Source organism: Ranitomeya imitator, chromosome 1 (assembly GCF_032444005.1).
Source record: "Ranitomeya imitator isolate aRanImi1 chromosome 1, aRanImi1.pri, whole genome shotgun sequence".
NCBI lineage: Eukaryota > Metazoa > Chordata > Amphibia > Anura > Dendrobatidae > Ranitomeya > Ranitomeya imitator.
In genome coordinates this window covers 566,077,291-567,230,723 of record NC_091282.1, presented here as the reverse complement: position 1 = coordinate 567,230,723, position 1,153,433 = coordinate 566,077,291, and the positions used below count along the sequence as shown (strand labels likewise).

At 44.0% G+C, this 1,153,433-nt stretch overlaps 3 protein-coding genes across 11 annotated transcripts; 1 reads left to right on the top strand and 2 right to left on the bottom strand.

Moving 5' to 3' along the window:
- Window positions 1-99,744: 99,744 nt before the first annotated feature.
- On the bottom strand, window positions 99,745-104,928 carry LOC138657934 (potassium voltage-gated channel subfamily V member 2-like). Its single transcript, XM_069745531.1, has 2 exons — window positions 103,601-104,928; window positions 99,745-100,734 (listed from the first exon to the last, which is right to left on the bottom strand). Exons 1-2 carry the CDS (start codon window positions 104,828-104,830, stop codon window positions 100,474-100,476), a joined length of 1,491 nt encoding a protein of 496 aa, XP_069601632.1. The 5' UTR covers window positions 104,831-104,928; the 3' UTR covers window positions 99,745-100,473.
- Window positions 104,929-205,151: 100,223 nt separating this feature from the next.
- LOC138679314 (TIR domain-containing adapter molecule 1-like) lies at window positions 205,152-227,780 on the top strand. 3 transcript variants are annotated; one of them, XM_069767791.1, is made up of 3 exons: window positions 205,152-205,240; window positions 208,091-208,174; window positions 225,437-227,780. In XM_069767791.1, the coding sequence occupies exon 3, from the start codon at window positions 225,521-225,523 to the stop codon at window positions 226,799-226,801; it is 1,281 nt and encodes a 426-aa protein (XP_069623892.1). In that variant the 5' UTR covers window positions 205,152-205,240; window positions 208,091-208,174; window positions 225,437-225,520; the 3' UTR covers window positions 226,802-227,780. The 3 variants fall into 3 exon arrangements, with proteins under 3 accessions (XP_069623892.1, XP_069623891.1, XP_069623890.1); XM_069767790.1 differs by having other exon boundaries at window positions 208,091-209,349; XM_069767789.1 differs by lacking the exon at window positions 208,091-208,174 and having other exon boundaries at window positions 205,155-205,240.
- A 73,697-nt stretch (window positions 227,781-301,477) lies between these two features.
- PTPRS (protein tyrosine phosphatase receptor type S) lies at window positions 301,478-1,016,684 on the bottom strand. Of its 7 annotated transcripts, none has more exons than XM_069767783.1 (34): window positions 1,016,463-1,016,684; window positions 825,665-825,804; window positions 743,378-743,523; window positions 713,919-714,060; window positions 698,643-698,831; window positions 654,990-655,100; window positions 628,426-628,695; window positions 623,637-624,218; window positions 619,538-619,671; window positions 617,881-618,025; window positions 590,373-590,678; window positions 590,027-590,220; window positions 556,854-556,880; window positions 550,634-550,751; window positions 513,039-513,626; window positions 512,386-512,483; window positions 497,852-498,105; window positions 449,142-449,232; window positions 437,472-437,687; window positions 419,544-419,704; window positions 414,145-414,257; window positions 400,103-400,144; window positions 385,948-386,045; window positions 369,031-369,154; window positions 365,713-365,888; window positions 348,278-348,397; window positions 347,878-348,032; window positions 339,645-339,930; window positions 334,619-334,797; window positions 334,416-334,542; window positions 332,121-332,246; window positions 306,589-306,743; window positions 304,406-304,541; window positions 301,478-303,423 (listed from the first exon to the last, which is right to left on the bottom strand). In XM_069767783.1, exons 2-34 carry the CDS (start codon window positions 825,738-825,740, stop codon window positions 303,355-303,357), a joined length of 5,754 nt encoding a protein of 1,917 aa, XP_069623884.1. In that variant the 5' UTR covers window positions 825,741-825,804; window positions 1,016,463-1,016,684; the 3' UTR covers window positions 301,478-303,354. The 7 variants fall into 7 exon arrangements, with proteins under 7 accessions (XP_069623884.1, XP_069623883.1, XP_069623888.1 ...); XM_069767782.1 differs by having other exon boundaries at window positions 1,016,438-1,016,665; XM_069767787.1 differs by having other exon boundaries at window positions 513,555-513,626; window positions 1,016,438-1,016,665.
- Window positions 1,016,685-1,153,433: the final 136,749 nt, after the last annotated feature.

Genomic DNA, 1,153,433 nt, shown 5'->3' with positions numbered 1-1,153,433 from the left:
GTCACATTTAAGAGGTTAGTCTTTACAAAACACAATAAAGCACTCTGCCACTCCTTTGGTGAACTATAACTCCCAGCATGTCATAGGATCTGCAGGACATGCTGGGAGTTATAGTTCTCCCATGGGATTTTAAAGCAGCACTCCAGTGTTATTTTTCAGTGCTGGAGTGGTGCTTTAAATATAAGCCCTGTACTCCCATTCTTATACTCACCCTCCAGCATCTTCATACAATACTTTACAGACACCACACTGGTCCCGCAGCTTCCAACATAATAACATACTATTATATATAATAACACCACATATAATAGTATGTCATTTATGTTATTAAATATTTTACCACATTTTTTAGCTTCAAATATTTTTTTTTCCTATTTTCCACCTCTAAAACCTGGGTGCGCCTTATAGTCCGGTGCGTCTTATAGTCCGAAAAATACGGCACACTGCATTCCCCATTTCCCTCCATAGATTATAATGCATTCCTCATTTCCCTCCATAGATTACACTGCATTACCCATTTCCCGCCATAGATTATACTGCATTCCCCATTTCCCTCCATAGATTGCACTGCATTCCCCATTTCCCTCCATAGATTACACTGCATTCCACATTTCCCTCCATAGATTTTAATGCATTCCCCATTTCCCTCCATAGATTATAATGCATTCCCCATTTCCCTCCATAGATTATATTGCATTCCCCATTTCCCTCCATAGTTTATAATGCGTTCCCCATTTCCCTCCATAGATAATAATGCATTCCCCATTTCCCTCCATAGATTATAATGCATTCCCCATTTCCCTCCATAGATTACACTGCATTCCCCATTTCCCTCCTTAGATTATAATGCATTCCCGATTTCCCTCCATAGATTATACTGCATTCCCCATTTCCCTCCATAGATTATACTGCATTCCCCATTTCCCTCCATAGATTATAATGCATTCCCCATTTCTCTCCATAGATTATAATGCATTCCCCATTTCCCTCCATAGATTATACTGCATTCCACATTTTCCTCCATAGATTATACTGCATTCCCCATTTCCCTCCATAGATTATAATGCATTCCCCATTTCCCTCCATAGATTATAATGCATTCCCCTTTTCCCTCCATAGATTATAATACATTCCCCATTTCCCTCCATAGATTATACTGCATTCCCCATTTCCCTCCATAGATTATACTGCATTCCCCATTTCTCTACATAGATTATAATGCATTTCCCGCCATAGATTATAATGCATTCCCCATTTCCCTCCATAGATTATATTGCATTCCCCATTTCCTCCATAGATTACACTGCATGCCCCATTTCCCTCCATAGATTATACTGCATTCCCCATTTCCCTCCATAGATTATACTGCATTCCCCATTTCCCTCCATAGATAATCATGCATTCCCCATTTCCTCCATAGATTACACTGCATTCCCCATTTCCCTCCATAGATAATAACACATTCCCATTTCCCTCCATAGATTATAATGCATTCCCCATTTCCCTCCATAGATTATACTGCATTCCCTCTTTCCCTCCATAGATTATACTGCATTTCCCATTTCCCTCCATAGATTATAATGCATTCCCCATTTCCCTCCAAAGTTTATAATGCATTCTCCATTTCCCTCCATAGATTACACTGCATTCCCCATTTCCCTCCATAGATTATAATGCATTCCCCATTTCCCTCCATAGATTACACTGCATTCCCCATTTTCCTCCATAGATTATAATGCATTCCCCATTTCCCTCCATAGATTACACTGCATTACCCATTTCCCTCCATAGATTATACTGTATTTCCCTCCATAGATTACACTGCATTCCCCATTTCCCTCCATAGATTACACTGCATTCCCCATTTCCCTCCATAGATTACACTGCATTCCACATTTCCCTCCATAGATTATAATGCATTCCCCATTTCCCTCCATTGATTATAATGCATTTCCCTCCATAGATTATATTGCATTCCCCATTTCCCTCCATAGATTACACTGCATTCCCCATTTCCCTCCATAGATTATAATGCATTCCCGATTTCCCTCCATAGATTATTCTGCATTCCCCATTTCCCTCCATAGATTATACTGCATTCCCCATTTCCCTCCATAGATTATAATGCATTCCCCATTTCTCTCCATAGATTATAATGCATTCCCCATTTCCCTCCATAGAGTGTACTGCATTCCACATTTTCCTCCATAGATTATACTGCATTCCCCATTTCCCTCCATAGATTATAATGCATTCCCCATTTCCCTCCATAGATTATACTGCATTCCCCATTTCCTCCATAGATTACACTGCATGCCCCATTTCCCTCCATAGATTATACTGCATTCCCCATTTCCCTCCATAGATTATAATGCATTCCCCATTTCCCTCCATAGATTATACTGCATTCCCCCTTTCCCTCCATAGATTATACTGCATTTCCCATTTCCCTCCATAGATTACACTGCATTACCCATTTCCCTCCATAGATTATACTGCATTCCCCATTTCCCTCCATAGATTACACTGCATTCCCCATTTCCCTCCATAGATTACACTGCATTCCACATTTCCCTCCATAGATTATAATGCATTCCCCATTTCCCTCCATAGATTATAATGCATTCCCCATTTCCCTCCATAGATTATATTGCATTCCCCATTTCCCTCCATAAGATTACACTGCATTCCCCATTTCCCTCCATAGATTATAATGCATTCCCGATTTCACTCCATAGATTATTCTGCATTCCCCATTTCCCTCCATAGATTATACTGCATTCCCCATTTCCCTCCATAGATTATAATGCATTCCCCATTTCTCTCCATAGATTATAATGCATTCCCCATTTCCCTCCATAGATTGTACTGCATTCCACATTTTCCTCCATAGATTATACTGCATTCCCCATTTCCCTCCATAGATTATAATGCATTCCCCATTTCCCTCCATAGATTATAATGCATTCCCCATTTCCCTCCATAGATTATAATGCATTACCCGTTTCCCTCCATAGATTATACTGCATTCCCCATTTCCCTCCATAGATTATACTGCATTCCCCATTTCTCTACATAGATTATACTGAATTCCCCATTTCCCTCCATAGATTATACTGCATTCCCCATTTCCCTCCATAGATAATAATGCATTCCCCATTTCCCTCCATAGATTACACTGCATTCCCCATTTCCTTCCATAGATAATAACACATTCCCATTTCCCTCCATAGATTATAATGCATTCCCCATTTCCCTCCATAGATTACACTGCATTCCCCATTTCCTTCCATAGATAATAACACATTCCAATTTCCCTCCATAGATTATAATGCATTCCCCATTTCCCTCCATAGATTATAATGCATTCCCCACTTCCCTCCATAGATTACACTGCACTGCCCTTGGTCCTCCATAGATTATAATGCATTCCCCATTTCCCTCCATAGATTATAATGCATTCCCCATTTCCCTCCATAGATTATAATGCATTCCCCATTTCCCTCCATAGATTATAATGCATTCTCTATTTCCCTCCATAGATTGCACTGCATTCCCCATTTTCCTCCATAGATTACACTGCAATGCCCATTTCCCTCCATAGATTATACTGCATTCCCCATTTCCCTCCATTGATTATAATGCATTCCCCATTTCCCTCCATAGAGTATACTGCATTCCCCATTTCCCTCCATAGATTACACTGCATTCCCCATTTCCCTCCATAGATTATACTGCATTCCCCATTTCCCTCCATAGATTATAATGCATTCCCCATTTCCCTCCATAGATTACACTGCACTGTCCATGGTCCTCCATAGATTATACTGCATTCCCCATTTCCCTCCATAGATTATACTGCATTCCCCATTTCCCTCCATAGATTATAATGCATTCCCTATTTCCCTCCATAGATTTTAATGCATTCCCTATTTCCCTCCATAGATTTTAATGCATTCCCTATTTCCCTCCATAGATTACACTGCATTCCCCATTTCCCTCCATAGATTGCACTGCACTGCCCATGGTCCTCCATAGATTACACTGCATTCCCCATTTCCCTCCATAGATTATAATGCATTCCCCACTTCCCTCCATAGATTACACTGCACTGCCCTTGGTCCTCCATAGATTATACTGCATTCCCCATTTTCCTCCATAGATTATACTGCATTCCCTATTTCCCTCCATAGATTATAATGCATTCCCCGTTTTCCTCCATAGATTACACTGCACTGCCCATGGTCCTCCATAGATTATACTGCATTCCCCATTTCCCTCCATAGATTATACTGCATTCCCCATTTCCCTCCATAGATTATACTGCATTCCCCATTTCCCTCCATAGATTACACTGCACTGTCCATGGTCCTCCATAGATTATACTGCATTCCCCATTTCCCTCCATAGATTACACTGCATTCCCCATTTTCCTCCATAGATTGTAATGCACTGCCCATTTATACTGCATTCCCCATTTCCCTCCTTAGATTATACTGCATTCCCCATTTCCCTCCATAGATTACACTGCATTCCCCATTTTCCTCCATAGATTATAATGCACTGCCCATTTATACTGCATTCCCCATTTCCCTCCTTAGATTATAATGCATTCCCCATTTCCCTCCATATATTACACTGCATTCCCCATTTCCATCCATAGATTATAATGCATTCCCCATTTCCCTCCATAGATTATAATGCATTCCCCATTTCCCTCCATAGATTACACTGCAATGCCCATTTCCCTCCATAGATTATAATGCATTCCCCATTTCCCTCCATAGATTATAATGCATTCCCCATTTCCCTCCATAGATTATAATGCATTCTCTATTTCCCCCCATAGATTGCACTGCATTCCCCATTTTCCTCCATAGATTACACTGCAATGCCCATTTCCCTCCATAGATTATACTGCATTCCCCATTCCCCTCCATAGATTATAATGCATTCCCCATTTCCCTCCATAGAGCATACTGCATTCCCCATTTCCCTCCATAGATTACACTGCATTCCTCATTTCCCTCCATAGATTATAATGCATTCCCCATTTCCCTCCATAGATTATAATGCATTCCCCATTTCCCTCCATAGATTATACTGCATTCCCCATTTCCCTCCATAGATTATAATGCATTCCCCATTTCCCTCCATAGATTACACTGCACTGTCCATGGTCCTCCATAGATTATACTGCATTCCCCATTTCCCTCCATAGATTATAATGCATTCCCTATTTCCCTCCATAGATTTTAATGCATTCCCTATTTCCCTCCATAGATTACACTGCATTCCCCATTTTCCTCCATAGATTATAATGCATTCCCCATTTCCCTCCATAGATTACACTGCATTCCCCATTTCCCTCCATAGATTATAATGCATTCCTCATTTCCCTCCATAAATTACACCGCACTGCCCATGGTCCTCCATAGATTATAATGCATTCCACATTTCCCTCCATAGATTTTAATGCATTCCCCATTTCCCTCCATAGATGGTAATGCATTCCCCATTTCCCTCCATAGATTATAATGCATTCCCCATTTCCCTCCATAGATTATAATGCATTCCCCATTTCCCTCCATAGATTATACTGCATTCCCCATTTCCCTCCATAGATTATAATGCATTCCCCATTTCCCTCCATAGATTACACTGCACTGTCCATGGTCCTCCATAGATTATACTGCATTCCCCATTTCCCTCCATAGATTATACTCCATTCCCCATTTCCTTCCATAGATTATAATGCATTCCCCATTTCCCTCCATAGAGTATACTGCATTCCCCATTTCCCTCCATAGATTATAATGCATTCCCCATTTCCCTCCATAGATTATAATGCACTGCCCATTTCCCTCCATAGATTATAATGCATTCCCCATTTCCCTCCATAGATTATAATGCATTCCCCATTTCCCTCCATAGATTATAATGCATTCTCTATTTCCCTCCATAGATTGCACTGCATTCCCCATTTTCCTACATAGATTACACTGCAATGCCCATTTCCCTCCATAGATTATACTGCATTCCCCATTTACCTCCATAGATTATAATGCATTCCCCATTTCCCTCCATAGATTATATTGCATTCCCCATTTCCCTCCATAGATTACACTGCATTCCCCATTTCCCTCCATAGATTATAATGCATTCCCGATTTCCCTCCATAGATTATTCTGCATTCCCCATTTCCCTCCATAGATTATACTGCATTCCCCATTTCCCTCCATAGATTATAATGCATTCCCCATTTCTCCCCATAGATTACACTGCATTCCCCATTTCCCTCCATAGATTACACTGCATTCCACATTTCCCTCCATAGATTTTAATGCATTCCCCATTTCCCTCCATAGATTATAATGCATTCCCCATTTCCCTCCATAGATTATATTGCATTCCCCATTTCCCTCCATAGTTTATAATGCGTTCCCCATTTCCCTCCATAGATTATAATGCATTCCCCATTTCCCTCCATAGATTATAATGCATTCCCCATTTCTCTCCATAGATTATAGTGCATTCCCCATTTCCCTCCATAGATTACACTGCATTCCCCATTTCCCTCCATAGATTCTAATGCATTCCCAGTTTCCCTCCATAGATTATAATGCATTCCCCATTTTCCTCCATAGATTACACTACATTCCCCATTTCCCTCCATAGATTACACTGCATTCCCCATTTCCCTCCATAGATTACAATGCATTCCCAATTTCCCTCCATAGATTATAATGCTTTCCCATTTCCCTCCATAGATTACAATGCATTCCCCATTCCCCTCCATAGATTATAATGCATTCCCCATTTCCCTAAATAGATTATAATGCATTCCCCATTTTCCTTTATAGATTATAATGCATTCCCCATTTCCCTCTCTAGATTACACTGCACTGCACATGGCCCTCCATAGATTACAATGCATTCCCCATTTCCCTCCATAGATTATACTGCATTCCCCATTTTCCTACATAGATTACACTGCATACCCCATTTCCCTCCATAGATTATAATGCATTCCCCATTTCCCTCCATAGATTATAATGCATTCCCCATTTCCCTCCATAGATTATAATGCATTCCCCATTTCCCTCCATAGCTTATAATGCATTCCCCATTTCCCTCCATAGATTATAATGCATTCCTCATTTCCCTCCATAGATTACACTGCATTACCCATTTCCCTCCATAGATTATACTGCATTCCCCATTTCCCTCCATAGATTACACTGCATTCCCCATTTCCCTCCATAGATTACACTGCATTCCACATTTCCCTCCATAGATTTTAATGCATTCCCCATTTCCCTCCATAGATTATAATGCATTCCCCATTTCCCTCCATAGATTATATTGCATTCCCCATTTCCCTCCATAGTTTATAATGCGTTCCCCATTTCCCTCCATAGATTATAATGCATTCCCCATTTCCCTCCATAGATTATACTGCATTCCCCATTTCCCTCCATAGATTACACTGCATTCCCCATTTCCCTCCATAGATTATACTGCATTTCCCATTTCTCTACATAGATTATAATGCATTTCCCTCCATAGATTATAATGCATTCCCCATTTCCCTCCATAGATTATACTGCATTCCCCATTTTCCTCCATAGATTACACTGCATGCCCCATTTCCCTCCATAGATTATACTGCGTTCCCCATTTCCCTCCATAGATTATACTGCATTCCCCATTTCCCTCCATAGATAATCATGCATTCCCCATTTCCCTCCATAGATTACACTGCATTCCCCATTTCCCTCCATAGATAATAACACATTCCCATTTCCCTCCATAGATTATAATGCATTCCCCATTTCCCTCCATAGATTATACTGCATTCCCCATTTCCCTCCATAGATTATAATGCATTCCCCATTTCTCTCCATAGATTATAATGCATTCCCCATTTCCCTCCATAGATTACACTGCATTCCCCATTTCCCTCCATAGATTACACTGCATTCCACATTTCCCTCCATAGATTATAATGCATTCCCCATTTCCCTCCATAGATTATAATGCATTCCCTATTTCCCTCCATAGATTATATTGCATTCCCCATTTCCCTCCATAAGATTACACTGCATTCCCCATTTCCCTCCATAGATTATAATGCATTCCCGATTTCACTCCATAGATTATTCTGCATTCCCCATTTCCCTCCATAGATTATACTGCATTCCCCATTTCCCTCCATAGATTATAATGCATTCCCCATTTCTCTCCATAGATTATAATGCATTCCCCATTTCCCTCCATAGATTGTACTGCATTCCACATTTTCCTCCATAGATTATACTGCATTCCCCATTTCCCTCCATAGATTATAATGCATTCCCCATTTCCCTCCATAGATTATAATGCATTCCCCATTTCCCTCCATAGATTATAATGCATTACCCGTTTCCCTCCATAGATTATACTGCATTCCCCATTTCCCTCCATAGATTATACTGCATTCCCCATTTCTCTACCTAGATTATACTGAATTCCCTATTTCCCTCCATAGATTATACTGCATTTCCCTCCATAGATAATAATGCATTCCCCATTTCCCTCCATAGATTACACTGCATTCCCCATTTCCTTCCATAGATAATAACACATTCCCATTTCCCTCCATAGATTATAATGCATTCCCCATTTCCCTCCATAGATTATACTGCATTCCCCATTTCTCTACATAGATTATACTGAATTCCCCATTTCCCTCCATAGATTATACTGCATTCCCCATTTCCCTCCATAGATAATAATGCATTCCCCATTTCCCTCCATAGATTACACTGCATTCCCCATTTCCTTCCATAGATAATAACACATTCCCATTTCCCTCCATAGATTATAATGCATTCCCCATTTCCCTCCATAGATTACACTGCATTCCCCATTTCCTTCCATAGATAATAACACATTCCCATTTCCCTCCATAGATTATAATGCATTCCCCATTTCCCTCCATAGATTATAATGCATTCCCCACTTCCCTCCATAGATTACACTGCACTGCCCTTGGTCCTCCATAGATTATAATGCATTCCCCATTTCCCTCCATAGATTATAATGCATTCCCCATTTCCCTCCATAGATTATAATGCATTCCCCATTTCCCTCCATAGATTATAATGCATTCTCTATTTCCCTCCATAGATTGCACTGCATTCCCCATTTTCCTCCATAGATTACACTGCAATGCCCATTTCCCTCCATAGATTATACTGCATTCCCCATTTCCCTCCATTGATTATAATGCATTCCCCATTTCCCTCCATAGAGTATACTGCATTCCCCATTTCCCTCCATAGATTACACTGCATTCCCCATTTCCCTCCATAGATTATACTGCATTCCCCATTTCCCTCCATAGATTATAATGCATTCCCCATTTCCCTCCATAGATTACACTGCACTGTCCATGGTCCTCCATAGATTATACTGCATTCCCCATTTCCCTCCATAGATTATACTGCATTCCCCATTTCCCTCCATAGATTATAATGCATTCCCTATTTCCCTCCATAGATTTTAATGCATTCCCTATTTCCCTCCATAGATTTTAATGCATTCCCTATTTCCCTCCATAGATTACACTGCATTCCCCATTTCCCTCCATAGATTGCACTACACTGCCCATGGTCCTCCATAGATTACACTGCATTCCCCATTTTCCTCCATAGATTACACTGCATTCCCCATTTCCCTCCATAGATTATAATGCATTCCCCACTTCCCTCCATAGATTACACTGCACTGCCCTTGGTCCTCCATAGATTATACTGCATTCCCCATTTTCCTCCATAGATTATACTGCATTCCCTATTTCCCTCCATAGATTATAATGCATTCCCCGTTTTCCTCCATAGATTACACTGCACTGCCCATGGTCCTCCATAGATTATACTGCATTCCCCATTTCCCTCCATAGATTATACTGCATTCCCCATTTCCCTCCATAGATTATACTGCATTCCCCATTTCCCTCCATAGATTACACTGCACTGTCCATGGTCCTCCATAGATTATACTGCATTCCCCATTTCCCTCCATAGATTACACTGCATTCCCCATTTTCCTCCATAGATTATAATGCACTGCCCATTTATACTACATTCCCCATTTCTCTCCTTAGATTATACTGCATTCCCCATTTCCCTCCATAGATTACACTGCATTACCCATTTTCCTCCATAGATTATAATGCACTGCCCATTTATACTGCATTCCCCATTTCCCTCCTTAGATTATAATGCATTCCCCATTTCCCTCCATATATTACACTGCATTCCCCATTTCCATCCATAGATTATAATGCATTCCCCATTTCCCTCCATAGATTATAATGCATTCCCCATTTCCCTCCATAGATTACACTGCAATGCCCATTTCCCTCCATAGATTATAATGCATTCCCCATTTCCCTCCATAGATTATAATGCATTCCCCATTTCCCTCCATAGATTATAATGCATTCTCTATTTCCCCCCATAGATTGCACTGCATTCCCCATTTTCCTCCATAGATTACACTGCAATGCCCATTTCCCTCCATAGATTATACTGCATTCCCCATTCCCCTCCATAGATTATAATGCATTCCCCATTTACCTCCATAGAGCATACTGCATTCCCCATTTCCCTCCATAGATTACACTGCATTCCTCATTTCCCTCCATAGATTATAATGCATTCCCCATTTCCCTCCATAGATTATAATGCATTCCCCATTTCCCTCCATAGATTATACTGCATTCCCCATTTCCCTCCATAGATTATAATGCATTCCCCATTTCCCTCCATAGATTACACTGCACTGTCCATGGTCCTCCATAGATTATACTGCATTCCCCATTTCCCTCCATAGATTATAATGCATTCCCTATTTCCCTCCATAGATTTTAATGCATTCCCTATTTCCCTCCATAGATTACACTGCATTCCCCATTTTCCTCCATAGATTATAATGCATTCCCCATTTCCCTCCATAGATTACACTGCATTCCCCATTTTCCTCCATAGATTATAATGCATTCCTCATTTCCCTCCATAAATTACACCGCACTGCCCATGGTCCTCCATAGATTATAATGCATTCCACATTTCCCTCCATAGATTTTAATGCATTCCCCATTTCCCTCCATAGATGGTAATGCATTCCCCATTTCCCTCCATAGATTATAATGCATTCCCCATTTCCCTCCATAGATTATAATGCATTCCCCATTTCCCTCCATAGATTATACTGCATTCCCCATTTCCCTCCATAGATTATAATGCATTCCCCATTTCCCTCCATAGATTACACTGCACTGTCCATGGTCCTCCATAGATTATACTGCATTCCCCATTTCCCTCCATAGATTATACTCCATTCCCCATTTCCTTCCATAGATTATAATGCATTCCCCATTTCCCTCCATAGAGTATACTGCATTCCCCATTTCCCTCCATAGATTATAATGCATTCCCCATTTCCCTCCATAGATTACAATGCACTGCCCATTTCCCTCCATAGATTATAATGCATTCCCCATTTCCCTCCATAGATTATAATGCATTCCCCATTTCCCTCCATAGATTATAATGCATTCTCTATTTCCCTCCATAGATTGCACTGCATTCCCCATTTTCCTACATAGATTACACTGCAATGCCCATTTCCCTCCATAGATTATACTGCATTCCCCATTTACCTCCATAGATTATAATGCATTCCCCATTTCCCTCCATAGATTATATTGCATTCCCCATTTCCCTCCATAGATTACACTGCATTCCCCATTTCCCTCCATAGATTATAATGCATACCCGATTTCCCTCCATAGATTATTCTGCATTCCCCATTTCCCTCCATAGATTATACTGCATTCCCCATTTCCCTCCATAGATTATAATGCATTCCCCATTTCTCTCCATAGATTACACTGCATTCCCCATTTCCCTCCATAGATTACACTGCATTCCACATTTCCCTCCATAGATTTTAATGCATTCCCCATTTCCCTCCATAGATTATAATGCATTCCCCATTTCCCTCCATAGATTATATTGCATTCCCCATTTCCCTCCATAGTTTATAATGCGTTCCCCATTTCCCTCCATAGATTATAATGCATTCCCCATTTCCCTCCATAGATTATAATGCATTCCCCATTTCTCTCCATAGATTATAGTGCATTCCCCATTTCCCTCCATAGATTACACTGCATTCCCCATTTCCCTCCATAGATTCTAATGCATTCCCAGTTTCCCTCCATAGATTATAATGCATTCCCCATTTTCCTCCATAGATTACACTACATTCCCCATTTCCCTCCATAGATTACACTGCATTCCCCATTTCCCTCCATAGATTACAATGCATTCCCAATTTCCCTCCATAGATTATAATGCTTTCCCATTTCCCTCCATAGATTACAATGCATTCCCCATTCCCCTCCATAGATTATAATGCATTCCCCATTTCCCTAAATAGATTATAATGCATTCCCCATTTTCCTTTATAGATTATAATGCATTCCCCATTTCCCTCCCTAGATTACACTGCACTGCACATGGCCCTCCATAGATTACAATGCATTCCCCATTTCCCTCCATAGATTATACTGCATTCCCCATTTTCCTACATAGATTACACTGCATACCCCATTTCCCTCCATAGATTATAATGCATTCCCCATTTCCCTCCATAGATTATAATGCATTCCCCATTTCCCTCCATAGATTATAATGCATTCCCCATTTCCCTCCATAGCTTATAATGCATTCCCCATTTCCCTCCATAGATTATAATGCATTCCTCATTTCCCTCCATAGATTACACTGCATTACCCATTTCCCTCCATAGATTATACTGCATTCCCCATTTCCCTCCATAGATTACACTGCATTCCCCATTTCCCTCCATAGATTACACTGCATTCCACATTTCCCTCCATAGATTTTAATGCATTCCCCATTTCCCTCCATAGATTATAATGCATTCCCCATTTCCCTCCATAGATTATATTGCATTCCCCATTTCCCTCCATAGTTTATAATGCGTTCCCCATTTCCCTCCATAGATTATAATGCATTCCCCATTTCCCTCCATAGATTATACTGCATTCCCCATTTCCCTCCATAGATTACACTGCATTCCCCATTTCCCTCCATAGATTATACTGCATTTCCCATTTCTCTACATAGATTATAATGCATTTCCCTCCATAGATTATTATGCATTCCCCATTTCCCTCCATAGATTATACTGCATTCCCCATTTTCCTCCATAGATTACACTGCATGCCCCATTTCCCTCCATAGATTATACTGCGTTCCCCATTTCCCTCCATAGATTATACTGCATTCCCCATTTCCCTCCATAGATAATCATGCATTCCCCATTTCCCTCCATAGATTACACTGCATTCCCCATTTCCCTCCATAGATAACAACACATTCCCATTTCCCTCCATAGATTATAATGCATTCCCCATTTCCCTCCATAGATTATACTGCATTCCCCATTTCCCTCCATAGATTATAATGCATTCCCCATTTCTCTCCATAGATTATAATGCATTCCCCATTTCCCTCCATAGATTATACTGCATTCCACATTTTCCTCCATAGATTATACTGCATTCCCCATTTCCCTCCATAGATTATACTGCATTCCCCATTTCTCTACATAGATTATACTGCATTCCCCATTTCCCTCCATAGATTATACTGCATTCCCCATTTCTCTACATAGATTATACTGCATTCCCCATTTCCCTCCATAGATTATACTGCATTCCCCATTTCTCTACATAGTTCATAATGCATTTCCCTCCATAGATTATAATGCATTCCCCATTTCCCTCCATAGATTATACTGCATTCCCCATTTTCCTCCATAGATTACACTGCATGCCCCATTTCCCTCCATAGATTATACTGCGTTCCCCATTTCCCTCCATAGATTATACTGCATTCCCCATTTCTCTACATAGATTATACTGCATTCCCCATTTCCCTCCATAGATTATACTGCATTTCCCATTTCTCTACATAGATTATAATGCATTTCCCTCCATAGATTATAATGCATTCCCCATTTCCCTCCATAGATTATACTGCATTCCCCATTTTCCTCCATAGATTACACTGCATGCCCCATTTCCCTCCATAGATTATACTGCGTTCCCCATTTCCCTCCATAGATTATACTGCATTCCCCATTTCCCTCCAAAGATAATCATGCATTCCCCATTTCCCTCCATAGATTACACTGCATTCCCCATTTCCCTCCATAGATAATAACACATTCCCATTTCCCTCCATAGATTATAATGCATTCCCCATTTCCCTCCATAGATTATACTGCATTCCCCATTTCCCTCCATAGATAATCATGCATTCCCCATTTCCCTCCATAGATTACACTGCATTCCCCATTTCCCTCCATAGATAATAACACATTCCCATTTCCCTCCATAGATTATAATGCATTCCCCATTTCCCTCCATAGATTATACTGCATTCCCCCTTTCCCTCCATAGATTATACTGCATTCCCCATTTCCCTCCATAGATTATAATGCATTCCCCATTTCCATCCATAGATTATAGTGCATTCCCCATTTCCCTCCATAGATTATAATGCATTCCCCATTTCCCTCCCTAGATTACACTGCACTGCCCATGGCCCTCCATAGATTACAATGCATTCCCTATTTCCCTCCATAGATTATACTGCATTCCCCATTTTCCTACATAGATTACACTGCATACCCCATTTCCCTCCATAGATTATAATGCATTCCCCATTTCCCTCCATAGATTATAATGCATTCCCCATTTCCCTCCATAGATTATAATGCATTCCCCATTTCCCTCCATAGATTATAATGCATTCCCCATTTCCCTCCATAGATTATAATGCATTCCTCATTTCCCTCCATAGATTACACTGCATTACCCATTTCCCTCCATAGATTATACTGCATTCCCCATTTCCCTCCATAGATTACACTGCATTCCCCATTTCCCTCCATAGATTACACTGCATTCCACATTTCCCTCCATAGATTTTAATGCATTCCCCATTTCCCTCCATAGATTATAATGCATTCCCCATTTCCCTCCATAGATTATATTGCATTCCCCATTTCCCTCCATAGTTTATAATGCGTTCCCCATTTCCCTCCATAGATTATAATGCATTCCCCATTTCCCTCCATAGATTATAATTCATTCCCCATTTCCCTCCATAGATTACACTGCATTCCCCATTTCCCTCCATAGATTATACTGCATTCCCCATTTCCCTCCAAAGATAATCATGCATTCCCCATTTCCCTCCATAGATTACACTGCATTCCCCATTTCCCTCCATAGATAATAACACATTCCCATTTCCCTCCATAGATTATAATGCATTCCCCATTTCCCTCCATAGATTATACTGCATTCCCCATTTCCCTCCATAGATAATCATGCATTCCCCATTTCCCTCCATAGATTACACTGCATTCCCCATTTCCCTCCATAGATAATAACACATTCCCATTTCCCTCCATAGATTATACTGCATTCCCCATTTTCCTCCATAGATTACACTGCATGCCCCATTTCCCTCCATAGATTATACTGCGTTCCCCATTTCCCTCCATAGATTATACTGCATTCCCCATTTCCCTCCATAGATAATCATGCATTCCCCATTTCCCTCCATAGATTACACTGCATTCCCCATTTCCCTCCATAGATAATAACACATTCCCATTTCCCTCCATAGATTATAATGCATTCCCCATTTCCCTCCATAGATTATACTGCATTCCCCATTTCCCTCCATAGATAATCATGCATTCCCCATTTCCCTCCATAGATTACACTGCATTCCCCATTTCCCTCCATAGATAATAACACATTCCCATTTCCCTCCATAGATTATAATGCATTCCCCATTTCCCTCCATAGATTATACTGCATTCCCCCTTTCCCTCCATAGATTATACTGCATTCCCCATTTCCCTCCATAGATTATAATGCATTCCCCATTTCCCTCCATAGATTATAATGCATTCCCCATTTCCCTCCATAGATTATAGTGCATTCCCCATTTCCCTCCATAGATTATAATGCATTCCCCATTTCCCTCCATAGATTACACTGCATTCCCCATTTCCCTCCATAGATTCTAATGCATTCCCAGTTTCCCTCCATAGATTATAATGCATTCCCCATTTTCCTCCATAGATTACACTGCATTCCCCATTTTCCTCCATAGATTATAATGGATTCCCCATTTCCCTCCCTAGATTACACTGCACTGCCCATGGTCCTCCATAGATTACAATGCATTCCCCATTTCCCTCCATAGATTATACTGCATTCCCCATTTTCCTACATAGATTACACTGCATACCCCATTTCCCTCCATAGATTTTAATGCATTCCCCATTTCCCTCCATAGATTATAATGCATTCCCCATTTCCCTCCATAGATTATAATGCATTCCCCATTTCTCTCCATAGATTATAATGCATTCCCCATTTCCCTCCATAGATTATACTGCATTCCACATTTTCCTCCATAGATTATACTGCATTCCCCATTTCCCTCCATAGATTATACTGCATTCCCCATTTCTCTACATAGATTATACTGCATTCCCCATTTCCCTCCATAGATTATACTGCATTCCCCATTTCTCTACATAGATTATACTGCATTCCCCATTTCCCTCCATAGATTATACTGCATTCCCCATTTCTCTACATAGTTCATAATGCATTTCCCTCCATAGATTATAATGCATTCCCCATTTCCCTCCATAGATTATACTGCATTCCCTATTTTCCTCCATAGATTACACTGCATGCCCCATTTCCCTCCATAGATTATACTGCGTTCCCCATTTCCCTCCATAGATTATACTGCATTCCCCATTTCTCTACATAGATTATACTGCATTCCCCATTTCCCTCCATAGATTATACTGCATTTCCCATTTCTCTACATAGATTATAATGCATTTCCCTCCATAGATTATAATGCATTCCCCATTTCCCTCCATAGATTATACTGCATTCCCCATTTTCCTCCATAGATTACACTGCATGCCCCATTTCCCTCCATAGATTATACTGCGTTCCCCATTTTCCTCCATAGATTATACTGCATTCCCCATTTCCCTCCATAGATAATCATGCATTCCCCATTTCCCTCCATAGATTACACTGCATTCCCCATTTCCCTCCATAGATAATAACACATTCCCATTTCCCTCCATAGATTATAATGCATTCCCCATTTCCCTCCATAGATTATACTGCATTCCCCCTTTCCCTCCATAGATTATACTGCATTTCCCATTTCCCTCCATAGATTATAATGCATTCCCCATTTCCCTCCAAAGTTTATAATGCATTCTCTATTTTCCTCCATAGATTACACTGCATTCCCCATTTCCCTCCATAGATTATAATGCATTCCCCATTTCCCTCCATAGATTACACTGCATTCCCCATTTCCCTCCATAGATTATACTGCATTCCCCATTTCCCTCCATAGATTACACTGCATTCCCCATTTCCCTCCATAGATTACACTGCATTCCCCCTTTCCCTCCATAGATTATGCTGCATTTCCCATTTCCCTCCATAGATTATAATGCATTCCCCATTTCCCTCCAAAGTTTATAATGCATTCTCCATTTCCCTCCATAGATCACACTGCATTCCCCATTTCCCTCCATAGATTATAATGCATTCCCCATTTCCCTCCATAGATTATAATGCATTCCCCATTTCCCTCCATAGATTATATTGCATTCCCCATTTCCCTCCATAGATTACACTGCATTCCCCATTTCCCTCCATAGATTATAATGCATTCCCGATTTCCCTCCATAGATTATTCTGCATTCCCCATTTCCCTCCATAGATTATACTGCATTCCCCATTTCCCTCCATAGATTATAATGCATTCCCCATTTCTCTCCATAGATTACACTGCATTCCCCATTTCCCTCCATAGATTACACTGCATTCCACATTTCCCTCCATAGATTTTAATGCATTCCCCATTTCCCTCCATAGATTATAATGCATTCCCCATTTCCCTCCATAGATTATATTGCATTCCCCATTTCCCTCCATAGTTTATAATGCGTTCCCCATTTCCCTCCATAGATTATAATGCATTCCCCATTTCCCTCCATAGATTATAATGCATTCCCCATTTCTCTCCATAGATTATAGTGCATTCCCCATTTCCCTCCATAGATTACACTGCATTCCCCATTTCCCTCCATAGATTATACTGCATTCCCCATTTCCCTCCATAGATTATACTGCATTCCCCATTTCTCTACATAGATTATACTGCATTCCCCATTTCCCTCCATAGATTATACTGCATTCCCCATTTCTCTACATAGATTATACTGCATTCCCCATTTCCCTCCATAGATTATACTGCATTCCCCATTTCTCTACATAGATTATACTGCATTCCCCATTTCCCTCCATAGATAATCATGCATTCCCCATTTCCCTCCATAGATTACACTGCATTCCCCATTTCCCTCCATAGATAATAACACATTCCCATTTCCCTCCATAGATTATAATGCATTCCCCATTTCCCTCCATAGATTATACTGCATTCCCCCTTTCCCTCCATAGATTATACTGCATTTCCCATTTCCCTCCATAGATTATAATGCATTCCCCATTTCCCTCCAAAGTTTATAATGCATTCTCTATTTCCCTCCATAGATTACACTGCATTCCCCATTTCCCTCCATAGATTATAATGCATTCCCCATTTCCCTCCATAGATTACACTGCATTCCCCATTTCCCTCCATAGATTATACTGCATTCCCCATTTCCCTCCATAGATTACACTGCATTCCCCATTTCCCTCCATAGATTACACTGCATTCCCCCTTTCCCTCCATAGATTATGCTGCATTTCCCATTTCCCTCCATAGATTATAATGCATTCCCCATTTCCCTCCAAAGTTTATAATGCATTCTCCATTTCCCTCCATAGATTACACTGCATTCCCCATTTCCCTCCATAGATTATAATGCATTCCCCATTTCCCTCCATAGATTATAATGCATTCCCCATTTCCCTCCATAGATTATATTGCATTCCCCATTTCCCTCCATAGATTACACTGCATTCCCCATTTCCCTCCATAGATTATAATGCATTCCCGATTTCCCTCCATAGATTATTCTGCATTCCCCATTTCCCTCCATAGATTATACTGCATTCCCCATTTCCCTCCATAGATTATAATGCATTCCCCATTTCTCTCCATAGATTACACTGCATTCCCCATTTCCCTCCATAGATTACACTGCATTCCACATTTCCCTCCATAGATTTTAATGCATTCCCCATTTCCCTCCATAGATTATAATGCATTCCCCATTTCCCTCCATAGATTATATTGCATTCCCCATTTCCCTCCATAGTTTATAATGCGTTCCCCATTTCCCTCCATAGATTATAATGCATTCCCCATTTCCCTCCATAGATTATAATGCATTCCCCATTTCCCTCCATAGATTACACTGCATTCCCCATTTCCCTCTTTAGATTATAATGCATTCCCCATTTCCCTCCATAGATTATACTGCATTCCACATTTTCCTCCATAGATTATACTGCATTCCCCATTTCCCTCCATAGATTATACTGCATTCCACATTTCTCTACATAGATTATACTGCATTCCCCATTTCCCTCCATAGATTATACTGCATTCCCCATTTCTCTACATAGTTCATAATGCATTTCCCTCCATAGATTATAATGCATTCCCCATTTCCCTCCATAGATTATACTGCATTCCCCATTTTCCTCCATAGATTACACTGCATGCCCCATTTCCCTCCATAGATTATACTGCGTTCCCCATTTCCCTCCATAGATTATACTGCATTCCCCATTTCTCTACATAGATTATACTGCATTCCCCATTTCCCTCCATAGATTATACTGCATTTCCCATTTCTCTACATAGATTATAATGCATTTCCCTCCATAGATTATAATGCATTCCCCATTTCCCTCCATAGATTATACTGCATTCCCCATTTCCCTCCATAGATTATACTGCGTTCCCCATTTCCCTCCATAGATTATACTGCATTCCCCATTTCCCTCCATAGATAATCATGCATTCCCCATTTCCCTCCATAGATTACACTGCATTCCCCATTTCCCTCCATAGATAATAACACATTCCCATTTCCCTCCATAGATTATAATGCATTCCCCATTTCCCTCCATAGATTATACTGCATTCCCCCTTTCCCTCCATAGATTATACTGCATTTCCCATTTCCCTCCATAGATTATAATGCATTCCCCATTTCCCTCCAAAGTTTATAATGCATTCTCTATTTCCCTCCATAGATTACACTGCATTCCCCATTTCCCTCCATAGATTATAATGCATTCCCCATTTCCCTCCATAGATTACACTGCATTCCCCATTTCCCTCCATAGATTACACTGCATTCCCCATTTCCCTCCATAGATTACACTGCATTCCCCCTTTCCCTCCATAGATTATGCTGCATTTCCCATTTCCCTCCATAGATTATAATGCATTCCCCATTTCCCTCCAAAGTTTATAATGCATTCTCCATTTCCCTCCATAGATTACATTGCATTCCCCATTTCCCTCCATAGATTATAATGCATTCCCCATTTCCCTCCATAGATTACACTGCATTCCCCATTTTCCTCCATTGATTATAATGCATTCCCCATTTCCCTCCATAGATTACACTGCATTACCCATTTCCCTCCATAGATTATACTGCATTCCCCATTTCCCTCCATAGATTACACTGCATTCCCCATTTCCCTCCATAGATTACACTGCATTCCACATTTCCCTCCATAGATTATAATGCATTCCCCATTTCCCTCCATAGATTATAATGCATTCCCCATTTCCCTCCATAGATTATATTGCATTCCCCATTTCCGTCCATATATTACACTGCATTCCCCATTTTCCTCCATAGATTATAATGCATTCCCGATTTCCCTCCATAGATTATTCTGCATTCCCCATTTCCCTCCATAGATTACACTGCATTCCCCATTTCCCTCCATAGATTACACTGCATTCCACATTTCCCTCCATAGATTGTAATGGATTCCCCATTTCCCTCCATAGATTATATTGCATTCCCCATTTCCCTCCATAGATTATATTGCATTCCCCATTTCCCTCCATAGTTTATAATGCGTTCCCCATTTCCCTCCATAGATTATAATGCGTTCCCCATTTCCCTCCATAGATTACACTGTATTCCCCATTTCCCTCCATAGATTATAATGCATTCCCGATTTCCCTCCATAGATTATACTGCATTCCCCATTTCCCTCCATAGATTATACTGCATTCCCCATTTCCCTCCATAGATTATAATGCATTCCCCATTTGTCTCCGTAGATTATAATGCATTCCCCATTTCCCTCCATAGATTATAATGCATTCCCCATTTCCCTCCATAGATTATACTGCATTCCCCATTTCTCTACATAGATTATAATGCATTTTTATAATGCATTTCCCACCATAGATTATTATGCATTCCCCATTTCCTTCCATAGATTATACTGCATTCCCCATTTTCCCCCATAGATTACACTGCATGCCCCATTTCCCTCCATAGATTATACTGCATTCCCCATTTCCCTCCATAGATTATACTGCATTCCCCATTTCCCTCCATAGATAATCATGCATTCCCATTTCCCTCCATAGATTATAATGCATTCCCATTTCCCTCCATAGATTATACTGCATTCCCCCTTTCCCTCCATAGATTATACTGCATTTCCCATTTCCCTCCATAGATTATAATGCATTCCCCATTTCCATCCATTGATTATAATGCATTCCCCATTTCCCTCCATAGATTATACTGCATTCCCCATTTCCCTCCATAGATTGTAATGCATTCACCATTTCCCTCCATAGATTACCGTATTTTTCCGACCATAAGACGCACTTTTTTTCCTCCAAATTTGGGAGGAAAGTGTGGGTGCGTCTTATGGTACGGATGTAGCATGTGGGGAGGGGGGCAGCAGTGAGTGGGATCGCACTGCTATCCCACTTCAGGATGTCCCAGCTGCCCAGAATCAGCACTGGAGAAACCATGTGCTCCCGATGATTAAGTGCAGTGAATATTCATTAGCGGCTCCCCGCCCACCTATCAGCTGAGAGGTGAGCCGGGAGCAGCAAATGCTTAAGCAGGGACACACATGGCTTCTCCAGCGCTGATTCCTGCAGCAGCTGGGCAGGTCTGTGTGTCTGGGGGAGAGGAGGCAGCAGCAGGGGCCAAGGGAGAGAGGAGATGGCTGCATACTTGCCTGCCATGCCTGGGCTGGACGCTGAGTTCTGTGCAGGAGGACCTGTGATGATGTCAGGAGTGGGCGGGCTGGAGCATCACATGGCAGCTCAGAGCGCTCCCTCTTCTTGACATCATCACAGGTCCTTCAGGCTCTCCAGTCTCCACTAGAATCTGCAGCTTCCTCATAACCTGTGCTGTGGAAAGGAAACGAGGGACTGCTCTGTGTACAGTAATGGGATGCTCCAGCTTTAACCTCACCATAGTGTGGCTGGCTGTCACATTTAAGAGGTTAGTCTTTACAAAACACAATAAAGCACTCTGCCACTCCTTTGGTGAACTATAACTCCCAGCATGTCATAGGATCTGCAGGACATGCTGGGAGTTATAGTTCTCCCATGGGATTTTAAAGCAGCACTCCAGTGTTATTTTTCAGTGCTGGAGTGGTGCTTTAAATATAAGCCCTGTACTCCCATTCTTATACTCACCCTCCAGCATCTTCATACAATACTTTACAGACACCACACTGGTCCCGCAGCTTCCAACATAATAACATACTATTATATATAATAACACCACATATAATAGTATGTCATTTATGTTATTAATTATTTTACCACATTTTTTAGCTTCAAATATTTTTTTTCCCTATTTTCCACCTCTAAAACCTGGGTGCGCCTTATAGTCCGGTGCGTCTTATAGTCCGAAAAATACGGCACACTGCATTCCCCATTTCCCTCCATAGATTATAATGCATTCCTCATTTCCCTCCATAGATTACACTGCATTACCCATTTCCCGCCATAGATTATACTGCATTCCCCATTTCCCTCCATAGATTGCACTGCATTCCCCATTTCCCTCCATAGATTACACTGCATTCCACATTTCCCTCCATAGATTTTAATGCATTCCCCATTTCCCTCCATAGATTATAATGCATTCCCCATTTCCCTCCATAGATTATATTGCATTCCCCATTTCCCTCCATAGTTTATAATGCGTTCCCCATTTCCCTCCATAGATAATAATGCATTCCCCATTTCCCTCCATAGATTATAATGCATTCCCCATTTCCCTCCATAGATTACACTGCATTCCCCATTTCCCTCCATAGATTATACTGCATTCCCCATTTCCCTCCATAGATTATAATGCATTCCCCATTTCTCTCCATAGATTATAATGCATTCCCCATTTCCCTCCATAGATTATACTGCATTCCACATTTTCCTCCATAGATTATACTGCATTCCCCATTTCCCTCCATAGATTATAATGCATTCCCCATTTCCCTCCATAGATTATAATGCATTCCCCTTTTCCCTCCATAGATTATAATACATTCCCCATTTCCCTCCATAGATTATACTGCATTCCCCATTTCCCTCCATAGATTACACTGCATTCCCCATTTCCCTCCATAGATTACACTGCATTCCACATTTCCCTCCATAGATTTTAATGCATTCCCCATTTCCCTCCATAGATTATAATGCATTCCCCATTTCCCTCCATAGATTATATTGCATTCCCCATTTCCCTCCATAGTTTATAATGCGTTCCCCATTTCCCTCCATAGATTATAATGCGTTCCCCATTTCCCTCCATAGATTACACTGCATTCCCCCTTTCCCTCCATAGATTATACTGCATTTCCCATTTCCCTCCATAGATTATAATGCATTCCCCATTTCCCTCCAAAGTTTATAATGCATTCTCTATTTCCCTCCATAGATTACACTGCATTCCCCATTTCCCTCCATAGATTATAATGCATTCCCCATTTCCCTCCATAGATTACACTGCATTCCCCATTTCCCTCCATAGATTACACTGCATTCCCCATTTCCCTCCATAGATTACACTGCATTCCCCCTTTCCCTCCATAGATTATGCTGCATTTCCCATTTCCCTCCATAGATTATAATGCATTCCCCATTTCCCTCCAAAGTTTATAATGCATTCTCCATTTCCCTCCATAGATTACATTGCATTCCCCATTTCCCTCCATAGATTATAATGCATTCCCCATTTCCCTCCATAGATTACACTGCATTCCCCATTTTCCTCCATTGATTATAATGCATTCCCCATTTCCCTCCATAGATTACACTGCATTACCCATTTCCCTCCATAGATTATACTGCATTCCCCATTTCCCTCCATAGATTACACTGCATTCCCCATTTCCCTCCATAGATTACACTGCATTCCACATTTCCCTCCATAGATTATAATGCATTCCCCATTTCCCTCCATAGATTATAATGCATTCCCCATTTCCCTCCATAGATTATATTGCATTCCCCATTTCCGTCCATATATTACACTGCATTCCCCATTTTCCTCCATAGATTATAATGCATTCCCGATTTCCCTCCATAGATTATTCTGCATTCCCCATTTCCCTCCATAGATTACACTGCATTCCCCATTTCCCTCCATAGATTACACTGCATTCCACATTTCCCTCCATAGATTGTAATGGATTCCCCATTTCCCTCCATAGATTATATTGCATTCCCCATTTCCCTCCATAGATTATATTGCATTCCCCATTTCCCTCCATAGTTTATAATGCGTTCCCCATTTCCCTCCATAGATTATAATGCGTTCCCCATTTCCCTCCATAGATTACACTGTATTCCCCATTTCCCTCCATAGATTATAATGCATTCCCGATTTCCCTCCATAGATTATACTGCATTCCCCATTTCCCTCCATAGATTATACTGCATTCCCCATTTCCCTCCATAGATTATAATGCATTCCCCATTTGTCTCCGTAGATTATAATGCATTCCCCATTTCCCTCCATAGATTATAATGCATTCCCCATTTCCCTCCATAGATTATACTGCATTCCCCATTTCTCTACATAGATTATAATGCATTTTTATAATGCATTTCCCACCATAGATTATTATGCATTCCCCATTTCCCTCCATAGATTATACTGCATTCCCCATTTTCCCCCATAGATTACACTGCATGCCCCATTTCCCTCCATAGATTATACTGCATTCCCCATTTCCCTCCATAGATTATACTGCATTCCCCATTTCCCTCCATAGATAATCATGCATTCCCATTTCCCTCCATAGATTATAATGCATTCCCATTTCCCTCCATAGATTATACTGCATTCCCCCTTTCCCTCCATAGATTATACTGCATTTCCCATTTCCCTCCATAGATTATAATGCATTCCCCATTTCCATCCATTGATTATAATGCATTCCCCATTTCCCTCCATAGATTATACTGCATTCCCCATTTCCCTCCATAGATTGTAATGCATTCACCATTTCCCTCCATAGATTACCGTATTTTTCCGACCATAAGACGCACTTTTTTTCCTCCAAATTTGGGAGGAAAGTGTGGGTGCGTCTTATGGTACGGATGTAGCATGTGGGGAGGGGGGCAGCAGTGAGTGGGATCGCACTGCTATCCCACTTCAGGATGTCCCAGCTGCCCAGAATCAGCACTGGAGAAACCATGTGCTCCCGATGATTAAGTGCAGTGAATATTCATTAGCGGCTCCCCGCCCACCTATCAGCTGAGAGGTGAGCCGGGAGCAGCAAATGCTTAAGCAGGGACACACATGGCTTCTCCAGCGCTGATTCCTGCAGCAGCTGGGCAGGTCTGTGTGTCTGGGGGAGAGGAGGCAGCAGCAGGGGCCAAGGGAGAGAGGAGATGGCTGCATACTTGCCTGCCATGCCTGGGCTGGACGCTGAGTTCTGTGCAGGAGGACCTGTGATGATGTCAGGAGTGGGCGGGCTGGAGCATCACATGGCAGCTCAGAGCGCTCCCTCTTCTTGACATCATCACAGGTCCTTCAGGCTCTCCAGTCTCCACTAGAATCTGCAGCTTCCTCATAACCTGTGCTGTGGAAAGGAAACGAGGGACTGCTCTGTGTACAGTAATGGGATGCTCCAGCTTTAACCTCAACATAGTGTGGCTGGCTGTCACATTTAAGAGGTTAGTCTTTACAAAACACAATAAAGCACTCTGCCACTCCTTTGGTGAACTATAACTCCCAGCATGTCATAGGATCTGCAGGACATGCTGGGAGTTATAGTTCTCCCATGGGATTTTAAAGCAGCACTCCAGTGTTATTTTTCAGTGCTGGAGTGGTGCTTTAAATATAAGCCCTGTACTCCCATTCTTATACTCACCCTCCAGCATCTTCATACAATACTTTACAGACACCACACTGGTCCCGCAGCTTCCAACATAATAACATACTATTATATATAATAACACCACATATAATAGTATGTCATTTATGTTATTAAATATTTTACCACATTTTTTAGCTTCAAATATTTTTTTTCCCTATTTTCCACCTCTAAAACCTGGGTGCGCCTTATAGTCCGGTGCGTCTTATAGTCCGAAAAATACGGCACACTGCATTCCCCATTTCCCTCCATAGATTATAATGCATTCCTCATTTCCCTCCATAGATTACACTGCATTACCCATTTCCCGCCATAGATTATACTGCATTCCCCATTTCCCTCCATAGATTGCACTGCATTCCCCATTTCCCTCCATAGATTACACTGCATTCCACATTTCCCTCCATAGATTTTAATGCATTCCCCATTTCCCTCCATAGATTATAATGCATTCCCCATTTCCCTCCATAGATTATATTGCATTCCCCATTTCCCTCCATAGTTTATAATGCGTTCCCCATTTCCCTCCATAGATAATAATGCATTCCCCATTTCCCTCCATAGATTATAATGCATTCCCCATTTCCCTCCATAGATTACACTGCATTCCCCATTTCCCTCCATAGATTATACTGCATTCCCCATTTCCCTCCATAGATTATAATGCATTCCCCATTTCTCTCCATAGATTATAATGCATTCCCCATTTCCCTCCATAGATTATACTGCATTCCACATTTTCCTCCATAGATTATACTGCATTCCCCATTTCCCTCCATAGATTATAATGCATTCCCCATTTCCCTCCATAGATTATAATGCATTCCCCTTTTCCCTCCATAGATTATAATACATTCCCCATTTCCCTCCATAGATTATACTGCATTCCCCATTTCCCTCCATAGATTACACTGCATTCCCCATTTCCCTCCATAGATTACACTGCATTCCACATTTCCCTCCATAGATTTTAATGCATTCCCCATTTCCCTCCATAGATTATAATGCATTCCCCATTTCCCTCCATAGATTATATTGCATTCCCCATTTCCCTCCATAGTTTATAATGCGTTCCCCATTTCCCTCCATAGATTATAATGCATTCCCCATTTCCCTCCATAGATTATACTGCATTCCCCATTTCCCTCCATAGATTACACTGCATTCCCCATTTCCCTCCATAGATTATACTGCATTTCCCATTTCTCTACATAGATTATAATGCATTTCCCTCCATAGATTATAATGCATTCCCCATTTCCCTCCATAGATTATACTGCATTCCCCATTTTCCTCCATAGATTACACTGCATGCCCCATTTCCCTCCATAGATTATACTGCGTTCCCCATTTCCCTCCATAGATTATACTGCATTCCCCATTTCCCTCCATAGATAATCATGCATTCCCCATTTCCCTCCATAGATTACACTGCATTCCCCATTTCCCTCCATAGATAATAACACATTCCCATTTCCCTCCATAGATTATAATGCATTCCCCATTTCCCTCCATAGATTATACTGCATTCCCCATTTCCCTCCATAGATTATAATGCATTCCCCATTTCTCTCCATAGATTATAATGCATTCCCCATTTCCCTCCATAGATTATACTGCATTCCACATTTTCCTCCATAGATTATACTGCATTCCCCATTTCCCTCCATAGATTATACTGCATTCCCCATTTCTCTACATAGATTATACTGCATTCCCCATTTCCCTCCATAGATTATACTGCATTCCCCATTTCTCTACATAGATTATACTGCATTCCCCATTTCCCTCCATAGATTATACTGCATTCCCCATTTCTCTACATAGTTCATAATGCATTTCCCTCCATAGATTATAATGCATTCCCCATTTCCCTCCATAGATTATACTGCATTCCCCATTTCTCTACATAGATTATACTGCATTCCCCATTTCCCTCCATAGATTATACTGCATTTCCCATTTCTCTACATAGATTATAATGCATTTCCCTCCATAGATTATAATGCATTCCCCATTTCCCTCCATAGATTATACTGCATTCCCCATTTTCCTCCATAGATTACACTGCATGCCCCATTTCCCTCCATAGATTATACTGCGTTCCCCATTTCCCTCCATAGATTATACTGCATTCCCCATTTCCCTCCATAGATAATCATGCATTCCCCATTTCCCTCCATAGATTACACTGCATTCCCCATTTCCCTCCATAGATAATAACACATTCCCATTTCCCTCCATAGATTATAATGCATTCCCCATTTCCCTCCATAGATTATACTGCATTCCCCATTTCCCTCCATAGATAATCATGCATTCCCCATTTCCCTCCATAGATTACACTGCATTCCCCATTTCCCTCCATAGATAATAACACATTCCCATTTCCCTCCATAGATTATAATGCATTCCCCATTTCCCTCCATAGATTATACTGCATTCCCCCTTTCCCTCCATAGATTATACTGCATTCCCCATTTCCCTCCATAGATTATAATGCATTCCCCATTTCCCTCCATAGATTATAGTGCATTCCCCATTTCCCTCCATAGATTATAATGCATTCCCCATTTCCCTCCCTAGATTACACTGCACTGCCCATGGCCCTCCAAAGATTACAATGCATTCCCTATTTCCCTCCATAGATTATACTGCATTCCCCATTTTCCTACATAGATTACACTGCATACCCCATTTCCCTCCATAGATTATAATGCATTCCCCATTTCCCTCCATAGATTATAATGCATTCCCCATTTCCCTCCATAGATTATAATGCATTCCCCATTTCCCTCCATAGATTATAATGCATTCCCCATTTCCCTCCATAGATTATAATGCATTCCTCATTTCCCTCCATAGATTACACTGCATTACCCATTTCCCTCCATAGATTATACTGCATTCCCCATTTCCCTCCATAGATTACACTGCATTCCCCATTTCCCTCCATAGATTACACTGCATTCCACATTTCCCTCCATAGATTTTAATGCATTCCCCATTTCCCTCCATAGATTATAATGCATTCCCCATTTCCCTCCATAGATTATATTGCATTCCCCATTTCCCTCCATAGTTTATAATGCGTTCCCCATTTCCCTCCATAGATTATAATGCATTCCCCATTTCCCTCCATAGATTATAATTCATTCCCCATTTCCCTCCATAGATTACACTGCATTCCCCATTTCCCTCCATAGATTATACTGCATTTCCCATTTCTCTACATAGATTATAATGCATTTCCCTCCATAGATTATAATGCATTCCCCATTTCCCTCCATAGATTATACTGCATTCCCCATTTTCCTCCATAGATTACACTGCATGCCCCATTTCCCTCCATAGATTATACTGCGTTCCCCATTTCCCTCCATAGATTATACTGCATTCCCCATTTCCCTCCATAGATAATCATGCATTCCCCATTTCCCTCCATAGATTACACTGCATTCCCCATTTCCTTCCATAGATAATAACACATTCCCATTTCCCTCCATAGATTATAATGCATTCCCCATTTCCCTCCATAGATTATACTGCATTCCCCATTTCCCTCCATAGATTATAATGCATTCCCCATTTCTCTCCATAGATTATAAGGCATTCCCCATTTCCCTCCATAGATTATACTGCATTCCACATTTTCCTCCATAGATTATACTGCATTCCCCATTTCCCTCCATAGATTATACTGCATTCCCCATTTCTCTACATAGATTATACTGCATTCCCCATTTCCCTCCATAGATTATACTGCATTCCCCATTTCTCTACATAGATTATACTGCATTCCCCATTTCCCTCCATAGATTATACTGCATTCCCCATTTCTCTACATAGTTCATAATGCATTTCCCTCCATAGATTATAATGCATTCCCCATTTCCCTCCATAGATTATACTGCATTCCCCATTTTCCTCCATAGATTACACTGCATGCCCCATTTCCCTCCATAGATTATACTGCGTTCCCAATTTCCCTCCATAGATTATACTGCATTCCCCATTTCTCTACATAGATTATACTGCATTCCCCATTTCCCTCCATAGATTACACTGCATTCCCCATTTCCCTCCATAGATTACACTGCATTCCACATTTCCCTCCATAGATTGTAATGGATTCCCCATTTCCCTCCATAGATTATATTGCATTCCCCATTTCCCTCCATAGATTATATTGCATTCCCCATTTCCCTCCATAGTTTATAATGCGTTCCCCATTTCCCTCCATAGATTATAATGCGTTCCCCATTTCCCTCCATAGATTACACTGTATTCCCCATTTCCCTCCATAGATTATAATGCATTCCCGATTTCCCTCCATAGATTATACTGCATTCCCCATTTCCCTCCATAGATTATACTGCATTCCCCATTTCCCTCCATAGATTATAATGCATTCCCCATTTGTCTCCGTAGATTATAATGCATTCCCCATTTCCCTCCATAGATTATAATGCATTCCCCATTTCCCTCCATAGATTATACTGCATTCCCCATTTCTCTACATAGATTATAATGCATTTTTATAATGCATTTCCCACCATAGATTATTATGCATTCCCCATTTCCCTCCATAGATTATACTGCATTCCCCATTTTCCCCCATAGATTACACTGCATGCCCCATTTCCCTCCATAGATTATACTGCATTCCCCATTTCCCTCCATAGATTATACTGCATTCCCCATTTCCCTCCATAGATAATCATGCATTCCCATTTCCCTCCATAGATTATAATGCATTCCCATTTCCCTCCATAGATTATACTGCATTCCCCCTTTCCCTCCATAGATTATACTGCATTTCCCATTTCCCTCCATAGATTATAATGCATTCCCCATTTCCATCCATTGATTATAATGCATTCCCCATTTCCCTCCATAGATTATACTGCATTCCCCATTTCCCTCCATAGATTGTAATGCATTCACCATTTCCCTCCATAGATTACCGTATTTTTCCGACCATAAGACGCACTTTTTTTCCTCCAAATTTGGGAGGAAAGTGTGGGTGCGTCTTATGGTACGGATGTAGCATGTGGGGAGGGGGGCAGCAGTGAGTGGGATCGCACTGCTATCCCACTTCAGGATGTCCCAGCTGCCCAGAATCAGCACTGGAGAAACCATGTGCTCCCGATGATTAAGTGCAGTGAATATTCATTAGCGGCTCCCCGCCCACCTATCAGCTGAGAGGTGAGCCGGGAGCAGCAAATGCTTAAGCAGGGACACACATGGCTTCTCCAGCGCTGATTCCTGCAGCAGCTGGGCAGGTCTGTGTGTCTGGGGGAGAGGAGGCAGCAGCAGGGGCCAAGGGAGAGAGGAGATGGCTGCATACTTGCCTGCCATGCCTGGGCTGGACGCTGAGTTCTGTGCAGGAGGACCTGTGATGATGTCAGGAGTGGGCGGGCTGGAGCATCACATGGCAGCTCAGAGCGCTCCCTCTTCTTGACATCATCACAGGTCCTTCAGGCTCTCCAGTCTCCACTAGAATCTGCAGCTTCCTCATAACCTGTGCTGTGGAAAGGAAACGAGGGACTGCTCTGTGTACAGTAATGGGATGCTCCAGCTTTAACCTCACCATAGTGTGGCTGGCTGTCACATTTAAGAGGTTAGTCTTTACAAAACACAATAAAGCACTCTGCCACTCCTTTGGTGAACTATAACTCCCAGCATGTCATAGGATCTGCAGGACATGCTGGGAGTTATAGTTCTCCCATGGGATTTTAAAGCAGCACTCCAGTGTTATTTTTCAGTGCTGGAGTGGTGCTTTAAATATAAGCCCTGTACTCCCATTCTTATACTCACCCTCCAGCATCTTCATACAATACTTTACAGACACCACACTGGTCCCGCAGCTTCCAACATAATAACATACTATTATATATAATAACACCACATATAATAGTATGTCATTTATGTTATTAAATATTTTACCACATTTTTTAGCTTCAAATATTTTTTTTCCCTATTTTCCACCTCTAAAACCTGGGTGCGCCTTATAGTCCGGTGCGTCTTATAGTCCGAAAAATACGGCACACTGCATTCCCCATTTCCCTCCATAGATTATAATGCATTCCTCATTTCCCTCCATAGATTACACTGCATTACCCATTTCCCGCCATAGATTATACTGCATTCCCCATTTCCCTCCATAGATTGCACTGCATTCCCCATTTCCCTCCATAGATTACACTGCATTCCACATTTCCCTCCATAGATTTTAATGCATTCCCCATTTCCCTCCATAGATTATAATGCATTCCCCATTTCCCTCCATAGATTATATTGCATTCCCCATTTCCCTCCATAGTTTATAATGCGTTCCCCATTTCCCTCCATAGATAATAATGCATTCCCCATTTCCCTCCATAGATTATAATGCATTCCCCATTTCCCTCCATAGATTACACTGCATTCCCCATTTCCCTCCATAGATTATACTGCATTCCCCATTTCCCTCCATAGATTATAATGCATTCCCCATTTCTCTCCATAGATTATAATGCATTCCCCATTTCCCTCCATAGATTATACTGCATTCCACATTTTCCTCCATAGATTATACTGCATTCCCCATTTCCCTCCATAGATTATAATGCATTCCCCATTTCCCTCCATAGATTATAATGCATTCCCCTTTTCCCTCCATAGATTATAATACATTCCCCATTTCCCTCCATAGATTATACTGCATTCCCCATTTCCCTCCATAGATTACACTGCATTCCCCATTTCCCTCCATAGATTACACTGCATTCCACATTTCCCTCCATAGATTTTAATGCATTCCCCATTTCCCTCCATAGATTATAATGCATTCCCCATTTCCCTCCATAGATTATATTGCATTCCCCATTTCCCTCCATAGTTTATAATGCGTTCCCCATTTCCCTCCATAGATTATAATGCATTCCCCATTTCCCTCCATAGATTATACTGCATTCCCCATTTCCCTCCATAGATTACACTGCATTCCCCATTTCCCTCCATAGATTATACTGCATTTCCCATTTCTCTACATAGATTATAATGCATTTCCCTCCATAGATTATAATGCATTCCCCATTTCCCTCCATAGATTATACTGCATTCCCCATTTTCCTCCATAGATTACACTGCATGCCCCATTTCCCTCCATAGATTATACTGCGTTCCCCATTTCCCTCCATAGATTATACTGCATTCCCCATTTCCCTCCATAGATAATCATGCATTCCCCATTTCCCTCCATAGATTACACTGCATTCCCCATTTCCCTCCATAGATAATAACACATTCCCATTTCCCTCCATAGATTATAATGCATTCCCCATTTCCCTCCATAGATTATACTGCATTCCCCATTTCCCTCCATAGATTATAATGCATTCCCCATTTCTCTCCATAGATTATAATGCATTCCCCATTTCCCTCCATAGATTATACTGCATTCCACATTTTCCTCCATAGATTATACTGCATTCCCCATTTCCCTCCATAGATTATACTGCATTCCCCATTTCTCTACATAGATTATACTGCATTCCCCATTTCCCTCCATAGATTATACTGCATTCCCCATTTCTCTACATAGATTATACTGCATTCCCCATTTCCCTCCATAGATTATACTGCATTCCCCATTTCTCTACATAGTTCATAATGCATTTCCCTCCATAGATTATAATGCATTCCCCATTTCCCTCCATAGATTATACTGCATTCCCCATTTCTCTACATAGATTATACTGCATTCCCCATTTCCCTCCATAGATTATACTGCATTTCCCATTTCTCTACATAGATTATAATGCATTTCCCTCCATAGATTATAATGCATTCCCCATTTCCCTCCATAGATTATACTGCATTCCCCATTTTCCTCCATAGATTACACTGCATGCCCCATTTCCCTCCATAGATTATACTGCGTTCCCCATTTCCCTCCATAGATTATACTGCATTCCCCATTTCCCTCCATAGATAATCATGCATTCCCCATTTCCCTCCATAGATTACACTGCATTCCCCATTTCCCTCCATAGATAATAACACATTCCCATTTCCCTCCATAGATTATAATGCATTCCCCATTTCCCTCCATAGATTATACTGCATTCCCCATTTCCCTCCATAGATAATCATGCATTCCCCATTTCCCTCCATAGATTACACTGCATTCCCCATTTCCCTCCATAGATAATAACACATTCCCATTTCCCTCCATAGATTATAATGCATTCCCCATTTCCCTCCATAGATTATACTGCATTCCCCCTTTCCCTCCATAGATTATACTGCATTCCCCATTTCCCTCCATAGATTATAATGCATTCCCCATTTCCCTCCATAGATTATAGTGCATTCCCCATTTCCCTCCATAGATTATAATGCATTCCCCATTTCCCTCCCTAGATTACACTGCACTGCCCATGGCCCTCCAAAGATTACAATGCATTCCCTATTTCCCTCCATAGATTATACTGCATTCCCCATTTTCCTACATAGATTACACTGCATACCCCATTTCCCTCCATAGATTATAATGCATTCCCCATTTCCCTCCATAGATTATAATGCATTCCCCATTTCCCTCCATAGATTATAATGCATTCCCCATTTCCCTCCATAGATTATAATGCATTCCCCATTTCCCTCCATAGATTATAATGCATTCCTCATTTCCCTCCATAGATTACACTGCATTACCCATTTCCCTCCATAGATTATACTGCATTCCCCATTTCCCTCCATAGATTACACTGCATTCCCCATTTCCCTCCATAGATTACACTGCATTCCACATTTCCCTCCATAGATTTTAATGCATTCCCCATTTCCCTCCATAGATTATAATGCATTCCCTATTTCCCTCCATAGATTATATTGCATTCCCCATTTCCCTCCATAGTTTATAATGCGTTCCCCATTTCCCTCCATAGATTATAATGCATTCCCCATTTCCCTCCATAGATTATAATTCATTCCCCATTTCCCTCCATAGATTACACTGCATTCCCCATTTCCCTCCATAGATTATACTGCATTTCCCATTTCTCTACATAGATTATAATGCATTTCCCATTTCTCTCCATAGATTATAATGCATTCCCCATTTCCCTCCATAGATTATACTGCATTCCACATTTTCCTCCATAGATTATACTGCATTCCCCATTTCCCTCCATAGATTATAATGCATTCCCCATTTCCCTCCATAGATTATAATGCATTCCCCTTTTCCCTCCATAGATTATAATACATTCCCCATTTCCCTCCATAGATTATACTGCATTCCCCATTTCCCTCCATAGATTACACTGCATTCCCCATTTCCCTCCATAGATTACACTGCATTCCACATTTCCCTCCATAGATTTTAATGCATTCCCCATTTCCCTCCATAGATTATAATGCATTCCCCATTTCCCTCCATAGATTATATTGCATTCCCCATTTCCCTCCATAGTTTATAATGCGTTCCCCATTTCCCTCCATAGATTATAATGCATTCCCCATTTCCCTCCATAGATTATACTGCATTCCCCATTTCCCTCCATAGATTACACTGCATTCCCCATTTCCCTCCATAGATTATACTGCATTTCCCATTTCTCTACATAGATTATAATGCATTTCCCTCCATAGATTATAATGCATTCCCCATTTCCCTCCATAGATTATACTGCATTCCCCATTTTCCTCCATAGATTACACTGCATGCCCCATTTCCCTCCATAGATTATACTGCGTTCCCCATTTCCCTCCATAGATTATACTGCATTCCCCATTTCCCTCCATAGATAATCATGCATTCCCCATTTCCCTCCATAGATTACACTGCATTCCCCATTTCCCTCCATAGATAATAACACATTCCCATTTCCCTCCATAGATTATAATGCATTCCCCATTTCCCTCCATAGATTATACTGCATTCCCCATTTCCCTCCATAGATTATAATGCATTCCCCATTTCTCTCCATAGATTATAATGCATTCCCCATTTCCCTCCATAGATTATACTGCATTCCACATTTTCCTCCATAGATTATACTGCATTCCCCATTTCCCTCCATAGATTATACTGCATTCCCCATTTCTCTACATAGATTATACTGCATTCCCCATTTCCCTCCATAGATTATACTGCATTCCCCATTTCTCTACATAGATTATACTGCATTCCCCATTTCCCTCCATAGATTATACTGCATTCCCCATTTCTCTACATAGTTCATAATGCATTTCCCTCCATAGATTATAATGCATTCCCCATTTCCCTCCATAGATTATACTGCATTCCCCATTTCTCTACATAGATTATACTGCATTCCCCATTTCCCTCCATAGATTATACTGCATTTCCCATTTCTCTACATAGATTATAATGCATTTCCCTCCATAGATTATAATGCATTCCCCATTTCCCTCCATAGATTATACTGCATTCCCCATTTTCCTCCATAGATTACACTGCATGCCCCATTTCCCTCCATAGATTATACTGCGTTCCCCATTTCCCTCCATAGATTATACTGCATTCCCCATTTCCCTCCATAGATAATCATGCATTCCCCATTTCCCTCCATAGATTACACTGCATTCCCCATTTCCCTCCATAGATAATAACACATTCCCATTTCCCTCCATAGATTATAATGCATTCCCCATTTCCCTCCATAGATTATACTGCATTCCCCATTTCCCTCCATAGATAATCATGCATTCCCCATTTCCCTCCATAGATTACACTGCATTCCCCATTTCCCTCCATAGATAATAACACATTCCCATTTCCCTCCATAGATTATAATGCATTCCCCATTTCCCTCCATAGATTATACTGCATTCCCCCTTTCCCTCCATAGATTATACTGCATTCCCCATTTCCCTCCATAGATTATAATGCATTCCCCATTTCCCTCCATAGATTATAGTGCATTCCCCATTTCCCTCCATAGATTATAATGCATTCCCCATTTCCCTCCCTAGATTACACTGCACTGCCCATGGCCCTCCAAAGATTACAATGCATTCCCTATTTCCCTCCATAGATTATACTGCATTCCCCATTTTCCTACATAGATTACACTGCATACCCCATTTCCCTCCATAGATTATAATGCATTCCCCATTTCCCTCCATAGATTATAATGCATTCCCCATTTCCCTCCATAGATTATAATGCATTCCCCATTTCCCTCCATAGATTATAATGCATTCCCCATTTCCCTCCATAGATTATAATGCATTCCTCATTTCCCTCCATAGATTACACTGCATTACCCATTTCCCTCCATAGATTATACTGCATTCCCCATTTCCCTCCATAGATTACACTGCATTCCCCATTTCCCTCCATAGATTACACTGCATTCCACATTTCCCTCCATAGATTTTAATGCATTCCCCATTTCCCTCCATAGATTATAATGCATTCCCCATTTCCCTCCATAGATTATATTGCATTCCCCATTTCCCTCCATAGTTTATAATGCGTTCCCCATTTCCCTCCATAGATTATAATGCATTCCCCATTTCCCTCCATAGATTATAATTCATTCCCCATTTCCCTCCATAGATTACACTGCATTCCCCATTTCCCTCCATAGATTATACTGCATTTCCCATTTCTCTACATAGATTATAATGCATTTCCCTCCATAGATTATAATGCATTCCCCATTTCCCTCCATAGATTATACTGCATTCCCCATTTTCCTCCATAGATTACACTGCATGCCCCATTTCCCTCCATAGATTATACTGCGTTCCCCATTTCCCTCCATAGATTATACTGCATTCCCCATTTCCCTCCATAGATAATCATGCATTCCCCATTTCCCTCCATAGATTACACTGCATTCCCCATTTCCTTCCATAGATAATAACACATTCCCATTTCCCTCCATAGATTATAATGCATTCCCCATTTCCCTCCATAGATTATACTGCATTCCCCATTTCCCTCCATAGATTATAATGCATTCCCCATTTCTCTCCATAGATTATAAGGCATTCCCCATTTCCCTCCATAGATTATACTGCATTCCACATTTTCCTCCATAGATTATACTGCATTCCCCATTTCCCTCCATAGATTATACTGCATTCCCCATTTCTCTACATAGATTATACTGCATTCCCCATTTCCCTCCATAGATTATACTGCATTCCCCATTTCTCTACATAGATTATACTGCATTCCCCATTTCCCTCCATAGATTATACTGCATTCCCCATTTCTCTACATAGTTCATAATGCATTTCCCTCCATAGATTATAATGCATTCCCCATTTCCCTCCATAGATTATACTGCATTCCCCATTTTCCTCCATAGATTACACTGCATGCCCCATTTCCCTCCATAGATTATACTGCGTTCCCAATTTCCCTCCATAGATTATACTGCATTCCCCATTTCTCTACATAGATTATACTGCATTCCCCATTTCCCTCCATAGATTATACTGCATTTCCCATTTCTCTACATAGATTATAATGCATTTCCCTCCATAGATTATAATGCATTCCCCATTTCCCTCCATAGATTATACTGCATTCCCCATTTTCCTCCATAGATTACACTGCATGCCCCATTTCCCTCCATAGATTATACTGCGTTCCCCATTTCCCTCCATAGATTATACTGCATTCCCCATTTCCCTCCATAGATAATCATGCATTCCCCATTTCCCTCCATAGATTACACTGCATTCCCCATTTCCCTCCATAGATAATAACACATTCCCATTTCCCTCCATAGATTATAATGCATTCCCCATTTCCCTCCATAGATTATACTGCATTCCCCATTTCCCTCCATAGATAATCATGCATTCCCCATTTCCCTCCATAGATTACACTGCATTCCCCATTTCCCTCCATAGATAATAACACATTCCCATTTCCCTCCATAGATTATAATGCATTCCCCATTTCCCTCCATAGATTATACTGCATTCCCCCTTTCCCTCCATAGATTATACTGCATTCCCCATTTCCCTCCATAGATTATAATGCATTCCCCATTTCCCTCCATAGATTATAATGCATTCCCCATTTCCCTCCATAGATTATAGTGCATTCCCCATTTCCCTCCATAGATTATAATGCATTCCCCATTTCCCTCCATAGATTACACTGCATTCCCCATTTCCCTCCATAGATTCTAATGCATTCCCAGTTTCCCTCCATAGATTATAATGCATTCCCCATTTTCCTCCATAGATTACACTGCATTCCCCATTTTCCTCCATAGATTATAATGCATTCCCCATTTCCCTCCCTAGATTACACTGCACTGCCCATGGTCCTCCATAGATTACAATGCATTCCCCATTTCCCTCCATAGATTATACTGCATTCCCCATTTTCCTACATAGATTACACTGCATACCCCATTTCCCTCCATAGATTTTAATGCATTCCCCATTTCCCTCCATAGATTATAATGCATTCCCCATTTCCCTCCATAGATTATAATGCATTCCCCATTTCACTCCATAGATTATACTGCATTCCCCATTTCCCTCCATAGATTATAATGCATTCCCCATTTCACTCCATAGATTATACTGCATTCCCCATTTCCCTCCATAGATTATAATGCATTCCCTATTTCCCTCCATAGATTTTAATGTATTCTCTATTTCCCTCCATAGATTACACTGCATTCCCCATTTTCCTCCAGAGATTATAATGCACTGCCCATGGTCCTCCATAGATTATACTGCATTCCCCATTTCCCTCCTTGGATTATAATGCATTCCCCATTTCCCTCCATATATTACACTGCATTCCCCATTTCCATCCATAGATTATAATGCATTCCCCATTTCCCTCCATAGATTGCACTGCACTGCCCATGGTCCTCCATAGATTACACTGCATTCCCCATTTTCCTCCATAGATTACACTGCATTACGCATTTCCCTCCATAGATTATAATGCATTCCCCACTTCCCTCCATAGATTACACTGCACTGCCCTTGGTCCTCCATAGATTATACTGCATTCCCCATTTTCCTCCTTAGATTATACTGCATTCCACATTTCCCTCCATAGATTATACTGCATTCCCCATTTCCCTCCATAGATTACACTGCATTCCCCATTTCCCTCCATAGATTATAATGCATTCCCCATTTCCCTCCATAAATTACACCGCACTGCCCATGGTCCTCCATAGATTATAATGCATTCCCCATTTCCCTCCATAGATTTTAATGCATTCCCCATTTCCCTCCATAGATTGTAATGCATTCCCCATTTCCCTCCATAGATTATAATGCATTCCCCATTTCCCTCCATAGATTATAATGCATTCCCCATTTCCCTCCATAGATTACACTGCATTCCCCATTTCCCTCCATATATTATAATGCATTACCCATTTCCCTCCATAGATTACACTGCATTCCCCATTTCCCTCCATAGATTATAATGCATTCCCCATTTCCCTCCATAGATTACACTGCAATGCCCATTTCCCTCCATAGAATATAATGCATTCCCCATTTCCCTCCATAGATTATAATGCATTCCCCATTTCCCTCCATAGATTATAATGCATTCTCTATTTCCCTCCATAGATTACACTGCATTCCCCATTTCCCTCCATAGATTACACTGCATTCCCCATTTCCCTCCATAGATTATAATGCATTCCCCATTTCCCTCCATAGTTTATAATGCATTCCTTATTTCCCTCCATAGATTACACTGCAATGCCCATTTCCCTCCATAGATTATAATGCATTCCCCATTTCCCTCCATAGATTATAATGCATTCCCCATTTCCCTCCATAGATTATAATGCATTCTCTATTTCCCTCCATAGATTGCACTACATTCCCCATTTTCCTCCATGGATTACACTGCACTGCCCCTGGTCCTCCATAGATTATACTGCATTCCCCATTTCCCTCCATAGATTATACTGCATTCCCCATTTCCCTCCATAGATTATACTGCATTCCCCATTTCCCTCCATAGATTATAATGCATTCCCTATTTCCCTCCATAGAGTATACTGCATTCCCCATTTCCCTCCATAGATTACACTGCATTCCTCATTTCCCTCCATAAATTATAATGCATTCCCCATTTCCCTCCATAGATTATAATGCATTCCCCATTTCACTCCATAGATTATACTGCATTCCCCATTTCCCTCCATAGATTATAATGCATTCCCCATTTCCCTCCATAGATTACACTGCACTGTCCATGGTCCTCCATAGATTATACTGCATTCCCCATTTCCCTCCATAGATTATACTGCATTCCCCATTTCCCTCCATAGATTATACTGCATTCCTCATTTCCCTCCATAGATTATACTACATTCCCCATTTCCCTCCATAGATTACACTGCATTCCTCATTTGCCTCCATAGATTATAATGCATTCCCCATTTCCCTCCATAGATTATAATGCATTCCCCATTTCCCTCCATAGATTATACTGCATTCCCCATTTCCCTCCATAGATTATAATGCATTCCCCATTTCCCTCCATAGATTAAACTGCACTGTCCATGGTCCTCCATAGATTATACTACATCCCCCATTTCCCTCCATAGATTATACTGCATTCCCCATTTCCCTCCATAGATTATAATGCATTCCCTATTTCCCTCCATAGATTATAATGCATTCCCTATTTCTCTCCATAGATTACACTGCATTCCCCATTTTCCTCCATAGATTATAATGCACTGCCCATTTATACTGCATTCCCCATTTCCCTCCTTAGATTATAATGCATTCCCCATTTCCCTCCATATATTACACTGCATTCCCCACTTCCATCCATAGATTATAATGCATTCCCCATTTCCCTCCATAGATTATAATGCATTCCCCATTTCCCTCCATAGATTACACTGCAATGCCCATTTCCCTCCATAGATTATAATGCATTCCCCATTTCCCTCCATAGATTATAATGCATTCCCCATTTCCCTCCATAGATTATAATGCATTCTCTATTTCCCTCCATAGATTGCACTGCATTCCCCATTTTCCTCCATAGATTACACTGCAATGCCCATTTCCCTCCATAGATTATACTGCATTCCCCATTTCCCTCCATAGATTATAATGCATTCCCCATTTCCCTCCATAGAGTATACTGCATTCCCCATTTCCCTCCATAGATTACACTGCATTCTTCATTTCCCTCCATAGATTATAATGCATTCCACATTTCCCTCCATAGATTATAATGCATTCCCCATTTCCCTCCATAGATTATACTGCATTCCCCATTTCCCTCCATAGATTATAATGCATTCCCCATTTTCCTCCATAGATTACACTGCACTGCCCATGGTCCTCCATAGATTATACTGCATTCCCCATTTCCCTCCTTAGATTATAATGCATTCCCCTTTTCCCTCCATATATTACACTGCATTCCCCATTTCCATCCATAGATTATAATGCATTCCCCATTTCCCTCCATAGATTGCACTGCACTGCCCATGGTCCTCCATAGATTACACTGCATTCCCCATTTTGCTCCATAGATTACTCTGCATTCCCCATTTCCCTCCATAGATTATAATGCATTCCCCACTTCCCTCCATAGATTACACTGCACTGCCCTTGGTCCTCCATAGATTATACTGCATTCCCCATTTTCCTCCATAGTTTATACTGCATTCCACATTTCCCTCCATAGATTTTAATGTATTCTCTATTTCCCTCCATAGATTACACTGCATTCCCCATTTTCCTCCAGAGATTATAATGCACTGCCCATGGTCCTCCATAGATTATACTGCATTCCCCATTTCCCTCCTTGGATTATAATGCATTCCCCATTTCCCTCCATATATTACACTGCATTCCCCATTTCCATCCATAGATTATAATGCATTCCCCATTTCCCTCCATAGATTGCACTGCACTGCCCATGGTCCTCCATAGATTACACTGCATTCCCCATTTTCCTCCATAGATTACACTGCATTACGCATTTCCCTCCATAGATTATAATGCATTCCCCACTTCCCTCCATAGATTACACTGCACTGCCCTTGGTCCTCCATAGATTATACTGCATTCCCCATTTTCCTCCTTAGATTATACTGCATTCCACATTTCCCTCCATAGATTATACTGCATTCCCCATTTCCCTCCATAGATTACACTGCATTCCCCATTTCCCTCCATAGATTATAATGCATTCCCCATTTCCCTCCATAAATTACACCGCACTGCCCATGGTCCTCCATAGATTATAATGCATTCCCCATTTCCCTCCATAGATTTTAATGCATTCCCCATTTCCCTCCATAGATTGTAATGCATTCCCCATTTCCCTCCATAGATTATAATGCATTCCCCATTTCCCTCCATAGATTATAATGCATTCCCCATTTCCCTCCATAGATTACACTGCATTCCCCATTTCCCTCCATATATTATAATGCATTACCCATTTCCCTCCATAGATTACACTGCATTCCCCATTTCCCTCCATAGATTATAATGCATTCCCCATTTCCCTCCATAGATTACACTGCAATGCCCATTTCCCTCCATAGAATATAATGCATTCCCCATTTCCCTCCATAGATTATAATGCATTCCCCATTTCCCTCCATAGATTATAATGCATTCTCTATTTCCCTCCATAGATTACACTGCATTCCCCATTTCCCTCCATAGATTACACTGCATTCCCCATTTCCCTCCATAGATTATAATGCATTCCCCATTTCCCTCCATAGTTTATAATGCATTCCTTATTTCCCTCCATAGATTACACTGCAATGCCCATTTCCCTCCATAGATTATAATGCATTCCCCATTTCCCTCCATAGATTATAATGCATTCCCCATTTCCCTCCATAGATTATAATGCATTCTCTATTTCCCTCCATAGATTGCACTACATTCCCCATTTTCCTCCATGGATTACACTGCACTGCCCCTGGTCCTCCATAGATTATACTGCATTCCCCATTTCCCTCCATAGATTATACTGCATTCCCCATTTCCCTCCATAGATTATACTGCATTCCCCATTTCCCTCCATAGATTATAATGCATTCCCTATTTCCCTCCATAGAGTATACTGCATTCCCCATTTCCCTCCATAGATTACACTGCATTCCTCATTTCCCTCCATAAATTATAATGCATTCCCCATTTCCCTCCATAGATTATAATGCATTCCCCATTTCACTCCATAGATTATACTGCATTCCCCATTTCCCTCCATAGATTATAATGCATTCCCCATTTCCCTCCATAGATTACACTGCACTGTCCATGGTCCTCCATAGATTATACTGCATTCCCCATTTCCCTCCATAGATTATACTGCATTCCCCATTTCCCTCCATAGATTATACTGCATTCCTCATTTCCCTCCATAGATTATACTACATTCCCCATTTCCCTCCATAGATTACACTGCATTCCTCATTTGCCTCCATAGATTATAATGCATTCCCCATTTCCCTCCATAGATTATAATGCATTCCCCATTTCCCTCCATAGATTATACTGCATTCCCCATTTCCCTCCATAGATTATAATGCATTCCCCATTTCCCTCCATAGATTAAACTGCACTGTCCATGGTCCTCCATAGATTATACTACATCCCCCATTTCCCTCCATAGATTATACTGCATTCCCCATTTCCCTCCATAGATTATAATGCATTCCCTATTTCCCTCCATAGATTATAATGCATTCCCTATTTCTCTCCATAGATTACACTGCATTCCCCATTTTCCTCCATAGATTATAATGCACTGCCCATTTATACTGCATTCCCCATTTCCCTCCTTAGATTATAATGCATTCCCCATTTCCCTCCATATATTACACTGCATTCCCCACTTCCATCCATAGATTATAATGCATTCCCCATTTCCCTCCATAGATTATAATGCATTCCCCATTTCCCTCCATAGATTACACTGCAATGCCCATTTCCCTCCATAGATTATAATGCATTCCCCATTTCCCTCCATAGATTATAATGCATTCCCCATTTCCCTCCATAGATTATAATGCATTCTCTATTTCCCTCCATAGATTGCACTGCATTCCCCATTTTCCTCCATAGATTACACTGCAATGCCCATTTCCCTCCATAGATTATACTGCATTCCCCATTTCCCTCCATAGATTATAATGCATTCCCCATTTCCCTCCATAGAGTATACTGCATTCCCCATTTCCCTCCATAGATTACACTGCATTCTTCATTTCCCTCCATAGATTATAATGCATTCCACATTTCCCTCCATAGATTATAATGCATTCCCCATTTCCCTCCATAGATTATACTGCATTCCCCATTTCCCTCCATAGATTATAATGCATTCCCCATTTTCCTCCATAGATTACACTGCACTGCCCATGGTCCTCCATAGATTATACTGCATTCCCCATTTCCCTCCTTAGATTATAATGCATTCCCCTTTTCCCTCCATATATTACACTGCATTCCCCATTTCCATCCATAGATTATAATGCATTCCCCATTTCCCTCCATAGATTGCACTGCACTGCCCATGGTCCTCCATAGATTACACTGCATTCCCCATTTTGCTCCATAGATTACTCTGCATTCCCCATTTCCCTCCATAGATTATAATGCATTCCCCACTTCCCTCCATAGATTACACTGCACTGCCCTTGGTCCTCCATAGATTATACTGCATTCCCCATTTTCCTCCATAGTTTATACTGCATTCCACATTTCCCTCCATAGATTATACTGCATTCCCCATTTCCCTCCATAGATTACACTGCATTCCCCATTTCCCTCCATAGATTATAATGCATTCCCCATTTTCCTCCATAAATTACACCGCACTGCCCATGGTCCTCCATAGATTATAATGCATTCCCCATTTCCCTCCGTAGATTTTAATGCATTCCCCATTTCCCTCCATAGATTGTAATGCATTCCCCATTTCCCTCCATAGATTATAATGCATTCCCCATTTCCCTCCATACATTATAATGCATTCCCCATTTCCCTCCATAGGTTATAATGCATTCCCCATTTCCCTCCATAGATTACACTGCATTCCCCATTTCCCTCCATATATTATAATGCATTACCCATTTCCCTCCATAGATTACACTGCATTCCCCATTTCCCTCCATAGATTATAATGCATTCCCCATTTCCCTCCATAGATTACACTGCAATGCCCATTTCCCTCCATAGATTATAATGCATTCCCCATTTCCCTCCATAGATTATAATGCATTCCCCATTTCCCTCCATAGATTATAATGCATTCTCTATTTCCCTCCATAGATTACACTGCATTCCCCATTTCCCTCCATAGATTACACTGCATTCCCCATTTCCCTCCATAGATTACACTGCACTGCCCTTGGTCCTCCATAGATTATACTGCATTCCCCATTTTCCTCCATAGATTATACTGCATTCCACATTTTCCACCATAGATTATACTGCATTCCCCATTTCCCTCCATAGATTACACTGCATTCCCCATTTCCCTCCATAGATTATAATGCATTCCCCGTTTCCCTCCATAAATTACACCGCGCTGCCCATGGTCCTCCATAGATTATAATGCATTCCCCATTTCCCTCCATAGATTTTAATGCATTCCCCATTTCCCTCCATAGATTGTAATGCATTCCCCATTTCCCTCCATAGATTATAATGCATTCCCCATTTCCCTCCATAGATTATAATGCATTCCCCATTTCCCTCCATAGATTACACTGCATTCCCCATTTCCCTCCATATATTATAATGCATTACCCATTTCCCTCCATAGATTACACTGCATTCCCCATTTCCCTCCATAGATTATAATGCATTCCCCATTTCCCTCCATAGATTACACTGCAATGCCCATTTCCCTCCATAGATTATAATGCATTCCCCATTTCCCTCCATAGATTACACTGCATTCCCCATTTCCCTCCATAGATTATAATGCATTCCCCATTTCCCTCCATAAATTACACCGCACTGCCCATGGTCCTCCATAGATTATAATGCATTCCCCATTTCCCTCCATAGATTTTAATGCATTCCCCATTTCCCTCCATAGATTGTAATGCATTCCCCATTTCCCTCCATAGATTACACTGCATTCCCCATTTCCCTCCATATATTATAATGCATTACCCATTTCCCTCCATAGATTACACTGCATTCCCCATTTCCCTCCATAGATTATAATGCATTACCCATTTCCCTCCAAAGATTACACTGCAATGCCCATTTCCCTCCATAGATTATAATGCATTCCCCATTTCCCTCCATAGATTATAATGCATTCCCCATTTCCCTCCATAGATTATAATGCATTCTCTATTTCCCTCCGTAGATTACACTGCATTCCCCATTTACCTCCATAGATTACACTGCATTCCCCATTTCCCTCCATATATTATAATGCATTCCCCATTTCCCTCCATAGATTATAATGCATTCCCCATTTCCCTCCATAGATTACACTGCAATGCCCATTTCCCTCCATAGATTATAATGCATTCCCCATTTCCCTCCATAGATTATAATGCATTCCCCATTTCCCTCCATAGATTATAATGCATTCCCCATTTCCCTCCATAGATTATAATGCATTCTCTATTTCCCTCCATAGATTACACTGCACTGCCCATGGTCCTCCATAGATTATACTGCATTCCCCATTTTCCTCCATAGATTATACTGCATTCCCCATTTCCCTCCATAGATTATACTGCATTCCCCATTTCCCTCCATAGATTATAATGCATTCCCTATTTCCCTCCATAGAGTATACTGCATTCCCCATTTCCCTCCATAGATTACACTGCATTCCTCATTTCCCTCCATAAATTATAATGCATTCCCCATTTCCCTCCATAGATTATAATGCATTCCCCATTTCACTCCATAGATTATACTGCATTCCCCATTTCCCTCCATAGATTATAATGCATTCCCCATTTCCCTCCATAGATTACACTGCACTGTCCATGGTCCTCCATAGATTATACTGCATTCCCCATTTCCCTCCATAGATTATACTGCATTCCCCATTTCCCTCCATAGATTATACTGCATTCCTCATTTCCCTCCATAGATTATACTGCATTCCCCATTTCCCTCCATAGATTACACTGCATTCCTCATTTGCCTCCATAGATTATAATGCATTCCCCATTTCCCTCCATAGATTATACTGCATTCCCCATTTCCCTCCATAGATTATAATGCATTCCCCATTTCCCTCCATAGATTAAACTGCACTGTCCATGGTACTCCATAGTTTATACTACATTCCCCATTTCCCTCCATAGATTATACTGCATTCCCCTATTTCCCTCCATAGATTATAATGCATTCCCTATTTCTCTCCATAGATTACACTGCATTCCCCATTTTCCTCCCTAGATTATAATGCACTGCCCATGGTCCTCCATAGATTATACTGCATTCGCCTTTTCCCTCCATAGATTATACTGCATTCCCCATTTCCCTCCATAGATTATAATGCATTCCCTATTTCCCTCCATAGATTATAATGCATACCCCATTTCCCTCCATAGATTATAATGCATTCCCCACTTCCCTCCATAGATTATAATGCATTCCCCATTTCCCTCCATAGATTACACTGCATTCCCCATTTCCCTCCATATATTATAATGCATTCCCCATTTCCCTCCATAGATTATAATGCATTCCCCATTTCCCTCCATAGATTATAATGCATTCCCCATTCCCCTCCATAGATTATAATGCATTCTCTATTTCCCTCCATAGATTACACTGCACTGCCCATGGTCCTCCATAGATTATACTGCATTCCCCATTTCCCTCCATAGATTATACTGCATTCCCCATTTCCCTCCATAGATTATACTGCATTCCCCATTTCCCTCCATAGATTATAATGCATTCCCTATTTCCCTCCATAGAGTATACTGCATTCCCCATTTCCCTCCATAGATTACACTGCATTCCTCATTTCCCTCCATAAATTATAATGCATTCCCCATTTCCCTCCATAGATTATAATGCATTCCCCATTTCACTCCATAGATTATACTGCATTCCCCATTTCCCTCCATAGATTATAATGCATTCCCCATTTCCCTCCATAGATTACACTGCACTGTCCATGGTCCTCCATAGATTATACTGCATTCCCCATTTCCCTCCATAGATTATACTGCATTCCCCATTTCCCTCCATAGATTATACTGCATTCCTCATTTCCCTCCATAGATTATACTGCATTCCCCATTTCCCTCCATAGATTACACTGCATTCCTCATTTGCCTCCATAGATTATAATGCATTCCCCATTTCCCTCCATAGATTATACTGCATTCCCCATTTCCCTCCATAGATTATAATGCATTCCCCATTTCCCTCCATAGATTAAACTGCACTGTCCATGGTACTCCATAGATTATACTACATTCCCCATTTCCCTCCATAGATTATACTGCATTCCCCTATTTCCCTCCATAGATTATAATGCATTCCCTATTTCTCTCCATAGATTACACTGCATTCCCCATTTTCCTCCCTAGATTATAATGCACTGCCCATGGTCCTCCATAGATTATACTGCATTCGCCTTTTCCCTCCATAGATTATACTGCATTCCCCATTTCCCTCCATAGATTATAATGCATTCCCTATTTCCCTCCATAGATTATAATGCATACCCCATTTCCCTCCATAGATTATAATGCATTCCCCACTTCCCTCCATAGATTATAATGCATTCCCCATTTCCCTCCATAGATTACACTCCACTGTCCATGGTCCTCCATAGATTATACTGCATTCCCCATTTCCCTCCATAGATTATAATGCATTCCCTATTTCCCTCCATAGATTTTAATGCATTCCCTATTTCCCTCCATAGATTACACTGCATTCCCCATTTTCCTCCATAGATTATAATGCACTGCCCATGGTCCTCCATAGATTATACTGCATTCCCCATTTCCCTCCTTGGATTATAATGCATTCCCCATTTCCCTCCATATATTACACTGCATTCCCCATTTCCATCCATAGATTATAATGCATTCCCCATTTCCCTCCATAGATTGCACTGCACTGCCCATGGTCCTCCATAGATTACACTGCAGTCCCCATTTTCCTCCATAGATTACACTGCATTCCCCATTTCCCTCCATAGATTATAATGCATTCCCCACTTCCCTCCATAGATTACACTGCACTGCCCTTGGTCCTCCATAGATTATACTGCATTCCCCATTTTCCTCCATAGATTATACTGCATTCCACATTTCCCTCCATAGATTATACTGCATTCCCCATTTCCCTCCATAGATTACACTGCATTCCCCATTTCCCTCCATAGATTATAATGCATTCCCCATTTCCCTCCATAAATTACACCGCACTGCCCATGGTCCTCCATAGATTATAATGCATTCCCCATTTCCCTCCATAGATTTTAATGCATTCCCCATTTCCCTCCATAGATTGTAATGCATTTCCCTCCATAGATTATAATGCATTCCCCATTTCCCTCCATAGATTATAATGCATTCCCCATTTCCCTCCATAGATTACACTGCATTCCCCATTTCCCTCCATAGATTATAATGCATTCCCCATTTCCCTCCATAGATTACACTGCATTCCCCATTTCCCTCCATAGATTATAATGCATTCCCCATTTCCCTCCATAAATTACACCGCACTGCCCATGGTCCTCCATAGATTATAATGCATTCCCCATTTCCCTCCATAGATTTTAATGCATTCCCCATTTCCCTCCATAGATTGTAATGCATTCCCCATTTCCCTCCATAGATTATACTGCATTCCCCATTTCCCTCCATAGATTATACTGCATTCCCCATTTCCCTCCATAGATTATACTGCATTCCTCATTTCCCTCCATAGATTATACTACATTCCCCATTTCCCTCCATAGATTACACTGCATTCCTCATTTGCCTCCATAGATTATAATGCATTCCCCATTTCCCTCCATAGATTATAATGCATTCCCCATTTCCCTCCATAGATTATACTGCATTCCCCATTTCCCTCCATAGATTATAATGCATTCCCCATTTCCCTCCATAGATTAAACTGCACTGTCCATGGTCCTCCATAGATTATACTACATCCCCCATTTCCCTCCATAGATTATACTGCATTCCCCATTTCCCTCCATAGATTATAATGCATTCCCTATTTCCCTCCATAGATTATAATGCATTCCCTATTTCTCTCCATAGATTACACTGCATTCCCCATTTTCCTCCATAGATTATAATGCACTGCCCATTTATACTGCATTCCCCATTTCCCTCCTTAGATTATAATGCATTCCCCATTTCCCTCCATATATTACACTGCATTCCCCACTTCCATCCATAGATTATAATGCATTCCCCATTTCCCTCCATAGATTATAATGCATTCCCCATTTCCCTCCATAGATTACACTGCAATGCCCATTTCCCTCCATAGATTATAATGCATTCCCCATTTCCCTCCATAGATTATAATGCATTCCCCATTTCCCTCCATAGATTATAATGCATTCTCTATTTCCCTCCATAGATTGCACTGCATTCCCCATTTTCCTCCATAGATTACACTGCAATGCCCATTTCCCTCCATAGATTATACTGCATTCCCCATTTCCCTCCATAGATTATAATGCATTCCCCATTTCCCTCCATAGAGTATACTGCATTCCCCATTTCCCTCCATAGATTACACTGCATTCTTCATTTCCCTCCATAGATTATAATGCATTCCACATTTCCCTCCATAGATTATAATGCATTCCCCATTTCCCTCCATAGATTATACTGCATTCCCCATTTCCCTCCATAGATTATAATGCATTCCCCATTTTCCTCCATAGATTACACTGCACTGCCCATGGTCCTCCATAGATTATACTGCATTCCCCATTTCCCTCCTTAGATTATAATGCATTCCCCTTTTCCCTCCATATATTACACTGCATTCCCCATTTCCATCCATAGATTATAATGCATTCCCCATTTCCCTCCATAGATTGCACTGCACTGCCCATGGTCCTCCATAGATTACACTGCATTCCCCATTTTGCTCCATAGATTACTCTGCATTCCCCATTTCCCTCCATAGATTATAATGCATTCCCCACTTCCCTCCATAGATTACACTGCACTGCCCTTGGTCCTCCATAGATCATACTGCATTCCCCATTTTCCTCCATAGTTTATACTGCATTCCACATTTCCCTCCATAGATTATACTGCATTCCCCATTTCCCTCCATAGATTACACTGCATTCCCCATTTCCCTCCATAGATTATAATGCATTCCCCATTTTCCTCCATAAATTACACCGCACTGCCCATGGTCCTCCATAGATTATAATGCATTCCCCATTTCCCTCCGTAGATTTTAATGCATTCCCCATTTCCCTCCATAGATTGTAATGCATTCCCCATTTCCCTCCATAGATTATAATGCATTCCCCATTTCCCTCCATACATTATAATGCATTCCCCATTTCCCTCCATAGGTTATAATGCATTCCCCATTTCCCTCCATAGATTACACTGCATTCCCCATTTCCCTCCATATATTATAATGCATTACCCATTTCCCTCCATAGATTACACTGCATTCCCCATTTCCCTCCATAGATTATAATGCATTCCCCATTTCCCTCCATAGATTACACTGCAATGCCCATTTCCCTCCATAGATTATAATGCATTCCCCATTTCCCTCCATAGATTATAATGCATTCCCCATTTCCCTCCATAGATTATAATGCATTCTCTATTTCCCTCCATAGATTACACTGCATTCCCCATTTCCCTCCATAGATTACACTGCATTCCCCATTTCCCTCCATAGATTACACTGCACTGCCCTTGGTCCTCCATAGATTATACTGCATTCCCCATTTTCCTCCATAGATTATACTGCATTCCACATTTTCCACCATAGATTATACTGCATTCCCCATTTCCCTCCATAGATTACACTGCATTCCCCATTTCCCTCCATAGATTATAATGCATTCCCCGTTTCCCTCCATAAATTACACCGCGCTGCCCATGGTCCTCCATAGATTATAATGCATTCCCCATTTCCCTCCATAGATTTTAATGCATTCCCCATTTCCCTCCATAGATTGTAATGCATTCCCCATTTCCCTCCATAGATTATAATGCATTCCCCATTTCCCTCCATAGATTATAATGCATTCCCCATTTCCCTCCATAGATTACACTGCATTCCCCATTTCCCTCCATATATTATAATGCATTACCCATTTCCCTCCATAGATTACACTGCATTCCCCATTTCCCTCCATAGATTATAATGCATTCCCCATTTCCCTCCATAGATTACACTGCAATGCCCATTTCCCTCCATAGATTATAATGCATTCCCCATTTCCCTCCATAGATTGCACTGCATTCCCCATTTCCCTCCATAGATTATAATGCATTCCCCATTTCCCTCCATAAATTACACCGCACTGCCCATGGTCCTCCATAGATTATAATGCATTCCCCATTTCCCTCCATAGATTTTAATGCATTCCCCATTTCCCTCCATAGATTGTAATGCATTCCCCATTTCCCTCCATAGATTACACTGCATTCCCCATTTCCCTCCATATATTATAATGCATTACCCATTTCCCTCCATAGATTACACTGCATTCCCCATTTCCCTCCATAGATTATAATGCATTACCCATTTCCCTCCAAAGATTACACTGCAATGCCCATTTCCCTCCATAGATTATAATGCATTCCCCATTTCCCTCCATAGATTATAATGCATTCCCCATTTCCCTCCATAGATTATAATGCATTCTCTATTTCCCTCCGTAGATTACACTGCATTCCCCATTTACCTCCATAGATTACACTGCATTCCCCATTTCCCTCCATATATTATAATGCATTCCCCATTTCCCTCCATAGATTATAATGCATTCCCCATTTCCCTCCATAGATTACACTGCAATGCCCATTTCCCTCCATAGATTATAATGCATTCCCCATTTCCCTCCATAGATTATAATGCATTCCCCATTTCCCTCCATAGATTATAATGCATTCCCCATTTCCCTCCATAGATTATAATGCATTCTCTATTTCCCTCCATAGATTACACTGCACTGCCCATGGTCCTCCATAGATTATACTGCATTCCCCATTTTCCTCCATAGATTATACTGCATTCCCCATTTCCCTCCATAGATTATACTGCATTCCCCATTTCCCTCCATAGATTATAATGCATTCCCTATTTCCCTCCATAGAGTATACTGCATTCCCCATTTCCCTCCATAGATTACACTGCATTCCTCATTTCCCTCCATAAATTATAATGCATTCCCCATTTCCCTCCATAGATTATAATGCATTCCCCATTTCACTCCATAGATTATACTGCATTCCCCATTTCCCTCCATAGATTATAATGCATTCCCCATTTCCCTCCATAGATTACACTGCACTGTCCATGGTCCTCCATAGATTATACTGCATTCCCCATTTCCCTCCATAGATTATACTGCATTCCCCATTTCCCTCCATAGATTATACTGCATTCCTCATTTCCCTCCATAGATTATACTGCATTCCCCATTTCCCTCCATAGATTACACTGCATTCCTCATTTGCCTCCATAGATTATAATGCATTCCCCATTTCCCTCCATAGATTATACTGCATTCCCCATTTCCCTCCATAGATTATAATGCATTCCCCATTTCCCTCCATAGATTAAACTGCACTGTCCATGGTACTCCATAGTTTATACTACATTCCCCATTTCCCTCCATAGATTATACTGCATTCCCCTATTTCCCTCCATAGATTATAATGCATTCCCTATTTCTCTCCATAGATTACACTGCATTCCCCATTTTCCTCCCTAGATTATAATGCACTGCCCATGGTCCTCCATAGATTATACTGCATTCGCCTTTTCCCTCCATAGATTATACTGCATTCCCCATTTCCCTCCATAGATTATAATGCATTCCCTATTTCCCTCCATAGATTATAATGCATACCCCATTTCCCTCCATAGATTATAATGCATTCCCCACTTCCCTCCATAGATTATAATGCATTCCCCATTTCCCTCCATAGATTACACTGCATTCCCCATTTCCCTCCATATATTATAATGCATTCCCCATTTCCCTCCATAGATTATAATGCATTCCCCATTTCCCTCCATAGATTATAATGCATTCCCCATTCCCCTCCATAGATTATAATGCATTCTCTATTTCCCTCCATAGATTACACTGCACTGCCCATGGTCCTCCATAGATTATACTGCATTCCCCATTTCCCTCCATAGATTATACTGCATTCCCCATTTCCCTCCATAGATTATACTGCATTCCCCATTTCCCTCCATAGATTATAATGCATTCCCTATTTCCCTCCATAGAGTATACTGCATTCCCCATTTCCCTCCATAGATTACACTGCATTCCTCATTTCCCTCCATAAATTATAATGCATTCCCCATTTCCCTCCATAGATTATAATGCATTCCCCATTTCACTCCATAGATTATACTGCATTCCCCATTTCCCTCCATAGATTATAATGCATTCCCCATTTCCCTCCATAGATTACACTGCACTGTCCATGGTCCTCCATAGATTATACTGCATTCCCCATTTCCCTCCATAGATTATACTGCATTCCCCATTTCCCTCCATAGATTATACTGCATTCCTCATTTCCCTCCATAGATTATACTGCATTCCCCATTTCCCTCCATAGATTACACTGCATTCCTCATTTGCCTCCATAGATTATAATGCATTCCCCATTTCCCTCCATAGATTATACTGCATTCCCCATTTCCCTCCATAGATTATAATGCATTCCCCATTTCCCTCCATAGATTAAACTGCACTGTCCATGGTACTCCATAGATTATACTACATTCCCCATTTCCCTCCATAGATTATACTGCATTCCCCTATTTCCCTCCATAGATTATAATGCATTCCCTATTTCTCTCCATAGATTACACTGCATTCCCCATTTTCCTCCCTAGATTATAATGCACTGCCCATGGTCCTCCATAGATTATACTGCATTCGCCTTTTCCCTCCATAGATTATACTGCATTCCCCATTTCCCTCCATAGATTATAATGCATTCCCTATTTCCCTCCATAGATTATAATGCATACCCCATTTCCCTCCATAGATTATAATGCATTCCCCACTTCCCTCCATAGATTATAATGCATTCCCCATTTCCCTCCATAGATTACACTCCACTGTCCATGGTCCTCCATAGATTATACTGCATTCCCCATTTCCCTCCATAGATTATAATGCATTCCCTATTTCCCTCCATAGATTTTAATGCATTCCCTATTTCCCTCCATAGATTACACTGCATTCCCCATTTTCCTCCATAGATTATAATGCACTGCCCATGGTCCTCCATAGATTATACTGCATTCCCCATTTCCCTCCTTGGATTATAATGCATTCCCCATTTCCCTCCATATATTACACTGCATTCCCCATTTCCATCCATAGATTATAATGCATTCCCCATTTCCCTCCATAGATTGCACTGCACTGCCCATGGTCCTCCATAGATTACACTGCATTCCCCATTTTCCTCCATAGATTACACTGCATTCCCCATTTCCCTCCATAGATTATAATGCATTCCCCACTTCCCTCCATAGATTACACTGCACTGCCCTTGGTCCTCCATAGATTATACTGCATTCCCCATTTTCCTCCATAGATTATACTGCATTCCACATTTCCCTCCATAGATTATACTGCATTCCCCATTTCCCTCCATAGATTACACTGCATTCCCCATTTCCCTCCATAGATTATAATGCATTCCCCATTTCCCTCCATAAATTACACCGCACTGCCCATGGTCCTCCATAGATTATAATGTATTCCCCATTTCCCTCCATAGATTTTAATGCATTCCCCATTTCCCTCCATAGATTGTAATGCATTCCCCATTTCCCTCCATAGATTATAATGCATTCCCCATTTCCCTCCATAGATTATAATGCATTCCCCATTTCCCTCCATAGATTACACTGCATTCCCCATTTCCCTCCATAGATTATAATGCATTCCCCATTTCCCTCCAAAGATTACACTGCAATGCCCATTTCCCTCCATAGATTATAATGCATTCCCCATTTCCCTCCATAGATTATAATGCATTCCCCATTTCCCTCCATAGATTATAATGCATTCTCTATTTCCCTCCGTAGATTACACTGCATTCCCCATTTACCTCCATAGATTACACTGCATTCCCCATTTCCCTCCATATATTATAATGCATTCCCCATTTCCCTCCATAGATTATAATGCATTCCCCATTTCCCTCCATAGATTACACTGCAATGCCCATTTCCCTCCATAGATTAAAATGCATTCCCCATTTCCCTCCATAGATTATAATGCATTCCCCATTTCCCTCCATAGATTATAATGCATTCTCTATTTCCCTCCATAGATTACACTGCACTGCCCATGGTCCTCCATAGATTATACTGCATTCCCCATTTCCCTCCATAGATTATACTGCATTCCCCATTTCCCTCCATAGATTATACTGCATTCCCCATTTCCCTCCATAGATTATAATGCATTCCCTATTTCCCTCCATAGAGTATACTGCATTCCCCATTTCCCTCCATAGATTACACTGCATTCCTCATTTCCCTCCATAAATTATAATGCATTCCCCATTTCCCTCCATAGATTATAATGCATTCCCCATTTCACTCCATAGATTATACTGCATTCCCCATTTCCCTCCATTGATTATAATGCATTCCCCATTTCCCTCCATAGATTACACTGCACTGTCCATGGTCCTCCATAGATTATACTGCATTCCCCATTTCCCTCCATAGATTATACTGCATTCCCCATTTCCCTCCATAGATTATACTGCATTCCTCATTTCCCTCCATAGATTATACTGCATTCCCCATTTCCCTCCATAGATTACACTGCATTCCTCATTTGCCTCCATAGATTATAATGCATTCCCCATTTCCCTCCATAGATTATACTGCATTCCCCATTTCCCTCCATAGATTATAATGCATTCCCCATTTCCCTCCATAGATTAAACTGCACTGTCCATGGTACTCCATAGATTATACTACATTCCCCATTTCCCTCCATAGATTATACTGCATTCCCCTATTTCCCTCCATAGATTATAATGCATTCCCTATTTCTCTCCATAGATTACACTGCATTCCCCATTTTCCTCCCTAGATTATAATGCACTGCCCATGGTCCTCCATAGATTATACTGCATTCGCCTTTTCCCTCCATAGATTATACTGCATTCCCCATTTCCCTCCATAGATTATAATACATTCCCTATTTCCCTCCATAGATTATAATGCATACCCCATTTCCCTCCATAGATTATAATGCATTCCCCACTTCCCTCCATAGATTATAATGCATTCCCCATTTCCCTCCATAGATTACACTGCATTCCCCATTTCCCTCCATATATTATAATGCATTCCCCATTTCCCTCCATAGATTATAATGCATTCCCCATTTCCCTCCATAGATTACACTGCAATGCCCATTTCCCTCCATAGATTATAATGCATTCCCCATTTCCCTCCATAGATTATAATGCATTCCCCATTTCCCTCCATAGATTATAATGCATTCTCTATTTCCCTCCATAGATTGCACTGCATTCCCCATTTTCCTCCATAGATTACACTGCAATGCCCATTTCCCTCCATAGATTACACTGCATTCCTCATTTCCCTCCATAGATTATAATGCATTCCCCATTTCCCTCCATAGATTATAATGCATTCCCCATTTCCCTCCATAGATTATACTGCATTCCCCATTTCCCTCCATAGATTATAATGCATTCCCCATTTCCCTCCATAGATTACACTGCACTGTCCATGGTCCTCCATAGATTATACTGCATTCCCCATTTCCCTCCATAGATTATACTGCATTCCCCATTTCCATCCATAGATTATAATGCATTCCCCATTTCCCTCCATAGATTGCACTGCACTGCCTATGGTCCTCCACAGATTGCACTGCATTCCCCATTTTCCTCCATAGATTACACTGCATTCCCCATTTCCCTCCATAGATTATAATGCATTCCCCATTTCCCTCCATAGATTATACTGCATTCCACATTTCCCTCCATAGATTATCCTGCATTCCCCATTTCCCTCCATAGATTACACTGCATTCCCCATTTCCCTCCATAGATTATAATGCATTCCCCATTTCCCTCCATAAATTACACCGCACTGCCCATGGTCCTCCATAGATTATAATGCATCCCCCGTTTACCTCCATAAATTTTAATGCATTCCCCATTTCCCTCCATAGATTGTAATGCATTCCCCATTTCCCTCCATAGATTATAATGCATTCCCCATTTCCCTCCACAGATTATAATGCATTCCCCATTTCCCTCCATAGATTATAATGCATTCCCCATTTCCCTCCATAGATTACACTGCATTCCCCATTTCCCTCCATATATTATAATGCATTCCCCATTTCCCTCCATAGATTACACTGCATTCCCCATTTCCCTCCATAGATTATAATGCATTCCCCATTTCCCTCCCTAAATTACACTGCAATGCCCATTTCCCTCCATAGATTATAATGCATTCCCCATTTCCCTCCATAGATTATAATGCATTCCCCATTTCCCTCCATAGATTATAATGCATTCTCTATTTCCCTCCATAGATTACACTGCATTCCCCATTTCCCTCCATAGATTACACTGCATTCCCCATTTCCCTCCATATATTATAATGCATTCCCCATTTCCCTCCATAGATTATAATGCATTCCCCATTTTCCTCCATAGATTACACTGCACTGCCCATGGTCCTCCATAGATTATACTGCATTCCCCATTTCCCTCCATAGATTATACTGCATTCCCCATTTCCCTCCATAGATTATACTGCATTCCCCATTTCCCTCCATAGATTATAATGCATTCCCTAGTTCCCTCCATAGAGTATACTGCATTCCCCATTTCCCTCCATAGATTACACTGCATTCCCCATTTCCCTCCATATATTATAATGCATTCCCCATTTCCCTCCATAGATTATAATGCATTCCCCATTTCCCTCCATAGATTATAATGCATTCCCCATTTCCCTCCATAGATTATAATGCACTGCCCATGGTCCTCCATAGATTATACTGCATTCCCCATTTCCCTCCATAGATCACACTGCACTGACCATGGTCCTCCAGAGATTATACTGCATTCCCCATTTCCCTCCATAGATTATACTGCATTCCCCTTTTCCCTCCATAGATTATAATGCATTCCCTATTTCCCTCCATAGATTATAATGCATTCCCCATTTCCCTCAATAGATTACACTGCATTCCCCATTTTCCTCCATAGATTATAATGCACTGCCCATGGTCCTCTATAGATTATACTGCATTCCCCATTTCCCTCCTTAGATTATAATGCATTCCCCATTTCCCTCCATAGATTACACTGCACTGCTCTTGGTCCTCCATAGATTACACTGCATTCCCCATTTCCCTCCATAGATTATACTGCATTCCCCATTTCTCTCCATAGATTATACTGCATTCCCCATTTCCATCCATAGATTATAATGCATTCCCCATTTCCCTCCATAGATTGCACTGCACTGCCCATGGTCCTCCATAGATTACACTGCATTCCCCATTTTCCTCCATAAATTACACTGCATTTCCCATTTCCCTCCATAGATTATAATGCATTCCCCATTTCCCTCCATAGATTATAATGCATACCCCATTTCCCTCCATAGATTACACTGCATTCCCCATTTCCCTCCATAGATTATAATGCATTCCCCATTTCCCTCCATAGATTACACTGCAATGCCCATTTCCCTCCATAGATTAGAATGCATTCCCCATTTCCCTCCATAGATTATAATGCATTCCCCATTTCCCTCCATAGATTATACTGCATTCCCCATTTCCCTCCATAAATTATACTGCATTCCCCATTTCCCTTTATAGATTATAATGCATTCCCCATTTCCCTCCATAGATTGCACTGCACTGCCCATGGTCCTCCATAGATTACACTGCATTCCCCATTTTCCTCCATAAATTACACTGCATTCCCCATTTCCCTCCATAGATTATAATGCATTCCCCATTTCCCTCCATAAATTACACCGCACTGCCCATGGTCCTCCATAGATTATAATGCATTCCCCATTTCCCTCCATAGATTTTAATCCATTCCCCATTTCCCTCCATAGATTGTAATGCATTCCCCATTTCCCTCCATAGATTATAATGCATTCCCCATTTCCCTCCATAGATTATAATGCATTCCCCATTTCCCCCCATAGATTATAATGCATTCCCCATTTCCCTCCATAGATTACACTGCATTCCCCATTTCCCTCCATAGATTATAATGCATTCCCCATTTCCCTCCATAGATTACACTGCATTCCCCATTTCCCTCCATAGATTATAATGCATTCCCCATTTCCCTCCATAGATTACACTGCAATGCCCATTTCCCTCCATAGATTATAATGCATTCCCCATTTCCCTCCATAGATTATACTGCATTCCCCATTTCCCTCCATAGATTATAATGCATTCTCTATTTCCCTCCATAGATTACACTGCATTCCCCATTTTCCTCCATAGATTACAATGCTCTGCCCATGGTCCTCCATAGATTATACTGCATTCCCCATTTCCCTCCATAGATTATACTGCATTCCCCATTTCCCTCCATAGATTATACTGCATTCCCCATTTCCCTCCATAGATTATAATGCATTCCCCATTTCCCTCCATAGATTATACTGCATTCCCCATTTCCCTCCATAGATTACACTGCATTCCCCATTTCCCTCCATATATTACAATGCATTCCCCATTTCCCTCCATAGATTATAATGCATTCCCCATTTCCCTCCATAGATTATAATGCATTCCCCATTTCCCTCCATAGATTATAATGCACTGCCCATGGTCCTCCATAGATTATACTGCATTCCCCATTTCCCTCCATAGATCACACTGCACTGACCATGGTCCTCCAGAGATTATACTGCATTCCCCATTTCCCTCCATAGATTATACTGCATTCCCCTTTTCCCTCCATAGATTATAATGCATTCCCTATTTCCCTCCATAGATTATAATGCATTCCCCATTTCCCTCAATAGATTACACTGCATTCCCCATTTTCCTCCATAGATTATAATGCACTGCCCATGGTCCTCCATAGATTATACTGCATTCCCCATTTCCCTCCTTAGATTATAATGCATTCCCCATTTCCCTCCATAAATTACACTGCACTGCTCTTGGTCCTCCATAGATTATACTGCATTCCCCATTTCCCTCCATAGATTATACTGCATTCCCCATTTCTCTCCATAGATTATACTGCATTCCCCATTTCCATCCATAGATTATAATGCATTCCCCATTTCCCTCCATAGATTGCACTGCACTGCCCATGGTCCTCCATAGATTACACTGCATTCCCCATTTTCCTCCATAAATTACACTGCATTTCCCATTTCCCTCCATAGATTATAATGCATTCCCCATTTCCCTCCATAGATTATAATGCATTCCCCATTTCCCTCCATAGATTACACTGCATTCCCCATTTCCCTCCATAGATTATAATGCATTCCCCATTTCCCTCCATAGATTACACTGCAATGCCCATTTCCCTCCATAGATTAGAATGCATTCCCCATTTCCCTCCATAGATTATAATGCATTCCCCATTTCCCTCCATAGATTATACTGCATTCCCCATTTCCCTCCATAAATTATACTGCATTCCCCATTTCCCTCCATAGATTATAATGCATTCCCCATTTCCCTCCATAGATTATACTGCATTCCCCATTTCCCTCCATAGATTACACTGCATTCCCCATTTCCCTCCATAGATTACACTGCACTGTCCAAGGTCCTCCATAGATTATACTGCATTCCCCATTTCCCTCCATTAATTACACTGCACTGCCCATGGTCCTCCATAGATTATACTGCATTCCCCATTTCCCTCCATAGATTATACTGCATTCCCCATTTCCCTCCATAGATTACACTGCATTCCCCATTTTCCTCCATAGATTATAATGCACTGCCCATGGTCCTCCATAGATTATACTGCATTCCCCATTTCCCTCCTTAGATTATAATGCATTCCCCATTTCCCTCCATATATTACACTGCATTCCCCATTTCCATCCATAGATTAAAATGCATTCCCCATTTCCCTCCATAGATTGCACTGCACTGCCCATGGTCCTCCATAGATTACACTGCATTCCCGATTTTCCTCCATAGATTACACTGCATTCCCCATTTCCCTCCATAGATTATAATGCATTCCCCATTTCCCTCCATAGATTACACTGCACTGCTCTTGGTCCTCCATAGATTATACTGCATTCCCCATTTCCCTCCATAGATTATACTGCATTCCCCATTTCCCTCCATAGATTATACTGCATTCCCCATTTCCCTCCATAGATTATACTGCATTCCCCATTTCCCTCCATAGATTATACTGCATTCCCCATTTCCCTCCATAGATTATACTGCATTCCCCATTTCCCTCCATAGATTATAATGCATTCCCTATTTCCCTCCATAGAGTATACTGCATTCCCCATTTCCCTCCATAGATTACACTGCATTCCTCATTTCCCTCCATAAATTATAATGCATTCCCCATTTCCCTCCATAGATTATAATGCATTCCCCATTTCACTCCATAGATTATACTGCATTCCCCATTTCCCTCCATAGATTATAATGCATTCCCCATTTCCCTCCATAGATTACACTGCACTGTCCATGGTCCTCCATAGATTATACTGCATTCCCCATTTCCCTCCATAGATTATACTGCATTCCCCATTTCCCTCCATAGATTATACTGCATTCCTCATTTCCCTCCATAGATTATACTGCATTCCCCATTTCCCTCCATAGATTACACTGCATTCCTCATTTGCCTCCATAGATTATAATGCATTCCCCATTTCCCTCCATAGATTATACTGCATTCCCCATTTCCCTCCATAGATTATAATGCATTCCCCATTTCCCTCCATAGATTAAACTGCACTGTCCATGGTACTCCATAGTTTATACTACATTCCCCATTTCCCTCCATAGATTATACTGCATTCCCCTATTTCCCTCCATAGATTATAATGCATTCCCTATTTCTCTCCATAGATTACACTGCATTCCCCATTTTCCTCCCTAGATTATAATGCACTGCCCATGGTCCTCCATAGATTATACTGCATTCGCCTTTTCCCTCCATAGATTATACTGCATTCCCCATTTCCCTCCATAGATTATAATGCATTCCCTATTTCCCTCCATAGATTATAATGCATACCCCATTTCCCTCCATAGATTATAATGCATTCCCCACTTCCCTCCATAGATTATAATGCATTCCCCATTTCCCTCCATAGATTACACTGCATTCCCCATTTCCCTCCATATATTATAATGCATTCCCCATTTCCCTCCATAGATTATAATGCATTCCCCATTTCCCTCCATAGATTATAATGCATTCCCCATTCCCCTCCATAGATTATAATGCATTCTCTATTTCCCTCCATAGATTACACTGCACTGCCCATGGTCCTCCATAGATTATACTGCATTCCCCATTTCCCTCCATAGATTATACTGCATTCCCCATTTCCCTCCATAGATTATACTGCATTCCCCATTTCCCTCCATAGATTATAATGCATTCCCTATTTCCCTCCATAGAGTATACTGCATTCCCCATTTCCCTCCATAGATTACACTGCATTCCTCATTTCCCTCCATAAATTATAATGCATTCCCCATTTCCCTCCATAGATTATAATGCATTCCCCATTTCACTCCATAGATTATACTGCATTCCCCATTTCCCTCCATAGATTATAATGCATTCCCCATTTCCCTCCATAGATTACACTGCACTGTCCATGGTCCTCCATAGATTATACTGCATTCCCCATTTCCCTCCATAGATTATACTGCATTCCCCATTTCCCTCCATAGATTATACTGCATTCCTCATTTCCCTCCATAGATTATACTGCATTCCCCATTTCCCTCCATAGATTACACTGCATTCCTCATTTGCCTCCATAGATTATAATGCATTCCCCATTTCCCTCCATAGATTATACTGCATTCCCCATTTCCCTCCATAGATTATAATGCATTCCCCATTTCCCTCCATAGATTAAACTGCACTGTCCATGGTACTCCATAGATTATACTACATTCCCCATTTCCCTCCATAGATTATACTGCATTCCCCTATTTCCCTCCATAGATTATAATGCATTCCCTATTTCTCTCCATAGATTACACTGCATTCCCCATTTTCCTCCCTAGATTATAATGCACTGCCCATGGTCCTCCATAGATTATACTGCATTCGCCTTTTCCCTCCATAGATTATACTGCATTCCCCATTTCCCTCCATAGATTATAATGCATTCCCTATTTCCCTCCATAGATTATAATGCATACCCCATTTCCCTCCATAGATTATAATGCATTCCCCACTTCCCTCCATAGATTATAATGCATTCCCCATTTCCCTCCATAGATTACACTCCACTGTCCATGGTCCTCCATAGATTATACTGCATTCCCCATTTCCCTCCATAGATTATAATGCATTCCCTATTTCCCTCCATAGATTTTAATGCATTCCCTATTTCCCTCCATAGATTACACTGCATTCCCCATTTTCCTCCATAGATTATAATGCACTGCCCATGGTCCTCCATAGATTATACTGCATTCCCCATTTCCCTCCTTGGATTATAATGCATTCCCCATTTCCCTCCATATATTACACTGCATTCCCCATTTCCATCCATAGATTATAATGCATTCCCCATTTCCCTCCATAGATTGCACTGCACTGCCCATGGTCCTCCATAGATTACACTGCATTCCCCATTTTCCTCCATAGATTACACTGCATTCCCCATTTCCCTCCATAGATTATAATGCATTCCCCACTTCCCTCCATAGATTACACTGCACTGCCCTTGGTCCTCCATAGATTATACTGCATTCCCCATTTTCCTCCATAGATTATACTGCATTCCACATTTCCCTCCATAGATTATACTGCATTCCCCATTTCCCTCCATAGATTACACTGCATTCCCCATTTCCCTCCATAGATTATAATGCATTCCCCATTTCCCTCCATAAATTACACCGCACTGCCCATGGTCCTCCATAGATTATAATGCATTCCCCATTTCCCTCCATAGATTTTAATGCATTCCCCATTTCCCTCCATAGATTGTAATGCATTCCCCATTTCCCTCCATAGATTATAATGCATTCCCCATTTCCCTCCATAGATTATAATGCATTCCCCATTTCCCTCCATAGATTACACTGCATTCCCCATTTCCCTCCATAGATTATAATGCATTCCCCATTTCCCTCCAAAGATTACACTGCAATGCCCATTTCCCTCCATAGATTATAATGCATTCCCCATTTCCCTCCATAGATTATAATGCATTCCCCATTTCCCTCCATAGATTATAATGCATTCTCTATTTCCCTCCGTAGATTACACTGCATTCCCCATTTACCTCCATAGATTACACTGCATTCCCCATTTCCCTCCATATATTATAATGCATTCCCCATTTCCCTCCATAGATTATAATGCATTCCCCATTTCCCTCCATAGATTACACTGCAATGCCCATTTCCCTCCATAGATTAAAATGCATTCCCCATTTCCCTCCATAGATTATAATGCATTCCCCATTTCCCTCCATAGATTATAATGCATTCTCTATTTCCCTCCATAGATTACACTGCACTGCCCATGGTCCTCCATAGATTATACTGCATTCCCCATTTCCCTCCATAGATTATACTGCATTCCCCATTTCCCTCCATAGATTATACTGCATTCCCCATTTCCCTCCATAGATTATAATGCATTCCCTATTTCCCTCCATAGAGTATACTGCATTCCCCATTTCCCTCCATAGATTACACTGCATTCCTCATTTCCCTCCATAAATTATAATGCATTCCCCATTTCCCTCCATAGATTATAATGCATTCCCCATTTCACTCCATAGATTATACTGCATTCCCCATTTCCCTCCATTGATTATAATGCATTCCCCATTTCCCTCCATAGATTACACTGCACTGTCCATGGTCCTCCATAGATTATACTGCATTCCCCATTTCCCTCCATAGATTATACTGCATTCCCCATTTCCCTCCATAGATTATACTGCATTCCTCATTTCCCTCCATAGATTATACTGCATTCCCCATTTCCCTCCATAGATTACACTGCATTCCTCATTTGCCTCCATAGATTATAATGCATTCCCCATTTCCCTCCATAGATTATACTGCATTCCCCATTTCCCTCCATAGATTATAATGCATTCCCCATTTCCCTCCATAGATTAAACTGCACTGTCCATGGTACTCCATAGATTATACTACATTCCCCATTTCCCTCCATAGATTATACTGCATTCCCCTATTTCCCTCCATAGATTATAATGCATTCCCTATTTCTCTCCATAGATTACACTGCATTCCCCATTTTCCTCCCTAGATTATAATGCACTGCCCATGGTCCTCCATAGATTATACTGCATTCGCCTTTTCCCTCCATAGATTATACTGCATTCCCCATTTCCCTCCATAGATTATAATACATTCCCTATTTCCCTCCATAGATTATAATGCATACCCCATTTCCCTCCATAGATTATAATGCATTCCCCACTTCCCTCCATAGATTATAATGCATTCCCCATTTCCCTCCATAGATTACACTGCATTCCCCATTTCCCTCCATATATTATAATGCATTCCCCATTTCCCTCCATAGATTATAATGCATTCCCCATTTCCCTCCATAGATTACACTGCAATGCCCATTTCCCTCCATAGATTATAATGCATTCCCCATTTCCCTCCATAGATTATAATGCATTCCCCATTTCCCTCCATAGATTATAATGCATTCTCTATTTCCCTCCATAGATTGCACTGCATTCCCCATTTTCCTCCATATATTACACTGCAATGCCCATTTCCCTCCATAGATTACACTGCATTCCTCATTTCCCTCCATAGATTATAATGCATTCCCCATTTCCCTCCATAGATTATAATGCATTCCCCATTTCCCTCCATAGATTATACTGCATTCCCCATTTCCCTCCATAGATTATAATGCATTCCCCATTTCCCTCCATAGATTACACTGCACTGTCCATGGTCCTCCATAGATTATACTGCATTCCCCATTTCCCTCCATAGATTATACTGCATTCCCCATTTCCATCCATAGATTATAATGCATTCCCCATTTCCCTCCATAGATTGCACTGCACTGCCTATGGTCCTCCACAGATTGCACTGCATTCCCCATTTTCCTCCATAGATTACACTGCATTCCCCATTTCCCTCCATAGATTATAATGCATTCCCCATTTCCCTCCATAGATTATACTGCATTCCACATTTCCCTCCATAGATTATCCTGCATTCCCCATTTCCCTCCATAGATTACACTGCATTCCCCATTTCCCTCCATAGATTATAATGCATTCCCCATTTCCCTCCATAAATTACACCGCACTGCCCATGGTCCTCCATAGATTATAATGCATCCCCCGTTTACCTCCATAAATTTTAATGCATTCCCCATTTCCCTCCATAGATTGTAATGCATTCCCCATTTCCCTCCATAGATTATAATGCATTCCCCATTTCCCTCCACAGATTATAATGCATTCCCCATTTCCCTCCATAGATTATAATGCATTCCCCATTTCCCTCCATAGATTACACTGCATTCCCCATTTCCCTCCATATATTATAATGCATTCCCCATTTCCCTCCATAGATTACACTGCATTCCCCATTTCCCTCCATAGATTATAATGCATTCCCCATTTCCCTCCCTAAATTACACTGCAATGCCCATTTCCCTCCATAGATTATAATGCATTCCCCATTTCCCTCCATAGATTATAATGCATTCCCCATTTCCCTCCATAGATTATAATGCATTCTCTATTTCCCTCCATAGATTACACTGCATTCCCCATTTCCCTCCATAGATTACACTGCATTCCCCATTTCCCTCCATATATTATAATGCATTCCCCATTTCCCTCCATAGATTATAATGCATTCCCCATTTTCCTCCATAGATTACACTGCACTGCCCATGGTCCTCCATAGATTATACTGCATTCCCCATTTCCCTCCATAGATTATACTGCATTCCCCATTTCCCTCCATAGATTATACTGCATTCCCCATTTCCCTCCATAGATTATAATGCATTCCCTATTTCCCTCCATAGAGTATACTGCATTCCCCATTTCCCTCCATAGATTACACTGCATTCCTTATTTCCCTCCATAAATTATAATGCATTCCCCATTTCACTCCATAGATTATACTGCATTCCCCATTTCCCTCCATAGATTATAATGCATTACCCATTTCCCTCCATAGATTACACTGCACTGTCCATGGTCCTCCATAGATTATACTGCATTCCCCATTTCCCTCCATAAATTATACTGCATTCCCCATTTCCCTCCATGGATTATAATGCATTCCCTATTTCCCTCCATAGCTTACACTGCATTCCCCATTTTCCTCCATAGATTACACTGCACTGCCCATGGTCCTCCATAGATTATACTGCATTCCCCATTTCCCTCCATAGATTACACTGCATTCCCCATTTTCCTCCATAGATTATAATGCACTACCCATTTATACTGCATTCCCCATTTCCCTCCTTAGATTATACTGCATTCCCCATTTCCCTCCATAGATTACACTGCATTCCCCATTTTCCTCCGTAGATTATAATGCACTGCCCATTTATGCTGCATTCCCCATTTCCCTCCTTAGATTATAATGCATTCCCCATTTCCCTCCATATATTACACTGCATTCCCCATTTTCCTCCATAGATTATAATGCACTGCCCATTTATGCTGCATTCCCCATTTCCCTCCTTAGATTATAATGCATTCCCCATTTCCCTCCATAGATTACACTGCATTGCCCATTTCCCTCCATAGATTATAATGCATTCCCCACTTCCCTCCATAGATTATACTGCATTCCCCATTTCCCTCCATAGATTATACTGCATTCCCTGTTATGAAAGGTAATTCAGTACCACAATGGACATAGAGGTCAGCGCACATACAGTGACCTGGCAATAACCCAGAAAACAAGAACGAGCTCTGAGACGTGGGAACTCTGTTGACCGCAATCCCTAATCCTCCGTACCGAACTAACGGCACAGAGGTACACCCTCTGCGTCCCAGAGCTTCCAGCAAGCAGTAAAAAACAAATTGACAATCTGGACAGAAAAAAACAGCAAACAAATAGCAAAGAGGAACTGAGCTATGCAGAGCAGCAGGCCACAGGAACGATCCAGGAGGAAACAGGTCCAATACTAGAACATTGACTGGAAGCCAGGATCAAAGCACTAGGTGGAGTTAAATAGAGCAGCACCTAACGACTTCACCACATCACCTGAGGAAGGAAACTCAGAAGCCGCAGTACCACTTTCCTCCACCAACGGAAGCTCACAGAGAGAACCAGCCGAAGTACCACTTGTGACCACAGGAGGGAGCTCTGCCACAGAATTCACAACAGTACTCCCCCTTGAGGAGGGGTCACCGAACCCTCACCAGAGCTCCCAGGACGACCAGGATGAGCCATATGAAAGGCACGAACAAGATCGGGAGCATGGACATCAGAGGCAAAGACCCAGGAATTATCTTCCTGAGCATAACCCTTCCACTTAACCAGATACTGGAGTTTCCGCCTTGAAACACGAGAATCCAAAATCTTCTCCACAATATACTCCAACTCCCCCTCCACCAAAACCGGGGCAGGAGGATCAACAGATGGAACCATAGGTGCCACGTATCTCCGCAACAATGACCTATGGAATACGTTATGTATGAAAAAGAATCTGGAAGGGTCAGACGAAAAGACACAGGATTAAGAACCTCAGAAATCCTATACGGACCAATAAAACGAGGTTTAAACTTAGGAGAGGAAACCTTCATAGGAATATGACGAGAAGATAACCAAACCAAGTCCCCAACCTGAAGTCGGGGACCCACACAGCGTCTGCGATTAGCGAAACGTTGAGCCTTCTCTTGGGACAAAGTCAAATTGTCCACTACATGAGTCCAAATCTGCTGCAACCTGTCCACCACAGTATCCACACCAGGACATGCCGAAGACTCAACCTGCCCTGAAGAGAAACGAGGATGGAACCCAGAGTTGCAGAAAAACGGAGAAACCAAGGTAGCCGAGCTGGCCCGATTATTAAGGGCGAACTCAGGCAAAGGCAAAAAGGACACCCAGTCATCCTGATCAGCAGAAACAAAGCATCTCAGATATGTTTCCAAGGTCTGATTGGTTCGTTCGGTCTGGCCATTAGTCTGAGGATGGAAAGCCGAGGAAAAAGACAAGTCAATGCCCATTCTACCACAAAAGGCTCGCCAAAACCTCGAAACAAACTGGGAACCTCTGTCAGAAACGATATTCTCTGGAATGCCATGTAAACGAACCACATGCTGGAAAAACAATGGCACCAAATCAGAGGAGGAAGGCAATTTAGACAAGGGTACCAAATGGACCATCTTAGAGAAGCGATCACAGACCACCCAAATGACTGACATCTTTTGAGAGACGGGAAGATCTGAAATAAAATCCATAGAGATATGTGTCCAAGGCCTCTTCAGGACCGGCAAGGGCAAAAGCAACCCACTGGCACGAGAACAGCAGGGCTTAGCCCGAGCACAAATCCCACAGGACTGCACAAAAGTACGCACATCCCGCGACAGAGATGGCCACCAAAAGGATCTAGCCACTAACTCTCTGGTACCAAAGATTCCAGGATGACCAGCGAACAATGAACCTCAGAGATAACTTTATTCGTCCACCTATCAGGGACAAACAGTTTCTCCGCTGGGCAACGATCAGGATTATTAGCCTGAAATTTTTGCAGCACCCGCCGCAAATCAGGGGAGATGGCAGACACAATTACTCCCTCTTTGAGGATACCCGCCGGCTCAGATACACCCGGAGAGTCGGGCACAAAACTCCTAGACAGAGCATCCGCCTTCACATTTTTAGAGACCGGAAGGTATGAAATCACAAAGTCAAAACGGGCAAAAAACAACGACCAACGAGCTTGTCTAGGATTCAACCGCTTGGCGGACTCGAGATAAGTCAAGTTCTTATGATCAGTCAAGACCACCACGCGATGCTTAGCTCCTTCAAGCCAATGACGCCACTCCTCGAATGCCCACTTCATGGCCAGCAACTCTCGATTGCCCACATCATAATTTCGCTCAGCAGGCGAAAACTTCCTGGAAAAGAAGGCGCATGGTTTCATCACCGAGCAAGCAAAACTTCTCTGCGACAAAACAGCCCCTGCTCCAATCTCAGAAGCATCAACCTTGACCTGGAACGGAAGCGAAACATCTGGTTGACACAACACAGGGGCAGAAGAAAAACGACGCCTCAACTCTTGAAAAGCTTCCACCGCAGCAGAAGACCAATTGACCAAATCAGCACCTTTCTTGGTCAAATCGGTCAATGGTTTAGCAATACTAGAAAAATTGCAGATGAAGCGACGATAAAAATTAGCAAAGCCCAGGAACTTTTGCAGACTTTTCAGAGATGTGGGCTGAGTCCAATTATGGATGGCTTGGACCTTAACAGGGTCCATCTCGATAGTAGAAGGGGAAAAGATGAACCCCAAAAATGAAACCTTCTGAACACCAAAGAGACACTTTGATCCCTTCACAAACAAAGAATTAGCACGCAGGACCTGAAACACCGTTCTGACCTGCTTCACATGAGACTCCCAATCATCCGAGAAGATCAAAATGTCATCTAAGTACACAACCAGGAATTTATCCAGGTACTCTCGGAAGATGTCATGCATAAAGGACTGAAACACTGATGGAGCATTGGCAAGTCCGAATGGCATTACTAGATACTCAAAATGGCCCTCGGGCGTATTAAATGCAGTTTTCCACTCATCGCCTCGCTTAATACGCACAAGATTATACGCACCAGGAAGATCTATCTTGGTGAACCAACTAGCCCCCTTAATCCGAGCAAACAAATCAGATAACAATGGCAAGGGGTACTGAAATTTAACCGTGATCTTATTTAGAAGGCGGTAATCTTTACAAGGTCTCAGTGAACCATCCTTCTTGGCTACAAAAAAGAACCCTGCTCCTAATGGCGACGATGACGGGCGAATATGCCCCTTCTCCAAAGACTCCTTCACATAACTCCGCATAGCGGCGTGCTCAGGCACAGATAAATTAAACAGTCGACCTTTTGGGAATTTACTACCAGGAATAAAATCGATAGCACAATCACAATCCCTATGCGGAGGTAGGGTATCGGACTTGGGCTCATCAAATAAATCCCGGTAATCAGACAGGAACCTCAGAAGGGGTGGATGACGAAATAGTCAGAAATGGGACATCACCATGTACCCCCTGACAACCCCAGCTGGACACAGACATGGATTTCCAATCTAATACTGGATTATGGACTTGTAGCCATGGCAACCCCAACACGACCACATGATGCAGATTATGCAACACCAGAAAGCGAATAACCTCCTGATGTGCAGGAGCCATGCACATGGTCAGCTGGGTCCAGTACTGAGGCTTATTCTTGGCCAAAGGCGTAGCATCAATTCCTCTCAATGGAATAGGACACTGCAAGGGCTCCAAGAAAAACCCACAACGCCTAGCATACTCCAAGTCCATCAAATTCAGAGCAGCGCCTGAGTCCACAAATGCCATGACAGAATACGATGACAAAGAGCAGATCAAGGTAACAGACAGAAGAAATTTTGACTGTACCGTACCAATGGTGGCAGACCTAGCGAACCGCTTAGTGCGCTTAGGACAATCAGAGATAGCATGAGTGGAATCACCACAGTAGAAACACAGCCCATTCAGACGTCTGTGTTCTTGCCGTTCAACTCTTGTCAAAGTCCTATCGCACTGCATAGGCTCAGGTTTAAGCTCAGGTAATACCGCCAAATGGTGCACAGATTTACGCTCGCGCAAGCGTCGACCGATCTGAATGGCCAAAGACATAGACTCATTCAGACCAGCAGGCATAGGAAATCCCACCATGACATCCTTAAGGGCTTCAGAGAGACCTTTTCTGAAAATAGCTGCGAGCGCACCTTCATTCCACTGAGTGAGTACGGACCACTTTCTAAATTTCTGACAATATACCTCTATTTCATCCTGACCCTGACACAGAGCCAGCAAATTCTTCTCTGCCTGATCCACAGAATTAGGCTCATCGTACAGCAATCCGAGCGCCAGGAAAAATGCATCGATATTACTTAATGCAGGATCTCCTGACGCAAGAGAAAATGCCCAGTCCTGAGGGTCGCCATGCAAAAAAGTAATAACGATCCTAACTTGTTGAACTGGGTCACCAGAGGAGCGAGGTTTCAAAGCCAGAAATAGTTTACAATTATTTTTGAAACTCAGAAATTTAGTTCTATCTCCAAAAAACAAATCAGGAATAGGAATTCTCGGTTCTGACATAGAATTCTGAACCACAAAGTCTTGAATACTTTGTACTCTTGCCGTGAGCTGATCCACACATGAAGACAGACCTTTAATGTCCATTGCTACACCTGTGTCCTGAACCTCCCAAATGTCTAGGGGAAAAAAAGGCAAAACACAGTGCAAAGAAAAAAAAATGGTCTCAGAACTTCTTTTTTCCCTATATTGGGAATCATTAGTACTTTGGGCTTCCAGTACTGTTATGAAAGGTAATTCAGTACCACAATGGACATAGAGGTCAGCGCACATACAGTGACCTGGCAACAACCCAAAAAACAAGAACGAGCTCTGAGACGTGGGAACTCTGTTGACCGCAATCCCTAATCCTCCGTACCGAACTAACGGCACAGAGGTACACCCTCTGCGTCCCAGAGCTTCCAGCAAGCTGTAAAAAACAAATTGACAAGCTGGACAGAAAAAAACAGCAAACAAATAGCAAAGAGGAACTTAGCTATGCAGAGCAGCAGGCCACAGGAACGATCCAGGAGGAAACAGGTCCAATACTAGAACATTGACTGGAAGCCAGGATCAAAGCACTAGGTGGAGTTAAATAGAGCAGCACCTAACGACTTCACCACATCACCTGAGGAAGGAAACTCAGAAGCCGCAGTACCACTTTCCTCCACCAACGGAAACTCACAGAGAGAACCAGCCGAAGTACCACTTGTGACCACAGGAGGGAGCTCTGCCACAGAATTCACAACAATTCCCCATTTCCCTCCATAGATTACACTGCATTCCCCATTTCCCTCCATAGATTATAATGCATTCCCCATTTCCCTCCATAGATTACACTGCACTGCCCATGGTCCTCCATAGATTATAATGCATTCCCCATTTCCCTCCATAGATTATACTGCATTCCCCATTTCCCTCCATAGATTATACTGCATTCCCCATTTCCCTCCATAGATTACACTGCATTCCCCATTTCCCTCCATAGATTATAATGCATTCCCCATTTCCCTCCATAAATTACACCGCACTGCCCATGGTCCTCCATAGATTATAATGCATTCCCCATTTCCCTCCATAGATTATAATGCATTCCCCATTTCCCCCCATAGATTATAATGCATTCCCCATTTCCCTCCATAGATTGCACTGCATTCCCCATTTCCCTCCATATATTATAATGCATTCCCCATTTCCCTCCATAGATTACACTGCATTCCCCATTTCCCTCCATAGATTATAATGCATTCCCCATTTCCCTCCATAGATTACACTGCAATGCCCATTTCCCTCCATAGATTATAATGCATTCCCCATTTCCCTCCATAGATTATAATGCATTCCCCATTTCCCTCCATAGATTATAATGCATTCTCTATTTCCCTCCATAGATTACACTGCATTCCCCATTTTCCTCCATAGATTACACTGCTCTGCCCATGGTCCTCCATAGATTATACTGCATTCCCCATTTCCCTCCATAGATTATACTGCATTTCCCTCCATAGATTATACTGCATTCCCCATTTCCCTCCATAGATTATAATGCATTCCCCATTTCCCTCCATAGATTATACTGCATTCCCCATTTCCCTCCATAGATTACACTGCATTCCCCATTTCCCTCCATATATTATAATGCATTCCCCATTTCCCTCCATAGATTATAATGCATTCCCCATTTCCCTCCATAGATTATAATGCATTCCCCATTTCCCTCCATAGATTATAATGCACTGCCCATGGTCCTCCATAGATTATACTGCATTCCCCATTTCCCTCCATAGATCACACTGCACTGACCATGGTCCTCCAGAGATTATACTGCATTCCCCATTTCCCTCCATAGATTATACTGCATTCCCCTTTTCCCTCCATAGATTATAATGCATTCCCTATTTCCCTCCATAGATTATAATGCATTCCCCATTTCCCTCAATAGATTACACTGCATTCCCCATTTTCCTCCATAGATTATAATGCACTGCCCATGGTCCTCTATAGATTATACTGCATTCCCCATTTCCCTCCTTAGATTATAATGCATTCCCCATTTCCCTCCATAGATTACACTGCACTGCTCTTGGTCCTCCATAGATTACACTGCATTCCCCATTTCCCTCCATAGATTATACTGCATTCCCCATTTCTCTCCATAGATTATACTGCATTCCCCATTTCCATCCATAGATTATAATGCATTCCCCATTTCCCTCCATAGATTGCACTGCACTGCCCATGGTCCTCCATAGATTACACTGCATTCCCCATTTTCCTCCATAAATTACACTGCATTTCCCATTTCCCTCCATAGATTATAATGCATTCCCCATTTCCCTCCATAGATTATAATGCATACCCCATTTCCCTCCATAGATTACACTGCATTCCCCATTTCCCTCCATAGATTATAATGCATTCCCCATTTCCCTCCATAGATTACACTGCAATGCCCATTTCCCTCCATAGATTAGAATGCATTCCCCATTTCCCTCCATAGATTATAATGCATTCCCCATTTCCCTCCATAGATTATACTGCATTCCCCATTTCCCTCCATAAATTATACTGCATTCCCCATTTCCCTTTATAGATTATAATGCATTCCCCATTTCCCTCCATAGATTGCACTGCACTGCCCATGGTCCTCCATAGATTACACTGCATTCCCCATTTTCCTCCATAAATTACACTGCATTCCCCATTTCCCTCCATAGATTATAATGCATTCCCCATTTCCCTCCATAAATTACACCGCACTGCCCATGGTCCTCCATAGATTATAATGCATTCCCCATTTCCCTCCATAGATTTTAATCCATTCCCCATTTCCCTCCATAGATTGTAATGCATTCCCCATTTCCCTCCATAGATTATAATGCATTCCCCATTTCCCTCCATAGATTATAATGCATTCCCCATTTCCCCCCATAGATTATAATGCATTCCCCATTTCCCTCCATAGATTACACTGCATTCCCCATTTCCCTCCATAGATTATAATGCATTCCCCATTTCCCTCCATAGATTACACTGCATTCCCCATTTCCCTCCATAGATTATAATGCATTCCCCATTTCCCTCCATAGATTACACTGCAATGCCCATTTCCCTCCATAGATTATAATGCATTCCCCATTTCCCTCCATAGATTATACTGCATTCCCCATTTCCCTCCATAGATTATAATGCATTCTCTATTTCCCTCCATAGATTACACTGCATTCCCCATTTTCCTCCATAGATTACAATGCTCTGCCCATGGTCCTCCATAGATTATACTGCATTCCCCATTTCCCTCCATAGATTATACTGCATTCCCCATTTCCCTCCATAGATTATACTGCATTCCCCATTTCCCTCCATAGATTATAATGCATTCCCCATTTCCCTCCATAGATTATACTGCATTCCCCATTTCCCTCCATAGATTACACTGCATTCCCCATTTCCCTCCATATATTACAATGCATTCCCCATTTCCCTCCATAGATTATAATGCATTCCCCATTTCCCTCCATAGATTATAATGCATTCCCCATTTCCCTCCATAGATTATAATGCACTGCCCATGGTCCTCCATAGATTATACTGCATTCCCCATTTCCCTCCATAGATCACACTGCACTGACCATGGTCCTCCAGAGATTATACTGCATTCCCCATTTCCCTCCATAGATTATACTGCATTCCCCTTTTCCCTCCATAGATTATAATGCATTCCCTATTTCCCTCCATAGATTATAATGCATTCCCCATTTCCCTCAATAGATTACACTGCATTCCCCATTTTCCTCCATAGATTATAATGCACTGCCCATGGTCCTCCATAGATTATACTGCATTCCCCATTTCCCTCCTTAGATTATAATGCATTCCCCATTTCCCTCCATAAATTACACTGCACTGCTCTTGGTCCTCCATAGATTATACTGCATTCCCCATTTCCCTCCATAGATTATACTGCATTCCCCATTTCTCTCCATAGATTATACTGCATTCCCCATTTCCATCCATAGATTATAATGCATTCCCCATTTCCCTCCATAGATTGCACTGCACTGCCCATGGTCCTCCATAGATTACACTGCATTCCCCATTTTCCTCCATAAATTACACTGCATTTCCCATTTCCCTCCATAGATTATAATGCATTCCCCATTTCCCTCCATAGATTATAATGCATTCCCCATTTCCCTCCATAGATTACACTGCATTCCCCATTTCCCTCCATAGATTACACTGCAATGCCCATTTCCCTCCATAGATTAGAATGCATTCCCCATTTCCCTCCATAGATTATAATGCATTCCCCATTTCCCTCCATAGATTATACTGCATTCCCCATTTCCCTCCATAAATTATACTGCATTCCCCATTTCCCTCCATAGATTATAATGCATTCCCCATTTCCCTCCATAGATTATACTGCATTCCCCATTTCCCTCCATAGATTACACTGCATTCCCCATTTCCCTCCATAGATTACACTGCACTGTCCAAGGTCCTCCATAGATTATACTGCATTCCCCATTTCCCTCCATTAATTACACTGCACTGCCCATGGTCCTCCATAGATTATACTGCATTCCCCATTTCCCTCCATAGATTATACTGCATTCCCCATTTCCCTCCATAGATTACACTGCATTCCCCATTTTCCTCCATAGATTATAATGCACTGCCCATGGTCCTCCATAGATTATACTGCATTCCCCATTTCCCTCCTTAGATTATAATGCATTCCCCATTTCCCTCCATATATTACACTGCATTCCCCATTTCCATCCATAGATTAAAATGCATTCCCCATTTCCCTCCATAGATTGCACTGCACTGCCCATGGTCCTCCATAGATTACACTGCATTCCCGATTTTCCTCCATAGATTACACTGCATTCCCCATTTCCCTCCATAGATTATAATGCATTCCCCATTTCCCTCCATAGATTACACTGCACTGCTCTTGGTCCTCCATAGATTATACTGCATTCCCCATTTCCCTCCATAGATTATACTGCATTCCCCATTTCCCTCCATAGATTATACTGCATTCCCCATTTCCCTCCATAGATTACACTGCATTCCCCATTTTCCTCCATAGATTACAATGCTCTGCCCATGGTCCTCCATAGATTATACTGCATTCCCCATTTCCCTCCATAAATAATAATGCATTCCCCATTTCCCTCCAGAAATAATAATGCATTCCCCATTTCCCTCCATAGATTATAATGCATTCCCCATTTCCTTCCATATATTATAATGCATTCCCCATTTCCCTCCATAGATTACACTGCATTTCCCTCTATAGATTATAATGCATTCCCCATTTCCCTCCATAGATTACACTGCAATGCCCATTTCCCTCCATAGATTATAATGCATTCCCCATTTTCCTCCATAGATTATAATGCATTGCCCATTTCCCTCCATAGATTATAATGCATTCTCTATTTCCCTCCATAGATTACAATGCATTCCCCATTTTCCTCCATAGATTACACTGCACTGCCCATGGTCTTCCATAGATTATACTGCATTCCCCATTTCCCGCCATAGATTATACTGCATTCCCCATTTCCCTCCATAGATCATACTGCACTGACCATGGTCCTCCAGAGATTATACTGCATTCCCCATTTCCCTCCATAGATTATACTACATTCCCCTTTTCCCTCCATAGATTATAATGCATTTCAATTTCCCTCCATAGATTATAATGCATTCCCCATTTCCCTCAATAGATTACACTGCATTCCCCATTTTCCTCCATAGATTATAATGCACTGCCCATGATCCTCCATAGATTATACTGCATTCCCCATTTCCCTCCTTAGATTATAATACATTCCCCATTTCTCTCCATAGATTACACTGCATTCCCCATTTCCATCCATAGATTATAATGCATTCCCCATTTCCCTCCATAGATTGCACTGCACTTCCCATGGTCCTTCATAGATTACACTGCATTCCCCATTTTCCTCCATAAATTACACTGCATTTCCCATTTCCCTCCATAGATTATAATGCATTCCCCATTTCCCTCCATAGATAATAATGCATTCCCCATTTCCCTCCATAGATTATAATGCATTCCCCATTTCCCTCCATATATTATAATGCATTCCCCATTTCCCTCCATAGATTACACTGCATTCCCCATTTCCCTCCATAGATTATAATGCATTCCCCATTTCCCTCCATAGATTACACTGCAATGCCCATTTCCCTCCATAGATCATAATGCATTCCCCATTTCCCTCCATAGACTATAATGCATTCTCTATTTCCCTCCATAGATTACACTGCATTCCCCATTTCCCTCCATAGATGTTAGGAGTCGAGTTTCCTCTGCTGCACAGGAGGAATCTCGATTCGTGTCTGCTGCGGTCTCCCATTCTGCATCGGCCGCAGTGGGGTCTGCTCAGCGGAGGCGTCGCTCCCAGCGTCTTGCTGGGACTGATTTTGTGCAGAGGGTTACTACTGCCTTTTCTGGCTCTCCTGTTGTACCCTGCACTGATCTGCGGCGAGCAGGCTTCTCTGGGACTAAGTCCTTATTTTCACACACTGAGCATGCCCAGGGCAAGATCTCCCGTTGGAGATCAAGGGTCACATGCTCAGGTACTGCAGCACATTCCATTGGTCCTCCAGGAAGGTCCTGAAAGGGCAAAACTTCGGTAGCAGCTTCCTGTGCTGCAACTATATAAACTGCACATGACCGCACGGCCATGCTCTAGTATTGTCTTGATAATATGTGTGTGTGTTGTGAATGAAAGTCGCTCTTTAAAATACCCTCCCTATTGGATGACTGTTCACGGAAGGTGTATGTTTGCTATCTAGCGCCCGACTTATCCAACAGCACATTACACACATAACAGCGTCTAGTTGCTGTGACCTCCTGTACGGCGCCGTGCGCTTCCTCTGCGCTTTCCTTACCCAAGCCTGGGTGGTTAGTGGCGTCCGTCAGTGTGGCACTGCATGCACTCTCGTGCCTTTATATACTATTTTAATAGTTTCCTTATTCACCCAGTTGCGGTGTTGTGCCAGCAAGTGGTCTAATCGGACTTCAATCCTGTGTTGGGGTTGTGTTCGCTGACTTCTTGCTCGCGCTCTATGTGCGGTACCGCGGTCCTGTGACTCAACAGGATCGCTTCCTTTACGCAGGGTGAAGTTAACCCGTGCGTGTATACTTAAAGTACCGCCATATAGTCCGTCTTACTAGCAGCAGGGTTTTTACCTGCACGGTGGACCTCGGACTGCGAACGCACCTAGTTTCATATCATCTATACTTGGTGCGTTCCGCCAGTCCTTAACATAATACTAGCGCCAAGGTCTGGCTAGTAAATTGCGGACATTCAGCAATCTTTGCAGTATATCCAGCAGCTGGAGGGTAGGTTGACGGCTCTCGAAAGCTCAACCTCAGCTGTGGATGTTACCGCAGTTGCTGTACAGGCTGCTAGCGTGGCTGCAGCAACCTTGTCCACTGCCACCCCAGTTCCGACATTATCCTGCCTCCCGTTGCCAGAAAAATTTTCTGGAGATTGCAAAACTTGTAGGGGATTCGTGAGTCAGTGCTCTATCCATCTCGAGCTCCTGGCTGCACGTTTTCCTACAGAGCGGGCTAAGGTGGGATTTATTGTCTCTCTCTTGTCGGACAGGGCGTTGGAGTGGGCTACGCCACTGTGGGAGCGTGGTGATCATGTGGTGCAGAGTGCTCCGTTGTTCCTGAGCACTCTGAAAAAGGTCTTTTTAGGACCTCAAGTCACCCATGACACAGCGCTCCAACTACTGGCTTTAACTCAGGGTGAGTCCTTGGTCAGCCATTTTTCCGTCCGCTTCCGTACTTTAGCTTCCGAGCTGCAGTGGTCGGATAAGGCCCTTATCCCCATATTTTGGAGGGGCCTGGCTGATCACGTTAAGGACGCTCTGGCCACTAGGGAGATTCCTGCCACACTGGAGGAATTAATAACTGTCTCTACTCGTATTGACCTCCGTTTTAAGGAGCGGAGGTTAGAGCGAGCCCAGTGTAGGCAGAGGTTTCGGCTGGCTCCCACCTTCACCAAACCTTTGGAATCTCCAATCCAGGCATCCAAATCACATGAGGCCTTAGAGGTGACACGAGCGGGATCCAAATCTCTGTCCGCCCGTGCACATAAGGTCCGTCATGTTTGCCAGCAGTCAGGACATCTTGCCTCCAAGGGTCCTCAGCGGTCGGGGAAACGTCAGCGTCTAGTGGCAGTTGGAGGAGGTACACTAGACACGGTGACGTTTGCCTCAAAGTTGTCCTTCAAGGGGACAATTACCATAGGCCCATCCACTCTTATGGTCGAGCTATGCATGGATTCTGGGGCAGAGGGTAACTTTATGTCTTCCGCTTTTGCCCAGCGTCACGCAATACCCTTGGTGATGCTCACCAAGCCAGTAACCGTTCGAGTGGTAAATGGGTCAACACTACCCTCACAGATTACCCACCAAACCATTCCTTTCACGCTTTCTGTGTCTCCATCACATCAGGAGATAATCTCCCTATTAGTCATTCCTGAGGGAATTGATGAGGTCTTGTTGGGGATACCATGGCTTCGCTACCATTCTCCTCATATTGAGTGGTCCTCTGGGAGAATTTTGGGATGGAGTAAATCCTGCGAGGGTAGATGTCAGAGGGAGTGCGTTCAGGTTGCTACTACACAGGTACCCGCAGATCTTTCCTCTCTCCCCAAGCACTATTGGCCCTATGCAGACGTGTTCTCCAAAAGAGCTGCGGAGACCCTTCCGCCTCACCGCCCCTATGACTGTCCTATTGACCTCTTGCCTGGTCGAGTCTATCCGTTATCTCTCCCGGAGACGGAGGCAATGTCTCAGTATATCCAAGGGAATCTGGCAAGAGGATTCATTAGGAAGTCAGTGTCACCGGCAGGGGCTGGGTTCTTCTTCGTACAGAAGAAGACTGGAGACTTACGTCCATGCATAGACTACAGGGGTCTTAACGCCATCACCGTTAAGAACAAATACCCATTACCCCTGATATCTGAGCTGTTTGATAGGCTACGGGGAGCGAGGGTATTTACAAAGTTAGATCTGCGGGGTGCTTACAACCTGATTCGCATCCGTGAGGGGGATGAATGAAAGACGGCTTTTAACACCAGGGATGGGCACTATGAATATCTGGTGATGCCCTTCGGGCTCTGTAATGCCCCAGCCGTTTTCCAAGACTTTGTGAACGACATCTTCCGAGATATGCTCACCACCTCGGTCGTAGCCTATCTGGATGATATTCTCATCTTCTCTCCAGATATTGACTCCCATCGGAGAGATGTTCGCAAAGTCTTCGACCTCTTACGGGCAAACTCCCTCTACGCCAAGTTGGAGAAGTGTGTGTTTGAGCAGGAGTCCTTGCCATTCCTTGGTTATATCATCTCTGCCCAGGGTTTGGCTATGGATCCTGCCAAGCTACAGGCTGTAATGGACTGGCAGGAACCCCATTCTCTTAAAGCGGTGCAGCGCTTTATGGGGTTCATTAATTACTATCGCCAGTTCATTCCACACTTCTCAACTTTGGTAGCTCCCTTGGTTGCCCTCACCAAAAAGGGAGCAAATCCCAAGTTGTGGTCAGAGGAGGTCTCCAAAGCCTTTCTCTCTATCAAGTCTCATTTCGCTAGCGCTCCCATCCTACATCGCCCCGATGTTGATAAACCATTTATCTTGGAGGTGGATGCCTCATCTGTTGGTGCTGAAGCAGTCCTTTTCCAAAAGGATGCTCAAGGTCGGAAGCATCCTTGCTTTTTCTTCTCCAAGACCTTCACACCAGCGGAGATGAATTATTCCATCGGGGACAGGGAGTTGCTAGCCATGAAGTTGGCTTTTTTAGAGTGGAGACATCTCTTGGAGGGAGCTCTCTTTCCCTTCCAAGTCTTCACTGACCACAAGAACTTGGTATATCTACAAACGGCCCAGCGGCTGAATTCTCGCCAGGCTAGATGGTCCCTGTTCCTCTCCCGGTTCCATTTTACTCTCCATTTTCTCTCCATGGAGAAGAACGTTCGTGCCGACGCTCTCTCCCGCTCCGTAGTGTCATCTGAGGAGGAGGAGGAGGAGCCTCGGCTTATTGTCCCTTCTGAGAGCCTGAGAACTGTAGCTCCGGTTTCGCTAGAGTCTGTGCCCCCGGGCAAGACTTTCGTGCCAGCTAACTTGCGACCAGAGGTTCTCTCTTGGGCTCACTCCTCCAGAGTGGGTGGGCATTTTGGGACCAAGAGGACATCTGAGCTTTTGGCGAGAACATACTGGTGGCCGCATATGGCCCGAGATGTCAGGGACTATATTCAGGCGTGTGTTTCCTGCGCCCAGAATCGGTCTCCTCGGCAACGGCCTGCTGGGTTGCTTTACCCTCTATCGGTGGCAGACAGGCCCTGGGAGATGGTCGGGATGGACTTTGTGGTGGGCTTACCCAAGTCGCGTGGCTGCTCCATTATTTGGGTTGTCACCGACCATTTCTCCAAGATGGTGCATTTGGTGCCGCTTCCTCGGTTACCTTCAGCACGGGCCTTGGCGGTGTTGTTCATTAAGCACGTTTTCCGATTGCATGGTATGCCTGATAAGATTGTCAGCAATCGGGGTCCCCAGTTCGCGTCTCGGTTTTGGAGAGAGCTCTGCCGTTTACTCAGCATAGAGTTAAACCTCTCCTCTGCATACCATCCCGAGACGAATGGGTTGGTGGAGAGAACCAACCAGACTCTGGTGACATATTTGCGTCATTTCGTCTCTGCTAGGCAGGACGACTGGGCATCTTTGCTACCTTGGGCGGAATTTGCCTTGAACAACGCCGTAGCCGATTCCACTGGTCAGACTCCTTTTCTCCTTAATTATGGCCAGCATCCGCGTGTCCCTGTGCCCATGCCCGTGTCATCCACCGATTCTAGGGTGGCAGACTGGGCGGTGGAGGCACGTGACATCTGGGACCGCACACAGGATGCCATCCGGGCCTCCAAGGAGAGAATTAGGGTTTCGGCTGATACACACCGGCGCCCAGCTCCGGTCTTTACTCCTGGCGACTTAGTGTGGCTCTCCGCCCGTAACATCAGGCTGCGAGTTGAGTCCACTAAGTTTGCTCCTCGCTACATTGGCCCGTTTAAGGTTCTGGAACAGGTCAACCCTGTGGTCTACCGTTTGGCTATTCCTCCACGCCTTGGTATCACCGATACTTTTCACGTTTCCCTCTTAAAGCCCGTTCATTTGTCCCGGTTTTCTGAGTCATCTGCTGGGACATCGGGTTCATCCACGGATGAGTTTGAGGTGAATGCTATTGTGGGGTGCAAGGTGGTACGTGGCAAGAAATTTTATCTGGTGGACTGGAAGGGTCACGGCCCAGAGGATAGAACCTGGGAGCCTGTAGAGCACATTCGGGCTCTGCTGCTTATTGCAGCTTTTGAGCGTAGTGAGGCTCAAGGAGGAGGGGGCCCTAGGAGGGGGGGTAATGTTAGGAGTCGAGTTTCCTCTGCTGCACAGGAGGAATCTCGATCCGTGTCTGCAGCGGTCTCCCATTCTGCATCGGCAGCAGTGGGGTCTGCTCAGCGGAGGCGTCGCTCCCAGCGTCTTGCTGGGACTGATTCTGTGCAGAGGGTTACTACTTCCTTTTCTGGCTCTCCTGTTGTACCCTGCACTGATCTGCGGCGAGCAGGCTTCTCTGGGACTAAGTCCTTATTTTCACACACTGAGCATGCCCAGGGCAAGATCTCCCATTGGAGATCAAGGGTCACATGCTCAGGTACTGCAGCACATTCCATTGGTCCTCCAGGAACGTCCTGAAAAGGCAAAACTTCGGTAGCAGCTTCCTGTGCTGCAACTATATAAACTGCGCATGACCGCACGGCCATGCGCTAGTATTGTCTTGATAATATGTGTGTATTGTGAGTGAAAGTCGCTCTTTAAAATACCCTCCCTATTGGATGACTGTTCACGGAAGGTGTATGTTTGCTATCTAGCGCCCGACTTATCCAACAGCACATTACACACATAACACATCTAGTTGCTGTGACCGCCTGTACGGCGCCGTGCGCTTCCTCTGCGCTTTCCTTACCCAAGCCTGGGTGGTTAGTGGCGTCCGTCAGTGCGGCACTGCATGCACTCTCGTGCCTTTATATACTATTTTAATTGTTTCCTTACACACCCAGTTGCGGTGTTGTGCCAGCAAGTGGTCTAATCGGACTTCAATCCTGTGTTGGGGTTGTGTTCGATGACTTCTTGCTCGCGCTCTATGTGCGGTACCGCGGTCCTGTAACTCAACAGGATCGCTTCCTTCACGCAGGGTGAAGTTAACCCGTGCGTGTATACTTATAGTACCGCCATATAGTCCGTCTTACTAGCAGCAGGGTTTTTACCTGCACGGTGGACCTCGGACTGCGAACGCACCTAGTTTCATATCATCTATACTTGGTGCGTTCCGCCAGTCCTTAACAATAGATTATACTGCATTCCCCATTTTCCTTCATAGATTATAATGCACTGCCCATGGTCCTCCATAGATTATACTGCATTCCCCATTTCCCTCCTTAGATTATAATGCATTCCCCATTTCCCTCCATAGATTACACTGCATTCCCCATTTCCATCCATAGATTATAATGCATTCCCCATTTTCCTCCATAGATTGCACTGCACTGCCCATGGTCCTCCATAGATTACACTGCATTCCCCATTTTCCTCCATAGATTACACTGCATTTCCCATTTCCCTCCATAGATTATAATGCATTCCCCATTTCCCTCCATAGATTACACTGCACTGCCCTTGGTCCTCCATAGATTATACTGCATTCCCCATTTCCCTCCATAGATTATACTGCATTCCCCATTTCCCTCCATAGATTATACTGCATTCCCCATTTCCCTCCATAGATTATAATGCATTCCCTATTTCCCTCCATAGATTATAATGCATTCCCCATTTCCCTCCATAGATTACACTGCATTCCCCATTCTCCTCCATAGATTATAATGCACTGCCCATGGTCCTCCATAGATTATACTGCATTCCCCATTTCCCTCCTTAGATTATAATGCATTCCCCATTTCCCTCCATAGATTACACTGCATTCCCCATTTCCATCCATAGATTATAATGCATTCCCCATTTTGCTCCATAGATTGCACTGCACTGCCCATGGTCCTCCATAGATTACACTGCATTCCCCATTTTCCTCCATAGATTACACTGCATTTCCCATTTCCCTCCATAGATTATAATGCATTCCCCATTTCCCTCCATAGATTACACTGCACTGCCCTTGGTCCTCCATAGATTATACTGCATTCCCCATTTCCCTCCATAGATTATACTGCATTCCCCATTTCCCTCCATAGATTATACTGCATTCCCCATTTCCCTCCATAGATTACACTGCATTCCCCATTTCCCTCCATAGATTATAAGGCACTGCCCATGGTCCTCCATAGATTATACTGCATTCCCCATTTTCCTCCATAGATTATAATGCACTGCCCATGGTCCTCCATAGATTATACTGCATTCCCCATTTTCCTCCATAGATTATAATGCACTGCCCATGGTCCTCCATAGATTATACTTCATTCCCCATTTTCCTCCATAGATTATAATGCACTGCCCATGGTTCCCCATAGATTATACTGCATGCCCCATTTTCCACCATAGATTATAATGCACTGCCCATGGTCCTCCATAGATTATACTGCATTCCCCATTTTCCTCCATAGATTATTATGCACTGCCCATGGTCCTCCATAGATTATACTGCATTCCCCATTTTCCTCCATAGATTATAATGCATTGCCCATGGTTCCCCATAGATTATACTGCATGCCCCATTTTCCACCATAGATTATAATGCACTGCCCATGGTCCTCCATAGATTATAATGCATTCCCCATTTCCCTCCATATATTATAATGCACTGCCCATGGTCCTCCATAGATTATACTGCATTCCTCATTTCCCTCCATAGATTATAATGCATTCCCCATTTCCCTCCATAGATTATAATGCACTGCCCATGGTCCTCCATAGATGATACTGCATTCCTCATTTTCCTCCATAGATTATACTGCACTGCCCATGGTCCTCCATAGATGATACTGCACTCCCCATTTCCCTCCATAGATTATACTGCATTTCTCATTTCCCTCCACAGGTTTTAATGCACTGCCCATGGTCCTCCATAGATTATACTGCATTCCCCATTTTCCTCCATAGATTATAATGCACTGCCCATGATCCTCCATAGATTGTACTGCATTCCCCATTTTCCTCCATAGATTATAATGCACTGCCCATGGTCCTCCATAGATTATAATGCATTCTCCATTTCCCTCCATAGATTATACTGCACTGCCCATGGTCCTCCATAGATTATACTGCATTCCTCATTTCCCTCCATAGGTTATAATGCACTGCCCATGGTCCTCCATAGATGATACTGCATTCCCCATTTCCCTCCTTAGATTATAATGCATTCCCCATTTCCCTCCATAGATTACACTGCATTCCCCATTTCCATCCATAGATTATAATGCATTCCCCATTTTGCTCCATAGATTGCACTGCACTGCCCATGGTCCTCCATAGATTACACTGCATTCCCCATTTTCCTCCATAGATTACATTGCATTTCCCATTTCCCTCCATAGATTATAATGCATTCCCCATTTCCCTCCATAGATTACACTGCACTGCCCTTGGTCCTCCATAGATTATACTGCATTCCCCATTTCCCTCCATAGATTATACTGCATTCCCCATTTCCCTCCATAGATTATACTGCATTCCCCATTTCCCTCCATAGATTACACTGCATTCCCCATTTCCCTCCATAGATTATAAGGCACTGCCCATGGTCCTCCATAGATTATACTGCATTCCCCATTTTCCTCCATAGATTATAATGCACTGCCCATGGTCCTCCATAGATTATACTGCATTCCCCATTTTCCTCCATAGATTATAATGCACTGCCCATGGTCCTCCATAGATTATACTTCATTCCCCATTTTCCTCCATAGATTATAATGCACTGCCCATGGTTCCCCATAGATTATACTGCATGCCCCATTTTCCACCATAGATTATAATGCACTGCCCATGGTCCTCCATAGATTATACTGCATTCCCCATTTTCCTCCATAGATTATTATGCACTGCCCATGGTCCTCCATAGATTATACTGCATTCCCCATTTTCCTCCATAGATTATAATGCATTGCCCATGGTTCCCCATAGATTATACTGCATGCCCCATTTTCCACCATAGATTATAATGCACTGCCCATGGTCCTCCATAGATTATAATGCATTCCCCATTTCCCTCCATATATTATAATGCACTGCCCATGGTCCTCCATAGATTATACTGCATTCCTCATTTCCCTCCATAGATTATAATGCACTGCCCATGGTCCTCCATAGATGATACTGCATTCCCCATTTTCCTCCATAGATTATACTGCACTGCCCATGGTCCTCCATAGATGATACTGCACTCCCCATTTCCCTCCATAGATTATACTGCATTTCTCATTTCCCTCCACAGGTTTTAATGCACTGCCCATGGTCCTCCATAGATTATACTGCATTCCCCATTTTCCTCCATAGATTATAATGCACTGCCCATGATCCTCCATAGATTGTACTGCATTCCCCATTTTCCTCCATAGATTATAATGCACTGCCCATGGTCCTCCATAGATTATAATGCATTCTCCATTTCCCTCCATAGATTATACTGCACTGCCCATGGTCCTCCATAGATTATACTGCATTCCTCATTTCCCTCCATAGGTTATAATGCACTGCCCATGGTCCTCCATAGATGATACTGCATTCCCCATTTTCCTCCATAGATTATACTGCACTGCCCATGGTCCTCCATAGATGATACTGCATTCCCCATTTCCCTCCATAGATTATACTGCATTCCTCATTTCCCTCCACATGTTTTAATGCACTGCCCATGGTCCTCCATAGATTATACTGCATTCCCCATTTTCCTCCAAAGATTATAATGCACTGCCCACGATCCTCCATAGATTGTACTGCATTCCTCATTTCCCTCCATAGATTATAATGCACTGCCCATGGTCCTCCATAGATGATACTGCATTCCCCATTTTCCTCCATAGATTATACTGCACTGCCCATGGTCCTCCATAGATGATACTGCATTCCCCATTTCCCTCCATAGATTATACTGCATTCCTCATTTCCCTCCACAGGTTTTAATGCACTGCCCATGGTCCTCCATAGATTATACTGCATTCCCCATTTTCCTCCATAGATTATAATGCACTGCCCACGATCCTCCATAGATTGTACTGCATTCCCCATTTTCCTCCATAGATTATAATGCACTGCCCATGGTCCTCCATAGATTATAATGCATTCTCCATTTCCCTCCATAGATTATACTGCACTGCCCATGGTCCTCCATAGATTATACTGCATTCCTCATTTCCCTCCATAGGTTATAATGCACTGCCCATGGTCCTCCATAGATTATACTGCATTCCTCATTTCCATGTGCTTTTTTTTTCCCGGAAGTTTTCTTCTGCTGAGAGGAACTATGATGTTGGGAACCGAGAGTTATTGGCTATAAAATTGGCTTTTGAATAATGGAGGCATTTTTTGGAGGGGGCGGTTCATCGGATCACGGTGATTACTGATCACAAGAACTTGTCTTATATTGAAACTGCCAAATCGATTAACTCCTAGACAGGCTAGGTGGTCGCTTTTTTTCTCTCATTTTCATTTTTCAATCACTTTTTGGCCTGGTTCCAAGAATGTCAAGGCTGATGCCTTATCTCGCAGTTTTGATCCAATATCACCCCCGAACCTCCTTCCTCTATTCTTCAGCACGGGGTGGTTGTTGCAGGGGTATCCTCTGAATTGGAGCAGGAGATTCGAGAGGCTCAGTCTCTTACTCCTCCCTCTTTGCCTGGCAATAAGCTTTTTGTCCCAGTTCAGTTCAGATTGAGGATTCTCCGTGAGTTCCATGATTCTGCTCTCAGTGGTCACCCGGGGATCTCTGCCACCCGGAAAGTTATTGCTAGGCTGTTTTGGTGGCCCTCCATTAACTCTGATATCATTGTTTTTGTGTCTGCTTGTGATACCTGTGCCCGTGCTAAGAGCTCCCATAACCGGCCGGCCGGGGAATTGGTGCCATTGCCAATTCCGGATAGACCTTGGACTCATTTGTCCATGGATTTTATCACGGATCTTCCTCCATCCAATGGCAAAACTGTAATCTGGGTAGTGGTTGACAGATTCAGTAAGCAAGCGCATTTTGTACCTTTGGCAGGATTGCCTAATGCTGAGTCACTATCTAGATTGTTTGTTGAGCACGTTGTACGGCTGCATGGCGTGCCTCTGAGTGTGGTTTCTGATAGAGGGGTACAATTTGTGTCCAAATTTTGGAGGGCATTTTGTAAAAAATTGGGTATTTCTTTGACCTTTTCCTCTGCTTACCATTCTGAGACCAATGGGCAGACGGAGAGGACCAATCAGTCACTTGAACAGATTTTGAGGTGTCTTGCTACATCTTAGCAGGATGATTGGTGTTCTTCATTACCCGTGGCTGAATTTGCATTTAATAATCGGATTAACCAGTCCACGGGCACCTCTCCATTCTTCTGTAACTACGGTTTTCACCCCCATTTTGGTGAATTTTCTAGACTGGATTCAGGATGTCCAGGGGCTTATACGACAGTGCAATGGTTGGGGGAGGTGTGGAGGGAGGTCCAGAAGAACATTGGGAAGGCTCAGGGCAAACATAAACTTTTTGCTGATAAGCGACGGTCTATAGGACCTATATTTCTGGTAGGAGATAAAGTGTGGTTGTCTACCAAGAACATTCGTCTTAAGATTCCTTCTGCTAATCTTGGTCCTAGGTTTATCGGTCCTTACGAGATCACTGAGGTGGTAAATCCAGTTGCCTTTCATTTACGCCTTCCTCAGTCACTTCGGATCCCCAATGTGTTCCATAAATCCCTTCTTAAGTCCTTTGTACCATCTTCCGCTGGACCTCCATCCCCTCCGCCTCCTGTCTCTGTGGATGGTCAGACTATGTTTGAAGTAGAACGGATCGTGGATTCTTGTATGGTTCGTAGTTCACTTCAGTATTTGGTCCATTGGAGGGGTTATGGTCCTGAGGATCGATCTTGGGTTCCGGCGCGATCTGTCTATGCTGATCGATTGATCCGGGCATTTCATGCACGTTATCCTGGGAAACCTGGGGGTCCGGTGCCCCCCCACTTGAGAGGAGGGTACTGTCATGATCCATTCCAGAGTTTATTAGTGTATGCCCTTTTTTGGACGGATCATATCAAGGGTTAACTTTGCTCTGCCTCATTCTGGGTTCGGGTTTGCTATTTAGCATGAATCTTGCTGGCAGTGTCAGTTATAGTTCTGTCTTCGGCCTGTGAACCTGACTGTGTGTGTAATCCCCCTCTGTCTGCCCTTTCCCTGCGTTTCTCTGTTCTGATTGATTCTCTGATGTTGATCTCCTGGCTTGGTTATTGACTCTGTCTTGATTTGTCCCTATTGTACCGTATTTTGCTGGTTTACTGATCTCCTGCTATGTCCTGACTATCCTTTCTGTTTAATCCTTTTTGTACTGATGTGTTATCTTGTGTCCTGACTTGGCTTTTTCTGACTACTCTCTTGCCACTAGGTGGCATCTGTTCAGCTGCTCAGTGTGTGCAGTCTCGCATCCCTATTAAACTCCCCCTGGTGTTAGTTGCACTGTATTGCACTGCAGCTGCATGACAATATCATAGCGATCAGACGATTGTAGCTTCAAGTTCCCTAAAGAGACTATTAAATACAATAAGAAGTGAAAATGTTTTTAAAAATAAAAAGATACAAAGTTCAAATCACCACCATTTTTGGCACCATTAAAAATAAAAAAAATGAAAAATATGCATATTTATAATATAATGCAATATTTAACCCCTTCATGACCTTGGGATTTTCAGTTTTTCCGTGTCCGTTTTCCGCTCCCCTCCTTCCCAGAGCCATAACTTTTTTATTTTTCCATCAATATGGCCATGTGAGAGCTTATTTTTTGTGAAACGAGTTGTACTTTTGAACAACATCATTGGTTTTACCATGTCGTGTACTAGAAAATGGGAAAAAAATTCCAAGTGCGGTGAAATTGCAAAAAAAGTGCAATCCCACACTTGTTTTTTGTTTGGCTTTTTTACTAGGTTCACTAAATGCTAAAACTGACTTGCCATTTTGATTATCCAGGTCATTATGAGTTCATAGACACCAAACATGTCTAGGTTCTCTTTTATCTAAGTGGTGGAAAAAAATTCCAAACTTTGCTTAAACAAAAAAAAAATTGCGCTATTTTATGATACCCGTAGCGTCTCCATTTTTCATGATCTGGGTCGGTTGAGGGCTTATTTTTTGCGTTCCAAGCTGACGTTTTTATTGATACCACTTTTGTGCAGATATGTTCTTTTGATCGCCTGTTATTGCATTTTAATGCAATGTCGCGTCGTCCGAAAAAAACTAATTCTGGCGTTTCAATTTTTTTTTTTCGCTACGCAATTCAGCGATCAGGTTCATCTTTTTTTTATTGCTATATCAGGCGATTCTGAACGTGGCGATACTAAATATGTATAGGTTTGATTTTTTTATTGTTTTATTTTGAATGGGGCGAAAGGGGGGTGATTTAAACTTTTATATTTTTTTATTTTTTTCACATTTTTTTTTTACTTTTACCATGCTTCAATAGCCTCCATGGGAGGCTGGAAGCTGGCACAACTCGATCGGCTCAACTACATGGGTGCAATCACCAGATCTCTCCTATGTAGCTGAATTCCTGCATTGCTATGAGCGCTGGCCACAGGGTGGGGCTCATACCAATCCAGCATCAGCAACCATAGAGATCTCAAGGACCTCTATGGTTACTATGCAGACGCATCGCTGACCCCCGATCATGTAACGGGGGTTGGCGATGCGCTCATTTCTGGCCCGACGGCCGAAAGCGGACAGGTAAATGCCCCTGTCAGCGTTTGACAGCGGCATTTAACTAGTTAATAGCGGCGGGTCGATCGCTATTGCGGACACATGTCAGCTGACATTTCTCGGCTTTGATGCGGGCTCACCGCCGGAGCCCGCATCAAAGCAGGGGTTCTGACCTCGGACGCACTATCCCGTCCGAGGTCAGAAAGGGGTTAATATAATGCAATATTACCCCCATAGTTATGTTTCTTTTTGCTTCTGCAATATTTTAATAAAGTGCAAAAAGGCGATAAAAACATTGTATCTAACCCCTAATGACGTAATTAACCCCTTCGCGCCACGCGCCGTATTAGTACTGCGCTGCCGCCACTGCATTTGTGCCAGCAGCAGTACTAGTACGACGCACCGATCACCGCGGTCTCGCGCTGAGCGCCGCGGTGATCGGGTGCGGGTGTCAGCTGTATATGACAGCTGACACAACGCAGCAATGCCCACGATCGGCGCTATCGCCGATCGCGGGCATTTAACCCCTCTGATGCCGCTGTCAGTAGTGACAGCGGCATACAGGGGGATCGCGCAGGGATGGGGGCTCCCTGCGCTCTCCCACCGGAGCAACGCAATGAGATCGCCGGAAGGAGTCCCCGGATCCAAGATGGCTGCCGGACTCCTTCCGGGTCATGAAATGACCTGGTTAGCCGGCGCCTGCTGAGAGCAGGCGCTGGAAAGCCAGCTAAACTGCCTGTCAGATCGTTGATCTGACAGTGTGCTATGCACAGTGTCAGATCAACGATCTGATCTAATACAGAGATGTCCCACCCTGGGACAATGGTAGAAAGTAAAAAAAAAAGGAAAAATAGAATGTGTAAAAAAAAAAAAAAAAAAATACCCAAATAAAAAAAAAAAACATTTCCCAATAAATCCATTTATTTATGTAAATTAAAAAAAAGAACAATAAATGTACACATATTTGGTATCGCCGCGTCCGTAACGACCCGCTCTATAAAACTATGCCACTAGTTAACCCCTTCAGTGAACACCGCAAAAAAAAAAAAAAAAAAACAAGGCAAAAAACATTTCTTTATTATCATACAGGCGAACAAAAAGTGGAATAACACGCGAGCAAAACGACAGATATAAATAACCATGGTACCGCTGAAAACGTCATCTTGTCCCGCAAAAAAAAAGCCGCCATACAGTGTCATCAGCAGAAAAATAAAAAAGTTATAGCTCTCAGAATAATGCGATGCAAAAACAATAATTTTTTTATATAAAATAGTTTTTATTGTGTAAAAGTGCCAAAACATAAAAAAAATTACATAAATGAGGTATCGCTGTAATCGTACTGACCTGAAGAATAAAGCTGCTTTATCAATTTTACCACACGTGGAACGGTATAAACGTCCCCCTAAAAGAAATTCAGGAATTGCTGGTTTTTGTTCATTCCGCCTCCCAAAAATCGGAATAAAAAGCGATAAAAAAAGTCATCTGCCCGAAAATGTTACCAATAAAAACGTCAACTCGTCTCGCAAAAAACAAGATCTCACATGACTCTGTGGGCCAAAATATGGATAAATTATAGCTCTCAAAATGTGGTGATGCAAAAACTATTTTTTGCAATAAAAAGCGTCTTTTAGTGTGTGACGGCTGCCAACCCTAAAAATCTGCCAAAAAAAGCTATAAAAGTAAATCAAATCCCCCTTCATCACCCCCTTAGTTAGGGAAAAATAATAAAATGTAAAAAAATGTATTTATTTCCATTTTCCCATTAGGGCTAGGGCTTATGGTTAGGGCTAGGGTTAGGGCTAGGGTTAGGGTTGGGGTTAGGGTTTCAGTTATAATTGGGGGTTTCCACTGTTTAGGCACATCAGGGGCTCTCCAAACGCGACATGGCGTCCGATCTCAATTCCAGCCAATTCTGCTTTGAAAAAGTAAAACAGTGCTACTTCCCTTCCGAGTTCTCCTGTGTGCCCAAACAGTGGTTCCCCCCAACATATGGGGTATCAGCGTTCTCAGGACAAGTTGGACAACAACTTTTGGGGTCTAATTTGTCCTGTTACCCTTGGGAAAATAAAAACGTGGGGGCTAAAATAACATTTTCGTGGAAAAAAAATATTTTTTATTTTCACGGCTCTGCGTTATAAATTGTAGTGAAACACTTGTTGGTTCAAAGCTCTCACAACACATCTAGATAAGTTCCTTGGGGGGTCTAGTTTCCAATATGGGGTCACTTGTGGTGGGTTTCTACTGTTTAGGTACATCAGGGGCTCTGCAAATGCAACATGACACCTGCAGTCCATTCCATCTAAGTCTGCATTTCAAACGGTGCTCCTTCCCTTCCGAGCTCTGCCATGCACTCAAACGGTGGTTCCCCCCCACATGTGGGGTATCAGCGTACTCAGGACAAATTGGACAATAACATTTGTGGTCCAATTTCTCCTGTTACCCTTGGGAAAAAAAAATTGCGGGCTAAAACATCATTTTGTGGAAAGAAAAAATGATTTTTTAATTTTCACAATGCTACATTCTAAACTTTAGTGAAACAATTGGGGGTTAAAAGTGCTCACCACACATCTAGATAAGTTCCTTAGGGGGTCTTCTTTCCAAAATGGGGTCACTTGTGGGGGGTTTCCACTGTTAAGGCACGTCAGGGGCTCTCCAAATGCGACATGGCGTCCGATCTCAATTCCAGCCAATTTTGCATTGAAAAGTCAAATGGCACTCCTTCCCTTCTGAGCTCTGCCATGCGCTCAAACAGTGGTTTATCCCCATATATGAAGTATCGGCGTACTCAGGACAAATTGCACAACAACTTTTGGGGTCCAATTTATCCTGTTACCCTTGGGAAAATAAAAAATTTGGGGCAAAAACATCATTTTTTGTGAAAATTAATATAAATTATTTTTTACGGCTCTACATTATAAACTTATGTGAAGCACTTGGAGGTTCAAAGTGCTCACCACACATCTAGATTAGTTCCTTAGGGGGTCTACTTTCCAAAATGGTGTCACTTGTGGGGTTTTCCACTGTTTAGGCACATCAGGGGCTCTCCAATCGTGACATGGGCTCCGATCTCAATTCCAGCAAATCTTGTATTGAAAAGTCAAATGGCGCTCCTTCCCTTTCCGAGCTCTGCCGTGTGCCTAAACAGTGGTTTACCCCCACATATGGGGTATCGGCGTACTCAGGACAAATTGTACAACGACTTTTGTGGTCCAATTTCTCCTGTTACCCTTGGTAAAATGAAACAAATTGGACCTGAAGTAAACATTTTGTGAAAAAAAAGTTAAATGTTCAACTTTTTTAAACATTCAAAAAATTCCTGTGAAGCACCTGAAGGGTTAATAAACTTTTTGAATGTGGTTGTGAGTACCTTGAGGGGTGCAGTTTTTAGAATGGTGTCACTTTTGGGCATTTTCTGTCATATAGACCCCTCAAAGTCACTTCAAGTGTGAGGTGGTCCGTAAAAAAATGGTTTTGCAAATTTTGTTGCAAAAATGAGAAATCGCTGGTCAACTTTAAACCCTTATAACGTCCTAACAAAAAAAATTATGTTTCCAAAATTGTGCTGATGTAAAGCAGACATGTGGGAAATGTTGTTTATTAACTATATTATGTGATATAACTCTCTAATTTAAGGGCATAAAAACTAAGAGTTTTTGAAAATTGCTAAATTTTCATAATTTCCGACAAATTTTTGTTTTTTTCACAAATAAATGCAAGTCATATCGAAGAAGTTTTACCACTATCATGAAGTACAATATGTCACGAGAAAACAGTGTCAGAATCACCAGGATCCGTTGAAGCGTTTCAGAGTTATGAACTCATAACTTGACAGTGGTCAGAATTGTAAAAATTGGCCCTGTCACTTAGGTGAAAACAGGCTTTGGGGTGAAGGGGTTAAAAAAGTCAGCTCAGGGTGCAAAAATAAGCAATCACCCAGCCCCAGATCTCGAAAAATGAAAATGTTACAGGTCACAGAAATTGACGACAAAAGAAAAAAAGCTTTCTTACAAATTTCCCAAAATTTTTTGTATCTGCCTACTCGCAGGGACCTTGAGAATCATATTCCCATGTCAGTTCTACCATATAGTGATCATGGCAAATGAACTAAAAGAAAAAACAATTGTGAAATTGCAGTTTTTTTGCAATTTTAATGCATTTAGAATTTTTTTCCATTTTCCAGCAGACTATGTGGCAGAATGAAGGGTGTCATTCAAAAGTACCACTTGTCCAGCAAACAAACAAGCCCTTATATGACTATGTGGATGGAGAAAGATAAAAGTTATGGCTCTTCGAAGAAGGTGAGGAAAAAATGAAAATGATAAAACAAAAAATGAACATGGAGTGAAGGGATTAAAGTGGAAAAGATGTGCCATTAATTTAAACCATTCAAATGCTGTGAGTTTTTTTTATTTGAAATTTATATTTAAATACAATTTTCAATTTTTACAGGAAAAGAAAAAAAATTAGTAATTTTAAATGTTCACTATCATTTATAGGTTTTCAACCAATATTATTCTATTATAATACTTTATATACTTGAAAATGTTTAACTTAAAGTTCAAGTGTAAAAGCTCACCATCGAACAAATACATAGACTCAGGCAAAAGGAAAAAGGGGGAAATATGATAGAGAATGTTGTGACCTATTAATAACCCTCTCATAGAGGTCATATATTTAACATATTCCAAAATAAATCCCAAGGAGACTAAATAATGTTAAATCTCTCTGCAGTATTCTCTCATTAAGGGCTGCCCAGTACTCAAAATTCCCCATATCCTTGATCTGAGAATATAGATCTAGTTGGGAAGGTGGAGAGGTTTGCTTCCAATGGTAAGCAATCAAATTCTTCTGTCAGCATATGTCAAGGCAATCTAACGGATCTCTAGGTATGGGACTCAGGGAAAGTATTTAATAGAGCTGAGGAGGGACATTTAATCCGAAACTTTGCTTAGTGAGCAGTTGGACTTTCACCCATAACGGTTAAATCAAAGGGCAATCCCCAAAAATATGAAAAATGGAACCTCTGGATAGGGTCATATACAGTGAGTTTTAAGTAACATCTGCTTCTAATTTTGTGTGAAACTTCTGGTCATAGTCTGCTGCTTAATGTCCGTGGTCCATTTGGCATTTTCATATCTCCTTTAATTGGTATTTTGTCCCGTGACACAACAGGTTTTTATCTTCTCCATTATCCTTTCCTTAAATCTGATTTCTGTAGTTTTTATAACACTGGTACTTTCATGTGCTTTTAGTTTTGCATAAAAGTCTGAAAACCTGTTGTAAAGTATAGATATGGGCATGCCATTCAGAATAATACCAAAAGATATACACAGAAATGCTACAATCCGCCCCAAAATTGTATCAGGAATTGTATCACCATATCCAACAGTGGAAATGCTGACCTAAAAAAAAGGGAAAAACAAAATCAAGCACACAAAATAAAAAACAGGTATATATTTTCATAGAACAGTTGAATTAATTGCACAGTAAATAAATGTTATCCGCTTTTTTTTTACAAAGGTGGGTGCAAACTAGACTGGATGTATTTATGTTTTATCTCATTCAGTAAAGAGTATTAGGCTATGTGCACACGTTGCAGATTATTTGCAGTTTTTCAGCATTTTTGCGCTATAAAACCGCTATAAAACCGCAAATAATCTGCATACATTAAGCATCCTATCATTTTTAATGAAATCCGCAATTTCTGTGCACATGATGTGCATTTTCCGCATGAAAAACGCATTGCGGAAAAATAATGAACCTGCTCATTAATTTTGCGTTTTTTTCGAGGTTTTTCCACTGTCTAATGCATTGGGAAATGTCCGGAAAAAAAACGCGCATGCGGTTTTCTTGCGGAAATCTGGCAGAAATGTCCAGATTTTCACAGGAATTTTCTGCATGAATTCCTGAACGTGTGCACATAGCCTTACAGGATTTCAAAGGTAAGCAGACAGCTGATATATGCTGCCAGATCCTTGGGCAGGATGTATCACACACTGGCTGCATGATTTCAGCCAGGTATGTTTTTCCCTGCCAGTTTGTCCCTGTTGCTCACCAGTTTATTAACTGGTCTCTCTCTATGTACATACAGGTCCTTCTCAAAAAATTAGCATATAGTGTTAAATTTCATTATTTACCATAATGTAATGATTACAATTAAACTTTCATATATTATAGATTCATTATCCACCAACTGAAATTTGTCACGTCTTTTATTGTTTTAATACTGATGATTTTGGCATACAACTCCTGATAACCCAAAAAACCTGTCTCAATAAATTAGCATATCAAGAAAAGGTTCTCTAAACGACCTATTACCCTAATCTTCTGAATCAACTAATTAACTCTAAACACATGCAAAAGATACCTGAGGCTTTTATAAACTCCCTGCCTGGTTCATTACTCAAAACCTCCATCATGGGTAAGACTAGCGACCTGACAGATGTCAAGAAGGCCATCATTGACACCCTCAAGCAAGAGGGTAAGACCCAGAAAGAAATTTCTCAACAAATAGGCTGTTCCCAGAGTGCTGTATCAAGGCACCTCAATGGTAAGTCTGTTGGAAGGAAACAATGTGGCAGAAAACGCTGTACAATGAGAAGAGGAGACCGGACCCTGAGGAAGATTGTGGAGAAGGACCGATTCCAGACCTTGGGGAACCTGAGGAAGCAGTGGACTGAGTCTGGTGTGGAAACATCCAGAGCCACCGTGCACAGGCGTGTGCAGGAAATGGGCTACAGGTGCCGAAATGGGCTACAGAGAAGCAGCACTGGACTGTTGCTAAGTGGTCCCAAGTACTTTTTTCTGATGAAAGCAAATTTTGCATGTCATTCGGAAATCAAGGTGCCAGAGTCTGGAGGAAGACTGGGGAGAAGGAAATGCCAAAATGCCTGAAGTCCAGTGTCAAGTACCCACAGTCAGTGATGGTGTGGGGTGCCATGTCAGCTGCTGGTGTTGGTCCACTGTGTTTCATCAAGGGCAGGGTCAATGCAGCTAGCTATCAGGAGATTTTGGAGCACTTCATGCTTCCATCGGCTGAAATGCTTTATGGAGATGAAGATTTCATTTTTCAGCACGACCTGGCACCTGCTCACAGTGCCAAAACCACTGGTAAATGGTTTACTGACCATGGTATTACTGTGCTCAATTGGCCTGCCAACTCTCCTGACCTGAACCCCATAGAGAATCTGTGGGATATTGTGAAGAGAAAGTTGAGAGACGCAAGACCCAACACTCTGGATGAGCTTAAGGCCGCTATTGAAGCATCCTGGGCCTCCATAACATCTCAGCAGTGTCACAGGCTGATTGCCTCCATGCCACGCCGCATTGAAGCAGTCATTTCTGCCAAAGGATTCCCGACCAAGTATTGAGTGCATAACTGAACATTATTATTTGATGGTTTTTTGTTTGTTATTAAAAAACACTTTTATTTGATTGGATGGGTGAAATATGCTAATTTATTGAGACAGGTTTTTTGGGTTATCAGGAGTTGTATGCCAAAATCATCAGTATTAAAACAATAAAAGACGTGACAAATTTCAGTTGGTGGATAATGAATCTATAATATATGAAAGTTTAATTGTAATCATTACATTATGGTAAATAATGAAATTTAACACTATATGCTAATTTTTGGAGAAGGACCTGTACATGGTAGAGACCTGTGAAACTGCTAGAGCAGCGATGCTGGGAAAAGCTCTCCATGCATTTCAGAAAAAAACATACCTAATTTCAGGTGTGTATCCAGACTTTAATGATTTGGTCAGCATTAATGAACTGGCAGGTTACCTTTAATTACTTTTAGTTTAGCAATAAATATTTCATTAAAATAATAATAATGACATTAATAAATATTAATGATAAACTAATTTAAGAAAATTTATCAAACTTAATGAGACAGTATTCCGGCACAATTTGTACGAAAAAAGTGTACTTTCATGACTTAGACCTTATGTATGTGTTTTTGAAACATTCTGTGCCTTGCCCAACAAGTTGAATAAACCACATTTCAGTACGTGAATATTTCTGGACTTTCTGTTATTTGGCTGTACAATTTTGGTGCAGATATTTGTCACTAAGGTAACTAGTAAATTATGTAGACTTAAATATAGAGCATTTTTAGACTGTCAAGCCTATCAAACAGGGCAATCACTCTGATAAATCTGCCACATTTTTTAAGACTGTATACATATACATTACATTTTGCACTGTCTAAGACTAAAGGGTCTTGAGAAACATGCCCCACTGACTGGAAATAAAAAAACTTACCGCTGCCCACCACCAGGCATCTGGAATGCTGGTGAAATTGGTACCAGGGATGTCATGTTCGACAGAATGCATTAATGCAGAGAATGTAAACACACCCATAGCAATGAACAGGAACAAACAGCAAACTTGTTGGTAGCACTGACGGATGGTGAAACCAAAAGCTCTTAGTCCAATAGAATGACGGGCCAGTTTTAAAATACGAAATATCCTCATAAGTCGAATTATTTTTAGCACTTTTCCAAGTTGTCCCACTCTTTCCATTTTCTCCATATCATCGGGGTGCAGATGGACATATGCGTCTTCTGAGAACCTCTCAAATATAATTTGAATATAAAATGGTAAAATAGCAATAAGGTCCACAATGTTTAACACTGTTTTTAGAAATCTTCTAATATCTGAGGTTGATAATAGTCTCATGATATACTCAGTGGTGAAGAATATAACACAGGTAATTTCCACATGTTCCATATAAGATACACCATAGAGGTTCAGATGTTTAAGTTCATCTACAGTACTGAGACACATGGTTACAATAGAAATCAAGACAAAAATACTGGATAAAATTGCTAACATTTTAGCTGGAATAGAAGAGTATGGATTTTCCACTAAATTCCATACCCTTTTCCTCACATTTCCAAGCCACTTGCCTTCAAAGTGCTTTTCATGATCATGACGTTCAAGCTCAGCTTGGAGTTCTTTCTGTATCTTAATATTCTCTTTCAGTTCATCTTGATGTTCTAGGAACAGAGTACGACAACAGTTATGTGTATAATTTATATGAATGCCCCAGTACTCAATTTCCTCAACATAGTTAAGAGGGCAAAGCTCATCCATTATCCATAAAATTCCACTACGATAGAAATGGGATATGTAGCAGAAAACTGTGGGATCCCGGTCAAAGAAATATTCATTCCTCTGCACAGAATATTCATCACAAAGATCTAATCTTTTTATGGGATCAGAACAAGTAGCAATTCTTCCAATTCTAGTCACTGGGTATTTTGCTGCTGCTAAACAATCAATCTGAAATTTCTTTCCTCCGACATTGAGGTTGAGGATAAAAGGATTTCTTAGTGACGACTGGATAGAGTTTCGGCCTCCTTGTTTAGAACTCTGCTCAGTAAAACTAGCATATATATTTCCTTTGTAAAGATCCGCCAGACTGTGAGAGTGTTCTACAAACCTGACTCTGGCAGAAAAAGGTTTTCCTCTAGCACATATGTCTTTCATAATTTAAATTGCCAAGTCTCAAATTGGTGATTAATCTGATTTTAGGTATTGCTTGAAGACAGGACAGCATTGCAATGGCTGTAGAAACATCCTTTTCTTGGGTGCTCTTTAGTTCTCAACAATGTTTTATTTTTAAATAATGTAATCCGTTCCTAGGATAAAGGAGGATGAAAGGGATGAATTAGTAAAGGCTATTGCTGTGGCTAAAAACAGATTTTCTTTAACCACTGTAATAGGATTGTCTAGTGCCAAATGAGTACATCATGAGCAGGACTGTAGGAGTGTCTTATGTAAAACCACTATCCTAGAGGACTGTATCCAACTCAATTTTTTTATTGCCATATTTTTAAAATATGTATTTGGTAACTCTTTGGTTTGTTCTTATTTTATTTATACACTGTGGACATCACATGATTTTGTGCTTATACCGTGGGTCTTGGGCATACATGAATTGGCCAATTTATGTGCTAAGTATCTTTGTTTTTTTCCTATTTTTTAGAACAGTAATACAATTCCAATTTAATATATTTCATGTTTACATGCTATAGTGTTACAGAGTTCAACTTTATTTATTAGTTATACTACAGTACCAATCAAAAGTTTGGACACACCTGTTCATGCAATGATTTTCCTTCCTCTTACTGGAATGTGCACATTATAAATTTAGACTGAAAGCAGGAATAATATGAAGGAACACAAATAAAAACAAGCTGTTAACCCTCCGTCACATACAATATTCGGACTAACGAGTTCACATACAATGTACCTGTCGGGCGCCTGCTAGAAAAATACCTATAATATCTAATGTTTGTAATTTCAGTGCTCTAAAAGTGATCAGTGACCTTCATAGGGATGTAATAAAAGAGACTACACATAATCAGTTGCAAAAAAAAACATTTACTTAACATAAAACTAATAACTATGAAATACAAACTTTTCAAAACTCCCGCCAAATAGTCCCCAGTTCGACTCTCTCAAAAAAATGTACAAAGAAAATTTTTGAACACAAACTTAATTTTAAGGTACCTTAAGTACTATTAAAAACATATTCAATCAGAATTAGATGCTGAGGTTTCCCCAGAAAAGTCACACTTGCAGAGCAAATAGCAAGAATTACACACCATTTTTGAATGTGTCAGGCAAATTGCTTTATGACATTTGAGACATTCATAATTTGAAAGCCTTCTGGTTCCGCTTTCCGTTTGGCAGGTGGTGCATCTCCTTCTTTTGTGAGGTGGTGCAGATGGTGACTTTTCACCATCATCTTCTGGGCGGAACCTTTTGAGCTGAACTTAAAGGCGAGAGGGGATACCGATTGTTTTCACGCTTCTCCTGCGTAGCTCTCCAAGTACTAGTTCATGGGCCAATTTTTTCAGATACAATAGTCTACGGAGTGGTTCAAGCTTGTTTTCAAGATAAATTACTTGTGAATTTATTCCACCCAAATTCAACATAGCAAAAAATATGACCATTGGCCAGCGTTTGATGTTTCTGCTGACGTTGAAAGTGGAGCACATCTGATCTGCTGTATCCACACCCCCTTTGGTGGCATTGTAAAATGTAATTATCTCCGTTTTTTTTTCTGCCCCAGTCCCAGGATCGATGGCAGCATCATCATGAAGTGTTGATAGAAGAAGTACGATTTTTTTGGCATGTGGTACATAGGAAACTAAAGCCTTTCCATTATGGAATGCAAACATACTGCTGTACTGTTGTCTCTCTTTTACACTTACAAACTGTGGCGGCAATTCCCTTTTGTTTTTTCTTACAGTTCCCACGTATGACAGCTTCTGAATTTTCAGATAATCAATCAGATCACAACTTGTAAACCAATTGTCAGCTGTAATATTGCGACCCGATCCAAATAAGGGTTCAGCCAGTCTTTTTACAACATCAATGGGTTTGTTGCTCACACAGTAAGGACCTTCTGGTTGTTTTCCTGCATAAACTTCCAGGTTGTAAGTGTAGGTCTTACTGGCATCAACAAGGGCATACATTTTTATTCCATATTTGTTTGGCTTTGATGGAATATATTGACGAAAGGCACATCTACCACGAAAACCAGGGAGCATTTCGTCAATAGTGAGATTCTCTCCAGGGTAATAACTTTGTTTACAGTTTACAACAAATCTTTGAAATATATCACGAATTGGAGCAAGTCGTTCATGTGTTTTGCGTTCGGTTCGGGTAGTTCTGTCGTCAAACCGAAGGCAACAAATTAGAATCTTGAAAAATCTAGCCTTGTTATGTCCATAAACAGATTCAACTCCATCCCCATCTTTACCCCAAAGTTCCTCCAAACTTTGTCTATTTGCCCTATAAGCTCCTGCAAGGTACAGTAATCCAAAAAAGGCACGCAGTTCTATTTCATCTGTGGGCTTGATGGTTCTGTTGCAGATGTACTTGTCCTTTATAATGTCTATATATTGGTTGGTATATGTGACAATAGAGTCCAGAATGTCATCTGTAAATATACTGTTCCAGCATTCAACTGCAGTTTTTGCATTACGTGCAGTTCCTATTACTGCAGGAAGGTGAGTAATAATGTTTAAAGGTTCCCTACGTTTTTTCTGGAATGGCTTCTTGTTCCATTTAGTATTTTTATCTTTTCCAATATAATATGATCCAACTTCTTCATCCTCACCACTGTCACCATCTTGCTCTGTTTCAGAATCCAGGACACATTCTTCCACCTCATCATGAGAATCAATCTCACTTTCCTCTCCTAAATCCTCATTCAGTGTGAGGTCTCTATCATCTAACAGCATGTTTGTTACTTCCTCAACATCAAGTTGTTTGGATAAATTGTACATTTTCCTCTCCATTTCAGCAGATAATCTGAAGCAAGAGAAGGAATATGTTAGGGAACTACTGTATATGCCTGAGCAGCACACTTTCTTTTATAAAACCTCCCTTATTTCTATGAAATATCCTCACATTGTGTGCTATACATTCATAAAACAAGCTAAATAAACTATTGTGATGAATAAAAACATAAAATACCAACCTTACTGAATGTGACGTATTCACATACAATGAGCCTGAGAGATCTGTGCAGCTATATCCTCTCCCCTGAAGCTCTGAAATCCAACTGTGATATCAGGTTTCACAGACCTTCAAGAGACAGGAGACTACCTGGAGGGAGGGGGTTTCCTCACAATCTGGTGAGGAAGGAGAAATGAAAGTAAAAGAGAAGCGCCTGTCAGATCAGTTGTATGTGACGGAGGGTTAAGAAATGTGGGAAAGATGAAAACTTTAGATTCCAAACTACCCCTGAATTACTCTGACACTAGCTTTAGGCTATGTGCACACACTCCAGAATAGTGTGTGGATTTTTCCGCACTCTGTTTGGTAAATCCGCAGGTAAACTGCACTGCGGATTTATCACGGAATTACCACAGATTTACCGCGGTTTTTCTGCGGTTTTTGTGCGGATTCCACCTGCGGTTTTACACCTGCGGATTCCTATTGAGGAGCAGGTGCAAACCGCTGTGGAATCAGCACAAAGAATTGACATGCTGCAGAAAATAAACTGCTGCGTTGCCACTCATTTTTTTCTGCAGCATGTGCATTGCAGATTTTGTTTTCTATAGGTTTACATAGTACTGTACACCTCATGGAAAACTGCTGCAGATTCGCCGCATCAAATCAGCTGCGGATCCGCAGCAAAATCCTCAGCGTGTGAACATAGCCTTACACAACTTTGGCTTTCTCTCAAGCAGCTTCATCAAGAAGTCATCTGGAATGGCTTCCAATGAACAGGTATGTCTCATCAAGAGTTCTTCCATGGTACTTGCCTTCACAAAGTGTTTGCGGCCATCAGGTGTGTTTGGCAGAGACAGTGTTTGTACACAGTCCCATACAATGCTGAGCTGTATTAAACATTTGCTGCAAGCCAGAATATGGTAAGAACCATTTAACTAAATAACGAGAAACATTAGTCCATCATTACTTTAAGATATAAAAGTTAATCATTTTGAAAATTGAATGAACCCTGAAGAGTATACAATTAATTGCTGTGATAAAACTGGCTCCTGGAAAGAAAAACCAATAACTACTTATGCTGCAGAGGATAAATACATAAGAGTTACCTACCTCAGAATCCCTCAATTGGAATCTCAGATAACAACTTTCATAAATGTTAGAAGAAACATTTCAACATCAACTGTCCAAAGGAGATTGCGAGAAGCAGGCCTTTATGGTTGAATTGCTCCAAAGAAGCCACTACTGAGAACTGAAAACAAGAAAATTAAACTTATTTTCGCCATGCAATATACGGACTGGATATCAGATCTATGGAAATCTGCACTGTAGTCTGATGAGTCAAAATTTGAGAATTATGGTACCAACCATCATCTCTTTCTGAAACTTTGAAAAGGTGAGCGTATGGTATTTACATTGTGGTGCGCATGGGCGAGGCGTGGTGTGTGGGGGTGGTTTGCTGCTGACACTATTATTTATTCCAAATTCACGTTTCACTTACTCAGCATGTCTAACACAGCATTCTGCAATGACATGCAATCTGGTTTACAGTCAGTGGGACCATCATTTATATTGCAACAGGACAATAATCCAAGATATAGGTGACCAAGACGGGGGAAATGATATGGTCACCACGATCACCTACCCTAAATCCAATTTGAGATTAGTTTGGGATGAGATAGACCAGAGAGTGAAGGCAAAGCACAAAACATTCTCAGCAACTCTGGAAACTTCTTCAAGACTTTTGGTAAGCCATTTCAAATGACTACTCGATGATGTTGCTTGAGAGAATGCCATCAGTATGTATAGCTATCACCAGAATGAAAGGGGGTTACTTTGAGAAATCTAATTTTTAACACATATTCTGGTTTGTTTGTTTCAAAAATTTCTTTACTCCTTGCTTCCATATGTGTTCCTTTGTGGCTTTGCTTCTTTCAATCTGAATCTGTAATGTGCACATTCCATTAACAAGGAAAATCATTGAATGACTAGGTGTGTCCAAACTTTTGACTGCTTTAGTATATTAGCAGACTTGGAAGGGTTAAGTGAGTGCCATATATCAGGACAATATTGGACAAATCAGTTGCCATCTTTTATTAAATATTTGTATAAATTATTTGAAAAGTTGCCCATTACAGCTCTCCACTGCAGAAACTGTTTTCTCTGGACTCTTAAGAGTACTAAATCTCTGAACAGTCAGAAGCTAGGATAAAAATAGAATGAGCAAATACCCTGTAGTAAGTAAATAGTAATAGTACAGTGATTTGGTTTTCTTACCTTACGAAAGGCATAAAAACGCACTGGTATTAATAAAAAAGTTTTGGAATCCCACGGCTCTTCATTCCCGCAGCGCAACCCACTTAAGTGTGCCAGCTTCCATTTTTGCCATACTGACACACATGGGCTTCGTTTGATACAAGCTCTAGGAAAGGACTAAGAAATGTTTGCTACATAAGCATGTGGTCAAATTTGAAATGGATAATGAAAATTAGAGGCTTTTACTCACATTCAGAACATTCCTCTTCCTCAATGCCAGGTGTGCTAAAGTCAGCTGGTCTGTTCTGTTGTGTTTAGTTAATGGTTAATAAAGTATTTCATGACTGTTATGGTAATTTGCATACCTCCAGATGTGACAATGCTTGTGGTAAAGCAGCCACTTTCTTAGAGAACATAACCTTTTGGAGTTTGATGATCAATTGGCGTTACTTCATTCTCATATTACTGTAAATGCGATAATAGAGGCTATTAAGTCCGTTCAAGTAGGACCCCTGAGCTGGATGGCCACCTAAGGATCTGTATAATTGTATAAAAGTTATTGCCACTACTTTGGGGCATTATAAAAAATGACCTGTACAAATATAGTGGGGAAAATAAGTATTTAATACACTGCTGATTTTGCAAGTTTCCCCACCTACAGGTAGTGCATTCCAAAGAATCGGCGCAGCACGTGTAAAGTCTTGGAGACGGGAATGGGAGGTTCTGATTATTGAGGATGCTAACCTGAGGTCATGAGCGGAGGGCACGGGTAGGGTGGTAGACTGAGACCAGAGAGGAGATGTAGGGTGGTGCTGAGCCATGGAATGCTTTGTGGATGAGGGTGGTAGTTTTGTACTGGATTCTGGAGTGGATGGGTAGCCAGTGTAATGACTGGCACAAGGTAGAGGCATCGGTGTAACGGTTGGTGAGGAATATGATCCTGGCTGCAGCATTCAGGACAGATTGGAGCGGATTGGAGCGGGGAGAGTTTGGAAAGAGGGAGGCCGATTAGTAGAGAGTTACAATAGTCCAGACGAGAATGAATGAGTGAAACAGTAAGAGTTTTTGCAGAGTCAAAAGTAAGAAAAGGGCGAATTCTAGAAATGTTTTTGAGGTGCAGATAAGAAGAGCGAGCCAGTGATCGGATGTGGGGGGTGAATGAAAGCTCGGAATCAAGGATGACCCCAAGGCAGTGGGCATGTTGCTTTGGAGTAATGGTGGAACCGCACACGGAGATGGCAATGTCAGGCAAAGGTAGGTTAGTACAGGGAGAAAACACGAGTTCAGTTTTTGACAGGTTCAGTTTCAGATAGAGGGAGAACATGATGTTAGAGACAGCGGTAAGACAATCACTGGTGTTTTCTAAAAAGGTCGGCGTGATAACAGGAGAAGAGGTGTATAATTGGGTGTCGTCAGCATAGAGATGGTATTGGAAACCAAATCTACTGATTGTTTGTCCAATAGGGGCAGTATACAAAGAGAAGAGGAGGGGGCCTAGGACTGATCCTTGAGGAACCCCAACAGTAAGGGGAAGGTGAGAGGAGGAGGAACCAGCAAAACATACAGTGAAGGATCGGTCAGAGAGATAGGAGGAGAACCAGGAGAGAATGGTGTCCTTGAGGCCGATGGAGCGGAGCATATTGAGGAGGAGCTGATGATCCACAGTATCGAATGCTGCGGAGAGATCCAAGAGAATTAGCATGGAGTAGTGACCATTAGATTTAGCTGTTAGTAGGTCATTACAGACTTTAGTGAGGGCAGTTTCAGTAGAGTGTAAAGAGCGGAAACCAGATTGAAGAGGGTCTAGAAGAGAGTTATCTGAGAGATAGCAGGTAAGATGGGAGTGGACCAGGCGTTCGAGGAGTTTAGAGATGAAGGGAAGATTAGAGACAGGTCTATAGTTAGCGGCACAGTTTTGGTCCAGGGATGGTTTTTTAAGTAATGGATGTATGATGGCATGCTTAAATGAGGAGGGAAAAATACTGAAAATTAGAGAAAGGTTAAATATTTTTGTTAGGTGAGAGGTGACAGCCGGGGAAAGGGACTAGAGGAGATGTGACGGAATGGGGTCACTGGTGCAAGTGGTTGGGCGAGAAGTTGCAAGGAGCCTGATTACTTCTTCTGTAACTGATTCAAAGTCAGAGAGTGAACTAGATGCAGTGGGGGAGGGAGGACAGTGCATGGTATGAAGAGATTGGGAGATGATTTCCTGTCGAATGTGGTCAATTTTTTCTTTGAAGTAATTGGCCAGATTGTCAGCGCGGAGATCCATGGTTGGGGCCTGCACTCTTGGGTTGAGTAAGGACTGGAAAGTGTCAAAGAGATGTTTAGGTTTATTTGACAGTGAGGTGATGAGGGTGTTGAAATAGGTTTGTTTGGAGAGGTGAAGGGCAGAGTTGTATGTTTTTAGCATGAATTTATAATGGATGAAATCTTCGGATAGATTAGATTTTCTCCACAGACGTTCGGCGCACCTGGAGCACCGCTGCAGGAAACGTGTTTGCAGCGTGTGCCACGGTTGTCGCCATCTGTGCTGAGTTCTATGTATAGGAGGTGCAGCTTCATCCAGGGCACTTTGCAGGGTTTCATTGTAATGCTTCAGAGCAGAATCAGGACATGAGATGGAGGAGATTGGGGCCAATGATGACTGCAAGTTCTTCATAAATTTCTGGATGTTAATGGCCTGTATGTTTCTATAAGTGTGGAAAGTGGGGGTGACCTGAGCGGGATGGCAGTTCTTGATAGAGAATGAAAGAAGGTTGTGGTCAGAGAGCGGGAGAGGGGAGTTTGTGAAATCATCCACTGAGCAAAGCTGTGAGAAGACCAAGTCGAGGGAGTTTCCATCTTCATGTGTTGAAGGGTTAGTATGCTGCGAGAGGCCGAAAGAGGAGGTTAGAGATAAAAGATGAGAAGCAGATGGGGAGAGGGGAGAAGCAATGGGGATGTTGAAATCACCCATGATAAGGGTGGGGGTGTCACAGGAGAGAAAGTGTGGAAGCCAGGTGGCAAAGTGATCCAGCAAAATCCCTGCTGTAGTAAGTGTTCTTGGTCAAGAACTACAGGAAACGTCTGACCTCTGTAGTTGCACACAAAGGTTTCTGTACCAAATATTAAATGGATCGACCACTACTTGAACAACCCTTATTAAGCCCCAATAAAATAAACAAACATATACTCACCTTCTGTGCCGGCGACGTTCCAGCGGTGTTGGCACTTGAGGTCCTGGGGCTGTGATGCGGCGGAATGACACATGATGCCCGACCCTCCATCAGCACTGGCATCACTGTCTCAGCCTTTGGACAAACTGAACATGAAGAGGAAGTCTGGGCTGCAAGCCTAAAGTGTTGGCACCCTTAAAACTGTTCCTGAAAAGGAATTATTTGTTAACACCATCATAGCACCCTGTGTTACAGAACCCCCAGCACCAAGAATATGTTATGCAGTATATATTATGTATAATAGGTTCCATGTGAAATGCATCAGTCCACAGGCTGCATCCCTGGGCAGAGGGGACAAGATATTCTCCTTCTGACCTCCCCCCACCTTTGTAATTCCCACAGTAAATACCAGCAGGCTCCGGCCCCCCTGCGGCTATTGTAATGCATGTCTGGCCTGTTTTTTCCATTGGCCGGCCCTGTGTATCTGTGTTATATATTCTGTGTGCTGTGAATAAAGTGGGTTCTTTTAGACTGGAAATACCTGGAGTAGCAGTCAGCTTTTATATGCTCTCACGTAATCAAGGAATTCCAGCCAGCGTCCTTCATTCAGAATCCATCAAAAGCAGAGTGGACCTCCTGAAACACGGGGGGTGCTGAAAGAGGTACTACAGCACAGTAGACCCCGTTAGACCCTGTATCTCTCGCATCGCCATTACCCACCAGGCCTCCTGATGAACCATGTGGTGTGCATTCAACATCTATGATAAGTCCCTTATCTTATTCTATGAGCTTTCATCATGATGTATCTGTTAAAAATACAGCTTCTATGTTATTCTAAATGGTGGGTTCACATTTCACCCTTGCCCTTACCGCGTATATCATTAAGCTGGAAGGAAATTATTAGTAGAGTTTTTCTCACAAAAAGAGACTCTGCTCCATAGGCTATTCTGCCTTTGGGAGTTGTCATAGGGACGGTTCATTTATTGAAATTTTATTGCTATCTGTCATATTTTGTGTATCACCTACAAAGTACCCACAGGAGATTTATCATCCACTCCTAAAGGAAGGTTGACCCTTAATTTGGGAGTAATTATATGTACCTATATTTTTATTTCTTACCTTCAGTCTATATGTTTTCCTACCGGCTTAGGATAAGGAATATCTAAGGAAGACAGGGTAGTTCTTCGCTGAGTGGGGGCGACAAAAAATCGTACTCTTTAGGGTGCCAACCTCCACAGACAGGCAGGAGACAGCTAGGAGTATTGTAGGCATCTTATAGGTATTTTGTAGCTGACTTAGGTCTATGCTATCAGGTTTGCTATTAAGCTATATTGATAGCTATGGTTATTGCAAATTGATTTTCAATATTTTGTCACACTGGGTAAATATTTTTTAATGCTAAGTATTAAAAACGGTTTTAAGGGATTACATGTTCACATATATTCTATTATTCCCTAGTTTTTTTATTAATTTTTCATATACCATATTTACTCATGTATAAGCCGAGATTTTCAGCACATGTTTTTTGTGCTGAAAACGCCCCCCTCGGCTTATACATGAGTCATGGTCCAGAAAGCCCGGCGGGGGAGCAGCATCAGGAGCTGGCGGCTGTTACATCATACTCACCCTCCTCACGCCGTCACTGAACGTCCCTGCATCTCGGTTGTCCTGGTGTGGCAGCGATTTTTGTGCTGAGCGATCACGTGGCACCACTCATTAAAGTAATGAATATGCACACGTCTCTTCTCGCATAGGCGTGGAGCGCATATTAGCTTAATGAGCGGTACCACGTGACCGCTCAGCACAGGAAGAGCTGCCTTCGGGACAACGGAGATGGAGGGACGTGCAGCAACAGCACGAGGAGGGGTGAGTATAATGGGGAGGACGGGGGGGCGCCGAGCTGAGCCATGCATGCAAGGATGGGATGGGTGAGCCCAGCCATGCATACAAGATGGGACGGGGAGCTGAGCCATGCATGCAAGATGGGACGGGGGAGCCATGCATATAAGATGGGACGGGGAGCCGCACATACCATGAGGGGACCGGGGGAGCCATGCATACAACAGGGGTGGCCACACAGAGCAGCACAGGAAAGGGGGGAGCCAGACATAGCAGGACAGGGATGAGGGGACAATACATACCCGGCTTATACCCGAGTCAATAAACTTACCCAGTTTTCCGTGGCAAAATTAGGTGCCTCGGCTTATTTTTGGGTCAGCTTATACTCGAGTATATATGGTAGTATTAAACCTATACTCCCCTTCCTTGCTGGTTGACGTTCCAGCGGTGTCGACACTCGCGGTCCTGGGGCTGTGATGCGATCGAATGACACGTGATGCCCGGCACCCAATCATCGCTCGCGTCACAGTATCCGTCTTCGGACAAACTGAATATGAAGAGCAAGTCTGGGCTGCAGCAGAAAGTGTTGACACCCTTAAAATTGTTCCTGAAAAGGAAGTATTTCTCAGAAAATTACTGCAATTCCACATGTTTTGGTTTACACATGTCTGTTTCCTTTGTGTGTATTGGAACAATACAAAAAAAGAAGAAAAAAATAAAATTGTACATCATTTCACAGAAAACCCCAAAAATGGTACGGACAAATTTGTTGGCACTCTCAACTTAATATTTGGTTGCACACTCTTTTGAATAAATAACTGTAATTAGTCGCTTCCTTTAACCATCAATAAGCTTCTTACACCTTTTAACTGACATTTTTGACCACTCTTCATTTGCAAACTTCTCCAGGTCTTTCATATTTGATGGGTGCCTTCTCCCAACAGCAATTTTAAGATCTCTCCACAAGTAATTGGGATTTAGATCTGGAGTCATTGCTGGCCACTTCAGAACTCTCCAGCGCTTTGTTGCCAAACATTTGTAGGTGCTTCTTATAGTTTTTTTGGATCATTGTTCTGCTGGAAGACCAATGACCTAGGATGCAAACCCAGCTTTCTGACACTGGGTATTACATTGCAACCCGAAATCCTATGGAAATCATTAGGGATGAGCAAGCCTTTCAAGATTGGGTTCTGTTCGATTCGCCAAATGTTTAGACATTCACCAAACATGTTTGAACAGAACAGTTCGACGAATGTATCCAAACCCCGTTAAATTCAATGACAGGCCAAACGAAACGTATACCCAACACCTTAAGGGGTGACAAAAAGCTTCCGAAACAGCTAAAATTAGAGGTAGACACCAAGAAAAGTGGCCTCAGTTGAACCACAGTGGAAATTTGAAAATGGCACCGCAGCAGTCAGCAATGGATCACGCATGAGGTTTCAGGGTTTGGGCCAGCATTTACAGCTTTGAATTGAAGTTTCAATGAGGAATTGGTGTTTAAGGGAGCAGTGTAAGCCTTTTTAGCTGGCAACCCTGATACCTCATGCAACACCTCCATTTTTGTTTTCCAGCCACACACAGATGGCACAAACATCAGTTTCATACAGTACTATTGGTAGAAAAATGTACTGAAAGTAACACAGGTAGTTGACTGATCAATTGACCCACAGTAGAACCTATTTAATGGCACAGAAGCAGTCAGCCATGGACTGTGCATGAGGTATCAGGGTTTGGGTCAGCATTTACTGCTTTGGATTGAAGTTTCAAAGAGGAACTGTGGTTAAGGCAGCAGTGTATCCCTTCTTAGCTGGGAGTCTTGATACATCATGCTTAAGCTGAGGCCTGAAAATGATCCAGGAACAATGGTCAAGGCTAATGAGATGAATGAGTATTTCAATAGATTTAACAGTACATGTGTAATGCCAACTGATAGTGGATGGGAACTGGGTGCAAATTCTGCAACATCGATATTGGAGGATGAGCAGACCTATTTTAGAGTATCCGAAAATGATGTGAGGAGGCAGTTTAAGTCACTTAACATTGGTAAAGCTGCAGGACCTGATGGACTCAGCTCACGTGTCCTTAAAGTTTGTGCAGACCAGCTGTGTACTGTCTTTACGCGCCTATTTAATGGAAGTCTACAAACACAGAGGGTACCAGTGTTATGGAAAACTTCCTGTCTGGTGCCGGTACCCAAGACGACTTCTCCTGCAACCCTAAATGACTATCGTCCTGTAGCCTTAACATCTCACGCTATGAAGGCCTTGGAAAGATTAGTGCTTGCTCACTTAAGACCGAGGGTCAATGCTTTTATTGATCCCCTTCAGTTTGCTTACTGACATAGATTGGGGGTGGATGATGCTATCCTTTCTCTGTTACATAGGGTACATTCATTTCTGGAGACTGACGGTACCACGGTGCGAGCGATGTTCTTCGATTTCTCGAGTGCATTTAACTCCCTGCAGCCACTTTTACTACACAAAAAGATGACTGATATGAAGGTTGAGGAGGGGATGAGAAATTGGATAACTGACTACCTATCAGATCGGCCACAGTTTGTGCAGATGGGAGCAGTGGTGTCAAGCAGATTATTGAGCAGTGTAGGTGCCCCCCAGGGAACGGTGCTTGCGCCCTTTCTATTCACACTGTATACTTCAGACTTTCAGTATAAATCTGAACTTTGCCACCTTCAAAAATTTTCGGATGACTCTGTGGTTGTGGGATGCATTAGGGGAGATCAGGGGGATGAGGAATATAGAAGGGTGGTGTCGAATTTCGTGGATTGGTGCAATGGTAACTATCTGCAACTAAATGTTAAGAAAACTAAGGAGTTGGTGGCCAACTATAGCAGGATAAAGTTGGAATGCTTACCGATCACTATTGCTGGTCAGGAGGTAGAGCAGGTGGAGAGTTACAAATATTTGGGGGTCCATTTGGATAGCAAACTGGACTGGAGATGCCACTCAGAGTTTGTCTACAAGAAGGGGATGAGCAGACTGTATTTCCTAAGGAAACTGAGGTCTTTTAATGTGTGTAGCAAAATGTTAGAAATGTTCTACCAATCTGTGGTGGCAAGTGCCATCTTTTTTGCAATCACGTGCTGGGGTAGTAGTGTGCGGGCCTCTGATGCTAATAAGCTGAATAAGATTATTAAGAAGGCAAGTTCTGCTGTGGGCTGCAATCTGGACTCTTTTGGGGAGGTAGTGGAGAAAAGAACTCTGAAAAAGTGTATGACAATTATGAACAATAATGCACATCCACTATATGAGCTATTCATGAGACAGAAGAGCACCTTCAGTAACCGGCTTATACTCCTGAGGTGTAAGAAGGAAAAATATAGGAAATCGTTTGTGCCAACTGCCATGGGAATGTACAACAATAACAGGGTTAAACCACCAAGGTGAATGTCTACTTATTTCTCTACATTTCAGTTCACTCGTTGTGTATGTCCTATTCTAATGTATAATGTTCTTCTGTCAACAAACTGTCATGTCAACTATGTAATTCCTTTATGATTTTTATGTTTTAAGTCGTGCTGCTGTGATACCATAATTTCCCATGGGATCAATAAAGTGTATCGTATCGTACCTCCTCCTATGCTCGTAACACAATGGACGTCCTTGCAAGGATAGATGGAATGACCCTGGACAGGGATATGCTATTGGCAGCTGCCGACATAGAGTTCCTGTATTCGTCATGAGGATGAACTGGAGGCATGCAGATTCTTTTTTGCAGGCAGGAACTGGGATGGCCCTACTTGTGATTTGATTTTGGAACTGTTGGATTATATTTTGACACTATTTTTTTCTTTTTCATGAGGTTTATTATTTACAGCAATGCGGCACTGTTATGGGCGCGGTCTGTGCCCCATCTTTCACTGGCCTTTTTCTTGGCCTTTGGGAGAGGGAGGTGTTCAGCAGGGAGGGGATGCAAGCCTCCGACCATGTGCAGTGCTGGTTACGTTACATTGATGATGTTTTTATTATTTGGCTGGGGTCTCAGCATCAATTTTTCAGCTTTATGGAGGATGTAAATACTAATAAATTTAGCATCAAATTGACTTATACATCTAGCAGCACCGAGGTGGACTTTTTGGACCTCGGTGAATTCCCTCCTACATGCTGATTCCTGCCATCCTTAACCCCTCTGTGACCTTAGACGTACTATCCCGTCGAGGTGCCCTGGGCTTATCTGACCCTGGACGGGATAGTACGTCATAGCCGATCGGCCGCGCTCACGGGGGGAGCGCGGCCGATCGCGGCCGGGTGTCAGCTGCTTATCGCAGCTGACATCCGGCACTATGTGCCAGGAGCGGTCACGGACCGCCCCCGGCACATTAACCCCTGGCACACCGCGATCAAAGATGATCGCGATGTGCCGGCGGTGCAGGGAAGCACCGCGCAGGGAGGGGGCTCCCTGCGGGCTTCCCTGAGCCCCCCGCAGCAACGCGATGTGATCGCGTTGCTGCAAGGGTCTCCTCACCTCCCTCCCTGCTCGAGCCCCGGATCCAAGATGGCCGCGGATCCGGGTCCTGCAGGGAGGGAGGTGGCTTCACAGAGCCTGCTCAGAGCAGGCACTGTGAAGCAGCCTGCACTCCTATCAGATCAGTGATCTGACAGAGTGCTGTGCAAACTGTCAGATCACTGATCTGTGATGTCCCCCCCCTGGGACAAAGTAAAAAAGTTAAAAAAAATTTTTCCAAATGTGTAAAAAAAATAAAAAAAAATATTCCAAAATAATGAAAAAAAAAAAAAATATTATTCCCATAAATACATTTCTTCATCTAAATAAAAAAAAAAAACCAATAAAAGTACACATATTTAGTATCGCCGCGTCCGTAACGACCCGACCTATAAAACTGTCCCACTAGTTAACCCCTTCAGTAAACACCGTAAGAAAAAAAAAAAAAAAACGAGGCAAAAAACAACGCTTTATTATCATACCGCCGAACAAAAAGTGGAATAACATGCGATCAAAAGGACAGATATAAATAACCATGGTACCGCTGAAAGCGTCATATTGTCCCGCAAAAAAAGAGCCGCCATACAGCATCATCAGCAAAAAAATAAAAAAGTTATAGTCCTGAGAATAAAGCGATGCAAAAATAATTATTTTTTCTGTAAAATAGTTTTTATCGTATAAAAGCACCAAACCATAAAAAAATGATATAAATGAGGTATCGCTGTAATCGTACTGACCCGAAGAATAAAACTGATTTATCAATTTTACCAAACGCGGAACGGTATAAACGCCTCCCCCAATAGAAATTCATGAATAGCTGGCTTTTGGTCATTCTTCCTCACAAAAATCGGAATAAAAAGCGATAAAAAAATGTCACGTGCCCAAAAATGTTTTCAATAAAAACGTCAACTCGTCCCGCAAAAAACAAGACCTCACATGACTCTGTGGACCAAAATATGGAAAAATTATAGCTCTCAAAATGTGGTATTGCAAAAAATATTCTTTGCAATAAAAAGGGTCTTTCAGTGTGTGACGGCTGCCAATCATAAAAATCCGCTAAAAAACTCGCTATAAAAGTAAATCAAACCCCCCTTCATCACCCCCTTAGTTAGGGAAAAATAAAAAAAAATGTATTTATTTCCATTTTCCCATTAGGGCTAGGGTTAGGGCTAGGATTAGGGTTAGGGCTAGGGTTAGGGTTAGGGCTAGGGTTAGGGCTAGGGCTAGGGTTAGGGCTAGGGTTAGGGTTAGGGCTAGGGTTAGGGCTAGGGTTAGGGCTAGGGTTAGGGCTAGGGTTAGGGCTAGGGTTAGGGCTAGGGTTAGGGTTAGGGTTGGGGCTACAGTTAGGGTTGGGGCTAAAGTTAGGGTTAGGGTTTAGATTACATTTACAGTTGGGAATAGGGTTGGGATTAGGGTTAGGGGTGTGTCAGGGTTAGAGGTGTGGTTAGGGTTACCGTTGGAATTAGGGTTAGGGGTGTGTTTAGATTAGGGTTTCAGTTATAATTGGGGGGTTTCCACTGTTTCGGCACATCAGGGGCTCTCCAAACACGACATGGCGTCCGATCTCAATTCCAGCCAATTCTGCGTTGAAAAAGTAAAACAGTGCTCCTTCCCTTCCGAGCTCTCCTGTGTGCCCAAACAGGGGTTTACCCCAACATATGGGGTATCAGCGTACTCAGGACAAATTGGACAACAACTTTTGTGGACCAATTTCTCCTGTTACCCTTGGGAAAATACAAAACTGGGGGCTAAAAAATAATTTTTGTGGGAAAACAAAAAGATATTTTATTTTCACGGCTCTGCGTTATAAACTGTAGTGAAACACTTGGGGGTTCAAAGTTCTCACAACACATCTAGATAAGTTCATTGAGGGGTCTAGTTTCCAATATGGGGTCACTTGTGGGGGGTTTCTACTGTTTAGGTACATTAGGGGCTCTGCAAACGCAATGTGACGCCTGCAGACCATTCCATCTAAGTCTGCATTCCAAATGGCGCTCCTTCCCTTCCGAACCCTCCCATGCGCCCAAACGGTGGTTCCCCCCCACATATCGGGTATCAGCGTACTCAGGACAAATTGGACAACAACATTTAGGGTCCAATTTCTCCTGCTAACCTTGGAAAAATACAAAACTGGGGGCTAAAATATAATCTTTGTGGAAAAAAAAATATTTTTTATTTGCATGGCTCTGCGTTATAAACTGTAGTGAAATACTTGGGGGTTCAAAGCTCTCACAACACATCAAGATGAGTTCCTTAGGGGGTCTACTTTCCAAAATGGTGTCACTTGTGGGGGGTTTCTACTGTTTAGGTACATTAGGGGCTCTGCAAACGCAATGTGACGCCTGCAGACCATTCCATCTAAGTCTGCATTCCAAATGGCGCTCCTTCCCTTCCGAACCCTCCCATGCGCCCAAACGGTGGTTCCCCCCCCACATATGGGGTATCAGCGTACTCAGGACAAATTGGACAACAACTTTTGGGGTCCAATTTCTCCTGTTACCCTAGGGAAAATACAAAACTGGGGGCTAAAAAATAATTTTTGTGGGAAAAAAATTTTGTTTTATTTTTATGGCTCTGCATTATAAACTTCTGTGAAGCCCTTGGTGGGTCAAAGTGCTCACCACACATCCAGATAAGTTCCTTAGGGGGTCTACTTTCCAAAATGGTGTCACTTGTGGGGGGTTTCAATGTTTAGGCACATCAGTGGCTCTCCAAACGCAACATGGCGTCCCATCTCAATTCCTGTCAATTTTGCATTGAAAAGTCAAACGGCGCTCCTTCCCTTCCGAGCTCTCCCATGCGCCCAAACAGTGGTTTACTGCCACATATGGGGTATCGGCGTACTCGGGACAAATTGGACAACAACTTTTGAGGTCCAATTTCTTCTCTTACCCTTGGAAAAATAAAAAATTGGGGGCAAAAATATAATTTTTGTGAAAAAATATGATTTTTTATTTTTACGGTTCTGCATTATAAACTTCTGTGAAGCACTTGGTGGGTCAAAGTGCTCACCACACCTCTAGATAAGTTCCTTAGGGGGTCTACTTTCCAAAATGGTGTCACTTGTGGGGGGTTTCAATGTTTAGGCACATCAGTGGCTCTCCAAACGCAACATGGCGTCCCATCTCAATTTCTGTCAATTTTGCATTGAAAAGTCAAACTGCGCTCCTTCCCTTCCGAGCTCTCCCATGCGCCCAAACAGTGGTTTACTGCCACAGATGGGGTATCAGCGTACTCAGGACAAATTGGACAACAACTTTTGAGGTCCAATTTCTTCTCTTACCCTTGGAAAAATAAAAAATTGGGGGCAAAAATATAATTTTTGTGAAAAAATATGATTTTTTATTTTTACGGTTCTGCATTATAAACTTCTGTGAAGCACTTGGTGGGTCAAAGTGCTCACCACACATCCAGATAAGTTCCTTAGGGGGTCTACTTTCCAAAATGGTGTCACTTGTGGGGGGTTTCAATGTTTAGGCACATCAGTGGCTCTTCAAACGCAACATGGCGTCCCATCTCAATTTCTGTCAATTTTGCATTGAAAAGTCAAACTGCGCTCCTTCCCTTCCGAGCTCTCCCATGCGCCCAAACAGTGGTTTACTGCCACATATGGGGTATCAGCGTACTCAGGACAAATTGGACAACAACTTTTTGGGTCCAATTTCTCCTGTTACCCTTGGTAAAATAAAACAAATTGGAGCTGAAGTAAATTTTTTGTGTAAAAAAGTTAAATGTTCATTTTTATTTAAACATTCCAAAAATTCCTATTAAACACCTGAAGGGTTAATAAACTTCTTGAATGTGGTTTTGAGCACCTTGAGGGGTGCAGTTTTTAGAATGGTGTCACACTTGGGCATTTTCTATCATATAGACCCCTCAAAATGACTTCAAATGAGACGTGGTCCCTAAAAAAAAATGGTGTTGTAAAAATGAGAAATTGCTGGTCAACTTTTAACCCTTATAACTCCCTAACAAAAAAAAAATTGGTTCCAAAATTATGCTGATGTAAAGGAGACATGTGGGAAATGTTACTTATTAAGTATTTTGTGTGACATATCTCTGTGATTTAATTGCATAAAAATTCAAAGTTTGAAAATTGCGAAATTTCGCAAATTTCGCCAAATTTCCGTTTTTTTCACAAATAAACGCAGGTACTATCAAAGAAATTTTACCACTATCATGAAGTACAATATGTCACGAGAAAACAATGTCAGAATCACCAGGATCCGTTGAAGCGTTTCGGAGTTATAACCTCATAAAGGGACAGTGGTCAGAATTGTAAAAATTGGCCTGGTCATTAACGTGCAAACCACCCTTGGGGGTAAAGGGGTTAAGCAACGATTAGGGCCATCAAAGTTGGGCAATTTTTACGCATCAGACGCATCTGTTCCTCTGAATTTCCTCGAACAAGCCAAAGATCTTAGGGAAAGATTCAGCATGAGAGGCTATAGCAACAGAAGCATTAAAAGAGGGTTTGAAAGAGCCAGAAGAAGCAATCGGGGGGCGCTACTACATCTCCCCAAAAAAACAAAAGTCCACAGGACAAAATAAGATTTACAGTGCCTTGAGAAAGTATTCGGCTCCCTGAAACTTTTCAACCTTTTCCCACATATCATGCTTCAAACATAAAGATACCAAATGTAAATTTTGGGTGAAGAATCAACAACAAGTGGAACACAATTGTGAAGTTGAATGAAATTTATTGGTTATTTTAAATTTTTGTGGAAATTTAAAAACTGAAAAGTGGCGCAGCAAACTCTCTCCAGAAGTTCATTGTGGATCTCTGAATGATCCAATGTTGTACTAAATGCCGAATGATGATAAATATAATCCACCTGTGTGTAATCAAGTCTCCGTATAAATGCACCTGCTCTGTGATTGTCGAATACTTTTGCAAGGCACTGTATTTCGACTTTTAATAGTGAATGGACAACAATGAGATATTTCCTTCAGAGGCATTGGGATGTTTTAAAGACTAATCCCTGTTTGTCCAAATATGTGTCGCATTACCTTTGAAGACATATCCCAGGAGTCCTAATCTAGGCGATAGGCTTGTACATAGCCACTACATCCCTAAAAAGAAGAACCCCTTCAACTCCCGAGGCCCCCCCGGCGGGCTGTTTTCCATGCAGGAATTGCGTGCTGTGTAAAAATATTTTGTGATCTTCCTTGTTTATATCAGTTGACGGTACCCAAACTTTTTCTATTAAACAGCATATCACCTCCAACACAATGAAGGTGATATATTACGCTTCCTGTAGCTGTCTGAAAATATATATCGGTCTTACGTCCCGCCAACTAAAAACACGCACGAGGGAGCATGTCCGAGACATTATAGCTGCAGGTACTGTTACGGATTTATCACAATTAAAGACTATTCCACAACTGTTCATCTATGTAATCCTAAATCTTTCATGGTCAGAGGAATCCAACATATCCAAAGCGGCATTAGAGGGGGGACATTAAATGGTTATTTGCACAGAGTGAATGCAAGTGGATTACAATTTTGGGAACAATAATTCCTCATGGCCTAAACGCGTCCTTGGGATTCGCTTCCTTTCTCTAGAAAGATATCTGGAATCTTTTCATACTCTGCTGCCTCCTTTAAATTTGTACTGTTTTTAACTTCCTTGTTTTTATTTTGTGTATTTATTTGTCTTTTTCTTTGCCTTTAGTGTATAGCCCAGCAGCATCTATATTGCCAATTTCCCTGGAATGTCCGCTGTATTATTGCATATTATGACATGTGTAGATCACATCCCGTGACAATTTGCCAGTTTGGACTTCATATGGACTATCCCTTTAATGATGTTTTTGATGTATACTTTTTGCGAATTTGCCGGGATACATCATTCTTTGACAACTAACTGTGTCACTTACCATTCTTATGGACTATTGGTATTTTTGATGCTGCGTATGATGCACAATGCACTTTTGTTTATTTTTTAATGACACATGATTATGTCCATACGCTTTTTCCCATTTGATAAGACTTTAATTTGTAAATCTAATATGTGCAGTTAGATTAGGTTCATGGCCATGTCTTTACACTAGTACCGATTTGTACTTTGATTCATATTTTATGCTCTGTTGTGCAGATGTGCGCGTGTGCACCTTCCCCCTTGTTTCTTCATCCCTTGTTTCTTCATCCCTTTTCCCTCCCCCTTTCTCGCCCCATGAACCCACTACTCCACTCGTTTTCACTGGTGTGGGTGCGTTTCCTTGGTGACAGCTAAGCGCTGGCCATCCCATGTGATCGCGTCATGCTGGTTGGCAGTTGGTGGAAGTAGTCGGCTTGAAGTGCACAAGCGAGATTATGCCATTTGCGATTGGCTCCAACTGATCATGTGATCGGAGGAGTCTTATATATATAGAGGCACCTTTGATACCTTTACCCCGCCTTCTGAGGAAGCAACCTGCTTGTGAAACGTACAGTACAGACCAAAAGTTTGGACACACCTTATTTAAAGATTTTTCTGTATCTTCATGACTATGAAAATTGTACATTCACACTGAAAGCATCAAAACTATGAATTAACACATGTGGAATTATATACTTAACAAAAAAGTGTGAAACAACTGAAATTATCTCTTATATTCTAGGTCCTTCAAAGTAGCCACCTTTTGCTTTGATGACTGCTTTGCACACTCTTGGCATTCTCTTGATGAGCTTCAAGAGGTAGTCACCGGGAATGGTTTTCACTTCACAGGTGTGCCCTGTCAGGTTTAATAAGTGGGATTTCTTGCCTTATCAATGGTGTTGGGGCCATCAGTTGTGTTGTGCAGAAGTCTGGTGGATACACAGCTGATAGTCCTACTGAATAGACTGTTAGAATTTGTATTATGGCAAGAAAAATGCAGCTAAGTAAAGAAAAACGAGTGGCCATCATTACTTTAAGAAATTAAGGTCAGTCAGTCTGAAAAATTGGGGAAACTTTGAAAGTGTCCCCAAGTGCACTGGCAAAAACCATCAAGCGCTACAAAGAAACTAGCTCACATGAGGACCGCTCCAGGACAGGAAGACCAAGAGTCACCTCTTCTTCTAAGGATAAATTTACCCGAGTCACCAGCCTCAGAAATCGCAGGTTAACAGCAGCTCTGATTAGAAACCCGGTCAATGCCACACAGAGTTCTAGCAGCAGACACATCTCTACAACAACTGTTAAGAGGAGACTTTGTGCAGCACGCCTTCATGGTATAATAGCTGCTAGGAAACCACTGCTAAGGACAGGCAACAAGCAGAAGAGACTTGTTTGGGCTAAAGAACACAAGGAATGGACATTAGACCAGTGGAAATCTGTGCTTTTGTCTGATAAGTTCAAATTTGAGATCTTTGGTTCCAAACACCGTGTCTTTGTGCGACGCAGAAAAGGTGAACGGATGGACTCTGAGTCTGCTAGCTGGCGCACCATTACATCAACGACCTTGGGTATTTAATTTCTAATTTTTATTATCCTTTAACCATTTGGGCTTTGTCTGGTTATTGCAACGACCTCTCTCTCATCCACTTAGTGCATTTACATACTTTCTCATGTTTTACCTATATTTTGGGGCTAATTTCTGATTGAGAGAGGCAAGGTCTTTCTAGCAGCTGTATAATCCACACTAGTGGTCAGCTGATACTAATCATTTTTTTCTGCACGATCATTGTTGCAAGGCAAACTGACCCTCATATCTGACCTCAATAATAATTATATTTGGTACACGTTTTTTGACTGAAACAAATTACTTCTCAATATAGAGGCAGTTTTTTGGTTGGATCTCTTTATATTCATTATTCCCATTGATATCCGTTTTTCTGTCTGCCAGTCAACATTTTTTTTTTGGGAAACTGTGTCACTGTATCACCTCCTCTATCAATTAATTTCATCTTACCCTTTTATGATGTTTCCTGTTCCATATTGTGTCTTTTTGTATTTAAATAAAATTAAGATTTTTTTTGTAGCTCTGACACTTTTTCTCCTGTATTTCATACATAGCTTCTTGAGTCTATTCTACTTTTTGGGGGGAACCCACTTGCATACAAATGCATTACGTTGAGCCACGTATAGTTGGAGGTTTTTTTTACATTTAAAAAAATGATTGTCACACACCACTAAAGTGGCCTCAATTTCCATAGAGTAGAAACAGTACTACACGCAACCACCAGATGGAGACCCAACTTTGAATCTCCACATTTAGAAAAAATTGTTTGCAGCAGCAGTAGCCACAACAGACAAAGATGGCAAAATAAAGGCGTCACAGACTGCAAGAAGGTGAGATTAATGAATGACACTAACAACAACACCATCGCTTAGACTGTCCAATCTGCGACTGGGGTGCAAAAGTCATTGGAGATCTGTGACTTGTTCATTTTGATGAAAGTTAGGTGGTCTAGAGTTTCAAGGAACAGCCGGATGCGCTTATCCATCAGGATACACCACCAGCGCTGAACACATGTTCTGAGAGAATGCTGGCTGCCAGGCATGACAAAACCTCCCAGGTGTGACAGGTGAGCTCAGGCCACTTATCCATTTTTGAAGACCAAAATGCAAAAGGGTCCAACCCCCCCACTAAAGACATTAATATTGTGCACCAGATACTCCTACACAATCGTCGTTATGTCACTTACACTGCTGCTGCTGTTTTTGCGATGACGCATTGACGTTCCCGGGGTTAGACCTCTATAACTTCAATGAACACTGTGTGTTTTACTGCTGTCTTGCAGAAAACCACTCTTAAGATTGTCTACAAGCATTTTTCGGTACTCCAGCATGAGCACGTCCCTTTCCTTGGGGGGGTGGAGCATCTGACTAAATTTACTCTTGCATCATGGATCTAACAGAGTGGCAACCCAGTATTCAACAGTAGAGATGGGCGGACCCCTAGATATTCGGGTCTGTTGGGTTTGGCCGAACAGTTAAAAAACTTTGGGTTTGGGTATCAGAACAGTACCTTGACCCTAACCCAAACTACAGTTAGGGCCAGAAATATTTGGACAGTGACACAAGTTTTGTTATTTTAGCTGTTTACAAAAACATGTTCAGAAATACAATTATATATATAATATGGGCTGAAAGTGCACACTCCCAGCTGCAATATCATAGTTTCCACATCCAAATCGGAGAAAGGGTTTAGGAATCATAGCTCTGTAATGCATAGCGTCCTCTTTTTCAAGGGACCAAAAGTAATTGGACAATGGACTCTAAGGGCTGCAATTAACTCTGAAGGCATCTCCCTCGTTAACCTGTAATCAATGAAGTAGTTAAAAGGTCAGGGGTGGATTCCAGGTGTGTGGTTTTGCATTTGGAAGCTGTTGCTGTGAGCAGACAACATGCGGTCAAAGGAGCTCTCAATTGAGGTGAAGCAGAACATCCTGAGGCTGAAAAAAAAGAAAAAATCCATCAGAGAGATAGCAGACATGCTTGGAGTAGCAAAATCAACAGTTGGGTACATTCTGAGAAAAAAGGAATTGACTGGTGAGCTTGGGAACTCAAAAAGGCCTGGGCGTCCACGGATGACAACAGTGGTGGATGATCGCCGCATACTTAATTTGGTGAAGAAGAACCCGTTCACAACATCAACTGAAGTCCAGAACACTCTCAGTGAAGTAGGTGTATCTGTCTCTAAGTCAACAGTAAAGAGAAGACTCCATGACAGTAAATACAAAGGGTTCACATCTAGATGCAAACCATTCATCAATACCAAAAATAGACAGGCCAGAGTTAAATTTGCAGAAAAACACCTCAAGAAGCCAGCTCAGTTCTGGAAAAGTATTCTATGGACAGATGAGACAAAGATCAACCTGTACCAGAATGATGGGAAGAAAAAAGTTTGAAGAAAGGGAACGGCACATGATCCAAGGCACACCACATCCTCTGTAAAACATGGTGGAGGCAACGTGATGGCATGGGCATGCATGGCTTTCAATGGCACTGGGTCACTTGTGTTTATTGATGACATAAGAGCAGACAAGAGTAGCCGGATGAATTCTGAAGTGTACCGGGATATACTTTCAGCCAAGATTCAGCCAAATGCTGCAAAGTTGATTGGACGGCGCTTCATAGTACAGATGGACAATGACCCCAAGCATACAGCCAAAGCTACCCAGGAGTTCATGAGTGCCAAAAAGTGGAACATTCTGCAATGGCCAAGTCAATCTCCAGATCTAAACCCAATTGAGCATGCATTTCACTTGCTCAAATCCAGACTTAAGACGGAAAGACCCACAAACAAGCAAGACCTGAAGGCTGCGGCTGTAAAGGCCTGGCAAAGCATTAAGAAGGAGGAAACCCAGCGTTTGGTGATGTCCATGGGTTCCAGACTTAAGGCAGTGATTGCCTCCAAAGGATTTGCAACAAAATATTGAAAATAAAAATATTTTGTTTGGGTTATGTTTATTTGTCCAATTACTTTTGACCTCCTAAAATGTGGAGTGTTTGTAAAGAAATGTGTACAATTCCTACATTTTCTATCAGATATTTTTGTTCAACCCTTCAAATTAAACATTACAATCTGCACTTGAATTCTGTTGTAGAGGTTTCATTTCAAATCCAATGTGGTGGCATGCAGAGCCCAACTCGCGAAAATTGTGTCACTGTCCAAATATTTCTGGCCCTAACTGTATATTCACTTGATTGAGGGGTCCAAACCTCCAGTGTTTGCCACCCTGTCTAATATAGAGAAACACCCGAACTAAATGGTCAAATGAATAATAGTAAAGACCAATAATTGTCGGTAATAAAGACACAACTTTATTGAGGCAAAAAGAGGGTAGGCAATGAGAAAAATACGATACTAACAAAAAAAGTGTGCACCTTCCCAGTACACGGGTAACCAGTAATGGCTGACAAAGATCAAAGGATATACAAAAAGTAGAATTAAAGTGCAGAGACTGTAAAATACACCATATGTAGAAAGTATCCAAGTGGGATCATGACAAAAAATATACAAAAATGATCAAACTACAATACATGCATGTTGCTTTAACAATAAAAACAGACATAAAATGTCAAACATGGCAAGTGCCTTAGATAGACTGCAATTAAGAGGTGTAATACATAATAAATAAATCTGTGAATAAAAAAGGACAGAAATGGAGTATCAAAATGAAATGTCAGTATAGCAATTGTCCTATAAAAATGCTGTACAATGATATAATGCACTCATATACAGAATAGGGAAATTACAAATAGTTACATGATGTGTAATCAATGCAAAACCCTAATGGATAGTCTATTTGCGATAAAATACCAAGTGGTACAAGGAAAAGCGTAAAATGGCAAATGTGACCATGAATGCAAATCTGAATATTGGTGATTCAAGTGGGTAAATTCCTATGTGGTATGCCGGTACGGGCAAAAACGCGCACTGATGCAGTAGTCCCATCAGCCGACTCTAGTGACCGGAGGTAAACTTTTTACCTCCGATCACAGCTGCAGGCTCACAGTGTCATTTGCAACAGTGGCTGTTTGACCGGCGATAATGATTTTACTGATTCTGATGATATCCCCTAGGGATCTATTCACTACAATAAGGCAGCAAAGTTACTTTAACTCTGGCTAGCCTTTGTTCAGCGGAGTCTTTTTTTCAGAGGTGCACAAAACTGTGGCAGACAGCACTTTTATGCAATCCTAATTAAAAGACTGCCACCGCTGTATCACAGGTCAGACAGGGTCCACAGTGTCTCCATCTGCTTCAATATAGGAAATCTTCCACTGAGGGTTTCATCTGAATCGCGTATTTCATAGATTTATATGGAAACCCCGATGTAAACGCTCTGTGTAGAGCACAGGATAAATGTGAACCGAGCCCTACTGCAATCTTTGGGAGGCAGAATGAACAAATCAATAACAGTTGAATAATCTGTTTTATTTATTTGTTTTAAGCCATTCCTTGTGTAGTATAAAGGTGACTTTATTCTTTGGGTTCGTGCAATTACAGCGATAGCAGATTTATATAGTTTTCGAAGCTTTGCTGCTATCACACACTAAAATCACACACGCTATATTTTGAGTGCTATAATTTTGTCCATATTTTGGCTGACAGAGTAACATGAGGGCTTATTTTTGGCGGACGAGTTTGTGTTTTTACTGGTACCATTTCCGAGCTCATGACATTTTTTGATCGCTTTTTGGGAGGCAGAATAAACAAAAACCAATAATTCAGGAATTGTTTTTGAGGTTTCTTAATGCCGTTTCGCATGTGGTAAAATTGATATGGCAGCTTTATTCTTCAGGTCAGTACAATTACAATAATACTCCATTTATATTTTTTTTATGTTTTGGCGCATTTACACAATAAAAACTATTTTATAGAAAAAATATTTAATTTAACATCACTTTGTTCGGAGAGCTATAACTTTTATTTTTTTGCTGATGGAGCTGTATGGTGGTTTGTTTTTTGCAGGTCAAGATTACATTTTCAGCTATACCATTTTTATATACATTTGTCTTTTTTATTGCATTTTATTTCACTTTTTGTTCAGCAATATGATGATAAAGTATTCGTTTTTTTGCCTTTTTTATGGTGTACACTAAAGGGGTTAACTAAGATGAACAGTTTTATTGTTTGGGTTGTTTTCAACATGACAATACCAAATATGTGTACTATCATTGGTGTTTTTTTTCATAATGATATTTATTTATGGGTACATACAAAATAATTTAAAAATATGATTTTTTTAAAATACCTTATAGCCTGTCAGCCCTGCAGACATAAGTTAGTTAGATCACGCACTTTAGTGCCTAGTGACATCGCGCCACCATGGCAACAATCGGAACCCCACGATGACGTCGCAGAGTCTGCGATCCAAGGACAGAGGGGTTTTCCTTCCTCTGCCTGCTCGCTAAATGCTGCAATTTCAGTGATTGCAGCATTTATTGGGTTGAACTACCGGGAGCAGTGCGGGCATCGCTTCTTGCACTGAGAGTCAGGTGTCAGCCATCAGAATCAGCTGACACCGGTCGGCGATCGTGCGTGCACATCCACCTAGACGGATCAATATGTCAGAGGTCGGCAAGTACCAGGTGACCTGGACACATGGATATGTCTAAGGTCGTGAAGGAGTTAAAGAAGTCATGAAGAAATTTCTAGGTAACAACAAAGATCCAAAACGTAAGTTTAAAACGGAGAAAATTATGAAAATCTCCGAAGCCTTGGGTTGTCTGATGAATTTCAAGTTACATTTTTTACATTTCCATTAGAACTACTTTGTTGAAACCTTGCTGCGGTTAGCGTAGAGCAAAGAGAGAAGATATCAAGGAGACAGAACGATACCAAGGTAGATTGAATGAGATCATGACAAGGACTACTGCTGGATGCTTCACAGAAGATATATGGGCCTTTTACAAGAGAAAAGGTATTGAGAGACATTGAAGAGGAAAGGAAAAGGCACAAGATTTCATTTCCAAAATAGTACATTTTTTCTACAATAAAGATTTTTCTTATAAACCTACATAGAATATGGAGCTCCATACTCAGACAGTAAATATGGTGAGACAGCGTTTTATGAATAATCAAACAGTAATTTTATTGACTCACACGTATAAAATAATTGGGTTACACAAACTCTAAATACAATATCAAAGATGAGTATAAATGGGGGAAGGAAACAAACAAGGGTGTGCACAGTAGAGTAAATACGTCACTCAGAAAAGCGCACCAAAAATCTGGCATAAATTATAAACTTGATCAAGCCCAAAGAGACCACTGGTTGTCTATGTGACCAAAAAATGTATAAGTATCCTAAATAACTGGTATCCTGACTGCACCATCTATGTAAAAGTGCTAAAGTGCCGATAATAGTGCAGATCAATGATGGTGAACTTTTTAATTCCTTACCCATGTGGGAGAGTGGCATGTCCAGCCAGGTGCAACCGATTGCCCTGACGCGCATTTCACGTTGCGGGCTTCTTCGGGGGCAGTGTGGGCTACCAAGACATGCCAAGCATTATATATACCAGATCGCTAATGCACCTGTGAGCGCATGTGGAGCGGGACCAGGGCTGCCGTGCGTCACGTCCGGCCATCCAGCTTCCAGTGCGGGTCAAGGAAAAACTTCCTATGACGTCACTGACATGCACCGAAGCCGACAGGATGCCTTCTGAGACGCACGCTGGCCCAGGAAGCACGGCAGATGCGCGCCTGGCGGCGTACATCTCAAGTCAGAACTCAATTCTGGGTAGGAAAAAACCTTACCCCATAATAGGATAGAAGAATTGAAGCGGGCATGTCTAGTATTAAATAAGAATACAGTATGCAGCAATACAAAAAACATTTAAAATATGCCAATTATCAGATGGGTAACAGAAGGGAGAAATAAATAGATACTATCGATCACAGAGATGGACAGCAAAAGGACCTATGAAGGCAAAAAATACTCTACATAGAGATGATGGGAACCAATGTCATAGAGGGAAAATCTAAAGATATTTCATAATTTCAGTTCCTCTTTGCACGGTTCTGAATCCAATACATGGTCTCCTTCCCAACAGTTTATTCCTCCTGGATAGTAAAATACTTCCAACTATCAGTGTGAAGAGGACACAGAGAGGGTACCCACCATGATTGGACACTATATATAAGAACAAACAGAAGATAATCAAAAACATACAGTATTAAAAACAAGGAACAGGACTGAGCAAATTCAACCAACTGATATCATTATAGGAAAGGCACAAAGGAAAGCTTTTCATTTAAACCATGAGGAGACATCATGACCAAAGAGACGGTCCACCTCTAATGCCACGGTGTACTCTGTCAATGACAAGTGTTATGATACGGTGGTCTAGGAGCAACATGGAACGAGCTCTGAAGGAAGTGGTAACTGTACTGACCGAAGTCCCTAAGCTAAAGACAACACTAGAAGTAACCGTGGAATGCTCCTAACTCTCCCTAGGCATCTCGTCATAGCCTAAGAGAAACTACCCCTAAAGATAGAAGCAGGAAAGCTACCTTGCCTCAGAGAAAATCCCCAAAGGATAGATTAGCCCCCCACAAATAATGACTGAGTGAAGAGGGAAAAGACATACACAGAATGAAACCAGGATGAGAACAGGAGGCCAGTCTAACTAAATAGATAGGACAGGATGGAATACTGTGCGGTCAGTATAAAACACTACAAAAATCCACGCAGAGTTTACAAAAAATCTCCACACCTGACTAAAGGTGTGGAGGGCAATTCTGCCTCCCAGAGCTTCCAGCAAGACAGAATAATTCACACTGATAAGCTGGACAAACATAGAAAGCACAGAATGGATAAGTCCACAATCTATGGACAGAAAAGGGCAAGCAAAAACTTAGCTTAGCTGAACTGGTCAGGATAACAGGGAACTCCAAAGAGATGTGAATCCAACCAGGAACCATTTACAAGTGGCACTGGCTGAAGATAGAGCCAGACTTAAATAGCCGAGCAGAAGAGACGATAAGTGGAGGCAGCTGATGACAGCTAACTCCAAGGAGCAGCCATACCACTAGAAACCACAAGAGGGAGCCCAAGAGCAGAACTCACAAAAGTGCCACTTACAACCACCGGAGGGAGCCCAAGAGCGGAATTCACAACAGACAAGTACACATAATCAAGTGGGGTCGCAGTCATGGCCCAGCCTGAAGTGTCTAGGGATCATCTTCAAATCGGAGGGATTCTCACAGTTTTTCGCGGACACGATGTCCCTCACGTGTTCCCTCATCCGTACTCTTAGCTCACGCGACGTAAGCTCCATGTAGAGTAAATTACAGGGGCAGACGGCATAAGAAACCACATGGGTGGTACTGCAAGTAATATAATTTGTAATACGGTACTCCTTACCTCCATCCGCTTTTGTAAAAGATGTGGCAGGGTCGATATTAAAACATGCCACACAAGATCCACAAGGAAAGCACCCCCACTTTTGTTTTGTTCACTAACAGATCCTTAAGGTTCCTCCCTCTTCTAGCTGTTAGTGACGGGCGATTGGGAATAATATATTTCAAAGTAGGCTCTGTCTTAAGCACCGCACAATTTTATTGTAATATTTGGTGCATCAGATCCCATTGATTGTTGTATGTTATTATTATTATTATACATTTTTATAGCGCCATTTATTCCATGGCGCTTTACATGTGAATGTTGAGATAAATCTCAAAGGTGGATCTTTCCTAACCTTGGGCGGTACTCTGCAGAGCAGCTTATCCCGTGGTTCTCTCTTAGCAGTTAAGTACCCATTATTTACACTTCTGTTACCATATCGCTGATCCAGGAATATCCTGGATAGGTCCCGAGCCTGGTCCTCGAACACCCCATCCGAAGAGCAAATTCTCTTCATTCTCAGAAATTGTCTAATTGGCACTGCTTTTATTGTTGAAGACACATGTGCTGAGGTTGCATGTAGGAGTGAGTTCACTGAGGTTTCCTTACGGAAAACATCGGTTTGAATGTTACCTACAGTGTCTGCCCATCTACTATATAATTGTCTAAGGGTCACTTCCGTCTTTCTCTCTGTCCTTCTGTCTGTCACGGATATTCATTGGTCGCAGCCTCTGTCATGGAATCCAAGTCGCTGATTGGTTGTGGCAAAATGCCCACGACCAATCAGCGACGGGCGCAGTCTAGCGGCAACATGGCAGCTCCTTCCTCCCGGCAGTCAGTGCCCGCTCCGTACTCCCCTCCAGTCAGCGCTCACACAGTGTTAATGGCAGCGCTAATGGACCGCGTTATGCCGCAGTGTAACGCACTCCATTAACGCTGCTATTAACCCTCTGTGACCAACTTTTTTACTATTGATGCTGCCTATGCAGTAAAAAGATCTAATGTTAAAAATAATAAAAAAAATAAAAAATCATCATATACTCACATTCCGGCACCTTTCCTGCTCCTCGCGACGCTTCGGTGACCAGTCCATGCAAGCGGCAGGTTCCGGTGGCAAAGATGTTATGCGACAAGGACCTGCCATGACGTCATGGTCATGTGACCGCGACGTCATCACAGGTCCTGCGCCCATACCAACCCTGGGACCGGAAGCTGCCGGGTGCACCGCACATAGGGCCAGGACTTCAACGGAGGGTGAGTATATGTTTATTTTTTATTTTAAGTATACTACATGGCTCTGTGCTGTATACTCCGTCGCTGTGCAATATGCTACGTAACTGGGCAATAAACTACGTGACTGGGCAATATACTACGTGGCTGGGCAATATACTACGTGGCTGGGCAATATACTACGTGACTGGGCAATATACTACGTGGCTGGGCAATATACTACGTGGCTGGGCAATATACTACGTGACTGGGCAATATACTACGCGGGCTGTGCAATATACTACGTGGCTGGGCAATATACTACATGGCTGAGCAATATACTACATGGCTGGGCAATATACTACGTGGCTGGGCAATATACTACGTGGACATGCATATTCTAGAATACCTGATGTGTTAGAATCAGGCCACCATCTAGTATCCTAATATCCAGGAAATCAATCTCTTTTGGCACAATTTTATGTCAATTTAATATTATAAAGATTTGAATTTAGCTCACGGATGAGGTCACAAAAACCAGGCTCGGTACCCTGCCATATGATGAAAATATAATCTATATAGTGATACCAGCACTGCACCTGGGAAGCGGCATGCGCGCCCTCCCCGAAAATCTCCCTCTCAAAAAAACCGAGAAAGAGATTTGCGTACAAGGGCGCACAAGCCGCACCCATCGCAGTGCCACGCTGTTGAAGAAATAATCTATCTTCAAAGGTGAAATAATTGTGTGTGAGTATAATTTCCAGTAGCTCCAGGATCAGGGAACACAGATAAGTGTCCAAACTACTAGTCTGAAGGTAGAAAGCTGTAGCCCTCAGCCCATCGATGTGTGCTATACTAATGTCGGTGCTAAGAACATATCTGGTTCAAGAGAGAGACCACCGATCTTCCCCACGACGTCCGTAGTTTCCCTAACTAAGGAGGGCATTGTTTCCACAAGTGGATGAAGATAATATTCAATAAATTTGCAAACTGAATCACACAGCCCTCCAATGCCAGTGACAATAGGATGCTCCAAGGGGACCTCGTGGATCTTGGGCAGGAGATAGAAGGTAGGGACCACCGGATTTTTTGCTCTGAGGCCATCATAAATCTTCTTGGGGATGATGCCTTGTGTAAAGGCTCTATCCAAAATTTCATCAAGAATTCCTGAGAACTTATTAGTGGGATTATGGGATAACATAGTAAATGCTTCTCTATCCCTCAATTGCCGAAAGGATGCCCTCTCATACAGGACATCTCCCTTGGCCACAGGACAACATTCCCCCCCTTATCCACTGGTTTAATGGACTTTTATTCCTTTAGTGCTTTGCGCTGTGCCCATGTGAGATTATCACCCCTTTTATTTTCCGAGATAGTCCTGAAATTTTCCAGGACAAAATTATTAAAAATCTCAATCTGTGGGCACAGCGTCAAGGGAGGGAAAATGGTGGACCTGGGTACGACGGAGGTGGGAAAGCTACCTGGGATAGTGGAGACATTTTCTTTTTCCAATTCCTCCAAGACAAATAAGGCATCATTCATTGTAGAATTAAGGCCGTCTGCCCCCACAGGTCTAGCGTGGAGCTTACGTAGAACCACTTTACGCAGAAATAACTACATCCTTCATAGCTGTAAAAAAGTTGAAACTATTAGTTGGTGCAAAAGTCATGCCCAAACTGAGATCTTTTCTTTGGGAACTTGATAAGACATGTCTTGAAAGGTTGATTACCTCCCAATAAAGATTTTTCTTGTTCATCTTGCTTGCATGTAATTTTACAAGAATTTTATACAAAATTCATATATAATGGTGAAAAATAGAAATGTATTTTTAAATCATAGTATAAGAAAAAATAAGAATCAGTCATTGGATTTGACAGTTTTCGTAAACCGAAATTTTGCATACCTGTGTAATTGGTTTTCTAAAAGAGTAAAACTGTGCTTCTTCCCTTCACAAGCCCTGCCGTGCAGGCAAACAGTAGTTTATCACCACGTATGGGATATCGATGTACTCATAAGAAATGGCACAATAAATTTTTGATCCATTTTCTCCTGTTACCCCTATGGAAAGGAAAACTTTGGGACAAAGACAAAATTTTTGTGGGAAAAAGTAAAATTTTCATTTTTCATTTTTTCCTTTCACATTGTTTTAATTCCTGTGAAGCACCTAAAGGGTTAATAAACATCTTGATTGTGTTTTTGTGCACTTTTAATTCAGTTTTTAAAATAGTGTTTTTTGGTATTTTCTGTCACATAGGCTCCACAAAGTCATTTCAAATGTGATGCGGTTTAGTTTTGTACATTTTGTTGAAAAAAATAGCTGATTAACTTATAACCCTTCTAATTTCCTAACCAAAAATATTATGTATCAAAAACGATGCTGATGTAAAGTAGACATGTGGCAAATGTTATTTACTATGTATTTTGTGTGGTATAATTATTTGGTTTAAGGGCATAAAAATTCAAGGCATGAAAATTGCAAAACTTTCACAATGTAAAATGTTTGATATTTTCATAAATAAAAACGCAAATCATATAGACAAGAATTTACCGCTAACATGAAGTACAATGTGTCACGAAAAAACATTCTCAAGATCACTGAGATATGTGGCGTTCCAGAGTTATTACCACATAAATTGACACTGGTCAGAATTGTAAAATTTGGCCTGGTTAGGAAGGTAATAACAGGTTTGGGGCTGAAGGGGTTAAGGGAGTAAGCCACCTCTTTTCAGTGCTTCTCTGAGTAAGGTACCTGCTTTTCTATCTAGAGGTTCTTTTAATGACCACAAATCATCAAATGGAAGAGCAGCATTTTTAGATAGCTTAACTACTGCTACATCAATTCTAGGGGATTTCTCCCACACCTCACATTATTCTTCCTTTCATGACCCCAACTTTTTTCAGTTTTGCATTTTCGTTTTTCGCTCCCCTCCTTCCCAGAGCCATAACTTTTTTTATTTTTCCATCAATATGGCCAGGTAAGGGCTTATTTAGTTTTTATTGTATAAAAGCGCCAAAACATAAAAAAAGATATAAATGAGGTATTGCTGTAATCATACTGACCCGAAGAATAAAACTGCTTAATCAATTTTACCAAACGCGGAATGGTATAAATATTCATAAATTGATGGTTTTTGTTCATTCTTCCTAACAAAAATCGGAATAAAAAGCGATCCAAAAATGTCATGTGCCCGAAAATGGTACCAATAAAAATGTCAACTCGTCCCGCAAAAAACAAGACTTGACATGTTTCTGTGGACCAAAATATGGAAAAATTATAGCTCTCAAAATATGGTGACGCAAAAACTATTATTTGCAATAAAAAGATTCTTTTAGTGTGTGACAGCTGCCAAACATAAAAACCCGCTATAAATAGTAAATCAAACCCCCTTTATCACCGCCTTAGTTAGGGAAAAATAATAAAATTAAAAAAATGTATTTATTTCCATTTTCCCATTAGGGTTAGGAATAGGGCTAAAGTTAGGGTTAGGGTTAAACTTAGGATTGGGGCTAAAGTTAGGGTTGTGTTGTGAATTCTGCTCTTGGGCTCCCTCCGGTGGTTGTTGATGGTAATGCAGTTATTCCTGAGCAGCAGTCTTGGACAGGTGTTTCTGCTAATTGCAATTCTGACTGGGGTATTTAGCTGTGCAGGACTCATTAGTCCTTGCCAGTAGTCAATGTTCCTTTGGAAGTGTTGGTCCTCTGCCTGGCCTCTCCTGCTTGCTGCCAATTCAGCTAAGATAAGTGTTTGTTTGTTTTTTAGACACACTGCTGTGTGTTTATTTTCTGTGCTTATCTTGTTTCTATTTTGTTCCTGCTAGACTGTGCCTGATGTTTTTCTCAGTCTAGTTGGACTCGCTGGAGTCGCAGATATACTCTCCACATCTATAGTTAGGTGGCGGAGTTTTTGTACTTTTCTGCTGTGGATATTTTGTAGTGTTTTATGCTGACCGCATTGTATTCTGTACTATCCTTTCCTATCTAGGTAGAAGTGGCCTCCTTTGCTTATCCCTGTTTTCTGTCTGCATTTGTCTTTTCCTCTCCTACTCACAGTCATTATTTGTGGGGGCTACCTATCCTTTGGGGATCTACTCTGAGGCAAGAGAGTTTTCCTATTTCCATCTTTAGGGATATTTACTCCTTAGGCTGTGTCGAGGTGTCTAGGTCTGGTTAGGCACACCCCACGGCTACTTCTAGTTGCGGTGATAGGATCAGGGTTTGCGGTCAGTAAAGTTACCACTGCTCCAGTGAAGGTCATTTCATGCTGCTCCAAGGCCACCTGATCATAACAGTACTACTGGCCAACAATGAGTTAATTGCATCTCAGAAGAAGGGAGGAAAGATCTTGAGCCATTTTTTTTTCTCCAGTCTGTTTTGTCTTCTCCTCCCTATTTATCTCTGGGTGGCTGAAGAGCCTTGTGCTAGCATGAATGTTCAGGGTATTTCTGATTACATTGTTCAGACTCCTGCTTTAGAACCGAAGATACCTACTCCTGATTTGTTTTTTGGTGACAGGTCCAAATTTTTGAGTTTTAAAAACAACTGTAAACTGTTTTTTGCATTGAAACCTCGATCCTCCAAAGATTCCATTCAACAAGTTAAAATCATCATTTCCCTGCTGCGTGGTGATCCACAGGATTGGGCATTTTCCCTGGAATCTGGGGATCCTGCTTTGCTTAATGTAGACTCCTTCTTTCAGATGTTAGGATTTCTGTATGATGAACCTAATTCGGTGGATCAAGCTGAGAAGACCTTGTTGGCCCTGTCTCAGGGTCAAGAGGCGGCAGAATTGTATTGTCAGAAATTCAGAAAATGGTCTGTATTGACTAAATGGAGTAATGATGCTTTGGTGGCAATTTTCAGAAAGGGTCTTTCTGAATCCGTTAAAGATGTTATGGTGGGGTTTCCCACACCCTCCAATCTGAGTGATTCTATGTCTCTGGCCATTCAGATTGATCGGCGCTTGCGGGAGCGCAGAACTGTGCGCGCTATGGCGTTGTCCTCAGAGCAAATTCCTGAGCCAATGCAATGTGATAGGATTCTGTGTAGAATGGAACAACAAGGTTTCAGACGTCAGAATAGGTTGTGTTATTATTGTGGCGACGCTTCCCATGTCATTTCTGTCTGCCCTAAGCGGACCAAGAGGAACGCCAGTTCATTTACCATCAGTACTGTACAACCTAAATTTCTGTTATCTGTGTCCTTGATCTGTTCATTGTCATCGTTTTCTGTCATGGCGTTTGTGGATTCAGGCGCCGCCTTGAACTTAATGGACTTTGAGTTTGCCAGGCGTTGTGGTTTTCCCTTGCAGCCTTTGCAGAACCCTATTCCTTTAAGGGGCATTGATGCTACACCCTTGGTTAAAAATAAGCCCCAGTTTTGGACACAGGTGACCATGCGTATGGCGCCAGCCCATCAGGAAGATTGTCGATTTCTGGTGTTCCATAATTTGCATGATGCTATCGTGCTGGGTTTTCCATGGTTGCAAGTACATAATCCTGTTTTGGATTGGAAGTCCATGTCTGTGACTAGTTGGAGTTGTCAGGGGGTTCATAATGATGTTCCTCTGATGTCTATCGCCCCTTCTCCCTCTTCTGAAATTCCGGAGTTTTTGTCTGATTTTTAGGATGTATTCGATGAGCCCAAGTCCAGTTTCCTTCCACGACACAGGGACTGCGATTGTGCTATTGACTTGATTCCAGGCTGTAAGTTTCCCTTATATACCTCCGCATGGCGGTATGTTCAGGAACAGACAGGTTGAAAAGTCGGCCCTTAGGCCGACTTTTCAACCTGTCTGTTCCTGAACATACCGCCATGCGGAGGTATATAAAGGAGTCTTTGGAGAAAGGGCATATTCGGCCATCCTCTTCACCGTTGGGAGCGGGGTTCTTTTTTGTTGCTAAAAAAGATGGTTCCTTAAGACCCTGTATTGATTATCGTCTCTTGAATAAGATCACGGTCAAGTTTCAATATCCTTTACCTTTGCTTTCCGATTTGTTTGCTAGGATTAAGGGAGCTAGTTGGTTTACTAAGATTGACCTTCGGGGGGCTTATAATCTTGTTCGTATTAAGCAGGGTGATGAATGGAAAACTGCGTTTAACACGCTTGAGGGCTATTTTGAATACCTTGTGATGCCATTCGGACTCTCTAATGCTCCATCTGTTTTTCAGTCCTTCATGCATGATATCTTCCGGGATTATCTTGATAAATTCCTGATTGTATATTTCGACGATATTTAGATTTTTTCCGATGATTGGGAGTCTCATGTGCAGCAGGTCAGGATGGTATTTCAGATCCTTCGTGACAATGCCTTGTTTGTGAAAGGGTCTAAGTGTCTTTTTGGGGTGCAGAAGGTTTCCTTTTTGGGCTTTATTTTTTCTCCCTCGTCTATAGAGATGGATCCGGTTAAGGTTCAGGCCATTCATGATTGGATTCAGCCCACATCCATGAAGAGCCTTCAGAAATTTTTGGGTTTTGCTAATTTTTATCGCCGTTTCATTGCTAATTTTTCCAGCGTGGTTAAACCCTTGACTGATTTGACGAAGAAGGGCGCTGATGTGGCGAATTGGTCCCCTGCGGCTGTCTCTGCTTTTCAGGAACTTAAGCATCGTTTTACTTCTGCTCCTGTGTTGCGTCAACCGGATATTTCTCTTCCGTTTCAGGTTGAGGTTGACGCTTCTGAGATTGGGGCAGGGGCGTTTTGTCTCAGAGGGATCCTGTTGGTTCCTTAATTAAACCGTCTGCCTTCTTTTCCCGTAAGTTTTCGCCTGCTGAACGCAATTATGATGTCGGCAATCGGGAGTTGTTGGCTATGAAGTGGGCGTTTGAGGAGTGGCGACATTGGCTTGAGGGAGCTAAGCACCGTATTGTGGTCTTGACCGATCATAAGAATCTGATTTACCTCGAGTCTGCCAATCGGTTGAATCCTAGACAGGCTCGATGGTCCTTGTTTTTTTCTCATTTTGATTTCGTACCTTCCGGGTTCTAAGAATATTAAGGCTGATGCCCTCTCTAGGAGTTTTTTGCCTGATTCTCCTGAGGTCTTGGAACCAGTCGGTATTTTGAAGGAAGGGGTGGTCCTTTCTGTCGTTTCTCCTGATTTACAACGGGTTCTTTAGAAATTTCAGGCTGACAAACCTGATCGTTGTCCTGTGGGGAAGCTGTTTGTTCCTGACAGATGGACTAGTAGAGTGATTTCTGAGGTTCACTGTTCTGTGTTGGCTGGTCATCCTGGGATTTTTGGTACCAGAGACTTGGTTGGTAGGTCATTTTGGTGGCCTTCTTTATCGCATGATGTGCGGTCTTTTGTGCAGTCCTGTGGGACTTGTGCGTGGGCCAAGCCTTGTTTCTCCCGTGCTAGTGGGTTGCTTTTGCCATTGCCGGTCCCTGAGAGGCCCTGGACGCATATTTCTATGGATTTTATTTCCGATCTTCCTGTTTCCCAGAGGATGTCTGTTATCTGGGTTGTTTGCGACCGATTCTCTAAGATGGTTCATTTGGTGCCTTTGCCTAAATTGCCTTCTTCTGATTTGGTTCCGTTGTTTTTTCAGCATGTGGTCCGTTTGCATGGTATTCCTGAGAATATTGTGTCCGACAGAGGTTCCCAGTCTGTTTCTAGGTTTTGGCGGGCCTTTTGTGCTAGGCTGGGCATTGATTTGTCTTTTTCTTCTGCATTTCATCCTCAGACAAATGGCCAGACCGAGCGTACTAATCAGACTTTGGAGACTTATTTGAGATGCTTTGTGTCTGCTGATCAGGATGATTGGGTGGCTTTTTTGCCATTGGCCGAGTTTGCCCTTAATAATCGGGGTAGTTCGGCTACTTTGGTTTCGCCTTTTTTTGTAATTTTGGTTTTCATCCTCGTTTTTCTTCTGGGCAAGTTGAGTCTTCTGACTTTCCTGGTGTGGATTCTGTGGTTGACAGGTTGCAGCAGATTTGGGCTCAGGTGGTGGACAATTTGGTGTTGTCTCAGGAGGAGGCTCAACGTTTTGCTAACCGTCGTCGTGTGTTGGTTCCCGGCTTCGGGTTGGGGATCTGGTTTGGTTATCTTCCCATCATGTTCCTATGAAGGTTTCTTCTCCTAAGTTTAAGCCTCGGTTTATTGGTCCTTATAGGATTTCTGAGATTATTAATCCGGTGTCTTTTCGTCTGGCGCTTCCGGCCTCTTTTGCTATCCATAATGTCTTCCATAGATCTTTGTTGCGGAAATATGTGAAGCCCGTTGTTCCCTCTGTTGATCCTCCGGCCCCTGTGTTGGTCGATGGGGAGTTGGAATATGTGGTTGAGAAGATTTTGGATTCTCGTTTTTCAAGGCGGAAGCTTCAGTACCTTGTCAAATGGAAGGGTTATGGCCAGGAGGATAATTCTTGGGTTTCGGCCTCTGATGTCCATGCCGCTGATTTGGTTCGTGCCTTTCATCTTGCTCGTCCTGACCGGCCTGGGGGCTCTGGTGAGGGTTCGTTGACCCCTCAAGGGGGGGTACTGTTGTGAATTCTGCTCTTGGGCTCCCTCCGGAGGTTGTTGATGGTAATGCAGTTATTCCTGAGCAGCAGTCTTGGACAGGTGTTTCTGCTAATTGCAATTCTGACTGGGGTATTTAGCTGTGCAGGACTCATTAGTCCTTGCCAGTAGTCAATGTTCCTTTGGAAGTGTTGGTCCTCTGCCTGGCCTCTCCTGCTGGCTGCCAATTCAGCTAAGATAAGTGTTTGTTTGTTTTTTTTGACACACTGCTGTGTGTTTATTTTCTGTGCTTATCTTGTTTCTATTTTGTTCCTGCTAGACTGTGCCTGATGTTTTTCTCAGTCTAGTTGGACTCGCTGGAGTCGCAGATATACTCTCCACATCTATAGTTAGGTGGCGGAGTTTTTGTATTTTTCTGCTGTGGATATTTTGTAGTGTTTTATGCTGACCGCATAGTATCCTGTACTATCCTTTCCTATCTAGAACCAAAAACACATGTAGCCCATGTGTTTTTGGTTTTATAATTGTTCTCTTGTTTCTACAAGACTAGGGAGTCCACCACTCCTCTGTGGGTCATTTGCATTGTAGCTGTTCCATCTTGTAAGTTCTGCATGGATATTTTCTCTCTGAACCCTGTTCACACAGGTACTATACCGATGATCAGGTTTTTTAAATACATCAGATAGGGACTATGTACATTAGACAGGACTGCTCTATTAAGGGTATACCTTGGCGATTGGTGGAGCAGCTTAACATACTTTTTTTTGCAAAAAAACGTATTAACTAAATACCCTGTATTTTTTCATTTTTTGCCTAGCACTTGCTTATTTACTGTGACTTTTTTACAACAGAGTATTTTTTGACCTCTCTGCGCTTTTGTGTCTCCTTTCCTATCTAGGTAGAAGTGGCCTCCTTTGCTTATCCCTGTTTTCTGTCTGCGTGTGTCTTTTCCTCTCCTACTCACAGTCATTATTTGTGGGGGGCTACCTATCCTTTGGGGATCTACTCTGAGGCAAGAGAGTTTTCCTATTTCCATCTTTAGGGATATTTAGTCCTTAGGCTGTGTCGCGGTGTCCAGGTCTGGTTAGGCACACCCCACGGCTACTTCTAGTTGCGGTGATAGGATCAGGGTTTGCGGTCAGTAAAGTTACAATTGCTCCAGCGAAGGTCATTTCATGCTGCTCCAAGGCCACCTGATCATAACAGTGTTGGGGCTAATGTTAGAGTTGGGGTCTGGATTATGTTTATGGTTGGGTTAGGAGTATGTCAGGGTTAGGGCTGTGGTTAAGGTTATGGTTAGGGTTGGGATATGGGTTAGGGGTGTGCTGGGGTTAGGGGTGTGTTGGGGTTGGGATTAGAGTTGTTGTTATGATCCGGTGACCTAGGAGCTGCATGAGAACTTTCACTGGAGAAAGTGGCCACTATACTGACCGCAAACCTGAACTTAACACCGCAACTAGAGTAGCCGTGGAGTGTACCTAACACACCTAGACACCTCGTCACAGCCGGAGGACTAAATACTCCTAAAGATGGAAATCGGAATACTGTCTTGCCTCAGAGAAAATCCCCAAAGGATAGACAGCCTCCCACAAATATTGGCGGTGAGTCGGAGAGGAAAAAACATACACAGGCAGAAAAAACAGGATTTAGCACAGGACGCCACTCTAGCTAGATAGGACAGGATAGGACAGAGTTCTGTGCGGTCACTATTAAAACCCTTCAAAAAATCCACAGCAGAATATACAAAAAACTTCCTACATCTACTAAAAGATGTAGGAGCGTAAATCTGCAACTCCAGTGAAACCAACCAGACTGAGAAAACACAGACACAGTCTAATCAGGACAAAAGAAAAACAAACGAACAGTACTGAAAATAAGCACACTGCATGTGTGCCACAGGAAAAGAAACAGACACTTATCTTTGATGAACTGGCAGATAAGCAGGAGAGGCCAGGCAGAGATCCAACACTTCCAGAGAAACATTGACAACTGGCAGGGGCTAAAGGATCCTGCACACCTAAATATCCCAGTCAGAATTGTAATTATCCGATACACCTGGCCAGGACTGCGAGTCAGAGACAACTGCATTCCCACCAACAGCCACTGGAGGGAACCCAAGAGCAGAATTCACAACAGGTTGTGTTTGGGTTAGGGGTGTGGTTAGGGTTATGGTTGGGATTAGGGTTAGGGGTGTGTTGGGGTTAGGGGTATGGTTAGGGTTGGGATTAGGATTAGGGGTGTGTTGGGGTTAGGTTTGGAGGTAGAATTGGGGGGTTTCCACTCTTTAGTAATTGTAAAAATTGGCCTGTCATTAATGTGCAAACCACCCTTGGGAGTAAGGGGGTTAAAACTTTTTTTTTTTACTTTTGACATGCTTTAATAGCCTCCATGGGAGGCTAGAAGCTGGCATAGCCTGATCGGCTTTGCTAGATAGGAGCGATGCTCAGATTGCTCCTATGTAGTAGATTTACTGCATATCTATGAGTGCCGACCACAGGGTGGCACTCAAAGCAATCCAGCATCAACAACCATAAAGGTCTTCAATAGCCCTCTGGTTGTTATGCTGATGCATTGTTGACCCCCGATCACGTGACGGGGTCAGCGATGCGCCCATTTCCGGCCCGATGGCTGAAAGCGCTAGTTAAATGGAATTTAACTAGTTAATAGCAGCAGGTGGATCGCAATTCCACCTGCTGCTATTGCGGGCACGTGTCAGCTGTACAAAACAGTTGACATGTCCCAGCTTTCATGCGGGCTCACCGCCAGAGCCCGCATCAAAGCGGGGGTGTAACTGATCCCAGGAAAGGTACCTTAATCATCCCACTGCTGCCACCAAAATGTCACGGATCCCAGGGAGAATACCTTTATCATCCCCACCACTCACTAATATGCCATGAACTGGGGTTGTTTGGTTGCCCCTGGTTCCTTTCTGAAGGGGATTTATCTATATCCCACTACCCAGTTCCTGTTTGGAACTTGCAGCTCTCTGGCACCCCTCTTACCCTCAGGTCAGACAGGGTACTGCACCTAGGATAATTAGTCGCCAGAAAGGCTGCCTTACTTTGTACTGGCTAATGGGCACGCTGCAGCGAGGGCGATATAACTACTCCCACTCAGCCGGGAACAATAATTATTAACACCGTTGCTACAAAGTCTCCCAAACGCACAGGATAAATCCGCTGCCACCAGCTCCAATTCCTTAATAACGGGTCCGGAGCCAACACAAATTAGTAGAGTATTCACTTCAGAGGTCGTGACAGTACGTTATACAGCAAGGAGAAACAAAGCTAGTAATTTTATATACTTTACTCCAAAAAGGTATGCGGTGTTTACAGAAGTCTAAAAAGATATTATACAAGTAGACAAGTATCGTATGTAAAGTACAATCACAAATAAAATGGGATTAAAGTAGAAAAACACAGTTCGTCATGTAATTTCATCTCATGGCAGACCATGTGCTGTGGGAGATGGGCATACATCCAGATGCATTACGGATCTGTCTCACTCACTTATCTCTGTGCCCAAAACCAAGGCACTCCCCCTGTGGTGACCTCACTCACTGCAACTTTTTATATGTTGCCGAAGATCCATAAGGATGAAAGGAGACCACCTGGCAGACCAATTGTCTCCAGTATAGGCAGCATCTGCGAGAAAGCAAGTGACTATCTAGATTTTTTCTTTCAACCATTAGTCACTGCTTTGCCCTCCTTTGTAAGGGATTCTGCCCACCTTATCGAGATTTGTGGGCAGATAGCATTACCAGCTAAGCATTACCTGGTGACTTGCGATGTGGAGTCCTTGTACTCCAACATCGGCCACAGGGATGGCATTGATGCTGTTGCCTCCTTTTTGGATAAAAATACACATACAGATCGGGGACATGATTCCTTTCTTTTGGACCCATTGGGGTTTGTACTCCACCACAATTTCTTTCTGTTCGATAGGACTTTTACTTACAAACGGCAGGAGTAGCGATGGGGGCGAAATGTGCACCCACCTATGCAAATATCTTTTTAGGTTGGTGAGAGAAGTTTGTGTACCCATCCTTGGCCTTTAAAAACCAGGTCCGGAATTGGTATCGATATATCGATGACATATTCTTTGTATGGTTGGGAACACAAGAAGATTGCATCAGATTTATTGATGGACTTAATTCTAACCCCCATAACATTTTTCTTACCCACTCCATTTCCAACAGTTCTATCACCTTTCTGGACTTGAGGATCTTCAGGAGGGGGAATCGATTGGCCACTGACCTTTTTCAGAAACCCACTGCTACAAATGCACTCTTGGAGTTCAACAGTTTCCATCCTTGGCATACCAAGGTGGGTGTCCCCACGGGGCAATTTTTGCGCATCAGACCCAACTGTACCCTTGATCAGGACTTCCTATTAAAAGCTCGTGACTTAACAGATCGCTTCAGACAAACTATGTTCGGCCTCAATAACTATGTTATCAATTATATCAATTATTAGGTTCTGTAGAACTGGATGGACAAATGTCTTTTTTCGGCCTCACTAACTATGTTAATTGTTATGTTTGCTAATGACAGGTGTTATGAAGGCAATCCACCGAACCCTCACCAGAGCCCCCATGCCGACCAGGATGAGCCGCATGAAAGGCACGAACAAGATCGGAAGCATGAACATCAGAGGCAAAAACCCAGGAATTATCTTCCTGAGCATAACCCTTCCATTTAACCAGATACTGGAGTTTCCGTCTAGAAACACGAGAATCCAAAATCTTCTCCACAATATACTCCAATTCCCCCTCCACCAAAACCGGGGCAGGAGGCTCAACAGATGGAACCATAGGTGCCACGTATCTCCGCAACAACGACCTATGGAATACATTATGTATGGAAAAGGAGTCTGGGAGGGTCAAACGAAAAGACACAGGATTGAGAACCTCAGAAATCCTATACGGACCAATAAAACGAGGTTTAAATTTAGAAGAGGAAACCTTCATAGGAATATGACGAGAAGATAACCAAACCAGATCCCCAACACGAAGTCGGGGACCCACACGGCGTCTGCGATTAGCGAAAAGTTGAGCTTTCTCCTGGGACAAGATCAAATTGTCCACTACCTGAGTCCAGATCTGCTGCAACCTATCCACCACAGAATCCACACCAGGACAGTCCGAAGACTCAACCTGTCCTGAAGAGAAACGAGGATGGAACCCAGAATTGTAAAAAAATGGAGAAACCAAGGTAGCCGAGCTGGCCCGATTATTAAGGGCGAACTCAGCCAACGGCAAAAAGGACACCCAATCATCCTGGTCTGCAGAAACAAAACATCTCAGATATGTTTCCAAGGTCTGATTGGTTCGTTCGGTCTGGCCATTAGTCTGAGGATGGAAAGCCGAGGAAAAGGATAGGTCAATGCCCATCCTACCACAAAAGGCTCGCCAAAACCTTGAAACAAACTGGGAACCTCTGTCAGAAACAATATTCTCAGGAATGCCATGTAACCGAACCACATGCTGAAAGAACAAAGGTACCAAATCAGAGGAGGAAGGCAATTTAGCCAAGGGCACCAGATGGACCATTTTAGAAAAGCGATCACAGACCACCCAAATGACTGACATCTTTTGAGAAACGGGAAGGTCAGAAATGAAATCCATCGAAATATGTGTCCAAGGCCTCTTTGGGACTGGCAAGGGCAAAAGCAACCCACTGGCACGAGAACAGCAGGGCTTAGCCCTAGCACAAATCCCACAGGACTGCACAAAAGTACGTACATCCCGTGACAGAGATGGCCACCAGAAGGATCTAGCCACTAACTCTCTGGTACCAAAGATTCCAGGATGACCAGCCAACACCGAACAATGAAGTTCCGAGATAAGTTTATTAGTCCACCTATCAGGGACGAACAGTTTCTCTGCTGGACAACGATCAGGTTTATTCGCCTGAAATTTTTGCAGCACCCGCCACAAATCAGGGGAGATGGCAGACACAATGACTCCTTCCTTGAGGATACCCGCTGGCTCAGATAAACCCGGAGAGTCGGGCACAAAACTCCTAGACAGAGCATCCGCCTTCACATTTTTAGAGCCCGGAAGGTACGAAATCACAAAGTCGAAGCGGGCAAAAAATAACGACCAACGGGCCTGTCTAGGATTCAAGCGCTTGGCAGACTCGAGTCTGTTCTTATGATCAGTCAATACCACCACGCGATGCTTAGCTCCTTCAAGCCAATGACGCCACTCCTCGAATGCCCACTTCATGGCCAGCAACTCTCGATTGCCCACATCATAATTACGCTCAGCGGGCGAAAACTTCCTGGAAAAGAAAGCACATGGTTTCATCACTGAGCAATCAGAACCTCTCTGTGACAAAACCGCCCCTGCTCCAATCTCAGAAGCATCAACCTCGACCTGGAACGGAAGAGAAACATCTGGCTGACACAACACAGGGGCAGAACAAAAACGACGCTTCAACTCCTGAAAAGCTTCCACAGCAGCAGAAGACCAATTAACCAAATCAGCACCCTTCTTGGTCAAATCGGTCAATGGTTTGGCAATGCTAGAAAAATTACAGATGAAGCGACGATAAAAATTAGCAAAGCCCAGGAACTTTTGCAGACTTTTCAGAGATGTCGGCTGAATCCAATCCTGGATGGCTTGGACCTTAACTGGATCCATCTCGATAGTAGAAGGGGTAAAGATGAACCCCAAAAATGAAACTTTCTGCACACCGAAGAGACACTTTGATCCCTTCACAAACAAAGAGTTAGCACGCAGGACCTGAAAAACCATTCTGACCTGCTTCACATGAGACTCCCAATCATCTGAGAAGATCAAAATGTCATCCAAGTAAACAATCAGGAATTTATCCAGATACTCACGGAAGATGTCATGCATAAAAGACTGAAACACAGATGGAGCATTGGCAAGTCCGAACGGCATCACTAGATACTCAAAATGACCCTCGGGCGTATTGAATGCAGTTTTCCATTCATCTCCTTGCCTGATTCTCACCAGATTATACGCACCACGAAGATCTATCTTAGTGAACCAACTAGCCCCCTTAATCCGAGCAAACAAGTCAGATAACAATGGCAAGGGATACTGAAATTTAACAGTGATCTTATTAAGAAGGCGGTAATCAATACACGGTCTCAGCGAACCATCCTTCTTGGCTACAAAGAAGAACCCTGCTCCCAGTGGTGATGACGATGGGCGAATATGTCCCTTCTCCAGGGATTCCTTCACATAACTGCGCATAGCGGCGTGTTCGGGCACGGATAAATTAAATAATCGACCTTTAGGGAATTTACTACCAGGAATCAAATTGATAGCACAATCACAATCCCTATGCGGAGGTAGAGCATCGGACTTGGGCTCTTCAAATACATCCTGATAATCAGACAAGAACTCTGGGACCTCAGAAGGGGTGGATGACGAAATCGACAAAAATGGAACATCACCATGTACCCCCTGACAACCCCAGCTGGATACCGACATGGAATTCCAATCCAATACCGGATTATGGGTTTGTAGCCATGGCAACCCCAACACGACCACATCATGCAGATTATGCAACACCAGAAAGCGAATAACTTCCTGATGTGCAGGAGCCATGCATATGGTCAGCTGGGCCCAGTATTGAGGTTTATTCTTGGCCAAAGGTGTAGCATCAATTCCTCTCAATGGAATAGGACACCGCAAAGGCTCCAAGAAAAACCCACAACGTTTAGCATAATCCAAATCCATCAGATTCAGGGCAGCGCCCGAATCCACAAACGCCATGACAGAAAACGACGACAAAGAGCATATCAAGGTAATGGACAGAAGGAATTTGGACTGTACAGTACCAATGACGGCAGACCTAGCGGACCGCTTAGTGCGCTTAGGACAATCAGAAATAGCATGAGTGGAATCACCACAGTAGAAACACAGACCATTCAGACGTCTGTATTCCGGCCGTTCAACTCTAGTCATAGTCCTATCGCACTGAATAGGCTCAGGTTTAACCTCAGGCAGTACCGCCAAATGGTGCACAGATTTACGCTCGCGCAAGCGTCGACCGATCTGAATGGCCAAAGACAAAGACTCATTCAAACCAGCAGGCATAGGAAATCCCACCATGACATCCTTGAGAGCCTCAGAGAGACCCTTTCTGAACAAAGCTGCCAGCGCAGATTCATTCCACTGAGTGAGTACTGACCATTTCCTAAATTTCTGACAATATACTTCTATATCATCCTGACCCTGGCACAAAGCCAGCAAATTTTTCTCAGCCTGATCCACTGAATTAGGCTCATCGTACAGCAATCCGAGCGCCAGGAAAAACGCATCGACACTACTCAATGCAGGGTCTCCTGGCGCAAGAGAAAATGCCCAGTCTCGAGGGTCGCCGTTCAAAAAAGAAATAATAATCAAAACCTGTTGAATAGGATTACCAGAAGAATGAGGTTTCAAGGCCAGAAATAGCTTACAATTATTTTTGAAACTTAGAAACTTAGTTCTATCTCCAAAAAACAAATCAGGAATAGGAATTGTACATTTATAACGAGATTATCCATTGAAGAGCACGGACCCTGAATATCCATGTCCACACCTGTGTCCAGAATCACCCAAATGTCTAGGGGAAAAAAAAAAAAAGTGAACACAGAGCAGAAAAAAAAAAAAATGATGTCAGAACTTTTTCTTTCCCTCTATTGAGAATCATTAGGGGGCTCCTTGTACTGTTATGTTTGCTAATGACAGGTGTTATGAAGGCAATCCAGAAACACAGTGTGCTTAGCGATCAGAGCGCACACAGTGATCTGACAAATACCCAAAAATACAAGAACGAGCTCTGAGACGTGGAAACTCTGTAGACTGCACACCTGATCCTATCCTAAACACAACTAAAAGCGGCTGTGGATTGCGCCTAACAACTACCTAGGCAACTCGGCACAGCCTAAGAAACTAGCTAGCCTGAAGATAGAAAAATAGGCCTGACTTGCCCCAGAGAAATTCCCCAAAGGAAAAGGCAGCCCCCCACATATAATGACTGTGAGTAAGATGAAAAGACAAAACGTAGGGATGAAATAGATTCAGCAAAGTGGGGCCCGATATTCTAGGACAGAGCGAGGACAGTAAAGCGAACTTTGCAGTCTACAAAAAACCCTAAAGCAAAACCACGCAAAGGGGGCAAAAAAAACCCACCGTGCCGAACTAACGGCACGGCGGTACACCCTTTGCATCTCAGAGCTTCCAGCAAAACAAAAGACAAGCTGGACAGAAAAAAAGCAACAAAAAAGCAAAAAGCACTTAGCTATACAGAGCAGCAGGTCACAGGAACAATCAGGAGAAGCTCAGATCCAACACTGAAACATTGACAAGGAGCAAGGATAGCAGCATCAGGCGGAGTTAAGTAATGAAGCAGCTAACGAGCTCACCAGAACACCTGAGGGAGAAAGCTCAGAAGCTGCAGTACCACTTGTGACCACAGGAGTGAATTCAGCCACAGAATTCACAACAGTTACTATGTTAAAGGAGCTATCCGAAACGTATGATTTCTACAGCATTCCAGCGAGCAAGATAACAGGATCAGGCTTCACTTCTGGTCTCTACAGGACGTTCCCGAGAACTACAAATTAGATTTGTCACAGATTATAACAGCAACTGGGGACAGGTAAGAGAAATTCTCTCCAGACATTGGCCGATACTCCATACAGATACACAAACAACGGAATTTGTTGGTAGTGGGCCCCGGCTCGCAGCGAGAAGAGCTCCAAATCTGAGGCAACTATTGACCAAGAGCCATTTCACCAGGCCCAGAGCTAGGTTGGATAGGGGTATTGTTCTTAAAGGGTCATTCCCTTGTTGGGATTGTAATGTCTGCCCCTTTATTGTTCCCACTCAGAACACATTTATTCACCCCATCAATTCAAGTAGGCACACTCTGAAGGCCTACATAAACTGTAAATCTAGAAATGTGATTTACGTCCTGATATGCCCTTGCAACATGATTTATGTAGGGCAAACTTCTCAGGAGTTAAGGAAAAGAGCGCAAAAACACATATCCACCATACATTTGGCAGCCACAGATAAGAAAAAAGGGCAAGACACTTACTCCTGTGGCTTCTTACTTTCTGACGGCACATAGAGGCTCTTCTACCAACCTTAAGATTGTGGGGCTACAGAAGGTAACCTGTGGCGAGAGGGGTGGTAACATAAGGAGCCATCTCTTGCGGATGGAGTCCAGATGGATTTTCGAACTCCAGGCGGTTACACCAACGGGACTTAAAGGGGTTGTCCACTACTTTCAATTAACCCCCAATGTACCCCCCGGGGCCCCTAATGAATTGTGCCATTACCTTCTGTTGATGTTTTTGCCTGTGAGCGGCGCTATTCCGGCTGCTGAGTCCGGGTCACGTGACCCCCAGACTGCAGCCGCCGCTCATTTCCGCCGACGTCACATCAATTTCCAGACTCTAGAAATTGACGTGACGTCAGCTGCAGGCGTGACCATCCCCCACAGTAGGCAGTCACTCATCAAGAGTGACTGGGCTGTGGGCGGTGCTGGGGGCTGCCTGCAGGGCTGTGCTGGGGGCGGGCGGGGCTGTGTGTGCTCACTGCTGCTGGGATCATGATGTGCGGGCGGGGCTGTGTTTCGGTCGCCGGGGGTCTGCCCGGCGCCGGTGTTTTTGTGGACCGGCGCCGGTGTCTGCCCGCCGGTGTCTACCCGCCGGCGCCGGTGTCTGCCCGCCTGCCGGCATGTGTGTGTGTGTGCCGGCGCTGTGCGTGTGTGTGTGTGCCGGCGCTGTGTGTGTGTGTAGGCATCGTCCGATGGGACTACAAGTCCCATCGGGCTCTGCCTGCTACACTGACAGTGAGTGACACATTAGCCAATGATGGGACAGTAGTAGTCCCATCATCCGGCTAATGTGTTGAATGTAAAAAACAAAAAAAAAACATACACAGTACATACATACATACATACATACAACACACACCATGCGACGACATGCACCATGCGACGACATGCACCATGCGACATGCTGCATGCACCATGCGACGACATACACCATGCGACAACATGCGACATGCACCATGCGGCGACATGCTACATGCACCATGCGACGACATGCACCATGCGACATGCTGCATGCACCATCCGGCGACATGCGACATGCACCATGCTGCATGCACCATGCGACAACATGCAAAATGCACCATGCTACATGCACCATGCAACGACATGCACCATGCTACATGCACCATGCAACGACATGCACCATGCAACGATATGCACCATGCGACATGCACCTTGTGACGACATGCACCATGCGACATGCACCATGTGACTACATGCACCATGCGACGACATGCACCATGCGACGACATGCACCATGCGACGACATGCACCATGCGGCAACATGCTACATGCACCATGCGATGACATGCGACATGCATCATGCACCATGCGACGACATGCACCATGCTACATGCACCATGCAACGACATGCACCATGCACCGACATGCGACATGAACCATGCGACAACATGCACCATGCGACGACATGCGACATGCACCATGCTACATGCACCATGCAACGACATGCACCATGCACCGACATGCGACATGAACCATGCGACAACATGCACCATGCGACGACATGCACCATGCGACATGCTGCATGCACCATGCGATGACACACCATGCGACAACATGCGACATGCACCATGCGGCGACATGCTACATGCACCATGCGACGACATGCACCATGCGACATGCTGCATGCACCATCCGACGACATGCGACATGCACCATGCTGCATGCACCATGCGACAACATGCAAAATGCACCATGCTACATGCACCATGCAACGACATGCACCATGCTACATGCACCATGCAACGACATGCACCATGCAACGATATGCACCATGCGACATGCACCTTGTGACGACATGCACCATGCGCCGACATGCACCATGCGACATGCATCATGCACCATGCGACGACATGCACCATGCTGCATGCACCATGCGACGACATGCGACATGCACCATGCGACGACATGCACCATGCTACATGCACCATGCGATGATATGCGACAGGCACCAAGCGACGACATGCACCATGCGACATGCTGCATGCACGACGCGACGACATGCACCATGCGACGACATGCACCATGCGGCATGCACCATGCGATGACATGCTACATGCACCATGCGACGACATGCACCATGCGACGACATGCGACATGCACCATGCGACGACATGCTACATGCACCATGCGACAACATGTGACATGCACCATGCGACATGTTGCATGCACCATGCAACAACATGCACCATGCTACATGCACAATGCAACGACATGCACCATGCGCCGACATGCGACATGCACCATGCACCATGCGACGACATGCTACATGCACCATGCGACGACATGCGACATGCACCATGTGACGACATGCTACATGCACCATGCGACGACATGCACCATGCGACGACATGCACCATGCGACATGCACCATGCGGCAACATGCTACATGCACCATGCGATGACATGCGACATGCATCATGCACCATGCGACGACATGCACCATGCTACATGCACCATGCAACGACATGCACCATGCACCGACATGCGACATGAACCATGCGACAACATGCACCATGCGACGACATGCACCATGCGACATGCACCATGCAACGACATGCACCATGCACCGACATGCGACATGAACCATGCGACAACATGCACCATGCGACGACATGCGACATGAACCATGCTACGTGCACCATGCAACGACATGCGACATTCACCATGCGACAAGCACCATGTGACGACATGCGACATGCACCATGCTACATGCACCATGCGGCGACATGCACCATGCGACGACATGCACCATGCGACATGCACCATGTGGCGACATGCACCATGCGATGGCATGCACCATGCGACGACATGCACCATGCGACATGCACCATGTGACATGCTACATGCACCATGCGACGACATGCACCATGCGACGACATGCACCATGCGACGACATGCAACATGCACCATGCGACGACATGCACCATGCAACGACATGCACCATGCAACGACATGTGACATACAGTACATACATACATACTACATACATACAGTACATATAACATAGAGTACATACTCACCATCACTTGTCACTTTGTTCCCCAAAGCCAGTGTCACCTGTAAAAAATATTAAAATAATAAACAAACAATATACTCCCTGTCCGCAGAAATCCAATTAAAACGAGTGTCCCACGACGATCTCCCGTGGAGAGCAGAAGCATCAGCTGATGCGACCACTCTCCAGGGGCTCCAGGAACACAATGATGGAAGGTATCCTTCCATCATGTATTCCTCACAAGGTATTCCTACGCCCCTGTGAGAAAATAGTCCCTAGTCTCACTATTGGCATTGCTGGGTGAGACATTTTCCCACGCAGCAATTGCCATAAAGTGAGACTTTGGCTCCTGCAGTGCATCACTGAGGTTACTCTAGTTCATTGTCTCCTGTCAGTGTGTCACTGAGGGTCCTATAGAGCAGTGACATCACCCGATGTCACTGTTCTATACGGGAGATCATCGTGGGACACTCGTTATTAATTGGACTACGGCGGACAGGTAGTATACGGTTTATTATTTTACTTTTTTTTGCAGGCGTTGAAGTATGGTAAGTATGGTTAAATGAAGAATATTAAAATACTTTTTTCCAAATGTGCGTGTGTTTTATTAACCCTTTCTTACTATTGGATTAATAATGGATAGGCGTCTTATTGACGCCTCTCCGTTATTAACCCGGCTTAATGTCACCTTACAATAGCAAGGTGACATTAACCCCTTATTACCCCATATCCCACCGCTACTCGGGAGTGGGAAGAGAGGGGCTAAGTGCCGGAATTGGCGCATCTTACAGATGCGCCATTTCTGGGGCGGCTGCGGACAGGTATTTGTAGCCGGGGGGGGGGGGCAATATCCATGGCCCTTCTCTAGGCTATGAATATCAGCCTGCAGCTGTCTGCGTAGCCTATCTGGCTATAAAATATAGGGGGACCCCACGTCATTTTTTTTGGGGGGGTCCCCCTATTTTAATAGCCAGTAAAGGCTAAGCAGACAGCTGGGGGCTAGTATTCATAGCAGGCTACAGATATTGGCCCCGGCCGTCGGCTTTCCCCCTCTGGCGCAAAAAATTGCACGTGAGCCCACGCTGTTTTTTTCCGCTTTTTTTTCTTTTTAAATTCAACGCTCATTAAGGCCTCTTTCACTCTTGCGTCGGTACGGGTCCATCGCTATGAGTCGGGCCGACGTACCGACGCACGTTGTGAAATTTGTGCACGACGTGGGCAGCGGATGCAGTTTTTCAACGCATCCGCTGCCCATTCTGAAGTGCGGGGAGGAGGGGGCGGAGTTTCTGCCGCGCATGCGCGGTAGAAAATGGCGGGCGAGACGGCCAACATTTTTTTCAATTGAACGTTTTTTCGTGCCGACGGATCCGTAGCACGACGGAGGCGATGTCTGGCCATCCATCACGATCCGTCGCTAATACAAGTCTATGGGTAAAACGCATCCTGCGAGCACATTTGCAGGATCCGTTTATTTGCACCGGATCGTTGTTTTTCCACCAGATCCGTTTTTTTCAACCGGATCCGTTTTTTTCCGCCGGATCCATTTTTTTCCACCGGATGTTTTTTTTTCCGCCAGATCTGTTTTTTCTCATAGAGTTGTATTAGCGCCGGATTGCGCCTGATGGCCACACGTTTAATCCGTTTTTGTAGGATCCGTCAAAAAACACATACAGAGGAACGGTTTTTCGGTACGTCGAAAAAATGCACAGCGACTGATCTAGCAAAAAATGGATGAAACGTGTGGCCATTAGACGCACTCCGGCGCTAATACAACTCTATGAGATAAAAACGGATCTGGCGAAAAAAAACGATCAGGTGGAAAAAAACGGATACGGCGGAAAAAAAAAGATCCGGCAGAAAAAAAAAGATCCGACGAAAAAAACCGGATGCTGCAAATGTGCTCGCAGGATGTGTTTTGTACCCGTATTAGCAACGGATCCATCGTGTTTTGGCGGACGCGACGCACAAAAAAAGTTCAATGTAACTTTTTTTGTGCGACGTGTGCCATTTCCGACCGCGCATGCGTGGCTGGAACTCCGCCCCCTCCTCCTCGCTCATCACAATGGGCAGCGGATGCGTTGTATATCTGCATTCGCTGCCCACGTTGTGCTAAATTTAGCATAACATCCGTCGTTACGTCTGGCCGAAGGTTTGCGACGGCCCCGTACCGACGCAAGTGTGAAAGTAGCCTTACATCTGAATTTGCTGAGTATAATGCAGCCACCCCAGAGTATAATGTAACCCCCAAATAATATAATGCAGCCCCCCATAGAGTATGATGCAATCACCCCTCATAGAATATAAATATAATACAGCCCCCCATAGAATTTAATGTAGCCCCGAATAGAATAGAATGCAGCCCACCTCCCCATAGAATATAATGCAGCTCCATCAAAGAGTATGATGCAATCATCCCTCATAAAATCTAATACAGCCCCCCATAGAATATAATGCAGCCCACCTCCCCATAATATATAATGTAGCCCCCATTGAATATAATGTAGCCCCAATAGAATATAATGCAGCCCCCCATAGTATATAAGACAGCCTCCCCCATAGAATAGAATATATCCCCACAATAGTATATAACACAGCCACATAGTATATAACACGGCCTCCCCCATAGAATATAATATACCTCCCATAGTATATATCAAAGCCCGCATATAATATAGCACAACTTGTATAGTATATAGCACAGCCTGCATAATATAGCACAGCCCGCGTAGTAGTATACAGCACAGCCCGTGTAGTAGTATACAGCACAGCCCGGGTCGTAGTATATACAGCACAGCCCGCGTAGTAGTACATACAGCACAGCCCGCGTAGTAGTTTATACAGCACAGCCCGCGTAGTAGTATACACAGCACAGCCCGCGTAGTAATATACACAGCACAGCCCACATAGTGTATATACACAGCACAGCCCACACAGTGGTATATACAGCACAACCCACATCTCATCCCCCCGATAATGGCTCCACAGTCCAGTAAAAAAAAAAACACTCTCCTCACCTTTCCTCTTGCCCGCACTGCTCCTGTCTCGGCGGCTGCAGTCTGCCCGGGACACAGCAGGTGTGCGATGATATGACGTCATCGCGCACCCGCAGTGTCAGAGGCAGAGCGGGGAATGATGGGAGAGGGAGCATCAGCGGACGCTCTCTCCTCCATCATTGCATTGAACTATTGAATGCGGCGGCAGCACTGGTGGGAGTAGGGGGGAAAGAGTGCAGCGGCCCACTACTGGCACCGGCCCTTCTTGCATTTGCCAGAAGTGCCCGATGGCCAGTCTGGCCCTGGTCACCGCCCACACACTTCCCTCCTCCTGGACTGCAGCGTTTCTTGGACCCACATCCGCAGCAAAACTGCAGATATTTGTTACATCTCAATGAAAGTCTAAGGCCGGAGTCACACTACAGTCTCGCAGGTTAAATACAAGCTCTGGCACCGGCACTCCGGAGCGGAGCGTGCCGCTCCATGTATTGCTGTGCGGCTGCACGCTCAGCTCTGGAGTGCCGGTGCCAGAGCTTGGTTTTAACCTGCGAGACTCGGCCGTATCTCGCTGTGTGTGATCCCGGCCTAAGCGTGCAGAAACGCTGCAGTTCGGCACAAAAGAAGTGACATGCTGCGGAGAAAAAAAAAAAAGCTGCGTTTCGGTGCGGCCTTTTCCGCAGCATGTGCACAACAAGTCTGCGGCTCCCATAGACTTACATTGGTTGTGCACTACACTGTGGATTTAATGCAATTCCGTACAGCAAAAAACGCTGCAGATCTGCAATCAAATCCGCAACGTATGCACACAGCCTTAGCATTTAGTGAACCTAGCAAAAAGGCAAGCAAAAAACAAGTGTGGGATTGCACTTTTTTTGCAATTTCATCATACTTTGAATTTTTTTCACATTTTCTGTTACACGACATGGTAAAACCAATGGTGTCGTTCAAAAGTAGAACTTGTCCCGCAAAAGATAAGCCCTCACATGGCCATATTGACGGAAACATTATGGCTCTGGAAAGAAGGGGAGCGATAAATGAAAAAAGCTCCAGGGGTGAAGGGGTTTAGAAACATGGATATGGACATATCTATGGAAATAGATATATAGATATATCTGTATGTATCTATCCCATATCTATCTAATTCTATCTATCTGTCTGTGTCTATCTATCTATCTATCTAATATCTATCTATCCCATATTTATCTATCTATCTATCCCATATCTATCTATCTATCTATCTATCTAATATCTATCTATCTAATATCTATCTATCTAATATCTATCTATCTATCTGTAATGGAGTGTGGGTTGGACAAATGTAAAAGAGGAGTTGGACAGAAATGACACCACAAATCTTTTTGAAGAGAGAGGAGGGAGGGGTTTGGGTGTGTTTTTGGAGTGGGTGTGCTAGGTTCGGGCTTAGTGGCAGTGCAAAGCATCATGGAACTGGTAGTATTAGAGCACAATGACTCAGGAGAAAGGAAGTTGTCGATTAACCCCATGAGAGCTGAATCCAGCACTGAAGATGTGCTGCTACAGCATGATAACAGGTAATATTGCTAAAATAAACACAGTAGATGTTTTCAGTGGCACATAATAGCAAGATTTATGAAAAAAAAAACAAAAAAAACTTTATAGTAGTGGACAACTTCTTTAATGAGGAACTGCTTTTTACGGGGTTTCTGGGATAGCTCTGGATTGGCTACCCCATGGGGTCCCATCTTGAAGTATTTACTAACTACCTGTACCTTATACTTGTTTTCACTAGGAAGGCGAGGGGGACATGTGCCTACGATATGTGGACACATAACGAGTCCGAAGTATGGGAAATTTCCTCTTTATCCCTTGAGGTTGATACTATCGACACACAACTCCTTTGGAGGCATGTATGTAACATCCATGGAATGGAGATGCCTATAGAAGATCAGATTGAGGGCGGATGTGAGTAGCTACTGAAGAAATATGGGGACCCTAACAGTCCTGGTATCCTCCCTTATCGAACTATAATGGACATTCCACAGAGCTGGATGGAAGCAATTTCCAAAAGATTTATACCTACATTTTCTATCAACTGAGGATGACAACACATCTGGATTGACCACATTTGCTGTGCCTGGAGGGATATTGGAGGAATGAGTGAAGTTGAAGCGGCGGACCTATGACATTTGAGGACTCTTGAATTATGTGTCCTATACTTATGCCGGGACATTCTGCAACTCATCTTTTGTACCTATGGGGTATGGCCGTATGTGCTATGCTCAGAACAGATATTTAATAAACGCATATATACTAACCATTTGGATACTGATCTATGATGAGTGATGTACGTGTATGTGTGTATATACTTATGTGTGCACGTATGTATATATATATGGGTATATGTGTATGTACATATGGGTGCGCTTATGGTCCTTTGGTTGATTTATTATTATGTGTTAACATGTTATTATATATATTTTTTATTAATGATTCTTTGCCTCCTCTAGGCTGGGAAACTTATTTCCCCATATGGTGCCACTATGTATGGTCCCACTCCTCATCCATCTGTGGAAGCAATATATTTTGATCCTCCATATACTTTCACCGCATCTCATTCTCATTCCTCCAACTTTTCCTCCTCCCTCTCTCTGACTGGTACCGGCGCTCGCTATTCTGTCCTCTTTCTCCGCCCCCGCACTCCTCTATTTCCCTGTTTACTTGATGTCCATATCTGTGCATGCGCAACGCGGTCCTATTCGGAATTGCGATGTGCGCACGCGCAGTGTAGTCTATGGACGCCAGGCTTACTTCTGCCTTCATCGTGGTGCGGTGCGTCTCCCCTCTCTCGGGAATCCCATTTCTGACACAGCGGTATGTAATCTTTTGATTAATCCCAATATTTAGCCTGGTCATGATCACCTCCAGGCTACTTCCCCTGACGAAGCTGCTGCAGCAGCGATACGCGTGGGGCCTGCTTTCCTCACACTCCCTTTTCATCTTGTGGTTACTATACCCGGCTTTTTCCCTTTCATGGGAAATTAACAGTTTGGAGCCCTGTTCTTTATATACCTCCGGTGCACTTTTACAATCCAGCCTACTTACCTAATGACCTCAGGATCAGTGGATCTTGGATTTTGACTCTACTATCACTGACGGATCAGGTTGTATCCAGTTGGATCACATATATTGTCCTCTTTTGGGTCCTCTGCATTTACTCCGAGATACAAGGGACATTGATTTTAGGTCTTAATAACTGAGGGTATTGCAATTTGTGAGATATGGACCGTAGGTTTGGACCACGTACAGATTATGTACAGTAGTGGTATCCTTGTGCACATGGAGTTTGGTATATATACATAATTATTTGTTATGCTTATTCTATCTGACAGGTGGCTCGTGTTTTGGAGTGTGATTTTTGTACTGATTGTTTTGTACTTGTTTAATATGTTTTTATGTACATTGTGAGGTGTCAATAAAGGTGTTCTTGATATTTTATACATATGAAGTGTGGTTGTGCATACCGTTATTAGTCTATTCTTTCTTCTTTTTCACTCAGAGGTTGAATACTCCACTTTCTAGGATAGGATGCTCATGTAGATAAGGAATATTCAATGTTTGCGTTCCTCCAATCCACTAAACAAAGTTCTGGATGGACCTTGGTTTTCCCATGGTAGATCTACCAGCCTCCAGTAACTTTGAGATCAACCCTCAACCAGAAAAGATGGACACCCATAACCCTCTTCAGAGGAATAAGACACAGTAGTGATCACAAAATAACTCTCTGCTGTCTTTCAGCTCTTCAACTCTTCCACATAACTAGAGTCAGAAGAGATATTATGTCGGTAAGGGCTGCCTGCAGAAATTTCAGGGCCCTATACTGGCAAGATTTTCGGACCCTCTTGAGACTCCGCCCAGGCTCCATACCAGCTTCGCCTCCAACCCACAAACCTTCCACAGTCCCACCATCCACTCATGGAAAACTCCACTACTACACCACGTTCTCACCAATCACACATTAAGAGTTCCCATTGAGTAATATATCACATGCATAGCCAAAAGATTTTTAAGCCACCACCACAAAAAGGTAGACTCGCCGGATCCTACTCTACTCAAACCTATTAACCCTCCTGTTCTGTTCGGTCAAAATGACCGAAATTTAAATTTGATATCCTGCAGATATTTTATCATGCAAATCTGAAACTTATGATTTCTTCTATTTTCCTCATTTGAGGAGTTCTTACTAGGAGTGTTTTTTTTTTGCTGTTTAAGTTTTGCTACACGGTGACTATTACACTTGTACTGTTCGGTAAAAAATGACCAATAGCCTTTTATACTTATCTTTATTTTCCTGAAAATATGGAAAGAGGAGTTATGATTACTTTTGGGACTATTTATTGCATCTTCTATTGTTTATCATGTTATCCAGTTGCTGTAGGTGCGTGTGCAGATTCCGAGGTAGGTGTCTTTTCCGATAATATATACCCAGTAAGCCAGCAAAGTACGGCATCGAAATATGGACACTTTGTGAAAGCAAAAGTTCATACGCTGTAAACGCTCAGGTATATACAGGAAAAATCCCTGGAGAAAGATCTAACTAAAATCAGGGTAAGCGAGTTATTGTAGACTTGACACAAGGACTAAAAGGGCAAAATGTGACATGTAATAATAATAATAATAATAATTTTATTTATATAGCGCCAACATATTCCGCAGCGCTTTACAAATTATAGAGGGGACTTGTACAGACAATAGACATTACAGCATAACAGAAATACAGTTCAAAACAGATACCAGGAGGAGTGAGGGCCCTGCTCGCAAGCTTACAAACTATGGGGAAAAGGGGAGACACGAGAGGTGGATGGTAACAATTGCTTTAGTTATTCGGACCAGCTATAGTGTAAGGCTCAGGTGTTCATGTAAAGCTGCATGAACCAGTTACCTGCCTAAGTATGTAGCAGTACAGACACAGAGGGCTAATACTGCATAAAGTGTATGAGAACATGCGAGGAACCTTTTTTTTTTTTTTTTATTATAAATAGGCCACACAGGGATCGTTAGGTTAATGCATTGAGGCGGTAGGCCAGTCTGAACAAATGAGTTTTTAGGGCACGCTTAAAACTGTGGGGATTGGGGATTAATCGTATTAACCTAGGTAGTGCATTCCAAAGAATCGGCGCAGCACGTGTAAAGTCTTGGAGACGGGAGTGGGAGGTTCTGATTATTGAGGATGCTAACCTGAGGTCATTAGCGGAGCGGAGGGCACGGGTAGGGTGGTAGACTGATACCAGGGAGGAGATGTAGGGTGGTGCTGAGCCATGGAGTGCTTTGTGGATGAGGGTAGTAGTTTTGTACTGGATTCTGGAGTGGATGGGTAGCCAGTGTAATGACTGGCACAGGGTAGAGGCATCGGTGTAACGGTTGGTGAGGAATATGATCCTGGCTGCAGCATTCAGGACAGATTGGAGCGGGGAGAGTTTTGCAAGAGGGAGACCGATTAGTAGAGAGTTACAATAGTCCAGACGAGAATGAATAAGTGAAACAGTCAGAGTTTTTGCAGAGTCGAAATTAAGAAAAGGGCGAATTCTAGAAATGTTTTTGAGATGCAGGTAAGAAGAGCGAGCCAGTGATCGGATGTAGGGGGTGAATGAAAGGTCAGAATCAAGGATGACCCCAAGGCAGCGGGCATGTTGCTTTGGAGTAATGGTGGAACCGCACACGGAGATGGCAATGTCAGGCAAAGGTAGGTTAGTAGAGGGAGAGAACACGAGGAGTTCAGTTTTTGACAGGTTTAGTTTCAGATAGAGGGAGGACATGATGTTAGAGACAGCGGTAAGACAATCACTGGTGTTTTCTAAAAAGGTCGGTGTGATATCGGGAGCAGAAGTGTATAATTGGGTGTCGTCAGCATAGAGATGGTACTGGAAACCAAATCTACTGATTGTTTGTCCAATAGGGGCAGTATACAACGAGAAGAGTAGGGGGCCTAGGACTGATCCTTGAGGAACCCCAACAGTAAGGGGAAGGTGAGAGGAGGAGGAACCAGCAAAACATACAGTGAAGGATCGGTCAGAGAGATAGGAGGAGAACCAGGAGAGAACGGTGTCCTTGAGGCCGATGGAGCGGAGCATAGTGAGGAGGAGCTGATGATCCACAGTGTCGAATGCTGCAGAGAGATCCAAGAGAATTAGCATGGAGTAGTGACCATTAGATTTAGCTGTTAGTAGGTCATTAGAGACTTTAATGAGGGCAGTTTCAGTAGAGTGTAAAGAGCGGAAGCCAGATTGAAGAGGGTCGAGAAGAGAGTTATCTGAGAGATAGCGGGTAAGACGGGAGTGGACCAGGCGTTCGAGGAGTTTAGAGATGAAGGGAAGATTAGAGACAGGTCTATAATTAGCGGCACAGTTTTGATCGAGGGATGGTTTTTTAAGTAATGGATGTATGATGGCATGCTTAAACATGTGAGAACCTTTTCACATCCTACCAACTAGGGCAGATATTGTTTAAAAAAAAAAATAACCATGTTGATTACTGGAAAAAAACAAGCCAGAACTGGCACAAGGTATCCTAAGTAAAAGAGGTGTGCATAGTTCTATGTTTTATTTTACTGGAGCTACAACAGTGGTTTCTTACATTCCCCCCAAAAATAAACAGGTCATTCTGAGGAGCACGATGCACCATGACAATGCAATTAATAATTAAGAAGACCGAAAGCCAGACATATTAGATTATAATGCCACAAAAGGGGCCAATGATTGTTTTTTATAACATTCTTGGTGTGTCCGCATACAACACATTTGTCTTATGGTGTGAAATAGACCCAAAATGGAACAGAAATAAACTACATAAAAGAAGACTGTTTCTTGAAGAATTAGGAAAATCCCTTATTAGGCCATATATTGAAGGGCGAAAATTGAATCCCAGAAGTGAAAGAGCAGCCTTCACCAGCACTGCTACCAGCCAAAAAAGGAAAAGATGCTGCTTTTGTCCTCCATCAAGTGACCATAAATCAAATATGACTTGTTTTGGTTGTGCAAAATATGTATGTAAATGACATTTCTGAAGCGATGAGAGCCCACCTAACTTACAGTTAATGCCTCCAGAAGCACAGGCTGGGCATAACGAACGGGTCACTATAAGGTACTGGAAAGATATATATATCTTGGTACCGTGTTAGGCAGTGGATAGAAAAATATTTAGAATTGAGAGGCCTCAGTAGTTGATACCTTTTAATGGCTAACTGAAAAGATGGTAACAAATTGCAAGCTTTCGAAACTTTCTTTATTCTATGTCAGATGAAGAGACCTGAGTAGTCTCGAAAGCTTGCAATTTGTTACCATCTTTTCAGTTAGACATTAAAAGGTATCAACTACTGAGGACTCTCAATTCTAAATATTTTTCTATAAGGTACTGGTCACTTCAACGGCAGTTTGCAATTTTCACTTGGCAATATTCATTGTACTTGTTCCTGGAAAACACCCATGGAGTCAAAGTCATCACTACACCTGTAGATAAATTCCCCAAGGGGTATAATTTCCAAAATGAGGTAACTTTAGGTAGGATTATGCCCTTCTAGCAATTAGGGGCTCTGTATATTGAGTTTGTAAACTATTCTGGGAAAATCTGCGCTCCAGGACGCAAATAGCGCAATGTCCTTCCTGAGTCTCTACATTTGGCTAAGAAGTACTGTACAGCCACATATGGGGTATTGCCACGTTCAGTAAAAATTGTGGGACAAATTATAGTGCCAGTTTTACCCATTTCCCAGTGTGAAAATGTAAAATTTGGGTCTAAAACAAGATTTTGGTGGTAAAATTGTAGTTATTTTTTCTTCACTGCCCAATGGTATAAAATTCTGTGACACACCTGTGCTGTCACTATGATCACTGCACCCCTATATGATTTCGTTGAGAGGTGTAGTTTGTAAAATTGGGTCACTTATGGGGGTTTCTGCTGTTCTGGCAACTCAGGAGCTCTCTCAGTGGGTCATGACACTCGCAAACCATAACAGTAAAATCTGGTGCTCCTTGCCTTCTGAGCTTTGCTCTGTGCCTGAAAAATATTTCCATCCCGATTACATGCAGGGTATTGGCTCACTGAGGAAAAAATGGACCACTGTTTGTTGTAAAAAAAAATTCCTATTAGCCCTTAGGAAAATTAAAAACTTCGGGCTACAACAACATTTTAGTGGTAAAAATTATTTTTTCACTGCTCAATTGTATAAAATTCTGTGAGGCACAATTGGTGTCAATATGAAAACTGTACCCCTAGATCGGAACTGGGCAAAGTGCGGCCCGCGGGCCACATCCGGCCCTCTGGCTCAACCCGGCCCACGGACCGAGACAGCCGTGGGGATGGAAACCAGAGGCCCACGGTGCCCACCAGCTCGCTGTCTCTCCATAGGCGTTAACTGCATTGGTGGAGAAGGGGCCTCAGGCCACTTCCTCCACCAATCAGAGTGTGAAACAGCTGATGCGATGACGTCATTTCATCATGTCAGGGGGAGGCTGTGTACTGTGGAGACTCAGCTCAGCGCACCGGAAGCAGGGAGAAAAGCACAGCGCCGGGGAACGGGACCGAGGTATGTTTTTTTTTTCAATTGCATGGGATGTTTGGGTGGGCATGGGGATATAATGCTGCATATGGGGTGAAATGTGTTATGATCTGGTGGCCTTGGAGCAGCATGAGACGTACTCTGGAGAAGGTGGCACCTGTACTGACCGCAAATCCTGAACCTAGCAGCGCAACTAGAAGTAGCCGTGGGGGGTACCTAACACTCCCTAGACCCCTCGACACAGCCTAAGAAACTAACTACCCCTAAAGACAGAAACAGGAAACTATCTTGCCTCAGAGAAAATCCCCAAAGGACAGACAGCCCCCACAAATATTGACTGTGAGAGGAGAGGGAAAAAACACACGCAGACATGAAATCAGGATTTAGCATAGGAGGCCATTCTAGCTAAATAGAAAGAATAGAACAGAGTACTATGCGGTCAGTGTTAAAACACTAGAAAATATCCACCACAGAAAATACAAAACACCACATCTGACTAAAGACATGGAAGGTATATCTGCATCTCCAGAGACACAGCAAGGCTGCAAAAAATACTTCACAGACAAAGCTGGACAAGACAAAACATGGAAATGCACAGAACTATAAGGTCCACAGCAGGTGGACAGCAAAAACAAAGCCAGGACTTATCTTTGAAGAAAAGCACAGCGAACAGGAGAGACCAGAAGGGATGTGAATCCTCCAAAAACAATGGACAACTGGCAGGGACTAAAGAGTCCTGCAAAGCTATATACCCCAGTCAGTTTTGCAATTAGTAGATACACCTGTCCAATCCTGCAGTCCAGGCACAACTGCATTACCCTCTACAACCACCGGAGGGAGCCCAAAAGCTGAATTCACAACAGAAATGCTGCAAATGGTGAGGCATATGGGGGTGACATGCTGCACATGGGGAGGCTATAGGAGTGTCATGCTGTACTTGGGGAGGTTATGGGGCCTTATGAAGTGTATATAGGGAGGCTGTGTGGGGTTCATGCAGTGTATATAGGGAGGCTGTGTGGGGCTCATGCAGTGTATATAGGGAGGCTGTGTGGGGCTCATGCAGTGTATATAGGGAGGCTGTGTGGGGTTCATGCAGTGTATATAGGGAGGCTGTGTGGGGCTCATGCAGTGCATACAGGGAGGCTGTGTGGGGCTCATGCTGCATATGGGGGACGCTGGTGTGGGGCTCATGCCGCATATGGGGGAGGCTGATGTGGGGATCACGCTGCATATGGGGGAGGAAGGTGTGGAGCTCTCTAAAAGGGCTGAAATTTCCTGGTTCTATCTTCAGGGAACCCCATCTTTTTATCCAAGGCCTTCTCTAAGATCTCGTCTAAAGCTGGCCCGAATACTCTCAACCTGTAAAAAGGAATGAGCAAAGTTATTTTTGGATGAATTGTCTCCTGACCATGCCTTTATCCAAATGGATTGGCGGACTGCGTTGGATAAAGAACCATTTTGAGCTGAAAATCTGACCAATTTAGGGGCGTGGCTTGGGCATGGAGCTGTGAGCACACATCTCTCCTGAGCTCCAGCGTGCCTGAGACCTCTGCAGCAATTATATAGCCACCATCAGCTCCACTCACCCACCCATGTTGAAGAGCAAGGTCGGGCTCTGCTCCCAGGCACCCAGGGAGCTCACAGCGGGTCCCGTAGGCTCCAGTATCACCAGGTACATGTCGGTGTCTGGAAAGGCGGGAAAGAGAGCAGCTCCTTCAGCCATGGTGGAGGGGGGAGGTGCATCCTCCTCCATGCAGCAGCACCCGCACAGGAGCTCTCCACCTGGAAATGCAGGCACTCAGAAGAATGGGGCCACAGCAGAGAAGGCACAGGAGAGAGGACGAGTGATTGCTGCACCAGGGACCAGCCGCTCACCACAGAAGCTGACAGGAGGGAGCCAAGCACAGAGCAAGGGAGAAGTGAGAGCTGTGACCTGCCCCTCCCCCCTGAACAGACCGTGTCACAGGCTGAGGACCTGTCTCCCCCTATACTGCACCCTTATCAGGCTCAGGAAACTGAAATGGGCCCCCCACTACTACCACCAGGGAGACATCAGAGAGGGGCCTCTCCCAGCCTGGTGCCCCAGGACATTGTGCCCACCATCACTGCATCTCATGGCCTCCCCACACAGGCTCCTGTTAGGTCCCTGGGCTCTGATGACTATATAACTGCCTCTGAGCTGAGAGCGCAGCTGAGTGCCTTCCCTACAAAGGCTGACATGGAGGGCTATATACAGCGTCTGGAGGCAGTGTGCAGGAGTGAAGTGGGGTCCCTTAAGGAAGACGTGGCCCACCTTACCACCACTGTCTCTGCATTAGAAGCTAAAGTGGAGTCGCTTTCCTCACTATTGCAGAGTCAGCAGCAGCTTCTGGACCTACACTCAGAGACTTTTAATGTGGTCCTGTCAAGGTGAAAATATATATCTTTATACTGTTTTGTACTTTTATATATATTCTTATGCTGTGAAACAATAAGTTTTTCTTTTTCATGCTTGCTAATGCAAATTTAACTATTTAAGATGGCTCCCAGTATTCACCTTTGCTCCAGATTCACTCTGCTGAAGAAGCAAGCTACACATTCCAGAAGGACAAGTATCATTTCTCTGGAAATGATACTTAAAGCGATGTGGACAAGATGTGGACAAAGGAAGATTCATCAGATGATGTCAGAGCCAATCAGAAGGACTGAATACTAGATACATTGCTTAACCCCCGCCTAACCCCGCCCTCTGCACACCTTCCCCCAATAGATCATGTAATGTTGTGTATCAGGAAATAAAGTTCAGTTGTTGCTGAGACGTTACTACACTTTGTAGACAAACGGGCAGGCACTGAGTTTGAACCAGATTTTGTCTGACTCATTCTTCAATTTGGTACCACTGCTCTTATCTTGATTTGGAATGACTGGTGGATGAAGGGTATTGTCGTGACGACCCCGACAATTTGGCGCAATCAACGTGGGGCGTGGCCCGCGATCCGAGACCCCCTGGACGTCCGTGGACGACACCCATAGTGGCTGACCTCGAGGACTGATCACCCTCTAAACACGGTAAGTGGAGAACACATACTATGTATGTGTCACACTTGCTAGTGTTTCAGCCGTTATTGGTTAGTCTGTGGTATCCTTGGGTCTGGGGAGTGACCGGTCGAGTGGTGAGACCGAGCGCGATCCCGTGCCACGCTTCGAACCAGCAACTGAGAGACGTCGCACTCTGCGCGTCCTCGTGTACACCACACCTCCTCCACCGGTCATTGTACTTCATTCAACCACCCTACCCGTGACTGTTGCCTAGTAGTGATAGAGTGAAAGATTGAGAAGTTTGTGGATTGGGATAGGAGACGTAGCCTCTGTGATATTGCACGCACATACATTGGTAATTAAGACGTCCCAAGAGGGGGACCACCAGAAACACTTGCACACACTTGCACATATCGGTAATTAAGACGTCCCAAGAGGGGGACCACCAGAAACACTTGCACACACTTGCACATATCGGTAATTAAGACGTCCCAAGAGGGGGACCACCAGAAACACAGTGGAGGGGTCTCACTAGGAGACAGCCTCCCAACGTTTAGAATATCGTGACAGGACAGACTGTAATCACTGGTGTTCAGGTTAGGGAAAAATATTGAGCACGAGGCTCTTTATTCATAGCACGTCGAGCGCGAGGCTCCGTGTTAGGACACAAGTGTTGCTGTCGCTGTCAGTGGCCTACTGCAGAAGGGCGTAGTATTCTGTGAGTCATGTTGCGTCTCTTATGGCAGAAGAATTTCGTGCCCCACGAGTTAAGTGAGGATGCTGTGGAAGTCAAGACAATAGTAGAGTCACGGGAGGGCAAGAAGGCAGTCAAGAATGTTGAAAGAGAAAGGATTGTTAGAACAAGTGCAAGCTCATCTGCGAGTTGCGCGAGGTTTAAAGAACGAGGAATGGAAAGAGGTTGATGGAGAGGAAAGATGAAAGGATGCAGAGCCCGTGTTTGGTTATAAAATATCTCAATCATTAGTTTTTCTAGGGTGTTCTGGCATATGAATTGTGTGAAGGTTTTGTAGAAATTAATTGAGTCTGAGAATTGCTGTATTCCGTTACTGTGGTTTTCCAAAACACCCCATGGGAGGGGGGAGTCAAATAGCTACGTTATTGATTTCTTTTGTGTTGAGGAATGCTGTAAATTCTTATTTCTGTGTTCGTAGCCGATGGGAGGGGTGAACCCCTGCGCAAATTGTTTTTTTGATTTTTCCTCCTTGTGCTGCGGGCCAGAGAAAGGGGGGCCAAAGTTTTCAGAAGAACTTAACACATTCTGTATCAGCAGCTGCAGCGATCTTTACTCGCTCTCTAGTCCACCTCCCCCACTGCAGCCTCAAGGACGCAGCTCAGTTCCTTATCAGTGGCCAAGGAAACAGGCTCCAACTCCAGGCCCCCTCCCTTACACGAATCCAGTGTCATATTCCAATATCCATTTTAACCCTGTGTCTGGAAATCTCTCTCGCCATGTTAATTCTCAGACCAAGACAAGACAGATGGATTTGTAAATATTGCGGTCAGACAAACCCAGACTGGAGAAATACTTGTTTAATCTGTGTTGCAACCCAACCTAAGTGAATTACACTGATTCCTGTCCAGATAAGATCACATGTAGTGATATAAGAAGCTGACACAGGATAGTGGGTAGTGGGGACATTAACTTTGGGAGTAAGCTGACAGTAATCCTTTTGGGAAGGAGCTGTAGACCAGCATGTTATGTCACCCCCAACCGGTCATCTAGTCACCCCCACCACCAGAGAACCAACCACATCAGGTAGTGTAAGACAGATACAGGAGTATTATCCCTGGAAGCCCTCTGACTAGCTAGCTGCGCTAAAACAATTGGCGGACCCTGAGAACAAACCTTTCCCATTTTACAGACAAAGACAATATGATGGATGTATAAGTGCACCTGAGCAGACCTAGAGAGTTGGTGAGCCAAGATAATGGTCAGATGGTTCTTACGTTATATAACTCCTATGTAGATGAGTATAATGAGATGTATATCTTACATGCCCTTTCCACGGTTATGCTGGCCCTGATAGGCCCAGATCCACCCCCAATAATGCCTGTGGAAAAAAGAAAAAAAAAATAGGGGGGATAGTGTCTCTAACCCTGTCAGTTAGAATATCCCTATGTTATGTTGCTTCAGTATGTGGGTAATTTTTTTTGTTTTTTGTTGTGTGCACAGACAGAGCAGGAAGCCATTGTTGCCACTGTTAGTTTTCGCAAGTATCTGGCAGATCTGAACTGTCGAGTTTCGGCCTCGGAACTTCGGTTCTGCCTTGGTCAAGTGATATTTTTGGGTCACTGTCTCCTTCAGGGTGCCAGACACCTCACAGAAGAAAGAAAAATAGCCGTCAGCTACAAAGGATGAGACTGAGCTTCAGCGTTTTCTTGGACTATGTACTTATTGTTGTCAGTGGATACCGGACACATCCCGCATGATGCTACCTCTCTACAAAGCCCTGAAAGACTGTTCAAGATATGCTGATGATTTTGGCAGATTTCACACCGGATACGCTGTTACTACGGAAGACACTGTAGTGCACGGAGCTGCACTCCCTCCCTCCCTGTCAGCACAAGAAGCAGAACGTCAGGCTCTGTCTACTGCATGTACTTTGGCCAAAGACAGGCGGGCTAATATATACACGGACTCACAGTATGCATTTGGTATTGCTTATGATTTCGGAGCCCTATGGGCCAATCGAGGGTTTGTTACTACCGCCGGGACTCAGTGAAGAATGCTGAAGCTGTTAAAACCCTTATGGACTCAATCGAATTACCTACTCAGGTGGCCATTATCAAAGTTAAGGAGCACGGTCCTAGGAACAGACCACAGACTGTTGGTAACGCCTTTGCGGATATGCAAGCAAAAGCCGCTGCTCTCCTACCCGTTGAACTGACCATACCAGCTATGGTGACCACACTCTCAGCGTAAACAGTTACAAGAAACACTGACTCTACAGGAACCTGATGATCTACGACAGACTGAGGTTTTCTGCCGGACCCCGCAAGACCGCTTAATGACGATGCAGAGAATGTCTCCAAAGGAAGAAGTAAAGCAGTGGAAAGCTGATGGAGCACGTATGGACAATGGTCGCTGGAAAAAGGACCAACTTGTGTCTCCCTAAGCGGATGTACCCTGCTATTGCCACGGGGGCGCATGGGCCCACACATCGAGGTATCTGTCAGACCTGCAATCCCGGTCAACTTCAACGTGTACCCCCGAAGTATCTTGCTAAGCCCGACTATCCTTTCCAAAGGCTCCAGGTGGATGACAGGACCTCATCACGTTGCCGAAGTCTGGAAGGTATGAATATTGTCTGGTGGTTGTCGACATGTTCTCCAGTTGGCCAGAAGCATTCCCCGTTACCAACGTGACTACAAAGACCACAGCAAAGAAACTGGTGATGGAAGTTATATGCAGATATGGTGTTCCAGAAGTTGCTGAAAGTGACCAAGGCCCGGCCTTTCCTTCTCGTGTATCAGGAGGTTCTGACAATGCTTGGATCCACTGTAGCCCTCCATACTCCGTACCATCCACAATCTAGTGGGAAAGTTAAGAGGCTGAACGGCACACTGAAGGGACAATTGACCAAATTGATGCAGGAGACTACGGCTCCATGGCCAGGGCTCTTATATATTCGTACTACCCCTATTGCAAAATATGGCCTGTCCCCATATGAGAGATTGTTTGGTGCTAGGTTCTCAGTTGCAAATTTTCAGTCTCAGTAGTTGTCAGAAGAAACTGACTGTGCTGTTCAATATGTTATTCAGTTTAGTAAAAAAAATGTTGCTAACACCCATGTTTTAGTTTCTTTTTCCCTTCCAGATTCAGCAGAAACCGATATTGGTCACAATTTGAAGCCTGGTAGTTTTATGGTCGTGAAAAGCTATGTCAGTAAAACTTGAAGGAAAGAGCACCTGGATCTACGCTTCACACTGCAAAAGAGACCGAACCAGCGCTTAGTCACAGTGGTGATCGAAGGAAAATGTTGTTGTTTTTGGTCCTAGGGCTAGGGGTCATCCTCATCCCTACCTCCTCGGCCCCTATTGTAAATAAGAATTCCGGTGCCACTATTCTCTGGGTAAATCTAACGGCCCCGGTAAATATCTGGTGATTTGATTTCTGCGATGTAGTCAAGTGCCCCGAGACCCAGCGGGTGGTAGAGGGAATTATCCAGTATTATATATGTGTTACCAGAGATAACAATTGTGCTGGGAAGATATTTTCATAATGTGTTTAATAGTGGATACTATGGGAATTTAGGCCATATACAGCTCCAGGATATTAGCTTCAGACCAACCAAGGCCCCCGTTACCAGTACACCTAAAACAGGCCTAGGTGAACGTTTGCAAAATGTAGTTAACGAAGTAATCCCCATTCCAGGTCTTAGTTGGCAAGAAGTTTTCTCTATAGAAACACAAACAGCCCCAAGGACAAATTTATGGTTAGAATGGGTAAGATACAATGTAAGAGTCCAGAGTATCTCTGTAGGATGTATTGCTTGTGCTGCAGCAAATACATATGCATTGTTTTTTTTTTGTTTTTCCTGATGACAATACCACTGCTTGTGTTATGAAACTGTTGAAGGGTCTAAAGCCCACTGATTGCTCAGATTATGTCCCACTAATTCATGAAGCACCTAAACTAAAGGTCCCAGGAGGGATAACTGTGTTAGCTGATAATTATACCTGCTATAATTCCCACGACACTACAGGTACACCAGTAGGGGTCTTCGAGACAGGTTTCTGTAAAGAGAACAGTTCCCTGGATACTGACTTGCTAGCTAATCATACACAGTATATGTACGACATTTATTGGTTATGTGGAGATGGTAAGCTCCGTCCTAGGTTGCCTAATACCTGGATAGGTCAATGCACCCTTGTTAAACTAGCTATGCAGTTCAAGATTTTACCTTGGGATCCAGAGATACCTGATGAACATACCAGAAAGAAGAGAAGTCTCGATCAGCTCCACATGAGTTATGAAGAAGATCCATTAGTATATGTCGATGGCATTGGAGTGCCAAGGGGGGTGCCTGACCAATTTAAAGCCCAGAACTAGATCTATGCTGGCTTTGTTTCCATAATCCCGCAGGTGCAGATTAATAAAAATGTTGATTGGATCAATTACATATATTACAGTGAACAAAGGTTTGTCAATTTTACCTGTGATGCTTTCCAGGGTATAGTAGAGGAATTGGGCCCTAACACTAGAATGACCCTCCAAAACCGACTAGCCCTTGATATGATCTTAGCTGAGAAAGGAGGAGTCTGTGAGATGGTGGGAGAGGAGTGTTGTACCTATATCCCTCAGAACTCTAGGGTAAATGGAAAGACCATGATAGCTCTCAAAAAGATAAATGGGTTAGCAGCAGAATTAAAAACTAATGCTGGAGTAGACACATCTTTCTTTTCCGGCTGGTTGGGTGGGCTCAAAGGATTCTTTCAACAAGCTTGTCTAGTACTGATTGCCCTTCTTGTAGTTGGATCGATAATCCTCTGTTGTGTTATTCCCCTGTATAAAAAGGTTATCACTAAGGCAACTCCGACTGGCACCTTCCTCAACCAAGAAGTAGACTCACCAGAGTACGATGGTACTGATCCAGGGGAGATCCCTAAGTACGTCCCCCTCAAGAAGTTAGACAATACCCTTTATTCTCAGATGATGCTAAGAGATTTAGTTTAGGGACAGCGGGAGAACTCCATGTGAAGCTAGTGAAGGGCTCAGCTGCCTGGAGGCCTCTCACAAGGGGAGAGCTTCTGAGGTGTCTGGATGAAGAAATCCACCTCCCCTTTCCCCATCACATGGACAGTCTCGGAGGATCTTTCTTTTTAGGGAAAAACTTAGTGTTTAGGGGGGATTGTCAAGGTGAAAATATATATCTTTATACTGTTTTGTACTTTTATATATATTCTTATGCTGTGAAACAATAAGTTTTTCTTTTTCATGCTTGCTAATGCAAATTTAACTGTATTTAAGATGGCTGCCAGTATTCACCTTTGCTCCAGATTCACTCTGCTGAAGAAGCCAGCTACACATTCCAGAAGGACAAGTATCATTTATCTGGAAATGATACTTAAAGCGATGTGGACAAGATGTGGACAAAGGAAGATTCATCAGATGATGTCAGAGCCAATCAGAAGGACTGAATACTAGATACATTGCTTAACCCCCGCCTAACCCCGCCCTCTGCACACCTTCCCCCAATAGATCATGTAATGTTGTGTATCAGGAAATAAAGTTCAGTTGTTGCTGAGACGTTACTACACTTTGTAGACAAACGGGCAGGCACTGAGTTTGAACCAGATTTTGTCTGACTCATTCTTCAATTTGGTACCACTGCTCTTATCTTGATTTGGAATGACTGGTGGATGAAGGGTATTGTCGTGACGACCCCGACAGTCCTAGATATGCTGGAGGACTCTGAGAACAGGAACCGGAGGAATAATATCAGGCTCCGTGGGATCCCTGAGTCCGTAGCCCCACGTGACCTCTCCTCGGCCCTCCATGGCATTTTCAATTCTCTCTTAGGGAGGTCACCCACTGAGCACATTGAAATTGACAGAGCCCACCGCTCGCTAGGCCCAAAGGACCCCGATCCATCTAAGCCGAGGGATGTCATCTGCAGGATTCACTACTTCCAAACTAAGGATGACATCATGCGTAAGGCGAGGGACCACGATGCTATTGACTTTAATGGGTCTGATGTCCTTCTCTTGTCTGACCTCTCACGCTTCACCCTTGCTAAATGGAGGGCTCTGCGCCCCCTCCTGGAGATGCTGCGGGAAAATAAGATCCCCTACAGTTGGGGTTACCCATTTCAATTACAAGTACGCAGTGATAAAGGATTGATAATTTTGAGATCCCTGTCAGATCTGCAGAACTTCACCGCTGCACTGGGCTTACCCATGGTCACACTGGGAGACTGGCCTCGCCTTACTGCGTCTAACCTATGGGGCCCACTCCGTGCTGGAGGCTCCCCCGCCAGGTCACTGGGAAAGAGGAAACGGGGCTCCCGCTGTAGACATGCCTCCGTAACTCATGCTGATGACACCTGATCACCTAATCCAGACCTTATGATCACTACTGCCCCTTTTCTCTTTTTGCTTTCTTGCCGCCTACATTGTCCCTCCATGTTGCTGGGCTCACATGGGGGGCTTGGTTATAACTTTGCTTTAGCCTGTTAATTGTGGATGGATTGGATCCACATGTTTTGTAGCGGTGACATTCCTATTTGATTCTACCTGGGACTCCTGAGTGGGGTTCCTAGCATGGTTCATTTTGCACTATTTATGAATGTCCACCTACTTCAATTGACTCCTCATGTACTGTGCTCAACTGTTGCACTACCGCATTACTGTGCTAATGTTACTTTATGTTGTCTAACGCTGCTCTTTCTCCTGAAATGTGACTTTTGATGATACCCCTTCGGGGGCTTGTTATGACTCTGCTCATTTCGACAAATGTACTTGGCCCACGATCCGCTGTTATGTTCGTTAACAATGTTTATGTTACCAGGGTCATGGGCCTACTGGGTAGAGTTGTTTTTTTTTTTTTTTGCTGCAGGGGCTCGGCTGGTTGCTCTCTGCTCAATCACCTCCCCACTAGGGTGTGTCTCTGACACTACTTCTCAGAGTTTTCTCTGATATTGTCCTGTACCCTTGAGGCCTAGTGGCTTCTTGGTTTTTCTCTTTCTTTTTGGTCGGAACCCTGTCTTCCGGCTGAACTACTCTCTTTCCTTGGTGCTTTACTTTCTGTTTCTATTTTTCCCCACTTTCCACCCCTCCTACTCCTTTCCGACCTGATTGTACCACCCGCAGGCCCAATAGTTCCTATGGCATCCCTACAACTCTGCTCACTTAATGTCAGGGGGTTTAATGTCCCTGAAAAGCGATCAAAGGTTTTATACGGTATGCATAAGAAACGGGTTGACATACTTCTGCTGCAGGAGAAACATTTCCGATCAGACAGAATCCCTCAGCTTAACCATAAATACTACACACAGTGGTTCCATGGCAGTAACTCTGACTCCAAGTCTAAAGGAGTCAGCATTGCATTGCATAAGTCTTTACAGGCTCAGGTAGTTGCCTCTAAAGCGGATTCTGATGGTCGATATGTGTTTTTGAAGCTCAAAATTGCCCATGATTTGTTCACCATAGCTAACATTTATCTTCCCAATCAAGACCAGGTCCGAGCGTGCAGAAAGTACCTACGGGACCTCTCGGCCTTTGCGGAAGGCTATGTGATTATGGGAGGGGACTTCAATATGGTGTTGGACTGCGCTGTGGATTCCACTTTGGGCAGGTCGGCGGTGTCCCTCTCACAGCTAGAGAGACTGCGGCGGGCCTTGACGGACTCAAGGTTGTTGGATGTATGGAGGTTACTTCACCCCACTACCCGAGATTATACCTACTTCTCCACAGTACATAATTCCTATAGTAGATTGGATTATTTTTTGATCAGCCACGGGCTCCTGTCTCTTGACCCAGAGTCTGACATTGACACAATGTTGTGGTCAAACCATGCTCCAGTTTTGCTCTCCCTTTGGCTGCCAAGCCTTTCTCCGAGAGAATGGACCTGGTCCTTAAACCCTGGTCTCCTTGGAGATCTAACGTGTCAGGCAGCCGTGCGAACAGCAATCTCAGACTTTCTAGATTTTCACAAGCATGACCCCACGGCCATCCCATACCAATGGGAGGCTTTGAAAGCAGTTATACGGGGAGTATTTATACAACAGGGGGCCCGACTGAAGAGAGAGAGGGAGACTAACATTGTGGGTTTGTTGACTCGTATCCAAACTCTGGAGTTGTATCATAAACGGACTAGAGATGCTGGGGTGCTGGCTGATCTCCTCCGGGCACGCTGTGAGTTGAGTGCCTTGTTGGACACGACGTTAACACGACAGAGGGACCGCTTTCATAAATTTCTGTATAAGTACTCTGAAAAACCCGGGAGAGCTCTAGCGAGGATTTTGCACCCCCGTGCCCCCACCACTTATATTCCTACCATGAGGTCTGCTACGGTGAACTGGTCCATTTTCCTGAGGAGATTGTGGACTCACTCAGAGCATATTACGACTCTCTCTACAATTTAAGCGGCCCGTTGTCTGCTATGTCCCCTTCCGAGTTTCAAGCATGGGTGGACGACTACATCCGGGACACTGAGCTCCCGCCTATGTCGGTGGAGGAGTCTGAGGCCCTGGAGAGTCCTCTCTCGGAACAGGAGGTTTTAGACACGATAAAATCTTTGGCTAATGGTAAAAGCCCTGGTCCTGACGAATTTTCCGCCGCCTTCTATAAGTTATATGCGAATTCCCTGGTCCCCTTCATGACCAAACTGTTTAACTCCATCTCGGCCAGCTGCCCCTTTGCCCCCCAAACGCTGATGGCCACAATCACCGTAATTCCTAAACCGGGAAAAGATTGTGTGCAAGCTATAGGCTCATATCCCTCATTAATGTGGATGTGAAGGTGTTCGCGAAAGTGTTAGCTGGCAGACTGAACCCTATTCTCCCTGGGTCCATCCATAGTGATCAGGTGGGCTTTGTGCTGCACAGGGAGGCCAAGGATAACACGGTGAAGACGTTGCTTCTGACCTCGTACATGCGCACAGGAAAGGTACCAGCATGTTTATTATCTATTGACGCTGAGAAGGCGTTTGATCGCCTAGGCTAGACCTTTCTACGTGCCTCCCTGAAGCAACTGGGAGTGGGACCTAACATGTTGGAGAGGATTTTTGCTCTGTATCATAGGCCTACGGCCCGTCTTAGAGTGAACGGTTCCCTTTCCCTGCCCATTGACATAAGAAACGGAACCCGTCAGGGTTGCCCCCTTTCCCCCATACTTTATATCCTTGCGATGGAGCATCTGGCAGTGGCATTACAGAAGACTCCTGATATTGAGGGTCTGAGGATTGGCCAACATGAGTTTAAGATATCCCTGTATGCGGATGATTTATTGCTGTACATTACCAACCCGACCGTGGCTTTTCCAGTACTCCTCCGAGAGTTCCGTAGGTTCGGGGAGGTTTCAAACTTTAAAGTCACCTACTCCAAGACGGAGGCGCTCAATATCTCCCTGCCTGATGATCTAGTCTCTCAGCTCCAGGCGTCCTTCTCTTTTAAGCGGAAGACCGATGCCTTAAAATATTTAGGAGTCTTAATACCTGCTGACATTAGCACAACATATGCTCTGAACTACGTCCCGCTCCTGCAGAAAACTATCTCGGACCCTAAACGGTATGGCAGACCTCAGCTATCTTCGTTTGGACGGGTGGGAGTGGTCAAAATGGATATCTAACCCCGATTTCTCTATCTTTTTCAGACTGCTCCAGTGCAAGTTCCAGATTGCTTTTTCAGGCGCTTGCAGTCGGCCATCAATAGCTTTATTTGGGGAGCTAAGAAGCCGCGGACTCGATTCTCAGTGTTAGTGAGACCCAAGACTAAAGGGGGGTTGGCCTTCCTGATTTTAAACGTTATTATCAGGCAGTCTTGCTCTCTAGGATTGTCGACTGGAGGTTCAGTGATGTTCATAAACAGTGGGTGCTCCTGGACAAATTTTTATCGCCCTCTTCTTTGTACTGGCTGCCTTGACTGGGGGGGACCGGACGCCCACCTGTGTCAAGTTTTGCTCCACTCACACAGATTGTTTTGAGGTTCTGGGATAGATCCTATGTGAAATTACGCCTGACCTCCCGATTGAGCAGACTGAGTCCCCTTTTTGACAATCCGGCCTTTCCCCCAGCAATGAATAGATCTACGTATCTGTGTTGGTCACGACTTGATGGGGTGGGACTGGGTCAGGTGAAGGATAAGCTTGCGGGGCTCTCCGGCGTGCGGGGGTTACGAGGTTCTGGTCTTACGACACCGCTGTCCTGGCTAGAGTTTCTGCAATTGCGGAGCTTTCTTTCCAGAGTGCCGATGGGGGCGCTGATGCCATTTGAGTCCCTGATGCTCGCTACCGAGGGTCCCTCCCACGTGGTTTCGGTGCTCTATGGCCTGGTCTTGAATTCACTTCCCCTTACTACACTTGGATTTATGGAGGCTTGGGAGAGGGACCTGGGGATCACCTTTTCTGAGGCGGATAGTCTAAAAATCTTCACTCTTGCACATAAGATGATGATGTCCAGTCAGGCGCAGGAGAGGAATTATAAATTACTGACAAGCTGGTATAGGTGTCCCACCCTTCTCCACAGGATTAACCCGGAGATCTCGGACGCCTGCTGGAGATGTGGCTCCGCCACGGGCTCTGTGCTTCAAGTTTGGTGGTCCTGTGGTCCCCTGCAACCCTTCTGGAACTCAGTTTTTGATGCCTTTCATTTGATGACTGGGGTCCGCTACGAGCCCTCCCCCCAAATGGCCCTACTGTCCCTGATACCCAGTTCGATAGCTTCCATTAAAAAGGGGATCCTGAGATTTTGCCTCATAGCTGCCAGGGCAGTTATTCCCCGACATTAGAGGTCCACTGAGGTCCCCTCCACGGAGGAATGGATAGCTGAAATGGACAGATTACATCATCTGGAGTCGCTGGTGGCGGGTGATGGTGATGCTGCATATGACCAGGGACGCACCTGGTTCCTCTGGCAATCCTTCAAGGAGAGCACAGGGTTCCTGACTTGGCTGCGCACATACTCATAATTCTCAATACGTGGGCGTGTACATTGCTGGGTCTCCCTTAACCCCCCCTCCCCTCCCCCTCCTTACTCCCCTTCTCCCCCCCCTTTTTTTCCCCTCTTCTTCTCTTTCCTTCCTTTTCTCCTATCTCTACAATTGCTTTTCTTACAGGTTCTGTATTCTGTATATAAGGTCCATGTCCCGAGGTGATTCTCAAGATGAGAAGCATGTACCCTTTATGTGCCAGAGTCCTTGTTCAACTACACTTGTGCTGTGTTCTCAGAGGCATAATGTATAGCTCTGGACATTGTAATGATTTATTGTTTTTCCGGTTTAAAATTTCATTAAAATTTCAATAAATATATTTACTGAAAAAAGAAAATCTGACCAATTCTGTGGATGCATCTGCCATAAACCCTGTGGTTGGTTTCATTAATGGAAAGGAAGCTAAGATGTCCTGATGTGTGTTCCTCCAGTTGCCCGATCCACAAGAACATGGATCTGGCTACTGAGGTGGAGGCTATGTTAGTTTTCATTATCGCCGCTGATGTCTCCCATGCGCTTTTCAGAGGATTGTCCACCTTCCTATCCATCGGCTCCCTAAGACTTGTTGAAGGGTCTTCAAACGGAAATGAGCCACTTAGCAACCAATACATCAATCTTGGGGATTTCTTCCCAATTTTTAATATCCTCAGGCTCGGGGTATGACCAGCAGCTTTTTATTGTCTTATTATTTTTCGAGGATCATTGCATTGCATTGCTAATTACTGGGAACATCCTATGCTTTTGGGATCTCAGACCCCCAAACATTTCATCCTGGATTGACTGTGGCTTCTAACTTTCCTCCACCTGCATAGTATTCCTGCCTGCACAAAGGAGCTCATCAGTATCATCATAGGAAAAGAGATATAATTTAACCACATTCGGGGGTTCTGAGATTATCTCACTCTCTTCCTCCTGCTCCAATCCTAGGGATTGTAGCTTTTCCTTTGAGTTTAACTCCATCTCCCAACTTGTTCTTTAAGCCTGTGAATGTCAGGATTCAAACCCAGCAGCTCATGTGCACCAGACAGCAGCTTTTCCCTCTGAGCTATTCAGCTTGCTGAACAATTCCGTGCTAATCCAAATACTTTTACCTATGTGGATGCTGATGGTCTCCACCCTGAGTTCCTGTTGATCACCACCCGGAGTTCCTGACTGGCTCATCCTGATTGCATACCATATTTAAACCTGGCCTTGCTCTCCTTCCTTGTGTGATTATTGAGCTCCCAGCCTCTAGTTAAGCTTCCATCCACCTGCTGCTTCTTCATACGACATTGATGCTCCTGATATCGACCTCTGGCTTCCCTGACTACGTTTCCTGCTTATTCCTTCAAACAACATTGCTGCTCCTGATAATGACCTCAGGCTATCCCTGACTACGGTACCTGCCAATACTGCCCCTAGTGGTTGCAATATCACTACTCCAAACCAGGTCAGTCCATTACAGTGGAACTGGTTGGGGAGTATGTGGAGGATCGAGGCTAGAGATAGAGGCCTGAACTTCTTCTCGAATCATGGACCTCATTTCTGATATGTTGGCTGTTCATCCCTAAGGATCTTGGTGGTGCAGCCTCCACATAATTGTTTCCCATAAGCCTCAGGTAATTTTATGCTGCAAATGGGGCATATTTTGTTTTTCCCTGAGGTCTTTCCAGTCCTTTAGGGAAGCAGGGACTGATGTAGCCGGGGTTCCTCTGTCCTACAATTTGTAAAAATAAAAAAGGACACCCTTAAAATCCTGCACAGATAGTGAGCCTGTATATTTCCTACTCACCATTACCATGCAGGCAGTCCTAGATATCTGCTCTGCCTGCTTCTTCCATCATGCTATGGATATGTCTGCAGTGTGGTCCCCTTAGGCAAAGCCAACAGGCTCTCCATGCATGTGTTGTGACTGTCACACAGCCACAACGCATGCAGCTGCGTTGCCGAACAGCTGATTATCGGGAGCGCTCCAGGTATCCGGGATCCCAATGCAGCTTCTTCGGTAAGCTCTATAGCTTAAGGATGGAGCAGACGATGTTCACCATTGCAACAATCGGGACCCGCATCATGCCGCAGGGTCACCAATCCAAGGGCAGAGGGGCTGTCATCACGTTCAATCGCATCATTTAAGGGGTTAAAGTTCCAGAAGCGGTGCAGGACTGCTCCTGGCACATAGTGTCGGGTGTCAGCTGTCAGAATCAGCTGACACCCAGTGGCGATCGCCGTGCACAGCCTGTGTGAGATCGTGATGACATAATAATCCATCACCGATCAAATAGGCCCTGGGCAAAGGAACGGATTATTACGTCAGATATCAAAAAGGTGTTAACATGTATTTTGATTAAAAATGCACACTAATTTATATTCCAGTTCATATCTTTGGGGTTTTTTTCTGTCTGTTTGCATCATGTGAGGGTGTGACCTGCCTTTCTCTTGAACTGGGCATTATTTATGTGGAATCCCTGTATTTCCACTACTTGGTTTTAGTCTGTCTCAGCCCTTATCTACATGCATGTCACTTGACCAACGGTAAGGTTTTTAATATTAGGGTATGTACAGATGTTCAGTATTTGGGAGCGCTTCGGACACAGCACATGTCCGCCACGTCCAAAGCGCTGGCATGAAAAATGTCGGAGCCAAAAACGTATGCGCCCGTGCATCTCCCTGCTGTACAACCACAAGACCAGAGGTGTGATGATCACACATGTGCACAGCGGATGATAAAGCCTCATTCAGGATTAACCAGAGGTGAATCTAGGTTTTCTGGACCCCCGGAGCAAGAATTCAGTTTGGCGCCCCCAAGCGCATATGCAATTTGCACATTTAGTCACATACTGACGATTTGTAAGCCCTAATTCAATGTTCAGTGAAATATTGAGAGAAGCAGGTAGAGAAGCTCGTTGTCACCTAACAGCGTCAGTATGAAAATCGCATATGAGTGAAGCAGTCATGTGATGACTGCTGGAACCAGCAAGCAGAGCTGAATCCTGACAGTGAGGACATTACACACTGTTAGGATTGGTTGTAGGGCTTCATTTTCTAATTAAAGGTTGATTCCACATTTGAGATGAAAATCTGCAGTTACTATAGGTGGCTGCAGGCTTCTGAATTCTCACAGCGCATGCACTGATCACTTTAAAGGTACCGTCACACTAGACGATATCGCTAGCGATCCGTGACGTTGCAGCGTCCTCGCTAGCGATATCGTCCAGTGTGACAGGCAGCAGCGATCAGGCCCCTGCTGTGATGTCGCTGGTCGGGGAAGAAAGTCCAGAACTTTATTTGGTCGCTGGACTCCCCGCAGACATCGCTGAATCGGCGTGTGTGACACCGATTCAGCGATGTCTTCACTGGTAACCAGGGTAAACATCGGGTAACTAAGCGCAGGACCGCGCTTAGTAACCCGATGTTTACCCTGGTTACCATCCTAAAAGTAAAAAAAACAAACAGTACATACTTACCTACAGCCGTCTGTCCTCCAGCGCTGTGCTCTGCACTCCTCCTGTACTGGCTGTGAGCGTCGGTCAGCCGGAAAGCAGAGCGGTGACGTCATCGCTCTGCTTTCCGGCCGCTGTGCTCACACAGACAGTACAGGAGGAGTGCAGAGCACAGCGCTGGAGGACAGACAGCTGTAGGTAAGTATGTAGCGTTTGTTTTTTTACTTTTAGGATGGTAACCAGGGTAAACATCGGGTTACTAAGCGCGGCCCTGCGCTTAGTTACCCGATGTTTACCCTGGTTACCGGCATCGTTGTTCGCTGGAGAGCGGTCTGTGTGACAGCTCTCCAGCGACCAAACAGCGACGCTGCAGCGATCCGGATCGTTGTCGGTATCGCTGCAGTGTCGCTAAGTGTGACGGTACCTTTAGGATTCTCCCTTGCACAAATATGTGATTTGCATACTTCTGGCCACTAGGTGTGCCCGGCCACGCTCAATTCATTTTCATTGAGTGAGGCCACGCATATCTAGTCAGCACATGACCACATGTATGCAAATCGCCGGCAGGAGAGAATAGAATGACTGCAAACTCATTTCAAACCTGGACATCGCCTTTAATGCTTCTAACATAAATAAAAATATGAGAATTATCCAGTATCACAAAAATACATTTACATCCAGCTACCTGATACATGAGGTCATCTCTGGAGTCATTCTCTTTCTTTTCTTCTTCATCTTGTCCAGACTCTATGAGTTGTCTCATCCACAGCAGTCTCTGCAGACTTCCATCTTGGCTGGTCTTCTGCAGCACATCCCAACACCACGCCCTTAAAGATAGCAGTGTCATTATAATGCTCCCAAATAAAAATATCTGCCCTACACTGAGCCCCTTAATACATAATTGCCCCTCACTATATTCCCTGCACAAAATATGACCCCATGCTGTCCCTCTTATGGTCCATGCTCTCCACACTGTCCTTTCCATACTGTGCCCACCTCTTCACACTGTTCTCTCACGCTGAGTCCCCCCTATAGGGCCCAGTCTCTGAACTGTGCCCCCTCATCACACCCCCCCCCCCCCTTGGTATACAATTGCCTCCTGGCTGTGCCCTTACACTGTTGCCTCATGCTACACCCCACACACTACTCAGTCTCTATTTTGTGCCCATTCACACTTTTTCCGTTCATACTGTCTTCTCTCATGTTTCCCCCTCCCTCCTCATACATTTACCCTCTCACTTTCCATACTGCCTCCTCACACATCCCTCTGACTCCCCATACTGTGCCACACCCATCCAATCACCCTCACTCCCCATATATTTTCCCCTGGCTCCTAATACTATGTCTGCACACATACCAGGACTCACCATACTGTGTTTGAACCCTTCCCCCATACATGCCCCCATCCCATACCTTCCTCCTCATATTGTCTTCAAATTTCTCCCGCTCCTCATATTGACTGCATCTGTCACTTCCTTTCTAACCATATTTGTGTCCTCGAATCTTACTCTGTTACACAATATCTCACCCAGTCCCATTAAACTAAAAAGTCCCATCACAGTAAATCTCCCCAACCAGTAAATACCCGCCCACACAGTGAATACCCCTCTCACACAGTAAATACCCCCCCCACACACACACACACACACAGTAAATACTAGTGATGGGTCATTTGTGAACGAATGGAGACAAAGAGTTGGCTCCCTGCTGTGAACGATTGGAGCTGGCACCCCAGTGAGAGCCACTGAATTCTCTCAATGTCTTTCACTGTGCGTAAAATTCTGGTCTTCCACTGGTGTTCAAACTCCGCCCATTCATCAACTGAATTGGCAGACAGCAAGTACACGGTGTTTTGGCCATGAATGGGTGGAGTTTTGGTCATATTTACATCATTTTAAATATGTGTTCACACATTTGATAGGGATCCATTTAGGATCCAAAAGAGCCGGCTCTTCATAGTGAGCGGAGCCAAATCATCAAAATGAGTCGAACTGTCATCACTAGTAAATACCCCACACACACACACAGTGAATAGCCCCCCCATCTTCTGTGTCTTCAGCTCTTGCCACCTGTCATGAATATACACTGAGCTGGTGCATCTCTATGCTAGTGTGACATACGCAGCTGCTATGGTTTTCCCCCACAGACCCCCCCCCCTTCTTCACACTGCCTAGAAAGCTCTCCTCACTTGCCTGCATGTAATTCTAAACCCCTCATCCCCCCTCCCATCCGCTACCAGCTATAACTGGTACAGCAACTTTCAAACTGCATGGGACTACTTTGTTCTTGAAAAGTTATGTATAATGGCATCAATCAGAGATAGAGATATAAAAGTTACATATTCTGAATGTCCAGAGAAATCTGTAACTCACTGAAATCGCTAGGATCTAAACCCAACGAAATGAAAGGAAGGGATTTCTCTGTAAGCGGGTCATACCGTACAGACCAAATGTTTGGACACACCTTCTCATTTAAAGATTTTCGGTATTTTCATGACTATGAAAGTTGTACATTCACACTGAAGGCATCAAAACTATGAATTAACACATGTGGAATTATATACTTAACAAAAAAAGTGTGAAACAACTGAAATTATGTCTTATATTCTAGGTTCTTCAAAGTAGCCACCATTTGATTTGATGACTGCTTTACACATTCTTGGTATTCTCTTGATGAGTTTCAAGAGGTAGTCACCGGGAATGATATTAAACCTGACAGGGCACACCTGTGAAGTGAAAAAGTGGGATTTCTTGCCTTATAAATGGGATTGGGACCATCAGTTGTGTTGTGCAGAAGTCTGGTGAATACACAGCTTATAATCCTACTGAATAGACTGTTAGAATTTGTATTATGGCAAGAAAAAAAGCAGCTACGTAAAGAAAAACGAGTGGCCATCATTACTTTAAGAAATTAAGGTCAGTCAGTCTGAAAAATTGGGGAAACTTTGAAAGTGTCCCCAAGTACAGTGGCAAAAACCATCAAGCGCTACAAAGAAACTGGCTCATATGAGGACCGCCCCAGGAAAGGAAGACCAAGAGCCACCTCTGCTTCTGAGGATAAGTTTATCCGAGTCACCAGCCTCAGAAATCGCAGGTTAACAGAAGCTCAGATTAGAGACCAGGTCAATACTACACAGAGTTCTAGCAGCAGACACATCTCTACAACAACTATTACGAGGAGACTTTGTGTAGCAGGCCTTCATGGTAAAACAGCTGCTAGGAAACCACTGCTAAGGACAGGCAACAAGCAGAAGAGACTTGTTTGGGCTAAAGAACACAAGGAATGGACATTAGACCAGTGGAAATCTGTGCTTTGGTTTGATGAGTCCAAATTTGATATCTTTGGTTCCAACCACCGTGTCTTTGTGCGATGTAGAAAAGGTGAACGGATGGACTCTACATGCCTGGTTCCCACCGTGAAGCATGGAGGAGGAGGTGTCATAGTGTGAGGGTGCTTTGCTGGTGATACTGTTGGGGATTTATTCAAAATTGAAGGCATACTGAACCAGCATGGCTACCACAGCATCTTGCAGCGGCATGCTATTCCATCCGGTTTGCGTTTAGTTGGACCATCATTTATTTTTCAACAGGACAATGACCCCAAACACACCTCCAGGCTGTGCAAGGGCTATTTGACCAAGAAGGACAGTGATGGGGTGCTACGCCAGATGACCTGGCCTCCACAGTCACCAGACCTGAACCCAATCAAGATGGTTTGGGGTGAGCTGGACAGCAGAGTGAAGGCAAATGGGTTAACAAGTGCTAAGTATCTCTGGGAACTCCTTCAAGATTGTTGGAAGACCATTCCCAGTGACTACCTCTTGAAGCTCATCAAGAGAATGCCAAGGGTGTGCAAAGCAGTCATCAAAGCAAAAGGTGGCTACTTTGAAGAACCTAGAATATAAGACATAATTTCAGTTGTTTCACACTTTTTTGTTAAGTATATAATTCCACATGTGTTAATTCATAGTTTTGATGCCTTCAGTGTGAATGTACAATTTTCATAGTCATGAAAATATAGAAAAATCTTTAAATGAGAAGGTGTGTCCAAGCTTTTGGTCTGTACTCTATATCTACTCAGTGTTTATACTTAAAGGAACTCCCATGATGTGGTGAGCATGATCATTGTGTCGTTCTTCTATGAGGTTCATACAATGAGTTATGGATAGAAATGGCTTGTCATAACTCTAAGAAAGGGGAGTATTCAGCCTCTGAGTGAGGTCATCATAGGGGGAGTGCCTTGGTTTTCGGCACGTAGATAAGTGAGACATCAGTCTTCACTAGTCTTTTGTCTAGAGTCTAGCTCGGAGACCCATCTGTAATGCATTTTGTTGTGTCGCCCTTCCCCCGAGCCACATGGTCTGCCATGAGACGAAATGACATAAGGAACTGTGTTTTTTCAACGTTAATCCCATTTTATTTGTAATTGTACTGTACATATGATACTTGTCTTTGTTTATAATATCCTTTTACCCTTCTGTAAACACTGCCTACCCTTTTTGGAGTAAAATATATAAAATTACTAGCTTTGTTTCTCCTTCCTCTATAATGTACTGCCACGTCCTCTGAAGTGAATTACGCTACTAATTTGGGTTGGCTCCGTACCCGTTATTAATTAAGGAATCGGAGCTGGTGGCAGCGGATTTGTCCTGTGCGTTTGAAAAACTGGGTAGCGATGGACAGCATTGATAATTATTGTTCCCACCTGAGTGCCCATGCAGCGTGCCCATTAGCCAGTACAAAGTAAGGCAGCCTTTCTAGCGACTAATTATCCTGGTTGCAGTACCCTGTCTGACCTGGGGGTAAGGGGATGCCAGAGAGCTGCAAGCTCCAAACCGGAACTGGTAAGTGGGATATAGATAAATCCCCTTCAGAAATGAACTAGGCAACTAAACAACCCTGGTTCATGACATATTAGTGTGTGCGGCGGGGATAAAAAGATATCCTCCTTGGGATCCGTGACATATTGGTGGCAACGCGGTGGGATTATAGAGCATTAGTGATCTGGTTTGAGCAATCATTACTCTCACTAAAAACTTGCACAGTTCTTGAGAGGACTCTGCGCAAAAAAGTTTTGGAGAACGAGCTCAGTATTTACTAGTCCTGAGACGATACGGTGTGTACTTGCGATTACCACCTCCCTTTTTCTTCGTTTTTCTGTCCTTTTATTTGGCAACCTTGGGTATGCTGGGAGAGACCTTTTATAAGAAGCAGACCAAGGACACTCTTGCTGTCTTGTGCGTGTCGAAGCAGATTGACTCTGCGGGCAAAAACAAAAGCTAACTGTTCGCGGATCTGGTGCAATGGGAAGCCGCTCAAGACCGCTCTCAGAGCCCAGTGGATGCAGAAGCTGGCACAAGCTGCAGCAGAGGTCCAACCACTGAATGCTGGCCCTACTTTCAACAGGGGCGGATTGGACCCCCACCTGCAGGCGGCCTTGGAACCTCCAGCTGACGACCACGATGGACGTCTGCAGCTGATCCAGCAATACCACGAGAAAGTGGAAAAGTGGACCGAGCGGGAGGCCCAAACTCAGTGGGACCATGAACTGCAGATGGCCCAACTCAAAGCCGTACCATCTACCATGCGGAGCAGTGAGTCCAGCAACGCTCAGTTCCCAAAACCCCAGCCAGAGCACTTTCCTGTGATGGAAAAGGACAGGGACTTGGACACTTTTTTGACGGTCTTTGAAAAGGCCTGCAGACAGTATCAGTTGCCGGATGACGAATTGGCCCGATACCTGACCCCCGGGCTAAAGGTACCTTCACACATAACGATATCGTTAACGATATCATTGCAACATCACGCTTTTCGTGACGTAGCAACGATCCCGCTAACGATCTCGTTATGTGTGACAGCGACCAACGATCAGGCCCCTGCTGGGAGATCGTTGGGGAATGATCAGGACCTTTTTTTGGTCGCTGATCACCCGCTGTCATCGCTGGATCGGCGTGTGTGACGCCGATCCAGCGATGTGTTCACTTGTAACCAGGGTAAATATCGGGTTACTAAGCGCAGGGCCGCGCTTAATAACCCGATATTTACCCTGGTTACCATTGTAAAAGTTAAAAAAACAGTACATACTCACATTCCGATGTCTGTCACGTCCCCTGCCGTCAGCTTCCCTGCACTGACTGTCAGCGCCGGCCGTAAAGCAGAGCACAGCGGTGACATCACCGCTGTGCTCTGGCTCTGCTTTACGGCCGCCATTGACAGACACAGTCAGTGCGGGAAGCTGACGGCGGGGGACGTGACAGACATGGGAATGTGAGTATGTACTTTTTTTTTTTTTAACTTTTACAATGGTAACCAGGGTAAATATCGGGTTACTAAGCGCGGCCCTGCACTTAGTAACCCGATGTTTACCCTGGTTACCCGGGTGCTGCAGGGGGAATTCGGAATCGTTGAAGACAGTTTCAACGATGCCGAAGTCGTTCCCCTGATCATTGGTCGCTGGAGAGAGCTGTCTGTGTGACAGCTCCCCAGCGACCACACAACGACTTACCAACGATCACGGCCAGGTCGTATCGCTGGTCGTGATCGTTGGTAAGTCGTTTAGTGTAATGGTACCTTTAGAGGCAAAGCTCTGGAGGTGTTTGCTGCACTCCCTCAAGACCAAGATGGTGACTATGAGCCCATCAAGCAGGCCCTGATAAAGAATTACCAACTGACTCCTGAAGTTTACCGTAGAAAGTTCCAGAACCTCCAACGTGGCCCACACGACAGCTACAGCGATGTGGTGAATGGACTCGGGACCCACTTTGACCAGTGGATCCAAGGACTGTCAGTGACCACCTTTGCACAGCTGCGGGCCCTGATGATCAAAGACCAGTTCTTACATCTTTGCCCAGCTGAGGTGCGACAGTTCGTGATGGACCGAGAGCGCAAAGACGTGGCTAAAACAGCGCAGATTGCCGACACCTATGAGGCCAACCGTAAATCGGAAGTGCGGAAGCCAGTCACTGCCAGCTGGAGAGGGGGTAAGCCATCAACCAACCCCAGTACCTCTGCCAGCCAACACACCGGAGGCCCTGTCCCCATTGCCAACAGCACCAGACCTACCACCGACCTTCGCCAATGTTTTTCCTGCAAGCTGACTGGTCATATCAGCGTCCACTGTCCCGAGAAGCAGAATAACCCCCCAGCCAAGGCCCCAGGGCCTAATGCAGCAATTCTTTTGGTGGGTGGGGTGGTTGGGAGGGTCTATGACAATGTGCAGCATGTCACCGTGGGGGGCCATGTCGCTAAAGGCCTCAAGGACACTGGGGCTGAATGAACCCTCATCTGACCCGAACTGGTGGGCCCTGAAAAGATTATTCCGGGGACAACCCTGATCTGAGTCGGGGATACTGGCAGATTCCCCTGAGCCTTCCCTATAAGGCAAGGGAAATTACTGGGTCTATAGGTTAATACATACAGTTAGGGCCAGAAATATTTGGACAGTGACACAAGTTTTGTTATTTTAGCTGTTTACAAAAACATGTTCAGAAATACAATTATATATATAATATGGGCTGAAAGTGCACACTCCCAGCTGCAATATGATAGTTTCCACATCCAAATCGGAGAAAGGGTTTAGGAATCATAGCTCTGTAATGCATAGCGTCCTCTTTTTCAAGGGACCAAAAGCAATTGGACAATGGACTCTAAGGGCTGCAATTAACTCTGAAGGCGTCTCCCTCGTTAACCTGTAATCAATGAAGTAGTTAAAAGGTCAGGGGTGGATTCCAGGTGTGTGGTTTTGCATTTGGAAGCTGTTGCTGTGAGCAGACAACATGCGGTCAAAGGAGCTCTCAATTGAGTTGAAGCAGAACATCCTGAGGCTGAAAAAAAAGAAAAAATCCATCAGAGAGATAGCAGACATGCTTGGAGTAGCAAAATCAACAGTTGGGTACATTCTGAGAAAAAAGGAATTGACTGGTGAGCTTGGGAACTCAAAAAGGCCTGGGCGTCCACGGATGACAACAGTGGTGGATGATCGCCGCATACTTAATTTGGTGAAGAAGAACCCGTTCACAACATCAACTGAAGTCCAGAACACTCTCAGTGAAGTAGGTGTATCTGTCTCTAAGTCAACAGTAAAGAGAAGACTCCATGACAGTAAATACAAAGGGTTCACATCTAGATGCAAACCATTCATCAATACCAAAAATAGACAGGCCAGAGTTAAATTTGCAGAAAAACACCTCAAGAAGCCAGCTCAGTTCTGGAAAAGTATTCTATGGACAGATGAGACAAAGATCAACCTGTACCAGAATGATGGGAAGAAAAAAGTTTGGAGAAGAAAGGGAACGGCACATGATCCAAGGCACACCACATCCTCTGTAAAACATGGTGGAGGCAATGTGATGGCATGGGCATGCATGGCTTTCAATGGCACTGGGTCACTTGTGTTTATTGATGACATAAGAGCAGACAAGAGTAGCCGGATGAATTCTGAAGTGTACCGGGATATACTTTCAGCCCAGATTCAGCCAAATGCTGCAAAGTTGATTGGACGGCGCTTCATAGTACAGATGGACAATGACCCCAAGCATACAGCCAAAGCTACCCAGGAGTTCATGAGTGCCAAAAAGTGGAACATTCTGCAATGGCCAAGTCAATCTCCAGATCTAAACCCAATTGAGCATGCATTTCACTTGCTCAAATCCAGACTTAAGACGGAAAGACCCACAAACAAGCAAGACCTGAAGGCTGCGGCTGTAAAGGCCTGGCAAAGCATTAAGAAGGAGGAAACCCAGCGTTTGGTGATGTCCACGGGTTCCAGACTTAAGGCAGTGATTGCCTCCAAAGGATTTGCAACAAAATATTGAAAATAAAAATATTTTGTTTGGGTTATGTTTATTTGTCCAATTACTTTTGACCTCCTAAAATGTGGAGTGTTTGTAAAGAAATGTGTACAATTCCTACATTTTCTATCAGATATTTTTGTTCAACCCTTCAAATTAAACATTACAATCTGCACTTGAATTCTGTTGTAGAGGTTTCATTTCAAATCCAATGTGGTGGCATGCAGAGCCCAACTCGCGAAAATTGTGTCACTGTCCAAATATTTCTGGCCCTAACTGTATAATATTGGTACTTTCACTAATACTAGTAGTGAGGAGACCTCAGGAAAACGGACTATATTGAGTGAGGGAGACAGTTGGTGCACAACATGAAGAGGGAGGGGAGAAGAAAAAACGGACCAAAATAGTCTCCAAACACAAAGTAATGGTAACAAAAAAATATTTTATTAGGAACAAGTAGTAACATGGGTTACAAAAACAATGTTGGGAGTTATTTGCTAAAATCACACATACAAAAAGGATTAAAAAACATGGACGCTACACCTGGTACAATTACCCTTATAGAAGGAGGACCATTGTAAATAGTTACCAATGGTAAATATAATCATAGACATATAGGAGAAGTGCATGGATATTTAGAAAAATATATTATACTAGATGGTGGCCCGATTCTAACGCATCGGGTATTCTAGAATATGTAAGTATATAGCAGCCACATACTATATAGCACAGGCCACGTAGTATATAGGAGCCATGTAGTATATAGCATACAAATAGTACGTGGCCTGTGCTATATAGTATGTGGCTGCTATATACATACATCCATATTGTAGAATACCCGATGCGTTGTATATAACGCAGCCCACGCAGTATCTAACACAGGCCACGTAGTATACAGCAGCCATGTAGTATATAGTACTGTCCACGTAGTATATAGTACTGCCCACATAGTATATAGCAGCCATGTAGTATATAGTACTGTCCACGTAGTATATAGCAGCCATGTAGTATATAGTACTGTCCACGTAGTATATAGCAGCCATGTAGTATATAGTACTGTCCACGTAGTATATAGCAGCCATGTAGTATATAGTACTGTCCACGTAGTATATAGCAGCCATGTAGTATATAGTACTGTCCACGTAGTATATAGCAGCCATGTAATATATAGTACTGTCCACCTAGTATATAGCAGCCATGTAGTATATAGTACTGTCCACCTAGTATATAGCAGCCATGTAGTATTTAGTACTGTCCACCTAGTATATAGCAGCCATGTAGTATATAGTACTGTCCATGTAGTATATAGCAGCCATGTAGTATATAGTACTGTCCATGTAGTATATAGCAGCCATATAGTATATAGTACTGCCCACGTAGTATATAGCAGCCATGTAGTATATAGCAGCCATGTAGTATATAGCAGCCATGTAGTATATAGTACTGCCCACGTAGTATATAGCAGCCATGTAGTATATAGTACTGCCCATGTAGTATATAGCAGCCATGTAGTATATAGTACTGTCCAAGTAGTATATAGCAGCCATGTAGTATATAGTACTGCCCACGTAGTATATAGCAGCCATGTAGTATATAGTACTGTCCACGTAGTATATAGCAGCCATGTAGCCCACGCAGTATTTAGCAGTGTGGGCACATATCCCTGTTAAAAAAAAAGAATTAAAATAAAAAATAGTTACATACTCACCCCCTGGGATCCAACGGTGCTGTGGCGATGGGCGCGCGGCTGCCACCATCTTCCGTTCCCAGGATGCATTGCGAAATTACACAGAAGACTCAACGGTCTCGTGAGACCGCTAAGTCTTCTGGGTAATTTCGCAATGCATCTCTGGGAACGGAAGCTGGCGGAAGGTGCGAGAGCATCGTCGGACTACAGAGGGTGAGTATAGCAGGTTTTTTTTTTAATTATTTTTCACATTAGATTTTTTTACTATTGACGCTGCATAGGCAGCATCAATAGCAAAACGTTGGGGACACACAGGGTTAATAGCAGGGGTAACGGAGTGCGTAACCCGTGGCAAAATGCGGTCCGTCACCGCTGGCATTAACCCTGTGTGAGCGGTGACCGGAGGAGAGTATGGAGCGAGCCGGCGCCGGGCACTAACTGCATGGGAGTAGGGAGGGACTAATCGGACTGTGCCCGTCGCTGATTGGTCGCGGCAGCCATGACAGGCAGCTGGCGAGACCAATCAGCGACTTGGATTCCATGACAGACAGAGGCCGCGACCAATGAATATCCGTGACAGACAGAAGGACAGACAGACAGAAAGACGGAAGTGACCCTTAGACAATTATATAGTAGATTATCTATGAAAACAAGTAAAGTGCAAGTGCCATAAGTCTATACCTTATTTTGGTAAAGAGAAAAGTGATATATCACAGCATCAGTGTGCAGAGTCTTTTAGGGTAATGCTCAGTATCTAGCATGTACATATCTGTAAGGTCACCTACGGGTGACAACTATTGTAACAACCAATAAAAGGAAGAAGTTGCAAACTTACTAACTATAGTGAGTGCTCCTTCATCTGAGCAGCATCCACCCCGATGCGCATTTCGGCTTCCGCCTTCGTCAGAGGGTGAAGTCAGCAAGGACACGAGTATTTTTTATAGTGCAATGAACCAATCCACTGTGAAGGGGTGTGTAAAGTACCAACGAATCACAGGGAGGAGGCGTGGACTGACGCGCGTCACACGCCGATGCGAGTGTGTACTTTACACATCACATTTTTTTTTTTATTAAATAATAGATCTTTAGCTTACAAAAACGCATACAAATCTGCAGGAATATCTGCATAAAAATGCATCAAATCCATGTGGATTTTTACCTGCGTTTTGACATTGCTATCTTCAGTTCCTCCTGGGATGAACACCTGCAGCATCTACAGGAGGTGCTCAGGCGAATTCACCAAGCACGTCTGACCATCAAGCGGGGAAAGTGCCAGATGGGCATGAGAGGTCCACTACCTGTGGCACAGGGTTGGCGGGAACTTCATGAGGCCAGAGCCTGGGAAAGTGGCCCACACCCAGGACCAAGAAGCAGGTGATGTCCTTCCTGGGCACTGCAAGGTACTATAGTCGCTTTGTACAGAACTGTAGTAGCCTGGCAAAACCCTTGACGGACCTCACCAGGAAGAGGCTACCCCAATCAGTCGACTGTACAGACGGCTGTGAGGTGGTCTTCCAGGCTTTAAAAATAGCCCTGTGCAACTCTCCTGTGTTAAAAGCAGTAGACAGCAGTCAACCGTTCCTGGTGCAGAATGACGCCAGCGAGTTTGGCCTCGGTGTTGTGCTCAGCCAGGTCAACTCGGGGAACCAAGAGCTCCCCATGTTGTACCTGAGCCGGAAGCTTCTGCTGAGGGAAGTGGCCTATTCCACCATCGAGAAGGAGTGCCTTGCCATGGTCTGGGCCTGTACGGTCACACCTTCACTGTGGTGACCGACCACATCCCTCTGCGCAGGCTACAAGCCATGAGGGGAACCAACAGAAGGTTGTAATGCTGGAGCCTTGCCGTCCAACAGTATGACTTTACCGTGAAGCACAAAAAGGGCAGTGAGCATGGCAATGCAGATGGGTTGACCCATCGGTATGGATGAGTACCGAGAGGTCCTGTCTCCATAGCGCAATCTAAAAGGGAGAGGTGTCATGAATATACACTGAACCGATGCATCTCTCTGGTAGTGTGACACATGCAGCAGATGTGGTTTTCCCCCACAGACCTTTACACTGCCTAGAAAACTCTCCTCACTTGCCTGCATGAAAATCTAAACCCCTCATCCCCCCTTCCGCCTGATACCAGCTATAACTGGCACAGCAACTTTCAAACCGCATGGGTCTCCTCTGTTCTTGAAAAGTTATGCATAATGGCAGAGATCAGGGATAGATACAAAATGTACATATTCCAAATGTCCACCGAGAAATCTATAGCTCACTGAAACCGCTAGGATCTAAACCCAACAAAATGCAAGGAACAGATTTCCCTGTAAACGGGTCATATATCTACTCCTTCTTTATACTTAAAGGAACTCTCATGACGTGGTGAGCATCATGATGATTGTGTCGTTCTTCTACAAGGTTCATACAGCGAGTTATGTATAGAAATGGCTTGTCATAACTCTAAGAAAGGGGAGTATTGAGCCTCTGAGTGAGGTCATCATAGGGGGAGAGCCTTGGTTTTCGGCACGGAGATAAGTGAGACATGTCTTCACTAGTCTTTTGTCTAGGGTCTAGCTGCGAGACCCATCTGTAATGCAGATTGATGTTTCGCCCTTCCCCCGAGCCACATGGTCTGCCATAAGATGAAATGACATAAGGAACTGTGTTTTTTCAATGTTAATCCCATTTTATTTGTAATTGTACTGTACATACGATCAGGGCTGCCACTAGAAATTTTGGGGCCTCATACTGGCAAAATTTTCGGGGGCCCCTTGAGACTCCGCCCAGGCTCCACCCCAGCCCCGCCTCCACGCTCCACCCCTCGAACTGTCCACAGTCCCACCGCTCTCTCTTGGAAAAACTCCACTTCTTACCTATCACACATTAACAGTTCCCATCACCAGATCACATACATAGCCAGCAGCTTTTGTTTTGGCCAAAAGATTTTTTAAGCCACCATAACACGGTAGACACTTTTGGCCGGGCCCTACTCTACTGTAACCTATTAAATATTTGTTAAAATATGCAATACAATTTACGGTAGGTATATTTTTATTTATTTTTCAATTTTTAAAATGACCAATAATATCACATACAAAGAACAAATACCGCTACACCATTACCAGATGACATATTACCACCACAGTGATCGAATAATATCACATACAAAGAACAAATACCGCTACACCATGACCAGACCGCATATTACCACCACAGTGATCGAATAATATCACATACAAGGAACAAATACCGTAACACCATGTCCAGACCACATATTACCACCACATAGTGACTTAATACTACAATTCTGATCAGTAATTTAAAAAAAAAAGCACCATGCTATCACCATAAATGCCATTATACACAGGAGATCTGTACTTAGTATGCAGTGTCTGTGTACAGATAATACAGTGATCACTAGTGAAATTATACACAGGAGCTCTGTATACAGTACACAGTGTATAGTGTCAGTGTATAGGTAACACACTGACTCACCAGTGACGTCTCTAGGTGAAGTCCTTCATCTTTCATTCAGCACAGACCGCCATCATTTCATCCAGCCAGGACTTCTCTCTGCAGGAAATAACACAGTTATCTCGAGCTCCGCTTGTAGAATACATTACTTAATTTTTCCCAACTTCTACATTACACCACATGGAGAAAAAGAGGCGGCATAGTGTCACTCTACACAGTAACAGGACCGCCCCCCCATTTAAAACCGTGTCCTCAAAAAATAAAATAAATACATCACTGCAGTAATAATATCCCTAAATTAGCCCCTATGGTAATAATATTCCCCATCCTGGCCACCGTGTGTCTCATTCCTGGCGTCAGCCATATGTTCTCCCATCCTGCCCTCATGAGTATCCATTCTGCCCGACATGATCTCCCCATCCTGCCCCATGTGATCTCTCCATCCTGCCCCATCTGTCTCCATCATATCCATCCTGCCCCATGATCCTGCACGATCTGTCTCCAATTCTGCCCCCAGTGTCTCCAATCATGCCCCATGTCTCCATTCTGCCCCCTATGTCTCCAACCATGCCCCCATGTCTGCAATCCTGCCTCTTGTCTCCAATCATGCCCCGTGTCTCCATCTGTCTCCAATCCTCCCCCATCTGTCTCCAGTCATGCCCCCATGTCTTTCATCCTGCCCCGTGTCTCCAATCATGCCCTGTATCTCCATTCTGCCCCAACGTCCAGCATTCTGCCCGTGTCCAGCATTCTGCCCCCGGTGTTGTGGACCTGGTGGTTAGGAGCACCCGGCACGACCTGATAGTTAAACTCACACAGGACAAGCTCTGGGATGCGGGAGCTCTGCTGACCGCAAGCCCTAATCCTATCACAACAACTAGAAATAGCCATGGAGCGTTCCTGACACTCCCTAGACGCCTCTTCACAGCCTAAGAGCTAGCTAGCCCTAGAGATAGAAAATATAGCCTACCTTGCCTCAGAGAAATTCCCCAAAGGAAAAGGCAGCCCCCCACATATATTGACTGTGAGTAAAGATGAAAGTCACAAACACAGAAATGAAACAGGTTTCAGCAAAGGGAGGCCAGACTTACTAAACAGACAGAGGATAGGAAAGGTATCTTTGCGGTCAGCACAAAAACTACAAAAGACCACGCAGAGTGTGCAAAAAGACCTCCGCACCGACTCACGGTGCGGAGGTGCCACTCTGCATCCCAGAGCTTTCAGCTAGCAAGACAAAATCATGATAACCAGCTGGACAAGGAAACAATGAACAAATAATAACTATCAGGAACTTAGCTCCTGCTGGAGAAGACAGGTCACCAGAAAGATCCATGAGCGAACTGAACCAATGCAGGAACATTGACAGCTGGCATGGAGTAACGATCTGAGTGGAGTTAAATAGAGCAGCCAACCAAAGGATAAACCACGTCACCTGTGTAAGGAACCTCAGAAGCAGCAGCTTCACTCACAGCCACCGGAGGGAGTCCATGGACAGAACTCGCCGAAGTACCATTCACGGCCACAGGAGGGAGTTCGACAACAGAATTCACAACACCCCGGTTCTCACAGTCCGCCACTGTGTCCAGCATTCTGCCCCTGTCACTGTGTCCAGCATTCTGCCCCTGTCACTGTGTCCAGCATTCTGCCCCTGTCACTGTGTCCAGCATTCTGCCCCTGTCACTGTGTCCAGCATTCTGCCCCTGTCACTGTGTCCAGCATTGTGCCCCTGTCACTGTGTCCAGCATTGTGCCCCTGTCACTGTGTCCAGCATTGTGCCCCATTGTGTACAGCAATGTGCCCCAGTGTGTCCAGCATTCTGCCCCAGTGGGTCCAGCATTGTGCCCCCAGTGGGTCCAGCATTGTGCCCCCAGTGGGTCCAGCATTGTGCCCCCAGTGTCCAGCATTCTGCCCCAGTGTGTCCAGCATTGTGCCCCAGTGTGTCCAGCATTCTGCCCCTGTGTGTCCAGCATTCTGCCCGTGTGCACGTCAATAGCGTGCCGCAGCGCCTCCAGGGGGGGCCCGGTGAGCAGATGAGACGGGGCCCCTCTGCTCACTGGGCCCCATACGCCAGTCACGGCTGTAATGCCCTGATGGCGGCCCTGCATACGATACTTGTCTTCGTTTATAATATCGTTTTACCCTTCTGTAAACACTGCCTACCTTTTTGGAGTAAAATATATAAAATTACTAGCTTTGTTTCTCCTTGTTCTATAACGTACTGTCACGTCCTCTGAAGTGAATTACGCTAATTTGGGTTGGCTCCGGACCCGTTATTAATTAAGGAATCTGATCTAGTGGCAGCGGATTTCTCCTGTGCGTTTGGGAATCTGGGTAGCAACGGATGGTGCTGATTTTGTTCCCGCCTGAGTGGGAGTAGTTATGTTGCCCTTGCTGCAGCGTGCCCATTAGCCAGTACAAAGTAAGGCAGCCTTTCTGGCGACTAATTATCCTAGGTGCAGTACCCTGTTTGACCTGATGGTAAGCGGGCACCAGAAAGCTGCAAGTTCCAAACCGGAACTGGGATATAGATAAATCCCCTTCAGAAAAGAACTGGGCAACCAAGCAACCCCAATTCATGACATATTAGTGTGAGCGTCGGGGATGATAAAGTGATCCTCCCCGGGATCTGTGACACCACCCATCTGCGCCTCTGCAGCAATGGTGAATTACATCAAAAGGCGATTACACTGCTGGCGTCGCTCTGACCTGTCGTCTAAGGCTACGTTCACATTTGCATTGTGCGATGTTGCGTCGGCGACGCAACGCACAACGCAAACAAAAACGCACGCTAAAATGCAGTTTTGCGACGCATGCGTCCTTTTTTGCCGAATTTTGGACGCAAAAAAATGCATCTTGCTGCGTCCTTTACACCCTAACGCTTGCGGCAAAAAAAAAACGCATGCATCGCAAAATGCATGTCCATGCGCCCCCATGTTAAATATAGGGGTGCATGCGTCGCCGCGGCTGTGCCCGACGCAGCCCGGCAGAACGCAAATGTGAACGTAGCCTTACAGACGCGAGTACTATTGCACACTGGGAGCTGGCGCGCTGCAGCTTTTCTGTGCTGGTTGACAGCTGGCTCAGAGAATGGCCGGCAGAATGCAGCCATTGGGGGCAACACTTCGGGCCCCCCCCCCACTCTGGGATTAACAGCACATAATAATGAAGGCATTCTAACATGCATAGCCGTCCATATGAGAATCTATAAGCCGCTGCCAGGCTCCAGGGCCTGGGCGCTATCCCTGCACAGCTTACCACACATTAGCCAGTATTTCACTACATGACTCTATGGAATAGTGCTATGGAATGGAGGGAAAAGGCCACGTTCTGTCTAATGTACTGGGACTTCCAGAGTCAGAGGCACATGATGGACACTGCAGCGACCGCACTAGTGTGTATGAGGAAATGCCTGCCTCCCTAAGAACTGTACTACGCTAACACAGGCTGTCTGTCAGGAGGGAAACTCGCGCCCTGCTCACGTGACGCTACCAGAGCTCTGCACTGTCACGTGACTGGACTCGGCGCGTGCCCGCCCGGTCATGTGACCGCAGTCACATCCAGCGCGCTCGCCTCTTCCGTGCACTCTGGGCCCCCGTCCCATTGGAAGTAAGGATTTGTCCGTTTGTATATCAGCGATGTAAGGAGGGGGATTGGGGAGACATGCGCAAACTGCGCATGCTCGTAGCGTCCTGGCTGCTGGGGTCAGTCCGGTCCTGGGGCGTACTGCTGCTCCACTTCCGCCTCGGACGCCATGTAATTGTGTATCCACCACAGAGAGCACTGGGAAGGAAGCAGCTACCCTCTGTAGGGCGGGAGCTGCGCGGGGCCGACTGTCAGGCTTCTGGAGTGCGGGGATGATGGTGGCTTTCTTACGCCCCACAGGTGGGCACGCAGGTCGCTGAGGACTACTCCCGCCACAGCGTTCTATAGGCTGGAGCTTCTAGCATATGCAAATGAGGCGATCAGTGCGCACTTCTCCAGCCGCCGCCTCCTGAGGTTGTTTCCCACCCAGCACCACGAGGCTGACGTTGGTTTCTTATTCGGCAATTTTTTTCTTTTCTGTTTTTTATAGGTTTAATAACAAAAAATAAGCATCACAATAATAAAAGACAATGCAGTGAGGTGCCCTGATGTGACTACACTTAAAAACGGCTACAAAAACAATAAAACTGGGCATCAAAGAGCGCTGAAGAAAGGGTTAAATGCCTTTAGGCCACTGATCTCAAACTACAGACATAGAACAGGGAGCCCCACATCAAAACCAGTTATCTCCAGCCCGGCCCAAATGGGTTCTGGGCACCAGAACTGGCTTCAAAGTGGGCAAACAGCCCATTTTCACAGATTTGTATAAGTAACTGGTGTTTTTAAGGTGTTAAATGCCTTTGGGCCTCTGACACCACAGTGCATACATATAGAGCAAGGAGCCTCACATCAAAAGCAGGTCCATCCAGCCTGGCCCAAATGGGTTCTGGTTATCAGAACTGGCAACAAAGTGGGCAAACAACCCATTTTCACACATTTGAATAAGTAACTGATGTTTATAAGGGGTTAAATGCCTTTGGGCCACTGATCTGACACTTAAAATACACAGAAAGTGATGCCCTGCATCAATCCCAGGTCCCTCTAGTCAGGCCCAAATAGGTTCTGGGCATCAGAACTGGCACCAAAGTGGGCAAACAGCCCATTTCCACTGATTTGAATAAGTGATGTTTTTAAGGGGTTGAATGCCTTTGGGCCACTGATCTGACACTTAAAGTACACAGATAGTGATGCCCTGCAAGCAACCCCAGGTCCCTCCAGCCCGGCCCAAATGGGTTCTGGGTACCAGAACTGGCATCAAAATGGGCAAACAGCCCATTTTCACAGATTTGAATAAGTAACTTTTTAAGGGGTGAATGCCTTTGGGCCTCTTATCTGACACTTAAAATACACAGATAGTGATGCCCTGCATCAAACCCAGGTCCCTCCAGCCTGGCCCAAATGGGTTCTGGGCACCAGAGCTGGCATTAAAGTGGGCAAACAGCCCATTTTCACACATTTGAATAAGTAACTGATGTTTTTAAGGGGTTAAATGCCTTTGGGCCACTGATCTGACACTTAAAATACACAGATATTGATGCCCTGCATCAAACCCAGGTCCCTCCAGCCTGGCTCAAATGGGTTCTGGGCACCAAGAACCTTAAAAACATCAGTTATTGAAATGGCCAAAATTGACTGCCCACTTTGATGCCAGTTCTGATGCCCAGAACCCATTTGGGCCAGGCTGGAGAAAACTGTTTTTGATGTGGGGCGCTCTGTTCTATTTGTCTGCAGTGAGATCAGTGGCCCAAAGGCATTTAACCCTTTCTTCAGCGCTCTTTGGTGCCCACTTTGATGTCCATATTTGTGCCAGTTTTATTGTTTTTGTAGCTGTTTTTAAGTGTATTCACATCAGGGTACCTCACTGCATTGTCTTTTATTATTGTGATGCCTATTTTTTGTTGTTAAACCTATAAAAAACAGAAAAGAAAAAATTGCCGAATAAGAAACCAACTTCAGCCTCGTCCCAGCACCTACCTCTTTCACCTGATTGCCAGCCCACTGTCTCATTTCCTTGCCTGGTGGCACAGACTATCAGTCAAGCTAAAGAGGCTGGTGCTAGGTAGGGAGATGCCTGGGATGTGCTCTGTTACACCCACTGCACTTAACCCCCAAGGGTGGTTTGCACGTTAATTGCATAACACATTTTGTGGTGCATTTTCTCCTGATACTCTTTTGAAAATAAAAATTTGGTTCCAAAGTAATTTTTTTGTGAAAAAAGTAAAATGTTTAATTTTTTCCTTCCACGTTGCTTTAGTACTCGTGAAGCACCTGAAGGGTAATAAACTTCTTGTGTTGTTTTGTGCAGTTTTTAGAATGTTGTCACTTTTGGGTATTTTCTGTCATATTGACCCCCCAAACTCATTTCAAATGTGAGTAGGTCCTAAAAAAAATGGTTTTCTAAATTTTGTTGTAAAAACTAGAAATCACTGGGCAACTTTTAACCCTTATAATGTCCTAACAAAAAAAATGATGTTTCCAATTGTGCTGATGTAAAGTTGACATGTGGGAAATGTTATTTATTAACTATTGTGTGTGACACGACTTTCTGATTTAAGGGCACAGAAATTAAAAGTTTGAAAATTCATTAATAAACGCAAGTCATAGCGAAGAAATTTTACAACGAACATGAAGTACAATATGTCACGAAAAAACATCTGAGAATCAGTGGGATATGTTGAAGCGTACCAGAGCTATAACCTCATAAATTGACAGTGATCAGAATGGGCTTGGTCACGTAAGGGGTTAAAGCAGTGCGTTTTGTCACACAAAATAAATAACATTTCTCACATGTCTACTTTACATCAGCACAATTTTTGAAAAATAATGTTTTTTGTTACGAGGTTAGAAAATTTACAAAACCTTTTTTTTTTTCAGGACATCCCATTTGAAGTGATTTGGGGGCCTATATGACAGAAAATACCCAAAAGTGACACCATTCTAAGAACTGCACTGATCAAGGTTCTCAAAACCATATTCAAGAAGTTTATTAAGCCATTAGGTGCTTCACAGGAATTAATGGAATGTGGAAGGAAAAAATGAACATTTAACTTTTTCCCACAAAAATGTTACTTTAGCCCCAAATTTTTCATTTTCACAAGGGTAACAGGAGAAAATGCACCATAAAATTTGTTGTGTGATTTCTCCTGAGTACAATGATATCCCATACAGTATGTGGTGGAAAATTACTGTTTGGGTGCACGGCAGGCTCAGAAGTGGGCAGCAAAGTGGTTAGCACTGCAGCTTTTCAGCGCTCGGGTCCTGAGTTCATATCCAGCCAAGGACAACATCTGAAAGGAGTTTGTATGTTCTCCCTGTGTTTGCGTGGGTTTCCTTCAGGTTCTATTTTTTTTCCCAGACTCCAAAAACTTACTGATAGGGAAATTAGATTCTGAGCCCTAATGGGGACAGTGCTTATAATGTCTGTAGCGCTGTGGAATTAATGGCGCTATATAACTGAGCAAAATAAATAGAATTATAAAAAACTAGAGAAGGAGCACCATTTGACTTAAAAGACCTAAAAGTTGTTGCACAATTTCTCCTGAGTACGCCGATACATCTGTGGAGGAAAACTACTGTTTGGGCGCACAGCAGGGCTCAGAAGGGAAGAAGCGCCATTTGACTTTTGGAATATAAAATTGGCCAGAATCGATAGCGGACCCCATGTCGTGTTTGGAGAGCCCCTGAGGTGCCTAAACAGCGAAAAAAAAACACAAATGACCAAATTTTGGAAACTATACCCATCAAGGAATTTAGATGTGTGGTGAGCACCTTGAACTTCCAGGGGCTTCACAGAATTTTATAATGTTGAGCCGTGAAAATGAAAAAACAAACACTTTTTTCCCACAAAAATTTTGTTTTAGCCTTATTTTTCTGTTCACAAGGATAACAGGAGAAAATGGATGCCACAGTTTGTTGTGCAATTTTTCCTGAATACTCCAATACCCCATATTTCTTGTCAGGGCTGGAAAGGAAATGAGCGCTATTTTGGCTGGAATAGGTTGCGGATACCATGTCACATTTGAAGAGCCCCTGACATGCCAAAATAGCAGAAACCCCCATAAGTGATCCCATTTTGTACACTACACCTCTCAACGAATTCATCTAGGGGAGTAGTGAGTATTTTTAACCCTCAGGTGATTCACAAACTTGTATAACATTGGACTGAGTAAATGAAATATTACTATTTTCTCCATTAAATGTTGCTTTGACCCCAAGTTTGCAATTTTCAAAAGGGGCAATAGGCGAAAACGAACAGTATAATTTGTTACGCAATTTTTCCTGAGTACATCAATACCCTGTAAGTGGTCAAAAACTACTTTTGAGGCACCATGCAAAGGTTTAAGGGTGCCATGTCACATTGGCAGAGCCCCTGGGGTTCCAGAACAGCAGAAACTGCCATAGCTGACCTCATTTTACAAACTGCACCTCTCAATTAATTCATCTACGGGTGCAGTGATCATATTGACACCACAGTTGTGTCACAGAATTTTATTCCATTGGGCAGTAAAGAAAAAATGGGATTTCCACAAAAAAATTGTTTTATCAGCAGATTTTAAATTTTCTTACAGGGAAATGGGTAGAAATGGCACCAAAATGTGTCACACAATTTCTGCTGAATGTAGCAATTCCCCATATGTGGCTGTACAGTACTGCTTAGCCACATAGCGAGACTCGGGAGGGAAGGAGCGCTGTTTTACTCTTGGAGAACAAATTATTGTAGAATAGGTTGCGGACACTATACACAGACACTCTAAGTGCCAGGAGAGCAGAATCCCCCCTCAAGTGACCACATTTTTGAAATTACACCACTCTGGGAATTTAACTGCAGGAGTAGTGATGATAAAATATACATCTTTATTGATACTTCGATAAAATGACTGAATATAAAAACAGAGTATTCCTAAAAAAGACGGACCAGTACATACACAGTATGCAAAGGAAATACATGGCAGTTAGTAAATAGACTAGGGGATTTGGGCACTTATTTATATCTACTAACTGCCATTTGTTTCCTTTGCATATTATGTTTTTACCGGTCCTTTTTAGGAATACTCTGTTTTTGTATTTAGTCATTTTAGGTTTTCAAGGTGTGGTGACAATTTTCCAGAAACAAGCAGTGGTTTTTGCTGAGAGAAAAATGCAAACTGCATTTGTAGTGCCCAGTACATTGTAGTGATCAGTACATTATGCCCTCCTCATTCTTCTGGGGACATGCACCCATATATTAGGGGGGCCAAATGAGGGTTAGGTACACATTGGGGTTCAGAAGGGAGGAGGGCATTTGGATTTGGGAGCACAGAAGTCAGTGGATTTCTTTTGGGGGGATGGTGAGCTATAGCACTTTTACAGAACCTTTATGCTACCAGTGACGTGGTTACCATATTTATATTTTTTTAATGTTTTGCCGCTTTTACCTTTAACACAATATAAACTATTTTATAGAAAAAATAATTGTTTTTGCATTGCCTTATTCTGAGAGCTATAACCTTTTTATTTTTTCACCGACGGAGCTGTATGGCACATGATAAACGTTTTCATTGGTACCATTTTTATTTTCATTTGACTTTTTGATCGCGTTTTATTCCACTTTTTGTTCGGCAGTATCATTTAAAAGCAACCAAATATGTGTACTTGTTTCCTTTTACTTAAATATATGTATTTATTGATTTAATATTTTTTTTATTTATTTTGTGATTTATTTATTTATTTATTTTATAGTTTTACAACATTTTTTTAACGTTTTTTATTTTACTCTTTTACTTAGTCCCTGTATGGGTCTTCAACTTTTATTTTTCTGATCACTGGTCGTAGCTTGTGGCTGAATCTAACGGGCCACCGTAGCTGGCAGATCCAGAGGTCATCATGTGACCTCCGGATGCCATAACAACACTCGAGTCCCCCGTAATGTGATCACATCTCATCTCGAGGGACGTCGGAGTGGTGAGTAAAACAGCGCTCTTCCTCTATCTTCCAAATGCTGTGACCGCGGCATCTAGAAGATAGCAAAGGGTTAACATCATTGGGACCTGATCCAATCAGGTCCCGGTGATGTCACCTGTCTGAACTACTGCTCTGCACTGGAATCGCAGCGTTTGCAGGCCCGAGTGCTGCAAGACCGTCGTATGTAGAGAAGCGGTGCTGCACTAAGCCTAGTAAGTGCTGACATTTATCTATAATGGGCCGTTGGGAAACGGGTAAAGAAAAATCCAGAAAATCACATTGTGTGATTTTTACATAATAAATTAGCATTTAATTGCATGAAATAAATATTTGACACAAAAGAATAACAGAACTTAATATTTGGTACAGTAACCTTTGTTTGCAATTACAGAGGTCAGACGTTTCCTGTAGTTCTTGACCAAGTTTGCACACACTGCAGCAGGTATTTTGGCCCACTCCTCCATACAGATCTTCTCCACATCTTTCAGATTTCAGGGCTGTCGCTGCCCAACATTGAGTTTCAGCTCCATCCAAAGATTTTCTATTGGGTTCAGGTCTGGAGATTGGCTAAGCCACTCCACGACCTTGAAATTCTTGCAGAGCCACTCTTTAGTTGCCCTGGATGTGTGTTTCTGGTCATTGTCATGCTGGAAAACCCAACCACGACCCATCTTCGATGCTCTTACTGAGGGAAGGAGGTTGTTGGCCAAAATCTCATGATATATGACCCCATCTATCTTACGTTTAATATGGTGCAGTTGTCCTGTCTCCTTTGCAGAAAAGCACCCCCAAGGTATGATGTTTCCCTCACCATGTTTGATGATTGGGACAGTGTTCTTGAGGTTGTAATCATCCTTCTAGATCATCCCGATGGTCATTGGTCATCTGGAGGTTTTAAATCCATGACGGCATAGTGTGTTACTAACGGTACTGATTGACACTGTTGCCAGCTCTCTTCAGTTTATTAACCAGGTCCTCCTGTGTAGTTCTATGCTGATTCCTGACCTTTCTCAGAATTAACCTTACCCCAGGAGTCGAGAACTTGCATGGAGCCCCAGACCAAGGACGATTGACAGTCATCTTGTGTTTCTTCCATTGTCTAACAATTGCTCCAACAGTTGTTAACCTTCTTACCAAGCTGCTTGAGTATTGTCCTATAGACCATCCTAGCCTTGTGCAGGTCTATAATTTTGTCCATGGTATTCTTAGGTAGCGCTTTTTTCTTATCCATGGTGGAGAGGTTGGCGTGTGATTGATTGAGTGTGTGAATAGGTGTCTTTTATACAGTTAACAAGTTTAAACAGGTGCAGTTAATACAGGTAATGAGTGCAGAGTAGGAGGGCTTCTTAAAGAAAAACGAACAGTTCTGTGAGAGACAAAATTCTTGCTAGTTGGTAGGTGATCAAATGCTTCATGCAAATAACATGCTATTTAATTATTTAAAAATCATACAATGTGATTTTCTGTTTTTTATTTTTAGATTCTCTCACAGTTGAAGTGTACCTACAATAATAATTACAAACCTCTCCATTCTTTGTAGTTGGGAAAACGTGCAAAATCATCAGTGTATCAAACACTTATTTCCCTGTTATGAAAGGCAATTCAGTACTACAATGGACATAGCGGTCAGAGCACATACAGTGATCTGACAATAACCCAAAATCATAGAACGAGCTCTGAGACGTGGGAACTCTGCAGACCGCAATCCCTAATCCTCTCCAAACAACACTAGAGGCAGCCGTGGATTGCGCCTAACTCTGCCTATGCAACTCGGCACAGCCTGAGAAACTAACTAGCCTGAAGATAGAAAATAAGCCTACCTTGCCTCAGAGAAATACCCCAAAGAAAAAGGCAGCCCCCCACATATAATGACTGTGAGTTAAGATGAAAAGACAAACGTAGAGATGAAATAGATTCAGCAAAGTGAGGCCCGACTTTCTTAACAGATCGAGGATAGAAAAGGTAACTTTGCGGTCTACACAAAACCCTAAAGAAAACCACGCAAAGGGGGCAAAAAGACCCTCCGTACCGAACTAACGGCACGGAGGTACACCCTTTGCGTCCCAGAGCTTCCAGCAACAAATTAGACAAGCTGGACAGAAAAAATAGCAAACAAAAAGCAAAGAAGAACTTAGTTATGCAGAGCAGCAGGCCACAGGAATGATCCAGGGAAAAGCAAGTTCAAAACTGGAACATTGACAGGAAGCCAGGATCAAAGCATTAGGTGGAGTTAAGTAGAGAAGCACCTAACGACCTTACCAGATCACCTGAGGGAGGAAACTCAGAAGCCGCAGTACCACTTCCCTCCACCAACAGAAGCTCACAGAGAGAATCAGCCGAAGTACCACTTGTGACCACAGGAGGGAGCTCTGCCACAGAATTCACAACAGTACCCACCCCCTTGAGGAGGGGTCACCGAACCCTCACCAGAGCCCCCAGGCCGACCAGGATGAGCCACATGAAAGGCACGAACAAGATCGGGAGCATGGACATCAGAGGCAAAGACCCAGGAATTATCTTCCTGAGCATAACCCTTCCATTTAACCAGATACTGGAGTTACCGTCTAGAAACACGAGAATCCAAAATCTTCTCCACAATATACTCCAATTCCCCCTCCACCAAAACCGGGGCAGGAGGATCAACAGATGGAACCATAGGTGCCACGTATCTCCGCAACAATGACCTATGGAATACGTTATGTATGGAAAAAGAATCTGGAAGGGTCAGACGAAAAGACACAGGATTAAGAACCTCAGAAATCCTATACGGACCAATGAAACGAGGTTTAAACTTAGGAGAGGAAACCGTCATAGGAATATGACGAGAAGATAACCAAACCAGATCCCCAACACGAAGTCGGGGACCCACACGGCGTCTGCGATTAGCGAAACGTTGAGCCTTCTCCTGGGACAAGGTCAAATTGTCCACTACATGAGTCCAAATCTGCTGCAACCTGTCCACCACAGTATCCACACCAGGACAGTCCGAAGACTCAACCTGTCCTGAAGAGAAACGAGGATGGAACCCAGAATTGCAGAAAAATGGCGAAACCAAGGTAGCCGAGCTGGCCCGATTATTAAGGGCGAACTCAGCCAAAGGCAAAAAGGACACCCAGTCATCCTGATCGGCAGAAACAAAGCATCTCAGATATGTTTCCAAGGTCTGATTGGTTCGTTCCGTCTGGCCATTAGTCTGAGGATGGAAAGCCGAGGAAAAAGACAAGTCAATGCCCATCCTACCACAAAAGGCTCGCCAAAACCTTGAAACAAACTGGGAACGTCTGTCAGAAACGATATTCTCTGGAATGCCATGTAAACGAACCACATGCTGGAAGAACAATGGCACCAAATCAGAGGAGGAAGGCAATTTAGACAAAGGTACCAGATGGACCATCTTAGAAAAGCGATCACAGACCACCCAAATGACTGACATCTTTTGAGAAACGGGAAGATCAGAAATAAAATCCATAGAGATATGTGTCCAAGGCCTCTTCGGGACCGGCAAGGGCAAAAGCAACCCACTGGCACGAGAACAGCAGGGCTTAGCCCGAGCACAAATCCCACAGGACTGCACAAAAACACGCACATCCCGCGACAGAGACGGCCACCAAAAGGATCTAGCCACCAACTCTCTGGTACCAAAGATTCCAGGATGACCAGCCAACACCGAACAATGAACCTCAGAGATAACTTTATTGGTCCACCTATCAGGGACAAACAGTCTCTCCGCTGGACAACGATCAGGTTTATTAGCCTGAAATTTTTGCAGCACCCGCCGCAAATCAGGGGAGATGGCAGACACAATTACTCCTTCCTTGAGGATACCCGCCGGCTCAGACAAACCCGGAGAGTCGGGCACAAAACTCCTAGACAGAGCATCCGCCTTCACATTTTTAGAGCCCAGAAGGTACGAAATCACAAAGTCAAAACGGGCAAAAAACAGCGACCAACGAGCCTGTCTAGGATTCAACCGCTTAGCAGACTCAAGATAAGTCAAGTTCTTATGATCAGTCAATACCACCACGCGATGCTTAGCTCATTCAAGCCAATGACGCCACTCCTCGAATGCCCACTTCATGGCCAGCAACTCTCGGTTGCCCACATCATAATTTCGCTCAGCAGGCGAAAACTTCCTGGAAAAAAAAGCGCATGGTTTCATCACTGAGCAATCAGAACCTCTCTGCCACAAAACAGTCCCTGCTCCAATCTCAGAAGCATCAACCTCGACCTGGAACGGAAGAGAAACATCTGGTTGACACAACACAGGGGCAGAAAAAAACGACGCTTCAAGTCTTGAAAAGCGTCCACAGCAGCAGAAGACCAATTGACCAAATCAGCACCCTTCTTGGTCAAATCGGTCAATGGTTTGGCAATACTAGAAAAATTGCAGATGAAGCGACGATAAAAATTAGCAAAGCCCAGGAACTTTTGCAGACTTTTCAGAGATATCGGCTGAGTCCAATCATGGATGGCTTGGACCTTAACAGGATCCATCTCGATAGTAGAAGGGGAAAAGATGAACCCCAAAAATGAAACCTTCTGCACACCAAAGAGACACTTTGATCCCTTCACAAACAAAGAATTAGCACGCAGGACCTGAAAAACTGTTCTGACCTGCTTCACATGAGACTCCCAATCATCCGAGAAGATCAAAATGTCATCCAAGTACACAATCAGGAATTTGTCCAGGTACTCTCTGAAGATGTCATGCATAAAGGACTGAAACACTGATGGAGCATTGGCAAGTCCGAATGGCATCACTAGATACTCAAAATGACCCTCGGGCGTATTAAATGCAGTTTTCCATTCATCTCCTCGCCTGATTCGCACCAGATTATACGCACCACGAAGATCTATCTTGGTGAACCAACTAGCCCCCTTAATCCAAGCAAACAAATCAGATAACAATGGCAAGGGGTACTGAAATTTAACCGTGATCTTATTTAGAAGGCGGTAATCTATACAAGGTCTCAGCGAACCATCCTTCTTGGCTACAAAAATGAACCCTGCTCCTAATCGTGACGATGACGGGCGAATATGCCCCTTCTCCAGGGATTCCTTCACATAACTGCGCATAGCGGCGTGCTCAGGCACGGATAAATTAAACAGTCGACCTTTTGGGAATTTACTACCAGGAATCAAATTGATAGCACAATCACAATCCCTATGCGGAGGTAGGGCATCGGACTTGGGCTCATCAAATACATCCCGGTAATCAGACAAGAACTCTGGAACCTCAGAAGGAGTGGATGACGAAATTGACAGAAATGGAACATCACCATGTACCCCCTGACAACCCCAGCTGGACACCGACATGGATTTCCAATCTAATACTGGATTATGGGCTTGTAGCCATGGCAACCCCAACACGACCACATCATGCAGATTATGCAACACCAGAAAGCGAATAACCTCCTGATGTGCAGGAGCCATGCACATGGTCAGCTGGGTCCAGTATTGAGGCTTATTCTTGGCCAAAGGCGTGGCATCAATTCCTCTCAATGGAATCGGACACTGCAAGGGCTCTAAGAGAAACCCACAACGCTTAGCATACTCCAAGTCCATCAAATTCAGGGCAGCGCCTGAATCCACAAATGCCATGACAGAATACGATGACAAAGAGCAGATCAAGGTAACGGACAGAAGAAATTTTGACTGTACCGTACCAATGGTGGCAGACCTAGCGAACCGCTTAGTGCGCTTAGGACAATCAGAGATAGCATGAGTGGAATCACCACAGTAGAAACACAGCCCATTCAGACTTCTGTGTTCTTGCCGTTTAACTCTGGTCAAAGTCCTATCGCACTGCATCGGCTCAGGTTTAAGCTCAGGTAATACCGCCAAATGGTGCACAGATTTACGCTCACGCAAGCGTCGACCGATCTGAATGGCCAAAGACATAGACTCATTCAAACCAGCAGGCATAGGAAATCCCACCATGACATCCTTAAGGGCTTCAGAGAGACCCTTTCTAAACATAGCTGCCAGCGCAGATTCATTCCATTGAGTGAGCACGGACCACTTTCTAAATTTCTGACAATATACCTCTATCCCATCCTGACCCTGACAAAGAGCCAGCAAATTTTTCTCTGCCTGATCCACTGAATTAGGTTCATCCTACAGCAATCTGAGCGCCAGGAAAAACGCATCGATATTACTCAATGCAGGATCTCCTGGCGCAAGAGAAAATGCCCAGTCCTGAGGGTCGCCGCGCAAAAAAGAAATAACAATCAAAACCTGTTGAACTGGATCACCAGAGGAGCGAGGTTTCAAGGCCAGAAATAATTTACAATTATTTTTGAAACTCAGAAACTTAGTTCTATCTCCAAAAAACAAATCAGGAATAGGAATTCTTGGTTCCAACATAGCTTTCTGATCAATAGTGTCTTGAATCTTTTGTACTCTTGCCGAGAGCTGATCCACAAATGAAGACAGACTTCTAATGTCCATCGCTACACCTGTGTACTGAACCACCCAAATGTCTAGGGGAAAAAAAAGGCAAAACACAGTGCAAAGAAAAAAAAATGGTCTCAGAACTTCTTTTTTCCCTCTATTCAGAATCATTAGTACTTTTGGCTTCCTGTACTGTTATGAAAGGCAATTCAGTACTACAATGGACATAGCGGTCAGAACACATACAGTGATCTGACAATAACCCAAAATCATAGAACGAGCTCTGAGACGTGGGAACTCTGCAGACCGCAATCCCTAATCCTCTCCAAACAACACTAGAGGCAGCCGTGGATTGCACCTAACTCTGCCTATGCAACTCGGCACAGCCTGAGAAACTAACTAGCCTGAAGATAGAAAATAAGCCTACCTTGCCTCAGAGAAATACCCCAAAGGAAAAGGCAGCCCCCCACATATAATGACTGTGAGTTAAGATGAAAAGACAAACGTAGAGATGAAATAGATTCAGCAAAGTGAGGCCCGACTTTCTTAACAGATCGAGGATAGAAAAGGTAACTTTGCGGTCTACACAAAACCCTAAAGAAAACCACGCAAAGGGGGCAAAATGACCCTCCGTACCGAACTAACGGCACGGAGGTACACCTGTTGTGAATTCTGTGGCAGAGTTCACTCCTGTGGTCACAAGTGGTACTTCGGCTGATTCTCTCTGGGAGCTTCCGTTTGTGGAGGAAAGTGGTACTGCAGCTTCTGAGTTTCCTCCCTCAGGTGATCTGGTGAGGTCGTTAGCTGCTTCTCTACTTGACTCCACCTGATGCTTTGATCCATGCTTCCTGTCAATGTTCCAGTGTTGGACTTGTGTTTCTCTGGATCATTCCTGTGGCCTGCTGCTCTGCATAGCTAAGTGCTTCTTTGCTATTTGTTGCTATTTTTTCTGTCCAGCTTGTCTATTTGTTTTGCTGGAAGCTCTGGGACGCAAAGGGTGTACCTCCGTGCCGTTAGTTCGGTACGGTGGGTCTTTTTGCCCCCTTTGCGTGGTTTTCTTTAGGGTTTTGTGTAGACCGCAAAGTTATCTTTCCTATCCTCGTTCTGTCTAGAATATCGGGCCTCACTTTGCTGAATCTATTTCATCCCTACGTTTGTCTTTTCATCTTACTCACAGTCATTTTATGTGGGGGGCTGCCTTTTCCTTTGGGGTATTTCTCTGAGGCAAGGTAGGCTTATTTTTCTATCTTCAGGCTTGTTAGTTTCTCAGGCTGTGCCGAGTTGCATAGGGAGCGTTAGGCGCAATCCACAGCTGCCTCTAGTTGTGTTTGGAGAGGATCAGGAATTGCGGTCTACAGAGTTTCCACGTCTCAGAGCTCGTTCTATTATTTTGGGTTATTGTCAGATCACTGTATGTGCTCTGATCGCTATGTAAATTGTGTTTCTGAATTGCCTATCATAACAGTACAGGAAGCCAAAAGTACTAATGATTCTCAATAGAGGGAAAAAAGAAGTTCTGAGACCATTTTTTTTCCTTTGCACTGTGATTTGTCTTTTTTTTCCCCTAGACATTTGGGTGGTTCAGGACACAGGTGTTACAATGGACATTAAAGGTCTGTCTTCATGTGTAGATCAGCTCACGGCAAGAGTTCAAGATATTCAAAATTTTGTGGTTCAGAATTCTTTGTTAGAACCGAGAATTCCTATTCCAGATTTGTTTTTTGGAGATAGAACTAAATTTCTGAGTTTCAAGAAAAATTGTAAACTGTTTCTGGCTTTGAAACCTCGCTCCTCTGGTGACCCAGCGCAACAGGTTAGGATCGTCATTTCTTTTTTGCGTGGCGACCCTCAGGACTGGGCATTTTCTCTTGCGTCAGGGGATCCTGCATTGAGTTATATCGATGCGTTTTTCCTGGCGCTTGGATTGCTGTACGATGAGCCTAATTCAGTAGATCAGGCTGAAAAAAATTTGCTGGCTCTTTGTCAGGCTCAGGATGAGATATAGCTATATTGCCAGAAATTTAGAAAATGGTCCGTGCTCACTCAATGGAATGAATCTGCGCTTGCAGCCATTTTCAGAAAGGGTCTCTCTGAAGCCATTAAGGATGTCATGGTGGGATTTCCTATGCCCGCTGGTTTGAATGAGTCTATGTCTTTGGCCATTCAGATCGGTCGACGCTTGCGTGAGCGTAAATCTGTGTACCATTTGGCGGTATTACCTGAGATTAAACCTGAGCCTATGCAGTGCGATAGGACTATGACCAGAGTTGAACGGCAAGAACACAGACGTCTGAATGGGCTGTGTTTCTACTGTGGTGATTCCACTCATGCTATCTCTGATTGTCCTAAGCGCACTAAGCGGTTCGCTAGGTCTGCCGCCATTGGTACTGTACAGTCAAAATTTCTTCTGTCCGTTACCTTGATATGCTCCTTGTCGTCGTATTCTGTCATGGCGTTTGTGGATTCAGTCGCTGCCCTGAATTTGATGGACTTGGATTATGCTAAACGTTGTGGGTTTTTATTGGAGCCCTTGCAGTGTCCTATTCCATTGAGAGGAATTGATGATACACCTTTGGCAAAGAATAAGCCTCAATACTGGACCCAGCTGACCATGTGCATGGCTCCTGCACATCAGGAGGTTATTCGCTTTCTGGTGTTGCATACATGCATGATGTGGTCGTGTTGGGGTTGCCATGGCTACAAGCCCATAATCCAGTATTGGATTGGAATTCCATGTTGGTGTCTAGCTGGGGTTGTCAGGGGGTACATGGTGATGTTCCATTTCTGTCAATTTCGTCATCCACCCCTTCTGAGGTTCCAAAGTTCTTGTCTGATTACCGGGATGTATTTGATGAGCCCAAGTCCGATGCCCTGCCTCCGCATAGGGATTGTGATTGTGCTATCAATTTGATTCCTGGTAGTAAATTCCCAAAAGGTCGACTGTTTAATTTATCCGTGCCTGAGCACACCGCTGTGCGCAGTTATGTGAAGGAATCCCTGGAGAAGGGGCATATTCGCCCGTCATCGTCGCCATTAGGAGCAGGGTTCTTTTTTGTAGCCAAGAAGGATAGTTAGCTGAGACCGTGTATAGATTACCGCCTTCTTAATAAGATCACTGTTAAATTTCAGTACCCCTTGCCATTGTTATCTGATTTGTTTGCTCGGATTAAGGGGGCTAGTTGGTTCACTAAGATAGATCTTCGTGGTGCGTATAATCTGGTGAGAATCAGGCAAGGCGATGAATGGAAAACTGCATTTAATACGCCCGAGGGTCATTTTGAGTATCTAGTGATGCCGTTCGGACTTGCCAATGCTCCATCAGTGTTTCAATCCTTTATGCATGACATCTTCCGTGAGTACCTGGATAAATTCCTGATTGTGTACTTGGATGACATTTTGATCTTCTCGGATGATTGGGAGTCTCATGTGAAGCAGGTCAGAACGGTTTTTCAGGTCCTGCGTGCTAATTCTTTGTGAAGGGATCAAAGTGTCTCTTTGGTGTGCAGAAGGTTTCATTTTTGGGGTTCATCTTTTCCCCTTCTACTATCGAGATGGATCCGGTTAAGGTCCAAGCCATCCATGATTGGACTCAGCCGACATCTCTGAAAAGTCTGCAAAAGTTCCTGGGCTTTGCTAATTTTTATCGTCGCTTCATCTGCAATTTTTCTAGTGTTGCCAAACCATTGACCGATTTGACCAAGAAGGGTGCTGATTTGGTCAATTGGTCTTCTGCTGCTGTGGAAGCTTTTCAAGAGTTGAAGCGTCGTTTTTCTTCTGCCCCTGTGTTGTGTCAACCAGATGTTTCTCTTCCGTTCCAGGTTGAGGTTGATGCTTCTGAGATTGGAGCAGGGGCTGTTTTGTCGCAGAGAGGTTCTGGTTGCTCAGTGATGAAACCATGCGCTTTCTTTTCCAGGAAGTTTTCGCCTGCTGAGCGAAATTATGATGTGGACAACTGAGAGTTGCTGGCCATGAAGTGGGCATTCGAGGAGTGGCGTCATTGGCTTGAATGAGCTAAGCATCGCGTGGTGGTATTGACTGATCATAAGAACTTGACTTATCTCGAGTCTGCTAAGCGTTTGAATCCTAGACAGGCTCGTTGGTCGCTGTTTTTCGCCCGTGTTGACTTTGTGATTTCGTACCTTCCGGGCTCTAAAAATGTGAAGGCGAATGCTCTGTCTAGGAGTTTTGTGCCCGACTCTCCGGGTTTATCTGAGCCGGCGGGTATCCTCAAGGAAGGAGTAGTTGTGTCTGCCATCTCCCCTGATTTGCGGCGGGTGCTGCAAAAATTTCAGGCTAATAAACCTGATCGTTGCCCAGCGGAGAAACTGTTTGTCCCTGATTGGTGGACGAATAGAGTTATCTCTGAACTTCATTGTTCGGTGTTGGCTGGTCATCCTGGAATCTTTGGTACCAGAGAGTTGGTGGCTAGATCCTTTTGGTGGCCCTCTCTGTCGCGGGATGTGCGTACTTTTGTGCTGTCCTATGGGATTTGTGCTCGGGCTAAGCCCTGCTGTTCTCGTGCCAGTGGGTTGCTTTTGCCCTTGCCGGTCCCGAAGAGGCCTTGGACACATATCTCTATGGATTTTATTTCTGACCTTCCCGTTTCTCAAAAGATGTCAGTCATTTGGGTGGTCTGTGATCGCTTTTCTAAGATGGTCCATCTGGTACCCTTGTCTAAATTGCCTTCCTCCTCTGATTTGGTGCCTTTGTTCTTCCAGCATGTGGTTCGTTTACATGGCATTCCAGAGAATATCGTTTCTGACAGAGGTTCCCAGTTTGTTTCGAGGTTTTGGCGAGCCTTTTGTGGTAGGATGGGCATTGACTTGTCTTTTTCCTCGGCTTTCCATCCTCAGACTAATGGCCAGACCGAACGAACCAATCAGACCTTGGAAACATATCTGAGATGCTTTGTTTCTGCTGATCAGGATGACTGGGTGTCCGTTTTGCCTTTGGCTGAGTTCGCCCTTAATAATCGGGCCAGCTCGGCTACCTTGGTTTCGCCGTTTTTCTGCAATTCTGGGTTCCATCCTTGTTTCTCTTCAGGACAGGTTGAGTCTTCGGACTGTCCTGGTGTGGATACTGTGGTGGACAGGTTGCAGCAGATTTGGACTCAGGTAGTGGACAATTTGACCTTGTCCCAGGAGAAGGCTCAACTTTTCGCTAATCGCAGACGCCGTGTGGGTCCCGGACTTCGTGTTGGGGATCTGGTTTGGTTATCTTCTCGTCATATTCCTATGAAGGTTTCCTCTCCTAAGTTTAAACCTCGTTTTATTGGTCCGTATAGGATTTCTGAGGTTCTTAATCCTGTGTCTTTTCATCTGACCCTTCCAGATTCTTTTTCCATACATAACGTATTCCATAGGTCATTGTTGCGGAGATACGTGGCACCTATGGTCCCATCTGTTGAGCCTCCTGCCCCGGTTTTGGTGGAGGGGGAATTGGAGTATATTGTGGAGAAGATTTTGGATTCTCGTGTTTCAAGACGGAAACTCCAGTATCTGGTTAAATGGAAGGGTTATGCTCAGGAAGATAATTCCTGGGTTTTTGCCTCTGATGTCCATGCTCCCGATCTTGTTCGTGCCTTTCATGTGGCTCGTCCTGGTCGGCCTGGGGGCTCTGGTGAGGGTTCGGTGACCCCTCCTCAAGGGGGGGGTACTGTTGTGAATTCTGTGGCAGAGTTCACTCCTGTGGTCACAAGTGGTACTTCGGCTGATTCTCTCTGGGAGCTTCCGTTTGTGGAGGAAAGTGGTACTGCAGCTTCTGAGTTTCCTCCCTCAGGTGATCTGGTGAGGTCGTTAGCTGCTTCTCTACTTAACTCCACCTGATGCTTTGATCCATGCTTCCTGTCAATGTTCCAGTGTTGGACTTGTGTTTCTCTGGATCATTCCTGTGGCCTGCTGCTCTGCATAGCTAAGTGCTTCTTTGCTATTTGTTGCTATTTTTTCTGTCCAGCTTGTCTATTTGTTTTGCTGGAAGCTCTGGGACGCAAAGGGTGTACCTCCGTGCCGTTAGTTCGGTACGGAGGGTCTTTTTGCCCACTTTGCGTGGTTTTCTTTAGGGTTTTGTGTAGACCGCAAAGTTATCTTTCCTATCCTCGTTCTGTCTAGAATATCGGGCCTCACTTTGCTGAATCTATTTCATCCCTACGTTTGTCTTTTCATCTTACTCACAGTCATTATATGTGGGGGGCTGCCTTTTCCTTTGGGGTATTTCTCTGAGGCAAGGTAGGCTTATTTTTCTATCTTCAGGCTAGTTAGTTTCTCAGGCTGTGCCGAGTTGCATAGGGAGCGTTAGGCGCAATCCACAGCTGCCTCTAGTTGTATTTGGAGAGGATCAGGAATTGCGGTCTACAGAGTTTCCACGTCTCAGAGCTCGTTCTATTATTTTGGGTTATTGTCAGATCACTGTATGTGCTCTGATCGCTATGTACATTGTGTTACTGAATTGCCTATCATAACATACATCCTTTGCGTCCCAGAGCTTCCAGCAACAAATTAGACAAGCTGGACAGAAAAAATAGCAAACAAAAAGCAAAGAAGAACTTAGCTATGCAGAGCAGCAGGCCACAGGAATGATCCAGGGAAAAGCAAGTCCAAAACTGGAACATTGACAGGAAGCCAGGATCAAAGCATTAGGTGGAGTTAAGTAGAGAAGCACCTAACGACCTTACCAGATCACCTGAGGGAGGAAACTCAGAAGCCGCAGTACCACTTCCCTCCACCAACAGAAGCTCACAGAGAGAATCAGCCGAAGTACCACTTGTGACCACAGGAGGGAGCTCTGCCACAGAATTCACAACATTTCCCCCACTGTATACACACAAATACTGTATATGCATATCTAGTAAAGATAGATTTAATGTTTGAAGCAGTCACATTGGGCAGCTAACAAAGTGTAAGTTTATAAACTCAAAAATAATAGCACATCTGAGGATTTTCAGGGAAAACTACAGAGGAATAGCTTCAAAGTTGTAGCCAGAATGGAGGGTATATCTTCTATTAACAATCTATTTTATTATGTTTGTGCCTTTATTGTAATTGTTTAACATAATAAAACATTGTATGTTTATCTATTGTGAATACAGTACTCCAATTTGTGCAGTTCTTTGTAGGTAATAAGAGCTGTGTCACGGGATTACCGCAACAGAGAGGAGCCAGAATAAATGGTGTTTATTTCTTTTGGCAGAACAGGGATTAATTGGCCATGTTGGAAACTCTGGGAGTATAAACTCTCAGCTGAGCTCGGTTAGCCACTTTCATACCCCCTTTATAATCTGGGTCCTGATTCAATCCCATGTCAAAGCTAGCATTTGCAGCATGGCTTGGTGGAGAGGTGTTTGTATGAGAAGGAGTTTTGGAGGAGTTGTCTGTGTCTGTTGCGTGGTTTGTAAGTCTGATGATTCCCTTCTCTCCTCTTTTTTTCCCGTCTTCCACACCGTGGTGCATTCCTCTGATATATGTGAGTGAATATTTGTATGCTTGGTATTTTCATTTTACCCTTGTTTGTGTTGCCTTGTTCGTTGGTTTGATGTACTGCGGTGCACAGTAGCGCCCCTCTTAACTGAGTGGAGGAAGAGAACAGAAGGGCATTGCTGATTCAGGAGATAAGGCAAGAGTGGCGGCCCCGGCATCTTCAACAGTATCCCAGGGCATAGGGTGAGCTAGGGCGCCCCCTAGTGATAGAGACAGGGAATGAGACCCTAGTTCCGTTCACCCAAAAGCTGGGTTGTGACAACCAGTATGTGCAAAAAAAAAATTACTATTTTAGCGCAGGAAGGTTCCGGTGGGAAAGGTTTTTTTTTTTTTTTTCAGTTTGACCTTATTTTGAAAATGTATTACAGAACATCAGCTCATAAACCTTTTCTGTTTTTCTCTTTTGCTTACTTAGGTTGTATTGTAAGGCATTCCTGTGATGTAGCATTTTGGGGAAGCACCGGAAAACAAACAACGTTTAATTAAGTTAATTACCAAAATGTCGAACATGTTGAAGAACAATCCAAATGTAGACTTTCATGATGAGCCCCACACTTTATGTTCTGACCTATCTAATAATGGGATTCCAATTGTCAAATCATCAGACATGACTTCTCTTTCTCTTCAATCCAATCCGTTGCAAATTAGTCAATCCCCCACTAGAGATTTTATAACAGAGGAACAGCACAAGAGTCAGTGCAGCGTGCCAGCCATGCAGGCTTTCAGAATGAATTCAAACCTTCAAAATGAAGAATCAAATTGCAGTTCAGTTCTTTTGAATGCATCTGACTTTACACATACCTCAAGTCACACTGGATCAGCATCAAATTCTTTTGCTGAAATAATGAGCATGGGGAATGAGATGCATGCTTCCGAGAACAAAGGTGATGCGCGAGTTAAGGAGCAAGAACATGAAAAGTCACCACCTCTAGAAGACCCTAATATTTATTCCAGTTCGCCTAGAAATTCATTCACTGATCCCCTTTGTAGAACATCATCCCATAATGAGAACAATCCTTCATGTTCTTTTTTAAACATAGATTTCAAGCCTCCAGAATTTGTAGCAACATCTCCAACCGCCTTCTCAAATACCAAGTTTTTCAGCTTTGTCATACTGCATGTCCCAGAAGATCAAGATGAAGCTGGGAGGGTGTGCGACATTTTAAACAACCTTGAAATTGGAGAAGGCACAACATTTTGTGAAGGATTTGAGACTGCAGGAGTAAGTCCGCTCAAATGTCTAGAAGATTCAGTGGAAAATTCTGCCTACATTGTTCTTCTGCTCACTACTAGCTTTCTGTCCAAGTGGGGCGAGTTTCAAACCAATGCAGTTCTTATGAACTCAATTGAAGATGCAAATAAATCGGGAACTATCATTCCTTTTATTCCAAAGTTTAAAACACTGATAGGTAAGATACCTTTGACTCTTAAGTCAATAATTCCACTGAATGAGAAATCCCATCTCTTTGAGAAACTAGTGAAGAACACATTCAAACGGGATATAATCAGAAGACAGCAAGGTCGCTGGCAACGAGAACAGCATTTAAGAGCATTGAAAAGGAATGTAGAAGATGCTAAAGAAATGCAACAGCATTTTACTGAGGATATATCAAAATTGCTGTCCAACATGCTACAGCAACTAATCCCGGCACAAGTTATTCAAATAAACAATGCAAGTAATATTCAGATAGGCAACCAAAATAGCATGAATATTCAACAAACTACAAGTGTGCCACAGACTGAATATGATCAGGAATTCCACAGGGATTTTCAAAACTAACTTTAGGTATTAAAAAATTAAAATTACCTATAAACTGATTTTTTTTTGTTTAAATTGTGTTTTACCTTTAGCAATCCTGACTAGCCTGAAAACCACTCAGAATTTTACATCAGTTAAATAAGAGCTACACAGGGTAGCATCCTGTATTTCCTGGTGCCACAAACAGACTCTGGAAAATATTTTTCATTGTAAAGGGTTTATCTAGTCATTTAAATATGATGGCTTATATTTGTAAATATTTGTATGTCCAAACAGACAAAAGTATTATATGAGTGATACTTTTATTGGCTTATCAGAAAAATAATATTTGCAAGCTTTAAATAGCACAGAGGCTCCTTTACCAGTCAAATTTGCAAATGAATTACTGAAACAATCGCACATTTTGGCTCTGTTTACATGTCCAATAAATCCTCCATTTAAAACGGATCTGTTAAAAATGGACTGCAAATTAACAGCATTTTAACTGATCTGCCTAATGCCTTGTTGAACGGATTCCCTTTTGCTGTCCATTTCAATCTGTTTTTAAGGAATCCTTTATTTAACCAAAGCATATAAATATATCAGAAAGTAGCAACAGGACACACTTGCATGTGTGAGCAATATTTTTGTATCCAGCAATTGAAAAGTATAATGCCATTTTGTACAGCTTGTAAAATGCTACCAGCATCTTTAGCTAAAACTTGATATTACTGAAGAAGAATGGAGATGAGAGAGCATTGTAGACAAAGAAGAACATGGATTCACTGAATTGCTGCTGCCAGGATGCCCCTTGGCCATGTACACCACCCTGAAGCATGAACTTAATCTTCACCCAGCAAAGTTTAGTGATTGCATGATGTCTTTTGCCAACTTTGATGACCTGCTGCATCATATGTCACCGATTGATTCAATGTCAGGCCACTGTACGATGTGTCACACTAGAAGAGCGTTTAATCCTGATCTTAAAGTAATGTTTCTAAATTAAAATGTTATGTCCCTCTATTGTCTTCTTTGTTTATGTGTTAGAAAACCAAAGAAAATGGACACCTGAGCTATGTAAAAATCTCAATTTTTATTACAGAATCATTAAACAAATATAAAAAAGATGAAATATAGATGAAGACAAATTTAAAAACGGGAGACAACACCAAAGTGCCACGTCCAAGCAGGAAGAAAATAAAAGCCTATCTGGAAAACTGAGCAATATCAGTTAGGGTCAATGTATATAATGATGGTTTAAATACTGAAGATGTGATCAAAAAGTTGGAGATAAATACTACCTGTAATTTAACCCCTTAGTGACAGAGCCAATTTGGTACTTAATGACCGAGCCAATTTTTACAATTCTGACCACTGTCACTTTATGAGGTTATAACTCTGGAACGCTTCAATGGATCCCGCTGATTCTGAGCTTGTTTTTTCGTGACATATTGTACTTCATGTTAGTGGTAACATTTCTTCGATATTACTTGCGATTATTTATGAAAAAACGGAAATATGGCGAAAATTTTTAACATTTTGCAAATTTCAAACTTTGTATTTTTATGCCCTTAAATCAAAGAGATATGTCACGAAAAATAGTTAATAAATAACATTTAATATAAAAGATGCCAGTAGCGCTAACACCGCTCTGAATCCTGCAGCAGAAAATCTTACAGTACCACCCGTCCGTAACAAAGTTAATTAATATAGTAAAAAAGAAGAGCTATCTGCGCTGGAGTCCAGATTTAACCCCTTGTGAGGACCAAAACTAATGGCTGCTCAAAAATAAAAAATAAAAAATTGTAAAAGTTCAAATAACAAATGGGAGTTGCAGTTAACTGGAGATAGTACAACCACCGTGAGAAATTTTAAAATTATATATTAAAAAGGCGTTAGTGAATGAAATATACCTGGTGAAATATACGCTGTGAAGTGCAAACTTCCGTAGTTAAGTCCACTTGCGTTGCCAAAGAGAGGTAAAATCCAGTGAATGCGTGTTGCCTTCAGGATTGCGGGCTGCAGGCACTGCCCCGGCCGGCGGCAGAAGATCCTGCGCTCGTTTCTTCTGTGGAGTGTGTCAGCGCTGCTGAGCTGAGCCGCTAGGTACTCTGCTGTTGCAGGACCTTACGTGACGTCACGGTCATGTGATCGCTCACATGACAGGCTAAGGAAAGTGTAATGGACCAAATCCTACGCGTTTCGGAGACAAACGTGTTCCTTCATCAGGGATGGTCCTCTCTAGGTAATGTATACCTATATAGCCCGCAGCGGTCACATGACCATATTAAGTATTGAAGGCAAATAATTCAATTTCACTGTTTAGACCTCTCGGAATTAAAGTATCAAATTCAAAAATCATTTTGGTCTCTTCCCTGGACATTTGTTGGATAAAATCACCTCCTCTCCAACATTTCTGTACCACTTTAAGGCCGTGAATTAACCCCTCATGATGGGTCAGGAAATGTTTAGAAAGTGGGTGGCCTTCAAATTTTTTATTGATATTCCTAATATGTTCATTAATCCTAATTTGAATGCCTCTCTTAGTTCTTCCTATATAAATTTTGTCACAGGGGCATCTGATTGAATAGATGACCCCTTTAGTGTCACAGGATATAAAGTCCTCAATTCTCCAGCCAGTAGTCCCCTTTAGAAGCGAAAGTTGTTTTTTAGTTTTTAATAATTTGCATGGTTTGCATTTTAGACAAGGATAAAAGCCTGAATGTTTATGCAAAAACGAATGTTTTGTTGAAAACAAACAGCGTGGAACTGTAGGGGCTATTTTGTTTCCCAAATTACGAGCCTTTTTCTAGATGAATAGTGGACGTTCGGGAAGTTTTTCGCCAATGACTTTATCTTCTCTTAAAATATCCCAATGTCTGTTCACAATCTTTCTAAAAAGGTGGGTGTTGGCGTTATATCTGGTAATAATGGGGACTATTTCCAACGATAACTGTTTGTTGATTCTTTAGTTTGGAGAAGACATGATCTGGGTAGCTCTTCAACTTGATTTTTGGCCAAGGACAGAGCACTATATGAGTAACCCTTATGGACAAATTTATTTGTAAGAATTTCCGCTTCCCGGGTAAAGTCCTGTGCTCGGGAGCAGTTTCTGTGTGCCCGAATCAGCTGGCTTTTGGGAACGTTAAGTAGCCAGTTGGGGAGATGGCAACTATCTAGAGCAATATAATTGTTCCCGTCCGTAGGTTTGTGTAAAGAATCAACAAACAGTTATCGTTGGAAATAGTCCCCATTATTACCAGATATAACGCCAACACCCACCTTTTTAGAAAGATTGTGAACAGACATTGGGATATTTTAAGAGAAAATAAAGTAATTGGCGAAAAACTTCCCGAACGTCCACTATTCATCTAGAAAAAGGCTCGTAATTTGGGAAACAAAATAGCCCCTACAGTTGCACGCTGTTTGTTTTCAACAAAACGTTCGTTTTTGCATAAACATTCAGGCTTTTATCCTTGTCTAAAATGCAAACCATGCAAATTATTAAAAACTAAAAAACAACTTTCGCTTCTAAAGGGGACTACTGGCTGGAGAATTGAGGACTTTATATCCTGTGACACTAAAGGGGTCATCTATTCAATCAGATGCCCCTGTGACAAAATTTATATAGGAAGAACTAAGCGGGCCCTTCAAATTAGGATTAATGAACATATTAGGAATATCAATAAAAAATTTGAAGGCCACGCGCTTTCTAAACATTTCCTGACCCATCATGAGGGGTTAATTCATGGCACCATTATTACTGGCCTTAAAGTGGTACAGAAATGTTGGAGAGGAGGTGATTTTATCCAACAAATGTCCAGGGAAGAGGCCAAAATGATCTTTGAATTTGATACTTTAATTCCGAGAGGTCTAAATAGTGAAATTGAATTATTTGCCTTCAATACTTAATATGGTCATGTAACCGCTGCGGGCTATATAGGTATACGTTACCTAGAGAGGACCATCCCTGATGAAGGAACACGTTTGTCTCCGAAATGCGTAGGATTTGGTCCATTACGCTTTCCTTAGCCTGTCATGTGAGCAATCACATGACCGTGACGTCACGTAAGGTCCTGCAACAGCAGAGTACCTAGCGGCTCAGCTCAGCAGCGCTGACACACTCCACAGAAGAAACGAGTGCAGGATCTTCTGCCGCCGGCCGGGGCAGTGCCTGCAGCCCGCAATCCTGAAGGCAACACGCGGCATTCACTGGATTTTACCTCTCTTTGGCAATGCAAGTGGACTTAACTACGGAAGTTTGCACTTCACAGCGGTACCCTCACCAGGTATATTTCATTCACTAACGCCTTTTTAATATATAATTTTAAAATTTCTCACGGTGGTTGTACTATCTCCAGTTAACTGCAACTCCCATTTGTTATTTGAACTTTTTATTTTTTTTTTTTATTTTTGAGCAGCCATTAGTTTTGGTCCTCACAAGGGGTTAAATCTGGACTCCAGCGCAGATAATAAATAACATTTCCCACATGTCTACTTTACATCAGCACAATTTTGGAAACATTTTTTTTTGTTAGGGAGTTAAAAGGGTTAAAAGTTGACCAGCGATTTCTCATTTTTACAACACCATTTTTTTTAGGGACCACATCACATTTGAAGTCATTTTGAAGGGTCTATATGATAGAAAATAACAAAGTGTGACACCATTCTAAAAACTACACCCCTCAAGGTTCTCAAAACCACATTCAAGAAGTTTATTAACCCTTTACGTGCTTCACAGGAACTGAAACAACGTGGAAGGAAAAAATGAACATTAACTTTTTTTTGCAAACATTTTAATTCAGAACCATTTTTTTTTATTTTCACATGTGTAAAAATAGAAATGTAACCATAAATTTTGTTATGCAATTTCTCCTGAATACGCCAATACCCCATATGTGGGGGTAAACCACTTTTTGGGCGCACCGCAGAACTTGGAAGTGAAGGAGCGCCATTTGACTTTTTCAATGCAGAATTGGCTGGAATTGAGATCGGACGCCATGTCACGTTTAGAGAGCCCCTGATGTGCCTAAACAGTGGAAACTCCCCACAAGTGACACCATTTTGGAAACTAGACCCCTTAAGGAACTTATCTAGATGTGTGGTGAGCACTTTGAACCCCCAAGTGCTTCACAGAAGTTTATAACGTAGAGCCATGAAAATAAAAATCGCATTTGTTTATACAAAAATGATCTTTTCGCCCACAAATTCTTATTTTCACAAGGGTAACAGGAGAAATTAGACCACAAAAGTTGTGCGATTTCACCTGAATACGTCAATACCCCATATGTAAGGGTAAACCACTGTTTGGGCGCACAGCAGAGCTTGGAAGGGAAGGAGTGCCGTTTTACTTCAATGTAGAATTGTCTGGAATTGAGATCGGACGCCATGTCGCGTTTGGAGAGCCCCTGATGTGCCTAAACAGTGGAAACCCCCACAAGTGACCCCATTTTGGAAACTAGACCCCTTAAGGAACTTATTTAGATGTGTGGTGAGCACTTTTTAGCCCCCAGGTGCTTCACAGAAGTTTATAACTTAGAGCCGTGAAAATAAAAAATCGCATTTTTTCTACAACAATGATCTTTTTGTCCCCAAATTTTTATTTTCACAATGGTAACAGGAGAAATTAGACCACAAAAGTTGTACGATTTCTCCTGAATACGTCAATACCCCATATGTGAGGGTAAACCACTGTTTGGGCGCACAGCAGCGCTTGGAAGGGAAGGAGTGCCGTTTTACTTCAATGTAGAATTGTCTGGAATTGAGATCGGACGCCATGTCGCGTTTGGAGAGCCCCTGATGTGCCTAAACAGTAGAAACCCCCCACAAGTGACCCTGTTTTGGAAACTAGACCCCCATGGAACTTATCTAGATGTGTGGTGAGAACTTTGAATGCCCAAGTGCTTCACAGAAGTTTATAATGCAGTCGTGAAAATAAAAAATAATTTTTTTTTCCACAAAAAAGATTTTTTAGCCCCCAAGTTTTTATTTTCACAAGGGTAACAAGAGAAATTGGACCCCAAAAGTTGTCCAATTTATCCTGAGTATGCTGGTACCCCATATGTGGGGGTAAACCACTGTTTGGGCGCACGGCAGAGCTCAGAAGGAAGGAGCGCCGTTTTGGAATGCAGACTTTGATAGAATGGTCTGCGGGCATTATGTTGCGTTTGCAGAGCCCCTGATGTACTTAAACAGTAGAAACCCTCCACAAGTGACCCCATTTTGGAAACTAGACCCCCCAAGGAACTTATCTAGATGTGTGGTGAGAACTTTGAATGCCCAAGTGCTTCACATAAGAAGTTTAGAATGCAGAGTCGTAAAAATAAAAAAATTTCCACAAAAAAGATTTTTTAGCCCCCAAGTTTTAATTTTCACAAGGGTAACAAGAGAAATTGGACCCCAAAAGTTGTCCAATTTGTCCTGAGTATGCTGGTACCACATATGTGGGGGTAAATCACTGTTTGGGTGCACGGCAGAGCTCGGAAGGAAGGAACGCCGTTTTGGAATACAGACCTTGATAGAATGGTCTGCGGGTGTTATGTCGCGTTTGCAGAGCCCCTGATGTACCTAAACAGTAGAAACCCTCCACAAGTGACCCTATTTTGGAAACTAGACCCCCCAAGGAACTTATCTAGATGTGTGGTGAGAACTTTGAATGCCCAAGTGCTTCACAGAAGTTTAGAATACAGTCGTGAAAATAAAAAATATTTTTTTTCCACAAAAAAGATTTTGTAGCCCCCAAGTTTTTATTTTCACAAGGGTAACAGGAGAAATTGGACCACTAAAGTTGTTGTCCAATTTATCCCGAGTACGCTGATGCCCCATATGTGGGGGTAAACCACTGTTTGGGCGCATGGCAGAGCTCGGAAGGGAAGGAGCGCTGTTTTGGAATGCAGACTTAGATAGAATGGTCTGTGGGCGTTATGTTGCGTTTGCAGAGCCCCTGATGTACCTAAACAGTAGTAACCCCCCACAAGTGATCCCGTTTTGGAAACTAGACCCCCCAAGGAACTTATATAGATGTGTGGTGAGAACTTTGAATGCCCAAGTGCTTCACAGAAGTTTAGAATACAGTCGTGAAAATAAAAAAAAAAATTTTTTCCACAAAAAAGATTTTGTAGCCCCCAAGTTTATATTTTCACAAGGGTAACAGGAGAAATTGGACCCCAAAAGTTGTTGTCCAATTTATCCCGAGTACGCTGATGCCCCATATGTGGGGGTAACCCACTGTTTGGGCGCACGGCAGAGCTCAGAAGGGAGGGAGCACCATTTGACTTTTTGAGCGCAAAATTGGCTGTCGTGTTTAGAGACCCCCTGGTGTACCTAAACAGTGGAAACCCCCCAATTCTAGCTCAAACCCTAACCCCAATACACCCCTAATTCCAACCCAATCCATAATCCTAATCACTAACCCTAACGATAATCACAACCCTTACCCCAAAACAACCCTAATGTCAACCATAACCCTTATCAAAACCCTAAATCCAACACACTCCTAATCCTAACCTCAAACCTAACCCTAATCCCAATACACCCCTAATCACAACCCTAACCTTAACCCTAATCCCAAACCTAACCCTAATCCCAAGCGTAACCTTAATGCCAACCCTAACCATAATACCAACCCTAATCCAAACCCTAATCCCAACTCTAACCCTAACTTTAGCCGCAACCCTAGCCCTAACTTTAGCCCCAACCCTAACCCTAGCCCTAACTTTAGCTATAACCCTAGCCTTACTTTAGCCCCAACCCTAACCCTAGCCCTAAGGCTACTTTCACACTTGCGTCGTTTGGCATCCGTCGCAATCCGTCGTTTTGGACAAAAAACAGATCCTGCAAATGTGCCCGCAGGATGCGTTTTTTGCCCATAGACTTGTATTGCTGACGGGATCGCGACGGATGGCCACATGTCGCGTCCGTCGTGCACGTTGTGTTTTGGCGGACTGTCGGCACAAAAAATTGTTCAATGTAACGTTTTTTTGTACGTCGCGTCCGCCATTTCTGACCGCGCATGCGTGGCCGTAACTTCGCCCCCTCCTCCCCAGGACATAGATTGGGCAGCGGATGCGTTGAAAAACTACATCCGCTGCCCTCGTTGTGCACAATTTTCACAACGTGCGTCGGTATGTCGGGCCGACGCATTGCAACGGCCCCGTACCGACGTAAGTGTGAAAGAACCCTAACCCTAAATTTAGCCCCAACCCTAACTCTAATTTTAGCCCCAACTGCTCTTCTCCTGCCGGCCGGCAGATGGCGACAGATGGCGGGTGCACTGCGCATGCGCCCGCCATTTTCTTTCCCCATGAAGATGCCAGCGGGCAGGAGAGGATGCAGGAGGACCCAGGGACACCGGTACGTATGATGGGGTCCCCGAATCCCCCTATTTCTCTGTCCTCTGATGTGCGATCACATCAGAGGACAGAGAATTACACATTGCTTTTTTTTTTTTTGCGGTCGCCGGTAAACAATTACCAGCGATCGCAAAACAGGTCCCCCGGCAGCCGAGACCCCAAAGATCCTCCCGCGGTGCCGGAAAAAGATGGCGGTGCCCATCGGGAGCCATGAGGAGCACCGGGGGAGACAGGTGAGTATCGGGGGGGATATCTGGGACCCCTTTTCTCTGTCCTCTGATGTGCGATCACATCGGAGAACAGAGAAATTAACCGCTTTCTGACCTCGGACGGGACAGTACGTCCAAGGTCAGAAGCCCCGCTTTGATGCGGGTTCCGGCGGTGAGCCCGCACCAAAGCCGGGACATGTCAGCTGTTTTGAACAGCTGACATGTGCCCGTAATAGGCGCGAGCAGAATCACGATCTGCCCGCGCCTATTAACTAGTTAAATGCTGCTGTCAAACGCAGACAGCGGCATTTAACTACCGCATCCGGGCGGCCGGAAATGACGTCATCGCCGACCCCCGTCACATGATCGGGGGTCGGCGATGCTTCTCCATTGTAACCATAGAGGTCCTTGAGACCTCTATGGTTACTGATCGCCGGTAGCTGTGAGCGCCACCCTGTGGTCGGCGCTCACAGCACACCTGCAATTCTGCTACATAGCAGCGAACAGCAGATCGCTGCTATGTAGCAGAGGCGATCATGCTGTGCCTGCTTCTAGCCTCCCATAGAGGCCATTGAAGCATGGCAAAAGTAAAAAAAAAATGTGAAAAAATAAAAAAAATATAAAAGTTTAAATCACCCCCCTTTCGCCCCAATCAAAATAAATCAATTAAAAAAAATCAAATCTACACATATTTGGTATCGCCGCGCTCAGAATCGCCCGATCTATCAATTAAAAAAAAGCATTAACCTGATCGCTAAACAGCGTAGCGAGAAAAAAATTCTAAACGCCAGAATTAGGTTTTTTTGGTCGCCACGACATTGCATTAAAATGCAATAACGGGCGATCAAAGGAACGTATCTGCACCAAAATGCTATCATTAAAAACGTCATCTCGACACGCAAAGAATAAGCCGTAAACCGATCCCAGATCATGAAAAATGGAGACGCTACGTGTATCGGAAAATGGCGCAATTTTTTTTTTTTTTTTTAGCAAAGTTTGGAATTTTTTTTCACCACTTAGGTAAAAAATAACCTAGTCATGTTAGGTGTCTATGAACTCGTACTGACCTGGAGAATCATAATGTCAGGTCAGTTTTAGCATTTAGTGAACCTAGCAAAAAAGCCAAACAAAAAACAAGTGTGGGATTGCACTTTTTTTGCAATTTCACCGCAATTGGAATTTTTTTCCCGTTTTCTAGTACATGACATGCTAAAACCAATGATGTCGTTCAAAAGTACAACTCGTCCCTCCCGCAAAAAATAAGCCCTCACATGGCCAAATTGACGGAAAAATATTATTATAGTAAGTTATGGCTCTGGGAAGGAGGGGAGTGAAAAACGAACACGGAAAAACGAAAAATCCCAGGGTCATGAAGGGGTTAAAAGGGAAATCGCGGGGTTTTTTTTTCGATCGCCGGTAAACCGTTAATTACCGGCGATCGCAAAAGCGGGGTCGGTAAAAAAAACCACGAATCATGTTCTCTGGGGTCTCGGCTACCCTCGGCCGAGACCCCGGAGAAAATCGGACTCTGGGGGGCGCTATTTACTTTTTCCACAGCAACAACGCTGTGGTTTAAGTACCCTTAACGGCCGCCATTAAAAGGCGTATCGGCGGTCGTTAAGGGGTTAAGTTATGTATAAAGAATTATTATAGAAAAATATATAGTCCCAATGACATAATTGTAAATGCTATATATAACTGCACCCCTGTAATTTTAATATGCATATATAAAGAAATCATTGTAAAAGCTCATAACACAATCAAATTTCAATATGAGTCAATGTAGATAGATTCAATAAAGTGACAAAGAACAAGAAGCCGCACCAACAGCGGGTTTTTATCACCTGCACACACTCTTTCTATGTCCTCATAATGCGTAAATGCCCATGCAGATATTGGGTGCTCACAATGAAAAAAATCAAAACATGAAGTGCAACAGTCTTATAGAAAATGCGAGCACTCACCATCCGCTAAAATACACTTCTTAATTGTGACATGTAGTCAAAAGGCTACATGTCACATGTAGATTCATGTAAATTCAATAAAGTGCATAGTGCCATACAGAGGAAGGAATGATATAACCACAATCGGCTAAAAGGATAAACACATTTTTTATATATGGGTGTCAAGGAGTAAAGGAAGGACAAGAGGGCCTAGTCATATAAGAGACACTGCAACCATATAAGATACACCGTGATGAAATCAAATGCAAATGACAAAATATTGCACTGACCTGCAGAGGACGTGGAAGAAGGGAGACCCCAAGGCGCGTTTCACACAATGCTTCTTCCACAATGTTTATGTCTTTACCTAATTATTTATTTTCATACAATACACAGATTTTTTCCCAATGGGAGAAAGTTATTCCTCACTGCATTACCAGTATTGGCTTGCAAAATCTACACTTTCACACTTAGTGCAGGACCCCTGCAAGACTGTGTGGGGTGTTCTTGGTGATGACTATATTCCACATCCCTGCAGGCAGCAATGGAAAGAAATTGCAGACAAGTTTTGTGAAATAACCCAATTTCCGAACTGTGTTGGTGCTGTAGATGGAAAGCATGTTTGCATTCAGTGCCTCCACTTACCCGATCGCAGTTTTACAACTACAAGAAATATTTTCCAGTTCTTTTGGTGGCCATCCAGTTTTAAGCGTGGCCTAAAAACACATTTGTTCAGACTGGCCTACCGTCTCAATGCTTTAACCTAACTATCCCTGTGTTGCCCATTCAACATTTTTTACCATAACCAGGTTCCTAAAGAAAGTGATCGGGGTTACCCATCCAGTAACAGAAGTTGTGAAAATTCTGTGCAATTGCTCACTGCAGCAAAACAAAACAAATCCTCATCCCTCATATCATATCTGTCTCAAAACCCTAAACATCTATTCAGTACTTTCAATTCTTTTCTGCATCCACAGCTCGCCCTCATCTCAGCTGAATACTTTGCCTCTACCCCTGTGAACTTGACACAATACCATCCCACCTCATTCCAAACTTTACCGGTCTTCATCACAAGCCTAACCCAATTCTTCAACCTGTCACTAATAACTGGTGTCATCCCTTCCTGATTTAAACATGTCTCAATCACACACATCCTCAAAAAGCCCACCCTTGACCCATCCTCTGTGTCTACCTATTGCCCCATATCATTTTTCCCCTATGCCTCCAAACTATTGGAACAACACATGCATTTTGAATTGTCCTCCCACCTTTCCTGTTGCTCCCTCTTTGACCGCTTGCAATCTAGCTTCGGGTCACACCATTCCACTGAAACTGCCCTGCCTAATATCACTAACGACCTAGTAACCACCAACTGAAAGTGACGTAAGTTTGTCCTCCTGGACCTGGCATCTGTCTTTGACACAGTGGACCATTCCCACTTACTACAGACTTTCTAATCTGTTGACATTACAGACTAGGCCCTTTGTTGTATCTCCCTGTACCTAACAAACTGGACATTCACTCACACACCACCTCCTCATCTCCTTCCCTATGTATCGGAGTCCACCAAGGTTCAGTTGAAGGACTGGGAACTGTTCTTAGAGGCCGCACGCGCTTGCTCCTTCCCTCTTAAAGGGACCACCCAGTGGCGCACCTATAATGAGGCAAGTTGAGTACTTCGCCTCAGGTGGCACTTAGTTCCTGAAGATGGGATGGCAGAGCCATGCCGCCCCCTGCAGTCAGATAATGTGCTGACGCTTCTCACATCACATAGAAGCTGGCGGGGAAAGTGCATGTCCTGTGTGCTGCAGACATGCGCAGTGCTGCCTCCTCGTCCCTTTCTCCTCCGAACCTCTACAAAAAGTGGAGGACCGAGCTTCCTCTGTGACATCCAACACTTCTCTACTGCTGGATGCTGGAGCCTAGTTGGCCAAAGGACCTTTGATGATGTAAGGATCATGTGATTCTATGGGAGGAGCGTCAGGCTGTGGGCTGTGCTTGGTGATGTGTAGTGACAGCACATGAATAGAAAGGCAAGCTACAGTACATACAAAGCCTGCGTGGTGCCTGGGAAGAACATGCCCGGCTGTGTGCAGAGCCCATAAGCAGAGCGCTGTGTGCAGAGCCCGTCAGCAAAGCGCTTTGTGTAGAGCCCATCAGCAGAGCGCTTTGTGCAGAGTACATCAGTAGAGTGCTGTATGCAGAGCCCGTCATGTGTCAGCAGGCTGCAGCAGACCTGTGTGCAGAGCCCGGCGTGTGTCAGCTGGCTGCAGCAGAGCGCTGTGTGCAGAGCCTGGCATGTGTCAGCTGGCTACAGCAGAGCCCTGTGTGCAGATCCGGGCGAGTGTCAGCAGACTGCAGCAGAGCGCTGTGTGCAGAGCCCGGTGTGTGTCAGCAGACTGCTGCAGAGCGCTGTGCGCAGAGTCAGGCGTGTGTGAGCAGACTGCAGCAGAGTGCTGTGTGCAGAGCCTGGAGTGCATCAGCTGGCTTCAGCAGAGTGCTGTGTGCAGAGCCCAGTGAGTGTCAGCAGACTGCAGCAGAGCGCTGTGTGTAGAGCCCGGCATGTGTCAACAGAGCGCTGTGTGCAGAGCCTGGCATGTGTCAGCAGTCTGCAGCAGAGTGCTGTGTGCAGAGCCCGGCGTGTCACCATGCTGCAGCAGAGCACTGTGTGCAGAGCCCGGCTTGTGTCAGCAGACTGCAGCAGAGCACTGTGTGCAGAGCCCAGCATGTGTCAGCAGGCTGCAGCAGAGCTGTGTGCAGAGCCCGGCGTGTCAGCAGGCTGCAGCAGAGCTGTGTGCAGAGCCCGGCGTGTGTCAGCAGGCTGCAGCAGAGCGCTGTGTGCAGAGCCCGGCGTGTGTCAGCAGGCTGCAGCAGAGCGCTGTGTGCAGAGCCCGGCTTGTGTCAGCAGACTGCAGCAGAGCACTGTGTGCAGAGCCCAGCATGTGTGAGCGGGCGGCAGCAGAGCTGTGTGCAGAGCCCAGCGTGTGTCAGCAGGCTGCAGCAGAGCAGTGTGCAGAGCTCGGCGTCTGTCAGCAGGCTGCAGCAGAGCTGTGTGTGTCTCTGTGTGTATATTTATTGCTAATGCATGTAGAAAAGCCGCGGAGACACCATCACGTGTTTCTCAACGCAAGCAATAAATAACCAGGTCTTTCACTGCGAAGGAACAACCACGGGAAGGGCAGCATCCCAAAAGGGAAAACCACCTATGCCAAAACATGGTATCCATCCACAGACAGCTGTTTCGGGGTACTTGCCCCTCATTGTGGAGTAGGAAACTGGCTATTAAGAGCAGTGCCTAGTAAAAGGACTATAAACATAAGGATGAATAACCTCGGGGAGATCAAAACATCCAACACCGCGGAGACACCATCACGTGTTTCTCAACGCAGTGATCCAGAACACTGCCCCATCCCTTATGGGAAATATGCACGTGATGGTGTCTCCGTGGCTTTTCTACATGCATTTGCATATTTCCCATAAGGGATGGGGGCAGTGTTCTGGATCACTGTGTTGAGAAACATGTGATGGTGTATCCGTGGTGTTGGATGTTTTGATCTCCGTGAGGTCATTCATCCTTATGTTTATATATTTATTGCTATGCAGCCGAGTTCTAGATATACAGTATAACATGTATGCAGCCAATCACACACACCACTCTGCAGTAGAGCTTTCCTGTACAGTATAACATGTAGCTGATCTATTCACACATATACACTGTGTGCAGAATTATTAGGCAAGTTGTATTTTGATCACATGATACTTTCTATACATGTCCTTGAGAGCCAACTACCAATTAAGTAAATCAGATGATGTGCATCTCTGTAATGAGGAGGGGTGTTGTCTAATGGCATTGAAACCCTATATAAGGTGTGCTTAATTATTAGGCAACTTCCTTTCCTTTGGCAAAATGGGTCAGAAGAGAAATTTGACGGGCTCTGAAAAGTCCAAAATTGTGAGATGTCTTGTAGAGGGATGCAACAGTCTTGAAATTGCCAAACTTTTAATGCGTGATCACCGAACAGTCAAGCGTTTCATGGCAAATAGCCAACAGGCTCGCAAGAAGCGTGTTGGGCAAAAAGGCGCAAAATAACTGCCCATGAATTGAGGAAAATCAAGCGTAAAGCTGCCAAGATGCCATTTGCCACCAGTTTTGCCATATTTCAGAGCTGCAACGATACTGTAGTAACTGTCGGGATCACACTCAGTCGGAGCAGCCTTTGGAAGTGTGGAATCACCAGAAATAATACACAAGACACGTCTTGTATAGTGTATCACTGGGAAGTCTCTGATGCACGCCTGCCTTCAGAGTGCTATCCCTTCTTTATATAGCTGTTTCAGCAGGCTTAGTGGTTATACAAGTTTTGCATGTTTAAACAAAGAGACAAAACAGGAAAGAAAGAAAAGAAAAGAAAACAGTTTCGTGGGCGGCAGTTTCACAACAAACAGTACAAAGGCAAATTCCGCAGACAAGAAAAACAGGATTTCATACTATAGCTAAAATGTCCTTGAATGGACAGGTCAATATTTATCACAAAGTGAGGTAATAATTTTGGTTCTGCTCTTCACAATCCCCCCTTTGACATATTCCATTCAAAACCTTGTCGATCATTTTAGTCATTCTTTTTGTGATATTACAAAAAAAACTTTATATTCTCGCATCCATTACACAAAATTTATTTGTGCATACCGAGATACCCTTGAGTACAACCTTGAATAATACATATATAATTACAATAACCATAACTGTATATATTAGGCTTTGCATAATCCCGGTAACCCACCCACCGATCCCTCTGAACCAATTGGCCGGGTTAAGAAAAGAAAAGGTATCTGACCACCAGCTATCCTTATTTTGGTCATTGTCTTTGTCATACTGATCCCTGAGTCGTTGTACGTCTTTTAATTTAAATCTCATACTCATAGTACTATTCGGGTCTATATAATGACAGCAGGTGGGTCCGATGATTTGACACATACCCCCTTGTGAGGCAGTTAGGTAATCCAATACCAGGGTATGTTGGTTAGTGACTATTATAAGCTGATTCTGTACAGCTATACTAGTATTTAATATGTCCAATATATCCCAAATCTGATCATCTAGATAATCCGTGGCTCTAACTAATTTATCCCACATTTGTGTTAACATAGGATAAATAAAAATGGTACTAGCAATTTTGTTGGGAATTCCCATTTGTACTATATGCGGCCTCCCCGAGGGACGTGGTGAGTTATCTGCAGCTCTTTTATACAGTGTGTGCTTGGGCACGGCTTGCATATTCACTTGTTTATTTGAAATTATGAACGTAGCCGGGGTTAGGCGTCCTAATGTACAAGTACCCTTTATACCTACGGGAAGCCATTTATATGCTCCTTCTCCGCATATCCAAAATGTACCCTCAGGCAGATCCCACAAAGCTGAGTGCTGCAATACCAATCTGTGAGCCAAATCCACAAAACTAGATACATTCTGAAGCATACACCAAGAGGGTTTTTGTCCCAAGGGGCTACAGTACCCGGCTGCGGGATTCCCACATACATGCATTCCGTTGACATACTCATTGGATTCATTACAAACCAGGTTCCCCGGCTTACTTGTACAACTGTTTGCATCACCTTGGGGGAACAACTCAGAATGTTCCCATTTTCTATTATGCATTTATCTTTCCAATACTGTAGGTTTGAAAGCATCAGAGGAAGGGGTGGTTGTACTGAAACTGAGCTGTAGATTTTCAGTGGGGACCTGTCCTAAATCAGTTAATCCAGTCTTATTCCTAGGTACCCATTTTCCTCCCTTGAATGCTAAATATTGTAAGTTGTCTATTTTTCCTGTAAGATTGCCCTGCCACCAAGGAAATTCTACCCATCCCACAATTGGTATGGCGATTGTAGTATTCCATAGTCTAGTATTGCCAGGTTGGTTGTTGGCCAGGTTGTCTGAACAATTAGGCCAAGCGAATATTTCTTCAGCTGACACGGGAACTGCTAGAAAAGGTATACTTGTGGCTGATACTGGTGAATGGGTACAGATCCAACAATCTGCCAGGGGTTGCGTATTATTTAACAAGTCATGCACTAATTTTCTATGATGTTGTACGAATCTATTGTTCAAAGGGGCTAGAGAATTCAGTCTTTCCCATGCCTCCGTTGAGGTTAACATTATTAACATCAATATCATGAGTCTTATACTGCTTTTTTGCAATGGCTTGCATGTATCCATGATGCCTTTCCTTCAAGCTTGACTGCTGTTGGAGTTGTTAACAGGACTTGGAAAGGTCCGTCAAATCTCGGTTCCAGAGTCTTTCTGGTGTGTCTTTTCACGTAGACTTGATCACCAGGTTCCAACTTGTGGCCTCCTTCGAGATTTTCTGGATCTGGAAGGGAAGCAAAAACTTGCGAATGCACTTTAGTTAAACGTTTTTGTAATTCTTGTACATAAGCAGTTAAAGTCTCAGTATTCAACATCAGTTGTTGTGGAAAATAACAACCCAAATTTGCTGCTCTACCAAAAAGAATCTCATGTGGTGACAGCTTAGCCTTCCCCCTTGGGGTGTTTCGGATGGAATACAGGGCAAGTGGTAGACACTCGGTCCAAGGCTTTCCTGTTTCTGCCATGGCCTTCTGGATTTTTAATTTTATTGTCCCATTTAATCTTTCCACTTTACCTGAACTCTGTGGATGATATGGAGTGTGAAACCGGTTTTCTACTCCCAACATTTTCATAACATTCTGGAATATTTCCCCAGTAAAATGGGTACCCCTATCTGACTCGATCACCTCAGGCATGCCGTAACGGGGTATCAGTTCATGTGCTATTTTAATGGCAGTAGTTTTTGCTGAGGCTTTACGAACTGGATAAGCCTCTGGCCACCCTGAGAACATGTCCACACACACAAGCACATATTCGTATCCATTGTACCTAGGAAGTTGGATGTAGTCGATCTGGAGTCTTTGAAAGGGATACAGTGGTCTTACATGATGCTTGGTTGGGGTTTTAATGGCCTGACCTGGATTGTGTGCCAGGCATATAGCGCATGCAGCACACATGTTCCGAGCAAAATTACCAAAGCCTGGAGCCAACCACCTTTCTTTTACCTTGAGCGTCATACCATTTGCCGACACATGCGTGGGTAGGTGGAGGTCACTTGCCACTGCGGGGTACCAGGCTCTGGGTAAACACAACAAAGTTCCTTTTTTCCATAATCCTTGCTGATCTTCTGCCCCTTTTTTCTGCCACTGCCCTCGTTCTTCGTCGTCTACCTGTTTCTGAGCTTCCTTCAATCTTTCCTCATCATTTTCAGAGCTATCTAGTGTGTGGGCATGATGTAAGGGTTTACGTGCTGCCTGTTTTGCTGCCTTATCGGCTTTATCGTTACCCCTGGCTTCCTCGGTGTCGAGTCTCACATGTGCAGCTACCTTTATCACCGCTATTTCTTTAGTTTCTTGTGCTGCCTCCAGAATCTGTCTAATGAGGGAGGCATGTTTAACAGGTTGGCCTGAAGCAGTCATATAACCTCTGGCTCTCCATATTACGCCAAAATCGAAAATAATGCCATGTGCATATCTAGAATCAGTGTATATGTTTGCTGTCTGATCTTTGGCTATTTTTAGAGCTTCAACTAATGCCGTAAGTTCTGCTTCTTGTGCAGACTGATTAGCAGGGAGAGGTTCTGCTTTCAGCACTTCATGCTGAGTTACTACCGCATAACCTGTATGAAATTGTCCATTCATATCTGCATATCTACTGCCATCTATGAAAAGTTCAAATGCAGCATTACAGAGTGGCTTGTCACATACATTACATAAGCCCTGAGTCTCTTGTTCCATTAATTGTACACAATCATGCATTGACTTTGATGGGTCAAAGGAGTTGGAGAGTGCAGTTTCAAAGGAGTTGGAGAGTGCAGTTTCCTCAGGTATGGTACCCCCCTCAGACTCTAAAGGGAGCAAAGACGCGAGATTAAGAGTCTGAATCCTGGCAAAGGAAATGTTGGGCGGCAGTAGTAGGGAACATTGGAGACGGAGGTGTCTGGCCATTGAAATATGTTTAGGTTGGACCTGGTTAAGAATGCCATGTACATCATGAGTGGTCTGAACTAGAAGTGGGTGATCAAGAACAATCTCAGAAGCTTTATCTAATAACAGTGAAATTGCGGCTACTACTCTTACACAAGAAGGTGCTGCTCTAGCTACAGGGTCCAGATGAGCTGATATGTATGCCACAGGTCTCTGTTTGTTTCCATGTTTTTGTGTGAGCACCCCTGTAGCATGTGAGGATATCTCAGCTGCCATCAATTGAAAAGGTTTAGTGTAGTCTGGGAGTCCCAAAGCCGGAGCTGATACCAGTGCTGTTTTCAAAGAGGAAAATGACTGTTTAGCCTCTTCACTGAGTGAATATGGTGTGTTGGCAATACAGTCATATAAAGGCTGCATGAGTTGACTTGCATGTATGATCCACTGTCTACAGTGTGAAACAATACCTAGGAAAGCACGCAGCTGTTTGTGATTCCTGGGTTCAAGCATGTTACGTATGGCTTCCGTACGTTGAGGTGTGAGGTGTCTGATGCCCTGTGATATGCAGTGACCTAAAAACACGACTGTTTGTTGACAAGCCTGGAGTTTCTGTCTATTTACTTTACAGCCTTCTTGCGCTAGGAAAATTAAGAAATTAACAGTTGAGGTAACTGCCGTCTGCTCATCAGGGCAACAAATAAGTAAGTCATCTACATACTGTAGAATGACTACTCCTGGTTCTGGGATGAAATTTTTTAGCACGGTCTGCATTGCTTCAGAGTACAAAGTTGGTGAGTGTACCATACCTTGTGGCAATCTTGTCCATGCTAATTGTTTACCCTTGAATGTAAAGGCAAACAAATGCCAACAGTTCTTATGTAGTGGCACAGAAAAAAATGCGTTTGATAAGTCAATTACCGTAAAATTTGCAGCAGTGCCGGGAATTTGAGACAGTAAGGTATGAGGATTCGGTACCACAGGGGTAACCGGTGCCAAAACCTTATTGATTTCCCGTAAGTCGTGCACCATGCGATATTTCACCATAGTTTCTTTGGAGGACACTTTCTTTTTAACAGGATATAAGGGTGTATTGGCGGGTGACCTGATTTCTACCAAAACACCTTGTAACACATAATCCTGAATTTGTTGAGAAATCGCCTGTTCTTGCTGGGCGCTGATGGGGTATTGCCTAAGCTGAGGTAATATGGTTCCCGGGGCAGTTTCTAACAGTATAGGAGCTACTGATAAAAATCCTACATCAGTGTCTCCTTTTGCCCATAGGCTGTCAGGAACCCGAGACAAGTCAATTTTTGCTTGTTGAGTGTAAATTTCGGGAAAATCCTCCATTGCCTGTATTCTAACATATGGTTCCAGAGTTTCTGCATCTTCAGGGATGGTCAGCATAACTGTGCCATCTTCTCTAAAATGGATGTTTGCATGCATTTTACTTAAGACATCAGTACCCAACAAGCAGGTAGGTGCACCTTTAGCAAATAAAAATTTGGATACAAAAGTTTTAGGGCCAAAGCTCACATTTAAAGGTTTTGTAAAGGGCAACGCCTGAATTTTACCATCATACCCTTCTGCATATGTAACCTTTGAGGATATATTGTCAGGATATGGTAAAAAGTCCTGATTTAAAATGGAGGATGTTGCTCCCGTATCTATCAGAAAAGGTACATTTTTACCCTCAACTTCAACTTGTATTATTGGTCTTCTAGAAGGAAGAGAGACCTGCATAACTTTCAGTCATTCTGAGCTGTCTGTTTGATCAGGCACTGGGTTATTTATCCTATTTTTGGGTACAAAGGTTCCTGAATCTATATCTGCTTTTCTCTTCCTACATTCCCTTTGGAAATGTCCTGGCTTCTTACAGTAATGACAAGTAAACTTTTGATTAGCAGAGCCAGTATTAGCCTGTGCAATTCTTACTGGCTTAGAATTTTCTCTTAAGTCCATTTCTATCCCTACAGCTTTCTGTCTAGCCAGGTGTGGGTCTTCCAAGGTTCTCCAATCAGGGGTTGCGGCCTTAAGCTTTTCCTTCACTTTTGGAGACAATCCATCTATAAAGGTTTTTGTAACTAACCTCATCATTCCTGGAGCGGTTAGATCCATGCCTTCATCTCTGAAATTATTTTCTACACTTAGATAATATTCGTCTACTGATTGTCCAGATTTCTGAGCCACCACTCCCGTTGTTCCTCTCTGCCTCTGTCTCTCCCTCATGAAAACCATTAAGTGATCTACAAATTGTGTACCTGATTCTATCGTTTGTAAGGCACCATCTCCTGCTTGGGGCCTATGTACCTGTAGATTCGCTAATAGCTCCTGGAAGAGTCCAGGAGTCATTTTCATTCTACATAATTCTTCTCCATCTGCCCAAACTCCAGCGTGAGTCTGCATAATTTGCTGTATATATTGTGCAAATCTAACTGGACACTGGGTGGGATCTGGTGCGTTATGCAAGAGAGACATGCCTTCAGCGGGGGACCAAGGGAAATATTGTCGAGTTTGGTGATATCTAGTTCCCATTACTCCGTCAGCACCAGGTTCCCTAAAGGGTCTTGGTACTACCCTAACAGGGGCAAGTACAGCGCCATGTCTAGGTGTACCACAGGCTAGGCAATCATTTCTCCAGTCTGGATTTTGTTGTCCACAGTGCGGACATACCCATCCTCCTGGTCCGGCTAAACTTTGAGGTGGTGTTTGGAGAAAAGATGGGGCATGTGGGTTAAGGTATGGGGGTGGGGTATTTTTAGATTACACATTTTGTTTTTCTCCACAGCCTGTGGGTCTAATACACCACTTTTTACTCTGTTGATTATATGTCCATCCCTCATTTTCTGCTACCCTAGAGACATCAATCAATGCTTGGATCTGATCTATCCATTTCTTGTCTCTGATTATGCCTTTTTTCCTTTCCTGAATTCCTTCCCATAGTTTTCTACTAAAAGCTTCTGCCCTAGTAACTCCAAACTTACTAAAAATCTTTTTCAGCCCCTTAGTGGCATCTTCACCACTTCTCTCCTTTATGATAGTATAGATATCTAATTCTTCTGGTTCCGACTTTGTTTGCTTATTCCCCATTTTCTTATCCTGAGCTTTCTTGCCCTAGGTGGCGTTTGGGTATGAGAATACCTCGTTACCTTCTTCCTAAGGAGCTAGGATGTCTTTTTCTTGCCCTAGGTGGCGTTTGGGTATGAGAATACCTCGTTACCTTCTTCCTAAGGAGCTAGGATGTTTAAACTGTGTTGATGTAAGAAAATCCTGATTCCTACACCTATAGCAAACAACACAAATGCAACCAGACAGAAAAAGAACATACAACGTATCTTGTCCCAGGCTAATTTATCTGTCCTGGGCTTATACTATCATACACAACGTATTCTTGTCCCAGGCTAATTTATCTGTCCTGGGCTCATACTATCATACACTTATCCGTCACCAGGTTTTTGTCAAAGACAGGATCAGAGATTGAACATAGGCGCGGAGGTCTCCCCGAAAGGACGCAACCACGTTGCCCAGTGGGACAGTCACTTCTTCTGTTTCAACCCCCTGGGCGGCTTATAGGGCTATTCCCAACCTCCACACACCTTCTATTCACATTCACTCTCATTCAATGCCGTACTCCGTGAGGTGATCATTTCCTAAATAGTTCAAGAACCCGAGCTATAGGTATCCTCCTCTACTAGAACTACCCGCTAAAGAACACGACACAGAAAATCTTACGGACAGTGCAGGGCAGATATAAGAGATCTAACAGTGTCTCTTACCTGGCCAGGTTTTTGTTCATCTGCCGTCCATTATCCCAGATTCTCTTTTCGTTCGTATTCTGCCGGTGTTCTTGAAGGAATACACAGACCTCGGGTCCCTGTTCAGGCGCCAGGAAATGTCGGGATCACACTCAGTCGGAGCAGCCTTTGGAAGTGTGGAATCACCAGAAATAATACACAAGACACGTCTTGTATAGTGTATCACTGGGAAGTCTCTGATGCACGCCTGCCTTCAGAGTGCTATCCCTTCTTTATATAGCTGTTTCAGCAGGCTTAGTGGTTATACAAGTTTTGCATGTTTAAACAAAGAGACAAAACAGGAAAGAAAGAAAAGAAAAGAAAACAGTTTCGTGGGCGGCAGTTTCACAACAAACAGTACAAAGGCAAATTCCACAGACAAGAAAAACAGGATTTCATACTATAGCTAAAATGTCCTTGAATGGACAGGTCAATATTTATCACAAAGTGAGGTAATCATTTTTGTTCTGCTCTTCACATAACAAAAAGCACAAGGTGTGCGATACTCAGGGACATGGCCAAGGTAAGGAAGGCTGAAAAACGACCACCTTTGAACAAGAAACATAAGATAAAATGTCAAGACTGGGCCAAGAAATATCTTAAGACTGACTTTTCAAAGGTTTTATGGACTGATGAAATGAGAGTGACTCTTGATGGACCAGATGGATGGGCCAGAGGCTGGATCAGTAAAGGGCAGAGAGCTCCACTCCGACTCAGACGCCAGCAAGGTGGAGGTGGGGTACTTGTATGGCCTGGTATCTTCAAAGATGAACTTGTTGGACCTTTTCGGGTTGAGGATGGAGTGAAGCTCAACTCCCAGACCTACTGCCAGTTTTTGGAAGACAACTTCTTCAAGCAGTGGTACAGGAAGAAGTCGGTATCGTTCTGGAAAAACATGATTTTCATGCAGGACAATGCTCCATCACATGCCTCCAACTACACAGCGTGGCTGGCCAGTAAAGGTCTCAAAGAAGAAAAATAATGACATGGCCCCCTTGTTCACCTGATCGGAACCCCATAGCGAACCTGTGGTCCCTGATAAAATGTGAGATCTATAGGGCGGGAAAATAGTACACCTCTCGGAACAATGTCTGGGAGGCTGTGGTGGCTGCTGCATGCAATGTTGGTCGTAACCAGATCAAGCAACTGACAGAATCTATGGATGGAAGGCTGTTAGTGTCATCATAAAGAAAGGTGGCTATATTAGTCACTAATTTTGGGGGGGTTTGTTTTTGCATGTCAGAAATGTTTATTTCTAAATTTTATGCAGTTACAATTGTGGCCAAAAGTATTGACACCCCTGCAATTCTGTCAGATAATACTCAGTTTCTTCCTGAAAATGATTGCAAATCACAAATTCTTTGGTATTATTATCTTCATTTAATTTGTCTTCAATGAAAAAACACAAAAGAGAATGAAGCAAAAAGCAAAACATTGATTATTTCACACAAAACTCCAAAAATGGGCCAGACAAAAGTATTGGCACCCTCAGCCTAATACTTGGTTGCACAGCCTTTAGCCAAAATAACTGCGACCAACTGCTTCCGGTAACCATCAATGAGTTTCTTGCAATGCTTTGCTGGAATTTTAGACCATTCTTCTTTGGCAAACTGCTCCAGGTCCCTGATATTTGAAGGGTGCCTTCTCCAAACTGCCAAATTTAGATATCTCCACAGGTGTTCTATGGGATTCAGGTCTGGACTCATTGCTGGCCACCTTAGAAGTCTCCAGTGCTTTCTCTCAAACCATTTTCTAGTGCTTTTTGAAGTGTGTTTTGGGTCATTGTCCTGCTGGAAGACACATGACCTCTGAGGGAGACCCAGCTTTCTCACACTGGGCCCTACATTATGCTGCAAAATTTGTTGGTAGTCTTCAGACTTCATAATTCCATGCACACGGTCAAGCAGTGCAGTGCCAGAGGCACCAAAGCAACCCCAAAGCATCAGGGAACCTCCGCAATGTTTGACTGTAGGGACCGTGTTCTTTTCTTTGAATGCCTCTTTTTTCTCCTGTAAACTATGTTGATGCCTTTGCCCAAAAAGATCTACTTTTGTCTCATCTGACCAGAGAACATTCCTCCAAAACGTTTTAGTTTTCTTCATGTAAGTTTTGGCGAACTCCAGCCTGGCTTTTTTATGTCTCGGGGTAAGAAGTGGGGTCTTCCTGGGTCTCCTACCAATACAGTCCCTTTTCATTCAGACGCCGACAGATAGTACAGGTTGGCACTGTTGTACCCTCGGACTGCAGGGCAGCTTGAACTTGTTTGGATGTTAGTCGAGGTTCTTTATCCAACATCCGCACAGTCTTGTGTTGAAATCTCTTGTCAATTTTTCTTTTCCGTCCACATCTAGGGAGGTTAGCCACAGTGCTATGGGCTTTAAACTTCTTGATGACACTGCGCATGGTAGACACAGGAGCATTCAGGTCTTTGGAGATGGACTTGTAGCCTTGAGATTGCTCATGCTTCCTCACAATTTGGTTTCTCAAGTCCTCAGACAGTTCTTTGGTCTTCTTTCTTTTCTCAATGCGCAATGTGGTACACACAAGGACACAGGACAGAGGTTGAGTCAACTTTAATCCATGTCAACTGGCTGCAAGTGTGATTTAGTTATTGCCAACACCTGTTAGGTGCCACAGGTAAGTTACAGGTGCTGTTAATTACACAAATTAGAGAAGCATCACACGATTTTTCGAACAGTGCAAACACTTTTGTCAACCCCCTTTTTATGTTTGGTGTGGAATTATATCCAATTTGGCTTTAGGACAATTCTTTTTGTGTTTTTCATTTAACCCCTTCCCGACCTGTGACACAGCGTATGCGTCATGAAAGTCGGTGCCAATCCGACCTGTGACGCATATGCTGTGTCACAGAAAGATCGCGTCCCTGCAGGCCGGGTGAAAGGGTTAACTCCCATTTCACCCGATCTGCAGGGACAGGGGGAGTGGTAGTTTAGCCCAGGGGGGGTGGCTTCACCCCCCCCCCCCCCCGTGGCTACGATCGCTCTGATTGGCTGTTGAAAGTGAAACTGCCAATCAGAGCGATTTGTAATATTTCACCTAAAAAACTGGTGAAATATTACAATCCAGCCATGGCCGATGCTGCAATATCATCGGCCATGGCTGGAAACACTGATGTGCCCCCACCCCACCTCACCGATCGCCACCCCCGCCCCCCGATCTGTGGTCCGCTCCCCTCCGTCCTGTGCTCCGCTCCCCCGTCCTCCTGTCCGCTCCCCCCGTACTCCAATCACACCCCCCGTGCTCCAATCAAACCCCCCGCACTCCGATCACCCCCCCCGCACAGCGATCCCCCCCGTGCTCCGATTCCCCCCCCGTGCTCCGATCCACCCCCCTGCACAGCGATCCCCCACCCCGTGCTCCAATCCACCCCCCCATGCTCCGATCCACCCCCCCGTGCTCCGACGCTCCCCCCGTGCCCTGATCTCCCCCCCCTTATACTTACCTCCCGGGGTCCATCCGTCTTCTTTCCTGGGCGCCGCCAGCTTCCAAAATGGCGGGCGCATGTGCAGTGCGCCCGCCGAATCTGCCGGCGGGCAGATTCGTTCCAAAGTGAGTTTTGATCACTGAGATATAACCTATCTCAGTGATCAAAATAAAAAAAAATAGTAAATGACCCCCCCTTTGTCACCCCCATAGGTAGGGACAATAAAAAAATAAAGAATTTTTTTTTTTTTTTTACACTAAGGTTAGAATAGGGTTAGGGGTAGGGTTAGGGGTAGGGGTAGGGTTAGGGGTAGGGTTAGGGGTAGGGTTAGGGTTAGGGGTAGGGCTAGGGTTAGGGGTAGGGTTTCGGTATGTGCACACGTATTCTGGTCCTCTGCGGATTTTTCCGCTGCGGATTTGATAAATCCGCAGTGCTAAACCGCTGTGGATTTATCGCGGATTTACCGCGGTTTTTCTGCGCATTTCACTGCGGTTTTACAACTGCGATTTTCTATTGGAGCAGTTGTAAAACCGCTGCGGAATCCGCAGAAAGAAGTAACATGCTGTGGAATGTAAACCGCTGCGTTTCCGTGCAGTTTTTCCGCAGCATGTGTACAGCGATTTTTGTTTCCCATAGGTTTACATTGAACTGTAAACTCATGGGAAACTGCTGCGTTTTCCGCAGCGTGTGCACATACCTTTAGAATTAGGCTATGTGCACACGGTGCGGATTTTGCTGCGGATCCGCAGCAGTGTTCCATCAGGTTTACAGTTCCATGTAAACATATGGAAAACCAAATCCGCTGTGCCCATGGTGCGGAAAATACCACGTGGAAATGCTGCGTTGTATTTTCCGCAGCATGTCAATTCTTTGTGCGGATTCCGCAGCGTTTTACACCTGTTCCTCAATAGGAATCCACAGGTGAAATCCGCACAAAAAACACTGGAAATCCACGGTAAATCCGCAGGTAAAATGCAGTGCCCTTTACCCGCGGATTTTTCAAAAATGATGCTGAAAAATCTCACACGAATCCGCAACGTGGGCACATAGCCTTAGGGTTAGGGTTGGAATTAGGGTTGTGGTTAGGGGTGTGATTAGGGTTATGGCTACAGTTGGGATTAGGGTTAGGGGTGTGTTGGGGTTAGTGTTGGAGTTAGAATTGAGGGGTTTCCACTGTTTAGGCACATCAGGGGTCTCCAAACGCAACATGGCGCCACCATTGATTCCAGCCAATCTTGTATTCATAAAGTCAAATGGTGCTCCCTCAATTCCGAGCCCCGACGTGCGCCCAAACAGTGGTTTACCCCCACATATGGGGTACCAGCATACTCAGGACAAACTGCACAACAATTACTGGGGACCAATTTCTCCTGTTACCCTTGTGAAAATAAAAAAATGCTTGCTAAAACATAATTTTTGAGGAAAGAAAAATTATTTTTTATTTTCACGGCTCTGCGTTGTAAACGTCTGTGAAACACTTGGGAGTTCAAAGTGCTCACCACATATCTAGATAAGTTCCTTGCGGGGTCTAGTTTCTAAAATGGGGTCACTTGTGGGGGGTTTCTAATGTTTAGGCACACCAGGGGCTCTGCAAACGCAACGTGACGTCCGTAGACCATTCCATCAAAGTCTGCATTTCAAGTCACTACTTCCCTTCGGAGCCCCGACGCGTGCCCAAACAGTGGTTTACCCCCACACATGGGGTATCAGCGTACTCAGGACAAACTGGACAACAACTTTTGTGGTCCAATTTCTCCTGTAACCCTTGGGAAAATAAAAAATTCTGGGCTAAAAAATTATTTTTGAGGAAAGAAAACGTATTTATTATTTTCACGGCTCTGTGTTATAAACTTCTGTAAAGCACTTGGGGGTTGAAAGTGCTCACCACATATCTAGATAAGTTCCTTTGGGGGTCTAGTTTCCAAAATGGGGTCATTTGTGGGGGGTTTCTACTGTTTAGGCACACCACGGGCTCTGCAAACGCAACGTGACGCCCGCAGACCATTCCATCAAAGTCTGCATTTCAAAAGTCACTACTTCCCTTCTGAGCCCCGACGTGTGCCCGAACAGTGGTTTACCCCCACACATGGGGTATCAGCGTACTCAGGACAAACTGGACAACAAATTTTGTGGTCCAATTTCTCCTGTAACCCTTGGGAAAATAAAAAATTCTGGGCTATATAATTATTTTTGAGGAAAGAAAACGTATTTATTATTTTCACTGCTCTGTGTTATGAACTTCTGTGAAGCACTTGGGGGTTCAAAGTGCTCACCTCACATCTAGATAAGTTCCTTTCGGGGTCTAGTTTCCAAAATGGGGTCACTTGTGGGGGGTTTCTACTGTTTAGCCACATCAGGGGCTCTGCAAACGCAACGTGACGCCCGCAGAGCATTCCATCAAAGTATGCATTTCAAAACGTCACTACTTCACTTCTGAGCCCCAGCATGTGCCTAAACAGTGGTTTACCCCCACATATGGGGTATCAGCGTACTCAGGAGAAACTGGACAACAACTTTTGGGGTCAAATTTCTCCTGTTACCCTTGGCAAAATAAAAAATAGCGGGCTAAAAAATCATTTTTGAGAAAAGAATTTTTTTTTTTAATTTTCATGGCTCTGCGTTATAAACTTCTGTGAAGCACTTGAGGGTTCAAAGTGCTCACCACACATCTGCATTAGTTCCTTTGGGGGTCTAGTTTCCAAAATGGGGTCATTTGTGGGGGATCTCCAATGTTTAGGCACACAGGGGCTCTCCAAACGCAACATGGTGTCCGCTAATGATTGGAGCTAATTTTCCATTTAAAAAACCAAATGGCGTGCCTTCCCTTCTGAGCCCTGCCGTGCGCCCAAACAGTGGTTTACCCCCACATATGGGGTATCTGCGTACTCAGGACAAACTGGACAACAACATTTGTGGTCCAATTTCTCCTATTACCTTTGGCAAAATAGGAAATTCCAGGCTAAAAAATCATTTTTGAGAAAAGAAAAATTATTTTTTATTTTCATGGCTCTGCATTATAAACTTCTGTGAACCACCTGGGGGTTTAAAGTGCTCAGTATGCATCTAGATAAGTTCCTTGGGGGGTCTAGTTTCCAAAATGGGGTCACTTGTGGGGGAGCTCCAATGCATAGGCACACAGGGGCTCTCCAAACGCGACATGGTGTCCGCTAACAATTGGAGCTAATTTTCCATTCAAAAAGTCAAAAGGCGCGCCTTCCCTTCCGAGCCCTGCCGTGTGCCCAAACAGTGGTTTACCCCCACATATGAGGTATCGGCGTACTCGGGAGAAATTGCTCAACAAATTTTAGGATCCATTTTATCCTATTGCCCATGTGAAAATGAAAAAATTGAGGCGAAAATACATTTTTTGTGAAAAAAAAGTACTTTTTCATTTTTACGGATCAATTTGTGAAGCACCTGAGGGTTTAAAGTGCTCACTAGGCATCTAGATAAGTTCCTTGGGGGGTCCAGTTTCCAAAATGGGGTCACTTGTGGGGGAGCTCCAATGTTTAGGCACACAGGGTCTCTCCAAATGCGACATGGTGTCCGCTAACGATGGAGATAATTTTTCATTCAAAAAGTCAAATGGCGCTCCTTCCCTTCCGAGCCTTACCATGTGCCCAAACCGTGGTTTACCTCCACATGTGAGGTATCAATGTACTCAGGAGAAATTGCCCAACAAATTTTAGGATCCATTTTATCCTGTTGTCCATGTGAAAATGAAAAAATTGAGGGTAAAAGATTTTTTTTGTGAAAAAAAAATACTTTTTCATTTTTACGGATCAATTTGTGAAGCACCTGGGGGTTTAAAGGGCTCACTATGCATGTAGATAAGTTCCTTGGGGCGTCTAGTTTCCAAAATGGGGTCACTTGTGGGGGAGCTCCAATTTTTAGGCACACGGGGGCTCTCCAAACGTGACATGGTGTCCGCTAAAGAGTGCAGCCAATTTTTCATTCAAAAAGTCAAATGGCGCTCCTTCCCTTCCAAGCCCTGCCGTGCGCCCAAACAGTGGTTTACCCCCACATATAAGGTATCAGCGTACTCAGGACAAATTGGACAACAGCTTTCGTGGTTCAGTTTCTCCTTTTACCATTGGGAAAATAAAAAAATTGTTGCTGAAAAATCATTTTTGTGACTAAAAAGTTAAATGTTCATTTTTTCCTTCCATTTTGCTTCTGCTGCTGTGAAGCACCTGAAGGGTTAATAAACTTCTTGAATGTGGTTTTGAGCACCTTGAGGGGTGCAGTTTTTAGAATGGTGTCACTTTTGGGTATTTTCAGCCATATAGACCCCTCAAACTGACTTCAAATGTGAGGTGGTCCCTAAAAAAAATGGTTTTGTAAATTTCGTTGTAAAAATGAGAAATCGCTGGTCAAATTTTAACCCTTATAACTTCCTAGCAAAAAAAAATTTTGTTTCCAAAATTGTGCTGATGTAAAGTAGACATGTGGGAAATGTTATTTATTAACTATTTTGTGTCACATAACTCTCTGGTTTAACAGAATAAAAATTCAAAATGTGAAAATTGCGAAATTTTCAAAATTTTCGCCAAATTTCCGTTTTTATCACAAATAAACACAGAATTTATTGACCTAAATTTACCACTAACATGAAGCCCAATATGTCACGAAAAAACAATCTCAGAACCGCTAGGATCCATTGAAGCGTTCCTGAGTTATTACCTCATAAAGGGACACTGGTCAGAATTGCAAAAAACGGCAAGGTCTTTAAGGTCAAAATAGGCTGGGTCATGAAGGGGTTAAGACAAATTAAATGAAGATAATAATAACAACTAGAGTTGAGCGACCTTGACCTTTTTAGAGTCGAGCCGGGTTTTGCGAAACCCGACTATGTCCAAAGTCGGGTCGAGTGAAATCGGCCGATTATGACGTAAAGTCGGGATCGACCGAAACACGAAACCCAATGCAAGTCAATGGGGCAGCATAGTCGGCAGTGAGTGGGGGCCAGGAAAACACCTAGAGTGGCCATTTTAATGTCAAAACCATCCATTCTTCTTAATGAAGCTTGTCAAGCGTAATTTACCTTATAATAATTGGAAGGCATTTGAAATTGGGGGTCATTTGGCTAAAGTTGTGGGGGGTAGGGCTGGTTCAAGTAATTAGTGGGCCCAGGAAATCTGGACCACGTCACGGCAGTGGAGCAGGGAGAGGTAAGTATTTCAACTTTGCAAGTGCTGTGAACCTGAGCAAGCAGGGGGGGCCCACTCGTTGGCATTGGCACTGGCACAGGGCCCCTCAAAGTACAGCGGTGTGTTTGCACGGCGGGGGCGCCTCCCACCGGCAGCAACACTTTTGCGTACTATGAGAGGCCCTGTGCCAGTGACGTCGCCAACTAGTATTCCTCCCCCCACCTGATGAAGGAACCTGCACTTTCATCTGCACCTTCCTCTTTGTCCCCGTGTAAGGTGGTATGGTATGCGGGAAGAGCAACCTGACTTTCAGCAGGGTCACAATGTTGTTGTGTAGCGTGCACGGGGAATGTTGCGTTATGGGTCAATGTACCAGCAGACTCATCTATCACTGGCTGGGCAATGGGCACGATGAAGTGGAAACACAGATATAGGCCCAAAGAAGAAAGTGGGCTAAATGCAGTTCAAAATTGGTAACACAGGAATAACCAGGGGGCATTGCAGTGGAGGACAACTGGAATGAGAGGCTGACACAGAGAGTAGGGCCAAATCAGTAAGTAGTCGAAATGCAGTTCAAAATTGGCAACCGTAGTAAACAGGCGGCACAGCTTTGTTCAGTGGAGGAGAACAGCAAGGAGTGGCAGACACCGATAGTAGGCCCCAAACCAACTAGTACGCCAAATGCAGTTGTTCCATTTAACCACAATTTAATGAGAGCCTGAAGATAGAAGCTCAGGAAAGGCAACCTGGGGAACACCTTGGAGTGTAACACACCATCTCTCTCCACCCCATACCCATTTTGTATGGCCTAATGCAGTGTACTTTTCTACAACTACTAAACGAGAGTCGGAAGACCGAAGCAATGGCAAGGAAACCTGGGGAACACCTTAGAGTGTAACACACCCTCTCTCTACACCCCATACCCAATTTGAAGGCCTAATGCAGTGTAGTTTCCAAGAACTACTAAACGAGAGCCGGAAGATCGAAGCTCAGGAAAGGCAACCTGGGGAACACCTTGGAGTGTAACACACCCTCTCGCTACACCCCATACCCAATTTGAAGGCCTAATGCAGCGTAGTTTCCAACAACTACTAAACGAGAGCCGGAAGATCGAAGCTCAGGAAAGGCAACCTGGGGAACACCTTGGAGTGTAACAAACCCTCTCTCTACACCCCATACCCAATTTGTAGGCCTAATGCAGCGTAGTTTCCGACAACTACTAAACGAGAGCATGAAGATCGAAGCTCAGGAAAGGCAACCTGGGGAACACCTTGGAGTGTAACACACCCTCTCTCTACACCCCATACCCAATTTGTAGGCCTAATGCAGCGTAGTTTCCGACAACTACTAAACGAGAGCCGGAATATCGAAGCTCAGGAAAGGCAACCTGGGGAACACCTTGGAGTGTAACACACCCTCTCTCTACGCCCCATACCCAATTTGTAGGCCTAATGCAGCGTAGTTTCCGACAACTACTAAACGAGAGCCGGAATATCGAAGCTCAGGAAAGGCAACCTGGGGAACACCTTGGAGTGTAACACACCCTCTCTCTACACCCCATACCCAATTTGAAGGCCTAATGCAGTGTAGTTTCCAAGAACTACTAAACGAGAGCCGGAAGATCGAAGCTCAGGAAAGGCAACCTGGGGAACACCTTGGAGTGTAACACACCCTCTCGCTACACCCCATACCCAATTTGAAGGCCTAATGCAGCGTAGTTTCCAACAACTACTAAACGAGAGCCGGAAGATCGAAGCTCAGGAAAGGCAACCTGGGGAACACCTTGGAGTGGAACACACCATCTCTCTACACCCCATACCCAATTTGAAGGCCTAATGCAGAGTAGTTTCCAAGAACTACTAAACGAGAGCCGGAAGATCGAAGCTCAGGAAAGGCAACCTGGGGAACACCTTGGAGTGTAACACAACGTCTCTCTACACGACGGAAGGGCTGATTCTTAGGAAGGAAGGCTGTTGGAAATAAGCATTGCGCGTCCGAGGGTGATTATATTCTTATTAGGTATATACTCACCCTCGGACGCGCCCTGCTTCTTTATTTGGAATGAATGTTTATTTGCAATGTGGTGTTGACTTTCTCTATTATTTTGGTAATTAATGATTTTATTATTTTCATTATTTTGCATCTTCTCGGCAATAATATAAAGAAGACGCGACAGGACAACACTCGGTGGATGCCATATGTGTGTTTTCAATTTAAAAAAACTTTCAGTTAACTACTTGCAGGAGAAAGTAATTGTAGCTGGTGGCCATTTTTAGTACTGTACCAGATTAGAGTTGTGTGTTTGTTTTTAATGTTAAAATGTCTGCATTTGATATCTCACCAGTATTTTCTTTTTTATAAGCAAAATACTTATTTTTATATTTTCTGATGTTGATTCCAGGGGTACACGGCCAGCAGTGCCCTGGTCAGTGTAGTAGTAGTTGAAAGAATGGACCGCAGACAGGCATCGAAGGCCTAAAATAATAACACATGGCTGTAGGCAATTTTAAATTGGTTCCAGGGGTACACGGACAGCAGTGGTGTGGTCAGTGGAGGCCTAGTGGAAGGAGTGACCGCAGACAGGCATCGAAGGCCTAAAATAATAACACATGGCTGTAGGCAATTTTAAATTGGTTCCAGGGGTACACGGGCAGCAGTGACCTGGTCAGTGTAGTAGTAGTTGAAAGAATGGACCGCAGACAGGCATCGAAGGCCTAAAATAAAAAAATTGGGCTGGCTGTAGGCAATTTTAAATTGGTTCCAGGGGTACACGGGCAGCAGTGGTGTGGTCAGTGGAGGCCTAGTGGAAGGAGTGACCGCAGACAGGCATCGAAGGCCTAAAATAATAACACATGGCTGTAGGCAATTTTAAATTGGTTCCAGTGGTACACGGGCAGCAGTGACCTGGTCAGTGTAGTAGTAGTTGAAAAAATGGACCGCAGACAGGCATCGAATGCCTAAAATAATAACACATGGCTGTAGGCAATTTTAAATTGGTTACAGGGGTACACGGACAGCAGTGACCTGGTCAGTGTAGTAGTAGTTGAAAGAATGGACCGCAGACAGGCATCGAAGGCCTAAAATAAAAAAATTGGGCTGGCTGTAGGCAATTTTAAATTGGTTCCAGGGGTACACGGACAGCAGTGGTGTGGTCAGTGGAGGCCTAGTGGAAGGAGTGACCGCAGACAGGCATCGAAGGCCTAAAATAATAACACATGGCTGTAGGCAATTTTAAATTGGTTCCAGGGGTACACGGACAGCAGTGGTGTGGTCAGTGGAGGCCTAGTGGAAGGAGTGACCGCAGACAGGCATCGAAGGCCTAAAATAATAACACATGGCTGTAGGCAATTTTAAATTGGTTCCAGGGGTACACGGACAGCAGTGACCTGGTCAGTGTAGTAGTAGTTGAAAGAATGGACCGCAGACAGGCATCGAAGGCCTAAAATAAAAAAATTGGGCTGGCTGTAGGCAATTTTAAATTGGTTCCAGGGGTACACGGACAGCAGTGGTGTGGTCAGTGGAGGCCTAGTGGAAGGAGTGACCGCAGACAGGCATCGAAGGCCTAAAATAATAACACATGGCTGTAGGCAATTTTAAATTGGTTCCAGGGGTACACGGACAGCAGTGGTGTGGTCAGTGGAGGCCTAGTGGAAGGAGTGACCGCAGACAGGCATCGAAGGCCTAAAATAATAACACATGGCTGTAGGCAATTTTAAATTGGTTCCAGGGGTACACGGACAGCAGTGACCTGGTCAGTGTAGTAGTAGTTGAAAGAATGGACCGCAGACAGGCATCGAAGGCCTAAAATAAAAAAATTGGGCTGGCTGTAGGCAATTTTAAATTGGTTCCAGGGGTACACGGGCAGCAGTGGTCTGGTCAGTGGAAGTCTAGTGGAAGGAGTGACCGCAGACAGGCTTCCAAGGCCTAACATAACAAACTTGGGCTGGCTGTAGGCACTTTTAAATTGGTTCCAGGGGTACACGGGCAGCAGTGGTCTGGTCAGTGGAAGTCTAGTGGAAGGAGTGACCGCAGACAGGCTTCCAAGGCCTAACATAACAAACTTGGGCTGGCTGTAGGCACTTTTAAATTGGTTCCAGGGGTACACGGGCAGCAGTGGTCTGGTCAGTGGAAGTCTAGTGGAAGGAGTGACCGCAGACAGGCTTCCAAGGCCTAACATAACAAACTTGGGCTGGCTGTAGGCACTTTTAAATTGGTTCCAGGGGTACACGGGCAGCAGTGGTCTGGTCAGTGGAAGTCTAGTGGAAGGAGTGACCGCAGACAGGCTTCCAAGGCCTAACATAACAAACTTGGGCTGGCTGTAGGCACTTTTAAATTGGTTCCAGGGGTACACGGGCAGCAGTGGTCTGGTCAGTGGAAGTCTAGTGGAAGGAGTGACCGCAGACAGGCTTCCAAGGCCTAACATAACAAACTTGGGCTGGCTGTAGGCACTTTTAAATTGGTTCCAGGGGTACACGGGCAGCAGTGGTCTGGTCAGTGGAAGTCTAGTGGAAGGAGTGACCGCAGACAGGCTTCGAAGGCCTAACATAACAAAATTGGGCTGGCTGTAGGCACTTTAAATTGGTTCCAGGGGTACATGGGCAGCAGTGTATGGTCAGTGGAAGTCTAGTGGAAGGAGTGACGGCAGACAGTCTTCGAAGGCCTAACATAACAAAATTGGGCTGACTGTAGGCACTTTTAAATTGGTTCCAGGGTAACACGGCCAGCAGTGGCCTGGTCAGTGTAGTAGTTGTAGAAAGAAGGGACCGCAGACAGGCTTCGAAGGCCTAACATAACAAAAATGTCAAAACAATGGTATTGTCAGTGCCAGGCATTGAAGGATGTCAGCGGCTAGACTACACATTGGTGAAGCTGTGAGAGATAATTTTGCTAGTGGTAGAGCACTGTTTGAGCTGGGGGGGGAACTGTCTTGTGGCCGGCGGTACAGGCACAGGGCCCCTCATATTACAACGGTGTGTCTGACGTTGGGTGCGCACCACCACCGCCAGAGACACTTTATTGTACTATGAGGGACCCAGTGGCAGTGCCGTCGACCAAAAGCGGCCACACCCACCTCTTCAGACAAACAGCACTCTCAAGGGTCCAAGCGCAAAGTGGCGATAGCACGGCCCCGTGTGGGGAGTTTGGCCATTTCGTGAGGTGGAAACATGTCGTATGCTGGACAATCAGGTGAAGAAAATTACGAGATTGGAAAAGTCATTCAGAATAGTCCACAGGCAAGACCTTTTCATAGGAAAGCTAGGTGTCAGCCGGGCAGGGTGGGGCAAAAGATTTTGAAATCCAGTTGTGGTTCATTTTAATGAAGGTTAGATCATCTACATTTTGGGTAGCCAGACGAGTCCTTTTTTCTGTTAGTATTGAACCTGCAGCACTGAATACTCTTTCTGATAGGACACTAGCTGCCGGGCAAGCAAGCTCCTGCAATGCATATTCTGCCAATTCTGGCCAGGTGTCTAATTTGGATGCCCAGTAATCAAATGGGAATGACGGTTGAGGGAGAACGTCGATAAGGGATGAAAAATAGTTTGTAACCATACTGGACAAATGTTGTCTCCTGTCACTTTGAATTGATGCTGCAGTACCTGTCCTGTCTGCGGTCATAGAAAAATCACTCCACAACCTGGTCAGAAAACCCCTCTGTCCAACGCCACTTCTGATTTCTGCCCCTCTAACACCTCTGGTCTGCTGGCCCCTGGAGCTCGTGTGAGAACGATCACGGGCGCTGTGTGCAGGGAATGCCAGAAGCAAACGGTCAACAAGAGTTGATTGTTTTGTTGCTAATATTAGTTCCAAGTTCTCATGTGGCATAATATTTTGCAATTTGCCTTTATAGCGAGGATCAAGGAGGCAGGCCAACCAGTAATCGTCATCGTTCATCATTTTTGTAATGCGTGTGTCCCTTTTGAGGATACGCAAGGCATAATCCGCCATGTGGGCCAAAGTTCCCGTTGTCAAATCTGCGGTTGTGCTTGGTTGAGGGGCAGTTGCAGGCAAATCTACGTCACTTGTGTCCCTCAAAAAACCAGAACCCGGCCTTGCCACGCCACCAATTTCCCGTGCCCCCGGGAAAGCTTCCTCATTAAAAATATACTCATCCCCATCATCCTCCTCATCCTCCACCTCCTCTTCGCCCGGTACCTCGTCATGTACACTGCCCTGACCAGACAATCGCTGACTGTCATCAAGGCTTTCCTCTTCCTCTGGTGCAGACGCCTGATCCTTTATGTGCGTCAAACTTTGCATCAGCAGACGCATTAGGGGGATGCTCATGCTTATTATGGCGTTGTCTGCACTAACCAGCCGTGTGCATTCCTCAAAACACTGAAGGACTTGACACATGTCTTGAATCTTCGACCACTGCACACCTGACAACTCCATGTCTGCCATCCTACTGCCTGCCCGTGTATGTGTATCCTCCCACAAAAACATAACAGCCCGCCTCTGTTCGCACAGTCTCTGAAGCATGTGCAGTGTTGAGTTCCACCTTGTTGCAACGTCTATGATTAGGCGATGCTGGGGAAGGTTCAAAGAACGCTGATAGGTCTGCATACGGCTGGAGTGTACAGGCGAACGGCGGATATGTGCGCAAAGTCCACGCACTTTGAGGAGCAGGTCGGATAACCCCGGATAACTTTTCAGGAAGCACTGCACCACCAGGTTTAAGGTGTGAGCCAGGCAAGGAATGTGTTTCAGTTGGGAAAGGGAGATGGCAGCCATGAAATTCCTTCCGTTATCACTCACTACCTTGCCTGCCTCAAGATCTACAGTGCCCAGCCACGACTGCGTTTCTTGCTGCAAGAACTCGGACAGAACTTCCGCGGTGTGTCTATTGTCGCCCAAACACTTCATAGCCAATACAGCCTGCTGACGTATGCCAGTAGCTGCCCCATAATGGGAGACCTGGTGTGCAACAGTGGCAGGTGCGGATGGAGTGTTTGTGCGACTGCGGTCTGTGGACGAGCTCTTGCTTCTGCAGGAGGACGAGGAGGAGGAGGAGGAGGGGGTGCGAACGGCTACAGACAACTGTTTACTAGACCGTGGGCTAGGCAGAACTGTCCCAAACTTGCTGTCCCCTGTGGACCCTGAATCCACCACATTTACCCAGTGTGCCGTGATGGACACGTAACGTCCCTGGCCATGCCTACTGGTCCATGCATCTGTTGTCAGGTGCACCTTTGTGCTCACAGATTGCCTGAGTGCATGGACGATGCGCTCTTTAACATGCTGGTGGAGGGCTGGGATGGCTTTTCTGGAAAAAAAGTGTCGACTGGGTAGCTCGTAGCGTGGTACAGCGTAGTCCATCAGGTCTTTGAAAGCTTCGCTTTCAACTAACCGGTAGGGCATCATCTCTAACGAGATTAGTCTAGCTATGTGGGCGTTCAAACCCTGTGTACGCGGATGCGAGGCTAAGTATTTCCTTTTTCTAACCATAGTCTCATGTAGGGTGAGCTGGACTGGAGAGCTGGAGATCGTGGAACTAGCGGGGGTGCCGGTGGACATGGCAGACTGAGAGACGGTGGGAGATGGTATTGTTGCCGCCGGTGCCCTAGATGCAGTGTTTCCTACTACGAAACTGGTGATTCCCTGACCCTGACTGCTTTGGCCTGGCAAAGATACCTGCACAGATACAGCAGGTGGTGCGCTAAATGGTGGTCCTACACTGCCGGAAGGGATGTTGCGTTGATGACTAGCTTCATTGGCCGAGGGTGCAACAACCTTAAGGGACGTTTGGTAGTTAGTCCAAGCTTTCAAATGCATGGTGGTTAAATGTCTATGCATGCAACTAGTATTGAGACTTTTCAGATTCTGACCTCTGCTTAAGGAAGTAGAACATTTTTGACAGATGACTTTGCGCTGATCAATTGGATGTTGTTTAAAAAAATGCCAGACTGCACTCTTTCTAGCATCGGATACCTTTTCAGGCATTGCAGACTGAGCTTTAACCGGATGGCCACGCTGTCCTCCACCAGGTTTTGGCTTTGCCACGCGTTTTGGGCAAGATACGGGCCCGGCAGATGGAACCTGTGGCGATGTTGATGCCTGCTGCGGCCCCTCCTCCTCCTCTGCTTCAGAACTGCTGCCGCCTGCACCCTGTTCCCCCAATGGCTGCCAATCGGGGTCAAGAACTGGGTCATCTAATAACTCTTCTTGTACCTCCTGCGCAACTTCGTCTGTGTCACCGTGTCGTTCGGTGGTATAGCGTTCGTGATGGGGCAACATAGTCTCATCAGGGTCTGATTCTTGATCAGCACCCTGCGAGGGCAATGTTGTGGTCTGAGTCAAAGGACCAGCATAGTAGTCTGGCTGTGGCTGTGCGTCAGTGCACTCCATGTCAGATTCAATTTGTAATGGGCATGGACTGTTAACTGCTTCACTTTCTAAGCCAGGGACGGTATGTGTAAAGAGCTCCATGGAGTAACCCGTTGTGTCGCCTGCTGCATTCTTCTCTGTTGTTGTTTTTGCTGAAGAGGACAAGGAAGTGACTTGTCCCTGACCGTGAACATCCACTAACGACGCGCTGCTTTTACTTTTACCAGTTTCACGAGATGAGGCAAAAGAGCTAGAGGCTGAGTCAGCAAGATAAGCCAAAACTTGCTCTTGCTGCTCCGGCTTTAAAAGCGGTTTTCCTAATCCCAGAAAAGGGAGCGTTCGAGGCCTTGTGTAGCCGGACGACGAACCTGGCTCCACAGCTCCAGACTTAGGTGCAATATTTTTTCCCCCACGACCACCTGATGCTCCACCACTACCACTACCCTCATTACCAGCTGACAATGAACGCCCCCGGCCACGACCTCTTCCACTAGACTTCCTCATTGTTTTAAAAACGTAACCAAACTAACGTTATTTGTTGCAGTCACACAACTTACACGGTGAGCTATAACTTCAGTATGATTTAGCTACCCCTTTACAGGTTGGTGAGACCACAGCGAAAATCAGGCCCAATGTTACACACTCTTTTTTTGGTGGCTGCAAATTAGAGAGATGCCCCACACGCAGGACTGTCACTGAAGCACAAATGTTAATATTAATGTCACACTATTATTTTTTTTTTATTTTTATTTTTTTCAGGAACACTTTAGAAACCCCCCAAAAAAAAATAAATAGATTTTTGCAGGGAGAATTTAGAAAACAAATGTAACAAACTATATGCTTTCTATGGGCCACTGAGTGAGAGATGACGCACACAGGAATCAGGAGTGGCACACAAGCCCAGAGGCCAATATTTTTCTACCAATGATTGATGGAGTTATTTTCTCTGGTAGATTTTGGAACCCAAATCAAGGAAAAAAAATGTAGGCTTTCTATGGACCACAATTGGAGAGAGAGAGAGAGAGAGATGGCACACCCAGGAGTCAAGACTGGCACACAAGCAGAAAGGCCAATATTAATCTCCCACTGTTTTTTTTTTTTTTTTTTTTTCAGGGAGACTTTAGAAAAAAAAATAATAAAAAAAATATGATTTTATCAGGAAGAATTTAGAAACCAAATAAAATAAAATGATTTTTTCAGGGAGAATTTATAAAACAAATAAAAACAAAAATAGGCGTTCTATGGCCCACTGACTGAGAGATGACGCACACAGGAGTCAGGAGTGGCACACAAACCCAGAGGCCAATATTTTTCTACCAATGATTGATGTAGTTATTTTCTCTGGTAGATTTTAGAACCCAAATCAAGGAAAAAAAATATAGGCTTTCTATGGACCACAATTGGAGAGAGAGAGAGAGAGAGAGAGAGAGAGAGAGAGAGAGAGATGGCACACCCAGGAGTCAAGACTGGCACACAAGCAGAAAGGCCAATATTAATCTCCCACTGTTTTTTTTGGTTGTTTTTTTTTTTTTTTTTTTCAGGGAGACTTTAGAAAAAAAAATAATAAAAAAAATATGATTTTATCAGGAAGAATTTAGAAACCAAATAAAATAAAATGATTTTTTCAGGGAGAATTTATAAAACAAATAAAACCAAAAATAGGCGTTCTATGGCCCACTGACTGAGAGATGACGCACCCAGGAGTCAAGACTGGCACACAAGCAGAAAGGCCAATATTAATCTCCCACTGTTTTTTTTGGTTGTTTTTTTTTTTTTTTTTTCAGGGAGACTTTAGAAAAAAAAATAATAAAAAAAATATGATTTTATCAGGAAGAATTTAGAAACCAAATAAAATAAAATGATTTTTTCAGGGAGAATTTATAAAACAAATAAAACCAAAAATAGGCGTTCTATGGCCCACTGACTGAGAGATGACGCACCCAGGAGTCAAGACTGGCACACAAGCAGAAAGGCCAATATTAATCTCCCACTGTTTTTTTTTTTTTTTTTCAGGGAGACTTTAGAAAAAAAAATAATAAAAAAAATATGATTTTATCAGGAAGAATTTAGAAACCAAATAAAATAAAATGATTTTTTCAGGGAGAATTTAGAAAACAAATAAAACCAAAAATAGGCGTTCTATGGCCCACTGACTGAGAGATGACGCACACAGGAGTCAGGAGTGGCACACAAACCCAGAGGCCAATATTTTTCTACCAATGATTGATGTAGTTATTTTCTCTGGTAGATTTTAGAACCCAAATCAAGGAAAAAAAATATAGGCTTTCTATGGACCACAATTGGAGAGAGAGAGAGAGAGAGAGAGAGAGAGAGAGAGAGATGGCACACCCAGGAGTCAAGACTGGCACACAAGCAGAAAGGCCAATATTAATCTCCCACTGTTTTTTTGGTTGTTTTTTTTTTTTTTTTTTCAGGGAGACTTTAGAAATAAAAATAATAAAAAAAATATGATTTTATCAGGAAGAATTTAGAAACCAAATAAAATAAAATGATTTTTTCAGGGAGAATTTAGAAAACAAATAAAACCAAAAATATGCGTTCTATGGCCCACTGACTGAGAGAGAGAGAGAGATGGAACGCTTAGTACTGGCACACAAGCCCAAAGGGCAATATTAATCTCCCTTTTTTTTTCCAGGGAGAATTTCTGAAACCCAAAAAAAAAATAAAATAGGCTTTCTATGGCCCACTATTTGTGAGAGAGATGGGACGCTCAGGACTGGCACAGATGGCACGCTCAGGACTGGCACAGAAGCCCAGAGGCCAATATTAATCTCCCTTTTTTTCTGGGAGAATTTATAAAACCAAAAAAATATTTAAATAGGCTTTCTATGGCCCACTATTTGTGAGAGAGATGGCACGCTCAGGACTGGCACAGATGGCACGCTCACAACTGGCACACAAGCCCAGAGGCCAATATTAATCTCCCTTTTTTCAGGGAGAATTTCTAAAACCCAAAAAAAAAATAAAATAGGCTTTCTATGGCCCACTATTTGTGAGAGAGATGGGACGCTCAGGACTGGCACAGATGGCACGCTCAGGACTGGCACAGAAGCCCAGAGGCCAATATTAATCTCCCTTTTTTTCTGGGAGAATTTATAAAACCAAAAAAATATTTAAATAGGCTTTCTATGGCCCACTATTTGTGAGAGAGATGGCACGCTCAGGACTGGCACAGATGGCACGCTCACAACTGGCACACAAGCCCAGAGGCCAATATTAATCTCCCTTTTTTCAGGGAAAATTGATAAAACAAAAAAAAAAATTAAATAGGCTTTCTATGGCCCACTATTTGTGAGAGAGATGGCACGCTCAGGGCTGGCTGGCACAGATGGCACGCTCAGGACTGGCACACAAGCCCAGAGGCCAATATTAATCTCCCTTTTTTTCTGGGAGAATTTATAAAACCAAAAAAATATTTAAATAGGCTTTCTATGGCCCACTATTTGTGAGAGAGATGGCACGCTCAGGACTGGCACAGATGGCACGCTCACAACTGGCACACAAGCCCAGAGGCCAATATTAATCTCCCTTTTTTCAGGGAAAATTTATAAAACAAAAAAAAAAATTAAATAGGCTTTCTATGGCCCACTATTTGTGAGAGAGATGGCACGCTCAGGGCTGGCACAGATGGCACGCTCAGGACTGGCACACAAGCCCAGAGGCCAATATTAATCTCCCTTTTTTTCAGGGAGAATTTATAAAACCAAAAAAAAAAATAAATAGGCTTTCTATGGCCCACTATTTGTGAGAGAGATGGCACACTCAGGACTGGCACACAAGCCCAAAGGCCAATATTAATCTCCCACTGTATTTTTATCAGGGAGAATTTATACACCCCACAAAAAAAAATACAGAAAAATGAAAAGGCTTTCTATGGCCCACTATGTGAGAGAGATGGCACACACAGGGATGGCACTCTAGCAGAAATGCCAAATTGCCAATCTTAATCTCCCACCAAAAAAAAAAAAAAAAAAAAAACAGGGAATGTCCTACAATTACTATCTCCCTGCCTGCAGTAATCTCAGCCAGGTATGGCAGGCAGCTACTATCTCCCTGCCTGCAGTAATCTCAGCCAGGTATGGCAGGCAGCAATAAGGAGTGGACTGATGCACAAATGAAATAAAAAGTGTGGACAAACAAAAAAGATAGCTGTGCAGAAAGGAAGGAACAAGAGGATTTGTGCTTTGAAAAAAGCAGTTGGTTTGCACAGCGGCGTACACACAGCAATGCAGCTATCAGGGAGCCTTCTAGGGCAGCCCAATGAGCTACAGCGCTGAGGGGAAAAAAAAAAAAAAAAAAACTTCCACTGTCCCTGCACACCGAGGGTGGTGTTGGACAGTGCAAATCGCTGCAGCACAAGCGGTTTTGTGGTTAATGGACCCTGCCTAACGCTATCCCTGCTTCTGACAAAGCGGCAGCAACCTCTCCCTAAGCTCAGATCAGCAGCAGTAAGATGGCGGTCGGCGGGAACGCCTCTTTATAGCCCCTGTGACGTCGCAGACAGCAAGCCAATCACTGCAATGCCGTTCTCTAAGATGGTGGGGACCAGGACCTATGTCATCACGCTGCCCACACTCTGCGTTTACCTTCATTGGCTGAGAAATGGCGCTTTTCGCGTCATTGAAACGCGACTTTGGCGCGAAAGTCGCGTACCGCATGGCCGACCCCGCACAGGGGTCGGATCGGGTTTCATGAAACCCCGACTTAGCCAAAAGTCGGCGACTTTTGAAAATGTTCGACCCGTTTCGCTCATCCCTAATAACAACAAAGAATTTGTGTTTGCAATCATTTTCAGGAAGAAACTGGGTATTATCTGACATAATTGCAGGGGTGTCAATACTTTTGGCCACAACTGTATATTGGTTTACCTGGTGAAAATAAACAAGTGAGATGGGAATATATTTTGTTTTTATTACGTTGCCTAATAATTCTGCACAGTAATAGTTACCTGCACACACAGATATCCTCCTAAGATAGCCAGATCTAAAAAAAAACCTCCAACTTCCAAAAATATTAAGCTTTGATGTTTATGAGTCTTTTGGGTTGATTGAGAACATAGTTGTTGATCAATAATAAAAATAATCCTCTAAAATACAACAATTCTGCACACAGTGTATATGTGCATCATTTATATATCCAGCTTTGCAGTCGCTATTTTATATGCAGCTATACACGAGGCTGAAGTTGGTTTCTTATTCATTCAGTTTCTTATTCGGAGCTGAAGTTGGTTTCTTATTTGTCAGCTTCTTATTTGGTAATTTTTTCTTTTCTGTTTTTTTTTATAGATTTAACAACAAATAATAAGCATCACAATAATAAAAGACAATGCAGCAGGTACCCTGATGGGAATACACTTAGACTATTTTCACATTTGGTAAAACAGTACTTGTTACGCAGTGGAATACTCTGAAGTTATAAATGGCTCATGGATATATATATATATATATATATATATATATATATATATATATATATATATATATATATATATAAATGTATAAAAAGTGCATAGACAAAAATGTGTAACATGCTGATAAATATTATTCAAACACAAAATTCATTATGAACCTTATAAAGTGCATGTAAAAAAGATATCAAACAAATCCATGTGAAAAATTATAAATATATATAATAATTCACTTTAAAGTGCAATAGTGCAAATAACCAGATAGCCAGTAGAGGTCAGTGTTTCCACATACATATATGTAAGACCAGGACCATGATGTAACTGTGAGCTGCACTGTTTACAATCAAACCTCAAGTTGTTAAGAATAATGAAGTAAGGTAAAGTACTTACAGAGCAGTGTTTATACGTGCCTGGTCTCCTGGAATGGCGTCCAACGCCCCAATGGATTATATGTTAATCTCTTATAACACTGTTTGTTGCCAAGTTGCTTAAATGACTCTTGTTCGCATAATTCTACTGGCCAGATGACAATATTCCCCCCTCTGAAGGTTTGATTACCACATCATCCCAATCATCTGCATTTTTTTAAGAGAACCTCCGTTCTTCACTAGATAAATTATCATACTCCATCCTCCTGGGGATGGATTCCATGTCCTTAGAAACCATCTTAACAAAGAGATCTACATTAGAGCATGTGGAGATAGATGGAATTCTTTTTGATCTAGGATGTATTGATGTTGGAATCTTACCACTGCTAGGGGTGTTATGTTCCTCTGCCAGTTCCTCTAAGCATCTTAGGGCCTCTTGTTCCGTTTCTGTTGGGAACATTTGATGTAAGTTTTGATCAAGAAAGTGCTTTTTTGAATATTGGAGACCGTGCAAAAATATGTAAATCTTTAATTACCATGAACAAATGAAAATTTGACTGTGGTGAAAAGGAAAGCCCTTTTGACAAAACATCCACATCATTGTCCGAGAGGACATGTGTGCTGAAGTTAATTACCTTTAAATCTCGTTTTTTCCTCTCTGGGGACTCATCCGTATGCCGTCTTTTCTTTGATCCCGATTACGCTTAGGTCTAGCCCCCAAATGTGTATTAGCTGAGAATGTAGAACTGATGGAAACATCACTTGCGGAAGTAGCAGAAGAAGATACTGATGCAGAACGTACCAGGTTCAGCTCGGTTCTTGTTCTCCTCCGATATACGTTGTTGGTTTGAATATCCCGATTGTATTTATTCTTATACATAACAAAAATCCAAAAGAAAAGTGGACTCACCACCTCCAATTATACAATATCATACCAAAAAGACACCCTAACCATACTGGGTGAAAAAGAGGCATAGGCAAATGTAATATATTTAAAACATAATATTTTATTATTAGACAAAAAACATTAAAAATACAAGACAAGGAATTTCAAAGAAATTACTAATGGAATAAACACAAGGAAAAAAGGAAATGGACAAAGCTGCATGACACTAAGGCACCTTTCAAAAAATTTATAAATATTTATTGGAACCAGCCCTATAAAAATAAAAAATAAATAAATAAAGTGGCATGTGCATACAACATCTATTGCTAGAAAACCGCATTCCTGTTTTAGCAGCAATATATAATGGACATTTTGTAAACAGGCTTACGCAATAATATACAAATATTTTTCTTGCTTCTATACTTAAATGCACAAATCACCTCGTATTAAACTGTTGCGGTTTATAAAAAAAAACAACAAAGTGTCAGCGTGTTTGCACCGCCTAAAAACAGGTGGATGAAAGTGCTTAGTGCAGAAAATCACAGAGATGTACTAAATGAGCAGTAGCAGCAGAAAACCTGTTTGCAAGAGTTTCAATACTCATAAGTCAAAATATCTAATATATCCGCACCGCTTAAGATAAGCTAAAGGTGCCTAGTGCAAACATCACAAAAATATAATGGTACGCAGTAGCAGCAAAGAAACAAATCATAAGAGTTTCAATACTCATAAAGCAAAGTGTCCATGTGCCTGCACCGCTTAAAATAAGCTGAAAGTGCCTAGTAAAAAAATTTAACACGCAGATGTAATAACATAGTTAGTAACATAGTAAGGCCGAAAAAAGACATTTGTCCATCCAGTTCAGCCTATATTCCATCATAATAAATCCCCAGATCTACGTCCTTCTACAGAACCTAATTGTATGATACAATATTGTTCTGCTCCAGGAAGACATCCAGGCCTCTCTTGAACCCCTCGACTGAGTTCGCCATCACCACCTCCTCAGGCAAGCAATTCCAGATTCTCACTGCCCTAACAGTAAAGAATCCTCTTCTATGTTGGTGGAAAAACCTTCTCTCCTCCAGACGCAAAGAATGCCCCCTTGTGCCCGTCACCTTCCTTGGTATAAACAGATCTTCAGCGAGATATTTGTATTGTCCCCTTATATACTTATACATGGTTATTAGATCGCCCCTCAGTCGTCTTTTTTCTAGACTAAATAATCCTAATTTCGCTAATCTATCTGGGTATTGTAGTTCTCCCATCCCCTTTATTAATTTTGTTGCCCTCCTTTGTACTCTCTCTAGTTCCATTATATCCTTCCTGAGCACCGGTGCCCAAAACTGGACACAGTACTCCATGTGCGGTCTAACTAGGGATTTGTACAGAGGCAGTATAATGCTCCCATCATGTGTATCCAGACCTCTTTTAATGCACCCCATGATCCTGTTTGCCTTGGCAGCTGCTGCCTGGCACTGGCTGCTCCAGGTAAGTTTATCATTAACTAGGATCCCCAAGTCCTTCTCCCTGTCAGATTTACCCAGTGGTTTCCCATTCAGTGTGTAATGGTGATATTGATTCCTTCTTCCCATGTGTATAACCTTACATTTATCATTGTTAAACCTCATCTGCCACCTTTCAGCCCAAGTTTCCAACTTATCCAGATCCATCTGTAGCAGAATACTATCTTCTCTTGTATTAACTGCTTTACATAGTTTTGTATCATCTGCAAATATCGATATTTTACTATGTAAACCTTCTACCAGATCATTAATGAATATGTTGAAGAGAACAGGTCCCAATACTGAACCCTGCGGTACCCCACTGGTCACAGCGACCCAGTTAGAGACTATACCATTTATAACCACCCTCTGCTTTCTATCACTAAGCCAGTTACTAACCCATTTACACACATTTTCCCCCAGACCAAGCATTCTCATTTTGTGTACCAACCTCTTGTGAGGCACGGTATCAAACGCTTTGGAAAAATCGAGATATACCACGTCCAATGACTCACCGTGGTCCAGCCTATAGCTTACCTCTTCATAAAAACTGATTAGATTGGTTTGACAGGAGCGATTTCTCATAAACCCATGCTGATATGGAGTTAAACAGATATTCTCATTGAGATAATCCAGAATAACATCCCTCAGAAACCCTTCAAATATTTTACCAACAATAGAGGTTAGACTTACTGGCCTATAATTTCCAGGTTCACTTTTAGAGCCCTTTTTGAATATTGGCACCACATTTGCTATGCGCCAATCCTGCGGAACAGACCCTGTCGCTATAGAGTCCCTAAAAATAAGAAATAATGGTTTATCTATTACATTACTTAGTTCTCTTAGTACTCGTGGGTGTATGCCATCCGGACCCGGAGATTTATCTATTTTAATCTTATTTAGCCGGTTTCGCACCTCTTCTTGGGTTAGATTGGTGACCCTTAATATAGGGTTTTCATTGTTTCTTGGGATAATGATAAGCAGTAGCAGCCGAAATCCTATTCTACTCACATCTATGTGTGTCCTTCCTTGTGTGCCCATCAGTGACCCCGACAGCGCCGTTTCGCCTGGTGGCTTCTTCAAATAGGGGCATGTATGTGCGCTGCATCGCCCCGTATATTTATACCCAAACTCACAGCTGCATCCAATGTCGGCATACCCAGCTTTCTTCTGCGCATGCGCCGACACACGAAGCTCCCTGATAGAAAATAGAGTCTTCCTAAACTCCGCACTTGGGATGCAAGCGAAGACCGCTCTACATCACCAATTGTGGGCGGAGTAGGAAGGCATAGGGAAGCTCTTATCAGCGCATGCGCCTTCCAGGTGCCGAGAAGGAATAGCGGTTTTACAATACTAAAAGGTCAGCATTCTAGCTTTAAGAACAATACCGCATTCACTATATATTAGTGGGAAAAAGTGAACTAACCCTGTGTAAACAGGTGACACCGCACCTATATAGTGATATATATAATAGAACTAGCTGAAGAGCCCGGCATTGCCTGGGCATAGTAAATATCTGTGGTTAGTTATAGCACGTCACTTCTCTTATTTTCCCATCACGCCTCTCATTTTCCCAATCACATCTTTAATTTTCCCCCTCACATCTCTCATTTTCTCCCTCACACCTCTCATTTTCTCCCTCACTCCTCTCATTCCCGCCTAACACTTGTCATTTCGACCTCACATCTGTCATTTTCCAATCACTACACTATTTTCCCTCACTCCTCTCATTTTGCACTCACACCTTTTCATTTTCACCTCACACCTCTCATTTTCACCTCAGTATATACATGTTTGTCATCTCCCTTATATATAGTATACACCTGTATGTCATCTCCTGTATATAGTATATACCTGTATGTCATCTCCCCTGTATATAGTATATACCTGCTGTGTGTCATCTCCCCTGTATATAGTATATACCTGTATGTCATCTCCTCCTACATATAGTATATACCTGTATGTCATCTCCTCCTATATATAGTATATACCTGTATGTCATCTCCTCCTATATATAGTATATACCTGTATGTCATCTCCTTCTATATATAGTATATACCTGTATGTCATCTCCTCCTGTATATAGTATATACCTGTGTGTCATCTCCCCTGTATATAGTATATATCTGTGTGTCATCTCCTTCTGTATATAGTATATACCTGTATGTCATCTTCTATATATAGCATATACCTGTATGTCATCTCCTCCTGTATATAGTATATACCTGTAGGTAATCTGCTCCTGTATATAGTATATACCTGTGTGTCATCTCCTCCTGTATATAGTATATACCTGTATGTCATCTCCTCCTGTATATAGTATGTACCTGTATGTCATCTCCTCCTTTATATAGTATATACCTGTGTGTCATCTCCCCTGTATATAGTATATACCTGTGTGATCTCCTGTATTAGACCTCGTTAACACGTTATTTGCTCAGTATTTTTACCTCAGTATTTGTAAGATAAATTGGCAGCCTGATAAATCCCCAGCCAACAGGAAGCCCTCCCCCTGGCAGTATATATTAGCTCACACATACACATAATAGACAGGTTATGTGACTGACAGCTGCCGTATTTCCTATATGGTACATTTGTTGCTCTTGTAGTTTGTCTGCTTATTAATCAGAATTTTATTTTTGAAGGCTAATACCAGACTTGTGTGTGTTTTAGGGCGAGTTTCGTTTGTCAAGTTGTGTGTGTTGAGTTGTGTGTGGCGACATGCATGTAGCGACTTTTGTGAGATGAGTTTTGTGTGGCAACATGCGTGTAGCAACTTTTTGTGTGTCGAGTTGCACATGTGACAGGTTAGTGTAGCAAGTTGTGTGCAGCAAGTTTTGCGCATGGCGAGTTTTGCACGTGGTGAGTTTTATGTCTGGTGCCTTTTGAGTATGTGCAAGTTTTGTGTGAGGCAACTTTTGCATGTGTTGCAACTTTTGTGCATGTGGCAATTTTTCCGCATGTGCAAGTTTTGCGTGTGGCGAGTTTTCCATGAGGTGAGTTTTGCACTTGTGGCGAGTTTTGCGTGAGCCTATTTTTTGCATGTGGCGAGTTTTGCGCGTGGTGAGTTTTGAGCGGCGACTTTTGTGTTTCGACTTTTATGTGGCGAGGTTGGTGTATGTGTGGTGAAATGTGTGCTGAGGGTGGTATATGTGTTCAAGCTCGTGGTAGTGTGTGGCGCATTTTGTGTTTGTGTTCATATCCCCGTGTGTGGTGAGTATCCCATGTCGGGGTCCCACCTTAGCAACTGTACGGTATATACTCTTTGGCGCCATCGCTCTCATTCTTTAAGTCCCCCTTGTTCACATCTGGCAGCTGTCAATTTGCCTCCAACACTTTTCCTTTCACTTTTCCTCATTATGTAGATAGGGGAAAAATAGTTTGGTGAATTGGAAAGCGCGGAGCTATAATTTCACCTCACAACATAGCCTATGACGCTCTCAGGGTCCAGACGTGTGACTGTGCAAAATTTTGTTTCTGTACCTGCGACGCCTCCAACACTTTTCCTTTCACTTTTTTCCCCATTATGTAGATAGGGGCAAAATTGTTTGGTGAATTGGAAAGCGCGGGGTTAAAATTTCACCTCACAACGTAGCCTATGACGCTCTCAGGGTCCAGACGTGTGACTGTGCAAAATTTTGTTGCTGTAGCTGCGACGCTTCCAACACTTTTCCTTTCACTTTTTTCCCCATTATGTAGATAGGGGCAAAATTGTTTGGTGAATTGGAACGCGCGGGGTTAAAATTTCGCCTCACAATATAGCCTATGACGCTCTCGGGGTCCAGACGTGTGACTGTGCAAAATTTTGTGGCTGTAGCTGCGACGGTGCAGATGCCAATCCCGAACATACACACATACACACACACACACACACACATTCAGCTTTATATAGTAGATATAGACATTACACCAGAATATATTCAGAATGATATTCATGTGAATGGTCAAATTAATATACCGAACAGTAGTCTGTTATAAGAATGATAAGTGAATAAAATACAAGAAGATACAAAAAAATATATAAAGTGACAGTAGTATGTGAATATGAATCTACATAACACCTACACAGATTATGTTTAATAGCCAGACATTAAATATAAAAAAAAGAAAAATAAGATTAATTGCAATAAGGAAAAACATCAAAACTGCAATTATATATACATACTGCAATATCCCATACATTAATAATAGTAACAGTGTATTTATTATGGACAATAGCCCAGAACGCTTAAAACCCAAAAGAATTCTTTTGCTATACCACCAACGCTTGAATATGAAAATAAATGAAAATTAAAAAATAAAAAATTTAAAAATATGGACAAGGGAGAAGAAGAACACACAGAACGAAGAAAATTTTAAAAAAAGAGAGAATGGTCCAATACTTAATATAATGCTAATGACGGAAGGTTCCAGTCCCCAAAAAAAGGTGCGGTGTCACCTGTTTACAGTGCGGTATTGTTCTTAAAGCCAGAATGCTGACCTTTTAGTATTGTAAAACCGCTATTCCTTCTCGGCACCTGGAAGGCGCATGCGCTGATAAGAGCTTCCCTATGCCTTCCTACTCCGCCCACAATTGGTGATGTAGAGCGGTCTTCGCTTGCATCCCAAGTGCGGAGTTTAGGAAGACTCTATTTTCTATCAGGGAGCTTCGTGTGTCAGCGCATGCGCAGAAGAAAGCTGTAAGTGGGGGTATAAAAATACGGGGCGATGCAGCGCACATACATGCCCCTATTTGAAGAAGCCACCGGGCGAAACGGCGCTGTCGGGGTCACTGATGGGAACACAAGGAAGGACACACATAGATGTGAGTAGAATAGGATTTCGGCTGCTACTGCTTATCATTACATCTGCGTGTTAAATTTTTTTACTAAGCACTTTCAGCTTATTTTAAGCGGTGCAGGCACATGGACACTTTGCTTTATGAGTATTGAAACTCTTATGATTTGTTTCTTTGCTGCTACTGCGTACCCTTATATTTTTGTGATGTTTGCACTGGGCACCTTTTGCTTATCTTAAGCGGTGCGGATATATTGATATTTTGACTTATGAGTATTGAAACTCTTGCAAACAGGTTTTCTGCTGCTACTGCTCATTTAGTACATCTCTGTGATTTTCTGCACTAAGCACTTTCATCCACCTGTTTTTAGGCGGTGCAAACACGCTGACACTTTGTTGTTTTTTTGTTAAACCGCAACAGTTTAATACGAGGTGATTTGTGCATTTAAGTATATAAGCAAGAAAAATATTTGTATATTATTGCGTAAGCCTGTTTACAAAATGTCCATTATATATTGCTGCTAAAACAGGAATGCGGTTTATCTAGCAATAGATGTTGTGTGCACATGCCACTTTATTTATTTATTTTTTATTTTTATAGGGCTGGTTCCCATAAATATTTATAAATTTTTTGAAAGGTGCCTTAGTGTCATGCAGCTTTGTCCATTTCCTTTTTTCCTTGTGTTTATTCGATTAGTAATTTCTTTGAAATTCCTTGTCTTGTTTTTTTTAATGTTTTTTTGTCTAATAAAAAAATATTATGTTTTAAATATATTACATTTGCCTATGCCTCTTTTTCACCCAGTATGGTTAGGGTGTCTTTTTGGTATGATATTGTATTTATTCTTGTATACTTTTTACAATTGTTTCCATTTGCTTCTCCATTTGAATATTCATATTCTGGTGACTTTCTGCCGATAGATCGGTCTTAATAATTCATCTAGTCGTTTATCTAGTTCCACAAGAGTATTCCACTGCGTAACAAGTACTGTTTTACCTGATTTGCTTGTGTCCTTACAGTAAGATACAATAAATTAAGTATTTGTAATTTTATTTATTGCATGTACAGATCTTGTGATCTCATTGTTTAAAAAAAACCTGGTATTTAATAAAAAATATATATTTTATTTTTACAATATATTTCTGGTCGGTCTTTTTTTCATTTTCGTAAGGTTATTGCTTGCATAACCGGGTGTCCTCTAAGGCATTTTTTTTACCTCCTAGCACCCTATATGAGTGATACATATATACTGTATATAATATGCATAATTAAGAGTGTAAATAATAACCAGTATAGTTTTATTAGGAGGTATCCCTGATTCGTGTTAATTATTAGTTTCAGAATTGCGGTAGAATCCGCAGCGTTTAATCTGCAAGCTGAAACGCACGATAAACCGCATGCAAACGCACCGTTTTTTAGACGCATAAGGTAACGCATGTGGTTAAAAAAACACTGCGTTTCCACGCCTTTTCATACGTTTTGCATGCGTTTGCGTTTTCTGTGCACATGGTGGAAAATTTAACAGGAGAAAAATCTAGATAAACAGACACCGCCAATGGGACTACAGTGGGCGTGTATTATGGGATATTTTTGTATAGACCCTTGGACTGCTGAAATCTACAGATTTTGCTACTGTATCCTGTGTCATGATAAATCTTCGCCTGAAGAGCTTTTATTTCAACCTGGATTTAAGTATCAAGCTGTTTCTTGCCTGTGAGTTTGCTTGAGAGCAACAAAGAAATAGAGAAGGACACGGCATAGGCATTTTTGGAGACACCCCATTATTGAACTCCGGGAGAGCCGTGGAGCCTACCACACGCTTTATGGCGAGCTTAATGCCAACCCGGACAAATTCCCGGAATATACCAGGATGTCTCAAGAGTCTTTTCTGGATTTGCTTGGTCGTGTAGAAGGAGCCATCCGGAGACAGAACACCCAGCTCCGTAGAGCGATTCTTGCAGAGGAATGTCTCCTATTTACATTAAGGTAAACAAATGCGAGTCATAATTATTGTTGGTCTGCCATGTATTATTTGTATTTTCCTTTATGTCTTTAGCTAAACATCAGCATAAATAGAATTGATTGTAATTTTATTTTTTTATTTTATTTCAGATTTCTGGCTACTGGAGAGAGCTTATCATCGCTCCACTTTCAGTACCGGCTTGGAATTTCCACCTTGTCTGGAATAGTTGCGGACACCTGCCGGGCTTTGAGGAAGATCTCTGGGATGAATTTATCCCCCTACCAACCACGAACATGTGGATGGAAATTGCAGAAAAATTCTGGAGTGTGGGTGATTTCCCCAACTGCTTGGGAGCGGTGAATGGAAAGCACATACGCATTATCAAACCCGCCAGAACTGGATCGGAGTACTTCAACGACAAAAAATATTTTTCTGTAGTGCTCATGGCAATAGCAAATGCGAACTGTCGCTTCATCGCCGTGGACATTGGAGATTTTGGCCGTGGCAATGACTCACAGACTTTCAAGAACTCGGATATGGGCCGACGTGTGTATGGCAAAAATTTTAATTTTCCCCTGCCACGACTTCTCCCCAACACTGAAGGCCCACCGATGACATTTGCTATGGTTGGGAATGAGGCCTTTCAGATGTGTGAAAACCTACTGAAGCCATATTCCAGTCGGGACTTGAACCACACTAAAAGGATTTATAACTACAGACTGTCCAGAGCCCGAAGAACAGTAGAGTGTACCTTTGGGATTCTTGTCTCAAAATGGCGCATTCTTGGGACAGAAATTAATCTAAAAATGGAGACAGTCGATGAGGTGGTCAAAGTCTGTTTGGTTCCCCACAATTAAATAATGGCTAAGGGGCGATCCAACATTGAACTGGATGAAACAGTTTCAAACCCATTGCCAGATTACCTGAATCACCCGCTGCATTCAACTGCTGAAGTTGGCCTCATGCGGGACCAATTTACTGCCTATTTTGATTCTGATATTCGACGTGTGGCATGGTAAGATAATATTGTGTAAAATGTGCTGTTGGGTTTGGGTCTGTACCAGTTATGTTTTAAATGTTACTAATATTTTTGCTTAATAAATAACGTGTTTTAACCTCTTTACCGAGTCTCCTATATCTTTCCTCTAAAAACCACTTATGTTGCTAGTGGTAAGGTAGTTGACGTCATTGCATCCTGATTCTGCTCTTCAGTATCTATTGGATGCAGACTGAAGAGACGATGGAGGTATAATACAAAGCAGATCTATACGCACCAGGTCAGGTGTCAGAAATAATGAATTCACGATGAGCAAAACCCAGCCTCATGAATTCTCTATTTCTGACACCTGTCCAGGTGAGTATAGATATGCCTTGTATGACCTCCATCGTCTCTTTAGTTTGTGTGAAATAGATTACGTAGACTGAAGAGAAAATGGAGGTTATACAAGGCAGTTCTCTACTCACCAGGTCAGGTGTCATAAATAATTAGTTTTTTGACACATCACCTGTTGAGTATAGTTCTGCCTTGTATTACCACCATTGTCTCTTCAGTCTGCGACACAGATTAAGCAGACTGTAAAGATTATGGAGAAAATACAAGTAATATTTTTGCAACCTCACAGCTCTATACAAACACACAAAGCTGCAGTGTTGTACTTACTAACTACTGGAGCTATGAGGTGGCAAAAAAATAAAGTGTACGGCGCAGTGTGTTTATTTGGCGCACGGTGTTTGTTGCCGGCTGCAAAATACACAAATCACCAAACAGTATTGGAGGCAAAAAACATTAACATTTATTTTTAACCCCCCAAAAAATTAACTGCACCTGCTTGCGGTAGAGTGACGGAACTGGGGGTGTGTAGCTGTGAGGCATGGCTAACTGTGGACGACGCAGGGGTTGCAGGAGAAGGGGCAATTAAAATTGTGGGGTCTGGGAGTTTAAGGATGGTGCTTGGTGCATGAGAAGGCATGAGAAGGCATGAGAAGGCAGACACACTGGAAGGGTGAGACAAACTTAACATTACAGACACATTGGGAGGTGAGAGAGGAGGAATTGAGATAGTCCTTTGCTTTTTATTTTTTTCCCTTTTTGGGATCATCAAAAAGAGAAACAAGTATGCAAAAAAATGGGATCACCAGTACACTATTAATGAGCAAAATATACAATTTTTATTTATTGAGAACAACACACAAAGCAACATTAAAAACACTTAAAAAGCCTCCACCACATAAGTAGAGGTGGCGGGTCCACAATACAGCTCTATACAAACATTTATATTACACAAATGGCAGGCTAATGTTAAGCTACTGCCCCAATAGCGCAGGTGTAGTACCGCTCTAGCACCAAAGCTGCCCCCACCTGTAACATCAGACTAGATATCAACAGAGCCCCTGCTGCAAATAAAGCAGGGCGTATCAGAATAGTGCCACCATTCTTACCCAGCCTCCAACAAACGCGGCCCCCAGCGTCCTATAGCCCTAGTCTGCTGGCCATAATGTGTAATATTGGTCCTGTCAGAGTCCTGGACCGACGCGTATAGACGCACTAAGCGTCTTCCTCAGGGTCAGGGTTGATCCCGTAATAATACATTTGATGGTGCCCACTCTAACATATAATTGTTTCCCTTTTTGGGATCGACGCAAAAGTCTGGGGAGCCTCGGTGGGCTCATTTCTTGCTGCCTGGTCATGGTAGCTGATCCTTCAGAGTCCGTGTGCCGCTGCTGCATGGTTGTAGTGGTGGGGAAGGCCATGCCAGGGTCCTGCTGCTGCATGGTTGTGGTGAAGGCAATGCCAGGGTCCAGCTGCTGCATGGTTGTGGGGAAGGCCATGCCAGGGTCCAGCTGCTGCTGCATGGTTGTGGTGGGGAAGGCCATGCCAGGGTCCAGCTGCTGCTGCTGCATGATTGTGGTGGGGAAGGCCATGCCAGGATGCTGCTGCATGGTTGTGGTGGGGAAGGCCATGCCAGGGTCCTGCTGCTGCTGCATGGTTGTGGTGCGGAAGGCCATTCCAGGGTCCGGGTGCTGCTGTTGCTGCATGGTGGTGGCAGTGAAGGAGGTCCAAGCAGGAGCAGCAGTTGTCATGGTGGTGGCGGTAGGCTGTCCAGCAGCACTCGGTTGTTATGGTGGTGCTGTAGTAGTATCCAGCAGTGCTTGGAATGGTGGTAGCCGTGCAGTGGTATGCAGCAGAGCTCAGCATTGAGGTCAAGCATGACAGTGTTGGCACAGGTGGAAATGCCACCACTGGCTGCTGAAAATACCGACTCTGCTGCATAGCCTGCACGTAAGCAGCATTGCAGGCCTGCATGACACTAAGCTGGAGATCAGGAGTAAGGTGTTCTGACATGCCCTTCTCTATTTGATTGAAAAATTGGTGTGCTGGCCTCTGGAGGTCGGCTTTCACTTGCTCAAGGCTTCTGATGACATCCTGGATAAGTGTATTCATATGGTTTATGGCACTATCCAGTCGGTCACCCATCGCCTTGAGTCTATCATAAAAGACCGAGCTCAAGTGCAAAAACTCTGGCATGAATGACCTGTCCGAGGCCCTCTGACGCTTCTGGGAAGAGACCAAAAAAAGAGGCAGAGAACTGGGACAGGGGAACACCTGATGACTAGCTTCTTCCTGGTCTCCAGTCTGTATTGCAGGGCCACTTGCTGCAGTGCTGCTGGATAGCTGGGACGGGTCCGTGGCTGTTTGATGAAGGACCGCTCCAGAACCAGGGTCAAGAGTGCTGCTCCATGCTCTGTGAAAAAAAACAACACATTACTACCAAACATTTACAATAGTAACGCGCAAACTCCTGTGGAATAGAACAATACAGATTAGGCAACACAATACACAATTACAATTACACCACAAAAAATACTTACGTTCTCTGGGCAAGGACCGGTCTCAAAAATGCAAGGATGCGGTGATATTTATATTTGCGGATACTTGCTCCAGAACCACTAGGAACCCGGCTCTGTTGACGAATTCCTTGTTGAAGCGATCCTTCATCGAACGCCAACGTGTTTTGACTTTGAGCACTGTTGAAAAATATATATAAATAATGATTAGACAATGCACTTTTGACCGTGATCACACAACTGTGTGTGATCAGAGAAACTCTCAGGCTGCCGTCACACTAGCAGTATTTGGTCAGTATTTTACATCAGTATTTGTAAGCCAAAACCAGGAGTGGGTGATAAACGCAGAAGTGGTGCATATGTTTCTATTATACGGCAATCTTGCACAGCGCAGGTGTGTACTATGGAGGACAGAGAATGAACTTCAATCCAATATTGCAGCCAGCATGCAGCCAGCGGGTAAGGAAAGGGTGAATCAAAAACCCCGCCTCTATGGCTGAAGATTTTTCCCTCCAAATCCAGGTGACAGTGTCCCTTTAACTGAAAACAAAACAAAGTGCAAGAGTCCTTTCTCGGCAGGTTTCACCTGCAGACGCCACACAATGTCCTCAGCTCCATCTGGAGCCACGCGGGAATTCTTCCTCTCCCAAGTCACAACAACAACGGACTCTCCAGACAGGCGATTTAACCCAGACCATGTGATGATCACCTGACCGTGACATCACCTCAGGCCCTGTTAGTACACGTCGGTGTCGGCTCCGTAGGTGGATATATGGTGAGTACCTTCCCTCCCACTCTATGGGTGGCCACATATAACCAGCCGAGGTATACAACTTTAAATCAACCCTCTCAGCACGTAGCATGATGGAGGAAAAATATATTGGTTTTGCATTACTGATGCCAATATGCCAGTGACACATATCTCCCTTCATACACTGTGCCAGTGATCCTGTCACATATTCCCCCCCTTCCCCCCTGCCCAAAGCCGGAGGTTTTGGCACCTTCAGACACTAAACAGGGAATTCGGGAGAGAGCATCCGCGTTGCCGTGTAACTTCCCTGGCCTATGCTCTACTTGGAAAGTGAAGTCTTGAAGGGGCTAAAAACCACCTAGTCACCCTGGTGTTCTTACCCTTCTCTCTCAACCATCTCAGAGAGGCCTGGACGGACACTAGCTTAAACCTACCGCCTAGAATTGTGTCCACGGGCCACTTTATTGCTAAACACTCTTCTCAACAATTATGTAGTTCTTCTCTCAAGAACACAGTTTCCGGTTCAGGTATAGGATGGGATGCTCTTCTCCATTCATTTCCTGAAACAGCACGGCTCCTAACCCGACTTCTGAAGCATAGGTCTAGACCACAAATTCTTTGCTAAAGTCTGGTGCGACTAGAACCGGATGCTTGCCCGCTTAAGTTCTTGAAATGCCATCTCTGTGTCAGGAGTCCATTTCATCATCGTCGACTTGGTGCCACAAGAAGATCCAATTACGGGGTGGCAATTATGGCGAAGTTTGGGATAAATGGCTGGTAATACCCCAAAATCCCAAGAAACGCCCTCACTTGTTTCTTGGACAGTGGTTCTGGCCACTTCTGAATCGCCTCTATTTTATTTAACTGAGGCTTAATTTGACCTCTACCGATGATGTAGCCTAAGTACCTGGCATCTTCCTTCCCTATGGCACACTTCTTTGGATTTATGGTGAATCCAGCTTTCCTCAATGCATTGAGGATTGCCTGTACCTTTGGCAGATGAGAACTCAAGTCGGGGCTAAAGATGACAATGTCATCCAAGTAGACTGGGGCAAATTTCTTATGTGGAGCCAAGATTCGATCCATCGCCCTCTGGAAGGTAGCTGGGGCCCCCTGCAGACCGATGGGCATTCTGGTTTACTGGAAACACCCATCCAGAGTCGAGAAGGCCACCTTCTCCTTGGTGCTCTGGGACATTGGGATTTACCAGTACCCCTTAGTCAGGTCGACTGTGATGTACCTAGCGGACCCCAGTTGCTCAATGAGTTCAACCACATGGGGCATCGGATATGCATCAAAACTAGACACCTAATTGAGCCTGTGGTAGTCATTACAAAACCGCCACTCGCCATTGGGCTTCAGCACAAGGACGATGGGACTCGACCATCCACTTCTTGACTTTTCTATCACTCTGAGATCCAGCATTCTCTTCACCTCATGTGAGATTATCTCCCGGTGTGTTTTGGGGATTCCATAGGGCTTGAAGTTCACCCTTACATGTGGCTCTGTTAGCACGTCGTGTTTAATGACTTATTTGCACCCTGGCAACATCGAGAACAGGTCGCAGTTCTGCTGTAGCAGTTCCCGACATTGTTGCTTCTGGGCTGGCGTTAGTGTCTCAGCAATCACAACGTCCTCCACCTTAAATTCGGGATGGATGCCAGGCAAGGAGCTTCCAGTGGTTCTCGGTTCTGCCATGGTTTGAGCTAGTTCACATGATATACATGGTCCGCAACTGGGCAATCTGGAGGACTCCTGCGTCACTTTGCTCATAAAAGGAGTACCCTGATCCATCAAAATCTCCTTAGGCAAACCAGTCCTGGCAAAGATATGGACAAGCTCTTGGGTGATACTCTTAACTGAAGAGTTCCTCAGTGGCACTGCTTCTGGGTACTGGATCGCATAGTCCATGACCACTAGGATGTAGTGATGGCCGCATGCAGATGTAACTAGCGACCTACCAGGTCCATGGCAATCCTCTCAAAGGGGATCTCTATTACAGGCAACGGGACTTCGGAAGTGAGAAGTAGGAGCAGTTAACTGACAGGTGGGGCAGGATCTACAATAATTTAGGATCTCTCGGTAACACCCTGGCCAATAGAATCTCTGTAACACTCTCGCGAGTTTTCTCTACCCCTAGATATCCAACCAAAACATGCAAATGGGCCAAGTCTAAAACCTTCTGCTGGTAGGGTCCTGAAACTAACAGCTGCTCTACTATCTCGCCCCTCTCAGTTTGGTCACCCGATATAATAACTTTCCATGGACTGCAAAATGAGGGAACCTGGTGTCAGCCCCCGGCTCTTGAGCAATCCCATTACGTACAGCAACATTATCAAATGTTCCCTGTTGTGAATTCTGTGGTCAAGCTCCCTCCTGTGGTCATGAGTGGTACTGTCTATGAGCTTCCGCTGGTGGATGTGAGTGGGGCTGCGGCTTCTGAGTTTCCTTCCTCAGGTGATGAGGTTAAGTCGTTAGGTGCTGCTCTATTTAACTCCACCTAGTTCTTTGTTCCTGGCCTCCAGTCAATGTTCCAGTATTGGTCTGGCTCTCTCCTGGATCGATATATAGAGGATCAGATTACAAAATCCATTTCAGCTGAGAGAGACCCAGCTCTCAGCAATAAGGTTAACTCCTGCACTGCTGGCACAAGGCAGCCAGGTCAGAATACATGTGAAGAGCTTCTGTTCACTGTGTGTGAATGAGGCCCAGAGCGCTGCGGTTCTCTGGAACCTCTCTGTCGCGGTAGCCCCGTGACAATTACATTTTTCGGATTATAAGACACACCGGACCATAAGACGCTAAGACGCACCTAGGTTTTAGAGAAGGAAGTTAGAAAAAAAATTATGCTAAAAATGCCATCTTGGTATATATGGCCTCCTCATCTCTATCTTGGTATGCATGGCCAGCCCATATCTACCCTCATATGCATGGCCTCCTCATCTCTAACCTGTTATGCATGACCTCCTCATCCCTATCCTGGTATGCATGGCCCCCTCAACCCTACACTGGTATACATAGCCCCCATCCCCATCCTGGAATGCATGGCCCCTCATCCCTATCCTGGTATGCTTGGCCCCTCATCCCTATCTGGGTATACATGGTCTCCTCATCCCTGTCTTTCTATGCATGGCCTCCTCATCCCTACCCTCGTATGCATGGTCCCCTCATCCCTATCCTGTTATGCATGCCCTCCTCATGCCTATCCTAGTATGTTTGGCCCCCTCAACCCTACCCTGGTATGCATAGCCCCCATCCCCATCCTGGAATGCATGGCCTCCTCAACCCTATCCTGGTATGCATGGCCTCCCCATCCCTATCCTGGTGTGCATTGCCTCCTCATCCCTATCCTGGTGTGCATGGCCTCCTCATCCCTATCCTGGTATGCATTGCCCCCTCATCTCTAGCCTGGTAGGCATGGCCCCCTCATCCCTATCCTGGTAGGCATGGTCCCCCTAATCCCCATCCTGGTATGCATGGCCCTCTCATCCCTATCCTGGTATGCAGGGCACCATCTCTGTCCTGGTAAGCATGGCCCCATCCTTAACCTTGAATAATCGCTCCCGCACCCATCCTGGTATGCATGGTCCCCATCAGAAAAACATTAAAAAAAACAAAACAATCATGCTCACCTTCCTGCGCTCCCACGTAGCATCCTGTCCTGATGCCAGCAGCTGATTTATGCTTGTAAGCAGCGCATGGCATTGACGTCATGCGCTGCTTACAAGCCAAGGACAGCTGCCAGAATACTTACTGCTCCCCACGCTGGGACTACGTGCATGGAGAGCAGTGAATATTCCTGGTGTGCATGGCTCCTTATCCCTATCCTGTTCTCCATGGCTCCTTGTATGCATGGCTCCTTATGCCTATCCTTGTACACAAGGCTCTTCATCCCCATCCTGGTCTGCATGGCTCTTCATCCCTATCCTGGTATGCATGGCTCTTCATCCCTATCATTGTATGCATGGCTCCTAATCCCTGTCCTTGTATGCATGGCACCTATCAAGAAACATAAAAAAAAGAATAAACCATGCTACTTACCTTCCTGTGCTCCCTCACAGTGTATTGTTCCAGTGCAAGCAACTGATTTATTTACTCATATAGCACAAATATATTCCGCAGAGCTGTACAAGTCAGCAGTTAAGTTATAAGTTAAAAAGTCATAAGTTAAAAAGTTAAAAATAATACAATCATTAAAGCAAAAATAATGACGACCCTGCTCGTAAACACTTACAATCTACGATGAGGTGGGGTTGACACAAAGTACAGGTGCTTTTTTACAGTGATAGTCCAGTAATCTTGAGGAAATAGGGTATTCACCAGCCAATAGTTGTAATGCTTTTGAGTGCGGTTGAGTTTGATGGTGAATTATGTTCAGAGAAGTAGAGAATGTACTGTATATAAAAGGGACTTTGATTAGGGAACATGATAGGCTGCCCTAAACAGATGTATTTTTAGGGAGCGCTTAAAACTGTGTAAGTTGTGGTTAGTCCTAATTTCTTGGGGTAGAAAGGAGAAGAGGGGAGTTAATGTCATGCTGGGTGAGAGAGAAGCAAGGTGAACAACAACGGGGAAAGGAAAAGGGAAGCCCAAACACTAGGGAAGGGGGGACTGGAGACCCCTAGGCAGATCTAACAATACCCTGTCTGCCCTAAACCTCCCTTAATAGGTTCTGCACCTATCGCCGAGCAGTAACCCAATCCCTGCCTTACCCTAGTGTTAGGCCCTGGCTAGGGAAGGGACAGGGTGAGCGCTAGTCGGTTCCAGCATCAACTAAAGACAGAGAGGGTAGACAAAAGACAGGATACACTTAGCTTCAGAAGAACACCAAGATATCACGCCAGTAATCCCCCAAGTGTACTCCAAGGAGACGTTAGCCGACTGCTAGTTCTTCCAACCAGACAGAGGGAAATTGTGCTAATACCAGCACCCTGCTGAAGAGACTGAATGTATTTAAACCTTCATCAAGGGTGTGTTAATTAGCAGCAGGAGGTGGAAGTAAATGTTGGGTCCTAGATGGAGAAGAATATTACTCCATAACAGAGATACAAAAATCAAGAAGGTGCTTTTAGAGCTAATTGCAATGACCTTCTACAGCTGGATCGAGGATGACTGTCTATCACACCTGACATACCTGGCACAGTTATCTAGGTAGGAGATTGAACAGAGCTGGACAAAGACCATATCAGGTGTGTTATCATCTTTGTATGTCCCAGAGGGTTGAAAGTTGTGAGAGGCCAAGATAAGTGGGTAGAGTTAGAAGATGGGATGTGTTGTGAATTCTGTGGTCAAGCTCCCTCCTGTGGTCATGAGTGGTACTTCGGCTGGTTCTGTCTATGAGCTTCCGCTGGTGGATGTGAGTGGGGCTGCGGCTTCTGAGTTTCCTTCCTCAGGTGACGAGGTTAAGTCGTTAGGTGCTGCTCTATTTAACTCCACCTAGTTCTTTGTTCCTGGCCTCCAGTCAATGTTCCAGTATTGGTCTGGCTCTCTCCTGGATCGTTCTTGTGGCCTGTCTGCCCTGCATAAGCTAAGTTCTGCTTGTGTTACTTTTGTTTGCTATATTTTCTGTCCAGCTTGCTATATTGGTTTTTCTTGCTTGCTGGAAGCTCTGAGACGCAGAGGGAGCACCTCCGTACCGTTAGTCGGTGCGGAGGGTCTTTTTGCCCCCTCTGCGTGGTTGTTTGTAGGTTTTTGTGCTGACCGCAAAGCTATCTTTCCTATCCTCGGTCTATTCAGTAAGTCGGGCCTCACTTTGCTAAAATCTATTTCATCTCTGTGTTTGTATTTTCATCTTAACTCAGAGTCATTATATGTGGGGGGCTGCCTTTTCCTTTGGGGAATTACTCTGAGGCAAGGTAGGCTTATTTTTCTATCTTCAGGGCTAGTTAGTTTCTCAGGCTGTGCCGAGTTGCATAGGGAGCGTTAGGCGCAATCCACGGCTACCTCTAGTATGGTATGATAGGATTAGGGATTGCGGTCAGCAGAGTTCCCACGTCTCAGAGCTCGTCCTATGTTAGTAACTATCAGGTCACTTTGTGTGCTCTTAACCACTAGGTCCATTGTGGTTCTGAATCACCTGTTCAGAACAGTACTGGAGGCCCAAAGTACTAATGCTTCTCAATAGAGGGAAAAGAGAAGTTCTGAGACCATTTTTTTTTCTTTGCACTGTGTTTTGTCTTTCTTTTCCCCTTTACATCAGGGTGGTTCAGAACACAGGTGTAGACATGGACATTCAAGGTCTGTCCTCTTTGATGGATAATCTCGCTATAAGTGTTCAGAACATTCAAGATTTAGTGGCTCAGAATCCTATGTTAGAACCTAAAATTCCTATTCCTGAGTTATTTTCTGGATATAGAGCTAAGTTTCTGAATTTCAAAAATAGTTGTAAACTATTTCTGGCTTTGAAACCCCGCTCCTCTGGTGACCCAGTTCAACAAGTAAAGATCATTATTTCTTTATTACGTGGCGACCCTCAAGACTGGGCATTTTCCCTTGCGCCAGGAGATCCTGCATTATGTGATATTGATGCGTTTTTTCTGGCGCTCGGGTTGCTTTATGATGAACCTAATTCAGTGGATCAGGCAGAGAAAATCTTGCTGGCTCTGTGTCAGGGTCAGGATGAAGCGGAGGTGTACTGTCAGAAGTTTAGAAAGTGGTCTGTGCTCACTCAATGGAATGAATGTGCTCTGGCAGCAATTTTCAGAAAGGGTCTCTCTGAAGCCCTTAAGGATGTCATGGTGGGATTTCCTATGCCTGCTGGTCTGAATGAGTCTATGTCTTTGGCCATTCAGATCGATCGACGCTTACGTGAGCGTAAAACTGTGCACCATTTGGCGGTATTATCTGAGCATAAACCTGAGCCTATGCAATGCAATAGGACTTTGACCAGAGCTGAACGGCAAGAACACAGACGACGGAATGGGCTGTGTTTTTACTGTGGTGATTCCACTCATGCTATCTCCGATTGTCCTAAGCGCACTGGGCGGTTCACTAGGTCTGCCACCATTGGTACGGTACAGTCGAAATTTCTTTTGTCCGTTACTTTGATCTGCTCTTTGTCATCCTATTCTGTCATGGCATTTGTGGATTCAGGCGCTGCCCTGAATTTGATGGACTTGGAGTATGCTAGGCGCTGTGGGTTTTTCTTGGAGCCCTTGCAGTATCCTATTCCATTGAGAGGAATTGATGCTACGCCTTTGGCCAAGAATAAGCCTCAGTACTGGACCCAGCTGACCATGTGCATGGCTCCTGCGCATCAGGAGGATATTCGCTTTTTGGTGTTGCATAATCTGCATGATTTGGTCGTGTTGGGGTTGCCATGGCTACAAGTCCATAACCCAGTATTGGATTGGAAATCAATGTCTGTGTCCAGCTGGGGTTGTCAGGGGGTACATGGTGATGTTCCATTTCTGTCTATTTCATCATCCACCCCTTCTGAGGTCCCAGAGTTCTTGTTGGATTACCGGGATGTATTTGATGAGCCCAAGTCCAGTGCCCTACCTCCGCATAGGTATTGTGATTGTGCTATCGATTTGATTCCTGGTAGTAAGTTTCCTAAAGGTCGACTGTTTAATTTGTCTGTGCCTGAGCACGCCACTATGCGGAGTTACGTAAAGGAATCCTTGGAGAAGGGTCATATTCGCCCATCGTCGTCGCCATTGGGAGCAGGGTTCTTTTTTGTGGCCAAGAAGGATGGTTCTCTGAGACCTTGTATTGATTACCGCCTTCTAAATAAAATCACGGTCAAATTTCAGTACCCCTTGCCGCTGCTGTCTGATTTGTTTGCTCGGATTAAGGGGGCTAGTTGGTTCACCAAGATAGATCTTCGTGGTGCGTATAATCTTGTGCGCATTAAACAGGTCGATGAATGGAAAACAGCATTTAATACGCCCGAGGGCCATTTTGAGTACCTGGTTATGCCATTCGGGCTTTCTAATGCTCCATCAGTGTTTCAGTCCTTTATGCATGACATCTTCCGAGAGTACCTGGATAAATTCCTGATTGTATACTTGGATGATATTTTGGTCTTCTCGGATGATTGGGAGTCTCACATGAAGCAGGTCAGAATGGTGTTCCAGGTCCTGCGTGCGAATTCTTTGTTTGTGAAGGGGTCAAAGTGTCTCTTTGGTGTTCAGAAGGTTTCATTTTTGGGTTTCATTTTTTCCCCATCTACTATCGAGATGGACCCTGTTAAAGTTCAGGCCATTTATGATTGGACTCAGCCGACATCTCTGAAGAGTCTGCAAAAGTTCCTGGGCTTTGCTAATTTTTATCGTCGCTTCATCAATAATTTTTCTAGTATTGTTAAACCGTTGACTGATTTAACCAAGAAGGGTGCTGATGTGGTCAATTGGTCTTCTGCTGCTGTGGAAGCTTTTCAAGAGTTGAAGCGTCGTTTTTCTTCTGCCCCTGTGTTGTGTCAACCAGATGTTTCGCTCCCGTTCCAGGTCGAGGTTGATGCTTCTGAGATTGGAGCAGGGGCTGTTTTGTCGCAAAGAAGTTCTGATGGCTCGGTGATGAAACCATGCGCCTTCTTTTCCAGGAAGTTTTCGCCTGCTGAGCGTAATTATGATGTTGGCAATCGAGAGTTGCTGGCCATGAAGTGGGCATTCGAGGAGTGGCGTCATTGGCTTGAAGGAGCTAAGCATAGCGTGGTGGTCTTGACTGATCACAAGAACTTGACTTATCTCGAGTCTGCCAAACGGTTGAATCCTAGACAGGCTCGTTGGTCGCTGTTTTTCTCCCGTTTTGACTTTGTGGTCTCGTACCTTCCGGGCTCTAAAAATGTGAAGGCGGATGCCCTGTCTAGGAGTTTTGTGCCCGACTCTCCGGGTTTGTCTGAGCCGGCGGGTATTCTCAAAGAGGGGGTAATTTTGTCTGCCATCTCCCCTGATTTGCGGCGGGTGCTGCAAAAATTTCAGGCTAATAGACCTGACCGTTGCCCAGCGGAGAAACTGTTTGTCCCTGATAAATGGACGAGTAGAGTTATCTCTGAGGTTCATTGTTCGGTGTTGGCTGGTCATCCTGGAATCTTTGGTACCAGAGATTTGGTGGCTAGATCTTTTTGGTGGCCGTCTCTGTCGCGGGATGTGCGTTCGTTTGTGCAGTCCTGTGGGATTTGTGCTCGGGCTAAGCCCTGCTGTTCTCGTGCCAGTGGGTTGCTTTTGCCCTTGCCAGTCCCGAAGAGGCCCTGGACACATATCTCTATGGATTTTATTTCGGATCTCCCCGTCTCTCAAAAAATGTTGGTCATTTGGGTTGTTTGTGATCGCTTCTCGAAGATGGTCCATTTGGTACCCTTGTCTAAATTGCCTTCCTCCTCTGATTTGGTACCATTGTTCTTCCAGCATGTGGTTCGTTTACATGGCATTCCAGAGAACATCGTTTCTGACAGAGGTTCCCAGTTTGTTTCGAGGTTTTGGTGAGCCTTTTGTGCTAGGATGGGCATTGATTTGTCTTTTTCCTCGGCTTTCCATCCTCAGACAAATGGCCAGACTGAACGAACCAATCAGACCTTGGAAACATATCTGAGATGTTTTGTTTCTGCCGATCAGGATGATTGGGTGTCTTTTTTGCCTTTGGCTGAGTTCGCCCTTAATAATCGGGCCAGCTCGGCTACTTTGGTTTCGCCGTTTTTCTGCAATTCTGGTTTCCATCCTCGTTTCTCTTCAGGGCAGGTTGAGTCTTCTGACTGTCCTGGTGTGGATACTGTGGTGGATAGGTTGCAGCAGACTTGGACTCATGTGGTGGACAATTTGACATTGTCTCAGGAGAAGGCTCAACGTTTCGCTAACCGCAGGCGCTGTGTGGGTCCCCGACTTCGTGTTGGGGATTTGGTTTGGTTGTCATCTCGTTATATTCCTATAAAAGTTTCCTCTCCTAAGTTTAAGCCTCGTTTCATTGGTCCGTATAGGATTTCTGAGGCTCTTAATCCTGTGTCTTTTCGTTTGACCCTTCCAGCTTCTTTTTCCATCCATAACGTATTCCATAGGTCATTGTTGCAGAGATACGTGGCACCTGTGGTTCCATCCGTTGATCCTCCTGCCCCGGTTTTGGTTGAGGGGGAGTTGGAGTATATAGTGGAGAAGATTTTGGATTCTTGTATTTCGAGACGGAAACTTCAGTACCTGGTTAAGTGGAAGGGTTATGGTCAGGAAGATAATTCCTGGGTCTTTGCCTCTGATGTTCATGCTGCCGATCTGGTTCGTGCCTTTCATTTGGCTCATCCTGGTCAGCCTGGGGGCTCTGGTGAGGGTTCGGTGACCCCTCCTCAAGGGGGGGGTACTGTTGTGAATTCTGTGGTCAAGCTCCCTCCTGTAGTCATGAGTGGTACTTCGGCTGGTTCTGTCTATGAGCTTCCGCTGGTGGCTGTGAGTGGGGCTGCGGCTTCTGAGTTTCCTTCCTCAGGTGACGAGGTTAAGTCGTTAGGTGCTGCTCTATTTAACTCCACCTAGTTCTTTGTTCTTGGCCTCCAGTCAATGTTCCAGTATTGGTCTGGCTCTCTCCTGGATCGTTCTTGTGGCCTGTCTGCCCTGCATAAGCTAAGTTCTGCTTGTGTTACTTTTGTTTGCTATATTTTCTGTCCAGCTTGCTATATTGGTTTTTCTTGCTTGCTGGAAGCTCTGAGACGCAGAGGGAGCACCTCCGTACCGTTAGTCGGTGCGGAGGGTCTTTTTGCCCCCTCTGCGTGGTTGTTTGTAGGTTTTTGTGCTGACCGCAAAGCTATCTTTCCTATCCTCGGTCTATTCAGTAAGTCGGGCCTCACTTTGCTAAAATCTATTTCATCTCTGTGTTTGTATTTTCATCTTAACTCACAGTCATTATATGTGGGGGGCTGCCTTTTCCTTTGGGGAATTTCTCTGAGGCAAGGTAGGCTTATTTTTCTATCTTCAGGGCTAGTTAGTTTCTCAGGCTGTGCCGAGTTGCATAGGGAGCGTTAGGCGCAATCCACGGCTACCTCTAGTGTGGTATGATAGGATTAGGGATTGCGGTCAGCAGAGTTCCCACGTCTCAGAGCTCGTCCTATGTTAGTAACTATCAGGTCACTTTGTGTGCTCTTAACCACTAGGTCCATTGTGGTTCTGAATCACCTGTTCAGAACAGGGATGCAGTTGGGAAGGCGTGGCTGTTGAAGTCTTCTAGAATAATGGTTGGTAATTCTAAGGACATAAAGTGTGGCAGCAAAGCAGAAAAGTGGTCAAGGAGGAAACTGGGGGAAGGTATTGGACCACTACTCTGAGGTAGAGGGGATGGAAAACCTTGATGGTGTGGACCTCAAAATTAAAATGGCATCCAATCGGGCTGTATTTATTTATTTAAAAAAAAAAAGATTGGCTGTGGCAGCGAGTAGTGTGGGGTTATCGTAGAGTTAGCAGTGATTGTATGGCCTTGTATACACATATTCCTTGCAATGTAACCCAGATGTGTATATGCCATACGCTCACTGTAAGTTTTCCAATAACTATTGGAAAAAGCCTGCCACCTCCTCAGTTGAGCTGAGAGCTCTTTGCTCCAAAGATCACGGCAGGTGGTTTTGTGTTAATTCCAGCCTGTGGTCTCTGTGATAATTGGATGAAATACTTGACAAATTGGTTGGCCAATGCAATCTGTTGGCCATGGAAATGCAGCCTTTCCGCCTTGTGGATTCTGAAATCTGATGGCTGTCGCAGTCCCCTAGTACCAGTTGTCCAGTCACAATTACTTCTCTAAGAAAGATGTGCCTGTGCTACACCAGCATGTCGCAGACAATATCGCCCATTCCTTGAAAAAATGTATGTCTGACAGGGTGCATTTCAACACTGACACCTGGAGGAGCAAGCATGGACAGGAGTGTTACATCTAACTGACTGAGCACTGGGTGACTCTAAAGGCTGTAGGGGCAGGGGCTGCTCCACAAGTCTTGGACTTGCCAAGGCTTGCAGAGCGCTTGGGAATGGGGAACTAAACCACTACACATCATAAGAAGGAGAACTAAACTAATAGACAACAGGGGTTGGAGAACTAAGCTACTAAACACCTAGGGTTGATAACTAAACTAATATACATCAGAAGACGAAGAACTAAAGTACTAGGCAACAGGGCTTGGAGAAATAAACTACTAAACACTTACTTGCTTAATTGTAAAGTGCTGCGGAATTTGTTGGCGCTATATAAATAAAAATTATTATTATTATTATTATTATTAAACACCCAGGGTTGGAAAACTAAACCACTACACACCAGAAGATGGAGAACTAAACTACTAAACAACAGGGCTTGGAGAAATAATCTACTAAACACCTAGTTTTGGAGAACTAAATCACTACACACCAAAGGATGGTGAACTCAAACTCTCGCTTAATGAGACACGCTTTCCAACAGTGCAGAGACAATCCCCCACCTCCGTACTGCGCAGCCAGGGAAAACCGCAATCAGGCAGTGTTTTAATTAATATGCCTTGGAGAACGCAGTCACACAGCTCAAGCATTGAGGACAGCTATCCAAACTGATAGCATGGCTCACATCCTCAACTTAGTGGTATAGCAATTTCTATGCCACTATCCCAGCCTGGAAGCGCTGCTGCAGAAAGCACAGCCACTGTGTGCTGATTTCTGGCATCTAGACCAATCGTATCATCAACTTACATCGCTACAGAGGTCTTTCGTGATATTGATTACCTGGTTGATATGTCTGATGCCAGAATTCCACTGTGCACATGTAGCAGCGACTCTGTCAGCAGCGATGACCCTTTGTAAAGTATAACATTTTGCATAGTCTGGCCCAAGGCAGTACGAACGTGTAACAAATCACGTTTGCGGAGTGGACACAGATGAAGGACCTCTGTACCCTTTTGCAGAGTTTCATAATGGCTACTAAGATGGTTAGCACTGACATTGCCATCATCAGCATCACTATTCATGTAATCTACATGCTGGAGCATACTGTGAATAGTCTGCGGTGGTCACGGAGGAAGAGGAGGAAGCAGAGGAGGATGCGGAAGTGATAACAATATCTTTAACTTTCGGACTGTCATCACACAGGTGGGAGCCATGGGAAGGTGGATTATTGCGATCGAGGGGGGCTCAAGGTACCAGACAAACTGTTAGTAAAGGTGCAGAAGCTGAGGAACAAATGAAGGAGGACAAGGAGGAAGAGGTGATGGGGCAAAACAGTCAGAAGATGGAGGATAATAATCCCCTCTCTGTTGTCTTTGGTTGGTGGGAGACAACAGAGGAAGCAAGATTAAGTCTTTCACCACCACCAACACACCATGTACTTGGACCTCATGAAAGCGCCTAACACTTGAGCGCCTTCTTGCTGATAGGAAATTTAGATTGTGAGCTCCAATGGGGACAGTGCCAAAAAGGTCTGTGAAGCAATGTGTAAGTAATGGCGCTACATAAGTGAGAAAAACAACTAAAAAGTAAAATAAGCAATTTCTGTGAGTCATTTCACACATTTTTTAGACCAGCCCATGCATCAGCAGAAAAGAGTACAAGCCAGGTAATCAACAACTGGAGAAGATGATGCAGGAGTATCTCGAGCTCAATATCAATGCCATCAGGGGTTTTTGCACCATTTGCATTTTGGTCTTCAAAAATGGAATAGTGGCCCGAGCTTGCCTGTCACGCCTTGGAGGTTTGGTCATGCCCAGCAGCCAGTGTTCTCTCAGAACGTGTCTTCAGCGTTGCTGGTGTTGTCCTGTCGGATAAGCACAATCGCCTGTCCCCTGAAAGTGTAGAGTGCTTAGCTTTCTTCAAGATGAACAAGTCATGGATCTCCAATGACTTTTGCACCCCAGTCGCAGACTGGACAGGTTAGGCGATGGTGTAGTTTTTAGTGTGCTGCATTGATCTCACATTATTGCAGTCTGTGACACCTTTGTCATGGCAAAAGGCAGAAACTGACAGCACTTCAGATGATCGGGATGCACGCTCCAAAGTCCATAGATCTAATTGGACAAATAATCACAACTGAAAAAAAGCTAGCAGCATCCAATCCAGGTGAAAGAGTAAAAGTTCTTTATTCTGCCATCAATTCAAACAACGTTTCAACCAAGCATGGTCTTTGTCAAGTATATGACCATGCTTGGTTGAAACGTTGTATGAATTGATGGCAGAATGGCAGATGGCAGAACTTTTACTCTTTCACCTGGATTGGATGCTGCTCGCTTTTCTTCAGTTGTTACCTTTGTCATGGCTTCTGTGCCTACTGTTGCTACTGCTGCTGATATTACAAACAATTTTATGAAATGTGGAGACTCCAAGTTGGGTCTACATCTGGTGGGCTGTCTGTAGTGGAAGGGGTGTCAGAAATTGATAATGTCTGTAAAGTGCTGTGGAATTAATGGTGCTATATACAGTAAGAGAACAACATAAATAAATAAAATAAATTGATGCCACTTTAGTGGTGTCTGCCCCTAATTTTTGAAAATGTTTGGACTCCATGTTGTTTTTTTTTATGTATCTTGCCTCAATTTGGCTCTCAGACCACCAGGCCTACACCTGTCATTCATCTACCTGTTACTTATCAATGTTTAAGCTAGAAATGCTGCTTGTCCAGGCCCTGTCCCATGCTGAAATGTGGCCTGATGGCTGGACCACACAAATAGCACAAAGGATTTATATATTGAAAAGTAGCCTGTTTTCTGGAGCACGCTATTAGTCCAAACAATTTAGATTCAGAAATGTGGACTCCTGGCTGGAAAAAACTAGTAGCACTAAATATTTATGTACTTAGATATGGCCTTGTTTCATTACTACAGAATTAGCATAAAAAATTTAGATTTTGAAATGTGGACTCCTACCTTGGCCAAAATATTACCAGCACAAAATATCTTTCTCCAGAAATGTGGCCTTGTTTCAGGAACATTAGCAAAAACAATTTGTATTTTCAAATGTAGACTCATGCATGGCCAAAAATATTACCACACAAGAGTTATATGCTGAATTGTGCCCTGGTGTCACACACATTGAGCATAAATGATTGATCTGCTGAAAGGTCAGTTTCATAGCTACACAGGATCCTATGTATCTGAACTAGCTGACTGACTATCAACTGCTTAGATAACTTTCTGACTATCCAGTAGCAGCACCAGGAGCGGCCTCTCTGTGCTGCTACACTGACAAAATGTTGCTAAAACAACATGTCTGCTCTGGAGAGACATGTGACTTTAGCAGCCAATGACACAAGCCCTTGTGTCTGGGCATTGTGGATGGTTTATGCACCCTGATTGGCTGCCGGAATCAACACACATGTGAAGGGAGGAAAAAAAAAGAGTGTGCCGCTCCTGAAACCTTTCCACACGCTCTCTAACCTCTCCACACCCCCTCCCCTCATCAAACATGTCACCCCCGCTCATCATACAACATCACTATCCTAGCCAAAGTAATAACAAAAGCATTAGTGGAAACGCGATGATTTACCAAACTGTGACTGAATATTGCGGACTGAGTAAAAACGCTCGTGAAAGTGAACCTGAATGTGCTACGTTCATGCCGAATTTGAGATTGGCGAACATTTTCTGAACAAGTTCGCTCATCTTTAGTCATGACCACGTGACCTACTGACGTAGCCTTGTGTTATCACATGACTGAAGTCACATGGTATCATGACACACCTCCCTCTTTCCTCATATATGATGGCTTTCTGACATAGCCCCATACCACCAAATGACTATAGTCAGGAGGTACGGTGACGTGCTGTGTCCTGTTCCCTTAACAGTCATTGATGAATGTGTTGGCACCCTTGATATTGTTCCAGAAATTGAAGTATTTCTCCCAGAAAATTGGCCACTAACATGAAATACATTTTGTTGAGAAAAAAACATCTCAGAATTGGTGGGATCCGGGATCCATTGAAGCATTCCAGAGAAATTACGTCATACAGTGACACTTTTCAGAATTGTAAAATTTGGCCTGGTCAGGAAGGTGAAAACAGGCTGGAGTGAAGGGGTTAAACTACATTTGTCAGACAATAATATAGTCAGTAGTCATTTTGACTTCTTTAATACAAAGCTGATATTTCTACATACATTATGGTGAATAAATCACATTTCATTGCTGTTTCAATTACAGTTATAAAGAGTTGACAGTTGCACTTTACAAGTAAGATGAATAGAAGGTTGAAATTTATTTTTTAAAATAGTTTGTGTTACTGAATGCAGTGACCACTGCCTTGTGACTACAGTACACGTTTCCTCCACAATAATTCTTCTCTAAATGTCAGCACATAGTACCATCGTTTGTATATTCGAAGCATTCTTTCTTAAGGTGTAGTGGCTCCATAGAATTATAGGATTTTATTATTGTATGGGGCAGGCAGATTATTCCACAAAATATGCACATTTCTGCATTACACATTCCTTTGTAATATGTTATTATTTTACACGTTGGGTAATTGTTGATATTTAATGGAGTTGCTGCAAATAAACAGGTTTTAGTACATTACCTATTAAAAACTTTATTTTAACCCCTGCAACTCTTCTCTCCTAAAAGAAAGACATTTCAGCACACAGATGTAGTCTGAGGTCCATTTAAAAGGAAGGGCACAGACAATAGTGTGAAGGGTCTTGTGAAAAGAGTTATATTCTATTTACATGGGTTTGCTCTGGTTTTGAGGTTTTTTTTTGTTTTCTTTTTATGTAAATAAATATTTTTGGTACATTTAATATAAGCCCGAGTTCCATGGTTAGGTGGAGTGATGTGCTATATTCTCTCTAATCACTAGGAACAATCCTACAGAATTTATACTCCGTCAGTAGTAGAAAAAGTAGACTAAAGACGATCACTGGGTTGTTTGGTAGCCATTGCCTATAACATCTCTACAGTGAAAAAATAGACAGTCTTTTAACAGAATATGAACTGTAGAATGTCTTTTCATTACATATTTTTCTGTTTACAAAAAGGCAATACAATATAAAAAGGGGTCTAATTTTAATGTCACTTGAATGGATACAGATACAATACTTAAAGCAAGCTACCGATGTACACTTTGAAATATACAAGCTGCACTTTGGATTTTGGACTCACGGCATTGTGGACATTTAAAAAAAAAAACAATAAAAAAACAAGTATAAATGCATTATTGGCCACAGTCTCTTCACTGCTGGACATCAGTGTACAGTAATCTCCTGCCCTATCGCCTCTCTCATTTACAATCAACAATGGAACTTTAAGAAAATGAAACATTTCTTTATGTCAAGTCTTCTAGGAGAGATAAAATAGGCTACTTTCTGTAGGGAATAAATCAAGATATGTGCAAATTGTTCGTAATAAGTCCAACATAACCGTAATGTATAGGAATGATGCAAGGCAGAGGCAGGTACTGGTGGCTCATTGGGCAAGACAGACCTTATCCAGCCATGGATTTCACCAGCAGCCTGCTTCATCTCACTTTTGCCCGGCTTACTTTTTTCTTAATGGGCTCTTGGTAAAGTTACAACACACGTATAAATAACTAAATTTACCAGTTCACAAACATGGCAGATATTCTGTCTGAACAGTTCTACTTTAAAAGTGTGAAAATAAAATGAGCCTCAAGGATGCAACATCCGTTCCTCTTATCTTCTGATGAAAGAACATACATTGTTACACAATCTGGGATTACCACTGTTGGTACAAGATTCATGTACAGTATATTCAAGAACAGTGATTGAAGTATCACATTAAAAGCATTTTAAAATATAAGTCACCTAATTCTCAGAAAGTCTCCTTACACCACAGAACTCTGAAGGTGACATCTGTAAAAATGCGTTTAATCTCCCACCCCTGGTGTCAGTCTTTCAATTTATGAGTTCAGGCCTTTTAAGAGGGTCAGCAGAAACTGTGATGATGTCTGTGATTGACCATGTTCAATTAAGATGGCTTCTTATGTTGCATAGTGATCAAAGCTGCCCAGATACTCCAAACTAGCCTGGTAGCAAAACTGGTATTCATCCTAAGAAGGAGAGAGAAGAAGAAAATATTTAGTATATGGTTTACCTTGCACTATTTAAACCCATTGAAACATCTTTCAGCACTTTTTTAAGTTATGTAAGCTTCCACAGACAACATTCTGATGAATGCTTGGCGCTGTGCATAGGCTATTGTGCACTAACATAGGGGCTGTCAACTGAAGCACGCGTCAGGAAAGATAGTATCAGTTACTAATATGGAGCTGTAAGGGATTTCATGTTCCACGATAGGGCATCCAAGCCTCACATTCAATTCACTTTTCACAAACCAATGCAAAGTTAAAATGCCAAAAAGAGTATTAACATTTTTAAAGGGAATTTAGGTTTTTGCTATTGCTACCCCATCTGAAAGCAGCATAAGGTAGGGGCAGAGCCACTGATTCCAGTGATGTGTCACTTATCGGGCTGCTTGCTGTCATTTTTATAAAAATCACTGCTTTGTCTGCTGCATATCTAGCAGTTCTCTGAAAGCTGGAGTCTGTATAACCTCACCCACACCACTGATTGGCAGCTTTCTGCCCAATGTACAGTTTAGACATCGCTGGAATCTGGGTCTCTGTCTGTACATAAGACTGCTCTCAGATTAGGTGGCAAAAACCTGGTGACAGATTCCCTGCAAGCCATCATTATTGTCCAATTTAATTGCAGTAAGGCATAAAAGAGAATTACACTACCATATTTCACAGTTATGCATATTTACAACTATATAAACTTAAAGAGAAACTGTCAACATTAGAGGGATGGCTGTATAGCAAGACAATTAATGACAGTGCCGAAAAATCAAGTTTTGAAGTCACATGACCCTAATGCACTTTTTTCTATTTTCAGGAATGTAGTGGCATTTAATGTAAAAATGTAGTAATGCACTAATAGTCATAAATCAATATATGCTGGAATGTTATAACAGTAAGAACACAAGCACAGAGAGGAAACATGCATAGCATTGTGTGATTTTGTAAAACATACCTCTGTCTGCACCATTGCAGGTCTTTGAGTTCGCAGCATCTTTACAGTTTGAAAAACGTCTACCACACCTTCATAACGCATTCTCTCTAGGACTATACTGAGGGTGATAAATACCCCTGTTCTGCCGACTCCAGCACTACAAAACCATTACATCAAAATGTCATTTCAAATGAAAAGTTGGGAACAAAATCCAAAGAGTAAAAGAAAAGTTACCGTATTTTTCGGACTATAAGACGCACCGGACTATAAGGCGCACCCAGGTTTTAGAGGTGGAAAATAGGGAAAAAAAATATTTGAAGCTAAAAAATGTGATAAAATATTTAATAACATAAATGACATACTATTATATGTGGTGTTATTATATATAATAGTATGTTATTATGTTGGAAGCTGTGGGACCAGTGTGGTGTCTGTACAGTACTATATGAAGATGCTGGAGGGTGAGTATAAGAATGGGGGCACAGGGCTTATATTTAAAGCACCACTCCAGCACTGCAAAATAACACTGGAGTGCTGCTTTAAAATCCCATGGGAGAACTATAACTCCCAGCATGTCCTGCAGATCCTATGACATGCTGGGAGTTATAGTTCACCAAAGGAGTGGCAGAGTGCTTTAGTGTGTTTTGTAAAGACTAACCTCTTAAATGTGGCAGCCAGCCACACTGTGGTGAGGTTAAAGCTGGAGCCTCCCATGACTGCTTTCCTTTCCACAGTCATGGGAGGCTCCAGCTTTAACCTCACCACAATGAGGAAGCTGCAGATTCTAGTGGAGACTGGAGAGCCTGAAGGACCTGTGATGATGTCAGGAAGAGGGAGGGCTCTGAGCTGCCATGTGATGCTTCAGCCCGCCCACTCCTGACATCATCACAGGTCCTCCTGCACAGAACTCAGCGTCCAGCCCAGGCATGGCAGGCAGGTATGCAGCCATCTCCTCTCTCCCTTGGCCCCTGCTGCTGCCTCCTCTCCCCCAGACACACAGACCTCCCCAGCTGCTGCAGGAATCAGCGCTGGAGAAGCCATGTGTGTCCCTGCTTAAGTATTTGCTGCTCCAGGCTCACCGCTCAGCTGATAGGTGGGCGGGAGCCGCTAATGAATATTCACTGCACTTAATCATCGGGAGCACATGGTTTCTCCAGCGCTGATTCTGGGCAGCAGGGACATCCTGAAGTGGGATAACAGTGCGATCCCACTCACTGCTGCCCCCCTCCCCACATGCTACATCCGTACCATAAGACGCACCCACACTTTCCTCCCAAATTTGGAGGAAAAAAAGTACGTCTTATGGTCGGAAAAATACGTACGTACAAGTAAATTGCACTACTTGCATGTCCTTTACTCTCACTTGCTTACTACTGGTAATTTACCATCTGTCAGAGCTAGAATCAGTTGTGTATAGTTTGCCAACAGTCTGAAGTGCACCAGGCAGCCAAGACACAGTCATGATGGGGTAGAAAATTGCACTATTGTTAGAACTGTTCTGAGAAAAAGAGAGGCTATTTCTCATATATCATACAGCCCCATGGCTGATCAATGAGCAAATATGGATTCAGTTTAGGAGGCTCATTCATTAAGGTGTTTACATCAGAATTCTGCGGTAAAACGCCTTAAGTCACAATATTTGTGCATAACTTGGAAGCTGCGCAAAAATATTGGGACATTTTCACGCCTGTCTCGGCCAGCTACACCAATGTGGATGGAGCATGGGTGGAATGGCGTGTGGCTACTCTCATGGAAAGTTACCACACCTCAGTCTGACTGGAGTACACTTCTGGAAGCACACTAGTTAATGAGATAAGCACTTTATACTCAAGCGAGAAGACATGATGTTGGGTGTTTAAATGTCTGTTTACACAGACAGACCAAAGCAAACGATGAGTGCAGAGTAATCTACAACAGATCCCTCAGTGCACATAGGCTGCATTGGTTCTCCGCAGTGAGTCCTGTTTACACAGGATGAAATAATGCCAATGATGCCAAGAACACGGTTTTTTTTTGTGCTGCACAAAAGATCATTTCACCCTAGTTTTGCTCGTTCATTGGGTGATTATCAGCCTGTTTAGATGGCAAAGTAATCATGAACTAATTTACATTTACTGCATGCACTGTGCTTAAACTACAGACAATTTACATAATGGTGCGAAATATATTGGACCAATCTTTATAAAAGTCATATGTATTCCTACCTGCAGTGAACTGATATAGGACCATCTTGGCCAAACTGCTCCTTTGTTTTGTGCACTTGGCCTATGAAATCGATGAAACCTTCGCCTGATTTTGGCACGCCTTGTTCTGGCCAATCAGTGAACTGAAACTGTCGTACCGTGCGAGACTGGCCATCCTATAATAGGAAAGATAATGAAATACAACAATCCGTTGAACAACTTCATTTATTTGGATATTTCATTTTGCTGAATATGAAAAGAGCTGTTTATTTTCTATAGAAAAAACACACATGTCCGCTCACCTGTATTCCGATTTCTCCTCATTCCTTCCCGCAAGGAAAAAAAGGTCCAAGCAGTCAGTTGAAAATGCAGAAAAATGAAGATATTCCAGCAGAGAAAATAGGGATCTTGATTAAAATTCCAACATTTATTTGTACGATTAAAATATTATCCCATATGGTATACCACTTGCCATAAGACCTATGTTGAAACGCGTAGGCTAACGATGTGCCTAACGCCGCTATGTACATGATGTTGTAATAGCTAGTTTTGTTTCTATGTGGTACACCATATGGGATGATATTTTAATCATGTACAAATAAAGGTTGGAATTTTAATCAAGATCCCTATTTTCTCTGCTGGAATAGCTTCATTTTTCTGTGGTTATTTACTATAAACCAAATAAAATTTGGCAACTAAAATCTGAATTTGAATCATTACACTAAGGTAATGCCGACACATACAGTCATGGCCAAAAGTGTTGGCACCCTTGAAATTGTTCCAGAAAATTAGGTATTTCTCTCAGAATATTATTGCAATTACACATGTTTCGTTATACACGTTTATTTCCTTTGTGTGTATTCGAACAACACAAAAAAAAGAGCAAAAAGGCAAATTGGACATAATTTCACCCAAGACCTCAAAAATGGGCCAGACAAAATGGTCGGTATCCTCAACTTAATATTTGGCTGCAAACTCTTTGGACTAAACAACGGCAATCAATCACTTCCTATAACTATCAACAAGCTTCATTTTCTGGAACAATTTTAAGGGTGCCAGCATTCTCAGACAAGACTGTATACCTAAAACTGATTCATTCCATTATCGTAATTGCAATGTGTCCGTTAGAATTGGAAGCCATACTATCTCTCCGTATGGCATCTGATTTTTATTTTGCATCAATAGACTTGAATGGGTTAGTCATATCCAATTTATGGGTGAAAGTAGAGCATGCTGCAATTTTTTTCACACGCAGATTCGGTCAGAGAAAACGTTCATCTGCAATGTCCCATTGAATAATACGTGTCCGAGCACAGTCAGTTTTTTCTCTGCCAGCACCCAGACCGAAGACATGGTTGTGTGAACTAGGACTAATATACAGATATTACACCGTTACTTACGAATGTTAGGTTCTATCCAGCCATTTATTATATTGATACTATGATAGTGCTTACGCATATGGCGGCTTTTATGTGTAATTGTTCATGACCAGACACTACACTCTAGTATACGATTGCATTCTATGCTGTAACATCCATTGTCCGCACCCCTGCATGGTTCCCCTGCTCTCTCCATGGGGGGGACACCAACAGTCACCACTGCGGCAGCGTCCTCACGCTCCTCTCCCTCCTTGACCTGTGCATGCCGCAGAGGCTTCCAGCGTCATGCCTAGTGCGCACTTCCCTGCTCTTAAAGGGGCAGTGTGCCCATGCAAAGATGCCCCCAGCCAATCCGTGCTGCCCCCGCATTTATCATGAGGGCTTGCTGCATCCAGCTAATGCATTTGTAATCTGACTTGGTGTGGGTAAAACTGTATCTATTTTTACGCTATGTTAGACATTTTAATTTTAGTGCTGGGACTCGCAAGTGTGAGGACTAGGGTTGAGCGAAACGGATCGGATAAATTCAAAAATCGCCGACTTTCGGCAAAGTCGGGTTTCATGAAACCCGACCCGATCCTAGTGTGGGATCGGACACGAGGTCGGCGATCTTCGCGCCAAAGTCGCGTTTCGTATGACGCTTTCAGCACCATTTTTCAGCCAATGAAGGAGGACGCAGAGTGTGGGCAGCGTGATGACATAGGTCTCGGTCCCCAACATCTTGGAGAAGGGCATGGCAGTGATTGGCTTGCTTTCTGCGGCATCACAGAGGCTATAAAGGGGCGTGCACGCCGACCGCCATCTTACTTCTGCCGATCTTAGCATAGGGAGAAGTTGCTGCAGCTTCATCAGAAGAAGAGATATAGTTAGGGAGGGAAGATTAACCCCCAAACTGCTTGTGCTGTAGCGATTTCCACTGTCCAACACCACCTTTTCTTTGCAGAGACAGTGGAGTTTATATTTTTGTGCATCAGCTCTGTAGCTTATTAGGCTGCCTTATAAGGCTCCCTGATAGCTGCATTGCTGTTTGTACGCCGCTGTGCAAACCAACTGCTTTTTTAAAAGCAATAATCCTGTTGCTCCTTTCTGCACAGTTATCTAGTTTATTTGTCCACACTTTTGTGTGCAGCAGTCCTTTTTATTGCTGCCATACTTGTCCTGAGATCATTGTAGGGAGATTGAAATTGTACTACAGTCCTTGTATTTTTTCATATATCTTCCAGCCACTTTCTGCCACTTAGATTGCGTTGTTTTATACACAGGGCCTGAGTTTTGGTGCAGTCTCCCCCCCCCAAAAAAAGGGAGATTTAAATTAGCACTAAGTGGATCTACGTCAGTTCTGTTAGTTTGTCGTATATCTTCAAGCCACGTTCTGCCACTTACATTGTGTAGTGTTATACACTGGGCCTGAGTTTTGGTGCAGTTTCCCCTTAAAAAAAGGGAGATTTAAATTGCCACTATGTGGATCTACGTCAGTTCTGTTTGTCGTACATCTTCCAGCCACGTTCTGCCACTTACAATGTGTAGTGTTATACACTGGGCCTGATTTTTGTTGCAGTCTCCCCCCCCCCAAAAAAAAAGGGAGATTTAAATTGTCACTAAAGTGGATCTACGTCAGTTCTGTTAGTTTGTCATATATCAGCCAGCCACGTTCTGCCACTTACATTGTGTAGTGTAATACACTGGGCCTGAGTTTTGGTGCAGTCTCCCCCCCAAAAAAGGGAGATTTAAATTGTCACAAAGTGGATCATTACAATTGTCCTCCAAAGGTCGCTGTAAATGAACAAAAAACTAAGAAAAACATACCGTACATAAAATAAAATTAATGAAATTAATTGGGGTTTATACATTTTAGATAAAGCAAAGCATAATCACAGATGTACTTCCAAATAGCAATAAAATAGAATAGCAAGACAAATTAATTAAATAATACAGCATGTGGCACATTAACATATTAACTTAAGAAGCATACCCATTTCCCCCATACATTTTGGGAAAAAAGTGTGTGTTATAATCCCAAAACTATTCTATGTGGTATCACCTATTTCAGAAAAGTCCAATCTATCAAAATACAAAAACATTTAACCTCATCAGTAAACACCGAAAACTGAAAAAATTCAAGAATGCCAAAGTTCAGTTTTTCTGGTTGCCACATTTCCACAAAAAAAGGCTGAAACAAGAAATCAAAAAGTCACATCTATCCCTATATGTTACTAATAAAAACATCGCCTCAACCCACAAAAAATAAGCCATCCCACAGCTCCACTGGCCAAAAAATACAAAATGTTACAGAATTGTTTTTTACAAACTTCTCATTTTTGCACCACTAAAATAATAATAATAATAATGGACATTTTATATTTTCGGTATCATCGCTGTAATCGCATTAATGAGGAGAATTTTATTGCAAGGTCATTGTTACCACAAAATATACACCGTAAAAACAATGTCACAATTGCTTTTTTTTCACAATTTCACTGTACTAGGAATTTTACTTTCCAGCACACTGTTGGAAAATAAGTTATATAATTCAAAAGTACAACTTTTCTCACATAAAACAAGCCCACATATGTCAATGTGGTCAGAAAATAAAGAGTTATGGCTCTGGGAAGAAGGGGAGAAAAAGAGACGCAAAAATGGAAATTGGCAGCAGCATGAAGTGGTTAAAGAGGGCTATGGCTCTATTCACACGCTGAAAATTGGGCACATGCTAGTACAGCCGTGGTTACACTATACTGCACTGGTCTTGAGGAGTGCGAGGTGATAAATATCCTGCCATCTCAAATGTTTCCAGGTCATACCAGGCAGTAGTCAATACCTTCCTTGTAATGAATAGGAATTTGTAGAAAAGAAAAAGGACAAAGCCAACTCACCGACAATTGCGGCAGGTGCACAAAACAAATTAACTCTACGTAACTAGAAAAAATAAATGTTTAGTGAGCTCGCCGTCCTCGACTCACTCCAGGGATCCGTTGGTCAGCCAGGGTTGCGGCTTGGCAGCCGCAGCAACGAAGTCCGAGAAGAATACAGTCATCATGACTAAGGCCTTGTTATAGGCCAAAACATGTTGCTCTAGATGTCCATTGGTTTGATCTGACTGCATGTAACTGTGCTTGTTTACATTTTTTACCTGCGGATTTGCTGGGGATTTTGTGCGGATTTCACCTGCATTTTTAAACCTGCGGATTCCAATTATGGAACAGGTGTAAAACGCTGCAGAATCCGCACAAAGAATTAACGTGCTGCGGAGAATAAACCACAGCATTTCAGCGCGGAATTTTCTGCAGCATGTGCACTGCAATTGGTTTTCCATAGGTTTACATGGTACAGTACAACGCATGGAAAACTGCTGCAGATCTGCAGGGCCAAATCAGCTGTGGATCCGCAGCCAAATCCGCAACGTGCACACATACCCTAAGACCTCTAAAGGTGCAGCTGATTCTTCATTGCCAGGTCATATATTTTTTGCCACTTTACCTAACTGACATCAGTGCAACATTCTATGGTGCTCGTGCTGACGTCAGTTAGGTGAAGTGATTTCATTGGCTCTGAACTCCCAGGGCCTATCTGACAGCACCACGAGCATGAGAACTTTCTCAGACGCTGCTCATTGTCTCTGCTGGATGACAGGCTGTATAGTTGAATCATGCAACCATGCAGCCTGCCACCTATATGTAGCAGAGCTAGACCCGTCGTGGGAAAAATGGATTATTATCTTCTTCTTCTGGGGTTAATATTATTGACGTCTCTCCATTACTAACCTCTGGCCTTGATGTCACCTGACAAGATAAAAGTGACATCAACCCACCCATCTATTATTCTCCTTGCCACAGCATCAGGGCAAGTGGGAAGAACGAGGATAAGTGCCAGAATTGGCACATCATATAGATGCACCTTTTCTAGATGCACCTTTTCTGGGGTGGCTGAGAGCTGAGGTTTTTAGCCTGTGGGTAGTGCAATTTCCATGGCCCCTTCCTAGGCTAATAATATCAGCCCGCAGCTGTCTGATTTTTTGGGGTCCTCATTTTAATAGTAAACGCTAGGCATACAGCTGTGAGCTGATATTAATAGCCTGAGAAGTTCCATGGTTATCACCCCCCTCTCAGGCTATAAACATCTGCCCCCAGCCGTTGGCTTCCCCTCTGCTGGTTAAGAAAATGATGCGGGAGCCTATGCCATTTTTTTTTCAGAAAAATAATATTTTAACAATTAAATACATGTACAGTAAGCTGCACACACACTGTACTAATTGTATATGTCACTGACATCTGTATAGCTATTCTATTTGTATTTACTGTAAGTAATCTATCTATTCTTTCCTGTCGGGTCCTGCTGTGATTTTACTGTACGTGGCTGCTGAATTGCATCGGTTTGTATAAATCAGACAGCACACGCTTGGTCTGAGTGCTGTACATTTTTTTTGGCACTCATTGACTTCTGTTGCTGAATGCGATCCGATTTCCGATTACAATCGCAACATGCAGAAATTTTTTTCCAGTCCCATTGTGATCCGATCCGAGCTGGAAAAAAGATGAGCACACAGTGATATAATAACATTTGTCCGAATGCAGTCCGAATTTAATCGGGTCATCATAGAGGGGTGTGTGGGTGGGACTCAGGGTCTGATAAAATATCAATCCCAATTATCAGCATTCGTGGAGAAAGCTGCGTGTATGTATAAAGAGGCCCTGTTTATTGACAGCCAAATCAAAGGGCTCTCCTTCGGCTAAATTGAATCATCTCTGCGATTGGTGTAATTAGTTCTCCTGTTAATCCCTTTTAGTTTATGTAACTGTTTATGCTGTATTGTTTTGTCTCCCTTGTAAAATCTTTTGTATATTTTTCACAAACACTGCTTCTGTTTGGATTAAATATAAAATGTAATAGTTCTGTTCCTTCTGTTCTGTAAACTGTGCCTTGAAGTGATAGCTATCGTTAATAGTGATGAGCGAGTGTACTCGTTGTTCGGGTTTTCCCAAGCAGGCTCGGGTGACCTCCGAGTATTTATGACTGCCCGGAGATTTAGTTTTCATCGTGGCAGCTGAATGATTTACAGCTAGTAGCCAGCCTAGGTACATGTGCCTGGTTGCTAGGGAATCCCCACATGTAATCAAGCAGGCTAGTAGCTGTAAATCATTCAGCTGCCGGGATGAAAACTAAATCTCCGAGCTGTCAGAAATACTCGGAGGTCACCCGAGCAGCGAGTACACTTGCTCATCACTAATCGTTAACAGTGTCTAATCGACCGAAACAGATTAGTGGTGGCGGCGAGTAGTCTGGGGCTATTGGAGAGTTGGCTGTGACTGTACCGGGGTGTGTACATATTTCATGTGTTGGAATCCGGAGGTGTATATGCCGCACGCTCACCGTTAATTTTCCGATAGCTGGCCTAGTGGTGCGAACAGGCTGTGCCCTTCTCCGTTGATCGTCGGCCAATCATGTAATTGTAAGAACGATAGGGGGCAGCAGAGAGCTGTTTGCTCCAAAGATCACAGCGGGTGGTACTCGTGACCTTCCCAGCCTGTGATATCAGGGATTTCTGGGATTAAGAAAGTCCTAATTAATTTTGTGTCCCTGACAAATTGGCGGCAAGCGGTGGGATTTTACAGAACATTGGTGATCTGGTTTGAGAAATCATTCTTGCCACTGAAAACTTGCCCAGTTCTTGCGAGAATCCTATGCAAGGTTTTAAGGAATCAAACTCAGTGTTTTGATATTTTTTATCTGGGACATTACTGTGCAGCTGTTACACCCTCCCCTTCTCTTGTTTTTCCTGTACTATCTTTAATTTGGCAATTATGGCTATGATGAGAGATCCCTGGTATAACCAGCAGATCAAGGATGCTCTTATTGTCCTCTGTATGATGAGACAGATTGACTCCACGGGCAAAACCAGGCACCAAATGATTACAGAACTGTTGCAAGGTGCCGCAGAGTCAATTTGTCACCAGAACCCTGATGAAGGAGAAGCCAGCCCAAGTGCAGGTGGCGCTGCTGCAGAGGTCCAACCGGTGAACGCCAGCCATATTCACAATCAGAGTAGTGTGGACCCCTTCCTGCAGATGGCCTTGGAGTAACCCCACGCAGATGATCGTGAGGGACGACTTCAGCTGATTCAGCAACAGAAAGAGACTACCATCTGCTGGCTAGCCGAGATCAAGCGGAACCAAAGTGTGCTAGAAGATTTGCAGGGGATGGACCTTGTGTGCTGGACTGGATCAGTTGACCCTTAGACTTCCCTGATATAAAAGCCCTGCACGCCCAACCACGAGAAGATTTGGTGCCAGGGAAGAAAGCGGGGCAGACGTGCTCCAGAAACACCGCTGAGATCAACGTGTCAGGCCTCAGCGGGGAGACTGTGCTACTCAGGTGTCGGTCACCACCAGGTAAGGTCCAGATCTCCCAGAAGATACCCCAGAGTATGGCTTACGCTGGTCAGAGCAAGAATCTACGCTGGTCAACCTTCCAAAGTCCAAATACACCTGTCAAGAGCTGAGGTCAGGTCCTCTCTGCCCCGAGCCTGAGAAACTTCTGCCAGCAGTCAAGCTGAAAAGAGCTGTGCAGCAACTGCGACAGAAGAGATACGCCTGTGAAAAAGGAGGAACAGTGCAAGTGAGCACAGCCGACACTTCCAGCTATCACCTACAGTACCGGGGTCAGCTGGGACTAGGATTACAGGTTGGGAGAGGGCCAGTTGGTGCGTGGGAGGCTCAACGGGCTTTAACCCCTTCCCGACATCGGGCCTGCACCTTTCCGGGCACATGTCAGCTGATATATACAGCTGACATGTGCCCACAACAGACGCTAGTGGAATCACGATCCACCTACACCTGTTAACTAGTTAAATGTCGCTGTCAATCTCTGACAGAAGCATTTAACTCGCAATTCCGGGAAGCGCACTGGAAATACCACCCATCAGTAACCCCGTCACGTGATCGTGGGTTACCGATTGATAAAAGCTTCAACTCAATCCACAAAAATGAGCAAATCTACACTCAGATCTGACATCTGTTAATGGAAATATAGGTGGCTTCTTCGTTACTGGTAGCACAAAGGTTCTGGAAAAGCTAAATGGTTCCTCGCTCCCCCCAAAAATTCAGCAAATTCTCTGCTTCCAAATCCAAATGCCCCCCTCCCTTCTGAGCCCCAGTGTGCCTAAACAACATTTAGCGCCTACATATTTGGCATTTCTGTAGTGATGAGAGCCCGCCTAATTTACAGGTGCGTATCTCCAGAAGCATGAGCTGGGCATAATGTACTGGTGACTGCAACGTACTTGTCACTGCAGTGCACTGGTCACTACAATGGCAGTTTGCAATTTTCACTCAGCAACATCCACTGCTACTTGTTTCTGGAAAACACCCATGGAGTCAAAATCATCACTAAATCTGTATATAAATTAAAAAAAGGGTTATAATTTCCAAAATGTGGTCACTAGAGGGGGAATTCTGCTTTTCTAGCACTTAGGGGCTCTTTATATGGAGTCCGTAAACTAGTCTAGGAAAATCTGCACTCAAGGAGGCAAATAGCGATCCGTCCCTCCCGAGTCACTCCGTATGGCAAAGTAACATAGTAACATAGTAACATAGTTAGTGAGGCCGAAAAAAGACATTTGTCCATCCAGTTCAGCCTATATTCCATCATAATAAATCCCCAGATCTACGTCCTTCTACATAACCTAATAATTGTATGATACAATATTGTTCTGCTCCAGGAAGACATCCAGGCCTCTCTTGAACCCCTCGACTGAGTTCGCCATCACCACCTCCTCAGGCAAGCAATTCCAGATTCTCACTACCCTAACAGTAAAGAATCCTCTTCTATGTTGGTGGAAAACCTTCTCTCCTCCAGACGCAAAGAAGGCCCCCTTGTGCCCGTCACCTTCCTTGGTATAAACAGATCCTCAGCGAGATATTTGTATTGTCCCCTTATATATTTATACATGGTTATTAGATCGCCCCTCAGTCGTCTTTTTTCCAGACTAAATAATCCTAATTTCGCTAATCTATCTGGGTATTGTAGTTCTCCCATCCCCTTTATTAATTTTGTTGCCCTCCTTTGTACTCTCTCTAGTTCCATTATATCCTTCCTGAGCACCGGTGCCCAAAGCTGGACACCGTACTCCATGTGCGGTCTAACTAGGGATTTGTACAGAGGCAGTATAATGCTCTCATCATGTGTATCCAGACCTCTTTTAATGCACCCCATGATCCTGTTTGCCTTGGCAGCTGCTGCCTGGCACTGGCTGCTCCAGGTAAGTTTATCATTAACTAGGATCCCCAAGTCCTTCTCCCTGTCAGATTTACCCAGTGGTTTCCCGTTCAGTGTGTAATGGTGATATTGATTCCTTCTTCCCATGTGTATAATCTTACATTTATCATTGTTAAACCTCATCTGCCACCTTTCAGCCCAAGTTTCCAACTTATCCAGATCCATCTGTTGCAGAATACTATCTTCTCTTGTATTAACTGCTTTACATAGTTTTGTATGCAAATATTGATATTTTACTGTGTAAGGGTGGTTTCACACTTGCGTTTTTGTCTGCAGCGTTTTTTGCACAAAAAAAGCATGCATTTTTTCCCTATACTTAACATTGAAAACGCATGCGTTTTTTTGTGTACGCGTTTTTTTACTGCATGCGTTGATTTTCAAAAATGCAACTTGTAGTATTTTTGAGAGGCGTTTTTTGGACACAAAAAAACGCATGCGTTTTCATGCGTTTTCTTGGGTCAAAAAACACATTGGAGTCAATGGGAACGCATGCGTTTTTTGTGCATGTGTTTGCATGCGTTAAAAACGCATGCGTTTTTAAAAAAAAAAAACATAAAAACACACTGATAAACCACCCCACACCATAAAATTGATAAAGGGATCCTACCCCTAACCCTAACCCTACCCCTAATCCCTTTAAGGGTAGGGTTAGGGGTAGGGGTAGGGTTAGGATCCCTTTAGGGTTAGGGTTAGGATCCATAACCCTAACCCTAACCCTAGCTCTTTCTGTTTATAGTGGGTTTTTAACTTTATTTTGATGATTGGCAGCTGTCACACATTTATCTGCATGCGTTTAAAAAACGCAAACGCATGAAAAAACGCATGTAAACGTGTCAAAACGCTGCGTTTTTTTCACCACATGCAAAAACGCATGCGTAAAAAAAAAGCAGGGATTGCACGCGTTTACATTCGTTTTTTCACCATGCGTTTTTTTTTAAAAACGCATGCGTTTTGAAACGCAAGTGTGAAACCAGCCTTAACCTTCTACCAGATCATTAATGAATATGTTGAAGTGAGCAGGTCCCAATACCGACCCCTGCGGTACCCCACTGGTCACAGTGACCCAGTTAGAGACTATACCATTTATAACCACCCTCTGCTTTCTATCACTAAACCAGTTACAAACCCATTTACACACATTTTCCCCCAGACCAAGCATTCTCATTTTGTGTACCAACCTCTTGTGCGGCACGGTATCAAACGCTTTGGAAAAATCGAGATATACCACGTCCAATGACTCACCATGGTCCAGCCTATAGCTTACCTCTTCATAAAAACTGATTAGATTGGTTTGACAGGAGCGATTTCTCATAAACCCATGCTGATATGGAGCTAAACAGTTATTCTCATTGAGATAATCCAGAATAACATCCCTCAGAAACCCTTCAAATATTTTACCAACAATAGAGGTTAGACTTACTGTAGTAGTAGTACTGTACAGCCACATATATGGTATTTCTACATTCAGCAGAAATTGTGGGACAAATTCTTGTGCCATTTTTACCCATTTCCCTTTGTGAAAATGTAAAATTTGGGGCTAACATACAATCTTGGTGGTAAAAATGTAAATTATTTTTTCTTCACTGCCCAATGGTATAAAAGTCTGTGACACACTGCACCCCTAGATGAATTCATTGAGAGGTTTTGTTCTGGCACCTCAGAACTCACAAACAATGATGCTACTTCCCTTTTGAGCTTTGCACTGTGCCTCAAAAGTAGTTTTTGACCACATATGGGGTATCGGTGAACTCAGGATAAATTGCACAACGAACTTTGGGGTCCATTTCCTCCTTTTGCACTTGTGAAAATACAAAATTTGCAGCCAAAATAGATTTTTGTAAGAAAAATTTGATTTTTCTCATTTTCACGGCTTAACATTATATATTTCTGTGAATCACCTGGGGGTGCAAGGTGCTCAATTCACATCTAGATAAGGTCCCAAAGGGGTCTGGTTTCTAAAATGTTGTCAGTTGTGGGGGGATTTCCACTGCTTAGACACATCAGGGGCTCTTCAAATGTGACATGGCATCCGCTAATTATTCCATCAAATTTTGCATTCAAAAAGTCAAATGGCACTCCTTCCCTTCTAAGACCTGCCGTGTGCCCAAACAGTAGTATCCCCCCACAAATAGGGTATTGGCATGCTCAGAAGAAGTTGCACAACAAATTGTATGGAGCAATTTCTCCTGTTACACTTTTGAAAATGCAAAATATGGAGCTAAAAAAAAGATTTATTTGGGAAAAATTGTATTTTTTTTTATTTCCACGGCTCTACATTATAAACTTTTGTAAAGCACCAGTGGGTTCAAGATGCTCAATACACATCTAGATAAGTTCTCTAAGGGGTCTAGTTTCCAAAATAGTGTTACTTATTGGGTGTTTCCACTATTTAGGCACATCAGGGGCTCTTCAAACGTGACATGGCGTCAGCTAATTATGTCATCAAATTTTGCATTCCAAAAGTCAAATGGCGCTCTTTTCCTTCCAAGCCATGCCATGCATTCAAACAGTTGTTTTCCTCCACATATTGGGAATCTGCGCACTCCGGAGAAATTGCACAATAAATGTTATGGAGCAATCTGGGAAAAATCTGATTTTTTTTATTTTCACGGCTTAACGTTATAAACTTCTGTGAAGAATCTATGGGTACCTTACTCAATACACAACTAGATAAGTTTACTAAGGGTTCTAGTTTCAAAAATGGTGTCACTTGTTGGGGGTTTCCACTGTTTGGGCACATCAGGGGCTTTCCAAACATGACATGGCATCCGCTAATTATGCCAGCAAATATTACATTCAGAAAGTGAAATGATGCTCCCTCCCTACCGAGCTCTGCTGTGGGCCAAAACAGTAGATTTCCCTGACATATGGGGTGTCGAAATGCTCAGGAGAAATTGAACAACAAAATAGTCCATTTTCCCATTACCCTTGCAAAAGTAAAAAAAAATTAGGACTAAAGAAAACTTTTTGTGAAAGAAAAGTTAGGCTATGTTCACACTTTGCGGATTTTGCTGCGGATCCGCAGCAGATTTGACCGCTGCGGATCTGCAGCAGTTTCCCATGAGTTTACAGTACAATGTAAACCTATGGGAAACAAAAAAACGTTGTGCACATGCTGCGGAAAAAAACGCGCGGAAACGCAGCGGATTACATTCCGCAGCATGTCACTTCTTTTCTGCGGATTTTCACCTGCTCCAATAGGAAACTGCAAATAAAAATCCACAGAAGAAACCGCAGTAAAAACCGCGATAAATCCGCAGTAAAAACCGCAACGGGTTTTCACTGCGGATTTAGGAATTCTGCTGCGGAAAAATCCGCAGTGGAATCCGCAAAGTGTGAACTTAGCCTAAATGTTTTTTTTTTCCTTCCTCATTCCAAAAATTCCTGTGAAGCACCTGAAGGGTTAATAAACTTCTTGAATATGGTTTTGAGTACCTCGAGGGGTGCAGTTTTTAGAATAGTGTCATTTTTGGGTATTTTCTATCATATAGGTCCCTCAAAGTCACTTCAAATGTGAGGTGGTCCCTAAAAAAATGATTTTGCAAATTTTGTTGTAAAAATGAGAAATCGCTGGTCAACTTTTAACCTTTATAACCTCCTAACAAAAAAATTATTTTTCCAAAATTGTGCTGATGTAAAATAGGCTTGTGGGAAATGTAATTTATTATCTATTTTGTTTGATATAACTCTCTGATTTAAGGGCATAAAAACTAAAAGTTTTAAAATTGAGAGATTTTCAAAATTTTCACCAAATTTCCATTTTTTCCAGAAATAAACGTAAGTCGTATTAAAGAAATTTTACCACTATCATAAAGTACAATATGTCATGATAAAACAGTCTCATAATCACCGGGATCTGTTAAAGCATTCCAGAGTGATGACCCCAAAGTGACAGTGGTCAGAATTGTAAAAATTGAACTGGTCAGGAAGGTGAAAACAGGCTTTGGAGTGAAGGGGTTAATGGCCAGAGTAATTTAATAAAATATAATAATTGAATGCATTGTGATAAAGTCACTGGCAAAGTGCTGGAGGGGAGATGCATTTCACTGAGGCTATTGGCTTTGGTGAATTCAAAACTCAGATGTTTGCTCCAGAACGCTATGTGCTGAGAGTGGTTAATGGGTCATTTTAAGGGCTTAGTTTTTATGGACAACCATAAAGTGGGTGGAAGGTTGTTTACCTTATCTCCATCCCAGGGTGTGATCTGGGGTTTAAATAGTTGTCCTTCTGAGGCATTCAGTGTTCGGTAGGCCTAGAGAGTGGAACTCCAGTGCTATGTGTCATGACAAGGAATCAGAACCAGTATATGTGAATTTTCCTGAACGGGAGGATCAACACTGACTGTGCTGTATGTTATGTATTGTTTTTCCTTAGGCCAGAAAGGACTTCATTTTTGCTAACTCTGCACTGGCTTATGCAGCACCCTTAATAAGCCAATGAGAGTGTTAAAGAAACAGTGTACCTGTGTTTACCTCCATATACAGCCCAGTAAGATGAACTACCATCTCACGGGACTGCATTATACTCTATAGGGAAAGATCCCCAGGGGCTGCATTATACTATATGGGGCTGCATTATACTCTACAGGACAAGATCCCCAGGAAGCAAGTGTGACTACTGTGGAAAAACTGCATGTCCTGAGTGAAGGTGGCTATAGGGATGGAACAGCGGTCAGAAAATATGGAGGAGCTGATCAAGCACCTGATACAAAGCCAGCAGAAGCAGCACCAGCAGCCCCAAGAGAAGCAGCCACCACAAGAGCAGCAGCACCGGGAACACCGCAAGTACTGCAGGAGACAAATAAGCTCCTGATGCAGCAGATCCAACAGTAGCATCGGCAGATGTACCTCCTGGCAGGGGATGTTCACCACAGAGAAACTGCCCATCCCACAAGTCAAGGTGATGACACAAATACCGGAAGGCAGTAAGATAAGCAATGCAAAAGATGACCCTGGGGGATGATGTGGAAACATTTTTTACTGTTTTTGAATGGGTAGCAGAGTGGGAGAAACTACTGCCAGAGCAGTGAGCAGAGGTACTGGCCCCATATCTAACTGGCGAGCACCAGAAGGCTTATAAGATGCCTGGGAATATGTTAAACTGAAAACTGAGATACTGGCTCACTAAGGGGTGACTACATCTGTCCGAGCTCAAAGGGTCCACAACTGGGCGAATTACGGTGACCCCTCGCTCCCAAATGTTCGATTTGCTGCATCTGGTATAGAAGTAGTTGCAGCCAGAAACATCCCCCCAGCCCAGATGGTAGAGCTGGTTGTGATGGACCAGGTACCAGGTGGTCGAGAGGTTCCTAAGGAAGCTGGGTGGTGTTACATCCCCATACTAGGATACCGAGAGGGAGTCAGAATCCCAAGAGAGGGGTAGTAGAGCTAACACTTGCTGGAAAAAGACTTTCTCTGCTGAAGATGTCACAGTCCAGGACAAATAACCGCCCGATGTCCTACGAACAGATTGACTGTGGCATGGGAAGGCACTGTTTGTATTATGCCTACCCCACCCGCAGTGTAGACTATCAGCTATAACTGTAATAAATGAGGTACTGGTGCCAACACTCTTGTTCTCGGGGAGTTGACTCTGGTAATGGCCACACTGCCCCACCAGTTGATCTGCTGTATACACGGGGATGCCAAGGACTTTCCCAAGGAGTGTCTATAAAAATGAACTTTGGGGATGAGATCCATGAGGTCGGGGTGGTTAAGGACCACTAGACCCGATAATAATAGGATGGGACTTTAGTTTGTTTTGGGACTTATAGCAAAAAGTGGAAAGACCAGGTGAATCAGACTGGAGCCAGTTCTACCATGATGAATCCCCATCGCAGTCGGAAGCAGATGAGTTCCCCCTGTGTGTCCTTGCTGGTGCCGAGGACGAGACGGCTACCAATGAGGCTGAGGTTCCTGAGCTTGAGGTTTCTAGGGAAACTTTTGGGATTGCTCCAAAGCGGGATTTTGCTCTAAAAGGGCATTTGACAATGTAACTGCGATAAATGGGATCTCTCAAGAGCCGGGGGTGACACCAGGCTTCCAAATTTCACTTTAAATGAGGAGCTGCTATATAGGGTCACAATACTAAGAGAGGAAGTGGTAGAGCAGTTGTTAGTACCAGGTCCCTAAAGGTGTAGGATACTAGAATTGGCGCATTCTCATGTCTTCGGTGGGCATCTGGGAATAGACAAAACTCAAGAAAGGGTCTTTCAGAAGTTCTACTGGGCTGGATATCACAGAGAGATTGTTAACTACTGCCGGTCCTGTCCTACCTGTCTGCTAACTGCTCTCGTATTGCACTTCTGGAGTCCTCTAGTGCAGTTGGCCATTATAGAGGTATCATTTGACCGGATTGCAATGGACCTTGTAGGGCCCCTACTTAAGTATGCCAGGGGGCACCAATACATCCTAGTGGAGATGGACTATGCAAAACTGTACACAGAGGTAGTACCACTGAGAAATTCCTCCGCCAGGAGTGTATCCTAAGGACTAGTCCATATTTTTCCCAGGCAGGCTTGCTAAAGGGGATTTTGACAGACTAAACAACTTCTTTGATGTCCAAAGTGATGAGGGAGTTGTATCAGGCTCTCCAGATGTTATGGACTGATCTGGGTTGGAGTAGTGGTATTGCAACCACTATGGACAGCACCAGCAGGTAGCGTAGTCAGGAACAGTCAAGGGGTCAGTACACAGGAGCACCAATGTAGTTAAAAAATCAGCAGGTAGTATAGTCAGAAATAGCCATAAGGTCGGTGCATAGAAGTAGCAATGTACTTAAAGGATCAGCAGGTAGTGTAGTCAGTAATAGCCACGAGGTCAGTAAAAGGAAGCAGCAGTATAATCTTGGAACGAAGGAGCAGGTGAAAGGAAGCTTGACTAAAGGCTGGTATCTAAGTAGGGTGTTCAATAAGGGTGAAGCCAATCAGGAACTCAGGGTGGAAACAATCAGAAACAACACAGGTACTAGTATCTGGGTTAGCAAGGAACTGTCCAGGAAGAAAAATAGCACTATCTTGCTGCACTATCTTCATTATGATGCCCATGGGTTGCCACTCTGTTAGATCCAATGTACAAGAGTAAATTTTGACAGATGCTTCCCCTACTGGAAAGATGTCCACATGCTGGAGTATCAAAAAACACACTTGTAGACAATCTTAAGAATGTTTTTTCCCAAGCCAGCAGTAAGGCACACAGTCTGCATCACAGTTCTAGACTTCCAACCTCGGGAACGTAAAGGTGTCACCGCAAAAACATTAGCAATAGTGTAAGTGGCATAACCAATTTCTGTGAGTCATTTCACACATTTTTTAGACCAGCCCATGCACCAGCAGAAAATAGTACAAGTCTAACACGTTGTGATCGACTTGAGAGGATGGTGCAGGAATATCTCAAGCTTAATATAAATGCCATCAGGGAGAATTTGGACTCTTTTGCATTTTAGTCTTCAAAAATGGAAGAGTGCCCTGAGCTCGCCTGCCACGCCTTGGAGCTTTTGTCTTGCCCGACAGCCAGCATACTTTCAGAACATGTGTTCAACGCTGCTGGTAGCGTCCTGATGGATAAGCGCAACCGACTGTCCCCTGAAAGTGTAGACCGCTAGTCTAGGCACTAGGCGATGGTGTTGTTTTTAGTGTCATGCATTGATCTCGCGTTAGCACAGTCTGTGACACCTGGCTTCTGTGTCTGCTGTTGCTACTGCTAGTGATTTTACTAGCAATATTTTCAAATGTGAAAACTCCAAGTTAGGTCACCTTCTGGTGGGTTGCCTGTAGTGGAATATGTGTCAGAGACCTATTATACTTTTTCTAGTCTGTGGAAATTGATGCCCCTTCAGTGGTGTGAGACAATAATTTTTTGAAATGTGGAGAATCCAAGTTGGGTCTCCTTCATGTGTGTTGTCTGTAGCAGTAGGGTTTCCAGACAGGCAGGCCTGCGCTTACTTTCACTCAACTACTTGTGTTACTATCCTTACATTTTCTACCAATAGGTGTCATAAATATCAGTTTCATACAGTACTGTGTGTGGCTGGGATAAAAAAATTCAGCTGTTTCTTGAGGTATCAGGCTCCACGCAAAGAAGGCTTACACTGCTCCCTTAACTACCAGGTCTAAATTTAAACTTCAATTCAAAGATCTAAATTCTGGCCCAGGCACTGATACCTCATGCATGGCCCATGGGTGACTGCTGCTGTGCCATTAGTAAATTTATACTCTGGGTCAATTGATGCCACTTTCATGGGGTCTGTCCCTAATTTTAGCTGTTCGGGAAGCTTTTTTCACCCCTTATAGTGTTGTGTATATGTTTGTTTTTGCCTCCCATTCAATTTAATGGGGTTCGGGTACGTTCGTCAAACTGTTCAGCGAGCATGTTAGGCGAACATCAGGACGTTTGGCGAACCGAACCGAACCTTGGAAGGTTCACTCATCTCTAATCAAGAGGTTCACTAAAGGGATCGGCCCTTCTGGCATTTGCCAGAAGTGCCAGATAGCCACTCCGACTTGGTTATCATCTTACGGCAGTTCCATTCCCCTATTCCATATTCTCTCCACTAACATTCTCTTACTCTTATTATGGTAATCCTATTTTTTATGTGATATGCACCGCCTTTTAGTTTTGTTGCAAACTCACTGGAGAAATTTTGATTATTTCTGTAATAAAAATTCATGGGGTTTTTTTGTACCTATTGACTGTAATCTGTTTATTTTTTCTCTGGTTTACATTGCTTTTCACTGAGGGTCATTTTATGCTATAGTCCAATGCCTATATGCACACTTATTCAAGATAGAGTTATTGATTTATCAGATAACATTAGTCTTGTATATCATTTTATTGTGCGTACATACAGTATATGTGTATGTTCTCTGTATGTCTTGGACCTTCTCTTATGTTTATCAGTAAGTTGCAGATAATCGTTTTTCCAACACATTCATTTCTCATGATGACAGGCAGTGCAACACAAGTTCAAGGGTTGAGATAAAAAACTGCATGTTTGAATATTAAGGCTTCTTTCACACTTCCGTTTTTACAATCTGCACAGGATCCGTCAAAATGTTGAAATGACGGATCCTGTGCAGATTGTAAAAAACGGGTGCACTGGGCCCGTTTTTCTGACGGAGCCATCGAGGCTATGTGCACCTGTTGTGTATGCGTCTTCGCAGCGGTTTTCCGCTGCAAAAACGCATACACAACACAACCCAGGTTAAAAATAATTTTAAAAAAATCGCAATAATCTTACCTTCCGGCGTCCCGCGCAGTGTTACCGATGCTCTCGATGCTCCCGGCAGCTAGCGTTCCTTGCGGGCAATGACCTCTGATGACGTCGCGGTCTCACGAGACCATGACGTCATCGGGTCATTTTGCAATGCATTACTAGGATCGCTAGCTGCCGGGAGCATCAGTAACGCTGCGTGGGACGCCGGAAGGTAAGAATATTGTGATTTTTTATTTTTTTTATTTTTAAAATTATATCTTGTTACTATTGATTCTGCGTAGGCAGCATCAATAGTAAAAAGAGAGAGATAGCGAGAGAATTTCCCTGACGGGAAATTCTTCCACGCATGCTCAGTTTCAAAAGATGGAACCCGTCGCTGGATTCCTGCTTTTGACAGTCAGCGACGGATCCTGCGTCCATAGGCTTCCATTATAGCCAACGACGGGCAGCGCAAGATCCGTCACTAAGCGATTTTCCGACGTGCAGAAAAAAAGTTCCTCTGAACGTTTTCTCCGCCCGACGGGCAGCAATTTTCCGACAGATCCAGTGCACGATGGATGAAACGGATGGCCATCCGTCACAATCCGTCGCTAATACAAGTCTATGGGAAAAAACAGGATCCAGCAGAAAAATTAGCTGGATCCTGTTTTTTCAAAAATCAACGGATTTCGACGGGAGCTAAAAGACGAAAGTGTGAAAGAGGCCTAAGCATACAAGAAAAGGAAGCTGAGGCCACTTCAAATTGAACAAATCTTTATCAATATATGTCCGAACAAATCACAACAAATTCAATGGGAATCAATATTAAGAATGCTACACTCACATGGTGTAAAAGGTGACCCTTCCCAAAGCAGTTGCTCTAATGAAAAATTGTTAACATTTTACAACATAATGAAAAGGATAAGGTCCTAGAAATACAATTTCCTGCAAGTTATTTCCAAAAATCAGATGATTCTGAGAAATGTCAATAATGAGTCCAGCACAAAAGGTGAGAACCTGGTTAATGACCTGAAGCGAGCTGAGACCACAGTCTCAAACAATACTATTAGTAACACACTACGATCCTTCACGGATTAAAATCCTGCAGGACACACAAGGTCCCCGTGCTCACGCTAGCACATGTCCAGGCCTATTTGAAGTTCACCAATGACCATTTGTTTGACCCAGAGGAGGCATGGGAGAAGGTCATGTGGTCAGATGAGACCCAAAAATAATTTTTGGGTATCAACCCCATTTGCCTTGTTTGAAGGAAGAAGCAGGATGACTACAACCCCAAGAGCATCTATATATATATAATTGTCCAAGGGGTACTTCCGTCTTTCTGTCCTCAACTTCCGTAATGGAAATCCCGTGTCGCTGATTGGTCTCGGGAGCTGCCTGTCATGGCTGCCGCGACCAGTCAGCGATGGGAACAGTCCGATTAGTCCCTCCCCTACAGTCACAGTGCCCGCCGCCAGCTCCATACTCCCCGCAGTCAGTGTCTCCGGCACTCCGCTCCATACTCCCCGCAGTCAGTGTCCCCGGCGCTCCACTCCATACTCCCCGCTCCCTGCAGTCAGTGTCCCCGGCGCTCTGCTCCATACTCCTCGCAGTCAGTGCCCGCTCCATAATCCCCTCCAGTAACCGCTCACACAGGGTTAATGCCAGCGGTAACAGACCGCGCTATGCCGCGGGTAACGCACTCCGTATCCGCTGCTATTAACCCTGTGTGACCAAGTTTTTACTATTGATGCTGCCTAGGCAGCATCAATAGTAAAAAGATGTAATGTTAAAAATAATAAAAAAACAAAAAAACCTCCATATTCCGCTGAGCCGCTCGCGCCGGCCGCCATCTTCCGTTCCCAGAGATGCATTGGGAACTTACCCAGAAGACTTAGTGGTCTCGCGAGACCGCTAAGTCATCTGTGTAATTTCGCAATGCATCTTGGGAACGGAAGATGGCGGCCGCATCACACAGCTTCGCTGGATCCCAGGGGTGAGTATATAACCATTTTTTATTTTAATTACTTTTTTTTTTAACAGGGATATGGTGCACACACTGCTAAATACTGCGTGGGCAGTGTTATATACCTACGTGACTGGGCAATATACTACGTGGCTGGGCAATATACAACGTATACAACGTAGCTCTGCTGAATACTACGTTGCTGGGCAATATACTACATCACTGGGCAATATACTACGTGACTGGGCAATATACTACGGGACTGGGCAATATACTACGTCGTTGGGCAATATACTATGTCGCTGGGCAATATACTATGTGACTGGGCAATATACTACGGGACTGGGCAATATACTACGTCGTTGGGCAATATACTATGTTGCTGGGCAATATACTATGTGACTGGGCAATATACTACGTGACTGGGCAATATACTACATGGCTCTGTGCTGTATACTACGTGGCTGGGCAATATACAGTGGGGCAAAAAAGTATTTAGTCAGTCAGCAATAGTGCAAGTTCCACCACTTAAAAAGATGAGAGGCGTCTGTAATTTACATCATAGGTAGACCTCAACTATGGGAGACACACTGAGAAAAAAAAATCCAGAAAATCACATTGTCTGTTTTTTTATCATTTTATTTGCATATTATGGTGGAAAATAAGTATTTGGTCAGAAACAAACAATCAAGATTTCTGGCTCTCACAGACCTGTAACTTCTTTTTTAAGAGTCTCCTCTTTCCTCCACTCATTACCTGTAGTAATGGCACCTGTTTAAACTTGTTATCAGTATAAAAAGACACCTGTGCACACCCTCAAACAGTCTGACTCCAAACTCCACTATGGTGAAGACCAAAGAGCTGTCAAAGGACACCAGAAACAAAATTGTAGCCCTGCACCAGGCTGGGAAGACTGAATCTGCAATAGCCAACCAGCTTGGAGTGAAGAAATCATCAGTGGAAGCAATAATTAGAAAATGGAAGACATACAAGACCACTGATAATCTCCCTCGATCTGGGGCTCCACGCAAAATCCCACCCCGTGGGGTCAGAATGATCACAAGAACGGTGAGCAAAAATCCCAGAACCACGCGGGGGGACCTAGTGAATGAACTGCAGAGAGCTGGGACCAATGTAACAAGGCCTACCATAAGTAACACACTACGCCACCATGGACTCAGATCCTGCAGTGCCAGACGTGTCCCACTGCTTAAGCCAGTACATGTCCGGGCCCGTCTGAAGTTTGCTAGAGAGCATTTGGATGATCCAGAGGAGTTTTGGGAGAATGTCCTATGGTCTGATGAAACCAAACTGGAACTGTTTGGTAGAAACACAACTTGTCGTGTTTGGAGGAAAAAGAATACTGAGTTGCATCCATCAAACACCATACCTACTGTAAAGCATGGTGGTGGAAACATCATGCTTTGGGGCTGTTTCTCTGCAAAGGGGCCAGGACGACTGATCCGGGTACATGAAAGAATGAATGGGGCCATATATCGTGAGATTTTGAGTGCAAACCTCCTTCCATCAGCAAGGGCATTGAAGATGAAACGTGGCTGGGTCTTTCAACATGACAATGATCCAAAGCACACCGCCAGGGCAACGAAGGAGTGGCTTCATAAGAAGCATTTCAAGGTCCTGGAGTGGCCTAGCCAGTCTCCAGATCTCAACCCTATAGAAAACCTTTGGAGGGAGTTGAAAGTCCGTGTTGCCAAGCGAAAAGCCAAAAACATCACTGCTCTAGAGAAGATCTGCATGGAGGAGTGGGCCAACATACCCACAACAGTGTGTGTCAACCTTGTGAAGACTTACAGAAAACGTTTGACCTCTGTCATTGCCAACAAAGGATATATTACAAAGTATTGAGATGAAATTTTGTTTCTGACCAAATACTTATTTTCCACCATAATATGCAAATAAAATGTTAAAAAAACAGACAATGTGATTTTCTGGATTTTTTTTTCTCAGTTTGTCTCCCATAGTTGAGGTCTACCTATGATGTAAATTACAGACGCCTCTCATCTTTTTAAGTGGTGGAACTTGCACTATTGCTGACTGACTAAATACTTTTTTGCCCCACTGTACTACGTAACTGGGCAATATACTACATCACTGGGCAATATACTACGTCACTGGGCAATATACTACGTCGCTGGGCAATATAATACGTGACTGGGCAATATACTACGTGACTGGGCAATATACTACGTGGCTGGGCAATATACTTCGTGACTAGGCAATATACTACGTGACTGGGCAATATACTACGTGACTGGGCAATATACTACGTTGCTGGGCAATATACTATGTCGCTGGGCAATATACTATGTGACTGGGCAATATACTACGTGACTGGGCAATATACTACATGACTGGGCAACATACTACGTGGCTGGGCAATATACTACAGGACTGGGCAATAAAACTACAGGACTGGGCAATATACTACGAGACGGGGCAATATACTACGTGGCTGGGCAATATACTACGTGGCTGGGCAATATACTACGTGACTGGGCAATATACTACGTGGCTGGGCAATATACTACGTGGCTGGGCAATATACTACGTGGCTGGGCAATATACTACGTGACTGGGCAATATACTACATCACTGGGCAATATACTACGTCACTGGGCAATATACTACGTCGCTGGGCAATATACTACGTCGCTGGGCAATATACTACGTCGCTGGGCAATATACTACGTCGCTGGGCAATATACTACGTGACTCGGCAATATACTACGTGACTCGGCAATATACTACGTGACTCGGCAATATACTACGTCGCTGGGCAATATACTATGTGACTGGGCAATATACTACGTGACTGGGCAATATATTATGTGACTGGGCAACATACTACGTGGCTGGGCAATATACTACGTGACTGGGCAATATACTACGGGACTGGGCAATATACTACGGGACTGGGCAATATACTACGTGACTCAGCAATACACTACGTGACTGGGCAATATACTACGTGACTGGGCAATATACTACGTGACTGGGCAATATACTACGTTGCTGGGCAATATACTATGTCGCTGGGCAATATACTATGTGACTGGGCAATATACTACGTGACTGGGCAATATACTACGTGACTGGGCAACATACTACGTGGCTGGGCAATATACTACGTGACTGGGCAACATACTACGTGGCTGGGCAATATACTACGTGACTGGGCAATATACTACAGGACTGGGCAATATACTACGAGACGGGGCAATATACTACGTGGCTGGGCAATATACTACGTGACTGGGCAATATACTACATGGCTGGGCAATATACTACGTGACTGGGCAATATACTACGTCACTGGGCAATATACTACGTCGCTGGGCAATATACTACGTGACTGGGCAATATACTACGTGACTGGGCAATATACTACGTGGCTGGGCAATATACTACGTGGCTGGGCAATATACTACGTGGCTGGGCAATATACTACGTGACTGGGCAATATACTACGTGGCTGGGCAATATACTACGTGGCTGGCCAAAACACTACGTGGGCATGCATATTCTAGAATACCCGATGCGTTCGAATCGGGCCACCATCTATTCATACATAATACTTTAGGGGTGCTTTTATGCCAAGGGGACAGGATGACTGCACCTTATTGATGGGAGGATGGATGTCATGTATTGCACGATTTTTGCCAACAACCTCCTTCCCTCAGTAAGAGCATTGAAGAGGAAGGGTCATGGCTGGGTCTTCCAGCATGACAATGACCCAAAACTCACATCTAGGGCAATAAGAAGTGACTCTGCAAGAAGCATTTCAAGGTACTGGAGTGGCCTAGCCAGTTTCCAGGTATAAACCCAAAAGAAAATCTTTAGAGGGAGTGGAAACTCAATGTTGCCAGCGACAGACCTGAAAGATCTGGAGAAGATCTGTATGGAGGAGTGGGCTAAAATCCCTGCTGCAGTGTGTGCAAACTTGGACAAGAACTACAAGAAACGTCTGACCTCTGTAATTGCAAGCAAAGGTTTCTGTACCAAATATTAAGTTCTGTTTTTCTATTGTATCAAATACTTATTTCATGCAATAAAATGCAAATTATGTAAAATTCATAAAATGTGTTTTTCTGTTTTTTTATTTTTAGATTCTGTCTCTCACAGGTGAAGTGTACCTACAATAAAAATTACAGAACTCTCCGTTCTTTGTAGGTGGGAAAACATACAAAATTGGCAGTGGATCAAGTACTTATTTTCCCCATTGTATATATCACCTTTTTGGTGGTTATACTATTTTGAACTTATTGTGATCTTATACTAATGCTGTCTCCTCCCCTTTTGAACTTGTGATAGCCAATCAGGTTCTTTAGAAAAAAAAACCTGCCACAATGTATTGAATAATACCTTCTATATATAGATTTTTCTAGGACTTTATCCTTTTTATTATGTTGTAAAATCTTAACAATTTTTTATTAGGGCAATTGTTTTGGGAAGGGTCACATTGTACACCCTGTGAGTGTAACATTCGTATATATCTTAATAAAGATTTGTTCAATTTGAAGTGGCATCAGCTTACTTTTCTTGTAGGTTTACTTTAATTTTTGGAAGAGCCAATATTATGTAGTTGCTGTAGTTTTCAACCAAACAGCTTGTACAGGTGAAATACAGTAAGGCAATGTGTTTAAACTATGGAAATTGTGCCCCCAAAAACCATATATGAAAAACAAAATAATTGCACTTAAATGTGACACCTATCGTAAACTTACCCTCGCATCTGTGACTTTAAATTCTCTCAAGATATATTGAGGCATGTTATATTCTGCCATTGGATCAACTACAAAATATTGATACCGAGCAGAACGCTCAGCAGGCCAATACTGATGACATTTTTCCTGTAAAGTAACAAAAATCATTCATTTGGGGAATAAACAAGGCCGTTATAAAAACAAAGCAAATAAAAAAAAACAAGATTGTTTAATATTACAGTCCAATTCTACTTATAATTTATCATATACCTTGTATGTGTGGTTTCTGCTACACTTAAACAACAAATGAGCATAATCTGCAGCTATTTTATTCAGTACAAAAATGTCAGAAATAGATAAATGTATAAACTGAGTGGCATCTGTGATATATCCTGTAAAAATGGAACGAATGGGGCCATTGTGAACAAAGTCTAATAAATAATGTGTGAGAAATACAAGTACCGTATATTAAATTGAGAAAGGGGACACTGAGTACATATTATGTTTTAAACTTAACTGGATATAACCCTTGAAGTACAGGATAATGCAACTGTAACATCGGCGTCCCAGCATGACTCGCTCCTCTCTCCCAGCAGTGACGTTGACTTACTCACCAACCTGGCCGCCCTGTCTAGTCTTCTGCTACTGCTACCATGTCTCAGCTCATGCATGCACCCTAAGGCTATATTCACACTTAGCGGTTTTTACCGCGGAACCACCGCGATTTTGATGCTGCGGGTCCGCAGCAGTTTCCATAGCGTTTACAGTAACATGTAAACCCTATGGAAACCGCAAACCGCTGTGCACATGCTGCGGGAAAAACCGCGCGGGAACGCAGCGGTTTACAACCCGCAGCATGTCACTTCTTTGTGCAGAATCGCAGCGATTCTGCACCCATAGGAATACATTGAACCGCTTACTTCCCGCATGGGGCTGTGCCCACGTTGCGGGAAGTAAGCGGATAATGTGCGGGTGGTACCCGGGGTGGAGGAGAGGAGACTCTCCTCCAGGCCCTGGGAACCATATTTGGGGTTAAAAACTAAAAAATCTGGTTATACTCACCCTCTGATGTCCGGAGCTCCTGGGCGCTGCACGCGGCTGTCCGGTCAGAGTTGCTGTGCGACCAGGACCTGCGGTGACGTCGCGGTCACATGACCGTGACGTCACGAAGGGTCCTTCTCGCACAGCATCTCTGGAACCGGACCGCCGGGTGCAGCGCCGAGGGATCGGGACGTCAGAGGGTGAGTATAACCAATTTTTATTATTTTTAACATTACTATTGATGCTGCATATTGCTGCATATGCAGCATCAATAGTATAGGCGGAAACCCGCAGCGGAAAACGCGGAACAAACCGCGATAAATCTGCAGGGAGAACCGCAGTTGTTTTGCCCTGCAGATTTATCAAATCCGCTGCGGGAAAACCCGCAGAGGGACGCCGCAAGGTGTGAACATAGCCTAAGCGCGCCGCCAGAGAAGCAACGCGGCGTGCTTAGGGTGCATTAAAAAGGCAGCATGCTTAATCCAATTTATTTCCAGCCAATAGCTGGGAAACACTTAGTATTTAAGGCATCTGTCACAGGTTTACCGTGACAAAGAGGAGCCAGAAGACTGCAGCGACTGATTTCTCCTACTCCTGCACTGATTAGATACACTTCACCTTCATATTAAACAGTGTAAATTTCTTTTAGCAGTGCAGGGGTTAATCTGTTAAGTTGAAAGCTGCTAGCACTCATTGTCAGAGTTAGCTTTTGCTGCATGGCTGGAGGTTGTTGGTGGCTATTGGAGTAGGCGTTTGGTGGATTTTTTCTGTGACTGTTGCTAGGTTTTGAGTGTGTGATAATTCACTTTCTTCTACTTTGGTTTAACCCCAAGACCTATAATTTCCAAAATAAACATCTATTCAACAAAATTTTAATTTTTAAATGATAGTGTGCACCAGTTAAAAATATCCTGTCAAGATGGTCAAGTGACATTTTCATGTCATGTCATTGCTATGGTCAATCACTGGCTGATGACCTGCAGCCTTCACATTTCCTTCAGAAGCAATTGTTCCATCAAGGCAACAGTAAAGTCTGCAGTCAATCTGCAGCCACTAATAGTCTACATAATGTCATATGACCACAGGTGGGCACAGCCCTGACATCGCTGGAATGGTACCAGTCCAGAAGTGACTATGTTTTTTTAATTTTATCTGGGGATCTCTAGCATTTACAAAATAGTTGTCACATAGTGAAAGTTTCAGAACCAACCTAGTGACTGTTTTAATAATACTCATATAAATGTCTATATATTCTATAACTGAAAAGTCACTTACTCTGCCCATTTCTCGAAGTTTTGTTAACATTACGACAATGGTGGAATTATTTTCCCATAGCATTCGCCAGAAGTCTTCAGTGGTTTCTGCAAGTGGTCCTTGCGTTGCAATGTAAGCTTTTTGTTGCCTAAAAATGAGGACAATATATTAACATTTCTACAGATGAAAACATCATGATTAAAGACATATAGACTCTAGCATACCTGTATCCATCTATGAAACTGGCATTTATGTAATCTGACCCCTCTACTCCCCTGATTGGTTGTAGGCAAACCCTTGTGGTTTCATATGGCATGATGTTCACAAGGCGATTCTTAAATTTGTTGCATGGAAGATTGGCACTGATGAATCTGGAAGTGTGAGCTTTCGAATTGGCAAGGCGCTGAGCATAAACAAGAGAAAAATTACTTAACAGGTTTTGTTAATAACATTTTTTCATATAATTTAACACATATGCTCATATAAATCTATACATATATTAGTATCGTCTGACTTTGTTCAAAGTAGTCACCAATCAGCACCACAAAGGGAAAAATTTAAGAGTAACATTTTCATATTTCTCATGTTAAATTTTAAATATTAATGCTATAAAAAGGTAAATATTAGAAAATACAAGAAAAATGAAATTTAAAGGGGTTATTCACCTTTGGGGACAATTTTATTTTTTACGTAAATACATGTATTTAGAAGCTAAAAAACATTTTTGCAATTACATTTAATTAAACAAAATTCAAGGCTCTTTGTTTTTCTGCATTTTCAACTTTGATGTGAGCTGTGGACATAAATCAGCTAAGAGGAGTTTAGAAAAGAAAAAAATAGATAAAAGTTACAAACTTCCCGTTAGACCGTCAAGTGATGAAAGATGGATTCTCAGTAAGCGTATTCTGCAGCCTGGAATCAGGGCTGGCATTAGGGGCAAGTAAACTAGGTATTTGCCTAGGCTCCCCACTCCTCCAGGGGCCCCCAGCAAGTGGGCACTATGGGGCCCGTGAGTCAAGAGGGCAGGGTGCCAGCGCTGGTTCTGGCCTCCTTCTTCATCAAGCATTCAACTGTATCAGCATCATAGATGCCGATATAGTTGAAATTAATGATGGAGGAGAGAGCATCAGGTGATGCTCTCTCTCCTATCATTCCCCATCTACTTCTGCTTCTGACATAGCGGGCGTGATTACGTCACTTCATCACGTGCCACGCTGCGACAAGCTATAAAGCTGCTGAGAAGATGCGCTGCAGAGACCGGAGCAGAGGGGGAACGGGGAGAGGTGAGTATGAGTACGTGGTGGCTATAATACTGGAGGAATATGGGGTTGCATTATACTATATGAGGCTGCATTATAGTATATGGGGATGCATTATAGTATATGGCTGCTGCATTATATGCTATGGGGCTGCATTATACTCTATGGGAATTGTGCTAAGTGCTATAGGGCTGCTTTATACTGTTATGGGGCTGCATTATACTCTATGGGAATTGTGCTATATGCTATAGGGCTGCTTTATACTGAATGGAGGAGTATCGGGAATGCATTATACTGTATGGAGGACTATGTGAAATGCATTACACTATTTTGTAATGTGCTGTGTAGGGAATGCATTATACTACATGAAAGACTATATCGTATATTATACTATGGAGAATGCATTGTACTATATGGAGGAATATGGGGTGGATTATACTATATAGGGTTGCATTATTCTCTATGGGGCTGCATTATACTATATGAAGCTGCATTATACTCTATGGGGCTGCATTATTCTGTATGAGACTGTATTATACTTTATGGGGCTGCATTATACTCTATGGGGCTGCAATATACTCTATGAGGCTGCAATATACGCCATAGGGCTGCTTTATACTATGTGGGCTGCATTATACTGTATGGATGACTATGGGGAATACATTATAGTGTATAGAGGTCACCAAAAAAGAAAGAATATGCGGCACTCACCCTAGATTGGCAGTGTGAATCGTGATTTATTGAAGAAACTTTAACAGGAAAAATCCATTAGAGAGTGCGGTACAACAGAGGGTGCGGCATTGGAGTCAGGACGACGGCCGTTTCGCACTCGCAGGTGCTTCGACGGGTCCGCACCCTCTGTTGTACCGCACTCTCTAATGGATTTTTCCTGTTAAAGTTTCTTCAATAAATCACGATTCACACTGCCAATCTAGGGTGAGTGCCGCATATTCTTTCTTTTTTGGTGACTTTGGACTGCTTGTTATCTCTTATTATGCTGAGCACCCGAATCTAGAGGCAATCGTGAGTACCTGGTCTCAGTTAGCCCGCTAATAGTTCCGTCTGGTGGAATCAGTATTCACTCTAGTGCCGTCCATTCTGCTTCTGTGGTTTACGATAGTGTATAGAGGACTATGGGGAATGAATTATACTATATGGAGGACTACGGGGAATGCATTATACTACATGGAAGACTACGGGGTGCATTATACTATGCAGAGTGCATTGTACTATAAGGAGGACTATGGGGGTGGATTATACTCTATGGGGCTGCATTGTACTCTATGAGGCTGCATTACATAGGGCTGCATTATACTCTGTGGCTACAATACACCATGTGGGGCTGTGTTATAATCTATGGGACTGCATTATAGTGAAGCTGCATTATACTATGTGGGGCTACATTATACTCTATGGGGCTGCACTATACTGAGGCTGCATTATATTGTATGGGGCTGCAATATATTCTGTGGGAGCTGTATTATAATCTAGGTGGCTGTATTATACGCTATGGGGCAGTATTATACACTATGAGGCTGCATTATATGAAATGGTACTGCAATATATGCTATGGGGCTGCATTATTCTCTATGGGGCAGCATTATACTATTTGAGGCTGTCTTATTCTCTATGGAGTTGCCTTATACTATATGGGTGATGCACTATACTCTATGGGGGCTGCGTCATACTCTATGGGGCTGCATTATACTATATGAGGCTGCAATATATTCTACGGTGAGGCATTATACTCTTTGGTGTGGCATTATACTCTATGAGGCCGCACTATACTGTATTGGGTGGCAATATATAGGGGATGTGTTACACTCTATGGGTGCTGCGTTACACTGTACAGGGTTGCGTTATACTATCTGATGCTGCATTATACTCTATGGAGGCTTATTATACTGTATTGGGCTGCATTACATTGTATAAGGCTTCATTACACAGTGTGGAGCTGCATTTACTCTATGGGACGCTATGAGGTAGTATTATACTCTATGGGGGCAACATTATACTCTTTAGGGCTGCATTTTACTTTTTGGGGTGGCATTATACTAACTGATGCTGCAGTATACTCCATGGGGGCTGCTTTATACTTTATGGGGCTGCAATATTCTCTATGGGAAAGCATTATACTATATGGGGCAACATTATTCTGTATGGGCCTGAATCATATGCTATGGGGCTGCAATATACTCTACGTTGAGGCATTATACTCTTTGGTGTGGCATTATACTCTATGAGGCAGCACTATACTGTATTGGGTGGCAATATATAGGGGATGTCTTATACTCTATGGGTGCTGTGTTATACTGTATGGGGTTGCATTATACTATCTGATGCTGCATTATACTTTATGGAGGCTTATTATACTGTATTAGGCTGCATTACATTGTATTGGGGCTGCATTACACACTGTGGAGCTGCATTTACTCTATGGGACGCTATGAGGCAGCATTATACGCTATGAGGCAGCATTATATGCTATGGGGGCAACATACTCTTTAGGGCTGCATTATACTCTTTGGGGTGGCATTATACTATCTGATGCTGCATTATACTCCATGTGGGCTGCTTTATACTTTATGGGGCTGCATTATTCTCTATGGGACTGCATTATACTATATGAGGCAACACCATTATGTATGGGGCTGAATCATATGATATGGGGCTGCATTATATACAATGGCGCTGCATTATATGCTATGGGGCTGCATTATAAACTATTGGGCTGCATTATCCTATATGGGACAAAATTATTCTGTATGAGGCTGCATTATACTCTATGGGGCTGCATTATATGCTATGTAGCTGCATTATACATTTTGGGGGCATGGTTATACTCTATGGGGGTTGCGTTACGCTCTATGAGGCTGCATTATACTGTGTGGGGCTGCATTATATGCTATGGGACTGAATTATACTATATGGGGGCTGAGTTTTACTCTATGGGGCTGCATTATACTGTATGGGGCTGCAATATATGCTATGATGTTGCATTATACGCTATGGGGCTGCAATATACAGTATAGGACTGCATTATACTATATGTGGCAACATTATACTGTATGGTGCTGCATTATACACTATTGGGTTGCATTATACTATATAGGGCTGCATTATACTCTATGGGACTGCATTATACTCTATGGGACTGCATTATGTGGGGTGGATTATACTATATTGCCGACTATGGGATGCATTGTATTATATTGAGGACTATGAGAAGTTTATTATACTATATGGAGAACTATGGGGAGTGCATTATACTATATGGAGTTCAATGAGGAGCATATGATACTATATGGAGGAATAGGGGAACATTATACTATGTGGAGGACTATGGGGCACATTATACTATATGTAAGACTTAGGGGTGTGGATTATACTATAGGGAGTACTATGGGGTGCATTATACTAAAGGAGCAAAATGCTGCCTATTCATCCAGTGATTGGATTGTTTATTCTGAAACAGAAATCATTGTTTTCAGCAGCACTTCGCCCAGTGTTCACTCAAGATGTGCTGCTAATAACATGATACTGTATAGGGACATATTGATCTACTAGTGATCATTCTGGGCCCATCAGTCTTCCTTCGCTGGTGTAAAGAGACCGGGAAACAAGCATTGAACAACTAAAATATTGTCGATCACGCTTGTCTGAAAAAAGTCAAATAATGTGATTACCGTAATTATAATCTTACAAATATAGTTAATAGTACAGCCACAGAAAATGCAAAGACATTTGTACTAATAGTGATAACATACTAAGAATTTATTTTATAGAGCTTAACCAAAATACACTTTTTTATCACTGGACCAATCATATTAAAACTTCAAGATTGGTATGTTAAAAAACATTTGTATGTTGGCATTCTCTGTTCTATGATGGCAATATCTGAAGGGCAGATAACAGCTCTAGCACTGTGGTCAGTCTTATGTTAGAGCATATTTTCACAATATTGTCCCTACAGTTTCTCTGAGGTCCTTACCTTAAACTCTAACTCCATGCCGGTTACATGTTCTCCTGTTTCAATCTGGGCTAGCTTCTGAATATACGTATAGAGATTTCTAGCTGGAACTTCTGTGTTTCCACATGCCACGGCTTCAAACAAGGCATCATGAATAAAGCTGTACTGGTCCTCTGTCTGGACCATGTAGTTCCTCTGTGAGCGCATTAACGTCACGTGACCATATATGTCGACGGTTTTCTCATGCTTTATTCTCTCGAGCATTGCATCAATAACAATAAAACAGCCAGTTCGCCCAACTCCAGCACTAGAAGAAAGATTTGCATAAATGCACATACTAAAAGTGGCCATAAATAGCTCTTTACAGTGGATACGGAAAGTATTCAGACCCCTTTACATTTTTGGGGGTAAATTTGGTAAATTTTAAAAAGTTCATTTTTTCACATTAATGTACACTCTGCACTCTTGACTGAAAAAAAAACAGAAATGTAGAAAATTTTGCAAATTTAATAAAAAAGAAAAACTGAAATATCACACGGTCATAAATATTCAGACCCTTTGTTCAGACACTCATATTTAAGTCACATGCTGTCCTTTTCCTTGTGATCTTCCTTTAGATGGTCCTACTCCTTCATTGGAGTCCAGCTGTGTTTAAACTGATAGGACTTGATTTGGAAAGGCACACACCTGTCTATATAAGACCTCACGGTGCATGAAAGACCAAATGAAAATCATGAGGTGAAAGAAACTGACCAAGGAGCTCAGAGACAGAATCTGGCACATATCTGGCCAAGGTTACAAGAGAATTTCTCCAGTACTCAAGGTTCCTAAGAGCACAGTAGCCTCCATAATCCTTAAATGGAAGAAGTTTGGGACCACCACAATTCTTCCTAGACCTGGCCATCCAGCCAAACTGAGCAATTGTGAAAGAAGAGCATTGGTGAGAGAGGTAAAGGAAAACTCCAAGATCACTGTGACTGAGCTCCAGAGATGCAGTAGGGATATGGGAGAAAGTTCCACAAAGTCAACTATCACTGCAGCCCTCCACCAGTTGGGCCTTTATGGCAGAGTGACTTGACGGAAGCCACTCATCAGTGCAAGACATATGAAAGCCCGCATTGAGTTTTCTAAAAAACACATGAAGGACTCCCAGACTATGAGAAATAAGATTCTCTGGTCTGATGAGACAAATATAGACCTTTTTGGTGATAATTCTAAGCGGTATGTGTGGAGAAAACCAGGCACTGCTCAACATCTGCCCAATACAATCCCAACAGTGAAACATGATGGTGGCAGCATCATGCTATGGGGGTGGTTTTCAGCTGCAGGGACATAATGACTGGTTGTCATTGAAGGAAACATGAATGCAGCCAAGTACAGAGATATCCTGGATGAAAACTTCTTCCAGAGTGCTCTGGACCTCAGACTTGACCGAAGGTTCACCTTCCAACAAGACAATTACCTTAAACACACAGCTAAAATAACAAAGGAGTGGCTTCAGAACAACTCTGTGACCATTCTTGACTGGCCCAGAGCCCTGACCTAAACCCAATTCAGCATCTCTGTAGAGACCTGAAAATGACTGTCCACCAACATTCACCATCCAACCTGACGAAACTGGAGAGGATCTGCCAGGAAGAATGGCAGAGGATCCCCAAATCCAGGTGTGAAAAACTTGTATCATTCCCAAGAAGACTCATGGCTGTACTAGCTCAAAAGCGTACTTCTACGCAATGCTGAGCAAAGGGTCTGAATACTTATGACCATGTGATATTTCAGTTTTTTTTTTAATAAATTTGTAAAAATTACTACATTTCTGGGTTTTTTTCAGTCAAGATGGGGTGCAGAGTGTACATTAATGAGAAAAAAATCAACTTATTTGAATTAACCAAATGGCTGCAATGAAACAAAGAGTGAAAAATTTAAAGGGGTAAGAATACTTTTTGTACCCACTGTATAATAAACCATATAACTTGCAATAGTCTAAAATGGGTTAGGGTTAAAGAGGGATTTTGACTGGCTACTGGACACAATACAAGTGCTCAGGATTTGCATATTAGTTTTCTTAAAAATATGAATACCAATATTCTATGTATGAGAATTGCATTTTATCAATTCTTTCATCAATTCTGCAATCTACACAGCTCAGCAGAATGTATCTGTGCTATATACAAGGCGTATGTTTATTAGAAATAATTGGGAGGGTATTTGTATCAAAAGCCATATGTGCGATTATTTCTATATATTATTGGTCAAGCAAGCTTTATACCGAAGGAATGATGCCTTCAACTGGCAAACAAGCATTTGATTATTTGGCCGCTGTTCCACTTCACACTGATTATTACGCCTTTTTACACTGGACAGACTTTTTGCTTATAATATATATATATATATATATATATATATATATATATATATATATATATATATCACATAGAGAAAAAAGAGAGTTTGTGATCCAAACCAAAAGTATATAATTCCAAGTCAAGGTTGCTCAAAAAATCCACACCTTGCAGCTTTGTAAAGTTACAAACTGATTTTTATTAAACACAATATTTTACAACCATGAACATTTATCAATATACAAATATAGTCACATCAAAAAATGTGGCCAGCGCTGGCAGTCTGCAGCATGGGTAAGTGGGTCTGGAGATACTCTTTATGTAAATGATGCCTGTAATACATTACACCTTACCGGTGTTCGGGTGGATACTATCTGACTACTGCTGGTTATAATCTATTCTCCTCTCCTTCATGCCCATGTTTTTTGTGGCGTATTTTGGCATTCAGGTGGCTTAAATTGCTGCTTACTATGCACTATGCACTTTTTTAGATAATTGAAGATATTCTTTCTTTATCTTATCTGGATGTTTACATGCGCTTCTTGGACTGCCCATCGCTTTCCATGGTTCGATATTGTTGCCCGCTTGCTCCCCTTTTTTACATTTTTTGATGTGACTATATTTGTATATTGATAAATGTTCATGGTTGTAAAATATTGTGTTTAATAAAAATCAGTTTGTAACTTTACAAAGCTGCAAGGTGTGGATTTTTTGAGCAACCTTGGCTTGGAATTATATACTTTTGGTTTGGATCACAAACTCTCTTTTTTCTCTATGTGATAAAGATTATATTCTGGAGAGGATCCCTGGTCCCCCGTGTTAGGGGTTTTTGGGACTATGTTTTGTATGTCTTATTGGTTCCGATATGTATATATATATATATATATATATATATATATATATATATATATACGGTATATATATATATATATATATATATAGACCAAATAGTTAATTAATAACATTTCCCATATGTCTACTGTACATCAGCTTAATTTTTGACACACCATTCTATTCCATTGGGATGTTAGAAGGGTTAAAAGTTTGTATGCATTTTTTTTTTATTTTGACAAATTTATTAAATTTATTTTTCTACAGAGCTATTCAGTTTTAAAGTGATTTTGAGTTTATGGGTTTGTGAAATCCCCGACAGCACATGAAGGCTCTGTGTGCTGTCCATTTCTTTTTTACATTGCAATGCTAAGCTTACACAAGCAAATGAGAAACTGTCCATTTTTCATTCAGAATATGATCTGAATGTTCCTTTTATTTTCTGTGCACCCATTCAAATGAATAGATAGATAAGTGTCACTAAGAAAAAGAATGAGACTATAGAATGCTGCGATTTTTTTTCAAGAGAAACATGACTGTTGTGACAGGGTCACTGGCACAGTGTATGAAGGGAGATACGTTTCACTGCGTATACTACAGTCAGTGATGTAGAACCAGATTATTTTTGCCTCCAGCACGCTAAGTGCTGAGAGGGTCAATCTTAAAGTTACAATGGGCTGGTTTTATGTGAGCACCCATAGAGTGGCTGGGAGGGTGCTCACCACATCCCCTCTTGCAGAGCCGACACCAGCATGTGTACTAGCAGGACCTGCGGTGATGTCATGATCACGTGATCATCACATGGTCCTGGTTAAATACCTGGATATGAGAGACAGTCTGTGTGTGTGTTGGGAGAGGGAACGCTCCCACGTGGCTCCAGGAGAAGTGGAGGACATTGCTATGTGTCTGCAGGTGGAACCTGCAGAGCAAGGACTCTGTTGCACTTTGTTTTGTTTTTCCGTTAACCCAGGAATGCTCTGCTTTTGTTTTCATGGTCCCTGCTGACTTTAATAAACCAGCATGTGTTTCACTATCCAAGTGATCCTGTGTCTACCTGAAGAAGCAGTTAAGCATGTGAATCCCTCACACTGTATACAACTAATGTCCCAAGGTGGGGTTTCAGTCATGTTACCAATGTCTCACTAGATAAACCAGACCATGAGCTCTTTGTGGATGGATCACGGTACGGCGTGAATGGACAGTTTTACACTGGATATGCTGTTGTTTCCCTCCATGAAACCATAAAATCAGAACCACTGCCCCCACGCATGTTTGCCCATGAAGCTGAACTCTATACCCTAGAAGAAGCCTGCAGAAATGCTAAAGACCGAACTACCACCATTTTTACAGACAGCAGCTATTCTTTCAAGACTATGGATCTATATGGAGAGGTCGATCTTTTCTCACAGCGGCAAATAAGCCCATCAAGAATGATAAATCTGTCCAACGCCTGATGGATGACCTATTTTTATTTGAGAAAGTTACCATAGTGAAAATCTAAGCCCATGCAAAGGACAACTCAACTACAGCTAAGGGCAACCACCTGGCTAATCAGACAGCAAAATCTGCATGTTCACGACCAAGACACAACCCTGCTGGGGTGGCAGCTGCACAAGTGACCTTCACCACGGACCCATATGTGAGCTATGACCGTCTCTGGAAGCTAGAACAACAGGCTGGTGTTGAAGAATTGCAAGAGAAGGAAGCTGTGCAGTCAGTAGAACTGTGGCATGTGGGGGCCAAACTTTGCCCTCCCCAAGTTCTGTATCCCATGATGGCTCAAGCTAACCATTGCAATACCCACCAATCAAAGATTGCCATGACAGACCATATCCACCACCATTGGTATGCTCCTGGGTTCAGTGTCACTGCAACCAAGTGCGTTGTTCAAGCCTGTCTGACCTGTGTGCTCAATGACTTGGGATGCACCACCAAGACGTCTATGAGGCACACACCAAGGGCTCTGTACCTGTTCCAGCGTCTTCAGAAAGACTACATTCAAGTTCCCGAGGATGTACTTGTGTGTTGACCTCTTTTTAGGATGGACAGAAGTGTACCCCGTGTGTAAAGCCATCACAAAGGGTACAGTGAAGGTACTAATCTCAGAAGTTGTCTGCAGATACATGGTGTCTGAGACCATAGAGAATGACAGAGGCACCCACTTTACCTGAGAAGTGATGCAGGAAATAATGTCCACCCTGGGAGTGGAACAGGCCTTTCATGTTGGGTACCAACACAAAGTAGCGGTAGAATAGTGAGATTGAATGAGACCCTGAAACTAAAGATGCAGAAAGCCATGGCTGAGAAGGGCACTTACACCAGTTTTATTAGGAGGAACGGGCCCAAATTCTGTCCAACAGTATGTAAACCTTTGACTTTGCAGTAAGTAATAAAAATGCCTTAAAACATTCTCTCTCTCATTATTCTGGCATTTGACAATTAACCTCTTCATGACAGAGCCCTTTTTCATTTTTTGCGTTTCTGTTTTTCTCTCCCCTTCTTTCCAGAGCCATAACACTTTTTTATTTTTCTGTCAATATGGCCATGTGAGGGCTTGTTTTTTGCGGGATGGGTTGTACTTTTGAACGACACCCTTGGCTTTACTATTTTGTGTACTCAAAAACGGGAAAAAAATTCCAAGTGCGGTGAAATTGCAAAAAAAGTGCAATTCCACAACTGTTTTTCTGTTTTGGGATTTGTTTGTACCATGTTAACCAAATGCTAAAACTAAATGCCATTATGATTCTCCAGGTCATTATGAGTTCATAGACATCAAACATGTCTACATTCTTTTTTATTTAAGTGGTGAAAAAAATCTGGGGCCGGGTGAGGGCATTTTAGTGTGTATATGATCTTTTGATCACCCATTATTGCATTTTAATGGCCGATTCTAAACGTGGCCATACCAAAAATGCGAATGTTTGAATTTTTTTATTATTTTATTTTGAATGGGGTTTTTTATTAGAACTTTTTTTTTTTTTTTTTTACTTTTGGCATGCTTTAATAGTCTCCATGGGAGACTAGAAGCTGCCATAACCCGATTGCCTCTGCCACATAGGAGTGATGCTCAGATCGCCTGTAGGTAGCAGAATTGCTGACTTGCTATGAGCACAGACCACTGGGCGGCATTAATGGCAATCCAGCAGTGACAACCATAGATGTCTGCAGGAGACCTCTGGTTGTCATGCCAACCCATCGGTGACGTGTGATCATGTGACGGGGTCACCGATAGGTGGGATTTCCAGCATGCTTGCTGGAAGCGTGCGTTAAATGCCGCTGTCAGAGTTTGACAGCAACATTTAAGTAGTTAACAGCCTCAGGTGGATCACGATTCCACTCGCGGCTGTTAGAGGCACATGTCAGCTGTTCAAAACAGCTGACATGTGCTGGGAAAAATGTGGGCTCAGCACCCACATCAAAGGGGGAGGCACGACATGCGCATTACATGTACGGTGCATGTCATGAGTGGGTTAATATTATGAAAAACATGAATATGTGTCTTTTTATATATAGTGTATGTAAACTTCTGGTTTCAACAGTAAGAGGCAAGACAAGGACAGAAAAACTAAGTAACATCATCTCATAAAAAATCCAAGAAAATATGAATGGGTAGAAAAGAGGCACATCCACATGTTTCTTCTACCATAATTAAGGTCTATAGGCCACGTGAAATTGCTAGTAAGTGCACACTGATAAGAAGATGCCTCTTACTCAAAAGATGAAGAAATACCCAGGCTGGACCAATGCTGAGAGAATACCCCCACTTTCTCTATTCCAGTGTAGAGAGTAGAGAGTGCTAGTTCTTTTATGATAGTGGCATCCCTGGGAATCATCTGGGGAACAATATTACTGTAATAAAGGCTTTCAGCAGTGGATTAATCAACTAAAAATCAACACTCTTTTTACTGTGTGAACTGCATTTATAATAGAAGTAAAAAAGTGTGGGATGATTGCATGGAGCGGGTGTGACAATGGGGATCTATAGACACACACACATTTACAGAAATGGCTGCATTTAATACTTCATTACCACTAGATTTTCTCTGACAAAATCAGCCGTTTGTTGGGGGTTTTAGAAACCCACTATAATCATTCCATCACCATAGTAGTCTCAACGTGAAAAGGGGTCTATATTAAATTGATGAGGGCCAGACTCTCAACATTCCAGCATCTTAAGAGCCAGGTTGGTCTTGCGAGTGCCATGTCACCGTCACTACTTATTACACATACCTTTGTACTTTTAGGTTTATGTGTAGCAAAGTTTTTAGTCCTTCTGCTATCTCTTGCATTACCTATCATGTTATGGGGATAGCGACTAACGGGGCATGTACACTACAAGATAATTATGAACAAGCATTTGTTGTCAATACTTATTTCATGATTATCTTGCCCCATAAACCGTCTGCTGATCACATGATGAACGAACGTTTTGCTCGTTCATGGGGTGAAGTGATCTTTTATACAGCATAAAGGATCATCTTTCTCGCATCGTTCTGTGTAATCAGGACTCACATTGTCGAGAAGTATGGCAGCCTGTGTGCACTGAACGACATACTATAGATCAGGGGTCCCCAACTCCAGTCCTCAAGGCCCACCAACAGGTCATGTTTTCAGGATTTCCTTTGCATTGCACAGGTGATGCAATTATTACCTGGGCAAGACTAAGGAAATCCTGAAAACATGACATGTTGGTGGGCCTTGAGGACTGGAGTTGGGGACCCCTGCTATAGATCACTCAGTGCACATCGTTTGCTTTGGTCTGTCTGTGTAAACAGGCTAGTAAATGACAGCCGATCAGTGAAAGTTTAGCAATAAGCAGTTGTGTTGTGTCGGCAGTCGGTAAATGTAAGCAGACCCCAAAAAGAAATCTCATTTGTGTACGGAGGATGGAGAAGGATGAAAATGGGGAAATAACTGGTTTAATGCTATTTAATAATCTATATTGCTTGAGGTCTCTGACTTTATAGTGATTTTAAAGTACTGACTGGAGTTTAACTAAAAGTGATCATCATACTTGCCATGAGTATTTGTGGATATTAGAATCACAGTTGCCATAGATTCTTGTAAAACATTGCCTATACCTGCAGTGTACAACAATAGGTCCGGCATCAGGAGGGTTACAAGTCTTTACTCTTCTGAGGAATGCCAGGAATGGAGTTGGGTACTCAGGGACTCCATGATCTGGCCAGGCAGTAAACTGGAATTGCCGTACTTCTCTCTTCTCACTGGAACCATTCTGTAACCAGAGACTAGACAATGAGACTGAAGGAAAGTCAGAGAAATATGACAGGACAACTGGACATCCTGACCTGAAACATGTCACACAAGGCAATGAGGGAACATGCTAACGGCTGAGACGCATTCATCCTTATAGTTTAAACTGACAGAAAAAGCCAGTCTGACTAATATATGCTCAAAGTCTTGTGAAGCAAATTCTGTGGATTTCTCTTTATTTTCTCTACAGTCCGTTGTGTAACTTACCTTATGTAGAGAAAATGTCCGCACACAGAAAGTCGCTAGTTCAATTGTATCTAGGAGTGTCACTTGTATCATTCCATATGTATCTGCACCTCTACTAGGCCAATACTGGTCACATTTCACCTGTCAGCAAAAAATACATTTATGACATTCAATATTCAGAGAAATGGTGTTCCAATTTACTGAAATAAAAATAAAGCGGCAGTTTTCTAATGCAATACCTTCTTTGACTTTATTCCTGGACATTACCATTAGATGTGTTGTAGTATTATTATTATTATTTATTATAGCGCCATTTATTCCATGGCGCTTTACATGTGAGGAGGGGTATGCATAACATAAACAAGTAAACAATCTTAAATAATACAAGTCACAATGGTACAGTAGGAGAGAGGACCCTGCCCACGAGGGCTCACAATCTACAAATTGTATCATACAATATACCAGTCTAACCTACAATCTGGCTTCCGTCCCCACCATTCCACTGAGACTGCCCTGACCAAAATTACTAATGACTTACTTACAGCCAAAGCTAACAGACAATTCTCTATACTCCTCCTAGACCTGTACTCTGCCTTCGACACAGTTGACCACTGCCTCCTACTACAGATCCCCTCTTCCTTTGGGGTCAAAGACGTTGCCCTATCTTGGATCTCCTTATACCTTGCCAACCGCATATTTAGCGTTTCCTACTCCCATACTACCTCCTCATCTCGCCCCCTCTCTGTTGGAGTCCCCCAAGGCTCTGTCCTAGGACCCTTACTCTTCTCAATCTATACACTCGGCCTGGGACAACTCATAAGGTCCTATGGCTTCCAGTACCATCTATATGCTGATGACACTCAGATCTACCTCTCTGGCTCAGATGTCACCTCTCTGCTCTCCAGAATCCCAGAGTGTCTATCGGCCATATCCTCCTTCTTCTCCTCTCGCTTCCTCAAGCTCAATGTGGACAAATATGAACTCATTATCTTTCCTCCATCATGCATATCTTCCCTACCTGATCTATCTATCAAAATAAATGAAATCACACTTTCCCCTGTCCCCAAAATCCGCTGCCTCAGAGTAACCCTTGACTCTGCCCTGTCCTTCAAACCACACATCCAAGCTCTCGCCACCTCCTGTTGCCTCCAGCTCAAAAATATTTCCAGAATCCGTCCTTTCCTCAACCCACACTTTACCAAAATGCTCATGCATGCCCTAATCATCTCCCGCCTCGACTACTGCAACGTACTCCTCTGTGGCCTAACTTCTAACACTCTTGCACCCCTCCAGTCCATCCTTAACTCTGCTGCCCGACTAATTAATCTCTCTCCTCACTACACTTCTGCTTCACCTCTTTGCAAATCCCTTCACTGGCTTCCAATTTCCCAGCGTATCCAGTTTAAATTACTAACACTGACCTACAAAGCCATCCATAACCTTTCTCCTCCGTACATTTCCACACTAATCTCTCAATATCTTCCCTCACGTAATCTCCGGTCATCCCAAGACCTCCTCCTTTCCTCCACGCTTATTCGCTCCTCACTCAATCGCCTCCAAGACTTCTCCCGAATATCACCCATCCTCTGGAATTCAGTGCCCCAACACATCCGGTTATCCACTACTTTTGGATCCTTGAAAAGAAACCTGAAAACCCACCTCTTCAAGGAAGCTTACAGCCTGTAAAGACCACACGGCCACCTCAACACCATTGGAGCTACTGCAACCCTCGACCTACTGTCTCCTTCCCCATAATCCTGTAGAATGAAAGCCCGCAAGGGCAGGGTCCTCTTCCCTCTGTACCAGCCTGTCATTGTTAGTTTTGTTTAATGTAAGTGATATTTGTATTTTGATGTAACCCCTTCTCATGTACAGCACCATGGAATTAATGGTGCTATATAAATAAATAAATAATAATAATAATAATAACCATAATTGTTTTCCTGTCATGTTTATATGTACTTCTTACAAAATAAAAAAATGGTTTGAAAAAAAAAAGCAGACAGATACAGGGTTTTATTCACACAGGTATTGTGTTCAGGTTTGCTTATGACCGTGGAAATCTTAAATAAAAAGCATCTCTAATAGGGCTAAGTGCACCCTATACAGCATTTGCAGACATTTTTAGCTACACATCTGCCGACAGTGGCTACTGTCAGAATGGAGGCATCTGTCCACCATTGAGAGCCATTATATATAAGTTTATACCACATGATATAAGATTCTTTGCACTGGCCCTCTGTTTAAGGGCTCATTCTCACTTGCAATGAAATCGGAAGAAAGCAATCCAATTAAAAACCAGATTGGACTCGGATCAATGTTATTCTATCATTGTGTGTTCATCTGCAATTTTTTTCCAGCTCAGACTAGATCACGAGAAGACTGCAAAAAATTTGCAGCATGCTGCGATTGTAATCGGAAATCGGATCGCTTTCAGCAATAGAAGTCAATGGGTGTGAGAAAAAGAAAAATCACACAGCACTCGCACCATGCAAGTGCTGTCCAATTTTTACACACTAATGTCCTTTGAAAAGCCGGCAATTCATTACCTGCGTACAGTAAAATCACAGCCGGAGCCAAAAGCATAGAATAGATGGATTACACACAGTGTACAGTGGGTACGGAAAGTACTCAGACCCCTTTATATTTTACACTTTGTTTCATTGCAGCCATTTGGTTAATTCAAAAAAGTTAATTTTTTTTTCTCATTAATTTACACTCTGCACCCCATCTTGACTGAAAAAAACACAGACATGTAGAAATGTTTGCAAATTTATTAAAAAAGAAAAATTGAAATATCACATGGTCATAAGTATTGAGACCTTTTGCTCAGTATTGAGTAGAAGCATCCTTTTGAGCTAGTACAGCCATAAGTCTTCTTGGGAATGATGCAACAAGTTTCTCACACCTGGATTTGGGGATCCAGACCGTCTCCCGTTCCATCAGGTTGGATGATCAATGTTGGTGGACAGCCATTTTCAGGTCTCCCTAGAGATGCTCAATTGGGTTTAGGTCAGGGCTCTGGCTGGGCCAGTCAAGAATGGTCACAGAGTTTTTCTGAAGCCACTTCTTTGTTATTTTAGCTGTGTGCTTAGGGTCAATGTCTTGTTGGAAGGTGAACCTTCAGCCAAGTTTGAGGTCCAGAGCACTCTGGAAGAGATTTTCATCCAGGATATCTCTGAACTTGGCCGCATTCATATTTCTTTCAATGGCAACCAGTCGTCCTGTCCCTGCACCTGAAAAACACCCCCATAGCATGATGCTGCCACCACCATGCTTCACTGTTGGGATTGTATTGGGCAGGTGCTGAGCAGTGCCTGGTTTTCTCCACACATACTGCTTTTAATTTTCCCCCAAAAAGGTCTATCAGTGTCTATAGCTTCCTATAGACATTCAGCTTCCTATAGTCGTTGCAAAACCGCTATTCTCCATCTGGTTTCGGCACTAATACTATGGGACTTGGACTCTTGGACTCTTCAATGACTCCAAGGCTCAGCATCCACTTCAGATCTTTCAAGATAATAATAATAATAATTTTTATTTATATAGCGCCAACATATTCCGCAGCACTTTACAATTAAGCGGGGACATGTACAGACAATAAATTCAATACAAGTTAAGACAATTTAAACAGTGACATTAGGGGTGAGGTCCCTGCTCGCAAGCTTACAATCTACAAGGCAATGGGGGGACACAACAGGTGAAAAGTGCTTGTTATTTCAGGTCTGGCAATAATGATAAATAGGGATTTTCATATAAAGCTGCAGGATCGGGTCATCTAATAAAAGCCAGTGGTTTAATACAAAAAATATAGGGTATGTAGCGTATAGGATAAAATGTAACCTTTAATTATATATACTAAAAACTCACTCAGAGCACCACTATGACAGCATGATGTTGCAGTTATATTGCTTTGATATTATTAAGATTTAGGTAATGGGTGTTTTGACAATTTGAGGATGCATTGACTGTACATGATTAATATTTTGGGACTGCTGAAACATTTTTCTGTGATTGGCAGCTAACCGCTATACATGTTCTATGCCATTTTAATAGAGGGCAGTTACGTAGTATGGCATATGATTTAATAGCGGTCCCATTTTCAGGGTAATCCTAGATCAGGATACTCTTTGTAGTCAGGTGCACCTATATGTATATAGTGTTGTATGTCCTTTGCACTTTGCACTTTGTTCAATTTTGAGTTGTGGTACTCGTTTTTAGTATATTTAATTAAAGGTTATATTTTATCCAATACGCTACATGATCCGGTAATCAGCCCGTGTGTTTAAGTGCAATAGTCAAGTATCAAGTGCAGTTATCATGTGCATGGAGGGTGTGGAGACAAATGAATAGTAGGGTGCAGATTCAGAATAATATTTGGAAGGAGGGAACAGGACAAAGTTAGTTTACCGAGTAGTTGATGTGGTAGGCTTGTTTGAAGAGATGGGTTTTTAAAGCGTGCTTGAATAGGTCCGGGCTAGGTATCAGTCTGATCGTCTGGGGAAGTGCATTCCAGAGAGCTGCCCCAGCACGAGAGAAGTCTTGGAGACGGAGGTTAGAGGTTCAGATTATGGGGGATGTTAGTCTTAGGTCATTTGTAGAACGGAGGGCACGCGTAGGGCGATAGACAGAGATGAGAGAGGAGATATAAGGCGGTGCAGAACTGTAGAGAGCTTTGTGGGTGAGAGAGATGAGTTTATACTGGACCCTGTAGCGAATGGGTAGCCAGTGTAATGACTGGCACAAGATGGAGGCATCGGTGAAGCGGCTGGACAGAAATATGACCCTGGCTTCCACATTCAAGATGGATTGGAGAGGAGAAAGTTTGGTAAGAGGGAGACCGATCAGAAGAGAGTTGCAGTAGTCCAGATGAGAATGAATAAGAGCAACAGTAAGAGTCTTAGCAGCTTCAAAGGTGAGAAAAGGTCGGATTCTGGAGATGTTTTTAAGATGCAGGTGACAGGAGCGAGTGAGTGATCAGATATATGGAGTAAAGGAAAGTTCGGTGTTGAATATGATCCCAAGACAGCGGGCATGCTGCTTGGGAGTTATGGTTGAACCCTCCAGGGTAATTTCGATGTTGGGTAGAGTGGGGTTAATAGAAGGGAGAAACACAAGTAGTTCCGTTATAGAGAGATTTAGTTTCAGATAGAGGGAGGAAATGATGTTAGAGACAGCAGACAATCCTTGGTATTTTGAATTCGGGTAGGGGTGATGTCAGGGGAAGAAGTGTATAATTCGATGTTGTCAGCATAGAGATGGTACTGGAACCCCAGTCTGCTGATTGTTTGTCCAATAGGGGTAGTGTATAGAGAGAAGAGGAGGGGGCCTAAGACTGAGCCCTGCGGAACCCCGATAGTAAGGGGACGAGGAGAGAAAGAGGAGCCGGCAAAAGCTACAGTGACGGAGCGGTCAGAGAGGTAGGAGGAGAACCAGAAGAGGGCTGTGTCCTTGAGGCCTATAGAGAGGAGCATAGTGAGGAGGAGCTAGTGATCCACAGTGTCGAATGCTGCGGAGAGATCCAGGAGAATCAGCAGGGATCAATGACCTTTGGATTTAGCTGTTATTAGATCATTAGAGACTTTATTGAGGGCAGTTTCAGTGGAGTGTAAAAAGCGGAAACCAGTTTGTAAGGGGTTGAGAAGAGAGTTATCCGAGATATAGCGGATTAGATGGGAGTGGACCAGGCGTTCCAGGAGTTTAGAGATGAAGGAAAGGTTAGATACAGGTCTGTAGTTAGCAGTGCAGTTCTGGTCCAGGGATGGCTTTTTAAGTAAAGGGGTTATGATTGCAAGTTTAAATTAGGAGGGAAAGATACCTGAAGAAAGAGAGAGGTTAAATATTTTAGTCAGGTGAGTAGTGACCACTGGTGAGAGAGACTGCAGGAGATGTGAAGGAATGGGGTCACTGTTGCAGGTTGTAGACCGAGCAGAAGCAAGGAGCTTGGAAACTTCTTCTGAATCAGGCTCAAAGATGTCTAGTGAGCTTGAGGTGCGGCAGGGAAGGGGATCAAAGCACTGAGGAGATTGGTCTGAGATATCCTGATGGAATGTGGTTACTTTTTTCTAGGAAATAAGTGGCCAGATCCTCACCACTGAGATTGGTGATGGGGGCCTGTACTTTAGGTTTCAGGAGGGAGTTTAAGGTTTCGAAAAGTCGTTTTGGGTTGTTGGATAGTGAGGTGATGAGTGTGGTGAAGTAGGATCGTTTGGCCAGATGAAGGGCAGAGTTATAGGTTTTGAGCATGAACTTATAGTGGATGAAGTCTTCTGCTAAGAGAGATTTTCTCTACTGCCTCTCTGCACACCTTGAGCGACACTGAAGAAGGCGTGTTTGCATAGTGTGCCAGGGCTGCCATTGTCTGTGTCAGGTCTTTCTGCGTGTAGAAGGTGCTGCTTCATCTAGGGCATTCTTCAGTGTATTATTGAAGTGTGACAATGCTAAGTCTGGACAGAAGAGGGAGGAGATGGGGGCTAAAGACGTGTGGAGATTGTCCATAAGCTGCTGGGTATTAATGGTATGTGTATTCTGATAAGTGTGGTAAGTGGGGATGTCCCGGGTGGGGAGACAATTCTTGACAGAAAAGGAAAGAAGGTTGTGATCCGAGAGTGGGAGAGGGGAGTTAGTAAAGTCATGCAGAGAGCCGGGACGGGAGAAAACCAGGTCCAGAGTATTCCCATCCTCATGCGTAGGAGAATTAGTAAACTGTGAGAGGCCGAATGAAGAAGTTAGAGAAAGAAGATGAGAGGCAGATTGGGAGAGGGGATCATTGATGGGGATGTTAATGCCTCCTATGATGATGGCGGGGATGTCACAGGATAGAAAGTGAGTAAGCCAGGTGGCAAAGTGGTCTACAAACTGGCAGGAGGAGCCTGGATGGCGATAAACAACAGACACTCACAAGAAGAAGGGCTTAAAGAGTGTGACGGCGTGGACTTCGAAGGAAGGAAATGTAAGTGAGGTAACCGGGGGGATGACCTGGAAAGCACATTGTGATGAAAGGAGCAAACCAACACCTCCACAATGTCTGATCACCTCTTGGAAGGGTTTGGGAATCCAATATGGTGTCAAGTTTATTCATACATGAGATTCCGTCAGAACCTCATGCTCAATGATCTTTGTACAACCTGGTAGTTCTGAGAACAGGCCTCTGTTCTGATGTAGCAACTCTCAGCGCTGTTGCTTTTGGGCACGTGACATCGTTTCTGCCACCTTAACCTCTTCCACGTCAGCTTCAGGCTTAGCCACTAAACACAGGGTTTCCACAGTTTCCCTATCTCGCCAAGGCTTAATCAGGTTGACGTGGTACACCTGATAAGGCTTCCTTCTCCCAGGTTGGTGGACTTTATAGTTGACATCTCCAACCTTTCAACTATTTCATAGGGGCCATGCTACTTGGCCAGGAATTTCCTCTCCACCATAGGTACCAGACTGACCCGTAGAAGCGCCAGGAGGGCGTGAAACGGCCGTCGTCAGGCTTGCCGCACTGTTTGTTCAGTACCCCCGGCTGTGATGGCTTTTCAAGCAATAAAGTTACCGCTCGGAATGGATCTGTGAGTGCCGCCTTTCCTTTCTTCTTCGTTGCTTGATATTGGACTTGTTCAGTGGCTGGAGCACCTCAGATCTGGCGGTCAGGACTCCCATCACAGGTGAGCAGGCACAAGTTATTTCCCTAGTATGGTGGTGCTGTCAGCTGAGTTTCTTTTCGATTGAATCCAATATGGTGTCAAGTTTATTCATACATGAGATTCCGTCAGAACCTCATGATCAATGATCTTTGTACAACCTGGTAGTTCTGAGAACAGGCCTCTGTTCTGATGTAGCAACTCTCAGCGCTGTTGCTTTTGGGCACGTGACATCGTTTCTGCCACCTTAACCTCTTCCACGTCAGTCTCAGGCTTAGCCACTAAACACAGGGTTTCCACAGTTTCCCTATCTCGCCAAGGCTTAATCAGGTTGACGTGGTACACCTGATAAGGCTTCCTTCTCCCAGGTTGGTGGACTTTATAGTTGACATCTCCAACCTTTCAACTATTTCATAGGGGCCATGCTACTTGGCCAGGAATTTCCTCTCCACCATAGGTACCAGCACCAGTACTCGATCCCCAGGGTTGAAGTGTCCCACCCTTGCTGATCTATTGTACATCCTCGACTGTGCCTCTTGTGCTTTGAGGTGTTCTCACAATGGGCATCACCTTGGCAATCCTCTCTTGCATCTGGGCCACATGCTTGGTTACACTCCGATATGGTGTAGACTCCGCCTCCCTTGTCTGCTTTGCTACGTCCAGGAGCCCACGGGGGTGTTGGCAATTCAGTATTTTAAAAGGTAAGAATCTAGTAGAGGCATGGGAGACATCTCTGATAGAGAATAGAAGGTACGACAGTAGACAGTCTCGGCTGTCCTTTTCTACGACTTTCTTCAACGTGGCCTTCAAACTTTCATTAAACCTTTCCACCAAGCCATCGGCCTGTAGATGGTAGACTGAGGTCTAGAACTGGGTGATTTGCAGGGTTCTGCACAACTCCCTCATCACCTTTGATATAAACGGGGTTCCTTGGTCCTTTAGGATGTCCGTAGACAACCCGGTTCTTGAAAAGATGTGGACCAACTCCTGGGCACAGAATTTTCATAGTGGTATGACCACCAGGATATGCCTTTTGGTGGACTTGACAAGGTGTCCCACTAGATACATGACTATGCGATCAAATGGCACTTCAATAATAGGCAACAGCACTAAGGGGCTATGGAAGGAAGCCACTGGGGAGGTCAGTGGGACATGACCTACAATAATTTAACATTTCTCAGATGACCACCTAACATATGTGTATGGGCCATGTCTAACAATTTGTGTCTGTATGGCCCTGGCACCAGTAACTGCTCAATTACCTCCCTTCTCACCTTGTTGACCCAGTATATTAACTCCCCATTTACAGCAAAGTATGGGTATCGGGTGTCAGCCCCCAGCTCTTGAGAAACACCATTAACCCCTTCACCCCAAAGCCTGTTTTCACCTAAGTGACAGGGCCAATTTTTACAATTCTGACCACTGTCACTTTATGAGGTCATAACTCTGAAACGCTTCAACGGATCCTGGTGATTCTGACACTGTTTTCTCGTGACATATTGTACTTCATGATAGTGGTAAAACTTCTTCGATATGACTTGCATTTATTTGTGAAAAAAAACAAAAATTTGTCAGAAATTATGAAAATTTAGCAATTTTCAAACTCTTAGTTTTTATGCCCTTAAATTAGAGAGTTATATCACATAATATAGTTAATAAACAACATTTCCCACATGTCTGCTTTACATCAGCACAATTTTGGAAACATAATTTTTTTTTGTTAGGACGTTATAAGGGTTAAAAGTTGACCAGCGATTTCTCATTTTTGCAACAAAATTTGCAAAACCATTTTTTTACGGACCACCTCACACTTGAAGTGACTTTGAGGGGTCTATATGACAGAAAATGCCCAAAAGTGACACCATTCTAAAAACTGCACCCCTCAAGGTACTCAAAACCACATTCAAAAAGTTTATTAACCCTTCAGGTGCTTCACAGGAATTTTTTGAATGTTTAAAAAGATTGAACATTTAACTTTTTTTTCACAAAATTTTTACTTCAGGTCCAATTTGTTTCATTTTACCAAGGGTAACAGGAGAAATTGGACCACAAAAGTCGTTGTACAATTTGTCCTGAGTACGCCGATACCCCATATGTGGGGGTAAACCACTGTTTGGGCACATGGCAGAGCTCGGAAGGGAAGGAGCGCCATTTGACTTTTCAATGCAAGATTTGCTGGAATTGAGATCGGAGCCCATGTCACGACTGGAGAGCCCCTGATGTCCTAAACAGTGGAAACCCCCACAAGTGACACCATTTTGGAAAGTAGACCCCCTAAGGAACTAATCTAGATGTGTGGTGAGCACTTTGAACCTCCAAGTGCTTCACAGAAGTTTATAATGTAGAGCCGTAAAAAAAAATTTATATTAATTTTCACAAAAAATGATCTTTTTGCCCCAAATTTTTTATTTTCCCAAGGGTAAAAGGATAAATTGGACCCCAAAAGTTGTTGTGCAATTTGTCCTGAGTACGTTGATACTTCATATATGGGGATAAACCACTGTTTGAGCGCATGGCAGAGCTCGGAAGGGAAGGAGTGCCATTTGACTTTTCAATGCAAAATTGGCTGGAATTGAGATCGGACGCCATGTCGCATTTGGAGAGCCCCTGACGTGCCTTAACAGTGGAAACCCCCCACAAGTGACCCCATTTTGGAAAGAAGACCCCCTAAGGAACTTATCTAGATGTGTGGTGAGCACTTTTAACCCCCAATTGTTTCACTAAAGTTTAGAATGTATCATTGTGAAAATTAAAAAATCATTTTTTCTTTCCACAAAATGATGTTTTAGAGCGCAATTTTTTTTTCCCAAGGGTAACAGGAGAAATTGGACCACAAATTTTATTGTCCAATTTGTCCGGAGTACGCTGATACCCCACATGTGGGGGGGAACCACCGTTTGAGTGCATGGCAGAGCTCGGAAGGGAAGGAGCACCGTTTGAAATGCAGACTTAGATGGAAAGGACTGCAGGTGTCATGTTGCATTTGCAGAGCCCCTGATGTACCTAAACAGTAGAAACCCACCACAAGTGACCCATATTGGAAACTAGACCCCCCAAGGAACTTATCTAGATGTGTTGTGAGAGCTTTGAACCAACAAGTGTTTCACTACAGTTTATAACGCAGAGCCGTGAAAATAAAAAAATATTTTTTTTTCCACGAAAATGATATTTTATCCCCTATGTTTTTATTTTCCCAAGGGTAACAGGACAAATTGGACCCCAAAAGTTGTTGTCCAACTTGTCCTGAGAACGCTGATACCCCATATGTTGGGGGGAACCACTGTTTGGGTGCACGGCAGAGCTCGAAAGGGAAGGAGCGCCATTTGAAATGCAGACTTAGATGGATTGGTCTGCAGGCGTCATGTTGAATTTGCAGAGCCCCTGATGTACCTAAACAGTAGAAACCCCCCACAAGTGACCCCATATTGGAAACTAGACCCCCAAAGGAACTTATCTAGATGCGTTGTGAGAGCTTTGAACCAACAAGTGTTTCACTACAGTTTATAACGCCGAGCCGTGAAAATAAAAAATATTTTTTTTTCCACGAAAATGATATTTTATCCCCTATGTTTTTATTTTCCCAAGGGTAACAGGACAAATTGGACCCCAAAAGTTGTTGTCCAACTTGTCCTGAGAACGCTGATACCCCATATGTTGGGGGGAACCACTGTTTGGGCACACAGGAGAACTCGGAAGGGAAGGAGCCCTGTTTTACTTTTTCAAAGCAGAATTGACTGGAATTGAGATCGGACGCCATGTCGCGTTTGGAGAGCCCCTGATGTGCCTAAACAGTGGAAACCCCCAATTATAACTGAAACCCTAACCCCAACCCTAACCCTAGCCCTAACCCTAACCCTAGCCCTAGCCCTAACCCTAGCCCTAACCCTAGCCCTAGCTCTAATCCTAGCCCTAACCCTAGCACTAATGGGAAAATGGAAATAAATACATTTTTTTACATTTTATTATTTTTCCCTAACTAAGGGGGTGATGAAGGGGGGTTTGATTTACTTTTATAGCGTTTTTTTGGCGGATTTTTATGATTGGCAGCTGTCACACACTAAAAGACGCTTTTTATTGCAAAAAATAGTTTTTGCATCACCACATTTTGAGAGCTATAATTTATCCATATTTTGGCCTACAGAGTCATATGAGGTCTTGTTTTTTGCGGGACGAGTTGACGTTTTTATTGGTAACATTTTCGGGCAGATGACATTTTTTGATCGCTTTTTATTCCGATTTTTGGGAGGCGGAATGAACAAAAACCAGCTATTCCTGAATTTCTTTTAGGGGGGGCGTTTATACCGTTCCACGTGTGGTAAAAAGGATGAAGCAGTTTTATTCTTCGGGTCAGTACGATTACAGCGATACCTCATTTATGTAATTTTTTTTATGTTTTGGCGCTTTTACACAATAAAAACTATTTTATATTAAAAAATAATTGTTTTTCCATCGCATTATTCTGAGAGCTATAACTTTTTTATTTTTCTGCTGATGATGCTGTATGGCGGCTTTTTTTTTGCGGGACAAGATGACGCTTTCAGCGGTACCATGGTTATTTATATCCGTCGTTTTGATCGCGTGTTATTTCACTTTTTGTTCGCCTGTATGATAATAAAGCGTTGTTTTTTGCCTTTTTTTTTTTTTTTTTTTTGCGGTGTTCACTGAAGGGGTTAACTAGTGGGATAGTTTTATAGAGCGGGTCGTTACGGACGCGGCGATACCAAATATGTGTACATTTATTGTTTTTTTTTTTTTTTTACATAAATAAATGGATTTACTGGGAAATGTTTTTTTTTTTTTATTTGGGGATTTTTTTTTATTTTTTTTTTACACATTCTATTTTTTTTTTTTTTTACTTTCTAACATTGTCCCAGGGTGGGACATCTCTGTATTAGATCAGATCGTTGATCTGACACTGTGCATAGCACACTGTCAGATCAACGATCTTACAGGCAGCTTAGCTGGCTTTCCAGCGCCTGCTCTCAGCAGGCGCCGGGTAGCCAGGTCACTTCATGACCCGGAAGGAGTCCGGCGGCCATCTTGGATCCGGGGACTCCTTCCGGGTCACCGGAGCAACGCGATCTCATTGCGTTGCTCCGGTGGGAGAGTGCAGGGAGCCCCCGTCCCTGCGCGATCCCCCTCTATGCCGCTGTCACTACTGACAGCGGCATGAGAGGGGTTAAATGCCCGCGATCGGCGATAGCGCCGATCGTGGGCATTGCTGCGGGGTGTCAGCTGTCATATACAGCTGACACCCGCACCCGATCACCGCGGCGCTCAGCGCGAGACCGCGGTGATCGGTGCGCCGTACTAGTACTGCTGCTGGCACGAATGCAGTGCCGGCAGCGCAGTACTAGTACGGCGCATGTCACGAAGGGGTTAAGGACCGTAACATTTTCAAATGCTCCCTTTAGACTTAAATCCCTGAGTTGGGCGATTCCAAAGTTTCCCCTGGACACCTCCAGCTCAGGGATGTCGGCCTCCAGGGATACTACCTCATCTTCATCGCCGACAAGCACAAGTTTTCTTTGGGAGAGACCTGGCGTTCATCTGGGCAACCAGGCATACTCCCTTTTCCCACAAGTCCCAAAATAAAGCAAAGTCCTGCCCTATTATAATAGGATGCAATAGGTCCTTGACTGCACCCCCCTCATGGGACTCGTTGCCACAGTTTGTGCTTATGACCACTCAGGTCACAGGGCAGTCTTTAGCATCGCCATGGATACAGCGGACGCCCACCATCTTCCCAGGAATCAGCCGATGAGGAATTGTGTCCCTCACTAGGGTTACCAAACTCCCTGAGTCCAACAGGCCAGTCATTTCCTCTCTGTTCACTGTTACAGGACATGTCCCTTGCCTGTTTAGGGGACAGCACTGTATACCAGATATGCAAAATATCGACCGGCGCTGTCCTGTGCTGCAGTTCATTGGCTCTGTGGTCATGGGGCAATAGGTGGCTATGTGGCCTGGGGTATGACACCTCCAGAAAATTACAATATTGGATGGGGCCTTTGATAATAACTCAGATGCCTCCAGGGCTCTTGGATGCCCCTTAGATGTGGCTCTAGCTCCCCTCTTTTGGGTGTCAGCCCCCTTTGGGTATCCCAGTATGGAGATGCTAAGACCCCTTGATTCCCCAAGGAACTCTCGACCGCCTGGTACCACTTCACCAGGCTTCACCAGGTCATCCACATTACGGTGATCTTCCTGGGGAACCCAGGATTGCACCAGCCTTGGTAGGGAGTGTATTAACCTGTGCATGATGACCCTCTCCACCATCTGTAAGTAGGTAGGAAGATTCAGGTTGAAACCACTTTTGGACCAAGTGTAGGCGTTCGAACATTTGGGACAGGGGAGGTTTGTCACTGCAATAGGCCCAATGGTGCACCCGTTGAGCTCTGATAGTCAAGGTCACTCCGAAGCGCACCGAGATTTCAGTTTTTAACTTGGCATACTCTTTTTTTATCCTGCAAGGCCAGGTCATAATAGGTGTTCTGCAGTTTCCCTGATAAATATGGCACCAGAACCTCGGCCCACTGCTCTGGAGGCAATTTCTCCCATTCCGTCACCCTTTCAAAAACAGTCAGGAATGCCTCAACATCGTCACTCAGAGTCATCTTTTGCAACACTCTTCTTATCGTCTTCCTCACGTGCAAGTCATCACCTTGACTTGGGGTTGGGGTGTTTGCCCTGCTACGGATCGCCTCAGCTAGGAGTTCCATCTGCTGCCTGTGCTGCTGCTGTTGCCACTGTTGCTGCTACTGTTGATGCTGCTGCTCCCATATCTGTTGCTGCTGGAGATTAGCCTGCATCAGTTACTTTATCAAGTCCTCAATGTTGTCGGCTTTCGCTCCTGCAGTTGCTTTCACCCAAAACAAGAGGTTTCTCTGCAGCAGTCTCACTGCCCCTCCGGATTCGTGCCCGTGCTTCTAGCACCAATTGTAGAGGTTTGTACTCACTGAGCTGCGGTTGAGGTAGGCACAGGAAGCGGTTTCTTTAAAATGTTCAGTCAGGTTTATTAGAACTGCATAAACCACTCAGGAATCCAAACAAAAGAAAAGCCTTTTCTGGCACAAAGGGAACACAAAAAGTAAAAAGTCCATACAATATTGCGGGTCCGCCAGTTCAGGATAGTGTCCGTTTTTTTAGGCCTTTGCAGAGATCAAGACACAGGAGATTCACACATCTCCAGACCCAGACACTGAATGAGAGACTTGGTCTCCATTTATCTGCCAAACTGCGCCCCTGGGGTGGGGAAATGTGAGCAGTCACTCCCACCTATCTCTTTTGACTGCTCATAAAACCAGGCACTGGAATGACCTACTAACTTTCTCAGCATTATATGTGTTGAAGCATGCTTTCCGAGCTCACATCACCGAAGCTACCAAACGCAATGATACATATCTCCCCTTAAGGACCTGTCCGGCAGCCATCTTACAATGTACTTAATTATTAAACGATTATTTTTCTCCCACATAGTTTCCTTAACCAGCAGTTGGAAAGGCAGATGTTTATAGCCTGGGAAAGGGGTAATACCCACGGAGCTTCCCAAGCTATTAATATCAGCTCACAGCTGTATACATAGCCTTTAATAGCTATTAAAATGGGGACCCCCCAAAAAAATTACATGGGGTCCCTCTATAATTAATAACCAGCAAAGGCTAGGCAGACAGCTTCAGGCTGATATTAATAGCCTAGGAAGGGGCCATGGATATTGACCCCCAGGCTAAAAACATAAGCTCTCAGCCAACCCAGAAAAAGCACATCTATAAGATGCACCAATTCTGGCATTTAGCCTCACTCTTCCCACTTACCCTGATGTGGTGGCAAGTGGGATAATAGGTGGGGGTTGATGTCACATTTATATTGTCAGGTGACATCAAGCCCAGAAGTTAGTAATGGAGAGGCATTACTAACCCCATAGTCATATTGTATAAAAACACACACAAACAGAATAAAGTCCTTTAATTAACTATTGCTTTATAACAATAGTTAATATGTGCAGTGAATTACAAAATCATGTCTGCTTAATCCTGTGAGCTCTGTTATAGTTACTTAGAGATATTGTCAGGAGCTTTTGTACCTTGCTTTCTACCTGACCACCCTGATAGTGTATTTACATTGGTAAAATTTCCACGCATAGTCCAGAGGGTTCCCACCCTCTGAATTTCCCTATTTTTTATATATTTGTCATTCATGGAATTCTTTTACAGTTGTAGGAGTCTCACATTTTAATACAGTATCTCTCATTGTGGCAATATTATATTACACTTTTCAACATTGAAATTTCAACACCAAAAAGGAAAAGTCATGGAACTATGGAAATTAGTAGACATGCTAATGATATGCAACTGATTTAAAAAAGGAAACATTCCGAAAACTTCTCAATTTATCCACTATGGAGTATGAGCAACATGCGCAGAAATCCCCGCACTTACACAGCTTGGCAGCGGTCAATTAAGTTAATTGTTGTCTGAGGAACGTTCTGCCATGCTGAATGCTCTTAAGCAAGTAAATCATAAAGATTCACTGCTGGCAACTCCCTTTGCAATTGCTGAAAAATGATTACCCAGATGTGCTTGATGGGATACAAGTCTGGAAACGCTGCAAGCTATAGTAGCATGTTTAAGCCATGCTGTTTATTCATAGTAGCACAAGCAATATGTAGCCTAATGTTGTCTAGAAAAATGTATCACTCATGTATCACTCGTGAAGGCCTTTTTATAGTGTTTTATGGTGTTGCCCACGTGGTCTACAAACCAATCTCCGGCTATCATTGTGTCCAAAACAAAAGCGGGATTCATCTCTGAAAAGGATACACCACCATTCCAGCCTTAATTTGCACTGATAAATTATGAAAGGGTTGGTGTAATGTCAAAGGAACACCTATAGCTGGACTTCTGGCTCGTAACCCAATGTCATGCAAATGCCTTTTGATGATTTGTGTAGACAATGTATGATGCGTTAGGTTTAGTATGAGACATCTTATTTCACCAGCAGTACAGAATGGATCACTATATACCATTCTTTGAATCTGACGAGACCACATTGGAAACAACATAAAGAGGCCTTCAAGGGAAGTGTCACACCACTCATATTCCCAGGATTATGGTGTGGAGTGGCACAACTTACGGTAGCCAGACCACTCTAGTCTTCATTACAGGTACACTAATAGCATGTAGTTACATTTCTTTAAAATGTCCCAATAGTTGTTTTTCAACACGACTTTTCCAGGCCGCATGCTGTTCGTGCTATTGCGAGAAGCCTGTATGGCCTAAATGTGCTACCATGACCTGCAGTGTCTCTGGATTTGTCATATCAAGCAGCAGGTTTTGATTATTTATGTGGCCAAGTGCATTCGCTGTGGCAAAACATTCCACAGACAACCATTAACAACCTAACTGATAGCAGCCAAGTTGTGTACATGCATGCACTTTGCGCCTGCTGCTCATACTTCATATTGAACAAATCGAAATGTTTTAAAAATGTAGTGTCCATCTTTTAATTTGCATTAATGTCTATCCATCCAGTGATTTTCATAATCCTACAACTATTCATTTCTTCTGAGGCCCTCCTTTATTTATAAAGGTTTATTTTGTACCAATGGATTTGGAGAGATGTGTTTAACGAGAATTGTGCCTAATTCGTAAAACCTCTTAATCAAACTGATGTATTGAGTAGTGTGTTTGTCTAAATTTTTCTATACTTATCATGAGCATTCAATAAATTTGTCTAAAAATACAGTTTGACCATATATGTGTTTCTGTTCTGTTTTCATTCCCAAACTGAAAATGATGATTTACGGCTTTAAAATGTTATTTAGAGACTCACTCGAGACTTCTCCTCTAGTCTTGTCATCATAACAATGGTAGCAGAGCGCTGTTCCCAAACCATGCGCCAAAAGTCTCCAAAAGAGTCAGGCAAGGGCCCCTGTGTTGCTATATATGCATTTTGTTTCCGGTAACCATCAATATAGTTGGCATTTATGTAGTCACTGCCAAGAATTCCTGCAATAAATGGAAATTATAATTACATAATCACAAAAAATATATAAAAGATATTAGAAATATAAAGAATACATATGATGCCTATCTGTAACACTTTTACAAACTTTTGAGAAATGAACAGTTGCAAATTAGTGAATACTTTTCTGGTAGTAATGTGATTAAAATAAGAGAGATAAGATGATACGATAAGGTGATATCCGAGTGAAGTGCAATGTTTCACATGCACCCACAGACTTATATGAATACGTGCGATCCAATTCATGGATGCAATCACAGCATGCTGATTATTTTCACATGCCGATTCAGCATGAAAAAAGAATAACAGATGTGAGCTGCCCCATAAGTTAACAATCGGCAGAGTGCAATCCCATTTTTTTATGGATTGCATTAGTCCGATTTCAACGCAAGTGGGAGTGAGCCCTAATGCTGAGTGGGATCCTCTTGCGTGCATTCAGGGCCTTAAATGGCTTGTCTCAGATTTGTTCTTCATGAGCACACCGTTAGACAGTAGCATAAATGTAGAATAAAGCTTCCTCAAGAACATCATATGCATTACTACATATCTAATGTACATACAGTACATATGGGTATAATTTGTCCTTTGGCCCTCAAAGAACATTTCCCATTGAAATTTGTATTTTATAAAGCATCCTAATCACCTATACCATGATGCGTAATTGCATTAAAATACTTATCGGTCATCATCTTTTCTGGTTACCAGTGCCAGTCTCGACCCCTCTGGCTCATGTGACCTGCAAGAAAACTAATCGGCTCACAAAGGGGGTGAACCGGAGGTCGCTTTCTCAGTGTAAGTCTATGGGGCTTCCTTGTGAGGCTCCATAGACTTACACTAAAGGAAGTAGCTCCACACCACATAATGATCCCAGTGTGAGCTGGGATCAATAAGGAGCGGTCAAGTGGAACTGGAAGAGTGATGGAAAACGGGGAAGACAGTGAGTATTTCTATGCACAAGACATCATTACATAAGTGATTAGGATGTTTTATGAAATACAAATTTTGAAGGGACATTTCTTCAGGTTTTTTTCTACTTTTTGCTAAAACATAAAACGTTAAAAAGTTGTTAACTTCAAGCAATTATATGCTGCCAAACCATTGAGTGGTCAAAATGACCCCCCAAAATTGACCTCTGTATCAAGAGCATGATGATACCAAATATTAGGCCTGCGCTGTGCACTGCGGGGATTAGCCGGTTTCTTAGCCGGGACCAGTGGATACTTATGCATTATACATACTACCAGCCAGAGCCTGTCTAGTGGGCGCTTTGTCGCTCCATACACTTGTCTTGAGAGTGACTACAGACTTATTAATTTAGACTGGACAACTCCTTTAAATAAAAATACAGCAAATTAATATCTTGTGTAGAGGGCACTGTTTGGCGCTTTATGTATCAGAAATTATGACCTAGAGAAGGAGTGGGAATTAATTTTCCCGAGGGGCCACTTGAGAGACTGTGGCTGAAATTAATTCTGTTCAATATTAATATAAATATATTAATTATAATTAATATATTATTGATAATTATACTAATATTAATTGTATCACTTAATATTGAGCAGAATTAAGTATGCTGATAACCCTCTATTTATCATTTGAACCCCAATACAACCCCTTCTATATATCATATAAGCCCCCCACAAATCCTTATATACTGTAAGAGCCTCAACATAGCCTCCCCATAAACTGCATGAGCCCCACACAGCCTCCTCATATACAGCAGGAGCCCCACAAAGCCTCCCCACATACTGCATGAGCCCCAAACAGCCTCCCCAGATACAGCATGAGCCCCACACAGCCTCCTTATATACACTGCATGAGCCCCACACAGCCTCCCCATATACTGCATGAACCCCACACAGCTTCCCTATATACAGCATGAGCCCCATACAACCTCCCCATATACAGCATGAACTCCACAGAGCCTACCTATATACAGCATGAGCGCCACACAGGCTCCCTATATACTGCATGAGCACGACACAGCCTCCCCATATACAGCATGAGCCCCACACAGCCTCCCCATATACAGCATGAGCCCTACACAGCCTCCCCATGTATTGCATGAGCCCCACATAGCCTCCCCATATACTGCATGAGCCCCACACAGCTTCCGTTTTTCTACAGCATGAGCTCCATACAACCTCCCCATATACAGCATGAACTCCACAGAGCCTCCCTATATACAGCATGAGCAACACACAGGCTCCCCATATACTGCATGAGCACCACACAAGCTCCCTATGTACAGCATGAGCCCCACACAGCCTCCCTATATACAGCATGAGCACCAGTCTCCCTATATTTGCTGAATCAGCCCCATACAACCTCCCCATATACAGCATGAACTCCACAGAGCCTTCCTATATACAGCTTGAGCCCCACACAGCCTCCCTTTATACAGCATGAGCCCCACACAGCCTCCCTATATACTGAATGAGCCCCACACATCCTCCCTATATACTGCATAAGCCCCACACAGACTCCTCATGTACAGCATGAGAGCCTCACAGCCACCATATGTCCAGGAAGAGACCCTCATAGCCTGCCCATGTCCAGCATGAGGCCCCTACAGCCCTCCATGACCAGGATGAGGCCCCCATAGCCTCTCATGTCCAGCATGAGACCCCCATAGCCTCCCCATGTCCAGCCAAACATCCCATACACATGAAAAAAAATAACACCACATACTCACCTCAGTCCCGTTACCCGTTGCTCTACTTCTGTTCCTGTCTCAGGTGCGCTGACACTTCGCAGTATACAGCTGACGCGATGAAATAACGTAATCGCGTCAGTTGTTTCACACGCTGATTGGTGGAAGAAGTGGCCGAAGGCCGCTCTTCCACCAATGAAGTCAGCGCAGAGGGTGACAGTGGAGACAGTGAGCAGGCGGTTGTGGGAGGGCACAATGCGGCCTGTGGGTCACTGTTTTCCAGCCCTTCGGCTTTCTCGGTTCGCACTTTGCCCAGGTCTAACCTAGAGCATTAATGTACCTGAGAACCAAGAAGACTACATTTTCCATTTAATGACAAAGACGTTAGAAAAACCAGACAAAAGAATATACTTTGTGGTATGTTAATAATTTCATACAGCTAATTATTTAAGTGGGTTTATGCAGTTTTGTACCTTCAACGGGCATGAGAATGACACGAGAATGATCATAGGCAATCACATTAGCATAGCGGTTTTTGGGTTTGTTGACTTCAAGATTTGAGTGCTCCCAAGTAAACTGCTGGCCAGGGTCAATTGACTGAAAAAAAAAATCAAATGGTAGACTTTATGAATTTGCAACCATTTCTACAATGAAATATCTTTCATATTGTCTAATTACTTGATGGCAGTATGTAGTAGATACATGGGTTGGATACAATTCAGTAAGTCAGTAAAATTAAATACTGTATGTTTATTCTCAGGCAATACACAGATCATGGGAGTTCAATAGGTTCAAAATTTCACACAGGGTTAGGACTGTCTTGTAAAAAAATGGGTCTGTTGCTCATAGCAGCCAATCATAGCACACATTTCAAATTCCAAGACCAGAATATTAAACGAAAGCAGCATTGCTATTAGGTGCTTTGGGCAACTAAAATTTGAGGCTTTTTTTAGACAGTTTCATAACTCTCCCATATAATCTTCACATATCTTGCGTAAAGTTATCTTGAAGTGGAAATGGATTCCTGTGAAACATTAGACAGGATACTGAGACAAACACGCTATCTGCATATTCGGTGTTTGATTTAACTTCCACTTAAAGCCCTCAATCACATTAGACAACTTTCGGAAGACAGTTATATTCACTGACTCCCCCATACACAAAGCGTTCCTGTGCTTTCTAGGAGAGAGCCGCCTGCCAGACTCGTCTGGAAGCAGCTTTTCTTACAAGAACAAAAGGATTGGCTGTTAGAAATCCAATAGGTTGATCTTTCTCTCCATCATGTAGGGGAAGAGTCAGGAGGCACCCATACACATTTGACTGTCAGGTGAATGTTGAGTTCGACTGACTTTAGTTTAATGCAGTAGCATAGCTACTGGGGAAGCAGTGAGGATGGTAGCCCAGGGCCCTAACTCTGAGGGGCCCACACAAAGAAGCTGTCAATATAGTAAATCTATGGGTAAGAACAGTGAGACATTGTTTTCTTGCACTACCAGTCCCCATTCTATAGTAACCTATGCCCAGTAGAACGACAGGGTGATGCACTGGACAAGTCATAGGAGGAGTGATGTAATGATGTCGTCATGCCAAGACTTTGAAGCCTTGGGTGTGCCCTGGCACGATGGTCCACCTGTAGACTCGCTAAGATACAGAGTTAGGTGAATAGGTGATGTTTTTAATTTAATAGTACTTGTGATGGGACTGTGGAGGTATTATATAATGTGGGGCTAATATGGGAGACCATTACATAACGTGGTGACTTCTGTAGGGGCCATCATACATTGTGGGGGCTACTGTGGAGACCATCAAAAAGTGTGGATGCTGCTATTGGGACCATCATACAGTGTGGTAGTATCATACAGCATTAGGACTACTGTGGGGACATCATACAATGTGAGGGCTACTAAACAGCCATCATACAGTGTGAGGAGTACTGTGGGGTCCATCATACAGTGTGAGGAGTACTGTGGGGTCCATCATACAGTTTGTAGGCTAATGTGGGGCATCATACAGTGTGTAGACTATTGTGGGGACACCATAATGTGTTAGGGCATTGTACAATGTGAGAGCTACTATGGGGGCAATGATACAGCCCAACATACATTTTTGGGACTAATATGGGGGCATCATACAGTGTAGGAACCATCATACAGTGTGAGACCTACTGTGGGGGCCATCATACAGTGTGGAAACTATTGTGGGGGGCATCATACAGTGTGGGGGCATAATACAGTGTGGCAGCCAAAACAGTGTTGGGGCCATCATACAGTGTGAGGACTACTGTGTTTCCATCATACAGTGTGGGCATCCTGCTGTGTATAGGCAACTCAGATGTTTCGCCCCCTGAGCTGAACAACTAGCTACGTAGGCCTTTGGTCTTATATCTATGGGTGCCTTTATAAACATCACCCATTCTAAGTGACACCAATTTTAACTTTAAAGATTCTAAGATAAGGATTAGTGGAGGTCTTAGCAGTTGAACAATCACAGATTAAGACACCTCTCATATTATTTATACTGCTCCCTCATTACAAATATCCATGTTTTAGTCTGAAAAGCTGCAGAATTTCAGAGAAAATATAGTCATAGAGACAGGTCTCCTCCAGCTTTCCTTTTCCTTGCTTTGTTTGACAGGTCCCACTCCCTAACCATTTGTTAGGGTAGCTGAGCTGAGCAGGGTAGGAACTCCTTTTCTGTGACAGGTTTTCCTAATCACCTCGTCCCAACCCAAGTTTTCTCCAAATCAATGAAGTGTTTAACATAGATGTTTATAAATGAGGGAGTCTGTTTTGGGCAGCATGAATATTTTTCAGATTCTCTTTAAAAGGGGGCTGTCTGGGCTTGGTACAAAAGTTAGTAGTCACTATATGACTGTCATGATTTTCTGTAATTACCAGTATGAATTAACGGTCATGTGACTACATGTATGTGATTTGCATACTTGTGATCACATTACGACTTTACTCATTCGTCATCTCTCATTGCGATTCCTTTCAAATAATTTTTATTAAGCATTTTGAAATTTAATATTGTGTTTTGTAGATAATCATATATTCAACTTTCAAGGAAATAAGGGTGGGGAGAGGGCGGGAGGTGAGGGAAGTGGGAATGGGAAAAGGGTAAGAGAAAAATTGTGGACATGCTGTCCAGTCATAACAGAATTTGATTAATTATTAACAATTATTAACAGGTTAACATATATTACCTTCACAGGTATACATTAATTGTCACCTTTCCTTTTAATGTGGTAAGTTGGGATATACCTCAACCCATTTCTTCCATTTCCTATCATATTTCTTATAATAGTTGTTTGCTATTGCAAAGTTTTCTTCATATGCTTTATGTAGGTTAATTTGGTCTATGATTTCAGTAAAGGCTGGTAAAATTAGATTTTTCCAATGGAATGCTATAATTTGTTTAACCACTAAACAAATGTGGATTATAATAGGTCTCGCATTTGTGTCAATGCTTTCCCATTGTAAAGACAACAAGGCCATTGCTGGGGTAACTATGATGTTATATTTTAATATTTTGTTGATTAGTTTTGTGGCCTGTCTCCATAAGGGTTTCACCTTTGGACACTTCCAAAACATATGTAGCAAACTTCTGTATTCTCCACATTCTCTCCAGCACAGGGGAGACCCTCCCGATGGTAGGTGGGAGAAGCGAGCCGGAGTGAAGTACCACCTTGTGATGATTTTAAAATATGCTTCTTGTAGTGTCATGCAAATATTTGATGCATAGGTGAAATGGATCGCGTTTTCCCACTGTTCTGGAGTAAATGTCGTGTTCAAATCATTTTCCCATTTATTCATGTAAGATAACTTGTCAAATTTTGTGTCGTTGTTGAACCACCGATAAATTTGCTTATTACTCCAAAATAAGTAATGTTTGGTTTTTTTTTAATAAATTAGTAGTAGCTTCGGAGATTTTTGTTTTTTTAATGATAAAATTTTGGGCTTGTTCTTTCAGTGTCATATAAGGAAAAAAGGCTGAGGAGGGAATGTTAAATTTTTCTTTCAAGGAGCTGAAACTGATAAATTTAACCCCATCATGAATATCGCTTAATTTTAGGATCCCTTTTTCTTGCCACATGGGAGAGGGGTCAGCGTTTTGGGTAAGCGTAATAATATCTATAGGGGTATTGTAGAGAAGAATTTTCCTGTTGGATCCTCTTTTCCTTTTAGAAAGTTTGTCCCATGCATATATAATGGAAGAGAAAATAGGGTGTTTAACGTGAATATTGTTGGTTCTGTTTAGAATATGGTTGAAGACTAACTCTTTGGGAGGTTTATTATGATTGTGGGTAATTTCTAGATCAAGCCAATTTGGATAGTCCTCTTGCATGAACCAATATTGGCTTTGTTTGATAAGGTTCGATAAGTATAAGGCGGTTATATTGGGTAGGCCTATACCCCCAAATTCTTTGCACTTATATAATATGTTTGTGGGTATTCGGGCCCTTTTTTTATTCCAGATGAACAAATTAATTGTGGATTGTATACTGGTTAGATAAGATGTGTTGACTTTTAGGGGGAGTGTTCTTAGTATATAAGAGATTTTTGGGATGATAAAAATTTTGATAACCAATATTCTACCCCACCATGATAGGTCTTTTGTACCAAAGAAATTAAGGTCATTGTTAATTGTCTCTAAGAGTTTGTCCAGATTTTTCTTCATTATTGCCTCAAGGTTTTTTGAGATGATCGTGCCTAGATATTCTAAGTCCCCCTCTGACCAGCTTAGTGAAGATATATTCTCAATTTTCTTTGTTTCTAAGTCGCTCAAATAAAATGGCAAGATTTTTTATTTATTTTCGTTAATCTTAAAAAAGGAAATATTTGAGAACGTTTTAAGGGTTTTTTGCAGTTCTGTGATTGATTTGTAAGGATCAGTCAGGGTAAATATCAGGTCGTCGGCAAAAAGGCCAATCTTATACTGACGTGTTTGTGTTTATAAACCTTTTATGTTATTGTTTTGTCTGATCGATTGCGCCAATGGTTCCATTGACAGTATAAAAAGAAGTGGAGAAAGGGGGTAACCTTGTCTAGTACCATTTGATATGTCAAATAGTGCAGAAGAATAATTGTTAGTATATTGTTGTGAATTCTGTGGCTGAGTTCACTTCTGTGGTCACAAGTGGTATTGCAGTCTCTGGGCTTCCTCCCTCAGGTGTTTTGGTGAGCTCGTTGGCTGCCTTGCTATTTAGCTCCACCTGAGTCTGTCTTCCTTGCTCCTTGTCAATGTTCCAGTGTTGGATCTGAGCTACTGCATCTTTCCTTGGGCCTGCTGCTCTGTTAGATAAGTGCTTCTAGTTTGTTTTCTGTTTTTTCTGTCCAGCTTGCTATTAACTTTTGCTGGAAGCTCTGAGAAGCAAAGGGGTGCACCGCCGTGCTGTTAGTTCGGCACGGTGGGTCTTTTTGCCCCTTTGCGTGGTTTTCGTTTTAGGGTTTTTTGTAGACTGCATAGTTCTCTTTGCTATCCTCGCTCTGTCTAGAATATCGGGCCTCACTTTGCTGAATCTATTTCATTCCTACGTTTGTCTTTTCATCTTGCTAACAGTCATTATATGTGGGGGGCTGCCTATTCCTTTGGGGTATTTCTCTGAGGTAAGTCAGGCTTGTATTTCTATCTTCAGGCTAGTCAGCTCCTCAGGCAGTGCCGAGTTGCATAGGTAGTGATAGGCGCAATCCACTGCTGCTTATAGTTGTGTGAGGATAGATCAGGTACTGCAGTCTACAGAGATTCCACGTCTCAGAGCTCGTCCTATTGTTTTTGGTTATTGCCAGATCTCTGTATGTGCGCTGATTACTGCACGCTGTGTTGCCTGATTGCCAGCCATAACAGTACAAGGAGCCCCACCAATGATTCCCAATAGAGGGAAAAAAGAAATCCTGACATCATTTTTTTTTCTTAGCTCTGTCTTCAGTCTTTTTTTTCCCCTAGACATTAGAGTGCTTCAGGACACAGCTGTGGACATGGATATTCAGGCTCTGTGCTCCTCAATGGATAATCTCGTTGTAAATGTACAAAAGATTCAAGATACTATTGATCAGAAATCGATGCTAGAACCAAGAATTCCGATTCCTGATTTGTTTTTTGGTGACAGAACTAAGTTCCTGAGCTTCAGAAATAATTGTAAGCTATTTTTGGCCTTGAAACCTCATTCTTCTGGTAATCCTATTCAACAGGTTTTGATTATTATTTCTTTTTTGCGCGGCGACCCACAGGACTGGGCGTTTTCTCTTGCACCAGGAGATTCTGCATTGAGTAATGTGGATGCATTTTTCCAGGCGCTGGGATTGCTTTACGATGAGCCTAATTCAGTGGATCAGGCTGAGAAAAATCTGCTGGCTTTATGCCAGGGTCAGGATGATGTAGAAGTATATTGTCAGAAATTTAGGAAGTGGTCAGTACTCACTCTGTGGAATGAATCTGCACTAGCGGCTTTGTTCAGAAAGGGTCTCTCTGAAGCTCTTAAGGATGTAATGGTGGGATTTCCTATGCCTGCTGGTTTGAATGAGTCTATGTCCTTGGCCATTCAGATCGGTCGTCGCTTGCGCGAGCGTAAATCTGTGCACCATCTGGCGGTATTGTCTGAGAGTAAACCTGAGCCTATGCAGTGCGACAGGACTATGACTAAAGTAGAACGGCAAGAACACAGACGTCTGAACAGACTGTGTTTCTATTGTGGTGATTCTACTCATGCTATTTCTAATTGTCCTAAACGCACTAGGCGGTTCGATAGCTCTGCCGTTATTGGTACTGTACAGTCCAAATTCCTTTTGTCCATTACCTTAATGTGCTCTTTGTCATCGTATTCTGTCATGGCGTTTGTCGATTCAGGCGCTGCCCTGAATCTGATGGATTTGGATTATGCTAAACGTTGTGGATTTTTCTTGGAGCCTTTGCGGTGTCCTATTCCGTTGAGAGGAATTGATGCTACACCTTTGGCCAAGAATAAGCCTCAGTACTGGGCCCAGCTGACCATGTGCATGGCTCCTGCACATCAGGAAGTTATTCGCTTTCTGGTACTGCATAATTTGCATGATGTGGTCGTGTTGGGGTTGCCATGGCTACAAACCCATAATCCAGTATTGGATTGGAACTCTATGTCGGTAACCAGCTGGGGTTGTCAGGGAGTACATGGTGATGTTCCATTTTTGTCTATTTCGTCATCCATTCCTTCTGACATCCCAGAGTTCTTGTCGGACTTTCAGGATGTATTTGAAGAGTCCAAGTCTGATGCCCTACCTCCGCATAGGAATTGTGATTGTGCTATCGATTTGATTCCTGGTAGTAAATTCCCTAAGGGTCGTTTATTTAATTTGTCCGTACCTGAACACACCGCTATGCGCAGTTATGTGAAGGAGTCCCTGGAGAAGGGACATATTCGCCCATCGTCGTCACCATTGGGAGCAGGGTTCTTTTTTGTAGCCAAGAAGGATGGTTCGCTAAGACCGCGTATTGATTACCGCCTTCTTAATAAGATCACTGTTAAGTTTCAGTATCCCTTGCCATTGATTTCTGACTTGTTTGCTCGGATTAAGGGGGCTAGTTGGTTTACTAAGATTGATCTTCGTGGTGCGTATAATCTGGTGAGAATCAGGCAGGGAGATGAATGGAAAACGGCATTTAATACGCCCGAGGGTCATTTTGAGTATCTGGTGATGCCGTTCGGACTTGCCAATGCTCCATCTGTTTTTCAGTCTTTTATGCATGACATTTTCCGTGAGTATCTGGATAAATTCTTGATTGTTTACTTGGATGACATTTTGATCTTCTCAGATGATTGGGAGTCTCATGTGAAGCAAGTCAGAATGGTTTTCCAGGTACTGCGTGCTAATTCCTTGTTCGTGAAGGGATCAAAGTGTCTCTTCGGTGTGCAGAAAGTTTCATTTTTGGGGTTCATCTTTTCCCCTTCTACTATCGAGATGGATCCGGTTAAGGTTCAGGCCATCCAGGATTGGACTCAGCCGACATCTCTAAAAAGTCTGCAGAAATTCCTGGGCTTTGCTAATTTTTATCGTCGCTTCATCTGTAATTTTTCTAGCATTGCCAGACCATTGACCGATTTGACCAAGAAGGGTGCTGATTTGGTTAATTGGTCTTCTGCTGCCGTGGAAGCTTTTCAGGAGTTGAAGCGTCGTTTTTGCTGTGCCCCTGTGTTGTGTCAACCTGATGTTTCTCTTCCGTTCCAGGTCGAGGTTGATGCTTCTGAGATTGGTGCAGGGGCGGTTTTGTCACAGAGAGGTTCTGGTTGCTCAGTGTTCAAACCATGTGCTTTCTTTTCCAGGAAATTTTCTGCTGCTGAGCGTAATTATGATGTGGGCAACCGAGAGTTGCTGGCCATGAAGTGGGCATTCGAGGAGTGGCGTCATTGGCTTGAGGGTGCTAAGCATCGCGTGGTGGTTTTGACTGATCATAAGAACCTTACTTATCTTGAGTCTGCCAAGCGCTTGAATCCTAGACAGGCCCGTTGGTCGTTATTTTTTGCTCGTTTTGATTTTGTGATTTCATACCTTCCGGGCTCTAGAAATGTGAAGGCGGATGCTCTGTCTAGGAGTTTTGTGCCCCACTCTCCGGGGTTATCTGAGCCGGCGAGTATCCTCAAGGAAGGAGTCATTGTGTCTGCCATCTCCCCTGATTTGCGGAGAGTGTTGCAGAAATTTCAGGCTAATAAACCTGATCGTTGTCCGGCCGAGAAACTGTTCGTCCCTGATAGGTGGACTAGTAAAGTTATCTCTGAACTTCATTGTTCGGTGCTGGCCGGTCATCCAGGAATCTTTGGTACCAGGGAGTTGGTTGCTAGATCCTTCTGGTGGCCATCTCTGTCACGGGATGTGCGTGCTTTTGTGCAGTCCTGTGGAATTTGTGCTAGGGCTAAGCCCTGCTGTTCACGTGCCAGTGGGTTGCTTTTGCCCTTGCCGGTCCCGAAGAGGCCTTGGACACATATTTCGATGGATTTCATTTCTGACCTTCCCGTTTCTCAAAAAATGTCGGTCATTTGGGTGGTCTGTGATCGCTTTTCTAAAATGGTCCATCTGGTGCCCTTGGTTAAATTGCCTTCCTCCTCTGATTTGGTGCCTTTGTTCTTTCAGCATGTGGTTCGTTTACATGGCATTCCTGAGAATATTGTTTCTGACAGAGGTTCCCAGTTTGTCTCGAGGTTCTGGCGAGCCTTTTGTGGTAGGATGGGCATTGACCTATCTTTCTCCTCGGCCTTCCATCCTCAGACTAATGGCCAGACCGAACGAACCAATCAGACCTTGGAAACATATCTGAGATGTTTTGTTTCCGCTGACCAGGATGATTGGGTGTCATTTTTGCCGTTGGCTGAGTTCGCCCTTAATAATCGGGCCAGCTCGGCTACCTTGGTCTCTCCATTTTTCTGCAATTCTGGGTTCCATCCTCGTTTCTCTTCAGGACAGGTTGAGTCTTCGGACTGTCCTGGTGTGGATTCTGTGGTGGACAGGTTGCAGCAGATCTGGACTCAGGTAGTGGACAATTTGACCTTGTCCCAGGAGAAGGCTCAGCTTTTCGCTAATCGCAGACGCCGTGTGGGACCCCGACTTCGTGTTGGGGATCTGGTTTGGTTATCTTCTCGTCATATTCCTATGAAGGTTTCCTCTCCTAAATTTAAACCTCGTTTTATTGGTCCGTATAGGATTTCTGAGATTCTCAATCCGGTGTCTTTTCGTCTGACCCTCCCAGACTCCTTTTCCATACATAATGTATTCCATAGGTCGTTGTTGAGGATATACGTGGCACCTATGGTTCCATCTGTGGAGCCTCCTGCCCCTGTTTTGGTGGAGGGGGAATTGGAGTATATTGTGGAGAAGATTTTGGATTCTCGTGTCTCTAGACGGAAACTCCAGTATCTGGTCAAATGGAAGGGTTATGCTCAGGAAGATAATTCCTGGGTTTTTGCCTCTGATGTCCATGCCCCAGATCTTGTTCGTGCCTTTCATGTGGCTCATCCTGGTCGGCCTGGGGGTTCTGGTGAGGGTTCGGTGACCCCTCCTCAAGGGGGGGGTACTGTTGTGAATTCTGTGGCTGAGTTCACTTCTGTGGTCACAAGTGGTATTGCAGTCTCTGGGCTTCCTCCCTCAGGTGTTTTGGTGAGCTCGTTGGCTGCCTTGCTATTTAGCTCCACCTGAGTCTGTCTTCCTTGCTCCTTGTCAATGTTCCAGTGTTGGATCTGAGCTACTGCATCTTTCCTTGGGCCTGCTGCTCTGTTAGATAACTGCTTCTAGTTTGTTTTCTGTTTTTTCTGTCCAGCTTGCTATTAACTTTTGCTGGAAGCTCTGAGAAGCAAAGGGGTGCACCGCCGTGCTGTTAGTTCGGCACGGTGGGTCTTTTTGCCCCTTTGCGTGGTTTTCGTTTTAGGGTTTTTTGTAGACTGCATAGTTCTCTTTGCTATCCTCGCTCTGTCTAGAATATCGGGCCTCACTTTGCTGAATCTATTTCATTCCTACGTTTGTCTTTTCATCTTGCTAACAGTCATTATATGTGGGGGGCTGCCTATTCCTTTGGGGTATTTCTCTGAGGTAAGTCAGGCTTGTATTTCTATCTTCAGGCTAGTCAGCTCCTCAGGCAGTGCCGAGTTGCATAGGTAGTGATAGGAGCAAACCACTGCTGCTTATAGTTGTGTGAGGATAGATCAGGTACTGCAGTCTACAGAGATTCCACGTCTCAGAGCTCGTCCTATTGTTTTTGGTTATTGCCAGATCTCTGTATGTGCGCTGATTACTGCACGCTGTGTTGCCTGATTGCCAGCCATAACAGTATATATTCTGGCTTTTGGCCTACAGTAAAGTGCCATGATGCTGTTAATATATTTTTCATTAAAACCAAATTTACTTAGAACTGATGTTAGATAGAGCCAATTTAGGCGGTCAAAAGCCTTTTTGGCATCTAAAGTTATAATTACCGTTGGCAATTTAGAGTAGTGTAACAGTTTGATTGAATTAATCAGTCTTCTAGTGCCATCTGTCGCTTGACGACCTTTGATAAAACCGATCTGATCCCCATTTATCAATGATGGTAGGTAGGATTTGAGCCTATTCGCTATTAATTTGGAGTATATCTTCAAATCTGCATTTATGAGGGAAATTGGTCTGTAATTATTTACAAGAGTCAGGTTGGAATTGTGTTTGGGGATCAATATTATTGTGGATTCTAACATTTCTTCTGGGAAATTTCCTGAGGAACTAGCTATATTAAAGATTTTTTGTAAGTGTGGGGAAAGTATTTTGGTGAAGGATTTGTAGTATTCATTCCCGAAACCGTCCGGGCCAGGTGATTTAAAATCTTTGAGTTGAAGAATGGTCTTTTCAATTTCTTCTTGGGAGAATGGGGAAGTTAGGTTTTCTAAATCGTCATGGGTCAGTTTGGGGAGTTCAATTGTGGACAAGAATTTTTCAATGTCAGAGGTATTGGGTTTTGGGGTAGAAGTTTGTGACTGTAAATTGTATAATTTATTATAAAAATCAGCGAAGGAATTAGCTATGTCTTGAGGATGAGATACCGTTATTCCATTTTGGTTCTTTATTTTGTTGATCCTATTTGATTGTCTAGTCTTTTTCAATCTATTAACCATGTATCGTGTTGGCTTATTTATTGAAGAGTATTGCTTCATTTTGGAGTTTTTGACCATGGTATGGTATGATGAAAATATGATTCTTTTGAGATCCTGCCTGAGTTTTAGTAAATCAATTTTGATTTGTGTAGAGGGGGAATTTAAATTTATTTGCTCGTTTTCCTTGTCTTTTATCTTATTTTGAAGGTCCTCAATCTGAGTCCTAAATTTTCTTTTCCTTTTGGCAGAGATCTGTATCATGGTACCTCTTATAACCGCCTTATGGGCACACCAATTTATGAATGGGGTTGTATCTGTAGGGGAGTTTTCTGTAAAATAATTTATTAATGATTTTTCTATTGGTAATCTATATTCAGGGTGGTGTAACAGATTAGAGTCGCATTTCCATAATGAATTTTTGTTAATTGTGTGGCCTATTTGTACTTCAGCTGATACTGGAGAGTGGTCCGAGAAGGTTTTCCTTTCTATATTAAAGGGAACCTGTCACCTGAATTTGGCGGGACCAGTTTTGGGTCATATGGGCGGAGTTTTCGGGTGTTTGATTCACCCTTTCCTTACCCGCTGGCTGCATGCTGGCCGAAATATTGGATTGAAGTTCTTTTTCTGTCCTCCGTAGTACACGCTTGCACAAGACAATCTTGCCTTGCGCAGGCATGTACTATGGAGGACAGAGAATGAACTTCAATCCAATATTGCGGCCAGCATGCAGCCAGCGGGTAAGGAAAGGGTGAATCAAACACCCGAAAACTCCGCCCATATGACCCAAAACTGGTCCCGCCAAATTCAGGTGACAGGTGCCCTTTAATTCTATGGAACTTGGGAAGTGTAAAAATGTCTGATAAAATTAAGTCAATACGTGACGCTGATTGGTGAGGGTCAGAAAAATGGGAGAATTCGATTGATGTGGTGTTAAGACACCTAAAGATGTCAAATAATTCATTATGATGGATCCAGTTGTCTAAATTGTTTGGTCTGTATCTATTTGGGGTGGAGGAGTCATTATTTGCGTTTGGGACCAGATTGAAATCTCCCAGCCAAATCATGGCACCTCTCTTAACTGACATGACTTTTTTATTTATTTTGTTCAGGAAATTTATTTGACCCGTATTGGGGGCGTAGATATTGATAATTGTGCATACCTGGTTGTTTAATGAGAATGTGGAATCTACCTTTAACATCTTTGACCTCCTCTATGAATTCAAATGAAATTGTGCCTTTGATGATTGTGATTACACCGGCTTTCTTTTTCACATTGTCAGACTTGTAAATATATGGGAAATTTTTATGTGAGAATTTTGGGTTGGCCTTGTCTTTGAATTTGGATTCCTGTATACAAATTATTTCAGCTTGACTTTTACTTATTTCTTTCCAAAGTGTATGTCTTTTGTGTGGACTATTAAGACCTCTTATTGTAGGATAGTAGTTTTAAACTCATTATGATCTAAATTATATGGAAGTCTATTTTGCAAACCTGTGAAGAAAATCTTAACAAACCTATAAGTGTTTAATACAAGTGGTAACAATAAATAATAAACTGGAATGTCCACTTGATGGGGTTCACTTCAGTGAACCTGACTTCACCTGTTGGGGGAAAAAGTCTGTGTTACTCGCTCCCGAGCAACATCCTCTTTGTTGATGAACATAAACTCAATATATTAAATACATAAACTCGTTACTAACAATAACAGATTAATAGAATAGTTAAACATCCTAGGGCAAGGTATAGCATTGTACCCAGGTGTTTTCCCATTTAGATCACTCAATATAAATATATCAAAACCCTTTCATGTCTTGCTGTCAGAATCAGGGTGAACTTTGTGTTGTGAATATAATGGGATATTGATGGAGTTTAAGAAGTCCCTGCCTTCCTCTGGGGAGTTTAGGGCGATAACAGTGCCTCTGTAATTTACTAATAATTTTAGTGGGAATCCCCACTTATAAGAGATCTCATTGTCTCTGAGAGGTATGGTGATATTCTGGAAAGCTTTCCTCCCTTCGATCGTATCTCTGGAGAGATCGGCATATAATTTGAGTTTTTCAAATGGCTCAGGGAAGTTTTTATATTCTTTAAAGTAATTTTGAATTTTTTCTTTTGTTTTGAAAAAGTGGATTCTCATTAACGTGTCTATAGGTAGATCTTTAGGAATAGTGGGCGGTTTTCGCAACCTGTGGATTCTGTCTATTTCTAGTTCTTGATCAGTCAGGGTAGGGATTATTTTTCTGAATAACTTCTTGGTGTACTCTTCCAATTTATTTGGGCCTATATTCTCAGGAATCCCCCTAATTTTGATGTTATTTCTCCGATTCCGGTCTTCCAGATCTGCTACCTTAAGGTACCGTCACACTAGACGATATCGCTAGCGATCCGTGACGTTGCAGCGTCCTCGCTAGCGATATCATTCAGTGTGACACGCAGCAGTGATCAGGCCCCTGCTGTGATGTCGCTGGTCGGGGAAGAAAGTCTAGAACTTTATTTCGTCGCTGGCTCTCCCGCTGACATCGCTGAATCGGTATGTGTGACACCGATTCAGCGATGTCTTCGCTGGTAACCAGGGTAAACATCGGGTTACTAAGCGCAGGGCCGCGCTTAGTAACCCGATGTTTACCCTGGTTACCATCGTTAAAGTAAAAAAACAACCACTACATACTTACCTACCGCTGTCTGTCCTCGACGCTCTGCTTCTCTGGTCTGGCTGTGAGCGCCGGGCAGCCGGAAAGCAGAGCGGTGACGTCACCGCTCTGCTTTCCGGCCGCTGTGCTCACAGCCAGACCAGAGAAGCAGAGCGCCGAGGACAGACAGCGGTAGGTAAGTATGTAGTGGTTGTTTTTTTACTTTAACGATGGTAACCAGGGTAAACATCGGGTTACTAAGCGCGGCCCTGCGCTTAGTAACCCGATGTTTACCCTGGTTACCGGCATCGTTGGTCGCTGGAGAGCTGTCTGTGTGACAGCTCTCCAGCGACCAAACAGCGACGCTGCAGCGATCCGGATCGTTGTCGGTATCGCTGCAGCGTCGCTTAGTGTGACGGTACCTTTAAGCTTTAGCTTATGCATCTCTCTGATGATATCGTTATTTACTTTGGATATATTATCTGGCCTCTCCTCTATCTTTTTAATTCTATCTTCAAATTTGTCCATCCTATTGCTGAGGAGGGATAATGATTCTTTGAACATTTTATTTTGCTTATCAAACCTTTCGTTCATGCTGTTTTCAAACTTATCCATTTTTTCTGTCAAATTAGACAGAAGTTTCCCAACAGAATTCATATCAAATCCTTGAGTATTGTCAGGGTTTGGATTATTTTTTTTTGGTTTTGGCTTGGAGGGGCTTGTATTAGGAGAGAATTTCTCTGAGACCTCGTCAGATGAATCATTAGGAGTGGTGTATTTCTCTCCTATAGCCCCTGGAGTTTTCCTCTTTAAAGATGTAGATGAGTCCATCTCTACAAAAGTGTTTGGGAGGTTCTTTTTTACTCTGTTTGAATTGGGGAGTTTATCATAGTCTAATTCCTCATCGTCTTTTAATGGAGACCTGGATCTATTGGGACTTATTGTGGTTATTAAGTCCTTTGATGGATTGCGCCCAGAACCTTTGTACCTTTGGGGTTTTTGAGGTATAGATGAGGCCATATTTAAGAATTGGGGTTTAGACGAGTTCTTGCTCATTGTTATCCCCAAGCAATAGCCTGATTTGCAGAGAGTGTCTACTTAGGACGGTCTCAGAATAAAGATTAAAGATTTTCCACAAATAGTAGCCCCAAGCAAAGCTGGAATTGTAGACAATCTCCTCTATGTTGATCTCAGGTTAATCCTGGTGTGGCTGGCCCTGGTGTATAAAAAATCCCCACAAAGTGGTCTCAAATAGCAAAAGTGGAGCAACTATAGAAATACCCCTTTGAGTGTGGTAATAGAAATCATACGAATATAAACAAGTAATTAGCTGTGTCAACAGGTGGCATATATAGTTTCACAGTAATTACAGAAGAATATGCGTAGATAATACCTAGCACCTGAGAATTAAAAAGTGCAGATTAAATCACTGGGGCATACAAATAGATTTTTCCTAACAGAGCATGCTTATATAACACTTTGTGTTTGTTAGTTAAAGGGTGCAGGTTAATTCCCCAAAACAAACAAATATCTTTCAAGAACTGATTGTTCTCCTAGAGACATGTGCTAATAAGGAAGGAATCAGGGTAGAAATAAAACTCTCCAAATAATATGACTGGATTTAGGACTTCCCAGTCAGCTTCACTAAAATAGCCAGTTACCTGGATTAGATCCTGCCAGAGACTGATATAGTAGGCTATAGCTCTTTTGGTTTGTGAGCCCTGCAGGGCTCCTAGCTGTTTCAACAACAGTTTATGCTGCACTGGAGTCTTCCTGTCGCTCCTGCAGAGATGGCTGTCTGTGTGGTTCCACCGTTGTCCTGCACAGGAGTCGTCGGTCGTCGCTGTCTTCCCCGCTGGACCGCCGGTGTATTTTCGTTCCCAGCAGGGGGCCGGAACTTACCGCTGTTTGAGTCCGGTGGTGCTTGGATCCGGAGCCTGCGATGTGTTGACCAGCGCAGATCTTCTTCTTTGCTGTCGCTGGTGTACTCTGGCCTTCTGATCTGTCGCCGTCCACCAATAAAATGGCAGCCGTCTTTTCCCGCCTTTTGTTCCAAGGTCTGGGGGAGTGTCAGCGTCGGCTTCTGTGTGGAGCTGATATCACGTCACTGCTCCGGGTCTTCCCCGATGCTTCTGGATCGCTTTCTTCTGCCTCCGTCTTTCATCCGGGGAGGCTTAGCACTTTATGCTAATGAGCACAGGGCGGTATATCCCCAGGCAATAGGGGAGGGAGCAGCAGCTGTGCAGAGATGGCTCCATAGTGTGTGCCTGTAGCTGTCACTTTCCTCCTCCTCACTACCAAAGCCAAAGAGGGAGTTTATAATAAAATCTGATGTTTTTTACCTCAGGTCCTTTGGCTTATTAGCTGAGCCGCTTGTTAGAAGGTATTAGCTTCCTGAGGCTGGATTACCTCAACCCTGTAGTTTGAAGGCCCAAACTTTTCTAGGGCTGATTTCTAAAATTTGTGGTAAAATTAAAATAATTTTCGGATCATAGTGACCCAGATGAGGCACTTGTTAAGATCCAACCAAGGATTTGACAATAAAAACGTTTTTTAGGCGATTTTGGTTGATTATAGAGGATTTTCCTCAGGAGCTCCAGCACCGCACAACCTACACCATAGCAGTCCAGGCCACGCCCCCCCTCTCATTGCGATTCCACTGAAAGAAGCCAAACACATCTAATTAGCAAATCCCATCGGCATTACTGGGGATTCAGCAGTCTGCAGTCACAGACTGACTGATGACTTTTCTTCTAAATCTGTATTTTAACTTGAAAACTTAAATGTAAGTAACAGAATTAATAGATCTGGTACAGAATTAAATAAGTTAACAAACCTGGCATGGTAAATAACAGATTGAGGTCAATTGCTACTTATTACTATGAATATTTGTATGGATTTTACATTTAAAGGGCTTTTAAGAAGTATTTGTATTGCCTTTTGGACCTATCAATTAGAAAGGTAAGAAAAGTGAGAATCTGACCTTTGAAACTACCAAGAAGTACTAAGAATGGGGAAACTGAGGTACCCATTTTTGGTTGGAAGCCAGGACAATAATGGGACTGTCAGAACCAGCATTAGGGAAAGTTAAAAGGATCTGTCAGTACTGAGAATAGGTGATAGTAGATAAAAGATCCACCATATGAACCACATAAAGATCCACAAACCTAACTCTTACCTCATACTCCTGAGATAGTTTTAAATTATCATTGGCCTTAAGGTGTTCTGTATGTTCGGAAAGATCTGCAATAGGTATTGGGGGATGATTAAGCATACCTAAAAAGAGAAAAAAAGACCAATATGAACATTTTATTAATGTAAACATTGAATAATATAAAAATAAGACACCTCATTAAATGTGAGATCTGAAATGAAAGGACACATGTTAGATCAGATCAGAAGGCAGGGCTCGAAATTTTACCTAGAAAGAAAATAGAGATCTAAATTTTCATTTCATAAGCGATATGCAGCAAACACTGTGATTGAAGGTTATAGGCCAAAGAATGAGGGAACTTCAAAAACACAGAAATAATATTACATATTTAATAAAGCAGCAAAGAAAGAGGAAAAGCATGATCTCCAGATTTATTTAATTAAAGAGCATAAAATTAAAATGAAATTTAAAATTAGCAAAAAACAAAACTGAGAATATTTGAAGACATACTGATGGGGAATTTAGAGTGTGAGCCCAGTGGGGACAGTGATGATGATGTCTGTAAAGCGCTGAGGAATATGATGGCGCTATATAAATGCAGAAATAAATAATAAATAAATGCTTTCTTATCCATGTGATGAATATTTAAGATTGGTTTCATTTGAATCAGATCCAATCTACAGAAACTAGTTGTGAAGATGGTGCAGTTTCTAAAGTAAACTTTTCCTCTTCTATATCTCAGATAATAAAAATTTCCAACCACCGACATATTTTAGTACAACTAGTAGCAAAAAGAGTTTTAAAATAGAAGTCCACAATCTAACATGAATATAGAAACAATAAGCAGTTAAATCTGCCAACTAGTCCAAAGTCAGAAACCCAACACAAAACCTACAACTCAATCAACTTCCACTACCTCCTACTCATGGTGACCAAGGAAGCTCAAATACTTCATGTTACCAGAGTTCTCGTACTTTAAGAGTTGGTTTACACCCCTTAGACCACCACAAGCTTTAGCAACATCCTTTTACAAAAATAAACCAATCAGCAGAATATTGAATAAAATAACATAAACCACATTACTCACAAGTTAAAGGGGTTGCCCAGGACTTTTATATTAATGGCCTGTGCATAGGACAGAGGGATTCTTGCTCTGCAACCCTTTTTTTTAGCACACAGGGACAAGCTGCAGCAGCAAGGAGGAGATTATACAACAGTACTGTGCTGTCTTGATCTGAATTAAACTTTGCATGATAATGATAATTAATACTAAAATTGTCTAGTTATGTAAATTTTACAGCCAAATTACATATAATTTGGCAGAACTTACATTATATTCACAATTATCTTCACCACATATTTCATTTGGTGTCTGATAAGTGGAATAGGAGGCTGATTTCTCTAATAAAATGTAATACAAAGTTTCTTTTTATCACCTGTACTATTAATTTATGCAAAGTTTATTGAAATGTTAAGCTTTTCCAGTGATTGCTTGACCAACTATTGACAGTTTGCAAGCAGTTAATATAAGTCCACTCTGCCAGACCAGGCACTACCTAGGTAAAACTGATTAATTCTTTATTAAGACGCCTTGCCAGGGCAATATTTAGAGGTAGACATTTTAAAGAAAAGATAATTTGGGAGGATCCGAATATCAGATATCTAAATAAAATAATCCTTAACCACTCATAGGGAACCTGTCACCCCCTTCCCCCCCCCCCAGGCATTTTTAACTAAAAGAGCCACCTTGTGCAGCAGTAATGCTGCATTCTGACTGGGTGGCTCTTTTAGTTCTGGGTGCTGTAATGCCACAATAATCCTTTTTGTAATTTGTCCTATCTTTTCTTCAGTCAAGGAGGCAGGCCTTCCCCCCCCGCTGCAGACGCCACACAGCCGTCACTCAAATCTTCTTGGCGCCGCCTCCTCACTGTTGTTTTGAAATGAGCCGGCACCTGCACTCTTTTCTCCTGCCTTGGGCAGGCGCAATGGGCGCTGCCCGTCTGTCCTCATATGCAGTCTCGCTGACTGCGCCTGTGCGGACGCCCTGCCTGTGAATCCCAGCCCCGCAGTGTCTTCTTATTTATTCATACTATGGGGCTGGGATTCACAGGCAGGGCGTCCGCACAGGCGCAGTCAGCTGGACTGCATAAGAGGACAGACGGGCAGCGCTCACTGCGCCTGCCCAAGGCAGGAGAAAAGAGCGCAGGCGCCGGCTCATTTCAAAACAGCGGTGAGGAGGCAGCGCCAAGAAGATTTGAGTGATGGCTGTGAGGCGTCTACAGCAGGGGGGAAAGGCCTGCCTCCAGGACTGAAGAAAAGGTATTTAGGACAAATTACAAAACTGATTATTTCGGCAGTTACAGCACCCAGAACTAAAAGAGCCACCTTGTCAGAATGCAGCATTACTGCTGCACAAGGTGGCTCTTTTAGTTAAAAACGCCTGGGGGGTGACAGGTTCCCTTTAATGCAATATTACGTGCATGTATGTGACTGTGGGGGCATTCATATGCGTGTGGTGGGGCTCAGCAGCTAAGCTCTTTCCACACATGGCAGATACCAGCTATGTTTAATAGCTTACATTTGTCTTTAACCATTTAAACGCAGCTGTCAGTCCCTGACTGACAGCTGTATTCAAATAGAATGTGTGCCACTGCTCATGCTCACTGGCCCCATCGGCAACCCATTATGCACTCACGGGGTTACTTTAGCAGCTGAAGACCCCAGTTGCTGCCATCTTGGTACTTCTCAAGCTCAGGGTGCTGAGTTTCAATGGAGACCAAGAGTTATACAATATACTGCAATACCATGATAGTATAAGTAGATAGTATTGGAGGGTTGTAGATTCTACTTCCCTAAGGAGATTAAAAAAAGATATAAAGAAGAAAAATACAAAAAACTTTTCAACAACATAAATTTTTTTTAAAATATAAAAGTTCAAATTATCACTTTTCCTCCATTGAAAATAAAAAAACCATTACAAAATAAACATACTTTGCATCACCATGTTCATAAAACTTCAATCAAAACACAAAATTAAAGGGGTATTGCCATCTCCAATATCCTATCCTAGTATGTAGTAGGTGTACTAATAATAACAATATTAGTACATACCTCCAATTAGAAGTGTAGTATTGTTTTTCTGATTACGGTAACTAAGTTTCTTTCCTCATATGCAGGCATTGCTGGACCTTACATAGTGGATGCTTTCCTGAAACGGAAAGTACTTGCTGCTTGCAAGTACTTTCCGTTTCAGGAAAGCATCCACTATGTATTTCCTTTAAGTAGAGGGCTTTTCGGTCTCTTTCATCCCGCTACATTTAGCCCAACTTGGGTCTCTCCCTAAGGTGGCTAGCATGTATGTATCGCTTGCTGGACCTTAGGAATCAATGGTTATTACAACTGATAAATTGTCAGTTAGCAAGTGGTCATAACCATGGATACCTAAGGTCCTGCAATGCCTGCATATGAGGAAAGAGGCATAGCAAATCAGAAGGACTATACATTTCTAATTGTAAATAAGCACCTGTACTTTGTGTCTCCCCCCACCTCCGTGTAGAGTGTAAAGCTCTCATGAGCATTGTCATCTTATTTTGCTGTAAATATTGTATTACGGTATTTTAAACATTGATACTTTTGACTTGTGTATGAACTGTTGAACTGAAAAGTGCTGCGGAATATCTTGGCGCTATATACATGAAGATTATTATTATTGTAATTGGAGATATTTGCTAATATTATTACTACACCTACTACACATTTTGTCATAGGATCTTGGAGATTGGAATACCCCTTTAATTAACCTAATTTACCTAATCAGTAAATGCCGTAATGGGAAAAATAATCAGAACACCAGAAATGTGGGTTTTTTGTCGCTATTAATTTAAAAAAAAAAATGCAATAAAAACAGATCGAAATGTAGTATATAGTGTGACGGGTCACTTGGCACTATATGTGAGGGGAAATATGTGTCACAAAGATTGCTTTCTTCCGTGATCTAAAAACCCATAAGTTTCTTTCCAGCATGCTATGTGCTGAAGGGGTTAACCAGCCATTGTTTTTTTTCCCTCTGTGTTGTATTTTTGGAGAGGAAAGTGTGACACCCTGTGTCTGTGTCACCACAAAATGGTCAAATATGTACTATTTTATTATATGTGTATTGTAAATGATGGGAGTTATGCTTTCTCTGCTGGGGACAACTGCACACACAATTTACCACGCTCCCGTAGGCCGGCCTCACACTAGCCTTTTTTATAGACGTAAGAGAGGTGCTGAAAATACGGATTGCATATGGTACAATGCTTCTCTATGCCCCTGCTCCTATCAGCCGTATTTTACTGATCCGTATTATATGGTGTTACATAGTTACATAGTTATTAAGGTTGAAGGAAGACTAAGTCCATCTAGTTCAACCCATAGCCTAACCTAACATGCCCTAACATGTTGATCCAGAGGAAGGCAAAAAAAACCCATGTGGCAAAGAGTAAGCTCCACATTGGGGAAAAAAAATCCTTCCCGACTCCACATACGGCAATCAGACTAGTTCCCTGGATCAACACCCTATCAAGGAATCTAGTGTATATACCCTGTAACATTATACTTTTCCAGAAAGGTATCCAGTCCCCTCTTAAATTTAAGTAATGAATCACTCATTACAACATCATACGGCAGAGAGTTCCATAGTCTCACTGCTCTTACAGTAAAGAATCCGCGTCTGTTATTATGCTTAAACCTTTTTTCCTCCAAACGTAGAGGATGCCCCCTTGTCCCTGTTTCAGGTCTATGATTAAAAAGATAATCAGAAAGGTCTTTGTACTGTCCCCTCATATATTTATACATTAACATAAGATCACCCCTTAGTCTTCGTTTTTCCAAACTAAATAGCCCCAAGTGTAATAACCTATCTTGGTATTGCAGACCCCCCAGTCCTCTAATAACCTTGGTCGCTCTTCTCTGCACCCGCTCTAGTTCAGCTATGTCTTTCTTATACACCGGAGACCAGAACTGTGCACAGTATTCTAAGTGTGGTCGAACTAGTGACTTGTATAGAGGTAAAATTATGTTCTCCTCATGAGCATCTATGCCTCTTTTAATGCATCCCATTATTTTATTTGCCTTTGTAGCAGCTGCCTGACACTGGCCACTGAATATGAGTTTGTCATCCACCCATACACCCAGGTTTTTTTCTACGGCCGTAGAAAAACGCAGCATGCTGCGTTTGTCACCGTTTTGCGCAAAAAATACGCCAATGAAAGTCTATGGGGGCCAGAAAAATACGGATTACACACGGACCAACAGTGTGACTTGCGAGAAATATGCAGCGGTGTTCTGTAGAAAAGCCGGCAATTCAGTGCGGTGTACAGTAAAATCACACTGACAGGTTAGAATAGAATAGCTAAAATAAATGTCATATGAACTCGAGCCTGGGAACTTTTCAGAATATTTTCCCACGCTCGAGTTCATATGAGGACATCCAGCAGAGGGTGCATCACCGCGACTGAAGGTAACTACAGGTCATTCACCTACATTCCATTAATTCCCCAGGGTTTTACAGGTAGGGGCGGCTGCATTAGCAGATCTTCTGCTTGTAAAATTAGTTAACCCCTTCAGATGGATTTACATCGTGGGACGTGACAGAACGATGGAAGGTAAGGGATATTGTTGTTTTTTTATTTTACCTTTTTTACAGAACAAGGGTCTTCAGGTGGATTACCAGTATAATAAAATATTACAAAAACCTGTGTATTTATTTCATTAAAATACTTTGTAATAATGTCTCTGTGTTTTTTAACCATTTCATACTATTGGATTAATAATGGATACGTGTCATAATTGACGCCTCTCCATTATTAATCTAGCTTAATGTCACCTTTCAATAGCAAGGTGACTTTAACCCTTCATTACCCCATATCCCACCGCTACACGGGAATGGGAAGATAGTGGCCAAGTGCCAGAATAGGCGCATCTTCAAGTTGTTTTTTGGGGGTGGCTGGGGGCAGATGTTTTTAGCCAGGGGGGCCAATAACCATTGTGGGACATGACAGATCATCGGAAGGTATGAGATATTGTTGCTTTTTTATTTTTCCTTTGTTACAGAGCGAGGGTCTTCAGGTGGATTAAGAGTCTAATAAAATATTATAACAACCTGTGTCTTAATTTCATTAAAAGACTTTGTAATAATGTGTGTGTTTTTTAACCATTTCATACAATTGGATTAATAATGGATAGGTGTCATAATTGTCGCCTCTCCATTATTAATCTGGCTTAATGTCACCTTACAATAGCAAGGTGACATTAACCCTTCATTACCCCATATCCCACTGCTACACGGGAATGGGACGAGAGTGGCCAAGTGCCAGAATAGGCGCATCTTCCAGATGTGCCTTTTCTGGGGTGGCTGGGGGCAGATGTTTTTAGCCGGGGGGGGGGGCAATAACCATGGACCCTCTCCAGGCTATTAATATCTGCCCTCTGTCACTGGCTTTACTACTCTGGCGGTGAAAATTGTGCGGGAGCCCACGCCAATTTTTTCCACCATTTAACCCTTTAATTTAATAGCTAGAGCGCCCAAATTTTGCACATACACACTACTAACAATAGTAGTGTGGAATATGCAAAAAAAATGGGGATATGAAATGGTTTACTGTATGTAAACCATGTCTCATATCATGTCGGGTTTAGGAAGGAGATAGCAAAAGCCGGCAAATGAATTACCGGCTTTAAAGCTATCTAGCGTTGTATGAAATATTAATATATATATATATATATAAACATATATGTGTCTCAATGATAGGTATATATATATACCTATTCTACGTGTACACATTTATTCTACCTATTCTATTGTAAGCTGTCAGTGTGATTTTACTGTATACCGCACAGAATTGCCGGCTTTTCTCTCTAACACCGCTGCGTATTTCTCGCAAGTCACACTGCTGATCTGTGTGTAATCCATATTTTTCTCGCCCCCATAGACTTTCATTGGTGTATTTTTTGCGCAATACGGTGACAAACGCAGCATGCTGCGATTTTCTACGGCCGTAGAAAGCCGTATAATACGGATGCGTAATATACGGCTGATAGGACATGACCCATTGAAAATCATTGGGCCGTGTGTAATGCGTGTTTTACGGACGTATTTTATGCGCTCATACGTCCGTAAAACTCGCTAGTGTAACGCTGGCCTGAAGCTTAGAGGTTTGCAGAGATACCCTAACTGGGAGGGGAGAGGCATAGTTAGTCTGTGAGGAGACTGTGTGAAAAGAAAATGGAGAATGTTCATGGAGGATAGGCATGTGCTCTCTCCAGGGACAGTGCTGAGAAGGATCAGGGCATCAGCCCCTTGACCATGCAGGCTTCCAGAGTCGGGGTAAGCTGAGATGCTGTGTGGTTTTCATAACCAGCAGTGAAGTGTTTTTCCCAGGAGCTCCATAGCTCAGTGAGGGATTGTGCAAGAACAAACACGTGCTTCACATAGGATTCACGCTGCGGGCTGCCGGGGGAGAAAACACAGTGAGTACGTGGCTGTACTGGAAGTTTCAGACTCCAGGAAACCTTAGCCCCAGAAGTGATTAGAGCTGAATCACAGCAGAGATAAATAATTCCCATTGTGCAGATCAAACTGTATACCTGGTGAGAGTTGTATTTCATCCTCTGAAACTGCATCTGGACTTCAGTAAATGGTAAAGTGACTTTCCCTGTCTCCTGCCTTATTACTCTGCACCATCTACTTCCATCACTATCCCTGGGGGCCAGCCCTAGTTGGAGGGGGTTAAACACCTGCACTGCCATCATCACTTACCCCCCAGGGATCATCTTCAGTGCCGGCCATCTTACAGCCGAACACTCCAACTGGCATCATGAACTCTTCTTTTTAATTTTTGTTTTCCTTTTTATCTTTAATCCCTATTTCACTGTTCCCAGAGCACAGGCTGCCATCCCTGTGACCCCTTGAATCCAACGCTGCCAGGCGACCTGAGTACACCACAAAGGTCTCCAGACAGTGGCTCCAGGTGGAGCTGAAGGCTTGTGTGTCCTCTGCGGGGGAGTCCCGCCAACACAAGGACTTTGCTATAGTTTATCTTTTGTTTTGCCAGAAGGCCATATTTATTTTGTTAAACTCTGCCATGGTTTATGCTGTGTTATAATAAGCAAACAGGTGACTTACACAAGAAGCGTTCCTGTGTCTACCTTTGCAAGCAGCCGAGTGAGTCAACCCCTCACAGTAGCCAAAAACCAGAATCAATAAAACCGTTAGCTTGCAATGCAAAAAAATAAGCCATCAACCAGCTCAATTTACAGATGAAAAAGATTACAGATTTACAAAAAAAAAGTTACAGGTCTTTGAGTATGGCGACACAAACTGGCAAAACTCATTTCTACAAATTTCTGAATTCTTTTTCTCCTCTTAATTAAAAATATCTATACAAGTTTGGTGTCACCATAATTGTACTGACCTAAAGAATCACGATTAAGAGTGAATTTTACCCCAAAATGTATGCCATAAAAACAAAACAAAAAAAATCATGGCAGAATTGCATTTTTTTTTCAAGTTCACCTTACTTAGAATTTTTTTCCTGTTTTCCAGTAGACTAAATAGTAAAATTCAAAACTACTCATCCCAAAAAAAAACCAAGCTGTTATACAGCTATGTGGACACAAAACTAAAAAAAAGTTAAAGCTCTTAGAAGGGACGGAAAAAATGACAGGGCAAAATGAAAATTAATTGCGGAGGGAAGGGGTTAAGCATATTATTATATATTTATTACCGTATATATTTGAGTATAAGCTGATCTGAGTATAAGTCGAGGCACCTAATTTTACCACAAAAAAATTGGAAAAACTTATTGACTCGAGTATAAGCTGGACATGCATTATCCCCCAATTCCTATCCTGGTATGCATAGCTCCTAATCCCTATCCCGGTGTGCATGGCTTCTCATCCCTATCCTGGCATGCATGGCCTCCTCATCCCTAGACTGGTATGCATGGCCTCCTTATCCCCAACCTGGTCTGCATTGCTCCTTATCCCTATCCTGGTATGTATGGCTCCTCATCCCCATCCTGATATGCATGGCTCCTCATCCCCATCCTGATATGCATGGCTCCTCATCCCTATCCTGGTATGTATGGCTCCTCATCCCGATCCTGATATGCATGGCTCCACATCCCTATCCTGGTATGCATGGCTCCTCATCCCTATCCTGGTATGCATGGCTCCTCATCCCTAGACTGGTATGCATGGCCTCCTTATCCCCAACCTGGTCTGCATTGCTCCTCATCCCTATCCTTGTATGCCTGGCTCCTCATCCCCATCCTGGTATGTATGGCTCCTCATCCCTATACTGGTATGCATGGCTCCTCATACCTACCCTGGTATGCATGGCTCCTCATCCCTATACTGGTATGCACGGCTCCTCATCCCTATCCCAGTGTGCATGGCTCCTCATCCCTATACTGGTCTGCATGGCTCCTCATCCCTATACTGGTCTGCATGGCTCCTCATCCCCATCCAGGTATGCGTGGCTCCTCATTCCCATCCTGGTGTGCATGGCTCCTCATCCCTAGCCTTGTATGCATGGCTCTTCATCCCTATCCTTGTATGCATGGCCCCATCAAAAAACATAATAAAAAATAAACCATGCTACTCCCCCTCCTGCGCTCCTCATCCCTATCCTGGTATGCATGGCTCCTCATCCCTACCCTGGTATGCATGACCCCCTCATCCCTGTCCTGGTATGCATTGCCTCATCATCCCTATCCTGGTATGCACGGCTCCTCATCCCTATCCCAGTGTGCATGGCTCCTCATCCTTATACTGGTCTGCATGGCTCCTCATCCCTATCCTTGTATGCCTGGCTCCTCATCCCCATCCTGGTATGCATGGCTCCTCATCCCCATCCTGGTATGCATGGCTCATAATCCCTGTCCAATGTGCATGACTCCTCATCCCTATCCTTGTATGCATGGCTCTTCATCCCTATCTTTGTATGCATGGCCCCCATCAAAAAACATAATAAAAAATAAACCATGCTACTTCCCTTCCTGCTCTTCTTCGCAGCGTCTTGTTCCGATGCCAGCAGCTGATTTATGCTTGTAAGCAGGGCATGGCAGGGACATCATGTGCTGCTTACAAGCAGAGCACAGCTGTTAGAATACTCACTGCTCTCCACGCCGGAACTGTGTGTGTGGAGGGCAGTCAGTATTCATTGCAATTAAACAGCGCACACAGTGTCAGCCACAGTCGCCGTAAAGTGAATATAATCACTTCTCTTAAGTAGCGGGCACATGTGACCACCCGGCTGCTGCAGGAGGCCGACGGCTGTGACTACTGTGCCCACTATTACAGAGAAATGAATATTCACAGCCAGCCCAGTGAATATTCTTTTCTCTTTAGCAGCGGGCACAGGCTTTAGCCGAAGCAGCCAGCTCCTGCGTCCTGTGATCCGCTGCTCCACCGCTGCCGCTCCCCTTCCACCTTCTGGGATCCTCACTCGAGTATAAGTCAAGTGAGGCATTTTCAGCACAAAAAAATGTGCTGAAAATCTTTGCTTATATTCGAGTATATTCAGTATATAATTTTAAAATTACAGGAACAATGTCATGTTATGTATAGATGATATTTATGTATTTGCACTGAACTCTTGATTTCCAGGTTCTAGAAGGAGATCAGATTTGACATGGAAGGTTCATTACTACTATGATTCTGTTAGGGCACATTAACACTATCAGGATTTTGTGATTTTTTTTTTACCCCAGTATTTGTAAGCCAAAACCAGGACTAGAACAATCAGAGGAAAAGTACGATAGAAACATATCACCACTTCTGTATTTATCACCCACTCCTGGTTTGGGCTTACAAATACAGAGGGTAAAGAAACCCTCACCAAATACTCAACACGTGCACGTGGTAAACCTTACTTGTATTAAAGGCGTTGTCCGGTCTTAAGCTACATGTCTGCAGTCTCTATATATGACTGGAGATTTGTGAATCCTCACATAGCAAGCACTGCATGCTGTAAGAATTCTCTGGTGATCATGGGATCACAAGTATGAGATATGCTTACTGTTGGCAACATTCTAACTAGACTGTGTCATGCCTCGATCAATACACTTGTATTGAACAAGGCCGCACCCATCTAGTCATCACGTGGCCGGGATTATGCATATCACATTCTTGTAGTCACATGACTGCCACTCCCAGCCCCGGCAATGGAGAATCCTAACAGTGTGTAGTGTGTGTGATGTGAGGATTCACAAGCCTGCAGTCACATAGAAAGACTGCAAACTTGTAATTTAAACCCGAACAATTCCTTTAAGAACAGAAAACTACAGGACAGAACCATTTAACTTCTAACAGCTTTGTGCTTTTTAGTCTGGGCGCTTTGCTGTTACCCTTACTGCAATCTAGAGCATGCAGTGTATTTAATTAAAAAGTTAGAGGCACTTTTGTGACTGTACCACAGACAAATTATATCACTTAAAGATGTTGGGGATTGGCAGAAGTGGTTTATCAGTGACTGGGGAAAAGAAGATGTAACATATTTATTGCTGGGTAGACTACAGATTCTACAGGTCAGTACCTTGAATTCAGTGAAGAGTAACATGTAAAATCCCTCCACAACTCTTTACTGACCCTGAGGGACCAATTGCCAAGTTCTTCAGAAGACTTCTCATTTTCAACACAGCAAGGTTAATTAGTAATCGCATTATTTCGACACTTAACCCATGCTTACCCAAATAGGGATATTTTGAAAATCCAAGAAACACTCTCTAAGGATTACAACAGAAACAGTATTCAACCATTTTGATTCTTTTACCCTACTACTAGACCTGCTATTGATTACTGGAATTTCTTATAACTGGCCTTGAACGTGAAACATTCTGCATGTCAAAAATAAAAGTAAAATGTTTGACATTGAAAATTTCGAGCCCCGTCCATCTTTGGTGACAAATCAGAACTAATAAAATCAAGCAACACCTGCCTTCACTTTAATGTTTGGATTTAATACATTCCAGAAAAAAAGTAAAAAAATTAAATGTAACAATAAATAGAGAGTTCCAGTGTCTAATTAGGTAACATTTAACACCATACAGCATATCAATCAGAAATACCTATAACATTACAACAAAGGTCATCTTAGCGTCCAAGCCCCTTTTTGTAACAAAAGCAATCAGTAGCCTTATGACTCCCTAACAAAATTAGAAAAGTTGTCCCTTATCTTTAGTTTTTCTTAGCGATTCTTAGAATGTTACATTAAAAGTTACAATATTTAGGTCACTTCAAATAGTCCACTTTAAATTTCCAGCAATTACAAATGATACATGCAAATGGCACAGCTGAATGATTACCAAATACTGCACATTGTAATCAGTATGGTGAACTATAAAATAAAGACACAATATTCTGGCCACTGCCTCACAAGAGTGTGAAAAAACATACATTTTACAAACATATACATACATATCTGCCAGTGATCTGGATACAAACACAGAAAAGTGGACATGTGAATGGTAATAAAATAAAATACTACAAGAAAATAAAAACAAATAAAGAAACAAAAAACACCCACTTAAATGAGCTTATGCTAAATTAGACTTAATACATGTTCACATGTGTGGAGCTTGTTCATCGGAGCCAAAAGTTCTAAGCTACCCCGTACTTTAGCAGTGACAGGTACTTTGAAAAATACGGCTATCCCAGTGCATCACTTTCAAAAGACGATTATGAAGCTCTCAACCATGGCACTGATTCAGGTATGAATTAAGCCAATCACTTTTTCAGGAGCACAATGTAAGAAAAGAAAAATGTGATATAATGGAACTAAATGAGAAATATCACACAGAAACGGGAAAATTTGATCTGTTAAAGTTGCTGTCCACTTTTGGGGCAATTTTTGGGGGGTTGTCCTCTACTTCACAACCCCAGCTTAATCAATGCAGGACCCAAATTAAAATCAAAACAATCTGTACTCACCTCTTTCAGCGGCATTGTTCCAGCGATGTCAGCACTATTGTTTGGCTGCAGACAATGAGCGGCTACTAGTGATGAACGAATATACTCGTTACTCGAGATTTGTCGAGCACGCTCGGGGGTCCTCCGAGTATTTTTTAGTGCTCGGAGATTTAGTTTTTCTTGCTGCAGCTGAATGATTTACATCTGTTAGCCAGCTTGATTACATGTGGGGATTCCCTAGCAACCAGGCAACCCCCACATGTACTTATGCTGGCTAACAGATGTAAATCATTCAGCTGCAGCAATAAAATCTAAATCTCAGAGCACTAAAAAATACTCAGAGGACCCCCAAGCATGCTCCAGAAATCTCGAGTAACGAGTATATTCGCTCATCACTAGTGGCTACTCATCAACTGCAGCTCATTGACATTCCGTCAAGGTGGATGTCCTTCTGACCGTAAAGGCTGCAGCTGATGAGCGCCCACCCATTGGCTGCAGCTGCCACTTGACACAACAATGTCATGTCTCTGCCTAGAATAGTGCTGTTGTAAGAGGGACACTGTTTTTATTTTCATTTAGGTCCTGAATTGATTAAGCAGAAGTTATCCGGCAGTGTACAACCTCTACATATGCATATGCTAATCAATATGTCGTTTCATTACATATTTTGCACCATTTTGCTTTTCCTTGCTCTTTGCTTCCTTCTACATTCAACTTTAATGTGGCTTGTGGTCATAAATCAGCTGAGGAGCTCAGAAAAAGACAGATAAGTGTTATAAATTCCCCGTCAGACTGTCATAGCACTGCTATAACAGTGCTGACTGACGCATTCTCAGTTAACTCATTCTGCACAGAGGCAATAGAAGGCAAATGGTGGAAAAATTTTAATGAAATCCAATTACAAAAAAGAAAAAAAGATTTTTATCTTTTATTACTTGCATTTAAGAAAATAAAATGTCCCCAAAGGTACACAACCCTTTTAACTGTCAGATATTAAACTCAATTACATAAATAGCATCAATCTGCACAATAGACAGTCTTTATCCAAAACGGCAGAGACAGTCACAGAAATGCTGAGGCACTAAGATGTTATGTGAAAAGAAACAAAAAATGTAATAAACATTAAGAAAATGAGGAAAAAAGAAAAGAAAATGAAAAGAAGGAAACTGAAAGCTAAAAAGCGATTGAAGCACAAAAAAAAGCAGGAACAAAACAGACAGGAACTAACTTTCAAATTCATGGTCACTGAGGGGACTGCTGAGACCAGAATCTGCAAAGAACAGTAAATAAAGAAATAAAAACAACTTGCCTTTTAATGTCTTTTTTCACATTCACAAGAACACATAGTGGGCTACATTAACAACAAAGACATTCACTTTGGGTCTGTCTATTGTGAGATGCGAGAGCTTGTGACATACCAGCACATTGGCATGAATGAAATCGGCAAAAACTGTAAATAAGATTATAGTGCACATCATAATCTACTGTAATTGCAAAAATATAAGTAATGTGGCAAATCCATCTCAAACACTGCCTTGTCTTTATCTGAGTAGTCACAAGCCAGAGTGATTAGTCAGGGTGCTATCGTTCTAGTTCTGTTGTTACTCAGCCATTTTATCCATAGCGGGAACCATCCAGTACTGTATGTTATATAAAATACGGTACTATACTTGTATGTATAATAGAATAAATACAACCATAATTACAAATTATAAAACATGAAAAGTCTGCAACTGTTGATTAAAGCTGTTCATGTTCAATTCATTACCTCTTTTTGCTCAATTAAGAGGCATAAAATGAAAGATATTACCAATGATTGCATTATTTTTTATTTGAAAAATGATTCTAAATATTGTTTATGTTTAATGCCACATGTATTTTCACAAATAAGTAAATGCAAACAGTGTAAATGTAATGGTAGTCCTTTAAGAGGACTTTTCACCAGTTTGAGCTTGTTAAACTGGCCACATCACGGAATAGTGCCTGCAGAGCTAAGTAAAATGTTTCTCTTTTTAAATTTCTCCTCTCTGTGGCAGAGATATTAGCTTGTAAATTTTAGATTATAGCTCAACTGAGCATTACCAGGGATTTGTCTCTGTGGGCGTGTACTTTTACCCCTGAATGAGGTTGACCAATCATAAGCAGGCACATAAGGGAAAAAACACCCTCCTCTACTCATTGATGTCTGCGTTATGTTGAAACGCAGACATAAGTTACAAACACTTCCAGATCTCATCTCAAGACAGTCAGTGTAAGGAGGGAAGGGTCAGAGCTGACAACATTCATGTGGAGCAATAGTTTGAACACACCTAGTTGTTTTACAACATGTTGAAATGGATTGAAAAATTCCATTAAATAATGTCATGGTCTTATACGCCACTTGGCGTCATTTGAGCTAACTGTAGTTGGCAAAATGTCTTATGCATTTGATATTAAGGCTCCGACATCAATTTCATAGAAAATGTAAGAGCAGAATAGAAAAAGTACAATATGGGCAAAGACATCTACACAGCTGACTCAGTTACACAAGTGCTCTCAGGAAAAATGGGTCAAAATGCCAGCAAGTTATTGAGAGTAACTTATGAAAGTCTATCAGTATCTCTGGTGCACCAGGGCAGTGAAGGGGTTAATGTAAGAATTCTTAATTATGAACAGCATTGGAGGTGTTAATATCTGTATATGTGGTAATCTGGGTTAGTGAGAGCGTTCATTTCAGTATACTTGGTGGCCTACGGTAGCAAAATTTTTAATATAAGTTTAATGTAAGGAACTTTGTTGGTCTCCCCTTGGCATTTCTCGTGTTTAGCTACCTCACAACCTGGAATTTCACGTTTTTTTGCGGGTTTGCATCAGTTCATGAAAAGAACATGTCTACAACTGTAAACATTTGGATTTCTTTTATTGTGAAGCAAACAATAAATAGGACAAAAAAAACTGAAAACTTCAGGGTACATAAAGTCAGTACTTTGTAGATTCTCCTTTTGCAGCAATTACAGCTGCAACTCGCCTTGGATAAGGCTCTATGAGCATTCCACATCTTGCCATTGGGAGTTTTTTCCCATTCCTCATGGCAAAACTGCTCCAGCTCTTTCAAGTTAGATTGTTTCTGCTTCCCCCATCATATCCCTTCCCCTTTCCCACCTCCCTTTGCCTCCCTCCCCTACCCACCCCTCTTAACTACCCTGTTCTAGTTGAAAAATCCAATAAATCTTTTGAAAAAGATTGTTTCCGCTAGTGAACAGCAATCTTCAAGTCTGACCACAGTTTTTCAATTGGATTAAGGTCTGGGCTTTGACTAGGCCACTCCAAAACATTTACATGTTTCCCATTAAACCACTTGAGTGTTGCTTTAGCAGTTTACTTTGGGTCATTGTCTTGTTGGAAGATGAACCTCCATACCAGTCTCAAGTCACTGACAGACTGAATCAGCTTTTGCTCAAGAATATCCCTGTATTTCGCACCATCTATCTTCCTCTCGACTCGGACTATTTTCCCTGTCCCTGCTGCTGAAAAAGATCCCTAGAGCATGGAGGTGCCACCACCATGTTTGACTGTGGGGATGGTGTTCTCAGGGTGATGAGCTGTGATAATTTTGCGCCAGACATAGCATTTACCTTGGTGGCCAAAATGTTCAAGTTTTGTTTCATCTGACCACAACATATTCCTCCATTTGAAGAGTCTCCTACATGTCTTTTGAGAATCTGAAAACAAGCCTTACAATGTTTGTGCGTGAGCAAAGGGTTTTTTTCTGTTCACTCTTCCATAAATGCCACCTCTATGGTGGACAGATACTCCAGTCTCTGCTTGGGAACTCTGCAGCTCCTTCAAGGATTACCTTTGGTCTCTGTGCTGCCTCTCTGAGTAATGCAATAAAGAAAAGTGATCAGCTCACCTATCATCGAGTGCACAGGATCTTACAACCCAGGTTGAAGCACTCCATGTAGAAAAACAAAAAAATGGATCCAGCACCTCTGTTAAAATCCCAGAGTTTATTTTATGCTTTAAAACATAGTATCAGGGTAAAGTTCACACTTGACATAGATTGTATATCATATCCGGGAGATAGTCCCACGAGAAAATCAATAACAGGGTAGATGTGTTTGAAGCGATTCTTCTTAATCATAACCTGATTTCTAAAGTGCAATTCAAACAAAATATAGAAAACTATCTCCAGGTAACCACACCTATATATACATGTTTCATTAATCTAATTATAGGTAGTGTTGAGCCACGCCCCTACTGTTCGGTTCATCGAATTGGGGCGTGTTCGACGAATGTTCGTCGAACCCCATTGAAACCAATGGCAGGCAAACACAAACACATACAAACACATAGAAAGACATAGAAAACACCCTAAAAGGTGTCCAAAAGCTGGCAAACTGCTCAGAAGACACAACAAACACATGGAAAAGTCACAAGTACATATAGTCATGCTAAAAGAAAAGAGGTAGAGGAGTAAAAGGAGGAGATACACATATAGGCATGTCATGCCCTTCTAAAATCAAGAAAGGCTGGAGTAGAAATCTAAAATCAGCCTACCAACACCCAGACGTCGTGACAAAAAATAAAAAAAAAGAAATATCTTTAGGTAGAATGGCGTGTCCATTCAGAACACTTTCCTTAGAAGACGTAGTGGTACCCCCGTTCGGAGTCGTGCCAAAAAAGGAACCCAATACATTCAGACTAATTCACCATTTGTCCTATCCAAGGGGCAGGTCTGTAAACGACAACATCGACGCGGAACCAAGTACAGTACTATATACTGTACCTCCTTTGACGAGGCAATCAGGCGGGTCAAGAAGTTGGGAAGGGGCGTTCTGGTTACTATCTATGCCTCCGAATAGTGTGCGCCTATTGGGCTGCTTCTGTGAAGGAGCATACTACATAGATCACTGTTTGCCCATCGGGTGCTCCGTATCCTGCTCACTATTAGAGGCGTTTAGTTGCGTCCTCGAATGGGTCGTCATGGACGTTTCTAAGGGGACACATATTATCCATTAACTCGACGACTTCTTATGCCTGGGCCCAAAAGATTTGCCACAGTGTGAATACACGCGGTAGTCCACCTGTGAGAAGGAGAGAGCTGGAGGGAGAGCGGACACCCAGAGCCAAAAGGTTAGAATGAAAAAGGAAGAAGGCGGTGTAGCTTGCTTCATGGGTGGGGTACTCTGCTGAGTAGTAGAAATTGCTACTAGGCCCAAAGTATTGCCTGGGCTAGATGCCGTTAAAATTAGTAATTAGATAAATAGGCGGTGCAGCTTGCTTCATGGGTGGGGTACTCTGCTGAGTAGCACAAAATGCTACTAGGCCCAAAAGGATTTCCTGGGCTAGATGCAGTTAAAAAATTATTAATTAGGTAAACAGGCGGTGTAGCTTGCTTCATGGGCGGGCTACTCTGCTGACTAGCAGACACTGAAGCTTTGGAGCAGACCTCTGCATCCCAGGCCATAGTATGAGTAAACAGCTCTGCAGACTCAACCATCTGTGTTACCCCAAGCCATAGTGTATGCAGTTTTTAAAGGTTAAAAGGGAGTGGGAGCGACCGCACCCACCTGGAATTGACTATGCCAACGTCATGTAAAACACAGCAAGGAGACTCCAAAAAAAGTCTCCATTTTTTTCCAAAAAATTGGGCCACAGACACCACTTAAGTAGCATCAATTTCGCCAGAGTTTCTTAAAATGGTTGGTGAGGTGATTTTCAAAAATCATCAAGCGTTTAGTCTCTCCAGGATGACACAGGGGTAGAAGTCCTTGCAGATCCAGGATTTGTTCATCTTGATGAACGTTAGTCTGTCTACATTGTCACTGGACAGCCGCGTGCGCATATCTGTCAGCACACCACCAGCAGCGCTGAACACACGTGCAGAGAGAACGCTGGCTGCGGGGCATGACAAGATCTCCAAGGTCTGAGTGGCGAGCTCAGGCCATTTTTCCAGATTGGAATCCCAAAATGAGCAAGGGTCCAGTTCCACAGTCATGCCATCGATGTTAACATAGAGATACTCCTGTACCATCCTCTCTAAGCGTTGGCTATTCGTCAGACTTCTTGTCTCCTGTGGCCTTGCAAAGGATGGTCTAAAAAATTCTTGAAACGATTGGAAAAAATTGCTGTTACCACCAAATATGATGTTACTGTTACGGTTTGAGTGATGACTCCACAGTCCCATGGTTGGCTAGTTAGAACTCAGAGATTCACTACGTGCACCACTGGTGTTTTGTGGAAAAGCAGATGTAAGATTCTGTAACAGTCTCTGCTGATACTCCTGCATGCGTGAATCCCTTTCTATGGCAGGAATTATTTCACCAAATTTACTTTTGTACCCGGGATGTAAGAGTGTGGCAACCCAGTAGTCGGCATTACTTCGGATTCTGACAATCCGAGGATCATGTTGCAGGTAGTGCAGCAAGAAGGCACTCATGTGTCTTGCACATCCAGGAGGACCAAGTCCTTGTTGTCTTGGTGGTCGGCGAGGTGAGAATCATGCTTCCTTCCTCTGCCCTCTTCCCCCAACCTCGCACAACAGAAATTTGAACAAGGTCTCCCTCATCTGATGAGTCTTCCATGCCCAGCGCCAGTTCTTCCTCCACTTCTTCCTCGGCTCCTGCACCTTTCTCAACAGTTTGGCTGCTACCATGCGCCCTCGCTAATCCCTCTCCCCAACCCTCCAATGCCAGCCACCTTGGTGCTGCCGACCATCTGGACCTTGGAGATATTATCCCTTCCGCATATGACTTCTGTTCCTCCTCCTCTTGTCCCACCACCTGACTCCGAATACTGTGTAAGGTGTGCTCCAGCATGTAAATGACCGGAATAGTCATGCTGATAATGGCATCGTCAGCTCTAAACATCTTCGTCGCTAATTCAAAACTGTGCAGAAGGGTGCATAGGTCCCTGATCTGAGACCACTCCTGCAGCGTGTTTTGCCCCACCTCTGGATATCTTTGGCCCAGGCTATATGTCATAACGTATTGCACCAAGGCTTGTCGGTGCTGCCACAGTCGCTGCAACATGTGCAGAGTTGAATTCCACTGTGTGGGCACATCGCATTTCAGCCGGTTCAACTTGCAGGCCCAACGACTTCTGTAGAGATGTAAGTCATTGAACTGCAGGATGCGAACGGCAGAAGTAAGCTCACAGCGACCGTGCCCTCTGCAGAAGCCTATCTAGTCCGGGATAGTGGGATAAAAATTGTTTTTTTATCCCACTGGTTCAAAACGTGAGCCATACAAGGCACGTGTGTGACATAGCCCCAGAGAGAAGGGCTGCACCCAGGTTTGCAGCATTGTCGCACACGGCATTTCCTGGCTGCAGGTTCAGTGGAGACAACCATTGATGGAACTCGGTCTCCAGAGCTGACCACAACTCCCCAGCTGTGTGACTCACATTTCCCAGACATTTCAATGTAAACACTGCCTGATGCCGTTGAGCCCTGGTGACAGCATAGTAAGGAGGTGTGCAGGATTCCTTCTGCGCAGTTAGAACACGGGTGGCATTACCAGACAGGCTTTGGGTGCAGATGAAGGACCGAGAGGAGTTTGAGGAGGCAGAAGCAGTGGAGGAACTTAGAGATACAGAGGATCGACGAGCACCTCATAGGGACGGCAAGACTTGGACAGCAGCCCCTTCTCCTGATGTCACCATAGTTACCCATTGCCCAGTCACTGACATGTAACGCCCCGTCTATGTCTACTCGTCCAAGTGTCTGTGGTGAAATGCACCCTGTCACACACAGAGTTTCTCAAGGAAGCAGTGATGTTGTGGGTGAAATGCTGGTGTAGCGCAGGCACACCTTTCTTTGAGAAGTAGTGGCGACTGGGCATCTGGTACTGGGGCACTGCGACGGACATAAGGTCTCGAAAATCCTCTGTGTCCACCAGGCGGAAAGGCAGCATTTCTGTAGGCAACAGCTTGCAGATGGTGAAATTCAACCTCTTAGCTTTGTAATGGCTAGGAGGAAATGGTCTTTTACTTGTCCACATCAGAGGGACTGAGGGCTGGCTGCTGTGCTTAGACAGGGTTGAGTAGGGTGTCCACGGCAAACTGCTGGTCTGTGAGGAAGGTGCAGGCAGAGAAATTATGTTTCCTTGATCAAAATGTGGTGGTCTCGATGTCGGAGAGCGCTCAACACCAGCAGGTGTTTCCACTTGCAAATCTACTGATGACCTACCAATCACACTGGCTGTTGTGGATAAAGAGGTGGAAGGTCTGCGTTCAAAACCATGTGCGACTGCTGTCCCCACAGTCACAGAGGATGAAGAGGCCGCGGATGCACTTGATGGGGCAGACAGTGGTTGGCCGGCCCACTAGGCCGCATTGTAGCACAGTGAGCTTCCTACTGCAACTTATGCCTCATATCCATGTGACGGTTCATGCATGAAGTATTCAAACTATTCATTTTTTGGCCTCTACAGAGATTTTGGTGACAAATCTTACAGACAACATGAGTTGGGTCATAATTTGCGATCTCAAAAAAAGGCTTAGAGCCCATGTGACCTGAAGAGCCACCACAACTTGTGCTCAGAGGCACAGTTGTGGTTGAGGATGCAGTTTGTGATGTGCTTCCAGTACTCAGTCTCTGTCCAGGAAGGCACAACCTAACCTCGTCGTCAGACTCGTCACTAGCATCCTCCTCCACCTCCTCTGCTGACCTCATGGACTGGCGGACTGTGAGTTGTCAGTAAGTGGGGTCTCCAACCTCGTCATCTTCACACCCGTCGTCCTCAGAGCCAACCTCTTCCTGCGCTGACCAAAAAGTCAAGTTTTCGTTCCAATCAGGTATCTCAGTCTCATCATCATCTTCCTCATTGTCTCCACCAACAGGAGTTACAGTTTGCGAACAAGGGTCTACATTATGCTCAGAACCTTTTTCATCTGGGCCTGGATCCGACTCACAAAGATTCTGGGCATCAGTGCAGATCATTTCCTCATCTGGATTCACAGAAGCTCTGAAGCAGACCTCTGATTTCCAGGCTATAGTATGAGTAAACAGCTCTGCAGACTCAACCATCTGTGTTACCCCATACTCAGATGGGCGGCTGGAGACTTGGGAGCTCTGAGGAAGCAAGTGCGATTGGGGTGACTGGAGTAATTGTGATGTTGAAGTTGAGGTGGAGGAGAGCCCACTTGAACGAGCACTTGATATCCGTTCAAGCATCTGCTGTTTTTGTGCCTCATCTGGAATTTGTAGCGATGCTCGTAGCGATGGCCGTAAGAAAGGGATCATATCAGATTATCCACGAAAAGAAGTAGACATCTTACTTTGGCTGCAAGATGGTCTTTCCTCTGCAGATGTTACTGTTGCTTTACCACCTACCCCACTGACACAACCTTTTGTCCCTTTCCAACATGCCTATTCCCCTTTCTACCAGCAGCAGTCCTTTTGCCACTCATTTTAGTGCTTAACTAATTGGCAACTCTGTATCTGTAGTTGTTGGCACAACAACCGATGGATGAAAACCGAGCAGAACTGAGTGTCCAAACTGTGGTACTAGGCCCAAAACTAATAACTGAATTAGATGCAGTGAAAATTGAGATACACAGACGGTGTAGCTTCAAAGGCAGGCTACTCCGCTGATGTGCAGACACTGCTCCTAGGCCCAAAACGTTTTACTGGGTTAGATGCAGTAAAAATTTAGATACACAGGCGGTGTAGCTCCACAGGAGGGCTACTCCGTTGATGTGCAGACACTGCTACTAAGCCCAAAACTATTTACTGGGTTAGATGCAGTAAAAATTTAGATATACAGGCGGTGTAGCTAGCTTCACAGGCGGGCTACTCCCCTGACGTGCAGACATTGCTCCTAGGCCCAAAACGATTTACTGGGTGAGATGCAGTAAAAATTTAGATACACAGGCAGTGTAGCTTCACAGGCGGGCTACTCCGCTGACATGCAGACACTGCTACTAAGCCCAAAACGATTAACAGGGTTAGATGCAGTAAAAATTTAGATACACAGGCGGTGTAGCTAGCTTCACAGGCGGGCTACTCCGCTGACGTGCAGACACTGCTCCTAGGCCCAAAACGATTTACTGGGTTAGATGCAGTAAAAATTTAGATACACAGGCAGCGTAGCTTTACAGGCGGGCTACTCTGCTGACGTGCAGACACTGCTACTAAGCGCAAAACGATTTACTGGGTTGGATGCAGTAAAAATTTAGATACACAGGCGGTGTAGCTGGCTTCACAGGTGGGCTACTCCGCTGACGTGCAGACACTGCTACTAGGCCAAAAACGATTTACTGGGTTAGATGCAGTAAAAATTTAGATACAAAGGCCGTCTAGCTTCACAGGCGGGCTACTCCGCTGACGTGCAGACACTGCTACTAAGCCCAAAACGATTTACTGGGTTAGATGCAGTAAAAATTTAGATACACAGGCGGTCTAGCTTCACAGGCGGGCTACTCCGCTGACGTGCAGACACTGCTACTAAGCCCAAAACGATTTACTGAGTTAGATGCAGTAAGAATTTAGATACACAGGCAGTGTAGCTAGCTTCACATGCGGGCTACTCCGCTGACGTGCAGACACTGCTACTAAGCCCAAAACGATTTACTGGGTTAAATGCAGTAAAAATTTAGATACACAGGCAGTGTAGCTTCACAGGCGGGCTACTCCGCTGATGTGCAGACACAGCTACTAAGCCCAAAACTATTTACTGGGTTAGATGCAGTAAAAATTTAGATACACAGGAGGTGCAGCTTCACAGGTGGGCTACTCCGCTGACGTGCAGACACTGCTCCTAGGCCCAAAACGATTTACTAGGTTAGATGCAGTAAAAATGTAGATACACAGGCAGTGTAGCTTCACAGGCGGGCTACTCCGCTGATGTGCAGACACTGCTACTAAGCCCAAAACGATTTACTGGGTTAGATGCAGTAAAAATTTAGATACACAGGCGGTGTAGCTTCACAGGCGGGCTACACTGCTGACGTGCAGACACTGCTACTAAGCCCAAAACAATTTACTGGGTTAGATGCAGTAAAAATTTAGATACACAGGCGGTGCAGCTTCACAGGTGGGCTACTCCGCTGACGTGCAGACACTGCTCCTAGGCCCAAAACGATTTACTGGGTTAGATGCAGTAAAAATGTAGATACACAGGCAGTGTAGCTTCACAGGCGGGCTACTCCGCTGACATGCAGACACTGCTACTAAGCCCAAAACGATTTACTGGGTTAGATGCAGTACAAATTTATATACACAGGCAGTGTAGCTAGCTTCACAGGCAGGCTACTCAGATGACTACCAGACAATGCTACTAGCCCAAAAGGATTGGCTGAGCTAGATTACACCAAATGCAGTGACAGTGGCACAGACCTGCCTGGCAAAAAGTGCTATGAACTGCTGTAACCTACCCTGAAAAGGGCTGATATTACAACTAGTCCTGACTCCTCCCTAAACCTATCTCTCTGACAATTTGCTCCAAAAAAACACTCTTAAGGTACCGTCACACTTGGCAACTTTGCAACGAGAACGACAACAATCCGTGACGTTGCAGCGTCCTGGATAGCGATCTCGTTGTGTTTGACACGCAGCAGCGATCTGGATCCCGCTGTGCCATCGCTGGTCGGAGCTAGAAGTCCAGAACTTTATTTCGTTGCCAGGTCGGCGTGTATCGTCATGTTTGACATCAAAAGCAACGACGCCAGCAACGTTTTACATGGAGCTAACAACTAGCGAGAACGATAAGTGAGTCGCCGTTACGTCACTGGATCGCTCCGGCATCGTTCTGGAGTTGCTGTGTTTGACGTCTCTACAGCGACCTAAACAGCGACGCTCCAGCAATCTAGTTTAGGTCGGCTCTTTGTCTATATCGCTGCAGCGTCGCTGAGTGTGACGGTACCTTTAGTCTGTATAGCACCCACAGCAGCAGCGGTGCCGTCTAACACTAAGCTGCAACAGTGAGGAAATGGTGGCGACGGGGCAAATGGCTGGTTCTTATAGGGCAAGGACATGTGACATACACAGCCAATGACACATGCCCTTGCTTGTGTGCATCACATGCACATTGCTGTGTGTGTGTGCACTGCTGATAGGCTGAGAGACTGCACCGCCCCTCTGTAAATGCGTGAAAAAAAAAATGGAGATCGGCGTTATTTCAGCACAGATCTATCCCCCGCCCCCCTCCCACTATACACTGGAACAGTCTATTAACAATGATAAACAGTTTTAATGTGAAAATCAAGCGAGGCTTTTGCTGAACGAACAGTTATCGAACAGAAACTCGAACAGCCGAATTTTAAGCAAATTGTTCGAGTTCGTCGAACGACTCGAACACCGCCCAAAACAGCTCGAATTTGAAATTGGCGAACAGTTCGACTAGAACACCGCTCATCTCTAATTATAAGGTGCAGCACCTGTGATGTGGATAGAGAAAAACACAGAAATCATGATAAAATCATACATCTGATTAAAAAAAAACCATAGAGAGAAATGTTGCTGATGATTATATTATATAGGATCAGTCCTAGGCCCCCTACTCTTCTCGTTGTATACTGCCCCTATTGGACAAACAATCAGTAGATTTGGTTTCCAGTACCATCTCTATGCTGACGACACCCAATTATACACTTCTGCTCCTGATATCACACCAACCTTTTTAGAAAACACCAGTGATTGTCTTACCGCTGTCTCTAACATCATGTCCTCCCTCTATCTGAAACTAAACCTGTCAAAAACTGAGCTCCTCGTGTTCTCTCCCTCTACTAACCTACCTTTGCCTGACATTGCCATCTCCGTGTGCGGTTCCACCATTACTCCAAAGCAACATGCCCGCTGCCTTGGGGTCATCCTTGATTCTGACCTTTCATTCACCCCCTACATCCGATCACTGGCTCGCTCTTCTTACCTGCATCTCAAAAACATTTCTAGAATTCGCCCTTTTCTTACTTTCGACTCTGCAAAAACTCTAACTGTTTCACTTATTCATTCTCGTCTGGACTATTGTAACTCTCTACTAATCGGCCTCCCTCTTGCAAAACTCTCCCCGCTCCAATCTGTCCTGAATGCTGCAGCCAGGATCATATTCCTCACCAACCGTTACACCGATGCCTCTACCCTGTGCCAGTCATTACACTGGCTACCCATCCACTCCAGAATCCAGTACAAAACTACTACCCTCATCCACAAAGCACTCCATGGCTCAACACCACCCTACATCTCCTCCCTGGTATCAGTCTACCACCCTACCCGTGCCCTCCGCTCCGCTAATGACCTCAGGTTAGCATCCTCAATAATCAGAACCTCCCACTCCCGTCTCCAAGACTTTACACGTGCTGCGCCGATTCTTTGGAATGCACTACCTAGGTTAATACGATTAATCCCCAATCCCCACAGTTTTAAGCGTGCCCTAAAAACTCATTTGTTCAGACTGGCCTACCGCCTCAATGCATTAACCTAACGATCCCTGTGTGGCCTATTTATAATTAAAAAAAAAAAGGTTCCTCGCATCATGTTCTCATACACTTTATGCAGTATTAGCCCTCTGTGTCTGTACTGCTACATACTTAGGCAGTTAACTGGTTCATGCAGCTTTACGTGAACACCTGAGCCTTACACTATAGCTGGTCCGAATAACTAAAGCAATTGTTACCATCCACCTCTCGTGTCTCCCCTTTTCCCCATAGTTTGTAAGCTTGCGAGCAGGGCCCTCACTCCTCCTGGTATCTGTTTTGAACTGTATTTCTGTTATGCTGTAATGTCTATTGTCTGTACAAGTCCCCTCTATAATTTGTAAAGCGCTGCGGAATATGTTGGCGCTATATAAATAAAAATTATTATTATTATTATTATACCCATATTAATAGTGTAGGATCAAATCTGATCTTTTTGCTGGCTCCATTTCTTCTTTTTTCTATTTGGACTGCTCACTGATTAGTGCCCTCCTTCCCTGGTCTGAGAGTTTTGGAGGGCAGCCCTCTCTTGGCATGTTTGTTGTGGTACCATGTTATTTACATGTGATAATGGATTTTATGGGGCTCAGGGGGATAATCAGATTGGGATTTTTTTTATATATATAAACCAACCTTGACTTGTACTTGTCAACAATTTTGTCCCTGACTTGTTTGAAGATCTCCTTGGTCTTCATGGTGGTGTTTCCTTAGTGGTTCCTCTTGCTTAATGGTGTTGCAGCCTATGTGGCCTTTCAGAGAAGGTATGTATATACGGACAGACCATGTGACACTTAGATTGCACACGGTTAGACTTCCTATCACTAAGCATGTGACTTATGAAGTTAATTGCTTGCACCAGAAATTTTTAGGGGGTTTCATAGCAAATTGCCACTATATATGCATATGCCAAGTTTTAGTAATTTTATCCCATAAATTTAATTTATGTCTATATTTTTCTCACTACACCAACTTAGACTATTTAGTGCTGATACATCACACACAAATCAGATTACAAAAATATTTAAACATAGGTTGTAATGTAACAAAATAGGTTAAAAGCCAAGGGGGAGTGGATACTTTCGTAAGCCACTGTAAATATGTAGTAGATGCAGGACCCACCATTGAGACACACAACTCTCAAGAACCAGGGGGTGTTCCAATCACCTCTCAATGACAATGCACGGGCCCAAATATGGAAATATGCAGGTTCTATTGGTAGGATGCACATCTACTACACATGTATGAATTTCCAGTGGTATATGCCTTAATGCACAAGAAGGGAATACACCTTGTGGTTTGGAGCTGGGAGGTGGTTATTCCAGTGTCCCTATAGTATCCCAGCAAAGCCAAGGTGTGTTGCTGTCCTAAATCACTAACAGGAAATTGTTCTTAATATTTGGCTGCCATATTACAGATACATGAAGCGCTCCAGTCACTGTACACTTACCCAACCTAACCTAGGGGCAATGATGCTGTGAATCCAAGAGGTTTTTTTAAGAAAATCACTGCAGAAATTCTTTAACCTTCATTTAATTTATAATGTTTGTATGCAAAAAGGAATATGGCAGAGCAAGCTGTCCGCATGGGTCTACATTATGGACCCAGATTCATCATGCTGTGTTGCTTTTATAAGGCCAAAGAATTCCCCACTTTCATCCTGTACATGTACATCCTATGTTGGAATATGCCATAGTTTCTCTAAAAATAGGAGGAAAAAAACTTTGTGCCTTCATGTAAAAGTGAAGCTAATTGAGGAACATTATAGGCCGTCAGCAGGCTATGGACACCAAGGTCAGCACAGACCTCAATATGGCCGTGTGTGATGTGATTGTATTTCATTTCACAATTAATAAAAATGACAATTTTCGCCATTACCTGGAGTTTGAAAGTTTATCCGTCTCATTTCTACTGGGTCAGTAGGGTGGTGGGGAGGAATCTCTGCATTGTTCAACAGACATTTAGTCCTGGGTTCGGAGTTTTTCCTTTTACTTTAAAAAAGCAAAAAATAAGCAATTATTTTTTCCTTTCAAAAGAAATAAAACCCCACCACACTAAGCATTAATAAGGTGCAAGATGAAATATGCAAAATAACAAGACTGAGTTCTTACCTGTCTGGTTTGCTGTTGATGGGGGCAAATAAGAATAACACATTAAATGGCAATATTACATCAGAAACTAATATGAAAGACAACAAATAAAAAACAAGATGACAAGTATATAATTCATATGCAGAGAATATGCATATACATATAGGCTGCATACACTGTAGGACAAGGCTAAATGGGGAGTCTATGAAATGACAGAAACAGGCATGCACACTTGTTTTCTCACCCATCCTGACCTCACCTAGGTTCCATTAACTGGACGGTTGACGATCAGGGATTCCTTACCTATTACACTCTGATGGTGTAGCCTCTGAAAGAGGGGTGCAGTGTACGTTTTACATTATGGGGGCAGAATTCAGCTGTCCATTTAGTGGACAGGGCAGACACTAATTCTGGATTAGGCTTTTCCTTAATTTTACAAGAAGCTATTTGTAACAATTATCAAGCGATGGCACTGTGCAGATAATACATAGGCCCAATAATTAGCACTCTTGTAACTCATTATTGGCAATATTTGTAAACTATTTTTATTTCACTAATGCGTCCTTTTAAAAGATCCTTCACAATATTACTTGTCTTCTGTCATTTCTATGCCACATGGCTCTGCTACCTAACAAGGCGCTTCCTGGCCTCAACTGCCTGTCAATCAGAATAGTGAGCATCTGGGCAGTTAATGGAGGCCTCTTTCTTTAACCCTCTCAGTTCCGATAATTGTAATGACATCCCGAGGCCAGGTAATGGAGTATGGTGGCCCATTAGGTCCTGCCATAAGCAAGGTCTAACAGGCTGTGTCATTGCAAAATTGACAAATCACATGCACTCCAGTAAAAAAATTGTGAAAATGAAAAAATTGGGTTAAATCAATATTTTAGTGGAACAAAAAATATATGCATATTTTTTTCATTCCACTTTGCATTAATTCCTGTTTTGAATAATTTGAGAATCTATGGGGTATTGTCAAGAGGAAGATGAGAGACACCAGACCCAACAATGCAGGCAAGCTGAATGCTGCTATCAGAACAACCTGGGTTTCCATAACAGCTCAGCAGTGCCACAGACTGATCACCTCCATGACACACTGTATTGATGCAGTAATTGATGCAAAAGGAGCCCCGACCAAGTACTAAGTGCATTTACTGAACATACATTTCAGTAGGCCAACATTTCAGATTTTAAAATCATTTTTCAGGTTGGTGTTATAAAGTATTCTAATTTACTGAGATAATGGCTTTTGAGTTTTCATTGGCTGTAAGCCATAATCATCAACATTAAATGACTGGGAAAGCGTGGATTTGATCTGCGCTGCCAAATAAATGAAGACCCAGAATTGTTCACGCACTAAAGTGTGGTTTATTCAACGCGTTTCAAGGTACAATGGCCTCTTCATCAGGATGCGTATCTTTCCTGGGATACATAGAAACATTCAGGAGTTATTACCTCATAAATGACACTGGTCAGATTAATGGTCATTAAGATAACGATTGTCTCTGTCACTAAGGGGTTAAAGTGATTATGTGCTATCTGTCAGCTTAGCTTTATTTAGACTGCAGAGACCTGTGTGTCCTAAACAGTGCCTTCCCCCCTCCCCCCAATCCCGTAATAAAAAATACCAACAGGCCTGGATGGGTTGAACAGGCCGGTCACAGTTTATTAATTGAAAAGTAAAGAAGGGCAATTACAATTCGCAACGGACTCATCGCTGAAGGCCCCGTCGATGACTGCTGGGCAAGCAAGCCGATGAGCGGTTACGAACCTTTGCCCCCCTCTACCTACCCTTGTGACATAATAAAAATCATCATAATTTTTTTTTTAAATAATTAAAACATTTAACAATCATAGGACAGCACGTTCACAAGTTTAAAAGGGAGGGAGGGTGGGACAACAGCTTCCAAGGGTCAGCCGGGGAGAAAGAGGGAGGCACTGGTCCCGGGCACCTGAATTTAACCCCTGAGGGTGTGGCCGGACTTCCCTTCCTCTTTCTTCCAAGTGGTCCCTTGGGTATCCCAATTATGGCATCACCTGGGGAGTAGTGGGAGGAGGGAATTAGGCACTGCACAATTTCCTTCTAGCTATCCCATAGGGGCTCTGCAGTCAGAGGCACGCACCTTATACAGTACTGTGCCTGCCATTCTGCAGAAACCTAAGGCAGTACATCCATTGCATTTGTCTCAAGTGAAGCGTCAACTTCCTTTTTATCTGAAACTATTCCATCACACAAGGAGTTAAGGAAAAACTAGTGGTGGCAATATTTTCTTTTCTAGGTCAGAACACATCTTGCAGTTAGTGTGTGCAATTACATTATGGGGGATGCATATGGCCTACATTCATGTCCATGTGCACATGGTTTTCAAAAACTATGGTCACACAATTTTGTGGGCAATACATATGTTTTTGATCATGGTCAGAATTTGGTCGGTATTTTCTATCAGTATTTATAAGCCAAAACCAGGAGTGGCTGATAAATACAGAAGTGGTGACGTGTTTCTATTATACTTTTCCTCTGTCCTGATTTTGGCTTACATCAGGAGCCGCATCAAACTGACATGCACTTTAATTTTTTTCAACCAGGTGTTTTTTTTAAAAGATGAAGCAATAAAAATACTGACTATATGAACAGCAAGATGGTTTCCCAATAGAAATAAGTAAGAAGAGTCTTTCAAGCATTCAAGTTATTTTTTAAAGCAGACTTGACTTGACTAAAAAACTCCTCAAAAAACTCTGTTTTTTGTCAAGTCAATACTACCAAATTGCCATTACTTTACTTTTCCTTATAATTAAAGACAGTACAATTACTCTTCCATTATTTTACACATAGTAGAAGTTGGATAAAGAAATGGTCATAAATCATCTGAAAGCAGCTCAGAAAAAGACAGATAAAGGAGTTAAAAACTCTCAAATTGACTGTTAGAGTGGCCTCGGCAGTCTGGCCACTGATGGTCATGAGATGATCACTTCTGTTTCGGTGGAGGGCGGATTTCTAGGTTCACGGTATGTTCCAACAACATCTTTAAGGCACATGTGGACTCAAAGTATTTTCCAAAGTGAAAATAGTTCAGAAATATATCTGTCCTGGAGTCCTTGCTTTAAGTTTTAAAGTATAAAGAGAAAGCTGCTTCCAAATGAAGCTGCCCGAACAATGAACATGTCACTTCTTTTACTAACTTTAACCCCTTACCGGCATCGGACGTACTATACCGTCCGATGCCGGCTCCCCTGCTTTGATGCAGCGGTGAGCCCGCACCAAAGCCGGGACATGTCAGCTGTTTTGAACAGCTGACATGTGCCCGTAATAGGCGCGGGCAGAATTGCGATCTGCCCGCACCTATTAACTAGTTAAATGCCGCTGTCAAACGCAGACAGCGGCATTTAACTACCGCTTCCGGCCGGGCGGCCGGAAATGACGTCATCGCCGACCCCCGTCACATGATCGGGGGTCGGCGATGCTTGTATATTGTAACCATAGAGGTCCTTGAGACCTCTATGGTTACTGATTGCCCGTCGCTGTGAGCGCCACCCTGTGGTCGGCGCTCACAGCACACGTGCAATTCTGCTACATAGCAGCGATCAGCAGATCGCTGCTATGTAGCAGAGCCGATCGGGTTGTGCCTGCTTCTAGCCTCTCATGGAGGCTATTGAAGCATGGCAAAAGTTAAAAAAAAAAAGTTTAAAAAAATGTGAAAAAAATAAAAAAAACATAAAAGTTTAAAGGGAACCTGTCACCTGAATTTGGCGGGACCAGTTTTGGGTCATATGGGCGGGGTTTTCGGGTGTTTGATTCACCCTTTCCTTACCCGCTGGCTGCATGCTGGCTGCAATATTGGATTGAAGTTCATTCTCTGTCCTCCATAGTACACGCCTGCACAAGGCAAGATTGCTTTGTGCAGGCGTGTACTATGGAGGACAGAGAATGAGCTTCAATCCAATATTGCAGCCAGCATGCAGCCAGCGGGTAAGGAAAGGGTGAATCAAACACCCGAAAACTCCGCCCATATGACCCAAAACTGGTCCCGCCAAATTCAGGTGACAGAGTCCCTTTAAATCACCCCCCTTTCGCCCCAATCAAAATAAATCAATAAAAAAAATATCAAATCTACGCATATTTGGTATCGCCGCGCTCAGAATCACCCGATCTATCAAATAAAAAAAAAGTATTAACCTGATCGCTAAACAGCGTAGCGGGAAAAAAACTCGAAACGCCAGAATTACGTTTTTTTGGTCGCCGCGACATTGCATTAAAATGCAATAACGGGCGATCAAAAGAACGTATCTGCACCGAAATGCTATCATTAAAAACGTCATCTCAGCACGCAAAAAATAAGCCCTCAACCGACCCCAGAGCACGAAAAATGGAGACGCTACGAGTATCGGAAAATGGCGCAATTTTTTTTTTTTTTTTTTTTAGCAAAGTTTGGAATTTTTTTTCACCACTTAGATAAAAAATAACCTAGTCATATTTGGTGTCTATAAACTCGTACTGACCTGGAGAATCATAATGGCAGGTCAGTTTTAGCATTTAGTGAACCTAGCAAAAAAGCCAAACAAAAAACCAATGTGGGATTGCACTTTTTTTGCAATTTCACCGCACTTGGAATTTTTTTCCCGTTTTCTAGTACACGACATGCTAAAACCAATGATGTCGTTCAAAAGTACAACTCGTCCCGCAAAAAAATAAGCCCTCACATGGCCAAATTGACGGAAAAATAAAAAAGTTATGGCTCTGGGAAGGAGGGGAGTGAAAAACAAACACGGAAAAATGAAAAATCCCCCGGTCATGAAGGGGTTAAGGTTTCCCAGCCCTGAAGCAGTTAGAAATCACAAAAAATGAACATTTGCACAGCAATGTTACTTTAACATTGAAGTACATTATATTCATTTTTTGCTGAGGTTTTTGGGCACTTTGGAATGTACCTGAAAAGACATCATGTGCACATACCCCAAGAAAGGCTTTTATCTGGATGGCTTCCTATTAGTGAATATAAACAAAACTCCTTGCATGTTCTGCCTGATTGCCTAATCGTTAATAGGGAGCAGCTAGGACTATCCATTACTAGATGCAAGAAAATAACATTTCAAGTAGGAAAAAAAGTAATTATTTGAAATTGTATTGTAATGCACAATTATTAATATTGGTAATATTACTGTTAATATTTAAACATTTATGAAACTTACTTTTTATAGAGAAGAATAGCGATGACAATACAGATTATAAAAACAACAGCTAAGACTGGTCCAATAACCCATATCAGACCTTCTTCACCATCAATAATTGGCTGGGGATCTGGATCCTCTATATAGACTGGTTCAGAATATGGGCTTGCAGCAAACATTTTCTGTCGGGAAGAAAAAAAAATCTATTTTCAAAAAGGTGAATTTTTCTAATTCCTTTACATAATGAGGCAAATTTAATATTTTTTTAACCAAATACACTACCTTCAGACTCAGACTATCTTTTTAAGAGGTAATGTGCTAAATAAGCCATTGCAATCCTTTAAAAAATATGTTATTTTACTTCAGAAAAAATCTATTTATACTGACTAGAAGTCTTTATTTTGTTTAACCCCTTCATGACCCAGCCTATTTTGACCTTAAAGATCTTGCCGTTTTTTGTAATTCTGACCAGTGTCCCTTTATGAGGTAATAACTCAGGAACGCTTCAACGAATCCTAGCGGTTCTGATTTTGTTTTTTTGTGACATATTGGGCTTCATGCTAGTGGTAAATTTAGGTCGATAATTTTTGCGTTTATTTGTGAAAAAAATGGAAATTTGGCTAAAATTTAGAAAATTTTGCAATTTTCAAATTTTTAATTTTTATTCTGTTAAACGAGAGAGTTATGTGACACAAAATAGTTAATAAATAACATTTCCCACATGTCTACTTTACATCAGCACAATTTTGGAACCAAAATTCTTTTTTGCTAGGAAGTTATAAGGGTTAAAATTTGACCAGCGATTTCTCATTTTTACAGCAAAATTTACAAAACCATTTTTTTTAGGGACCACCTCACATTTGAAGTCAGTTTGAGGGGTCTATATGGCTGAAAATACCCAAAAGTGACACCATTCTAAAAAATGCACCCCTCAAGGTGAACAAAACCACTTTCAAGAAGTTTATTAACCCTTCAGGTGCTTCACAGCAGCAGAAGCAACATGGAAGGAAAAAATGAACATTTAACTTTTTAGTCACAAAAATGATGTTTTAGCAACAATTTATTTATTTTACTGGACACCAAAAGTTATTGTAAAATTTGTCCTGAGTACACCGATACCTCATATGTGGGGGGGAACCACTGTTTGGGCGCACGACAGGGCTCGGAAGGGAAGGAGCGCCATTTGACTTTTTCAATAAAAAATTGGCTCTAATCTTTAGCGGACACCATGTCGCGTTTGGAGAGCCCCTGTGTGCCTAAACATTGGAGCTCCCCCACAAGTGACCCCATTTTGGAAACTAGACCCCCCAATGAACTTATCTAGATGCATAGTGAGCAAGTTGAACCCCCAGGTTCTTCACAAATTGATCCATAAAATGAAAAAGTACTTTTTTTTTCACAAAAAATTTCTTTTAGCCTCAATTTTTTCATTTTCACATGGGTAACAGGATAAAATGGATCCTAAAATGTGTCGGGCAATTTCTCCTGAGTACACTGATACCTCACATGTGGGGGTAAACCACTGTTTGGGCACACGGTAGGGCTCAGAAGGGAAGGAGCGCCATTTGACTTTTTGAATGAAAAATTAGCTCCAATCATTTGCTGACGCCATGTCGCATTTGGAGAGCCCCTGCGTGCCTAAACATTAGAGCTTCCCCACATGTGACCCCATTTTGAAAACTAGACCCCCCAAGGAACTTATCTAGATTTATAGTGAGCACTTTGAACCCCCAGGTGCTTCACAAATTGATCCGTAAAAATGAAAAAGTACTTTTTTTTCACAAAAAATTTCTTTTAGCCTCAATTTGTTCATTTCCACAATCGTTTGCTGACACCATGTCGCATTTGGAGAGCCCCTGTGTGCCTAAACATTGAAGCTTCCCCACATATGACCCCAATTTGGAAACTAGACCTCCCAAGGAACTAATCTAGATGTGTGGTGACCACTTTAAAACCTCAAGTGTTTCACAGAAGTTTATAACACAGAGCCATGAAAATAAAAAATCATTTTTCTTTCCTCAAAAATTATTTTTTAGCCCACAATTTTTTATGTTCATAAGAGTAACAGGAGAAATTGGACCCGAAAAGTTGTTGTCCAGTTTGTCCTGAGTACGCTGATACCCAATATGTGGGGGGGGGGGGGGGGGGGAACCACTGTTTGGGCACACGTCAGGGCTTGGAAGGGAAGTAGTGACTTTTGAAATGCAGACTTGATGTAATGGTCTGCGGGCGTCATGTTGCATTTGCAGAGCCCCTGATGTGCCTAAACAGTAGAAACCCCCCACAAGTGACCACATTTTGGAAACTAGACCCCCCAGGGAACTTATCTAGTTATGTGGCGAGCACTTTGAACCCCCAAGTGCTTCACAGAAGTTTACAACGCAGAGCCGTGAAAATAAAAAATCATTTTTCTTTCCTCAAAAATTATGTTTTAGCAAGCAATTTTTTATTTTCACAAGGGTAACAGGAGAAATTGGACCCCAGAAAATTGTTTCCCAGTTTGTCCTTAGTGTGCTGGTACCCCTTATGTGGGGGTAAACCACTGTTTGGGTGCACGTCGGGGCTCCGAAGGTAGGGAGCACCATTTGACTTTTTGAATGCAAGATTGACTGGAATCAATGGTGGCGCCATGTTGCGTTTGGAGACCCCTGATGTGCCTAAACAGTAGAAACCCCTCAATTCTAACTCCAACCCTAACCTCAACACACTCCTAACCCTAATCCCAACTCTAGCCATAACCCTAATCACAACCCTAACCCCAACACACCCCTAACCACAACCCTAACCCCAACACACCCCTAAACCTAATCCCAACCCTAACCCCAAAACACCCCTAACCCTAACCCTAACCACAGCCTAATCTTAACCCTATTTCCAACCCTAGCCCTAATTCCAACCCTAACCCTCCACGTTGCGGATTCGTGTGAGATTTTTCCGCACCATTTTTGAAAAATCCGCAGGTAAAAGGCACTGCATTTTACCTGCGGATTTACTGGGGATTTCTAGTGTTTTTTGTGCGGATTTCACCTGTTGAGGAACAGGTGTAAAACGCTGCGGAATCCACACAAAGAATTGACATGCTGCGGAAAATACAACATAGCGTTTCCGCGCGGTATTTTCCGCACCATGGGCACAGCGGATTTGGTTTTCCATAGGTTTACATGGTACTGTAAACCTGATGGAAAACTGCTACAGATCCGCAGCCAAATCCGCACCGTGTGCACAAAGCCTAATTCTAACCCTAACCCTAGTTCTAACCCTAATTCTAGCCGTAACCCAAACCCTAACCCTAAGACCAGGTTCACACTGCGCTAGCAGCAGCCCGTTCAGCACATACGCTAATGGGCTGTTGCTAGCGCAAGTGCCGACGTTTGCATCGCGCTAGCGCAGATAGAGCATCTTCTAGCTCTATCTGCGCTAGCAGTGACGGACCCGGAAACGCTGCAGCCCACGTCTCCGGGTCCGTCACTCAATGACGGCACATCCCTAGTGTACACCCATTGTGGGTGTGCGCTAGTGATGCATCCGACATTGCTGTCAATGGCGGCCATAACGGTGATAAAGGGGGGGGGTATTTATTATTTTTTTATTTTGATCGCTGTGATAGAACCTATTACAGCGATCAAAATGTACTTGTAACGAATCTGCTGGCCGGCAGATTCCTCGGGCGCATTTTCCATGATGGCGGCGCCCATGCAGCAGCCGGATGGACACCGGGAGGCACACGGGAGGTCGGTAAGTATGATGGGGGGGAATCGGACAGCGGGGGGGGGACCGGACAGCGGGTGGAGTGGACAGGAGGATGGAGGGGAGCGGAGGACAGGAAATGACAGGACAGAGGACAGAGGGGAGGTGATCGGTGGCGGTGGGGGGGTCAGATCACGATCTCTAGCCATGGCTGATGCTATTGCAGCATCGGCCATGGCTGGATTGTAATATTTCACCAATTTTCATTGGTGAAATATTACTATCGCTCTGATTGAAAGTGAAAGTGAAACATCACTTTCAACAGCCAATCAGAGCGATCGTAGCCACGGGGGGGTGAAGCCACCCCCCCTGGGCTAAAGTACAACTCCTCCTGTCCCTGCAGGCCAGGTGAAATTACAGTTAACCCTTTCACCCGGCCTGCAGGAGCCCAATCCGGCCATGACGCATATGCTGCGTCAAAGGTCGGAATGGCACAGGTTTTCATGACGCATACGGTGCGTCAAAGGTCGGGAAGGGGTTAACCTGCTGTCTGATGCCTGTTGTCAAGTGTAATCCATCTGTAACAGAAGCCACTGAGACGGATTTCAGCAAATGGAGGTTTTTGTCTGTAAGATGCTTAACATAACAAACTTGCTGTCAGCTGCCTGTTAAGTGTAATCCATCTATAACCGATGTGAATATTTTTCTGCCCAATGATGACAGAAGTATTCTAGGAGTGATACCTTTATTGGGTAACGAGAAAATAATATGTTTGCAAGCTTTCAGAGCACAGTGGCTCCTTCTTCAGGCAAGATTACAAATAGATTAATAAGAAACAAGCACAATATTTAAAAAAATACTACAGTAGGACATTTGTTAGGGGATGGGAAGTGTGATGAGTCCATAGATAAGCCAAGATAATCAAATTAGGCATTTTCTTACAAATGGAGAGGCAGTAGGAAGAATGTTCTTAGTTATCTGGAGTCTGTCTGGTGGAGGTGTGAATTATATCCATGTAGTGACTCATAAATCCAGGTGTTAAATTGAGTCCTAGTGTCAACAAATTAAACATATTCATTATCTATTTGTAATCTAGCCTGAAGAAGGAGCCACTGTGCTCTGAAAGCTTGCAAATATATTATTTTCTGGTTAGCCAATAAAGGTATCACTCCTAGAATACTTCTGTCATCATTGGGCAGACAAATATTCACATTGATTTTTCTGGCTAAAACGCTACCACAATACAATTTGTTATTGTACATCATCATCCATCTATCCATCTATAACAGAAGGCTCAGAAAAGGATTACAATAAGTGGAGCTTCATGCTCTCCTGTCTGTAATACTGCCTACATAACAAATTTGAAGTCAGCCTACCTGTTCTTAGGTGTAATCCTTCTGTAACAGAAGTCACTGAAATGGATCACAGCAAGTGCAGGTTCCTGCTCCCCTGTCTGTAACACTGCCTACATAACAAATTTGATGTCAGATGCCTGTTGTCAAGTGTAATCCCTAAACAGAAGGCACTGAGACTGATTACAGCATGTGGAGGTTTGTGCTCTGCTGTCTGTGACACTGCCTACATAAGAAACTTGTACTCTGCTATCAAGTGTAAGATATCTTTAACAGAAGGCACTGAGATAGATTGCTGCCAAGTGCAATGCACCTGTAACAGAAGACACTGTGGCGAATTACAGCAATTGGAGGTTCCTGCTCTCCTGTCTGTGACACTGCCTACATAACAAAGAGGCAGGCTTTCAGTGTATGGCAGGCATATCACTGGACACTGGTATCAGCCATGCATGCCAGAAAGAAAGTGCCTGCAACTACAGGTTTGTGAGCGTGCTGTTTAATGACATTTTCGGGAATATGCACCCAAGGCAGTTTTAACTTGTGGAGGATGGTACACTTTTCTACAGGTATTATAATAAACAATAGGTATGCTTTAAGACTCTGTAAAAACTTATTATAAGATCTTCATTTTGCATGAAAAGATCCAGATTGAGAAAAGGAATTGATGCAAAAGATTACTATGGAGGAATGCTCTAAAAACCATTAGAGATCATCTGCTTTACAGTATATTTCCTTCTTGTAAGTGACAAGAAAAGAGTTAGCTAGATGCTATAGGACACCGTACTAGCATCACATATTATTTCCCACAGTTTTTAATCTTTGCAGGAGAAAAAATTCTGCCATAGGAAATATGACTTATACTTGGTGGCGATAATAATTTTAGAACTTCTTTCTTTTTTCTTTATTCAACTTAATTCACTTGCTAATGATTATGCCTCTCAGATTATTGTTTTCATTAATATTTATTGGGTCATATTAAGAAATGTGTTATATTCCATTTTTTCTAGTGGTTGTCGCATAAGTAATCCCAAAAATCTGGAAATCGCATATATCCTCAAATTAAAGGGACACTGTCACCTGAATTTGGAGGGAACAATCTTTAGCCATGGAGGCGGGGTTTTTAGTTCACCCTTTCCTTACCCACTGGCTGCATGCTGGCTGCAATATTGGATTGAAGTTCATTCTCTGTCCTTCATAGTACACACCTGGGCAAGGCAAGATTGCCTTGTGCAGGCATGTACTACGGAGGACAGAGAATGAACTTCAATCCAATATTGCAGCCAGCATGCAGCCAGTGGGTAAGGAAAGGGTGAATCAAAAACCCCAAAACCCCGCCTCCATGGCTAACGATTGTTCCCTCCAAATTCAGGTGACAGTGTCCCTTTAAATAGATTTACTTGTTTTCAGTGCTGAAAGGGTTAAGGACTCTTTCCATACTGACTGAGGCCATACAGAGTGGTAGCTGCAACTGATTTATAATTTTCTTGCCCTGTATACAGTGCCTTGCAAAAGTATTTTCCCCCTGGAACTTTTCAACCTTTTCCCACATATCATGCTTCAAACAAAGATACCAAATGTAAATTTTTGGTGAAGAATCAACAACAAGTGGAACACAATTGTGAAGTGGAATGAAATTTATTGGTTATTTTAAATTTTTGTGGAAATTCAAATACTGAAAAGTGGGGCGTGCAATATTATTCGGCCCCTTTAACTTAATACTTTGTTGCGCCACCTTTTGCTGCGATTACAGCTGCAAGTCGCTTGTATGTCTCTATCAGTTTTGTACATCGAGAGACTGAAATTCTTGCCCATTCTTCCTTGGCAAACAGCTCGAGCTCAGTGAGGTTTGATGGAGATCGTTTGTGAACAGCAGTTTTCAGCTCTTTCTGATTTAGTGCAACTCTGACTGAATGTTCAAAAATTGAGTTTGCATGTTATAAATGGCTGCAAATACTGAGCAATGTTAATTTAAGAATTATAAGGGATATCATTGCCAATTTACCTTGATAATTTGCTGCAAAAAAGGTTTTTTCCTCAAGAGATACATGGCTAGAAAGTGCCAAGATTCTCATTTATGAGTACACTGTGGTGGTCTTTTTGAAAAGGAGAGTGTGAGGTATAGAGGTTTGCTCCCATGATGTCTTAGTTTGAAGTGATTGTGCAATGATAACAATAGGCAATAACTGTGGATATATTAGGTCAGTGTTCTACCAACTCCAGTCAAGAGCCACCAACAGGTCATGTTTTCAGGATTTCCTTAATATTTCACAGGTGATGGAATTATTGCCTGTGAAGGTGATGCAATTATCACCTGGGCAATACTAAGGAAATCCTGAAAACATGACCTGTTGGTGGCTTTTGAGGACAAGAGTTGGGGAACACTGCATTAAGTTATGATTAAGATATAAGACCTACAGCTGTCTAAATGGTGTGCTATATGTTTTTTTCCCTTATGGGAATAGGTATCTGGGATTGTATGATAACAAATTTGCACACTAAAGTTTGCTTTCATTACTTTTTTCATTTTATCTTTTTTTTCTGCTTTATTGTCATTTTTTTAAGAGCACATTAGCACCTTGTTTTACAGGAGGTTGATTGCTGAGCCTCTTTTTAATCTTTATTGATTAAAAGTTAAATTTTAGCTTTCATACTATTTAAGTTAACTATTGGAGGTACAAGTCCTAGCTGGATTAAGGGTTTACTAACTATTTTTGGAGTATGTTAGCAAAAATATTTAGAACTGAGAGTCCTCAGTGGTTGATACCTTTTAATGGCTAACTGAAAAGATGGTAACAAATTGCAAGCTTTCGAGACTACTCAGGTCTCTTCATCAGGCATAGACTAATAGCAATTCTGAAGAATCACATATTTGTGCATAACACAGCACAGAAATATGAATTTCTAAATATTTTTCTATCCACTGGCTAACATGGTACTAAGATATATATCTTTCCTGGAAGTTTGTTAAAAATTCCTTGTTTATTGTCAAACCCCTCACTGACATGACAAAGAAAGGTATGGACTTCTCAAGGTGGTACAACAGTGCCCGTCAGGCATTCTCTACTTTGAAGAAATGCTTTTCCACTGCGCCTGTACTCAGTCAACCCGATGTTTCCCAACTATTTATTGTTGAGGTTGATGCATCTGAGGTAGGGGTCAGGGCTGTGTTGTCTCAAGGGTCGTCTTCTGTTAAGCGTCATCCATGTTCCTTTTTCTCTAAAAAATTGTCGTCGGCAGAAAGGAAATATGACATGGGTAATTAAGAACTTTAGGCCATCAAGTTTGCTTTTGACGAGTGGTGTCACTTTTTGGAGGCGGTGGTGTGCCCTGTCATTACTGATCATAAAAATCCGTTGTGCCTCGAATCTGCTAAACATCTTAATCCTAGACAGGCTAGACGGTCTTTGTTTTTACCAGGTTTAATTTTACTGTCACTTATAGTTCTTGGATTAAGAACATCAAAGCTGATGCTTTATCTCAGAGTTTCCCTAGGGGTAGTAATTCAGATGACCTTGTCCCTATTTTACAAGTAGTAGTCTGCGTCGTGTGTTCTGACGTGGAGGGAGAGGTATTGAAGGCTCAGGGGGATGCCCATACTTGTCCTTCAAGGAAATTATTTTTACCATTGCATCTTCATCTCTAAGTTCTTTGTGTCTTCCTGCAATGTATGTGCGTGTTCAAAAATGCTGCATACTCATCTGTTTGTGGCTCTTCTACCATTAACATATCTGACTGGCCATGGACACATTTATCCATGGATTTTATTACAGATATTCCCTCCTCCTCTGGTAAGACTTATCTTATTTGTTGTGGATAGATTCAGCAAAATGGTGCACTTTGTTGCTTTACCTGCTCTCTCTAATAACGTGTGGTCCCGCCATTTTTGACAACCATGGATATTGTCTCCCCAGCCTAAAATAGCAGCCCACAGCCGCCCAGATGCACCAATTCTGGCGCATTGCCCGACTCTTCCCACTTGCCCTGTAGCGGTGGCAAGTGGGGTTCATATTTGTGGTGTTGATGTCACCTTTGTATTGTCAGGTGACATCAAGCCCACAGATTAGTAATCGAGAGGCGTCTATAAAACACCTATCAATTACTAATCCTATAGCTGTATTTAAATAAACACACAGCCAGAATAGAGTCTTTTATTTGAAATAAAACAAAACACAGTTTTACTTTTTTATTTAAAAATAACAAATATGGGGGCGTGGCCTGGACAGCACCTGAAGAAGTGTTTTACACAGCTCCTGCTTCCATCCTGAAAGTTCCTTGGTTACCCGGCTTTAGACAGCAGCCCATAACTAACCGGTGTGTCTCCCCTAACTGTGGCCTGTGCTCTAGGGACATTGCTGAGGAGATAAATCAAGACACGCAGCAGGAAAGTGGGAGAGAAGGAGACCTGGCTGAGGGAAGATGAATCCTCCAACATGGTTCAAACACAAGGTACTCCAGCCAGAGACATAGAAGCAGCAGATGCTGCTGCAAGCAGTGGCAGATTATAATGAGGTCAAGTTGGGTGGTAGCCCAGGGCCCAGTGGTGTGGGGGGTGTGTTATTAATGTTTTATATGTAGTTGGGTTAGGCTACTTTCACACAACCGTTCCCCGCCGTCACGCATAATCCGGCGGCGGGACGGATTGCTGGATCCGCCGCAATTAGTGCAGAAACTGATTGCGCCAGTTCAGCTTTTCTTCCGGAACCGGGATAAAGATATAATGTAAAAAATAATAAACAAAAATAAAAAATTGTGCCATTCATACCTTCCAGCGGCCCCAGCAGCCTTCCCACTCCTCGCGATGGTCACGATGATCCTGGTCCCAGTAATGCATCGCGGCAATGACCTGTGATGACATAGCAGTCTCGCGAGACCGCACGTCATCTGGGGTCATTGCCGCTATGCTTTACTGGGACCGGGAGCATCGCGAAAAGCGGGAAGGCTGTGGGGGACGCCGGAAGGTGAGAATATCACAATTTTTTATTTTTATTTATTATTTTTTACATTATATCTTTTTACTATTGATGCTGCATAGGCAGCATCATTAGTAAAAAGAGAGAGAGAGAGAGAGCAGGGCATGCGCAGTTTGGAAGCCAGACTCCGGCGCCGGATATCGTCATCTGGCGCATCCGGCTCCCATAGGCGTCCATTGTCAGAAAAGCCAGATGGCGCAATCAAGTTTTTCGCCACAACAAAAAACGTTCCTCTGGACATTTTCTCTGGCCGGATGAAACGGATGAAACGTTGGGACATCAGGCACATTCCGGTGCTAATACAACTCTATGAGAAAAAAATGGATATGGCAGAAAAAAAACGGATCCGCCAAAGTCATGGTAGACTAAGAGGATCGCTTTGTCTCTATATTTTGCACTATACATAACACCCAAATCCTTATAGTAGCCATTTATATCCCTCCACCTTACTCCGGTGAGGTGCTGAAAAAAATACTCTCTCCTCCACACTTCCACAAGTGCCTTTGCTCATGATGGGGGATTTCAATATGTATTTACACCTGTAGTGGGATAAATTTCATACAGGAACCATATCTGAATCAGCCTCACAGACCTCTCTATCCAGAGTTCTATCGGAGCTGGAGTTGATAGAAATTTGGCGCACTAAGCATCTCAATATCAAACAATACTTTTGCTATTCAACATCTTACCATTCGTTATCCAGAATTGACTTGGGGGTTGGAAATGCGAATATGATGTCTCTGGTAAAGGAGGTTGAATATTTACCTAGAACTGTGTCGGATCACTCCCCCATAAGGGTACAAATGAGGTTGGGCATGAAGGGCTTGGTCACCAAGAACATATGGCGGTTAAACCCATTTTGGATTCAGACTATTGGGGGTTCTCCACACGACACATTACAGGAATACTTTAACATTAATATGGACTCCACTTCGTGGTTAATAGTATGGGATGCTATGAAAGCATTTGTTAGAGGGCTCTATATTGGTGAAATTAGTAAACGGAAAACTAAAACAAGAGAATACACCCAAAAGTTACACGCGCAGGTCAGCTTAGCAGAATCAGAATTTATATGAAACCCCTAAGTTAGCACTGCGGGAAATATGAAAGAATCTCAAAAACTAATGAAAAATCACCTATTGGGACTAGCTGCACAAAAACTTTTTTTAGAAAAACAAACATTTTTCGGAGGGTAAAAGTGCGACCCACTTGCTAGCAACTATTGCTAAAGCTCAAAATGTGTTCTCGTACATTTCTAGACTAGTCTCTGACACTAGGGTTGTGGTTACGGAGGATGGAGATATTCTCCACACTCTGCATAATTACTTTTCTAGTATTTACTCTTCTAGAACCATCACCAATTCAGAAGAAATAGAGAACTTTTTAGCAACCATTTCATTACCACAATTATCAAATCTAGAGAGTGATATACTAGAGAAACCAATTTAACTTGAGGAATTAGAGGAGGCCATTTAAGGGTCCCAGAATGAGAAGACCCCAGGCTCAGATGCGCTACCAAGGGAATTCTTCAAAAACATATAAAGAAATATTGCTTCCAAATTTACTGGCAGTTTTTCAAGAAAGTATTAGAATTGGTAACCTCCCAGAATCTATTAAAGAGGTGGTGGTTTTGATATTGAAACCTGGAAAGGATCGATCCCTGCCTGATTCTTGTAGACCCATCTCCCTCCTCCAAACCGACGTCAAACTGCTAGCTAAGATTCTTGCAAATAGATTATCCAAGTTGATTACAAGGAAAATACACAATGATCAAACTGGATTTATACCAAACAAGTCCACCTCAAATAATATAAGGCATATATAATAATATAAGGGGATGCAGCTTAGTTCAAAATCCAAGGGAACAAGGTTGATCCTTTCCTTAGACAGTGCCAAGGTATCAGACAGCATTGAAAGGAACTTTTTGAGGGCTGTGTTAAAGGGCATGAGATTCGGCTACATTTTTTTCAGTGATCCAGTTATTGTATAGTTCTCCTAGGGCAAAACTCTGGGTTAACAGTCATATATCGGGATTGTTTGATCTGGGAAAGGGAATATGGCAGGGTTGTCCCCTGTCACCCGTTCTTTTTGCAATAGCCATAGAGCCATTTGCCTGTTTGATACAAAATAATCCTGCAATCTCTGGCTTTCGGTGTGGGTGAATATAGATGAAAATACGTGGATGAAATGCCTAGGCACTTCTATAGGACCAGTAATGAACAATTAAAAGATATGGGAAATGGTCGGGCCTTCTAATTAACTGGAGTAAATCGGTACTTATGCCTGTTGATCCTCTGCCAGAGGAATACTCATTAGAGCATAGTAAACTCTTTTACATATTTGGGGGTAATAGTCTCTGATAACCCTCAGGACTTTCTTTCACATAAGGCTGGTTTCACACTAGCATATGGGAGTGCTGCGGATGGCAGCGTACTTCCTCCCTGAAACCACGCCTATGCTCCGCCTATGCCTCTTTGCATCCTGTGGTGCCCTATCTTTATCATTTGGTACGCAGGGACGTATGCTGTTTGCGGATTCCTCCACATGCGCCATTTGGACGCTGCGCCAACTGCAACAAAATGCAACAAGCTTGCAAGGAGGCATAGGCGGAGCGTAGGTGTGGTTTCATGGAGGAAGTACGCTGCCATTCGCAGCACTCTCGTACGCTAGTGTGAAACCAGCCCCCCTGCTGTTAAAATTTAGGTTTAAGGTGAATACATGGTGACGCCACCCGATGTCTCCAGTGGGAAGAAGTAATCTTTTGAAAATGATCCTAACGCAACAACTCCTTTATTTTCTTCATAATACTCCGATTTAGATTCCTATGTCTTTCTTTCATAAAATACATGGGCTGTTTCGGGAACTCATCTGCATAAAACAGCAACCCAGAATTAAACTTGAAACCCTGCAAAGGGGAAAGGATAATGGGGGCCTAGCAGTTCCAAATGCTTGGTTATACTTCATAGCCTTGCAGCTACAGCAGTTTCAGGGCTGGGGTAAAACTGATCACTGTGGAGCTTCATGTCAGCTAATGAAGGAGGGCACTAAATGGGAGATACCACTATTAGCTATTGAGGCTGGTTTTTTGGTTGGTCTAAATTCTGAGATAGGGGCAAAGACATTCTGCTATCAAAGGATTCACAAACTAGTCCCCCTCTGTGGCACAATTCTAAACTAGGGGAAGTGGCTAAATTAGAGGGCTTCGGTGAATAGCAACACAGATGGATTTTACTATTGACCCAAATAATACGTGACGGATCAATCCAAAGTTTTGATCGGATTCACTGTGGGTTTGGAATTCCACACAGAGCGTTCTATCAGTATTTACAGCTTCATCATGATTCCAGACACAAATTAAGACTACTAAGGAAGATATCACTAATCACTATATCTTAGATTTAATTGCTACAGCATCTAATTTCCTCCATTTACAGGATATTATTACCCTTATATCTAGATAAGCATCCCATGTTGGTCAGAACAAAGTAGGATGGGGATGTTGGCCCCATATCTGAAGAACAATGGAATGAAATACTAGAAACGACACCTATACTATCTTTATCTAAGTCCCAAAGAATGTCCTTAACCACAGGGTATATAAGACACCTATTATATTGTGTAAAATTGGGGCTCGGACTGAAGACTTATGTGCAAGATGGGGTATGAATCGGGCCCATCTGATGCATATGCTATGGGAATGAGTTGATATAGGCCACTACTGGTTGGGGTGACCTCCCTGATTAAAAGAGTATTTTGTACACACATACAACTTGATCCTAGGGTGTGCATACTGGGCCTTCTGGGGGTGGGAGTAGATTTAAGATCCCCTGTGACTACTGCCATTTTGAGAATACTCTTTATGGCCAGGAAATTGTTAACATTGCACTGGTTAGACCATAATCCCCCAATATTGGCGGAATTTAAAGCTAAAATTAATAATAACATATGCTTGGAGAGATGTACTTACAATAAAAGGAACTCAATAAAACAGTTTATAAATATATGGGAACGTGGTTTGTCATCCCTGATGTGGCATCTGTGGACTTACTCAAAACTGTACTAGACCGTTTGGCTATTTCGGCTTTTTAAATGCTGTATGTTTTTTTTTTTTTCTTATCAATTAGTGTTTATTGAAGATTTCCAAAACAATACAGTGCAGTCAAACAATAATAACAGTAACAGAGGTCAACTAAAAATGACCAGAAATAAGTAAAGGTACCTTCACACTGAGCGACGCTGCAGCGATACCGACAACGATGTCGATCGCTGCAGCGTCGCTGTTTGGTCGCTGGAGAGCTGTCACACAGACAGCTCTCCAGCGACCAACGATGCCGGTAACCAGGGTAAATATCGGGTTACTAAGCGCAGGGCCGCGCTTAGTAACCCGATGTTTACCCTGGTTACCAGCGTAAAAGTTAAAAAAACAAACAATACATACTTACCTTCCGCTGTCTGTCCCCCGGCGTCCTGCTTCTCTGTGCTGTGTAAGCACAGCGGCCGGAAAGCACAGCGGTGACAGCCGGCGCTCACAGCCAGTGCAGGAAAGCACAGCGCCGGGGACAGACAGCGAAGGTAAGTATGTAGTGTTTGTTTTTTTAACTTTTACGCTGGTAACCAGGGTAAACATCGGGTTACTAAGCGCGGCCCTGCAATAAAAGTACACATATTTGGTATCGCCGCATCCGTAACGACCCGCTCTATAAAACTATCCTATTAGTTAACCCTTCAGTGAACACCGCAAAAAAAAAAAAAACAATGCAAAAAACAATGCTTTATCATCATACTGCAGAACAAAAAGTGCAATAAAATGTGATCAAAAAGACGGATATAAATAACTATGGTACCGCTGAAAACGTCATCTTGTCCAGCAAAAAAAAAGCCGCCATACAGCATCAGCAGAAAAATAAAAAAGTTATAGCTCTCAGAATAAAGTGATGCAAAAACAATTATTTTTTATATAAAATAGTTTTTATTGTGTAAAAGCGCCAAAACATAAAAAATGATATAAATGAGGTATCGCTGTAATCATACTAACCCGAAGAACAAAACTGCTTTATCAATTTTACCATACACGGAATGGTATAAGGGGTTCTGCAAACGCAACGTGACGCCCGCAGACCATTCCATCAAAGTCTGCATTTCAAAACAGCGCTCCTTCCCTTCCGAGCTCTGCCATGCGCCCAAACGGTGGTTCCCCCACATATGGGGTATCAGCATACTCAGGACAAATTGGACAATGACTTTTGGGGTCCAATTTCTCCTGTTACCCTTGGGAAAATAAAAAATTGCAGGCAAAAAAGATCATTTTGTGGAAAAAAAATGATTTTTTAATTTTCACGGCTCTACATTCTAAACTTTAGTGAAACAATTGGAGGTTCAAAGTGCTCACCACACATCTAGATAAGTTCCTTAGGGGGTCTTCCATATATGGGGTATCAGTGTACTGAGGATAAATTGCACAACAACTTTTGGGGTCCAATTTGTCTTGTTACCCTTGGGTAAATAAAAAATTTGGGGCAAAAAGATAATTTTTGTGAAAAAAATGTGATTTTTTTTTTACGGCTCTACATTATAAACTTCTATGAAGCATTTGTGGGTTCAAAGTGCTCACCACACATCTAGATTAGTTCCTTAGGGGGTCTACTTTCCAAAATGCTATCACTTGTGGGGGATTTCCACTAATTAGGCACATCAGAGGCTCTCCAAACGCGACATGGTGTCCGATCTCAATTCCAGCAAATTTTGCATTGAAAAGTCAAATGGCGCTGCTTCACTTCCGAGCTCTGCCATGTGCCCAAACAGTAGTTTACCCCCACATATGGGGTATCGGCGTACTTGGGACAAATTGTACAACGACTTTTGTGGTCCAATTTCTCCTGTTACCCTTGGTAAAATAAAACAAATTGGATCTGAAGTAAAAACTTTGTGAAAAAATGTTAAATGTCCAATTTATTTTAAACATTCCAAAAATTCCTGTGAAGCATCTGAAGGGTTAGTAAACTTTTTGAATGTGGTTTTGAGTACCTTCAGGGGTGCAATTTTTAAAATGGTGTAACTTTTGGGCATTTTCTGTCATATTGACCCCTCAAAGTGACTTCAAGCCTGAGGTGGTCCCTAAAAAAATGGTTTTGCACATTTTGTTGTAAAAATGAGAAATCGCTGGTCAACTTTTAACTTCCTGACAAAAAAATAATGTTTCTAAAATTGTGCTAATGTAAAGCAGACATGTGGGTAATGTTATTTATTAACTATTTTGTATGATGTGACTCTCTAATTTAAGGGCATAAAAACTAAAAGTTTAAAAATTGTAAAATTTTCGCCAAATTTCCATTTTTTTCACAAATAAACACAAGTCAAATCGAAGAAATTTTACCACTATCATATAGTACAATATGTCATGAGAAAACAATCTCAGGATTCCCAGGATCCGTTGAAGCGTTTCAGAGTTATGACCTCATAAAATGACAGTGGTCAGAATTGAAAAAAATGGTCTGGTCAGGAAGTTGAAAACAGGCTTCGGGGTGAAGGGGTTAAGGGAACGAAGACGTCGATGGCCAAATGGTCCTCTGAAGCGGAGATGGTATTCCAGGAGTTGAAGCTTACCCTATGCAAATAGCTTGTCTTGGTGGTATCTAACTATACTAAGGAGATTGTGGTCCAGAAGGACATATCCGAGGTCGTGTTGGGAGCTGTGTTATCCCAGGAAATAGATAGGGACAAACATGCAGTCCTATACCTGAGTAGGAAACTCCCCTCCTGTGAAAAGAACTATGCATGCCATCGTAGAGAAAGCATGCTTGGCCATCAAATGGGCAATTGACTACCTGATAGGCAGGAAGTTCAGGCTAGTATCAGATCTGGTACCACTGAGATGGATTAGGGAAAGGAAGGGGAAGAATGCCCAGGTGACTAGGTGGTTTCTAGAATTTTAGATTTCATGTGGAGAACAGGGCCGGGAAACTGCATGCTAACGTAGATGCCCTGTCCAGACTGCTTAGTGAGTACAGGTGCCAAAACTTCTGGCACTGGGCAGGGTGGGGGGTATATCCTGAGTGGGTGGATCCCCGCAGTTGCAGAGACTATATACCATATTGTCTTGTTTTCCTGTTTTGCCTGAAAGGCGGCGTTTATTTTCACTTTGCACTGGGTTATGTCCCAGATATAATAAACCAGTGGAAGATTTAAAGAGACAGTGTACCTGTGTCTACCTCCGTGTGCAGCCGAGAGAGCCAATCTACCACAATATATACATAAACACACATATTTATGTTTTTCTCCAATTGAATATCCACCTCTATTAGTATTGGCCAAGGTAACTCATCCTAAAGTTAAATTGTGTAACTCAAAAGCTTCCATTTTTCACACCTCAAAGGCTCTGGTGGCCAATCTCACTGGCAGCAAACTATACATTGTGTACAATAAAAACTCTCTTAACAGGAGAATGACAGAAGATAGAAAAAGCAAGCCAACTGCAATCTTGCAGTCTAACTAACTGTACCAATTTTACAACATTAGAATATCCCTTCAAGGATCAACTTTCTGTTCAAATATGAGGATTTTTTGCATTTACATGATCAAACTACTTTTATTTGCTAAATATATACCGTACTTCACACTCTAAGCATCTTATCCTACAGCTAGTGACCAGCTAAGCACCAATATTCCCACTGCTAAAAGTCCTGGTGATCTGTTACATATGGACATCGGTTCTTTGGGTGGCAAGCTCAAAAATATTGCAATTGCACAGGTTATCTGTTACATAAACTACAAATTCAATTTTAATTTGTTAAAAAAAATAAAACAGAAAAAAGTTCCTTTATAAACTCACAATACCAAAAGGGTTTGTATCTAAACATGGTAAGGTATGATATAGGAAAATATATATGTTTCGTGCATCTATGCCTTTTTAAAAGGTAAAAAACAACAAAAATACTACTTACCGCTTCTGCACCTTCCAACATGGCCAAGATAAAGAAAACATATCTTTGCCCAAACTCAAGAGCTTTGTTTTCAAATCCATCATGAATTTTCTGGTCACCAAGTGTAAACTCATGAGGCAGTGACGGGAAATGTGCAGCAATGTATGGCTTGAGGACCTCCACATGCCTTAGATGACGCAAACTTCGACGATGCAACTTCGTAATACTGTGAACTAACTGTAACACAAATGAACAGTTACAGAGATAGCATAATCTTATTATGAGAATAAGGCAAGTCATCTTAAAGGGAACCTGTCAGCAGTCTTCATTATGAATATATAAACAGAGCACCACATGAAGACCCAACAAACAGGTCGACCAGGAGCAAGAGCAGATCATTAACTGAAAACTGAAAATAAAGATTAAACAACCACAAGATGGATTTCATCACCCAGGTACCATTGTAATCAGTATAAGGCCGGCGTCACACTCAGCGTATAAAAATACGGTCCGTAATTTACGGCCGTAATACGCAGAAAAGTCCTCAAAATAGTGGTCCGTATCTCATCCGTAGGCAGGGTGTGTCAGCGTATTTTGCGCATGGCATCCTCCGTATGTAATTCGTATGGCATCCGTACTGCGAGATTTTCTTGCAGGCTTGCAAAACTGACATACGGACATACAATGGATCCATGTTCTCCAAAAAACATAAAAACATATGTACTGTCTATATATATACAGTGGGGCAAAAAAGTATTTAGTCAGTCAGCAATAGTGCAAGTTCCACCACTTAAAAAGATGAGAGGCATCTGTAATTTACATCATAGGTAGACCTCAACTATGGGAGACAAACTGAGAAAAAAAAATCCAGAAAATCACATTGTCTGTTTTTTTAACATTTTATTTGCATATTATGGTGGAAAATAAGTATTTGGTCAGAAACAAAATTTCATCTCAATACTTTGTAATATATCCTTTGTTGGCAATGACAGAGGTCAAACGTTTTCTGTAAGTCTTCACAAGGTTGCCACACACTGTTGTTGGTATGTTGGCCCATTCCTCCATGCAGATCTCCTCTAGAGCAGTGATGTTTTTGGCTTTTCGCTTGACAACACGGACTTTCAACTGCCTCCAAAGGTTTTCTATAGGGTTGAGATCTGGAGACTGGCTAGGCCACTCCAGGACCTTGAAATGCTTCTTACGAAGCCACTCCTTCGTTGCCCTGGCGGTGTGCTTTGGATCATTGTCATGTTGAAAGACCCAGCCACGTTTCATCTTCAATGCCCTTGCTGATGGAAGGAGGTTTGCACTCAAAATCTCACGATACATGGCCCCATTCATTCTTTCATGTACCCGGATCAGTCGTCCTGGCCCCTTTGCAGAGAAACAGCCCCAAAGCATGATGTTTCCACCACCATGCTTTACAGTAGGTATGGTGTTTGATGGATGCAACTCAGTATTCTTTTTCCTCCAAACACGACAAGTTGTGTTTCTACCAAACAGTTCCAGTTTGGTTTCATCAGACCATAGGACATTCTCCCAAAACTCCTCTGGATCATCCAAATGCTCTCTAGCAAACTTCAGACGGGCCCGGACATGTACTGGCTTAAGTAGTGGGACACGTCTGGCACTGCAGGATCTGAGTCCATGGTGGCGTAGTGTGTTACTTATGGTAGGCCTTGTTACATTGGTCCCAGCTCTCTGCAGTTCATTCACTAGGTCCTCCCGCGTGGTTCTGGGATTTTTGCTCACCGTTCTTGTGATCATTCTGACCCCACGGGGTGGGATTTTGCGTGGAGCCCCAGATCGAGGGAGATTATCAGTGGTCTTGTATGTCTTCCATTTTCTAATTATTGCTCCCACTGTTGATTTCTTCACTCCAAGCTGGTTGGCTATTGCAGATTCAGTCTTCCCAGCCTGGTGCAGGGCTACAATTTTGTTTCTGGTGTCCTTTGACAGCTCTTTGGTCTTCACCATAGTGGAGTTTGGAGTCAGACTGTTTGAGGGTGTGCACAGGTGTCTTTTTATACTGATAACAAGTTTAAACAGGTGCCATTACTACAGGTAATGAGTGGAGGAAAGAGGAGACTCTTAAAGAAGAAGTTACAGGTCTGTGAGAGCCAGAAATCTTGATTGTTTGTTTCTGACCAAATACTTATTTTCCACCATAATATGCAAAAAAAATGATAAAAAAACAGGCAATGTGATTTTCTGGATTTTTTTTTCTCAGTTTGTCTCCCGTAGTTGAGGTCTACCTATGCTGTAAATTACAGACGCCTCTCATCTTTTTAAGTGGTGGAACTTGCACTAATGCTGAATGACTAAATACTTTTTTGCCCCACTGTATATATATATATATATATATATATGTCAGTGAGGCACATATATATCTATATATTAATATTTCATCCAGCGCGAGATAGCTTAAAAGTCGGTAATTCAATTGCCGGCTTTTGCTATCTCCTTCCTAAACCCGACATGATATGAGACATGGTTTACATACAGTAAACCATGTCATATCCCCATTTTTTTTGCATAATCCACACTACTAATGTTAGTAGTGTGCATGTGCAAAATTTGGGCTGTCTAGCTATTAAATTATGTTAGTAGTGTGTATGTGCAAAATTTGGGCTGTCTAGCTATTAAATCAAAGGGTTAAATGGCGGAAAAAATTGGCGTGGGCTCCCGCGCAATTTTCTCCGCCAGAGTAGTAAAGCCAGTGACTGAGGGCAGATATTAATAGCCTGGAGAGGGTCCATGGTTATTGCCCCCCCCCCCCCCCCCCCGGCTAAAAACATCTGCCCCCAGCCACCCCAGAAAAGGCACATCTGGAAGATGCGCCTATTCTGGCACTTGACCACTCTCTTCCCACTCCAGTGTAGCGGTGGGATATGGGGTAATGAAGGGTTAATGTCACCTTACTATTGTAAGGTGACATTAAGCCAGATTAATAATGGAGAGTCACCTATCCATTATTAATCCAATAGCATGAAATGGTTAAAAAACACACACACAATATTGCAAAGTATTTTAATGAAATAAACACACAGGTTGTTGTAATATTTTATTCCACTCTCAATCCACCTGAAGACCCTCGACCTGTAACAAAGTTAAAAAAATAAACCAACAATATCTCATACCTTCCGTCGATATGTCCCACGATGTAAATCCATCTGAAGGGGTTAAATTATTTTACAGGCAGGAGCTCTGCTATAATGCAGCTGTGCTCGTGCCTGTAAAACCCCGGGGAATTAATGGAATGTAGGTTAATGACCTGTAGTTACCTTCAGTTGCGGTGATGCGCCCTCTGCTGGATGTCTGTTATGACCTGGTGGTTAGGAGCACCCGGAATGACCTGATAGTTAAACCTCATACAGGACGAGCTCTGGGATGTGGGAGCTCTGCTGACCGCAAGCCCTAATCCTATCGCACACACTAGAAATAGCCGTGGAGCGCTCCTGACGCTCCCTAGGCGCCTCGTCACAGCCTAAGGACTAGCTAGCCCTAGAGATAGAAAATAAAGCCTACCTTGCCTCAGAGAAATTCCCCAAAGGAAAAGGAAGCCCCCCACATATATTGACTGTGAGTAAAGATGAAAGTCACAAACGCAGAAATGAAACAGGTTTCAGCAAAGGGAGGCCAGACTTACTAAATAGACAGAGGATAGGAAAGGTAACTTTGCGATCAGCACAAAAACCTACAAAAGACCACGCAGAGCTCTGGGATGCAGAGTGGCCCCTCCGCCACACACGATGTAAATCCATCTGAAAAGGTTAAATTATGTTACAGGCAGGAGCTCTGCTATAATGCAGCTGTGCTCGTGCCTGTAAAACCCCGGGGAATGAATGGAATGTAGGTCAATGACCTGTAGTTACCTTCAGTTGCGGTGATGCACCCTCTGCTGGATGTCCTCATATAAACTCGAGCCTGGGAAAATATTCAGAAAAGTTCCCACACTCGAGGTCATATGAGGACATCTGTTGTGAATTCTCTTGTCGAACTCCCTCCTGTGGTCGTGAATGGGACTTCGGCGACTTCTGTCTATGGGCTCCCTCTGGTGGCTATGAGTGAAGCTGCTGCTTCTGAGGTTCCTTACACATGTGACATGGTTTATCCTTTGGTTGGCTGCTCTATTTAACTCCTCTCAGATCGTTACTCCATGCCAGCTGTCAATGTTTTTGCATTGGTTCAGTTCGCTCCTGGATCTCTCTGGTGACCTGCCTTCTCCTGCAGAAGCTAAGTTCCTGATAGTCATTATTTGTTCACTGTTTTCTTGTCCAGCTGGTTATCATGATTTTGTCCTGCTAGCTGGAAGCTCTGGGATGCAGAGTGGCCCCTCCGCACCGTGAGTCGGTGCGGAGGTCTTTTTTGGACACTCTGCGTGGTCTTTTGTAGGTTTTTGTGCTGATCGCAAAGTTACCTTTCCTATCCTCTGTCTATTTAGTAAGTCTGGCCTCCCTTTGCTGAAACCGGTTTCATTTCTGCGTTTGTGACTTTCATCTTTATTCACAGTCAATATATGTGGGGGGCTTCCTTTACCTTTGGGGAATTTCTCTGAGCAAGTCACTTGCTATTCAGCGGTGGATGCCGCGATGACAGCACCCATATAGGCTGTAACTTTTCTCTCTGGATATCCAATACTATATTGGTAGCAACCTCCGGGCAGGCCATATAGCCACTTGAATCTATACATTGTCCCAGTAAACGTTACTGATGAAGGTCCAGTTGTGGGACCGAAACGTTTTCTGATTTGAGATAATAAATCTTTCGTTTCTTCACACCACAAAGTTGAGTGCCGGGTTTTGTATTATATGCAGTGTGATAGGACTTTGACCAGAGCTGAATGGCAAGAACACAGACGTCGGAATGGGCTGTGTTTTTACTGTGGTGAATCCACTCATGCTATCTCCGATTGTCCTAAGCGCACTAAGCGGTTCGCTAGGTCTGCCACCATTGGTACGGTACAGTCTAAATTTCTTTTGTCCGTTACTCTGATTTGATCTCTGTCGTCCTATTCTGTAATGGCATTTGTGGATTCAGGCGCTGCCCTGAATTTGATGGACTTGGAGTTTGCCAGGCGCTGTGGTTTTTTCTTGGAGCCCTTGCAGTATCCTATTCCATTGAGAGGAATTGATGCTACGCCTTTGGCCAACAATAAGCCTCAGTACTGGACTCAATTGACCATGTGCATGGCTCCTGCACATCAGGAGGATATTCGCTTTTTGGTGTTGCATAATCTGCATGATGTGGTCAATTGGTCCTCTGCGGCTGTAGAGGCTTTTCAGGAGTTGAAGCGTCGTTTTGCTTCTGCTCCTGTGTTGTGCCAGCCAGATGTTTCGCTCCCATTCAGGTTGAGGTTGATGCTTCTGAAATTGGAGCAGGGGCGGTTTTGTCGCAAAGAAGTTCTGATGGCTCGGTGATGAAACCCTGTGCCTTCTTTTCTAGAAAATTCTCGCCTGCTGAGCGCAATTATGATGTGGGCAATCGGGAGTTGTTGGCCATGAAGTGGGCATTCGAGGAGTGGCGATATTGGCTTGAAGGAGCTAAACATCGCGTGGTGGTCTTGATGGATCACAAGAATTTGACTTATCTCGAGTCTGCCAAACGGTTGAATCCTAGACAGGCTCGATGGTCGCTCTTTTTCTCCCGTTTTGATTTTGTGGTTTCATACCTTCCGAGATCTAAGAATGTGAAGGCTGACGCCCTGTCAAGGAGTTTTGTGCCTGACTCTCCGGGTGTTCCGGAGCCGGCGGGTATTCTTAAAGAAGGGGTAATTTTGTCTGCCATTTCCCCTGATTTGTGGCGTGTGCTGCAAAGTTTCAGGCTGATAGACCTGACCGTTGTCCTACGGAGAAACTGTTTGTCCCTGATAGATGGACTAGTAGAGTTATCTCTGAGATTCATTGTTCAGTGTTGGCTGGTCATCCTGGAATCTTTGGTACCAGAGATTTGGTGGCTAGATCCTTTTGGTGGCCTTCTTTGTCACGGGATGTGCGTTCTTTTGTGCAGTCCTGTGGGACTTGTGCTCGGGCTAAGCCCTGCTGTTCTCGTGCCAGTGGGTTGCTTTTGCCCTTGCCGATCCCGAAGAGGCCCTGGACGCATATTTCCATGGATTTTATTTCTGATCTCCCTGTTTCTCAAAAGATGTCGGTCATTTGGGTGGTTTGTGATCGCTTCTCTAAGATGGTCCATTTGGTACCCTTATCTAAACTGCCTTCCTCCTCTGATTTGGTGCCATTGTTTTTCCAGCATGTGGTTCGTTTGCATGGCATTCCAGAGAACATCGTCTCGGACAGAGGTTCCCAGTTTGTTTCGAGGTCTTGGCGGTCCTTTTGCGCTAAGATGGGCATTGATTTGTCTTTTTCTTCGGCTTTCCATCCTCAGACTAATGGCCAAACCGAGCGAACTAATCAGACTTTGGAGACATATCTGAGATGCTTTGTTTCTGCTGATCAGGATGATTGGGTGTCCTTCTTGCCTTTGGCTGAGTTCGCCCTTAATAATCTGGCCAGCTCGGCTACTTTAGTTTCTCCTTTTTTCTGTAATTCTGGTTTCCATCCTCGTTTCTCTTCAGGGCAGGTTGAGCCTTCGGACTGTCCTGGTGTGGATGCGGTGGTGGACAGGTTGCAGCAGATTTGGACTCATGTGGTGGACAATTTGACATTGTCCCAGGAGAAGGCTCAACGTTTCGCTAACCGCCGGCGTTGTGTTGGTCCCCGACTTCGTGTTGGGGATTTGGTTTAGTTGTCATCTCGTCACGTTCCTATGAAGGTTTCCTCTCCTAAGTTTAAGCCTCGTTTCATTGGGCCATATAAGATTTCTGAAGTTCTTAATCCTGTGTCATTTCGTTTGGAACTTCCAGCTTCTTTTGCCATCCATAATGTGTTCCATAGGTCGTTGTTGCAGAGACACGTGGCGCCTATGGTTCCCTCCGTTGATCCTCCTACCCCGGTGTTGGTCGAGGGGGAGTTGGAGTATGTGGTGGAGAAGATTTTGGATTCTCGTGTTTCGAGACGGAAACTCCAGTACCTGGTCAAGTGGAAGGGTTATGGTCAGGAAGATAATTCCTGGGTTTTTGCCTCTGATGTTCATGCTGCCGATCTTGTTCGTGCCTTTCATTTGGCTCATCCTGATCGGCCTGGGGGCTCTGGTGAGGGTTCGGTGACCCCTCCTCAAGGGGGGGGGGTACTGTTGTGAATTCTGTTGTCGAACCCCCTCCTGTGGTCGTGAATGGTACTTCGGCGAGTTCTGTCTATGGGCTCCCTCTGGTGGCTATGAGTGAAGCTGCTGCTTCTGAGGTTCCTTACACAGGTGACGTGGTTTATCCTTTGGTTGGCTGCTCTATTTAACTCCTCTCAGATCGTTACTCCATGCCAGCTGTCAATGTTTTTGCATTGGTTCAGTTCGCTCCTGGATCTCTCTGGTGACCTGCCTTCTCCTGCAGAAGCTAAGTTCCTGATAGTCATTATTTGTTCACTGTTTTCTTGTCCAGCTGGTTATCATGATTTTGTCCTGCTAGCTGGAAGCTCTGGGATGCAGAGTGGCCCCTCCGCACCGACTCACGGTGCGGAGGGGCCACTCTGCATCCCAGAGCTCTGCGTGGTCTTTTGTAGGTTTTTGTGCTGATCGCAAAGTTACCTTTCCTATCCTCTGTCTATTTAGTAAGTCTGGCCTCCCTTTGCTGAAACCTGTTTCATTTCTGCGTTTGTGACTTTCATCTTTACTCACAGTCAATATATGTGGGGGGCTTCCTTTACCTTTGGGGAATTTCTCTGAGGCAAGGTAGGCTTTATTTTCTATCTCTAGGGCTAGCTAGTCCTTAGGCTGTGACGAGGCGCCTAGGGAGCGTCAGGAGCGCTCCACGGCTATTTCTAGTGTGTGCGATAGGATTAGGGCTTGCGGTCAGCAGAGCTCCCACATCCCAGAGCTCGTCCTGTATGAGGTTTAACTATCAGGTCATTCCGGGTGCTCCTAACCACCAGGTCATAACAGACATCCAGCAGAGGGCGCATCACCGCAACTGAAGGTAACTACAGGTCATTGACCTACATTCCATTAATTCCCCGGGGTTTTACAGGCACGAGCACAGCTGCATTATAGCAGAGCTCCTGCCTGTAAAATAATTTAAATCAGATGGATTTACATCGTGGGACATATCGACGGAAGGTATGAGATATTGTTGGTTTATTTTTTTTAACTTTGTTACAGGTCGAGGGTCTTCAGGTGGATTGAGAGTCTAGTAAAATATTACAACAACCTGTGTGTTTATTTCATTAAAATACTTTGCAAATATTGTGTGTGTGTTTTTTTAACCATCTCATGCTATTGGATTAATAATGGATAGGTGTCATAATTGACGCCTCTCCATTATTAATCTGGCTTAATGTCACCTTACAATAGTAAGGTGACATTAACCCTTCATTACCGCATATCCCACCGCTACACGAGAGTGGAAAGAGAGTGGCCAAGTGCCAGAATAGGCGCATCTTCCAGATGTGCCTTTTCTGGGGTGGCTGGGGGCAGATGTTTTTAGCCAGGGGGGGCCAATAACCATGGACCCTCTCCAGGCTATTAATATCTGCCCTCAGTCACTGGCTTTACTACTCTGGCAGAGAAAATTGAGTGGGAGCCCACGCCAATTTTTTCCGCCATTTAACCCTTTAATTTAATAGCTAGACAGCCCAAATTTTGCACATACACACTACTAACATTAGTAGTGTGGATTATGCAAAAAAAATGTGGATATGACATGGTTTACTGTATGTAAACCATGTCTCATATTATGTCGGGTTTAGGAAGGAGATAGCAAAAGCCGGCAATTGAATTACCGGCTTTTAAGCTATCTCGTGCTGGATGAAATATTAATATATGTGTCTCAATGACATATATCTATAATATAACGCTGGGAGCGTCACTCTGTCCGAAGCCTTTATAGACTGCGCAGGCGCAAGCGTCGGGGCAGTCTGGGCCTCACAGAGTGACGCTCCAGGGAGATCGCGGTATGCGTTCACACTGAACGCACACCGCGATCTCCAACAGAGAAGCAGGGACCGCCAGGAGGGTGAGTATCGGCCACATTCACCTGTCCTGCGTTCCACCGCTGAGCGCCGCCATCTTCCCGGTCTTCTGCCTGTGACCTTCAGTTCAGAGGGCGCGATGACGCGCTTAATGCGCGCCGGCGCCGCCCTCTGACTGACCAGTCACAGCCAGAGGACCGGGAAGATGGCGGCGCGCAGCGGTGGAACGGGACAGACAGGTGACAGACAGGTGAGTATAGTAAGTGCTGGGGGGCCTGAGCTGGCGGCGATACCGGCACCTGACCCCCACAGCGCGCCGGTGTCCCCGCCTGCTCAGGCCCCCGGATGGGTGCAGCACATGACAGGATGGGGACGCAGGATGGGTGCAGCACATACCAGGATGGGGACGCAGGATGGGGACGCAGGATGGTTGCAGCACATACCAGGATGGGGACGCAGGATGGGGACGCAGGATGGTTGCAGCACATACCAGGATGGGGACGCAGGATGGGGACGCAGGATGGGTGCAGCACATGACAGGATGGGGATGCAGGATGGGTGCAGCACATGACAGGATGGGGATGCAGGATGGGTGCAGTACATACCAGGATGGGGACGCAGGATGGTTGCAGCACATACCAGGATGGGGACGCAGGATGGGGACGCAGGATGGGTGCAGCACATACCAGGATGGGGATGCAGGATGGGTGCAGCACATGACAGGATGGGGACGCAGGATGGGTGCAGCACATACCAGGATGGGGACGCAGGATGGGGACGCAGGATGGGTGCAGCACATACCAGGATGGGGACGCAGGATGGGTGCAGCACATGACAGGATGGGGACGCAGGATGGGTGCAGCACATGACAGGATGGGGACGCAGGATGGGTGCAGCACATACCAGGATGGGGACGCAGGATGAGTGCAGCACATGACAGGATGGGGACGCAGGATGGGTGCAGCACATACCAGGATGGGGACGCAGGATGGGTGCAGCACATGACAGGATGGGGACGCAGGATGGGTGCAGCACATGACAGGATGGGGACGCAGGATGGGTGCAGCACATGACAGGATGGGGGCGCAGGATGGGTGCAGCACATGACAAGATGGGGACGCAGGATGGGTGCAGCACATGACAGGATGGGGACGCAGGATGGGTGCAGCACATACCAGGATGGGGACGCAGGATGGGTGCAGCACATGACAGGATGGGGGCGCAGGATGGGTGCAGCACATGACAGGATGGGGACGCAGGATGGGTGCAGCACATGACAGGATGGGGATGCAGGATGGGGACGCAGGATGGGTGCAGCACATACCAGGATGGGGACGCAGGATGGGTGCAGCACATGACAGGATGGGGACGCAGGATGGGTGCAGCACATGACAGGATGGGGATGCAGGATGGGGACGCAGGATGGGTGCAGCACATACCAGGATGGGGACGCAGGATGGGTGCAGCACATGACAGGATGGGGACGCAGGATGGGTGCAGCACGTGACAGGATGGGGGCGCAGGATGGGTGCAGCACATGACAGGATGGGGACGCAGGATGGGTGCCGCACATGACAGGATGGGGACGCAGGATGGGTGCAGCATATGACAGGATGGGGACGCAGGATGGGTGCAGCACATGACAGGATGGGGACGCAGGATGGGTGCAGCACATGACAGGATGGGGACGCAGGATGGGGACGCAGGATGGAGCCGCACATACCAGGATGGAGACCCTATAACAATATAAATGCTTGCCACCCGGGCGTAGAACGGGTTAAATAGCTAGTATATATATATATATATATATATATATATATATACATACCTATTCTATGAGTACACATTTATTCTACCTATTCTATTGTAAGCTGTCCGTGTGATTTTACTGTACACCACACTGAGTTGCTGGCTTTTCTCTCTAACACCGCTGCGTATTTCTCACAAGTAACACGCATGGTCCGTGTGTAATCCGTATTTTTCTGGCCCCCAGACTTTCATTGGCGTATTTTTTGCGCAATACGGTGGCAAACGCAGCATGCTGCGATTTTCTATGGCCGTAGAAGACCGTATAATACGGATCAGTAAAATACGGCTGATAGGAGCTGGGGCATAGAGAAGCATTGTACCGTATGCAATCCGTATTTTCAGCACCTCTCTTACGTCCGTAAAACACGGTAGTGTGACGCCGGCCTAAGGGTGCTGACCTGACAGTGTCTGTAGGTTACTGTGCAGAACCCTGCTGACAGGTTCCCTTTAACAGTGGCAGATTTCTATTGATCTGACTCTTACTTAGCGAGGGATGTGCGCCTCTTGCCACCCATAATAATTTGAATTTATATAAAACTAAATCCTAATATGCTAATTTTCATATATGAGGATTGGCATTAGGACATGTCACTGCATAATTGCAACAGTCCACTGTATACCAGAAGTATCCAGATTTATTGGATAAGCTGAGTGCATCTGAAAATGTTTCACTAGGTACCCACATTCATCAAAAAACATGTGGATTTCTCTTCTGTGATTAACCTAATATTTAATTTGCTCATAGAGATGTTTCACCTTTCTTACTCCATAGATGACAGCAACCTCATACTTTGCAACCTCTACATAAGCCACATACAAAACAGAACAAGAGCTGGCTGTTGTGCATCTGGTAGAAATAACTCACCTCTTCTAAATCCATTTCTTCTGGACTTCCCCATGGATTAAGAAACTGCCCACGTGATTTCTTCAGAGGCACTACCACAATATAGTAACTCCTACAAAATGAAAAAGACTATATTATATCACTGGAAGCTAAAACACCTTCAAATAACAGTTTTTGAAAATATAAAAACACATGTATTTTGCAGTTGAGATAACTTCTAATATTTGTATGCATTATTTCCAAGCACACAAAAATCGAGTGGTGTGAAAAAGTGATTGTCCCCTTCCTGGTTTCCTATTCTTTTGCATGTTCGTTGCGCCTAAATGTTTCAGATAACAACACAAATTCAAATATTAGATAAAGATAACACAAGTAAACACAAAATTCAGTTTTTAAATGAAGATCTTTATTATTTAGAGAATAAAAAATCCAAACCTACAGGGTCCTGTGTGAAAAAGTGATTGCTCCCCCCTGTAAACCATAAAGTAACTGTGGTTTATCACATCAAGAAATCATTTGAATAGGACTTGCTTGCCTGACAAAGTGAAGTATACCAGGAGTTGCCAACCGACCAAAATTACCCCAAGAGCACATCAATGACTCATCCAAGAGTTCACAAATGACCCCACAACATTCAAAGAACTGCAGGCTATACTTGCCTCAGTTAAGGTCAGTGTTCATGACTAGAGATTAGCGAATTTCATCGGGTCAGGGCTTATTCAGCAAGCTATAGCACTTATCAAATAAGCTGCAGAGGGAATCCGGCTTCCTGATCAGCTGTTCGGCTCGGCAGCTGCATGTGTTGCGGCTGTGTGTCAGTCAGGACACATGCATGGAGAGTCCAACAAACAGGTTCCCTCTGCAGCTTATTCGGTAAGTGCTATAGCTTGCCAAATAAGCCCTGACCCGATCAAATTAGCTCAAATCTATTCATGACTGGGCAAGAGACTGAGGAAAAAATGGCATGCATGGCAGAGATCCATGATAAAAACCTCTGCTGATCAAAAAGAACATAAAGCCTCGTCTTTGCCAGAAAACATCTTGATGATCGCTAAGACTTTGCCGAGAATACTCTATGGACTGATGAGACAAAGTTGAATTTTTTAGAAGTTGTATGTTTCACTAAATCTGGTGTAGAAGAAACACAGCATTTTAGAAAAGGAACATCATACCATCAGTAAAAAATGGTAGTGGTAGTGTGATAGCCTGGGGCTGTTTTACTGCTTCAGGACCTGGAAGACTTGTTGTGGGAAATGGAAATATGAACTCTCCTATCTTTCAAAAAATCCTGATGGAGAATGTCCAGTTCCTTCATTTAAAAACTGCATTTTGTGTTTAATTGTGTTATCTTTGTCTAAAATTTAAATTTATTTTGTGATCTGAAACATGTGTGACAAACATGCAAAAGAATAAGGGTATATTTTCACGGTCAGGAAACGCTGCAGGTTTGACGCTGCATATGCAGCGCCCCAGAGTCCTGGTCATTGCAGTAATGTTGCTCTGCCGCTAAGGGGAGTGATGTTATGTCTGATTGCACTAAAGGAGTTCACCTGACCAGGTATCACAAGCACACATTACACTTCACACTCTGGCCACTAGGGGGAGCAAAAGGCACTATGTATTAGGCCACTCCTCACACTGGTAAAACTAGGGGACAGATAGGAAGTTAGAACAGAACGCAGCCTGGGAGAGTCCAGGGAGGACCTGTCAGGGGTGGGTTCCTGACAGGGGCCTAGCAGAACGAATAGAAAGCAATGGAACCGCGCCTGCACTGCCTTGCGGCGGTATCCTAAGAAAGGACACGAAGAGAAGGATATTGTGGAAAGTGAGAAACGAGATCAAAGCACAAAGGAGAGCCAGTAGGAGTCGTGTTATGATCTGGTGGCCTTGGAGCAGCATGAGACGTATTCTGGAGAATGTGGCACCTGTACTGACGGCAAACCCTGAACTTAACAGCGCAACTAGAAGTAGCCGTGGGGGGTACCTAACACTCCCTAGACCCCTCGACACAGCCTAAGAACTAACTACCCCTAAAGACAGAAACAGGAAACCTATCTTGCCTCAGAGAAAATCCCCAAAGGATAGACAGCCCCCCACAAATATTGACTGTGAGAGGAGAGGGAGATAACATACGCAGAAATGAAATCAGGATTTAGCATAGGAGTCCATACTAGATAAAAAGAAAGAATAGAACAGAGTACTATGCGGTCAGTATTAAAACACTAGTTGCGCTGCTAGGTTCAGGGTTTGCGGTCAGTACAGGGACCACCTTCTCCAGAGTCCGTCTCATGCTGCTCCTAGGCCACCAGATCATAACACTAGCCCGATTATTAAGGGCAAACTAGGCCAATTGCAAGAAAGCCACCCAAACATCCTGATCAGCAGACACAAAGCATCTCAAATAGGTTTCCAAAGTCTGATTAGTTCGCTCGGTCTGGTCATTTGTCTGAAGATGAAATGCGGAAGAAAAAGACAAATCAATGCCCAGCCTAGCACAAAAGGCCCGCCAAAACCTAGACACAAACTGGGAACCTCTATCGGACACAATATTCTCCGGAATGCCATGCAAACGAACCACATGCTGAAAAAACAACGGAACCAAATCAGAAGAGGAAGGGAATTTAGGCAAAGGTACCAAATGAACCATCTTAGAAAACCGGTCACAAACCACCCAGATAACCGACATCCTCTGGGAAACCGGAAGATCTGAAATAAAATCCATAGAAATATGTGTCCAAGGTCTCTCGGGGACCGGCAAAGGCAAAAGCAAACCACTAGCGCGGAAACAACGAGGCTTAGCCCGCGCACAAATCCCACAGGACTGCACAAAAGAACACACATCCCACGACAAAGGCGGCCACCAAAAGGACCTACCAACCAAATCTCTGGTACCAGAAATCCCAGGATGGCCAGCCAGCACAGAACAATGAACCTCAGAAATCACTTTACTAGTCCATCTATCAGGAACAAACAGTTTCCCCACTGGACAGCGGTCAGGTTTATCAGCCTGAAACTCCTGAAGAACCCGTCGTAAATCAGGGGAGATGGCAGAAAGAATCACCCCTTCCTTCAGAATGCCGACCGGCTCAGGAACCCCAGGGGAATCAGGAAAAATCTTCTAGAGAGGGCATCCGCCTTAACATTCTTAGTACCAGGAATGTACGAGACCACAAAATCAAAACGGGAGAAAAACAGGGACCATCGAGCCTGTCTAGGATTCAGCCGTTTGGCAGACTCGAGGTAAATCAGATTCTTATGATCGGTCAGGACCACAATACGGTGCTTGGCCCCCTCAAGCCAATGTCGCCACTCCTCAAATGCCCACTTCATAGCCAACAACTTCCGATTGCCGACATCATAATTGCGTTCCGCAGGCGAAAACTTCCGAGAAAAGAAGGCACACGGTTTCATCAAGGAACCATCAGAATTCCTCTGAGACAAAACGGCCCCTGCCCCAATCTCAGGCGCGTCAACCTCAACCTGAAATGGAAGAGAAACATCCGGCTGACGCAACACAGGTTCAGAAGTAAATCGGCATTTAAGCTCCTGAAAGGCAGAAACAGCCGCAGAGGACCAATTCGTCACATCAGCGCCTTTCTTCGTCAAATCGGTCAGAGGTTTAACCACACTGGAGAAGTTAGCAATGAAACGACGATAAAAATTAGCAAACCCCAAGAATTTCTGAAGGCTCTTCACAGATGTGGGCTGAATCCAATCATGAATGGCCTGAACCTTAACCGGATCCATTTCTACAGATGTGGGAGAAAAAATGAAGCCCAAAAAAGAAACCTTCTGCACTCCAAAGAGGCACTTTGACCCCTTCACAAATAAAGCATTATTACAGAGAATCTGAAATACCATCCTAACGTGTTTCACATGAGACTCCCAATCATCGGAAAAAATCAAAATATCATCCAAATATACAACCATGAATTTATCAAGATAACTCCGAAAGATATCATGCATGAAGTATTGGAACACAGATGGAGCATTAGAGAGTCCGAATGGCATCACAAGGTATTCAAAATGGCCTTCGGGCGTATTAAATGCAGTTTTCCATTCATCACCCGGCTTAATACGAATAAGATTATATGCCCCTCGAAGGTCAATCTTAGTAAACCACAAGCCCCCTTAATCATAGCAAACAAATCAGTAAGCAAAAGCAACGGGTATTGAAATTTGACCGTGATCTCATTCAAGAGGCGATAATCAATACAGGGTCTCAAGGAGCCATCCTTCTTGGCAACAAAAAAAAAACCTGCTCCCAATGGTGAAGAAGATGGCCGAATATGCCCCTTCTCCAAGGACTCCTTAATATAGCTCCGCATGGCGGCATGTTCTGGCACAGACAGGTTGAAAAGTCGGCCCTTAGGGAACTTACAACCTGGAATCAAGTCAATAGCACAATCACAGTCCCTATGTGGTGGAAGGGAACTGGATTTGGGCTCATCAAATACATCCTGGAAATCTGACAAAAACTCAGGAATTTCAGAAGAGGGGGAAGAGGAAATTGACATCAAATGAAAGTGACCATGAACCCCCTGACAACCCCAACTAGTCACAGACATATATTTCCAATCTAACACCGGATTATGTAGCTGTAACCATGGAAAACCCATCACAATATCATCATCCAAATTATGCAACACCAGAAAACGACAATCTTCCTGATGGGCTGGCGCCATGCGCATGGTCAGCTGTGTCCAAAACTGAGGTTTATTTTTAGCCAATGGTGTAGCATCAATGCCCCTTAAAGGAATAGGGTTCTGCAAAGGCTGCAAGGGGAAACCACAACGTCTGGCAAATTCTAAGTCCATTAAGTTCAGAGCGGCGCCTGAATCCACAAATGCCATAACAGAAAATGATGATAATGAGCAGGTCAAGGTCACAGATAACAGAAATTTAGGTTGTACAATACTGATGGTAACAGAACTAGCGATTCTCTTTGTACGCTTAGGGCAATCAGAAATAATATGAGCAGAATCGCCGCAGTAAAAACACAACCTATTCTGACGCCTGAATCTTTGACGTTCAGCTTTAGACAAAATCCTATCACACTGCATAGGCTCAGGGCTCCGCTCAGAGGACAACGCCACAGTGTGCACAACTCTGCGCTCACGCAAGCGCCGATCAATCTGAATGGCCAGAGACATAGAATCCCTCAGACCAGCAGGCGTGGGGAACCCCACCATAACATCTTTAACGGATTCAGAAAGACCCTTTCTGAAAACTGCCGCCAAGGCACCCTCATTCCATTTAGTCAGTACAGACCATTTTCTAAATATCTGGCAATACGATTCTGCCACTTCTTGACCTTGACACAGGTCCAGCAAGATTTTCTCAGCTTGATCCACAGAATTAGGCTCATCATACAATAACCCCAATGTTTGAAAGAAAGAATCAACATTAAGCAAAGCAGAATTGCCAGTTTCCAGGGAAAATGCCCAATCCTGTGGGTCACCACGCAGCAGTGATATGATGATTTTAACCTGCTGAATGGGATCACCAGAAGACCAGGGTCTCAATGCAAAAAACAGTTTACAGTTATTTTTGAAACTCAAAAATTTGGATCTGTCACCAAAGAATAAATCAGGAGTGGGAATCCTAGGTTCTAAGGCAGGAATCTGAACAATATAATCTGAAATACCCTGTACCCTAGCAGCAAGCTGATCCACACGAGAAACTAACTCCTGAACACTCATGTTATTACTAGGTTCCGCAGCCACCCAGAGATTAAGAGGGAGGAACAGACCAAACAGGCTAATGAAAAAAAATGGCTCAAAATCTCTCCTCCCTTCTTCTGAGATGCAATTAACTCATTGTTGGCCAGTTGTACTGTTATGATCTGGTGGCCTTGGAGCAGCATGAGATGTACTCTGGAGAAGGTGGCACCTGTACTGACCGCAAACCCGGAACTTAACAGCGCAACTAGAAGTAGCCGTGGGGGGTACCTAACACTCCCTAGACCCCTCGACACAGCCTAATAACTAACTACCCCTAAAGACAGAAACAGGAAACCTATCTTGCCTCAGAGAAAATCCCCAAAGGATAGACAGCCCCCCACAAATATTGACTGTGAGAGGAGAGGGAGATAACATACGCAGAAATGAAATCAGGATTTAGCATAGGAGTCCATACTAGCTCAAAAGAAAGAATAGAACAGAGTACTATGCGGTCAGTATTAAAACACTAGAAAATATCCACCACAGAAAATACAAAACACCACATCTGACTAAAGACATGGAGGGTATATCTGCATCTCCAGAGAAATAGCTAGGCTGCAAAAAATCCTTCACAGACTAAGCTGGACAAGACAAAAACATGAAAATGCACAGAACTATAAGGTCCACAGCAGGTGGACAGCAAAAACAAAGCCAGGACTTATCTTTGAAGAAAAGCACAGCAAACAGGAGAGACCAGAAGGGATGTGAATCCTCCAAAAACAATGGACAACTGGCACTGACTAAAGGATCAAGCAAGGCTATATAGCCCAGCCCAAATTGCAAAAAGTATATACACCTGATAAATGCTGCGATCCAACTACCGCAGCACTACCACTCATAACCACCGGAGGGAGCCCAAGAGCAGAATTCACAACAGAGTCATGCCCCGAGAACGGCAACATCCTACTGAGGCGCGTAGCCGGTGACCGGAACACCGAGGAAGTAACTGACTCTATGCCTTACTTCAAATACCACAGGACAGTTAATTATAGGTTGGCTGTCTACCATACATCACTGTTGTGAATTCCGCTCTTGGGCTCCCTCCGGTGGTTGTAAGTGGCACTTTTGTGAGTTCTGCTCTTGGGCTCCTTCTTGTGGTTTCTAGTGGTATGGCTGCTCCTTGGAGTTAGCTGTCATCAGCTGCCTCCACTAATCGTCTCTTCTGCTCGGCTATTTAGGCCTGGCTCTTTCTTCAGCCAGTGCCACTTGTAAATGGTTCCTGGTTGGATTCACATCTCTTTGGAGTTCCCTGTTATCCTGACCAGTTCAGCTAAGTTAAGTTTTTGCTTGCTCTTTTCTGTCCATAGATTGTGGACTTATCCATTCTGTGCTTTCTATGTTTGTCCAGCTTATCAGTGTGAATTAATTCTGTCTTGCTGGAAGCTCTGGGAGGCAGATTTGCCCTCCACACCTTTAGTCAGGTGTGGAGATTTTTTGTAAACTCTGTGTGGATTTTTGTAGTGTTTTATACTGACGGCACAGTATTCCATCCTGTCCTATCTATTTAGCTAGACTGGCCTCCTGTGCTCATCCTGGTTTCATTCTGTGTATGTCTTTTCCCTCTCCACTCACAGTCATTATTTGTGGGGGGCTAATCTATCCTTTGGGGATTTTCTCTGAGGCAAGATAGCTTTCCTGCTTCTTTCTTTAGGGGTAGTTAGCTCTTAGGCTGTGACGAGATGCCTAGGGAGAGTTAGGAGCATTCCACGGCTACTTCTAGTGTTGTGTTGAGCTTAGGGACTGCGGTCAGTACAGTTACCACTTCCTTCAGATCTCGTTCCATGTTGCTCCTAGACCACCGTATCATAACACATCACCTAAGCAGACATAGGGGGCAAGCGTGGAGAGGGGCGTCTCTAGGGTCCCAGAATAGCTCCGAGCCTTCCCGTCAAACGGGTGCGTCCTATCCAGATAAACTTGGGGGACGGAGACAGAGAAAGAGAAAGAACGAGAACAGAAGTTGTGAGGACTATCCCGAATGCTCAGCAGGGAAGAACTACAACACAGAGGCGCTAGTGGTAGGCACTGATTTCCACCTGCAAAGGGAACTCTGGATGTGCCTTCGGACCGGCCGGTCTCAGATAGCCCTGTTGACAGTGCTCTGGATTGCAGATCCCGAAGTCTTCAGTAAAAGGTAAAGAGACTGCAACCCTGTGTCCTCATTATTGACTGCACCTCACACCATCGCCACCTACATTACTGGGAAGCCCTGGGGATATACTTCACCTGTGGGAAGGAGTACCATCCAGCTGCCATTCCATCACCCCAGTGGACCCCAAGCAGCGTCGGTCGACCTGACCGAATACCACAGGTGGCGACACGAAACTTTAGCCGACTTTCATCACCCCTTTTATTGGACGCCCCTTAGCAGGGTCACGGACCGGGTCCAGCCACCGTGACAACCCTAGAACTGAGACAGAGAGGACCGGTACCGAGTAACCCACGGCCCTGCGTCTGGGGGCGCTCCAACTTGGCATCACGAACAGGATCGTACTTAAGCCTGAAGAATTGGGTCATGTGTGCCTTGGAATTGTGTTGGAATTGTGCTTGAACTGTGATTTATTGCAAAGACTGTGCATTGCTGATTGCCGCAAAGATTCCCACCAAAATCGCCGCCATTACCGCGCCACGAGGAGCGCAGGAGAAGAAGAAGGGCGTGGAGTTGTGGGTGTGAAAGAACTGAGAAGCGCGAAAAGTAATGGCCGCCCAGTCCAAGTATTTTTGTGTCTTGAGGACGTGTCCGTCAGCAGCCGAGGTCCGCCTCCTAATTCTGTATGGCGGGCGGAGACCGAAGAAACGAAACTATGACTCAGATGGAGTGGAACTGGAGAGCAGGGAAGGCCTACGGAAAAAGATGGCCCGGTCTAGATCCTCATCACCGGTGGATTATACTGACATGCCGCCATTGGAGCAGGTCGAGCCCTGGGAGCTGTCCGCGGAGCCTCCGCTGCCTGCACCAGATCTGGTGGCAGCCCCCGAGGAGTGGCGTGACGCCGACAGGGCCCCCACCTGTGAGAGAGCTCGGTGTCCCGACTGACCGGGGGTCGGTGTTCCGTCGACCTTGGACCCGACCTTCAACGCGGCTGGCAGAGCTCTGGAGTCCGCGTCATTCGACCCGAGATCGCGTGAGTGGGATCTGGGTCCCTTCCCCTGGGGGGATTATCGGAAGCATCTGATAGCCGAATATGCCAGAGACGTAGAGCGGGAGGCCCGCGGTGAGCTGCTGGATGGGTCCCTACCGAAATGGGGAGTGGTAATTGATTACCAGCCCCAGGGAGGAAAAGGTTTCGTCCAAGAAATCGGATCAACGATAAGGGTCCACATCACCCGGGAGGTGGTGGAGTCTGGCCTGCGTGGCAACAGCAAGGGTCCCGTCCTGATGCCGGGGGTGGCGGTAAGCTACTGCTGATACGAGAAGGGCCACAGCTGGTGGGCTCGGGACATCCAGCGTTGTACCTCCGTCCTGGTCGCTGCCAAGTCCTTGGAGGAGGAACTTGCTGAAGCAGCGGCAGCTGCTGCTGCCGTCCCTCGGATCGTCCACTGGACTCCCATGATGCCGGATATATACTTTGATTTTAGCCTTCCCAGACCCCCTAAGCCTGCCTACCCGGGCAGGCCCTGGCAGAGAACACCGGAGCAGAAATAAACCTCGAAAACCTGACAAATGTATATAGTTGACTATCCCCTGCTCCTTTTGCTGCTTAAACCCATCTAGGGTTAATCCTTAAAGGGGTCCCTTCGTTTACCCGGGATCCCTATTGTTTTATATTTTTTCTCTTTTGCACAAGTTCGTCACTGTTTAAAAGACTGTCGAATCATGGACGGTGAATGATTCACAAACTGTGTTGTATATAGTTCGCACCCTCTTAAGGGTGCTCTCTACTGGTTTTACAAGGAAAGAAGACTTTGCGAAGAGACGATTCCAGATGACGACGTGGAAGTTTCTCGAGTCTTGCAGTTCCTTAGTGACTTGATTATTGTTTGCACTACCTCAGAGAAGACTGATTTCCCCTCTTAAAGGGAATGTTATTTGTTGCCTTTTGATAATGATGCCTTAAGTAGTAAGATAGTGATAATGTTCGCATAGTAGATGCCATGTAGCTAGAAGAGCTAGAAAGTGAACCCGTAGGGGTTAGTGAGTCTGAGAACCATAGAGAGATGGTTGCTGTGTACCAAGAAGAAGAGAGGCAGTAGGCCCGGACGAATAGCCAGGCGGTCCTGCATCTGTGTGAAATTAGAAGAAACAAAGAAAACGTTAGATTTGTACTGTAATGTTTTATAGTAAGCCTTTAGTGAGTTCAGCTTATACGCCCTTAAAGGAGAAGTTAAATTATTGTTCAAAGATTTGCACTTAGTAGAATACCCGGCTGGGTGATAGGAATTATTTATAGTCAGTAGAATAGAATGTTCTTTAAAATATTTAAACCTGTTTCTGTTTGTAACGTTCAAGTGACCTCACCTCCCATAAAGGGAAGTATTGTAATGTTTACATTGTTTAAAGCATTCCAAAAAATTTGTATGTCCTTTTCTCATAACTATTGTTGTTCTTCTTTTCCCAGTCCGGGAGTACTGGATTTAACCGGGGGGGAGTGCAGCACCCCCAGAGTCCTGGTCGCTGCAGTAATGTCGCTCTGCCGCTAAGGGGAGTGATGTTATGTCTGACTGCACTAAAGGAGTTCACCTGACCAGGTATCACAAGCACACATTACACTTCACACTCTGGCCACTAGGGGGGGCAAAAGGCACTATGTAATAGGCCACTCCTCACACTGGTAAAACTAGGGGTCGGATAGGAAGTTAGAACAGAACGCAGCCTGGGAGAGTCCAGGGAGGACCTGTCAGGGGTGGGTTCCTGACAGGGGCCTAGCAGAAGGAATAGAAAGCAACGGAACCGCGCCTGCACTACCTTGCGGCAGTATCCTAAGAAAGGACACGAAGAGAGGGATATTGTGGAAAGTGAGAAATGAGATCAAAGCACAAAGGAGAGCCAGTAGGAGCCGTGCCCCGAGAACGGCAACATCCTACTGAGGCGCGTAGCCGGTGACCGGAACACCGAGGAAGTAACTGCCTCTATGCCTTACTTCAAATACCGCAGGACAGTTAATTATAGGTTGGCTGTCTACCATACATCACCTAAGCAGACATAGGGGGCAAGCATGGAGAGGGGCGTCTCTAGGGTCCCAGAATAGCTCCGAGCCTTCCCGTCAAACGGGTGCGTCCTAACCAGATAAACTTGGGGGACGGAGAGAGAGAAAGAGAAGGAACGAGAACAGAAGTTGTGAGGACTATCCCGAATGCTCAGCAGGGAAAAACTACAACACACAGGCGCTAGTGGTAGGCACTGATTTCCACCTGCAAAGGGAACTCTGGATGTGCCTTCGGACCGGCCGGTCTCAGACAGCCCTGTTGACAGTGCTCTGGATTGCAGATCCCGAAGTCTTCAGTAAAAGTTAAAGAGACTGCAACCCTGTGTCCTCATTATTGACTGCACCTCACACCATCGCCACCTACATTACTGGGAACCCCTGGGGATATACTTCACCTGTGGGAAGGTATACCATCTAGCTGCCATCACATCACCCCAGTGGACCCCAAGCAGTGTCGGTCGACCTGACCGAATACCACAGGTGGCGTCACGAAACTTTAGCCGACTTTCATCACTGTTATGATCTGGTGGCCTAGGAGCAGCATGAGACGGACTCTGGAGAAGGTGGTCCCTGTACTGACCGCAAACCCTGAACCTAGCAGCGCAACTAGAAGTAGCCATGGGGGGTACCTAACACTCCCTAGACCCCTCGGCACAGCCTAAGATCTAACTACCCCTAAAGACAGAAACAGGAAACCTATCTGGCCCTTCACAGACTAAGCTGGACAAGACAAAAACATGAAAAAGCACAGAACTATAAGGTCCACTGCAGGTGGACAGCAAAAACAAAGCCAGAACTTATCTTTGTAGAAAAGCACAGCAAACCGGAGAGACCAGCAGGGAAGTGAATCCTTCCAGAACAATGGACAACTGGCACTGACTAAAGGATCCTGCAAAGCTATATACCCCAGTCAGTTTTGCAATTAGTAGATACACCTGTCCACTCCTGCAGTCGAGGCACAACTGCATTACCCTCTACAACCACCGGAGGGAGCCAAAAAGCTGAATTCACAACACATCACCCCTTTTATTGGACGCCCCTTAGCAGGGTCACGGACCGGGTCCAGCCACCGTGACAACCCTAGAACTAAGACAGAGAGGACCGGTACCGAGTAACCCGCGGCCCTGCGTCTGGGGGCGCTCCACATACATCCGCAGCATCAAACCAGCAGCACCCAGATGTTACAGAAATCCCATCTCCACTATGCATTCAGAGACGCAGGCGGCACACCTGCATATCCGGACATGCGGCACATCTTTATAGACAGCAGCATGTCTATTTACGATGCAGAGACGCTCCGTCCCCGCAGTGTAAATTTCCCATTGACTATCATTAGATGCAGTAAAACTGCATCTAATTATTAGGCACATGCGTAATAACTGCGGAAACGCAGCTTACTACACATGCGAACTAATTTAAATAATCTCTTATCTTGTGACCACCGGAAGTCCGCATCCACTGCAGTTCTCGTCATGACAGAGCTCACCACGAGAACTACCATACATGTGACCGCCAGGGTTACCTCTGGTCGCTAGGCTGGTTCTCATGGTCAGTTGATCAGCTGATTGTGAGAACTGCAGTGCAGATGACCACCGGAGATAATCATCTACAAGCTCTGCTATGTCTGGATGTCAGGCTTCCCGATGTAGCAGACCTGGACTCGTTGTTAGACACTCGTTATTACAAGGAGTATTTGTGTTGGTTTATTTTTACTTTTTTTACATGAGATCGAGGGATGCGGGGATTTAGCGCAACAATAAAGATGGGAAAACTGTTTTATTACATATAAATGACTTTATTCTGGCTGTGTCTTTATTTAACACTTTACCAACTATAGGATTAGTAATGGATAAGTATCTTATTGACACCTCTCCATTATTAAGCGGGGCTTGATGACACCTTACAATACAAAGGTGACATTAACCCCTTTACCCCCAAGGGTGGTTTGCACGTCAATGACCAGGCCAATTTTTACAATTCTGACCACTGTCCCTTTATGAGGTTATAACTCCGAAACGCTTCAACGGATCCTGGTGATTCTGACACTGTTTTCTCGTGACATATTGTACTTCATGATAGTGGTAAAATTTCTTTGATAGTACCTGCGTTTATTTGTGAAAAAAACGGAAATTTGGCGAAAATTTTGAAAATTTCGCAATTTTCAAACTTTGAATTTTTATGCAATTAAATCACAGAGATATGTCACACAAAATACTTAATAAGTAACATTTCCCACATGTCTCCTTTACATCAGCATAATTTTGGAACCAATTTTTTTTTTCGTTAGGGAGTTATAAGGGTTAAAAGTTGACCAGCAATTTCTCATTTTTACAACACCATTTTTTTTTAGGGACCACGTCTCATTTGAAGTCATTTTGAGGGGTCTATATGATAGAAAATGCCCAAGTGTGACACCAATCTAAAAACTGCACCCCTCAAGGTGCTCAAAACCACATTCAAGAAGTTTATTAACCCTTCAGGTGTTTAATAGGAATTTTTGGAATGTTTAAATAAAAATGAACATTTAACTTTTTTACACAAAAAATTTACTTCAGCTCCAATTTGTTTTATTTTACCAAGGGTAACAGGAGAAATTGGACCCAAAAAGTTGTTGTCCAATTTGTCCTGAGTACGCTGATACCCCATATGTGGCAGTAAACCACTGTTTGGGCGCATGGGAGAGCTCGGAAGGGAAGGAGCGCTATTTGACTTTTCAATGCAAAATTGACAGGAATTGAGATGGGACGCCATGTTGCGTTTGGAGAGCCACTGATGTGCCTAAACATTGAAACCCCCCACAAGTGACACCATTTTGGAAAGTAGACCCCCTAAGGAACTTATCTGGATGTGTGGTGAGCACTTTGACCCACCAAGTGCTTCACAGAAGTTTATAATGCAGAACCGTAAAAATAAAAAATCATATTTTTTCACAAAAATTATATTTTTGCCCCCAATTTTTTATTTTTCCAAGGGTAAGAGAAGAAATTGGACCTCAAAAGTTGTTGTCCAATTTGTCCTGAGTACGCTGATACCCCATATGTGGCGGTAAACCACTGTTTGGGCGCATGGGAGAGCTCGGAAGGGAAGGAGCGCCGTTTGACTTTTCAATGCAAAATTGACAGGAATTGAGATGGGACGCCATGTTGCGTTTGGAGAGCCACTGATGTGCCTAAACATTGAAACCCCCCACAAGTGACACCATTTTGGAAAGTAGACCCCTAAGGAACTTATCTGGATGTGTGGTGAGCACTTTGACCCAACAAGGGCTTCACAGAAGTTTATAATGCAGAGCCATAAAAATAAAACAAAATTTTTTTCCCACAAAAATTATTTTTTAGCCCCCAGTTTTGTATTTTCCCGAGGGTAACAGGAGAAATTGGACCCCAAAAGTTGTTGTCCAATTTGTCCTGAGTACGCTGATACCCCATATGTGGGGGGGAACCACCGTTTGGGCGCATGGGAGGGCTCGGAAGGGAAGGAGCGCCATTTGGAATGCAGACTTAGATGGAATGGTCTGCAGGCGTCACATTGCGTTTGCAGAGCCCCTAATGTACCTAAACAGTAGAAACCCCCCACAAGTGACACCATTTTGGAAAGTAGACCCCCTAAGGAACTCATCTTGATGTGTTGAGAGCTTTGAACCCCCAAGTATTTCACTACAGTTCATAACGCAGAGCCATGCAAATAAAAAATATTTTTTTTTCCACAAAAATTATATTTTAGCCCCCAGTTTTGTATTTTCCCAAGGGTAACAGGAGAAATTGGTCCACAAAAGTTGTTGTCCAATTTGTCCTGAGTACGCTGATACCCCATATGTTGGGGCAAACCCCTGTTTGGGCACACAGGAGAGCTCGGACGGGAAGGAGCACTGTTTTACTTTTTCAACGCAGAATTGGCTGGAATTGAGATCGGACGCCATGTCGTGTTTGGAGAGCCCCTGATGTGCCGAAACAGTGGAAACCCCCCAATTATAACTGAAACCCTCTTTTTGGCGCGGAAGGTGTTGGCGTTACGATGGATGGGTGGCTCTTGCCCGACTCTTAGAGCCTGGGTGGATTTGGTAAATTCAATTATCCCATATGAACGAACGTTATATCAGAATAGAGGATGTCCAAATAAATTTGAGAAAATATGGGGTAGATGGAATTCCTCCCATCACACTTTATAGTCTACACTAACTTAATATCTATGTAAAAAGTAGGGTTCTTGGTTTTGGGGGCATCATTTACAGAGTAAAATTTATGCGGAATTCTTTTTTAAGGCGGCGTACTGTTAGTAGTTAATGTAGTTAAGGTTATATAATAGGAGACTTATAAGATGTTAATGATTGACATACACCATTTGTTATTTCTTTGTAATACTCCTGAAGTGACGATGCATTGTGATTATTTGTAAATGATGGACATGAATGCAAATGTGTGTATTATTTGATTTATTCTGCAATTAATAAACGAATTTAAAAAAAAATTATAACTGAAACCCTAATCTAAACACACCCCTAACCCTAATTCCAACGGTAACCCTAACCACACCTCTAACCCTGACACACCCCTAACCCTAATCCCAACCCTATTCCCAACTGTAAATGTAATCTAAACCCTAACCCTAACTTTAGCCCCAACCCTAACTGTAGCCCCAACCCTAACCCTAGCCCTAACCCTAGCCCTAACCCTAACCCTAGCCCTAACCCTAGCCCTAACCCTAACCCTAGCCCTAGCCCTAACCCTAGCCCTAACCCTAGCCCTAGCCCTAACCCTAGACCTAACCCTAGCCCTAATGGGAAAATGGAAATAAATACATTTTTTTTTATTTTTCCCTAACTAAGGGGGTGATGAAGGGGGGTTTGATTTACTTTTATAGCGAGTTTTTTAGCGGATTTTTATGATTGGCAGCCGTCACACACTGAAAGACCCTTTTTATTGCAAAAAATATTTTTTGCAATACCACATTTTGAGAGCTATAATTTTTCCATATTTTGGTCCACAGAGTCATGTGAGGTCTTGTTTTTTGCGGGACGAGTTGACGTTTTTATTGAAAACATTTTTGGGCACGTGACATTTTTTGATCGCTTTTTATTCCGATTTTTGTGAGGAAGAATGACCAAAAGCCAGCTATTCATGAATTTCTATTGGGGGAGGCGTTTATACCGTTCCGCGTTTGGTAAAATTGATAAATCAGTTTTATTCTTCGGGTCAGTACGATTACAGCGATACCTCATTTATATCATTTTTTTATGGTTTGGCGCTTTTATACGATAAAAACTATTTTACAGAAAAAATAATTATTTTTGCATCGCTTTATTCTCAGGACTATAACTTTTTTATTTTTTTGCTGATGATGCTGTATGGCGGCTCTTTTTTTGCGGGACAATATGACGCTTTCAGCGGTACCATGGTTATTTATATCTGTCCTTTTGATCGCGTGTTATTCCACTTTTTGTTCGGCGGTATGATAATAAAGCGTTGTTTTTTGCCTTGTTTTTTTTTTTTTTTTCTTACGGTGTTTACTGAAGGGGTTAACTAGTGGGACAGTTTTATAGGTCGGGTCGTTACGGACGCGGCGATACTAAATATGTGCACTTTTATTGGGTTTTTTTTTTATTTAGATGAAGAAATGCATTAATGGGAATAATATTTTTTTTTTTTTTCATTATTTTGGAATATTTTTTTTTATTTTTTTTACACATTTGGAAAATTTCTTTTTTACTTTTTTACTTTGTCCCAGGGGGGGGACATCACAGATCAGTGATCTGACAGTTTGCACAGCACTCTGTCAGATCACTGATCTGACTAGCAGCGCTGCAGCCTTCACAGTGCCTGCTCTAAGCAGGCTCTGTGAAGCCACCTCCCTCCCTGCAGGACCCGGATCCGTGGCCATCTTGGATCCGGGGCTGGAGGGAGCAGGGAGGGAGGTGAGACCCTCGCAGCAACGCGATCACATCGCGTTGCTCCGGGGGTCTCAGGGAAGCCCGCAGGGAGCCCCCTCCCTGCGCGGTGCTTCCCTGCACCGCCGGCACATCGCGATCATCTTTGATCGCGGTGTGCCAGGGGTTAATGTGCCGGGGGCGGTCCGTGACCGCTCCTGGCACATAGTGCCGGATGTCAGCTGCGATAAGCAGCTGACACCCGGCCGCGATCGGCCGCGCTCCCCCCGTGAGCGCGGCCGATCGGCTATGACGTACTATCCCGTCCAGGGTCAGATAAGCCCAGGGCACCTCGACGGGATAGTACGTCTAAGGTCACAGAGGGGTTAATCCCCAAACTATTACCCCACTTGCCACCACTACAGGGCAAGTGGGAAGAGTGATGCTAAGTGCTGGAATTGGCGCACCTTAGAGATGTGCCATTTCGGGGGTGGCTGTGAGCTGATGTTTGTAGCCGGGGGGGGACAATATCCATGGTCCCTTCCTAGCACTAGAAGTCCCAGAGAGGGGTCATTTAACATTTCTACCTTTGGAACCTTTGGAGCTCGACATTTCTGGGACTTCTAGTGCTAGGTTATTAATATCAGCTTGCAGCTGTTTGCCTAGCCTTTGCTGGTTATTAATTATAGGGGGACTTCATGTCATTTTTTGGGGGGTCCCCTATTTTAATAGACAGTAAAGGCTAAATATAAAGCTGGGATCTGATATTAATAGCCTGGGAAGCTCCATGGGTATTACCCCCTTCCCAGGCTATAAACATCGGCCCCCAGTAGCTGGCTTTCCCTCTGCTGGTTTGGAAAATTGCATGGGAGCCCATGCCATTTAAAAAAAAAAAAATATTTAGTGAAAAAAAAAGGAAAGGACATTACATATTCCTGTGTGGCCGGTGCCACACTTACTAGTGTGATGTGAGAAATTTGCGCAAGTCTCTCAAATCAACACCCTGCACTCGGGACCAAAGTGTGTGGCTGCATGTATTTCTATGCAGCTGCACACGCCGGTCCGAGTGCCAGCGGCAGCGCCAGGTGTTGATGTGAGTTTCTCGCATCACACTCGCAAGTGTGACACCGGCCTGTCACGTACTTCCAGATGTGACACAAGATTCAACATATGTAAATTAGTACACATGCAAAGTAAACTGCGTTCCCGCAGTTATTACGCATGTGACTAATAATTAAATGCGGTTTTACTGCATGTAATGATAGTCTATGGGAAATTTACGCTGCGGTGACTGAGCGTCTCCGTATCGTAAATAGACATGATGCGGTCTGGAAAGACGCACCGCATGTATGTTTATGCAGTTCTACCGCCTGCATCTTCGAATATATAGTGGAGATGGGATTTCTTGAAATCCCATCCATTATGCTGTAACATATGGCCGCTGCGGGTTGGACGCTGCAGATGTACGCAGCGTCCAACCTGCAGCGTTTACTGTGTGCACGTACCATATCTGCAAACAGGAAATCACTTTTTTTTTACTTCCCAGAAGCCAACTTTCAATAAGCTTTATTTCAAGTGAGAAAAAAAAGCATGTAATGAAAAAACGCATCAAAAAATCATGCGGAAAAACGCATAAAAAATGCATGTATAAAACGCATAAAAAACGCAGGTGACCTGCCAGTGACATCAGATGCAGATTTCACCTGCATCAAATCCTGAGCAAATACTGAGCCAATCCTGACCGTGGAAACATACCCTAAGAAATCAGGAAGGGGGCACACACTTTTTCACACCACTGTATTTATTCATTCATTGTCATTTAGAAATTCAGAAACAAGGAAACCATGTAGAAAAACGTAAGCGTACCTTTATGTCATAGAGAAAAAATTAAATCCATAAGGCATCTCTGCGGTGGGGACATATCACACTCACACTGAAATATGGGATTAACCCCTTCACTCCCCAAGGCTGTTTTCAGCTTCATGACCAGGCCAAATGTTACAATTCTAACTAGGGTCACTTTATGTGGTAATAACTCTGGAACACTTCAACAGATTCCACTGATTGTGGTAATGTTTTTTCGTGACATATTGTACTTCATGTTAGTGGTAAAATTTAATCGATATGAGTTGCGTTTATTTACGAAAAAAGCGGAAATTTTGAGAAAACTTTTAAAATTTTGGAATTTTCAAACGTTTAATTTTTATGCCTTTAAGTCAGAGAGTTATGTCATACAACATAGTTAATAAATAAAATTTCTACATGTCTACTTTACATCAACAAAATTTTTGAAACAGTTTTTTTTTCTTAGGAAGTTATAATGGTTAAAATTTGACCATCGATTTCTAATTTTTCAACAATATTTACCAAATAATTTTTTTAGGGACCACATTACATTTGAAGTGAGTTTGAGGGGCCTATATGACAGAAAATACTCATAAATGACACCATTTTAAAAATTGCACCTCTCAAGGTGCTCAAAACCATATTCAAGAAGTTTATTAACCCTTCAGGTGCCTCACATGAATTTTTGGAATGTGAAAGAAAAAAAACAAATTAAGCTTTTTTTCACAACATTCTTTATTTAGACTCAATTTTTTTATTTTCACAAGGGTAACAGGAAAAAATGGATCCAAAATTCTGTTGTGCAATTTCTCCTGATCACATACACAATATGTGGGGCAAACCCATTGTTTGGGTACATGGCAGGGCTACGAAGGGAACCAGCACCATTTGAATTTTACAAATTTTGCTGGAATAATTTTGGATGCCATGTTGCGTTTGGAGAGACCTTGATGTGCCTAAACACTGGAACCCCCCACAAGTGATACTATTTTGGAAATTAGACCCCTCATGGAACTTATCTATATGTGTGCCGAGAACCCCCAGGTGCTTTACAGAAGTTTATAACATTGATACTTGAAGATAAAATCAAATTTTTCCCTCAAAAATGTATTTTAGACCCAAATTTAGCATTTTCACAAGGGTAACAGGAGAAACTGCACAGTACAATTTGTTGCGCAATTTATCCTGGGTACGCCGATACACCATAAGGCTGGAGTCACACTAGCGAGTTTTACGGCTGTAAGAGCGCAGAAAATACGTCCGTAAAACTCGCCAAGCAAACTGCACAATTATTCTCTATGCCCCTGCTCCTATCTGCCGTATTTTACTGATCAGTATTCTACGGCTTTCTACGGCCGTAGAAAATCGCAGCATGCTGCGTTTGTCACCGTATTGCGCAAAAAAAAACGCCAATGAAAGTCTATGGAAGCCCCAAAAATACGGATTACACACTGACCAGCAGTGTGACTTGCGAGAAATACGCAGCGGTGTTAGAGAGAAAAGCCGGCAATTCATTGCGGTGTACAGTAAAATCACACTGACAGGTTAGAATAGAATAGGTGGAATAAATGTGTACACATAGAATAGGTATATATATATATATATATATATATATGTCAGTGAGACACATATATGTATATATATTATTACTTCATACAGCGCTAGATAGCTTTAAAGCCGGTAATTCAATTACCGGCTTTTGCTATCTCCTTCCTAAACCCGACATGATATGAGACATGGTTTACATACAGTAAACCATCTCATATACCCATTGGATTGAGCGTAGAATAAAATATTACAACAACCTTTGTGATTTTTTCAATAAAATACTTTTTAATAATGTGTTTGTGTATTTTTTTATCCCTTTACTACTATTGGATTAATAATGGATAGGTGTCATAATTGACGCCTCTCCATTATTAATTTGGCTTAATGTCACCTTACAATAGCAAGGTGACATTAACCCTTCATTACCCCATATCCCACCGCTACACCGGAATGGGAAGAGAGTGGCCAAGTGCCAGAATAGGCGAATCTTCCAGATGTGCCTTTTCTGGGGTGGCTGGGGGCAGATGTTTTTAGCCAGGGGGGGCCCAACAACCATGGACCCTCTCCAGGCTATTAATATCTGCCCTCAGTTACTGGCTTTACTACTCTGGCGGAGAAAATTGCGCGGGAGCCCACGCCAATTTTTTTCCACCATTTAATCCTTTAATAGCTAGAACGGCCAAATTTTGCATATACACACTACTAACATTAGTAGTGTGGAATATGCAAAAAAAAAGGTGATATGAGATGGTTTACTGTATGTAAACCAGGTCTCATACCATGTCGGGTTTTAGGAAGGAGATAGCAAAAGCCGGCAGTTGAATTACCGGCTTTAAAGCTATCTAGCGCTGTATGAAGTAATAATATACAGTGGGGCAAAAAAGTATTTAGTCAGTCAGCAATAGTGCAAGTTCCACCACTTAAAAAGATGAGAGGCGTCTGTAATTTACATCATAGGTAGACCTCAACTATGGGAGACAAACTGAGAAAAAAAAATCCAGAAAATCACATTGTCTGTTTTTTTAACATTTTATTTGCATATTATGGTGGAAAATAAGTATTTGGTCAGAAACAAAATTTCATCTCAATACTTTGTAATATATCCTTTGTTGGCAATGACAGAGGTCAAACGTTTTCTGTAAGTCTTCACAAGGTTGACACACACTGTTGTGGGTATGTTGGCCCACTCCTCCATGCAGATCTCCTCTAGAGCAGTGATGTTTTTGGCTTTTCGCTTGGCAACACGGACTTTCAACTCCCTCCAAAGGTTTTCTATAGGGTTGAGATCTGGAGACTGGCTAGGCCACTCCAGGACCTTGAAATGCTTCTTATGAAGCCACTCCTTCGTTGCCCTGGCGGTGTGCTTTGGATCATTGTCATGTTGAAAGACCCAGCCACGTTTCATCTTCAATGCCCTTGCTGATGGAAGGAGGTTTGCACTCAAAATCTCACGATATATGGCCCCATTCATTCTTTCATGTACCCGGATCAGTCGTCCTGGCCCCTTTGCAGAGAAACAGCCCCAAAGCATGATGTTTCCACCACCATGCTTTACAGTAGGTATGGTGTTTGATGGATGCAACTCAGTATTCTTTTTCCTCCAAACACGACAAGTTGTGTTTCTACCAAACAGTTCCAGTTTGGTTTCATCAGACCATAGGACATTCTCCCAAAACTCCTCTGGATCATCCAAATGCTCTCTAGCAAACTTCAGACGGGCCCGGACATGTACTGGCTTAAGCAGTGGGACACGTCTGGCACTGCAGGATCTGAGTCCATGGTGGCGTAGTGTGTTACTTATGGTAGGCCTTGTTACATTGGTCCCAGCTCTCTGCAGTTCATTCACTAGGTCCCCCCGCGTGGTTCTGGGATTTTTGCTCACCGTTCTTGTGATCATTCTGACCCCACGGGGTGGGATTTTGCGTGGAGCCCCAGATCGAGGGAGATTATCAGTGGTCTTGTATGTCTTCCATTTTCTAATTATTGCTTCCACTGATGATTTCTTCACTCCAAGCTGGTTGGCTATTGCAGATTCAGTCTTCCCAGCCTGGTGCAGGGCTACAATTTTGTTTCTGGTGTCCTTTGACAGCTCTTTGGTCTTCACCATAGTGGAGTTTGGAGTCAGACTGTTTGAGGGTGTGCACAGGTGTCTTTTTATACTGATAACAAGTTTAAACAGGTGCCATTACTACAGGTAATGAGTGGAGGAAAGAGGAGACTCTTAAAAAAGAAGTTACAGGTCTGTGAGAGCCAGAAATCTTGATTGTTTGTTTCTGACCAAATACTTATTTTCCACCATAATATGCAAATAAAATGATAAAAAAACAGACAATGTGATTTTCTGGATTTTTTTTTCTCAGTGTGTCTCCCATAGTTGAGGTCTACCTATGATGTAAATTACAGACGCCTCTCATCTTTTTAAGTGGTGGAACTTGCACTATTGCTGACTGACTAAATACTTTTTTGCCCCACTGTATATACATATATGTGTCTACTGACATTATATATATATATATATATATAGACAGTATATATGTTTTTTTTTTTTTACACATGGATCGCTTGTATAGCCGTATGTTGGTTTTGCAAGCCTGCGAGAAAAACACGCAGTACGGATGCCATACGGATTACATACGGAGGATGCCATGCACAAAAAACGCTGAAACACCCTGCCTACGGAGGAGCTACGGACCACTATTTTGGGGACATTTCAGCGTATTACAGCCGTAATATACGGACCGTATTGTCTTACGCTGAGTGTGACTCCAGCCTAAGTGGGAGAAAACTACTATTTAGGAGCATGGCAGGGCTTGGAATGGAAGGAGCGCCACTGGACTATTTGAATTCAAAACTTGCTGGAAAAATTAGTAAATGCCATGTCACATTTGGAAAGTCCTTGGTGTGCCTAAACAGTGGAAATCCCCCACAATTAACACCATATTGGAAACTAGACCCCTCAAGGAACTTATCTGTGGAGGAAAACTACTACTTAGGTGCACAGAAGGACTTGAAAAGGAAGGAGCACCATTGGACTTTTTGAACGCAAAATTTGCTGTAATAAGTAGCATGCTCAATGTCACATTTGGAGTGCCCCTGATGTGCTTAAACAGTGGAAACACCCCTCAAGCGACACCATTTTGGAATCTAGACTGTTATGAACTGGTGGTTTAGGACCAACATGGGATGAGCTCTGAAGGAGGTGGTACCTGTACTGACTGCAGTCCCTAAGCTCAACACAACACTAGAAGCAGCCGTGGGATGCTTCTGTCACTCCCTAGGCACCTCATCACAGCCTAAAAACTAACTACCCCTAAAGATAGAAACAGGAAAACTATCTTGCCTCAGAAAAAATCCCCAAAGGATAGATAGCCCCCCACAAGTAATGACTGTGAGTGGAGAGGGAAAAGACATACACAGAAGGAAACCAGGATGTAGCACAGGAGGCCAGTCTAGCTAGATAGATAGGACAGGATAGAATACTGTGCGGTCAGTATTAAAAACTACAAAAATCCACACAGAGTTTACAAAAATCTCCACACCTGACTAAAGGTGTGGAGGGTAAATCTGCTTCCCAGAGCTTCCAGCTTAACTGAATTAATCCATAGTGACAAGCTGGACAAAACATAGAAAGCACAGAACGAATAAGTCCACAATCTGTAGACAGAAAAGAGCAAGCAAGGACTTAACTTTGCTGAACTGGTCAGAATATCCGGGAAATCAAAGAGAGATGTGAATCCAACCAGGAACCATTGACAAGTGTCACAAGCTGAAGGGAAGAGCCAGGCATAAATAGCCGAGCAGAAAGACAATCAGTGGAAGCAGCTGCAGACTGCTAAATCCAAGGAGCAGCCATACCACTTAAAACCACCGGAGGGAGCCCAAGAGCAGAACTCACAAAAGTGCCACTTACAACCACCGGAGGGAGCCCAAGAGTGGAATTCACAACAGTACCCCCCTTCCCCCTTGAGGAGGGGTCACCGAACCCTCACCAGAGCCCCCAGGTCGATCAGGATGAGCCAAGTGAAAAGCACGAACCAAATCGGCGGCATGGACATCGGAGGCAACAACCCAAGAATTTTCCTCCTGGCCATAACCCTTCCACTTGACAAGATACTGAAGCCTCCGCCTCGAAAAACGAGAATCCAAAATTTTCTCAACCTCATATTCCAACTCTCCCTCAACCAACACCGGGGCAGGAGGATCAACCGAGGGAACAACGGGCACCACATATCTCCGCAACAAAGATAATAATAATAATGTTTTTTCTATGGAAAACATTATGAATGGCAAAAGAGGCTGGAAGAGCCAAACGTAAAGACACCGGATTGATAATTTCAGAAATCTTATAAGGACCAATAAACCGAGGCTTAAACTTAGGGGAAGAAACCTTCATAGGAACATGACGAGAAGACAACCAAACCAAATCCCCCACACGAAGCCGGGGACCAACCCACCGACGGTGGTTAGCAAAACGTTGAGCCTTTTCCTGAGACAACGAAACCAAAAAAGGTACATCCTGTACAAAAATAACTAAAGTATATACAACAAGATACAAATAAACAGACATGGTTTACATGAAGTTCGGTCAAAATAAGAGGAAACATCATGCCGGATTCACCATGAGATCGAGACTCTATTAAATAAATACACTAACCTAGGGGTTCTAGATCGTAAAACATGCGAATTTTTAACTAATCCCAATCCAATTATACCAGTTTTCTACACATTACCCAAAGTCCACAAAAATCTGGAGAACCCTCCTGGTAAGCCCATTGTGGCCTCCACTGATTCCCTTCTGTCTCCTATAGCTATATACCTTGAAAAAATTCTAACACCCCCCATAAAGAGATCTAGGTCTTTCCTCCTGGATACGGGCTCCTTCCTCCACCTCATTCGTGAGATACACCAGATACCCCCAGACGCCCTCCTAGTGACCCTCGACGTTAGGGATCTATATACTTCTATCCCACACACAGAAGGTATTGACTCCGCACGCCGTCTGTTAGAGAGTGCGGAGATGGATCCTGATCAAGTATTACTCTGTACCGATTTATTGAGACTAATTCTAACCTCTAATTTCTTCCTGTTTCAAGAAACATTTACAGGTAAGGGGGACTGCTATGGGATCTCACGCAGCACCTCCGTATGCTAACGCATATATGATAGACTTTGAAGAAAGCACTATCTATAAGAACTCTCTCTTCCAAGATCATGTCATCCTATGGAAGAGATATATCGATGATGTTTTTTGCATATGGCGGGGCTCCACTGAAACTCTGGGTACTTTCTTCGAAATGCTTAATGTCTCTTGGCCAGGTATTGAATTCACCATCAGTACTAGCCCTGACAAGATCAATTTTCTAGACACATTAGTCATCAAGGATACGGATGGCCTCTTGAGTACGGATCTATACTTCAAAAGTACTGACCGTAACAGTTTGTAACACTTTGATAGTCTCCATCCCCCCTCAACCAAGAGATCCATTCCACGAGCACAGTACCAAAGGGTACAACGGATCGTATCTAACACTGAGACTAGAGAGTTACGTATTGAGGGCATGTCAAAGAAGTTTCAGGCAAGGGGCTATCCTCTTCCGCTGCTAGAGAGATCTCAGACTACACCTAATACACCTAAGAAAGACAACACCAGACAGATCCCATTTGTTCATGGGTTCCACCCGTCCGTATATATATTACACAAAGCCATACGGAAACACTGGTCCCTACTTTCAACGGCCTATCCCGACGTCTCGGAATTTAGACAACCATTCCTACCCTGTTTCAAACGGGCCCCCAACCTGAGAGATACCCTTGTCAAGGCTGACATAGGCCCCAGCATTGCCACACGACAACTCTTTCTCAACGCTCCAAGAAGAGGTACCTTCCCGTGCTTGCACTGTGCACAGTGCAACAATGTTCTTAGAGGTGATACCATTACACATCCACGCTAGGGTAAGGAATTTAAAATCCATGGTTATTTCACATGTAACTCGTCATACGTAGTCTATGTTTTAAAGTGCCCATGCGGTTTGCTTTACGTAGGAGAAACATCCCAATCCATCCGCGATAGGGTGTCGAAGCATAAGTCCACTATTCGCTGTAATAACCTCCTTCTACCAATACCCCACCACTTCGCCACCGTGGGACACAATATCTCTCAGTTAAAATTCCTTGTTTTAGAACAAGTACCACTTCCGCGTCGGGGTGGCAACAGGATCCTCACCCTCAAAAAACGAGAAGCATTTTGGATCCACACACTAGATACGTTGGCACCCAAGGGTCTCAACAGAGAGTATGAGTTGTCGGCTTTCACTTAGTGTGTTTACTGTATTTACTTTATTAACTTTCGGCATGTTTTGTATTCATTGGATTATGTACCATGTGTTTAATACCATTTTCTGATCTCTCTAGAATCGTCTCTATTAAAATGGGCACACCGCACCTTTCACCGGATATCGTGATAAGTCTCTGCCAACCGATATCCACCGGAGGACTCCTCGTCACGTCTCTCTCTAGGCACCACTAGTTCACCTACTGGCAGCTGCCACTTTACATAACCACTGCTGCTGTGTATATCGTTGTACTCTCTCTCTTTGTTTTCCAGGGACTCCTCCTTCTATTTACGCTAATATACATATTGTCCTCCCCACTACATTTGCATCCTCGTTTATCTCCGTGCCCCCCCCCCTTGCTTATTCAGATTGTTCTACACGTTCCGCCTTTTTTTTCCCCTCCCTCTTTAGGCTATCCCTCCTTTGTTACACATCGTATTCTTCCTTTTTTTTCCCCCTTTTTCCGGTACCGGTTCTATCCCATTTAGCTCCTGTTACACTCCGGGCATATCATCACTTCCGGTTGTTTAGCTGCGCTCGTCACCAATGTGGAACGCACACTCTGGGTGAACCGCATCACCATCTTCTTCCGTTCCACATCGGCCGGCGCTTCGTCACTTCCGGTCACAGGTTCCCGCCCCCCTATTCTCGGCGCCTATCCTTGGCGCTATTTATTTCGTTCCTTCCTCTTCCCCCGCAGACTTGCGGTGGACGCCGTGTCTAGAGGCGGTTTCTTCTTCCCCTCCCCATCCAGCTATTACAGGTAACCTCCTTTTTTTCGCCGTGGGAACACCTCACTCACTGGTCCATTCTCACACTTTCTCCCCTTGTGTTCTCCCATAGTTGCGGGTATCCTACCCTGCTGGTGGTCTTATTCCACCATATCGCCCTTGTTCTACAGGTACTGGTTTTTTGGTCTTGTCTCTCTCTACCTACATTTTTCTCACGGGACACGTATGTTATAATGGCCACCATGTCTCTTCTACAGCTCATTCTATATACCCCATCTACGCAAATAGGGGCGCTCTATTTATGTAAGTACTTTTAGGGTATTCCCTTTCACACTTACCTGTGTGTTTTTCTCTTACATGCGTTTTCTGCTCCCTCTTCTTTTTAGGCGCTATATGCAGCCACATTTCGTTGTGCTCTTTCTCCCTGGCCATATTGGCCTTCATAGGCACGGTACGTGTATACGTTTTCCTAATCTACTTTCTTTGTCCCTTCCACTGGCATAGTCACGTTCACGTAATTTACTGACACCTAGCCTGGATATTTGCTACCGTTTCCTCTTTTCGGATCCATAAGTAAAGCATATGTTTCCTCTTATTTTGACCGAACTTCATGTAAACCATGTCTGTTTATTTGTATCTTGTTGTATATACTTTAGTTATTTTTGTACAGGATGTACCTTTTTTGGTTTCATTTTTTATTTTTTGTTATTGTAGTGACTGATGAAAGTCCCAAGGGACTGAAACGTTTCTTGTGCTACCAATAAATCGTTTTTACGGTTACTGAAGTTGAGTGCTTGACTTTTTTGCTCTATATATATTGACGGTTTGGGAACCTAAGTCTTAGCACCTATTTGTAGCTGTGCACACGGTGTTTTTCTTCACGTATTTTCCTGAGACAACGTCAAATTGTCCACCACATGAGTCCAAATCCGCTGCAGCCTGTCCACCACAGAATCCACACCAGGACAATCAGAAGGCTCAACCTGCCCCGAAGCAAAACGAGGATAAAAACCAAAATTACAAAAGAAAGGTGAAACCAAAGTAGCCGAACTAGCCCGATTATTAAGGGCAAGCTCGGCCAACGGCAAGAAAGCCACCCAATCATCCTGATCAGCAGACACAAAGCATCTCAAATAGGTTTCCAAGGTCTGATTAGTTCGCTCAGTTTGGCCATTAGTCTGAGGATGAAACGCAGAAGAAAAAGACAAATCAATGCCCATCCTAGCACAAAAGGCCCGCCAAAACCTAGAGACAAACTGAGAACCTCTGTCAGACACAATATTCTCCGGAATGCCATGCAAACGAACCACATGCTGGGAGCCCAAGAGCAGAACTCACAAAAGTGCCACAACCACCGGAGGGAGCCCAAGAGCGGAATTCACAACACTAGACCCCTCATTGAACTTATCTAGATGTGTGGTGAGCACCTCTAAACCCCAGGTGTTTCTCAGAAGTTGACATCATTGAGCCGTGAAAATAAAAAAATCTCTTTTTCCCCAAAACATTGTCCTTATAGTCCCAATTTTTTTTATTTTCACAAGGTAATAGGAGAAAGAGGACCCCAAATTTTGTTGTGCAGTTTCTCCTGAGTATGCAGATACCCCATATGTGGTGAAAAAGTACTGTTTGGGTGCACGGCATGACTCAAAGGAAGGAGTGATGTTTTGGAAAGCAGATTTTGTGTCATGTCCCATTGGGAAAGCCCCTGATGTGCCTAAGCAGTGAAACCCCCCACAAGTGACATCAATTTGGAAAATAGACCCCTCAAGTAATGTTATGTAAAGTAATGTTTAGAATTTAAAGCTGTGAAAATTAAAAAAAAAATAACAACATTTTTCCCACAAAAATGTTATTTTAGCCACAAACTTATTTTCACAAAATAACAGGAGAAAATGTGCAATTTCTCCTGAGTATGCATATATCCCATATGTGGGGGTAAACTACTGTTTAAGCACACAACAGGGCTCAGAATAGAAGGAGTGATGTTTTGGAATGCAAACTCTGATGGAATGGTCTGCTTGTGTCATGTTGCGTTTGGAGAGCCCCTGATATGTCTAAATAGTGGAAACCCCCCACAAGTGATGCCGTTTTGAAAACTAGACCCCTCAAGAAATCTATCTACATGTGTCGTGAGCACCTTGAGCCCTCACATCGTTGTCAGAATTTTACAACGTTGATCTGTGGAATTGAAGAAAAAATATTTTTCACCCAAAAATGATGTTTTAGCCCCATTTGTTTTTATTTTCACAAGGTAACAGGAGAAAATGGACCCGAAAATGTAATGTGCAATTTCTCTTGAGTACACTGATACCCCATATGCGATCGGAGACTACTTTTGAGGCACAGTGCAAAGTGCAAAGCTCAGAAAAGAAAAAGCTCCGATTTTGGAGTTCAGATTTTGCTGGACTGGTTTGAGGGTGCCATGTCCCCGAACAGCAGAACCCCCCTTAAGAGACCCCATTTTACAAAATACACCTCTCAATGAATTTATCTAGGAGTGCAGTGATCAAATTGACACCATAGGTTGGTCACAGAATTTTATACCATTGGGTAACGAAGAAAAAAATAAATACATTTTTACCAACAAAATTCAGCTTTAGCTCCAGATTTCATACTGGGAAACAGGTAAAAATTGCACCAAAATTTGACCCACAATTTCTGCTGAATGTGAAAATACCCCATATGTGGCTGTGTAGTACTGCCAGACAGCAAGACTCTGGAGGGACAGAGCGCTATTTGCCTCCTGGAGTGCAGATTTTCCATGGATAGTTTGCAGAATCCATATAAAGACACCCACTTCAAGTGGGCCACATTTTCATAATTATACTCCTTTGTGGATTTATCTACAGGTGTAGTGATGATTTTGACTGCATGGATGTTTTCCAGAAACAACAGCGGTGGATATTGCTGAGGGAAAATTTCAAACTGCCATTGTAGTGATCAATACTTTGTAGTGACCACTACATTGTGCCTAGCTCATGCTTCTGGAGACACGTCACCCATAAATTAGTCGGGCTCTCATCACTACAGAAATGCCAAATGTTCATGCTAAATGTGATTTAGATACACTGTGGGGCTTTAAAGGGAGAGGGATTTTTAAATTTGGAAAGGCAGAATTCGATGGAGCGATTTTACTTTTCCAGAGCCTTTGTCCAACTAGTGACATGGAAGCCTCCTATATTTCCATTGACAGATGACGGACCTTAGTGGGGGATTACGGAACATTTTCCATAACATTTGGGATCGCATTTGTCAGGCGCTTTACACCAAGCAATTACTTTGGTGCTACCATCTAAACCTCCGAATGAGGTGATTCAGGTTAAACCCTGAGAGACCCATTCACTATAATGAGGCAGCAGAGTCACTCTGAACTGTGTCTGGCTTCAGTTCATTTATTCTTCTTTTCAGAAATGCACAAACCTATGGCCGATGGCACTTTTATGTACGCCTAAAAAGACGGACAACGCCGGATCATGGGCCAGACACCGTACACAATGCCTCCATCTACCTCATTATAGGGAATCTTCCACCTGGGGTTTCGTTTGAATCATGTATTTCAGAGATTTAAATGGAAACTCCGGTGTAAGCACTCAATGTCACACACTAAGGCTGTGTGCACACATTTCGTTTTTTTAGCTATAAAACGCATAAAAAACGCATACATATGCATCCCATCAATTAAAATGCATTCCGTAATTTTTGTGCACATGATGCGTTTTGTTCCGTGAAAAAAACGCATTATGGTAAAAAACGCAGCATGTTCATTAATTTTGAGGATTTTCGCGTTTTTCCCGTTATTTAATGCATTGGAAAAAAAACACGAAAAAAAGCACAAAAAAGTGTAAAAAACACGTAACAACGCAGGAAAAATGCGAAAAAAAACGCATGCGGATTCCTTGCAGAAAATGTCCGGTTTTCTTCAGGAATTTTCTGCAACAAATCCTGACGTGACGTGTGCACATACCCTAAAAGACACTTTTTTTTGCAAAAACAAGTTTTTGCATTAACCCCTTCATGACCTTGGGATTTTCCATTTTTCCGTGTTCGTTTTTCGCTCCCTTCTTTCCCAGAGCCATGACTTTTTTATTTTTCCGTCAATATGGCCATGTCAGGGCTTGTTTTTTGCGAAACAAGTTGTACTTTTGAATGACATCATTGGTTTTAGCATGTCGTGTACTAGAAAACAGGAAAAAAATTCCAAGTGCGGTGAAATTGCAAAACAAAGTGCAATCCCACACTTGTTTTGTGATGGCTTTTTTGCTAAGTTCACTAAATGCTAAAAATGACAGGCCATTATGATTCTCCCGGTCATTACGAGTCCATAGACACCTAACATGACTAGGTTATTTTTTATCTAAGTGGTGAAAAAAAAATTCCAAACTTTGCTTAAAAAAAAAAAAAAAGGCGCCATTTTCCGATACCCGTAGCGTCTCCATTTTTCATGATCTGGGGTCGGTTCAGGGCTTATTTTTTGCGTGCCGAGCTGGCGTTTTTAATGATACCATTTCGGTGCAGATACGTTCTTTTGATCGCCCGTTATTGCATTTTAATGCAATATCGCGGCGACCAAAAAAACGTAATTCTGGCCTTTCAAATTTTTTTCTCGCTACGCTGTTTAGCGATCAGGTTAATGCTTTTTTTATTGATAGAGCGGGCGATTCTGAACGCAGCGACAGCAAATATGTGTAGGTTTGATTTTTTTTTATTGATTTATTTTGAATGGGGGTGATTTAAACTTTTATATATATTTTTTTTTTTTCACATTTTTTTTTTTTTTTACTTTTGCCATGCTTCAATAGCCTCCATAGGAGGCTAGAAGCTGGCAGAACTCGATCGCCTCTGCTACATAGCAGCGATCATCAGATCGCTGCTATGCAGCAGAAATGCAGGTGTGCTATGAGCGCCGACCACAGGGTGGCGCTCACAGCTACTGGGGATCAATAACCATAGAGGTCTCAAGGACCTCTATGGTTACTATATAGAAGCATCGCTGACCGCCGATCATGTGACGGGGTCAGCGATGCGCTCATTTCCAGCCGCCTGGCCGGAAGCGCCGGCTAAATGTTGCTGTCAGCGTTTGACAGCGGCATTTAACTAGTTAATAGCGGTGGGTGAATCGCGATTTCACCCGCTCTTGCGGGCACATGTCAGCTGTTCAAAACAGCTGACATGTCCCGCCTTTGATACGGGCTCACCGCAGGAGCTCAAAGGTTCTGACCTCGGACGTACTATCCCTTCCGAGGTCAGAAAGGGGTTAATAATAATAATTTTATTTATATAGCGCCAACATATTCCGCAGCTCTTTACATTATAGACGGGATTTCTACAGACAATACACATTACAGCATAACAAACACAGGTCAAAACAGATACCAAGAGGAATGAGGGCCCTGGTCGCAAGCTTATAAACTATTAGGAAAAAAGGGAGACACGAGAGGTGGATGGTAACAATTGCTTTCGTTGCTCGGACCAAAAGGGTGTTCATATAAGGCCGGCCTCACACTCACTTGGCACTTGGCCACTCTCTTCCCATTCCCGTGTAGCGGTGGGATATGGGGTAATGAAGGGTTAATGCCACCTTGCTATTGTAAGGTGACATTAAGCCAAATTAATAATGGAGAGGCGTCAATTATGACACCTATCCATTATTAATCCAATAGTAGTAAAGGGTTAAAAAATACACAAACACATTATTAAAAAGTATTTTAATGAAAAAATCACAAAGGTTGTTGTAATATTTTATTCTACACTATTCTACGCTATTAATATCTGCCCTCAGTCACTGGCTTTACTACTCTGGCGGAGAAAATTGCGCGGAAGCCCACGCCAATTTTTTCCGCCATTTAACCCTTTAATTTAATAGCTAGAACGGCCAAATTTTGCATATACACACTACTAACATTAGTAGTGTGGAATATGCAAAAAAAAAAAAAGGTGATATGAGATGGTTTACTGTATGTAAACCATGTCTCATATCATGTCGGGTTTAGGAAGGAGAAAGCAAAAGCCGGCAATTGAATTACCGGCTTTAAAGCTATCTAGCGCTGTATGAAGTAATAATATATATACATATATGTGTCTCACTGACATATATATATATATATATATATATATATATACCTATTCTATGTGTACACATTTATTCTACCTATTCTACTGTAAGCTGTCAGTGTGATTTTACTGTACACCGCACTGAATTACCGGCTTTTCTCTCTAACACCGCTGCGTATTTCTCACAAGTCACACTGCTGGTCCGTGTGTAATCCGTATTTTTCTGGCTTCCATAGACTTTCATTGGCGTTTTTTTTGCACAATACGGTGACAAACGCAGCATGCTGCGATTTTCTACGGCCGTAGAAAGCCGTATAATACTGATCAGTAAAATACGGCAGATAGGAGCAGGGGCATAGAGAATAATTGGGACGTTTGTTAGGCGTGTTTTACGGACGTATTTTCTGCACTCATACGTCCGTAAAACTCGATAGTGTGACTCCAGCCTAAAGCTCCATGAAAAAGTTAACAGCCTAAATATGTAACAGTACAGACACAGAGGGTTATTAACCTCTTAATCCCATATGACGTACTATCCCGTCGAGGTGCCAGGGACTTAATTCCCAGTGACGGGATAGTACGTCATATGCAATCGGCCGCACTCACGGGGGAAGTGCGGCCGATCGCGGCCGGGTGTCAGCTGACTATCGCAGCTGACATCCGGCACTATGTGCCAGGAGCGGTCACGGACCGCTCCTCGCCCACTAACCCTGGAACACTGCGATCAAACATGATCGCAGCGTTCCGGGGCATAGGGAAGCATCGCGCAGGGAGGGGGCTCCCTGCGGGCTTCCCCGAGACCCTCGGTACAAGGCGATGTGCTCACCTTATACCGAGCGTCTCCTCCCTGCAGGCCTCGGATCCAAAATGGCCGCAGGGTTACTTCCGGGTCCTGCAGGGAGGTGGCTTACAAGCGCCTGCTCAGAGCAGGCGCTGGTAAGCCAGGAGCAGTGCATGTCAGATCGCTGATCTGACACATTGCTCTGCAAAGTGTCAGATCGCTGATCTGACAATAAAATGTGATGTCCCCCCTAGGGCAATGTGCTAATGTAAAAAAAAAATATTTAGATGTGTAAAAAAAAAATTAAAATAATAATAATTCCTAAATAAAAAAAAATATATTGTTCCCATAAATACATTTCTTTATCTAAATAAAAAAGTACACTTATTTAGTATTGCTGCGTCTGTAATGACCCAACCTATAAAACTGTCCCACTAGTTAACACCTTCAGTGAACACCGTAAAAAAAAAAAAAAAACAGAGGCAAAAAACAACGCTTTATTATCATACCACCAAACAAAAAAATAAAAAGTTAAATAACACGCAATCAAAAAGACAGATATAAATAACCATGGTACTGCTGAAAACGTCATCTTGTCTTGCAAAAAAAGATCCGCCATACAGCATCATCAGTGAAAAATAAAAAAGTTATAGTCCTCAGAATAAAGCGATGCAAAAATAATTATTTTGTCTCTAAAATAGTTTTTATTGTATAAAAGCGCCAAAACATAAAAAAAAAGATTTACATGAGGTATCGCTGTAATCGTACTGACCCGAATAATAAAACTGCTTTATCAATTTTACCAATCATGGAACTGTACAAACACCCCCCTCACCCCCCCAAAGAAATTCATGAATAGCTGGTTTTTGGTCATTCTGCCTCACAAAAATCGGAATAAAAAGCGATCAAAAAACGTCACGTGCCTGAAAATGTTAACAATAAAAACGTCAACTCGTCCCACAAAAAAACAAGACCTCACATGACTCTGTGGACCAAAATATGGAAAAATTATAGGTCTCTAAATGTGGAGACGCAAAAACTATTTGTTTGCAATAAAAAGCGTCTTTTAGTGTGCGACAGCTGCCAATCATAAAAATCCGCTAAAAACCCGCTATAAAAGTAAATCAAACCCCCCTTCATGACCCCCTTAGTTAGGGAAAAATAGTAAAATAAAAAAATGTGTTTATTTCCATTTTCCCATTGGGGTTAGGGCTAGGGTAAGGGTTAGGGTTGGGGCTTGGGTTAGGGCTAGGGTTAGGGCTACAGTTAGGGTCAGGGCTAAAGTTAAGGTTAGGGTTGGGGCTAAGTTAGGGTTAGGGCTAAAGTTAGGGTTAGGGCTAAAGTTAGGGTTTGGGCTAAAGTTAGGGTTGGTGCTAAAGTTAGGGTTGGGGTTAAAGTTAGGGTTAGGGCTACAGTTAGGGTTGGGGCTAAAGTTAGGTTTAGGGTTTGGATTACATTTACGGTTGGGATTAGGGTTAGGGATGTGGTTAGGGTTATGGTTGGGATTAGGGTTAGGGGTGTGTTGGAGTTAGGGGTGTGGTTAGGGTTGGGATTAGGGTTAGGGGTGTGTTGGGTTAGGGGTGTGGTTGGGGTTAGGGTTAGGGGTGTGTTTGGGTTAGGGTTTCAGTTATAATTGGGGGTTTCCACTGTTTAGGCACATCAGGGCTCTCCAAACGCGACATGGCGTCCGATTTCAATTCCAGCCAATTCTGCGTTGAAAAAGTAAAACAGTGCTCCTGCCCTTCCAAGCTCTCCTGTTCACCCAAACAAGGGTTCACCCCAACATATGGGGCATCAGCGTACTCAGGACAAATTGGACAACAACTTTTGGGGTCCAATTTCTCCTGTTACCCTTGGGAAAAAAGATTGGGGGGGCTAAAAAAAACATTTTTGTGGGAAAAAAAATGATTTTTTATTTTCACAGCTCTGCGTTATAAACTGTAGTGAAACACTTGGGGGTTCAAAGCTCTCACAACACATCTAGATAAGCTCCTTGAGGGGTCTAGGTTCCAATATGGGGTCACTTGTGGGGGGTTTCTACTGTTTAGGTACATCAGGGGCTCTGCAAATGCAACGTGATGCCTGCAGACCAATCCATCTAAGTCTGCATTCCAAATGGCGCTCTTTCCCTTCCGAGCTCTGCCATGCATCCAAATGGTGGTTCCCCCCACACATATAGGGTATCAGCATACTCAGGACAAATTGGACAACAACTTTTACCCTTGAGAAAATACAAAACTGGGGGCTCAAAAAATGATTTTTGTGGGAAAAATGATTATTTTCACGGCTCTGCGTTATAAACTGCAGTGAAACACTTGGGGGTTCAAAGCTCTCACATCACATCTAAATAAGTTCCTTTGGGGGGTCTACTTTCAAAAATGGTGTCACTTGTGGGGGGTTTCAATGTTTAGGCACATCAGGGACTTTCCAAACGCAACTTGGTGTCCCATCTCAATTCCAGTCAATTTTGCATTGAAAAGTCAAACGGCGCTCCTACCCTTCCAAGCTCTACCATGCGCCCAAACAGTTGTTTTACCCCTACATATGGGGTATCGGAGTACTCGGGACAAATTGTACAACAACCTTTGGGGTCCATTTTCTCCTGTTATCCTTGGTAAAATAAAACAAATTGGAGCTGAATTAATTTTTTTGTGAAAAAAAGTTAAATGCTCATTTTTTTTAAAACATTCCAAAAATTCCTGTGAGACAGCTGAAGGGTTAATAAACTTCTTGAATGTGGTTTTGAGCACTTTGAAGGGTGCAGTTTTTAGAATGGTGTCACACTTTGGTATTTTCTATCATATAGACCCCTCAAAATTACTTCAAATATGATGTAGTCCCTAAAAAAAATGGTGTTGTAAAAATGAGAAATTGCTGGTCAACTTTTAAACCTTATAACTCCTTAACAAAAAAAAATTTTGGTTCCGAAGTTGTGCTGATGTAAAGTAGACATGTGGGAAATGTTACTTATTAACTATTTTGTGTGACATATCTCTGTAGGGCATAAAAATGCAAAGTTGGAAAATTGCAAAATTTTCAATTTTTTTGGCAAATTTCTGTGTTTTTCACAAATAAATGCAGGTAATATCAAATAAATTTTACCACTAACATGAAGTACAATATGTCACGAGAAAACATCGTCAGAATCACCGGGAACTGTTGAAGCATTCCAGAGTTATAACCTCATAAAGGGACAGTGGTCAGAATTGTAAAAATTGACCCAGTCATTAATGTGGGGGTAAAGGGGTTAAAAAAAAAGAACCTATACTCACGCCCCATGCCTCTGCTGTTTCAGCAGTGTCATCATGCATTCTCGGGACTCACATGCGGTTGTTATGACTCGTGCACCCAATCAGTGTCGGCTTTGCTGTCCCCTCCTTCAGACAAACCGAACATCAAGAGGAAGTCAGAGAGAAGCCTCAGCCCTGACTTCCTGTTGATGTTTAACATGTCAGCGGTGACAGAGACCACAGCACTGACTGGGCCAGGACTCTTGTGATGCAAGAACCTAACGTGAGCCCTGACAAAGGGCTGTCCAAGTAGTAGACAAACCTTTAAGAGTTTTGGAAAAGTTTTTTTCCAGTCTTTTGATTGGACAGTGGCTAGTTTGGAGCTAAATCTTCAGAACCCACTTCAAAGAACAGAAGTGCACTTTCAACAAGCCTTTTTACTACCACTTCAGGAAAAAATGCTGATATAAACAACAAAGTAGTTTTACGACAGAAATGAATTAAAATAAGTTGGTTTGGAGTGGACCCGTTTAAAAAAAATGGTTCTGTGTAAATATTGCGTTAGGCTGCCAGAAAATCAAATCAACACCTACTTCAGCTACTTTTTCATGCAAGAAAACTGGTTTAAGTCTGTTAATAAATTCAACCCTTAAAATCACATTATTGAAGCAGATAAATGTCTACAAAGTTTTTGTACAAAATTATCTATGCAGATAATAACAATAAGCACACATCTATTGTAAGTTTTCGGTGTGCACCGAATCTCAATTGGTAAGACTTTACCATATAGTCTAAGCATATACATATGCAGATATTACATGTCACAGTTCCACCCCTCAGGGTGTATGGGATGCAGTTACTGACAGCTCAGCTGTCCAATCCGGGACAGGGGCGTGCTGAAACTGTCAGTACTTGGATGAACAGCATGGCCATCCAAACTGGTACAGGGGTGTATTGAGCTGTCAGTGTGTTGATTGGCAGCTTGACTATCCATTCTGTGACTGGGAGGGGTTGGCTGTATCCAGGTGTTCACTATCCTGAGTGATTGCCATGCCTACGTACCTGAGCAGCTTCTCCCAAACCACTGCCAGATGTACATTCAGCCAGTGAGGTTTGTTCTCCTGTGCCTTGAGTTCTCTATGCTTGATCTGTTGCCTGACCTTGGACTTCGTTCTGTCCATCCGCCTGTTTAATCCCTTCAGCTCTGATCCATTATCCTCCTGGTACTCTGACCTTGGAACGCTACCAGACTGCGTTTTTGTCTCTTCCTTCTGTTTATGATGTACCCTCCTGGCTTCTGACCTTGGACTTCTTGACCCCTCTGACTCACGGCTTGGCCGTGAGAAATGACTAGCATCACATTACATCTGGCCCATACGTTTTTCTTTTGTGTCAGTATGGATCTTGTTCATGCACTTTGTGACTAGGTGGCCAATTTGACGCAGATGACTCAGGATTTGGTGAAGGATTGCCAAAATCTGCAATCATTGCAATATCAGTTGCAGAGTCAGATAAACAACTTGATGAAGACCCCCCACAACCCCCCACTGCCGGCAGTGGCTGTGACGTAAGTACCCTCTGATGTACAGTTTGTCTCTCCCGAAACTGTGCTATCCCTCCCTGATAAATTTTCGGGAGAGAAAGACCAGTTTAGGGTATTCAGGGAGAGATGCAAGTTATTTTTACCCTGCATCCACAGTTGTCAGGGGAGGAGTTCAAGTGGGTGGGAATAATCATGTCCCTACTGCGAGGGGGTCCTCAGATCTGGGCATTTTCTTTATCCCCACAAGTCCAAGAACTGTTTTCTGTTGATGCCTTTTTTGACAGTTTAGGTCTGATATATGACGAACGCAACAGAATCCAGGTCACTGAGGCTAAGATCATGAACCTGGCACAGGGGGGGTCGCACAGCTGAGGACTACTGTACTGAGTTCTGGCAGTGGTCCACTGAATATCTATGGAACAATGCTGCTCTCAGGTGCCAGTTCCAAAGAGGCCTTTTCGAGACACTCAAGGATGCTCTGGTCCTCCATGATGCCTTGTTCTCTGATGGAAGCCATGACTTAGGCCATACAAATGGACCACAGAATCCGTGAGAGACATGGTGAACAGCAGAGCAGGCCGCATGTTATACTTCCCCAGAGCAGGTCCATTTACCAGAGGTTAAAGTTACCAGTGTTCGTGTTGCGGAGAGAAGACAGAGACAGGATCTTATACTCTGTCTATACTGTGGTCTCTCTGGACCTTTTCTTAAGAATTGCACAACTCGTCCTCAAGCTATCAAACCATCGAGAAAACATCTGAGTCTGGGTGACAGCGGAGGAGGTACCTTTTTCTTCCTTTGATAAAGTACTGTTAAATACAATGATTTCCTTCAAGAACCAGGTGTTATCAACATTGGCATTCATTGACTATGGGTCTGCTGCTAACTTTATTGATTCGAGACTGGTTCTGAAGTTAAGGTTAGGGACAGTTAGTTTGGAAAGACCCATTCAAGTCATCATCCTTGACAAGACACCGTTAGCTCACAATTTGGTCAAGAGAGCAACGGTGGATTTTACTCTCCAAGTGAGAGCACTCCACTCTGACTCCATCTCCTAATTTGTGTTGGATAATTTTTTGGATTTTGGAGGGGGCAGTTCATCCAGTTATGGTGATCACAGATCACAAGAATTCAGCTTACATTGAATCGGCTAAAAGGTTAACTCCTAGACAGGCCAGATGGTCCTTGTTTTTCTCTCTGTTTAATTTTTTCTATTACATTCAGGCCAGAATGTGAAAGCTGATGCTTTATCTTGTAGTCTAGATTCCATTTCTCCTCCAGAACCTCCATCCTCCATTATTCCTCAGGGTATTGTGGTGTCTATGGTAACCTAGGAACTGAAAGAGGAGATTCGTGAAACCCAGTTGTTGGCTCCTTCCACTTCCCCGGGCTCTAAATTATTTGTGCCTGTGTACCTAAGATTGAGGGTGTTAAGGAATTTCATGATTCTGTGTTAAGTGGTCATCCTGGGGATACTGCTACAAGGAAAGCCGTTGCTAGACTTTTTTGCTGGCCGTCCATGCATAATGATATTAAACATTTTGTATCTGCTTGTGATGTCTGCGCACGTGCCAAAGTCATTCATAGCCGACCGATTGGGGAATTGGCTCCACTGCCTATTCCAGAAAGACAACGGACACATTTGTCCATGGATTTCATTACAGATTTGCCTCTGCCTGATGGAAAAACTGCTATCTGGGTGGTAGTTGATTGACTCAGCAAGCAAGCTCATTTTGTTCCTTTGTCAGGATTACCTAATGCAGAGACACTCTCCAGGTTGTTTATTTCTCATATTATAAGGTTACATGGGCTCCCTCTGAACATTGTGTCGATAGTGGAGTACAATTTGACTCTAAATTTTGGAGAGCTTTTTGAAGTAAACTAGGGATTGACTTGTCATTTTCATCTGCTTATCATCCTGAAACCAATGGTCAGACTGAGAAGACAAATCAGTTTTTGGAACAAATTTTAACGTGCTTTGTGGCAGCTCAACAGGAGGAATTGTCTTCATTTTTACCTATAGCTGAGTTTGCTTTTAACCCCTTTCTGACATTAGACGTACTATCCCGTCGAGTTGGGGTGGGCCCATATGCCCACTGATGGGATAGTACATCATAACGGCCGCGCTCCCCCCCCCCGTGATCGCGGCCAGGTGTCAACTGAGTCTGTGTATTGCAGCTGACATCCGGCACTATGTGCCAGGAGCGGTCACGGACCACCCTGGGCATATTAACCCCCAGCACACTGCGATCAAACATGATCGCAGTGTTCTGGCGGTATAGGGAAGCATCGCGCAGGGAGAGGGCTCCCTGCGTGCTTCCCTGAGACCCTCAGAGCAATGCGATGTGATCACGTTGCTCCGAGGGTCTCCTACCTTCTTCTCCTGCAGGCCCCGGATCCAAAATGGCCGCAGGGCTGCATCCGGGTCCTGAAGGGAGGTGGCTTCACAGCGCCTGCTCAGGGCAGGCGCCGGGAAGCCTCCCTGTTGTGCACGTCAGATCGCTGATCTGACACAGTGCACAGCAAAGTGTCAGATCGGCGATCTGTCACATTACTGTGATGTCCCCCCCTGGGGCAAAGTAAAAAAGGAAGAAAAAAAAATCCTAAATAAATAAAAAAAAATATTGTTCCAATAAATACATTCCTTTATCTAAAAAATAAAAAATAATAAAAGTACACATATTTAGTATGGCCCCTTCGTAACGACCCCACCTATAAAACTGTCTCACTAGTTAACCCCTTCAGTGAACACCGTAAAAAAAAAAATTAAAAAAACTAGGCAAAAAACGCTTTATTATCATACCGTCGAACAAAAAGTGGAATAGCACGTGATCAAAAAGGCAGATATAAATAACCATGGTACCGCTGAAAACGTCATCTTGTCCCGCAAAAAACAAGCTGCCACACAGCATCATCAGTGAAAATATAAAAAAGTTATAGTCCTCGGAATAAAGCGATGCGAAAATAATTAATTTTTCTATAAAATAGATTTTATCGTATAAAAGCGCCAAAACATTAAAAAAAAGATATAAATGAGGCATCGCTGTAATCGTACTGACCCGAAGAATAAAACTGCTTTATCCATTTTACCAAACACAAAATGGTATAAACGCCCCACCTCCCTCCCCCCCCCCCCCAAAAAAAAAAAAAGAAGAAATTCATGAATGGCTGGTTTTTGGTCATACTGCCTCACAAAAATCGGAATAAAAAGCGATCAAAAAATGTCACGTGCCTGAAAATGTTACCAATAAAAATGTCAACTCGTCCCGGAAAAGACAAGACCTCACATGACTCTGTGGACACAAATATGGAAAAATTATAGCTCTCCAAATGTGGTAATGCAAAAAAATATTTTTTGCAATAAAAAGCGTCTTTTAGTCTGTGACAGCTGCCAATCATAAAAATCTGCTAAAAAAAACGCTATAAAAGTAAATCAAATTAATCACTCCCTTAGTTAGGGAAAAATAATAAAATTAAAAAAATGTATTTATTTCCATTTTCCAGTTAGGGTTAGAGCTAGGGTTAGGGTTGGGGCTAGGGTTAGGGTTGGGGTTAGGGTTAGGATTACATTTACGGTTGGGATTAGGGTTAGGGGTGTGTCAGGGTTAGGGGTGTGGTTAGGGTTATGGCTGGGATTAGGGTTAGGGGTGTGGTTAGGGTTGGGGTTAGGGATGTGGTTGGGATTAGGGTGTGTTTGGGTTTCAGTTAGAGTTTGGGGTTTCCACTGTTTAGGCACATCAGAGCTCTCCAAACGCGACATGGCGTCCGATCTCAATTTCAGCCAATTCTGCATTGAAAAAGCAAAACAGTGCTCCTTCCCTTCTGAGCTCTCCCGCGTGCCCAAACAGTGGTTCCCCCCCACATATGGGGTATCAGCGTACTCAGGAAAAATTGGACAACAACTTCTGAGGTCCAATTTCTCTTGTTACCCTTGGGAAAATAAAAAATTGGGGACTAAAAATACATTTTTGTGGGACAAAAATAATTTTTTTTATTTTCACGGCTCTGCGTTATAAACTGTAGTGAAATATTTGAAGGTTCAAAGTTCTCACAACACATCTAGATAAGTTCCTTGGGGGATCAAGGTTCCAATATGGGGTCACTTATGGGGGGTTTCTACTGTTTAGGTACATCAGGGGTTCTGCAAATGCAATGTGATGCCTGCAGACCAATCCATCTAAGCCTGCATTCCAAATGGCGCTCCTTCCCTTCCGAGCTCTGCCATGAGCCCAAACGGTGGTTTTCCCCACATATGGGGTATCAGGGTACTCAGAACAAATTGGACAACAACTTTTGGGGTCCAATTTCTCCTGTTACCCTTGGCAAAATAAAAAATTGGGGGCAAAAATTTCATTTTTGTGAAAAATAATTTTTTATTTTTTCGGCTCTACATTATAAACTTCTGTGAAGCACTTGGTGGGTCAAAGTGCTCCTGACACATCTAGATAAGTTCCTTTGGGGGCCTACTTTCTAAAATGGTGTCACTTGTGGGGGGGTTTCAATGTTTAGGCACATTAGTGGCTCTCTAAACGCAACATGGCGTCCCATCTCAATTTCATCCAATTTTGCATTGAAAGGTCAAATGGTGCTCCTTCCCTTCTGAGCTCTGCCATGCGCCCAAACAGTGGTTTACTCCCACATATGGGGCATACGGGTACTCAGGACAAATTGGACAACAACTTCTGGGGTCCAATTTCTCCTGTTACCCTTGGGAAAATAAAAATTTGGCGGGCTAAAAGAACATTTTTGTGGGACAAAAATGATTTTTTTGTTTTCACGGCTCTGCGTTATAAACTGTAGTGAAATACTTGGGGGGTTTAAAGTTCTCACAACACATCTAGATAAGTTCCTTGGGGGGTCTACTTTTGAAAATGGTGTCACTTGTGGGAGGTTTCTACTGTTTAGGTACATCAGGGCCTCTGCAAATGCAACATGATGCCTGCAGACCAACCATCTAAGTCTGCATTCCAAATGGTGCTCCTTCCCTTCCGAGCTCTGCCATGCGCCCAAACGGTGGTTCCCCCCACATATGGGGTATCAGCGTACTGAGGACAAATTGGACAACAACTTTTGGGGTCCAATTTCTCCTGTTACACTTGGGAAAATACAAAACTGAGGGCTAAAAATTAATTTTGTGGAAAAAAAAAAAGAATTTTTATTTTCACGGCTCTGCGTTATAAACTGTAGTGAAACACTTGGGGGTTCAAAGCTCTCACAACACATCTAGATAAGATCCTTAAGGGGGTCTACTTTCGAAAATGGTGTCACTTGTGGGGGGTTTCAATGTTTAGGCACATCAGGGGCTCCCCAACGCAACATGGCGCCCCATCTCCATTCCAGCCAATTTTGCATTGAAAAGCGATGCACCCAAACAGTGGTTTACCCCCACATTTGGGGTATTAGCATACTCAGGACAAATTGCTCAACAACGTTTGGGGTACAATTTCTTCTGCTAATGTTGGGAAAATAGAAAATTGGGGGCGAAAATTTCATTTTTGTGAAAAAAATATTTTTTATTTTTACGGCTCTACATTATAAACTTCTGTGAAGCAATTGGTGGGTCAAAGTGCTCACCACACATCTCGATAAGTTCCTTCGGGAGTCTACTTTCCAAAATGGTGTCACTTGTGGGAGGTTTCAATGTTTAGGCACATTAGTGGCTCTCCAAACGCAACATGACGTCCCATCTCAATTCCAGCCAATTTTGCATTGAAAAGTCAATTGGCGCTCCTTCCCTTCCGAGCTCTGCCATGCGCCCAAACAGTAGTTTACCCCCACATATGGGGTATCCGGGTACTCAGGACAAATTGTACAACTTTTGGGGTCCATTTTCTCCTGTTACCCTTGGTAAAATAAAACAAATTGGAGCTGAAGTAAATTTTTTGTGAAAAAAAATTAAATGTTCATTTTTTTTAAATATTCCAAAAATTCCTGTGAAACACCTGAAGGGTTAATAAACTTCTTGAATGTGGTTTTGAGCACGTTGAGGGATGCAGTTTTTAAAATGGTGTCACACTTGGGTATTTTCTATAATATAGACCCCTCAAAATGACTTCAAATGTGACGTGGTCTTTAAAAAAAAGACGGTGTTGTAAAAATGAGAAATTGCTGGTCAACTTTAACCCTCAACTCCCTAACAAAAAAAAAATTTTGCTTCCAAAATTGTGCTGCTGTAAAGTCGGCATGTGGGAAATGTTACTTATTAAGTATTTTGTGTGACATACCTCTGTGATTTAAGGGCATAAAAATTCAAAGTTGGAAAATTGCAAAATTTTTCGCCAAATTTCCATTTTTTTCACAAATAAATGCAGGTACTATCAAAGAAATTTTATCACTATCATAAAGTATAATATGTCACGAGAAAACAATGTCAGAATCACTAGGATCCGTTGAAGCGTTCCAGAGTTATAACCTCATAAAAGGACAGTGGTCAGAAATGTAAAAATTGGCTCGGTTATTAATGTGCAAACCACCCTTGGGGATAAAGGGGTTAACAGTCGAGTACATCAATCTACTATAAGCATCTGTGGGAGAGAGGGGGGAGAGGGAAAAGTTGGAGCTTGACACACTAAGACATATATAATTAGCCATTGCAATTGAATATAGCTGGTTGGTGCCGTACCTGCTGGTGATTTCAGCCGAAGTGAGGAAGAAGGAAGGGAGTCACGTTTCTGGCGCATCACGGCACCCTAAGTCATAGGATCCTATGACTAAGGGCGCCGTGGTACGCCAGAAACGTGTCAGGCAGAGAGTCTCTCTCTTTTTTAAAATTGTTTTTTAAAATGTTCAAATAAAATTGAAATTTTACTCAAACTGGATGGACGTGCTTGAAACTCCCTTCCTTCTTCCCTACATCAATCTACTGTAACCTCATCATTATTATGTAATTATAGTTTTCACCTCCATTTTGGTGAATTTTGTAGGATTAATTCTGAATGCCCTGGGGTAGAGGTCACATACAGAGACATGGCGATGTCGGGAGGGAGGTGTCAGAAGAATATTGGGACTGCTCAGATTCGTCAAAAACGAAAGGCAGATGAAAGACATTCGATGGATCCTGTTTTTAAGATTAGGGATAAGGTTTGGTTGTCGTCAAGAACATTAAACTTGAAGTGCCATCAGAGAAGTTGGGTCCAAAGTTTATTGCTCCATATGAGATCCTAGAGGTGGCAAATCCTGTTGCATTTAGATTAAAGCTTCCTCCATCCCTAACGTATTCCATAAATCCCTATTAAAGCTGTATGACCCTTCTGCATTGTCTTCCTCATCCCTGCCTCCTCCGCTTTCAGTAGACAGTGGCCTGGAGTATGAGGTTCAGAGGGTTGTGGATTCTCGGAGGGTCCATCATTTCCTCCAGCACCTCATCCACAGAAGGGGATACGGACCAGAGAAGAGATTCTGGGTCCCTGCTCGAGTTGTGAACACCGATCAGTTGAGGTCAGTGTTCATGACTCCAACATAAGAAAGAAACTGGGCAAAAATGGCCTGCATGGCGGAGTTCCAAAATGAAAATCATTGCTAAGCAATAAGAAAATAAAGTCTCGTCTCAGTTTTGCCAGAAAACATCTTGATGATCCCTAAGACTTTTGAGAGAATACTTTGCAGACTGACAAGACAAAAGTTGAACTGTTTGGAAGGTGTATGTCCCATTACATCTGACGTAGAAGTAATACAGCATTTCAGAAAAGGAACATCATACCAACAGTAAAATATGGTGGTAGTAGTGTGATGATCTGGGGCTGTTTTGCTGCTTCAGGACCTGGAAGACTTGCTGTGGTAAATAGAACCATGAATTCTGCTGTCTACTAAAAAATCCAGAAGGAGAATGTCCGGACATCTGTTAGTGACCTCAAGCTGAAGCGCACTTGGGTTATGCAGCAGGACAATGATCCAAAACACACCAGCAAGACCACCTCTGAATGGCTTGAGGAAAACAAAATTAAGACTTTGAAGTGGCCTAGTCAAAGTCCTGACCTAAATCCGATTGAGATGTTGTAGCATTACCTTAAATTACAACAATTTTTCAAAGATGAGTGGGCCAAAATTCCTTCAGAGCACTGTGAAAGACTCATTGCCAGTTATGAAAAATGCTTGATTTTAGTTGTTGCTGCTGAGGTTGGCCCAACCAGTTACTAGCTTTAGGGGGCAATAACTTTTTCACACAAGGCCCTGTAGGTTATAATTTCTTTTTTTCCTGAATAATAAGGACCTTCATTTAAAAACTGCATTTTGTGTTTACCTGTGTTATCTTTGTCTAATATTTAAAATTGTTTGGTTATCTCAAACATTTAAGTGTGAAAAACATGCAAACAATAGGAAATCAGGAAGGGGGGAAATACTTTTTCACACAACTGTACATGTATATGTGCTGCTCAAAAAAATAAAGGGAACACTAAAATACCACATCATAAATATAACTGAATGAAATATTCCAGTTGCAAACCTTTATTCATTACATAGTGGTATGTATTGAGAACAATAAAACATAAAAATGATCAATATAAATTAAAATTAATATCCTATGAAGATCTTGATTTGGAATCATACTCAAAATCAAAGTGGAAAATCAAATTACAGGCTGAAGTAACTTCAGCGGAAATGCGTCAAGACAAGAAAATGATGCTCAGTATTGTGTGCGGCCTCCATGTGCCTGAATGATCTCCCTACAAAGCCTGGGCATGCTCCTGATGAGGCATGGGATAATCTCCTGAGGGATCTTCTCCTAGACCTGGATTAAAGCATTAGTCAACTAACGGACAGTCTGTGGTGCAATGTGGCATTGGTGGATGAAACGAGAAGATGTCCCAGATGTGATCAATAGGACACAGATCTGGGGAATGGGCAGGTCAGCTCATAGTATCAATGATTTCATCATGCAGGAGATGCTGACACTTCAGCCACATGAGGCCTATCATTGTCATGCATAAGAAGGAACTCAGGGCCCAGTGCACCTGCATATGGTCTCACAATTGGTCTGGGTCCACTGGCTAGCACATGGAGGGCTGTACGGCTACTGGATTATGTTGCAGGCAGCAGAACATTCTCATGTGTGATCCTGCTCTCATCTGTGAAGAGCACAGGGTGCCAATGTCAAATCTGCCAATCTTGTTGCTCTCTGGCAAATGCCAATCGCCCTGCATGGTGTTGGGCTGTAAGCACAATACCTATTTGTGGATGTCGGGCCCTAATACCACCCTTATCGAGTCTGTTTCTAACAGATTGAGCAGACACATGGATGTTAGTGGCCTGCTGGAGGTCACTTTGAAGAGGTCTGGCACTGCTCCTCTTTGCACAAAGAAGGAGGTAGCGGTCCTGCTGCTGCGTGGTTGCACTCATACAGTCCCCTTCACGTCTACTGCTGTACTGGCTTGTCTCCTAGTATTTGCTCCATGCTCTGGCCACTGTGCTAACACAGAGCTACATTTCTAGCTACAGCTTACATTGATGTGCCATCCTGGAGGAGCTGCACTACCTGAGCAACTTCTGTGTGTTGTATACACCACCTCATGCTACTGTACAGTACCTCTGGAGGAGAGCAATGACAAAATGCAAAAGTGACCAAAACTGGCAAAAAGTAGAAAAACAGAGAAATGGTCTGTGGTCACCCACTGCAGAACCACTCATTTATAGTGATTGTCTTGCTAATTGCTTACAATTTCTACCTGTTGTCAGTTCCATTTGAACAACAGCAGGAGAAATAGTTTCAGAATCAGTGTTGATTTACAATTGGATAGGTTTATTTCACAGAAGTGTGATTGACTTGGAGTTACATTGTTTAGCTGTTCCCTTTATTTTATTGAGCAGTGTATATAAAACTCAAAAAGGTATGTACTTCTATTCAGTATTGTTAACTAGGTTTTTTAATTTATCAAATCAATTATACTATAACAAAGGTTTCAATTCTGTCAAATGCCAAAATAATTATCAAATCGTTTACCTGACTGACTCTGCAGTCCCGGCATTTGGCAGAGTTATTGTTATGCGACCATCTGAATCTGTCTTCCAATTTATTAAAGGTTTCATACCCAACATGTTAGGGGCAGTGTAAACAGCAACATTTTGCTGAAGGCCACTCATAGTGTACCCACGACTTGTAAGGATAAAATTATAATAGGTCTTCGGTTTGAGGTTGGTGATTAATTTCTTTGTTGTCCTTCCATCAACTTCCACTGTCTGCATGTTATATTGGATCTTAGGGTAAGAAACACATAGCAATAATTAGAAAGAGTAATAAAAACAAATACTTTTGTGGTTAATATGAGCAATTATGAAATTAATCTGTGCACAACGGCCTGAATTCTATCAATTATATCTGAGAATGTAAGAGATGAGCTTAAAGGAGTTGACCACTTAAAGGGACACTGTCACCTGAATTTGGAGGGAACAATCTTCAGCCATGGAGGCGGGGTTTTTGGGTTTTTGATTCACCCTTTCCTTACCCGCTGGCTGCATGCTGGCTGCAATATTGGATTGAAGTTCATTCTCTGTCCTCCATAGTACACGCCTGCACTGTGCAATCTTGCCTTGTGCAGGCATGTACTACGGAGGACAGAGAATGAACTTCAATCCAATATTGCAGCCAGCATGCAGCCAGCGGGTAAGGAAAGGGTGAATCAAAAACCCAAAAACCCCGCCTCCATGGCTGAAGATTGTTCCCTCCAAATCCAGGTGACAGTGTCCCTTTAAATAACTTGTTAGATGTGAAATAAAAACACATACTCCACAGAATACTATTATCTTACTGATAGAAGTTGTTAACTGATGAAACATTTCTTATTATGTCCTTCGAAGATATCATTATATGCTAATCCTCTTGTGATCTTTTTTTTGCTCCTCCCCATACCACCCATTTTCATTTTACTATTTTTGCCCCAAATTCCTAACACTTTGTTCCCTCTTATGTATTTTTTCTCTATTGTTATAATACCTTTTCAGGATTTAGGTAGTTATATTGACAAGCAAAATTATTATCTAAGGATATACATTGTCCTTTACGTAACTCAAAATTCTATGGCTTACATTGCTGATAGTTTTTTGCTGTTGTTCGTACCAAGAGCCTAAGATTTAGCTAATTTTATTCCATTGGGCTGTTTTAATACATGTTAATGCTTCTTTGTTCTAAACAAAAATTTCATAATAATTTGGTGCAAAAAAAAATACTGTAATAGTAAGCCTAAACTTTTTTTTATATTTTAAAGTGGCATGTTTGAGCACCCCTTGTTGAAATTACTATTATTGTGTACAGTTAAGTAAGCTAAAGATGAAATGATCTCTAAAAGACTGAAAGTCACAGATGACATATTTCCTTTGTATTTTAGGTATATACAGTACAGAGCAAAAGTTTGGACACACCTTCTCATTTAAAGATTGTTCTGTATTTTCATGACTATGAAAATTGTACATTCACACTGAAGGCATAATAAGGAAGGAGAGTGATGGGATGATACGCCAGATGACCTGGCCTCCACAGTCACCAGACCTGAACCCAATCGAGATGTTTGGGGTGAGCAGGACCGCAGAGTGAAGACAAAAGGGACAACAAGTGCTAAGCATCTCTGGGAACTCCTTCAAGATTGTTAGAAGACCATTTCCGATGACTACCTCTTGAAGCTCATCAAGAGAATGACAAAAGTGTGCAAAGCAGTCATCAAAGCAAAAGGTGGCTACTTTGAAGAACCTAGAATATAAGACATATTTTCAGTTGTTTCACACTTTTTTGTTAATTCCATATGTGTTAATTCATAGTCTTGATGACTTCAGTGTGAATTTACAATTTTCATAGTCATGAAAATACAGAAAGATCTTTAAATGAGATGGTGTGTCCAAACTTTTGGACAGTGCCTGCTCCATACTCCCCTCCAGTCAGCGCTCACACAGGGTTAATGGCAGCATTAACAGACCGCGTTATGCCGCGGTGTAACACACTCCTTTAACGCTGCTATTAACCCTGTGTGACCAACTTTTTACTATTGATGCTGCCTATGCAGCATCAATAGTAAAAAGATCTAATGTTAAAAATAATAAAAAAAAATAAAAAATAGTTATATACTCACCGTCGGCCGGCCCCTTGGATCCAGAACAGGCCTTTCCTGCTCCTTGCGATGCTCCGGTGACTGTTCCATGCATTCCGATCTCGCAAGATGATGACATAGCGGTCTTGCGATACCGCTACGTCATCATCTTACGAGACCGCAATGCACTCTTGACACCGGAGCGCGCAAGGAGCATCGGTAAGCTCTTCACCTGGATCCGGGGGCCAACGGAAGGTGAGTATATAACTATTTTTTATTTTAATTATTTTTTTTTTTTTAACAGGGATATGATGCCCACATTGCTATATACTACATGGGCTGTGCAATATACTGCGTGGGCTGTGCAATATGCTGTGTGGGCTGTGCAATATACTGCTTGGCCTGTGCAATATACTGCGTGGGCTGTGCAATGTACTACGTGGGCTGTGCAATGTACTACGTGGGCTGTGCAATGTACTACGTGGGCTGTGCAATATGCTGCGTGGGCTGTGCTATATACTACGTGGGCTATGCAATGTACTACATGGGCAGTGCAATATACTGCGTGGGCTGTGCTACATACTACGTGGGCTGTACAATATACTACGTGGGCTGTACAATGTACTACGTGGGCTGTGCAATGTACTACGTGGGCTGTGCAATGTACTACGTGGGCTGTGCAATGTACTACGTGGGCTGTGCAATATACTATGTGGGCTGTGCAATATACCATGTGGCTGTGCAATATACTACATGGGCTGTGCAATATACTACGTGAGCTGTGCAATATACCATGTGGCTGTGCAATATACTACATGGGCTGTGCAATATACTACGTGGGGCTGTGCAATATACTACGTGGGCTGTGCAATGTACTATGTTGCTGTGCAATACACTACTGTTGTGAATTCTGTGGCCAAGCTCCCTCCTGTGGTCGTGAGTGGTACTTCGGCTGGTTCTGTCTATGAGCTTCCTTTGGTGGATGAGAGTGGTACTGCGGCTTCTGAGTTTCCTTCCTCAGGCGATGAGGTTAAGTCGTTAAGTGCTGCTCTATTTAACTCCACCTAGTGCTTTGATCCTGGCCTCCAGTCAATGTTCTAGTATTGGTCTTGCTTCCTCCTGGATCGTTCCTGTGGCCTGTCTATCCTGCATAAGCTAAGTTTTGCTTGTGTTATTTTTGTTTGCTATTTTTTCTGTCCAGCTTGCTATATTGCTTTTTCTTGCTTGCTGGAAGCTCTGGGACGCAGAGAGAGCACCTCCGTACCGTTAGTCGGTGCGGAGGGTCTTTTTGCCCCCTCTGCATGGTTGTTTGTAGGGTTTTGTGTTGACCGCAAAGCAATCTTTCCTATCCTCGGTCTATTCAGTAAGTTGGGCCTCACTTTGCTAAATCTATTTCATCTCTGCGTTTGTATTTTCATCTCAACTCACAGTCATTATATGTGGGGGGCTGCCTTTTCCTTTGGGGTATTTCTCTGAGGCAAGGTAGGCTTATTTTTCTTTCTTAGGGCTAGCTAGTTACTCAGGCTGTGCTCGAGGCGCATAGGACTGGTCAGGAGCGCTCCACGGCTACCTTTAGTGTGGTTGGATAGGATTAGGGATTGCGGTCAGCAGAGTTCCCACGTCTCAGAGCTCGTCCTATGTTTTTGGTAATTGTCAGGTCACTTTGTGTGCTCTGAACTTCAAGGTCCATTGTGGTTCTGAATTACCTGTTCATAACACACTACGTGGCTGTGCAATATACTTTGTGGGCTGTGCTATATAATATGTGGCCTGTATTATATGCTATGTGGCCTGTGTTATACACTACGTGGCCTGTGTTATACACTATGTGGCATGTGTTATACACTACGTGGACTGTGCTATATACTGCGTGCGTGGGCTGCTATATACTACGTGAGCTGTGTTATATGCTACGTGGGCTGTTATACACTCCATGGGCTGTGCTATATACTATGTGGCTGTGCTATATACTCCGTGGGCTGTGTTATATACTCTGTGGGCTGTGCTATATACTCCGTGGGCTGTGCTATATACTATGTGGCTGTGCAATATACTACGTGGCTGTGCAATGTGGCTGTGCTATTTACTACGTGGGCTGTTATATACTATGTGGCTGTGGGACATACTACGTGACCGGCCGCGAACAATCAGCGACAGATGCAATCCTGTGTATTCAATGTATTATTCTAAAATCTTCATAAATAAACTACATACATATTCTAGAATACCCGATGCGTTAGAATCGGGCCACCATCTAGTATATATATATATATATATATATATATATATATATATATATATATATATATATATATATATATACTAGATGGTGGCCCGATTCTAACGCATCGGCATGTCCACGTAGTATATTGCCCAGCGATGTAGTATATTGCCCAGCGACGTAGTATACAGCACAGAGTTACGTAGTAAATTGCCCAGTCACAAAGTATATTGCCCAGTTAAGTAGTACATTGCCCAGTGACGTAGTATACAGCACAGAGCCATGTAGTATATTGCACAGCCCACGTAGTATATTGCCCAGTCACGTAGTATATTGCCCAGTCACGTAGTATATTGCCCAGCCATGTAGTATATTGCCCAGTCACGTAGTATACAGCACAGAGCATATTGCCCAGCCACATAGTATTTTGCCCAGCCCACGTAGTATATTGCCCAGTCACGTAGTATATTGCCCCGTTACGTAGTATATTGCCCAGTGACGTAGTATACAGCACAGAGCCACATAGTATATTGCACAGTCCACATAGTATATTGCCCAGTCACGTAGTATATTGCACAGCCCACGTAGTATATTGCCCAGCCACGTAGTATGTAGCCCAGCCACATAGTATATTGCACAGCCCACATAGTATATTGCCCACTCACGTAGTATATTGCCCAGCCACGTAGTATATTGCCCAGCCATGTAGTATATATAGCTCAGTCACCTAGTATATAGCCCAGCCACATAGTATATTGCACAGCCCACGTAGTATATTGCCCAACCACTTAGTATATTGCCCAGCGACGTAGTATACAGCACAGAGCATATTGCCCAGCCACGTAGTATATTGCCCAGTTACGTAGTATATTACCCAGTGACGTAGTATACAGCAGAGCCACGTAGTATATTGCACAGCAACGTAGTATACAGCACAGAGCCACGTAGTATATTTCCCAGCTACGTAGTATATTGCCCAGCCACGTATATCACAGGTTAAAAAATAAAAAATAAACAAACTGAACTTCCGATCCGAGGGCCCCTTGTAGTTCTGTCGGCAGCTTCCGTTCCCAGGGTGTGATGACTTCGCGGTCACAGGAACGTGACGTCATGGCAGGTACTTCTCGCGCAGGGGCACAGGACCTGTGATGACGTCGCGGTCACATGACCGTGACATCATGGCAGGTACTTCTCATGCAGGACCTGTGATGACGTCGACGTCACATGACCGTGGCGTCATGGCAGGTCCTTCTCGCGCAGGGTCTGTGATGAGGTCGTGGTCACATGACCGTGACGTCATGGCAGGTCCGTCTCCCATACCATCGTTGGCACCGGAACTTGCCGCTTGCATGGAGCGGTTACCGGAGCGTGGCGAGGAGCGGTAAAGGCGGCGGAAGGTGAGTATATAATGATTATTTTTTTTATTATTTTTAACATTAGATCCTTTTACTATTGACGCTGCATAGGCAGTATCAATAGTAAAAACTTGGTCACACAGGGTTAATAGCGGCGGTAACGGAGTGAGTTACCCACGGCATAATGCGGTCCGTTACGCCGGCATTAACCCTGTGTGAGCGGTGACCGGAGGGGAGTATGTGGGCGCCGACTGCGGGGAGTAGGGAGCGGCCATTTTCTTCCGGACTGTGCCCGTCGCTGATTGGTCGTGGCTGTTTTGCCGCAACCAATCAGCAATTTGGATTTCCTTGACAGAGGCCGCGACCAATGAATATCCGTGACAGACAGAAGGGCAGACAGACAGATGGAAGTGACCCTTAGACAATTATATAGAAGATATATATATATATATATATATATATATATATAGTGGTGCGGTGACCCATGTTACAGCCAGGGGGCGCTGTGTGTGCACTTCAAGACTAAATGTTTGGTGACACAGACAGACTGTGACGTAAGGGCCAAAGCTCAAGGCCTACGTGGTGACCGCTGGGGGCGGGGTAAACTGTTATGATCTGGTGGCCTAGGAGCAGCATGAGACGTACTCTGGAGAAGGTGGTACCTTTACTGACCGCAAGCCCTGAACCTAGCAGCGCAACTAGAAGTAGCCGTGGGGGGTACCTAACACTCCCTAGACCCTTCGGCACAGCCTAAGATCTAACTTCCCCTAAAGACAGAAACAGGAAACCTATCTTGCCTCAGAGAAAATCCCCAAAGGATAGATAGCCCCCCACAAATATTGACTGTGAGAGGAGGGAAATAACATACGCAGATATGAAATCAGATTTTAGCATAGGAGGCCATACTAGCTAAAAAGAAAGAATAGAACAGAGTACTATGCGGTCAGTATAAAAACACTAAAAAATATCCACCACAGAAAATACGAATCACCACATCTAACTAAAGACATGGGGGGTATATCTGCATCTCCAGAGACACAGCTTGGCTGCAAAAAATCCTTCACAGACAAAGCTGGACAAGACAAAAACATGAATATGCACAGAACTATAAGGTCCACAGCAGGTGGACAGCAAAAACAAAGCCAGGACTCATCTTTGAAGAAAAGCACAGCAAACTGGAGAGACCAGCAGGGAATTGAATCCTCCAAAAACAATGAACAACTGGCAGGGACTAAAGAGTCCTGCAAGGCTATATACCCCAGTCAGTTTTGCAATTAGTAGATACACCTGTCCAATCCTGCAGTCCAGGCACAACTGCATTACCCTCTACAACCACCGGAGGGAGCCCAAAAGCTGAATTCACAACAGTAAACCAAACAAGGAGATGTTGATGTGTGATGCTCAAAACCAACTGAGACGGTCCTCTCGACTGGTAGGGCAAGGTGACTTGCGTACCCGGTGTCGGAACCCTGGGTTTATGTCATGTGTCCACCCCAATAGGGTTGAACAAAGGGGGGAGGTATGTAGTGCGGTGACCCACTTTACAGCCAGGGGGCGCTGTGTGTGCACTTCAAGATGCGCTTGGAAGCATAAATGTGATGAGACAAAGTCCGGCAGGAGTGTAAATGGCTGGTGTGTGTGTTGCAGAGGAAGACACTCTGCGCTGTCAGTCTGAAATTTGGTTGGTGTTCTGGGACCTGTAGTCCCACAAGTAATTGTGTAGTTCTAATGGGAGATTGGCAGGGCTAGTTATAAGAGATGGGAGGGTCAGACTAGCCACACACACCCACACTCCCACCCAGGGGAGTGGTTACAAGTATGTAATGTGACCAGGGTGTGGGTCACATGTTGCTGTGTGGTTCCTGTGTATGGATCAGTTTGGTCCATATGCAAGGTCCTGGAAGGTCGGTGTTGGAGTCTCCTGGTATTGGAGAAGTACTGCAAGCACCTGAGACCGTGGACATGATGAACGGTCAGTGTTGGATTGTCCTGGTATGGCCTGGAGTCCTGGAAGCACTGAGATCCTTGAGTCCTGCAATAGCCTGGGTGTTGGATTGTCCTGAAGTGGGCTGGAGTCCTGGAAGCACTGCTGAGGCTATGGGCTGAATGCTCGAGGGTGTTGGATTGTCCTGGGATGGGCTGGAGTCCTGCAAGCACATGGTAAGAGTGTGAGTCCTGGAATGGTCAGAGTGTTGGATTGTCCACCGATGGACTGGAGTCCTGTAAGCACTTGGTAAGAACATGGACTGATGACCTGTGAGTTGGAAGTGCCTGTGACTGGTCTTCCTGGAAGCGCATGGAAAGGCTGCATCTACAGAGCCTGGGACGGTTTCTGTGTTGGGGAAGCTACAGTTCCTACTGTGGGTCTGGACTATCCGAGGTGCCCTGGTCACAAGGACGGTGATCCCAGTGAGGCAGTTTCCCTGTAAATCAGCACTGACAGGAGTCAGTGTGTGGAGTCGGAGCTCCTGTAAGGTAACTCCAGGTAACAAGGGGTTACGGGCAGACACGGATCTGCCATTGGAACAGACTATCGGTGGTTAATGTGTTCCGTGGATATAAATGATGAACTGTTTGTGTTATGGTTTATGACGCTTAATAAACCAGAATAGACTGTTTTTGTGGAAAAATTGTGCCTGTATACGTTATTCCCTTGCAAAGCGAGTGTCCCCCAAGACCCAAAGTAAGGGAAACGCTACAATATATATATATATATATATATATATATATATATATATATATATATATATATAATAATTATATATATAATTGTCTAAGGGTCACTTCCGTCTGTCTGTCTGTCACAGATATTCATTGGTCGCGGCCGGCCTCTGTCATGGAATCCAAGTCGCTGAATGGTCTCGCCAGCTGCCTGTTATGGCTGCCGCGACCAATCAGCAACGGCCACAGTCCCTCCCTACTCCCCTGCAGTCAGTGCCCAGTGCCCACTCCATACTCCCGCAGTCACCGCTCACACAGGGTTAATGTCAGCGGTAACGGACCGCGTTATGCCACAGGTAACGAACTCCATTACAGCCGCTATTAACCCTGTGTGACCAAGTTATTACTATTGATGCTGCCTATGCAGCGTCAATAGTAAAAGGATCTAATGTTAAAAATAATAAAAAAAATAAAAAATCATTATATACTCACCGTCCGCCGCCTTTCCCGCTCCACGCGACACTCCGGTAACCGCTCCATGAAAGCGGCAGTTTCCGGTGTCAAGGATGGGATGCGACAAGGACCTTCCATGACGTCACGGTCATGTGACCGCGACCTCATTGCAGGTCCTGCGCGCCTGCCCGAGAAGGACCCGCCATGATGTCATGGTCATGTGACTGTGACGTCATCACGGGTCCTGCACTACTAACCCTGGGACCAGAAGCTGCCGAGTGCACCGCACACAGGCGACATGACTACAAGGGCTCCCTCGGTAGGTGAGTATATGTTTACTTTTTATTTTTTAACCTGTGACATACGTGGCTGGGCAATATACTACATGATTGGCCAATATACTACGTGGCTCTATGCTGTATACTACGTCACTGTGCAATATACTGCATGGCTCTGTGCTGTATACGTGACTGGGCAATATACTACGTGGCTCTGTGCTGTATACTACGTTACTGGGCAATATACTACGTAACTGGGCAATATACTACGTGGTTCTGTGCTGTATACTACGTCACTGGGCAATATACTACGTGACTGGCCAATATACTATGTGGCTGGGCAATATACTACGTCGCTGGGCAATATACTACGTTGCTCTGTGCTGTATACTATGTCGCTGTGCAATGTACTACGTGGCTCTGTGCTGTAAACTACGTCACTGGGCAATATACAACGTGGCTCTGTGCTGTATACTACGTCACTGGGCAATATACTACATAACTGGGCAATATACTACGTGGCTCTGAGCTGTATACTACGTCGCTGGGCCATAAACTTCGTGACTGGCCAATATACTACGTGGCTGGGCAATATACTACATCGCTGGGCAATATACTACGTGACTGGTCAATATACTACGTGGCTGTGCAAAATACTACGTGGCTCTGTGCTGTATACTATGTCGCTGTGTAATATACTATGTGGCTCTGTGCTGTATACTACGTCACTGGGCAATATACTACGTAACTGGGCAATATACTATGTGGCTGGGCAATATACTATGTGACTGGGCAATATACTACGTGGCTGGGCAATATACTACATCACTGAGCAATATACTACGTGGCTGGGCAATATACTACGTGACTGGGCAATATACTACGTGACTGGGCAATATACTACGTCACTGGGCAATATATTACGTCGCTGGGCAATATACTATGTGACTGGGCAATAGACTACGTGGCTGGGCAATATACTACGTGGTTGGGCAATATACTACGCGGGCTGTGCAATATACTACGTGGACATGCATATTCTAGAATACCCGATGCGTTAGAATCGGGCCACTATCTATATATATATATAAATATATACAGCTCTGGCAAAAATTAAGAGTCACTGAAAAATTTTCAGTTTGTCTGATTTATCTCTTTGAGAATATTTTTGAGTAAACTGTAAATTATTCTTTTATTCTATAAACTATTGACAACATGTCTCCGAAGTTCCAAGCATTACATTTTGTATTTATTTTCTGAAACTGAGAAATGGTCAAAATATTTAAAAAAAAATGCATTGCTCGCAGACCTCAGAAAATGCAAAAGAAAACAAGTTCATAATCATTTAGAAACAACAATACTAATACTGCTGTGGTGTTCACAATCCTCTTGTAATAGGACAAGCTGAATGGCAAAATAAATGCTAGTAATATCTAAAAATTAATAGGAATAAAAACATAACTTTTAACCATGCCAAAGGAATTGAAAAGAAAAGTCTTGAGAGAGGAAAAGAAGGGCTCAATTCTGGTTTCACTAGCAGTGTCATGTTGCTTCCATCTTTAAAATTTCTAAGACGGCAGTCCATTACAACAAAGTCAAGCAGCAGACATTGGGGACAACGAAGCTTAAAGACCGGCAGAGGGCGAAAACGACTCTCCACTGACCGGGATGACCATCATCTTATTCGAATGTCACTCAGCAGTGGCAGGATGACATCAAGTGACCTACAGAAGGAATGGAAAATGGCAGCTAGGGTGCAGTGCACACCAAAAACAATTCATAACAGGGTCCTAGAGGCAGGACTCAAGTCATGGAAAGATAGAAAAAAGCCTTTCATCAATAAGAAGCAAAGGAAAGCCAGGCTGAAGTTGCCAAAGACCATAAGGATTGGACCATAAAGGACTGGAGTAAGGTAGTCTTCTCTAATGAGTCTAATTTTCACCTTTGCCCAGTACCTGGTTGTCTAATGGTTAGACGGAGACCTGGAGAGATGTACAAGCCACAATGTCTTGCACCCACTGTGAAATTTGGTGGAGGATCGGTCATGATTTAGGGATGATTCAGCAAGGCTGGAATTGGGCAGGTTAATCTTTACGAAGGACGTATGAACCAAGCCGCATACAAGGTTATCCTGGAAAAACAGTTGATTCCTTCTGCTCAGGCAATGTTCCCCAACTCTGAGGACTGGTTTTTCCAGCAGGACAAAGCGCCATGCCACACAGCTAGGTCAATCAAGTTGTATATGAAGGACCACCACATCAAATCCCTGTCATGGCCAGCCCAATCTCCAGACCTGAACCCCACTGAAAACCTCTGGAATGTAATCAAGAGGAAGATGGATGGTCACAAGCCATAAAACAAAGAAGAACTGCTTAAATTTTTGTACCAGGAGTGGCATAAAGTCACTCAAAAGCAGTGTGAAAGACTGGTGGAAAGCTTGGCAAGACGCATAAAAGCTGTGATTAAAAATTATGGATATTCCACAAAATATTGATTTCTGAACTCTTCTTGAATTAAAACATTAGTATTGTTGTTTCTAAATGATTATGAACTTGTTTTCTTTTTGCATTATTTGAGGTCTACAAGCAATGCATTTTTTCGTTATTTTGACCATTTCTCACCATCAGAAAATAAATACAAAATACAAAATTTATTGCTTGGAACTTCGGAGACATGTTATCAGTAGTTTATAGAATAAAAGAACAATTTACATTTTACTCAAAAATATACCTATAAATTGAAAAATCAGACAAACTGAAAATTTTGCCAGAGCTGAGTATATATATCTCTTAATATATACTTACCTTGTAATGTATTCACATCCTGTTCCGTCTAGATGTGTCCGAATCCCAGAATTCCAAGCGGCGCACACACTGTATACGCCGTACGCACCACACGCACACATAAATACACACTGTATATGCCATATGCACAACACACACACACACACAGTATTTGCCGTATTCACCCCACACACACACACACCTTATACGCTGTACTCACCTTACACACACGCATACTGTATATGACGTACCCAGCCTCTTGCACGTTACCACCAGCGGAACACCATCGCGAACATGCCACCGCCGGGATCAGCCGAATGATTCACTGACCGATGCCATCTTTGTACAGGAAGAGAGCATGCACAGTTTTAATGTGACCGCCTCTATCTGTCTGCACAAAGATGGCAGCGGTCTGATTTACTGCTCCTGCGCAGAAAGAGAGACAGAACACAGGGGGGGAGACAGATCAAACAGGACAGCACATGAGGGGAGAACACAGCACAGGAAGGAGAGAAACAGCACAGGAAGGGGATAGCATATGGGGTAGACAGGTCAAAGAAGAGAGCACAGACAGGAGAAGTCAGAACATGGGGAAAGACAGAGTGGATAGGTGGATGGGCACATGGGGGGAGAGATTCTCAACGCTGCAAAGCCTGCCCCCATCGTGACATTACCGCCCTCCCGAACGAAAGCATCAGGCCTCCATCTAGTATGTAAGAATGTAAGCCCGCAAGGGCAGGGTCCTTGCCCTCTGTATCAGTCTGTCATTGTTAGTTTGTTTACTGTATGTGATATCTGTAACTTGTATGTAACCCCTTCTCATGTACAGCACCATGGAATCAATGGTGTTATATAAATAAATAAATAATAATAATAATATATATATATTTTTATTACAAAAAGGAAAATGCAAAAGGTTGGCACACTGAATGGTTAGTATCTAGCAGCCCTCCCTTTTGAAAGTATCACAGCTTGTATATGCTTTTTGTAGCCAGTCAAGAGTCTTTCACTTCTTGTTTGAGGGATTTTCATTCAATCTTCCTTTCAAAAATTCTTGCAGTTCAGTGAGATTCCAGGGTCGTCTTGCAAGCTCTTTTTAGGTTTGGCCACAGAGTTTCAATGTTGTTCAGATCAGGGGACTGTGGGGTCATTTTAAAACCTTCAGTTGCACCTTTTGAAGTAGTCTTTTGTGGATTTTGACATGTGTTTAGGATAATTAACCACCTGTAGAAGCCAGCCAGTCCCATACTTAATGGTTGGCATTATGTTGTTTTTCTGTGCCCTTTTTTGCTCCACACATAGCTGTGATCATTATGGTCAAAGACTTCTATTTTAACCTCATTGGTCCACAGGACTTATATCCAAAATGCTTCATGCTTGTTTAGATGTTCTTTTGCATATTTTTGTTGCTGAATTTTTTGGTGAGGATGCAGGAAAGGTTTTCTTTTGATGTGTCTTCCCTGAAGTTCATATTTGGGCAAGTGTCTCTGCACAACTGCAGAGTCTGCTAAATCTTTCCGAAGGTCTTTTGCAGTCAAGCGAGGGTTCTGATTTGTCTCTCTACAATCTTACGAGCAGCTCTCATTGAAATTTTGCTTGGTCTTCCAGACCTTATCTTGACCTCCACTGTTCCTGTTAATTGCCATTTCTCAATTACATTTTAAACTAAGGAGAGAGTAGCTTGAAAACGCTTTGCTATGTTCTTATAACCTTCTTCTGCTTTGTGTGCCTCCACCAATTTCATGTTCAGAGTTCTAGTCAGCCGTTTAGAAGAACCCATGACTGTTGGCTGTTTTTAGCACAAGATTATATTAGGCTGAATTTTTTAATAGCTGGGAAATTTGTATCACCTGGCCTTTCTTTTTCCTAATGATAATAGTGAACAAGCCATAACCTTAATAGGCTAATTAAGGACTGAAACCAAAGTCAAAGTTATCTGTGCACACAAATCCCCCAAACTTTTGCATTGGCCTATTTGTCGTTTTGTAATTTTTTAAATGTAAAAGATGAAAATATATAGATTATTTTTGTTGCCTAAAATACGAAGGAAATGTGTAATTTTTTAATTTTAGACCTTTTAGAGATCATTTAATCTTCAACTTGCTTAACTGTTTACAATAACAGTAATTTTGACCAGGGGTGCTCAAACTTTTACATGCCCACTGTATACATATCTAAAGATATATTTTTTGCAACCCTTTTAAAGTGAAACTGTCCCTAGGTTTTTGAGGTCTACAGAAAGCGGTGACAGACATCCTGATATCAGTAGTGTGTCAATTACAATATTTATATGTCATAGTTCTCATGAATCACAGTAAAACAGGTGATGAGTGAGCATTACACAGTATTCATGTTGAGCATTGGGAAAAACTGCTCAATCAGCAATGAATGGATGTTGGCAGGTCACAAATTGCACACTTACAGACTGGTAAGCTCACACACATCCTTGAGAAGACACCTGAGCTCACAGCACTTGGCTTGCGCTGCACCTGATTTTATGAAAACTACTCCATAATGAAAAGTAAGTGATACAGAGTCTATGTCACTTACACCATAAACCTGGTGACTGATTTGCTTTGAAAATATTAAAAAAAAAACTAGCATACAGACTAAAATGAAAGAATCAAAATTAAATAAGGCCTTATAAACTATATATACATATCAACTGACAAAATATTGCAATATAAAACAATTTATTTTGACTTTTACCTTGTAAGGCGTCACAGAGTTGTAATTTTCAGGGAATTCCCAGCTCAAGAGGACTGAAGTCTTCGTGACCATTTTGACCTTAAAATTTTTGGGTAGTACTGAAAAATAGCGAAGAGAGAAAAGGAGAGGGCCGGGACTCTAAGTTACTGAAGTAACATGCTTTTTAGGAACCATTTTCAAGAGGATAGAGAACTTTTTAATAAAGAAAATAAACTGAGTGTTTTAAATACCAAAATTACTTAAAATTAAAATATTACAAGAGCCCACACTTTGCTTCATGACTCCAGAACCAGAAATGACATTGTAAGACAGATAACCACAAAAGGGGTAAGACTGAATATCCAAGCATGAGAGATGGCAACAGGTATATTACAATACACACACTGAAAGGAAGGGGATGCAGAGGAGTTTCCCACCTGTGAAGTCATTCGTGAACCCAGAAACTCATGAGAAGTGTCTTAACTAAACTTGAATAAGGGGAAACACTTACCTGAAAATACTTTCAGAATCACCCATATTAAGAAAAAAAATAAGGAAGAAAGAGCACCATGCCACTTATCAAGACTGCACTTGTTCTGAAGGATGTTGTAGTTTACCTGCTTGCTTTCAAGAACCAAAATTAAAGCCAAGAAATTAAGACTGATAAGGCCTACCTTGATTTAGAAGAAAAGTGCGGTATTGGACACTTGGACTGTAAGGCCCAGGACCTTTACTGGTGTGTGCACGCATTTTGACTTCATAAACAGTGTTAGGCTTCAGGTTGCTCAGCAAGCAAGAGCTGTCAGAAGATTGTAGGTCCATTTCCAGCATTTTGTCAGGAGAGTTGGCAACCCAATAGGATAATGTATACTTGGTGATAACACCATTCTGTTCAGCGAGAACAGGAGGCAACCAGTTTAGCTGGATAGACATAGAAGTAATATTGCTAGCATCAGTTAATTGAGGGTAGCCTTTTGGCGCTTCCTCCGGTATCATGTACTCTTGTAACGCTTCCTCACTAAAGCCCGCCCGGCTTTTGACCGCCATTCTAAAGATGTACTTTTCACCCTTATGGATGTTGTTAGCTGTATATTTCTTTTCTTGAGCTCCAAACTCTAGCACTGACAGAACTTTAGCATCAATACACCCAAATTGTAGGCGGTAACCTAAGACTTGTCCAACTGACTCACTTGCTGGTTCCCATTGTATTAGCAGGCTGCTCTCCGATATTTGATTGACAGAAAGATCAGGTTTTCCTGAAACTATAAGAGAAAGAACATTTTTGATAGGATACACAACATATTTGTAAACAATGATTACCAATGAGAATGCATGTTCCAAAATCAACACACACGCTTTGCTGTTTGTTAGTCTGCATCAACAAGTGGTAACTCTGATGGCAAATAAATGAGTGTGCTGTGGTGGGCTTGTAACCTAATGACCTATTTGACACTGGTTTGTGAATTATAGATATAACAACCAAAAGAGCAATGTCCATATAGTTTTTAGCCTTTAATGCAATGATTGTCTAGATCAGGTCCTTAAATAGCATTAAATTAGTACAAGGACATTGGAGAAGGCTTAAAGTGGATCCACATGATCTTATGTGTACTAGGGCATATGTGTAAAAGTATTGGATTTTGGCACTAGCAACAATAAAAAGCATATAAGTTAAAAACAGGTACTGTGGTGCAGAAATAAACTGTTATAATTTTTATAATTCAATACATGTCAATCTGCTCTAAAATGGCTTTGATATTCATATTTTGTGCCTTATAATATTAAAATACATCTTAGAGTTCTGAAATAGGCTCTGCTTTTTAATTATGGACCCTAGTGCATATATCAACAGATGGCAGAAAAGTAAAGTGCAAAATAGTTACAGCATTAAACACAAAAAACAAAATAGACCATGACAAATGTATCAAAAAATATACAATTATTATTGGAAAAATAAAATTGGGACTTATTGTTTATTAGGAAATGTTAACTGTAATGATGTTGACTCGCTACTGTCAACATGATACAGTAAAAATAAATATTAGAAATGTATACTCATGTCCACAGACTCGCAGTACAATCAAAGTATACTTATGGTGGATACAGTGCTCCCTTTCATGCACACCTTTTCCTAACAATTATTGATTTTATTAATCCACTGCTTAGCTCGGTACTGTTGATGCAAATTTTCCCTTTAATCAGCTGAGTGTGTACCCCAGACCTTCTCTGTGGGCACAGACATGTCTTGATTTGCCAGCGTCAGAGGCTGAAAAGCAAATACAGTGAAGTTCTGTGGTATACGTCCAGTTGGTTGATGGACAGTGTGATTCTTTTTTTACTAGAGGGCATAATAATAATAATAATAATAATAATAATATACTTTGAAACTAAGGAGCACAGAAGAAAAACGGTTCCCGAATCAGTAGAGAAGAAACAAAGGGAGGAGATATTAAGTTTGAAGTTTAAAAAAATGTCCAGTGAAAGATCCTCTGTTAAAGTAAAACATGCCTTAACCCCTTTACCCCCAAGGGTGGTTTGCACGTCAATGACCATGCCAATTTTTACAATTCTGACCACTGTCCCTTTATGAGGTTATAACTCTGGAACGCTTCAACGGATCCCAGTGATTCTGACATTGTTTTCTCGTGACATATTGTACTTCATGATAGTGGTAAAATTTCTTTGATAGTACCTGCGTTTATTTGTGAAAAAAACGAAAATTTGGCGAAAATTTTGAAAATTTTGCAATTTTAAAACTTTGAATTTTTATGCAATTAAATCACAGAGATATGTCACACAAAATACTTAATAAGTAACATTTCCCACATGTCTACTTTACATCAGCACAATTTTGGAACCAAAATTTTTTTTTGTTAGGGAGTTATAAGGGTTAAAAGTTGACCAGCAATTTCTCATTTTTACAACACCATTTTTTTTTTAGGGACCACATCTCATTTGAAGTCATTTTGAGGGGTCTATATGATAGAAAATAACCAAGTGTGACACCATTCTAAAAACTGCACCCCTCAAGGTGCTCAAAACCACATTCAAGAAGTTTATTAACCCTTCAGGTGTTTCATAGGAATTTTTGGAATTTTTAAATAAAAATGAACATTTAACTTTTTTTCACAAAAAATTTACTTCAGCTCCAATTTGTTTTATTTTACCAAGGGTAACAGGAGAAAATGGACCCAAAAAGTTGTTGTACAATTTGTCCTAAGTACGCCGATACCCCATATGTGGGGGTAAACCACTGTTTGGGTGCATGACAGAGCTTGGAAGCGAAGGAGGGCAATTTGTCTTTTCAATGCAAAATTGACAGGAATTGAGATGGGACACCATGTTGCGTTTGGAGAGCCACTGATGTGCCTAAACATTGAAACCCCCCACAAGTGACACCATTTTGGAAAGTAGACCCCCTAAGGAACTTATCTAGAGGTGTGGTGAGCACTTTGACCCACCAAGTGCTTCACAGAAGTTTATAATGCAGAACCGTAAAAATAAAAAATCATATTTTTTCACAAAAATTATCTTTTCACCCCCAATTTTTTATTTTCCGAAGGGTAAGAGAAGAAATTGGACCCCTAAAGTTGTTGAACAATTTGTCCTGAGTACGCTGATACCCCATATGTTGCGGTAAACCACTGGGAGCATGGGAGAGCTCGGAAGGGAAGGAGCGCCGTTTGACTTTTCAATGCAAAATTGACAGGAATTGAGATGGGACTCCATGTTGCGTTTGGAGAGCCACTGATGTGCCTAAACATTGAAACCCCCCACAAGTGACACCATTTTGGAAAGTAGACCCCCTAAGGAACTTATCTAGAGGTGTGGTGAGCACTTTGACCCACCAAGTGCTTCACAGAAGTTTATAATGCAGAACCGTAAAAATAAAAAATCATATTTTTTCACAAAAATTATATTTTTGCCCCCAATTTTTTATTTTTCCAAGGGTAAGAGAAGAAATTGGACCTCAAAAGTTGTTGGACAATTTGTCCTGAGTATGCTGATACCCCATATGTGGGGGTAAACCACTGTTTGGGCACATGGTAGAGCTCAGAAGGGAAGGAGCACCGTTTGACTTTTCATGCCAAAATTGACAGGAATTGAGATGAGACGCCATGTTGCATTTGGAGAGCCACTGATGTGCCTAAACATTGAAACTCCCCACAAGTGACAACATTTTGGAAAGTAGACCCCCTAAGGAACTTATCTGGATGTGTGGTGAGCACTTTGACCCACCAAGGGCTTCACAGAAGTTTATAATGCAGAGCCATAAAAATAAAACAATTTTTTTCCCACAAAAATTATTTTTTAGCCCCCAGTTTTGTATTTTCCCTAGGGTAGCAGGAGAAATTGGACCCCAAAATTTGTTGTCCAATTTGTCCTGAGTACGCTGATACCCCATATGTGGGGGGGAACCACCGTTTGGGCGCATGGGAGGGCTCGGAAGGGAAGGAGCGCCATTTGGAATGCAGACTTAGATGGAATGGTCTGCAGGCGTCACATTGCGTTTGCAGAGCCCCTAATGTACCTAAACAGTAGAAACCCCCCACAAGTGACACCATTTTGGAAAGTAGACCCCCTAAGGAACTCATCTAGATGTGTTGTGACAGCTTTGAACCCCCAAGTATTTCACTACAGTTTATAACGCAGAGCCGTGCAAATAAAAAATATTTTTTTCCACAAAAATTATATTTTAGCCCCCAATTTGTATTTTTCCAAGGGTAGCAGGAGAAATTGGACCCTAAATGTTGTTGTCCAATTTGTCCTGAGTACGCTGATACCCGATATGTGGGGGGAACCACCGTTTGGGCGCATGGGAGGGCTCGGAAGGGAAGGAGCATCATTTGGAATGCAGACTTAGATGGATTGGTCTGCAGGCGTCACATTGCGTTTGCAGAGCCCCTAATGTACCTAAACAGTAGAAACCCCCCACAAGTGACCCCATATTGGAAACTAGACCCCTCCACAAACTTATCTAGATGTGTTGTGAGAACTTTGAACCCCCAAGTGTTTCACTACAGTTTATAACGCAGAGCCGTGAAAATAAAAAATCTTTTTGTTTTCCCACAAAAATTATTTTTTAGCCCCCAGTTTTGTATTTTCCCAAGGGTAACAGGAGAAATTGGACCCCAAAAGTTGTTGTCCTATTTGTCCTGAGTACGCTGATACGCCATATGTTGGGGTAAACCCCTGTTTTCGCACACGGGAGAGCTCGAAAGGGAAGGAGCACTGTTTTACTTTTTCAACGCAGAATTGGCTGGAATTGAGATCGGACGCCATGTCGTGTTTGGAGAGCCCCTGATGTGCCTAAACAGTGGAAACCCCCCAATTATAACTGAAACCCTAATCCAAACACACCCCTAACCCTAATTCCAACGGTAACCCTAACCACACCTCTAACCCTGACACACCCCTAACCCTAATCCCAACCCTATTCCCAACTGTAAATGCAATCTAAACCCTAACCCTAACTTTAGCCCCAACCCTAACTGTAGCCCCAACCCTAGCCCTAACCCTAGCCCTAGCCCTATCCCTAGCCTTAATCCTAGCCCTAACCCTAGCCCTAGCCCTAACCCTAATGGGAAAATGGAAATAAATACATTTTTTTTTATTTTTCCCTAACTAAGGGGGTGATGAAGGGGGGTTTGATTTACTTTTATAGCGAGTTTTTTAGCGGATTTTTATGATTGGCAGCCGTCACACACTGAAAGACGCTTTTTATTGCAAAAAATATTTTTTGCGTTACCACATTTTGAGAGCTATAATTTTTCCATATTTTGGTCCACAGAGTCATGTGAGGTATTGTTTTTTGCGAGACGAGTTGACGTTTTTATTGGTAACATTTTCGGGCACGTGACATTTTTTGATCGCTTTTTATTCCGATTTTTGTGAGGAAGAATGACCAAAAAGCAGCTATTCATGAATTTCTTTTGGGGGAGGCGTTTATACCGTTCCGCGTTTGGTAAAATTGATAAAGCAGTTATATTCTTCGGGTCAGTACGATTACATCGACACCTCATTTATATCATTTTTTTATGTTTTGGCGCTTTTATACGATAAAAACTATTTTACAGAAAAAATAATTATTTTTGCATCGCTTTATTCTCAGGACTATAACTTTTTTATTTTTTTGCTGATGATGCTGTATGGCGGTTCATTTTTTGCGGGACAAGATGACGTTTTCAGCGGTACCATGGTTATTTATATCTGTCATTTTGATCGCGTTTTATTCCACTTTTTGTTCGGCGGTATGATAATAAAGCGTTGTTTTTTGCCTCTTTTTTTTTTTTTCTTACGGTGTTTACTGAAGGGGTTAACTAGTGGGCCAGTTTTATAGGTCGGGTCGTTACGGACGCGGCGATACTAAATATGTGCACTTTTATTGTTTTTTTTTTTTATTTAGATGAAGAAATGTATTTATGGGAATAATATTTTTTTTTTTCTTCATTATTTAGGAATATTTTTTTAATTTTTTTTTACACATTTGGAAATTTTTTTTTTAACTTTTTTACTTTGTCCCAGGGGGGGGGACATCACAGATCAGTGATCTGACAGTTTGCACAGCACTCTGTCAGATCTGACTTACAGTGCTGCAGCCTTCACAGTGCCTGCTCTGAGCAGGCTCTGTGAAGCCACCTCCCTCCCTGCAGGACCCGGATCCGCGGCCATCTTGGATCCGGGCCTGGAGCAGGGAGGGAGGTAGGAAGACCCTCGCAGCAACGCGATCACATCGCGTTGCTGCGGGGGGCTCAGGGAAGCCCGCAGGGAGCCCCCTCCCTGCGCGGTGCTTCCCTGCACCGCCAGCACATCGCGATCATCTTTGATCGCAGTGTGCCGGGGGTTAATGTGCCGGGGGCGGTCCGTGACCGCTCCTGGCACATAGTGCCGGATATCAGCTGCGATAAGCAGCTGACACCCGGCCGCGATCAGCGGCGCTCCCCCCGTGAGCGCTGCCGATCGCTATGACGTACTATCCCGTCCAGGGTCAGATAGGCCCAGGGCACCTCGACGGGATAGTACGTCTAAGGTCACAGAGGGGTTAATTGACTCCATCCTGGATGAAATTAAGTTAAATTTTTTATAGCTCCTTAAAATGTTCGACCTAAGGGGGACTGTTTCGCCTTGAGGAGAGTGCAAAGCCAGCGTAAGGAGACTTATAGGCCTTGAAATGCTCCTCTAGGAATTTAAATATAGAAATATCCTTTTCAGATAGGAAGATGCATGAAATTTTAGTGTAACCTATTGGGGGTAGCAATCTTAAAAGTCAATATCGCTCTTTAATGAGTTTTGCCACATGACTTAGAATAAAAAGCCAGACCTGATGCTCCAGCAGTGTCCTTTCCTTTGGTACAGGCTCTGATGTTGAGCCAGCATCTTTCCCTGCACTTAATGGCTCATTTAAAACAGCCATCAAGGGTCTCTTAATCTGATATCCAGCAGTGGCTGTTAACCAGTTAAATGCCCCTCTCAGTCACTGATAGCATCATTTAACACACATCACAATTCCCACCCATCAGTGCCAATGTCACATGATCGTGAGAAGCACATGTGTGGTCATGAAACCAGGTGCCTGTCTTTGTGAATCTCCTGTGAATGCAGGCTCGTGGCCGGTGGTCAGGGGAGATCATCATCTTTGCTATACATACAGTAGCAGTACTGAAGCACTGCTAGGTTTAACACAGGTTATCGGAGGATAGGAGATTTTCTTAAGGGGACTACTGAACACAGTAAAAGGGGAAAAAAAAGGTTTGGAAAAGTATAAAATATTTGCAAAAAATACAAAGCGTTCAAATCACTCCACTAAAAATAAAATTTAAAATACACACAAATATGGCTGCGTTCAGAAATATCCCATCTATCAAAATATAACGGAAATGTATCTGAACAGGGTAAAGAAAAAAAAGAATCAAAACGCCCAAATTACTTTTTTTGGTTGCCGCAAGATTGAAATAAAACACAATAAGAGGTGCTCAATACCCCAAAATGGTATGGATAAAAATGTCAGATTGAGGCGTATAAACTAAGCCATCACCCAGCCACAGATCCTGAAAAATGGAAACGCTACAGATCTCTGAAAATGGCGACAAACGCACAAACTTTTTTTCATCTAAAGTTCAGAAATTTTTTTCACCACTTAGATAAAAAGAACCTATAAATATTTGGTATCTGTGTAATTGTACTGACCTGGAGAATCCTATAACCAGGTCAGTTTTACCATGTAATGAACATAGTAAATAAAATCACAAAAAAGAATAGTAGATTTGCAAATTTTTTTTTACAATTTCACCGAACTTGAATTTTTTCCCTCATTTTCCAGTACACTATGTGGTAAAATAAATGGTTTCATTGAAGCGTAAAACTCATTCCACAAAAAAACAAGCCCTAATATGGCCATATTGACAGAAAAATAAAAAAGTTATGGCTCTAGAAGAAGAAGGGGAGGAAAAAACGGAAAATGAAAAATGGAAAATTACCCAGGGTGGATAAAAATCAATGTTTTTTTTTAAAAAAAAAATAAAAAAAAAATCGGATTTTTTTAATTTAAATCGGATTTTTTTAATTTAAATCAGATTTTTTTTATTTAAATCGGATTTTTTTCAATAAACTGCTTTTTGAGGAAAATATTTTACCATCCAAAGGTTCTTCCATCATGAGATAAAGCTGAGTTGTTTAACTCAGTAGAATAAAGGCTGTATATGTGTAACATTCACAATGCCATGCTCTTCCAGAGGTTTCTGTAGGATTAGTGGGCAGTTTCTCTCCTATATTATCACAGACGCTCGCTTTACTTACGCAGTTCTCAAAACTGAATTTGACTCCGCAGAGGTCCCAGCCTCTTCTTCACGGCAAAAATGTTACAACATGAACAGAGTGGAGAAAAAGACCTTAATCCTATTGTTCTACAAACCTATGAATACAGAATCAACCCCTTCAGTGCCAAGTCCAAGAAGTTAGACAATATGTTTCTGATTGTTTGGAGTGGAATAGATCTGCACAACACAAGAAGAATGTGAATCTAAGTGTGAGGAGGAGGAAGGGCAAGCAGACAAGAAAATGAAAGTGAAACTTTGAGCACAATACTGCAGCATAGCCACAGACAGACAAGTCTGGATCTGTTTGTGTGTACGATCTGAGGTTTATTACATTCTTTCCATATAATGGCAGCAGGCCGTAAAAGAGACCCAGTTTGGGAATATTTTAATGAAGCTCCTTCGCCTATCGGTAAGTCAGGCATGCGTGCAAAATGCAAACGATGCAACAAAGAGATGCAAGGCCTGGTGGCGCGAATGAGGCAACATCATGAGAAGTGCGGTGATGAAGATGAGCTTCATTAAAATATTCCCAAACTGGGTCACTTTTACGGCCTGCTGCCATTATAAGGAAAGAATGTAATAAACCTCAGATCGTACACACAGACAATTATATAGTAGATACTTCCAATTAATTGTTTTTCATTTATATTTTTCAATATCTTCTTGGTATTTTAACAAGTAAGTTTCTGTTACTTGTACCTATTATTATTATTTTTGTGGTTATCTGTGTTTTGAAGAATTTACTAACGGACAGTTTATATTATTAAAGTGGCTGGGCCTCTTGATGTTTTAACACCTCACTATAGTCTAACATTTCATATAGATACTGAACTCTTCCAAGAATAAATTATTTATGTGTATTTATTATACGAAATTAGCATATAAGTGAGCAGGTGCTCTGGAGAGGAAGAAGGAAAGTAGATGCATAAGAAATCCTATAAAGAGATGTGATATTGAAATAAATAATTCAGAGCCTTCACCTCTGTCTCTACGTGAGGTCAGTCTGCAATCCCACACGTCATAACTAACAGATTGCAGGGAAGACAGTGCTCTATGTAACAACTGCATTTGTTTTGAAACTGGTGAACTAAATATATATATTTTTTCATGGTTACATTTTAACCTTTTCAATTCTCTGTTGCCATAGCTGTATAACAGCTTGTAGTTTGCAGAACTGGTATTCTCGATAGTACCACTTTGGAGCACATATAATGTACTGTTTAACATCTTTTAAAGTGATTATTTGGTACTATTCTATTTTTCTCTTATGTGCTTAAGGACTAAGAGGCACATATTTGCTAACTACCTGCTGCCGACACAGACAGCTCCTGCTGGCGATTCTGGGGCTTCTGCTGACTTCACGTCGACAGTAAAGCAACTTCTCTTCCTCTCTGCTCAGTTGACAGAGCCTGCCTGCCAATACCATGCAGATTGACAGCCAGCTCCCCGCTGCATAACTACAGGGAGCCGGCTGTCAATCAGCATGACATCGACATCTACGTCCCGTCGATAGAGCAGAGCGGAAGAGGTACAACTGCTCTACTGAAGTGAGTATAAAGAGAGGGACACAAGTGCAATAGGGTCTTATCTGGTGGAGAAATTGGTGGAGGTGAGTGGTATAAGAATTGCTCACCTTTTGGGGTTGTTTAACCCACAACTGAGAAATCAAGATGTGACAGCTTGATCCAATTTCTTCATCAGGAGACCAGAATGTTCTTGTGAAGCAGTAGACTTGCCAGCAGGAATGGTTTGTGATCGGACCGCTCTGAGCAGACGCCGGACAGAACAGGCAGGTAGTTAGCAACTATCTGCCTCTCAGTGCCGCAAAGTTTTCTCTTCCTTGAGCCGTGGTTACCATTCTTGTGGTATTTGTGCCTTTTCTTTGGGCAATCCGTGTCACTGATAAAGGTCTATTGTTTGGACCAAAGCATTTGATGGTTTTGGATTGCAATTAGAAATAAATATATTATCAGTTACTCTTTTCAGTGCCAAGTTCTACGTTCATTTATACGATTTTGGATCCTATTTGGGCTCCCATACGACTGAAGTGCTGCAATTTATCCTACTAAGGGCTTAGTCCTTTGAGAAAATATGAAATGTCCCAGAAAACCCCTTTAAAGCTTCAATAACAGAGTAAAGAAAAACAACAATTTTACCTTTTAATCACTGTTTACCATTATAACAAACAATAAGTAAATGTCTTCTTTTATTCAACCGGTTGGTAACAGTCAATTTTGGATTTGAACAGCTGCATCCTGACAACTTTCTTACCTTTTAATCAATGTTGCAAGTATTATGTCTTATTTTTTTGAGGAACAGGAGAAAGGTATCATTTAAACTACCGTATTTAAGGGGACATGTAATTTAAGTTCTGCTTGCAAAATGTTTTCCATTCTAAAAAGAAAAAACACCAAACAGAAAACAAATAGAGCCTATAATAAACAATGTGGCCCCTTTGCTTCAATTTGCATAACAAATGCAACACATAACGTGTGCAGATACATGAAATGAATAGGACTGTTTCTAGAATGGAACAGAAAAACAGAATACGTAAGTGGGCATATGAACGGATCCTTATAGTTAACGTCGCATCTTGCTACAGTCAAAGTAATGGCATTGCATACAATAAGTTGCACTATAGGTATAGAAGGTAAAAACAGAGAAAGCTAATGTAAAGGCACAGTAATCTGGAACAGCTTTTTGTGATTTTGCAGAATAGTTTTTTATTGCATCAAGGAGACAAGTAATCTATAGACCCCACTAAACTCCACAACCTTGTATTGAACTTTTGCTTTGTTTGGCGTAAAGTTGTTATTGTAGAAATTCCTTTCTTCACAATCCCCCCACCCCAAAACAAAAGAAAACTGAAAAAAACAACATGTAAACAAAAATAAGATAAGCAGTAATCGCCACACAAATCCCATACAGATGCATGAGTGGTCCCTGGCCAAGGGTAGTGACGACACAGCGCACTGGCATGTGAGCCAATGTTCATGTGCTGTAGTTCCTGGCACATCATAAATAAATATAGAAAAACTGACCGAACAGCAATCTAATCTGAACTGGTGCATAACCAAAAGTTCCTGGCACATCGGCATGCAAGCAGTGATGACAGTAAGTACACTATGGGACCACAGAAGCTAATGATTGGCCACAGCAGTGACATTATGGCATAGCATTGTTTAGCATTTGTAAACCAAGACGAATGTGGCCACCAGAGTTTAGTGCTAAATCAGCAAGGAATTGAAGAGGTACTGTACTTTCATACACGGTCTATGGAATTGTTCACGCTCTTCTTGCATTTCTCTTTCAAACTATCTCTCATTTAGTCCAGCTATTTCATTAGAAAGACTTCTAGAGACTCATGTTTGCTTATTTTTATTAAGATTTATATAAATAAATGCAATACAACTACTAATTATAAGGTTTGTTTTGCATTGAAATGAAATGATTAAAGTTAAATGCAAATGCCACCTTTAAAAGGAGCTACTTTTACTTCAGGACCTTGGAAAGTTTACTAGAAGAAATCCCACCCTGAATAAATAGATAACACATATTGTCAAAACTCGACTGCAAACAAGACCTCCACCATACATGTATCACCACACACAGCGCCTCTTTTCTAAGGTAGCAATTAAGCACCTTCTGCTTTTTATCTCCTAAAAAACCCTGTTTCACATTGGGGGAAAAATATTGAGCGAATAACCGGGAACATATTCACATACTACATAAGTTGTCATGCCCCTTGTGTGACAATCTAATCCTTGCATTTTTTATCTTTATTGCGAATATCTATGCTTATAAATTAGGATCCGTGAGGTATCTAGTAAGGACCAGATTTGAGTAATCATGTATATATATATATATATATATATATATATATATATATATATACACACACACACAGTACAGACCAAAAGTTTGAACACCTTCTCATTTAAAGATTTTTCTGTATTTTCATGACTATGAAAATTGTACATTCACACTGAAGACATCAAAACTATGAATTAACACATGGAATTATATACTTAACAAAAAAGTGTGAAACAACTGAAATTATGTCTTATATTCTAGGTTCTTCAAAGTAGCCACCTTTTTCTTTGATGATTGCGTTGCATACTCTTGGCATTCTCTTGATGAGCTTCAAGAGGTAGTCACCGGGAATTGTCTTCCAAAAATCTTGAAGGAGTTCCCAGAGATGCTTAGGACTTATTGGCCCTTTTGCCTTCACTCTGCTGTCCAGCTCACCCCAAACCACCTCGATTGGGTTCAGGTCTGGTTCTGTGGAGGCCAGGTCATCTGGCGTAGCACTCCATCACTCTCCTTCTTGGTCAAATAGCACTTACACAGCCTGGAGGTGTGTTTGGGGTCATTGTCCTGTTGAAAAATAAATGATGGTCCAACTAAACGCAAACTGGATGGAATAGCATGCCGCTGCATGATGCTGTGGTAGTCATGCTGGTTCAATATGCCTTCAATTTTGAATTAATCCCCAACAGTGTCACCAGCAAAGCACCCCCACACCATCACACCTCCTCCTCCATGCTTCATGGTGGGAACCAGGCATGTAGAGTCCATCCGTTCACCTTTTCTGCATCGCACAAAGACACGGTGGTTGGAACCAAAGATCTCAAATTTGGACTCATCAGACCAAAGCACAGATTTCCACTGGTCTAATGTCCATTCCTTCTCTTCTTTAGCCCAAACAAGTCTCTTCTGCTTGTTGCCTGTCCTTAGCAGTGGTTTCCTAGCAGCTATTTTACCATGAAGGCCTGCTGCACAAAGTCTCCTCTTAACAGTTGTTGTAGAGATATGTCTGCTGCTAGAACTCTGTGTGGCATTGACCTGGTCTCTAATCTGAGCTGCTGTTAACCTGCGATTTCTGAGGCTGGTGACTCGGATAAACTTATCCTGAAAAGCAGAGGTGCATCTTGGTCTTCCTTTCCTGGGGCGGTCCTCATGTGAGCCAGTTTCTTTGTAGCGCTTGATGGTTTTTGCCACTGCACTTGGGGACACTTTTAAAGTTTTCCAATTTTCCAGACTGACTGACCTTCATTTCTTAAAGTAATGATGGCCACTCATTTTTCTTTACTTAGCTGCTTTTTTCTTGCCATAATACAAATTCTAACAGTCTATTCAGTAGGACTATCAGCTGTGTATCCACCAGACTTCTGCACAACACAACTGATGGTCCCAACCCCATTTATAAGGCAAGAAATCCCACTTATTAAACCTGACAGGGCACACCTGTGAAGTGACAACCATTCCCGGTGACTACCTCTTGAAGCTCATCAAGAGAATGCCAAGAGTGTGCAAAGCAGTCATCAAAGCAAAAGGTGGCTACTTTGAAGAACCTAGAATATAAGACATAATCTCAGTTGTTTCACACTTTATTGTTAAGTATATAATTCCACATGTGCTAATTCATAGTTTTGATGCTTTCAGAGTGAATGTAGAATTTTCATAGTCATGAAAATACAGAAAAATCTTTAAATGAAAAGGTGTGTCCAAGCTTTTGATCTGTACTGTATAGATATATATATAAAACCATTGATTTGCCCCGAAGAATATATTTATACTTTTCATCTACTGCTTTTGGTTTATTCACAACTTCCATTGAGGAACCCTTCCTTGTGTCCACATAATTTCCATATGAATTATATAGGTGCCATATGTATTTGTTGGCCAATTTTAATATTACTATATGCAAATCATCTCGTCAGAGAGCACTAGAACTGTAGTGCCAACTATAGGAAGTATACAGTTACTGCAATGAGAAAACATGACATGGTTTGATACCAGTACCTGTGCTCTCAAAGAAAGAACTATACAAATTAACATAGTCATTGTGATATTGTTGTATACATTTGATATAAATATAAAACACTCATTATCCTTAAATAAAAATCAAATTACACTCAATCACTGTAGTTGTATCTCCTTCATTAGGACCTTTTGCCAGTTTGAGCATGTTAAACTGGCCACATCATGGAATACTGAATGCAGAGTGGAATAAAATGTAGATTTTAGTTTTCAATTTCTCCTCTCTGTTAGGCCGGTTTCACACGTCAGTGGCTCCGGTACGTGAGGTGAGGTTTCCTCACGTACCGGAGATACTGACTCACGTAGACACATTAAAATCAATGTGTCTCTGCACATGTCAGCGTGTTTTCACGGACCATGTGTCCGTTTGAAAAACATGGAGACATGTCAGTGTTTGTGGGAGCGCACGTATCACACAGACCCATTAAAGTCAATGGATCCGTGTAAACACGTACCGCACACAGATGCTGTCCGTGTGCCGTCCGTGTGCCGACTGGGTACCACACGCACCGTGCAGCTTGTCCTGTATGAGCGGTCACGTGGTGCCGTACATTACAGTGATGAATATGCGGCTCCACCTCCCACAGGGGTGGAGCTGCATATTCATCACTGCAATGTGCGGCACCACGTGACCGCTCATACAGGACAAGCAGCGACGCTGAGAGAAAGCATTGAGGGAGCTGGGTAAGTATTTTAATGCCAGCGGGCGGGCGCACAGGGGGAGGGAGGCGGGAGCTGACCGGGAACTTTATTTTAAACACACACAAAAAAAACCCTGATTTTTAATTCCTTCTCTCCAGCGAACGCTGCTGGGAAGAAGGAATGAATTCTGGATTCAGCACCCAAAGCAGGGGACAACGCTTAACTCTAGCGCTGTCTCCTGCACGATGCGTGTGGTACCCAGTCGGCACATGGACGGCACACGGCTGCCGCACGTGTGCCACATTGATGTGCCACGTGAGCACACGGACACGGATAACTCCGGTACCGATTTTTCCGGTACCGAAATTATCTGGACGTGTGGGACAGGCCTTAAACAGATGTTAACTTGTAAGGTTATGTGGAACTACTTTGACACGTAACCAGCGTTCCACGCCTCGCTCTACACCAGATGTGACGCGGTTTTAAAATATTGGCAGCGATGATTCCACTTAGCTATATCTATAGCAAGTCATATAATCCCCTGATGAATCTGTCTGTGGGGGGGAATTGCATCAGGACTTGACTATACAGATTTGATTACAGCTATGGGATTGGTTGATTATCAAAAAAAAGAACATCTTATTTATTTATTTATATGTTTACCCTGGGTGCTGATGTGTCTGTTTAGAGACTATAATTGGTGTCTCTGCATACATATATATTTCTGTGTGTTATCTATATTGAAGTCTGGCAGATTTTGCATCATTTTTATAGACTGGGACATATATCTGTATAGGTTTACATGAATTAGACTATTTTGAAAAATACAATGACTGTGATATTACACCACATGTACCTTATTAACTTGGCGGTCCGACGATTCTAAAATCTAACATATCTGACACCCCCTTTCATTGGCTCTATCTGTGTCTATAGACAGAAGTTATTTGTCTGTATAGGGTCTTTGAAAATGAGGTTTATTTTGTGAGATCACATTATTTACACTAAACTTTATCAATTAAGGAGGTTATCATTCATAATATATTGACTATTTTTTTTACATTTTACAGTGCAATCATTTTTTGATCATTATATGCAACTTGGATTATTATGTATGCATCTTACACACGACCAGGGTTGTACATTTGACATTACCTGTGCTACACTTTATGTTAGGGGTGTATTAGGGTCCCAAGGGAAAGCCATGAAGGAGAAGGGACGCCAAATCGCATAATTTAGGGTGTCAATCTCTACTGGGAGGCAGGGAATCCATTATATACACACAGTATATTGCGGTTAGTTATTAGTGAATTGCGTGTAAACCTACTAACATGGACTTACAACGTCTTTTGCTTTAACTTTCTTAATAAAAGTTACGATACATTTTAGGGGTTCATTTTGTGTAGTTTTTTTAACTTGAAAAGTTTAGATTCTATTTTATGCTAAGCCCAACTAGGAATTACCAGAGATTCTTCTTGGGGAACATGTAATCTTTCCGTTACATGACCTCGGCATATAAATAAGAAACAAATAGGGAAAAAAAAAACACATCCCATGTACAGCAATATACCATTTACAGCAATGTAACTCATGGTCCCCCTCCTGTTTCCTTGTTATCCAGGTGATGGTGATTTTTTTTTTTAACATGTACCCATAACATGATGTTTTTGCTTAATCTTAAATACATTGCATATGAGATAAGTTTAGAATGCTTGACTATTAGCGCATAAGGCTGGGTAATATAAAAAAACAAATCTAGAACAGGAATAACGTTAACCCTTCTATATCAATTTCCCTAATTTTGTAAATGGTGCAATCTTTTGCCACATGGCTAGTTGGTGTCCAAAAAGGAGTTACTGTCTCATGGGTCTAGTACCTATAGGGGGGCTTCCTACCTGCTTTGCCCATCCACCCACAGTGTTGACCCCCCACTTCCCCTGTCAGCAGTGGTTTTCTGGGGTCTACGAGACATGACGGAAAGTTCAGCATTAGATTCTTTTTTTATATAAATTATTCAATAGCTTAGACAAAAATATATAAGGGCCACAATGTTTTTTTTTATGTGCCATCTGTTGAAAACAAATACATCTCTTAAACTTGAGGTGGTATACATACTTTTAAAATCCATATGAGAATGGCTAAATCATTCTAAATTTAAAACGAGCATTTTATAAATCCAGCTATATTGTATGAGAGCTCCAAATGTGAAGTGTATTGAGTCTCAACCCAGCTAGCTTGACAAATGCAGTTTGTACTGAGCAGTGTGAGATCTCAGCAGCAGAAGGGACACTGAGGCCCTGTCAATCAGGCAGCTGGACAGGGATTGAATCTAATCTGTCAAAAATGTTTTGCAGTTTTGTCTACAATCTATTTTCTATTGTGTGCAGTTTGTTTTGTGAAATGTTGCGACAGACTATAAAAGAGTATTCCCATCCTAGAGATTATTGCAACACTTGCACAGGCCTCAGGCCTCTCCATCAAAGGTTATAGAAGGTGTGGAAAGAGTTGTGTGCTGCTTTCTCGGTTCTTTTCAATAACTCCCAAACACTAAAATTGAGAAATACATGCAGTTGGCTGAAGTATATAAAGAATGCAATGGCTATAATTTGGCAGGAGTGACCAAACTCATGTTCTTCCAATAGCAGAAGGAATGCCTATGATTAGAATACCCCACTTATACCTCAATAATGTAATTTTTTTTAATATATATTTTTTTAAATAAAAAGATAAACCTGATTTGTGTAACTTCTATCAGACCTTACCTCAACTGACTAATACTCATTTGCCTGCAGTTCATCCAGCTTCGGTAGGAATCATGGGGTGTGCAAGTGTTGTTTGGGGAGGCAAAGAACTTTGCTGGTTACAGCACTTTAGAAAGGAGATTTTGGTTGCCAGTATTAAAGAAGAAATCTTACATCATAGAACCTAGGGAGAAGAAGCATTCATCATAAGAAGTAAATGGCCTTTGACATTCGAACATGAAAGCTGGAAGAAAGTGACTTCCAGATTTGCCAGTGAGGTGTAAATGCAATAAACATGCTGCATCTTTTTTTTTTTTTTTTTACATAAAATTAAACCCCAACCACACTCAAAAACAAACGCTAGTTAACTATTGGTCTGCCACTGGCAGCCTACACCTATGGGTCTGGAGCCTCATATCATGAGGTACTTTAACTGGTCATGCCTACAAGAGCTAGCATGGAAGGTATAAGGTACTGGCTTTATCAGCTTCAAATAAATGTTTAATCATTGAGGTCTCAGGCAAACCATAGAGCACTGTACAGATACTTGCTACAAAACAGTAAATGATTTGTTTGATGACATATAATATCCTCTAAAAGCACTTTACATGGGATCTGATGGAATGCACCACATTTTATTCTCACTGGACTGGTATAACAACTCAAAGAGAAAAAACTCTTACTGAAATCTAACATGTACATTAATGTGCAAATGTTTTACGGTAGGTAAGTGTGAAAAAACTGCTGCAAAAATATGCTTTCAAAAAGATATGTTAGTAGCTTTTTTGATGAATTACCACAATTTAAAGTGTATGAACAAAAGAGAAATCTAAATCAAGTCAATAATTGGTGTGGCCTTCTTTTATCTGCAGAACAGCATCAAAGTATAATTTCTTCTAGGTACACTAGTACACAGTTCTTGAAGGAACTCAGCAAGGAGGTTGTTCCAAACATTTCGGAGAAGTAACTTCATATCTTCTGTGGATGTAGGCTTGTGCAAATCCTTCTGTGTCTTCATGTAATCCTATACAGACTCTATGATGTTGGGATCAGGGCTCTTTGGGGTCATGTCATCACTTCCAGGACTCCTTGTTCTTCTCACACTGAAGATAGTTCTTAATGACTATGGCTGAAGAACATGATATTACATTATGGATAAGTATCTGCCTTTAATTCTCAGCATTGAGGACATCATTAATCCAGACCAAATCTCCAACTCCATTTGCTGAAATGCAGTCCCAAACTTACGAGGAATCTCCACCATGCTTCATTGTGATGGCTCACTCCCACTTGCGATTAGATTGGACGAATGCAATTCTATTAAAAATTGGAATGCATTTGTAAAAATTTAATCATATGCTTGTGTTCTCAATGTAGTTTTTTTCCTGCTCCGATTGGATCACGATGGGACAGAAAAAAAACGCCAGATGCTGCGATTGCATGAGAAATTTGGATTGCATGCACCCATATGGCTGCATGTGAAAATCACGCTTCACTCGGATATCACCCGAGTGCAGGGTCAAACCTGTGGATGCTGGCAATGAAGGTTATGGAGAAATGAATTTCTCAGTCTCTTGGGCAGCTGTGCTGGAGGATCGGAGCATGGAGACACTCGGCTCACACTGGCAGCAGAGCAGGAGCGGAGAGGGTCATTAGCATATCGCATTGGATGTGCCTTACCTGCAGACACTCATCCCAGTACTGCTCTCCAGACCTTCTAAGAACAAACTTCCCTCTGCTACAGCAAAATATTTCACATTTTCACCCATCAATCCACATCACCTACTGTGATTAATCTACTATGCTTTATTTCCAGGACCAAAGTATAGGTTTTGGTCGCAATTCTTCCATGAAGATCACTTCTGGACAGACTTCTCTGAACATCAGATGAGTATAATTGGATCCCACTGGTTGCTGCCAGTTCTGAGCTGAAGACACTGTTGAACATCTTCTCAATTCGAAGAGAAGCATGACATGACTTTCATCTGGTGCAATAAGTTTCCATGGCCAACCATTGCGTCGATGGTCCTGAACATTGCCCATTTCTTGCTGTCCTCAAATGCAGATTATCCTTATCCATCACACAGAAACATCATGGAGGCATCTAATTGGCTTCAAACTTATTCTGCAGCAAAACCATGACCAAAAACATAATAGCCAATGTCATTAATGGGGGGCTCTGGGAATATAAAATAATAAATAACTAATGGAAAAATCATTATAAATAAATTCCTAAATACATTATATTTAGCAAATAATATTTTTTCTATGGCGGAAATCACTATAAAATTAAAATGGCCGTCCATTTACACTGACAGAGACCTGTCCTAGAACATTAGAACACTTACCTGTAAGCATGTGCAGTGGAGGCTCCTTTCCTCTATCTTCATATGTAGATGCGCTTCCGCGCTTCCACAATACCACTAGAAATTCCAGGGATGTTGAAGTGAGAGGTTGCTAAACATTGTATAGCTTATCTCAAAGTCACAGCAGAGGAGCATCATACTGCACATGCTGACAGGTACCTATGCTAACATTCTAGGACAGATTTATCTCAGTGTAACAGGACAGCGGCCATTTTAATTCTGTAGTGATTATCTATTTGGACAAAAGTATTGTTATTTGCTAATTAAATGTATTTAAAAATATATTTATAATGACATTCATGTTGTCTTTTTCCTTTTTTTCCTTTTCCTGGATCACATCTTAAGGAACTTTGTTCAGTTTAAAGTAGAACAAGGAGTCCTGGAAGTGAATATATGACCCCAGAAAGCCCTGATTGAATCATCATCAAGTGTGTCTGAAATTACACAAAGAGATGGAAACAATAGCACAAGTCTACATCCACAGATGTGTGGTTAGTTCTCCAAGATGTTTGGAACAATCTCACTCTCCCTGCAGAGTCGTTTCGAAAGCTTCATATCTGTGTACATTGCGCTGATTTGATGGCAAAAGGTGGTCACTAGAGATGGGCGAACCTACTGTTCGTGCACGCACACCGAACATTGTCTTCACCAGAAAGTTTGTGCTACTGTTCGGGTTCTGCAAACATTGCTTCTGATTGGCGGTATAATCATTAACGCTGGTCAGACAGCTGCTGGGATGGCGATGGGGTGCATTATACTACTTTGTATGTCTATGGGGTGCATTATAGTGCTCCTGTGAGATTCTGGAACTTGTGATACCTTCTGGCCAGGAGCTTGCGGGTTAATGTTTGATATTGCGGGTTGATATTTGCTGCTAACCCTGGGCAGTCCTGCTGCCCATTTAAGGCCAGTTTCAAACGTCTGTTTTTTTCCTGTACCGGAATAAAACGGTACCATAGATGTCAGTGTTTGTGTGTACCACGCGCACCAGTGCCTGAGAAGCAGCGGTACAGTAAGCGCTGTTTCCCGCTGCCGGGTGCTGAAGACCATTCTCATCATTCTCCCCTGCTCTGCCGGGGAACAGCGCAAGCAGGGGAGAATAATTAGAGTTATATTCAACTGATAACAGCGACAGAAGGCGGTGGCTGAAGGGATTATTAGTCCCATCAGCCTACACCTGCTGCTGCTAATAACAGTGAGTGCAGGTGGCAGTTGACGGAAGTATTCATCACACATTGCCTGCGCTATAAATAAATAATAAATCCGGGGTGTATTCCTCCGTATTTTTTATAACCAGCCAGGCAAAATTGACAGCTGGGAGCTGTAACCCTCAGCTGTCAGCGTTAGCAACACTGTTTATCAAGAATAGGGGGGCCCTGAGCTGTTTTTTTTTTAACCCCTTCATGACCCAGCCTAGTTTGACCTTAAAGACCTTGCCGTTTTTTGCAATTCTGACCAGTGTCCCTTTATGAGGTAATAACTCAGGAACGCTTCAACGGATCCTAGCGGTTCTGAGAATGTTTTTTCGTGACATATTGGGCTTCATGTTAGTGGTAAATTTAGGTCAATAAATTCTGCGTTTATTTGTGATAAAAACGGAAATTTGGCGAAAATTTTGAAAATTTCGCAATTTTCACATTTTGAATTTTTATTCTGTTAAACCAGAGAGTTATGTGACACAAAATAGTTAATAAATAACATTTCCCACATGTTTACTTTACATCAGCACAATTTTGGAAACAAAATTTTTTTTTGCTAGGAACTTATAAGGGTTAAAATTTGACCAGCGATTTCTCATTTTTTTTAGGGACCACCTTACATTTGAAGTCAGTTTGAGGGGTCTATATGGCTGAAAATACCCAAAAGTGACACCATTCTAAAAACTGCACCCCTCAAGGTACTCAAAACCACATTCAAGAAGTTTATTAACCCTTCAGGTGCTTCACAGCAGCAGAAGCAACATGGAAGGAAAAAATGAACATTTAACTTTTTAGTCACAAAAATTATCTTTTAGCAACAATTTTTTTATTTTCCCAATGGTAAAAGGAGAAACTGAACCACGAAAGTTGTTGTCCAATTTGTGCTGAGTACGCTGATACCTCATACGTGGGGATAAACCACTGTTTGGGCGCACGGCAGGGTTTGGAAGGGAAGGAGCGCCATTTGACTTTTTGAATGAAAAATTGGCTCCACTCTTTAGCGGACACCATGTCACGTTTGGAGAGCCCCCGTGTGCCTAAAAATTGGAGCTCCCCCACAAGTGACCCCATTTTGGAAACTAGACGCCCCAAGGAACTTATCTAGATGCATAGTGAGCACTTTGAACCCCCAGGTGCTTCACAAATTGATCCGTAAAAATGAAAAAGTACTTTTTTTTCACAAAAAAATTATTTTAGCCTCAATTTTTTCATTTTAACATGGACAACAGGATAAAATGGATCCTAAAATTTGTTTGGCAATTTCTCCTGAGTACACTGATACCTCATATGTGGGGGTAAACCACTGTTTGGGCACATGGTAAGGCTCGGAAGGGAAGGAGCGCCATTTGACTTTTTGAATGAAAAATTATCTCCATCGTTAGCGGACACCATGTCGCGTTTGGAGAGCTCCTGTGTGCCTAAACATTGGCGCTCCCCCACAAGTGACCCCATTTTGGAAACTAGACCCCCCAAGGAACTTATCTAGATGTGTGGTGAGGACTTTGAACCCCCAAGTGCTTCACAGAAGTTTATAACGCAGAGCCATGAAAATAAAAAAAAAAATATTTTCTCAAAAATGATATTTTAGCCTGCAATTTTTTATTTTCCCAAGGGTAACAGGAGAAATTTGACCCCAAAAGTTGTTGTCCAGTTTCTCCTGAGTACGCTGATACCCCATATGTGGTGGTAAACCACTGTTTGGGCACACGGCAGGGCTCGGAAGGGAAGGCACGCCATTTGGCTTTTTAAATGGAAAATTAGCTCCAATCATTAGCGGACACCATGTCACGTTTGGAGAGCCCCTGTGTGCCTAAACATTAGAGATCCCCCAGAAATGACCCCATTTTGGAAACTAGTCCACCAAAGGAACTAATCTAGATGTGTGGTGAGGACTTTGAACCCCCAAGTGCTTCACAGAAGCTTATAACGCAGAGCCATGAAAATAAAAAAAAACAATTATTTTCTCAAAAATGATCTTTTAGCCTGCAATTTTTTATTTTCCCAAGGGTAACAGGAGAAATTTGACCCCAAAAGTTGTTGACCAGTTTCTCCTGAGTACGCTGATACCCCATATGTGGGGGTAAACCACTGTTTGGGCGCACGGCAGGGCTCGGAAGGGAAGGCACGCCATTTGGCTTTTTAAATGGAAATTTAGCTCCAATCATTAGCGGACACCATGTCACGTTTGGAGAGCCCCTGTGTGCCTAAACATTGGAGATCCCCCAGAAATGACCCCATTTTGGAAACTAGTCCACCAAAGGAACTAATCTAGATGTGTGGTGAGGACTTTGAACCCCCAAGTGCTTCACAGAAGTTTATAACGCAGAGCCATGAAAATAAAAATAAAAAATTATTTTCTCAAAAATGATCTTTTAGCCTGCAATTTTTTATTTTCCCAAGAGTAACAGGAGAAATTTGACCCCAAAAGTTGTTGTCCAGTTTCTCCTGAGTACGCTGATACCCCATATGTGGGGATAAACCACTGTTTGGGCACATGCCGGGGCCCGGAAGTGAAGTAGTGACGTTTTGAAATGCAGACTTTGATGGAATGCTCTGCGGGCGTCACGTTGCGTTTGCAGAGCCCCTGATGTGGCTAAACAGTAGAAACCCCCCACAAGTGACCCCATTTTGGAAACTAGACCCCGAAAGGAACTTATCTAGATGTGTGGTGAGCACTTTGAACCCCCAAGTGCTTCACAGAAGTTTATAATGCAGAGCCGTCAAAATAATAAATACGTTTTCTTTCCTCAAAAATAATTATTTAGCCCAGAATTTTTTAATTTTCCCAAGGGTAACAGGAGAAATTTGACCCCAATATTTGTTGTCCAGTTTCTCCTGAGTACGGTGATACCACATATGTGGGGGTAAACTACTGTTTGGGCACATGCCGGGGCTCGGAATTGAAGTAGTGACGTTTTGAAATGCAGACTTTGATGGAATGCTCTGCGGGCGTCACGTTGCGTTTGCAGAGCCCCTGATGTGGCTAAACAGTAGTAACCCCCCACAAGTGACCCCATTTTGGAAACTAGACCCCGAAAGGAACTTATCTAGATGTGTGGTGAGCACTTTGAACCCCCAAGTGCTTCATAGAAGTTTATAATGCAGAGCCGTGAAAATAATAAATACGTTTTCTTTCCTCAAAAATGATGTTTTAGCAAGCATTTTTTTATTTTTACAAGGGTAACAGGAGAAATTGGACCCCAGTAATTGTTGCGCAGTTTATCCTGAGTATGCTGGTACCCCATATGTGGCGGTAAACCACTGTTTGGGCACACGTCGGGGCTCGGAAGTGAGGGAGCACCATTTGACTTTTTGAATACGAGATTGGCTGGAATCAATGGTGGCGCCATGTTGCGTTTGGAGACCCCTGATGTGCCTAAACAGTGGAAACCCCTCAATTCTACCTCCAACACTAACCCCAACACACCCCTAACTCTAATCCCAACTGTAGCCATAACCCTAATCACAACCCTAACCACAACCCTAATTCCAACCCTGACCCTAAGGCTATGTGCCCACGTTGCGGATTCGTGTGAGATTTTTCATCATCATTTTTGAAAAATCCGAGGGTAAAAGGCACTGCGTTTTACCTGCGGATTTTCCCCGGATTTCCAGTGGTTTTTGTGCGGATTTCACCTGCGGATTCCTATTGAGGAACAGGTGTAAAACGCTGCGGAATCCGCACAAAAAATTGACATGCTGCGGAAAATACAACGCAGCGTTTCCACGCGGTATTTTCCGCACCATGGGCACAGCGGATTTGGTTTCCATATGTTTACATGGTACTGTAAACCTGATGGAACACTGCTGCGAATCCGCAGCCAAATCCACACCGTGTGCACATAGCCTAATTCTAAAGGTATGTGCACACGCTGCGGAAAACGCTGCGGATCCGCAGCAGTTTCCCATGAGTTTACAGTTCAATGTAAACCTATGGGAAACAAAAATCGCTGTACACATGCTGCGGAAAAACTGCACGGAAACGCAGCGGTTTACATTCCGCAGCATGTCACTTCTTTGTGCGGATTCCGCAGCGGTTTTACAACTGCTCAAATAGAAAATCGCAGTTGTAAAACCGCAGTGAAATGCGCAGAAAAAACGCGGTAAATCCGCCATAAATCCGCAGCGGTTTAGCACTGCGGATTTATCAAATCTGCAGCGGAAAAATCCGCAGAGGACCAGAATACGTGTGCACATACCGAAACCCTAACCCTAGCCCTAACCCTAGCCCTAACCCTACCCCTAAACCTACCCCTAGCCCTAACCCTACCCCTAACCCTATTCTAACATTAGTGGAAAAAAAAAATTCTTTATTTTTTTTATTGTCCCTACCTATGGGGGTGACAAAGGGGGGGGGGGGGTCATTTATTATTTTTTTTTATTTTGATCACTGAGATATAATTTATCTCAGTGATCAAAATGCACTTTGGAACGAATCTGTCGGCCGGCAGATTCGGCGGGCGCACTGCGTATGCGCCCACCATTTTGGAAGATGGCGGTGCCCGGGGAGAAGACGGACGGACCCCGGCAGGATCGGTAAGTATGATGGGGTAGGGGGGAGCACGAGGGGGATCAGAGCATGGGGGGGTGGATCGGAGCGCGGGAGGGGTGGAACGGAGCACGGGGGGTGGAACGGAGCATGGGGGGGTGGAACGGAGCACGGGGGGGTGGATCGGAGTGCATTTATTGACAACCAGACTAGCTAAAGCAGACAGCTGGGGCCTGGCATTCTCAGGCTGGTAAGGGGCCATGGATATTGCCTCCCCCCCCCCCCGCCTAAAACTAGTATCGCACAGCCACCCAGAAAAGGCACATCTATTAAATGCAACAATTCTGGCGCTTTGCCCGTTTCTTTCCACTTGTCCTCTAGCGGTGGCAAGTGAAGTAATATTTGTGAGGTTAATGTCACCTTTGTATTGTCAGGTGACATCAAGCTCACAGATTAGTAATGGAGAGGCGTCTAGACATGTATCCATTAGTAATCCTATAGTTACATCGTAATCAAAGAGGAGTAATTACTCAAAGAGAGTAATGGAGAGGCGTCTAGACATGTATCCATTAGTAATCCTATAGTTACATGTTAAATAAAGACAACAAGTATAAAGTCCTGTATTTGGAATAAAACAAAACACTTTTCCATTTTTATTTTAAAATAACAAACAGTTATATTCACCTAACACCCATTCCATTGAATCCCAGGTCTCCAAATAAACAACAGAAAAAACAACCATATCCCTCACCTATCCGTTGTTCTGTCTCAATCTGCGATCCATGTCTGGGGGATAAATAGCTTTCAACCTGGACGAAACCAAGATGCGAACAACCAAGCTGAGAACCACCGGTGAATGAGCTGCTGCAAGCGGCGCACCATCATTGACATCATGAAGGTTACCACTGGTCATTGAGGCTACGCACCCATCTGGGCTGAAGTGCGGTGACCACAGCACAGTGGGAAAAATTCACTGATGATGTCACCAGAGTTCAGTTCAGTGAGTTCACAGATCACCGTGAGCTTTTGCCCATAGACACATGGTCTTTGTAAACACCCTGATGTGCACAGACCCACATGTGTTAGATTTAAGTTCCCACAATGAGTTTTGTGTATTTTATCTGTGAAAAAAATGCAGCGTCTAAGGTTATGTGCACATGTTAAGTATTTGCAGCAGACAGTTCTGCACCAGAAATGTGTTTGTTGGCAGAGAAAACGCTGATTTTTGCCATGTCTTTGATGCGCTTTATTACTCATTCATTTAACTATATGAAAAACTGCTTCAAATCTACAAGGATGTGTGCATGAGATTTCAGAAATCTGATACACTGTGCTGGCGCGCGTGCAGCCCCGGACATCTAAGGGCATCACAGACCTGTTATTGCTGAGCGCCACTTGTCCCTCTAAGAAGCTGGACGCGGACCGCGGGGGGTCGCGTAGCTAGTTAGCATGCCGGAGTCTCGTTCGTTATTGGAATTAACCAGACAAATCGCTCCACCAACTAAAAACAGCCATGCACCATAAATAGCAATAAAGTTTTGCTAAGCCAAATACCAGGAAATATAAAAAACAAAGCAGCTTTATGTAAAATGTCATGTCATATATTATGTCATATACCAAGAGACAAAATACTGCATTAAAAATATGATAAAAACACAGATAAATGCAAGTAACTTACGGTAATAGGTGAAGAAATGCTACAGGAATTCTGCAACATCAAACAATAACCAAAAGCTCATGGAGAGTAGCCTGAGTGTACATTTGCTCTGCTAGTGTTTCCTATTGTTCTGACCTTGGCCCATAGTTGATAAATATGGAGAGGCATAAGTTGAAGCGAGTATACAGAAGATTTGGCACAAATTATGCCACTCTTGAATAATGTGAGCCCATATCTAGATATGCAGAAACATGTTACAGTGGATGAGATGTGTTTAAAGTGGACAGCACAATATCAACTGCTCACATTGTTAAATTGATTTGTTTGACCTAATGAGACTGCTGTATATACTTTGAAAATCTATGCAAGAATCTCTGGACAATCATGATAAATTAAGATGGGCATTTTTGAGTCCAGCTCTAGTATGAAATAACACAAGAGTGCAAGTCTATACAGTCTGCACCCATTCAGCCTGACAGCTGCAGCTTTTACTGAGCTGTGAGAGATCTTAGCAGCAGGAGGGTTCTCGAGGAGCAGTCCATTAAGCTAGGAGAGTGATGGTTGATTTAAACTTTCATAAATCATTATGCAGCTATTCTAACATGGATTTTCAAACTAAGTACATCAGTTGCAGCAGACCGAAGAGATGTGTTTCGCAGTGTATGCAGTTTGAATTATGAAATCTGATCAAAAAATCTATTGTAAATACAAAAATATATAACGCACAATGATATGCAGAATAAAATAAAGACAAAAGTATAACACTGTATGTGTTGTTAAAGATAGCTAAGCTTGAATTACATTAATTTAAATAGTTTTTAATACTCGAAGTCTTAAATAAACATAGTTGAAGATAACTTGCCAATACTTGTCAATACTTGCTTTTGTGCTGCTCACTCCAAAAATTGTAAAATCATGCCTAGGGATCTTTTCTTAATCAACCATTAACAAACAAATCATCTGTAGTTATATTTATGATGCTGGGTTACCTAGCATATTCTTAGTGTAACTTTTAAAATATATATCACACACTTAGGCTACGTTCACATTTGCGTTGTGCGGCGCTGCGTCGGCGACGCAACGCACAACGCAAATGTGAACACATGCACAAACGCTGTGTTTTGCGACGCATGCGTCGCTTATTGCATGGTTTTGGGCGCAGGAAAAACTGCATCATGCAGCGTTCCCTGCACCCTGACGCATGCACTGCAGCGACGCATGCATCGCAAAATGCAAATGCAATGCATGTCCATGCTCTCCATGTTAAATATAGGGGCGCATGGCGCGTGCGTAGCCGCGGCTGCGCCCGACGCAGCCAGGAACGGCGCAAATGTGAACGTAGCCTTAGGTCTCTCATTTAGATGTCCGATTTTCACATTATGTGTTCTTTTCCACAAATAGAACATGTCAAGATTTGAACCCAACAGTTCTTGTGCGCCAGGTGGCAGCTCTACCATAATCTATTCAGCTCACTGGACAGTTCCTTGCTAAACCTGATAATAGTATCTGTGTTGTTCCTGATGTCTCCAACCTGAGTTCCTGATGTCTCTACCCCAAGTTCCTGATTGTCTCACCTTGTGATCTCCTTACTGAACACCCTACTTGAACCTGGCAATGCACTTCCTTCATTACGAGACTATTGAGCGCCCAGCCTTTAGTCTAGGTTCTTCTCACCAGCTGCTTATCCGCAAGATCCTACTGCTGCTCTGTGTACCAACCTCTGGCTATATTCTGACATTACCTGCTTATTCTCCCAACTATACTGCTGCTCCGTGTATCCATGAACTGACCTCTGGCTATATCCTGACTGCGATTACTGCTTATCCTCAAGATCCTACTGCTGCTCCATGTACCGACCTGTGGCTATATTCTGATGACACTACCTGCCGTGTACCGACCTCTGGCTATATCCTGACTACGATAACTGCTTATCCTCAAGATCCTACTGCTGCTCCATGTACCGACCTCTGGCTATATCCTGACGATACTACCTGCCATGTACCGACCTCTGGCTATATCCTGACTACGATTACTGCTTATCCTCAAGATGCTACTGCTTCTCCATGTACCGACCTCTGGCTATATCCTGACGACACTACCTGCCGTGTACCGACCTCTGGCTATATCCTGACTGCGATTACTGTTATGACCTGGTCGTCAGGACAATAATGGACCTGGTGGTTAAGAGCACACGGAATGACCTGATAGTTACTGATAATAAGGACGAGCTCTGGGACGTGGGAACCCTGCTGACCGCAATCCCTAAACCTATCAAACACACTAAAAATAGCCGTGGATTGCGCCTAACGCTCCCTATGCAACTCGGCACAGCCTAAGAAACTAGCTAGCCCTGAAGATAGAAAAATAAAGCCTACCTTGCCTCAGAGAAATTCCCCAAAGGAAAAGGCAGCCCCACACATATAATGACTGTGAGTAAAGATGAAAATACAAACACAGAGATGAAATAGATTTAGCAAAGTGAGGCCCGACTTACTGAACAGACCGAGGATAGGAAAGGTTACTTTGCGGTCAGCACAAAAACCTACAAAAAGACCACGCAGAGGGCGCAAAAAGACCCTCCGCACCGACTCACGGTGCGGAGGCGCCCCCTCTGCGTCCCAGAGCTTCCAGCAAGCAAGACAACAAATTAAATAGCAAGCTGGACAGAAAAATAGCAAACCAAAGAGATACAAGCTGGAACTTAGCTTCTGATGGGAAGACAGGTCACAAGAACGATCCAGGAGTGAATAGACCAATACTGGAACATAGACAGGTGGCATGGAGCAAAGATCTAAGTGGAGTTAAATAGAGCAGCAGCTAACGAATTAACCTAGTCACCTGTGAAACTCAGAAACACCCACCAGAGGAAGTCCATGGACAGAACCAGCCGAAGTACCATTCATGACCACAGGAGGGAGCCCGACAACAGAATTCACAACAGTACCCCCCCCCCCTTGAGGAGGGGTCACCGAACCCTCACCAGAGCCCCCAGGCCGACCAGGATGAGCCAAATGAAAGGCACGAACCAGATCGGCAGCATGAACATCAGAGGCAAAAACCCAGGAATTATCTTCCTGACCATAACCCTTCCACTTGACCAGGTACTGGAGTTTCCATCTAGAAACACGAGAATCCAAAATCTTCTCCACCACATACTCCAACTCCCCCTCAACTAACACCGGGGCAGGAGGATCAACGGATGGAACCACAGGCGCCACGTATCTCCGCAATAACGACCTATGGAACACATTATGGATGGCAAAAGAAGCAGGAAGGGCCAAACGAAATGACACAGGATTGATAACCTCAGAAATCTTATACGGACCAATGAAACGAGGCTTAAACTTAGGAGAGGAAACCTTCATAGGAACATAACGAGACGACAACCAAACCAAATCCCCAACACGAAGTCGGGGACCCACACAGCGCCGGCGGTTAGCGAAACGTTGAGCCTTCTCCTGGGACAATGTCAAATTGTCCACCACATGAGTCCAAATCTGCTGCAACCTGTCCACCACAGTATCTACACCAGGACAGTCTGAAGACTCAACCTGCCCTGAAGAGAAACGAGGATGGAAACCAGAATTGCAGAAAAACGGCGAAACCAAAGTAGCCGAGCTGGCCCGATTATTAAGGGCGAACTCAGCCAACGGCAAAAAGGACACCCAATCATCCTGATCAGCAGAAACAAAGCATCTCAGATATGTTTCCAAAGTTTGATTAGTTCGTTCGGTTTGGCCATTTGTCTGAGGATGGAAAGCCGAGGAAAAAGACAAATCAATGCCCATCCTAGCACAAAAGGATCGCCAAAACCTTGAAACAAACTGGGAACCTCTGTCAGAAACGATGTTCTCCGGGATACCATGTAAACGAACCACATGCTGGAAAAATAATGGCACCAAATCAGAGGAGGAAGGCAATTTAGACAAAGGTACCAAATGGACCATCTTAGAAAAGCGATCACAAACCACCCAAATGACCGACATCTTTTGAGAGACGGAGAGATCCGAAATAAAATCCATAGAAATATGCGTCCAGGGCCTCTTCGGGACCGGCAAGGGCAAAAGCAACCCACTGGCACGAGAACAGCAGGGCTTAGCCCGAGCACAAGTCCCACAGGACTGCACAAAAGAACGCACATCCCGCGACAAAGACGGCCACCAGAAGGATCTAGCCACCAAATCTCTGGTACCAAAGATTCCAGGATGCCCAGCCAACACTGAACAATGAATCTCAGAGATAACTCTACTAGTCCATCTATCAGGGACAAACAGATTCTCCGCTGGGCAACGGTCAGGTCTATCAGCGTGAAATTTTTGCAGCACCCGCCGCAAATCAGGGGAGATGGCAGACAAAATTACCCCCTCTTTGAGAATACCCGCCGGCTCAGGAACACCCGGAGAGTCAGGCACAAAACTCCTTGACAGGGCATCAGCCTTCACATTCTTAGAGCCCGGAAGGTACGAAACCACAAAATCAAAACGGGAGAAAAATAATGACCATCGAGCCTGTCTCGGATTCAACCGTTTGGCAGACTCAAGATAAGTCAAATTCTTGTGATCTGTCAAGACCACCACGCGATGCTTGGCTCCTTCCAGCCAATGACGCAACTCCTCGAATGCCCACTTCATGGCCAACAATTCACGATTACCAACATCATAGTTACGCTCAGCAGGCGAAAACTTTCTAGAAAAGAAAGCACATGGCTTCATCACCGAGCCCTCAGAACTTCTTTGCGACAAAACAGCCCCTGCTCCAATCTCAGAAGCATCAACCTCAACCTGAAACGGAAGCGAAACATCTGGCTGGCACAACACAGGGGCAGAAGAAAAACAACGCTTCAACTCCTGAAAAACCTCTACAGCCGCAGAAGACCAATTGACCACATCAGCACCCTTCTTGGTCAAATCAGTCAACGGTTTAGCAACAGTAGAAAAATTAGCGATGAAGCGCCGATAAAAATTAGCAAAGCCCAGGAACTTTTGCAGGCTCTTCACAGATGTCGGCTGAGTCCAATCGTAAATGGCCTGGACTTTAGCAGGGTCCATCTCGATAGTAGAAGGGGAAAAAATGAACCCCTAAAATGAAACCTTCTGAACTCCAAAGAGACACTTTGACCCCTTCACAAACAAGGAATTCGCACGAAGGACCTGGAACACCATTCTGACCTGCTTCACATGAGACTCCCAATCATCCGAAAAGACCAAAATATCATCCAAATACACAATCAGGAATCTATCCAGGGACTCTCGGAAGATGTCATGCATAAAGGACTGAAACACTGATGGAGCATTGGAAAGCCCAAATGGCATAACCAGGTACTCAAAATGGCCCTCGGGCGTATTAAATGCTGTTTTCCATTCATCGCCTTGTTTAATACGCACAAGATTATACGCCCCTCGAAGATCTATCTTGGTGAACCAACTAGCCCCTTTAATACGAGCAAACAAATCAGACAGCAACGGCAAAGGATACTGAAATTTGACTGTAATTTTATTAAGAAGGCGGTAATCAATACAAGGTCTCAAAGAACCATCCTTCTTGGCCACAAAAAAGAACCCTGCTCCTAACGGTGATGACGACGGGCGAATATGGCCTTTCTCCAAGGATTCCTTTATATAACTCCGCATAGCGGCGTGTTCTGGCACAGATAAATTGAACAATCGGCCCTTAGGAAACTTACTACCAGGAATCAAATCAATTGCACAATCGCAATCCCTATGAGGAGGTAGGGCACTGGCTTTGGGCTCATCAAATACATCCCGATAATAGGACAAAAACTCTGGAACTTCAGAAGGAGTGGAAGACGAAATAGACAAAAATGGAACATCACCATGTACCCCCTGGCAACACCAGCTGGACACAGACATAGATTTCCAGTCCAATACTGGATTATGAACCTGTAGCCATGGCAACCCCAAAACGACCACATCATGCAGATTATGCAACACCAGAAAGTGGATATCCTCCTGATGTGCAGGAGCCATGCACATGGTCAATTGGGTCCAATACTGAGGCTTATTCTTGGCCAAAGGCGTAGCATCAATTCCTCTCAATGGAATAGGATACTGCAAGGGCTCCAAGAAAAAACCACAGCGCCTAGCATACTCCAAGTCCATCAAATTCAGGGCAGCGCCGGAATCCACAAATGCCATAACAGAATAGGATGACAAAGAGCAAATCAGAGTAACAGACAATAGAAATTTAGACTGTACCGTACCAATGGTGTCAGACCTAGCGAACCGCTTAGTGCGCTTAGAACAATCGGAGATAGCATGAGTGGAATCACCACAGTAAAAACATAGCCCATTCCGACGTCTGTGTTCTTGCCGTTCAGCTCTGGTCAAAGTCCTATCACATTGCATAGGCTCAGGCCCATGCTCAGATAGTACCGCCAAATGGTGCACAGCTTTACGCTCACGCAAGCGTCGATCGATCTGAATGGCCAAGGACATAGACTCATTCAGACCAGCAGGCATGGGAAACCCCACCATGACATCCTTAAGGGCTTCAGAGAGACCCTTTCTGAAGATTGCTGCCAGGGAACATTCATTCCACTGAGTGAGCACAGACCACGTTCTAAACTTCTGACAATATATCTCCGCTTCATCCTGACCCTGACACAGAGTCAGCAAGATTTTCTCTGCCTGATCCACTGAATTAGGTTCGTCATAAAGCAATCCAAGCGCCAGGAAAAACGCATCAACATCACGCAATGCCGGATCTCCTGGCGCAAGGGAAAATGCCCAGTCTTGAGGGTCACCACGTAACAAAGAAATAATGATCTTTACTTGTTGAACAGGGTCACCTGAGGAGCGAGGTTTCAAGGCAAGAAACAATTTACAATTATTTTTGAAATTCAAGAACTTAGATCTATCACCAAAAAACACATCAGGAATTGGAATCCTAGGCTCTGACATCGGATTCTGAACCACAAAATCTTGAATGTTTTGTATCCTTGTAGTGAGATTATCCATCCAAGAGGACCGACCTTGAATGTCCATGTTTGCACCAGTGTCCTGAACCACCCAGAGGTAAAGGGGAAAATAGAGACAAAACACACTGCAAAGAAAAAAAAAATGGTCTCAGAACTTCTCTTATCCCTCTATTGAGATGCATTAGTACTTTTGGCCACCTGTACTGTTATGACCTGGTGGTCAGGACAATAATGGACCTGGTGGTTAAGAGCACACGGAATGACCTGATAGTTACTGATAATAAGTACGAGCTCTGGGACGTGGGAACTCTGCTGACCGCAATCCCTAAACTTATCAAACACACTAGAAATAGCCGTGGATTGCGCCTAACGCTCCCTATGCAACTCGGCACAGCCTAAGAAACTAGCTAGCCCTGAAGATAGAAAAATAAAGCCTACCTTGCCTCAGAGAAATTCCCCAAAGGAAAAGGCAGCCCCACACATATAATGACTGTGAGTAAAGATGAAAATACAAACACAGAGATTAAATAGATTTAGCAAAGTGAGGCCCGACTTACTGAACAGACCGAGGATAGGAAAGGTTACTTTGCGGTCAGCACAAAAACCTACAAAAAGACCACGCAGAGGGCGCAAAAAGACCCTCCGCACCGACTCACGGTGCGGAGGCGCTCCCTCTGCGTCCCAGAGCTTCCAGCAAGCAAGACAACAAATTAAATAGCAAGCTGGACAGAAAAATAGCAAACCAAAGAGATACAAGCTGGAACTTAGCTTCTGATGGGAAGACAGGTCACAAGAACGATCCAGGAGTGAACAGACCAATACTGGAACATAGACAGGTGGCATGGAGCAAAGATCTAAGTGGAGTTAAATAGAGCAGCAGCTAACGAATTAACCTAGTCACCTGTGAAACTCAGAAACACCCACCAGAGGAAGTCCATGGACAGAACCAGCCGAAGTACCATTCATGACCACAGGAGGGAGCCCGACAACAGAATTCACAACAGATTACTGCTTATCCTCAAGATCCTTCTGCTGCTCCATGTACCGACCTCTGGCTATATCCTGACGACACTACCTGCTCTTTACCGACCTCTGGCTATATCCTGACTACGATTACTGCTTATCCTCAAGATGCTACTGCTGCTCCATGTACCGACCTCTGGCTATATCCTGACGATACTACCTGCCATGTCAAAATAGAAAAAGTAGGCGCGCGGGGACCCGTTGAAGTGCCGTAGAGCACGAAACGATTGTTGTCCGTGGCTGACTCTATCCCTCCCTGCTATCCGTTTGTTTATATGTCCTAATAAAGTGATATTCACCGCAACAGGGTAAGTGCGCGCCTACTTTTTCTATTTTGCCATTGGATTCTGTATACATTTTTTCTGGCAGCAGCACCCCGTTGATTCAGGTGTAAAGGATTCATACAGCCAGTATCACTTTCTGTGGTGCTAGACCGATAATATAATACGGTCATTGAGTTTGACCTTTGAGCAGTGCGGATGTGTGTTTTTTCTACTATTAGACTACCTGCCATGTACCGACCTCTGGCTATATCCTGACTACAATTACTGCTTATCCTCAAGATGCTACTGCTTCTCCATGTACCGACCTCTGGCTATATCCTGACGACACTACCTGCCGTGCACCGACCTCTGGCTGTATCCTGACTGCGATTACTGCTTATCCTCAAGATCCTTCTGCTGCTCCATGTACCGACCTCTGGCTATATCCTGACGACACTACCTGCTGTGTACCGACCTCTGGCTATATCCTGACTATGATTACTGCTTATCCTCAAGATCCTACAGCTGCTTCATGTACCGACTTCTGGCTATATCATGACTACGATTACTGCTTATCCTCAAGATCCTATTGCTGCTCTGTGTATCCATGTACCAACCTCTGGCTATATTCTGACTAATATTAGGGCTTATCCTCAAGATCCTACTGCTGCTCCATGTACCGACCTCTGGCTATATCCTGACGACACTACCTGCCGTTGCTGCTCCTAGTGGTTGCAATATCACTACTGAAAATCACAGAATTACACTGATAACACCCATGTGCTGTCCGTGATTAACATTGCAGTGGGTAGGGTAAGCTTTGCAAGTTATTTATTTTTCGAATTTATGAAAATCTTTCATGAAGTAGTGATGGTAAAACACTGTACTTATTCTTATCAGTATTGCAGCACTCGCTGCACCTGTCTGACACCTTCAATATTTTGCTCTTTATCCCATTGCTGGGCCTCCTGCACATTCCTCTGATGAGTCTTCTCTGACTAAATGCGTCAATCGGGACACGGACGGAATGTTGCACTTATTATACGGACTACAGAAATGGACCTTTTAATTACCTGTCCTCTGCTGAGACGATCATGTAATGATGAGTTGGGGGAGATCTATCTCATTCTTGTTTCTACTGTATTAGCCATATGAAGTCTTCTATTAATACTGGTGCTAAACCACAGTGTTTGTGATCTGACAATTATTTTCTATCACATTTTGAGGTTCTCTTTGTACTTATGGTCCCTGTTACACCTGATATTGCACTGGGGATGTATACACCATATAGCTCTATATGTCTATGGTCCCTATTACATCCTAATAGTGCATTGGGGCTGTATGCAATATATGGATGTATACCAAGAAATTTGCTCTACTTTGGACTCTATTATTGTGTGATTGTTGAATACCATATGGCCATTACCCACTTTGGGAATTTTACTACTGCTGTTCACTCCCCATTTTGTAGATAACAGTACATAAATAGTATCTAATCAATTCTAAGGTTCAAGTTCAGGTTCAGGTGTGTGGATATTATGGAGGTGTGCCTGTACTCTTTATCTTTTTATTAAAAGCTATGTATTAACTCTCTTACATTGTTGTTCTGTATATTCATACTGAGAGATTAGTTTGTCTATCCCAAACTATTGGAGCATTGATCATTATTGCTAACAACTGACACACTGACCGAATACTGATGAAATTCGGACTGTTTTTGGAGTAGCAGAAAACTCATGGACATGATAGTGGCCTTTCTCATTACAGAGTTCCATATTGCCTTTGGAAGGGATACTAGCAGAAGTAAAGAGGTTGATCATGACAAGGTTTCATGAATTTGGTGCTGAGGAACCTGAGTGGCCTATATAGAGGCCTAATATCAAACCTCTGTGAACAACACTGGGATGAATTAGAACACCATTTGAAAGACAGATCTTTGCATTCTCCATTAGTGCCTGACCTCACAAATGCTGTTTTGCCTGAATGAGCTTAAATATCGTAACCATAGACACACCAAAAATCTTACAGAGGACATTATAGCCACAAAAGGAGACCTAGTCCCATGTATTTGGAATGATAAAAATAAGTTTCTAAATGTGTGCTTGTCAGGTGTCCACATGATTTAGCCATGTAGGGTAACTTTAATCTATGTACATGAAAAATGCCTTTAATATAGCTCTGCATAGCGCTCAACAGTTGCTGTAAAATTGCACCTTTCACATGCAACTTTACAATATAATACCAATATCTGGTGTCTTGGTAATTACCAGGTAGCCTTTTCCTGACATTGTTGAATAACGAATAATGGCTCACCAGCAGTCTGTGTTGTTATAACCTTTGGTTTACAACGTGCTCCATCCCCTTTCATTGTGTATGCAGCAACAGTGATAGAATAAGTCGTTTCAGGGTGAAGTCCATCAATTATCATTTCCTGTAAATCCAAAAGAAAGGAAACTTCTATCTGAATATAGGTGCATTTATATTGATACACACTAGAAATTACCTATCTGAACCCCACATGCATAAGATTAGAATAACAGAATGTTAAACATAAGAGCCAAACCTGGTTATATACAGTAAATATTTATTATATTATGATTTCTTTTTCTGATATAGCTCTAGCATATCCCACAGCGCTTTACAAACATTGTCATTACTCACTGTACCTAGTGGGATTCACAATCTAGCCTATATCCTATGGGAGGATACCAATGAACTAACCACTGAGCCGCCATTCCAACCTCAAAATTATCATTATTATCATAGACCATTATTGTCGGTTACAAAACAGACAATGCTTTATGGCCTATCATGCTCAGCACAAATGAGCAGACAAAAACAGGGTCATAACTGGTAATGAAGGCTTTTTTACCACATGAAGCAATAAGGGACTTTGGGAGGGGGAAAGTTAACTCTTTCAGCAGTTTCATTCATATGGTTGTATGGGTTAAAGTTGGTGGTCCAATCTAATGGCAGAAGACAAGCTTCACAATATTCAATTGAGTAAAAAATATTGCAACGTTTTCCTATGTTTGCCTGTTTATAGCAGCGCGATGTATTTGATACAAGGACATGAAAGATGTGATAGAGCAGACTTTCTGCTGTAACTAAAGGTGTTATACAAAATATTGCTTTAACCATGTAACAATTACAGTTATTTATTGCATAGTCCCTCACTTTAACTGACTGAGATCATTATTTATTATACACTTTATTTCATGACCAATTAAAGAGATAATATAGGTCTGAAATTCATCTCAATAGAAGAATTAGAAGTTGGTGGTTGTACATGGGAACTCATAAGTATGCATTCAAATTATGTGAACGTGCAAAGAGGCCATAATTGCATAAAGGGGTTATCCAGTCTAAGAAGAAAAGTCTGCTGCACTCTATGTGACTGCTGACTGCCGAATCTTAAGGCCTGTTTCAGACGTCCTGGTATTTCCGGTACCAGAAAAAACAGTACTGAAGATGTGTAATTCTTATGACATGTGGTAACCATGTGATGCCCATGTGCTGCATCAGTACCACATGTACCGGCACCTGGGAAGCTGCTGTACTGTTCGTGCTGTTCTCCGGCTGAAGACCGTTCTCATCACCTGTTCACCTGGCAATCAGTGGGAGCAAGGGAGAATGTTGAAAGTTATATTGAACTGATAACAGCGATAGCAGGTGAGTTCCCCTGTATTTTTGATAACCAGCCAGACAAAACTGAACCCTAAGGCTGGGTTCACATAGCGTTGCAGGCGTCCGTTAGACAGACTACGTTACACCGCGGCATAACGCGGTGTAACGCAGCCGATGTAACGCAGTGCTTTAACGCCGCCATTAATTCCTATGTCGGACGCATCGCTAGCACACGCCCACAATGGGCGTGCGCTAGCGATGTGCAGTCATTGAGTGATGGACCCTGGGACGCGGCTTGCAGCTCTATCTGCGCTAGCGCGATGGAATGTCGGCACTTGCGTTAACAGCAGCCCGTTAACGCATGTGTTGAACGGGCTGCTGTTAATGCAATGTGAACCCGGCCAAAGCTGCCGGCTTCAGCAAGGCTGGTTATCAAAAATAGAGGGGTCCCCATGCGTTTGTTAATTTATTTAAATAAATTTAAAAAATGGCTTGCGGTTACCCCCCCATTTTTGACAACGAGCCAAGCTAAAGCTGACAACTGGGGGCTGGTATTCTCAGGCTGGTAAGGGGCCATGGATATTGACCCCCACAGCCTAAAAATAGCAGCCCACTGCTTCCCATCTATTAATGCTCCAATTATGGTGCTGTTCCATGCTCTTCCCACTCGCCCTGTCGTGGTGCCAACTAGGGTTCATATTTGTAGGGTTGATGTCACCTTTGTATTGTCTGGTGGCATCAAGCCCGCGGCTTAGTAATGTAGAGGCGTATCCATTTACTAATCCTATAGTTGTATAGTAAATAAACACACAGCAAGTATAAAATCTTTTATTTGAAATAAAACAAAACACAGTTTTCCACTTTTATTTAAAAATAACAAACACAGTTATCCTCACCTAATGCCCATCCCATTGAAGCCCTCGTCTCCTGTAATAAAACAAAAATAACAATATCCCTCACCTTTTTGAAGTTCTGTCCCACACCGTAATCCATGTCTGATAAACAGTTTTCAACCTGGACGGTGCCAAGATGCGACCGTCCAGGCTAAGAACCATTGGTAGAATTAGCTGCTGTGAGCACAGCATCAGTGACTAGCGGAGACATCATCAAGGTTATCGCGGATCACTAAGGCTGTGTTCCCTGCTGGGCCCCTGAACTGTGATGACTCAGCACTGTGAGAAAGTCAGCAAGTTCACCACAGATCACCGTGGTAAATTCTCAGTGATCTGTGGTGAACTCACTGAGCTGAACTAAATTGAACTCAGTGACTTTTTCTCACGGTGCTGAGGTCACCGCAGTTCAGCCCAGCTGGGAATGCAGCCTCAGTGACCTACGGTGACTTTAATGATGTCACTGATGCTATGCTCACAGCAGTTCATTCATCAATGGTTCTCAGCCTGAACGGTCGCATTTTGGCACCATCCAGGTTGAAAACTATTAATCTCCAGACATGAATTACAGCATGGGACAGAACAAAGGACAGGTGAGGGATATAGTTGTTTTTATTTTATTTTTATTACAGGATGCGAGGGCTTCAATGGAATGGGTGTTAGGTGATTATAAATGTGTTTGTTATTTTGAAATAAAAATGGAAAAGTGTTTTGTTTTTAATGCAAATAAAAAACTTTACACTTGTAGTGTGTTTATTTACAATATAACTATAGGATTAGTAATGGATAGGCGTCATATAGATCAAAAATACAGGGGATCCCATGTCACTTTTTTATTTATTTATAGCGCAAACTGCAGCTGCCATCAGCCGCCGCCTGCTCTCACTGTCATTAGCGGCAGCAAATGTAGGCTGATGGGAGTAGTAGTCCCATCAGCTGCCGCCTGCTCTCACTGTTATCAGTTGAATATAACGCTCAACTTTCTCCCCTGCTCGCTCTGATCGAAGTTGGGATGAGAGCAGACTTCAGCACCCGGCGCCGGGAAACAGCGCTAACTGTACCACTGCTTCCCAGGTCCTGGTACATGTCACACTAATGTCATCTGTGTGTCATCGGTGTGCACGTGTGTGTGGGAGGTTTTTGGCCCGTGCTGCTGTTAAAAAATGGACATGTCAGTGTGCTTCCACATACCACGTGTCCATGGGAAAAATATGTGTGCACAGGCAAAAAGTCACAACACGTACTGGACACACTGACATCTGAAAGAGGCCTAACAGTGTTCAATTTGCAGACTGTCAAGATTACCTGGCATTCCATGTGGCATACTGATGACTTGATCACATGTATGCGATTCACAGACTTGTGGCCACATGCCACAACATTTTCTCTCCAGAAAAACTGAATGACACTAATCAGCACATGATTGTGAGTAACACATCTAATGTGTATGGTTAGCTTAAGAATCCTGACTACCCGACACTCACAGGCTGAATCTAAACCTTCTCTGTACATACACTGATGCAGAGAAAGATGCCTGACGCCTCCTTTAGAAGATGAGAAAGTGGTGGCATTATTAGATCAAAAGTCTAAGTTTCAGGTTACGAATATCTACAACTCATTACCAACAATTCCTGACATCAGTTGGTTAATCAAATGTATGAGCAAAGTAATTGGCCAACAAGCTCTATGTCAAGCTTTATATGAACAGTATTTTATTGGGAGGACCAAACTTTTTAACTAATCTCTAGTTCACAATGTGTTCCTGTGTACATAATGAGCAACAAGGGAAAAATGCAGAGAAAAGTAAACAATCCAAAGTGGCCAGAATTCTAAGTGCCATAACATGGGCACTTTGGTAAGCTCCAGCTTACCATACTGTGGTAAGCAACACCTCAGGCAAAACGGAACAGAGTAACTAAGTCTGCCTTGTAGTTGTATAAGACTAATGGGAGTATAATGTTAACATATTTGCAAAGCGTTGTGTTTTACAGGATCTTGTTGGACCCTGAAGACAATACCGCAATAAGCAGTTGAGAACAGTCAACCGGACTGATCAAAGGGGAGTCACACCTAAGCAACAGTTACACTCCAAAAGAGCTGCATCATCATGATACGTCTGAAGGACTTGTCTGGATGAATAGTCCTAGATTGATGGTTACAGAGAATTTTAAAAGGAATTATGCATATAAGGGAGCTTTATCTACACCTTCTATTAGGGTACCGTCACACAGTGGCATTTTGATCGCTACGACGGCACGATTCGTGACGTTCCAGCGATATACTTACGATCTTGCTGTGTCTGACACGCTACTGCGATCAGGGACCCCGCTGAGAATCGTACGTCGTAGCAGATCGTTTGAAACTTTCTTTCGTCGTCAAGTGTCCCGCTGTGGCGGCATGATCGCATTGTGTAACAAAGGTGTGCACGATATTGTATACGATGTGCGCATAGTAACCAACAGCTTCTACATCGCAAACACGTCATGAAATTATCGCTCCAGCGTCGTGCATTGCGAAGTGTGACCGCAGTCTACGACGCTGGAGCGATAATGGTGCGATGCTGGAGCGTCACGGATCGTGCCGTCGTAGTGACCAAAGTGCCACTGTGAGACGGTACCTTATGCCTACCACCATCATGTATCAATGACCTATTGTATTTTGAAAGAGGAAAGCTAATAAAGCCAAGGAACGAGCCTTTTCCTATACTATAAACGCATAGACACATTTGTTTTTTTCACTTGAAAAAGATGCCGATATGGCGTTGAAACACATTGTGAAGAAAAAGCCTTTTTCCTCATCATCTTTTCTGCAGAACTGATTCACTCCAGCAGCACAGCCCACCTACGTGTTTATCCAACTGGGTCCCATAAATGGCAGTGAAGAATAAAACAATGCACACAAAAGAATACAAAAGGGTGAATATATTATCCAAAAATAAAAAAAATTAGTAGTTATTTCCAAAATTGGTTTAAAAACAACATAAGTACTCTAAATTAAAGTGTACCTCTACCAATGTTTTCAAAGTAGTTAGCGTCTGTCATTCTCAAAAAATGTATTCTTCATCTCTGACTTTTTCTTTTTTTTACTAAAGTTGCTCTTTGTTCATGATTACAAATTGCATTTAAGTTTTGTTCAATGTGAAAAGGACACCACCTTTGTATTTTCTTGTATTACCTTGCTCTACAGTTATACTACTGAGGCCAAAACTACACGTCCTGTGTTACTTCACTAGTCAAGAATACTCTACACTCAAAAGCCAATATGAATAATGTAGACAGATACAACTGTTCTTTAATACAGTTGGTCAATTCCATTTTTCCAAATTATAAATTTCAACCAAAATCAGAAGCACATGGGGAGATAGAGCTATAAGTGCCAAAATTCAGGTGCATTTTACATCAAAATACTGTCTTTCATGACTTGCACCGTATTTATGTCTTAGATACTTTCTGTACTTAGCCAAAAAAGGGTTGTGGTCTTACTGAAAAGGAGTGTGGCTTACCACAAAGGGTCATGGTCTAATGTGGAGCATCATGCGCCAAAAACTCCACCAACATTGTGGTGCACATTTCTAGCTCAAGGTAAAACTAATAAGAGGTGTAAACTTATCTAAGACTGTCTAAAAATAAGCCAAATTTATCAGACAATATGAACCACTATGATAATCTGGCAAACATTAAGACTTTCTGATATAAGTTTGCATACTGATTTGGCTTTTATCGTAAGTTATATTGCATGACTCGTTAAAGGGTTGATTGTGACGTGTAGGATCACTACTTCCAACAGGTGGCGCTATAGAGTTTAAGTCCTCTTCTTCTCTGAATAGGCAATTTGCACATTAAGAGTTAGACAGTATTGATAAATCTGCCCCAATAAATGCCAGACTAAAGCCTTTTAAAGAAAGTGCAGTTCTATTCTGTGTAGAGATGTGTGTAATGGTTGAGGTACACTTTACTTTCTCAAACATGCATCAACATCAAGTAAGACATGTTGGAGCAATAAAGGACAATACTTACATATTCAGCTGTGTCATCCTTCTCCCACTGATCAAGGAAATGCAGATAGAGGAAGAAAGAGTGATATGAATTGCAAGTGCTTAAAGGATGCAAAAGAACAAAATAAGTGGGACTATTACATTGTGGATTAAGCTAACACTAGTAGCAACCAAAAGGTTCAACCTGATGGTTTAGTACTTCTCAACCGAATTTGTATCATGTAGGCTCACAACAGCTCTTAGCCATATTTTCTATTGTTTCTAATAGCTTATAAACTCCTCAACTTTGAAATTGAAATTCCAAGAAGGAAAAGTGATGGAGCTATGGTAATCATAGGATTGACAGACATGTTATTGAAATTCAAATGATAAAAAAAGAAACAAAATTTTAAAAACATCTCAATTTATTCAGTAATAATGAGCCCCAAGTGCAAAAATACACGCACTTACAAGATTTGGCTGCTATCAATGAGGTTACTAATGGTTGTCTGGGGAATGTTCTGCCACACTGAATGCACTTGAACACTCAAATCATCAAGATCCACTGATGGCAGCTCCATTTACAGTTTCTAACCAATGACATCCCATATGTTATTGATGGGAAAACAGTCCAGAGACAGTGCAGGCAACAGAAGCACATATAGGCCATTCAGGCTGCTCCTAGCAGCACAAGTAATATGTGGTTTGGGGCTCTCTTGCTGAAAGCTGCTAAAGGGACACTTTGGAAAAAGGGACATACTACTGGTTTCACCAAATCAATGTAAGACCAAGCTGCTAGTGTGCCTATGCCATCACACACCATAATACCAAGTGTAGGACAAGTGTGATCTTACCTTTGCAAGCCTATCCATGTCATTTAAAGAAAAAAAAAGAGGTGGAACTCACCTTCCTATGGAGGTGAGAACCACCTCCATTTTTTATCTTCGCATGGACATATTTTGACTTGTTTTTTTGCTTCAGTGGGCACCCAAGATACCAGTGGCTCGATATATTTTACTATCCCTAGAAATTTAATTACGCTGGCAACAGATGCAACAGTGATGCCGGTCCTACTACCTTGTACACTGCTTATACATGGCTTTGCCCGCATGGACACCAGACTATTTGCAGCTATTATTACACTCAGATAAAAGAAAAATTCATCACTGGAAAAATAGACCTCTATTACAGCCTCCATCACTGTCTTTCTCTGATATCATTTGTAACTGGTGGCGTGAGGTCAACGGAACATTTGCTGCTGGATGTCAGGCTCGTAGAACAATGTGGTGCAAACGCCTTCTTCTCATAGTTTGTGTAGATACTGTTTGATGTTTTAGGCTTGGTATGTGACATCTAATTTAACTTGTAGTATAGAATGAATCACTACGATCTGCCCATGCAGATGCTGGCTTATGTGCACCTATTGCTGTCATTCTATTTAATCATTGTTCTTCCATCAGCTGTGCTACGCAACATTGAACAGTGTTGACATCTTGGCATACACACCAAAATGATCACAAGAACGGTGAGCAAAAATCCCAGAACCACACGGGGGGACCTAGTGAATGACCTGCACAGAGCCGGGACCACTGTAGCAAAGGCTAGTCGTGTCCCCCTGGTTAAGTCAGTACATATCTGGGCCTGTCTGAAGTTTCATAGACAGCATTTGGATTATCTAGAAAAGCATTGGGAGAATGTCATATGTAACATAGTAACATAGTTAGTAAGGCTGAAAAAAAGACATTTGTCCATCCAGTTCAGCCTATATTCCATCATAATAAATCCGCAGATGTACGTCCTTCTACAGAACCTAATAATTGTATGATACAATATTGTTCTGCTCCAGGAAGACATCCAGGCCTCTCTTGAACCCCTCGACTGAGTTCGCCATCACCACCTCCTCAGGCAAGCAATTCCAGATTCTCACTGCCCTAACAGTAAAGAATCCTCTTCTATGTTGGTGGAAAAACCTTCTCTCCTCCAGACGCAAAGAATGCCCCCTTGTGCCCGTCACCTTCCTTGGTATAAACAGATCTTCAGCGAGATATTTGTACTTATACATGGTTATTAGATCGCCCCTCAGTCGTCTTTTTTCTAGACTAAATAATCCTAATTTCGCTAATCTATCTGGGTATTGTAGTTCTCCCATCCCCTTTATTAATTTTGTTGCCCTCCTTTGTACTCTCTCTAGTTCCATTATATCCTTCCTGAGCACCGGTGCCCAAAACTGGACACAGTACTCCATGTGCGGTCTAACTTGGGATTTGTACAGAGGCAGTATAATGCTCTCATCATGTGTATCCAGACCTCTTTTAATGCACCCCATGATCCTGTTTGCCTTGGCAGCTGCTGCCTGGCACTGGCTGCTCCAGGTAAGTTTATCATTAACTAGGATCCCCAAGTCCTTCTCCCTGTCAGATTTACCCAGTGGTTTCCCGTTCAGTTTGTAATGGTGATATTGATTCGTTCTTCCCATGTGTATAACCTTACATTTATCATTGTTAAACCTCATCTGCCACCTTTCAGCCCAAGTTTCCAACTTATCCAGATCCATCTGTAGCAGAATACTATCTTCTCTTGTATTAACTGCTTTACATAGTTTTGTATCATCTGCAAATATCGATATTTTACTGTGTAAATGTTCTACCAGATCATTAATGAATATGTTGAAGAGAACAGGTCCCAATACCGACCCCTGCGGTACCCCACTGGTCACAGCGACCCAACATAGCGACACATGGTCTGATGAAACCAAAGTAGAACTGTTTGGTAGAAACAAAACTCGCCCTGTTTGGAGGAGACAGAATGCTGAGTTGCATCCAAAGAACACCATACCTACTGTGAAGCATGGGGGTGGCAACATCATGATTTGGGGCTGTTTCTCTGCAAAGGGACCAAGATGACTGATCCGTGTACATGAAAGAAGGAATGGGGCCATGTATCGTGAAATTTTGAGCGTAAACCTCCTTCCATCTGTAAGGGCATTGAAAACAAAACCTGGATGGGTCTTTCAGCATGATAATGATCCCAAGCACACCTCCACGGCAACGAATGAGTGGCTTTAAAAGAAGCACATGAAGGTCCTGGAGTGGCCTAACCAGTCTCCAGATCTCAACCCCATAGAAAACCTTTGTAGGGAGTTGAAAGTCCGTGTTGCCCAGTGTCAGGCTCAAAACATCACTCTTCTAGAGGAGAGCTGCATGTATGAATGGGCCAACATACCACCAACAGTGTGGGCCAACCTTGTGAGGACTTACAGAAAACGGTTGACCTCTGTCATTGCCAACAAAGGATATATAGCAAAATATTGAGATGAAATTTTGTTAATGACCACCATTTTCCACCATAATATGCCAAATAAATTATGCCAGATCAGACAAGGTGATTTTCTGGATTTGTTTTCTCATTTTGACTCTCATAGTTGTGGGCTACCTATGATGTCAATTACAGTCCTTTCTCATCTTTTGAAGTGGGAGAACTTGCACAATTGGTGGCTGACTAAATAATTTTTTCCCCCAATGTGTGAAGCTGACTGCTCGCAGAGTTTGGCACCCTAATGATGACGATAATGGTGCCCCCGCTCCTTGACGGCTGACCCCAAAAAACCCTAGAACACCCTAACCTCAGGTACAGTAGTGAATGAAGATCACATAAATAAAATGCATAGGGTAGACATAGTACCGTTATACTATCCCTGTAATTGCTTTGACTCGTTTAGCCAAGTATAGCTTTATCAGGAGGCTGATAAAGATTACACCTGGCAGGATCACAAACCCAGCATGGTGTGCCTGGTTAATATTTAAATAGCTCACAGAGTAAAATGTAAACACCCCTTGATCTGTAATAACACATGCCCCCTCACTGCCATATTGTGTATATAGCATTAGAAACATCTTGTCATCAGAAACTTAACTGTACATGTGAGCCAAAATCATATTAAAAAACGTATAGTGCTGGACCAGTGCTAACCTAAAGATATGAAGGTCAAGGGACTTGTGTGCATGCATGCAGAAAGCTGCTTGTATTCTAACATAAAATGCAGTACTGGTGATTGATCGTGGCAATGTTATGTTGATGTGCATCACTATTGAGGGGCGGATCTACTGCTACTATTTCTCAGTGATGCGCTCCAAGGTGGAGAGCATGCTGGTAGTGGAAAGCTCACCATTCCTTCAATATGGAACGCAGGTTACAATCATGGGGTGGGGCTACCACTACCACTTTTCAGTGATGCGCTCCACGCATTCAGGTAATAGAACTCATGCACACTCAATTCCTCCAATGTGGAATGCATGTCACCATCATTGGGCAAAAGCTGCCACAATCACTAGGTTCAGATGTTCTAGGGTTTTTTAGGGTCCGCCTTTGAGGAGCTGGGGTGTCATAATCGTCATTATTAGGGTGTCAACCGCTGCAGGTAGGCAGCTTCATATCAGGTAGGGCGATCTGATTAGGGTTAATTTATTGCACTTTTGGATATAAGCCTGATAATATATTTAGGCATATTTTTATCTGATATTGTACCTATTTGTTTCTTGGACGCGTCTCCACTCCCATAGGCGTGGAGCACATATTCATTACCTTAAAGAGTGGTACCACGTGACCGATCACACAGGAAGAAGATGTCGGCGCCTGGACAACAGAGAGAGATGTTCTCTGTTCTCAAGCTGACAGTTGGCACAGAGAAGCTGCAGCGCGCCAGCTTTGTCCTGCTTCCTGCTCATGCTACCTCTCACACAGACAGCAGCACCATTGGGTGATGTCATCATTCAGCAGCGGCTGTGCCAGAGAGAGGAATGCGATGAAGATGCTGCAGAAGAGCGATGAGTGAGCGAGTGTGTTTGTTGTGTGTGTGTGTTTGTGTGTAGCGCTGCGGAGGAATGTGCAGAGAGGTAAATGGTGTTGTGTGTTTGTGTAGGGGGAAGAGAGGGCAATGATGGGGCAAATGGGGAGAAGGCAATGATGGGGTGATGGGGTTGGTGAGGGAGGACGAAATGATGGATGTGGTGGAAAGGACAATAATGGGGGTGGTGGGGAGATGTAAATGATGGAGGTGGTAGAATGGGCAATGATGGGGGTGGGGGGACAGAGAAGATAATGATGAAGGTGGTGGAATGGGCAATGATGGGAGTGGTGGGGGAAAAGACAATGATTGGGGTGGTGGGGAGGAGGAAATTATGGAGGTGGTGGAATGGGCAATGATATGGGGTGGTGGGGGAGAAAGCAATGATGGTGGTGGAGAAGGCAATGATGGAGGTGGTGAAGAGAGCATTGATGGGCTGGGGTAGAGGACAATAATGGGAAGCGGGGGAGGAGGAAAATGAGGGGTGTTGGGGATTGGGATGGGAGGAAGGGGGACTTATAACGGACTTAGGAACAGAGGGAGGTGGAGGAAGACATTATCACTTATGTCTAACACAGTCTCTTAGTATAGAGTGGATGTTTCTATTAAGTATAACACAGTCCCTTAGTATATAGTGTACTCACTTATTATATATAGAACGTAGTTACATAGTTACATAGTTATTAAGGTTGAAGGAAGACTATAAGTCCATCTAGTTCAACCCATAGCCTAACCCAACATGCCCTAACATGTTGATCCAGAGGAAGGCAAAAAAAACCCATGTGGCAAAGAGTAAGCTCCACATTGGGGAAAAAAATTCCTTCCCGACTCCACATAGGCAATCAGACTAGTTCCCTGGATCAACACCCTATCAAGGAATCTAGTGTATATACCCTGTAACATTATACTTTTCCAGAAAGGTATCCAGTCTCCTCTTAAATTTAAGTAATGAATCACTCATTATAACATCATACGGCAGAGAGTTCCATAGTCTCACTGCTCTTACAGTAAAGAATCTGCATCTGTTATTATGCTTAAACCTTTTTTCCTCCAAACGCAGAGGATGCCCCCTTGTCCCGGTTTCAGGTCTATGATTAAAAAGATCATCAGAAAGGTCTTTGTACTGTCCCCTCATATATTTATACATTAAAATAAGATCACCCCTTAGTCTTCGTTTTTCCAAACTAAATAGCCCCAAGTGTAATAACCTATCTTGGTATTGCAGACCCCCCAGTCCTCTAATAACCTTGGTCGCTCTTCTCTGCACCCGCTCTAGTTCAGCTATGTCTTTCTTATACACCGGAGACCAGAACTGTGCATAGTATTCTAAGTGTGGTCGAACTAGTGACTTGTATAGAGGTAAAATTATGTTCTCCTCATGAGTATCTATGCCTCTTTTAATGCATCCCATTATTTTATTTGCCTTTGTAGCAGCTGCCTGACACTGGCCACTGAATATGAGTTTGTCATTCACCCATACACCCAGGTCTTTTTCATTGATGGTTTTGCCCAGAGATTTAGAATTAAGCACATAATTATACATCTTATTACTTCTACCCAAGTGCATGACCTTACATTTATCCCCATTAAAGCTCATTTGCCATTTATCAGCCCAAGCTTCTAGTTTACATAAATCATCCTGTAATATAAAATTGCCCTCCTCTGTATTGATTACCCTGTAGAGTTTAGTGTCATCTGCAAATATTGAAATTCTACTCTGAATGCCCCCTACAAGGTCATTAATAAATATGTTAAAAAGAAGAGGGCCCAACTTACCCTCATCTGAATTAATATTCTTTTTAACCCTAAAAGAGCATATACAGAAATTACTGACTAGCCAACCATTACATTTAGAAATTCTTTCTTCATTACTGTGTAGTGTAAAGAACAAACATATATGGAGTCTAAATAACCTCTACAGTCACTTCAATAGAGATACATCTTGTTTTAAAAATATATACATGAAAAAATGGGAATCGGACCTTAACATTTCTTTACAAGTTGAGCAATGGGACAAGGCCATTAACCCCTTTACCCCCAAGGGTGGTTTGCACTTTAATGACCGGGCCAATTTTTAAAATTCTGACCACTGTCCCTTTGTGAGGTTATAACTCTGGAACGCTTCAACGGATCCCAGTGATTCTGACATTGTTTTCTCGTGACATATTGTACTTCATGACAATGGTAAAAATTCTTTGATAGTACCTGCGTTTATTTGTGAAAAAAACGGAAATTTGGCGAAATTATGAAAATTTCGCAATTTTCCAAATTTGAATTTTTATGCAATTAAATCACAGAGATATGTCACACAAAATACTTAATAAGTAACATTTCCCACATGTCTACTTTACATCAGCACAATTTTGGAACCAAAATTTTTTTTTGTTAGGGAGTTATAAGAGTTAAAAGTTGACCAGCAATTTCTCATTTCTACAACACCATTTTTTTTTAGGGACCACATCTCATTTGAAGTCATTTTGAGGTGTCTATATGATAGAAAATACCCAAGTGTGACACCATTCTAAAAACTACACCCCTCAAGATGCTCAAAACCATATTTAAGAAGTTTATTAACACTTCTGGTGCTTCACAGGAATTTTTTGAATGTTTAAATAAAAATGAACATTTAACTTTTTTCACAAAATATTTAATTCAGCTCCAATTTGTTTTATTTTACCAAGGGTAACAGAAGAAAATGAACCCCAAACATTGTTGTAAAATTTGTCCTGAGTACGCCAATACCCCAAATGTGGGGGTAAACCACTGTTTGGGCGCATGGCAGAGCTCGGAAGCGAAGGAGCGCCATTTGACTTTTCAATGCAAAATTGACTGGAATTGAGATGGGACGCCATGTTTCGTTTGGAGAGCCCCTGATGTGCCTAAACATTGAAACCCTCCACAAGTGACACCATTTTGGAAAGTAGACCCCCTAAGGAACTTATCTAGAGGTGTGGTGAGCACTTTGACCCACCAAGTGCTTCACAGAAGTTTATAATGTAGAACCGTAAAAATAAAAAATCATATTTTTTCACAAAAATTAACTTTCCGCCCCCAATTTTTTTTCCCAAGGGTAAGAGAAGAAATTGGACCCCTAAAGTTGTTGTACAATTTGTCCTGAGTACGCTGATACCCCATATGTGGGGGTAAACCACTGTTTGGGCGGATGGGAGAGCTCGGAAGGGAAGGAGCGCCGTTTGACTTTTCAATGCAAAATTGACAGGAATTGAGATGGGACGCCATGTTGCGTTTGGAGATCCCCTGATGTGCCTAAACATTGAAACCCCCACAAGTGACACCATTTTGGAAAGTAGACCCCCTAAGGAACTTATCTAGAGGTGTGGTGAGCACTTTGACCCACCAAGTGCTTCACAGAAGTTTATAATGTAGAACCGTAAAAATAAAAAATCATATTTTTTCACAAAAATTATCTTTTCGCCCCCAATTTTTTATTTTCTCAAGGGTAAGAAAAGAAATTGGACCCCAAAAGTTGTTGTACAGTTTGTCCTGAGTACGCTGATACCCCATATGTGCGGGTAAACCCCTGTTTGGGCGGATGGGAGAGCTCGGAAGGGAAGGAGCGCCGTTTGACTTTTCAATGCAAAATTGACAGGAATTGAGATGGGACGCCATGTTGCGTTTGGAGAGCCACTGATGTGCCTAAACATTGAAACCCCCCACAAGTGACACCATTTTGGAAAGTAGACCCCCTAAGGAACTTATCTACATGTGTCGTGAGCGCTTTGACCCACCAAGGGCTTCACAGAAGTTTATAATGGAGAGCCGTAAAAATAAAACAAAATTTTTTTCCCACAAAAATTATTTTTTAGCCCCCAGTTTTGTATTTTCCCGAGGGTAACAGGAGAAATTGGACCCCAAAATTTGTTGTCCAATTTGTCCTGAGTGCGCTGATACCCCATATGTGGGGGGGAACCACTGTTTGGGCGCATGGGAGGGCTCGGAAGGGAAGGAGCTCCATTTGGAATGCAGACTTAGATGGAATGGTCTGCAGGTGTCACATTGCATTTGCAGAGCCCCTAATGTACCGAAACAGTAGAAACCCCCCACAAAGTGACACCATTTTGGAAACTAGACCCCCTAAGGAACTCAACTAGATGTGTTGTGAGAGCTTTGAACCCCCAAGTGTTTCACTACAGTTTGTAACGCAGAGCCGTGAAAATTAAAAAAAAAAATCTTTCCCGCCAAAAAATATAGTTCTTACCGATAACGGTATTTCTCTGAGCCCATGACGGCACCACGGAGAGAGGGGATCCGCCCACCAAGGACAGGAAACCTACGGATAAAAAGGCGGTACCACTCTCCTGCATCAGTTGTTTATATAGATAATGATGGGAGACTACTAAGACATTTGTAAAAATTTTAACTGTTTAGCATAACAAGATACCGCGTGACTTTAAATTATAATAGACTATGGCACTATTCCATGTGTGCACCCATAAGTGAAGGGAGGGAATGTACGGGTGCCGTCATGGGCTCAGAGAAATACCGTTATCGGTAAGAACTATATTTTTCTCTGATCGCCCATGACGGCACCACGGAGAGAATTACATAGATAGTACATTCAGGGAGGGACCACTGCCTCCAGAACCCTTTTACCAAAAGTAAGGTCTGAAGAGGAGATTAGATCCAATCTATAGTGCCTATAGAATGTGGATGGTGAGGACCAGGTAGCAGCTCTACATATCTGGTCTATGGAAGCTCCGGCCTTCTCCGCCCAGGAAGTTGCTACTGCCCTTGTTGAGTGAGCTTTAACCTCCCCGGGAACGGGCATCCCACTTGCTGAGTATGCTAGGCTGATGGCGTCCGTGATCCATCTTGCTATGGTGGCTTTAGATGCTTTTTTCCCCTTCCGGGGACCCTGGAAACACACAAACAGAGAGGAATCCTCCCTACTCTCTCTAGTGACTTCTAGGTAATGTAAGAGACATCTCCTTACATCTAGTGTATGTAGATTTTGTTCCTCCTTATTTTTAGGATTGGGACAGAAGGAGGGAAGAGATATCTCTTGAGACCTGTGAAATTTTGAAGCCACTTTCGGGAGATATGCTGGGTCTGTTTTTAAAACAACCCTATCCTCTAGAAATTGTGTGTGAGGAGGCCTGGCTGAAAGGGCCTGCAAGTCGCTGACCCTACGGGCAGAAGTAAGGGCGACTAAAAGAGCTGTCTTGAGGGATAGCGTTTTTATTGTAGATTCATGTAATGGTTCAAATGGAGGACTAGTCAGGGCTTTAAGGACCAAATTTAAGTCCCACTGAGGAACCACTTTTACTGGCAGAGGCCTAGATCTTCCTGCCGCCCTAATGAATCTAGAGACCCACCTATTTGAAGCCAAGTCAAAATTAAATAGAGCACCTAATGCTGCCACATGGACTTTTAGGGTACTGGTGGCTAACCCCATTTCCAACCCGTTTTGCAAGAACTCTAAAATGGCATTAATAGGAATTTCTTTCCCTATTTTAGCGCCTGAAACGGACAGGAACTTTTTCCATATTTTGCCGTACTGTTTTGTTGTAACCGGCTTCCTACTTTTCAACAGAGTTGAAATTAACCCTGAAGAGAACCCTCTGCTTTCTAATATTTTCCTCTCAAGAGCCAGGCTGTCAAGTGTAAGTTCTTGACCCGCGGATGATAGATTGGGCCCTGTGACAACAGATCCTGTAGGTCTGGCAATACCCAAGGGTCGGATATCGACATCTTTCTCATCCATGAGAACCAAGGTCTCTTCGGCCAGAACGGGGCAATTAATATGACCAACGCCCCGTCCTCCCGAATCTTCCTCAGCACTGCTGGAATCAAAATGAGAGGAGGAAAGGCATAGACCAGATGGTGACCCCAAGAAATCAGGAAAGCATCCAGGGCTACTGGGTTCCCCATGGGAGATAGAGAGCAAAAGGCGGCTACTTTTTTGTTTAAATGGCTCGCGAAGAGATCTATTTTGGGAACCCCCCATTTCTGAGTGATCTGGGTAAATATGCCTGGATTTAGTTCCCATTCTCCCTGTTTTAGGCTGGAACGACTGAGGAAGTCTGCCTTGTAATTGTCTATCCCTTTTATGTGTAGACTTGTCAGGGATAGAAGGTTGTTTTCGGCTATCTGAAGGATCGAGTTGGCCACTTCCATTAGACTTTTGGAACGGGTACCCCCCTGATGGTTTATATACGATACTACCACCTGATTGTCCGACATCACCCTCACATGGTGAGATTGAAGGACCCCCAGGAATTCCTGAAGGGCAAATTTTACTGCCAGGAGTTCCTTCATATTGGAGGAATTGTTTGCAAGGGACGGGGACCAAATGCCCTGAGCTACAAGGTCGCCCAGATGAGCCCCCCACCCTGAGGGGCTTGCGTCCGTTGTTAGGACCTTTGATATCGGGATTACCCATGGAACTCCCTGGGAAAGATTTTCCTGCAATGTCCACCAAGTTAGAGAGAGATTGGTGCGAGGAGACAATGTTAACCGCCCGTCTAAATGCTCTCCTAGGCGGATTTGCTCGGACAGTAGCTGCCATTGGAGATCCCTGGAATGTAGTTGGGCCCACTGGACTGCCGGGATGCAAGAGGTCATAGAGCCTAACAGTGACATGCCCTGTCGGAGAGTTATAGAGGGGAGAGATTGTACTCTTGATGCTAAGCTTTTTATCTTTTGTAATTTGCCCTCTGGGAGCCGGCATTCCATTTTTCTGGAGTCTAGAGTGAGACCTAGGTACTCCTGAACCTGAGAAGGCACCAGTTTGGATTTCTCTAGGTTTATTAGCCAGCCCAGGTTTTTTAGAGATTGAATCACTAAATCTAGCTGATTCTTGCAATGTTGCTGGGAGGAGCCTATCACCAGGAAATCGTCCAGATATGGAACGATCAGGGTGTTTTCTTCCCTGAGGTGAGCCATTACCTCCGCGACCAGCTTTGTAAAAACCCTCGGGGCTATTGCTAGGCCGAATGGAAGAGCTGTAAACTGGAAGTGTCTTAGGACTCCCTTGATGTGGATTGCCATTCTGAGGAATCTCTGGTGATCCTTGTGTATTGGGACGTGATAATATGCGTCCTTCAAGTCCAGGACCACCATGAAACACTGAGGAAACAGCATTTTGATTGATGACTTTATCGTTTCCATTTTGAATGCTTGAACCTCTAAGTAATTGTTTAGATTCTTCAGATTGATAATGGTCCTGAAGGAACCATCTGGTTTTTTCCTCAGGAATAGAGGGGAATAGTACCCTTGCCCTCTTTCTTGAGGGGGAACTTCTAGGAGTACTCCTTTTTTTACTAACCCCACAATCTCGTTTTCTAGAGTTAACTGTTCTTCTGCTGAGGATCTGGTAGATGTTACCTTGAAGGAGGGACGAGGGTACCTCTTGAATGTTAACCTCAGTCCTGATTCTATGATGTTTAGGATCCAATGACTGGAGGTGATCTTTTTCCAGGCTGGGAGAAAGAGAGATAATCTCCCTCCCACCTGGGGTGAACCTTCATTGTGGAGGTTTCTTGCTGTCATTGAGGTTTTTATTGAAGATAAATCCTTTATTTTTATTTTTCTTATCGTCCCACTTCCCCTGGCCTTTCCCTGGGTTCTTACGGAAAAACCTCTTGTTCCGAAAGGGCTTCCGATAAGAGGGGAGACCCAGAGAGGGGAAGGACTTTTTCTTGTCCCCGGCTTTCTCTAAGATGTCGTCTAGAGTCGACCCAAACAGAAACTCCCCTTCACAGGGGATGGTACAGAGTTTCGTTTTCGTTTGTAGGTCGCCTGGCCAATTCTTAAGCCAGAGGGCGCGCCTGGCCGCATTAGCAAACACTGCTGCTCTGGCGGATAGCCTGATGGAGTCGGCCGAGGCATCGGCTAGGAAGGCCGCAGCCCCCCTCATTACGGGTAATGTATCCAGAATTAAGTCTCGGGAAGTTTTCCCCTTTAACTGACCCTCTAGCTGGTTCAGCCAGATCATCAGGGAGCGCGAAGTGCATGCAGCTGCAACTGCCGGCTTCAGGCCTCCTCCCGCTGCCTCCCAAGAGCCCTTGAGAAATGCATCTGCCTTTTTGTCCATTGGGTCCTTCAGAACCCCCATGTCCTCAAACGGGAGGGCGAATTTCTTTGAGGCTTTAGCAATTGCCACGTCTAATTTCGGGGCCTTCTCCCAAAAGGAGCACGATTCTTCCTCGAAGGGATATTTCCTTTTTGGAGTTAAGAGCGTCTTCCTCATGGGCTTTTTCCATTCCTTCTTAATTAGGGCTGCAATTGCTTCGTTAAGCGGAAAAGCTCTCCTCTTTTTCTGTTCTAGGCCTCCAAACATAATGTCTTGTACTGTTTTTTTAGGATGGGAGTCTACCAACCCCATGGTGCTTCTTACTGCCTTTATGAGGCCATCAGTATCCTCTAGTGGGAAACAGTTATGTCCCCCCGAGGAAGAAGTAGATGATGAGGATGAGTCGGAGGAGACGGAGGACGCTGAACTCTCACTACCACTTTCGGATTTTGAGGCTGGAGATGGAGACCTATGCCTGGTCTTTCTCCTTTTTTTTCCACTTTTTAGTGACCTAAAAGTGTCCTCTACTTGTTCTTTAATTAGGCTCTTAAGATCTGAAGCAAACCCTGGAAGGTTTTCAGACACAGTTTGTTGAATGCAAGTATTGCATAGTCTTTTATCACATGTAGGTGGAAGGTCCTCTCTACAGATGGCGCAACTTTTGTGTTTAGTTTTAGCTACGCTTTTCCTCCCCTAAAAAGAGACAAATAACAATCTTACTGTCTCTGACATTCACGAAGATCCACTTACCACCTCCAGGACCCATAAATACCGATTGGGGGTTCTCTGCCTCTGGCTTTCTCCCCGACGCCGTACTGGACTCCTTACTGTGTTGAGACCTTTGGCGTTCTTTGCTGGTGTCCTGGTGCACTTTCTGCTGCCGCCTTTTTTGCTGCTGCTGCTGCTGTGGCGATACTGCAGGTGGAGGTGATTCGGGCGGAGGTGATGCTGGGTCACTCATACTGCTGCTGGTCTGCGTGCCTTGAACTCGGCTGAGTTGTCGCTCCTATTCCCCTTGAAGCTCCTGCCTATTACTGCAGAGCCACCAAGAGGATGAGGGTTCTACTATTTGAACCCTCCCGCCGCTTCCCTGCACCTGCGCAGTAGCGACTGATCATATGAGGAGCGGTCGGCGCCTGCGCAGTAATCCGACTCAAAAACCACGCTCTAGCGGTAATCCGCGCCATCCGACCGGAAGACCCGCCGGCGCCTGCGCAGTGCGCATCAAGCGCCCCGCCGAAACATACCGGCGGCTTCAGAAGCACCCCCGGCGCCTGCGCAATGCACACCAAGCGCCCGGCTGGAGCCACGCCGGCGCCTGCGCAGAGCGCGCCCCGGCCAGAAGCCCCGCCGGCGCCCACGCAGTGTACACCAAGCGCCCGGCTGGAGCCACGCCGGCGCCTGCGCAGAGCGCACCAAGCGCCCGGCCGGAAGCACCGCCGGCGCCTGCGCATACCGGCGCTCTGCAGACCTCGCGAGACCCAGCTGGATACCGGGCCTGCGCAAAGCAGCGCCCGGAAGCAGATATGCGCTGCTGACCGGCACCCCCGGTCCTATGCAGCCCCAGTAGCACAATACCTGCACGCCTGATGGCGATGCAGTGTGCAGACTGACGCTTGATTTAGGGAGGGTCGTGCTGCACCTCCCGCAACCACAGAGGGACCCCCCTGGATGTTGCCGCTGCTGCATCTTACCTGGGGAGGTGACCGCGAACTCCTTGTCACCTCCCCCGCACACCCTGTCGGCCCACTGGCTCCCAGCGGTGGCGCTTCGGGTCACCACCCTAGCCGAGGCAGAGGGACCCCAGCTGCCTGAATCGGACTGGTTGGCCCCGGATCCAACGACGAACTGGTAAGTCCGTAGGTCTCCCATCAAGGACAGGAAACCAACTGATGCAGGAGAGTGGTACCGCCTTTTTATCCGTAGGTTTCCTGTCCTTGGTGGGCGGATCCCCTCTCTCCGTGGTGCCGTCATGGGCGATCAGAGAAATTATTTTTTAGCCCCCAGTTTTGTATTTTCCCAAGGGTAACAGGAGAAATTGGACCCCAAAAGTTGTTCTCCTATTTCTCCTGAGTACATTGATACCCCATATGTTGGGGTAAACCCCTGTTTGGGCACACGGGAGAGCTCGGAAGGGAAGAAGCACTGTTTTACTTTTTCAACGCAGAATTGGCTGGAATTGAGATCGGACGCCATGTCGCATTTGGAGAGCTCCTGATGTGCCTAAACAGTGGAAACCCCCCAATTATAACTGAAACCCTAATCCAAACACACCCCTAACCCTAATCCCAACAGTAACCCTAACCACACCTCTAACCCTGACACACCCCTAACCCTAATCCCAACCCTATTTCCAACTGTAAATGTAATCTAAACCCTAACCGTAACTTTAGCCCCAACCCTAACTGTAGCCTTAACCCTAGCCCTAACTCTAACCCTAGCCCTAACCCTAGCCCTAACTCTAACCCTAGCCCTAACCCTAGCCCTAATGGAAAAATGGAAATAAATACATTTTTTTAATTTTTCCCTAACTAAGGGGGTTATGAAGGGGGGTTTCATCTACTTTTATAGCGGGTTTTTTAGCGGATTTTTATGATTGGCAGCCGTCACACACTAAAAGACGCTTTTTATTGCAAAAAATATTTTTTGCGTTACCACATTTTGAGAGCTATAATTTTTCCATATTTTGGTTCACAGAGTCATGTGAGGTCTTGTTTTTTGCGGGACGAGTTGACGTTTTTATTGGTAACATTTTTGGGCACGTTACATTTTTTGATCGCTTTTTATTCCGATTTTTGTGAGGCAGAATGACCAAAAACCAGCTATTCATGAATTTCTTTTGGGGGAGGCGTTTATACCGTTCCGCGTTTGGTAAAATTGATGAATCAGTTTTATTCTTCGGGTCAGTACGATTACAGCGACATCTCATTTATATCATTTTTTTATGTTTTGGCGCTTTTATACGATAAAAACTATTTTATAGATAAAATAATTATTTTTGCATCGCTTTATTCTCAGGACTATAACTTTTTTTTTTTTTTTGCTGATGATGCTGTATGGCGGCTCGTTTTTTGCGGGACAAGATGATGCTTTCAGCGGTATCATGGTTATTTATATCTGTCTTTTTGATCGCGTGTTATTCCACTTTTTATTCGGCGGTATGATAATAAAGCGTTGTTTTTTGCCTCTTTTTTTTTTTTTTTTTCTTACGGTGTTTACTGAAGGGGTTAACTAGTGGGCCAGTATTATAGGTCGGGCCGTTACGGACGCGGCGATACTAAATATGTGTACTTTTATTGTTTTTTTTTATTTAGATAAAGAAATGTATTTAGGGGAATAATATTTTTTTTTTTTTTTTTTTTTTTTTACACATTTTGAAAATTTTTTTTTTACTTTTTTACATTGTCCCAGGGGGGGATATCACAGATCGGTGATCTGCCAGTTTGCACAGCACTCTGTCAGATCACCGATCTGAGAGCAGTGCAGGCTGCTTCACAGTGCCTGCTCTAAGCAGGCTCTGTGAAGCCACCTCCCTCCCTGCAGGACCCTGATCCGCGGCCATCTTGGATCCGGGCCTGGAACAAGCAGGGAGGGAGGTAAGACCCTCGCAGCAACGCGATCACATCGCGTTGCTGCGGGGGGCTCAGGGAAGCAGGCAGGGAGCCCCCTCCCTGCGCGATTCTTCCCTGCACCGCCGGCACATCGCGATCATATTTGATCGCGGTGTGCCGGGGGTTAATGTGCCGGGAGCGGTCCGTGACCGCTCCTGGCACATAGTGCCGGATGTCAGCTGCGATAGGCAGCTGACACCCGGCCGCGATCGGCCGCGCTCCCCCCGTGAGCGCCGCCGATCGCGCTGGACGTACTATCCCGTCCGTGGTCATAGGGGCCCACCCCACCTAGACGGGATAGTACGTCCGATGTCAGAAAGGGGTTAAGGATACATACATGTCTACCATTTCAATGGCTCTACAGGAGTCCTACTTCAAGGTGATCACACGTGGGTACTACACACCAATTAGACTTGCGCATATATATCAGGATCACTCTCCTTTGTGCTGGAGGAAGTGCGGATATCAAGGAAATCTTTTTCATCTTTTTTGGGGCTGCCCGAAAATAAAACCTCTATGGTCAAAAGTTTCATTTCATATTAATATATTTTTTAAAAATGTTGTGATTACTCCCCAGAGGGCTCTCCTTTCTCTGGACATGGAAGGAATTGATCCTCAGGTCAAATGCATCCTAATACATATATTTCTAGTAGTCAAAAGTACAATAGCACTCTGGTGGAAACAATCAATCAGATTCACCCAGCTTTACAGATATTCTGGATAAAATCTATCAGCATAGTGCATTAGAATGGAGATTTGCTGCCAACAAAATATCTGAAAAAATGGAAGATTTGGAATGACAAGTTTTGTAAAGAGTAAATCTCTTGTAGTCATGCAAAGTGGATAAAGATTGTTACTTTATATCTCTTTCCAATGCATTGCATAAGAAAAATTGTAGTATTTTCTATTCAAAAGATCATATTTAATGTCTTTTTTTTCTTGTCTATTCAAGATTGATATTTGGTTCTCTAATTATATTGATTCCCTTTTCCCTCACCCTTTTTTTTTTCTCCAATGTTAACCCCTTCCCCATCTTCCCTTCCCTTTATCCCCTACCATTTCTTATGCAAAATTTCAATAATAATATTTAAAAAGAAAAAGAAACAAAAAAAAAAAAGAAGAGGGCCTAATACTGAGCCCTGTGGTACCCACTGCTAACCGCTACCCAGTCCGAGTGTGCTCCATTAATAACCACCCTTTGTTTCCTATCCCTGAGCCAGCTCTCAACCCACTTGCACATATTTTCCCCTATCCCCATTATTCTCATTTTATGTATCAACCTTTTGTGTGGCACCGTATCAAAAGCTTTTGAAAAGTCCATATACACTACATCCACTGGGTTCCCTTGGTCCAATCCGGAACTTACCTCTTCATAGAAACTGATCAAATTAGTCTGACATGAACTGTCCCTAGTAAACCCGTGCTGATACTGGGTCATGAGGTTATTCCTCTTCAGATACTCCAGCATAGCATCCCTTAGAATGCCCTCCAGGATTTTACCCACAGTAGAGGTTAAGCTTACTGGCCTATAATTTCCGAGTTCAGTTTTTGTCCCCTTTTTGAATATTGGCACCACATTTGCTATACGCCAGTCCTGTGGTACAGACCCTGTTATTATGGAGTCTTTAAAGATTAAAAATAATGGTCTATCAATGACTGTACTTAATTCCTGCAGTACTCGAGGGTGTATCCCATCCGGGCCCGGAGATTTGTCAATTTTTGTGATTTTTAGACGCCGCCGCACTTCCTGCTGGGTTAAGCAGGTGACATTTAATTGGGAATTTTTATCACTAGTCATTTTGTCTGCCATGGGATTTTCTTGTGTAAATACTGATGAAAAAAAGTCATTTAGCATATTGGCTTTTTCCTCATCCTCATCCACCATTTCACCCAGACTATTTTTAAGGGGGCCAACACTATCATTTTTTAGTTTCTTACTATTTATCTAGTTAAAGAATATTTTAGGATTATTTTTACTCTCTCTGGCAATGAGTCTCTCTGTCTCAATCTTTGCTGCCTTGATTTGCTTTTTACAGAATTTAATTTTCTGTATTTATTTAATGCATCGTCACTACCTACTTCCTTTAATTCTCTAAATGCTTTCTTTTTGTCACTTATTGCGCCCCTTACAGCTCTATTTAGCCATATTGGTTTCCTCCTATTTCTAGTATGTTTATTCCCATACGGTATATACTGTGCACAGGTCCTGTTATGACCTGGTGGTCAGGACAATAATGGACCTGGTGGTTAAGAGCACACGGAAAGACCTGATAGTTACAAATAATGTAGGACGAGCTCTGAGATGTGGGAACTCTGCTGACCGCAATCCCTAATCCTATCACGCACACTAGAAATAGCCGTGGATTGCTCCTAACGCTCCCTATGCAACTCGGCACAGCCTAAGGAACTAGCTAGCCCTGAAGATAGTAAAATAAAGCCTACCTTGCCTCAGAGAAATTCCCCAAAGGAAAAGGCAGCCCCCCACATATAATGACTGTGAGTAAAGATGAAAATACAAACACAGAGATGAAATAGATTTAGCAAAGTGAGGCCCGACTTACTGAACAGACTGAGGATAGGAAAGGATGCTTTGCGATCAGCACAAAAACCTACAAAAGACCACGCAGAGGGCGCAAAAAGACCCTCCGCACTGACTCACGGTGCAGAGGCGCTCCCTCTGCGTCCCAGAGCTACCAGCAAGCAAGACAACAATAAAAATAGCAAGCTGGACAGAAAAATAGCAAACCAAAGAAAATACAAGCAGGAACTTAGCTTCTGCTGGGAAGACAGGTGACAAGAACGATCCAGGAGTGAACTAGACCAATACTGGAACATTGACAGGTGGCATGGAGCAAAGATCTAAGTGGAGTTAAATAGAGCAGCCAGCTAACGAATTAACCTCGTCACCTGTGGAAGGAAACTCAGAAACACCCACCAGAGGAAGTCCATGGACAGAACCAGCCGAAGTACCATTCATGACCACAGGAGGGAGCCCGACAACAGAATTCACAACAGTACCCCCCCTTGAGGAGAGGTCACCGAACCCTCACCAGAGCCCCCAGGCCGACCAGGATGAGCCAAATGAAAGGCACGAACCAGATTGGCAGCATGAACATCAGAGGCAAAAACCCAGGAATTATCTTCCTGACCATAACCCTTCCACTTGACCAGGTACTGGAGTTTCCGTCTCGAAATACGAGAATCCAAAATCTTCTCCACCACATACTCCAACTCCCCCTCAACCAACACCGGGGCAGGAGGATCAACGGATAGAACCACAGGCGCCACGTATCTCCGCAATAACGACCTATGGAACACATTATGGATGGCAAAAGAAGCAGGAAGGGCCAAACGAAATGACACAGGATTGATAACCTCAGAAATCTTATACGGACCAATGAAACGAGGCATAAACTTAGGAGAGGAAACCTTCATAGGAACATAACGAGACGACAACCAAACCAAATCCCCAACACGAAGTCGGGGACCCACACAGCGCCGGCGGTTAGCGAAACGTTGAGCCTTCTCCTGGGACAATGTCAAATTGTCCACCACATGAGTCCAAATCTGCTGCAACCTATCCACCACAGTATCTACACCAGGACAGTCCGAAGACTCAACCTGCCCTGAAGAGAAACGAGGATGGAAACCAGAATTGCAGAAAAACGGCAAAACCAAAGTAGCCGAGCTGGCCCGATTATTAAGGGCGAACTCAGCCAACGGCAAAAAGGACACCCAATCATCCTGATCAGCAGAAACGAAGCATCTCAGATATGTTTCCAAAGTTTGATTAGTTCGTTCGGTTTGGCCATTTGTCTGAGGATGAAAAGCCGAGGAAAAAGACAAATCAATGCCCATCCTAGCACAAAAGGATCGCCAAAACCTCGAAACAAACTCGGAACCTCTGTCAGAAACTATGTTCTCCAGAATACCATGTAAACGAACCACATGCTGGAAAAATAATGGCACCAAATCAGAGGAGGAAGGCAATTTAGACAAAGGTACCAAATGGACCATCTTAGAAAAGCGATCACAAACCACCCAAATGACCGACATCTTTTGAGAGACGGGGAGATCCGAAATAAATTCCATAGAAATATGCGTCCAGGGCCTCTTCGGGACCGGCAAGGGCAAAAGCAACCCACTGGCACGAGAACAGCAGGGCTTAGCCTGAGCACAAGTCCCACAGGACTGCACAAAAGAACGCACATAATAATAATAATAATAATAATCTTTATTTATATAGCGCCAACATATTCCGCAGCGCTTTACAGTTTAACAGTTTCAAACACAAAAGTCATAAGTAACAACGTTAACAATACAATAATTAAAGCAAAATAAGACGACCCTGCTCGTGAGAGCTTACAATCTACAATGAGGAGGGGGAGATGCAAAGTACAGGTGTGTATTTACAATGATGTATTTACAATCATGGTCTAGCCATCTTCAGGGGTTGGGGAATAGATGGGGATAGTGAATGGGCTACACACACACAAACATAACTTTGATTAGTGAACGTGATAGGCCGCTCTGAACAAATGTGTTTTGAGCGAGCGCCTAAAACTATGCAAATTATGGATGGTCCTAATATCTTGGGGTAGAGCATTCCAGAGGATTGGCGCAGCACGGGAGAAGTCTTGGAGTCGGGAGTGGGAGGTACGGATTAGTGCAGAGGTTAATCGAAAGTCATTTGCAGAGCGCAGTGGTCTGTTAGGCTGATAGACAGAAATGAGGGAGGAGATGTAAGGGGGTGCCGCACTGTGGAGAGCTTTGTGGGTGAGAACAAGTACTTTGAATTGTATCCTGTAATGAATGGGTAGCCAGTGTAACGACTGGTGAAGAGCGGACGCGTCCGAGTAACGATTAGCCACATGGACGACCCTGGCTGCTGCATTAAGGATGGACTGGAGAGGGGAAAGTCGAGTGAGGGGGAGGCCAATTAATAGAGCGTTACAGTAGTCCAGGCGGGAGTGGATCAGGGCGACAGTGAGGGTTTTAGCTGTCTCCATGGTGAGAAAAGGGCGGATACTAGAGATGTTCTTTAGGTGTAAGCGGCACGAGCGGGCAAGAGATTGTATATGGGAGGTGAAGGAGAGATCGGAGTCAAACATAACACCCAGACAGCGCGCCTGCTGCCGTGGTGTTATTATGGTGCCACCCACAGAGAGGGAAATGTCAGATTTAGGGAGGTTAGTAGATGGTGGGAACAGAAGAAGTTCAGTTTTGGAGAGGTTGAGTTTCAGATAGAGAGCGGACATGATGTTGGAGACTGCGGACAGACAGTCAGTGGCGTTCTGTAGTACAGCGGGGGTAAGGTCAGGGGATGACATATATAGTTGTGTGTCGTCGGCATAAAGATGGTACTGAAAGCCAAATCTGCTGATGGTCTGTCCAATTGGGGCCGTGTAGAGAGAGAATAGAAGGGGGCCAAGGACTGAGCCCTGAGGTACCCCAACAGTGAGAGGAAGAGGAGATGAAGTGGAGCCAGAGAACAGAACACTGAAGGAGCGGTCAGAAAGATAGGAGGAGAACCAGGAGAGAGCAGTGTCCTTAATGCCTAGTGACTGGAGCCTAAAGAGAAGGAGAGGGTGGTCAACAGTGTCAAAAGCTGCAGAAAGGTCGAGAAGAATGAGCAGAGAGTGGTCACTATTACGTTTTGCTGTCAGAAGGTCATTGGTCACTTTGATGAGTGCAGTTTCTGTTGAATGTAGGGGGCGGAAACCGGACTGTGAAGGGTCTAGGAGGGAGTGAGTGGAGAGGTAACGGGTAAGGCGGGAGTATATCAGGCGCTCCAAGAGTTTAGAGATGAAGGGGAGATTGGAGACCGGTCTGTAGTTGTTTGTGCAGGATGGGTCGAGGGTAGGTTTCTTTAGTAATGGAGTAATGATAGAGTGTTTGAAGGAGGAGGGGAAAATGCCAGAGGAGAGGGAGAGATTAAAGATTGTAGTTAGGTCACTTGTGACAACTGGAGAGAGAGACTGGAGGAGATGTGAGGGAATGGGGTCGGTAGTGCATGTAGTCGGACGAGAAGAGGAGAGGAGCTTGGAGACTTCTTCTTCTGTGATGGGATCGAATGTGGAGAGTGAGCCAGGGGCAATGAGGGGAGGGATGGGAGTCACTGAACTTAGTTGTTGGGAGCGGATTTCCTGACGGATATTGTCTATTTTCTCTATAAAATGGGAGGCCAGGTCACAAGCACAAATATCTGTGATAGGGGCTTGTGCACATCCCGTGACAAAGACGGCCACCAAAAGGATCTAGCCACCAAATCTCTGGTACCAAAGATTCCAGGATGCCCAGCCAACACTGAACAATGAATCTCAGAGATAACTCTACTAGTCCATCTATCAGGGACAAAGTTTCTCCGCTGGGCAACGGTCAGGTCTATCAGCCTGAAATTTTTGCAGCACCCGCCGCAAATCAGGGGAGATGGCAGACAAAATTACCCCCTCTTTGAGAATACCCACCGGCTCAGGAACACCCGGAGAGACAGGCACAAAACTCCTTGACAGGGCATCAGCCTTCACATTCTTAGAGCCCGGAAGGTACGAAACCACAAAATCAAAACGGGAGAAAAATAACGACCTGTCTCGGATTCAACCGTTTGGCAGACTCAAGATAAGTCAAATTCTTGTGATCTGTCAAGACCACCACGCGATGCTTGTGTCCTTCAAGCCAATGACGCCACTCCTCGAATGCCCACTTCATGGCCAACAACTCTCGATTACCAACATCATAATTACGCTCAGCAGGCGAAAACTTTCTAGAAAAGAAAGCACATGGCTTCATCACCGAGCCATCAGAACTTCTCTGCGACAAAACAGCCCCTGCTCCAATCTCAGAAGCATCAACCTCAACCTGAAACGGGAGCGAAACATGTGGCTGGCACAACACAGGGGCAGAAGAAAAACGACGCTTCAACTCCTGAAAAGCCTCTACAGCTGCAGAAGACCAATTGACCACATCAGCACCCTTCTTGGTCAAATCAGTCAACGGTTTAGCAACACTAGAAAAATTAGCGATGAAGCGCTGATAAAAATTAGCAAAGCCCAGGAACTTTTGCAGGCTCTTCACAGATGTCGGCTGAGTCCAATCGTAAACGGCCTGGACTTTAATAGGGTCCATCTCGATAGTAGAAGGGGAAAAAATGAACCCCAAAAATGAAACCTTCTGAACTCCAAAGAGACACTTTGACGCCTTCACAAACAAGGAATTCGCACGAAGGACCTGGAACACCATTCTGACCTGCTTCACATGAGACTTCCAATCATCCGAAAAGACCAAAATATCATCCAAATACACAATCAGGAATTTATCCAGGTACTCTCGGAAGATGTCATGCATAAAGGACTGAAATACTGATGGAGCATTGGAAAGCCCGAATGGCATAACCAGGTACTCAAAATGGCCCTCAGGCGTATTAAATGCTGTTTTCCATTCATCGCCTTGTTTAATACGCACAAGATTATACGCCCCTCGAAGATCTATCTTGGTGAACCAACTAGCCCCTTTAATACGAGCAAACAAATCAGACAGCAACGTCAAAGTATACTGAAATTTGACTGTAATTTTATTAAGAAGGCGGTAATCAATACAAGGTCTCAAAGAACCATCCTTCTTGGCCACAAAAAAGAACCCTGCTCCTAACAGTGATGACGACGGGCGAATATGGCCCTTCTCCAAGGATTCCTTTATATAACTCCGCATAGCAGCGTGTTCTGAACAATTGAACAATCGGCCCTTAGGAAACTTACTACCAGGAATCAAATTAATTGCACAATCGCAATCCCTATGAGGAGGTACGGCACTGGCTTTGGGCTCATCAAATACATCCCGATAATCCGACAAAAACTCTGGAACTTCAGAAGGAGTGGAAGACGAAATAGACAAAAATGGAACATCACTATGTACCCCCTGGCAACCCCAGCTGGACACAGACAGATTTCCAGTCCAATACTGGATTATGAACCTGTAGCCATGGCAACCCCAAAACGACCACATCATGCAGATTATGCAACACCAGAAAGCGGGTATCCTCCTTATGTGCAGGAGCCATGCACATGGTCAATTGGGTCCAGTACTGAGGCTTATTCTTGGCCAAAGGCGTAGCATCAATTCCTCTCAATGGAATAGGATACTGCAAAGGCTCCAAGAAAAAACCACAGCGCCTAGCATACTCCAAGTCCATCAAATTCAGGGCAGCGCCTGAATCCACAAATGCCATAACAGAATAGGATGACAAAGAGCAAATCAGAGTAACGGACAATAGAAATTTAGACTGTGCCGTACCAATGGTGGCAGACCTAGCGAACCGCTTAGTGCGCTTAGGACAATCAGAGATAACATGAGTTGAATCACCACAGTAAAAACATAGCCCATTCCGACGTCTGTGTTCTTGCCGTTCAGCTCTGGTCAAAGTCCTATCACATTGCATAGGCTCAGGCCCATGCTCAGATAGTACCGCCAAATGGTGCACAGCTTTACGCTCACGCAAGCGTCGATCGATCTGAATGGTCAAAGACATAGACTCATTCAGACCAGCAGGCATGGGAAATCCCACCATGACATCCTTAAGGGCTTCAGAGAGACCCTTTATGAAGATTGCTGCCAGGGCACATTCATTCCACTGAGTGAGCACAGACCACTTTCTAAACTTCTGACAATATATCTCCGCTTCATCCTGACCCTGACACAGAGCCAGCAAGATTTTCTCTGCCTGATCCACTGAATTAGGTTCGTCATAAAGCAATCCAAGCGCCAGGAAAAACGCATCAACATCACGCAATGCCGGATCTCCTGGCGCAAGGGAAAATGCCCAGTCTTGAGGGTCACCACGTAACAAAGAAATAATGATCTTTACTTGTTGAACAGGGTCACCTGAGGAGCGAGGTTTCAAGGCAAGAAACAATTTACAATTATTTTTGAAATTCAAGAACTTAGATCTATCACCAAAAAACAAATCAGGAATAGGAATCCTAGGCTCTGACATCGGATTCTGAACCACAAAATCTTGAATGTTTTGTACCCTTGTAGTGAGATTATCCATCCAAGAGGACAGACCTTGAATGTCCATGTTTACACCTGTGTCCTGAACCACCCAGAGGTAAAGGGGAAAAGAGAGACAAAACACACTGCAAAGAAAAAAAAAATGGTCTCAGAACTTCTCTTATCCCTCTATTGAGATGCATTAGTACTTTGGGCCACCTGTACTGTTATGACCTGGTGGTCAGGACAATAATGGACCTGGTGGTTAAGAGCACACGGAATGACCTGATAGTTACAAATAATGTAGGACGAGCTATGAGACGTGGGAACTCTGCTGACCGCAATCCCTAATCCTATCACGCACACTAGAAATAGCCGTGGATTGCTCCTAACGCTCCCTATGCAACTCGGCACAGCCTAAGGAACTAGCTAGCCCTGAAGATAGTAAAATAAAGCCTACCTTGCCTCAGAGAAATTCCCCAAAGGAAAAGGCAGCCCCCCACATATAATGACTGTGAGTAAAGATGAAAATACAAACACAGAGATGAAATAGATTTAGCAAAGTGAGGCCCGACTTACTGAACAGACTGAGGATAGGAAAGGATGCTTTGCGGTCAGCACAAAAACCTACAAAAGACCACGCAGAGGGCGCAAAAAGACCCTCCGCACTGACTCACGGTGCGGAGGCGCTCCCTCTGCATCCCAGAGCTACCAGCAAGCAAGACAACAATAAAAATAGCAAGCTGGACAGAAAAATAGCAAACCAAAGAAAATACAAGCAGGAACTTAGCTTCTGCTGGGAAGACAGGTCACATGAACGATCCAGGAGTGAACTAGACCAATACTGGAACATTGACAGGTGGCATGGAGCAAAGATCTAAGTGGAGTTAAATAGAGCAGCCAGCTAACGAATTAACCTCGTCACCTGTGGAAGGAAACTCAGAAACACCCACCAGAGGAAGTCCATGGACAGAACCAGCCGAAGTACCATTAATGACCACAGGAGGGAGCCCGACAACAGAATTCACAACAAGGTCCTATCCAGGATGCTAATAAATGTCTCCCATTTTCTTTGTGTATTTTTGTGTCTCAGGATATCATCCCAGTTAATTGCACCAAGATCCTCTCTCATCCGTTGGAAATGTGCCCTCCTGTAGTATAGTGTCCTTGTAACCCCTCTATTACACATCTTTTTAAAGGATACATGAAAACTTATTATTTTGTGATCGCTATTTCCCAAGTGACCCCCAACCCTTATATTTGATATGCGGTCTGGCCTGTTGGTTAATATTAGGTCTAGCAGTGCCTCCCTTCTTGTTGGGTCCTGAACCAGTTGTGAAAGGTAATTGTCTCTCATAGTTGTCAAAAACCGATTACCTTTGCTGGAACTGCAGGTTTCTGTTCCCCAATCTTTTTCAGGGTAGTTGAAGTCCCCCATAATAATGACTTCTCCTTGAGTCGCAGCTTCATCTATTTGCTTTACGAGGATATTCTCCATTGCTTCCATTATTTTTGGAGATTTATAACAAACTCCTATCAGTAATTTATTATTTTTTCCCCCTCCCCTTATCTCCACCCACAGGGATTCTACATTTTCATTAAATTCACCTACATTATCACGCAGGATGGGTTTTAAGGACGATTTTACATATAGACACACCCCACCCCCTCGCTTATCTGTACGGTCATTTCTGAACAGGCTATAGCCCTGCAAGTTAACAGCCCAGTCATGGCTCTCATCTAACCACGTTTCTGATATCCCCACCATGTCATAATTATGCTCCAACAACATTAGTTCTAATTCGTCCATTTTGTTGGCGAGGCTTCTGGCATTAGTATACATACATTTTATGTATCTCTCTGTACCTCTATTCTTTCTTAAATTATTAACTGTTCTAGCCCCACCCCCCATGCCACCGCCACCCCCAATTTCCTTATTTGTGCCCAGGTCTCTATCTGCACTATCTTCCCCTCCTATAAAATGAATACCCTCCCCCCCCAATTCCTAGTTTTAACACTCCTCCAACCTTCTAGCCATTTTCTCCCCAACACAGCTGCACCCTCCCCATTGAGGTGCAGCCCGTCCCTACCGTAGAGCCTGTAGCCAACTGAGAAGTCGGCCCAGTTCTGAAGGAACCCAAACCCCTCCTTCCTACACCAATTCTTGAGCCACTTATTTACCTCCCTAATCTCCCGTTGCCTCTCTGGCGAGGCACGTGGTACAGGCAGTATTTCGGAAAATACCACATTAGAGGTCCTTGGTTTCAGCTTGCAGCCTAATTCCCTGAAATCATCTTTAAGGACCTTCCACCTACCTCTAACTTTGTCATTAGTGCCAATGTGCACCATGACCGCTGGGTCCTCACCAGCCCCTCCCAGTAATCTGTCCACCCGATCAGCGATGTGTCGGACTCGAGCGCCAGTTAGGCAACACACCGTTCGACGATCCCTGTCTTTGTGACAGATTGCCCTATCTGTTCCCCTAATAATTGAGTCACCCACTACTAGCACCTGTCTGGCCTGCCCTGCTCTCCTATTTCCTTCCTAACTGGAGCAGTCACTCCTCCGGCTTTCAGAGGACATGCCTGGCTGCAGCAGTGCTACCCCTGTACTGGCACCCCCCTCATCTGCCAACTTAGCAAACTTATTGGGGTGTTCCAGATCAGGACTAGCCTCCCTGGCACTCTTCCCTCTACCCCGCTTCCTGTCACCCAGCTTGCTACTTCATCGTCCTGCAGCTCCATCCCACCATCCCCCCCATCTATCCCATTGAGCGTCTGCTCCGTGAGCAGAAGACTCCTCTCCATATTGTCTATGGATCTCAGTGTTGCCAGTTGCACATTTAGATCCAGAATCTGGTTTTCCAAATGCACAACGTGCTCACATCTCGCACAGCAGTATGCACCCTCGATCGGCTGCTCAAGGACTGCATACATGTGGCAAGATGTGCACTGGATGGCATTAACAAGAGTGGAGCACATTTCCTAATGGGGATTGCACCAGACAGAAAAGTTAAATAAATAAAATAAAAAATAAATACAAAGTATTAATAAAAAACAGACAGTAATTCAGAAATTCCTCCCTTGGAAACTCCCTGACTCCAAAGTCACTGAATCACAAGTCACACTTATCGCCGTTCACACTTACGCTCTGGTCACACTCAGCTCTCTCACACTCGCTATGCTGAAGATTTATAGATTTTTTTTTTCTCTAGTTCCCTTAACAGCGATCCACCTTGCTGTCCAATGCACTTCCAAAAAGGACTGGAGCCCCAAACAGCTGCCCCTTATAAACCCTTAATTATGAGCCCCCACCCTAAGTTAACCCCTTATGAATATAGCTACCCCCAATTCAGCAACTCACACCAATTCACACAGGTATCTGTTAAAGGCTATCCAAATACCTCTTCACTGAATCACAAGTCACACTTACCGCCGTTCACACTTACGCTCAACTCCTCCATTAGAAAAGAAGCTTCCCCATGCTCCATCAGCCATCATTGCATTATACAGCTAACAAGAGAGGACAGTATGTAATAAAAAACAAAGTTCTATATAATACAATATGTAAGGGACGGTAGTGTATATAACAAGAGAGGGCACTGTATAATAAGGGACGGCAATATACATAAATTAGATTATGTAATATATACACATGTATGTGTGTAGCCATATATATATATATATATATATATATATATATATATATACACATATATATATATATATATATATATATATATATATATAGCCTTGTCGCCATAAAAGGAGGGGGAACCAGACACAATTCTTGCACAGGGAACCCAAGCTGTCAGTGTTCGCCCCTGCCCAGCAAAACTGCCCTAACTAAGGTCACCAATGACCTCTTAACCACCAAGAGCAAGCGACACTACTCTGTCCTCCTCCTCCTCGGCCTGTCGGCTGCCTTTGACACAGTGGACCATTCCCTATTATTATAGACCCTCTCATCTCTTGGCATCACAGACTTAGCCCTATCCTGGATCTCCTCATACCTAACAGACCGGACATTCAGCGTCTCCCACTCACACACCACCTCCTCACCTCGCCCCCTATCTGTCGGAGTCCCACAACGTTCAGTCCTTGGGCCCCTGCTCTTCTCCATTTACACCTTTGGGCTGGGACAGCTCATAGAATCTCATGGCTTTCAGTATCACCTCTATGCTGATGACACACAGATCTACATCTCTGGACCAGATATCACCTCCCTACTAACCAGAATCCCTCAATGTCTGACCACTATTTCATCCTTTTTCTCCGCTAGATTTCTCAAACTTAACATGGACAAAACAGAATTCATCATCTTTCCCCCATCTCAAACGACCCCCCCAACAAACCTATCCATTACAGTAAATGGCTGCCCACTCTCCCCAGTCCCACAAGTTCGTTGCCTCGGGGTAATCCTTGACGCTGATCTCTCCTTCAAACCACATATCCAAGCCCTTTCCACTTCCTGTCGACTTCAACTCAAAAATATTTCACGAATCCATTCATTCCTCAACCAAGAATCTGCAAAAACCCTAGTCGATGCCCTCATCATCTCTCGCCTTGACTACAGCAACCTTCTGCTCTGTGGCCTCCCCTCTAACACTCTCGCACCCCTCCAATCTATTCTAAACTCTGCTGCCTGACTAATCCACCTGTCCCCCCGCTATTCCCCGGCCTCTCCCCTCTGTCAATCCCTTCACTGGCTCCTCATTGCCCAGACACTCCACTACAAAACCCTAACCATGACGTACAAAGCCATCCACAACCTGTCTCCTTCATACATCTGTGACCTCGTCTCCCGGTACTTACCTACACGCAACCTCTGATCCCCACAATATCTCCTTCTCTACTCCCCTCTTATCTCCTCTTCCCACAATCGTATACAAGATTTCTCTCGCGTATCACCCCTACTCTGGAACCCTCTACCACAACACATCAGACTCTCGCCTACAATCGAAACCTTCAAAAAAAGAACCTGAAGACCCACCTCTTCCGACAAGCCTACAACCTGCAGTAACCACCGATTGACCAAACCGCTGCATGACCAGCTGTACCCTCACCTACTGTATTCTCACCCATCCCTTGTAGATTGTGAGCCTTCGCGGGCAGGGTCCTCACTCCTCCTGTACCAGTTATGACTTGTATTGTTTAAGATTATTGTACTTGTTTTTATTATGTATACCCCTCCTCACATGTAAAGCGCCATGGAATAAATGGCGCTATAACAATAAATAATAATAATAATAATAAAGTGCCGCACATATCCGTAAGTCCCATAGGGAATGAATGAGACCAAACGCAGTGTTGCCGTAAATGATCCGTTCCACGGCAGATGCGGAAAAACTGCCAGATCTGCTGCAAAAGGCTACTTTCACATTAGCGATTTTTTCCAAAGTCACTGCCGACAGTGTCTGCTTCAGGCCGGGATCACACATGCGAGAAACACGTCCGTGTCTCGCATGTGAAATCCAAGCTCTGGCGCCGGCACTCCAGAGCGGAACGTGCGGCTCCATGTGTTGCTATATGGCCGCATGCTCTGCTCCACAGTGCCGGCGCCAGAGCTTGGATTTCACATGCGAGACACGGACGTGTTTCTCGCATGTGTGATCCCGGCCTCAGTCATACTCACCAATGGGGGAGGCAGCACTAAAAGGGCAGCATAATCTCTAAATATGGCCCTGGTTGGCACCTATCATTTTACTGGTTCAGCACAACAATTAAAAGTAATGTAGTACTGAATATTATATGAGAAATCAAGCAATTGCATTGTTTAGTTCCATAGTGGGACTAAAAAAAATGAAAATTCAAATAAAGCCCTTGATCCATACAGGTGGTTTTTGCCATTTTTCTGGCATAAAACACCTTCAAATGTAGTATATTTTTGCACCACTTTGAAGTGGCACAAAAATGTGACAAATTTTGACCATTTCACACCAAGTCCCGTGAAGCTTCATCAACATGGGTGGAGTATGGGGAATGAGACTTGGCTAAGGCCACTTGTTTAATTTATGCAAGATACATGTAAATTATGCCAGAAATGTACTCCAGTCCCTGATTGGGGTAGTTTGTGCTCGAGGTGCACACAAGTTTTAAAATTAAGTGGTGTGCCTCTGTACAAAATATGCCCACCTTACTCCAGCGGTTCCATTCACTGACTGGCATGCACAATGGCAGTATTAATTACGGTAATGGAGCCCAAAGAGTTTAAAAATATTGTAAAAAAAAAAGTGTTGTTTGATGAAAGCTATAACTCATTCCACAAAAAAAACAAGCCTTTATACAACTATACCAAAAGAAAAATATGGAATGCAGCAAAAAAAACTTTAAGCCTTGTGTCACTGAGACTCTTAAAGGGACACTGTCACCTGAATTTGGAGGGAACAATTTTCAGCCATGGAGGCGGGGTTTTTGGGTGTTTGATTCACCCTTTCCTTACCCGTTGGCTGCATGCTGGCTGCAATATTGGATTGAAGTTCATTCTCTGTCCTCCATAGTACACGCCTGCGCAAGACAGGATTGCCTTGTGCAGGCATGTACTACGGAGGACAGGGAATGAACTTCAATCCAATATTGCAGCCAGCATGCAGCCAGTGGGTAAGGAAAGGGTGAATCAAAAACCCCAAAACCCCGCCTCCATGGCTGAAGATTGTTCCCTCCAAATTCAGGTGACAGTGTCCCTTTAAAGGGTTAACACATTACCATATAACACTGTCTTGAAACTACAGTATATTGTAGGTTCTTATCAGTGGCTTTTCAACAGCAAAACATATATTTTTTAAACATAGATTAAAAGTAATAAACATAGGCATTCTGCTTCCTGCATCCCCGCGGATCTTGCGCTGGCCACTTCAGAAGCTATGTCTGCCACATGTAATTTGCAGCAACAGACATGTGACAAGAAGAGTGTGTCATTGGATATTATGTCCGGTGTGACATTAGGTAGATAGGGCAGACACCACGTCCGGAGAACTCCGGCGGGACCTGCGCTGCATCTAAAGGAGTGTTGGAATGTGAATATGCATCTGTTTATTATTTTCCTTCAATCCATATATAAAAGAAGCATTATTTTAGCTTTGGACAACCTCTTAAATGAAACAAATGCACTGCTAATTAGTTTAAATGGCACCTCCAAAAATTATTGACAAACATTCATTAATCCAATTGTAGTAATATCTATACACTATAACTTTTACTAAACAAACATTAAAATTAATAATCAATTATTAATTGTAATGTTTGTTTATTAAAAGTTTTATTGTATAGCTATTGCTCCAATTGGATTAGTCAGTGAAAGAACCTCTTAAATGACAGTCCAACACATAGAACAAGGGCATTAGACATCATCAAATTTTGACAGTCCATAAAAAGTACTATGGAAAATTATTATTTTTATTATTATACATTTTTATAGCGCCATTTATTCCATGGCGCTTTACATGTGAATACGGGCAAATATAGACAAATACATTAAACATGAGCAGATAACAAGGCACACGAGTACATAAGGAGGGAGGACCCTGCCCGCGAGGGCTCACAGTCTGCAGGGGGTGGGTGAGGATACTCATCTGTAGTCATCAAAGTAGAATGAAAGAACATTGCTAAAAGCAAGTGTCTGCTTATTACTTGTATTTCTCAGTATACTAAGTTCATTTCTACAGTTTTCCCAAAGTTGGTAAAATTATGGCTTACTAACATGACACACTATTACAAAATACTTATTTTTCCCAAATTTCTCACCTGAGCATCAGCCAGCATAACATCTCTTATGTAGGGAAGCCCTTTCGCTTCTCCATTTTCCATTTTAACATAGTGAATTTGGTAGCCTCGAATTTGTCCGTGTTGGCGATTTTGAATAGGGGAACGCCAGAATACTTTAATGGCGGTCGAGTTGAGGACTTCTGCCTCAACTTTGCGTGGTGGAGCACTAGGCACTGAGGATGAAAACAAAAGTCTTTTTTTTTTTACAGTAGGTAAAATATTTTTATGAGACAATGTTTCCATACAATACATTTGGCATTTATTACAGGTTAAACACGAATCACTAAGTTACAAAAAAGTTAGAGTAAGAAGAGTATAAAATTACCATCTTCATCAGTGCGTACAACAATGGGCGAGCTTTCAGGGCCAGGTCCCACAGCAGTATGCGCCACAACGGTGATACGATACTCCGTCCACTTTTCTAGAGCTTCTAGAAGGATCTCAGTTGTCTGAGGTGCAATGTCCTTCACTTCTTTAGGTACTGGGTCCTCGGAGTCCAAAGCACCGTAATGCACGCTGTATCCAGCAAGAATGCCATTATGACTCTCTGCGGGGGGTGGCTGCCAACTTACCAGTATTGTGGTGGACTTTGTGCTGACACACTTTACATCTTGAGGGGGGGCAGACGGTTCTATGAGAGGACAGTTAAGGGCAGGAGGGATAGGGCAAGCAGAGAAACAAAAGATGGGAAAGATAAAAAAAATGGAACAGAAAAAAAGGAAAACAACTCAAAAAAGAAAAAAGAAAACAATAACACCACAAATGTTTAACTAAAAAGTCAAAACGGAACATAATGGCAAATTAAAACAAATTCCTGGATGAGTAATGAAATTAATTTTAGCATTAATAAGACTCAATTAAGTGAAGTAAAACAAGTTCTTATTATTTTGCAATGGATGTGCTACTTGCCTAGCAAGATACATATTGTTCTAAAGTATTTGTCCACATCTATAGAACTGCTGTACAGTGGACTGACTAAGTCTGGGTGTTTCTTGTTCACAGTCTCTATTAGTAACTTGGCGATTGGTTATATTATCAGAGTAAATTTACCAGTATGATATCCAGTTACTAATGTGGAATCATTTTTGGTGCAAGCCTGTATTTTTATTTTAATTTATGCCACTTTATCCTGGGCGTTGTAAACTTCTAAACTGTTTAATACCTAGCTTGGGGAAGAGACAAACTGTTGAAAACAATAGCTTTTCCACCTCATGTCTGTCTTCACGTAAATGAACGAACACTATATTTAACAGGGCTGGCTACTTCATCTTTATTTTATTATATCTTTTCATAGACCGCACTGAAGGTATGATACTTTGATACAATGTAAAGTAGTCAGTGTACAGGTTGTATAACAGTGTAAATTTGGTGTGCCCTCTAAATAGCTCAACACACAGCCAATGATGTCTAAACCGCTAGCAACAAAAGTAATTACACCATTAAGTGAAAATGGCCAAACTGTCGCCAATTTGCCATTTTCTTTTCCCGGTGTCACGTGACTCATTATTGTTACAAGGTCTCAGGTGAGAATGGTGAGCAGGTGTGTTTAAGTAGGTGTTATCGCTCTCACACTCTTTCATACTGGTCACTGGAATCTCAACATGGCACTTCATGGCAAAGAACTCTCTGAAGATCTGAAAAAAAAGAATTGTTGCTCTACATAAATATGGCTTATGCTGTAAGAAGATTGCCAACACCTGAAACTAGGCTGTAGCAAGGTGGCCAAAGCCATACAGCGGTTTTAAACGAAAGGTTCCACTCAGAACTGACAATGCCATGGTCAACCAAGGAAGTTGAGTTCACGTGCTCAGCATCATATCCAGAGGTTGTCTTTTCAAAATAGACATATGAGTGCAACCAGCATCGCTGCAGAGGTTAAAGGTGTGGGGGGGTCAGCCTGTCAGTGCTAAGAACATACACTGCACATTGCATCACATTGGTCCGAATGTCTGTTATCCCAGAAGGAAGCCTCTTCTAATGACGTTGCATAAGAAATCACACAAACAATTTGCTGAAGACAAGCAGACTAAGGACATGGATTAGTGAAACCATATCCTGTGGTGTGATGAGATCAAGATAAACTTATTTGGTTCTGATGGTGTCAAACGTCTTTGGGAGCAATCAGGTGAAGAGTACAAAGACAAGCATATCTTGCCTACAGTCAAGCATGGTGGTGGGAGTGTCATGGTTTCCATAAGTGCTGCTGGCGGTGGGGAGCTACAGTTCATTGAGGGAACCATGAATACCAACATGTACCATGACACAGTGGCGTAACTACAAAGTGAGGGGCCCCGGTGCGAACTTTCAAATGCCCCCCCCCCCACGCCAAAATATTTCCCACCGAAATTCACATTTTCCCTATTAATTTCGCACACTATAGTTTTGTTGCAATGTTGTATAGTCTGACCTAATACTGCCCTGTAATTGCTGAGAAAAATGATTTTATAACTACTATGTCTCTATACTAATTAGGGCGATGTCTTCGGAAGTGCAGACTCTGGGCGTTCATGTCCTCCCTCGCTCTAATTCCAAGCACACTCCCGGCGTTTGAAATCTGTGTGCTGTTTCTTCCGGGTATGACGCTGCAGTGCGTCAATTCCGGTCCTGTGCAGTGTGGGGGTGTATTGGGTGTACTGGTTGGCTCCGGAGCATATGCACTGCACATTCTGACGCTGGCGAGTACACCCAATACTCCCCCACAGTGCACATGCTGGGCTCTGCCCACAGCCAAGTACCATTCTTCCCGACTCGGAAATTTACAGCCCGTACACACGCGGCTTCGCTCAGTGAACCCCGTACACACACGTCTCTGCTCCGTACACCTTGCACACACGCGGCTCCGCTCCGTGCACCTTGTACACACGCGGCTCCGCTCCTTACACCCGCGGATCTACTCCGTACACCTCATACACACGCGGATCCACTCCGTACACCTCACACACAGCTCCGCTCCGAACACTCCATACACACGTGGCTCCGCTCCGTACACTCCATACACACGCGGCTCCGCTTCGTACACTCCATACACACGCGGCTTCATTTCGTACACCTCGTAAACCCACTCCATACACCCCATACATACACGACTCCGCTCACCTCTTTCACTCGGCTCAGCTTTGTACACCTCGTACACACCTGACTCCGCTCCGTGCACCTTGTACACATTGCTCCACTACACACATACACGGCCCCGCTCTGTACACCTTGTACACACACAGCTCTGCTACATCCATACTCTAAACACCTCCTCACCCCACACAAACTTCCCCTCATTCAGCACTATGACAATCAGCACAGCAGAGTCCTGCATACACTGAGGCCACTGATCATGTGACCCCTGACTCCTCCCCTCCTGTGACCTCATCACAGGTCCTGTGCGCACAGATTACAGAACAGGTGTGTGTGTGTGTGTGTGTGTGTGTGTGTGTGGTGTGTGCGTGGCTCTGTGGGTGGAGGTAGGTGAATGACAGGTGTAAGCAGCACACTGGCCGCACATCAGCACTTTACAGTCGCGACTACACTTGACTCACCAGCTGCTGCAGGCTCCTCAGCTTTGTTGTTTCCCCTCCATCTCTGACAAGCTTCAGTGACACGCCCAGCCCTTCTGCTATGTCAGATGTCCTTCACGGACATGCCCACTCGCCTCACACCGCAGGAAGTCTGGGGAAGCTGGCCAATGTGGGCATGGCCAGCAGGGTGCGTGACTTGTCTGCTGAGTTTCCCGGCTAGTGCTACTTGTTTGCTGGACTGGGCGGGCCCCTAAGGACTCCGGGCCTGGTCGCAGTTGCGACCCCTGCGACCGCAGTTGTTACGCCGCTGCCGTGACATACTGAAGCAGAGCATGATCCCCCTCTTTTCGGAAACTGGGCAGCAGGGCAGTATTCCAAGATGATAACGACCCTAAACATATCTTCAAGAAGACTGCTGCCTTGCTAACGAAACTGAAGGTAAAGGTGCTGGACTGGTCAAGCATGCCTCCAGACCTAAAAATACATCCACCAGCTGTGTAATTGTCATCATGGAGGAAACTCCCCTGATGAATCTCCGCGATTGGAGAAGAAACGCGTAAGGAGGCGTTGACTACATCTTACATGGTGGGGGGTGTCTGTAGTAGGGCTCACTTGGGCCTGTCCTTGTGAGGACAGGAGTTACTGCTGGGGCACGACAGGGGTTTAGAAATAAGGTCCCCGTCCCCTCTGTCTGATCCTACAACTACTGGACCCTCCCTGGGACCCTCTATTCCTGGGTACCCTCGTCCACAATTGGTGAGACCAAACCAGTTTTTTATTAGAGCAGTTTTCGGCGTGAGCACTTTTATTTTGCATTTGTGTTGTGTATTTTTTGTCCATTTTTAAAAGTATTAGTAAAGGTCATGTTTTAATCTTATTGGGTTATACTCTTCCAGCTGCTATCTACCATCATGGAGGAGTAGAAGAGGAGTCCAGTGGCAATCTGTGAAGCTCTAGTGAACCTCGTGCCCAAGAGAATTAAGGCAGTGCTTCAAAATAATGGCGGTCTCATAAAATATCGACACTTTGGGCACAATTTGGCCATTTTCATTTACAGGTGTACTCACTTTTGTTTTTGTTAGACATTAATGGCTGTGTGTGAGTCATTTAGAGGGCACACCAAAATTATACTGCTATACAAGATGTACACTGACTACTTGACATTGCATAAAAGTGTCACATATTCAGTGTTGTCCCATGAAAAGATATAATAAAATATTTACAAAAATGTGAGGGGTGTACTCACTTTTGTGATATACTGTATGTGTTTGTGCTACTAATAAATAAGTACTACAGAAAAATAATTGTCCTAACACATTTATTACAAAAAAATAAATAAAGTGAACAATCCTTTTAATCAGAGGTAAAAAAGACAGAATTTAGAAATTTAGACGTGGACTAGGTTCTTTATTATTTAGATTTATGTTATGTCTCTTGAAATGACAAAACAAATAAAAATGGAAATGAATGACTACATAAAATGAATAAATAACACTAGAATTTTGTTTAGGTTCCACTTGATCACCTACCTTTACATCATGAACATTTATATAAGACTTTCTTGCAATATTTGATAGGAAAAATAAGATCAGATTCACCTTCTGTGGTTGGTTCAAATCATGCATCAATTTAAAAGTATACATTGTCTCCTAAATCTATGATAATTTTTCTGGACATGCTATAATTTTTTTTATTAAATCGTATAATTTTTCTAGCCGTTTCAAAATAGACTATTGGCGTAAATAAAAAAAAATAATTGAAATATAAAAATTATTATTGAAATGAAAACCCTTTGTTATATCATAGCTATCATATATAAGAACCAATCCACTGGAAGACTTCTGACCTCATTAATCCCTACAGTGAGCTTACATAAACAGAACGTCACAATTCTCCAACTCTGCTTAGCTCAACACATGCCATTTTGACTGTTCACAGCCATACCCATGGGTCACTTTGTTTTGGGGATTTTGAAAAGGATGCAAACCTGTATTTCTAATTCCAGCTCAAGACACAGAAATCCAGCCAAAAACCCTCCTATGAACAATTCTGGAGCTTCACTGTTTACTCACCTCTTCTGCTTTACAGCAACCTGGCTGATGTCCATACTCAAAGAAATAGCTTTACTGGGCATTTAACCCGTCAAGTACCAGTTGATTTGTACATTTCATGTGGACAGTGTAATTTGGTTTTATGTTCTTGACTAATTAGGTATAGCTTAAGTATACCATTTAGTTGACATTATCTGTTGTGCTCTTGGTACTTAAAGAGTTAAAATACGTCTTCTTCAGAAAAAAATATAGATATACTTTACCTTTAGTTTAATGGATTTTACTTAAATCTTTGATGCTGTTAGAGCTTACAGTCTAGCAGGTGTAATAGAAGTGAGGCTCAAGGACAAAGAAGTTTTCTTAAAGCAGCACGGAGTGCACAGAAAGCAAACAAATGAAAGGGAAAGTGTGTTAGGGATGATGTAAAATGGCATGCATGTAAAGCCAAGCATCGATGTGGAAAGAAAGAACAGACACGATAGGCAGTACACTCTCCCCTCACAACACAAACATACACAGTGAACAGTGATGAGAGAACCAAAACCTAAAAAGAAAGCACAAACGGGTCTGTACCAAGCTACACCAGCGGTTTCCAGTCAAGAGGTGTCTCGATGATCCAGATGTCATCCAAAAAGGATTTTTCCAACCAATGATACCTTGAAAGCTTGAAACTAATTTTTAATAATGATTTAAATGATTGATATTCACCATAGCCTTACAAATGCACTGCAATGTGCTATAATGGCAAACCAATACTGGTTCTAGGGACCTGAAGCAGAGTGTGGGTAAAGTTAGCAAACACGTTAATATTTTACAGTCATCTCTAAAATGCATTCATGACCACTCAATAAAAATCCATAAAACATTGTGTTACAGAACTGAACCTACGAAAAAAAAAAATAGATGAAAAATGGTGGCCTAAACTGTGAATTATCCTAGATATTAAAATAGCTGGGTGAGTTACATAGGTGAAAAAAGACAAGACACAAAACAGAACAGCTGCCACAGCCACTCATGCAGTGAAGAACAATTCATACAAAGGCAACGGTCGGTGAAAAGTTCAGGTTTATTGCCATAAAGGGAAATCTCTCCCCACAGTAACAGCAACATTCCAATCCATTAAACTAAAATGACCAAAATATACACATTCGATTATGATTAATGTAGTCAAAAAAGCATACCAAATCTGCAGAGGTAATATCACACGTGTTACTACATGTAAAATAGCGAGAGAGCAAGCAATCCTGTGCAGGGGTTTGTGCTGGAAGAAAGGACTGTTTTTTGTCATTCTAACAACAAATCACAAGCAAGATCTTATGAATGAAGAACCTCCGTCATCCACTTTCTATAGCATACTGTATTTGTACCATAGATGAATTTCACATTATAAAATGGAAAGATTTGTAATCAAATAAAGATGATGATTTTATGCCACGTGAAATGGAGGGTAGATAGAAAACATAATTGCTCTCAGCCTTCTACTTATTATTTTATTACCTACCTATCTCTATTCTATGTAGTCTGCTTCAGGATGCAAAGATAATCATTATATAGAAAATGACTTTCCTTTATGTGATTGCTTCATGATAAGAAAAAGCTGTAACATTTCAATTTCTCTTTGTAGAGGTCATTTTTATTCTGATCTGTAGCTTCAGATGGTAAAATGATAAAATGATGGCTAACTACAGGCGCCAATAGAGGAGGTATTGTTTTGCTTGCTCTTGTACTTCCTCCTTTTGTCAGGAGCTTTGTTAACCGCATAGTTTGTAATGCTATTTTTTGCAATAAATATATGGGAACTGACAAATTTCATTCATCATGATATGTTGGGACACATCCAGCCTAGAGGATACTATTAAAAAAATAACTTTTAATTAAATCATAACTTAAAAAAATTCAGCAGAGCAGCAAGATCCCAACTCCAAAGCTAACACCTACTATCAAGGTACTACAAATGACAGAAAAGCATTCCCATCCTCTAGTAAGAATGCTTAATAATGTATCTGACTAGTGATGCTAGGACATAATAAGTAAAGTGCCACAGTGCAACAAAGTGAATGAGAAAGGTAGAAACATCGTGGATCTCACCCAATTGAAGTGCAGACTGTTCTCCGGGTCACGTTCATATGGGTAGAAGCATCCCTCACTCTGACCTGTCCTGCCCTCTGCAGTTGCCCCTGCCCTAGCAAGGGCAGTACCCAAGTGGAGCTATTCTCCTTTTTCATTCACCTTATAGCACTGTGACACTTTACTCATTTAGTCCTAGCATCACTAGTCACTAGTGATGAGCGAATATACTCGTTACTCGAAATTTCCCGAGCACGCTCGGGGGTCCTCCGAGTATTTTTTAGTGCTCGGAGATTTAGTTTTTCTTGCCGCAGCTGAATGATTTACATCTGTTAGCCAGCATAAGTACATGTGGGGTTTACCTGGTTGCTAGGGAATCCCCACATGTCATCAAGCTGGCTAACAGATGTAAATCATTCAGCTGCGGCAAGAAAAACTAAATCTCCGAGCACTAAAAAATACTCGGAGGACCCCCGAGCGTGCTCGGGAAATTTCGAGTAACGAGTATATTCGCTCATCACTACTAGTCAGATACGTTGCCTAGCATTCTTACTAAAGGATGGGAATGATTTTTTGTGGTTTGTTGTATCTTCATAGTAGAGTTAGGTTTGGATTTGGGCTCTTGCTGCTCTGCTGAATTTTTTGAGCTAAGATTTAACCCCTTTCTGACCTCGGACGGGATAGTACGTCCGAGGTCAGCTCCCCTGCTTTGATGCAGGGCTCCGCGGTGAGCCCGCATCAAAGCTGGGACATTTCAGCTGTTTTGAACAGCTGACATGTGCCCGTAATAGGCGCGGGCAGAATCGCGATCTGCCCGCACCTATTAACTAGTTAAATGCCGCTGTCAAACGCAGACAGCAGCATTTAACTACCGCTTCCGGCCGGGTGGCCGGAAATGATCGCATCGCCGACCCCCGTCACATGATCGGAGGTCGGCGATGCTTCAGAATAGTAACCATAGAGGTCCTTGAGACCTCTACGGTTACTGATCCCCGGCAGCTGTGAGCGCCACCTTGTGGTTGGCGCTCACAGCACACCTGATTTTCAGCTACATAGCAGCGATCAGCAGATCGCTGCTATGTAGCAGAGCCGATCGTGCTATGCCAGCTTCTAGCCTCCCATGGAGACTATTGAAGCATGGCAAAAGTAAAAAAAAAAAAGTTTAAAAAAATGTGAAAAAAAAATATAAAAGTTTAAATCACCCTCCTTTCGCCCCAATCAAAATAAATGAATTAAAAAAAAATCAAATCTACACATATTTGGTATCGCCGCGCTCAGAATCGCCCGATCTATCAATTAAAAAAAAGCATTAACCTGATCACTAAACGGCGTAGTGAGAAAAAAATGCGAAACACCAGAATTACGTTTTTTTGGTCGCCGCGACATTGCATTAAAATGCAATAATGGGCGATCAAAAGAACGTATCTGCACCAAAATGCTATAATTAAAAACGTCATCTCGGCACGCAAAGAATAAGCCCTCAACCGACCCCACATCATGAAAAATGGAGACGCTACAAGTATCGGAAAATGGCGCAATTTTTATTTTTTTTTTTTTAGCAAAGTTTAGAATTTTTTTTCACTACTTAGGAAAAAATTACCTAGTCATGTTAGGTGTCTATGAACTCGTACTGACCTGGAGAATCATAATGGCAGGTCAGTTTTAGCATTTAGTAAACCTAGCAAAAAAGCCAAACAAAAAACAAGTGTGGGATTGCACTTTTTTTGCAATTTCACCGCACTTGGAATTTTTTTCCCGTTTTCTAGTACATGACATGCTAAAACCAATGATGTCATTCAAAAGAACAACTCATCCCGCAATAAATAAGCCCTCACATGGCCCAATTGACGGAAAAATAAAAAAGTTATGGCTCTGGGAAGGAGGGGAGTGAAAAACGAACACGGAAAAACGAAAAATCCCAAGGTAATGAAGGGATTAATTAAAAGTTAATTTTTAATAGTATCCTTTAGGGTGGATGTGTTAGTAATACTGAGGAGGTGGTCTGTTTAAGACAGAGACAGTGGCCTTTATTGCTTCAAATGTTGGAAACACAACTTTATTGCATAATTGTGTTTGTTATTGAGTTCAATGCAGTAAAAGTGGAGATTAAGCTTCTAAACTGCGGTTGCCCTACAAGATAAGATATATTTCTAAGTACTGGTAGTCAGACCGCAGAACCACCACTGAACATGAGAACTGGGTCCCAAAATTCTAAGGAAAAGGAACAGTTGTGCACATGTGTGATCACCACTCTATTCAATATCTATGGAGTGATGGTAACAATCCCGTTCTTGCTATCAATAGGACTCTCAGTGCTTGAATTGCACCTCCAAAGCCTATACATTTATCACCTATCACCCTTTAATTTCTAGTTATTCGTGAAATTTGGAGCTATATACAAAAATGGGTATCTGATCCCTATAAAAAGATACTATGAAGTTAATCAGCAAATTTTTAACCTGCAGAGATAAAAAATTCAAAATTCCTAAAACATCATGTTTTTGGACATTTTGTTTAAAGTGCCACTATCATTTTGCAGAAACAATACCAGTTTACAAGTATTTATTCAATGCTATATGTTAACAGGCCAGTTCTTTCAATGCACATTCAATTTGCCAAAAATATAGATTTCTGCAACACAAAGATGACACTAGCAGCAAAATGATAGCTTTATGCAGGCTCACAGGGTGATATGTTACATCTCCATCTGCTGATGCTTCAGTCTAGAGCAGGGGTGTCAAACTGCATTCCTCGAGGGCTGCAAACAGGTCATGTTTTCAGGATTTCCTTGTACTGCACAGGTGATAATTTAATCACCTACACAAATAATGAGTTGTTGATTAAATTATCACCTGTGCAGTACAAGGAAATCCTGAAAACATGACCTGTTTGCAGCCCTCGAGGAATGCAGTTTGACACCCCTGGTCTAGAGGAAGCGTCTCCTGCAGAAATGTGTGCATTTAAAGCAAACTTATCACAGCACTTCAGTCCTGGTTTAGTTTTTATTAGTATGGACAGACCTTTTACACAGTGCTGAACATTACATTTCCAGTGCACTTAATAGGGTTGTCCAATAATGGACAACTATTTCTTAATTCCTAAAGTGCATCATATAAGTGCACCTTAGTGGTCATTCACCTTTGGGGGCATTTACTTTTCTTATGTAAATGCATGTATTTTTGGCTAAAAATATGTATAAATGGATGTTACTAAAAGTTGTGCAACGTTTGACTTCTATAGCATCTGAGTTGCACTGAGAATCCATTAGTAAAAATCCATCCAGTTCTGATGGCCCAAAGGAGACTTCCTAAATCTTATCTGTCTTTTTTCGTTAGCTCCACTTAGCTGATTTATGATAACAGACCACATCAAAATTGAATGTGCAGGGAAACAAAGAGCCTGTAAAAAGAAAAACGTGCAAAATGTTTAATGAAACTGAACAGCAAAAATTACCGTATTTGCAGCCCCAAATACATGCATTAAATCTAAAAAAAACTACAACTCCTTCTAGAAATCTGAACTTATTAGCCTAACATCAGCCGCAGCAATATGCATCATATAAATGGCTGCAGCCAATATATTGGAAGCTATAATGAAAGAAGAGAAAGTCTCACTAGTTGCACATTGCATATATTTATACACTCACACAGATATAAAAAAAGAAAAAGGAAATATAGATGAATTTATCCGTAAGGCTGGAGTCACACTAACTATTTTAAAATCAGTCCTGCAAAGTTAGACGAGTCTAATGCAAGTGTCATGCATTTTTCATGCGAGTACAATCTGATTTTTCACACCTAGCATCCGATTTACATCTGAATGCAGTGCAGTTGCTATCCGATTGCAATGCGATTGCAGGCATGATGCGACCATACCATATGTCATCTAGCAGAGACACTGAGCAGCATGTGCTCATTGTCTCGCTGTGAACTCCTATTCGCTGTCTGATGGCACCATGAGCGCGAGAAAGTTCTCATTCTCACAGTGCCATCAGAAAGGTCCTGGGAGTTCACAGCCAATTAACTGACTTCACCTATCTGACATCAGCCCGAGCGCAGTGGGAACTTTCTCACTCTAGCGGTGATGTCAGACATGTTATAGGAGTTCACAGCGAGACACTGGGTAGCGGTAACAGATGCCACTCAGTATCTCTGCTGGATATGAGGCTGTATGGTCGCATCATGTAACCATGCAGCCTGCCATCTACATGTAGCAGAGCTGTCATGGGACAAATGGATTATCATCTTCTCTGCAGAAAGGAGAGGAATATGGTTGATTGTTATTTTAAGTTTTTTTTACAAGAGACAATGGCATCTGTGGAATGTGCGATGTCGTAAGTATGGTATAATTACGATTTATTAAAGGAGTCTGTGTCATTCTTTCAATTAAAGGACTTTTTTCTGGGTGTGTGTGTTTTTATACAATATGACTATGGGGTTAGTAATGGGGGTATCTTATTGCCGCCTCTCAATTACTAACCTTTGGGCTTGATGTCACCTGACAATACAAAGGTAACATCAACCCCCCAACTATCACCCCACTTGCCACTGCTATAGGGCAAGGGGGAAGAGCGAGGCTAAGGGCCAGAATTGGGGAGGCTGAGAGCTGATGTTTTTAGCCTGGGGGGCCAGTATCTGTTAATTTGATGTATTTTTCGGATTATAAGATGCACTTTTATCCAAAAACATTTTGGGGAAAAATGGGGGTGCGTTTTATAGTACCAGGAGTGTGGCGGCAGTAGGAGTCCGGCGATTCTGACAACCCTAGGCTGGGAAGATGGGGTGTTCGGTGATCCAATGCTACAGGGCGATGATCTGACTACCATCCCAGGCAGGTTCGGCGGTGCTTGGTGATGCAGGAGGTCCGCTGACATTTTGTGAAAGCCCAGAGCCCCACACTTCCATTGGTGCAATGCTGTGGTCTCTGGGAAAATGGCCACCAGAGGCGGTGTATGTTGCAGATTGACATCTTGAAAATGGGGTCTCATCTGGGGATGGGAGTCAGATAATCGCCGAATAACCGACCCCCCCATTTGACAAATTTATATTTTTCCCTATTTTTCAATATGTGCTCCTTCAATTTACCCTCACGCTGCAGCAGTTCTCAGAGTAGGAGCTTCGGATGACATATGTTCTGCCTCCTATGCCACTCCACAGTAGTTTTAGGAATAGCCCTGGGTACCACACTGAGTCGAAGGTCTTCTTGAAGTTCACAAAGTAGGCATAGATCCTACCATGCTTTGTATTGTGGACTTGGTTTTTGATGAGGCTGTGCAAGGTGTAGATAAGGTCCGTGGTGCAGTGGTTTGGCATGAAGCCTGCTTGGATTTTGCTGAGGATGTTGTATTGGGTGAGGATCCTCTTGTTAAAGACACAGCTGAAGAGTTTCTACAAGTTGCTGCTGACACATATTTCCCGGTAGTTTGCTGGGTCGTACTTGTCCCCGTTTTTGTGTATCGGGGTTATGAGTAGAGATGTGCGAATTTGATCTGGTCAAGGCTTATTCGGCAAGCTATAGCGCTTACCGAATAAACTGCAGAGGGAACCCGGCTTCCTAGAATGCCCCGGCTGATCAGCTGTTCGGCTCCGCAACTGCACGTGTCACAGCTGTGACAGACACGACACATGCATGGAGAGCCTGCTAGTTGGATTTTCCATGCATATGTTGTGCCTGTCACACAGCCGCGACACACTAAGCTGTGGAGCCGAACAGCTGATCAGCCAGAGTGATCCAGGAATCCGGATTCCATCTGCAGCTTATTCGGTAAGCGTTATAGCTTAAATTTGCTCATCACTAGTTATGAGTCCATGGATCCACAGTTTTTGGGAAAGTAGCCAGCCTGCAGTACAATATTGAATAGTTTTGTTAGCGCAGCCTGGATGTCTGGAGGGCTGTATTTCAGCATTTCTGGGAGGATCTCATCTGGGTCGCTGGCTTGCTTACCTTTGATCAGTGCGATCCTTTTTGATATTTCTGGCAATCTAATTAATGTATAACCGAAACAAAACTACTTGAAAATATAACCAATAACACAAAAATTATAAAACCAAATATTTTATTGAATAATATAAAGACACTAACAAACAAGACACAGAAAAACAGAGGAGGCACAAAAAATATATAGTAATAGATATATAATAATTCTACACAAGGATCATTTGTAGTAGTATATCTAATGTATAATAAATATTATTATGTCCTTGTCCACTAATAATATATTTGTATAAACATGAGCAACAACAGGAGACCACCACTAAAACAAGAGAGAGGGGGGAGAAGGAAAGAAAAAAAGGGAAACAATATAACGGTGCTTTTAAAAGTAATTAAAGTATGCAATGCACCATATTAGTGACAATAGACAAAAAAGGGGGGGAAGGGGAGGGAGGGGGGGGTTGGGTGGTTTGTTTTGGATTTACAATGTATACGGTATAATACCAATGAGGTCCCTGTATAACAATTTCTATTGCTCCGGTATAAGATGCAGAGTGCTTAATATATACAGTATAATACCAATAAAGTCCCTATATAACAATTTCTGTAATCCAGGTATAAAGTGCACCATGCAAAAGTGCTTGAAACAAAAAATGATCCATGTTAAAGGTACAATACCTATACAGTTTTCATATCACAATCTCTGTGGGATCCAATAAGTATTAAGGTGCATAGTGCATGTGGTGGACCTTACCGGTGCTCATGTTGGCGTTCCTGTGCCTTAACCTCGCACTCCAACGCGCGTTTCGCAGCACGTTGCTTCTTCAGGGAGTTTCGCAGTTGCGCGTTTCGCAGCACGTTGCTTCTTCAGGGAGTGATATCACTCCTTGAAGAAGCAACGTGCTGCGAAACGCGCGTTGGAGTGCGAGGTTAAGGCACAGGAACGCCAACATGAGCACCGGTAAGGTCCACCACATGCACTATGCACCTTAATACTTATTGGATCCCACAGAGATTGTGATATGGAAACTGTATAGGTATTGTACCTTTAACAGGGATCATTTTTTGTTTCAAGCACTTTTGCATGGTGCACTTTATACCTGGATTACAGAAATTGTTATATAGGGACTTTATTGGTATTATACTGTATATATTAAGCACTCTGCATCTTATACCGGAGCAATAGAAATTGTTATACAGGGACCTCATTGGTATTATACCGTATACATTGTAAATCCAAAACAAACCACCCAACCCCTCCCCCTCCCTCCCCTTCCCCCCCTTTTTTGTCTATTGTCACTAATATGGTGCATTGTATACTTTAATTACTTTTAAAAGCACCGTTATATTGTTCCCCTTTTTTTCTTTCCTTCTCCCCCCTCTCTCTTGTTTTAGTGGTGGTCTCCTGTTGTTGCTCATGTTTATACAAATATATTATTAGTAGACAAGGACATAATAATATTTATTATACATTAGATATACTACTACAAATGATCCTTGTGTAGAATTATTATATATCTATTGCTATATATTTTTTGTGCCTCCTCTGTTTTTCTGTGTCTTGTTTGTTAGTGTCTTTATATTATTCAAGAAAATATTTGGTTTTATAATTTTTGTGTTATTGGTTATATTTTCAAGTAGTTTTGTTTCGGTTATATGCTTGTGTTTCTACTTGGAACAAAAGAGTAATTGGGTCAGAATCTTCTCCTTGTTTTTTTGGTAAAATCTAATTAATGTGTCCAGAGGGTTTCGGAAGTCTTTGAATTTTTCCTCCGTAGCCTTCAGTTTGTTCACAAGCTCTTTTATTGCCGGGTTCATGTCTTTACTTGGGATGTCTTTGTAATCGTCTTTGTATAAATATCTACTAGTATAGTGAACGCTCTGCTTACTATCTGTGTGTATCTATCTACTAGTATAATGAACTCTCCATTTACTATCTATGTATATCTGCTAGTATAGTGAATTCTCCGTCTACTATATATGTACTGTATATTCAAATTCAAAGAAGTTTTATTGGCAGGGCCAAATAAACTTTAGTTTTGCCAATGCACATGTACAGTAGGGACTGTGGGGATGATGGGTAGGAATTGTAAGAATGACGGATGGGGCACATCCAGGTTGTGGGCTAAGGAAGTCCATGGCATATCACAGTTCTCTTGTTTTGCAGCCTATGGCACGCACTCACATAATGCACTGATATCTCCAGTGACCTCTCTTTCTCTGCCAGCAGGAAATACAGTATGTGTTCTCTTACTCCTTCATGGAGTTGAAATCCAGGAAAAGATCAGATTACTCCTGAAGTGAGTGTCTCCACTGCTGAGTATTTGGTGCAGTGTTGAAGGAAGTGGATCTCATCCTCCAGGGCCTCCAGATCACAGCGTGGGCACAGTCTGTCCTCCCTGGGCTTCTATCTCTCTCTATGCCTGCTGGACTCGACGGCCAGATTGTGGGCACTGAGTCTGTACCGACTCAGGATCTGGTGGTCTATGGGGTCAGAGAGTTTCTCTAGATATGGAGCCAGTCTGTAGTCTCTCTGTAGACTCCAGTACATGGTCAGATTCTGTGTGATGCTGATATCGTTCTTCCAGTCACTGACGTACCTCTCCTGGCCCTTGTCTACCATCTTCCTGATTCTGGCTTTTGTCAGGCTGCTTTGGTTGATGCTTCGGTCAGGTTGACTTTGGGTGAGCTGCTCTGGGGGGTCCTGGTTTGTTTGGTCCCTTTACATGTAGCAGGGCTTTATGATGATTGTAGCTCGGACTGCTACTATGTAGATGAGCTTGGAAGGACAGTGCCCTCTTCAAACCCACTAAGAGCAGTGGGAATCTGCCCAGCTCAGCCCAACAGGCGCTGTTGGTGGTGATCCTAAAGATCTGGAGAAAGTGCTTACAGAATTCCGGGAGAAATATTTCTGTTAGGCTGAAATTTTACTTTGACCTGTTTGGGTATGTCTGAGGGCCCCAAACTTTATTGTCTTACATTGTCTTACAGGAAGATTGGAACGGTGATGGCATCAAATATTTTCAGCCAGACCCTCACTGGAAGCTTAAGATGGTACAGTTTCCAATGGATGGCATGGAAGGTTTTGCAGGCCTTGTCCTTCAGGGTCTCTATGGCTTTTTTGAAGCTCACTTACTGATGAATTTCCAGGCCCAGGTAGCTGTATTTGTTAATTCCTGTAAAAGTACAGTTGTTTAGCACAAATGATGGGTGCTGATCTGATCTTGGCTTTCTCCTCTTAAACATCATGATGTTTATTTTGTTTCGGTTGATGGGTAGTGTGTCATGATTCCAATGGCAGGGAATCACAAAAGGACAAGCACCAACGAGCTCTAGGGTGATGGAACCTGAGCTGACCGCGACCCTAAACCTGAACACACAAATAACAATAGCCGGGGAACATGCCTACGTTGATCCTAGACGTCTCGCACCAGCCTAAGATCTAACTTCCCCTATTAGAAGAAACACAGACCTCTCTTGCCTCCAGAGAAATTCCCCACAGAAATAGCAGCCCCCCACATATAATGACGGTGAAATGAGAGGAAGGCACATACACAGTATGAAAACAGATTCAGCAAAATGAGGCCCGCTAAAACTAGATAGCAGAGGATACAAAAGTAAACTGCGCGGTCAGCAAAAAACCCTTCAAAAACCCATCCTGTAATTACTTGAACTCATGTTCCAACTCATGGAACATGAGGAGCAATTACAGACCACTAGAGCAACCAGCAGCAAAGAAACAATTATATGCAAGCTGGACAAGACAAAAAATAAAGCAAAACGTGGAACAAGAAAATCAAAAACTTAGCTTGTCCTGAAGATTACTGAAGCCAGAAGCTGAGGTAACAAAACACTCTGATAACCTTGATAGCCGGCGGGGAAATGACAAGAAAGCCCGGTTAAATAGGAAACTCCCAAATGCTAATAGAACAGGTGGACACCAGAGACAGCAGAACACAAATCACCCAGTACCATCAGTAACCACCAGAGGGAGCCCAAAAACAGAACTCACAACAGTAACCCCCCCTTGAGGAGGGGTCACCGAACCCTCACGAGAACCACCAGGGCGACCAGGATGAGCCCTATGAAAAGCGCGGACCAAATCATCAGCATGAACATCAGAGGCAACCACCCAAGAATTATCCTCCTGACCATAACCCTTCCACTTGACCAAATATTGGAGTTTCCGTCTGGAAACACGAGAATCCAAGATCTTCTCCACAACATACTCCAATTCTCCCTCCACCAGCACCGGAGCAGGAGGCTCAAGCGAAGGAACAACAGGTACCTCATACCTCCGCAACAACGACCGATGGAACACATTATGAATAGCAAACGATGCCGGGAGATCCAAACGAAACGACACAGGGTTAAGAATTTCCAAGATCCTATAAGGACCGATGAACCGAGGCTTGAACTTAGGAGAAGAGACCTTCATAGGAACAAAACGAGAAGACAACCACACCAAGTCCCCAACACGAAGTCGAGGACCCACGCGGCGACGGCGATTAGCAAACTGCTGAGCCTTCTCCTGGGACAACTTCAAATTGTCCACCACATGACTCCAAATCCGATGCAACCCATCCACCACCATGTCCACTCCAGGACAATCAGAAGGCTCCACCTGACCAGAGGAAAAACGAGGATGAAACCCCGAATTACAAAAGAAAGGAGAAACCAAGGTAGCAGAACTAGCCCGATTATTAAGGGCAAACTCGGCCAGCGGCAAAAAGGTAACCCAGTCATCCTGATCAGCAGAAACAAAACACCTCAAATAAGTTTCCAAGGTCTGATTAGTTCGCTCCGTCTGGCCATTCGTCTGAGGGTGGAATGCAGACGAAAAGGACAAATCAATGCCCATCTTAGCACAGAACGTCCGCCAAAATCTAGACACAAACTGGGATCCCCTGTCAGAAACGATGTTCTCCGGAATCCCATGCAAACGAACCACGTTCTGGAAAAACAGAGGGACCAACTCAGAGGAGGAAGGCAACTTAGGCAAGGGTACAAGATAAACCATTTTAGAAAAGCGGTCACACACAACCCAGATGAGGGACATTTTTCGAGAGACAGGGAGATCCGAAATAAAGTCCATGGAAATGTGCGTCCAAGGCCTCTTCGGGATAGGCAAAGGTGACAACAATCCACTGGCTCGAGAACAGCAAGGCTTAGCCCGAGCACAAACCTCACAAGACTGCACAAAAGAACGCACATCCCTCGACAAGGAAGGCCACCAAAAAGACCTGGCCACCAAGTCTCTAGTACCAAATATTCCAGGATGACCAGCCAACGCAGAAGAATGGACCTCGGAGATGACTCTACTGGTCCAACTATCCGGAACAAACAGTCTCTCAGGCAGACAACGATCAGGTTTACCCGCCTGAAACTCCTGCAAAGCACGTCGCAAGTCTGGGAAGACGGCCGACAAAATCACCCCATCCCTAAGGATACCAGTGGGCTCAGAATTTCCAGGGGAGTCAGGCACAAAACTCCTAGAAAGAGCATCCGCCTTCACATTCTTTGAACCTGGCAGGTATGAAACCACAAAATTGAAACGAGAGAAAAACAGTGACCAACGAGCCTGTCTAGGATTCAGACGCCTGGCAGACTCAAGGTAAATCAGATTTTTGTGATCAGTCAAGACCACCACACGATGTCTAGCACCCTCCAGCCAATGACGCCACTCTTCAAATGCCCACTTCATGGCCAAAAGTTCCCGATTACCCACATCATAATTCCGCTCAGCGGGCGAAAACTTCCTAGAAAAGAACGCACATGGCTTCATCACCGAGCAATCGGAGCCTCTCTGCGACAAAACCGCCCCCGCTCCAATCTCGGAAGCATCAACCTCAACCTGGAAAGGAAGCGAAACATCAGGCTGACGCAACACAGGAGCAGAAGAAAGCCGGCGTTTAAGTTCCTGAAAGGCCTCCACAGCCGCAGGAGACCAATCAGCAACATCAGCACCCTTCTTAGTCAAATCCGTCAAAGGCTTAACAACACTAGAAAAATTAGTTATAAAACGACGATAGAAATTAGCAAAGCCCAAGAACTTCTGCAGACTCTTAAGAGATGCAGGCTGCGTCCAGTCACAAATAGCCCGAACCTTGACGGGATCCATCTCAATAGTAGAAGGGGAAAAAATATACCCCAAGAAAGAAATCTTCTGGACTCCAAAGAGACACTTTGAGCCCTTTACAAACAAGGAATTAGCCCGCAGGACCTGAAACACCTTCCTGACCTGCTGAACATGAGACTCCCAGTCATCAGAAAAAACCAAAATATCATCCAAATACACAATCATAAATTTATCCAGATATTCACGGAAAATATCGTGCATAAAGGACTGGAAGACTGAAGGAGCATTAGAAAGTCCGAAAGGCATTACCAAATACTCAAAATGGCCCTCAGGCGTATTAAATGCGGTTTTCCACTCATCACCTTGCTTTATTCGTATAAGATTATACGTACCCCGAAGATCAATCTTAGTGAACCATTTAGCCCCCTTAATGCGAGCGAACAAATCAGTCAACAATGGCAAAGGATACTGATATTTTACGGTAATCTTATTCAAAAGACGATAATCTATACAAGGCCTCAAGGACCCATCTTTTTTGGCCACGAAAAAAAAACCTGCTCCCAAAGGGGACGAAGATGGACGGATATGTCCCTTTTCCAAGGACTCCTTAACATAATCTCGCATAGCAGTATGCTCTGGCACTGACAGATTGAACAAACGACCTTTAGGAAATTTACTGCCAGGAATCAAATCTATAGCACAATCGCAATTCCTATGAGGAGGAAGCGAACTGAGCTTAGGCTCCTCAAAATCATCCCGATAATCCGACAAAAATACAGGAACCTCAGAAAGAGTAGATGAAGCGATAGAAATCGGAGGTGCATCATCATGAACCCCCTGACATCCCCAGCTTAACACAGACATTGTTTTCCAGTCAAGGACTGGATTATGAGTTTGCAACCATGGCAGACCAAGTACTAGAACATCATGTAAATTATACAATACCAGGAAGCGAATCACCTCCTGATGAACGGGAGTCATACGCATGGTCACTTGAGTCCAGTACTGAGGTTTATTCATAGCCAAAGGTGTAGAGTCAATTCCCTTCAAAGGAATAGGGACTTCCAGAGGCTCAAGACTAAACCCACAACGCTTGGCAAATGACCAATCCATAAGACTCAGGGCAGCGCCTGAATCTACATAGGCATCGACGGAAATGGATGATAATGAGCAAATCAGAGTCACAGACAGAATGAACTTAGACTGTAACGTACTAATGGCAACAGACTTATCAACCTTTTTTGTGCGTTTAGAGCATGCTGATATAACATGAGCTGAATCACCACAATAAAAGCACAACCCATTTTTCCGCCTATAGTTTTGCCGTTCACTTCTAGACTGAACTCTATCACATTGCATTGTCTCAAGTGCCTGTTCAGAAGACACCGCCAAATGGTGCACAGGTTTGCGCTCCCGTAAACGCCGATCAATCTGAATAGCCATAGTCATAGACTCATTCAGACCCATAGGCGCAGGGAACCCCACCATAACATCTTTAATGGCCTCAGAAAGGCCATCTCTGAACTTTGCAGCCAGGGCGCACTCATTCCACTGAGTAAGCACTGACCATTTCCGAAATTTCTGACAATATATTTCTGCTTCATCTTGCCCCTGAGAGAGAGCTAATAAAGCTTTTTCAGCCTGAATCTCCTGGTTAGGTTCCTCATAGAGCAAACCCAATGCCAGAAAAAACGCATCCACATTAAGCAACGCAGGATCCCCTGGTGCCAATGCAAATGCCCAATTTTGAGGGTCACCCCGCAGGAAAGATATAATAATCTTAACCTGCTGAGCAGGGTCTCCAGAAGAGCGAGATTTCAAAGAAAGGAACAGCTTGCAATTGTTCCTAAAATTCAGAAAACTAGATCTATCTCCAGCAAAGAACTCTGGAATAGGAATTCTAGGTTCAGACATAGGAGCATGTACAACAAAATCTTGTATATTTTGAACCTTAGCAGCAAGATTATTCAAGCTGGAAGCTAAACTCTGGACGTCCATGATAAACAGCTAAGGTCAGAGCCATTCAAGGATTAAGAGGAGGAAAAAAAAAAAATCAGCCAGGCTGCAATTAAGGCTAGGCAGCAACCTCAGAGGAGAGAAGAAAAAAAAAAAAACACTTCCTCAGACTACTTTTCCTCCTACTTCAGCCCAAACATTTGGGCCGGCTATACTGTCATGATTCCAATGGCAGGGAATCACAAAAGGACAAGCACCAACGAGCTCTAGGGTGATGGAACCTGAGCTGACCGCGACCCTAAACCTGAACACACAAATAACAATAGCCGGGGAACGTGCCTACGTTGATCCTAGACGTCTCGCACCAGCCTAAGATCTAACTTCCCCTATTAGAAGAAACACAGACCTCTCTTGCCTCCAGAGAAATTCCCCACAGAAATAGCAGCCCCCCACATATAATGACGGTGAAATGAGAGGAAGGCACATACACAGTATGAAAACAGATTCAGCAAAATGAGGCCCGCTAAAACTAGATAGCAGAGGATACAAAAGTAAACTGCGCGGTCAGCAAAAAACCCTTCAAAAACCCATCCTGTAATTACTTGAACTCATGTTCCAACTCATGGAACATGAGGAGCAATTACAGACCACTAGAGCAACCAGCAGCAAAGAAACAATTATATGCAAGCTGGACAAGACAAAAAATAAAGCAAAACGTGGAACAAGAAAATCAAAAACTTAGCTTGTCCTGAAGATTACTGAAGCCAGAAGCTGAGGTAACAAAACACTCTGATAACCTTGATAGCCGGCGGGGAAATGACAAGAAAGCCCGGTTAAATAGGAAACTCCCAAATGCTAATAGAACAGGTGGACACCAGAGACAGCAGAACACAAATCACCCAGTACCATCAGTAACCACCAGAGGGAGCCCAAAAACAGAACTCACAACAGTAGTGCCCATGTGGAGCTGAATTTCTTCCAAATTTTCAGGTTGTCTTGAAGACCTTTCTCAGTTGGTAACAGCAATAGTAGGCCATCTGCATACAGCAGATACAATTTCACCTGGGCATCATGAAGTGTGAGACCTGGTGCCATGGAAGATTCCAGAGCAGTGGCCAGCTCGTTGATGTAGATGTTGAAGAGTGTTGGACTTAGGCTTCAGCCCTGTCTGATTCCTCAGCTCTGTTGGAAATCATCCATTCTTTTCTCATTCATCCTCACACCGCAGCGGTTCTTGGTGTAGGAGCTTTTGATGATGTCATATGTCTTTACTCATATTCAGCTATCCAGCAGTTTCAGGATCAGGCCCGGGTGCCATACTGAGTCGAAGGCCTTTTTAAAGTCCACAAAACAAGCATATATCTTCCTGCGCTTTGTGTTGTGGATGTGGCTCTGAATAATGCTGTGCAGGGTGTAAGTGTGGGTTGTGGTGCTGAGGTTTGGCATGAACTCTGATTGGCCTTTGCTGCGGACATTCTATTCAGTGAGAAAACAAAGGATCCTTTTGTTCAGGATGTTGTTGAAAAGTTTTGTCATGTTGCTGCTAACACACATGCCTCTGTGGTTGGCAGGGTCATACCTGTGCCCACTCTTGTGAATGGGTGAGATGAGGCCTTGGGGTTCCAAGTACGAAGTAAGTAGCCAGCGCTCGGCATAATATTAAACAGTTTATCCACTGCAGCCTGTTTTTCTGTTGGGCTATATTTCAGCATTTCTGGTGGGCTTCCATCCAAGCCACTGGCTTTTCTACACCTTATGGAAGAGATTCTCTCTGTAACTTCTTGTAATGTGATTAGCGTATCCAGGGTGTTTCCAAAATTTTTGACTTTTTCCTCCATTACCTTTAGTTTTGCCGTTCTGTTTTTATGTATTTTGACTTAGTCCTTCCTTCTGGATTCCTTTATAGAGGTCACTGAAGTACAGCAGCCAGATGTTGCCACTTTGGATATGGATGTTGCTTTTCTTGCTTTTTGTGCCCATGTTGCTCCAAAGTTCTCAGAAGGAGTTGTCTTGAAGGGTGTCCTGCAGCTGGTTAAGTTTGGTGGAGATGTTACTCTGCTTCTTCTTACTGAGGATGGTTTTGTATTGCCTTTGTATGGTGTCATAGGTATCCCTCAGATCCAGGTGGTTGGGGTCTCTGTGTTTCTTGTTTCAGGCTGTTCTCACAATCTTCTGAATGGCTTTACATTCTCTGTCAAACCAACCATTGATCTGTTTTTCTTTTGGCCTCTTGTAGTTAGCTTTTTTAAGGTCTGACAATTTGGCCATGGTGTAAAATGTATCATTAAGGTCTTTTGCAGCTTCATTCACTCCTTCTGGTTTTGATTTGTACTTGTAGTTGCAAAAGTGGTGGAGCATCGTATGTATTTTGGGTCTGTTTGTCGCCTCTGCTGTGGCTTTTTTGTTGATGATTTCTTTGTACATTTCATGTACAGAAGAAGATGGCTGTTACCTGCCAAGTGTGTTTTTGGGGCGACTATGAAGGAGACAATATTTTCTGGGCCCATGTCTGTAATTGCATAGTCTACTACACTCCTTCCTACATGGGAATTTAATAAATTTTTTTCCTAGAGAGTCTCTCTTGGTATGGCCATTGAATATATGAAGTCCTTAACTTCTGCGTAAGTTTAGGAGCTTTTTGACACTTTTGTTGCCTGTACTGTCATAGCTGTCTTTCTCTGTGTGCACTGAGTCATGGGAATCAATCTCTGCCCAAATACATTGATGTTTCCATCTGTGGTCAGAAAGTATTTTTCTCTCTGTGTTCTTGCATTGAGGTATCCAAAGATGAGAACTTTGCCCAAAGCCTGGTAATGGGCAATTTCTCCTTGTAAGATCTCAAAGCTGGATTGAAGTAGGGTGACACTGGCTGTGGTATATAGGAGGTGCAGAGGTAGCCATCAGACTGAGAAGTGAAGATGGAGCTGCTGATTTTGATCCATATGTGGCTGCCTCCTCTCTTCACTGATGGACTGTTGAGCTCCCCTTTATACCAGACCAATATTCCTCATGAGCAGCGGCCCTGTTTGATGTTTTTATTTTTCAGGGCAGGGACAGAGATTTCCCTGAATCCAAGGGGCACCAGGGATTCGTTTTCAACTCTGGTCCATGTTTCCAGGAGGATTTGAATGTCTATATTTTTCAGTCTTTGTATAAAGTCGGGGTCATTTGATTTACATCGACAAGCCAAGTTGTTTAGGCCTTGGATGTTCCAGCTGCTAATTTAAAATTAAGTCATTTTTTTATATAACTTTTTCTATATCTACTAGTATAGTGAACTCTCTGTTTACTATTTATGTATATCTACTAGCATAGTGAACTCTCCATTTACTATCTATGTATTTTTACTAGTATAGTGAACGTTTATCATCTATGTATTTCTACTAGTATAGTAGTGAACTCTCCTTTTACTATCTATGCATATCTACTAGTATAGTGAACGCTCCGCTTATTGCTTATGTACAGGGCTGGTGTTAGGGGCAGGCAGACCATGCACCTGCCTAGGGCCCCCACGTCTCCAGGGGTCCCCAGCCAGTGGCATGCTACTAATTGTGGCACATCACGCAGTTGCAATGGGGCCTGTGAGTAAGAGGGGCCCAGCACCGCCCTCTCGCATCTCGCAGTCAACTTAATGCCGATACAGTTGAAAGCAGTGATGGAGGATGACGCTCCCTCTCTCATCACTACCTCTCTGCCTCTGAATCCGCGTGTGCCAGCAGTGGAGCTGATGAGATGCGCTGTAGAAGCCAGAGCAGGATGGGAACAAGGAGGAGAGGTAAGTATTGTGTGTGGGCTGCATTATACTGTATGTGGGAGGCTGCATTATACTGTGTGTGGGGGGCTGCATTATACTGTGTGTGGGGGGCTGCATTATATTGTGTGTGTGGGTGGGCTGCATTATATTGTGTGTGGGGGGGCTGATTTATACTGTGTGTAAGGGCTGCATTGTACTGAGGGGGCTGCACTATACTCGAAGGGGCTGCATTATACTCTGAGGGGACTGCATATACTCAAAGAGGGCTACATTATACTGTGTGTGGGGCTTCATTATACTCTATGAGGAGGACTGCATTATACTCTGAGGGGGGCTGCATTATACTCTGAGGGGGCTGCAGTATACTCTGAGGGGTGCTGCAGTATACTCTGAGGGGGGCTGCAGTATACTCTATGAGAGGAGCTGTATTATACTCTATGAGGGGGCTAAATTATAATCTATGGGGGGTGCATTAAATTCTGAGGGGAGCTGCATTATACTCTGAGGGGGGCTGCATTATACTCTATCAAGGACCATGGTCATTGCAGTAAACTATATGTATTATACAGAACTTGCATTATACGGTATCGAGGACTATCTGTACCCATCATTCTTCCTCAGCTGGAGTAAAGAGGGTGGGAAACAAGCGTCAAACGACTTCAATATTGTCGATCATGCTCCTTTAACAGCTTGATCTCAGCGCATGTAAATACAATAGAAATTTTTCTGTGTGATGGTGCAATATGTGAGCATTTGGAGCACCACTTTAAACTTTTACGCAGGGCCCAACTTTGGATAAAACCGGCCCTGTCTATGTATATCTACTAGTATAGTGGGCTCTCCGTTTACTCTTTTGTATATGTAGTAGTAATGTAGTAGTATAGTGAGCTCTCAGTTTACTATCTATGCATATCTACTAGTAAAGTGAGCTTTCCGTTTACAATCTATGTATATCTAGTAGTATAGTGAGCACTCCGTTTACTATTTACATATATCTACTAGTATACTGAGCTCTCCGTTTACGATCTACTGTATGCGTATCTACTAGTATAGTGAACTTTCTATTTACCTTTGCCTAAAGACAATACCATTACAATACAAGTTACATTTTTGTCTAAAAGTTGATCTAAGAGACAAGTTAAAACAGTTATGACAGATTTTAAGAAAAACATGGCCAAAACTTAAGTTACTAAAGGGGTATTACTCCTTTTGGTCAAGATATGTTCACTCCAAAGCATATAAATATGTCCTGTTTATCTTAAGGACAGAAGTGTGCATGGCTTATTACAAGGCATAGCTCTGTTTTGTAATGAGCTGAGCCTCTTTGTAATCAGTTATAGTGATAAGATACTGTACTCGTTGCTCGGGTGATCTCCAAGTATTTGCTGATAGAAAGCTTGAATACATGTGGGGATTCCCTAGCAACCAGGTAACCCCCACATGTACTCAGGCTGTCTAGCAGCCGTAAATCATGCAGCTGCGTCAACAAAAACGAAATCTCCGAGCTGTTACAAATTGTCGGAGACCACCCAAGTGTGGTCGGGAAAACCCGAGCAACGAGTACACTCACTCATCACTAATCAGAAACCTTTAATTTCCAATAATGCTCCTTTAAATTTGTTGATAGTGACATAGGTTATTGTTGAAGGGCACTGGGATCATGAACGCCGAAGCAAACATGGACAATTACTTATGGTCAGGCAACACTTTGGTGAAGAATGTATTCATTAGCAAGGCAAAACCTTGAGTGATACTTGGTGGCTTCTGACAACCACAAGCTGGCACTGTAACAGGACCAGAGATCAGCCTTCTATCCAACTGAAAACTCCTTGGATCCAATTAATCAAAGCTTTTACTCCATCAAAAATCTTTGAAGGTTGCATTATTTTAGTGCAACTTGAGGCTGGGTTAAAATTTTGTGTCTTTTGGTATTTTCATGCCATTTTTGCCCAGCTCTTGCAAAGCTAGACTGCGGTGACCAGTGCTTGTAAAATTTATGACAAGTGGTGGAGTTTGCTAGGTCACAAATGTTACATAAGCAGGGACTAGAGTAAGATTTCTGACAAGGCACAGGAAGAGCATTACCCCACTCAAACAACGCTTCCTGCTTCATGAAAAGGTGTGCGCCTCTTCATGAATCAAGAGTGTCTGACTTCACCACATGTCCTCACCAGGACAGGACTAATCAACACCAGTCTTGATAAATCAGGCCCCTTGAATCTACCTTGGATAGAGTGCCATCAGACAAAGCTGATACAGGAAGAGTATGAATCAGAAAAAAATCTTAGAAGCCAAACCAGAAAATTTGTAGATGGTAACATCTGAAGATAAAAAACAAACAAAAGAACACACACATAGAAATAAAATGAAATATTTATCATGTAATAAAGCTATGAACTTTAATTTAATAACCAGAAAACAATATTTGATTTTACCCCAAAAAGTTGAACACAGTTTTCACAGTGACTTTGAAAGGGGATACTTACTAGACTGCATTGTGCGCTCTTTAACATCCAGGGTCCAAGCACCTTGACCTTGATTAGAACGAGCAGCGAGGCGAAATATATACTCTGTATTGGGTTTTAGGCCTTCTACTAAATAAGATGTTGCGGGATCAAATGTTTTTCTTATCTGTTAAAGATACAGCATCAACACTCCATTACTCTAAGCATACTGAGTGTGGCAGTGAGGAGCACAAGGCAGAACATGACACATTACTCACTGTGCAAGAACATCATATACACTGGAAATAGACATAAATAGCAATTTAATTACCACCATCTAGAGGATTGTAGAAGTCTACTGTTTTCAGTAGAAATGAAGAAAAAAATCCTTAAGGGTATAACGCAACAATTTTATTTTTAATTCAGATAACTATCTTTTACACTAGCATATAAATGTGAACTAGTACAGTACGATTCCAATCGCCATGTACCCACCCTCTCTGTTAATATGTACAGGAGTGGTTAAAAGAGAAAAAAGGTTTTGGTACGATGTTAGCTAATCCATTGCTCTCAGTGGGAGAAAGAAAATCATAATCTTGTAGTTATAATATACCTAGGTTGGTCACATGCTGAGTGAAGCACCGATGTCTGTTAATATTGATCAGTACAGGCAACTAATAGGCCAGAAAACGAGCCGTGCCTCATCAGAAAGGAGGTGAGAGTGGTAGGTGTAATGGACACTATGTTAGCAATAGATGTGGCTATTATTCTATGGGAGCTTATTAAAGAGCTCTTTGGTGGTTGTGGCTCCTACTGCTATAGAAACATGCCGTCCCTGTTATAGGAGGAGGTTTTCACACATAGGATAAGATGTGACTCTTATGGTTATGAAGCAATACTAATGGTAAAGACAGTAGAAAAGGGGCCACATCTATAATCAAAATGAGTGACTATATCAGTTCAACATCCTGAGCCTATGTCTAGCCCACAAACGTCTTCTCCTCTCCATTCTACATGGACTTTTTAAAAAAGAAAATACCAGAGTCACGTAACCGGTGACTGTTATCTGTTTTTACTACATTGATCTTGAATTTGTTTTCTAGAGGAATTAAGCATCACCTAATAAGCACTTTTATTGCTCCTACGTCAAGGCTAGCAAGCTGGGACATTAGCTATAGTTGTGCCGTGTGACCCAGATTCTTTTTACTATGGGTACTCTGGGATTAAATGCCACGCAGCTGAAGGGCTAATAATACTAAATGCAGTTTCCAAGCCTTACTGCTGCCTCACTTTTTCCTGTTTCTCTTGCGCTTGGGACAAGCAGCAAACTGAAGAGAACCACCCTCTAATTCTACATATCAAAGCTTTCTTTTTATTGGCCACTGTCTAATAGGAAGCAACATCTGGAATGGAGTGCAATAGTGTTCATGTATACCAAGCTCTTACAAGTATTTACAAGGATGCTCATTCAGTTGTCTTCATCTAAATCAAATTGGCCATTCCTGGATTGTTCATCAAGTGCATATAAAGAAGTATGGCCATGCTCCTTACTTCATCTCCAAAGCACAGACAAGATACATCTTCACATGATTCAGTAAAGTATAAAAGAATGGCGTGTAGGCAGACTGAAAGTGTAGAGCTTTCCTTCACAAAATACTATGAGAATACTCCTTATGTAATGCAAAAAAAATGCACTTACCTCATTTCCTCGCTCTCCTTCTTTGTAACAAACCTCATATTTTACAATGCTATCCTGACGAGGGGGGCTCCATGTCAGGCTAATGCTGGTTTCGGATTTGGCTTCAGCTCTGAAATTCATAGGCTGGCCTGGGACTGTTCAGATTTCAGGGAACAAAACAAAATGTAAATTATAGAATGATTATCTGGGATCGATTTCTCTTGTTATAATCATACTAGAATCAAAGTGGACATTTTCTTATTGATTAAGGAGAGACTTCATAGTATAATGTGATCAGTTTTACAAACACAAGTCCTGTATTATATGCTTTTGTCTTCTTATTGTGCACACTATTATGTGACTGCTGTGTCAAGCTGATTGCAGAATTGTTCTGGTTTGCCAAATTCGGGACTCAAGTGGCCAGATCTGAAAGCTTGTGTGCATTGAACTATATGATTACACTAGCTGAAGAGCCCGGCGTTGCCTGGGAATAGTAAATATCTGTGGTTAGTTATAGCACCTCACTTCTCTTATTTTCCCATCACGCCTCTCATTTTCCCAATCACATCTTTCATTTTCCCCCTTACATCTCTCATTTTCTGCCTCACACCTCTCATTTCTCCCTAACACTTGTCATTTCAACCTCACATCTGTCATTTTCTGATCACTCCACTATTTTTCCTCACTCCTCTCATTTTGCACTCACACCTTTTCATTTTCACCTCACACCTCTCATTTTCACCTCATCACCTCAGTATATACATGTTTGTCATCTCCCTTATATATAGTATACATCTGTATGTCATCTCCTGTATATAGTATATACCTGTATGTCATCTCCCCTGTATATAGTATATACCTGCTGTGTGTCATCTCCCCTATATATAGTATATACCTGAATGTCATCTCCTTCTATATATAGTATATACCTGTATGTCATCTCCTCCTGTATATAGTATATACCTGTGTGTCATCTCCCCTGTATATAGTATATATCTGAGTGTCATCTCCTCCTGCATATAGTATATACCTGCATGTCATCTTCTATATATAGCATATACCTGTATGTCATCTCCTCCTGTATATAGTATATACCTGTGTGTCATCTCCCCTGTATATAGTATATATCTGAGTGTCATCTCCTCCTGCACATAGTATATACCTGCATGTCATCTTCTATATATAGTATATACCTGTATGTAATCTCCTCCTGTATATAGTATATACCTGTATGTCATCTCCTCCTGTATACATATGTACCTATATGTCATCTCCTCCTCTATATAGTATATACCTGTGTCATCTCTCCTGTATATAGTATATATCTGTGTGTCATCTCCCCTGTATATAGTATATACCTGTGTGTCATCTTCTCCTGTATTAGACCTCGTTCACACGTTATTTGCTCAGTATTTTTACCTCAGTATTTGTAAGCTAAATTGGCAGCCTGATAAATCCCCAGCCAACAGGAAGCCCTCCCCCTGGCAGTATATATTAGCTCACACATACACATAATAGACAGGTCACGTGACTGATAGCTGCCGTATTTCCTATATGGTGCAATTGTTGTAGTTTGCTTATTAATCAGATTTTTATTTTTGAAGGATAATACCAGACTTGTGTGTGTTTTAGGGCGAGTTTCGTTTGTCAAGTTGTGTGTGTTGAGTTGCGTGTGGCGACATGCATGTAGCGACTTTTGTGAGATGAGTTTTGTGTAGCAACATGCGTGTAGCAACTTTTTGTGTGTCGAGTTGCATGTGACAGGTTAGTGTAGCAAGTTGTGTGCAGCAAGTTTTGCGCATGGCGAGTTTTGCGCATTGCGAGTATTATGTGTGGTGCCTTTTGAGTATGTGCAAGTTTTGTGTGAGGCAACTTTTGCATGTGTTGCAACTTTTGTGCATGTGGCAATTTTTCCGCGTGTGCAAGTTTTGCGTGTGGCGAGTTTTTCATGAGGAGAATTTTGCACTTGTGGCGAGTTTTGCAAGAGCCTAGTTTTTGCATGTGGCGAGTTCTGCGCGTGGCGAGTTTTGAGTGGCGACTTTTGTGTTTTGATTTTTATGTGGCGAGGTTGGTGTATTTGTGGTGAAATGTGTGCTGAGGGTAATATGTGTTCAAGCACGTGGTAGTGTGTGGCGCATTTTGTGTGTGTTCATATCCCCGTGTGTGGTGAGTATCCCATGTCGAGGCCCCACCTTGGCAACTGTACGGTGTATACTCTTTGGCGCCATCGCTCTCATTCTTTAAGTCCCCCTTGTTCACATCTGGCAGCTGTCAATTTGCCTTCTACACTTTTCCTTTCATTTTTTCCCATTATGTAGATAGGGGCAAAATTGTTTGGTGAATTGGAAAGCGCGGGGTTAAAATTTCACCTCACAACATAGCCTATGACGCTCTCGGGGTCCAGACGTGTGACTGTGCAAAATTTTGTTGCTGTAGCTGCGACGCTTCCAACACTTTTCCTTTCACTTTTTTCCCCATTATGTAGATAGGGGCAAAATTGTTTGGTGAATTGGAAAGCGCGGGGTTAATATTTCACCTCACAACATAGCCTATGACGCTCTCGGGGTCCAGACATGTGACTGTGCAAAATTTTGTGGCTGTAGCTGCGACGGTGCAGATGCCAATCCCGGACATACACACACACACACATACACACACACACACATTCAGCTTTATATAGTAGATATTTGCGAGAAGTTTGCATTCAGCAAGATTAAGGATGGTTATTAGGAAAAACACAGCAGTATTTTTCCTTTGTTTTCCAGCGTGAACCACCATTTGAAGGCTGATTGTGATTCCACAGATATGTGGTCCATCAACCACAATACAGGCAAATTGTATGAATCACCTCATTACACCCTATCATAGCAAACATCATAAAATATTTTATCTAAGCTTATGAAACACTAAAGGCCACCTATACACATTAGACTAAAGTCGAGCAAACCTGCCGACATCAGTACAATCGCCAACTACAACCCCCAACCTAGCAGATGAAGTCAGTGAAAGTAGATCTGGCACATCGGACTTCCAACTGCTGACACTTAATCAACCAAACAATCGTTCAGCCAACAGCTACCTAATGTGTATGGGGGGCTAAAACTGTATGGTGGAGTGTATAGGGGGCTCTGACTGTTTTTGAAGCTTCAGGGTTTTCTACATGTGAAGCACATAGGCCCCATTTCATCAACGTGTTTTCACCACAATTTTGGTGTCATTGTCCTTGAAATTTTGGAAAATTGTAGTGCAACTCAAAGTTGTGTAAATGTTTAGCAACTTTCCCCGTTTTTTAAGCAACGCTGGCCAGCTCTGCCAAAATGAACTGGGCTGGGACTGGTTTAGGTGCGGTGAAGCCCGCTAGATCAATTCATTGTAATTTATGATACAAAGGTGACGAAAATTACAACAGCAATGTACACCAGCCGTGTGAAAAAGAGATACAGTAATAACTTTTATTTTAATAACTGAAATCTCTGGTGCTTGGCAGTTATACTAGTGATTGACATCTAGGTCTCATTACACAGTCATACTGGGAAGACTGTCGATTACTGAATAGTACAGCCCACTAGACTCTTATGTATGCAAACACCAGAGATTTCAAGAAATAGAATGAAATATTAACTGAAACTTTTGGCACAAAATGTATATCAATCTGATCTGCTCCTCCTGCTCTATAACATCCTGCCCATAAATCAAACAATATTTCCACCATGACAGGTTCCATTTAAGGCTGATCTTAATGGAATAGAACAAAAAACGTGTACATGTTTCTGAAGGGCTTCACACACTTTTATGTTAAAGTGTTCACAAGTTTACAATTGCCTCTTTTGCTTTTCATTAAACATCTGTGGAACGTATTAAAATCTATGGGACACAGAGCTGACAGTTAGAGGTAACAGCATCCAGTTGCTTGTGTTTCATGACTATGGTTTTGGTACATTTTTGGATATTGTAATTATTGCACCCGCTTCCTTAGGATTACTCAATTATGTTTATTTGTAAACAATTGCTGAAGAATATACTGGAAAAAGAACATATGAGCACAAATCCAGCCTTACACCTACTATTCTAGAATACAGGACTTGTTCAAATTGATCTTGGCTGTGAAGGAACAGCTTACCTCCTTGCTGTGTTTTTACTTGTATTGGATCAGAGAGAGGACCATCTCCCACTGAAGTAAAAGCCAATACTCTGACTGTGTAAGTTTCATGTTCTAATAGGTTTCCTATGGTAGTCAAAAGGTTGTCATCCACATTATATTTTAGCCAGTTACTGACTGGCTGGTCAGGCTCCATAGTGTAGTAAACACGATAACCTCTTATTTGGCCATTAGGTTCCACAGGTTCCTCCCACTGAATTATCATAGTAGTGGAGGTAAGCATTCGAGCTTGTACATTTCGTGGTGCACTGGCAGGTGCCTGTTCCCCTGTACGTGTTACAACCGGCTCACTAGGTGGTCCTTGGCCAATAGAGTTCACTGCTGATACCCAAATCTCATATTCAGAGTTAGGGCTTAAGCCTCCAATGCTGTATCTTGTGGTAGTGATGTCCTCCTTGATTTGATATGGTCCATCCTGCGTTTTTGACTTATACTCGATTACGTAGTAAGAAACAGGATCAGGATTTCCTGAATCCCATGTGATTGTTATGCTTGTAGCAGTGGTTTCCGTTACTACAGGAGCTCCAGGTGCCTTGGGAAGGGCTAAGATATTAGGGGGAAGAAAACAAGAAATAATCAAATTACTAGATACATAAAAAAAGTTATGATATAAAGACCACAAAGCAGTAAATATATATTTTTACTCATATAAACACAAACAAACTAAGCTAAAAAATCTGTAACATGTCCAGGGTTTAGTCATAGGCCATGATTCCTTAAAGTGAACCTGTCAGCAGGATTGTGCTCAGTAACCTACAGACAGTGTCAGGTCGGCGCCGTTATACTGATTACAGTGATACCTGGGTGATAAAATCTGTCTTGTAGTTGTTGTTTAATCTTTATTTTCAGTAATGAGTTAATGATTTGTTCGTGCTCCAGGGCAGCCTGTGAGGGGGTCTTCATGTGGTGGGTCTGATTAGGTATTCATCAGTATGGCTACAACAGATCACTGATCCCTCACTGGATATTATACAGCTCTGGCAAAAAATAAGGGTATGTTTCCACCGTCCATAATGACGGCGCTTTGGACGGCGCGAAAAACTCGCTCCGCTCAAAGTGCCGCCCCCTTCTGTATACGCAGTAATTCCAGATGTGTTCAGTGAACACATCCGGAATCTCTGCACCCCATTCATAGGGCCTTGTGATATATCTTGTGGCGACGGAGCATCGCCGCAAGACATGCTGCGGCCTAAAAAGACCGTACGTAAACGCAGGACCGCCGGGTGCGTGTTCGCACGCATAGTGGAGACGGGATTTCATAAAATCCCCTCCACTATGCAGTAACATCTGGACGCTGCGGTTGTACACAGCGTTCAATCCGCAACTATTCCGTATGTAATCCAGCCCGTGGACACATACTCTAAGAGACCACTGCAAAATGTTTTGTCTGATTTATTTTTCTCTTTATAGGTATATTTTTTAGCAAAATGTAAATTATTCATTTATTCTATAAACTTCTGATAACATGTCTCCGAATTTCCAAGCAATAATTTTTTTTTCTGGTTAAAATAAAAACAGAAACAAAAAAAACAGTGCTTTCAAACCTCAAATAATGCATAGAAAACAAGTTCATAATCATTTAGAAACTACAATACTAATGTCTTAATTCAGGAAGAGTTCAGAAATCAATATTTTGTGGAACCACCATGATTTTTAATCACAGCTTATGCGTCTCGAAATGCTTTCCACCAATTTTTCACACTGATTCTGGTGCAAAAATCTAAGCAGTTCTTCTTTGTTTGATGGCTTGTGACTATCCGTCATCCTCTTGATTATATTGCAGAGGTTTTCAATGGGGTTCAGGTCTGGAGATTGGGCTGCCCATGACAGGGTTTTGATGTGGTGGTCTCTTAATTTTTGCCAGAGCTGTATATACTAAACAAAAATACCGTCATATGAAGAATCAAATAAATAATTAAAATAGATAAAGAAAAATCACCACAATATATATGTATAATATAAAATACGCTTTTATTTTATTTGGTAAAACATAGCACTACTTGTGCACGTACTTGGAAATATTACAGAAATAGTTAAAAAATAAAAAAAACGGACTAGAGAAAAAGGAATGTTATACATGACGAAGGATATATCCGAAACGCGCATCGGGGTGCTCTGTACTTGGACATATCGGACGTAAAAGTATATATAATAGAACCAATTTATGTGCTATTCTTGGTGCGCGCACTGGGCTATGTTAATATAACACACGTAAATGTGTGTGTATGCATCCATATATATGGTGCTGCTTTCACCTGTGATTTCCTTTGTACATAATTGATTTGTTAGCTTTATTATTTTCATACAATCTCTGATTATAGATTAATTTGGTGCACAATCAGATTTTATATGTATATATATATTGTGATTTGCACATTTTTTTGCTTTTCTTTCCACATAATTGTTCAATATATTTTTTATATACACATATATACTTTTTTACACATTTTTTTTGTTTTTATCATACTTATTGGTGTTTTTAAATGTATTATTCACCTCTTGCACATGCACTTTAGGTTGCTAATATATGATTACATATTTTATACATATCACTTTGGTCATATATACACAAATTATCTTATTCAGATAGTTCCAATTTATGTACATGTAATATATTTCAATTTATGTACATGTAATACATGCACACACCTCTTTACAATTATATATATATATATATATATATATATATATATATATATATATATATACATACATACATACGGTACCGGTATATATATTTATTTATTTTTATTTTAATCTGATGTTTGTATAACATTCCTTTTCCTCTTGTCCGTTTTTTTTAATATTTTTTAACAATTTCTGTAATATTTCCAAGTACGTACACAATTAGTTCTATGTTTTGCCAAATACAATAAAGGCGTATTTTATATTATACATATATAGTGGTGATTTTTCTTTATCTATTATAATTATTTATTTGATTATCCATATGATAATATTTTTGTTTAGTATAATCCTAAGTGGTTTGCCACTCTTTTTCTTCTCTGGTAGCTACCTGATTCCATCTTATTTTTTAGTTATATATACGTATATACAATCTACTAGATTGTGGCCCGATTCGAACGCATCGGGTATTCTAGAATATGCATGTCCCCGTAGTATATGGACAATGGTGATTCCAGAATTCGCGGCAGACTGTGTCCGTCGCTGATTGATCGAGGCAACCTTTATGACATCATCGTTGCCATGGCAACCATTATGACATCTACGTCGATACTGTGCCTGTCGCTGAATCAGAAACGTGAGATGTCTACGTCCTTTATGACATCATTGTCGCTGTGCCCGTTGCACAATCAGAGACATGGGATGTCTACGTCCTTTATAACATCATCGTCGCTGTGCCCGTTGCACAATGATGTCCTTTATGACATCATTCTAACGCATCGGGTATTCTAGAATATGCATGTCCCCGTAGCATATGGACAATGATGATTCCAGAATTCGCGGCAGACTGTGCCCGTCGCTGATTGGTCGAGGCAACCTTTATGACATCATCATCGCCATGGCAACCATTATGACATCTACGTCGATACTGTGCCCGTCGCTGAATCAGAAACGTGAGATGTCTACGTCCTTTATGACATCATCGTCGCTGTGCCCATTGCTGATTGGTCGAGGCCTGGCGGCCTCGACCAATCAGAGACGCGGGATTTCCAGGACAGACAGACAGACAGACAGAAAGACAGACAGAAAGACAGACAGAAAGACAGACGGAAAAACCCTTAGGCAATTATATATATAGATTAATTGGGAAATAGGGTTGCTATCATATATTTCAGAGCTGTATATAGTGAAGAAAAATAACCCCTTCTGTAGGCAAGCGGTATATAATTAATATATTTGAGGTTATCCTGATATTCAAAAAAAAAAAAAAAACGATGTGAAAATGGTGCCCGCCATCCGATAGCTGCTACTGCGCAGGCGCAGGTGGTGCCATGTTGCTAGAGAAAAAATAAATTACAAATTAATTACAAATAAATTACAAGATGGTGCCGTCGGCACCTGCGAGTGGCAACTATAGGAGATCACAGACTCAGCTGCTCCATCTTGAAGGAGGAAATTTTGTTTTCTCTAGCAAGATGGCACTGCAGGCGCCTGCACAATAGAACTATTGTCGATCACGGACGCCATTTTCACATGGATTTATTTTTTGAATATCAGGATAACTTCAAAGATATTAATTCTATACACTGTACATATAGCAATTAAGCCATACTGATGAATACCTAAGCAGCCCACCACATGAAGACCCCCCACAGGCATATCATTAACTCAAATCTGAAAGTAAAGATTAAACAACAACCACAAGATGGATTTCATCACCCAGGTATCACTGTAATCAGTATAACGGAGCTGACCTGACACTGTCCGTAGGTTACTGTGCACAATCCTGCTGACAGGTTCACTTTAAGTAGTCTGCGCCTTTTAATACATTTTGCGCATCCTACTCCCAAAGCGTTAATTCATTAAGACGAAACATGAGTCTCAATGAAATGACCCATTAGTGTTCAACACACAGACATCCATAGTTTAGACATCTTCAGTCAGAATTGGTCATTCTTCAGCTGTGCTTATTTTCAGGTTCATGTGCTTTCCATGGTGGTGCTGGAAGAATAAACAAAACGCACATATCTGGAAATTTTTAAGACTAGATTCAATTGAAACCCTGATTGTTGTTTGTAGACTTAATGTGAAAATTTATGGCAACATCTAAGGAAACAATACTTACATTTCACTGTGATCTGGGCTACAGACTCGATAACCCCAAGACTTGACATGGCGACACAAGTGTAATTAGCAGACTCCTTCACATTGGTAAGTTCCAGAACGTTACGCCCCACAGGCATGTCATCTTCTGGGGTAAGGTCTTCAGCACCCATCATCCACTTCACATATGGCATAGGTGAACCAACCGCAACACAAGTTATATTTACATTACCTCCTGGCATAATTTCGTGGCTTAAAGGAACAATGGAGAAGCGGGGAGCGACGCGACGAACTGCAGGTAAATCAACAAGGATACAGAAAAATACTGACTTAAATGGGCACTATGTAATTTAGAAATAAAAAAATGTATAAAAAGACTTTAAAATAAAAACTTACTTCACAAACAAAAAGTGAGAATATAGAAACATTAAGCCATAATTCATAGCAAAAGGGTTCCATAGATCAGGAGTACACCCATCACAGCACAGATAATACACAAAAATTTATTAGCAATTTCTCATCTTTAACAACAGATACGGGGGTGTAATCCAAATTGAACTTATGTGTCATTTTCCTAGAAATATAAGCTCTTTGGGAGTAATATAACCTTGATAACTCTGTCCATGGAAACTGTTGTTGGCTAGCAAAGATGCCTCTCATATGTCTACATAGCCAATCGACTTTAATCATAAATATCATATAATATGGTAGAAATGTATATCTATATTTTGATGCACCGCATACCAGCAGCAGAGATGAGAAACTCTAATGAAATTTTTGTGGTTTTGGGGTGTAAAAACCCTAACGAAGCCTCTTTAGAAATCTGACACGGTTTCATCGATAAATGCAGCTCTCAGAAACACAAACATCATGCAAAAGAGGTATAAAATTGATAAAAAATAAATAAAAAAAAAAAACAAAACAAACAAAAGGGAGAAAAGACAAAAAGGGAAGGGGAAGACAGAAAATGCAGAGGAATATAACATAAGGGCAACTAGCAAATGCCCGCAATAATATTGGGTGTAGAAAAAGGCATCAGGGGATTAAGGGTAGAGAACCCACTTAAAATTGTTAATTACACAATATGTGACTTAATGTGTTTAACATGAACCCTCCAGCCCTGGTGAGATAGTAAACGGATTATTTGCAGTAAAACAAAGTGATGGACTTAACGCTGAGAGTAACAGTGACATGTTCTGTGCATCCCCCTTGCTGATAGGTGGATGCAGTTTTCAGACCTCACAAGTTAGAACATGGATCAAGGGGTTGAGGCAGCCCCAGTTTCAGTGACTCTGTTCTTGGTAATATCTTAAGCAAAGTTTTTGAAAAATCGATGGAAATATATACGTACGGTATATATATAAATTTATCATAAATTTGTTATAATCTCATATTTTTAAAGAAAAGTCCAAATGAAAGTTCAGTTGACTAGGGGAAAGAAAAAAAAAGGTTTCAAAAATATTTTACAAACATACATGTATTTTTGACCAGTACTGTATGTATATGTGGATATATACAGTACTGGGCAAAAGGATGGACACATCTGTTCAGGCAATGATTTTCCTTATTCTTATTGGAATTGTGCACATTGTAGATTCAGACTAATGGCCGGAAAACCACAAAGGAACACATATGGAAAAAATGATTCAGAAACGTGTGACACAAACCAGATTATTTTTCACAATTATAAAGAGTGAAAAAAGACATAAATCCATGAATTTCAAGGTTTCTCCATTATCTATAACCCACAATGCCATTTGTTTTGAGAAAAACAACATATAGTGAATATCTCCTGGTCCTTTTGTGTTAAACCTTAGATTGCAGTGATGACAGCTTCACACTCTTTGAGCATTTTCTCAAGCAGCTTCATCAAGTTGTTACCTAGAATGGCTTTCCAGCAGTATTAAAAGGGTTTCCAAAGGTGCTGATCACTGGTTGGCTGCTTTGCCTTCACTCTGTGATCCAACTCATCCCAAATCATCTCAATTGGCTTAATGTCAGATGACTGTGGAGATCATGTCATCTGAAGCAGCACTCAATCCCTTACCTATAATCCTTATATAGTCTGGATATGTGTTTTGGATCATTGTCCTGTTGCAACACAAATGATGTTTCCACTAAGTGCAAACCAGATGAGGACAAGTTGTTTCAGAATGTTGTTGTAGCCATGCTGGATAAGTGTGCCTTGAATTTGGATTTAATCACCAAGACTGTCAGCAACAAAGCACCACAACAGCATCACACCTCTCATGTCATGATTCATGGTGTGCCTCACACATGTAGAAACTAGTAACTCACTTTTTCTGCATTTCACAAAGACATAGTGGTTGGTACCAAAAATCTAACAGTTTGACTCGTCAATCAATAGTACAAATTTCCACTGATCAGACCTTCATTTCTTGTGTTGCATAGCTGAAGCAAGTCTCTTCTCCGGATTTGCAAATCTCAGTGTGATGCTCAGTCACTTTTCATGTACAAGTCGTGAGTCGGGATAGTCAAGGAGTCCAAGGTCAATAGCCAGGAGGGAACATTTTAAATAGAGGGAGGAGAAAAAGACGTAGTCAGGCACCGGTCCGAAGTAAAAATAACAGGAAGACGGAAGGTCAAGTTAAAAGAGGTAATACAAACGGGTATCAATAGGAAAGTCCAGGGTCAAGCAACAAAGTATCAGAAAGTCAGAATGCTGAGAACAAAGCACAGAAAAACAAGCCACACAGAGCTGAAAGCTTTGACTGGCTGGTATCTGGGTCGACAGCTCAGTTAAGTAACTAAGTAATCACTGGGACAGGGAGCACCTGAAGGGAGCTCAGCATTTCCCACACTCAGATTGGATGGCCGAGCGGTCAATCACTGAACAGACAGCTCAGCACGCCCCTGGAACAGACTGGATGACTGAGCTGTCAATTACTACGTTCTAAGCCACCCTGAGGGGTGGAATCGTTAAACTCAGTAATGGCTTCTTTGCAGAAATTCAACCACAAAAGCTTGCTTCTTGCATCCTTCTTTGGATAGTTGATGTTAAGATGTGTCTGCTACTTAATGTCTGTGCATTATTTATGAGGGCTGTTATCTGATGAGGGCTGGTAACTCTGATTAAATTATCTTCAGGAGCAGAATTATTTCTTGGTAATCCTTTCCTGAGGCAGTCCATATGAGAGTGATTTGATAGTTTTCATGACTGCATTTGAGGATACCTTCAAGGTTCTAACAATTTTCCAGACTGACTGATTTTCATGTTTTTAAGTAAAGATGAACTGTTGTTTCTCTTTAATTAGTTAAATGTTTCTTGCCATATTCTGGTTTAGATCAATTGTGAAATAGGGCTCAGCACGGTCTCTGAAAAATACACCTGATGGTCTCAAACACATTCTGGAAGCAGTTGATTCCACGCATGAACCCTTCATGAGGCATACCTGTTCGATGGAAGCTATTCCTGGGGATTATTTGATGAAGCTGCTTGAGACAATGCAAAGGGGGTGTAAAAGCTTTCATCAGAGTAAAATTGGGTACACTGAGGAATCTAAGGCTTGAAGCATATTCTGGTTTGTTTCACTCACTTTTTTTACTCCTTGTATCCAAAAGCCTTCCTTCAAGATTTTGGTGCCTTTAGCCGCCTGAAATTATAATGTGTTCATTCTAATAAGAACAAGGAAAACCAATGCATTTACAGATGTGTCAAAACTTTTCACTGCTAATGAGATTCTCACAAAATGACTGTAACAACCCATCCACCCAATCCACACAGGCAAAGAAATCAAACCATAAAGGTCCATAAATTAAGTTGTGTGTAATAATGTGAAATGACAAAGGGAAAAAGCATTGGACACATGAAGAAAAAGAGGTGCGAAAAGCCATGGAAAGTTATGACACCAGTTAAAATCTATCAGTAAATAGAAATTAATCCTGCAATTTGGTGAAAAATTATATCAGCTGGTTCAATTCATGGCCTAGAAAAAGGTGTCAAATTAACAAGGTGCCACACAAGGAACATTCTCATAATGGTTAAAACCAGTGAGCTATCTCAAGACCTTTGCAACCTTACTGTTGAAAAACATACTGATGGCATTGACTATAGAAGACTTTCTAAAAAAAACAGAAGGTTCCAGTCAGCACTGATGGGGCCAAAATCCAGAAGTGGAAAGAACATAATTTCACCATAAACCGGCCATGATGCGGTGCTCTCACAAGATTTCAGAAAGTGGAGTAAAAATATTATAAGTCAAGGACCACCTGTGGTAAGCTACAGGAAGACCTGGAATCAGCAGGTACAATTGTTTCAAAGAAAACAAATAAGTAATGCACTCAACCTCCATGGCCTGTATGCTCACCATGCAAGACTCCATTTCTGAATACAAAATATGTTCAAGTGTGAAATATTAGAAAAATATAGTTTGGTTAGCTGAGGCCACAATTTTTGGAGGCCAAAAGGCACTGCATATCACCATAAAAACGCCATAACAGTAACGTTTGGAGGTGGGAACATCATGGTGTGGGGCTGTTTATCAGCAAGCGGCACTAGCAAAAATCATGTAATTGAAGGAAGGATGAAAGGACAAATGTAGCAAGACAGTCTTGATAAAAATCTGCTGTTGTGTATTAGGATCAAGAAGATGAAATGAGGGTGGGCATTTCAGAAAGATAATGATTCCAAACAAACAGCAAGGAAACTGTCAACTGCTTTCAAAGAGAGAAAATAGTACTGCTAGAATGGCCCAGCCAGTCACCTGACCTGGATCCAATAAAAAATTTATGGAAAGACCTAAATGTCAGAGTTCATAAGAGCCCATGAAACCTTCAGGATTTGAAGAATGATTATGTGTAAGAATGGGCAAAATCACACCTGAGCAATGCATGCGACTAGTTCCTCCATAGAGAAGGCATCTTAAAGCTGTAATCACCAACAAAGCGTGTTCACTACTTTTCTCCGTCTCATTTTTCATTATTACACATAAATTAATTTATTGACATCCATGGTTTGATTTATTTGCTTGTGTGGACTGGATGGGTTGTTAGCGACATCTGGTGGGAATTTCATATCAATGTCCAATATTTATTTCACCCACTGAAAATACAATACTATAACTATATATATATATATATATATATATATATATATATATATAGTTCTGGCAAAAATTAAAAGACCACTGCAAAATTTTCAGTTTGTCTGATTTTTCTCTTAATAGGTATATTTTTGAGTAAAATGTAAACTGTTCCTTTATTCTATAAACTGCTGACAACATGTCTCTGAAGTTCCAAGCAATATATGTTGTACGGATTTTCTGAAAGTGAGAAATCGTCAAAATAACAAAAAATGCATTGCTAGCAGACCTCAAATAATGCAAAAGAAAAAAAAACACGTTCATAATCAATAAGAAACAATAATACTAATGTTTTAACTCATGAACAGTTCAGAAAACAATATTTTGTGGAATGATCTTTTTTTTATTAACAGCTTTCATGCGTCTTGGCAGGCTTTCCACCAGTCTTTCACACTGATTTGGGTGACCTTATGCCACTCCTGGTACAAAAATGTAATCAGTTCTTCTTTGCTTGATGGCTTGTGACTATCCATCTTCTTCTTGATTGCATTCCAGAGGTTTTCAATGGGGTTCAGGTCTGGAGATTGGACTGGCCATGACAGGGATTTGATGTGGTGGTCCTTCATCCACACATTGATTGACCGAGCTGTGTGGCATAGAGCATTGTCCTGCTGGAAAAACCAGTCCTCATAGTTGGGGGACATTGCCTGAGCAGAAGGAATCAACTGTTTTTCCAGGATGACCTTGTATGTGGCTTGATTCATACGTCCTTCTCAAAGATTAACCTGCCCAATTCCAGCCTTGCTGAAGCATTCCCAGATCAACACCTGGTCGTCTAATGTTTAGACGGAGACCTGGGAGGCATACACGCCACAGTGTCTTGCACCCACTGTGAAATTTGGGGGAGGATTGGTGATGACCTGGGGATGCTTCAGCAAGGCTGGAATTGGGCAGGTTGTTCTTTGCGAAGGATGTATGAATCAAGCTGCATACAAGGTTATCCTGGAAAAACAGTTGATTTTTTCTGCTCAGGCAATGTTCCCCAACTCTGAGGACTAGTTTTTCCAGCAGGACAATGCGCCAAGCCACACAGCTAGGTCAATCAAGGTGTGGATGAAGGACCACCACATCAATCCCCTGTCATGGCCAGCCCAATCTCCAGACCTGAACCCCATTGAAAACCTCTGGAATGTAATCAAGAGGAAAATGGATAGTCACAAGCCATCAAACAAAGAAGAATTGCTTAAATTTTTGTACCAGCAGTGTGAAAGACAGGTGGAAAGCATGCCAAGACGCATGAAATGCTGTGAATAAAAATCATGGTTATTCCACAAAATATTGATTTCTGAACTCTTCCTGAGTTAAAATATTAGTATTGTTGTTTCTAAATGATTATGAACTTGTTTTTTTTTGCATTATTTGAGGTCTGCAAGCAATGCATTTTTTTGTCATTTTGACTATTTCTCATTTTCAGTAAATAAATACAATATAAAATTTATTGCTTGGAACTTCGGAGACATGTTGTCAGTAGTTTATAGAATAAAAGAACATTTTACATTTTACTAAAAAATATACCTATAAAGAGAAAAATCAGAGAAACTGAAAATTTTGCAGTGATCTCTTAATTTTTGCCAGAGCTGTATTTATACGTATATATATATATGAACATACACATATATATCTATATCTATATACATACAGGAAAATAAATACTGGATACACTCCATCGCAGGTTGGAAAACTTGCAAAAGAGGTCTGTTATGTTTATCGTAGGTACACTTCAACTGAGAAACAGAATCTAAAAAAAGTCTAGAAAATCACATTGTATGATTTTTGACATAATTAATTTGCATTTTATTGCATGAAAAAAGTATTTGATACAATAGAAAAACAGAACTTAATATTCAGTACAGAAACCTTTGTTTGCAATTACATAGGTCAAATATTTCCTGCAGTCCTTGACCAAGTTTGCACATACAGCAGCAGGGATTTTGGCCAACTCCTCCATACAGATCTTCTCCAGATCTTTCAGGTTTCGGTGCTGTCACTGGGCAACATAGAGTTTCAGCTCCCTCCAAATATTTTCTATTGGGTTCATGTTTGGACACTGGGTAGGCCACTCCAGGACCTTGAAATGCTTCTTACTGAGCCACTCCTTAGTCGCCCTGTCTATGTGTTTTGGGTCATTGTCATGCTGGAAGACCCATCTCCAATGCTCTTACTAAGGAGTTTGTTCCCCCAAATATTGCGATACCTGATTCCATCCATCCTCCTTTCAATATGGTGCAATCGGCGTTATCCCCTTTGCAGAAAAGCACCCACAAAGTATGATGTTTCCCCACCATGATTCATGGTTGGAATGATGTTCTTGCGGCTGTTCTCATCCTTCTTCTTCCTCCAAATATGTCAAGTGGCGTTGATATCAAAAAGTTCTATTTTGGATTATGCAGATGGTCACTGGCAAACATTAAAGAAGAATTGAGATGTTCTGGTGTTAGCGGGGTGACCTTGCATGCCCTGCAGGATTTTAATCCATGATGGCGTAATGTGTTACTAACGATAATGTTTGGGACTGTGGACCCAGCTCTCATCAGGTCATTGACCAGGTGCTCCCATGTAATTCTGTGCCAATTCCTGACCTTTCTCAGAAACATCCTTACCCCAAGAGACCAGATCTTGTATGGAGCCCCAGACCAAGGAAGATTGACAGTCATTTGGTGCTTCTTCCATTTTCTATTAATTGTGCCAAGAGTTGCTGCCATCTCACCAAGCTGCTTGCCTTTTGTCCTGGCACCCATTCCAGCCTTGTGCAGGTCTACCATTTTGTCCCTGGTGTCTGTAGACAGCTCTTTGGTCTTGACCATGGTGGAGAGTTTAGAGTGTGATTGAACGTGTGAACAGGTGTCTTTTATACAGGTGAAGAGTCCAAACAGGTGCAATTAATACAGGTAATGAGTGCAGAGTAGGAAAACGTTTTAAAGAAAAACTAACAGGTGATCAAATACTTATTTAATGCAATAAAATGCAATTTAATTATTTAAAAATCATACAATGTGATTTTTTATTTTTATTTCTAGATTCTATCTCTCACAGGTGAAGTGTATCCACGATAAAAATTACAGACCTCTCCGTTCTTTTTAGGTGGCAAAATCGGCAGTGTATCAAAAACTTATTTTCACCACACTATCTATCTATCTATCTACAAATACAAATACATATATACATACACTCCTAAAAGGGGTAGTCCAGTCCAAACCGATAAGTCTGCAGTCACTATGTGGCTTTAAAATTGAAATTGCAACAACAAGAAGCAAGGGTCATGGAGTTATGATAATCACAAGATGGATAAACAAGTTAATATGCAAATGATAACAAAATAGAAATATTTTCAGAACACTGATTTGTTCAGCATCGAGTAGGAGTGCAACACTTGCAAACCTTGCCATGCTAGCAATCACATTATTAATAGTTGTCTAAGGAATGTTTTGACACGCTGAATGCACTTAGAAAAATATTTAGAATTGAGTCCTCAGTGGTTGATACCTTTTAATGGCTTACTGAAAAGATGGTAACAAACTGCAAGCTTTCGAGACTACACAGGTCTCTTCATCTGGCATAGACTAATTTTGAATTAGTCTATGCCTGATGAAGAGACCTGAGTAGTCTTGAATGCTTGCAGTTTGTTACCATCTTTTCAGTAAGCCATTAAAAGGTATCAACCACTGAGGACTCTCACATCTAAATATTTTTCTATCTACTGGCTAACACGGTACCAAGATATCCTGTTCCTGTATCTGAATGCACTTAGGCATGCAAATCAAAGCTCTGCTGAGAGTAGCTCTCTTTTGCAACTGACATCCACCGGTATCCCAGATGTGCTTGATGGAATGTAAATTTGGAGTCAGTTGTGAGAAATAGCCATATCACTGGTTCAATCATCAAGTCAGTCTTCAGTCAGTACACCAACAGATTGGCATTACATAGTTTTTCTTAGTGGAAAAAAATGTTAATCATGTAGCCTGATTTTTGGGCAGCCTGCACTGTTGGGGAGCAGCCTGTATTGCCAAAATGTGCCTGCAAATTGTTCAGACTTGTCTCCCACTGGGCACCTGTAGGAAGTCAGCTTCTAGTAATTGCAAATTAGTGATTTGGGGGGCAAGTGCATTTAGCATGGCAGAACATTCCTCAGAAAACCATTAGTAACCTATTTCATAGCAGCCAAAGTGTGTTAAGTTTAAGTTTTAAAAATGTTGTTTCCATTTTGTTCATCATTTGCATATCTTTAACATATCTAACCATCCTGTGACTCCCTAATTTCATTACTTTACGTTGTTGTTGTTGCAGTTTTATTGTTGAGAAGTGTATGTATGTATGAATGTATACGTATATATTTTTGTATATACTATCATAGCCAAAAGTGTTGGCACCTTTGAAATTTTTCCAGAAAATTATGTATGGTATTTCTCCCAGAAAAGTATTGCAATTACACATTTTGTTATACACATTTTTTCCTTTTTTTTATATTGGAACAACAACAAAAAAAATGAAGAAAAAAAGGCAACTAGGACATAATTTTTCACAAAACCCCTAAAATTGTCAGGACAAAATTGTTGGCACCTTTCCAAAATTATGAGTAAACATCTTTGTTTCAAGCATGTGATGCTTGGTCAAATTTCCCTGTGGCACGTAATAGGTGTAGGCAATATGAAAATCACACCTAAATCCAGATAAAAAGGTTGATTCAATCTTTGTATTCTGTGTCTGTGTGTGCCACAGTAAGTATGGTACGACAGAAAGAGAAAAAGAGTACTGTCTGAGAACTTGAAATGCAAAATTGTTGAAAAATATCAACAATCACAATGTTACAAGTCCATCTCCAGAGATTTTGATGTTCCTTTGTCCACAGTGCAAAACAATCAAGAAGTTTACGACCCGTGGCACTGTAGCTAATCTACGTGGATGCAGACAGCAGAAAAAAATTGCTGAAAGGTTGCAATGCAGGATAAGCAGCCCCAATCAAGATCCAAAGAAATTCAAGCTCTTCTGCAGGCTCAGTGCATCAGTGTCAGCGCAAGTTACCTGTCGACATTTGAATGAAATGAAAAGCTATGGCAGGAGACCCTGGAGGACCCCATTGCTGACACAGGGACATAAAAAAAGCTAGACCGCAGTTTGTCAAAATGTATGTGACTAAGTCAAAATCCTGGGAAAGCTTCTTGTGGACACATGAGACTAAGATACAGCTTTTTGGTAAAGCACATCCTTCTACTTCTAGTGGAGTTCAAATATGTTTTTGCGTTGTTTTGCTGCCTCTGGCACTGAGTGCCTTAACGGTGTGCAAGGCATCATGAAATCTGATGATTACCGAAGTGTCAGAAAGCTGGGTTTGCATCCTAGGTCATGGGTCTAACAGCAGGACAATAACCCCAGAGATTGATGGAAACAAAGCGCTGGAGAGTTCTGAAGTTGCTAGTAATGAGTCCAGATATAAATCCCATTGAACACGTGTAGAAAGATCTTAAAATTGCTGTTGGGAGAAGGCACCCTTCAAGAGTTGTCCAAAATTCCAGTTGAGAGGTGTAAGAAGCTTGTTGATGGTTAAGGAAGGGACTGATTGTAGTTATGTATTTCAAAGAATGTACAACCAAATAGTAAGTTGAGGGTGTTAACAATTTTGTCCGGCCCATTTTGGGGGTTTTGTGTGGAATTATGTCTAATTTTTCAGTCTTTTTGTGTTGTTCCAATACACACAAAGGAAATAAGCATGTGTATAACAAAATGTGCAATTGCAATATTTAATTTTCTGAAACAATTTTATGGGTACCAACACTTTCGGCCATGACTGTATTTATATATATATATATATATATATATATATACAGTGGGGTAAAAAAGTATTTAGTCAGTCAGCAGTAGTGCAAGTTCCACCACTTAAAAAGATGAGAGGCGTCTGTAATTTACATCATAGGTAGACCTCAACTATGGGAGACAAACTGAGAAAAAAAAATCCAGAAAATCTCATTGTCTGTTTTTTTAACATTTTATTTGCATATTATGGTGGAAAATAAGTATTTGGTCAGAAACAAAATTTCATCTTAATTCTTTGTAATATATCCTTTGTTGGCAATGACAGAGGTCAAACGTTTTCTGTAAGTCTTCACAAGGTTGCCACACACTGTTGTTGGTATGTTGGCCCATTCCTCCATGCAGATCTCCTCTAGAGCAGTGATGTTTTTGGCTTTTCGCTTGGCAACACGGACTTTCAACTCCCTCCAAAGGTTTTCTATAGGGTTGAGATCTGGAGACTGGCTAGGCCACTCCAGGACCTTGAAATGCTTCTTACAAAGCCACTCCTTCATTGCCCTGGCGGTGTGCTTTGGATCATTGTCATGTTGAAAGACCAAGCCACGTTTCATCTTCAATGCCCTTGCTGATGGAAGGAGGTTTGCACTCAAAATCTCACGATACATGGCCCCATTCATTCTTTCATGTACCCGGATCAGTCGTCCTGGCCCCTTTGCAGAGAAACAGCCCCAAAGCATGATGTTTCCACCACCATGCTTTACAGTAGGTATGGTGTTTGATGGATGCAACTCAGTATTCTTTTTCTTCCAAACATGACAAGTTGTGTTTCTACCAAACAGTTCCAGTTTGGTTTCATCAGACCATAGGACATTCTCCCAAAACTCCTCTGGATCATCCAAATGCTCTCTAGCAAACTTCAGACGGGCCCGGACATGTACTGGCTTAAGCAGTGGGACACGTCTGGCACTGCAGGATCTGAGTCCATGGTGGCGTAGTGTGTTACTTATGGTAGGCCTTGTTACATTGGTCCCAGCTCTCTGCAGTTCATTCACTAGGTCCCCCCGCGTGGTTCTGGGATTTTTGCTCAACGTTCTTGTGATCATTCTGACCCCACGGGGTGGGATTTTGCGTGGAGCCCCAGATCGAGGGAGATTATCAGTGGTCTTGTATGTCTTCCATTTTCTAATTATTGCTCCCACTGTTGATTTCTTCACTCCAAGCTGGTTGGCTATTACAGATTCAGTCTTCCCAGCCTGGTGCAGGGCTACAATTTTGTTTCTGGTGTCCTTTGACAGCTCTTTGGTCTTCACCATAGTGGAGTTTGGAGTCAGACGGTTTGAGGGTGTGCACAGGTGTCTTTTTATACTGATAACAAGTTTAAACAGGTGCCATTACTACAGGTAATGAGTGGAGGAAAGAGGAGACTCTTAAAGAAGTTACAGGTCTGTGAGAGCCAGAAATCTTATTGTTTGTTTCTGACAAAATACTTATTTTCCAGCATAATATGCAAAAAAAATGATAAAAAAACAGACAATGTGATTTTCTGGACTTTTTTTCTCAGTTTGTCTCCCATAGTTGAGGTCTACCTATGATGTAAATTACAGACGCCTCTCATCTTTTTAAGTGGTGGAACTTGCACTATTGCTGACTGACTAAATACTTTTTTGCCCCACTGTGTATATATATATATATATATATATATATATATATATATATATATACATATATACACCGTGGCATGTAAAAGTTTGGGTACCCTTGGTCATAATTACTGTTATGGTGAAGAGTTAAGGAAGTTAAATATAAACTGATCTCTAAAAGGTCCAAAGTTAAAGATAACACGCTTACTTTGTTTTTTTAAGCAAAATACTATATATATTCTCATCTTTTACATTTTAAAAATTAAAAAGGAAATTGCTAAAGTTTGGGCACCCTTGGAGATTTGTGTGCTTAGATAAATTTGACCAAGGTTTCAGACCTTAATTGGCCTGCTGGGGTTATGGCTTGTTCACTATCATAGTTAGGAAAGACCAGGTGAAGCAAATTTCCCAGTTCCATAAAAACTTGACTCCTCTAACCTTGTGCCAAAAAATAGCTGCCATGGGTTCTTCTAAGCAGTTGCCTAGCACTTTGAATATGAAAATGGTGAAGGCCCACAAAGCAGGCAAAAGCTATAAGAAGATAGCAAAGTGCTTTCAAGTTGCCCTTTCCTTAGTTCGAAATGTAATTAAGAAATGGCAGTTAACAGGAACAGTGGAGGTCAAGATAAGGTCTGGAAGACCAAGCAAAATTTCAGAGAGCTGCTCGCTTGATTGCTATGGAGGCTAATCAGAATCCCCGCTTGACTGCAAAAGACCTTCAGAAAGATTTAGTAGTCTTTAGAGTTGTGGTACATTGTTCTACTATTTAGAGATACCTGCACAAGTATGGCTTTCATCAGAAGAAAACCTTTCCGGCATCCTCACCATAAAATTCAGCATCCGAAGTGTGCAAAACATCTAAACAAGCCTAATGCATATTGGAAACAAGTCCTGTGGACCGAGATGGTTAAAATAGAACTCTTTGGTAGCAATGATTAAAGGCATGTGTGGAGAAAAAAGGGCACAGAATTTCAGGAAAAGAACATCTCGCCTTCCATTAAGCACGGAGCTAGATCAATCATGCTTTGGAGTTGTGTTGCAGCCAATGGCACGTGAAACATTTCACAGATAGAAAGAATGGATTCAATTAATTTTCAACAAATTCTTGATGCAAACATAATGCCATCTGTAAAAAAAAAGCTCAAGTTCAAAATCCACAATAGAGTACCTCAAAAGGTGCAAGCTGAAGGTTTTACCATGGCCCTCACAGTCCCCTTGCAACGCTTGCGCCCAGACTGGATGGCACAAGTGAGGATTGTGGCCCCACTGTGCCACAGACCTGACTTACCCTGGAGGGGCATGACTAAGCAGCTACGTTGGTGTTCACTGGAGCATCTAGTTTTGAGGTCAGGCTTGTGCGGCAGGTAGCTGCAAGGTATCACACCAGGGTGGCGTCTGGCAGTAGCAGCTGACCCCACAAGGGGAGAGGACACTAACGACAGATGCAGAAGAGTACTGTAGATTGCTGATGTATAGACTGCCAAGTACTGGCAGGCACAGGTGATGTGAGGGCAGAGAATGGCTGACAATCTGGCAGGCAGGCGGGCACAGTTCAGACTGGAGGGACAGAAACTGTTTTGGGAAGGACTGGGACACTGGAAGGTACGAGTGGGATATGAGGACTGGTAGGATCCAGTTAAGACTGGATGAGCAGGAACAGTTTCGGGAAGGACAGGGACACAGGCAGGTACGACTGAGATACAGGGATGGGCAAGATGAATACGGAACAGATAGGACCCAGTTCAGACAGGACAAACAAGGAGCCACAGATGCGGAAAGGGAGCCGAGCTGCAGATGCGGAATGGAAGCAGAGCTGCAGGTGAAGAACAGAAGTAGAGCCGCTGCTGCAGAGCAGAGCCGCATTGGCAGAGCAGAGGTAGACAGGAACCGATTCACACAAGTACTTACAAAGAAGTAACAAGTGTACACCAAAGTCACAAATGTTGTGTAGAGACAACAGAATAGAGATGGGTGTTGGTACAGATACTGCGAGTTTAAGGAGTAGGAACAATGTAGACACAGCAGGGCAGGGAAGACTCCAGACTAGGATACAAACAGGTTCAGGAATAGGACTTCGTTCAGACAAAGTCAGGCACGGGAACAAGTTCAGGATACAGGATTCAGGCCTGGGATACAGCCCCATGGGTGGCAGAAATTAGACAGGTAGGAGGCAGGTACGGACCTTGGTATACAGCCCCCAGGGTGTCGGAAACGAGACAGGTACAGACCTGGGTATACAGCCCCAAGGGTGACAGAAACAAGAGCAGGATTAAGACAGGACCTGGCAACTCAGTAGTTGAACACCAGATGCCTCCTGGCAATAGGCTGGGGACACATTAGGAATGTGCACAAAGTTTCTTTAAGAACCAGGAAGAACAGGCGGCACCACCCTAAGCATACAGCCAGGAAGTATGCACACAGCAAGCAGAGAACACGCAGCAAGCAGAGGGCAGAACTCATTGAACGGCCCAGAGTGGTGAGAAAGTCAGTGTATCTGCATGGCGGGAGATGGGAAGCTATGCAGTGATGCCGACAGGGATGTTACAAACCTGATCTGAACATTATTGAAAATTTGTGGCTTGACTTCTAAATAGCAGTGCATGCTATACGATCCAGGAATCTCACAGAACTGGAATAATTGTCCAAGGAAGAATGGATGGCAATCCCTCAAACACGAATTGAAAGACTCTTGTCTGGCTACAAAAATAATGTACAAGCTGGGGTACTTTTAAAAGGGGATACATCGACCCATTTTCCTTTTTGTAATTTTTAAAATGTAAAAGATGAATATATATATATTGTTGCCTAAAATACAGAGGAAATGTGTAATGTTTAATTGTAGCCCTTTCAGAGATCATTTCATCTTCAACTTGCATAACTCTTCACAATAACAGTCATTTTGACCAGGAGTGCCCAAACTATTACATGCCACTGCAGTTATACAGTATATACACACTCACTCACAAAAAACAAGTTCTCAAAGAGATCCATCGACCGAAAAATTTAATTGTTATAGGTTCTGGAAAATGGAAACACAAAATATGTGTCTGTGTATGGTATATACACACACACACACACATACAGTATGTATATGAACACTCAAAAATGAGGTGATCATGGCTATCTTCATTGCTTTTGACACATTATATGCAAGAACGGTGAGAAAGGTGTGATATAAACATTCTCTATAAATGTGTTGTAGTATGGTATTAATGGAACATATGGTCCATGTAATTTTAAAGTATTTCCTAGATATTCAATTCTGACGCATTAGAGTCTGCTCCAAAGAACAGAGTCACAGAGGCTCCACCAAATCCTCAGGCACACCTAACATACAATGAATAAAAGTGGAGAAAACAAAGTAACATGCGGACAGAACAGAGTAGTGCAATTCTTCTGATGGGGCCAACAAATAACTGAGTGCAGAGAGTAGAAATGGAACAGAAGCTGACTGACAAAATGTAGTCAGCAAACACATTTACAGACAAACAGCAGCATGTGATGCATATACTCTGCTGTCATGAGAAAAACTAAATGCAAACTTTTAAACAAAGGATATAGATAATAGAATCTAAAAATGTTCAATTGGCTGTAAGAAAAATCTATCGGAGTCTGAATGACAGGGTTACAAAATATCTTTATGGATTTTATGCTTTCTTTTACGTTAGGTTAAATAGAAAAGAAGCACTCACAGAGCACAGGATCAAAGAAACATCATGTAAAAAAATATTGGGATTACTTAAGAAAGCTACCAAAAGAGAAAAAGCAATACAGTGGTGCTACCGACCCAATCAGACACAGAGCTATAAACATATTACTAATCACATCTATACAGTAACTGTATCATTGAATGGGAATAGTCTAAGCAGTAAGTGGCTTCTATTCATTAAACCGTAATCCTGTCCTAGTTACTGACATGGCTGCCTAATGTGTCACCTCATTATAACTCAGCAGTGGCTTCCACCAACCTAACTAGAGCCATTTTTCCTATTCCACCCATATATTTCCTGATGTGCACAATAGCACCCATGGAAAGTGAGTGTTCCCCTTTACTGCATATGTTCTAATTAATTTGTGTTTTTCCTTTTTTTTTTTTTTTATTTGTCCTCAATTACTTGTGCAGTCTATTCTCTCCTCTTCTTTTGGCTTCTCTTCCTCCTATCATGACCAGGATAAGTTTTGTAGCTTACAGGGCACCTACCAGGAGCATAATTTCCACCAGTCCCTTGAAGCTGCCTTCAGATGCCCCCTCGTCCCATGCTTTTCTCTGCTTTCTGTTCCCTCAAGAAACACTGGAAATGTCATTTGGCCAATCAATGGCTGAGGCGGGTCACGAGTGCAGGCATTGATTGGCTGAGCAGCCATTTCCATTTTCAGTGTGTGAAGAGAAGTGTGGGGCGTGCAAGGACCTTTAGGTAATCTGACAGACTCAACTTACATGACTGGGCAGCAGAAATTCGCTCAGTCTTGCTGTGTGTGGGGGGCACTGTGGGCCTAGTGTGTGCAGACGACACTCTGTGGGCATCACCGTATGTAGTGGACACAGTGAGGGCATCACATTTAGTAGTCAACACTGTGGGGGTATCAGAGTGTGAATGTTGTGGGCACTGTGGAATCATTTAATGAGAGTCGTGGACATTGTGTATCATAGTGTCTATATTGGGCACTGTAGGGTCATCACATTTTGTTGTGGGCACTTTAGGGCCATCATAGTGTGTAGTGGGCACTGTGGGGCTTTCATAGTGTGTGTTGTGGGGCCATCATAGTGTATGTCTTGGGCATTGTAGTCTGTGGTAGACACTGTGAGGTCAGAACATTGCATGTGGTGGGCACTATACGTTAGTCTTTAAATTTGGGATGGCACTGAAGGCATCATAGTGTGTGGTGGGGACCGGAAAAAAGTAAAGTACTTTGTGGGAAAATAAATGGCCTTCACTAAGAGCAATAATTCTGTGTACATATAAAGGACAGAGGAGTGAGGTTAGGGAAATGGCTTCATGTAAAATAAAAACTGATGCGATGCATGTAGCAGTATGTGTCCGCCTCTCCAAATTTTCAGTATTGTGAGTAACACACTTGTGGTCTGAAGAGATGGCACTTCTGCTTTCCATTGTAAGGTGCGATGCTATCACAGACCGTGTGTGCTTGTGTTGCCAATTTCTACACTTCCCTAGGGTGAACAGTGACAGCTAAGTGAGTACATCTGAAATATATCTGTTATTATTTATTTTATTTATTATGCTTTTTCTTACATCTAGTGATGCAAAGTCATACACAGTTTTCATGACAATATTGTTCCTTAAAGAAATCAGAGAGGTAACATGACACCAGAGCAAGGTAAGTTTACGTCACAGACTTTGGACATGATAACAGTTGACTATCATATTCCTGCTTTGAAATTCATTTAGTCTATATTGGATGATTTACCTACCATGAAGTTCTCATTTATGTTGTATAGGCCATACTATTTTGAATGATTTGTATATATGCATACGTTACTAGTTAGAAGCTGTTAGTTTTGCTGTAATACAGACCGGATATTTTGAGAAATAATTCTAATAAAAAGAAAATAAAAGACATCAACCCTGAAAATAAATTGTGAAAATCTATAACATAAAAGACCTCGTTCTGGACAGCATGATAAGCTGTAGTATGAGCCACTGTGTTAGTGCAAAATTTAAGAACTCCATATGAGCCTTTATAGTACGTCCGAATCCCGTCCGAGGTCAGCTCCCCTGCTTTGATGCAGGGCTCCGCGGTGAGCCCGCATCAAAGCCGGGACATGTCAGCTGTTTTGAACAGCTGACATTTGCCCGTAATAGGCGCGGGCAGAATCGCGATCTGCCCGCACCTATTAACTAGTTAAATGCCGCTGTCAAACGCAGACAGCGGCATTTAACTACTGCTTCCGGCCGGGCGGCCGGAAATGACGTAATCGCCGACCCCCGTCACATGATCGGGGGTCGGCGAAACGTCTCCATTGTAACCATAGAGGTCCCTGAGACCTCTATGGTTACTGATCGCCGGTGGCTGTGAGCGCCACCCTGTGGTCGGCGCTCACAGCACACCTCCATTTCTGCTACATAGCAGCGATCAGCAGATCGCTGCTATGTAGCAGAGGCGATCAAGTTGTGCCAGCTTCTAGCCTCCCATGGAGGCTATTGAAGCATGGCAAAAGTAAAAAAAAAAGTTGAAAAAAATGTTAAAAAAATAAAAAAAAAATAAAAGTTTAAATCACCCCCCTTTCGCCCCAATCAAAATAAATCAATAAAAAATATATAAAATCTACACATATTTGGTATCGCCGCGCTCAGAATCGCCCGATCTATCAACTAAAAAAAAGCATTAACCTGATCGCTAAAAAATTCAAAACGCCAGAATTACATTTTTTTGGTCGCCGCGACATTGCATTTAAATGCAATAACGGGCAATCAAAAGAACGTATCTGCACCAAAATGCTATCATTAAAAACGTCATCTCGGCACGCAAAAAATAAGCCCTCAACCGACCCCAGATCATGAAAAATGGAGACGCTACGGGTATCGGAATATGGCGCTTTTTATTATTTTTTTTTTTTTTTTTTAGCAAAGTTTGGAATTTTTTTTCACTACTTAGGTAAAAAATAACCTAGTCATGTTAGGTGTCTACGAACTCGTACTGACCTGAAGAATCATAATGTCAAGTCAGTTTTAGCATTTAGTGAACCTAGCAAAAAAGCCAAACAAAAAACAAGTGTGGGACTGCACTTTTTTTGCAATTTCACCGCACTTGGAATTTTTTTCCCATTTTCTAGTACACGACATGCTAAAACCAATGAAGTCGTTCAAAAGTACAACATGTCCCGCAAAAAATAAGCCCTCACATGGCCAAATTGACGGAAAAATAAAAAAGTTATGGCTCTGGGAAGGAGGGGAGCGAAAAACAAACACGGAAAAACGAAAAATCCCAAGGTCATGAAGGGGTTAAGGGGTAACGCCAATATGTGCACAATGAATTGACTGAGCAAACAGCACAAAGTGTTCATTTGCTGGATCTTAGAAAAGCCATACTCATTAGCCTAGTTCTTTGGTCCCATAACATTGCCATAACATTGCAATGCCTATTACACTACATCAGGAAATAGATAGTATCAGTCTTAGCAAAACTGGCATTAGAGGCAGGCAGACCAGGCAGCTGCCTAGGGCCCGTGCTCCTCCAGGGGCCTCCAGCCAATGGCCCCTGAGCAACAGGGGCCCGGCACCGCCCCCTTGCATCACGCATTCAACTTATCAGCAACTTAGATGCTGATACAGTTGAAAGCAGTGATGGAGGAGAGAGCATCATGTGACTCTCCCTCTCCCATAACTCCCCGTCTGCCTCTGACTCAGCGTGTGCCAGAAATGGAGCTGATGAGAAGCTCTGCAGAAGCCAGAGCAGTGGGGGAACGAGGAGGTGGTAAGTATTCTGTGTGTGTATGTGTGTGTATGCATTATAGTGTGTGTATGCATTATAGTGTGTGTATGCATTATATTGCATGTGTGTCTGCAGCACTATACAGTGTGTGGGGGGACTGCATTATACTGGGTGTGTGGGAGGCTGCATTATACTGTGTGTGGGGGACTGCACTATACTGTGTATGTGGGGGGTGAAGACACAAAAGAGAATAGTAAAACCAAAAACAGGGTATGCACACATGGATTTTTCCTCTCTGAACCCTGTTCACACAGGTTATATACAGATGATCAGGTTTTTAAATACATCAGATAGGGATTGCATACATTAGTTAGGACTGCTCTGATAAGGGTATACCGTGAAGATTGGTAGAGCAGCTTAGTATACATTTTTTGCAAAAAACGTATCAACCAAATACCCTGTTTTTTACATCTTTTACTAGCACTTGCGGATTACTGCAACATTTTTTCAAACTGAGTGTTTTTGGTTTTACTATTCTCTTTTGTGTCTTCAGGTTTCTTGGTGGTGTGTGAACATGATCATACAGACTTGTTCACTGTGCAAGTAGCCCATGTGTTCCTGTTTCCATAATTGTTCTCTTGTGTCTACAAGACTGGGGAGTTCCACCACTCCTCTTGGGCTATCTGCACAAAAGCTGTTCTACCCTGTATGCACACATGGATTTTTCCTCTCTGAACCCTGTTCACACAGGTTATATACAGATGATCAGGTTTTTAAATACATCAGATAGGGATTGCATACATTAGTTAGGACTGCTCTGATAAGGGTATACCGTGAAGATTGGTAGAGCAGCTTAGTATACATTTTTTGCAAAAAACGTATCAACCAAATACCCTGTTTTTTACATCTTTTACTAGCACTTGCGGATTACTGCAACATTTTTTCAAACTGAGTGTTTTTGGTTTTACTATTCTCTTTTGTGTCTTCAGGTTTCTTGGTGGTGTGTGAACATGATCATACAGACTTGTTCACTGTGCAAGTAGCCCATGTGTTCCTGTTTCCATATGTGTATGTGGGGGGTTGAATTATACTGTATGTGTGGTAGTTGCACTATACTGTGCGTGGGGAGACTGCACTATACTGTGTGTGTGTGGTGGGGCTGCATTATACCACCGTGGATCCGTAGAAGCGCCGGTGTTGGCGTGAAACGGCTGTTGTCCTCTCCCCGCTCACCTCTCCTTGTCTTTTCGTCTCCCCCGTGCCGTGAAGACGGTCTCACAGTTGCTTTAATAAAGGAATAAAGGAATAGTCTGCTCTACAGGGTCGGTGAGTGTTGCCACGTCTTTTTCTATTTTGCTACTATATGCTTGCTTTGTTTCGGACGTGAGCATCTCCCTGAAGTGTTAGGCTCGGCTGCTCCACTAGTGACTCCACACTTTATCTCGCTGCTGGGCTGTGCTGCTCTTCTTTCTTCTTTTTATGCATTGTTCTACCAGGGTATGTAAACTTTTGAGCACAACTGTACATCAGATGTAAAATCTCTCACTCACTGACCTTTGAGGGAAAATATTTGAAACTTGGATCTGTGTATTGGGTCATCAACATGGTAGGCATACATGGGTATATGGGAAACATATCTTGGATTAAGATTTATTTAATATAAAGTATGTAATTACAAAGGATGAAGGCCGCGGAGGCTAAGTAATGTTGCAATGACATAATAGTGTCTCAACTGACCCAAAATTCAGTAAGAGAGGGTATTCATAAATACATGGTCAATCTACATTACTGTCCATGAAAAAAAGGCAAAAACATTCACTGCTAATTTTACTGCTTGTAGATGTACCATAAATACTAATGGAAAGTCACTAACACTGTTGTTTTCAGAAACAAATTATGGAAATTAACAATTTGGATTTACAAAATGCCATCACATTTGATTCATTATTTAGCAGTCATTCAGCTGCAGCGCCTTAAATATTTTTCTAAAAAGCAAACATGTAATTTCTTGTTCTGATTCTTCATTTCATTTTGGGTAAAGTTATAGAATCATAGAATGTTAGGAAGGGACCTACTGGGTCATCTGGTCCAACCCCCTGCTCAATGCAAGATTCACTAAATCATCCCAGACAGATGTCTGTCTAGCCTCTGTTTGAAGACTTCCATGGAAGGAGAACTCATCACCACCTCTCGTGGCAGCCTGTTCCACTCATTGATCACCCTGTCAAAAAGTTTTTTCTAATATCTAATCTGTGTCTCCTCCCATTCAGTTTAATCCCATTGCTTCTAGTCTTTCCTTGTGCAAATGAGAATAGAGATGATCCTTCTACCATGTGACAGCCCTTGAGATATTTGTAGACAGCTATTAAGTCTCCTCTCAGCCCTCTTTTCTGCAAGCTAAACATTCCCAAATCCTGTAACCTTTCCTCATAGGACATGGTCTGCAGACCGGTCACCATTCTGGTCACTCTTCTCTGAACTTGCTCCAGTTTGTTGATGTCTTTAAAGCCTTTAAGTGTGTATACATATAGTATATATTCATTCAGAGATATATATTCCAATTTATATTTCAGATTCTTTGGATAGATAAATTAATAAACGTGAAGCAATCACAACTCAGTTCCCAAAGTCACACTGATACCAGGATTAATAGGATGGTTTCTGCCTGGGCACTTGTACAGTTACTCTATATATATTAGAGATGTCATTCATAAATCACTAATTTCCACAAACTGAACTTAAAAAGATAATGTGGCAGATTAATCAATACTCCAGAATTCTTAGACTACTCAATCTTAAAATGCACCAGATTTATTATAGCAGTTCATGCTGTATAAAAAGCCTGGCATATCTTTAGACTGTCGAGTCTAAGTTTACACCACCTACTAGGCTAACTTTGTGTTAAATTTGCCGTAGACCTTTAGCCCATTTTATGAAGCATGTAAGGCTTCGACCGTTTCCAATATGACACTCCTCTTTTCATAGAAGCCACTCATCTTGGCGTTTCCGGTGTACAAAGTATGTAAAACACATGACAAATATGGTGCAAGTCATGAACGCTAATTTTCTTGAAAATTAGTGAACAAGTAACATAATTTGATTACAACTACTTTTTGATTACCTGTAAATTATTTCCTTACAACAAAATATATTTATGGATAAGTGGTATCAAACTCAAAGACCTCTACCTTTAAAAGAATTAAAAAAAGCAACAACAAAAAATCAAATTGTTTGTCTTATCAGAGACACGTCCAGCATCCTCTGGCAAACAGGTTATTGCGTGTGATTAGCATATATCTTTAACAGGGCATCTTTTCCTCTTATCAATGTGTATGGGAGAAGACTCCTGTCATCATTCAGCCAGCTTCCTTAGCAGACATAATGCTCTATGTATTGAGATTAAGCAGGTGTTTCCAACCATGGAGAACCAGAGAGCCTACCTCTTGACGCATATTTAAACATCTCAATACCCCGTGAGGGTGCCACTGGTGCAGTGAAACATTTAGGGGGCTACGTGATAACATATTTTAGATTGCAGCAATATCTTTCACTTGATGTAAAGCCTGGCATAACATGCAGACAGCAAGTAATACAGGAATACTACAAAACAGTGAAACCTAGCAATACTTAGCTACTAGATAATCTGATCAATTCATCTGGGATCAGAGAAGCCCAGACAATCATTCCCGAGAGAATTTATCGCTTCACTAAGGCCAAAACATATCAACTCTCTTTTCTTGTTCATAAAAGGAGGTATAAAGATGGAGACCTCTGATTTGTTTCCATATATAATAAGGCATATAGTTAAGGATTGTCTTTATTAAAAAGGAATAGTCAGTTCTGCAGACATGTCTGTTCTAGAAAATACTCACTTCTTGTGAGAAACATTAATTCTGGAGCATTATTTCTTAAAGGTCTACATTCAGTAGAGCTGATGGGACCGCTCCAAATTCGGCTTAATAATAACATTTTTCTCATATAGTTATTCAGGCCATTATGACTCTTTTATGCTTTCTTTGATACAGATAGATCGAGTACTTGTGATCACGATTCCACACTTTATATTTAGGCATATACTCTGTGAGTGCTTCTTGCTATGCAAAGAATTTTGAAACTGAATTATATTTTCAAACCACTGATTTTCAAGCCCCGAATTAGAAAAAAAATAAAAAAAATAAATAAATGGTAAAATAGAATAAATTGCAATAAACACAAATAAAAACATAGCGATATGAGCATTTGAAGCACTAACATAATCCAATTATTTCATTGCACTCCAACAGTCAGCAAGCGGCGGCTCCAAACAGGATGGGAGAAGACAAATATTATAATACCATTTTGGTGAGACAGGAATCATTCCGTCTTATTCCAAAATGCAGAAGAAAGGGATGAAGGGAGGGGAGCCAAAATAATGTGCAGCCTGTACAAGATAACGGAGGCTTAGATTACACCTTGTTCAAAGATTTCCACTGATAGATGAATGTCATCAATTTACTATAATCATTTTGAGATTGTGTGATTGGCAGAGATGTCTGAGTCATAAGAATTAGAATAAAAGGAGATAAAACTTCACAAGGTGTAATCTATTTTTTTTGTTCTTTAAGGCAAACACAAAGCTATACACAAATAGTGTAAAACACTGATATAAACGTAGCATTTTTATTATTTGTTCCTGCCCTGTGCAAACTTTAGATAGCTACCAGGAATGTAAAAAAAAATGTACAAAATAAATCGAAACATAAATATATAAGGTTTGTAAAAATGTTAAAAAAATTCAACCAGTACCAGCTAAAGGGGACAAAATGTATTTATTAGAAACTAATTAGAATAAGAATTCTAATATTAATTCATGATTTGCTTGTGTATTTTTGTTATACTTGTTAAGTTATAACTTAATAAATATTTGGTGGGGAAAAATAATAAAAGTTATTTATTTTTAAAGACTTGCGAGGAACCAGATCCACAAGGCAGTAACTCCAAAAATGTATGCATTTTACCACAATAAACTAAAAATAAAATTTTTACAAATTTTGACAATATAACACAATAAAACAAAAAATATATACACATATACAGATAAAATAAACAAAACACATGCAAAGATAGTAGCATTCTTCTATCATGCATCAGGCTCATTGCCCAAGCACCCATTAACCATGACGACGAAAAGTGCAAAAACCCAGCAACATTACCAAAGGATGCATAGAGAGGTCTCACAATGCAATATCATCTCAATCCCCAAAGACAGCTGCACTGTCCTTCACTAATATAATTTTTTTAGTCTTTTCTTTTTTTTTCCTTTTTTCTTTTTTTTAAGAATGTAAAAATGTGGGTAAAGAACGTAAACAAAAAAAAACACACCAACCTTCTCGTAGCTCTGAGGGATGTTAAGGGGTTTGATGCAGAACACAATGACATGAGGAGAAGAGAAAAAATAGGGGAGACACAGAGAGAGTAAAAAAAGACCTTCTCCAGGCTTTCAGCTGCAAAGCGACTAATCCATTAATATATATTCAAAGGATTAACAAATAACTTTCCCTTTTCTTTTGAGATGGAGATTACCCAGCTCGTCAGTAAGTCATCTCTTCCAATCTTTCGGTTTTGGAGCACTTAAGTACAACTATGCTTTTATAACCATTACTTCTGAGCTAATCTCTGGCAATATCTATATAGCTACATCTATAAGTATCTAGATATAGCTATTTAGATATATATGTCTATGCCATTGTATTAAGACCTACCTAAACAACATAATAATAACAACAGTAGCAGTATCTACTGACCAATTAATTTCTAAAAATAAATAAGACTTCTAATAGAAGCTCCTTTTCCAAGTACATTTCTAAGTCTACAGATCTTCGAGACATGCTTAATGCAGGCATAATCAGGAAGATATCTCCAGCTCCTGAGAAATCGGCCCATTATTGGACTTCTCCCTATGCCACATGGCTCTAATAAACCAGTGAGGGTCATAACGAGAAAAATGGAAGGATCAGGTCAGCCAAAGGAGACTTCCCAACAAGATGGAAAATCTGCTTGCATGACACTGATTATAAACAGTCAATAATTAACTTCACGGCCCAATTTGGGATCCTACAGTTTCACAAGACTAAATATATTCATCTCCATTTGTACTGCACTGAGCTTCCAGAATAATATACAATAAAAAATATTGTGACAAACAATACAACCTGAAACCAAGAGTTATTCATACCTATCAGGAATCTTTGCGATAATCATTGCACCTGCATTATCGTGGTACCTAACCTATAAGGATGTGTTTCCCTATTATGCCATAAAATAAAAAGGGGGCTGTATTATTAGATACATACTGAAACTTTAGGAGACTAAAACAGCTTATCCTTAGCAAATCTGACAAAATACTAGAAAGAAAATATTCCTCACCTTTTCCAATAATGCTAATGTAAGTGTTATGTCTATTTTAACTATAGCAATCACGTCTGCACTGATTATATTATTTCACTAACTGACATTAAGGGTGTGTTAAATCAACAATCTTGGCTTTTGCGTCAGCGTGTATAAATAAATATAAACTACCCTACTTTGTTAGTAGAAATGGTAACAGATACATATTAATATATCTTTAAAAAAAAAAGGTAAATCCGTCAATGAAATTAGGCCCCAAGGGCAGGGGAAGCCCTGGGTTTGTACACATTACCAGCGTGCAGAGCTCTGCTGCTCCCTACCTCTCACGTAAAGATTAGCAGGTGAAGAATAGCGAACTCCGGCACTGTTTGTTGCCACACATTCATATTTTCCCTGATCGGTCTCCTCACTATTTTCAATCTGTAAGGCACCTGCAAAGGAAGAAGAAAAAATAGCAAAAACCATTAAGGTCAGGTTTTATTTGTTCGTCATTCTGGTATCCTAATTTGGAGGAACTGTCGCAGGAACCTGCTGCTAAAACCGCCATCTATACATAGCTTATGCAGTCATCAGCCATGGAACGGAAGAACCTATTCACAGAAAGCAATAAGCAGCTTAAATAAGTGCTTTTAAAATGGTTACCAACATTTTAGATACGACTGACAAGCTACTTACTATTTTAGTGAATTGCAATAAAAATCACATCGCTGTGCTCTATACAAAACGTACAGATCATAGCTTTAGTAACAACCTCCAGAAATTAAAGAAATGGAATCTCTGCTTGGAGAAGTGCAATGAACATGTACCTGATATCCTATCCATGGTCTGGTTCCTACATGCTGCTTTCTTCCTTCTCTGGTTGGAGACCATTTTTGCAGTAGAAATGAGGGCTCGAGACATATATTGTCAATTTATGCATACGTAAGATGTACTATAATTACAAAGACTAGAGCAAATGTTTTCCATTGCTATGTACCATTATGTTTTAGTGCAAGTTCATGTTTCAACTGTAATTAGTAAAAGATAACAAAAATGATGGTGACATCAAAAAACTGAATACTAAGTAGCGCAGTTAGTGAATGTTGTTCGATAGCCGAGCTTGGACTGTATGGTGAAAGTTACCAAATTAAACTGAACACTAGGCAGTCTTCTACTGCCAAGTTAGGCAAGTGCATATTCATAGACTGAACAAACTGAAAATCAATACTGAAATAACATAAGGATCAAGATAAGCTAGTAAGAAGGCGAAAAGGAATGAGTCAGGTCCAAAACTCAAAGGGAAATTGCATTTTACAAAATGCCTTACCTCGAATTGGTGTATTTTCTGTAATGAAAGCAAAGGAAAAAAGTGACAGTGGTGAGGAATTACATTTAGTTATCAGGCACACCGCCAAAAATAAGGGCCCCGTATCCAGGAGTAAATTCTTCTAGCCACACACTCAAAAAACCTAATCTGAATAAAGTAGGACCAAATGTGTCAATGAAAATACGTAAGCCATTTTGTGGACTTCCTCTTATTTCTGACATTTAAAAATGCAGCAATTATGAAATAATGAAACACCAGTAAGCTGCAGTACTATCACTATCTTGATTCAGCAAAGTGGTGCCATTTACCACCAACAATGTGCAATATACCAAGTTAACGTTCTGTGCCCTATTGCCATTCGTACTAGCCCTGTAGTAATGGTCTTGCTTCATGTTTTCATTTTCAAATAGTGTCATATTAATGGTGTGCTGTCCTTAACGAGCAATAAGTTGGGAAGTCATGGGGGTCCACAATACAACCAGACACTAAATGAGGATGAGAGCGTCTAATGGATATAGCATTTAGCCAAGTGACCAGGAAGAATAACGGCAGCGCACAGAGGATACATTAAGTATATGGCAGATTTACAGCGATACACAGAATTTCTGGATCTGCTATGAAAATCATGGCTTCAAAAATAAACTGTGAATTTGTAACACATGCCACGCTGTGATAACGCTGGTCTTAAAAAACAAAATGTCCTCTGCTGCTATATCAAGTGGGTGGGGGGATATAAGACTGTAAACAATGGGTATGCTCACTTGGCAGGACTGCAGATATCACAGTACAAGACTCCTGCCAGATTACTTTAGGAAGCACTCATTTTGCTTTGCTAGATTAAATAACGTAAAATGTTTAAATCTGTGCAAATTAAACAGGAGTGTTAGTCACATAAAGCAATGTCTGATTTAGGGTGTACAAACTTTAGCACCATACGCAAATCTACCTACACTACTGTATTCTCTCCCCTTCTGCCTTTCCTTTTTCCCTCTACAAAGGCTTCTGATGTGCTTATGTGTCTCAATTTGTATGTTTTCTCTTATGCAGTCTAATTTGTATTTTGTTTATTGTTTTATATTACGTAAGATGGCCACCGGAAGAGTCTTTGAAGGGAGATGTGCCATTGCGGTTATTAGCGGCGGTGATGTGAGCCCGGAAGCATGCTCCAGCACATATAGCGCTGAGAGAGTTATTAGGCTATTTCAGGGCCGGGTTTTACAAGCAGTCATAAGATATGGGTGAGAATAACTGCTGGTTTGGCAGATAAAATGGAGGCCGAGAGTCTCATTCAGTGTCTAGAGCTGGAGATATGTGGATCTCCTGTGTGCTAGGCTGTGCTAAGGGCTAAAGAACTGGACACTATCTTGAGCGGGTGGACCCAATATATTGTGTATACTTTTTACTTTATATTTTCATTTTGTTTTGGAAAAGTCTGTCTTTTGTTTGCTATCCTGAGCGGTTCATGCAGTCTAAATAAACTTGCCTAGACATTTCAGCAATACCGCTCCTTATATAGCACCTACAGCATGTTGGAAGCCATCTCACCACTCACAGAACCACTCGCTATACTGAGAGAGGCAGCTGTAAGCATGTCCCATCACTGAGCTGTCAATCAAAGCGCTGGTGTATGCTTACAGCTGCCTCTCTCAGTATATAGAAACCCAGGAAGGAGGGCACAGAAAACATCATAACATGTCAGCTGTGCAGGGCCTTTATCCAGCCCAGGCCCTGTGTGGTTGAAGTATTGTGATTTTTCCATACCAATGGAGTGCGTCTGGTGCCTTGCTTCCTGGGTTTCTCAGTATTACAATAACCAAATGTGCCAGGACAACAGAATGATGGATGTGACTTATCTATTGCCGCTGACAGTATAGTGAGAAATGTTACTCCAGCCTGGGGCTGACATCGTTTTCTAGCATAGTTTCACATTCTGATGAATTTATCAGTTGGGTTTTGCCATATTCCATCCTGCTCCATCTCTGCTTACTTTTGTTAACGTAGGTGGAGCTGGCCAGGACTGGCGTCGAAACACCTAAAGTGGCAAAAATTTGGCAACACTCATGAGTTTTACGACAGAATTCTGGTAAAAATTCATTTTGAACTGTGGCCTTATTCTGCTGAAAATAGTGAGTGTAAAATTTCTTATGGCTTTCTTGTTGTATTTAAAAGAAGGCCTCTGACATACAGTAATCACATATTCTATTAATTTGTGACTTTAAAAAATCTGAATAACTGAGGTAGTGCCCTGTTTTATCATTGGGAATGCACATCAATACTGTCTTTAAATGTCAAACAATCCCAAGAACAGATCATTAACAGTTTTAGCTTCTTTCTGGAAAGCAAATAGCTCCTAGATCAATCTATTTTGTTCATTTTGATCATTTTTCCCTACAAACTGAAGTTTGTTATTCACGTACTGAGATGCACTAATGTATTGAGCGTCTGTTAGAAATAATGTGCTTTTTGATATACTCAACTTAGATGTATTGTAAAAATTCGAATAAACAGTACCAGTGATATTAATATCCAAAAATTATTAGTGATCCTCACAATATAATCTACCCTAAGGTAACTTCATGTTACACACTATTTGATAAGTGCCTCTAAATATAAAGTTTTTCTATAGCCATGAATATATTTAGACAAAAAATGGATTCTCTGTAGTTATAACAGTAAATTCATGTTACCATAGCCATTTTCAACAAATGTAATTTATCAATCAAAATATAGGGAAAAACAAGGTGCAGGAAGCCATCTATTTGCAGTAAAATATTTTCCCTATGCAACATGTTGGTGCCAATATTGTATCTCTGTAGAAATGACTATCCTGACTTCAATTTAGCAATGTAGGCATGGACAACTTATTTTTGACTATTTTTGACTGCTCTTTTGTCTTTTAATAGATTCACTAATATTACCTGTTTAACGGTCAGTTATTTACTTAAGATATTTAGCTTCCCCAATCATGAAAATATCTACTATCACAAAATCAATGAGAATTGAAAACAAAAAGTAAATGTTACTGATACATTAGTAAATATGCTTTTAATAGTAACTTTTTCATTATATGGGTAATATAAAATAACCTAACCTATGCAAATTTAAATTAAAAAAAATATCAGTAATGTGTGCCTATTGGTAATATTCTTCTAAACATTAGCATATAGTAAATTAATACAGAAAAGCTATAGTTAATAAAGCAGGGAATTTAGGCTTAAAGGTAAAAATACTGCATGGGAGGATAGAGGTTTTTAAAGTAAGCATCAACATTTTAAGGAACACTTGTTTCCAGAAAGAAAAAAAAAAAAGCAGTTGTTTGCCCATCCACAATTGGTGGAAGATCTGCCATAAGGAAGGGAGATTAATGAACCAGGAGGCTTTGATATGGGAAACAGAATCCACTTCATTATTTTTTATTCATTTGTTTGCAACACGATAGTTCTGAGAAATACACATTGTGTATATAATGTGAATGATAACAAGCTTCAAAACTTCAAAGGTTTCTTGGTAAAAGGGTATTCTCAAGTTGTCTCTTGAGCAGTTCAGGGCTCTGAAATCTGCTTACAGCCTTTCCTTCCTGGTTGTTTTGGGAGCAGATGCTCCTCCTTGATTGACAGTTACAGAGAGAAACTTCATTCAGCTAGTAAATATTAACAGGACTGTCAGTGTTTGTTCTAGGTCCACACTGCCATCAACATACTTGCACATAGAGATAACAGGGACTTTGAACAAGGAAATGGCTCAGAGAGTCATGATTAGGATAACTCCTTTGGAAACTATTGATTTTGGATACTGAAGTATTGTGATTCTACAAGACTGATAACCAGTAAGGTTCCGGACAGAGGTGGTACACGGAGTAGAAAAATGATGTATGAAAATCAATGAGCTGTATAGAGATGAAAGGATTCTTAGACGTTAACTCTGCTCCTGGAATGTAACACACTCAGCCAGGGACTGGTGGCCAAGTTCCATCAAAACCAGCTGTACACTATGTAAGAGAAAAGCTCTCACTGTACTCACTGCAGGAGAATGACGGTATATAGAAAAAACAAGTCAATTTCAAACGTGCTTATCTTTATGCTGACTTATTAAAACAATTTAATAACATGAAAATACCCCTTTAAGTATAATTACAAACATTAAACCAGTAGATAATTAATTAATTATTGAACTATTCAGGGCTTGCCCTACATGCTCACAATACTATACTTTGTAGAATAGACAGATTTGAATGATTCCCCCAATATACCAGTATATCTGATACTTCCCTGATCTGTCTAGAAAATGTCAGGACTTATAAATTAAATAAGGAAAATGCAGATACCCACATACAAAGAGGCAATTGTAGAAGAAAACACAGGGTTTTTTTTCCAAGTAAACTTGAAAAACCTGGGATAAAAACTGTAAATTACACTTTTGGCCACAGTCATGAAGCTCTGCTTGGCTTCAAAAATATAATTACAGTACTTACTGTTCTTAGCGTGGCCAAAACACAGCAATGCATTTCTGTTATAAGCCACTTACTTTTGGCCTACAGAACTGGGCCTTATGAATAAAACCTAGTCCTTAAGAAAAAGTGACAGAAGTGCTTAAAAAAAACCAAATCACTTTTCTTTAATCTATTGTGGAAAAATGAAAGCTCAAATTTTGCTTTGCTGCCTACACTAATTTCCACTGTCAGGTTACGGTCACACCAGTGTTGGGCCTGGTCAGTATTTCACACCAGTATATGTAAGCCAAAACCAGGAGTGGGTGATAATACAGAAGTGGTGACGTGTTTCTATTATGTTTTTCCTCTGATAGTTCCACTCCTGGTTTTGGCTTACAAATACTGATGTAAACTACTGACCAAATACTGACAGTGTGACGGTAGCCCTTAAAGTCCACCACTTGGACAACTTCTCCTAACCCTCACTTGACCCCCAGAAAATAATAAAGCCTATACTTATCTGCCGTGCTGACTCCCTTCCAGCGGTGTCTACACTTGCAATCCTGGGGCTCTTGTGCTGTTGTTATGACACGTGACGCTGGTGCCTAATCAGCATTGACGTCACTGTCCACGCCTCCTATCAAATTGAGCATGAAGACGAAGTCCGACATCAGCTGCAGCCTGGACTTTCTCTTCATGTTTGATTTGTCAGAAGGCGGGAACAGTGACACCAGCACTGATTGGGCGCCGGTATCACGTGTCAAAACAACGGGAATCCCAGGACCACGACTGTCATTACCCCTGGAACGGCGCAAGCACAGGAGGTGAACACAGGCTTTATTAGTTTATGGGGGCCAAAGATTTTGATCAAAAAGGAGATATCCTAGCAGTGGACAACTCCTTTAAGCCATACATAAATGTTATTGTGTCTAAAAGGATAAGTGCACTTTGTATTTGTGCACTAGGTTTAAAAGCTAGTAAATCTCCTGACGTACAGTGGCTTGTGAAATTATTCACCACCTCCACCACCTTGGCTTTTTACGTCTTTTGTTACAATACAACCTGTATTTAAACAATTTTGTCATCAGATTTGTGTGTGATGCATCAGCACTAAATAACTAGCTAAAGTTACTGAAGTGAGGAAAGTATAGGCATAAATTAAATTGATGGGATCAAATAACTAAAAATTGGAACGTGCATATGTATTCACCCCTTTTGCTATGAAGCCCCTAAAAATTTCTGGTGCAAGCAATTACCTTCATAAGTCACATTCTTAGTGTAAGGAAGTTCACCTGTGTGCCATCTAATTGTTGTACGGACTATCAGTATGTACACATATTTTCTAAAAGGCCACAGAGGTTGCAACACCATTAAGCAAGAGGCACCACTAACCAAACAACACCATGAAGACCAAGGAGATCTTCAAAGAAGTCAGGGACAAAGTTTTTGAGAAGTACAATTTAGGGTTGGGTTACAAAAATATTCCAATCGGGAGCACCATCAAATCCATCATCAACAAATGGAAAGAACATGGTACCACAACACACCTGCCAAAACAGGGCCACCCACCAAAACTCTCAGCCCAGGCAAGGAGTGCATTAAGCAGAGAGGAAGCACAGGGACCAAAAGGTAACCCTGAAGAAGCTGCAGAGTTCCCAAACAGAGACTGGAGTGTACAGGTCCTTCTCAAAAAATTACCATATAGTGTTAAATTTCATTATTTACCATAATGTAATGATTACAATTAAACTTTCATATATTATAGATTCATTATCCACCAACTGAAATTTGTCAGGTCTTTTATTGTTTTAATACTGATGATTTTGGCATACAACTCCTGATAACCCAAAAAACCTGTCTCAATAAATTAGCATATCAAGAAAAGGTTCTCTAAACGACCTATTACCCTAATCTTCTGAATCAACTAATTAACTCTAAACACATGCAAAAGATACCTGAGGCTTTTATAAACTCCCTGCCTGGTTCATTACTCAAAACCCCCATCATGGGTAAGACTAGCGACCTGACAGATGTCAAGAAGGCCATCATTGACACCCTCAAGCAAGAGGGTAAGACCCAGAAAGAAATTTCTCAACAAATAGGCTGTTCCCAGAGTGCTGTATCAAGGCACCTCAATGGTAAGTCTGTTGGAAGGAAACAATGTGGCAGAAAACGCTGTACAACGAGAAGAGGAGACCGGACCCTGAGGAAGATTGTGGAGAAGGACCGATTCCAGACCTTGGGGAACCTGAGGAAGCAGTGGACTGAGTCTGGTGTGGAAACATCCAGAGCCACCATGCACAGGCGTGTGCAGGAAATGGGCTACAGGTGCCGCATTCCCCAGGTAAAGCCACTTTTGAACCATAAACAGCGGCAGAGGCGCCTGACCTGGGCTACAGAGAAGCAGCACTGGACTGTTGCTAAGTGGTCCCAAGTACATTTTTCTGATGAAAGCAAATTTTGTATGTCATTCGGAAATCAAGGTGCCAGAGTCTGGAGGAAGACTGGGGAGAAGGAAATGCCAAAATGCCTGAAGTCCAGTGTCAAGTACCCACAGTCAGTGATGGTGTGGGGTGCCATGTCAGCTGCTGGTGATGGTCCACTGTGTTTCATCAAGGGCAGGGTCAATGCAGCTAGCTATCAGGAGATTTTGGAGCACTTCATGCTTCCATCGGCTGAAATGCTTTATGGAGATGAAGATTTCATTTTTCAGCACGACCTGGCACCTGCTCACAGTGCCAAAACCACTGGTAAATGGTTTACTGACCATGGTATTACTGTGCTCAATTGGCCTGCCAACTCTCCTGACCTGAACCCCATAGAGAATCTGTGGGATATTGTGAAGAGAAAGTTGAGAGACGCAAGACCCAACACTCTGGATGATCTTAAGGCCACTATTGAAGCATCCTGGGCCTCCATAACATCTCAGCAGTGTCACAGGCTGATTGCCTCCATGCCACGCCGCATTGAAGCAGTCATTTCTGCCAAAGGATTCCCGACCAAGTATTGAGTGCATAACTGAACATTATTATTTGTTGGTTTTTTTGTTTGTTATTAAAAAACACTTTTATTTGATTGGATGGGTGAAATATGCTAATTTATTGAGACAGGTTTTTTGGGTTATCAGGAGTTGTATGCCAAAATCATCAGTATTAAAATAATAAAAGACCTGACAAATTTCAGTTGGTGGATAATGAATCTATAATATATGAAAGTTTAATTGTAATCATTACATTATGGTAAATAATGAAATTTAACACTATATGCTAATTTTTGGAGAAGGACCTGTATGTCCATACCACCACAATAAGCAGTACACTTCATAGAGGTGGCCTTTATGGAAGATTGGGCAGAAAAGAACCTTTACTTAAGGTACCTTCACACATAACGATATCGTTAACGATATCGTTGCTTTTTGTGCCGTAGCAACGATATCGTTAAGGAAATCGTTCTGTGTGACAGCGACCAACGATCAGACCCCTGCTGGGAGATCGTTGGTCGCTGAACAAAGTCCAGAACTTTATTTCGTCGCTGGATCTCCCGTGGACATCGCTGGATCGGCGTGTGTGACACCGATCCAGCGATGTCTTCACTGGTAACCAGGGTAAACATCGGGTAACTAAGCGCAGGGCCGCTCTTAGTAACCCGATGTTTACCCTGGTTACCAGCGTAAAAGTAAAAAAAAAAAAACACTACATACTTACCTACCGCTGTCTGTCCCCGGCGCTGTGCTTCTCTGCACTCCTCCTGCACTGGCTGTGAGCGTCGGTCAGCCGGAAAGCAGAGCGGTGACGTCACTGCTCTGCTTTCCGGCCGCTGTGCTCACAGCCAGTGCAGGAGGAGTGCAGAGAAGCTGAGCGCCAGGGACAGACAGCGGTAGGTAAGTATGTAGTGTTTGTTTTTTTTTACTTTTACGCTGGTAACCAGGGTAAACATCGGGTTACTAATTCCAGATTGTGAAGTTGAGGTAGCAAAACACGAAAAATGCCAAGGTGGATAAATCTGAAATTAAACTGAGGGTAATAAGGGAATTGATGCTACTAAATCACAAGACACCTAGTGAAAACTGTAAAGCTATTCCAGAGATGACATCTAATGGATCTATTGGTGGTCGTAATTGAAAAAAAAAATCATTTGAATGTACCCTCACATTGAAATTGCTACACCAAAAAGAAATATCTCTATTCATTCAGTATCCAGCATTGAATATGAGCACCACACAAAAATGTATGCACTTACATGCCTTGGCATGCTATTAATGAAGTTATTAATGGTTTTGTGAGAAAGGTTTTGTCACACTGAATGCACTGCTGTTGTTGGCAGCTCCCTTTGCCATTACTGACCAATGATGACCTAAATGTGCACTATGGAAGACAAGAACACTTCAAAAGATTGTAGCACATTTAGGCTTCTTTGTGTAGTATGAGCAACACATGTGGCCTGTCTTTCTCGTGTTGAAAAATGGCTCCTGGGACACTGACAGATTCCCTTGGGAAGGCCTTTTTATGGTGTTGCCCATGAGGACTCCACACCAATCTCTGGTTTACATTGTGTCCATTCCAGCCTATATTGACATCTTGCTCTGCACCATAACACCCTTTAACAGTGGACTGTATAGGACTGGGGTGAAGTTATTTTTTTCTGATGAAGCCACCTTCAGACTGTTTCTGACATCTGGAGAAATAATTGTCCAGAGAAGAGGTAAGCTCTACCAGGAGTCATATTTCATGCCAACAACAGAAACATCCTGACATAATTCATATGTGGTTGCTTTTTATCCAATTCAGATGTTACGAACCTATCACAGATCCGGGTTGTACTTCCCTCACTCTGGATCTGAACTCTGTTGTGCTCCACATCTTTCCAGATGGCCTAGCGTGATCTCATGTGATCATCTACCAAGGCCTATATAAGGCCTACCAAGACACACAACTGTGTCTAGGTATTACAGTGGGTACGGAAAGTATTCAGACCCCTTTTAATTTTTCACTTTTTGTTTCATTGCAGCCATTTGGTAAATTCAAAAAAGTTCATTTTTTTCTCATGAATGTACACTCTGCACCCCATCTTGACTGAAAGAAAATAGAAATGTAAGAATGTTTGCAAGTTTATTAAAAAGGAAAAACTGAAATATCACATGGTCATAAGTATTCAGACCCTTTGCTCAGTATGTAGTAGAAGCACGCTTTTGAGCTAGAACAGCCATGAGTCATCTTGGAAATGATGCAACAAGTTTATCACACCTGGATTTGGGGATCCTCTGCCATTCTTCCTTGCAGGTCCTCTCCAGTTCCGTCAGGTTAGATGGTGAACGTTGGAGGACAGCCATTTTCAGGTCTCTCCAGAGATGCTCAATTGGGTTTAGGTCAGGGCTCTGACTGGGCCAGTCAAGAATGAGCACAGAGTTGCTTAGGGTCATTGTCTTGCTGGAAGGTGAACCTTTGGCCAAGTCTGAGTTCCAAAGTTCTCTGGAAGAGGTTTTCATCCCGGATATCTCTGTACTTGGTCAAATTCATGTTTTCTTCAATAGCAACTAGTCGTCCTGTCCCTGCAGCTGAAAAACACCCCTAAGCATGATGCTGCTACATGTTTCACTGTTGGTATTGTATTGGGAAATTGATGAGCAGTGCCTGGTTTTCTCCACACATACCGCTTAGAATTATCACCAAAATTATCACAGCAGGACTTCAATGAAGGAGTAGAACCATCTCTAGGAGGATCACAAGGAAATGGACAGCATGTGACTTAAATATACGAGTGTCTGAGCAAAGGGTCTGACTACTTATGACCATGTGATATTTCAGTTTTTCTTTTAATAAATTTGCAAACATTTCTTCATTTCCATTTTTTGCAGTCAAGATGAGGTGCAGAGTGTACATTAATGAGAAAAAAAAATTACTTTTTGAATTTATCAAATGGCTGCAATGAAACAAAGAGTGAAAAATTTAAAGTGGTCTGAATACTTTACGTACCCACTGTAAGTCTCTTAGTTTCTTGGTGTACCACAACTTGTTCCCGGTCTCCCAGGACCTCCGCTATGTGTCTGCCTGCAGCTTCCAAGAAGGCTCGTGCTGGTTTGCGACTTTCAGGACCTCATTAAGACTTTTAGTTTGCCTCTGCTACTTGTCCGCCTGCAGCTTTCAGGATGTCTCCTGTCCGCTAGAGGCTTTCGGAACCATTGCTATGTGTCTGCCTGCAGCTTCCAGTAACTCTGCTACCTGTCTGCGGTCTCCTGTAGGTCTCTGCTCTGCCTACAGCTTCCAGTGCCTCTGCTACCTATTTGCGGTTTACAGTACCTCTTGCTGCTTGTCTGAGGTCTCCAGGATGTCTACTGTTTCCCACGTGTTTCTTGTCTGAGGTCTCCAGGACGTCTACTTTTTCCCACGTGTGTCAACTGCCTGTCCACTTGCGGCTTCCAGAATTTCTTTAAGACTTTTAGTTTGCCTCTGCTAATGCTTCCCCTGCAGGTTTCAGGATGTTTCCTGTTCACTTGCAGCAACCAGTAACTCTGCTTCCTTCATGTGGTAGAAGCAGAAAACTTTGTGCAAACCAAAATTTATGTCACAACTGTAGCTGGATGTCTGGCTCATAACCCAATGTTATGCAATTCTGATGGTTCCGATGGTTTGTGTAGATAATGTTTGTGTTGACTCCCTGGGCTTGGTATGTGATGTCTAATTTTACTTGCATTTCAGAATAGATCACAACTTGCCATTCTTCAAATCTTAGGAGATCACGTGATGTGATGTGAAGCTCCAATTCTTTCCTGCAATTAATCATGTTTTTGATACAAGTCTCAGCTTGCATACATCGCTGCTATTAATACTTTCTCTGCTGGAACATAGTAACCTGAATTAACTTCACTGTTATCCTTGTGATTAACCATTGCTTTGCTGGAAGATACAAGTTTCCAGTCCTGTGATTAACTACATCACTGTTGGAAGATACCAGTTTGCTATACAGCTACTGTTTCGATGTGTATCCGCAAACCTGGCTCTGCTTCATCTGTGTTGCCTGCTCTGCTTGTTTGTCTGCTGTCCTCCATAACCTCCTGTCCTTGCTGGTTCATATGTCATTTGTCAAGAGCCCTTCTGCTGCATCATAGCCTTTGGTCTTTGCTGATCACCTTGACCTACTATGATTTTTGAGAATCCACCTTACCAGGTGGGCCCATAACACTTTATAATACAGCTTATCAGAGAATTTTTCTTCCTTTTCCATTTACGGGCTATTTCTTCCTCTCTCCCTAGCGTTCTGAACTTATGAACATATCAGCCACTCTAAAAAAAATCTGTCTTGGTCAACACAAGACTGCCAACAGTGAGGTGTCAGGTAACACTTCCTACTATAATTTATGGAGAAGGGAGGAGGCATGAGCATCAAAGCGAGGAAACACAGAGAGATAAACAAAAATATAGTGCAAAGCTTTCTTCCTCCAGCTACTGCTGCCTCTATTTGATCACCAATAAAGAATGTAGAGCAGGAATCCATCTTTTTGTGTGCTGTACAATATATGGGAAAGATCATAGCAGTTAGTCTCCTTAGTCTCCATAGGTTTAGAGTCAGTTGCAATTTAAGAGATAGAACCTAAAAATGGAAAAACTGTTACTTTAAAGTAAAGCTACTATTTAACCCCTTAATGATCAGGGGTGTTTCACTTTTTGAATTTCTGTTTTTTGCTCCCCTTCTTCCCAGAGCCATAACTTTTTATTTTTCAATCAATATGGCTGTGTGAGGGCTTGTTTTTTGCGGAAAGAGTTGTACTTTTGAACGCCACCATTGGTTTTAACATATTGTGTACTGGAAAACATAAAAAAAAATTCCAAGTGTGGTGAAATTGCAAAAAAAAGTGCAATTCCATAGTTGTTTTTTGTTGTGTTTTTTTTTACCAAATTCACTAAATGCTAAAACTGACCTGTCATTATGATTCTCCAGGTCATTATGAGTTCACAGGCACCGATCATGTATAGGCTCTTTGTTATTTAAGTTGTGAAAAAAAAATCCAAAATGTGTTTTAAAAAAATGGTGATTTTTTTCCGAGGCCTGTAGCGTCTCCATTTTTAGTGATCTGGGGTTGGGTGTAGATACGATCTTTTGATCACCCATTATTGCAATGTTGCTGAGACCAAAAAACGTAATTCTGGCCTTTTGAATTTTTTTTTCGTTACGCCGTTTAGCGATCAGGTTACTTCATTTTTTAGATTTATAGATCGGCTATTCTGAACGCGGCGATACGAAATATGTGTATACCGTATATACTCGAGTATAAGCCGACCGAGTATAAGCCGACCCCCCTAATTTTGCCACAAAAACTGGGAAAACTTAATGACTCGAGTATAAGCCTAGGGTGGAAAATGCAGCAGCTACCGGTAAATTTCAAAAGTAAAAATAGATACCAATAAAAGTAAAATTAATTGAGACATCAGTAGGTTAAGTGTTTTTGAATATATTGAATCAGGAGCCCCATATAATGCTCCATAAAGTTTGATGGGCCCCATTAGATGCTCCATATTAAAATATGCCCCATATAATCCTGCATAAAGGGTAATAAGGGCCCCATAAGATGCTCCATAGAGATATTTGCCATATATAGTGCTGCACAAGTGTTATGGCCCCATAAGATGTTCCATACAGTCACTTGCCCCATATAGTGCAACACAAGTGTTATGGCCCCATAAGATGCTCCATATAGTCACTTGCCCCATATAGTGCTGCACAAGTGTTATGGCCCCATAAGATGTTCCATACAGTCACTTGCCCCTTATAGTGCTGCACAAGTGTTATGGCCCCATAAGATTTTCCGTAGTCACTTGCCCCATATAGTGCTGCACAAGTGTTATGGCCCCATAAGATGTTCCATACAGTCACTTGCCCCTTATAGTGCTGCACAAGTGTTATGGCCCCATAAGATTTTCTGTACAGTCACTTGCCCCTTATAGTGCTGCACAAGTGTTATGGCCCCATAAGATTTTCCGTACAGTCACTTGCCCCATATAGTGCTGCACAAGTGTTATGGCCCCATAAGATGTTCCATACAGTCACTTGCCCCATATAGTGCTGCACAAGTGTTATGGCCCCATAAGATGCTCCGTACTGTCACTTGCCCCATATAGTGCTGCACAAGTGTTATGGCCCCATAAGATTTTCCGTACAGTCACTTGCCCCATATAGTGCTGCACAAGTGTTATGGCCCCATAAGATGCTCCGTACAGTCACTTGCCCCATATAGTGCTGCACAAGTGTTATGGCCCCATAAGACGCCCCATACAGCCACTTGCCCCTTATAGTACTGCACAGGTGTTATGGCCCCATAAGATGCTCCATATAGTCACTTGCCCCAAATAGTGCTGCACAAGTGTAATGGCCCCATAAGATGCTCCATATAGACACTTGCCCCATATAGTGCTGCACATGGCCCCATAAGATGCTCCATATAGTCACTTGCCGCATATAGTGCTGCACATGCCCCCATAAGATGCTCCATATAGACACTTGCCACATATAGTGCTGCACATGGCCCCATAAGATGCTCCATATAGTCACTTGCCGCATATAGTGCTGCACATGCCCCCATAAGATGCTCCATATAGACACTTGCCACATATAGTGCTGCACATGGCCCCATAAGATGCTCCATATAGTCACTTGCCGCATATAGTGCTGCACAAGTGTTATGGCCCCATACAGATGCTCCATACAGTCACTTGCGCCATATGCTTTTGCTGCGATAAAAAAGAAAATCACATACTCACCTCTCTTCTCTCAGGACCCCCGGCACTGGCAATATTTACCTGCTCCTCATGCAGCTCCGTCTTCGGCACTGACGTTCAGCAGAGGGCGTGCAGACATCGTAACCGTGCCCTCTGACCTGAGCGTCACAGCCAGAGGACTCTGAAGACGGAGCCGCACTGGAAAGAGGAAAGGTAAATATCGCGCAGCGCTCACCCTCCCCATATACTCACCTACTGCTTTTGCGGTCCCTGCTTCTTCCACCGCTGCATCTTCTTCCTGTATTGAGCTGTCACAGTTACTGCTCATTACAGTATTGAATATGCGGCTCCACCTCTATGGGAGGTGGAGCCGCATATTCATTACTGTAATGAGCGGAATCATGTGACCATTCAGTACAGGAAGAATCTGCAGCGCTGGAAGAAGCAGGGACTGCAGGGACCGTGCCGGGAGTAGGTAAGTATGATTACACAGCCCCCGCCCCCCCTCACCTGCCGACCCCCAGGTATGACTCGAGTATAAGCCAAGAGGGGGACTTTCAGCCCCAAAAAATGGGCTGAAAATCTCAGCTTATACTCAAGTATATACGGTATTTGATTTTTTATTTTGAATGTGGCAAATTATTTTTTTAATAACTTTTTTTTACTTTTTGCATGCTTCAATAGTCTCCATGGAAGACTAGAAGCTCCAATTGTCTCTGCTACACCCAGGCGAAGATCAGATCACCTGTCTGAAGCAGAAATGCTCACATGCTATGAATGTTGACCACGGGGTGGAGCTCATAGCAATCTGGTAATGACAACCATAGAGGTCTGCTGACCTCTGTCATGCTGACCCATTGGTAATTCGTGATCATGTGACTGAGTCACTGATGGGCGGGATTAGCGACGCCCTTCTGGTAAGCGAGAGTTACATGCTGTTGTCAGAGATTGACAGCAGCATTTAACTAGTTAACAGTGCGGGTGGATCCCGATTCCACCCGAGGCTGTTGTGGGCACATGTCAGCTGTATACATCAGCTGTCATGTGCCTGGAAAGGTGCGTGCTCAGCGCCAGAGCCCGCCCCAAACAGGTAGAGTCCGACTTGGCCGTACTTTTACGCCCAATGTCAGAAAGGGGTTAAAGCCTTTGTTCTATCATTATAACTCCTATTCATGTGTCTTAGTAGGGCATATAGATGTCATAGAAAAGGTCCCATCGCTTAGGATGAACCCTTATGAGCAAGGAAGGTGGAGTGTCTTATGCTTTGCCAAGTGGTCTATGTACCACATGGATGTCCATCTAAATGGCGTCAATATAATGCTACAATTCCTCAATTGACCAGTGATGAGACAACCCAATAAATCTTATACAAAACAATATTATCCCACTTTTTAATATGATGTGTGGTTTAATTAATCACAATGCACAACTATTTGCAGACAGTCTAGGCAGTCCTCTGTGAGCTAATCACTATTACTAGGGTCGGCTTACACTTTATGTTTTACCTGTATTTTTTTGGGGGGGTCAAATCTAAGGCTAGGTTCACATCAGCATTTTGAATATTATGTTGAGAATTCATGTTAGGGATGGATCCATCACTCAACGGTTACCATCATTTTGCCTGAAAACAAAAGTGCAACATGATGCACTATTTGTTTGATAAAAAATGAAGAGCCCTCAAAGTAGACATATACTGTAACTAGCCTAGTATACCAAGGATCAGCTTTATTTGCATATAATTAGATAGTCCTTAGAATAAAAGTTACTTGTGACAGCTATACTTAGTAGTGACTATCTAAAGAAAGATTTCTTTACACCGGAGGACTAATAGTAGTATAGTAAAGCACCCTGATGAAGAGGGCCTGAGCCCTTGAAATGCATTGGTTTGCTGACTAGCTATATTAGCACACCTGTCCTCTTTAGCCCCGTAGCGTGGTGACCTCACCAGCAGCTCTGCCCACCCTCTCCGACCGCTACCTCAGCGCTGCATCCGGCCGGGGCACGCAAGGTTTCGCGGTCGCACGGCTTCTGCCGCCACTCTCTCCTTAACCCACCGCTCTGTCATAGTGGTACACCTAGCGGTGGCTCAGACTTTCCGGAACCGCTTCCCTCCGCACTCAGCACCACAGTGAGTATAGCATATTTTATGTGCACATAGCAATTGTGGCATATTAGTGCTCCAACATACTAGGGGAGCATTTCTCCTCATCTCAACATATGGGCAATCAATTCTAATCACAGTAATCCTTGTCAGCCAGCATCTGATGGTCATCTTACTACCTTAACCTAACGGAATCCTGCGCTACTCCCACCAGCAGTAAGTTTATTGTGTACTGGGAAAACTAGACCACATTTATTTAAAACCACCATTACCTATAAAGGTTGTACATTTATCTAAGCAGGGGCATCTACTATAAACCTCTGAAGATTGAGCAACTGTGGTCATCACAATACCCGCATCAATTGCAGATACACAGGGATCACGTCTCTTCATTGCACATTTCCATTTAATATCTGAGTGAGTATATATTATAAATCTATTTAGTCTCACTATATTCACCAATACAAACATTTACCCCCTTTTTTTTTTTTTTTTCTCTCCTCATTCCCCTAAGATTCTGGTAGTACTTTAAGGACCCATTGCAACATCCACTGCATAACCAATGATTACTCATTAAGTAAGTGCTCTCTTATTCATTTATTCATCTATTTTTCTTTTTATTGTTCGCTTTTGTAGACAGCGCAGGTGAATACCACTCTTTTTCATTTTATATACTTTACAGGTCTACACAGAACCTGTCACAATCACCAGCAGCACGCTACATTCAGCAATTTTGTTTCCCCACTAGGGACTATCAGGAGCGCCAGTGCTTTTTACTTTCTTTTATAGTAAAGCACTATATTGCTACAAAAAAGAATAAGAAAAGGAGATGCAGAAATATTCTGAAACATTTGTGACAGTTGGTGGTCTTTCCTAATGCTGTGAATTCCCCCAGCCTCTTTCAGTGACGGCAACTGCTGCGTACAAGAACATACTGCTTCTCAATGAACAACGACCACGTCGCATAATTTCTACTTGTGAATATGTCAGGCTCATGAGTACGAATCCAGTGCAGTGTATTCTTCCTAAAGAACTATTAGTGAAAAGTCAAAAGCACATTATTATATGAGCCCTTTGCTCTATTATCCCTTTGGATCTTGAGGTACAAAGAGTTTTATAGAATCATGACAAAATGTACCTGATGATGTATGTCATCATATGTCATTGATCTTAAAATTAAGTTAGAAAGTTCTTGGTATCTACGTTTCCAGTACACTAGTAGTATAAATGCTGCAAAAAGTACAGTTCTAAACATGTAGACAAAAACTTGTTTTAAAGGGAAAGTGTCATCCGACAATAAACTACTGTTTAAATCAGGTTTTTATGTTAAATGTATTTCTTTTTATTTTTCACAATGTTTTTTTTTCTATATCACAATCTTTATCAAAAATAAAAATATATTTTTTTGCAATTTCCACACTGGCCTTCCATTTTTTTTTGTTTTGTTTTTTTAAGAACTCCACAAGTGCGTTACCAACAATGAACCAATGTCAACTACGTGGGTGGATCCTGTGTTATCAGCAGAGTATATTATATACAGGTATTACCTGTCATTGTAATCCTGCCTGATAAGGAGGCTGCTGAAAAGAACTGGACGTAGGAGTCTAAAAAGCCCCTGTGGCCAGTACGAAACTTGCAAGATTTAAAGTTTTATTTTAAGAAAAGATTGTGATAAAAATAGTCAAAAATTTAAAAAATTAAACATGTAAACATAAAAACCTGATTTAAACAAAGGGTAATTTCCTGGCAATATATTGCTTTTAAACTGGGAGAAACTAAAGGGGTTAGAAAGCAAAGGAAAATCATACTACATAATTCTGAAATCTCCCATCCAAAACAAGTGGAAGAAATTTCACCAATATGTGGTAAATATTTCTACAGGATCTAGTTAATGGGCAATTTGCAAGTTAATAAGGGAAGGAATAGATTAACACATGTATTAAGTGTTATTATGTTAGAAGGGATTTTTTGCTTTTGTAGTGCAGCCATTTAGGATGTTAGTATTATAGGCAAAGCATGCGTTGTCAAAGCTTGTTAGAATTAGTTGAGGGCAGATTGGCTTTCGTTGGGTCTTTGGTTTATTTACCAACTTACCAAAAGTCTCTGTTAAAAAGAGTGAAACAAAAGAAAGGAAAAAAAAGTTAACCATTTGTTATTGTATTAAAACACATCAAATGTAATGTCAAAGCCATTTGATTAAATACATTGTAGTCTGTAAAAGCTCAGATTAAGTTTAGATTTACATTACATAAAGCAATCTGTTATTTTATGATGTTTCATTTATGTTATCACATAGATCTCACAAAACACACAAAGTATTAAAATTAAATATTTAGTGGCTGAAACTTGTCAACGCTAAAAGGATCATAAATAGGGAACTGACCTAGGGTTAAAGGCATGGATCTAAAAACTCAGAGATGTGTGCCAAAAATGCCCAGGACATGAAAGCGGATTGGAGCTAAGTACAAGTAATAAACAAAAACCCTGTGCCTGTCCTGTACTTGCCACAGATCTCGGCCATTCGTGGTACATGGTCTGCAGTTTGGCCCAGGAATCAGACTACAGCCCCCTGGTCACCACATGTGGGCCCACCAAAATGTGAAAGCATCATTAGTAAAGGTGTTGAATGTGTACAGAGTTTGAGAACTTCTTTATTTTCTCATCATCACAAATACCAATGGAACGAGCGCTATCATCTCTCCAAATGAATGTCAACCAAGAAGAAAAAAGGTCTGTATAGAAAATAGATCTATCAAGAGATGTACACAGTAAGATTCCATTAATCTGGCATGTGGAAATTCACAATGGAGCTTTGTAGAGAATGTGCTGAGGGATAGTAGTAGATAAGCATCAGGTGAAGAGGAATAATACAGCACTGTGCTAGGTGGGCAACCAGAGGGTATGTTTCAGGGCACACAAGGTCATGTGGAGGCAGAAAGTATTCTACAACACAGCAAAAAGAGGGAAATGTCTGAGAAGCTAAGGGAAGAAGAAAGGAGAAACTGGAACCGGAAGCAAAGAGCGGCTACCACAGGTGGAGGAATGGAGGTCACCGAAAGAGAGACAACAACATCACCACAGATAGGATTATATACTTCCATTGTGGGGGATACACTGGGAGACTAAGCAGCTAGGACATTATGAAGCAGTAGGGCCAATTATGTCAAGACAAAATGTAATGATTTCTGAAGCAGCAGACACTACAGCGGCAGAGTAGAGGTAATAATAAAAATCTTTACTTATATAGCACCAGCATGGATACAGTGATTATGGCCTGCGACCTCTCATGTTAGGTAATGCCCAGTGCAACAATATGAACTGTTGGTTTTTGCCCAATAGTATTAAACAGAAAATGGACAAAGTAAAGATCCATTTACACGGTACGATAATTGTGAAAAAGGATTCCTAGGAACTATTATTTTATGAAAATTATGCAGTTTAAACAGGTTGACAATCATCCCACGAACTAGCAAAATGCCCGGTAAAAAGATAATTTGCATGGCACAAAAGATCACCGTTTTAGCAGCACATTGCTGACAACAATGGCAATCTATTAGTGATTGTTCCTTGCCCATCTGAAGACAGGTTGGCCTGTGTAAGCACGTCATTAGATGGCCCCCGAACGGCATGCATGTTACTGATTGGCAGTCATTAGCACAGCACATAGTGTAATTGAATCTTTACAGCCCTGTTAATTGGTCCTGGTACTTCATGGCCAAATGGTACACAGTTGGGTACATTATGCTAATCTCTGGGGTATGTAACATTTAGATGATAGCTAAACATTCTTTATTTTACCCCCCAATATTGAATATTAAAGAGGTGCAGGATTAAAAGGAGAATACTCGATGCCAGATTAAAGAAACCATGCTGTATGCCACCAGCACATAGTCAAACAGCAAAGACACAATTGGATCTGTCAGTACGTGCAGTCAGGAGGAGGCTACCATACAGGATATTCTGCAGCATCCGATCGTCCCAGCTGCTGTTAGATTGCCATCGTTACAAAGCCTTTCCTGTGGGCCTACCGCCTGCTCTGGTAACACCGGGAAGGAATGGATACTGTAGGTGGTCACAGGCATTGCACGAACACACAGGCCAGTAAGTGGCACTGCAAACATAAATCAGTGTATTATTGGCAGCTTCAGAGGAAGTATAGCTGCTGCTTGTTGTCGGCCATATTATGTAGGTATCGTATGAACTGTTAAACACTACCTATAGGCCTAGGGGAGAGTCCAGCTCTGAACACAGATTATAACCACTTACACAAGTCAGGAAAATTATATCATCTTAAAAAAAGCCTTTGACTTTTTCTGGTTCTGTGGAATGAAGGCATAATCTTACTTTTCTTATGCTGTGTGTGTAAAAATAAGTAGAAAGTCTTGGGTTTCCGGCTCGGAATATCTGCATGTAGCACCGACACCAGTAATGGGAGAAAATGTACTGTAACATTTGCCATCAGGCAAGCCTGTACACATTTATTTCACTTATATTCACATTGATATGCCTATAACATCGTAATATAATAAATGATCCTGAGTGATATATTTAATGCAGTATATAATTGTATTTCTTCATAGCTTTATTAAACCCATTTCCTTTTTTAGGCGTACAAAGTAAAAATGCTAGCAGCTTCTGGACAAGGGGTCGCTTCTCGTCATCTACCTCAGCTTTTCAATAGCTCGTCATACAGCAGTCACCACTTCATTTCTCTCTAGAAACACTCCAGCCTTTGCCATCCATAAAATTAACTCGCCAAGTTCCATACATCTAATCTAAATACTTTTAGATGGCAAAGTTTGCGCACATCATGTCCCCATTCCTACATATTTTATTCAATCACAAATTTCTAAATGAAAGCCATATTTTGGAATTTTTGCAACTATATTAACAAACCATACTACATTTTAAGTGGCTCTGAGTAAACTTCTAGTGAAAATGTAATAAGCTTGAATGGGTTTTCCTACAATGTACATTTTAATTAATAGATCTTGTAATAATAATAATTTCCACAATTGGATGTGTCTAAACGAAATGTTCCTGTGCTGAGCTAATCTTATACATGTGCCCCTGCTGTGTCCTATGTAATGGCCGTGTCTGAAAGTACAGGGACATGGTCGGATCATACCACAGCTCCTGGGCAGCGGAGGAAGAATAAATGATTATACAGATGGCACAGCATGGGATTACAACTACTGCTTTTGGTGTGGTAAAACTTATCCTGTTTTATCACAGAAGCGACTGTTAATGTCATGTCTCCAGCCCTTTTAGATCATCATAAATACTGTTAGTTAGATATGAGCTCAGTTTGATTTTTGACGATCACAGGTGACTGTTGACCTAACAAATACTCGCCCCTGTGATAATGCAGGAAGGGTGATATTTTACCTCACAGAAAACATTCTTCCTCCCTGCCCAGGAGCTGTGGTATGATCAGAGCATGTCCCTGTATGATAAAGCACGGCCATTACACAGGATGCATCAGGAACACATTTATGAGATCAGCTCAGCACAGGAACATTTTATTTAATCACATCCAATGATTTAATGATTTTTATGCCACCTTACTTGTACACAATTTTGGCATTAGATTCTATTCATTATAAACATTTAGTGTAACATTTTTGTGTTTTAAACCGTATACCGTATTACAGATAGCACTGCACCTGCACAAATATGTGTAAACATTGCATATGTATAGGTCCCACATATACTGGCAACACTTTGAGAGAAAACATAAATTAAGGGGAAAAAATAAAACCTAAAAAAAGTGAACCAGAAAAACAGATATGGTAAGTAGCTAAAGCTGCAAAAACTACACAATAAGAAAAATGTATAAAATCGGGTTAACAATAAAAACAGCATTTATTATGATATGGATAGATTTTGCATAATACAAAGGGCATGATAGAATGCTAGCATCATCTGAAGTAGACCTACCAGGATTCACATGCTGTCCTACTTGGGGGAAGCATAGAATAGATAGCACACCTATAAGACGATCGTTAGTTAGCCTCACAAGCTGTGTAGTAAGAAGCTTTTAAAAACAAAATGCTGATTTCCAGAACTTTCTTCTTAGCTCTAGCTCAAAGGCTGAGTTACCCTGATCATGCAGTTTTTCCTATCTCTATGGCCATGTTCACACATTCAGTATTTGGTGAGTATCGTACACCTCTATCTGTAAGTTACGATCAGGAATGAAAGAATCAGATAAGAAGTATGAGGCTATGTGCACACGCTGCGGATTTTGCTGCGGATCCGCAGCGTTTCCGCAGCTGCGGGTCCGCAGCAGTTTCCCATGAGTTAACATTATAATATAAACCTATGGGAAACAGAAAACGCTGTGCACATGCTGCGGAAAAAAACGCGCAGAAACGCAGCGGTTTACATTCCATAGCATGTCACTTTTTGAGGATTCCGCAGCGGTTTTACACCTGCTCCAATAGAAAACCGTAGTTGTAAAACCGCAGTGAAATCCGCAGAAAAACCGCTGTAAATCCGCGATAAATCTGCAGCAAAAACGCAGCGTTTTTGCCCTGCAGATTTATCAAATCCGCTGCGGAAAAATCCGCAGTGGACAATTCTACGTGTGCACATACCCTAACAGAAACATGGGCACAAATTCTGCAGTGTCGACACCTTACTGGTTTTGGCTTACAAATACTGATAAGACATACAGTACTAGTGACATATGACAAAATAGTGCCATGGAACACAGCTTATGACACAGTTCACATGACCATATTTCCGCACTGAGTGCTGTACATGAAAAAGCAGACAGCACAAGGACAGCACTGAAACCAATGTTATTCAATGGAGGCAATGCAGATGAGCTATTCCTTTCACATGAAAAAAATACTGACAGAAATAGACTTACTAAACCAGTAGTCCAAAGAAGCGAACCATAGTATAAAACATACAAGATTTTATTAGAAATCTTAAAATGTACACGAAAAGAAATAAAAAGAAACAAAAAATGTCCTGTAGGGGGGGCCCTTGAAACGGCGTTAAAGGCTATATAAATTCAAGATAGTAAATATGCAGCTCCAAGACATCAGATATATAATTACCAATATGTAGTGGATATTAATCCATTCTCAAACAAAACAACCTGGAACTGACCGGACATTAGCACAGATCACTGCAAGCAAATATCATACTCTCCCAGTATGTACATACAGTGGGGCAAAAAAGTATTTAGTCAGTCAGCAATAGTGCAAGTTCCACCACTTAAAAAGATGAGAGGCGTCTGTAATTTACATCATGGGTAGACCTCAACTATGGGAGACATACTGAGAAAAAAAAATCCAGAAAATCACATTGTCTGTTTTTTTATCATTTTTTTTGCATATTATGGTGGAAAATAAGTATTTGGTCAGAAACAAACAATCAAGATTTCTGGCTCTCACAGACCTGTAACTTCTTCTTTAAGAGTCCCCTCTTTCCTCCACTCATTACCTGTAGTAATGGCACCTGTTTAAACTTGTTATCAGTATAAAAAGACACCTGTGCACACCCTCAAACAGTCTGACTCCAAACTCCACTATGGTGAAGACCAAAGAGCTGTCAAAGGACACCAGAAACAAAATTGTAGCCCTGCACCAGGCTGGGAAGACTGAATCTGCAATAGCCAACCAGCTTGGAGTGAAGAAATCAACAGTGGGAGCAATAATTAGAAAATGGAAGACATACAAGACCACTGATAATCTCCCTCGATCTGGGGCTCCACGCAAAATCCCACCCCGTGGGGTCAGAATGATCACAAGAACGGTGAGCAAAAATCCCAGAACCACGCGGGGGGACCTAGTGAATGAACTGCAGAGAGCTGGGACCAATGTAACAAGGCCTACCATAAGTAACACACTACGCCACCATGGACTCAGATCCTGCAGTGCCAGACGTGTCCCACTGCTTAAGCCAGTACATGTCCGGGCCCGTCTGAAGTTTGCTAGAGAGCATTTGGATGATCCAGAGGAGTTTTGGGAGAATGTCCTATGGTCTGATGAAACCAAACTGGAACTGTTTGGTAGAAACACAACTTGTCGTGTTTGGAGGAAAAAGAATACTGAGTTGCATCCATCAAACACCATACCTACTGTAAAACATGGTGGTGGAAACATCATGCTTTGGGGCTGTTTCTCTGCAAAGGGGCCAGGACGACTGATCCGGGTACATGAAAGAATGAATGGGGCCATGTATCGTGAGATTTTGAGTGCAAACCTCCTTCCATCAGCAAGGGCATTGAAGATGAAACGTGGCTGGGTCTTTCAACATGACAATGATCCAAAGCACACCGCCAGGGCAACGAAGGAGTGGCTTCGTAAGAAGCATTTCAAAGTCCTGGAGTGGCCTAGCCAGTCTCCAGATCTCAACCCTATAGAAAACCTTTGGAGGGAGTTGAAAGTCCGTGTTGCCAAGCGAAAAGCCAAAAACATCACTGCTCTAGAGGAGATCTGCATGGAGGAATGGGCCAACATACCAACAACAGTGTGTGGCAACCTTGTGAAGACTTACAGAAAACGTTTGACCTCTGTCATTGCCAACAAAGGATATATTACAAAGTATTGAGATGAAATTTTGTTTCTGACCAAATACTTATTTTCCACCATAATATGCAAATAAAATGTTAAAAAAACAGACAATGTGATTTTCTGGATTTTTTTTTCTCAGTTTGTCTCCCATAGTTGAGGTCTACCTATGATGTAAATTACAGACGCCTCTCATCTTTTTAAGTGGTGGAACTTGCACTATTGCTGACTGACTAAATACTTTTTTGCCCCACTGTATATCTTGTAAGGGACGCAGCAAAGGTAACATATACAGTGCCTAGCAAAAGTATTCAGCCCCCTGGAACTTTTCAACTATTTCCCACATATCATGCTTCAAACATAAAGATACCGAATGTAAATATTTGGTGAAGAATCAACAACAAGTGGGACACAATTGTGAAGTTGAACGAAATGTATTTGTTATTTTAAATTTTTGTGGAAATTCAGAAACTGAAAAGTGGAGCGTGCAATATTATTCGTCCCCTTTACTTTCAGAGCAGCAAACTCACAACAGAAGTTCATTGTGGATCTCTGAATGATCCAATGTCATCCTAAATGCCTATTGATGATAAATATAATCCACCTGTGTGTAATCAAGTCTCCGTATAAATGAACCTGCTCTGTGATAGTCTCAGGATTCTGTTTGAAGCACAGAGAGCATCATGAAGACCAAGGAACACAACAGGCAGGTCTGTGATACTGTTGTGGATAAGTTTAAAGCCGGATTTGGATACAAAATGATTTCCAAAACTTTAAACATGTCAAGGAGCACTGTGCAAGCGATCATATTGAAAAGGAAGGAGTATCATACCACTGCAAATCTACCAAGACCCGGCCGTCCCTCTAAACTTTCATCTCAAGCAAGGAGAAGACTGATCAGAGATGCAGCCAAGAGGCCCATGATCACTCTGGATGAACTGCAGAGATCTACAGCTGAGGTGGGACAGTCTGTCCATAGGACAACAATCAGTCGTACACTGCAGAAATCTGGCCTTTATGGAAGAGTGGCAAGAAGAAAGCCATTTCTCAAAGATATCCATAAAAAGTGTTTAAAGTTTGCAACAAGTCACCTGGGAGACACACCAAACGTGTGGAAGAAGGTGCTCTAGTCAGATGAAACCAAAATCGAACTTTTTGGCAACAATGCCAAACGATATGCTTGGCGTAAAGGCAACACAGCTCATCACCCTGAACACACCATCCCCACTGTCAAACATGGTGGTGGCAGAATCATGGTTTGAGCCTGCTTTTCTTCAGTAGGGACAGGAAAGATGGTTAAAATTGATGGGAAGATGGATGGAGACAAATACAGGACCATTCTTGAAGAAAACCTGTTGGAGTCTGCAAAAGACCTGACACTGGGATGGAGATTTGTCTTCCAACAAGACAATGATCCCAAACATATAGCAAAATCTACAAAGGAATGATTCACAAATAAATGTATCCAGGTGTTAGAATGGCCAAGTCAAAGTCCAGACCTCAATCCAATCGAGAATCTATGGAAAGAGCTGAAAATTGCTGTTCACAAACGATCTCCATCAAACCTCACTGAGCTCGAGCTGTTTGCCAAGGACGAATGGGCAAGAATTTCAGTCTCTCGATGTACAAAACTGATAGAGACATACGCCAAGCGACTTGCAGCTGTAATCGCAGCAAAAGGTGGCGCAACAAAGTATTAAGTTAAAGGGACTGAATAATATTTCACGCCCCACTTTTCAGTTTTTGAATTTCCACAAAAATTTAAAATAAGCAATAAATTTAGTTCATCTTCACAATTGTGTTCCACTTGTTGTTGATTCTTCACCAAAAATTTACATTTGGTATCTTTATGTTTGAAGCATGATATTTGGGAAAAGGTTGAAAAGTTCCAGGGGGCCAAATACTTTCGCAAGGCACTGTATATACAAACTGAAAATAAACCTTCCCAGTGGTGATCACAAGTAATCCACAGTAAGAAGAGCACATAAAAAGTAAGTATGAATGTAAACCTTATACCTGTAATAACGCAAGAAAGCGACCGCTGCCAGAGTTAGAGCCAAGACCATGTGCGAGACTCCCTCTCGCCCCAACACACGTTTCGCCCTTAGCTTCTTACGGGGGCGTCCTAACTTACTTTTTTATGTATGTCTGATGTCTTGGAGCTGCATATTTACTATCTTGGATTTATATAGCCATTAACGCCGTTTCAAGGGCCCCCCTACAGGACATTTTTTGTTTCTTTTCATGTCATGTACATTTTAAGATTTCTAATAAAAACTTGTATGTTTTATACTACGGTTCCCTTCTTTGGACTACTGGTTTAGTAAGTCTATTTGTGTCAGTATATTGTTTGAAGTGCCATATTTGTTGATCTTTTTGACATTATCAATATGAAAAAAATAGCAGCAAGCACTATTTTCTTCCATGTGTCAGATTAGTCTCGCCCAGTCAAGTCTATGGGTGCGTAAAAACAAAATCGTATGCCAAATAGACCAATTGTGTGGCATCAAATTTCTATAAATTTATTGGGATACATTGCAATTGTGTCACACAGGAAACTGTATTTAGTCTTTTATAATTTATTCACTGGTGCTGTGTAAAAACAGATTGCACATGGATAACAAATGAGGAAAAATTTGCCAAAATTTCTAGATAAAACTCGGACGATATTTTATATGCTTGTGTGAATTTGGCATGATACAAAGGAAGTTAATTATTATGTATTGACAAGAAATAACAACTCGGAATTCACAAGCACGTAAAGGCAGGGGATTTATAAAAGCTTATAATCATAGCCATCTTCATTTTAACTATAACATGTTTCCCTTTAAAGGGAATCTGTCACCAGCTTTGAGAGCAGCATAATGTAGGGGCAGATAGCCTGATTCCAGTGATGTGTCACTTGCAGGGCTACTTCCAGTAGTTTTGATAAAATCACTGATTTATCTACTACAGACCTAGTTGTTCTTTTAATGCCGAGAGCTGTATAACCCCGCCCACACCACTGATTGGCAGCTTTCTGTGTGTTGACTGTGCATAGGCAGAAAGCTGTCAATCTATAGTAGGGGTAAGGATGTGAAGAGCTCATGAACATGGAGGACTACATGACAGCAGGGTTACTAGTCCACTAGTGATAATCTCCAGCTGATAAAGTGAAAAATGTTATCAAAACTACAGCAAGCAGCTAAGTAAGTGACACACCGCTGGAATCAGGGTCTCTGTCGCTTCATCGTGCTCTCAGATTAGGTAGCAAAAACCTGATCGATAATATGTGAATCCTCTCTCCAGAAAAAAATATTGCAAGCAGACACAGTCTGCAGTATTAGGTAAAGAGAGACAATGTACTGACATCTTAAAGCGAATCTGAGAATGGAGTATTCACTTTAATTATTCATTTAGGAAAGGATGGATAATGCAGATATTAAGTTGAATGATTTATAATTCTAGCTATTGAGTAAAAGAGCTCATTAGTCCAAGTGTATTCAGTTGCCGCCAATCTGCCTGAGAAAGAGCTGCAGATTGTAATGAGCAGTGCGATATCTGAGCAGGGACATCAAGAGCTGTCAATCAGGCTACTGTAGGTGGACACAAAAAAATTAAAAGGGTTGTCTTACAAGCAATATACATTTTAATTAATAGATCTGAATGATAAATTGGATGTGTTAAAAAAATGTTCCTGTGCTGAGATAATCTTAAAAATGTGTCCTTGCTTTGTCCTTCCTCATTTGCTGTGTCCAACAATGCAGAGCTGCTCCATTTCATGGACGGTACATACCATAGTTCCTTTTTAGGGATGGAAACATAACAAAATATACTGAGGACATAGAAGGGACTCAAAGCTGCCTCTATCTGTAAGGTAACACATTTCTCTGCCTGCCTGTTTTATCACAGTAGCAAGTGTTTCTTCTGTGTAACCATCCCTTTGATCTCTTCATAAATAGAAATATACACTGCTCAAAAAAAAATAAAAGGAACAGTAAAATACCCCATTCTAGATATCAATAAAAGAAATATTCCACTTGCAAAATCTTTATTCATTACATAGCATCCGTCAACTCCTGGACAGTCTGAAGTGCAAAGTGGCATTGGTGGATGAATATGATGTCCCAGATGTGCTAAATTGGATCCAGATCTGGGTAACGGCCAGGACAGTCCATAGCATCAATGCCTTCATCATGTAGGAACTGCTGCCACACATCAGTCACATGAGGCCTAGAATTGTCAAGCATCAGAAGGAACCCAGGACCCACTGCACCAGCATATGGTCTCACAATAGGTCTGAGGATCTCATCCTAGTACCTAATGGCAGTCAGGCTACCTCTGGCGAGCACATGGAGGGCTGTGCTGCCTTCCAAAGAAATGCCACCCCACACCATTACTGACCCACTGCCAAACCGGCCATGCTGAAGGAGGTTGTACGCAGGAGAACATTCTTGACGGTATTTCCAGACTCTGTCATGTCTGTCACATGTGCTCAATGTAAACCTGCTCTCATCCATGAAGAGCACAGGGCGCCAATGTCAAATCTGTCAATTCTTGGTGTTTTCTGGCAAATGCCTATTGCCTGCACAGTGTTGGGCTGTAAGCACAACACCCACTTGTGGACGTTGGGCCATCAGACCACCCTCATGGAGTCTACTTCTGACAGTTTGAGCAGACACACGGATGCTAGCGGTCTGCTGAAGTCATTTGCATGGCTTTGGCACTGCTCCTCTTTGCAGAAAGGAGGAGGTAGCGGTCCAGCAGTAGGGATGTTTACCTGCTCCACGTCTCCTGGTGTCCCGGCCTGTCTCCCGGTATCTGTTCCATGCTCTGGACACTCTGCTGATAGACACAGATACACTTCTTGCCGCAGCTAGCATTGGATATGCCTTCCTGGATGAGACGCAGTACCTGAGCAACTTTGGTTGTATAAACCGCCTCAATGCTACGCTACAGTACCTCTAGGGGTGAGAGCAATGACAAAATGCAAAAGTGACCTATATATATATATATATATATATATATATATATATATATATATATACATACACACACACAGAGGTGCTTCTCACAAAATTAGAATAACATCTAAAAATGTATTTCAGTTCTTCAGTACAAAACATGAAACCCATATATTATATAGAGTCATTACAAACAGAGTGGTCTGTTATGAACAGGTAATTCAGAACCACAATGGACCTTGAAGTTCAGAGCACACAAAGTGAGCTGACAATTACCAAAAACATAGGATGAGCTCTGAGACGTGGGAACTCTGCTGACCGCAATCCCTAATCCTATCACACCACACTAGAGGTAGCCGTGGATTGCGCCTAAGGCTCCCTATGCAACTCGGCACAGCCTGAGAAACTAGCTAGCCCTGAAGACAGAAAAATAAGCCTACCTTGCCTCAGAGAAATTCCCCAAAGGAAAAGGCAGCCCCCCACATATAATGACTGTGAGTAAAGATGAAAATACAAACACAGAGATGAAATAGATTTAGCAAAGTGAGGCCCGACTTACTGAATTGTTATGATTTGGTAATTCAGTACCACAATGGACATAGAAGTCAGAGCACATACAGTGACCTGACTATAACCCAAAAACATAGAACGAGCTCTGAGATGTGGGAACTCTGCTGACAGCAATCCCTAATCCTCTCCAACCACACTAGAGGTAGTCGTGGATTGCGCCTAACGCTCCCTATGCAACTCGGCACAGCCTGAGAAACTAGCTAGCCTGAAGATAGAAAATAAGCCTACCTTGCCTCAGAGAAATACCCCAAAGGAAAAGGCAGCCCCCACATATAATGACTGTGAGTTAAGATGAAAAGACAAACGTAGAGATGAAATAGATTTAGCAAAGTGAGGCCCGACTTTCTAAACAGAGCGAGGATAGGAAAGGTAACTTTGCGGTCAACACAAAACCCTACAAACAACCACGCAAAGGGGGCAAAAAGACCCTCCGTACCGAACTAACGGCACGGAGGTACACCCTCTGCGTCCCAGAGCTTCCAGCAAGCAAGAAAAAACAAATAAGCAAGCTGGACAGAAAAAAGCAGCAAACAAAATAACAAAAGCGGAACTTAGCTATGCAGAGCAGCAGGCCACAGGAACGATACAGGAGGAAACAGGTCCAATACTAGAACATTGACTGGAGGCCAGGATCAAAGCACTAGGTGGAGTTAAATAGAGCAGCACCTAACGACTTCACCACATCACCTGAGGAAGGAAACTCAGAAGCCGCAGTACCACTCTTCTCCACCAACGGAAGCTCAAAGAGAGAATCAGCCGAAGTACCACTTGTGACCACAGGAGGGAGCTCTGCCACAGAATTCACAACAGTACCCCCCCTTGAGGAGGGGTCACCGAACCCTCACCAGAGCCCCCAGGACGACCAGGATGAGCCATATGAAAGGCACGAACAAGATCGGGAGCATGGACATCAGAGGCAAAGACCCAGGAATTATCTTCCTGAGCATAACCCTTCCACTTAACCAGATACTGGAGTTTCCGTCTTGAAACACGAGAATCCAAAATCTTCTCCACAATATACTCCAACTACCCCTCCACCAAAATCGGGGCAGGAGGATCAACAGATGGAACCATAGGTGCCACGTATCTCCGCAACAATGACCTATGGAATACGTTATGAATGGAAAAAGAATCTGGAAGGGTCAGACGAAAAGACACAGGATTAAGAACCTCAGAAATCCTATACGGACCAATGAAACGAGGTTTAAACTTAGGAGAGGAAACCTTCATAGGAATATGACGAGAAGACAACCAAACCAAATCCCCAACACGAAGTCGGGGACCCACACAGCGTCTGCGATTAGCGAAACGTTGAGCCTTCTCCTGGGACAAGGTCAAATTGTCCACTACATGAGTCCAAATCTGCTGCAACCTGTCCACCACAGTATCCACACCAGGACAGTCCGAAGACTCAACCTGCCTTGAAGAGAAACGAGGATGGAACCCAGAGTTGCAGAAAAACGGCGAAACCAAGGTAACCGAGCTGGCCCGATTATTAAGGGCGAACTCAGCCAAAGGCAAAAAGGACACCCAGTCATCCTGATCAGCAGAAACAAAGCATCTCAGATATGTTTCCAAGGTCTGATTGGTTCGTTCGGTCTGGCCATTAGTCTGAGGATGGAAAGCCGAGGAAAAAGACAAGTCAATGCCCATCCTAGCACAAAAGGCTCGCCAAAACCTCGAAACAAACTGGGAACCTCTGTCAGAAACGATATTCTCTGGAATGCCATGTAAACGAACCACATGCTGGAAGAACAATGGCACCAAATCAGAGGAGGAAGGTAATTTAGACAAGGGTACCAAATAGACCATCTTAGAGAAGCGATCACAAACCACCCAAATGACTGACATTTTTTGAGAGACGGGAAGATCTGAAATAAAATCCATAGAGATATGTGTCCAAGGCCTCTTCGGGACCGGCAAGGGCAAAAGCAACCCACTGGCACGAGAACAGCAGGGCTTAGCCCAAGCACAAATCCCACAGGACTGCACAAAAGAACGCACATCCCGCGACAGAGATGGCCACCAAAAGGATCTAGCCACTAACTCTCTGGTACCAAAGATTCCAGGATGACCAGCCAACACCGAACAATGAACCTCAGAGGTAACCTTATTAGTCCACCTATCAGGGACAAACAGTTTCTCCGCTGGGCAACGATCAGGTTTATTAGCCTGAAATTTTTGCAGCACCCGCCGCAAATCAGGGGAGATGGCAGACACAATTACTCCCTCTTTGAGAATACCCGCCGGCTCAGATAAACCCGGAGAGTCGGGCACAAAACTTCTAGACAGGGCATCCGCCTTCACATTTTTAGAGCCCGGAAAGTATGAAATCACAAAGTCAAAACGGGCAAAAAACAGCGACCAACGAGCCTGTCTAGGATTTAACCGCTTGGCAGACTCGAGATAAGTCAAGTTCTTATGATCAGTCAAGACCACCACGCGATGCTTAGCTCCTTCAAGCCAATGACGCCACTCCTCGAATGCCCACTTCATGGCTAGCAACTCTCGATTGCCAACATCATAATTTCGCTCAGCAGGCGAAAATTTCCTGGAAAAGAAGGAGCATGGTTTCATCACCGAGCAATCAGAACTTCTCTGCGACAAAACAGCCCCTGCTCCAATTTCAGAAGCATCAACCTCGACCTGGAACGGAAGCGAAACATCTGGTTGGCACAACACAGGGGCAGAAGAAAAACGACGCTTCAACTCCTGAAAAGCTTCCACAGCAGCAGAAGACCAATTGACCACATCAGCACCCTTCTTGGTCAAATCAGTCAACGGTTTAGGAATGCTAGAAAAATTATTGATGAAGCGACGATAAAAATTAGCAAAGCCCAGGAACTTCTGCAGACTCTTCAGAGATGTTGGCTGAGTCCAATCATAAATGGCCTGAACTTTAACAGGGTCCATCTCGATAGTAGAAGGAGAAAAAATGAAACCCAAAAATGAAACCTTCTGAACACCAAAGAGACACTTTGACCCCTTCACAAACAAAGAATTAGCACGCAGGACCTGGAACACCATTCTGACCTGCTTCACATGAGACTCCCAATCATCCGAGAAGACCAAAATATCATCCAAGTATACAATCAGGAATTTATCCAGGTACTCTCGGAAAATGTCATGCATAAAGGACTGAAACACTGATGGAGCATTAGAAAGCCCGAATGGCATAACCAGGTACTCAAAATGGCCTTCGGGCGTATTAAATGCTGTTTTCCATTCATCGCCCCGTTTAATACGCACAAGATTATATGCACCACGAAGATCTATCTTGGTGAACCAACTAGCCCCCTTAATCCGAGCAAACAAATCAGACAGCAGCGGCAAGGGGTACTGAAATTTGACCGTAATTTTATTTAGAAGGCGGTAATCAATACAAGGTCTCAGCGAACCATCCTTCTTGGCCACAAAAAAGAACCCCGCTCCCAATGGCGACGATGACGGGCGAATATGACCCTTCTCCAAAGACTCCTTCACGTAACTCCGCATAGCGGCGTGCTCAGATACAGATAAATTAAACAGTCGACCTTTAGGAAACTTACTACCAGGAATCAAATCGATAGCACAATCACAATCCCTATGCGGAGGTAGGGCATTGGACTTGGGCTCATCGAATACATCCCGGTAATCAGACAAGAACTCTGGGACCTCAGAAGGGGTGGATGATGAGATAGACAGAAATGGAACATCACCATGTACCCCCTGACAACCCCAGCTGGACACAGACATTGATTTCCAATCTAATACTGGGTTATGGACTTGTAGCCATGGCAACCCCACATCATGCAGATTATGCAACACCAGAAAGCGAATATCCTCCTGGTGCACAGGAGCCATGCACATGGTCAGCTGGGTCCAATACTGAGGCTTATTCTTGGCCAAAGGCGTAGCATCAATTCCTCTCAATGGAATAGGACACTGCAAGGGCTCCAAGACAAACCCACAGCGCCTCGCAAACTCCAAGTCCATCAAATTCAGGGCAGCGCCTGAATCCACAAATGCCATGACAGAATAGGAAGACAAAGAGCAGATCAAAGTAACGGACAAAATAAATTTCGACTGTACCGTACCAATGGTGGCAGACCTAGCGAACCGCTTAGTGCGCTTAGGACAATCGGAGATAGCATGAGTGGAATCACCACAGTAGAAACACAGCCCATTCTGACGTCTGTGTTCTTGCCTTTCAGCTCTGGTCAAAGTCCTATCGCACTGCATAGGTTCAGGTTTATGCTCAGATAATACCGCCAAATGGTGCACAGATTTACGCTCACGCAAGCGTCGACCGATCTGAATGGCCAAAGACATAGACTCATTCAGACCAGCAGGCATAGGAAATCCCACCATGACATCCTTAAGGGCTTCAGAGAGACCCTTTCTGAAAATAGCTGCCAGCGCACATTCATTCCATTGAGTGAGCACAGACCACTTTCTAAACTTCTGACAATAAATCTCTATCTCATCCTGACCCTGACACAGAGCCAGCAAATTTTTCTCTGCCTGATCCACTGAATTAGGTTCATCGTACAGCAATCCGAGCGCCAGGAAAAACGCATCAATATTACATAATGCAGGATCTCCTGGCGCAAGGGAAAATGCCCAGTCTTGAGGGTCGCCACGTAATAAAGAAATAATGATCTTAACTTGTTGAACTGGGTCACCAGAGGAGCGGGGTTTCAAAGCCAGAAATAGTTTACAATTATTTTTAAAATTCAAAAACTTAGTTCTATCTCCAGAAAATAACTCAGGAATAGGAATTTTAGGTTCTAACATAGGATTGTGAACCACTAAATCTTGAATATTCTGTACATTTATAGCGAGATTATGCATTAAAGAGAACAGACCCTGAATGTCCATGGCCACACCTGTGTTCTGAACCACCCTGATGTAAAGGGGAAAAGAAAGACAGAACACAGTGCAAAGAAAAAAAAATGGTCTCAGAACTTCTCTTTTCCCTCTATTGAGACGCATTAGTACTTTGGGTCTCCAGTACTGTTATGAACAGGTAATTCAGAACCACAATGGACCTTGAAGTTCAGAGCACACAAAGTGACCTGACAATTACCAAAAACATAGGACGAGCTCTGAGACGTGGGAACTCTGCTGACCGCAATCCCTAATCCTATCACACCACACTAGAGGTAGCCGTGGATTGCGCCTAAGGCTCCCTATGCAACTCGGCACAGCCTGAGAAACTAGCTAGCCCTGAAGACAGAAAAATAAGCCTACCTTGCCTCAGAGAAATTCCCCAAAGGAAAAGGCAGCCCCCCACATATAATGACTGTGAGTAAAGATGAAAATACAAACACAGAGATGAAATAGATTTAGCAAAGTGAGGCCCGACTTACTGAATAGACCGAGGATAGGAAAGATAGCTTTGCGGTCAACACAAAAACCTACAAACAACCACGCAGAGTGGCAAAAAGACCCTACTCACCGACTAACGGTACGGAGGTGCTCCCTCTGCGTCTCAGAGCTTCCAGCAAGCAAGAAAAACCAATATAGCAAGCTGGACAAAAAATATAGCAAACAAAAATAGCACAAGCAGAACTTAGCTTATGCAGGATAGAAAGGCCACAGGAACGATCCAGGAGGAAGCAAGACCAATACTAGAACATTGACTGGAGGCCAGGATCAAAGCACCAGGTGGAGTTAAATAGAGCAGCACCTAACGACTTAACCTCATCACCTGAGGAAGGAAACTCAGAAGCCGCAGTACCACTCACGACCACAGGAGGGAGCTTGGCCACAGAATTCACAACAGTGATCTATTTCAAGTGTTTATTTCTGTTAATGTTGACTTGGCTTACAGCCAATGAAAACCCAAAAGCCATTATCTCAGTAAATTAGAATACTTTATAACACCAGCTGGAAAAATGATTTTAAAATCCGAAATGTTGGCCTACTGAAATGTATGTTCAGTAAATGCACTCAATACTTGGTCGGGGCTCCTTTACCATCAATTACTGCATCAATGTGGCTTGGCAAGGAGGCGATCAGTCTGTGGCACTGCTGAGGTGTTATGGAAGCCCAGGTTGCTTTGATAGTAGCCTTCAGCTCATCTGCATTGTTCGGTCTGGTGTCTCTCATCTTCCTCTTGATAATATAGTATAGATTCTCTATAGGGTTAAGGTCGGGCGAGTTTTCTGGCCAATCAAGCACAGTGATACTGTTGTTTTTAAACCAGGTATTGGTACTTTTGGAAGTGTGGATAGGTGCCAATTCCTGCTGGAGAATGAAGTTTCCATATCCTAAAAGCTTGAAGTACTCTAAAATTTCCTGGTAGACGGCTGCGCTGACTTTGGTCTTTATAAAACACAGTGGACCTACACAAGCAGATGACATGGCTCCCAGACCATCACTGATTGTGGTACCTTTACACTAGAACTGAAGCAGCTTGGATTGTGTGCCTCTCCCCTCTTCCTCCAGACTCTGGGACCTTGATTTTCAAATGAAATGCAAAATTTACTTTCATCTGAACACAACACCTTGGACCACTGAGCAACAGTCCAGTTCTTTTTCTCCTTGGCCCAGGTAAGACACTTCTGGCATTGTCCATGAGTGGCTTGAAACAAGGAATGCGACACTTGTAGCCCATGTCCTGGATGTGTCTGTGTGTGGTGGCTTGGATACAGCACTCTGTAAGCAGCCAGTTTCATTAGCAATGACCTTTTGTGGCTTACCCTCATGCTGTGTGTCATTGACTACATTCTGGACATCTGTCAAGCGAGCAGTCTTCCCCATGATTGTGGAGCCTATTGAAGATGACTAAGAGACCTTTTTAAACGCTTAGGAAGCCTCTGCAGGTGTTTTTTGTTAATTATTCTAATTTAATGAGATAATGACTTTTGTGTTTTCATTCGCTGTAAGCCATAATCATCAATATTAACAGAAATAAACACTTGAAATAGATCACTCTGTGATGACTAAATAATATATGAGTTTCACTTTTTGTATTGAAGAACTGAAATAAATTAGGTTTTTGATGATATTCTAATTTTGTGAGAAGCATCTGTATAATACAGGGTGGCCATTTATATGGATACAACTAAATAAAATGGGAATGTTTGGTGAGATCAACTTCCTGTTTGTGGCACATTAGTATATATGAGGGGGAAAACTTTTCAAGATGGGTGGTAACCAATGGCGCCCATTTTGAAGTTGGTCATTTTGGATCCAAGTTTATTTTTTTCAATGGGAAGAGGGTCATGTGACACATCAAGCTTATTGAGAATTTCACAAGAAAAACAATGGTGTGCTTGGTTTTGACACACTAATAGCAACACCACAGAAGAAATGCTAGCACAGGCTTCCAGTATCAGTTCTTTCAGATGCTGCACATCTTGTATCTTCACAGCATAGACAATTGCCTTCAGTTGACCCCAAAGATAAAAGTCTAAGGGGGTCAGATCGGGAGACCTTGGGGGCCATTCAACTAGCCCACGATGACCAATCCACTTTCCAGGACTCTTTCCCCACCACACTATTGAGTGTGTCTTGATAATTGTCAATAATTTCCATCTGTTGTCTATTCCATTTGCACAACAGCATATGAAATTGCATTGCTTCCTAAGTGGACAATTTGATTTCACAGAAGTTTGATCTACTTGCAGTTATATTCAGTTGTTTAAGTGTTCCCTTTATTTGTTTGAGCAGTGTATAAACATTTGTGATCAAAAGTTTACATACCCTGGTAGAATTTTTGCTTTTTTGAGCTTTTTTCAGAGGATATGAATGATAACACCAAAATTTTTTCTCCACTCATGGTTATTGATTGGGTGAAGCCATTTATTGTCAAACTACTGTGTTTTCTGTTTTTAAATCATAATGACAACCCAAAACATTAAAATGACCATGATCGGAAGTTCACATACCGTGGGGATTTTGGCCTGATATGCACAGAAGTTGACACAAATGTGTTTGAATGGCTACTAAAGGTAACATCCTCACCTGTGCCCTGTTTGCTTGTAATCAGTGTGTGTGCATAAAAGCTGAGTGAGTTTCTGGGATCCAGACAGACTCTTACATCTTTCATCCAGCCACTGACGTTTCTGGATTGTGAGTCCAGGACGAAGCATTTCATTGCGAAACGCGCGTCGGGTGTGGTGGACGCCTGGTTATCCTTCATCTGAACCGGTAATGAATAATTTAATAACTCTCTCTCACATGCTAGCTTTAGTTATCTAACTAAATTTATAGGACCTCTGTCGGCTTTTATTTATATATTTATTTGTGAGTCACGGGGAAAGCAAAAGAATTGCCAACGGATCTACGGGAAAAGGTAGCTGAACTGTATAAAGGGATACAAAAACACATCCAAGGAATTGATAATGCCAGTCAGCAGCGTTCAATCTGTGATTAACAAATGGAAAATCAGGGGCTCTGTAAAAACAAAACCAAGGTCAGATAGTCCAACAAAAATGTCATCCACATCTGCCAGGAACATTGTTCAGGATGCAAAGAAAAACCCACAAATATCGTTAGCTGAAATACAGGACTCTCTGAAAACTAGCAGTCTGGCTGTTACAAGATGCACAATAAGGAGGCACTTGATGAAAAATGGGCTGCATGGTCAAGTCACCAGAAGAAAGCCATTACTGCACAAATGCCACAAAGTATCTCGCCTACAATACGCAAAACAGCACAGACACAAGCCTCAAAACTTCTGGAACAAGGTAATTTGAAGTGATGAGACCAAAAATGAACTATTTGGTCACAACCATAAATGTTACATTTGGAGAGAGGTGAACAAAGCCTATAATGAAAGGAACACCATTCCTACTGTAAAGCACCGAGGTGGATCGCTGAAGTTTTGGGGATGTATGAGCTACAAAGGCACAGGAAACTTGGTCAAAGTTGAAGGAAAGATGAATGCAGCACATTATCAGCAAATACTGGGGGCAAATTTGCAATCATCAGCCCGAAAGACGTACTTAGATCCAATATGACAATGATCCAAAACACAAGGTCAAGTCGACCTGTCATTGGCTATAGAAGAACAAAGTGAAGGTTCTGGAGTGGCAATCTCAGTCTCCTGACCTCAATATCATTTCGCCACTCTGGGGAGATCTCAATCGCACAGTTCATGCTAGACAGTCCAGGAATTTACAAGAACTGGAAGCTTTTTGCCAAGAAGAGTGGTCAGCTTTACCATCTGAGAAAATAAAGAACCTCATCCACAACTACCACAAAAGACTTCAAGCTCTCATTAATGTTAGAGGGGGCAATACACGGTATTAAGAAATGGGGTATGTAAACTTTTGATCAGGGTCATTTGGATGTTTTGGGTTGTCATTATGATTTAAAAAGAGAAAACACAGTAGTTTGACAATAAATAGCCTCACCCAACCACTAACCATGAGTGGAGAAAAAGTTTTGGTGCTATCATTCTATAAGCACAACTGTATATATATATATATATATATATATATATATATATATATATATATATATATATATATATATATATATACATATATATATATATATATATAATGTATACATAGAATATATAGATATATAGATGTCAGTGACACACACAAATACATAAGTACATATATTACATAGATAGATAGAAGAAAAGCCGACAATTCATGTGCATCGTACAGTAAAATCACAGAGTGACAGGTTAGAATAGAATAGATATATACACATAGAATACATAGATATATAGATGTCAGTGACACACACACACACATATATATGTATATATTACATAGAAAGAAGAAAAGCCGGCAATTCAGCAGCCGTGTAGTGCAAAATCGCAGCAGGAGCTGACAGGATAGAAGAGATGGATTACATATAGTAAATACATATAGAATAGGCAGATATACAGATGTCAGTGACAAATACAATTAGTACAGTACGTGTAGCTTACTGTACATGTATTTAGTTAAAATATTTTTCTGAAAACAATTGTTTTATACTGTACATTTTAAAAATAAAACAGTCATCATAACCTGGTTTACAAGGACAGAGATAAGTAGAGAAAATATACAACAAGCAGAGAACAATACAGCACATGTAGTGCAGACTGAGCAGTATGGTATACTGTATATAGCACAGATAGAGAGCTGTACAATTCAAGTATAAGAGGTAAACAGCAATACCGTACCCATAGTAAAGGTAGAGAGCAGTATGGTATACAGTCTAGTTACAGAGTAACATGGCACATGTAGTACAGGTAGAGAGCAATACAGTGTTTGTAGTACAGGTAGAGAGCAGTACAGTACCTGAAGTACAGGTAGAGAGCAGTATAGTATTTGTAGTAAGGATAGACAGCAGTGTGGTACACATATCACAGGTGGAGAGATCTGCAGAGAACAGCTATCACCATGCTCTGGATTTTAGTACTTTAGCACTTACTACTTGTGTCTACTTGTCTCCAATTTAATAAGCTCACGTGTTTCACTAGTGAAATGCACAGTCAATTTCACTCATGTAAATCAACTCCTCCTACGTCACTGTTGAATGTGGCTTTAAGCTATAATAGGCCAGGACTTGGGGATGGACCATTGTAATAATAATAAATAATAATAATTTCCACTAAATTAAGCACTAGGTATTACTGAAGTGCAATGTCACAAAATGTAATTGCTAACAGCAACAAAATTACTATACTTTTATTCTTTTATATATTGTCTCATTTAATTGAATGAACTAAATCAACCTATAAAGAATATTGAAAGGACATACAGCTGATAAACACAACTATCACCTAAGTTCTTAAGATAGTTGATAAAAATCACAGCACTCTATGTAGTCACAATTAAGTAAGTACACCAGCCTTCACAAGCCGAGGTGGAGGCTGGTGTACTTACCATTACTACCATGATAGGTGGTTAGAATTAGTTCATTAAAGGGAACCTGTCAGCAGGATTGTGCTCAGCAACCTACAGACAGTGTCAGGTCGGCGCCGTTATACTGATTACAATGATACCTGGGTGATGAAATCCATCTCGTGGTTGTGTTTTAATCTGTATTTTCAGTTTTCGGTTAATGATATCCTGTCGGGGGTCTTCATGTGGTGCTCTGCTTAGGTATTCATCTGTATGTCTTCTGACAGGTCACTGATCCCTCACTGACCTGCTCCCTATTTTACATAATGAATATTATATATGTTGGGGCAAAAAAACACCTTCAGCAGGGAGGTGACAGCGCCTGGGTTGCAGCATGATCGCATCTATAATGTTCATTAAATTCAATAAAACCAACAGATGCTACTGCGCATGCGCTGCCGGCGCCAATTTGATAGAGAAAAAAACATTGTCTCCATCAAGATGGCGCCTGCACCGTAGCATCTTTTGGATCTAAGGCTAGGTTCACATTGCGTTTGAGCAATCCGTTAAGCGCATAGCGCTAACGCAATGTTTATTTTGGGTCTGCGTTCGCCGTCCCCGCTAGCGCAGATCCCTGAGGTCTGTCACAAAAGAACGGCACATCACTAGCGTGTGCCGAAAATGGCATACGCTAGCGATGCGCTACAGGCACAAATCACATTGCTGTCAATGAGTGCGCTAACGGACCCGTTGCACAGCGTTAATTGCGACATTTTCGCCGTGCAACGCAGTCCGTTAGCGTTAACCCCTTTTCCGCAATGTGAACCTAGCCTAATGAACATTACACATGTGATTATGCTGTTCAGTATGTAAACTAGTGACCTGTGAGAAGCCATACAGATGAATACCTAAGCAGAGAACCACATGAAGGCCCCCTACACATGCCGCCCCGGGGCAAGAGCATATCATTAACTGAAAACTGAAAACACAGATTAAACAACACCCACAAGACAGATGTCATCACCCAGGTATCATTGTAATTAGTATAACGGCGCCGACCTGACACTGTCTGTAGGTTACTGAGCACAATCCTGCTGACAGGTTCCTTTTAAATAGTTTTGTATGCCTATTTATTCCATCTTCACTGCTTGTCACTATCACTGCATTTTGGCCATTTCTTTCTATATCACATTTTATCTTCCTGTGCCACCTAGTGGTTTTATTTAATATTTACCTTCTATATTATCTATGATCATGGCTTTGCTTTATATCTGCCTTTTTCCTCGGATTTTAATTGATTTTATTGTTGTTTTATGTCCTTTCCCCAGTAAATGATATTTAGGACTTACATCAATGTGTTACATTGCATATTTAGCATATTAGTAATACCGAGGGATTTTTTGAATTATTGCATTTATATTAAGCTTGATTCCCTTATTCTAATTTGGGACTCATCTGGTTTATAGATGTACCTACTAATAAGGTAGTCTATTATATCTTCTTTTCTATATCTCATGGACTTCGGATAGACAGACAGATGTGCATGGTTCCCAATCCAAAATTGTCAGTCATAATGTGCATTACCAGAATTATTCCTCCTCTTACCCGATCTTAGATGTTTGATTCTTCCACTACTAGCTACTGGATCTACTGGGAGAAAGTCTTTGAACCAGGTTATCTCAGGATCTGGGTTTCCACTGGCTGCACACAACATGGTAGCTGTTCTTGTACGTTCTACAACCTTGAGTTGTGGACCCATGTCAATGTTTGGAAAGCCAGGGGGCAGCTGGTCCTCTGTGTAAAAAGAGAATTCAACACTGATAAAAGCAGTCGATATTAGATTACGAGCACAAAGATGACATTTATACAAAACCCGTGGAATAGTGTAGCATGACACCAGCGGTGACATCATCACGGCCGGCCTGAACTGAGGTGACCTCGAGACCGTGGGAAAAAGCCGATGATGATGTCACTGCTGGTGAATGATTCACCAGTGGTTTTCAGCCAGGATGGTCGCATATTGGCACCGTCCTGGTTGAAAACTATTTAGCCCCCAGACTTGGATTACAGCGTAGGACAGAACGACGGACAGGTATGGTATATTGTTGGTTTATTATTTTATTTTTATTACAGGATATTGAGGCCATCGCATGGATAAGGAGAAATAATAAAGTGGTCAAACTGTGTGGTGTTTTATTTCACTAAAAGACTTTATTCTGGCTGTGCCTTTATTTACAACTATAGGATTAGTAATGGATAGGTGTCTTACAGACGCTTCACCATTACTAAGCCATGGGCTTGATGTCACCTGAAAGGTGACTTCAACCCCACAAATATTACCCCACTTGGCACCACTACAGGGCAAGTGGGAAGAGCCGGGCAAAGCGCTAGAATTGGCGCAACTAATAGATACGCCTTTTCTGGGCAGCTGCGGGCTGCTGTTTTTAGGCTGGGGGGCCTATATAAATGGCCCCTTACCAGTCTGAGAATAGCAGCCCCCAGCTGTGAGCTTTAGGAAGGCTGGTTGTCAAAAATGGGGGGATCCCATGCCGTTTTTTTAACTACTTCACGCCACAGCCCTTTTTTGTTTTTGCATTTTCATTTTTCGCTCCCTTCCTTCCCAGAGCCATAACTTTTTTTATTTTTCCATCAATATGGCCATGTGAGGGCTTATTTTTTGCAGGACAAGTTCTACTTTTGAACAACATCATTGGTTTTACCATGTCTTTTTGCAGATATGTTCTTTTGATCGCCCATTATTGCATTTTTAATGCAATGTCGCAGCTACGCCGTTTAGCGATCAGGTTAATCCTTTTTTTTTTTACTGATAGATCGTCCGATTCCAAACACGGCGATACCAAATATGTGTATGATTTTTTTTTTTATTTTGAGTGGGGTAATAGGAGAGTGATTTAAACATTTTTTTATTTTTTTCATATTTTTTAAAACATTTTTTTTTTACTTTTGCCATGCTCCAATAGCCTCCATGGGAGGCTAGAAGCTGGCATAGCCTAATTGGCTCTGCTACATAGAAGCGATGCTCAGATCACTCTTATGTAGCTGAATTACTGCATTTCTATGAGCGCCGACCACAGGGTGGCGCTCACAGCAATCTGGCATCAACAACCATAGAGGTCTTCAAGAGGCTTCTGGTTGTCATACCGACGCATCGCTGACCCCCGATCACGGCCGGAAGCGCCGGTTAAATGCCGCTCTCAGAGTTTGACAGCAGCATTAACAAGCTAATAGCGGCGGGTGGATCGTGATTCCACCTGCCGCTATTGCGGGCACATGTCAGCTGTATAAAACAGCTGACATGTCCCGGCTTTGACAGCATGCAGCCTTGCGAGGTGTGATGTTTAAGGTGCACATTGTCTCCCTACAGATGCAATCACAGGGTGACTATAGGTTACCATAAGGCTATGTACACACATTGCGGATTAGCCTTAGGAATTTTTGGTGCGGATTCTGCCTCTCCTGGCAGAAAACGCACCTGCGGATTTGTCGTGTTTTTTGTGCGGTTCCGCAGCGTTTTTTGTGTTTTTGCTGCGGTTTTCTTGCGGATTTGCTGCGTTTTTTACCCCTGCGGTTTTCTATAATGGAATGGGTACAAAAACGCTGCAGATTCACAAAAAAGAAGTGACATGCTACTTCTTTTAAACCGCAGCGTTTCCACAGCGGATTTTCCACAAAGTGTGCACAACATTTTTTTTTCTCATTGATTTACATTGTACTGTAAATCAATTGCGGATCTGCAACGTTTCTGCACTGCAAAAAACGCTGCGGATACGCAGATAATCCGCAACGTGTGCACATAGCCTAACAGCCAGGGCATCTGCTGAAGACTCTAGCTTCTGTTCTGATGGTGCTCCTATGAAGACAAGCTGGTGGCTGGCCTCATAGAAGAACATGATTGACACTATATGCTGCAATATATATTATTGCTGTGCATAGTACATGCGATTGGACAATTACTGAATCACTTGTGACCTACAAAACACAGAATTAAATAAAAAAATGCTTTTAAAAATATGAAAACAATTTAAATAATTTAAAATCTTGAATCACCATTTCCCCAATTAAAAACAAAGAAATTAAAGATTACACATATGTGGAATCCATGTTCATACATTTCCAGTCAAAATAGAAAAATGAATTAACCTGATTGGTAAACAATGCAATGGGAAATTATATCCAAAATGCCAGAATTTCGCTTTTCAGTCATTACAACACCACAATTGGATTGAGAGTATAATAAACTATTACAACACCCTGTGTCTTTATTTAATTAAAATACTTTTTTCCTAATGTGTGTGTGCGTTAATAACCATTTCCTACTATTGGATCAATAACGGATAGGCCTCTCCATTATTAACCTGGCTTAATGTCACCTTACAACATGTGACATTAACAGGGTGACATTAACCCTTCATCACCCCATATCCCACCGCTACACAGGAATGGGAAGAGAGTGGCCAAGTGCCAGAATAGGGGCATCTTCCAGATGCCTTTTCTGGGGTGGCTGGGGGCAGATGTTTTTAGTCAGGAAGGGGGGGGGGAAATAACCGTGGACCCTCTCCAGGCTATTAATATCTGCCCTCAGTCACTGGCTTTCCCACTCTGGCGGAGAAAATTGCGCGGGAGCCCACGCCAATTTTTTTCCGGGATTTAAACATTTATTTTGACAGCTAGAGCCACCAAATTTTACACAAAGACACATCTTACATTAGTAGTCAGGAATATGTAATAAAATAACGGATATGAAATGCTTTACTGTATGTAAACCATGTCTCATATCCTGTCGGGTTTGTGAAGGAGATAGCAAAAGCCGGCAATTGAATTACCGGCTTTTCTGCTATCTAGCGCAGCATTAAATATATATACCGTATATATATATACATATATATATATATATATATATATATATATATATATATATATACACACAGTATATATATATACAGTGGGGCAAAAAAGTATTTAGTCAGTCAGCAATAGTGCAAGTTCCACCACTTAAAAAGATGAGAGGCGTCTGTAATTTACATCATAGGTAGACCTCAACTATGGGAGACAAACTGAGAAAAAAAAATCCAGAAAATCACATTGTCTGTTTTTTTAACATTTTATTTGCATATTATGGTGGAAAATAAGTATTTGGTCAGAAACAAAATTTCATCTCAATACTTTGTAATATATCCTTTGTTGGCAATGACAGAGGTCAAACGTTTTCTGTAAGTCTTCACAAGGTTGCCACACACTGTTGTTGGTATGTTGGCCCATTCCTCCATGCAGATCTCCTCTAGAGCAGTGATGTTTTTGGCTTTTCGCTTGGCAACACGGACTTTCAACTCCCTCCAAAGGTTTTCTATAGGGTTGAGATCTGGAGACTGGCTAGGCCACTCCAGGACCTTGAAATGCTTCTTACGAAGCCACTCCTTCGTTGCCCTGGCGGTGTGCTTTGGATCATTGTCATGTTGAAAGACCCAGCCACGTTTCATCTTCAATGCCCTTGCTGATGGAAGGAGGTTTGCACTCAAAATCTCACGGTACATGGCCCCATTCATTCTTTCATGTACCCGGATCAGTCGTTCTGGCCCCTTTGCAGAGAAACAGCCCCAAAGCATGATGTTTCCACCACCATGCTTTACAGTAGGTATGGTGTTTGATGGATGCAACTCAGTATTCTTTTTCCTCCAAACACGACAAGTTGTGTTTCTACCAAACAGTTCCAGTTTGGTTTCATCAGACCATAGGACATTCTCCCAAAACTCCTCTGGATCATCCAAATGCTCTCTAGCAAACTTCAGACGGGCCCGGACATGTACTGGCTTAAGCAGTGGGACACGTCTGGCACTGCAGGATCTGAGTCCATGGTGGCGTAGTGTGTTACTTATGGTAGGCCTTGTTACATTGGTCCCAGCTCTCTGCAGTTCATTCACTAGGTCCCCCCGCGTGGTTCTGGGATTTTTGCTCACCGTTTTTGTGATCATTCTGACCCCACGGGGTGGGATTTTGCGTGGAGCCCCAGATCGAGGGAGATTATCAGTGGTCTTGTATGTCTTCCATTTTCTAATTATTGCTCCCACTGTTGATTTCTTCACTCCAAGCTGGTTGGCTATTGCAGATTCAGTCTTCCCAGCCTGGTGCAGGGCTACAATTTTGTTTCTGGTGTCCTTTGACAGCTCTTTGGTCTTCACCATAGTGGAGTTTGGAGTCAGACTGTTTGAGGGTGTGCACAGGTGTCTTTTTATACTGATAACAAGTTTAAACAGGTGCCATTACTACAGGTAATGAGTGGAGGAAAGAGGAGACTCTTAAAGAAGAAGTTACAGGTCTGTGAGAGCCAGAAATCTTGATTGTTTGTTTCTGACCAAATACTTATTTTCCACCATAATATGCAAAAAAAATGATAAGAAAACAGACAATGTGATTTTCTGGATTTTTTTTTCTCAGTTTGTCTCCCATAGTTGAGGTCTACCTATGATGTAAATTACAGACACCTCTCATCTTTTTAAGTGGTGGAACTTGCACTATTGCTGACTGACTAAATACTTTTTTGCCCCACTGTATATGTCTCAGTGACATACATTATATATATATATATATATGTATATATATATATATATACACACCTATTCTACGTGTATATGTCTATTCTATTGTAACCTGTCAGTGTGATTTTACTGTACACCGCGCTGAATTACTGGCTTTTCAAAGGACACCGATGCATAAAAATCGGACAGCACTCGCATGGTCCAAGTGCTGTGCGATTTTATTCTCGCACCCATTGACTTACATTGGCGAGTCTCGTCTGAGAATCACAGCAATACGCAGCATGCTACGATTTTTTTCTCAGTCTGATTTCGGCTGAGTAAAAAAATCGCAACTGAGATGACACCTATTGAAGAACATTGGTCCGAGTGCAATCCGATCTTTTATCAGATTGCACTCATCCATTTTCCTCGCACGTGGAAATGACCCCTAAGTGTGAACACTTTAGGAATTAGACGGAATTGATAAATATGACTTGTGTTTCTATCCAGATAAAATAAAGGCTCCTTAATGATGACACAGTTGATTGAAAAAATAGCTCTGTATATCAACCATCCATGAAAATGTGTCATTAACCCTACATGACATGGCAATTTTTCTCTTTTTTATTTTTTTGTCCCCTTCTTCCAAGGGCCATAACTTTCTTTTATTTTTCCATCAATGTGGCCGTATGAGGGCTTCTTTTTTTGCGGGACGAGTTGTACTTTTGAATTACACCATTCATACTACCATATATTGTATTGGAAAATGGGAAAAAATCCAATTGCGTTCAAATCGCCCAAAAAAGTGCAATTCCACAATTGTTTTTTTATTTACCATGTTCACTATATACCAAACATGTATAGTGTTCTTATTTTATTTAAGTGGTAAAAAAAGTCTGAACTTTGTAAAAAAAAAAAATTTGCTTTTGTCGACAATTTCAGAGACCCATAATATTTTCAATTTTCAGGATCTGGGGCAATATGAAGGCTTATCTTTTGCGTTGTCAGCTGCCGTTATTACTGATACTGTTTTGGGGTTGTGAGGCAGTGACCTTTGTCACATGCGAGGGTCGCTATGTGTTCCCCCAGGATGGGCACAGAGGTGTATTGATGCAGTGAGAATGCACTGCATTCACAGGCATAGCTGTGATTGCAATGCAAAGTAAAAGTTAGTGTTGGTCTTGGGCAAGCGATTTGATCAAGGCAGATTTAAAGGGATTCTGTCACCTGAATTTGGAGGGAACAATCTTCAGCCATACGGGTGGGGTTTTCGGGTGTTTCACCCTTTCCTTACCCGCTGGCTGCAAGATTGCCTTGTGCAGGCATGGAGGACAGAGAATGAACATCAATCCAATATTGCAGCCAGCATGCAGCCAGCGGGTAAGGAAAGGGTGAATCAAACACCCGAAAACCCCGCCCCTATGGCTGAAGATTGTTCCCTCCAAATTCAGGTGACAGAGTCCCTTTAAGAAAATCTGCTCTGGGCTTTTATTTTGTAAATGAACTACAGGATGGTAGGCAGCTTCCTTCCCGGCCGGGTTATCTATGTGGCCTAATGCCACAGGTTCCTTGTAAAAAACCCTGAAGCAGAGGGTTGGGTGTGTCAGTTTGGTTTTGCAAGAGTACAGAACAGAAGGCTCTGCAGAGCTTCACCTGTGTGAGGCATCACAGGCAAGTGGAGCCAAAAGGTCTGGCACCCACAGCATACACGGCGGTGCAGTCGCCCACGGTAACTGGTCTTGTAGATGGACTGGAATGTTTATCGGCTGCGATCCAGAGGATATGTTTCCCGCTTTCAATCCAGAGGATACCGTATGCTGTGTATTTCTGTACAAAAAATTTACTTCAGCTCCAATTTGTTTTATTTTACCAAGGGTAACAGGAGAAAATGGACCCCAAAAGAAGTTGTACAATTTGTCTTGAGTACCCGATACCCCTTCACATGAATTTTTGGAATGTGGAAAAAATGAACATTTAACTTTTTTTGTCACAAATTTACTTTAGACCAAATTTTTTTTATTTTCACAAGGGAAACAGGGAAAATTGGACCCAAAAATTTGTTGTGCAATTTCTCTGAGCATGCTGATACCCCATAAGTGGGGAAAACAACTGTTTGTGCGCACAGCAGGGTTCAAATTGGAAAGAGCGCCATTTGACTTTATTAATGCAAAATTGGTTGGAACAATTGGCGGACGCCATGCCGTGCTCGGAGAGCCCTTGATGTGACTAAACAGTGAAAATCCCCCACAAGTGACACCATTTTGGAAACTAGACCCCTCAGGCAACTGATCTAGATGTGTGGTGAGCACAATGAACCCTCAGGTGCTTGACAGAAGTTTATGAAGTTGAGCTGTGAAAAAAAAAAAAAAAATCACATTTTCCCCACAAAAATGTTATTTTGTTCCCCAAATGCTGCATTTTAATAAGGGTAACAGGAGAAATTGCACCATACAATTTGTAGTGCGATTTCTCCTGCGTACGCCAATACCCAATATGAGGGCGAAAACTATTGTTTGGGCACACAGCAGGACTCGGAAGGGAAGGCGCGTCATCTGCCTTTCTGAATGTAAAATTTCCTGAACTCATTCGATGACGCTATATCCCGTTTTGAGAGCTCCTGATGTGCCTAAACAATGGAAACAAGTGACCCCATTTCCAAAACTAGACCCCTCAACAGTAGTGCTCTGAGGGGGTCCACCCAGAGCTAAGCTACTGTAACTGAATCGGGGCGCGCAGCACGCCGATACAGTTACATTCTGCTGCCGAGCAGGGAGAATCAATCTCCCTGCTCCTCCGCTATGGGGACCCTAATAAGCAAGGCGGGGGGGGGGGGGCCGTGCAAGCAGTGGGCCCCCCTGCCGTCATCGCAGGGTCAGCTGTATCGGCATCTAGCTGATACAGCTGACCGTGGTGATGAGGGAAGGAGCGCTGCGCTCCTTCTCCTATCATCCCCCACATCATCTGACAGCGGGCGCGATGACGTCACCGCCCGGCACCCGCTGTCAGGAGATGAGCGGGAGCAGGGAGCGCCGCTGAAACAAGGAGGAAGAGAGGTGAGCATTTCTTGTGTTTTTTTTTATGGGGGTGCTGTCTTATGTACTGGATCTGCCTTTTGGGGGGGGTGCTGCCTTATATACAGGATCGGCCTATGGAGGGGTGCTGCCTTATATACAGGATCTGCCTTTGGGGGTGCTGCCTTACATACAGGATCTGCCTATGGGAGGGTGCTGCCTTATATACAGGATCTGCCTATGGGGGGGTGCTGCCTTACATACAGGATCTGTCTATGGGGGGTGATGCCTTACATACAGGATCTGCCTATGGGAGGGTGCTGCCTTATATACAGGATCCGCCTATGGGGGGTGCTGCCTTATATACAGGATCTGCCTATGGGGGGGTGCTGCCTTACATACAGGATCTGTCTATGGGGGGTGATGCCTTATATACAGGATCCGCCTATGGGGGGTGCTTCCTTACATACAGGATCTGCCTATGGGGGGTTCTGCCTTATTCTACAGGATCTGCCTATGGGGGGCTGCCTTATATACAGGATCTGCCTATGGGGGGTGCAGCCTTATACTACAGGATATGCCTATGGGGGTGCTGCCTTATATACAGGATCTGCCTATGGGGGGTGCTGCCTTATATACAGGATCTGCCTATGGGGGTGCTGCCTTATATACAGGATCTGCCTATGGGGGCGTGCTGCCTTATATACAGGATCTGCCTATGGGGGTGCAGGCTTATACTACAGGATATGCCTATGGGAGGGTGCTGCCTTATATACAGGATCTGCCTATGGGGGGTGCTGCCTTACATACAGGATCTGCCTATGGGGGGTGCTGCCTTATATACAGGATCTGCCTATGGGGGGCTGCCTTATATACAGGATCTGCCTATGGGGGGTGCTGCCTTATATATAGGATCTGCCTATGGGGGGTGCAGCCTTATACTACAGGATATGCCTATGGGGGTGCTGCCTTATATACAGGATCTGCCTATGGGGGGTGCTGCCTTATATACAGGATCTGCCTATGGGGGGTGCTGCCTTATATACAGGATCTGCCTATGGGGAGGTGCTGCCTTATATATAGGATCTGCCTTTGGGGGGGGGTGCTGCCTTACATACAGGATCTGCCTATGGGGGGCTGCCTTATATACAGGATCTGTCTATGGGGGGTGCTGCCTTATATACAGGATCTGCCTATGGGGGGTGCTGCCTTACATACAGGATCTGCCTATGGGAGTACTGCCTTATATACACGATTTGCCTATGGGGGGTGCTGCCTTATATACAGGATCTGCCTATGGTGTGGAGTGCTGCCTTCTTCTACAGGATCTGCCTATGGGGGGCTGCCTTAAATACAGGAAATGCCTGTGGGAGGTGCTGCCTTATATATAGGATCTGCCTATGGGGGGTGCAGCCTTATACTACAGGATATGCCTATGGGGGGTGCTGCCTTATATACAGGATCTGCCTATGGGGGGGTGCTGCCTTACATACAGGTTCTGCCTATGGGGGGCTGCCTTATATACAGGATCTGCCTATGGGGGCGTGCTGCCTTATATATAGGATCTGCCTATGGGGGGTGCTGCCTTATATATAGGATCTACCTATGGGGGGTGCAGCCTTATACTACAGGATATGCCTATGGGGGGTGCTGCCTTAAATACAGGATCTGCCTATGGGGGGTGCTGCCTTATATACAGGATCTGCCTATGGGGGTGCTGCCTTATATACAGGATCTGCCTATGGGGGCGTGCTGCCTTATATATAGGATCTGCCTATGGGGGGTGCAGGCTTATACTACAGGATCTGCCTATGGGAGGGTGCTGCCTTATATACAGGATCTGCTTATGGGGGGTGCTGCCTTACATACAGGATCTGCCTATGGGGGGTGCTGCCTTATATACAGGATCTGCCTATGGGGGGCTGCCTTACATACAGGATCTGCCTATGGGGGGGTGCTGCCTTACATACAGGATCTGCCTATGGGGGGTGCTGCCTTATATACAGGATCTGCCTATGGGGGGTGCTGCCTTATATACAGGATCTGCCTATGGGGGTGCTGCCTTACATACAGGATCTGCCTATGGGGGGCTGCCTTATATACAGGATTTGCCTATGGGGGGTGCTGCCTTATATACAGGATCTGCCTGTGGTGTGGGGTGCTGTCTTCTACTACAGGGTCTGCCTATGGGGGTCCAGCCTTGTAATATATTGAGGACTATCTGGCACATTATACTATACTAGATTGTGGCCCGATTCTAACGCATCGGGTATTCTAAAATATGCATGTCCCCGTAGTATATGGACAATGATGATTCCAGAATTCGCGGCAGACTGTGCCTGTCGCTGATTGGTCGAGGCAACCTTTAGGACATCATCGTCGCCATGGCAACCATTATGACATCTACGTCGATACTGTGCCCGTCGCTGAATCAGAAACGTGAGATGTCTACGTCCTTTATGACATCATCGTCGCTGTGCCCGTTGCTGATTGGTCGAGGCCTGGCGGCCTCGACCAATCAGAGACGCGGGATTTCTACGTCGATGCCGTGCCGGTCTCTGATTGGTCGAGGCCTGGCGGCCTCGACCAATCAGAGACGAGGGATTTCCAGGACAGACAGACGGAAAAACCCTTAGACAATTATATATATAGATGGAGGTTATCTATGGGGGCCATCATACAGTGTAGATTACAGTGAAGGGGCCATTATACAGCGTTGGAGCCATCAAACAGTTTGGAGGCTACTAAGGGGTCAGTATACTGTGTGGGTGCATTATACTGTGTATAAGAGAGCATCATACTGTTTATAGAGGAGCTGTACAGGAGGGAGACTCTGGACATTATTAAATGTAAAGTGGGCACTTATTGTATTAGGGGAACTCAGGTTACTGTGACTATCAAAGGGGTACACAGAGCATTATTACTTTCTAGGGGGCAAAATGTGGGCCCTGTTTTCTAGGGCACTTGCACCTGGCATTACTATATTATCGAGGGTTGCTTTAGAATTTAGAGGGCACAGAGAACCACACAGCACATAGGGCAGCAGCGGCTCAGTATTGGGGTATCAGGGGCAGTAATATGGACACATACGGCAGCAGCGGCTCAGTATTGGGGTATCAGGTGCAGTAATAGGGACACATACGGCAGCAGCTCAGTATTTGGGGTATCAGGGGCAGTAATACTGACATACATGGCAGCAGCGGCTCAGTATTGGGGTATCAGGTGTAGTAATAGGGACACATAGGGTAGCAGCGGCTCAGTATTTAGGGTATCAGCAGGATGAGGAGTTTGTGCAGGTTGGGAATAGATAGTGATGGGGCTGGAATGTGAGAAGTGAAACATGTCTTTGTTGTAATCTCTGCAGACGAGTTGTAGCTGGAAGAAGTTGTCATGCCGGTCTGGGCCAGATGGAAAAGACGGGAAAAGTGAATGATTCCATCAGTAAGGACGTTAGCGGTAAGTCATTATCTGTAACTGTGCTGTGATCTCTTATATGTTCTGTAGGACTGGTATCTACCACTGACCATATGGAGGTAATATCCATGTTGGTCGTTGTATAGAGATTATCTTCAGTAACAATGCGGCCATCTGCAGAGGTTCTCCTCCACTATTAGGGTGCGTCACCCAGTTGTTATCAAGGTTACCTGGTTAGGGGCCCACTCAGAAGCTTTGCCTCTCCTGAACCAAAACCCTAGCTACGCCTCTGCCCCTCAACGAATGTATTTAAATGTATAATGAGCACCTTACAGATCCTTCACAAAAGTTTATAACGTTGAGCCGTGAAAATAAAAAATAAATAAATCACATTTTCCCCACAAAATTGTAGGTTAAAATTTTGCATTTTCATAAGGGTAACAGGAGAAATTGCACCACACAATTTGTTGCACAATTTCTCCTGAGTATGCCGATACCCCATATGTGGGAAATACTACTTTTGAGGCACAGTGCAAAGCTCCGAAGGGAAGAAGCGCCATATTGGAGTTCAGATTTTGCTGGAATGGTTTGAGGGTGCCATGTCACATTGGAAGAGCCCCTGAAGTGCCAGAACAGTGATCATACTGACACCAATTGTGCCTCACAGAATTTTATAAAATTGAGCAGTGAAGAAAGAATAAATTACATTTCTTACTATTAAAATGTTGTTTAGCTCCAAGTTTTTCATTTTTCTAAGGGCTAATAGGAAATTTTTTTACAACACAGGTCCATTTTTTCTTGAGTACATGTAAGCGGGAAATATTTTTCAAGCACAGTGCAAAGCTCAGAAGGGAATGCGCACCACACTATAGTGCAGATTTTACTGTTATGGTTTGCAGGTGCCATGACCCACTGGGCAAGCCCCTAGGTTGCCAGATCAGTTGACCCCCCCATAAGTTACCCCATTTTACAAGCTACACCTCTCAACAAATTATTCTAGGGATGCACGGGTGTGTCACAGAATTTTATACCATTGGTCAGTGAAGAGAAAATAACTAAATTTTTATCACCAAAATTTTGTTTTAGCCCCAGATTTTACATTTTCACACAAGAAGGAAGTAAAATGTGCCGCATAATTTGTACCACCATTTCTACTAAACATGGCAATACCCCATATGTGGCTGTACAGTACTACTTAGCCATAAGGAGAGACTCGGGAGGAATGGAGCGCAGATTTTCCTAAAACAGTTTGCAGACTCCATATACAGAGCCCCAATCACTAGAAGAGCAGATTCCCCACACTCAAGTGACCCCATTTTGGAAATTTATACCCCTTTGGGAATTTACCTACAAGTGTATTTCTGATTTTGACTCCATGGGTATTTTCCAGAAACAAGCTGCAATGAATGTTGCCAAGTGAAAATTGCAAACTGCCGTTGTAGTGATCAGTACGCTGTAGTGACCAGTACATTGTAGTGACCAGCAGGGTGCAGTCACCAGTACGTTATGCAAAGTTCATAATCATGGAGACATGCACCCATAAGTTAGGCGGGATCTCATCACTTCAGAAATGCCAAACATGTGGTTTAAGTACACTGTAGGGCTCGGAAGGGAGGGGGCATTTGAATTTGGGAGCGCAGAATTTGCTTAATTTCTTTTGGAGGGCAAGGAGCCATTTTGCTTTTCCAGAGCAAATGTACTACCAGCAACATGGAACCCCCCTATATTTCCATTAAAAGATGACAGACCTGAGTGGGGGCTTGTGGATTGATTTGAAGCTTTTAGTGGGAACATTTAACATAACATTTATCCAGCGCTCTATGCTGAGCACTTACTTTGAGGTTTCCAACTAAATCTCTGAGTGATGTGATTCTGATGAAACCCCTGAAAGATCCATTCACTGTAATGAGGCAGCAGAGTTATTCTGGACTCCGTCTGGCCTCTGTTCAGGGGTGCCCTTTTCAGAAGTGCACAAAACTGTGGCCGACGGCACTTTTATGCAATCCTAAAAAGACGGACAGACAGATCACAGGTCAGACGGCGTCCATCTGCCTCATTATAGAGAATCTTCTGCCAGGGGTTCTGTCTGAATCACGTATTTCAGAGATTTACACGAAAACCCCGATGCAAGCGCACAGCGCAGTATAAATGTGAGCCTTACTGCGATCTTTTTGAAGCAGAATGAAAAAAATCAACAGCGGGTGAAGAATTGGTTTTATTTATTTTTCAGCATTCCTGTGCTATGCAAACTGTTCGATTGCAGCATTTAGGGATTAAAGTGTCGGGAGCGGTGCGGGACCACTCCTGGCACTGAGTGTCGGGTGTCAGCTGTCAGAATCAGCTAACACCCGGTTGGTGATCGCGCGCGAACAGCTCGTGTTGACGCACAATTGCCTGGACATATCCATCTGTCCCAGGTCAATAAGGCACAGGTCACAGGGACGTATGGATACATCGAAGGTGGGAAAGGTGTTAAAAAAAACCTAAGTTTATTTTTTCATATTTTTTAAAACTACTTTTTAGTTTATCTGTTAGTCCCCTTTAGTGACTTGAAACTGTAAACACTGTGAACATTTGAGTCTTTTTATTTTTTACATATTTGTAAAAAAACATTTTTTTTTTTTTTTTTACTTTTTTAGTTCCCTTAGGGGACTTGAAATTGCAATCATCTGATTGCTTGTACTATACAGAGCAGTACATCACAATCTCTTATAAACGCCAGCTACTGGCTGGCTTTCACAGGAGAATCATCATGACAAGCAAGGAGGTCTTCAGCAGACCACCCGGCTGTCTTGGCAACCTATGATTGCACCAATGGGAGTGTGGAATGACGTGCCCCCCTACCGACGCATAGTAAGTGCTGCTGTCAGAGACTAACAGTGGCATTCAACAGGTTAACAACCGCGAGCTCCCCTGCTTCCAAGAATATTAAAGGCATATGATAGCTGATTAAATCAGCCATCATCTGCCGGGAAAGATGCGGGCTTGGCATGCAAGCCTGCATCAAAGTCAGGGAGCCGCATGTCATGTACTGTTACGTCATATATCGGTAAGTGGTTAAAATATTCATAACTGCACTCAGTAAGTTTGCATTAATTCCTGGGAAGCACCTGAAGGATTAACAAAGTGGACATAAAAATGTGGTAACAGGAGAAAGTGAACATCAAATTGTTTGCATATTATGATCCAGAATACAGAACTATCCCATAAGTGGTTGGAATCTACTGTTTGGGCACATGTACCGTGCCTCTGCATGCTCCCACCTTGTGATAACCATTAGTGATGAGCAAGTATACTCGTTGCTCGGGTTTTCCCGAGCACGCTGGGGTGGTCTCCAAGTATTTGTAACTACTCGGAGATTTAGTTTTTGTTGAGGCAGCTGCATGATTTACGGCTATTAGCCAGCATAAGTACATGTGGGGGTTGACTGGTTGCTAGGGAATCCCCACATGTATTCAAGCTGTCTATCAGCTGTAAATCATGCAGCTGAGGCAACAAAAACTAAATCTCCGAGCACTTACAAATACTCGGAGGACACCCGAGCAACGAGTATACTCGCTCATCACTAATAACCATTAGATTTTATTAGGAAATTAGGATATCATTAACTCCAAGGATTTGGTTTTGTTGGTTCCGTGAAAGGAACAACTATTGCCACTGTATTTATGTGATGCTTCAGCTTCCATTCAAATGTATGAGTGATGTAATACAACATTTTATTTCCCTTTTTATGATAACAAAACATGTCCAAAACAGGAAATAACTACTGGACATGTGAACAGAGCCTTATGTAACTGTTTCATTTGTGACAAGTCTTTCCATAAAGAGATGAGATCCACATGGATATTTACCAATTCTCTTACAATACTGCTGTACTGAGAAAGTTAGAAAACAAATGCATCAGTCGTAAATTGTTAATGTACCTCTCAAGACAGTAAGTTTGGCACTGACTGTAGATTCACCCAGAATGTTCTGAGCAACGCATTCATACACATTTTCATCCCGCGGCGTGCGCAGAGGCTGAATACGTAGAACTGCACCAGCTCCCTCATCAAACTCTATTGTCTGGGGGAGTAAAAAGATGTGTAAGCATTGTAACTTATCAGAAGACAAAAACATTTCATAAAATCAAGTAAAACAGACATTAGTTCAACAGAATGTTCACAGGTGACAGATGGACGCTAGGGCTACACGGGGACATGAAATCGCAGTGACACATTGGATGTAAGTATTTGCTGTAGTGTTGCATTGTGACTTAAGACTTACAGAGACAGAGTCACATATGTTTCCAAATGTGCTGAATGTTCTGTCGCTGGTCGCAAGTCACACATGACATGCAACTCATCATCAGCCTGGCTGTTTATTTACAGCAAAATCACAGTTCTATCACAGCTCAATAGTCGCACGCATGGCAGCAAGTCGCGGTCAAGTGTACATATGTTTTTGATGGGCAACTTTTCTGAGAATTCATGTTGCGTGACACATCACCGTGTAGCCCCAAAGTAAGGGCAGAAAAGTCTGCTGCTGAAATGGATTTCCGCAAGCCCTATTCAAATGATTGGGACAGTCACTGAAATCTCTGCAACAAATCTGTACTTTTTTTTTTATTCTGCATAATTTTTTTGCATGTATTTTTAATACGGTTTACTATGCAATAATAGTATAAGAACTTTATATTATGAGTCAGTAATGTGAATATAGCAAATACAAGAATGTACATATTTTTAACTTACCTTTAGTACTTTTGGACAATTTTTTGTGCTGCCGAGAGCTATGTTTAAAATTTTGACTGTATGAGGACTGTTTTCTTTTTTTGCAGGAAAAGTTGTCATTTTTTCTGGTAGTATATTGGTGTACATAGAATTAAAATGGTTTTGGAGAGATACATATAATAATATACACTAATTGGGGAGAACCCCCCAAAAATCAATCTCTATTAAATCATAAAAAATAACTTTTATTCAAAGCAATTCAAAGATTGAGGATGCACCTCACTGTGGAGATCAGACTGAACTAAAGGAATCCATCTTATCTTCTTCCTGAGAAATCTCGCTTACAACAAGATACATTTCTGCTGACTTGACATTTCCTTTTATGGAAGTAATCATGTGTGCATTCCTTCTTTCAATAGCAGCCTTTCATTCACCTTCCAGATGATGTAACTTTCTACTGATAAAGACTGGTATAGATTGTTTATGTAAGAGATAGTGAAATATGAGCGCTTGTGCGCATGTCTGTAAAAGAATAATTCTTTTCTATATAAAGGGAGGGCAAAGCCCAGAGAGAGAGATGTGCTCCTGGGCTTCCCTTGTATATGATCACACAATACCTTGTTTGCGTGTCATTTACTCTGGATCCCTACCTCTAGTAAGCCAGGGACTGAGAAGGACTTAACATTTCTTTGGCGCACCGAACAGGGACCCGAGATGAGAGTATTTGCTCGAGATTCACCTGCGGATACGGACAATGGAGATCTGGGATAATGGACGGCAAATGAACTGAAAAACCTGGCCAGGTAAGAGACATTATTAGTTCTCTTTTATCTGCCTTGTATTATCCGAAAGATCTCTATGAGCCGTGTCACGCTGGGTTAGTCTAGTAGTGAGTAGATACCTATAAAACTCGGGTTACTATATTGTATAGATTTATGAGTCCTGTCCCTGGCAGTGTGTGAACAGAGTGAAGGTTGTGGTATGTTGTGAAAGAAGAGCAAAAGTGCGTAGAAAAATAAGCCGAAATAGTTGGGGTATAAGCCTTATACACGGAAGTCAGCCTAACTGGGTCATGTGGTTGCGTCCTTTCGGGGAGACCTCCGCCCATGCTTGACTCTCATTTAAGTGCTTAACCTCCTTCATTTCTGGATAAGGTTTGATAGAATGAGCCCAGGACGCGGGTCCATGAGCCTGGGACAAGTATGCTAACTGACACAGAAAGTTTTGTGATCTGTATGGTGTTGCTGGGTCTGTTTGCGTGCATAATAGCACTTAAGTACATTCTGCACATTAGAAAGAATGGAGCAGATCAGCCCTTCAATATTTTAGCTCCCTAGGAGAGAAGGCAACGAGACATCACCTAGGATAAGTGATTGTCCAAACGTCACCTGGGGTAGAAATAGCTAATATTGAAAAAAAAAAAAAGAAAAATGGGAAATAAACAGACAAAAACCGTCTTAGGACAAGTGGAAGCAGCAGATATCATACAGGAAAGATGTGGGAAGACAGTCAGAAGTCAGATTAGAAGGGTAAGAGAAAAATTGGGAATTTCAGAAGCACTTATGTTTAGCACTGAATGGGAAAGACTGAGTAAAGAACGAGGTGGAATTATCAAAGACAATGGGTGGGAAGAAATCATACACTGTATGATAGAGGTCTCAAAAACAGCTAAAGAGGAGAATTGGAAGTATGATCCAGACACTTCCAAATGGATTATGGGGAAGGGAAAAAGTTGTGACATAATCCCACCACCTTACCTAGATCCAAAAGCCCAATCATTTGTACCATCTGGAGGAGCAGAAGGAGGAAAACAATTTCCAGCCTTGTATCCCAATCTTGGTGGGGTAGGAGGATGGGTATGTTCACACTGTGGACAACAAAATCCAGATTGGAGAAATGATTGCCTAGTCTGTGGTACACCTAGACATGGCGCTGTACTTGCCCCTGTTAGGGTAGTACCAAGACCCTTTAGGGAACCTGGTGCTGACGGGGTAATGGGAACTAGATATCACCAGACCCGACAGTATTTTCCTTGGTCCCCTGCTGAAGGTATGTCCCTCCTGCATAATGCGCCTGATCCCACTCAATATCCCATCCGATTTGCACAATACATACAACAAATCATGCAGACTCATGCTGGGGTCTGGGCGGACGGGGAAGAATTATGTAGAATGAAAATGTCCCCCGGACTTTTTCAGGAATTATTGACACACCTACAGCCCAATAGACCAGTGGCAGAAGGGGGTGCCTTACAGACAGAAGCATCAGGTACCCAGTTCACAGAGGCATTAATAATTTTCATGAGAGAAAAACAGAGGGAAAGGGGATCTACGGGTGTGATTATGCAGAAATTTGGGCAAAGTATTGAAGAATATAGTCAAGAATTAGAAAATAGCTTTAGGGATGAAGGATTGGATTTGACTGATGCTTCAGTAAGGAGACTTTTTACAAAACAATTAATAGAGGGGCTAGATCCGAAAATCAGAGAAAAATTTAAATCCTCTACTCCAGATTGGAGAACAATTGAACAACCAAATATTGTGAAACAACGATGTTTAGGAATAGTCATGGATATGAGAGAGAATCGTAAGCCTGTTAGAATAGCACAAGCTAATACAGGAGGAAGAGTGAGACACAACTTTCCTTGCCACTACTGTAAAAAGCCAGGTCATTTCCAAAGAGAGTGCAGGAAGAAGTTGGCAGATATAAAGTCAGGCAAATTTGTTCCCAGAAATAACCCTCCCCAAACGGACAACCAGCAGAAATCTACCATCATAGATGGTCCCATACCAGATTCAGATTGACTCGATGTGTTACAAACTTCCCTACCAGCTAGAAGACCTATGATACAGGTGAATGTGGGGGGGAGAGAGATTCCATTTTTGATAGATACAGGTGCAACTTCCTCAATTTTGAATCAAGATTTTCTTCCGAATCCGGAAGATATTTCAGAACAAACAACTTTTGCTGAGGGTTATGATGGGGTAATTCGAACACTGCCATATACTGTGCCCCTAGAGGTCTCATTAGGACCTAAATGTTTTGCATCCAGATTTTTGTATGCCAGAGGTGCCCCAACATGTTTGTTAGGAACTGATGTCCTAAAGAAATTAGAAGCTAACATCAATTTTAGGGAAGATGGCACAGTTATACTGACTATCCCTGATGATGCAGAAACATTAGAACAATATGTTAGAATTCAGGCTTTTGAGGATTATGCTGAAGAAAAAGAGTACACCACAGATCTAGACCTCTCAATGGTCCCAGAAACACTGTGGGCACAGGGTGACACCGATGTGGGACTATTGCATATCTCTCCTGTAAAACTATCTGTGCAACCAGGAACTGTTCTCCCACAGCTCAGACAATACCCTGTGAGTGCCCAGCAGGAACTAGCGATTACAAAACAGATAGAGGGATATAAAGAGAAAGGAGTTTTGGTAGAGATACAATCACCTGCTAACACTCCTCTGTATCCAGTCAAAAAGAGAACTCTTGATAAGAGTTCTATGCCCAAATATCGTATGGTACATGATTTAAGAGAAATAAACAAAGTTCTAGATCCAATCACCCCAGTTGTACCCAATCCTCATACGTTACTATCACAGATACCAGCCAGTTCTCAAGTATTTACTGTAATAGATCTTTCAAATGCATTTTTCTCGGTTCCTTTACACCAAGATAGTTGGCATTTGTTTGCATTTACATTTAAGGGCAAACAGTTGGCGTGGACACGCCTTCCACAGGGAATGATACACTCCCCTACTCTTTATTCAAATGCCCTACAAACAGTCCTTCAGAGGTTTGAACCCGAACCACAGGTAGTAATTTTGCAGTATGTGGATGACCTACTACTTTGCTGCCCAGATCTAGAAACTGCAGAAAGGTCCACTGTGAGTTTACTATGTTTTTTAGAAAAAGAAGGGTGTAAAGTGAATAGACAAAAGCTACAAGTTTGTCAGACCAAAGTGGTCTTTCTAGGTCATTGCATTTCTCAAGGTAAAAAGCATCTTACACCACAAAGAACTGAAGCAATAAGACAGATGAATGAGCCTAGAAATCATAAACAGCTACAAGCATTTTTAGGAATAGTGTCTCATTGTAGACAATGGATTATACATGCCAGTCAACTAATGCAACCACTGTATGACTGTGTAAAAAGTGAACCTTATTTGTTGACAAAAGAAGGTCAGATTTCGTTCCAACAATTAAAAGATGCCCTTGTTTCAGCTCCAGCGTTAGGGCTACCAGACTACACCAAACCGTTTCAGCTTATGGCTGCAGAAGTTGATTCCCATGCTACAGGAGTTCTTACCCAGAAGCATGCAGGGAAACAAAGACCAATTGCATATCTTTCAGCAAGGTTAGATCCCGTAGCTAGAGCAGCGCCAACCTGTGTACGTGTAGTTGTTGCTGTCTCACTATTGTTGGACAAAGCATCAGAAATTGTCCTAGAGTATCCACTCACAGTTCAAACTACACATGATGTTTATGGGATATTAAACCAGGTCCAACCAAAACACATTTCCATGGCCAGACATTTGCGGCTGCAGTGTTCTTTGCTGCTCCCCTCTACTATCACATTTGCTAGGCTTCAGACTCTCAATATAGCTACACTGCTACCTCTCGAGTCTGAAGGGGGGAATAAGGACACTGATCCACACGCAAATTTTTTCCCTACAGACACACATGATTGTACAGAGCTCATTTTACAAGAAACGGTAGGCTTACCCAATGTATCCGAAACACCACTTCAAAATCCAGATTTAGAGCTGTTTATAGATGGTAGTAGGTTTGCAGATGACACAGGTAACTTCCATACAGGGTATGCAGTTGTGTCAGAATCTGAAACTCTCAAAGCAGAACCACTTCCACCGAAACAGTCTGCACAAGAAGCAGAACTAACAGCATTGATTGAAGCTCTTAAAATAGCTGAGAACCAGACAGCTAATATATACACTGATTCTAGGTATGCACATGGTATTGTGTTTGATTTTGGAGTAATCTGGAGAGCTAGAGGTTACATGACAGCGTCAGGACAACCTGTAAAACATGCTTCTCTGATCAAACAGATCTTAGAGGCTGCACAAGAAACAAAAGAAGTAGCAGTAATCAAGGTAGCTGCACATGTGAGACTCGACACTAGGGAATCTAGGGGAAATGATAGGGCTGATAAAGCAGCAGCAGTCAAACCCTTACAACAGGTCCATACTGTAAACCTCACAGAAAATACTGGAGATAGACTGAGACAAGCACAGGAAGATGCAGGAGAAGAGGAGAGGGACAGGTGGAAAAAGGAAGGGGCAGAAGAACAAGCGGGAATTTGGAAGAAAGATGGACTAATATGTCTACCTAGAGCCTGGTATCCGATTGTAGTTGGTGGACTGCACCACCCTACTCATGTGTCTGCAAATGCAATGACACTACTGGCAAAGCAAGTCTGGTTGGCTCCAGGTTTTGGCAACTATGCAAGAGACTATTGTGCTGCATGCGCTATATGCCTGACACATAATCCCGGACAGACAGCAAAGACCCCTATGAAGCACCACGTCCGACCTCTCTACCCGTTTCAGCGATTACAAATAGACTTTATCCAGCTGCCAAAAAGTAATGGGTATGAGTATGTGTTGGTATGTGTGGACATGTTCTCGGGGTGGCCAGAGGCCTATCCAGTTCGGAAGGCTTCAGCTAAAAACACTGCTGTAAAGCTAGTTGCCGAACTGATACCCCGTTACGGTCTCCCTGAAGTGATCGAGTCAGATAGGGGTACTCATTTTACTGGAGAAATATTTCAAAATGTACTGAAAATGTTGGGTGTTGAAAGTCAGTTACACACTCCGTATCATCCTCAAAGTTCTGGTAAGGTAGAACGCATGAATGGAACTTTAAAATTAAAAATACAGAAAGCCATGGCTGAAACAGGAAAGCCTTGGACAGAATGCCTTTCACTGGCCCTTTACTCAATACGCAATACCCCAAGGGGTAAGACTAAACTGTCTCCATATGAAATTTTGTTTGGCAGGACTGCCAATTTAGGATGTTATTTTCCACAGCAACTTGTGTTAAATATTGAGTCATTGACTTCTTATGTGCAAAATCTTCAGAAACAATTAACTAAGGTGCATGCACAAGTTTTTGCTTCCCTTCCAGATCCTGACAACACAGAAGGAAGTCACAAGTTGGAACCAGGTGATCAAGTCTATGTAAAAAGACACACCAGAAAGGCTCTAGAACCAAGGTTTGACGGACCCTTCCAAGTCCTGTTGACAACACCTACATCAGTCAAGCTTGAAGGAAAGGCATCATGGATACATGCAAGCCATTGCAAGAAAAGCAGTATAAACTCATGATATTGATGTTAATAATGATAACCTCAACGGAGGCGTGGGATAGACTGAATTCTCTAGCCCCTTTGAACAATAGATTCGTACAACATCATAGAAAATTAGTGCATGACTTGTTAAACAATACACAAACCCTGACAGATTGTTGGATCTGTACCCATTCATCTGGCAGGGCACTCCCGTCGACCTTGAGCAATTGATCCTCACTTTGAACAGCAATGACCTTAATGTGCATTTGACTTTTTCCTTTGATTATTGGTCATTGGATTTTCTCGATGTCACCATCAGACGAGATGCCTCTGGTACATTGCAAACGGACATATTTAGAAAAGAGACGGCTACTAATACATTACTTTTGGCCTCTTCAGGTCATCCTAGGCACATGATTCGCTCTGTGCCTGTGGGACAATTTCTCCGTCTCCGCAGGATATGCTCGTCTGATGGTGACTTCGAGTCTAGGGCTGAGGAGCTAAGGCAGCGCTTCTACGAACGTGGATATAGTCGTAGGATGGTGAAGGTAGCGTATCATCGCGCTAAGCATGCCTCTCGCCATAACCTCCTATATGATAATACATCCAGGCGGAGGGAGGATGTTGATACTGTTAGATTTGTGACGACATTTAGTTCCCGCTCTGATAGGGTTCGTTCCTGTTTGCTGAAGGCATGGCCGATTCTTAAAGCCGATCCGGTTCTTAAAAAATTTCTCCCTTCAGTACCGTTGATATCCTTCAGGAGGGCAAAAAATCTGAGAGACCATCTGGTCTCGAGCCATTATCCGGAGCAGGTGCTACCCACCTTTTTGAATAGGTTTCCCATGAGGGGTGGTTGTGTTCCGTGCGGCAAATGTGTCGCCTGCCCTAATGTTGTCCGGTGTGATAGCTTCACCAATGCGGATGGTACGAAGTCTTTTTCTATACGCCAACGTATTACCTGCACTTCGAGATATGTCATTTATTATGCTACGTGCCCGTGCGGGCTTATTTACGTTGGTTTGACTACACGCCAGCTTAAGGTGAGGATTCGCGAACACGTGTTGGGTATTCAGGCGGCAGTTGGTCACGCGGACGCTTCCACCCTGAAAACAATACCACGCCATTTCAGGGATTTTCACAATTCTGATGGCACTCTCTTAAAGGTGCGTGGCATCGAGTCCCTGAAAATAAATATACGTGGGGGGGGCCTATCTAAGCGCCTGTCTCAGCTTGAGACCAGATGGATTTGGGCTCTGAACACTGTTCATCCCAATGGCTTGAATGAGTGTCTCTCATTTGCCCCCTTTCTGGGGTCCTCCTGCTGATGTGTATTAAGGTGGTATGGCGCACTCAGCTTCAAAGGTTTTTATCTTATTGTGGTTTTAATTCATATATATCTTTTAATTTTCTAGTATCCCTATCTTGGATGTCGTTCGGTGCTGGAGGAGCGGTGTTGAGCTATCAAGATGAAGATATGCTGTGTTTGTTATGTGTATATATGCCTATGTGGATATTCCTTGTCATTATTTCTTTATTATTGCGCCCTGTTTATGATTTATGTGATTTTGTTAGGTACTGTGGGCACACATATGTATGTATATGGAGATACGTTATGTATTTGTGGGCTGTTATGGTAGAGATATCTGTGTTAGCATGACACGTGCATATATTCTTGTCTAGTCATATGTAGTCTCTCTTTGTTATATCTATGTATATATTTGTCTTTGGTATGTTTCCGATATATATTTGTTATAAATGGTTTAATATATGAGGCGATCTGCATTTTGCTGTGCTGCAACTTGCAGCGCAATACTGGCAAATTTACCAGTTCTAAGATGGCCACTTGGTGCTGCAGCGCCGTGTCTGGTCCTCCCCCTGCTCGGCGTTCATCGCTTGCTGTTTGGTCACATGGGGCCCCATGTGTACCAGCATCAGCGGTGACGTCAGGTACTGGGAGAGGTGTGTCTTCGGCGTGCAGCAAGTCGTGACTACATCCGGTCTGAGCTGTATTTAGATCGCTCCAGCGTTCCTTTTGGCACGCCCCCTGAGGAAGGAAGCATCTTGCTTCCGAAACGCGCGTCGGGGAGGGTGGGAGCCCACATGTGCCGGTGTATACGAACTTTGGTAAGGTCACCCTTATAGATGTCGTTATGATACTTGAGTATTTTTGCCTATTAGGCGGCGCACTTGCGCTGGTGACCATCTACTAGCATGTGTGTACTCCCATTGTTTGCTGCTTAGCGTGCTGTGCCGCTGTGTCCGGCTTTGCCCCCATTATTTCCTTGTATGTGATTTTAATCAATAAAGGTTCTCTATTTTTGTGTATCTGTGGACGTATTCACCATTTGTTCTGTGTGGTGGTCTATATGGTATCAGCCACAAGTATACCTTTTCTAGCAGTTCCCGTATTAGCAGAAGAAATATTCGCTTGGCCTAATTGTTCAGACAACCTGGCCAACAACCAAATTGGTAATGCTAGGCTGTGGAATACTACAATCGCCATACCAATTGTGGGATGGGTAGAATTTCCTTGGTGGCAGGGTAATCTCTCAGGGAGTAACACACATCTACAATATTTAGCATTTAGGGGAGGAAAATGGGTACCTAGAAATAAGACTGGATTAACTAATTTAGGACAGGTCCCCACAGAAAATCTACAGCTTAGTTTCAGTACAACCGTCCCCCCCTCTGATGCTTTCAAACCTGTAGTATTGGAAAGATACATACATAATAGAAAATGGAAACATTCTAAATTGTTCCCCCAAGGTGATGCAAACAGTTGTACAAGTAAGCTGGGGAACCTGGTTTGTAATGAATCCAATGAGTATATCAAAGGAATGCCTGTATGTGGGAATCCCGCAGCCGGGTACTGTAGCCCCTTGGGACAAAAACCCTCTTGGTGTATGCTTCAGAATGTATCTAGATTTGTGGACTTGGCTCACAGATTGGTATTGCAGCACTCAGCTCTATGGGATCTGCCTGAAGGTACATTTTGGATATGCGGAGAAGGAGCATATAAATGGCTTCCCGTAGGTATAAAGGGTACTTGTACATTAGGACGCCTAACCCCGGCTACATTCATAATTTCAAATAAACAAGTGAATATGCAAGCCGTGCCCAAGCACACACTGTATAAAAGAGCTGCAGATAACTCACCACGTCCCTCGGGGAGGCCACATATAGTACAAATGGGAATTCCTAACAAAATTGCTAGTACCATTTTTATTTATCCTATGTTAACACAGATGTGGGATAAATTAGTTAGAGCCACGGATTATCTAGATGATCAGATCTGGGATATATTGGACATATTAAACACTAGTATAGCTGTACAGAATCAGCTTATAATAGTCGTCAACCAACATACCCTGGTATTGGATTACCTAACTGCCTCACAAGGGGGTATGTGTCAAATCATCGGACCCACCTGCTGTCATTATATAGACCCGAATAGTACTATGAGTATGACATTTAAATTAAAGGACGTACAACGACTCAGAGATCAGTATGACAAAGACAATGACCAGAATAAGGATAGCTGGTGGTCAGATACCTTTTCTTTTCTTAACCCAGCCAACTGGTTCAGAGGAATCGGTGGGTGGGTTGCTGGGATTATGCAGAGCATAATACATATAGTTATGATTATTGTAGTCATATACGTACTATTCCAGATTGTGCTCAAGAGTATCTCAGTATGCACAGATAAACTTTGTGTAATAGATGCAAGAGTATAAAGTTTTTTTCCTTCTTCTCTTATATTATCCTTTGCTAATACTGATTATTGCGCTTATTTTGCTATCCCTTTGTAATATCTGTACTTATTGCAAAACAAAGAAAAGGTTGCGAGAGTTAAACGGAAGAATTAATACTAGATTTGATTCTCTTATTGAATACAAGCATGTACATGTGTAATACCAAATAAAGGCTTTGTCTTTGGCCCTGTGGTAATAAAATAAATAAAAGAAAATGTCAAAGGGGGGAATTGTGGAGATCAGACTGAACTAAAGGAATCCATCTTATCTTCTTCCTGAGAAATCTCGCTTACAACAAGATACATTTCTGCTAACTTGACATTTCCTTTTATGGAAGTAATCATGTGTGCATTCCTTCTTTCAATAGCAGCCTTTCATTCACCTTCCAGATGATGTAACTTTCTACTGATAAAGACTGGTATAGATTGTTTATGTAAGAGATAGTGAAATATGAGCGCTTGTGCGCATGTCTGTAAAAGAATAATTCTTTTCTATATAAAGGGAGGGCAAAGCCCAGAGAGAGAGATGTGCTCCTGGGCTTCCCTTGTATATGATCACACAATACCTTGTTTGCGTGTCATTTACTCTGGATCCCTACCTCTAGTAAGCCAGGGACTGAGAAGGACTTAACATCACCAATGTCCCATCACCAGATGACATAGCACCCGCGGTGAAACATGTTGGAGGGACAAGTGCTATAATCATGTTTGTCCTATTCAGCCAATAAGTGCTGGCACCAAGGGGTGTCATCCCATGAAGGGTGCATCTTATAGTCTAAATGTACTTGCTCTGGCTATCGTGGGGAGGTGGGGGAGTAGCAGTGGTGGAGCAGCGGGTCACAGGAGGCTACTAAAGGGAATGAATATTCACTGCATTCCTCACACATGGGTGTGGAGGGCAGTGAATATTCATTTTTCTTTAACAGCACGCTGTTCGATGCAACAGCCGACTTCCTGCAGCTGCTGGGTGTTCGCGAGTGCCCGCTACTTAACACGCATTCTAGGGTTAAGGCAATCAATATTCACTGCTCTCCACTCCCATCAATGTGGAATGCAGTGAAAATCCATTCCCTTTAGTAGCGTGAATGCACGGCAGTTGCAGGAAACTGGCGGCTACGGCTAACACTGTGCCCGCTATTAAAGAGCAATGAATATTCACTGCTTTCCACACACATAGTCCCGGCGTGAAGAGCAGTGAGTATTCTAGCAGCTGTCCTCAGCTTGTAAGCAGCGCATGCCATCCCTGCATGCACTGCTTACAAGCATAAATCAGATGCTGGCATCGGAACAAGACGCTTCGAGGGAGCTCAGGGAAGGTAAGTATAATGGTTTATGTTTTTTTATGTTTTTCTGAAGGGGGTCATGCATACCAGGATAGGGATGTTAGGGGTTGAGTTCCCGCCTCTGCACAGGGGGAATCTCGGGCTATCTCCGCTGCGGTCTCCCAGTCTTCTCCTGCCGCAGTGGAGCCTGCTCAGCGGAGACGTCGGTCCCAGCGTCTCGCTCAGTTTGACTCTGTGCAAAGGGTTACTGCTGCCTTTCCAGCTTCTGCCATTGTAGCCAGTTCTGGGCAGCGGTGAGCAGACGCTTTTGGGACTAAGTCCTGCTTTTCCCCTTCTGAGCATGCCCAGGGTAAGGTCTCTCGTTCGAGATCAAGGGTCACATGCTTAGATACTGCAGCAAATCCCATTGGTCCTCCAGGAAGGTCCTCAAGGTGCTCAACTTCTGTGGCAGCCTCCCATTGGTCCTTCTGGGAAGGTCCTGTACTTGCTGTAGATATAAAAGGTTCGCATGACCGCACGGCCATGCAATAGTATCAATCTAAGTTATGTGCTTTGCGCCAGTGTGGTTATGTATGCATGTATTCAGGGACTCGGCTGAAATAAGCCCCTAGAATACCGGCACCTCCGGTGAAGAGATTGTGTGTTGTGTATGTATTCAGGGACCCGGCTGAAATAAGCCCCTAGAATACCGGCTCCTCCGGTGAGGAGATTGTGGTTGCATGACCACTGACTGCTATCAGTTCGGCAGTTAGCTTTCGCTCCTGTGAGTCTAACAGGGCGCAGTGCTTTCCTTTCACAGTGACTCTGTGAAGTAACAGAGCTAGCTTATACCGCCAAATAGTGCCACCATTCACTAGCAGCAGGTACCTCCTGCACGGTGGACCCCGTGCTGCGAACGCACCAATAATAAACATCATATTTACTCGGTGCATTCCGCTAGCCCTAACAAGGGATGAGGGATCCATGCATACCAGTATAGGGATGAGGGGGCCATAGCTACCAGGCTAGGGATGAGGGGGACATGCCTACTAGGCTAGGGATGAGGGAGAAAAAAACCCTCCAAAACAGATATAAGGGTTTTTAAATCAGTTTAAACACCACAAAAAGGAAAAAAAAAACTCTAAAATGTAACTTTTAATAATATAATATAAAATTCACTCAAAGTAAAAATAGAGACTCTCACATAGATCCATGAAAAGTCAAATGACTAATATTTAGTAGCAAAGATTGGGAAGAAGGGGGACTAGTATCTCCCTAGTAGGCCCTAGCAGCGACCCTACCAATCTGCAGAGGTTGGCACCCTAGTTGTTGACGATGTGGCGCCCCCGCTCAACGTCAATGTCCCTAAGGGCCCTATATCACCCTACAAACCATACCAAAAAATGGGGCACACAAAAAAAACACACACATACAAAAGACTGAGGACAAACCCCTAGTGGGGAGACAGTCAATGTCTCAAATAGAGTTGAAAGCCTTATCTCATAGAAAAGGATGCTGAGTGTGCTGTCAATGATTGGTAGGGTCAGTGCCCACGCTAGGATGTTGACTGTATAGTCTCCATCTAAGAGATTGTGCCTAAAAAACGTATAAATCATTCAAAGAAAGTGTCCATGCTGTCGTCCACGATGACTACAGTAAATATAGTTAGCTAAATAGCTTTAAACCATATAGCAGTTTTTAGGCATATATTGTGTCAGCCACAGAAGTCTATATTTCATCAAAGTATGCCACTCTAATCTAGCATACATAGGCACAACTCCATTAATTTTCAGGTGTTATAGCATATAGATGTAGCCAGCCCCTATATCTTTGATCATCTAACCACCCCCTGGTTTGCCGGCCCCAGCTGCCAAATTATCCCCAACCAGTTCCCACAATCTATCTCTTCTAACCCAGCATTCTGGACTATAAATTTAGAAACATCCTTAGGGGTGCACAAATGTGGGGGTGCACCCAAGCATCCCAGAAGCAAAGCATCCCCAAGTTAAGCATCGAGATACAGGAGTTATTCCATGGCAGTTAGTCAGGGCAGGAGTCAGGTAACCCACACTCTGCTCTCCCTTCTATCCATGTGCTTTATTCCTATCATCCTATGTTCCCTTGCCATCCACTTTCACCATCCCATCCCCCCTCCATCACGACTCATATTCATCAGCTCCTCTCTCCTCCCCTCTCCCATGTGCTTCTCACCTTCCTGAAAAACCTCAGCTCATCTTGCCCAAACACACTGCACAAAAAAACTTCGTACAATTCCAAAAACTACTTGCTCTTCATCCTCCTACTCCTTCTGATCTCGGGGGATATCTCCCCCAACCCTGGTCCACCATCCCGCAACCTAAACCCCTATTCTACCTTGTACCATAACCACACTAATCTCATTAATATTACTTGAACTCCTTCATATCCTTCTTTTAATTGTGCCCTTTGGAATCCACGGTCTGCATGCAAGAAACTTCCTTTTCTGCACAATTACTTTCTGAACAACTCTCTGTATCTATTGGCCCTCACTGAAACCTGGATTGAGGATTCTCACACTGTCTCCCCTGCTGCCATTTCCCCGTGGTGGCTTATAATTCTCCAATTCCCTGAGACCCACAAACAGACATGGTGGTGGAGTCGGCATACTACTGTCCTCACAATGCACCTTCCAGGTCATCCCCCCCAGTTCCATCACTCTCATTCCCTTCTTTTGAGGTCCACACCATCAGGCTCTTTCGTCCCCTCTCCCTCAGAGTAGCGGTCATATATTGGCCCCCAAGCTCGCCCACCCAGTTCCTTTACCACTTCTCAGCCTGGCTGCTGCACTTCACGTCCTCAGAACTCCCAACCCTTATCCTGAGAGACTTCAACATCCCCATAAACAATCCCACTTCCACATCTGCATCCCAGCTTCTATCACTAACTACTTCTCTCGGCCTCTCACAGCTCTCAAACCTCTGAAACACACAAAGACGTTAACACCCTTGACCTGGTCTTCGCCCGGCTCTGCTCAATCTCCTACCTAGATAACTCACCGCTTCCCCTCTCTGACCACATCTATTATGATCTGGTGGCCTTGGAGCAGCATGAGACGTACTCTGGAGAAGGTGGTCCCTGTACTGACCGCAAACCCTGAACCTAGCAGCGCAACTAAAAGTAGCCGTGGGGGGTACCTAACACTCCCTAGACCCCTCGGCACAGCCTAAGATCTAACTACCCCTAAAGACAGAAACAGGAAACCTATCTTGCCTCAGAGAAAATCCCCAAAGGATAGATAGCCCCCCACAAATATTGACTGTGAGAGGAGAGGGAAAAAACATACGCAGATATGAAATCAGATTTTAGCATAGGAGGCCATACTAGCTAAAAAGAAAGAATAGAACAGAGCACTATGCGGTCAGTACAAAATCCAGAGAAATAGCTAGGCTGCAAAAAATCCTTCACAGACCAAGCTGGACAAGACAAAAACATGAAAATGCACAGAACTATAAGGTCCACTGCAGGTGGACAGAAAAAACAAAGCCAGGACTTATCTTTGTAGAAAAACAAAGCAAACTGGAGAGACCAGCAGGGAAGTGAATCCTTCAAGAACAATGGACAACTGGCACTGGCCAAAGGATCCTGCAAAGCTATATACCCCAGTCAGTCCTGCAATTAGTAGATACACATGTCCACTCCTGCAATCCAGGCACAACTGCATTACCCTCTACAACCACCGGAGGGATCCCAAAAGCTGAATTCACAACAGTACCCCCCCCCCCCCTTGAGGAGGGGTCACCAAACCCTCACCAGAGCCCGCAGGCCGATCAGGATGAGCCCGATGAAAGGCACGAACCAAATCAACAGCATGGACATCAGAGGCAGAAACCCAAGAATTATCCTCCTGGCCATAACCCTTCCACTTGACAAGGTACTGAAGCTTCCGCCTCGAAAAACGAGAATCCAAAATCTTCTCAACAACATATTCCAACTCCCCATCGACCAATACAGGGGCCGGAGGATCAACAGAGGGAACAACGGGCTCCACATATTTCCACAACAAAGATTTATGGAAGACATTATGAATAGCAAACGAGGCCGGAAGCGCCAGGCGAAAGGACACCGGATTAATAATCTCAGAAATCCTATAAGGACCAATAAATCGAGGCTTAAACTTAGGGGAAGAAACCTTCATAGGAACATGACGGGAAGATAACCAAACCAGATCACCAACCCGAAGCCAGGAACCAACACACCGACGACGGTTAGCAAAACGCTGAGCCTCCTGTTATGAACAGGTAATTCAGAACCACAATGGACCTTGAAGTTCAGAGCACACCAAGTGGCCTGACAATTACCAAAAACATAGGACGAGCTCTGAGACGTGGGAACTCTGCTGACCGCAATCCCTAATCCTATCCAACCACACTAAAGGTAGCCGTGGAGCGCTCCTGACCAGACCTATGCGCCTCGAGAAACCAGCTATCCCTAAGAAAGAAAAATATGCCTACCTTGCCTCAGAGAAATACCCCAAAGGAAAAGGCAGCCCCCCACATATAATGACTGTGAGTTGAGATGAAAATACAAACGCAGAGATGAAATAGAATTAGCAAAGTGAGGCCCAACTTACTGAACAGACCGAAGATAGGAAAGATTGCTTTGCGGTCAACACAAAACCCTACAAACAACCACGCAGAGGGGGCAAAAAGACCCTCCGCACCGACTAACGGTATGGAGGTGCTCCCTCTGCGTCCCAGAGCTTCCAGCAAGCAAGAAAAACCAATATAGCAAGCTGGACAGAAAAAATAGCAAACAAAAATAACACAAGCAAAACTTAGCTTATGCAGGATAGACAGGCCACAGGAACGATCCAGGAGGAAGCAAGACCAATACTAGAACATTGACTGGAGGCCAGGATCAAAGCACTAGGTGGAGTTAAATAGAGCAGCACCTAACGACTTAACCTCGTCACCTGAGGAAGGAAACTCAGAAGCCGCAGTACCACTCTCATCCACCAAAGGAAGCTCATAGACAGAACCAGCCGAAGTACCACTCACGACCACAGGAGGGAGCTTGGCCACAGAATTCACAACAGCCTCCTCCTGAGACAGCACCAAATTGTCCACCACATAAGCCCAAATCTGCTGCAACCTGTCCACCACAGAATCCACACCAGGAAGGTCAGAAAGCTCAACCTGCCCAGAAGAAAAACGAGGATGAAAACCAAAATTACAAAAAAAAAGGCGAAACCAAAGTAGCCGAACTAGCCCGATTATTAAGGGCAAACTCGGCCAATGGCAAAAAAGCCACCCAATCATCCTGATCAGCAGACACAAAGCATCTCAAATAAGTCTCCAACGTCTGATTAGTGCGCTCGGTCTGGCCATTTGTCTGAGGATGAAATGCAGAGGAAAAAGACAAATCAATGCCTAGCTTGGCACAAAAGGCCCGCCAAAACCTAGAAACAAACTGGGAACCTGTGTCGGACACAATATTCTCCGGAATACCATGCAAACGTACCACATGCTGAAAAAACAATGGAACCAAATCAGAAGAAGAAGGCAATTTAGGCAAAGGCACCAAATGAACCATCTTAGAAAATTGGTCACAGACAACCCAGATAACCGACAATCTTTGGGAAACAGGAAGATCGGAAATAAAATCCATAGAAATATGCGTCCAAGGTCTCTCAGGGACCGGCAATGGCAAAAGCAACCCACTAGCGCGGGAACAGCAAGGCTTAGCCCGCGCACAAATACCACAGGATTGCACAAAAGAACGCACATCCTGTGACAAAGAAGGCCACCAAAAGGACCTACCAACCAAATCTCTGGTACCAAAAATCCCAGGATGGCCAGCCAACACAGAACAATGAACCTCAGAAATCACTTTACTAGTCCATCTATCAGGAACAAACAGTTTCCCCACTGGACAGCGGTCAGGCTTATCAGCCTGAAATTCCTGAAGAACCCGTCGCAAATCAGGGGAGATGGCAGAAAGAATCACCCCTTCCTTCAAAATGCCGACCGGCTCAAGAACCCCAGGGGAATCAGGAAAAAAACTCCTAGAGAGGGCATCCGCCTTAACATTCTTAGTACCAGGAATGTACGAGACCACAAAATCAAAACGGGAGAAAAACAGGGACCATCGAGCCTGTCTAGGATTCAGCCGTTTGGCAGACTCGAGGTAAATCAGATTCTTATGATCGGTCAGGACCACAATACGGTGCTTGGCCCCCTCAAGCCAATGTCGCCACTCCTCAAATGCCCACTTCATAGCCAACAACTTCCGATTGCCGACATCATAATTGCGTTCTGCAGGCGAAAACTTACGAGAAAAGAAGGCACACGGTTTCATCAAGGAACCATCAGAATTCCTCTGAGACAAAACGGCCCCTGCCCCAATCTCAGACGCGTCAACCTCAACCTGAAATGGAAGAGAAACATCTGGCTGACGCAACACAGGGGCAGAAGTAAATCGGCGTTTAAGCTCCTGAAAGGCAGAAACAGCCGCGGAGGACCAATTCGTCACATCAGCGCCTTTCTTGGTCAAATCGGTCAGAGGTTTAACCACACTGGAGAAGTTGTCAATGAAACGACGATAAAAATTAGCAAAACCCAAGAATTTCTGAAGGCTCTTCACAGATGTGGGCTGAATCCAATCATGAATGGCCTGAACCTTAACCGGATCCATTTCTATAGATGAGGGAGAAAAAATGAAACCCAAACAAGAAACCTTCTGCACTCCAAAAAGGCACTTTGACCCCTTCACAAATAAAGCATTATTACGGAGGATCTGAAATACCATCCTGACCTGTTTCACATGAGACTCCCAATCATTGGAAAAAATCAAAATATCATCCAAATATACAACCATGAATTTATCAAGATAACTCCGAAAGATATCATGCATGAAGGATTGGAACACAGATGGGGCATTAGAGAGTCCGAATGGCATCACAAGGTATTCAAAATGGCCTTCGGGCGTATTAAATGCAGTTTTCCATTCATCACCCTGCTTAATACGAATAAGATTATATGCCCCTCGAAGGTCAATCTTAGTAAACCACAAGCCCCCTTAATCATAGCAAACAAATCAGTAAGCAAAGGCAACGGGTATTGAAATTTGACCGTGATCTCATTCAAGAGGCGATAATCAATACAGGGTCTCAAGGAGCCATCCTTCTTGGCAACAAAAAAGAACCCCGCTCCCAACGGTGAAGAAGATGGCCGAATATGCCCTTTCTCCAAAGACTCCTTAATATAGCTCCGCATGGCAGTATGTTCAGGCACAGACAGGTTGAAAAGTCGGCCCTTAGGGAACTTACAACCTGGAATCAAATCAATAGCACAATCACAGTCCCTATGCGGTGGAAGGGAACTGGATTTGGGCTCATCGAATACATCCTGGAAGTCAGACAAAAACTCAGGAACTTCAGAAAAGGGGGAAGAGGAGATTGACATCAAAGGAACCTGATCATGAACCCCCTGACAACCCCAACTAGTCACAGACATGGATTTCCAATCTAACACCGGATTATGTAGCTGCAACCATGGAAAACCCAGCACAATATCATCATGCAAATTATGCAACATCAGAAAACGACAATGTTCCTGATGGGCTGGCGCCATGCGCATGGTCAGCTGTGTCCAAAACTGAGGTTTATTTTTAGCCAACGGTGTAGCATCAATGCCCCTCAAAGGAATAGGGTTCTGCAAAGGCTGCAATGGAAAACCACAACGTCTGGCAAATTCTAAGTCCATTAAGTTCAGAGCGGCGCCTGAATCCACAAATGCCATGACAGAAAATGATGATAATGAGCAGATCAAGGTCACAGATAACAGAAATTTAGGTTGTGTAGTACTGATGGCAACAGAACTAGTGATTCTCTTTGTACGCTTAGGGCAATCAGAAATAACATGAGCAGAATCGCCGCAGTAAAAACACAACCTATTCTGACGCCTGAATGTTTGACGTTCAGTTCTAGACAAAATCCTATCACACTGCATAGGCTCAGGGCTCCGCTCAGAGGACAACGCCACAGTGTGCACAATTCTGCGCTCGCGCAAGTGCCGATCAATCTGAATGGCCAGAGACATAGAATCACTCAGACCAGCAGGCGTGGGGAACCCCACCATAACATCTTTAACGGATTCAGAAAGACCCTTTCTGAAAATTGCCGCCAAGGCATCCTCATTCCATTTAGTCAGTACAGACCATTTTCTAAATTTCTGGCAATACAATTCTGCCGCATCTTGACCTTGACACAGGGCTAACAAGATTTTCTCAGCCTGATCCACAGAATTAGGCTCATCATACAACAACCCCAATGCCTGAAAGAACGAATCAACATTAGGCAAAGCAGGATTGCCAGATTCCAGGGAAAATGCCCAATCCTGTGGGTCACCACGCAGCAGAGATATGATGATTTTAACCTGCTGAATAGGATCACCAGAAGACCGGGGTCTTAATGCAAAAAACAGTTTACAGTTATTTTTGAAACTCAAAAATTTGGATCTGTCACCAAAGAATAAATCAGGAGTGGGAATCTTAGGTTCTAAGGCAGGAGTATGAACAATGAAATCTAAAATACCCTGTACCCTAGCAGCAAGTTGATCCACCCGAGAAACTAACTCCTGAACATTCATGTTAATACTAGACTCCGTAGCCACCCAGAGGTAAAGAGGGAGGAACAGACCAAACAGGCTAAGGAAAAAAAAATGGTTCAAAATCTTTCCACCCTTCTTCTGAGATGCAATTAACTTATTGTGGGCCAGTTGTACTGTTATGATCTGGTGGCTTTGGAGCAGCATGAGACGTACTCTGGAGAAGGTGGTCCCTGTACTGACCGCAAACCCTGAACCTAGCAGCGCAACTAAAAGTAGCCGTGGGGGGTACCTAACACTCCCTAGACCCCTCGGCACAGCCTAAGATCTAACTACCCCTAAAGACAGAAACAGAAAACCTATCTTGCCTCAGAGAAAATCCCCAAAGGATAGATAGCCCCCCACAAATATTGACTGTGAGAGGAGAGGGAAAAAACATACGCAGATATGAAATCAGATTTTAGCATAGGAGGCCATACTGTTGTGAATTCTGTGGTCAAGCTCCCTCCTGTGGTCATGAGTGGTACTTCGGCTGGTTCTGTCTATGAGCTTCCGCTGGTGGATGTGAGTTTCCTTCCTCAGGTGACGAGGTTAAGTCGTTAGGTGCTGCTCTATTTAACTCCACCTAGTTCTTTGTTCCTGGCCTCCAGTCAATGTTCCAGTATTGGTCTGGCTCTCTCCTGGATCGTTCTTGTGGCCTGTCTGCCCTGCATAAGCTAAGTTCTGCTTGTGTTACTTTTGTTTGCTATATTTTTCTGTCCAGCTTGCTATATTGGTTTTTCTTGCTTGCTGGAAGCTCTGAGACGCAGAGGGAGCACCTCCGTACCGTTAGTCGGTGCGGAGGGTTTTTTTGCCCCTCTGCGTGGTTGTTTGTAGGTTTTTGTGTTGACCGCAAAGCAATCTTTCCTATCCTCGGTCTATTCAGTAAGTCGGGCCTCACTTTGCTAAAATCTATTTCATCTCTGTGTTTGTATTTTCATCTTAACTCACAGTCATTATATGTGGGGGGCTGCCTTTTCCTTTGGGGAATTTCTCTGAGGCAAGGTAGGCTTATTTTTCTATCTTCAGGGCTAGTTAGTTTCTCAGGCTGTGCCGAGTTGCATAGGGAGCGTTAGGCGCAATCCACGGCTACCTCTAGTGTGGTATGATAGGATTAGGGATTGCGGTCAGCAGAGTTCCCACGTCTCAGAGCTCGTCCTATGTTAGTAACTATCAGGTCACTTTGTGTGCTCTTAACCACTAGGTCCATTGTGGTTCTGAATCACCTGTTCAGAACAGTACTGGAGGCCCAAAGTACTAATGCTTCTCAATAGAGGGAAAAGAGAAGTTCTGAGACCATTTTTTTTTCTTTGCACTGTGTTCTGTCTTTCTTTTCCCCTTTACATCAGGGTGGTTCAGAACACAGGTGTAGACATGGACGTTCAAGGTCTGTCCTCTTTGATGGATAATCTCGCTATAAGTGTTCAGAACATTCAAGATTTAGTGGTTCAGAATCCTATGTTAGAACCTAAAATTCCTATTCCTGAGTTATTTTCTGGAGATAGAGCTAAGTTTCTGAATTTCAAAAATAATTGTAAACTATTTCTGGCTTTGAAACCCCACTCCTCTGGTGACCCAGTTCAACAAGTAAAGATCATTATTTCTTTATTACGTGGCGACCCTCAAGACTGGGCATTTTCCCTTGCGCCAGGGGATCCGGCATTGCGTGATGTTGATGCGTTTTTCCTGGCGCTTGGATTGCTTTATGACGAACCTAATTCAGTGGATCAGGCAGAGAAAATCTTGCTGGCTCTGTGTCAGGGTCAGGATGAGGTAGAGATATATTGTCAGAAGTTTAGAAAGTGGTCTGTGCTCACTCAATGGAATGAATGTGCTCTGGCAGCAATTTTCAGAAAGGGTCTCTCTGAAGCCCTTAAGGATGTCATGGTGGGATTTCCTATGCCTGCTGGTCTGAATGAGTCTATGTCTTTGGCCATTCAGATCGATCGACGCTTACGTGAGCGTAAAACTGTGCACCATTTGGCGGTATTATCTGAGCATAAACCTGAGCCTATGCAATGCAATAGGACTTTGACCAGAGCTGAACGGCAAGAACACAGACGACGGAATGGGCTGTGTTTTTACTGTGGTGATTCCACTCATGTTATCTCCAATTGTCCTAAGCGCACTAAGCGGTTTGCTATCTCTGCCACCATTGGTACGGTACAGTCGAAATTTCTTTTGTCCGTTACTTTGATCTGCTCTTTGTCATCCTATTCTGTCATGGCATTTGTGGATTCAGGCGCTGCCCTGAATTTGATGGACTTGTAGTTTGCTAGGCGCGTCTGGGTTTTTCTTGGAGCCCTTGCAGTATCCTATTCCATTGAGAGGAATTGATGCTACGCCTTTGGCCAAGAATAAGCCTCAGTACTGGACCCAGCTGACCATGTGCATGGCTCCTGCGCATCAGGAGAATATTCGCTTTTTGGTGTTGCATAATCTGCATGATGTGGTCGTGTTGGGGTTGCCATGGCTACAAGTCCATAATCCAGTATTGGATTGGAAATCAATGTCTGTGTCCAGCTGGGGTTGTCAGGGGGTACATGGTGATGTTCCATTTCTGTCTATTTCATCATCCACCCCTTCTGAGGTCCCAGAGTTCTTGTCGGATTACCGGGATGTATTTGATGAGCCCAAGTCCAGTGCCCTACCTCCGCATAGGGATTGTGATTGTGCTATCGATTTGATTCCTGGTAGTAAGTTTCCTAAAGGTCGACTGTTTAATTTGTCTATGCCTGAGCACGCCGCAATGCGGAGTTACGTAAAGGAATCCTTGGAGAAGGGTCATATTCGCCCGTCGTCGTCGCCATTGGGAGCAGGGTTCTTTTTTGTGGCCAAGAAGGATGGTTCGCTGAGACCTTGTATTGATTACCGCCTTTTAAATAAAATCACGGTCAAATTTCAGTACCCCTTGCCGCTGCTGTCTGATTTGTTTGCTCGGATTAAGGGGGCTAGTTGGTTCACCAAGATAGATCTTCGTGGTGCGTATAATCTTGTGCGCATTAAACAGGGCGATGAATGGAAAACAGCATTTAATACGCCCGAGGGCCATTTTGAGTACCTGGTTATGCCATTCGGGCTTTCTAATGCTCCATCAGTGTTTCTGTCCTTTATGCATGACATGCATGACAGGGGGTGATGAAGGGGGTTTGATTTACTTTTATACTTTTATAGCGGGTTTTTTAGCGGATTTTTATGATTGGCAGCTGTCACACACTAAAAGACGCTTTTTATTGCAAAAATATTTTTTTGCGTTACCACATTTTGAGAGCTATAATTTTTCCATATTTGGGTCCACAGAGTCATGTGAGGTCTTGTTTTTTGCGGGACGAGTTGACGTTTTTATTGGTAACATTTTCGGGCACGTGACATTTTTTGATCGCTTTTTATTCCGATTTTTGTGAGGCAGTATGACCAAAAACCAGCTATCCATGAATTTCTTTTGGGGGGTGGGGGTGGCGGCGTTTATACTGTTCCGCGTTTGGTAAAATAGATAAAGCAGTTTTATTCTTTGGGTCAGTACGATTACAGCGATACCTCAGTTATAATCTTTTTTTATGTTTTGGCAATTTTATACGATAAAAACTATTTTATAGAAAAAATAATTATTTTTGCATCGCTTTATTCTGAGGACTATAGCTTTTTAATTTTTTTTGGTGACGACGCTGTATGCCGGCTCATTTTTTGCGGGACAAGATGACGTTTTCAGCGGTACCATGGTTATTTATATCTGTGTTTTTGATCGCGTGCTATTCCACTTTTTGTTCGGCGGTATGATAATAAAGCGTTGTTTTTTGCCTCATTTTTTTTTTTACGGTGTTCACTGAAGGGGTTAACTAGTGGGACAGTTTTATAAGTCGGGTTGTTATGGATGCGGCGATACTAAATATGTGTACTTTTATTGTTTTTTTTTATTTAGATAAAGGAATGTATTTATGGGAACAATATATATATATATATGCCCCGGGGCATCATGTTATAAGGTTAGATTGCTGATCTGACACTTTGCAATGCACTATGTCAGATCAGCGATCTGACGTGCACTGCTCCTGGCTTACCAGCGCCTGCTCTGAGCAGGCGCTTGGTAAGCCACCTCCCTGCAGGACCCGGATGCAGCCCCACGGCCATTTGGGATCCGGGGCCTGCACGGAGAAGGAGGTAGGATCACATCGCGTTACTCCGAGGGTCTCAGGGAAGTACGTAGGGAGCCCCCTACCTGCGTGATGCTTCCTGTTGTGAATTCTGTGGTCGAGCTCCCTCCTGTGGTCATGAGTGGTACTTCGGCTGGTTCTGTCTATGAGCTTCCTCTGGTGGATGTGAGTGGGGCTGCGGCTTCTGAGTTTCCTTCCTCAGGTGACGAGGTTAAGTCGTTAGGTGCTGCTCTATTTAACTCCACCTAGTTCTTTGTTCCTGGCCTCCAGTCAATGTTCCAGTATTGGTCTTGCTCTCTCCTGGATCGTCCTTGTGGCCTGCATAAGCTAAGTTCTGCTTGTGTTACTTTTGTTTGCTATTTTTTCTGTCCAGCTTGCTTTCTTGGTTTGTCTTGCTTGCTGGAAGCTCTGGGACGCAGAGGGAGCACCTCCGTACCGTTAGTCGGTGTGGAGAGTCTTTTTGCACCCTCTGCGTGGTTGTTTGTAGGTTTTTGTGCTGACCGCAAAGTTATCTTTCCTATCCTCGGTCTATTCAGTAAGTCGGGCCTCACTTTGCTAAAATCTATTTCATCTCTGTGTTTGTATTTTCATCTTTACTCACAGTCATTATATGTGGGGGGCTGCCTTTTCCTTTGGGGAATTTCTCTGAGGCAAGGTAGGCTTATTTTTCTATCTTCAGGGCTAGCTAGTTTCTCAAGCTGTGCCCGAGGCGCCTAGGTCTGGTCAGGAGCGCTCCACGGCTACCTCTAGTGTGGTGTGATAGGATTAGGGATTGCTGTCAGCAGAGTTCCCACGTCTCAGAGCTCGTCCTATGTTATTAGTAACTATCAGGTCACTTTGTGTGCTCTTAACCACCAGGTCCATTGTGTTTCTGAACCACCAGTTCATAACAGCTTCCCTATGCCCCCGGAACACTGCAATCATGTTTGATCGCAGTGTGTTGGGGGTTAATGTGTCGGGGGCGGTCCGTGACCGCTCCTGTCACATTGTGCCGGATGTCAGCTGCGATAGTCAGCTGACACCCGGCCGCGATCGCCTGCGTTCCATCCGTGAGCGCGGCCGATTGCTATGACGTACTATCCCATCGGTGGTCATACGGGCCCACCCCACCTCGACGGGATAGTATGTCATATGGGATTAAGGGGTTAAAAACAGTCAGTGAAATATTTAACCTCACAAAATTAATCCACTGTGATCCACTGCCTTAATGTTATTATTATATTTTGCTTCGTCCCCTGCCCAGGAGATGTGGTATGCTTCGTACACAGTCAAAGTCAATTTTTAAAATAAACTTTCGATCGTGGGAAAACCCCTTTATTCTGACGTTTCCTCTGCCTATAGATATGGCGTGCATCGGCCGCCGGGATCATCCGAATGATTCACTTCAGCTGCGCGTAATTCGCGCAGGCGCAGTAAATCAGACAGCCGCCATCTTTCTGCAGACAGATATCGGCAGTCACATTAAAACTGCGCATGCACTCCTCCTATACAAAGTTGGCAGCAGTCAATGAATCATTCGGCTGATCCTGGCGGCGGCATGTTCGCGACGGTGTTCCGCTGGTGGTACCGCGTAAGAGGCTGCATGAATGTGTGAGTGAGTGTGTGTGGTGGATACGGCATATAGATGGTGTATGTGCGTGGTGCGACGGTGTTCCGCTGGTGGTGTCGCGCAATACGTTGGTACCACTAGAAGTTTCCATATTGAGACAACCATCACTTGGGTGTTCCAATATAGCGGTCGGTGAACTTCCTCCTCTTGGAATTCTGGGATATGGTGACATCTGGACAGAACAGGAAATTAAAACAATAAAAAGCAATTATATAGATTTTGGGTGCACCTCTGTATTCAGATGTGTAGTATAGAAGGGAAAAAGTGGGGAATGTGCTCTGGAAGCGGTCCTCTAGGTAACTGTGTTATTTTATACAGAAATGAGTCCTGGTTGGAAGAAGTGATGGTGGTCTGTGCTGGATGAAAAACAAAAGAAAAGATGAAGGACTTCAGCTAGAGACATCACTGGTGAGTCAGTGTGTTACCTGTACACTGACACTATACACTGTATGCTTTATAAAGAGCTCTTGTGTATAATGTCACTGGCAGTGGTGATCACTGTATTACATGTACACTGACACTTTATACAGAGCTCCTGTGTATAATGTCACCAGCGATCACTGTATTACCTGTACTCTGACAGTAAATACAGAGTTCCTGTATACAATGGCACTTAGTACTGTGCTTTTTTAAATTAATGATCAGTATTGTAGTATTCAGTCACTATGTGGTGGTAATATGTGGTCTGGTCATGATGTGGCGGTATTTGTTCCTTGTATGTGGTATTATTCGGTCACTATGTTGTGGTATATGTGTTCTGGTCATGGTGTGACGATATCTGTCCCTTTTATGTGGTATTAATGGTTGTTTAAAAAAAATTAAATGTATGTCACTCATTCCCTTAAAGAAAAATACATAAAAATATATTTATTTTTAATAGTTTAGAGTAGAGTAGGGCCCGGCCAAAAGAGTCTACCATGTTTGTGGTGACAGCTTAAAAATTCTTTTGGCCAGAACAAAAGATGCTGGTTATGAATGTGATCTGGTGTTTGATAGGAACAGTTAATATGTGATAGGTGAGGATGTGGTGGAGAATTTGAGTTTTTCCAAGAGTGGGCAGTGGGATGGTGGAGGCGGAGCTGGTGTGGAGCCTGGGTTGAGTCTCAAGGGAACCCGAAAATGTTGCCAGTATGGGGCCTCAAAATTTCTAGTGGAAGCCTGGTGGAAGCTTCCTGAGACTTCAATGTGCTCATGCAGGCAGCGCAATGACATTATTGCCTCATGCCGCTCTGCGGACCGGAACAAAAAATAGAGTCTGCAGTGCCGGGAATCAGGATGAGGTGAGTATAAACTTCATTATTTTTAATTCACATCATACTGTGTACTGGAAGTTGTGGAGTTATCATACTGAGTTTAAAGTGCTGTGAGGGCCATCATACTATATGTAGATGGTTAAGGGGCAATCAAACTGAATATAGGGAGCTGTTGCACAATCATACTGTATATCGGGATCTGTAGAGCCATCATACAGTATATAGGGAGAAGCTGATTGTGGGGCTACTGGGTGTCGGACCCTCAATTAACTGATATTGATGACCCATCTTATGGACAGGTCATGAATATAAAAGTAGTTGACAACCCTTGAAATTTTTGAGTGCTTCTTTACCAAACTCAGCAACCTGTACCGTTATGAGTAGCAGCGTACAAAAAATGATATAGTTGAGCTAAAGAGGGTTCAAAGAGAAGAAACCAAATTAATAATTAAATCATTCAGTCATAGCACACAAAAAGATGATTGTGCTAGTTATTGATGTTAAAATGCTAACTAGAAAGTCAATGGTCCAAAAGTGTCCATCCTAAATATCTATGTTTACCTCATTGGCACCTTTGTAATTAGGTTTATTATGCAATACCATACAATTCTCTCTATACAGCTAACCCCTAAATCTTCTTTTTGTTCACTTCCTGAGACTTTTTATTTAAGAGGGGTCTCAAACAAGGTGTTATCAGGAGGCTGGGGCTGCACTCACTTCCTCACATTGTCTATCACCCCTCTTGGGGCAGGATGTCATCAGGCGGTGGTGCTGCAGTGACTTACTACAATTTCTTTGATTGCCCTCCTCTATCTTCAGAGGAGGGCAATCAAAGAAATTGTAGTAAGTCACTGCAGCACCACCGCCTGATGACATCCTGCCCCAAGAGGGGTGATAGACAATGTGAGGAAGTGAGTGCAGTCTTGAATCCATGTTGTTGACAGAAGCTGTGGGATAGGTGATGGTACCACTGGCAGTCTGCTTCTGTACCAGTCGGCACAGTATATTCCTGTAAATAGTGTGAGGGTGGTGATAGAAGCTGAATGAATGACAGCATCACTGCCCCACAGCTCCTATGACAGCTCTTGTCACCAGTGGGTGGCGCTGGTGTGAGACAATCACCATCCTTAAATTAATCGTCATCAAGTAATAAAAGAAGTTGTGGGGCAGAGGTAGTGTCACTCACCATCTACATCCCGTAATTACATCTCCTTCCACAGTAAAAAACTGAGGCTGGTGGGGTCAGAAACAGAGTGCCAGCAAATCCATCACTTCTCTAATAGCTTCTATCAGTGCCATGGATTCAGGACATCTTCAGAAGGTGGCGATGCAAGAAACTGCAGTGAGCGATTGCAACGCCACCCCCTGATAATGTCCTGTCCAAGGAAGGGTGATAGATGCTGCAGGGAAATGAGTGCAGCCCCAGCCTCCATGTATGTGCTGTTTGAGAGTCCTTTCAAAGGAAATGTCACTGGAAATGAAGTAAAAAAACACATTTAAGGATTAGATAGATAGTGTAGCCTAAAGCTAATTAGAAAAGTGAATAGGGTGTAAAGATAGATATTTTCAAAGGACACCCCTTTAACACGCTTAAGCCACAAGACAATGACATCCAATTAAAGTATATTTTTCCAATTCTCCAATGATCACCCATTAACGTTCTTGTCATGTGCAACCCGATGTGTAAGATGAATGTACACCCACCTCAAATCTCTGGGAGTTTACTTTCTTGCCTCGCTTGTTCCAGGTGACTCTGGGCTTGGGATCGCCAGTAGCTTGGCACACAAAGGAAGCCACGCCCCCAGAAACGCCAATTTCATCCGTGGGCCTTTTGATAAACTCAGGAACACCTTGAGAAGAAACATAACACATGATTTAAGTAATGCCATGTGAATACCAATATGTGTGTGTGAGTCAGTGTGGCAGTACAGATCCAATATTAGTTACCAAAACATACTTCTTCCTTTGTATACTGTCCAGAAAAGTAAAGAAACATATATAGTGCGAAACATTACTATGGAGCCAGAAAACATTTTAGAGACAAATAGTGAGGGGCAAAACTGGGTCATGTGTGAGCTTTTCTAAACATGACCCTGGGATCACACAGCCTGTAAAGGGGTTTTCTCATCTTATTAAATGGTTCAAATTGCAAAGTGCTGGTAAAAACAAGGAACTTTTCACTTTACCGCTTATTACAAATCTCCTCCATTCTGAAAAGGGGGTTTGTCACAAGCAAAATGCATTTTAATGGGCTATATGGTGTTGTACAGGCCTTAGCCCCTATAACAACTATACTAGCACAGTCCCTGAGTCCAGGAGCAGTGCCTGAGTAAATACTTTTAAATTGTATGCAAATGAGGAAGCTACACTGTATTCCTTGGGGTGGCCAAGAGTTTGGTGCACCATTAGGTCTCCTCTTTTGTATATTGTGTACCTTTTCCCTCTACTGACTAACAGTGCTTGCTTCCCAGAGTGAGGACTGTTCGAGCGCTGCCGTCGTGTGTGCATGTGAAATGCCTGTCACCGCACACAATGATCATCAGAGCCCCAGATCTTGCTGTTAAGCCACGGTCACACTATCAGTATTTGGTCAGTATTTTACATCAGTATTTATAAGCCAAAACCAGGAGTGGGTGATAAATACAGAAGTGGTGACGTGTTTCTATTATACTTTTCCTCTATTTGTTCCACTCCTGGTTTTGGCTTACAAATACTGATGTAAAATACTGACCAAATACTGATAGTGTGAACGTGGCCTTAGGTCACTTTACTGCTATTCATACTCACTGAAGCAAGTTTTGAGGAACGTGGACTACGACAGAGCTTTGTGGCAACATTTTGGGTAATAAATTGGTGAACGAGGGACTGTCTGTTTTATTTCTGTCTTTTCATGTTTTTCAGGAATCCATTTCTGTACTACTTCAGATTTATTAAATTACTGCAGACCTGAATTTGATTGTTTTTTTTTTTTAAATAAACAGTTGAACGAAGCATAGTGTGGGGGAATTTTTATTGAAATGTGTTTTTATTTTTTATAACTGGGTTAGTAATGCGGGTGTCTGATAGACGCCTCTCCATTTTTAACCCAAGGAGTTGATGGAAGCTAAGATTTTTGACAAATCACAGCTTTCATCAATCCCAACTACCATTACCACAATTGCCCCAGGATAAGGGCAATTGGGAAGAGCCAGGCAAAACACCAGAATTGATGCATCTAATGTGATGCACTACTTCTGGGGTGGCTGCGGGCTGGCATTTTTAGGCTGGGAAAGGCCCAATAACCAGGGACCTTCCCAGCCTGATAATTTCAGCTCATAGCGGTCTGCTTTACCTTAGCTGGTTATGAAAAACAGTGATTTTTTTCATTTATTCATTAGCTAAATTCACAGTACAAAGTATAAGGTACCATAAACTACAAACGCACAGCATTCATTATATATCTCAAAGATATCTTTCTATCTATCTCTATCTTTGCTCATCTAACACCTAAACATCTGTTATTATTGGAAAGCCTGCAGCCTGCACTGACCCCGCAGCCTCCTCACCACTACCGAAGCTACCGCCTCACCAACACCGGAGCTCCTACAACCCTCAACCTATTGTCTCCATCCCCACCATCCTGTAGAATGTAAGCCTGCAAGGGCAGGGTCTTCTCCTCTCTGTATCAGTCTGTCATTGTTAGTTTGCTTACTGTAAGTGATATCTGTAATTTGTATGTGACCCCTTCTCATGTACAGCAACATGGAAACAATAGTGCTATATAAATAAAAAATAATAATAATTTATTCTCTCCCTCACAGACTGTACTCCATGTTACTCTCTCCCTCACACACTGTTCTTCATGTTATTCTCGCCATCACAGACTGTCCTCCATGTTATTTTCTCCCTCACAGACTGTTCTCCATGTTATTCTCTCCCTCACAGACTGTCCTCCATGGTATTCTCTCCCTCACAGACTGTCTTCCATGTTATTCTCTCCCTCACAGACTGTCCTTCATGTTATTCTCGTTCTAGTATATGTATGTGGAGCGCCCCCAGACGCAGGGCCGCGGGTTACTCGGTACCGGTGCTCTCTGTCTCAGTTCTAGGGTTGTCAGGCTGGCTGGACCCGGTCCGTGACCCTGCTAAGGGGTGTCCAATAAAAGGGGTGATGAAGGTCAGCTAAGGTTTCGTGACGCCACCTGTGGTATTCGGTCAGGGTGACCGACGCTGCTTGGGGTCCACTGGGGTGATGTGATGGCAGCTAGATGATGTACCTTCCCACAGGTGAAGTATAACCCCAGGGCTTCCTAGTAGTGTAGGTGGTGATGATGTGAGGCGCAGTTAATAACGAGGACACAGGGTTGCACTCTCTTTAACTTTTACTGAAGACTTCGGGATCCTCAATCCAGAGCACTGCTAACTGGGCTGTCTAAGACCGGCCGGTCCGAAGGCACATCCAGAGTTCCCTTTGCAGGTGGAAATCACTGCCTACCACTAGCGCCTGTGTGTTGTATTTCTTCCCTGCTGAGCATTCGGGATAGTTCTCACAACTCTCATGTTCGTTCTTTCTCTCTCTCCATCCCCCAAGTTTATCTGGATAGGACGCACCCATTTGACGGGAAGGCTCGGAGCTATTCTGGGACCCTAGAGACGCCCCTCTCCACGCTTGCCCCCTATGTCTTCTTAGGTGATGTATGGTAGACAGCCAACCTATAATCAACTGTCCTGCGGTATTTGTAGTGCTTGGAGTCAGTTACTTCCTCGGTGTTCCGGTCACCGGCTACGCGCCTCAGTAGGATGTTGCCGTTCTCGGGGCACGACTCCTACTGGCTCTCCTTTGAGCTCATTTCTCACTTTTCCACAATATCCTTCTCTTCGTGTCCTTTCTTAGGATGCCGCCGCAAGGTAGTGCAGGCGCGGCTCCGTCACTTTCTACTCTTTCTGCTAAGTACCTGCCAGGAACCCACCCCTGACAGGTCCTCCCTGGAGCTCTCCCAGGCTGCGTTCTGTCCTAACTTCCTATTCGACCCCCAGTTTTACCAGTGTGAGGAGTGGCCTAATACATAGTGCCTTTTGCTCCTCCTGGTGGCCGGAGTGTGAAGTGTAATGTGTGCTTGTGATACCTGGTCAGGTGAACTCCTTTAGTGCAATCAGACATAACATCACTCCCCTTAGTGGCAGAGCGACATTACTGCAATGACCAGGACTCTGGGGTGCTGCATATGTAGTTTATTTATGAACGCTGATTGGTCAAGGCCGGCCGGGCGCGACCAATCAGCGACGCGGGATTTTGGTTACAGACAAACAGACCCTTAGACAATTATATATATAGATGAGTGTGTGGAACATAACGGTAGTGTGGACTTGTCTGCGTGTGCTCAGGGTAGGCGTATAGCCTTTAGAATTCCGGCACCTTTGCTGTGATTGTATCCTCTACCTGTTTCCTTGACCCTTTGAGGGTAGCGTTCTCCTGTGAAGTTAACAAGGATCGTGTTTAGCGCCATACCTGCTCTGTTACTGTGTGTGAGTGACACAGCTCTACTGCACAGCATCAATACTGTTGCTGTGTGCGAGTGACACAGCGTCGTGTGCTATACACTGAGTGACGTTTAACCCAGTGCGAGCTAGCTATCGCTCACCGTGGATTCCGCCATTGTTCATATTAGCTGCAGTTTTCCATCTCTTTATGGTGGACCCCGGGTTGCGATCGCACTTCATCATAATTTATATTTAGTGCAATCCGCCAACCCTAACACACCCAGCCTCAGATTACGAAAAATGCCAATGCTACAGGTCAAATTTGGATTTTTTTTCACAACTTAAATAAAAAAAGAACCTAGACATGTTTGGTGCCTGTGAATGGATAATGCATGTAGAGGAGCTGCGGAGACACCATCATGTGTTTCTCAACACAGGCAGTGAATAGCCAGGCCTTTCCCCGGGAAGGAACAACCAAGGGAAGGGCAGCATCCAATAAAGGAAAACATCCAATAAAGGAAAACCACCTATGCCAAGCATGGTATCCATCCACAGACAGCTGTTTCGGGGTTTTTGCCCCTCATCAGTGTGGAGTAGGAAACTGGCTATAAGGAGCAGTGCCTAGTAGAAAGTCTATAAAGGCACGGATGATTGACCTCGTGGAGACCAAAACATCCAACACCGCGGAGACACCATCACGTGTTTCTCAAAAACCCCGAAACAGCTGTCTGTGGATGGATACGATGCTTGGCATAGGTGGTTTTCCTTTATTGGATGTTTTCCTTTATTGGATGCTGCCCTTCTCTTGGTTGTTCCTTTTCCTTCCCAGGGAAAGGCCTGGCTATTCACTGCCTGCGTTGAGAAACACGTGATGGTGTCTCCGCAGCTCCTCTACATGCATATTTGGGGGCAGTGTTCTAGATCACTACGTTGAGAAACACGTGATGGTGTCTCCGTGGTGTTGGATGTTTTGGTCTCCACGAGGTCAATCATCCGTGCCTTTATGTGAATGGATAATGACCTGGAGCATCATAATTGCAGGTCAGTTGAAGCATTTAGTGAACATGATAAAAAAAAAAAAAAAACAACTGCTGGAATTGCACTTTTTTGCATTTTACTGCACTTGGATTTTTTTTCCCTGTTTTTGAGTACACGATATGTTAAAACCAATGGTGTCGTTCAAAAGTACAGCTTTTCCCACAAAAAAATCAAGCCCTCACATGGCCATATTGACAGAAAAATAAAAAAAGTTATGGCTCTGGGAAGAAGGGGAGAAAAAAATGAAAATGCAAAAAAACAGAAAATGGCCCGGAGGTTAAGGGGTTAAAGCTATCCACAAAAGTTGGATCGCTTTCATTGAGCTATGTAACATACTGCAATCCACCTATGGCAGATCAGATGATGATATTGAGCTTTCAGCCCTTATTACTAGGTGATAATTGCTTGGTATGAAGGACTCCAATTAGTCCCTGTAATCGCTTTAATAAATTGTACATTGTAATGAGCCATCACAATCACTTCTTTATGTCTCTGATTTCATACTGACGAACATGGAGGTTTATTTATGTCTAATTTCTTACAAATCCATTGAATTCCGTATTTGGAGACTTTTATAAACTCATACTTACTTGGATGGACAACTGTTTGGCACCACATGCAAGCTATACCTTTCCAACCTCAGCCTGTTGGAAAGCACTGCCATATAATGTTCTATACCTGCATATTAAGACCAAACTCAATCATCTGTTCCCCAAACAGATGTTGATATAACACCAAAACACAACTTAGATACAGTATGGATAAAGAGGACCATCAGAGCCTGTGCTGAGTGTATCTTTGCAGGCAGGAAAGAACTTGGCATTAACCATCTACAAAATGTAGCCACAATGAGAGCTTTAAATAACTGTAACCTAATCCCTCTGGTATGGGTCAAGTACCTTATTCATAGCAAGCCTCAGCTGTTACCAACAAATTTTACCAGCTGCCAAATTTTAAGGGAAGGATGTAAAATTAGTCTGTGATGCCAGTTAAAGGGGCTTCTTCATGAAAAGCTTTTGCAGAATATACCATGACAAGGAGCAGTACGCCGAAACACAGTATCTGCAAATTGAGATTATGGTTTTGGATTTTATCCTCAGTCATGTGACAAGGTTCGTTAAAGGGTCGACATTGACTTTTAGGATTGCTGCTTTCTAAAAGTGGCTCTAGAGTTCTAGTCCTCTTCTTGTCTGAAGAAACAATTTGCATATTTCCCAGAGGAGCACTGCGGCTTAAAAGTCTCCTCAACTTGGCATGCTTAACATCAGACAACATCACCCTGCAGTGCTTTGACTGACGGTTTTACTGGCAGTTGCGTTGATAAGAACCACCGCAGAGGTGTTTCCCACACTGTCACACAGATGACAACGTGGTAAACACTATAGGAAGCCAGTAAAATGCAGAATAAAAACTCAAATCTGCCAGTAAGTGCATGGAAAAAAGCAATAAAATTATCCACTGTTGAAAAGATGTATGTGACCAGAATTAACAATTATTTCCAGCAGATGATACCTTGCACCTAACCCTGCACTAAACGCAGCTAACAGCGGTATTAATAGGGAATAAAATAGATGTTACCTTGATATAATTTTTGGTTCAGTTGCAGCAGCAAGGATTATAAACTATAAAGGCAATAATCCCTGTCTAGATGCCTGTAATACGCTATCCCTGCTGCCACATCTCACCCTACGTGAAATGCAGATAAGAGCAGTATTATTACAGAAAACAATTTATTTGAATTAGCCCTGAAAAAAGGCTATTAGTTTAACCCCTTCATGACCCAGCCTATTTTGACCTTAAAGACCTTGCTGTTTTTTGCAATTCTGACCAGTGTCCCTTTATGAGGTAATAACTCAGGAACGCTTCAATGGATCCCAGCGGTTCTGAGATTGTTTTTTCGTGACATATTGGGCTTCATGTTAGTGGTAAATTTAGGTCAATAAATTCTGTGTTTATTTGTGATAAAAACGGACATTTGGCGAAAATTTTGAAAATTTCGCAATTTTCACATTTTTAATTTTTATTCTGTTAAACCAGAGAGTTATGTGACACAAAATAGTTAATAAATAACATTTCCCACACGTCTACTTTACATCAGCACAATTTTGGAAACAAAATTTTTTTTTGCTAGGAAGTTATAAAGGTTAAAATTTGACCAGCGATTTCTCATTTTTACAACGAAATTTACAAAACCATTTTTTTAGGGACCACCTCACATTTGAAGTCAGTTTGAGGGGTCTATATGGCTGAAAATACCCAAAAGTGACACCATTCTAAAAACTGCACCCCTCAAGGTGCACAAAACCACATTCAAGAAGTTTATTAACCCTTCAGGTGCTTCACAGCAGCAGAAGCAACATGGAAGGAAAAAATGAACATTTAACTTTTTAGTCACAAAAATGATTTTTCAACAACAATTTTTTTATTTTCCCAATGGTAAAAGGAGAAACTGAACCACGAAAGTTGTTGTCCAATTTGTCCTGAGTACGCTGATAACTCATATGTGGTGGTAAACCACTGTTTGGGCGCACGTCAGTGCTTGGAAGGGAAGGAGCGCCATTTGACTTTTTGAATGAAAAATTGGCTGCACTCTTCAGCGGACACCATGTCACGTTTGGAGAGCCCCCGTGTGCCAAGGAACTTATCTACATGCATAGTGAGCCCTTTAAACCCCCAGGTGCTTCACAAATTGATCCGTAAAAATAAAAAAGTACTTTTTTTTCACAAAAAAATTTTTTTAGCCTCAATTTTTTCATTTTCACATGGACAACAGGATAAAATGGATCCTAAAATTTGTTGGGCAATTTCTCCTGAGTACACCGATGCCTCACATGTGGGGGTAAACCACTGTTTGGGCACATGGTAAAGCTCGGAAGGGAAGGAGCGCCATTTGACTTTTTGAATGAAAAATTATCTCCATCGTTAGCGGACACCATGTCGCGTTTGGAGAGACCCTGTGTGCCTAAACATTAGAGCTCCCCCACAAGTGACCCCATTTTGGAAACTGGCCCCCCAAGGAACTTATCTAGATGCCTAGTGAGCACTTTAAACCCTCAGGTGCTTCACAAATTGATCCGTAAAAATGAAAAAGTACTTTTTTTTCACAAAAAATTTCTTTTCGCCTCAATTTTTTCATTTTCACATGGGCAATAGGATAAAATGGATCCTAAAATTTGTTGAGCAATTTCTCCCGAGTACGCCGATACCTCAAATGTGGGGGTAAACCACTGTTTGGGCACACGGCAGGGCTCGGAAGAGATGGCGCGCCTTTTGACTTTTTGAATGGAAAATTAGCTCCAATTGTTAGCGGACACCATGTCGCGTTTGGTGAGCCACTGTGTGCCTAAACATTAGAGCTCCCCCACAAGTGACCCCATTTTGGAAACTAGACCCCCCAAGGAACTTATCTAGATGCATACTGAGCACTTTAAACCCCCAGGTGCTTCACAGAAGTTTATAATGCAGAGCCATGAAAATAAAAAATAATTTTTCTTTTCTCAAAAATGATTTTTTAGCCTAGAATTTCCTATTTTGCCAATGGTAATAGGAGAAATTGGACCCCAAATGTTGTTGTCCAGTTTGTCCTGAGTACGCAGATACCCCATATGTGGGGGTAAACCACTGTTTGGGCGCACGGCAGGGCTCAGAAGGGAAGGCACACCATTTGGCTTTTTAAATGGAAAATTAGCTCCAATCATTAGCGGACACCATGTCGCGTTTGGAGAGCCCCTGTGTGCCTAAACATTGGAGATCCCCCACAAATGACCCCATTTTGGAAACTAGACCCCCAAAGGAACTAATCTAGATGTGTGGTGAGCACTTTGAACCCTCAAGTGCTTCACAGAAGTTTATAACGCAGAGCCATGAAAATTTAAAAAAAAATTTATTTTCTCAAAAATGATTTTTTAGCCCGCAATTTTTTATTTTCCCAAGGATAACAGGAGAAATTTGACGCCAAAAGTTGTTGTCCAGTTTCTCCTGAGTACGCTGATATCCCATATGTGGGGGTAAACCACTGTTTAGGCACATGCTGGGGCTCGGAAGTGAAGTAGTGACGTTTTGAAATGCAGACTTTGATGGAATGCTCTGAGGGCGTCACGTTGCGTTTGCAGAGCCCCTGATGTGGCTAAACAGTAGAAACCCCCCACAAGTGACCCCATTTTGGAAACTAGACCCCGAAAGGAACTTATCTAGATGTGAGGTGAGCACTTTGAACCCTCAAGTGCTTCACAGAAGTTCATAACACAGAGCAGTGAAAATAATAAATACGTTTTCTTTCCTCAAAAATAATTATTTAGCCCAGAATTTTTTATTTTCCCAAGGGTTACAGGAGAAATTGGACCACAAAAGTTGTTGTCCAGTTTCTCCTGAGTAAGCTGATACCCCATGTGTGGGGGTAAACCACTGTTTGGGCACACGTCGGGGCTCAGAAGGGAAGTAGTGACTTTTGAAATGCAGACTTTGATGGAATGGTCTGCGGGCGTCACGTTGCGTTTGCAGAGCCCCTGGTGTGCCTAAACAGTAGAAACCCCCCACAAGTGACCCCATTTTGGAAACTAGACCCCCAAAGGAACTTATCTAGATGTGTGGTGAGCACTTTCAACCCCCAAGTGCTTTACAGAAGTTTATAACACAGAGCCGTGAAAATAATAAATACGTTTTCTTTCCTCAAAAATTATGTTTTAGCAAGCATTTTTTTATTTTCACAAGGGTAACGGGAGAAATTGGACCCCAGTAATTGTTGCGCAGTTTGTCCTGAGTATGCTGGTACTCCATATGTGGGGGTAAACCACTGTTTGGGCACACGTCGGGGCTCGGAAGTGAGGGAGCACCATTTGACTTTATGAATACAAGATTGGCTGGAATCAATGGTGGCGCCATGTTGCGTTTGGAGACCCCTGATGTGCCTAAACAGTGGAAACCCCTCAATTCTAACTCCAACACTAACCCCAACACACCCCTAATCCCAACTGTAGCCATAACCCTAATCACAACCCTAATTCCAACCCTAACCCTAAGGCTATGTACCCACGTTGCGGATTCGTGTGAGATTTTTCAGCATCATTTTTGAAAAATCCGCGGGTAAAGGGTACTGCGTTTTACCTGCGGATTTAACGTGGATTTCCAGTGTCTTTTGTGCGGATTTCACCTGCGGATTCCTATTGAGGAACAGGTGTAAAACGCTGCGGAATCCGCACAAAGAATTGACATGCTGCGGAAAATACAACGCAGCGTTTCCGCGCGGTATTTTCCGCACCATGGGCACAGCGGATTTGGTTTTCCATATGTTTACATGGAACTGTAAACCTGATGGAACACTGCTGCGGATCCGCAGCCAAATCCGCACCATGTGCACATAGCCTAATTCTAAAGGTATGTGCACATGCTGCGGAAAACGCTGCGGATCCGCAGCAGTTTCCCATGAGTTTACAGTTCAATGTAAACCTATGGGAAACAAAAATCGCTGTACACATGCTGCGGAAAAACTGCACGGAAACGCAGTGGTTTACATTCCGCAGCATGTCACTTCTTTCTGCGGATTCCGCAGCGGTTTTACAACTGCTCCAATAGAAAATCGCAGTTGTAAAACCGCAGTGAAATGCGCAGAAAAACCGCGGTAAATCCGCGATAAATCCACAGCGGTTTAGCACTGCGGATTTATCAAATCCGCAGCGGAAAAATCCGCAGAGGAACAGAATACGTGTGCACATACCGAAACCCTAACCCTACCCCTAACCCTAGCCCTAACCCTAGCCCTAACCCTACCCCTAGTTCTTACCCCAACCTTAGTGGAAAAATTTTTTTTTTTTTTTTTTTTTTTATTGTCCCTACCTATGGGGGTGACAAAGGGGGGGGGGGGCATTTACTATTTTTTTTATTTTGATCACTGAGATATAACCTTTCTCAGTGATCAAAACTCACTTTGGAACGAATCTGCCAGCCGGCAGATTCGGCGGGCGCACTGCACATGCGCCCGCCATTTTGGAAGATGGCGGCGCCCAGGATAGAAGACGGACAGATCCCGGGAGGCTCGGTAAGTATAAGGGGGGGGGAGATCAGGGCACGGGGGGCGTCAGAGCACGGGGGGGGGTGGATCGGAGCATGGGGGGGGTGGATCGGAACACGGGGGGTGGATTGGAGCACGGGGTGGGGGATCGCTGTGCAGGGGGGTGGATCGGAGCACGGGGGGATCGGAGTGCGGGGGGGTTTGATTGGAGCACGGGGGGTGTGATTGGAGCACGGGGGGAGCGAACAGGAGGACGGGGGAGCGGAGCACAGGACGGAGGGGAGCGGACCACAGATCGGGGGGCTGGGGGGCGATCGGTGGAGTGGGGTGGGTGCACATAAGTGTTTCCAGCCATGGCCGATGATATTGCAGCATCGGCCATGGCTGGATTGTAATATTTCACCAGTTTTTTAGGTGAAATATTACAAATCGCTCTGATTGGCAGTTTCACTTTCAACAGCCAATCAGAGCGATCGTAGCCACGGGGGGTGAAGCCACCCCCCCCTGGGCTAAACTACCACTCCCCCTGTCCCTGCAGATCGGGTGAAATGGGAGTTAACCCTTTCACCCGATCTGCAGGGACGCGATCTTTCTGTGACACAGCATATGCGTCACAGGTCGGATTGGCACCGACTTTCATGACGCATACGCTGTGTCACAGGTCGGGAAGGGGTTAATATAACAGCTTCAAGGACTGCTATTGAGCCGCCCACCAGGGCAATGGGGATACTCGGTACCGGGTCCTGGTCACTCTTAAAGGGGATGTCACAGTGTCTGCGACCCGTTCCGTGGCCCTGGGCGCCCAATTATAGTGGAAAAGGTCTTTAAAGGGAGAATTTGGTATTAAAGTCTATTCATGACGCCACTTGTGGTTTTTGGTCAGCGCGGGGACCGACGCTGTTTAAAGGGGTCCTCTGGGGTGGTGTTGTTGCAGCAAGATGGTGACGTTTCCCACAGGTGAAGCGGGGTCCACAGGGCTCCCAAGGTGTGTGGCAGGGATGATGTATGCCGACGAATAAGAGGAGGACACAAAATTGTAAAGTATTTACCTGGCTTACTGATGGTAGTAGTCCAGAGTCCAGGGTACCAGGCACAATTGGTGATGTGGTCCGGCCGGACTGGAGGCAAAGGTGATCCCTCTCCCAGGTGAGGTCCGTGAGCCTTCCTACTCGCGCTAATATGTGAGGTCCCTGCTGCCTGTAGCTTGCTGGCAAAGTCCTCTCCTCCTGTCCTAGAACAGGTAACTGTATGGTGGGCAGGTTGAGCCGTTTTACAGGGTCTCTATCACGACCCGGGCTCTTCAGGTGCGGCTTCACCTCCAGGTGTGGTGTGGGCAAATGGCAAATCACTTACAGTTCTAAGCCCTCCGGTTCTGCTATGTGTCTTCCTCGCTTCGGCTCTGAGGGTGCCCGATCACAGTTCCCCTCTAAGCCCTTTTCCACTCCTGTGCTCCTTCCCTCAATTGCTTCTCTGCATACAACAACCCTTCGGGTTCTCTTCCTTCCCAGGAGCCGCAGCTCAGTCCTGGCTGCACAGCTCCGCTGTCTGCTTCAGAATTCCTTCTCCTAGGTCTCCCTGGACCAACTGTCTCTGTCCACTGTCTGGCAGACTGGCTAACTCCTCTTCCAGGCCTGAACACTTAAAGCTTAGGGAAGCTCCCCTGAATCGGGGTCCTGAGCTCCCCCTTCTGGCCTGGATTCAGAATGTGTTGCGCGTAGGTGCTTACCTGGTAAAGAGAATCCTCCTGGTCTCCAAGCATGATATCGCCCTTCCCGAAAGGAAGGCAACATCACTGTAACAACCGGTTACCTGGGGTGTTACACTATTTCATCAGCTCTGCTGGGGAATATAGTGGAGAATTTGACATTTTATTTAGTCTTTGTTTTGAATTCTGCTCTTGGGTTCCCTCCAGTGGTTGTAGGTGGGAATGCAGTTGTCTCTGACTCGCAGTCCTGGCCAGGTGTATCGGATGATTACAATTCTGACTGGGATATTTAGGTGTGCAGGATCCTTTAGCCCTTGCCAGTTGTCAATGTTCCTTGTGAAGTGTTGGATCACTTTCTGGCTTCTCCTGCTTGCTGCCAAATTCAGAAAAGATAAGTGTTTGGTTTTGGTATCTGTGGCAGACTGCAGTGTGCTTGTTTCAGTTTTATTCCTGCTCTGATTGTAGGATTCACTGGAGTTGCAGATTTACGCTCCTACATCTTTTAGTTAGATGTAGGAAGTTTTTTTTGTATATTCTGCTGTGGATGATTTTGAAGGGTTTTAATACTGACCGCACAGAACTCTGTCCTATCCTGTCCTATCTAGCTAGAGTGGCCTCCTGTGCTAAATCCTGTTTTTCTGCCTGTGTATGTTTTTTCCTCTCCGACTCACCGCCAATACTTGTGGGGGGCTGTCTATCCATTAGGGATTTTCTCTGAGGCAAGATAGTATTCCAATTTCCATCTTTAGGGGTATTTAGTCCTCCGGCTGTGACGAGGTGTCTAGGTGTGTTAGGTACACTCCACGGCTACTTCTAGTTGCGGTGTTAAGTTCAGGATTGCGGTCAGTATAGTGGCCACCTTCTCCAGTGAAAGTTCTCATGCAGCTCCAAGGTCACCGGATCATAACAGTCTTATATGGAGGAGACCAGAATCTTATGTACTTACTGTACAAAGTCTCCTGTCCCTGCTGTGCAATCTTCCTATGTGATGACCATCTGACAGACCACAACAAGACACTGGATCATATATTACCAATAGAACCCACAGGTTCTTTTTGTTTTCAAAAATGTTCTCTCAACTAGAAGGTGGGGCCTCAGAAAAGCATTGTTTCCGATTACTAAGAAGTGGATCTCGTAGACTGGTAAAGTGTATGCACGGGATGCCAAAAATTAGAAGGAGACATTCCAATAACCCTTTGAAGAGACATAGTGAAGAACCTCAGAATTTTTTTCCCCATTATTAAGGAGTGGGTATCCTAGACTGGTAATGTGCATACACTAAGCGCAGAAAAACATTTACCCCTGAGGGGTATACATATATATCAAAGAATGTCAGAGGTAGGCCTCTCAAAATTGTTAATGTGGGCATCATAAACACCCTTAAAAAGTTATGGCGAGGATAGTATGATCACCCTGTTAATATGATGGTGGTGGAGGAGCAGGACAACACAAAAAAAGATGAAATTCTGAAGTGTATACACATGTTTGTGTGGGAAGGGGTGCATGGGAATAGTCAGAAAAAAGTACAGTCTCCAATAATCCAAATTAGTATCTAAGAAGAAAAAACCAAAAAACTAATATATACAATGACTTTTATTTCAAAATCAAAGGATTAAAAAATAAGCACGACACCCAAACCCCTGATCATGGGAGTGGGTTAATAAAAGCCTGGTCTGGTTAAAGCGGGCAAAAAATACAGGGGTCAAAAAATAGGGGAAAAAAAGGGGACGAAAAGATTCTAAATGCCCCCACTGCATCTAGTTCACTCTCTGACTTTGAAGCAGTTACAGAAGAAGAAGTAAGCAGGCTCCTTGCATCTTCTCGCCCGACCACTTGCACCAGTGACCCCATTCCGTCACATCTCCTCCAGTCCCTTTCCCCGGCTGTCACCTCTGACCTAACAAAAATATTCAACCTTTCCCTCACTTCCGGTATTTTTCCCTCCTCATTTAAGCATGCCATCATACATCCATTACTTAAAAAACCATCCCTCGACCAAAACTGTGCCGCTAATTATAGACCTGTCTCTAATCTTCCCTTCATCTCTAAACTCCTCGAACGCCTGGTCCACTCCCGTCTTACCCGCTATCTCTCAGATAACTCTCTTCTCGACCCTCTTCAATCTGGCTTCCGCTCTTTACACTCTACTGAAACTGCCCTCATTAAAGTCTCTAATGACCTACTAACAGCTAAATCTAATGGTCACTACTCCATGCTAATTCTCTTGGATCTCTCTGCAGCATTCGACACTGTGGATCATCAGCTCCTCCTCACTATGCTCCGCTCCATCGGCCTCAAGGACACCGTTCTCTCCTGGTTCTCCTCCTATCTCTCTGACCGATCCTTCACTGTATGTTTTGCTGGTTCCTCCTCCTCTCACCTTCCCCTTACTGTTGGGGTTCCTCAAGGATCAGTCCTAGGCCCCCTACTCTTCTCGTTGTATACTGCCCCTATTGGACAAACAATCAGTAGATTTGGTTTCCAGTACCATCTCTATGCTGACGACACCCAATTATACACTTCTGCTCCCGATATCACACCGACCTTTTTAGAAAACACCAGTGATTGTCTTACCGCTGTCTCTAACATCATGTCCTCCCTCTATCTGAAACTAAACCTGTCAAAAACTGAACTCCTCGTGTTCTCTCCCTCTACTAACCTACCTTTGCCTGACATTGCCATCTCCGTGTGCGGTTCCACCATTACTCCAAAGCAACATGCCCGCTGCCTTGGGGTCATCCTTGATTCTGACCTTTCATTCACCCCCTACATCCGATCACTGGCTCGCTCTTCTTACCTGCATCTCAAAAACATTTCTAGAATTCGCCCTTTTCTTACTTTCGACTCTGCAAAAACTCTTACTGTTTCACTTATTCATTCTCGTCTGGACTATTGTAACTCTCTACTAATCGGTCTCCCTCTTGCAAAACTCTCCCCGCTCCAATCTGTCCTGAATGCTGCAGCCAGGATCATATTCCTCACCAACCGTTACACCGATGCCTCTACCCTGTGCCAGTCATTACACTGGCTACCCATCCACTCCAGAATCCAGTACAAAACTACTACCCTCATCCACAAAGCACTCCATGGCTCAGCACCACCCTACATCTCCTCCCTGGTATCAGTCTACCACCCTACCCGTGCCCTCCGCTCCGCTAATGACCTCAGGTTAGCATCCTCAATAATCAGAACCTCCCACTCCCGTCTCCAAGACTTTACACGTGCTGCGCCGATTCTTTGGAATGCACTACCTAGGTTAATACGATTAATCCCCAATCCCCACAGTTTTAAGCGTGCCCTAAAAACTCATTTGTTCAGACTAGCCTACCGCCTCAATGCATTAACCTAACGATCCCTGTGTGGCCTATTTATAATAATAAAAAAAAAAAAAAAAAGGTTCCTCGCATCATGTTCTCATACACTTTATGCAGTATTAGCCCTCTGTGTCTGTACTGCTACATACTTAGGCAGGTAACTGGTTCATGCAGCTTTACATGAACACCTGAGCCTTACACTATAGCTGGTCCGAATAACTAAAGCAATTGTTACCATCCACCTCTCGTGTCTCCCCTTTTTCCCATAGTTTGTAAGCTTGCGAGCAGGGCCCTCACTCCTCCTGGTATCTGTTTTGAACTGTATTTCTGTTATGCTGTAATGTCTATTGTCTGTACAAGTCCCCTCTATAATTTGTAAAGCGCTGCGGAATATGTTGGCGCTATATAAATAAAAATTATTATTATTATTATTATAATGCCCCTAGAGATTATTCCCTGCCTGTCTGCGGAGGTTGGCACCCTCTTGAACGCACTATGGCGCCCCCGCTCCACGACGGCTCACCCTGAAAGCCCTGTACGTCCCTAAATGTGATGATGAAAGATGCCTAATGATATATCCAAATAGCCAACAACGCCGGGCCCAAAGAAAAGTAGAAACAGCCTACATAAACCAAATACCAGGTAGTATTTTCACCAACAATAAGCAAATAGACAGATCTGACCGCACAGGGCCCTACATCCTAATACACTAAGTAAATAGCTAAAGCTAGTGCACCCTATTGAATCCCTAGCAGAGAGTCCCTGCCTACCCGCGGAGGTTGGCACCCTCTTGAACGCAAAATGGCGCCCCCGCTCCTCGGCGGCTGTCCCTGTTGGACCTTACACCGTCCCTAAAAACAAGGGACGCCTAGACAGAGATAGTGCCTAAGGGGCTAAAGCGGTGACCCGTATTTCTATGTCCCTCAGCCTTCGGTCAGACCAAAAACGAGATATAAACTGTATAAAGACACACCAACTGGTGCTAACTGTAATATATTTTAGATATACATATTTAGATATACACCCTGCACCTTCTGAGGTACTGAATACAAAATGGCTGCTGGGCCCTTTAAAGATATATACATAAATGAGGACGCACTGGCCTCAATAGTGCAGCCAGAAAAAAATCTCTCCCAACCACGATAGAAAACATTTAACATAAAAAATAAAGTAAAGTCCTATCGCAGATATTCAGAACACTGATGTCCTATGTGCGCCAATTGTATATCCACAGTATATCCACAGTTGGTGAAAGAATACCAAAGAACAGAAATAAATAAAAAACCAGATCCACTTATCTGCGGTCCGGTTTTGCCTCTACGCGTTTCCCCCCAATGATATGGTTCTTCAGGAGGCAAAAGGGAGATTAGACTACCGTGTGTTCATATCACATCGGAGATGCATGCTGTGCCTAGTTGCAGGTGTCCTTTGGTTTTGAAATAAAAGTTATTGTATATATTAGTTTTTTGTGCATGGGAATAGACCACAAAAAAAACAAAAACATTGCATTTGAGTTTATGTTCCGCTGCTGTCATCCGGTAGTGTTGAGAAGTCTGGGCCACTCCAGCCCTTGTACATTTTGATAAGAGTCAGCCTGTCAGCAATTTCAGTTTACAGGAGGATGCGCCTATCATTTATAATACCTCCTGTGGCACTAAATCCCTGCTCTGACAAAATGTTAGCAGCAGGGCAAGCCAGGACCTCCAAGGCATAGAGAGACAGTTAATGCAATGTGTCTAGCTTGGATATCCAATAGATGTAAGAAACAGACGAATCATGGAGGACTCTGTTATGGTTGGCAAGGTACTCCTTCAGCATCTTCAAAAATATTTCCCTCTTTGTCAGAGTACCCAACGCATCAGGGCCTGGGTAATGGGAGGGTCTGAGAAAACTGTCCCAGACCTTTGATAGTGTTCCTCTGTGTTAGGGCTAGCGGAACGCACCGAGTAAATATAGAGGTTTTATTATAATAGATGCGTTCGCAGCCCGGGGTCCACCGTGCAGGAGAACCTGCTGCTAGTAAACGGCGGAACTATATGGCGGTATGAGCTAACTCTGTTACTTCACAGAGTAGCCGTGAACTCAAACCACTGCGCCCTGTTTGACTTCACAGTGGCACAGGCTAACTACCCAACTGAGAGCAGTCAGTGGTCATGCATGCATACAAAAACTCCTCGCCGGAGGTGCCAGCATTCTAGGGGCTTATTTCAGCCAGGTCCCTGAATACATTCACACAAAATCTCCTCGCCGGAGGTGCCAGCATGCTAGGGGCTTATTTCAGCCAGGTCCCTGAACACAAACTCACATGACCACACTGGCGCAAAGCACATAACATAGAACGATACTAGCGCATGGCCGTGCGGCCATGCGAGCCTTAAATAGTTGCAGCACGTACAGGACCTTCCTAGAAGGACCAATGAGAGGCTGCCACAGAGCGTGAGCACCTACAGGACCTTCCTGAAGGACCAATGGCTTTAGCTGCAGTATCTGATCATGTGACCCTCGATCTCCACTGAGAGATCTTACTCTGGGAATGCTCAGAACGACAAAAACAGGACTTAGTCCCAGAAGCGTCTGCTTGCCGCTGCCCAGCACTTACTTCAATGGCAGAAGCAGGAAAAGCAGCAGTAACTCTTTGTACAGAGTCAGACTGAGCGAGATGCTGGGACTGACGTCTCCGCTGAGCAGGCCCCACTGCGGCAGGAGAAGAATGGGAGACCGCAGCGGAGATGGCCCGAGATTCCCCCTGTGCAGAGGCAGGAACTCGACCCCTAACATTACCCCCCTACTTGGGCCTCGCTATGTTTGAAGGTAGCAATTAGCTGCAGAGCCCGAATGTGCTCAGCAGGCTCCCAGGACCTATCCTCAGGACAGTAACCCTTCCACCAAATAAAATTTTTTGCCACGTACAACCATGCACCCCAAAATAGCGTTCACCTCGTAATCGTCCGTAGATGAACCCGATGTCCCGGCAGATGACTCAGAAAACCGGGACATGTATACGGGCTTAAGGAGGGACACATGAAAGGTGTCGGTGATACCTAGGCGTGGAGGAAGGGCTAGACGGTAGACCACAGGATTAACCTGTTCGAGGACCTTGAAGGGACTCAAGTAGCGAGGAGCAAACTTAGTGGACTCAACACGCAGCCTGATGTTATGAACGGAGAGCCACACTAAGTCGCCAGGAGCAAAGGTCGGGGCAGGGCGCCGATGTGCATCAGCGGAGGACCTCATTCTCTCCTTGGAGGCCCGGATGGCATCCTGAGTGCGGTCCCAAATGTCTCTTGCCTCCACTGCTCAGTCTGCCACCCTGGAGTCAGCAGAGGACATGGGCATAGGCACAGGAACACATGGATGCTGGCCGTAATTAAGGAGGAAAGGAGTCTGACCGGTGGAGTCGGCTACAGGATTGTTAAGGGCAAACTCTGCCCACGGTAACAAGGATGCCCAGTCATCCTGCCAGGCAGAAATAAAATGTCGTAAATATGTAACCAGAGTCTGATTGGCCCTCTCAACCAACCCATTCCTCTCAGGATGATAAGCCGAGGAGAGATTCAACTCAATACTGAGTAGACGATAAAGCTCTCTCCAGAATCGAGACGCAAACTGGGGACCCCGGTCACTGACAATCTTGTCCAGCATACCGTGTAAGCGAAAGATATGCTTGATTAACAAGGCTGCCAGAGCCCATGCAGAAGGTAGCCGTGGAAGAGGCACCAAGTGAACCATTTTGGAAAAATGGTCGGTGATCACCCAGATAATGGTGCAGCTACGAGACTTGGGTAAGCCCACCACAAAGTCCATCCCGACCATCTCCCAGGGTCTGTCCGCCACCGGCAGAGGGTAAAGCAACCCAGCTGGCCATTGCCGAGGGGACTTGTTCTTGGTGCAAGAAACACACGCCCGAACATATTCTGCGACATCACGAGCCATATGCGGCCACCAGTATGTCCTCGCCAGTAACTCAGATGTCCTTTTGGAACCAAAATGACCACCCACCCTGGAAGAGTGTGCCCAAGAGAGAACCTCCGGTCACAAACTGGATGGTACAAAAGTCTTGCCCGGAGGCACAGACTCTAGCGAAACCGGGGCCACAGTTCTCAGGTTCTCGGTGGGGACAATAAGCCGAGGCTCCTCTTCCTCCTCCACAGATGATACAACGTAGCGAGAGAGAGTGTCGGCACGAATGTTCTCCCCAGAAAGAAAATGGAGGGTGAAATGAAACCGGGAGAAGAACAAGGACCATCTGGCCTGGCGAGAATTTAACCACTGGGCTGTCTGCAGGTACACCAAATTTTTATGATCTGTGAAGACTTGGAAGGGAAAACGAGCTTCCTCCAAGAGATGTCTCCACTCCGAGAAAGCCAACTTCATGGCTAGCAACTCCCTGTCCCCGATGGAATAATTCCTCTCTGCTGGTGAGAAGGTCTTAGAAAACAAGAAGCAAGGATGCTTCCGACCTTAAGCATCCTTTTGGAAGAAGACTGCTCCAGCACCAACAGATGAGGCACCCACCTCCATGATAAATGGCTTATCTACATCGGGGTGATGTAGGATGGGAGCGCTAGCAAAGTGTGACTTTATGGAGTTAAAGGCCTTGGAGACCTTCTCAGACCACAATTTGGGATTTGCTCTCTTCTTGGTGAGGGCAACCAAGGGAGCTACCAAAGTTGAAAAGTGCGGAATGAACTGACGATAATAATTAATGAACCCCATAAAGCGCTGCACCGCTGCTTTAAGAGAATAGGGTTCCTGCCAGTCCATCACAGCCTGTAGTTTGGCAGGATCCGTAGCCAATCCCTGGGCGGAGATGACATAGCCTAGGAAAGGTAAGGACTCCTTCTCAAACATACACTTCTCCAACTTGGCATAGAGGGAGTTTGCCCGTAGGAGGTCGGAGACGTTGCAAACATCTCTCCGGTGGGAGTCAATATCTGGAGAGTAGATGAGAATATCATCCAGATAGACTACGACCGAGGTGGAGAGCATATCCTGGAAGATGTCGTTCACAAAGTATTGGAAAACGGCTAGGGCATTACAGAGCCCGAAGGGCATCACCAGATATTCATAGTGCCCATCCCTGGTGTTAAAAGCTGTCTTCCATTCGTCCCCCTCACGGATGCGAATCAGGTTGTAAGCACCCGCAGATCTAATTTAGTAAATACCCTTGCTCCCCGAAGCCTATAGAAGAGCTCAGATATCAAGGGCAAAGGATACTTATTCTTAACGGTGATGGCGTTAAGACCCCTGTAATCTATGCATGGACGTAGTTCCCCATTCTTCTTCTGCACGAAGAAGAACCCAGCCCCAGCAGGTGACACTGACTTCCTGATGAACCTTCTTGCCAGATTTTCTTGAATGTACTGAGACATTACCGCTGTCTCCGGGAGAGATAACGGATAGACTCAACCCCGGGGAGGCTCAGCACCAGGCAAGAGGTCAATAGGACAGTCATAGGGGCGATGGGGCGGAAGGGTCTCCGCCACCTTTTTGGAGAACATGTCCGCATAGGACCAAAATTGCTTGGGGAGATAGGATAGATCTGCGGGTACCTCTGTAGTTGCAACCAGAACACACTCCCTCTGACACCTCCCTGTTATGTAGGCAATCCAGTGTGCCAGTAATCAGAGCACATACAGTGATCTGACAATAACCCAAAAACAATAGAACGAGCTCTGAGACGTGGAATCTCTGTAGACCGCAATACCTGAACCTATCCTAAACACAACTAAAGGCAGCTGTGGATTGCGCCTGACACTACCTATGCAACTCGGCACAGCCTGAGGAACTGACTAGCCTGAAGATAGAAATACAAGCCTGACTTGCCTCAGAGAAATACCCCAAAGGAAAAGGCAGCCCCCCACATATAATGACTGTTAGCAAGATGAAAAGACAAAACGTAGGGATGAAATAGATTCAGCAAAGTGAGGCCCGATATTCTAGATAGAGCGAGGATAGCAAAGAGAACTTTGCAGTCTACAAAAAACCCAAAAACAAAAAACCACGCAAAGGGGGCAAAAAGACCCACCGTGCCGAACTAACGGCACGGCGGTATACCCTTTGCGTCTCAGAGCTTCCAGCAAAAACGAATAGATAAGCTGGACAGAAAAAAACAGCAACAAAAGCAAAGAAGCACTTATCTAAGCAGAGCAGCAGGCCACAGGAAAGATCCAGAAGCTCAGATCCAACACTGGAACATTGACAAGGAGCAAGGAAGACAGAATCAGGTGGAGTTAAATAACAAGGCAGCCAACGAGCTCACCAGAACACCTGAGGGAGGAAGCCCAGAAGCTGCAGTACCACTTGTGACCACAGGAGTGAATTCAGCCACAGAATTCACAACAGTACCCCCCCCTTGAGGAGGGGTCACCGAACCCTCACCAGAGCCCCCAGGCCGACCAGGATGAGCCACATGAAAGGCACGAACAAGATCTGGAGCATGGACATCAGAGGCAAAAACCCAGGAATTATCTTCCTGAGCATAACCCTTCCATTTAACCAGATACTGGAGTTTCCGTCTAGAGACACGAGAATCCAAAATTTTCTCCACAATATACTCCAATTCCCCCTCCACCAAAACAGGGGCAGGAGGCTCAACAGATGGAACCATAGGTGCCACGTATCTCCGCAACAACGACCTATGGAATACATTATGTATGGAAAAGGAGTCCGGGAGGGTCAGACGAAAGGACACAGGATTGAGAATCTCAGAAATCTTATACGGACCAATAAAACGAGGTTTAAATTTAGGAGAGGAAACCTTCATAGGAATATGACGAGAAGATAACCAAACCAGATCCCCAACACGAAGTCGGGGACCCACACGGCGTCTGCGATTAGCGAAAAGTTGAGCCTTCTCCTGGGACAAGGTCAAATTGTCCACTACCTGAGTCCAGATCTGCTGCAACCTGTCCACCACAGAATCCACACCAGGACAGTCCGAAGACTCAACCTGTCCTGAAGAGAAACGAGGATGGAACCCAGAATTGCAGAAAAATGGAGAGACCAAGGTAGCCGAGCTGGCCCGATTATTAAGGGCGAACTCAGCCAACGGCAAAAAGGACACCCAATCATCCTGGTCTGCAGAAACAAAACATCTCTGATATGTTTCCAAGGTCTGATTGGTTCGTTCGGTCTGGCCATTAGTCTGAGGATGGAAAGCCGAGGAAAAAGATAGGTCAATGCCCATCCTACCACAAAAGGCTCGCCAGAACCTTGAAACAAACTGTGAACCTCTGTCAGAAACAATATTCTCAGGAATGCCATGCAAACGAACCACATGCTGGAAGAACAAAGGCACCAAATCAGAGGAGGAAGGCAATTTAACCAAGGGCACCAGATGGACCATTTTAGAAAAGCGATCACAGACCACCCAAATGACTGACATCTTTTGAGAAACGGGAAGGTCAGAAATGAAATCCATCGAAATATGTGTCCAAGGCCTCTTCGGGACCGGCAAGGGCAAAAGCAACCCACTGGCACGTGAACAGCAGGGCTTAGCCCTAGCACAAATCCCACAGGACTGCACAAAAGTACGTACATCCCGTGACAGAGATGGCCACCAGAAGGATCTAGCCACTAACTCTCTGGTACCAAAGATTCCTGGATGACCAGCCAACACCGAACAATGAAGTTCAGAGATAACTTTACTAGTCCACCTATCAGGGACGAACAGTTTCTCGGCCGGACAACGATCAGGTTTATTAGCCTGAAATTTTTGCAACACTCGCCGCAAATCAGGGGAGATGGCAGACACAATGACTCCTTCCTTGAGGATACTCGCCGGCTCAGATAAACCCGGAGAGTCGGGCACAAAACTCCTAGACAGAGCATCCGCCTTCACATTTTTAGAGCCCGGAAGGTACGAAATCACAAAATCGAAGCGAGCAAAAAATAACGACCAATGGGCCTGTCTAGGATTCAAGCGCTTGGCAGACTCGAGATAAGTAAGGTTCTTATGATCAGTCAATACCACCACGCGATGCTTAGCTCCTTCAAGCCAATGACGCCACTCCTCGACTGCCCACTTCATGGCCAGCAACTCTCGGTTGCCCACATCATAATTACGCTCAGCAGCAGAAAACTTCCTGGAAAAGAAAGCACATGGTTTCAACACTGAGCAACCAGAACCTCTCTGTGACAAAACCGCCCCTGCTCCAATCTCAGAAGCATCAACCTCGACCTGGAACGGAAGAGAAACATCTGGTTGACACAACACAGGGGCAGAACAAAAACGACGCTTCAACTCCTGAAAAGCTTCCACGGCAGCAGAAGACCAATTAACCAAATCAGCACCCTTCTTGGTCAAATCGGTCAATGGTTTGGCAATGCTAGAAAAATTACAGATGAAGCGACGATAAAAATTAGCAAAGCCCAGGAACTTTTGCAGACTTTTCAGAGATGTCGGCTGAGTCCAATCCTGGATGGCTTGGACCTTAACCGGATCCATCTCGATAGTAGAAGGGGAAAAGATGAACCCCAAAAATTAAACTTTCTGCACACCGAAGAGACACTTTGATCCCTTCACAAACAAAGAATTAGCACGCAGGACCTGGAAAACCATTCTGACCTGCTTCACATGAGACTCCCAATCATCTGAGAAGATCAAAATGTCATCCAAGTAAACAATCAGGAATTTATCCAGATACTCACGGAAGATGTCATGCATAAAAGACTGAAAAACAGATGGAGCATTGGCAAGTCCGAACGGCATCACTAGATACTCAAAATGACCCTCGGGCGTATTAAATGCCGTTTTCCATTCATCTCCTTGCCTGATTCTCACCAGATTATACGCACCACGAAGATCTATCTTAGTGAACCAACTAGCCCCCTTAATCCGAGCAAACAAGTCAGATAACAATGGCAAGGGATACTGAAACTTAACAGTGATCTTATTAAGAAGGCGGTAATCAATACACGGTCTCAGCGAACCATCCTTCTTGGCTACAAAAAAGAACCCTGCTCCCAGAGGTGATGACGATGGGCGAATATGTCCCTTCTCCAGGGATTCCTTCACATAACTGCGCATAGCGGTGTGTTCAGGCACGGATAAATTAAATAAACGACCTTTAGGGAATTTACTACCAGGAATCAAATTGATAGCACAATCACAATCCCTATGCGGAGGTAGGGCATCGGACTTGGGCTCTTCAAATACATCCTGATAATCAGACAAGAACTCTGGGACCTCAGAAGGAGTGGATGACGAAATAGACAAAAATGGAACATCACCATGTACCCCCTGACAACCCCAGCTGGATACCGACATAGAGTTCCAATCCAATACTGGATTATGGGTTTGTAGCCATGGCAACCCCAACACGACCACATTATGCAGATTATGTAGCACGAGAAAGCGAATAACTTCCTGATGTGCAGGAGCCATGCACATGGTCAGCTGGGCCCAGTACTGAGGTTTATTCTTGGCCAAAGGTGTAGCATCAATTCCTCTCAACGGAATAGGACACCGCAAAGGCTCCAAGAAAAACCCACAACGTTTAGCATAATCCAAATCCATCAGATTCAGGGCAGCACCTGAATCCACAAACGCCATGACAGAATACGATGACAAAGAGCACATTAAGGTAATGGACAGAAGGAATTTGGACTGTACAGTACCAATGACGGCAGACCTATCGAACCGCTTAGTGCGCTTAGGACAATCAGAAATAGCATGAGTGGAATCACCACAGTAGAAACACAGCCCATTCAGACGTCTGTGTTCTTGCCGTTCAACTCTGGTCATAGTCCTATCGCACTGCATAGGCTCAGGTTTAAACTCAGACAATACCGCCAGATGGTGCACAGATTTACGCTCGCGCAAGCGACGACCGATCTGAATGGCCAAAGACATAGACTCATTCAAACCAGCAGTCATAGGAAAACCCACCATGACATCCTTAAGAGCCTCAGAGAGACCCTTTCTGAACAAAGCTGCCAGCGCAGATTCATTCCACAGAGTGAGTACTGACCACTTCCTAAATTTCTGACAATATACTTCTATATCATCCTGACCCTGGCACAAAGCCAGCAAATTTTTCTCAGCCTGATCCACTGAATTAAGCTCATCGTACAGCAATCCGAGCGCCAGGAAAAACGCATCGACACCACTCAATGCAGGGTCTCCTGGCGCAAGAGAAAATGCCCAGTCCTGAGGGTCGCCGCGCAAAAAAGAAATAATAATCAAAACCTGTTGAACTGAATTACCAGAAGAATGAGGTTTCAAGGCCAGAAATAGCTTATAATTATTTTTGAAGCTCAGAAACTTAGTTCTATCACCAAAAAACAAATCAGGAATAGGAATTCTTGGTTCTAGCATAGATTTCTGATCAATTGTATCTTGAATCTTTTGTACATTTATAACGAGATTATCCATTGAAGAGCACAGAGCCTGAATATCCATGTCCACAGCTGTGTCCTGAAGCCCCCTTATGTCTAGGGGAAAAAAAAGACTGAACACAGAGCTGAGAAAAAAAAATGATGTCAGAACTTCTTTTTTCCCTCTATTGAGAATCATTAGTTTGGCTCCTTGTACTGTTATGTAGGCAATCCAGTAACACAGTGTGCCAGTAATCAGAGCACATACAGTGATCTGACAATAACCCAAAAACAATAGAATGAGCTCTGAGACGTGGAATCTCTGTAGACCGCAATACCTGAACCTATCCTAAACACAACTAAAGGCAGCTGTGGATTGCGCCTGACACTACCTATGCAACTCGGCACAGCCTGAGGAACTGACTAACCTGAAGATAGAAATACAAGCCTGACTTGCCTCAGAGAAATACCCCAAAGGAAAAGGCAGCCCCCCACATATAATGACTGTTAGCAAGATGAAAAGACAAAACGTAGGGATGAAATAGATTCAGCAAAGTGAGGCCCGATATTCTAGATAGAGCGAGGATAGCAAAGAGAACTTTGCAGTCTACAAAAAACCCTAAAACAAAAAACCACGCAAAGGGGGCAAAAAGACCCACCGTGCCGAACTAACGGCACGGCGGTACACCCTTTGCGTCTCAGAGCTTCCAGCAAAAACGAATAGATAAGCTGGACAGAAAAAAAACAGCAACAAAAGCAAAGAAGCACTTATCTAAGCAGAGCAGCAGGCCACAGGAAAGATCCAGAAGCTCAGATCCAACACTGGAACATTGACAAGGAGCAAGGAAGACAGAATCAGGTGGAGTTAAATAACAAGGCAGCCAACGAGCTCACCAGAACACCTGAGGGAGGAAGCCCAGAAGCTGCAGTACCACTTGTGACCACAGGAGTGAATTCAGCCACAGAATTCACAACACCTCCCCCCACCAAATTCACCCCATCCCAGAATTCTGCCTGAGGACCACTCGATATGAGGAGAGTGGTACCGTAGCCAAGGTATCCCCAACAGGACCTCGTCAATTCCCTCAGGAATGACGAGCAGAGATATAATCTCCTGATGGGATGGTGACATGGACAGAGTAAAAGGGATGGTCTGGTGTGTTATCTGTGAGGGCAGTGTCGACCCATTCACCACTTGTACCGTTACTGGTTGAGCTAGCATAACCAGGGGTATTGCGTGACGTTGGACAAAGGCAGAAGACATAAAATTGCCCTTTATCCCAGAATCCACGCAGAGCTCTACCGAGTGGGAAGATGAGCCTATAATAATTGTCCCCTTAAAGGACAATTTGGAGGCAAACGTCGCCGTGTCTAGTGTACCTTCACCTACTACCACTAGACGCTGACATTTCCTCGACCGCTGGGGACATCTGGTGGCAAGATGTCATGACTGCTGGCAAACATGACAGACCTTGAGTGCACAAGTGGTCCGGGACTTAGATCCCGCTCGTGACACTTCCATGGCCTCATGTGACTCAGGAACCAGGACCGGAGATTCCAGAGGTTTGGCGAAGGTGGGAGCCAGCCGAAACCTCTGCCTACACTGGGTTCGCTCTAACCTCCGCTCGTTAAAACGGAGGTCAATACGAGTAGAGACATTTATTAACTCCTCCAGTGAGGCAGGAATCTCGCTAGTGGCCAGAGCGTCCTTCACGTGATCAGCCAGCCCCCTCCAAAATATGGGGATAAGGGCTTTATCCGACCACTCCAGCTCAGAAGCTAAAGTACGGAAGTGGACGGCAAAATGGCTGACCAAGGACACACCCTGAGTTAATGCCAGCAGTTGGAGCGCCGTGTCATGGGTGACTCGAGGTCCTAAAAAGACCTGTTTCAGAGTGCTCAGGAACAGCAGAGCACTCTGCACCACATGATCGCCACGCTCCCACAGCGGCGTAGCCCACTCCAACGTCCTGTCCGACAAGAGAGACACAATAAATCCCACTTTATCCCGCTCTGTGGGAAAACGTGCAGCCAGGGGCTCGAGGTAAATAGAGCACTGACTCACGAATCCCCTACAAGATTTGCTATCTCCAGAAAATTTTTCTGGCAGTGGGAGGCAAGATAATGTCGGAACAGGGGTGGTAGTGGACAAGGTTGCTGCAGCCACGCTAGCAGCCTGTACAGCAACTGCGGTAACATCCACATCTGAGGTGGAGCTCTCGAGAGCCGCCAACCTACCCTCGAGCTGCTGGATATACCGCAAGGATTGCTGAATGTCCGCCATTTACTAGCCAGACCCTGGCGCTAGTATTCTGTTAGGGCTAGCTTACTTGTAGCATGGGTCTAGAAAGGTGACCAAACAGAAATTAGTGTTGCCAAAATGCGTACAATGCGAGGGTCGTGAGAAATGCAGCTGAACATAAACTCAGCCATGTGAGTCAGACTGCCAACAGCCAAGACTTCAATGTCCCCACCAAGAGGACAACCGTCCATCTTCTCCTCCTCGTCTTCAGGCCATCTACGCTTAACAGACGGGATGACGGTAGTGTGGCTAGTACCGTTTGTGGCACAGGCAACCAGCTCGTCTTCCTCCTCCTCCTCATTATCATTCAATCTGCAATGAGAAGATGAGCTTCAGAGCTGCCACTAGGTTACGGCCATTGTCACACATGACCATGCCTGGTTATAAGTTCAGGGGCGAGAGACACAGATCAGTCTGGTCTGTTAGACCTTTTCACAACTCTGTAGCGGTGTGTGATGGCGGTGTACGGTGAAGCAGATTTGCTTCAGCAAGACTACTGCTGCTTGGCCGAGACAGTGCTTACAGCTTGCGATTGATGTTGACGTTTCGGAGATGAAGGTGCAGGAACTGCTGTAGAAGGTTGTGGAAGCCCTAACTGAACCAGGGCCCGCAATCCTCTGTATCGGCAGCATGTATTCCATCTCAGAGTTTCCACAATGTTCACTCAGTGTGCGTGCAGGGTAATGTAGTGTCTCTGGCCACAAGCACTTGTCCACGTGTCTCTGGTTAAGTGGACCTTCCTAGTAACAGAGTTGGTCAGGACATGGCTGATGTTATGGGACACGTGCTTGTGTAAGGCATGGACGGCACACAGGAGAAATAGTGGCGGATTGGGGCCGAGTACGAAGGGTTGGCCACCGCCATCAGGTTGCGGAAAGCTTCCATCTCCAGAAGCCTAAACAGCAACATTTCAAAAGCAAGCAGTCTGGGTGGATGACTAAGTATTTACTCTTGCTTTCCAAGGACTGGGGTAGCAAGAACTGAACGCTGCACCAGGACATGGGCATGGACATAGTTGCTAATGGTGGTTGGAAGTGTGCACGACTGGTGCAGGGTGGGAGACATGTTTGCCTGTGTCATGAACAAGGGATTGGCATGCACGTAAAGCAGTGGAAGAGGCAGTGGTGTCACCTGCAGACACTGTTTCTGGACTCTGGCATTCGGCCATTCTACTCGGGTGCTTTGCTGTCATGTGCCTGAGCATGCTGGTAATTGTGCTGCCCCTGCTGATGTTGGCATTGCAGATGTTGCAAATGGCCTTTTTTGGGTTAACTGGACAGTTTATTTAAAAAATGTGAGGCTAGGGAACACACAACTCTTGGCCTGGCAACTTCATATGTTTTGGTGATCTGGGAAACAGTTGCCCGCCTTGTGTCTCTGTCCAACCCACTGTCTCTTCCTGCCTGTTGTGGGGCTGCTGATCCCTCCCTCTGTGCGCTGCTGTCCTCGCTCTGCATGTCACCTTTGCAGGTTGGGTCTGTGACTTCAATGTCCACCACTTTGTTTTCCACTTCCGCTCCCTGGTCCTTCTTCTGATTTGTTGACTTAACATCACTTATTGGCAATTGTATCTCATCATTATCCACCTCTTGAGACAGTAATTGCATTTCCCACTGTCACCTTCTTATGAGCATGGCTGCTCAAATATTTGGGCATCGCTACAAGCAGTCTCCTCATGTCACGCTTGAAACAGGAAGGGCGAAAGGCCAGAAACTATAAATGGAAATGTGAACAGTTCTGTGTGTCCAAGTGTGGGATCAATTGTCTCCAGGCACTCAACATGGTGGGAGGAAGGAGGATTAGGGTGCGGATTATGTGGTCCAGAATCACAGCTACAGAGACTGGGCCTTGTGGAAGACAGGGTGCTACTGGCAAAATGACTGAAAGCATTATCTGCTATCTATCCAACAACTGCTCTGGCTTCAAGAGTGGTGTTCCACCCCCCCCCCTCCTACAAAAGTGGGACAGGAAGCGAGATCAACATGATGTGTGTGTTTCTTGTGCTCCCGCAGCAGGCACAATGTTGCCTTGACCACGGCATCGGCCTCTGAACTTACCATAAGCATCACTTCCACTTCCCTGTCCCTTACCACGCATGTTGCCCATTTTAAAATATGAATGATACAGTGCCTACAAGTAGTATTCAACCCCCTGCAGATTTAGCAGGTTTACACATTTGGAATTAACTTGGCATTGTGACATTTGGACTGTAGAACAGCCTGGAAGTGTGAAATGCACTGCAGCAAAAAAGAATGTTATTTCTTTGTTTATTTTTTTTTTTAAATTGTGAAAAGTCTTTTCAGAGGGTCATTTATTATTCAACTTCTCAACCCACCAGAATTCTGTTTGGTTCCCCTAAAGTATTAAGAAGTAGTTCAGGCTCAAAGAACAATGAGCTTCACATGTTTGGATTAATTATCTCTTTTTCCAGCCTTTTCTGACTATTTAAGACCCTCCCCAAACTTGTGAACAGCACTCATACATGGTCAACATGGGAAAGACAAAGGAGCATTCCAAGGCCATCAGAGACAAGATCGTGGAGGGTCACAAGGCTGGCAAGGGGTACAAAACCCTTTCCAAGGAGTTGGGCCTACCTGTCTCCACTGTTGGGAGCATCATCCGGAAGTGGAAGGCTTATGGAACTACTGTTAGCCTTCCACGGCCTGGACAGCCTTTGAAAGTTTCCTCCCGTGCCAAGGCCAGGCTTGTCCGAAGAGTCAAGGCTAACCCAAGGACAACAAGGAAGGAGCTCCGGGAAGATCTCATGGCAGTGGGGACATTGGTTTCAGTCAATACCATAAGTAACGTACTCCACCGCAATGGTCTCCGTTCCAGACGAGCCCGTAAGGTACCTTTACCTTCAAAGCGTCATGTCAAGGCTCATCTACAGTTTGCTCATGATCACTTGGAGGACTCTGAGACTGACTGGTTCAAGGTTCTCTGGTCTGATGAGACCAAGATCGAGATCTTTGGTGCCAACCACACACGTGACGTTTGGAGACTGGATGGCACTGCATACGACCCCAAGAATACCATCCGTACAGTCAAGCATGGTGGTGGCAGCATCATGCTGTGGGGCTGTTTCTCAGCCAAGGGGCCTGACCATCTGGTCCGCATCCATGGGAAGATGGATAGCACGGCCTACCTGGAGATTTTGGCCAAGAACCTCCGCTCCTCCATCAAGGATCTTAAGATGGGTCGTCATTTCATCTTCCAACAAGACAACGACCCAAAGCACACAGCCAAGAAAACCAAGGCCTGGTTCAAGAGGCAAAAAATCAAGGTGTTGCAGTGGCCTAGTCAGTCTCCTGACCTTAACCCAATTGAAAACTTGTGGAAGGAGCTCAAGATTAAAGTCCACATGAGACACCCAAAGAACCTAGATAACTTGGAGAAGATCTGCATGGAGGAGTGGGCCAAGATAACTCCAGAGACCTGTGCCGGCCTGATCAGGTCTTATAAAAGACAATTATTAGCTGTAATTGCAAACAAAGGTTATTCCACAAAATATTAAACCTAGGGGTTGAATAATAATTGACCCACACTTTTATGTTTAAAATTTATAAAAATTTAACTGAGCAACAAAACTTTTTGGTTTGTAAGATTTATGCATCTGTTAATAAATCCTGCTCTTGTTTGAAGTCTCTAACTTATTTGCATCTTATTAAACCTGCTAAATCTGCAGGGGGTTGAATACAACTTGTAGGCATTGTATATCACTGTTGACAAAACTTTGTAGGATTAGTATCACAGGAAAATTTGCCCACCTTAGATGGACTTGTTACACTGCAGGTACAATATAGTGATGCTATTGCTTACAAACCAAGTCTGGCTGTGCGATTTTGAGGCACAATTTTCGCAGTATAAATGCTGTATAATATTTCGCTGCTAAAAAAAAAATTTGCAAGATTACTATTGCTGGAAAATGTGTCCACCTCAGATGGACTTGTTACACTGCAGTAGTAATATAGTAATGCCATTGCTATCCAACTAAGTCTGGTTTAATGCTTTTGACGCACAATTTGCACAGTATAAATGGCATATAATATTTCCGTGTTGAAAGAACTTTGCAGGATTACTATCGCTGGAAAATTTTTACACCTCTGATGGACTTGTTTCACTGTTTGCGCTATGTAGCAATGCTTTTGCACCCAACCAAGTCTGGCTGTATGCTTTTGATGCACAACTGATGCAATATAAATAGCGTATATTTCCCTGCTCAGAACAATTTGAAGAATTAAGAGTAAAAAGCCTGAGAAAGGCTTTTGGTATGAATTACAGCAGAAAGGAAGTGCAATTAACCCTATCTCGTCCTACACTATCCCTTCAGCACAATCTCTCCCAAAGTGCTGCTATCAGCATTATGAATATTGATTATAATTAGTCCTACTAAGGGCTGATGTTGCAGTTGAAAGAAATATTACAAGTGTCTAATTCCTGCCTATACACAGCTAAAGCCCTGTCACTAGCGCAGAAGTGGAGCATCTCTCCCTGCTCTTCCTGTGTCCGTTGGTACACTGTGCAGAGCATGATGTCACGGGTTTTATATACACCCGATGATGCTATGTGGCCAGCCAATCACAGTAATCCCACAACTAAGTTGGGTATGAAATTACAGTAACTAGCAGGCAATCCCGCATGTTTATTGGCTGTCTAACAAGCGCAAAACATGCGGGCCGGGAACTCGAGGTTACGCGTGAGTATTTAAAAATAGTTGCCAAGTAAGTAAGTTGCTGAGTGAGTAGCGAGCTATGTCACCCATTCAAAAACAGTCAAAAATGCCTCTACATAATTACCCGGCATCATTTTCTGCATTGCTCGTTTTACTGCCTTCTGGAAGTATGTGTTGTCAACTGGATTTGGGAAAGGGCTTCCGGCCTGCCATAAACCGCCTCTCCAAGCAATGTAATCTGCTGCTGCTGAACTGGTCTTGTTGAAACTGCTGCTGTTTTTGGAGCTGCTGGTGCTGTTGTTGTTGCAACTATGGCATAAGCAGCTTACTTGTCTTCTGATGGGCCAGCTGTTGCTCCTGCTGTGCATTCACCAGATGCTTGATCAGGTCCACCATGCTGTCTGTCTTCTCCTGGTTTATAACTGAGTTTACCCAGGAGATGCGATTTGTCCACAGCCGCTACCCATGTTCTTGGAACGTTACCACATTCAAAACACCACTTTCGGTAGGTCGGCTCAGTCGGCTGCACACTGAGGTAAACACAGGTACACTGTCTAGTTAAATCTTTAGTTGGTTTATTGTTTATGCAGCATAAACCAAAGTGAAGTAAAAATAAACACATCCCTTTGGGTAAAACAGGAAAACATAAACAAAATGGTACATCACTTCACAGTCTCTGCATCTGTAAGGATCCGTCCTGCTCAGGGTTAGCAAAACCTCCTAGTTCAGTGTAGCTCTCAGATAAGCACTTTCATGGAGTTCCTCTCCCCACATATTCTGAACTCTGGCAGCCTTTAGAGGCCATCTATTTAAGCTCCAGACCACACCCTGGGTGGAGATAAGGTGGACAACCCCCCATCCACTCTATGGTTGTTCATAAAAATCCCAGCCCATAAACAAATTGGCTAGTGTTAGGTGTCGAGTTCCTGCCGCTGCACAGGGAGAATATCGAACCATGTCCGCTGCGGTCTCTCATTCTTCTCCAGCTGCAGTGGAACCTGCTCAGCGGAGACGTCAGTCCCAGAGCCTGGCTTGGACAGATACTGCACGTTTGGTTACTGCTGCCCTTCCAGGTTCAGCCATTATAACCAGTACTGTTCAGCGGCGAGCAGGCGTGTTATGACCTGGTGGTCAGGACAATAATGGACCTGGTGGTTAAGAGCACACGGAATGACCTGATAGTTACTGATAATAAGGACGAGCTCTGGGACATGGGAACTCTGCTGACCGCAATCCCTAAACCTATCAAACACACTAGAAATAGCCGTGGATTGCGCCTAACGCTCCCTATGCAACTCGGCACAGCCTAAGAAACTAGCTAGCCCTGAAGATAGAAAAATAAAGCCTACCTTGCCTCAGAGAAATTCCCCAAAGGAAAAGGCAGCCCCCCACATATAATGACTGTGAGTAAAGATGAAAATACAAACACAGAGATTAAATAGATTTAGCAAAGTGAGGCCCGACTTACTGAACAGACCGAGGATAGGAAAGGTTACTTTGCGGTCAGCACAAAAACCTACAAAAAAAGACCACGCAGAGGGCGCAAAAAGACCCTCCGCACCGACTCACGGTGCGGAGGCGCTCCCTCTGCGTCCCAGAGCTTCCAGCAAGCAAGACAACAAATTAAACAGCAAGCTGGACAGAAAAATAGCAAACCAAAGAAATACAAGCTGGAACTTAGCTTCTGATTTGAAGACAGGTCACAAGAACGATCCAGGAGTGAACAGACCAATACTGGAACATTGACAGGTGGCATGGAGCAAAGATCTAAGTGGAGTTAAATAGAGCAGCAGCTAACGAATTAACCTCGTCACCTGTGAAACTCAGAAACACCCACCAGAGGAAGTCCATGGACAGAACCAGCCGAAGTACCATTCATAACCACAGGAGGGAGCCCGACAACAGAATTCACAACACAGGCGTTCCTGGGACTAAGTCCTGCTTTTCTCCTACTGAGCATGCCCAAGGGAAGACTTCTCATTGGAGGTCGGGGGTCACACGCTCAGGTCCTGTAGCAGTTCCTATTGGTCCACTAGGAAGGTCCCGGAGAGCTACAACTATAAAAGGTTTGCATGGCCGCACGGCCATGCGCTAGTATAATTTGTGTTTGGCTGTTGCCAGTGAATTCTCTACTACTCTGTCTATATGTGGTGTCAGCCTGTTTAGCTTTGGGGCTGTACACTCAGGCAGGCAGCTAGCGTCAGGGTGGGCAATTAGCCTTGGCTTAGGCTAGGTTCACATTGCGTTAGTGCAGTCCACTCAACGCATACGCTAACGGACTGTGCTAACGCAAGTGCCGAAAAAGGATCGCATTTATGCGATCGCGCTAGCGCAGATGCTCTATCTGTGCTAGCGGTGACGGACCCGAAAATGCTGCAGACTGCGTCCGAGGGTCCGTCACAGAATGATGGCACATCACTAACGCATGCCGATTATGACATGCGTTAGCGATGCGCTACATAATGGCAGTCAATGGGTGCGCTAACGGATCTATTACATAGCACTAGTGCCACTATGTAACGGATGCCGTCAGCGCATTGCCATTAACGCAATGTGAACCCAGCCTTAGCATCTGGTTCCTTCATGTGTGCGGTTAGCACAGAAGAGTTCCAGAGCAAGCACAACCCTAGTTAGGGTATTATTCTCTGTGTACAGCACGACTCTGTGAGGCAACAGAGCTCGCTTCCATTTCACACGGGGTGAAGCTTAACCCACGTGTGAGCTCAGTGTCCATCCGCCATTACTTTGCAGCAGGTATCTCTGCACGGTGGACCCCGGGCTGCGAACGCACCTCGTATCAATCTCTCTATTACTTGGTGCGTTCTGCTAGCCCTAACAGCTAGTTAACACCTCACAACACTTAATGTGCTGAAGGAAAACGTCTGTGTTTTAGATCACTGAAGCCATTAACATCAGCGAAACATATCTCCCCTCCAGCACCTTGCAAGACACTTTGTCAGAGGGTATAATATATTTTTATTTTGTGATTTTTAAAAAATATATATTTTTACAACTTTTTTTTCACACTTTTTTACTTAGTCCCACTATGGCACTTTCACTTTCAACACTCTAATTGCAGTTATAAGGATACCAATGCAGGAGCCTGGCTGGGCCTTGTCAGTGCTGCACTAACACAAGTTAGTTAGATCATGTACTGCGCATGATCTAACTAATTTGCTGGAGCCTGCTGATCCGGATGTCGGACGACATCAGGTCACTATGGCAACGATTAGGCCCCCATGATGACAATGATGTGGACACCGATCGGAGGGCAGAGGGGGCTCCCTTCATATCCCTGCCTTCTAAATGCTGCGATTGATAAGATGATTAAACTGCCGGGAGTGGTGGGGACATCGCTCCTGGCAGTGAGAACCGGGTGTCAGCTGTGATATCAGGCTATCACCATGACCTATATATGCTGCATTGGTAAGGAAGTCCTTTCCGACCATGATGTGTATATTTACAGAATATTTTGAGAACAGGTTAAAGATTATTATTATTATTGCGCCATTTATTCCATGGCGCTTTACATGTGAGGAGGGGTATACATAATAAAAACAGGTACAATAATCTTGAACAATACAAGTCACAACTGGTACAGGAGGAGAGAGGACCCTGCCCGTGAGGGCTCACAATCTACAAGGGATGGGTGAGGATACAGTTGGTGAGGATAGAGCTGGTCGTGCATTGGTTTGGTCGATCGGTGGTTAATGCAGGTTGTAGGCTTGCCGGAAGAGGTAAGTCTTCAGGTTCTTTTTGAAGGTTTCGATGGTAGGTGAGAGTCTGATATGTTGTGGTAGAGAGTTCCAGAGAAGGGGTGATGCGCGAGAGAAATCTTGTATGCGATTGTGGGAAGAGGAGATAAGAGGGGAGTAGAGAAGGAGATCTTGTGAGGATCGGAGGTTGCGTGCAAGAAAGTACCGGGAGACGAGGTCACAGATGTATGGAGGAGACAGGTTGTGGATGGCTTTGTATGTCATGGTTAGACTTTTGTACTGGAGTCTTTGGGTAATGGGGAGCCAGTGAAGGGATTGACAGAGGGGAGAGGCCGGGAAATAGCGGGGGACAGGTGGATTAGTCGGGCAGCAGAGTTTAGAATAGATTGGAGGGGTGCGAGAGTGTTCGAGGGGAGGCCACAGAGCAGGAGCTTACAGTAGTCAAGGCGGGAGATGATGAGGGCATGGATGACCTTTTACCAAACTTTTCATGTTGAACTGAACAAATTATGTAATAGTGGCTGCAGAGTGGAATAAAATGTTTGTTTTTTGTTTAATTTGTAATTTCGCCTCCCTATTGTACAAACATTAGAAATCAAACTATTTGTCACCTAATGAGTTTACTTTTGTTAAATCCAAGTGGGTGTTTTAATTTTTGCCATAATGTAGTAATCAAGGTGGCTTCTTTATTTAATGGTTCTCCCTTGCAAAGGTGATTTACAACTATTATTAATATTTTAATAATGATTTAAAACAGTATGATTGAATACGACCCTGATAATTATATGCAATGGAATCGCAGATTAAGATTGCAGACATCAGTCTATGCATTGCAAATAAATATATGCCCAAGGAAAAGCAATGTGTTTCCCTGTGTGTGAGGAATAGTAATTCCTTGTTCTGTACACGGAGCTTAAACCTTCAGTCCAGTGATCAGTGAGGTGGTTTGGCTCATACAGAAACAACCTGACAGTCAATCTACAGTACAGAGTCCAGGGACATGCCCATTGACAGCTCTGCTGAGTTGGCCTAGACAATAGACATACCGGTACATGTCAGTGAAGCAGAATCCAAGAAGGAAGGGGGGGGAGGGGTGTTTTATTCTGTTTAGTGTTGACTGGTCAATCAGGCTAAGCATATGATCGGCTTAAAAGGCTATCAATCAGGATGCAATCAATCGTGATTTGCTATAGCTCTTTGGCTCTCAGAATTGGTTGTATGGATCGGGCTCTGGTGACCTCAGAAGGGAGATGATAAAAGCTAACTGCTGCCTTCCAGGGTCCATAGTAGCCTCGCACCCTTGACAAAACAAAACCTGTTGGGGAGGCACTTTTGTCATTTTGATTGAGATGCCATGGGGGAATGCAGCACTGATTAACACAAATACTGTGCAGGAACAGGCTGCAGCCATTTGAACAGTTGATAATCTGCTGTGCCAGAAATGCTGGCATCGCCTTGAGTGTCTGTGCCACTGCAGCATTCTGCTGTAGTGAATGAAGGAGTGTCTGTTAGGAGACTCTGTGCTATCTGCATATACTGGCAAGGCAAGCTGAGTAATAAATTCTGCCGCTCAGAATTGCCTACTGAATACACAGCTAATCTCCCACAGGCAGTCATGTTTTTTAAAGTCACATTTATAATATACACACTCTAGCTCTTTTTTAGTAAGATAGTCAAATAAAGCTTACTTTTCTTATAGTCCCGGTCAATATTGTTTTGTCTCAGTGTAATTTGTGATCCAAACCCCAGATATGAATCCCCTTTTGTAATGCAGATACACGAAATAATTCAGATTTAAACCCCGATGTAATACAGACTCTAGTTAATGGTAAGCTGCTTCCTAGTGTTGGGCATTATTTCTTCCTTTGTCTCATAGCCTGTGACCAAACGTTCAAGATTGAGGAAATGCTCCATTCGGGCGTAGAACCTCTGCCCTGTCCAGTTTATTCACGAGTTGCTGGAGTGCCAACAATTTTATCAAAGATGATCTGTAGAATTGTATGTAGACCCCAGACTCTAATATTGTGCCTGCGCTCCCTATCATCGAGGTCTTCCAGGTGTTTTTCAATGTCACAAATAGCCTCATGTTGCACCAAACCCATAGATTGTAATTGGCAGAAATAAGTACGGGTCAATTCATGGTCATCTTCTAACATTTCGACCCTCTGGCAAATACGCTGCATGTCACATCTCTTGCTATGCGCACAAGTTGAATACTTGATTACAGAAATGTCTGCAACGTTTCTGTATTTCTAGGAATTTGTTGTCAGCAAAAAGGCAATGAAAAAAGGCGTGTTTTTAATGCCTTCTTATGCGTTTTTGTACCACAATGAAAACTTTTTACAGCTAAATACAGATAATTGAAAAAAGGTAAAAAAAAAAATATTTTGTGGTGTAATTTCCTTCTTCAACACCTTCTTTTTCATGCTTATTAGCCCCATCCCAGGCTAAAAATACCAGCCCTCAGCTGCCCCAGAAATAGCACTTCATATTTGAAGCGCCAATTCTGGCACTTAGCCCAGGCTCTTAAAGATGCCCTGGTGCACTTACATCGGGGTAATGTGACCCAAGCGATGTCCACAGTAAATGTAGGAGTGTTCACAGCATGAACCTACTGTTCATAGGCTGTATCCACACAGCAACTGTCAGAACTCGGCGCACACCGCGATACCTGGTGGTGGTGACGAGCTTGGGGTTATTAGGGCTTATACTCATCTGTCAGAAAAACGGACTGTTAAGGACCGGCGGAACGCACCAAGTATAGATAATATGAAACTAGGTGCGTTCGCAGTCCGAGGTCCACCGTGCAGGTAAAAGACCCTGCTGCTAGTAAGACGGACTATATGGCGGTACTAAGTATACACACATGGGTTAACTTCACCCTGCGTGAAGGAAGCGATCCTGTTGCGTCACAGGACCGCAGTACCGCACATAGAGCGCGAGCAAGAAGTCAGCGAACTCAACCCCTACACAGGATTGAAGTCCGATTAGACACTTGCTGGCACAACACCACAACTGGGTGTGTAAGGAAACTTATAAAATAGAATCTATAGGCACGAGAGTGCGTGCGGTGCCGCACTGACGGACGCCACTAACCACCCAGGCTTGGGTAAGGAAAGCGCAGAGGAATGTCAGTGATATATATATATATATATACAGTGGGGCAAAAAAGTATTTAGTCAGTCAGCAATAGTGCAAGTTCCACCACTTAAAAAGATGAGAGGCGTCTGTAATTTACATCATAGGTAGACCTCAACTATGGGAGACAAACTGAGAAAAAAAAAATCCAGAAAATCACATTGTCTGTTTTTTTATCATTTTATTTGCATATTATGGTGGAAAATAAGTATTTGGTCAGAAAGAAACAATCAAGATTTCTGGCTCTCACAGACCTGGAACTTCTTCTTTAAGAGTCTCCTCTTTCCTCCACTCATTACCTGTAGTAATGGCACCTGTTTAAACTTGTTATCAGTATAAAAAGACACCTGTGCACACCCTCAAACAGTCTGACTCCAAACTCCACTATGGTGAAGACCAAAGAGCTGTCAAAGGACACCAGAAACAAAATTGTAGCCCTGCACCAGGCTGGGAAGACTGAATCTGCAATAGCCAACCAGCTTGGAGTGAAGAAATCAACCGTGGGAGCAATAATTAGAAAATGGAAGACATACAAGACCACTGATAATCTAACTCGATCTGGGGCTCCACGCAAAATCCCACCCCGTGGGGTCAGAATGATCACAAGAACGGTGAGCAAAAATCCCAGAACCACGCGGGGGGACCTAGTGAATGAACTGCAGAGAGCTGGTACCAATGTAACAAGGCCTACCATAAGTAACACACTACGCCACCATGGACTCAGATCCTGCAGTGCCAGACGTGTCCCACTGCTTAAGCCAGTACATGTCCGGGCCCGTCTGAAGTTTGCTAGAGAGCATTTGGATGATCCAGAGGAGTTTTGGGAGAATGTCCTATGGTCTGATGAAACCAAACTGGAACTGTTTGGTAGAAACACAACTTGTCGTGTTTGGAGGAAAAAGAATACTGAGTTGCATCCATCAAACACCATACCTACTGTAAAGCATGGTGGTGGAAACATCATGCTTTGGGGCTGTTTCTCTGCAAAGGGGCCAGGACGACTGATCCGGGTACATGAAAGAATGAATGGGGCCATGTATCGTGAGATTTTGAGTGCAAACCTCCTTCCATCAGCAAGGGCATTGAAGATGAAACGTGGCTGGGTCTTTCAACATGACAATGATCCAAAGCACACCGCCAGGGCAACGAAGGAGTGGCTTCATAAGAAGCATTTCAAGGTCCTGGAGTGGCCTAGCCAGTCTCCAGATCTCAACCCTATAGAAAACCTTTGGAGGGAGTTGAAAGTCCGTGTTGCCAAGCGAAAAGCCAAAAACATCACTGCTCTAGAGGAGATCTGCATGGAGGAATGGGCCAACATACCAACAACAATGTGTGGCAACCTTGTGAAGACTTCTTTGACCTCTGTCATTGCCAACAAAGGATATATTACAAAGTATTGAGATGAAATTTTGTTTCTGACCAAATACTTATTTTCCACCATAATATGCAAATAAAATGTTAAAAAAACAGACAATGTGATTTTCTGGATTTTTTTTTCTCAGTTTGTCTCCCATAGTTGAGGTCTACCTATGATGTAAATTACAGACGCCTCTCATATTTTTAAGTGGTGGAACTTGCACTATTGCTGACTGACTAAATACTTTTTTGCCCCACTGTATCTATGCTATTGAACTCGTTCTACGCCGGGGTGGCGAGCATTTATATTGGTATATGGTCTCTATCCTGGTATGTGGAGCTCCCATCTTGCTCCCCCATCCTGTCATGTGCTGCTCCATCCTGCGTCCCCATCCTGTCATGTGCTGCTCCATCCTGCGCCCCCATCCTGTCATTTGCTGCTCCATCCTGCGTCCTCATCCTGTCATGTGCTGCTCCATCCTGCGCCCCCATCCTGTCATGTGCTGCTCCATCCTGCGTCCCCATCCTGTCATGTGCAGCTCCACCCTGCGCTCCCATCCTGTCATGTGCTGCTCCCATCCTGCCTGCATCCTGTCATGTGGTGCTCCCATCGTGCGCAACCATTCTGTCATGTGCTGCTCCATCCTGCATCCCAATCCTGTCATGTGATGCTCCACCCTGCGCTCCCATCCTGTCATGTGCTCCCATCCTGCGCCCCGTCTTGTCATGTGCTGCTCCCATCCTGCCCCCATCCTGTCATGTGGTGCTCCCATCGTGCGCAACCATTCTGTCATGTGCTGTTCCCATCCTGCGTCCCCATTTTGTCATGTGCTGCTCCCATCCTGCGCAACCATTCTGTCATGTTCTGCTCCCATCCTGTGCCCCCATTCTGTTGTAATGTGCTGCACCCATTCTGCCTGTTCCTGTTTCCATTCTGCCATATGTTGCTCCCATCTTTCTCTCTCCGGCTGTGCTGCCCGAGCGCGGCTGTGCTGTGTGCGGCTGTGCTGAGTGCGGCTGTGCTGCCTGAGTGTGGCTGTACCGTCTGAGTGCAGCTATACTGAGCGCGGCTGTACTGTCTGAGTGCAGCTATACTGAGCGCGGCTGTACTGCGTGAGTGCGGCTGTACTGCGTGAGTGTGGCTGTACTGAGTGTGACTGTACTGTGTGAGTGTGGCTGAGTGTGGCTGTACTGTGTAGGGCTGACTCCGCCCACTCGCATCACTGGTCACATGCTGGTGACATCATCGAAGGTCCTGGAGCTCCACTGGGCTCTACATCTACCCTGACCGGAGCTGCAGAGCACGGAGCCCCCATGGTCGCTATATTATGGGGGATACACGGCTGTGTGGAGCCCCCATGGCTGGTATATTGGGGGGGGAATAAGTAAGTTCGGCTGCGTCACTCTTGTCCAGACTGCGCAGGCACGGTGCGTTGCGCTTGCGCAGTCCATAAAGGCTTCGGACAGAGTGACGCTCCCACCGTTATATTATAGATGCAAGTATCAAGTGCAGTTGTCGTGTGCATGGAGGGCATGGTGACAGATGAATAGTAGGGTGCAGATTCAGAATAATATTTGGAAGGAGGGAACAGGGCAAAGTTAGTTTACTGAGTAGTTGATGTGGTAGGATTGTTTGAAGAGATAGGTTTTCAAAGCGGGCTTGAATAGGTTGGGGCTAGGTATCAGTCTGATTGTCTGGGGAAGTGCATTCCAGAGAGCTGGCGCAGCACAAGAGAAGTCTTGGAGATGGAGGTGCGAGGTTCGGATTAAGGGGGATGTAAGTCTTAGGTCATTTGTAGAACGGAGGGCACGTGTAGGGATAGACAGGGATGAGAGAGGAGATATACACCTTGTTCCAAATTATTATGCAAATTGGATTTACGTGTCATAAAGATTTCATTGTTTTGTTTTTCAAATAAACTCATGGATGGTATTATGTCTCAGGGCTCAATGGATCACTGAAATCAATCTTAAACACATGTGATAATTAGTTTTCCAGGTGATTCTAATTAAAGGAAAACTACTTAAAAATGATGTTCCACATTATTAAGCAGGCCACAGTTTTCAAGCAATATGGGAAAGAAAAAGGATCTCTCTGCTGCCGAAAAGCATCAAATAGTGCAATGCCTTGGTCAAGGGATGAAAACATAAGATATTTCCCAAAAACTTAAGTGTGATCACCATACTGTTAAGAGATTTGTGGCTGATTCAGAGCACAGACGTGTTTTGTTGTGAATTCTGTGGCAGAGCTCCCTCCTATGGTCACAAGTGGTACTTCGGCTGGTTCTCTCTGTGAGCTTCCGTTGGTGGAGGAAAGTGGTACTGCGGCTTCTGAGTTTCCTTCCTCAGGTGATGTGGTGAAGTCGTTAGGTGCTGCTCTATTTAACTCCACCTAGTGCTTTGATCCTGGCCTCCAGTCAATGTTCTAGTATTGGACCTGTTTCCTCCTGGATCGTTCCTGTGGCCTGCTGCTCTGCATAGCTAAGTTCCTCTTTGCTATTTGTTTGCTGTTTTTTTCTGTCCAGCTTGTCAATTTGTTTTTTTTTTTGCTTGCTGGAAGCTCTGGGACGCAGAGGGTGTACCTCCGTGCCGTTAGTTCGGTACGGAGGGTCTTTTTGCCCCCTTTGCGTGGTTGTTTGTAGGGTTTTGTGTTGACCGCAAAGTTACCTTTCCTATCCTCGCTCTGTTCAGAAAGTTGGGCCTCACTTTGCTAAATCTATTTCATCTCTACGTTTGTCTTTTCATCTTAACTCACAGTCATTATATGTGGGGGCTGCCTTTTCCTTTGGGGTATTTCTCTGAGGCAAGGTAGGCTTATTTTCTATCTTCAGGCTAGCTAGTTTCTCAGGCCGTGCCGAGTTGCATAGGGAGCGTTAGGCGCAATCCACGGCTGCCTTTAGTGTGGTTGGAGAGGATTAGGGATTGCGGTCAACAGAGTTCCCACGTCTCAGAGCTCGTTCTTGTTTTTTGGGTTATTGCCAGGTCACTGTATGTGCGCTGACCTCTATGTCCATTGTGGTACTGAATTACCTTTCATAACAGTGTTTGTGCTGATAAAGGCAGAATGAGGAAGGTTTCTGCCAGGCAAGTTCATCGGATTAAGCGAGCAGCTGCTAAAAAGCCATTACAAACCAGCAAACAGATATTTGAAGCTGTTGTGCCTTCGGAGTCCCTGGAACCTCAAGGTGTAGGATCCTTCAGAGGCTTGCTGTGGTGCATCAACCTACTATTCGGTCAACCCTAAACAGTGTTCACAAATAGAAACGGTTGCAGGACACCCGTGCTCAGGAAATCTCGAGTAACGAGTATATTCGCTATCAGTAATGAAGACTAATTTTCAAACAGTCTTGTTTACTGATGAGTGTCGAGCAACCCTGGGATGGTCCAGATGGATGAAGTAGTGGATGGTTGGTGGATGGCCACCATGTCCCAACAAGGCTGCTACGTCAGCAAGGAGGTAGAGGAGTCATGTTTTGGGCAGGATTCATGGGGAAACAGCTGGTAGGGCCCTTTAAGGTTCCTGAAGGTGTGAAAAGGACCTCTGCAAAGTATATAGATTTTCTGACTGACAACTTTCTTCCATGGTCAAAAAAGCAGAAACGTGCCTTCAGGAGCAAAATCATCTTCATGCATGACAATGCACCATCTCATGCTGCAAAGAATACCTCTGACTCATTGGCTGCTATGGGCATAAAAGGAGATAAACTCATAGTGTGGCCACCATCTTCTCCTAACCTCAACCCTATAGAGAACCTTTGGAGTATCATCAAGCAAAAGATCTATGAGGGTGGGAGGCAGTTCACATCAAAACCGCAGATCTGGGAGGCTATTCTGACTTCATGCAAAGAAATACAAGCACAAATGCTCCAAAAACTCACAAGTTCAATGGATGTAAGAATTGTGAAGGTGATATCAAAGAAGGGTTTCTATGTTAACATGTAACTTGGCCTGTTAGCCTACTGTCACACTAGCGTCGGTACGGGGCCGTCGCCATGCGTCAGCCCGACGTACCGACGCAAACTGCGAAAAAAATGAACAACGGGGGCAGCGGATGCAGTTTTACAACGCATCCACTGCCGCATTGTAAGGTCCGGGGAGGGGGGGCGGAGTTCCGGCCCCGCATGCGCGGTCGGAAATGGCGGACACGACGCACAACAAAACCTTACATGCAACTTTTTTTGTGCCGACGGTCCGCCAAAACACGACGCATCTGTTGCACGACGGATGCGACGTGTGGCCATACGTCGCAATGAGTCGGCTAATACAAGTCTATGGAAAAAAAAAACGCATCCTGCAGGCAACTTTGCAGGATGTGTTTTTCCTCCAAAACGACGCATTGCGACGTACGTCACACAACGCTAGTGTGAAAGTAGCCTTACGATGTTTTGGAGTTAAACAGTTTTTGTGTTCAGTGAATGTGACCTAATGCTGCAAATTACACAAATGAGCATTTTCAGTTCTTTAAAACATAACAAATGTCTAGAAATTCTACTGTGCCTAATAATTTGGAACAGTGCATTTTGAGGTTTAATTCATTTTGGAGATTATACTGTTATCATTGGGAGGTTTCTTCAATAAAATTCGATGTATACTCTAACGGGTGATGACTTATTAGACTGACTGTCATTTGCACCGACCATTTAGGAAAATCCGAGAAAAATATAATTTGCATAATAATTTGGAACATGGTGTAAGGCGGTGCAGAATTGTTGAGAGCTTTGTGGGTGAGATATGAGTTTATATTGGACCCTGTAGCAAATGGGTAGCCAGTGTAATGACTGGCACAAGATGGAGGCATCGGTAAAGCGGCTGGACAGAAATATGACCCTGGCTGCCGCATTCAAGATGGATTGGAGAGGAAAAAGTTTGGTAAGAGGTAGACCAATCAGGAGAGTTGCAGTAGTCCAGACGAGAATGATTAAGAGCAACAGATCGGGTTTGGGTGTCAGCTCTATCTGAGAGGTGTGAGGCAGTGACAGGTGTTATACGCGAGGGTCGCTATGTGTACCCCAGGATGCACGTAGAAATGTATTAAGACCGCTGGAGTGCATTGCAGTCACAGATATAGCTGTGATTGCAATGCAAAATAAAAGTAAGTTTGGTCTTGGGCAAGCTATTTGCCCAAGGCAGATTTAAGGCAACCCGGCATGGGCTTTTATGTTTGGAGCATACAGGATGGTAGCGGGTCAGTTCACTCCCTCCAGGCCAGGTCTTACAAGTGGCCCAAGGCCACAAATTTAATTTAAAAACCCTGCAGCAAAGGGTTGGGTGTGTCACTGTTTGTTTGCAAGCGGTAGAGCAGGTGGCTCTAAAACAGCCGGCTTGTGAGGTAACACAGCCAAGAGAAGTGAACACCTGGCACCCCTCAGCATGACACAGTGGTGCAGTCACCCACGGCAACCGGTCTCGAATACGGACTGTTTTGACACCCCGGCTGCGATCCGGAGGACACAGTATGCTTTTTGTTTTGTGTGAGTTTTCGGGAGATTAAACATCTTTGCTTCAAACTTTCCTGGGTCACTGCCTCATTATTGCATGGTGTGGACACCGCTGCACTACATTGGTGACACCCTGCAGTAATGCCCACAATCGGTGCTAGCACTGATCGAGGACAATTAACCCCTCTGATGCCGCTTTCATTAGTGACAGCAACATCGAGCATCATCGCAGAGTGAGGGAGCTCTCTCTCTGCTTCCATCGGCACAACACGATGCAATTGCGTTGTGATGATGGTTTCCATGGTGACCCAGAGCCGCAAGATGGCCGTGAGGTCCTTCAGAGTCCTGCATGGAAGGCAACCTGTGAGTGCCTCTTAAAAGCAGAAGCTGACATGCCTCCTCCACTGCCTGTCAGATGCTGTTCTGATGGCCTGCAGTGCAGAAGCATTCCATAGTATCAGATCAGCGATCTGTCACTGTACAGTTGATGTCCCATAGATGGACAATATAAAAAAGATAAAAAAAAAGCTTTAAAAAGTGTAAAACTTAAAAAAAAAAAAAAACAACAAAAAAGGACAAAATACTTTTTGTGAAACTAGACTTGTGAAAGTATTTGGCTCCTGGAACTTTTCAACCTTTTCCCACAAATCATGCTTCAAACATAAAGATACCAAATGTAAATTTCTGGTGAATGATCAACAACAAGTGAAAACAATTGTGAAGTTGAACGAAATTTATTGGTTATTTTAAATTTTTGTGGAAATTCAAAAACTGAAAAGTGGGGCGTGCAATATTATTCGGCCCCTTTACTTTCAGTGCAGCAAACTCACTCCAGAAGTTCATTGTGGATCTCCGAATGATCCAATGTTGTCCTAAATGCCTATTGATGATAAATATATTCCACCTGTGTGTAATCAAATCTCCGTATAAATGCACCTGCTCTATGATAGTCTCAGGGTTCTGTTTGAAGCATAGAGAGCATAATGAAGACCAATGAACACAACAGACAGGTCCGTGATACTGTTGTGGATAAGTTTAAAGCCGGATTTGGATGCAAAATGATTTCCAAAATGTTAAACATCCCAAGGAGCACTGTGCAAGCAATCATATTGAAATGGAAGGAGTATCATACCACTGCAAATCTACCAAGACCCGTCCATCCCTCTAAACTTTCATCTCAAACAAGGAGAAGACTGATCAGAGATGCAGCCAAGAGGCCCATGATCACTCTGGATGAACTGCAGAGATCTACAGCTGAGGTGAGATAGTCTGTCTATAGGACAACAATCAGTCGTACACTGCACAAATCTGGCCTTTATGGAAGAGTGGCAAGAAGAAAGCCATTTCTCAAAGATATCCATAAAAAGTGTAATTTAAAGTTTGCAACAAGCCACCTGGGAGACACACCAAACATGTGGAAGAAGGTGCTCTGGTCAGATGAAACCAAAAATTGAACTTTTTGGCAACAATGCCAAACGATATGTTTGGCGTAAAGGTAACACAGCTCATCACCCTGAACACACCATCCCCACTGTCAAACATGGTGGTGTCAACATCATGGTTTGGGCCTGCTTTTCTTCGGCAGGGACAGGGAAGATGGTTAAAATTGATGGGATGATGGATGGAGCCAAATACAGGACCATTCTTGAAGAAAACCTGTTGGAGTCTGCAAAAGACCTGAGACTGGGACGGAGATTTGTCTTCCAACAAGACAATGATCCAAAATATAAAGCAAAATCTACAATGGAATGGTTCACAAATAAACGTATCCAGGTGTTAGAATGTCCAAGTCAAAGTCCAGACCTTAATCCAATTGAGTATCTGTGGAAAGAGCTGAAAACTGCTGTTCACAAACGATCTCCATCAAACCGCACTGAGCTCGAACTGTTTGCCAAGGAAGAATGGGCAAGAATGTCAGTCTCTCAATGTACAAAACTGATAGAGACATACGCCAAGCGACTTGCAGCTGTAATCGCAGCAAAAGGTGGCGCAACAAATTATTAAGTTAAAGGGGCCGTACTTCTTTATGTTTGAAGTACAATCTGTGGGAAAAGTTTGAAAAGTTCAAGGGGGCAGAATACTTTCGCAAGGCACTGTATTGCCGCGTCAAGAACGACCTGACCAATAAAACTTCCCCACAAGTTATCCTCTTCAGTGAACACTGTAAAAAATAAATAAGAAATGAGGCAATCATACCTCCAAACAAAAAGTACAATAAAACAAGATCAAAAAGATGAAAGTAAATAAAAATGCTACAGCTGAAAACGGCATCTTGTCCAGCAAAAAAACAAGCCACCATACAGCTCCATCATCGGGAAAATAAAAAAGTTATAGCTCCCAGAATAAAGTGATGCAAAAATAACAATTTTTTCTATAAAATAGATTTTATTGTATAAAAGTGCCAAAACATATAAAAATTATATAAATGGGTTATTGATGTAATTGTACTGACCTGAAGAATAAAGCTGCTTTATCAATCTTACGACATGTGGAACGGTATAAAAAAAACATCCAAAAAAAAAACATTCCTGAATTGCTGTTTTTTGTTCATTTTACCTCCCAAAAATAGGAATAGAAAGCGAAAAAAAAGGCATATGCACAAAAATGGAACCAATAAGAACGTCATTTCGTCCAGCAAAAAAGAAGCTCTCCCATGATTCTGTCTGACAACGACAGAATCATGTTTTACAACGAGGATATAGTGAAAAAGTAATACGCAAGGGCCTGATGAAGGCAGAAAAGACTCCCAGGAATACCCTATTGTATAATAATGCTACTAGGTTGAATAAAGAGAAAGATCAAGTCTGACTAATTACCGGATACCACAATAAATGGTTTTAATTCAGACAAATTATAGAAAAACATTGGTCTGTCTTACAAACTGACCCGGTTCTCAAACAGTTTTTGCCTTCAAGGCCTTCGATAGTGGCGAAAAGGTCGAGAAATATTTGCAACATCTTGGTACACAGCCATTATGAGCCAACTAAAAAGAGCAAAGGGGTAAAACAGGATTTAATTGGCTTCTTTCCTTGTGGTCGTTGCAAGGCTTGCGCTAATTGCCAAAAAGTTTACTAATTTTGATGGATCCAAGAGTTACGAAATTAGAAGATTTATGTCCTGTTCATCAAAAGGAGTGATCTATCACTCAACGTGCCCATGTGGCAAGATTTATATAGGCCTCACAACGAGAGAGCCAAAGATACGTATCCGTGAGCATTGTTTGGATATAGAAAAGGCAAAGGTGGTTCAGGATTTTGCCAGTCTCAAAACGCTTCCTAGGCACTACAAGAAATTCCACAATAGTGATCCTAGATTTATGCAAGTAAAAGCTATAGATCTAGTTAGCATGGGACCTAGAGGGGGTGATTTAGCCAAAAGATTGGCCCAGGTTGAAAGCCGATGGATCTATCGCCTAGGGACCTTAGCACCCCAGGGCCTCAATGAAAATCTGGGATTTGGGGCTTTTTTGTGACTTACATGATTCACCTTTGATATCCATATATCTGCATCGGTCATTTTTTAAGTCATTTTTTAAGTTTAGTTTTGTGTCTTTGAGGTTATGTGTGTGTTTTAACATGTTTTAATTAAGTTTTATTTTCTCATAGAGCTTTTGTTCCATCCAACCATGAGATGATGTGTATCATGCTTTCATCTACTTACCTTTGGAATTTTGGTTTATGCTAATAATATGGGATGTTCTCCACATTTTACTGCTGGAACCTTGAATCCGTTTAACTACTGGGAGTGTGCGCTATATGGGAACCATTTATCATTATGACTCCGGTCCATACTGAAGATGAGCGGCAAATGATGTGCCACCTTTGAATACAGGCGGTGATCTATTTCAAACAATCAAGAATTCTTTATGCAGGAATTGGACTGTAAATACTCAGAAGGCATTTTGGGACCTTGTTGGTGATCTCTTCAGGACCAGATCCACATATGTGCACAAGAAAAATTTCTTCACTTCCATTGACGTGTGTTATGGGACCCAGACATTCTATTGTGTGTCCTGCAAATATTGATCCTGAAGACTTTTTATTTATTTATTTATATAAGGATTCCAACTTGTGTTTGATAAGACACAAAGTCTTCTGTGGTCTTTCTTTTACTGAGGACTTCTTTATATTTGAAGTGGATGTGAAATGCTCAGAAGCTATGCTGGGATTCTAGTTGTTAGCCCTCAAGACTATATCTGTATATGTGAACAGTAAAAACTCTTCACTTTCACTGATGTTTGATACGTGGCCCAGACAATCTATTTGAATGGTCTTTTAAGTTGAATAATTCCACTTGGTCTCACTTCACTATTAAATATCTGTTTCTCACCTTTATGAGGTCCTTGGGTGTCTTGTTTCTATTTCCGTCTTTCTATTAGTACTTTCACTACGGGTAGTATATTGATCATACTGGCTGTTGTAGGTATCGATAGATGGTCTCATCCTGCAGGTGAGCCCTCTGCCGATCCTCACGGCTCTCAATTATGACATATCATATACTTCTTGTTTTATTTATCATTAATTGGATATTTGTATGTCCATCACCTTTTTTGTTGCACATTTCTCTCACCTTTTTTTAAATACTTCAGGACGTATTTGTCCTTTTTATTCATTTTCACACCTAGGCAAAGGTTATGGTTGTGGCTGGTTGCCCCAACCTGCAGGGGAAGGCTCCAGTAACTCCCTACCTATCTTGCTTAGGGTTGATTCACTAATAAACTTCATCATAACTCTCTCTTGAGCCACTCACTACCTATCTTGCTTAAGGTTGATTTATTAATAACTTCATTATAACCTCTTGAGGTTAGCACAGACAACTTTTATCACTTTTTATTCAACCCATGTGGTTAGTCATCACATTGCACCTTCTATGAAAACTTATAGGATGATGTTCGCTATGAATATATCAATATTCTAATATTCATTTTCACATTATCGTTAATAGTGGGGCGTTGTATTTCTGTATCTACATGCTACTAGGGCATTTGTTATATATATATATATATATATATATATATATATTTTAGTGTGTTTACATGTTCACTATATAATGGGCTGGTTACACTGAGTTGCGTAGTTTCAGTGTTAGTTATCCCATCATGGTATATCAAGGTATGCAGTTTAGTGAAAGATATCCCATTATGGTATTGACCATTTTAATATATGTGCTGTGGTTGCTTTATAAGTTTATATGTTTAAGAGTGTACAGGATACTTTCGGGCTAATAGAATAAAAAAAACCCTTAGTACACATTGATATTAAGCTTTGTTTATAGGGCTGCTGTGTGGATTTCCAACATACATAGAGCTACTTAGCGATAGTGTTCGCGGCCGCTGTGAATTCCAGCAGGTGGGTTTGATTCAATGGTATGAGATAGAAAGCCCCGCCCCCTTGTTATCGGATTGGCTTATGGTTGCTTAAATACTCTATGACACCTCGCTATAGACACGCCCCCAAGAGGAAGCTGTCGCGAAATGCGCATCGGGGTTCGGCAGAGATCGGCGTGCCATGTGTGGCTGGAAGCGGGGAGCACCACATATTTAGGCAATACGCACATATTTGGTTTTCAGTGCCCAGCGTTTGGATATGGATAGATGTATGTAGGCAATAGCCTGTACGGCATACAGGTCTGGCCAGACTAGCAATTTGGCACATGGAATCTGTGAACGTTTGTATGGCCCTCGGCTGCACTAAATGTAGTTGCGGATTTGAGCATTTTTTTCAACTGGGCAACCAAATTGTTTTAAGTGGTTTAATGGCTGAGCGCAGCATCTAATAGAGTTGCGGTCTTCATTGTTCATTTTGCTACAGCAATGGTATTGGGTTAATTTCATGCAGTGAATTTGACTGCGGTCTTGCTATTTGCTCTGGTGAGGAAGTTTAGCCAGCGCTTATGTATATGGACTTTGTACAGCGGTTTCTATTTCACCCTTGTGGGTTAATTGAATTAATACAATATACTGCACGGCTTATAGCCATTTTTTAATCCATTATCTACATTTAGATTAGGTGTATAAGACCATTTATAATTCAGAACAGCAATATTTTTTCGGCTTAAAATTGTAATATTTTGAATGTTTCATGGAGTTCTTTTTGGGTGATACTAGCAAATTTGACATTGAAAATATATAGAGACTGTCAATCATTAAAATAATAAAAAAACTCTTAATAGGGCATCTCGATTTGACTGATATGTCCTGCTAGTGTGATTTAATCAAGTTGAAACATTTGCTTAGGCATATGTTAAATTTAACTTAATCAAGATATTTTCTCAGCATGCTCTACTGTCAAGCCTAACAAATTGAAAGATGTTTGTATTATCTGGTGCTTTTCCGCTACCATTAGAATTCTTTCTACGCTTACCTGCCATTATATACCGTAATTGATCTTCACGGTTTTGAGGCATTATTTTATTTTAATGTGTGTATTGTCTTTGTTAATAAAGTTAAAACTTTTTATCCAAAAAAAAGTACAACACTCTTTGATTCAGCGTGCAGTTTAATAATTGCTTAGTGGATCAGTATGTTTATAGATTGAGTAGAGTGTTACCCATCCCGAGTGTGTGGTAATGGGTCTGGGTTATATGTTGACACAGTGATGAGAGCCCGCCTAATTTATGGGTGCGTGTCTCCAGAAGAAGGAGCTGCTCACTACAATGTATTGGTCACTACAACGTACTAGTTACGTCAACATACTGGTCACTACAATGGCAGTTTGAAATTTTCACTCAGCATCATCCAGTACTGATTGTTCCTGGAAAACACCCATGGAGTCAAAATCGTCACTACACCTGTAGATAAATTCCCAGAGGGGTATAATTACCAAATTGGGATCACTTGAGGAGCGATTCTGCGTTTCTAGCACTTAGGGGCTCTGTATATGAAGTAAACAAACTATTCTAGGAAAATCTGCACTCTAGAAGGCAAAGAGTGCTTTGTCCCTACCGAGTCTCGTCATGTGGCTAAGCAGTGCTGCAGAGCCATTAATAGGGTATTTCTACATTCAGCAGAAATTGTGGGACACATTTTTGTGCAAATTTTACCCATTTCCCAGTGTGAAAATGTAAAATCTGGAGCTAACACACAATCTTGGTGGTAGAAATGTAAATTATTTTTCCTTCACTACCCAATGATATAAAATTTTGTGACACACCTGTGGTGTCAATATAATCACTGCACCCCTAGATAAATTCATTGAAGGGTGTAGTTTGTAATATGGGGTCACTTATGGGGGGTTATGCTGTTCTCGCACATCAGGGTCTCTGCAATGTGACAACACCCTCAAACAAGTGCAGCAACATGTGCACTGTAATATGGCGCTCCTTCCCTTCTAAGCTTTACGCTGTGCCTCAAAAGTAGTTTTCGACCACATATAGGGTATTGGCGTACTTAAGAGAAATTACACTACAAATTTTAGGGTCCAATTTCTCCTATTTACCCTTGCGAAAATGCAAAATTTGGGGCAAAAAAATATTTTGGTGGGAATCGTGATTTTTTTTATTTTCACATCTCAACATTAAAAAGTTCTGTGAAGCACCTGGGGTTTCAAGGTGTTCACCACAAATCTAGATAAGTTCCCTGAGTGGTCTAGTTTCCAAAATGGTGTCACTTGTGGGGGGTTTCCACTGTTTAGGCACATCGGGGGCTCTAGAATCACGACATGGTATCTGCTAATTATTCCAACAAACTTTACATTCAAAAAGTCAAATGGTGCTCTTTCCCTTTCGAGCCCTGTTGTGTGTTCAAACAGTGGTTTTCCCCCACATATGACTTATTGGTGTGCTCATGAGAAGTTTCACAACTAATTTTATTGGCCCTTGTGAAAGTAAAAAAAATTGGGTCTGGAGAAATAATAAACTTCTTTAATGTGGTTTTGAGCACCTTGAGAGGTGCAGTTTTTAGAATGGTGTCACTTTGGGGAATTTTCTGTCATTTAGGCCTCTCAAAGTCACGTCTGATATGATGTGGTCCCTAAAAATTGGTTTTGTACATTTTGTTGGAAAAATGAGAAATCGGTGGTCAACTTTTAACCTTTATAACTTCCTAACAAAAACAAATTGTTTTAAAATTGTGCTGATGTAAAGTAGACATGTGGGAAATGTTATTTATTAACTATTTTGTGTGACATGACTCTCTGATTTAAAGGGAACCTGTCGGCAGGATTGTGCTCAGTAAACTACAGACACTGTCAGGTTGGCACTGTACTGATTAACATGATACCTGAAGTGATGAAATCTGTCTTGTGCTTCTTGTGTAATCAGTGTCTGAAGTTTTTAGTTAACCCCTTAATCCCATTGGACGTACTATCCCATCGAGGTGACCTGGGACTTAATTCCCAGTGAAGGGATAATAGCTCCAGCGCGATCAGCCGCACTCACGGGGGGAGCGCGGCTGATCACGGCCGGGACTGCTCCTGGCACATTAACCCCCGATACACTGTGATCAAACATGATCGCGGCGTTCCGGCGGTACAGGGAAGCATTGCGCAGGGAGTGGGCTCCCTGCGTGCTTCCCTGAGACCCTCGGTACAAGGGGATGTGCTCACCTTGTACCGAGTGTCTCCTCCCTGCAGGCTCTGAATCCAAAATAGCTGTGGGGCTGCAGCCGGGTCTTGCAGGGAGGTGGCTTACAAGCGCCTGCTCAGAGCAAGCGCTGGTAAGCCTGCAGCCCTGCAGGTCAGATCGCTGATCTGACACAGTGCTCTGCAAAGTGTCAGATCAGCGATCAGACCCTATAACATGATGCCCCTCCCGGGGCAATGTTATAAAGTCCAAAAAAAAATTCACATGTGTAAAAAAAAAAAAAAATTCCTAAATAAAGAAAAAAAAATGTTGTTCCCATACATACATTTCTTTATCTAAATACATAAAAAAACAATAAAAGTACACATATATAGTATTGTCGCGTCCGTAACGACCCCACCTAACTGCCACTAGTTAGTCCCTTCAGTGAACGCAGTTTAAAAAAAAAAAAAAAAAAAAAAAAAACACGAGGCAAAAAGCAACGCTTTATTATCATACCGCCGAACAAAAAGTGGAATAACACGCGATCAAAAAGACGGATATAAATAACCATGTTACCGCTGAAACCGTCATCTGGTCCCGCAAAAACGAGCCGCCATACAGCATCATCAGCAAAAAAATAAAAAAGTTATAGTCCTCAGAATAAAGCGATACAAAAAGAATTATTTTTCCTATAAAATAGTTTTTATCGTATAAAAGCGGCAAAACATAAAAAAAATATAAATGAGGTATCGCTGTAATCGTACTGCCCCGAAGGATAACACTGCCATATCAAGTTTACCAAACGTGGAACGGTATAAATGCTCCACCTCCCCCCCCCCCCCCCAAGAAAAAATAAATTCATGAATAGCTGGTTTTTGGTCTATCTGCCTCACAAAAATCGGAATAAAAAGCGATCGAAAAATGTCACGTGCCCGAAAATGTTACCAATAAAAACATCAACTCGTCCCGCAAAAAACAAGACCTCACATGAATCTGTGGACCAAAATATGGAAAAATTATAGCTCTCAAAATGTGGTAACGCAAAAAATATTGTTTGCAATAAAAAGCATTTTTCAGTGTGTGACGGCTGCCAATCATAAAAATCCGCTAAAAAACCCGCTATAAAAGTAAATCAACCCCCCCTTCATCATCCCATTATTTAAGGAAAAATTAAAAAAATGTATTTATTTCCATTTTCCCATTAGGGTTAGGGTTAGGGCTAGGGTTAGGGTTAGGGCTACTAAAAAACCCGCTATAAAAGTAAATCAAACCCCCCTTCATCATCCCATTATTTAAGGAAAAATTTAAAAAATGTATTTATTTCCATTTTCCCATTAGGGTTAGGGTTAGGGCTAGGGTTAGGGTTAGGGCTAGGTTTAGGGCTAGGGTTAGGGCTAAAGTTAGGGCTACAGTTAGGGTTGGGGCTAAAGTTACGGTTAGGGTTTAGATTACATTTACAGGTTGGGAATAGGGTTGGGATTAGGGTTAGGGGTGTGTCAGGGTTAGAGGTGTGGTTAGGGTTACTGTTGGGATTAGGGTTAAGGGTGTGTTTGGATTAGGGTTTCAGTTATAATTTGGGGGGTTTCCACTGTTTAGGCACATCAGGGGCTCTCCAAACGCGATGTGGCGTCCGATCTCAATTCCAGCCAATTCTGCGTTGAAAAAATAAAACAGTGCTCCTTCCCTTCCGAGCTCTCCCGTGTGCCCAAACAGGGGTTTACCCCAACATATGGGGTATCAGCGTACTCAGGACAAATTGGACAACAACGTTTGGTGTCCAATTTCTCCTGTTACCCTTGGGAAAATACAAAACTGGGGGCTAAAAAATAATTTTTGTGGGGGAAAAAAAAGATTTTTTATTTTCACGGCTCTGCGTTATAAACTGTACTGAAACACTTGGGGGCTCAAAGTTCTCACAACACATCTGGATAAGTTCCTTGGGGGGTCTAGTTTCCAATATGGGGTCACTTGTGGGGGGTTTCTACTGTTTAGGTACATTAGGGGCTCTGCAAACGCAATGTGACGCCTGCAGGCCTTTCCATCTAAGTCTGCATTCCAAATGGCGCTCCTTCCCTTCCGAGCCCTTCCATGCGCCCAACCGGTTGTTCCCCCCCCACATATGGGGTATCAGCGCACTCAGGACAAATTGAACAACAAATTTTGGGGTCCAATTTCTCCTGTTACCCTCGGGAAAATACAAAACTGGGGGCTAAAAATAATTTTTGTGGGAAAAAATTTTTGTTTTATTTTTACGGCTCTGCATTATAAACTTCTGTGAAGCCCTTGGTGGGTTAAAGCGCTCACCACACATCTAGATAAGTTCCTTAGGAGGTCTACTTTCCAAAATGGTGTCACTTGTGGGGGGTTTCTACTGTTTAGGCACATCAGTGGCTCTCCAAACGCAACATGGCGTCCCATCTCAATTTCTGTCAATTTTGCATTGAAAAGTCAAACGGCGCTCCTTCCCTTCCGAGCTCTCCCATGCGCCCAAACAGTGGTTTACCCCCACATATGGGGTATCAGCATACTCAGGACAAATTGTACAACAACTTTTGGGGTCCAATTTCTTATCTTACTCTTGGGAAAATAAAAAAATTGAGGGCAAAAAGATAATTTTTGTGAAAAAATATGATTTTTTATTTTTACGGGTCTGCATTATAAACTTCTGTAAAGCACTTGGTGGGTCAAAGTGCTCACCACACATCTAGATAAGTTCCTTAGGGGGTCTACTTTCCAAAATGGTGTCACTTGTGGGGGGTTTCAATATTTAGGCACATCAGGGGCTCTCCAAACGCAACATGGGGTCCCCATCTCAATTCCAGTCAATTTTGCATTGAAAAGTCAAATGGCGCTCCTTCGCTTCCGAGCTCTGTCATGCGCCCAAACAGTGGTTTACCCCCACATATGGGGTATCGGTGTACTCAGGACAAATTGTACAACAACTTTTGGGGTCCATTTTCTCCTGTTACCCTTGGTAAAATAAAGCAAATTGGAGCTGAAGTAAATTTTTTGTGAAAAAAAGTTAAATGTTAATTTTTATTTAAACATTCCAAAATTTCCTGTGAAACACCTGAAGGGTTAATAAACTTCTTGAATGTGGTTTTGGGCACCTTGAGGGTTGCAGTTTTTAGAATGGTGTCATACTTGGGTATTTTCTATCATATAGACCCCTCAAAATGACTTCAAATGAGATGTGGTCCCTAAAAAAAAATGGTGTTGTAAATTGAGAAATTGCTGGTCAACTTTTAACCCTTATAACTTCCTAACAAAAAAAAATTTTGGTTCCAAAATTGTGCTGATGTAAAGTATACATGTGGGAAATTTTACTTATTAAGTATTTTTTGTGACATATCTCTGTAATTTAATTGCATAAAAATTCAAAGTTGGAAAATTGCGAAATTTTCAAAATTTTCGCCAAATTTCCGTTTTTTTCACAAATAAACGCAGGTAATATCAAAGAAATTTTACCACTATCATGAAGTACAGTATGTCCCGAGAAAACAATGTCAGAATCACTGTGATCCGTTGAAGCGTTCCAGAGTTATAACCTCATAAAGGGACAGTGGTCAGAATTGTAAAAATTGGCCCGGTCATTAACGTGCAAACCACCCTTGGAGGTGAAGGGGTTAATGACTGAGCGACTTTCAGTTTTTGAATTTCTGTTTTTTGCTCCCCTTCTTCCCAGAGCCATAACTTTTTTTTATTTTTCAGTCAATATGGCCATGTAAGGGCTTGTATCCAATAGAACTAATTCCTCTTCCATTAATTCTTGATAAGTGTCCAAGACAGCTGGCCTAGATTGGACTGGATAAAACAAGGGATTGGACATACCAAAGGAATTATTCATAGAAAAATGATTATTTAACCATTCTAATTCCAAATCCCTAAGGTGGGATAAATGCATTAAATTTGAAAAAAGAAAAACCCCATGTGGTTTATTTTACAGTATGTGGGAGTAATCATTTTCCAAAGGAACAAAGTTTTCATCAGTATCTCAGTACCCAAAGATACTGATGAAAACGTTGCTTTCGTCAAATAGACCAGATACAATTTCAGATCTACAGGTCAGGATTTGAGAAGCAGTTACCATAATATGGTAAGTTTCAATCAAACATTCAAAAGGGAAAATGCCAAAACCTGGATGTCATGATCTCCACTCTGTTCCTGTCTGCTATGTTACTTAGTGTTGAGGCTGTCAGTCTGTTTTGGTTGTGCTGGGTGTGTGCTGCAATCATCTGTGTTCACTTTCCTTTATTAGTCCTCTACTTAAGCAAGCTAGCTCCTCCATCCAGTGTCAATCGTACACTTGCTGCTGCCTGTGTAAGTCTGATCCCTCTGTGCTCTGTGCCTGACCCAGCCTGACTTTATTCCCTTACCGGATTTAGACTCTTTTCCTGTGACCTGACTCCTCTTGTGCCTGCTCCCTGTAAACTGTCTTGTCTTTCTGGTTTTCCTGACCTCGGCTCGTGAATTGGATTTCATCTCTGACTTCCCCTGGTTGTACTACGCCATTTCCTGAACCTTACCTCGGATTGCTTGACCTCCCTTTACTTATTAAGTAAGTAGTATATATTTTTTCTGTCTGTTATTGCAGTCTCTCTCCACTTCTGGGACTAATATTTACTGTAGTGACTCACATCACACTGGAGCTGTAAGAAAGCTGATTTCAACAAATTAAGGGAAAAGCTTAATCGTATAGACTGGGACCACGTCATAATAACTGGAGATACGAACATAAATGGGGCATTTTTAAGGAAATACTATTAGAATCCTGCAGAAAACTTATTCCTTCTGGTAATAAAATGTCAAAGAATAAAAAAAACATTATGGATAAATAAGACAGTACACAGTTTAATAAGACAAAAAATAAAGGGCATTCAAATTCTTGAAATCCGAGAAAACTGAAATAGCATTTCAGGAGTATAAAGATCTAAATAACAAATGTAAAAAAGAAATCAAGCTAGCAAAGTTATCCACAGAGAAACAAATCAATGACAATCCCAAAATTTTTTAAAAATACATCAATGCCAAAAAAAAAAAAAAAAGTATCGGCCCCTTAAAAGATGACAATAACAAGATAATTACAGATAGAGAAAAGGATGAGATATTAAACAGGTACTTTTCATCCATGTTTACCAATGAACTGTCTGTTACAAGGATCATTCAACAAGGCAAAAATCTAAATTCACAACCTGATATAACTAGCTTAACACAAAAAAAAGTACATCTACATCTGAGCAAAATAACCATTCACAAATCCCCAGGCCCAGGTGGCATTCATCCACGGATACCGAGGAATTGAGCTCAATTATTGACAGGTCACTGTATCTCATATTCTTAGACTCTTTTGTAACAGGGGCAGTGCTACAGGATTGGAGGATGGCTCACATGGTACCAATATTTAAGAATGGCAAGAAAGCGGATCGAGGCAAACAACCGTCTGATAAGCCTGACATCACTATTGTGCAAAATTTTTGAGGGCATTATGACATAACCTGCAGAAACATATTGTAAAAAATAGTATAATACTGACAACCAGCATGGATTCATAAAGAATAAGTCGTGTCTAACTAACATGTTGGTATCACGGGCTGCAGATAGTCGCACTGCATCTAGATACAGAAGGTCTCTGCGTTTGGCCTTGCACACACCTTCTTAACCCTTGTGACTCTTTGATCCAGTGGCAACCTTTCTCCGGCTCTAATTGACACAAATGGACCTGGGTGTTTATAGACTCTCAGCCTGCTGCTGGGAGTTGCCGGTGATATTTCAATTATTCCCCTGTTGAGGTTTGGAGTTATAGCTCTGAGTCTACTCAAGATTACTGTTCCCCTTGTTTGTCTATCCCAGCTGTCTTTAGTGGCAGTAGGGATTGACTAGTGCTTACTCCATCATTCCTTAAGTAGGGCTTATCGCCAGGATCAGGCAGGAATTAGGTTCCTGCTCGGCGATAGGTGCAGAACCTATATATGGGGCATTTAGGGCAGACAGGGTGACTTTAGATCTGCCTAGAGGTCTCCACTTCCCCCTTCCCTAATGTTGGGCTCCTTTCCCCTCATCCCTTCGTGTTGCAGTCAGTTTTTCCTACACTGTGAGTGACATTTTTGTTTCTATTAGGAGGTAAGTGCAAATCTGGATGTTGGAAATGCGGCTGACGTGATTTATCTGGACTTTGCAAAGGCATTTGATGCTGTTCCACATAACAGCCTTCTACTGAAGCTACTAATGGGTAAGGAATTGGCTAAATGACAGGAAACAAAGAGTTGTCATAAATGGTACATAAAGTGTCAGTCTTTGATGACACCAAACTATGTAGGATATTAAAATCTGACATTGACATTACAATATTGTAAAACGATCTGAAAAAAGATGACTGAAAGGGAAAATACTTGGCAAATGAGATTTAAAGGGAACCTGTCACCCCCAAAATCGAAGGTGAGCTAAGCCCACCAGCATCAGGAGCTTATCTACAGCATTCTGTAATGCTGTAGATAAGTCCCCGATGTATCCAGAAAGATGAGAAAAAGAGGTTAGATTATAATACTCACCCAAGGGTGGTCCCGGTACGATGGGTGTCACGGTCCGGTCAGGGGCCTCCCATCTTCTTACGATGACATCCTCATCTTGTATTCACACTGTGGCGGCTCAGGCATACTTTGTCTGCCCTGTTGAGCCGGAGCTGCAGCGTGACTGCAAGAAGAGGATGTCTGTTAGGTTTCGAGTTCCCACCACTGCACAGGGGGGATCTCGAGCCACCTCCGCTGCGGTCTCCCATTCTTCTTCAGCCGCCGTGGAGCCTGCTCAGCAGAGACGTCAGTCCCAGCATCTGGCTCAGTCAGATACTGTGCGCTTGGTTACTGCTGATCTTCCAGGCTCACCCTTTGTAACCAGCATTGTTCAGCGGCGAGCAGATGCTCCTGGGACTAAGTCCTGCTTTTCCTCTACTGAGCATGCCCAAGGGACGATCTCTCATTGGAGGTCGGGGGTCACATGCTCAGGTCCTACAGCTGCTCCTATTGGACCACTAGGAAGGTCCTGGAGAGCTTGCTCTATAAAAGGTTTGCACCGCTAGTATAATTCAGTATTTGTGTATGTGTGGATGTATGACTGTTCTGGTGAAAGCTCCGAATCATTCCCATCCCTAGAGTTGTTGAATGCTCGCGAGTGTTGTAGCTGTCTAGCGCCAGATAGTGCCATCCAGCACCAGGCTCAAAATATACTGCGTCTATCCTGCAGTGACCGCGGCTGCGGTACTGTACGCACTCTGTGTGGCTATCTTTAGCATCTCCTGACAATCCGTCAGTGTAGGGTGGGAACTCCCGTTTGATCCCAGCATCAGACTCAGGGCGTCCTCGGGCTCGGGCTCAAAAGCCATTGAGGGTCAGAGCGGTATCAACCACCAGCATAGTGGGGGTGAGTTGCAGGGATCCCACTAGTATCCAATTGCTGCGCCCTGTGAATGCTAACAGGGCACAGCGTTATCTTTGATCCCGGCGACTCTGTGAAGCAACAGAGTTCGCTCCTATACAGACCGGGTGACGGTATCCATGTCTATTCAGGTGTAGTACCGCCATATACTGCCGCCATTTATTAGCAGCAGGTTCCACTCCTGCACGGTGGACCCCGGGCTGCGAACGCACCTATACCATCTCTATATTTACTCGGTGCGTTCCGCCAGCCCTAACAACGTCATCGTAAGAAGATGGGAGGCACCGGTCCGGACCGCGACGCCCATTGGACTGGACCACAGCGGGACCGCCCCTGGGTGAGTATAATTTAACCTCTTTTTCTCATCTTTCAGGGTATATCGGGGACTTATCTACAGTATTACAGAATGCTGTAGATAAGCCCCTGATGCTGGTGGGCTTAGCTCACCTTCGATTTTAGGGGTGACAGGTTCCCTTTAATGTAGATAAATGTAATGTAATGCATCTAGGATGGAGTAATCCTATTGCTGCATATACATTAAATGGGAGTATACTCGGGACTATAGAACAGGAGAAGGACTTAGGTATTCTAGTTACAAGTAAGCCGAGCAGCAGAAGTCAATGTCAAGCAGCAGCCGCAAAAGCAAACAAGATGTTAGGATGCGTAAAAAGAGAAATAAAATCCTGTGATCCCAACGTACCCCTTTATAAATCATTGGTGAGGCCACATCTAGAATATGAGATCCATTTTTGGGCTCCACATTTTAAAAAGGATATTCAGGTGCAAAATTTGGAGGAAAATGCAGGCAACTATGTGGTAAAGCGGAGTTTGTTCCAAAGATGAAAGAACACCAGCAGGACTAGAATGACAGAGAGAGACTTTCAGATACTGGTCGTACAATGTCCGTTTAGCTCCATCAATCCCTATATGAGAGACGCATGGGCTAATAAACATGGCACACTATAGCAGGCTACTGCCCGCTATATGCACAAAATAACAAGTCCCCTGCAGAATCCTAAAAGTATTGTCTGGTACAGGAGGTTCAGCAGGAACCATGCAGTAAAGCCTATAATGTATAAGTACAAAACACTCATTATTAGAGATCCTCCAATAAAATGATCATGCCCGTATCACCAATATAAATAATATAGAAGTAATATTAATGAAAACAAAAATTTTGTGTAGCAAGACATAGTTTGACTGTTTTTACAATGAAGATGAATGGTCAAAAATGATTATTTGATTGATCAAGTCCTGGAATTGTCAGATGACCTGAGTTTTTTCAACAACTTTTTTGGAGTCCTCACTCCAGAGTATACAGACGTGGATATGTGGATGAGAATTTGTATGAATAGTGGTTTGGTATGTAATTGTATGTAATCCTGGAATTAATTGTGAAGTGGGGTAAAATATGATTTACTGATGAAAATATTCTCTCCATTACTTGTTCCATAAAAATGACTACTGGGGCTCACTACACAGAAAATACAAATTATTTGAAAAAAAACAAAAAAACCCTAATAATATTTGTAAGATGTTTGGTAGGTCTCAAACAAGAGGAGATACAAAGGCCTGGTTGGGATGGGCACATGGGGCAATAGTACAGAGAATCACTCCGTCTACCATGCTTTGTACAAACCCGGCATTTTTTTAGGGGATACTTTTGGGTGGGAGTGGCAGGGACAGGGCAAAGAAAATGGCACTCCGCAAGTCTCCGGACATCCTTAGACTCAAAGGCTTCCTCCTGTGCCATCGAGTCAAATATGAGACACTCAACAATTTTCTCCTGGAACTGGAGGAAAGTGAGCGCTCCTTGTGATTTTTTTTGTACAGGACAAAATTGATGTAGGCAGCAATTTAGATTAGGTATATTGCTACCTTTTTTATACCAGGCCCTGGTCTTACACTTCACCAGGTATGGTTCCAGCACCTGGTCTGACAGGTCAATACCACCCATGAATTTATTGTAATCTGTGACACAGATTGGTTTCTATCTGTCATTGGTGGGGCCCCTATCTCTGACTATCACATCCATATCCGCATGCAATGTGGTCAGCATGTAGACGTCCTTCCCGTCATTCCACTTCACTGCAAGAAGTTGGTCGCTTGGCAGTGAGAATGACACCCCTACAAACGTCTAGACACCAATTGTGACAGAATCCCCACTCGTTTTTTCCTGCCTGTCCCACAGGCCCCTGTATTTGCAGCGTGGAGAGATTTGCATGGGGGATACTGGTATAATAATTGTCTGTGTACACGTGGTACCCTTGAAGAAAAGGCATCCTTAACTCCCAGACAATTTTACCTGGGATGGCAATTGTCTGGGGGGTTATTTAGCAGACCATACCTTCATATATTAGGAAAGTTGATGTGTAGCCGGACGTGCTCAATCTTTTTGTAGAGCTTGATGCCATATTTAGCTCGCTTGGAGGGGATGAATTGGCGGAATGACAAACGGCACTTGAAACTCAAAGGACTCGTCGACTGCCATATTTTACTCTGAGGTAAATAAATTTAGAATTGAATGTTGTATGAGGCAAATTAGTGGTCTCAATTTGTTTAGGTGATCATAGTTGGGGTCAGTTCTTGAAGGGGGCATGGGAATTGTCAATAAAATGGAGGAATCTCACTATAACCTAGGGTGTCAGAGACCGCCAGGCAAGCGCTCACCAGAACGGTCCCAGCTGCGGCAGACAGGAGTCACACAGATGGTCCAGGACGGACTGTGGCTCCCAAACAGTCCAGAAACAGAGAGAGCAGTGATGGCAATGCAGCAGTGTAGGCAGATAAACAAGACAGGAGGGGACAATGCTGAGACAGGACCTGCGACACGGACCGCGGGGCAAGGGGGGGCCTAGCACAAGGCTGCCGGAGAAGACAGCGGATCTCAGCGGAGACCACCGGGCTTTGGGAAAAAAGTAAACACGGGACAGCAGGGAAGAACGGGGCACTGGAAAAGAGTAGTCAGGACAGACCAGGGTCAGAAATGCAGGGATGGGCAAGGAAGTACCATGGGAGCAGACTAATAGCAAACACCTAGAACAAAGTCAGAAACTGGATGGGCAGATAATCAGTACCGAATCGTAAGACAAAATCACAACAGGGGACAAACCAGGTCAAGACCAAACAGACAGAACAGAGCACAGGCACACAGGGGTCGACGTACTCAGCCGAGGGCAAAAGTATAACCGACAAAGCATGAACCCACAAAGAGGCTATACAAAGCCTCCCTGAAACGAAAGGGAGGCTACTAAAATTAACCCTAGAGTCTCCAGACCTAAGCAAACCATGACACTGGGACATGACAGCTGCAATTACATGGGTATTGTGGACAGATTTTGTTGCCGGTAGGAGAGAAGTGTGTGTGTGTTTTTTTACCAATCCAATGTTCAAGGTAAGGTCCAAGTTTTTTTATTTCGGGGACATATCTGTTAGGTGTCAAGTTCAAACCGCTGCACAGGGGGAATCTCCAACCAAGTCCGCTACGGTCTCCTATTCTCCTCCAGCCGCAGTGGAATCTGCTCAGCAGAGACATCGATCGTTGCACCATTATTTGGGTAGTCACCGGCCATTGTTCCAAAATGGTGCACTTGGTGCCTCTTCCACGGCTACCTTCTGCACGGGTTTTAGTGGCGTTGTTTATTAAGCACGTTTTCCGCCTACACAGTATGCCAGACAGAATTGTCAGTGACCGCAGTCGCCAGTATCCGCGGGTTCCTGTGCCCATGCCCGTGTCTTCCGCCGACTCCAGGGTGGCAGACTGGGCTGTGGAGGCACGTGACATTTGAGACCGCAGGCAGGATGCCATCCGTGCCTCCAAGGAGAGAATGAGGGTCTCCGCCGACGCACATCGGCGCCCTGGCGCCCCGCTCCGACCTTTGCTCCTGGGGACTTAGTGTGGCTCTCCGCCCATAATATCAGGCTGCGAGTTGAGTTCACTAAGTTTGCGCCTCGCTACTTAGGCCCCTTCAAGGTCCTGGAACAATTTGACCCTGTGGTCTACCATCTGGCCCTTCCTTCACGCCTAGGTATCACCACCACCTTTCATGTGTCCCTCTTAAAACCCGTTCATATGTCCCGGTTTTCCAAGTCATCTGCAGGGACATCGGGCTCATCCACGGATGATTACGAGGTAAACGCAATCATGGGGTGTAAGGTGGTACATGGCAAAAAATTCTATTTGGTGGATTGGAAGGGTTATTACCCAGAGGACAGGTCCTAGCAGCCTGTTGAGCACATTCGGGCTCCGCAGCTCATTGCTGTCTTCGAGCGTGGTGAGGCCCAAGGAGGGGGGCCATGTTAAGGTGTCTAGTTCCCGCCGCTGCACAGGGGGAATCTCGAACCATGTCCGCTGCGGTCTTACATTCTCCTCCAGCTGCAGTGGAACCTGCTCAGTAGAGACGTCAATCCCAGCGTCTGGCTCAAGCTGATACTGTGCGCTTGGTTACTGCTGCCTTTCCCGGCTCAGTCTTTGTAGCCAGCACTGTTCAGCGGCCACTCGGCCATGCACCAGTATAAAACCTAAATTATGTGTGTGAGCTTATATGATTGTTTCTGGTGAATGCTCCTTAATGATCCCTTTCCCTCCGATTGTTGCTTGGGCATTAAGGTGAGTGGAGCTAAGATACAGCGCCAGTCAGTGGCTAAGCCTTCGCTACACACTAGGTTAGCGTCAGTAGCGGCGTACTCAAGTGCGACGCTACGCGCACTCTGTGCGCTATTGCTTTCCGTTAGCGGCTCGCAGTCTCGTCCACATAAATGATCTTAGCACAATACCTTTGTCAGAGTAGGGTGGGAATTCCTGCTTGAACCCAGCATCTGCCACCAGGCGCCCTCAGGCGCGGGCTCAAAAGCCAGAGTGACAGAGCGGGTTCAACCACCAATGTAGTGGGGGTGAGCGTTAGGGATCCCACTAGATCCTACTCTGCTGCACTCTGTGTCAGCTAAGAGGGTACAGCGTTTTATTGTGCTCTGCGGCTATGAAGTAACTGAGTGACGTTACCCCCTGTGTACTTTGGTGTAATACCGCCATATAGTGCCACCATTACCAAGCAGCAGGTGACATTTCTGCACGGTGAACTCCGGGCTGCGAACGCACCTTATTCCTTATTATTATTTGTTGCGTTCCTCTAGCCCTAACAATATCTGGGGATCCAGTAATAGGAATGAAAGGCAATGGGTTTTTGAGAGCTATAGTGTCGGGCATATACCGTATATACTCGAGTATAAGCCGAGATTTTCAGCCCAAATTTTTGGGCTGAAAGTGCCCCTCTCGGCTTATACTCGAGTCACGGTAGCGGTGGGGTCGGCGGGTGAGGGGGTGAGGGTGCTGAGGTATACTTACCTAGTCCCAGCGATCCTCGCGCTGTCCCTGCCGTCCCACGGTGTTCTGTGCTGCAGCTTCTTCCCCTCTTCAGCGGTCACGTGGGACCGCTCATTACAGAAATGAATAGGCGGCTCCACCTCCCATAGGGGTGAAGCCGCCTATTCATTTCTCTAATCAGCGGTGCCGGTGACCGCTGACAGGAAGAGGCTGCAGCACAGAAGACGGGGAGGAAGGCGGGGAGCGCCAGGATCGCTAGGACTAGGTAAGTATGGCATATTTACCTGTCCACGTTCCAGCCGCCGGGCGTCGCTCCATCTTCCCGGCGCCTCCATCTTCCCGGCGTCTGCGCTCTGACTGTTCAGGCAGAGGGCGCGATGACGCATATAGTGTGCGCGGCGCCCTCTGCCTGATCAGTCAGAGCAGAGACGCCGGGAAGATGGAGGCGCCGGGACCGGACGCCGGGAGCTGCAATCAAGAGAGGTGAGTATGTGTTTTGTTCTTTTTTTTATTGCAGCAGCAGCACAGATTTATGTGGAGCATCTATGGCGTAGTATGAACGGTGCAGAGCAATATATGGGGCATCTGTGCAGCATCTATGGGGCAATATGAACGGTGCAGAGCACTGTATGGGGCATCTGTGCAGCATCTATGGGGCAATTTGAACGGTGCAGAGCACTGTATGGGGCATCTGTGCAGCATCTATGGGGCAATATGAACGGTGCAGAGCACTGTATGGGGCATCTGTGCAGCATCTATGGGGCAATATGAATGGTGCAGAGCACTGTATGGGGCATCTGTGCAGCATCTATGGGGCAATTTGAACGGTGCAGAGCACTGTATGGGGCATCTGTGCAGCATCTATGGGGCAATATGAACGGTGCAGAGCACTGTATGGGGCACAGATATTGGGCAAAAATGAACGGTGCAGAGCATATATGGGGCACAGATATGGGGCAATATGAACGGTGCAGAGCACTATATGGCACAGCTATGGGGAAATAATGATCTATTTTTATTTTTGAAATTCACCGGTAAATGCTGCATTTCCACCCTAGGCTTATACTCGAGTCAATAAGTTTTCCCAGTTTTTTGTGGCAAAATTAGGGGGGTCGGCTTATACTCGGGTCGGCTTATACTCGAGTATATACGGTAAATTGTTTTGGTGGGCAATCAATGCTCGGACTTCTGAGGTAACGAAAATTTGGAGAGGGATAAAATTGATGACATTAATTTTATTCCAGGGGCTGCTAAAAATAAAAATAAAGGGGGGAATTTGAGGGGAAAATAATCTGTCGTGATAACAGTGATAGGGGCACTGTGGTACTTGCTCCTACCTCTGAAGGTTCAGCAGTGACGAACGACTCCACTACCATGGAGCTGTGCGATCCCGAGGAGGAAGAGTCGTCATCACGCTCTGAAAATTGCTCTACTTCAGAGGCAGATTCAGTTTTGCTGCCGGAGCAAAGCAGGCTGTGAACTTGCGCAGCGCTGAATGTTCTGCGAGACATTGCTTTATTCACCTATCAAAAAACTAAACCTAATCAAACACTACTAGCCCTAAACATAATCTAACACTAGTATTTTTTTTACTTTTGAAAAAACTGCCTAACCCTAATAAGCCTAAATCTAATAAACCTAACTACAAAAAATTTAATAGTCATAGCCAGCAGCCAATCAGAAAATTGCCAGCGGTTGCCGGGTGATCATCGATCTGGTACGGTGGGGGGCTCGGGGGACCAAATTTCTCTCTTCTTTGCTATGTTAGATCATATCAGAGGAATGAGAAATTAATTTTCATTTGAACTTTTTTGTTACTATGTGATTGCCGATATTCATCGATCACATGACAGGGGACTGCAAAAATGGGCCCTGATTATGCTCATGAGCTCCTGGCTGCTCCTTAGGGCTCAGTCTCACTTGCACGAGACTCGGTTGAGTCTCGCACGGCAATACCCGGCACTGCACCTGGCACAGAGGAGCGGAGCCTGAGTGCCAGGCAGCAGCGCCGGGTATTGCCGTGCGGGACTCATCCGAGTCTCACGTAAGTGAGTATGAGCCCTTAGGGCGACGCTGGTTGGACGCTATACCCTTATTTCGCAACGTCATTAAGAAGCGGTGCTGAGGAATAAGGCCCCTTATCTGCTGCCGTTAATTAAAAGGCATATCGGTGGTCATTAAGGGGTTAAACAAAAATGTTAGTTATTTATATTGATCAGTTTATCAATAAACTTTCATAGGAAATTAGACAAGTTCAGAAATGTTAATATAAATATAAAAAGGGAAAAACAACAGCACTGACAAACTGATTAATATCCTTAGCCGCTGGAATCAAACAGCCAGGTGCAAAGGCTGTGGTATATATAGACAAAAAATGCTATAAAGAAACTGATGCCGCGCTTAGGATATATAACTGCCAAATAAGATCTCCTACCGGTGCGTCTGCTAAACGCCCAAAATATATAAATAAATGAATAAATACATGTGCCCTAGTAGATCTGTGCAATGAGCAGGTGTACTACAGTCATGGACAAAAATTTAGAGAATGAGACAAATATTAATTTTTCCAAAGTCTACTGCTTCAGTTTTTCTAATGGCAATTTGCATATACTCCTGAATGTCAGAGTGATCAGCTTAACAGCAATTACTGTACTTGCAAAGTCAATATTTGCCCAGATAATGAACTTTAACCCCCAAAACACATTTCAACATCATTGCAGTCCTGCCTTAAAAGGAGAAGCTAACATCGTTTTAGTGATTGATCCATTAACACAGGTGTGGGTGTTGATGAGGACAGGGCTGGCGATCAATCAGTCATGATTAAGTAAGAATGACATCACTGGACACTTTAAAAGGAGGCTGGTGCTTGGTATCATTGTTTCTCTTCAGTTAACCATGGTTATCTGTAAAGAAACATTATTGCACTGCACAAAAATAGCCTAACAGGGAAGAGTATCGCAGCTACAAAGATTGCACCTCAGTCAACAATTTATCGCATCATCAAGAACTTCAAGGAGAGAGCTTCCATTGTTGTCAAAAAGGCTCCAGGACGCCCAAGAAAGACCAGCAAGAGCCAGGACCGTATGTTAAAACTGTTTCAGCTGTGGGATCGGACTACCAGCAGTGCCGAGCTTGCTCAGGAATGGCAGCAGGCTGGTGTGAGTACTTCTGCACGCACTGTGAGGCGGAGACTCTTTAAGCAAGGCCTGGTTTCAAGGAGGGCAGCAAAGAAGCCACTTCTCTCCAGAAAAAACATCAGGGACCGACTGATATTCTGCAAAAGGTACAGGGAGTGGACTGCTGAGGACTGGGGCAAAGTCATTTTCTCTGAATCCCCTTTTTGATTGTTTGGGACATCTTGAAAACAGCTTATTCGGAGAAGAAGAGGTGAGCGCTACCACCAGTCTTGTCACATGCCAACTGTAAAGCATCCTGAAACCATTCATGTGTGGGGTTGCTTCTCAGCCAAGGGAATCGGCTCACTCACAGTCTTGCCTAAAAACACAGCCATGAATAAAGAATGGTACCAAAATGTCCTCCAAAACCAACTTCTCCCAACCGTCCAAGAGCAGTTTGGCGCCCAACAATGCCTTTTCCAGCATGATGGAGCACCTTGCCATAAAGCAAAGGTGATAACTAAATGGCTCATGGAACAAAACAGAGATTTTGGGTCCATGGCCTGGAAACTCCCCAGATCTTAATCCCATTGAGAACTTGTGGTCAATCATCAAGATACGGGTGGACAAACAAAAACCAACACATTCTGGCAAAATGCAAGCAGTGATTATGCAAGAATGGACTGCTATCAGTCAGGATTTGGTCCAGAAGTTGATTGAGAGCATGCCAGGGAGAATTGCAGAGGCCTTGAAGAAGAAGGTTCAACACTGGAAATATTGACTTGCTGCATTAACTCATTCTAACTGTCAATATAACCTATTGGTACTCATAATATGATTGCAATTATATTTCTGTATGTGATATAAACATCAGACAAACACTAATAAAACCAGAGGGCAGCAGATCATGTGAAAATATAATTTTGGTGTCATTCTCAAAAATTTTGGCCATGACTGTACGTATGTGAGCACAATGTCTATCACCAATAACTACTGGTTCAGATTTAACTCACCAATTTGCCATGGAGTGGTCGATGCACAGGGATATCGGATGCGTGGGTCGCCCGTCAGGATTGTAAGACTGCGGTCTCAATGAGTGAGTGCTGGGCACAGGGGTGGGCAGGAGGCAGCCGCAGCCAGGCGGGATAACGATCTATCAGCATGGAAACCAGGAACGCCCCGGCCGGTGGCATCCCTGGATGCAGCAAAAAAGATGGCCGACGAGAACGCCTAGCGTGTGACGTCACAGAGGCTACGGGGCCGCGCTAGGTACCGACGCGTTTCGAAGGAACTCAGTCCTTCTTCACCAGGGTTACCGCTTCCTAGAAAGACCCAGCTATGTAAATGTGTGTGTGTATGCCACCCATCCTCCCTCACCCTGTACCACACCTGTCAGCCTAATTAATCCCTTATAAACCACTATACTGCTGGAACTGATCTTGCATGCTATACACTAAAAATCTGTCGTATTCATCATACTGGGCTATAGTTATTTTGGGCGTTTAGCAGAAGCACCGATAGGAGATCTTATTTGGCAGTTATATATCCTAAGCGCTGCATCAGTTTCTTTACAGCATTAACCCCTTCATGACCCAGCCTATTTTGTCCTTAATGACCTGGCCGTTTTTTGCAATTCTGACCAGTGTCCCTTTATGAGGTAATAACTCGGGAATGCTTCAAAGGATCCTAACGGTTCTGAGACTGTTTTTTTTGTGACATATTGGGCTTCATGTTAGTGGTAAATTTAGGTCAATAATTTTTGCGTTTATTTGTGAAAAAAATGGAAATTTGGCTAAAATATTGAACATTTCCCTTTATGTAATGTGAGTTATCTGGACATACCAGTGTGCATATGTATGTATAATTTTGTGTAACTTGTGCCAGTTGTCTACCTTTTTTCTGTGTCTGTTACCCCTCACCTGTTGCCTATTTAGGCTTTTTTTATGGCCATTTATGGTCTTTTTTTTATATCAATAAAGTGGATTTTATTATCAATGTGTGGTGCCTCTTTTAGTAGGTGGATAGCTACCGGTAAATGTCAAAAGTAAAAATAGATACCAATAAAAGTAAAATTAATTGAGACATCAGTAGGTTAAGTGTTTTTGAATATCAATATTGAATCAGAAGCACCATATAATGCTCCATACAGTTTGATGGGCTCCATAAGATGCTCCATATTAAAATATGCCCCATATAATGCTGCACAAATGTTGATTATGACCCCATAAGATGCTCCATACAGACATTTGCCCAATATAATGCTGCACAAATGTGGATTATAACTGCCCCATATAATGCTGCACATGGCCACATAAGATGCTCCATACATATATTTGCCCCATATAATGCTGCACATGGCCCCATAAGATGTTCCATACAGATAACTGCCCTATATAATGCTGCACATGGCCACACAAGATGCTCCATACAGACATTTGCCCCCATATAATGCTGCACATGGCCACATAAGATGCCCCATACAGATATTTGCCCCCATATCATGCTGCACATGGCCACATAAGATGCCCCATACAGATATTTGCCCCCATATCATGCTGCACATGGCCACATAAGATGCCCCATGCAGATATTTGCCCCCATATCATGCTGCACATGGTCACATAAGATGCCCCATGCAGATATTTGCCCCCATATCATGCTGCACATGGCCACATAAGATGCCCCATACAGATATTTGCCCCATATCATGCTGCACATGGCCACATAAGATGCTCCATACAGATATTTGCCCCATATCATGCTGCACATGGCCACATAAGATGCCCCATACAGATATTTGCCCCCATATAATGCTGCACATGGCCACATAAGATGCCCCATACAGATATTTGCCCCCATATAATGCTGCACATGGCCACATAAGATGCTCCATACAGATATTTGCCCCATATGCTGTTGCTGCGATTAAAAAAATAAAAAAATTACATACTCACCTCTTAGGCCCCCGGCACTTGCTATACTCATCTTTCCCGTTCCACCGCTGACCGCCGCTGTGTCTTCCCATCCTCTGCGCCGACGTTCAGGAAGAGGGCGGCGCGCACTAATATAGTCACCGCGCCGTCTGACCTGAGTGTCACTGCGGAAGACACAGCGGCGCCGACGGTGGCACGAGGAGCAGGTGAGTATCGTGCAGTGCTCCCCATCACACTTACCTGTTCCTGGCGCCGTCGCTGCAGGTCTGTTCCCTGGCGCCGCATTTTCTTCCTGTAGTGAGCGGTCACCGTTACCACTCATTACAGTAATGAATATGCAGCTCCACCTCTATGGGAGGTGGAGCCTCATATTCATTACTGTAATGAGCGGTACCATGTGACCGCTCACTACAGGAAGAAGCTGCAGCGCTGGGGAAGCAGGGACCGCGCTAGGAGTAGGTAAGTATAATTAGATAGCCCCCGCTCCCCCTCCCCTGCCGACCCCTGGGTATGACTCGAGTATAAGCTGAGGGGGGGGGGACTTTCAGCCCAAAAAAGTGGGCTGAAAATCTCGGATTATACTCGAGTATAAACAGTAAATATATTTTATGTTCTAATATAAGATTCCTATTTATCAATCAGTGATACAGTGATGTTACCATTTTATCACAGGAAATGTGGTATTTCTACTTACTGACATTTTATGTTTCCTCAGCTATGGGATAAAATGCGCTTATTCCCCATTAGCTCTGCTGTAATGTTTTTCAACTGGAACTATCTTCTATATTTTATCTCAAATCAGACCCTAAATTGTAGAAAATGTTAAACACATTGTAATAAATATAACAAAACAAAATGTGGTTTTATTGTACATTTTTTTGGGGTGAGGAGATTTTTTTTCTAATGTGACCATCAGTGTAGGGCTGAAATCACAGATGCATACTTTGCTACAGATATTTATATGTTTTTTGCGCCAAACACAGGAACTGGTAAATAAGAGAGAAGTTTTAGTATTTGTTATTATTTCTAATAATCGTTAAACAGCACCAACATATTTTGAGGCACTCTACAATTCAGAGGATTCATGTACAAACAAAGCTTACAATCTAAGATGGTGATGGCTGATGCAGCTATGTTTTATACCACTAAGATATCCTCCCCGGATTTATCACCGGCTAGTCCTCCACTGCCCCAGTCTCTGTTGATTGGCTCGAGCGGTGATGTCAGTGAGCTTAATGGCTCCTCCAAAGTAGACAGTGTGAGCAGCTGAGCTCAGTGACTGACTGCACCGCTCTCAATCTGAACTCACGGCTGCAGACTGGGGCAGCTGTGGAAAGAGGATAACCATTTTAACGTCTTTTTTATCTCCTCTGTGCGTAAAACAGATCAGAAGAACAAAAGAAAAGTTATAAGACGTTAAAAGGGGTTTTATTTGCTTTGGACCAACTACTGGTTGTGGCATAAAAACTGTTTCTTCTGTCATTCCCTGATTTCTGGGGAAGGCAGCTGCTTAAAGAAACTAAAAAATGTAACAGTTTGTACTGAAGATACCGGTATCTAAAAGGTTGTTTTGGGCGCAAGAAGCTGGGACCCCCCACATTCCTGACAATGAGGCTCTAAATGGAGTGGAGGTTGAGCAGGGGTACCTCAACTATGTGTATACTCAACCTCCAATCCATTCAAACAGAGCCATTAGTTATCAGGATCAATAGGGGTCCCAGTAGTTGGACCCTCCAGCGATCAGGAAGTTATGCATATAATGTATTGCACAGATTAGAAATATATTACACACAGTGTTTGTTAAATATAATTTTTCTTCCCGGTATTAGATCATCAGCCATATCAATATGTTTGATTATTAGCCTTAATTGAACTGCTGCAGTCACTAGTATTATCAATAGATGTGTTTATAGATGGACGGGATATAGATTTGACTCACCCACCTCCAACATGTTCAGTAAGAATGAACTGAGAGGGAATAGTATGTACTGTACTGATAGTAGTGTAATGCGATTCATTTACTGTCTGAATAATCACTCATTAATGGAAAATCTTGGCAGTTATTCCAAGGAATATCAGCTCCCTGTAATACCTCGCTTTTTGTGCTGAATGATTTGTGCCCAGCTGAAGGCTTCCTCCCCATTGTGACAGCACAGGGTGTCCTCAGCAGTGCACTCTTGCAGGCATGGAATGCCACCAGCCGGGGCGATTTCCACACAAGTGTTACCATACTATTTTTCCTAGTTTTATATTTCAAAGTGTTTACAGAAACCTTATGCAATAAAAACTACAAAAGTATATTAACCCCTTTACCCCCAAAGGTGGTTTGCGCATTAATGGAAGGGCCAAATTTTACAATTCTGACCACTGTCACTTTATGAGGTTACAATGCTGGAAAGCTTGTTTTCTCGTGACATATTGTACTTCATGATAGTGGTAACATTTCTTCAATATGACTTGCCTTTATTGGTAAAAAAAAGGACATTTGACGAAAATTTTGCAATTTTCAAACTGTGAATTTTCATGCTTTTAAACCACATTGATATGTCACACAAAATAGTTAATAAATACCATTTCCTACATGTCTACTTTACATCAGCACAATTTTGGAAACAATTTTTTTTTGTTACGAAGTTATAAGGGTTAAAAGTTGACCAGCGATTTCTCATTTTTTCAACAAAATTTACAAACCCATTTTTTTAGGGACCATACCACATTTGAAGTGACTTTGAGGGGTCTATATGGCTGAAAGTGCCCAAAAGTGACAACATTCTATAAACTGCACCCCTCAAGGTGCGCAAAACCACATTCAAGAAGTTTATTAACCCTTCAGGTGCTTCACAGGAATTTTTGGAAAGTGGGAAGAAAAGAAATGAACATTTAACTTTTTCACAAAAAAATTACTTCAGATCCAATTTTTTTTTATTTTGACAACATTTGTTTAATTTCTCTTGAGCATGCCGATACTCCATGGGAGAGAAAACCACTATTTGGGTGCACAGCAGGGCTCGGAAGGCACAGAGCGCCATTTGACTTTTTGAATGCAAACTTCCCTGGAATAATTAGCGGATGCTATGTCACGTTTGGAGAGCACCTCAAGTGCCTAAACAGTGGAAACCATTCACAAATACACCAATTTGAAAGCTAGACCCCTCAAGGAACTGATCTAGATGTGTGGTGAGCAAATTGAACCCTCAGGTGCTTCACAGAAGTTTATAATGTTGAGCCGTAAAAATAAAAAATCTAATTTTCCCCACATATATGTTTTTAGCCCTAAATGTTGCAGTTTCATAAGGGTAACAGGAAAAATTCTATCATACGATTTGTCGTGCAATTCCTCCAGAGTACGCTGACACCCCATATGTAGGGAAATACTACTTTGAGGCACAGTGCAAAGCTCAGAAGGGAAGAGACGCCATATTGGAGTTCAGGTTTTGTTGGGATGGTTTGAGGGTGCCATGTCACATTGGCAGAGCCCCTGAGGTGCAAGGACAACAGAAAACTCCACCAGTGTATTCATCTAGGGGTGCAGTGATCATATTAACATCACATGTGCCTCACAGAATTTTTTACCACTGAGCGGTGAAGAATAATAAGTTACATATCTACCACTAAAATGTTGTTTTAGCCTCAAGTTTTTAATTTTCCTAAGGGATAATAGGAAATTTTGTTTACAACAAACTGAGGTCCATTTTTTCCTGAGTGTGACAATACCCTACATGTAATCAGGAAATATTTTTCAGGCACAGTGCTATGCTCAGAAGGCAAGGAGCGCCAGATTATACCGTTATGGTTTGCAGGTGCCATGACCCACTGGGAGAGCCCATGAGTTGCCAGAACAGCAGAACCCCCCATAAGTGACCCTATTTTAAGAGCTACACCTCTTAATGAATTCATCTAGGGGTGCAGTGATCATATTGACACCATGGATATGTCACAGAATTTTATACCATAGGGAAGTGAAGACCAAATAACATTTTTACCATCAAAAGTAGGGTCATAGCTGTGGTGTGTCTGTGGCCAGAATTTTCACTAAAATAAGCTAACATGAGATCTTGTTTCATGTGGCAGCGTTTCATACACTGTGTTCCAAATTATTATGCAAATTGGATTTAAGTGTCAAAGATTTAATTGTTTTGTTTTTCAAATAAACTTATGATGGCATTGTGTCTCAGAGCTCAATGGATCACTGAAATCAATCTTAAACACATGTGACAATTAGTTTTCCAGTTGATTCTAAATAAAGGAAAACTACTTAAAAATGATGTTCCACATTATTAAGCGGGCCACAGGTTTCAAGCAATATGGGAAAAAAAAGTCTCTCTCTCCTGCCGAAAAGCGTTAAATAGTGCAATGCCTTGGACAAGGTATGAAAACATTACATATTTCATGAAAACTTAAGAGTGATCATCATACTGTGAAGAGATTTGTGACTGAAACAGAGAAAAGACAGGGTTCATGCAGATAAAGGCATAATGAGGAAGGTTTCTGCCAGACAAATTCATTGGATTAAGGGAGCAGCTGCCAAAATAGCATTAGCTGCTGGTGCCTCTGAAGTACCTCGAAACCTCAAGGTGTAGGATCCTTCAAAGGCTTGCTGTGGTGCATAAACCTACTATTCGGCCACCTCTAAACAGTGTTCACAAGCAGAAACAGTTGCAGTGGGCCCAGACATACATGAAGACTAATTTTCAAACAGTCTTGTTTACTGATGAGTGTCGAGCAACCCTGGATGGTGCAGATAGATGAAGTAGTGGATGGTTGGTGGATGGCCACCATGTCCCAACAAGGCTGCTATGTCAGCAAGGAGGTGGAGGAGTCATGTTTTTGTCGGAATCATGGGGAAACAGCTGGTAGGGCCCTCTAAGGTTCCTGAAGGTGTGAAAATGACCACTGCAAAGTATATGGGGTTTCTGACTGACAACTTTATTCCACGGTCTAAAAAGCAGAAACGTGCCTTCAGGAGCAAAATCATCTTCATGCATGACAATGCACCATCTCATGCTGCAAAGAATACCTCTGAATCATTGGCTGCTATGGGCATAAAAGGAGATAAACTCATGGTGTGGTCACCATCTTCCACTGACCTCAACCCTATAGAGAACTTTTGGAGTATCATCAAGCAAAAGATCTATGAGGGTGGGAGGCAATTCACATCAAAACAGCAGCTCTGGGAGGCTATTCTGACTTCATGCAAAGAAATACAAGCAGAAACTCGCCAAAAACCCACAAGTTCGATGGATCCAAGAATTGTGAAGGTGATATCAAAGTAGGGCTCCTATGTTAACATGTAACTTGGTCTGTTAGGATGTTTTGGAGTTAGCTTTTTTTGTACAGTGAATGTGACCTCCCAATGCTGCAAATTCCACAAATGAGCATTTTCACTTCTTTAAAACATATCAAATGTTTAGAAATTCTACTGTGCATTTGGAACAGTGCATTTTGAGTTTTTATTCATCTTGGAGATTATACTGTTATCATTGGGAGGTTTCTTCAATAAAATTCAATGTATAATCTAACGGGTGATGACTTTTATTAGACTGACTGTCATTTGCACCAACCATTTAGGAAAATCCGAGAAAAATGTAATTTGCGTAATAATTTGGAACATGGTGTATATGCATATAAGCACTTTATTTTTTGATCCTTATGTACAGTACATACACTTTTTCCTTGATTATAATCACTTTGCTTTGGAGGATTGCATTCCTTGACATTTGGGCACTTCACACTTTATTATTTATAGGAAATAGTTCCTCCATTAATGCACTTTTTGTGATAGATTTTTTTTCATATTATACCTTGTTGCTGCTAAGATTCTTTCTGCTGCTGACAGTCCACACCCTGCTACCTCCTTTTGTTATTTTAAATTATTTTAAAACTTTAATAAAATATTGAATTTTATTATATTTATGCCTATGCCTCTATATCCCCTTTAACATTTCCTAAGTGGGATTTTGTTTATTATGATATATGAGGCTGTTTCATAATTATAGATGGATTTCTGATCTATAAAAATTGAGGCACAATGCCAAGCTCAGAAGGGAAGAGGCACCATATTTTAGTTCAGGTTTTGCTGGAATGGTTTGAGGGTGTCACATTGGCAGAGTCCCTGAGGAGCCAGAACAACAGAACCCCCTATATGTGAACTCACTTTACAGACTACACTCCCTTATGAATTCAACTAGTGGTGCCGCGATCATGTTGACACCACACGTGCCTCATAGAATTTTATACCATTGGGCAGTGAAGAAAGAATAATTACATTTTTACCCCTAAAATGTTTTAGCCTCAATTTTTTTATTTTTATGAGGGCTAATAGGAAAACATGGACCTCTCAGTTTTTTGTGCAATTTCTCTTGAGTGCACTCATGCCTTATGTGTAATCTTGAACTACTTTTGAGGCACAGTGCATAACTCAGAAGGTAAGGAGCTCCGTAATTTAGTGAAGATTTTACAGTTATTGTTTGAGGGTGCCATGATCCACTGGGAGAGTGGACTTTGGAAAAGAAACTCTACAAAAGTGATACCATTTTGGAAACTACATCCCTCAAGCATTTAAACAAAGGGGTATAGTTAGGATTTGAACCCAGATACAACATAGAATTTGATAGCATTAGGTAGTCATTAGTGTTGAGTGCAATTGGTCACTTCTTGAGTTTTCATCGGATGCTCGGGTACGCACCGAATAACACAGGTGCTTAAGTGACATGCTTGAGTCCCGACCCGCATGTTTTGCGGCTTTTAGATACCCGAAAAATACATGCAGGGATTGCAAGTGTATGGCCAGAGGTACACTAGCATGTCACATCCGATGTGATCCGCTAATGACACTCGGCTCCAGCTCTGCTGTGATTGTGAGGGTCAGTGCTCTATGCTCCAATCCTTTTACATGAGAGGATCACAGCACAACTGCAGAGGAGACAGAAAAATTAATTTCTCCATCTCCTCCATTGCTGGCGTCCGTGGGAATCACAATGCATTCGGGCGATATCAGAGTGCAGTCCGATGTTTCACATGCACCCATAGACTTATATAGGTGCATGGGATCAGATTCTCAGATGCAATTGCAGCTTGCTGTGATTGTTTTCACATGCCAAATTGCCATGAGAAAATAATTGCAGATGTGAGCTGCTCCATATGTTAACATTCGGCCGAGCGCAATCCGAATTTTTATCAGATTGCACTAGTCTGATTACATCTCAAGTGGAAGTGAGCCCTAAGGCAGGCAATCCCCACATGTTTTTTGGCTGTCTAACAGCTGCAAAACATGTGGGGCAGAGATCCTAGCATGTTACTCGAGCACCCGCAATAGTTAGTACGTACCCGAGCACCCTGATGCAAACTCGAGTGGCGAGCACTCACACTCAACAATAGTCGTCACCTCATTCTCGCTTTTTTTTTTTTTTTTTTTTTACTTTTGAAAAAATCCTAACCCTTAGCCCAATCCTAACCCTAATGGCAAAGCATGAAAGAAATAAACATTATAAAGTAAAAATGCAATCTGACTGAAGGGGATGGCATAACTAATTATTAGCTTTGGTCACTGATTGGGTCTATCCCAGTGATCAAAAGGAACCAATAAGGAAAAATACCTGCTGTTGCAGAGGGCCGGGGGAGGGGCTTGGGGACATCAATTCTCTCTCCTCTGTATATCACGTCATAAGGGGAAAAAAATATTCTAATAGCTGCACATTATTATTTTTTTTTACGTAATCGCTGCTATTCATTGAAAAATGGTGATCAGGGACAGGAAAATCATTCCCTGATCATGTTCTCCAGGGTTTCAGCTCCCCCCAGTAGCCGATAGTTTTTCGGACTCTGGGGGGAGCTAAATCCTTATTTCCAATCTTAGGAACATTATTGAACAAATCATAACATTTGTCTACATTATCTACCCTGAGGCTTACATCAATTTATAAAGGGTCCTCCTTTCTCAGAGAAGTTTATTTTCACTGGAATTTCTAAGTGCTTGTCTCATATAGGCATGGCAGAAATATAGTATAGGCATATGTTTATTGAGACATATTTTGCATAAAGATCTGAAAATTGTGAAGTCCGTGGCTTAGTGGTTAACACTGCAGCGCTGGGGTCCTGGGTTCAAATCCCACCAATCCTCCCACACTCCAAAAGATACACTGATAGAGAAATTAGATTGTGAGCCCCGATGGGGACAGTGATATAAGAAATGCATAATAAATAAGTACATGCTAGATGACTTACTGTCAGCCTTGAGTCCGGCAAGAAGTAGGAGATGGCTTATTATGCAAACCAATATGACCATGCTGGGGTTCCGCATGATCCCTCAATTTGTCAGCCTTGTCAGTGCACTTAATATCCTGGATTCAAACTAGCATCGGAAACTGCAAAAAGACAAAGGCAAAAAGAGATTTCATATTAATTCTTCTAAAAATCAAGACATCACTCATGCAGTACTTTTTTCTTTCTTTATTTTCCGATTTCAGGTGGAACTGTTGTTCTTTTATTTCTGTGTGTATGTCACCTTTTCACAGGATTAGAAAAGATGTTTTGTAACACTACAATAACAAACTTACTCCATATATTCCCCGGGTTAAATTTACTTTCGCATGAGAGGAGTTACAGTGCTTGGAGGAGTTATTTGGGCCTGAAGAACACCTATGAGAGGGGAAATAGAGATATCCACTTCAAAGTGTAAAAATCAGGAACTGTATACACTTATACCATCAAAGGTCAGGTAAGATGGAGTGGTAGAATAGTACTGTAGGTGTAAAGTGAGCTTATGAATATGGAGCAGTGCAGAAAGGCAAGGAAATTACAGAAATTGCAGAAAACTATTAAGGCAGCCACCCGAAACCACAGTAGCAAAGAAGCAATCCGCTATATGGCGAGTAGAGGAATGAAACTAGGGCTGCAGGTTCTTACTGCTATGCTAAGGAAAACAGGACGGCTCTGACAGCCATTCCTGCACAATCCTTGTACATGACATAGCTTACCGAGGTACAGTTGGGTTGAGGAACAAACCATGTAAAAAGTGACAGCAGATGAGAAATTGACATTTTTCTCAAATACATTTTCTGTCATTAACAAATCAGAAGATAACACTCAGTATTAACACAGGTTTTATTTTCATTATACCCTGGTGACCACAAGTCGGTGGCATTTTCTTTGCTGGGAGGTCGCAGCTGTGAGGGGGAGCCAATGGTGTACAGTCATTTGAAAGGCAAAGTGGAGACGGATGGAGCAAGATTTGGCCAGTTTGTCGTTTTGTCAACTTGTTGGGCAATAGAGCATAATGGGACAATAGATGGTAGGATCAAGAATCACCAATTTTTCGCAAATATTCACCAAAATAAAATCTAAAGCATGATGAATAATACAACAATGCATGCCGGAGAGAAGCGGGTCATCAAAATAGAAAACAGGTGAAAATGTTTATCATCTCGCACCAATTGTCTGAACATTACATCATAATGAATATTTGACATCTAATAAGAGGTCTCATTGTTTTATCTAGCCCACCTTAAGGTGAACCCGTCAGCAGGATTGTGCACAGTATCCTACAGACAGTGTCAGGTCGGCGCCGTTATACTGATTACAGTGATACCTGGGTGATGAAATCCGTCTTGTGGTTGTTGTTTAATCTTTATTTTCAGTTGTGAGTTAATGATATGCTCATGCCCCAGGGCGGGCATGGACGGGGGTCTTCATGTGGTGCTCTGCTTACATATTCATCTGTATGACTTCTGACAGGGCAATGATCCCTCACTGACCTGTCCCCTATTTTACATAAGGCATATAATATTGTAGGGTAAAAAAAATAAGTTACATCCAGCAAAATGGCGCCTGTGCTGTACCATGATACAATGCCTAATATGCCTATAGACATTTATGCTTTAGTTTTATGCTATCGTGGGGGAAAAAAATAAAAAAATATATACATCAAAATGGCAGTGGTGCCTGCACAGTAGCATCTATCGCGTTTTGCTGGAGAAAAAAAATGGCTCCATCAAAATGGTGTCGCAATGCCTGCACAGTGGCATCTATTACCAATAGATGCTACTGAACAGGCGCCGCCATTTTGATGTAGATAATTTTTTCATTTCCCCCCACGATAGTATAGGACTAAAGCATAAATGCATATTAGGCATGTAGCATGCTACAGTGCAGGCACCATTTTGCTGGATGTAATTCTTTCTTTGTAACCCCACAATATTAAATGCATAATGCAAAATCGGGGGCAGTTCACTAAGGGATCAGTGACCTGTCAGAAGCCATACAGATTAATACCTAAGCAGAGCACCACATGAAGACCCACCACAGGCCGCCCCGGGGCACGAGCATATCATTAACTCACAACTGAAAATACAAATTAAACAACAACCACAAGACGGATTTCATCACCCAGGTATCACTGTAAGGCTACGTTCACATTAGCGTTGTGCGCCGCTGTGTCGGCGACGCACAACGCACGCAAAAACGCACCAAAACGCGCACAAAAAACGCTGCGTTTTGCGACGCATGCGTCGTTTTTTGTCCAAATTTGGGCGCAAGAAAAATGCAACTTGTTGCGTTTTCTTGGTCCGACGCTTGCGGCAAAAAAGATGCATGCGTCGCACAACGCAACAAACAAAAACGCATGCGTCCCCCATGTTAAATATAGGGGCGCATGACGCATGTGTCGCCGCTGCGTTGCCCGACGCAAACCCGACGCAAACTAGCATAACGCTAGTGTGAACGTTACCTAATCAGTATAACGGCGCCGACCTGACACTGTCTGTAGGTTACTGAGCACAATCCTGCTGACAGGTTCACTTTAAAGATGAGAATTTTTCTAAAGCCTTAATCTGCAAAAGAAAGAATCAGCTGCCTGTAAAGGGTAAATCTGTCTCTCACTGCATACTGTACACAGCCAGGATTTAGCTCAGATGCTTCTCCAAGAATCCATCATATACATCTACATCCAGCATGAAGTGAGACAGCCGCACACATCTCCCCCGTGTTTACATGCTGAACTCTCCCATTAGGATCTACACTAGCTCAAAAGCAGGAACTCTCATAGAGCTGTCAAAGCGGTGAGAGTAAGAGCCCAAATCACGCTAACTTCGGGCTCTCTTTCTCACAGGACCAGAGCTATTATAATTACTGAACGTTTAAAATGTTTTTCAGTTTTCATAGTTACATGCATTTTGAAAATATTTTATATTTTGGTCTCCTTTTACTAGATGGTGTTCTCCAGGAGGGGATAGTTCTCTAAGAGTGGGGTAGGAATAGCCTCAAATAAATGTAAATATTGTGTAATTTAGCAAACACAAAAGAGTCCCAACCGGCACGTTGCACTCAGACTAACGGACACCAGTTCCGAAAGTGCGTTGCTATTTATATGTATGTATAAATGATAGTCTCTACCATTTGAATGCCAAGGTACTATAATTCAGTAACTAAAGCCTTGAGGTATGAGCCTGCGATAGCCGCATTAAGACAGGTTTTGTGGCAATAAATTATAGACCCAGAGATTTGGCCTTCTTAAATCATTTATTACTGTTCTTCTGCAAAAGTCAGAGTTTGGGTACAACTCCGGATGATGCGCCATTAAATTAGTTGAGAAAACAGGAATACATGCTGAACATTCTTTTGCGTTTATAGTTTGAGTTAACAACAAAAACAGAGGTCCTGAAGATTTAAGCAAGTTAAATATATTTTTATATCCACTTACAAAACCAGCAGTTTTTTACCTTTATTGCTAATTATACTTTTGATAACTTTAATTACTGTACTAGGTAATTTCTTTATCCACTGCCAGAACTTAGTAGTTTGCGATGCAACAGGACTGGTTGATCATCTAAGTCAACTGGGGGTCCACCTAAATATCCTCAGATATTATATTTGAGAGTAAAGAATCATGTCAGATTTCAACATGGACCCTGCCAGAGGTCCATGGCAGCAGCCCCTTCTATTTTGGAGTAAACCTGCACATATCTGAGCATTTGTTTGGTGAAAAGTTGAGTGATAACATCATCATCCAAACAAGCATTCAACAGTCAACTATTGCATTTAGTCAGCCACCAATTGTGCAAATTCTCCCACTTAAAAAGATGAGAGAGGCCTGTAATTTACATCATAGGTAGAACACAACTATGAGAGTCAAAATGAGAAAACAAATCCAGAAAATCACATTGTCTGATTTGGCAAGATTTATTTTGCAAATTACGGTGGAAAATAAGTTTTTGGTCATTAACAAAAGTTCTTCTCAATATTTTGTTATATATCCTTTGTTGTCAATGACAGAGGTCAAATGTTTTCTCTAATCTTTTTAAGTGGGAGAACTTTCACAATTTGTGGCTGACTAAATACTTTTTTCCCCACTGTATATATACAGGTGCATCTCACAAAATTAGAATATCATCAAAAAGTTAATTTATTGCAGTTCTTCAAAAGAAAAATTGAAACTCATATTATATATAGTCATTACAAACAGAGTGATCTATTTCAAGTGTTTATTTCTGTTAATGTTGATGATTATGGCTAACAGCCAATGAAAACCCGAAAGTCATTATCTCAGTAAATTAGAATAATTTATAACACCAGCTTGAAAAAATTATTTTAAAATCTGAAATGTTGGCCTATTGAAATGTATGTTCAGTAAATGCACTCAATACTTGGTCGAGGCTCCTTTTGCAGCAATTACTGCATCAATGTGGCGTGGCATGGAGGTGATCAGCCTGTGGCACTGCTGAGGTGTTATGGAAGCCCAGGTTGCTTTGATAGCAGTCTTAATCTCATCTGCATTGTTGGGTCAGGTATCCCTCATCTTCCTCTGGTAAATACCCCACAGATTCTCTATGGGGTTAAAGTCAGAAGAGTTTGGTGGCCAATCAAGCACAGTGATACTGTTGTTTTTAAACCAGGAATTGGTACTTTTGGCAGTGTGGACAGGTGTCAAGTCCTGCTGGGGAATGAAATTTCCATCTCCAAAATGCTTGTCAGCAGAGGAAAGCATGAAGTGCTCTAAAATTTCCTGGTAGACGGCTGCGCTGACTTTGGTCTTGATAAAACACAGTGGACCTACACCAGCAGATGAGATTTCACACTATTGGAAGGAGAAAACACAATTTTGTGGTAAAAATATATATATACAGTGGGTACGGAAAGTATTCAGACCCCCTCTTTGTTTCATTGAAGCGATTTGGTAAATTCTAAAAAGTTAATTTGTTTTCTCATTAATGTACACTCTGCACCCCATCTTAACTGAGAAAAACAGAAATGTGGAAAATTTTGAAAATGTATTAAAAAAGAAAAAACAAAATATCACATGGTCATAAGTATCCAGACCCTTTGATCAGACACTCATATTTAAGATACATGCTGTCCATTTCCTTGTGATCTTTCGTGAGATTGTTCTGCTCCTTCATTGGAGTCCAGCTGTGTTTAATTAAAATGATGGGACTTGATTTGGAAAGGTACACATCTGCCTATGTAAGACCTGAAAGCAAATAGTGCATGTCAGACCAAATGAGAATCATGAGTTCAAAGGAACTGGTCAAGGACCTCAGAGACAGAATTGTGGCAAGGCACAGATCTGGTCAAGGTTACAAAAGAAGTTCTGCAGTACTCTAGGTTCCTAAGAGCACAGTGTCCTCCATAATCCTTAAATGGAAGAAGTTTGGGACCACCAGAAGTCTTCCAAGACCTGGTGAGAGAGGTAAAGAAGAATCCCAAGATCACTGTGGCTGAGCTCCAGAGATGCAGTGGGGGAAATGGGAGAAAGTTCCACAAAGTCAACTATCACTGCAGCCCTCCACCAGTCGAGCCTTTATGGCAGAGTGGCCCGACGGAAGCCTCTCCTCAGTGCAAGACATATGAAAGCATGCATAGAGTTTGCTAAAAACACATGAAGGACTCCCAGACTATGAGAAATAAGATTCTCTGGACTGATGAGATGAAGATAGACCTTTTGGTGATAATTCTAAGTGGTATGTGTGGAAAAAAGACAGGCACTGCTCATCACCTGCCCAATACAATCACAACAGTGAAACATGGTGGTGACAGCATCATGCTATGGGGGTGTTTTTCAGCTGCAGGGACAGGACGACTGGTTGCCATTGAAGGAAACATGAATGCGGCCAAGTACAGAGATATCCTGGATGAAAACCTCTTCCAGAGTGATATGGACCTCAGACTTGGCCGAAGGTTCACCTTACAACAAGACAATGACCCTAAGCACACAGCTAAAATAACAAAGGAGTGGCTTCAGAACAACTCTGACCATTCTTGACTGGCCCAGTGCCCTGACTTAAACAGTCATTTTCAGGTCTCTCTAGTGATGTTCAATCTCTAGAGAGACCTGAAAATGACTGTCCACTAACATTCACCCTCCGTCCTGACGGAACTAGAGAGGGTCTGCAAGGAAGAATGGCAGAGAATCCCCAAATCCAGGTGTGAAAAACTTGTTGCATCATTCCCAAGAAGACTCATGGCTGCACTAGCTCAAAAGGGTACTTCTACTCAATACTGAGCAAAGGGTCTTAATACTTATGACTGTGATATTTGGGTTTTTCTTTTATAATAAATTTGCAAAAATTTCTAGAGGTCTGTGTTTTTTTCAGTCAAGATGGGGTGCACAGTGTACATTAATGAAAAAAAAAAAGAACTTTTTAGAATTTACCAAATAGCTGCAATGAAACAAAGAGTGAAAAATTTAAAGGGGTCTGAATACTTTCCGTACCCACAGTATGTTGTATATTGTTGTAGAATTCAAAGTGTCTTACTAAAGTGATGAGCAAATGACCAATGTGCAATTAAATTGGTTAGTGGATAGATTAGAGACTAAGTTCAATAAGATATTTTATGGGCGTGTCATCAAGTCTGGCGTCGATAAATATACAGTGCCTACAAGTAGTATTCAACCCCCTGCAGATTTAGCAGGTTTACACATTTGGAATTAACTTGGCATTGTGACATTTGGACTGTAGATCAGCCTGGAAGTGTGAAATGCACTGCAGCAAAAAAGAATGTTATTTCTTTGTTTGTTTATTTTTAAAACTGTGAAAAGTCTTTTCAGAGGGTCATTTATTATTCAACCCCTCAACCCACCAGAATTCTGTTTGGTTCCCCTAAAGTATTAAGAAGTAGTTCAGGCACAAAGAACAATGAGCTTCACATGTTTGGATTAATTATCTCTTTTTCCAGCCTTTTCTGACTATTTAAGACCCTCCCCAAACTTGTGAACAGCACTCATACATGGTCAACATGGGAAAGACAAAGGAGCATTCCAAGGCCATCAGAGACAAGATCGTGGAGGGTCACAAGGCTGGCAAGGGGTACAAAACCCTTTCCAAGGAGTTGGGCCTACCTGTCTCCACTGTTGGGAGCATCATCCGGAAGTGGAAGGCTTATGGAACTACTGTTAGCCTTCCACGGCCTGGACAGCCTTTGAAAGTTTCCTCCCGTGCCAAGGCCAGGCTTGTCCGAAGAGTCAAGGCTAACCCAAGGACAACAAGGAAGGAGCTCCGGGAAGATCTCATGGCAGTGGGGACATTGGTTTCAGTCAATACCATAAGTAACGTACTCCACCGCAATGGTCTCCGTTCCAGACGAGCCTGTAAGGTACCTTTACTTTCAAAGCGTCATGTCAAGGCTCGTCTACAGTTTGCTCATGATCACTTGGAGGACTCTGAGACTGACTGGTTCAAGGTTCTCTGGTCTGATGAGACCAAGATCGAGATCTTTGGTGCCAACCACACACGTGACGTTTGGAGACTGGATGGCACTGCATACGACCCCAAGAATACCATCCCTACAGTCAAGCATGGTGGTGGCAGCATCATGCTGTGGGGCTGCTTCTCAGCCAAGGGGCCTGGCCATCTGGTCCGCATCCATGGGAAGATGGATAGCACGGCCTACCTAGAGATTTTGGCCAAGAACCTCCGCTCCTCCATCAAGGATCTTAAGATGGGTCGTCATTTCATCTTCCAACAAGACAACGACCCAAAGCACACAGCCAAGAAAACCAAGGCCTGGTTCAAGAGGCAAAAAATCAAGGTGTTGCAGTGGCCTAGTCAGTCTCCTGACTTTAACCCAATTGAAAACTTGTGGAAGGAGCTCAAGATTAAAGTCCACATGAGACACCCAAAGAACCTAGATAACTTGGAGAAGATCTGCATGGAGGACTGGGCCAAGATAACTCCAGAGACCTGTGCCGGCCTGATCAGGTCTTATAAAAGACGATTATTAGCTGTAATTGCAAACAAAGGTTATTCCACAAAATATTAAACATAGGGGTTGAATAATAATTGACCCACACTTTTATGCTTAAAATTTATAAAAATTTAACTGAGCAACAAAACTTTTTGGTTTGTAAGATTTATGCATCTGTTAATAAATCCTGCACTTGTTTGAAGTTTGAAGGCTCTAACTTATTTACATCTTATTAAACCTGCTAAATCTGCAGGGGGTTGAATACTACTTGTAGGCACTGTAATTGGATAGTTAAATTAATAGATTGGAAAAATACAATTTTGCCTATGCGATTTATTTTTATACAATGAGTGTTTCAAACTAAAAACAATTGTTCACATAAGCATGTTTCATACCTTTTGTTAGGTCCTGTGTACGGTTTGTCATGCATGGGTTAGGTGTTACCGCTGTTGCAGGGGCTACCCTAGCTGTTAGTGTGCACTTGCTTTTCACCTCTTGCTAGGCCAAGTTATTGTTGTGACCCCTTTTCCCCATATACCGTATTTTTCGGACTATAAGACGCACCGGACCATAAGACGCACCCCAAATTTGGGGTGAAAATTGCAGAAAAAAAGATTTTTTATAACATGGGGGTCCGTCTTATTGTCCGAATTTACAGTATCTTATGGCGGTGGCAGAGCAGGGTCACAGGAGGCAAGGTGGGGTGATGCTGGGATGAGGAGGTGCTGGGATGAGAAGGTGCTGGGATGAGAAGGTGCTGGGATGAGAAGGTGCTGGGATGAGAAGGTGCTGGGATCAGGAGGTGCTGGGATCAGGAGGTGCTGGGATCAGGAGGTGCTGGGATGAGAAGGTGCTGGGATCAGGAGGTGCTGGGATCAGGAGGTGCTGGGATCAGGAGGTGCAGTGAGAGGTATGGCGTGAGAGGGGTCCCTGGCGTACCATGCAGGCTTACCTAGGTGGCAGAGGTGCGGTGGCAGAGGTCCGGTGGCAGAGGTGCGGTGGCGGGGGTGTGGCAGCAGAGGAGGCGCAGGAAGCGGGGTCCCTCCGGAAAATGGCCGCCACCACCGATAACAAGAGGATTCACCCGGCTCTGCTGCATACCGGGCCTGCTGCATCACCATACCGGGGAAAGGGACCCTGCTTACTGCGCCTCCTCTGCCGCCACACCCCCGCAACCGCACCTCTGCCACCGGACCTCTGCCACCGCACCTCTGCCACCTAGGTAAGCCTGCATTGCGACTATTAGACGCACCCCCCATTTTCCCCCCTTTTTTTGGGGGGAAAAAGTGCGTCTTTTAGTCCGAAAAATACGGTACCTATTTTTTATTATATGGTGCTTACAGTCTACAGCTGCATTACGACCATCTGTTACATTACGCTTGGTTTTCATTTACTTTTTTCTCTTGTAGGTTTTATGTTTTGTGGCCATTTTTAACATGCGTTTTACCTCTGCATGTATACCAACTTAAGTTAAGCTCAATTTTGTGTTTTTTTTTTTTGGGGGGTGGTGAGATGTAGGGTGTTTTTCTCTCCCTTTCTATGTTATGTCGTGGTTTACAATGTAATTTCTACTGATGTCCAATGATTTTGTAAATCCTTTTGTATTAATAAAGATTGTCCTATTTATATCTTTACTATATGCTCCCAGTTCTCCTTTTTTTCTTATATTTAGCATTTGGAGCGATTATATATATAATCTGGGTTATTACCACACATACTAGTTCTTTTTCCCAGATTTTGTTAATATGTACTCGGAATCCTGGTTGGTATCAGCTGTAAATCATGCAGCTGCTGTGATGAAAACTATATCTCCGAGCAGTCACAAATACTCGGAGATCACCCGAGCGTGCTGGGGAAAACCCGAGCAATGAGTATATTCGCTCATCACTAATCAGGACCTATACAATTATAACCTTGGATCATTGGCAGAGAAAATGTTAATTTAACAGCAAAAGAAAGGAACCATTTAAACCCCTAAAATGACGCAATTTTTTTTTCCATTTTCATTATCTCCTTTCCTATTTCCAAGAGCCATAATATTTTTAATTGTCCGTCACCATAGTCAAACAATGACTTCTTTTTAACTAGACAAGTTGTAGTTTTGAATGACACCATCCATTTTACAATATAATGTACTACAATACTGGCAAAAAATTTTTTTTAACTAAGATGAAATTATGAAATAGAAAAAACGTAATTCCGCCATTGTTTTTGTTTTGTTTTTATGTTGTTCATTGAGTGGTAGAAATGAACTGGCAAAATGATTCTTCAGGTCAAAATGATTATGGTGATCCCAAACGTGTCAAGATTTTTGTTATTTTTGTGGTGATAAATGTTTTGAAATATGTTTGTAAGACCCGTATTTTTTTTCTTATTACGTTCGATGGATACCATTTTGTTGTAACTATGACATTTTGATTCTGTAGATTATTTTTGTTATTAATTATTTTCTGCGTTTTATATACAGGTTCAAGAATTTTATATTTTGAAAGATTAGACTTTTTTGAATATAGCAAAACCAAATGTTTTTTTTTTTTTTCATTTTTGAAATGTCTTTACTTTTAAGGGTGAAAAGAGGGGTGATTCAAATTTTTATATTTTTATGCATTTTTAGCCCCATTAGGGAGACTTGAACGTGTGACCAAAGTATTGCAGTATATAGAAAAATTGAAACTCAGCCTGTGATCGCTGCAGCGATCCAGACAACGATCCCGATCGCTGCAGCGTCGCTGTTTGGTCGCTGGAGAGTTGTCACACAGACAGCTCTCCAGCGACCAACGATCCCGAAGTCCCCTGGTAACCAGGGTAAACATCGGGTTACTAAGCGCAGGGCCGCGCTTAGTAACCCGATGTTTACCCTGGTTACCAGCGTAAACGTAAAAAAAAACAAATACTACATACTTACCTTCCGGTGTCTGTCCCCCCGGCGCTGTGCTTCTCTGCACTGACTGTGAGCACAGCGGCCGGAAAGCACAGCGGTGACGTCACCGCTGTGCTCTACTTTCCGGCTGGCCGGCGCTCACAGTGCAGAGAAGCACAGCGCTGGAGGACAGACACCGGAAGGTAAGTATGTAGTGTTTTTTTTTTTTACGTTTACGCTGGTAACCAGGGTAAACATCGTGTTACTAAGCGCGGCCCTGCACTTAGTAACCCGATGTTTACCCTGGTTACCAGTGAAGACATCGCTGAATCGATGTCACACACGCCGATTCAGCTATGTCTGCGGGAGATCCAGCGACGAAATAAAGTTCTGGACTTTCTGCTCCGACCAACGATGGCACAGCAGGATCCAGATCGCTGCTGCCTGTCAAACTGAACGATATCGCTAGCCAGGATGCTGCAACGTCACGGATCGCTAGCGATATCGTTCAGTGTGACGGTACCTTTAGCTTTACAAGAGGGCCAGGATAGCAGTTATGGGAGCCTTCAGCAGGCTCTGAACTACACCGGTAACCCATCGGTTCCCAGTGATAGTGTTGCACAGATCATTGCAAGAGATTGACAGGGGTATTTAAATGGTTAAACTGCGATGATTGGAGCAAACTCCAGCAGCTGCAGTTACAGGCAGATGCTGTCCATGTAACACAGTTGTCATCTGCCTGGCATGAAGCAGGCTAAGCACATGAGATACCTTCACACATTCTTTATCAACCTATGATGAAAATGTACGTCATAGATCATTAAGGGGTTAAAGAAGCAGTCCAACAATTTTGTTTCCATTCCTGTATCCCTACCAGATTGTCTATCACACTGCGCACTTTGTTATGCATGGTGTACTTGCATGTAGTTCAGCTTGCTCTGCTTTTCTTATGTCTTCAGATTGATTCCTATATTTTAGCTTGCATTTTATTCCTCTATGCCCTGTATGGAAGGTGGGCACACTCAGCTGCTCCCAGAGGTGGACACAGGAACATTTCATATTCAAGTCTCTGGGTGGTTTATTGCTTCATAAACCATAAAGCCAAAATAGTAACACAAAACAGCCTTTCTGATCACAAATGAAAATAATAAGTCCATAGAAAAGTCCTCCCCAGTATGGCCCAGCCTTCTGGGACAACAACACAGGGCAGCTCTCACTGGAGCTTCAGTCAGGAGGCTTCCTTCCTCCAAACAGACCAGCTGTAAAAAACAAACCAAAAAACACTGGCTGGACATTGCACTCCTTCCAACCACACCCCTGAGGTGGAGATATGGTGAGTAGGCGGCCCACCCATCTCTTACACCAACTCACCATGAAACCCAGACCCTGGTAATGATCAGTTTAAGTGTGCACACGTTGTGGTTTTTTCGTGGTTTTTCCCGATAAAAAATGCTATAAAACTGCAAAAAAAAAAAAAAACGCATACAATAAGCATCCCATCATTTAGAATGAATTCCGCATGTTTTGTGCACATGATGTGTTTTTTTCCGCGAAAAAAACGCATTGCGGTAAAAAACGCAGCATGTTCATTAATTTTGCGGGGGTTTTTTGCGGATTTCCCACTACAAAATGCATTGGGAAATGTCCGGAAAAAAACGCGGCAAAAACGCATGCGGTTTTCTTGCAGAAAATGTCCGGTTTTTCTCAGGAATTTTCTGCGAGAAATCCTGAACGTGTGCACATAACCTTAGTCTCAGCATATCATGCTGGAGGGAAAATTACAGCCTTCACATCACGCAGGATAACACCCTTTGAGACACATATCTCCTCTCACATATGGCGCCAGTGACCCTGTCACATCTGATATCAGTCCCATGAAGTGGGCAGCGAGAGTAAGTACCATCTCTGCCTGCAGTGGAGACAGTGGTATCCCATCCTGTAAATTCTCCTGAATGAGCCAATACATGAGATTGTAAGTTCTCACGAGCAGGGTCGTCTTATTTTGCTTTAATTACTGTATTGTTAAAGTTGTTACTTATGACTTTTGTGTTTGAAACGGTTAAACTGTAAAGCGCTGCGGAATATGTTGGCGCTATATAAATAAAGATTATTTAATATTATTATGAGGAGTACGGTATATAGTCAGGAGGCTGAACTGTGATCTGCCCTGGAACGGAGTGACTGAAGCCGTGCATCACCAGTAATGCCGCATTCACAACTCCATGTATGTCATAATCCGAGTAAGGACCAAGATGTACAGTCTGCCTGCGGGTCTTCTGACCTGAACTTGACAGCTTCATGAGGCTGTCAATGGCCCATGAACAGACCGTACGTCACATGGCTTAGGCGACTTTCACACTAGCGTTTTTTGGAATACGTCGCAATGCGTCGTTTATGGCAAAAAACGCATCCTGCAAAGTTGTTTGCAGGATGCGTTTTTGCCCCATAGATTAACATTAGCGACGCATTGCCACACATCGCAACCGTCGTGCGACGGTTGCGCCGTGTTGTGGCGGACCGCCGGGAGCAAAAAACGTTAAATGTAACATTTTTTGCTGCGACGGACCGCTTTTTCTGACTGAGCATGCGCGGCCGGAACTCCGCCCACACCTCACAATGGGGCAGCGGATGCGCCGGAGAAATGCATCTGCTGCACCCGTTGTGCGGCGCATCAAACGCTAGCGTCAGAATCTCGGCTCGACGCAATGCGACGGGAAGATTCTGACGCTAGTGTGAAAGTAGCAACTCAGACTGTGACACTCGGATGTGTGAATGTGGCACTTCTGCACCCTCCTGCCTATGTGATATAGCCAATGCAATTCCAAGATACAGAAACTTCTGGTGACTGGGGTGACCCCTTCACAGAACAGAAAGCCATGAAAGGTCGGGCACCCAGAGATTACGTAGCCTAAGTGAGAAGAAAGTATCCCTGAAATGACAGAAAGAAAGAGCAACTAATTGAGGTAATACTGGCTGAACTTCACCTAGTTGATTTATAGTCCCTGGCATAAAGCAGAATGTGCCATTGCATAGCAGTGAAACATTTCCATCCGTAGGTGTAACATCAGACATTTAACCAATTTTATATATTATACATACAGACACACACTCCTCAACATTGGTATTACATCATAGAAAAAAGTTGTGGAATTATGAAAATCATAATGATATTCAAATGATCAAACAGGCAGTAATAGACACACCATGGCATGCTACCAATGAGGATATTAAAGGGAAGCAGGTGTTTGCTGTGTAATCTGACAGCATCATGATGAAGAGGCTGAGACCCTGATTCCAGTGACGTATCACTTAGCGTACTGCAGCAGTTCTGATAGAGTCACAGCTATCTCTGTTGCAGATCTAGCAGAGCTCAGCTATTCATCTGTGTATAACCTGCTCACATTACAGCTTTCTATATTCATTGTATAGTGACAGAGCTGCCAATCAGTGCTCTGGGTGTGGTTGGACTGCATGGCACAAGGCAGCTTGTCCTGTAGTGATAATCTCTTGCTGATAAAACACTGATTGTATTGAAATAAAACCACAGCCCAGTAAGTGACATCCCTGAGAATCAGGGTCTCTACCCTTACATTATGGTACGCTCAGATTACATAGCAAAAACATGCTTTAATAGTTTAGAATAATTTCAAAATAGCCAAAAATCAGCCATAGATGGACTCCCTCTCTTAAAACCATACTTTCACACAGACAATTGCTTTCTTCTCCTTTTTAGGTGTTTTCTCAATTAAAAAAAACAACCCAAAGATTTTGAAATGCAACTTTGAAAAAAAAGATGCCAGTGTTGGGAAACCATCATAAATAATGCTACATTCCAGTCCAGTACAACAGGGAAATGCTTCAATCATTGGCAATCACCTTAGCTACCAACCCAATAAGTAATTTACATGACTGAGTGCTGTTGTGGCCTGCATTATGTTGGCTGTGTTATCCAAGCCCACCACAACAAACAAAGACCTAATATAAGATACAAATTCATGAATTACAGGGTCTCAGGACACTGCCCCATGGTAACTCTCCTTAGATCAAAACTTCCAACCATTACTCCTATTGATCACATCTTCTACTATTTGAATCTATAATATTTCAAAGACCACTGCTACACCATTATCCTCCTTATCTATTGGCTCCAAGCAGTCACACTGTATAGGATGAACATTACCTGTATGCATGTGTCCCATATAAAAACACTATCTGAACCCTTTATCAAGGTGTACAGAATTATTAGGTAGTTTTCCTCAGACAAAATGGTCAAAAACGAGATATAAGTGACTCTGAAAAGTCAAAAATTATTAATGATCTTACACTCTTTAAAGTGCTAGGATATTGGGGTGTGATCACAGAACCATCAAAGGTTTTATTGAAAATATAACCAAAGGGTTGCAAAAAGTATGTTGAGGGAAAAAAGACACACATTAAGGCTATGTGCACACGTTGCGGATTAGGCTTAGGAATATCTGGTAAGGATTCTGCATGTCTTGGCAGAAAACGCAGCTGCGGATTTGTCGCGGTTTTTTGTGCGGTTTTGCTGCGGATTTTCAGCGTTTTTTACCCTTGCGGATTTCTATAATGGAATGGGTACAAAAACGCTGCAGATCTGCAAAAAAAGAAGTGACGTGCTACTTCTTTTAATCCGCAGCGTTTCCGCACGGAATTTTCCGCACCATCAGCACAGCGGGTTTTTTTTCACATTGATTTACATTGTACTGTAAATCACTTGCGGATCCGCAGCGTTTCCGCAGCTCTGCTGTAGCTCTATTTGTCCCAGTAGCAGAGAAAACAAGGGTGTTATCATAACAAATGGGAATGATGCATGTTCAAAGAAAACAAAGATATTCTCACACAACCCCAAAGTGAAGGAGCAACAGCCATAGTAAACCATATCCAGGAGCATGCTCAAAAACGCAAACCCACGGCCTCCACCAGCTCCGGAAAAAGCCTAAGGGTATGGTCACACTGGGCGGTTTTTTTTCTGCAGCTAAATCTGATTTCTTAGCAGGAAAGAAGCTGCAGCAAAACGCTTGTTTTGGCGAGTTTTTGTTTGCGTTTTTGTAATGGTTTTGGTGCGTTTTTTTCATACGTTTTTGGGGTTATCTTGTGTCTCTTTGTGCACGCTAATTAAGTTGAGTGCCCCAGAGAAAAAAAACTACTTCCTGTAGAACCATACCTCTAGATCCTTTGAAAAGCCGGCAATTCATGTGAGGTGTACAGTAAAATCACGCTGACAGGTTAGAACAGAACAGATAGAATACACAGATACAGGAGCATCTCACAAAATTAGAATATCGTCAAAAAGTTAATTTATGTCAGTTGTTCAATACAAAAAGTGAAATATATAGAGTCATTGCAGAGTGATCTATTCCAAGTGTTTATTTCTGTTAATGTTGATGATTATGGCTTACAGCCAATGAAAACCCCAAAACCATTAGCTCAGTAAATTAGAATACTTTATAACACCAGCTTGAATAATGATTTTAAAATCAGAAATGTTGGCCTACTGAAATGTATGTTCAGTAAATGCAGTCAATACTCGGGGCTCTTTTGCAGCAATTACTGCATCAATGTGGCGTGGCATGGAGGCGATCAGTCTGTGGAACTGCTGAGGTGTTAGGCTATATTCACACTTTGCGGATTTTGCTGCGGATCCGCAGCGGATTTGACCGCTGCGGATCTGCAGCAGTTTCCCATGAGTTTACAGAACAATGTAAACCTATGGGAAACAAAAAACGCAGTGCACATGCTGCGGAAAAAAACGCGCGGATTACATTCCGCAGCATGTCACTTCTTTTCTGCGGATTTTCACCTGCTCCAATAGAAAACTGCAGATGAAAATCCGCAGAAGAAACCGCAGTAAAAACCGCGATAAATCCGCAGTAAAAACCGCGACGGGTTTTCACTGTGGATTTTGGAATTCTGCTGCGGAAAAATCCGCAGTGGAATCTGCAAAGTGTGAACATAGCCTTATGGACGCCCAGGTTACTTTGATAGAAGCCTTCAGCTCGTCTGCATTGTGGGGTCTGGTGTCTCTCATCTTCCTCTTGACAATACCCCATAGTACTCCATAGAATCTCTATGGCATGAAGGTCAGGTGAGTTTGCTGGCCAAGCAAGCACAGTGATACTGGTATTAATACTTTTGGCAATGTGGACAGGTGCCAAGTCCTGCTGGAGAATGAAATGTCCATCTCCAAAAAGCTTGTCGGCAGAGGGAAGCATGAAGTGCTCTAAAATTTCCTGGTAGACGACTGAGCTGACTTTGGTCTTGATAAACACAGTGGCCCTACACCAGCAGATGACATGGCTCCCCAAACCATCACTGATTGTGGATACCAACCTCATTGTCATGTTGTATGAAAACACAGACACCCAGAAAAACGTCCTTTAATCCCTTCATGACCGGAGGTATTTTTGGTTTTGCGTTTTAGTTTTTTGCTCCCCTTCTTCCCAGAGCCATTATTATTTTTCTGTCAATATGACGGTGTGAGGGCTTGTTTTTTGCGGGACGAGTTGTACTTTTGAAAGACATAATTGGTTTTAACATATTGTGTACTTTTCAATGACTCCATTGATTTTGCTATATCATGTACTGAAAAAAGGGAAAAAATTCCAAATGCGGTGAAATTGCAAAAAAAGTTTTTTTTGGATTTTCTTTTACCATGTTCACTAACTGCTAAAACTGACCTGTCATTATGATTCTATATATGTATAGGTTCTTTTCTATTTAAGTGGTGTAAAAAAAAAAAATATATAAGCAACAAAGGTAGGCGGGCACCGCACAAAATATAACGGTGATCAACCACGTGCATATAAACAATGTACAAGAAAAAACACCAGAAAAAGATATGCACAAACTGGGATCACATATATATTAAATTTTATTATAACAAATCTTAACAACAAAAGGCAATAAACAGAACACACAATTAAAAACATTTAAAACTAGAACAGACCAACCCTCCTCCTCTAGGATATAAAGTAATACAAATAGGTATACAGATATTACACAGGGCATAAAGTCAGAAAAATATACATACATATCATCCAAATATTTGTCACATAAGAGATCGACAAAGCCCTATATGAAAATCCGTCTAGACCCCTATTATAGCCATAGTCTCCAGCCCCTAGTGAAGCAGCAATAATGCAAAAAACAGAGCACCAAAAAAATAAGCCCAACCAATGTGGTGCTATATCCAGTATCCACACCCCCGCCACACACCCAAACCTGGACAACCAACCTCATACATCACCTAGTCTGGAATAAATCCAGATCAATGCCGGAATGGTCCCTAGGTGGCCAAGGTGCTGGGCAAGCGTGGAGAGGGTAATGAGAAAAGCCGGTACACAGAATCCGTGTGTCCCTAAGCAAGGCTGGATGTAACCAAGGGGTAACTGACGGAAAAAGAAAATCCAAGAGGAGGGTGACGGCCCCACGCGTTCCGACGCTACTAAGGCGTCTTCGTCAGGGGAAGGTAGTGAGGAATGTGTCCCGCATACGCCTTTTAAATGTACAACATAATGAGCGATGGGTTTCACCTGTGAGGCTGCGGCGGCGTGTATCCTCAGATGCCGACATATGGAGGGCGAACACTTCCGGTCATGCGTACATGGTCCCAGAGGTTTGACATTGCTCTTTAGTCTAACAGACTACGCACGCGCTATGGTCTCCAGGGAAACGTCCAATACCAAGGAGGAGAGAAAAGAGCGCAGGCGCCGAACTAGTAAGCACAAGGGCGACCCAGACATGCGCACTGCCCATTACGCTTTCTATTCCTTAATGAGAATGAGTCACAATATGGTGAAACCCAATACGGGTCTCTTACAGATCTAGGAACACGCCAGATATTGAGCGGCGCAAACTATCTCAGTGATATCCAGCGGGGTCCGCATTGGTATAAATAGTTAACCTAATATACTTGCAAGTGCAAGCACATATAAATACTAAGGAGATGATGCCTACACAGTGTGCACACTGTATCAGTCGGTCAAGTGCCTAAATCTGGACAAAGCCATGTCCAAACACCGGCACCTAACCTCCTGAACATAGGGGTGACGCTAAGCGTCATTCCTGGAAGATACACTATTAGGGAATATCAATCATATAGCACCCCACCTACACATCAAAGATGAATAGTTACAAAATCAATGTTTTAGTACGGCAAAGCCTGCAAAAGTGCCGTTTTGCCGGAAAAGATGAGACTTCGACAGTGCAAGATAGATGTTGGAATTATCCATGGTAGTGCCGATAATGTCGAAGCCAAAACATGTACAAATCTGTAGTGAATATAAAAAGAACGCATAACTGATTCAGCAATGAAGGATAACCAGATGGTAAAAGTTATCTATCCAAGCGCCACAGTATGCGTGCTGCACTACAGAATATGTACATCTGCATGTCCAAACCAAGTATAGTGATACATACAAAATTCAGTGACACATAAATCCCAGCCACTCATGATGAAAAGCAGGCCGGTATAAAGTTTAACCCTTATAGAACCTCACAGACACTCAATTGGTCCAGATGGCAGAACAATCGTCCCAGGATCCACGATCTAAGGTGAGGAAGTTACAAAAAAAAAAAAAAAAAAAAAAAAAAAAAAATTTTTATACTCCCTATTCTGATTCTCCTTTCTATTACCTTCCTTCCCTTCTCCCTCTCTTCCCCTTTCTTTAAAAATATATATATTTAAGTCATCAATCATAAAAAGTATATAAGTAGACTCAATTAGCTTCTGATGGAAGAAAATGCTGGAAAAATATAGTTGCCTAAATCTGCTTATAAAACCCGGTAAATAGTAGTTCCTCATTCATCCCCCCTGGGGCCCGACTATTCAAGTTGTAAATCCACTTGGACTCCCTCCTAAGGAGGTCTAATGTAATGTTCCCGCCTCTTACATCGGGCCTAACTCCTTCCAGGCCCATAACCCTCAGGCTACTTGCAGATCCACCATGTACCTGTAAAAAGTGGCCTGCTACTGACGATAGTTTCTTACCCCTTCCTAGATCTATCTTGGCCGTATTGATATTAGAGAGGTGCTGCTGCACCCGGCGCCTCAGCTCCTGTGTAGTATAACCCACATATAATTTGGGACAGCCACATACCAAAGCATATACCAAATATCTGGTCCGACAATTGAAGTACGCAGAGGGCTCAATTCTCTTAGGAATATGTGGTAGAGTTAGGCCCGTATCAGAGATCATCAGGCCACAAATACTGCACCCTCCACATGGATAGGACCCAAATATCTGGCCACATGTACCGCTTTTAGTAGTTGCCCGTTTAAAATGACTCGATACTAAATCATCCTTTAGGTTACGTGACCTCCTGGCCACCATCCTAGGAGTAGAGGCTAGCCAGGGGTGGAGTTTGGGTTCCGTCAATAGAATGTTCCAGTTCTTCTTCAAGATCTCATGAACATCCCTCCACTGATTGTGGTATACTGTAATCAAGTTGATAGGCTGTGTAGTCTTTTTCTCTCTTGGTTTAAGGATATCCTCACGTACACAACGTTGAGAATGCTGGAATGCCTGTGCAACCACTCTGTGTGGGTACCCCCTATCCCGAAATCTTCCTGTTAGTTTTCTGGATTCTGCCAAAAAATCCTCCTTGGTAGAGCAGTTCCTCTTGACCCTTAGGAATTGCCCCTTGGGTATGCTGTTCCGAAGGTGGACCGGATGCGCACTCTTATAATGCAATAGGCTGTTAGTCGCTGTTTCCTTCCTATGGAGACTCGTGACAATGTGGTTATCTCTCAAGATTATATTAAGATCCAGGAAATCAACCCCCGTGGAGGACACTTTTGATGTCAGTCTAATATTCCAGGGATTCCTGTTGAGAGAATCAATGAAGTTGTTACACTCATCCAGAGTTCCTGTCCAAAAGAATAGAACATCATCGATAAACCTATGCCACTCCAGCACACATCTTTGGAACATATGTAACTGATATACATGGGTCTCCTCCCACCACCCCATGTATAAGTTAGCATACGAAGGTGCGCATCTGGCACCCATAGCAGTGCCAGACGCTTGTCTGTAGAACGTGCGATCAAATATAAAATAATTCTTTTCTAGAACCATTTTTAACAGATCAAGAATAAAGCAATCATGATCTCTATCCCTACTTGATTTCTTGTCCAGAAAGTAGGTGATTGCATCAAGTCCCAATTTGTGGTCAATACTCGTGTAGAGAGACTCCACATCGAGTGTGATGATCAAGGTATCCCTCGGCACCTCAAGTTTACCAATTCTCTCAATCAGGTGCATCGAGTCCCGTATATAGGACCCTAAGGAGAATACCAGGGGCTGTAGAAAATAGTCCAGATATACACACGCCCTCTCAAACAACCCCCCAATCCCCGATATTATTGGCCTACCTGGGGGGTTATCCAAGCTCTTATGCACCTTCGGTAGCATATAAAACGTAGGAATCCTAGGTGTTTCGGTGGTCAAGAAGTCTTTTTCCCTTTTGTTAATAATCCCCAGGCCAAGAGCAGTCCGAACCAATCCATCAAGGTGTTTCTTGAAGACATCCGTAGGGTCCGAAGGCAAAACCTGGTAATGAGAGGTATTAAGCAGCTGTCTCTTAGCTTCGACCACATATAAGTCCTTAGGCCAGAGGACAATGTTGCCCCCTTTGTCGGCCTCTTTGATCACAAAGGAGTCCTGTTTTTTAAGATGCTTCAAGCAGCGGGCCTCCTCCCTGGTCAGGTTACCCAATCCCTTTTTGATAACTTTTAAATTGGCAATGTCTCTACTCACGGTCTCAAAAAATATTTGTACGACCGGAAAGAGTGAAAAAGATGGGGAGGCTTGGGACGGAATACGTCCTGTGAATCTACCCGACTTACCGCTATTGCCCTCATTCTCATCTAGGAGTTCCAAGAGATCCCGGAATACCCGTCTGTCCTCCTCTGGCATGGTGTCAATTACAGATGGTTTATGGTACAGCAATTTAAACGTGAGCTGCCGACAAAAAAGGTACAGATCTTTGGTCAATTCAAATTTGTTGAGCTGATTAGTTGGGGAAAAGGACAGCCCTTTGGAAAGTAGAGAAACCTCACCCGCCGATAATGAGTATGATGATAAGTTCACAATCTGTAACTTACCAGGTCCATCCCCCCCTGGGTCATTATGCGTTAGATTTTCCTGTGATTCCTCCTCGTGGTCCTCTTGCGACCCAACGTCCAGTCCTGGAGGGGTCCGCCCCTGGATCTCAGATTGATGGCGTTTACGCCTCCCCCTCCTGCACCGCCTTCTTGGTCGCTCGTATCCGTTGATAAAAAATCACTGGAGACAGGTTCAATTTGCTCAACTTGTGTTTTATCTCCTTGTGACATTGGCATACTTCTCCTCCTGTTACCACGGTGTGACCATCTATAAGCCTTTAAGCTATCAAAGTCCAGCTTATCCCGCTGGAACTTGTTTTTCTTACCCCTGATGACTTCTTTTTCAAAGGTATCAATAGACGTCTTTAATCGCTGTCTGAAGGGAGTAACCTGTCCCTGTAGATCAAAAGCTTGAAGCTTCCCTTCCTTTGATTTAATGTCATCTTTAAGTTTGGATAAAAGAGCATAATCATGTTCCAACAACATGTCAATCAAGATTGTTGAGCACTTGGACAGGCCATTCTCCCAAGTAGCCTTAAATGTAGGGTCAACTTCCCAAGCTGGGAAGATTTGTACCCGCAACCCCCTGGGAATAAGTCCCAACCTCTTGTATTCTTCCAAACTCTTGGTATTCCACCACACTTTGGTCAATGATTTATGTAGGTACATAATGTCACTGCATAACTTGGAAAAACCTTCATCACGTTCCACCGCAGTAACCACAGTGTCACCCCCAACACCAAACACCCCCGAGACCTGATCTTGCCACGCAGCCTCACGGGCCTCCAAATCCATATTAGTAATAAATGGCGTGCCACCGCCAGGAAAACCTGGTACAACCAGTGCACCAGAGAGACAACAATCTATATAAGCAACAAAGGTAGGCGGGCACCGCACAAAATATAACGGTGATCAACCACGTGCATATAAACAATGTACAAGAAAAAACACCAGAAAAAGATATGCACAAACTGGGATCACATATATATTAAATTTTATTATAACAAATCTTAACAACAAAAGGCAATAAACAGAACACACAATTAAAAACATTTAAAACTAGAACAGACCAACCCTCCTCCTCTAGGATATAAAGTAATACAAATAGGTATACAGATATTACACAGGGCATAAAGTCAGAAAAATATACATACATATCATCCAAATATTTGTCACATAAGAGATCGACAAAGCCCTATATGAAAATCCGTCTAGACCCCTATTATAGCCATAGTCTCCAGCCCCTAGTGAAGCAGCAATAATGCAAAAAACAGAGCACCAAAAAAATAAGCCCAACCAATGTGGTGCTATATCCAGTATCCACACCCCCGCCACACACCCAAACCTGGACAACCAACCTCATACATCACCTAGTCTGGAATAAATCCAGATCAATGCCGGAATGGTCCCTAGGTGGCCAAGGTGCTGGGCAAGCGTGGAGAGGGTAATGAGAAAAGCCGGTACACAGAATCCGTGTGTCCCTAAGCAAGGCTGGATGTAACCAAGGGGTAACTGACGGAAAAAGAAAATCCAAGAGGAGGGTGACGGCCCCACGCGTTCCGACGTAAAAAGTGGCCTGCTACTGACGATAGTTTCTTACCCCTTCCTAGATCTATCTTGGCCGTATTGATATTAGAGAGGTTAACTATTTATACCAATGCGGACCCCGCTGGATATCACTGAGATAGTTTGCGCCGCTCAATATCTGGCGTGTTCCTAGATCTGTAAGAGACCCGTATTGGGTTTCACCATATTGTGACAAATATTTGGATGATATGTATGTATATTTTTCTGACTTTATGCCCTGTGTAATATCTGTATACCTATTTGTATTACTTTATATCCTAGAGGAGGAGGGTTGGTCTGTTCTAGTTTTAAATGTTTTTAATTGTGTGTTCTGTTTATTGCCTTTTGTTGTTAAGATTTGTTATAATAAAATTTAATATATATGTGATCCCAGTTTGTGCATATCTTTTTCTGGTGTTTTTTCTTAAAAAAAAAAAATATATTGCCATTTTCTGAGACTGTAGCATCTCCATTTTTGGAATCTGGGGCTAGCTTGGGGCTTATTTTTTGAGCGCCAATCTGACGTTTTTATTGATATCATTTGGGTGTGCATGATTTTTTCATCACCCGTTGTTGCATTTTATTGCAATGTTGCAGCTACTAAAAAAACGTGATTCTGGAGTTTTGATTTTTTTCTCTCACTACGTCGTTTACTGATTGGATTATTCTTTCTATATATTGATAGATCGGGCGATTCTGAATTCGGCGATATTAAATATATGTAGGTTTGATTTTTTTTTGTTTTATTTTGAATGGGGCGAAAGGGGGGTGATTTTAACTTTTATGTTTTTTTAAATATTTTTAAAAACATTTTTTAACTTTTGCCATGCTTCAATAGTCTCCATGCGAGACTGGAAGCTGCCATAATCCGAGCGGCTCTGCTACATACAGGTGATGATCAGATCGTCTCTATATGGCAGAATTACTCACTTGCAATGAGGACTGAATAACGTGCGGCGCTCATAGCAATCCGGTAGTGACAACCATAGAGGTCTGCAGGAGACCTCTGGTTGTCATGCCAACCCATTAGTGACCCATGATCACGTGTCGGGGGTCACCAATGTGCGGATTTCCGGCGCGCTTGTGGGAAGCGCATGTTAAATGCCGCTATCAGCATTTGACAGCGGCATTTAACCGGTTAACAGCTGCAAGAGGGGGGATCAGATAAGCTGCAATGTGCAGGAAAAGGTGCGGGCTCCAGCGGTGGGGGAGGCGTCCAATGACAGATAGATCGTCATTGGACATTAAGGGGTTAAACAATGTCAAAATGTATGAGGCTGCAGCACTTGCACTATCCTTGCAGCCAATTCAATTAGCTAATTGGCTTGGGCATAACGAGTGTCCCAACCCTTCGGTTCCGATATTGATTAACTATCCTAAGGATAGCCCATCAATTCACGAAACCTGGATCATACTTTTGACAACGATAAAAAAAAAGTAGTCAAACAATTTATTCAATCATGAGAAATCCAATGCTTCATTGTTCGCAAACCTAAAACATACTGTATAAAATGTGATATAAAATTAACACCTTATTATAGAAACAATATAACAACTTATAAACACAACACAGAGCACAAAATGCATCCATACTTGGTGCTGTGAGTGGATACATGAGATTCTAATGAGCACCGTTCTTTTTAACAGTTGCATCGATCCCCTGACATAGCTCCCCCTAAGTGCTGAGACTGACGTATAATGGTTGCTATAGTGACTTTTTTGTCCAGACATTTCATAGAATAGAGGCAGGTTTTCATGCAATATGCAATGCTATGACTACTGCAATTTACCATAATCATTAGGGAAACATATCAACAGTATTTATATGGATTTTAAAGAATGTAGGTGAGTTCACATGCACAATGCTCACACAATTGAAACTACCGTATATACTCGAGTATAAGCCGAGATTTTCAGCCCAAATTTTTGGGCTGAAAGTGCCCCTCTCAGCTTATACTCAAGTCAGAGTCGGCGGGTGAGGGGGAGAGAGGACTGTGGCATACTCACCTAGTCCCGGCGCTCCCCCTGCATGTCCCACGGTCTTCGGTGTCGCGGCTCTTCCCCTGTTCAGCGGTCACATGGTACCGCTCATTAAAGTTATGAATATGGACTCCACTCCCATAGGGGTGGAGCCACATATTCATTTCTCTAATGAGCGGTAACGGTGACCGCTGACAGAGGAAGAGGCTGCGGCACCCGGAGACCAGCTGTCCGGGGGAAGGAGCCAGGGACGCCGGGAGCAGGTAAGTATTACATATTCACCTGTCCGCGTTCCACACGCCGGGCACCGCTCCGTCTTCGCGTCCTCTTGCAGTGACTGTTCAGGTCAGAGGGCGCGATGACGTACTAGTGTGCGCGCCGCCCTCTGCCTGAACAGTTAGTGCGGAGAGACGCCGAGACGGGACGCTGAGGAGCTGCAAGCAAGAGAGGGGAGTATGTCGGTTTTTTTTTTATTGCAGCAGCAGCATTATATATTGCACAGATTTATTTGGAGCATCTATGGGGCAATAATGAACGGTGCAGAGCATTCTATATGGCACAGTTTTATATGGAGCTTCTATGGGGCCATAATTAATGGTGCAGAGCATTCTATATGGCACAGCTTTATGTGGAGCATCTATGGGGCCATAATGAACGGTGCAGAGCATTATATATGGGGCAGCTTTATGTGGAGCATCTATGGGGCCATACTGAACGGTGCAGAGCATTCTATATGGCACAGTTTTATATGGAGCTTCTATGGGGCCATAATTAATGGTGCAGAGCATTCTATATGGCACAGCTTTATGTGGAGCATCTATGGGGCCATACTGAACGGTGCAGAGCATTATATATGGTACAGCTTTATGTGGAGCATCTATGGGGCCATAATGAACAGTGCAGAGCATTCTATATGGCAGAGGTGTCAAACTGCATTCCTCGAGGGCCGCAAACAGGTCATGTTTTCAGGATTTCCTTGTATTGCACAAGGTGCTGGAATCATTCTGTGCAGGTGATTAAATTATCACCAGTGCAATACAAGGAAATCCTGAAAACATGACCTGTTTGCGGTCCTTGAGGAATGCAGTTTGACACCTCTGCTATATGGCAGTTTTATATGGAGCATCTATGGGGCCATCATGAACGGTGCAGAGCATTCTATATGGCACAGTTTTATGTGGAGCATCTATGGGGCCATACTGAACGGTGCAGAGCATTATATATGGGGCAGCTTTATGTGGAGCATCTATGGGGCCATACTGAACGGTGCAGAGCATTATATATGGCACAGCTTTATAAGGAGCATCTATGGGGCCATAATGAACGGTGCAGAGCATTATATATGGCACAGCTTTATATGGAGCATCTATGGGGCCATAATGAACGGTGCAGAGCATTATATTTGGGTTCAGCTTTATATGGAGCATCTATGGGGCAATAATGAACGGTGCAGAGCATTCTATATGGGGCACAGCTTTATATGGAGCATCTATGGGGCCATACTGAACGGTGCAGAGCATTATATGTGGCACAGCTTTATATGGAGCATCTATGGGGCAATAATGAACGGTATGGAGCATTCCATATGGCACAGCTTTATGTGGAGCATTTATGGGGCCATAATGAACGGTATAGAGCATTCCATATGGCACAGCTTTATGTGGAGCATCTATGGGGCCATAATGAACTGTACAGAGCATTATATGTGGCACAGCTTTATATGGAGCATCTATGGGGCAATAATGAACGGTATGGAGCATTCCATATGGCACAGCTTTATGTGGAGCATCTATGGGGCCATAATGAACGGTACAGAGCATTATATGTGGCACAGCTTTATATGGAGCATCTACGGGGCAATAATGAACGGTATGGAGCATCTATTTTTATTTTTGAAATTCACCGGTAGCTGCTGCATTTTCCACCCTAGGCTTATACTTGAGTCAATAATTTTTCCCAGTTTTTTGTGGCAAAATTAGGGGGGTCGGCTTATACTCGGGTCGGCTTATACTCGAGTATATACGGTATTATTTGGGCACAACTATACTATGTATACTGTATATGTATTATCAAGCCATGCACCGGCTTGAAGCGACATGGCAAGACAAGCCGCTGCATGGGACGTACCATCGATAGATAATGGAGGTGGCTGACATGGAGAAATCCTACCAATGACTAGAGAAAGCTGGACTCCAAGACAGTACAGAGGCACTAATCATAGCAGCACAAGGACAAGCACTAAGTACCAGATCCATAGAAGCAGGAATCTACCACACAAGACAATACCCAAGGTGTAGACTATGCAAAGAAACCTCAGGAACAGTGCAACATATAGTGGCAGGATGCAAAATGCAAGCAGGAACACTGTATACCGAACACCATAACCAAGTAGCGGGAGTTGTGTGCATGAACATTTATCTGCACAGCATATGTCCCCCTAAGTCCAGGTGGGAGACACCAGAGAAAGTGGTAGAGAATGAAAGGGTTAAAATCCTGTGGGATTTCAAGATTCAGACAGATAAGCAGGTGTTGGCCAACCAACCAGACTTTGTGATAATAGATAAGGATCAGAAGACAGCAATGATAATAGATGTGGCAGTGCCAAATGACAGCAACATCAGAAAGAAGGAATATGAGAAGCTGGAGAAATACCAGGGCCTCAAAGGAGAACTGGAGAAGATGTGGAAGGTGAAGGTAACAGTGATTCCATTGGTGATAGGAGCACTTGGAGCAGTGACCGCCAAGTTGGGAAAATGGCTACAAAAGATCCCAGAAGCAACATCTGAGCTCTGTCCAGAAAAGCGCAATGCTGGGAACAATTAAGATCCTGCGCAGAACCCTCAAACCCCCAGGCCTCTGGTAGAGGACCCGAGAATGAGAAAGGACAACAAAGACCACTCCCATTAGGGGTGAGAAGTTTATATATATATATATATATATATATATATATATATATATATATATTATAGTTATGGCCAAAAGTATTGACACCCCTGCAATTCTGTCAGATAATACTCATTTTCTTCCTGAAAATGATTGCAATCACAAATTCTTTGGTATTATTATCTTCATTTAATTTGTCTTAAATGAAAAAACACAAAAGAGAATGAAGCAAAAAGCTAAATATTGATCATTTCACACAAAACTCCAAAAATGGGCCAGACAAAAGTATTGGCACCCTCAGCCTAATACTTGGTTGCACCACCTTTAGCCAAAATAACTGCGACCAACCGCTTCCGGTAACCATCAATGAGTTTCTTACAATGCTCTGCTGGAATTTTAGACCATTCTTCTTTAGTAAACTGCTCCAGGTCCCTGATATTTGAAGGGTGCCTTCTCCAAACTGCCATTTTTAGATCTCTCCACAGGTGTTCTATGGGATTCAGGTCTGTACTCATTGCTGGTCACCTTAGAAGTCTCCAGTGCTTTCTCTCAAAACATTTTCTAGTGCTTTTTGAAGTGTGTTTTGAGTCATTGTCCTGCTGGAAGACCCATGACCTCTGAGGCAGACCCAGCTTTCTCACACTGGGCTCTACATTATGCTGCAAAATTTGTTGGTAGTCTGCAGACTTCATAATGCCATGCACACGGTCAAGCAGTCCAGTGCCAGAGGCAGCAAAGCAACCCCAAAACATCAGGGAACCTCCGCCATGTTTGACTGTAGGGACCGTGTTCTTTTCTTTGAATGCCTCTTTTTTCTCCTGTAAACTATGTTGATACCTTTGTCCAAAAAGCTCTACTTTTGTCTCATCTGACCAGAGAACATTCTTCCAAAACGTTTTAGGCTTTTTCAAGTAAGTTTTATATATACAGTGGGGCAAAAAAGTATTTAGTCAGTCAGCAATAGTGCAAGTTCCACCACTTAAAAAGATGAGAGGCGTCTGTAATTTACATCATAGGTAGACCTCAACTATGGGAGACAAACTGAGAAAAAAAAATCCAGAAAATCACGTTGTCTGTTTTTTTGACAATTTATTTGCATATTATGGTGGAAAATAAGTATTTGGTCAGAAACAAAATTTCATCTCAATACTTTGTAATATATCCTTTGTTGGCAATGACAGAGGTCAAACGTTTTCTGTAAGTCTTCACAAGGTTGCCACACACTGTTGTTGGTATGTTGGCCCATTCCTCCATGCAGATCTCCTCTAGAGCAGTGATGTTTTTGGCTTTTCGCTTGGCAACACGGACTTTCAACTCCCTCCAAAGGTTTTCTATAGGGTTGAGATCTGGAGACTGGCTAGGCCACTCCAGGACCTTGAAATGCTTCTTACGAAGCCACTCCTTCGTTGCCCTGGCGGTGTGCTTTGGATCATTGTCATGTTGAAAGACCCAGCCACGTTTCATCTTCAATGCCATTGCTGATGGAAGGAGGTTTGCACTCAAAATCTCACGATACATGGCCCCATTCATTCTTTCATGTACCCGGATCAGTCGTCCTGGCCCCTTTGCAGAGAAACAGCCCCAAAGCATGATGTTTCCACCACCATGCTTTACAGAAGGTATGGTGTTTAATGGATGCAACTCAGTATTCTTTTTCCTCCAAACACGACAAGTTGTGTTTCTACCAAACAGTTCCAGTTTGGTTTCATCAGACCATAGGACATTCTCCCAAAACTCCTCTGGATCATCCAAATGCTCTCTAGCAAACTTCAGACGGGCCCGGACATGTACTGGCTTAAGCAGTGGGACACGTCTGGCACTGCAGGATCTGAGTCCATGGTGGCGTAGTGTGTTACTTATGGTAGGCCTTTTTATATTGGTCCCAGCTCTCTGCAGTTCATTCACTAGGTCCCCCCGGGTGGTTCTGGGATTTTTGCTCACCGTTCTTGTGATCATTCTGACCCCACGGGGTGGGATTTTGCGTGGAGCCCCAGATCGAGGGAGATTATCAGTGGTCTTGTATGTCTTCCATTTTCTAATTATTGCGCCCACTGTTGATTTCTTCACTCCAAGCTGGTTGGCTATTGCAGATTCAGTCTTCCCAGCCTGGTGCAGGGCTACAATTTTGTTTCTGGTGTCCTTTGACCGCTCTTTGGTCTTCACCATAGTGGAGTTTGGAGTCAGACTGTTTGAGGGTGTGCACAGGTGTCTTTTTATACTGATAACAAGTTTAAACAGGTGCCATTACTACAGGTAATGAGTGGAGGAAAGAGGAGACTCTTAAAGAAGAAGTTACAGGTCTGTGAGAGCCAGAAATCTTGATTGTTTGTTTCTGACCAAATACTTATTTTCCACCATAATATGCAAATAAATTGTTAAAAAAACAGACAATGTGATTTTCTGGATTTTTTTTTCTCAGTTTGTCTCCCATAGTTGAGGTCTACCTATGATGTAAATTACAGACGCCTCTCATCTTTTTAAGTGGTGGAACTTGCACTATTGCTGACTGACTAAATACTTTTTTGCCCCACTGTATATATATATATATATATATATATATATATATATATATATATATATATATATATAAAATCAGCAACGTTTTGGCAGATTTCTCTGCCTTTCTCAAGCCTTGAGAAAGGCAGAGAAATCTGCCGAAACCCTGCTGCTATTGCTAATGGATAGGTAAGGCCACGGTTTTTCACTTTTTGGATTCTGCCTGTTTTTTTCAGAATTTTTATTTTGGACGTTTGGACATCACCTTTAGGGTATGTTTCCACGTGCAGGAAACGCTGCGTGTCTGACACTGCATAGAGCCGCAGCGTCCAGATGTTACAGCATAGTGGAGGGGATTTAATGAAATCCCGTTTCCACTATGCGTGGTAACACGCACGCGGCGGCCCTTCGACTCCGGACATGCTGCGCGTCTTTTCAGATCGCAGCATGTCCGTATATATTGCGGCGACGCTGCGTCGCCGCAAGATATAGCACAGGGCCCCATGGTGGAGTGCGATGATCCCGGATGTGTGCTGTGAACACATCCGGCATCATCGCGTCTCAGAAAGGGGGCAGGGCTTACCGCAGAGCGGGTTTGCCGTTCCGACGATACCGCCGGCCATCCTGAACGTGGACACGCAGCCTTAGGGTATGTGTCCACGTTCAGGATTGCATCAGGATTTGATCAGGATTTGACGCAGGTAAAATCTGCACCAAATCTGCACCTGAGGTCACTGGCAGGTCACCTGCGTTTTTGATGCGTTTTTCATGCGTTTTTTCATGCGGACTTGTGTGTGTTTTTGTAAGCTCAATAAAGATATACCAAAAAAAAAGGATGATGTAATTTCTTGTCCAACCTCTTCATTTACATACTCCATTGAACAATAATGTTTACACACACAGACAGATAGATGAAAGATAACAGATAGATCAATAGATAATAGATAGATAGATAGATGATAGAGATGGGATAGATAGATCTATCTATTATCTATCTATCCCATCTCTATCATCTATCTATCTATCTACAGGTCCTTCTCAAAAAATTAGCATATAGTGTTAAATTTCATTATTTACCATAATGTAATGATTACAATTAAACTTTCATATATTATAGATTCATTATCCACCAACTGAAATTTGTCAGGTCTTTTATTGTTTTAATACTGATGATTTTGGCATACAACAAATGATAACCCAAAAAACCTGTCTCAATAAATTAGCATATCAAGAAAAGGTTCTCTAAACGACCTATTACCCTAATCTTCTGAATCAACTAATTAACTCTAAACACATGCAAAAGATACCTGAGGCTTTTATAAACTCCCTGCCTGGTTCATTACTCAAAACCCCCATCATGGGTAAGACTAGCGACCTGACAGATGTCAAGAAGGCCATCATTGACACCCTCAAGCAAGAGGGTAAGACCCAGAAAGAAATTTCTCAACAAATAGGCTGTTCCCAGAGTGCTGTATCAAGGCACCTCAATGGTAAGTCTGTTGGAAGGAAACAATGTGGCAGAAAACGCTGTACAACGAGAAGAGGAGACCGGACCCTGAGGAAGATTGTGGAGAAGGACCGATTCCAGACCTTGGGGAACCTGAGGAAGCAGTGGACTGAGTCTGGTGTGGAAACATCCAGAGCCACCGTGCACAGGCGTGTGCAGGAAATGGGCTACAGGTGCCGCATTCCCCAGGTAAAGCCACTTTTGAGCTACAGAGAAGCAGTACTGGACTGTTGCTAAGTGGTCCCAAGTACTTTTTTCTGATGAAAGCAAATTTTGCATGTCATTCGGAAATCAAGGTGCCAGAGTCTGGAGGAAGACTGGGGAGAAGGAAATGCCAAAATGCCTGAAGTCCAGTGTCAAGTACCCACAGTCAGTGATGGTGTGGGGTGCCATGTCAGCTGCTGGTGTTGGTCCACTGTGTTTCATCAAGGGCAGGGTCAATGCAGCTAGCTATCAGGAGATTTTGGAGCACGTCATGCTTCCATCGGCTGAAATGCTTTATGGAGATGAAGATTTCATTTTTCAGCACGACCTGGCACCTGCTCACAGTGCCAAAACCACTGGTAAATGGTTTACTGACCATGGTATTACTGTGCTCAATTGGCCTGCCAACTCTCCTGACCTGAACCCCATAGAGAATCTGTGGGATATTGTGAAGAGAAAGTTGAGAGACGCAAGACCCAACACTCTGGATGAGCTTAAGGCCGCTATTGAAGCATCCTGGGCCTCCATAACATCTCAGCAGTGTCACAGGCTGATTGCCTCCATGCCACGCCGCATTGAAGCAGTCATTTCTGCCAAAGGATTCCCGACCAAGTATTGAGTGCATAACTGAACATTATTATTTGTTGTTTTTTTTGTTTGTTATTAAAAAACACTTTTATTTGATTGGATGGGTGAAATATGCTAATTTATTGAGACAGGTTTTTTGGGTTATCAGGAGTTGTATGCCAAAATCATCAGTATTAAAACAATAAAAGACCTGACAAATTTCAGTTGGTGGATAATGAATCTATAATATATGAAAGTTTAATTGTAATCATTACATTATGGTAAATAATGAAATTTAACACTATATGCTCATTTTTTGAGAAGGACCTGTATCTATCGTATCTATTACACTGGTCAACGCAATTTTTCTGGCAAAAGGTTTTAAAACATATTTTAAGTCAATTTTGGCTGCTGATTACAAATATGATCTCCGTTTTTGGCTATCACATCAGGATTTCAAGATATTTTCAATTTTTGATGAAAATTACTCCTAATGTTTTATGATAAAAACACATGATTTTCGGTACTACATTTTGTATATTTTTAATCAAGGAATAACAAAGATTACAAAGTCTATGTACAGCAAATCAAATATACTTACAAAATTAAACTACAAAATATAAAAACACATATATGGCAGATACAGATGAATGACAAATGGCAGTTATTTGAACTTTCTTTTCTTGGCTGATCTGTGATGTACAGCTTCTGGGTTGTCGCTCATCAAGCTCCAGCAATAGTCAGCCATCATATGTGAGTCCCACCGGCCTTGATACTGTTCTTCCATTGTTTTAATGTCCTGATGAAAACGCTCCCCTTGTTCCTCGCTCACATCCCCAAGGTTCTCTGGAAAAAAGTCCAAATGGCTGTGTAAATAGTGAATCTTGATACTCATTCTACATCCAAGATTTTGCAGACTCATTAGTAGCTCTTCCACAATCTCTTCATAGTTGTCTGCTTTCTTATTTCCTAGAAAATTCTGCACCACATTACAAAATGCATTCCAAGCTCTTTCTTCTGTCTCATTCATTGATGTGATAAAATTTGGGTCTCTCATAAGTGTTCTTATATGAGGTCCATCAAATATTCCAGCCTTTTTCTTCTCTTCACTAAGACCAGGAAAAGTTGAACATATATAGTTAAAGCATTCTCCACTGTAATTGAGAGCTTTGACGAACTGCTTCATCAATCCAAGTTTTATGTGTAAGGGAGGAAAGACAATGTCCTTCCTATCCACTAGAGGATCATGGATGACATTCTTATCGCCAGATGCCAAACTCTGTCATTGAGGCCATTCAGTTTTCACCCAAAGCTCTGCTGTAGCTCTATTTGTCCCAGTAGCAGAGAAAACAAGGGTGTTATCATAACAAATGGGAATTATGCATGTTCAAAGAAAACAAAGATATTCTCACATTTATTGGGAGACTACATGAAAACTAAATTTACCTTAGTGAACCGTATAAACCGGCACTTTTCATACACTACTTATATTTATCATGGAATTCTTGAAAATGGGCTATATACCTGTAGCGCAAAAAACGTGATGTGATAGAGAAATTATAAGATCAGATTTGAATTCAGCACCCTCAAATTACTGTTCTTAAAAGTCCATGCCAGAAAAAATTTTTTTTTGTAGACCAGTGTTATCTATCTCTAAATATATCTATCGATAGATATATCGATTATATATATATATATATATATATATATATATATATATATATATAATAGATAGATGATAGATAGATAGATAATACCAAGCCCGATGTTTAGTATATCTATGCAGCTATAGATATATCTATCTATAAATATATCTATAGATAGATTATCCATCTATCTATATAATCATCTAAGGGGTACTTCCATCTGTCTGTCTGTCTTTGTCTGTAACGGAAATTCCGAGTCGCTGATTGGTCGCGGCCCTCAGTCTGGCGGCGAATTGGCCCCTCCCTACTCCCCATCCCAGAATAACGGTTTTCACTATTGATGCTGGCTATGCAGCATCAATAGTAAAAAGATATAATGGTAACGACGGAAGGTACTCACCTTCAAACAACTATTTTTTTATTTTCATTCTTTTTGTGGGCTGTGTTATTTACTATGTGGCTGCTATATACTACGTGGCTGTGTTATCTACTGCATTGGCGGTGCTATATACTACGTGGCTGTGTTATATACTACATGGGCTGTGCTATATACTATGTGGCTGTGCTATCTACTGCGTGGGCTGTGCTATATACTACGTGGGCTGTGCTATATACTACATTGCTGTGCTATATACTACGTGGCTGTGCTATATACTACGTAGCTGCTATATACTACGTGGCTGTGCTATATACTACATGGGCTGTGCTATATACTATGTGGCTGTGCTATCTACTGCGTGGGCTGTGCTATATACTACATGGGCTGTGCTATATACTACATTGCTGTGCTATATACTACGTGGCTGTGCTATATACTACGTAGCTGCTATATACTACGTGGCTGTGTTATATACTACACGGCTGTGTTATATACTATGTGGCTGTGCTATATACTACGTGGCTGTGCTATATACTACGTGGCTGTGCTATATACTACGTGGCTGTGCTATATACTACGTGGGCTGTGCTATCTACTGCGTGGGCTGTGCTATCTACTGCGTGGGCTGTGCTATCTACTGCGTGGGCTGTGTTATATACTACATCACTGTGTTTGACTCCGATCTCTCCTTCACCTCCCATATACAATCTCTTGCCCGCTCGTGCCGCTTACACCTAAAGAACATCTCTAGAATCCGCCCTTTTCTCACCATGGAGACAGCTAAAACCCTCACTGTCGCCCTGATCCACTCCCGCCTGGACTACTGTAACGCTCTATTAATTGGCCTCCCCCTCACTCGACTTTCCCCTCTCCAGTCCATCCTTAATGCAGCAGCCAGGGTCGTCCATCTGGCTAATCATTACTCGGACGCATCCGCTCTTCGCCAGTCGTTACACTGGCTACCCATTCATTACAGGATACAATTCAAAGTACTTGTTCTCACCCACAAAGCTCTCCACAGTGCGGCACCCCCTTACATCTCCTCCCTCATTTCTGTCTATCAGCCTAACAGACCACTGTGCTCTGCAAATGACTTTCGATTAACCTCTGCACTAATCCGTACCTCCCACTCCCGACTCCAAGACTTCTCCCGTGCTGCGCCAATCCTCTGGAATGCTCTACCCCAAGATATTAGGACCATCCATAATTTGCATAGTTTTAGGCGCTCGCTCAAAACACATTTGTTCAGAGCAGCCTATCACGTTCACTAATCAAAGTTATGTTTGTGTGTGTGTAGCCCATTCACTATCTCCATCTATTCCCCAACCCCTGAAGATGGCTGGACCATGATTGTAAATACATCATTGTAAATACACACCTGTACTTTGCATCTCCCCCTCCTCATTGTAGATTGTAAGCTCTCACGAGCAGGGTCGTCTTATTTTGCTTTAATTATTGTATTGTTAACGTTGTTACTTATGACTTTTGTGTTTGAAACTGTTTAAACTGTAAAGCGCTGCGGAATATGTTGGCGCTATATAAATAAAGATTATTATTATTATTATTATATACTATGTGGCTATGCTATTTACTACATGGCTGCGCTATCTACGGTGTTGGCTGTGCTATATACTACGTGGCTTGTGCAATATACTACATCGCTGTGCTATATACTATGTGGCTGTGCTATATACTACGTGACTGTGCTATATACTACGTGACTGTGCTATATACTACGCGGCCGGCCGCGACCGATCAACGATATTGGCGCAGAATTTAGCCCCCATTCACAGCGCGACGTACATACATACATATTCTAGAATACCCGATGCGTTAAAATCGGGTCACTATCTGATAGATATGTGATAGCAAGGCCGATGTTTATGAATGAACGTTTAGTTTTTTTTAAATGGGGAAAAAAACGGTGTGGGCTCCCGCACAATTTTCTGCGCCAGAGGGGAAGCCTGGGAAGGGGGTAATACCCATGGCCCCTCTGTAGGCTATGAATATCAGCCCGCAGCTGTCTTATAGCTTTTACTGGCTATAAAAATAGGGGAACCCCCCCCCCAAAAAAAAAAAATATAGCCTCGAAACATATGCGGTTGTTAGCGGAAGGAATGCACCGAAAAAACGCATTACAGTCTATGAGAACGCATGCGTTCGCAAGCACATGCGTTTGCTTGCGTTTGTGAACGCGTGCGTTTTACCACAGGAAAACATGTCTAGACACTGATTAGCCACTCTCAACATACAATCTGATAAAAGGAGGGAGTGGGCATTTGCAGTCCACAAATCTGCAGACTGGACGAAGCTCTGAGACTGGAAAGAACCTGTGAGGAATCTCCACTTTGGACAATGTGAGTATCAAAGCCAATGTCTGTATTTTATTTTTTCTCTCTCTATTTGTCCTAATAATTTCTGTCTCTTTTTTTCTTGCTGCATGCATCAGAATGTCGTTGTCGTCTTCTTCTGAGGAGCAACGTCTTGGGCCTGAACAAGGTGGAAATGACAGTGAAGTGAGTACTCACCTCTTCAGATTGGTAAGTATTCTCTGTCACATCTACACGTGACAAATTTTTTCTTTTTTTTTTCTTTTTCAGAACAGTTCTTCAACTGCAGCAGAGGCCGAGCAGGAGCAGCGTGGACATGGTCGTGTGGCAAGGCATTGTGTAAGTATACCTGACTGATTGGACTCTGTTTATTGTTTCCTGACTTTACTATTCTTGACTGTTCATTTCTTTACTTTGCTCTTTCTTTACCTTTTTCCTCTTGAGACCGGCATCACACTGGCGACTTAAATGGACGAGTGCAATACGATAAAAAAAAATTGCATTGCACTCGGACCAATGTTACATTATGGGGCAGTTCCCAGCAGACGATTTTTTGTTGGCCTGTTATGAACTGGTGGTTAAGAGCACACAAAGTGACCTGATAGTTACTAATAACATAGGACGAGCTCTGAGACATGGGAACTCTGCTGACCGCAATCCCTAATCCTATCACACCACACTAGAGGTAGCCGTGGAGCGCTCCTGACCAGACCTAGGCGCCTTGGGCACAGCCTGAGAAACTAGCTAGCCCTGAAGATAGAAAAATAAACCTACCTTGCCTCAGAGAAATTCCCCAAAGGAAAAGGCAGCCCCCCACATATAATAACTGAGCAAAGATGAAAATACAAACACGGAGATGAAATAGATTTTAGCAAAGTGAGGCCCGACTTACTGAATAGACCGAGGATAGGAAAGATAGCTTTGCAGTCAGCACAAAAACCTACAAACAACCACGCAGAGGGCGCAAAAAGACCCTCCGCACCGACTAACGGTACGGAGGTGCTTCCTCTGCGTTCCAGAGCTTCCAGCAAGCAAGACAAACCAAAATAGCAAGCTGGACAGAAAAAATAGCAAACCAAGAAACACAAGCAGAACTTAGCTTATGCAGGCCACAAGGACGATCCAGGAGAGAGCAAGACCAATACTGGAACATTGACTGGAGGCAAGGAACAAAGAACTAGGTGGAGTTAAATAGAGCAGCACCTAACGACTTAACCTCGTCACCTGAGGAAGCAAACTCAGAAGCCGCAGCCCCACTCACATCCACCAGAGGAAGCTCATAGACAGAACCAGCCGAAGTACCACTCATGACCACAGGAGGGAGCTTGACCACAGAATTCACCACAGTACCCCCCCCCCCTTGAGGAGGGGTCACCGAACCCTCACCAGAGCCCCCAGGCCGACCAGGATGAGCCAAATGAAAGGCACGAACCAGATCGGCAGCATGAACATCAGAGGCAAAGACCCAGGAATTATCTTCCTGACCATAACCCTTCCACTTAACCAGGTACTGGAGTTTCCGTCTCGAAATACGAGAATCCAAAATCTTCTCCACTATATACTCCAACTCCCCCTCAACCAAAACCGGGGCAGGAGGATCAACGGATGGAACCACAGGTGCCACGTATCTCCGCAACAATGACCTATGGAATACATTATGGATGCAAAAAGAAGCTGGAAGGGTCAAACGAAAAGACACAGGATTAAGAACCTCAGAAATCCTATACGGACCAATGAAACAAGGCTTAAACTTAGGAGAGGAAACTTTCATAGGAATATAACGAGACGACAACCAAACCAAATCCCCAACACGAAGTCGGGGACCCATACAGCACCTGCGGTTAGCGAAACGTTGAGCCTTCTCCTGGGACACTGTCAAATTGTCCACTACATGAGTCCAAATCTGCTGCAACCTATCCACCACAGTATCCACACCAGGACAGTCCGAAGACTCAACCTGCCCTGAAGAGAAACGAGGATGGAAACCAGAATTGCAGAAAAACGGCGAAACCAAAGTAGCCGAGCTGGCCCGATTATTAAGGGCGAACTCAGCCAATGGCAAAAAGGACACCCAATCATCCTGATCAGCAGAAACAAAACATCTCAGATATGTTTCCAAGGTCTGATTGGTTCGTTCAGTTTGGCCATTTGTCTGAGGATGGAAAGCCGAGGAAAAAGACAAATCAATGCCCATCCTAGCACAAAAGGCTCGCCAAAACCTCGAAACAAACTGGGAACCTCTGTCAGAAATGATGTTCTCCGGAATGCCATGTAAACGAACCACATGCTGGAAAAACAATGGCACCAAATCAGAGGAGGAAGGCAATTTAGACACGGGTACCAAATGGACCATCTTAGAGAAGCGATCACAAACCACCAAAATGACCGACATCTTTTGAGAGACGGGGAGATCCGAAATAAAATCCATAGAGATATGTGTCCAGGGCCTCTTCGGGACTGGCAAGGGCAAAAGCAACCCACTGGCACGAGAACAGCAGGGCTTAGCCCGAGCACAAGTCCCACAGGACTGCACAAACGAACGCACATCCCGCGACAGAGACGGCCACCAAAAGGATCTAGCCACCAAATCTCTGGTACCAAAGATTCCAGGATGACCAGCCAACACCGAACAATGAACCTCAGAGATAACTCTACTCGTCCATTTATCAGGGACAAACAGTTTCTCCGCTGGGCAACGGTCAGGTCTATTAGCCTGAAATTTTTGCAGCACCCGCCGCAAATCAGGGGAGATGGCAGACATAATTACCCCCTCTTTGAGAATACCCGCCGGCTCAGGCAAACCCGGAGAGTCGGGCACAAAACTCCTAGACAGGGCATCCGCCTTCACATTCTTAGAGCCCGAAAGGTACGAAACCACAAAGTCAAAAGGGGAGAAAAACAGCGACCAACGAGCCTGTCTAAGATTCAACCGTTTGGCAGACTCGAGATAAGTCAAGTTCTTGTGATCAGTCAAGACCACCACGCGATGCTTAGCTCCTTCAAGCCAATGATGCCACTCCTCGAATGCCCACTTCATGGCCAACAACTCTCGATTGCCAACATCATAATTACGCTCAGCAGGCGAAAACTTCCTGGAAAAAAAGGCACATGGTTTCATCACCAAGCCATCAGAACTTCTTTGCGACAAAACAGCCCCTGCTCCAATCTCAGAAGCATCAACCTCGACCTGGAACGGGAGCGAAACATCTGGCTGGCACAACACAGGAGCAGAAGAACAACGACGCTTCAACTCCTGAAAAGCTTCTACAGCAGCAAAAGACCAATTGACCACATCAGCACCCTTCTTGGTTAAATCAGTCAACGGTTTAGCAATACTAGAAAAATTATTGATGAAGCGACGATAAAAATTAGCAAAGCCCAGGAACTTTTGCAGACTCTTCAGAGATGTTGGCTGAGTCCAATCATAAATGGCCTGAACTTTAACAGGGTCCATCTCGATAGTAGAAGGGGAAAAAATGAAACCCAAAAATGAAACCTTCTGGACACCAAAGAGACACTTTGACCCCTTCACAAACAAAGAATTCGCACGCAGGACCTGGAACACCATTCTAACCTGCTTCACGTGAGACTCCCAATCATCCGAGAAGACCAAAATATCATCCAAGTATACAATCAGGAATTTATCCAGGTACTCTCGGAAGATGTCATGCATAAAGGACTGAAATACTGATGGAGCATTGGAAAGCCCGAATGGCATAACCAGGTACTCAAAATGGCCCTCGGGCATATTAAATACTGTTTTCCATTCATCGCCCTGTTTAATACGTACAAGATTATACGCACCACGAAGATCTATCTTGGTGAACCAACTAGCCCCCTTAATCCGAGCAAACAAATCAGAAAGCAGCGGCAAGGGGTACTGAAATTTGACTGTGATTTTATTTAGAAGGCAGTAATCAATACAAGGTCTCAACGAACCATCCTTCTTGGCCACAAAAAAGAACCCTGCTCCCAATGGCGACGACGACAGGCGAATATGACCCTTCTCCAAGGATTCCTTTACGTAACTCCGCATAGCGGCGTGCTCAGGCACAGACAAATTAAACAGTCGACCCTTAGGAAACTTACTACCAGGAATCAAATCGATAGCACAATCGCAATCCCTATGCGGAGGTAGGGCACTGGACTTGGGCTCATCAAATACATCCCGGTAATCCGACAAGAACTCTGGGACCTCAGAAGGGGTAGATGATGAAATAGACAGAACTGGAACATCACCATGTACCCCCTGACAACCCCAGCTGGACACAGACATAGATTTCCAATGCAATACTGGGTTATGGACTTGTAGCCATGGCAACCCCAACACGACCACATCATGCAGATTATGCAACACCAAAAAGCGAATATCCTCCTGATGCGCAGGAGCCATGCACATGGTCAGTTGGGTACAGTACTGAGGCTTATTCTTGGCCAAAGGCGTAGCATCAATTCCTCTCAATGGAATAGGATACTGCAAGGGCTCCAAGAAAAACCCACAGTGCCTAGCAAACTCCAAGTCCATCAAATTCAGGGCAGCGCCTGAATCCACAAATGCGATGACAGAATAGGATGACAAAGAACAGATCAAAGTAATGGACAAAAGAAATTTCGACTGTACCGTACCAATGGTGGCAGACCTAGCGAACCGCTTAGTGCGCTTAGGACAATCGGAGATAGCATGAGTGGAATCACCACAATAAAAACACAGCCCATTCCGACGTCTGTGTTCTTGCCGCTCAGCTCTGGTCAAAGTCCTATCACATTGCATAGGCTCAGGTTTATGCTCAGATAATACCGCCAAATGGTGCACATTTTTACGCTCACGTAAGCGTCGATCGATCTGAATGGCCAAAGACATAGACTCATTCAGACCAGCAGGCATAGGAAATCCCACCATGACATCCTTAAGGGCTTCAGAGAGACCCTTTCTGAAAATTGCTGCCAGCGCACATTCATTCCATTGAGTGAGCACAGACCACTTCCTAAACTTCTGACAATACAGGTCCTTCTCAAAAAATTAGCATATAGTGTTAAATTTCATTATTTACCATAATGTAATGATTACAATTAAACTTTCATATATTATAGATTCATTATCCACCAACTGAAATTTGTCAGGTCTTTTATTGTTTTAATACTGATGATTTTGTCATACAACTCCTGATAACACCTGTTACTCCTCATTGCTGGTGACATATCCCCAAATCCCGGCCCTCCCCAATTCATCCCCACACTTGTTTCTAACCCCCTGCCACGATCCTCCGCACGTTTTCCCAACCACGACAACCTCATACCCATTCATCCAGCCCCCACTCCCCAGCTCCCCCTACTTGGAGCACTATGGAACGCACGCTCCATCTGCAACAAACTGACATTTATCCATGACCTCTTCATCACCAACAAACTCTCCTTCCTCGGCCTCACTGAAACCTGGCTCACCCCATCTGACTCGGCCTCTCCAGCTGCGCTCTCCTATGGCGGATTCCACCTCTCTCACACCCCTCGCCCCAGCAACAAACGCGGTGGAGGAGTTGGCTTGCTCCTGTCCGACACCTGCTCCTTTACTCCAATCCCGCTACCACCCTCCACTACTCTTCCCTCGTTTGAGGTGCACTCTGTCCGCATCTATTCCCCCTCCAACCTCCAGCTGGCTGTCATCTACCGCCCCCCAGAACTAGCCATCTCCACCTTTCTCGAACACTTCACCACCTGGCTACTTCATTTCCTCTCTGTTGACATCCCCACTATCATCATGGGTGATTTCAATGTCCCCATTGACACTTTCACCTCAGCTACCTCTAAACTTTTATCACTGACTGCCTCCTTTGGCCTCACTCAATGGTCCTCTGAGGCCACTCACAAAGATGGCCACACGCTGGACCTCATCTTCACCCGCCTCTGCTCCCTTACTAACCTCACTAACATACCCCTCTCCCTGTCTGACCACAACCTACTGACATTCTCGTCCCTCTCCTCTCCTAGTGTGCAACCCCCACTCCACAAACTCACTCACCCTCGCAGAAATCTCAAACATCTCAACTTACAATCACTCTCTGAGTCCCTTCTCCCTCTCACAGACATAGCCTCCCTTCATGACACAGATGCTGCTGCCACTTTTTATAACACCACAATAACAGCAACACTCGATTCGGCCGCCCCACTCATGCATAGTAAAACTCGTACAATTAACAGGCAGCCCTGGCTGACCAGCCTGACCAAAGAATTGAGACGGGCTTCCAGGATTGCTGAGCGGAGATGGAAGCGATCCCACTCTGCCGACCACTTCACTGCATACAAGCAGTCCCTCGCCAGCTTCAAGTCTGCGCTCACTGCCGCAAAACAAACTTACTTCTCATCCCTCATATCCTCCCTGTCCCACAACCCTAAACAGCTTTTCAACACTTTCAATTCTCTACTCCGTCCCCCCGCACCTCCTCCCTCCCCCCTCATTTCTGCTGATGACTTCGCCTCTTTCTTTAAACAGAAGATCGATACGATCAGAGAAAGCTTTGGCCCACAGCGCCCACTGCCCCTCTTAGCTCCTCAACCCTGCTCCTCCAAAACCAGCTTCTCCACCATGACAGAAGATCAGCTCTCCACCCTCCTGTCAAGATCACACCTCACCACCTGCACGCTTGACCCGCTCCCATCCCACCTCATCCCTAACCTTTCCACGGTCTTCATCCCAACCCTAACGCACCTCTTCAACCTCTCACTCACAACAGGTGTCTTTCCCTCATCCTTCAAGCATGCCAAGATCACACCCATCCTCAAAAAGCCCTCCCTCGACCCATCCTCTGTGTCTAGCTATCGCCCAATATCTCTTCTCCCTTATGCCTCCAAATTGCTGGAGCAACACGTCCATCTTCAACTGTCCTCCCACTTCTCCTCCTGCTCCCTCTTTGATCGGTTACAATCAGGCTTCCGTTCCCATCACTCAGCTGAAACTGCCCTAACTAAAGTCACCAATGACCTACTAACTGCCAGGAGCAAGCGACACTACTCTGTCCTCCTTCTCCTGGACTTGTCTTCTGCCTTTGACACTGGAGACCACTCCCTTTTGCTACAAATCCTCTCATCCCTTGGCATCACAGACTTGGCCCTTTCCTGGATCTCGTCATATCTGACAGACCGAACATTCAGTGTCTCCCTCCCCCACACCACCTCCTCACTTCGCCCCTTGTCAGTCGGTGTTCCTCAAGGCTCTGTTCTAGGACCCCTACTCTTCTCCATCTACACTTTCGGCCTGGGACAGCTCATAGAATCCCACGTTATGCAGTACCATCTCTACGCTGACGACACGCAGATCTACCTCTCCGGACCTGACCTCTCCTCCTTGCTTACCAAAATCCCGCACTGTCTGTCTGCCATTTCAGCCTTCTTTTCTGCTCGCTTTCTACAACTGAACATGGACAAAACAGAATTCATCATCTTTCCCCCATCTCAATCTACCCCTCCACCAGACCTATCCATCAATGTCAATGGCTGCTCACTATCCCCAGTCCCACACGCCCGGTGCCTCGGGGTGATCCTCGACTCTGCCCTCTCTTTCAAGCCACATATCCAAGCCCTTGCCTCCTCCTGTCGTCTCAAACTCAAAAATATTTCCCGGATCCGTGCTTTCCTTGACCGCAACACTGCAAAAACGCTAGTGCATGCCCTTATCATCTCCCGCCTCGACTACTGCAACCTCCTACTCTCTGGACTCCCCTCTAGCACTCTGGCACCACTCCAATCCATCCTACACTCTGCTGCCCGACTAATCCACCTGTCCCCCCGCTATTCCCCAGCCTCTCCACTGTGTCAAGCCCTTCACTGGCTTCCTATCGCCCAGAGACTCCAGTTCAAAACCCTCACACTGACATACAAAGCCATCCACAACCTGTCTCCTCCATACATCTGTGACATGGTCTCCCGGTACCTACCTACACGCGACCTCCGATCCTCCCAAGACCTCCTTCTCTACTCCCCTCTCATCTCTTCTTCCCATAACCGCATCCAAGACTTCTCCCGTGCTTCCCCCATACTCTGGAACTCTCTACCCCAACACATCAGACTTGCGCCTACCATAGAAACCTTCAAAAAGAACCTGAAGACTCATCTCTTCCGACAAGCCTACAGCCTGCAGTGATCCTCAACCTACTGAACAGCCGTACAGCCAGCTCTTCCCTCTCCTAGTGTATCCTCACCCACCCCCTGCAGACTGTGAGCCCTCGCGGGCAGGGTCCTCCCTCCTTATGTACTCGTGTGCCTTGTTATCTGCTCATGTTTAATGTATTTGTCTATATTTGCCCCGTATTCACATGTAAAGCGCCATGGAATAAATGGCGCTATAAAAATGTATAATAATAATAAAATGTATAATAATAATAACCCAAAAAACCTGTCTCAATAAATTAGCATATTTCACCCATCCAATCAAATAAAAGTGTTTTTTAATAACAAACAAAAAACCCATCAAATAATAATGTTCAGTTATGCACTCAATACTTGGTCGGGAATCCTTTGGCAGAAATGACTGCTTCAATGCGGCGTGGCATGGAGGCAATCAGCCTGTGACACTGCTGAGATGTTATGGAGGCCCAGGATGCTTCAATAGCGGCCTTAAGCTCATCCAGAGTGTTGGGTCTTGCGTCTCTCAACTTTCTCTTCACAATATCCCACAGATTCTCTATGGGGTTCAGGTCAGGAGAGTTGGCAGGCCAATTGAGCACAGTAATACCATGGTCAGTAAACCATTTACCAGTGGTTTTGGCACTGTGAGCAGGTGCCAGGTCGTGCTGAAAAATGAAATCTTCATCTCCATAAAGCATTTCAGCCGATGGAAGCATGAAGTGCTCCAAAATCTCCTGATAGCTAGCTGCATTGACCCTGCCCTTGATGAAACACAGTGGACCAACACCAGCAGCTGACATGGCACCCCACACCATCACTGACTGTGGGTACTTGACACTGGACTTCAGGCATTTTGGCATTTCCTTCTCCCCAGTCTTCCTCCAGACTCTGGCACCTTGATTTCCGAATGACATGCAAAATTTGCTTTCATCAGAAAAAAGTACTTGGGACCACTTAGCAACAGTCCAGTGCTGCTTCTCTGTAGCCCAGGTCAGGCGCCTCTGCCGCTATTTATGGTTCAAAAGTGGCTTTACATGGGGAATGCGGCACCTGTAGCCCATTTCCTGCACACGCCTGTGCACGGTGGCTCTGGATGTTTCCACACCAGACTCAGTCCACTGCTTCCTCAGGTTCCCCAAGGTCTGGAATCGGTCCTTCTCCACAATCTTCCTCAGGGTCCGGTCTCCTCTTCTCGTTGTACAGCGTTTTCTGCCACATTGTTTCCTTCCAACAGACTTACCATTCAGGTGCCTTGATACAGCACTCTGGGAACAGCCTATTTGTTGAGAAATTTCTTTCTGGGTCTTACCCTATTGCTTGAGGGTGTCAATGATGGCCTTCTTGACATCTGTCAGGTCGTTAGTCTTACCCATGATGGGGGTTTTGAGTAATGAACCAGGCAGGGAGTTTATAAAAGCCTCAGGTATCTTTTGCATGTGTTTAGAGTTAATTAGTTGATTCAGAAGATTAGGGTAATAGGTCGTTTAGAGAACCTTTTCTTGATATGCTAATTTATTGAGACAGGTTTTTTGGGTTATCAGGAGTTGTATGCCAAAATCATCAGTATTAAAACAATAAAAGACCTGACAAATTTCAGTTGGTGGATAATGAATCTATAATATATGAAAGTTTAATTGTAATCATTACATTATGGTAAATAATGAAATTTAACACTATATGCTAATTTTTTTAGAAGGACCTGTATATCTCTACCTCATCCTGACCCTGACACAGAGCCAGCAAATTTTTCTCTGCCTGATCCACTGAATTAGGTTCATCATACAGCAATCCGAGTGCCAGAAAAAACGCATCAATATCGCATAATGCAGGATCTCCTGGCGCAAGGGAAAAAGCCCAGTCTTGAGGGTCGCCACGTAATAAAGAAATAATGATCTTAACTTGTTGAACTGGGTCACCAGAGGAGCGGGGTTTCAAAGCCAGAAACAGTTTACAATTATTTTTGAAATTCAAAAACTTAGCTCTATCTCCAGAAAATAAGTCAGGAATAGGAATTCTAGGTTCTAACATAGATTTCTGAACCACAATGTCTTGAATATTTTGTACTCTTGCAGTGAGAAGATCCACACAAGAAAACAGACCTTTTATGTCCATCACTACACCTGTGTCCTGAACCACCCAAATGTCTAGGGGAAAAGAAAGACAAAACACAGTGCAGAGAAAAAAAAATGGTCTCAGAACTTCTCTTTTCCCTCTATCGAGAAGCATTAGTACTTTGGGCCTCCAGTACTGTTATGAACTGGTGGTTAAGAGCACACAAAGTGACCTGATAGTTACTAATAACATAGGACGAGCTCTGAGACGTGGGAACTCTGCTGACCGCAATCCCTAATCCTATCATACCACACTAGAGGTAGCCGTGGAGCGCTCCTGACCAGACCTAGGCGCCTCGGGCACAGCCTGAGAAACTAGCTAGCCCTGAAGATAGAAAAATAAGCCTACCTTGCCTCAGAGAAATTCCCCAAAGGAAAAGGCAGCCCCCCACATATAATGACTGTGAGCAAAGATGAAAATACAAACACAGAGATGAAATAGATTTTAGCAAAGTGAGGCCCGACTTACTGAATAGACCGAGGATAGGAAAGATAGCTTTGCAGTCAGCACAAAAACCTACAAACAACCACGCAGAGGGCGCAAAAAGACCCTCCGCACCGACTAACTGTACGGAGGTGCTTCCTCTGCGTCCCAGAGCTTCCAGCAAGCAAGAAAAACCAAAATAGCAAGATGGACAGAAAAAATAGCAAACCAAGAAACACAAGCAGAACTTAGCTTATGCAGGGCAGACAGGCCACAAGAACGATCCAGGAGAGAGCAAGACCAATACTGGAACATTGACTGGAGGCCAGGAACAAAGAACTAGGTGGAGTTAAATAGAGCAGCACCTAACGACTTAACCTCGTCACCTGAGGAAGGAAACTCAGAAGCCGCAGCCCCACTCACATCCACCAGAGGAAGCTCATAGACAGAACCAGCCGAAGTACCACTCATGACCACAGGAGGGAGCTCGACCACAGAATTCACAACATCGGCCGTTTTCCTCAGTCCAAGACAATCGCAGCATGCTGCGATTGTCACAGACACTCGGCCGACTCTCGGCTCACTCGCACCCATATAAGCCTACACACGGACCCCGGCAATGGAGGAAATTTGTTTCTCCACCTCCTCTGCAGCTGTGCTCCGATCTGCTCTGTGTGAGAGGTTCGGAGCACAGACGCATGACACTCGACTCCTGCTCGCAGCAGAGCAGGAGCTGAGGGTCATTAGCATATCGCATCCGATGCTCTCGCATCGGATGCAATACACTAGTGTGATGCTGGCCTGGCTCCTTTTTTTTCTTAACTTTGAATATTCTGCCTGTTTTCTGATTCGGTAGTTTTCTTTTTTTTTATGTTAATGTCTCCCACATTAATGTATTTTTTTTTATTTTCTAGCTTCCAGAGGAGGATGAGGACCTCATTGATAAGGATATCCTCATTTCCCTGGTCCATGAGCGAGTACCGTTGTGGGACACCCGGGTTCCGCAGCACTCGGACAACGTGACAATCCGGCAGCTATGAAATGAGGTGGCCCAAGCGATGTGCGATGGCTTGGACAATGCCCCGGCTCAGGTCCGCAAGGCATTTCGTTAGAATTGCAATGCGGTGTGATGCAGCAGTGACTTTGGCCGGGATCACACAACTGTGTGTGATGAGAGAAACTCCTGAGAGTTTCTCTCATCACACACAGTTGTGTGATCCCGCCCAAAAATGCATTTTCTAACCATTATTTTTATTTTTCAACAGTGTTCAAAGTCAGAACACGTTGGCATTCGATGAAGGATCATTTCAACAAGGACCTTCGTCTAGAGAGCCAGGTTCCCAGTGGTTCTGGAGCAAGGATCAGAAAATATAAGCATCACCACATGCTGGAATTTTTAAGACTGGTCCTTGCCCCGAGAACGCAAGTATTTTTGTGTTGCATTAGATTGTGTTGTATTGCCTAGTCTGTATTTTTCAATTCCACAGGAGTTGGCGCTTTTACTATTATAAATGTTTTGTACTAATATTTTTTTGTTTTTTTGTTCACAGCACCTGGAGCAGCACTCTTGACCCTGGTTCTGGAGCGGTCCTTCATCAAACAGCCACGAACCCGTCCCAGCCATCCAGCAGCGCAGCAGCAAGTGGGCCTGCAACACAGACTGGAGACCAGGAAGCTGGTCCATCAGGTGTTCCCCTGTCCCAGTCCTCTGCCTCTTTTTTTTGGGGCTCTTCCCGGCAGCGGCAGAGGGCCTCGGACAGGTCACTCATGCCCGAGTTTTTGCACTTGAGCTCGATCTTTCATGATGGACTCAAGGCGATGGGAGACAGACTGGATGGTGGCTTAAACCATATGAATACACTTATCCAGGATGTTACCAGAAGCCTTGACCAAGTGAAAGCCGACCTCCAGAGGCCAGCACATATTTTTTCAATCAAATTGAACAGGGCATGTCGGAACACCTTACTCCTGATCTCCAGCTTAGTGTCATGCAGGCCTGCAATGCTGCTTATGTGCAGGCTGTGCAGCAGACTCTGTATTTTCAGCAGCCAGTGGTGGCATTTCCACCTTTGCCAACACTGTCACGCTTTACTTCAATGCCGAGCTTTGCTGCATACCACTGCACGGCCACCACCATTCCAAGCACTGGTGGACACCACTACAGCACCACCACCTTGCCGAGTGCTGCTGGACAGCACTCCGCCAACACAATGCCATCTGCTGCACCCCGATCAGGACAGGTCAGCCACCATCACAAGGTCCCAGCTGCAGCAGCAGCAACACCCGGACCCTGGCATGCATTTCACCACCAGCATGCAGCAGCACCCGGACCCTGGAATGGCTTTCACCACCACCAGGATGCAGCAGCAGCACCCAGACCCTGACATGGCCTTCCCCACCACCACCACCACCATGCAGCAGCAGCAGCAGCCGGACCCTGGCATGGCCTTCCCCACCACCACCATGCAGCAGCAGCTGCAGCCAAACCCTGGCATTGCCTTCCTCACCACCATGCAGAAGCTCACGAACCATGACAGGTCGGCCACCATGACCAGGCCGCAAGAAATAAGCCCACCGAGGTTCCCCAGACCGCAGCACCGTACCCAAAAAGTGAAAAAGAAAAAGCAGCGGACTATTGCTATCCCTCCCCCCTCACCTCCCAATGTGTCTGTGATGTCAGATTTGTCTTACCCTTCCAGTGCGTCTCTGCCTTCCCATGCTTCTAGCACCATCCCTGAACTCTCTAACCCCACTAGCTTAATTTCCCCTTCTCCTGCAATCCCTGCGTCGTCTTCAGCCAGCCAGGCCTCACAGCTATACACCTCCCAGTTCCACCACTATAGCCCAAGCCAGCTCAGTTAATTTTTTTTTGGTTAAAATAAATGTTGATAGTTTTTTGCCTCCAATACTGTTTGGTTATTTGTGAATTTCGCCGCCAGCAAAACACACCGTGCACCGAATAAACACACTGCGCCGTACACTTTTTTTGCCACCTCATAGCTCCAGGAGTTATTAAGTAGAACACTGCATCTTTGTGTGTTTGGTATGGAGCTATGAGTCGTCAAAAACTAATATTACTTGTATTTTCTCCATAATCCCTTCAGTCTGCTTAATCTACGTGACACAGATTGAAGAGACAATGGTGGTAATACAAAGCAGATCTATACTCAACAGGTCATGTGTCAAAAATAGTGAGTTCATGATGCACAAAACTCTGCGTCTTGAACTCATTATTTATGACACCTGACCTGGTGAGTAGAGAACTGCCTTGTATAACCTCAATTTTCTCTTCAGTCTACGTAATCTATTTCACACAAACTGAAGAGACGATGGAGGTCATACAAGGCATATCTATACTCACCTGGACAGGTGTCAGAAATAGTGAATTCATGAGGCTGGGTTGTGCATCATGAAGTCATTATTTCTCACACATGAACTGGTGAGTATAGATTTGCTTTGTATTATACCTCCATTGTCTCTTCAGTCTGCGTGCAATAGATACTGCAGAAGAGATTCAGGATGTAATGACGTCAACTACCTTACCACTAACAACATAAGTGGTTTTTAGAGGAAAGACATAGGAGACTCGGTACAGGTATCAAAACACGTTGTTTATTAACAAACAATATTAGTAACATTTAAAACATAACTGGTACAGACCCACACCTAACAGCACATTTTCCACAATATTATCTTGCCATGGCACACATCCGATGTCAGAAACAAAATAGGCAGCAAATTGGTCCCGCATGTGGGCAACTTCAACAGTTGACCGCAGAGGGTGATGCTGGTAATCTGGCAATGGGTTTGCAACTGGTTCATCCAGTTCAATGTTGGGTCGCTCCATAGCCATTATGTGGAGAACCACATAGGCTTTGACAACCTCATCGACTGTCTCGATTTTTAGATTAATGGCTGTCTCAAGAATGTGTCATTTTGAGACAAGAATCCCAAAGGTACACTCAACTGTTCTTCGGGCCCTGGTCAGTCTGCAGTTGTAAATCCTTGTAGCGTGGTTCAAGTCCCGACTGGAATATAGCTTCAGTAGGTTTTCACACATCTGAAAGGCCTCATCCCCAACCATAACAAATGGCATCAGTGGGCCTTGAGTGTTAGGGAAAGGTCATGGCAGGGGAAATTTTAAATTTTTGCCATACACACGTCGGCCCATATCCAAGTTCTTGAAAGTCTGGGAGTCACTGCCACGGCCAAAAGCTCCAATGTCCACGGCGATAAAGCAACAGTCGGCATCTGCTATTGCCATGAGCACTAAAGAAAAATATTTCTTGTAGTTAAAGTACTCGGATCCAGATCTGGCGGGTTTGGTAATCTGTATGTGCTTTCCATCCACCGCTCCCAAACAGTTGGGGAAATTACACACACTCCAGAATTTGTTGGCAATTTCCATTCACATGTCCTCGGTGGGTAGGGGGATAAATTCATCCCGCAGAACGTTCCACAAAGCCCGGCAGGTGGCCGCAACTATTCCAGACAAGGTTGAAATTCCAAGCCGGTACTGAAAGTGGAATGATGATAAGCTCTCTCCAGTAGCCAGGATTCTGAAAGAAAAAAAAAGAAAAAATTACGAACAATTCTATTTATGGTGGTTTTTAGCTAAACACAAAGGAAAATACAAATAATAAATGGCAGACCAATAATAATTATGACTGGCATTTATTTAGAATTATTACGTACCTTACTGCGACCAGGAGACGTTCCTCTGCAGGAATCACTCTACAGAGCTGGGTGTTTTGTCTCCGGATGGCTCCTTGGACACGACCAAGCAAATCCTGAAAAGTCTCTTGAGACATCCTGGTATATTCCGGGAATTTGTCCAGGTTGGCATTAAGCTCGCCATATAGTGTGTGGTAGGCTCCACGACTCTCCCGGAGTTCAACATTGTCTCCAAAAACGCCAACGCTGTGTCCTTCTCTGTCTTTCTCAATTTCTTTGTTGCTCCCAAGCAAACGCATAGGCAAGAAACAGTTTGATACTTAAATCCAGGTTGAAATAAAAGCTCTCCATGCGAATATCCATCATGACACAGGATACAGTAGCAAACTGTGAAGATTTCAGCAGTACAAGGGTCTATAAAAAGATATCCCATAATACACGCCCACTGTAGTCCCATTGGTGGTGTCTGGTTATCTAGATTTTTCTCCTGTTAAATTTTCCACCATGCGCACAGAAAACGCAAACGCATGCTAAACGCATAGAAAAGCGTGTAAAGGTTGCTTTTTTTACCGCATACATTACCTTATGCATCTAAAAAACGCTGCGTTTGCACACGTTTGCATGCAGTTTATCGTGCGTTTCAGGTTGCGGATTAAAAGCTGCGGATTGTGCGGCAAATGTGAAACTAGCCTAACCGCTCAGCGCAGAGTGCAAAATAAATATGCACGAAGCCTTACAGCGATCTTTGGGAGGCAGAATGAAAAAACAGCAGGTGAAGAATTGGTTTTATTTATTTTTTGCGCTGTTCCTCGTGCAATATAGTGAATAGGTGACTTTATTCTTCGGGTTGTTGCGATTAGAGCGATACCAGATTTATATTGGGTTTTATGTTTGACTGCTGTCACACACTAAAAGTTTTATTGCAAAAAATAGTTTTTGCATCACAATATTTTGAGAGCTATAATGTTTCCATATTTTGGGCCACAGAGCCATGTGAGGGCTTGTTTTTTGCGGAACGAGTTGACGTTTTTATTGGTACCAATTTCAGGCACATGACGCTTTTGATCTATTTCTTTGCTGATTTTTGGAGGCAGAATGAACAAGAACCAGCAATTCAGGACTTTTTTTGGGGGGGAGGGGGTGCTTATGCTGTTCCGTGTGTGGTAACATTGATAAGGCAGTTTCATTCTTCGGGTCAGAACTATAACGATACCTCATTTATATTGTTTTCTTATGTTTTGGAAATTTTACACAAAAATTATTTTAGAGAAAAAATTATTATTTTTGCATCGCTTTATTCTGGCAGCTGTGTGGCATCTTATTTTTTTGTGGGATAAGATGACGTTTTCAGCTGTACCATGTTTATTTATATCCGTCTTTTTGATTGCGTTTTATTCCACTTTTTGTTTGGTGGTATGATGATAAAACATTGTTTTTTTGCCTTGTTTTTTTATGGTCACGACTAAAGGGGTTAACTAGTGGGACAGTTTTATAGGTTGTGTCGTTGCAAATGCGGTGATACCAAAATATGAGTACTTTTATTGTTTTTTTTATACAAATATGTATTTATGGATACAATATCTTTAGATTTTTTGTATTACTATTATTTTATATATTTTTGCAATAATTTAAAATTTTAATTTTTACTTATTTTTACTTAGTCCCATTATGGGCAGGGCTGTGGAGTCGAAGTCGTGGGTTGGAGCTCTTTTTGGTGGAGTCGGAGTCATGGAAATTGAAAAGTCGGAATCGGAGTCAGAGGTTTGGCTAAGGCTACTTTCACACTTACGTCGGTAAGGGGCCGTCGCAAACAGTCGGCCCGACATACCGACGGACGTTGTGCTAAATTTAGCACAACGTGGACAGCTGATGTAGTTTTACAACGCTTCCGCTGCCCATTGTGATGAACGGGGAGGAGGGGGCGGAGTTTCGGCCGCGCATGCGTGGTCGAAAATGGCAGACACGTCGCACAAAAAAACGTTACACTGTACTTTTTTTGTGCGTCCGCCAAAACATGACGGATCCGTCGCACGACAGATGCGACGTGTGCCCATCCGTCGCGATCCGTCACTAATATAAGTGTTTGGGCAAAAAACGCATCCTGCAAGCACATTTGCAGGATGCGTTTTTTTGCCCATAATGACGGATTGCGGCAGAGCCCAGAAGATGGAAGTGTGAAAGTAGCCTTACCGACTCCACAGCCCAAACTATGGGACCATCATTTTTTGCAGGCTGTACGCTTCTACAGCATGGAGATGCAGCAGTATCTAGATGCTTTAGAAACTGTCAGCTCTACACTGACAGAAAAAGTTGCTGATCATGCACTGCGGGTTAAAGTGCCGGAAGTGGTATGTGACCGCTCCTGGCACTTGGTCCCGGGTGTCAGCTGTCAGAATCAGCTGACTCACGGCGACCTTCGCCCGAGCGCCACCCATGTGCGTGGGCAATCGTTGAAGACGTAATAATTAGTGATGAGCCAATATACTCGTTACTCGAGATTTCCCGAGCACGCTCGGGTGTCCTCCGAGTATTTTTTAGTGCTCGGAGATTTAGTTTTTATTGCCGCAGCTGAATGTTTTACATCTGTTAGCCAACATAAGTACATGTGGGGATTCCCTAGCAACCAGGCAACCCCCACATGTACTTTTGCTGGCTAACAGATGAAAATCATTCAGCTGCGGCAATAAAAACTAAATTTCCGAGCACTAAAAAATACTCGGAGGACACCTGAGCGTGCTCGTGAAATCTCGAGTAACGAGTATATTCACTCATCACTAGTAATAATCTGTCCCTGGTCAAAAAGTCCAAGGCCACATGGACGAATTATTACATCCAATGTCAGAAAGGGGTTAAAGTAAAACATTACATCTAAATGTTATAAAGTTTTGTGACTCACCTGTAGGTTTAAAATGTTAAGTATACATCTCAATTAATTCCTTGAGAGGTCTAGTTTCCAAAACGGGGTTACTTGTGGAGGGTTTCTGTTGTTTTACATGTTAATCTATTTCAGACAAATCGCGCTCTCTCCTTTCCTAGCAGATCCCCACATCCCCGAGTGCCAAGGAGAAGACAGCCTTCTTAATGCCTGAAGGGTGTTTTCAATACACTAGGATGCGCTTCGGTCTGCAGGGCACCCTGGTCACCTTCCAGAAGGCGATGGAACGGATCCTAGCTCCACATAAAAAGTATGCCGCAGCGTACCTGCATGACATAGTGGTCTTCAGCCTTGACTGAGCCAGTCATCTGCCAAAGGTACAGTTGGTTCTGGATGCTTTAAAGGAACACTGTCACCTGAATTTGGAGGGAACAATCTTCAGCCATGGAGGCGGGGTTTTTGGGTGTTTGATTCACCCTTTCCTTACCCGCTGGCTGCATGCTGGCTGCAATATTGGATTGAAGTTTATTCTCTGTCCTCCATAGTACATGCCTGCACAAGGCAAGATTGTACCTAGGCTATGTCGTCGGAAGGGGCAAAATTAAACACAGATAAATAAAATCTAGCAGATTCACCTGTGCAGTACAAGGAAATCCTGAAAACATGACCTGTCTGCAGCCCTTGAGGAATGCAGTTTGACACCTCTGCCTCAGAAGACGGGCTGGGAGCTGTGCTGTCTCAGGAGATAGATGGGGAAGAGCATCCCATCCTATACTTGAGCCGGAAGCTCTCATCATGCGAGAAAAATTACGTCATTAGAATACTTTATAAGGCCAGTCTGACACGTCCAGATAATTCCGGTACCGGAAAAATCGGTACCGGAATTATCCGTGTCCGTGTGCCGGTGCGTTTCTGTGGCACATCAGTGTGGCACACGTGCGCCGCCCATGTGCCCACTGGGTACCACACGCACCGTGCTGGGTACCACACGCACCAGCATCTGTTGCTGAAGCCCCATTCATATCTTCCCTGCAGCAGCGTTTGCTGTAGAGAAGATATGAATAATTGTGTGTAAAATAAAGATCCAGGTCCCCCCCGCTTCCACCCCCTGTGTGCCCCCCCCTGCTGTGATGAAAATACTCACCCAGCTCCCTCGCTGGCTGGCGCTGCTTCCTGTCCTGGCCGCACCTTCTACTGTATGAGCGGTCACGTGGGGCCGCCGATTACAGTCATGAATTTGCGGCTCCACCTCCCATAGGGGTGGAGCCGCATATTCATTACTGTAAATGAGCGGCCCCACGTGACCGCTCATACAGTACAAGGTGCGGCCAGGACAGGACGCTGCTGCGAGGGAGGTGGGAGTGGGGGGGGGGGACCTGGATCTTGATTTTACACACAATTATTCATATTTTCTCTACAGCAAACGCTGCTGTAGAGAAGATCTGAATGGCGGCTTCAGCACCAGTGGGGGGGGACAGCGCTTAATGTAGCGCTGTCTCCTGCACGGCACACGGACTGCACACGGACAACGTCCGTGTGCGGTACGTGTTTTACACGGACCCATTGACTTTAATGGGTCCGTGTAATCCGTGCGCTCCCACAAACACTGACATGTCTCCGTGTTTGGCACACGGAGACACGATCCGCAAAAAATCAATGACATCTGCACAGATGCATTGATTTTAATGTGTCTACGTGTATCAGTGGCTCCGGTACGTGAGGAAACTGTCACCTCACGTACCGGAGCCACTGACGTGTGAAACCGGCCTAACACCAGCTTGAAAAAATTATTTTTAACATCCGAAATGTATATTCAGTAAATGCACTCAATACTTGGTCGGGGATCATTTTGCATCAATTACTGCATCAATGCGGCATGGCATGGATGCGATCAGTCTGTGGCACTGCTGAGGTGTTATGGAAGCCCAGGATGCTTTGTTAGCAACTTTTCAGAAGTTAAAATCATTTTTTCAAGATGGTGTTATAAAGTATTCGAATTTACTGAGATAATGACTTTGGGGCTTTCATTGGCTGTAAGCTATAATCATCAAAATTGACAAAAATAAACACTTGAAACAGATCGCTCAGTTTGTAATGACTCTATATAATACACGAGTTTCACTTTTTGTATTCAAGAACTGAAATAAATTAACTTTTTAATGATATTCCAATTTTGTGAGATGCACCTCTATGTATTTATGTATGTGTATATATATATATATATATATATATATATATATATATATATATATATATATATAATGTGTGTCTTTGACAAATATTTCCTTTGAAAACAATGTGTAATTGCTGTATGTAAAAGCTCATATTGTAATCGCATTGCAATCAGACATCAATCGCACTGCATTCGGATGTAAATCGAATGCTAGGTGTGAAAAATCAGATTGTACTCGCATGGTACTCATGCGACTCTTGGCAGGGAGACTCGGACCGATTTTTCATACTCGTGTGACTGCGACCTAACGCACGCCCTCAGACCATTCCATCAAAGTCTACGTTCCAAAACATCACTCCTTCCCTTCCCCTCACATTCACATAAACCGTTGTTTTACCCCATATATGGGGTATCAGGAGAAATTGTACAACAAATTTTAGGGTCCGGTTTCTCTTGTTACCCTTGTGAAAATAAAAAATAAAGTACCGTATATACTCGAGTATAAGCCGAGATTTTCAGCCCAAAATTTTGGGCTGAAAGTGCCCCTCTCGGCTTATACTCGAGTCAAGGTGGGTGGCAGGGTCGGCGGGTGAGGGGGTGAGGGCGCTGAGGCATACTTACCTAGTCCCAGCGATCCTCGCGCTGTCCCTGCCGTCCCACGGTCTTCTGTGCTGCAGCTTCTTCCCCTCTTCAGCAGTCATGTGGGCCCGTTCATTACAGAAATGAATAAGCGGCTCCACCTCCCATAGGGGTGGAGCCGCCTATTCATTCCTCTAATCAGCGGTGCCGGTGACCGCTGATAGAGAAAGAAGCTGCGGCACCGAAGACCAGGCAGAGGGACAGCGCGAGGATCGCCAGGACTAGGTAAGTATAGCATATTCACCTGTCCTCGTTCCAGCCGCCGAGCGTCGCTCCATCTTCCCGGCCGGCGCCTCCATCTTCCCGGCGTCTGCGCTCTCTGACTGATCAGGCAGAGGGCGCGATGACGCATATAGTGTGCGCGGCGCCCTCTGCCTGATCAGTCAGAGCAGAGACGCCGGGAAGATGGAGGCGCCGGAACGAGACGCCGGGAGCTGCAATCAAGGGAGGTGAGTATGTGTTTTTTTTTTTTATTGCAGCAGCAGCAGCGGCAGCGGCAGAGATTTATGTGGAGCATCTATGGGGCACAGTGAACGGTGCAGAGCACCGTATATGGCACATCTATGGGGCACAGTGAACGGTGCAGAGCACCGTATATGGCACATCTATGGGGCACAGTGAACGGTGCAGAGCACCGTATATGGCACATCTATGGGGCACAGTGAACGGTGCAGAGCACCGTATATGGCACATCTATGGGGCACAGTGAACGGTGCAGAGCACCGTATATGGCACATCTATGGGGCACAGTGAACGGTGCAGAGCACCGTATATGGCACAGCTATGGGGCACAGTGAACGGTGCAGAGCACCGTATATGGCACATCTATGGGGCACAATGAACGGTGCAGAGCACCGTATATGGCACATCTATGGGGCACAATGAACGGTGCAGAGCACCGTATATGGCACAGCTATGGGGCACAGTGAACGGTGCGGAGCACCGTATATGGCACATCTATGGGGCACAATGAACGGTGCAGAGCACCGTATATGGCACATCTATGGGGCACAGTGAACGGTGCAGAGCACCGTATATGGCACATCTATGGGGCACAATGAACGGTGCAGAGCACCGTATATGGCACATCTATGGGGCACAGTGAACGGTGCAGAGCACCGTATATGGCACATCTATGGGGCACAGTGAACGGTGCAGAGCACCGTATATGGCACATCTATGGGGCACAGTGAACGGTGCAGAGCACCGTATATGGCACATCTATGGGGCACAATGAACGGTGCAGAGCACTGTATGGCACAGCTATGGGGAAATAATGATCTATTTTTATTTTTGAAATTCACCGGTAAATGCTGCATTTCTACCCTAGGCTTATACTCGAGTCAATAAGTTTTCCCAGTTTTTTGTGGCAAAATTAGGGGGGTCGGCTTATACTCGGGTCGGCTTATACTCGAGTATATACGGTACCTTTTTGTAAAAAAAAAAAAAAAGTAAAATAGTAATGTTTAAAAAATGATACAGATGCAAAGTAGAAATGTGGGAAATGTTACTTATTACCAATTTTGTGTGAGATATCTCTGGTTTAGGGGCATAAAAATGTAAATTTTGAAAATTGTGAAATTTTTTATATTTTCATTATTTTCATAAATATTTGCAAATCCTATTGACCACAATTTACCACTAACATGAAGTACAATATGTCATTTAAAAAAAAAAAAAATCCGTTTAAGTGTTCCAGAGTTATTACCACAAAGTGACACTTGTCAGATTTTAAAAAAAATGTTGTGTTGATCAAGGTCAAAGTTAGCTCAGACACTCAGGAGTTAAAAAGGCACACACCTCTAAATAAATTTGATTCATCTAACTCCAGTGCTACCTTCATTAAGAATGGTGTACAAAATGCCTGTCTTCGTGAATTGTGGCCAAAATATGGCATTTTCTACTGAACACTATGGTGTAAAAAAAACTATGAAATGAAATGTACAGGTATCAACGTAATCTATTTAAAAACATAAAAAAAACCATTTCCTCTGAAAAACAGGATGGGAACTGAGTCCAATTAAACACAATTATCAGCACTTGTAATTTCCAGCTGTGTTTATTTACAGAGGCACATCTATAAGTCTATGGGCACTGTGTGTACATACAGCTTGAGGACTGAATTATAGTATCTAGTTAATTGCATAGTATTCAGTCAGTTTAATAAGGTTTGTAAATAGCATAGGATCCCTTTAATATGGAGGTGGATTGCTGCATCAGAACTAACTATATGTCAAACTCAATCAGTTCTTTTGACGTATTCAACAAACCAACTATTTCCGCAAAATGTCAAGACATAAAAAGCTGCATTAAATAACATTTCATGTTGTATATACAACAATCAAGCACATAAATACACTCACAATATAGTAAAAACAGTCACTAGTGACCAAGATCAAATAGCTATACAGAGCTTATAGCAACGGTTAAATGGGTATAATAAATGGTTATTTGAAATCAATTTCACCCACTGCCCTGCAAAGGGTTAAACGTGCGTTGAAACGCCACATTGCCACAACATGTTGTGCATGTAGGAAATTGAAAAATCTGCAGCTTAGTCTTAAATCCACACTCTCACTCCACGACCTTTAAAAAACAATCCTCATTTATTGTAGAGTAAATTATCAAATATTTGTATACAGGATCCATATCAAAAGCCACAATAATTCTGCCACATCTGCACTCAGCCTTACAGGAACTTGTGGTGCTGTACAAGCAGTCCAATCTGTTGCTAGCATGCTATAGAGTAGAAGCGGGACAGAATAATATCTGGATTTGTTGGAAAGACTCTGTATAACTTGCATTTAATCCATAGGAACCTCTGACATTTGTATGCATTTGATTCCTAATAGGTGGTCCTACTCAGTGATTGACAGCTAGGTCTCATTACACAGTCATACAGGGAAGACTGTCGATTACTGAATAGTACAGCCCACTAGACTCTTATGTATGCAAACACCAGAGATTTCAAGAAATAAAATGAAAGTTTTACTAAAAATTTTCCCCCAAAAAATGTATATCACTCTGCGGTATTGCGGCCCTGTGACGCAACTGGGTTCGCCCCCTACATACCGGGTGAAGATAATCCGCGTGTGTTTATCTTATACCGCCATATACTGTCCGTCATTACTAAGCAGCAGGTGTCATCTCTGCACGGTGGACCCCGGGCTGCGAACGCACCTTATATCCTCTTTAATATTTTTAATATTATTTGGTGCGTTCCGCCAGCCCTAACATTATACTTGCGCCAGGGTCTAGCTAGCATAAGTGTGAGATGAGTCACACCTATACAATACCCTCAGGGATATCAATAGAATATAGCACGGAGAGTCTCCCAATAATTAAAACTTAACTTTTAATCACTAAGATAAAATGGACAAACTAACATGACACAAATAATACAGTACATGTGAATAAGGTGCTCGTGCAAACCAGTGCTCAAGATAAAAATTGGTTTGATCTCACCAATAGGAATGGACAAACGTCCACAGCAGGTTCCTCCTGTTGCCTTCTCTAGATAGGAGGGGAGGAAAAGGGGGAGGGGGTATAGGGCCTTACTAAACTCCCTGTCATGCCCCTTGTATTGCTCCTGTCCTAACAAGGACAGGCCCCAAGTATACCCTGCTAGGGACAACCACCATCCACTACATATGATATATAGGTCTCCCTACACATTTCCTCCCCAGTCTCGGGGATTCATCAGGGGAGTTGATTTAAAGCCATTGGGACATGAAGTATGCAAAAAATTAAGTGTCCTGCAGTGGCCGGGTATCTATCAATGAGTGTGACAATTTGTGTCACTGCCTATCGGTAGTCACCTTGCCTCCAGATGTTATCAGCGGTCGGGAAAACGTCCCCGTTTAGTGACCGCAGGAGGTGGTCTACTAGACACAGCTGCGTGTTCCTGCAAATTGTCCTTCAAGGGGACAATTACCATTGGCCCATCCACTCATACGGTGCGTGGATTCCGGGATGGACGGCAACTTTGTCTTCTGCCTTCGCTCAATGGCACGCAATTCCTCTGGTGATGCTCACCAAACCAGTGACCATACGAGTGCTAAATGGGTCGACACTGCTCTCACAGAAAACTCATCAGACCATCCCATTTACTCTATCTACGTCTCTATCCCATCCCATCAGGAGATCATTTCCCTGATAGTCATTCCCAAGGGAATTGATGAGGTCCTATAAGGGGATACCATGGCTACGCTACCACTACCCCTCACATAGAGTGGTCCTTAGGGAGAATTCTGGGATGGAGTGAATCCTGTGAGGGTAGATGTCAGAGGGAGTGCATTCAGGTTGCTACTACTGAGGTACCCGCAGATCTGTACTTTCTCCCCAAGCAATATTGGCCCTATGCGGGCATGTTCTCCAAGAGGGCTGCGGAGACCCTTCCGCCTCACCACCCATATGACCTCTTGCCTGGTGCTGAGCCTCCTCGGGGTCAAGTCTATCCACTATCTCTCCCAGAGATGGAGGAAATGACTCAGTACATCCAGGAGAATCTGGCAAGAGGATTCATTAGGAAGTCAGTGTCACCTGCAGGAGTGGGGTTCTTCATGCAGAAGAACGGAGAACTACATCCATTGTTAAGATCTGGTGGCCTAGGAGCAGCATGAGACGTACTCTGGAGAAGGTGGTACCTGTACTGACCGCAAACCATGAACTAGCAGCGCAACTAGAAGTAGCCGTGGGGGGTACCTAACACTCCCTAGACCCCTCGACACAGCCTAAGAACTAACTTCCCCTAAAGACAGAAACAGGAAACCTATCTTGCCTCAGAGAAAATCCCCAAAGGATAGACAGCCCCCCACAAATATTGACTGTGAGAGGAGATGGAAATAACATATGCAGACATGAAATCAGGATTTAGCATAGGAGGCCATACTAGCTAAAAAGAATGAATAGGAGAGAGTACTATGCGGTCAGTATTAAAACACTAGAAAATATCCACCACAGAAAATACAAATCACCACATCTGACTAAAGACATGGAGGGTATATCTGCATCTCCAGAGACACAGCTAGGCTGCAAAAAATCCTTCACAGACAAAGCTGGACAAGACAAAACATGAAAATGCACAGAACTATAAGGTCCACAGCAGGTGGACAGCAAAAACAAAGCCAGGACTTATCTTTGTAGAAAAGCACAGCAAACAGGAGAGACCAGAAGGGATGTGAATCCTCCAAAAACAATGGACAACTGGCACTGACTAAAGGATCAAGCAAGGCTATATAGCCCAGCCCAAATTGCAAAAAATAGATACACCTGATAAATGCTGCGATCCAACTACTGCAGCACTACCACTCATAACCACCGACAAGACGGCCGACAAGAGCCCAAGAGCAGAATTCACAACAGTCCAAACATTGTTACAGGGGTCTTAACGCCGTCACCGTTAAAAACAAGTACCCTCTGCCCCTGATATCTGAGCTATTTGAGAGGTTGTGGGGAGCGAGGGTTTTTACTTAACTTGATCTGTGGGGTGCTTACAACCTGATTCGTATCCGTGAGGAGGACGAATGGAAGATGGCATTAACACCAGTGACGGCCATTACGAGTATCTGGTGATGCCCTTCGCGCTCTGTAATGCCCCTGCCGTTTTCCAGGACTTTGTAAACAATATCTTCCAGGACAGGGAAACTGAGGGGTCAGAAGTTTAGTTTACCGACTCCACAGCCCTGTTTTTGAGGTTAAAATGCCCAGGGCGGTGTGGGCACTGCTGCTGGCAGTGACAAAAAAGTCTCAGACAATCGCCATGACATACCCATATGTCAAAGTTCGGGAATCCCTATCTGACGATGACGTATGGTTACATCAAAGGTTATGTAGGGGTTAAAAGGAATGTTTTAACAGTTTTTTTGCCATCTAATCTGAGAGCAGCATGATGTAGACACAGAGACCCAGATTCCAGCAATATATCACTTACTGAGCTGCTTGCTGCAGTTTTGATAAAGTACCAGTTTTATCGCAGGCGATTGCTACTAGAGGATATACCATGGCTTCTTATATTCGCTTGTACCATTTAATTTTTGCAAAATGTGTGGAAAGGACAGTGACCACTTAAGCTAAAATAGACAGGAGAGACGATTCTATTTAACCCTTTCTCTGCAAAGGACGGATCTTACACTCCCTTGCAGGACAGTACTTTAGTAGCCAAAGACGGATCTGATATGTACTTGCTGCTAAAGATTGTAACGCAGGATGCAGATTATTAGCCTGATTCAGAATTCGCCTGAACAGGAGTGGGTTGAAATGGGAGAAGAGTGGAGTTAGGCCGGCGTCACACTGGCGTATTGCATCCGATGCGAGAGCATCGGATGGGATATGCTAATGACCCTCGGCTCCTGCTCGCAGCAGAGCAGGAGCCGAGTGTCACGTGTTTGTGCTCAGATTCTTTCGCACAGGGAGGATCGGAGCACAGCTGCGGAGGAGGCGGAGAAATGAATTTCTCCATCTCCTCCATTGCTGGGGTCCGCTTATAATGCACATCACTCGGATGATATCCGAGTGGTGTGCGCTGTCTCTCTCGCACCCATAGGCTTATATGGGTGCGGGTGAGCTGAGAGTTTTCTTCGGCCTGAGACAATCGCAGCATGCTGCGATTGTCTCGGACCGAGGAAAACGGCCGACAAAAAGTCGGCTGGTGGGAGCTGCCCCATAGCTTAACATTGGTCTGAGTGCAATGTGATTTTTTATCGCTTTGCACTCGGCCGTTTAAAGCAAGCGATAAGAGGAAGATCAGTGAGGCTTCAGATGCTTTCATACACACCAATAAAATCAAAGGAGACAAAATGGACTGTATTATCACCAAGGATTTACCAGCATATGTGAACCAATAAGCCAACAAGCTGGCTGTGGATCATCATTCAGAACAGAAAACATTACTCCATTATAGGGATGGATAGGATAGCAGACATAAACACTTTACAAAATAGAAAACAAACTGGAAACAAAAGGACATTTAAAAACGGATAGTTGTAAATAAGATGAGGATCTACGGAGGCTCCTTTGTTACATATTAAAACAAATCAAAGGAAAGTAAGGAATGAACAAGAGCAGAGAGAGGGTGGGTTACTACATGTCATTCCTCCTCTAGTCAATCAGGCAGCATCCGTCACCTTTTATGGCTAAATATTCTATTTTTCCCATAAATAAATGACAAATAAGTGGCAAGATTGAATTTTCATGCAACTTCTACTTGTACTCAGCTTGATTTCCATACAATGTAACATCTGAAGTAGATTAGCTGTTTGCGATGTGGCGTAAATATTTGTGACAAGTAAATTTTGTACGGCATCTGTTTTCTCATTTTTGAGAGCACAAGCTCTTCCTGGTGTAAGTAATTGTGGCACATTGGAATTTTGCACACCCTGAAAGGGGACATGTCAGGACCCCAAGGATTGGGCTGTACAAGGCTGTGTGCAAACTTTAGGCTGTCAGGATTGGCTGACAGACGCACTAATTCTTTCACTGAAATCTGAATATCACTTGGGCCAGGGACATGTGTACAACTCTTAATAAGGCTATGTGCACACGTTGCGGATTTGACGCTGCGGATCTGCAGCTGTTTTCTATGAAGTGTACAGTACCATGTAAACGTATGGAAAACAAAATCTGCAGTGCACATGCTGCGAAAAAAAAAACGTGGAGAAACGCAGCGGTCTTTTTTCCGCAGTATGTCAATTCTTTGTGCGGATTCCGCAGCAGGTGAAACACACAAAAACTGCGGTAAATCTGCGGGTAATTACCTGTGGATTTTGCAACAACAGTGAGGAAAAATCCGCACACCAATCCGCAATGTGTGCACATAGCCTCAATAAAATGAACACATAAATAAGCTTCACTAGCAACTACAGGGCAGTGAGGGATGATCTTTTAACCAGACTATTTGTCTTCCAAGGGATCAATGTCCCGATATCCCATCAAGAATGAACTTAAACCCGCACAATGCAAATATCTTGGACAATAAACAACACTGAAGCAATTAGGAATATTGCCCAATTTGAAAATATTGTCATATTGCAAGACACGCATAGAAACTTAACCAATTCAGGAACCGAATTAAGGCACAAACAATGTATATTTACATCCTGCAGAGTCCTTGTGCCAGCTACGTCAGCGCTACTGTTCCCGCGGGAGGGGACATTGTTGTATCACCTGCTGGCTGCAGACTATGGGTGGCCACTTGTCAGCTGCAGCTCATGGTTTTCTGGCAGAGCACAGAACACTGTGATTAATCCCTTCACCCCGAAGCCTGTTTTCACCTTCCTGACCTGGCCAAATGTAACAAAACCGTTTTTTTAGGGACCACCTCACATTTGAAGTGACTTCAAGGGGCCTATATGACAGAAAATACCCAAAATTAACACCTTTCTAAAAATTGAGCACACCAAGGTGCTCAAAACCACATTCATTAAGTTTACTAATCGTTCAGATGCTTCACAAAAATTAATAGAACGTGTAAGGAAAAAATGAACATTTAACTTTTTTTCACGAAAATTTTACTTTAGACCTCAATTTTTTTATTTTCACAAGTGCAACAGGAAAAAGTGGACACCAAGATTTGTTGTGCAATTTCTCCAGAGTATGCCAATACCCCATATGTGGGGGAGGGAATCACTGTTTGGGCACACGACTGGGCTTGGAGGGAAAGGAGCACTGTTTGACTTTTTGAAAGTAAAATTTGCTGGCATACAGTAAGAAAAGTCCTTATTTGGAGACCAAAAATAATGATATATGCTGTGGTTATGAAAAAATAAACTCCTAGAGGGCAACAGATTGTAAGGCCACCTGCACACTAAGGTTTTGGTACGTTTTTTACCTCAGTATTTGTAAGCCAAACCCAGGATAGGAACAATCAGAGGAAAAGTATAATAGAAACATATGCACCACTTCTGTATTTATCACCCACTCCTGGTTTTAGCTTACACATACTGAGGTCACATACTGATGGTATATACAGTGGTGTGAAAAAGTGTTTGCCACTTCCTGATTTTCTATTCTTTTACATGTTTCTCACACTTAAATGTTTCACATCAAACAAATTTAAATATTAGACAGAGATAACACAAGTAAACCCAAAATACAGTTTAAAAAAAAAAGATCTTTATTATTAAGGGAAAAAGAAATCTGAACTTACAGGCCCTGTATGAAAAAGTGATTGCCTCCTAAGCCTAATAATTGGTTGGGCCACCCTTAGGAGCAACAACTGCAATGAAATGTTTGTGATAACTGGCAATGAGTCTTTTATAGCGTTCTGGAGGAATTTTGGCCACTCACTTGTGCAGAATTGTAATACAGCCACATTGGAAGGTTTCCTAGCAGGAGCCGCCTTTTCAAAGGTCATGTGCCATCATCTCAATCGGATTAAGGTCAGGACTTTGACTAGGCCACTCCAAAGTCTTAATTCTGTTTATCTTAAGCCATTCAGAGGTGGACTTGATGGTGTTTTTGAATCATGTCCTGCTGCGTAAACTAAATGCGTTTTCAGCTTGAGGTTACGAACAGATTGCAGTACATTCTCCTTCAAGATTTTTTTGCAGACCGCAACAGTCATGGTTCCATTTACTACAGCAAGATTTCCAGGTCCTGAAGCATCAAAGCAGCCCCACACCATTACAGTACTGCCACCATAATTTACTGTTGTTACTTATGTGTTAAAAGGGAACCTGTCACACCAAAACTCGCATCTGAGCTAAGCCCACCAAAATCAGCGGCTTATATACAGCATTATGTACCGTATTTTCCGGCGTATGAGGCTACTTTCACACTAGTGTTTTCTGCAATCCGTCACAATGCGTCGTTTCGCAGAAAAAACGCATCCTGCAAAAGTGCTTGCAGGATGCGTTTTTTCCCCATAGACTTGTATTGACGACGCATTTGCGACGGATTGCCACACGTCGCATCCGTCGAGCGACGGATGCGTCGTGCTTCTGCGGACCGTCGGGAGCAAAAAACGCTACATGTAACGTTTTTTGCTCCTGACGGACCGCTTTTTCTGACCGCGCATGTGCAGCCGGAACTCCGCCCCCACCTCCCCGCACCTTACAATGGGGCAGCGGATGCGCCGGAGAAATGCATCCGCTGCCTCCATTGTGCAATGCGCTAAACGCTAGCGTCGGAATCTCTCCCAGACGCATTGTGACAGGGAGATTCCGACACTAGTGTGAAAGTAGCCTAAGACGACTGGGCGTATAAGACGACCCCCAACTTTTCCAGTTAAAATATAAAATCTTCTCAAAAGTCGGGGGTTGTCTTATATGCCGGGTGTCGTCTTATAGGGTGGGTGCGAAGCAATTTGTGGTTGACGTATATAGTGGGGGGGCGTGGTCCCGATGACGAGGTGAGGGAGCGCCTCACCAGGAAGGTGTAAGTGAAGCAAACTGTCAGCGTCTGGGATGCCAGGGGTATGCAAAAAAGAGAGAGAGAGCGATGCTGTGCCTAGAAAAACACTCCTCTTTCACTCATCTGGCTCGCCCTTGTATCCTATTATCTCCTTCTCTGCTTCACTTACACCTTCCCGGTGAGGTGCCCCCTCACCTCGTCATTGGGACCGCTCCCCCCACAATATGTGGCGACCGCAGATTACTCCCCATCTGCCCTATAAGACGACACCTGGCGTATAAGACGACACCCGACTTTTGAGAAGATTTTCAGGCGTTAAAAAGTAGTCTTATACGCCAGAAAATACAGTAATTCTGTAGATAAGCCCCCTATGTAACCTGAAAGATGAGAAATAAAGGTTAGATTATACTCACCCAGGGGGGTTCAGCTGCAGTCCGGTCCGTTGAGGGCAGAGCAATGTACTGCAGTGCGCAGGCGCCGGGAAAGGTCAGAGAGGCCCGGCACCTGCGCACTGCAGTACTTTGCAAAGTACGACTGCACCGGAGCCGCTGCAAGAAGACAAGAAGAGGACGTCATCGAAGGAAGACAGAAGGGGCCGGACCCGGATGCCCATCGGACCTGGACCGCAGCAGGACCGCACCTGGGTGAGTATAATCTAACCTTTATTTCTCATCTTTCAGGTTACATCGGGGGCTTATCTACAGCATTCCAGAATGCTGTAGATAAACCCCTGATGCCGGTGGGCTTAGCTCAGATACGATTTTTGGGGTGACAAATTTTTTGTGGCAAGGCTCGTTAAAGGGACGACAATGACTGTTAGGATTGCTACTTCCAATAGGTGGCACTAGAGTTCTAGTCTTCTTCCTCTCTGAAGAGACAATTTGCATATTTCCCAGAGGAGCATTGCGGCTTTGTCTCCTCATCTTAACATGCTTAAAATGTCACTCTCCGCAAGGAGAAACGATACTTCTTGTATCCCTTTCACATCACCTGTCTTATCTATTGTCTTCTTTCTCTCTGTGCTGTGTTGTGTATAAGTATGTGATTCTTCAGAATTTGAATTAGTCTTTGCCTCATGAAGGGACCTGCGTAGTCTCAAAAGTTGGCAATTTGTTACTATCTTTTCAGTGAGTCATTAAAAGGTATTTACCGCCAAGGACTCTCACGTCTAAATATTTTTCTAATGAGTCTGCAGTCAATCTTTGTGACTGCAGACTTCTGACTTCTCAGAGTGCGCACTACGCGCTGTCAGGATTCCCTTGTGCTTGCGATTTACATACATGTATTCACGTGCTGACTAGACATGTGTGGCCTCAGTCAATGAAAATGAACTGAGCGAGGTTGGGCACGTCTAGTCGGAATGTGATCAGAAGTATACAAATCACATGATTGTGCTGCTGACATGACTGTCCACCGGCTAGGGAGAATCCTAAAGGTGTGCAGTGCATTAGTTATGAGAACTCAGAAGCTGCGATGTCCGGATTCAGCTCTGCAGGTTCCAGTAGTCATCACATGGACACTTCACTCATATGTGATTTTCATACTTATGGTCCTGTGACATCGAGCTTCTCTTCTGCTTCTCTTCCTGCTTTTCATTGAACATTAAGAGCATTAGGGAGAGGAGCTCGTGTGTACATGACTAAGGGTTCCATCTCACTTGCGAGAAATACGTCTGAGTCTCGCAGGTTTTTAAAACCCTGCTCTGGCGTTGGCACTCCAGAGCGGAGCGTGCGGCCGCACAGCAATCCATGGAGCTGCACGCTCCACTCGAGTGCCGGCGCCAGGGCAGGTTTTTGACCTGCGAGACTCGGACGTATTTCTCGCAAGTGAGAAGGAGCCCTAAAAAAGACCAGGCTGGAGCGAGCCACCCCACCCCCTCCCCCGGGCGGCGTACATGAAAGCCGACATGACAGGGGGTTTGGAGCAGGGAAAAAGGGGACAGGGAGTTTCACTCTTAGGGGAGGGTTAATGCTGGCCTGGAGAGGGTATGGGGTGAGTGGGGGGAGGAGCCGGTCACTTCCCGCTCTGAGAACCTGTGAGCAGTCCCGCCCATACGCCCTTTATGTTTGTGTATTCGATAATTTTTGTTGGTTCTTGTTTTCGGGTCATAGTGGCTGTAGGTGGGGGGAGGGGTCCTTGGAGTTGGTGCTAAATTGGCCTAGGGGTCCGTCGGGATATGGATTCTCCAGTTGGTATAGGTTTTGGTTGCGGGTCTGGTGATTTGGGGGAATCTTGGTAACGGTGGGCCAGATTCCTAAGTTGGAAGTGGACAAGGGTAACCCTTTGGGGTATTTTGGTGCTCTAGAGCCTGTGGGGTAACGGCTAAGAGTAATTTACGGTTGGTCTCTTGTCCACTTGTTTATACTATGGTTAACACCAGACTTTTAGCTTCAAGGACCCCTTCCCGGATCATGTTACGGTTAAATGTTTTGTCTGTTTATAATAAAGGCCGCTGTGGCCAATTATATCCAACGTGAGACTCATGTCATTATTCGGATGATGGGAAGGAAAGGGGTCGGAGACCCTTGAGGAGACACTTATTCACGGTGGTCGACAATACCAATGTCATGTACAAATCGCATATGTCTCTTGGGGGTGGAGGAGCACCACACTGAATTCTTGCCCCTGGTGCCAGAAAACCTAGATAAACCTCTGCCTTTATGTTCTTATTGAACAGCAGTGTTTTTTTGTTTTTTTAAACTCTGCCATGCAGGCTATTTTTGCCAAGTGTCTTTCTTATGGTGAAGTCATGAATAGAGATGAGCGGTGTTCGAGTCGAACTGTTCGCCAATCTCAAATTTGAGCTGTTTTGGGCGGTGTTCGAGTCGTTCGACGAACCCAATTTGCTTAAAATTCGGCTGTTCGAGTTTCTGTTTGATAACTGTTCCTTCAGCAAAAGCCTCGCTTGATTGGCACATTAAAACTGTTTATCATTGTTAATAGACTGTTTCTCAGTGTATAGTAGGCAGGGGGGGAATAGATCTGTGCTGAAATAACGCCGATCTCCATTTTTTTTTCTTTCCCGCATTTACAGTGGGGCGATGCCGTCTCTCAGCCCATCAGCAGTGCACACACACACAGCAATGTGCATGTGATGCACACAAGCAAGTGCATGTGTCATTGGCTGTGTATGTCACATGTCCTTGCCCTATAAGAACCAGCCATTTGCCCCGTCGTCACCATTTCCTCACTGCTGCAGCTTAGTGTTAGAATGCACCGCTGCTGCTGTGGCCGCTATACAGACAAGGTGTGTTTTTTTGGAGCGAATTGTCAGAGAGGTTTAGGGAGTCAGGAGGTGTCGGGACTAGTTGTAATATCAGCCCTTTTCAGGGTAGGTTACAGCAGTTCATCGCACTGTTTGCCAGGCAGGTCTGTGCCAGTGCTGTGCAAGTGTTTGTCACAACATTTGGTGTAATCTAGCTCACCCAATCCTTTTGGGCTAGTAGCACTGTCTGATAGTCATCTGAGTAGCCCGCCTGTGAAACTAACTACACCGCCTGTGTATCTCTATTTTCACTGCATCTAATCCAGTTATTAGTTTAGGGCCTAGGAGCAGTGTCTGCACGTCAGCAGAGTAGCCCGCCTGTGAAACAAACTATACCACCTGTGTATCTCAATTTTCACTGCATCTAATCCAGTTATTAGTTTAGGGCCTAGGAGCAGTGTCTGCACGTCAGCAGAGTAGCCCGCCTGTGAAACAAACTATACCACCTGTGTATCTCAATTTTCACTGCATCTAATCCAGTTATTAGTTTTGGGCCTAGTACCACAGTTTGGCCACTCAGTTCTGCTCGGTTTTCATCCATCGGTTGTTGTGCCAACAACTACAGATACAGTGTTACCAATTAGTTAAGCACTAAAATGAGTGGCAAAAGGCCTGCTGATGGTGGAAAGCGGAATAGGCGTGTTGGAAAGGGAAAAAAAGGTTGTGTCCATGGGGTAGGTGGTAAAGCAACAGTAACATCTGCAGAAGAAAGACCATATTCCAGCCAAAGTAAGAGGTCTACTTCTTTTCGTGGACAATCTGATATGATCCCTTTCTTACGACCATCGCTACAAGCATCGCCAAAAATTCCAGATGAGGCACAAAATCAGCAGGTGCTTGAACAGATATCAAGTGCTCGTTCAAGTGGGCTCTCCTCCACCTCAACTTCAACATCACAACTACTCCAGTCCTCAGAGTTGTCACCCCAATCGCACTTGCTTCCTCACAGCTCCCAAGTCTCCAGCTGCCCGTCAGAGCATGGGGTAACACACATGGTTGAGTCTGTAGAGCTGTTTACACATACTATAGCCTGGGACTCAGAGGTCTGCTCCAGAGCTTCTGTGAATCCAGACGAGGAAATGATCTGCACTGATGCCCAGAATCTTTGAGTTGGATCCAGGGCCAAATGAAGAAGGTTCTGAGCATAATGTAGACCCTCGTTCCCAAGCTGTAATTCCTGTTGGTGGAGACAATGAGGAAGATGATGATGAGACTGAGATACCTGATTGGAACGAAAACTTGACTTTTCACTCAGGGTAGGAAGAAGCTGGATCCGAGGACGACGGGTGTGAGAACACAGGATGATGATGACGAGGTTGTAGACCCCACTTACTGTCAACCCCCAGTCCACCAGTTCATGAGGTCAGAGGAGGTGGAGGAGGATGCTAGTAACGTGTCGGACGACGAGGTAATGGTGCGCCTTCCTGGACAGAGACAGAGTATTGGAAGCACGTCAACAACTGCATCCTCAACCCCAACTGTGCCTCAGACCAGAAGTCGTGGTGGCTCTTCAGGTCGCACGGGCTCTAAGCCTTGCATAGCCTGGGCATTTTTGGACATCGCAAAGGATGACCCAACTCATGTCGTCTGTAAGATTTGTCAACAAAATCTCAGTAGAGGCCAAAAAAATCACTAGCTTGAGTACTTCATGCATGAACCGTCACATGGATATGAGGCATAAGTTGCAGTGGGAAGCTCACTGTGCTACAATGCGGCCTAGTGAGCCGGGTCAACCACCGTCTGCCCCATCAAGTGCATCTGCATCCTCTTTATCCTCTGTGACTGTGGGGACAGCAGTCACACATGGTTTTGGATGCAGACCTTCCACCTCTTTACCTGCAACAGCCAGTGTGATTGGCAGGTGGTCAGGACAATTCCAAGTGGAAACACCTGCTGGTGTTGAGCGCTCTCCGACATCGACACCACATGTTGATCAAGGCAACATAACATCTCCGCCTGCACCTTCCTCACAGACCAGCAGTTTGCCGGGAACACTCTACTCAACTCCGTCTAAGCACGGCAGCCAGCTCTCAGTCCCTCAGATGTGGACAAGTAAAAGCATTTCCTCCTAGTCATGACAAAGCTAAGAGGTTGAATTTCTCCATCAGCAAGCTGTTGGCTACAGAAATGCTGCCTTTCCGCATGGTGGACACAGAGGATTTTCGAGACCTTATGTCCATCGCAGTGCCCCAGTACCAGATGCTCAGTCGCCACTACTTCTCAAAGAAAGCTGTGCCTGCGCTACACCAGCATGTAGCACACAACATCACCGCTTCCTTGAGAAACTGTGTGTGTGACAGGGTGCATTTCACCACTGACAATTGGACGAGTAGACATGGACAGGGGTGTTACATGTCGGTGACTGGGCACTGGTAACTATGGCAACATGAGGAGAAAAGGCTGCTGTCCAAGTCTTGCCGTCGCCACGTGTTCCTCGTCGATCCTCTGCATCTAGAAGTTCCTCCACTGCTTCTGCCTCCTCAACCTCCTCTCGGTGCTCCACCTGCACCCAAAGCCTGTCTGGTAATGCCACCCGTGTTGTAACTGCGCAAAAGAAATCCTGCACACCTCCTCACTATGCTGTCACCAGGGCTCAACAGAATCATGGAAGTGTTTACATTGAAATGTCTGGGAAATGTGAGTCCACAGCATAGGAGTGGTGGTCTGCTCTGGAGACCAAGTTCCATCAATGTTTGTCTCCACTCAACCTGCAGCCAGGGAAGGCTGTGTGCGACAATGCTGCAAACCTGGGTGCGGCCCTTCGCCGGGGCAATGTCACACACATGCCTTGTATGGCTCACGTTTTGAACCTGGTTGTCCATCAATTTTTATCCCACTATCCCGGACTAGATGGGCTTCTGCAGAGGGCACGGTCACTGTGTGCTCACTTCCGCCGTTCGCATCCCGCAGCTCGACGACTTGCATCTCTACAGAAGTCGTTGGGCCTGCCAGTTCACCGGCTGAAATGCGATGTGCCCACACGGTGGAATTCAACATGTTGCAGCAACTGTGGCAGCACCAACGAGCCCTGGTGCAATACGTTATGACATATAGCCTGGGCCAACGAGATCAAGAGGTGGGGTAAATCACGCTGTAGGAGTGGTCTCAGATCAGGGACCTATGCACCCTTCTGCACAGTTTTGAAATAGCAATGAAGATGTTTAGTGCTGACTATGCCATTATCAGCATGACCATTCCGGTGATTTACATGCTGGAGCACACTTTACACAGTGTTCGGAGTCAGGTGGTGGAACAAGAGGAGGAGGAGGAACAGGAGTTGTCGTATGCAGAAGGGATCATATCTCCAAGGTCAAGAAGGTTGGCAGCACCAAGGCGGCTGGCATTGGAGGCTGGGAGAGAGGGGTTACCGAGGGCACATGGTAGCAGCCAAACTGTTGAGGAAGGTGCAGGAGGTGAGGAAGAAGTGGAGGACGAACTGGCGCTGGCCATGGAAAACTCATCAGATGAGGGAGACCTTGATCAAATTTCTGTTGTGCGAGGTTAGGGGGAGAGGGCAGAGGAAGGAAGCATGATTCTCACCTCGCCACCACAAAGACAACAAGGACTTGGTCCTCCTGGATGCGCAAGACACATGAGTGCCTTCTTGCTGCACTACCTGCAACATGATCCTCGGATTGTCAGAATCCGAAGTAATGCCGACTACTGGGTTGCCACACTCTTACATCCCGGGTACAAAAGCAAATTTGGTGAAATACTCCTGCATGCGTGAATCCCTTTCTATGGCAGGAATTATCAGCAGAGACTGTTACAGAATCTAACATCTGCTTTTCCACAAAACACCAGTGGTGCACGTAGTGAATCTCTGAGTTCTAACATCACTCAAACTGTAACAGTAACATCGTATCTGGTGGTAACAGCAATTTTTTTCCAATCGTTTCAAGATTTTTTTAGACCATCCTTTGCAAGGCCACAGGAGACAAGAAGTCTGACGCACAGCCAACGCCTAGAGAGGATGGTACAAGAGTATCTCCAAGTTAACATCGATGCCATGACTGTGGAACTGGACCCTTGCTCATTTTGGGCTTCCAATCTGGAAAAATTACCTGAGCTCGCCACTCACGCCTTGGAGATCTTGTTGTGCCCCGCAGCCAGTGTTCTCTCTGAACGTGTGTTCAGCGCTGCTGGTGGTGTGCTGTCAGATAAGCGCACGCGGCTGTCTAGTGATAATGTAGACAGACTAACGTTCATCAAGATGAACAAATCCTGGATCCGCAAGGACTTTTCTACCTCTGTGTCAAATTGGGGAGACTAAAAGCTTGATGATTTTTGAAAATCACCTCACCAACAGTTTTAAAAAACTCTGGCGAAATTGATGCCACTTAAGTGGTGTCTGTGGCCGAATTTTTGGAAAAAAATGGAGACTCTTTTATTTAGTGCCCTTGCTGAGTTTTACATGACATTGCCATCGTCAATTCCAGGTGGGTGGGGTCGTCTGCAGAGTTGTTTCCTCATACTATGGCCTGGGATTCAGAGGTCTGCTCCAACGCTTCAGTGTCTGCTAGTCAGCAGAGTAGCCCAGCCACCCACCGCCTGTTTACCTAAGTACTATTTTGTAACGGCATCTAGCCCAGGAAATCCGTTTGGGCCTAGTAGAATTTAGTGATACTCAGCAGCGTACCCCACCCATGAAGCATGCTACACCGCCTGTTTACCTAACTACTATGTTGTAACGGCATCTAGCCCAGGAAATTCGTTTGGGCCTAGTAGAATTTAGTGCTACTCAGCAATGAACCCCACCCATGAAGCAAGCTACACCGCCTGTTTACCTAAATACTATTTTGTAACAGCATCTAGCCCAGAAAATCCGTTTGGGCCTAGTAGAATTTAGTGCTACTCAGCAGCATACCCCACCCATGAAGCAAGCTACACCGCCTGTTTACCTAAGTACTATTTTTTAACGGCATCTGACCCAGGAAATCCTTTTGGGCCTAGTAGCAATTTCTGCTACTCAGCAGAGTACCCCACCTGTCATGATCCCAATGGCAGGGGATCACTAAAGGACAAGCACAGATACAAACAAGCTCTAGGGCGATGGAACCTGAGCTGACCGCGACCCTGAACCTAACACACAAATAAAAGTAGCCGGGGAACGTGCCTATGATGATCCTAGACGTCTCGCTCCAGCCGAAGATCTAACTACCCCTATTAGAAGAAACACAGACCTCTCTTGCCTCCAGAGAAATACCCCACAGAAATAGCAGCCCCCCACATATAATGACGGTGAAATGAGAGGAAAGCACATACGCAGTATGAAAACAGTTTCAGCAAAATGAGGCCCGCTAAAGCTAGATAGCAGAGGATACAAAAGTGAACTGCGCGGTCAGCGAAAAACCCTTCAAAAAACCATCCTGAAATTACTTGAACTCATGTGCCAACTCATGGTACATGAGGAGCAATTTCAGCCCACTAGAGCAACCAGCAGCAGAGAATCACATATCTGCAGGCTGGACTAAAAACCAAATAAAGCAAAACACCAAAACAGGAAAATCCAAACTTAGCTTGACCAGAAGGTTCTAGGAGCAGGGAGCAGAGGTAACAAGACACACTGGATACATTGATAACCGGCGAGGAAATGCCAGCAAAGCCAGGTTAAATAGGAAACTCCCATATCCTGATGGAACAGGTGGAACCCAGAGACCCAGGAAAGACAAGTCACCCAGTACCATCAGTAACCACCAGAGGGAGCCCAAAAACAGAACTCACAACAGTACCCCCCCCTTGAGGAGGGGTCACCGAACCCTCACGAGAACCACCAGGGCGACCAGGATGAGCCCTATGAAAAGCGCGAACCAAATCATCAGCATGAACATCAGAGGCAACCACCCAAGAATTATCCTCCTGACCATAACCCTTCCACTTGACAAAATACTGGAGTTTCCGTCTGGAAACACGAGAATCCAAGATCTTCTCCACAACATACTCCAATTCTCCCTCCACCAGCACTGGAGCAGGAGGCTCAAGCGAAGGAACAACAGGTACCTCATACTTCCGCAACAACGACCGATGGAACACATTATGAATAGCAAACGATGCCGGGAGATCCAAACGAAACGACACAGGGTTAAGAATTTCCAAGATCCTATAGGGACCGATGAACCGAGGCTTGAACTTAGGAGAAGAGACCTTCATAGGAACAAAACGAGAAGACAACCACACCAAGTCCCCAACAAGAAGTCGAGGACCCACGCGGCGACGGCGATTAGCAAACTGCTGAGCCTTCTCCTGGGACAACTTCAAATTGTCCACCACATGACTCCAAATCCGATGCAACCTATCCACCACCATGTCCACTCCAGGACAATCAGAAGGTTCCACCTGACCAGAGGAAAAACGAGGCTGAAACCCCGAATTACAAAAGAAAGGAGAAACCAAGGTAGCAGAACTAGCCCGATTATTAAGGGCAAACTCGGCCAGCGGCAAAAAGGTAACCCAGTCATCCTGATCAGCAGAAACAAAACACCTTAAATAAGTTTCCAAGGTCTGATTAGTTCGTTCAGTCTGGCCATTCGTCTGAGGATGGAATGCAGACGAAAAGGACAAATCAATGCCCATCTTAGCACAGAACGTCCGCCAAAATCTAGACACAAACTGGGATCCCCTGTCAGAAACGATGTTCTCAGGAATCCCATGCAAACGAACCACGTTCTGAAAAAACAGAGGGACCAACTCAGAGGAGGAAGGTAACTTAGGCAAGGGTACCAGATGAACCATTTTAGAAAAGCGATCACACACAACCCAGATGACGGACATTTTTTGAGAGACAGGGAGATCCGAAATAAAGTCCATGGAAATGTGCGTCCAAGGCCTCTTCGGGATAGGCAAAGGTGACAACAATCCACTGGCCCGAGAACAGCAAGGCTTAGCCCGAGCACAAACCTCACAAGACTGCACAAAAGAACGCACATCCCTCGACAAGGAAGGCCACCAAAAAGACCTGGCCACCAAGTCTCTAGTACCAAATATTCCAGGATGACCTGCCAACGCAGAAGAATGGACCTCGGAGATGACTCTACTGGTCCAATTATCCGGAACAAACAGTCTCTCAGGCGGACAACGATCAGGTTTACCAGTCTGAAACTCCTGCAAAGCACGTCGCAAGTCTGGGGAGACAGCAGACAAAATCACCCCATCCCTAAGGATACCAGTGGGTTCAGAATTTCCAAGGGAGTCAGGCACAAAACTCCTAGAAAGAGCATCCGCTTTCACATTCTTTGAACCTGGCAGGTATGAAACCACAAAATTGAAACGAGAGAAAAACAGTGACCAATGAGCCTGTCTAGGATTCAGACGCCTGGCAGACTCAAGGTAAATCAAATTTTTGTGATCAGTCAAGACCACCACACGATGTCTAGCACCCTCTAGCCAATGACGCCACTCCTCAAATGCCCACTTCATGGCCAAAAGTTCCCGATTACCAACATCATAATTCCGCTCAGCCGGCGAAAACTTTCTAGAAAAAAACGCGCATGGCTTCATCACTGAGCAATCGGAGCTTCTCTGTGACAAAACCGCCCCCGCTCCAATCTCGGAAGCATCAACCTCAACCTGAAAAGGGAGCGAAACATCTGGCTGACGCAACACAGGAGCAGAAGAAAACCGGCGCTTAAGTTCCTGAAAGGCCTCCACAGCCGCAGGAGACCAATCAGTAACATCAGCACCCTTTTTAGTCAAATCCGTCAAAGGCTTAACAACACTAGAAAAATTAGTTATAAAACGACGATAGAAATTAGCAAAGCCCAAGAACTTCTGTAGACTCTTAAGAGATGTAGGCTGCGTCCAGTCACAAATAGCCTGAACCTTGACGGGATCCATCTCAATAGTAGAAGGGGAAAAAATATACCCCAAGAAAGAAATCTTCTGGACTCCAAAGAGACACTTTGAGCCTTTTACAAACAAGGAATTGGCCCGCAGGACCTGAAACACCTTCCTGACCTGCTGAACATGAGACTCCCAGTCATCAGAAAAAACCAAAATATCATCCAAATACACAATCATAAATTTATCCAGATATTCACGGAAAATATCGTGCATAAAGGACTGGAAGACTGAAGGAGCATTAGAAAGTCCAAAAGGCATTACCAAATACTCAAAATGGCCCTCAGGCGTATTAAATGCGGTTTTCCACTCATCACCTTGCTTTATTCGTATAAGATTATACGCACCCCGAAGATCAATCTTAGTGAACCATTTAGCCCCCTTAATGCGAGCAAACAAATCAGTCAACAATGGCAAAGGATACTGATATTTTACGGTAATCTTATTCAAAAGACGATAATCTATACAAGGCCTCAAGGAACCATCTTTTTTGGCCACGAAAAAAAAACCTGCTCCCAAAGGGGACAAAGATAGACGGATATGTCCCTTTTCCAAGGACTCCTTAACATAACCCCGCATAGCAGTATGCTCTGGCACTGACAGATTGAACAAACGACCTTTAGGAAATTTACTGCCTGGAATTAAATTTATAGCACAATCGCAATCCCTATGAGGAGGAAGCGAACTGAGCTTAGGCTCCTCAAAAAGATCCCGATAATCAGACAAAAACACAGGAATCTCAGAAGGAGTAGATGAAGCGATAGAAATTGGAGGTGCATCATCATGAACCCCCTGACAACCCCAGCTTAACACAGACATTGATTTCCAGTCAAGGACTGGATTATGAGTTTGTAACCATGGCAGACCAAGCACTAGGACATCATGCAAATTATACAGTACCAGGAAGCGAATCACCTCCTGATGAACGGGAGTCATACGCATGGTCACTTGTGTCCAGTACTGAGGTTTATTCATAGCCAAAGGTGTAGAGTCAATTCCCTTCAAAGGAATAGGGACTTCCAGAGGCTCCAGACTAAACCCACAGCGATTGGCAAATGACCAATCCATAAGACTCAGGGCAGCGCCTGAATCCACATAGGCATCGACGGAAATGGATGATAATGAACAAATCAGAGTCACAAACAGAATGAACTTAGACTGTAAAGTACTAATGGCAACAGACTTATCAACCTTTTTTGTGCGTTTAGAGCATGCTGATATAACATGAGCTGAATCACCACAATAAAAGCACAACCCTTTTTTCCGCCTATACTTTTGCCGTTCACTTCTGGACTGAATTCTATCACATTGCATTATCTCAGGTGACGGTTCAGACGACACCGCCAAATGATGCACAGGTTTGCGCTCCCGTAAACGCCGATCAATCTGAATAGCCATAGTCATAGACTCATTCAGACCAGTAGGCGCAGGGAACCCCACCATAACATCTTTAATGGCCTCAGAAAGGCCATCTCTGAACTTTGCAGCCAGAGCGCACTCATTCCACTGAGTAAGCACCGACCACTTCCGAAATTTTTGACAATAAATTTCTGCTTCATCTTGCCCCTGAGAGAGGGCCAACAAAGCTTTTTCAGCCTGAATCTCTTGGTTAGGTTCCTCATAGAGCAAACCCAATGCCAGAAAAAACGCATCCGCATTACGCAACGCAGGGTCCCCTGGTGCCAATGCAAATGCCCAATCCTGACGGTCACCCCGCAGGAAAGATATAATAATCTTGACTTGCTGAGCAGGGTCTCCCGAGGAGCGAGATTTCAAAGAAAGAAACAACTTGCAATTGTTCCTAAAATTCAGAAAACGAGATCTATCTCCAGAAAAAAACTCTGGGACAGGAATTCTAGGTTCAGACATAGGAGCATGTACAACAAAATCCTGTATATTTTGAACCTTAGCAGCAAGATTATTCAGGCTGGAAGCCAAACTCTGGACGTCCATGATAAACAGCTGAGATCAGAGCCATTCAAAGATTAAGAGGAGGAGGAAGTAGCCAGGCTGCAATAAGGCTAGGCAGCAAACTCTGAGGGAAAAAAAAAAAAAAAAACTTCCTCAGACTACTTATCCTCCTACTTCAGCCAATACAATTAACACTTTGTGGGCCGGTTATACTGTCATGATCCCAATGGCAGGGGATCACTAAAGGACAAGCACAGATACAAACAAGCTCTAGGGCGATGGAACCTGAGCTGACCGCGACCCTGAACCTAACACACAAATAAAAGTAGCCGGGGAACGTGCCTACGATGATCCTAGACGTCTCGCTCCAGCCGAAGATCTAACTACCCCTATTAGAAGAAACACAGACCTCTCTTGCCTCCAGAGAAATACCCCACAGAAATAGCAGCCCCCCACATATAATGACGGTGAAATGAGAGGAAAGCACATACGCAGTATGAAAACAGTTTCAGCAAAATGAGGCCCGCTAAAGCTAGATAGCAGAGGATACAAAAGTGAACTGCGCGGTCAGCGAAAAACCCTTCAAAAAACCATCCTGAAATTACTTGAACTCATGTGCCAACTCATGGTACATGAGGAGCAATTTCAGCCCACTAGAGCAACCAGCAGCAGAGAATCACATATCTGCAGGCTGGACTAAAAACCAAATAAAGCAAAACAACAAAACAGGAAAATCCAAACTTAGCTTGACCAGAAGGTTCTAGGAGCAGGGAGCAGAGGTAACAAGACACACTGGATACATTGATAACCGGCGAGGAAATGCCAGCAAAGCCAGGTTAAATAGGAAACTCCCATATCCTGATGGAACAGGTGGAACCCAGAGACCCAGGAAAGACAAGTCACCCAGTACCATCAGTAACCACCAGAGGGAGCCCAAAAACAGAACTCACAACACCCACCCATGAAGCAAGCTACACCGCCTTCTTTCTTTCTCAATCTAACCCCTCAGCTCTGGGGTGTCCACTCTCCCTCCAGCTCTCTCCTTCTCACAGGTGGACTACCGCGTGTTTTCACACTGTGGCGAATCTTTTGGGCCCAGGCATAAGAAGTTGTCGAGGTAATGGATAATATGTGCTGCCTTACAAACGTCAATGACAACACATTCGAGGAAGCAACTGAAAACCTCAAATAGTGAGCAGGATATGGAGCACCCCATGGGCAAACAGCGATCTATGTAGTATGCTCCTTCACAGAAGCAGCCCAATGGGAGGACACTATTCGGAGGCACAGGTTGTTAGGGGTCGAGTTCCCGCTTCTGCACAGGGGGAATCTCGAGCCACTTCCGCTGCGGTCTCCCATTCTTGTCCAGCCGCAGTGGAGCCTGCTCAGCAAGGACGTCGGTCCCAGCGTCTTGCTCATTCTCACTCTGTTCTGAGAGCTAGTGCTGCTTCTCCAGTCTCTGCCATTAAAGTCAGTGCTGGTCAGCAGCGAGCGGACTTCTCTGGGACTAAGTCCTTGTCTGCATGTACTGAGCATGCCCAGCGTAAGGTCTCCCGTTGGAGATCGAGGGTCATGTGCTCAGGCTCTGCAGCACATTCCATTGGTCCTCTTGGCAGGTCCTAGAAGGGCAAAAGTGCTGTGGCCACTTCCTGTGCTGCTGCTATATTAACTGCGCATGACCGCACGGCCATGCGCTAGTATTGTCAAACAATTGCTAATGTGTGTATGTTGTGAGTGCAAGTCGTCCTTGGAAACCCCTACCCTATTGAATGTCTGTTCGCGGAAGGTGTATGGCTGCTACCTAGCGCCCGACTTAGCCTACAGCACTAAACACACATCTCAGCGTCCTGTAGCTGTGCCTGCCAGTACGGCGCCGTGCGCCTGCCTTGCGCTTTCCATACCCGAGTCTGGGTGGTTAGTGGCGTCCGTTAGTGCGGCATCGCTCGCACTCTTGTGCACTTATATCTCTTAAGGTACTCTACACACCCAGTTGCGGTGTTACGCCAGCAAGGGTCTAATCGGGCTCCAATCCCTTCTTGGGTTAAGTCCGCTGACCTCTTGCTCGCGCACTAGTGCGGTACTGCGGTCCTGTGAATTAACAGGATCGCTTTCTTCACGCTGGGTGAGGTTTAACCCACGCGTGTATCCTTTAGTGTACCGCCATATTGTCCGTCTTGCTAGCTGCAGGGTCTTTTACCTGCACGGTGGACCTCGGACTGCGAACGCACCTAGTTTCTTACCATCTATACTTGGTGCGTTCCGCCAGTCCTTAACACAGGTAGTAACCGAAACGCACCCTCAATGTCTGTTTTGGCCATTAGGGTGCCCCTTACCAACTTCTTGACCCGCCTCGTCAAAGGAGGTACAGTACATAGTACTGTACTTGGTTCCGCATCGATGTTGTCGTTTACTGACCTGCCCCTTGGATATGACAAATGGTGGATTAGTCTGAATGTATTGGATTCATTTTTTGGCACAACTCCCAACGGGGGTACCACTATGTCTTCTAAGGAAAGTGTTCTGAATGGACCCGCTGCCATTCTACCTAAAGATATTTTTTTTTTTTTTTTTTTTTTGTCAAGACGTCTGGGTGTTGGTAGAGTGAGTTTAGATTTTTACTCCAGCCTTTATTGATTTTAGAAGGGCATGGCATGCCTATATCTGTGTCTCCTCCTCCTTTTACTCCACCTCTTTTCTTTTCGCATGACTATATGTAGTTGTGACTTTTCCATGTTTGTTGTGTCTTATGAGCAGTTTGTCAGCTTTTGGACACCTTTTAAGGTGTTTTCCATGTGTTTGTATGTGTTTGTATGTGTTTGTATGTGTTTGCCTGCCATTGGTTTCAATGGGGTTCGACGAACAGTTTGGCGAACACCTCCCTGATCGACGAATCGAACCGAACCCGAAAACAATGGAGGTGGCTCAACACTAGTCATGAACACTGACCTTACCTGAGGCGTGCATTTCGGTAGATGCAAAAGAATAGGAAATCGGAATTCTTTTTCACACTATTATATATAATGTGGGTACACATTTGTCTATTGCTATTAGCCTTCAGAAATTGTATTGGATGTGGGATTAAAAAACATATGTGTATTAGAATGGCTGAAAATCTTACTTTAGACCTGCACAATCTCTTTCAGCTGGCAGCTGCAGGATTTCCAATCTCCAGCGCCTCCCTTCACCCTCTGACCACTGAAGCATGGTTGTATATTGGAATCAGCTGCTTTCATAATTGTATGTGGAACTCAACACCGCTGGCATGGAATTTACGCTGCTCAGTTTCTGAAATTCTGGGTAATTTGGGTGATTACGATACCTTAGGGAATTACTACAGAAGAAATTCCATAAAAATTGACTACTTCAAAGTATACCGGTAAGTGAAATATCTGGTGTCTGAAAAATTTTTTTAGAGTCCATGCGTGCAATTCTTTGAATCACTTAGCAATTTATGGTACTTGCTGCAAAAACCTGGTGTCTTGTTGCTATGCTCAGGCTTGTCATGGTGAATGACCTGTGCCATGAAGCTAACTTCCACAACTTGTCCTTTGTAGCACAGTTTGGCTGTTCCTTGCCCAGCTGTAAGCCTAATACACAGCCATTTCAGTTTCAATGAATGTTTCAACCTACATATGAAAATGATGAAAAATGATGAACATTATCACCTGTTTAGTACAGATCTGACTATAATCCTTCAAAATCCTTGATTTTGTGAAAGAGAACATAGAAGAGAATTGGTGCTGTTTTGAAGGCAAAGAGGGGTCACATAATGATTTCATTTTGATTTCTCATTTATTCATTCACATTGCATTTTGTTAATGGATACAAATAAACTTTTCTACACTTCTGTTTTTTAAAGTATTACTTTGCAGCATTTTGTCTACACCTGCCTAAAACCTTTGCACGATACAGTATACAGTGCCATGTAGGGTTGAGCGACTTTTAGTTTTTTAGGGTCGAGTCTGGTTTCGCGAAACCCGACTATCTCAAAAGTCGAGTCGAGTGAAATCAGCCGATTATCGCAAAAAGTCGGGGATCGACCGAAACACAAAACCCAATGCAAGTCAATGGGGAAGCATAGTCGGCAGTGAGTGGAGGCCAGGAAAACACCTACAGTGCCCATTTTAATGGCCAAAACATCCATTCTTGGTACTGAAGCTTGTCAATCTTAATTTACCTTATAATAATAGTTAGGCCAACCACACTAATAGGCCAAATGCAGTGTAATATTAACAACTAGTTAACGAGAGCCAGAAGATCGAAGTTCAGGACAGGAAACCAGGAGAACACCTTGGAGCGGCAGACACTGTTAGTAGACCCCAACCAAACTTGGAGCCCCACTGCATTTCTTCCATTTAACAATTATTTAACAAGAGCCTGAAGATAGAAGGTCAGGAAAGTTAACCTGGAGAACACCTTGGAGCGGCAGACACTGTTAGTAGGCCCCAACCAAACTTGTAGCCCCAGTGCCCCACTGCAGTTTTAAAATTCCGATAGGCTGAAAACCTGACAATTGCAGGTCCTTTTTTTTTTTTTTTTTTTAAGAGGACAGCTGTATTGAGTGGCATAGACAGACACTGCTAGTAGGCCTTACACCACAAAGTTGGCTTGACGCAGGTTTAAAAAAGGTTACATGGGTACACGGTCTGCATTGGTGTGCTCAGTGGAGGACAATTGGAAGGAGGGACCACAGAAAGACTTAGTAGGCCTAAAATAACAAAATAGGCTCTATGCACTTTTAAATAGGTTCCAGGGGTACACACGCAGCATTGGTGTGGTCAGTGGAGGACTATTGGAAGGAGGGACCACAGACAGACTTAGTAGGCCTAAAATAACAAAATAGGCTCTATGCAGCTTCGATTATGTGGCAACCTGGAGAACACCTTGGAGCGGGAGACACCGTCTCTACAACCCAGACCCAACTTGTGGGCATAATGCAGTGTTGTTACAACAACTACTTAACAAGAGCTTCAAGATAGAAGCCAGGGAGAGGGAACCTGGAGAACACCTTGGAGTGGGAGACACCGTCTCTAGAACCCAGACCCAACTTGTGGGCCAAATGCAGTGTTGTTTCAACAACTACTTAACAAGAGCTTCAAGATAGAAGCGAGGGAGAGGCAACATAGAGAACACCTTGGAGCGGAAGACTCAGTTTGTAGACCACAACGAAACTTGTGGCCCCAATGCAGTTTTGCAGGCTGAAAACCAGACAATTGTGTGTTTTTTTTTTTTTTTTTAGAGGAGGACAGCTGTATTAAGTGGTGCAGACAGACACTGCTAGTAGGCCTTACACCACAAAGTAGGCTCACTGCAGGTTGAAAAAAGGTTACATGGGTACACTGTTGGCATTGGTGTGCTCAGCGGAGGACAATTGGAAGGAGGGACCGCAGACAGACTTAGTAGGCCTAAAATTAAAAAAAATAGACTCAAAGCACCTTCGATTATGTGGCAGGGGTACACAGGCAGCATTGGTGTGGTCAGCGGAGGACGATTGGAAGGAGTGTCTGACACAGTTAGTACTCCCAAAAAAGAAATAGATGTTAATGTCTCGCAAAACAACAAAACCAAAAAAAAGGGTGGCATACTTAGGTACAGGGGTGGGCTCCTCTGCTGAGTTTCAGACATAGTAATTTGGCGCTAAGTATTTACTGGTGTCAATATAGGACACTGACCCTGACTAGGGTTGAGCGAAACGGGTCGTTCATTTTCAAAAGTCACCGACTTTTGGCAAAGTCGGGTTTCATGAAACCCGATCCGACCCCTGTGCGTGGTCGGCCATGCGGTACGCGACTTTCGCGCCAAAATCGCGTTTCAATGACGCGAAAAGCGCCATTTCTCAGCCAATGAAGGTGAACGCAGAGTGTGGGCAGCGTGATGACATAGGTCCTGGTCCCCACCATCTTAGAGAAGGGCATTGCAGTGATTGGCTTGCTGTCTGCGGCGTCACAGGGGCTATAAAGGGGCGTTCCCGCCGACCGCCATCTTACTGCTGCTGATCTGAGCTTAGGGAGAGGTTGCTGCCGCTTCGTCAGAAGCAGGGATAGCGTTAGGCAGGGTACATTAACCACCAAACCGCTTGTGCTGTAGCGATTTCCACTGTCCAACACCACCTTCGGTGTGCAGGGACAGTGGAAGCTACATTTTTTTTTTCTCAGCGCTGTAGCTCATTGGGCTGCCCTAGAAGGCTCCCTGATAGCTGCATTGCTGTGTGTACGCCGCTGTGCAAACCAACTGCTTTTTTCAAAGCACAAATCCTGTAGTTCCTTCCTTTCTGCACAGCTATCTTGTTTGTTTGTCCACACTTTTTATTTAATTTGTGCATCAGTCCACTCCTTATTGCTGCCTGCCATACCTGGCTGAGATTACTGCAGGGAGATAGTAATTGTAGGACAGTCCCTGTTTTTTTTTTTTTTTTTGTGGGAGATTAAGATTGCCATTTCTGCTAGAGTGCCATCCCTGTGTGTGCCATCTCTCACTCAGTGGGCCATAGAAAGCCTATTTATTTTTTTGCTTGATTTGGGTTCCAAAATCTACCTGAAAAAATCACTACATCAATCAGTGGGAGAAAAATATTGGCCTCTGGGCTTGTGTGCCACTCCTGACTCCTGTGTGTGCCATCTCTCACTCAGTGGGCCATAGAAAGCCTTTTTTTTTTTTTTTTTTGGTTTCTAAATTGTCCCTGAAAAAATCATTTTATTTTATTTGGTTTCTAAATTCTTCCTGAAAAAATCATTTTATTTTGTTTCTAAAGTCTCCCTGAAAAAAAAAAAATAATAAAACAGTGGGAGATTAATATTGCCCTTTCTGCTTGTGTGCCACTCCTGACTCCTGTGTGTGCCATCTCTCACTCAGTGGGCCATAGAAAGCCTATTTATTTTTTTGCTTGATTTGGGTTCCAAAATCAACCTGAAAAAATCAGTACATCAATCAGTGGGAGAAAAATATTGGCCTCTGGACTTGTGTGCCACTCCTGACTCCTGTGTGTGCCATCTCTCTCTCCCTCTCAAATTGTGGGCAATAGAAAGCCTATTTATTTTTTTTGCTTGATTTGGGTTTCAAAATCTACCTGAAAAAATCACGACATCAATCAGTGGGAGAAAAATATTGGCCTCTGGGCTTGTGTGCCACTCCTGACTCCTGTGTGTGCCATCTCTCACTCAGTGGGCCATAGAAAGCCTATTTTTTTTTAATTTGGTTTCTAAATTCTCCCTGAAAAAATCATTTTATTTTATTTGGTTTCTAAATTCTTCCTGAAAAAATCATTTTATTTTATTTTGTTTCTAAAGTCTCCCTGAAAAAAAAATAAAAATTTCAGTGGGAGATTAATATTGACATTTGTGCTTGAGTGACAGTCCTGTGTGTGTGGCATCTCTGTGATTTGGTGCCACAGAAAACAGAGTGTGTAACATTGTGCCTGATTTTCCTTGTGGTCTCACCAACCTGTAAAGGGATATTGAAATCATACTGAAGTTATAGCTCACCGTGTAAGTTGTTTGACAGCAACAAATAAAGTTACTTTGGTTAAGTTTTTAAAACAATGAGGAAGTCTGGTGCAAGAGGTCGTGGCCGTGGGTGTTCATTGTCAGCTGGTAATGATGGTAGTGGTAGTGGAGCATCAGGTGGTCGTGGGAAAAAAAATATTCCAGCTAAGTCTGGAGCTGTGGAGCCAGGTTTGTCGTCTGGCTACACAAGGTCTCGAACGCTCTCTTTTCTGGGAGTAGGAAAACCGCTTTTAAAGCCGGAGCAGCAACAGCAAGTTTTGGCTTACATTGCAGACTCAGCCTCTAGCTCTTTTGCCTCCTCTTCTGAAACTGGTAAATGTAAAAGCAGCGCGTCGCTTGTGGATGTTCACCGTCAGGGACAAGTCGCTTCCTTGTCCTCTTCAGCAAAAACAACAACAAGAGAGAAGGATGCAGCAGGCGACACAACGGGTTACTCCATGGAGCTCTTTACACATACCGTCCCTGGCTTAGAAAGTGAAAACACTTAACAGGCCATGCCCATTACAAGTAGATTCTAACATGGAGTGCACTGATGCACAGCCACAGCCAGACTACTATGCTGGTCCTTTGACTCAGACCACAACATTGCCCTCTCAGGGTACTGATCCACAATCAGACCCTGATGAGACTATGTTGCCCCGTCACGAACGCTATACCACCGACCGACACGGTGACACAGACGAAGTTGCACACGAGCTAGAAGAGGAGGTAATAGATGACCCAGTTGTTGACCCCGATTGGCAGCCATTGGGGGAACAGGGTGCAGGCGGCAGTAGTTCAGAAGCGGAGATGGAGGAGGGGCCGCAGCAGGCATCAACATCGCAACAGGTTCCATCTGCCGGGCCCGTATCTGGCCCAAAACGCGTGGCAAAGCCAAAACCTGTTGGAGGACAGCGTGGCCATCCGGTTAAAGCTCAGTCTGCAATGGCTGAAAAGGGATCCGAGGCTCGAAAGAGTGCAGTCTGGCATTTTTTTAAACAACATCCAATTGATCCGCACAAAGTCATCTGTCAAAAATGTTCAACTAGCTTAAGCAGAGGTCAGAATCTGAAAAGTCTCAATACAAGTTGCATGCATAGACATTTAACCACCATGCATTTTCAAGCCTGGACTAACTACCAAACGTCCCTTAAGGTTGTAGCACCCTCGGCCAATGAAGCTAGTCAGCAACGCAACATCCCTTCCGTCACTGTAAGGCCACCATTTTCCGCACCACCGGCAGTATCTGTGCAGGTTTCTTTGCCAGCCAAAAGCAGTCAGGGTCAGGGAATCACCAGTTTTGTAGGAGGAAACATTGCATCTAGGGCACCGGCGGAAACAATACCGTCTCCAACCGTCTCTCAGTCTGCCATGTCCACCGGCACACCCGCAAGTTCCACGATCTCCAGCTCTCCAGTCCAGCTCACCCTACATGAGAATCTGGTTAGAAAAAGGAAGTACTTAGCCTCGCATCCGCGTACACAGGGTTTTAACGCCCACATAGCTAGACTAATCTCGTTAGAGATGATGCCCTACCGGTTAGTTGAAAGCGAAGCTTTCAAAGCCCTGATGGAGTACGCTGAACCACGCTACGAGCTACCCAGTCGACACTTTTTTTCCAGAAAAGCCATCCAAGCCCTGCACCAGCATGTTAAACAGCGCATCGTCCATGCACTCAGGCAATCTGTGAGTACAAAGGTGCACCTGACTACAGACCAGTAGGCATGGCCAGGGACGTTACGTGTCCATCACGGCACACTGGGTGAATGTGGTGGATGCAGGGTCCACAGGGGACATCAATTTCGGGACAGTTGTGCCTAGCCCACGGTCTAGGAAACAGTTGGCTGTAGGCGTTCGCACCCCCTCCTCCTCCTCCTCGTCCTCCTGCAGAAGCGACAGCTCTTCCAAAGACCGCAGTCGGCCAACCACTCCATCGGCAGCTGACACTGTTGCACACAAGGTGTCCCATTATGGGACAGCTACTGGCAAGCGTCAGCAGGCTGTATTGGCTATGAAGTGTTTGGGCGACAACAGACACACCGCGGAAGTTCTGTCTGAGTTCTTGCAACAAGAAACGCAGTCGTGGCTGGGCACAGTAGATCTTGAGGCAGGCAAGGTAGTGAGTGATAACGGAAGGAATTTCATGGCTGCCATCTCCCTTTCCCAACTGAAACACATTCCTTGCCTGGCTCACACCTTAAACCTGGTGGTGCAGTGCTTATTGAAAACTTATCCTGGGTTCTCCGACCTGCTCAAAGTGCGTGGACTTTGCTCACATATCCGACGTTCGCCTGTACACTCCAGCCGTATGCAGACCTATCAGCGGTCTTTGAACCTTCCCCAGCATCGCCTAATCATAGACGTTGCAACAAGGTGGAACTCAACACTGCTCATGCTTCAGAGACTGTGCCAACAAAGGCGGGCTGTTATGTTTTTGTGGGAGGATACACATACACGGGCAGGCAGTAGGATGGCAGACATGGAGTTGTCAGGTGTGCAGTGGTCGAAGATACAAGACATGTGTCAAGTCCTTCAGTGTTTTGAGGAAGGCACACGGCTGGTTAGTACAGACAACGCCATAATAAGCATGAGCATCCCCCTAATGCGTCTGCTGATGCAAAGTTTGATGCACATAAAGGATCAGGCGTCTGCACCAGAGGAAGAGGAAAGCCTTGATGACAGTCAGCCATTGTCTGGTCAGGTCAGTGTACAGGACGAGGTAGTGGGCGAAGAGGAGGTGGAGGACAAGGAGGATGATGGGGATGAGTATATTTTTAATGAGGAAGCTTTCCCAGGGGCACTGGAAATTGGTTGCGTGTCAAGGCCGGGTTCTGGTTTTTTGAGGGACACAAGTGACGTAGATTTGCCTGAAACTGCCCCTCAACCAATCACAACCGCAGATTTGACAACTGGAACTTTGGCCCACATGGCGGATTATCCTCAAAAGGGACACACGCATTACTAAAATGATGAACGATGACGATTACTGGTTGGCCTGCCTCCTTGATCCACGCTATAAAGGCAAATTGCAAAATATTATGCCACATGAGAACTTGGAACTAATATTAGCAACCAAACAATCAACTCTTGTTGACCGTTTGCTTCAGGCATTCCCAGCACACAGCGCACGTGATCGTTCTCACACGAGCTCCAGGGGGCAGCAGACCAGGAGTGTTACGGGTGCACACATCAGAAGTGGCGTTGGACAGAGGGGTTTTCTGACCAGGTTGTGGAGTGATTTTGCTATGACCGCAGACAGGACAGGTACTGCTGCATCAATTGAAAGTGACAGGAGACAACATTTGTCCACTATGGTTACTATTTTTCATCCCTTATCGATGTTCTCCCTCAACCGTCATTCCCATTTGATTACTGGGCATCAAAATTAGACACCTGGCCAGTATTGGCAGAATATGCATTGCAGGAGCTTGCTTGCCGGCAGCTAGTGTCCTATCAGAAAGAGTATTCAGTGCTGCAGGTTCAATATTAACTGAAAATAGGACTCGTCTGGCTACCCAAAATGTTGATGATCTAACATTCATTAAAATGAACCACAACTGGATTTCGAATTCTTTTGCCCCACCTTGCCCGGCAGACACCTAGCTTTCCTATGAAAAGCTCTTGCCTGTGGACTACTGTGAATTACTTTTCTAATGTCTAATTTGCTGCAGCTGATTGTCCAGCATACGACATGTTTACACCTCCCTAAATGGCCAAACTCCCCACACGGGGCCGTGGTATCGCGACTTGGCGCAAGCACCCGTGAGAGTGCTGTTTGTCTGAAGAGGTGGGTGTGCCCGCTTTTGGTCGACGGCATTGCCACTGGGTCCCTCATAGTACAATAAAGTGTCTCTGGCGGTGGTGGTGCGCACCCAACGTCAGACACACTGTTGTAACATGAGGGGCCCTGGACCTGTACCGCCGGCCACAAGAGAGTTCACCCACCCCCAGGTCAAACATTGCTCTACCACTTCCACAGTTATCTCTCACACTTCCACCAATGTTTAGTCTATGCGCTGACATCCTTCCATTCCTGCCACTGACAATACCATTGTGTTGACATGTATGATGGTACTTAACATAGTCAGGGGCAGTGTCCTCTATTTACCACAGTAAATACTTTGCGCAAAATTAGTAGGTCTGAAACTACGCAGAGGATCCCACCCCTGAACCTAATGATTGCACCCTTTAGTGTTTTCGTTTTGTTTTAATGCGAGACATTCACAATTATTTATTGTTTTGGACTACTAACTGGCAGACACTCATTACAATCGGCCTCCGCTGACCAGACCACTGCTGCCCGTGTACCCCTGGAACCAATTTTAAATTGCCTACAGCCAGCCCATTTTATTATGTTAGGCCTTCGAAGCCTGTCTGCGGTCCCTCCTTCCGCTAGGCCTCCACTGACCTGTCTACTGCTGCCCGTGTACCCCTGGAACCAATTGTAAATTGCCTACAGCCAGCCCAATTTATTATGTTAGGCCTTTGAAGCCTGTCTGCGGTCCCTCCTTCCACTAGGCCTCCAGTGACCAGACCACTGCTGCCCGTGTACCCCTGGAACCAATTTTAAATTGCCTACAGCCAGCCCATTTTATTATGTTAGGCCTTCGAAGCCTGTCTGCGGCCCGTTCTTTCTACTACTACTACACTGACCTGTCTACTGCTGCCCGTGTACTCCTGGAACCAATTTTAAATTGCCTACAGCCAGCCCATTTTATTATGTTAGGCCTTCGAAGCCTGTCTGCGGCCCGTTCTTTCTACTACTACTACACTGACCAGTGTACTGCTGCCCGTGTACCCCTAGAACCAATTTTAAATTTCCTACAGCCAGCCCATTTTATTATGTTAGGCCTTCGAAGCCTGTCTGTTGTCCCTCCTTCCACTAGGCCTCCACTGACCTGTCTACTGCTGCCCGTGTACCCCTGGAAACAATCATAAATTGCCTACAGCCAGCCCATTTAATTATGTTAGGCCTTCGAAGTCTGTCTGCGGCCCGTTCTTTCAACTACTACTACACTGACCTGTCTACTGCTGCCCGTGTACTCCTGGAACCAATTTTAAATTGCCTACAGCCAGCCCATTTTATTATGTTAGGCCTTCGAAGCCTGTCTGCTGTCCCTCCTTCCACTAGGCCTCCACTGACCTGTCTACTGCTGCCCGTGTACCCCTGGAAACAATCATAAATTGCCTACAGCCAGCCCATTTTATTATCTTAGGCCTTTGAAGCCTGTCTGCGGTCCCTCCTTCCACTAGGCCTCCACTGACCTGTCTACTGCTGCCCGTGTACCCCTGGAAACAATCATAAATTGCCTACAGCCAGCCCATTTTATTATGTTAGGCCTTCGAAGCCTGTCTGCGGCCCGTTCTTTCTACTACTACTACACTGACCAGTGTACTGCTGCCCGTGTACCCCTAGAACCAATTTTAAATTTCCTACAGCCAGCCCATTTTATTATGTTAGGCCTTCGAAGCCTGTCTGCGACCCGTTCTTTCTACTACTACTACACTGACCTGTCTACGGCTGCCCGTGTACTCCTGAAACCAATTTTAAATTGCCTACAGCCAGCCCATTTTATTATGTTAGGCCTTCGAAGCCTGTCTGCGGCCCGTTCTTTCTACTACTACTACACTGACCAGTGTACTGCTGCCCGTGTACCCCTAGAACCAATTTTAAATTTCCTACAGCCAGCCCATTTTATTATGTTAGGCCTTCGAAGCCTGTCTGCAGTCCCTCCTTCCACTAGGCCTCCACTGACCTGTCTACTGCTGCCCGTGTACTCCTGGAACCAATTTTAAATTGCCTACAGCCAGCCCATTTTATTATGTTAGGCCTTCGAAGCCTGTCTGCGGCCCGTTCTTTCTACTACTACTACACTGACCAGTCTACTGCTGCCCGTGTACCCCTGGAACCAATGTTAAAGTGCCTACAGTCCAATATTTTTTTATGTTAGGCCTTCGAAGCCTGTCTGCGGCCCGTTCTTTGTGCTACTCCTACACTGACCAGACCACTGCTGCCCGTGTACCCCTGGAACCTATTTTAAATTGCCTACAGCCAGCCCATTTTATTATGTTAGGCCTTCGAAGCCTGTCTGCGGCCCGTTCTTTCTACTACTACTACACTGACCAGACCACTGCTGCCCGTGTACCCCTGGAACCTATTTTTTATTGCATAGAGCATCCTTTTTTTTAATAGTAGGCGTACAAAGTCTGTCTGCGGTCCACTATTGAAATTGTCCTCCACTGCCCAGAGCAATGCTGCCTGTGTACCCCTGTAACCTTTTTTAAGCTGCAGTGAGCCACATTTTTGGTTTAAGGCCTACTACCTGTGTCTGTCTGCGCCACTCAATTCAGCTGTGTTCCTTTTAAAAAAGCTGAGCGTCAATAGTCTTGTTTTCAGCCTCTAGGAATTTTAAAACTGCATTGGGGGTACAACTTTGGTAGGGCCTACTAACGGTGTCTGCCGCCCCAAGGTGTGCCCCAGGTTTCGTCCACATTGCTTCGATCTTCCTACTCTCGTTTAGTAGTGGTTGGAAACTACACTGCATTAGGCCTACAAATTGGGTATGGGGTGTAGAGACGGTGTCTTCCACTCCAAGGTGTTCTCCAGGTTGCCTTTCCTGAGCTTCTATCTTCAGACTCTCGTTTAGTAGTTGTTGGAAACTACACTGCATTAGGCCTACAAATTGGGTATGGGGTGTAGAGACGGTGTCTTCCACTCCAAGGTGTTCCCCAGGTTTCCTCTCCATTGCTTCGATCTTCTGGCTCTCGTTTAGTAGTTGTTGGAAACTACACTGCATTAGGCCTACAAATTGGGTATGGGGTGTAGAGACGGTGTCTTCCACTCCAAGGTGTTCCCCAGGTTTCCTCTCCATTGCTTCGATCTTCTGGCTCTCGTTTAGTAGTTGTTGGAAACTACACTGCATTAGGCCTACAAATTGGGTATGGGGTGTAGAGACGGTGTCTTCCACTCCAAGGTGTTCTCCAGGTTGCCTTTCCTGAGCTTCTATCTTCAGGCTCTCGTTTAGTAGTTGTTGGAAACTACACTGCATTAGGCCTACAAATTGGATATGGGGTGTAGAGACGGTGTCTTCCACTCCAAGGTGTTCCCCAGGTTTCCTCTCCATTGCTTCGATCTTCTGGCTCTCGTTTAGTAGTTGTTGGAAACTACACTGCATTAGGCCTACAAATTGGGTATGGGGTATAGAGAGATGGTGTGTTACACTCCAAGGTGTTCCCCAGGTTTCCTCGCCATTGCTTCGATCTTCTGGCTCTCATTTAGTAGTTGTTGGAAACTACACTGCATTAGGCCTTCAAATTGGGTATGGGGTGTAGAGACGGTGTCTTCCACTCCAAGGTGTTCCCCAGGTTTCCTTGCCATTGCTTCGATCTTAATGCTCTCGTTTAGTAGTTGTTGGAAACTACACTGCATTAGGCCTACAAATTGGGTATGGGGTGTAGAGACGGTGTGTTCCACTCCAAGGTGTTCTCCAGGTTGCCTTTCCTGAGCTTCTATCTTCAGGCTCTTGTTAAATAGTGGTTAAATGGAACAACTGCATTTGGCGTACTAGTTGGTTTGGGGCCTACTAACAGTGTCTGCCGCTCCTTGCTGTTCTCCTGGTTTCCTGTCCTTAAATTCCATTTTCAGGCTCTCGTTAAGTAGTTGTTAATGTTAGACTGCATTTGGCCTACTAGTAGGGTTGGGGCCTACTATCGGTGTCTGCCACTCCTTGCTGTTCTCCTCCACTGAACAAAGCTGTGCCGCCTGTTTACTACGGTTGCCAATTTTGAACTGCATTTCGACTACTTACTGATTTGGGCCTACTCTCTGTGTCAGCCTCTCATTCCAGTTGTCCTCCACTGCAATGCCCCCTGGTTAGTCCTGTGTTACCAATTTTGAACTGCATTTAGCCCACTTTATACTTTGGGCCTATATCTGTGTTTCCTCCTCATCCTGCCCATTGCCCAGCCAGTGATAGATGAGTCTGCTGGTACATTGACCCATAACGCAAAATTCCCCGTTCACGCTACACAGCAAGATTGTGACCCTGCTGAAAGTCAGGTTCCTCTTCCCGCATACCATACCACCTTACACGGGGACAAAGAGGAAGGTGCAGATGAAAGTGCAGGTTCCTTCATCAGGTGGGGGGAGGAATACTAGTTGGCGACGTCACTGGCACAGGGCCTCTCATAGTACGCAAAAGTGTTGCTGCCGGTGGGAGGCGCCCCCGCCGTGCAAACACACCGCTGTACTTTGAGGGGCCCTGTGCCAGTGCCAATGCCAACTAGTGCCAAACCCTGCTTGCTCAGGATCACAGCACTTGCAAAGTTTAAATACTTACCTCTCCCTGCTCCACTGCCGTGACGTGTTCCAGATTTCCTGGGCCCACTAATTACTTGAACCAGCCCTACCCCCCACAACTTTAGCCAAATGACCCCCAATTTCAAATGCCCTCCAATTATTATAAGGTAAATTTCGATTGACAAGCTTCTGTAACAAGAATGGATGTTTTTGCCATTAAAATGGGCAGTGTAGGGGTTTTCCTGGCCTCCACTCACTGCCGACTATGCTCCCCCATTGACTTGCATTGGGTTTCGTGTTTCGGGCGATACCCGACTTTTCGCGATAATCGGCCGATTCCACTCGACTCGACTTCTAAGATAGTCGGGTTTCGCGAAACACGGATCGACTCTAAAAAGGTCAAGGTCGCTCAACCCTAACCCTGACTATTTTAACTAGCATCATACATGTCAACAAATTGGTATTGTCAGTGCCAGGCATTGAAGGATGTCAGCGCATAGACTAAACATTGGTGGAGCTGTGAGAGATAATTTTGCAAGTGGTAGAGCACAGTTTGAGCTGGGGGGGGATCTCTCTTGTGGCCGGCGGTACAGGCCCAGGGCCCCTCATGTTACAACGGTGTGTCTGACGTTGGGTGCGCCACCACCGCAGAGACACTTTATTGTACTATGAGGGACCCAGTGGCAGTGCCGTCAACCAAAAGCGGGCACACCCACCTCTTCAGACAAACGGCACTCTCACGGGTGCTTGCGCCAAGTGGCGAGACCACGGCCCCCTTGGGGGGAGTTAGCCCATTTAGGGAGGTGTAAACATGTCGTATGCTGGACAAACAGCTGCTGCAAATAAAGGGATTGGAACAGTCAGTAAGACCAGTCCACAAGCAAGACCTTTTTATAGGAAAGCTAGGTGTCAGCCGGGAAAGGTGGGGCAAAATAATTAGAAATCCATGAGTGGTTCATTTTAATGAAGGTTAGATCATCAACATTTTGGGTAGCCAGACAAGTCCTTTTTTTGGGTCAATATTGAACCAGCAGCACAGAATACTCTTTCTGATAGCACACTAGCTGCTGGGCAAGCAAGCTCCTGCAATGCATATTCTGCCAATTCAGGCCAGGTGTCTATTTTGGATGCCCAGTAATCAAATGGGAATGACGGTTGAGGGAGAACATCGATAAGGGATGAAAAATAGTAACCATACTGGACAAATGTTGTCTCCTGTCACTTTGAATTGATGCTGCAGTACCTGTCCTGTCTGCAGTCATAGCAAAATCTCTCCACAACCTGGTCAGAAAACCCCTCTGTCCAACGCCACTTCTGATTTCTGCACCTCTAACACCTCTGGTCTGCTGCCCCCTGCAGCTCGTGTGAGAACGATCACGGGCGCTGTGTGCTGGGAATGCCTGAAGCAAACGGTCAACAAGAGTTGATTGTTTGGTTGCTAATATTAGTTCCAAGTTCTCATGTGGCATAATATTTTGCAATTTGCCTTTATAGCGAGGATCAAGGAGGCAGGCCAACCAGTAATCGTCATCGTTCATCATTTTAGTAATGCGTGTGTCCCTTTTGAGGATACGTAAGGCATAATCCGCCATGTGGGCCAAAGTTCCAGTTGTCAAATCTGCGGTTGTGCTGGGTTGAGGGGCTGTTTCAGGCAAATCTACGTCACTTGTGTCCCTCAAAAAACCAGAACCCGGCCTTGCCACGCCACCAATTTCCAGTGGCCCCGGAAAAGCTTCCTCATTAAAAAAATACTCATCCCCATCATCCTCCTCGTCCTCCTCCTCCTGTTCGCCCGCTACCTCGTCCTGTACACTGCCCTGACCAGACAATGGTTGACTGTCATCAAGGCTTTCCTCTTCCTCGGCTGCAGACGCCTGCTCCTTTATGTGCGTCAAACTTTGCATAAGCAGACGCATTAGGGGGATGCTCATGCTTATTATGGCGTTGTCTGCACTAACCAGCCGTGTGCATTCCTCAAAACACTGAAGGACTTGACACAGGTCTTGTACCTTCGACCACTGCACACCTGACAACTCCATGTCTGCCATCCAACTGCCTGCCCGTGTATGTGTATCCTCCCACAAATACATAACAGCACGCCTCTGTTCGCACAGTCTCTGAAGCATGTGCAGTGTGGAGTTCCACCTTGTTGCAACATCGATGATTAGGCGATGCTGTGGAAGGTTCAAAGACCGCTGATGGTTCTGCATACGGCTGGAGTGCACAGGCGAACGGCGGATATGCGAGCAAAGTCTGCGCACTTTGAGGAGCAGGTCGGGTAACCCCGGATAACTTTTCAGGAAGCACTGCACCACCAGGTTTAAGGTGTGAGCCAGGCTAGGAATATGTTTCAGTTGTGAAAGGGCTATGGCAGCCATAAAATTCCTTCCGTTATCACTCACTACCTTGCCTGCCTCAAGATGTACAGTGCACAGCCATGACTGAGTTTCTTGCTGCAAGAACTCGGACAGAACTTCCGCGGTGTGTCTGTTGTCGCCCAAACACTTCATTGCCAATACAGCCTGCTGACGCTTGCCACTAGCTGTCCCATAATGGGACACCTTGTGTGCAACAGTGGCAGCTGCGGATGGAGTGCTCGTGCGACTGCGGTCTGTGGACGAGTTCTCGCTTCTGCAGGAGGACGAGGAGGAGGAGGAGGGGGGCCAACGCCTACAGCCAACTGTTTCCTAGACCGTGGGCTAGGCACAACTGTCCCAATATTGCTGTCCCCTGTGGACCCTGCATCCACCACATTAACCCAGTGTGCCATGATGGACACGTAACGTCCCTGGCCATGCCTACTGGTCCATGCATCTGTTGTCAGGTGCACCTTTGTACTCACAGATTGCCTGAGTGCATGGACGATGCAGTCTTTTACATGCTGGTGGAGGGCTGGGATGGCTTTTCTCGAAAAGTGTCGACTGGGTAGCTCATAGCGTGGTACAGCGTAGTCCATCAGGGCTTTGAAAGCTTCGCTTTCAACTAACCGGTAGGGCATCATTTCTAACGAGATTAGTCTAGCAATGTGGGCGTTCAAACCCTGTGTACGCGGATGCGAGGAGGAGTACTTCCTTTTCCTAACGAGAGTCTCATGTAGGGTGAGCTGGACTGGAGAGCTGCAGATCGTGGAACTAGCGGGGGTGCCGGAGGACATGGCAGACAGAGAGGGTTGGAGATGGTATTCTTGCTGGTGCCCTACATGCAGTATTTCCTACCACGAACCTGGTGATTCCCTGACTGCTTTGGCCTGGCGACAAAACCTCCACATTTACTGCAGGTGGTGCGGGAAATGGTGGGCTTACAGTGAGGGAAGGGATGTAGCGTTGATGACTAGCTTCATTGGCCGAGGGTGCTACAACCTTAAGGGACGTTTGGTAGTTAGTCCAGGCTTGCAAATGCATGGTGGTTAAATGTCTACGCATGCAACTTGTATTTACACTTTTAAGATTCTGACCTCTGCTTAAGGTAGTTGAACATTTTTGACAGATGACTTTGCACTGATCATTTGGATGTTGTTTAAAAAAAAAATGCCAGACTGCACTCTTTCTACTATCGGATACCTTTTCAGGCATTGCAGACTGAGCTTCTTTAACCGGATGGCCACGCTGTCCTACAACTGGTTTTGGTTTTGCCACGCGTTTTTGGCCAGATACGGGCCTGGCAGATGGAACCTGTTGCGATGTTGATGCCTGCTGCGGCTCCTCCTCCTCCGCTTCAGAGCTACTGCCGCCTGCACCCTGTTACCCCAATGGCTGCCAATCGGGGTCAACAACTGGGTCATCTATGACCTCCTCTTCTATCTCGTGTGCAACTTCGTCTGTGTCACCGTGTAAACCGGTGGTATAGCATTCGTGACGGGGCACCATAGTCTCATCAGGGTCAGATTCTGGATCAGTACACTGCGAGGGCAATGTTCTGGTCTGAGTCAAAGGAACAGCATAGTAATCTGGCTGTGGCTGTGCATCTGTGCACTCCATGTCCAATTCAACTTGTAATGGGCATGGCCTGTTAACTGTTTCACTTTCTAACCCAGGAACGGTATGTGTAAAGAGCTCCATGGAGTAACCCGTTGTGTCGCCTGACGCATCCTTCTCTGTTGTTCTTGGTGAAGAAGACAAGGAAGCGTGAACATCCACTGACGCGCTGCTTTTACATTTAGCAGTTTCAGAAGAGGATGCAAAAGAGCTAGAGGTAGAGTCAGCAAGGAAAGCCAAAACTTGTTCTTGCTGCTCCAGCTTTAAAAGCGGTTTTCCTACTCCCAGAAAAGGGAGCGTTCGAGGCCTTGTGTAGCCAGACGATGACGGTGGCTGAACAACTCGAGACTTAGGTGCTATATTGCTTTTCCCACGACCACCTGATGCTCCACCACCACTACCATCATTACCAGCTGGCAATGACCGCCCACGGCCACGACCTCTTCCACCAGACTTCCTCATTGTTTGAAAAACGTAACCAAACTAACGGTATTTGTTACCGTAAAACCAGTTACAAGGTGAACTCAAACTTCTGTTGGATTTATATATCCCTTTATAGGTGGGTGAGACTGCAGGGAAAATCAGGCCCAATGTATAACAGTACACAGCTTCAGTGGCAGACAGATATGCCACTAACAGGACTGACGCAGATGCACACACTACCAATAAAAATCTCCCCCTTTTTATTTTTTCAGGGAGAATATTGAAGAAATGTGGCCCACACTTATACAGTATATGTTCTGTGGCATAAAATGAAAGACAGATGCCACAGACAGGACAGGCACTGAGGCAGAAATGCCAATCTTAATCTCCCACTATTTTTTTTTCCTGGGAGAATTGTCAAAAAATCTGGCACAGTGTTACACACTAGGTTTTCTGTGGCACAAAATAAGAGACAGATGCCACACACAGGACTGCCACTGATGCAGATTTGCCAATTTTAATCTGCACCCTTTTTTTTTTTTCTTCAGGGAGACTAGTGAATAAATCTGGGCCACTGTATTAGAGTATATTTTCTCTGGCAGAAAGTGGCTTGAAGAGATATTACGAAAAAAAAAAAAAATGGGACTGTCCTACAATTACTATCTCCCTGCAGTAATCTCAGCAGAGTGGCCTGCTGCACAAAAAAGTCAAAAGTGTGGACAAACAAACAAGATAGCTGTGCAGAAAGGAAGGAGCAACAGGATTTGTGCTTTGAAAAAAGCAGTTGGTTTGCACAGCGGCGTACAAACAGCAATGCAGCTATCATGGAGCCTTCTAGGGCAGCCCAATGAGCTACAGCACTGAGGAAAAAAAATGTAGCCTCCACTGTCCCTCCACGCAGGGAAGCTGACGCTGGGGGACGCGACAGGAATGTAAGTATGTAGTGTTTTTTTTTACTTTTACAATGGTAACCAGGGTAAACATCGGGTTACTAAGCGCGGCCCTGCGCTTAGTAACCCGATGTTTACCCTGGTTACGCGGGGACTTCGGCATTGTTGGTCGCTGGAGAGCTGTCTGTGTGATCATGATCGTTGGTAAATCGTTAAGTGTAATGGTACCTTAAGCTAAATAAATGGCTTCTCTAATCTACCTATCTATTGTGCACCTTGAATGATTAAGCCCCTTCCTGGGTCCCTGGACGGACAAATAATAAACTCTTTCCTCCAGGCTTCTGTAATTGACGGGTATCCAACTAGACATTTTTTTTTATATCTAGAGAATTAAGTTTTTCTTCTTTCTGATTTTGTGGCCTAGAGAAAAAGGAAGGAAGGACTACCTCCAGTAATCTATGTAACCGGGACGCTATTTTGGGTAGGTACCCTGGATCAGGCTTCAAAATGACTGCCTTCTAGAATCTGAGTAAATGCTGGAACTATAGAAAGGGCCTGAATTTCACGGACTCTTCGGGCAGATCTTAATGCTAGCAGGACGGCTGTCTTAAGTGAAAGAATCTTAAGTGGAGCTGATGCTATAGGCTCAAATGGTACCTCTGTCATGGCTGTTAGAACCAGACCGAAATCTCATGGCACCAATTTTCTCTCAAAATGGTTTAAGATTTAGATGACCCTCTAATAAACCTTTAGACTCAAAATAGTTTCCTGTAAAGTCGTAGTTATAAAGAGGATAGAGGATAGGCCTAGTTCAAGACCTTTCTGCAGGAATTCTAAAATTACGTCCCACTGGTGCCCCACCCTGTATTTTTGACCCTGAAAAGTTCTAGCATAAATTTTTGTTGTTGCCGCTTTCCTAATCTGAAGCAGGGTGGAAATAGAATTAGTGAAAAACTATCTTTTAACAGCGCCTTCTCAAATTCCATGCCATTAAATGTAGGTTGGCTACTTGTGGACATTGAATCTAGTTTCCCAGGGACCGGTGCAGACTCTCTGGGAGTACCCATGGAATGGTGACTGACAATATCCTTAACCATGAGAACTATGGTCTTCTGGTCCAAAAAGGAGCAATTAAAACAATCATTGCACTGTCTTCTCTGATTTTACTTAGGGCTCCTGGTGAAAAGGCATATGTCAAGTTGAAATCCGACTCAAACAGGAAGGAATCTACCACTCAGGGACTTTCCCTCGGATTCAGGGAACAGAACCTTTTCACTTTTCTGTTTAGTCTGTTGGCAAACAGATTCATGTCTGGGAAGCCCCACATCTGCACCATATGGTTGAAGATGGACTGATTTAGCTCCCACTCCCCTTGCCTTAGTTGACTGCAGCTTAGGAAGTCCACCTTGATGTTTTCTTTTTCCTTTATGTGAACAACCGTCAAAGAAAGGAGATGACACTCCACTAGTTGGAATAAGCGATCTTCCACCTCCATCAAGGGTCTAGATTGGGATCCCCTCTGGTGATTTATGTATGCCACTGACACCCGATTGTACAAGAGGATTCTGACATAATGACCCTGTAGGGATACAAGGAGTTTCCTTACTGCAAGCTGTACCGCTAGCAATTCTTTTGAGTTTGATGAAACTGGATCAATATATCCTCTAGATGAGCTCCCCACCCCCTGCGATTTGCATCTATGGTGACTACTCACGTAACTTTATTCAAACTGCGAACCACCCTGGACAAGTTAGATGCCTCTAGCCACCAGTGGAGGGACTTCAATGTCCTTTGGGATAACGTCATCCTCTCTTACAAGTGCCCCTCAAGGGAGGTCTCATTCTCTAGAACATGCCACTGCAAGACCCTGTAAGAGCAGAAACAGATTTTCCAGCAAAGCAGCATGTGGTAGCAGATAAAACTTCACTTTCATTGTGTCATAACATCATAGCGGTTTCTCCATTATGAACAAAACCTACGTGTTTCAGCTAGAAGCCTCATGGTTGTGGTTTCTTGTTTGTGGTTCTTGTGTAATCAGTGTTAAAAGTTTGCAACTATTGACAGCATAATAAAACCCCCTTCATCACCCCCTAAGTAAAGCAGCAATAGTGATATAAAAAAAAATATTTCCATTAGGGTTAGTGTTGGGCTAAAGTGAGTTGGACTAGAGTTAGGATTGGGGCTAAAGTTAGGGTTAGGGTTGGGGCTAGAGTTGGGGTTAGGGTTTGGATTAGGTTTACGGATGGGCTTAGTGTTAGGGTTGGGATTAGGGTTAGGGGTTTGTCAGGGTTAGGTTTGTAGTTAGGGTTATGGTGAGGGATGTGTTGGGGTTAGGGGTGTGTTGGGGTTAGGGTTATGGTTAGGGTTGGGATTAGGGTTAGGGGTGTGTTGGGGTTAGGGCTGTGGTTAGGGATGGGGTTAGGGGTGTGCTGGGGTTAGGGTTGGAGTTAGAATTGGGGGTTTCCACTGTTTAGGCACATCAGAGGCTCTCCAAACGCGACATGGCGTTCGATCAATTCCAGCCAATTCTGTGTTGAAAAAGTCAAACAGTGGTCCTTCCCTTCCAAGCTCTGCCGTGTGCCAATAGTGGGTTACTCCCACATATGGGGTATCAGCGTACTCAGGACAAATTGGTCAACTTTTGGAGGTCCAATTTCTCCAGTGACCCTTGTGAAAATAAAAAATTGGGGGCTAAAAATTCCTTTCTGTGGAAAAAAAATGAATTTTTATTTTCACGGCTCTGCGTTATAAACTTTAATGAAACACTTGGGGGTTCAAAGTTCTCACAACACATCCTTGTGGGGTCCTTGTGGGGTCTAGTTTCCAAAATGGGGTCACTTGTGGGGGGTTTCTACTGTTTAGGCACATCAGGGTCTCTGCAAACGCAACATGACGCCCGCAGACCATTCCATCAAAGTCTACATTCCAAAACGTCATTACTTCACTTCCGAGCCCTGATGTGTGCCCAAACAGTAGTTTTCTCCCACTTATGGTGTATCATTGTACTCAGGACAAATTGGACAACAACTTTTGGCGTCCAATTTCTCCTGTTACCCTTATGAAAATGCAAAATTGGGGGCTAAAAAAATATTTTCACGGCTCTGCATTATAAACTTTAGTGAAACACTTGGGGGTTCAACGTTCTCACAATACATCTAGATAAGTTCCTTGGGGGGGATCTAGTTTCCAAAATGGTGTTTCTAATGTTTAGTCACATTAAAAAAGTTAAAGGGAACCTGTCACCTGAATTTGGCAGGACTGGTTTGGGGTCATATGGGTGGAGTTTTCAGGTGTTTGATTCACCCTTTCCTTACCCGCTGGCTGCATGCTGGCCGCAATATTGAATTGAAGTTCATTCTCTGTCCTTCGTAGTACACGCCTGTGCAAGGCAATCTTGCCTTGCGCAGGTGTGTACTACGGAGGACAGAGAATGAACTTCAATCCAATATTTCAGCCAGCATGCAGCCAGCGGGTAAAGAAAGGGTGAATCAAACACCCGAAAACTCCGCCCATATGACCCAAAACCGGTCCCGCCAAATTCAGGAGACAGGTTCCCTTTAAATGTTCATTTTTTCCTTCCCCATTGCTTCAGTTCCTGTGAAGTACATAAAGGGTTAATTAACTTCTTGAATGTGGTTTTGAGCACCTTGATGGGTGCAGTTTTTAGAATGGTGTCACTTTTAGGTATTTTCTATCATATAGGCCCATCAAAGTGACTTCAAATGTGATGTGGACCCTTAAAAAAAAACAGTGTTGTAAAAATGAGAAATCGCTGGTCAACTTTTAACTTCCTAACAAAAAAAGATTGGTTTCCAAAATTGTGCTGATGTAAAGTAGACATGTGGGAAATGTTATTTATTAAGAATATATTTTGTGACATATCTCTGATTTAAGAGCATAAAAATTCAAAGTCTGAAAATTGCAAACTGTCACTTAGGGGTTAATTTATTTACAAACTATTGAAAATGTTTATTTCTTGTATTTTATTAATATTTAAATTTTATTTTTAACTGAATAATTGTAAATGTCTATTTTGAGCTCACAGACTCCTGATTGTTTTTTTTAGATTTTAATCATGCCAGCCACAAAGAGGTCTGATTGGTCTCCAAAAAAGAGCTACAGCTATTGTTTTGAGGAAGGAGGGATACCGTTTCAGAGAAATTGCTAGGAAGATGGTTGGTGGAGTCACTGCTTCTGTAGTGCAAAAGCTGTATTCATGTTTTGCTGATAGTTGCAGCATCAAAACTAAGAGTGAAAGAGGAAGCAAAAAGGCAACAACTCCCAAAAAAGAAGAATTGTTAGGTTAGCCTTGCAAAACAGAAGAGCATCCTAAGGAACTCAACCAGTTCTTGCACAATGGAGGAGTTTCGGGGTCGGATAGAACAGTACGTCGTCGATTACTTGATGCCCGTCTGAAAGCATGAACTCCAAGGAAAAAGCCATTCCTAAATCTTAAGCACAGTAGTAAGAGAATTTCCTGGGCCAAAGAACATCTTAGCTGGACAACTGAAGATTGTAAAAAAGTGATCTGGAGCGATGAAACGAGAATATCAATTTGTGGTAGTAACGGAGTGCGTTATGTTCAGAGAAGGCCAAAGGTAGACTGTCTTCCATAGTGTATGATAGCTACAATGAAACATCCTGAGAGTGTTATGATACGGGGCTGTATGTCCTGGCATGGAATTGGGAGAATGCAGGTCCTTGAGCGAACTGTAAATGCTTCGAAATATATTCATGATGTCGTTGAACCAAACCTCATCCCATCAATTCATGACCTTGGCAAGGAAAAGACCAAAATTTATTTTTCAACAGGATGGAGCACCATGTCTCACTGCAAGGCAATGTCTAAAATGGTTTGAAAGCAAACAAATTTCTGTGCTTTCATGGCCAGGAAACAGTCCTGATCTGAACCTTAGCGAAAATCTGTGGTCAAGATTAAAGCGATTGGTTTCTAGTAAGCGACCAAGCAACCAACAGGCATTGATTGCAGCTGTTATCAGTTCCTGATACCATGCTAAAACCACAGAGAACCTGAGAAGTCTTGTTGAATCAATGTCAAGGAGAAGCAAAGCTGTTATCAATGCTAAAGGATACCCTACACGCTACTAAAGAAAGAACACATAGGGATAGCATGAAATTAACATATTAGGACATGATATTGTGATTCGGCCATTCCACTGTTCTTATCCCCTTAGTGAAAGAGCCAATTTGGTACTTAATGACCGAGCCAATTTTTGCAATTCTGACCACTGTCACTTTATGAGGTTATAACTCCCGCTGATTTTGAGATTGTTTTTTCGTGACATATTGTACTTCATGTTAGTGGTAAAATTTCTTCGATATTACTTGCGATTACTTATGAAAAAAAACGGAAATATGGCGAAAATTTTTAAAATTTTGCAATTTTCAAACTTTGTATTTTTATGCCCTTAAATCAGAGAGATATGTCACAAAAAATAGTTAATAAATAACATTTCCCACATGTCTACTTTACATCAGCACAATTTTGGAAACAACATTTTTTTTGTTAGGGAGTTATAAGGGTTAAATTTGACCAGCAATTTCTCATTTTTACAGCACCTTTTTTTTTTAGGGACCACATCACATTTGAAGTCATTTTGAGGGGTCTATATGATAGAAAATAACGAAGTGTGACACCATTCTAAAAACTACACCCCTCAAGGTTCTCAAAACCACATTCAAGAAGTTTATTAACCCTTTACGTGCTTCACAGGAACTGAAACAATGTGGAAGGAAAAAATGAACATTTAACTTTTTTATGCAAACATTTTAATTCAGAACCATTTTTTTTATTTTCACAAGTGTAAAAACAGAAATGTAACCATAAATTTTGTTATGCAATTTCTCCTGAATACGCCAATACCCCATATGTGGGGGTAAACCACTGTTTGGGCGCACCGCAGAACTTGGAAGTGAAGGAGCGCCATTTGACTTTTTCAATACAGAATTGGCTGGAATTGAGATCGGACGCCATGTCATGTTTAGAGAGCCCCTGATGTACCTAAACAGTGGAAACTCCCCACAAGTGACACCATTTTGGAAACTAGACCCCTTAAGGAACTTATCTAGATGTGTGGTGAGCACTTTGAACCCCCAAGTGCTTCACGGAAGTTTATAACGTAGAGCCGTGAAAATAAAAAATCGCTTTTGCTTACACAAAAATGATCTTTTTGCCCCCAAATTTTTATTTTCACAAGGGTAACAGGAGAAATTAGACCACAAAAGTTGTTGTGCGATTTCTCCTCAGTACGTCGATACCCAATATGTGGGGGTAAACCACTGTTTGGGCGCACCGCAGCTTGGAAGAGAAGGAGTGCCGTTTTACTTTTTCAATGTAGAAAATTTTGGAATTGAGATCGGACGCCATGCCGCGTTTGGAGAGCCCCTGATGTGCCTAAACAGTAGAAATCCCCCACAAGTGACCTCATTTTGGAAACTAGACCCCCCCATGGAACTTATCTAGATGTGTGGTGAGAACTTTGAATGCCCAAGTGCTTCACAGAAGTTTAGAATGCAGAGTCGTGAAAATAAAAAAAAAAATTTTTTCCACAAAAAAGATATTGTAGCCCCCAAGTTTTTATTTTTACAAGGGTAACAAGAGAAATTGGACCCCAAAATTTGTTGTCCAATTTGTCCTGAGTATGCTGGTACCCCATATGTGGGGGTAAACCACTGTTTGGGCGCACGGCAGAGCTCGGAAGGGAAGGAGCGCCGTTTTGGAATGCAGACTTAGATAGAATGGCCTGTGGGCGTTATGTTGCGTTTGCAGAGCCCCTGATGTACCTAAACAGTAGTAACCCCCCACAAGTGACCCCGTTTTGGAAACTAGACCCCCCAAGGAACTTATCTAGATGTGTGGTGAGAACTTTGAATGCCCAAGTGCTTCACAGAAGTTTATAACGCAGAGTCATAAAAATAAAAAATATTTTTTTTTCCACAAAAAAGATTTTGTAGCCCCCAAGTTTTTATTTTCACAAGGGTAGCAGGAGAAATTGGACCCCAGAAGTTGTAGTCCAATTTATCCCGAGTACGCTGATGCCCCATATGTTGGGGTAACCCACTGTTTGGGCGCACGGCAGAGCTCAGAAGGGAGGGAGCACCATTTGACTTTTTGAGCGCAAAATTGGCTGTCGTGTTTGGAGACCCCCTGATTTACCTAAACAGTGGAAACCCCCCAATTCTAGCTCCAACCCTAACCCCAACACATCCCTAACCCTAATCCCAACCTGATCCATAATCCTAATCACTAACCGTAATCCAAACCCTAACCCTAATCCCAACTCTAACCCTAACCTTAGCCCCATCCCTAGCCCTAACTTTAGCCCCAACCCTAGCCCTAATGCTACTTTCACACTTGCGTCGTTTGGCATCCGTCGCAATCCGTCGTTTTGGACAAGGAACGGATCCTGCAAATGTGCCCGCAGGATGCGTTTTTTGCCCATAGACTTGTATTGCCTATGGATCGTGACGGATGGCCACACGTCGCGTCTATCGTGCACTGGATCAGTGTTTTGGTGGACCGTCAGCACAAAAAAAGTTCAATGTAACTTTTTTTGTACGTCGCATCTGCCATTTCTGACCGCGCATGCGTGGCCGTAACTCTGCCCCCTCCTCCCCAGGACATAGATTGGGCAGCGGATGCGTTGAAAAACTACATCCGCTGTCCACCACGTTGTGCACAATTTTCACAACGTGCGTCGGTATGTCGGGCCGATGCATTACGACGGCCCCGTACCGACGTAAGTGTGAAAGAAGCCTAACCCTAAATTTAGCACCATCCCTAACCCTAAATTTAGCCCCAACCCTAACCCTAAATTTAGCCCCAACCCTAACCATAAATTTAGCCCTAACCCTAGCCCTAACCCTAGCCCTAACCCTAGCCCTAACCCTAGCCCTAGCCCTAACCCTAACCCTAGCCCTAACCCTAATTTTAGCCCCAACTGCTCTTCTCCTGCCGGCCGGCAGATGGAGACAGATGGCGGGCGCACTGCGCATGCGCCCGCCATTTTCTTTTCCCCAGAAGATGCCGGCGGCCAGGAGGAGCAGCAGGAGGACCCAGGGACACTGGTAAGTATGATAGGGTCCCCGAATCCCCCTATTTCTCTGTTCTCTGACGTGCGATCACATCAGAGGACAGAGAATTACACTTTGCTTTTTTTTTTTTTTTGCGGTCGCCGGTAAACAGTTAATTACCGGCGATCGCAAAACAGGGGTCGGTGAAATCGACCCCGATCATGCTCTTTGGGGGGTAGCCGAGACCCCAAAGATTCTCCCGGGGCCGGCTGGCCGGCGAGCGCACTGCGCATGCGCCCGCCATTTTGAAGATGGCGGCGCCCATCGGGAGCCACGAGGAGCACCGGGGGAGACAGGTGAGTATCGGGGGGCGATCGGGGACCCCTTTTCTCTGTCCTCTGATGTGCAATCACATCGGAGGACAGAGAAATTAAAAAGAAATCGCGTTTTTTTTTTTTTTTTTGCGATCGCCGGTAAATGGTTAATTACCGGCGATCGCAAAAGCGAGGTCGGTAAAAAAAAACCCGAATCATGTTCTCTGGGGTCTCGGCTACCCCCGGCAGCCGAGACCCCGGAGAAAATCCGACTCTGGGGGGCGCTATTTACTTTTTCCACAGCGCCGTTAATTAACGGCGCTGTGGTTTAAGTACCCTTAGCGGCTGCCGTTAAAAGGCGTATCGGCGGTTAACAGTGGACAAAATAAGAACACGTTGGCGTTCCATGAAGGAACACTTCAACAAGGACCTGCGCGAAGAGAGTCGTGCTGCAAGTGGTTCAGGAGCAAGGCACAGACTGTACAAATACCATCGTGTGCTGTCATTTTTAAGACCGGTCCTTCTCCAGAGAACGTAAGTATTTCTCACATGCTTCCGGTTGTATTGCATTGACATAATATGCATTTTCAAATTCCACAGGATTTAGCGTCTGGTTATTTTTTGGTATTAATTTTCTGTTTCCTTTTTTCACAGCACACACAGCACGACTGTCGCCCCAGGTTCTGGAGCGCTCCTTCAACCGGCAGCCACGGACCCGTCCCAGCCATCCAGCAGCACAGCAGCAGGTGGGCCTTCCACAGTAACTGGAGACCAGGGAGCTGGCCCATCAGGTCTTCCCCTTTCGCAGTCCTCTTTCACTGCACCCTTTTTTGCGGGCTCATCCTGGCAGCGACAGAGGGCTTCGGACAGGTCACTCATGCCCCAGTTTTTGCACTTGAGCTCGGTTTTACACAAAGCAATCAAGGCTTTAGGTGACAGAATGGATGTGTCTCATAACCTCTTGAATTGCCGTATCCAGGAGGTCACCAAAAGCCTTGATCAAGTGAAAGCCGACCTCCAGAGGCCAGCTCATCATTTTTTCAACCAAATTGAGCAGGGCATGTCGGAACACCTTAGCCCTGATCTCCAGCTCAGTGTGATGCAGGCCTGCAATGCTGCTTTTGTGCAGGCTATGCAGCAGAGTCGCAATTTACAGCAGACAGTGGTGGCATATCCAACTGTGCCATCACTGTCACGATTAACCTCCATTCCTACCTCTGCTGCATACCACTGCACGGCCACCTCAATTCCTTCCACAGGTGTACTCCACTACAGCGCCAACACCATGACGAGTGCTGTTGGACATCCCACCGCCACCACCGTGACAACCGCTGCTCCGGCTTGGACCTCCTCCACTGACACCACGATGCCGCAGGACCCTGGCGTGGCTTTTCGGACCGGCCCCCTCCTGATGCAGCAGGACCCAGGCATGGCGTATCGGACCGGCCCCCCCCATGCAGCAGGACCTAGGCATGGCTTTCCAGGCAGGACACCCCCCGCTGCAGCAGGACCCAGGCATGGCTTTCTGGGCAGGACCACCCCCCATGCAGCAGGACCCAGGCATGGCTTTCCGGGCAGGACCCACCCCGATGCAGCAGGACCCAGGCATGGCTTTCCGGGCAGGACCCACCCTGATGCAGCAGGACCCAGGCATGGCTTTCCGGGCAGGACCACCCCCATGCAGCAGGACCCAGGCATGGCTTTCCGGGCAGGACCCCCCCAATGTAGCAGGACCCTGGCAGGGCTTTATGTCCCCCCCCAACGATGCAGCAGGACCCAGGCAGGGCTTTATGTTCTCCCCCCAACAATGCAGCAGGACCCTGGCAGGGCTTTATGCCCCCCCCCCACTACGATGCAGCAGGACTCTGGCGTGGCCGAGCGATCGACAAGCGCAATGGACTGAGACAGTACAGCCGGACCCTAACGTGTCTCCCGCCACCACGCTACAGCATATGAGCCCACCAAGACGTCCCCCTACCAGGCAAACACAAAAACTCAGAAAAAAAAAAACTCTTAGTATTCCTCCCCCATCACCTACCGATGTGTCTGTATTGTCAGTTTTGTCTCACTCTTCTAGTGTGGCTCAGGCCTCTCATGTGTCAAGCCCCATCCCCGAACTTCCAGACCCTTCCAGTTTCATTGCCCCTTCTCCTGCCACCTCTGCCTCCTCCACGGTTAGCCAGGCTTCAGTTCTTCACACCCCCCGTTAACATCACTCTACCCCAAGCCGTCGCGGTACAACCCGTCGCGGTACCAAAGAATAAGTTTTTTAGTTCGTTAACTAAATAAAAAAATTTTAATTTGCCACAATTTTGCTTGGTTTATTGTGTCTATCGCCGCCGGCAATACACACCGTGCGCCAAGAAACTTCGCCACACACGTATTCTTTGGGCCAAAACATATCTCCAGTAGTTTAAAATACAAGACTGCAGCTATATGTGTGTCTTTAGTATAGAGATATGAGGTGGCCCAAAAAATATAACATTTATTTCCATACTCTCTTTTTGTATATGCCTAGTGTGACAGTACGAAGATAAAATGGTGTAAATCCAGTTCAGTCATCTACTGAACAGGTCAGGTGTCCAAAAACTCATAAGTTAGGACACCTGACCTATTGAGTTGATAACTGCCTTGTATAACCACCATTTTCTCTTCGTTATACCTAATCTATTACACACCAATTGAGGGGACCATGGTTGTCACACGCTACATATCTATGCTCACCTGCCCAGGTGTAAGATATTGTGAATTCATGAGCCTGTATATGTTTATCATGAATTCATTATTTCTGACACTTGACTTGATGGGTATAGATAGCGTGACAGTGATTGTCTCAGTCTTGACGCAATGACGTCAACAAGATTACCAATAAATCAACATGGTTGCCATTATTAGAAGTATGTGGCCAGTGTTTTATATCATTATTTGTAAACCAAAATAGGGAGTGCAACAATAAGAGGTCAATTATATTAAAATAATAACTATTACCTCTGCCTCTATCACCCACTCCTGGTTTTGGATTACAAAATATGATATTACATACATATTGTAGCGTTTCACCCACTACAGGTCTTGGGGATACTCGCTTGGCAGCAGGATAAACACTTCAGGCACGATATCTCACACATATCAGTCCATATGGTTTATTCAAACTCCGCATAAACCAGACAGGGTACAGTCCATTTCATTACAGCCATGAAACATTGGTCAGTTCACGTAGCAGATAGGCTTCTCTGCTGTATATTACAATCCCGTTGTCCGGGGTTACCTCTCAGAAGTTCCACTCCTTCCACTGACTTCAGGTCAGTCCCAGGTCCTCAACACAGACCGTCCAGGTCTATGGTCTCCAGGTGCTTCCAGGACAACTCCACTCCCAGGAGTCTCCAACACCAACCGTCCAGGTCTACGGTCTCCAGGTGCTTCCAGGACGACTCCACTCCCAGGAGCCTCCAACACCGACCGTCCGTGCTATGTCCAGCACGCAGGCTCTCCAGCCTGGAATGGTCTCTGTGTGCTTCCAGGACGTCCCCACTTGGAACCGTCCAACACACAGGCCATTCTGCAGTGTCCTGCCAGGACACACGGAAGTGTGTCCATCCTGACAGACACTCACTCAATCTCTCCCACCATGTGCTACACACACACCTCTTTTACATAGGTGTAACCACACCCAGGTACCTGTCACATGGCTAGTCAGGTGAGCGTGACATCACCACAGGTCCTTACACACAAAACCATCTTACGTGTTCAGACACGCCTCTTTGGCTGGGTTTGTAGGTGACTGAACCCACCCATCTCTCCAATCACCTGGAAGCCTTCCCAATGTAAACAAACCCCTAAGCAGTAGATCTGCTTGAGCAAAACATACCCAGGCTTCCATCACAGGGCCATCCACCTCTGCGATACATACCATCCATCATTCACATGACCAGTTGCTATGCTACAATATCTACTGCCTGTTTTTGGGCAACCTTTGTTTGGAGAGGAAAAAGACAGGAGACACGGTCAACACAACCAACACTAAAGTTTATTAATTTGAAATATTTTTTTCATTGTAGAAAATTACTGGTAAAGATAAAGATACAACAGGACATTTACACAACATTGTCCGGCCATGACACCCGTCCAATATCTGAAACAAAATAGGCCGCAAATTTGTCCCGCATGAGACCAACGGCTGCAGTTGACCGCAGCGGGTGATGCTGAAAATCAGGTAGTGGGTGTGCAACTGGTTCATCCAGTTCAATGTGGGGTCGCTCCTTAGTAATTATGTAATTGTGGAGAACCACACAGGCTTTGACCACCTCGTCGACTGTTTCCACTTTTAGATTTATGGCTGTTGCAAGAATGCGCCATTTAGCAACCAGAATGCCAAAGGTACACTCTACTGTTCTCCGGGCCCTGGTCAGTCTGTAGTTGAAGATCCTTCTAGTGTGGTCCAAGTCCCGACTGGAATATGGCTTCAGTAGATTTTCACACATCTGGAAGGCCTCATCCCCAACCATAACAAATGGCAGCGGTGGGCCTTGAGTGTTGGGGAGAGGCTGTGGAGGGGGAAAATTAAAATTGTTGCCATACACACGACGGCCTATATTCGAGCTCTTGAAAGTCTGGGAATCATTGCCACGGCCAAAAGCTCCAATGTCCACAGCAATGAAGCGACAGTCCGCATCTGCTATTGCCATGAGCACTACAGAAAAATATTTTTTGTAGTTGAAAAACTCCGATCCGGTTCTGGCAGGTTTGATAATGCGGATGTACTTTCCATCCACCGCCCCTAGACAGTTGGGGAAATCACACACATTCAAACATTTATCTGCAATTTCACGCCACATGTCCACGGTGGGTACTGGTATAAACTCCTCACGGAGTACATTCCATAAAGCCCGACAGGTGTCCACAACTATTCCGGACAGAGTAGATATTCCAAGCCGGTATTGGAAGTGGAGGGAAGATAAACTCTCCCCTGTGGCAAGAAATCTAGAAGAAAAACACAAACAAAAAACAACATTACAATCTACTCTTTTTATGGTGTGGTTAAAAAAAAAAAAAAAAGAGGAAAACACAAAAAAAAAATGTCATAATAAACAAAATTGGGACTGTCATTGGTTTAGATTTTGAACGTACCTTAATGTCACCAGCAGACGTTCCTCGGGTGGAATCGCTCTACGGAGCTTGGTGTCCTGTAGCCGTAGGCTCCTTGGACAAGAGACAGCAAATCCCGGAACGATTCTTGCGACATTCTCGTGTACTCCTGGAATTTCTCCGGGTTGTCATTCAGCTCGGCATAGAGCGTGTGATAGGCTCCACGGCTCTCACGCACTTCTGTTATGGGGTGACTCCAAAAACGCCTACGTTGTCTCCTTCTCCATCTTTTGCGGTTTCGGTCTTGCTCCCAAGCAAAAGCACAGGCCAGAAAAATCTTGAAGCTGAAATCCAGGTTGAAATAAAAGCTCTCCATGGAAAGATCCATCATGACAAAGGAAACAGTAGCAAGCTGTTAAAATTTCAGTACCCCTAGGGTCTATATATAGAGAGCCCATCATATAAGCCCTCTCTATTCCCATTGGTGGTGTCAGGTTATCTTTGTTTGGCTCCTTTGACATTTTTGGACATGTGCACAAAAAACGCAAACACATGCAAAAACGCATGTAAACGCGTGCCAACGCTGCGTTTTTAGATGCATGCGTTAACGTATGCGGCAAAAAACGTCACGTTGACACGCGTTTACATGCGTTTTTGCATGCGTTTTAAACGCATTAAAAACGCTGCAGATCAAAACGCAAGTGTGAAACCAGCCTAATGCAACGAATACACAAGATTCAGCAGGCCGGGGTCGACCAATTAGCGAAGTGTGGTTGAAATCCCGCGCCAATTCGCGGCCGGACTGCGTCTGTCGCTGATTGGTCACGCCCGGCCTTGAACAATCAGTGAAGCCAGGGCCAGCTCCAGGTTTTTGAGGACCCCGGGCGAAAGAGTCTCTCACAGCCCAAGTAGCATATAACACAGCCCACGTAGTATATAGCACAGCCACGTAGTATATAGCACGGCTACGTAGTATATAGCACAACCACGTAGTATATAGCACAGCCCACGTACTATATTGCACAGCCACGTAGTATATTGCACAGCCACATATATAGCACAGCCCATGCAGTATATAACACAGCCCACGTAGTATATAACACAGCCACGTAGTATATAAGACAGCCCACGTAGTATGTAACACAGGCCACGTAGTATATAGCAATGTGGGCACCATATCCCTGTTAAAAAAAGAATTAAAATAAAAAAGTTATATACTCACCACATAGTATATTGCACATTCACGTATATAGCACAGCCCACGCAGTATATAACACAGCCACGTAGTATATAACACAGCCACGTAGTATGCAGCACAGCCACGTAGTATACAGCACAGCCACGTAGTATATAGCACAGACACGTAGTATATTGCCCAGCCACGTAATATATTGCACAGCCACATAGTATATAAAACTGCCCATGCAGTATATAACCCAGGCCACGTAGTAAAGAGCACAGCAATGCAGTATACTGCCCATCCACTTAATATATACCACAGCCACGTAGTATATAGCACAGCCCACATAGTATATAGCACAGAGATGTAGTATATAACACAGCCCACGCAGTATCTAACACAGCCCACGTAGTATATAGCAATGTGAGAAAAAAAGAAAGAACACTGCACTCATCCGGTTAAGTTCTGCTTAAGTGAATGTTTTTAATTTGAAGATGTGGATTCAAGATGAAACAGTAGTAAGGCAACCAGTTTAACGTTTCGGCCACACAGTGGCCTTGATCACAAACGGTGCTGTAAAAGTAAAAAACAGTGTATGAACAAAATATATATACAACATGAAAACTATGTACAAGGCTATATACAAGATTGGAACACATGTCATGTAACAAAAAAGGACGGAAATGGTTTACAGGGTCCTGTCCAAGCTAACGGACATGGAGCAGAAGGACGGGTATCCAGAGGCTATAATCCCTAGAGGGGAGGTGACATAAATGAAAAAAAATTAAAAAAAGGAGGACGGAGAGACATACCCTTAATGTCTGATAGTGACGCATCATATGAAGGTAGGGATATAGATATATACACAGGTGGAGATGATCCAAAAGTGACCTGTATGAAATGCATATGAAAATATGTAGCAATGTAACTAAATAGGCAGTCACAAAAAGATGCAAGTACAGTGTGACGACATATAAAAAAACAAGTACAGTATGACGGCATATAAAAAAACGTATTTACCCAACTAGTGGATACAGTGTCTTAGTTTTCAACTTTCAACTTTCAGCGAAGACTGTTACAGACAGTCAAGTAGAGGTATTGAGTCATCAGCAAAGGAAGCAAGTTTGGCTATACTGTAAATAGAAACCGTCGTGGGTAATCTAGGCTGAAATGCAGATGTAATATAAATATATAGAGTGAGATGGGAAAAACAACCCACTATGGGTTAATACCTTGTTAAATTGCTAGCTCCTATATGATCCTATATGCCCCACAGGGGGAGGGTAATGAGGACAGAAAAAAAGATTCTGTTTCCTTCGGAGAATGGCTGCACACCTTAAAGGCAGGATACATATACTAGGTAAGGTTTATGGCAACGAATACTATATTACATGGAGTCAGAATGTAAGGTGGAAACACTTATCTGATGGTCCAGGCCGTAATCATACAGGCCGTAGTCATACAGCAATTGGTGGCGCAGTGGGGGCGCAGTCAGGGATCATGGAGTCCGCATTGGTGGTGCAGTGGAACGAGCCGACACACACAGTGTCCAGGCGAGGAGAAACGGTGAAGCCCTGTCTCAGCAGTGCCGCACTATATGCGGTCAGATCCGGTCATGTGACCGGAAGCTGGAGCAACACGCCGGCGCCTGCGCACAACTCCGGCGCCGGTGACTATGCCTAACGCTTGCGCACTGAGAGGGAAAGTACGCGCATGCGCGGTACGGGTCCGGAGCGAGCAGGGCTGGCCAGACATATGATGGAAGAACCATCAGAAACATAGTGCGGGGAGAAAAGTGCGGAGCGCCTGTACTCTGTGGACCATGTTATAGAGTACTCTAAAGTGTCATGATGTCGCAAATATAATAAAGTATTGCTACAGAGTCCAGTGTAATATCCCTACAATCATTAGATAGATAAACACATACATGGTATATACAGTATAAGAAACATAACGCGGCATGATGAATATATAATAGGAGTCCAAACCAAGAAATGATTATTCATAAAGGAGGAACCTTGAGTTGAATAGGTAAATGTAAATAAACCATAAATACATAGTTTTAAGAATGGGTATAAAGGGAAAAAGGGGAAAAAAAGAAAAAGGGGGGGACAATAAAAAATGAAAAAACGCAGGGAAAAAATATAAAAAGAATTTTAAAAATTATAGAACAATAAAGAAGATAAAGAAAATAATGAAAAAATAAAATAAAAAAAGAAAAAAATAAATGAAAAAAATGAGAACAAATGAAACAAATGAAAATACTGAAAAAAATGAAAAAAAGAAAAAGAAAAATAACTAAAATGATGGGAAAAATGCATGGAATGATATAAGATGAAAAATAAGAAAAAAATATAAAAAAAATAAGAAAAAAAAATAGAAAGGAAAAAAGGAAAAAATTGGATAAATGAAACTTGGGGGACTCCTATAGGGTATGTGTCTTACCATCCTAGTAGAGGTGCGATAACGGGTTCTACATATGCAGTGGGTTAGTTTGCCTGAGGGAAAAGAAACCAGTTAGGTTAGCCAATCCAATTCTCTATTAAGTCCTTTAGGATGAAGTGTATCTAACGTATAAATCCAGAAGGTTTCCCTCTGTTTGAGCAACTGGATATGATACCCTCCTCTCCTAGGGCGATGAACCTTCTCGATGATTTGAAAACGTAATTGAGCTACTGTATGTTGTGCTTCTTTGAAATGCAGAGGTAAGGGCAACCAAGTTTTTCCACACCTAATGGTGGATTTGTGGCTAGAAATCCTATTTCTGATGGCCTGGGTGGTCTCACCGACGTAAAGCAAACCACATGGGCACTTGATAATGTATACCACAAAGTTGGAGTTACATGTGTGGTATTCTTTGATAGGAAAAGCCTTACCAGTGCGAGGGTGTAGAACTTCGTTGCCTTTTATGATATTTGAACAGCACATACAGTTTAGGCAGGGAAATGTGCCAGTTCTTTTCTGGCCTGTTAATGTCCCAAATGATGGTATTCTAGAAGTACCTAGATCTGCCCGTACTACCTTGTCTCTTACGTTTTGGGGTCGTCTCATGCTCATGAGGGGAGGCTCTTTGAAGATGGGAATCTGTGGGTATGCTTTTGTCAATAGTGGCCAATGACCTCGGATGAGGTTGTGTACTCTATGCATAGTAGGGTGATGGCTATGAACAAAAGGGAGTCTAGGGTTCTTGATGGTGGTCAAGGTAGTGTTGTCAGTGTTGTTAGTGACTTTAGAGGATTCTAATTCAAGGAGTTTGGTAGGATAGTTTCGGGCTTTAAATTTGTCGGCCATTTCTTGGACCCTGGTATTCCTGGTGGCGGAATTGGAGACGATTCTAGCTACCCTTTTGAACTGGGATCTAGGAAGGCTATCACGGGTAGGTCTAGGATGGCAACTGTTGTACAGAAGCAGACTGTTACAGTCAGTAGGTTTTATATATAAATCTGTACTCAAGTTTCCAAATGTGTCCTTCAAGATTTTGGTATCAAGGAATGCAATTTCTTCGTGGTGTTGTATCAGTGTGAATGACAAACCTGGTCTAGCTATATTAATGGTGTTAAAAAAATCCTGTAAACTAGTCTGGTTACCTTTCCATATGCAAAAGATATCGTCGATATATCTGTACCATGTTAGTGCATTCTGTTGGAAAGTGGAGTTTGGGTATACATACGTCCGTTCAAAGTGGTCCATATACAGGTTGGCATAGGCCGGGGCCACATTGGACCCCATAGCTGTACCGCATATCTGCATGAAGAAATCGTCTTCAAACATGAAAAAATTTTCCCTAAGGACGAGATTGAGTAAGTCAATACACAGGTCCAATGAGTTGGAATCCATGTTAGCCTCACGAAGGGTAAGTGTAACCGCTTCGATACCCTTATCATGTTCGATGGACGTGTAGAGACTATTGACATCTAACGTACACAGAATACTTTCAGGTGGAATCTTCCTAAGGTTATGGATTTTGTCTAAAAAATCACCAGTATCTAAGATGAAAGATTTAGAGGAGCGAGCATGCGGAGTGAGGATCTTTTCTAGAAAGATAGATAATGGATTTAGTATTGAGTTAGTAGATGCCACTATCGGGCGACCGGGGGGGTTATGGAGGTCTTTGTGTATTTTTGGCAGAATATAGAGTACTGGGGTAACGGGGTGGTGATTTATGAGGTATGTTTTGGTTTTAGTGTCTATAGTTTTAAGTTGGTGGTGTTTGTTCAAAATAGTGGTGATTTTCTGACGTATGTTGTAAGTAGGATCGTTGTGTAGTTTCCTGTAGGTAGTGGGGTCTGAGAGTTGGCGTCTAACCTCCGCCGTGTATTGATTTCTATTCATGACAACTGTGGCCCCACCTTTATCTGCCGGCTTAATGATGATGTTCTTGTTCCTACTCAATGAGTCCAAGGCCTGTTTTTCAGAGGGATTAAGATTGTGTTGGACCGGGAGAAGCCCTAGGTGTTGGTCATGAACAGTGCTTTTGATATCCCTGTCTAGTAGGCTGATAAATGTTTCTACGGCATGATAAGTTTTAGGAGGCATAAATGTACTAGGGTTCCTGAGTCCCAAGGAGTCAATAGTAATTTTGGGTATGTCATGACTAGGTACAGTGCCTCTGGTGTTGTCACTGTTTGTAGGATTAGCATCAAAATGTACTTTTAACCTTATGCTTCTATAGAAACGTTGTAAGTCTCTTTCCAGCTGGAAAGAGTCCCACCTTGGTGTGGGACAAAAGGATAAACCCATATTAAGTACCTTCAACTCAAGGGGAGACAGAGAATAATCAGATATATTGATTACCGAGTTTGGACTCCTACCTGGGACCTCAGGGTCATGTGTCGGTCTGGTGCTCTTCCTCCTCGACCGCCTGGTAGGTGTCCGTTTGGTCCTAAAAAACGAGGGCCTGGAGAAGTCATTTCGCCGCCCGATCCTGCTGAGGACCCCTCCCTCGGTGAGGAGCCCCTCTTTGTGTCTGGCGATATCGTTGACGTGATTGGCGGGGAAATGGGTCCTCCCATCTATACACTTTGTTTGTGAGGTAATCTTCTGTATCACGCTGGAACTTAGATCTCTTTCTCTCTTCTAGGTTTCTCTGGTGTGTAGATAATATAGAGTCCACTTTACTCTTCAAGGTTGAAAATTCTGTGCTGTTCAGAGTTGTAGTTAGTTGAGTCTCAATGGATGTGATCTTTTCTTCCGTGGTTTTAATGGCTTCCTGAAGGTACTCAATAGTAAGTAAAATAATGTCGAAGGAACATTTGTTGAGGATTTTTTGAAACGTTGTACAATACTTTTCGTTGTCGGCAAACAGGGTGGGTCTCAGGTTGCAGCGTAGGCCACGAGGTATCTTTCCCTGACGGTGATATTCACCCAATGTAGCACAATGTAGGTCAAATGAAATAAGTCTCTTTCTCTCTTTCTCCCAGTCCCTCGTCTTCATGTCCTTGCTGGGAATGTGTAGAAAGTCCGTATTAGATCTTATTTTTGACAGGATCGTAGAACCAGTGGCATCGTCATAGACGTAAGTCTCGGATGACATGAGTCCTGTCGGTGCTAGAGCTCCAAAAAAAGTATACCAGAAAAAATATAAGAGCTAGCACTCGACCAATGGATGGAGTTATGGTGGTGCAAGTGCACGGGATCCGAAGACCCCCGTATATCAGAAAAAAAGAAAGAACACTGCACTCATCCGGTTAAGTTCTGCTTAAGTGAATGTTTTTATTTGAAGATGTGGATTCAAGATGAAACAGTAGTAAGGCAACCAGTTTAACGTTTCGTACAGGTCACTTTTGGATCATCTCCACCTGTGTATATATCTATATCCCTACCTTCATATGATGCGTCACTATCAGACATTAAGGGTATGTCTCTCCGTCCTCCTTTTTTTAATTTTTTTTCATTTATGTCACCTCCCCTCTAGGGATTATAGCCTCTGGATACCCGTCCTTCTGCTCCATGTCCGTTAGCTTGGACAGGACCCTGTAAACCATTTCCGTCCTTTTTTGTTACATGACATGTGTTCCAATCTTGTATATAGCCTTGTACATAGTTTTCATGTTGTATATATATTTTGTTCATACACTGTTTTTTACTTTTACAGCACCGTTTGTGATCAAGGCCACTGTGTGGCCGAAACGTTAAACTGGTTGCCTTACTACTGTTTCATCTTGAATCCACATCTTCAAATAAAAACATTCACTTAAGCAGAACTTAACCGGATGAGTGCAGTGTTCTTTCTTTTTTTCTGATATACGGGGGTCTTCGGATCCCGTGCACTTGCACCACCATAACTCCATCCATTGGTCGAATGCTAGCTCTTATATTTTTTCTGGTATACGTTTTTTTGGAGCTCTAGCACCGACAGGACTCATGTCATCCGAGACTTACGTCTATGACGATGCCACTGGTTCTACGATCCTGTCAAAAATAAGATCTAATACGGACTTTCTACACATTCCCAGCAAGGACATTAAGACGAGGGACTGGGAGAAAGAGAGAAAGAGACTTATTTCATTTGACCTACATTGTGCTACATTGGGTGAATATCACCGTCAGGGAAAGATACCTCGTGGCCTACGCTGCAACCTGAGACCCACCCTGTTTGCCGACAACGAAAAGTATTGTACAACGTTTCAAAAAATCCTCAACAAATGTCCCTTCGACATTATTTTACTTACTATTGAGTACCTTCAGGAAGCCATTAAAACCACGGAAGAAAAGATCACATCCATTGAGACTCAACTAACTACAACTCTGAACAGCACAGAATTTTCAACCTTGAAGAGTAAAGTGGACTCTATATTATCTACACACCAGAGAAACCTAGAAGAGAGAAAGAGATCTAAGTTCCAGCGTGATACAGAAGATTACCTCACAAACAAAGTGTATAGATGGGAGGACCCATTTCCCCGCCAATCACGTCAACGATATCGCCAGACACAAAGAGGGGCTCCTCACCGGGGGAGGGGTCCTCAGCAGGATCGGGCGGCGAAATGACTTCTCCAGGCCCTCGTTTTTTAGGACCAAACGGACACCTACCAGGCGGTCGAGGAGGAAGAGCACCAGACCGACACATGACCCTGAGGTCCCAGGTAGGAGTCCAAACTCGGTAATCAATATATCTGATTATTCTCTGTCTCCCCTTGAGTTGAAGGTACTTAATATGGGTTTATCCTTTTGTCCCACACCAAGGTGGGACTCTTTCCAGCTGGAAAGAGACTTACAACGTTTCTATAGAAGCATAAGGTTAAAAGTACATTTTGATGCTAATCCTACAAACAGTGACAACACCAGAGGCACTGTACCTAGTCATGACATACCCAAAATTACTATTGACTCCTTGGGACTCAGGAACCCTAGTACATTTATGCCTCCTAAATCTTATCATGCCGTAGAAACATTTATCAGCCTACTAGACAGGGATATCAAAAGCACCGTTCATGACCAACACCTAGGGCTTCTCCCGATCCAACACAATCTTAATCCCTCTGAAAAACAGGCCTTGGACTCATTGAGTAGGAACAAGAACATCATCATTAAGCCGGCAGATAAAGGTGGGGCCACAGTTGTCATGAATAGAAATCAATACACGGCGGAAGTTAGACGCCAACTCTCAGACACCACTACCTACAGGAAACTACACAACGATCCTACTTACAACATACGTCAGAAAATCACCACTATTTTGAACAAACACCACCAACTTAAAACTATAGACACTAAAACCAAAACATACCTCATAAATCACCACCCCGTTACCCCAGTACTCTATATTCTGCCAAAAATACACAAAGACCTCCATAACCCCCCCGGTCGCCCGATAGTGGCATCTACTAACTCAATACTAAATCCATTATCTATCTTTCTAGAAAAGATCCTCACTCCGCATGCTCGCTCCTCTAAATCTTTCATCTGAGATACTGGTGATTTTTTAGACAAAATCCATAACCTTAGGAAGATTCCACCTGAAAGTATTCTGTGTACGTTAGATGTCAATAGTCTCTACACGTCCATCGAACATGATAAGGGTATCGAAGCGGTTACACTTACCCTTCGTGAGGCTAACATGGATTCCAACTCATTGGACCTGTGTATTGACTTACTCAATCTCGTCCTTAGGGAAAATTTTTTCATGTTTGAAGACGATTTCTTCTTGCAGATATGCGGTACAGCTATGGGGTCCAATGTGGCCCCGGCCTATGCCAACCTGTATATGGACCACTTTGAACGGACGTATGTATACCCAAACTCCACTTTCCAACAGAATGCACTAACATGGTACAGATATATCGACGATATCTTTTGCATATGGAAAGGTAACCAGACTAGTTTACAGGATTTTTTTAACACCATTAATATAGCTAGACCAGGTTTGTCATTCACACTGATACAACACCACGAAGAAATTGCATTCCTTGATACCAAAATCTTGAAGGACACATTTGGAAACTTGAGTACAGATTTATATATAAAACCTACTGACTGTAACAGTCTGCTTCTGTACAACAGTTGCCATCCTAGACCTACCCGTGATAGCCTTCCTAGATCCCAGTTCAAAAGGGTAGCTAGAATCGTCTCCAATTCCGCCACCAGGAATACCAGGGTCCAAGAAATGGCCGACAAATTTAAAGCCCGAAACTATCCTACCAAACTCCTTGAATTAGAATCCTCTAAAGTCACTAACAACACTGACAACACTACCTTGACCACCATCAAGAACCCTAGACTCCCTTTTGTTCATAGCCATCACCCTACTATGCATAGAGTACACAACCTCATCCGAGGTCATTGGCCACTATTGACAAAAGCATACCCACAGATTCCCATCTTCAAAGAGCCTCCCCTCATGAGCATGAGACGACCCCAAAACGTAAGAGACAAGGTAGTACGGGCAGATCTAGGTACTTCTAGAATACCATCATTTGGGACATTAACAGGCCAGAAAAGAACTGGCACATTTCCCTGCCTAAACTGTATGTGCTGTTCAAATATCATAAAAGGCAACGAAGTTCTACACCCTCGCACTGGTAAGGCTTTTCCTATCAAAGAATACCACACATGTAACTCCAACTTTGTGGTATACATTATCAAGTGCCCATGTGGTTTGCTTTACGTCGGTGAGACCACCCAGGCCATCAGAAATAGGATTTCTAGCCACAAATCCACCATTAGGTGTGGAAAAACTTGGTTGCCCTTACCTCTGCATTTCAAAGAAGCACAACATACAGTAGCTCAATTACGTTTTCAAATCATCGAGAAGGTTCATCGCCCTAGGAGAGGAGGGTATCATATCCAGTTGCTCAAACAGAGGGAAACCTTCTGGATTTATACGTTAGATACACTTCATCCTAAAGGACTTAATAGAGAATTGGATTGGCTAACCTAACTGGTTTCTTTTCCCTCAGGCAAACTAACCCACTGCATATGTAGAACCCGTTATCGCACCTCTACTAGGATGGTAAGACACATACCCTATAGGAGTCCCCCAAGTTTCATTTATCCAATTTTTTCCTTTTTTCCTTTCTATTTTTTTTTCTTATTTTTTTTATATTTTTTTCTTATTTTTCATCTTATATCATTCCATGCATTTTTCCCATCATTTTAGTTATTTTTCTTTTTCTTTTTTTCATTTTTTTCAGTATTTTCATTTGTTTCATTTGTTCTCATTTTTTTCATTTATTTTTTTATTTTCTTATTTTTTTATTTTATTTTTTCATTATTTTCTTTATCTTCTTTATTGTTCTATAATTTTTAAAATTCTTTTTATATTTTTTCCCTGCGTTTTTTCATTTTTTATTGTCCCCCCCTTTTTCTTTTTTTCCCCTTTTTCCCTTTATACCCATTCTTAAAACTATGTATTTATGGTTTATTTACATTTACCTATTCAACTCAAGGTTCCTCCTTTATGAATAATCATTTCTTGGTTTGGACTCCTATTATATATTCATCATGCCGCGTTATGTTTCTTATACTGTATATACCATGTATGTGTTTATCTATCTAACGATTGTAGGGATATTACACTGGACTCTGTAGCAATACTTTATTATATTTGCGACATCATGACACTTTAGAGTACTCTATAACATGGTCCACAGAGTACAGGCGCTCCGCACTTTTCTCCCCGCACTATGTTTCTGATGGTTCTTCCATCATATGTCTGGCCAGCCCTGCTCGCTCCGGACCCGTACAGCGCATGCGCGTACTTTCCCTCTCAGTGCGCAAGCGTTAGGCATAGTCACCGGCGCCGGAGTTGTGCGCAGGCGCCGGCGTGTTGCTCCAGCTTCCGGTCACATGACCGGATCTGACCGCATATAGTGCGGCACTGCTGAGACAGGGCTTCACCGTTTCTCCTCGCCTGGACACTGTGTGTGTCGGCTCGTTCCACTGCACCACCAATGCGGACTCCATGATCCCTGACTGCGCCCCCACTGCGCCACCAATTGCTGTATGACTACGGCCTGTATGATTACGGCCTGGACCATCAGATAAGTGTTTCCACCTTACATTCTGACTCCATGTAATATAGTATTCGTTGCCATAAACCTTACCTAGTATATGTATCCTGCCTTTAAGGTGTGCAGCCATTCTCCGAAGGAAACAGAATCTTTTTTTCTGTCCTCATTACCCTCCCCCTGTGGGGCATATAGGATCATATAGGAGCTAGCAATTTAACAAGGTATTAACCCATAGTGGGTTGTTTTTCCCATCTCACTCTATATATTTATATTACATCTGCATTTCAGCCTAGATTACCCACGACGGTTTCTATTTACAGTATAGCCAAACTTGCTTCCTTTGCTGATGACTCAATACCTCTACTTGACTGTCTGTAACAGTCTTCGCTGAAAGTTGAAAGTTGAAAACTAAGACACTGTATCCACTAGTTGGGTAAATACGTTTTTTTATATGCCGTCATACTGTACTTGTTTTTTTATATGCCGTCACACTGTACTTGCATCTTTTTGTGACTGCCTATTTAGTTACATTGCTACATATTTTCATATGCATTTCATACAGGTCACTTTTGGATCATCTCCACCTGTGTATATATCTATATCCCTACCTTCATATGATGCGTCACTATCAGACATTAAGGGTATGTCTCTCCGTCCTCCTTTTTTTAATTTTTTTTCATTTATGTCACCTCCCCTCTAGGGATTATAGCCTCTGGATACCCGTCCTTCTGCTCCATGTCAGTTAGCTTGGACAGGACCCTGTAAACCATTTCCGTCCTTTTTTGTTACATGACATGTGTTCCAATCTTGTATATAGCCTTGTACATAGTTTTCATGTTGTATATATATTTTGTTCATACACTGTTTTTTACTTTTACAGCACCGTTTGTGATCAAGGCCACTGTATGGCCGAAACGTTAAACTGGTTGCCTTACTACTGTTTCATCTTGAATCCACATCTTCAAATAAAAACATTCACTTAAGCAGAACTTAACCGGATGAGTGCAGTGTTCTTTCTTTTTTTCTGATATACGGGGGTCTTCGGATCCCGTGCACTTGCACCACCATAACTCCATCCATTGGTCGAGTGCTAGCTCTTATATTTTTTCTGGTATATAGCAATGTGGGCACCATATCCCTGTTAAAAAAATAATTAAAATACAAAATAGTTATATACTCCCCTTCCGTCGGCTGCATAGGCAGCATCAATAGTAAAAAGTTGGTCACACAGGGTTAATACAGCGTAAACGGAGTCCGTTACACCGAGGCATAATGTGGTCCGTTAACGCTGCCATTAACTCTGTGTGAGCGCTGACTGGAGGGGAGTATGGAGCGGGCACTGACGGCAGGGGAGTAGGGAGCAGCCATTTTGCGGCCGCACTGTGCCCGTCGCTGATTGGTCATGGCCGTTTGACTGCTTAGCCATATGGAGTGACTCGGGAGGAACATAGCGCTATTTGCTTCCTGGAAAGGAGATTTTCTTAGAATAGTTTGCGGACTCCATATACAGAGCCCCTAAGCACTAGAATAATTACCCCTCAACAAGTAATCCAATTTTGGAAATTATTAACCTTTGGGACTTTATCTACATGTGTAGTGACGATTTTGACTCCACGGGAGTCTTCCAGAAACAAGCAACAGTGGATGTTGCCAAAAATGCAAACTGCCATTATGGTGGCCAGTACGCTGTAGTGACCAGTACGTTATGCCCAGCTTATGCTTCTGTAGACATGCACCTGTAAATTAGGCAGGCTCTCATCACTACAAAAATGCCAAACATGTAGGCGCTAAATGTGATTTAGGCACACTGGGACTCAGAAGGAAGGGGGGGCATTTGGATTTGGGAGCTGAGAATTTGCTGAACTTCTTTTGGAGGGCGAGGAGCCATTTAGCTTTTCCAGAGCCTTTGTGCTACCGGTAACGTGGAAGTACCCTCTATATTTGTGGATTGAGTTGAAGCTTTTATTGGGAACATTTTACATAACATTTATCACATTTATCCGCCGCTCTACGCTGAGCATTTACATCAGGGTTTCCATCTAAATTAGAGGTGGGGGCGTGGCCTAGCGTGCAATGTGATCGGACTTGCAGCAGAGCTCTCCCGCAACATCCTCCTTACATTAACCCTTTAGAAGCATCAAATGCTGAATCTACTCCCGGGAGTGCACGGAAACCCGGTGAGCAGGGAGCAGTCCGGTGATACAGAGTCTCACCCGAGAATAAATTACAAGTGACTAGCACACTCCAAGAAGTTGTGATGCAAATAAAGGGGGTTTATTACATACAAAAGTCACAAACGTTTCGGTCTACTCTTGATCTTCATCAGTGTGCTAAATACACCTGTATGCTTGTATGAGCCCCAATATAGGATACTATATATTGCATCAGTATAATAGATCTGGTAGAACTGAACCAGATAGGGTTGCAGGAGGTTGTCAGCGCACAGGAGATATGGGTCTACGCAGTATCCACCGCAAGAAGATCATCTTCTTGCGGTGGATACCGCGTAGACCCATATCTCCTGTGCGCTGACAACCTCTGGTTCAGTTCTACCAGATCTATTATACTGATGCAATATATAGTATCCTATATTGGGGCTCATACAAGCATACAGGTGTATTTAGCACACTGATGAAGGTCAAGAGTAGACCGAAACGTTTGTGACTTTTGTATGTAATAAACCACCTTTATTTGCATCACAACTTCTTGGAGTGTGCTAGTCACTTGTAATCTATACATCAAGGTTTGGGCACCTATTGACTGTGCACCTCCCTCCTAGGCTGTGCTTTGCATTTTCTATATCACCCGAGAATAACACCCAAGAGGCACAAGGAGCCAGCAGCGGCGGGAAGATCGCTGGCTCAAGATGGCGCTGAGGCTGCAGAGGAGGCGGCGAGGGCGAGCGCTGCTTATCAGAGGAGGATGGATGTGATTGCTAAGCTGGAGAGTTTTGCCAGGTCAGAGAAGGCTGTGGATGTGCGGTCGGAGGCTGAAGGTGTGGGGCCTGTAGCGGTGTGTGCCCCCAGGGATCAGCAGGAAAGGGGTTCAGCCACAGAGCAGGGGGGCGGATCAGAGCTCTCCTACCAAGACCACAGGAGCTGGCCAATCTGGGCAGATGGACACACCAGAAATGGAGGAGCCGACACTGAAGGACATTTTTTTCAGTGGTGATGTATTGTAAATCTGCCCTGGCGACATTAACCCCTTTCTGCCATTAGACGTACTATTGCGTCCATGTGGGGTGGGCTTTACTTCCCAAGGACGCAATAGTACGTCATATGCGATCGGCAGCGCTCACGGGGGGAGCGCCGCCGATCGCGGCCGGGTGTCAGCTGTTTATCGCAGCTGACATCCGGCACTATGTGCCAGGAGCGGTCACGGACCACCCCCGGCACATTAACCCCCGGCACACCGCGATCAAAGATGATCGCGATGTGCCGGCGGTACAGGGAAGCACCGCGCAGGGAGGGGGCTCCCTGCGGGCTTCCCTGAGCCCCCCGCAGCAACGCGATGTGATCGCGTTGCTGCGAGGGTCTCACCTCCCTCCCTGCTCCCTCCAGGCCCGGATCCAAGATGGCCGCGGATCCGGGTCCTGCAGGGAGGGAGGTGGCTTCACAGAGCCTGCTCAGAGCAGGCACTGTGAAGCCTGCAGCGCTGCAAGTCAGATCAGTGATCTGACAGAGTGCTGTGCAAACTGTCAGATCACTGATCTGTGATGTCCCCCCTGGGACAAAGTAAAAAAGTTAAAAAAAAAAATTTCAAATGTGTAAAAAAAAAATAAAAAAAAATATTCCAAAATAATAAAAAAAAATATATATATATTATTCCCATAAATACATTTCTTTATCTAAATAAAAAAAAAAACAATAAAAGTACACATATTTAGTATCGCCGCGTCCGTAACGGCCCGACCTATAAAACTGGCCCACTAGTTAACCCCTTCAGTAAACACCGTAAGAAAAAAAAAAAAAACGAGGCAAAAAACAACGCTTTATTATCATACCGCCGAACAAAAAGTGGAATAACACGCGATCAAAAAGACAGATATAACTAACCATGGTACCGCTGAAAACGTCATCTTGTCCCGCAAAAAACGAGCCGCCATACAGCACCATCATTAAAAAAATAAAAAAGTTATAGTCCTGAGAATAAAGCGATGCAAAAATAATTATTTTTTCTATAAAATAGTTTTTATCGTATAAAAGCGCCAAAACATAAAAAAATGATATAAATGAGGTGTCGCTGTAATTGTACTGACCCGAAGAATAAAACTGCTTCATCAATTTTACCAAACGCGGAACGGTATAAACGCCTCCCCCAAAAGAAATTCATGAATAGCTGGTTTTTGGTCATTCTGCCTCACAAAAATCGGAATAAAAAGCGATCAAAAAATGTCACGTGCCCGAAAATGTTACCAATAAAAACATCAACTCGTCCCGCAAAAAACAAGACCTCACATGACTCTGTGGACCAAAATATAGAAAAATTATAGCTCTCAAAATGTGGTAACGCAAAAAATATTTTTTGCAATAAAAAGCGTCTTTCAGTGTGTGACGGCTGCCAATCATAAAAATCCGCTAAAAAACCAGCTATAAAAGTAAATCAAACCCCCCTTCATCACCCCCTTCGTTAGGGAAAAATTAAAAAAATGTATTTATTTCCATTTTCCCATTAGGGCTAGGGTTAGAGTTAGGGCTAGGGTTAGGGCTAGGGTTAGGGCTAGGGCTAGGGTTAGGGCTAGGGTTAGGGTTAGGGTTAGGGTTAGGGCTAGGGTTAGGGTTAGGGCTAGGGTTAGGGCTAGGGTTAGGGTTAGGGCTAGGGCTAGGGTTAGGGCTAGGGTTAGGATTAGGGTTAGGGCTAGGGCTACAGTTTGGGTTGGGGCTAAAGTTACAGTTAGGGTTTAGATTACATTTACGGTTGGGAATAGGGTTGGGATTAGGGTTAGGGGTGTGTCAGGGTTAGAGGTGTGGTTAGGGTTACTGTTGGGATTAGGGTTAGGGATGTGTTTGGATTAGGGTTTCAGTTATAATTGGGGGGTTTCCACTGTTTAGGCACATCAGGGGCTCTCCAAACGCGACATGGCGTCCGATCTCAATTCCAGCCAATTCTGCGTTGAAAAAGTAAAACAGTGCTTCTTCCCTTCCGAGCTCTCCCGTGTGCCCAAACAGGGGTTTACCCCAACATATGGGGTATCAGCGTACTCAGGACAAATAGGACAACAACTTTTGGGGTCCAATTTCTCCTGCTACCCTTGGGAAAATACAAAACTCGGGGCTAAAACATATTTTTTGTGGGAAAAAAAAATATTTTTTATTTTCACGGCTCTGCGTTATAAACTGTAGTGAAACACTTGGGGGTTCAAAGTTCTCACAACACATCTAGATTACTTTCCTGGGGGGTCTAGTTTCCAATATGGGGTCACTTGTGGGGGGTTTCTACTGTTTAGGTACATTAGGGGTTCTGCAAACGCAATGTGACGTCTGCAGACCATTCCATCTAAGTCTGCATTCCAAATGGCGCTCCTTCCCTTCCGAGCTCTGCCATGCGCTCAAACGGTGGTTTCCCCCAACATACGGGGTATCAGCGTACTCAGGACAAATTGGACAACAACTTTTGGGGTCGAATTTCTCCTCTTACCCTCGGGAAAATACAAAACTGGGGGCTAAAAAATAATTTTGGGGGGAAAGATTTTTTTTTTTAATTTTCACGGCTCTGCGTTACAAACTGTAGTGAAACACTTGGGGGTTCAAAGCTATCACAACACATCTAGATGAGTTCCTTAGGGGGTCTAGTTTCCAAAATGGTGTCACTTGTGGGAGGTTTCTACTGTTTAGGTACATTAGGGGCTCTGCAAATGCAATGTGACACCTGCAGACCATTCCATCTAAGTCCTCATTCCAAATGGAGCTCCTTCCCTTCCGAGCCCTCCCATGCGCCCAAACAGTGGTTGCCCCCCACATATGGGGTATCAGCGCACTCAGGACAAATTGGACAACAAATTGTGGGGTCGAATTTCTCCTGTTACCCTCGGGAAAATACAAAACTGGGGGCTAAAAAATAATTTTTGTGGGAAAAAATTTTTGTTTTATTTTTACGGCTCTCCATTATAAACTTCTGTGAAGCCCTTGGTGGGTCAAAGCGCTCAGCACACATCTAGATAAGTTCCTAAGGGGGTCTACTTTCCAAAATGGTGTCACTTGTGGGGGGTTTCTACTGTTTAGGTACATTAGGGGCTCTGCAAACGCAATGTGACACCTGCAGACCGTTCCATCTAAGTCTGCATTCAAATGGCACTCCTTCCCTTCTGAGCCCTCCCATGTGCCCAAACAGTGGTTCCCCCCATATATGGTGTATCATCGCACTCAGGACAAATTGGGCAACAAATTTTGGGGTCCAATTTCTCCTGTTACCCTCAGGAAAATACAAAACTGGGGGCTAAAAAAATAATTTTTGTGGGAAAAAAATTTTGTTTTATTTTTACGGCTCTGCATTATAAACTTCTGTGAAGCACTTGGTGGGTCAAAGTGCTCACCACACCTCTAGATAAGTTCCTTAGGGGGTCTACTTTCCAAAATGGTGTCATTTGTGGGGGGTTTCAATGTTTAGGCACATCAGTGGCTCTTCAAACGCAACATGACGTCCCATCTCAATTCCTGGCAATTTTGCATTGAAAAGTCAAACGGCGCTCCTTCCCTTCCGAGCTCTCCCATCCGCCCAAACAGTGGTTTACCCCCACATATGGGCTATCAGCGTACTCAGGACAAATTGTACAACAACTTTTGGGGTCCAATTTCTTCTCTTACCCTTGGGAAAATAAAAAATTGGGGGCGAAAAGATAATTTTTGTGAAAAAATATGATTTTTTATTTTTACGGTTCTACATTATAAACTTCTGTGAAGCACTTGTTGGGTCAAAGTGCTCACCACACCTCTAGATAAGTTCCTTAGGGGGTCTACTTTCCAAAATGGTGTCACTTGTGGGGGATTTCAATGTTTAGCCACATCAGGGGCTCTCCAAACGAAACATGGCGTCCCATCTCAATTCCAGTCAATTTTGCATTGAAAAGTCAAATGGCACTCCTTCGCTTCCGAGCTCTGCCATGCGCCCAAACAGTGGTTTACCCCCACATGTGGGGTATTGGCATACTCAGGACAAATTGTACAACAATGTTTTGGGTCCATTTTCTCCTGTTACCCTTGGTAAAATAAAACAAATTGGAGCTGAATTAAATTTTTTGTGAAAAAAAGTTAAATGTTCATTTTTATTTAAACATTCAAAAAATTCCTGTGAAGCACCAGAAGGGTTAATAAACTTCTTGAATATGGTTTTGAGCACCTTGAGGGGTGTAGTTTTTAGAATGGTGTCACACTTGGGTATTTTCTATCATATAGACCCCTCAAAATGACTTCAAATGAGATGTGGTCCCTAAAATAAAATGGTGTTGTAGAAATGAGAAATTGCTGGTGAACTTTTAACCCTTATAACTCCCTAACAAAAAAAATTTTGGTTCCAAAATTGTGCTAATGTAAAGTAGACATGTGGGAAATGTTACTTATTAAGTATTTTGTGTGACATATCTCTGTGATTTAATTGCATAAAAATTCAAAGTTGGAAAATTGCGAAATTTTCATAATTTTCGCCAAATTTCCGTTTTTTTCACAAATAAACGCAGGTACTATCAAATAATTTTTACCATTGTCATGAAGTACAATATGTCACGAGAAAACAACGTCAGAATCACCAGGATCCATTGAAGCGTTCCAGAGTTATAACCTCATAAAGGGACAGTGGTCAGAATTGTAAAAATTGGCCCGGTCATTAACGTGCAAACCACCCTTGGGGGTAAAGGGGTTAAACATGCGTGTGGCTGATTTAAAGGGGGAGATGGCCGCACTAAACTCTGCTATGCGTAAAGTTCAAAAGAGAGTGGAGGTGGTGGAAGAAAGGGTTGGGAGTGCTGAAGACCAGATTAAAGAACTGATAAAAAGAGAAAAAAGGTATATTCAAATTATTGCTGATCTGGAGTTTAAGACTGATGATCTTGAAAACCGTCCCCGCAGGAACAATTTAAGGATTGTTGGAGTTCCAGAAAAGGTGGAAGGCAGTAATCCCATGGCTTATATTGAAACATGGCTGAAAAACGCTGTGGGAGGCGATGGTCTCACCAAAATGTTTGCCATTGAAAGGGCACACCGCGTTCTCACTAGACCCCTCCCCCCCGGGGCAGCCCGAAGAGTTATTTTAGCTAAAATTCTGAACTATCAGGACCGGGACATTCAGCTGAGGAAAGCCAGGAATTGTGAGGAGCTAACCATTGATGGCAATCGGATCTCCCTTTATCCGGATTATTCTATGGTAGTTCAAAAGCTTCGAATGAAGTTTGGAGAAGTCAAGAGGAGACTGCGGGAATTGGACGTTCGTTATTCAATGATTTACCCAGCCAAATTGAGAGTGATGGCTATGGATCGGGTGCACTTTTTTCAAAATCCAGAGGAGGCGACACACTGGCTTGATCTCAACACTACACATATCAGAGCTGGGCAGAACCGTTGAAGCTGTTCTGAGTACTGATGGGACGACTATTAACCCTTTTCTGCTCAGTTTGGCTGAATTGGACAGTTAAATGGCACTTTTACTGTGACTTGATGTTAAGTTGATATAATCAGGTTGTGTTCGGCGGCGCAACAGATATTGCATTCTGATTATGGGGGGCGGGAGAGTTATAGGAGAGTAGAGTTTGTATTGTTAGGCTGTATAACAGCGTTCCCAGATCTCGAATTGAGAGGACGAGTTGATTTTGATACTATAAGAGTTGGTATGGGTTAAACTTAACTCTTTTTGGTTGGGGGAGGAGGGAGTTAGAGAGTTATTTCAGTTGGGAATTAGAGATAGTGGGGGGAAAGGGTGAAGAGGGGGGAGGGATGGGACAGAGACCTTAGGGAGTCCGAACTCATTCACTTTTTTCTTTAAGTCATCATGGGTGGGGATATTAAAATTTTAAGTTGGAATGTTAGGGGTCTTGCAAGTGCCACTAAGCGTACAGCTATATTCCAATATGTATTGAAACAGAGGCCCTCGGTGATGTGTCTTCAGGAAACCCATCTGGTGAAGTAAAAGGTTGATATGATGCAAAAGAGATGGGTGAGGAAGGCGTATCACTCGACATTCTCAAATTATGCCAGAGGGGTGTCCATATTGATACACATTAGTGTCCCGTTTGAAGAGATTGAGGTTACTATTGATAAAGATGGCCAATATGTGGTTTTAGTATGTAAGATTTTTAATAGATAAATTTGTATCACATCCATATATATTCCACCACCATACTCCAGGAAAAAGTTACAGGAGATTCTGGAAATTTCGGGTTGGGGTTCCTCTTCTTGTGGTGGGTGATGTAAATAACATAGCTAACGATCATTGGGATAAAGGAAGGCATACTGTGTTAAGAGGAAAAGGGAATGTTACTCCTTTTGGGAATTATTTAAGGGAAATAGGATAGATAGACCTGTGGCGGGTGCGTAACACTGATAAATATATCTACTCTTGCTATTCGGCAACATACGGATCTTTATCTCAAACTGACATTGCATTGGGAAACGAGGGAATGAACAACTTATTACACGAGTATAGGCCTAGAGCACTATCGGATCATAGCCCAGTATTGGTATCGCTACAATTGACAGGGCGGAGCGAGGTGGCGGGGGCGGGATGGAAAACTCACCCCTCCTGGTTCCAGCTTTTAGATATGGAGCAGGTGGGTGCTGACCTAGTGGAGCTTTTTAGGATTAATGATGGGAGTGCAGGGGCCCTTGTAGTATGGGACACTATGAAGGCATTCCTGAGAGGAATCTTGTTCCGAGACATCTCGAGACATACAACTAGGTCCAGAATCCAGGACAATGCGGTGATGGAGGAGCTGAGGGCGGCTGAGGAGGCTTTGGGTACTCGGAATACTAGGGATATGCAAATTCGTATGAGGGCGGCTCAGGCAGTAGTTGATCAACTTCATATGCGCAGGGCAGATAGGTTGAGCGCCTTTCAAAAAGAAACATGTTATTCGGAGGGTGAAAAGGTGGGGCATTTGCTCTCTGTGAAGGATTACCCCTTCCTCCCACGTCACCAATCCGTGACGTCACTACACAGGCCCAGCTCTCCGGCGCCCCCTTTGTCTCTCAGGTCAGTAAAGGGACTGCACCTAGAGCAAATGGCCGCCGGGGAGACTGCCCTGTTACCCACCCTGGGTATTCTAAGATTCGCAATCAGAGTAAAAGGATCAGCCCAAAATTAATTTATGATTTAATTGCCTTAAGGGCGCACTAGATAATTACAAGAAATATACAATCACAATATATCAAGAGTTACAGTCAGAGTACAATATAACAACAATAATACAAGGCTTAAAGGTATAAAGCTGGAGGTCAATTTACCAGGTCGAAGGTCGCTTGTGGAAGCCGGGGGGCATAGCATTCCGCAGGTCCAAAAACGTAGTTGCCGGGCAGCCCCCAGAAAGCATGTGCTTGCTCCCCTCTGGCTGGCATACCCTGTTCCTTAAGATGTCATCATCATCATCTTCTTCTGTGGAGTGAGACCCTCCCAGTGACCTCAGCTTCTTCTTATACCTGGCTGAGCCCCCCTGCTTGCAGCTGGGGGGCTTAGCAATCTCCACCCCCCTCTGTCTCCCTGCAAGATTTATTCCAATATCTAATAAATGGGATAACTTATCTCAGGATGATCGGATCAGCACACGGGCAGTACCAGCGCCTGTGGTTTGTTCTGCCGGTCGTACTGGGATCAAACCTGGACCCATTCGGTCCCTGTGGGAGGCTGATCCCTATATCTCGGGTTTCAGACCTTCCACCGTCACGGGAGTCACACTGTTGGATGTACAATTTCTTTAGGGTAAGGAGAATATTTTTTATGAGCCTGTACCTCGGACGATGCGTCCATAATTCACAATTCCATGTTGGAGACGGTTTGGCTGGGCTGCCATAATAGATGTGTATCCAGTGGCCACTTGGCATGCGTGTTTTAATTAAGCCCCCAAGCATTTCCAAGCCCCCTGGTGGCGTGGTTTCCTCATGGGGCTTTGAACTACCATCTACAGTTTACACTGAGCTCAGCCCGTTAGCATACTAATAGGAACTCTATTCATTAGCAAAGGTGGGGGCCAGGAGCACTCCTGTGTCCAGGAGACAAAATGGAGTCACGCCAATCTGATAGCATGCCTGTTCCAAGATGGCGGCTGTTCCCTCATCACACCTCCCTGCTTTAGAGGGCGCTAGGGGGCATCACATTCCTGTGTTCCCCCATGCGCCCTTCCACACCTTCTCCTTGCCGGGACAACCCATCAGCATTACCATGGTCTCTGCCACTTTCTCCCTGAGCTTGTCCCTGCCTCCTCCTCTCTGAGGCTGACTCTGTCCCTCCTCTCTCTCTCTCTGAGGCTGTCTCTGCCTCTCCCCTCTTTCTGAGGCTGTCTCTGCCTCCTTCCCTGTCTCTCTCTGAGGCTGTCTCTGCCCCCTCCTCTCTCTGAGGCTGACTCTGTCTCCCCCCCTGTCTCTCTCTGAGGCTGTCTCGGCCTCCTCTCTCTCTCTGAGGCTGTCCCTGCCTCCCCCTCTGTCTCTCTCCGAGGCTGTCTCCGCCCCCTCCTCTCTCTCTCTGAGGCTGTCTCTGCCCCCTCCTCCTTCTTTCTCTGAGGCTGTCTCTGCCCCCTCCTCTCTCTCTCTGAGGCTGTCTCTGCCCCCTCCTCCTTCTCTCTCTGAGGCTGTCCCTGCCTCCTCCTTTCTCTCTCTGAGGCTGTCTCTGCCCCCTCCTCCGTCTTTCTCTGAGGCTGTCTCTGCCCCCTCCTCTCTCTCTCTGAGGCTGCCTCCGCCTCCTCCGCTGTCTCTCTCTGAGGCTGTCTCGGCCTCCTCCTCTCTCTCTCTGAGGCTGTCTCTGCCCCCTCCTCCTTCTTTCTCTGAGGCTGTCTCTGCCCCCTCCTCTCTCTCTCTGAGGCTGCCTCCGCCTCCTCCGCTGTCTCTCTCTGAGGCTGTCTCGGCCTCCTCCTCTCTCTCTCTGAGGCTGTCCCTGCCTCCCCCTCTGTCTCTCTCCGAGGCTGTCTCCGCCCCCTCCTCTCTCTCTCTGAGGCTGTCTCTGCCCCCTCCTCCTTCTTTCTCTGAGGCTGTCTCTGCCCCCTCCTCTCTCTCTCTGAGGCTGTCTCTGCCCCCTCCTCCTTCTCTCTCTGAGGCTGTCCCTGCCTCCTCCTTTCTCTCTCTGAGGCTGTCTCCTCCCCTGTCTCTCTCTGAGGCTGGCTCTGCCTCCTCCCCTCTCTTCCTGAGGCTGTCTCCGCCTCCTCCTCTGTCTCTCTCTGAGGCTGTCTCTGCCTCATCCTTTCTCTCTCTGAGGCTGTCTCTGCCCCCTCCTCCTTCTCTCTCTGAGGCTGTCCCTGCCTCCTCCTTTCTCTCTCTGAGGCTGTCTCCTCCCCTGTCTCTCTCTGAGGCTGTCTCTGCCTCATCCTTTCTCTCTCTGAGGCTGTCTCTGCCCCCTCCTCCTCTCTCTGAGGCTGTCTCTGCCTCCTCCTCTCTCTCTCTGAGGCTGTCTCTGCCCCCTCCTCCTCTTCCTGAGGCTGTCTCTGCCTCCTCCCCTCTCTTCCTGAGGCTGTCTCCGCCTCCTCCTCTGTCTCTCTCCGAGGCTGTCTCCGCCCCCTCCTCTCTCTCTCTGAGGCTGTCTCTGCCCCCTCCTCCTTCTTTCTCTGAGGCTGTTTCTGCCCCCTCCTCTCTCTCTCTGAGGCTGTCTCTGCCTCCTCCTCCCTCTCTCTCTGAGGCTGTCTCTGCCCCCTCCCCTCTCTCTCTGAGGCTGCCTCTGCCCCCTCCTCCTTCTCTCTCTCTCTCAGAGGCTGCCTCTGTCGGTCCCTGGGCCACGCCTCCGGTGAACCCTGCTGGACCGTTACCCGGTACAGCCGTCCCTGGTCCCAGACCACCTGCTCGCGGTCTGACTCCCAGGGAGGCTGTGCCGCCTGCTCCTTAAGAGCTTTCAGGCTAACGTCAGCTTCCAGTGCTTCCTGACATCCCTGACTCGATGTGGCGAGAATGGACAACACCGCCACATCCACCGTCAGCTCCCCGGGATCTGTCTCCTGGCCGCTGTCTGACTCGGCAGCCACTTGGTCAGAGAGGGGGAAGCCGTCGGACCTCTGCAAGGCTCCTTGGGCTCCGGCGCTCCCATTCCTGGTGACAGCGGCCACGACCACTGTGTCCATGGGTAGCGCCTGCTTCCCCCCGGCTCCTGACCAAGTCGCCGGGTCAGGCAGACTTCCCGGCCCTCCTGACATCCCGGGTGTGGGGAACTCCCGCCCTGGGGTCTTACCTGGTGGCTCCTCTCCCGGGACGCCTCCTCCCCCCATGGCCTGTTCCTCTTCCTGCAGGGGCCCTAGACTCAGCAGGCTGGATTCACCTAGGGGCCCTACACTGCCCATAGCAGCCCCTCCCTCCACCTCTGAGCTCTCCCCTACAGTCTCCTCACCTGTCCTCCCCGTGAGCCCCGTGTGTGTGGTGTCAGTGCATGGAGTACCCTCAGGTTTCACTCCCTCCCCCACTGTTGGAGGCACATTCAACACATCAACATTCACAGTAGAGACATGACATTCTTGGGGAGCCGAACTTGGGGGTTCAGTGGCCACATACTGAGACACTAGCCGCCCCAAATCGGTCCCAAGTAATACATTAGCAGGAATATTCGACGTTACTCCCACCTCCCGCATTCCCCTCCCGGCACCCCAGTCCAAAAACACCTTTGCGACAGGCAGCGCCGGTTCCACGCCTCCAATTCCGGAGACGGACAGGGATCTCCCTGGCACCAAGTCTTGAGGGGACACCACCTCAGGACGTACCAGGGTTCGTTCAGCGCCTGTGTCCCGCAGTCCCATGACCGCTGAGCGGCCGATAGTGACGGGTTGGTAATTGTCCAGGGACCTCCCACCACCCCCTCCCACACATAAAACAGTGGACGGTTTCGGGGACATGGATGGGGCCTTAAGACGCTGGGGACATGCTGTCTTGAAGTGCCCCAGCTGGTTGCAGTGATGACAACGTCTGGGTTCTGCGCCTGGCCTGGAGAGGGCAGCAGGGGGGTACACCCCTTGCACTCTGGGGGCTGGGGAAACAGGGGCAGGATTGGGCTTACCCCCTCTCCAGGTGCTGCTGGCAGGCTTCTTCGGCTCAGGCGCCCTGTTATTGGCATACTCATCTGCCAGGGCGGCTGTAGCAGAAGCCCCCTTCGGTTTCCGGTCACGGAGGAACTGCTGGAGGTCCTCTGGGCAGTTCCACAAGAACTGCTCCATGACGAACAGTTCCTGGACCTCCTGGCGGGTGGTGAGCGCTAGACCCGAGGTCCAGTGCTCTGCAGCTCTCAGCAACGCCCGCATGTGGTCGGTCCAGGTGTCCTTTGGGCCCCGCTGCAGGCTCCGGAACTTCTTGCGGTAAGACTCTGGGGTGAGGTTGTAGTGCTGGATCAGGGCCCGCTTGATGCTGCTGTAGTCCTGCTCCGCCCCGGCAGGTAAGTCCCCCAAAACTTCCAGGGACTTACCCCTCAAACGGGGGGGTCAGGTATCTTGCCCACTGATCCGGGGCCAGATGGTGTTGAAGGCAGGTCCTTTCAAAGGCCAGCAAGAAGGAATCCAGGTCTCCATCCTTCTCAAGCAGAGGGAAGTCCTCGGCCCGGACTTTGGAAACCCTGGACTCTGGCGGTGCTGGGGCGTCCAGCGGGAGCCCGCGTTGAGCCATCTCCAGTCGGTGCTGGCGCTCCGCTGCTCTCTCTGCCGCTGCTTGCTCCGCTGCCCGCTCAGCAGCTCTCTCTACCCGCTCCGCTGCTTCACGGCGTTCTGCACGCTCAGCCTCCGCTGCTTTCTCTGCAGCTGCCATGAGTCTCATATAGGCGTCTTCATTACCCGCCTCGAGACGTGCTACTGCCGCTGCAACAAGGGCCGCTGATGTGGACAGGCTGGGGCGGGTAGGTGGTGGGTAGCCCCTTGCCGGACTAAGCACGGGTGGCTGGCTCCTTGGGGAGTCTAGGCTGAGCTCCCCCTCGCCTGGAACAGTACCGTCCACCACCACCTCCTCATAGGCCATAGCACTGGCCTGCGCCCTCACTGCACTCCTGGTGCCCTCCGCCATCTTTGGAACCTCTGGTTACTGACACAGCTGTACCCCTGACCTTGCACACAACTTATTATATCCACACTCTGACCGTCTAGTGCTGGGCTGACCTTAAGACCCCAGCAGTGAAAGTTACCACTGGTAGTCTTTAGTGTCTGGGAGTAGGGGTCCCACGCACACTATTACTCTGATCCCACGTACGCTGCCACCACTGTGAAGGATTACCCCTTCCTCCCACGTCACCAATCCGTGACGTCACTACACAGGCCCAGCTCTCCGGCGCCCCCTTTGTCTCTCAGGTCAGTAAAGGGACTGCACCTAGAGCAAATGGCCGCCGGGGAGACTGCCCTGTTACCCACCCTGGGTATTCTAAGATTCGCAATCAGAGTAAAAGGATCAGCCCAAAATTAATTTATGATTTAATTGCCTTAAGGGCGCACTAGATAATTACAAGAAATATACAATCACAATATATCAAGAGTTACAGTCAGAGTACAATATAACAACAATAATACAAGGCTTAAAGGTATAAAGCTGGAGGTCAATTTACCAGGTCGAAGGTCGCTTGTGGAAGCCGGGGGGCATAGCATTCCGCAGGTCCAAAAACGTAGTTGCCGGGCAGCCCCCAGAAAGCATGTGCTTGCTCCCCTCTGGCTGGCATACCCTGTTCCTTAAGATGTCATCATCATCATCTTCTTCTGTGGAGTGAGACCCTCCCAGTGACCTCAGCTTCTTCTTATACCTGGCTGAGCCCCCCTGCTTGCAGCTGGGGGGCTTAGCAATCTCCACCCCCCTCTGTCTCCCTGCAAGATTTATTCCAATATCTAATAAATGGGATAACTTCTCTCAGGATGATCGGATCAGCACACGGGCAGTACCAGCGCCTGTGGTTTGTTCTGCCGGTCGTACTGGGATCAAACCTGGACCCATTCGGTCCCTGTGGGAGGCTGATCCCTATATCTCGGGTTTCAGACCTTCCACCGTCACGGGAGTCACACTGTTGGATGTACAATTTCTTTAGGGTAAGGAGAATATTTTTTATGAGCCTGTACCTCGGACGATGCGTCCATAATTCACAATTCCATGTTGGAGACGGTTTGGCTGGGCTGCCATAATAGATGTGTATCCAGTGGCCACTTGGCATGCGTGTTTTAATTAAGCCCCCAAGCATTTCCAAGCCCCCTGGTGGCGTGGTTTCCTCATGGGGCTTTGAACTACCATCTACAGTTTACACTGAGCTCAGCCCGTTAGCATACTAATAGGAACTCTATTCATTAGCAAAGGTGGGGGCCAGGAGCACTCCTGTGTCCAGGAGACAAAATGGAGTCACGCCAATCTGATAGCATGCCTGTTCCAAGATGGCGGCTGTTCCCTCATCACACTCTCAGTGGTGGTCTCTGCTCAGCGGGACTCTAATCATGTATATTCCATAAGAGCAGAGGACGGTACAGCGGTTACTCAGGGGGGCAGGATTTTAGAGGTGTTCCGGGAATTTTACAGCAAATTATATTCCTCTAGAGTGGAAAAAAGTACTGAGGAGATGGACGGATATTTGAAGGAGGTTGATTTGCCCAGACTAGGTAGAGAGTACCGCGAGTGGATGGATAGACCGCTTGGGGAGGAAGAGTTGAAGGCGGCTCTGGCGGGGATGGCGGGGGAAAGGCTCCGGGGGCGGACAGTATCTCGGTAGAGGTTTATAGAATTCTTAATGAAGAGTAAATGCCCAAATTGGAGCAGGTGTTTACTGAGTTGTTGGAGAGGGGAGTGCTGCCTCCGTCAATGAGAGAGGCCATTGTTGCGGTCATCCCTAAAGCTGATAAAGATCCTCATCAGCCGGAGTCTTACAGACCGATTTCACTCTTAACGGCTGACATAAAGATTTTGGCTAAGGCCCTGGCGAACAGGCTGTCCCAAGTGATTGTTAAATTGATTCATCCTGACCAGTCTGGCTTTATGCCTATTAAATCTACAGCAATCAACTTGAGGGGGCTATTTTTAAATATGCAAATCCCTGCTGATAATGCTGGAAAGAGGGCAGTGGTGTCATTAGATGCCCATAAGGCCTTTGACTGTGTGGAGTGGAATTACGTGTGGACGGTTTTGCATCGCCTGGGGTTTGGCCCGAAATTTATCTCTTGGGTGAGGTTGCTGTACTCTGCCCCAATGGCAAAAATTAGAGTCAACAATATGCTGTCAGAGGGTTTCCCGCTGTTTAGGGGCACCAGGCAGGGGTGTCCGCTGTCCCCGTTGCTCTTCACTCTGGCTGTGGAGCCGTTAGCTGCTAAAATAAGTGACTTAAAGGAGGTGAGAGCTTTTACTTACGGTAGGAGGGAGGATAAAATTGCCCTATATGCCGATGATATTTTGTTGTTCCTTGAGGACTAGGAGAGGTCCCTGTGCAGCGCGGTGGGTATAATTGAAGAGTTTGGTCGGTTTTCGGGACTCACGATAAATTGGGATAAGTCTTGTATGTTGTTGATTGAGGGGGACGGTATGGGCAATGGAGAGAGGATGTTGACTTCAAGACTGAAGGTTGTCCAAAAATTCAAATATTTGGGGATTCAGATTGCTCTCCCTTTGACTAACTTTGAGGACTTGAACTTAAACCCGCTATTGCAGAAAATACGTACCAAAATGTATGCATGGAACAAATTACACTTGTCGGTAGTTGGTAGGGTGAATCTTCTAAAGATGATCGTAATGCTACAATTACTATATGTGTTACACAATTCTCCTATATGGATTACACAAAGTAGGTTCCGCAGGATTAGGTCTTTGTTTGGTGAACTAATATGGGGGGGGGGGGGGAAGAGTCCTAGGTTCAAACAGGAGATTCTCCAAAGGCCCAAAACAAAGGGGGGTTTGGCACTCCCTAATCCTTGGTTATAATTTTTAGCTGCACAGTGTCAACATTTCAAAGGATGGGGGGAGGAGCCAGGGAGGGTGCAAGTTCCTAATTGTTTGAGGCTCTTATTAAAGGCGGAAGTTTTGAGTGACAGTTTGGAAGGAGGACAGTTTAAGAAAATGGGCTCACAGGGATGCACTATTAGGCTAATTCATAAAGTGTGGGAACAAGTAAAGCTTATCAGGGGGGTGAACAGTTTCACCAGATTCTCTCCTATATGGGAAAACATATTTACAAGAATTTAGGCACAGGGAGGAATTTCGTTCTTGGTCTATGGCAGGTGTTGAACGGTTTGGGCAGCTGATTAGTCAGGGTAGACTTAAATCATTTGAGGAGCTGAAGGAAGAATTCCAACTGCCACGAACTGAATTATACCAATATAGCCGTATCTCCCATGCTTACCAAGCACAAAGTAAAAGGGGACCCATAGTGATGCAGGTAGACCTCATGTTAGATTTTGTCCTTAAGAGCAGTTGCACGAAGGGGGCGACATCGCAAATATATGGGTTTCTTCTTTGTTCATTTCTTGAAAAACATCCCATTGGGGCTAGAGGTAAATGGGAAGTGGAATTGGGACTAATTGATAATGATAGATGGGAATCGATTTTGGAATATGTCCCTAAGATATCAATGAGTGAGCCTGGGAGGTTATCGCAGTTATTTGTAATTCACAGGGCATATAGAACCCCTGATAGGTTGTTTAAAGCTGGTTTGAGACCTGATTCAGAGTGCTCTAGGTGCTCCCAATCCCAAGCGGGAATATTGCACATGTTGTGGCACTGCCCTAGACTGTCCACCTTTTGGATGGTGGTACTAAACCACATTGAGTTGGTGTATGGTTGCACTATCGCTAGGAACCCATTGACTTTTATTGGGATACGTGGAAGAAATTGTAACGGATAACACGATAAAAACAGTTATTGCACAATTGTTATTCATTGCAAGAAAGTTGATCCCTACATTTTGGATTAGAGAGGAGCCTCCGACAAGGAGAGATTTTCTTAAGCAAATGGATCATATAATTTCATTGGAAAGAAGTATCTACACCAAGAGGAATAAGCTGGACCTCTTTCACAAGTTATGGCAGCCGTGGATTGATTCGATCTAATGTGTGGAATGGGGATGTGCGGAGTTCAGAGTCTTTTAGGAAATACATAGTTCTGCTATTTCACTATTTCCAGGATGATAGGAACTGTGGGGTTCTTGCTGGGGTCTCTGAGGGGTGGGTGGGGAGAGGGGGTTAGGGAACGGGGAGAAAATATTATATTTAAAAGTTTGTTTGTAACAATGTTACGAGATTTATTTGTAATATCTTGACATGGTTAATAAAAATCTATCTGATAAAAAAAAAATCAGAGGTGGGGAATCTTTTCTGCCAAGGGCCATTTGGATATTTATACCATCCTTAGGGGGCCGTACAAACTTCGCCCACAAAGTGCATCCTGACTCTGGCACTGGTTTCAGGATGAAATCTTTCATTGCCTGTCCTTCAGTGTTCAGTAGTGAACACTGCGTGTGTGTGCTAACAGAGTAAGAAATGAGCTGGTTGTAATCAAAATACACCTCCCTGCCCAAGAGTGCGGTACCTGAGAATTTGCTTGTGGGCCTGATAAAAGGTCATCGAGGGCCGTAAATGGCCCTGGGGCCTGAAGTTCCCCACCCCTGATCTAAATGGACGTGACGTGACAGATGAAACCCTCGATGGATCCATTAACTATAATGAGGCAGCAGAGTTACTATGGACTCCGTCTGGCCTCTTTTCAGCAGTGTCCTTTTCACAAGTGCACAAAACTGTGGCCAACGGCACTTTTATGCAATCCTAAAAAGACAGACACCGCCGGATCACAGGTCCTATGGTGTACACAGTGCCTCCATCTGCCTCATTATAAGGAATCTTCTGCCAGAGGTTCCATCTGAATCACGTATTCCAGAGATTTCAGAGATTTACACTGAAACCCCGATGTAAGCGCTCAGAGCAGGATAGATGTGCGCCGAGCCTTCCTGCGATCTTTGGGAGGCAGAATGAAAAAATTAACAGCATGATAAGAATTGGTTTTATTTTTTTTTATGATATTCCTTGTGTGGTATAAATGATTAGGCGACATCAATCTTCGAGTCAGTGCGATTACAGCGATACCAGATGTTACGTGTTACGGAACCACTCAGCACCCAGGATATGTTGTGCAGTTATATGTATGTATAATAGGTTCCATGTGAGATGCATGTCCCTAATGCATCAGCCCACAGGCTGCGCTCTGGGCAGAGGGGACACGATATTCCCCTTTTGTCCTCCCCCCACCTTTGTAATTCCCACAGTAAATATCAGGCTCCGGCCACCTGCGGCTATTGTAATGTATGTCTGGCCTGACGCTTTTCTATTGGCCTGCCCTCTGTATCTGTGTGATATATTCTGTGTCCTGTGAGTAAAGTTTTGTCAGACTGAAAATACATGGAGAAGCAGTGCACCCATGTAACCAAGCGATTCCAGCCAGCGTCCTTCATTCAGACTCCAGCCAAAGCACAGTGGACCTCCTGAAACATGGGGTGGTACTGAAAGAGGTACACCAGCTTGGTAGACCCCGTTACACTGGTGGCAGACAGCGGGATATGATACCCCATCTACAGGAGGAAAGGAATGAATGGGAAACAACTACCAGAAGTTAAAGAGGACTACATTAAAAGATCTGGTGGAAGCCCGAGGGTTGATCGCAAGCAACAAAACAAAAGCGGATTTGATAGCAGCCATTATGGAACACGACAGTACAGCGCCCCTCAATGTGAACGTGGAGGAGACTGAATTCCAGAGGAAGGTAAAGAACAGACTGGCGTTCTATGGCCCAAACCCTGCAGTAGAGATCATACAAGAGGTGATAGCTGATGTGCGTACTGATCTGAAGGAAAAGATGGGCGAGCGGACCAGGATAGAGCTAGCCAAGATGAAGATGGCAGAGCGGACCAAAGTGGAGCTGGCCAAGATGGAGATGGCAGAGCGGAGAGAGGAGAGTCAGCGAGCAAGGGGAGCTCTGGCCTCCGCCCAGGTACCTTCAACAGTAAGCCACAAAAAGATCCAGTATAATGCCTTCCGACAGTTGGGGGAGGCAGATTATTAATAATAATAATAATTTTTATATAGTGCTAACATATTCTGCAGCGATTTACAGTTTGCACACATTATCAGTTTAGTATATTTTTATTATAAATACTGCCTACCTTTCTGGATTAAATATGGTATATAAAATGTAAGAGTTCTGTTTCTCTTGCTCCGTAAATCACACCCCTGAAGCCATACCCTACTTTGTAATGGGCGGCCAATTAGCCTCTATAAACGATTGGTGATAGCAGCTAGTAGTTCCCTTATGTTATTGTAGAGCTGGCAGTGACCATATCACCTAAATAAATTGGAAATGGTTGGTGATATCAACTTCCTGTTTGTGGCACATTAGTATATAGGAGGGGGGAAACTTTTCAAAATGGGTGGTGACCATGGAGGCCATTTTGAAGTTGACCATTATGGATCCAACTTCATTTTTTACAATGGGAAGAGGGTCATGTGGCACATCAAACTCATTGAGAATTTTGCAAGAAAAGCAATAGTGTGCTTGGTTTTAACGTAACTTTATTCTTTCATGACTTATTTACAAGTTTATGACCACTTATAAAATGTGTTCAAAGTGCTGCCTTTTGTGTTGGTTTGTCAATGCAACTCTCTTCTCCCACTCTTGACACACTGATAGCAACACCGCAGAAGAAATGCTAGCACAGGTTTCCAGTATCCGTTGTTTCAGATGCTGCATATCTCATATCTTCACAGCATAGACAATTGCCTTCAGATGACCGTCGCAGATTGTGAAAAACTGATGCCACCGGATCTGTTTTTTTCTCATAGACTTGTATTAGTGACGGATTGCGGTGGATGGCCTCACGTTTCATCCATCATTCGCCATATCCATTGAAAATTGTTTGTCCGGCGGCCAGAGAAATTGGACAAAGTAACGTTTTTTGTGTCAGTCGAAAAAAACGGACAGCAATGGATCCGGCACCATCCGTTGTTTGCTAGAATCGAAGCCTATGGAGACTGATCCATCAAATGACTGAATATGGCAAGACATTCAGTTTTTTTTTTCAGATTGTGAAAAGATGATGCTTTGATCCAATTAGCCCAATCCGTCAAAAAAACGGATCAGTCGCATCAGTTTTTCACAATCTGCAGCAGATCCGTCGACCCAACGGATTGTGACTGACGGCAAAAAACTGATGTGTTAAAGGGGCCTAACCATCGCCATCATGAAATTCTGATCAAACACACTTATGAAAAAAGTTTTTTTTTTTTTGTACGAGAACTATTACTTATGTTTGATGATCCCTAACAAATAGCGCTAACATATCTTTTAGTGCTGTGTCCATATTTGTTCAGAATGGCTCCAGTCAATTGCAAAATTATATATAGAATTGGGCCATTTTTGTTCAAAAAGTCAATTAAATCAGAGTACCCGAGAATGGATGGATTCACAAAAGCTATGCGATTTCAGAAATCTCATGCACACGCTTTTTTTTTTTATGAATTGGAAAATTGCTGCATTGTTTAAACTGCAACATGTCAATACTTTCAGCATTTTTTCAGTGTTTTTTCACTAACAGAAAGAAATGAGTAAGAGCAAAAAAGCAGCTATCAGGTTCTGCAGTAATTTTAGTGAAATCCCCCTCCCACAGGTACAGCAGGATGTGAAATCCATATATTTTGTCATTTTCCCAACCATTTTAAACCATAATGTCTTGGTGTCACCACAGAATGGCAGTTAGGATGAATTAGGATATGTGCTTTCCTTGATCGCAACACTGCAAAAACGCTAGTGCATGCCCTTATCATCTCCAGCCTCGAATACTGCAACCTCCTACTCTCTAGACTCCCCTCTAGCACTCTGGCACCACTCCAATCCATCCTACACTCTGCTGCCTGACTAATCTCCCTGTCTCCCCGACATTCCCCAGCCTCGCCCCTGTGTCAAGCCCTTCACTGGCTTCCTATCGCCCAGAGACTCCAGTTCAAAACCCTCACACTGACATACAAAGCCATCCCCAACCTATCTCCTCCATACATCTGTGACATGGTCTCCCGGTACCTACCTACACGCAACCTCCGATCCTCTCAAGACCTCCTTCTCTACTCCCCTCTCATCTCTTCTTCCCACAACCGCATCCAAGACTTCTCCCGTGCTTCCCCCATACTCTGGAACTCTCTACCCCAACACATCAGACTCTCGCCTACCATAGAAACCTTCAAAAAGAACCTGAAGACCTACCTCTTCCGACAAGCCTACAGCCTGCAGTGATCCTGAAGTTACTGAACCGCCGTACAACCTGCCCTACCCTCTCCTAGTGTTTCATCACTGCAGACTGTGAGCCCTTGCTGGCAGGGTCCTCCCTCCTTATGTACCCGTGTGCCTTGTTATCTGCTCATGTTTAATGTATTTGTCTATATTTGCCCCGTATTCACATGTAAAGCGCCATGGAATAAATGGCGCTATAAAAATGTATAATAATAATAAAACAATTTAATTAGGATTAGTACAGGTTAAATAGGTTAGTGATGCATTGGTAAACATTGGCTGACCAAGGTGTGAAATTGAACAATACCTCAAGGACTGACTAAAGTGTGAAAGTAAACAATGTCCTAAAACTCAATGCACTGCCAAAGTCTTAGGGTACCGTCACACAGTGAAATTTTGATCGCTACGACGGCACGATTCGTGACGTTCGAGCGATATATCTGTGACGTTCGAGCGATATCGCAATGTCTGACACGCTCCTGCGATCAGGGACCCCGCTGAGAATCGTACGTCGTAGCAGATCATTTGAAACTTTCTTTCGTCGTCTAGTGTCCCGCTGTGGCGGCATGATCGCACGGTGTAACATATATCGTATACGATGTGCGCATAGTAACCAACGGCTTCTACATCGCACATACGTCATGAAATTATCGCTCCAGCGTCGTACATTGCAAAGTGTGACAGCAGTCTACGACGCTGGAGCGATATTGTTACGACGCTGGAGCGTCACGGATCGTACCGTTGTAGCGATCAAAATTTCACTGTGTGACGGTACCCTTAGGTAAACTATTTCTAATCAATTTCATGTACACATTGTACTAGCAAAAACACATTTATTGAAAATTAGATTTTCACTGAAAATCATACATGTCATATAAAGTAGAAAACCACAGATACAAACATGTGACTGCATCCATGGATACAATGATCCAGGTGCAACAGACCGGGACACAAATAGAGTAGATAATCACAATGCATTCACAATTCTTATGTACACAAAGGTGCTAAAAAGGTTCAAAAACGGTGCGGATTGTGTCCATTTTTCAGCGGGTTGTGTCCATCCTATTTAACCCCTGAAAAGATGACCTTTTAGACAAAATCATGTAGCTTACATATTTATTTAAATCTATAAAGAAATTGATAATACAAGAAATATCCTTGTTGTGAATACTCTAAAATTGAAGTTATTGTCCACTACTGTTGATAAAAAATATAATATTTCCTGCTGCAGAAGCCTTGCCCCATGATACATAAATCACAAGTGAAAGCTGGGCACCGCCATCCTGACACTGGTTCATTCTGATTCATTATGTAATAGAAGAAGCAAGTGTCAAACAGCCGATCTGAAGAGCAGCAATGACAGCGAGAGAGCGGAACAACTGCTGCCGCCATATCTGTGCTACAGTATACAGGGAAACCGAGCAACATTAGTCTTTCAATAAGGAATTATTGGTAACAAAGAAGGCCTGATGCCAAGCCAGCTGCTCCATCCACAAATCATGCTGTCATTTTGGGAAGTCTCTCACACAATGATACAAGTGGAAGCACCATGATCATAATAAAAATCTTTCCGAATCTACACACATCACAATAACGTGTGGAAAAGCTGCAGAGCGACTCTTTGGAAGGTGTAGTGATTTCACTCTGCTTAGGCCTACAATGGAGGAGATGTTTCCAATCCTTCTTTCCCCCTCCCTCTCACTGTTAGGAGGAATGCAGCTCTCCAGAATTATCAACCATTCCCTTCCCTCCCCCATCAGAACAACAGATGGTCTTCCACAGTGGGTGATGAGGATGCCACTCTGAGTACAAGAAGGTAGATTCTGTCAGAAAATCTCCTTCTAGCCAAGCGAATTAGAAAAAACAAATCAAATTAATCCATTGTTCTCTGCTAAAAACCTTAAGCACTGGCCATATTTAATCACGTCCACGGATAAATCCAGATGTACATTATAATAATAATAATAATTTTTATTTATATAGCGCCAACATATTCCGCAGCGCTTTACAAATTATAGAGGGGACTTGTACAGACAATAGACATTACAGCATAACAGAAATACAGTTCAAAACAGATACCAGGAGGAGTGAGGGCCCTGCTCGCAAGCTTACAATCTATGAGGAAAAGGGGAGACACGAGAGGTGGATGGTAACAATTGCTTTAGTTATTCGGACCAGCTATAGTGTAAGGCTCGGGTGTTCATGTAAAGCTGCATGAACCAGTTAACTGCCTAAGTATGTAGCAGTACAGACACAGAGGGCTAATACTGCATAAAGTGTATGAGAACATGATGCGAGGAACCTTTTTTTTTTTTTTATAAATAGGCCACACAGGGATCATTTAATACACATGATCACTACAATCAAATTACATATAATACACATTATCTATATACACATATACATTATCAACGCAAACACATGTAAAAGAAGCCAAGATTATTAGCTAGTGCACAAGAAGAAAGTCTATTAAAAGCCAAATGCAATTCTCCTTAATGGATCCAGAAGAGATGTACAGTGCCCATTCATACACTACAAAAGCTTTCTCATCACAGCATTTCACACTCTCCGCAGCCTGACAGGAGCTTAGAATAACTGGCACACAGCGCTCACAACAAGAGAATTTCTCCACCTCATATTTATTTCAATAATGTGATACACAAGAACCAAGCCTTACATCTCACAGACATACCACATAAGGAATAGCCTCATAGGTGATAATAGAGTACTTCATATGCCACAGAGATATCCCCCTACCCAATGTGTATCTCATATGAAATGATACAGCACCTCCCAATCCATGTACCCCATATACAACACAGCACCTCCCAATCCATGTACCCCATATACAATACAGCACCTCCCAATCCATGTACCCCATATACAATACAGCACCTCCCAATCCATGTACCCCATATACAATACAGCACCTCCCAATCCATGTACCCCATATACAATACAGCACCTCCCAATCCATGTACCCCATATACAATACAGCACCTCCCAATCCATGTACCCCATATACAATACAGCACCTCCCAATCCATGTACCCCATACACAACACAGCACCTCCCAATCCATGTACCACATATACAATACAGCACCTCCCAATCCATGTACCCCATACACAACACAGCACCTCCCAATCCATGTACCCCATATACAATACAGCACCTCCCAATCCATGTACCCCATATACAATACAGCACCAACCAATCCATGTACCCCATATACAATACAGCACCTCCCAATCCATGTACCCCATATACAATACAGCACCTCCCAATCCATGTATCCCATACACAACACAGCACCTCCCAATCCATGTATACCATACACAACACAGCACCTCCCAATCCATGTACCCTATACACAATACAGCACCTCTCAATCCATGTACCCCATATAAAATACAGCACCTCCCAATCCATGTACCCCATATACAACAGCACCTCCCAATCCATGTACCCCATATACAATACAGCACCTCCCAATCCATGTATCCCATAGACAACACAGCACCTCCCAATCCATGTACCCCATATACAATACAGCACCTCCCAATCCATGTACACCATACACAACACAGCACCTCTCAATCCATGTACCCCATATACAACAGCACCTCCCAATCCATGTACCCTATACACAATACAGCACCTCACAATCCATGTACCCCATACACAATACAGCACCTCTCAATCCATATACCCCATATACAACAGCACCTCCCAATCCATGTACCCTATACACAATACAGCACCTCTCAATCCATATACCCCATAAAATATACAGCACCTCCCAATCTATGTACGCCATATACAACACAGCACCTCCCAATCCATGTACCCCATATACAATACAGCACTGCCCAATCCATGTACCCCATATACAACAGCACCTGCCAATCCATGTACCCAATATACAACACAGCACCTCCCAATCCATGTACCCTATACACAATACAGCACCTCCCAATCCATGTACCCTATACACAATACAGCACCTCCCAATCCATGTACCCCATATACAACAGCACCTGCCAATCCATTTACTCCATATACAACAGCACCTCCCAATCCATGTACCCTATACACAACACAACACCTCTCAATCCATGAACCTATACACAATACAGCACCTCTCAATCTATGTACCCCATATAAAATACAGCACCTCCCAATCCATGTACCCCATATACAACAGCACCTCCCAATCCATGTACCCCATATACAATACAGCACCTCCCAATCCATGTACCCCATATACAATACAGCACCTCCCAATCCATGTATCCCATACACAACACAGCACCTCCCAATCCATGTACCCCATATACAATACAGCACCTCCCAATACATGTACCCCATACACAACACAGCACCTCTCAATCCATGTACCCCAAATACAACAGCACCTCCAAATCCATGTACCCCATATACAACAGCACCTCCCAATCCATGTACCCCATAAACAATACAGCACCTTGCAATCAATGTACATCATATACAACAGCACCTCCCAATCCATGTACCCCATATACAACAGCACCTCCCAATCCATGTACCCCATATACAATACAGCACCTCCCAATCCATGTACCCCATATACAACAGCACCTCCCAATCCATTTACAGAATATACAATACAGCACCTACGAAGCCATGTACGCCATATACAACAGCACCTCCCAATCCATGTACCCTATATACAATACAGCACCTCCCAATCCATGTACGCCATATACAACAGCACCTCCCAATCCATGTACCCATATACAACAGCAACTCCCAATCCATGTACTCCATATACAACAGCACCTCCCAATCCATGTACCCCATATACATCACCTCCCAATCCATGTACCCCATTTACAACAGCACCTCCCAATTCATGTACCCCATATACAACAGCACCTCCCAATCCATGTACCCCATATACATTACAGCACCTCCCAATCCATGTACCAAATATACAACAGCACCTCTCAATCCATGTACCCCATATACAATACAGCACATCCCAATCCATGTACCCCATATACAATACAGCACATCCCAATCCATTTACCCCATATACAATACAACACCTCCCAATCCATGAACCCCATATACAATAAAGCACTTCCCAATCCATGTACCCTATATACAATACAGCACTTCCCAATCCATGTACCCCATATACAATAACGTAACTCCCAATTCATGTACCGCATACAGAATACAACACCTCTCAATCCAGCACCTCCCAATCCATGTACTCCACATACAATAGCACCTCCCATTCCATGAACCATATACAACAGCACCTCCCAATCCATGTACCCCATTTACAATACAGCACCTCCCAATCCATGTACTCCATATACAATACAGCACCTCCCAATCCATGTACCCCACATACAACACAGCACCTTCCAATCTATGTACCCCATACGTAATACAGCACCTCCCAATCCATGAACCCTTTATACAACAAAACCTCCAAATCCATGCACCCATATATAATATAGCACCTTCCAATCCATGTACCCCATATACAACACAACACCTTTCAATCCATGTACCCCATATACAACACAGCACCTCCCAATCCATGTAATCCATATATAAGATAGCACCTTCCGATCCATGTACCCCATATACAACACAACACCTCTCAATCCATGTACCCTATACACAACACAGCACCTCCCAATTCATGTAATCCATATACAACAGCACCTCCCAATCCATGTAGCCCAAATACAATACAGCACCTCCCAATCCATGTACCCTATATACAATACAGCACCTCCCAATCCATGTACCCCATATACAACACAGCACCTCCCAGTCCATGTACTCCATATATAACAGCACCTCCCACTCCATGTACCCCATATACAATACAGCACCTCCCAATCCATGTACCCCATACACAATACAGCAACTCCCAATCCATGTACCCCATACACAATACAGTCCCTCCCAATCCAGCACCTCCCAATCCATGTACCCCATATACAACAGCACCTACCAATCCATGAAACATATACAACAGCAACTCCCAATCCATGTACCCCATATACAATACAGCACCTCCCAATCCATGTACCCTATACACAATACAGCACCTCCCAATCCATGTACCCCATATACAACAGCACCTCCCAATCCATGTACCCCATATACAAGAGCATCTCCCAATCCATGTACCCCATGTACAACAGCACCTCCCAATCCATGTACCCCATATACAATACAGCACCTCCCAATAAATGTACCCCAAATACAACAGCACCTCCAAATCCATGTACCCCATATACAACAGCACCTCCCAATCCATGTACCCCATATACAATACAGCACCTCCCAATCCATGTACCCCATATACAGCAGCACCTCCCAATCCATGTACCCAATATACAATACAGCACCTACAAAGCCATGTACGCCATATACAACAGCACCTCCCAATGCATGTACCCAATATACAATACAGCAGCTCCCAATCCATGTACACCATATACAACAGCACCTCCCAATCCATGTACCCCATATACAACAGCAACTCCCAATCCATGTACTCCATATACAACAGCACCTCCCAATCCATGTACCCCATATACAATACTGCACCTCCCAATCCATGTACCCCATATACAATACAGCACTTCCCAATCCATGTACCCCATATACATCACCTCCCAATCCATGTACCCCATATACAACAGCACCTCCCAATCCATGTCCCCCATATACAACAGCACCTCCCAATCCATGTACCCCATATACAACACAGCAACTCCCAATCCACTTACCCCATATACAATACAGCACATCCCAATCCATGTACCCCATATACAATACAGCACATCCCAATCCATGTACCCCATATACAATACAACACCTCCCAATCCATGAACCCCATATACAATACAGCACTTCCCAATCCATGTACCCCATATACAATACATTACCTCCCAATCCATGTACCCCATAGACAATAACGTAACTCCCAATCCATGTACCCCATACAGAATACAGCACCTCTCAATCCAGCACCTCCCAATCCATGTACTCCATAAACAACAGCATCTCCCAATCCATGAACCATATACAACAGCACCTCCCAAGCAATGTACCCCATATACAATACAGCACCTCCCAATCCATGTACCCCATATACAATACAGCACCTCCCAATCCATGTACCCCACATACAACACAGCACCTTCCAATCTATGTACCCCATACGTAATACAGCACCTCCCAATCCATGAACCCTTTATACAACAGCACCTCCAAATCCATGTACCCATATATAATATAGCACCTTCCAATCCATGTACCCCATATACAACACAACACCTCCCAATCCATGCACCCCATATACAACACAGCACATCCGAATCCATGTATCCCATATACAACACAACACCTCCCAATCCATGTACCCCATATACAATACAGCACCTCCCAATCCATGTACACCTTACACAATACAGCACCTCCGAATCCATGTACCCATATACAACAGCACCTCCCAATCCATGTACCCCATATACAACAAAGCACCTCCCAATCCATGTACCCCATACACAATACAGCACCACCCAATCCATGTACATCATATACAATACAGCATCTCCCAATCCATGTACCCATATATATTTTAGCACCTCCCAATCCATGTACCCCATATACAATACAGCACCTCCCAATTCATGTACCCATATATATTATAGCACTTCCCAATCCATGTACCCCATATATAGTAAAGCACCTTCCAATCCATCTACCATATATAATACAGCACCTCCCAAACCATGTACTCCATATACAACACACCACCTCCCAATCCATGTACCCCATATACAATACAGCACCTCCCAATCCATGTACCCCATATACAATACAGCACTTCCCAATCCATGTACCCCATATACAATACATTACCTCCCAATCCATGTACCCCATAGACAATACAGTAACTCCCAATCCATGTACCCCATACAGAATACGGCACCTCTCAATCCAGCACCTCCCAATCCATGTACCCCATATACAACAGCACCTCCCAATCCATGAACCATATACAACAGCACCTCCCAATCCATGTACCCCATATACAATACAGCACCTCCCAATCCATGTACCCCATATACAATACAGCACCTCCCAATCAATTTACCCCCTATACAATACAGCACCTCCCAATCCATGTACCCCATACGTAATACAGCACCTCCCAATCCATGAACCCTTTATACGACAGCACCTCCAAATCCATGTACTCATATATGATATAGCACCTTCCAATCCATGTACCCCATATACAACACAACACCTCTCAATCCATGAACCCTATACACAACACAACATCTCCCAATCCAGGTACCCCATATACAACAGCACCTCCCAATCCATGTACCCCATATATAATACAGCACCTCCCAATCCATGTACCCCATATACAATACAGCACCTCCCAATCAATGTACCCTATATACAATACAGCACCTCCCAATCCATGTACCCCATATACCATACAAACACCTCCCAATCCATGTACCCCATATACAATACAGCACTTCCCAATCCATGTACCCCATATACAATACAGCAACTCCCAATCCATGTACCCCTTACACAACACAGCACCTCTCAATCCAGCACCTCCCAATCCATGTACCCCATATACAACAGCACCTCCCAATCCATGAAACATATACAACAGCAACTCCCAATCCATGTACCCCATATACAATACAGCACCTCCCAATCCATGTACCCCATATACAATACAGCACATCCCAATCCATGTACCCCATATACAATACAGCACCTCCCAATCCATGTACCCCATATACAACACAGCACCTTCCAATCTATATACCCCATATGTAATACAGCACCTCCCAATCCATGAACCCTTTATACAACAGCACCTCCAAATCCATGTACCCCATATACAACACAACACCTCTCAATCCATGTACCCCATATACAATACAGCAACTCCCAATCCATGTACCCCATACACAATACAGCACCTCCCAATCAAGCACCTCCCAATCCATGAACCCCATATACAACAACACTGTTGTGAATTCTGTGGCTGAATTCACTCCTGTGGTCACAAGTGGTACTGCAGCTTCTGAGCTTCCTCCCTCAGGTGTTCTGGTGAGCTCGTTAACTGCTTCATTACTTAACTCCGCCTGATGCTGCTATCCTTGCTCCTTGTCAATGTTTCAGTGTTGGTTCTGAGCTTCTCCTGATTGTTCCTGTGACCTGCTGCTCTGTATAGCTAAGTGCTTTTTGCTTTTTTGTTGCTTTTTTTCTGTCCGGCTTGTCTTTTGTTTTGCTGGAAGCTCTGAGACGCAAAGGGTGTACCGCCGTGCCGTTAGTTCGGCACGGTGGGTTTTTTTTGCCCCCTTTGCGTGGTTTTGCTTTAGGGTTTTTTGTAGACTGCAAAGTTCGCTTTACTGTCCTCGCTCTGTCCTAGAATATCGGGCCCCACTTTGCTGAATCTATTTCATCCCTACGTTTTGTCTTTTCATCTTACTCACAGTCATTATATGTGGGGGGCTGCCTTTTCCTTTGGGGAATTTCTCTGGGGCAAGTCAGGCCTATTTTTCTATCTTCAGGCTAGCTAGTTTCTTAGGCTGTGCCGAGTTGCCTAGGTAGTTGTTAGGCGCAATCCACAGCCGCTTTTAGTTGTGTTTAGGATAGGATCAGGTGTGCAGTCTACAGAGTTTCCACGTCTCAGAGCTCGTTCTTGTATTTTTGGGTATTTGTCAGATCACTGTGTGCGCTCTGATCGCTAAGCACACTGTGTTTCTGGATTGCCTTCATAACACCTGTCATTAGCAAACATAACAGTACAAGGAGCCTAAACTAATGATTCTCAATAGAGGGAAAGAAAAAGTTCTGACATCATTTTTTTTTTTTTTTTCTGCTCTGTGTTCACTTTTTTTTTTCCCCTAGACATTTGGGTGATTCTGGACACAGGTGTGGACATGGATATTCAGGGTCTGTGCTCTTCAATGGATAATCTCGTTATAAATGTACAAAAAATTCAAGATACTATTGATCAGAAATCTATGTTAGAACCAAGAATTCCTATTCCTGATTTGTTTTTTGGAGATAGAACTAAGTTTCTAAGTTTCAAAAATAATTGTAAGCTATTTCTGGCCTTGAAACCTCATTCTTCTGGTAATCCTATTCAACAGGTTTTGATTATTATTTCTTTTTTGCGCGGCGACCCTCAAGACTGGGCATTTTCTCTTGCGCCAGGAGACCCTGCATTGAGTAGTGTCGATGCGTTTTTCCTGGCGCTCGGATTGCTGTACGATGAGCCTAATTCAGTGGATCCGGCTGAGAAAAATTTGCTGGCTTTGTGCCAGGGTCAGGATGATATAGAAGTATATTGTCAGAAATTTAGGAAATGGTCAGTACTCACTCAGTGGAATGAATCTGCGCTGGCAGCTTTGTTCAGAAAGGGTCTCTCTGAGGCTCTTGAGGATGTCATGGTGGGATTTCCTATGCCTGCTGGTTTGAATGAGTCTTTGTCTTTGGCCATTCAGATCGGTCGACGCTTGCGCGAGCGTAAATCTGTGCACCATTTGGCGGTACTGCCTGAGGTTAAACCTGAGCCTATGCAGTGCGATAGGACTATGACTAGAGTTGAACGGCAGGAATACAGACGTCTGAATGGTCTGTGTTTCTACTGTGGTGATTCCACTCATGCTATTTATGATTGTCCTAAGCGCACTAAGCGGTCCGCTAGGTCTGCCGTCATTGGTACTGTACAGTCCAAATTCCTTCTGTCCATTACCTTGATATGCTCTTTGTCGTCGTTTTCTGTCATGGCGTTTGTGGATTCGGGCGCTGCCCTGAATCTGATGGATTTGGATTATGCTAAACGTTGTGGGTTTTTCTTGGAGCCTTTGCGGTGTCCTATTCCATTGAGAGGAATTGATGCTACACCTTTGGCCAAGAATAAACCTCAATACTGGGCCCAGCTGACCATGTGCATGGCTCCTGCACATCAGGAAGTTATTCGCTTTCTGGTGTTGCATAATCTGCATGATGTGGTCGTGTTGGGGTTGCCATGGCTACAAACCCATAATCCAGTATTGGATTGGAATTCCATGTCGGTATCCAGCTGGGGTTGTCAGGGGGTACATGGTGATGTTCCATTTTTGTCGATTTCGTCATCCACCCCTTCTGAGGTCCCAGAGTTCTTGTCTGATTATCAGGATGTATTTGAAGAGCCCAAGTCCGATGCTCTACCTCCGCATAGGGATTGTGATTGTGCTATCAATTTGATTCCTGGTAGTAAATTCCCTAAAGGTCGATTATTTAATTTATCCGTGCCCGAACACGCCGCTATGCGCAGTTATGTGAAGGAATCCCTGGAGAAGGGACATATTCGCCCATCGTCATCACCACTGGGAGCAGGGTTCTTCTTTGTAGCCAAGAAGGATGGTTCGCTGAGACCGTGTATTGATTACCGCCTTCTTAATAAGATCACTGTTAAATTTCAGTATCCCTTGCCATTGTTATCTGACTTGTTTGCTCGGATTAAGGGGGCTAGTTGGTTCACTAAGATAGATCTTCGTGGTGCGTATAATCTGGTGAGAATCAGGCAAGGAGATGAATGGAAAACTGCATTCAATACGCCCGAGGGTCATTTTGAGTATCTAGTGATGCCGTTCGGACTTGCCAATGCTCCATCTGTGTTTCAGTCTTTTATGCATGACATCTTCCGTGAGTATCTGGATAAATTTCTGATTGTTTACTTGGATGACATTTTGATCTTCTCAGATGATTGGGAGTCTCATGTGAAGCAGGTCAGAATGGTTTTTCAGGTCCTGCGTGCTAACTCTTTGTTTGTGAAGGGATCAAAGTGTCTCTTCGGTGTGCAGAAAATTTCATTTTTGGGGTTCATCTTTACCCCTTCTACTATCGAGATGGATCCAGTTAAGGTCCAAGCCATCCAGGATTGGATTCAGCCGACATCTCTGAAAAGTCTGCAAAAGTTCCTGGGCTTTGCTAATTTTTATCGTCGCTTCATCTGTAATTTTTCTAGCATTGCCAAACCATTGACCGATTTGACCAAGAAGGGTGCTGATTTGGTTAATTGGTCTTCTGCTGCTGTGGAAGCTTTTCAGGAGTTGAAGCGTCGTTTTTGTTCTGCCCCTGTGTTGTGTCAGCCAGATGTTTCTCTTCCGTTCCAGGTCGAGGTTGATGCTTCTGAGATTGGAGCAGGGGCGGTTTTGTCACAGAGAGGTTCTGATTGCTCAGTGATGAAACCATGTGCTTTCTTTTCCAGGAAGTTTTCGCCCGCTGAGCGTAATTATGATGTGGGCAATCGAGAGTTGCTGGCCATGAAGTGGGCATTCGAGGAGTGGCGTCATTGGCTTGAAGGAGCTAAGCATCGCGTGGTGGTATTGACTGATCATAAGAACTTGACTTATCTCGAGTCTGCCAAGCGCTTGAATCCTAGACAGGCCCGTTGGTCGTTATTTTTTGCCCGCTTCGACTTTGTGATTTCGTACCTTCCGGGCTCTAAAAATGTGAAGGCGGATGCTCTGTCTAGGAGTTTTGTGCCCGACTCTCCGGGTTTATCTGAGCCAGCGGGTATCCTCAAGGAAGGAGTCATTGTGTCTGCCATCTCCCCTGATTTGCGGCGGGTGCTGCAAAAATTTCAGGCAAATAAACCTGATCGTTGTCCAGCAGAGAAACTGTTCGTCCCTGATAGGTGGACTAATAAACTAATCTCTGAACTTCATTGTTCGGTGTTGGCTGGTCATCCTGGAATCTTTGGTACCAGAGAGTTAGTGGCTAGATCCTTCTGGTGGCCATCTCTGTCACGGGATGTACGTACTTTTGTGCAGTCCTGTGGGATTTGTGCTAGGGCTAAGCCCTGCTGTTCTCGTGCCAGTGGGTTGCTTTTGCCCTTGCCGGTCCCAAAGAGGCCTTGGACACATATTTCGATGGATTTCATTTCTGACCTTCCCGTTTCTCAAAAGATGTCAGTCATTTGGGTGGTCTGTGATCGCTTTTCTAAAATGGTCCATCTGGTGCCCTTGGCTAAATTGCCTTCCTCCTCTGATTTGGTACCTTTGTTCTTTCAGCATGTGGTTCGGTTGCATGGCATTCCTGAGAATATTGTTTCTGACAGAGGTTCCCAGTTTGTTTCAAGGTTTTGGCGAGCCTTTTGTGGTAGGATGGGCATTGACCTATCCTTTTCCTCGGCTTTCCATCCTCAGACTAATGGCCAGACCGAACGAACCAATCAGACCTTGGAAACATATCTGAGATGTTTTGTTTCTGCAGACCAGGATGATTGGGTGTCCTTTTTGCCGTTGGCTGAGTTCGCCCTTAATAATCGGGCCAGCTCGACTACCTTGGTTTCTCCATTTTTTTGCAATTCTGGGTTCCATCCTCGTTTTTCTTCAGGACAGGTTGAGTCTTCGGACTGTCCTGGTGTGGATTCTGTGGTGGATAGGTTGCAGCAGATCTGGACTCAGGTAGTGGACAATTTGATCTTGTCCCAGGAGAAAGCTCAACTTTTCGCTAATCGCAGACGCCGTGTGGGTCCCCGACTTCGTGTTGGGGATCTGGTTTGGTTATCTTCTCGTCATATTCCTATGAAGGTTTCCTCTCCTAAATTTAAACCTCGTTTTATTGGTCCGTATAGGATTTCTGAGGTTCTCAATCCTGTGTCTTTTCGTTTGACCCTCCCAGACTCCTTTTCCATACATAATGTATTCCATAGGTCGTTGTTGCGGAGATACGTGGCACCTATGGTTCCATCTGTTGAGCCTCCTGCCCCGGTTTTGGTGGAGGGGGAATTGGAGTATATTGTGGAGAAGATTTTGGATTCTCGTGTTTCTAGACGGAAAGTCCAGTATCTGGTTAAATGGAAGGGTTATGCTCAGGAAGATAATTCCTGGGTTTTTGCCTCTGATGTTCATGCTTCCGATCTTGTTCGTGCCTTTCATGCGGCTCATCCTGGTCGGCCTGGGGGCTCTGGTGAGGGTTCGGTGACCCCTCCTCAAGGGGGGGGTACTGTTGTGAATTCTGTGGCTGAATTCACTCCTGTGGTCACAAGTGGTACTGCAGCTTCTGAGCTTCCTCCCTCAGGTGTTCTGGTGAGCTCGTTAACTGCTTCATTACTTAACTCCGCCTGATGCTGCTATCCTTGCTCCTTGTCAATGTTTCAGTGTTGGTTCTGAGCTTCTCCTGATTGTTCCTGTGACCTGCTGCTCTGTATAGCTAAGTGCTTTTTGCTTTTTTGTTGCTTTTTTTCTGTCCGGCTTGTCTTTTGTTTTGCTGGAAGCTCTGAGACGCAAAGGGTGTACCGCCGTGCCGTTAGTTCGGCACGGCGGGTTTTTTTTTGCCCCCTTTGCGTGGTTTTGCTTTAGGGTTTTTTGTAGACTGCAAAGTTCGCTTTACTGTCCTCGCTCTGTCCTAGAATATCGGGCCCCACTTTGCTGAATCTATTTCATCCCTACGTTTTGTCTTTTCATCTTACTCACAGTCATTATATGTGGGGGGCTGCCTTTTCCTTTGGGGAATTTCTCTGGGGCAAGTCAGGCCTATTTTTCTATCTTCAGGCTAGCTAGTTTCTTAGGCTGTGCCGAGTTGCCTAGGTAGTTGTTAGGCGCAATCCACAGCCGCTTTTAGTTGTGTTTAGGATAGGATCAGGTGTGCAGTCTACAGAGTTTCCACGTCTCAGAGCTCGTTCTTGTATTTTTGGGTATTTGTCAGATCACTGTGTGCGCTCTGATCGCTAAGCACACTGTGTTTCTGGATTGCCTTCATAACACCTGTCATTAGCAAACATAACACAACACCTCCCAATCCATGTAGCCCAAATACAATACAGCACCTCCCAATCCATGTACCCCATATACAATAGCACCTCCCAATCCATGAAACATATACAACAGCAACTCCCAATCCATGTACCCCATATACAATACAGCACCTCCCAATCCATGTACCCCATATACAACACAGCACCTCCCAATCCATGTACCGCATATACAATACAGGACCTCCCAATCCATGTACCTCATATACAACACAGCACCTTCCAATCTATGTACCCTATATGTAATACAGCACCTCCCAATCCATGAACCCTTTATACAACAGCACCTCCAAATCCACGTACCCACATATAATATAGCATCTTCCAATCCATGTACCCCATATACAACACAACACCTCTCAATCCATGTACCCCATATACAACACAGCACCTCCCAATCCATGTACTCCATATACAACACAGCACCTCCCAGTCCTTGTACTCCATATATAACAGCACCTCCCACTTCATGTACCCCATATACAATACAGCACGTCCGAATCCATGTACCCCATATACAACACAGCACCTCCCAATCCATGTACCCCATACACAATACAGCACCTCCCAATCCATGTACCCCTTACACAATACAGCACCTCCCAATCCATGTACCCATATACAACAGCACCTCCCAATCCATGTACTCCATATACAACACAGCACCTCCCAGTCCTTATACTCCATATATAACAGCACCTCCCACTTCATGTACCCCATATACAACACAGCACCTCCCAATCCATGTACCCCATATACAACACAGCACCTCCCAATCCATGTAGCCCATACACAACACAGCACCTCCCAATCCATGTACCCCTTACACAATACAGCACCTCCCAATCCATGTACCCATATACAACAACACCTCCCAATCCATGTACCCCATATACAACACAGCACCTCCCAATCCATGTACCCCATACACAATACAACACCTCCCAATCTATGTACCCCATACACAATGCAGCACTTCCCAATCCATGTACCCCATATACAATACAACACCTCCCAATCCAGGTACCCATATACAACAGCACCACCCAATCCTTGTACATCATATACAATACAGCACCTCCCAATCCATGTACCCATATATATTATAGCACCTCCCAATCCATGTACCCCATATACAATACAGCACCTCCCAATCCATGTACCCATATATATGATAGCACTTCCCAATCCATGTACCCCATACACAACACAACACCTCCCAATCCATGTACCCCATATACAATACAGCACTTCCCAATCCATGTACCCCATATACAATACAGCACTTCCCAATCCATGTACCCCATATACAATACATTACCTCCCAATCCATGTACCCCATAAACAATACAGTAACTCCCAATCCATGTACCCCATACAGAATACAGCACATCTCAATCCAGCACCTCCCAATCCATGTACCCCATATACAACAGCACCTCCCAATCCATGAACCATATACAACAGCACCTCCCAATCCATGTACCCCATATACAATACAGCACCTCCCAATCCATGTACCCATATATATTATAGCACTTCCCAATCCATGTACCCCATATATAGTACAGCACTTCCCAATCCATGTACCCCATATACAATACAGCCACTCCCAATCCATGTACCCCATACACAATACTGCACCTCTCAATCCAGCACCTCCCAATCCATGTACCCCATATACAACAGCACCTCCCAATCCATGAACCATATACAACAGCACCTCCCAATCCATGAACCCCATATACAACACCTTCCAATCCATGTAGGCCAAATACAATACAGCACCTCCCAATCCATGTACCCCATATACAACAGCACCTCCCAATCCATGAAACATATGCAACAGCAACTCCCAATCCATGTATCCCATAGACAATACAGCACCTCCCAATCCATTTACCCCATATACAATACAGCACCTCCCAATCCATGTACCCATATATATTATAGCACCTCCCAATCCATGTACCCCATATACAATACAGCACCTCCCAATCCATGTACCCATATATATTATAGCACTTCCCAATCCATGTACCCCATATATAGTACAGCACCTTCCAATCCATCTACCATATATAATACAGCACCTCCCAATCCATGTACTCCATATACAACACAACACCTCCCAATCCATGTACCCCATATACAATACAGCACTTCCCAATTCATGTACCCCATATACAATACAGCATTTCCCAATCCATGTACCCCATATACAATACATTACCTCCCAATCCATGTACCCCATAGACAATAAAGTATCTCCCAATCCATGTACCCCATACAGAATACAGCACCTCTCAATCCAGCACCTCCCAATCCATGTACCCCATACAGAATACAGCACCTCCCAATCCATGTACCCCATATACAACAGCACCTCCCAATCTATGAACCATACACAACAGCACCTCCCAATCCATGTACCCCATATACAATACAGCACCTCCCAATCCATTTACCCCATATACAATACAGCACCTCCCAATCCATGTACCCCATATACAACACAGCACCTTCCAATCTATGTACCCCATATGTAATACAGCACCTCCCAATCCATGAACCCTTTATACGACAGCACCTCCAAATCCATGTACCCATATATAATATAGCACCTTCCAATCCATGTACCCCATATACAACACCTCTCAATCCATGTACCCCATACACAACACAGCACCTCCCAATCCATGTACTCCATATATAAGATAGCACCTTCCAATCCATGTACCCCATATACAACATAACACCTCTCAATCCATGTACCCTATACACAACACAGCACCTCCCAATCCATGTACTCCATATATAACAGCACCTCCCAATCCATGTACCCCATATATAATACAGCACCTTCCAATCCATGTACCCCATATACAATACAGCACCTCCCAATCCATGTACCCTATATACAATACAGCACCTCCCAATCCATGTACCCCATATACAATACAATACCTCCCAATCCATGTACCCCATATACAATACAGCACTTCCCAATCCATGTACCCCATATACAATACAGCCACTCCCAATCCATGTACCCCATACACAATACAGCACCTCTCATTCCTGCACCTCCCAATCCATGTACCCCATATACAACAGCACCTCCCAATCCATGAACCATATACAACAGCACCTCCCAATCCATGAACCCCATATACAACACCTTCCAATCCATGAACCCCATATACAACAGCACCTCTCAATCCATGAAACATATGCAACAGCAACTCCCAATCCATGTACCCCATATACAATACAGCACCTCCCAATCCATGTACCCCATATACAATACAGCACCTCCCAATCCATGTACCCCATATACAATACAGCACTTCCCAATCCATGTACCCCATATACAACACAGCACCTTCCAATCTATGTACCCCATATGTAATACAGCACCTCCCAATCCATGAATCCTTTATACAACAGCACCTCCAAATCCATGTGCCCATATATAATATAGCACCTCCCAATCCATGTACCCCATATACAACACAACACCTCTCAATCCATGTACCCCATATACAACACAGCACCTCCCAATCCATGTACTCCATATATAACAGCACCTCCCAATCCATTTACCCCATATACAATACAGCACCTCCGAATCCATGTACCCCATATACAACACAGCACCTCCCAATCCATGTACCCCATATACAACACAGCACCTCCCACTCCATGTACCCCATATACAATTCAGCACCTCCCACTCCATGTACTCCATATATAACAGAACCTCCCACTCCATGTACCCCATATACAATACAGCACCTCCCACTCCATGTACTCCATATATAACAGCACCTCCCACTCCATGTACCCCATATACAATACAGGACGTCCAAATCCATGTACCCCATATATAATACAGCACTTCCCAATCCATGTACCCCATACACAATACAGCACCTCCCAATCCATGTACCCCATATATAATACAGCACTTCCCAATCCATGTAATAATAATAATTTTTATTTATATAGCGCCAACATATTCCGCAGCACTTTACAATTAAGCGGGGACATGTACAGATAAATTCAATACAAGTTAAGACCATTTAAACAGTGACATTAGGAGTGAGGTCCCTGCTCGCAAGCTTACAATCTACAAGGAGAGGAAGAAATGTTCCTTACATCCGTACCTGAAATATGGTTGTGTTATACTAGGAAATCTACAAGGAGAGGAAGAAATGTTCCTTACATCCGTACCTGAAATATGGTTGTGTTATACTAGGATTTGTGTATAGAAGATATACATGTGAAGAACACAAACAATATATTCTCATGTACCAGGAAGGTGTTATTACACCCTGGCAGGCCTAGAACTTATGCCTAAACCCACAATTATCAGTAATTAATATGATATGTACCCCATATACAATACAGCAACTCCCAATCCATGAACCCCATACACAATACAGCACCTCTCAATCCAGCACCTCCCAATCCATGTACCCCATATACAACAGCACCTCCCAATCCATGAACCATATACAACAGCACCTCCCAATCCATGAACCCTATATACAACAACACCTCCCAATCCATGTAGCCCAAATACAATACAGCACCTCCCAATCCATGTACCCCATATACAACAGCACCTCCCAATCCATGAACCATATACAACAGCACCTCCCAATCCATGAACCCTATATACAACAACACCTCCCAATCCATGTAGCCCAAATACATTACAGCACCTCCCAATCCATGAACCCTTTATACAACAGCACCTCCAAATCCATATACCCATATATAATATAGCACCTTCCAATCCATGTACCCCATATACAACACAACACCTCTCAATCCATGTACCCCATATACAACACAGCACCTTCCAATCCATGTACTCCATATATAACAGCACCTCCCAATCCATTTACCCCATATGCAATACAGCACATCCGAATCTATGTACCCCATATACAACACAGCACCTCCCAGTCCATGTACTCCATATATAACAGCACCTCCCACTCCATGTACCCCATATACAATACAGCACGTCCAAATCCATGTACCCCATATACAACACAGCACCTCCCAATCCATGTACCCCATACACAACACAGCACCTCCCAATCCATGTACCTATATACAACAGCACCTCCCAATCCATGCACCCCATATACAACACAGCACCTCCGAATCCATGTACCCATATATATTATAGCACCTCCCAATCCATGTACCCCATACACAATACAGCACCTACCAATCCATGTACCCCATACACAATACAGCACCTCCCAATCCAGCACCTCCCAATCCATGTACCCCATACACAATACAGCACCTACCAATCCATGTACCCCATATATAATACAGCACCTCCTGTTTTGAACAGCTGACATGTGCCCGCAATAGTGGCGGGTGAAATCGCAATTCACCCGCCGCTATTAACTAGTTAAATGCCGCTGTCAAATGCTTCTGGACGGAAATGAGCGCATCGCTGACCCCCGTCACATGATCGGGGGTTAGTGATGCATCAGAATGGTAACCATAGAGGTCTCAAGGACTGATCCCGGCTAGCTGTGAGAGCCCCCCCCTGTGGAGACGCTACGGGTATTGGAAAATGGTGCATTTTTTATTTTTTTTTAGCAAAGTTTGGAATTTTTTTTCACCTCTTAGATAAAAGAGAACATAGACATGTTTGGTGTCTATGAACTCGTAATGACCTGGAGAATCATAATGGCAGGACAATTTTGAGAATTTAGTGAACCTAGCAAAAAAGCCAAACAAAAAACAAGTGTGGGGTTGCGCTTTTTTGCAATTTCACCTTACTTGGAATGTTTTTCCTGTTTTCTAGTACAAGACATGTTAAAACCAATGGTGTCGTTCAAAAGTACAACTCTTCCCTCAAAAAATAAGCCCTCACATGGCCATATTGATGGAAACATAAAAAAGTTATGGCTCTGGGAAGGAGGGGAGCAAAAAACGAACACGGAAAATCCCAAGGTCATGAATGGGTTAAGAAATTAAGGTCAGTCAGTCCGAAAAATTGGGAAAACTTTGAACAGAGTTCTAGCAGCAGACACATCTCTACAACAACTATTGAGAGGAGCCTTTGTGCAGCAGGCCTTCATGGTAAAACAGCTGCTAGGAAACCACTGCTAAGGACAGGCAACAAGCAGAAGAGACTTGTTTGGGCTAAAGAACACAAGGAATGGATATTAGACCAGTGGAAATCTGTGCTTTGGTCTGATGAGTCCAAATTTGAGATCTTTGGTTCCAACCACCGTGTCTTTGTGCGACGCAGAAGAGGCGAACGGATGGACTCTACATGCCTGGTTCCCACCGCGAAACATGGAGGAGGAGGTGTGATGGTGTGGGGGTGCTTTGCTGGTGACACTGTTGGGGATTTATTCAAAATTGAAGGCATACTGAACCAGCATCTTGCAGCGGCATGCTATTCGATCCGGTTTGTGTTTAATTGGACCATTATATATTTTTCAACAGGACAATGACCCCAAACACACCTCCAGGCTGTGTAAGGGCTATTTGATCAAGAAGGAGAGTGATGGGGTGCTACGCCAGATTACCTGGCCTCCATAGTCACCAGACCTGAACCCAATCGAGATGGTTTGGGTTGATCTGGACCGCAGAATGAAGGCAAAAGGGCCGACAAGTGATAAGCATCTCTGGGAACTCCTTCAAGATTGTTGGAAGACTATTCCTGGTGACTACCTCTTGAAGCTCATCAAGAGAATGCCAAGAGTGTGCAAAGCAGTCATCAAATCAAAAGGTGGCTACGTTGAAGAACCTAGAATATAAGACATATTTTCAGTTCATTCACACTTTTATTTTAAGCATATAATTCCACATGTGTTAATTCATAGTTTTGATGCCTTCAGTGTGAATGTACAATTTTCATAGTCATGAAAATACAGAAAAATCTTTAAATGAGAAGGTGTGTTCAAACTTTTGGTATGTGTATATATATATATATATATATATATATATATATATACTAGATGGTGGCCCGATTCTAACGCATCGGGTATTCTAAAATATGCATGTCCACGTAGTATATAGCACAGCCACGTAGTATATTGCCCAGCTACGTAATATATTGCCCAGTTACGCAGTATATTGCCCAGTCACGTAGTATATTGCCCAGCCACGTAGTATATTGCCCAGCCACGTAGTATATTGCCCAGCCACGTAGTATATTGCCCAGCCACGTAGTATATTGCCCAGCCACATAGTATATTGCCCAGTAATATAGTATATTGTCCAGTGACGTAATATATTGCCCAGCCACGTAGTATGTAGTATATTGCCCAGCCACGTAGTATATTGCCCAGTCACGTAGTATATTGCCCAGTCACATAGTATATTGCCCATCCACGTAGTATATTGCCCAGTCACGTAGTATATTGCCCAGTCACGTTGCCCAGCCACGTAGTATATTGCCCAGTCAAGTATTATATTGCACAGCCCACGTAGTATATAGCACAGCCCATGTAGTATATAGCACAGCCCACGTAGTATATTGCCCAGCCACGTTGCACAGCCCACGTAGTATATTGCACAGCCCATGTAGTATATTGCCCAGCCCATGTAGTATATAGCAATGTGGGCATCATATCCCTGTTAAAAAAAAGAATTAAAATAAAAAATAGTTATATACTCACCTTCCGGAGCCCCTGGATCCAAGCGAAGCGGTTACCGACGCTCCTCCCGCGCTCCGGTCTCAAGAGTGCACTGCGGTCTCGCGTGATGATGACGTAGTGGTCTCGCGAGACCGCTACGTCATCATCTCGCGAGATCGCAGCATGGACCGGTTACCGGAGCATAGCGAGCGGGAAAGGCCTGTTGTGGATCCGAGGGGCCGACAGACGGTGAGTATATAACGATTTTTTATTTTTTTTTTATTATTTTTAACATTAGATCTTTTTACTATTGATGCCGCATAGGCAGCAGCAATAGTAAAACGTTGGTCACATAGGGTTAATAGCAGCGTTAACCGAGTGCGCTACACCGCGGCATAGCGCGGTCGGTTAACCCTGCCATTAACCCTGTGTGAGCGCTGACTGGAGGGGAGTATGGCGGGGGCACTGACTGCAGGGAGGAAGGAGCGGCCATGTTGCCGCCGGACTGTGCCCATCGCTGATTGGTCGCGGCAAAACAGCCACGACCAATCAGCAACTTGAATTTCCATGACAGACAGAGACCGCGACCAATGAATATCCGTGACAGACAAAAGGACAGATGGAAGTGACCCATAGACAATTATATAGTAGATATATATATATATATATATATATAAATAAATATATATATATATATATATATATATATATACACACATACACATAAGTGCTTTTCACAAAATTAGAATATCGTCAAAAAGTTAATTTATGTCAGTTCTTCAATACAAAAAGTGAAATATATTATATAGAATCATTACAAACAGAGTGATCTATTTCAAGTGTTTATTTCTGTTACTCTTCATAATGGCTTACAGCCAATGAAAACCCGAAAGTGATTGTCATTAGCATAATTAACAAAAAACACCTACAAAGGCTTCCTAAGCATTTACAAAGGTCCTTTAGTCTGTTTCAGTAGGCTCCACAATCATGGGGAAGACTGCTGACTTGACATATGTCCAGTCATTGACACATTCCACAAGAAATTTTGAAATCAAGGTCCCAGAGTCTAGAGGAAGAGTGGAGAGGCCACAATCCAAGCTACTTGAGGTCTAGTGTGAAGTTTCCACAATCAGTGATGGTTTTTTGTTGGAGCCATGTCATCTGCTGGTGTAAGTCCACTGAGTTTTTTCAAGACCAAAGTCAGCGCAGCTGTCTACCAGGAAGTTTTAGAGATCATGCTTCCCTCTGCCGACAAGCTTTTTGGAGATGGAAATTTCATTCTCCAGCAGGACTTGCCACCTGTCCACACTGCCAAAAGTACCAATATCTGGTTTAAAAACAACAGTATGACTGTGCTTCACTTATGTTACTAATGTAATTTTAATTACCGTACCCATGTAAAAGGCGACTAGCTAAACTATGCATAATCAAGGAGAACATTGAGTCAAAATATGCAAATAAAATTTCACCAAAATTTATTATTACAATAAAAATAAATAACACAAAAACAAATTACAGTATATCCAAAGAAATGTACAACTTATATAATACATGGGTTTTTAATCACAAAGTGATTGAATCCATAGGCGTAGAAATTGGGCCGAAGAAAGGACATGATCAGCACATGCATGGGGTGAAGTCAGAGGGAAACAACGCGGCATGTAATCTATTGTAATGAACCAAAGGACATCACATGTGTGTGGCTATGTTAACCTTAAAAGACCAATATAACGATCCCCAAGTCTCACTGCTGCACCCAATATCAATGCATAATATTAGTAAAAAAACAAAAAGGTTAATTACCCATTGTGATGATATTTCCTGCCTTTACCTCGGCCATGTACCCAGACACACGTTTCGCGTTCAAATTGTCTCTTCCTCAGTATCACTGTGCTTGATTGGCCAGCAAACTCGCCTGACCTGTACCCCATAGAGAATCAATGGGGTATTGTAAAGAGGAAGATGAGAGACACCAGACCCAACAATGCAGACGAGCTGAAGGCTGCTACTGTATCAAAGCAACCTGGGCTTCCATAACACCTCAGCAGTGCCACAGGCTGATCACCTCCATGCCACGCTACATTGATGCAGTAATTGATGCAAACGAGCCCCAAGTATTGACTGCATTTATTGAACATACGTTTCAGTAGGCCAACATTTTGGATTTTAAAATCATTTTTCAAGCTAGTGTTATAAAGTATTCTAATTTACTGAGCTAATGACTTTGGGTTTCATTGGCTGTAAGCCATAATCATCAACATTAACAGAAATAAACACTTGAAATAGATCACTCTGCAATGACTCTATATAATATAGGAGTTTCAATTTTTGTATTGAACAACTGAAATGAATTAACTTTTTTATGATATTTTTGCTTTCTTGTTTTTTTCAGAGAATATGAATGATAACACGAAAACTTTTTCTCCACTCAAGCTTAGTGGTTGGGTGAGGCCATTTATTGTCAAACTACTGTTTTCTCTTTTTAAATCATAATGACAACCCAAAACAAACCGCTTGCAGCAGCAGGAAGCTGGCGGCAGACAATGAATACTCACTTCTTTCTGCGCACACAGTCCTGGCGTGCAAAGAAGTGACTATTCCGGCAGCTGCCCTTCAGTTTGCAAGCAGCGCATGACGTCCCTGCCATGCGCTGCTTACAAGCATAAAGCAGCTGCTGGCATCAGAAGAAGATGCTGTGAGGAAGCACCAGGAAGGCAAGTGTAATGGTTTGGGTTTTTAATGTTTTCTGATGGGGCCATACACACCAGGATGGGGGTGGGTGGGAGCCAATCATAAGAATGGGGCCATTCATACCAGGATCAGGGTAAGGGGCCAATCATACCAAGACGCTATTAAAGAGAAGTGAATATTCATTACCCTTCATGTCATGGGTGTGGAATGCAGTGAATATTAATTTCGCTTTAGCAGCGGGCACAGGAGTTGGCCACAGTTGCCGTCTCCAGCTTCCTGTGACCTGCTGCTCTGCCGATGCCGCTCCCCCACTGTTACGGATCTGCAACACAGGACTAAAGGCACCTTCACACATAACGATATTGTTAACGATATCGTTGCTTTTTGTGACATAGCAACGATATCGTTAATAAAATCGTTATGTGTGACAGCGACCAACGATCAGGCCCCTGCTGGGAGATCGTTGGTCGCTGAAGAAAGTCCAGAACTTTATTTCGTCGCTGGATCTCCCGTGGACATCGCTGGATCGGCGTGTGTGACACCGATCCAGCGATGTCTTCACTGGTAACCAGGGTAAACATCGGGTAACTAAGCGCAGGGCCGCGCTTAGTAACCCGATGTTTACCCTGGTCACCATCCTAAAAGTAAAAAAAACAAACAGTACATACTTACCTAACGCTGTCTGTCCTCCAGCGCTGTGCTCTGCACTCCTCCTGTACTGGCTGTGAGCGTCGGTCAGCCGGAAAGCAGAGCGGTGACGTCACCGTTCTGCTTTCCGGCCGCTGTGCTCACAGCCAGTGCAGGAGGAGTGCAGAGCACAGCGCTGGAGGACAGACAGCGTTAGGTAAGTATGTACTGTTTGTTTTTTTTACTTTTAGGATGGTAACCAGGGTAAACATCGGGTTACTAAGAGCGGCCCTGCGCTTAGTTACCCGATGTTTACCCTGGTTACCGGCATCGTTGGTCGCTGGAGAGCGGTCTGTGTGACAGCTCTCCAGCGACCAAACAGCGACGCTGCAGTGATCCGGTTCGTTGTCGGTATCGCTGCAGCGTCGCTTAATGTGAAGGGGCCTTTAGGTAGAAGGTGGAAAACTGACCCTGCACTATGACTAAGCTGAAACTCTATGATGGAGTGGGCGACCCATTCCTTGCTAACAGACCCACCGACCATCCTAGGTTAATCTCAAATGAAGACCTATAGATAAGGGTAAGGGGTTCCCTAAAAGAACTAAGGACTGGGTACAAAAACGGGTCACCTCCTAATAGAAAACACAGAGAAGGCTACAGAAACCAATAGAAAACAGAAACTAAGGCTAACAGAACCAGGAGGTACCAGCACTGCACAAATAACACACACAGAAGACAAAGCAAAGCACCAAGCTAGACCTCAAGCAGATTAACACTGTTGTCCAGCAAGGACTGGGAGGCAGGTGCTGCTTAATAAAGAGTGATACAAACACCTGACCCAAGACAAACCCAGCACCAGAGGAAAAAGCAGCCAGAACTCCACAAGAAAATGGTGGATAGTCACAAACTAAACAGATTCTAACACCCTCCACAGCCAGAGCCGATACATCCGGGCTATAAGACACCCCCCTTTCCTCCACATTTTTTGGAGGATAAAGGTGCATCTTATAGTCCGAAAAATACAGTACCTCTGATCATTGTGGCCAAAGAATTCTATTTTAACTTCATCAGTCCACAGGACTTGTTTCCAAAATGCATCAGGCTTGTTTAGATGTTCTTCTGCATACTTCTGATGCTGAATTTTATGGTGAGGATGCAGGAGGGGTTTTCTTTTGATGACTCTTCAATAAAGGCCATATTTATGCAGGTGTCTCTGAACAGTAGAACAATGTAACACAACTCCACAGTCTGCTAAATCTTTCAGAAGGTCTTTTAGCAATCCTACTAGCAGCTCTCACTGACATTTTGCTTGGTCTTCCAGACTTTCTTGACTTCCACTGTTCCAGTTAACTGCCATTTCTTAATTACCGTACATTTCAAACTGAGGAAAGGGCAGGTTGAAAATTCTTTGCTATCTTCTTATACTTTCTCCTACTTTGTGGGTCTCAACCATTTTCATTTTCAGAGTGCTAGGCAGCTACTTAGAAGAACCCATGGCTGCTGTATTTTGGCACAAGGTTAGAGAAGGCTGGGTTTTTATAAAGTTGGGAAATTTGCACCACCTGGCCTTTCCTAATGATGATAGTTTACTAGCCATAACCTTAACTGTAATTTTGGACCACTTTTCTTTTACAAACTGCTCCAGGTCTCTCATAACTTCTTCTCCCAACAGCAGTTTTAACATCTCTCCTTGGGTGTTCAATGGGATTTACATCCTGACTCAGTACTGGCTACTTCAGAACTCTCAAGCACTAGGTTTCCATTCATTTTTGGGTGCTTCTTGAAGTATGTTTGGGGTCATTGTTCTGCTGGAAGACCCATGACTTTGGAGCTTTTTGAAACTGGGCAAAACATGGCGACCCAAAATCTGTTGGTACTCCTTAGATTTCATAATGTCTCTAACAGTTATGGCACCCAGTACAAGAGGAAGCAAAACAACCTCAAAACATCTTTGAAACTCCACCATATTAGACTGTAGGGACTGTGTTCTTTTCTTTGTAAACAGTAGAATGATGTGCATTACTAAATAGATTTATCTTGGTCTCAGCAGTTAACAAGATGCTTTCCCAGAAGGATATTGACAAAGTGCAGTAGAGCTTTTTTGTGTCTCCGTGTCACCAGTGGGGTCCTCCTGGATCTACTGCCATTGTGCTTAATTTAATTCAAATATTGATGGATAGTTTGAGTCAACACTGATGCACCCCGAGCCTGCAGGACAGCTTAAATTTCTTTGGAACCTGATTGGGGCTGCTTATCCACCATCTGTACTATCCTTCGTTGCAACCTTTCAGCAATTTTTCTCTGGTGTCCATGGAGCGCCCCCAGACGCAGGGCCGCGGGTTACTCAGTACCGGTCCTCTCTGGCTCAGTTCTGGGGATGTCACGGTGGCTGTACCCGGTCCGTGACCCTGCTAAGGGGCGTCCAATGAAAGGTGATAGGAGTCTGTCAAGGTTTCGTGACGCCACCTGTGGTGTTCGGTCAGGATGACCGACGCTGCTTGGGGTCCACTGGAGTGATGTGATGGCAGCTAGATGGTGAAACTTCCCACAGGTGAAGTATATCCCCAGGGCTTCCCAGTAAGGTGGATGGTGATGGTGTGAGGTGCAGACAATAACGAGGACACAGGGTTGCAGTCTCTTTACCTCTTTACTGAAGACTTCAGGATCCTCAATCCAGAGCACAGTTAACAGGGCTGTCTGAGACCGGCCGGTCTGATGGCACATCCAGAGTCCCCTTTACAGGTGGAAATCGTTGCCTACCAATAGCGCCTGTGTGTTGTAGTGCTACCCTGCTGAGCATTCGGAATAGTCCTCACAACTTCTATTCTCGTTCGTTCGTTCTAATTCGTTCCAGATCTTTCTAGTTCTCCGTCCCCCAGGTGTGTTATGGCTAGGACGCACCCGTTTGACGGGTAGGCTCGGAGCTCTTCCGGGACCCTAGAGATGCCCCTCTCCACGCGTTGCCCCCTATGTCTGCGTAGGTGATGTAAGGTAGACAGCCAACCTATAATTAACTGTCCTGTGGAGTTTGAAGTAAGGCATAGAGTCAGTTACATCCTCGGTGTTCCGGCCACCGGCTACGCGCCTCAGTAGGATGTTGCCGTTCTCGGGGCACGACTCCTACTGGTTCTCCTTTGTGCTTGATCTCGTTTCTCACTGTTCCACAATATCCTTCGCTTCGTGTCTCTTTCTTAGGATACCGCTGCAAGGTAGTGCAGGCACGGTTCCGTAACGTTCTGTTCTGTTTGCTAGGTACCTGCCAGGTTCCCACGCCTGAGAGGGACCCCCCTGAATCTTCTCCCTGCAACATCCCCTGCCACGGGATGTTGCCTGAATCCAACCCAGTCAGCTTCTGACTAACTTCCTATCCAACCCCTGACTCAGACACTGACAGCGGGCGCGATGACGTCACTACCCGGCGCCCGCTGTCCGGAGATGTGCGGGCGATCGGAGCAGCGGAGGAGCCAGGAAGAAGAGAGGCAAGTATTTATTTCTTTCTATAGGGGCTGCCTTATACTACAGAGTCTGCCTATGAAGGGGGGGGTCTGCCTTATACTACAGAGTCTGCCTATGGGGGGTCTGCCTTATACTACAGAGTCTGCCTATGGGTGCTATCTTGTGCTATAGAGTCTGCCTATGGGGGCTGCCTTATGCTATAGAGTCTGCCTATGGGGGCTGCCTTATGCTATAGAGTCTGCCTAAGGGGAGTGCATTATACTATATGAAGGCCTATGGGGAGTGCATTATACTATATTGAGGACTATCTGGTGCATTATACTATGTGGAGACCTATGGGAGTGCAGTACACTATATGGAGGACTATCTGGGGCATTAAACTATATGGAGGCCTATGGAGAGTGCGTCTACTATATAATTGTCTAAGGGTCACTTCCGTCTGTCACGGATATTCATTGGTCACAGCCTCTGTCTGTCATGGAATCCAAGTCGCTGATTGGTCGTGGCAAAACGCCCACGACCATTGCCACGACCAATCAGCGACAGGCGCAGTCCGGCGGCAACATGGCCGCTCCTTCCTCCCCGCAGTCAGTGCCCGCTCCATACTCCCCGCAGTCACCGCTCACACAGGGTTAATGCCAGCAGTAACGGACCGCGTTATGCCACGGGTAACTCACTCCGTTACCGCCGCTATTAACCCTGCGTGACCAAGTTTTTACTATTGATGCTGCCTATGCAGCGTCAATAGTAAAAGGATCTAATGTTAAAAATAATAATAAAAAAAAACAAAACATTATATACTCACCTTCCGCCGCCTTTCCCACTCCTCGCGACGCTCCGGTAACCGCTCCATGCAAGCGGCAGGTTCCGGTGGCAAGGATGGTATGCGACAAGGACCTGCCATGACGTCACGGTCATGTGACTGCGACGTCATCACGGGTCCTGCGCTACCAACCCTGGGACCGGAAGCTGCCGAGTGCACCGCACACAAGCGACATGACTACAAGGGCTCCCTCGGGAGGTGAGTATATGTTTGCCCTCGGAAGGTGAGTATATGTTTATTTTTTATTTTTTAACCTGTGACATACGTGGCTGGGCAATATACTACGTAGCTGGGCAATATACTACGTGACTGGCCAATATACTACGTGACTGGGCAATAAACTACGTGACTGGCCAATATACTACGTGGCTGGGCAATATACTACGTGGCTTTGTGCTGTATACTACGTTGCTGTGCAATATACTACGTGGCTCTGTGCTGTATACTACGTCACTGGGCAATATACTACGTAACTGGGCAATATACTACGTGGCTGGGCAATATACTACGTGACTGGGCAATATACTACGTGACTGGGCAATATACTACGTGACTGGGCAATATACTACGTGACTGGGCAATATACTATGTGGGCTGTGCAATATACTACGTGGACATGCATATTCTAGAATACCCGATGCGTTAGAATCGGGCCACCATCTAGTTATACTATATTGAGGACTATCTGGTGCATTATACTACAGTCATGGCCAAAATTTTTGAGAATGACACCAAAATTATATTTTCACATGATCTACTGCCCTCTGGTTTTTATTAGTGTTTGTCTGATGTTTATATCACATACAGAAATATAATTGCAATCATATTATGAGTACCAATAGGTTATATTGACAGTTAGAATGAGTTAATGCAGCAAGTCAATATTTGCAGTGTTGAACCTTCTTTTTCAAGACCTCTGCAATTCTCCCTGGCATGCTCTTAATCAACTTCTGGACCAAATCCTGACTGATAGCAGTCCATTCTTGCATAATCACTGCTTGCATTTTGCCAGAATGTGTTGGTTTTTGTTTGTCCACCCGTCTCTTGATGATTGACCACAAGTTCTCAATGGGATTAAGATCTGGGGAGTTTCCAGGCCATGGACCCAAAATCTCTATGTTTTGTTCCATGAGCCATTTAGTTATCACCTTTGCTTTATGGCAAAGTGCTCCATCATGCTGGAAAAGGCATTGTTGGGCGCCAAACTGCTCTTGGACAGTTGGGAGAAGTTGCCCTTGGAGGACATTCTGGTACCATTCTTTATTCATGGCTGTGTTTTTAGGCAAGACTGTGAGTGAGCCGATTCCCTTGGCTGAGAAGTAACCCCACACATGAATGGTTTCAGGATGCTTTACAGTTGGCATGAGACAAGACTGGTGGTAGCGCTCACCTCTTCTTCTCCGAATAAGCTGTTTTCAAGATGTCCCAAACAATCGAAAAGGGGATTCATCAGAGAAAATGACTTTGCCCCAGTCCTCAGCAGTCCACTCCCTGTACCTTTTGCAGAATATCAGTCGGTCCCTGATGTTTTTTTCTGGAGAGAAGTGGCTTCTTTGCTGCCCTCCTTGAAACCAGGCCTTGCTCAAAGAGTCTCCGCCTCACAGTGCATGCAGAAGCACTCACAGTGCATGCAGAAGCACTCACACCAGCCTGCTGCCATTCCTGAGCAAGCGCGGCACTGCTGGTAGTCCAATCCCGCAGCTGAAACAATTTTAAGATACGGTCCTGGCGCTTGCTGGTCTTTCTTGGGCGCCCTGGAGCCTTTTTGACAACAATGGAAGCTCTCTCCTTGAAGTTCTTGATGATGCGATAGATTGTTGACTGAGGTGCAATCTTTGTAGCTGCGATACTCTTCCCTGTTAGGCCATTTTTGTGCAGTGCAATGATGGCTGCACGTGTTTCTTTAGAGATAACCATGGTTAACTGAAGAGAAACAATGATACCAAGCACCAGCCTCCTTTAAAGTGTCCAGTGATGTCATTCTTACTTAATCATGACTGATTGATCACCAGCCCTGTCCTCATCAACACCCACACCTGTGTTAATGGATCAATCACTAAAACGATGTTAGCTGCTCCTTTTAAGGCAGGACTGCAATGATGTTGAAATGTGTTTTGGGGGTTAAAGTTCATTTTCTGGGCAAATATTGACTTTGCAAGTACAGTAATTGCTGTTAAGCTGATCACTCTGACATTCAGGAGTATATGCAAATTGCCATTAGAAAAAATGAAGCAGTAGACTTTGGAAAAATTAATATTTGTCTCATTCTCAAAATATTTGTCCATGACTGTATACAGAGGCTATCTAGGGGGCCATCATACAGTGTGGAGATTACAGTGAGGGGGTCATCTTACAGTGCTGGAGCCATCAAATAGTTTGGGAGCTACTAAGGGGTCAGTATACTGTGTGGGTGTCACTATACAGTGAGGGGGCATTATACTGTTTATAAGAGAGCATCATACTGTGTATAGGGGAGCTGTACAGGGTGGAGACTCGGGACATTATTAAATGTAAAGTGGGCACTTTTGTTATAGGGTAACTCAGGTTACTGTGACTATCAAAGGGTCACACAGAGGGCATTATTACTTTCTATTGCGCAAAATATGGGCACTGTTTTCTGGGGCACTTGCACCCGGGTTTATTACATAATAGAGGGGTGCCCTAGAATATAGAAGGCACAGAGAACCACACAGCAGGTGCTGTAATAGCAGAGGCTCAGTATTGGGATATCAGCAAGATGAGGAGTTTGTGCAGATTGGGAATAGATGGTGATGGGGCTGGAATATGAGAAGTGAAATGTGTCTTTGTTGTAAGCTCTGTAGCTGGAAGAAGTTGTCATGTCGGTCTGGGCCAGATGGAAAAGACGGGAAAAATGAACGATTCCATGAGAAAGAATGTCAGCAGTAAGTCATTATCTGTAACTGTGCTGTGATCTCTTACATGTTCTGTAGCGCTGGTATCTACCACTGACCATATGGAGGTAATATCCATGTTGGTCTTTATATAGAGATTATTTTCAGTAACAGTGCGGTCATCTGCTGAGGTTCTCCTCCACTATTAGGGGGCGTCACCAAGTTGTAATCAAGGTTACCTAGTTAGGGGCCCACTCAGAAGCTTGGCCTCTCTGAACCAAAACCCTAGCTACGCTTCTGTGGTGAAGTAATGAAGGTCACCCTAGTTCATCGGCCGGGTCACAGTGAACTGAGCATGGGAACAGCTGGAAGTGACTGACGTTAACCTCTATGATGTTACAGCTCGAAGCTGAAGCTTCACCACAGGAATGTTTTTATTTTTATAGTACTAAATGGGAAAATTGGGTGGGGTGTGCATTTTAATTAAAGGACTTTATTGTAGCTGTGTCTTCTTTACAATATTACTATGGGACTAGTAATGGGGTCATTTTATAGACACCTCTCCATTCCTAACACCTGTGCCGTGAGCTGTTAGTAATAGCCTGGGTACCATTTGGGATATTGTCCCCTTTCCCAAATTAGTAACAGCTGCCCCCCCCCCCCCCCTCTCCCCAGTAAACTTTCCTTCTGCTCGTTATCAAAATTATACAGGCACACACAACAATTTTTTTAATTCTTAACTTTACACACGATGTACACTGCGGGTGCTGAATACAACTCCCATCATTGTCGTCTGGTCGCACTGATCTCAAGGAAGGCAGATGACAATAATCAGAACTGTCTTCAGCACCCAGCACCTGGGAACAGTGTGAACTGTACCGCTTTTTCCAAGGTGCTGATTTCATCTGTGTTTTGTCTGTGCACGTCTTGGGGAAGTTTTGCAGCCCGTGCTGCTAATAAAAAACGGCCTGTCTACAGGTTTTTCACAAGAAAGCACAGTCCGTGTGAAAAATCTGACATGTGCGCACCACCACTGAATACAATAGGTTAGCATTTGTCCGTATTTGCAATCCATAAAACAAAAAAGGACCACATATGGACATGAAAAACAGATGTGTGAAGGGAGCCTAGAAGAGTGTGAACTTGGTCAAGCTATTTGACCAGGTCAGTTTTAGGAAAACCTGATATGGGCTTTTATTTTTGGAGAGCTCTGTAGGATGGCAGTGGGATGGATATCTCTCTCCACTACGGGTTTTGGGAGTGGCTCATGTCCAGGATTCCCATTTAAACATTCAGTTAATCTTTGGGTGCCTTAGTATTGGTTTTGCAAGCAAGAGCTCTATGTAAACCAGGTCTATGTGAGGCTGAACACAGGACAGCGCCAGAAAACAAAGCCATCATTGGCGCAACGAGTGCTACAGTGATGCAGTCGCCCACGGCAACAGATTAATCCAGGCTGTTACGGATGATCAGAGGACAACGTTTATGTGATGCTAGTCACAACCCATGGACAGGCTGTGAGACAGCAAAGTCAGAAGTTCTAGGGTCAAAACCAAAAGAGAGCATAGTAAACCAAGGGAAAATACAAAGTCGGTAGTCGGGTCACAAGCCAAGGTCAGAACACCAGAGAAATAGCAGATAAGCAAAGGGCAATAACAAACATGTATTCTGAACACGGTCCAAAGGGCAGCAGCAGAAGATCAGAACTTATAGCACAGGGATCAGGCAAACACACACCAGAGAGCACAGGCTTAGAACAAGCTTTTGACTGGCAGTGATCCGGGCCAGACAGCTCACCTAAATAGCAGGGCAATTACCGAGAACTGGGAGCACCTGTGGAAATCTCTGTACCTCCCAGTTAGATAGGTCAACCAAGCTGTCAATCAAAGAACTGATAGCTCAGCACGAACCAGTACAGGATAGGATGATAGAGCTGTCCATCACTGAGTCCCAGACACTCTAAAAAGAGGAATCGTGACAGTTTGAGTTACTTTTCTAAGTTGCCAAAATACAGACGTTTAAGTCAAACTATCCTGGGTCACTGCTTCATTACCGCAATGTCATGATAGTCTTCAACTTATAAAACAGTTCATGTACCCATATATAATAACACAATCCTTGTACTCCATATATAACCGTCCATGTACCCCATATGTAAAAACAGTCCATGTACCCCACAGGTAATGACACTCCAAGTACCACATATATAATAACACTCCATGTACCCCACAGGTAACAACACTCCATGTACCCCATATACTGTATAATTACAATCCATGTACCCCTCAGGTAACGACACTCCATGTACCCCATATATAATGACACTCCACGTACCCCACAGGTAATGACACTCCATGTACCCCACAGGTAATGACACTCCATGTACCCCACAGGTAATGACACTCCATGTACTCCATATATAATAACACTCTATGTACCCCACAGGTAACGACACTCCATGTACCCCATATACTGTATAATTACAATCCATGTACCCCTCAGGTAACAACACTCCATGTACCCCATATATAATGACACTCCACGTACCCCTCAGGTGACGACACTCCATTTACCCCATATATAATAACACTCCATGTACCCCACAGGTAACAACACTCCATGTACCCCATATATAATAACACTTCACGTACCCCACAAGTAACGACACTCCATGTACCCCATATAATAACACTCCATATACCCCACAAGTAACAACACTACATGTACCCCATATACTGTATAATAACACTTCACGTACCCCACAAGTAACGACACTCCATGTACCCCATATATAATAACACTCCATATACCCCACAAGTAACAACACTCCATGTACCCCATATACTGTATAATAACACTTCACGTACCCCACAAGTAACGACACTCCATGTACCCCATATATAATAACACTCCATATACCCCACAAGTAACAACACTCCATGTACCCCATATACTGTATAATAACACTTCACGTACCCCACAAGTAACGACACTCCATGTACCCCATATAGAATAACACTCCATGTACCCCACAGGTAACGACACTCCATGTACCCCATATACTGTATAATAACACTTCACGTACCCCACAAGTAACGACACTCCATGTACCCCATATAGAATAACACTCCATGTACCCCACAGGTAACGACACTCCATGTACCCCATATACTGTATAATAACACTTCACGTACCCCACAAGTAACAACACTCCATGTACCCCATATACTGTATAATAACACTCCATGTACCCCACAGGTAACGACACTCCATGTACCCCATATATAATAACACTCCATGTACCCCACAGGGAACAACACTCCATGTACCCCATATACTGTATAATAACACTCCATGTACCCCACAGGTAACGACACTACATGTACCCCACAGGTAACAATACTCCATGTACCCCATATATAATAACACTCCATGTACCCCACAAGTAACAACACTCCATGTACCCCATATACTGTATAATAACACTCCATGTACCCCACAGGTAACGACACTCCATGTACCCCATATATAATAACACTCCATGTACCCCACAGGGAACAACACTCCATGTACCCCATATACTGTATAATAACACTCCATGTACCCCACAGGTAACGACACTCCATGTACCCCACAGGTAACAATACTCCATGTACCCCATATATAATAACACTCCATGTACCCCACAGGTAATGACACTCCATGTACCCCATATATAATAACATTCCATGTACCCCACAGGTAACGATCCTCCATGTACCCCATATATAATAACACTCCATGTACCCCACAGGTAACGACACTCCATGCACCATGCAGGTAACGACACTCCATGCACCCCACATATATTGACACTCCATGTATCCCACAGGTAATGACACTCCATGTACCCCACAGGTAATGACACTCCATGTACCCCACAGGTAACGACACTCCATGTACCCCACAGGTAACGACACTCCATGTACCCCACAGGTAACGACACTCCATGTACCCCACAGGTAACGACACTCCATGCACCACACAGGTAACGACACTCCATGTACCCCACATATATTGACACTATGTATCCCACAGGTAACGACACTCCATGCTCCCCCAGGTAATGACACTCCATGTACCCCCCAGGTAATGACACTCCATGCTCCCCCCCGGTAATGACACTCCATGTACCCCACAGATAATGACACTCTATGCTTCCCCCCCCTCCCCGGTAATGACACTCCATGCACAACCCAGAGGTAATGACACTCCATATACCCCACAGGTAACGACACTCCATGCTTCTCCCAGGTAACGACACTCCATGTACCCCACAGGTAACGACACTCCATGTACCCCACAGGTAACGACACTCCATGTACCCCACAGGTAACGACACTCCATGTACCCCACAGGTAATGACACTCCATGTACCCCCCAGGTAATGACACTCCATGCTCCCCCCCGGTAATGACACTCCATGTACCCCACAGATAATGACACTCTATGCTCCCCCCCCGGTAATGACACTCCATGCACACCCCAGTGGTAATGACACTCCATATACCCCACAGGTAATGACACTCCATGTACCCCACAGGTAATGACACTCCATGTACCCCACAGGTAATGACACTCCATGTACCCCACAGGTAATGACACTCCATGTACCCCACAGGTAACGACACTCCATGCACCACACAGGTAACGACACTCCATGCACCCCACAGGTAACGACACTCCATGTACCCCACATATATTGACACTCTATGTATCCCACAGGTAACGACCCTCCATGCTCCCCCAGGTAATGACACTCCATGTACCCCACAGATAATGACACTCTATGCTCCCCCCCCCCCCAGGTAATGACACTCCATACACACCCCAGAGGTAATGACACTCCATGTACCCCACAGGTAACGACACTCCATGTACCCCACAGGTAACGATACTCCATGGACCCTTCAGGTAATGACACTCCATGCTCCCCCCAGATAATGACACTCCATGTACCCCACATATATTGACACTCCGTGCATCCCCCAGGTAATGACACTCCATGTACCCCACAGGTAACGACACTCCTTGTACCCCACAGGTAACGACACTCCATGTACCCCACAGGTAACGACACTCCATGTACCCCACAGGTAACGACACTCCATGTACCCCACAGGTAACGACACTCCATGCTCCCCCAGGTAATGACACTCCATGCTCCCCCAGGTAATGACACTCCATGTACCCCCCAGGTAATGACACTCCATGCTCCCCCCCGGTAATGACACTCCATGTACCCCACAGATAATAACACTCTATGCTCCCCCCCCCGGTAATGACACTCCATGCACACCCCAGAGGTAATGACACTCCATGTACCCCAGAGGTAACGACACTCCATGTACCCCACAGGTAATGACACTCCATGTACCCCACAGGTAACGACACTCCATATACCCCACAGGTAATGACACTCCATACACACCCCAGAGGTAATGACACTCCATATACCCCACACGTAACGACACTCCATGTACCCCACAGGTAATGACACTCCATGTACCCCACATATATTGACACTCCATGTACCCCACATACTGTATATTGACACTCCATGCTCCCCACATATACTGACACTCCGTGCTTCCCACACACTGTACACTGGCACGCCGTGCTCCCCACATATACTGACACTCCATGTACCCCACACACTGTATACTGACACGCCGTGCTCCCCACACACTGTATACTGACACGCCGTGCTCCCCACACACTGTATACTGACACGCTGTGCTCCCCACACACTGTATACTGACACGCCGTGCTCCCCATACATTGTACACTGGCACTCCGTGCTCCCCACACACTGTATACTGACATGCCGTGCTCCCCACATATACTGACACTCCATGTACCTCACACACTGTATACTGACACGCCGTGCTCCCCACACACTGTACACTGACACGCCGTGCTCCCCACACACTGTACACTGACACGCCGTGCTCCCCACACACTGTACACTGACAAGCCGCCGTGCTCCCCACACACTGTATACTGACACGCCGTGCTCCCCACACACTGTACACTGACACGCCGCCGTGCTCCCCACGCACACTCAGACAGCTCCTCGCCAGCCATTACCTCATGCCTGTTCCTCCGCAGATGCCCCCGCTGTCTCTCGCCCATCGCTCCCGCAGGCCTATGGCCGCATATGTGACACCCTATAGGAAGGTTTATGGCATCGCCAGCCGTGCAGACACCATAGCTCCCAGTGTCCTCGCTGGAATCCCGTTCTGAACAATAAAGCCCCACCCGTCCATTCTCCATCCTTCTTTACCATCAGGACAATTAGCGGAATAATGAGATCCGGGAGCATGGATGGCACATAACGGGGGCGCACACGGTGGAACAAGTCTCCGGCGAGCTTTGCACCTTGTGTCTATGATTGGGAAGAACAATAATTCGCTCACCATTGCGCTTGCACTCAGCCCTTACCGGCAGCATAGGGAGGATTGTCAGAGCGACAGCAGAGGACGCATAGAGATCCCAGCATCAATCAGCCGAGCGGTAGCCACGGTGCTGGCGGCTGTCACCGACCGGAAATACCGTGCCGAAGGCGATGACCCAGCAGAGAATAACGGGAGAGGCGGAGCCAGCGCGCCAAAGGCGGTGTCTGTGAGGGAGCGGTTCCCAGCGAGCAGGCGACCGGCCACGGCTAGTGCAGCGGTGCTGTCACACTGGGGGCGGGGCCAGGGCCTGGGGGCGGGGTCATATGTGCATATTCAGCAGTGTGGTACCTGCAGGCTTGTCATCACTGCCAGCATCATCACAAGATGCTCACTTATACTGCTATTCAGGGGCAGCCATTCTGGTGGAAAGACAACATTGGATTTGACAGGAAAATCGCTAACATTATAATCAGCATCTAAACACCTAAAGCTATACACATCCCTATTGAAGGGAATCAGGCTGGAGGGAGTTGCTTCTACTCTGAGAGCAGCAAAATGTAGAGACAGAGACCCCATCCAACAATGTGTCACTTACTGGGCTGCTTGCTGTAGCTTTGATAATATTACAGTTATCAGCCGGATATTATTACTAGAGGACTAGTAAACCTGCTGCCAGGTAGTCCTCCATATTCATGAGCTCTGCCCATCCCCACCCCTAATTGTACACAGAAAGCTGCTAATCTGTGGTGGGCTATAGAGAGCTGAGAATTCCGAAAAAGGGTAACTATGCTACAGATGAAAGTGATTGTAACAGAACGGCAGCAATCAGTAACCTGACCCATCACTGGAATCAGAGACTCTGTCCCTATATCATGCAGCTCTAAAATGGGATATCAAAAACCTGATGACAAAATCCTTTTAAGGTTGTCCCTTGTAGGTTTAATACTGGACTGGGTCTAGCTTTTCTGCTGCCTGAGCCAAAAATATTAAAAAGTTACTCTGCCTGCAGTGCAATATAAACCTGCAATGAGTGAATGCAATTTTGTCATTTTTTCAGTTCTGCTCTTGCTATATTAATTCATTATTTAGTTATACTAGTTGAATTCAACTAGCAATTTCTTGAACACATGATATAAACTGAAATACCAGAGTATGGCAATACATGGGGTGAACCACTAGCTCATATGAAGAAATACAGCTTTTGCATGACCATCAGCGCATGATTATAGTACCAGAACCACCATCAGTACAGCAATACAGATGCACCCCCAGACACAGGGCCACGGGTTACTCAGCACCGGTCCTCTGCTGGCTCAGTTCTGGGAATGTCACGGTGGCTAGACCCAGTCCGCGACCCTGCTAAGGGGCGTCCAATAAAGGTGGTACAGTCTGTCAGGGGTTCGTGACGCCATCTGTGGTGTTCGGTCAGGATGACCGACGCTGCTTGGGGTCCGCTGGGGTGATGGAATGGCAGCTGGATGGTATACCTTTTCACAGGTGAAGTATATCCCCAGGGCTTCCCAGTAAGGTGGATAGTGATGGTGTGAGGTGCAGACAATAACGAGGACACAGGGTTGCAGTCTCTTTACATCTTTACTGAAGACTTCAGGATCCTCAATCCAGAGCACGTTTAACAGGGCTGTCTGAGACCGGCCGGTCCAATGGGCACATCCAGAGTTCCCTTTGCAGGTGGAAATCAGTGCCTACCACTAGCGCCTGTGTGTTGTAGTGCTACCCTGCTCGTTCGTTCGTTCTCTACAGCTCTCTCTCTCTCTCTTTAGTTCCAGATGTTGCTAGTTTCTCGTCCCCCAGTATGTTTTCGCTAGGATGCACCCGTATGACGGGAAGGCTTGGAGGTCTTCCGGGACCCTAGAGACGCCCCTCTCCACGCGTTGCCCCCTATGTCTTCGTAGGAAATTTAAGGTACACAGCCAACCTATAATTAACTGTCCTGAGGAGTTCAAAGTAAGGCCTAGAGTCAGTTACTCCCGCGATGTTCCGGCCACCGGCAACGCGCCTCAGTAGGATGTTGCCTCGGTCTCACGGCATAACTCCTACTGGCTCTCCTTTGTGCTTGATCTAGTTTCTCACTGTTCCACAATATCTTCGTGTCTCTTTCTTAGGATACCGCCGCAAGGTAGTGCAGGCGCGGTTCCGTAAAGTTCTGCTCTGTTCGCTAGGCACCTGCCAGGTTCCCACGCCTGACAGGGACCCCTGTTATGACCTGGTGGTTAGGAGCACCCGGAATGACCTGATAGTTAAACCTCATACAGGACGAGCTCTGGGATGTGGGAGCTCTGCTGACCGCAAGCCCTAATCCTATCACACACACTAGAAATAGCCGTGGAGCGCTCCTGACCAGACCTAGGCGCCTCGTCACAGCCTAAGAGCTATCTAGCCCTAGAGATAGAAAATTAAGCCTACCTTGCCTCAGAGAAATTCCCCAAAGGTAAAGGAAGCCCCCCACATATATTGACTGTGAGTAAAGATGAAAGTCACAAACGCAGAAATGAAACAGGTTTCAGCAAAGGGAGGCCAGACTTACTAAATAGACAGAGGATAGGAAAGGTAACTTTGCGATCAGCACAAAAACCTACAAAAGACCACGCAGAGTGTGCAAAAAAGACCTCCGCACCGACTCACGGTGCGGGGGGGCCACTCTGCATCCCAGAGCTTCCAGCTAGCAAGACAAAATCATGATAACCAGCTGGACAAGAAAACAGTGAAGAAATAATGACTATCAGGAACTTAGCTTCTGCAGGAGAAGGCAGGTCACCAGAGAGATCCAGGAGCGAACTGAACCAATGCAAAAACATTGACAGCTGGCATGGAGTAACGATCTGAGAGGAGTTAAATAGAGCAGCCCACCAAAGGATAAACCACGTCACCTGTGTAAGGAACCTCAGAAGCAGCAGCTTCACTCATAGCCACCAGAGGGAGCCCATAGACAGAACTCGCCGAAGTACCATTCACAACCACAGGAGGGAGTTCGACAACAGAATTCACAACAGTATCCCCCCCCCCCCCTTGAGGAGGGGTCACCGAACCCTCACCAGAGCCCCCAGGCCGATCAGGATGAGCCAAATGAAAGAAACGAACAAGATCGGCAGCATGAACATCAGAGGCAAAAACCCAGGAATTATCTTCCTGACCATAACCCTTCCACTTGACCAGGTACTGGAGTTTCCGTCTCGAAACACGAGAATCCAAAATCTTCTCCACCACATACTCCAACTCCCCCTCGACCAACACCGGGGCAGGAGGATCAACGGAGGGAACCATAGGCGCCACGTATCTCCGCAACAACGACCTATGTAACACATTATGGATGGCAAAAGAAGCTGGAAGGTCCAAACGAAATGACACAGGATTAAGAACTTCAGAAATCTTATATGGCCCAATGAAACGAGGCTTAAACTTAGGAGAGGAAACCTTCATAGGAATGTGACGAGATGACAACCAAACCAAATCCCCAACACGAAGTCGGGGACCAACACAACGCCGGCGGTTAGCGAAACGTTGAGCCTTCTCCTGGGACAATGTCAAATTGTCCACCACATGAGTCCAAATCTGCTGCAACCTGTCCACCACCGCATCCACACCAGGAAAGTCCGAAGGCTCAACCTGCCCTGAAGAGAAACGAGGATGGAAACCAGAATTACAGAAAAAAGGAGAAACTAAAGCAGCCGAGCTGGCCCGATTATTAAGGGCGAACTCAGCCAGAGGCAAGAAGGACACCCAATCATCCTGATCAGCAGAAACAAAGCATCTCAGATATGTCCCCAAAGTCTGATTAGTTCGTTCGGTTTGGCCATTAGTCTGAGGATGGAAAGTCGAAGAAAAAGACAAATCAATGCACATCTTAGCGCAAAAGGACCGCCAAAACCTCGAAACAAACTGGGAACCTCTGTCCGAGACGATGTTCTCTGGAATGCCATGCAAACGAACCACATGCTGGAAAAACAATGGCACCAAATCAGAGGAGGAAGGCAATTTAGATAAGGGTACCAAATGGACCATCTTAGAGAAGCGATCACAAACCACCCAAATGACCGACATCTTTTGAGAAACAGGGAGATCAGAAATAAAATCCATGGAAATATGCGTCCAGGGCCTCTTCGGGATCGGCAAGGGCAAAAGCAACCCACTGGCACGAGAACAGCAGGGCTTAGCCCGAGCACAAGTCCCACAGGACTGCACAAAAGAACGCACATCCCGTGACAAAGAAGGCCACCAAAAGGATCTAGCCACCAAATCTTTGGTACCAAAGATTCCAGGATGACCAGCCAACACTGAACAATGAATCTCAGAGATAACTCTACTAGTCCATCTATCAGGGACAAACAGATTCTCCGTAGGACAACGGTCAGGTCTAGAGTTGAGCGACCTTGACCTTTTTAGAGTCGAGCCGGGTTTCGCGAAACCCGACTATCTCAAAAGTCGGGTCGAGTGAAATCGGCCGATTATGACGTAAAGTCGGGATCGACCGAAACACGAAACCCAATGCAAGTCAATGGGGCAGCATAGTCGGCAGTGAGTGGGGGCCAGGAAAACACCTAGAGTGCCCATTTTAATGTCAAAACCATCCATTCTTCTTAATGAAGCTTGTCAAGCGTAATTTACCTTATAATAATTGGAAGGCATTTGAAATTGGGGTTCATTTGGCTAAAGTTGTGGTGGGTAGGGCTGGTTCAAGTAATTAGTGGGCCCAGGAAATCTGGACCATGTCACGGCAGTGGAGCAGGGAGAGGTAAGTATTTCAACTTTGCAAGTGCTGTGAACCTGAGCAAGCAGGGGGGGCCCACTCGTTGGCATTGGCACTGGCACAGGGCCCCTCAAAGTACAGCGGTGTGTTTGCACGGCGGGGGCGCCTCCCACCGGCAGCAACACTTTTGCGTACTATGAGAGGCCCTGTGCCAGTGACGTCGCCAACTAGTATTCCTCCCCCCACCTGATGAAGGAACCTGCACTTTCATCTGCACCTTCCTCTTTGTCCCCGTGTAAGGTGGTATGGTATGCGGGAAGAGCAACCTGACTTTCAGCAGGGTCACAATGTTGTTGTGTAGCGTGCACGGGGAATGTTGCGTTATGGGTCAATGTACCAGCAGACTCATCTATCACTGGCTGGGCAATGGGCAGGATGAGGAGGAAACACAGATATAGGCCCAAAGAATAAAGTTGGCTAAATGCAGTTCAAAATTGGTAACACAGGAATAACCAGGGGGCATTGCAGTGGAGGACAACTGGAATGAGAGGCTGACACAGAGAGTAGGCCCAAATCAGTAAGTAGTCGAAATGCAGTTCAAAATTGGCAACCGTAGTAAACAGGCGGCACAGCTTTGTTCAGTGGAGGAGAACAGCAAGGAGTGGCAGGCACCGATAGTAGGCCCCAACCCAACTAGTAGGCCAAATGCAGTCTAACATTAACAACTACTTAACGAGCGCCTGAAAACGGAATTTCAGGACAGGAAACCAGGAGAACAGCAAGGAGTGGCAGACACCGATAGTAGGCCCCAAACCAACTAGTACGCCAAATGCAGTTGTTCCGTTTAACCACAATTTAATGAGAGCCTGAAGATAGAAGTTCAGGAAAGGCAACCTGGAGAACACCTTGGAGTGGAACACACCATCTCTCTACACCCCATACCCAATTTGTAGGCCTAATGCAGCGTAGTTTCCAACAACTACTAAACGAGAGCATGATGATCGAAGCATTGGCGAGGAAACCTGGGGAACACCTTGGAGTGGAACACACCATCTCTCTACACCCCATACCCAATTTGTAGGCCTAATGCAGCGTAGTTTCCAACAACTACTAAATGAGAGCCGGAAGATCGAAGCTCAGGAAAGGCAACCTGGAGAAAACCTTGGAGTGGAACACACCATCTCTCTACACCCCATACCCAATTTGTAGGCCTAATGCAGCGTAGTTTCCAACAACTACTAAACGAGAGCATGATGATCGAAGCATTGGCGAGGAAACCTGGGGAACACCTTGGAGTGGAACACACCATCTCTCTACACCCCATACCCAATTTGTAGGCCTAATGCAGCGTAGTTTCCAACAACTACTAAACGAGAGCCGGAAGATCGAAGCTCAGGAAAGGCAACCTGGAGAACACCTTGGAGTGGAACACACCATCTCTCTACAGCCCATACCCAATTTGTAGGCCTAATGCAGCGTAGTTTCCAACAACTACTAAACGAGAGCCGGAAGATCGAAGCTCAGGAAAGGCAGCCTGGAGAACACCTTGGAGTGGAACACACCATCTCTCTACACCCCATACCCAATTTGTAGGCCTAATGCAGCGTAATTTCCAACAACTACTAAACGAGAGCATGATGATCGAAGCATTGGCGAGGAAACCTGGGGAACACCTTGGAGTGGAACACACCATCTCTCTACACCCCATACCCAATTTGTAGGCCTAATGCAGCGTAGTTTCCAACAACTACTAAACGAGAGCCGGAAGATCGAAGCTCAGGAAAGGCAACCTGGAGAACACCTTGGAGTGGAACACACCATCTCTCTACACCCCATACCCAATTTGTAGGCCTAACGCAGCGTAGTTTCCAACAACTACTAAACGAGAGCCGGAAGATCGAAGCTCAGGAAAGGCAACCTGGAGAACACCTTGGAGTGGAACACACCATTTCTCTACACCCCATACCCAATTTGTAGGCCTAATGCAGCGTAGTTTCCAACAACTACTAAACGAGAGCCGGAAAATCGAAGCTCAGGAAAGGCAACCTGGAGAACACCTTGGAGTGGAACACACCATCTCTCTACACCCCATACCCAATTTGTAGGCCTAATGCAGTGTAGTTTCCAAGAACTACTAAACGAGAGCCGGAAGATCGAAGCTCAGGAAAGGCAACCTGGAGAACACCTTGGAGTGGAACACACCATCTCTCTACACCCCATACCCAATTTGTAGGCCTAATGCAGCGTAGTTTCCAACAACTACTAAACGAGAGCCGGAAGATCGAAGCTCAGGAAAGGCAACCTGGAGAACACCTTGGAGTGGAACACACCATCTCTCTACACCCCATACCCAATTTGTAGGCCTAATGCAGTGTAGTTTCCAAGAACTACTAAACGAGAGCCGGAAGATCGAAGCTCAGGAAAGGCAACCTGGAGAACACCTTGGAGTGGAACACACCATCTCTCTACACCCCATACCCAATTTGTAGGCCTAATGCAGTGTAGTTTCCAAGAACTACTAAACGAGAGCCAAAAGATCGAAGCTCAGGAAAGGCAACCTGGAGAACACCTTGGAGTGGAACACACCATCTCTCTACACCCCATACCCAATTTGTAGGCCTAATGCAGCGTAGTTTCCAACAACTACTAAACGAGAGCATGATGATCGAAGCATTGGCGAGGAAACCTGGGGAACACCTTGGAGTGGAACACACCATCTCTCTATACCCCATACCCAATTTGTAGGCCTAATGCAGCGTAGTTTCCAACAACTACTAAACGAGAGCATGAAGATCGAAGCATTGGCGAGGAAACCTGGGGAACACCTTGGAGTGGAACACACCATCTCTCTACACCCCATATCCAATTTGTAGGCCTAATGCAGTGTAGTTTCCAAGAACTACTAAACGAGAGCCGGAAGATCGAAGCTCAGGAAAGGCAACCTGGAGAACACCTTGGAGTGGAACACACCATCTCTCTACACCCCATACCCAATTTGTAGGCCTAATGCAGCGTAGTTTCCAACAACTACTAAACGAGAGCATGATGATCGAAGCATTGGCGAGGAAACCTGGGGAACACCTTGGAGTGGAACACACCATCTCTCTACACCCCATACCCAATTTGTAGGCCTAATGCAGCGTAGTTTCCAACAACTACTAAACGAGAGCGGGAAGATCGAAGCTCAGGAAAGGCAACCTGGAGAACACCTTGGAGTGGAACACACCATCTCTCTACACCCCATACCCAATTTGTAGGCCTAATGCAGTGTAGTTTTCAACAACTACTAAACGAGAGCCGGAAGATCGAAGCTCAGGAAAGGCAACCTGGGGAACACCTTGGAGTGTAATACACCATCTCTCTCCACCCGATACCCATTTTGTAGGCCTAATGCAGTGTAGTTTTCTACAACTACTAAACGAGAGTCGGAAGACCGAAGCAATGGCAAGGAAACCTGGGGAACACCTTGGAGTGTAACACACCATCTCTCTCCACCCCATACCCAATTTGTAGGCCTAATGCAGCCTACTTTCCGACAACTACTAAACGAGAGCATGAAGATCGAAGCTCAGGAAAGGCAACCTGGGGAACACCTTGGAGTGTAACAAACCCTCTCTCTACACCACGGAAGGGCTGATTCTTAGGAAGGAAGGCTGTCGGAAAGAAGCAGGGCGCGTCCGAGGGTGATTATATTCTTATTAGGTATATACTCACCCTCGGACGCGCCCTGCTTCTTTATTTGTAATGAATGTTTATTTGCAATGTGGTTTTGACTTACTCTATTTTTTTGGTAAATAATGATTTTATTATTTTCATTGTTTTGCATCTTCTTGGCAATAATATAAAGAAGACGCGACAGGACAACACTCGGTGGATGCCATATCTGTGTTTTAAATTGAAAAAAACTTTCAGTTAACTACTTGCAGGAGAAAGTTATTGTAGCTGGTGGCCATTTTTAGTACTGTGCCAGATTTTTGTTGTATGTGTTTGTTTTTAATGTTAAAATGTCTGCATTTGATATCTCTCCAGTATTTTCTTTTTTATAAGCAAAATACTTATTTTTATATTTTCTGATGTTGGTTCCAGGGGTACACGGGCAGCAGTGGTGTGGTCAGTGGAGGCCTAGTGGAAGGAGTGACCGCAGACAGGCATCGAAGGCCTAAAATAATAACACATGGCTGTAGGCAATTTTAAATTGGTTCCAGGGGTACACGGGCAGCAGTGGTGTGGTCAGTGGAGGCCTGGTGGAAGGAGTGACCGCAGACAGGCATTGAAGGCCTAAAGTAAAAAAATGGGGCTGGCTGTAGGCAATTTTAAATTGGTTCCAGGGGTACACGGGCAGCAGTGGTGTGGTCAGTGGAGGCCTAGTGGAAGGAGTGACCGCAGACAGGCATCGAAGGCCTAAAATAATAACACATGGCTGTAGGCAATTTTAAATTGGTTCCAGGGGTACACGGGCAGCAGTGGCCTGGTCAGTGTAGTAGTAGTAGAAAGAACGGACCGCAGACAGGCATCGAAGGCCTAAAATAAAAAAATTGGGCTGGCTGTAGGCAATTTTAAATTGGTTCCAGGGGTACACGGGCAGCAGTGGTGTGGTCAGTGGAGGCATATTGTAAGGAGTGACCGCAGACAGGCATCGAAGGCCTAAAATAATAACACATGGCTGTAGGCAATTTTAAATTGGTTCCAGGGGTACACGGGCAGCAGTGGTGTGGTCAGTGGAGGCCTAGTGGAAGGAGTGACCACAGACAGGCATCGAAGGCCTAAAATAATAACACATGGCTGTAGGCAATTTTAAATTGGTTCCAGGGGTACACGGGCAGCAGTGGTGTGGTCAGTGGAGGCCTAGTGGAAGAAGTGACCGCAGACAGGCATCGAAGGCCTAAAGTAAAAAAATTGGGCTGGCTGTAGGCAATTTTAAATTGGTTCCAGGGGTACACGGGCAGCAGTGGTGTGGTCAGTGGAGGCCTAGTGGAAGGAGTGACCGCAGACAGGCATCGAAGGCCTAAAATAATAACACATGGCTGTAGGCAATTTTAAATTGGTTCCAGGGGTACACGGGCAGCAGTGGTGTGGTCAGTGGAGGCATATTGTAAGGAGTGACCGCAGACAGGCATCGAAGGCCTAAAATAATAACACATGGCTGTAGGCAATTTTAAATTGGTTCCAGGGGTACACGGGCAGCAGTGCTGTGGTCAGTGGAGGCCTAGTGGAAGGAGTGACCACAGACAGGCATCGAAGGCCTAAAATAATAACACATGGCTGTAGGCAATTTTAAATTGGTTCCAGGGGTACACGGGCAGCAGTGGTGTGGTCAGTGGAGGCATATTGTAAGGAGTGACCGCAGACAGGCATCGAAGGCCTAAAATAATAACACATGGCTGTAGGCAATTTTAAATTGGTTCCAGGGGTACACGGGCAGCAGTGGCCTGGTCAGTGTAGTAGTAGTAGAAAGAATGGACCGCAGACAGGCATCGAAGGCCTAAAATAAAAAAATTGGGCTGGCTGTAGGCAATTTTAAATTGGTTCCAGGGGTACAAGGGCAGCAGTGGTGTGGTCAGTGGAGGCCTAGTGGAAGGAGTGACCACAGACAGGCTTCGAAGGCCTAACATAACAAAAATGTCAATACAATGGTATTGTCAGTGGCAGGCATTGAAGGATGTCAGCGCATAGACTAAACATTGGTGGAGCTGTGAGATAATTTTGCAAGTGGTAGAGCACTGTTTGAGCTGGGGGGGGGGGGAACTGTCTTGTGGCCGGCGGTACAGGCCCAGGGCCCCTCATATTACAACGGTGTGTCTGACGTTGGGTGCGCACCACCACCGCCAGAGACACTTTATTGTACTAGGAGGGACCCAGTGGCAGTGCCGTCGACCAAAAGCGGGCACACCCACCTCTTCAGACAAACAGCACTCTCACGGGTGCTGTCGCCAAGTGTCGATACCACGGCCCCGTGTGGGGAGTTTGGCCATTTAGTGAGGTGTAAACATGTCGTATGCTGGACAATCAGGTGCAGAAAATTACGAGATTGGAAAAGGCATTCAGAATAGTCCACAGGCAAGACCTTTTCATAGGAAAGCTAGGTGTCAGCCGGGCAAGGTGGGGCAAAAGATTTCGAAATCCAGTTGTGGTTCATTTTAATGAAGGTTAGATCATCTACATTTTGGGTAGCCAGACGAGTCCTTTTTTCTGTTACTATTGAACCTGCAGCACTGAATACTCTTTCTGATAGGACACTAGCTGCCGGGCAAGCAAGCTCCTGCAATGCATATTCTGCCAATTCTGGCCAGGTGTCTAATTTTGATGCCCAGTAATCAAATGGGAATGACGGTTGAGGGAGAACATCGATAAGGGATGAAAAATAGTTTGTAACCATACTGGACAAATGTTGTCTCCTGTCACTTTGAATTGATGCTGCAGTACCTGTCCTGTCTGCGGTCATAGCAAAATCACTCCACAACCTGGTCAGAAAACCCCTCTGGCCAACGCCACTTCTGATTTCTGCCCCTCTAAGGGTACCGTCACACTATACCATTTCGATCGCTACGACGGTACGATTCGTGACGTTCCAGCGATATCGTTACGATATCGCTGTGTCTGACACGCAGCAGCGATCAGGGATCCTGCTGAGAATCGTACATCGTAGCAGATCGTATGGAACTTTCTTTCATCGCTGGATCTCCCGCTGTCATCGCTAGATCGGTGTGTGTGACACTGATCTAGCGATCTAGCGATGCGATCCAGCGATGCGTTCGCTTGTAACCAGGGTAAACATCGGGTAACTAAGCGCAGGGCCGCGCTTAGTAACCCGATGTTTACCCTGGTTACAAGCGTAAAACTAAAAAAAACAAACAGCACATACTTACATTTTGGTGTCCGTCAGGTCCCTTGCCGTCTGCTTCCCGCACTGTGACTGCCGGCTGTAAAGTGAAAGCAGAGCACAGCGGCTGTGCTTTCACTTTCACTTTAAGGCCGGCAGTCACTGAGTGCGGGAAGCAGACTGCAAGGGACCTGACGGACACCAGAATGTAAGTATGTGCTGTTTGTTTTTTTTTTAGTTTAACGCTTGTAACCAGGGTAAACATCGGGTAACTAAGCGCGGTCCTGCGCTTAGTTACCCGATGTTTACCCTGGTTACCCAGGGACCTCGGCATCGTTGGTCGCTGGAGACAGTTGTCTGTGTGACAGCTCCCCAGCGACCACACTACGATTTACCTACGATCACGGCCAGGCCATATCGCTGGTCGTGATCGTAGGTAAATCGTATAGTGTGACGGTACCCTAACTCCTCTGGTCTGCTGGCCCCTGCAGCTCGTGTGAGAACGATCACGGGCGCTGTGTGCAGGGAATGCCAGAAGCAAACGGTCAACAAGAGTTGATTGTTTGGTTGCTAATATTAGTTCCAAGTTCTCATGTGGCATTATATTTTGCAATTTGCCTTTATAGCGAGGATCAAGGAGGCAGGCCAACCAGTAATCGTCATCGTTCATCATTTTAGTTATGCGTGTGTCCCTTTTGAGGATACGTAAGGCATAATCCGCCATGTGGGCCAAAGTTCCAATTCTCAAATCTGCGGTTGTGCTTGGTTGAGGGGCAGTTTCAGGCAAATCCACGTCACTTGTGTCCCTCCAAACACCAGAACCCGGCCTTGCCGCGCCACCAATTTCCAGTGGCCCCGGAAAAGCTTCCTCATTAAAAATATAATCATCCCCATCATCCTCCTCGTCCTCCTCCTCCTCTTCACCCGCTAACTCGTCCTGTACACTGCCCTGGCCAGACAATGGCTGACTGTCATCAAGGCTTTCCTCTTCCTCAGCAGCAAACGCCTGATCCTTTATGTGCGTCAAACTTTGCATCAGCAGACGCATTAGGGGGATGCTCATGCTTATTATGGCGTTGTCTGCACTAACCAGCCGTGTGCATTCCTCAAAACACTGAAGGACTTGACACATGTCTTGAATCTTCGACCACTGCACACCTGACAACTCCATGTCTGCCATCCTACTGCCTGCCCGTGTATGTGTATCCTCCCACAAAAACATAACAGCCCGCCTCTGTTCGCACAGTCTCTGAAGCATGTGCAGTGTTGAGTTCCACCTTGTTGCAACGTCTATGATTAGGCGATGCTGGGGAAGGTTCAAAGAACGCTGATAGGTCTGCATACGGCTGGAGTGTACGGGCGAACGGCGGATATGTGAGCAAAGTCCATGCACTTTGAGGAGCAGGTCGGATAACCCCGGATAACTTTTCAGGAAGCACTGCACCACCAGGTTTAAGGTGTGAGCCAGGCAAGGAATGTGTTTCAGTTGGGAAAGGGAGATGGCAGCCATGAAATTCCTTCCGTTATCACTCACTACCTTGCCTGCCTCAAGATCTACAGTGCCCAGCCACGACTGCGTTTCTTTCTGCAAGAACTCGGACAGAACTTCCGCGGTGTGTCTGTTGTCGCCCAAACATTTCATAGCCAATACAGCCTGCTGACGTTTGCCAGTAGCTGCCCCATAATGGGAGACCTGGTGTGCAACAGTGGCAGCTGCGGATGGAGTGGTTGTGCGACTGCGGTCTGTGGACGAGCTCTCGCTTCTGCAGGAGGACGAAGAGGAGGAGGAGGGGGTGCGAACGGCTACAGCCAACTGTTTCCTAGACCGTGGGCTAGGCAGAACTGTCCCAAACTTGCTGTCCCCTGTGGACCCTGCATCCACCACATTTACCCAGTGTGCCGTGATGGACACGTAACGTCCCTGGCCATGCCTACTGGTCCATGCATCTGTTGTCAGGTGCACCTTTGTGCTCACAGATTGCCTGAGTGCATGGACGATGCGCACTTTAACATGCTGGTGGAGGGCTGGGATGGTTTTTCTGGAAAAAAAGTGTCGACTGGGTAGCTCGTAGCGTGGTACAGCGTAGTCCATCAGGGCTTTGAAAGCTTCGCTTTCAACTAACCGGTAGGGCATCATCTCTAACGAGATTAGTCTAGCTATGTGTGCGTTCAAACCCTGTGTACGCGGATGTGAGGCTAAGTACTTCCTTTTTCTAACCATAGTCTCATGTAGGGTGAGCTGGACTGGAGAGCTGGAGATCGTGGAACTAGCGGGGGTGCCGGTGGACATGGCAGACTGAGAGACGGTGGAAGATGGTATTGTTGCCGCCGGTGCCCTAGATGCAGTGTTTCCTACTACGAAACTGGTGATTCCCTGACCCTGACTGCTTTGGCCTGGCAAAGAAACCTGCACAGATACTGCAGGTGGTGCCGAAAATGGTGGCCCTACACTGCCGGAAGGGATGTTGCGTTGCTGACTAGCTTCATTGGCCGAGGGTGCTACAACCTTAAGGGACGTTTGGTAGTTAGTCCAGGCTTGCAAATGCATGGTGGTTAAATGTCTATGCATGCAACTTGTATTGAGACTTTTCAGATTCTGTCCTCTGCTTAAGGTAGTTGAACATTTTTGACAGATGACTTTGCGCTGATCAATTGGATGTTGTTTAAAAAAATGCCAGACTGCACTTTTTCTAGCATCGGATACCTTTTCAGGCATTGCAGACTGAGCTTTAACCGGATGGCCACGCTGTCCTCCAACAGGTTTTGGCTTTGCCACGCGTTTTGGGCAAGATACGGGCCCGGCAGATGGAACCTTTTGCGATGTTGATGCCTGCTGCGGCCCCTCCTCCTCCGCTTCAGAACTGCTGCTGCCTGCACCCTGTTCCCCCAATGGCTGCCAATCGGGGTCAAGAACTGGGTCATCTATTACCTCTTCTTGTAGCTCGTGTGCAACTTCGTCTGTGTCACCGTGTCGGTCGGTGGTATAGCGTTCGTGATGGGGCAACATAGTCTCATCAGGGTCTGATTCTTGATCATTACCCTGCGAGGGCAATGTTGTGGTCTGAGTCAAAGGACCAGCATAGTAGTCTGGCTGTGGCTGTGCATCAGTGCACTCCATGTCAGATTCAACTTGTAATGGGCATGGACTGTTAACTGCTTCACTTTCTAAGCCAGGGACGGTATGTGTAAAGAGCTCCATGGAGTAACCCGTTGTGTCGCCTGCTGCATTCTTCTCTGTTGTTGTTTTTGCTGAAGAGGACAAGGAAGCGACTTGTCCCTGACCGTGAACATCCACTAATGACGCGCTGCTTTGACATTTACCAGTTTCACGAGAGGAGGCAAAAGAGCTAGAGGCTGAGTCAGCAAGATAAGCCAAAACTTGCTCTTGCTGCTCCGGCTTTAAAAGCGGTTTTCCTACTCCCAGAAAAGGGAGCGTTCGAGGCCTTGTGTAGCCAGACGACGAACCTGGCTCCACAGCTCCAGACTTAGGTGCAATATTTTTTTTCCCACGACCAGCTGATGCTCCACCACTACCACTACCCTCATTACCAGCTGACAATGAACGCCCCCGGCCACGACCTCTTCCACCATACTTCCTCATTGTTTTAAAAACGTAAACAAACTAACGGTATTTGTTGCTGTCACACAAATTACACGGTGAGCTATAACTTCAGTATGATTTAGCTACCCCTTTACAGGTGAGTGAGACCACAACGAAAATCAGGCACAATGTTACACACTCTGTTGTTGGTGGCAACAAATGAGAGAGATGCCACACACGCAGGACTGTCACTGAAGCACAAATGTAAATATTAATCTCCCACTGATTTGATTTTTTTTTTTTTTTCAGGGAGACTTTAGGAAAAAAAAATAATAGAATAAAATGATTTTTTCAGAAAGAATTTAGAAACCAAATAAAATAAAATGATTTTTTCAGGGAGAATTTAGAAAACAAATAAAACAAAAAAAGGCTTTCTATGGCCCACTGAGTGAGAGATGACGCACACAGGAGTCAGGAGTGGCACACAAGCCCAGAGGCCAATATTTATCTCCCACTGATTGATGTAGTGATTTTTTCAGGTAGATTTTGGAACCCAAATCAAGCTAAAAAAATAATAGGCTTTCTATGGCCCACAATTGGAGAGAGAGAGAGAGATGGCACACCCAGGAGTCAAGACTGGCACACAAGCAGAAAGGGCAATATTAATCTCCCACTGATTTGTTTTTTTTTTTTTTTTTTCAGGGAGACTTTAGGAAAAAAAATAATAGAATAAAATGATTTTTTCAGGAAGAATTTAGAAACCAAATAAAATAAAATGATTTTTTCAGGGAGAATTTAGAAAACAAATAAAACAAAAAAAGGCTTTCTATGGCCCACTGAGTGAGAGATGACGCACACAGGAGTCAGGAGTGGCACACAAGCCCAGAGGCCAATATTTATCTCCCACTGATTGATGTAGTGATTTTTTCAGGTAGATTTTGGAACCCAAATCAAGCTAAAAAAATAATAGGCTTTCTATGGCCCACAATTGGAGAGAGAGAGAGAGATGGCACACCCAGGAGTCAAGACTGGCACACAAGCAGAAAGGGCAATATTAATCTCCCACTGATTTGTTTTTTTTTTTTTTTTCAGGGAGACTTTAGGAAAAAAAAAATAATAGAATAAAATGATTTTTTCAGGAAGAATTTAGAAACCAAATAAAATAAAATGATTTTTTCAGGGAGAATTTAGAAAACAAATAAAACAAAAAAAGGCTTTCTATGGCCCACTGAGTGAGAGATGACGCACACAGGAGTCAGGAGTGGCACACAAGCCCAGAGGCCAATATTTATCTCCCACTGATTGATGTATTGATTTTTTCAGGTAGATTTTGGAACCCAAATCAAGCTAAAAAAATAATAGGCTTTCTATGGCCCACAATTGGAGAGAGAGAGAGATGGCACACCCAGGAGTCAAGACTGGCACACAAGCAGAAAGGGCAATATTAATCTCCCACTGATTTGTTTTTTTTTTTTTTTTCAGGGAGACTTTAGGAAAAAAAAATAATAGAATAAAATGATTTTTTCAGGAAAAATTTAGAAACCAAATAAAATAAAATGATTTTTTTCAGGGAGAATTTAGAAAACAAATAAAACAAAAAAAGGCTTTCTATGGCCCACTGAGTGAGAGATGACGCACACAGGAGTCAGGAGTGGCACACAAGCCCAGAGGCCAATATTTATCTCCCACTGATTGATGTAGTGATTTTTTCAGGTAGATTTTGGAACCCAAATCAAGCTAAAAAAATAATAGGCTTTCTATGGCCCACAATTGGAGAGAGAGAGAGAGATGGCATACCCAGGAGTCAAGACTGCCACACAAGCAGAAAGGGCAATATTAATCTCCCACTGATTTGTTTTTTTTGTTTTTTTTCAGGGAGACTTTAGGAAAAAAAAAATAATAGAATAAAATGATTTTTTCAGGAAGAATTTAGAAACCAAATAAAATAAAATGATTTTTTCAGGGAGAATTTAGAAAACAAATAAAACAAAAAAAGGCTTTCTATGGCCCACTGAGTGAGAGATGACGCACACAGGAGTCAGGAGTGGCACACAAGCCCAGAGGCCAATATTTATCTCCCACTTTTTTTTTTTTGTTCCAGGGAAAATTTATAAACCCAATAAAAAAAATAATAAATAGGCTTTCTATGGCCCACTATCTGAGAGAGAGAGAGAGATGGCACGCTTAGGACTGGCACACAAGCCCAAAGGCCAATATTAATCTCCCTTTTTTTTTAAGGGAGAATTTATAAAACAAAAAAAAAAATAAATAAATAGGCTTTCTATGGCCCACTATTTGTGAGAGAGACGGCACGCTCAGGACTGGCACACAAGCCCAGAGGCCAATATTAATCTCCCACTTTTTTTTTTTTTTTTCCAGGGAAAATTTATAAACCCAATAAAAAAATAATAAATAGGCTTTCTATGGCCCACTATCTGAGAGAGAGAGATGGCACGCTTAGGACTGGCACACAAGCCCAAAGGCCAATATTAATCTCCCACTGATTGATTTATTGATTTTTTCAGGTAGAATTTAGAACCCAAATAAAGCAAAAAAAAAAAAAAAAGGGCTTTCTATGGCCCACTGAGTGAGTGATGATGCACACAGGAGTCAGGAGTGGCACACAAGCCCTGAGGCCAATATTTTTCTCCCACTGATTGATGTAGTGATATTTTCAGGTACATTTTAGAACCCAAATCAAGCAAAAAAATAAATAGGCTTTCTATGGCCCACTATTTGTGAGAGAGATGGCACGCTCAGGACTGGCACACAAGCCCAGAGGCCAATATTAATCTCCCACTTTTTTTTTTTTGGTTCCAGGGAAAATTTATAAACCCAATAAAAAAAATAATAAATAGGCTTTCTATGGCCCACTATCTGAGAGAGAGAGATGGCACGCTTAGGACTGGCACACAAGCCCAAAGGCCAATATTAATCTCCCACTGATTGATTTATTGATTTTTTCAGGTAGAATTTAGAACCCAAATAAAGCAAAAAAAAAAAAAAAGGGCTTTCTATGGCCCACTGAGTGAGTGATGATGCACACAGGAGTCAGGAGTGGCACACAAGCCCTGAGGCCAATATTTTTCTCCCACTGATTGATGTAGTGATTTTTTCAGGTAGATTTTAGAACCAAAATCAAGCAAAAAAATAAATAGGCTTTCTATGGCCCACTGACTGAGAGATGGCACACACAGGAGTCAAGAGTGGCACACAAGCCCTGAGGCCAATATTTTTCTCCCACTGATTGATGTAGTGATTTTTTCAGGTAGATTTTATAACCCAAATCAAGCAAAAAAATAAATAGGCTTTCTATGGCCCACTGAGTGAGAGATGGCACACACAGGGATGGCACTCTAGCAGAAATGTCAATCTTAATCTCCCACAAAAAAAAAAAAAACAGGGAGTGTCCTTCATTTACTATCTCCCTGCAGTAATCTCAGCCAGGTATGGCAGGCAGCAATAAGGAGTGGACTGATGCACAAATTAAATAAAAAGTGTGTACAAACAAAAAAGATAGCTGTGCAGAAAGGAAGGAACAAGAGGATTTGTGCTTTGAAAAAAGCAGTTGGTTTGCACAGCGGCGTACACACAGCAATGCAGCTATCAGGGAGCCTTCTAGGGCAGCCCAATGAGCTACAGCGCTGAGGGGAAAAAAAAAAAAAAATGTAGCTTCCACTGTCCCTGCACACCGAAGGTGGTGTTGGGCAGTGGAAATCGCTACAGCACACGCGGTTTGGTGGTTAATGGACCCTGCCTAACGCTATCCCTGCTTCTGACGAAGCGGCAGCAACCTCTCCCTAAGCTCAGATCAGCAGCAGTAACATGGCGGTCAGCGGGAACTCCCCTTTATAGCCCCTGTGACGCCGCAGACAGCAAGCCAATCACTGCAATGCCCTTCTCTAAGATGGTGGGGACCAGGACCTATGTCATCACGCTGCCCACACTCTGCGTTTACCTTCATTGGCTGAGAAATGGCGCTTTTCGCGTCATTGAAACGCGACTTTGGCGCGAAAGTCGCGTACCGCATGGCTGACCCCGCACAGTGGTCGGATCGGGTTTCATGAAACCCGACTTTGCCAAAAGTCGGCGACTTTTGAAAATGAACGACCCGTTTCGCTCAACCCTAGTCAGGTCTATCAGCCTGAAACTTTTGCAGCACACGCCGCAAATCAGGGGAAATGGCAGACAAAATTATCCCTTCTTTAAGAATACCCGCCGGCTCCGGTACACCCGGAGAGTCAGGCACAAAACTCCTTGACAGGGCGTCAGCCTTCACATTCTTAGATCCCGGAAGGTATGAAACCACAAAATCAAAACGGGAGAAAAAGAGCGACCATCGAGCCTGTCTAGGATTCAACCGTTTGGCAGACTCGAGGTAAGTCAAATTCTTGTGATCCGTCAAGACCACCACGCGATGTTTAGCTTCTTCAAGCCAATGTCGCCACTCCTCGAATGCCCACTTCATGGCCAACAACTCCCGATTGCCCACATCATAATTGCGCTCAGCAGGCGAGAATTTTCTAGAAAAGAAGGCACAGGGTTTCATCACCGAGCCATCAGAACTTCTTTGTGACAAAACAGCCCCTGCTCCAATTTCAGAAGCATCAACCTCAACCTGAAAAGGGAGTGAAACATCTGGTTGGCACAACACAGGGGCAGAAGCAAAACGACGCTTCAACTCCTGAAAAGCCTCTACAGCCGCAGAGGACCAATTGACCACATCAGCACCTTTCTTGGTCAAATCAGTCAACGGTTTAGCAATACTGGAAAAATTAGCGATGAAGCGACGATAAAAATTAGCAAAGCCCAGGAACTTCTGCAAGCTCTTCACAGATGTCGGCTGAGTCCAATCGTAAATAGCCTGAACTTTAACAGGGTCCATCTCGATAGTAGAAGGGGAAAAAATGAAACCCAAAAATGAAACCTTCTTAACTCCAAAGAGACACTTTGACCCCTTCACAAACAAGGAATTCGCACGAAGGACCTGGAACACCATTCTGACCTGCTTCACATGAGACTCCCAATCATCCGAAAATACCAAAATGTCATCCAAATATACAATCATGAATCTATCCAGGTACTCTCGGAAGATGTCATGCATAAAGGACTGAAACAGAGATGGAGCATTAGAAAGCCCGAATGGCATAACCAGGTACTCAAAATGGCTTTCGGGCGTATTAAATGCCATTTTCCATTCATCACCCTGTTTAATTCGCACAAGATTATACGCACCATGAAGATCTATCTTGGTGAACCAACTAGCCCCCTTAATCCGAGCAAATAAATCAGACAGCATCGGAAAAGGATACTGAAATTTGACTGTGATCTTATTAAGAAGGCGGTAATCAATACAAGGTCTCAAAGAACCATCCTTCTTGGCCACAAAAAATAACCCTGCTCCCAATGGTGACGACGACGGACGAATATGACCCTTCTCCAAGGATTCCTTTATATAACTCCGCATAGCGGCGTGCTCTGGCACAGATAAATTAAACAGACGGCCCTTAGGAAACTTACTACCAGGAATCAAATTAATAGCACAGTCGCAATCCCTATGAGGAGGTAGGGCACCAGATTTGGGCTCTTCAAATACATCCCGGTAATCTGATAAAAACTTAGGGACTTCAGAAGGAGTGGAAGGCGAAATTGACAGAAATGGAACATCACCATGTACCCCCTGACAACCCTAGCTGGACACAGACATAGATTTCCAATCCAACACTGGATTATGGACCTGTAGCCATGGCAACCCCAAAACGACCACATCATGCAGATTATGCAACACCAAAAAGCGAATATCCTCCTGATGTGCAGGAGCCATGCACATGGTCAATTGAGTCCAGTACTGAGGCTTATTCTTGGCCAAAGGCGTAGCATCAATTCCTCTCAATGGAATAGAATACTGAAGGGCTCCAAGAAAAAACCACAGCGCCTGGCAAACTCCAAGTCCATCAAATTCAGGGCAGCGCCTGAATCCACAAATGCCATTACAGAATAGGACGACAGAGAGCAAATCAGAGTAACGGACAAAAGAAATTTAGACTGTACCGTACCAATGGTGGCAGACCTAGCGAACCGCTTAGTGTGCTTAGGACAATCGGAGATAGCATGAGTGGATTCACCACAGTAGAAACACAGCCCATTCCGACGTCTGTGTTCTTGCCGTTCAGCTCTGGTCAAAGTCCTATCACACTGCATAGGCTCAGGCCTATGCTCACAGAATACCGCCAGATGGTGCACAGCTTTGCGCTCACGCATGCGCCGATCGATCTGAATGGCCAAAGACATAGACTCATTCAGACCAGCAGGCGTGGGAAATCCCACCATGACATCCTTAAGGGCTTCAGAAAGACCCTTTCTGAAAATTGCCGCCAGGGCACATTCATTCCACTGAGTAAGCACAGACCACTTTCTAAACTTCTGACAGTACACCTCCGCTTCATCCTGACCCTGACACAAAGCCAGCAAGATTTTCTCTGCCTGATCCACTGAATTTGGTTCATCATAAAGCAATCCAAGCGCCAGAAAAAACGCATCAACATCACGCAATGCAGGATCTCCTGGCGCAAGGGAAAATGCCCAGTCTTGAGGGTCACCACGCAACAAAGAAATAATGATTTTTACCTGTTGAACGGGGTCACCAGAGGAGCGGGGTTTCAAAGCTGGAAACAGTTTACAATTATTTTTGAAATTCAAGAACCTAGATCTATCCCCAGAAAATAAGTCAGGAATAGGAATTCTAGGCTCTAACATAGGATTCTGAACCACATAATCTTGAATGTTTTGTACCCTTGCAGTGAGATGATCCACACAAGAGGACAGACCTTGAATGTCCATATCTACACCTGTGTCCTGAACCACCCAAAGGTCTAGGGGAAAAGAAAGACAAAACACAGTGCAAAGAAAAAAAAATGGTCTCAAAAGTTCTCTTATCCCTCTATTGAGATGCATTAATACTTTAGGCCAGCTGTACTGTTATGACCTGGTGGTTAGGAGCACTCAGAATGACCTGATAGTTAAACCTCATACAGGACGAGCTCTGGGATGTGGGAGCTCTGCTGACCGCAAGCCCTAATCCTATCACACACACTAGAAATAGCCGTGGAGCGCTCCTGACCAGACCTAGGCGCCTCGTCACAGCCTAAGAGCTATCTAGCCCTAGAGATAGAAAATTAAGCCTACCTTGCCTCAGAGAAATTCCCCAAAGGTAAAGGAAGCCCCCCACATATATTGACTGTGAGTAAAGATGAAAGTCACAAACGCAGAAATGAAACAGGTTTCAGCAAAGGGAGGCCAGACTTACTAAATAGACAGAGGATAGGAAAGGTAACTTTGCGATCAGCACAAAAACCTACAAAAGACCACGCAGAGTGTGCAAAAAAGACCTCCGCACCGACTCACGGTGCGGGGGGGCCACTCTGCATCCCAGAGCTTCCAGCTAGCAAGACAAAATCATGATAACCAGCTGGACAAGAAAACAGTGAACAAATAATGACTATCAGGAACTTAGCTTCTGCAGGAGAAGGCAGGTCACCAGAGAGATCCAGGAGCGAACTGAACCAATGCAAAAACATTGACAGCTGGCATGGAGTAACGATCTGAGAGGAGTTAAATAGAGCAGCCCACCAAAGGATAAACCACGTCACCTGTGTAAGGAACCTCAGAAGCAGCAGCTTCACTCATAGCCACCAGAGGAAGCCCATAGACAGAACTCGCCGAAGTACCATTCACGACCACAGGAGATAGTTTGACAACAGAATTCACAACAGACCCCCCTGTGTCTTCTCCCTGCAACATCCCCTGCCACGGGATGTTGCCTGAATCCAAACCAGTCAGCTTCTGACTAGCTTCCTCCTCAGCCCCTAGTTTTACCAGCGTGAGGAGTGGCCCAATAAATAAAGCCTTTTGCTCCCCCTAGAGGCCGGAGTGTGAAGTGTAATGTGTGCTGGTGATACCTGGTCAGTAGAATTCCTTCAGTGCCATCAGACGTACCATCACTCCCCTTAGCGGCTAAGCGTCATACTGCAACGACCAGATCTCTGGGGCGCTGCAATACAACACCAGAACCATCATCAGTACAGCAATACAACACCAGTACCACCATCAGTACAGCAATACAACATCAGAACCCCCATCAGTACAGCAATACAACACCATAACCCCCATCAGTACAGCAATACAACACCAGAGCCATAGTCACTACAGCAATACAACACCAGAACCATCATCAGCATAGGAATACATAACCAGAACCATCATATGCAGAAGCATATCTAGGGGGGCAAGAAAAGCATTTGCCCTGGGCGCTAGCTGCAGGGTCCAAAGTGTCTCTCAAGTGCCAATATTTTGCCTTTACCTAGGAGTGGGATTCAGTTCTCCCAATCAATTGCCATACCGACAGCAGCTCAGAAAACATAAATGCTGGCTTCCTGTTGAATTCAATGGCTCTTTCAAGCTCAAGTGAGACAGAATTGGAATACAGTGTGGGGGGACAGTTTAGGGGGACTCTTGTGAGGGCAGCGTATTGGGTAGTGTGGTGAGGAGACAATATGTGGTGAGAAGTGTGAGGGCACAGTATGTGGGGGAGTGTGTCGAGACATTGTGAGGGCACAGCAATGAGGGGACAGGGGAAGTCACTGCTAGTCACTGATGCTGCGCTTGCAGCAGCTCATTCATCAGTGGTTCTCAGCCTGGACGGTCGCATCTTGGAGCCGTCCAGGATGAAAACTATTTATTCCCCACACATGTATTACAGCATGGGACAGAACGACCGACAGGTGAAGGATGTTGGTTTTTTTATTTTTGCTTTATTACAAGAGATGAGGGATTCAGTGCAATTAGGAGTTAGGCGAGTATAACAGTGTTTGCTATTTCTAAGTAAAAAAGTAAAAGTGGGTTTTATTTTATTTAAAATAAAACATGATGATGATGGTGCATGCAGAGGACGAAGCAGTGGCCAAAGTGAAAGTGGACAACAACAAAGACCCACATCTTCTCGCTTGACCTTTCTGTCCCAGTTTCTAGGGGACTGCAGCACACAACTATTGAAGCCAGAGCAGTGTGAAACGGTTGTTGGTTGGATAGCAAATAATGCTTCCAGTTACTTAGCCACCACTACCACCACCATGTCTTCCACATGGTCAAGTCTGAGTAGCCATGAGTGTGGCCCGGATATTCCTCACCCTGATCCTCCTTCCTCCCACCATGCTGAGTTCCCTGAGACATCTGATCCCACACTGAAGAGCTGTTCAGTTTTCCATTTCAAAATTCAGAACTATCGGCCGGTCAACTTGAAGTGGGGACAGATGAGATCGCATGTAGAGATGCCCAAAGCTTTGACCAGCCCCGGTCACACAAAGGCGATGGTGGGAAAGTGTCAGAAGCGGTGGATGATGATGAGACACAATTGCCAGAAAGTCGGGAGGAGGAGCAGGGTGCGGATGTGGAGGACAAGTGTTATGAACTGGTGATTCAGAAACACAATGGACCTGGTGGTTAAGAGCGCACAAAGTGACCTGATAGTTACCAGACCTAGGCGCCTCGGGCACAGCCTGAGAAACTAGCTAGCCCTGAAGATAGAAAAATAAGCCTACCTTGCCTCAGAGAAATTCCCCAAAGGAAAAGGCAGCCCCCCACATATAATGACTGTGAGTAAAGATGAAAATACAAACACAGAGATGAAATAGGTTTTAGCAAAGTGAGGCCCGACTTACTGAATAGACCGAGGATAGTAAAGATAGCTTTGCGGTCAGCACAAAAACCTACAAACAACCACGCAGAGGGCGCAAAAAGACCCTCTGTACCGACTAACGGCACGGAGGTGCTCCCTCTGCGTCCCAGAGCTTCCAGCAAGCAAGAAAAACCAATATAGCAAGCTGGACAGAAAAAATAGCAAACAAAAGTAACACAAGCAGAACTTAGCTTATGCAGGGCAGACAGGCCACAAGAACGATCCAGGAGAGAGCAAGACCAATACTGGAACATTGACTGGAGGCCAGGAACAAAGAACTAGGTGGAGTTAAATAGAGCAGCACCTAACGACTTAACCTCGTCACCTGAGGAAGGAAACTCAGAAGCCGCAGCCCCACTCACATCCACCAGAGGAAGCTCATAGACAGAACCAGCCGAAGTACCACTCATGACCACAGGAGGGAGCTTGACCACAGAATTCACAACAGACAAGGTGGTGGATAACAGTGTGACTGACCCAACCTGGCAGGAGGACATGCAGAGCGAGGGCAGCAGCACACATGTGGAAGGAGGCATATCACCCCAACAGGCAGGGAGAAGCAGTGTGGTGGCCACAGATAGAAGGCGTGCATCCGTTCCCCGTAACATCAACATGAAGGAAGTTGCCATTCCAACTGTTAGATCTTCCCGAGTCAGCTTATTTTTTAAAGACTCTGCCGATAACCCCAAACAGGCCAATTGCAGCACCTGCCATGCCCCCATCTGCAGGGTTAGCAAAACAACCAGCCTGACCACTACCAGCATGATCAGGCACATGGCAGCAAAGCACCCGAATTTGTGGGCAGAACGCCAAGCTCCAGGACCACTGCCTGCAGGTCACACCACTGCTTCTTCCACTGTTTTGCATAGAAACCAATCCCCAGTACACCGTGCATGTGAAGATGCCTCTAGCCCTGCACCTGATGTGGCCCACAGTCAAGCAGCACAATCATCAAGCCCGTTCATGTCCTTGTCCCAGCACAGCCTTCAGTTGTCTATAACCCAGTCTTTGGAAGGCAAGCGCAAATACCCAGCCAACGCCCCACAGGCCACAGTCCTAAATTCCAATATTTCTCTTCTGCTTGCGCTCAAAATGCTGTCTTTTAGGCTTATTGACACGGAAACTTTCAGCAACCTGATGGCGACGGCCATCCCAAAGTACTCATTCCCCAGTCACCACTATTTATCTCGGTGTGCCATACCGGCATTACACCAGCATGTGTCCCACAACATTACCGGTGCCCTCAACAATGCTGTTACAGGGAAAGTCCACCTTACCACGGACACATAGACAAGTGTTTGTGGGCAGGGACGGTATATTTCATTGACTGCACACTGGGTTAACATAGTGGAAGTCGGGGCCCAATTAGACTTTGGGAAGGAACACATCCTCACCACTCCGAGGATTGCTGGCCCTACGTCAATCTGGGTTGCCCCCACAGTCTACAGCTCCTGCACCTCCTCCTCCTCCTCTTCATCCTCCATCTCTGAAATCAACACATCAGTCAGAAGCTGGAAGCACTGCAGCACTGCCTCAGCCAAGCAGCAACAGGCTGTGCTGCAGCTAATCTGCATAGGTGACAAACCGCACAATGCAGAAGTGCAGAAGAGTTGTGGACAGTGCTGAAAGAGCAGTCAGATGTTTGGATGACACCGCTGAACCTACAGCCAAGCATGGCCGTGTGTGGCAATGGCTGTAACCTGGTGGTGACTCTGAGGCAAGGTGAGCTCACACACGTACCTTTCTTGGCTGATGTGCTTAACCTCGTGGTTCAACGTTTTCTGAAAAGCTACCCGGAGCTGCCTGATCTGCTTTTGAAAGTAAGCCGTCTGTCTGCCCATAAGAGAAAGCCAGCTACAGCTTCAGCCACCCTTACCGTGCTTCAGCAGCGTTTGCAGCTTCCAGCTCACCGGCTGGTGTGTGATGTCCCCACGCGCTGGAACTCTACGCTGCATATGTTGGAAAGGATATGTGAGCAGAAGAGGACAGTTGTTGAATTCCAACATCAACAAGGCCATTAATATTCAGTTCAAACTCCACACATAAGACCTCAGGAGTGGAAATGGATGTCCGACATATGTACCATCCTCGAAAACTTTGAGGACTGCACCAAGATGGTGAGCAGCGATGGCGCCATAATTAGCATCACCATCCCTCTTCTCAGCATTCTGAAAACCTCTCTGCTCACAATTAAAGAGGATGCATTGCAGGCAGAGCACGAGCAAATGGAGCAAAGTACCATACAGGGGGATTACACTCAGCCCAGCCTCATGTCTTCTCAACGTGGATTGGTAGTCAATGAGGAGGAGGATGAAGAACAGGAGCTACTTTCATGTGCTATAGATGGTACTACAAACACAGCTGTCATGCCGTCTGTTCTGTGGGGATGCTAAATATGATGACACCACTTGGGGGTGCTCGAAAAGGGGTTACCACTCCCACTCCACTGTTCGGTGGGGATGGCCTGAGGACAGGGAGGTGGAGGATGAGGATGAGGAGGACAGCGTGGTCAGTCGTCCTGTTGGTGAGGTCACAGAAGTCTTTCCTGTTAGCAGTCTGGCACGCATGGCTGACTTTATGTTGCGCTGTGTTTCACATGACCCTTGCATTATAAAAATTTGGGGTGACACTCATTACTGGTTATTATTATTATTATTATTATTATTATTATTTGATGACACTTCTAGACTGACGCTACAAAGAAAACTTTCAATCTCTTCTACCAGAGGCAGAGAGGTGCACTAAAATGTTGCAGTACCAGAGGGCCCTTGTAGCGGAATTACTTAGAAAATTCCCATGTGAGAACCTTGGCAGCAGACGTCAGAGTTTGCTGTACAACCAAGGAGTCCAAGCAAGAGAGACAGAAGTACAATCCAGCTCAGGCAGGGGAACAATGGCAAAGTTCTTTGACAGTTTTCTCAGACCCTCCCATCGTGATGGCACAGAAGCAAGGGGTGCTGTCACAAGAAGTGCAATGTTTGGGAAGATGGTGAGGGAGTAACTTGTAGATCGTACAAACGTCCTCCATGATTCCTCTGTACCTTTTAATTATTGGGTATCCAAGCTGGACATGTGGCATGAACTGGCTCTCTATGCCTTGGAGGTCCTGGCCTGCCGTGCTGCTAGCGTTCTGTCAGAGCAGGTTTTTAATGCCGCTGGTGGAATTATAACAGATAAGCACATCTGCCTGTCAACTGAAAATGCTGATAGGCTGACTCTTATAAAAATGAACAAGGGCTGGACTGGGAAAGACTTCTGTACTCCACCAAGTGAAAACAGCGAAACATAACCTCAAATACATTCTTTCTTTTGGGGAGGTGTATTCTCATGCACCTCTTCAAAACCACACATGGGTATACGCTTCAAGATTTGGTCTGTTCACTGTTATCCTCCTCCTTATCCTCATCCTCATCATCCAGAACCACTAGATGACCAGGGTGAACGTGCTCTGTATTGTTATAGGCCGGTGCATTTTGGGCAAGGGGGCTTTGATGGCACTATTTTAATTTATAAAAAATGGACCCCACATTGGGGAATTGGGCATGACATTACATTGGGCCTACTTCTTCATTCTGTCTCCCGCAATGTGTCCTTTAACTGCCACTAGATCACCAGGGTGAAAGTGTTTTGTACTATGCATTTTGGGCAAGGGGGCTGTGATGGCACTCTTTTATTTAGTACAATAAAGGACCCCACATTGTGGAATTGGGCATGACATTACATTGGTATTTTACAAAAACCGAACTTAGTGGATGTAATACCTAGTACAACGGTCCCTTACACGTAAAGTGCCCATTGCACTCCAACAAGGGGAATCGGGGGCATAACTCCCAATCAAATAGAATCCTATCAACAACCAAGAGCATAATGCCCCAAAAATGTTCATGACAATTAAATATAAAAATATAAATTTTTATTCAAAAAAGTACAACATCAAAAATAAATAATACATTACAAAAATAATGAGGATAAGCTGAAAAACTACGATGGAAAACCAATCGCATGAGAACACACACATAAAACAATAAGGGTACTGCCAATCAGCAGCCAAAGAAGTACATGTCTCCAAATAGACAGGGCATTAGACTAAAAGCTGATGGGAGGGGAGGCATAGGAGTCTAAGGTGCAGTGGCCAATGATTCTTAAATATTGCTGAATCCTGTCTCTTATTTGCACCCATCCCTGCTGCAACAATGCCCATAAAGTGCAAGTGACTTAAGATACGCCTAAGTGGCGTGCCGCCTATTGAGCTTACCCATGTGTGTACTCCCGTGCAGTCGGTATCCAACAGAGAGCCCCGACGCGCGTTTCGCGTACTGTGCTTCCTCGGGGGACTGTCTAGCTGTCTCACAATTGGCCTCCAGAGTGGGAAGTGGCCAACCCCACCCCCTCATTGCCCTATAAACCCCCCCCCCTCATGCATACTACCCCCCTCCCCTAAAACCCGACCCCACCCCCTCTATCCTTCTTCTCCAAACCCCTGTCATGACGGCCTGCACGTACGCCGTCTGGGGGGAAGAGGACGGCTCGCTCCGGCCTGCTCTTGACATTGGTATTGTTCGATAGCTCAGTAGGACTCTCTTATTTTTAGGCCCCCTCCCCAAACTCCCGAATAGACCCCATCCCCAATAAAGGCAGGATTCAAAACTTGGATAATAATTGGCCACAGTGGCCTTTATTATAAACATCCAAAACATAACGGTAAAGTAACGTAGGGAGGTCCTTGAAGCTCCAAACTGGTGGTAAACCATAATATGTAGAGTGGACAGAAACCAGACCATAATTTACTCCCAGCCGCTACCACCTGGCTCGGGAGCACCAAAATACCCCAAAGGGTTACCATTGTCCACTTAACACCTGGGAATCCGGCCCACCGTTGCCAAGATTCCTCCAAACCACCAGACCCGAAACCAAACTTTACACCAACTGAAGAATCCGTATCCCGACGGATCCCCCAGGCCAATTTAGTAAAAACTCCAAGGACCCCTCCCACCGCCACAACGAGGGTACTTGAACACCTCAAGTACCCGAGGCCCCCCCAAACTTGACCGCTGTGGCCCTTTCAATACCGCTCTGCAATCCAAGAGCCCACAAATCGGTGCCCACCGCATTTAAATGGACACCGTCTCCCAGGAGAAATTCATCTCCCCCCTTTTCCAATTCAAAATGACGGATAAACAGACCTCCGTTCCTGACGACAAAGCTAGATACCACCGGACTCACCTTAATTCTGCACCTTAATTCTGGCTTTGTCAATCTTATCCACTGATCTGGCGTGTCGCCAGCACCTCCTGGGGACGATATCCGACCACACCACTAGCAAATCTCGGAAAGACATCCATAGCCTCAGCAGATCGTGTTTAATATCACGTATCAATTCATGGCAAGGGCGAACCCTCAAATCGTTGCCCCCAATGTGAAAAACTAAAATGTCAGGAGATCTATCCAGCCTAATACCATTGTGTACCTCCTGCATAACCCCACTCCAACACAAACTCCTAAAACCCAACCACCTAACCACGGCCATTCAAATGACACAACAAATACAGGCGTACAAGAAAAACCCCAGGCCTTCATGGTCTAACATAGCTCTTTCAACGCCCAGACTCCCATCTCCCGATCCTCTGAACCACTTCAGGGGCCAACCCCCCAAATCCACTTCACTGGTGGCCCCAATACGAAATGAGTGCGACACAAAATGAGAAGCGTCTAAACCCAGCCCCGACAAAGCTTTCCAAAAAACTGCAACAAACTGGAATTTGGATAAAAAAGAATCATCCTCATGAAACAACAAAGGACCATCCATAGCCGGCCGAAGGCTAGTAAAAACCTGAAAACAATGAACAGGACACATAAGCGAACCACGGACCGAGCCCAACTCAACCCGTTTACCTTTTCCCGCCTGGTCGATCTTCGACCGACGTAACAAGAAATGTAAACGACTCTCAATAAGCACCACATCCTTGGCCCAAAGCCCCCCTCGTCTAAACGTGGTGGGTGACACCAGCTCCCCAACCCTCAAGGCCCCAAAAAATGCCAGGGAAAAGGCTAAACAAAAGAGAGCCACCTCAAAGTTGGATATGCAAATCTCGTTCAAACGCGTGCCCACCTGTTCCAACATGCCAAAAGAGACTGGGCGCCTGCGACCACCTTGCCCTACCTTTCTTCTAAAACCTTTTACCGCCTGCCATACCAGAAACAATTTCGTCAAGTCCCGCAATCCTCGAAGCTGGAACCCGAAGGCCAAAGTCGCCCAAACTCTATCCACCTTCGAAGCCGACCACCCCTCCTCCGCGCCGCGTCTCAACCACAACAACAAAGCACCCAGTTGGTCCTCGCCCCGTCAGTTGGCCCGCATGACACCAACCAAGATTCCCAATCGCACCATACCGACCGATACGCCGACCACATGCTGGGCACCAAAGACGTGTGAATCAAAGGTCCTGCAGCACGGTTACCACGCTCCAAAGCTCCAGCGGGCAGTCGAGACCCGTCTCCTCCGCATCCGGGGCCAGAGACCGAAACCATTCCCACTGAAACCGAGACAAAGAGTCAGCCACAGAATTCTCCACTCCGGGCACATGAGCAGCCGTAATGTATACATTGATAGATATGCAAAACAACATCAACTGACGGAGAACCCTGATAACCGGAGGAGAAGAAGCCGTCAAACTGTTTATGACACACACATCTGCCATATTGTCACAATTAAAACGAACCCTCCGATTGCGCAAATCCTCCTTCCACAAGTAAACTGCAACCAGGATAGGAAAGATTTCCAACAAAGTGACGTTCTTCACCAACCCCGACACAAACCACTTGTCAGGCCACCTAGTGGCACACCACCGGCCACCAAAAAAGACACCAAAACCAACACCGCCCAAAGCATCGGTAAACAAATCCAGATCAGCGTTGCCCACCACGTCCTCCATCAACAACGAACGGCCATTATACCGTGCCAAAAAACTGTCCCACACCTTCAAATCAGCCTCATGTTCGCTAAACAGGCAAACAAAATGATGGGGGCCTTAACCCCCACCGTGGCGCCGGCTAACCTCCTCGAAAAAACCCTCCCCATCGGATGATCCTGCAGGCAAAATTCAATTTACCGAGGAGGGACTGAACCTCCTGCAACGGCAACTTTCTTAAGCGACGCACCCGAGCCACTTCGCTTCTCAATCCAACCACTTTCTCTTCAGGTAACCGAAACTCCCATTTAACCGAGTCAATAACAATGCCCAGGAACAAAAGACTTGAGCAAGGCCCCTCTGTTTTTTCTGGCGCCAGCGGAACACCAAAGCGTTCTGCGACCCATATCACTGTCCTCAAGACCATGTCAACATCCGGACTGACCCGGCCCGATGCACAAAAAGTCATCCAAATAGTGAATGACCGAATTCAAACCCGACACCTCCCGAACGACCCACTCAAGAAAGGAACTAAAAGCCTCGAAGTATGCACAAGACAGCGAGCAACCCATCAGCAAACATCTATCCACGTAAAACCCGCCGTTCCAATAACAGCCTAACAGCCTCACGCTGTGCGGAAGAACGGGCAACAAACGAAAAGCCGACTCAATATCGGTCTTGGCCAACAGCGCGCCCCTCCCACAACTACGCACCCAGCGTGCAGCCTCGTCAAAAGACGTATAAACCACGGAGCGGGTCTATCCCGTCGTTCACGGATGTCCACTTAGGGTAAGACAAATGCTGAATCAGCCTGAACTTGTTCGGTTCCTTCTTCGGAACCACACCCAATGGCGAAACTACCAAATCCTCTAGCGGCGGAACTGGAAAATGTCCGGACATCCTCCCCAACGAAACCTCCTTATGCAACTTATCCGAGGCCACCGCTGCGTGTAACTCAGCTGATCTCAAGTTCTTCAAAACCTGAGGGATACCAAGAGGAGGAGCAGGTATACGAAAACCATCCCTAAAACCCAACAACAACAACTCCACTTTTTCCCTATCCGGGAACCTATTTAGATAGGGGACCATCGCGTCCAGCCTCACTGGCGTCACCCCCTTTTGAATTGCCCTCTGGCTTTCCTTTTTTCTTGAAGCACTTGGCGGCGCCATGGGAAGAACCGCTGCAGTGCGAGCACGCGTGTTTAAACTTACAGGTAGCTCCGAATTTGCACTGGCCGCCGTTAAACTACCAGCATAACCCGTGCTTCTGACCTCCCAATTATACGGACTGACCCCCTGAACCCGAAGAACTTCCTTGCGATGCGGAGTGGCCGGCAGTTCCGGCCCCTCCTTGAAAGGAATGGCCAAATTTTGTCGGCGCCATAACCCGCAAGCACAAACCGATGTCCTTCTGATCCCATCTAATCGACGGACGAACCGCCTTCCTCTGTCTAAACTGCTCGTCATACCGGAGCCAGGCCTGGCCCCCGTATGCCCTGTGTGCCTCCCCTATCGAATCCACATAACAAAATAATGCGGAACAGTTTTCAGGAGCCTTCTCGCCAACCACGCTTGCCAAAATCGCAAATGCTTGCAACCAATTCACGAACGTCTGAGGGATGAGTCGCCATCTCCGCTTTTCCTCGTCCTCCTTCTTACTGTCCTCCTTCTTGCTCTTATCTAAATTAAATTTCTCCAAAGGAAGGAGCGAGAAGATCTCCACGTACTCATCACTCCAAATCTTCTCCCTGACTTCCTTTTTTAAATGAACGCCCAGCGGCCCCTCAAAACAAACGTAAACCTCGCCCCGCGCTTTATCGTCGAAGCGAATTCCACCTTCCTTCTCCTTCTCAGTCTGCACTGACACAGAAACGGGCTCCGCCGGCATACTTGGTGCCGCCGAACCTCCCCAGACCCTCCTAAACATAACTCCGTGGCACCCACCCACGCCACCAATGGTGGTGGCACTGGCCTAACGCCTCCCAACCGTGAAAGCAACTCGCGGACGCTAAACAACAACTCCCCTACCCCTTCGTTCCCCGAACCCGCGGATGCTCCCCTGTAGCCACGGCCCCACCCCCCTGACTAACCCCAACTACCGGGGAAAACAATAACAATGGCGACAAAACAGACAGAGAATTGTCCTCACCAAGCTGCAGGGGAGCTGGAGTCCCCCCAGCCGCAGTCTTCTCGCTCGTTCAGCCGACACCTGCTCCCGATCAGCTTTGTGGCACCACCTGGATCAGAGGCTCGCTGTGCGATGCGGACCCGTCCGTTCCGGCCTCGTCCGGGCCTACTGCCGTTGGTCCTGATGCGGTCCTAAATGGAGGCACCCCGGGCCCAGCGCTGGAAACAGCGCCAACCGGCCCTCTGTTGCGACTCCCTCTGGATCCAGCCAACGATGTGGGGGAAGGTCCAGCGTTCCTGGTCGGGCACGGCAGCTCCGCAAGTCCGGTGGTGCTGCCTGCCGCTGCCACCACAGAAGCTCTCCCACGTTGTCTGGGACATGCTGGTGAAGCAGGCCGCCGGGCAGCGCCATTACCGCGGCGCCCTGCTGTGACGTCTGAGGAAGTGACGGAGGATCTGGCGCGTGAAGGCCCTGCCCCCCGGAGCGAGTGAGGAGAAGGCCTATCCACAGCCGCAGGCCCCAGCACGGCAGGTGGATTCCTCCTGGACCGGGCCCTGCTTGGACGCTTGCTGGTGGGCGCTCGGTCCGGAGGGTCCCTGGAGGGGCTCCGATGCCGCCGCTAAGGCTGAGGCATGTCGGGGGACAGTCGCTCTAGGGGCCGGACCCGCTGGGAGCGGCGCTCGCCTGCAGCCGCCGACGGGACATCCCCACTGCCTCCATCCAGGATGCCGGACACCTGGGCCTCCAGCCAGCCGGGAGGCTGGTTCGCAGCAGCAGCCCGCAGCCTCTGCAGCACCAGTTCAACGGACGCCATGGTAGGTCCTCACAATTGGCCTCCAGAGCGGGAACTGGCCAACCCCACCCCCTCATTGCCATATAAACCCCCCTCATGCATACTACCCCCCTCCCCTAAAACCCGACCCCACCCCCTTTATCCTTCTTCTCCAAACCCCTGTCATGACGGCCTCCACGTACGCCGTCTGGGGGGGAGGGGACGGCTCGCTCCGGCCTGCTCTTTACATTGGGCCTACTTCTTCATTCTGCCTCCTGCAATGTGTCCTTTAACTGCCACTAGATCATCAGGGTGAATGTGCTCTGTACGGTGCGTTTTGGGCAAGGGGCCTATGATGGCACTCTTATTTTGTACAAAAAAGGACCCCACATTGTGGAATTGGGCATGACATTACATTGGGCCTACTTCTTCATTCTGTATCCTGCAATGTGTCGTTTAACTGCCACTAGATCACCAGGGTGAACGTGCTCTGTACTATGCATTTTGGGCCAGGGGGCTGTGATGGCACTCTTTTATTTAGTACAAAAAAGGATCCCACATTGGGGAATTGGGCATGACATTACATTGGGCCTACTTCTTCATTCTGCCTCCTGCAATGTGTCCTTTAACTGCCACTAGATCATCAGGGTGAACGTGCTCTGTACGGTGCATTTTGGGCAAAGGGGCTGTGATGACACTTTTATTTTGTACAAAAAAGGACCCCACATTGGGGAATTGGGCATGAATTGGGAATTGGGCACACACCACATTGCCAGCTAGGGTTGTTAAATGTTATATTGACATTTCCCAGTAAACGCATTTGTTGTGGTTGAAAGCAATGTTATAGTTGAAAAACGCTTCAAAAATGCTGAGTTTGAACTAAGCCTAAGTGGGGGAGGAAATTTTAGTCTTGGGGTTAATAATTTGGCCTTACAGGCAAGACATTAACCAGCAAAGGATGTACCTTAACATATTTCCCAGCAAAATCCGTTTTGGTTTCGTTTTAGTGTGTTTTTGGTGGCACTGGGAAAAATTGCGGGAATCTCAGAAAAAATTGTTTAAAGCTGTGAAATAGGAGTCAGGAATGCTTCTATCGGCGATCCCCTTGATGTTCCTGTGTCATTTGAGCAGTGTTTCCATAATTTTCAGATGTTTTCAGACCCCCCTGGAGGATCGCGGTAAAAATACTGGGGTCTCCCCTAGACTTACATTGGGCTCATTGTTCTGGCCGAGTACTCGAGTATTCCAATCTGCTCAACCCGACCAACGAGCACCCGAGCATTTTAGTGCTCGCTCATCACTACCCACTTCATATTCTTCAGTTGGTCCTGCTATACTGTTTTCTTATCTATTACCTGCAAGGCCTGCCCTGCTATCAAGTTAAATGCACACCAATAAGCCTTTGAACCCAGGTACTGGATGGCCACAGGAAAACACACTTCACATTCTTCAGTCAGTCCTGCCGTACAGTCCAGGCTGGAGCGAACCGCACCACCCCCTCCCCCGGGCGGCGTACGTGAAAGCCGACATGACAGGGGGTTTGGAGCAGGGAAAAAGGGGGCAGGGAGTTTCACTTTTAGGGGAGGGTTAATGCTGGCCTGGAGAGGGTATGGGATGAGTGGGGGGGAGGAGCCGGTCACATCCCGCTATGAGGACCTGTGAGCAGGAAGCACCAAGCACCAGCAGCTTACCATGGCAGCCATTAAAGGAGTCCTGTCACAGCTGCGGGCGGCAGCGGCGTCACAGCCTCCAGGCTGGCTGGAGGCTCAAGTGTCCGGCATCCTTGGTGGTGGCAGCGGCAGCAGCGGTGTGGATCCCCCGGCGGTCGGGCCCGGTAAGCGGCAGTCCAGGCAAGTGCGGTCCCCGCAGCGCTTATCCCCCAATGTCACCCCGGTGTCTCAGCGGCGGCGCAGAAGCCCCTCAGGGGACCAGGCTGCGTGCCTGCTCAGAAGCGCCCCAGCAGGCCGCGGTCTGGGAGGAATCCGCCAGCTGCGCTGAGGGGTGCGGCGGCAGTTAGGCCTTCTAACCCAGCATGCTGGGGGGTGGGGCCTATGCACACCAAAGCTCCTAACGGCCGGAGCGATGTCATGGCGGGTCGCCGTGGCGATGACCAGGCCAGGCGGCCTGCCTCTTGAGGCACCGTGAGTCAGCGGGGGAGCATACCAGCGGCAGCGGCGGGCAGCGCCCCAGACCCAGCGGGGCTGCTGGACACGACCAGGGGCACAATTTCCCTCCAGCATCGGCGGCCGGGCCTGCATCCTCTAGGGTGGCGACGTCAGATGGCAGCGTTTTGGACGGCGGGTTCGGGCCTGGGCCTGCAGGACATCAGGCGGTCACCTCGGCTGACGGATTCGGCACGGTCCCCTCCGCAGGGGGCGGATCGGTTGGAGCAGTATTGCGGAGCGAAGATCACGTCTGGGAGGGCCCAAGGATGGCTTCGGGATCGAGAAACGGCTGGACGGCGACAGTCTCTGTGGCTGGGGGGATCACAGCTCCCCTGTAGCCTGGTGAAAATCCTTCTATGTATTTTTTGTCCCCGGCGTTTTCGACGCCGACTTTGACTTCTGTGAATCAGGTTGTGGGGTATGGAGTCGGTATGCGGGCTGATGCAAGTCGTGAAGGGGTGGGGGAGTTGTTGTCAGGTGTACGAGAGCTGTTGTCACGGTTGGGCAGTGGTAGGCCAGGACCATCCCCTTTGTCAGCTTGGGTCGGATTGTCTGATCTGGGGTTGGTGTTATCCGGCAGCGGGTCTGCTGAATCGGGCAGGTCGACCGAGCCGGTCTCGGTATACGTGCAGACTGAGAAAGAGAAGGAGGGGAACATTCGGTTTGATGATAAGGCGCTTGGCGAGGTGTATGTTTGTTTTGAAGGGCTGTTGGGGGCACACTTGAAAAAGGAGGTGCTTGAGAAGATTTGGAAGGACGAGTATGTCGAGATATTTTCGCTCTTGCCGTTGGAGAAATTTAACCTTGATAAGAGTGAAAAGGAATATAGTAAGAAGGAAGATGAGGAAAAGCGGTGATGGCGCCTTATTCCTCAGACGTTTGTAAATTGACTCCAGGCATTCGCGATTTTGGCAAGCGTTATTGGCGAGAAGGCTCCCAAGAATTGCTCTGCCTTGTTTTGCTATATGGATGCCATAGGTGAGGCAAGCATGGTTACGATACGATGAGCAGTTCCCGCAGCGGAAGGCGGTTCATCCTGCGATCCATTGGGATCAGAAGGACATTGGTTTGTGGTTGCGGGTGATGGCGCCAATGAAGTTTGGCCACTCCTTTCAAGGCGGGGCCGGAACTTCCGGCCAAGGCGCTTTGCAAGGTTCCTCTTCAGGAGCCGGGGGTCAGTCGGGACAATCCGGCGGCCAGAGGCACGGAGTTTGTTGGCAGTTCAATGAGGGCCAGTGTAAGTTCGGAGCGACGTGTAAGTTCAAGCATATGTGCTTGAACTGCAATGGCACATCGCACGGAGCCTCCAAGTGCTTTAAGAAAAAATGGAAGCCAGAGGGTAATTCCAAAGGAGGCGACTCCGGTGAGGTTGGACGCGATGGCCCCCTATCTAAATAGGTTTCCCGATAGGGAGAAGGCGGAGTTGCTCTGGGTTGGTTTTAGTGTTGGTTTTCGTATACCTGCCCAGGCTTTTGTGGTACCACTGAGTTTGAAGAACCTCAGATCGGCCTTGTTGCACGCATCAGTTGTGTCAGAAAAGTTAGGCAAAGAGGTGGCTTTGGGTAGGATGTCTGGACCGTTTTCCATTCCTCCCGTGGACGATTTAGGGGTGTCGCCATTGGGTGTGGTCCCCAAGAAGGAGCCTAATAAATTTAGGCTCATTCAGCATTTGTCCTACCCGAAAGAGGTCCGTGAATGATGGGATCGATCCTGAGCTTTGTTCGGTGGTGTATACGTCTTTTGAGGAGGCAGCCAGGTGGGTGCGCAGTTGTAGTAGAGGGGCTTTGTTGGCTAAGACCGACATTGAGTCGGCCTTTCGTTTACTGCCGGTTCACCCTGATAGCGTAAGGTTGTTGGGCTGTTATTGGGACGGCGGGTTTTATGTTGACCGTTGTTTGCTGATGGGCTGTTCGCTGTCGTGCGCTTATTTTGAGGCCTTCAGTTCCTTTCTGGAGTGGGCGGTGCGGGATGTGTCCAGTTTGGACTCAGTGATTCATTACTTGGATGACTTCTTGTGCATAGGCCCTGATCAGTCTCAATGTTGTGAGGTCCTGTTGAGGATGGCTGTTTGGGTTGCTGAGCGTTTTGGGGTCCTGCTTGCACCGGGCAAGACTGAGGGTCCGTGCATGAGTCTGTCTTTTTTGGGTATTGTTATCGACTCCGTGAAGTGGGAGTATAGGTTGCCGGTTGACAAGGTGTTGGGTTTGAGAGAGGAGGTGGCCCGTGCTAGACGTGTGAAGAAATTGCCGCTGCGAGAGGTGCAGTCGCTTTTGGGAAAATTGAATTTTGCATGCTGAATTATCCCAATGGGGAGGATTTTTTCACGTAGATTGGCTAGCGCTACGGCCGGGATTACCGCCGCACATCATTTTGTTCGTTTTTCGTCTGAACACAAGGCCGACTTGGGGGTTTGGGATCGTTTTTTGTCTTGTTACAATGGGCGTTCATTGTTGATGGAGGAAGCAGTGGGTAACGCGGATTTGGATTTGTTTACCGACGCGTCAGGCGGTATTGGATTTGGGGCCTTTTTCGGTGGCCGTTGGTGTGTTGCTAGGTGGCCGGAAGCTTGGTTTGAAACAGGGTTGGTACAGAAAATTACTTTGTTGGAGATTTTTCCGATTCTGGTGGCGGTGCAGCTTTGGGGCGACGTTTTTCGAAACAAAAGGGTGCGCTTTAATTGTGATAATATGGCGGTCATGTGTGCCATTAACAGTCTGACGACAGCGTTGCCCCCCGTGGTCAGAGTTCTTCGGCAGTTGGTTTTGTCTTGTTTATCTTTGAACGCTTATTTCACGGCATCACACGTGCCCGATATTAATAACTGCATTGCCGATTCTCTGTCTCATTTCCAGTGGGAGCGTTTTCGGTCGCTGGCTCCGGAGGCCGAGGAGACGGGGCGGGAATGCCCAGCGGAGCTTTGGAGCGTGGTGTTTGGGCTGCAGACCCTTTAATTCAAGCGTCCTTGGTGCCGAGTATGTGGTCATGTTATCAGGTGGTATGGAGTTTGCGGGAGAGCTGGTTGGCGTCTTGTGGCGTTGCGGGTACTGGTCGGGAACAAGTGGGGGCGTTGTTGTTGTGGTTGAGGCACGGGGCGGACCAGGGATGGTCGGTGGCAAAGGTTGATAGGACGATAGCAGCTTTAGCTTTTGGTTTCAGGCTCCGGGGCCTGCAGGATGTGATGAAGTCCTTTTTGGTAAAGCAAGCTGCGAAGGGGTTGAGAAGATCAGGTAGCCGTGGCGATTGCAGGCGCCCGGTGTCTTTTGAGATATTGGAGCGGTTGGGGGCACGTCTGGGCGATATATGTGTTTACGGTTTTGAGGTTGCGCTATTTCGCCTGGCTTTCTCATTTGCTTTTTACGGGGCCTTGAGGGTGGGGGAGTTGGTGTCTCCCACTACAGTTCGCCAGGGGGGCCTTTGGGCGGGGGACTTTTTTGTTTCAAAGGGGTCGTTGCAGTTTTGGATTCGGAAGTCTAAGACGGATCAGACGGGAAGGGGTAAAAGAGTGGTTTCGGGCACCGTTCCCGGGTCCGTTATGTGTCCTGTCCATTGCTGGCAGGATTTTGATAAGCTCCACCCGTGGGGTGATGGGCCTTTGGTACGTCATGAAGATGGGTCTTTTCTGTCTAAATACCAGTTTGTAGCGGTTTTTCGGCAGTCTTTGGAGGCCATTGGCGTGGATTCTTCCAGGTTCGCCTCGCATTCTTTTCGGATTGGGGCCGCTACGGAGGCGGCGCGAAGTGGTTTGGCTCCTGCGGTGGTACAGAGGATAGGACAGTGGGAGTCTGGTCGTTATCGGAGTTACGTGAGGCCCTGAGAGGCTGGTGACTGTCGGTCATTGTACTCGTTGTCGGCGCGTGCTTAAGTTGTTTATGTTTTTCAGGTTCATCCTCGCTGTTGGTGTGGATTGTCGGCCACTCTTACGTGTACTGGGGCCCAAAGCGAGCAGATGTCCGACGGGATGGAAGACAGCTCGGCTTTTCCAGGGACGTGGCCGTCATCAGGTGGTTGGGGTTTCAGGGCTTAGGTTGGAATAGAGTCCTGGAGGAGGTACACAACGGCATGCGGTTGGACAGGCCTCCCAACATTTTGGTTTTACACGTTGGGGAAACGACTTGGGAGTTCGTCCTTGTCGTGAGTTGATCCGGGACATTAAACATGACTTGCTACAGCTATGGGTTTCTTTTCGGGACATGTCTATCGTGTGGTCGGAGATTGTTCCACGGAAATCCTGGAGGCACGCTAGGTCGGTGGACAAGATTAATAAGGCCCGCATCAAGGTGAATCGGGCCGTGTCTGGTTTTGTCGCACGGAATGGGGGTTTTGCCATGCGTCATTTTGAGTTGGAGCATGGTGGTGACCAATATCTTTTGGGTGATGGCGTTCATCTGAACGAGGTGGGCATTGACTTGTGGGCCCTCGGGCTGCAGTCTGGAATTGAGTGGGCCATAGCGGTTAAGGCTGGTGGGGTCTCGAGTACTTTAGGGGGTCAAGTATCCTCGTGGTGGCGGGGGGAGGGGTCCTTGGAGTTGGTGCTAAATTGGCCTGGGGGGTCCATCGGGATACGGATTCTCCAGTTGGTATATGTTTTGGTTGTGGGTCTGGTGATTTGGGGGAATCTTGGTAACGGTGGGCCAGATTCCTAAGTTGGAAGTGGACAAGGGTAACCCTTCGGGGTATGTTGGCGCTCTTGAGCCTGTGGGGTAACGGCTGAGAGTAATCTACTGTTGGTCGCTTGTCCACTTGTTTATACTATGGTTAACACCAGACTTTTAGCTTCAAGGACCCCTTCCCGGATCATGTTACAGTTAAATGTTTGTCTGTTTATAATAAAGGCCGCTGTGGCCAATTATATCCAACGTGAGACTCATGTCATTATTCGGATGATGGGAAGGAAAGGGGTCGGAGACCCTTGGGGAGACACTTATTCATGGTGGTCGACAATACCAATGATTCTCCAGGTCATTACGAGTTCATAGACACCTCACATGTCTAGGTTATTTTTTATCTAAGTGGTGAAAAAAAATTCAAAACTTTGCTAAAAAAAAAAAAAGCGCCATTTTCCGATACCCGTAGCATCTCCATTTTTCGTGATCTGGGGTCGGGTGAGGGCTTATTCTCAAGAGGTCTCAAGGACCTCTATGGTTACCATCCTGACGCATCGCCGATCCCTGATCATGTGACTAGGGTCGGCGATGCGCTCATTTCCGGCCGTGCATCTGGAAGCGCCGGTTAAATGCCGCTGTCAGCGTTTGACAGCAGCATTTACAGGTTAATAGCAGCGGGTGAATCGCATGTACAAAACAGCTGACATGTCGCAACTGTGATGTGGGCTCACAAAGTTGGGTACCCGACATGCACCGTTTAGTACGGGACATGTCGGGAAGGGCTTAACATTGCTTTCGACCACATCAAATGTGTTTACTGGGAAATGTCAATGTTTATTTAACAACCCAACTGGCCATGTTGTGTGCCCAATTCCCAATTCATGCCCAATTCCCCAATTTAGGTTCCTTTTTTTACAAAATAAAATAGTGCCATCACAGCCCTCTTCCCCAAAATGCACCGTACAGAGCACGTTCACCCTGGTGATCTAGTGGCAGTTAAAGGACACATTGCAGGAGACAGAATTAAGAAGTAGGCCCAATGTAATGTCATGCCCAATTTCCCAAAGTGGGGTCCATTTTTTGTACAAAATAAAAGAGTGCCATCACAGCCCCTTTGCCCAAAATGCACCGTACAGAGCACGTTCACCCTGATGATCTAGTGGCAGTTAAAGGACACATTGCAGGAAGCAGAATGAAGAAGTAGGCCCAATGTAATGTCATGCCCAATTCCCCAATGTGGGGTTCTTTTTTTACAAATTAAAATAGTGCCATCACAGATCCCTTGCCCAAAATGCACCAGCCTATAACAGTACAGAGCACGTTCACCCTGGTCATCTAGTGGTTCTGGATGATGAGGATAAGGAGGAGGATAACAGCACATGGCAGCAAGGCACCTGACTTTGTGGGCCAAATCCCAGGCTCCAGGAACACTGTCTGCAGGTGACACCACTGCTTCTTCCACTGTTTTGCATAGAATCCAATCCCCAGTCCACCATGCATGTGAAGATGCCTCTAGCACTGCACCTGTTGTTGCCCACAGTCAAGCAGCACCATTATCAAGCCCATCCACGTCCTTGTCCCAGCAGAGAATTCAGTTGTCTATATCCCAGTCATTGGAATGCAAGTGGAAATACCCAGCCATCGCCCCACCGGCCACAGTACTAAATTCTAACATTTCTCTTCTGCTTGCACTCGAAATGTTGCCTTTTAGGCTAGTTGAGATGGGAGCGTTCCGCAACCTGATGGCGGCGGCCATACCAGGGTACTCGGTCCCCAGTCACCACTATTTCTCCCGATGTGCCATACCGACATTACACCAGCATCTGTCCCACAACATTACACGTGCCCTCAACAATGCTGTTACTGGGAAAGTCCACCTAACCAAAGACACGTGGATAAGTGCTTGTGGCAACTGAAGATACATCTCACTGACAGCACACTGGGTTAACATAGTGGAAACCGGGACCCAGTTGGACCTTGGGATGGAACACATCGTACCCACGCCGAGGATTGCGGGCCCCACATCATTCAGGGTTGCCCCCACAGACTATAGCTACTGCACCTCCTCCTCTTCAGCCTCCATCTCTGAAATCAACACATCAGTCAGAACCTGGAAGTACTGCAGCACTGCCTCAGCCAAGCGGCAACAGACTGTGCTGAAGCTAATCTGCATAGGTGACAAACCGCACAATGCAGAAGAGTTGTGGACAGTGCTGAAAGATCATTCAGATATTTGGATGACACCGCTGAACCTACAGCCATTGTGTGACAATGGCCAGAACCTGGTGGCGGTTCTGAGGCAAGGTGAGCTCACACACGCACACGTACCTTGCCTGGCCCATGTGCTTAACCTCGTGATTCAGCGTTTTCTGAAAAGCTACCCGGACTGCTGGATCCAGTGAAAGTACGCCGTCTGTCTGCCCATTTTACAAAGTCAGCTACAGTTTCAGCCACCCTTGCCGTGCTTCAGCAGCATTTGCAGCTTCTGACTCACCGACTGGTGTGTGATGTTCCCATGTGTTTCAACTCTACGTTGCATATGTTGGAAAGGAATTGGGAGCAGAAGAGGGCAGTTGTTGACTACCAACATTAACAAGGCTGTCGATATTCAGTTCAGACTCCACACATAAGACTTAAGGAGTGGACATGGATGTCAGACATATGTACCATCCTACAAAACTTTGAGGACTGCACCAAGATGGTGAGCGGTGATGACACCATAATTAGCATCACCAGCCCACTTCTCAGCATTCTGAAAACCTCTCTGCTCGCAATTAAAGAGAAGGCATTACAGGCAGGGCATGAGGACATGGACCAAGGAACCATACAGAGGATTATACTCTGCCCAGCCTCATGTCTTCCCAACGTGGAGTGGTAGGCAATGAGTAGGAGGAGGAAGAACAGGAGCTACTTTCATGAGCTATAGATGGTACTACATCCACATCCACAGCTGTCATACCATCTGTTCAGAATGGATGGCCTGAGGACAGGGAGGAGGATGAGGATGAGGAGGACAGCATGGTCAGTGGTCCTGTTGGTGAGGACACGGAAGTCTTGTCTGTTAGCAGTCTGGCATGCATGGCTGACTTTATGTTGCACTGCATTTCACGTGACCCTCGCATTATAAAATTTTTTGGTGACACTCATTACTGGTTGGTGACACTTATAGACCTACGCTACAAGGAGACCTTTCAATCTCTTCTGCCAGAGGCAGAGAGGTGTACTAACATGTTGCGGTACCCGAGAGCCCTTGTAGCAGAATTACTTTGAAAATTCCCATGTGAGAATGCTGGCAGCAGACGTCAGAGTTTGTTGTTCAACCAAAGAGTCTAAGCGAGAGAGACAGAAGTACAATCCAGCTCAGTTAGGGGAACAACGGCAAAGTTCTGGGATAGTTTTCTCAGACGCTCCCATCGTGCTGGCACAGAGGCAAGGGGTGCTGTCACAAGAAGTGCAATGTTTGGAAAGATACTGAGGGAGTACCTTGTAGATCGTACAAATGTCCTCCGTGATTCCTCTGTGCCTTTTAATTATTGGGTATCCAAGCTGGACACGTGGCATGAACTGGCTCTCTACGAGTTAGAGGTCCTGGCCTGCCCCGCTGCTAGCATTCTGTCAGAGTGGGTTTTTAGTTTTGCTGGTGGAATTATAACAGATAATCACATCCGCCTGTCAACTGAAAATGCTGACAGGCTGACTCTTAAAGTACCGTCACATTCAGCGACGCTGCAGCGATATAGACAACGAGCCGATCGCTGCAGCGTCGCTATTTAGGTCGCTGTAGAGACGTCAAACACGGCAACACCAGAACGATGCAGGAGCGATCCAGTGACGTAACGGCGACTCATTTAGGCTACGTTCACATTAGCGTTCCGCTAATGTGCGTCGCTGTTGCGTCGGCGACGCAGCGGCGACGCGCCCCTATGTTTAACATGGGGGACACGTGCGTTTTTTGTTGCGTTTTCCGACACGTGCGTCGTTTCCGACGCTTGCATCAGACGCAAGAAAATGCAACAAGTTGCATTTTTCGTGCGTCTGATTTTCGTCAAAAAACGACGCACGCGTCGCAAAACGCAGCGTTTTTGCGTGCGTTTGCGCGCGTTTTTTTGTGCGTCGTGCGTTGCGTCGCCGACGCAGCGGCGCGCAACGCTAATGTGAACGTAGCCTTATCGTTCTCACTGGTTGTTAGCTCCATGTAAAAACATTGCTGGCATCGTTGCTTTTGCTGTCAAACATGACGATACACGCCGACCTGACGACCAAATAAAGTTCTGGACTTCTAGCTCCGACCAGCAATGGCACAGCGGGATCCTGATTGCTGCTGCGCGTCAAACACAACGAGATCGCTATCCAGGACGCTGCAACGTCACGGATTGTTGTCGTTCTCGTTGTAAAGTTGCTGAGTGTAAAGGTACCTTTATAAAAATGAACAAAGGCTGGATTAGGCACGATTTCTGTACACCACCAAGTGAAAACAGCGAAACCTAATGTTAGGGCTGGAGGAACGCACCGAGTAAATATGGAGATAATATTGGTGCGTTCGCAGCCCAAGGTCCACCGTGCAGGAATGGAACCTGCTGCTAGTAAATGGCAGCACTCTATGGCGGTATTACGCCTGAACAGACACGGGTTCCATCACCCGGTCTGTATAGGAGCGAACTCTGTTGCTTCACAGAGTCACCAGGATAAAAGATAACGCTGTGCGCTGTTAACCTCACAGAGGATCACAGCTTTCTATTGGAGCAGGTAGCATATAGTGGTCATACAGTCAGCAGCAGCACTCAAACAACTCCTCTCCGGAGGTCCCAGAATTCTAGTGGCTATACACCAGCCCTGAATTCATACACAAAAACTCCTCTCCGGAGGTGCCAGAATTCTAGTGGCTATTTGCCAGCCCTGAATTCATACACACAAACTCCTCTCTAGAGGTGCCGGAATTCTAACAGCTTACAGCCGACCCTGAGCACCTGCTGACACACACCACAAAGTAGCTAAGCTCATACACACATGAATTAAGTTGATACTAGAGCATGGCCGTGCGTGCAGCCATGCGAACCTTTTATAGAGGAAGCTCTCCAGGACCTTCCTAGTGGTCCAATAGGAATTGCTTCAGGACCTGAGCATGTGACCCCCAACCTCCAATGAGAGGCCGTCCCTTGGGCATGCTCAGTAGAGGAAAAGCAGGACTTAGTCCCAGGAGCATCTGCTCACCACAGAACAGTGCTGGTTACAATGTCTGAGCCTGGAAGATCAACAGTAACCAAGCGCACAGTATCTGCCTGAGCCAGACGGTGAGACCGACGTCTCCGCTGAGCAGGCTCCACTGCGACTGGAGAAGAATGGGAGACCGCAGCGGAGGTGGTTCAAGATTCCTCCTGTGCAACGGCGGGAACTGGACACCTGTCATAACCTGTAATACATTATCTTTTTTGTGGAGGTGTATTTTCATGCACCTCTCCCCAACCACACATGCTTCCTCATTTCGTCTGTTTGTTGTTATCCTCCTCCTTATCCTCATCCTCATCATCCACAACCAGTGCAACACCAGGATGAACGTATTCCGTGATGCAAAAGTCACTCTATTTTTAGGCAAGGGTGTTTTTCAGATGCCCATTACTAATTAGAAATCAAAATAAACTCCCCCAGGGGAAACTGTCATCAAAATGAGATGTGCGTACAGTATATTTTCCCATTTATTCCAGTTTTAATATCTCTGCTCTGTCCTTTTATGACCCAGTGTATACCCAGGGCCGTATTTAGAGTTTGCCCTACGTACTTTTAGTGCTGCCTCCCCCTTTGGTGAGTATGACACTATCGGCAGTGACTTTGCCATAAATCGCTGATGTGAAAGTAGCCTTTTGCAGCAGATCCGGCAGTTTTTCCGCATCTGCGGTGTAATGGATCACTTACGGCAACACTGCGTTCGGCCTCATTCATTCCCTATGGGACTTGCGGACATGTGCGGCACTTGCGGTTTTGCCGTGATCCGGCAAATGCGGTACTTGCAGCAATGGAAAAAAACACTGCTAGCAGTGTTTTTTTGTCTCCCCGCAAGTGCCGCACATGTCCGCAAGTAGCCATCACTACCTGTCCCTGCACCTTCCTAGCTCATCCCTAACCATCCCTCTCTGACCTAAAACTACACTATAAAGCTTTAGGAAAACAATTTATTAACTGCCATATTCCTCTGATAATGAGGCTCCAGGCTACGGCGTAGACTGGGACGGGCAGTCTCCGGGTTTCCATTCTCGCTGTGCACACCTTCAATCCCTGCCTCACTGCCTGTGCTTCACTGTGCACAGACATCCCTCCACCGGACCCGGTAATCACCGCTCGCAGTGGCATACCGGCAGAGGTGTATGTTGGTTTTCTGGCACCAGGGGCAAGAATTCATTTTGGTGCCCTCCCCCCCACAGGACATGTGGGATTTTCACACTTAAGGTACCTTCACACTAAACGATATCGCTAGCGATCCATGACGTTGCAGCGTCCTGGCTAGCGATATCGTTCAGTTTGACACGCAGCAGCGATCAGAATCCTGCTGTGATGTCGTTGGTCGGGGCTAGAAGGCCAGAACTTTATTTGGTCGCTGGCTCTCCCGCTGACATCGCTGAATCGGCGTGTGTGACGCCGATTCAGCGATGTCTTCGCTGGTAACCAGGGTAAACATCGGGTTACTAAGCGCAGGGCCGCGCTTAGTAACCCGATGTTTACCCTGGTTACCATCCTAAAAGTAAAAAAAAAAACGCTTCATACTTACCTTCCGCTGTCTGTCCTCCGGCGCTGTGCTTTCCTGCACTCACTGTGAGCACAGCGGCCGGAAAGCAGAGCGGTGACGTCACCGCTGTGCTTTCCGGCCGCTGTGCTCACAGCCAGTACAGAGAAGCACAGCGCCGGGGACAGACAGCGGAAGGTAAGTATGTAGTGTTTGTTTTTTTTACTTTTAGGATGGTAACCAGGGTAAACATTGGGTTACTAAGCGCGGCCCTGCACTTAGTAACCCGATGTTTACCCTGGTTACCGGCATCGTTGGTCGCTGGAGAGCGGTCTGTGTGACAGCTCTCCAGCAACCAAACAGCGACGCTGCAGCGATCCGGATCGTTGTCTGGATCGCTGCAGCGTCGTTTAGTGTGAAGGTACCTTTAGTCATGTACCCATGAGCTCCTCTCCCTAATGCTCTCAATGTTCAGTGAAAAACAGAGAAGCAGAAGAGAAGCTCGTTGTCACAGGACCACAAGTATGAAAATCGCATATGAGTGAAGTGTCCATGTGACGTCTACTGGAACCTTCAGAGCTGAGTCCTGACATCGCAGCTTCTGAATTCTCACAACGCATGCACTGCACACTTTTAGGATTCTCCCTTGCCGGTGGACAGTCATGTCAGCACAAGCATGTGATTTGTATACTTCCGACCACATTCCGACTAGACGTGCCCGGCCTTGCTCCGTTCATTTTCATTGACGGAGGCCACATATGATTAGTCAGCATGTGACCGCATTAATGTAAATCCCCAGCACGAGAGAATCCTGACAGCATGCAGTGCGCACTGTGAGAATTCAGAAGTCTGCAGTCACAAAGAATGACTGCAGACTCATCACAAACCTGGACATCCCCTTAAATGCTCCTAACATAAATAAAAACATGAGAGTTAGTTAGTATCACAAATAACATTTACATCCAGGTACCTTATAGATGACGTCGCCTCTGGAGCCGTTCTTTTTTTCTTCATCTTGTCCAGATCCCATGATGAGTTTTCTCATCCACAGCCGTCTCTTCAGACTTACATCTTCTCCACTCTTTTGCAGAAAATCTCCACATGACACCCTTAAAGATACAAGTGTCATTATAATGCTCCTGAATCCTGTCTCCTCATATATTTACACCCTCACTTTCTCTACTGCCTGCTCACCTGACTCTCCATACTTTGTCTGTACACATCCCATCACCCTCACTCCCCGTACTTTGTCCACATCTATTCTTTACATCGCTACTCATACTGTGTCCACACACATTCCCTCGTTCGCTCCCCATACTGTCTGCACCCATCCCCCATATTGTTTCCTCATATATGCCCCCATTCCCCCATACTGTTTCCTCATACATGCCCCCCATTCCCCAGTACTGTTTCCTCATACATGTCCCCCATCCTCCCATCACGTATGCATGGCTCGGCTCCCCCATCTTATGTGCATGGCTAGGCTCCCCCAGCCTCCCATCTTGTATGCATGGCTCGGCTCCCCCATCCTCCCATCTTGTATGCATGGCTCGGCTCCCCCATCCTCCCACCCTGTATGCATGGTTCCCCCATCCTGTATGCATGGCTCCCCCATCCTCCCATCCTGTATGCTTGGCTCGGCTCCCCATCCTCCCACCCTGTATGCATGGTTCCCCCATCCTGTATGCATGGCTCCCCATACTCCCACCCTGTATGCATGGCTCCCCCATCCTCCCACCCTGTAAGCATTGGTCCCCCATCCTACCATCTTGTATGCATGGCTCGGCTCCTCCATCCTCCTATCCTGTATGCATGGCTCCCCCATCCTCCCACCCTGTGTGCATGGCTCCCCCATCCTCCCACCCTGTATGCATGGCTCGGCTCCCCCATCCTCCCAACCTGTATGCATGGCTCCTCCATTCTCCCATCCTGTATGCATGGCTCCCCCATCCTCCCATCCTGTATACATGGCTCGGCTCCCCCATCCTCCCAACCTGTGTGCATGGCTCCCCCATCCTCCCACCCTGTATGCATGGCTCGGCTCCCCCATCCCCTCACCCTGTATGCATGGCTCCCCCATTCTCCCACCCTGTGTGCATGGCTCCTCCATCCTCCCATCCTGTATGCATGGCTCCCCCATCCTCCCATCCTGTATTCATGGCTCGGCTCCCCCATCCTCCCACCCTGTGTGCATGGCTCCCCCATCCTCCCACCCTGCATGCATGGCTCGGCTCCCCCATCCTCCCACCCTGTATCCATGGCTCCCCCATTCTCCCATCCTGTATGCATTGCTCCCCATCCTCCCACCCTGTATGCATGGCTCCTCCATCCTCCCATCCTGTATGCATTGCTCCCCATCCTCCCATCCTGTATGCATGGCTCCCCCACCCTGTATGCATGGCTCGGCTCCCCATCCTCCCACCCTGTGTGCATGGCTCCCCCATCCTCCCACCCTGTGTGCATGGCTCCCCAATCCTCCCACCCTGTGTGCATGGCTCCCCCATCCTCCCACCCTGTATGCATGGCTCCTCCACCCTGTATGCATGGCTCGGCTCCCCCATCCTCCCACCCTGTGTGCACGGCTCCCCCATCCTCCCACCCTGTATGCTCGGCTCCCCCATCCTCCCACCCTGTGTGCACGGCTCCCCCATCCTCCCACCCTGTGTGCACGGCTCCTCCATCCTCCCACCCTGTGTGCACGGCTCCTCCATCGTCCCACCCTGTGTGCACGGCTCCCCCATCCTCCCACCCTGTGTGCTCGGCTCCCCCATCCTCCAACCCTGTGTGCACGGCTCCTTCATCCTCAGTCCCACCCTGTGTGCATGGCTCCACTCCTCCATCCTCCCACCCTGTGTGCACAGCTCCGGCTCCCCCATCCTCCTCCACTGTCATACTCACGTTTCTCTCACCGCACGGCGCAGAACTTCCCGGCATCTTTGCAGCGTCTTCCTTCCTGTATGAGCGGTCACGTGGTACCGCTCAATAAGGTGATGAATATGCGTCCATATTCATCACCTTAATGAGTGGTATCACGTGACTGCTGAGGACGGGACGAGCTGCCGATGCTGAGACGGAGTTGCGGCAGGCACTGCTGGAGGAGGGTGAGTATGAAGTCTTCAGGGAGGGGGCGTGAGGGAGGGAGGGGGCGTGAGGGAGAGGGGCAAGTGCTTGACCCCAGACTTAATAAAAAAAAATTCTTGCTCAAGTGCACCCCCCGCATTCTGCCACCCTAGGCACATGCCCTCAAGTGCCTAGTGGCAAATACGGCCCTGTGTATACCTCTACAATATGAACATATAGAAATACTAGTATATATTTTTTTATATCCCTGTCTCTGAGCTGTTGCTAGGGTCAAACATATCTCATTGGACACAATCTGGCATCATATATATGAACCTATGTTCGCCCATCCCTCTTGCTATTTACTTTCTTCGGTGGATTCACATCCTTTTTTTTTAGATTTCAGTATGATTTATCTTTATGTCTCATCATTCTGCACTGCTAGATCACCAGGCTTAATGTCTTCTGTGCCGCTACAGGCAGTCCAATTTTTGGCAATGGTGTCTATGATGCCCATAGTATTTTTAAAAAAAATGTATCCCCCTTGGGGAAATGTTTGTCAGCCCATGCACTGCTTGTATGGGCATTACAAGTCTAGGAGACACACTCCTTTACTTTGGGTCTAGTTTTTAATGAGGCCTTCAGCAATGTCTCCTCATTCTCCACCACTAGATGACCAGGCTTAGGCTGGGTTCACACTGCGTTGAATCCCTCCGTTAGACGGACTACGTTACTCCGCGGCATAAACGCGGTGTAACGTAGTCCGTCAACACCGCCATTGAATTCAATGTCGGACGCATCGCTAGTGCACGCCCACAATGGGAGTGCGCTAGCGATGTGCCGTCATTGAGTGACGGACCCTGAGACGCGGGCTGCAGAGTTTCCGGGTCCGTCACCGCTAGCGCAGATAAAGCTGGCAGATGCTCTATCTGCGCTAGCGTGCTGCATGACCGTCACTTGCGTTTACAGCGGCCCATTACCGTATGTGTTGAACGGGCTGCTGTAAACGCAATGTGAACCCGGCCTTAATGTGTTCTGTGCTGCTATTGGCAGTTCAATATTTGGCAAGGGTGTCTATGATGCCCATAGTATATTTTTTTTAAAATGTATCCCCCTTGGGGAAATGTTTGTCAGCCCATGCACTGCGTGTCTGAGCATTACAAGTCTAGGAGACCTGTTGTGAATTCTGTGGCAGAGCTCCCTCCTGTGGTCACAAGTGGTACTTCGGCTGATTCTCTCTGGGAGCTTCCGTTTGTGGAGGAAACTGGTACTGCTGCTTCTGAGTTTCCTCCCTCAGGTGATCTGGTGAGGTCGTTAGGTGCTTCTCTACTTAACCCCACCTAATGCTTTGATTCATGCTTCCTGTCAATGTTCCAGTGTTGGACTTGTGTTTCTCTGGATCATTCCTGTGGCCTGCTGCTCTGCATAGCTAAGTGCTTCTTTGCTATTTGTTGCTATTTTTTCTGTCCAGCTTGTCTATTTGTTTTGCTGGAAGCTCTGGGACGCAAAGGGTGTACCTCCGTGCCGTTAGTTCGGTACGGAGGGTCTTTTTTGCCCCTTTGCGTGGTTTTCTTTAGGGTTTTGTGTAGACCGCAAAGTTATCTTTCCTATCCTCGTTCTGTCTAGAATATCGGGCCTCACTTTGCTGAATCTATTTCGTCCCTACGTTTGTATTTTCATCTTACTCACAGTCATTATATGTGGGGGGCTGCCTTTTCCTTTGGGGTATTTCTCTGAGGCAAGGTAGGCTTATTTTTTCTATCTTCAGGCTAGTTAGTTTCTCAGGCTGTGCCGAGTTGCATAGGGAGCGTTAGGCGCAATCCACAGCTGCCTCTAGTTGTGTTTGGAGAGGATCAGGGATTGCGGTCTGCAGAGTTCCCACGTCTCAGAGCTCGTTCTATTATTTTGGGTTATTGTCAGATCACTGTATGTGCTCTGACCTCCATGTCCATAGTGATACTGAATTACCTATCAGAACAGTACAGGAAGCCAAAAATACTAATGATTCTCAATAGAGGGAAAAAAGAAGTTCTGAGACCATTTTTTTTTCTTGGCTTTGTGTTTTGTCTTTATTTTCCCCTAGACATTTGGGTGGTTCAGTACACAGGTGTAGCGATGGACATTAGAAGTCTGTCTTCATTTGTGGATCAGCTCTCGGCAAGAGTACAAAAGATTCAAGACACTATTGATCAGAAATCTATGTTAGAACCAAGAATTCCTATTCCTGGTTTGTTTTTTGGAGATAGAACTAAGTTTCTGAGTTTCAAAAATAATTGTAAGTTATTTCTGGCCTTGAAACCTCGTTCCTCTGGTGATCCAGTTCAACAGGTTTTGATTATTATTTCTTTTTGCGCGGCGACCCTCAGGACTGGGCATTTTCTCTTGTGCCAGGAGATCCTGCATTAAGTAATATCAATGCGTTTTTCCTGGCGCTCGGATTGCTGTACGATGAGCCTAATTCAGTGGATCAGGCAGAAAAGAATTTGCTGGCTCTTTGTCAGGGTCAGGATGAGATAGAGGTATATTGCCAGAAATTTAGAAAATGGTCAGTGCTCACTCAATGGAATGAATCTGCGCTGGCAGCTATGTTCAGAAAGGGTCTCTCTGAAGCCCTTAAGGATGGCATGGTGGGATTTCCTATGCCTGCTGGTTTGAATGAGTCTATGTCTTTGGCTATTCAGATCGGTCGACGCTTGCGTGAGGGTAAATCTGTGCACCATTTGGCGGTATTACCTGAGCTTAAACCTGAGCCTATGCAGTGCGATAGGACTTTGACCAGAGTTGAACGGCAAGAACACAGACGTCTGAATGGGCTGTGTTTCTACTGTGGTGATTCCACTCATGCTATCTCTGATTGTCCTAAGCGCACTAAGCGGTTCGCTAGGTCTGCCACCATTGGTACGGTACAGTCAAAATTTCTTCTGTCCGTTACCTTGATCTGCTCTTTGTCATCATATACTGTCATGGCGTTTGTGGATTCAGGCGCTGCTCTGAATTTGATGGACTTGGAATATGCTAAGCGTTGTGGGTTTTTCTTGGAGCCCTTGCAGTGTCCTATTCCATTGAGAGGAATTGATGCTACGCCTTTGGCCAAGAATAAGCCTCAATACTGGACCCAGCTGACCATGTGCATGGCTCCTGCACATCAGGAGGATATTCGCTTTCTGGTGTTGCATAATCTGCATGATGTGGTCGTGTTGGGGTTGCCATGGTTACAAGCCCATAATCCAGTATTGGATTGGAAATCCATGTCGGTGTCCAGCTGGGGTTGTCAGGGGGTACATGGTGATGTTCCATTTTTGTCAATTTCGTCATCCACCCCTTCTGAGGTTCCAGAGTTCTTGTCTGATTACCGGGATGTATTTGATGAGCCCAGGTCCGATGCCCTACCTCCGCATAGGGATTGTGATTGTGCTATCAATTTGATTCCTGGTGGTAAATTCCCAAAGGGTCGACTGTTTAATTTATCCGTGCCTGAGCACACCGCTATGCGCAGTTATGTGAAGGAATCTCTGGAGAAGGGGCATATTCGCCCGTCATCGTCGCCAATAGGAGCAGGGTTCTTTTTTGTAGCCAAGAAGGATGGTTCGCTGAGACCTTGTATAGATTATTGCCTTCTTAATAAGATCACTGTTAAATTTCAGTACCCCTTGCCTTTGTTATCTGATTTGTTTGCTCGGATTAAGGGGGCTAGTTGGTTCACCAAGATTGATCTTCGTGGTGCGTATAATCTGGTGCGAATCAGGCGAGGCGATGAATGGAAAACTGCATTTAATACGCCCGAGGGTCATTTTGAGTATCTAGTGATGCCATTCGGACTTGCCAATGCTCCATCAGTGTTTCAGTCCTTTATGCATGACATCTTCCGAGAGTACCTGGATAAATTCCTGATTGTGTACTTGGATGACATTTTGATCTTCTCGGATGATTGGGAGTCTCATGTGAAACAGGTCAGAACGTTTTTTCAGCTCCTGCGTGCTAATTCTTTGTTTGTGAAGGGATCAAAGTGTCTCTTTGGTGTGCAGAAGGTTTCATTTTTGGGGTTCATCTTTTCCCCTTCTACTATCGAGATGGATCCTGTTAAGGTCCAAGCCATCCATGATTTGACTCAGCTGACATCTCTGAAAAGTCTGCAAAAGTTCCTGGGCTTTGCTAATTTTTATCGTCGCTTCATCTGCAATTTTTCTAGTATTGCCAAACTATTGACCGATTTGACCAAGAAGGGTGCTGATTTGGTCAATTGGTCTTCTGCTGCTGTGGAAGCTTTTCAAGAGTTGAAGCGTCGTTTTTCTTCTGCCCCTGTGTTGTGTCAACCTGATGTTTCTCTTCCGTTCCAGGTCAAGGTTGATGCTTCTGAGATTGGAGCAGGGGCTGTTTTGTCGCAGAGAGGTTCTGATTGTTCAGTCATGAAACCATGCGCTTTTTTTTCCAGGAAGTTTTCGCCTGCTGAGCGGAATTATGATGTGGGCAACCGAGAGTTGCTGGCCATGAAGTGGGCATTCGAGGAGTGGCGTCATTGGCTTGAAGGAGCTAAGCATTGCGTGGTGGTATTGACTGATCATAAGAACCTGACTTATCTCGAGTCTGCTAAGCGTTTGAATCCTAGACAGGCTCGTTGGTCGCTGTTTTTCGCCCGTTTTGACTTTGTGATTTCGTACCTTCCGGGCTCTAAAAATGTGAAGGCGGATGCTCTGTCTAGGAGTTTTGGGCCCGACTCTCCGGGTTTATGTGAGCCGGTGGGTATCCTCAAGGAAGGAGTAATTGTGTCTGCCATCTCCCCTGATTTGCGGCGGGTGCTGCAAAAATTTCAGGCTAATAAACCTGATCGTTGTCCAGCGGAGAAACTGTTTGTCCCGGATAGGTGGACAAATAAATTGATCTCTGAGGTTCATTGTTCGGTGTTGGCTGGTCATCCTGGAATCTTTGGTACCAGAGAGTTAGTGGCTAGATCCTTTTGGTGGCCATCTCTGTCGCGGGATGTGCGTTCTTTTGTGCAGTCCTGTGGGATTTGTGCTCGGGCTAAGCCCTGCTGTTCTCGTGCCAGTGGGTTGCTTTTGCCCATGCCGGTCCCGAAGAGACCTTGGACACATATCTCTATGGATTTTATTTCAGATCTTCCCGTCTCTCAAAAGATGTCAGTCATTTGGGTGGTCTGTGATCGCTTTTCTAAGATGGTCCATCTGGTACCCTTGTCCAAGTTGCTTTCCTTCTCTGATTTGGTGCCATTGTTCTTCCAGCATGTGGTTCGTTTGCATGGCATTCCAGAGAATATCGTTTCTGACAGAGGTTCCCAGTTTGTTTCGAGGTTTTGGCGAGCCTTTTGTGGTAGGATGGGCATTGACTTGTCTTTTTCCTCGGCTTTTCATCCTCAGACTAACGGCCAGACCGAACGAACCAATCAGACCTTGGAAACCTATCTGAGATGCTTTGTTTCTGCCGATCAGGATGACTGGGTGTCCTTTTTGCCTTTGGCTGAGTTCGCCCTTAATAATCGGGCCAGCTCGGCTACCTTGGTTTCGCCATTTTTCTGCAATTCTGGGTTCCATCCTCGTTTCTCTTCAGGACAGGTTGAGTCCTCGGACTGTCCTGGTGTGGATACTGTGGTGGACAGGTTGCAGCAGATTTGGACTCATGTAGTGGACAATTTGACCTTGTCCCAGGAGAAGGCTCAACGTTTCGCTAATCGCAGACGCCGTGTGGGTCCCCGACTTCGTGTTGGGGATCTGGTTTGGTTATCTTCTCGTCATATTCCTATGAAGGTTTCCTCTCCAAAGTTTAAACCTCATTTCATTGGTCCTTATAGGATTTCTGAGGTTATTAATCCTGTGTCTTTTCGTCTGACCCTCCCAGATTCTTTTTTCATACATAATGTCTTCCATAGGTCATTGTTGCGGAGATACGTGGCACCTATGGTTCCATCTGTTGACCCTCCTGCCCCGGTTTTGGTGGAGGGGGAATTGGAGTATATTGTGGAGAAGATTTTGGATTCTCGTGTTTCAAGACAGAAACTCAAGTATCTGGTTAAATGGAAGGGTTATGCTCAGGAGGATAATTCCTGGGTTTTTGCCTCTGATGTCCATGCTCCCGATCTTGTTCGTGCCTTTCATGTGGCTCATCCTGGTCGGCCTGGGGGCTCTGGTGAGGGTTCGGTGACCCCTCCTCAAGGGGGGGTACTGTTGTGAATTCTGTGGCAGAGCTCCCTCCTGTGGTCACAAGTGGTACTTCGGCTGATTCTCTCTGGGAGCTTCCGTTTGTGGAGGAAACTGGTACTGCTGCTTCTGAGTTTCCTCCCTCAGGTGATCTGGTGAGGTCGTTAGGTGCTTCTCTACTTAACCCCACCTAATGCTTTGATTCATGCTTCCTGTCAATGTTCCAGTGATGGACTTGTGTTTCTCTGGATCATTCATGTGGCCTGCTGCTCTGCATAGCTAAGTGCTTCTTTGCTATTTGTTGCTATTTTTTCTGTCCAGCTTGTCTATTTGTTTTGCTGGAAGCTCTGGGACGCAAAGGGTGTACCTCCGTGCCGTTAGTTCGGTACGGAGGGTCTTTTTGCCCCTTTGCGTGGTTTTCTTTAGGGTTTTGTGTAGACCACAAAGTTATCTTTCCTATCCTCGTTCTGTCTAGAATATCGGGCCTCACTTTGCTGAATCTATTTCGGCCCTACGTTTGTCTTTTCATCTTACTCACAGTCATTATATGTGGGGGGCTGCCTTTTCCTTTGGGGTATTTCTCTGAGGCAAGGTAGGCTTATTTTTTCTATCTTCAGGCTAGTTAGTTTCTCAGGCTGTGCCGAGTTGCATAGGGAGCGTTAGGCGCAATCCACAGCTGCCTCTAGTTGTGTTTGGAGAGGATCAGGGATTGCGGTCTGCAGAGTTCCCACGTCTCATAGCTCGTTCAATTATTTTGGGTTATTGTCAGATCACTGTATGTGCTCTGACCTCCATGTCCATAGTGATACTGAATTACCTATCAGAACAGAGACCCACTCCTTTAAATTGGGCCTAGAGGTGGAGACATTTTCCACAACTAGATCACCAGGGTTCACGTGTTCCGTGCTGCTACAGGCAGTCATTTTTATGGCAAGGGTGTCTGTGATCCCCATTAAATATTTTTTAAAAATTTACCCCCCATGGGGAAGTGTTTGTCAGCCCTTACACTTAGTGTGTGGGAATTACGAGGCTAGGAGACCAGCTCATTTGTAATGGGATAGTTTTTTTTATGAAGCCCTCCTCCATGTTTCTTCCAAGGGGGATTGGGGTGCATGCATATTTGGGTCAAAACGGAACATGAATTCAATGCATAAGGAAACAGAATGGTAAGACCAACTGAAGAATATGAAGTGGGTTTTTCTGTGGCCATCCAGTACCTGGGATTCAAAGTCTTATTGGGGTACATATGACTTGATAGCAGGGCAGGCCTTGCAGGTAATACATCAGAAAACAGTATTGCAGGACCAACTGAAAAATGTGAAGTCTGTTTTCCTGTGGCCATCCAGTACCAGGGTTCAAAGGCTTATTGGGGTGCACATGACTTGATAGCAGGGCAGGCCTTGCAGGTAATACATAAGAAAACATGACATTGGTATTGTCGACCACCATGAATAAGTGCCTCCCCAAGGGTCTCAAACCCCTTTCCTTCCCATCATCCGAATTATGACATGAGTCTCACGTTGGATATAATTGGCCACAGCGGCCTTTATTATAAACAAACATTTAACCGTAACATGATCCGGGAAGGGGTTCTTGAAGCTAAAAGTCTGGTGTTAACCATAGTATAAACAAGTGGACAAGAGACCAACTGTAGATTACTCTCAGCCGTTACCCCACAGGCTCGAGAGCGCCAACATACCCGAAGGGTTACCCTTGTCCACTTCCAACTTAGGAATCTGGCCCACCGTTACCAAGATTCCCCCAAATCACCAGACCCACAACCAAAACATATACCAACTGGAGAATCCGTATCCCGAAGGACCCCCCCAGGCCAATTTAGCACTAACTCCAAGTACCCCTCCCCCCGCCTACAGCCACTATGAATCGAAAACAAGAACCAACAAAAATTATCGAACACACAAACATAAAGGGCGGGTGGGTGGGACTGCTCACAGGTCCTCAGAGCGGGAAGTGACCGGCTCCTCCCCCACTCACCCCATACCCTCTCCAGGCCAGCATTAACCCTCCCCTAAGAGTGAAACTCCCTGCCCCCTTTTTCCCTGCTCCAAACCCCCTGTCATGTCGGCTTTCACGTACGCCGCCCGGGGGAGGGGGTGGGGCGGCTCGCTCCAGCCTGGTCTTGACATTGGTATTGTCGACCACCGTGAATAAGTGTCTCCCCAAGGGTCTCCAACCCCTTTCCTTCCCATCATCCGAATAATGACATGAGTCTCACGTTGGATATAATTGGCCACAGCGGCCTTTATTATAAACAGACAAACATTTAACTGTAACATGATCCGGGAAGGGGTCCTTGAAGCTAAAAGTCTGGTGTTAACCATAGTATAAACAAGTGGACAAGAGTCCAACTGTAGATTACTCTCAGCCGTTACCCCACAGGCTCGAGAGCACCAAAACACCCCGAAGGGTTACCCTTGTCCACTTCCAACTTAGGAATCTGGCCCACTGTTACCAAGATTCCCCCAAATCACCAGACCCGCAACCAAAACATATACCAACTGAAGAATCCGTATCCCGACGTACCCCGAGGCCAATTTAGCACCAACTCCAAGGACCCCTCCCCCACCCCCACGAGGATACTTGACCCCCTGAAGTACCCGAGACCCCACCAGCTTTAACCGCTATGGCCCGCTCAATTCCAGACTGCAGCCCAAGGGCCCACAAGTAAATGCCCACCGCGTTCAGATGAACGCCATCACCCAAAAGATATTGGTCACCACCACGCTCCAACTCAAAATGACGCATGGCAAAACCCCCATTCTGTGCGAAAAACCAGACACGGCCTGATTCACCTTGATGCGGGCCTTATTAATCTTGTCCACCGACCTAGCGTGCCTCCAGGATTTCCGTGGAACAATCTCCGACCACACGATAGACATGTCCCGAAAAGAAACCCATAGCCATAGCAAGTCATGTTTAATGTCCCGGATCAACTCACGACAAGGACGAACTCCCAAGTCGTTTCCCCCAACGTGTAAAACCAAAATGTCGGGAGGCCTGTCCAACCGCACGCCGTTGTGTACCTCCTCCAGGACTCTACTCCAACCTAAGCCCCGAAACCACAACCACCTGATGACGGCCACGTCCCTGGAAAAGCCGAGCTGTCTTCCATCCCGTCAGACATCTGCTCACTTTGCGCCCCAGTACATGTAAGAGTGGCCAACAATCCACACCAACAGCGAGGATGAACCTGAAAAACATAAACAACTTAGGCACGTGCCGACAACGAGTACAATGACCGACAGTCACCAGCCTCTCAGGGCATCACGTAACTCCGATAACGACCAGACTCCCACCGTCCTATCCTCTGTACCACCGCAGGAGCCAAACCACTCCGCACCGCCTCCGTAGCGGCTCCGATCCGAAAAGAATGCGAGGTGAACCTGGAAGAATCCACGCCAATGGTCTCCAAAGACTGCCGAAAAACCGCTACAAACTGGTATTTAGACAGAAAAGACCCGTCCTCATGACGTAACAAAGGTCCATCACCCCGCGGGTGGAGCCTATCAAAATCCTGCCAGCAACGGACGGGACACATAATGGACCTGGGAACGGCGCCCAAAACCACCCTTTTACCCCTTCCCATCTGATCCGTCTCAGACTTCTGAATCCAAAACTGCAACGACCCCTCGGAAACAAAAAAAAAAAATCCCCCGCCCAAAGGCCCCCCTGGCGAACTGTAGTGGGAGACACCAACTCCCCCACCCTCAAGGCCCCGTAAAAAGCCAACGAGAAAGCCAGGCGAAATAGCGCAACCTCAAAACCGGAAACACATATATCGCCCAGACCCAGAGGCTCCAACCGCTCCAACATCTCAAAAGACACCCCCCCAACCGATCCGTCCCCTGCGAAGGGGACCATGCCGAATCCGTCAGCCGAGGTGACCGCCTGATGTCCTGCAGACCCAGGCCCGGACCCACCATCCGAAACGCTGCTGTTTGACGTCGCCACCCTAGAGGATGCAGGCCCGACCGCCGGTGCTGGATGGGAATTGTGCCCCTTGGTCGTGTCCAGCAGCCCCGCTCGGTCTGGGGCGCTGCCGCTGGTATGCTCCCCAGCTGACTCACGGTGCCGCAAGAGGCAGGCCGCCTGGCCTGGTCATCGCCGGGGCGATGCGCCGTGACATCGCTCCGGCCGTTAGGAGCTCTGGTGCGCATAGGCCCCACCCCCCGGCGTGCTGGGGGAGAAGGCCTAACTGCTGCCGCAGGCCTCAGTGCAGCTGGCGGATTTCTCCCAGACCGCGGCCTGCTGGGGCGCTTCTGAGCATGCACGCAGCCTGGAGGGTCCCCTGAGGGGCTCCTGCGCCACCGCTGAGACACCGGGGTGACAGCGGGGGATTAGCACTGCGGGGGCCGCACTTGCCTGGACCGCCGCTTACCGGGCCCGACCGCCGGGGGATCCACACCGCCGCTGACGCTGCCACCACCAAGGATGCCGGACACTTGAGCCTCCAGCCAGCCTGGAGGCTGTGACGCCGCTGCCGCCCGCAGCTGTAACAGGACTCCTTCAATGGCTGCCATGGTAAGCTGCTGGTTCTTGGTGCTTCCTGCTCACAGGTCCTCAGAGCGGGAAGTGACCGGCTCCTCCCCCCCCCACTCACCCCATACCCTCTCCAGGCCAGCATTAACCCTCCCCTAAGAGTGAAACTCCCTGCCCCCTTTTTCCCTGCTCCAAACCCCCTGTCATGTCGGTTTTCACGTACGCCGCCCAGGGGAGGGGGTGGGGCGGCTCACTCCAGCCTGGTCTTAATAGCAGGTCAGTTTTAGCATTTAGTGAAGCTAGCAAAAAGGCAATCAAAAAACAAGTGTGGGATTGCACTTTTTTTGCAATTTCACCGCGCTTGGATTTTTTTCCCCCGTTTTCTAGTAAAAGATATGGTAAAACCAATGGTGTCGTTCAAAAGTACCACTCGTCCCGCAAAAAAATATATTGACAGAAAAATTAAAAAGTTATGGCTCTGGGAAGGAGGGGAGCGAAAAACGAAAACACAAAAACAAAAAAGGGCCGCGACGGGAAGGGGCGAAAGTTGAAAAACGCTTCAAATACACTGCGTCTGAACTAAGCCTAAGAGGGGGAGGAAATTTTCATTCTGGGGTTAATAATTTGGCCTTACAGGCAAGTCATTAACCAGCAAAGGATATACCTTAACATATTTCCAAAATCCGTTTTGGTTTCGTTTTAGTGTGTTTTTGGTGGCACTGGGAAAAATGGCTTGAATCTCAGAAAAAAATGTTTAAAGCTGTGAGTTAGGAGTAAGGATTGTTTCCAGGGGCGATCCGCATGATGTTTCGGTGTCATTTGAGCAGTGTTTCCATCATTTTCAGACTTTTTCAGACCTTGAACGGACCCCCGGGGTGGATCATAGTAAAAATACTCGGGTCTCCCATACACTTACATTGGGCTCATTGTTCTGGCCGAGTATTCGAGAATTCCAATCTGCTCGACCCGAGCAACGAGCACCTGAGCATTTTAGTGCTCACTCATCACTACCCACTTCACATTCTTCAGTTGGTCCTGCCATACTGTTTTCTTATGCATTACCTGCAAGGCCTGCCCTGCTATCAAGTCATATGCACCCCAATAAGCCTTTGAACCCAGGTACTGGATAGCCACAGGAAAACCCACTTCACATTCTTCAGTTGGTCTTGCCATACTATGTACTACCTGCAAGGCCTGCCCTGCTATCAAGTTATATGCACCTCAATAGGCCTTTGATCCCCAGGTACTGGATGGCCATAGGAAAACCCACTTCACATTCTTCAGTTGGTCCTGCCATACTGTTTCCTTATGCAGTGAATTCAAGTTCCGCCTTGACCCAAATTTGAACGCACCCCAATCCCCCTTGGAAGAAATATGGAGGAGGGCCTCATAAAAAACTGTCCCATTACAAAGGAGCTGGTCTCCTAGACTCATAATGCCCATACACTAAGTGTAAGGGCTGACATTTCCCCATGGGGGGTACATTTTTTTAAAATTTTGAATGGGGATCACAGACACCCTTGCCAAAAAACTGACTGTCTGTAGCAGCACGGAACACATAAACCAGGGGTGTCAAACTGCATTCCTCGAGGGCCGCAAACAGGTCATGTTTTCAGGATTTCCTTGTATTGCACAGGTGATAATTTAATCACCTGCACAGAATGATTCCAGCACCTTGTGTAATGCAAAGGAAATCTTGAAAACACGCATGGCCTGAGGCCCTCGAGGAATACAGTTTGACACCCCTGATGTAAACCCTGGTGATCTAGTGGTGGAAAATGATGAGAGGTGGAGGAAGGCCTTATTAAAAACTAGGCCCAATTTAAAGGAGTGGGTCTCCTAGACTTGTAATGCCCATACACGCAGTGCATGGGCTGACAAACATTTCCCCAAGTAGATACATTTTTTTAAAATATACTATGGGCATAATAGACACCCTTGTCAAATGATAGACTGCCTATAGCAGCACAGAACACGTAAAGCCTGGTGATCTAGTGGTAGAGAATGAAGAGACATTGCTGAAGGCCTCATTAAAAACTAGGCCCAATGTAAAGGAGTGTGTCTCCTAGACTTGTAATACCCATACACGCAGTGCATGGGCTTACAAACATTTTCCCAAGGGGGATACATTTTTTTTAAAATTCTTTATTTAAGAAATTTTTCATAACACAGCATAACAAAAATCAAGGTTAGTGGCCCACAATGGCCAATCATAAGGTAAACATTGAAAAATTGGATTACACAGTTGATCCGGAAATTGACAAGTGTGACACTATTGCAAAGAAGAAAAACAACCGGATCAGCATCTTGTAAACGGCCCGGGGATAAACCATAGAACTGTATAAACAAGGGGGAGAACAGTTTTCAGGTATTAAAATCCAAGTGCATATAGTAGCGTCTCCAAAAGAACGAAACCGTGTCCTCTGGAAACTTGTAAAAGTGAGTCAGTAGGACACTAAAGATAAAGGCAGAGAGAAGGCAAGCAAGAAGATATACGAGTAGACAATGAATTGTAACTGACTTAGAATAATTATTTTTAGTTGAGGTCGGGCTCCGGAGATGGGTGACCAATAGATAGGTGTATGGAACAATCATGGGAGAGGGTGGTAGTTTTTAACCCAACGTTGCCAAGTGAGTAGAAATTTTCCGTGTGTGCAGGAATCCCAGCTTGACAGTGTTAGGACTGGCGGAACGCACCCAGAAAGATGATTTAGATGCGTTCGCAGTCCGAGGTCCACCGTGCAGGTGAAAACCCGCTGCTAGTAAATTGCAGACTATCTGGCGGTACACTAAAGTAAACACACGTGGGTTCAACCTCAAACAGCGTGAAGGAAGCAATCCTGTTGTGTCACAGGACCGCGGTACCGCACCTAAAGTGCGAGCAAGCAGTCAGCGTACTTAACCCCAACAGGGATTGAAGTCCGATTAGACCCTTGCTGGCACTACACCACAACTGGGTGTGTAAGGAAACTAATTAGAAATATATAAATGCACAGGAGTGCGAGCAATGCCGCACTGTCGGACGCCACCAACCACACAGGCTTGTGTATGGAAAGCGCAAGGCAAGCGCACGGCGCCGTACAGGCGAACACAGCAAGAGGACACTGTAATGTGTGTATCGTGCAGATGGTTAGTCGGGCGCTAGATAGCTACCAACATCCGCGAGCAGACAACAACTCTAGGGAGGGATATTTAGTATCTTTCATCCATCTACACACACACATATATCATTATGAGACAATACTAGCGCATGGCCGTGCGGTCATGCGCAGTTTATATAGTTGCAGCACAGGAAGTGGCTACAGAACTTTTGCCCTTCCAAGACCTGCCAAGAGGACCAATGGAATGTGCCGCAGAGCCTGAGCACCTGACCCTCGATCTCCAACGGGAGATCTTGCCCTGGGCATGCTCAGTATGTGCAGACAAGGACTTAGTCCCAGAGAAGTCCGCTTGCTGCTGACCAGTACTGGCTTTAATGGCAGGAGCTGGAGAAGCAGCAGTAACTCTTAGAACAGAGTGAGATTGAGCAAGACGCTGGGACCGACGTCTTTGCTGAGCAGACTCCACTGCGGCTGGAACAGAATGGGAGACCGCAGTGGAGATGGCTCAAGATTCCCCCTGTGCAGAAGCAGGAACTCGACCTCTAACATGCCCCCCCTCCTTGGGCCTCGCTACGTTCGAAGGCAGCAATAAGCTGCGGAGCCCGAATGTGCTCAGCAGGCTCCCAGGACCTGTCCTCAGGGCCGTAACCCTTCCAGTCCACCAAAAAATATTTTTTGCCACGTACCACCTTGCACCCCAAGATAGCGTTCACCTCGAAATCGTCCGTAGACGAACCCGATGTCTCGGCAGATGACTCAGAAAACCGGGACATGTATACGGGCTTAAGGAGGGACACATGAAAGGTGTCGGTGATACCAAGGCGTGGAGGAAGAGCCAGACGGTAGACCACAGGATTAAACTGTTCGAGGACCTTGAAGGGACCCAAGTAGCGAGGAGCAAATTTAGTGGACTCAACTCGCAGCCTGATGTTACGGGCGGAGAGCCACACCAAGTCGCCAGGAGCAAAGGTCGGAGCGGGGCGCCGATGAGCATCGGCGGAGGACCTCATTCTCTCCTTAGAGGCCCGAATGGCATCCTGAGTGCGGTCCCCAATATCCCGTGCCTCCACAGCCCAGTCTGCCACCCTGGAGTCTGCGGAGGACACGGGCATAGGCACAGGTACCCGTGGATGCTGACCATAGTTGAGGAGGAATGGGGTTTGTCCAGTGGAGTCGGCTACGGCGTTGTTCAGCGCAAACTCTGCCCATGATAGCAAGGATGCCCAGTCATCCTGCCTGGCTGAAACAAAATGTCGCAGGTATGTGACCAAGGTCTGATTGGCCCTCTCTACCAACCCATTCGTCTCGGGATGATAAGCGGAAGAGAGATTCAACTCAATACTGAGTAGACGACAAAGCTCTCTCCAGAACCGAGACGCAAACTGGGGACCTCGGTCACTGACAATTTTGTCAGGCATACCATGTAGGCGGAAGATGTGTTTTATGAACAACGCTGCCAAGGCCCGTGCAGAAGGTAACCGTGGTAGCGGCACCAAATGCACCATTTTTGAGAAATGATCGGTGATGACCCAAATGATGGTACAGCCGCGAGATTTGGGTAAACCCACGACAAAGTCCATCCCGACCATCTCCCAGGGCCTATCTGCCACCGGCAAGGGATAGAGCAACCCAGCTGGCCTTTGACGCGGAGATTTATTTTTGGCGCAGGAGACACACGCCAGAATATAATCCCTGACATCCCGGACCATATGCGGCCACCAGTACGTCCTCGCCAGTAGCTCAGATGTCCTTTTTGTCCCAAAGTGTCCACCCACCCTGGACGAATGAGCCCAAGAGAGAACCTCCGGTCGCAAATTAATGGGCACAAAAGTCTTGCCTGGAGGCACAGACTCCAGTGAAACCGGCGCCATGGTTCTCAGGCTCTCAGCAGGGACAATAAGCCGAGGCTCCTCTTCCTCCTCCTCAGTTGACATAAGGGAGCGAGAGAGAGCGTCGGCACGAATATTCTTCTCCCCGGCGAGATAGTGAAGAGTAAAATGGAACCGGGAGAAAAATAAGGACCATCTGGCCTGACGAGAATTCAGCCGCTGGGCTGTGTGTAAATACACCAAATTTTTGTGGTCCGTGAAGACCTGGAAAGGAAACCGTGCACCCTCCAGAAGATGTCTCCACTCCGAAAAGGCCAACTTCATCGCTAGCAACTCCCTATCCCCGATGGAGTAATTTCTCTCCGCTGATGTAAAGGTCTTTGAGAAAAAGAAGCATGGATGCTTCCGACCTTGAGCATCCTTTTGATAGAGGACTGCTCCAGCACCAACGGATGAGGCATCCACCTCCATTAGGAATGGCTTATCAACATCGGGGCGACGTAAGATGGGAGCGCTAGCAAAGTGGGACTTAATAGAAGTGAAGGCCTTGGAGACCTCTTCCGACCACATTTTGGGATTCGCTCCCTTCTTGGTGAGGGCTACCAAGGGAGCTACCAGAGTTGAGAAGTGGGGAATGAACTGGCGGTAATAGTTAAAGAAACCCCATAAAGCGCTGCACCGCTTTAAGAGAATGGGGCTCTTGCCAGTCCATCACAGCCTGTAGTTTGGCAGGATCCATACCCAATCCCTGGGCGGAGATGATATAGCCCAGGAAAGGTAAGGACTCCTGCTCAAACATACACTTCTCCAATTTCGCATAGAGAGAGTTTGCCCGTAGGAGGTCGAAGACTCTGCCAACATCTCTCCGGTGGGAGTCCATATCTGGAGAAAAGATGAGAATATCATCCAGATAGACTACAACTGAGGTGGAAAGCATATCCCGGAAGATGTCGTTGACAAAGTCTTGGAAAACGGCTGGAGAATTACAGAGCCCGAAGGGCATCACCAGATACTCATAGTGCCCATCTCTGGTGTTAAATGCCGTTTTCCATTCGTCCCCCTCACGGATGCGAATCAGGTTATAAGCACCCCGCAGATCTAATTTAGTAAACACTCTAGCTCCCCGAAGCCTATCGAAGAGCTCGGATATCAAGGGCAAAGGATACTTGTTCTTAACGGTGATAGCGTTAAGACCCCTGTAGTCTATGCATGGACGTAGTTCCCCATTCTTCTTCTGCACGAAGAAGAACCCTGCCCCAGCAGGTGACACTGACTTCCTGATGAACCCTCTTGCCAGATTCTCTTGAATGTACTGAGACATGGTCTCCGTCTCCGGGAGAGATAATGGATAAACTCGACCCCGGGGAGGCTCCGCACCAGGCAAGAGATCGATAGGACAGTCATAGGGGCGATGGGGCGGAAGGGTCTCCGCCGCCTTTTTGGAGAACACGTCTGCATAAGACCAATATTGCTTGGGGAGAGAGGATAGATCTGCGGGTACCTCTGTAGTAGCAACCTGAACGCACTCTCGGTGACACCTACCCCCACATGATTCACCCCATCCCAGAATTCTGCCAGAGGACCACTCGATGTGAGGAGAGTGGTACCGTAACCAAGGTATCCCCAACAGGACCTCATCAATCCCCTCAGGAATGACGAGCAGAGATATAATCTCTTGATGGGATGGTGACATGGACAGAGTAAAAGGGATGGTCTGATGTGTTATCTGTGCGGGGAGTGTCGACCCATTCACCACTCGTACCGTTACTGGTTGAGATAGCATAACCAGGGGTATTGCGTGACGTTGGGCGAAGGCAGAAGACATAAAATTGCCCTCCGCCCCAGAATCCACGCAGAGCTCTACCGAGTGGGAGGATGAGCCAAAAGTAATTGTCCCCTTGAAAGACAATTTGGAGGCAAACGACGCAGTGTCTAGTGCACCTCCACCTACTACCACTAGACGCTGACGTTTCCTCGACCGCTGATGACATCTGGTGGCAAGATGTCCTGACTGTTGGCATACGTGGCAAACCTGGAGTGCACGGGCGGTCCGGGACTTAGATCCCGCTCGTGACACCATCTTAGGTTCATGGGACTCAGGAGCCTGGACTGGAAATTCTAAAGGTTTGGCGAAGGTGGGAGCCAGCCGAAACCTCTGCCTACACTGGGCTCGCTCTAACCTCCGCTCGTGAAAACGGAGGTCAATACGAGTAGATACAGTTATTAATTCCTCCAGTGTGGCGGGAATCTCCCTAGTGGCCAGGGCGTCCTTAACGTGGTCAGCCAGCCCCCTCCAAAATATAGGGATAAGGGCTTTATCCGTCCACTCCAGCTCAGATGCTAGCGTGCGAAAGTGGACGGCAAAAAGGCTGACCAAGGACGAGCCCTGAGTCAATGCCAACAGTTGGAGCGCCGTATCATGGGTGACACGAGGTCCTAAAAAGACCTGTTTCAGAGTGCTCAGGAATAACGGAGCACTCTGCACCACAAGATCGTCACGCTCCCACAGCGGCGTAGCCCATTGCAACGCCCTGTCCGACAATAAGGAAATGATAAAGCCCACCTTAGCCCGCTCTGTAGGGAAACGAGAGGCCAGAAGCTCGAGATGTATTGAGCACTGACTCACGAAACCCCTACAGGACTTACTGTCACCAGAAAATTTCTCTGGTAGCGGGAGGCGAGATAGCGTCGGTACAGGGGCGGCAGTGGACAAGGTAGCTGCAGCCACACTTGCAGCCTGAACAGCGACAGCAGTAACATCCACAGCTGAAGTTGAACGCTCTAGAGCCGCCAACCTTCCCTCCAGCTGCTGGATGTACCGCTGTAAACGCTGATCGTCCGCCATTTACTAGCCAGACCTTGGCGCTAGTATTATGTTAGGACTGGCGGAACGCACCCAGAAAGATGATTTAGATGCGTTCGCAGTCCGAGGTCCACCGTGCAGGTGAAAACCCGCTGCTAGTAAATTGCAGACTATCTGGCGGTACACTAAAGTAAACACACGTGGGTTCAACCTCACCCAGCGTGAAGGAAGCAATCCTGTTGCGTCACAGGACCGCGGTACCGCACCTAAAGTGCGAGCAAGCAGTCAGCGTACTTAACCCCAACAGGGATTGAAGTCCGATTAGACCCTTGCTGGCACTACACCACAACTGGGTGTGTAAGGAAACTAATTAGAAATATATAAATGCACAGGAGTGCGAGCAATGCCGCACTGTCGGACGCCACCAACCACACAGGCTTGTGTATGGAAAGCGCAAGGCAAGCGCACGGCGCCGTACAGGCGAACACAGCAAGAGGACGCTGTAATGTGTGTATCGTGCAGATGGTTAGTCGGGCGCTAGATAGCTACCAACATCCGCGAGCAGACAACAACTCTAGGGAGGGATATTTAGTATCTTTCATCCATCGACATACATCCATCTACGCACACACATATATCATTATGAGACAATACTAGCGCATGGCCGTGCGGTCATGCGCAGTTTATATAGTTGCAGCACAGGAAGTGGCTACAGAACTTTTGCCCTTCCAAGACCTGCCAAGAGGACCAATGGAATGTGCCGCAGAGCCTGAGCACCTGACCCTCGATCTCCAACGGGAGATCTTGCCCTGGGCATGCTCAGTATGTGCAGACAAGGACTTAGTCCCAGAGAAGTCCGCTTGCTGCTGACCAGTACTGGCTTTAATGGCAGAAGCTGGAGGAGCAGCAGTAACTCTTAGAACAGAGTGAGATTGAGCAAGACGCTGGGACCGACGTCTTTGCTGAGCAGACTCCACTACGGCTGGAACAGAATGGGAGACCGCAGTGGAGATGGCTCGAGATTCCCCCTGTGCAGAAGCGGGAACTCGACCTCTAACAGACAGTTCTTCCATTCTATAAATATCTTGTATTTTGTTTATCCACTCATTTAAAGTCGGGGGGATGATTGTCTCCAAAGAGTTGAAACCAGGTGCTTTGCCGCTGCTAACAAAAGAGGGAGTAAATCATGTTTTTTGGGTTTAAACACGTTTGTAGGGAGCGAAAGCAAAACTTCTTGAGATGTTAGATCCTGTGTATTCAATTCTAAACAACGAAGATATTTGTTAATATCTGACCAGTATTTAGAGATAATAGGACCAAACCAGAAAATATGAGCTAAGGAGCCCACCGATTTTGAACCCCTCCAACAGAGAGGAGAGGAAGTTAAACCCATGTGGAATAATCTTTCGGAGGTTCTATACCAATGTGAGAGGATTTTAAAGGAATTTTCTTGTAGCAAGATACATCTTGAAAAGCAGTGGGAGTTACTCAGAATTTGGCTCGATTCTTGGAGAGACAAAGACAGATTTAATTCCAATTCCCATGAAGATAAGTAGAGCGGATTGAACAGGGTGTTGGATTGATGAGATTAGTATATATTTTAGAAGTGAGTTTGGGAGGTGGGGATCTAAGGCCTACTAGAAATTCTAGCCAAAGCCAATCAGAGTTATGCTCAACGGGATATTATCTAAGAAAAAAGAATGAGGTACTTTATTAGGAACCAGAGAGCGTTGAATAGCTAGGGTGTTGCAAGTTATAACATCGAGTGAGTGAGTGGGGGGAGCACCGGAGGACCAGAGGAAGATCTCTGCCTTACTTCCCATCAGGTTAATTTCGAGATTAGAGGTTTTAAGATCTGGGTTAGTCTTAACTAAATGTAACCATCTAGCGAGATGAATTGCATGGTAGTAAGTCTTGAAGTTGGGGAGGCCAAGTCCACCTTTATTTTTGGTAAAGAAAGGATTTTAGGGGGGAGTCTGGTTCTTTTAGATCTCCATACATAATTTGCAACTAATTTATTCACGGAAGTAAAGAAAGAACTGGGGAGAGGAATGGGGACCATGTTCATTACATAATTTTTTTTTGGAAGAATATAGGATTTAATAACATTAATCCTGCCTATCCAGGAGAGATAAGGTAGATCATAAGATCTGAGCAAAGCTTGTATCTTGGCCAATAAAGGGAGAAAATTAAATTTGTAGAGTGCAGTGGGCTCTGCAGACAGATAAATCCCTAGGAACTTTAATTTCTCAGGAGGCCAATTGAAAGGGGTAGTTTGTTTGAGAATCATGGCCTCTGCCTCTGGTACCGAGATATTCAGAGCTTCCGATTTGCTCATATTGATTTTAAAGTTTGAGACAATACCAAACTCATTAAATAAGTCTAAGAGATTAGAGAAAGCCATTTTGGGGTTCGAGATCAAGAGTAAAAGATTGTCAGCAAAAGCAGCTGTCTTGAATTCAGACTGGCCCACCATTAAGCCTCTAATATCGGGGTCCTGTCTAATTTTCTGAATCAAAGTCTCCATCACCAACACGAAAAGGGAAGGGGAGAGAGGGCAGCCCTGTCTTGTGTCGTTTCTAATCATGAAGGAATTGGAAAATAACCCATTTACTCTGACCTTAGCAGTTGGAATCGTATAGAGGGTCATAACAGCCTCTATAAACGGAGGGGGAAACTCAAACTTTTATAAGGTGCAAATTAAATAGTGCCAGCTGATTCTATCGAAGGCCTTCTCGGCATCTGTTGATAGAATGGTAAGGGGGATGCCAGAGCGCCTAGCGTGATAAATAGCCAGGAGGGTTTTAATAGAATTATCCTTGCCCTCCCTTCCCTTAACGAAGCCAACTTGGTCAGGATGGATTAGTGGAGAGCCCCCATGGGCAGCGGGGTACTCGGTACTGGGTCTTTCGGTTCACAGGGGGATGTCACAGTAGCTGACCTGGTCCGTGGCCCTGGGACGTCCGTTTAAAAGGGAAAGGTCTTTAAAGGGGAAATGTTCGTGAAGCCACCTGTGGTATTTGGTCAGGGTGACCGACGCTGCTTTAAGTGGTCCGCTGGGGTGATGTTATGGAAGCTAGATGGTATACCTTCCCACAGGTGAAGTATGTCCTCACTTTCCCTACAGGTCACCAGTTTTACCAAAGTGTGGGGAGTGACCACATAAATAGGAGCAGAGCTCCCCCTGGTGGCCTGGAGTGTGAAATGTGTTGCATGTTTGTGATACCTGGATGCAGTTGTCCTTCTTTGCCTCCAAATGTAACATCACTCTCCCCTAGAGGAAAATAACATTACTGCAATGACCAGGATCCTGGGGCGCTGCATTAGTGTTTCTAAAACACTATTTAGAATTGAGAGTCCTCAGTGGTTGATACCTTTTAATGGCTAACTGAAAGATGGTAACAAATTGCAAGCTTTCGAGACTACACAGGTCTCTTCATCAGGCAAAGACTAAAACAAATCACATATTTATGCACAACATAGCATAGAAAAAAAAAAAAGGGAAAAGCCATGGATAAGACAGATGACATGAAGCAGAATTACCATGGGTGATAAACAGTTACGTCCATAAATATTGGGACGTAACTGTTTATCACCCATGGTAATTCTGCTTCATGTCACCTGTCTTATCCATGGTTTTTCCCTTTTTGTTTTTCTATGCTATGTTGTGAATAAATATGTGATTCTTCAGAATTTGTTTTAGTCTTTGCCTGATGAAGAGACCTGTGTAGTCTCGAAAGCTTGCAATTTGTTACCATCTTTTCAGTTAGCCATTAAAAGGTATCAACCACTGAGGACTCTCAATTCTAAATATTTGTCTATCTACTGGCTAACAGGGTACCAAGATATATTTCTTTCCTGAATCTAAAACACTATTACCGTATATACTCGAGTATAAGCGGACCCGAGTATAAGCCGACCCCCCTAATTTTGCCACAAAAAACTGGGAAAACTTATTGACTCGAGTATAAGCCTAGGGTGGAAATGCAGCATTTACCGGTGAATTTCAAAAATAAAAATAGATCATTATTTCCCCATAGCTGTGCCATATAGTGCTCTGCACCGTTCATATTTCCCCATAGGTGTGAACCATATAGTGCTCTGCACCGTTCATTGTGCCCCATAGATGTGCCATATACGGTGCTCTGCACCGTTCACTGTGCCCCATAGATGTGCCATATACGGTGCTCTGCACCGTTCACTGTGCCCCATAGATGTGCCATATACGGTGCTCTGCACCGTTCACTGTGCCCCATAGCTGTGCCATATACGGTGCTCTGCACCGTTCACTGTGCCCCATAGCTGTGCTGTGCCATATACGGTGCTCTGCACCGTTCACTGTGCCCCATAGCTGTGCCATATACGGTGCTCTGCACCGTTCACTGTGCCCCATAGCTGTGCTGTGCCATATACGGTGCTCTGCACCGTTCACTGTGCCCCATAGCTGTGCTGTGCCATATACGGTGCTCTGCACCGTTCACTGTGCCCCATAGATGTTCCACATAAATTTGTGCCGCCGCTGCCGCAATAAAGAAAAAAAAACACATACTCACCTCCCTTGATTGCAGCTCCCGGCGTCTCGTTCCGGCGCCTCCATCTTCCCGGCGTCTCTGCTCTGACTGATCAGGCAGAGGGCGCCGCGCACACTGTATGCGTCATCGCGCCCTCTGCCTGAACAGTCAGAGAGCAGAGACGCCGGGAAGATGGAGGCGCCGGCCGGGAAGATGGAGCGACGCCCGGCGGCTGGAACGCGGACAGGTGAATATGCTATACTCACCTAGTCCTGGTGATCCTCGCGCTGTCCCCTCCTGTCTTCGGTGCCGCAGCTTCTTTCTCTATCAGCGGTCACCGGCACCGCTGATTAGAGGAATGAATAGGCGGCTCCGCCCCTATGGGAGGTGGAGCCGCTTATTCATTTCTGTAATGAGCGGTCCCACGTGACCGCTGAAGAGAGGAAGAAACTGCAGCGCCGAAGCCCGTGGGACGGCAGGGACAGCGCGAGGATCGCTGGGACTAGGTAAGTATACCTCAGCGCCCTCACCCCCTCACCCGCCGACCCCACCGCTACCGTGACTCGAGTATAAGCCGAGGGGGGCACTTTCAGCCCAAAAATTTGGGCTGAAAATCTCGGCTTATACTCGAGTATATACGGTAATTCTGGTGGCTAGGATTTTTGCCCATAATTTTAGGTTGGCATTCAGCAAAGAGATAGGCTTATAATTACTGCAAAGGCTGCCATCCCTGCCCTCCTTGGGAATAACAGTTATAAACTGTGCTCTGCTTTACGGCCGGCGCTGACACAGTCCGTGCAGGGAAGCTGACGGCGGGGGACGTGACAGACATCGGAATGTGAGTATGTACTGTTTTTTTTTTTTACTTTTACAATGGTAACCAGGGTAAATATCGGGTTACTAAGCGCGGCCCTGCGCTTAGTAACCTGATGTTTACCCTGGTTACAAGTGAACACATCGTTGGATCGGCGTCACACACGCCGATCGAGCGATGACAGCGGGTGATCAGCGACCAAAAAAATTTCCTGATCATTCCTCAACGACCAACGATCTCCCAGCAGGGGCCTGATCGTTGGTCGCTGTCACACATAACGAGATCGTTAGCGGGATCGTTGCTACGTCACAAAAAGCGTGACGTTGCAACGATATCGTTAACGAAATCGTTATGTGTGAAGGTACCTTTAGAGTAGGAAGCAATAGAAATCAGTGCCCCTCTGAGGACCGCTGATTAGTATTTGGGATATCTAGGAGAGGTTCGTTTAATCTCCAAGACAAGGCAGGGCGGGGTAGTGAGTTGATAATAAGATCAATAAAAATAGGTGCTTGGTCAGAGATAGTGCTAACTCCTATTTTGGCGTCTTCTATTAATTGTAAGGCCTGAGCTTGGACTAGGAGAAAGTCAATTCGGTGGTATGAGAATGTGTAGTCTTTTGTGGTAGGAAGAAGAAGGCGCCAAGGGTCTATGAGTTGGAGAGCATCTAGTTTACTCAAGATTATTTGGCTATGTGCACACGTTGCGGATTAGGCTTAGGAATTTCTGGTGCGGATTCTGCATCTCCCGGCAGAAAACACACCTGCGGATTTGTCGCGTTTTTTCGTGCGGTTCCACAGCGGTTTTTTGTGTGTTTTTTGCCGCGGTTTTCTTGCGGATTTGCTGTGTTTTTTACCCCTGCGGTTTTCAATAATGGAATGGGTACAAAAACGCTGCAGAATCACAAAAAAGAAGTGACATGCTACTTCTTTTAAACAGCAGCATTTCCACAGCGGATTTTCCAGAGTGCGCACAGCATTTTTTTTCTCATTGATTTACATTGTACTGTAAATCAATTGCGGATCTGCAGCATTTCTGCACCTCAAAAAAATACTGCGGATCCGCAGAGAATCCGCAACGCGTGCACATACCCTTTGCGTCTTAATACATGTGAGATGGGAGAGGTACCGCTAGAGGCGTCTATATAAGACTGGAGTGTTAGGTTGAAGTCTCCCCCCACAATCAGAAGCCCTTCTTTAAAGAGTTGTAGAATATCTAATGTTTTTATGATCTATTGCACTTGTTGTATGTTGGGGGCGTATAGGTTTGCAATGGTGACCATAGTTGTTATGATGCGGTGGTCAAGGAGCAACATGGAACGAGCTCTGAAGGACATGGTAACTGTACTGACCGCAGTCCCTAAGCTCAACACAACACTAGAAGCAACCGTGGAATGCTCCTAACTCTCCCTATGCATCTCGTCACAGCCTAAGAGCTAACTACCCCTAAAGACAGAAGCAGGAAAACTATCTTGCCTCAGAGAAAATCCCCAAAGGATAGATTGGCCCCCCACAAATAATGACTGTGAGTGGAGAGGGAAAAGACATACACAGAATGAAACCAGGATGAGCACAGGAGGCCAGTCTAGCTTGATAGATAGGACAGGATGGAATACTGTGCGGTCAGTATAAAAAACTACAAAAATCCACGCAGAGTTTACTAAAAATCTCCACACCTGACTAAAGGTGTGGAGGGTAAATCTGCTTCCCAGAGCTTCCAGCAAGACAGAATTAATTCATACTGATAAGCTGGACAAACATAGAAAGCACTGAATGGATAAGTCCACAATTTGTGAACAGAACAGAGCAAGTAAGAACTTAGCTTTGCTGAACTGGTCATGAAAACAGGGAAATCCCAAGAGATGTGAATCCATCCAGAAACAATTTACAAGTGGCACTGGCTGAAGGAACAGCCAGACCTAAATAGCCGAGCAGAAGAGAAGATAAGTGGAGGCAGCTGATGACAGCTAACTCCAAGGAGCAGCCATACCACATGAAACCACAAGAGGGAGCCCAAGAGCAGAACTCACAAAAGTGCCACTTACAACCACCGGAGGGAGCCCAAGAGCGGAATTCACAACAGTACCCCCCCCCCTTGAGGAGGGGTCACTGAACCCTCACCAGAGCCCCCAGGCCGATCAGGATGAGCCAAATGAAAAGCACGAACCAAATCGGCGGCATGGAGATCGGAGGCAACAACCCAAGAATTATCCTCCTGGCCATAATCCCTCCACTTGACAAGATACTGAAGCCTCCGCCTCGAAAAACGAGAATCCAAAATCTTCTCAACCTCATATTCCAACTCTCCCTCAACCAACACCGGGGCAGGAGGGTCAACCGAGGGAACAACGGGCACCACATATCTCCGCAACAAAGATCTATGGAAAACATTATGAATGGCAAAAGAGGCTGGAAGAGCCAAACGAAACGACACCGGATTAATAATTTCAGAAATTTTATAAGGACCAATAAACCGAGGCTTAAACTTAGGGGACGAAACCTTCATAGGAACATGACGAGAAGACAATCAAACCAAATCCCCCACATGAAGTCGGGGACCAACACACCGACGGCGGTTAGCAAAACGCTGAGCCCTCTCCTGAGACAACGTCAAATTGTCCACCACATGAGTCCAAATCTGCTGCAGCCTGTCCACCACAGAATCAACACCAGGACAATCAGAAGGCTCCACCTGCCCAGAAGAAAAGCGAGGATGAAAACCAAAATTACAAAAGAAAGGAGAAACCAAAGTAGCCGAACTAGCCCGATTATTAAGGGCAAACTCGGCCAAAGGCAAGAAAGACACCCAATCATCCTGATCAGCAGACACAAAGCATCTCAAATAGGTCTCCAAGGTCTGATTAGTTCGCTCAGTTTGGCCATTAGTTTGAGGATGAAACGCCGAAGAAAAAGACAAATCAATGCCCATCCTAGCACAAAAGGCCCGCCAAAATCTAGAGACAAACTGAGAACCTCTGTCAGACACAATATTCTCCGGAATGCCATGCAAACGAACCACATGCTGAAAAAACAATGGAACCAGATCTGAGGAGGAAGGCAACTTAGGCAAAGGTACCAGATGGACCATTTTAGAGAACCGGTCACAAACAACCCAGATAACAGACATCTTCTGGGAAACAGGAAGATCCGAAATAAAATCCATGGAAATATGCGTCCAGGGCCTCTCAGGGACCGGCAAAAGCAACCCACTAGCGCGGGAACAGGAAGGCTTGGCTCGGGCGCAAGTCCCACAGGATTGCACAAAAGCACGGACATCGCGCGACAAGGACGGCCACCAAAAGGACCTAGCAACCAAATCTCTGGTACCAAAAATCCCAGGATGACCAGCCAACACTGAACAATGAACCTCAGAAATTACCTTACTTGTCCATCTATCAGGAACAAACAGCTTCCCCACAGGACAGCGGTCAGGCCTATCAGCCTGAAATTCCTGAAGCACCCGCCGCAAATCAGGAGAGATGGCAGAAAGAATCACCCCTTCCTTAAGAATGCCAACCGGCTCAAGGACTCCATGAGAATCAGGCAAAAAACTCCTAGAGAGGGCATCAGCCTTAACATTCTTAGATCCCGGAAGATACGAGACCACAAAATCAAAACGGGAGAAAAGCAGGGACCATCGAGCCTGTCTAGGATTAAGCCGCTTGGCCGACTCGAGGTAAATCAGATTCTTATGATCGGTCAGGACCACAACGCGGTGCTTAGCTCCCTCAAGCCACTCCTCAAACGCCCACTTCTGTTGTGAATTCTATGGTCAGGCTCCCTCCTGTGGTCATGAGTAGTACTTCGGCTGGTTATGTCCATGAGCTTCCTTTGGTGGATGTGAGTGGGGCTGCGGCTTCTGAGTTTCCTTCCTCAGGTGACGAGGTTAAGTCGTTAGGTGCTGCTCTATTTAACTCCACCTAGTTCTTTGTTCCTGGCCTCCAGTCAATGTTCCAGTATTGGTCTTGCTCTCTCCTGGATCGTTCTTGTGGCCTGTCTGCCCTGCATAAGCTAAGTTCTGCTTGTGTTACTTTTGTTTGCTATTTTTTCTGTCCAGCTTGCTATATTGGTTTGTCTTGCTTGCTGGAAGCTCTGGGACGCAGAGGGAGCACCTCCGTACCGTTAGTCGGTACGGAGGGTCTTTTTGCGCCCTCTGCGTGGTTGTTTGTAGGTTTTTGTGCTGACCGCAAAGCTATCTTTCCTATCCTCGGTCTATTCAGTAAGTCGGGCCTCACTTTGCTAAAATCTATTTAATCTCTGTGTTTGTATTTTCATCTTTACTAACAGTCATTATATGTGGGGGGCTGCCTTTTCCTTTGGGGAATTTCTCTGAGGCAAGGTAGGCTTATTTTTCTATCTTCAGGGCTAGCTAGTTTCTCAGGCTGTGCCCGAGGCGCCTAGGTCTGGTCAGGAGCGCTCCACGGCTACCTCTAGTGTGATGTGATAGGATTAGGGATTGCGGTCAGCAGAGTTCCCACGTCTCAGAGCTCGTCCTATGTTATTAGTAACTATCAGATCATTTTCAGTGCTCTTAACCACCAGGTCCATTGTGGTTCTAAATCACCAGTTCATAACACACTTCATAGCCAACAACTCCCGATTGCCGACATCATAATTGCGTTCCGCAGGCGAAAACTTTCTGGAAAAAAAAGCACACGGTTTCATCAAAGAACCATCAGACTCCCTCTGAGACAAAACGGCCTCTGCCCCAATCTCAGAAGCGTCGACCTCAACCTGAAAAGGAAGAGAAACATCCGGCTGACGCAACACAGGGGCAGAAGTAAATCGGCGTTTAAGCTCCTGAAAGGCCTCAACAGCCACAGAGGATCAATTCGTCACATCCGCGCCTTTCTTCGTCAAATCAGTAAGGGGCTTAACCACACTGGAAAAGTTGGCAATGAAACGGCGATAGAAATTAGCAAAGCCCAAAAATTTTTGAAGGCCCTTCACAGATGTGGGCAGAATCCAGTCATGAATAGCTTGGACCTTAACAGGATCCATTTCTATAGACGAGGGAGAAAAAATAAAACCCAAAAAAGAGACCCTCTGAACTCCGAATAGACACTTAGACCCCTTCACAAACAAAGCATTATCACGAAGGATCTGGAACACCATCCTGACCTGCTTCACATGAGACTCCCAATCATCGGAAAAAATCAAAATATCATCCAAATATGCGACCATGAATTTATCAAGATAATTGCGGAAAATATCATGCATGAAAGACTGGAACACAGATGGAGCATTAGAGAGCCCAAATGGCATCACAAGGTATTCAAAATGGCCTTCGGGCGTATTAAATGCAGTTTTCCATTCGTCACCCTGTTTAATACGAACAAGATTATATGCCCCTCGGAGGTTAATCTTAGTAAACCAACTAGCCCCCTTAATCTGAGCAAACAAATCAGTAAGCAAAGGCAAGGGGTATTGGAATTTGACCGTGATCTTATTAAGAAGACGATAATCAATACAGGGTCTCAAGGAGCCATCCTTCTTAGCAACAAAAAAGAAACCCACTCCCAATGGTGACGAAGAGGGCCGAATATGCCCCTTCTCCAAAGACTCCTTAACATAACTCCGCATGGCGGCATGCTCTGGCACAGACAGATTGAAAAGTCGGCCCTTAGGGAACTTGCAACCAGGAATCAAGTTAATAGCACAATCACAGTCCCGGTGCGGTGGAAGGGAACTGGACTTGGGCTCATCAAATACATCCTGGAAATCCGACAAAAACTCAGGGACCTCAGAAGAGGGGGAAGAGGAAATTGACATCAAAGGAACGTCACTATGTACCCCTTGACAACCCCAACTAGTCACAGACATAGTTTTCCAATCCAGCACCGGATTATGTTCCTGTAACCATGGAAAACCCAGTACAACAACATCATGCAGGTTATGCAACACCAGAAAACGGCAATCTTCCTGATGTGCTGGAGCCATGTACATAGTCATCTGCGTCCAGTACTGAGGTTTATCCTTGGCCAAGGGTGTAGCATCAATACCCCTCAAAGGAATAGGGCTCTGCAAAGGCTGCAAGGAAAAACCACAGCGCCTGGCGAATTCTAAGTCCATTAAGTTCAGGGCAACGCCTGAATCCACAAATGCCATGACAGAAAACGACGACAATGAGCAAATCAGGGTCACAGATAAGAGAAATTTAGGCTGTATAGTACTAATGGTAACAGACCTAGCGACTCTCTTAGTACGCTTAGGGCAATCAGAGATAACATGAGCCGAATCACCACAGTAAAAACACAGCCTATTCTGACGTCTGAATTCCTGCCGTTCTATTCTAGTCAAAATCCTATCACATTGCATAGGTTCAGGACTTTGCTCAGAGGATACTGCCACATGGTGCACAGCTTTGCGCTCGCGCAGACGCCGATCAATCTGAATGGCTAGAGACATAGATTCGCTCAAACCGGCAGGCGTAGGAAAGCCCACCATAACATCTTTAAGGGCTTCAGAAAGACCTTTTCTGAAAATAGCAGCCAGAGCCTCCTCATTCCATTTAGTGAGCACAGACCATTTTCTAAATTTCTGGCAGTATAATTCTGCCGCTTCCTGACCTTGACACAAGGCCAACAGGGTTTTTTCTGCATGATCCACAGAATTAGGTTCGTCATACAATAATCCAAGCGCTTGAAAAAATGCGTCTACATTCAATAATGCCGGATCCCCTGTTTCAAGAGAAAAGGCCCAGTCTTGAGGGTCACCACGCAGCAAGGATATGATGATTTTTACTTGCAGACTGGGATCACCTGAAGAACGGGGTTTCAAAGCAAAAAACAATTTGCAGTTATTTTTAAAGTTCAAAAACTTGGATCTGTCCTCAAAAAACAAATCAGGAGTAGGAATTCTAGGCTCTAAAGCCGGAGTCAGGACAACATAATCTTGGATATTCTGTACTCTTGCAGCAAGTTGATCCACACGAGAAAACAAACCCTGAACATCCATGCCAGAGCATATATCCTGAACCACCCAGATATCAAGAGGAGAAAAAAAAAGACAAACTAGAGCACAGAAAAAAAATGGTTCAGAACTTTCTTTTCCTTCTTTTGAGCTGCATTTAATTCATTTTTGGCCACTTGTACTGTTATGATGCGGTGGTCTAGGAGCAACATGGAACGAGCTCTGAAGGACGTGGTAACTGTACTGACCGCAGTCCCTAAGCTCAACACAACACTAGAAGCAGCCGTGGAATGCTCCTAACTCTCCCTATGCATCTCGTCACAGCCTAAGAGCTAAGTACCCCTAAAGAAAGAAGCAGGAAAACTATCTTGCCTCAGAGAAAATCCCCAAAGGATAGATTAGCCCCCCACAAATAATGACTGTGAGTGGAGAGGGAAAAGACATACACAGAATGAAACCAGGATGAGCACAGGAGGCCAGTCTAGCTTGATAGATAGGACAGGATGGAATACTGTGCGGTCAGTATAAAAAACTACAACAATCCACGCAGAGTTTACTAAAAATCTCCACACCTGACTAAAGGTGTGGAGGGTAAATCTGCTTCCCAGAGCTTCCAGCAAGACAGAATTAATTCATACTGATAAGCTGGACAAACATAGAAAGCACTGAACGGATAAGTCCACAATTTGTGAACAGAACAGAGCAAGTAAGAACTTAGCTTTGCTGAACTGGTCAGGAAAACAGGGAAATCCCAAGAGATGTGAATCCATCCAGAAACAATTTACAAGTGGCACTGGCTGAAGGACAGAGCAGACATAAATAGCCGAGCAGAAGAGACGATAAGTGGAGGCAGCTGATGACAGCTAACTCCAAGGAGCAGCCATACCACTTGAAACCACAAGAGGGAGCCCAAGAGCAGAACTCACAAAAGTGCCACTTACAACCACCGGAGGGAGCCCAAGAGCGGAATTCACAACACATAGTGTTAGCAAGCCATCCTTTGACGAAAATATATCGGCCCTCGTGGTCACTTAAACTATCTTTGTAAACTATCTTTGTAACTCTCTACTAATCGGCCTCCTTCTTGCAAAACTCTCCCCGCTCCAATCTGTCCTGAATGCTGCAGCCAGGATCATATTCCTCACCAACCGTTACACCGATGCCTCTACCCTGTGCCAGTCATTACACTGGCTACCCATCCACTCCAGAATCCAGTACAAAACTACTACCCTCATCCACAAAGCACTCCATGGCTCAGCACCACCCTACATCTCCTCCCTGGTATCAGTCTACCACCCTACCCGTGCCCTCCGCTCCGCTAATGACCTCAGGTTAGCATCCTCAATAATCAGAACCTCCCACTCCCGTCTCCAAGACTTTACACGTGCTGCGCCGATTCTTTGGAATGCACTACCTAGGTTAATACGATTAATCCCCAATCCCCACAGTTTTAAGCGTACCCTAAAAACTCATTTGTTCAGACTGGCCTACCGCCTCAATGCATTAACCTAACGATCCCTGTGTGGCCTATTTATAATAAAAAAAAAAAAAAAAAAAGGTTCCTCGCATCATGTTCTCATACACTTTATGCAGTATTAGCCCTCTGTGTCTGTACTGCTACATACTGGTTCATGCAGCTTTACATGAACACCTGAGCCTTACACTATAGCTGGTCCGAATAACTAAAGCAATTGTTACCATCCACCTCTCGTGTCTCCCCTTTTCCCCATAGTTTGTAAGCTTGCGAGCAGGGCCCTCACTCCTCCTGGTATCTGTTTTGAACTGTATTTCTGTTATGCTGTAATGTCTATTGTCTGTACAAGTCCCCTCTATAATTTGTAAAGCGCTGCGGAATATGTTGGCGCTATATAAATAAAAATTATTATTATTATTATTATTATTTTAGTGAGAATGGGAGACCTTTTCTAAGTCCTATACTCACTTATTAAGAGGAAGAAGAGCTGCAGCTGTTAAACTACATGGGGTAGGAAGAAAATGACGTATTGGGGACTCTGCCGACTTTAAAATGGGTTTCCTGAAAGAAGACAATTTGCGAATTCTGTTTCTTTAAGAGGGTAAGAATTAGGCTACGTTTAGCTGGGGAGTTTAGTCCCTTGACATTAAATGAAGCCACAGTGACAGTGCCCAGACCAACCTGACTACTCGTAGGTAGCATATTTCGTGAAAAATTCTGACTCAGCTGAAAACCTTAAAAAGGAAGGGAACAAAATAAACAATAAACCTTTTACAAAACTTTAGCTCGCCTAAGGCGGGAGGGGGGTGGGGGGGGGGAGGGGGGGGTTAGGAACCCAAACATAGACGAGGTAGTCCAAATTGCAAACTAGAGTGTGAGAGAAGGAAAAAGAAAAATGAAAAGAAAAAGGAAAGAGGATTTAAATTGCAATCGTAGTGCAAACAGTAGGAATTGAATCATAGGGTGAAGACAATTTACTTATAAAACTTTAGTAGACAAATGGAAAGCAGAAACAGAGTTTATAGTGTAGCTAAATCAAGGTGGGTGTTTCTTGGGATCCTGTGTCTTGATTTTATGAGAAGCATGTTTCTTCTTCAGGGACCAATCTTGCGATCTAGTTAGTGGAGGAAGGCTCCAGTTGGTGTCAATCGGCAACCAAGAAGGCAAGTCAATCGGAGGAATGCCTAAGGAGTCCCAAGCATCAAGTAGATCATCCGGGGAGCGAATGGAAACTTGTCGGCCTCCTATGTTAATAGGAAGACCGAAGGGGTACAGCCATTTATAATTCAGATTTTTAGCTCTTAAAGCTGAGATAAGTGGTCTGAGAATCCTTCTCTTTGTAAGAGTAGAAGGAGCCAAGTCCTGGAAGAGTTGAAGTTGTGAATTGTCATACAAGATTTTGTCCTGTTCTCTAGCGCTTGCAAAGATGGCAGCTGTATCCATGTAACGACCGTTATGCCGGTCGTTGCTCGAGAACAGAATACAGCTCTGCTATGAATGACTCAGAGCACAATATGATATTAAACCAACTTTTCTTTATAACTTATGCAAAAAAAGGCAGAATTTTCTCTCCCAACACAATATGGGCCACAACAGCCACAACTCACAGAATACAAGTTATGCAGCCTGAGAGACCCCAAGTGCCAGCTTCACAGACAGGAATCAGAATACCCCACAACTATACCACTCCCTCCCTTATGTGTAATGGGCCTACACAGGGTTATACTGTGCCTGTGGCATGTGGTCCTCTCAGGAATACAATCTTACACCCGCCTCCCTCCTAATTTACAATAGATCACGGGTACCCAGTTTTTCCCAACATATATATATCACAGTATATGCTCAATGTATACGCAGTGCACTGTCTTATTGTTGAGTGCTCAGAGTGTACTCTTTTGCAATATATGCTTCAACGGTAAATAACTGAATTTGTTATACATATGTCCAGCAGCGGATTAAATAGGTATTTGAGCCACCAAATCTTCTGATGCCGATCCAGATAAAGTTCACAAATAATTCCAGGAATATCCCATAGCCAGTATCGTGAAGTGCAGGAATCCACACAGTGTCTATTAGTTATCAGGCAATTCTTAATGCAAGACTGTCCTTAATTAGGCTGTGATTCCTATCTAGCTATCCCTAGCTAGATACACAGTCGGTGACCGGTCACACTTCTCTGTTTACTCATAAGAATAGCTTTCTTGAAATCACACAGTCCCAAAACAGGAATGCCTCAAGATCTGGATTCCCCACTCTCCATCACCGCGCTGCTTCTTCTCAAACACCCAGAAACTCTCTCTCAGGTAACTGTCCTGTTTCCAGAATCTTCTTGTCTTTAACTCATGGGTGACCTCTGGTGGCTGAACAAAATTACTGCAACAACATTGTAATTATCCTGTCTATTACTCAAGGGTGACCTCCGGTGGCTGAACACAGTTACTGTATCAACACTGTTTATGATAGAAAAAAGACATCACCACTTTACACTCACATAGCTGAGGAGGCCACAGATAACATCCCTGGGGGGGTTCATCTTCCCTTGGTTTAGGTCTAAGAGCTTGATGAACTCTCTCGATAGTGATTGCGGCTGCTCTGTCTTGGCCGATGAGGTTGGCAAAAATTTCTCTGGTTACCTTTTCCAGAGCTTCATGTGAGAAAGACTCAGGGATGCCTCTTATATGGATGTTTTTTCTTCTGCTCCTGTTCTCCTGGTCCTCTGATGCTAGTAAAGCTGCATTAAGGTGATGTTGTTGTTTAAGGATTTGCTCATTGAGGCAGTTTAAAGCGTCGACAGTATCTGTATTAGCAGATTCTAAAGCTTCGACTTTGTAACCCAATTGTTGGAGATCCGAGCGCATACCCGCTAACTCATCCAGGATGGGTTACATATTTTGGGCTATTATTTTTTTCATAAAAGCTCTGGAGATAGGAGCTGCATCTTCCATCATGGAGTCGCTATCCGAGTCGTCTCCGCTAAGGTTAGAATCATATAAATTGTCAAAAGAAGTAGATTTTTTAAGGAATCTTCTTGCCGATGTTTGAGAGGAATCTGATTTTTTCTTTAGATATTTGTCTAGATCCCCATGTGTATTTTTTTTCTGTTCTTCTGCAATGGCTTTGTTCGCTGTTTTTTCACTTTCTTTTTGTGATTTGACCATTATGAGGTACTGTTAACGTGAAAGGCTTTGTTTACAACTTGGACATATGAAGATTTAGTTAAGAACACATTATAATGGATTTTAAAGTGTAGTAGCTAGCATGTGCACTAGGTGTCGCTGGAAGAGCATGGAAAAAAAATAAAAAATAAAATAAAAATGAGATGGCAGCGTTGGTTTCAGAGGTAAAAAAATAAAATAAAAGAGAATCTTAAACAAATGCGAAGGCTCCTTATAATGTGGCTAACAAGGAGTCCTGAGAATAATAAGCCCCGGTTCTGGAAAGTCAAATAACAACAGAGTATGTGATTATTTACTGGAGATATAGAGTGGAATTTCGGCATGAAAGACATTACCCCCAAAAATAAGCACCACCAGTTGCACAATTCTAAATAATAATAATAATAATAATCTTTATTTTTATATAGCGCTAACATATTCCGCAGCGCTTTACATTTTGCACACATTATCATCACTGTCCCCGATTGGGCTCACAATCTTGAATTCCTATCAGTATATCTTTGGAATGTGGGAGGAAACCGGAGTGCCCGGAGGAAACCCACGCAAACACGGAGAGAACATACAAACTCTTTGCAGATGTTGTCCTGGGTGGGATTAGAACCCAGGACCCCAGCGCTGCAAGGCTGTAGTGCTAACCACTGCGCCACCGTGCCGCCTATTCTACAATAGATTAGCAACTCTGCAGCCAGAATCAGCGTAATAATCCCCGTTTCCTCAGGCAAAAAGAGAACAGCTCAAATGTATTTAGTTATGTAAACAAGGGAACGGGTGGGAAAAGCATGGGGTAACAGGTTCTAATCCCCCAATTCTGGTCCCCAAAAGTGCTGTGGCGGGAGTCTCGGGTCATGAATAGCAGCGCCAGCTGTAAGCTGTTGTCACCTCTTGCTCAGGGTTGTCAGCCACAGCCGCACCTCTGTGAGGTAATTGCCGAGTGCTGCGCTCCTCCCGGGTCTTCTTACCTCCAGCTTCAGGAGATCCCTGGGGAAGTCCTCCGCTCCATTCGGGTCCTCTTCAGATGCGATGTTCCTGGGTGTCGCGCCGATGTGCTCACTTTCCGGCAGGTCCTCCGGTCTTCCCACCACTGCCCGCTGGCGTCTTCGAGGGGGAACCGCTTCACCGCTCCAGGCTGCGTCAGGTGAGATTTTCAGCAGCCGCTTGGTGATCTCGGCTGTCATACAGGTGGAGGCGCTTTACTGTAGGTCTCTCAGCCTCTGGGTACAGAGACCAGCGGGGTCCCAGTCCAAAGGCACTGCAGGCCGTGTCTGGTGTCACAATGCGCACGGCGCCAGCAGGCTTGGTCACAGTGAAGGATCACAGCCCAGGCAGCCTACAGTCCCGTTGTATGAGGGGGCACACCGGTTCCAGTAATCACCGTACACAGTGGAGAACAGCAGGCAGATGAGGTCTATATGGAGGTTGAAGATATGCCCGCATATAAAGGCAGCAGAGTGAGGCCTAGTGGTAGGCCCAGACCATGCGGCCTGGTTAAATTTTGCTGGATGGCAGAGAAAAAAAAGTCTGATTCAGGCAATTTTGGTCACAAAAGGCTTCTAGCACTGTGTAAAAGCAATATCCATCTCAAGAATGGAGGAAAAATCAGTTTTTTTAATCGATTGCAGTCGATTTAAGAGGATGTCCTCTCAGAGCTCACAGGCAGCACTTCTACTCCATTGCTGCCTAGGCCACACCCCGGCACTAGTCTGGGGGGGGATACATTTTTTTAAAATATACTATGGGCATAGACACCATTGCCAAAAGTTGGACTGCCTGTAGCGGCACAGAAGACGTTAAGCCTGGTGATCTAGTAGTGGAGAATGAGGACACATAATGATAAATAATACTGAAAAAATACTGAAATAAAAAAAAAAGGATGTGAATCCACCGATCAAAGTAAATAACAAAAAGGAGGGGCGAACACAGGTTCATATATATGATGCCAGATTGTGTCCAACGAGATATGTTTGTCCCTAGCAACAGCTCAGAGAGAGGGATATAAAAAATATATACTAGTATTTCAATATTTTCATATTGTAGAGGTATACACTGGGTCATAAAAGGACAGTGCAGAGATATTAAAACTGGAATATATAAGAATAAATGGGAAAATATACTGTACGCACATCTCATTTTGATGACAGTTCCATCTGGGGGAGTTTATTTTGGCTTCTAATTAGTAATGGGCAACTGAAAAACACCCTTGCACAAAAATTGAGTGACTTTTGCATCACAGAATACGTTCACCCTGGTGTTGTACTGGTTGTGGATGATGAGGATGAGGATAACACCAAACAGATGAAATCAGGAAGGCATGTGTGGTTGGGGAGAGGTGCATGAAAATACACCTCCACAAAAAAGACAATATATCACAGGTTATGTTAGGTTTCGCTGTTTTCACTTGGTGTACAGAAATCTTGCCCAATCCAGCCCTTATTCATTTTTATAAGAGTCAGCCTGTCAGCATTTTCAGTTGACAGGCGGATGTGCTTCTTTGTTATAATTCCACCAGCGGCACTAAAAACCCGCTCTGACAGAATGCTAGCAGCGGGGCAGGCCAGGACCTCCAAGGCATAGAGAGCCAGTTCATGCCACATGTCCAGCTTGGATACCCAATAATTAAAATTCACAGAGGAATCACGGAGGATGTTTGTACGATCTACAAGGTAATCCCTCAGCATCTTCCCAAACATTGCACTTCTTGTGACAGCACCCCTTGCTTCTGTGCCAGCACGATAGAAGGGTTTGAGAAAACTGTTCCAGAACTTTGTCATTGTTCCCCTGCCTGAGCTGGATTGTACTTCTGTCTCTCTCGCTTGGACTCTTTGTTGGAACAACAAACTCTGACGTCTGCTGGCAGCGTTCTCACATGGGAATTTTCTAAGTTATTCCGCCACAAGGCCCCTCTAGTACTGCAAAATTTTAGTACACCTCTCTGCCTCTGGCAGAAGAGATTGAAAGTTCCCCTTGTAGCGTGGGTCTATAAGTGTCACCAACCAGTAATGAGTGTCACCTAAAATTTTTATAATGCGAGGGTGTCGGGATCACACTCAGTCGGAGCAGCCTTTGGAAGTGGGAAATCACCAGAAATAATACACAAGACACGTCTTGTATAGTGTATCACTGGGAAGTCTCTGAAGCACGCCTGCCTCCAAGGTGCTATCCCTTCTTTATATAGTTGTTTCAGTAGGTTTAGTGGTTATACAAGTTTTGCATGTTTAAACAAAGAGACAAAACAGGAAAGAAAGAAAAGAAAAGAAAACAGTTTCGTGGGCGGAAGTTTCACAACAAACAGTACAAAGGCAATTCCACAGACAAGAAAAACAGGATTTCATACTATAGCTAAAATGTCCTTGAATGGACAGGTCAATATTTATCACAAATTCTTTTTTTTATTTTTGTTCATTGAGGTAATCATTTTTGTTCTGCTCTTCACAATCCCCCCTTTGACATATTCCATTCAAAACCTTGTCGATCATTTTAGTCATTCTTTTTGTGATATTACAAAAAAAAACTTTATATTCTCGCATCCATTACACAAAATTTATTTGTGCATACCGAGATACCCTTGAGTACAACCTTGAATAATACATATATAATTACAATAACCATAACTGTATGTATTAGGCTTTGCATAATCCCGGTAACCCACCCACCGATCCCTCTGAACCAATTGGCCGGGTTAAGAAAAGAGAAGGTATCTGACCACCAGCTATCCTTATTTTGGTCATTGTCTTTGTCATACTGATCCCTGAGTCGTTGTACGTCTTTTAATTTAAATCTCATACTCATAGTACTATTCGGGTCTATATAATGACAGCAGGTGGGTCCGATGATTTGACACATACCCCCTTGTGAGGCAGTTAGGTAATCCAATACCAGGGTATGTTGGTTAGTGACTATTATAAGCTGATTCTGTACAGCTATACTAGTATTTAATATGTCCAATATATCCCAAATCTGATCATCTAGATAATCCGTGGCTCTAACTAATTTATCCCACATTTGTGTTAACATAGGATAAATAAAAATGGTACTAGCAATTTTGTTGGGAATTCCCATTTGTACTATATGCGGCCTCCCCGAGGGACGTGGTGAGTTATCTGCAGCTCTTTTATACAGTGTGTGCTTGGGCACGGCTTGCATATTCACTTGTTTATTTGAAATTATGAAAGTAGCCGGGGATAGGCGTCCTAATGTACAAGTACCCTTTATACCTACGGGAAGCCATTTATATGCTCCTTCTCCGCATATCCAAAATGTACCCTCAGGCAGATCCCACAAAGCTGAGTGCTGCAATACCAATCTGTGAGCCAAATCCACAAAACTAGATACATTCTGAAGCATACACCAAGAGGGTTTTTGTCCCAAGGGGCTACAGTACCCGGCTGCGGGATTCCCACATACATGCATTCCGTTGACATACTCATTGGATTCATTACAAACCAGGTTCCCCGGCTTACTTGTACAACTGTTTGCATCACCTTGGGGGAACAACTCAGAATGTTCCCATTTTCTATTATGTATGTATCTTTCCAATACTGTAGGTTTGAAAGCATCAGAGGAAGGGGTGGTTGTACTGAAACTGAGCTGTAGATTTTCAGTGGGGACCTGTCCTAAATCAGTTAATCCAGTCTTATTCCTAGGTACCCATTTTCCTCCCTTGAATGCTAAATATTGTAAGTTGTCTATTTTTCCTGTAAGATTGCCCTGCCACCAAGGAAATTCTACCCATCCCACAATTGGTATGGCGATTGTAGTATTCCATAGTCTAGTATTGCCAGGTTGGTTGTTGGCCAGGTTGTCTGAACAATTAGGCCAAGCGAATATTTCTTCAGCTGACACGGGAACTGCTAGAAAAGGTATACTTGTGGCTGATACTGGTGAATGGGTACAGATCCAACAATCTGCCAGGGGTTGCGTATTATTTAACAAGTCATGCACTAATTTTCTATGATGTTGTACGAATCTATTGTTCAAAGGGGCTAGAGAATTCAGTCTTTCCCATGCCTCCGTTGAGGTTAACATTATTAACATCAATATCATGAGTCTTATACTGCTTTTTTGCAATGGCTTGCATGTATCCATGATGCCTTTCCTTCAAGCTTGACTGCTGTTGGAGTTGTTAACAGGACTTGGAAAGGTCCGTCAAATCTCGGTTCCAGAGTCTTTCTGGTGTGTCTTTTCACGTAGACTTGATCACCAGGTTCCAACTTGTGGCCTCCTTCGAGATTTTCTGGATCTGGAAGGGAAGCAAAAACTTGCGAATGCACTTTAGTTAAACGTTTTTGTAATTCTTGTACATAAGCAGTTAAAGTCTCAGTATTCAACATCAGTTGTTGTGGAAAATAACAACCCAAATTTGCTGCTCTACCAAAAAGAATCTCATGTGGTGACAGCTTAGCCTTCCCCCTTGGGGTGTTTCGGATGGAATACAGGGCAAGTGGTAGACACTCGGTCCAAGGCTTTCCTGTTTCTGCCATGGCCTTCTGGATTTTTAATTTTATTGTCCCATTTAATCTTTCCACTTTACCTGAACTCTGTGGATGATATGGAGTGTGAAACTGGTTTTCTACTCCCAACATTTTCATAACATTCTGGAATATTTCCCCAGTAAAATGGGTACCCCTATCTGACTCGATCACCTCAGGCATGCCGTAACGGGGTATCAGTTCATGTGCTATTTTAATGGCAGTAGTTTTTGCTGAGGCTTTACGAACTGGATAAGCCTCTGGCCACCCTGAGAACATGTCCACACACACAAGCACATATTCGTATCCATTGTACCTAGGAAGTTGGATGTAGTCGATCTGGAGTCTTTGAAAGGGATACAGTGGTCTTACATGATGCTTGGTTGGGGTTTTAATGGCCTGACCTGGATTGTGTGCCAGGCATATAGCGCACGCAGCACACATGTTCCGAGCAAAATTACCAAAGCCTGGAGCCAACCACCTTTCTTTTACCTTGAGCGTCATACCATTTGCCGACACATGCGTGGGTAGGTGGAGGTCACTTGCCACTGCGGGGTACCAGGCTCTGGGTAAACACAACAAAGTTCCTTTTTTCCATAATCCTTGCTGATCTTCTGCCCCTTTTTTCTGCCACTGCCCTCGTTCTTCGTCGTCTACCTGTTTCTGAGCTTCCTTGAATCTTTCCTCATCATCTTCAGAGCTATCTAGTGTGTGGGCATGATGTAAGGGTTTACGTGCTGCCTGTTTTGCTGCCTTATCAGCTTTATCGTTACCCCTGGCTTCCTCGGTGTCGAGTCTCACATGTGCAGCTACCTTTATCACCGCTATTTCTTTAGTTTCTTGTGCTGCCTCCAGAATCTGTCTAATGAGGGAGGCATGTTTAACAGGTTGGCCTGAAGCAGTCATATAACCTCTGACTCTCCATATTACGCCAAAATCGAAAATAATGCCATGTGCATATCTAGAATCAGTGTATATGTTTGCTGTCTGATCTTTGGCTATTTTTAGAGCTTCAACTAATGCCGTAAGTTCTGCTTCTTGTGCAGACTGATTAGCAGGGAGAGGTTCTGCTTTCAGCACTTCATGCTGAGTTACTACCGCATAACCTGTATGAAATTGTCCATTCATATCTGCATATCTACTGCCATCTATGAAAAGTTCAAATGTAGCATTACAGAGTGGCTTGTCACGTACATTACATAAGCCCTGAGTCTCTTGTTCCATTAATTGTACACAATCATGCATTGACTTTGATGGGTCAAAGGAGTTGGAGAGTGCAGTTTCAAAGGAGTTGGAGAGTGCAGTTTCCTCAGGTATGGTACCAGAGTGCAGTTTCCTCAGGTATGGTACCCCCCTCAGACTCTAAAGGGAGCAAAGACGCGAGATTAAGAGTCTGAATCCTGGCAAAGGAAATGTTGGGCGGCAGTAGTAGGGAACATTGGAGACGGAGGTGTCTGGCCATTGAAATATGTTTAGGTTGGACCTGGTTAAGAATGCCATGTACATCATGAGTGGTCTGAACTAGAAGTGGGTGATCAAGAACAATCTCAGAAGCTTTATCTAATAACAGTGAAATTGCGGCTACTACTCTTACACAAGAAGGTGCTGCTCTAGCTACAGGGTCCAGATGAGCTGATATGTATGCCACAGGTCTCTGTTTGTTTCCATGTTTTTGTGTGAGCACCCCTGTAGCATGTGAGGATATCTCAGCTGCCATCAATTGAAAAGGTTTAGTGTAGTCTGGGAGTCCCAAAGCCGGAGCTGATACCAGTGCTGTTTTCAAAGAGGAAAATGACTGTTTAGCCTCTTCACTGAGTGAATATGGTGTGTTGGCAATACAGTCATATAAAGACTGCATGAGTTGACTTGCATGTATGATCCACTGTCTACAGTGTGAAACAATACCTAGGAAAGCACGCAGCTGTTTGTGATTCCTGGGTTCAAGCATGTTACGTATGGCTTCCGTACGTTGTGGTGTGAGGTGTCTGATACCCTGTGATATGCAGTGACCTAAAAACACGACTGTTTGTTGACAAGCCTGGAGTTTCTATCTATTTACTTTACAGCCTTCTTGCGCTAGGAAAATTAAGAAATTAACAGTTGAGGTAACTGCCGTCTGCTCATCAGGGCAACAAATAAGTAAGTCATCTACATACTGTAGAATGACTACTCCTGGTTCTGGGATGAAATTTTTTAGCACGGTCTGCATTGCTTCAGAGTACAAAGTTGGTGAGTGTACCATACCTTGTGGCAATCTTGTCCATGCTAATTGTTTACCCTTGAATGTAAAGGCAAACAAATGCCAACAGTTCTTATGTAGTGGCACAGAAAAAAATGCATTTGATAAGTCAATTACCGTAAAATATGCAGCAGTGCTGGGAATTTGAGACAGTAAGGTATGAGGATTCGGTACCACAGGGGTGACCGGTGCCAAAACCTTATTGATTTCCCGTAAGTCGTGCACCATGCGATATTTCACCATAGTTTCTTTGGAGGACACTTTCTTTTTAACAGGATATAAGGGTGTATTGGCGGGTGACCTGATTTCTACCAAAACACCTTGTAACACATAATCCTGAATTTGTTGAGAAATCGCCTGTTCTTGCTGGGCGCTGATGGGGTATTGCCTAAGCTGAGGTAATATGGTTCCCGGGGCAGTTTCTAACAGTATAGGAGCTACTGATAAAAATCCTACATCAGTGTCTCCTTTTGCCCATAGGCTGTCAGGAACCCGAGACAAGTCAATTTTTGCTTGTTGAGTGTAAATTTCGGGAAAATCCTCCATTGCCTGTATTCTAACATATGGTTCCAGAGTTTCTGCATCTTCAGGGATGGTCAGCATAACTGTGCCATCTTCTCTAAAATGGATGTTTGCATGCATTTTACTTAAGACATCAGTACCCAACAAGCAGGTAGGTGCACCTTTAGCAAATAAAAATTTGGATACAAAAGTTTTAGGGCCAAAGCTCACATTTAAAGGTTTTGTAAAGGGCAACGCCTGAATTTTACCATCATACCCTTCTGCATATGTAACCTTTGAGGATATATTGTCAGGATATGGTAAAAAGTCCTGATTTAAAATGGAGGATGTTGCTCCCGTATCTATCAGAAAAGGTACATTTTTACCCTCAACTTCAACTTGTATTATTGGTCTTCTAGAAGGAAGAGAGACCTGCATAACTTTCAGTCATTCTGAGCTGTCTGTTTGATCAGGCACTGGGTTATTTATCCTATTTTTGGGTACAAAGGTTCCTGAATCTATATCTGCTTTTCTCTTCCTACATTCCCTTTGGAAATGTCCTGGCTTCTTACAGTAATGACAAGTAAACTTTTGATTAGCAGAGCCAGTATTAGCCTGTGCAATTCTTACTGGCTTAGAATTTTCTCTTAAGTCCATTTCTATCCCTACAGCTTTCTGTCTAGCCAGGTGTGGGTCTTCCAAGGTTCTCCAATCAGGGGTTGCGGCCTTAAGCTTTTCCTTCACTTTTGGAGACAATCCATCTATAAAGGTTTTTGTAACTAACCTCATCATTCCTGGAGCGGTTAGATCCATGCCTTCATCTCTGAAATTATTTTCTACACTTAGATAATATTCGTCTACTGATTGTCCAGATTTCTGAGCCACCACTCCCGTTGTTCCTCTCTGCCTCTGTCTCTCCCTCATGAAAACCATTAAGTGATCTACAAATTGTGTACCTGATTCTATCGTTTGTAAGGCACCATCTCCTGCTTGGGGCCTATGTACCTGTAGATTTGCTAATAGCTCCTGGAAGAGTCCAGGAGTCATTTTCATTCTACATAATTCTTCTCCATCTGCCCAAACTCCAGCGTGAGTCTGCATAATTTGCTGTATATATTGTGCAAATCTAACTGGACACTGGGTGGGATCTGGTGCGTTATGCAAGAGAGACATGCCTTCAGCGGGGGACCAAGGGAAATATTGTCGAGTTTGGTGATATCTAGTTCCCATTACTCCGTCAGCACCAGGTTCCCTAAAGGGTCTTGGTACTACCCTAACAGGGGCAAGTACAGCGCCATGTCTAGGTGTACCACAGGCTAGGCAATCATTTCTCCAGTCTGGATTTTGTTGTCCACAGTGCGGACATACCCATCCTCCTGGTCCGGCTAAACTTTGAGGTGGTGTTTGGAGAAAAGATGGGGCATGTGGGTTAAGGTATGGGGGTGGGGTATTTTTAGATTCCACATTTTGTTTTTCTCCACAGCCTGTGGGTCTAATACACCACTTTTTACTCTGTTGATTATATGTCCATCCCTCATTTTCTGCTACCCTAGAGACATCAATCAATGCTTGGATCTGATCTATCCATTTCTTGTCTCTGATTATGCCTTTTTTCCTTTCCTGAATTCCTTCCCATAGTATTCTACTAAAAGCTTCTGCCCTAGTAACTCCAAACTTACTAAAAATCTTTTTCAGCCCCTTAGTGGCATCTTCACCACTTCTCTCCTTTATGATAGTATAGATATCTAATTCTTCTGGTTCCGACTTTGTTTGCTTATTCCCCATTTTCTTATCCTGAGCTTTCTTGCCCTAGGTGGCGTTTGGGTATGAGAATACCTCGTTACCTTCTTCCTAAGGAGCTAGGATGTCTTTTTTCTTGCCCTAGGTGGCGTTTGGGTATGAGAATACCTCGTTACCTTCTTCCTAAGGAGCTAGGATGTTTAAACTGTGTTGATGTAAGAAAATCCTGATTCCTACACCTATAGCAAACAACACAAATGCAACCAGACAGAAAAAGAAAAAGAACATACAACGTATCTTGTCCCAGGCTAATTTATCTGTCCTGGGCTTATACTATCACATACAACGTATTCTTGTCCCAGGCTAATTTATCTGTCCTGGGCTCATACTATCATACACTTATCCGTCACCAGGTTTTTGTCAAAGACAGGATCAGAGATTGAACATAGGCGCGGAGGTCTCCCCGAAAGGACGCAACCACGTTGCCCAGTGGGACAGTCACTTCTTCTGTTTCAACCCCCTGGGCGGCTTATAGGGCTATTCCCAACTTCCACACACCTTCTATTCACATTCACTCTCATTCAATGCCGTACTCCGTGAGGTGATCAATTCCTAAATAGTTCAAGAACCCGAGCTATAGGTATCCTCCTCTACTAGAACTACCCGCTAAAGAACACGACACAGAAAATCTTACGGACAGTGCAGGGCAGATATAAGAGATCTAACAGTGTCTCTTACCTGGCCAGGTTTTTGTTCATCTGCCGTCCATTATCCCAGATTCTCTTTTCGTTCGTATTCTGCCGGTGTTCTTGAAGGAATACACAGACCTCGGGTCCCTGTTCAGGCGCCAGGAAATGTCGGGATCACACTCAGTCGGAGCAGCCTTTGGAAGTGGGAAATCACCAGAAATAATACACAAGACACGTCTTGTATAGTGTATCACTGGGAAGTCTCTGAAGCACGCCTGCCTCCAAGGTGCTATCCCTTCTTTATATAGTTGTTTCAGTAGGTTTAGTGGTTATACAAGTTTTGCATGTTTAAACAAAGAGACAAAACAGGAAAGAAAGAAAAGAAAAGAAAACAGTTTCATGGGCGGCAGTTTCACAACAAACAGTACAAAGGCAATTCCACAGACAAGAAAAACAGGATTTCATACTATAGCTAAAATGTCCTTGAATGGACAGGTCAATATTTATCACAAATTCTTTTTTTTATTTTTGTTCATTGAGGTAATCATTTTTGTTCTGCTCTTCACAGAGGGTCACGTGAAATTCAGCGCAACATAAAGTCAGCCATGCATGCCAGACTGCTAACAGGCAAGACTTCCGTGTCCTCACCAACAGGACGACTGACCATGCTGCCTCCTCCTCATCCCTGTCCTCAGGCCATCCCTGCTGAACAGACTGTATGACAGCTGTGCTTGTAGTACCGTCTATAGCTCATGAAAGTAGCTCCTGTTCTTCCTCCTCCTCCTCATTGCCTACCAATCCACGTTGGGAAGACATGAGGGTGGGCTGAGTGTAATCCCCTGTATGGTTCCTTGGTCCATGTCCTCATGTCCTGCCTGTAATGCCTCCTCTTAAATTGTCAGCAGAGAGGTTTTCAGAATGCTGAGAAGTGGGATGGTGATGCTAATTATGGTGTCATCACCGCTCACCATCTTGGTGCAGTCCTCAAAGTTTTGTAGGATGGTACATATGTCTGACATCCATGTCCACTCCTTAGGTCTTATGTGTGGAGTCTGAACTGAATATCGATGGCCTTGTTAATGTTGGTAGTCAACAACTGCCCTCTCCTGCTCCCAAAACCTTTCCAACATATGCAGCGTAGAGTTGCAACGCGTGGGAACATCACACGCCAGTCAGTGAGTCAGAAGCTGCAAACGCTGCTGAAGCCCTGCAAGGGCGGCTGAAACTGTAGCTGACTTTCTAAAATGGGCAGACAGACAGCATACTTTCACTAGCAGATCTGGCAGTCCGGGTAGCTTTTCAGGAAACTTTGAATCACGAGGTTAAGCACATGGGCCAGGCAAGGTACGTGTGTGAGCTCAACTTGCCTCAGAGCCACCACCAGGTTCCGGCCATTGTCACACATGGCCATGCCTGGCAATTTCAGCGCTGTCCGCAACTATTATGCATTGTGCGGTTTTTCACCTATGCAGATTAGCATCAGCACAGCCTGTTGCCACTTGGCTGAGGCAGTGCTGCAGTGCTTCCAGGTTCTGACTGATGTGTTGATTTCAGAGATGGAGGCTGAAGAGGAGGTGCAGTAGCTGTAGTCTGTGGGAGCAACCCCGAATGATGTAGGGCCCGCAATCCTCGGCGTCGGATGTATTCCATCCCAAGGTCCAACTGGGTCCCAGCTTCCACTATTTTAACCCAGTGTGCTGTCAGTGAGATGTATCATCCCTGGCCACAAGCACTTGTCCTTGTGTCTGTGGTTAGGTGGACTTTCCCTGTAACAGCATTGTTGAGGGCATGTGTAATGTTGTGGGACACATGCTGGTGTAATGCCGATATGGCACACCGGGAGAAATAGTGGTGACTGGGGACCGAGTACCCTGGGACGGTCACCGCCATCAGGTTGCGAAATGCTTCAATCTCAACTAGCCTAAAATGCAACATTTTGAGCGCAAGCAGAAGAGAATTGTTAGAATTTAGTACTGTGGCCGGTGGGGCGTTGGCTGGCTATTTCCACTTGCATTCCAATGACTGGGGTATAGACAACTGAATTCTGTGCTGGGACAAGACGTGGACAGGCATGATTATGGTGCTGCTTGACTGTGGGCAACAACAGGTGCAGTGCTAGAGGCATCTTCACATGCACGGTGAACTGGGGATTGGCTTCTACGCAAAACAGTAAAAGAAGCAGTGGTGTCACCTGCAGACAGTATTCCTGGAGCCTGGGGTTCAGCCCAGAAAGTCGGGTGCCTTGCTGCCATATGCCTAATCATGCTGGTGATGGTCAGGCTTGTAGTTTTCCTACCCCTGCTGATGCAGGCTTGGCACGTTCTGTAAATGGCCTGTTTGGGGTTATCGGCAGAGTTTTTAAAAAATAACCAGACTCGGGAAGATCTATCAATTGGAATGGCAACTTCCCTCATGTTGGTGTTACGGGGAACGGATGCATGCCTTCTGTCTGTGGCCACCACACTGTTTTTTCCTGCCTGTTGGGGTGATATGCCGCCTTCCCCATGTGTGCTGCTGTTCTCACTCTGCATGTCCTCCTGCCAGGTTGGGTCAGTCACTATGTCATCCACCACCTTGTCTTCCACATCCACACCCTGCTCCTCCTCCTGACTTTCTGGCAATTGTGTCTCATCATCGTCCACCTCTTGTGACACTTTCCCACCATCGCCTTTGTGTGACCGTGGCTGGTCAAAGCTCTGGGCATCACTACATGCGATCTCATCTGGCCTCACTTCAAGTTGACCGGCTGAGAGTACAGAATCTTGACATGGAAAACTGAACAGCTCTTCGGAGTGTCCAAGTGTGGGATCAGTTGTCTCAGGGCACTCGGCATGGTGGCAGGAAGAAGGATCAGGGTGAGCAATATCCGGTCCACACTAACGGCTACTCAGACTTGACCGGTGGTGGTGGCTAAGTGACTGGAAGCATTATCCGCTATCCAACCAACAACCGTTTCACACTGCTCTGGCTTCAATAGCGGTGTGCTGTGATCCCCTAGAATCTGGGACAGGAAAGTCGAGCGAGAAGATGTGGGTCTTTATTGTGGCCCACTTTCAGCTTTGCACAATCAGCATCACAAATATGAAAGAACAAAGTTCCTCCAGACAGGAATCATAAAATGATAAAATCTTTATTTAAATTTATAATTAAAAAATAACTTCATAAAAAAAAATGTTGGAGATGGAGACAAACCATGCAGAAATGGAAAAAGCAAAACACTGGACAAATAATAAGCCCTTAAGTCTGGAGAAAATAGATATTACCTAAAACACATTATAAAATTTTATATATATATATATATATATATATATAATTGTCTAAGGGTTTTTCCGTCTGTCTGTCTGTCTGTCTGTCCTGGAAATCCCGCGTCTCTGATTTGTCGAGGCCGCCAGGCCTCGACCAATCAGCAACGTGCTCAGCGACGATGATGTCATAAAGGACGTAGAAATCCGACGTATATGATTCAGCGACGGGCACAGTATCGACGTAGATGTCATAATGGTTGCCATGGCGACGATGATGTCATAAAGGTTGCCTCGACCAATCAGCGACGGGCAGAGTCTGCCGCGAATTCTGGAATCATCATTGTCCATATACTACGGGGACATGCATATTCTAGAATACCCGATGCGTTAGAATCGGACCAATCAGCGACGGGTACAGCATGGCGACGATGATGTCATAAAGGTTGCCTCGACCAATCAGCGACGGGCACAGTCTGCCGCGAATTCGCCTCGACCAATCAGCGACGGGCACAGTATCGACGTAGATGACATAATGGTTGCCATGGCGACGATGATGTCATAAAGGTTGCCTCGACCAATCAGCGACGGGCACAGTCTGCCGCGAATTCTGGAATCATCATTGTCCATATACTACGGGGACATGCATATTCTAGAATACCCGATGCGTTAGAATCGGGCCACAATCTAGTATATACATAATTGTCTAAGGGGTACTTCCATCTGTCTGTCTGTCCTTCTGTCACGGTTATTAATTCGCTGATTGGTCTCGGCAGCTACCTGCCGCGACCAATCAGCGTCGGCCACAATCCGATTAGTCCCTCCCCTACTCCCCTGCACTCACTGCCCGGCGCCCGCTCCGTAATCCCCTCCACTCACCGCTCACACAGGGTTAATGGCAGCGGTAACGGCCCGTGGTGTAACGCACTCCGTTACCGCTGCTATTAACTCTGTGTGTCCCCAACTATTTACTATTGATGCTGCCTATGCGGCATCAATAGTAAAAATAGGTCATGTTAAAAATAATTAAAAAAAACAAAAAACCTGCTATACTCACCCTCCGCCGCCTTTCTCGCTCCTCGCCACGCTCCCTGGACCGCTCCGTTGGAAGCGGCAGCTTCCGGTGAGGTCCCGTCCCAGGGCTGGTGTGCGACAAGGACCTGCCATGACGTCACGGTCATGTGACCACGACGTCATCATAGGTCCTGCTCACACCAGCCCTGGCACCGCAAGCTGCCGCTTGCAATGGAGCGATTCAGGGAGCGTGGCGAGGACCAGGAAAGGCGGCGGAAGGTAAGTATAGCAGGACTTCAACGGGCTATAGGTGAGTATATGTTTTTTTTTTTTAAGTCTCTATACTACGTGGCTCTGTGCTGGCCAATATACTACGTGACTGGGCAATATACTACCTGGCTCTGCTATATACTATGTGGCTGGGCAATATACTACGTGGCTGGGCAATATACTACGTGGCTGGGCAATATACTACGTGGCTGGGCAATATACTACGTGACTGAGCAATATACTACGAGGCTGGGCAATATGCTACGTGGCTGGGCAATATACTACATTGCTGGGCAATATACTACGTGGCTGGGCAATATACTACGTGGCTGGGCAATATACTACATCACTGGGCAATATACTACATCGCTGGGCAATATACTACGTGGCTGTGCAATATACTACGTGGCCATGCATATTCTAGAATACCCGATGCGTTAGAATCGGGCCACCATCTAGTATATATATATATATATATATGCCTTTAAAACGAGTATACAGGGATTATTGCCAAAATAGCACCAATTAGTAAATAAAGTGCAAAGTACAAAAATAATTGTGCTATGCAAAGTGATTTAAGACACATAAATTAATAATGTTGGAGCTCCAGACACTGTTGTAATTTGTTACTGATTAACTCCTTGTAAGCTTAATAGAACACAAGTGTGGTTAGAGAAGATAAGTAACAAATCACAGAGGAAACCAAGAACAATAGTGCACACCATAGCTTTAAGACCACATAGTCTATCTATATAATGTAAACGGGTGATAGCTAGGGGCAATCATACCTGAAATTCGGGAACAGGGTGGACCCTTTCTGAGGAAGATCACAATCGAAATGCGTTTCAAGGGGTACGCTGGACTATTTCTGAATTTCAGGTATGATTGCCCCTAGCTTTCACCCATTTACATTATATAGATAGACTATGTGGTCTTAGGGTATGTGCACACGTCAGGATTTCTTGCAGAAATTTCCTGAAGAAAAACGGAAATTTTCTGCAAGAAATCCGCATATTTTTTTTGCGTTTTTTTCGCGTTTTTTTTTAGCATTTTGCAAGCGAAATTAGCTTGCAGAATGCTAAAGTTTTCCAAGCGATCTGTAGCATCGCTTGGAAAACTGACTGACAGGTTGGTCACACTTGTCAAACACAGTGTTTGACAAGTGTGACCAACTTTTTACTATAGATGCTGCCTATGCAGCATCAATAGTAAAAGATAGAATGTGTAAAAATAATTAAAAAAATAACAAAAATGGTTGTACTTACGTGCAGACAGCCGATCTACTCAGCGGCGTCCGTTCCTATAGATGGTGTGTGTATGCAGGACCTTCGATGACGTCGCGGTCACATGAGCGGTCACATGAGCGGTCACGCGACCACTCACAAGACGGCGACGTCATCGCAGGTCCTTCACACAGAGCATCTATAGGAATGGAAGCGGCAGCATGCACCGATGAGAGGCGGGAAGACTCCGGGGCCATCAGAGGGTGAGTATATCACGATTTTTTATTTTAATTCTTTTTTTTTTTACCAATTATATGGTGCCCAGTCTGTGGAGGAGAGTCTCCTCTCCTCCACCCTGGGTACCAACCGCACATAATCTGCTTACACAGCCCCATGCGGAAAGTAAGCAGATCAATGCATTCCTAGGTGTGCGGAATCCCCGCAATTCTGCAAATTTAATGAACATGTTGCTTTTTTCTCCGCAATGCGATTTTTCGCGGAAAAAAAAGCAACATTTGCACAAGAAATGCGGAATACACTTTAAATAATAGGAGGCATATGTAAGCTTTTTTTTCGCGTTTTTTTCGCGTTTTTATAGCAAAAAAACGCGAAAAAAACGCGAAAAATACTGAACGTGTGCACATGGCCTTAAAGCTATGGTCTGCACTATTTGTTCCTGGTTTGCTCTGTGATTTGTTACTTATCTTCTCTAACCACACTTGTGTTCTATTATGCTTACAAGGAGCTAATCAGGAACAAATTCCAACAGTGTCTGGAGCTCTATCATTATTTAATTTATTATTTTTTTGTGTCTTAAATCACTTTGCATAGCACAAGTACACAATTATATATAATTAATTATATTATAATCCCTGTTTACTCGTTTTAAAGGCATATATATATTTATATATATATAAATTATTTTATAATGTGCTTTAGGTAATATCTATTTTCTCCAGACTTAATTGCTTATTATTTGTCCAGTATTTTGCTTGTTCCATTTCTGCATGGTTTGTCTCCATCTCCAACAAAAAATTTTATGAAGTTGTTTTTTTTTATTATAAATTTAAATAAAGATTATGTCATTTTATGATTCCTGTCTAGAGGAACTTTGTTCTTTCATATTTGTCTAAGGCCGGTTTCACACGTCAGTGGCTCCGGTACGTGAGGTGACAGTTTCCTCATGTACCGGAGACACTGACTCACGTAGACACATTGAAATCAATGTGTCTCTGCACATGTCAGCGTGTTTTCATGGACCGTGTGTCCGTGTGCAAAACACGGAGACATGTAAGTGTTCGTGGGAGCGCACGGATTACACGGACCCATTAAAGTCAAGCGCTGTCCCCCCCACGTGGTGCTGAAGCCGCCATTCATATCTTCTCTGCAGCAGCGTTTGCTGTAGAGAAGATATGAAAAATCCTGTTTTTTTTTTGTTCGTGTTTAAAATAAAGATCCCTGTCCCCACCCCCCTCCAACCCCCTGTGCGCCCGCCCGCTGTTATTAAAATACTCACCCGGCTCTCCTGTATGAGCCGTCACGTGGGGCCGCCGAATACAGTCATGAATATGCGGCTCCACCTCCCATAGGGGTGGAGCCGCATATTCATTACTGTAAATGAGCTGCCCCACGTGACCGTGATTTTTTTTAATTTTTGGGTGAATTTTTGAAAAAAAAACAAGAGACCAAGGCTAGCACACAGAACTATGATACGTATGCCTGCAAAACTACAATTTTTCCACCACCGATACACAAGGCCGCAGGCACAGATAACAGACTGTCTAAATTTTTTTTCTCTTGTATGTGAAATTTGGCAAAAAATTAAAAAATGAGTACAACAACGCTAGCAGACAGAACTATGAGGGTATGTGCACACGTAGAATGGTCCTCTTCGTATTTTTTCGCAGCGGATTTGATAAATCTGCAGGGCAAAAATGCTGCGTTTTGCTGCAGATTTATCACGGATTTACCACGGTTTTTGTGCGGATTTCACTGCGGCTTTACACCTGCGGTTTTCTATTGGAGCAGGTGTAAAATCGCTGCGGAATCCGCAGAAAGAATTGACATGCTGCGGAATATAAACCGCTGCGTTTCTGTGCATTTTTTTTCCGCAGCATGGGCACAGCGTTTTCTGTTTCCCATAGGTTTACATTGCGGATCCGCAGCAAAATCCGCATCATCTGCACATAGCCTGATACTTATGCCTACGAAGCTACAATTTTTCCACCACAGATACACAAGGCCTCAGCCTGACATAACAGACTGTACAATTTTGGGGGTGTTTTGGAGAATTTTTAAAATAAAAAAAGAGTGGAACAAAGCTAGCAGACAGAACTATGAAACTTATGCCTGCGAAGCTACGATTTTTTCACCACAGATACAACAGGCCTCAGCCTGACATAACAGACTGTATAAAAAAATTTTTTGGCTTTTGGAGATATTTTTTTTTCTTAAAGAATGAAACAAGGCTAGCAGAGAGAACTATGAAACTTATGCCTGTGAAGCTACGATTTTACAAACACAGATACAAAAGGCCTCAGCTTGACATAACAGACTGAATACATTTTTTTGGGGGCGGTGAATTTTTGAAAAAAAAAAGGAGACTAAGGCTAGCACACAGAACTATGACACATATGCCTGCAAAACTATGATTTTTCCACCACCTATACACCAGTCCGCAGCAACAGATAACAGACTGTCTAATTTTTTTTCTCTTACTGTATATGTGAAATTTGGCAAAAAATAAAAATTAGTACAACAACGCTAGCAAACAGAACTATGAAACTTATGCCTGCGAAGCTACGATTTTTCCACCACAGATACACAAGGCCTCAGCCTGACATAGCAGACTGTATAATTTTTGGGAGGGTTTTGGAGAATTTTTAAAATAAAAAAAAAAGAGTGGAACAAGGCTAGCAGACAGAACTATGAAACTTATGCCTGCGAAGCTACGATTTTTCCACCACAGATACACAAGGCCTCAGCCTGACATAGCAGACTGTATAATTTTTGGGAGGGTTTTGGAGAATTTTTAAAATAAAAAAAAAAGAGTGGAACAAGGCTAGCAGGCAGAACTATGAAACTTATGCCTGCGAAGCTACGATTTTTCCACCACAGATACAACAGGCCTCAGCCTGACACAACAGACTGTAAAACATTTTTTTTGGCTTTTGGAGCTTTTTTTTTTTAAAGAGTGGAACAAGGCTAGCAGACAGAACTATGAAACTTATGCCTGTGAAGCTACGATTTTTCCACCACAGATACAACAGGCCTCAGCCTGACATAACAGACTGTATACTTTTAAGGGGGTTTTGGAGAATAAAATTAGAGGAACAAGGCTAGCAGACAGAACTATGAAGCTTATGCCCTCGAAGCTATGATTTTTCTACCACAGATACACCAGGCCTCAGAATTGACATAACACCCTGTATAAAAAAAAATTTATTTTGGGGTGAAATTATGAAAAAAAAAAAGAGACCAAGGCTAGCACACAGACTGTATAAGCCGAAAGGCTTTTGAAGAATTTTTTGGAAAAAAAAAAAGAGTGGAACTAGGCTAGCAGACAGAACGATGAAACCTATGCCTGCAAAGCTACAATTTTCCAAACACAGACACAACAGGCCTCAGCCTGACATAACAGACTGTATACATTTTTTTTGGCGGGGGGGGGGGGAATTTTTGAAAAAAAAAAAAATTAAACTAAGGCTGGTTTCACATTTGTGTTTTGTGACGCTGCGTTTGTACTGCATATAAACGCATGCGTCATGTTTTCCTATATTTAACACTAAAAACGCATGCATTTTTTTTGTACGCGTTTGGCCGCGTTTGACGACGCATGCGTCTTTTTGATGCTTGTGTCTTGGCGTGGAAATGCAACATGTAGTAATTTCTAGAGGCGTCTATTTGCCGCCAGGAAACGCATGCGTTCGATTGCGTCAAAAAAACACATTGCTGTCTATGTAAACGCATGCGTTTTTACGCACATGCGTTTGGTTGCATTTTTGAACGCATGCGTTTCAATTGAGATAACCATGTCTAGACACTGATAAGCCACCCCCTACCATCAAGGTGATAAAAGGGAGGGTGTGGACAGTTGCAGGTCACTTCTCACCAGACTCTGAAGAAGACGAGACACGGACAGGCCGCATCTTGGAGGACAAGACCCTGAACAATGTGAGTATATCCTAGCCAATGCCTTTATTTTCTATTTTTTGGCTCTTCGTGTCCTAATTCCCTGCCATTTCTTTCTTTCTACATGCATCAGAATGTCTTCTTCGGAGTCTTCATCTGGTGAGGAGTTTCAGCCACGACAGTCGGAAGTGGAGCATGTCAGTGAGGTGAGTATTTGCCTCGTCAGCTTGGTAAGTATTCACTGTCACATCGACACATGTGACAATTTGATTTTTCCTTTTTTTTTAGAGCTCTTCTACTGAGGCACAGACAGGGCAGGAGCAGCGGAGTCAAGGTCAGGTGGGAAGATGGCAGCGGGTACGTATACAAGGCTGACTGTCCTCCGTGTAATATTCTTGAATCTTCCTTTCCTTCCACTCGTATTTCTTTAATTTTTTCTTCTGGAATCCCTTTGTATGTTGACTTTCCTATTCATGCCATTTCTCAGCATCTTTTTTCTTTCTTTTCCTTATGTAACTTTAATGACTTTCTTTCATTTTTAGGTTTCACGATGACCTGATAGACAATGACCTCCTTATCACCCTGGTACAGGAGCGAGTCCCGTTGTGGGACAGCCGGGATCCACTGCACTCGAACAACACCACGCTCCGGCGGTTATGGAATGAGGTGGCCCAAGCGATGTGGGATGGCTGGGACAACGCCCCGGCACGGGTCCGAAGTGCATTTGGTAAGTATTGCACTGCAGTGTGAAGCAGCAGAGACCTTGGCCGTGCTCACTCGACTGTGTGTGATGAAAGAAACTCTCCGGATTTTCTCTCATCACACGCAGTTGTCTGAGCACGGCAAAAAGTCCATTTTCTGACCATAATGTGTTTTTTTTTAACAGTGGACAAAGTAAAAACACATTGGCGTTCGATGAAGGACCGCTTCAACAAGGACCTGCATCAAGAGGGTCGTGTTCCCAGAGGTTCAGGTGCAAGGATCCGAACATACAAATACCATCGCGTTCTGGCATTTTTAAGACCGGTCCTTGCCCAGAGAACGTAAGTATTTATCACGTGCTTTAGGTTGTATTGTATTGCCATAATCTGTATTTTAAAATTCTACAGGATTTTGCATCTGGTAAATTTTTTAAAATAATTTTATTTTTCCTTTTTTCACAGCACATACAGCACGACTGTCGGCCCAGGTTCTGGAGCGGTCCTTCATCCGACAGCCACGGACCCGTCCCAGCCATCCAGCAGCGCAGCAGCAAGTGGGCCTTCCACACTAACTGGAGACCAAGTAGCTGGTCCATCAGGTCTTCCCCTTTCGCAGTCCTCTTCCACTGCCCCCTTTTTTTTGGGCTCATCCCGGCAGCGGCAGAGGGCTTCGCACAGGTCACTCATGCCCGAGTTTTTGCACTTGAGCTCGGTTTTACACGAAGCAATCAAGGCTTTAGGTGACCGAATGGATGTTTCACATAACCTCTTGAATGCCCGTATCCAGGAGGTCACCAAAAGCCTTGATCAAGTGAAAGCCGACCTCCAGAGGCCAGCTCATCATTTTTTTAACCAAATTGAGCAGGGCATATCGGAACACCTTACTCCTGATCTCCAGCTCAGTGTCATGCAGGCCTGCAATGCTGCTTATGCGCAGGCTATGCAGCAGAGTCGGTATTTCCAGCAGACAGTGGCGGCATATCCAACTGTGCCTTCACTGTCACGATTAACCTCAATGCTGACCTCTGCTGCATACCACTGCACGGCCACCTCAATTCCTTCCACAGGCGGACTCCACTACAGCGCCAGCACCATGACGAGTGCAGTTGGACATCCCACCTCCACCACCGTGACAACCGCTGCTCCTGCTTGGACCTCCTCCACTGACACCACGATGCAGCAGGACCCTGACATGGCTTTCCGGACCGCCCCCACCACGATGCAGCAGGACCCTGGCATGGCTTTACGTACCGCCCCCACCACGATGCAGCAGGACCCTGGCATGGCTTTCTGGACCGCCCTGTTATGATCCGGTGACCTTGGAGCTGCATGAGAACTTTCACTGGAGAAAGTGGCCACTATACTGACCGCAACCCTGAACTTAACACTGCAACTAGAAGTAGCCGTGGAGTGTACCTAACACACCTAGACACCTCGTCACAGCCGGAGGACTAAATAACCCTAAAGATGGAAATCGGAATACTATCTTGCCTCAGAGAAAAACCCCAAAGGATAGACAGCCTCCCACAAATATTGGCGGTGAGTCGGAGAGGAAAAAACATACACAGGCAGAAAAAACAGGATTTAGCACAGGAGGCCGCTCTAGCTAGATAGAACAGAATAGGAGAGAGTTCTGTGCGGTCGCCGGTCAGTATTAAAACCCTTCAAAAAATCCACAGCAGAATATACAAAAAACTTCCTACATCTAACGAAAGATGTAGGAGCGTATATCTGCAACTCCAGTGAAACCAACCAGACTGAGAAAACACAGACACAGTCTAATCTGGACAAAAGAAAAACAAACGAACAGTACTGAAAATAAGCACACTGCAAGTGTGCCACAGGAAAAGAAACAGACACTTATCTTTGCTGAACTGGCAGATAAGCAGGAGAGGCCAGGCAGAGATCCAACACTTCCAAAGAAACATTGACAACTGGCAAGGGCTAAAGGATCCCGGACACCTAAATATCGCAGTCAGAATTGTAATTATCCGATACACCTGGCCAGGACTGCGAGTCAGAGACAACTGCATTCCCACCAACAACCACTGGAGGGAACCAAAGGGCAGAATTCACAACAGTATCACCCCCTTGAGGAGGGGTCACCGAACCCTCACCAGGGCCACCAGGACGATCAGGACGAGCCAGATGAAAGGCACAGACCAAATCAGCAGCATGGACGTCAGAGGCAAAAACCCAAGAATTATCCTCCTGGCCATAACCCTTCCATTTGACCAGGTACTGAAGCATCCGCCTCGAAAAACGGGAATCCAAAATCTTCTCAACAACATGTTCCAACTCCCCATCAACCAACACAGGGGCCGGAGGATCAGCAGAGGGAACAACGGGCTCCACATATTTCCGCAACAAAGATCTATGGAAGACATTATGGATAGCAAAAGGGGCCGGAAGCACCAGTCGAAAAGACACAGGATTAATAATCTCAGAAATCCTATAAGGACCAATAAACCGTGGTTTAAACTTAGGAGAAGAAACCTTCATAGGAACATGACGGGAAGACAACCAGACCAGATCCCCAACCCGAAGCCGGGAACCAACACACCGACGACGATTAGCAAAACGTTGAGCCTCCTCTTGAGACAAAACCAACTTGTCCACCACATGAGCCCAAATCTGCTGCAACCTGCCCACCACAGAATCCACACCAGGACAGTCAGAAGGCTCAACCTGCCCAGAAGAAAAACGAGGATGAAAACTAAAATTACAAAAGAAAGGTGAAACCAAGGTAGCAGAACCAGCCCGATTATCCATTATCCAATCATCCATATCCAGCAACATGCGCACCCACGCAGAAACCTTGCACACCTAGACACCCACACACTCTCTGACTCCATCCTACCACTGGCATCCATATCCTCACTCCACGACACAGACAGTGCTGCTGCTTTCTACAATGCCACTCTCGCATCAGCTATTGACACGGTTGCCCCTCTCGTCCATGGCAGAGCGCGACGTATCAATAGACAACCTTGGCATAATAACACCACCAAAAAGCTAAGGCAAGTGTCCAGGGTTGCGGAGCGGCATTGGAAAAGAACACACTCGCAAGACGACTTTACTGTATTCAAACAAGCAACACTCGCTTTTAAATCTGCACTCACCTCTGCTAAACAGGCCTACTTCACAACCCTCGTATCTTCCCTATCCCACAACCCCAAACAGTTATTCAAAACATTTAACTCCCTCCTCCGCCCCCCACTGCCCCCTCCAACCTCCCTCATCTCTGCTGAGGACTTTGCCACACACTTTAAAAATAGGATCGACCAGACAAGGCAAGACTTTATTGTTCAACCACCACAACCCCTTTGTACACCAGACCAATGCCCAAACCCCATAACCTCCCTATCCAACATCACTGAAGGGGGACTTAATTGTCTCCTCTCCAAATCCCACCTCACCACCTGTGCGCTCGACCCCATCCCATCCCACCTCCTCCCCAACCTCACCACCACACTTATCCCATCCCTAACCCACCTCTTCAACCTATCACTCACTTCTGGCACCTTCCCCTCTGCGTTCAAACATGCCACAATCACGCCTATCCTTAAAAAGCCAACTCTCGATCCAACTGCTATGTCCAGCTATCGCCCAATATCGCTGCTCCCATTTGCTTCCAAACTCCTGGAGCAGCACGTCCATGCTGAACTCTCCTCCCACCTCGCATCTAACTTGTTGTACGACAATCTACAATCTGGTTTCCGCCCCCATCACTCAACTGAGATTGCCCTGACCAAAATCACTAACGACCTACTTACCGCCAAAGCTACTGGACAATACTCTGTACTCCTCCTTCTAGACCTGTCCTCTGCTTTCGACACAGTTGACCACTGCCTCCTACTACAGATCCTCTCCTCCTTTGGCATCAAAGACCTCGCCCTATCCTGGATCGCCTCGTACCTTTCCAACCGCACATTCAGCGTTTCCCACTCCCATACTACCTCCTCATCCCACCCTCTCTCTGTTGGAGTCCCCCAAGGCTCTGTTCTAGGACCCCTACTCTTCTCAATCTATACACTTGGCTTGGGACAACTCATAAAGTCCCATGGATTCCAGTACCACCTCTATGCTGACGACACTCAGATCTACCTCTCTGGCCCAGACGTCACCGCTCTGCTGTCCAGAATCCCAGAGTGCCTATCAGCCATATCCTCCTTTTTCTCCTCTCGCTTCCTCAAACTCAATGTGGACAAATCTGAACTCATCATCTTTCCTCCATCCCACAAATCTTCCTTACTTGACCTATCTATCGCAGTCAATGACATCATGCTTTCCCCTGTACCCGAAGTCCGCTGCCTCGGAGTAACCTTCGACTCTGCCCTGTCCTTCAAACCGCACGTCCAAGCTCTTTCCACCTCCTGTCGCCTCCAGCTCAAAAATATCTCCAGGATCCGTCCTTTCCTCAACCCCCAATCTACTAAAATGCTTGTGCACGCCCTCATCATTTCCCGCCTTGACTACTGCAACATCCTTTTCTGTGGCCTCCCTGCTAACACCCTTGCACCTCTCCAGTCCATCCTTAACTCTGCTGCCCGACTAATCCATCTCTCTCCTCGCTACTCCTCCGCTTCCCCCCTCTGCAAATCTCTTCACTGGCTCCCATTCCCTCAGCGTATCCAGTTCAAATTGCTAATACTGACCTACAAAGCCATCCACAACCTGTCTCCTCCATATATCTCTGAACTAATCTTTCGATATCTTCCCTCACGTGACCTCCGGTCCTCCCAAGACCTCCTTCTCTCCTCCACACTTATTCGCTCCTCATCCAATCGCCTCCAAGACTTCTCCCGAATATCCCCCATCCTCTGGAACTCTCTGCCCCAACACGTCTGACTGTCAACCACAGTCGGATCCTTCAGACAGAACCTGAAAACTCATCTCTTCAGGAAAGCCTACAGCCTGCACTGACACCGCTGCTGCCTCATCACCAACGAAGCTACCGCCTCACCAACACCGGAGCTACCGCCTCACCAACACCGGAGCTACCGCCTCACCAACACCGGAGCTCCTGCAACCCTCAACCTACTGTCTCCTTCCCCATAATCCTGTAGAATGTAAGCCCGCAAGGGCAGGGTCCTCGCCCCTCTGTATCAGTCCGTCATTGTTAGTTTGTTTACTGTATGTGATATTTGTAACTTGTATGTAACCCCTTCTCATGTACAGCACCATGGAATCAATGGTGCTATATAAATAAATAATAATAAATAATAAATAAATAGATTATTAAGGGCAAACTTGGCCAATGGCAAGAAGGCCACCCAATCATCCTGATCAGCAGACACAAAGCATCTCAAATAAGTCTCCAAGGTCTGATTAGTACGCTCGGTCTGGCCATTTGTCTGAGGATGAAATGCGGAAGAAAAAGACAAATCAATGCCCAGCCTAGCACAAAAGGCCCGCCAAAACCTAGAAACAAACTGGGAACCTCTGTCGGAAACAATATTCTCCGGAATACCATGCAAACGAACCACATGCTGAAAGAACAACAAAACCAAATCAGAAGAGGAAGGCAATTTAGGTAAGGGCACCAAATGAACCATCTTAGAAAACTGGTCACAAACAACCCAGATAATAGACATCTTCTGGGAGACCGGAAGATCAGAAATAAAATCCATCGAAATATGCGTCCAGGGCCTCTCAGGGACTGGCAATGGCAAAAGCAACCCACTAGCACGGGAGCAACAAGGCTTGGCCCGTGCACAAGTCCCACAGGACTGCACAAAAGAACGCACATCACGTGACAATGAAGGCCACCAAAAGGACTTACCAACCAAATCTCTGGTACCAAAAATGCCAGGATGACCGGCCAACACGGAACAGTGAACCTCAGAAATCACTCTACTAGTCCATCTGTCAGGAACATCTGTCAGGAACAAACAATTTCCCCACAGGACAGCGGTCAGGTTTGTCAACCTGAAATTCCTGAAGAACCCGTCGTAAATCAGGGGAAATGGCAGAAAGGACCACCCCCTCTTGCAGAATACCGACCGGCTCTAAGACCTCAGGAGAATCAGGCAAAAAACTCCTAGAGAGGGCATCAGCCTTAATATTCTTAGAACCCGGAAGGTACGAGACCACAAAATCAAAACGGGAAAAAAACAAGGACCATCGAGCCTGTCTAGGATTCAGCCGTTTAGCAGACTCGAGGTAAATCAAATTCTTATGATCGGTCAAGACCACATTACGGTGCTTAGCTCCCACAAGCCAATGTCGCCACTCCTCAAACGCCAACTTCATAGCCAACAACTCCCGATTGCCGACATCATAATTGCGTTCAGCAGGTGAAAACTTACGGGAAAAGAAGGCACACAGTTTCATTAAGGAACCAACAGGATCCTTCTGAGACAAAACGGCCCCTGCCCCAATCTCAGAAGCGTCAACCTCAACTTGAAACGGAAGAGAAACATCCGGTTGGCGCAACACTGGAGCAGAAGTAAATCAACGTTTAAGCTCCTGAAAGGCAGAGACAGCCGCAGAGGACCAATTCGCCACATCAGCGCCCTTCTTCGTCAAATCGGTCAAGGGTTTAACCACGCTGGAAAAATTAGCAATGAAACAGCGATAAAAATTTGCAAAACCCCAAAATTTCTGAAGGCTCTTCATGGATGTGGGCTGAATCCAATCATGAATGGCCTGAACCTTAACCGGATCCATCTCTATAGACGAAGGAGAAAAAAATGAAGCCCAAAAAAGAGACTTTCTGCACCCCAAAGAGACACTTAGACCCTTTCACAAACAGGGCATTGTCACGAAGGATCTGAAATACCATCCTGACCTGTTGCACATGAGACTCCCAATCATCGGAAAAAATCAAAATATCGTCCAAATATACAATCAAGAATTTATCAAGATAAGTCCGGAAGATATCATGCATGAAGGACTGAAAAACAGATGGAGCATTAGAGAGTCCGAATGGCATCACAAGGTATTCAAAATGGCCTTCGGGCGTGTTAAACGCAGTTTTCCATTTATTATCCTGCTTAATACGAACAAGATTATATGCCCCCCGAAGGTCAATCTTGGTAAACCAACTAGCTCCCTTAATCCTAGCAAACAAATCGGAAAGCAAAGGTAAAGGGTATTGAAACTTGACCGTGATTTTATTCAAGAGGCGATAATCTATACAGGGTTTCAAGGAACCAACTTTTTTAGCAACAAAAAAGAACCCCGCTCCCAACGGTGAAGAAGATGGCCGAATATGCCCTTTCTCCAAAGACTCCTTAATATAGCTCCACATGGCGGTATGTTCAGGCACAGATAGATTGAAAAGTCGACCCTTAGGAAACTTACAGCCTGGAATCAAGTCAATAGCACAATCACAGTCCCTGTGCGGTGGAAGAAAACTGGACTTGGGCTCATCGAATACATCCTGAAAATCAGACAAAAACTCTGGAATCTCAGAAGGTGAAGAAGAGGAGATTGACATCAAAGGAACATCATTATGAACCCCCTGACAACCCCAACTATTCACAGACATGGACTTCCAGTCCAACACAGGATTATGTACCTGCAACCATGGAAAACCCAGCACGATAACATCATGCAAGTTATGCAACACCAGAAATCGACAATCTTCCTGATGGGCTAGCGCCATGCGCATGGTTACCTGTGTCCAAAACTGGGGCTTATTACTAGCCAAGGGTGTAGCATCAATGCCCCCCAAAGAAATAGGGTTCTGCAAAGGCTGCAAGGGAAAACCACAATGCTTGGCAAACTCAAAATCCATTAAATTCAAGGTGGCGCCTGAATCCACAAACGCCATGACAGAAAATGATGACAATGAGCAGATCAAGGACACAGATAACAGAAATTTAGGTTGTACAGTACTGATGGTAATTGAACTGGCGATTCTCTTTGTCCGCTTAGGGCAGACAGAAATGACATGAGAAGCATCGCCACAATAATAGAAACAAGAGAAAAGAAGCTGCTCAATAGAATGCACACCCAGGGCTAATAAAGAATAGTCATGAATTATAAACACAGGAATTTTATTGACAAACAACAACTTCAAGAACATAAAACATAATTAAAAACAACGGTACTGAGTACACATGGTCCACATGTAGGTATAACATATGCAATACACATATCCATAATACAAGTCTGCAAACCTGAATTTGTATAATGAAGGCAACCCTCTGGCTCATGGAGCTAAATGCAGAAAATGGGCAAACATGCGCAACCCTATAGCAGACCAAAATGCCTGCCAAACCTAGGGAGTAACCCCTCAGTAAGCCACTTACAGGGAAAAACCACTCAAATATAATGGCTCAAGATGTAATGAAAGGAGATACATCATAGGGTCCAGATGCACCTCATGCCCCTAATAAGGCAACAAGGTGTAACATACCCACGTAACCAAAGCGAGAGGAGGAGACACGCCATCCCCAGGTGCAGACCCATGTGGACCAAGAGATACAGCCCAACGCGTATCGCCCTGCTAAAGAGGGCTTCGTCAGGGGAAGGTATTGTATGCCAAATGCCCCCTGTATAAGTAGTATACATATGACCCACCTGATGAGATGCCGGTGAGCAAAGTTCCGGCGAAACCGGAAGCGCGGCGCTTGAGAGGAACGCCCACAAACAGAGAGGGAGAGACGCAGGGCGGACACACCTCCCCGTCAGGGTAGGAAGTGCGCAGGCGCGGTCAGCCTGCCAAAAGGAGCAGCGCTCCGATATAACCGGCAATGTAACCGGCCAACGCAAATAGACCCAGACATACTGAGTACAGAGTAAAGAAATCGCCACAGCAGGCTAGGAGATCTTAGGTATATTTGCGCCGGCCTGAAACAGGGCACAACCTAGGAGGTGGCAAAATACCCAGCATGAACCCACATATGCGCTGCCGTCATAACATTGCAGGGTACAGCCTGGAAGAACCCGCATGTGTGCTGCATTGATAACACTGCAGAATATACAGGTCCTTCTCAAAAAATTAGCATATTGTGTTAAATTTCATTATTTACCATAATGTAATGATTACAATTAAACTTTCATATATTATAGATTCATTATCCACCAACTGAAATTTGTCAGGTCTTTTATTGTTTTAATACTGATGATTTTGGCATACAACTCCTGATAACCCAAAAAACCTGTCTCAATAAATTAGCATATCAAGAAAAGGTTCTCTAAACGACCTATTACCCTAATCTTCTGAATCAACTAATTAACTCTAAACACATGCAAAAGATACCTGAGGCTTTTATAAACTCCCTGCCTGGTTCATTACTCAAAACCCCCATCATGGGTAAGACTAGCGACCTGACAGATGTCAAGAAGGCCATCATTGACACCCTCAAGCAAGAGGGTAAGACCCAGAAAGAAATTTCTCAACAAATAGACTGTTCCCAGAGTGCTGTATCAAGGCACCTCAATGGTAAGTCTGTTGGAAGGAAACAATGTGGCAGAAAACGCTGTACAACGAGAAGAGGAGACCGGACCCTGAGGAAGATTGTGGAGAAGGACCGATTCCAGACCTTGGGGAACCTGAGGAAGCAGTGGACTGAGTCTGGTGTGGAAACATCCAGAGCCACCGTGCACAGGCGTGTGCAGGAAATGGGCTACAGGTGCCGCATTCCCCAGGTAAAGCCACTTTTGAACCATAAACAGCGGCAGAGGCGCCTGACCTGGGCTACAGAGAAGCAGCACTGGACTGTTGCTAAGTGGTCCCAAGTACTTTTTTCTGATGAAAGCAAATTTTGCATGTCATTCGGAAATCAAGGTGCCAGAGTCTGGAGGAAGACTGGGGAGAAGGAAATGCCAAAATGCCTGAAGTCCAGTGTCAAGTACCCACAGTCAGTGATGGTGTGGGGTGCCATGTCAGCTGCTGGTGTTGGTCCACTGTGTTTCATCAAGGGCAGGGTCAATGCAGCTAGCTATCAGGAGATTTTGGAGCACTTCATGCTTCCATCGGCTGAAATGCTTTATGGAGATGAAGATTTCATTTTTCAGCACGACCTGGCACCTGCTCACAGTGCCAAAACCACTGGTAAATGGTTTACTGACCATGGTATTACTGTGCTCAATTGGCCTGCCAACTCTCCTGACCTGAACCCCATAGAGAATCTGTGGGATATTGTGAAGAGAAAGTTGAGAGACGCAAGACCCAACACTCTGGATGAGCTTAAGGCCGCTATTGAAGCATCCTGGGCCTCCATAACATCTCAGCAGTGTCACAGGCTGATTGCCTCCATGCCACGCCGCATTGAAGCAGTCATTTCTGCCAAAGGATTCCCGACCAAGTATTGAGTGCATAACTGAACATTATTATTTGATGTTTTTTTTGTTTGTTATTAAAAAACACTTTTATTTGATTGGATGGGTGAAATATGCTAATTTATTGAGACAGGTTTTTTGGGTTATCAGGAGTTGTATGCCAAAATCATCAGTATTAAAAAAATAAAAGACCTGACAAATTTCAGTTGGTGGATAATGAATCTATAATATATGAAAGTTTAATTGTAATCATTACATTATGGTAAATAATGAAATTTAACACTATATGCTAATTTTTTGAGAAGGACCTGTACATAGATAAATAAATAACCCCCTCCATAATGCCGGAAATATAGGTGAAAACACCTTTAGTACAGGGGAAACCCCCAAATCGCCGGTCAAGATGGATAAAGCCATATGATAGTGGCCAAGCAAGGGGCATTTTCATGAAGAGGGCCACGAAAATAAGGTCCACCAAAGATACATGTAAGGAGAGACATATCACCATACTCGGACACACATACGGATGACAGGCACACCACATCACATTCACCCCCGGGGGTAGACCACCATTCATGTCACACAGCACAGAAGAATTCAGGGACCATATATAGCAAACAAAAAGAATAACATAATAAATTAGACAAAGCGTGTAAACAGTTTTATTAAATACCATACTATCATATATCATAACATAAGAATATATCCCAATTGCACAAAGCCCCAAATAAGGCCTATAAAATCTTGGAAAAATCATAAGGCCCTGAAATCAGTGTGCTTGTATAACACTAACCCTGTAACACTCCAAATAGAGATCCCGCAGATAAACTGCATGGTAACTATTCAAAGGAGGGAGATTGAATAAGGTGGCAAAAGCCTTGATGACATATGTCCGAACCGCCCCATGAGCCATATGAGGGTGATGTAGTAAACCCGAGGGGGTAAATCAGCACCAGCCCCAAAAAGGACCGCATACGAGAGGATCTTATATAATAAAATCCATTAACCAAAAAATGGTCAAACAGCCTGACCAAAGATGGAACCAAATATCCCAGCCTCCACGAGAAATAAGTCCAAAGGAATCCCATCCGATGAGAGCAGCCGGTCACCAATCACATCAGATGAAGAAGTCCAACGAGGAGGAGTGCAGTCCCCAAACGTTATTCAAAAATGGATCCAGGTGTTCCCTTCCAAATGTATATATAAAGCAGATGAGAGTCCCGGAGTATCACCTAAACCGGAGCAGGAAAACAAGGGGCAAAAAAGAGAGAAAGGGGTAAATTAACCCAAAAAGCCAGTGAAAAGCAGCTCTTCATTGAGCCCCCCAGGGGCCACCGATCCCAAATGGAAAATCCAATGGGCCTCAGCCCTGAGGAGCTGGGGTTTGATGGGACCACCCTTATTATTGCGATAAATTCTCTCCAGACCTATCACCTGCGTGTTGGAAGTCCGCCCAGCATGATGGGTCAGGAAGTGAGACGCTACTGGAGTAAGTATCCTGCCCTTAGCCAGGTCACTAGAAGCAACATGGATAGTTGAGAAATGCTTCTGCATCCTGCGTCGTAACTCCTGTGTGGTTTGACCCACATACACAAGGCGACAGGGACATATAAGGGCATAAATCACACATGAGGTCCTGCAGTTTATATAGGAGCGTAATTTATGGCGTCTGTCATCAAGGGGATTGATGAAAAAATCCCTAGTCATAGTCATATGGGAGCAGACATTGCAACCTCCACAGGCAAAAGAGCCTTGGAGTCTAATACCCTGGCCTGTCTGAGTCGTTTGTCTAACATAATGGCTCCTGGTGAGGAGGTCCCTGAAATTCGGGGCCCTTCTAGCAGTTATCATGGGACGATCACCCACAATAGTTGATGTACTAAGGTCCGTAGTCAGAATCCCCCAGTGTTTACGCAGGATACTGCCAAGACCATCCCAATTGTTGTTAAAGGTTGTAATAAACCTAGTCTTGTTATCACCTACCTTGGTCCTTGATTCCAGCAGCAAATCCTGCGTCTGAGTTCTGGCCCGCTGATAGGCCCTGGAAATACTTCTGTGGGGATAATGCCGATCCTTAAATCGGTGAGTGAGCTCCCTTGCTTCTTCTTGAAAATCCGAGTCATTAGTACAGTTCCTCCTGGCCAGAAGAAATTGGCCCATTGGGACCCCCATCCGGGTGTGAAGCGGGTGGAAGCTCCTGAAATCAAGTAGGCTATTGGTAGCCGTAGGCTTCCGAAACAGCTTAGTCAAAATCGATCCATTATCCAACGAGATCTCCAAATCCAAAAACATCACTGTGGACAATGACATAGTGTATGTAAGAAGAATGTGATGAGTGTTACTATTCAAAAACTCAATAAATTGACAACGTTCTTCTTGAGAACCCGTCCAAATGAAGAACAGGTCATCAATATACCTTGACCAATGACAAACCTTGTCCCTGAAGGTCATGGATGGAAACACCTGGGTAGCCTCCGACCACCCTAGAAACAAGTTTGCTAGGGCGGGCGCACATCTCGCACCCATGGTCACCCCAGAAACCTGTAAATAATAGGCTCTATCAAACAAAAAATAGTTGTGCCTAAGTATGAAGTCTAAAAGGTCTACTACCAGGGAGTCATGCATACCGTCTGAATGATTAAGCTGGTCCAGAAAAAACAGAACCGCCAGGATGCCGTCCTCGTGACTGATGTTGGAGTACAAGGACTCCACATCACAGGTCACAAGCCAGGCCCTCGGAGGCACTGTCAAGCCCCGACAGATATGAATGAAATGGGCTGAATCCTTGACAAAGGAAGGGAGCGTCTTAACTAAAGGCTGTAGAAAAAAATCAACATAAACGCAAGCCTTTTCACACAAGCTACCAATGCAGGTCACTATGGGCCTGCCCGGAGGTTTAAGCAAGCATTTGTGTACTTTAGGCAGTAAGTAAAAGGTCGCTGTCACCGGGCAATCAACCCACAAAAACTTGTACTCGTGGTGGTCAATAATGCCCAGATCCTGGGCCCTGTCAAGAAAACGCCTGAATCTAGAGGCAAAAGTCTCAGTAGGATCGGAAGGCAATTTCCTATAAAATCTGCAGTCGCCCAATTGGCGCTGCGCCTCTTCCAAATAGAGGGCATGTGGCCAAAGGACCACATTGCCCCCTTTATCCGCCTCTTTAATAAAAAATGTGGTGTTCTGGCGCAAACTCGTAAGAGCCCTCTGTTCTTCCCTACTCAAATTATTGGGAACCAATGCCCGAGGGGAAAGATTCATAATGTCCCTTTTTACCAGTTCGAAAAATACTCGAATGGCGGGCACCAACGAAAAGGGTGGTGTGACATTAGACCGATTTCTATGAGGAAAGCGATTCCTACCTGTGCCGACCTCATTCTCCTGGAGCAGTTGGATCAAATCCTGTAATATTTGTTGGTCCGTATGGTCAGGACTATTAGCCAAATGGGGCCGAACGAACGAGCTTCCTACAGAAGAAATATAAGTCCTTTACAAGGGTAAATTTGTCAGCACATTGCATTGGTGAGAATGTCAACCCCCTTTGTAGAACAGAAAGTTCAGTAGAAGACAACACATGATCAGAGAGGTTGATGACCTGCAAAACGTTACCTGAAACGTGAGTCCCCATCGAGTCCGCTTCCAAAGAAGACGGGGCTAGTATTTGCGGTAGTTCCGATACTGTTTCTGCGTCGGTGGGCGACGCCCCCCAAACCGAGTGGTCCGTATGGGTGCCGCCACGGAGCCTACGCCCTCTTCGGACCCGGCGTCTGGCTCGCTCTCTGCTGATGATAAAAAATCGCTGCCAGAAGTGTAATTGGCAGCCCTTGGACCTTCCTGCATGGTGTCCCTGATTTTCTGTAAGGGTACAGTTGATCTCTGATTACCCTGGTGCTTCCATCTGAAGGCCCTGGACGACTCAAAATCCGTACGATCTCTGAAAAATTTGGATTTCTTTTTGTTCATAACGTCCCGATCATACTTATCGAGATTTTCCTTAAGTCTCTGCCTAAAAGGCTGAACCTCCTTGATCTCATCGAATTTCAATAGCCTGGAATCCAAGTCCTTAATTCTAGTTTTTGTTACTAATAATAATTCTCTGTCATGCTCCAACAGCATGTAAATAATAATGCTGGAGCATTTAAGCAGCCCCTGTTCCCAAGTGTTCTTGAACGTGGGCGAGGGCTCCCAGGCAGGATAGATGGAGACCCTCAGGCCACGAGGCACAATATTAGCCTTAGTATACTCCTCAAGGCTGCAGATATTCCACCACAGCCGTATACCGGTACGATGGGCCGCCGTAAGTTCTGCTGTAAGTTTCGCAAAGTCTGAATCGACCATGACATCTCCTTTGGAAGAGAAGATATCGGCCGACTGAGCCTGCCAGGCCGCCTCACGAGCCTCCCAGTCCATATTGCGTTGAGTTCCCTTGGGACAACAATAACTGAAACAAACCAGAAACCAACAGTGAGCAAAACAAAGATGGAAATCAAACAAAGAAACAACCAAAAAAGATCAATCTTAGCGCCACCGAGGGGTCACATCAAGGCTCACCGAAAATAACCATCATAAAAAAATGAATCAAAAAGCGGTCATATGAAACAACCATAAAGATAATAAGACAATATCCCAAAATAAATCTTTATTAATAAACATAATCCATAATAGGATGTGTGCCACTCAAGAAAACCCTATGAGAAAATAGGGCAAAAACCAAACCAGGCAAAATACAAAGGATAGAGCGCACTACTAGTACAAAGTAATATTAAGTGCCAATCGGGGTGCAAACAAGCAGCCAAAATAGTGAGACTAGAAACAAGAGAAAAGAAGCTGCTCAATAGAATGCACACCCAGGGCTAATAAAGAATAGCCTAAAAAACCAAATCACAATAATGCGGAATCCCAGAAAAACATATACACCAACTTAGAAACAACAGAGATCCCTAAAAAATAACCTTTATTAATATAATTAAAAAAGACTATATTTATCCACAATCAATAAAAAAGTATTAAATGTACCTAGTGGACCCTAGACCGAGCTACAATGCACCCTGCCTAACAGTGGAGGTTGGCACCCTACTTTACCGCGGTAGGCGCCCCCACTCCTCGGCGGCTAGCCCTTACAAGCCCTATAAGGACCTATAGTTAGAGAAAGACTAATTAGCCCTACTGAAATCTATACTAATACCCTACCTAACAGTGGAGGTTGGCACCCTAATTTACTGCGGTAGGCGCCCCCACTCAACGACGGCTAGCCCTAGGGTCCCTAACAGTCCCTAAGGTTCGGGATAGACAAAGAGATATGTCCCACAAACACCACTGATACCCGTAATGGAGAAAAAACAAAAATAGAAAAAATATTCAAAACAAAGAATAAATGTATATCACAAAAATATATATATATACTAGCACCTTATAATACTAGTGTAGAAAGATGCTATGATGGAAGAAACATATACCACAGGTGCTGTATAATAAAGATACCTTAACCCAAATACGGGTATACTGGATGCAATAATATGTCCAAACAAGATAATACACAGCACTTAGATGAAGTCCATTTTCTGTTACACTTCAATGGTGCAAATGTTTGATGTAAAATAACCAGTAGTGCATGTCCATAAAATATGGCACAATTACAATGACAAAAAAATGGACCAAAAGACAAAAAAAGAGGAAAATACCTCTAAAAGGCACACAGTCAGAACCACAACCACCACTCGATAATAATATTGCGAGAACTCCTCAGAGTACTTATAATGAGGGTAAAAGGGCTCAATCGTCCTTTTTATGCAAATAGACAATCAGATCCATATTATAACCAATATACTCATCTATTTGCTGAAATCTCATGGTGTGGGTCCGACTGTAGCCAAAATGACACAGGGCGATTATGTGTAGATGAACATCACCAGCGTCTGTCAGATACTTCCCCAGCAATGCCCAACGCGTTTCCCCCCATAGGGAATGGCGGGGGTTCATCAGGGGTAATGCAGTCACACATACAGCATCTTCACTGTATGTGTGACTGCATTACCCCTGATGAACCCCCGCCATTCCCTATGGGGGGGAAACGCGTTGGGCATTGCTGGGGAAGTATCTGACAGACGCTGGTGATGTTCATCTACACATAATCGCCCTGTGTCATTTTGGCTACAGTCGGACCCACACCATGAGATTTCAGCAAATAGATGAGTATATTGGTTATAATATGGATCTGATTGTCTATTTGCATAAAAAGGACGATTGAGCCCTTTTACCCTCATTATAAGTACTCTGAGGAGTTCTCGCAATATTATTATCGAGTGGTGGTTGTGGTTCTGACTGTGTGCCTTTTAGAGGTATTTTCCTCTTTTTTTGTCTTTTGGTCCATTTTTTTGTCATTGTAATTGTGCCATATTTTATGGACATGCACTACTGGTTATTTTACATCAAACATTTGCACCATTGAAGTGTAACAGAAAATGGACTTCATCTAAGTGCTGTGTATTATCTTGTTTGGACATATTATTGCATCCAGTATACCCGTATTTGGGTTAAGGTATCTTTATTATACAGCACCTGTGGTATATGTTTCTTCCATCATAGCATCTTTCTACACTAGTATTATAAGGTGCTAGTATATATATATATTTTTGTGATATACATTTATTCTTTGTTTTGAATATTTTTTCTATTTTTGTTTTTTCTCCATTACGGGTATCAGTGGTGTTTGTGGGACATATCTCTTTGTCTATCCCGAACCTTAGGGACTGTTAGGGACCCTAGGGCTAGCCGTCGTTGAGTGGGGGCGCCTACCGCAGTAAATTAGGGTGCCAACCTCCACTGTTAGGTAGGGTATTAGTATAGATTTCAGTAGGGCTAATTAGTCTTTCTCTAACTATAGGTCCTTATAGGGCTTGTAAGGGCTAGCCGCCGAGGAGTGGGGGCGCCTACCGCGGTAAAGTAGGGTGCCAACCTCCACTGTTAGGCAGGGTGCATTGTAGCTCGGTCTAGGGTCCACTAGGTACATTTAATACTTTTTTATTGATTGTGGACTAATAAAGAATAGTCATGATTCATGAATTATAAATACAGGAATTTTATTGACAAACAACAACTTCAAGAACATAAAACATAATTAAAAACAACGGTACTGAGTACACATGGTCCACATGTAGGTATAACATATACAATACACATATCCTTAATACAAGTCTGCAAACCTGAATTTGTATAATGAAGGCAACCCTCTGGCTCATGGAGCTAAATGCAGAAAATGGGCAAACATGCGCAACCCTATAGCAGACCAAAACGCCTGCCAAACCTAGAGAGTAACCCCTCAGTAAGCCACTTACAGGGAAAAACCACTCAAATATAATGGCCTAAGATGTAATGAAAGGAGATACATCATAGGGTCCAGATGCACCTCATGCCCCTAATAAGGCAACAAGGTGTAACATACCCACGTAACCAAAGCGAGAGGAGGAGACACGCCGTCCCCAGGTGCAGACCCGTGTGGACCAAGAGATACAGCCCAACACGTATCGCCCTGCTAAAGAGGGCTTCGTCAGGGGAAGGTATTGTATGCCAAATGCCCCCTGTATAAGTAGTATACATATGACCCACCTGATGAGATGCCGGTGAGCAAAGTTCCGGCGAAACCGGAAGCGCGGCGCTTGAGAGGAACGCCCACAAACAGAGAGGGAGAGACACAGGGCGGACACACCTCCCCGTCAGGGTAGGAAGTGCGCAGGCGCGGTCAGCCTGCCAAAAGGAGCAGCGCTCCGATATAACCGGCACAATAATAACACAACCTATTTTGACGTCTGAAACCTTGTCGTTCCGTTCTAGACGGAATTCTATCACATTGCATAGGCTCAGAAATTTGCTCTGAGGATAACGCCACAGCGCGCACAGTTCTGCGCTCCCACAGGCGTCGGTCAATCTGAATGGCCAGAGACATAGAATCACTCAGACCGGAAGGCGTGGGAAACCCCACCATAACATCTTTAATGGATTCTGAAAATTGCCGCCAAAGCATCATTATTCCATTTAGTCAATACAGACCATTTTCTGAATTTCTGACAATACAATTCTGCCGCCTCTTGACCCTGAGACAGGGCCAACAAGGTCTTCTCAGCTTGATCCACAGAATTAGGTTCATCATATAATAGTCCTAAAGACTGAAAAAAGGAGTCAATATTAAGCAAAGCCGGATTCCCAGATTCCAGGGAAAACTCCCAATCCTGCGGGTCGCCACGCAGCAGGGAGATTACGATTTTTACCTGCTGAATGGAATCACCAGATCATCGAGGTCTCAGGTCAAAAAACTGTTTACAGTTGTTTTTAAAACTCAAAAATTTAGACCTGTCACCAGAAAACAAATCAGGAGTAGGAATCTTCGGTTCTAAAGCAGGAGTCTGAACAATATAATCAGAAATACCTTGCACCCTAGCAGCAAGCTGGTCTACACGAGAAGCTAATTCCTGAACATTCATGCTTGCACCAGGGTCCTCAGCCACCCAGATATTAAGAGGGAAGAGAACACAAAACTGACTGGAGAAAAAAAAATGGCTCAAGAGCTTCCTTCCCTTTTTCTGAGATGCATTTAACTCATTGTTGGCCAGTTGTACTGTTATGATCCGGTGACCTTAGAGCTGCATGAGAACTTTCACTGGACAAAGTGGCCACTATACAGACTGCAACCCTGAACTTAACACCACAACTAGAAGTAGCCGTGGAGTGTACCTAACACACCTAGACACCTCGTCACAGCCGGAGGACTAAATAACCCTAAAGATGGAAATCGGAAAACTATCTTGCCTCAGAGAAAAACCCCAAAGGATAGACAGCCTCCCACAAATATTGGCGGTGAGTCGGAGAGGAAAAAACATTCACAGGCAGAAAAAACAGGATTTAGCACAGGAGGCCACCCTAGCTAGATAGGACAGAATAGGACAGAGTTCTGTGCGGTCAGTATTAAAACCCTTCAAAAAATCCACATCAGAATATACAAAAAACTTCCTACATCTAACGAAAGATGTAGGAGCGTATATCTGCAACTCCAGTGAAACCAACCAGACTGAGAAAACACAGACACAGTCTAATCTGGACAAAAGAAAAACAAATGAACAGTACTGAAAATAAGCACACTGCATGTGTGCCACAGGAAAAGAAACAGACACTTATCTTTGCTGAACTGGCAGATAAGCAGGAGAGGCCAGGCAGAGATCCAACACTTCCAAAGAAACATTGGCAAGGGCTAAAGGATCCTGCACACCTAAATATCCCAGTCAGAATTGTAATTATCCGATACACCTGGCCAGGACTGCGAGTCAGAGACAACTGCATTCCCACCAACAACCACTGGAGGGAACCAAAGGGCAGAATTCACAACACCGCCCCCACCACGATGCAGCAAGATCCTGGCATGGCTTTCCGGACCGCCCCCACCACGATGCAGCAGGACCCTGGCATGGCTTTCCGGACTGCCCCCACCACGATGCAGCAGGACCCTGGCATGGCTTTACGTAACGCCCCCACCACGATGCAGCAGGACCCTGGCATGGCCGTCCGCTTGACAAGCACTATGGACTGTGATACAGTGCAGCCGGACCCTGACAGGTCACCCGCCACCACGCCACGGCATATGAGCCCACCAAGACGTCTCCCAACCAGGCAAACCCAAAAAAAAAAACAGAAAAAAAAACCAGAGGACTCTTAGCATTCCTCCCCCTTCACCTACCAATGTGTCTGTAATGTCAGTTTTGTCTCACCCTTCCAGTGCGTCTCAAGCCTCTCATGAGTCAAGCCCCATCCCCGAACTTCTAGACCCTTCTAGTTTCATTGCCCCTTCTCCTGCCACCTCTGCGTCGTCCACGGTTAGCCAGGCCTCAGTTCTTCACACCCCCGGTTTACATCACTATACCCCAAGCCGGCCCAGTAAAAAATAATTTTTTGAGTTGTTAACAAAATAAAAAAATAAAAAAAATTGGCTACAATTATGTTTGGTTTATTGTGTCTATCGCCGCCGGCAACACACACCGTGCGCCAAGAAACGTCGCCACATACTTACTTTTTGGGCCACATCATATCTCCAGTAGTTAAAAATAAAAGACTGCAGCTTTGTGTGTCTTTAGTATACAGATATGAGGTGGGCCAAAAAATATTACATGTATCTCCATAATCTCTTTTTGTCTATGCCTAGTGTGGCAGTCTGAAGAGAAAATGGTAGAAATACAGTGCAGTCCTCTACTGAACAGGTCAGGTGTCAAAAAACTCATTAGTTATGACACCTGACCTGTTGAGTAGAGAACTGCCTTGTATAACCACCATTTTCTCTTCTTTATACATAATCTATTACACACAAATTGAGGGGACAATGGTGGTCACACACTACATATCTATGCTCACCTGCATAGGTGTCAGAAATAGTGAATTCATGAGCCTGTATATGTTTATCATGAATTCATTATTTCTGACACCTGACTTGATGAGTATAGATAGCGTGACAGTGATTGTCTCTTCAGTTTCTGTCCAATGGATACATGAGAAGACAATCATGATGCAATGACGTCAACAAGCTTACCAATAAAGCAACATGGCTGCCATTACTAGCAGTATGTGGCCAGTGTTTTATATCAGTATTTGTAAACCAAAACAAGGAGTGGAACAATTAGAGGTAAATTATGATATTTACATAATAACTAGCACCTCTGCCTTTATCACCCACTCCTGGTTTTGGATTACAAAAACTGATATTAAATACAGATGAAATACTGCCAGTTTTAGGACAACCTTGGTTTGGAGAGGAAAAAGATAGGAGACATGGTCAACACAACCAAAACTAAAGTTAATTAATGAGAAATATATTATCATTGTAGAAAATTACTGGTACAGATATAATTACAACAGGTCATTTACACAACATTGTCCTGCCATGACACACGTCCAATATCTGAATTAAAAAAGGCAGCAAATTGGTCCCACATGTGACCAACAGCTGCAGTTGACCGCAGCGGGTGATGCTGGAAATCGGGCAGTGGGTGTGCAACTGGTTCATCCAGTTCAATGTTGGGTCGCTCCTTAGTCATTATGTAATCGTGGAGAACCACACAGGCTTTGACCACCTCGTCGACTGTTTCCACTTTTAGATTTATGGCTGATGCAAGAATGCGCCATTTAGCGACCAGAATGCCAAAGGTACACTCTACTGTTCTTTGGGCCCTGGTCAGTATGTAGTTAAAGATCCTTCTAGTGTGGTTCAAGTTCCGACTGGAATAGGGCTTCAGTAGGTTTTCACACATCTGGAAGGCCTCATCCCCAACCATAACAAATGGCAGCGGTGGACCTTGAGTGTTGGGGAGAGGCTGTGGCGGGGGAAAATTGAAATTTTTGCCATACACACGGCGGCCCATATCCGAGTTCTTGAAAGTCTGGGAATCGTTGCCATGGCCAAAAGCTCCAATGTCCACGGTGATGAAGCGACAGTCCGCATCAGCTATGGCCATGAGCACAACAGAAAAATATTTCTTATAGTTAAAAAACTCCGATCTTGTTCTGGCAGGTTTGATAATGCGGATGTGCTTTCCATCCACCGCTCCTAAACAGTTGGGGAAATTACACACACTCCAGAATTTTTCTGCTATTTCAAGCCACATGTCCGCGGTGGGTACGGGTATAAACTCATCCCGGAGTACATTCCACAAAGCCCGACAGGTGTCCACAACTATTCCGGACAGGGTGGATATTCCAAGCCGATATTGGAAGTGGAGGGATGATAAACTCTCTCCTGTGGCCAGAAATCTGGAAGAAAAACAAACACAAAAAAAAATTACAATCTATTCTTTTTATGGTGTGGTTACGATAAAAAAAGAAAGGAAAATACACAAAAAATACATGTCAGAAAAACGTAAATTTGGACTGTCATTGGTTTAGATTTTGAACGTACCTTAATGTAACCAGCAGACGTTCCTCGGGTGGAATCGCTCTACGGAGCTGGGTGTCCTGTCGCCGTATGGCTCCTTGGACACGAGAAAGCAAATCCCGGAACGAGTCTTGCGACATTCGTGTGTATTCCAGGAATTTCTCTGGGTTGGCATTAAGCTCGGCGTAGAGTGTGTGATAGGCTCCACGGCTCTCACGTAGTTCAATAATGGGGTGCCTCCAAAAACGCCTACATTGTCTCCTTCTCCATCTTTTGCGATTTCTGTCTTGCTCCCAAGCAAAAGCACAGGCAAGAAACAGCTTGAAGCTGAAATCATGGTTGAAATAAAAGCTCTCCATGCGAAGTTCCATCATGACACAGGATACAGTAGCAAACTGTTAAAATTTTAGTAGCCCTAGGGTCTATATATAGAGATCCCATCATATACGCCCTCTGTAGTCCCATTGGCGGTGTCTGGTTATCTTGATTTTTCTCTTGTGAAATTTCTCATCTTGCGCACCAAAAACGCAAATGCAGGAAAAAATGCATGTAAACGCGTACAAACACGCCTTTTTTTTAGCCACATGCGTCAACGCATGCGTCTAAAAAACGCTGCATTTGTACGCGTTTACATGTGTTTTTTCCACCACTTGCGGATGCGTTTAAAACGCTGCGGATTTAAACGCAAATGTGAAACCAGCCTAAGGCTAGCACACAGAAAAATGACATATATGCCTGCAAAACTATGATTTTTCCACTATCGATCCATCAGGCCGCAGCAACAGATAACAGCCTGTCTAATTTTTTTCTCTTATATGTAAAATTTGGTAAAAAATTAAAAATTTTAAATTAGTACACAAAGCTAGCAGACAGAACTATGAAACTTATGCCTGAGAAGCTACGATTTTTCCACCACAGATACATATGCCTGACATAACAGACAGTATAATTTTTTTTTTTTTTTTGAGAATTAACCCATTTACCCCCAAGGGTGGTTTGCACGTTAATGACCAGGCCAATTTTTACAATTCGGACCACTGTCCCTTTATGAGGTTATAACTCTGGAACACTTCAACGGATCCCAGTGATTCTGACATTGTTTTCTCATGACATATTGTACTTCATGATAGTGGTAAAATTTCTTTGATATTACCTGCGTTTATTTGTGAAAAAAATGGAAATTTGGCAAAAATTTAGAAAATTTTGCAATTTTCCAACTTTGAATTTTTCTGCAATTAAATCACAGATATATGTCACACAAAATACTTAATAAGTAACATTTCCCACATGTATACTTTACATCAGCACAATTTTGGAACCAAAATTTTTTTTCTTAGGGAGTTATAAGGGTTAAAACTTGACCAGCAATTTCTCATTTTTACAACACCATTTTTTTTAGGGACCACATCTCATTTGAAGTCATTTTGAGGGGTCTATATGATAGAAAATACCCAAGTGTGACACCATTCTAAAAACTGCATCCCTCAAGGTGCTCAAAACCATATTCAAGAAGTTTAGTAACCCTTCAGGTGTTTCACAGGAATTTTTTGAATGTTTAAATAAAAATGAACATTTAACTTTTTTTCACAAATAATTTACTTCAGCTCAAATTTGTTTTATTTTACCAAGGGTAAGAGGAGAAAGTGGACACCAAAAGTTGTTGTACAATTTGTCCTGAGTACACCGATTCCCCATATGTGGGGGTAAACCACTGTTTGGGTGCATGACAGAGCTCGGAAGGGAAGGAGCGCCGTTTGACTTTTAAATGCAAAATTGACAGGAATTGAGATGGGACGCCATGTTGCGTTTGGAGAGCCACTGATGTGCCTAAACATTGAAACCCCCCACAAGTGACACCATTTTGGAAGGTAGACCCCCTAAGGAGCTTATCTAGAGGTGTGGTGAGCACTTTGACCCACCAAGTGCTTCACAGAAGTTTATAATGCAGAACCGTAAAAATAAAAAATCATATTTTTTCACAAAAATTATCTTTTCGCCCCCAATTTTTTATTTTCCCAAGGGTAAGAGAAGAAATTGGACCTCAAAAGTTGTTGTCCAATTTGTCCTGAGTACGCTGATACCCCATATGTGGGGGGAACCACCGTTTGGGCGCATGGGAGGGCTCGGAAGGGAAGGAGCGCCATTTGGAATGCATACTTAGATGGAATGGTCTGCAGGCGTCACATTGCGTTTGCAGAGCCTCTAATGTACCTAAACAGTAGAAACCCCCCACAATTGACACCATTTTGGAAAGTAGACCCCCTAAGGAACTCATCTAGATGTGTTGTGAGAGCTTTGAACCCCCAAGTGTTTCACTACAGTTTATAACTCAGAGCCGCGCAAATAAAAAAAATTTTTTTCCACAAAAATTATTTTTTAGCCCCCAGTTTTGTATTTTTCCAAGGGTAACAGGATAAACTGGACCCTAAATATCGTTGTCCAATTTATCCTGAGTACGCTGATACCCAATATGTGGGGGGAAATCACCGTTTGAGCACATGGCAGAGCTCGGAAGGGAAGGAGCATCATTTGGAATGCAGACTTAGATGGATTGGTCTGCAGGCATCACATTGCGTTTGCAGAGCCCCTAATGTACCTAAACAGTAGAAACCCCCCACAAGTGACCCCATATTGGAAACTAGAGCCCCAAGGAACTTATCTAGATGTGTTGTGAGAACTTTGAGCCCCCAAGTGTTTCAGTACAGTTTATAACACAGAGCCGTGAAAATAAAAAATCTTTTTTTTCCCCACAAAAATTATTTTTTAGCCCCCAGTTTTGTATTTTCCCAAGGGTAACAGGAGAAATTGGACCCCAAAAGTTGTTGTCCAATTTGTCCTGAGTATGCTGATACCCCATATGTTGGGGTAAACCCCTGTTTGGGCACACGGGAGAGCTCGGAAGGGAAGGAGCACTGTTTTACTTTTTCAACGCAGAATTGGCTGGCATTGAGATCGGACGCCATGTCCCGTTTGGAGAGCCCCTGATGTGCCTAAACAGTGGAAACCCCCCAATTGTAACTGAAACCCTAATCCAAACACACCCTAAACCCTAATCCCAACGGTAACCCTAACCACACCTCTAACCCAGACAAACCCTTAACCCTAATCCCAGCCCTATTCCCAACCATAAATGTAATCCAAACCCTAACCCTAACTTTAGCCCCAACCTTAACTGTAGCCTTAACCCTAGCCCCAACCCTAACCCTAACCCTAGCCCTAAAGCCTTAACCCTAGCCCCAACCCTAACCCTAACCCTAGCCCTAACCCTAGCCCTAACCCTAACCCTAGCCCTAGCCCTAACCCTAACCCCAGCCCTAACTCTAGCCCTAACCCTAACCCTAGCCCTAACCCTAGCCCTAACCCTAGCCCTAACTCTAACCCTAGCCCTAACCCTAACCCTAGCCCTAACCCTAACCCTAGCCCTAACCCTAATGGGAAAATGGAAATAAATACATTTTTTTAATTTTTCCCTAACTAAGGGGGTGATGAAGGGGGGTTTGATTTATTTTTATAGTGGGTTTTTTAGCGGATTTTTATGATTGGCAGCCGTCACACACTGAAAGACGCTTTTTATTGCAAAAAATATTTTTTGCGTTACCACATTTTGAGAGCTATCATTGTATTTTGCGGGACGAGTTGAAGTTTTATTGGTAACATTTTCGGGCACGTGACATTTTTTGATCGTTTTTTATTCTGATTTTTGTGAGACAGAATGACCAAAAACCAACTATTCATGAATTTCTTTTTGGGGGAGGCGTTTATACCGTTCCGCGTTTGGTAAAATTGATAAAGCAGTTTTATTCTTCGGGTCAGTATGATTAGAGCGATACCTCATTTATATCTTTTTTTTATGTTTTGGCGCTTTTATACGATAAAAACTATTTTATAGAAAAAAGAATTATTTTTGCATCGCTTTATTCTCAGGACTATAACTTTTTTATTTTTTTGCTGAAGATGCTGTGTGGTGGCTCATTTTTTGCGGGACAAGATGATGTTTTCAGCGGTACCATGGTTATTTATATCTGTCTTTTTGATTGCGTGTTATTCCACTTTTTGTTCAGCGGTATGATAATAAAGTGTTGTTTTTTGCCTCGTTTTTTTTTTTCTTACGGTGTTTACTGAAGGGGTTAACTAGTGGGACAGTTTTATAGGTTGCGTCGTTACGGATGCGGCGATACTAAATATGTGTACTTTTATTGTTTTTTTTAAAAATTTAGATAAAGAAATGTATTTATGGCAATAATATTTTTTTTTCTTTATTTAGGAATTATTATTATTTTTTTTTTTTACACATGTGGAAATTTTTTTTTTTACTTTTTTACTTTGTCCCGGGGGGGACATCACAGATTGCTGATCTAACAGTTTGCACAGCACTCTGTCAGATCAGCGATCTGACTTGCAGCGCTGCAGGCTTACCAAGCGCCTGCTCTGAGCAGGCATTTGGTAAGCCACCTCCCTCCCTGCAGGACCCGGATGCCGCGGCCATTTTGGATCCGGGCCTTGCTGCAGGGAGGAAGGTAAGAGACCCTCGCAGCAATGCGATCACATCGCATTGCTGCGGGGGTCTCAGGGAAGCATGCAGGGAGCCCCCTCCCTGCGCGATGCTTCCCTGCACCGCCGGCACACCGCGATCATGTTTGATCGCGGTGTGCCGGGAGTTAATGTGCCGGGAGCGGTCTGTGACCGCTCCTGGCACATAGTGCCGGATGTCAGCTGCGATAGGCAGCTGACACCCGGCCGCGATCGGCCGCGCTCCCCCCGTGAGAGCGGCTGATCGCGCTGGACGTACTATTCCGTCCATGGGAATTAAGGCCCACCCCACTTGGACGGAATAGTATGTCCAATGACAGAAAGGGGTTAAAAAAAAAGAAAAAATAGTGGAACAAGGCTAGCAGACGGAACTATGAAACTTATGCCTATGACGCTTCTATTTTTCTACCACATATACAACAGGCCTCAGCCTGACATAACAGACTGTATAACATTTTTTTTTGGTTTTTGGAAAAAAAAAAAAAGAGTGGAACAAGGCTAGGAGATAGAACTATGAAATGTATGCCTGCGAAGCTATGATTTTTCCACCACAGATACAACAGGCCTCAGCCTGACATAACAGACTGTATACATTTTTTTGGGGGGCGGGGAGGGGGTGAATTTTTGAAAAATAAAAAAGAGACCAAGGCTAGCACATAGAACTATGACTAGTGTTGAGCGATACCTTCCTATATCCGAAAATATGGGTATCGGATTGGATCGTCCGATATCCAAAAAATATCGGATATCACCGATACCGATACCGGAAACCAATGCAAGTCAATGGGACACAAATATCGGAATTAAAATAAACCCTTTCTTTCCTTGTAGGTTAATTCTACATGAAGGAAAACAACTAAGAATAATGTAGAATGTATTGGGGGAGGTGGAGGAGACATTAAAGGCATAGAGGTTTAGCCCAATCAAATGGAATAGCAGGAATTCATTTTTTTTTAAGATGTTCGGAGTTACAAAGATATTGACTATGTTAAGCTTTTTATATATTGTCAGATATTTATGTTTCACTACTTCCATGCTCTTCACCTTCTGTTTTACTTCTCCCACACTTTCTTCTTCATCATCCTCAGCAGCAGCATCTTTTTCATCAACTTCTTCTTCACCTTATTCATCTTCTTCTTCACCTTCTTCCTATTATTCTTTTTTTTTACATTCTTCATATTCTTTTTATTCAACTATTATTCTTCTTCATATTCTACTTCTTCATCTTCTTCATATTTTTCTTCTTCATCATATTCTTATTTGTCACAGGCATTCCTGTAGTTGTTATCTATAAAAGTTTGAAGATTAAACCTTCTGTTCTGCCTGTCACAAAAGATTAGCAACAGGATTTGTCTGCGTTCAGTTTGGCCTGCAGCAGCAGGTTTTTTCCAGGGGCACCACGAGGAGGAACGGACTCACCCCCATACACTGCTTAGTCTTCTTCTGCTTATAATTTAGATAATATATTTTGCTCTGATTTTTAGTCTTATTCTTAATGTTCTTCTGCTTTTTGATCTGCAGCTTCTTGTTCTTCTGCTTCTTGGTCTCCTGTCTCTTGTTCTTCTGTATCTTGGTGGTTGTCTTCTTGTTCTTTGTCCTTTTGGTCATCTTCTTCAGGGCCATCTTCTTGGTCTTCTTCGGGGAGGTCTTCATGGTCGTCGTCTCTGGGGTCGTCGTCTCCGAGGTCGTCGTCTTCATCGGGGTGGTCTTCAGGGTGGTCGTCTTTAGGGTTGCCGTCAGGGAGATCCAGAGTGATTACCAAAAACCATTTCAGGACCAGACGACGGTACTTGAACCCGGATGGGGAGCAGAAGGTACAAGAGCCAATGGAACTATCGAGGACCAGCTGACGGTACTGAAAACCGGTTACTAAGTAGGAGGTACCGGTGCCAAAATGCACTACCAAGGACCACCAGACGTTGGTGGAACTCGGATACCGAGAAGGAGGCACCTAAGCCAAAGGCTCTGCCTGGAACCAGCTGAAGGTACTGGAAACAGGATGGGGAGAAGAAGGTACAAGAGCCAAAGATACTGCCGAGAACCAGCTGACGGTACTAGAACCCAGATGGGTAGCAGAAGGTACAAGAGCCAATGGAACTACCTAGGACCAGCTGACGGTACTGGAACCCATTTACTAAGCAGGAGGTACCCGTGCCAGAAAGCACTATCAAGGACCACCAGACGTTGTGGAACTTGGATACCGAGAAGGAGGCACCTAAGCCAAAGGCTCTGCCTGGAACCAGCGGACGGTACTGGAACCCAGGGGGACCTGTTGTGAATTCTGTGGTCGAGCTCCCTCCTGTGGTCATGAGTGGTACTTCGGCTGGTTCTGTCTATGAGCTTCCTCTGGTGGATGTGAGTGGGGCTGCGGCTTCTGAGTTTCCTTCCTCAGGTGACAAGGTTAAGTCGTTAGGTGCTGCTCTATTTAACTCCACCTAGTTCTTTGTTCCTTGCCTCCAGTCAATGTTCCAGTATTGGTCTTGCTCTCTCCTGGATCGTCTTGTGGCCTGTCTGCCCTGCATAAGCTAAGTTCTGCTTGTGTTACTTTTGTTTGCTATTTTTTCTGTCCAGCTTGCTTTATTGGTTTTTCTTGCTTGCTGGAAGCTCTGGGACGCAGAGGGAGCACCTCCGTACCGTTAGTCAGTGCGGAGGGTCTTTTTGCGCCCTCTGCGTGGTTGTTTGTAGGTTTTTGTGCTGACCGCAAAGTTATCTTTCCTA

Coding starts and splice junctions, on each gene's coding strand:
- LOC138657934 (XM_069745531.1), bottom strand. CDS start 104,830: ATGAAAGACATATGTGCTAGAGGAAAACCTTTTTCTGCCAGAGTCAGG. Junction 100,735..103,600: donor ATGCCTGGTGGTGGGCAGCG/GTAAGTTTTTTT, acceptor CCTTTTTTTTAG/GTCAGCATTTCCACTGTTGG.
- LOC138679314 (XM_069767791.1), top strand. CDS start 225,521: ATGTCGAACATGTTGAAGAACAATCCAAATGTAGACTTTCATGATGAG.
- PTPRS (XM_069767783.1), bottom strand. CDS start 825,740: ATGCGGAACCCCAGCATGGTCATATTGGTTTGCATAATAAGCCATCTC. Junction 698,832..713,918: donor CAAACTTACTGTCTTGAGAG/GTACATTAACAA, acceptor CTTTTTACACAG/AGGACCAGCTGCCCCCTGGC. Junction 348,033..348,277: donor GGACATTTTCTCTACATAAG/GTAAGTTACACA, acceptor CTCTGGTTACAG/AATGGTTCCAGTGAGAAGAG.